The 1,123,475-nt window shown below is 42.5% G+C and overlaps 2 protein-coding genes across 4 annotated transcripts; both read right to left on the bottom strand.

The window, feature by feature from the left end:
* Positions 1-5,001: 5,001 nt before the first annotated feature.
* Positions 5,002-39,708, bottom strand: DAP (death associated protein). Its single transcript, XM_004583618.2, has 4 exons — positions 39,561-39,708; positions 30,432-30,528; positions 7,259-7,301; positions 5,002-6,073 (listed from the first exon to the last, which is right to left on the bottom strand). The coding sequence occupies exons 1-4, from the start codon at positions 39,613-39,615 to the stop codon at positions 5,960-5,962; spliced, it is 309 nt and encodes a 102-aa protein (XP_004583675.2). The 5' UTR covers positions 39,616-39,708; the 3' UTR covers positions 5,002-5,959.
* A 121,929-nt stretch (positions 39,709-161,637) lies between these two features.
* Positions 161,638-863,964, bottom strand: CTNND2 (catenin delta 2). Of its 3 annotated transcripts, XM_058680080.1 has the most exons (23): positions 863,119-863,964; positions 743,937-744,073; positions 624,056-624,168; positions 494,813-494,847; positions 494,334-494,450; positions 479,562-479,734; positions 468,296-468,860; positions 448,640-448,834; positions 445,379-445,634; positions 375,674-375,806; positions 339,919-340,132; positions 303,228-303,411; positions 269,507-269,624; positions 264,372-264,557; positions 250,878-251,051; positions 238,213-238,287; positions 237,140-237,290; positions 193,444-193,654; positions 187,852-187,936; positions 173,619-173,745; positions 171,093-171,221; positions 168,218-168,291; positions 161,638-162,457 (listed from the first exon to the last, which is right to left on the bottom strand). In XM_058680080.1, exons 1-23 carry the CDS (start codon positions 863,153-863,155, stop codon positions 162,197-162,199), a joined length of 3,750 nt encoding a protein of 1,249 aa, XP_058536063.1. In that variant the 5' UTR covers positions 863,156-863,964; the 3' UTR covers positions 161,638-162,196. The 3 variants fall into 3 exon arrangements, with proteins under 3 accessions (XP_058536063.1, XP_058536064.1, XP_058536065.1); XM_058680081.1 differs by lacking the exon at positions 238,213-238,287 and having other exon boundaries at positions 863,119-863,962; XM_058680082.1 differs by lacking the exons at positions 743,937-744,073; positions 863,119-863,964 and adding an exon at positions 651,088-651,400.
* Positions 863,965-1,123,475: the final 259,511 nt, after the last annotated feature.

Below are 1,123,475 nucleotides of genomic sequence, written 5' to 3'. Positions count from 1 at the left end.
AGGAGCTTCTTCCAGGCCTCTCATGTGGGTGCAGGAGCTCACATACTAGGGCCATCTTTCATTGGTTTCCTAAGCTTACTAGCAGGTAGCTGGATCAGAAGCAGGGCAACTGAGACTCAAACCGGTGCCTATATTCGATGCTGGTGGTATAGGCTGCAACTTAATGTACTGCCCTACAATGTTGGCCCTGGAATAAAATTTAAGATAAGAATTTGTTCTAGAACAAGGTTGCTATCAGAAGTTATCTGTACTCATTTGAGAAACTGAATGATTGTGTGTGTGTGTGGGTGGGGGATGGAGTTACTGTAATCAGGAGGTGTACATGCAGTGATGAGCCTCCAGTGATAAGACTCTGGGAACTGGGCCACGAGGCATGGAACAGGTGGTGGAAGTGAAGGTGATCTCATTTCTTTTCCTTCCTCAGTGTGGCTGGCACAGAAAAGCACGCGATTCCTTCTGTGAAAGGCAGGGGTGTGATGGGCTGGGCATGAGGCTGGTACCTCCTCTGGTGGCCTGTGAAACAGTGTCCATCCATGAGGGACAGTAGGGTGGTGATGAGCACTGCCCCAGGGTTTGTATGTGGTCCCCATTGTCACCTGTTTCCCAAGGTCCTTTGTGTAGTCATTGGCTTGTGGCAGGGCAGGTCACACCTGTACCCCAAGAAGAGGCAGACACAAAGAGGGGCCCTAAATCTCTCTACTCCAGGGTCTGGGACAACCTTGAGGTCCAAGCCAGGGACAGACAGCCCCTGCCATGTCTGGGCTGTGCTGGCTGTAGCAAAGCAATCGCTTCCTCCCCAGACCTCTGGGCTGTGCAGATGAGGTGCTGATGTGGTCCAGGAGGCTGCAGTGGCGACTTGGAGCCAGCTCTGCGGGCTTGGTCAGGGAGGCAGCAGTATGGAGAACACGTGGCTGGCTCTTCTCCTAGAGAAGCATATGGGAGGAAGCTGCTGGGCTCATTTAATAAAGCTGCGTGGCAAGATGCATGCCCTCAGCTGTCTGGGCAAAGATCTGTGGCAGTGGACAGTTGGACCCAGTCCTGGCTGCACACCTGTCTGTGCCCAGATGATGTCAGGGGGTCTGAACACTGTGCACCCCGCCTGATGCCAGTCCCAAACACGTTGCTGCTGGGGGCCACTTTGGGCACAGAATCTCTGCCCATGGCCTTGCCTCGTGGCTCAGGGGCTCGGCCTGTCCTGGCTGCTTCTGTGCCTTCCAGGCAGCCAGCCAGGGGCATCTCTCAGGCTTCTTCATGACAGACACTTTCCCTGGTCTGGCGCAGCCACCCTTTTGCTGAATCTGGGTCGCACAGGCTTGGGTCAGTGTAGTGCACATTCGGATCCTTTGGGAAAAACAAGGGGCAACCATTCAGAAAGGGGTTCCTAGACTGTTCTTGGAGGATATTTAAACAGCGGAGCCAAGAGCCTGCAGCATTGTCCTGCCGGCCCCGTGGTGAGTGTGCTGAGGAAACCTGTGAGGGTGTTGCTTCAACTCTCCTTTGCTTAGTGAGTAAGGAAATGGCTGCTGCGTGACACAGAACCTGCATGCTGCACGCAGGGAAGCATCTGCCCTGCGCCTGAGCCTGTCCACGCTGTCCAGGTGGCAAATCCGAGGCAAGGCATTTGTTCCCCACTCCAGGGATCATTCTCTGCTGTGCATGGGAGGATTTTTGGTGGCATCCCTGGCTCTCTACTAACACTCCCATCCCAGTTTCCCAATTGTGACAAAAACCTTGATGTTGCTAGGTGCCCCCCGGGGGGACACAGCATCCCTTGGGGAGCATGGTGTCTGTGGGGAGAACTCTCTGCACCGCCCCATGTAGAGGCCACTGCCTTTGAACATCCCTCCTTCTCTGGATGCATCCCACATTCCTGCAGAGACTCAGTTTACCAATAGCATGAGCAGGGGGTTCTGGTGCTCCTGTGAGAAACCTCAGGGCTCTTTGTGGAGGGTACTCAGTCAGTGCAGGGTGGATATGTTGAGAACTTGGTTAGAGCTTTTGGGTCAAGTGCCTAGTACCACGGATTATGAGAACCACAGTCTGGAGATCACACTGGGTCTCTTCTACTGGACAAATTGGATCTTTTTAAGAGCGTGGCAATTGGATTCCTAACAGCATTTAGGGTTAAAGGAGGAGAAGGAGGGAACATGTTTCCTAGTTCAGGAAATCCCTGACTGAGTTATAAAGCCTGCTTGGAAGAACAGGTTCAGTGTCGCACAGCTATCCTGAGACTGGCGGGTGCTCCTCCTGAGTCAGAGTGCGAGCTGACCAAGAAGGTGCTGGGCTCTCAGCCTGCATATTTGGATCAGTGTTACTCTGGATGTTTCTGTGAGGGTGTTTTGGATGATGTTTAGATTGAGCTTAAAATTCATTATTAGAGAAGAGAGTGAATGATTGAGTTCTCACCCACTGGTTTAACCCCCAAATGCTGCAATGGCACATTCAGGCAGGAGCGAGGAGTGAGACCTCCATCCAGGTCTCATCCCAAAATTTAATTTAATTTTTAAGATTTTATTTATTTAGGGAACACCATAGTGGCATAACATGCTGATCCTCATCCTTCAGTGCCAATATCCCATATGGGCACTAGTTTGAATCCCAGCTGTTCCACTTCCTATCCAGCTCCCTGCTAATAGGAAGGCAGTGGTGCATAGCCCAAGGCCTTAGGGCCCTGTGCCCATGTGGGAAAGCCAGAGGGAGCTCTTGGCTTGTGGCTGGCCCAACTCTGGCCATTGTGGCCACGGAGGGAGTGAGCCAGTGGATGGAAGATCTCTGTCTCTTCCCTTTTCTGTAACTTTTTCAAGTAAAATTAATAAATATATATATTTTTATTTATTTGAAACACAGGACGAAACAGTGAGAGTAACAGATGTCTGAATGTGGGTTTCCTACTTGGGTGACAGGGGCCCTAGTACTCAAGCCATCATGTGCTGCTTTCCAGGGAGCTGGGATGGAGAGCAGGGTGCAGGCTCAGACCAGACAGAGGCTTCAGCAGTGTGGCCAGTGCCCACTCCCATGTGCTTATTTCTGGTTGTATCTCTTCTCTGGAGAAATGTTTTTCAATAGTGAGTGGACATCCAGTTTCAGTCATCATGTTTGTAAAATAAGACCACTACCCTTGATGAACAACCTCTGCCAGAAAGTCAAGCAATGGGCATTGGAAGCACTGGGGCCCTGAGCTGGGGACAGGTGCAGCTGGGAGCCGTGGCTAATGAGCTCTTGAGCTGGTGGGATGCACAGCTCTCTGAAGGTAGGATCACTCTGTCCCATGTGTATTCGCTTTCATGCTTTGCTGTCTCCTGCACACAGTGCTGGGTCCTGAAATCCACAGCTGGTGAATTAGCCTCGCAGCAATGCTCTTTCAGGAGAGTACTGTATTAAATGGTCAGTCACTCAAATGCTGCGAGCTGGGAGTGAAATTTCAGGCTTTGCAGCAAACATACAGTTGATGCCTCATGGTGAGCAGTGTTACCCTGCCCTATCCAAGGCCATGCCCAAATCTTCACCCCTGGAATGTGGCCAGTGCTGAGAATGGTTTTGTGCTGTCACAGGTCAAGGTCAGCACCCAGAAGGCACGAGAAGCAAGGAGTCCTCCCCAGAGCCCTTGTGGGAAGCATGATCCTGGGGACAATGTGGTGACACTGATGTCAATGTCTTGGTCCTGAAACTGTGGGAGCAGCATCCCTGCTGCTGTCAGCCACCTGTGTGTGGCAAGTGGCTACAGCAGCCGTGGGACACCATGTAGGTGTCAGTGATGCTGGTCCTTGGGGTGGGCAGCCCGTGGTGGCAGTTGTGTCGCAGGTCTGCTGCGTGCATGCTGGTTCTACCCAGCAGCATTTATTTATGGAGAACAGATTCCGCCCTGGATTAAAAAAGTGCATGGGAGACAGGATGCAGCGGCACCGCCAGTAGCTTCCAGAGGCAACATGGTGTGCTGCACTGGACCTGGTTTGGCCACACTCAGGTTCAGGGCCCGGTGAGAACAGCTGGGATGGAATGCTCCTTGTAGCTTTCTGCCATTTGATTAGGTTCTGGATCTCCAGGATGAAGAGCTGTGATTTTTTTCTCATTTTCCTCATTTGGCTCTAGTAGACCTTTTGATGAAGGCTGACGTCTCGCACATCAAAGGCTGCAAACTCTAAGCCCAGGGCTTACTACTAATAATTCCTTTTTCAATCCATTCCTAATGGCCTCAGCGAGCACTGGGCCAGCTGCTGGGCCCAAGCAACATGCCAGTCAGCTGTATGAAGCTTTTCTGTCTTACGGTTTGAGTATATGATCATGCTGGAGTTGCCAGGTGTCCAACAGTCTGACTTTGCATCTTGAAACAACCTTTGAAAACACCCACTGTGTCCACAAGCCTGCATTTCTACTGGAACCATCTGGCAAGCCTCATGAGCTATGGAAGGAAAACTCTGTTACATTAGGGAAACAAACAAACAAAAAAGAAACAAGACTAACCCTGGGAAGAAATGTAGTAGCTTTATTATCACCATCATAATTCTTGAAGTTAATGATTGAGAAAGTCATGGAGGAAAATATTTTGCATTGAGTGACTGAGAACCCACATGCACATGAGATCTCGCTAAGAGCGCAGAGTTCTCCCCTGCGGAGGTAACAGCACTCCTTCCAGTGGCCGAATGGCAGGGGACTAAGGTTGCATCTGGTGACAGGGTATGATCTGCCCAGGCCACCCTGGATGCCTGCTCTGAGCTCCGCCCAGTTGCTGGCTTCAGACTGTGTGGCAAAAGCCACTTGTGTGGCAGGTACCGTGGCTGCCACTGCTGGCCATGGCAGGTCTCCAAAAGCTGTGCATGGCTCACACCGACACTCCTGTTGCTAAGAAATACAAGAGGTGGTAACAAAAGGATGTGAGGGTTGTACATCGGCTTCCTGTGGGTCGTTGAGATGGGAAACCACTGTGCCAGGGTTTGCGGCTGCACTGGGCCTGGTTACATCTGCTCTACTTCCTAGAAAGACTGGCATGGGGTGGGGGCTGAGTGGTCAGGTTGCACCCTTTCATATCTGCCCAGAGGCACCTTTTGCTTTTTTAGGAGAGCAGGCATGCCATGACCATGAGTCACGTCCGGGGGACCTATGTAGAACTGGGAGGATGATACAATGGATGCCAGGGATGGTGACGCAGGCAGGTGCGCTTTTGGGGCATGCGGGAGTCTGGAGAGACTAGTGGGCAACCAATCTCATGGCTCTAATTGGATATGTGTTTCAGCTCCCTAGGCAGACTGGCAGATTTTTAATCTGGTCTTGCCAGCTTCTTGCCCCAGAACTGCTTGATGGTCACTTGCAGAAGTCGATAGCAGTGCTGAGCTCGGGTTGGGCCCCTGTCCCTGGGCGGGAGGGGGCATACCGTGCTCTCCTGCCAGAAGCACAGCTCCGAGCACACGGCCCTCAGACTTCATTTCTCAGCATAATGTTGCCTGTGGTGGTGCCTCTTTTCCCCAAGGTGCAGGGTGTCAGCATTACCGTGGCTGTTTCTAAGGTGTTCTCTACGCTGACATTATGACACCTGCCATCCTAGTGAATGCTCAGATGCCTCATTGCCTGTGGGTGCGAAGGCCTCACTGTCCTCTTACTGTAAAGCAGGATTGTTTGGGTCCCACCTTCACCTCATCCTTCCCAGCCCTGGCCATTCTGTGGCTTTTCTGACAGCAGGTGGAAGGGACCCCAGGTGAGGGCTGCAGCAGAACCAGAGGTGTGGGGCAAGTGACTGCATGTAGGTCTTGGCCACTTCTGCTCATCATAGGCCTGGAGTGAGCCCTGTGACCTCGAAGCAGGGCACCTTCTCAGCAGGGTTTGGACTTTGGACCATTTCTGTTTTCAATATAGAAGTTTAAGGCAAAGGCAGGAGAGAGGGGCTTTGTCTTAGATTTCCTGGGCTGGCAGGTAGGGGCTAGGGCAGTATTGGTCAGGGTAGCGGGTGCGGAGTCCAGGCACAGGTTCACTTGCGAGGCTGCTGGATATGTGGGGTCCTTGGTGATGAGTGCTTGTCCATGGAGGCGTGTGGCTTCTGGTGAGCCACCTGTGCGGCCGCCGGGGGGAAGTCTTTGTCACCCTGTGGGAGATAGGGAATGCAGAGCTGTTCAGTGTGTGTGTGCCCAGAGCCCAAGCCCCGCCCAGCACCCTGCAAGGAGACCAGGAGTGAGTGATGGAATGGGATAGCAGGGCCCGTTGCCTGGGGATGGGCGGGGCTGCCAAGCCACCTAAGGGGCTGCAGCCATCAGAACTGGGAAGCTGGGGGTGCAGAGCCCACCTGCCAGCAGGATGGGGAGGCTTGCTGGATCTGCTCCAGGCTTCAGGTCCTCCAGCTGCTGCTGGCGGTTTTCTGATGCTACCTCTGTGGTTAGGACCATTTGAATTAGGGGCGAGACAGCTACACCCAGGCTCAGAATCGCTGCCCTCTCTGTGAGCTGGAGGGGAAGGGGACAGGGCTGGAGGCTGAGTGCCAGATCCAGCCCCCGGGGCATCTCAGGAAAGGGCCCTGCCGTTTCCTGGGGAGGGATGGTAGGAGTATGACCAGGGCTGGGCCTGGCCCACTGTGTGTGGGCCAGAGCCACGGCATGCTGTCATGGAGCTCACTTGTCAAGGAATGACCTCAACCCGGGGCAGGCCTGTAATGTGCTCACAGGTGCAGACATAACATCCCACTGTCTCAGGGTCTGAGCGTGGCTGTGGCCACAGCTCCGACAGCGAGCTGTTCCCGGCAGTGCCATTTTCCTCAGACACCTTAGGCTGAGGGCCTGACTGTCTCGAGCTCAGAAGCCCCATGGTGGGTGGCATGGGCTTTGATGGTGAGAGTGCTGTGGGCAAATTTGAGTTGAGTCCAGATGTTTGTGACAATGTTACAGACAGGATGTAAATAGGGACACTAAGACTTTGATCACAGGTACTAATGTTGCACAACACTTTTTTTTTCTGAATATTTAAAAACACAAAAGATTGTTAGCTCACAGGTCACTTGTTAACTCCCGGCCCGTGGGCTGCAGTTTGCTGACCCCTGGCTTGGTCTGCAGTGCAAGAAGGGACTGTAACCACAGCTCTGCTCTCTGCTGTGTTCCGTGTCACCTCCCACGGCCCTAGCTGTGCTCCATGGGGATGAGACAGTGGGGAGAGGCTTGGGCTGCAGATAAGAGGGGCAGGGCGACTGGTTACTCCATGCGGCTCAACAAGAGCTGGAGGAGTGGGGGGAGTCACGTGCTGATGCACCTGCAGGTGCTCAGACAGAATGGAGAGCTCTTACCCGGGCAATGACACCAGAGATGAACACGGTCGGCTTGGGTGGGCTGGAAAACAAGAGGGGAAAGTGGGCTGAGTAGAGGTGGTCACGGAAGGTGGTACGGCCCAGGGCAGGCAGCGAGTTTGAGGCAGAAACGGGCGATGGTTTAGGTGGCCATGAGGAGGTGTCAGGGAGCACCTTCTTCCCCATCTGGAGGCAGTGGTTCAGAAGGCACTTGGGATGCCCGTGCCTAGGCTTGGCTCTTGGCCTCACTCCCAGCTCCAGCTTCCCACCACACCTGAGAGGCAGCAGCCATCGGGCATGGCAGGCCTGCACTGCCCCCAGCCATGGCCTGGCCTGCCCTGGCCACTGTGGGCACCTGAGGGGTCAACAAGGGAATGTGAGATCTCGCTGAGCCTCACATAAATTTTAAAAACGTTTAAAAAACCTGAAGAAGTGAACATTATTTTTTTCTGTTAAATGAGCATTAACCATTTAAAAATAATATTAAAAGTAAAATTTTCAAGTATAATCTTTCCACCTTTGTAAACTGGTTTTGGAGGGACTTGAAGTGGACACCTTGTCTTGTCAGTGTGCTCTCAGGTCGCATGGCTGCTGAGGGGGCAGGTGCCATGGGGCAGGAGGAGGCTGCACTGTTGCTGCCACAGTGGCTTGGCCTGGGAAGTAGCTGTAGCCACACCAACACCATGTGCTGGCTACACAGCCAGGGGAGAGTCCTGCTCATTCTATGGGGCATGCGGTTTGGATGTGGCATGCTCAGCCATAGAGCAGCAGACCCTATACAAAGGTGTGAACTTGGCATTCCACTTGGCATTCCCCTCAGAGCTGATTCTGCACTGAGCAACAGGGAGCAGGGGGCCTGTCTCAGCAGAGAGCTCTGGTCCCAGCCGACCTCTGGGGCACGGCCGACGCAATGTGCATCTGCCCTGTTAATCTGGTGCCAGTAAGGAGACCCCAGCCTCTGCCCTGCACTGCTGTTCCCCAGCACCTCTGTTTGGAACCTGTGGCCAGTGAAGTCCTGACAGAAATACAGAAAACCCTGCCGAGCCAGCCTGTGTGCAGGCAGAGTCCTGGCTGAGGTTGGTGCTTTAATGTCCAGGGACTGGGCTGCAGGTGCGAAGTCCTACCTGGTGGAGAGGGGACTCAGGACTTGCCCATGACATGCAGGGCATCTCTGCAGCTCTGGGTGGCTCTGAGACAATGCTCCTCCTGAAGACACAGTTCCAGCCCTGCCCTGCTTTCCAAATCTGCTCAGCAACGGATTTAAAACATGTGCTTCTCAATTTAGCCATTTTAAGCATGCCATCAGTGGCATTAAGCACATTCATAGCATTATGCAACCGTCACCACTATCCATTTCCACGACTTTCCCACCAATCTCCACTGACAGCCCACCCCCGACTGCCACACCTCCACTCCCATCTCTGTAAGCGTGACTCCCCTGGGGACCTGTGCGTGTGAAGTCAGACTGCACTGGTCTTTGTGTATCCAACTTTTTTTCCCTCAGTGTAATGGCTTGCAGGTTAATCCCTGCTGTAACATGGTCAGAATTCCTGGTTTTTTCAAGGCTGTGTGGACAGACTATAGTCTGTTCTTCTCTTGATGGGCATGTGGGCACTAACCTCTTCCAGCTATTGTGAATATGCCGCCATGAACACAGCGCACAGTACTGTCCTAGTGCCCACCTTCAGTGTTCTGTGCTCTGCAAGGGAATGGCTGGGTCGTATGTTCAGCGGGCATATACTTGTGATGAGCTGGCCGGCTGCACACAGCAGCTGCGGGGAACCAGACAGCAGCCCAGGGATCTGCTCCTCTTCTTTCTCACCAATGCTAGTTAGTTTCTTTTCTGTTTCCGACAAAAGCATCTTAATAGATTTAATGTGGTATAGATTTAGCAACTAACTTTTAAAGATTTGATTTATTTGAAAGGTAGAGTTACAGAAAGATGGAGACATATACACAGAGAGTGAGAAAGAGAGAGATATCTTCATTCTGCTGGTTCACGCCCCCAAATGGCCCCAACAGATGAAGCTGAGAAATCAAGAGCTTCTGGGTCTCCCAAGTGGGTACAGGGGCCTAAGGACTTAGGCCATCCTTTGCTGATTTCCCAAGGCCAAAAGTAGGGACCCAGCACAGTAGTCTAGTGGCTAAATCCTCACCTTGCATGCACTGGGATCTCATATGGGTGTCGTTCGTATCCTGGTGGCCCAGCTTTCCATCCAGTTCCCTGCTTGTGGACTGGGATGGCATTCAAGGATGGCCCAAAGCCTTGGGACCCTGCACCCATGTGGGAGACCTGGAGGAGGCTCCAGGCTCCGGGCTTCGGATGGGCTCAGCTCCAGCTGTTGCAGCCACTTGGGGAGCAAGCCCCTCCCACACTTACCACCCAGTCCTTCTATATTTGCAGATGGCTTGGGGGTGAATTGAAGGACATGGCCCTAGTTCCTTCACCCTCTGGATGAGGCTCTGGAGTTGCCCCCCATGCATGCGTCAATCACTGCAGGACACCCATGTCCCAGTGCGACTCCCTCGGGACTGCAGAGACGAGGTTGGCCAGGGGAAGAAGCAACTGCTAATCCTCCCCACCCAGGACTTTGCTTCTGGTGACCTCACCACTCGTGTGCCCTGCTGCAGCTGGTCATGCTGGGTAGCCCTGAAGCTCCTCCTGGAGAAACGCCAGACCCCTCTTCAGCCCAAAACAGGGCTGTGTGCTGCAGGGAGGGAATCAGTGCCCATGTAACTGGCCGGCCCGGCACTTTCCTGCCATCCTGGTGGGCGCAGGCTGGCTTAGTTGTGTGGAGGGGCATTTGGGATGGGACACACGTGCCCAGAGCAATCACAAGGACTAGGGATGCAGTCTGGTCCCTGGTTCGTTCAAGGTCAGCTAGCGCAAAGGCATTACTGGAAGGCTCCATTTAGCAGGATCTTTTTTGTATCAGTAGTTCTGAACTAGGTTCAAGGAAGACCAGCTACTTCCTACCAATGCTCTCTCCTTTTCGTGGAAATGCACTCTGAGGGCCCCGTGGGAGGTTTCTGTACCGAGAGCAGGGACACCGGGCTTTGATGCACTGTTTGTTCATAGGACAGGCATGCACGGGGGTAATGATGTATTGACCACTTTCTAAGGACCTGGTGCTTGGTTAAGTGCCTTAATCAGAATTGTTGTATTCAGTCTTCTGAGCCCTGTGAGGTTGGCAGCTGTAACTCCAATTTGCAGATATGAGAGAGGGCCAGGAATCTGCCCTGAGCTGCACAGTAGTCAAGAGCTAGGAGCTGGGCTGGGGACATGCTGTCCAGGCCATGTGAGGCACCTTTCTCTTCAGGGGGCTGAGTAGCCTCCATTCTAAGTGTAAGATTAGAGAAGCAGTGTTTAAGGCAAGCAACCCAAAGTGACCTGAGAGTTGTTCAACTAGACAAGTCCACCACGTTCAAATCTATACAGATATTTCCTTTCTGGCCTGATAATGGATTTGTTTTTTAAAATGACTGTTTCTGTCAATTAACACGTAAACAGCACTCAACACACTCCACACAAAACTGACTTCATCCGAGTTCCTCAGCAGTTGATGGAGGAAGAGAGGGAGTGTCCCCTAAAATCTCCCAGAGCGTCAGCCAGTGCCCCCTGGCGAGGCAGGCACTCAAGGCACAGGGCTGTGTGTGTGTCTTAGCTTCAGTTTCTTTTTAAAAAAAAATTAATTAATTAATTTGAAAGAGCCAGAGAGAGAGAGGGGAATAAAGGCAGAAAGAGACAGAGATCTATCGGTTCACGCCCCAGATGTCCACAGTGACTGGGGCCAGGCCAGGCCAGAGCCAGGAGCCCAGAGCCTCGTCTGGGTCTCCCACGTGGGCAACAGGGTGCAAGTGTGTGGGCCACCATCTGCTGCTTCTCCAGGAGCACTAGCAGGGAGCTGAATTGGAAAGAGGGGCTGGGACTCAGACCCGTGCCCCTCTACAGAATACCGGCATCCCAGCTGGAGGCTTAACCCGGGAGCCACAAAGCTGGCTCCTTGGTTTCATTTTCTCACTCTATGCAGCTCCCAAGAAGGTCCCCTTCTGGCTGCACCCACAAAATGAGTATAAGGAATGCCATGCCACCGTGAGACCTGCAGGGCCATCTGAGTGCAGTCTGGGAGGGGGCAGCAGCAGTGTGTGCTCCTCGTGGGAACCCTCAGTGCAGGCCCCGTGGCCAGCAGGTGCATGGGGTGGGCCACTCTGGGAGCTGCCCCCTCAGCAGTGCCCCCAATCCTATGTGCCCAGGACAGCAGCTGCTCAATGAGGGCATCTCAGCCCAAGAGTAAAACCGCAGGTGGTGTCAAGAACCTGCTGGGTGCTTGGGAAGGTACTCAGAGCACACCCCCAGGGTGGTGCTCCAGCAGAACTGCACGCCCATGTCTTCCACAGACAGCAGCAAAGACTGTGCCTGGCACGGGCAGGGGCCCGTGGTTAGCTTTGTCGGCACAGAGGGAGGGAGGGCCTGAGGGGGAGCTGATCTCTTTGCCATCACTGGGAAGAGCAGTCTTCATGCCCACATTCCTCAGCAAAGCCTGGAGCCCCTGGGCAAGCCAGAAACAATTCCGCAACTATTCTTTTGTTTTTGCTTGGAACCTGTGGCTTTGTGCCTGCATGGGGCTTATGGGAACATACACCCACCTGGGGTGGTTTTACAAATGTTTCTAGTAAGTGGATGGAAAACAAATCCTTTCCAGACACATTTGGTTCTTGAAATATCTTCCTGACTCAGTCTTAATTTACTTGGGTTATTAATTTTCTGGACATCAAAATAATAATTAGCACGGCTGTGAGCAGAGGGAGCCGTCTCACTCAGCTGCACGCGGACACGTCTGGGCAATGTCATTCTTCACAGTCTGACAGCCAATGGCTGCAGAGCTTGGAGCATCCCCACAAGATGGCACTGCTGGTCCTTGCAGCAGCCAGAGGCTTGCTGGGCCACGCCGAGGATGACCGGAAGCCAGGTGGCCACTGCTGCTGCATCTTGGGACAACAGGTTGTCTGAGAATCCCCAGGGAGCAGTGAATGGTGAAATGAGGCTGACTAGATGCACAGGAAATGTGGCTCAAGGGGCTTTCAGTCCAGAATTAAGCTGGACAGAAAGCAACCCAGATCCGATTCCTTTTGTGCTTGGAGCCTGGGAGCTGGAGTATCGTTCAAAGGGGGAGGAGGCAAGGGCTTGTGCTGCCCCAGGCGAGCAGTGGTGGCTTGCCTCTTGTCTCTCCTTTGCTTTCTGTGCACAGCATGCACTTCTCCAGCTTGCACACCTGGCTCCGCACACTGGGTTCCCCGTCAAGATCAAGGCCAAGTGGATATCTGCTGTATTTCCCCTGCACCCAGCACAGTGTCCTTTACACTGGAGGCGCACTGCAGGCCAGTGCTGCACAGCCTGTGCAGAGGAGTGATGGGGAGCTGAGAGGTGCTGCTGTTGCCCGACACTCTGGCTGGGCTGGGTCCTCGGGCGGCACCCTCTGTCTCCCAGGTGGGGGGCTCTTCCTCTGGCCTGTGCAGCACTGACCTTGGGGATGAGCAGTTTATGAGATGTGCACACCACAAGGAGCCAGGTCGTGATTGTGCAAGTCTCCCTACCCAACATCTCCCCTCGGTGACCAGGCTTGCTAGCCTGCAAGTGCATATCAGGAAACATGGCTTACTTCTCCTGGTTTCCATTTATTACCAAGTTCTGGAGAGCAGGAATGGGCACAGGGCTCCAGCACCCACTGGAGAATGCAGGCCGCCACCCTCATGTGCAGGGTGTGCCTGCTGGCGGGGTAAAGATTCTGTTCCCGTTAGGGTCATGAATAGCAGGAGGTAGGACAGCAACCTGTCTGGGCATCTGCATTCAACTTGGGCCAACTGTGTGGGATGCGGTCTTAGAACCCTGCAAGTCCTGAGGGACTAGCCCAGTGAAGTTTGTTCCAAAAAGACTCTTCTCCATAAAAGTTAAAAGAAATAGGACCCGGTGGCGTGGCCTAGTGGCTAATGTCTTCGCCTTGAATGAGCCGGGATCCCATATGGTCACTGGTTCTAATCCCGGCAGCTCTACTTCCTCTCTATCTCTCCTCCTCTCTGTATATCTGACTTTGTAATAAAAATAAAAAAATGAATCTAAAAAAAAAGAGTTAAAAGAAATAGACCAAAGGACCCACAAGGGATGAATAAATTATTAAACTATTAAGAATTTGCTATACATATGCAGTGTTAATTCAATAATTCATAATGGACTGGCACAACAAGATCTTTAAGGCTCATAAAATACTGCAGGCTCTTGGCAATGGCTGGCATCGTGGGGTGTGTGCCAAGTACTCCTTGCTCAGCAGGCTGGGTGCAGGTGGCATGGAGCCTTCTTCCCAGCTGGCCATCCCTGCCGTGTGACCGGAAGGCCAGGAGTTGGGGGGAAGGCATCTTGCAGAACTCAGGTTTGTCAATGGGGAGGGTCTGCAAGGGCGGCAAGGCCTGGCACCAGAGCCCAGGGACAGACGGGCATGACGCTTAGGTCAGTGGGGGACATGCAACTGCATCAAGTGTTCATGGCCTCTGCTCTCCTCCAGCTGGAGCCCAGGCAGGAGCCAGGGTTGAAACACTGCCCAGCAGCGTCATGAGGGCAACACAGCATGGACACCCCAGGAGCGGCAGGGGGCAGGGTCCCATCTTCCAGCCCAGGAGTGTTCCTCCAGTGAAATGTGTGGCTCTCACAGGAAGTAAGATACTTACGGACCATGGATGGCTTCACATTAGCTCTGTTTTCTGCCACCCTACAAGTCTTGGTGTGAAAATATAAAAAGTTCAGTTTTTGAGCCCTCAGCACTGTGTATCTGCTCGTTGGGCCCTATGTGTCCCTGTCCACCACCAAGCCAGGGCTGGAGGAGGCAGGATGGCAAAACCCATCCCAGAGGAGGAAGACCCACTGGCATTCCCCTCATTTGCATGGAGATCCTGGGTGGCTCCAGACATTTATCCAAGGAGAGTGAAATGGGATTCATTCAATTCACCAAAACCCTAGGCAAGGAAAACAAAAAGCCTTGCATACAAGTAGGAGCTTCTCTCCATGTGGCCAGCCCTTTTCTGGCCTGACAGAAGTGGGCGTTGGGAGTCTCATGCTTCGGGGGTGTTTCAGAATGTCAGAGATACTGCTGTGGCCCCTCCATCCTTGTGCAGTGTACACGCCAACAGTCACAGAACAGGACAAGAGCTGGGCTCTTGGAATTCTCTGTGGAGCCCTGTTCTTCCTACGTCTGTTACAGGACAACTCTGGACTGAGACCTCAAATGCATTCCGCCCCACTTGAGACCTCCAAGGAGATTTAAGGAGCCTGTAGCTAGCGACTTTCTGCAAACATTACTTTCTGTACCTTCTGGGAGCTTTCCATGCCCTGAGAGCCCCAGGGCTCTGGGATGTCTTAGGGAGACCAGAGGGGCCTCACCCGCCCAAGTGCTGCAGTGTGTAAAGGAGCCTCCTGGGTACTATCAGCTTTGGCACACTCTGCAGGGGCCCAGCACCGACAGGGAGACAGCTTCCACGGCAGAGTTTCACCGACACTTCTTGTTTGTGCAGAGCTGAAAGTGGAGTAGGCTCATATATTTTTTTTACCTTGAGTTATCAGTGATTTCCAAGGAGACTCAGGTCTAGGGAATCCACTTTTCCATCTTTCATCTTTTTCTCCACCACTCCCAGCTGCAGCCCAGCCACAGGTTGTTGGGTCATAGGACTGACAGGTCCATGTGGCTAAGCCTGGGCCCTCTCCTCTGCTGTCTGGAGCAAGACCTTATGACCATGTTGTCATTTATGGTAAAAACAGAGCATCCTCACCCAGGGCCCAATGCCCCACAGTCTGTACTACCTTGGCAAAACCTGGAAGAATATGGGAGTTTTTAAAGAGGAAAGTGCAAATCACCTATGGGCCAAGGCGTCTGACATTCCCTGCCCTGAGACTGCCCTCCATCCTCAGTCCAACCGCTCGTGGAAGAGGAGCAGATTTAAACATAAGGCACAGTCACACCTTTCAGCTCCAATCTTCTCTGTTATTATTAAGATACATCTGCTTGTCAGGAAATTCCAGAAATTATGCACTTGAACTCCTCTACCCACAAGAGAGATCCAGATGGAGCACCAGGCTTCAGTAGGGACCAAGGACTCAGCGAGTGTTCTTTCCCAAGAGGTGTCAGGTGCCCTCCAGGTGCCAGGTCAGCAGCACATGTGGAAAGCAGAGTACATGGCTAAGAATGGACACAGCCGTCAGACAGTGATGGGTCAAGAGAGAGCTGGGAAATTGGGTGTTTTCCCTATGCTCCAGGGCAGGCAGTGGCTGGGATACTGTCAGCCCCACTCATCACCCATGTCCCCTGCCCCACCAGGCCAGCGTGGGATTTCACGAGAGAAAGGGCAGGGAGCTATTTATCATCTTCTCTGCGTGTCAGCTTGGCACATGTGACAGTTCATGTGATGATCCCAAATCAGACCTGACAGGAGCTCTGGGTAACTCGCACCAGCAGGGGTGTGCGCATCACGCCGAGCTGACTTCATTAACTTCCACTCCTCCCAAGGCAGCCCGGTGTCCTTGCCTGCCGATTGCTCACTGTTGCAGAGTGAGGGGGGTGCAAGGTGAGAAACAGGAACTGAGCGGCCGCAATGGGGAAGCAGGGTCCCAGCCAGGCCAAATGATGCTGAGTGTTGTCTTGTGGAGGGAAACACGATTTGACTGTTAAACAGCTGTGACCTTGTTCCAGTGTACTAGGGGTGCCCTGAGTGTGTGCAGGAAAAACCCCCTTCGACACAGACATGCGGGACAGGGAGAAAACTCTCTCCCTTCCCTTCCCCTTAGGCCAGCTGTCAATGTGGGATGCCATGGAAGACCCTCGGGTGAAAAGTCCCAATGTGTAAATGACAATTAGTTGCTGACACCCATGTCTGCCACCTACCCACCACCAAAACATCGACATGCAGGCTGGTTCTCTCTGCTAGTCCTCGGCTCCCTGTATGGACAGGAGGGACCCCACAGAACACAACGTCAACCTTCAAAGCCATGTAGTGGGACAGTGGGTGCTCAGTGTCCACCCTGTCCCCACCAGATCCTCCCGGTACATCTTTGTGTTCTGATTGCTGTATCTGCCACATCCTGGCCATCTCTCTGAGTCTTCTCTTGATGAAACCTACATGCCAGGTAATACAGACAGATATGCCTGCAGGTCTGCTATCTCCTTCCTCCTGCTTTCAGGATCTCCTCCAAAACGAACAAGCACTTCAGAAAATGCTAGTGGGGCAGGTGTTGTGGCAGAGTGGATATTAAGCCACCGACCACAATGCCGGCATTCCATACAGATGCTGGCTCTACTTTTCAAATAAATAAAAATTGTAAAAAAAAAATTAGAAGATAACTACAGAAATAAATTTAACTCCTATATACATTAGATAGTCTTTGAGTTATGGTGTTTTGACTTAATAATTTTCCAACTTTATGATGGTCCCCAGTGGGATGCATTCCGCAGAAACAAAACTTTGAAGTTGGAGCAGTGTGATGCTGCAGTGGACTACAGCTCCCACTCCGCCCTGCAACCGCGAGGAGCCGGGGGTCCCACAGGGTACTGTGCTGACCAGCGAGACCCCGAGGTATTAGGTCCACTTCCCTCTGCCGATGTTCTCAACCTAGGATGGCTGTATCTGGCCAGGCTCCCATGGCACACACGCACCTGCTGTAGCAAAGAGGATCTGACTTACAAGGCCACACAGGTCTTCTCAATGGATCCTTGTATGTCACCATGCTTCCTCGCAAGGATCCCTGGGAAGCTAGCTTCACTTCTCAGAGTCACCCTGGTGAGATGAGCATTGTTAAGATCCCATCGTGGGGACACTGGGGGCAGGTACAACAGATGAGCGATGCAGGTACACACTGCAACAGTTGTCATGAACCTCCCTCCGGGCAAGAGACAAAACAAGGCCATTCTGCAGCATTCTTAGTAAACAAAAAGTCAGCACATCCACCACTAATGAACACAGCGCACTTTCCAGGAGAGACCAAATCCAGGTTTCGGGCCAAAGACTCAAGCAAAAGAACAAATGTGTGACGCCAAGTCCCACCTCATTAAAAATTTCTGGACTGTGTTCCGATCTCTTGCATCACCCGTCCTCCTCACCCTTGCCTGCTGAGTGGTGACACTGTGGCACAGGTGCGGCTCCTGAGGACAGACATCAGTGAGCCCCATCCATCTCGCTCTGCCTCCCGGGGGACTGTGTGTTACGTGAGTGCACTGGTCAGGTGGCTCCTTGTAAAGGCCAAAACACAAACAGTGCACCATTTCTGTGCAGGAAGAGGCATGGCACACGTGCAACCTGAGATTCCCTCAATGCACTGTACAGCCTGGGCATTCCCCCTGCCCCTGGTGCCATTCGAAAAATGGGATGCAGTCTTTCCCCTTGGAGACTTTAACACAGGTTCAAAACACAGCCCTACCAGTCCTTTTGAAGCCTGAAATGATTTGCAAGGACTTACTGGGGACCTGGAACAGACAATATCAGTGAGCACTAACCAGTTTCTAGAAGCTTCCTGAGGTCTGGCTTCAGTTTGCTTGCCCAGTGAGGCCCCGTTGTCCAATGGGAATTCTGTGTGCTAACACCTGTTGTGTTGCTTGCTTCTCAGAGCTCACGAACTGTCCTGTTTCTCATAGTGCTTCCACCACAAGTCTCGTAACAGCCACGGACAAGTACACCAAGCTTGTGTCTCAGAAGAGGGACAGGCACCAAAGGGTAGCGACCTGCCCTCAGCCACATGGGGGATGGGACAGGGTCCCAGGCTCCTTCCTGGAGCACAGAACATTTTAAGGCACACTTCAGGCAGGTGAGGACCAGACGCTAAAACCGGCTCTTTGGGAGCTGTGCCTCGTACTTGCCCGATATGGAAGTCATCAGTGTGGTCTAGGGTTAAAAAGAAAAAAAAAAAAAAAAGTGAAGTCATCAAGACCAACACGTGACCCAGGCTGGCTCAGGGTAGACTCAGGCTTCAGGGAAAACGGGCTGTTCACTGGCTGTGTGTTCACAGTGGCGTCCTGCCTGGTGACAGAGAGGGAGGGGCACGGCCTGGGGCTCCAGTGCTTCTGGGGACACAGACAAGCTGTGCAAGGAGACCCCTCAGGCCAAGGGTCTCTTCTGGCCCCAGGGGAGAGGGTGCTCCCCACAGGTTGCCTGTGCCCTAGCACCCCGTGGCTGGGCCTTGCCATCGCTGGGAGGGGTCTACTTTTGTTTCCATCCACAGCCACCTTTGGAACTGCCAGCGAAAGGAGAACAAAGCCATTCCTTCCCCAGCAGGGTTTGTTCGGCTCCACTTGGCACGGTCCTGCCTGTTGAGCTCATACACTTTTTCCACCCCAAGTCATACGAATTTAGTAGCAATGAGTCACTGGTGCTCTCCTTGACGCCTACTTCCTCTTATTTGTACTTTTCCCATTTGAGTTTCCATCTCTACAATGGCTTCTGGGAATTTCTCCTCTCTGGCTTCTGAAATCGAGTCCTACCATGGGATGAAGTCTCACCTGGGAGCTAGGGCTCCCATGCACTGGGGGGTTGGTAGCTCCTGTGTGGACAGTCACATTCCTGGCCCAGAGGGCCCAGCCACAGAGATCTGAGCTTCTGCCAGAGCACTAGCTGGCCTGGAGGCCGAGGGGGAAGGGCCACCATTCCTCGCCTGGTAGCACCATCAGGCTTGAGATGACTGTTGGGGCATCTTAGAGGGACAGAAACCCACATCCAGGATCACAAGCAGGAGACCTCTTGGAATTTACAAATTCCTTGCAGTATTGCAGGTTTTGTCTCAGGCCTCTCAACTCTGGGAAACAAAGTCCAGGGCCAATGGGCAGATGTTTGGGACAAATTCCATTTGCATTTACACCCTCCCTAATAGGATCCGAGCATAGAGTAAGGCTGGGTCTACAAACAGCCCAGGCTGGAGATGCCTTTGGCCTCTTATTTGCAGATTTCTGGTGATGAGACTTTTCTGAGTGATACTGAGTGGCTTGTGCTACACCAGGGGCGATGCTGTAAGCTTCCCATTCCCTGAGGCCCAGTGAGAAGCAAACACAATCAAACTTGCCAGGCTGGACGACAGATTCTTCCAAAACAGACTGGAGCCCACGAGGAGACATGCAGTTCTCCCTGGGATGATTGTTGTTGACCCCGTATTCCTTCCCCCTACTGGAGTGTCCCGACAAGCGTGGCGGTCAGGCAGGAAGTGAGGAACCCTTTCCTAGAGCACGGGTGAGTTATTCCCCCTTGCTCTCTTGCTTTCCACAGCAGAAGCCTGCAGACCCACGGGCAGTCCCCACTGGTCCGGGTGGGGTGTGGTGGGGAGCATGCGGCACCGCTGTGCTCTGTGGTGGGTGAGAAACAGACTCAGTAAAGAGCCGAGGACACCGACTGCCCTGCGGCTGGCAGGGGGAAGGAGAGCGGGGCACCAGGTGTGGCAGGGCTGTGAGTAAAGGCCGCAGCACCCAGGGGAGGGAAGGTGCTGGGAGGCCCTTGCTGAGGACCTGAGTTGAAAAGGAACAATGGAGATGAAGTTCTCTTTTTTAGAAAACAATTTGTTATAAAGATTTCCTGTTTATTTGAAAGAGTACACAGAGGGAGAGACAGAGAGAGAAACCTTCCGTCTGCTGGTGTACTCCCCAGATGGCCACAACAGCCAGGGTTGGCCCAGACCGAAGCTAGAAGCCAGGAGCTTCCACCAGGTCTCCCCTGTGGGTGCGGGGGCCCAAGCACTTGGGTCATCCTCTTCCACTTTTCCCAGGCATATTAGCATGGCACTGGATCAGAAGTGGAGCAGCTGGAATGTGAACTGACACCTGTATGGGATGGTCATGCTGGTGCTGACTCCAGAGGAAGTTCTTTTGTAAGAGCTGAAGCTGACAGTCCCTTGGAGGGGAGGCAGGAAGTAGGGTGAGGGCAAGGGACCTGAGGAGGGTCAAGGAGGGTCCCCTTCCTGTGGAAAGGGAAGTTTAAGGAATTCCTGGCCTTGTAGGGCCACTGGTCTTGTAGCCTACAATTCTCGGGCTCTACCCCTGCCCTCGACATGTTGGCCACTCAGAGCACCTCCTGCAGCACCTGAGACTTTGCACGAGAGCCTCCTGTGGCCTCAGTTGCACTGCCAATAAAGCCAGTAGGCCAGCAACTTTGCCTCGGAGCAGTCTTCAATTAAGATGTGATTTGGGGGCTGGTGTTGGTGCAGTGCTTGAGAGGTTGCTTTTGATGCTCATATTCCTTAATACAGTACCTGGTTTTAAGTCCCTGCTCCCCTCTCAATTTCAGCTTCCTGTTACTGCACACCTGGGAGGCAGCAGATGACAGTTTAAGTATTGGGTCCCTGCCCCAGATCTGCTGGTGGAGAATCTTCCATGGGACCTTGTCCCAGGCCATCTGCAATTACAGTAAAATGTGAGAGGCTCTGCCCATTGTAGGATTCCCACAGAGGAGGTGGCCATGGGACTGTGATGGAAAAGGTGCCAGCCCAGGGCTCAGGACCTCAGAATTCTGCTTGCCACTCAGTTTCTGCCTCTTCACCCAGAGCCTGTGGGCAGTCACACTGCCCACCCTGCAGGCCTCTCCCCTCTACTCCATTACATCAGCTCTGTGAAGGGGTTGATTCTATCCCTGGTCATGGAGGAAGTCATCAGCCTGCCACGATTGAGCGTGTGTGCACACACAGAAGACACAGGATCCCTGTGTCACTCAGCAAGAAGGAAGCCAGCCAGAGAAAGAGCTCTTCAAACTGGCTCCCCAGTGCTGTTGTGAGGGCCCCAGCACAGCCTGGAGTCGTGGGATTAAGAACCCGAACCTTACCCAGGTCTGGGGGAGACACAATCTCTGGGCAGGGAAGCCTTCTCCAAGCTCTGCTGCCTGGAGGGTCTCCTACACGGACTACATGACCTTGACTGCCAGGGCCGTTGCTGGGAGGAACTGGGCTATGCAGAAGCAGGAAGTGCCTGAGGATGCATGCCTGTGCCAGAAGGAAGGATGGCTGGAACATGGCGGGATGTGTATTTGGCCACTTGTCCCTGGAACTTGGCGTCTTGAGAAGCAGCCACAGGCAAATCAGGGCTAGGAGAGGGTTTCACCTAACTAGATGGAGTGAACCCCAACTCTTCCAATCGCATCCAGGGAACAGGGAAGAAAAGACTTTGGGAAGGTTTCCAGGACTGCTCACTGCCAGCCGAGGCCTGTTGTTCAGGATGGCAGGTCCTTGAAACCAAGGCAGGGTCACTGGTGTAGACAGGTGCATGGGTGAACAGGGGACCACAGCCATGTTCCTGGGACCAATGGGACCAACTTTATTCTGAGGCTTTAAGATGTGGGAGGTTGGGGGAAAGGAGAAATAAATGCTGACCCCCTGGTTCTGGCTGGCAGATTGTTAAGACACAGGAAGATCCTAGTGTGAGGGAGAATGGATACGCTCGGAGTGTAGGCCACCAGCCACCTTCCAGGGAATGCCCACTGACATCCCCCATCTACAGGTAATTCAGAGACAAGGGTGGCTGTAGTCATTTTCTTTTTGTTTGGATACCAGAGGGTGAACTTTTATATATATATTTGTTTACTAATATTTAGTTCCAAATATTTACTCCTGTGAATTGTGTTCTTTGGGAGCCTTCGGGAACTGATGTTTGCACTGTTGATTTGCTTTAGCTTCCCTTCAGTGGAAAAAGTAGCTCTTATGCTACTCTTCCCTGCTAATCCTCCTGGTTTTTGTTGCAGCCCACAGAACTCATTATGGCTTCAGGATCTCAATGGCCCTTTCCCTTCCTGCCTTGTGTCCCTCTTGCCTCAGTTCTATCAATGCCACATGTAACCAGAAGGCGACAAAAGCCAGGCAGTCACAATTTTGTGGGTAGGAATGTTACACAAAAGGAGCAAATTAGTGCTCTTCTAATCAAACCCAACTCTACACGCTAGAAAACAGCACCTCCATCTGAATCTGCATCTCTGCCTCCCCCTCCCCCTGCTATGATGTGCCCCTGCAGGAGAAACAGTGCCCACTCTCCCAGCTTAGCAGCAGGTGACGCCGTGTCTGCATGAAGAGGCCTGTCAGGTGTGCCCAGCTCTGAATCTGACGCTGCTTACAAGTTCTTGAGGATGACGTCACTCTCAACACGCCCGTCCTCCTGGACTCTCTCACAGCTGCAGACCTGCTTCGGGGCGTGCAGAACCGAGGACGAAAGGCACACCGTCCCGAGAGAGTGGCAGGCTGCGGAACATGGCCACGTGGGGAAGGGGTTCTCCTCCCCACGCGACGTAAATAGCCACACTTCCTCTCACCATACGGAAAACGAGAGGTCATCAAGCTAATAAGCTGATTAGCTATTTTACCTCTAAAGAACCAATGTCTATGCTAATCATTACTGACTCCCCAAGCATTTTCTGAGCATTATCCAATCTTAGACAGATGAAATCAATGGGACTTATTTAGAGAAAGAAGGTGTAAGAATTCCAGGCACAGTAATTTGTATGTAATAAGCTCTGTAATTATTCTTATTTATGTGTAGCTATTATTAGATATTTCATTCTGTAAAATCCAACCACATAAGAGCTGATTTAAATTTGGCTCCTTAACAGGCAAATGCTTCTGACAGTGGAACCCCTGGAGTCACACCGTACAAATCAGAGTCCCGCGTTTCAAAAGCCTGCCTATGGGGCCGATGCACAGAGCAGGAGCTGGAAGAGAAACTGATGGCTTCATGGTTTTCTCTTCCTGCTTCCAGCTGACAGAAAGGATGCTCCTGGTGTGGACGGGCATGTTGCAGCCTTGAAAGGAGGCTGGGCACCTGCCTACAATGAGGGGCAACAAGCGAGCCGCTTGCGAGCAAGTAGATCACACCTGGTTTCCATGTCCATCATGCAGTGAGCTGTTCTACAAACACTGTCTCCGAGCCCACTCCTTTTTTTCTTTTTAGGATTTTTCTTTCAATATTTTATTTTTTTAAATTATTTTTTAATAATCTTACTTAGTTGATTAGGGAACAAAGTGTCAAGGGCTACAGGGTGAAAGTGGGTAATACCATTGTTTCCACAGCAATATCATTTTACCCTGTATCTGGGGTCAGGGAAAAAAACAAAGGGAAAAGCCCCACCCAACCTCCCACCCATCCCAGATCCCCAATGGGAGGCGCGCTCTGAGGGTCCTGCTCATACAGTTTTGATTGTTCATCAGTTCTGGACTGCTGCCAATCTCTCAGTTCCAATCGCAATGAACCCTATTCAGAATCCACTGGCTGACAGTCTCTTCATGGCTGGGGTTCTGAGATCAGCAGTTCAGTTAGAGGGATCTCCAAAGAAACTTCATCTGAGATGATCCCAGGCCTGATTCTTGCGCGAGTTTGCTAGTACAGAGCCTGACACCGTCCGTCACACCAATCGGCTTATGCTCATGCTGGTCGTTGGGATTACTGGGTTCGTTCTGTTTCCAGCCCTGTCTTCCTCGTGAACCAACGGGTGTTGTAGTCCAGTTCGATCCTGCCCACTTCATACTCGGTCCTCACGCAAACTGGTTGGAGCTGCAAACCGGTTGGAGCTGCAGCCTGGTTGGTCCAGTTCTGCCCCCTACTCTGGTTCCCATGCTTGCCAGTACACACCGCAGGCTTTTCAAGTCTGTCCCACATCCTGTTTAGCTCTCGCACGTGTCGATGGGCACTGAAGCCCAGCTCAACCCAACCAACCTACTATCCAGCCCACACACCTACTGGTAGGTGCCCTTCTGTACAGCTACCCCTGCCCCTGTCCTGGTGTTCGTGCTGTCCAATGAGAGTGGTAGCCCCAAAGGAGGTGCCCACTATTTCCCTTCTAGGCCACACTCACTCCCAGATTATCCACTCTCCAGGTAGTTCTGGCATTTGACTTGACAGAATTAGCTCTAAGTGCCAGCCTCTGCCAGCTAGTACTGCGGCTAGCCCAACCAACCCTCACCCACTCTAATTTTTGCTTGCACCAGTCGGAACAGTCAGCCCACTGTGGCCCTTCCCTTATCTAGCCCACATGAGGCCCACAGGTGTAACAGCCATGCCTATTCTGATCTGCCCCCGTCCCAGCTCATGCTTTCCAATGGAAATAGTTGTCCAGCAGGGGAGCCCACATTCCCCTGTCAGCTTTGCCTCCTCCCCTTGATTATCACATGTGCTGTTTGGGCGCTGCAACCACATCTGGTACGGCTCATCTCACCTTGGCATTCCTTATTGTGCACTAGTATGTGTCACAACCGAACCTTCCGAGCCCACTCCTAATAGCCACCGGCCCCAGCACAAAGCCAGGCTCCCGTGACATCTGAAAGTTCAGGGTTCTTGCCCTGCCCAGCCAGACCCCAGCCTTTGCCTGGCCTCATCTACTCTGGAGTTATCAGCAGGACACAGCTGAAATCGGGGAACCGAGTTCCTGCCCATGCCTGCCCCAGGGTACCATGTCTACACTGCTCACATTGTGTCCCGTGCTCATGGGGTGATTCTGGGCTGTGTTTGCACTAAGCATGTGAAGGCACATGTGTCTGCAGGTGTAAACAAGCAACACCAGTGCTGGGGCCACCACAAACCAATGACAAAAGCAGCCTCTGCCGCTTAAGAAGACTGTCAATTATTTAGGAAAATGAAACCAACCTGGATATCTATTCCATTTCTATATACTTTTAGCCAAAGAAGTCATTATTTCCTCCAAGGGCTTTGTCATGTGTAGGCGGGTATGGAGGGGGTGGACTTCCCCTTAGCTGCCCTTGTGACCCCGAGAGTTGTTGGGGAGGCAGTGAGGTTACCACCCACAGGCCCCTGTCCACTTCCTGACATGCAGGCTCGTGTGACCTGTGTGGAATTGAGTGGCTATCAGGGAAGGACACAGTTTCTAGTCCCAATCTTGATGTGTCCCTGTAAATGTGCCCATCTGTATGATTAAAGGAACTGGTTTCACTTCACTGCGGGCTTTTATGAGAGACAAACAGCTACAAGAGAATCCTGAAAACACCTGTGTGGGCTGCGTTAATCTGGAAACAAGCACAGACGAATAAGAAAGCAGCCAACACTACGCTAGGAAGCACAGTACAAACTCCGATGACTTATAAATCCACACGGAAACTGTCTCCTCCCTAACCTGAAATTATATTTACACCCAGATTCATTAAGGGGAAGCCTCACCTCTGGGCATGTGGACCCTGTGACACCAGCTGAAGACAGTCTGAAGTCACAAAGAATTGCGAGACCCTGAAAACATTTCTTATCTTACCTGCACCTAATGTCACCATCTGTTCTGTATACATTTTCTGCTTTCTATAATGGGACCATATAATTATACATGCACATGTGTAATTTAAAAATGAATGTGTTAATTAGGGGTGAATGCAGAACAAAAGCTTTGGCTTGATGGGGTGCATGACCAAGGTCTGGGGGCACGCCCCAAGGACGCAGTGTGTGCCTGGCCTGGCAGGCTGGCCGTGTATGCTCAACATGCACAACAGCTCAGTGTTAACACAGGAGGAGAGATCATTTGCCATGTGAACCCTACAGTTAACCAATCACTGCGCTGCCACTGGGTTTGGGCCATCCATGGAGCTGGGCTCTGCCAACGGCCACCCAGGGACAGGAGGTTCTACTGACTTCTCATGAGTCGAAGTGTATCCTCCTAAGAAACATGCAGAAATTGTAACTCTGAGTACCCCTCAAGAGTGTGGACTTATTTGGAAATAGGGTTGGTGCACACTGGAACAGGTTAGGTCCAGATCCAAGTGCACGGTGTTCTTGTGAGGCCGTGGAACGTGGACACAGGTGCACGTGGGAGAAGATGACACCGAGATGAGAGTGCTGGACCACTGAGGACCTGCCAGAGCTGCGAGGCGCTGGAACAGGCCCTGCCCTGGCAATGCAAAGCAAAGGTGGACTTGCTGATGCCGAGAGCTTGACCTCCAGGCTTCAGGACAGTGAGTCCTGTGATACTTGTCCTGGCAGCCCCAGGACACCAGAGAGGCCACCAGCCTGCTGTGTCACTGCCCACTCTGATGCTCAGATTGCCAAAGGGAAAATAACCAACACTCCCTTGCTGGCACATGTGCTGAGACATTTCGAGGTATCGCCGTGCCTCCACACTGACGATGCTGGTCCCCGGGCCTCCCTGGGCAACCCCGACAGGAAGCACGGCCCAGTCAGGGCAGCTGGCATGAGAGCTTTGGGTTCGGAGGATTCTCCCTGCCTGCTGTACAGCTCCCGGCAGACACCTCTGTCACTCAAGGCCTCAGCCGTACCGAGCCCTGGGCACAGCTGTTACTGCAAAGTCCTGAGCCCTGCCCGCCAGCACAGGAGCCCAGCGCAAGAGAATCAGCAGCCAGGTGGGACCGAGCATCCCAGCCCACTGGCATTTCCTCCTGAGCTTTAGGAGAAAGGGAAGGTGTTTTTAAGAGGCGGCTGGCAAGCAGGCTGGACACACAAGAGGACAAGGAATCAGTGACAAACTCAATTTGTATTGGTTCACCCCGTGGCATAACTAAAGTTCACATATGCCAATCACAACTCCGAGATAATTTCTGCCAGGCCTATAAGCCATGAAATAGCTGGCATGCAGTTATGCCATCTTTTAACTTCAGAGCTTTAAATTTTCTGTTTCTTATTTTAGTAATTAACTTTACTAAGAGAAACTGTACCAGGAGCAACTGGTTGGAACACACACACATCATTCATCCAGCTTCTAGTTCTGGCTCTGCTCTCAAGCCCCATTTCCTGAGGGTGTGCTCCTACGAGGCCGCAGTGACTACCCAAGGGGTTGGGTCTCTGTCGCCCATGTGGGAGACTCGGACTGAGTTCCTGGCTGACAGCTTGTGAAAAGGGGGTTTGTAGACACAGAGACAGACATACAAGGAGCCGAGACAACATGACGACATGGAGAACACCCTTTAGAGGCAGAGGGCCGGCACGATGTGTCCAAAAGCCAAGAGATGCCAGGAACTGCCACACAACTCCCAGGAGACAGGGAAGTCACCTGGGATAGACTCCCCCAGGGCCATCACAAAACCGACCCTGTCAACACCTGACCTTGGCCTTCTGCCTTCTGACCTGGGAGACAGAAAAATTATCCTTATTTGAAGCCACCTGATTTGTGCTATTTGTCAAGCAGAGTAGGAAGGGAATACAGTATGCTTCTGGTAGCAACTGGTGACAACTATTTCAGGCACGGGTCATCGGTGAAAGCTATGAAGGGCTGGAGGAGAAACAGGCTATTGATGTGTCTGGAAAGTATCTCCCTACCAGATCACTTATTACAACAAAGGATAAAAGAGCAAGTTGACAGGGAGGAAACCAGGCAGGCAGCATTCTGGGCAGGTGAGCCAGGTTGATAGCACTCCCTGGGGCAGTGGGACCTCACGGCCTTCCATTTGGTGAGCCAAGAACAGCTCGCTGTTCCTGTGCTAGCCCTGCCCTCCAAGCATGGCCTGGATCCACTGATGGGGGAACACTGGGAAGATAAACGCACAAATGAATAAATGCACAAACATATAAATGCTCTATGTTCTGTAAACATGTCCAGCTCCAGAGAATCTTCTAGATTGAACATGACTGAAGATTAACTAAATAAAGATGTTCTCTTGGACAAATGTGAGTCAGCAGTGAAACAGCTGGGCAAGTCTAAATGCACGTTGCAGTTAACAGCTCTGCGTGAATGTGACTTTCTCGATTCTGATGATCACACAGTCCTTGTCTCTTAGTAAATATACCCTTATATCTGGAATTCACTCTCAAATGGCTCAGAAGAAACTTCACATAGACAGACAGAGATATAGACATATGTGATAGGTTAAGAAAAGGAGGAAGAAAACGAGCTGGACATTTTCCCAGAGAGGGGTTATGATGAGCAGTAACTGTACATCCAGTAACTGTACATGTCCAGTAACTGGACATCCCTGTTGCAGCTTTCTGTAGGACTGAAGTGATTTCACAATAAAAAGTTTGTGAAATACCACCATAGATGATACAACGGCTGTCATTCACCAAGCGCTTCCTGGACCGATGAGCCACAATCCCAAGAGGCCTTTACATTAGTAGGGTTCCCAGTGACCTCCAGCATAGCCAGAGTCCAAGCAGAGCCGCTCTGGCTGGGGAGGGACCCGAGGGCGGGGAGCCTCTACCTACAAGGCTCCTGACAGACCTGGAGCCTGCCCACGGCACAGCAGCACAGGCTAACAGACAAACCTTCCAGGCAGTCACACCCAAGCCACTAGAAGAGGGTGGGTGCAATCTCACCTTCAGGCATTGGGTGTTTGTGAAGAGTTGAATGTAACTGCAGCAGTGCAGCCCAGACCCAGATAACCTGTGCCTGCTAGGGCGGCTTCTCCCTGCCCCACGGGGACTGTGCAGAGCAAGGTGTGGCATCTTCTCCATGGTGTAAACATTCTTACCTCTCTATGTGTTGTTCTTACACACAGAAGTTCTTATTTTAACTTAAGAAAATCAGAATGCAAAGGTCATGTGACTCTGTAAGGAAGAGTTAACAGAAACAGGAGCAGGTCCAGCTGACCTGGGTGTTGCTCCTCAGAGGAGGCCTGACAACAACCATGATAAACACCTAGGACAAGAAGGGGATTTCAGCAGAGAACAGAAAGTGCACATTTTAACAAGTCAAGTCATGCCGAGTGCATGTCAAGGGAGCCCATCGGAACTGGAATGCAAAGTCAGGATGTGTGAGGTGCAGGGCCACGGGGTGAGAGACACTGCCCCTGCGACCTAGGAACATGTCAGCTGGTTTAACAGAGAGGTAACTGGAGCGTCAGAGAAGCAGGAGAAAGTTTTCAAAAGATTATGGCCAACATATTTTCCTCAATTCCTGTCAACAAGCCATCGATTCAAGAAACCCCACTCCCAAGTCAGATACATAGAAAGAAAACTTATTTTGCATATCACAGAGAAACTGCTGACAAGGAAAGATTAGGAGATCTAATCAAAGTTGTGGGGTGTTTTTGGTCACATAATAACTTTTTTTGATAATCCCCTTGTTTGTTTTCTCTGTAATCATTATTTTGTTTTCTAGTTAATGGGGAAGGGAGCCACCAAAGATGAACAATTCTTAAAGTCTCTAGGAATAAAAATGGTTTTGTAAATGTAGATATCTACAGCTGCTGAAGGAACAAACATCTGATACTATGCACTTATTTTCCCGGCTGGCGAACACTTAGATCACAACACGAAAAAAATACGAAACTGCAGGATTAGGGGCATGCGCATGATCAAGACATTTCCGAGAGGATAACGAAATGTATTACACATTCTACAAATAAATACACCTTTCCAAATGTAAAATACAGCTGGCCTAGGGCTCTGCAAACCTTGCTGTAAAGCAATCATTAGACCATCTACTGCTGGTGAGGCTGCAAAGGGCTTGCACTGCGCCATGGGAACCCCAGAATCCTCCACAGAAGGACTCAGTAACAGTCCATGTTGGTCCAGAGGTTTCTATACAACATCACAGGGACATGGGCTTCCAAGTTGAGATGGAGACTGAATCTAGCTGCGCATCACTTGTCAGGACAGCCTCCGTGAGCCCTGAAGCAATGCCCACTTACAGGTGGTGGGAGCTTGCAGCTGATGTGAAGCACCTAGCAAGTGGCCAGAGCAGAGGCTCAGCTGGTAAGCACAGCCTCACGACTCAGCGTCAGGAGCCCTGACCCAGCTGCTGCAGCTGCAGCATTCACTTGGTCACTCTGTGGCCTGGGAAAAGTCACTGCCTCCGGCAGCTGCTGAAGCAGCAGCAGGGATATCAGGGATGGTCGCAAACAGTGGGTGGGAGGACCAAAGGAATTCCCATGGACACTGCTTCCAGCAGGCCAGGTTCACTGCATTTTGCCAGGATTAGTGCTGGTTACTGTTAACTAGGACGACACCGTCAGCCCCCCAGAAGGGCAGGGAACACACAGTGGGGAGTCCACTAGCACAGACAGTGACCTACAGGAGCTACAGGAATGTGGTCAGGGAAGACAGAACATTCTGGAGGCTCTCTTTGTTTCCTGCCTGGAGACAAAACGCTTGCTTCCCAGATTTGGGAAGGAAAAACACACAGTACATGTCCCCACGTAGCCCAGGAGTTATCAGAAGCACAGGACAGAGAACAAATGTTAATATTTAACCAAATAAATAATAGTTATTTGAAACACACATTCTGGCTTTGCCAGATCTCCCACCTGGAGCTTTCCCATTCCTGGTCATCCTTCTCTTTCTCATCTTTACTGTCTCCAGTGTGTGGGTGTTTCTGCACAATTCGCATTCCACCAGCTTTCACTGGAATGAAGAGAGAGAGAGCCAGGGTTAATATTGGACTAGACATACTGAGGGCCAGGCGGCTGCTCACGGCTGTAGATGGAGACCAGCAGTGACCACTCCCAACCTAGCTACGTTCCTGTGGTTTGGAAGAGACGCTCTAGGACACAGCACTCAGTGTCACTTCTTACTGCAGGTCTATGCAGCAACTTCCCAAGGTTTGCAATTTCCCATCTGATTGGTTTCCGAACACTGTTTCACAGCAGCTGTGTAACCAAAGTGAAGAAAGTGGATGCTTGCTTTAGGATCTGTACGGCTCCTGGACACACAGATATCTCTGATGTTTTTCATGGGTGCCATAGCTCTGGGTGACGTGGGCCAGTTATGGTGCCAGCCACAGAGCCCAGGGAGGGGCCACAAACACAGCCAGGGCTGCTGTCCCAGGCTGTGCTTTGGAGCCCTTCTGTTGGCAGCGTCAGTTCTTTCTAGAAACAGCTGTATTGGTACATGATTCACACCCAGTACAATCTGCCTATGCTGGTTGTCCCTTCCAGCCGTTCTCCCTCACCACAGTAGTGACAGTGCTGGGACTCCAGACCAGAACTCCGTCGCCAGCAAGGCTCAATCTTGCTCTCCTCCCCTGGCAACCGGGCATCTGGATGTCTCTCCTGGGCAGATGACATGCATGGGATCACAGAGCAGGTGGCCTCACACCAGCTGCATTTCCTGCTTTTAGGGCTCATCTGTGTGGCGACGGCAGGAAGCTGGGTCCAGGAGTGGAGATGGAGCTTGAACCCAGCCATTTCCAGGATGCAGGAAATCCAAGTGGCGTCTCAGTTTCTAGGTCAAACGTCTGCCTCCCATTTTATTTTTCATGTGTAGATCTTGCATTACTCTGTGTCTCAAATTCACGAGGCTTATTTATTTATTATTCAGCATCTTTATTTAATTACATCTTTCTTCTTGTGCCTTCAGCTCCTTTATACGTTTCGTCATCTTTAGGAATCTGTGTCTTACAGCTGCAGATCCTGTTCTTTGTTCTCCTTGCTCCTGGGACATCTCATCTGTTTTTTCTGTCTGTCAGTTCCTGGTCTTCTGCAGGTGACTGTGGCCGAAGGCCTGGCTTTCATTGCACTTTATTGGTGAGGATGTCATGGAGCCCACAGTACCAACAGCAAGCCTGTTCTGTCCGACCAGGAGTACTTCGGAGCCTGTAGCTCCTCTTCACGGCAGATTTCTTGGGATCGAACTTGCCAGACAAATACTATGAATCCAAACTCAGCTCAGGCCCGTTTTTCAAATTCCCAAGGAGACTGGTGTCTACTCCTGAGCCCAGGCTGACTCGGCTTAGCTTCCCCCACCAGCCCCCAAACTCCCCACATGGCCAACTGTTCCCATCTCCATCCTGTCCCAAGGGCTGCTCTCCTCCAGGTGTGAGGTGTCACACCCGCCTTGTTGGTCAGTCTCCTCCTCTCCGTCCGTCTCTCCTTTGCTTTTTTGCCTCTCGTGATTTCCCTCGCTCAGAGCTCAGATGGATGCAAGGAGGAAGGGAGGAAGCACCACTGTTTACAGGCAGTATTTTTATTTTAAATTTTTGTTGGAAAGTCAGATATACAGAGGAGAGACAGAGAGGATGATCTTCCGTCCAGTGATTCATTCCCCAAGTGACCGCAATGGGCGGAACTCAGCCAATCCGAAGCCCGGAGCCAGGAGTTCTTCCAGGTCTCCCATGCGGGTGCAGGGTCCCAAGGCTTTTGGGCCGTCCTCGACTGCTTTCCCAGGCCACAAGCAGGCAGCTGGATGGGAAGTGGGGCCTTGGGGATTAGAACTGGCACCCGTATAGAATCCCAGCATGTGCAAGGCAAGGACTTTAGCCACTAGGCTACCATGCTGGGTCCTACAGGCAATTTTAAACCCTAGATTCTCCAGGTTACATTGTCTGACACTAGAAATGGAGACCAAAATGAAATATTGAGGCAATTGATGTAATTTCTCAGTCTCTGAAGATCTCAGAGGATTGAATGTTTTTGGCCAAAGGAAGAACTAGAATTGTCCACTAGATGTACTTTTGAAATTCTTTTCCCACCTCTCTTTACCCAGTGCCCATCAGAAACTGATTAAAGATGTTTGTTGTGGGCTGAACTATATTCTCTTAAAATCAACAGCCTAGAGTCCCAGTGGTAACCTCAGACTGTGATTAAGGATGAGGGATGCTCAAAAAGTTCATGGAAAATGCATACTGAAAAAGTTGCCTGGACTTCAAAATATTTCTGCACATGTCAAAATTCCATTTGTCTGCAAATGTCCATTTTGAAGTGCCCCCCTGTGTTGAAGACAGCCCCTTTAAGAAGGTAACTGAGTTCGAATGAAGCCATTAGGGTAAGCCTAGTACTCCAACAGTAGTGGGGTCCTCATATGAAAAAGCAGACCCTAGGGATTGCCGTAGTGGAAAGTTGTGTGAGCACAGTGTCACCCATGGGGTAAGGCGACAGGTCCTGGGGGTCTCCAGCCCGCAGGCACCTTGAGAAATCAGTGTCTGTTAACCAGAGTATTTTGTTGCAGCAGCCAGCTAACTAAAGCAGGTGTCCACTTTCAAATGACCTCTGAATCACTGCAATTGGACATACATAAAACTTTCCAAGTACAACTGCTCGATGTGCTTCAAAACCTCTTGAAAGCAGAGGCCATGCGGCCACTGACAGAGGTGACCGGCAGTGACTGTCAAGGTAGCGTTTGCAATGACCAAGGAAAGCTGCACAAGTTCCCACGGAGCAGCCTGTCCCTAGCACTAAGCAAGGGTGCGGGCAGCAGCAATAATAGTTGCAGTTAATTCAGCTTCTAGAACAATTAACTCCATTAATCCCTCTCACTATGCTTGCTGATTAATGCAGCAATAAAAAGTGGCACCGAGAATAATAACTCAGGGCCAAGACAGACTCTGGGTAACTTGTGATGCTGGCAAAAATATGACAGCACGTAGTTACCGTGATTGCTGTCTGGTGTCTCCAGAACCTTTCACCTGTCAAACTATAAAGGGAGAATCGTTGTGCTGCAGGAATCCTGGCAGGGTTTTTTGCAAATCTAAGTCTTTTATGAGAGACATTAGAGAACAAGATCTCTGATCTCCGTAGCAGTGGCTGTTACTCATATAGAGGCATCGAAGGTAAGAAAACAGCGAGCTTCCTGTTAGCAACGTGCTGTGCAAGAGGGGAAGGCCACGAATCCTGGAACCGGACCCCACATTCAAACCCCAGCTCTGTCCATGTGTGCCTATGTGTCTGCAGGCTCTACATGTATGTGCGTGTCTACACGTGTGCATGTAAGTGCTCCCGAGCCAGCTGTTGAAGCTCTATGTCTCAGGGTCTCCCATGTGTAAACACAGAGTGAGCTGTAGGGCACAGCTGAGGATTAAACAGCCAACACACTGGAAATATCTCCAGGTGGGGCCTGGCATAAGGGATGGGCTCACCCATTAGCCAACCTTATCAAACATGTTTGAAAGTGCTGTTTACTTCTTGCAAAGACCTACATGGAGCTGAGATCCATCGGTTTTAAAATCTTTCCCCTGCAGATCCCTCCCATGGAAGCAGAGCTGGCAGTGCAGCTCCTGGGAGATGCCCTGTCAAGTGCCTGCCCCCAGGTGTGGACCATAGTGCCAGATGACTGTTGTGGGCTAAGGAGTTGATTAGTGCTCGTTAGTCTGGGCAGGAACAGGAATGGGGCTTGTAGCTAAAAACACCTAGACTAATTGGACTCATCTGTATCCAATATGCTACTAAATGAGGATGTGGGGGGAAGAGCATATAACGAGAGGGGAAGGAACAAGAGAGACCTTTGCAGAGGCTTCTCCTATCACTAGTTTCCTGTCGGTGCTTCATCCCCAGACCCTCTCCATGTCCACATTACTGGCTCTGCTGGCCGGAGCAGATGCCCACTGCCAGCATCCTCATCATGACATCACCATCCGGTGGGTAAGATTCTGGGCAGCCTCAGGCTAACCCTCCCCCGTCTGCTCTTCTTCACTGTCATGACCTGTACCATAACCGCAAGGCATGAGGGACGCCAGTCACCCCAAACCACATGGGATCCCAGCGGTCTACCCCTTGATCAATTACAGACCTGGCTGGTCTTCCTTCCAGCAAGCAGAGAAGCACAGCGCAGAATCGGACAAAGCACTAGCTTGCAGCTAGAGCCTGGCCATGATGGCTCCTGGCAGAGGGAGGACGATGCATTTTGAGATAAGCAGCTCTCTGCACAGCAGTGCTCTGTCCAAACAGTAGAGGGACTGGAGGAAGCTGTGTCCACACCTGACCTCAGCAGGTGAGTAAACACGAAGAAGGCAGGTGACTGCAGTAGGCCCTGGGGCCTGGCAAGGAGCTGGGTTCCATGGCAAGGGAGCATTAAGGCAGAAACAAAATAGATTGCTAACCAGCTGACCACGAAACAAAGAGTATTCTGGATGATTGGGACAGGGTGGGCAATGGACTCACAGGGATCTTGAGCAGTGAAAGTGAGTAGAACCAACAGGGTCACTGACATGAGGAGGACAGGAGCAGCCAGTCTGGCCTTTGGAACCAGGAGCCCACAAGCCAAGGAATAGGGGTAGCCTGCAGGAACCAGAAAAGGCAAGATATGAATTCTGTTTTTTCTTGTTTTCTGCTATTGTTAACAGAATACTCCAGACTGCAAATTCAAATGAAACGGGCTGCAGTTGGGGTGTAGCAGGCAGCAGGCTAGGCATTAACTGCAGTGCCAGCACCCCATACGGGCACTGGTTCATCTCAGCTGCTTTACTTCTGATCCAGTTTCCCTGCTAACGTGTGGGACAAGTGGCAGAAGATGGTCAAGATGCTTGGGCCCCTGCCACCCACATGGAAGACCTAGAAGAAGCTCCTGGCTCCTCAGTTAGGCCTGGTCCAGCCTTGGCCACTGCAGCTATCTGGGCAGTGAACACTGGACGGAAGATCTCTTCCTTTCTCTGTAAGCCTGACTTCCAAATAGACAAATAAATCTTTCTTAAAAGTGAAACTTATTTCTTACAGTTTTGGAAGCTGGGAAGCCCAAAACCAAGGCACAGATGTCAATCTGCTGAGGGGCCGTTTTCTGCTATGTCAGGACATGCTGGGAAAACAGGGCGATGAAACAAGTGTGGTGCTCAGGTCTCGCTGCTTTTTCTCTGTCTTCATGGTGTCCCCAGTGCCCCACCCTCAAGGCTTCATCTTTCCAAACACCATCCACATGGGAGTTTGGGGACTAAGCTTGCAACACGTGGTGCTTAGGGGCACGCACTCACACTGCAGCCTCCAGAGAACACTAGCCCACAAGCATCTTCACTTCAGCCTCGTAACACCTGTTTTGGACTTCTCGCCTCCCAGAACTATAAGACAGTGAAGTTTTGTTTTTTAAATCCCAGTGTTCGTTGTGACCTGCTATTTGCTACTGCAGCACATAAACTGACTTGGTCTGGGTGCCACTTCTAGGGTGCCATAAAACCCATGGGGTCTTGCGCTGGGCAGCCCCTGGAAGCAGCTCCATGTCATACAGCTGCAGGTACTCCCAGGATGAAATAGGCTTCAGTTTGTTCACTGTTCAGGTTTCAGGTTGTCCATGACAACAGCTGAGTACCACTTACCCTGTAACACACCTAGCACTTTCTGCAGAAGTGAATATTCCCTTTAGCAACACGAGGTTTTTCGTTGGGAACAGGAAAGCATTCACAAAAGCCAGCAGGAATGCTCAGGGCTTTGGCAGCGATGAAAAGCAGGGGCACGTGATCAAAGTGCCTGGGGAAGGGGGGGCCTGCACTTGTCTTGGGATCTTAGGGTCCACCATGACTGGAAGTTTCTGAGAAAATACAGTAACTATGGCGTATCTTTGCCCTTGGCATGCTGGCAACTAAAGCAGACCTCTCAGCGCACCTTCAAGCTCTCATCAGTGACAGGCATGGGAACCGTGCTTAGTAAATCTAGGACGGTGACCAACGGGATTCAAGACCATTTCTAGCAAAACATGAACACACCCTCCTTCAGGCCTGTAACCCAGGGAGAAATGTCACCGATAACCTGTCAAATGCATTCTTAACTCATGTCTAATTAAAGGGCTTCACAAATTGCCTTAAAGCCACTAAAGAGAGCCACGCAGTCTCCTTCCTGTCTTACTTCCAGTGATTACAGTCATGCTTGGGTTGCCATCTGACTCAGTTTTGCCTAAGTCAGGAGGTCTGTGAAGTCTACTTTTTGAAAAAAAAATCCTATGTAAAATCAGTATCTAGTGCAATTTATGAGGACTTCAGTGACACATGGTCTGGCTCTCCCTGGGAAATGGAGGTGAACAGGGCCAACAAAATGTATTTACCAAAGAGATTCTGTTCACATAACTGCCAAAACTCAGGGAGCCTGGCAGGAGTGAAGAACAGTGTGGCGGGTAATGATCTCCCCTCTGCTGTGGAATGCCATTACCGCTGTTAGATGAAACAGAAAGACCCTGGCTAATTCTAACTTTGCTAATCTGGTTCTGCAATAACTCCCATAAAACAGGTCAAATATTCTGCCGTGGAGAGAGCTGTGGCGGGGGCGCGGTCCCAAAGCACTCAGACTGGACGACTTGGACAGTGGATGGCAGATGCCAGCACATTCGTCCAAATACAATGCAGTGCCATCCATCAATCACAGTAAGCATGCGTCGTCTCTGCACAGCACCGGCCACGCTCTTCCAAAGCCTTCACAAACGGCCTCCCTGAGCTCACACCTTGGGAAGACACCTGCGGGTCACGGGGTTCACCGTGAGGCTGTGGAGGTTCCCAGGGCCAAAGGTCCTTCAGGCTGCAGAGAGGTATGCAGACGCTCAACATGGTTGAACTCGTTTTTCTAATGGCACTGTCTTCGGCACCCCCACGGTAGGGCGACTGCTAACTTAGTGGGTTAAAGTGCCAAGTGCTGTGCCTGCAAGCTGTAACACTCAGCAAGCTTTAGTTTCTGTTCCCAGGTAGCTTCTGCTATCCCTCTGGTTGACAGGGACTGCCACCCCCTTTAATCCCCAGGGAAGGGGGTTGAGAAACAGGCCAGCTGCCAAGAGCAGGAAGAGGAGGCCCTGGAGGGCTGTTTACTGAGCGCATGGTGCCAGGCACTGCGCCAGCCCCCGGGCATAAGGAGAGCAGTAAGACCCAGTTTGTGCCTGTGAGGGGCAGGGGGTAGACGGGTGGTGGCAGGCAGGGTAGGGACAGTGGGGGGTGTCGGGAACTGTACGGTAGGGGACCTGGTTGAGACAGCAATAAAGAAGAAACATAAAAGAACAGTAAGACAGACACAGGGAGAGAATTTTATTATTTCCGATAGAGGATTTAAACACACGTCTGTTATCCAATTTAAGCACTTAATGAAAGCATTCCTAAAGTTTTCGAGGCAGTTATTTTGATTTACGAGCCGTGCTCTTGGCTATTCTTGATCATTATCCTTTATTATGGCGGGTTGCTTTTTTTTAAATTTAATCTTCTCTGCAGAATGGTACTGACTGTGGCAATGCCAGACTAAACAAGAGCATTAAGGGCTTCCTGCCAAGAAAGGCTCCCACACAGGGTCCTGTGGAGACAGTGAGCAGCTGACAGCGCCAGGGAGAGGCCCCTTTCTAGCAGACACCTCGCCTGGAGCCTGGGGTGCGGGCCTTCCTCCAGCCTGGCCGGGTGTGACTAGATTTTCAGCTCCTCCTGGGCTCGGGCCCCACAGGCTGCAGAGCTGCCCTGAGGTCCTGGGAGTCCCCAGGGGCTTGTGACCCAGGCGAGCTGCATGCCCACACAGAGCTACACAGAGCCATGGTTGCAAAGTAGCCCCACCCGCAACTCGCAGAAGCCAGCCAAGCCCCGCAGAAGGGGAATGACAGCGCTGGCTTCAGAACCTCAGAGCCCAAGTTCACGGCCACACCAGTGCAAACAAGTTGCCTCCCTTCCCTCTTGGTAAAAATCCATGATTTAATCTCTCATTGAACAATTCAAAGAAAATCAAGAGTCCTGCACGAAACTTCTCCCAGGGAACCAGCATGCAGCTCCTCCCTCAGCTCCTGCAGGGCTCCGTATGGGTATTCTCTGGGCAACTCAGTTACCGTTACTCCGATCTGGCTTCACTCCAGCAGCCACGTTGTAAGGCAACTACCTGCCCGGGACAGTGCTGCCCTAAGGACTCAGGACCAGCAGGAGCTGAAGGTGCTCCTCCCTGCCAAAGCCCAGCTGCGTGGACAGCCGGGCGTGGACCCCTGGGACTGGAGCTAAACATTGTTTTTTTGTAAGGCCCAGGGCCTCAGGTCTCCTTGTGAGGTAGGAAGAAATACAGTAAAAGACGTAAAGCCATATGTGTGTGCGGGGCAGAGGGACTAGGACCCCTGTGCCAGCCAGCAGGCTCCTGGAGCGTTCTCTCACCTGCATCCCTCCTGGAGGATCCACTGTTTTGTGTTTGGAAAGGAGAAATGGTGTCTTAAAGGCCTCTGGGGCTGCGGCAGGAGGGGGCACCCACGGAGAGGCTGCCTACAGCCCCACTTCCTCGGGGGATGGGGCTCTGGCTAGCACGGACTTCTAGGACCAGAAAGTGTAACACCTGCTAAATGAGAGAGAGACAGACAGACAGGCTGGGTGTGGACGTGGACGAAAGTGGAGGTCGAGGCCACTGTGTGACATGGTTTGCGTGGCACTGGTTCTTCAGCAGGAGCGGGGCGTGCTGTCAGCCTACGGCGCTGTGGTGCTCAAGGCACTGCCGTGCAACGGGCTGTGACCTGTAGATTTACAGGTCGGTGCGTTTTCGGTAACAACCCCCCACCTCCACTACTTTCTGTTGTGGTTCTCTGAATCCGGTCACACCCCCCACCCAGGGACCCTGCGCGGCGCCCGCTCTCGGTGGGTCTGCGTGGAACCCGCGGCAGCCTCGGGCGGAGCCGGGCACACCTGAGTGCCCCGCACAAAGGCCTCAGCACCGGGAGCCCTCCCTGCCGAGCTCCCGCGCCCCGGCAGCCGCGGGTTCGAGCCCGCCCTCGTCGCCCGCGCCAAGAGAGAAAGTGGAAACGATCGGTACCGGCGGGCGGGTGTCCAGCTTTAGTCTCTAGTTTCCCTTCGGGAGGCGACGACATGCTGCCACCGGGTTGCCGAGCGCCAGGCGGATGTGCGCGCGTGTGAGCGACGCGGGCGCCGTGCGGGGAGTGGGCAGCAGGGCGCGTGCCCGCGGCGCGCCGGGGCCGCGCAGGGAGGCGCTGACGTGGCGTCGCCCCGCCCGGCCGGCCGGCATGCGCACTGGGCAGCGCCACGTCGGAAGGCGCGGTGGGCGGCGGAGGAAGTGGCGGAGGGGAGCGAGGGCCGGCGGGGGCGTCGCAGGAGAGGAGAGAGGCACGCGTGTGGGGACAGCGCCCCCTGGGCACGCGGGCGGCCGCTTCTCCACTGGCCGACCGGCACACCGAAGCTTCTGTGGGGCGCCTCACGCCTGAGGGGAAGCGAGGCCGAGGTGGGAGACCGCTGGCGTGTGGTCAGCGGCCGGGCTCAGCTCTGCCCTGGCGGTTGGTCCAGACCCCGTCCCTCGCTCCTGGTCAGTGGGCCCCGTCCCTCTGGTCATGCCCAGCGGTGACAGGGCTTAGGCACTGTCAACTGCCTGTTGCTGGAGTCACACTGGGATGTGACTTTTAGGTGCTCCTCGTTGACTTGACAGTGAAACGTGACAGGTTCCGCAAGCCCTTCCCACTCCAGGCCAACCTGCTCACTTTCCGAGCAGCCCTCCCGCAGCAGCCCCGAGGCACGAAGGTCACATGTCCAGCTCCGTGCTGCCAGATTCAGTGGTCACTGGGCCGGTCTTCTCTGTCCTCCTCATCTCGTTTTGGGGGTGATCCATGGAGGCTTTGTGACCCAGTCCTCCCCACCTTGGCTGCTGTCAACCCACGTGGCCAGCTCTCGCAGTTTTCTCAGTGTTGGGGTGTGCCCAGCCTCAGCATTGGCACTCTATGCTAGACTGGCCTCTCACCGCGGCTCAGTCCATCTGCTGCTGTGGCAGTACCTGAGGCTGAGTAGCTTTTGACGAACAGAGCTGAAGTCCCGAGAGCATGGTGCTGGCACCTGGCATGGACCTTCAGATTTCACCATCCCATGGCAAAGGTAGGGGGAGAGCAGGGGCATTCCTCTATCGAATGTTCTGGCACTTTTATGTAGCAATCCATTCCTGAGGCAGAGCCCTGCCGGCCTGGTCACCTCTTACTAGGCCCCATCTTGCCACACTGTGACACAGGGGACTAAGTTTCCAATACATGAACTTGGTGGAGCATACTGAACCCTTTAGGGGTGCGGTCCTTTTCCAGTGGCTTGCGGATGGCACAACTGTAGCTCTTGCTCCAGGTGCAGGTAACTCACTGCCCAAGTGTGCTCGCGAGTATCTAATGCAGTGCACTCTAGTTTTTTTTGGGTCCGGGCACATGGAAAATGCTCGTACCATGAACTGAACCTCCCCTCCGCTGATGGATTTGAGCATTGCCACCAGCAGGTTAGCTGTTGGCCAAGTGGCAGGCATGATATACTTGTCATTGTCTTGCCTTCACATTGAAACTTGCAGACTGGTGACAGCTGCTTACAAGAAAATCCTGAAATCAATAATAGAATTATTTTATGAGATGTTATATCACTCAAACTCTTGATGGAACAGAGAAAATAGTGACTTGCGTTCTGAATGGACGGAAGCTCTGAGAATACCTAGCCAATTCTTTGAATGTTTTCCTTTTTATGTTTGTTGAAAGGTGCTGAGGTTATGTGGTTGACAAATTATGCTCTTAATAAGTCTCTAAGAAATATAGGATGAGAATATTATATTGAAAGAAAAACCTTTTATTATAGTTTAACTGACAACAAATTTTCCCTTCCTAGTAAGTTGCACATATGAGCCATGGCATGTTAGACCTAATAACATATTGTATTGCTAGGGAATATTGGGATGGAAGAAGGAACAGAACTTCCTAGGGTTCTGATGACCCCAGTGCCACTGCAATTCCCGAAGCCTGAGAGAATTGTCTTTTGCCTGTGGCCTGCATTCTGGGACAACACTGATGGAGACTTATCTGTAGCAGCCGGGTCTAGCTTTGCGTGTTCAAAGCAGAATTCCCGATTCACTGGCTTACCCACAAACAACTTATCTAGTAGCATAGAATCCAAGCTTCTCATTATGGTTGTGGCTTCCTTTGCCTACGTTACAGTATTCCTGCTGAAAGAGAGATACGGTGATTTCAGTAAGTAATGAACTTCAGTTGAGTATAATACATGTTTGCCAGCATGTTACAGCTAAAGAAGGCCAAGTGACGTAGTGCTGGCCACTGAAATGTAGGTGGAAATCCGTGACAGTCTGCAGAGGGATGCGGCACCTTGGAGTGAGCATGAGCCTTCTGAATACTTTTGGAATACTTCTTGAATACTGAAAGAAGGCAGAACAATCACACTGCCACCCTAGCCAGCCAAACCCAGATGCTAAAGATAGCAGGGCAGCAAAGTGGAAGCCGTGTGGTAATGTGGGGGTCTGTGCAGGTTCTGCAGAGCTGTGAATTCTTTATTGGTAGTGTGGACAGCAAACCCGTTAGGTGAAATGTCGTGGATGTTGTCTTTAGTGGGCAGTAAAGTGTACACCCTGCGTGACGGGGTCCTGACCCAGGCTGCCCTCTCAGGGCTCTCCCAGCCACACTGGCCTTTCTAATGCTCCTCCTTGGGAACAGCCAGTTCCTCCCCTTGGGCTGAACATCAGCCACCCTTAGAGCTGGGGATCGCCAGACCCTTGTGTGCTTGACTTGCTGTCATTTTGAGGTGAGATTTTCAAAAGGTCTACCTTGACCCTCACACAGGCGCTCAACTCATCCAGTTGTTTGCACACCCATCTGAAATCCTTTGTTTTTTTGCCCCTCTGCTCTGCCCTGACTCTAGTGTTTCCTCCATAAGAGGAGAGATCCTGTTCACCTTGCCTGATGCTGTGTGACCGGCAAGAATTGTGATCAACGCAGAAGACACATGCCGGAGAGGTTTCTTCCTGTGAGTCTAGAGCATTCGTACATTCAGTTTCTCATGACTGTCACCTGCAGAGAGTAGCACACGAGGACTGCGAAGGGAATGGAAGAAAACACAGCACTACATAGCACGTGAGCACTCTCTCCTTCTGACACTCACATCTTGGGGCTTTCTGGGTGTGCGTGTGTGTGTATGTCCAGCCACACCAGAGCTAGGGCCTAAGGCTCTCTGCCAGGCACCCCCACTGAAGCTTTCTCTGTGGGTGTGCTCCCTCGGTAGATAGATATTATTAGCATTGTAGAATGCATTGTCTTATTCAAATCTCACAGTAACTCAAGGCAGGTCAGCTCATTTCCCCAAGGAGTACTGAACTCACATGGCATAGCACTCAGATGAGTGGGAGCTTGGCCCGGAGGGTGGCTTCTCCTAGCCCTGTTCCCAGGGCTGCCCACTGCTGGCTGACTTCTAAAGCTGTTTTGGGAAGCATTTTCCCTTTTTTTCTAAGTGGGCTCTTTGCTAATCTCAAATGGTGCTGAAAAATATGATGTTGGATCCAAGATAACACTTGAGGTGGATATTGTTAGCACTGAAAAAAGTCTTCCAAGAAGAAACAGAAAATGCAGATTCTGTCTTGGTGTGTGTTGTGTTGCGTTGTCTTGGTGATAGCACTGAACCTTTCTGAGTCTCAGCTTCCTCACGTGCCTGTTAGATATAAATGCTGATAGTGCCGTCAGCGGTTCTGTGAGAGTCTCATTTACCCTCTCCAGGATCAGAGGCCCAGGGAGTTCTCTGTGCTTCTGAAGGAGAAGCAAGGGCTAAAGGCCAGACACACCCTGGGAGCTGCTGTGGGTAGACATGAGAGAGCCCAGTTTTTGCCACCATATTGGCCACACATTTCAGAATATTTTGTGAGCCACAAAATGGTAGCAAATGTACTGTTGTTTTCACAAAGGGAGTTTTTTCATCAGCATTCATGAAATACACGAATTGCTCCATGGTGTATTAACCTGGCATATCAATCAGTCCAGTGCACGCTGGTTCCTTACTCCCGGCTAGCCATGACTTCTTATGCTATTGTTGGATGGATAAAAAATTTTACATTCTTATTCAGGGAACAAAATTTCCTTTCTGCCGTTGATTTGGTTCTGAAAGGGAGGGCAGCATTCTCTCCTGACTGTTGTAATCCTTAGGATTTTCTTATTCAGGTGCTAATTAGGCTTCAAACAATATTAATTTAAGTATAATTTATTGAGCATATATATGATATTTCAAGAGGAAACGAATGTTACAAAGACAAGTAAAAAAGATGTAGTCTCTCTCTCTCTCACACACCCCCCCACACACCCCCACATACACACACCCCTGTGTGAAATTCCTAGAGACTTCATTGAGCCTCAGCTTGTCGCTTAATCACCAAGTAATTGGAAAGCACTGAAGAATTTTTCAAAGATTATCCAACAGGTAAAAACGTATAAGTCAATTTCAGCTACATTTGGTGTTATCCTCTAGTTAAGAATATTTGAAGGAAAAAAGAACCAGCTTCAGTCTGGAAAAAAATACTCCTCTTACCTAGAAGTTAGACATTAGAAATTGCTAAAGTATAGACTTTCCAATGCTATGTAAGTCATGTATGAAAAACACGTGATTAGCAGAGAAACAGGGTGAGAAAGGGATACTGGTATTTCAGGCATTCCCATCAACCTTGTATAAGGTACTTATATACTGTATAGTTATCATTCCGTACTGGAGGTAGTAAGACTCATCTTATTTAGGGATTTAAACAGTTATTCAATACTATGTCTTAATATGTATATTCTTTTAGAACATTTCTTACAAGGATATGTGATTTACTTTAAGTTGAAAAATAAACATGAGAGGGACCGGTGCAGTAGCCTAGTGGCTAAAGTTCTCACCTTGCGTGCACCCGGATCCCATATGGGTGTTGGTTTGTGTCCCAGAGGCCCCACTTGCCATCCAGCTCCCTGCTTGTGGCCTGGGAAAGCAGTCGAGGCTGGCCCAGAACCTTGGGACTCTACACCCATGTGGGAGACCCATGTGGGAGACCCAAAAGAAGCTCCTGGCTTCAGATCGCCTCAGCTCTGGCCATTGTGGCAGCTTGGGGAGAATCAATGGACAGAAGATCTTCCTCTCTGTCTCTGCTCTTCTCTGTATATTGACTTTGCAATAACAATAAATAAATAAAACTTAAAAAAGATGAGAAAGACCTCAAGAATCAGGTTTTCAACAAGATGAAATAATGAAATAATCTCAGAGAAGCCTATAATTTGGAGTTGAGGAAGAATGTGCTTTTGTTACCCTATTTTGTTTTAACACATTCTATCCATAAGACAATAGTATTGGGGCATTATTTACTGAGGTTCAACATGATTTGGCTCCCATACTCAGGCCTATATTTAAACCCTCACATAACAGTGGTAATAAAGGAATAAACACAGAGTCTGTTTGGTGTTTGGGAGGTGGGCCTCTGGGAGGTCCTCAGCTCACTGGGGTGTGCACTGGATGGCAAGAGTTGTTTTTGAAGGCTTTAGTTTGGGATCTACTGTCTGTCTTATCTTTAGACCCCAAGTGATCCCTCCTCTGTAATACTGTGCCATTGCCATTCATCAAATGCCCAACTGATGGGGCCTGCTGATCTTTGACCCGACCCTCTAACACCAGGCGATAAATAAACCTATTTTTTTCGTAAGTCTGGTTCTTCCCAGCTGTTATGTTGTGGTAATGAAAACTCAGCAAATACAGTGTTTTGCCCTTAAAGAATACTTATGAATCTTTCGAAGACTCTTGAGGTGTGCACCTTATTAATATTGTATAATGGACTGGGCACTGGGCACAGGCCCTAGGGTTGAGGCTCAGACTGAGCACATACCACTTAGGGGGCCCTCAGGATGGCCTCCAAGGTCCTTGCATCGTTCGGTGAGAACTGCCATTCTAGCTCACTTCTCAGATGCTTACTGATTGAGGATGGCTCATGCTGCAGGCAGTGGGGACTTGGGGGTTCCCTTGTTCTAGGAAGCTTTCAGGTCTGGGAAGTCTCTTCTGAGTAGAGGGACTGGGTGGCTCTTGTCCTCTCCACTGCCAGTGCAGCCCACCTCCGCCCCATGGTCTGGCCCCGCAGCTCTCTGGGCCCACAGAGCTCTCATGCTGAGCTGTTTGCCCTCATGGAGATGGTCTGACAGGCAGTAGTGACGCATGTCCCGAAGGGTTCCTGCACAGGTCTCTGGGACAGGCACGGCAGAAGGTCGGGCAGGAGCTGGGGGTGATTGTCTTTCTCTCCAAGACAGCATGGTAGGCCTTCTCTGCAGAGTCCACCTGAGGATCTTGACTGCATTCAAGGGAAAAGTACTCTTTATGGACATATTTTTTAAAAATCCAAGAACAATACATGACACAAAGCCTAAATAACAGAGTAACATATGGAGGAAAAAAGCAAGCCACTATTTCTCAACACTCCGGTCACGGTATACAGCTGTATGCTCCTCCAGATTTCTGGAAAAGATAGACCAGGATCCTTTTAAGCAGTCTGATTTTGTGGCTTGTCCCTCAATGCCTTGGATGTGTTCTTCATCACTGGATACAGCCAGAAGCTTTGGAAGGAAGTCTGCTGTGCCATTCTCCTCTGATCATGCCAAGGGAGCACAGATGGAACTCACACTTAAGATGGTGACCTTGGTCTTATTGCTGGCAGGCAGGCTTTCAGAGAGTCCAGTTTATTGGCAAGTTCAGCTCTTCATTAGCAGTCAGTGTGAACATGTAATAAACTCTTTGTGTCATCATGATCTTAAAGCTTCCTGGTAATTGCTGCACGTCTATATTCAGTGTACATCCAGGAATGATTCTGGGGGATAGCTAGTTTTTTTTTTTCCATCTTAGCTTTCTTGCCTATGTCTGTGCTGAAGTTAGACAGCAATTTCCCTAACAAAATTTAGAGCCTTTTTATCCTGCTAAAATTCCTTGAGTTTTTTTTTAAACCATCTTTCTTCTCAGCAAGTGATTTCCCACCCTTGATTAATCATTCTACTCAGGCGGAAGTATCTGTGCAACTTCACAAGCTAGAAAAGGTTGTAAATAATGGCTTCTGTCTGATCTCAGTCCTCAGAGCATTTGCAGAGAAGCCAGTTAGTGCTGTGCTTGCTCCGTTTCAGAAAACACTCTGAGCTTGGGAAATACAGTTGTTGTTAATCCAGGTAAGCGCGAACCTCAAGCCCATGCTCTGGGTTTGCAGGGATCCTCTGGGGCACTGTTGTGGAGCTTTCCACTGACACAGATTAATAAACTACCTTTGGCCATGGAAAAAATAAAGGAAAATATACAATTTCAGTAGCTCACTGGAGACTTAACAACATGACTATTCATCGCCTTAACCAAGAACCATGGGGCGTTTGGGGAAAGAAAAGTTACGCTTAAGCATTTCACGCAAGGTTGTAGAAAAGGTATGGCTTGACGTTACATCGCTCAGCACCAACACCAGATACAGCATTTGCTTATTTATTGCTCCTCTGTCACTTAAAGGTGTTATTCTCCTTTTCTATTTTTTTTTTAAGAGAATGAAACCAACTCTGAGGTTTTATTGGAACGTTTATGGCTTAGGGGAACCCCTGGAGGTAAGGACAGCCTCCTGCGGGAGGAGGAAGCCGAATGGGAAGGCGGATGGGAAGGCGGTGCCTGACCTGCTCTCACCTAGACGAAGAGGGACGTCGCTGATGGATGACTCAGGAGGACGGGGCTTCCTGTGTGTCAGTGTGGCACCGCGTGGCGTCCAGAATTGGCCACACGCTGTTCCAGTTGTGTCTCTATTGCTATTTTTTGGATGACATAAACATTTAAATTGGTGAGCTTTGAGGAAAGTTGGCTACTCTCCCTAATGTAGGTGAGCTTCATTCAACAAGTTAAAGGCAGGAACAGGAAAAAAGACCGGCAATAACCTCCATGGTCAAAGGAACCAGTTCCCTGCAGTAGACACCTCTCTCTCTCTCTCCCTCTCTCTCTCTCTCTCTCTCTCTCTCTCTCTCTCTCTCTCTCATACACACACACACACACACACACACTGTAGCTTGTTTATGGAGAAGCATGTCTAACACACTCTGTTATGTCAGGCTCTCTTCTCTTGGGTGTCCAGCCAAGATGGGATGCAGAAAGCATGCAGCACCCTGGGGCCTCCATCTACTTCAGTCCGGGGGTTGTGCTGTAAGTGACCTTTCTGGGGGCTGATGATTAATGTGAAGTGGATAGAACATTTGCTACCCGGTGAGCTAAACAAGGAGCTTTGTTAATTGACTAGCCAGGTAAGACGATCTCAAGTCATATTCAATGTGCCTGTGCTCATGCCCTATGGTAAGCTTCTGAGCCCTCCTGTCAGGTTTGTCTGGAATTTGATGCCAAGAGATAGCAACATTCCAACACTCTTATTCTGCAGTACTTTCCCTCATCTTTACTCATTAGGAATGTAACCTCTTAACCCCATACCCTGTGTAACTCAAATTGTAAAACACTTCAGGGGGTTGTATCAGTCCAAACCCAGCCCCTCTAGAAGAAGACAGTGTTCGTAAACTGTTCCTACTGTGAGTAACTGAAGCTACGGGATGGCCACTGGTCATGTATTAATGTAGCTTCGCACCAGTTAAATATCTTGAGTACAATCTGTTGTTAGTATGAAGATTCCTGCACTGGACACTCTGTAGTTTTTCTCATCACTAACTTGTGTTGATTGAACAGAGATAAAAAGTAGAGCCTCTAATAGGCATTTTTTTCTTACTGTATTAAGAGCACTTGAGGTGACATCTGCTCTCTCAGCAGACTGGTGAGTTCACCAGACAATATTGGGACGCTTGCATCTCACCGCAGACTCCTGGCGCCTCTGTTTCCATCCACTTTCCTTCTAGTTGACGCACACCGTGGGAGCCTGCAGGTGATGGCTCAGGTGCCTGGCTCTCCACTGTCCATCGGAGAGCCCTGGACTGAGCGCTGGGCTCCTGATTTCAGCATGGCCCAGCCTGTCTTGCAGTCATTTAGGGAGTGGGTAAAAGAGTAGATGAAAGATCTTTCCCTGTCTGTGTCTATCTGCCTTTCAAATGAAGTGGAAAGAAGTGGATAAAAATGAAGAAAATGAGTTAGTTTTGTTTTTTGGTGCAAAGTATTTTTATATCTATGCGTGCATTTGGTAATACATGTTTTCCTTGAACCTTGGAAGATACTTACTGCAAATGAAATTGTGCTGCGTTTGTGTTCATCTTTGCAGGGGTTGGAGAAGTGTCATGTTCCCAGCTTATTTCTTATGTGAGCTCTGTGGCTCAATCTATGAACCTGTTCATGCAAAGACTCATTAACAAGAGAAAAGCATATTTTTAAAATTAAGTTTACATGCACATGAGGCTCTTCAAAAGAGTGAAATATAAATAAATGACCAAAGCATGGAGTTTTTACACTTTTTGAGATAACAAACATTAAGTCTGTGAAGGAATGACAGGGTGAATGAGTGTCTAGGGGGATAATGAATTCTTCCTGTGTTCCTGAGAGATAACAGGGTACTTCAAACAGCTCATGGAAAATGGAACTAAAAGATAAGTTTATTTTGGTGCAAAAATAATTTGAAACCTGTGCAAATAAGAGGTCTTTATATGATACAAATAATACATGGATTTCAAAATGTATTTGCAGCAAACTTATCTTTTAATTGTGTTTTTTTCATGGACTTCTGGAAGTACTCTGCGAGACTGGACAGCTGTGGGAGCTGGTGGGTGAACGGATGACATCACAGAATTTGTTCACATAGGGTCATTGAATCCTTCATTGCCAGTCCCTGGTGGCCAAGGCTACTTGCTGGGCCCAGTGCACAGTGGATGCTCCTCCCAGAAGAACCTTTATGGCTTGTGGAACATGTGAAAAGAGACCATAGAGTCCTCTTTGGAGTCACAGATCCTCAGATGGTTCTAGTTTAGAACAACCAGTATTCCAGTTTGACATGTGTTGCATTAACTCCTTTTTAATTCTGTACCTGGTTTATTTCCCTCAGAAAAATGTGCTACAGTTCCGTCCTTGTATTAGCCATTTAAAAAATGGCTAATATTCGTTTGTGCTTTTGTGTTACATTTTCTTTGTCCACTCATCTTTCTTGGCCTCTTGTTTGCTTCCATCTAAGGGGTTCATTCTGGAACGGGAGATCTTGCCTTCTACCTACCTTCCCCAGGCGCACCCTCTTCCCCACGACCTTGCTGTTCTTCCTGGGACTGGGACCTGTCCCTCTAGGCTCTCTGAATTCCTTAGGTTTTTCTTCCTTTAACCCACACACCCCTGCAGTGTTCCCCACTTTCACTTGGGCGGTCTGGAGAACTGAGAAACTTTGCAGCCATGGCAGCTGCTGTAGCTGAGTGACTGGAAGGAGTCTGTCCTTGTCTGCTTCCACAGCGTGATGGTCCCAGTGGCTGCAGTGATCCTGAGATCCCATGCTAGCATCTCTTCCTGTTTTTGCAGTCCCAGGTCAGTCAGGCACCGTTAACTACCAAGCTCTGATTGTGTTTAATGATTTTGTAGACGTGCTTTCATTCAGCAGTTACTTTGGGGCGTCTGACTTGTGCCAGGTGCTTTTCTGAAAAATGAAGCTTTTGTAGAACTTGCACTACTGTCTTTTTGAGGCTAAAACTGTGCATGCTGGCAAGTGACAGAGGCAGGTCTCTGGTGGTCTCTCAAGTAAAAATGCCAGCTAATACCCTGTTTCTGAAGTTTTGTGATGTTAATATGCTCTGTTGTCTCTGGACACATAGTACATGCAGTTCCTTGGGACACATGTTAATAGTGGAAAATCTGGAGTCATAAAGCACTTCTACTTCCTCCTGTGTGCAGGCTAGAATCTTACAGAAGAATCCTGGAGGGCGGGGAGGGGCTGGCTGTTTGTTGTTCATGCAGGGGAGGTCTTCCTGTGGAGAGCTCTTCCTGCTCAGGATAAAATCCAAGCAGTCACCTGTTCTTGTAAGCCAGGTTGTTACAAGTAAGCCTGAAGCTAGTTTAAATTTAACAAAGTTTGCTTGAATAAGGAAGAAAGAGCCAGGCAGCTTTCCAAACTAAATGTGACCCAGTATGCACTACCTGCCTGTCTCCCTGTGCCCCACCACATGAGCAGGCCAAATTTATAGCTGGAGAAGAGGGAGTGACCCACACCAGCCACCCGATTTGCCACGGTTGGCAGTTGCCTCGGGAGGTTATGTTTGGGGAGCTCCTAGCCTCCACTTGGCAGCTGCTTGCTTCAAACATACGTTCTCAGGTGAGGCCACACACCAAGCGGGGTTATAGTGAGCTGTGTATGGTGGCCATTTTATGACAAATGTCATTCAAATGTGGAGGCTGGTTTAGGACAGATCTATTCTGGTGTGACAGAATTTTCTAAAGCATGGCCATGTCGTTGATGTCTGTCCTGTAACAGCTACTTCTGCCCTGCACACAGAACTGTGTGGTTGTGACGGATGTGGCTGCACTACAGAGTTGAAATACTTGTTTTTTTCACAGAAAGTTTATAGAGCAATCATTTTCAAAGAGTGGTCGCCAAGCCAGTAGCATCTACATTCCTACAAACTTGTAAAGAAATTCAAGTCTTCATCCTACCCCAGATCTATTAAATTAGAAAGTCAGGCTGGGAAGAGAAACACACACACGCACCTACATACCTACCTACCTTCCATCTACTGTTTTTTTTTTTTAAGATTTATTTATTTTTATTGGAAAGTGAAATATACAGAGAGGAGGAGAGACAGAGAGGATGATCTTCCATCCTCTGATTCACTCCCCAAGTGGCCACAACGGCTGGTGCTGTGCCGATCCGAAGGCAAGAGCCAGTAGCTTCTTCTAGGTCTCCCACGCAGGTGCAGGGTCCTGAGGCTTTGGGCCATCCTCGACTGCTTTCCCAGGCCAGAAGCAGGGAGCTGGATGGGAAGTGGAGCTGCCGGGATTAGAACCGGTGCCCGTATGGGATCCCAGCAAGGACCTTAACCGCTACGCTATCGCGCTGGGCCCCCATCTACTGTTTTATTTCTCCAAATGGCTGCAACAGTCGAGGACAGGCCAGGCTGAAGTCAGGAGCCAGGATTTCTATCTGGATTTCTCACGTTGGTGACAGAGGCCCAAGAACTCGGCCCCTGTTCTGCTGTCTTCTCAGGTGTGTTAGAGGGAGCTGGGTGGGAAGTGAAGTCACTGAGAATGGAATCCACACTGAGCTGTTGCTTGAACGGCTGTGCGACAAGGCTGGACCCAGTGATGTGTGTTTTGATAAGCCCTGCTAGTGATTCTGCTACGCGCTGCAGCTTGAGGTCCATCGACCCTCACTCAATCCACAGTTTCTAGGGCACTGTGTCCTACCAGGATGTCAGAAGCTGGCGGAAGCGTTCCGTTCCTGACATTGTGTTGTGTTTTGCATGATTTCTTGTCGTGTACTGTGATATATTGGCTAGGGCATTTTGAGGGAAGTTGTACGTAATGGTGTTAATGATTAAGGACTGTGTTTACTGCAAAAGGGATCATTAGCTGACTTTATAATGCTTCTGAGGGCTAATATTTAGCTGTTTGATTTATGAACATCACATCAAGGTCCCCTTTTAAAGTTAAATCTCTTTAAATTAATTTGTGACCACATTTGAGGAGAAGGCGTTGATTGAGCACGTGCATTATGGGTGGTGATTACAGACAGCTCCTGTTGTTGTCCTGGGAGGCCACAAACAAGTCTGATTTACAGATTTCCCTAACCGGCATGAGAAAGGCCTGCGTATCACTGCGTCCTGTGTGACCGGGACAAGTGATGATGCTGCTCCTGAGACTGTCCACTCTTGCCCTGTGTGACGTGATAGCAGACACCACAGATTGTGTAATTGATGGAATAGAAATGTATTTCTGGATGCTTGGAATTTTCAGGCTTTGACACTGAATCTCATGAGGGTCTTCTGATTGCATTCTGATTGGGAAGGCATTACCAGGCAAGGAAAGGCACGAGAAGCTGAGCTCTCTTTGCTATCAAGCCTAACAAGAACATTTATCCACTAAAGGACAGAGCTCTCATGGCCCAATCACCTCTTTAAGGTTCCCATAGGTCAACACTGTTACATTGGAGATTAAGTTCCTAACAGATGATCTTCCGGGGATACATTGAACCAGAGCACCCTCCTAAAATCAGGTGGGTGCACACCAGACTGATATCTGAGGTGAAGTGTGAGTGATGAAATGGAAGGGCAAGCTCCAGGAGCAGTCAGATCACTGAACTGACTTCTGTGGTGATGTGGAAGGATCCTGAGTGAAGATCCAGCAAACTTCTTTGAACTTGAAACTTGCTTAACTCTCGTTTCTAGGCACTCAGATCTGAAAAATCTTGGTGACCACACTTCTTCCCGTACCTTCATTTCTGGCCTGGTCACTGTTATTAGGAATTTCTTTTTCACTTGTATGACCTGCATCCTCTCGACAGCCGGGATATTTATGAGTTACCCATATGGTATCAATGGAAAGAAAGGAATGGTGCCACTCTTCTCATTAAATGGGTGCAAACTCATCACTGGAAAAAGCAAGACACATCTTAGATTTTACTACCCTCATCACACTGGCGCAGCAGTCTCACACAGCTATTTAAATAATCATAGGCAACAGGGACATTTATGGATCACGTGGTCAGGACTTAGTAATTATTGTCATAATCTGATAGAACCTGTGTATATTTATAATGAAACATTTTATACATACGTTCCCTCGGTGCAGTGATTGAAATATTAGCACACTAGCTGTCCTATACCTTTATTGTTAATTTCTATTTGTTCTCAGATAGAATACAGGCCATTTTTTTTTTTACTGTATGATTGGTAAGCCACAACATGTGAGCCAAATCTTAACCAGTGCCTGTTTGTGCAGATGAAGTTTTACTGGGACATAGGTCTGTGTCCACTTATTTACAGGTTATTTGTTGCCAAGCTACAATGGCAGAGTTGAGTAGCTGAAAGAGGTCATGTAACCTTTAATATAAAATAGATTTACTCTCTATTTATTTCAGAAAGTTTGCCCGGCCCTTCTGCACTGTGTCTGAGCGTTGGGCATGCGTGTATCTGGATGCCCTGCTTCACAGTTTAGTTCTTCATGGCTATCAGTAAAGAAGCAGAAGGAGAGGGCTGGAGCAATGGCTCGATGAGCTAATCTTCTGCCTGTAAATGCTGGCATCCCCTGTGGACACCAGTTCCTGGCTTCAGATAGACTCAGCTCTGGCCATTGTGGCCATTTGGGGAGTAAACCAGTAGGTGGAAGATCTTTCTCTGTGCCTCTCCTTCTCTCTGTAAATCTGCCTTTCCAACGAAAAATAAATACATCTTTTTAAAAAAGTGAAAGGAAAGTATATTATACTCAGTATTTCAGATATGAATCACTTTAGGATTTTCCATGGTTTATTTTTGACCCCTTATTCCTTTTTTTTTTTCAAGATTATTTATTTGAAAGACAGTCCCACAGAGAGACACATCCACTGGTTTACTTCCCAGATGGCTTCAGCAGTTGGGGCTGGACCAGTAGGAACTCGGGAGCCAAGAGCTTCTTCCGTGTCCCCCCCCATGGGTGCAGGAGCCCAAACACATGGACCATCTTTCAAGGCTCTTTCCAGGCTGTTAGCAGGGAGCTGGATTGGAAGTGGGCCTCCAGTGCCCACACTGAATGCTAATGTCATGGGTGGTGACTTTAACCTTTTAATTCTTAAAAGTGAACAAACATGGCAGAGATAGATTCTTTCAGGGAACAGCTTGCTTCCTGTGGGATGAGCTGAGAATAAGAAGTACTTTATGGTAGACTGTTCTAGTGAAATGGTGTATGGTAAAAGGGACAAGTTGGAAAGTTATATTGGTACAGAATGGGACATGCAGCCTCTACGAGACCTCAATAATCCCATAGATTATGGTTGGAAAAATTAGTGGGATTTCTCCAAAGATTCATGTATTCCAAGTCCTGAATCCAAGTCTTAGTTAATGGATTGAAGATGGCACTTAGTTCGATTGTGGTGCCTGAAGGTGACATCTGGGAAGAAGATGGAATGTGTTAGGCTGTGAGGATGTTGGAATCACTGTAGCTCTGTAGAGGGAGACACGTGGGGCATGGAAGAGATGGATGTGCTCTCCCTGCTTCCTTTTTATGCTCATGTAAACAAAATCTCCTGGGTCCTATCTAGGGTTTCCTATTAGCCACACAGTCTCTGTTCCTTTTCCAGAGTGATGTTGGAAGATGGCTAAGTGGAAATCTGAGTTCTTCAGAACACATTCTAGACAAGGGCCAAGTTCTCATCCACAGCAAGTCAGTCCCAGGGTGCTGAGAGCAAGGACTCTACGGTTGAACCCTCCCCAGGGTCTCCAGGTCACCAGATATGCCAGCCATGGAGCGTGCACAGCCCGCTGTGCCCCTGCCCGGCATTCTGGTGATGGCATGTGTAGGTCTGGCTCTCCCTTTCCATGGCTCTTCTTACCATGTCCTCCCCAGGCGGTGCCTGGCTCTGGATGTTGCTGTGTAATGACCTCGTGAAACCTACCTCCCCCGACCTCCTGTTCAGTGAGAGTTCATGGAAGCCACGCAGAGCCTTGGGGAGAACGTGCAGTCGAGCAAGAAGGCCTTTATTTCCTTTTCTTCTGCCTCTTTATTTCCTCAGCAAGGTCCCTTTCCTCTTCTCAGTTCTTTTCCACTCAGATCTTCTTTATTGGAACCGCTATCATTTATTCATGGCTAGGGTCAGGAATAGCAGGTGTATAAGTTGCTGTGCAGGAATAAGGTGATACATGTTTCTGGAGTTCAACATTTCCCATCCTTGAGGCCCAAGATGCAGGTGAGAGCCCCTCAAGGCCAGCCTGGTCATGCCTGCCTTTAAGACACAGAAGCAGCGAGGGTTCGGTACCCAGCAGGACAAACACTGTCATACCGGCATGAGTCACCCAAGGGCAACAGCAGGACCTCAAACTTCAGAAAGGGAACAGGGCCCCAAGTAGGCCTCTGCTTTCCCAAGGCTCAGCTGGACCACGCTGATGGTGACAGTGAAAGCTGAAGTTTCTAGATTCCCTGTTCTGAACTGATACTGAGGTGGACATTCTCATTGAATATCCCTTTGTTTCTGTCTTAAACATTTTAGGGTATTTCTCTCATGTTATGGAGTAGATGGCCACAATCTCTTCACACAATATTGCTCGTACCTCAGTCTTCCCTCAAGAGGGGATTAGGGACTCTCCCACCTAAAACCCTATTCTGAGTTAAAACAAACTTCACTGAAAACCATCAACCCTCCGGGCATGCTCCTAGGCAGCCAGGGTAAGGGGTCATGTTCAGCTATGGGGTGCTGTTCCTGCCCCTTCACTATTTGGTCTCTAGCACGGACCACGTGTCATCCCAGGAGAGGGTCCACCAATTCTTTGGAGTCCTGCTCTGTGAAGAAGCCAACCCTTCCCCTCTCTCTGTGTTGGCTCTCTCTTTGTTGTCATCCTGTAAGCTGAGGCTCATACACTCTTATCCCTCCCCTTCCTTTAGCTTCTATTCTGCCTCTCCTTTGAATGAAGACTTTCAGCTTTGTAGGTCTTCTGTCCTATTATTTCGGCTACATTTTAGACCAAACCTCTGCCTGGGATCCCCCATTGTCTCTAAGGCTGAGGTACCATAGCCCAGCTCAGAGCTCATTAGTCCTGTTGCTTTGAACTATGAGCCAAAGGAAGACACAGCAAGCAGGAAGCAGCTGCCTGTGCTGCTTTAGGAGTCCTTCCTTTGGGGTCTGAGGTTGGGCGAAGAGTCCAGATGACTTCTGCTTGGCTGTGGAACTCAGCATTAGGGATACAGAGATTCCTCTCCTTAGGGTTAAACTGAAGACAGTATCTGGGAAATTGTTCAGAAGGCTAATTTCAGGCACTAGAGATATAATGGGAGAAAAGCAAAATTATTGGGGACTCACATTCATTTACTCTAAACAGGATGTATAGAACTGACGGATTATTGTCTAGTTGTAGGAATCAAGTGTGACTCGTGCATGTCCCTTCTTCCTGAGGTATTGCCCTGGCAGCATGAGCTACCAGATAACCAGATATTAGCTTTAATAAATACAGAATGGGCAAACCAATGTGGAAATTTTATCAAATACACTGCTTTTGTGCCTTCCCATACATACTTGAATATTAAAGAAAGCATGTAAACAAAAATTTCCCAAGTCATGTAGTATTTCCAATGTCCTTTGAGATCTGTGTTTAACACATACATTCTAAAAGGGTGTACATCCTAGGGCTGCAAATCTAAGGGGATATGCGTACCAAGGATGGCACTCTTTAGACATCTTTTCTTGTATAAAGCAAAGATATATAAGCGTTACATTAATGGATAGGATATACAGTGCATATGTTCAACATTAACATCTGATTGAGGGGCAAATAGAACAAAATGTCCAGAAATCTCACCGGGGGCCGGGAGAGATGATAAAGATGGACATTTTATGAAACTCTGCTGTTTAACCAGCTTTAAAAAAAACCCAAATGTATGGATTTAATATCTTGAACTTTCTTTAAGTCAAAACAGTCTTCAGAAAATCAGTTCCTACTAAAAGGCAACATTCATCTAGCTTAGCCACAGGAAGGAGGACCCTGAGAGTTGCCAGTCGGGAAAACTGTGCCATGCTATTATAAAATCATAAGGCTGCACGTTGTCCTCAGCTCAGGGAAGCAGTCTCATTATTCTTTCATGGTCAGATCTCTTTTGTAGTAAGAGTACTTATAATTACGAGACCATATTTCATCAAATCAAGATTCCATTGATTGTAAGACATGCCATTAACATTTGACACAATGGTGGCCTGCTGTGGACTGTCAGATTCACGAAAGCAATGTTACAATATGCAAAAAATATGCATTTGGAATGGATGAAATACAGAAATAATAGCTGAAAACCACTGAGCCTTCGTGTATGCCAGGCAACATCCACTTTGTCTTGCTGAACTTTTTCAACAGTGATGCTGAGCATACCATGATGCATGTCATGAACTCCATTTCACAAGAGGACAGCGGAGGTCCAGAGAGGTTAGATGGCCCAACTCCAAATGGCAGAGGAAGCAGTCAGTGGCTTGTCTTTGTGCGAGGAGAGAGTTTCAGGAGTGAGACAGAAAGGAAGAGTAACCATGCCAGCCAAATTTAATGAAAATACCCGACAGAGCAGGCAGGCATCTGAGGAGAGGACTGAGGGCCCAGGGTTCTTACAGACTGGGATCTTTTTTTTAAATTTGAACTTTCATAATGATTACCTGGTTGATCAGGGTGGGAAGGATCAAGGTAAACTCATTGTTTCCAAATCGCTATTTCTTCTGATTGTTTCTGGGGAGAAGGGAAGAGATAAAGGGGGAAGCCACACACGACTTTCCAAATGTCCTGGTATCCAGAGATGAGGAACTGCCACCTCACATCAATCTAGGGTCTTAATGTGTATATATTTTGAGGGTTCTGCCCGAGTGGTTTGGGTAGTTCTGAAATGCTGTCAGTTTCACCAGTCCAAGGATGATGCAGCTCTCCTAATATCCATTGGCCGACATAATTGGCCTCAATCTCAATTCACTGAGATTTTTCGCTGTCATCATTTGACTGGGGTAGCTGTCCAATTTTTCTGTTCTCTTTGCTATGGCACCAAACGAGCTGGTATATTCTTTTACATCATGGTGTGTGTTCACTGCTCCGCCTTTTTCACTGAGTAAGACATGTTCTTGCAGGTGAACCCAAGGACCCAGGTCAGGCATCCCAAACTTTGCCGGATCCCCCACACCCAGGGCTCATGAACTTGACACCCACCTCCTAGACAGGCTCTAAGACCCGGCCTAGGTGACCCAAGTCCTTCTGGATCCCTCATCCCTGGGGCTCACGAACCTGGTAACCCCTCACAGATGGGCCTAAGGACCTGGGCTAGATGGCCTGAGCCCAGCCAGATCCTCCACCCCTGGGGCTCACGAACCCAGCACCCCTCGCATGTTGGCTCAAGGACTAGAGCAAGGCAGTCTGTGTCCTGCTGGATCCTCCATCCCTGGGGCTCATAAACCCAACACCTGCCTCACATGTAGACCCCAGGACCTGGGCTAGACCCAAGTCCTACTGGATCCCCCTTCCCTGGGGCTCACGAACCTGGCTCCTACCACGCAGGTGCGCCTCCGGACTGGGATTCTTATGGATATGGGTACTGGTCCTCTATGTTTCTTCACCTTCCCTCTTTTTGGAATATTGCTGAGTAGAGGGCTTCCTGGGCATGGAATTCCAGAAATTTTCTCTCAGAACTCTATCAGCAAAGTGCCATTGGGCTTACTAGCCCATTTGCTGCAGGGCAAGGAAGACTCCCTTAAGCTGCCTCCTGGAGAGGGTTGGTACCCTCTCCAGGTTACTGAACAGGACAAGACTTTTGTTGTGCAAATGCTGGTCAGCTTTCATGTCTGGTTTCCATATTTCTTTCCCCATTCAACCGCACAAAAATGTCCATTTTTGTTCTGTAACCCTTCTTACACACATAGGTTGATGACTTTCTTGCCACCTAACAAGTCCCGTGAGATGCCCTGATGGAAATGCTTATATCTTACATTCACAAGGTACTTTTTAGAGAAATGTAATGGAAAGATGCCTCAGTGGGTACTGCATGAGCATGATGGAAAGTTAACTCACTTTGGAGCCAGGCTAGCGAGGGTCATGTTTGGCCTCCTCTCCTGTCCATCTGGGGTGGGGGGTCATAGTTGGTGTTCACCTTTTTCAGTTGGTGTGCTTTATGACACTGCTTTCGCTTGATGCCCACACCCAGGGCCATCCACTCCTTTCTTTTAACCCGAAGGTAGGAAAGAGTCAGTGTTTGTTCAGTGGCCCCACAAGCTCCTGAAGGGTGCAGTGGAAAGCTCACACTTGCCTCCTGCTAGGGATGGGTGCTCTATTTTCATGCCTTGCTTGCCCTTGTTCTGACTGCTGCTCTCTAAAGGAGCTGGGCTGGCTGGCGTCTGTTCAGTTCCTTCAGCTGGGATGCTTTCTTAATGGTATAGAAACAACCTTTTGTATAACTTGTGTTGGAGCTGAAGCTTGTGCCTCCCTCAAGCATATTCTAATCTTCACTGCTTGTTAGAAGATTCATTGCTTTGGGACAAATTGAGACTCTGTTTTCTCTCCTCTGCTGGTGGGCGGGTTTTCAAATGGACTGTAAAAGGAGCTTTCTCCGTTTGCACTGGGAATCGTCTCAGGTTTGCAACCAGAAAACCTAATAAAAGTGTGAGCTGCAGACAACCAGGAGAGAGTAGAGGAGTGAAAAGAGGTGGTTTGATGAGGATCTTGCGACCAAAGATGTGAGGCTGCTGCTGGCAGGCGAGCTGAGTGAGTTCTTTGGGAGGGTGACTTTGCCCTGCCTGCCCGGCCAGTCAGTCTTGAAGGCCTCGCTGGCCTAGTCATCGCAGCAAAGCTATTCACATGTGGAACCAGGCAGAAAATGCTTATGTCCACACTGGTCTCATTTGAATTGGGGTGCATTTCTAGGTAAGACTCCCTTTTCCTCTCCCCCAATATGACAGGAAAGCTGTCTGAAGGTATTATAAACAAAACCAAATCAATTAAAAAAAAAATCTCATAAGAGCAGCGGATGTCTTCCAGATCTTATATAGGAAAAGTTATTGTTTTGCCAATTTCTGGAGAGAAAGAAAAATCTACATTTTTTAACTATATCAGGAGTCGAAAGGGAATTTTTACTTTGTAAAATTTCTCCACTGCCTTAGTTTGCAGAAGTAAATCTTATCAATTGGTTGAATATATTTGACAGAAGAGATGGCGTACTTCTGTTTCTTACTGGGTTTGGTAGTGTGATGTCTTGATCTGGAAGGTCATTCCTTCATCCACTCATATGACTCCTTGGTCCCTGGATGGCTGGTGCTGTTACAAACGTGGATTGCTACTGCTTTCGCTCAACTCTGCTGTAAGTGATGTCAAGTTGGCAGCTTAAAATAGACAAACCCTGCAAATCAGGGCTGAGAGCTGATTGCTCAGTCTTTTACAGCCCTGCCAATTCTCAGAGTTTCAAACCCTAAGTGACAGAGACAGGTGCTAGACAGAAAGTCACCCTCTGTGAAACTGATCTGAGCTTCTTCTTCAACAGGTGAGCATGCTGAACTTGCCTCCTGCCAATGTCTCTGCCATCACTCAGTCAGAATTTGTAGTTGTAGCTGTGGGTGCATTGTGTGTGTCTTATGTTCACGGGTCACCACTATGCACCCTTGTGCCTATGGGTGTGTAGTACCTATGGGTGTGTAGTACCTATGGGTGTGTAGTATGTGCCTGAATGTATATGTGCATGTCCAACAGTGTGTACATGTGTGTCTGCATTTGTGTGTCTTAAGGCTTGTGCCTATTTTTGAATGTGCACATATGCATGGATGGCTGTATGCACTGGCATGCATATTTATGCATGTTTGGGTATGCATGTGTATACACACGTGTGTCTCTGTGTACTGCATGCATGTATGTAGCTGCATTGGTTTGCATTCACACACGTGTGCCTGCTTGCCTCGCAGTTCCTGCAGACAGGTGTCTGACCAGCTCCTGCCCCTGGTCTCACCTTTTCCCTTTTCACCCCCGCCTTTCTGAGTGGGGCCAGGCTGCCCTTGGCCTGGGCCGACAGCTGCTCAGTGTCTTCCGTGCACATTGAGTGGCTGTCCAGAATAGACTGGGACAATCATCTTCTCTTACCTGCTTCTCCTTCCTTAACATTCATATTGAATTCTGGGGATTTTTAAAGAGGAAAAGATGCCCCGCCTGGGAGTCTGGCAGGAGTGAGGAAGGAGGGAGAGCTCACACCACCTCTCTGCTGGCGTTGGTGGAGGGTCTGTGAGCCTTCCTCGGGCCTCTGCCTTCTCACCAGGGAGTTCTTGGTCTGACTAGAAGCACCTGCGCCTATGCCCAGCTCCCCTCTGTGCCCGGAGGTTGGGCCGCTTGGGCCCTGCTGTGTGCCAGTGGTTGTTCCACCTTTCTCAGCACTCTGCATTCTTTGTAAGTAGCGGACCTTTTACACCTCCCGTTCCCTCTTTACTTCAGGGCCGAGGCCCCAGAAGGTGAGGTAAGCAACCAGTAAGCGTCCCCAAGTCTCACAGCCACCAAGTGGCAAAACCCAGGCTGGAAGCCAGATGTCTAGGCCCTCAGTTGGATCTCTACTCTGCCACACAAGGACTGGAAGTGATTTCTCCATACATTTGCTAGTTTTATCACTCTTAGTGGATGTGAATTTCTCTTAAACTATTTTGTATCTCAGACCCAACTGTAGAAATCCTACCTTTCCAGGGAAACAGTCTTGCTCTCTGCTCTCTGCAACCTTAGCCCCGCTCAACACCCAGCTTTGATGGACCCAGTGGCTAGCACACTGTGCAAGTGGAGGAGAGACCCATCCCATGGTCCAGCCCCCTTGCTAGGGAACTGGAAAGCCTGAAGAGTGAGAGACTGGTCCAGAAGAGAGCAGGGCTGCTCTGTGTTCTTCCCTGCGTGTGGGAGTGCAGGCCAGGCCCTGCTGGTGGGCCAGCGGTGGGCACACAGAGGACCTATTGGCAGGGTACAGGAAGTGATGGTTATTGGTCCCTGGGATCCCTGGGAGGAGCCAGAGCACAGAGCACAGAGCACGTTCCAAAGGAAAAGCAAGAATGTTTTGAGTGTATGGAGAAGCTGCAGAAGCCATTGGGAGAGAGAGCACTGCCCACAGTCTGAGCCTCGCAGAGCCACTGAGGCTGAGAGGTGGGGTTTTTTCCTTTAATTTTAAAGTGACACCTGTGTAAATCAGGTGCTCAGAGCACATGACAACAAACAAATAAATCATCAGTGACAAACAACAGCTGCATTGAGGGCACAGCTGTCCCTGCTGGCCGCTTTTTCCTGAGCATGCATCTTCTGATAGCTGGAACCCTGACAGTGATCAAGCAAGGTCTCAGTTCTTGTCCTTTTCTCAACCACAATCATCTGTTTTGAACGTGGCTGTCATTTTACTACCTGCTGGTGAAAGGAAATACACTTGAATTTTACAGGTTTATGGATTTCACAAATTTTTGATATTTACCAAGTGCTTCAGGCTAATTCCACACCTTTCGCTGAGTGATAGCTGTTGTGAAGTTGTAAGTTCTGATTAACCACATAGAAAACCAGTGAACAGGAAGCACATGTATGATGGAATTCACCGAGAAATGCCAAACTTCTACTGTTGTTTGGTTTAGGTCAAGTCTGATCTTCAGCATGCTATACAAGTAGCCTGTTTTAATTAAAGATTTCTAAAAAAAAAATCAATGGCACATTTTAGTTATAGATAGATAAAATATTTATTTATTTGAAAGGCAGGCTGACAGAGAAAGGGAGAGACCAAGAGAGAAAGAGAACTTCCATTCACTTATTGGCTCCCCCAAATGGTTGCAACGGCTGAGGCTGGGATGGACTGAAGTCAGTAGCCCCGAACTCCATCTGAGTCTCCTACATGGTATCAGGGGCACACATATTTGGGATTTCTTCTCTTCCTTTTCCTGGTATGTTAGTAGGTAGCCTTACCAGAGGCAGAGCAGCTAGAACCTGAACCCTGGTTTTGATAGGGGATGCTGGAATTGCAAGTGACAGCTTAACTTGCTATGCTAACTGGCAGCCCCCAGATCTATTTCTTGACAGTTAATTTTATGTAGACAGATCATTTTGAATATAGTGGCTAAAGTCCTCGCCGTCAACGCCCTGGGATCCCATGTGGGCGCCGGTTCTAATCCCGGCAGCTCCACTTCCCATCCAACTCCCTGCTTGTGGCCTGGGAAAGCAGTAGAGGACGGCCCAAAGCTTTGGGACCCTTCACCTGTTGGGAGACCTGGAAGAGGTTCCTGGTTCCCAGCTTCGGATCGGTGTAGCACCGGCCGTTGCACTTACTTGGGGAGTGAATCAGAGGATGGAAGATCATCCTCTCTGTCTCTCCTCCTCTCTGTATAGCTGACTTTGTAATAAAATGAATAAATCTTTAAAAAAATAAGATACTTTGTAGCCCTGAGGGGTCTGGCTGGGAGTGGTGATGCTGCTTTTGTGTCACTCTAGATACACAGGATGCTTTGTCGCCTTCACTCCCGTAGAAGTGGTCTTGTAAAATACTTGTAACATCTCAGAAAAACCTGAGGTCTGCTTGCACACAATGCAGAATTCTCAAAAGTACACCTGATAGAGCTCTGTAACAAATATCAGAGAGTTCCTTACATTTAAGTGCTTTGAGGATGACACACAGCAATGAGTGTCAAGTTCTCTTCTCATGGCAGGCGTGCACTGCACCTGGATGTGCTGAGCATCATTCCTGCATCCGGTCAACACTGCACGGTGAGCATCAGTCTTCACACCTACATCTGACTGTGGATGGTACTGCCCCCACAGGTGCTGGGAACCTGGATGTGCTGAGCATCATCCCTGCATCCGGTCAACACTGCATGGTGAGCATCAGTCTTCACACCTACATCTGACTGTGGATGGTACTGCCCCACAGGTGCTGGGAACCTGGATGTGCTGAGCATCATCCCTGCATCCAGTCAACACTGCACGGTGAGCATCAGTCTTCACACCTACATCTGACTGTGGATGGTACTGCCCCCACAGGTGCTGGGAACCCTCACTGGCGCTGCAATTGTTGTGGACTTTTTTATATAAAGAGATATATTTATTTTATTTGAAATTCAGATTCTGAAAGAGAGAAAGAGAATCTTCCATTTTTTATTCATTACCCAGATGGCCACAATAGTCAGAGTTAGGGCCAAGTTGAATCCAGGAGCCAGGAACCAGGAGCCAAGAGCTTCTTCATGTTGGTGGCAAAGGCCCAAGTATTTGGGCCATCTTGCATTGCTTTGCAGGCACACTAGCAGACAGCTGGGTTGGAAGTGGAGCATCTAAGATCCACATGAGATTTTGGCATTGCAGACGGCTTAACTTGCTGTGCCATAATGCTGGCCATGCTCTTCTTTTTAGGTAAGAGGACTCCTTCCTTCCTGCACATATGAAAATATTCCCTGGCCCTCTGAATCATCACAGGAGTTTCGAGTTGCTATCAGTCCTGCTGACTGTATAATAGCAGGCCACTGGTGTGACCTGTCGTTTTACGTGTAGTAGGACCAGCTCAGTCTCATCAATGATGTCCTGCCAGTTCCCCCAGTCACATGCATCCCTCCCTCTTTCCAAGTCTTTTGTCGTGTTACTTTGCAGCTCCACTCACTGAGCTGTGGCAGCAAGTTCCCCAAGGCTCGAGGGGGCCTGACCTGTGACTCCAGGGGCCCAGGAATGTGGCAGATGTGACCGTGTGCCTAGCCTGCACCTGGACCTGCAGAGGCCCTGCTGACCTCTCTCACACTCCTGTCAGAGTCTGTGAGAGGGACTAGCTGATCTGCTAGTGGATGAAGGACTGTGTGCAGTGGAGTCACATTAGCCCCTCTAGGGCTTTCCTAGAACAGCCCAGCCCAGCCCAACCACTCTGCCACCCCACTGCAGCTGCACAAATGAGTCAGGCTGAGAACGCTGAGCTTGGCCGCGTCTGTAGCTAACGCAGCCGGCTCCCTGAAAAGGGGTTGTAGAATCCTGAAGTGATTGAGGAGCATTTTGTGACTCATCATCAATGACCAACTGAGACACCTGCGCACAAGGAGTGTTTGTTAAATGCAGCTTATGTTTTTTAGTTCCTATGCAGCTGACTAAACTGGTTCTGGGCAGTCCCTGCCCCTGCCTCTAGTGGGGGATCTCCCCTCTGTCCCTGCTAACCTCTGTTCTCTGTGGCCAGCTCTGCCAACACACAGCAGCCTCCTCTTTGGGGCTCATCATAGTAGACGGGAGAGCAGAATAACTCAGTTCTTGGATGAGCATTAGATTCACACAAGAAACACATAGTGAGTGGTTATCTGCTTCTGGGTCCTTCAGCTTGACATCAATTTGGCCCGCACGTGTTTCCTTTAAGTAGGAGGCATACACTTCAGCCCTCCTCCTCACAGCTGTCCCAGGCAAGCCCTGGGTGCTGAGCACGGAGGGAGACCTGGGAAGATGTGTGGCATGAAGTGGAACTAGATGGAGAGAAAACTCCAGTTGATGCTGGGCTTGGCTTTCACAGGTGCCAGCTCTCTGCCATTTTCCCCGTTGCCCAGCCAGCCATCTTCTGTAAAAGTGTTTCATCTTTTGCAACATAGGAATGATTGTGTCTGCTCCACTCATGTGCTGTATCACTGCAGGGATTGAATTAGACGGCAAGTGCGAAAATGCCATGTAAGCTGTTGAGAACCGAGTCAGGGTGATGGCTGCTATTTCAGGCCCATGGCTGCCACAGGGATCTGGGAAGAATAGCAAGCAGCCTGGCAGTGTGGGGTGGGGAGGCCAGCTTGCTTGTTTATCAGTTGAAAAAGCATCTTGACTCCCACCAGGGAAGAAGTTTGGCCAACACAAAGAACAGAGTCTGCAGAAAGCAGAGGTGCCCATGGTTGGGATTTCCTACTGGGGCTTAGTAACTGCAGCAGGCTGCTGATGGTGCAGTGCTGGTGAGGTGGGGGTATGCAGGCAAAAGCAATGCAACAGTCTTTCCTGAGAACCAGCCCAGCCTGGGACAGAGTCTGTGGGAGCCAGGTAGGCCTCAGCAACTGGGATATGGTGTGTATTTGCCCGAGGTCATTTAGAGAAAGAAGTCACCGGGCTCCAGAATGTGCTCTGCTGGGGAGAGTGCTGGCTCTCAGGGAGCTGCCCAGGGGCCCTAAATCTGCCCCAACTCTGGAGGGAGGAACAGTATGAGATGTCCTGAACAGGAGCCAAAGAGTCCTCAGGAAACAGATTATATCAGCATGATTTCAGCAGCAAGTAACAGACATACTAACAGAAGGCAGCTCGAGGTCAGGATCATTCATCCACCCCGAGCAGGCCAGCAGCAACAGCGGTTAGTTCAGCGGTTGCGTGGAGTTGCCTGGGATTCGGGCTGTTCTCTTGTCCATGCTTGCTGTGGTCCGTGGCTGGGGTTATCCTTGAAGGCCAGCTTCCCTTCTGATTCAGGGACAGCTGCTGCAGCTCAGCCATGCCATGCAGTTGACAGCATCTTTGGCCCTGTTTAGGAGCAAGAAAAAGCTTCCCAGCAGATTCACCGTCCCACTGCTGCTGACCCTGTCACCATCTGTCCTCCACGTGCAGGAGCCAGGGTTCTCCCAGAGGAACAGGAGCGTGGATATGCAGGGACTTCAAAAAGTTCATGGAAATAGTGGGATTCAAAGTCAAGCTTCTTTTGTGCAAAAACATTTGAAATCCATGCATAATTTTTTTTCCTAAGACACACTTTCCATGAACCGTTTGAGGACCCTGCTTACATGTGTATTGTGTACATATTAAAATAAATATGAATATGCATACACACACATGCACATCCAATTAACAGAAGAATTGGCCCATGTGGAAGATGGCATTTCACCAGGTCTGTAGCCTGAAGGTCTGAGATGCAGGGCAGCTGGCGGCGTCAGTTCTTGTTGGAGTCCCAAAGCAGGTGAAGACCCAAATTCCAGCTTGGAAAGATGCTGAGAAAGCAAGTTTTCTCTTGCTCAGCCTCTGCACTACACAGGCATTGAACAGATTGGAATGGGTTCAGCCGTGTGAGGGAGGGGCCTCTGCTCCATTCCACAGAGTCACCCGTGATTTGCAAGCAGACACGCCCCATAGCCTGTTTCACTGGTGCCGCGGTCCCCTTTGGCCCAGGCACGTTGCCACATGTACAGGCCCAAGTCAGCACCAGCAAGAGAGAGAAAATGCCTGTGACTGGCTGAGACACATCAGGATGTGTGGTGAGCCTGCTCAGGGAGTTGAGCGCCTGAGAGGACAAGCCCGTCCACCCACATCTGGGCCAGCTGGGGGAGCGGGGCGAGGGAGGTGGGGCTGGGCAATGTCACCTGCCACAGGCAGAGTGTCACCTTAGCCACTTTAGGGGCTGATCACTCGCCAGCAGGTCCAGCTGTGGCCCCAACACAGCTCTGAGCCCTTGAGCCAGGTCAACCCAGCCAAATAGCTCAAGAGCCTGAGTCTCCTCAGGGTGAGCTTTTAGGAGGAGGAGGGCAGGGTTTAATAACTGTCTTCTTGACAGAGGCCAGGCCTAAGCCTTCTGAGAGGGACTTGCTGTCTGGGAAAACCAGTTCTGCACTCCACTTGATTGCTTTCCCAGAGTTCCCCTTTCTGCACCAAGGTCTCTACCCTAGGTGGTCTCTTGGGTGTGTACCCGGGTCATGGGGAGAATGAAGTGACAGGGATGACTAGTCTAAAAGGGAAAGTCCTGTGAGGTTCTGCTGTTATTTATTGAGTTTGATTTTGAGTGGGCAAACATAGTTTTTAAGAATTCCTAACAAAAGTACTGTTTAAAGCAAGTTTACCCTTCATCTTAGTTCCTGCCCACATCTATCCTCCCATTGGTCTATTCATCCCTCCCCTTCTGTTTATTAATGAGCTGTCAGTGTGAACAGCTGTGCCTGGTTCATGGGACTCTATGGAGTTTATTAGGCTCCTCCCCTCGCATGCTGCCGGCACCTGCTAATTGCTGAGAACTTGGCATCTCTTCCCAAAATCTCTGAAGTCCCTCCCCCTTGTCCAGGCATTGGTCCTCCTTGGGCCCACTATGCTGGCCTCTACCATCTTCCTTGACACTTCTGACTCCTTCTCAGCTGTGTCTCCACCCTAAGAGGGCTTTTAATTTTATTTTATTTGCATAGATTATGCTACAGGCTAAACTGTGTCCCTACATCAAATGCCACTCCTCCACTGTCTTCATACCATGTAGGGACCATGGGCCAAGGATCTTGCTCAGATACTGTTGCTCAGATGCTAAACATTGCCACTGCTAATACAAGAAGCAGGGGCTGAGGTAGAGATGCCTGTGTAATGGAGTGTGTGTGTGGGTGGGGATCATGCATGAACACTCTTGGGGCTGGAAACTAGGAGGGGTCCCATGGAGAGCTCCACAGTGCGACTCAGGCCACACAGCTGGTCCCTCCTGACGCATTCTCACAAACTGAACGTTCTTCTGTAGGATTTATACCTAAGTGCTTCATTTTCTTCTTGGCTATCATCAATATAATTTTCTCTTTGGTGATATCTTCTTATTGGTTTTCTGTATAATATATGACAGGCACTTAGATAATTTACCTTCCTATAATCTCTTGATGTCATAGTATCCTTTTATTTGATCCTTTTGATACATCCATATATATAATAACCAGAAGGCAAAAAACCAGCTATTTAATAATTATTTTGTATTAGTTTGCAACTTATATTGCTGAGAAAGGATGCAGCTTGTCAGGCATCTGACTGGAGTTAGAACCAGTGTCTGGCGTGGTGGGAATGTGCTGGAAGAAGCAGGTGTAATGACAGAAGAGTGTTGGCAGTATTCAAGGTGCACCATTTGTCCTCATTTCCCCCTCTCCTTTCTCTGACAGTGTTTACTTCTCCGCCTGTTACTCTGTCCTTGCAAATCTGGCTTTTTCTGTATTTTGGTCTTCTAGGTTCTCTATGTTTGCATCCTTTTATTCCTCGTTTTTTGGCAATTGCTTTTGATTATTTTCTATCTGTAAGAACATTGGAGTATAATTAGCACTAAGCAAGAAAAAAAAGCCCAATCTTCCAAATATCTTAAAATATTATATAAAATATCTTACAGTGCATGTTAACGTTTTATTCCCAGAACGATTGCTTTGTGTCAAGGATGTCGCGCATGGCATATCTTATGCTGAAGATTACAGATGATAAGAATAGTGGTAGGAATCTCCCTTTTGTGGGGCAGCTCCTAAGTGTCAGGCACAGTGTCAGATCCTGGCATTCATTCAACACATGTTTGCTGTGTCCCAGACACTATTCACTCCTCCAGCCGTGGATGCTGGAAATGAAACCTACGCACCCACTGATGTTATGTTCCAGGAGGGAGATGGAAAACAAGTGAAATAAGCTGGCAGAATATAGAGGCTGTGTTGCAGCTGCACTCTGCTTAGGAGCAGAGGTTGAGGCAAGGATTTGAGAGGTGCAAGTCCAGGGTTGGGACCATGTAGAAAGGAGGAAATGCAGAGACGTAAAGCAGTGTGATGTCCATTGAGCTGGCCACTGACCTTCTAAGAGAACAGCAAGTCACAGGTTCTTCGTCACATCTCTGCAGGGGGTGTACAGAGGAATATACCTTGGCAAGCCCACCCAGATAGGAGTTGGTCAGTCTGATTCCATCCCATTTTCTTTGGTGAAAATTCTTCCCGTCTTGAACTAACTTCCCTGTACTCCCAAGCAGGGCTCCTGGCTCGTCAATGGCCTACCAGAAAGCTAGACCTCGCTCACGTACGCTGGTAGGAGGGTGGCTTGGCAGGATGGGGCGTGACCAAGAGGGAAAAAAAGGAGGCAGTCAATGACCCAATGGTGCTGACAGTCCACGAAAGAGAGAGACACAAGGATGAACTCAGAGAGCTGAGGGGGTGGGGACAGAGCAGACCCTTCCAGCTGTCGTAAATCCCTGACTTTTCCTTGGCCTGACTGGGGAGTCAGTTGCGGGAGGTCTGGTAGGAAGGGCAGGGACAGAGCTGATCTCTGTTTCCAAGGACCAAGACAGCCTGCCAAGACACTAACTCAGGCTCAAAGAGGTGATGTAACTTCCTGTTGGTCACACAGAGAGGAATTGATGAAGCCAGGCTTTGATATAAATTCTTGGTCTATCTACATCCTTGTAGCATTTCTTTTCTATATATGAGCTGCCATCATTTTATTTTACATACCTTTCTGTTTCTCACCCTCAAGCCTTTCTGCTCTTGCCTGGAGGTCAGCTCAGCTATTTGCTTCACCTCATCCCCAAATTCATTCCCTGCTATGCCCTGGCACTATGGGTTGCACTGCAGGGGACAAGAGGGATGGACCATGAGACATGGTCCTTAGGAAGTTTATTCACTAGCTATAAAGAGAAGACTAGCTTTGTATTTATTTAAGTATAGTGCTGTTCGCTTGTGGGGTCCTTGCCCACTGTAGTTAATTACCTAAATAAAAAATTGCTGTTTCTTGTGAAAGACCAGCCCTATCTGAGAATTGGAAGCAGACAAAATACAGGATCCGGGATCTCGTCTTGATTGGATGGATTTTGACTTCCAGCTGATTGCCTTCCTGCCCAATCCTCAGACTCCTCAACCCAACCGGGGGAGTGGAAAATCCGGCTGCACACTTTCCATTTCTCGCCTCATTGCCAGGAATAAAGAATCAGCAATCCATGCTTAACTGACAGTGTTGCCAGTGACACCTGGGGCAGAGTAAACACCAGCTCAGCAGTTCTCTGCAGTGAGCCACTGGGTCAAAGTGTTCGTCAGACAAGGCAATTGCAGGCCACTGCCTCCTCTTCCTCTCAAGGAGGGGGCACAGAGGGAGAACTTTTGCTGCAAGGAGCAGGGCTGGTGTGGCCTGCCCTGGAAGGTTAAGGTTAGGAAAGCTCTGGAATGCCATCCTCAGGTGTGTTTGGAAACATGTGAGCCCAGCATCCAGATCTGTTAGTTGCCCTTCTGTCCAGGTAGACTTGACAAGCCAGACATGGCAGAGAGGTCCAGCATGAACCCATCTGCACTCTTCAATCCTGTGGTGGTGTTTCCCTGGCAAAACTTAGGCCTTGGTGCACTGGAGAGAGTGGGGGAGAGGCATGTGGCTGCTGCCGACGGTAGCCTGACTGGAAGAAGCTGCTGCAAACGTCTGTACCCATCAGAGGCTAAGTAAATGTTCCCAATCCTTTAAGAAAACCATTACTTGGCTCACTGCAGGCTAATTGCATTTGTTCAGTCATCGTGACAATGGATGCAGATGGGATAAGCTAAGAAACATCCTACTGTTAAATCACAAAATAAGCTACTTGTTCAGACACACGATGGCCGGTATGCAATTCTCACCAAGAAGTGGGAAATTACTTGGTAAATTTCTCTTTTCTGCTTTAGTAATTCTTTTAATTAATTTTTACTGACCTGCTCCTCCCTTAATACAGAGGTGTGAACATGTTTTAAAAAATGGATCTTTAGATCTCCTGGAGTCAGAAAACGAAGAGGAGGAGATGAATTTGTTCTTTCCATCCAGAGCTATGGCAATTGACCATGATGGGCAATGTTGTCTTATCATTTCTGTGTTAGTGTGATAAGGCTTTACTTTTTAAATCAAATGCCAACAAGAGATTAATAGTCCAAGCCAAAAGGAATCAAATGGCAAGAATCACCAAACATTAAGAGAAAAATGCCTGAGATCTCTTTAATTAAACATAGGTTGAAATGTGACTTTTTTCTGTCACAAAATCTACCCATCTTATCTATTGTTCTGATCAGTTAATGCTATATTCTCATCTTTTCATTAGTAATTAGACATAAAGGCAATAGAAATTCTCAATGGTTACATTGTCATTTAGGAAAGACATGTCCATGCTGTCTGGGGAGTAAGTGTTCCAGAATACTGTTGTTTGCTAACCTTATCATCTCTACAGAAGCTTTTCAGTAGCCTAAAGAAAAACATCCTATTGAAGGCCTGTCACATTGCCTCCTGCAGCCTGGTAGTGGAGATGGAAGCACAACGCTGGGAAACAGCAATCAGATACTTTAATAGAGTGGATAGTCTGCCAAATCGCACCCTCCTCTGTCGGTCACAGTCGTCTGGACCCAGGTGTGGCATTGGCCTCAGCTTTATCCAGTTTGCACTCAAGCTCAGGCTGCTTCTGAGAACGTAGGCCTTTTCTCCCAGCTCTTCAGGCAGAATGGAGGTTGAAAGTTCATCCTGATAGTCTTTGAACAGGACTTGCAGCATGCAGCTGCAAAGGCACAGTGAACTAAGCCATCTGGAAAGAAACCAAGGCTGGTTTGCCAGTTAGCTGGTCAACCAGTTGTTCGGTTCAACACCAAGGCGAGACTAGGACAGGAATGTAGGTTTTGAGAATGTAGGGGCTTCTGTCTCTGTGAGGGAGTGTCACAGCCGCTGACCTTAAACAGCCTCTACCCCGTTAGGAAAGCATAGCCTAAGGCTTGATCAGTCCTCAGACTGCTATGGGATGGGGCTCATAGAATGTGAATCCTGTCCCCAGTGGCTTGGCTTCCCGGTACAAATGGAGGGAAGACAGTGACAGCTTCTTATGTCAGGCTTAAGGGATAAGGAGCTTCCTGCAACCTCTTAAAGGTCCCGGAGACTTCTCATAATGTGGTGACTTTTTGTTGCCAATGATAACATTGAAGCTGAGGATCCTGTGGTTGAGACAACCAACCATCCCAATCTGCCTAGGAATCCAGAACTTTCCAGTGATCAAACTGAGAAGGCTCTGGACGCATCAGAATTAGATGTTCACCCCAGCTGTGGCAAGGAGGAAATCTAGACTAAGCTTCCATGGCAAAGATATGTATGTGTCTGTGTATCAACATCCATATCAATTTATACCTATACCTAATCTATATGTGCTTCTATAGATACCTGCATCTATATGAGTTACCTGAGCTTGAAATGTTAACTATTTTGTTAGCCTCGTGGACACTTCATTGCAAAAGGTTAAAAAACTGCAACTCCGAACCCCTATTCAGAGTTTGCACTTAATATATAAAAATCTGTTCTCTGCAGCCTAATTTGAAACGAGGACAGCACCACACTGCTGACAGATGAGACTCACAGCGCTGAAGTTTCCAAAGTGAACCCGAGGCCTTCTCATCCTTTATGCCTTTCGGGGTTTTAATGGCTCAGTGAAGGCCGAGGACAGACTCCCTGAGTAGCAGTGCATCTAACAATCCTCTCATTTCCTGGGCTCCAGAGCCCATCTGTTTCTCCACCATGAGGGAGCGGCTGACACTTTATTAAGCTGTTGTTTCACTTAAATTGCAGTTATCTGGAGTGACACTTCCCCTCCACTCCTGCTTTCCAAAGTGCAGCATCCACAACTGCTTCTTATTTGAGAAATTGCATGTGACTGCCCCTCCAGTTGATGAATACACGAAGCCAGTATTTTTGCTTTATTTCAAAGTGTCACTGTGCGTAGCTGTATGTCTTGGTTATTCATTTTCTGCCTTTCTCTCTTTTTCTCTTTTTTTTTTCCTTTTCTCTCCTGATACAAGAGTGGATCTCTAAATGTCCTATTTCTAGCCAGGGGAAGATATTCCATTTCAGGGGAAATGTACTTTTTCCATTTATTTACAAATTTCTGCCAGCCACAAGTGGCAGCAACCTTGGATGTTTTTGGTGCTGTTGCAGGACAGTCTTCCACTCTCCAGCTCAGCTCGGTTCTCTTGTTTGTTTTGCTGACTGCTTTTCCTGCGAGTTCATCACCTTAGTCTGGGCAGTGAACTTGTGTCCTCGTGCACGAGTGCCTCTCCAAGCAGGTGGGTGAGCCCTGCACACCTCCTGAGAGGCACTGGACACGTCTGTCCTCAGACCTGAGGGGAATGTCTGTGGGGAAGAGTTTTCAAAGGAGGCTTCAGATCCTGAAGTTGGAGGCTCAGTTCCATTATTTTGTTCTCATTAACATGCTTTTTAAAAAATTATTAGTAGGAAAAAAAATGAGAGAGAGAAAGAGCTATGGAGTGATGGTAGCAAGAGCTCCTGTTTTTTTTTGGTTGCTCCCCAAGCATGTGTAGTGGCTAGGGCTGGGTCAGGGCTGAAGTCAGGACCCGGAAACCCACCTAGGTCTGTCTTGTGGGTGGGTGGGATCCAACTCCTTGAGCCATCATCACTGTTTCCCAGTGTCTGCATTAGCAGGACCAAGAATTAGGAGCCAGAGTTGGAAACCAAACTTTTTGATGTGAGTGTCTCAGCCTGCATTTTTTAAAAAAAGTTCATTTGTTTATTTGGAATACAGAACAACGCAGAGAAGGAAAGAGGAAGAGAAATTATCCTTCATGTACTCCACTAATGTTAGCAGCAGCCAAGTCTGTACCAGGGCCAGGCTAGGAGCCAGGAGCTTCAACAGAGTCTTCCACAAACCCAAGCACCTGAGCTGTCACTGTTTTCCCAGGTTCGTCAGCAAGGAGCTGGATCAGAAGTGGAGCAGCTAGGACTCAAGCTGAAGCCCTAGTAGGGGATGCCAGCATTGTAAGTGGGTAATGAAGTAACTTCATTAACCCACAATGCTGACTCCTTAGCCAGCGTCTTAACTGCTAGGTCAAATTCCCAGCCCTTTTCTTGTGGGCTTTTGACTTTCACATTCCATCAGTTAGCTTCAGCTACAGTATTCAGAAGAAAAATGAGAGATAAGAAAAATAAGGATGAGGACGTTAGCCTTGAAAGAGGCTTTCCCATATCTCCCTCCAGGGATCTTCTCATTGCCTCTTCATTCATCTCTGTCAACCTAACATCACTGAGCTGGGGTGGAGAGCCCAACCGGATGGTCCTCACAGAGTCCTTAGGTTGGAGGACGAACAGGAAGGGTGCATGGACACAGTCCTAGTGAGCTGGGCAGTGTGACTCGGGAAGCACGGGAAGCTGACTTTCAAGGAAAAAGGAAATTCATGTGGCTCACACTCTTGTTCCCTGAGGGTGTGTGGGGGTACAGAAATATGTGTGAGAAATACCAAAAATCAAAGCAAAGAACTGGAAAACTGCTGGAGTTATCGTAGCACCTGTAAAATGAGAAGCCAAACCACAAACAACCAAATTAATGGAGTGTTGGCTGTTTCCAGTTTTTGTGAAGCCCAGGTGACTGTTAAGCATTGTCTGTTAGTATCACATTGTAGAAGTTCTGTTTGCCTAGAATCTTGCATTCTATACTAGCTCCTGCATCTGGGAGGAGCACAGGGTCTCCCTGACACGTGGACACTGGGTAATGTCCTGTGCACACTGAGGTTTCAATGGCAGGAGGACCTGCCGCACGTCCTGGTCCCCAGAACTCTGTCCTCATGTTCTCTTGTCCCAGACCTCTTTGCAAGGAAATGGGGTTAAGAGCCCCAGCCTCACAGACTTTCTGAAATGATCCCAGGTGGGTTAGCCACAAGACCCAGCTAAGGAAGAGCTAAAAGACTGCTTGTGTTTCCTTGTTGTCTGTCAAATTTCTTTTCATGACTTCAGCAGACTCAAGTACTGGCTGTGTTAGTGTGACAGCAGACAGCAGGTTGCACGAAAAACCTTCTGTGCAAGTACAAGTGGTGGGATCGGATTTGGTGTTTAACACGGACAAAATTAAAAACACCTGAACAAGAGGGTAAAGGAAAAGCTGGAGAGTCTAGGGCTCTCGATTCAGCCTCAGGGATTTCAGGTTGTCTTGTCTTCTGGCCTGGACAAAAAACTACTTTAGAAACCGACTAGCTCCATCTATCTCTTCGCCAGTGAGGGTTGCATACCTCTGGAGTTAGCCCCTTGCCACACGGCACTGGGTTGGTCAGTAGAGGAAGCGGGCCCTGGAACAGCCTCCTGAGCGCTATTCCTTTTATATAACGTGTTGTTTCCAGTAGCTGCGAGGGTGAAAGTCAAAGTCACAGGCTAAGTTTCCTACCAAGGCTCTGCAGAGAGGGGTTTAGTGGGGGTGAGAGGGAGGGAGTTAAGGAAACAGGAAGCCTTGGAAAACATGTCTAGCAGCCCTACTCCCGGTTCCCTGGTGCCCTTGTTCTGTGAATTCTCCCAGGAACCTACATTCCCAGCCCTTCTAAGCGCTGGCGGGGGCTGTGCTGGGGAGCTTTACACTTGGCAATGCTTGACTGCCAGTCCAAACGTGATTAACGTGGAGAGATCTGTCTAGTTGGATTGTTCTCATTCCTGAAACTCCTATTTTTTCTGAACTGTTGTGTGCTGCCTTGCCTTCTCCACTTTTCTTTTTTGCCTCTTAGGTTCCTTTTGTTTTTCAAATTCCATTTGATCAGTTTTATCCATTTTCCCTGTTTCGCTTGAATGGCAGAATCTTGAAACCAGGCATACAGGACAGACCTCAGTCCTTAGCAGGTAGGAAGAATGGCAATCTTAAAGTGGGTGTTTTTCTTGGCACAGTTTCTTTGTGTGATCTGAAGCCATGGGCTGAAGCTGTCTCCGTGCCTAAGCCTGTCAAGCTGAGAATGAAAATAGTTCAACAAGTTTCATTTAATTCGTAATGTTGTAAAAACAAACTAGATATAGAAACAAACCTGTAGGTTTAAAAGTGCTGTGTAAATACTAGACACTGGGTCAATATTAGATACTGTTTAAATACTGTATACTGTGTAACTGGACTCCACGAGCTTGTTCTGAGGGCTTCAAAGGCCTGCTGAAAACTGTGCAATTTAACCTAGGCTTTCCTTTGGAAAACAATGAGGCTGATAGAGAGGGAATCAAGAACTAACATGGAAACACTGAAGGCGTTGGTGGCACTGGGAAGGAGAGGGGAATAAATGGAATTGTATCAGCTTTCAATGAAGATGATATTCTACTCAAACATGAGAAGTTGGAAAATTTATCCAAGAGTGAAATTCATGAGTACTTCAACAACAATAGGCTGATTAAAAAACAAAAACAAAAACAATAAACAAAAAACCAGGTCCTATGCACTAAGTCTATCCCTGTCTGGCCTTGCACACACTTTGCTCCCCATCCCTCAAGGAAGCCCGTGTGTTTGACATGGAGATTAAATATAAATATATATATATAATATTTGTTTATTTTTATTGGAAAGAAAGATTTACAGGGAGAAAGAGACACAGAGAGAAAGATCTTCCACATACTACTTCATTTCCCGAGTGGCTATAACAGCCGAAGCTGAAGTGATCTGAAGCCAGGAGTCCGAAACTTCCTCTGGGTTTCCCGCACAGTTGTAGGGCTCCAAGGCTTTGGGCTGTCCTCCACTGCCTTCCCAGACCATTGGCCTGGAACTGGATGGGAAGTGGAGCAGCCAGGACACGAACCTGCACCCACAGAGCCTGCAGGGGAGGGTTGGCCAGGTCTGGTGTTTTCATTTTCTACGAGATGATTTTTGCCGTCCAGTTGTTTTGTTCTGGTTGCTCCTAGTTCTTGTCTCACAGATGTGCTGTTTTGACTTACAGGAGCTCTTTGTTTTTGTTGCTTTGCTGTTTTTCTGTTTCTCCTGTGTTTGTATTGCTTGCTTCCCCAGAGTTACCTTCTTTTCTTTTTTAAAGACTTCATTTATTTCTGGTGAAAGTCAGAGTTATAGAAAAGATGTGCGAGAGGAAACTCCCACCCACTGGTTTCCTCCTGATGTTCGTGGGAGCTGGGAGCCCAAGTCCGTGTCACAGCAGTTTCCGCCAGTGCCTCTCGGGCGTCACTGGCAGGAAGCTAAAGTTAGGAGGCAGAGTCGGTAATGCTGATGTGTAAATGGCTGTCTCGGCTGGCATCTTCACGGCTAATTGGGGATAATTTCTTTCATAGCCAAAGAGAAGAAATGCAAGCGCCCGTTTTGGGAGCAGGATGGTTTTCTAATGGAGGTTCCAGTCCTTTGCCCCCTGTCCTCTCCCTCCATGGACATCACAGTCTGGGCCTGCCCCCTGTCCTCTCCCTCCATGGACAGCACAGTCTGGGCCTGGGAGCCATTTCTCAGGGCCTTGTCTCCCTGCCAGCTCCTGCCTAGTTTCTGGCAACACCTACACTTTTCCTTTTCTCTTCAACCTCACTGTGTTAATTTCAAACACTTTGCAAGATTGAATTTTCTGTGAATTCTTGGTGTTTTAGGAAAATGGAGAAGAACCCATCAGCTCATTGCTCCTCAGTGGCCAAATCCAGAGTCAAGGAAAAAGCTCTGGACATGTGGAGAGAGGATAATTAAAGAGCAGGAAGTGGCCATATCTTCATTCTCAATGTTGAAGCGTGTGATTCTTCACCACTTGCTAAAATGCAAAGTCTAGTCCGTAATATAAATGATCTCCCAGGATGAACACCATTAGGACAATCTGGTGGCTTAATGGCTTCCTCCCTGATGACTTATAGCTTGGAACAGATAGGAAAGTGGGGTATCCAAACAAACACTTGAAGCCCACAGATAAAAAATGTTAATAATTAGTAACAGCTAGAGGCAAAGTTAATTCTCAGTGGGCCCATAATGCCAGCTATTTAATGCAAATTAACAAATGGCATTTTAATGTAAAGGACTCGAAAACTAATATTCTGATTTTCTAAGTAAGAGCAATAACTCAACAAACAATAATGTGTTCAAGGAAGGAATTTAGTGAAAGAGCAATAACTTTATTTCAGACATAAGTGAAAGGCTACGTGAACTTTATATTTGTGGATCTAAAATTAGACTAATTAGAGGTAGGTGCCACATGCTTTAGAAGGACAGCCCCACACCAACAGGATAATGACACCATCTCTCATACTTTCTTTGAAGGATTATGAAGGGTAATTCTGAATTAAAATGGTGTTGTTTCAAAGGCCGGGATCGTGTTTTTTAAATAGAAGTTCAGTAAATGAGTAATGAAGCCACATCCCAATTTCTGGCACTGAGCTGCTCCCAGTGTATAACTGTGTCTTGAAGTGTGAGACACAACCCTGCATTCAGACTTGAAGCTCATGATCAGGGATGACATTACTGTTTCTGTTGTTTTGTTTATTAAAAAACACTAAAAATACTCAGGGCGGGTAATTCCATTGTGTAGTGTCTTGTAGTTGCAGATATCTAATGTGACTTACTGTAAGCCTTGCATGGCTGGGTATTCCCAACCTCCTGTGATAGATGAGAGAACTGAGAAATGATTCGCAAACACAAGGTTCCTCGCAGCACCTCAAGGGCGCACTGTCCGTCTCCGAGTGAGTGGCGGTGCCCCTACGCTGCCTTCCTTCTAGTGCACCTGTGTTGGCAACGCCCGCGTCGCCACGTAATCCGAGCTGAGCAGAGGGACTAGGGTTACAACACAGACAACGCACAGAGGACAACACAACACGCAGTACACCGAATGCCGATCGATGACAGATTGATCTTTATTGCAACTCCAGGCTTTCTTTTATACTCTCCCTAGCTCCTCCCAGTGTTTATCCAGTCCTCAAGGGACCACCCTAAATCCTCGAGTTCCTCCCAGTAGTGGCCACCCTAAATCCCTTGAGTTCCTCCCAGTGTTTATCCAATCCTCTAGTGGCCACCCTAAATCCCTTGAGTTCCTCCCAGTGTTTATCCAATCCCTTGGCAGATAACTTGACAAGTAGGAAGCAGGAACTTGCGGTTAAGCCAGTGGCTAGATATATCAGGCCAAAATTGCTCATCCTGTTTCCCTCTGAGAAACAAGCTAAGCTGTGGAGTTAATCCTTGGGAGACCGGGGCCTGCACACCTGTACATTTGATCTTCATCACGGCAGCCCAGCCATTCGTCAGTGTTTGAAAGCGATCTGGCTGCTCACTGTCGCATCTGTTTACAGCCTTGATTTTGTCTTTATTCTTCATCAGTCAAATTTCTACTGTAACTCCAACAGCATTGTCTTTAAACGCTGCCTTTTGTGTCAAGTTCTCTACTCCTTTCCTCACACCCACGTCCCTTATTAAGGTAGTATTTTTTTTCCACTCTAATTAAAATGAGAAAAAATATTCTATTGAAGTATAGTCTGCACAGTTAAAATATCACACAAGGAATTGCAAGCCGTGAAACACACCCATGTGTTCTGGACCCTGAGCAGGAAACAGAAAGTCACTCACGCTTTAGAATCCTCTGTTGCCCCTTCTGTTTTATTCCCTCAAAAGACAATTGTTGTTCTGACTTCTAATAGCATACATTAATTGATATCAATGACATATTTTATTCCTGGCCTCTGTTACTTAGCACTGTTTAAGAAACTCATCAACATTTCAGAATGCAAGTGTCGGATATGTATTCTCAATGCTACGTAATCTTTCTTTGTGCAGACATTCTTACTATCTTATGTAAAATATGGTTTATTAATTTGTGTGATATAAATACATTATTACAATGTTTTCTATAATTATAAGTGGAAATTCATAGAACAGACATTGTTAGACGACAAAGCTGCAGTCATTTAAAGACCTTACTTTCAGTTCTAGGGTTGGGCAATCCTTCCTTCCATAAAATAGAATGGATTCTCCGATGAGCTGAATGGAAGAGGTTAGTTTTATAGGCAGAAAAGAGCTTGAGGAAAGTGGAATCATTCAACAAAAATCAGACTGGTCATTCCAGAGTTACTTTCATTGTAACGTGGGGACAGAGAAACAGTGCAATAGCAAAATTACTGGTTAGTATTGAGTTCCCTTTTCCAGTGAAGGACTTAAGGCTGAGGAGACTTCATTATCATGCAGTTGATGAAACCACTGTGTCTGGGAGGTTTGCCTGTTATCGCTCCAATCTCCATTTCTCTGTAGGTCAGATACACGGCTCAGTTTTGCCTTGGTTACTTAGAACCTTGACATGCATGATTTTTATCCTGGTCTGTCTGTGGACCTAGAGCAAGAGTTGAGTCCAAAACGGTAGCTGCTTGTAATTTTTTTTTTTAAAATATATATATATATATATGTATATATATATATATATTTTAGGTTTATTTATTATTATTGGAAAGTCAGATATACACAGAGGAGGAGAGACAGAAAGATCTTCTGTCCGATGATTCACTTCCCAAGTGGCCGCAATGGCCAGAGCTGGGCCTATCCAAAGCCAGGAGCCAGGAGCTTGTTCTGGGTCTCCCACGCAGGTGCAGGGTCCCAAGGCTTTGGGCCGTCCTTGACTGCTTTCCCAGGCCAAAAGCAGGGAGCTGGATAGAAAGTGGGGCTGCTAGCATTAGAACTGGCACCCATATGGGATCCTGGTGCATTCAAGACGAGGGCTTTAGCCATTAGGCTACCATGCTGGGCCTGCTCCTTGTAATTTTATTGAACAATATACATTCTAGAATAACTGTAATATTTCTTTTTATAGTTGATGGGCATTTGGATGGTTTCTAGATTTTAGCAACTCTGATGTGAGCATTTAGTACAGCTTTCTGATAAACATAAGTACACCAATTTTTTGTGTGTGTGATTAAAAACGAATCAACTTCTAGATCCTGACATTCTTTCATTGGCAGGAATAAAAATATGTAAACAGTAAAATTTTTTCATGTATTATATTTCATGTTAATAATCTAAATGACAGACGTTGATTTCTTGTAGTTCCAGAGACCGGAAGGACCAGATCAGTGTGCCAGCATAGCTGGGTTCTTGGGAGAGCTGTCTTCCTAGTCAGGACCTCATGTGACCTTCTACGATGCGGAAAGCTGTGGCAGGTGGGGAGGCAGAGACAGAAACTTCCTGTGTCTTTCAATTCCCTTCATGAAGGTTCTACTTTCATAGTCTAATCTTACTGGTATTACTCCCAGAAGCCCCTACCTCCCAAACCCTATTGGGGATTAAGATTTCAGCATATAAATTTTAGGGGCACACAAACACTTTGTCTACAACAACCAGTACCATTCATATAGCATACCATAACTCATAAGCTGCTTTTAATGGTGTTCAATTGACATATAACATTTTCACCTATTTACATACATCAAGGATAACAACTTGATGTATGCATACAAAGTGTAATGATCAAATCAGGGTAATTAGTGTTTCCATCTCCTCAACTATCTATCATTTCTATGCATCAAGAAACTTCAGACTGTTCTGTAATTTACAAGCCACCTGTAGTTACCTGATCATGCTAGAAAACACAAGAATTAATTCTTCCTGCTATCTAATTGTATGTAGGCTTTCTCTCTCCTGTGACCTTGTTGAAAATGTAGTAAATAAGCCTTTAGCACTGTGATTTCCATTCATGCCACTTTACGTTGGCGTTAGGCCCAGTTAAAGTTTTAAAAAGATTTCCTTTCTTTTCTTAAATTACTGTGAATTTGCTCGTGTGCACACGTACATGCGTGTTGTGCATGTGTGTGAAGGGGTGAGCTGGGCTATGGGAGGAAGAGATAGGAGTTTGTGTGCTGGTGTCTGAGGTAAGCTTCTTTTCCATTCCAAAGGCTTGTTGGGAAGGAGTGCCCCCAGCCTTCTGAAGCTGGGCTGTTCACTTGCCAGATCACAATGTGGCTTTTTCCCGTTCCTTCGCATGAAGGTGTGCAATAGCCGAGCCCTGCTTTTCACATTCCTGTGGAAGCTCCAGGCCTGCCTGCTCTGTCTCCACTCCGCTATGCACTGTAGCCAGTGCGGCATCTCGCGTCAATGACGCTCTTTCTGGCAGTCACACAGGCGACCCTCCCCTGCCAGTACCGGTCAATGTGTATACATGCTTCCATGAGAACCACCGTGACAGCCAACTTGTTCTAAGACACATTTTGTGCCAAGCACCAAGCTGAGGGACTCTCTCAGAACCGCTCACTTAGACCTCAAAACACTCTTTTAGGTAGACAATGGCTTGTCAATGGCAAGGGAGTCATAGTCATCCTTTGGGGTAGTGGGTGGGATATGCCATTTAGTGACGGATAAAGCAACAGGTGAAAACTTGCCTTTCATCACCTCATTGTCTCCAGTATGTCCTTACAAGATTTTCAAATAGACATTAAAGTTAGAAGATTAGCATGACAAAGAAATACATTCTGTGTTTAGCGAATGCTAATATATACCCCTTTCCTTATAAACATTGTTACTACACCCAAGAAAACTAACAATAAAATGGAATATGGCTAATCTTTTACTCTCCATCCCCATGTAATCAATAACAGGGCAGCAGAGAAAATCATTTGAATGTGGGCTTGTGCTAGCTTGGTTTCCTGAATCCCTTGGTCATCGGTTAATGTTTCAGTTGAGCTTTCTAATTGCTTAGACACCTTTGCCACTCTGACAGGAAAAAATGCCATTTTTAAAATATATATTTCTATTTTGAATTTTTGAATTATGTGGTGAAAATGCCATTTTTAAAAAAATCTGAAAATTGTTATTCACTCTCTTGATATGGTAAATCTGGACATGCTCATTATCTATATTGGAGAAATTAAAACTGAACATTATAAATAAATTACTTCAGCCTCTGCCAATTTAGAACTCTGGATTTTTTTCCCCGAGAGTCCAGTTAAATTTAGGGCTGATTAGTAATTCACAGTTGCAACCTCTAACCAAGAGCCTTACCGGTTTAATGAACAAGAAACCATACACAGGCCTGAACTGTGACAGTGAAGAGGTCGGGCTTCAAACTCCATTCCTGCTAGTGTTCCAGCTAAGGACTTGGTCATGTTGGTGAGCTGGTGACAGACTATGGTTTTCCTGTTCATTTCTGAAAAGAAATCACCAATCTTGCTAACCACAGACAACTATAACCCCCCAAAATCTCAGGGAAATAATATATAAACTCTATTTCATATTTGCTTCCTCCAAGTAAACTAAGTATTTCATGATTTCATGTTAGATATAGTTTTCCAACACTATCTTACCCTCAAGTATTCAATTATACTTAATTAAGTTGTCTGACAGTTTTGCTGGGAATAATAAGAGGTGTTTGAGGACTTTGACAGTAATGGCTCATATTAGCTTGTCTCAGTAGGAGGTGATGTCTGCCTCTTCACATCTGGGCTGGGAACTGTCCTTGGGATTGGGATTCCTGGAACTGCACACAGGGAAGTGTTACACAGTATCTTCTGAGAGAATATCTAAAGGGAAAAGAAATAGCGCTCCTATTCCAGGAGGAAGCACTTGTTATTTTTTACTTTCAGGGAGGAACTCAACTAATAGCAGCACCAGGAGGCATTCCAGAAGGAAGTGAGTCTTTGCTACAAAGCTTCTATGAATTGTGAATTTTAGGGAGGATCAACTACATTTTAAGTGTACTTAAAATATCTGAAATGGAATCCCTATAATGTAAACTCAGGATGTAATGGGTTGAACCGTGCCTCCCCAATGGTATACTCAAGTCCCCAGAATTCTCTTTCCTGTGTGTTTGGGTCTAGGGAAGCCCAGCAGACAGTGCTATGGATTCGAAGGGTTCAGCTGTTTGGTAGTTGCCCTCCTGGTTGGCAGGTGTCAGCATCCCAGCCTCTCTGCACTCTCTTGGGATAGGGGAATCCTCTCGTGGATGAGTAGTCATGTGCTTCCAGGACACCTGTAGCATGAGGGATAGTAAGAAGCCACTCCTGATGGGAACCAGCTTGTTCGATGGGTCCTCGCTTGTTGTACCTCCCTCCAGTTTCAGAACCATCTTTCTTTCTGCCTGTCTGCCTGTCACTTCAAGCTCAAGGTCTAAGCGTCTAGGGTAACAGTTTTACAGGTGTCCCTTACCTGTATAATCAAATGCTTGCTTATATGACATAATGCATAATGGGTGATGTGTAACTGTATAACATGCTATAAAATGCATACTATATGATGTATGGATATATGTAATAAATAATGTGCTCATGCATGTATACATGTAAACAAACATCTCTGTTGATACATCTCCTAGGTTCTGTCTCTTTGACTGAACCCTGATACAAGTGGTAACTGGATACACGTGGCAGTCAATAGCCAGGCTTTCTTCCACTTCATTTTATTCCCTTCTCATCTGCCACTCAACATTGCGCAGCCACTTGCCTCTGGTTATCACTCTCAGCGTCCTGCACCTGTTCCCCGTTTACATTAGCACTGCTGCAGTCCTCACTGATTTGCAAATCTGAATGCATGCTGATGATGTAAATAACCTTTGAATACAAGCTGTGCCTGAGAAAAACTTCTCAAAGTTACAGTAATATATTTACATATCCACTTTGGACGGGACCCAGCAAATATTCACATTAAGAAAAAGGATTTCTTTAGCCATGTTCTCTGGATAACTCGTCAACTAACCTTCTGAGCTGAGATGCCTTGTTCTGTAAGGCTGCTATAATTACCGGACACATTTCCTCAAGAGCAATTTCCCAAAACTGTATTAGCTATGATTCTTTCCACTGCAAGTGACAAAAGCCCCAATTCTAATCGTTTCAAGAAAAGGGGAAAGGCTCCATGCGCTCCCCAAACTGAAGAATCCAGGAGTTCCTTCAAGTGTAGTGCGTTCCAGGACTCATTCAACTTCGCTAGAAGGGAGCTTCTGTCTTTGGCTTTCTCAGTCCTCCTCCTTGCTGAACATGCTGAAGAGATCTGCCACAACCCCAGCCCCAGCATCTTTTCACATTTATGCCAACAAAAAAAGGAAATCTTCATTGGTAATTTCACCAAAAACCTGGTCATTGGTTCTGCCCAGCTGTTGTTTTAAATCCTTGACTCCACTCCTGGCTTCCGTTGTGCTGTAATAAGAGTGTCACATCTTTCCCAGCCATGAGGATGGCTTAGCTATAAACATGTGATTCAAACAGAATCAGTCAGATGCAATGAGACTCTTGCTGGGGCTTCAGGGAATGAAAGATGCATTCTTTCCTAAGAACTTCAATCTGGGAGTTGTAAGCTGGAGCTTCTGTAATTTTCTTGACACCGTAATCTGACATTGCACCAAGCCAGAGCAAACAGAGTTAAGAAATGGAGACAAAGACTTGGGTTCTGTTATATTAGGTCCCCAGATCAATCTAGATCTTTATTGAGTTTTACTTATCTTTAGTCTTTTCAGTCATAAAATCAATGTATCTCCTTCTGGTTAAGCCAATTGGACTGGATGTCAGCCACTTGCACCTGAACTAATTCTTGCTTGCAACCATATTGACATGTTGCCATTCTAAAAACACATGGATTGTAGCATCTCTTGGTCGACATCCAGGTTCTCAGGGAAAAGAATCCAACTGGCCCAACTTAATCTAGCCAACTATGGTTGGAATGTTTTATAATGCCATCATGGGCACAGGCAGTCCCAGGGAGGACATCCCATTGGAAGCAAGGCAGACAGACTTCATGTGCAACTTACCACAGGGAATTCAATGTTTCAATATCACTTCTGCACCTGGAGAAAATGAGTATTTCAGCCTACTAGATGTTGTGGCAGATCTCTTCAGGTAATTTGTAAGAGGTAAAGGCCAGGTTGCAGAGGCAGGTTGTAAAGCTCCAGTGGGTGTGTTTTCTTCTGTTCTGGGGGATCATAAAACAATTCGCTTTCACAACTGATATGGCATGTATCACATTTTGCCTTGAATTACAATTACAGTACTTGTATAGTAGGTACAAATTTGACAGTCATAATACTCTGGTGTGCAGAAATGTAACTTTCTTTATTGTTTTCTAATTGAGCTTAATTTACCTCACAAACCTGCAATTCTGTTAGTGGCAGAGAATCTCATCTTGCCAGTTCCAGCAACACTATCAGTCCTGTTGGCTCTGTCCCAACTCAGCATCTGTAGACTTAGCTGTGTCCTCATCAAGTTCTCCACTTGTGCTGCCACATGGGTTCCTGGCCTTCCACTCACCTGAGCACCCCACAGCGACATCTAGGGGGCCTCTTGTGTTTCCCACATCCTGCAAGGGAGACGTGGGGAAGGGTTCCTTCAGCATTCTCTTCCTGAACCAGTTCTGCCCTTACTGCTGAACTGCAAGCTTGAGTGTATGGGTCAACTTGACTGGGCCAAAGGATGCCCATACATTTCCTGAAAAAGCATTGCTTCTAGGAGTGTCTGTGAGAGTGTTTGCTGAAGAGATTGGCATGTGAATGAATGTGGGGGGTGGGCAGAGCAGATGGTCTCTCGTGTGGTGGGCACCATTCGATCCATTGAGGGCTGAGGAGAGAAGTCTCTCTCTTGTTCCACCCATCTCCTCTCCTAACCTTCCCTCCCCTGTCCTCCCCTTTCCTTGCTTTCCCACCTCCCCCCTCTTCCTTCCTCTCCTCTCCATTTACCTTTCCTCTCTATCTCTAACTTTGTCTCTTTCTTTTCCCTTTTTCTCCTATGGAATACAATGCAAATCTGTCCTTTCCCTCCTGCTGTACCTTATGAGTGAACGCCATGTTCTCCAAGGCCATAACTCTGCTCTGAACAATCCAGGAGTTAGCCCCACAGCTTGCAGGCGGCGAGCTTGCAGCCTGTTAGGGGCCAGCTCTTCCTTGTGGCCATGAGCCTCAACTTCACAGTCCAACGTTAATGAAGTAAAGGCTGTAGGCCAGGAAAGAAAACGAGCAAGCATTACTGAGAAGGAAAACCACTCTGGCACTGTTTTGCAACCTGCTATGGCTCTGGGGCAGTCGTGGCTGTTCTTCTAGCCCCAGGAAGTAACACTGGTTGTTGTTCATCTGCAGGATGGTCCTTGGCTGGCCTCTTTGCTGGCTGCGTAACATCCTGTGGAACTGGTCTCTGCCCACTCTACTGAGAAACAGAAATAGCAGAGGGAACTTTCCAGGCTGAATGACTTCCTGCTTTAGGCCAATCGGCTCTGTTGATCACTATTCATTTAGTTTCTAAAGTTGGCCACTGCATCTTACATCAGCAGCTTCCCTGAGTTCCCTGCAGCATCCCTGCTTGGGAAGCGGTGGCTCCTTTGGAGTGGTGGGTCGAATCTCCTGCCAAAACAAAGCAGAGTCTTTGCAGGTGTAATTAGTTAAAAATCAGCATGCCATCCTGGATTGGGATGGCATCGACACGTAACAGTTGGTGTCCTCACAAGAGAACACATGAACAGGAGGCAGCCATGTGATGATGGAGGCAGAGATGGGGTGATGTATTTACATGCCCAGGAACCTAAGGATTGCTGGGCGCCCCCACAAGCATGAACAGGCAAGCAAGGCTTCCCCCAAGAGCTGGCGGAGAGTGACAGCAGTGCTAACACTCAGATGCCTGCCATCTGGCCTCCAGGCCTGGGAGAGAGTGAGTGGCTGTCATTTGAAGGCTGCGGCTTTGTGCTATGCTGTTATAATTGCCCCGGGAAAGCTAGGCTCACTGAACCTCCTATCACCCATTCCTCTCCCTGTGGCCTAGGCTCTAGTATCCTGAAGCTTGGGATGTTCACGGATCACAGGGTGGCTTAATAGGGTTTGAGCCCCACAACCAGCTGTCCTTTACCAGGCTGCCATGTGTCAGGGCTGCTGACAGCTCAGAACTGCTTACCCACTGTGGTTTGGCCCCAGCCAGGAGGATTGGCAGCCCCCATGGTGGGAAGGGCAGCCTGCAGTCGGTGCCTGGCTGGCTGAGGGGAGAACAGAAACAGCTCCTTGTTAGATGTGCCAGCTGTGTCATGCAATTTGTCTTTCCAAGCTCTCTATGAGATTGGGCTCAGAGCAACTCCCTTGTCCTTACTGCTTGTCTAGCCTTTCCTACTTCCCTTCTGCGTATGGCCCTCCCGTCCTCTGTATGCTCCCCTGTCTCCACCTCAGGCTTTGCTTCCAGGGAAGCTCAACAGAGACACTGGGTGTGACTCTCTGGGGGCAGAGCACATGCTTTCTGGGGACTCTCCCCAGCACTGCAAAAGGCATGTGCTAACTCTGGCTTTTCAGTCTTGCACCCAGGTGAGACTTGCCTGGAGAGCTTGTTTGAACACTGCTTCCTGAGCTGACTCCTCAGAATCTGCTGCAGTGTGAGAACCGGCGTTTGCAACAGGCTCTCGGGAGCTGCTCCTGCTGCTGCTCTGGGCTGAGAGTTTGGGAGGGCAAGCACACTGGGGTACGTCTGCTAATTCATTTACATGTGGGATCTTTGAGGCTGGGCAAAGCCAAAGGGGTCTGTTTTCAAAGGGTCGTTCCTAGGCCCAGTCCCTTGTCTAAGTCTTTAGGAGTGGAGAGGTGGAGGCAGAAGCTCAAGTCATCCTGTTGAGAAGAGACCAAAGCTTGACTTAGAAAAGAGGAGAGGGACTGTGCCTTCTTGTGAATCTGTAAGCTCAGACCTGTGTGCATGTGTGTGCGTGCACACACATGTGTGTGCTCACATACCTCTGTGTGTTCATGTGTATGCCTTCATCAATGCACATACATGCACATGTGTGCCTACAAATACACACACACACGCACACATACACAGTCTTAATTTTTCCAAGTGTGTTTTGCTTTGGCTTTATAAGGTAGAGCCACAAGAAACAGCAGTGCTTCCTTCACAAGGGCTGGGGAAGCCCCACTGTGACACACACATGCAAACCATTTCTGTTGGAGTGCCCCAGCTAACTCCACCTCCTGTGAAGCCATCTATTTCGGATGAGAGCCCTCATTTGTAGCTTCCTGACAACTTTGAGTTGGCTGCTTCCAACCTCACCCTGCCTCCCAGCTCAGTCCCTCATCTCAGTGTTGTTCAAGGCTGATTACACAGAGGGTTGTTTGACTCGCTTTTGTGACCTGTCCACAGAGCAGGGGTTTCCACAAGTCGTCTGATTCTTTGTGCACAGATATTCTTTGGGCCCAGAGCTGCCTCCTTCCTGCAGTCTATGCATTGTTTGTGCTGTGTCATCTGCCAGCAGGTGGCAGGGTGTCTATCCTGCTGATGTTTTTAACACTCCAGGCCATGCAGCAAGTGATGCTTCTGTGTCTTAGACAAGTTACAGGTGCAGAGTTGGGGTCAAGGTTCAGTTAACCACAGACCACTTATTAGCAGGTTCCTATCTTCACAGTCCAGGAAGCTGTATCTATTCCATTTACTTCCATTTCATATCTCTTGGTCAGTTCCCTCTGTTTCCTGCCCTGTGCAGGACTTGCTAAAATGTGTCTGATCAGTGCTTGTGCTTGCAAAGGATGAGCAGGGAGCCCTGCTTGGCCCCCCTTGCTGGACAGACAGCCCATCCCTGCAGCCCTAACTGTCAGAGCATTGGCTGAGCATTTCCAAACCCCCGGGCAAGGGAGCCCCAGCCCACATCTGTCTGCTCCCCTGCTTCAAGGTGGGGTCACTGCTGGGATGAGGTTTATGCCTTAGAGCTGACTGTGGCAGCTCTTCCTGGACTTTCTCTAAGTCCATATACTCGCTGGGCACAATGCTCCCTCCATTCTGCTGACCTCTCTTTCCTTTCCCCTCAGTACAACTCGTATCTTTGAATCCTGTCTCAGGCTCTGCCTCTAGCAGCCTGCGTTAAGACTGCGTGTGCATGTGCATGAATGTGTGTGTGCATGCGTGTGCCCTGATGTGTTTAACTGACTTGAACAGTATCATGCCACAAATTCGCTTTCTTCTCACCACACCCTGTCCATCTGGGAGCGCTCACTGATGCAGCCCATTCTCCTGGTCTGCTGTAGGCATCCCAGACCACATTACGTGCAGCCATGGCTGCAGTGACGAATGCTTAGGGCCCTTCTGCATGGCCAGACAAAACTTCTGCAGACTCTCCTGTGTAGATTTAGGAGTAGACACAGAGTCAGAGCCAATGCACAGTTGGTTACAGGACCACCTAGAGCCACCCTGGCTCACATGCCTCCCAAGCCATGTCCACATCTGTCCCACACAGCCTCTCCTATGCTAGAAAGGGTCTTCCCTTCTCCCTTTCCCCAACCTGATGTTTGTTTCCTGTTGTCCTGCTTCCTCTCCAACGCTGGCAATTCTCAACCTGCACTTGGAAAACCACCTGAAAAAAGACAACACAATGAGCGCAATGAAAGGGCTCTTTGTTGATTCTGGACAGTAACCTCTTGTTTCTCCCTGTTTCTAGCATCCTTCACTGAGCAGAAATCCTCAGGAGCTACAGCTGCCTTGTGCTCTTATTTTCAAGTGGAGCTTTTGATGGCAGAGTCGTTTGTATTTCCCTTGACCACAGTCCCCCAGCCAGAGTGTGTGTGAGTCCTTAGCGGATATGCCTGAGAACCACAGAGACCATTTTCACACAAAATCACACTCTCCTTCTTACCGACCCACGTATCTGGCTCCTGCACCCTGGCCTTTTCTGCAAGCCTGAGCTACTTGATGTAGCTCTTCACTCCCCTGACTCCTTGAGGTGGCTTGAGTCACCTCAGCTACACAGCAGACACATGAGTGTGCTGTGCTGGTCCTGGCTCTGCAAGCAGCACAGCAAGGGTGTGATCGCTTGTAGCCACACTGACAGAAGCTGTTCATCTTTCTGAGTCTCCACAGGCTCTTGGTCACCCCGGTGGCTCTTACAGGACACAAATGATTGGAGAACAAGTGAGCTCCCCTCAGGGCTGAGCAGGGAGCCTCTGGTTGCATCTGTAGACTTCTGCTCTCAGGAAGAATTGAAGGCTGACCTTAGTTGTATCACAGGAGCGACCACAAAACCTACACAGCAGCCCATGGGGTGGCACGGATGCTGGGGCGGGTACTGGCACCAAGGCTGTTTCTAATTGCCCAACCCAGGGTCTAGCAAGCTTTTTCTTTAATGGACCATAAAGGAGTATTTTTAGGTCTATTGGCCCTGTACAACTACTCTACTTTCCCAGGTGAAACAATTGCAGTCATACTATGTGAGTGAGTGGGTATACTAGGTTCCAATTACACTTCATTTCTAAAAGCACACCAGCTCTGGGCTGTAGGTCATTGTTTGCTAGTTTTTGGGCTCTTCATTGTCAGATATGTCCATGGTGGGGCCATGAGACTTTCCTTTCAGTGGAGTTTCAAGGTCTCAGAGCTGCTTTGGATAAAGAAACTAGATTACAAAAACTGACCTGCTGACATTTATAACATAAGGATGGTTTCTGACATATAACGGAGTGCCCAGGACAAGATGTAAATGGGAGGGAATATGAACAGAGCCCCAGAGTGGGAATCCTTTGCATTTACTGATTTATTTATTTATTTTTATTTTTTTTATTAATTATTTTACATTATGTGAGTTTCATAGGCTGTGGGGTTCCCCCCCACCCCTCTCCATGCCTCTCCCCCGCGGTGGACCCCCACACCTCGTTGCAGCATTACAGTTAAAATTCAATCAAGATTCTTCCTTTGCAAACAGATGCTAAGCACATAGTCCAGCTGCTCATTGTCCAGATGGAATGTACAGCTTCTTGGGGAGACTATTTAGCTGTGATCAACCCCTAGTGGTTTTAATACTTCTCTAGATATGAATCACTGCCAGTCTCGCCACTCCCATTTTGATGAGGTCGTTGTAGAGTTCACTGGTTGACACTGTCCATCATAGAGTCTTCATTCGCCCGTTTTTCGCTGCCAACATATATCTGAGATGGTTGATTGACCCATTCTGTCTTCTGTCTTTTCTTGGCTAGGGTTCTGAGTCCAGCTGGTCATCGCCATGATTTATTTATTTTTAAAGATTTATTTATTAACTTGAAAGCCAGAATTGGTTGGGGAGAGAGAAGGAGAGAGAGACAGGTACGTACGCATGTACGTATACACACAGACACACACGTACACACACAATCTTGCATCTGCTGTTTCACTCCCCAGATGGCCACAATGACTGCTCATGGTCCAAGCCAAAGCCAAAGCCAAAGCCAAGGGGCAGTAGCTTCATCCAGGTCTGCCATGCAGGTGGCAGAGACTCAAGCATTTAAGTCATCATCTGCTGCTTTCCCCAGGCCCTAGCAGGGAACTGGATTGGAAGTAGAGTTGCTGAGACATCAATTAGTCCATAAATAAGGTATGTGGCATTGCAGGTGATAGCTTTAATACCATGCTACTCCACCTGGTCCTGGAGTCCTTTGTATTTAAACTTGCCCTGACCTACAGCCAGGTCTGGCTTTACTGTCACCGTTTCCCATAATATTTGTACTGGTTTGAGTTGAGCCTGGTTAGTCAGTCTGATCTATAGAGCCCCCAGTCACTACCAGTGTAGATGCATTGGGGGGATGCCAGATGGTAAAGGTTGGCAAGGTGTGGGTCAAAGATGAAATGCAGCTCACTCCTGCTACTGTCAAATTTTAGTGGAAAATATATTTCAGTTTGTATGCATTTCTCCTACAGCGTCTCTGAAGCTAAGTAACTGAAAAAGAGTGGAATAATATTTTCTTAGATTCCTGGAGAAACATTTGCTACCCAGTCCCAGGGAGGGAAAGCGTTACACATGCTCTTTCCACTGCCAGTCGCACGGGAGCCTCATGCCAGCCACACAGCTGTGGGGCCAAAGTGGCAGCTTAGCTAGACTGAAAGCCCAGGACAGAGTGACCTGTACTGAAGCTCTAGCCTTGTCCATGGTGGTGTCATCTGTGCCTGCCACTCTGCTCCACAGCTGAGTGGCTGGCACGAGGCTCCCGTGCTCCGGGTTCCCACAGCTGAGTGGCTGGCACGAGGCTCCCGTGCTCCAGGTTCCCACAGCTGTGTGGCTGGCACGAGGCTCCCGTGCTCCGGGTTCCCACAGCTGAGTGGCTGGCACGAGGCTCCCGTGCTCTGGGTTCCCACAGCTGAGTGGCTGGCGCGAGGCTCCCGTGCTCTGGGTTCCCACAGCTGTGGCAGGGACAGCCTTACCAGTGTGGGGACCAGGGCGTGGACAGCTCTCATCACTCGCATCCACTGCTGATGCCATTTTCTACCCAGAGGATGTTGCCTTGCTGAGGGGAAGGGCATGTTGGCAACGCCCGCGTCACCGCGTACCCCGAGCCGAGCGGAGGGACTAGGGTTACAAAAAAGACAACACACAAGACAACACAAGACAACACGCAGTGGGTCATTCTTGTAAAGAGAATGCCGTTTATTTGGGGTTAGCCTGCCTCTTTTATAGTCTTTCTAGTTCCTCCCAGTATTATCCCAATGCTCAAGCAACTCCTAAGCTCCCCTGGGGGCATCTTAAAAAAGGGGAAGCAGGGAAGAGGAACTTGCAGTCAAGCCAGGGGCTAAATGTATCAGGCCAAGATTGCCCATCCTGTTACCCCTTAGAAACAAGCTAAGCTGTGGAGTTAACCCTTGGGAGACCGGGGCCTACAGGGGCACCGGGTTCCATCAAGCTGCCAGTGACAACAGGAACCCCTAACTATGATCTAACTATGATGAGGTAAGCTAGATGGTGGTTAAAAAAAAAAAACACACTTCACAGTGGTATGAAAATTCTGCAATCATCAGACATGCAGATCTTTCTAGTTCTCTCCTTTCCCCCTGAGCATAGCTTTTCCCTTTTCAAGTTCTGTCTCATGATGGCAAAATGGTTGCTGGCGATCAGGAGTTACATGTATGTTCCCAGTGGCATTTGCTTTCTAGGCTTCCGACAGGACAAGGGCACATGGGCATAGTGAGACCTTCTAAACAGCAGAGTGCATTGCAGTTAGAGTATTTCCTGAGAAGCACCAGAGGCAACTTCTGCTTAAAATCTATGGAGTGAATTGAGCTCTGCCCGCCCCCCTACACACACAGGAAAAACAAAGGGGAAGCCATAAACCTCCTGGTGTCTTGAGCGTGACCTCCCTGAAGCTGTCATTTAGGATGAAGGGTGACACAGGCAAGGAGAACAAACACCCCGGGACAATGGAGCAGAGATGGGGGCACTGCAGCTGCGGTCCCTGAGATTACTGGCCACCACCAAAACCTGGGTGGGGGATGGAGGGAAGACCAGGAGGATTTCCGTGTGGGTTTCTCCTGGAGCACAGCTGTTTAGGGCTGCTGTGTCACTGTGGTGGCCCTAGGAGCTGAGATGCATTTGGGAAGGGAGATGGGGAAGGACACGGGTGGGTCCTGGAGTAGGCTGTGCAGCCCCAGCCCTGTTGCTCTTGAGTGTGGTTCCCGTGGCCCTGCCTCATCTCCCAGGTGTTCTCCAAAGCATCTTTCTCCTTAGCAAGGGGCCGGGGGCTGGGATTCTCAGGCTTCCATTGAGCAGTTTGTTCTTGTTCCTTGCCACTTTGTGAAAGGTGTGTTCAAGTCCAGGCTCCCTGTATCCATTCCTGCTGCAAGAAAGCAATGCAGCTGGCCTCAGGCTGACTCGTGGAGTCAGGTGGGAGAAGCTCTGTTCCTGGCTCTGGAGAGTCAGTCTCTCTCTCTTTCTCTCTCTCTCTCTCTCTCCCCCTCCCCATTTGAATAGCTTTGAACCTTGGAGGAGCTCAGAAGTATCCCTGAACTCCAAGCTGGAAGGGCCATCTCTATTCACTGGGCACCTGAGGTCGTGGGCAGGAGCTTCCAGTGACTCCTCTTGACTGAATGTGCTGGTGCAACCTGCTGACCCAACGGGGTTGAGATATGGTTCCCCCTTCTTGGGTCACTATTCCCGTGGGAGGGCATGAAAACTAGGACGGGGGCTGGGATGACTAAATAGAGAGGCACTCAACCACATCGGTGAGGGCTGGATAATTGAGTTGGCTGGAGGGAACTAAGCTTTAATACCCATTGACAAGTACCAGAGCCAAATGGGATGGGGGACAGACTGGACTAGTCTGCTACACATACTGGCAAACCAGGGTAGGGGGCGGGCTTGGTGGGGGTTATTGTGGGTCACCCTGACTAGGCTACAGCTCCCGCTGGTTGATATAAGGGCCGAACCAGACTGGACTGCAACACCCATTGGTTCCAGTGCAACTCAGGACTGAAAACAGAACCAACCCAGCAATTGCAACCACCAGCTGATCGGGGTGATGGACTGTGCCGGACCCTGTGCTTGCTAGAACATACAAGAAACTAATCTGGGAATACCTCAAAGTATCTTGGGAGATCTCCCCAATCGAACTGCTGGACTCAGAACTCTAACCAAGAAAAGACAGAAGACAGAATAGGACAATCATTCATCTCAGCTACATGTTGGCAGCGAAATATGGGGCAAACGGAGACTTTATGATGGACCATATCAATCAGTGGACGACCTCATCGAGCGAAACTGGCAGCGATTCATAACTGGAGAACTATTAACACCACTTGAGCAAATATCTCAGAGCATGCCCCACATCCGGGACTTGGGGTGGGCGGGAAACCAGGTGGGGCTTCTCCCTCAATATCCCCCTTTACCTCAGATACATGATGGAAACAGTATGGACATAATAGTATTGCCCACTTCCCTATCCCCCTGAACCTTTTTTTTTTTCTTTTTTTTTCTTCTTTTTCCTTTAACTGTAATTAACTATGTAAAGATTGTCAACAACAATACAATAAAATAGATTAAAAAAAAAAGAGATATGACTCACTCAGGAGGTGGCCACTCCTCGTTCTTTTTAGAAGTGCAGGGTCGTTGGAATGAAGGCATGAGCCTGAAGACCCCCCGCCCCGCCCCCGAGACAGAGATGCCTTAGAAAGCTGGTTAAGGAAACTCACAAGTCCTAGGATGCCCTCTTTTGCCCAGATTCATGACAACTCTCATTCTCCTGGATTCAGTGTGGAAAAGTACTGATTTTATGCTAGCATGGTACTCTAAAGAAATCAGTTCAAATCTGTTCATTGTGTGGGCATGTTTATGGATTTCCTAATGAGAGCTAGATTTAAAATTGTTTTTAATAATTCAACTTAGTTTTGTTGACTTCAGAATTTTGTACCTGACTCAATCTGTGTGGACTGCCCTTCATAGAAGACCATGCTACTGGGTGGCTGGCTAACATCAGTGGAGACTGAGAGCTAACACGAAGGGGTTGAAAGATTGCCTATCTGTGAGGGTCCATCTCCTGGCCCATAGATGGCGCCTTCTCACCATGTCCGCAGTTCTATACGATGGGAAGGTCAATGGTGTTTCAGGCGTCTGTTACAAGGGCATTAATCATTCTCCCGACACCCCCTGCCCCCACCCCCTAACCCCAACACCATTTCAAGACCCAAGCTTGGAGTATCCTCCCTTGAGGGTAAGGATTCCAGCATGAGATTTAGAGGTGGGAGAGAGACAAAATATATTAAAATTCCATAGTAAAAGACTGGTTGGGGATACTGATACTTTTCTGGCCTGACCTTGCTTGCCCTCTGACAACATGTTGCTGGTCTAGAAATGTATCAATTGTTGTAAGCAAGAGAAGAAGAGCCCCGGGGAGGGTCTGCCACCTACTCCCACCCAGAGGCTATGTCAGGCATTTCTGTTTGGAGTATGTTGATCAGAACCGTTACAGGGAGCCAGAAGGAAGTACTAATGGCTACTTATGACCACCACAGGGCCTCTACTAGGGCCAGGTCATTAAGACTTCTGTATTTACCCTTTTAAAAATTATTTTTAAAAAGGATTTATTTTTATTTGAAATTCAGATCTCATGGAGGAGAGACAAAGCGAAAGATCATCCATTTGCTCGTTCACTCCCCAAGTGGCCATAATGGCTGAAGCTGAGCCTATTTGAAGCCAGGAGCCAGGAGCTTCTTTTGGATCTTCCATGCAGGTGCAGGGTCATAAGGCTTTGGGCTATCTTCTGCTGCTTTCCCAGGCCAGAAGCAGGGAGCTGGATAGAAAGTGGAGCAGCCAGGATATGAACTGATGCCTGTATGAGATTCCAGCATTTGCAGGTGGGGGAATCAATCCATTGAGCCATCTTGCAGGATCCTACCCATTATTTTGATTATTAAAATCCATCTTAAGGGGCAGACATTTGGGACTGTGGTTGTGATGTCTGGGTTTGAGCCCAAGCCCCTCTGCTACCAACTCCAGCTTACTGCCAGTGTGAGTGATGGCTCAAGTGGTTGGGTCCCTGACATCCATGTGGGAGATCTGAATTGAGTTCTAGCTTGGGGCTTGCACCTGGCCTAACCCCAGCTGCAGAGGGCATTTAGGGATGAAGTGGCAGGCAGTCAGCCTCTCTCTCTGCCTTTTAATTTAAAACACAGATTTTAAAAATTGGTTCCAGAAAATATTCCTGAGTTTTGTGGCCCTTCCATAAACTTTGCACCTGAACCGCATCCTTGCTACACATTGAGGAAGGATGAAAAATAGCAGGGTTGTGAATGCAATTTTATTGTCCTGTTAAAGCCTTGGAGAGGGGTGGTGCTTACAGGGAGGTGATAGACTTGTACACACACACTGGCCAGAAAGACAGCAATGAGAAGTGTGCTTGAGCCAGGAAGAGGGAGGGAGGGAAGGAGCAAGGGAGGGAGAGAGGAAGGAAGGAAGGAAGGAAGGAAGGAAGGAAGGAAGGAAGGAAGGGAAGGAGGGAGAAAGCAAAGGCTACTTGACATGGAGATTCCCTAGGTTCCCAGCGCTCAGATCCTATGTGTGGGCAGCACATCCTTCATACAGGAAACCTTTTATGTGCAACTCCCCCAGTGACCTTCCAAGTACATTATGAAGACAATTAAAACCTGTCTCCCAGAACCACAAGGTTTTCAGTGATTGGGCGAGGGTTAATCAGTGTGAATTGAATGAAACAGCTTGTTGAAATGAAATCGATGGGGATCCTGATGAGCAAAAGTGGACATGTTGGCGGCCAGGCCGTGCTTCCTTTGCTTGGAAACACAGATGGGGAAGGTCATTACGAATGCTGTTGAGCCGCCATGTGGCTTCCACAAGGCGCCAAACAAACTGATCTTGGTGAAAGACCTGAAATATTTTGCAATTATTGAACCCTAAACATAAAGCAGCTTATGTTGATACTGGATATGATTTTTCTAACGGATTATCTCCCAAACTTTGTACTTCTGTGGATTCCATGTGGGTATAAATCTATAAAACTGGCCTAGATTCACTCTCAGCAGAATTGATTTTTTTTGGGGGGGTGTCTTGGTACCTTGTTCAACGCATCTGAACTTGCTTGATAAGCTTGAAAACAGACCTTCTTTAAGGACCAGACTTACTCGTCAATGAGTTTCTACTCTGAACGTGAGCAAAATGGACACCTTGAGGTGGGGTGAGACTCGGAGACTCTGCTTGACCTTGACGTTGCTTTAATCTCCTGTGTTTTGTGTTGCTTAGCAAAGTCTGGCATCCCAGAGCAGCTTTACCTGGAAGACATTGATGATCTGTGAAGATAAGAAAAGTGTGGGGTTTTGAGACCCTGTTTCTATGAAACGCTTGATGCTTTGTGTCATTCTCTGAAGACCGTTTATTGTTGGAGATAAAGTTTTCTTAGGGATGTGTTCTCAGGGCTCCCTTCTGTGCCCTTGGAAGAAGTGCTTGGCAAACAGAGTGTGCTGTAGCTGGGAGTCACTTAGCAATCACAGCCATGGACCCGTATTGCCCTCCTGGGAATAACAGGTGTCTTAGAGAGGTGTGCTAACCTCTGTTCCCTGGGATCAAAACCCCCGATTCTTGGCTCACTCAAGGGTAATGGCAAGCTCATCTCTTAGAAGAATGTTCTAGTCAAGGGAAGAGCACACATTGTGAAGAGGTTTTGTACTTGGGTGACCAGAGACCAAGGACTAGTCTAGGTCACAAACACCTGGGCAGGGCTTTGAAGGCTGTGCAGGAGTTCTGCATGCTGTCTGTGCAGAGAGGTGAGGAAGGACAGCTCAGTCATGTGCAGAGACATGGAGGGATGTGTATGGAAAAATGTTGGTGCCTTCCATGGACCCTCAAGTAATGGAAGACATCCAGACCCTTTGCCAGCCCTGAGACCACTGCCAGCTCTCTTGCATTTCCTTGCAAAGCCTACATGGGACTTTTAGAGGACTTCCCTGGTACCTCTCTTCTGCAGCCCCAGGCAGAGAGGAACATGCCTGGATTTTTACATTACTCCTGCGTCTCCCAAGGTTGGCCCAGGGCATTAACACCAGTGGCCTCCATTGCTAGGGAGTGGGACCAATCCCTGGGTACACTGTATACTCTAGAGCCCCCTGCTGCCTTCCCTCCACCCCCACATCAAGTGATATCTGGGCTTCCCCTGCAATTGCATCTTCACTTGGGTCTGCCCCTGCCCTCAGCCATTCTCTCCCTCCTTCCCAAGTCCTCATGGAATCACATTTGCAAGCTCTTAGCACCCCGAATCCTTGTGCAGAGCTCCACCTGGGAGACCTCAGTTCTAGACAGTGCCTACCAAGACAGGAACTCTTGAGACCCCACCCCCGCAAACCCAGTTGTAGGCTCAGAAATTGTACATCAAATAACACCGGTGAATTTCCATTGCCATCAAAGTACTCTTCCAAATGTGAGGTGATTTGCTGTGCTGTCTGTTCTTGTGTTCTGTTTAGCATGGCCTTCAGGACAGAGTGCTTTGTGGGGAGTGCTTTGAGCTCTTGCTGCTGTTTGTCAGCACCTTGCTAACATTCCTCTGGCCAGAGGGACCACGAGCCCTGGGGAGCTGGGGAGGGACCATGGAAGGACATGGTTCACCTCCTCTTTGATTCATAGCTTCCCATCTTAGCACTTTGCTTACTGTCACAGAGCTATTTGTTTTATGAACCTAACTCCTTAGAAAACAATTTTTGGCAAAGCAGCTTTTTCCGTGTTGTGTACATATTTTTAAAAAGTGACAAATCTACTCCTTCTGTGAGACAGACATCTTATCTTTTTGGCACTGGCCCTCCTGGGCAGGGGCAGGATCAGATAGGGACCCTCCTACCTCTCTAGAGCCTCCACTTCTCATACAGTGTTCTAACTGCTGGTGGATGTGTTCTGTGTTTGGAGGCCAGCCGTTGGTTTGATTTAATGCTCTCCTTTGCTGGAGTCCATTTGCCCCAGGCTCAATAAGCCATAAAAAATAGATGCTCTAACAAGTTGACAGCCTTTGCTTCAGGAATGTGGAGCCCATGGGAAAACTATAACACGTGTGTCCTCCTTTAATTCAGTTAACCTGGAGGCTTAATGGACAGAAGTAGGACCCCGTTATCAAACTCCTCTCCCTCCTTCCTTCGCGCTCTCAGCTGTAGCCTTATACAATTCATGCTCTGTGAGAGGTTTAGTGTGACTTGAGAAGTGAACTTATAAAAATTCTATAAAAAATAAAATCAATTAATAGCCCAACCCCTATAAACTTCCATAAAAAGCCATTCTGTGCCCCAGGTTAGCTACCAGGAAGCAGGGTGTTGAAGAAAGCAAGTCCTCGTCTTTCAGTTGCAAGCCACTGACTCTGGGCCCAAGGAATCCTCCTGCCTGAGTTTGCTCAGATGCAAGGAGAGACATATGCCTCTCAGTAGTAGAAAGAGAAAAGTAATCATGCTCTAGCATGGAGACCAGCACACAGGAATTGCTCAGCAAAAGATAAGCAGCATTCTCCTCATGGTGGGCAAGTCTGGACGAGTGAGGAATTAGAAAACATTGGGGAGCCTCTTGGAAAAGGTGCAATTTTAACACATGTCATCTTAGAAGAGCTATTGGAATGGCTTCCTCAGGTGTGTTGCAGAACTGTGGATGTGGGTGAGGCGGGTGAGAGGGTGACCCACATGAGCTTCAGCTGTCAGGGAGACAGTTCTGTGGACAGGAGAATCCCACTTAGCAATCAACAGGGTTGGAGGGACGGCATCTGCCCTCCTAGCAAGGTCAGTTACTTCCTCTCCCCTTCTTTCTGGTTTGATCTCCTCGATTGGGGGCCTGCTTTGAGAGTCCTCTTCATGAGAGCCCACCCAGGGTTACTCTTCCGAGGAGGCTCAGCAGGCAGTTGGTGTGAGGCCAGGACACCTGACTTGTCATTGTCTGGTACCTTATGTTCATAGGCTCCCTGGTCCCTCTGGGACTGGGCTGTGGTGATGTGGGTAATCTGTGGCTCTGTTGAGGGACTTAGGGTGAGTCTTGCTCTTCTGAACAATAAAGACCCAGGAAGATGAATGGAAAAGAGTAGAGATTTTGTGTGTTGCATGATGTACTGTGGTTTTGCAATTTGCCTGGTGTTTAAAATTCTTGCATAAATGCTGTCAACACAGGTGTTTTCTAAGGGTCATGGTGGGTGTCAGAAGTGAATTATTGCTGGAGTGAATTCTTGGCATGTTTCTCCCCTCTTTATTCCACCCTTTTCCCACTTCCCTCACCATCTTCTGGTTTCTTTGTTATAAAAGCAGTCTTTCTAGAGGGGAATGCCATGGGAATTCACCTGTCCTTCATTCTGCAGGAAGACATTTCTAGATACTAATGTTTCCAGGGGAAAAGGGGAGAGGAGAGAGACTTTGAAAGGAAGATCTTAGGAGAAATGTGAAAGTGTTGATGTGACCCCTTCTACTGCTGAGAATATGGGTTGTGGGACTATGTAGGATTGTATCACTGAATGATTTTATATCAGGACCAAAGATCAATTAGGGTTAGTATCACCAAGTAGATCATTGTAAGTCGTCCTAAAAATAATCAATTGTTATCAAATGAAGAGTAATTTCTGCAGTTGTACAGCTGTTTAATTCACTCCCATTTATAATTTCTCATTAACAGATAGTGAAAATGTTAATAAAGCAAGGAGACTTCATTTGAACATAGGTGGTTTTAGTTGATATTAAAGAATTGCCTCGTTAAAGCACTCCTTTCCCAAGGACCTGCCTGGTCGCTGACACTGGCCAGAGTTTGATCCTGAGACACAGCAGGTGTGCGTTGATTTATAACTCTGTAATGGATTGTTTCCTGAGCAAAGAAATTGTATCCTGCATCAGCGTTAGGCCTTTGGATTCTGAAGCATTCCACCCAGAGTCTAGTTGACTGTCAGTGGGGAAGGTAATGGACCATGCAGATGAAGCCCACATGGAGAGAGAATGAGCAGCTGGTCCAGCAGTAGCTGACCTTGGGGAGCGACTGGATGAGCAGCTGATGCTTGTCTGCTGCACGAGCAAAGAGTTGCCAATACGTTCACATAAAGGAAGAACAGACCCTTTATCTAGCATTTGAGGGTCTTCTCTTGGGGTTCATGTGGGTGTTGTAAGAAATTGCCACACACACAGTGGCTTTGAATAGCCCAGATTCACACTCTGGCAGTGTCTGAGTGAGCCTCCTTGGGCATCCCTGCAATCCAGGTTTGAGCAGGACCAGCACCTTTAGGAGGCTCATGGGGGAAGGGAATTCATGTCATTGCCTTTGCAGCTTCCAGCACCTGCTGGGATTCTTTGTGGCCGTTCCCTTTATCTTCAAGGCTCATAGCTCTGGCTTTGGCCTCTGTGGTTCCATCTGTGTCCCCTTTGGATCTTGCTCTGCCCTTCCTCTTTTAGAAGCATGTAGGTGATGGTTGGGACGCACTCAGTTCATCTCTCTCCACACCTGCATAGCTGCTTTTGCTATTGTGAAGTCCTGCCACAGGGTCCAGATGTGAGGATCTTTGGGAGCCGTTTACCACCTGATGACATGGCACGGAACATAGATCATTAAACTTGGCCAGGATTGCTGTGTCCTAGATTGGCGACACACTGCCTGATATGTCTGGGATGGGACAAAGCTTTCGGGTCTAATCCAGCATAGTTCTCAGCCAGGAAGGAAGTGCTGGAGTTAAAAGCCCACTCTTCATTGCACATACTTTGTGCTGCTTGAAATTTGTTTTTATCATGTGCTTGTTATTTTCTCAGTTTAAAAGCAAATGCTGTAGAGTGATTTGTTTTGTTAAGCAAACATGAAAGGCTTCCACACATAGATTTCTCAACACGAATGAAGAACGCTCTGTGGGGTGTTCTTTACATAGACTTTTAGATTACATTGGTTTGCACCGTTGTCTTAGAGGCACATCAGCCTCATTTCTTTCAACTGTCATGTACCATCCTGTTGAATGTAGTTCCTATGATTTCTTTAAACATACATTTTAAAAAGTCAATATTTAGATTTTTTTCAAAAATTTTCTTTGGTGGAGGACCTGCTGCAATGGCTCACTTGGCTGATCCTCTACCTGCAAGTGCCTGGATCCCATCTGGGTGCTGGTTTCTGTCCAGCTGCTCCACTACCCTTGGGACTCTATGCCCATGTGGGAAACTCAGTGGAGGCTCCTGGCTCCTGGCTGCAGGTTGGCTCAGCTCTGGCCATTTAAGCCATTTGGGGAGTGAACCACCAGATGGAGGATCTCTCTGTGTCTCTCCATTCTGTAAATCTTTCCAGTGAAAGTGGATAAAATCTTAATTTTTTTTCTTTGACATTATGGCTATGTTTTGTCCCCTCCAAAACTCGTGTTGGGATTTGATGGCTACTGGGTCCATGCTGGGAGGCAGGCAGGTTGTCAGAGGGATGAGTGCCTTCTTCAGGGGCCTGGCTTAGCCATCAGGAGAGCAGTTTGCTGCAAAGCCAGCCCACCAGGGTTGCCCTCTCACACAGCATGAGGCATCACTGAATGTGAGCACTCTGGTTGAACTTAGGTTCTTAGGAGTGAGCCAGATACATTCTTTATGATGTGCCTAGTCTTGGGTATTCTGTTACAGACAAAGAAAACAGACTAAGACAACTGTAGCCTAATTTATATAGTTGTATAGGTATTTCCTTATTGTATCAGTAGTTTATCACAAATAGTAGGTTATTGTATAAATATACTACCATTTACTCATTCTTTTCTCCTGTTAATAGACATATCATTATTTCCAGCTTGGAGCTATTATGCATAAAACTGCTACGAGTATTTGAATATAAATTTTAAGTAAATGGTTTTCATTTCTCTTGGGCAAACTCTAAGGCTAGAGTTGCTAGGTCCAAGGGGATGATTTGTGGTCAACTTAAGAAGACCCCTTCAAAAGTCTTTGCATACAGGTGCTTACCAACAGGCATAGTATGAGCTGGTCCATAGTTTTGCCAACACACAGTGTTGTCAGAATTTCCCATGTTAGTCTGTGGGCAATCGCCCCAGGCCCGTGCCCTGCTACCCGGTGGGTGTGGCTTAGGGCTTACCTGCCTATGACCAGAGGCACAGCTTCCAGGCCCACACGTGGAGTGTGACCTCCAACTTGACTAGAAGGTCAAGGGGAATGTATGTGGAACATGACCTCTGACATGACCAGAAGGTCAAGGGAAATAGACATGTAGTATAGCCAATTTCAATGTCTTTGGTGGGTAGGGGGCCTGCTGGAAGATGCCCTCCTGCCCTCCCCTTTTTTTAACCTTTAAAAGCTATAACCTGTGCATAATAAAGTGGACATTCCTCACCAGCTAGTCTCCATCTCCGGTGCTTCTTAAGCTGAAGAACAACCTCGGTGATCTTGGGGCCTGCTGGCAGTTTAAACCCTGAGATTAGTCTTTCTGATGGAGGTCAAAAGTATTTCAGTGAAGTTTCTCTTTGCATTTCCCTGATCACTTATGTATCTAAGGGATTCTTCAAGTATCCATTGCCATTTGGTTACCCTGTTAATGAATTTCTGTTCACTTTATTTTTGTTGTTGTTGAATTGCCTACTCTGTTATTTATTTGAAGGTGTTTATTACGCATGAGGTTGCTTAAAAAATTCATGGGAAATGATTTTAAAGATGTTTGTTTTGGTATAAAAACGATCTGAAATTCCTGCATAGATTTTTCATGATATACAGTATCTAAGAACATTTTGTATGAATGGATTTCAATCTTTCTTGCATACAAACTAATTTCTAAAGTCTACCTACCATGAAGTACTGTCATATACTGAATGTAACACCAACATCAGATTGCAGTGGAAGGGATGTTTGTGTTGTTGTCTTACCACTTGGTATGTGATGGTATCAGGAGGTGGTGTCTTTGGGGCTCACATGAAGGCAGCTGTATTGCATGGGATCACTCTCCCAGAAATGGAAGCCCAGGGAGCTCCCTCTGTCCTGTGAGGATATAATGAGAAAGCCATTTGGAAACCACCAGCAGTCAGGCCCTGCACGTGGCTATTCTGGTGCCAGGAACTGTGAGAAATTAATCCTGGTTGTTTGTGAAACAGCCAGCTTTTGTATTCTGTAATAGCAGCCTGAGTTGACCAGGACACCAATAGAACTTTCAAACTTAGTATTTCCCACTTTCTGGTTCTCATTCATTCTCTCATTAGCACCTTTCAGTGAATAAAAGTTCTGAATTTTAGGCTATTCCAGGTTATCAAGCCTCTTCCTGGTTAATATTGTTTCAGGCCCTTTGAACCATTGTATGACACCTTTGCCTGTTCCAAGGCCAGATGGATTATCTCTTGTGTGATCGTCTCATTATAAAACCCACTGGAATTGATGTCTGTGTATGATGTGAGGGGCTAAGATTAAATTTTTTTAAAAAATATGACTATTCTATTGACTCAGCACCATTTATCCAAGGGACCATGTTTTCCGCACTGCTCTATAGTGTCACCTTTGTCATGAATGAAGTGAATATGTGCCTGTGGGTCCGCTGCTGGCTCACTGTCTCACTGGATGTAATTTGATTTAGGAAAAACTTAACTGGTGATCTTTCTTGCATATGCACGTCTTAGAGCAGATGCACACTATTAAGATAACTTTGTTTTTACCAAAATGTGCTGCAACTCCTATGTTGGGTGTTTTTGTTTCCATCTGTGAGATGAAAAGCTTGGACTAATCCCAGATAGATTCCCCGGTCCTTTATCCACAACTTAGGAGGAGAGAAGGCAGACACACCACTGCCAGGCTGTTCAAGACTTGCCATCTGCATAGAGAGAGCAGCAGAGCTGCAGGGTGGGACAGCCTTAAGTAGATGGTACGTGAGACCCATGTGATACTCCTTCAACAGGGTGTCAAGAATAAGTGTGTTGGCTGGCAACCTGGAGAAAGCTGTTGAGTCACAGGTAAAGTGAGACAAATACAGAAAGGCATTCTGCTTGTTTAGGGGATTTTTGTCACTTTCTCCAGACAGATGGTCTTGGAGATTTGTCCCTGGGTGTTGACAGATATTCTCCGCTTAACTTCCCCGAGGTTTTCAGCAGAATAGACAGAGTGATCTGTAGTCATTTAGAAAACATTTTCTCAGACTTGGAAAGTCTGAGAAAATAAATACTGCCATCTCAGTCTCCTCTTATTTGGTGACTTCTGATAACCGTGCAGCGTAGAAACAAAACCATGGTCTATTTACTGGAATGACTCAACTCATTTGTAGTCACCAGTCAGCAAATGATGAGTTCACTCTCTGCTTGGAGAACTTCCCAGCGCCTCATTAGCCACTGGCTGTCCTATAGGCTCCAGGAAGATTGGAATGAAAAAAAGATTATAGACAGAATACATTTCTGACAACCAGAAACTCAGAAGTTTAGAATGAACCTTACATTGTGCTCCATCTATGCTGGGTGGGAAGATGTTCCCTTACCAATGCCCCGGTGACCCCAGGGATCCCAGATGATGCATTGCTTCTCTCTGTTCCCCTAGAGATCTGGCCCATCACACACAGCTGGGAGCCAGTCTGCCCAGAGGTGGTGCAAATATGTCAGTGGTTATTGCTGCCTCCACCCAAAGGCTAAAAAAGAGGATATGCCATGTCTTGGGTTGAGGAGCACCTGTACTCTTTCTCTTGGCCCTTCCTGCAGTTCTAGACCTACAACCGCTTCTCTAGTTCCCACTCATGGACTGGTAGAGGCCATATGACACCTGTTTCCAACCAGAACTCCTCTGAAGAGTGCTGAATATGTACTGTGGAAATGTACAAGGATAAATTTTGAGATACACTTGGTTATTGATGATCTTTTGGTTTCAAAGTCAGCAAAGGAGGCATCTGTTGGCCATCCTCTACTAGGGAAAGGGTTGTGTTGTGTTGTGTTGTGTTGTGTTGTGGACGCTGTGATGACTTCCCTTGAGCTCAGAGACCAGGTTACTCATTGTAGCCACCCTTATGTGGAGAGGGACCAACTCCCTGTAAGGACCTCATGGATCTAGTTTTCACACAGAGCTGATGTGTTATCTGCTGCAGTGGCAAGACCCCCTGCACTGTCAGTACTGTTGTGAAGAGGAGGAACAAGGCTAACTTGCTTGTGAAGATTTAGGTTAAAGTACTTGTTTTAACACATGTTCTGGGATCATTCAGGAATGGTGGACACAGTAAGACAAGATTTGAAGCAGACTGGAGGAGTAAACAGATGCCTGCTTAGCCCAGCTCATCTAGCTTTTTGGTGAAATGGGTTGCTATTGCAAGGAGCTCTAGCTGAGTAGTCTACAGTTTGGACAAATAGTTTCATGAAGACACAAAAACAAATGCTAAAGTTACTCTTCCCAGACAAGGGTGTCCTGGAAAAATGAAGTCATGTTAATGTAGAGTGTGAAGTAAGAAAGTCAGGAAACTCTGGCTAACGGTGGTTTCAGTTCTCAAACTGTTTTTCTTATGACATTACAATCCAGGCGGAAGGAGGGACTATTTTGATAACATCTCAGTTATGTTAGAAATATAGGGGACACTGTTCCAATGGGATAAACTGAGGACTATAGGGGACCGGCTATGTTGAAAACCTGTTTCAAAGAGAGGCGTAGGAAGGAAGAGCAAGCAAAGAACTGCTTTTCAAGACCTCGCATGTGATGACCACTGTGCTCCAGGCTTTGCCAGCATTTTCTCACTTCAATAAGCACAGCAATATTGTAAGACGGATGTTATTCCCACTAATTGAGAAAATAGAGACTTGAAAAAGATCGCTACCTTAAGACAGAGATTTTGCCCTTGATCTAACTCTAGTTAGGATGCTCTAAGCTGTCAAGGCCCTTCGTTCATATCTGTCCTTGAACTATTTACTCCAGTTTTAGCAGGAATTCTGCTAGGTTAATTCAGTGAAATATCCTCTTGATATCTCATCAAATCCCTCAAATCTCTCCTCCTTTGCCATATCTTATCACACGGCTCTGCCTTCAGCAATAATCCTGTTGAGTCAGGCTAACAAGAACCACTTAGCTTTGATGTTTCCTCTAAGTGATTTTCTATCCACTGACCCAACCCTGCTCATGGGCTGTAAATTTCCATTTGCCTTGTATTTGGAATTGAGTAGGGTCTCTCTCACAGCAAAATTCCATTGTAGCAGTCCCCAGAATATAGTCTGCCTTACCATTGCTAACAAGTTTCATGAGACTGTTTTCTTTAGCAGTTACACAGCCAGGACACAACGGGGCTGGGACTGGAGCCTGTCGGTAGGTATCACGTCTGTGTGGTGTGTCAGGCTGACACTATGGTAGCATAATAGAAGGTCCCTGTGAGCTGTTCTGCCTTGTGTCTGCAGCACTGTGTGGTGCATGAGCCTTCCCCTGCTACTCGGGGGCTTTGAGAGTTTGGTTCAGGTGAATGCCTTGCTCTTTGGGGTCACTGCATCTTGCTGCTGTGTATGCTGGTTATCCCTCAGTGACCACTACTGGCCTCTCAGCATGTCACCCTGCTTTAAAATCCTCCAGGAGCTCCTCTCCCCACCAGAACAAAATTTTAACTATGTATGAAATCTATAAAACTGACATCAGATCTGCCATTGGCAAGCCTCAAGTACTTTGTGTGACATAGTAGCCCCACGTTTTTTTTAAGTTTCTGCACATATGCTGTCTTATTCCAGACAGAATTCTGTACTGCTTTAGCAATGGATTCATGTGATTTCTCCATCCATGTATATTTACCCATCTCTTTCCAGCTGTTTGACCATTTCTCCATTCATTCATGTATCCATTAACCCATCCCTTTATTTACTTTCCCATTTCTCCATGGCAGAAATGTTTATTTAAAATTTCACATGTCCCTAGCCTCAGGTGTGACTTCATGTGGATCAGATTAATTTCACTCTGTTCCAGGGCCACAGAGCAGCGGGCCAGTCAAGGAAAGCATGTCGAGTGTGGTTATTCACCCCACACTGGACTCTGCTGGGTTGACATGAGTTCTCCTACATGCTCTTGCTTCTTGCCTTCCTTGCCATAGAGAAACAGAGAGAAAAATTCACAAAGAATTTTGATTGAGAATTTGGAAATTCTTACATGTTTCCATCACAGTAGTATTCATAATAACCAAGATAGAGCAGCAGCCTACACATCCATCAACAGCAGAGTAAGAGCGGCCATGAAAGAATGAGACCCTGCCCTTGGCAGCAGTGTGGATGAACCTGGAGGTCACTGTGCTAAGTGAAAAGGCCCAGAAAGAATGATACGGATGATTTCACTTACTAGTGACTCAGCAGCAAGAACAAGAAAATGCTGAATGCATACAAGCAGAGGCTAGAATGGGGGTTGCTGGGGTGTGCAGGAGAGAAAGGAAGGATTCTTCAGGGATGTTGGTTAAAGAACATAAAACTTCAGATGGGCAGGAAGAAGTTTGAGAGATCAGTTCACACTGTAGTGGCTGCAGCTACTAGCAATGTATCCTGTGCTTGAGAAGGGCTCAGGTAGCAGATTTTAAGTGTTCCCACAACTAAAAGTGAACATGCGAGTTAAGGCCTTTCACTTTGATTTAGCCATTCTGTAGTGTATCTAGGCATCTAAATATACCATAAACACACACGACTTCTATTTGTGGACTAACAAATACATTGAAGTACAGCAAAGAGCAATCCTGACATTCTTGTCCCACTTTGCCCTTGAGAACATGAACACCAAGGGCAAATGAGCCAAGGACAGAGCAGCGAACATGCTGGCAGTAGCTGCTGGTTGCGGCTTCAGGATGGCATGAACGTGCAGAATCATGTCTATTTCGTCATCCCATGATATCCAGTTACCCTCTTCTTGTCATCTCAGTAGCTAAAGAGTGATGTGAAGAGAAATCTTGGGAAGAGATACCAAGCAATGGGACCAAAAAAAAATCACTCAGGGTCTGGCTATTTCTTTTTTTTTTTTTTTTTTTTTTTGCATGTGCCAGAATTTTATTCCTTTTTTTAAAAACATATTTTTATTGCATTTCATTTTTAAAATTAATTACATTGCATTATGTGATACATTTTTTATGCACTGGGATTCCTCCCGCCCCTCCCCACACCCTCCCCCCACGGCGGATTGCTCCACCTTGTTGCATTTCCATAGTTCAAATTCAGTTGACATTCTTTCATTGGAGGTATTTACCAAGCATAAAGTCCAGCATCTTATTGTCCTGGTAAGTTCAATGGTTTCTTGGTGAGACCATCTCTGGTCTGAAGGTAGAGCCGGCAGAGTATCATCCCAATCAATTAAAAGCCCCAACATAATATTTCCAACCATTTACAACATTGTGGCATTAATTGACATGGTATTGATTAACCAATATGTTAGTAGGAAAATGCAGGTTCTCAACCACAACCTGTGACTTCTTCATAGACATTTCAATTTTGGTTTATATTCAACCGTGTTCTGTACACCTTAAAATGGCTTAGATTGCTATTCAGCTGTCTCATGCCTATTTTAATTTTAGTCTTTAGCAGTTTATAGCATTGAAGCACGTTTTCGCTGAACCTGGCTGTTTTTCAGGTGGTCTAACTCTATAATTCTAACAGGATATATGTCAACAGTTTAGGTGAGCATGTTTAGGAGCGGTGTGCAGAGAAATCTTCCATACCCCAGTGAGGAGTAACTAATCTTTGTGTCCCACCCAGTGAGTTATAAGTGCATCCCCGCTGACCGTTTCCTGTCTGGTTCTAAGCTTTCCTTGTTGTTCTCTGTCTGTCTATTCTAGTTTTGTTTGTTGTTTGTTTTGAGGGGTTTCTGGAGCACTCCTGATGGAGGGTCTGGCTGTTTCTAACCAGTTCTTCCTCAGATGTGCTCCATTGTGAAATAGAGAAGAGCCTTGTGTGGTTTCCCATACCTGCTGGCACTCTCAGCAATGCCTACCACCCTGGCAGTCTCTTCTCCCATTAGCCCTCGTCCTACCCAGGAGAGCCGGCCTGGAAACAGAACCGCATGGGAACTGGTTGTGCTGATGGTGAATGAAATCTCTTGACTCCAGCAGCAGTTTCCTCCTGTGTGTGCTAACACATTTCCTCCAAAGGGGAGCCTTCGCATCTGGGGAGGAAGCTGCTCCCAGCTCTCCACTCTCGTAGCCTGAACCCAGTCTTACCTGGCTTGCTTCCTCTTCCCCATTGGGCATACTCCTGTTCCTTTTCCATTCATTAGGTGCAGTATGAGGAGACACACACTTCACTTGCTTTGTAGCCGTTGTCTTATTTTCTTTCTTTTGGTTTGAAGAGAACCAATAACCCTTCTATCTTCAAATTTTCAGAGGAGTGCTTTCCATCTGGCTGATTCTTGAATGCTTTTAAATGGGGGGAGAAAACCCCAGAAAACAGGCTGCCTTAGGAGTGATTTGCAAGCTCTCTGAAATGACTGTTTTTCTGCTTCGCAGACTCTGTGATTGACAATGCCTTCCCCAGAGAGTCACTTGGTTACACTGGCCAGGATGGTGCTGTTTGAAATTACTTGAGTGCTCTTTTTTTTTTTTTTAAATGTCAGTTACTACTGAATGAAAACTAGAATTAATTTTTCATGGACTAATAGTCTTGCACAGCCACCGTATACCTGCTGAGTTTATGGACTTCACAAGTCACAATCTCTCGCTCTCTCTCTTTTTACCCAAAGCCTAGGCTCTCTGGAATTTTAGTTTTTCATGGTTTTAGCCCTTCCTTGGATCTGGTTTGTTTTGATAACAGCAGACCAACTATTCAACCTAGAATGTGAGAAAATTCTTTGTAGATGGGACTGCTTGGTAATAGTGGATGACTGGCACCGTGGACTGATGCCATGGTGTGGGCACAGATACCATCTGCCCTGGCTGCATCCTGGGTGAGAAGCTACTGGCCTAAGGCTCTGGCAGCACCTCTGTCTTTCCTGTTCTTCAAGGCTTCTCAACCTCAGCACTCTTTCTTTTCTTTGTTTTTAATATTTGTTTGAAAGTCAGAGTTACAGAGACAAAGAAAGAGAGACACAGAGAGATCTTCCATCTTGTTTTATTCCCGAGATAATGTCAATGGCTTGGCTGAATCCAGGAGCTTCTTCCAGATCTTCTCTGTGAGTGGCAGGGCCCCAAGCACTTGGGTCATTTCCTGTTGTTCCCATGTGCATTAACAGAGAGCTGGATTAGAAGTGAAGCAGCTGGGACACTGATTGATACCCATCTGGGATGACAGCATTGCAGTGGCTTCGCTTGCTATCCAAACATCTCCCCATTATTGACTTGTTTTGGAAGTCAGAGGCAGAGAGATAGCACGTGCATTTCCCTCAGCTGTTTTACTCCACAGATGGTCGCACAGATGATGCTGGGCCAGGTTGAAGCCAGGAGCCAGGAGCTTCACCCATACTCCCTACATAGGAAGCAGAGACCTAAACACTTTGACAACCTTCTGCTGCCTTTTCTAGGATATCAACAGGGAGGTGGATTCTAAGTGGAGTAGCTGGACAGTGACTCGTGCATATAGGGAATACTGGCATTCAGGCAACAGCTCTACTCGTCACACCACAACACCAACCCCAAGTTCAGCACTCTTCACAGTGCTTTGTGAGCTGGCCTGTGCGTTACCAAGGTTTAGGGCTTTCCTGGCGTCTATGTTTTTTTATTTCAGTAGTGCTGTTTCCATGACTGGGGGTAAACAAAACATTTCTAGACATTGCCTCATGTCTGCTGTAGTGGTGGGTATGGGGACTTGTTCCCAGTCGAACACATTCTTACTCAGTATTCCTTGAATAAAAATCCCCAGAATGAATTGGGATAGATGGGGAAGAGGACAAGGAGAGGAGAGGTAACAAGCCTAAACTCCCAGGGTGGATTCAGGGTGGATTCTTTCCTGCTCTGCTGAGACGCCAGCCTCACCGATCAACTGCCTGCCAGCCCTACTGCAAGTCCGGGTCAGCTCTGGAGCTTCAAAACTGCCACCGTGTGAGTGTAGCCTGAGACCTTGAACTGATTGCCTCACATAGGTTCCTTGATCTTGGTGTTTCTTCTTCTCCAGTTCCAATGATTCACTCCCTAAGCAGCCTCAATAGCCAGAGCTGTGCTGATCCAAAGCCAGGAGCCCAGATCCTCCTCTTTCTTGTCTGCCACAGGGGTGCAAGGTCCCAAGGCCTTGTGCTATCCTTGACTGCTTTCCCAGGCCACAAGCTGGGAGCTGGATGGTAAGCAGGGCCCCCGGGACTAGAATGGAAACCCATATATGATCCAGGAATGTGCAAGGTGAGGATTTTAGCTGTTAGACTACTGTGCTGGGCCCAGAGTTCCCTGCCCTTTTCGTGTAAGAAGTAGAAGAGCCATGAGAGGTGCCTATTAATGACTTCTGGATTGTATGCAGGTGGCTTGACTCAAATGAGGCACTCTTTGAGAAGTACAGTAAATGGAAGAAAACAGTGCCACACTGGGGAGATTGCAGGGAAGGATCTTTCCGTTAGACTAGCCTATCACATAAACATTAGAATAGAAATCAGTGACTTCTCAGCTAGAGAAGTAAGATAAAGTGAAAATAGTTAGCCCCAGGCTCTAGCAATATAGCTTCAAAACACAGCTCCTTTCTTCTCATCTGACTGCCTCATCCATCCCAAGTGTCACCCTAATATATGTCCAGCAGCCGGGAGTAGGAGCCTTGGATCTTTTCCCTTTAGCCAACATGGGCAATGACGTCATCTAAAGCATTTGGCTTCAAATTCTTCTGCTGATGACAAGGGTCAGCTTCCAGGGCTCATCCTGGGGACCAGATAGTGGGAACCAGGTAATCCAGTGATGAGGATTGGTTGACTTGTTGTTGGAGTGTTGGTGTGGTTTAAATGCATCTCCCAAAGCACGTATTGAAAATTTGATCTTTAATGCAACTTCACTGGGAGGTAGGGATTAATGAGAGGTGATTAGACAGTGAGGATGGAGTGGATGGATTAATTTTGTTGCACAACAGTAAGCTTAATATTTAGAGAGTAGGTTTGTTATTGATAATAAAATAAATTATATCCTCTTTTGCTCATTCTCTCTTTTCTCTCACTCTTACTTTTCTCCATGGGTGGATGTAGTAACACCTCATCATTGCAGACAGATGCCTTGATTTTGGACCACTCCCCCCAATTCTGCATATTGTGAGGAGATGCATTTCTGTTCTTTATAAACTGTCTAGCCAATGGTATTGTGTTACAACAGTATAGAATGCACTAAGACGAGCATCTAGCTTTGGTTTGAACGTTGGCACTAGGACTCAACCCGCCTAGACCCACAATCCACCTTGACGTGCTGCAGGCACTTGTCATTCATACAGCCTTTCAGTGTCTCACTTTGCTCATCTGTAGAGTTGGAATAAGGTAGAATCTGCTGGGTAAACTGATGAAGAAGCTTAGGGGAGTTAGAACACTGAGCAAAGAAAATAGTTGACTATGCACCTCTCCCCCCAAAATTTGCCCAAAGCCCAAATTTTATCTGCTTTCCCCTGATGTTCTGTGTGAGCGAGGGTGTTTCCCCCATCTTCAGGACTGTACAGTGCCCAACAGAGAACCAGGAGGGACATCTGGCTGCGTGTGGATAGCCCTGGATTGCTGTGAAGATAGCATTAGATGAAGAAAGGTCCACAGTTCAAAGCAGATGTCACACAAGTGACACTCCTTCCACTCTCAGTCTTGGATTTATCTTTTTTTTCTTCCTGCCAGGTGGCTCAAATCCAGTTTTGTTGCCCAGGCATTGGATTAGGTAGCAGATGCTCAGACACTGAGATGGTAACGCTGGCTTGCACGCTCGTCCTGCTGCCAAGCTCAGCACTCTCTGGATTATGAGACATCTCGAGTTTATTACAGAATCTTATTTCAAGTTTATGCTTTTCAGTGTGGCGTCTCTGGGGTGACATATATCAAATAACACATATATCACTTGTCACCATCTGACACACATAGCATTCCATGCTTGTTGTTGGTGTGTTATCTGCTTTTTCGCCATGGAATGGGAATTTCATTGATTCCAGGACTGGTTTAATTCACTACCATATCTACAGGGCCTGGCAGGTGGCCTGACATAATAGTCTCTCAGACAATCATGGAATGAATGGGGTGACTGATGACTCAATGACTCAGTTGAAACCTGAGGGCAAACTTCCACCAGTAGCTCCAATGTTTCAAGGAGAGGAAACCAACGGTATTTATTCAACCCTGCTATAGCTATGCTCCTCTTTAACTAGAAAGCAAACAAACAAGCAACAAAGCTTCAATCTGTCAGCTGAGACAAAGAACTCGGGCAAACTGGGCAGGCACATGGTGCATGTGAGAAACATATATGACTAGCTTGGAGCAGAGGCACAACGTGACAGTGGGTGTGTTCAGAGAGACTGTTGATGATGATTTAGAGGTTGGATTTGGAGGAGCGGGAGGAAGCCACTAAAGATCCAAGCAGGTAAAAGGCAGGGCTAGAGCTAGAGTGCTCACAATTGGACTCACATCAGTAGGACACTGTGACACTGACTGGTGACACCAACTGGTGAAACCAAGTAGAGGAGGGAGAGGAGGTTATTTAATGACTAGGGGACTCCATTTTCAGAAAGAGTAAAAGCCAGGAAGGGCACAAAACATACAGCAAGGTGGTAATGGTCTTGGCTGTGGAAAGGCTGTGTTTTTGACGATGATGGCTGCTGCTTTGGAAGAGCAGACTAGGAGGTTAGCTTTGCCCAGCTGGTGTGTGAGAAAGCATCAGGGCTAGAGCTGAGGACTGACCCTTTGCGGGTACTGGGAGTGAGACAGTGTATTATAATATTTGCAGGAGGACTGTGGGTCAAGCTGAGAAAAGTGAAGGGAGAGAAAAAGATCAAATGCTACACAGATCTCAACTTTATGTCTGTATGAGTAAGGAGAGCACGCAGAGCTACTGATCCGTCCTGAAGCATGCTGTGCCCACCATGGAGACTCACATTTATTTAGAGGCAGGTTGCTTTGAATGCCATGAGTGAGGTTTTCATTTCCAACTAGAACAGGCATTGTGCTTTCTCTCTCACATTCATCAGCTAATTCCCTACAGGCCCTATGTCCTGGACTTGTTTGGTTCAAAATATATCCTTTTCCTCAACATAATAGAGCAGAGTCAACTACAAGTTCAGATCATTACTCCCCAAGCCATAGATCACTCGGCAGCATATCTGTGAGACTCTACATGGAGTGGGCATGCATTTCAGAGGAAGCCCTCTCCAGACAAATGGTGCCAGGTGCTGCGACTGCAGCTTTAACAGACAGGGGCTGACAGGCAGACTGCAGGAGTTTCAAACATAGCTGCAGGGAGGCTGCTAACCGGATCAGGGAGTTTGCTCCTTACCCTGCTCTGCTTGTCCCTGGGGAAAGGGGGAGTTGAACACAGGAAGGGAAGGTCTCTCTTCTCCCTCCCTCCTTCTGACATTGGGCTTGTGCATGCCGGTGTGGGTGGCCAGTGCTTAGAGTCCATGTCTGTCTGAATGGTCCATCCTGACAGTTGATGCCTTTGCTATGGAGAATGCTAATTCTTACAAAGATTGTAATATTTCACATACTTTCCAGATCCTGGTAACCTCTGTGCTATTCTCTTTGAGAAATATAATCTTTGAGAGTATAAGCTTTGACAGCTGGGTGTCAGAGCGAGGGGTTAGTCCAAATCTTCTTATTTGTGCAGTAGATATCAAGAGTCGCTGCTGAGTGCAGAGTCCAGTGGGATTGTCTTGAGAGTGGGGCACTGTGTACATTCTGAAAGAGAGCCCCAGTACTTCTCTAGTGTGGAGAAGGACTGTTGTCCTGGGATGTCCTGGGGAGAAAGAATGAGAATTGCAAAGGGAGGTGGCTCTGTGGCCGTGTAGGATCCAGGGCTGGACTCCAGATGATGAAAAGGGAGGTAGACACATGACTTGGAGTGTGTAGGACAGGACCCTGTCATGGAGATGCTGGGCTTAGGGGTAAAGGCAGAGCTGCCTTTCCCAGGTTCCACCTCCACACGCTTGGCATCCTGCAAAGATGCAAACTTACAGAGCAATCTGACACATCTTTCTGGGAAGTTGTTTCGATTAATGTTTGAGAAAAATGCATTATTGTATTGAAGTCAGAAATCTTGGGAACACGAGATGTTGACAGGAACTAGTGCATTATGAACTATTTTATTCTGGACTTGGGTCTTGTAGAGTCTTAACGTCAGACTTGCAGAGGTTATAAATTCTCTGCTTCAGGGAAGCAGTGGGAGCTAGTGGAGTTCAGGAAGAGTCATGCTGGCTTTGACTTGAGGTGGGACATGCAAGTTGGGCACTGCAGGCAGACGAGAATAGAGCAGGAGGAAGGGCCAGTCTTGCAGTGGGGCCCTTTTCCCCAGGGTAGAATATGATACCTCCTCTAGCATAGCACTGCTTTGTTGAGTCCCCTTGAGTCTGGTCTCCCCAGAAGAATAAGCCTGACTGCTGCATTTTTTTCATGCTTACTCTGCACGTAACAGTCATTCAACAAGTGTTTATTAAGCCCATGTGCAAGGCATGCTTTGAGTAGCCTCCTTAGCTTGGTTACCTGTCTCCAAATGCTACCTGTCTTATCTGAGTTGTGCTTAAAACGTGGACCTCAACATGAGATTAGTTGTAATCCAGTGAAGTGAAGAGTTCTCTCCTCCCTGTCTTAGAGCACACAGCTTCCATTTGGTGGGCTAAGCGTGCTCCTCCGAGGGATGCCTTTCCCTGCGCATTCACTATCATTTGTAGTCCTTGATTATTTGCCAACTCACTCCTGTGTTAGAGTACTTGTTATTTGAGAGGACTGGGATTTCGATTTATCCATAGTGTGTTCATTGTATCTGGTCCAACTATTATAGGCCTTTTGGGTTCTTAATGGACAAGGAACCTGTCTACCCATATACGTGATGTGATGGGCAGGTGTTGTCCTTCTGCAGCCCCGAACAGCCTCATGAATGGCAGCTGGAGAGATGCACATGGAGTCCAGCCAACTTTATCATTCCATCCTTGATGTTTCTGTTTTGTAAAAACCTTTGCTTTTTAGGGAGTTTAGAGCACACAGTAGGTACTCTGTTAGCTCACTGAGGATTTTGATGAGAATAGTAACTTCTTTTGTATCGACAAGTTAAAATTGCATATATTTATTGTGTAGAACATGTTTTGATAAATGCATGCATTGGCTGAACCAAGTTATGAATCAAGTTCTTTAACAAATGCACACCTCATAAATATGTGTTCTTCTCTGGTGATGATTTTAAAAATATTTATTGATCTTTTATTTATTTGAAAGGCAGTAGAGTTATGAGAGAGAGAGAGAGCATAAGAGACACAAACACACAGAAGAGAAAAAAATCCTCCACCTGCTGATTTATTCCCCAGATGGCCGCAAGGGCTTTGGGCTGGGCCAGAACAAAGCCAGGAGCTAGGAACTTCATCCGGGTCTTCCCATGTGGTGGCAGGGATTCAGAGGAGCTGGATCTGGGATGGAGCAGCTGGGATATGAACCAGCACCCAAGGGGGAAGCTGGCATGACAGGGAGCAACATTGCCCACGACACCACAGTGCGCTCTCTCACGCTTGCTCGCGCTCTCTCTCTCTCTCTCTCTCTCTCTCTCTCACACACACACACACACACACATTTGTCATCTGTTGGTTCATGTCCCAAATGCCTGCAAAGGCCTGGGTTGGATCAGGCCTGAACCAGGAGCCAGAAACTCCATTCAAGTCTCCCGTGTTCATGGCAGAAGCCAAGCAGGCGAGCCATCATTTGCCCAGGACATGCATTAGCAGAAAGCCAGATCAGAAGCTGAGGTGGGACTCAATCTTGGGCATGTGATAGGGGACATGGGTATTTTAAGTGGCAGCTTAAGCAGCTGTGTCACAGTGCCTGCCCCTAGGTGCTGTTTTAGTTACGTGCCAGTTTAAATATGTCTTCTCTGAGCAAATGCTTACGTGTTACTGAAGAGGAGAACTTTCTTAGGCTGCAGGAAAGCAAAATAAAGATGCTGAGAGAATGATTCTCAGTTCTGCTCTGTCTCTGCTGCTGGGCCCTCAAGATGGTCGAAACTGTCGGCTGATGGGCCTCATTGTATTACCACTGGCATAGCAGAGAGGTGCCAGGCCAAGGTCAGTCAGGCAGTGACGTGACCTCGGTGAGCATGGTCGGGGCTCAGCTCCCCCGTGGCTTCCTTTAGGACTCTCATTTAAAAGCACCAGAGCCACCTAATATAAATGGAGGTCCACTCCCTCACACATGGTCACCATGGCCTGTCCAGCTCAGGTAAGGCAGAAGGAGAAACTCCCGCTATAAACAAAGAGACTGGCAATGAGCAAGGCAACATTGAACCATCTGAACACAGGCAGAAGCACTGAGAACCCATGGATGAATACATTTGTGGGGTCAGAATTAGGATGTTGGCAGCTTTGGGACTTTCTTGCGACAGAGCGGAGGAGCCAGCAAAGCTGTGTACCTTCCTGCTGCCCAGGCCATCTCCTCTGTCCTACCTTCCCTCGGAGCTTTGTGGGTTTGGCCTTCCCAGATGGCACACATTTCATGATTCTCTCACCTATGCAGGACTTCACTAACCCACAGTTTGCAAAGAGGAGGGGCAGGTTGAAGGTAGCCAGGAAGAAATCCAAGTGAACAGAGAAGTGGGAGCTGAAGCCAGGGTTGGAAAAATGCACAGAGTGGTCCCCAGGCTGCTGGCCCCCTTGTTCCTGTTCAGTCTCTCGCTCCTCAAATGGCACGAACTGATTGTCCTTGAGTCTCCTCCTCTTCAACTAGCTAGACCCCCGAGAGTCCAGGAAAGGCATATATCCAATTTAGACTGTGAAAGGTATAATTTAAGTGTGTCTCTCCCTTTTTCTTAACTTCAGGGCAGCTGGAAGAAAAGTGAGACAGATTCTACAATAAATACTCTCACAAAGTTATGCCTTCATCACAACACATACCATATTTTGACAAGCTTTGTAAGCTCAAGCTACCAGATAATGGAAGGGGCTCATTTGTCTTTCTATTGACTTTAATTAGGCTCACAAGTTGACAATTTATGGCTATTATCAGTGTTATTTTTAAAAGTCAATATTCTTAACAGTTAAATTTGCCCGAACTCACACAGCTCAACTTCATACACTTTAAGGGAAGATACAGGCATATATTTTTCTGACAGTTTCTAGTACCAAGTCAACAGTGTGGGCATAATAAGATATAGTAGAGCAATAACATATAAAAGATTCTTTATAAAGTGACACTTTTCAGAAATTCATAAAACATTTGGGGACATGAGCCAAAAGTTTTCAGGCTATGGAAAAGTGAACAATTGTTCAGAATGAGGCTTTTCAGCATAAATTGATGGGTCTAGATGTTGGATCACAAAATCAGAGTCATTTGTCCTGTTTAAAAAGGAGCTGTGCATTGTCTGCTAGTTATTTTAATGAATATCCTTGGAATTTGTTTGGCTTTTCCTCCCCAATTTCTGTGCAAAAGAAGATACTTTAGGCTCATTAATAGAAAATGAAGAGGTAAGTGTGGGGGAAAAACCATCTCAGGCCTCAGGAGCTTTCTCTTTCTCCAGCACTCTTATTTTTACAGTTGGAACTATCTACAGTAACATACTAGAACCTACCATCATTGTGGATACATTTAAAGAAGATATCCAGCCTCCTGCACAATTACTTTGTCATCCCCAAAATGACACACAGAGGAGGCATCGAAGGACACAGTTGAAGTTTGGAAGACATCATTAAGGGGTTTGAAATACACCTGTCATGGTGCGCCATCCATGAGTTTTATATTTTAATTTAGTGCTAGTGATAAAGCTGGTTGGGCTCCTTGCTTATGGAAGATGCTAGAAAAAAACAATCATTGGTGATTTTTACATCCAAAGGGAAAACCTTTGGAATTCTGTGTTTTTCTCCCTTTGAATTGTCATTCTTTATGTGTTTTCTGAGGATTCCTTTTGTTCTTACTGCTTACAGATGGAGGTTCTTTGGATTCATACACTTAATATGTGACCCCTTCACATCAGTTATGGTTCCCAAGCTGAGGTTGTGGGGCTTGCTAATCTGAGAAGAAACATTCCAAGGATATCTGTAGGAAGTCAGGTCCCCAACAGTGACCATTGATGCTGATCCAGCAGAGTGTCTAATTCCAGTATTTTGGTTTTTAAAAAAAGGTCTATTTGTTTGAAAGGCAGAGTTACAGGGAGGGAGAGGGAGTGATCTGCCATCTGCTGGTTTGCTCCCCAAATGGCTGCAATAGCTGGGGTTGGGCTGGGCTGAGGTTGGGAACTAGGAGCTTCTTCTAGGTCTCCCACATAGGTGATAGTGTCCGAGAGAGTTAGGCCATCTTCTGCTACTTTCCAGGTATGTTCATAGACAACTTGTTCATAAATGGAACAGCTGGGACTTGATGCCTGTATGGGTACTGGCATCATAGTTGGTGGTTTAAGCCACAACACTGGGCCTTATATTTCAGATTTTAAAAGAGCATCAGGATGAGACATTAGTAACATCATTAGAAGATACATCTGGAGCATAAACCTTCAGATCCCATGAAGAGTAATTTGATTTTATCCCGTTTTGCTCTCCTATATTTCTGTTAGTAGAGCCAACAGAGAGTGGCAGGGAAATGGCCTAGGCAGCTCCTGTGGAAGGAAGGATCTGGTTATGGACAAGGCTGACAGGAGACTGCAGTGAGGATGACTCTGCTTGAGTATGTTTGGAGATGTTCACTTGTTTTCCAAGGGGTCGAATGAGAGCCACCTGTCCCTCTTGTCCTGAACCAGGACTTTTGTGCCCTCTTCTGGAGTAGAGGAAGTGAACCATATGATCTGGCAGCTGGCTGGAGAAGGGAAGTGTCTTCAAGGCTGTTTCATTTTTCATTACTAGATAAGACCTGCAGGAAATTTCTTCTCTTAATAAACAAGGAAGGGCCCGGCATGATAGCAAAGCTGTTAAAGTCCTCACCTTGAACGCACTGGGATCTCATATGGGCGCTGGTTCTAATCCCGGCAGCTCTACTTCCCATCCAGCTCCCTGTTTGTGGCCTGGGAAGGCAGTCAAGGATGGCCCAAAGCTTTAGGACCCTGCACCCGTGTGGGAGACCCAGAAGAGGCTCCTGGTTTGAGATTTGCTCAGCTCCAGCCTTTGCGGCTGCTTGGGGAGTGAGCCATCGGACGAAGATCTTCTCTGTCTCTCCTCCTCTCTGTATATCTGCCTTTCCAATAAAAATAAATAAATCTTAAAAAAAAAAAAAACAAGGAAGACATGACTAGCTCCCTGCTCAGCTGGAGTCGCCTGTCACGTTGTGGGGAAATGTCAGGCATCCCTCTGATCTCTCTGGCTCAAAAGAGCCCTGCAGTGACCCTGTTCCCCTTCCCTTTGGACACGCAGTGGTCTCCCACCCGTGCCTTGACATTACTGGAACCTGGAAAGGATTTGAAACAAGGTAACGATATTCGGGTCCCACCTAAATCTATTAAAACTAGAATCTCCCTGGGTTGGGCCTAGGTGTTGGATAATTTGAGAAAGTGCTCTAGGTGATCCGAATGGTCAGGAGGACTTGGCAGTTACTGCACTGCTCTGTTAGACTTCTGAGAAGCAGAAATGCATGCTGGTGGGGAAGGGAGGGACGCATGACATCACAGTGATGCCTCAAAATCACATGCACCTTTGCTGGAAACATCCAACAGGAAATAAACGTGGGGCCAGGCTAGGGGTTGACCCCTGATGGGAAGTGAGCAGGAAGGGGCCTAAAAAAACCAACGTGGAAGTGAGGAAGACAAAGCACATGGAGGTGGAGTTCACTGAACACTTTTGCCGGATGGCTCAGTTGTTGGAGCAGGAAGCGGAGGGCACAGCAGGCAGAAAAGGAGATTAAGCTGTAGTCTGGACACAAGATGACGTCATTCACTCAGGAGGTTGGGACAGTCTGGGGCACTGACCCTCTAGGTGTATTGGCTGTGGACATACCATTCCAGGAGACTACACAGGGTGATTGGGCGGGGGGTGTTATTATTATTTTCAAGAAAATCAGCAGTTACAATTAGGCTATTGTAGGTCAATAGCAAGATAAATATATTCCCCCCATTACTTGAAATACAGGTTTGATAAAATTCCTGTTTGGCACCTGGTCAATTTTATAGTTCTATGTAGCTGAATCAATCCTTTTATGTGCACTTCAATGCACACAATTTTTTTTTTCAAAATACAAGCATGTGCAGTCTGATGCCAGGTTGACATGAGTTCTCTGCAGAACCTAGTAGGAGCTGGCACATCGCAGAGAACAATCAGCAGGCACATGGAACACAAGTCCAAGTCCAAGGGTGTGTCTATGTTCTCTTGAGGAGGGATTTTAGGATATCAGGACTGTACATTTCAATAATGTGGTTGCACAGGTAAACTTTCTTTGCTCTGTTATCAACAAAAGTAGCTCTTGGTTTGTTTTCATTTCTTCTCATACATTTGTCTTTCTGAAACTATAGGCAAGGCCAATGAAAAGTGATTTCAATATGTTTTATTTTAAAAAATGACCATTTCTGACATCAAGCTTCCTTTAAACAGGGTAGAAGTAGGGTCCCTCCTGGGCCTTGCCATGCCCCTTGCCCCCTACCTTAAGGAACGATTGTGTCCTGGAGCTGAGCCGTTTCTGTTGTATGAGCTTTGCCCAGTGACAGCAATTTTCAGACACATGAAAAGCTTGCCCCGATCCCTCAGAGAGTGTCAGGTGGCCCTGAGGTCCTGGGCCCTGGCCTGTGTTTGGGTATGTTCTGGTCACTCAAGAGTTCATGCCAAGTGTTCCTGCAGAACAGCTTTGGGCTGACAGGGTTCCAAGGTTCCCAGCAGGAACAGAGCCACATAACTCTGACGTGAAAGTTCTCTTAAAGCATGCCTTGACCAACTTTATGTATTTCAAAAACACTTTTTTTTTGGCTTCCATTTCAAAGCTCAGAATTCTGTCGCTGTTGAGCATGTGGGTTTGGAGGCTTCCCTTGCCAGCTTCCCCGGAGGCGCTGAGTCCTTTCTTAGCACCTGCAGCCGTCAGCCGCTGCTTGGCTGCCGGGAGCAGAATCCCTCTCTTGCTGGGACAGTCTGCCCGGCGTTACCTGATAGTCTACTCAGTCGAGGAAGATTTCTGGACCTGTATTCAAGAGACACCTAGGAACCAAAACTGCCCCAAATCCTTTGCCTGTGAACCCCTGGCAGGCACCCATTCTTTTGGTTTCGCTTCTCATTGCCTTCTGCACAGGCCCGCTGCTGACATCACGTGCACGCCCTCGGCATGTGCTCCTCCCCTGCAGGCACAGCCCCCACAGACTCAGGTCCTTATGTTTGAAGTCTGACTTGCTCTTTCTTTAATCTCCAAAGCATAATACCGTGGAGGCAGTAGTGTGTAAAATACCTTCCCAATGATTTGAGAATAATATGGGGAGGGTGGTGAGCATGCAGGAAAGGGAAACTTAAAATTGGATGCTATGGTTCATTACTTACAATCCCTCAAGGTTTTCCCTGGCTTTCTTCCTCCTTAGCCAGCATAGGCAACAATTTTGCTGGGCCCAGCTCTGTTTAAGGTCTGGCTTGGTCTTCCTTTTAACCTGAACCCAGGGGCATGAGTAACCCTCTTCTCTCCCCACTTCTCTTAGAAGTCTTTTTCAAATGTACTCATGATGAGGATGGGCTTTCGTATTAATAAGGTGAAAATTTAATGTTGCAGTTTAAGCCATGTGCAATTGGAATACCTCCCTAAGTTCAGGAACAGCACAGGGACAATAACACTTGACCTACACCTTTCCAAGTAAGATTCCTCGTGAAGGTGAAATGCAGAGACATCCCAAGGGCACGTGCACTTGTCTAACCTTAGAAGCACACGGCCTTTCTTTTCAGTGTTTTAGCCCAAAGTAGCAGTTTATTCCCAATTCAGATCGTCAAGTAAAAGTTTGGAAGTATGAAGGTCTAGTCACAAAGTCAGTCCCAATGGTGACTTCAGATGTGTGCCTACTCTGGGCGTGTGAATGCACTTGTAGAGATGTGAGGTAAGCATATGCTACAGTGCTGAAATCTGGAGTACAGATTATTTAAAGTTTCCTTTTCCAAACTGTAAAACCTACTTTGATATTACATTCAAATGAAAGGGCTCTCTTATTTTGGTTTGACATCTTTATAATCTCTTGCCAACTTGGTTGTAGTTGAGTCCCATGAGATTAGGAATAGGGCAAGTCAACATTCTCAGTATTCAAGTTCTATAGTCAGGTATGAAGAGGGCATGCTCATCACTCCACAGCTTCTGTTATCCAGCAAACTTAACCTCCTGTTGTTGCATGGTTTTAGCACAGAGCTTAGATACTTTGATCATTAACTAAGAAAATGGAAATAGGCCTAATTAGGATTTGAGGACAATCAGAGTCTTCAAGTTCAGGTCAGCTACTCCAGCTGTAGTTTATTAATATTCCTTTTGCAGTGTGCCTGAAAATGCAGAATTGCTTTGCTAAAAATTTTAAAGATCCATTTACAGAATTCCACTGTAATCCCACTCAACAGCAGTAACCACAAATCTTGACGTTTTTAAAGTACCGTTAGACATTATGAGAAATCATAAACTGAACTGCTCTAAGTCTGGGACTATCTGTGCAGTGGAAATTTCGGTCAGTATAAGGTCTGGTTGGTTTCTGAGGGTTAATCCTTCAGATATTATACCTGCAACAGGTATAGCCCTCGCTGAAAAACTGTACTGTTCCTTACGAGTGCTCCCCTTGAATAGGCAGTTAATTCCAAACACTGTAAAGGTACAACATCTCTGCTTATTTGTCTTTTATAATTGTTTTTTTTTAAGGAATAGATTTCTTTGAGAAGCACAAAGATAGAGATATAGAGCTAGGAACTCAACTGAAGTCTCTATGTGAATGGCAGGGACCAAGCGACTGAAGTTGTCACCGCAACCTCCAGAGTCTGCGTGAGCAGGAAGCTGGAGTCAGGAGCTGGAGCTGGGATTCAAACCAGGGTACTCCTTGTCAGACACTGGCATCTCCACTGCTGTACTCCTCTTTTCCTCTTAGTGTCTCAACTTCTCCCTGCTCGTTCACCTTCCTATTTTACATAATATATTTTTGCAATAGTTCAAGTATCTTAAATGGTTGGCTTTGGTTTTCTTCACTCTTTACTCTAGGAGGAGTGGGGAATATTTGGCCTACAGAATCATTTGGTCTGACCCTGCCATGAAAGCCACAGATAGGACTTAAATTCAATAACTGTTAACAGGCTGATTTTTAAGTTGATAATTTTGTATGACTCATGAATTATGTTTTTTTTTTTTAAAGATTTATTCAGTTTATTACAAAGTCAGATATACAAAGAGGAGGCGAGACAGAGAGGAAGATCTTCCATCCGATGATTCACTCCCCAAGTGAGCCGCAATGGGCTGATGCGCGCCGATCCAAAGCCGGGAACCTGGAACCTCTTCCGGGTTTCCCACACGGGTGCAGGGTCCCAATGCATTGGGCCGTCCTCAACTGCCTTCCCAGGCCACAAGCAGGGAGCTGGATGGGAAGTGGAGCTGCCGGGATTAGAACCGGCGCCCATATGGGATCCCGGGGCTTTCAAGGCGAAGACTTTAGCCTCTAGGCCACGCCGCCGGGCCATGAATTATGTTTTAAATATCCAAATGTGGGTTGGTGCTGTGCTATTATGGGTAAAAGCCACGACTTGCAGCACTGGCACCCCATATGAGAATGGGGTTGAATCCTGGCTGATCCGGTTCTGCTGCTGCCCTATGAAATCATGCCTGGGGAAACAGGCAAGGATGGCCCAAGTCCCTAGGCCCCTGCACCCATGTGGGAGACCTGGATGAAACTCCTGACTCCAGGCTTTGGACAAACTTGGCTGCGCTCATTATGGCCATTTTGGAAGAGAACCAATGGATGGAAGACCTCTCTCTTTCTCACTGTCTCCTCCAATCTATCTGTAATTCTTTTACATACACACATAAATAATTTTTAAAAATCTAAACAGGGGCTTGTGTTGTGGGATAGTCGGAAAAGCTGCTGCTTACAATGTTGGAAACCTATATGAATGCTGGTTTTTGTCCCAGCTGCTTTACTTCCTATCAACTTGCTGCTAATGACCTGGGAAGAACAATGGAAGGTAGCTGAAGTTCCTGAGTCCCTGCCACCCACATAAGAGCCTAGGATGTAGCTCCTGGCTCCTGGCTGTGGCCTGACCCTGCCCTAGCTGTTGTAGCCATTTAGGAAGTGGACCAATGGGAGGAAGATCTCTCTGTCTCTGTCTCTCCCTCTCTCTAATTTTGATTTTCAAATAAACAAATATATTTAAAGAGTATGAAAATGGCACTTCGCAGAAAAATGGCTCTCCATCCCTGCTAGAATCTTGGTCTCTCAAATTTAATTGCTTTCATAGGCCTGTTGTTTACTCACTGTCTCCTTCTTCATGCAAGAACATCGTTGGATTTAGGGCCCACCCTAAATCCAGGATTATCTCACCCTGAAATCTTTATTAAAACCTCTGCTGCTTTCCCAGGCCCATTAGTAGAAAGCTGTACTAGAAGAGACAGCAGCTAGGACTGGAAACGACACTCAGATATGGAATGTTGGTTCTTGCAAACAGTAGCTTGATGTGCTGTGCCACATGCTGCCCCTACGGCTTCTCCTTTCAAAGGCCTTTGACCAGTCACTGAAACTCATGATCACGCCCTGGCACCATGTGGACTTGGTGACAGCAGGCTTGCAAATGAGAGCTGAAGGCCTGCAGGGTCCCCTGCTGGGCTGTCCCAGGAGAGTGATGTCGGGGAGGAGATGTCACTGCATGTCTGGGAGCTATGTTACATGCAGTTCCTATTTGTGTCCTTTAGCATTCACAAATGTTACTGTGGGGCAGCCAAAATGGCTTAACTGGCTAATTCTCCACTTCCAAGTGCCAGCATTCCATTTAGGTGCTGGTTCATGTCCCAGCTGCTCTACTTCTCACCCAGCTGCCTGCTTGTAGCCTGGGAAAGCAATAGGGAATGGTCCCAAATTTTGGGACACTGTACCCATGTGGGAGACCTGGGAGAAGCTCCTGTCTTCTGCTCCTGATCAGCTCAGTTCCAGCTATTACAGCCATCTGGGGAGTGAAAGAGTGGATGGGAGATTGTTCTCTCTGTCTCTCCTTCTCTCTGTAAATCTGCCTTTCCAATGAAAATAAATAAACCTTTTAAAAAAGAAATAACCCCCCAACAATGCCACTGCATGCATGGTCTCTCACATACAATATGAGCTCTGTTGTAAAATACAGTGATGTTGCAGATGTGCCTGGTTGAACCAGAGTCCGGGTCTGAGGAAACCGGAGGAGTGCCAAGCAGTACAGAGGTTAACGTTCATGATGAGAGCATTTCCTTACGTGAAAAGAAGTGATTCATTAAAATGTCCCCACATCCGTGAAGGGATTCTATGTAAGTGACTGAATGGCTTTTAGTAGACCAACACAAAATATTCTATTTGCAAAAATGACTGACAGCTTTCTTTGTTTTTATTTCTTCTCGTATTTATGTCTTTTTGGAGAGAAGAATGGAATGACTACTCCAAGAATGCACCATCGTCTGGGGTCAATGGGTTTATTCTTTTTTTAGGGGGAGGGGGATTTGAAGCCATGACCAGTAGCAAAACAAGTCTGTACTTTCAGCTCTTGAAATAGTACTCAGCTAAAGGTAAGGGGAAAAAAAAGCATCACCTCGTCTGAATACAGGTGGTTCTGGCAAACTTCTCTGTGTTGTAGTTCAGATAGGCCAAGGGTGCCTGGAGCTGCATTAAGGTCCTAGACACAAACTCCTCAATTCAACCCCTCTAGAAAAAGAATGAAAGCAGCCTAACAAGACATCTGTTTTGTGGTCCTTTTTTCATGGCATCAGTGAGATGGAATCTACCATGGCCATGTGGTCTAACAGTTTTCCCCTGTAATTGTGACGGTGCTGGATTTAGATTTTGAAATGTGCTCAGGATTCTGGCCTCAGGCTTTGAGACAAAATTTGGTAGAAGCAGATGTTTTGGGGAGCCTTGGAGATGCTCATTGCCTTGAAGTCCAAGTATGTTGATTGCAGTCAGCTCTGGACATTATAGAAGACTCTCAAGCCCAAAGAGCTATTGTCCTTTGGATATAAAAAGAACAAAATCAATTCTCTCATGGATGTTCTGAGGCTCATTTTTACAATGCAAAGGAAATGCCATTTATGCATTTGAAGTTGACCTTTAAAATTCTTCCAGCTCCCATTTACCAGCAAAGGAAATAATTGATTTGTGGCCATACAGTTTGCTTTGCTAAAGTGTTTCTCTGTTTCATAGCTGTCCAACTGCACAAAAAGGGAGAGTGGCCTTTGATCAAAAGCTGCTGCATGTGCTGATGTTGGTGAAACCATTGACCCCACTCTGAGCCAACGCTGCAGGTGCACAGGCCACTGCTGTCCATCCAGGCCCAGGGCCTCCCAGTATCTCATCAGTATTGGATGTAGACAGTGGCCAGTGGTGGCACCTCATCTCTCGTTGGCAAAGCCTCTAATGGCCTCTCAAATCATCTCAATCCATTTGCTATTTGGTGCCATTCAAACATTAATATTTCTCTGGGTATCATCACACAGATAATATTGGAAAACACTATGGCAGAGGATGGATTCTTGGAGCAGGTGATGAGTCACCTGAGGCCATCAGAATGAGATTCTGGACAGAAGCTCCAGCCTATGAAAGATCACAGACAAGTGTCAGGTGAACCTTCAGGGCAACAGTCAGTGTTTGATACAGAGGGGAGTGGGGAGAGTTAGGGGATGAAGGCTTGGACAGCTTTATGGTCTGTAATAACTGCATCCCTCAGACCTGAGCAGGCCCACAGAAGGGTGCTAAGTAGGGTGGTCATGGTGGAGTGCAGAGAAGAGGCCAGCAGGTTCATTGATTGAGATACTCAGAATTTCCGGGCATTCCAAGGGAGCCCTGATGAAGGGCTCAGACAAAGCAGTAACAGTTGCTAGTTAAAACAATCTGTTGCAAATTGCACAGGGAACCACTGATGCCAATTTCAAATGTACCCCAGCAGATTGCCTCTATGAATTAAAGATAAGATCTGTAAATACATGTTAGGTCAATTGAACATATTATCGATTATTTAATCTCACAACATGAAGAAATCATTACATGGAGTTATGAGTTTAGGTTAAATTTAAAGAAAGCGTTTGCACTTTCTAAAAAGAAAGTATTTTGTTTGCTAAAGGACAATACTGCTTTTAAAAAATAATTTAAAGAGAAGGCGAGACAGAAATCTTCCATTCAGTTGTTCACTCACCAAACGGCTGTAATGGCCAGGGCTGGGCCAGAGTGAAGCCAGGAGCCAGGAACTTCATCCAGGTCTCCCACATGGATACAGGGACCCAAGGACCTGGGCCATCTTCCATTGCTTTCCCAGAAATAATTAGCAAGGAGCTTGGTGGGAGTGGAGTAACTGGGACTCAAACTGGTTTCTCTCTGGGGATCTGGCACCACAGGCAATGGATTAACCTACTGTGCCACAGCACTGGACCCAAGAGTGCTTCTTGAGAGCCACTTCACATCACTGTTATCAGAAGTGGTTTTGGACAGACATGAAGTTTTGAGAAAGAAGTGAAGTCCTTGTTCTAGGGCACTGATTCTGTAAGTGTCTTGGTTATTCTGTCTGCTGTGCACCAGTCTCTAGGCTGTTTTTCCTTCACTCTGATGATCAGAGACTGTACTGCGGCAGTTTGCCTGTTTCTGCATCCTCACAAAGAGCTGGGCATTGCTGCTGTGTGGGATGTGTAAACTACTGCATCAGGACTGCTCAGAGCTTTGTGTTTCGGGAGCTAGGCTGTGAGCTGCACCTGACTTTGGTGTGGTGGTGGAATTCCCTGAGTTGTGACGAGGTGCATGAGAGTGAATAGCTCTGTCTGGGAGAACTGTGGTTCTGTCCGCGTGGGGAGCGGTGCCATGTTCTCACTGCAAGGGTGGGCGCGTGGGGAGCGGTGCCATGTTCTCACTGCAAGGGTGGGCGCGTGGGGAGCGGTGCCATGTTCTCACTGCAAGGGTGGGTGTGTGGGGGAACAGTGCCATGTTCTCACTGCAAGGGTGGGTGCATGGGGAGCGGTGCCATGTTCTCACTGCAAGGGTGGGCGTGTGGGGAACAGTGCCATGTTCTCACTGCAAGGGTGGGCGTGTGGGGAACAGTGCCATGTTCTCACTGCAAGGGTGGGTGCATGGGGAGCGGTGCCATGTTCTCACTGCAAGGGTGGGCGTGTGGGGGACAGTGCCATGTTCTGCTCACTGCAAGGGTGGGCGTGTGGGGAACAGTGCCATGTTCTGCTCACTGCAAGGGTGGGCGTGTGGGGAACAGTGCCATGTTCTCACTGCAAGGGTGGGCGTGTGGGGGACAGTGCCATGTTCTCACTGCAAGGGTGGGCGTGTGGGGAACAGTGCCATGTTCTCACTGCAAGGGTGGGCGTGTGGGGAACAGTGCCATGTTCTCACTGCAAGGGTGGGCATGTGGGGAACAGTGCCATGTTCTCACTGCAAGGGTGGGCGTGTGGGGAACAGTGTCATGTTCCCTGCAAGTGTTCAGGAACCACACAAAATCAGTCCTGGTTAGAACAGGTGACTTCAGGTGCAAGCCTCACAGTTCTCTGGACAGGTTCTGTCCCTCCCAGTCCACTGCTGTTCAACATAACACGGCATCCAGTGGATCGAGTTCTTGAGAGAAAACAGTTGAGATGATCATGATGGGATATTGCAAGAAGCCCTTTGAATTATGAGACTTTTATTTCAAGAATCAGCACCAAACTGCTAGCTATATTCTTTCTGAGTGAATCTGTAGCTCTGTGACAATCATTACTCCATCATTCATTGGAAGGCAGTTTGTTAGCCAGTTAGAAGTGGAAATGGAGAGCTACCATGTTCATGATTTTCAAAGCACGCATTGTTCATAATCTTGCAGCTTCTGGCACGATGATAAAGAGTGCTTCGTCAAGGCTTGGAAAGGGAGGTGGAGCTTGAGGGTTGATTAAATCAGAGTTGTGCATGGGGAAAATACGTGCCATCTTTCAGGGGAATTCTTACTTGGTGATGAGGAAAAAAGTCTTACCTGCATGAAGAGGCAAGTGGAGAGATGATTATTAATCCACTCCGGAGAGAGAGGTTTCGTAAGGACATTCCTTTTTTCTTTCAGTTTTAAGATATCCATTTCTATTAAAGGAACTGATTTCATGTATTTCATAAACATAGTTTTAAGAACATAATTGACACTTCCCACCCTGTCTCCTCCTTCCTTTATTTTTCTTTTGATTTTTTTGATTGCATACTTTCAATTTATTTTGTAATCACAAACTTAGTCTTCCACAAAGTAAAGAATTTGACAAATAGTAGACCAGTATTCTTCAGATGTATAGGCAAAGCTATAAATAATACTGGAGTCTCAGTGTATCCAATTCACTCCTATGCATTGTTGTTTTGGGGGTACTCTATATGTTAGTTACCACAAATCAGAGAAAAGCATATATGTATTTTTGGCTCTGGTTTATTTCACCAAGCATGATGGTCTCTAGTTGCATTCATTTTGTTGTAAAAGTCAGAATTTTGTTTTGTTTTTGTTTGTAACTTCTAAGCTATGTTCCTTTGGTATGCATAGCATACTTTCTTTATCCTTCATCGGTTGCTGCACATCTGGGTTGATTCCATACCTTAGTTATTGTGAGTTGAGCTGCTATAAACATGGGGATATGGATAACTCTTTCCTATGCCATTTGCATTTCCTGTGGGTAAATTTTCAGGAATGGCATGGCAGGGTCACTATGGTAGATCTATTTTTAGATTTCTGTGGAATTTGTAAGAGCAATTCTTGACCTGGGATTTGAAGAAGCAATGAGTAGGGAGAGGTGAGGGCAGCGAGAGAGGACATATGGCAGATGCGACAAGGATGAGGAGGACATGAGAATGAGGTTGTTTGATAGTAGCGCTGGTTGTAGTCTACTACAGGCCAGCCATCATTTTCAGCTCTAGCACAATGGCAAATTAAACAGACTAGTTTCTACTCTCTGGAGGTCCTATTCAAGTGGCAGTGTTCCAAGAACATTAAAAAAATGTTTGATGAAGATGGTGTTGGACAGGCAGAAAGCATCTTGGAAGCCAGTGGTGACAGGCCATGCTACACCAGGTAAAAGAACTCAGGCTGCTGAATCCTCACTGATAGCATGGGTGCTACTGGCTCCACGGCCCCAGCTTTTCCCGTGGCTGTGCAGATTCTCGGCTGTAGCCTCCTGGAATCTCCATCCTTTTCTTCCATTCTTGTCTTGTGCGGGTTCTCAGGTGTCCATTCCATAGCCCATCAAGGCCCTGGAAGGTGCATAGCACATGGGGTCTGTGAGCATCTGAAAGTCTCATTGAATAGGGTGAAGTCGGCTTCCCAGTGGAAGTCCCTTTGCTTCCCTGAGGTGGAAACTGCTGATTGCCAGCCCAAATTGCCCCTGCATGTACTGTTCCCAGCAGCGCCCTGGAGTCCCCTGGGTATACCTGTGCCTCAGCCTGGGAACTCTCTCTTGTCTCACCTGTGCAGGATGACACCAGATGGGAAGAGAGAATGGATGTCTCCCCTTATTTGCAGCTCTGGTGTTGTGTTCTATAAATTCCAGCTGCTCTGCCATTCTTGCACCTTACTCTTGGTCTTCTCAACTGAGGGAGATTGCTGGGCTGAATGGGTATCCCCCTGACTCCTGGGGAGTGAGGCAGTGTGTAGCTGATTGCATAGCTGCCCACATTTTCTTCGTGTCCCTGCTGGTTACTGCCCTCTACTGGTCGTGGCCCATTGTTCCACTCAAGGCATCCAGTTTCTTGTTATTCCATCACGGTTAGAAGAGTTTACTGCCCACATAAATCAAAGGAGAAATCATAGTCCTTTTACTTTCATACTGAAAAAGTGCTTGATTATATATGGTATGCAGAACACAATGGCTGTAATCCAATGCTGAAAAGTCTCCCCAAGTACCGAGAGCTACATGCCAAGTGTTTCTACAAAGTTTGTAGGGATTTTTTTTTCTTAAAATGACATCATTGTCACTTGATGTTCCAGACATGGGACTAATTTTAATGACACCAGCAGTAAAAACCATAAAAGACAAAAGAGAAGTGTTTACACTCCATTGGAACAAAAAGAGTTGGGCATCTTTTCCTTCTGTCTCGCGCGTTTATTTATTTATTGGCGTTGGTGCTGTGGCACATCAGGCTAAGCCAGTTTCTGCAGTTGCAGCATCCAGTGCGGGCAGTGGTTCAAGCCCTGGTTGCTCCGTGTCTGATCCCGCTCCCTGACAATGCACCTGGAAAAGCAGCTGGAGATGGCCTGCAACACTGGGACCCTGCACCCACGGTGGGAGACCCAGAGGTGTCTGGCTCCTGGCTTTGGATCAGAAACCCAAGTATAATAGCCCAAACTCTAAAAAAAGGTCAAGAAACACAGAAGTAAATCCTGACAGCCATACTATTGGTAAAGATTCATAGATAAGCAGACTGGATTAAAAAATCCATCTGTTTGTTGCCTACAGGAAACGTATCTTACCAACAAAGATCAGTGGAAACTATATTTCATGGATTTTGATTTTTTTTTAGTTTCATCTCTTTGAAACTCTTTGTCATTAAATTCTTCACTGACTCATAGAACATACAATAGCATCATTTTCTTCAAGAAGATTCTTGATTTTCTTTTTTTATTTCTTCAGCAACACATTAGTCATTCAGTAACATGTTATTTAACTTCATGGCATTTTTAATTTCTTTTTTTCTTCCTGTTGTTGATTTTTATATTATGGCTTTTCATTTAAGGGGACATACAGTAACTAGAAACTATCATATTCAGATATGAGGACACAATGCAGTATGCATCTCTACTTCCAGATCTAAGATGGACTCCCAATGAAACTGTTAATTATATTCTGACAATAGGATGCTGGACTCTCTGCCATTGTCCGTGTCCATAATGATGGATATTTGACTGTTTATGAAGAACTATACTATTGTAATAATATAAGGGAACTCAGTGGGGGAAGGTGACTTGGGTAGGAGGAAAAGGAAATCCTAGGGCCTATGGAACTGTATCATAAAGTGATAATTATAATAATAATAAAAAAATTTTATGCTAAAAAATAAATTCATTAACCATGAAAGCTAAAAATTGACAGTTTCATTTCATTGAATTTTCTAACTTTTGCTCTTCAAAAGACACAATCAAATCAACACACAAACACAAACTTGAAAATATTTGTAATACATCTACTTTGTTCAAAATGTTTGCAGAAAAATGGAGTTAAAAATGAATTTATTTTGTTGCAAAATGTTTGGCATCCATGTATAGTTTTTTTCAGAGTACATATTTCCTAGGACTGTTTTGAGTTACTTTCAAATGTTCAGCCATGGATGCATACACAGAATTTTAAAAGCATGCTTATGATAACAAGAATTTAAGGTAGCAAAATATTTGACCACTGATTTAAAAGGGAAAGAAAAGGGTGAATAAGGGCAGTAAATGCATGAAGACTTTCTCAGCATCATTATTCATGATGCAAATTATTGTAAGCTGAGGGAGGAGTTTCCACTTACTCTCTGAAACAGCTCAAATTGAAAACTGCCCATACCAAATGTTGAAGAGGAACTGCAATTGTTGGGTCTCATTGTTTCAGTTGTTGACTGCAATTGTTGTTGACATCATTTTGTTAGTGGGTATGGCAATAACTACTTAAGAAAAAATGTTTTGCAATTTCTTATAAAGCTACATATTTACTTGCCATCTGGTGCTGAAATTCTACTTCTAGGCAGTTACTCCCCTCCCCCACCATCCTCACACACATGCAAAAAGTGTTCATCCTCTCTTTCACACAGAATAATACATGCTCACAAAAAATATCAAAAAAAGATTTATAAAAACTTCAAACTAGAATCAACACAGATGTCCATGGACACGTGTGGCACTTCCATTCAGCAACACTCAGGAGCCACGTACTGACATGCGCATGTGTGGTACTATAGGAGCACCTTCGAGCCAGCAGACTTAGCAGAAGACATGGGGCAGGAGAGCACACACCGCATGGTGTGAGCCTTGTGAAATCCTATAGGAGGGCCTATCTTGTGAGGAAGCCGATCCACGACTGCCTGAGGCTGGGGAATGGCTGAGGATGGAAGGCTTGGAGAATGGGGAGAGAGAGTTGTTTTTTTTTTTAATTTTATTGTATTGTTGTTGACAATCTTTACATAGTTAATTGCTATGAAAAAAAAAAGGTTCAGGGGGTATAGGGAAGTGGGTAATACTATTATGTCCATACTGTTTCCATCATGTATCTGAGGTAAAGTGGGATATTGAGGGAGAAGCCCCACCCGGTTTCACGCCCACCCCAAGTCCCTGATGTGGGGCATGCTCTGAGATATTTGCTCAAGTGGTTTTAATAATTCTCCAGTTATGAATCGCTGCCAGTTTCGCTCGATGAGGTCGTCCACTGATTGATATGGTCCATCATAAAGTCTCCGTTCGCCCCATATTTCGCTGCCAACATATAGCTGAGATGAATGATTGACCTGTTCTGTCTTCTGTCTTTTCTTGGTTAGAGTTCTGAGTCCAGCAGTTCAATTGGGGAGATCTCCCAAGATACTTTGAGGTATTCCCAGATTAGTTTCTTGTATGTTCTAGCAAGCACAGGGTCCGGCACAGTCCATCACCCTGATCAGCTGGTGGTTGCAATTGCTGGGTTGGTTCTGTTTTCAGTCCCGAGTTACACTGGAACCAATGGGTGTTGCAGTCCAGTCTGGTTCGGCCCAGCACATACTCGGCCCTTACATCAACCAGCGGGAGCTGCAGCCTAGTCGGGGCGACCCACAATAACCCCCATCAGGCCCACCCCCTACCCTGGTTTGCCAGTATGTGTAGCAGTAGACCAGTCTGTCCCCCATCCCATTTGGCTCTTGTACTTGTCAAGCTTGTACTTGTAAAGCTTAGTTCCATCTAACCAACTCAGCCATCCAGCCCTCACGGATGTCGTTGAGTGCCTCTCTGTCTAGCCACCCCAGCCCCCGTCCTAGTTTTCATGCCCTCCCGCAGGACTAGTGACCCAGGAAGGGGGAACCCACTTTTTCCCTCCCAGGTCTTTCTCAGTCCCGGTTTATGCACTCTTTAGGTGGTTCTGTGATTTGACTTGACAGAATTAGTCCCCAGTGCCAGCTTCTGCCAGCTGATGCTGCAGCCAAGCCCAAACATCCCTCACCCGCTCTAATTTATGCTTGCACCCACAGGAATAATCAGCCCAGCCTGACTTTTCCCTGAGAGAGATTTTTATCTTTAGTGGTACCTAAGTATACAAGCTCTCTACTGTGCACTTAAAGTGGGTACTTCCTGCATGCACATTTTACCTGGATAAATAAGAGAGTAAAACTCAGAGTGCCCGTTTTGTGGCACCCTCAGGTGGTTTATGTATTGTTGACTTTGAGCTGGATTGCATCTGGAATGTAAATGCTACGATGACTTCCCATTTTGCAGGTGGAGAAACTGAAGATGTGAAGTGAGGCACACACTCACCTGATGCTGCAGTGGGGGGCCGAGGCGGCACTGGAGCACGGCCTTTCTAGCTCTGAAGTCCTGCTTGTCTCCATTCCGGGAAGCAGCTACTTGAGTTTCAGTTGGGCACTCGGCTGCATCACTACAACAAAACGAGGTTGCTTGGTTACTCCTGTGCTCTGGGCTGAGTGGGTGAGGGGGTGAGGGCTGCAGAGATGGACACACATCTACAGTCAGAGTCCTGATGGCTGCCTCCCCAGCACGGATGCTGAAGGCAGTGGGAGAGGCTGTGAGAATGCAGCCCTCGAGGCCTCCTGGGCTATGTGAGCCAGCCACTGCAGGGGCTGCGGCTCAGAGCCTGGGTGATCTTGGGCAGGCAGGCTCAGGTATTTTCTGCACCCAGTAGACTCTTCCCCATGGTGGCATCATTCATATTTGGCCAAAGCTGCCCTGAAAAACTGGAGCTGGTGTCAGTGCAGGAGCACTGCACTTGGAGAAATCTCGATTTCATGTTGGTAGGCCTGCTTTCTTTATAGATGTCCCAGAAGGGCATGAGTGCAAGTTCAGCTCTCACTCCTGAGGCGATGACAGCAGACGTCTGCTGCTCCAGTTGCTGTTCCACGGACAGGCCAGAGGGGAGCCGTGGTATCTTCCACCTAAACATTGAGGTCCCCATCCTGCTTGTACCCCAGGAAGAGCTGTGCCTTGGACTTGAATTGAGAATTAGGCTGGATGTAGAAATCCAATATTAGTTCTTGATCACCTGAGCTTATGAACGCAGGCGCTGTTCTGTATCCTTAGCAGAAGCTAGTTTTAAAATTAAGTTTATGTTGTAACTGTTGATTTTCTTTCTTTTTTTTTTTTTAAATTGTGGAGCCCTTCCTGTAGGCAGCCTCGGAACACCCTCCTTTCACACTGAAGGTGGTAGTAATTAGGCCTCAACTTGCTGAGCCTGTAGGAATCCTAGAACCAAAGTGATCTTAATGGGAGTTTAATGTCTGGACTCATCTGCTCTTAGGTGCAAGGTTGGCAAGTGGAGAAAAGCAATGGCTCTGACATCCCAGAGCTTATTGGGGTTTGGAAAATTTCCCTGAAGGGTGGCAGATTTGAGTATTTCTGTATTAAATGAGAAACAGTTAAACCACTGAACCTGTTTGGGTATCCACAATGCATCTGGGGTTTTCAGTTTCTTCTTAGTTTAGGTACATTGAGCTATTCTTGGATTGATGCTTACATGAGTAAAAGTTAAAATTGATGAAAAACAAAACTTTGCAAATCAGAAAACACTAAAACACAATGAGCTATTCAGTGGACACTTTAAGGAGAGGTATAGAACCACCAAATAGAGACACAGTAGTGTTTTAAAACCATTTGGGAAGGCATCATGTATGATTTATTTAGTACTTTATGGTGTCTTATAAAACACACAGTTCTTAGAATAGAGGTCATTTTTATCCGTGTTACTTGTGCATAGGATTTCTGATGGATGGCCTTGAGTGAAAGGGAGGCAGGCCCATTTTAGGTTTGAGAAGATGCACATTTAGGGAGTGGACGAAAGAATCCAGGGCAGCCCCACGAAAGGAGCTGTCGGCGACACTGAGGAAGAAGCAGGCTTGTTCCAGAACCCTCACTGCACATGCTCCCACATGGAACCCTGTGGCACTGATGGTCACTGCTGACAGCCTAACTTCCTGGATGTATAATAATGGTTCTCTGGCTGATAATCAGGAGTGATACAGAGCAACACCGGTGTCTATGTCCTTAGTTCTCAACCGTGGGCAAAGTCAGTTTCTTCTTGGCTTTGGGGTACCACTGAATTTGCCAATGACAGGAATAAGCGGCATACAAATTTTCTACCACTGATGAATTTTTTAAAGAATGGTCAGCAGTTGAGAGGAAAGCTGAAGAAATAAACACCTGGGACAGCTAGATATCTTCACTAGTGTGGAACTTGTCATAATCACTGTATAATTAGTTACTAATCTTTCAAATAACTTCATTCAAACTGACATGATTTTTACTCCTCGGCATTGGCTATTAATCACATGATCACAGACATCTCATTTCCCCTGGTGTCTATGCCCTGGATTCTTTCTTTGGCATTCACTTACTCCGATTTTCATGATAGTGGGCTGGAGGAGCCCCGGCTGCATTCACTTGTGAGCCCCTGAGAACATGCACTCATAATTCTTTGTTTGACCTACTCTTATGTGTGGAAGAAGATCAGTGCATACATACTGAAGGACTGGTTGCTTGCCAAATTCACCTGTGAGTGAACTGTTAGTCATAAAGCCCCCATTGACTCTCCTTGCTGATTAATCTCAGAGCCTGTGGAAATGAACTAAAAAAATGTATTTGAAAACATGCAAGGTTGTATAAACATCCCAAAGGGTTCTCTTTTCAATACAAAAATAGATTGTGTACATTCTTACATACCACTCTGAAATATTTCCTATTTTGAATATTTTTTAAAGCCTGCATAATATTGACCTTCGTCATTGAAATCTGCTGTGTTTGGCCACAAAGATGACTAAGATGGAAGGCCGCCTCCTTAAAACAGGCACCCATGAGGCGTGGCCGATGGGGGCCCAGGTGGAATGCTGTCTTGCTGCTAGTAAATCACGTTGTTGATTCAGTCTTCCAGGTCTGGAGACCCGAAGATGGCCACGAGTCTTACCAGGACAGCAGGACTGCCTTCCTTCTGGGGAGGACAGGGGAGAATTCTCTTTCCCCTTCCAAGCCCTGGAGGCCAGCTCCTTCCTGGGGTGAGCCTTTCCTGCTGATAATCACTGTTCTCCATGTCCCCTGACACCAGCCTCCTGTCGCTCCCTCTGCTAGCCACCTGTGTGATCACTTTGGCCCCTCTGGAGAATCTTGGGCTATGTCTCCATGTCACGCGAACCCCCAGCACATTTGTGTGGGGATGGTTCCTTGTGCTGCTCCTCCCCCAGGAGAAAGCCTCTTGGATGCCAGGGGTGGCTCCCCAGCACTCCCACCTGCCCAGGGTAAATATCTTAGGTGGAATCTGGTGGGGAGAGCCACGCGGCCAGACACAGCTGTGGCTTGTTGGGCGCGGGGAACACGCCGGGCTGTCTTGATTAGCAACTAAGGCGGCTTGTTGGGCTATTTAATGCTGCAAACTGCCCCTTCCTGGAGCTCAGCAAACAGCGGTCGGACCCTCCTGCCAGACAAGGTAACTGCCTCTCCGCACTGGACTTTTGGGTGGTTTTGTTTGGAATTAGTGTGTGTTTTGTGGGAGCCTCTGCAGACCACAGGCTTCTGTGACACAGTACCACAGTACCACATATTCCGCGGGTTTCTGAAATTCGGACTTGGTCATCTCTGCAGCGCCCTGCAGGCTGCTGTGGTAGTTTGTGTTTTTGGGGTGGGGGAAGTGCCCTGCTTGGAGGGAGGAGGGCCCTCAAGGCTCCACACTGTCGGTCCCAGGGACTGGGTCACTCTCTGCACTTCCCTCCAACTTGTTTTTGTCTTTACTGTTACCTCACAGATGTTTCCACTCAGTCATGTGTAGGGGCCACTAGCAGGATTAACAAAGACATACCTTTACCTAGCGAGGGTGCATGTACTTTGTACCTAACACGAGCGTTCAGTGCGGACTGAGTCAGGGAGAGGAGGTGAGGACACCGGCTCCTGCAGCCTGAGGAATGCCCCTCTGCGCTAGGCGGTAGGCGTGATCAGTGGCTCAATGCCTGTCTCCATCACACTCCCAGAACAAATGCATTTTATTGACTTTTATGTTTCAAAGTCTCATCTGCTCATGTAGTGTATTTAATGTTTCAAGCACAGTGGAAATAAGTTAAAACCCCAACAGGCAAAACAAGTCCTATCACACAGGGAAGAGGCTGTTGCAAATTGTGCATCTTATTCTAAGTATTTATACTTTAGTTGACTTCTCAACCGCTCTTTCTGCTTCTTGCAGTGGATAGTAAACATTGCAAGTGCTCTCATTTGATTTAAGGCTGAGCACTTTCAAAATCACACGAAAGCGTGGTGCTGGGGAGATTTCTTCCCACTGGGATTGTATGAGAACGTGGGAGTTTGTGTTGGAAGGAGGAAGTGTTAACATGTTTTGAAGTTGCTGAAGTCCAGATTCAGAGATGCCTGTCTCTTGCCCACTCGTCCCAGTGGAGCACGTGAAGCCGCCGCGTTCTGCTCAGGGCTGCTCTAAGCACAGGTGTCAAGTGTTCAATGCATCTCCGCCTGCCTGTGCACACTCCACTCCTAGTTCTCACTGGGTGTCTGATACTATAAGGGAGTTTCCAGTCTCAGTGGAGCTTCCCTTGTGTGTATCCCACTGCCCGGAATGTTTCCAGTTCTTTTCAGTATCTTCCATGAAGTTTTGAGGACAGTCTACTTGGGAGCATTCTCACCGGGTTCTTGCTGGTTTTTGCATGTCTGCTGACAGATCTTCACAAAGGTACTTAATTCTGTTTTCTTCTCATGGATGGCTGGAAATGTAAAACTTTAGAATATTCCAAATTGAATTCTTGTAGAACTCAAGTTTCCTAGCATGTTAATATTTCATGGAAGATCTGGGTGGCGGAAGACCTGAGTAGTGTCAAATAAGCTCTGAAAATGCATAATGTGCCCTGTCACATGAGAACAAAATGTCCCAATGAACTTGTCCAGTGTCACCTGTAATTGTGCTTCCCATCATACCATTTAGAAAACCAGATGATCTGAGTCCACATTTAAAAGACTGTAAAGATTAGTAGTCAGCTTTCTCAGTGAGGGGCTATCAGGCTGAAGGCACGGGAGAACTAGTTAATCAGCTGAAGTGAGTTAGCAGGCTTTCAACGCAGGGGTTTTGTAAGTCAAGCTCAGGTATAAAAAGGCAACTTTTGACTCACTGAAAAACCGGGGAGATCTGCTTCAGTTGGGGGTTGGTCCTTTGATAACAAGGACAAGGGAAGTCAACTTGACTAGGAGCAGGAGAGAGGGGATTCGTTCATTTATTAAGTCTCTTGGCTCCGGCATGGTAATGCTGTCCCCAGGGCTTGCTGCAGCTCCCCATTCCTGACCCTGAATTCTCTTGATCCTCAGGGGGACTTGGCTTGAAAGGAGAACTTCCCTTTGGTTCCCCTGGTTCAGATTGGGTGACACAGTTTTCTTGTATCAGTCAGGGGAGCAAGAGAGATACTTGAAATGGTCTGTGTGAGTAGGAGCTAATTCCGTGAGTGTATATGACCCAAGGGTGGGGGAGGAAGGTGTTGGCCAGAGAGAATATTCTACTGCTGTTGGTGGAGATGAGATGGTGGGCATTTGGTGACTGGACTACAGCCGCCAGCTCCCACAGCTCAGAGGTAAACATGAGTCGTCACGCGCCTGGGCCTCTGAGTCCTTAATTCAATTTGACAGATAAATGCAGGTATTGGTAAATTCTTGGATTGTGGAAAACGCTGGAGATGGATGTTTCCAGGATATGGACCGGAGAGATGCCATCTAAAATCCAGAGTGCAAGTCGGAGTTCTGTTCCTTCAGGTTGATTTCCTTAAAAAGAAGTCCTTTCTCCTCTTCTTGAGCTAGAACGATGTTTGGAATGAAGTAGCTAACTACAACAGCAATTTCAATTCGGTTAATCTGCAGAAGTAGCTCAAGAGGTGACTTTTTGAAATTTTATTTCAATTTTGAACTAGTATTTACCACATTGCAATTTGTAGATAGAATTGTAAGAACACAATGACAGTTCCCTTCTCCCTTCCTTCTCTAAAAAAAATTTTTTTTAAAAACTTCTGGATTAACATGTTTTGGATTTATACTACAGTGAAAGGCTTAATACTTACCTGAGCGAGAAGCTGAAAGTAAAAACCAAAAAGCCCTTGGTTTTGTGGGAATACAGACAATGGCCCTAAATAATAACTAAATAGAAAAATGACCATTTGACCTATACAGTAATTTATGAAGTAATCACAGATCATTAGAGCTATAGTAGTGTAACATTCCTAACCACTGGCTTGACAAATGAAACAAAGCTTTACAAAACTATTTGTAGTGATTTTTGGTAACTGAATTTCTTTTTAATCAGCATTTCTTGATCCAGATTTTACTTGGTAAGATTTCCTGCAGTTGTTTATTTTGCCACATGTGGTGGAATTTAATGCTTTTTTATAGCCAAATAACATTGCAGCTTTTTCAATGGCTGATGTACACGTTATTTGATCCCAGATTGACTGCTGTAAACGGTGCTGCTGTAACATGGTGGTGCAGAAATCTGATTCGTTGTGTCCAAGTTTTTTGTGTACCTAGTGGTGGGATTGCTGGATCTTATGGCAAGCATGTAGTCTTTAAGAAATCTCCACGCTGTTTTCTATGGTGGCTGCACTAGCTTGCGTTCTCACCAGCAGTGTCTCTTGAGTGTTCCCCTTTGTCCACGTCCTTGCTGGGTTTTGGATTGAATCCACTGACAGGTGACACAATACCTTATTGTGCTGTGATTTGCATTTCCCTCAAGGCTGGTGTGCATTTGCTCACGGATTGTTGGCCATTCATATTTCTCCCTTCGAGAACTGTCTACTGAAGTTATTTTTGTGTTTCTCACCTGTATTGGTTGCTTTTTTTGGTTAAGTTGCTGATATATTTGGGATAGTAATCCTTTCTTACAGGTTGGTTGCAAATATGTTCTTCATGCTGTTGGAGATTTTTTTCCTTTGTTTCTTAAACTTTTTGTTTTTATTTTCATTTATTCAAAACATTCTTATTAAATTCTTTACTGACTCATCGGTCATACTGTAGCATAATTTTCTTCAAGAAGGTTCTTGATTTCCTTTTTCATTTCTTCAGCGACACATTAGTCATTCAGTTAGCATGCTATTTAACTTCATGGCATTGTAAGTTTCTATTCTTCCTATTGATTTTGTCTTGTGGCTTTTTATTAAAGGATGTTTAATAAACATAACTGTCATATCTAGATGTGAGGACACAATGCAGTATCCATGTCTATTTCCAGATCCAAGATGGACTCCCAATGAAACTGTTAAATATATCTTGACAGTAGGATGCTGGACTCTGCCATTGTCCATGCCCACAATGATGGACTTATGACTGTGAAGAACTATACTATTGTAATATAAGGAAAATCGGTGGGGGAAGGGCATTGGGGAGGGGGAAAGGGAAATCCCATTGTGGTAGCCTAGCTGCTAAAGTTCTCGCCTTGCACATGCCGGGATCCCATGTGGGCACTGGTTCATGCCTGGGCCCTGCATCCCACCCAGCTCCCTGTTTGTGGCCTGGGAAAACTGTCGAGGATGGTCAAAAACCTTGGGACCCTGCACCCACATGAGAGACTTGGAAGAAGCTCCTGGCTTCTGGCTCCTGGCTTCAGATCAGCTCAGCTCCTGCCACTTGGAGTGAGTCAATGGACAGAAGATCTCTGTATATCTGACATTCCAATAAAATGAATTCTTTTCAAAAATCAGTTTTTAAAGTTACGTAGAAGAGAGAATGATCTTGTATTCATTCCCTCCCTAGATGGCTGCAAAGCAGGGGCTGGGCCTTCCTGAAATTAGGAGTCTGGAGCCTCTTCCAGATCTCCCACGTCAGTGCAGGTGCCCAATACCTGGGTTGTCCTCTGCTGCTTTTGCAGATCATAATCGGGAATCTGGATTAGCAGAGAAGCCAGGCCATGAACTGGTGCCTGTAATGGATACTGGTGTTGTAGGTGGCTCTACTCGTATCACAACACCAGCCCCCAGGGTTCCCAGGGGTGGGTTGTGGCATAGTTGTTTGCAGGATCCCTCCCTGGTGCAGAGTGTCCTGTGTGGGTATTGACCATCATGGCTGCTGCTTCTGGGGTCCAGAGGGCAGCAGTGGGCAGCTCTGTGGCTCAGCTTCAGCCACTATGTCTGGTATCTTTATCTCTGGTTAATTTCTTTAGTCCTCTGAACAGTCTTGTAGAAACTGCCTTTTCCTCCAACAGATGGAGTGAACCACCCTTATTTGGAAGACTGATGTTTGTGGTTGTGTTTGAGTTGTGAAACATCACCAAATATGTAACTGAAAACACAGGATGCTACTTTATAAAATAAAGACAGGCTGGGAATAGGTATTTCCAAGTGGATCAAAGCCCCTCCTTAGATACCATCTGTGCATGTCACAGACTGATGAAGATCAGAGAAAAATAAAGGCATTAATTATTCTAGGGCTTATCCCTTCCTATTGTGCACTGCAATCGTTTTTCTGCTTGGAATAAAATCTGCTCACTGAGTGATTATTATTGGCTATTCTAATGACTTGTGGCAGCATTCCACAGATCATTATATTCTGAAGATCTAAAGCTTTGTCAACACTTCCATAGACATTAGTAATTAAGGCATAGACTGTAGTTGGTTGACAAATGACTTCCTCTGATAGGAGATCTGGAAATATTTGACTTCACTAACTTTATAACTTTTCATTTATGTTCATAAACTAAGTGCCTACCATACTCAAAAGTCCCTCTTCTGGAAGATGAGCATACTTGGCAGAGTGTAGAGCTCAGACCATCTTTTTTATGGTTCATCTTTTACAGCAGGGTGGGATGTGACGACTTCCCGTGCAGATCTGGCTGGACTGTGGTGCGTGCCTTGCCTGTGTCAGCTGGGCCAGCTGCTAGTAGATAAATGGCTCCCAGGGGTCAGCCATGGAAAATGGGAGATGTCTTAAGAAAGTAACAAAAGAAAATGTGTTCCTGATCCGTAGTAGCCAGCATTAACTTGGAGTTTCCTGAATGAGTTGCTTAGGGCAGAAGTGCATATTCCAGTATCTGCACTGCCTTGATCACCAACAGTTACCTGATGAAATTTTTCTGGAAAGATAAACTACTTTAAAAGGGAATTAGAGGAAAAAACCCAAATAAGTAGATAAGAGATAATAATAACAGATAAGACATTGAACTAATTGTTTTCTCTTTGGCAGAAACTCAGCATTTTAAAAACTGTCTAAATCCAAACCAAAGGCAACATCACAAGTGAAAGTTTCATTCAACTTTTTGCAGTGTGAGAAAGAAACCTTTAAGCACCTGAGAGTAAAGTCTCTGGGAAGACTTTAGAAGCAAAACTTACCTAAGCCAAAAGATCTAACTTTAGACAACTCATGCTTATGAGGAACCAAACATTTTATGCAACCATTAACTAACTTATATTACACGAAAAATTGAGTCAGCCCAGTTAGTGTATCTGGAAGGTTGTGAACAACTGGGTGAATGTCAGGGGTACTGGAAGCCTAATCTTGCTTTAGACCAGATAGTCCATAAATTCTACTCTAAAGTGTAGGACAAGTGTTACTTCCAAGTCTCACAGTCCTGTGTACCCTTGACAAGTTATTTCATATCTCTAAGCTTTTTTTCCTTGACTGTAAGATCAAGATCTCTAGGGTTTGTTTGGAAAGTTAATACCCAGTAGAGCCCTGACCTGTGGTCCTTGATCTATAAAAAAGCTTGCATCATTGGACTTTGATCCTCCTAAAACAACTAGGTGTGAGCAGGATCCCTCACACCTGATAGTGTATATGTAGCATGTGACCCCACTACAACCAATGTCCCGTGTTGCCTTTTCTTTAAGACTGATTTATTGAAAAGGCAGAGTGGTGGGAAGGGGATGTGAAGGAAGGAGGAAGATGTCTTCCAGCTAGTGGTTTACTCCCCAAGTGGATGCAGCAGCTAGGGCTGGGGTAGGTGAGGTTAGGGCAGGCCAGGCTAAACCCAGGAGCCAGAAACTCCTTCCACATCTCCCATGTGGATGGCAGAGCACTTGGGTAGGCACTAGGTGATGGCCCAGGTACATCAGCAGATGGTTTAGCTGGGACTTGAACTGGCATCCCAGTATTGGGATACTGGCATGACAAGCAGTAATGTAGCTCCATGTGCTACAGTTCTGGTTCTAGTCCTGCTACGACGCGGAAGCTCCTTGGGTTTATCTGCGAGGACCTACTTCCTGGTCATCTTATTACTCCTGAGTTTGAAGGTGAAATCCAGAACACATGGAGACAGGGCTCTGAGAAGGAGGCGTGGATGACTGGGCTCCCTGAACTCAGCTAAGCTGAAGTCTCATGACTTCTACACTTCTCACTCAAATGTGTCCATTTCATTTTGCCTCCTGTGCTCTGTGTCAGGGTTTCAGTCCTGTGTAGCAAAGGAGTTGTGATAGATGCAGTCCCGGAGACAACTGGTTCATATCCTTATAGTTCTATTAACATTGTTAATGAGAGGCCCCAGTCTGGCAATTTTTCGTTCTATACATGGAATCAATGAGGCAGTACAGATTTTCTGAATTAGCTACCTCTTCTGAGAGTCCAGGGCCAGTAGCATTGGTACATGAAGGACATGTTGAGCTGAAAGGTTATTTGCTAAGTGTGAAAGTTCTTTGCTTAGAGACTTCAATCCACCTTTAGGTGCCAAAAGCCTTATGAATGAACTCCTAAAGTGAACTTACTGACCTTAGCATCTGACCTGGGGAAGGAGAAGGCCAATTGTGTATCCTGACAAACCCAAGTGGAAAAACAGAACTTCCAGGACATACGCAGTTACCCTGTGGGCCCACAGGAGGTGCTGTCTTCTCTGCCATCACCTGGTTACTTAAGTTAGCCCTGCTGGAATCTGAAACTTGAGGGTAAGGATGAGGCTGCTGTGAGTTGCCCTCTGGCTCTTGGTGATGACAGTTTATCTAAATGACTCCTCGACATTCTGTTGAGCCCAAAAGAAGAGGGTGGGTCTGTCCTTGGACTTGACCTTGAAGGTCAGTGGCTGAGATGCTCGAGGAAGAGATGCAGGATTGTTATTGCTGTAGACCTCAATCAGTGCTGGTGTTCTTCAGAGAAGCCTTGTCATTGTGTTAATCAGAATCCACTGTGAAACTGTGGGACATGAGGAAGAAAGCAGTAGAGGATGGCCCAAAGCCTTGGGACCCTGCACCACGTGGGAGACTTGGGAGGAACTTCTCACTCCTGGCTTTGGATCAACTCAGCTCCAGCTGTTGCAGCCATTTGGGGAGTAAACTGGCGGATGGAAGATCTTTCTCCTTGTCTCCATACATCTGATCTGCCTTTCCAATAAAAATAAGTGTCTTTCATGTTGTAGTTTTTAAAATATTTATTGCTTCTGAAAAATCTCACACCTTACCTGGCTACATGTTTCTTTCTCCATTTAGGACTGGAAAGCCTCACAGGCCCATCAGGTCTCTAGGAAATTTGTACCCTTGAGGGTGGAGATTTAATAAGGGTGATTGCCCAGAGAGGGAGCTGAAAATGGGGCTGGGGAGATCACCTAGGAGTAGCCGTGACTCAGGGCAGAGCACATCAGCACCCCCATCCTGGGCTGTTTGCTCAGCACAGATTCCAGTTGAGCCAAGAGCACAACATCATTAGATGAAGAGTCGCAGTTTCAGGATGAGCAGGCTCACCAGTGCACAGTTTCAAGGCTGAAGTCCTGGCAAGACAGACATGCTTCTTGGTGGCACATTGGATTTTAAGATTTCCCATGGCTTACTTGGATCCAATGACACTACTTGTGGATTTCCACACTAGTCTGCAAAGGCTTCCATTGCAAAGTGTCACATGGGGGACTTCAGCAACAAAGGTGGTTTTTTTTTTTTGGACTCCCAGTTTTAGAGGCTCTGAGTCTGAGATGAAGGAGCCACCTAGGCTTTGTTTTTCCCCTGGGTTTGTGGACGGATGTCTCTTACTGCGTGTTCCTGTGGACCTTTGTCCATCTCTGCATGTGCACATCCTCTTGTAAGGATGCTAGTGCTACTAAACTGGATAAATCCTTTTTGAGAGAGAATTCAATTCATTTGCAACATATGAATGGGAGGTGGCCCAGTTTGGCCCATGACCATTTTTTCACATTGTTGTGGTGAGTGAGTAAACTGTGTCGCTTCTGTGTGGACAACTTTCTTTATATAAAGAGAACTTGTTTTATATATACGATGTATACACTTTTAAGAGTATGATACTTTATACTCTCCTTTACTTGCACTAGTTTATTTCACTTACAGTATTCACTTTGTTGCCGAAGACAGGATTTTATTCTTTCTTATGGCTGAGTAGTGTTCCTTAATATGTCTATACCACAGTTTCCTTATTAGCAGTTACTGAACACTTGAGTTGGTTCCATATCTTAGCTACTATAAACATGGAAGTATAGGTAACTTCCACATGCTGATTTCATTTCCTTTGAGTAAATTCCCAGGAAAGGAATGTCTGGCTCATATGGTAGGTCTATTTTTAGATTTCTGAGGACTCCTACTGTCTCTATAGTGGTTGCACTAGTTACAGCCCTGCCTACAATGGATTAGGGTACTTTTCTTCCCACACCTTTACCAACATTTGTTGTTTGAATTTTGGTATGATAGCCATCCTGACTGGAGAAGAGATCTCGCTGTGGCTTTGGTGTGTGAGCATGAGCATTTTCTCATCTGTCTATTGACCATTTGTATTTCATCCTTTGAAACTGAAAATTGCCTGTTAATATGCTTAGTCCATTAATTTACTGTGTTTCTGGTTTTGTTGCCAAGTTTCTTGAATTCTTTGTTTCTTGGATACTAATTCTTAGATGCATAAGTGGAAAATATTTTCACCTATTCTGTTACCTCTGAGTGTCTCCTTTGTGGTGAGAAGCTTCTTAGCTTCACGTACTTGTGTTTATTTTTTTGCCTTAACATCCCAGGAGTACAGGCAGCAATCTAAAATGTCCTTTTCCATGCCAGTGTGTTGCAGTATTTCTGTTTTCCTCTAGTGATTTGATAGTTTCACATCTTAGATTATAATCCCTGATCCATTGTGAATTGGCTTTTTATAGAGTGTAAAGTAGGGGTCTTATTTCACGTTTCTGCATGCATAGTTCCAATTTTCCCAACACCATTTGTTGAGACTATCCTTTCTCCAGGGTGTGACTTTAGTTCATTTGTCAAAGACTAGTTGATTGTAGGTGTGTGGATTAATTACCAGGTCTCTAGTTTATTCTGTGGCCCACATGTCCATTGTGCCAGTCTCAAGCTGCTCTGATCCAACTGCTCTGGCACATGTCTTGAAATCAGGTCTTACGATCCTGCTGTCTTTGTTGTTTGGGGTTTCTTTAGCCATTTCTGCTCTTATGCCATCTGAATTTTAGAGATCATTTGCCCCACAGATTTAAAAGGAATGTATTTGGTATTTTGGGATTTTATTGAATATATCAAGAGCTTTGGGTTGTATGAACATGCTGATATTTTTTCAATTCCTGAACATGGGAGACTTTTACTGTTACCATTTATTAATGTTTTAAAAAGATTTATTTGAAAGGCAGAGTTACAGAGAGGGACAGGGAGAGATTCTCCAACTGCTACTTTGCCCCGCAATTGGCCACACCAGCCAAGGCAGGCAGGGCCAAGTTAAAGTCAGGAGCTTCATCTGGGTCTCCTATGTGAGTTCAGGGCCCCAATAACTTGGACCATCTTCTAATGCTTTCCTGGATGCGTTAGCAGGGAGCTTGATCAAAAGTCGAGCAATTGAACCAATGTCCATATGCAATGCCAGTGCTGCTGGTGGTGGCTTGGCCCACTGAATCACAGTGCTGGCGCCTCCTTACTCTTTTGCAGTTTTCACTGTAGAGATTTTTCACATCAGTGGTTAAATTTATCTCAAGCTTTTAAAAATTTTTTGTAGCAACTGAGTGGGATTGCCCTTACAAGTTCTTTCTCAGTAATGGCATTGTTTGTATAAAGGCTTCAATTTTTGTGTATGGATTTTATTTCCTGTAACTTTGCTAAACTCTTATTTTCAATGTTAGTGGAGTGCGTTTAGTGTTTATGTATAGGATATCAACTGAAAACGGGGATAATTTAAATTCTTCCTTTCCAATTTGTATACCTTTGAATTTGTGTGTGTGTGTGTGTGTGTGTGTGTGTGTGTAATGGGTCTGGCTAAAATGTCCACACATCTATTGAATTGTGATGGTGATGGTGGACATCCTTAACTTATTCTGAATCTTCATGGAAATGCTTCCAAATTTTCAATATGAAACTGACTGCATTTGTCATGTATTGCCTTGATTATGTTGGTCTTCCTTCTATATTCACTTTAAGGTTTTCATCATGAAAGGATGCTGTATTTTATCAAATGGTTTCTCCCTTGAGATAGTCATAAGGTTCTTCAATTGTAAATGTGACTTATCCTGTTTATTGATTTTCTTGTTGGTTGAACCATTCCTGTATACTAGGGATAAATGCCACTTGGTGCAGTGAATGAACTTTCTGATGTGTTGGATTTAATTAGGTAGCATTTTATTTTTTTGCATCTCCTTTCATCATGGAAATCGGTCTACAGTTTATTTTGTATCATTTTCTGGTTTTGAGACTCGGGTGATTCTGGCCTCATTAAGAGTTTGGGAGCATTCCCTCCCTTTAAATTGCTTTGAATTATTTGGGAAGAACTGGGATGAATTCTTGCTTAAAAGTTTGGTAGAAATCAACAGTGACGTTATCTAGTCTTGGGGCTTTTCTTTGTTGGAAGGGTGCTTACTACTGACTCAGTTTCTATCTTGGTTACTAGTTCATATGGGTTTTCATGGATTCCATGTGGGTTTTCATGGATTCCATGTGGGTTTTCATGGATTCCATGTGGGTTTTCATGGATTCAACTTGGCTAGATTGTGTCCAGAAATCCATTTCCAATTGGTTGGCAGATAGCTGTTTTTTTGTGGTATTCATTGTAAGATCTCATTCTTTGATTTTATTAAGGTCTTTCCGTTTTTTTTGTTGTTGTTGTTAGTTGGTTTTTCTAAAAAGCAAGCTCTTCATTTCATTTTTCATATCACTTATTTCAATTTTGCTTATTCTCCAATTTTTATTTTCTCCTAATTTGGATTTTGGTTTATTTTTCTAGACTTTTGAGATGGACTGGTAGAGGCTTTTATCGATGCATTCCCAATTTCTTGATGTTGGTTGGCACTAATTGCTATAAATTTTCCTCTTAGAACTGCTGCTTATGTGTCCAAGTTTTGATGTGTTTTCATCTTCATTTCTATGGATTTTTTTGCTTCCATTTGATTTTTCTGCGATGTTCATTCAGGAACATACTGTTCTCCATATATTTACATATTTCCTTGAGTTCAAGTTGTTAATATCAAGCTTCATTCTGTTGTGGTCAGAAAAGATGAATGCATGATCTGCAATCTTTTTGCATTTGTTGAGACTTGTTTTATGGTCTAAAATATGGTTTATCCTAGAGGAAGTTCCATGTGCTAATGAGAAGGATGTTCATTCTGCTACTGTAGAATGAAATATACTATAGGTATTAGCTAGGTTCATCTGGTCCACAGTATAGAATAGCTCTGTTTTTTTTTTAATGTTGTTATTGTCATTCGGTTGATCTATACATGGACTAGGGTGGGTTATGAAGTCCCCCATGTTCCCTTTGATCTAAATATCCAGGCACCTAAGCATTGGTTGCATATTCATTTATAACTGTCACATTTTCGTGTTGCAATGATCCCTTAATCATTTCCTAATGCCCTTCTTTGTCTGACAGTTTCTGTGTTAAAGCCTATTTTACCCAATATTAGAATGGCCACTTCTCATTTTTTACACTGTTACCAGACAATTTTTCTACTCTTTTACTTTCATACTTTGTATATCTATTGTTGGTAATTTGTCTGTCCTATGAGCAGCAAATGAATGGGTCTTGTTTTTTGACAAGACCATTCATCCAGTCAGCACCTTTTATTTTTATTTTTTTTTAAGATTTATTGTTTTTAATTTTTTTTACAAAGTCAGATATACATAGAGGAGGAGAGACAGAGAGGAAGATCTTCCGTCTGATGATTCACTCCCCAAGTGAGCTGCAATGGCCGGTTCTGCGCTGATCCGATGCCCGGAACCAGGAACCTCTTCCGGGTCTCCCACACGGGTGCAGGGTCCCAATGCATTGGGCCGTCCTCGACTGCTTTCCCAGGCCACAAGCAGGGAGCTGGATGGGAAGTGGAGCTGCCGGGATTAGAACCGGCGCCCATATGGGATCCCAGGGTGTTCAAGGTGAGGACTTTAGCTGCTAGGCCAGCACGCTGGGCCACAGTCAGCACCTTTTAATTAGGCCACTTGCATTCAGGATTATTATTGATAAGTAATGACTTGGCCCTAACATTTTCCCATAAATGTTCCTGTTTGTCTTGGATTTTCTGTTTTACTTTCACTAGCTTTTCTTCCTTTATAGTTTTTAACCACGTTGCGCTTCTTTGCATAGTACATCTTTAAGGATCATTTGTAAGGCTGGATGAGTGGTGACAAATTCTTTCAGTTTCTATTTCAGAAGGTCTTCACCTCTTATAATTGAGAGCTTTGCTGGACACAGTTTTGGGATGGCAGTGTTTTTGTCTTAGGGCTGTAGTGTTTCTGATGAGCAATCATCTGTCAGTCTACTTTGGAATGTTTGAAGGTAATCTGGGATTTCCCCTATGTGCAGTTTAGAATCTCTTTGTGTTTTAGGGTGGAACATTTCACTACAATGTGTCATGGTGAAGATCTTTACTGGTCATGTTTATTAGGAGTTCACTGTGCAAAACCAAAACCAAACCAAAACAACAACAAAAACAACCCAGGAGTTCAGTGTGCTTCCCTGTACTCGGGCTGCCTTTGGGTAGATGGACCTATGTGAGGTGAAGATAAATAGCCTGGAGCAGGTACAGCGTAATGGGGAGATCAGGGTGAAAGTCAGAGTGAGGAATTAATGGCCCTAATAACTGAGGTGGCAGGGGGCTGAATCATCACTTGCAATGCTAGAGTTTCCAGTTTAGCATTTAAATCCCAGCTGCTCCACTTCCATTGTAGCTTCTGGCTAATGCAGCCAACAAGGCAGAAAACTGTTGTCCAAGTATTTGGGCCTCTGTCACCCATGTGGGTGACCAGAATAGAGTTCCTTTGGCCTTTCCTGTAACTGGATAGTGAGCCAGTGGAGAAAAGATCTCTTTTATCTGCGTCTATCTTTCCCTCCCTCTGTTTCACTGCTTTTCGGTGTGTATTAAACTGACATGGCAGGCAGGCACTCTGTGGGATCTAGCATGAACATGCCCCTCAAGACAGTTGGTAGAGGGACTCCATACGTACATTTTTAGGGCTTTTGAAGGACTAGAGGTGCTCCAGGCACCCGGGCAGTGTGCTAGATGGATATCATGTTAAGGTTGGAACTTTGGAGAATCTAATTTTTCTGACTTCGTTGTTTGGAAGACTTCTATACTCTCAAGCTGAAAGGTATCAGTTATTCTCAGCTGCAAAATTTGCTAACTGCACGAGAGCACCTATTTTCTTATATTAAAAAGGGAACTGATACCACTAGGCTACCTAGTAGTGAGCAAGACAAGAAGAAGAGATGTTGAACTGCCGTGGAAGCTCTAAAGTGATGTACAAATGTGCGAGGTTGCCTTTAAGCCGTTGAATGAACATGGGCCACATACCCCTTGGTTTACAAATTGACTTAGCACCTGCTACTAGCTGGCCACCCTCCCGCCTTGTCCTCTGTGTCCACCAGGGGCATCTGGCCCTCTCTTCACAGGAAGCTCTGCCCTTGTTTTGACAACACCACTCTGGTCTTGCTGTGTTCTCCCCACCGCAGTCTCCTTTGCTGCTCCGTGTTGCTTCCTCGAGGGCCGTCACACTTGGAGATGGTCTGCTCTAGATCATGCCTCCCATGGTTGTGTGTACAACCATGTTCTAACTCATCCCAGAGAAATGATGCCAAGTCCTATCTCTACTTCAGAGACTTGGTTGAATTTCCACCTATTCACTGTAGGAGTCTCCCTGGGTCATCAGCGCTGCTACCGTCACAGGACTGGAAAATTCCTTCTTCCTTCTTAAAGATGAGGAGCCCACCATTGGGCTCCTGATTATAAAGGCACACTTCTTAAAAGTACGTGGAGGCTAGCATTGTGGAACTGCAGTTAAGCCACTACCTGTGGTGCTGGCATCCCATATGGGCAGGAGTTTGAGTTCTGGCTGCTTCAATTCTTACACATCAATGTGATAAACCCAGATGGAGTTAGTCATCTGGATTTAGCTTGGTGCAGCCCTTGGTTGTAGCCATTTGGAGAGTGAATCAGTGGACGGAAACTGAAAGTCTCTGATTCTCCCTGCCCCCTTCCCTCTCTATAATTTTTGCCTTTCAAATAAGTATTAAAGTACCTGCATAGCCTTTTTTGCCATTTAGCAAATAGCCCAGTACTTCTAAATTATATTCATTTTCTGTCTTATCCACCATTTTCCTAGCTGAGACCCTCACATAACCTCTGGATCATTGTTCTCAAACTTGATCGACCTATGGATCACCTTTGGGTCTTGTGTAGATGCAGAATGGCTCCTGTGAGAATCAGTACTCTGCCATTCTACTAAGTTTCCAGGTGACACTGATGCTATTGGCTGCCAGACTGAGTAGAAAGGTTGTAGGTTAATTAGCAGCAATATTTGCAGTGATCTCTCCTTACACTAACAATTCTCAAAGTGGGTCTACAGACGAGGACCATCCATATTGCTTTGGAATTTGTAGAAAGAAGACTAGAAGTGTGATTGTGACATAGTGTGTCAAGCCACCTGTGATGTTGGCATCCCAGATTAGGGTACCAGTTCAAGTCCTGGCTGTTCCGTTTTCAGTCCAGCTTCCCTGCTCATGTGCCATGGAATGTAACAGAAGACAGTCCAGGTGAGTAGACTGCTCCCACCCACAGAGGAGACCCAGACATACTTTCCTACTGCTGGCTTTTGCCTGACCCTGACTTGACCATTGTTTGGGGAGTGAATTAAAAACTAAAATATGTCTATCTCTGTCATCTTTTCCGTTTTTTAAGATTTTAGTTGTTTGAAAGGCAATCTGTGGCCAGTGCTAGCCCTAACCAAGTACAAACCACCTGTGGCATGTTGCAGGCAATCCTGTGGCCTGCTGAATCTGAGATCTGTTGGCCTGGATCTCTTCCACACAAACCTGAGTATCTTCTAGAAAGGTGTGTGTGTGTGTGTGTGTGTGTCGGGGCGGGGGATGGGGGGAGAAGCCTTAGTGTTTTTACAATCTACCTTTTAAGCAGCTGCATCTTTGCCTGTTGATGGCTGGTCCCCCTGCTTTCCTAAATTTGGAGTGAAATTTGCTGTATGCTGTTCTCTGTCCATTTTTTATGCCTCCCATGTCTTCACTCTCCTTTGTACTTTGTTGAAATTCCCCCACCATTGCTCATGGGAAGCCTATTTGTTCTTTTGGTTATGGTCCAAGTCTGTCTCCTCATGTTGTGTTTCGTAGGTTGTCCAGCTTGGAGCAATCTCTTTCCTATCTTGTGCTCTGTGTGTTGTCCTATAGCAGTAGCTCTAAACTGGGGCCCATTTTGTGCACTATATTCCTTCCGTGTGATATTTATTAGCATCTGGAAATGGGTTTTGGTTGTCACAGCTGCAGGAGGTGTTGCTATGGACATTGAGCAGGTAGGGTCCAAGGGTGCTAATAAGTACCCTACATTGCATCAGCTGGCATGCTGCCTCTGTCCCCAATTATCCAGAACAACAGTGGAGAAACTTGACAGTTAAGTGACAGATCTCTTTTGCTGACCTTGTCAGCCCTCTCCTGTGGTCAGGCCTGCTGTGGTAGGGAGTACCTGTCACTTTCTAAAGGGCATTTGTCATTGTTTAATTGCATGATTGAACAGTGAGATATATATATATATATCTCACTGTTCAATCATATATATATATATAAATAATATAAATATTATATATATATAAATATATAAAACCCTGAAGGTGTGTTGAGTGATTCTAATGGAGCCACTGTTGACATTTCTGTCAACAACCCTATTGTTTTACTGGGGTCCAAACTTTAAACTTCATTTTCACCTTTTCACAGTGTGCTTAGAGGTAGGAGTGAGTCTCTTCCTTCATCTCCCATGGGTGACTGGACTTCAGGCACAGACAAGCTGGTTGATGTTCAGCTGTTGATGATGATGCTGTGGTCAGATGTGTGCCTTGCCAGTGTAGAATGGTTTGAGCAGAAACTAGGCTAGAAAGCTATGTGGAAAAATGGCATACAAAGTTATTGTGCTATGTCTCCTGCACATCCCAGAATGTCATTGCTGTGCAACTATGCAGGCTCCAATAAATGTGTCACACTGACGTGAGGTGATGTGCCTGGTTTTTGTTTTTGCATATGAACCCTGATCTTGAGCACACAATAGAAGGGAAGTTGATTTTAAGAGCTGCTTGATGCCCTGGGAACCCATATGTCCAGTTCTGTTTTCCCCAAAAGTTGCATACCCGCTTGCTGGCACTAGATTTTTTTTTAGCAAACCAGCTTTGATTATTCAGATTCCACCAGATAATGTAGGTGTACACCATCAGTTGCCTAACACTTTTGGCTAAGTTCCAGAAGCACTTGGCGACCAAACACTAGGGGGAATGGCTGAGCACTGGATGTGATGAACACCTGGGGCTATCTGTTAATTGGCATAGATCAGGGCTCCAAACCGTACAAGGTAGGAGACACTGTGTTGAGATTTATGGATTCTTAGAGAGACTGTGGTTATGCAGGTTAAGAGTGGGAGGAGGGCAGCTTGGCCAACTAGCTGGTTGTCATGATGCTGTTCTGACTGCATTTCAGAAAGGAACCCTTGGTCCAGGCACCTGCGAAGCAGACAGCAAAGTCTTCCTCCACTGAAAATCATGCTGCCGTCCACAGGCTTCATCCTATACATGGAAACATGCCGTACTTCCTTGAGTGCTTGTCAGAGGTTCTGGGGTGACTTTGGCCTCAAGATCAAAGTTAGCAGGGTAGCCTTTTCCTGCCTTTGAGTAAATGGCCATGGTCCAGAGTCTGTGGTTGGTCTATGGGAGACAACAGCAGCTCAGAGGGAAGCTTTTGTCAGTGGTGTCTTCACATTTCTTCTTGACTTTGCATGAGCGGGAGTGCCCAGAGCCTTCCATGGCCAAACGCTCTCTTGAGGGAGCACAGTTCTCAGGGACACAGGGACAATGTTGGACACCGAGGAAAAGCTGGGGTCAAACAAGACAGACCAGATAACACCAAGTGGCTTTGTTTGCTGCTGAGTTTAAACACTGCTTTTTTCTGAACAGCAGTGTTTCACTGGTGTCTTACTCCTGTGGCATGGGAAGTCCTTAGTCAACCTTCACCCAATTAGTCCTAGTATAATGTGACATCTTGCATTACACTAATTTTTGTAAATTTGATCTTTCATTGTCCAACCAATGATTAATGAAGACAAAAGCATTAATGTGTGGTATATAATTGTATCAGTATTAAAATTAATTTCTTAAATGTTAGTATTGTTCAGAATGATATAGTTTACACATTCCTTAAAATTGGTCCTTGGTGGCCAGTACTTCTAAATTAAAAAGGACCTATTTTTCTTACACAGTATCTGATTTTACATTAAGTATATTCTGACGTACTGTAGGGACTGAATAGAAAAACTTCAGTACTATTTTTCTTTTGTTCTGAAAAATACTATCCTCATTGTCAGTAGGACAGTCCAGGGTCCAGAGGATCTCACGGATCCAAAATGAGCTACTTGGGGGTCCTCACTTGACCACTTCAGCACATCAAAAGCAAACGGAAGAGTTTCTTGCCACTTTGGGCTTTTATCTAACACATCCCATGTTACAAATAAAGCAATCACCAACCAATGAACATTCTTTGCCAGTGGAGCTAGTGGGGGTTCCAAGCCATGAACAGTTCAGGGAAAACCCTGTCATTGGTCATCTAGCTATCTGTGCAGCCATCCACCATCTAGCTGCCTATTTCTATGTCTGCCTACATTCCTCTTCTGTTCATCTCTGTGGGTACATGAAAAGGAAAGGATTGTCTTGGGTAACTGAGAACTTGAGATTCCCATACCCCCTCTTCTGTTAGTGCCAGAGGTACCTGGCTGAATCAGTTAAGCTGCAACCTGGCATAAGGTACTCTGAAGGAACAACGCACTGCAAGGACGTCCTTGATTTTCTTAAGTCACACATGTGGGCCATGTGATGAGGTTGAAAATTATAAAGAATGTGTCTCTTGGCACATACTTTAATTTTGCCTGTGCAACCCTAGATGGAGTGAGTCCTATTACTTCTAGGAATGTTAAACTGCCCATGAGATTATGAGTCCCATCCACACCACACTGTCTGCCGGGAGGACCTTGTATATCACCTTCCATGACCACAGGTGAAGTGGGCACATCCATTATCTGATGTCACAGACTTTTCTCCTGAGGGGCTGACCATGCTTTTCGGAACCCAGAAATGTGCCTTTGTATACTAAATAGCCAATGAAGTGCAACCTGTATATAGATTTATAGGAAAATTGATACAAACATTCCTGTCTCCTGTTGTGGGAATTACCTTATCCATACGTATTTTTAGAAATGAGACATTATCTGCTGGTTGATGTTAAATTTGGAGAAAGAACCATTGTTTTTGGGAACCTTGAGCTGAGTTAAACTTTGTAGAGTGAGAGGGAGCAGGTTTTAAAGGAAGATGGCAACCAATTTCTTTTGTTATTTCTTTTATTTTTTTTTTTCCAAGAACAGTTAACATTTACTAGGCACCTATTGGCCTCAGTCACTTGCATCTAAAGAGCAAAAGCTAACTTACCCACAGCCCGTGTTCTTTTAAATGGTTAGCCTTATTTCTTAGCTCTGTTAACCACTAGTCTAACATCAGCTTCAAGTTCAGTTTTAATAATCTAATCCAGAATTGTCTACTGCTCCCTGTCACATAAACGAAAAATTTGGGGGATGGAAAAGGTGAGCAGATTACATCTTCTGTGGATACTTCAAGTAACTGGCCCCACAGTGAAACTGAGTTGGCCATGGTTTATTGTGTACTAAGGGCATAAGATGTGGAAGGAGATTGATCTGTAAAAAGAGTGGGTATCCAAGAGTGTGTGAATGTGCGAGACTCCTATCACTTGACTTCAACCGGCCTAAATATCCTGAGTCACTAGATGGTTAGAATAGGTACAGTACAAAGGAACAAATGGATGTACATCACACCAAACCAAAAACAAAGTTTGTACGGGATGAACAACAAATGAAATCGCTCCTGTCCAAATGAAACCTCTCACGGGTCAGTTTGACATGTACATGGACATACACACACCCGCACACGCACAGACACACAAGCAAGAATGTGTATTTTGTAATGATAGGTCCTTGGAAATAGACATTCTTAGCAAGTATGGATGACAGATCAATTGTAATTTATTTTCTTTTAACACTGTATCATCATAAAGAAAACTGGTATAAATGAAAAAAATCTATTTCAAATATCTACATCTAAAATTTTAGGCAGTGAAAAAGCACTTTGTTGACAAGGAGTGTGGAATGATGTATGTTAATTGTCAGAAACTGCTGAATGCCTTGTTAAGTTGCCACAAACAAAGTCACATATCAGAACGAACAATACTGCTAAATATTCCTTTTTTTCCTGTTTTTTTCTTTTTTTTGTTGTTAAAACATATTGGGAGAAATAAAAGAAAAACTGGAAGTCCATACATCTTTCAAAAGTTTGAAATTGAAGCAATATTTAGAACCATAGATGAGGAAACACGGTGGCATTGGTGTAATATACACGATGCGCTTTTCTCCTTTAATCTGTAATGTACATCAAATACTTTACAACAATGCATTAACAAAAGGCAAGAAACATCTTGCTGTACAGAGGAACCCCGATGCAACTTGAAGCCTAGAGTCACAACAGATGAAAAAGAGTAATTGAAGCGTGAGAAGCCGTCCCCCTTAGCACGTGGAAACCCCTGTCTTGTGCTTACCAAACTCACGCCCCGCGCCCGACTGTCTCCTCGTCTTCTCCTTCAGCCACGTTCAATATCAATATAATGCACTTTAATACTCTACAGCTCAATCTAGAAAGGTGTCGCACACTGTCACTTTTAGGATTGCTTTAGCTTTCTATTGATTTCCAAGTTAGCTTTCAATTCGTTTAGCTTTCTAAAATAGCTCTGAATATCTCCTCACTGGTTATGGAACAGCCTTCCTATGGAACAGGCTTTAACAAACTAAATTTGCAGGGGAGGAAAAAAAAAAAAAGGAAGGAATGTCTTGTGGTATGCATGCACATGCACTGTTCCCGCAGCGCCTCGTGCCGCCGCCCTCACACCCAGGAGTCGGGCGAGGCTGGGTAGTGGCTTGTTTCATAGTTGAGTTCGCTGTAGGGACGGGCAGCAGAGTAGAAGTCGACGTAGTTGCCGGTGGACTTCAGGCCCAGGTGCATGGTGTACTCGCTGGCCGGAGGGCGGTGGTGGACCTGGTCCTCAAAGAAGGACTCCTCATAATTTCTCGTGGAATTTGGAAAAGGCTGGTAGGTCTCGTAGTCTTTCCTGCTTGGCTCCTGTGGGACTGGCTGTGTTGAAACCTGCCCGAGACAGAGGAGGCATGTGGCATGAGTTGGCTTCCCAGCACTGACCTCCCCCAGGCCCAAGGCTCCAGACACCTGTCAGGCTGATCCCTCACCAATGACCACTCCCTCTGGGTTCCTATTGTTTTCATGGCCATGTCTTTTTGTGAAACCTATGTGACGCATACCTGACCAAAGGAATCACTCTCAAGTTTATAGTTCAGTGGCTTCTGTTCATTACCAGTGCTGTGCGACTAGCATGGCCATCCATTCACACAACATCCTCATCCCAGATACTGTCCCTGCTACCCTGGCTCCTCCCCAGCTCCTGGCAGTCACCTCTGCTGCTTCAAGAAGCAGCATCTCGAGGAGCTGTATACAAAGAGTCCTAAGGTATCAGTGCTGGGCTGACTTTCTCCACAATAGTAGGCTCTCGTGGTTCATGCCTGCTGTAGAATGCATCAGAATTCCTTCCCTGTTGGAAGGCTTGAGTTAATGGTGCCTGTGTAACTATCTCGGGCATCATACTAGCCATTCCTTTCCTGCTGGGCACCTAGAACTTCCATTCATCTTTTTATGGACGTTTCTGGTTGCTGTGACTGATGTTATAAGAAGCATGGTGTATCAGTGCCTGTCTGAATCCTTGCTTAAAATTCTTTGGGATGGGCACCTTGGGGTGGGTCATGTAGCAGTTTTAACTTCTTGAGGTACAACTAAACTGCTGGCCACCTCATCAATACTAGGTAGTCTTCTAAAGTGTAGAAGCTCTGGGATGCAAGCGCATAGCTTCATCTTCTCTGCAGGCTTTGTTTCACACTGCTGTGTTGTGATGTCATTGGTCCCCAGTTCTGAGGGTCCCATAGGCCGCTTCCTGCTGGAAGGAGGGCAGTCATCACTACTATGTTGACCCCATGCATGAGGACTGAGACTTTCTCTCCTAGGGCAGTCCTCGCGCCCCGCCTGAGTGACGAGGCGCATTAGCTGAGGCTAGATTACACAATGCAAATACTCTGCATTTTGGAGGATCAAATGGTTTCTGGTTCAGCTAAGAACTGACTGAACACAAGAATGATGTGGGATCATGGGGCCACTGAGTGGGGAGAAGGGCCTCAGAATTCTCCAGAGTCCTCGGCCCACCTCAACCCGCTCCGTTTGCACTCGTCTTCTGTAGGCCACTGTCTGCTCTTCAGGCCTTGCAGGGTTCAGAGTGTTACAGGAAGTGAAGAATTCTCTCCTTACCCTTGGTTCTGGGAACAGTAGGACACAGAATTCTCACATAAACATCTGTTAGCATCTTCCAGAACACTGCTCTCGAGCTGAGCAGAACCTCCCAGTATGTGTTCATCTGCAGGAATGGGGAGGAGGTCCAGAGCGAGTTAGAAAACAAATACAGTTGGGTTTCTCTGGAGTGGAGCCCATAACTGACTTAATTTCACCAAGGCTCACCATGGACACATCCTTGAGAAATTGGTCTTTGTTAGGAGGTAATGATTTGTAATTAGCACTTGTGTGTGCATGAATGCCTCTAATGGCTCACACATAAGTCTTAAGGAAGTGAGACTCCCTCTCCTAAGGTGAGTGATTTATAGTAGTGCTTTTCAAAGGAGATGAACTTCATCAGAGCTGCTGTCCCAGACATCCCAACTTGCAGCGAATGGTGGCTGATGAAGGGACTTGCATCTACTCGTGGAGGTCCAAATGTCTACAGAGCCTAGGCCTTTGTTAACCCAAGAGCCTGAGGGTGGGTTAGAGGCGTTTGGAGTTAACGGACAGTTTGCTCAGGCTAGATCTGCCAGCCTGCTGAGGCTAGTTGACACAGCTCTTGATTGCGTTGTGAAGAGTGGTGTACCTTGTGGCACTTCCTCCAACGCTGTTAGGCTCTCGGAGCGCACAGCATATAAAGGCTCAGATTTGGGCGAGTTGGAAAATTACACAGGGAGGAAATCGGGGTGCTTGTTTTTCTGTAGGCAATGCATTAACATTCTTCTGTAAAGTACACAGAGGCATGTATGTTTATGACTAGATCCTCTGTCTCTCCAACCCCCATATTCTAGATGGAGGACTAGCTCCTCTGAGGTTGTTTGTCCACCTCCCTTGCTCCTTTGGTTAAAGCCAGCGGTGCCATGAACAAACACCCCGCTGAGTCCGAGGTCTGTGTTGGCTCTGCTTGCTATGGGGGGAAGTGCTCGCTGAGCTGACTCCGAGTCCTGCACTGGCAGCAGTCAGGGAGTTGTGTGCCTCTGCTGCTCTTGGGGCTGAGAAAGACAGCACTGGAGATCTGACTTCCTCTGGAGACCTCGCAAGGCTGTGGTCTTCTCCACAGTGCTGCTACTTTCTTGTTAACATGATGTCACCTTTAGAACTCAGCATTAGCTTATTCTCTGTGCCTTTAGAGGACTCTGTGTCCCTAACACATTTCCTGCAGCCATTTCTAAGGTGTGTGTACATTAGCCACCAAGGTGGGCCATGGGTAGGATTGCATTTGCTCAGTGCCTGTGGTATGTCAGTGGTGAGACACATTACCGGTGGAGTAATGTTGGCTACCTCTTATAGTTGAAGGCAGTATCTCTAACGTTCAAAATTCAGCAAAGCCCTCCGTATACAACAGCTAGAAGTAAACACATTTAGAAGCCGTTGCACGATCTGTATTTCAGTTTCTATGAAAGCAGAACAATGCTCTTACAAAATGGGGGCTTCTGAGTGGGGCTGTATACTGTGGTCTGAAAGCACTATCGTATCCCAGGAGCCCATGGCTAGTTCCTGCTTTGGAAGGGGCATCATGGCTGCTGAGCTGTTTTGTGACCATTACTCCCATAAAGTCCTCTTTGCGGAAACCTTTTCCTTAGTACACCTAATTGTGGAGGAGAGTGCCACGAGACCAGTGTGTTAGTGTAAAGACAGAAGACTTGTTGATGAATATTCCTCAGTATGTGTGCCTGTAAACTGGATTTCTTCTGAGCATAGGCAAATAACTACACATTGCCAGTCTTTCAGCTTTTCCACACCTGGAAATCTGGAGATTGAAAATGTGACTGGAGTCCCAGGTAGCCCTGTGGGTTACAGGGGAGGGGCAGCGCAGAGCTGAGCCTGACTTCTCTGCTGAGTCGTGGTAAGCCTACTCCAGCACCCTGCCCAGCACACATGGCCATGCAGCTGATGCCTCACTCCAGGCAGTCACTGTTGGCCACCCCATTTTGTAGATCTGTCTGAAACTCGTTTCCCTGTAAGGGCTGGCCCTGTCCAGGCTCCTTCTGTGACACGTGTGCCCAGCAAGAAGATAAGCTTAGTCAACGGAACTGAATGAAGCCCAGCTCAGCCCGCCTGGTGGATCAACTGCTCAAACATGAGTGCTGAGGCCACTCTTGGCCCAGAGAAGCTCCCAGACTGAAAGCACTCCATCTGGGAATGGGCAACCATAACCACTTGACCTGAGAATGCAAACACAGGTACTGACCGCTGGGTCTCTTCTAGAACCAAAGCCTTCTCTGTCCGGTGGTTGGGAGTGCAGAGACTAGGACTGCCAGGGGCTGGCTGCCATGGCTACCTGGAGCTGCATGGACTGCATGGTGGCAGCAGTACTCACCTGTGACACTGTGGGCCCTTGCCTTTCCCTCAGAGCAGATCTAGTACATCCTAGGCACACTGGGCATGGGCTACACCAGGCTGCACTTGTGCTGTGGCAGGGTGGCATCTTGGCACATAGATTCCAGGTTGTTGAAATGCTCAGGTGGAAAGGATGTGCCCCTTAGAATCATTATGGACTGTCCTCTACATCTCACGAGCAGGCCAGCTTCAGGAACCTATTCCATGATGCCCAGGAGGGTTGTCCCAGCCATGCCCTGTTACTTTGCCCATGTCAGTAGGAGCCCATGAAGGAAGGCTTGTGCAGTCATCTGACTCTGGTGTGGAACGCCTTCCTCCCTAGGCAGCTAAAGGCTGATCTTATCCCTTAGATGTAAAATAAAGGTTCCAGTCTATTGATGCAACTCATGAGCTGGAGGCTGCTCTCTGTACCTACCAAGTTTTATATTTGCTGCAAGTGGTTGACTCATGTGTTAGGAATTGGCATTTTCAGTACATTTTGTGCCTATTCTCTGTTTGAGTATGATCATTTTCTTGTGAGTAACCTGGACTAATCCAGCACTCTCTTGTCTGTTGCTCGTGCCCCAATTTAATTCGTTGGCTTCTTTACTTTTAGAAGTGACCAGAACTAAGGGGACACTGACTCACCACTAGCAGCAAGTCGGGCATGCTGTGGGGCTGTCACATTGACCAAGGTGCCTCAGGGCATATCAGGTGTCTTCCAGAAGGGTTGCACATGCAATGGGAAACCCAAGGGCATAGGAGTAAAACCTCTAATGCCTCTGCTGCTGACAGCAGATTAGAGGAAAAGTAAGGTCAAAGAGGTGGTTTAGGATCCTCCCCTTCTCCTTGGCCATGGTCCTTTCCACTTGCTAGGAGGGTGGTGGGCACTGTCCTGCTGGGGTTGAACATGTTTCAGAGCAAGTTGTCTTGCCCATGGTTTATTTCATGCATCTCCTGCAACCAAACAGGAGGTTTGGGGCATTGTTTTCTCAGCCTCACTGTCCTGAAGGTCTGGCAGGAATGTAAGGCACGCACACAAAGCAGCAGCAGCAATGGCTATGCACTGCAACAGCTCTGGGCGGGTCAGTGTCTGGTGATTCCCACCACAGCAGGGAGGCAGTGCAAGGCTGGATCAACAAGGGGATGCAGGCTGTACCTCTTCGCTTCTATACTTTCTGCAGAACCGTGACAGATAGGACTGTGACTGCTTACTGAATGAGGCGCACTGCTTCATTCTGTATCTAGGCTGATGCTGCTGAAACTCGAACCTATACACGTATCACTGGAGAGTACCTTGTTGAAACTCTACTGCAGGAAAAGGGGTCAAAATAGAATCTCTCCTGCTTTTCTACCTTTTTACAAAATGTCCAGTGTTTATGAATACAATGTGCTTGTAAAAGGCCGATGAAGGCTGTTCAATGAAACCATGGCAGGATACTGATTCAACAATAATAGTCTTGGCTCTCAATTATTTAAAAAATACCACAGTGCATTAGGAAGGAAATAAAGGCCTTTCAAGAAAGGATTGAGCAGGTGTCTTCATCTTCCCTTCCCTTCAACTGAAGGTGTAATATGTAATCAGCGAGTGATTACGGAACTGAAGAAATCTCGCAGATGAGCAGTCCCTGGAGATGACTAAGTGGGGCTTTTGAGTGGAGTTTCCAGTAGCCTAGACAGCAGCCAGCACAAAGCTCCTCAGCATGTCTAACAAGCTCCCTGGTGACACCGCAGGCTGAGTCTGGAGGCATACTGCAACAGTGTAATGTTTTGTGTGTGTCTATCTCATTGGTAACTATCATGGATAATGACCACTTTCGTCCTAATGAGAGATAGGTGAGTGATTCCATGACCCAGCTAAGAAGTAGATAACTCCTGCTTCGTACTGGCATCCTACTGATGTATTGGGGGCTTTCAGTTCTGCGATATTGTATGCAACCTGCTTGCTTCTACCAGACCCAGCAGCAGTAGAAATCAGGGTTGTTTTCTAATGTGAGGCTGCTCTAATGACTGTCACTGCACCCCCTCCCCACCCCACACACACTCCTGGACATTGACAGATGTGAGGTCACAGTGCCAGAAAATGTTTTTGTTTTCAGCTCCGATATGAGCGATGGAAATTACTTTGTTTGTTAAATTCCAGGCTATTTCACATGATCCAAATGGAAACACGAGTACATGTTGTATTTACTTTACCTGGTTGTGTTTGATGTCTTCAGTGGGCGCACCATATGAATTTCTATACAAGGTTGAAATTCCAGTGTTTTGAGCTAAACAAAGGACAACAAAAACATGAGCGAAAAAAGTAGCATTTCAAGTAAATGAAACAGCCAGTGAGGTAAGGTTTTGCCCTAACAAAGCCTGACTTCTTGTGGAAGATATGCCTTGGCTCAGAATGCTTCATTTCACATACAGATATTAAGAAAGCAGAACAGCCATCTTACGAACGCTCCATAGCCTGTCAGACCCTTGCAATATGTTCACATCACAGACAGGGTTAAGGCAGGAGCAACACCCAGACGGTCAGCTTGCAAATTTTACTGCCTTTCCTGGGGAGAACCGGTGGATGATAAAAGCTTGTCACCTGCCCTGAAGCATGTAGGCAGCTGCAGCAGCGAAGCAGCTTTTGGCTAGAGAACGACAAGAGTAAAATTTCCAATTGGAGCTCATAAAAGTGCTTGATCATCTTTTAGACAGTTCCCTTCTCAAGTCCAAAGGACAGGCTGGGACACCACCTCAACTTGCCCGTGCACCTGAAGGCTACAGCTTTGGTGTCCGGGGTCTCGTCTGTGGTCTGGTGCAAAGCCAGGTAAATGTTATTCCATCACCAGTACTGCCCAAAGGCCTGGAAAAGGTACCTACTTGTGGCTTCCTCCCCTTGAACTCTTGAGGCATCTGCCACAGGTACGGAGGACAGCACATTGCTCCTGAAGTCATCTCTTAACAGAGCTCAGGACAGTCCTGTGTGCAGGTGAGGGCCAGGCTCCAGTCCCCCTGGAGCAAAGGGACCATTCCTCAGGCAAGGAACAGAGGACCACCCTTGATGCCTTAAACAAGGGGCGTTCAGATGTCTGTCAGTGGTCTGAACATCCACGTGCACTGATTCTTGAGTGACAGAAAGGGCTGTTGGGAGGCTGAGACACAGGAAATCCTATTTCTCAAGTGCATCCTGGAGTGACGGGCAGTTGTAAAAGGGCTGCAGAGTAGGGGTTAGCAACCTGACCTTTCTATTCCTGTGCAAAACGTTGTGGCTGAGAACTTACTCCTGTCACTGTGGGAAGGGGTGAACACTGCCCTACCAACACAAGCAGCACCAATGCCATTACTGCCACAGCACTACCAACACAAGGACCTTCACTGCCACCAGCACCAACGACCCGCACTCATGCAGGAGTCACTAAAGAACTCTGCTGTATTCTCGCATTCAGTAAAGGTCTCTCTAGGCTTGCTACCATGATTGACAGTGTACTTCCACATGGCTTTAAGTTAGAGCAAATCTGTTTGTTTCAAACTTATGTAGAGCCTTAATCTCAATATTGGAGTTGTCAAGATTCCTGTCATTTCCTAGGAAGATTTAACAACCATCTTTACTGTGTACATGGTACAGTCCTGTACCACTGGTACTATTTGAGCATAAACACACCCCCCTTTAAAAACCTGAGGCATTAAACTGAAAGGGAAATTTCTAGCTTAAATGATAACACAGTAAATCTCACAATTATTCTTGTGCCTATAATCCGAATTTGTAGTCCTGATCTGCTGATATGGGTACCCAAAGCAAGAATGGTAAAATGAATGGATCGGGTAAATCTGATCTCAGGATTTTTGGGTTAATCAGTACAAATCAGATTTTTCTGACGAGTATCTCCACTCTAGGGAATCAAAGCACTCAGCCATAACTTGCTTTGTTCACATTCATCCAAGACTGAGTCAATGTTTACGGGAGAAGACAGTGAGATTAGCAAGCTATGGCCATGTAAAGGGCTCAGCTGTCCTCAGGAAACAATTCATGAGCCAGGGTGAGAGATCACCTTGCAGGGCTGGCACACGGAGGCAGAATGCTGACTGGGAACAGCTCATCCAGCAATAGTGCAGCCCACCTGGAAACCAGTGCCACTGGGGTCACAAAGACATGCTCAACTGGGAAAACTGTAACCTTAGTCAGGCTGGACTTGGAAGATATTTTAACTATCCAATATGTTGCCTTTGCTCCCCTGCAGGTCTACATGGACTGAGGTATTCGACCTGGCCTGCAGGCTTGCAGGACTCATCTGGTAAGAGGATGTCTACTTTGGATTGCACTCCTTGCACCCCAGCTCTCTATCTAAGTTCTGTGTCTTATGGCCTATCCATAGAAGGAAGCTGTGTCCGCGTGGCAAAGTAGTATGGGGGTCCTCTGCTCCAGCTACTTGCTGTCAGCTTTGCTTTTAAATCATAGCCCTACTTATGGCAATGTTCCTAAGTCCTTTTTTTGGGAGGGAGGACAGGCTGTTTGGAGGGTCCTTAGGAGGTCATGTATGGTCTAAGAACGGAACACAGTAGGGGTAGGTGAAGGCCATGGCCAGGGTGAGACAGCAGGGGGCAGCAGACCAAGCACACTTGGTATGGCCTGCGGTCCCAGTGAGGCCTGTTGGGAGTTCTGTCATGGCAGGAGGAGGAGCCATCTCCACAGTACTGTGTTGTCCCTAATCCTCCCTCCTTTTCCTGTCTACTTTCTCTTCCCTTCCTCATGGCAGAGTCTGGCTACCCTGGCCACCCTGGCATCTGTTCCACTGTGAGTGATGGCAGAGAAGAGAATTCTTGGGTGGTTTCCCTGTTACTGTGAGGAAGTGTGAGGAGCTAAGCAAGCAAGAGGCCAAGACTGTAATAAAACGTGTGTTGGCAGATGTCTCTAGGCTTTTCAGCACTAAGGTGCTCAGGGCAGATGCCTCTAGCCTAATCTGCTTATCTCTAACTTGTAGGATTGGCATCTATCATGATTTCTGCAGACCCCACAGCTGCCTAGTCCTACCCAGTGGCGAGTGTTCTGGCTCTCTAGGGTGTTCCAGAAAGAAGCGCACAGCTGGCTCACCTGTCATGGCGTCTTTCCTCGAAGTGTGTTCCCCTTTCGTTCCGTGGTAAGTGGCGTTGCCGGTCGACTCGTAGTCTGTTTTCCTTTCTTTGAGGCTGATCATTTCCCGAGGTGAAGCAGGGGCGCTTGCTGCACAAAGGAAGCAAACACTGGGATGATTTTCTGTGTCCCACCACACAGCCTGCACAGCTGCTTGCACAGTTACGGCCTGCCATGTGTTCAGGTGTAGGGGCTAGGGACCCCTGGGGAACACTTGCCGTTGTAGTGCCCGTGCAACCGTGCAGAGGAGTGGGCCTCGGCCGCTCGGCTCAATCCCCAGGCCTGCTTGTTCCCAAGCCTCTCTTCCACATGGAGGCTGAGACAGGAACCCCACTGTCGTTGCACTTGAGGTGCCCTGCATCTCGGCAGGAAACAGTCATGCCCAGGAACTGGACCCAGAGGCGGAAGCACTCAGGTAATACGGAAAATCTCCCCTCAAAGAGGCCCTCCACACCATCCCATCAACATCAAGGCTTGCTGCTTGGCTGCCCATTAGGGTGAAATTTCCAGACTCCTTTCTGGCTGGTCCAGTGGTTTCTAGGCACCGACTCAGTGGGCACATAGGACAGAAAGCCACAACAGGCAGCAGCACCCTCACCACCCCTGGACATACCGCAATGGCAGTGCACGCACCCCTGCCACTCTGGGCTGGCTGTGGGGATGGGAGAGGGGGGAGGCCAGGGTGGGGCTGGTCATCGCAGCTCAGGAAAGAGTTGGGGTTCTGCAGGAACTGAGGCAGGAAATAGCCCCAGAGCTGCCAGGCTCCATGTCAGAGTCCTGTCCACTCTGCAGTCAGCGTCTGCCTCACCTCCTCCATGAGAGTCCCTTTGTCTGCTCCACTCCTCCGCTTCCAGGTCCTCCTACACCAAGATTGGCCTTTCAGGGGTCACTGCCATGCACTGGCTCAGGGAGGGGACTTTAGAGCCTCTGCCTTGAGCCTTTCCAGTCAGTAACACTGCACAGATGTACACGTTTGTTAAGCTGCATCAAGTGTGTAATTATCTCCCGAGACCTCTTACACAGCGGTGCTCAGAGGCATCAAGGATTGGGATTAAAGCTCTGGGAAAAATCGAATCCCACAAACAGGTATTTATTGGATGCCCTGGTGTGCCTGGCCCAGGAAGTCTGAAGGCAGTGCACAGGCTGAGCTGCTGGGTAGCCCCAGCTCTGCCTGCCACACTGGCCCTGGGCCTTCCTGTCTGGGACAGCCACCCTGCCTTCATGCCACTGACACCTCTGGGGCTCTATGGGTCTCAGCATTTGGAGCTCTGGGAAAAGCAGCCTCCTGAGGCTTTCCGGGACGCTCCGGGCCACGGGGACAGGTGGGAAGCAGTGGGGTCACCCTCAGTGTCCAAGCAATGGCAATATCCTGAAAATCAGGCCTTGCCAGGGGCTTGGAGAAAATAACTGTGTTGTTTCTGCCTCTCCTCCACATTCTCCTGCTGAAGACCGGGTGGAGTTGAGGACAGCGGTCCTCAGGAGAGCCACGCTGCTGGGCAGTGTGCCCCAGAGGGCTCTGCGAGGAGCAGGCTTCCCTGAGCAGGGAACTATCAGGGAGGCAGGCAGGAATCCTGTACACTGGTATGTCCAAGGGCAGGTTCTCACTTATCCACCCTTCAGGGATGTTGCTGTGGCATGGTGGGTTAAGCCACCACTTGGGACCATCCAAGCAATGTCAGAGGGTCTCAGATCAAATTCCACCTGTTTTCAATACAGCTTCCTGCTGATACATATCAGGAGGCAGCAGATGGTGGCCCAAGTCCTTGAGTCCTTGCCCTGCATGGGGTAGATACGGATGTGATTTCTGGCTCCAACCCTGGTTGCTGTGGGTATTTGGGGAGTGAAGCAGCAGACTGAAGTTCTCGCTAACTCTTCTGCTCTTCAAAGTAAAAACCTTTGAAGAATCTTAGAAATAATAAAGTCCAGACCACCTAAATTACTAAATGGTGTGTTTTTACTTTGTCGTCTTTTCCGCTATTGCCTGGTATCACTTATTGCACCTTAAAAAGGGGAGAGAACTTGTGCCAATAAAAGGCCAAAATTAAACAGGAATGAGACGAAATCTGAAAATTAAATACAATGCCTTACAAGTTGTGGTTGGCTATGGTAAGAATTTATCATGGATTTATCTGCTGGTGTACAGATGACAGCACACAAGTGGCCTGATAAATGGTTGTGGGACCTGTCATGATAGATGTTCAACTTGTCATCCCATGACACACAAAAAGTGGCACATTCTATCCCCTATCTGCTATCCCAATTGTAATAAAGAGGTGAATCTCAAACTGTTAAGTTGGAAAGCCTGCCTTTCCTTCGACTCCACGCATGGAAGGCAGATCCCTGCTCTTAATCCCATGCCCACGACACAGCTTTGCCCACATCACCATGATGCAAGCTGGCTGAAGGATGGATCAGGGTGGCACTCTACCACAAGGAGTCAGCTGCGGGCCTGGGAGCGGGCGGGGCGTGCTGGCCGGGGCCTCTTACCTGAGCGGTTGTTGGGAGACACACGCACAGGGGAGATAGAGGGTGTGCGGGACGAGGAGTAGGGCCTTTGTCGATCCCTCTCGATGGTGGAAGACGAGGCTACAAAGTGATATTGTGACCATCCATCCTTCAAGAAAATGACAGCACGTGAGGCTGAGCATTCCTCACCTCACGTGCACAGGTTCTGAGCATTTTAATTCACAAAACCACAGTATGTCAAGAGGTCCCAAGTTCAGACCCCTGTGCCTTACGGTACACATCCCAGCCCCCAGGAAGGCAGGCTGTGAGAGCAGACTGCTTTCCTTTGGCCGGAAGCTTTCATCTTAGTGACTCTGAGTGGTCTGTCCTCTGCTTGCTTGCTTTCCCAAGTGCCTGACTGTTGCTCAATCAGTTGGCCATCAGAAGCCTGAAGGCACTCGCCTCCCCTGTCCACTGGACTCCTGGCACTGCTAGTGGCCACCTGCTCCACCCCCAGCATGGCTGCTGCCAAGCTGCGTACTCAGCTGCTGCCTTCTGTGCAGCCCCCAGACGTTTTACTTTTCATTTTAGATCACATCCAAATTGCATCCTACCAAGCCTTTACTGGCCCCTGAATATCTACTGACCATACAAAAGTATACACTGTGCACTTTCATTATAAAATCCGTATGCATGCGTTATGGAGCATCCTGTGAATTTGGAAAGCGTAAAGACTGGAACCAGCCAGGTCCTGCTGTCATGCTGTAGCAGTGTTTTCTCTTCGAACTCAGTTTTACTTCAATTGAGATAATATATTTTCCATGGGTAAGCAGATCCTTTCCCTCCTGAGTTCCTGCCTCAAAGAAGCAGCTTTTTCTCATAACATTTAATCTTTCAAGGGAAGCAATATTCCAGAGCCATTGCAAGCACGCACGCACACACACACACACGAAAGTTAATCCTAGTCACTTACTGCAGTATTTCTGCCTCATTCTTTAGCTTCTGTCATTATGGCTGTTTGTCACTCATAGGATAATGCCCAAATCACAGGCATGTTAATGTGCAGGGTACTTACTATGAATAAGACTTTCTAAACAGCTCTAGGTGCTGGTGCTATTACTATCCCATTTTACAGATGAGGAACTGGAGCCCTTGGGAATAAATCGGCCACCCAAGGTCAAACAGAAAGCAAGATAACAACACATTCATAGCATATACAAAGTAATACTGGGAAGAAAAACTGAGCAAGGTTAGAGACAGAGGCAGAGGGTCAGGCTGTGCTTGGTGGTTACTTGGTGGAGGAGGGTCAGTTGAGCCTTCGGGAAGGCGCTGAGCAGGAACCAAGAGGGGCTAGACCCTGAGGCCAAAGGCAGACCAGATGTAAAGGTGCTGGGGTGAGGCTGGGTTTCTGGGGAGCAGGAAGGGACAGTCGGGGGCTGGGAAGCCAAGAAGCCTCCTGAGTGTCCGGGACTGTCTGGGAGCAAGCAGTCGAGACAGGGAGACTAGTTCAGAAGCTCCTCTACAAGGGTGAGGGTGAGACTCCTTCAGCTTGGATGGGACCCTGCTGCTGAGGCACGGGCAGCATCGGCATCCGAGCTAGAGGGTATGTTGGTGTCTAGGTGATTTGGTGTGTGCCAGGAAATGAGTCTTATCCGAGAAGCAGCTCTAGGAGAGGAATGGGATGGGTTGGGTTGATACACAGAAGAATCTTCAAGTCGGGATCTCTAGCACAAGGTCAGGACAAAACACTGGAATCGTGAATGATTCAAAGCGGACAGCTTGGATGGAAGACGAGGAGAGCAGAGGAGGGCTGAGTGAGCCACAGGACAGTCCCAATATCTACAGGGTACAGAGAGTAGGGACTTTAAAGAGGAAGGAACAGGTGAGCTGGGGAGAAAAGTGAGATGGGGTGTGATGTTGAGCAAGGTCAGGTTTGTGGATGGATTGTTAAGAGAAGACTATGGAATAAACAGGACCAGGAACTAACGTCTGGTCGTGGACGTCATTGTGACCTTGGTTTAACTTAGTAAATTTCTAACTCACGTGGGCTCCAAAGACAATGAGAACTTAAGAGAGGGAGACAGGACAGCCACCCTTCGGCACCATTTTATTATAAAGGAGAGCAGAGAATTGGGAACTGTAGAAAGCAAGGCTCAAGTTCAGATCTGATAGATCTCCTGGAAAACAGTGCACCGTTCTGCAGGGACATGGGAATGACTCAGCCACCTAGAGGAGAGAAGAGGAAGAATGGCAGGAGGAGACAGAGCTGATGGGATTCAGTGAGCAATGGGCTCCCTGCTCTGGCAACGGGAGGCAAGCTGGGGGAACAGATGGGCTTTCCAGGCATAGACAAGAGACGGTAAGATCTCTTACCTGGAAGGTGAGTTCATCCTCTCCTGTTCTTGATGTCTTCACGGGAACAATGAAAGGTGAGTTCTTTTTAGAGTGAGGAAGAGTTGGACTTTGTGGAGGATAGATGGAGAAGGAGGAAGAAGTATGGAAGGGTTCTTAAGGCAAGTGGCGGGGGTGTGCAGCGGACTGTGGCCAGAGGGTGGAGTGGCCAGAGTTGGGGGCTGCACAGACAAGGTGATGGGATGCCACTTGGGGGGTGGTGGTAGTGTGTGTGTGTGTGTGTGTGTGTGTGTAACTAAGATGGCCCATCAATACGGCTGCTTGCTTTGGAGAAGGTAGCTGTGGACTGGGTGAAACTGGATGGAGGTGATCAGGCAAGTACCTTGGAGGCAGACAGGGACAAGAGAATGCAGTGAAACCTCAGGGACTCTGAGCTTGATAGAGAGGAAGACGAAAAGTGGAAATGAGGCAGTGCACTGGGTACCAGAGAGTCACAGACCCGTACATGGGGATCTCACAGAAGCCAGCAGTGGGACTGACAAAAGCAAAAGAACCTTCTCGCAACAGCAGGAAGCCCTGTCCCACCATGAGAGCCCATGAATGCAATTTCTAAGTGCAGAATACAAAGCCATCACACTCACTGGGGACACAGTGGGAATGTCCTCATCTAAGCTGTCACTAGGGTCATGGGTATTCACTGCCATGTCACCCTCCACCCCCGGGGTTCTGCTTTGTAAGGTGTGTCCTCTTCCAGACACAGTGACGGATGGAAGTGCCCTGGAGTGCCCTGAAGCTCCACAGCCCCTTAAATCTTACCTCCTGAATCACATTATGAGCATTTGGTCTTAAACCTCTGTCATAAAGATATACTGCAAAAGCCCTTCTTAAGAGCCTTCATAAGATTCAGTCCCCAGAACACCAGTGCATGAAAGGTGATTCTGCAGCGGCCCTCTGCTCAGGACTGGCAGCTACCAGAGGACCGCGAGAGGAGTGATGGGAAGAGGCACTAAAGGTGCTACTCACTGTGAGATGTGACTGTGCAGGGGCCCAGAAACCCCCTTCTGGAGGTGGGGCTGAAGGACTGGGGACACTCACTCGGACCTTGCTGAAGGCAGGGTCAGCCACAGCTGGGGAGGCCCCTAAAGAACATGACGGACTGTTCCTCTGTCCACTGATGCAGACTGACCACTGCCCTGGGCCAATCATCAGCGCCTGGAAAGGCATTTCAGTTCTGACGTTCTATGCATGCACATGTCTCACACCACCGAATGCCAGAAACTTGGGGACAGCTAGTCCAAGTCACACATATCTACCCACATAGTTAGGCCAAATTGTTAGTTACCTGGGGGACAAATTTCATGGCTCTGCACATCTATCACTGTATGAAATATTTGGTCATTCAATTGGAGAAAATGTTTTGTTTTCTACATAAGAAGGGAAATGAAGATAAATTCTCTCTGGGAAAGTAATTGCTAAGCTAACATTCCTTCTACCCTGCTAGCCATGTATATATTTGTTGTCTATCCAGCTAGCAATCAATCTATTATTCATTTACTTCCCACTGTCACTGAGAAAGGCTTCAGAATGCTTTGCATAAATACATTCAACTCAGGCACATGCTTTTTCAGTCATTGCATCCTTGATCATTATTTCTTTACTTCTTAAAGTTTTAACTCACTATAGGCCAGAGGCTCTGTGTGTGTGTGTGTGTGTATGTATACTTGTGAATTGCATTAATAATCAGAAAAGCTTGTGCAAAATGGAATGAAAAGATTATTTTGGTGCAAACAGTTTTTGAAATCCATGCACACAGGAGATCTTCAAAAAAAGTCACAGAAAATGTGTATTATAGAAAGCCTATGGATTTCAAAATAGTTGCATTAAAATACATTTTTAATTCCATTTGGCATGAAGTTTTTTTGGGTAGTCTGCTTAACCACAGATCTCCTTGGCACCATCCCGCTGGCTTGTAGGGGTTAGATAAGAAAACTCAGGGAGGAAAAGTGGAGAATGAGGAATGGCCACTGTAGAGAGAGGAGGGTGGTTAATCCTTAATACCTGTGATAAGGACTCTTCCTGTCCATGGCTTACCTCCAGGACAATGACCCCCAAATTGTGCCCTTCAGCTCAAGACCCAGCTAAGCTGTCAAAAATGTGATATGATATCTGTGCCTCAAATTGCTTTTTATTTTTAACACATTAAACTTAAAACTAGAGGTTGTTAAATTGTTCCAAGTATATAGAGATAGAAATCCAAAGGAGAAGGAGTTCAAAGTCATTGAACTTTATATTGCCACCAGGAATAACCTGATTTGCTTTATCTCCCCCTTTTACTGTCCTTCTACCTCTGTCAGCGTCTGTATTCAAGTTCCCAGCTTTTTCTTTATGAAGTTATTACTCCCTCAAGCTACGCCCCTGTGCACTGGCATTTCCAGTGGTCCCAAATGCTGAAGGATCAAGAGAGCCTTCTACTAGCATCACAACTCTGTGGTTTTCATGGTCTGTCCAGGACGTTATCACTCTGGGTAGCTCCTAGAGAACACAACTATCTTGAGGTCTTTGCATTTTAACAGTTTGCATATTGTGTTTTCGAACATTTAGGAAACATCTCCATTATGAACATATTGCTGGGGGAATTTCCACTAACAGAATGCTGACAAAGGCTCTGGGTGGCTTTCAAGCTGTTCTGCAAGTGGTTAGGGTCAGACACGCTCACCCTAAAGCTTTTGCTTTTGAAAACTGTGAACCTCACCCAACACTTATCAGTACAGGGACTTGCCAACTTTGTGTACAACAGATGAGCAATGCCCTGAACTGCTTGCGGGGTAACCTCTGGCACCTGACTTGCAGGTGGAGAGGTGGAATCCCTGGGTTCCCAGGAGTCAGTTCCTCCCCTCAGCATGTGACATCCTTTATTGTTAGAATTACTGGCAAGATGTGTCTCAAATTCTTTTCTGTGATTCAAGGATCTCCTCTGATTTGCAGGAGTTTCCAAAATGCCAATGTCGGGGATCTACCCGAGTTTCTATTTAAACAGTTTGGGTGGGGCCTGGGCCTGATCATGAGAGCACTCTGACAAGTTCATGGAAGAGGCAGGCGTTTGGCCCAGGCTTTGAGCCAGCGGCCTCCCGCGTGGGAGTGGCTGGGGTCACAGCCACCTCCAGCTCCTGACTCCACTCATGCGGGACACCTGGACTCTGTCCAGCTCCAAGCTTCAGTTGGGCTCAAAGGCCGTGGTAGGCAACGGGTATCTGGGGGAGTGAGTAGTGAATGACAGCATGCTCACTCTCTTCTTAAAAAAACAAAACAAGCTCATGGGAAAGGAAATTAAATGATATGTTTATTTTGGCCTGAAAAATATTTAGAAGTCCATGCATGAGATTTTCAAAAAGTTATGGAAAAATACGCTATGAAAAAAAAAAACTGTTCATGGATTTCAAAAGTTTTGGCACCAGAAAAAACACCCTTTAATTTCCTTTCCGCAGAGTTCCCAAGGTGCCCTGCACATCCAAAAGCTCCTTATCCTCCTGCTGGCTGATGCTGATGATCAGCTACACTGCACCCCATTCACCTGGAGTGCCTCTGCAGATGCTGTGGCTGCCAGCTCGAGTACACAAACATATAGATTTCTTTAGGGGGTAAATACTCGGAGGCCCTCAGTTACCCGTTCTACTTAGGAACATCAGGTAAGGCATTCTAAAGGCTGATTTCTGCAAGAACATATCTATTCACAACTTCTAGCACACAGAGATGCTAAATATGAAGTTCTAGCCACAGCTGAATACCCAGCACTCACTGAGTATCTGACTCAATTTCACATGCCCACACCTGGCAGTGGGTAGCCTGGAGACCTGGCATAGCACCTTCCCTTGTTTCACGTGTCAAATCTTATCTATCTTGCTTGGCTTTGCACCACCTACGCAGGAAGCAAGAAGTGCATGTTTATCAAATCATTATTGCTAAATCAATTATGCCCCTTACACTCTACATTCCCTAACAAATTAAGACAATTAGAACTGTAGGATTTCTTTTGAATGAGAACCACCTCATCAGAAGTACCTTCTGTTGTCGGCAACTCTGCCAGACACACATGCACCTGGGCTGATGTAGTGCTGGTTTGGTAAAACAGTATCGAGACTAGATCCAGAAATGGCCTCCAGTTTGCTCCATCATAGATGGTCATTTCTTTCACTGCCCCTGTTTCAAGGCGAGGTAAGACCAACTTGTTTTCGCTTTATCCAGTCTTGAGAGTCATTTCGTAACATGACTGTATTTGCCACATGTGGCCCCACGTTGCTGCAGATTCTATCCACATCTCAGGGAATGTGGCTTTGCTGCCTGTGCCACAGAGCTCAGAAAACATGAATGCCTGTCCACAACACCAAGGCTTAGGAGAACCAGGACACAGGGCTGAGAAGGGTCAGGGCATCACATTTCTCAGTAGAGAAGCTCTGATCATCTTGAGGACTGGTGCGTCCACCCACTCACTGGCTGACTGAGGACTGGTGTGTCCACCCACTGTGTGACAGAGGACTGGTGTGTCCACCCACTGTGTGACAGAGGACTGGTGCATCCACTCACTCGCTGTGTAACTGCACAGGTTACTCCCAAACAGAACTTCTATAAGCACAGAAGCTACAGGGCACAGCAGGTGTTTGTGCAATGGGGGAGCAGATGCTGGAGGCACAAGGAATGTTCTAAACAGCTGGCATGGGAAGTTAGGTGCAGACCTGGCAGGCACAGTTGGAAGGGTCTCATCTGGGGAGTGATGGCTCCGAGAAAAGCAGGCTACTGCCCTTCAGATAGAAGTTACCAGGTGGACAGGTGCTGTTCAGGTTACTTTCTTTTCTCAGCTCAACCTGCCTGGCAATCATGAGTATGAGATAATGCCTAGCTCACTAGAGGGTGATGGAGCTGGGAAGAGAAAAGAAATTGACCAGAATTGTTCTCCAGCAAATAAGGTTCTTAAAGCTGTAACATTACCAGCTGTACTATGTTCCACCAGAAAAGACACAGGTGGGTTTGAGTGCCCAAGGTGAGCGACAAGAATGGTTGCAGTCTTGCATTCAGGTTGCTGAGTTGTCATCCAGTTCCTCTCCTCTCCCCCGCTCTGCCTTCTTCCTCTGGGGAATTCCGGTAGGTTTTGCTTTGAAGTGTTATTTGGGGAAGCCTTGTGACAGCAGAATTACAGAGGAAATGTTTGGTCTGGGCTCCTCTAGGCAGCACTCCCCTGCTGTGAGGTATCCCCCCCCAAGCCATGGCTATAACTTAGTCACTTCTTGTTTAGCAACTGCCACGAGCATTGATTTCCACTTTGGCACAATTGATTTTTGCTTCTGCTCCCATTTGTGCCTCTGTTTTTTGGACAGCCATCATATGATGAGTGTCGGAGAATTGTCTCCCAGAGGCCAGGGGGCCTCATGAGCAAAGACCTTCTTTGTCGATACAAATACCAGCAAGGAAATGCCTAGATTGATGGTAGAGGCAGAATCATAGCTAAGGTTAACCTCAGCCTTTCCATCCTAGCTTGACAGGAAATGCAGAAAAGAATGAACTTGAGGAGCTATCATGGTGAACACTGATCCCAGGGTATTTTTAAAATTTGTCACCAAAACCTATGTACTTCATCATTTCCTGGCGAAGAAATTTCTAACACATCACTATCTGAGACACCCAGAAATTCAAATCTACCCATTATCAAATTGGCAACATATTCAAGTAAGTTTTAAACATTTCGTACCTTCTTAGAGCAAAGCTTCATGATCAAACGCTTTTAAATTTGTTGTAATGTGCTGTCTTCCCTAGATAGTATTTCAAAAATGGTTTTCTCTTTCTCATTGGACTCCAGTATTGGTTTTCCAATGGCCAGCAGATTACAGTGAGGAAAAAGTGGCAAACCTGAGTCCATGGCTTTAGTTTGGGGACCAAGGTGACCTGCTCAGGTATCTGTACAGCTCAGGTTCTTACAGGCAGGACCGTGCTCCCTCCCCTGTGCCTTATGGTTTGGAAGCTTGAGGAAACCCACAGGCATTTCCTTCCCTATCCATAATTACTTATTGATTGCTTGTTGTGTCAGTGCAATGGTGGCAAGAGCCAATGGAATGAATACAACTGCAGCAAGAAAAGAGAGCCCAGAGCAACACAGGCCCTTAAAGGACACAACTCCACTCCTTTCAAAGTTCATTATTCACTTGCTGAATGGTACAAGTGACCCGAAAGTTGATCTCCCCTGACAGCAAAAGGAAGGAGACGGAGATTGGTTTTACATTTTGTTTCCATCATTAAAATGGAAATCACAAACACAGTATCTCTTCTGACAAACGTGACCTTTCTTAGGTTCAGCCACCAGCTCTTGGGGACATCAGTGACTCCTTCAGGACGCCTGGGTGTCTCAGCGGAGTGGGTGCAGAACCAGTGGAGACACCAGGTCACGAGCACTTGCGGAGAAGTACTTTTAGTCAGAATTAGTCTGACAACAAGGGTTTGATTCATGGTATTTGAGCTATGTTTGATTTGCTCCCTGAATTTATGTGCCAAGAGTTTTAATTTATCACAGAGAGATTAAGCAGATGCTATTTTCTCTGAAGCACATTGAGTTTCTTAGAGCACAGCAAAGAATCTCAGTAACATAAACTAAACACCAGGAAAATCGTCTACCACTTGACACCAGCAGCTGCGCTTTGGTTCCTGTCCTGCAGCGCCTTCTCAGGAGGTGTTTCAAGGGCTGAGTGTACAGAGGTGGCATTCCCTCTAAGGCTCCTTCCTTGCCTGCTTCCCCAAAACTAAATGCATTTCAGCCTGGTTCGTGCATTGTTCAGGACCAGCTTCTGTCTCAGAAGACAGAGCAGGGGACTTCCCTGAGAAAGGACCCCAGGATACCAATGATGGCCTGCCACGACTACAGGCAGGTGGCGCAACTTTATTCCTGCAACCTTCCAGAAAAGTCTGGCATTTCCAAGAGGCATTGGTGAGATGGAACTTTAAGTCCGATTGAGACCCCAAACCTGGCATATAGATCTGATGGTGTGAATGGATGTTGGAGTATAAAAAATAGCTGTTGTGTGGAGCTGGTGTTCACTGCAAGACTTGAGTGAGTCATACCCAGACAGATGTCAAGGAAGTCATGGGGGACTCTTGACTGGCAACCAGATCTAGAGGCTGACCCCTCCTAGGCAAGAATGATTCAAGAGCTACACAAATATCCCAGTACATTGGTTGTAAAGCTCTCAAAATAGGTTATTTTCTCCCAAGGCAAGAGTAAATATAATCTTGTTTTCATCTTACAATGATATGAAAAATCCACATAATACTATTTTAGTATCTTCAGGAGGGAGATTTTGATCTGAAGCCTTACAGCTGTACACTAAATTTTGTCCAAATCTAAGTCCAGATTAACAGGAGGTGGGCAGGAGAATTGTTAGGATGCTGGGAATATTCTATGTGAGGCTACAATGGTGCACACGGGCCATTATGCATTGTACAAACCCAAACTGCACAACACAGGGGGGAACCTGTGGGTGTCGAGGATGTGTTTGTGCGGCTTCACTGACTCTGGAGTGGGAAGGATGGTAATGCCCGGGATACCAGGCATTTTGGGTGATAGAAGGTACACGGGAAAGCTCTGATCCTTTGCTTAACTTGGCTATGAACCTAAAACTGTTCTCATGAAATAAAAACTGAAAACTAAAATGAACCCATAAACTTTCTAAAAGACCAAAGCAAAACCATGCAAGCTGAAGTGACAAGCTTCCATCTTAAATGACTGCTGTGTAGATAACAACTTTGAAAGCTAAATGAGCCATGTGAAATTTAAAAGCAAAGTCTATTATTGCATTTGTGTTCATGGAGCATCGCTAAATTGGCCATGGACCCAATGCCTCACGAAGACCCACAAAACAGTGATCCATCCTGGTGGTGAAGAGACTGACTTCAATTTTCCCTGTCATTAGGCTGAGGGCTGCACCTAAAGTCTTTGCCGTTACTGGTATCTAAGATTGGGAAGCACAGTAATCGAAGCAGTTCAAGTAAACTGAGAGCTGCAATTTCTGGCTAGAAGCAAGAGAGTAGAAAAGTTTAGGGCTTACTGTGGACCAAATGCAGCTCTGGGAAGGACACGTCCAGGCCAGGAGTGACTGCTGGGATTCTACTTGGGTAATGGGTAGAAAGCCATGCTGCCCATGGCCTGGGTTGTGGGTTGTGGCTTGTGGGATGCTGGAAGAGGAGGCAAGGCCAAGGGCAGGCTAAGAATGCCTGGCTGTGTTCTGATTTCACTGAGGTGCTGTGGATGTGAGCAGGTGATCTGACACATGACCAGACATGTGAAGAGAGAGAAATACTCAATAGACAGTCACATGAGGTTGGAAGCTGAGTCTAAGAGAAAGAGGTAGTATATAGATAACAAAGATCTAAATGCAGGGCCTTGGGAACCATCAACAACTGAAGGCATGAACAGGAGACCAGCCTAAGAGGAGACAGCCTGAGGCGGCAGGGGAGTGTGTGTGTTGGGGGGGAGGGTCTCAAAAAAGTTACAAGATGATATTTTGTGAGTGATGTGGCAGGGATGCTCACGGTCAGACGCACCTTGCTGGATAATCCTATGCTTGCCCAACACCAGTCTCGACCATGCTTGATCACCACAGCATACATTCAGCACAAACATTGAAGCTACTTCTAAAACCGACGGCATCTTTCATTGTCATGCACCCTAGGAAATCCTATGTTTGTAATTTTACTTGCCTAAACTCTACCCTGTATGATTCTTCCTGTTGGGACTCATGTATATTGCATATATGGTTGGCAGCAGACTGCTTGGGGGGAAAACTGGGAGGGGCACTGGGCAGGCACCTAAGAACCCGAATGAAACCAAACATCAAAAGGAAAGGCGTTGCAGCAACGTAGGAGGAAGTGAACAGTGATGATGAAGGAAGTCCTGAATCCAAACACCCTCCCTATGGCCAGGGTGGTAGGGGCCGCACTTGTCCAACCGCCTGGGAACTGTTCTACAACCATGAGCAGTGGCTCCCACTGCTATATTTCCTTCCAGGTTAGAAGGTGGTGCTGTTCCAGGTGAGGTGATCAGCAGGCCAGGGAGGCAGGTGTTATTTCTTTCACCTTACGCATGAACAAATCCAGTGTCAGGGAGGGAGACAGACAGGGTGAGGGTGACACAGAGTCCTGTTGCCTCCATGAGAGGCTATGAAAGAGCAAGCACAGTGCCAGCCTCACAGACACAAAGAAGGAAGACAGGCATCCACAGGCCAAGCCCCCAAACCTGCGGGACCCCAAGGGCATGGCCTAGAGAGAATATTCCTCCAGGTACTGGAACTGTCATAGACCATTTTAGAGGACACTGACATTTCTGGAAACTGCATCAGGAATGGCTGCTTTACCATCAGCAAGAGTCGGAACTAGGGGCAGGCCAAGCCAGGCCAGGCTACCTCATTCAATGGCACAGGCCAAGATGGGGGATGGGTTATGCCGGGTTGGGCTGGAGCAATAGCCTACACACATAAGATCTGAGGCTGGGAGCAGGCCTGGGCTGTGGAACTTTCTTTGGAACTTTTTCTTCACTGGGCCTATGAAAGGCATTTAATAAATGTATTTGAACCCTGAGTAATTAAAAGATGTAGACCAGATTTTGGGGGGTTGATAAATACATTTAGCAATGAACGTCAGAAAAGAAACCTATTTTCCCACTGATTAAAACTAACTCATAAAAAATGAATGAATTTGGTGTTTGCACAAAAGGACTTTCCAAATGGGAACTTTCTTTGGGCTCTGAGCTTTGTTCTTAAGGCAAAGGTCTTCATTTCACTTCACAACTGCAGAATTTGGAGATCATTAGGCATAACTCCTCCACAATGCTTCTAAATCATGGACTGACTAAAAATGCTACCATTGATTTTTTTCCAGCTCATTCTTCTTGAGTCACCTCACATGAAATACATTTGAAACTGTCTTTTGCTCATGCATTTCAATACCATTAAATTCCCAGCAACAGATTCTGGTTTTCATAGAAATAAAAAGATAAACATACTTTCTGAACTTTATGCCAATGTCTAAAGTAAAACAAGGATGAGAACTCACACCAGTTTTCAGCACACAGCATGTATAGTCTCCAAAAGCAGTTTCCTTTCAGTGCACGTGTGTGTGAGCAGGTGTATTCAGCAAAGAGGAAACCACAGTGCCAAGCGGAACTGGAGTTTACCTGAGGTAATAATATTCCCTCAAGCGTCCGCAGCCATTGACTCAGAGCGATGGGCTCGTTTCTAACTTACAGCCTGTTTTCCATGTTTGGCTACCTGGGTAGCCCAACGACCTGTTCCTAGAGGCAGTTTCATTTGGCTCCTGCAGGAATCGGAGAAAGAACAGAGCAGGGAGCCGTCCAAGCAAAGCAGAGTGGAGCTCAACCCATTTCAGATGAAGGGCTTACCCTCACGTGCAAAATCCTTAGGAAATCATAACAGTATAACCTAGAACAGCCCTCCAAAACTTTCTTTTTGCAATCTCCTTTTTCCACTTAAATATATGCCCTCTTAGGGAAGAGGAAAACTTTCAGAAGCACTACATAAAACCTAACTTTATAAACTTAAAGTGCAAAGTAATGAATCCTTAAGGGAAGTAGAAAGGCCTTGGGGAAATCTAGAAATAGATGATAACTTAGCAGAGATAGCTATTAAATATTTACTTTTTCCTATCTGCCTAGAAAAAGACTAAACTTCCCTCTGGCAAGGTGGTTTCCCCTGCCTCTTGCTGTAGCCCCACGTCTCTGCCCAATAAACTGTCACATGCCAAGGTTGGCAGACTGGAGGCAGACCTGGCAATGACACTGGCCCTCCCCCTCCCTACAGGCAGCCAGGGGGCTGCGAGGGGGTGCTCTGGGAAGGTGTTAATGGAACCATGCAGCCTTCCCCAGCCCTGTTTGCTTCTAATCTGTCACAAGATCATTGTCTATGCTACACACCCTTCAAATCAACAACATGCTCCACCTTGGCTTGGTAAGCTACTCACGCTTGCTGGCCTGGTACTAGCAGAGCAATAACCTCTGGGAGATGCTATTAAAAACTAAGGCCACACCCCCTTGTCCCTCATCCAAAACAGAGAAGTCAGGTGTCCTCCATGGAGCATCATTCAGAAATTAGGTTAGAATCAGACTTTCCAGATGTGGTCTTTGTCTCTTTAGGTTTGATTTTGGAGCCACTTTGAACACAAATATTCCTGTACCCGCATGACCTGCGTCCCAGCCTGCACTGGGAAGATGCCCAGGGCCCCGGGCACTTCCTGATTCACAGCAGCTGTGTGCTGGCATGCCACGGCTTAGGAATAGGGGACAGGCCAGAGAGTTGCCAGTGTTCCCAGGCTGGCAGGAGTCTCAATATCTGGTGTTCTGTAGTTTTAAAAAATTCTCTAGTGTCACTTGTTGAAAGTTGTTGTTGTTTTTTAACTCCCTCAGCTCGAACTTTTTAACCTGTTGGGAAAACAGATTTTCTTCTTTTTCATACCATAACTTACAGGTAGCAATATTGGATATTTCAAAGGAGCTAGAGGACAGGTCTCTTGAAGGCTCTTATCACAAAGAAAGAATGTTTGGCATCACAGGTTAGCTAAATATTCTGGGTTGATCACCCAAAGATCTATACGTACATCAAAGCATCACACTGCACCCCAAACACACGCACAATTATTACATTTTTTTGAAAAAAAAAATCACACAAAGAAAAGATGATTCAGGGCAAGATGGTCTGAGTGTGGGTCTGTCTGGTCCAGGGGGTCCCCAGATCTTGGTATACATGCATGATGAGGCTCTTGTTGTAACTACTAAGGCTCCCAGACAAGGGCCTCTGTACACGTAGGGCCACATACTGCATTTTCGGGCCCATAGTCTGTGCAGAGTTCAGGTCCCAAGAGCTAAATCAAAGCTTACCTTCTTGTACAGACTTCTCAGGTCCCGATACTGCCACATGCTGTTGAGGACCTGAGACGCAGCCTTGACCACCTTCGGAGAGTGTCTGACAAAGAGAAGACGGGGAATACAAGATGGTGAGTGGAGCAGCTGAGCTGCAAGGGAAGACCGACAACTTGGCAAGGACGGTCAAAACATTCCCTTGGTATTTTCAGCTCCCTGCTGCTTCTCAGCCTGGAGATGCTTCTACCATCCCCAGACCCATCCTCATCAATGGCCTCCAGAAGTGGGATGCAGAGTTAGGATCTGACTGTAAGAAGAGCAGTAGAAAAACAGTGATGAGGGAGGGACAGATTCAGGGTCTTAATGAGGCTGGGCATTACCTGTGGGGTAAGAGACCCCCACACTGTGTGTGCCGGAGCACAAGCACACACATCAGGCTGGCTCTGCATGCCTGCAGGAGTCCAGCAGGAGGCGCTCCCAACTGCTGCCGGCATCAGGCTTGAGCCTGGCAGCAAATCTGAATTTGTGCCATGTTCTTATATTAGGCCAAGGAGTGCATGCGGCTAAGCATCCACAAATAAAGCCCTTCCTGCACTTCAAATTCTTTCCTCTGGACCACAGTGAGAAAGATGCCAAGGTCACATATATCTTGGGACTACAGCCTCCTTTTTTTCTTTTTTCTTTGAGTCATGTCTTTGAAATCCCTATGAAAATATTTTGCCTTTGATCTGTTGCCATTCTGTACCTGAAAACAGAGACCAAGTGAATAAACCTGTTGATTGAATTTGATCAAACTCTTGGGAGCCCCTTTGGTGATGATGGAAGCTGTTATTTACACGTAGATCCTTTATTCTAACCTGTTTGTTTCATATGCAACTGCGCAATTCTGGTGAATGCCTGTGACCCCGTGGTCTATTCTGGGAGCTACCCCATGTCTTTCATGAAGAGTCAGATAGTCAGCACCCTTAGCTTCAGGGATCATTTGGACCCACATGCAGAAAATGCTGCCACCACAGCTTGGAATCACCAATCTAACACATAAATTGGATGGACATGGAGGTATTTCAGTGAAATGTCACTCAGAAAAAAAGTGGGTGAGATTTGGCTCGTGGGCTGTGGTTTGTGGGCCTCCAGTGCCTGTGAATGGAGACGCCTCCAACCATTCATGAAGACTCATCCCTGCGACTGACTGGGGTGTCATGGCTCATGGATCAACTGAAGTAGAGCATCCGAACTGAGACCAAAGATGCCGTTACATAAAATGGCCTTTGGAATCCGGAGTGCGCGGACAGAGTGGGTCACGTTGGGCTGGATTTGAGAGCCAAAGTGAATTAGATCCATCGGGTTTGCTGTTTCTGCGTCCATTTATTTAAGAGCAACAGTGCAGTTGCTGTTACGGCCCTTATTTCAGAGATGGACAGTATTTCTTATGCCAATTATTTTCCAAAGAAAAATAAAGGATTTTTGTGCATATTAATTTTCTCTAGGAATGATTAGCTATATTTAATTTGCATTTTTTGGTTAACAAAATGAAATGTTCGACGATTTCAATATTATAACAGTATCATGCTTTAAAGTCCTTTCATTTAAAGATTTTAGGGCTGGCATCATGGTACAGCCGGTCAGGTTGCTGCCTGCAACACTGGCATCCCATTGTGGCCACTGGTTTGGGTCTCAGATGCTCCACTTCTGATCCAACCCCCTACTCACACTCCTGGGAGGGCAACAGCAGACAGCTCAAGTCCTTGGAGCCCTGCACTCACATGGGAGATCTGCACGAAGCTCTCGTCTTCTGGTTCCGACCCAGCCCAGCCCTGGCCATTGTGACCACGTGGGAGTGAATCAGCCAGGCACTATTTCTTTTCTTTTCTTTTCTCTTTTCTTCTTTTTGTTCCTTTCCTTTCCTTCCTTCTCTTTCTTTCTCTCTTTCCCTTTCTCTCTTTCTCTGAATGTGTGTCTCCCTGTCTCTGTGACTCTGTTTCTGAAATAAACATATCGTTCAATAAGAGATTTTAAAATATTTTCATGGCTATAGTTAAGGTGAATCTATTCTTATATATTCAATGCTGAGCAAAGATGGAATGCTGCTTGGCTCTGTTTTTATTACTGCTAGCTATTTGTCTATGACAATAGTCAGGAAATGCCAGAGGAACAAGCATTAATATTCAGGTGGTGACAGTAAAGTAGAAACATTTAGTATGAAAAATCCCTCTTATACTGTAATTTTTTTACACTGTAATTTTTTTTTTGTTTGCGCTTCTTGCTTAGTAACAGAATAGAGACTGTGAATGTGTAATGAATAGCAGGTTTTAACTGCTCAATTAGAATGTCAGGGCATCACAGTGAATAACACGTGAAGGTCAAAGAAACATTGTTTTATTTCTAGACTTTAATTTTGATCCATTCACTAACTACACTGGTACTACAGGAACTTCTACCTGAAAAACTGTAATATTGATTGAAGCAAACAACTGAGTGTTTCTAAATGTGACAAGTGATTATAACCTAAGCCACAATGCAGACGTTTAGTGACAAGTAACAGTTGAGGCTGTTAATAGCTTTTCTGTCTTATGACAAAATACAGTGACACATTCAACACTATTTCCTGTGTAACTGTTGAAATTGAAAGAAAAAACAAATGTATGTGAACCAGATGGGCATGATAGGTTGTCCATAAAGGATGCTTAAATTGATGTGAGAAGAATAAGTTACCAAGACTTCCAAATGGTGAATGGGAGACTCTAAGAAGACACAGAATGTCTGATTTTCCTGAGCTGTCAAAGTCAGGGGCAGCTGACCAGCTCAGCTGGCATCTCCCTCTTTGCTGTCCAACACAAGCAGAGGAAACAGCAGGTTCCAAGAGCGCCAGTGCTACTGGTAAAGTTTGTAAGACACAGCGAGCTGTGTGGTTTCAGCACACCACGGGCATTGTCCCAGAGGCTGGCCCATTAACAGTGTGGATCTAAGCTTGTATGTATTTTTCTAAAGATTTGAGTTTTATTGGACAATCAGATTGACAGAGAGGAGGAGAGACAGAGAGCTGCTGCTTCACTCCCCAGGTGGCCACAGTGGCTGGAGCTGAGCCTATCTGAAGCCAGGAGCTCTTCCGGGTCTCCCATGCGGGTGCAGGGTCCCAAGGCTTTGGGCCATCCTTGACTGCTTTCCCAGGCCACAAGCAGGGAGCTGGATGGGAAGCGGGACCATGGGGATTAGAACCAGCATCCATATGGGATCCCGGCACAAGCAAGGTGAGGACATTAGCTGCTAGGCTACCACGCTAGGCTCAGCTTGTATCTATTTTGGAAGCAGATATCTGAATCTTTAAAATGGGAATCATGCTAAGCACATTGCTCTCACCTGTTCTGCTATCTTAACTACAAGCCAGGTTTGAGTTGAACTTAAGTTTGAGAAATAAGCACTGAAGAACAGTTTAGGCTGGACACATCTGCAAGAATTTTATAAATGAACGCAGGTGAATTCATAGTTCCACACTGCCAGTTATTAAATCACCTCCAATTCCAAAAACCCGTTTCCAATAAAGATTATCCACTGAATTAAAACACATTACGAGGCCATGGGACTCTCGATGCTGACTGTCCTGATAGGAGTGAGTGATAAACGATGATTTCTGTGCTACGATTCGGAGCAACGCTCTTGGCTTTCTTGGTTTACGAGCACCGAAAAGCAACAATGAAACGGAAGTGCTGGTAGGAGATGAGGCTATATGAAATGATAACCCTGTTCAGATCCCACCAGCTGGGTCGTACACACTAAAGCAGATACACCGCATCGGAAATGGATGGAACTGACCAAGCAGAACTACAGCCAGGAGGATGCCTGATTCTGCCCAATTCAACACTTCTTATTAAACTCATACATCCAGGCTGTTGGTAATGGGGAAAAAATAAACTATGAGGTGAGAAAATTGACTATTCCACAAAGAAATTTTGAGTTGAAGGAAGGGACAAGTAGGAGATCATTTTTAGTAAAATCAAAATCCCCCCATTATCAATCATCAAGATGGGATCACATTGAACAGTGTCACCTGGCTTGGCAATGAGGACAGATGATATTTCATCAATTATTTATTCAAATGATCTTTTCAGTGGTTTCATCCAATACTTCCCTTTGACCCTAGGACTGATGGAAGCCTGTTTCCCTTTCAGGCCTCTTTTGTGGAGTGCACGAACACTCTGAGGGACCAGCAGATGTCAAGCTGTTCCCCAAAGCTGTCCAGACCTGTGATTCTGAGCAAATACTTAAATCTTTGAAGAGCTCACTAATACACAGAAAGGTTTCAGAGTGTTTCTGTGGGCTGTGGTTTTATTGTGTGGCTATGTGCATGTTCCAAAAAACATTAACACGTTAAGGCACTTCAGTTAGAAATTCCGAACACCTAGTGAGGTTACGCAGAGAAGAAATCGTGCAGCTTTCTGTCGAGGTGGTGCAGTGTTTGCTGTTAAGCACAGCACCATGCAGCATAATCCCAGCCAATGAACCCACACTTGCTGCAGTTGCTATCAGACACCAGTCAAGTCCTGATGCTGCAAGTGTTGGTGTGAAACCCTGAAACTTACATAATACATCAGTAATAACCAGAATTAAGTGAAATAATTAGAGAATCACCACTCAGTCCCAAAGTGCAGCTCTCACAATCTTTGATAGTGACTATTTTGCATTTAGATATAAAGGACCAAAGGGGGAGGACTTGAAAAACCATGAAGTAGATAGATCTCTGATAACAAAAGGTTTAGCCTTGTAATATATTTGATTACATCGGGGGACTTCCAGGTGGTGAAAGTTAATTAAGGCCAGTGAAGCTTTCTGACAAATTGCCAGGTTGCTATACACTCACAGCCTGGCTTCTGAAGATAGCCTCCGGTAGTTTAGAGAAGAGTCCATTGGTTCTTAAATCAAACTGGAAGACATTCCCATCTGTGCTGGTCCGGTTGCTTTGACACCAAGCCTTATCTCTTTTTATTCTATTTGCCTGAAATCCCTCCCTGCTCCCCACTCTCCCTCCTGCCTGGAAATGACCATTCATTTCAGAAAGCGGATTACTGCTCCCTCCAGGGAGCTTACTCACGCTCCTCTCAGTTCTGGATTGGAAAGCAGAGGCACAGTGCCTTGGAAGATTAAATAGCTTGCCTCAAATCCTGCAGGTAGTAAGGGAGGCTACAGGGTTAGAACCGAGCTCTCTCTGCTTCACACTCCCCCCTCTGCCCAGCGGGCTGTCTTCCTTCTGCACACTGACTTGCTACCCAGAGCTGTGAGGGTGTAGAGCAAAAGGACATTGTGACTTCATCACGGCCTGGGTCCTGCGGCCACGGAGGAATGGTAACGTGACATATCCTAACTGCTCAGGTACCTTTAGGTAGCTGTGTTTCTACCCATGCTGTAAAAACACAGGCTGCTCTGTCCAGTCAGCCTTACCATTATCCCAGCAGTCACCATGTCAGAGCAAATTACCAGCAGACCAACAGTCACCATGGGCTGGGAAGGGGACAGATCATATGCCGCTTTCCTTAACAAACACGTGCCAGTGACATTCAGTAGTGTGCCCAGCACCACCCCACTCAATCCAGACACGGGATGTCACCACCAACTTACTTGTCTCCTTTACTTTTGGAGATGCCGACCAACTTCTCGATGCCGCCGGCATCCCGTAAGGCCTTGGCATTCTCCATGTTCTTGGTGATCACCTCGTGCAGAGTGCAGCAGACGGCCGTCACCGTGTCATCCGACATGGCCTTGCTCGCTGTGTTGCTGCTGTTGTTGCCTCCTGGGAGCCTGTGGACAAGGTCTCGCATGGCGTATTTGCCTTTGGGAAAGAAAATCAAGAAAAAGGTGAGAGGAGGACAACATGGATGAAGAAGATGAGTGGGAGAGACGGGTACAAGTGGCGCAGCAGTGTAAGGTTGTCTGATATTCATCACGGAACGTTCTCTCTGTAGAACCACAGACACACAGAGAACAAGGGGAAAATGGCACCTATGTTGTAGAAGGTTATTGTAAAGGTTGAGTAGTGGCACGGGAAACGGTGCATGATTCTACAAGGACATAGGACTCAACAGACAGCTACTTCTAGGCACAGACGTTCTGCTTTATATACACCGATGTTAAGACAATGCAAGGCAGTTCTAACTTCACCATCAAAACTACCTCGATGGCTTCTACGTGGGAACCTGCGTTACCAAACAAGCAAGAGACCACAAGCATGTGGCAAGCAGAATCAAACATACGCGAGTTCTGCATTCGCACCGCTGTAAGCCACAGAAACACTGCGGGCAAAGGGGAGGAACTCAGCCGCCAACACAGAGCCAGGCGTCTTCAGCTCTCAAAACCTACTTCTCTGTCTGTCTCTGATGGAATCTCACTGTATGAATCCACAACGCAACCTTTATAAACCTGACGCGTTTGTGCTTCCTCAGTTCCCTTTCTCATTGCCAGTCTTGCTGTTTCCATGGTTGAGGCACTCGGGATGACCTGTTCCTGAGGCGCCTTCCCCTTATGAAGCTCTTACGTCACTCCCAGTAGCCCTGCAGACAACTACCTTATGCCACCTGCAGCATCCAGTTCTGGTTCTTTAATTTACTTCTAGAAGTCAGTAAATGAGTGCCTATGGCAACGCTGGCTGGTTTTAACTTTTCAGGATGGATTTGGCAGAAGTGTAAGATCAGATTTCTTCCTTTCTCCCATCCCCCAACTAGACACTTTTGGTTAACTCGCCACAGCTCTTTGAAGTACTGTGTCTCCATAAATACCTCCATTTGCTACCGTCTTTTGCTGTTTAATTCTTCAATGGATGATGCCTGGGAACAAAGGAACCCTGTGGGAACAGGCATTGATGTCTTCACTCCAGTCAGTATTAAATAAAACACAGGTCGTTGTAGTGCTGCTATCTGCTCTTGTCCTATGTATAGGTGGCTGATTTTAGCTTGGACAGAAAATGCTGATGTTTAAGTTACTGAAATAGAAAAAAAATCTTCATTCACTTCATGATAATTCAATAAGAGCCTGGCAAAAATGGTTTGCCAGCAAACACCCAAATATAGTCTTTTCACTTCCTAATAACAGCTCTTAAAATGGTTTGGTTTACAGAGATGTAGTCTGCTTACCATTAAATCAGACTCAACTTGAAGAGCTCACTTCTGTTGAGCTCAGCACATTGGGAGTTTTATCAGCTCATTAACCCCTCACAAACCATTGGAAGACAAATTTGAGTTCCACAGAAATGAGAAGATGGATGTGTCTTTTTTCTTTTCTTTACAAGCTAAGTAATGGAGGACAGGCAACATACATTAAAAATCTTCCATCACAGTACAAACGGGGACTTTCACACTCTTGTCTGTGAAGTAACTGGTCTTGTGATGTGGGAGGTTGTGAGGAGTGAGAGTAAAACTGAGAATGATTGGGCTGCAGCATTTCTTAGTTTTGGCCGTTGCTACCAATTTAAAAATGTCAGGTAAGTTTGGATGTGTGGTTTCACTACAACCCCAATCCATGAATCCTGGATGAGGGAGGGTGTTGCTGGGATGTTCCTGTGGCAGTCAGAGCCCTTCCCCCACCTCCCACCCCCTGCTGGGTGGCATCTTCTGGACCTCCAACACACAGCACAAATGGTATCCCTCGCAACCACTCACTCTACCACGTGGACGATATAAGGTCACCATGATATCTAATTTGGACTGCTGGGGAAACTTAGTATTTTACCTAATATCTTTAATACCAGTATTTTACTGATACTTCACTAGCAATTTGATGTTTTTCACATGAGGTTGATTTTAGTTCATATTTTTGATAATCCATGTGAAAAAACAAGTCAAATAAAGATATCCCTTAGGGATGAAGACTCTAAGCAAAGTTGACCAGTTACTATAAGGACATATTTCCCCCCCCATTTCTTTCTTTTTGCCTTTAAACATGTACTGAAAAACTGTCTGCTCACATTGGAATCTGAATCCTATCTTTACAAGAAACTTGGTTACAAGGAAATCTTACCTCTTTATAATGCTTCAAAATGTTTAGGTAATCTGAGGGAAAAGGAACTATAGAACATCAAATAATTACAGCATGCAAGGTCTTACCCTGCATGTGTATAACATCAGGCCGGGGAAGCGAGAAGTTCAACTGGCCTGGGATTGTTGGAGAAGACTTGAGGGGAAAGGTGGACGTTTTGGATTTGCTTTATAGATCAAAGGAGAGACAAGAGGAAGTTGGTATTTTACAAAGTGACTCTGGCACATTAGAAGAGTGGTTCCAGCAAAGGAACACCCAAAGTGGCAGAAGGGTAAGGTCTTTTTCATGACCACAAAGCCCTCCCGATTTGAGCTTCTGCTGGAATTCTAAACACTGCAGTGCAAGCTGCTTCTGTCTTTAACTTCTCCACGTCCCCTAATTTTCTCAGTTCAAGGAAGAGATAAATCACACTGCTCACTTCCTTCCAACTTCCACTCTTGCCTTGATTTTTGAAATTTTGAGTCCTTGTGTCTGAAATTTCTTTGGCAATACATGTACAGGCAATAGGGTGGGTGAGCAATTATTTACCTTTCAGTTTAATATCATCAAGGCGATTACATTGCTGCTTTTTTTTTTCTAGAGAGATAGCAATGGAGAGGGGTATGGATTTCAGTTGTCTGTGTTCTGGCATCCTATATGAGCACTGATTCCAGTCTAGCCTCCTGCTAATGCACACGTTGGGAAGGCAGTGGAAGAGGGTCCAAGGTCGCAGGAGAATCCTGGCCCAAACCTGGCCTTTACAACCACTTGCGGAGTGAACCAGTGGATGGAAGTTCTGATTCTCCTGTGTTTCTCTATAACTGAGTTTGGTTTTAAAATAAGCAAAAGGTAAACAGAGACTGCAAAGTCACAGAGTGCTTCTTGCTGAGAGCACAGTTTGGAAGGTGACCACAATTATTTTGGGACCAAAAGTAACAAGGATCTCTGGCTGTAACAGCGAGGTCATAGAGAGAGATGGCTTAGAAATGTCCAGCTGTGGCTGATGTAAGCAAGACAGGGAGTCAGGAAAGGATAGGAACTGAGGATGGCCAAACCCCCAAGCCGTGTGCACTGCCCAACCACCACCGCCTTGCAGGCTCATTCTGCATGGCCAGAGGCTCAAGGCATGCTCTTCTTTAGGCAGCTCTGCTTCACCCTGTCAGGCACCAGCCTCCCGGAGATGGCCTTGTGTGTGGCAGCCCCACCACTGATCCTGTTTCTTCGGTGAGACCCTGCCCTGAGCGCCACCCCATCCTATAAAAGGATGATCTGGGAGGGGGCAATTCTCTTTCTTGAGCTTTCCCAGACTCACATCTGACTGTGTGCTACTTTCTTTATGCCTTTCCATAAATGCTGCTTTTCTGTTCATCTTTATCTACCTCTCTCCAATGTATTCCTAACAGGTAGGAAGACAAGCACCTAGACTGAACCGAGCAGGGCTCTTGATCTTTAAAATGTAGTTTGGGGATCTCCCATCCCTACAGCACAATAGCAGCATAATAATAAAAAGCAGTGGATCTTAACACTTAATAATAATGGGAAAGTTGATTTTATCGTTTCATGCAAAGAAAAGCATGCAAAACAACTTGTATGAGTTTTAGGAGACATACAGGCCACTGGGTTCAGAGCACCCCAGATTTGTAAAAGCCAGGAGTGTACTGTGCCCTGCCTCCACCATAAGCAAACATGCTTGGCAGGGGCCATGAGCATGGGGACACATAGAAAATAAAAGCACATTGTGCTCTCACATCAAAACACAACAGAATACAACCCAACTCCACCACTGTCACCAGTAAGTAGCTCACAGAATCAAATCTGTGTTAGGTTTTCCCCTGGATTACCTAGCCTAGAACAGCAATGGTTTTATCCCTGACTTTCGCAACAGTGCTACGCAATGATCATCAGAGACATAACTGTGACAAAAGGACTGTGCTTCCACTGACAGACGAAATGCAGCCTGTACCTGCTACCCTTTCCTCCAAATACCAGCTCAGGGTCTGCTGAACATGTTTGCTTTCTTTTTTGCTAAGGTTTATTTTATTTACTTGAAAGGCAGAACTACAGAGAGTGAGGGAGAAGAGAGAGAGAGAGAGAGAGAGAGAGAGAGAGAGAGAGAGAGAGAGAGAGAGATGGACAGAGAGAATATCTTCCACCCACTGGTTTGCTCCCCAGAGAGCAGCAAGTAGAGGGGTGGGCCCTGGCTCATCTGCCTTCCGCTCAGGGAACACCCATTCTACTTTATGTCTCTATGAATCTGACTACCTTAGGAACCTCTCACCGTAGTTGGTTTTTTGAGGGTTTTTGTAATGTTTGGATTATTCAACTTAAGTAAAAACTTGAAGATTTTCATTTTATTTGAACAAATAAATATTCTGCTATATGGGTTTGCCATATTTTCCTTGTCCATTGATAGATACTTGGTCCGATTATTATACTTATTATAAATAATATTGACATGAATGAGTGTTAAGCAAATATCCTTTCACTTTGTTCCGTTCTTTGGATCCAAAGTAGGTTTCCAGCAGACAACATATATTCAGCTCATATATTTTTAATGAACACTGTCAAACCCCGTCTTTGATCAGAGTGTTTCGCCATTCGCTTTAGAGCAATCACTGTGACTTGGGTCCACTGGGACAATCTAGTGTCTTTTTCATCCTCAAGATTAGCTGACTGGCTACTTTAATTGCCTTTCATCACGTAAGGAAACAAACACAGGCTATAGTTAACTGGTGGAGAAGGAGGCAGAAGGCACTGTTCTTAGCACACTATAGTAGGTGCAATGATTACTTACATGATAGGAAAGTGACTGTTAGGTAATAGAAACTGTCATTTTTATCAAAGAAGAAAGGAAGTTTGTTTAAGGTGTTACCTGGGTGCTAGCAAGTGACCGAACAGAAAAACATCTGATGGTGTTCAGTAGGTTGTAGAAAGCTTCAGAAGAATGGATGGCATTTTCTCAGCGTGCAATGTGTAAAATGCTGGATTTGATTTTTTTTTTTTTAAAAAAGCAAATCAGTGCAATATGTTAAATTTTTCCGAAGTTTTCCTGAAGTTGCTAGGATAAAGATTCATGAATTCTGAGCTAGAATTGTAGCATGTATGGTATACAAAAGTGTTACAGGAGGCATTAGGCTTTATTTCTGCTAAAAATGACAAACCGGGGAGGGGACAATATTGTGGTGTGGGAAACTATCATCCAAAGTAAGTGCCCTTTCCAGACCCCACTGCCCCACTCCCCTCCAGCTCCCTGCTCATGCCCCACTACCCTCCAGCTCCCTGCTGATCCCCACTCCCCTCCAGCTCCCTGCTCATGCCCCACTCCCCTCCAGCTCCCTGCTGATCCCCACTCCCCTCCAGCTCCCTGCTCATGCCCCACTCCTCTCCAGCTCCCTGCTCATGCCCCACTCCCCTCCAGCTCCCTGCTCATGCCCCACTCCCCTCCAGCTCCCTGCTGATCCCCACTCCCCTCCAGCTCCCTGCTCATGCCCCACTCCCCTCCAGCTCCCTGCTCATCCCCACTCCCCTCCAGCTCCCTGCTGATCCCCACTCCCCTCCAGCTCCCTGCTCATCCCCACTCCCCTCCAGCTCCCTGCTCATCCCCACTCCCCTCCAGCTCCCTGCTCATGCCCCACTCCCCTCCAGCTCCCTGCTCATGCCCCACTCCCCTCCAGCTCCCTGCTGATCCCCACTCCCCTCCAGCTCCCTGCTGAGGCCCCACTCCCCTCCAGCTCCCTGCTCATGCCCCACTCCCCTCCAGCTCCCTGCTCATGCCCCACTCCCCTCCAGCTCCCTGCTGAGGCCCCACTCCCCTCCAGCTCCCTGCTCATGCCCCACTCCCCTCCAGCTCCCTGCTCATGCCCCACTCCCCTCCAGCTCCCTGCTCATGCCCCACTCCCCTCCAGCTCCCTGCTCATGCCCCACTCCCCTCCAGCTCCCTGCTCATCCCCACTCCCCTCCAGCTCCCTGCTGAGGCCCCACTCCCCTCCAGCTCCCTGCTGATCCCCACTCCCCTCCAGCTCCCTGCTGATCCCCACTCCCCTCCAGCTCCCTGCTGAGGCCCCACTCCCCTCCAGCTCCCTGCTCATGCACCTGGAACAGCAGCAGACACCCACACTGCCTGCCTTCTGCTCCCCACATGGACACCTGGGCTTCTGGGATCCTGGCTTCAGTGTGGTCAGGTCTAGACCACTGCAGGCATTTGGGCAGCCAATCAGAAACTACGATCTCATTCCTTCTCCATTTCTGTAACTGTGCTTTGAAACTAAACACAAAAATCTTTTTTAAATAACAAATTGACTTTGGAGTATTCAGTCCATATTCAGTAAGAAACAGGGAAAAGAAGCCAGCACCAAATGGTCAAACTTCCCTTGACCCCCAGGGCTCTGCTATCTGAGATCCTATCCATATGGGTCTGCTTTTCTTAATCTGTTGAATCACCATTGGTGAACTTTCTTCATTTGTGAAAATGCTAGAATTTAGTCTTTTAAAAGAATATCAGTGAATGATTTTTGCATATGGAAATGTTAGATTTCCTGTTAGATTGCCCTTTTGCTTCTGTTTTATATTAAATACTATGAGCCAAGCCACAGAGACTTGCTCTGTCACCGCTGAGGACTGACTCATTCCTGTGTTGTGTGAGAACTCCTTTAGTGTGAATCTACTAGCTCATTCATCAAACTAAAAAGCAAAACAAAACAAAAACCTTTAAAAATATCATTTACACTTAAACCATCACAGGGATTTCCATTCAGTAAAGATTCTTCTCCCACCCTTGAGGGGAGGAGGGTTAGAGGAAGGGGCGGCCCAGCTTTCTGCAGGGATTCGGGGTGTGGTACTAGGATGAGCGTTGTCCTCATGTTGAGATCCCAACACAAGAAGACAAGAAGCGTGGAATGCCAAACTCCACTTAATCAAAACCAGGAAAATGCGCAAGGATTTGATGAGCTTGTCTGCGTGCACAGTAGCTCGCTCCCTTTCCTGCTACAGCAGCGTGCTGTCCCGAGGCAGTGGGAGGAAGGTCCAGGGATCAACACCTTGGGAAGCTACACTTGCCTCTGTTTAGGGTTAGGGTGAGTCAACAGCCAGGTACTCAGCTAGTCACCAACAGGTACTTAACACTCTTTTGTAGGGCTGGCTAAAGATCCTTGGTAACTTCATGAGTCAGAACTGGGTGTGCTGCAGCAGTGTCACAGCAGCTTGCTAAAAGGGCTGTTTTTGAACCACAGAACTCGGCCCTCATTACGGTTCCTTACGTAAGCAGATTCCGTCACCACAAATGAACATCTCAGGAGTTTTAGAACTCACTTCCATTGGGAGTAGATAACTTTGGGGAGCCTGACTGCTTACTAAACCAAGATAACCAGATCAAGGGTTAATCACGCAGACTAAATGAGACTCATTTAACTGTGGTTAATGTTCTGTTTTGAATTGGGCATGTTATAAAAGCCTTATTTCTACTTACTGTGTTTTAATGCTTCATCTAACAGCTATGCTTGTGAACACTAGATGAAAACAGTCTTTAAAGAGAAACTTACTCTAATTAATCTTTCAGAATTCATAGACTATCCTCTGAAAAATCTTGAAAGAAAACAAATTACTAGTGAAATCATCAATAATAGTATCTAGACAACAACTAAAAATTGTACTTCAATAAAATGACTTTGCCACACCAAACCATAGGTTTTCATGGTACTGACTGACTGGTCAGTATAGTATAATTTACAGTATAATTGAGTAAAGCATATCTGTAACCATGACCATGACAGAGATGTTCCATGTAGAAGCAGATGTAACTGAATTGGCTACGACAAGCCCATTAAGAACAAGTGCACTTCAGACAGGAACGACCGTCTTCAGTCTGCCCCCAGGACCCTGGCTTGTTCTTGCTGTGGAGTTTAGGGAATCCTAGCTCTGCAGGGAGTGTGGCCGGGAGCTAAGAAGGCTTTGAACTCTGAGGAGGCAGTCTGTGTGGAACAGACAGTGATGAACTAAAATCAGAAGTGGTAAATCTTGAATGTGAAAGTTCAAGTTCACTGATCCTAGATGATGACCAGACAGAGCACAGAATATTTCCACCACCCAGAAAGGACCATAAAATGGGAATTCTCATGTTATATAACATAGTTCTCACTTTGACAAGCATGCAAAGAGATCTTTGTGAATGGGTCCACACTGCTGGGTGTCTCCATGTCTATGAAGCAGGTTAGAAAAGAAAACCTGGGGCTGGTGGTGGCATAGTATGCTAACTCTCTGCCTGCAGCACCAGCCTCAGATGTGGGTGCCAGTTTGTGTCCTGGATGCTCCACTTCTGATCTAGCTACCTGCTCATGTCCTGAGAAAGCAGCTGGGGATGCCTTAAGCCCCTGGTTCCCTGCGCCCCTGTGCAGAGAGACCTGGAAGAAGCTCCAGGCTCCTGGCTTCAGACCCGCTGAGCTGTGGCCATTGCAGCCACTTAAGGAGTGGACAGAGAAAGAAAGATCTGTCTTTCTCCCTATCCTGCAAATTTGATCTTCAAGCAATAAAGACATCAATAAGACAAGCTATTGAACTAGTGATCACAAATGAAGCTGCTAGACAGGCACCCGTGCTGCAGTGTGCCTTTCCCAGGCAGAAGCACAGTGTTAGGGTGGCATGTGAGGAGCAGGTGCGCGGCTCTGGCTCCATCACAGCACTGGACGTTAGGGTGGCATGTGAGGAACAGGTGCGCGGCTCTGGCTCATCACAGCATCGTATGCTGCGCCGTGTTGGTGGTCACAGCCCATGGACGGAGCCAGAGCAGAGAATTCAGATCAGCTCATGCAAATGACAAAAGGGATGAGAGATGAAAGTGGGAGGAAGGGAGCCAAAGGAAGCGAGCCAGCTGTAGTTCCAAATAACTGCATTGTTGAGCTGTCGTCCAATCCCCTTTCGATCTAACGTTACAACAGCAGCATGTGATGGCCCGACCCCCTGTAACTGTGCCAATCACAGCACATCTGTTCCCTTTTCATGTGGTACAGGGCTGCTCTGCAAGAGCCTGGAAGCACAAACCTCTCTCCTTCCCGCCTCCTGTCTTCAGCTGCACCCGCACAGCCTGTGCACCAACACCCAGTCTAATCACACCGCTGCCTTTCCCCAGCATGGACCTGGCTCATTTCTCCATGTACCCCTTGCTACTTACTGGATTATAACATTTTTCATAAGGCATTTTAATTTTTTATTTAAGTAGACTTGTTCCGAGAGAAAAGACGCATAGTAACAGAGGCTAGCTGGAGACAGGGACTGGAGGCTATGAGGAAAGACTGAACCCAATTTTGGAAGACACACAAATGCTCCTTAGGGTGTGTGTGTGTCCATGACTATTATAACACATACAAGAACCTATTTCCCGTGGAGTAGTAAACAGTTGTTCTGCGAAAATGACTCAGAGTAACTCAGGGAAGAATCACTGCTGAACAAGGCCGACTCCTGCAGGCTCGCGGTGTATGCCACGCGCTGCCTGCCAGGCTCGTGGTGTATGCCACGCGCTGCCTGCCAGGCTCGCGGTGTATGCCACGCGCTGCCTGCCAGGCTCGCGGTGTATGCCACGCGCTGCCTGCCAGGCTCGTGGTGTATGCCACGCGCTGCCTGCCAGGCTCGCGGTGTATGCCACGCACTGCTTTCAACAGCTAGGAGACCCAAATGAAGAACCTAGCTCGTCTGTTTGAGACAAAAGGAGCTATATTTTTCAGCACCTCTCATCCTGAGGAATCCACCGAGTTGGATTCCGTGAGAGTCTCATGCTGTGGAAGTGCCAAGCACTAAGGGAATAAGCAGAGTTGCGAGCAGGGCGGGGCTGGGCTGTGCACATCCAGCCTGTGTGAGATTGATTCTGGAAATCAAGCCTGGCAGTTAATTAACAGGGGGTTTGCCAAAGCACCTTTTTGAATGAGAAACAAACTGATCTTTGAGAAATACTGGAAGTGGTGGAAGCAACTGGTTTGGTACACTTTAAGAAGATTTAAATAATTTGATTCAATGTTAAGGGTGATAGCCAAGAAGGAATAATTATCCCAATTCAGTGCTGATTTTAACAGAAAGGATGCAATGACGAACATTTGAGCTCAGTAGTTCTGGCTTCATGGGAGAAGGAAAATCTTCGTTTTAGGTCATGGCTGCTACTGAACAAAGGTCCCTGATGAGAACATCATTCTGGAATCCAGTGTTCTATGAGACACGGGAGGAGGTAAGCATTTCCCAAAGAAGAGTCTGTTTCCAGGAACAGACACAACAGCTGGTCCTCCGGCTTGAGCACACTGAGATATCAGGAACAAACGGGCTACGACTGCAAGCTGGAGGGCGATAAACTACAGAACGGCACTGACTTGTTCCTAGCTCCTCAAAGGGGTTGTGCACTTCTGTCAAAATCAGCCTCACTCAAGATTCCTGGACAGGAATCCTGCATCCGTTCCCTTCACGCCAGCGCTTGTGATCGTCTTCCCAAGAACACTCACATCCTTCTCTCCATTTCTGTTGTGCACCGCCTTGGGCCATGAAGAGGCAGATGCACCTGACACGGAAGACAAATGCAGCCCGCAGGGGTGATGTGACAGGTGCCAGGGCGCTGCCCCCGGGGGTGATGTGACAGGTGCCAGGGCGCTGCCCCCGCAGGTGCTGTGACAGGCCCCAGGGCGCTGCACTCCTCTGGACAGTGGTGCCCGTGTCGGGCGCTGCACTCCTCTGGGCAGTGGTGCCCGTGTCGTCTGTCATCAGCCTCGCCCTCCTCACTGCTCACTGCTCACTGCTCACTGCTCGTTCTAGCCACGCTCACCATGCAGCACCTTGTTAGCTGGTGTAACTACCTTCCCGATAATATGAAAATCTTAATATTACATTAGTAACTGAGGAGAGGTCAATATCTAACAGCCTTATGGCTACTGATAAATTAATAAGGCCTTGTTAGGTGCTGCTTGACCACAGACTGAGAAAACGCAGCAGTATGTCGACGGGTGTCAATTGCATTCCCATTGATTCTGCTGTGTTTGGGTCTGCGGAATACCAGTTGCTGTATTCCAAATATGCTTTCACTCTAACATAACTGGGAAATGCTGCACTTGACACTCAACTTGAAGACTAGCCAAGTGTGAGTGAATCGACGTCCAATTAGCAGAGTAAAGGGTGCGAGTCTTCTGGTAGTGACAGAGAGGAAGTCAGTTCAGTAACTGTGAGACTGGTTTCCACAAAGTCACATGGCTAGAGAAAACCTCTTTGTGGACAATGTCCCTGGCCATCCCCAGGATGAGGAGTCTGTGGGACACTCGGGGGACACTGCCTACTCTCCTGTTCTGCAAAGCAGCAGCTGTTTCAGCAAGTGGCACAGAGAAATCGTTACTGCAGAACAACTGTGCCTAATGGGGGAAACCAGGAGCAACAGACTTATCCGTAATAAAGCATGCTCAGAGAAAATGAGTGGCAGCAGGATACTTTCAGAAAATGTGTGGAAAATAGAAATAAAATATATTATGGCATAAAAATTGAAATCTATGCAGAGCTCTCATAATACACGTCTTCCATGAACTGAAGGCGTCTCGTGAGTCCTGAGGAACTGGCTGGACAGCAGCTCACGCCTTGGCCTTCCTGTTAGCGCATCTGTCTTGTTCAGATTTCAGATATGTGTCCCTTGCTCAGAGAGGGATTCAGAAACTAGGGAGGCAAGCAGCACGTTAGAAGGATACATCACTATTTACCTAAACATTCACCCTTCTCATGAACCGGTATGGAGGAATTCCCAGCACTGGAGGAAGGTGACTGCTATACATGCACTGGATTCTATCACCTGGGTTCATTTTCATCCCTCCTCCTACCTACCAGTGAAGCCAAGCACTGGATTCCAACAGTAACCCCAGTGTTGCTCTTATTTAGTGAACTGAGCTTGGCACCAAGGTCTCACACAGTACTGGGTGGCCGACGCCCTGGCTCTCCAGTTTGCTTCTACAAAACCTGTGCTTCACAGATCTCCTCTAACCCTGAGATAAATCCTGGAAGCCTGGTGCTTGTAGCTGGCTGGACCATCCCTCTGCCCTCTCCTTATAACACATGCTGGGCTCCTAAATTACCTGTCAGGGATCTGAGCTTGTTGCTGGTCTTATAAAAAATCCTCAGATCCCTAATGCGTAGGGAGTTAACACAATCCAGACACAGAGGATTTAGAGCAGTCTTTACTGACAAACTAACGGTATCTCTTCTGTTAAAAAACATTCCCACCATCTGCCTTTGTTTTATGAAGCTCAATGTCTAGGCCAGAAGTTCTTCTTAACTGTCTGATCATGGATTTATTAACTTTTTTTCCTGTGTTACAAAAGTTTGTCACCTTTTGGTGCTTTCATAGCATACAGATTTTCTATTTTAGAGAAACAGCATCAGAACCCAAAGATGGATTATTTTAATAAAAGTTGGATTTGTTTCCAATCTCTCTCTAAATTTCCAAGATGGCTAAAATATTGGTTCTATGAACTATAAAGATATCTTGGAGTACATAATATTTCCTGTTTCTTTGTTAACGAGCTACAGTGGACATTTTGTATGGAACTATAAGCATTGTAAACCAACCCAGAATTTCAGTGTTAAGATTACAGGCTTTGGTTTTGTGTGTAAAACTAGAACATGTGAAGTTTATATTTAAAACTCTTTGCTTGGGATATGCTTGCAATGAAAGAATCTCAACTGAATTTGATGTGTAATACTGCAACAAGGTGGAGGAATCCACCATGAGGGGAGGTTATGGGGAGGGGTTGGGGGAAGCCCAGAGCCTATGAAACTATGTCACATAATGCAATGTAGTCAATAAATTTAAAAAATACATTAAAAAACTGTGGTGAGTGTGTTTGTGATAGGCTTAAAAAAGGCAGCTATTATATGGAGTACTGACAAGTAGGCAAAACAAAGTCATGGATATAAGCAATAGAAAGAGACCAAGCAGGTAAAAAGCCAAAGCAGAAAGTCTGTTCACACGAACTACAGAAGAACAAAAACAGACCAAAATTTACTTCCAGTAATCTCACTCAATCAAAATAACTAGCCATTAGATCCAGGCCAAACAGATAACATATTTATTACGAGCAATATTTGATACTGCAAAACTCTAGGAAAAGAAAAGACATTGACAGTCCTTTGGCAATTGCTTTATTGTGTTGGGATTTCAGTGGAAGCAAAGGAGAAAGCTACCATGAAAAGACTGCGTGGAAAATTAAAAAAAAAAAAAAAGCAGGAAAATAGGAAAATAAACACAGGGCTTCTGGTAGATCATTGTTTCAATGCTTAGCAAAGTGGTTGGTATCCAAAGCTTCTTTCTTAATTAGCAACAGTTTTTGAAAACTTGAAGTATTTATCTCAGGTAAGAAGGAATCTAGGCGGGGGAGGCGGCCACCTTGGAGAGCACCCGGGCAGAAGGCTCAGGTGCCACAGGACTCTGGCTTTCCTGACTGGCTGTTCTCTGGCTGCGAGAATGCATGATGACAGGGAGCCTTGTTGAGAAGGACTTCCCAGGCGTGTCTCACAGCATCAACACTGAGGCTGCATTGCATACCCTGCCCTCATCCTGCTGGGCCCCCGTCGGCCTGCTCTGACCCAACAGTGCACTCAGCCATCCCCCACTGTGCCAACCCCAGGACCATGCAAGCACCTCCACGCTGGTTTACAACTGGGTTCGGGCTGGCACAGGGGCTCAGGGTGACGCTGCAGTACATGTGAGCAAGGTGTAAGGAAGGGATCAAAGCCACCAGCATAGCCTCCACCTCATTTATCATGAGACTTTAAAATTCTCTCTACTGGCTATTGTAAAGTACACCACTGATTGTTGTCAGCCTCCATTCTCCTATTGTGCTTCAGATTACTGGTCATAGGATTTGGGTAGAGGATATTGTTTATGCACAATGAGATAAGCTGGATGCAAAAATACAAAGACCATATGCTTTCATGCATACATGGATGCTAAAAAACTTGACCTCATAGAGGTAAACAGTACAAGACGTTACTAAGAGCTAGGAAGGCTGGGGAAAGGAGAACTAGAGAAAGCACCATTAATACAGAGGGACAGCAAGTTAGGGCAGTCACTTGTACACATGGTCTATATATGGTCTCTGGCACAGCCAGGTAACTATGGCTTAGATATTCAAATTCCTACTCAGCATGATCATAGTCAGTACTCTCAGATCAAACCAAATGCCGCATCAAGCAAAAAGAACACATTTTATCCCAACATAAGCCATCCTTGCTGCTGCATTTTCAAAATTGTTTAAACCCTGAGGCTCTTGCAAGAAAGTATGGGCTATTTACTTGCTTGGAATTCACTGATGCTGTTTGACCTAATATGATTTCATGAGTGAAACAGAGTTCACCAGGCAATTGTTTTCCTCCTAGTGACAAACTGCCAAGCCCCAGGTCAGGAGGGCACGTGATACAGGAGCTGCAGGCTGGGTGGGGATGCTGCAGGGAAGCTGTCGCCCTGGAGACAGCACAGGGTCAGCTGCTGCCTCTGCTCTTCCTCGCGCAAATCAGGTTGAAACAGAACAAAAGTGGGGAGGTGCCCCCACCCCACTGCTGGGCACCTGTGGCCTGAGCACATGGCATTCCTTCATCCCTTAAGGTTGCGGTAAAACAAGCAGAGGCAACAGGGAAGATCTAGGGAAATGGCTGACGTTTCTGCTTGCTGCATCAGGGGCCATTTTCCCGGTCCGCTGTTGGCAGGTTCCGTTTCCTCCTGGGCTGTCGGAGTAGCCCGGGAGGAAACCGAGCAAACGGAGAATCAGGTGCTGATTCTTGTGGCATCAAGACAGCAGGCCAACAGCAATCTCTCTAGAAAGTCCCCGACGGTGACTTAAAGCTTGTAGTGTGTATGGGATCATCTCCAACATTACCGGGAGCAGGGAATCAAATTTCAATTCTGCCATGAACGGCTCCTCTGCTCTGAGTCTCCACATGATTTTGGGGAGGGTTAACTGGAAGGGTTCCACCACTGAGAATCCCTCCAAAGGCTGTGATTCTTTCAGGGCAAGGAGTGCGTGCCCAGGGTCTTGCTCTTGGAAATCAAAGCATCCTGCCTACAGCGGCCCTCACCATCCTAAACCCCAACTCCTCTAGGTACACCACTCCATGGCAAGGGGCTGGGCTGCTGGTTCAGTGGGAGTGGGGGAATGAAGGTGCCCTGCAGGCTGCCCACACCACCAAGTGTAATGACCAACACACTGCCTGTGTTTCACCCACAGATATGGCACCACACTTGACTCTGGGCTTGGAACAGACACAACCATCCACCACAGGTCTCCTATCCATGTGAGGAAGGGACAGAATCCAGGGGATTTCAGTGTATGGAGGATCGGTGTGCATTTCTCTGGGTGCCTACACACACAGAGGGGGGATTCAAGAACTCCCGGGAAGAAGAAATGGTAAGATAATGAGAACTTTCTATGAATGTCTTGATGCTTTCTCATACTTAGCCAGAAAGACACACCCACACAACAGGAGTCCATGCAAGGACAGCACTGTGAACTTGTTCCTTGGGAGGTCAGTAAAAACATAAAAAGACCAATGCCATTTTATTGTTTGCTACTGTGGAACAGGTCCAGAGATGCCTTAATGAATACAGATCTCTGATCTTTCATTTGAAGAACTAAGCAGGAACTGGGGACTGGGGCACCTCTGCAGATGGCTTACCAGCTCACACACTCACTCTTGGAGCCTGGCCATTAGGAGTGTGCAGATACCCCGTGGAATACATAGGAGTCAGGTTGGGTTTCACTTCCCAGTTCTTGCCTCTGGTATTGCTTACTCCCTTGTCTGGTTAATCCTGACGACTCCAGGCTTGGTTTAGGGTCCCACCCTCTGGGAATATTCTCCCAGTGCCACTCCTCCCAAAGCTGCTGCGGCTGCCCCTTTCACCACCCGCTATCCAGGTCTGTCTCTGTCAGAGCATAAGGTCTGCACACCCCAGGCAGCTCCACGTGGCAGGACATACAGGTGCTTTATCTCCTGGGCTCCCAGGACACAGAACCGGCCTGAATGAGGGGAAGCATTCCCAGGACAGTGACGTATGCAATGCATCATGTGATCTCTGCATCTCCCTAGCCATGAACGCACCAGCCAGAGGCCACCCATATTAGACCTCAGACCACCCTGCCTGGGCATCCCAAAGCCATTTCCAAGACTGAAGCGTAAGCTAGAACCTCCAAGGGTCAGCAACTGGTCTCAAAGATGTCCACTTTCAGTTCAGAGAAGTGATCTTGAATTTTAATCAGTCCTAAATTTAATGTTACATTGCTTTATTTTTTCCTCACAAAAATCGTGCACACACAGAATTTTTAGTAATACATTTAGTTGCCTGGGAAACCAGCAAAGTCTATGTAGAGTGAGAGAAATGCTTTGGACTTGGTTGGCTTCAGAAGTGTTTCTGGAATATTCTCTCCTAATATAATCTTCTACCCCTTGGATGCATAAAACACATCTACCTGAGCACCAAGAAAAAAACAAACCATCGTTGCCATGTTCCTCCGGCGAGCTGACGGAGTATCCATGGTGATGCAAGCACTCATCTGTGGGGGTTGTAACAGCTATTTCCAGCTCATGTCACTTGGCTGGATCCAGTGGATTTCTGGGTTGTAGGGATTCTTTATAAAAGCATAGGAAGCAATGCTGATGTGGGAAGAGATAGAACTTGCCAGGCGCTCAGGGCCAAACCGGGAGACGCCTGTCTGAGATCAGGAACAGGATTTTCCCCTTCGGCACTGGTTCTATTTTAGGCTGAATCACGTCTGTGGCTGTCCTATGTGCTCCAGGATGGTTGGCAGCAACCCTGACAGTCACTCCGTCCACCGTCAGCAGCCCTCCTGTGTACACCAGGTACAGGAGCCACAGGACATTGGCAGACCTCACCAAAGACCTGCTAGGGGATAACACCGTCCCATGTTGACAGCTTCTCCTGCAGGGATTTGGAGGTGAGACGAGGTAACTGCTTGAATGAGGAGGGAAGCCATGTTGGGGGCATTCCAAGGAGCTGGAGGCTGGGTCCTCCATGCTCACGTCTCCTGAGCGGTTCCATAGCCTCGGTAATTTCATAAGCTCCTGGGCCCAGTTCATGTCTCTGGGCTTCTGGGGGCTGTGGTGTGATTAGAAGGGGAAAGTGATTTGGTGTAACTGACATAATACAAATTGCTTGTCAAAGTTCCTCTCACTTCCCTACGGAGTATAATGATGGTAACATGAACACGGGGAAAAAGAAATGTCTAGACATGCATTGGCACGGGTAGCACACGAACTAGCAACCAACTGAAGGAAAATGTAAGACTTGTCAAGTATGTTATGATAACTCTCCCCAGGCAAGGAAATAGTACCCTCTCCACATGCACAGACAGCTCTGGAAACTACAGCATTCGGGAGGTGTGTTCACTGGCTCCCCCATGTGGTAGGTGTGAGTGTGTCCATCCCTTATCTACAAGGCGTCCAGAATTTCAGTCAAATTGGGAGATGTTCCTCCTCCTCCACAGCTGCAACCCAGGCCCCTGTGTTCAACAAAGACCCGGGCTGTGTAGCACACAGGCAGCATTACACCGACGCTGCGTTGCTTTAGTAAACACTTCACCAGCTCGATGTCACTGCACTTAAACACTAATACACCAACTCACCAAGCATGCACGTCATTTTCTCTAGGTGGTTTCAATCCACTGTTAACAAATGACAATGGAGACACTGCTGGTGTCAGGCTGAGTTGGGCCCACCAGAGGTCCCATGAAAAAAGCCTTGCCAGATGAATAGAGTATCAATAATAGGTTCTTAGCAGGCTTCTATTATTATTTTTTTTCCCTTTAAGGGTGTACCTGCCTTCCTTAAGCCAGAGAGATTCCATCATCTGGTTTATTCCCCAGATGGGCTGCAACACCAGGGTTGGGCCAGACTTAAGCCAGGGACCAGAAGCTTCTTCCAGGTTTCCCACATGATTGGCAGTGCCCCCAACATTTGGACTGTCTTCCACTGATCTTCCCAGGCCATCAGCAGAGAGCTGCATTGGAAGTAGAGCAGCTTAGCATGAACCAGCATTCCTGGGAAACTAGAGTTGCAGGCAGCAGCTTTATCCACTATGCCACAGTGCTGGCCTCACAAGCTATAGTTAAAATGGTGCCACGCACAGATTTCAGTACATATATTTAAGGCCGTGGGGTTTTAACTGAATTCTCTTTCTTTTGACCTCCATATGCGTCTCTGGTCTATTTCCTTCCTCTTTTAGCCATGTTGTTTCCAGCCATGCCTGCTGTGCCCTAGAACACTGGACCAGGAGCTCATGAACCCTTTCTAGCAACAACTGGAAGAATCCACTGAGCTGATTCTCAAGGGAACACAGATCCAGAGTGATACTGAGTTCTGTTAAGCCTGTCCCAATTAATCCTGGCTCCTAACTGTATTCTCACAGCGTTTCCCTTGATGATGCTATTACAGAATGGCCTATGTACAAGAACATTTCTAATGCAGTTCTTTGTGGTCAAATGGGCCCGACTGGAATCCATCATGCTAAGAGAAATGAACCAATCCCAAAAGGTTAAATACCACATGTTTGCCTTAATCTGAGATGAAAAGATGACAACTTGGAAAATAGTACCTGTATATTGTAATATTAGTGCAATCTCTAACAACCTGTATCCAATGCAATAAGATAATGCGATATAATCCATAAAGCAACAATTAATGTCAGAATACTTAAGATCTACATTGAAAAACTGTAAAACCTACTATACCCTCAATACACTATGTTAACCTGTAATGGGGAGGGAGTGCAGGGAAATCTTTCAGGACCATAAAAAGAGTGAGAAAAAAGTACAATATAGCCTATCAAGATCAAATCTGGTAATTCATAGACAACAGACTCAAAGCGGCACTAAACAACAGTAAAACTACTATACCAATGCATGAGGGAGGAATCGGGTGCGATCCTGACAACCTCTTAACAGGAGGTCATGTGCGTGGAGCAGGGGGGCACTCCAGAGTGGAGCAGGTGGTAAGGAGGAAGCTTGGATCCCAACCATGAAGACTCCCAGACCTTCACCACAAACTATTAATACGAGCAACAAGGACTATACCCCAACTGCCAAGGAGGCCACAGGGAATTGGATGCCCTCGGAGGCCGCGTACTCTGAGGTCACCCACCCCCAACCGGAGCTTCCGCAGGGGATGGAAGAAGTCCAAACACTACCGTGCAGAAACCAACGTCATCGGAAAGACAACCAGAAGCCCTGAGCGGTCCGCAGAAACAGAAGAACAATAAACGTACCCCGGGACCAGGCAGGAGAGCTTTCTCTGGTCCGAGCCTGGCTCCACCTCTGGACCCCCGCCCTCCCTCGCAATGACCATCGGGATCGCTCCAAAAACCCCTCATAGCAAACAAACAATCATACAAACTAAAAAAACCTATAATAAATAGACAAACAACAAAAAGTAGAGCTTGGAATCTGACAGGAAAGAGCTGGCGTGGATTGGCTCATGCCTCGCTGGGTGGGACACAAAGATTAGTCACTCCTCACCATGGTGTTGAGGATTTTCCTGCACCCACCCCCCCCAAAAATGTTCTGCACCTTAAATGTCGACAAATGTCTTGTTAGAGTTACAAACCAGTCTAGATTATCCTAAAATCTGCCAAGATCAGCAAAATTATACTTCAACACAACAAATGGCTAAATATTAAAATGAAATAGACACGAGACAGCTGAATGGTACCTTATAGCCATTTTAAGGTATATAGCAACGGGTCCTGTATATAAACTAAAATTGAAATGTCAATGAGCTAATCATAGGTTGTGGTTAGGACTTGCTTTTTTTTTTCCTCCTTTTTTTTTAACACACTGATTACTCAAAACCATGTCAATTCCATAATATTGCAAATTGCTGTTGATGTTATATTGGGACTCTTAATTGACCGGGATGATATTCTACCAGCTCTAACTTTGGACCAGAAATGGTCTCCCCAAGAAACTGTTCAACCCATCTGGACAATAAGTAGCTGGACTCTATGCTTGGTATATGTTTGCAAGGAAAGAATCTTGATTGAATTTGAACTGTAATACTGCATCAAGGTGGAGGAATCCACCCGGGGGGAGGGGAGGAGAAGGGGGAGGGCTGGGGGGATTCCCAGAGCCTATGAAACTGTCACATAATGCAAAATAATTAATAAAAAAAAAACAAGAACATTTTTAAAAGTTTGTGGGGAAAATGGAATTAAAAGAAATGTATTTTGTTGAAAATATTTTTAGAAATCCACATTTATGAGAAGTTACTGGGCATGATGACCATGGAAAACCTATGTATGGTGTTACAATGGAACAAAAATGAACTTACCTTTCAATTTTATTTTTCCCACTAACTTTCTGAAATTCCCTTCGGTGTAATACTAGAGGGATAAAAACCTACAGTGCATAACTTGTTTTAAATGACCTGCCTATACTTACTGTTATTACAACCATAGCAGGGACAAAAGTTAAAATAAGACTTATTTTAGAATGAGAGCTCTGCTACATTATAGATTTCACATATGTCTCCACTGCAACACTGAATATGCAAATGGACAATGGCCAGACCATGTGAAAATCCTTTCGCTCCTCGACCTGCACCAACCTGCCCAGGGGCCGGCCTCTCCTGCGCGGTGAGCCAGCCTGCTGTGCTGGCCGACTCTGAAACGGCAACTTCCGGCCACTGCAGCTGGCAACCACTGACTGACAGCTTCCCTCTGTCCCTGCTTCCAGCTTACCATTAACCCGAGAGAGCTACTGTACCCCCCGGCTAATTAAGAGACCACCCCACTTCTCAGGAGTTCCTTCAGCTTCCTTAAGTGGGGATGTGGTTACAGGTGGAGCCTCTGGGAGGGGGTAATGACCAGCCAGGCTCACAGGATCAGGATCGAGAATGGAATCCTGACAGCTTTCTGTGTTAGGGAGCACATGGACAAGCTGGCAAGCATATGAGTTCTCTCTGTCACTGCAGCTGGCCCCTGGGCCCATCAGCACTCCACCACAGGAGCACCACCCTGGGAGAAGGCCTCTAGACCTTGCATTACCACAGCTAAGGGTCCACACAAACGCAGTTTATCTCAGGTACTTGACAATAACAACAAAAATAGGTGAACACACAAAGTAGGCAAGGAATTGAGATCTGTTTTAGCCATAAATTGTGGTGAAAATATTTAGGAAACAGCCACAGGAACCCAGTGGGAACCACTCTTTTTTCACTAGGAAATCAAACAGCTAAAGACACTTGAGCCAATGGACCTTTAGCTGGTCTTTCATTGGGTATAACTGCATTATTACTGGCTAGCACTAACATCTGTTTATTTTCATTAATAAGACATTATTTTGGGTCTGTGTCCATAAAGCTTTTCCTCCGCATGGGTGGATTTGCTTCTCTGTATTAGAATCCACAGGACTAGGCTTGTTTGGTCCAGTTCCCTAGGCATCTCCTGTGATGCCACCATCCCATAGGGTGGTGCTGCTGTTTTCTTTCCTGGCAAAGCACTTGGGAAAGCTCCCAAGATGCCTCAGGTGCTTGGGATCTTCCACCCACTCGGGGCACTTGGAATTTCCGGCTTCTGGCCTCCAGCTTGGCCAACCTTGGCCTCTGCAGCCACTGGGGAAGGAAACCAACAGATGGAAGATCTCTTCTGCTCTGTCATTCTGCCTTTCACACACGAAAAAAAGAAATTTTTACAAAAACAGAATAAATAAGACTCCAATAGGGCAGAGGTGACCTCCGATTTAAATTCTTTTAGAGTCTCTTAACTCTATGACTTGACATAGACCAATAAAGTTTCAAAGAGAAATTAGAATAGAAAAATGGTTGAAAGAATTGACTGGCTGTAAACCTACTGCCGGGCCAACTGAATCTCAGATAAAGCTTTAACTAAAATTCCTTTGTGCTTTTCTTTTCTCATCACTCTTTCTCCTCCGAGACCCCCCAGCTAGACTTTGATGCTTTTGTGAACAGGGACAAGCTTATCAGAGAAGTCTGAGAGGGGAGAGAGGAAAGCTTACATGGTGTCTAAGTGAGAGAGATGGGTTTCCATGTCGGTAGCAAAGGGTTGAGCTCTCCAGTGTAAGACAAAGCATCTTCAGCACCTAAGAAGGAGTTCAACCATACCGTATACCACACTCCAATTCTTCTGCAGAATCCTCATCTCAAAGGATCTGTCTACAAATACACTTTATTTGCAGTTCTGCATGGTTCGCTGAAGATGTTCAAACCTAGTCTTTTCTACCTGTGCACACTGATCCAGCCAGCATCATCACATACACAGCAGAGACCACTGCCACTTCCAAAGATAAAACCCCAGGGGTGAGGTCCAGGTCACACAGCCTTTATCTACTCTGTGTCCATGTGTTTGCATTTGTTTATCATGAGCTGGTTTGGGTCACCAGAGCTTAGCATTCTTGGCAGTTGTTTCCTTTCAAATGCTTTTCTACTTCTCAAAACACCGCACCTGTGCAGGAGACGGTGCTTCAGGCACTTGCGGTTGAGGGGCCTGCATCAGTGCAGACCACCCTTTACTGCCAGCACTGTGTTCTACTGTCCATCATTTACCCAAGGGCTTTTCGGAAGAATAGAAACATGAGGCCTGGATGAAAGGAGCAAGTTTCTTTTGGGGGAAAATGATGCGTCTGCATAGAGCGTTTACGCCTACAATGAAGTGAAAGAGAAGTACTTTGGAGAAAGGGCTTCACTGCCATAGGCTGGGGAGACTAAATGTGCTGGAGAGCTTCCTTTCTCACAGGACAGAGGAGGCACTGCAGAACCTCCGCTCGGGGTCTCCACAGAACCAAGAGAAGTTCACGGATGAACAGGAGCAAGCAGGACACTTGTGTAGGTACTACTGGTCCTGCACGAACATGAGAGTAGCAATGGCTCTGATGGTCAAGGTAATGCAGTACTAGCCAAACTGCCACCTGCCTAAGAGTTACAGGTGGTACTGGTCTCCCTTTCCATTTAGGACTAACAAGAGCAGTGAGTTATCTCAAGGCCTAGGAACCAAGTTCCCAGGATTCTAGCAAGTATTTCACAACAGCCCTACAACGATAACCCTGCTATTTTCTCCACTAAAACACTTTCTTTTAGTTATTTAGAAGTCAGAAAAACACACACATACACACACACACACACACACACATACAGAGAAGCATTCCATTCACTGTTCACTTCTACATCTCCAGCGCTAAGGCAGAGCCAGCCCAACGCCAGGAGCCAAGAATTCAACCTGCGTCTCCTGCACGGCTGTCAGGGACCCAACTTGTTGAGCCACCACCTGCTGCTCTTCCTGCCCACCAGCAGCATCTGTAACAGCACGGCAGCACTGGGGCTCAGACGCAGACACTGCGATACAGGATGACAATGTCTCAGGGGTCTTTCCTGCTGTGGCAATGCTCTCTTCCCTCCTCTCCAACTTAAGCACGCAGAAGCAAAGACACAGAGAAAGTAACTTGTCCAAGGACAAAGAGCTAGAAAATGTGCAAGAATGCCCCGTATGGAGTCAGAAATCCAAGACAAGTAAGGGGTCTTTGCACTGAAAGAAACGCAAGAGGGGCACGCAGAGGAGGTGCACATTACCACGACCTTCAGCAGTGGTTCCTGCAAGCCCTCTCCCTGCTCTGTACCCTCCATCCGGAGTCAGCTCTCCAGCCCCCAGCCTTCTAGCTCGTGCCTACACTTGCCTACTGCTTTCCGTGGTTGTAACAAGATACCTGAGATAGGCAAGAACAGAAGGTGATTTGGCTCATGGCTCTGGAGGCTGGGGGTGGGGTAGGGATGAGGTCCAGGACTAAGGTGTGGGTCTTGGCTCAGCTTCCTGTGCAGACTTTCGGCTGCATTTTAACTCAGCAGAGGGAATCCCATGGTGAGATGGAACAGGCATGCTGGCTTGGGTCTCTTCCTCTTCTTGTAAAGCCACTGCCTCCACCATGGGGTCTCATCCTGATGACCTTCCTCCCCATAGGTCCCCCTTCATATCTATACGCACAGAAATTTGGGGATTCAGTTCCCAACACACGCATTCTTGGGGGATGCATTCAGACTTAAGCACACCCCATCCGTTTGCTCTCTGGCACTCGTTGCTGGGGACGTGTGAGAGCATCTGTTCTGTACCAGCTAAAGCTCGACAGTGTACACAGAAGTGAGCCTCTTCTGATGGCTCAGGACAGACGGGGGGAAGCATCATACTATTTTTCTGCATTATATTATCACCAAGAGCTTTTGCAACACAGAAAGTGGTCTTAGATAGGTACATGCTTAGTAGATTTTTCTTTTACAATTCATTATATATGTATATATATACATATTCACACATACACACACATATATTTATCTGAATGTATATATGTACACATCCATCTATAGAGAGTTCTCCATCCATTGACTCATGGCCTCCATGCCTGCAGTAGACTGGGATGAAGCCAGAAGCTGGGAATTCAATCCAGGCTTCCCATACAGGAGGAAAGGACTCAACTATTGGAACCAACACTGCTTCCTGCCAGGGTATGCATGAGGAAGAAGCTGGAATCAGGAGCCAGAACTGGTAATGTCAGCTCACAGTGGGATGTCTGCACTGAAAACGGGAAGTGGATTTGTAACAGCAGGTTGGGCCGAGCTGGGCTCCTGGCTGCATCCAACAGCATGGAGGGGACCTCAGGTACGTTTCAGAAGTTTTGTGAGGCACTGCAAGACACAGGATCCTACGTCACAGGGGTGGCGTGAGATAGATGGCCTCCCAAAACCGAGCTTTTGCCAAGCACAGGCTTGTACTGAAATTCGATGTTGAAACAATGGCTTTATTTCTGAGGATCAGCCTTCCACATTTCAAAACTACTAGTGCATCTTTTAAAATCAGGGTGGAAAGTCCTAACCCTGACTCGGTGCAAGGCAGGAGGTCTTCAACATGGCGAGTATCCAGCGCTGTTCACTGCCTGAAGTGACTGGGTTCCTAACTCCAGGGATCATGAACAGTGAAATGTAGAATACGTGTGTTTAAATGCATCTGGGAAAAGTTTGCTATCTTCTTCCTGTGTTTAGTCGACCACAAAACTTGACATGATTCTTATAACTGATTTCAAATTAATGATACAGCTGTCCTTTCAAGGTTCTTCCGTGTTTTAAATTTACAGGTTCGTTGCACACTCTAAGTGGCCCTTGAGACTTTTGTGAGGGTTCTAAAAACCCTTGTAAATAGCAATTTGGAGCTAGGCATGAAGTATCCTTGTAAGATAGAAAGAAAAATGTCATTCCTAAGAGGAAATGCTGCACCAGTGCGGCTGGCATCCATGACGGATATGCTTCTCATCTTGGGCCGTGCCAGAACCACCCAGAAGCTTCTGGAGACAGCCAGGACAGGGCCCCTGCCAGAAGCTCGGAGGGAGGAGTGGAGGCCAGGGTGTACATCACTCCCAGTGTTTCTGAAGATGATGTCATGCTGAGAACTCGAAACTCAATGGCTGTGCGAAGTCTGTCTGCTGTCGTGTTGTTCTGACACCTGTCCCTCTGTAGACAGGATTTTAGCCCCCACATCTGCATTATTAAAAACTCACATGCATTTCCCAGCATGCCCTGCAGCTCTAAATACAGGACAATTGACCCGGGACTGAGCTGTGAGAAACAGAAACAGACACTGACAGAGTGGCTAGGAAAGCGGCATCAGGGAGTTTAAAAGGGACAATGCGTGCTTGTTCAATGCGTTGGGTTGTAGTAATTATCAGTATTGTGGAGTTATGTCTCAGCCATGCTCAAACAGGCCTAAAATCTATTGGGGATAGAAAAAAAAACAACCCACCAAGATGTGCCACTGTTTGTGAAGATACCTGAAAATGGCATGGGACAAAAAGTGCATTGTTGATAAAAACTCCAATGACAAGCAGATACATAAAATTAAGCAAATCATTTATCCATAATTAAAATTCAAATTTATGAATATATGTGTGTGTGAGAGAATATAAAGCAAAATTATTAATCCATTTCCAGCATTGAAAAAAAGAAAGAAAAATTTTAAAAAGCTTTTCTTTTTCCTGGAAAATAAGGCCAATTTGAGTTCAAGGTGTCTCTAACGGTTCCCTATCAATTAGATTTATGGGTCCTGCAAGCATCTGCCTCCCTGCAGGCGATTCTCACTTCTAAGTGTTTGACAGAGACTCCTGCCCAGAACGGCACACAGCTGAGAAATGGAAGCGCAGAGCACACAACCAGGGCATTTGTGTCGTGTGCTACCCCTGCTGTGTCCACAGAGGGGCCAGGGACGAGCGTTTCCATCCATTCTCATTAGAATACATTGCTCAGACACATAGCTTGGTACTTCACATATGGGCTCCTAAAGCAACCTCTGCTACACAGAATACCAAACAAGACCGAGTAGAGACAGCGAGTCATCAAGTTCCCGAGGCCGTACACTGAGGGAAGACTACAGCCACACACAAATGACTAGACAGATGAAAAACCCAATCGTAATATGTGACCACATTCAGAACATGAGCCTAAGGAAACAGAACAAGGACACAATAATAAGTTGGGGCTATGAAGAGACCACCAGACTTGTCATCAGTCTCCATTAGACGGACCCTCTCTCCATCCTTCCACATTCTTTTTCTGGGATGAACAAAGCATGATGGCTTCACTGTAGTTCACAGATACACTGTTGTTTACATATTATAGTTGAACAAGCAAAAAGATCTGAAAAACACTTGACAGTATTTGTCATTCCCAAATCATATGAACATATGTGGTCTTATTGTTATCAGCAGTACCCAAATCAAGAAACATAAATCTTGTGACCTTTATTCAAAAGCAAAAGAGAAGGAAAAATTACATAATTGTCCTATCTGGTTAATGAGCCAAGAATTGCCTGTCTACCTGTGGTTGGGGATTTTATCTTAAGATGAGGCTACCTGTAGATGCTCTGGCTTTAGAAGATTAGCATAACTGGTCCATTCCCTGAACTTTTTTTTTTATTTTTCTCACTAGTGACACACATTAACATACGGAGTCCGAGCTCCAAGTCATGTTAGCAGCCTTCTACATATCCCCCACCTTCATGTCTAACAGAACCTTCTAACCGGGACATCAACTAGAACTCCTGACACCATCAGCGCCTCTCTGTCCATCCGTTTTAGACCATCTGCCCTTCATCCTGCCTGCTCCATCTTCAAAGTACTCTGACCACTGCCCTTGCCCCGGCCGTCATAGGACAGCACCGTCTGCTCCCCAGACTTCCTGATATGAAGCCTTCACAGGTCTCCCACCTTCTCTACAGTCACTTCTGTACCTGGAAGAGAAGACTTTATGCAATACACAACAACTCGTGCTGTCTCTGGCCAACCCATCTAAGAAAAGTCTAAATTCCATATCCTGGTTTGAATCACCCCTCCCTATCAGCATCCCTAGCTTTTCCCTGCCATATTTATGGGCTGTGACATTGACCTTGCCCCTGTTTTTGCCACACTCAATATTGCTCCTGCACCCCAGTGCTCCTGGTTCCTAGAGAGCTCTAACAGACGGTGTATAGACTGGGTCTGGCTCCTACCCTGCTCCCCATGAAGTAACTTCCTGGCCTCACATGCAGCAATCCCTTCGGCTTGTCATTCTGTGATCCCATGTCCAACTTCATTCACATCTAAAGATAAAGTTCACACGATCTGCTTGCCTTTTGAGATGATCTGCACCATAGACTATGAGCTCCATGAAGCCAAAATGGAAGCTGGACTGTGATTCCCATACAGTAGGCACTCAATACATATGTCAAGTGAATTAAAGAAGTTTCTCATCTTGAAAGGAGAAAATGATGTGGTCAAGTGTTTCTTACTACAGCATCTTGCAACTGGATTAAACAATCAGATCAAATCAGACTTTCACGTTAAGAGAGCTGAACTGCGGAACTTCCTGTCTGAGAGCTGGACTTCTTTATATTTAATTAGTCCCTAGGAAGTTTTAAATACTGTACTCACCGTCCCAATAATAATCCTCTATATGTAGAAAAGAAATTATGATCTAGCATAAAATTCATACTGTAGTCTTAATTAGCTTCAAATGCAATCCTTAAATCTCGCCTGGTGCTTCACACCAGGCAGTCAGCTGCATTTCTTTGTGCTAAGTTCCCTCTAGGGAACTGCACCTCAACATGGCACATGTGGAAATGGATTCGGAAACTCACAGCTAACTCACGGAAAAAGCACTCTTATCCCACAACGTTACTGTGAACAGTCAAAGCTCAAATTCTGACAAGGTCAGGCTGTGCTGGGGCAGTGGTCCCCAGGTGAAGCTTTGTATGGCAGGGGTTGGGGCACATTAAACTTACTAGTGAGGTCCAGGGCTTGGGAGCACCCATTGCCAGCTCCTCAACTCCCCTCTGCTCTGTGACATAAAAACTGAGCTGCTTGAAAGAAGATCTGTGTTTTCCCAAGTTCCTGTCTTCTCTTTACAATCCCAAGTTAGTTCTTTTTGAGACAAAACCAATACTGTCTGGGATGAGAGCAGACAACTTTAACGATGGGTGTTACAGTTTGGATAATAATTTAAGTATCTCCTCGAAGGTCCATTTACTGGGGGCTTGGTTCCCAAAGTCTATCTTCATAATTGATGGATTAAAGTTACTGGCTAATAATCCACTTAAGGCACTTGGGAGGTGAGTCCAGGGGGAGGTCCTTAGATCCCAAGGATGTGGCCCTGTAAAACAGTTCTTGTGAGGAAGCTGGTGACTAAAGCCCAGCTGGACGTAGTTCCATACTCTCTGCCCCGCACCTCACCATGCTTCATGAAGAGGCTGAATCAAGGGGCTTACCCGATCTTGCATGATAAACCCCCAAACCCTGTAGGCTGAAATAAACACTCTTGCCTCTTACATAGCTTCTCTCTGTCAAAGAGGCAAGAGTTACAAAGAGCTGACAAACGCAACGGGCAGTTCTTCCTTTTTTCCAATGCAGTAGTTTCTGACTCTTCTTTGGTTCGTAACATTTATTTGAGAGGCAGAAGGAAGTAGAGAGTCAATGACAGTGGAATTGGGAAATGAAGAGCGAGGTCTTCTGAAGTGTGGCCTTAAGACAAAGGCTGCCTCAGTCATTCTGTCCCTTCCCATTTGTCTGAATTCCCTGGATGCCATGACGTGTGTGTGGGTATGCACTCACTTCCTCAGTTTTGCTGGGTGTTGATGCGGATTGCATGTAGTAACTGGATGCTCAGTGTCCACTGCTTTCTGCTCACAGATCTTTGCAATTTAACACACTGACCCAGATGAACCCCTGTGTTTTAGAACTCTGGTGTTTTAGCTATGTCTAGCTCACCACCCAATGCAAAGCAGCTGTCAGAAGAAAGGAGTTTTCTATTTTCCTAGAAAGATGGCTTAAATATAATACTTCTCCTTTGTTCAACAAACATCCTTGCCAAGATCCATCATGCACCTGCCTTTTTGATTCTCTGTATCTTCTCCCTCAGTTTGGATCAATAGACGACTGGTGAGAATACCATGCAATTTCAACATTACCCTTATGCTTCCATGAGCTATCATGGAAGGTGACATTTAGCCATGAGTGGGACAGTGTCAGGCCAACTGGGTAGCATGTTTAGTACAGACCGCTGAATGACTCTTGGGTCTTCCCACTGCCTGCCATTGTTTAGTTGAACAGAGCAGCACCTGACCAAAAAGGCAAGGTCAGAGGCTTGATCTTCAAGAGATGACTGGTTTCTCTCAGCTCATGACGCAGCCTCCATACCAGAAACAGACTGAGAAAACATGGTTAGTCACAGAAGGAGGGGGAGGGAGAGAATGGGGAGCTTATAAAATATGCTGCAAAGATTCAACAACAAAACAAAGAATGCATGACCTTGCACCTCCTAAGCACACTAAGGATAATACATTTTTAAAAATGATTCAAGAGTGAGGCAGGAGACGAAGAACAGCATGCAGCTGGCTGCCTATACCAGCAGGTCCAGAAATAGGAATTGAACCTGCTGGGAATTGGCAATATTTGAAAGCAACATGTAGGGGTCTGTACTATACACATGCAGACTGTGAGAGCATCCAAGCTGGATAAAATCCCATGTTGGGGCCAGCGGCCAGCCTTGTGAGGCCATCCTCCCTAGGCCTCCATCTCATTGCCTCATGTTTGCACATCAAACAGGAAATCCTAAGGCGCCTGACATGTCAGTTAGAAGGGAACCATTCATCCCTCACCAAGAGGCCAGCAAAACACACTTTCAAGTGGGCAGCCATTCCTGATTGATTAGAGACCATCAGTGGGGCAGCTCTTCCCAGACCTATACAGGTGGGTAGCCAATAGAGACTCCTGCCCAGCTGAGTGACACAGTGAGGGCTCATGGAACCCTTTAAAATCCAGCACTTGCAGAAACCGTGGCATCGTGCCCTCTCTTTGCAGGAGACACCCCACCTCCCAGCACTTTCCTTTTCCCTCTTTCTTTCACATTCACTTGCTCACTTCACAAATAAAACTTCTCCTCTGCTTGCAACTGATTTCTCACTTATCTCTATATTAAGGTGAGGAAGGAACCCACTGAGACTTTTTCTTGTCATCATTCCCTAAGCAATACAGCAGTTACTATTTACATATCATTTACACATTAGGCATTACGACAGGTGGCTTTAAGAAAGTACCTCACAGCAGTGTCATACTAATATCCTAGCACTTTTCAAGAGAGGTTGGAGTAGAGTTCTATCCCAACAAACGACGTGGTATTTCCTGCTTGCTTTCCTTCTTGCTTTCCTGATGACTCCTCAGAAGGCTGAGGACTTCGTGTCTTCACTTGCCCACACCAAAATAGACACAGCACTGAAGAAACCATGGGCCAAGGTCAACAGAGGCTATCTGATCAAGTTCCAGAGGCAAGCTGAAGCTGGAGGAAGGGAAGGGGACCATAGCAGGGAAGGCAGCAACCATTGCCCTGTGGGGTGAGCAGTCTCCTGAGTGTTTCCTGCATGGGAAGGACTTTGACCTTGAGTATTTACCCATCAGAATTGAGGCAGTGCCTGCCTACAGCCTTTCAGGCCCTGAACGAGGCTGCAAGCACTACATTTAGCACTTGACACATTCAACAGCTCTTAATACCTGTCTCTTAAGTCATACAACCTCAGGGGGCTGCATGAAGTACAATGGTAAAGTCAGGAGGACCCTTTGCTAAGCTGAAGAGGTTCATGCTATCTTCATCTAAATGAGTATCATGACAGATTACAGTAAAACAAGAGGTTAATCTCCACTGGATGGTGTGTGTGTGTATGTAGAACTGTGTTGTCTCCGGGTAGCCACATCAGTCTTGACAATGTTGGCTGAAATTGGCAATCCAATTAGAAATAATTGTCATCCACATATAACATCAGGAGGATGTCTGGATCAGAATTATTTCTAGAGAACTTTTTTCGTTCTTTCTGATAAAGGAAATGGAATGTCTTGGAGAAAGACACTTAAATTTGAACCTCAATCGCTATAAAATATTTCAAAATTATAAGACAGTGTTCTGGGAGATGAGCAGGCTGATTTATTTATGATGCACCTCACAGGTTCTATCTACATCAGTGCCTTTCAACCTTGAATATATTTTGAATTCCTCAGGGAGCCTTAAAATAACTGCTACTATCTGAACACATCTGGGTAGGGGATCAGGTGCTTCCAAGGTTAAAAGCCACATTCTTCCAAATATACTTTTTGTCTGTTTCGGTTTGAGTAACAAAAATGGGGCACATGGGTCTGTTTGTAGGGATGTGATGGTAGTGTGTTTCAGAAAGGTACAGGTAGGTCGGTTTCAACTGTAAAGGATGCTGTGCTTTGAGTTCCAACTGCAAATCAATATAAAATAATCAGGAAGGGCCATGTTTTTGGCTGACTGGTTAAACCACTTGGTAAGGCCTTGATGATGTGTCAGTCAGGTCACTGCACCCACGTAGGGGGTTTTGACTGAGTTCGTGGCTCCCAGCTCTGGCCTAGTCCACCCCTGGCTATTTTGAGTATCTAGAGAAAGAACCAGTAGATGAAAGCTCCAATTCTGTCCTTCTGTCTCTCAAATTAACTAGTCAGGAAAATGTATGCATGTTAATGGAAATCTGGCTGACAGAACCACAATATCATGGCTTTTACCTACTATGCAACACTATGGGCTTATGTAAGTGTTGCACACGGGATTCAGAAAGTGTCAAGTTTGGGGGAGGGTACACAGAGAAAAACTCAATATTGAGTTTTCATAGAAACTTTATTAAGTGATGGGACATGAATTTTTCTTGAAAAATGAATAAAAGGCCCAGAGTGGTAGTCTAGCAGCTAATGTCCTCACCTTGCTTGTGCAGGCATTCCATATGGGCGTTGGTTCTAATCCTGGCAGCTCTACTTCCCATCCAGCTCCCTGCTTGTGGCCTGGGAAAGCAGTCAAGGATGGCCCAAAGCCTTGGGACCCTGCACCCACATGGGAAATCAGAAGGAGCTCCTGGTTCCTGGCTTCAGATCAGCTCAGCTTTGGCTGTTGCGGCCACTTGCTGCAACACTTCACTTGGGGAGTGAATCAGCAGACAGAAGCTCTTCCTCTCTGTCTTTCCTTCTCTTTGTATATCTGACTTTCTAATAAAAATAAATACACCTTTTAAAAAAGGAAAGATGAATAAAGAAGGATAAGGAAGTGCAAAGGCAGTCAGGGTATATCAAATAACTGAAGAGCTACAGCTGGGGTGAACATGGTTCCAGTAACACTAGCAAGTGAGTGCCCATTTGGAAGGAGTGCTGTGAATTGAGACAAGGTAAGTAATGAAAATGGATAGAGACACATGTGAAATGATATAAACCCTGAAAACACAGCCAATGCATTGCTCCAAAGAGCTGGAAGTTGACCTTGGTCCAAGAGGTCAAAGGGAGGAAAAGAGAAAACTCTACTGCCATCCATAGAGAAACATCTGGAAGCTGCAGGTGCTTAGCTACCAGCTGAACTATAAGGTAAGCCCATTAATAAATTGAATGAAAGCTGCAACTTGGCTGATTGTGATTAAAGCCCAGATCTACCTAAACTATGCATCTGGTTAAGTCAGTCCTCTGCCTTTATAATCCAACAGAAAAACAAAAACAAAAAACAAAACAGGGTGTTCTTATTGGAGAGAAATTATTTCATTCCCTTTATTCTAATATTTGAACAAGGAAATACCTAAGCTACAGATAGCAGATCAAAAAGCATACAAATTTTAAAAAATACAACCAAATATTAAGAGAAAGAGAAAGGATAGTCATAAAAGGCAAATTGACAACAATGTTAGATGTCAAACGTCAGAATCTGCAGGGTTTACGTGTGATACCTACTAAACTATCTAGTGTGAAATGAGTCATGTCATCAGCAAACGTCAAGTCCAGAACTAGAAAGCACAATGTTAGAAATGAAGGGCTCTATAATGATAGGTTTTCTTGACGATGTAACAATGACTTGCTAGAGATTGAAGATAGATTGCTAAAGATTAACAAAAGTAAAACACAAAGTGAAAAAGAGTAATGAAAAATCTTAGCCAGGTATCCAAAGTCTAAGCTTAACCTACATATTACTGAAATCCCAGAGAGAGAGGAATGTGAGAAGGCGCTAAAAGAAATATTGATACTGACACAGTGTCTTAACAGCGCATGACCACATGGTGGCATCATTTTACCCAAGAAGCTTTTGTGTTTTCTTCACCCATGTGTTGGCTATTCAGTGGCACATTTTTCGACTCCATGGTGCTGTAATTTTGTTGTTTTAACTTCATACCTGTTGTTAACTTTGTTTTATGGCTTCTCATTTAAGGGAATGTAAAGTGATGACGTAGTAGACTACCATATCCAAAGGTGAAGATACAAAATGCAATATGAAAGGTAGACTCCCAATGAAACTATCTAGACAATGGACCTATCTAGACAATGAGATGCTCTACTGTTTGACATTGTCTGTATCAGCAATGTTGGGGCACACTTAAATAACAGACTGATAGAATCATGACTCCTTATGAAGGACTATACTATTGTAATAATATGGGGAAAATCAGGGAGTGGGAGTTGGTGGGGGGAATCCCAGACCCTACAGAATTGTACTACAAAATTCAAAATTAGAAAAAAAAAGCATATGGTTAGAAACATGTATCTAGCATACTAATACATGAAACAACTTCTAGTCCAAAGCAGTGGAGACCATAAAACAACAAAATGACATCTTCAAAGTGCTGACAGAAAAAACCCTGTCATTTCAGAATTTTAAGAAGAAACACCCTTATGGCTGAAGGCAAAATAAAGACACTGTCAGAGTGAAAGCAGAGAGAATCCATCCTCCACAGACGGCCCCTGCAGGAAGTGCTTCGGCTAGTTGTCACAGGAGAAATCATTCCAGATGTGCGCAAAGTATACTAGGTTGGCAGGCCGACCTCCAGAGCCGGAGTGCAGTAGAGATCTGAGATACAGTGTACAGCGGGGGGAAGGGCGGAGTGGAGAGGACAGGGTCCCAGACAAGGCCTTGAGGTACCAGAGGAGGGAAAGGCCAAACCCACGTCACACCTAGCGAGCAGCACGTGCTGGTTCAGGTAGCCGAGTTCCTGCTCCCCACCCCCACACTGGGGTATCCCGATTGAGTTTCAGACTGTTGCTTTCAACCTCGCTCGTCCCTAGCTGTTGAGTATTGAAGAGTGAACCAGGGGATTGGGATTGGGATCTCTCTCTCTCTCTCTCTCTCTATTTCCTTGCCTCCCTCTCTATCCTTCCCAAATCATTAAAATTTTTAAAAACACACCAAAGTCAAGAGAGCAATAGAGAAGAAAGCAGGCATATGTAAGTACATTAAATGCTGCAGGAAGGCGAGAAGGAATAAAGCAAGACCACCAAGGTGGGATGCCAGGGATGTGGCCCAGTGGGGATACTGGGTGTGGACTGGACTCTCTCTGACTGGGGCTGTAACTGAAAACAGAAATGTACAGGGACAGTGCGGCAATTCTGGTAAACTTCTTGAAGAACTATGTCTAAGACACACATGGATTTACTGAATATGAATAAAGGCAAGGAAGCAAAAGCAACAAGAAGCACCTGCACACGTTGCTAGCACTGTGGAAAGGCAGGCAGGGAGAAAGCTGCACTCGGGAAGGAGTTGAGAAATGGAGGAAGCCTGCCTTGGAAGGGAATCCTAGTGTGTGTCTCACAGCCGAGGACTGCTGCTCTGAAAACGGGCCTCACTCACGCAGATGCTGGGGGTGTTCATCTGTGGAGTTAACACTCAATTAAACATTTAATACCACCACTTTCCACTTCATGATCGTAACTTTCCTTTCTGACAAGTAAATTAAATTGCTCAAGTCTCAAGATGAGGGCCAGGGGAATTTTTCTCTTTTGATCTGTCTTCAACACCGAGCAACCTCTAACACTGATGCTGCAACATGACTGATTGCTGATGAAGGGAACACGCACTCATGGGCACTGGCCCCCACTTCTGCCTCGCATCTAGTCCCTGCATCAGATGACAAGAAGGATATAACGTGGTATTCAAAGGATCCTACGTGCTTTGGGACACAGTCCTTGGTTTCTATCCCTCTCCTCTTCAAAGCCATTTTTGTCCCCTGGCACAGCTTAAAGTTACTACAGCATACAACACAGAGGAGGAAAAATTCTCACTGGAAAAACACCAGATGACTCTGATAGGCAGTACATTCTCATGACTGTCCTTGATTATTAAACGAAATCACTGAGTTTTAACTCCATTTCTGGAGAGAAATACCAGGCCTCCCTGCTCTGCCCCACCTCTCATACTCCATGTCTGCTGGCTGCAGGCTGGGGGCATGCTTGCTTTGGGGATCTCCCAGACCAGAACCAGAGTATGTCCTTAGGACGCCCAGTACAAGGAGTGCTGTTGAGCCCCTTGCCTGGGGATGGGTGTGGTTTGCTGTTCCCTCCTGGTGAAGTGCCCATCTCTCTGTAGGTTTCTCCTGCCTCCTTCTCAGGTTTCAATGGAGAAGGAAGCACCAGTTTGTATCCTTTTCCATGGAATCCTCTGGTCTGACAGACAGAATCACACAGAAGCCAGGATGGTTGGAAGAGCATTGGTCTTTAAACTGTTAAACTCTTTTCTAATCCATTTTTTAAACATTAAAGACTGCAGATAACAAATTCAATCACATGACTAGAATTTCTTTTTTATCAAAGCAAGGAATAAGATGGCAGTCCACGTGCAGAAGGTAATGCAACTGAGAAAGTTCATCCTGCTAAAATCCTCTATTCCATTTTTAGATTCTCAGGATTTGGCGAGGGCATTTGAGGAAAGCTGTTCCATTACGTGTGTGTTTCTAAACCTTTCCCTCTGACACTGTTTGGCCAGGAATAAAATGAGTCCCTCATCAGTCAACATAAAATGTGGAGGGTTCTCCTGGTCTTTTTCTTCTTTGAGAACTTTAAGTAGAGGTTCTGAATTTAGATTAACTGGAAATTGTTTTAATCTTACCTTTTCCCCACATAGAACATTTCCAAGGGATGAATCATTAAGTCCTGTTTAATAAAATAATTATCAGCTCTTCAATTTATTTACCACTTTCCTTCCAAGGAAGTCTTATCTTCTGGGCCCAGCAGCCAACATTCCTCAACAGGTGTCCAAAGTTAATTACCCAAGAACCCATAGCTTCCTAGAGAAGGGAGGTAGCGTTGGTGAGATCAGGTTCTGGGACTTAGGAGATGCATGCTCTGACGCAGGTGCCTAATCTGAAACATGAGGCTTAAGGCCAAGTGCGGACTTTCCCACTGCCTAGAATTTGGCTCAAAAGATCGAATTATTACAGCAAACTGCCAGAGAGTGCTTGGATAAATCACCTTGTCTACGAAGTCAGGCTTCTTCTAAAAAACCTAACCGAAATTGCATGTGTTTTAACTAAAACAGCATCTGCCTGGGTCTGAAGAAACATGTTTTGAAAAGCACAGGCATCCTCATATTCTCTTAATAAAGTGAAACTTACACATTCCCTGAAGGAAAGCAGCATGGTGCCCTGCTGGCTATGCTAGGCTTCCACAGTGGTGAGTGTGTCTCCCTGGACACGGATGGGATGTGTCAAGTCAGGGTCAAGAGCGGAAGAGTGTCTACAGAGTCGGGGGATGAACACTACTGGAAGATCTGCTCCCTAAGGGACTGGCCACATACAAGCCATTGGCATGATAGGAACGTAATGGGGGCCAGCACTGTGGCATGGTGGGTTAAACCACTGCTTGGGAAGTTATCCTGGAGTGCCAGTTCAAGTCCTGGTGGCTCTGCTTCCAATCCAGCTTCCTATCATTGTGTGTGGGAAAGCAGTGGGAGACGGCTCAAGTGCATGTGTCTTGGCCATCCACATGGAGACCCAGGTGGCATTTCCCCATCCTGACTCAGCCTGGCTCAGGCACGGCTGATACAGCCCGTATGGGAATGAATCAGTAGCTGGACATCTATCCCTGCCTCATTCCTCCCCATCTCTGATGCTCTGCCTTTGAAATACATACATTTTTAAAAAAGAAACAAAAACCCAGAGATATGAACATGATGAACCATGAGCATATCTGTTGTAACTGATGGGACTCTCTGCTTTCCAGTTTTGCTGGGAGACACCAAGTCAAGGCTTGACTCTGAGTACGGGAGCTGATGACGGGGTTGACGGGGACCCAGCCTGACTTTGGAGAGTCACACTCTGGGAAGCACTCCAAGTGCATGTTCGTGGATGTGGAGACGCAGATGAAGGAGCCTGTGCATAGAGAATACACGTTCCTGGCTCGGGTCCAAATGTGTCTCAGCATTTGAATACCGACCTGGATCTCCAAGTCCTGAATCCCATGCACACATGTCCTAAAACATCAGCTGCAGGATGACTGCATCACAGGGAAGCTTACCAAGTCAGACAGCACAGACAGAGGGAAGCTGTCCCGTTCTCCCACACCCGCCCCAGTTCTGTGAATGAAAAGACGTTTCTTACTAAGTACAGATCTGGCGGGGGAGGGGGAAGTTGGAGAGGAGATCATAACCATGGACAACGGCATCATTTTCTTCACTGCAGCACGAACGTGTGGGGCGTCAGCTGAACAAAGATTTCTCCAGGTTCCTCTAAGTGTGGGGAGTCAAGCACCCGTGGGAACGGTACACAGGCAGACTCCTGTGAAGATTGGGAGAGGACCATCGTGACCAGGCAGGGCCAGCCTCTTCCTGTCGGTCTCTGCAGGGCAATGAGGCATCTGGCAGGACACGCACAGCATCCCAGGCCTGGCTCTTCTGCAAGGAAATGTGGCAAGCAGCCACCACCCCAGGAAATGAATGGAAATGCTCTGTGAACCCTGCCAACGCTCCCTGCAGGAGTGTGGTGGCTCTGCCAACAGAAGCCTTGGCAATGACTGAGCTACACATGGAATACACTATTTCCTATCTGGTCCCAAACCTCTTCCCAAACAGTGGCAGAATGAGTTTGGTTTGAACCCTGGGTTTGAACAAGCATCTCACCTGCCTTCCTTTCTTCTGTTGCCCGGATGCTGACAGGTACCTGGCTTCCACCTTCTCCCCCTCTGAGATTTCTCAAACTCCTCTAGAGCTGTTTCTCAGAATAACTCCCTTGTGTTATTCATCCACGAGCAAGTATGTCCTGAAGGCTTGTTATGGGTTATAGCAACGTGCTAGGCACTTCAGGACACAGAAATGAACACATCACCTGGTTTTTGTTTCTTACTTGAAAGACAGAGTGGCAGAGAAAGTGAGTCAAAAAAACAGGGAGAGAGAAGGAACAGAACGGGTGGGGGAGGAGAAGGGAGAGAGAATGGAGGAGAGGCAAGGAAAGGGAGGCAGAGAGGAACAGAGGTCTTCTATCTCCTGCCTACCCAGGTGCATCAGCAGGGTGCTGGAGCAGAAGTAGAACAGCCAGGCCTCAAACTGGCACTCTGACATGTAATGCCAGCACGGAAGTGGTAGCTCCCTGATTTCGGCTCATTGAGCCAATCACCTCATCCTTGCTTCTGATTTCGCTGGGGAGACACTAGGCAACCACTAAGGCAGGAAAAGTCAGTGAAAAGTATAAATCTAAGAGAAAAAAAGCGATGAAGAGGTTTTTTTTTTTTTCGTTTTGCTCCCATGGGTGCAGCTCACCTAAGGTCTGAATTCAAAGAGCCCTGGGTGCAGCAACACTGGGAGCAGCAGCAGATGGGGTCGGAGAGGTGACAGGGAGCTGGATCCAGCAGAGTCATGTTTAGTTCAAAGAGCTAGTGTCACCCTGAGCCTCCAGAGTGGCAAACAGGGCCAATCTAGCTGCTGCTGTGGAAGCTGCCCAGAGCCACAGGAGATGAGGTAGGAGGCCACAGTCACCAGCCAGGCGAGAGATGATGGAAGTTCTGGACCAAGCAGAAAGCCACAAAGAGGAAGAGAGATACAAAGAAGACATGTTGACAAACTCTGATGACTCCCAAGCAGATGACACCGGCATGAGCCCAATGTCATGTCTACCTGTCCACTAGATATCAAAGCATCTCAAGTCAATCATGTGCCCATGCCTAAGTACTCTACAGTCTTCCTCTTAATAGCAGATGGCAATTTATTCCTACAGCGACGTTACAATGGCCCAAGGAACACAGCTTGAAGTCATCTTAGATTCAGAGCTAATTTATCCTCATACAATCTGAGAATATAATGCTCTCTGATACCATGGAACTAGCTGAGGTCACCAAAATTTGGAGGGGGTGGGGGAAGAGGGGTGATCAAAAGTGAGAAGGAAATCATGCTTAATATTTTTTTATTGTTGCCTTGGCTCAAAGCCAATGCCACTTTCCAAGGTGTAAAGTTCTATAAGTATTTTCCTACAAAAAAAATCTTGATTTTGTACAGTATTAAAGTATAAAAAGCAAAAGTCACATTTCCTTTCTCTTCGCAGACTCCCAGGGCCTTTTGTGTTAAATTCTCTCCTTCTTATTCAAGAAAAACATTATTGATCTCATAAGGCCTGTGACTTAGCTATTTTCACATCTTTTTTTAATGATCAGCTCCATTTCCTGCCTGGGGACATCCGAAACTAAAGATGTAATTCAGCAGTACTGATACGCAGCTCAGAGTGCTACTGGCCCAGGAGAGAACACTGAATAACTGGCTTTTGAGAAAGAAGAGATGTTTAGGAGCTAGGAAACCAATCAATAGTTGGCTATTTTGTTATATTTTAATCCACTGAGAGTTATAAAACACACATACAATACCTAGTAGTTAGTATCCAGGCAAGAGACTGATTAGCTATTGATTTTCTTCCATGTGACAGAGATAGGATTTCCCAAAAAACCCCAGTTGCACTCGTGCCCGAAATGACTGCGGGAAGGGAAGAGTCTGTGGAGGCGATAGCCCGGCCTTTTAATCTAATAACTTCATTTAAATACACACAACGCACAGGGTCCACAGATAACAAACTCAGGTTCATCCCTGGCCTTGTAAGTGCACATATGACTCACAACTCCATTTACTGGACACAGACTGGAAATCTGACTTCACGCTGAATAAAGAAATGGCTGAAAACCTGCATATATTTGTTTTTCATAGAAGGATATGATGATTATTGCAAATGGCAGAGGGGAAAGTGGCTTGCTCCTGCCTGGGTAATGAAAGGCTTCATATAAAACTCATGCCCCCACAATGCAGATCTGCACTTTGTCTGCCTTTGTCTTGCTACTGCCAGTTGTCCAGAAGCCACAGATAAGCTGCATCTTGGCCAGAGTGGCTGAACCTGCTCTCCACCGCTTGGCCTGCAGATTCTACCCACCTCCACCTGTCACCTTCAGTCAGGTTTTCAGACTAACAGCGACCTGACCAATGGCCTACAGAAATCACCTCCTCAATACCAGATGCCTTCCTGTCGGGACAACAGCCCAAGAAGGCTCATGCCATTCCCTGGAAGGGTCTGTTAATACACTGTTACTCAGACATGAACTGGCCCTGGACTGGACTCCTACCTTCTGAGGCAGGTTCCAGAAAGCCACTCAGACCTGGGCTCCTGTCGCTTGCCCTTCCAGGCACAGCAGCCCCCCTGAAAGCTGCAGCACACTGGCCTGTCCCCAGTGTCCACTCCAGCTGCTCCTTCAGCTTGGGGTCTCTTCTCCTAACTTTTATACCTCCTTTAAGTCTCTGCCCAAGTTTTACCATTTTTTTCCAACAAGTCCAATCACCACCATGCATTTAAAATCACAATCCCAAATCAGACACCCACATGCAGAAGAATGAAACTGAATTCCCCTCCCCCCACACAAATATTAACCCAAAATGGATAAAAGACTAAAATACAGGACCTGAAACCTTAAGACCACGAGAAGAGATACAAGGAGAACCATATGGTAGTGGTCCTGAGAATAGTTTCTTGGATTTGATCCCCAAAATTCAGGCAATAAAAACAAATTAAGTTGCACCTAATTAAAAAAAAACATCTCTACACAGCAAAGTAAGTAATTAACAGAGTGTAAAGAAAACCTACACATCAGGAAAAGAAATTTGCAAATCATAAATCTGACATGGATGGAGTCAGTTCTATCCATCTATCTATGAAAGGATGTTCAACATCACTCTTCATTAAGAAAACACAAGTTAACAGCATAGCGAGGCATCACCTCCCAACTGTGAGCATCGCGCTTACACAACAGGGGCACCTTCATCATGGAGAAGCAAGTCTCCATCCTGTACACGGGAATGCCATAGTCAATTACGAAAAAAGGCACAGAAGTTCCATCCATAACTACAACAAAACAACTGTTAGACCCAGCCAGCCTGCTTCAGGGTACACACCCGAAGGACTCCAGCTCAGTATGTTGAAGAGATAGTTAATCTCCATGGTCCCTGTAGCATGAGTCCTAACAGCCACAGAATACACCTAAGTGTCTATCAGTGGATCATGGATAAAGAAAATACAGTGTCCATACACAATGAGGTTTTATACAGATCTAAAACAGCAGCACTTGCTAACATTTGGACTGGAACGAACCCTTATGGAAAGGGACAGTGTGGCCAGGCACAGAGGGACCAATACCGCAGAATCTCACACACAGAATCTGAATGAGGAGTCTGGGAGGAATGCATTAAATCTAGAAGAACCATTGGAAGCCAAGAGCAGAATGGCGCTCCAGAGGTAGGCAAACAGGGTGACTAAAATTTGTCACACACAGTTTTGGCTAGACAGCAGGAATATGAATTTTGATATACACTGCATGGCAAGACTACAGCTGGTGATGATGTTCTTTATATTCCAAAATTACTGAAAAGAATTATTTTATATCTCCCTTTTTCCCTCTCTTGCAGGCAAACTCTGCCAGGCCAGGCATTCCATCTGTTTGGTCTACAACAATCCTGGAACAAAGTGGATCATGAACATGTATTTGCTGACTAATTTTTTTTCACAATAGGATTATAGGGCCAGAAAGTACACCTGAAATAACTGAAAAATCAAGAGATGAAGAAGAGGATCACGGAGGCCCTGAGAACTGCTCAGGCCACACGGGACGAGCAGAGGGCATGCTGGGCAGTCAGAGTGCCAGAGCAGAGGGCATGCTGGGCGGGCACAGTGCCAGGCTCTGGCGGGGGAGGGGAGGGCGTGACCAGCACTGCTGCCTCCTCTACTTTGTAAATATCAGAAAGGTAACCAAACATCACGTGCTCCTCCAAATTATAACAAGTCACTCAGCATGTGGGATTCCAATCAGGAGAGCTGGCAAACATGCACTGTTCATAGAAATTCAGTGCTGTTTTATTCTATTTAAAATTCTGCTTTTCCCCTCTTCCTTGAGATAGTGTTTTTAATTTACAGTACAGTGTAAGATTTAATATGCCACTAAATAAAGCGGTCACAAACAAAAAGTAAAAACACCATACTTCAAGAGGAATCCAGGCAAGGGGCTATAAACGGTGACTGAATGAAAGGACATTGAAAAATTCACTCATGTAAATTTTAAAATACTCACATCCCACTAAAATATAGTGGAATACAATTCTTCAGAATTTGCTTGTCAAAGATTTAAAGTTTGACAAAACACTATATTTGCAGAAAAACTGACACACAGGCATTTCTGTTTTTTAAGTTAAAAAAAATCTAGCTCCTAAATGTAAAGGAGAATATGTGGCATTTGTCTTTCTGTGTCTGGTGTATTTCAGTCAACACGATGTCTCCCAGTTGCAACCATTTTGATGCAAATGATAAAATTTCATTCTTTGTTCATTTTCTGCATCTTTATGTCACATCTCTTTCATCCACTCCCATGATGATGCTGTTCTGTGCATCTGGATGCTGTGTGGATTCAACCATAGCAATCCAGGAGAAATTGCTTCTGTGCAAAAACCCCTGCTGGGACTTGGGCCCGAAACTCACCGATGAGCTCCTTGTTTCTGACGTCCAAGGCCATGTTCCGGAGTGCTGTAGCCACCGCACACACCACACGGTCATTGTCTATTCGGAGCAGCTCCACAAGGATGGGCAGGCCTTTTTCCTTCCGGACGGCAGCTCGGATATATACTGACCACTGCAAGAAGAGGGGGACAAGGCTGGGTGGAAACGTCTCAGCAAGCAGCCCATGCAGGTTTTCAGGCGGCTGTTTACAGGAGCCAGACAGGTTGAATTACCAACACCTAGTTGCAGAATGGGTTGAATATGTTAAACATGCACGTAAACATTTTACCTTTCCTGTTTGTCTTCAGCACTTGACAAAAGTTTCAGGGTTAGTCAGTGAGTCCTATTTTGTTACTCTGTAACAGTGATCTTCAGTACTTGAATTTTAGAGGCCAGGTGTGTGATGTATATACTCAGTGCTTTAAGATATGGAAGTTTGGAATCAGAAGAAAAAATCATGACAAAGCCAAAAATGTTATGGTCACTTGTTTAAAAGGGTTGTAAATTTGAAGGTAAGGCATAGAAATGAGTTGCCGAACATGCTAGCAACAACTCATTTGTAGGACAATAAAGAAATAAAGTTAGGAGTAAGGACGGGCAAATGCAATGTTGAGAACTGAACATGAAAATTATATAAAAAAATCTGTTCTCAAAAATTAAGATCAAAATGCTTGGGGCCACCATTCTTAAATGAATGTCTTCTTCAAAAAGGAAGACATGTGGTTTGTTTTGGGGTGGTGGTCGCAGGCCGCTGATGCTTGTCATTGGAGGTTATAGCATTCCGGTCCATTGGCAAAATGCCCACGGGCCTGGGTTTTTAGACATTTTGTCTCTGCGTCACAACTTTCTATGGAGTCCCACAGCAGTGCGTAGGATACAAAACAAATCAATGGATATGAGCTTATCCTGCCACAATCTCATTTACGATTTGAGAAAAAAAATTCACAAAGTGAGGGTTAGGATTGTGTGGCATTGTCCTTCCCCACCACACCCGCCACCAGGCCCTCTCCACCCCCTTTCCCCGCTGGGGCAGGCACCCCAGAGCTGGCTCTCACCTGTGGCAGGCAGGGAGCCCCCTCTGGCAGTGAACGTAGGGCATGCGCCATGCCTGCCACATCTTCAGCCCAGCCCTGCATGAAATACGAGATCAAACAACAACTTCATCCTGTCCTACGTTAGAAGTCACATTCACGCAGATTTCATCACCATGAAGTCATACTGCAGGCTCTGCTCTGCTTCCTCACAGCTCTGGTTCTAGGGCACAGGGGGTGGAGATGAGGACGCAGCTTGCTACAGCAGCTAGCGCAGCTCTTGGCAGCAGGGAGCTCTTTGGAACCCCACTGCCAGCGAGCGGAGACAGGCACCCAGACCCTCGTGGGGAAGCCGCTTCCTGGGCTTGAGGTATCTGGGTCTGATACATCTTGCCAGTGAGGAAGCTCTTTGACCTAGGACTAAATGCCAACATTCATAGATTCATTGGACAGGTCTGCTGGAATAGATTCCCCCTACTCGGCGTGCCCCTTGGGTCTCCAGTGGCCAGTTCAGGCAGGACTAGAAGCCTAAGCTTATTCTGCCCATTCCTTGTGAGACTTTCCCTCAAGCTGGGGACGGATAGTCTGAAGAGCTGGAGTGTGGGTTCCATAGGGTCAACAGCAGCAATAAACCGTCACACCCGGACGTCACCGGGAATCTCTACCCAGTACAACTGTCATGCAAGCTGCGTGCTGCCGGCTTACACATTTGTCATCTCTCAGTTCTCCAAACCCCAGGGAGGCTGGCATTGTGACTTTACAGATGAGGCAATGTAGACACAGACATGAAACCTGACCATAGGGCTTGCCTGTGTCCCTGGCCCTGTGCTCACTACTGCCCCTCTGCCAGCATCTCATTCCCTTTGCGAATCCTCTGTGACCAGTCGCTGCCTGGCCCTCTCCCTCCATCTTTCCTGGTCACATCTGACAAGGGTCAAAAACAGACAGATGAGCCTTGGTCCTCAGAACACCTTGCTTGCTGCATGGAAAGCAATTCACTACTTGGTTTTTGATTGGAGAATATGCTCAACAGTGATATGCTTTCATTGCACAGAAGGAAATATCCGACGATAGATATCACACTCACATACTGATGCAAAGAATAACTTCTGAAACTTAGTGTGTACTTCTAAAATTCCCAATATTACCATAGTATATAACTACTCAGAACGAATTATTTACATTTCATTCAAAAGGTGCTGCAAACTTGCACGCATTTTCTTTGCACAAGCTCAAGATGCTCCTGGATGGGGCAGCCTCCCCTGCAGGAAGTCCCTCGTACCCAACATGTGCAACTCTGCAAGGAGCTGAAGACAATATCAGAACCGAAAGAGAGAAAGGCCTGATACAGACAGAGGAAACGGGGGAATAGAGAATGTTTTCCAGGTACCTGCAACCTAGAAACATCAGGCTCACAGAGTCATTCCAAAAGAGCAGTGAGCTGCTCTGGGAAGCACAGCAGGCCCTAAAAGAAGCAAGGGCTGCTGAAAGTTTGAATCCCAATGGAAAGTGGTGTATGACAGGTATAAAAATAGACACATGACAGAACACAAACATCATGACTTGCAGGGCCTGAGGTGGAAATCTTGGGACAGAAATTTGACCGTTTGCAAAGAATAAGTCTGCACCAGCCCATGCAGGGGGAGGGGCAGGTTAAGCAGGAGCAGGAGAGCCTTGGGAAGCCTGGTGCATGGCACAGGGCGAGACACTTAACGGGGGAGGGGAAGGAGGAGAGGCAGGAAGCGGAACAAGAGGAACACGGAGAGGGGAGAAGATGACAGAAGAAGAGGGGGATGAGGACAAGGGAAGAACAGAAGGAGCAGGAAGGCAAAGATGGTTCACGGGAGGAGGAGGAGTAGGGAGCAGGGGCAGAGGGAAGGAGGAGGAGGAAACCCCCATATAAATCCAAGGAACCCTGGGCAAGTCTCCCCGCATGATTTAAAGGGTTGGTGATCCAAGTGCACAGGTACTAGGAAACTCTTTGTGGACATAGCAGTGGCTCAGTCATATCCAGTAGAGTCCCTGGTACTTCTGAGTATTGGCCACTGAGCAGGACAGACACGTAGCTGAGGGGGTTTGGCTGGGCTGGGCTGGGCTGGAAAGGGCTCTTGCAGCCCACTGTGGCAAGGGGTATCACCTGAAGGTGTCCCAGGGTTTGGGAGTGTGGGGTGTATAAGCTAGGTAAGGCAAGAAGGCTAAGTACCCAGGGCTACGCAAAGTTTCCTTGGCCAGAAAACAGATGACAGATTCAAACAGTGGCCATGGACAGTGTCTTTCTGTGTTACAGAGGGTGTGGCTTCATTTCAGGTGAGCGCAACAGGACAGCAGGGGCTGTGAGTCAGGGAGATCAGGCAGCAGCCATCACAGCCCGGCCTGTTCCGGCTGAGAGGCAGCAGCAGCAAGTACAGGGGGGTTTAGGATTTTAGACAGCAGTCTAGGATTATGCAGGGAGATGGCTACAAGACCTCCAAGTTCAGAACCAAGCCCAGGCAGCAGGAGAGGAGGCAGCAGACACACATAAGTGTGGCCACACTGTAAGCCTGCAGGAACTGAGCTACCCACACTGGTCTACATGAAATACTCTATTTTTCCTCATCACACTGAGACATGCACCATGATCCTACAGTGAGTAGCACAAAGGGTCTTGCATGAAATCCCCAGGATTTGGTGAGAAAGTCAGTAACAACTGAACCCTTCATGCCTAGGGTGCCACACTCCACTGTCAAGTCCCAGTGGTTGGAAAAATTCTAGCCCAGCTAAAATATGGCTGCAAATTTTCCAAAAAAATTCTCCACTGTTTAAGCTCAGGCAATTTTATTAAGGTTGATTCACTGTCCTAGAGGAAGATTAACACTAATTTAACTTGCTTTTCCCTCTTAAGATGTTAATTTTCATTTTGCTAAGTAACTAAAGATAGCATCCTCTTTTAAGAACTAGATATTCTCCTCTGAGGGTGAACCCATAACAGTGTTAAAATTCGAAGTCTGCTGCTGAGTTCTCTACACTTTGAACAGCTCTTGCACTGAAATCCAGCCTGCAGTCCAAGGATTTTGTCAGCATCACTGTCTCACTGGCCTCATCTAACCAGCTATGTTCATATGTTTTCTTTTTCGTGGATAATTCTATTTTTAAATTTTTAAAAAAATCTGCAAAGGTTTTAGCAGATACCGTGTGTTTCATGGACACAATTCTAAGAACGTGGTATTCTCTTCCTCCTTCCCACCCTACTTCAGTCCCCTTCTTCGTTTTTGTTAAATTCTGAGATAACACATTTCAAATTTAACTTTTTATTTTGACATGGTAAAGGAAAGTCACATTTTAAAATCAGATCTTCCACACAATGTTTACTAGTCAATCTGTCGGGTGGTGTCACAGGGCCGCAGCATGTGTAAGGTCCTGAGGGCTAAATGTGAAACACAACAAGCATGCCACAGACTGGGTATCGTGCTATTCATTTGGCATGTTATTCTCAGCAGCAGCAACAACAGCAACAAAAAAAGCAGACAAATCTTCCTTCCTTGTGCTACAAGCAAGTCCATCTAATCCAGTCTTACTGGCCAGGGGCTTACCATTGTAACAAGGTTCAAGATGACCAGAAAACACAAGTTTATTGTTATCTGAATTATCAAGTTCTTCCAGTTGGAAAAGAACTGCATTTGTGGTTAGGATGGGACTTATGAAGCAGGACAGTGTTAGCCTCTGCATGTGGCTACTCCACAGTGGCTGCGAGTTTAAGCATCAGCTCTTTCAGCTAAGCCGCATGGCTGAAGATTACGTTTGTGTTATCAAAATTTCAAGGTCAATTTTGTAAAGTGGTATCTCCAATCAAGAGTTCGAAAGAAGAATTTCTATATGTTATAACAGCAACAAATAATCTAAGAAACAGAAATATTGGCTAGGATAATGACAACCTTTGGCATATTTAAAACTTTTTTTTTGCTTGCTTGCCTGAACTTTAACAATATAAATCAGATTAGTGCAATGAGTAATTTTATTGCGAGTGTTCTTGCCATGTTGGAATATTCTTGTCCAAGCAAGAGGGTTTCCTAGGGCAGGGTGGTGGGGGGGTACACTTCATTCCTTTATTTGAGACAGAGTTTCCATCTGTTGGTGTACTTTCCAAACAAACAGGATAGTGGAATCTGGGCAGAGACCAAACCTGGGAGCAGGGAAATGGACTCAGGTCTCCCAAGTGCCTGGTTCAGTTGAGCCACCATCACACCATCTCATGGGTCAGCCGTTTTCAAAGTAAAACATCCTGTCCTTAAAAATAAACCTAACACTGAGAGGAGCTACTTCTTTACAGCAAATGCTAACTGCTGGTGCTCTCAACACTGTGTGCAACTGGCTCTCAGAACTGTCCTCAGGGGGATGAGACCCGACCCGCCTGGTAGGAAGCCGAGGCTCCTGCAGCCCCCCGCCCCCGAGACAGCACCTCACAGGCACACCTTCAAGAAGGGAACACCGACAAGGCAGGGGCTGACGAAGAGGTAGTGGATACAGCTGCCAGGCAAAGAACAAGGTGCTGATGGGAGGTGCAGGCTGCTTCCCAGCCATGTTCTGGTGCAGTGTAAGAAAACGAAAGTAATTCAGCTCTGTCTTGTATTTAATACACACCAAGTCAGAAAACTCCTTCTCATTTATCCCTCCTACTTTAAAAAGTGTGGCACCTCATGGGTGGCAGGGACAGAGACTTCAAAAAAATTTTTTAAAGATTTATTTTTATTGGAAAGTCAGATATACAGAGAGGGAAATCTTCCATCTGATGATTCACTCCCCAAGTGACCGCAACGGCCGGTGCTGTGCCAATCGGAGCCAGGATCCAGAAATCTCCTCTGGGTCTCCCTCATGGGTGCAGGGTCCCAAGGCTTTGGGCCATCCTTGACTGCTTTCCCAGGCCACAAGCAGGGAGCTGGATGGGAAGTGGAGCAGCGGGGATTAGAACCAGTGCCCAAATGGGATCCTGGCGCATTCAAGGCAAGGACTTTAGCTGCTAGGCCACCATGCTGGGCCCAGAGACTTCAAATTTTTTGTGGAGCTAGAAAACATCTCTTTTGCAGGATATTAAGCACATTTGCTTTTTGGTGAGGAGGAGGGAGAAATCTGAGTTTCTCAGTCTTGTGAGCATGAAACACAGCTTGTGCTAAAGCCCTTGTTAGTAAGCAAACTTTCATTAAGATATCAAAGGTTTCGGTTTGTAACATAAATTGAATATATCAGTGCATCTTTGTTCCTTTAGAGGAAAGAGTTGTTTTTCCTTGAGTTGACCTTGCTGTGAATTCTATTCCTTGCTGGCAGCCTTGGCAGGCTGTGGCTTCTTTTTTTTTTAAAGATTAATTTGAAACGAACATAAACCGAGGGAGGGGCAGACACAGACACAGCTCTTCCAGCCACTGTTTTGCTCCCCAGATGTGGCGGCAGGTGGAGGCTGGGCCACTGGAACTCTGCTGGTCACAACACTGGCTCCTGGTGGGCTATGGTGTGATGGATGGCAAGAGCTGAACCCAGATTAGGAGGAGGGACAAGTGTGGTCTGTATTTTCAAAAGAGTATTTCTTGCTGTGAACTCTGTTCCTTTGATTGTTTTGCTTCTTGCTGGTACATGGTGATAGTAAGAGCCATCTTCTACGGCACATGCTGAAGATGGTAGAAGACCTGTCAAGCAGGGTGAATTAATTTGAGGAGAGAAACTTTCTACTCAGACCCCTGCCCTAAACTGTGACACCAGACAAAAAAAGCTTCTAGCTTCTCTGAGCCCTTGTGTCCTTGGGGGTCTCTGTTCCACATGGAGCATCCTCCTGAACAGAAGTCTCCGCAGTGTATCAAGTCACCGACTCTAAGCACAGCAGCCGGGAGGCAGCTTGATCCTTACCACGTCAGAAAAACCAAAGTGCATCTGCTGACACTCCTATCACAGCATCTACCATTTTGCTTTAGTTGACATACTTAGTAACCTTTTAATTCCATTGTCTCGAAGCTTCTGGTCCAAGGCTGGAAAATAAAAATGGTGAACTGATGACAGAAGACATCTTTTTTCCCACCTCTGTTCACAAGATTTCTCTCGATTACTGAGCGTATTACACTTTGGTGATGACACACGCTGGTTCAGTTTCTTCACAATTCTTGTGATTGGGATTCCTTGAGCTTTTGGATCTATGAGTTTATGACGTTGGGAGTTTTCTAAATATCACCTTTCCAACATTTTCCTTTCTATTTTCTTCCTCCTTGTTCTCTCATCTGGAAACTGCACTTACACATATACAGGCCACCTGATGCTCACTGATGCTACTGCTTTTTCTGTGCTTTTCATTTTGGATAACTTCTTTTGTCTTCAAGCTCATCCAGTTTTTCCTTCTGCAATGTCTAATCTGCTGCTAATCACATGCTAGGTATTTTTATTTCCGATGTATTAATAGCTCGAGAAGTGCTACATTTGTCTTTTACGTAAGTAACTTAGTTGCTATTTAATATTTTGAACACATGGAATATGGTTATGATAATTTCTTACTGGTTATTTTCAACACAGCATTGGTTCTGAGTTTCTTTTCATTGCTGATTTCCTTTTATAAAAATTTTGCTTGTAGTTTACTTTTAACTGGATATCAGGTATTCTTAATTTGGAGAATACTAGATATTTTATAGCTATTTGAAGCTTTGTTCAGGATACAGTTATTTGGAAACTGTTGATCCCTTTGGGTCTTATTTTCAAGATTTGATAGAGAGCACTAGAGGATCTGTATCTCTCGGGCTCATTATTCCACAGGGCTAAGGCAAGATCCTACTGCATGCTGTATGCAATGGCCCATGGTTGCAGGGTTTAGAGTCTGACTCTTGGGAAAATGCACTATGCCCAGCCCTGTGCAAATAATTTGTTCTAACCATGGGTATTTCCCCTCACCTGCATGTCCTGAGAGTTCTCCACTGAACACTGGATGGAAACCCTCTGCATACCTCCAGGGTTCTGTGCGTGGTCCTCACCCTGGAGCCCTCTGCCTTCCAATCCTTGCACTATGGCTTGGAAACTCTAAGTGAAAGGAGGCAGTTCCAGGCTCACCCTCTTGCCCGTCTCAGTGACCACTGTCCTTCATGGAGTGGTGCTTAGTGTCATGTGCACACACCGATTCATGTAATTCTTCATAGTTACAATTTTTCCTTGAAGTAAGACAAATCTGGACTAATCTGCCTTAGTATCTCAACTGGAAGTTCAAGTTCCTATGGTTCAGGTGTTTCTAACACTTCAGAATGGAGTTTCGTAGCTTAGGAGTTCAGAAGTCAGATCATCCAAAGACAACAATGAAACTAATGGCAAATAAAACATGGGGTTGCTCTACAGTTGACTAGGTTGCTGGCATTTACAATCAACGCAGTCCCTGCTGTTAGTACTACCAGGATTAGGGTAAGTCCTTCATGGGCATGGACCCACTGCCTATCATTTAGGTTGGACCTACCCTGTCCTATTTCAGGCTGGCATCACCTCCTCTAAGTATGCTCTTCTAGAGGCCTGCCAAGAGTGGGCAGAGTCCTCAAACAACCTTGTGTGAGTCCGGCAGTTTCTAATCCGTTAGGCATGATGCTTCATGTTCCATTTCCACCATAACCTTTTAAAATGACTTTTCCGCCTTTAAACCTTAGGCTTTGCAGCATGCCGTTAACTGGGACAAAGTCAATCACTCTGTCTTAGATGTTGAATGATGACTGCGCCTTTGATTTGTCGCACTGCATTCCTCTGCTGATGCTTTTCCAGGACACCGTAACTGTGAAGCTATGCTGAAGCGCGTGTCTGCTTCAGGGCTGCTGTCCCTGTAGCCGAGCCCTGGGCTCAAATGCCCCAGTTACTCAACCGTTTGTGTTCACTGGGCTCCACGGCCAGAAATGGCTTCAATTCTGCTTCCTTCTCCGCTATATCTGTGTTCCTATTGTTTAAGCTCACTTAGTATTAATAGATTCACATTCAACTACTTTTTATTGTATCTTGAAAAAAAAACAGGCAATAACCAGACAGAAGTTAGTTGAAATTTAGGGGCTTATATTGACTAAACAACGATTTTTAAACATCTGTTCTGATAGCAAAGATATAATTTTATAGTTTATACCTTAAACTTTCATAACCTTCAGTGCAATAGAAATCATCCAGGTGGGAACTGGATTCATTCACACTTTAGAAATGTTCAAATTGCTGCGCCAAAGTGTTTTAATATGCTGTGACAAACAAAACCATTGCGCAGGAAATGAGAAAGAAGTAACTGAAGTCCACGTTGGTTAAGAAAAACATTCATCACTTAGCTTCTTCCATGACAACATTACACTTTCCTGGTGTTCATGAAGCAAGAAATGCATACTTCCCAGTTTAAGAAGCATTTAGCACTACTATGAGGATTAGTCTGTCAAGGTCAGAGAAACGGAGAGTATGTGTATTCTTCCATGCAGAGAACTTACTGTTTGAGACGACGAGCTCTAGAAAAAGCTGTCTACTTGCACAATTCTGATGCTTTCCCTCCGCATGTCTGTTTTTGTTGGGTCATAAAAAGTTAAGGACACTAAAGAAATGCCACTAAATTTTTGACAGCTGCTATAAAAACATTCTTACAATTCTGGGTTTCAGATACGAATAACGTTAGTATGAAACACGGATGCTCTTGTGCATTGCAAACCAACCTTTCAGTTACTCAGGGTTTGCTTCTGGAAATTAGGAAGTAAGAATTCCTCTGCTTGCTTTCTGGATAAATCGTTCTTGATCTTCTTGAAATTACAATAATGTATTAATATTTGGCTTAATAACCGTCTCAATTCTTCTCTAAGTACTTCCTCCCCTACATTCCAAAGTAATATGACAAATTAGCACATTACAGAATTGAGGACAACAATGTATCTGAGTCCTTTGACAAGCTCGTGTGCATTTTGGCAAGAAAAGTCTGATGTCATTCTGCAGACATCTAAGAGCCACATCCTGCCCTGCCTGAGGAAGAGGTTATTTTTCTGGCCCTGTTGAGGGGAAACTGGAACTTCTGATAAGGAACACTTTTCTCCGGGGGGGGGATGGTGGTGTGGGCTGCACTGGGTTCAGCAGCTGCCGGGGATGGCCGCATCCCACATGGGACTGCTGGACCGAGTCCTGGCTATTCTGCTTCCAATCCAGCTTTCTACTAAAGTGTGCTGGAAGGCACAAGTGATGGCTTCAGCTCTTGGGACCCTGCCACCCACATGGGAGATCTGGCTGGAGTTCCAGCATCCTGGCTTCCCACTGGACCAGTCCTGGATGCTGCAGCAATCACGGCAGTTACAGCAGACAGAGGATCTCCACCTCTCAATGACGCTTCAAGACAGGAGGCCAGCATCCCGAGGAACAGCTACTCCAACCTATGGGGCAGGGGAGACATCGGCACCTCTGACACCTGTTCTGCATCTTACACAGTCATGATGTGCACACGCTGCTCTGCTCCACGTCAAGCTGCCTATGTGCTGGTCTTCTCACAAGATTATGCAACATCTGAGCTAAGTGCACTCTGTGACATTTGCACCAGGACAAAAACGCCTTGTAAGGCCCATCTCAGGATATATGCCTCTTATTGAGCAACACTTGACTGAATTTGCTTCTCTAACTTGCCATCCTGTCTCTTTGCCACCGGGGTATCGACTCCCATTCCGTGGTGTGTTGTATGCCTTCATATTAGAGGCATTTATTAAATTTTCTAATTCTTGACATCTAGCATGGAGTGAGAAGTCCAATAATCACAATTGATCATCATTGTTCAAAGCAGAAAAGCTTTTGCGATATTGATTTGGCTGTTTTGGAACTTTCTGGTTTCTTATTAGTAGTTTTCACTCCATTACTAACAGAAATGTTTACCAAATGAATGTCCTCTGGATATGTGGGGTTGGCTTTCACACTCAGGATAACTGTGCTAAACTAGTGTTCCAAACAGCAAAATCCTGATGAAGAGGAATTACTGAGAACAATGTTCATACTTCTTTGATCATTCTCATTATGTAATCCAAAGTGGGAGAAAATCTGAAAATGTAAAAATAGCAAAAAAAAAACCCATTCTAAACCTGCCATATTCTGTTTCAAACACTTAAGTACTCAGACACATGTCGGCAGCTCTCCCAGTTGACACTGATTGTCTCTGGAACACAGAGGCTGGTTAAAAAAACTTCAGTGTTGTAGTAAGTGCATAAGCAGCCAATGCTATTATAATCTACAGCCTGCAGAGCATGGCCGAGTTCAGACACTGAAAGGGAAATCCTTCCTATTAGGCTCACATTGCATCAAAACACTAAATGAAGGATCAAGACGTATGACCTGAAACTCCTGGCCTGGAACACATGTGGCACTAACTACCTTTTTTACATGCCTTCTGTTTCTGACTGCTTTTCAGACTTTGTATTTGGGACTGTTCCTAAGAAATGGGGTTATAATGCACGTTGGCATAGTTTCCTTGTGACTCTTCCACTTTGGGATTCCTTGAGCTGTTTGGGTCTTCCATCTTGCTTTCTCTTCCCCCACTGGGAAGCTCCTCCCGCACACGCGTATGGCTGCACGCTGCTGACACGCATTCTATTTCCTTCTTCTTTGTGTTTCACTTTGGATGGTCGCAATTGCTGTCTTCAAATGTTAGAGCTTTTTCTTCTACCACATTTAATCTGACTGATAATCTCATTCACGGTAGATTCATTTAAGACACATATACATCATTTGAAAATATTTTAAAATATGCCCTTCCTGCCTTACTTAACATTTGAAGCATATGTTGTGGAGGGTCTAAACACTGTACTCTTGTACGCAAAATCATCCAGCACCCCAAGACAGTCAAAGATGGCCTTCCAATGGTAAGTTGTTACAAGGACCTAAGTATGTCTCGAGTGACATGATACCAGACTCACAGCCTCTTGCTCCTCCTCTGCTTCCTGGGCCGTGCTGGAGCTGTGATGTGGGCTGAAGTGGGCCATGCCTTCTCTTGGGTATTGTAATCTGCCCGTACTGAGCACTCCTAGAGGAGATGGAAGCCAGGCTTAAATCGTGATTTGTGGGGCCTGGCATGGTGGCCTAGTGGCTAAAATCCTCACCTTGATCACGCCAGGATCCCATATGGGTGCTGGTTCTAATCCCAGCAGCCCTGTTTTCCATCCAGCTCCCTGCTTGTGGCCTGGGAAAGCAGCAGAGGACGGACCAAAGCCTTAGGACCCCGTACCTGTGTGGGAGAACCGGGCTTCTGGCTTCAGATCAGCTCAGCTCAGCTCCAGCCATTGTGGCCATTTGGGGAGTGAATCATCAGACGGAAGATTTTCCTCTCTGTCTCTCCTCCTCTCTGTATATCTGACTTTGAGATAAAAATAAATAAATCTTAAAAAAAATAAACTGTGATTTGAGTCAAAACTTCCTGGACCACATCAGTTTTAGAATGACACAGGATCTAATGGCTAGTTTAAGGGGCTGAATTCAATTTTTATTTCCTTTCTAATTGTAGAGGCTGTGTTATTGACACCTGCCCCTTGCAGCTTCACTCTGGAATCTACTAAACTTGAGTAAGAAGTAAGAAATGCCTCCAGCTCCTGACCAGCTCAGTCTGAATTTCTCAGGTACAACACTGGGGAGGCCTCATGGTCCCAAGAGTATCAGCAGAAGCCGTGAGCCTGGCCATGCCTCGGCAGCCAGCTCCACGGGAAATGCCATATGGAGACTGAGCCCTAAGAGCACATGCCGCAGCCAACAGAGAGGGAAGTACTGCAGCTTGGACTGCAGCTCAGCAAATGAGAGAGGAATGATGAGAAGACAACCACTGGGCGCACTAGCCAAAGGAGGGATGTGGCTATGTGAACCACGGAGACCAGACTGTGTGACACCTATGACGCACGGTACTTTTAAAAATTACCTGTATCTATGTGTCAACCTTGACATCACTTTAAAGAAAGCGGTGTTGAAGCCTAGAGTGATATATGAGTACCTCAAAACCCGGGCTCTGATAGATGAATGGACTATGAGGCAGAAGAACAAACTTTCTCCCTAGGGATTTTCCTCATGTGTCCTTATTCTCCCAAGGGACCACACCCTGCCAGGAAGCTAGGCAACTTAGCTCATGTAACTCCTGGTGCTCAAACTCTGGAAATCTTTTCCTAGGATGATTGCCTTTCTACCCAACCTGAGAGCCGTGAGACCCTTCCACAAAAATTAGAAACAGCACAAAGACCCTCTTAATTGCCCTCCAATCATACAACTACTTTAATATGGTTTTGTCAAATATAACTTAAATCTCTATTCTTCATAGCTCATAATCTTAAACATGTGGAGGATTCTTTCCTTTGAGACTAGAACCTGTCTAGGAACAGTTGAGAGGTTCACATGCCTTTCACACACTGCCCAGGAAAGCCCTTGAAAACATCCACACGTCACAGCCGTCCCTGAAAACAAGGTCGCTCAGCCACATCAACAGAACGGAGGACATTTCACACAATATTTTCAGCATTTTCAACGACAATCCTCACATCTCGTCCTCTGCGACTTCAAGGACCCCTGAGCTCTTAAGAACTTTTCAGAGGAATAGTTTTCTAAGTCCAACAGCTCAGTATAATTGGCTTTTCTCTAACATCCTTAAAATCTTTATGAGCTTTGCAGTCTTCAAAACTAGACCTGCATCATTTTCTCGGGCCTTGCTCCTAAGTCCAGATCCCTTTACTGTGATGAATTAGACATACCTTCCAGCTCCCTGCCGCCAGGTTCTGCAGGGCACCCGCTGCGCCTTCCAGCGTGTCTGGGTTCGAGCACTCTGAGAGCAGTGTGAGGTAGGGTTTGACTATGGATGGGTGCCACAGCATTTGGATCCCCTTTGGCGGCTCCGCACAGTCTGGTAGAGGTCCTACTCCATCCCACTGGTGGAAGAGAAAAACGAGAGAGCAAACAGCTTTAGCATTGTTATGCTTTCCAATACTGCCCCCTCCCTCAAACATGACAAACAGCCAAGCAGGTTTAACAACATTCGGGGAGCACCAACAGCATGGAGGGTACAGCATAGGAAGACCTGGGACCACCCAAAACAGGAGAGCCATTCCTCCCCACTGAAGCCCACACTGAGGGCAGAGGGCTCGGAGCAGGTCTGTGGCACGTGTAAGTGCCAGGAGAAGGGGACAAGCTTTCTGAGAGCAACCCTGGCACATCCTTACAGAAAGAAGAGATGGATTAAGTCTGGTTGGCAAGGTGGAAGAAGGCTAGAGGTGAAGGCAGCATATTTTATAGTAAGCACACCATAGGTATCACATAGCAGCTTAAAAAGCCAAATGCCTTCACTTACGCACAAACCTCCTGTGATAAACTCACTTGTAATTTCAATAAATTGTTTTCATTGTGTTTGCAAGGCAGAGAGATAGAGACAGATGGAGAAGAGCTTCAAATCACTGGTCCACAGCCCAAACGTCCACACCAGCCAGTGTGGGCCTAACTACGGCTGGGGCCAGCAACTCGGTGCTGGCCTGCCACCTGGGTCTCAGGGGGCCAAGCACTTGAGCCATCACCTCTCAGGGGTCAAATTAGCAGGAGGGTAGACCAGAAGCAGAGGTGGAAATTGAACCCAGGTATCCTGGCATGAGATATGGGTACACTACGTGGCATTTTATCCACTGCAACAACACCTGCCCCTAAATTCAGAAATAATTTGAAAAATAAATTTTTGTCCAATTTGGGTTATCTTCCATCTCTCCAGCAAACAATGAAGTGGACTGGAGATAGTTGCTGGGCTTACTAAGCACTTTACTACGGGGTCTAGGAAATCCAGGTCCCAGAGTAGTCCTGACAGTTAAATTTGCTTTAAACTGAAACTAATGAATAACAGGATAATGTGTAATTAAAAATTAATCGCATCTAATTTTAAGATTATGGCTTGTACACACAAAGGAGTAACAGTTACTATTAAAAGCGACAGTTGTGCCGATCGCACGGCCACCTGGACAAATGATAAGTTAGATGAACACAGATGGAAAGGAGCATGCTCATTGTGCTTTATCTCAAGATGTGTAACACCTTGAGGTAACCATCAACATTTATTGTCTTTCCTTTTCTTCAGGTTTCAGGTGTTTTTTCTAACTTTTATAATTTTAAAATATTAAAAATTAAAATGATTCTGACCTTTGATTCCAGAAAGCCTTTAATGTTAAAAAAAAAATGTGACAGGTAGACTGAAAAAAAGAGAGGGAGGAAAGCAGAGAAGCTGAGAGGACGACAGGCGGGGGGAGGAGAAGGAGGGATTGAAGGAGGGGGAGGAGGGAGGGAGGCAGGGGGACAGGGAGGGAGGGAGAGAGAATGAGTTTCTTCCATCTACTGATTCACTCGGCCACAACAGCTGGGGCCGAGCCAGGCTGAAGCCAGCAGATAGGACGTGTGTGTGGGTTTCCGGGGGTGGCAAGGCTCAGGCACTTGGACCACACATTCTGCCTTCCCAGCAGCACTAGCAGGAAGCTGGATCAGAAGTGGAGCAGCCAGGCCTTCAAGTGATCGGGAACGTGGGAGTACCAAGTGGTGGCCCAACCTGCTTACCACCATGCCCACCCCCAGAGCCTTTGTCTTTTGAGGAAAATAAAGCAAGAAGTACCATGGAGGCAGCAATGAACTACTCAGTTTAGTAACAATATACTTTCACTGGCTCGAGAAAAACCCACAGTGAAACAAAACCATTTCACTAAGAAGAGGTTTGCATATTAAACTTCTTAACTGACATATCTGTTGATAATTAAATATAATTCAAGTAGTACTTAGTAAGCTTTATTGCATTTTATCTACAGACATTTATCTGCATGTGTGTATAAATATGGAAATAAGCTACATTTTAGAATCTGAGTAAACTTCTTGGCTTTAAAATATTCATAAAAAATAGATGTTTGCTGTGCATCTTTGCAACATACAAATGGGAATGTTGACATGGACCCTATAAAACTATTTAACTGTCACAACTGATCCCACAAATCTCATTACTTACTATACAAGGACATTCAAAACTTAGCATCTTGCATTTCCTCAACTATTACAGAGCGTAATTTAAGGCTAAAGCTCAGAGATGAATGTCATTCCTCCCATGGGTATTGGACATCCCATTAAAGGTCACTGACAATGAGCTTGTCAATTTCAGCTTCATAGCGAGGACATCCTATGTAGAAACTTCTTGTTCTTTTAACCAAAGCCACATTAGGACCATTCAAAGATGACTGTCCCGTGAACAGTGTGTCACTGAAGCCAGAACATGTCTGTTAAATACACAAACAAGGAAAATGAGCCAGCGGTCACATTGCTCCTGGTTCAATATCTGAGACTGGCTTGGTGAATGCAACAGAAAGACAGCGCTAGGACAAGTTAAGTCATTTTGTGGGTTTGTCAGTTGGATGATGGTGTGGCAGCAGTAGTAGCCATACCAGTTTCTAGAAGGAAATCAGCTGTGGCAGAAAAGTAAAAAATTGTTTCACTGTTATATTTTCTATCTTGTCATTTCTTTAAAAATTGTAAGCCATCATTTTCATGAGGTCTAATAATATTCTGGGGAATCAGAAAATGGAGACTTTCCACACAACAGGCGCGGGATCTCTCTCGTAAGAGCGGCCCACAGTGGTGCGAGGTCTGCACAATCAGTCCCAGGCTAACTGCAAATAAAAAAAAGTGAGGGGGAAGCAGTTTTTAAATCTTTTTCTGGATTTCATCTCGTTCTCTTTTTCTAACTTCTATGCAATAAAGCAGAATAAACGGGTAAATTAGTACAGTTTTCATCTGCTCTGACATGTCCTCTACGTAGTTTCTAAATATCTTTTATTACAACGATTTCTTAACAGCTACAGAAAGAATCTGAAGGAAATAAAAGGACAACTGGTGTGAATACTCTTTGATGGCAACTAGAAATGGGGCTCAAAGGGGATTCTTTGCTGCTTCAGAACCCGGAAGGCACCTTGGTGTGCTCACAGTGAAGAAAAAAAAAGGATTTCAAAGCCAGGCAGAGCAGCTGACCTCTGGGCACATCAGGAAACTTTATGTTGATGAGAAAAATGTCTTTTCATTATCCATAAAATGGCTGTGAGTGTTCCTCAAGGACTGAATCAGCATAACGGATGTGCGTCTGACAACACGGCGAGTCTGTGATCAGCCCCCAGTGGGCGAGAGTTCACGAACCTCCGGACACTCCACTTCCACAATGGCGAACCTATGCAACTCCTTACAAAGCAGACAGGCATCGCTGCTCAACGCATCTCTAAGGTTTCTGTACACCTGGCACATGAGCGAAATTAGGCAATGGTTACTATTTCCCCCATCCCAACACAGACCGCACCAGAGCTGCTTCATCCTAGGAGCACAGGACTCAGAAATCTCGAGCAAACTGCATTTGCTTAGCACTGCGTCATCAGGCATTCTTTAACAGCTTCGGACATGAACGTCACTCATACAGAAACTAACAGCCTCCAGACACAAACCTCCACTTTGTAAACAGTGCTCAGGGAGACAGCGCAGTTGTACGTAATTCACACACAGTCAGTGCTTTTGAATCAGGTCATGTGCCTTATCACCATCCCTTCCTTACACACTTAGACACACACACACACACACAGAGTTACGTTTTTTCACTACTCAGACTTAAGTTTAAAACAAAGTGGACCTATGAAACTGTCACATAATGCAAAATAATTAATAAAAAAATATATAAAAAAAACAAAGTGGAGTAGATAAAAAGCCAAAGAAAGAGGAAGAAAGTATCTGTGGCTTAAAGGTAATCCCGGCCAACTTTGTTCAGCAGGTGGACTGTCATCTCTTACACTTCAATGAATCAACCTTAGAAAGTTCTAGCAGCTCTGGATTCTTGATGGTATTGCTTAAACATTCAAATTATATTTGCATAAATTGCTCATGGGTTGTGAAACAGAAAACACCAGAGAGCTTATTTCCAGTGTCAGCTTCTCTTACTCACATCTTGTGTAGAGTAATTTAGAACTGTCCACATACAGTAGAGTTCATGCAACTACAGATGCAGTGGGCTGTAACAGTTGTTGAGATCCTGAGTGAACGCCAGGACACGCACTCTGAGAATTCCTGTTAGAAGCATGTTGCAGGCGGGGGACAACCTGGCCCCAAGTCAACAGCAGACATGGAGATCATGGCACAGACCAAGAGTGATTTTTTGTCACCGCAAACACTGCTTCGCGCATTGCCTTATGGGCCCAGCGCGCTTCCGCTGCGTGACTCTGCTTCACGCAATGCCTTATTATCCATCCTTTGCTGGCTCAACTGCAATGGCTGTGTGACTGACATAAATAACTTTTAAATAGTGAATAGTTTTTTATCACGCAACTTATCAAATGTTTTAGAATTGAAGTTATGCACTGAAAATTGCCCACCAAGGAGGGAATGCTTGAATCCTTCTGGAAAGGAGGGGGATGAGTGCCTTACATGTTAGAGGTCAGGGGGCTGCTGGTACGGCCTGTGTGCACTGAGCTCTCCAACAGGGCTCTGAGTTAGGCAGAGGACACATGGCAGTGACGGCAAAGCAATGTTCGCTTTGGAATAAAAACGCACCGTCGTGTGGCAGATGCGTAACTGGTACACGGGAGTCACTGCGTGTCTACTATGGCACGCAGGGTAACCACGAATGACAACAGTGACCAGCATATTTCAAACCAGGAACTTGCAGAGAGGATTGTAACGGTTGTGACATGAAATATATGTTCACTGACTGAGGTCCCAGCTAGGCTAACCATTCTACTGTAATCACCACATACTGACTGCACACAGCCTGAAATGGCCCCCCAATGCGTGCACAAGCTTTCTGATGCAAAACACTTTTCATTAATAGGTGAAAAATACATGAGATTGTGTCCAAAATGTTTCACAATACAATAAACTCATTCATTTAGTCTCAGTTTCTATGAACTTTCTGAAATATCTGTTCTGTGACAATAAAAACTAAAAATAACTCTTGGCTTCCTGTGGGGCTTAAGTCAGCTTGAAACATTTCCAGCTCTGTTTGAGGATGGCTTGAGGATGGAACGCAAAGCATTTGCTTCTAATACAAAGAAAAAGCTGAAACTTAGGGATAAAACTCACAAAGCTAAAAGACCGGAGAGTAAAGCTGTCAACACACTTCAAAAAGAAACCTTGCAAACATGGCCGACTCCCAGGACCACTGCTATGACTCCACTGGAAACGCCCCTCCTGGATGAGAAGCAGCTCCTTTCCTCCTCCTCAGCACCCACTGCCCCGCCCTGGTACCCAGCTAGGCTGGCACCATCCAGATGCAAACAGGGAGAGCTCATCAGGGGCGCAGGTGGATTTCCACCACAGAGGTGGTTCAGGGCTCCTTTCCCTACAGGAGCCAATGCACTACTATCCATCAATCAAGTTCATGTGCAGAGAAAACTCCGCTGAGCTGCAGCTCCAGGACACAGAAAAGGCTGCTCAGGCAGGCAGCTGTGTGTGTACTGTCCAGGGATTTGTGCCAATTAGGGGGCAACACAGCCAACATCCATGTGCAGGCTAACTCTGCCTTTCAGAGAGGGCACGGATATAAACAGGGGACACGTTAATCTTACACTGCCCCTCTTCCCTCCCAGGGAAGTCACATGGCATGATGTGTAGGACAGGAAGACAGCCTGAGGTTGAAGAACTGTCAGGGGACTGTTGTCTCAACAGGGTTTAGCTTACATCCAGTATCTGAGGGCTTCAAGAAGCAAAGATGAAATTCCAAACCCATCCACCATCACCACTGTTCCCCTGCTTTGGTTTGAGCAGCAGGGAAACTAACTGATTTTATGTTAAGTGTTTTATGATTACTTATAACATTTTATGGGGTGGGAGATAGACGTTTTGGGTATTTAGAAGGTCTACATGATAAAATAATAATAATAACAACCATACTAGGAGGAGATTTTGTGTTGATTCTTGGGAGTTTCTGAGAGAAGCGTGGCTCAGTGTGTGCGTCTCCCTGGGAGCTGTTCAGAGCCACCCCAGTGCGGCTGAGACTGAGGGACGCAGAGCAGACAGCTAAAGGCAACTGCCCTATGTTTGTGGCATCACATTCTTGGACAGTGGCCCAAAGAGAATCATCCAGACCCCAGTGTCGCCAGTGCTGAAGCTGAGAAATCCCGGCCTGGAGAGAAAAGATGCAGAGTCCAGAGTGGCAAAATGTCCTGAAGGAAACTAGGTGGGACAGCCGAATCTTCGGTTTGCAAACCGGACATTCAAGAGCAGCCCTTCGAGGCACTCCTGGGAATTAGGGACGAGGTCGGGGCGGAATGTGATTCAGAGAGCGCGGCGCAGGACAGTCACGGCACAGCAGCCAGCAGCCTGGCAATTTGTTGCTTCCTGGACATGGCCTGCGACGCCTTGAGTCAACAGGCTCCGAGCATACGGCGAGCGGGCAGCAGAGCGGGCAGCAGAGCGGGCAGCAGAGCGGGCAGCAGAGCGGGCATCCATCAGGCACAGCCAAGGGGAAGGAAAGCAGCTGAGAAGCAGACAGCAGGGAAGGAAATGCTAGGAAGCCACCAAAGGAAAAGCCAGCTTACTAATGGGAAAAGGAAAACTGTCTGGAGACAGGAAAACAACCCGCGACACTTGGAAACAAAAAGCCAGCAGCAGCAAGGATGTCGGGAAGGGCAGAGCCACGCGGCGAGAGCGAGGTGCCCGATGTTCCTGCGAAAACTGCCCCTCACGTTCATTCTAACAGTACATTTTAGTATCAAGAGCCTTAAAGACATTTACTCCATCTAGCTATTTCCAGAATGTATCCTTAGGCAAGATATAATTACACAGATATTTATTACAATTAAAATGAGCAGAAACTTGGAAGCCACTGAATTTGCTAGCAAGAGATTGTATTTCGGCACGACCTGTGCCGGATTCTCTGAAGTTCAGGGATCTACTGTCCTGGGAGGCGATCTGCCCAGCTCCTCTCTGGTGGGCAGCAACGCAGTCACCTGCTTAGTCATGAGTAGCGGAACCGCTGGAGAGAATTCACAAGCAATGAATAAAAGTTGCTTTCTTAGTCACTGTGTCCAACAATACTGACCAACCTCAGTGAGCCCTTCCTCACATGCGCAGACTCCCCAACGTGCCTCCCTCACAGGCCACTGCACTTGGCATGAGTGAAACCCACAGGCCCTCCCACAGTTCCCGGCCTCCCTTGCGGCTCAGGTGCAGCTCTGAGGCAGCACAGGCCGCACGGAGGTGTGCAACTTCCAGGGGGTCCCGAAATGGAGGCTACTCCCTTCCCCCTCCCCACCAACCCTGCCCCTTCTCCAGGAGGAGAGGGACAGCACCCTGAAAGGCAGAACACTAGAAAACACCGGAAAAAACTGAATCCCAAAAAGTTCATAGAAGATGGAATTAAACAGTACATTTATTGTGATGGAAAAAAATGAAATCAGTGCATGGTTTTCTAATATGTGTGTTTTGAATTATTTAAGACCTCTCATATGCAAATTCTTTAAAATTTTTGTATTAAGATAAGCTTACTTTTTAAACTGAATTTCCATGAACATTTGAGGGCATTTATAAAGGGGCGGGGCCCCTGGAGAGGCAAAACAAGAGTTGCATCTGTGGGAAGTCTCCTCCACAGGCCCCAGGGATTGGCTGCAGTCACGGCCATTAGCTTATCAGACCCACCTGCTATTATTGCATCATGAAGAATCAAAGCTGTGCATAAGTGTGTACACAGAAACCAATGTGAATCTCTTCTGCAGCCAGAGCGGTGAGGCCTGCAGAAGTTGATTTTTGTAGCTTCTTGCTATTTTTACCGGCTTATTAGGTGAGTATATACACACCCACATTTATAATTGACACTTACTGTGAAATAAAGAGAAACTTATTTAAAATCCCAACCTCCAACAGACGGCTTGAACAGTACTCAACATTTCGTACCTGTGCCTTGGGACATTACACGCTACTCCACACCCAAGCTTTGTTTTGGGGCCAAGAGCATTCCTCAGAGAGTGGGCTATGGTGTGAGGCTCAAGAAGCAGTGCCAACCAGCAGCAAAGTCCTGAAAACCCTTTCAGGCAATAGGATTTCATGGTCTCCAACACCACTGATGTGTGTCCTGTATTAACTCATCAGTGCCTAGCACCTGCTCACTGTGGTAGGCATACCTGAGACACACACACGCACACACGGTGGGTGTCGAGTCGAAGTACTTCAGGCATAACAGTCATTTAGAAAGAGCATCAGGAGAGGTGGCCATTGAAAATTCAGAATATTGATCAACACCATGGTAAGTGCAGCACTTGCCAGGGCCTTGCAGAGCAGGCCGGGGAGGTGAAGGACCAGGGCACAGCTGCTCCCCAGCGCCTGGGAGGCAGCCCTTACTGGGAAGTGAAGAGATGGGTAAGGGCCAGCTCGCAACTATGAGCATCTGCCATTAAGAAAATGAAAGGGCAGAGACGGCTCATCATCAGTGTGACTGGTGCCAACCACTGGGCGAGGAGTCGCGGAACAGAATAAGACTACAGTGTTCCTACAGAAAATTCACCCTGTGGGACTGACCCTTGAAACCAATTCATCCCATGACAAGCCCTGGGAGGAAAGTTGAAATAAAACAATGCAGAGTAGATGAGAAATGAGATTCTTAACTTGGGGGGGCACCTGGGCAGGGCAGAGACAATGTTTCAGTTGGGGCACTCATGGCCTTACACAGATGTATGTTCCTGTTGCACACACATGCAAAATCGCAGGCCGAGTGAGTCCCCAGTGACACGTATCTGGCAGCTACAACTTCAGACAAACCATCAAATGACTTACTCTCAGATGGATGACAATGCACCAGGTATAACAGAGGCAGTAATGAGAAAAACATGTATTCCACAGAAAGACTGTGTTAGAATCCTGTTCAGACTTGGCTAAGTCTGCGTACTCACCCTTGTAAACACACACACACACACACACACACACACACATACACAATCAAGAGAGTTGAACTTCTAAGTCACCAATGGAAAGAAGCAGTTTTCAGTTCTGGGGGATCTTCTGGCTTTGTATCTGCCCTTTCTCAGTGGGTTTCTATGTACATGGTCAAGTTCACACTGAGACTTGATAACTCAGGCCCACTCTGGTCACAGCCTGCAGGACAACATCATGCTGCTTCTAAACAGGCCCGGAGCAGTGTCCACCCCAGGACCCTGTCACAGGGCCTTGGCTGCATCTCAAATGGGAAAAAAAGAAGATGGCAACTTACTTCTACAGAAAGCACAAAAGGCGAACCATTCAGCTTGGCCTATTTTGCAGGGCTCCAGCTGCCCCGCCCCTGCTGCAGGGACAGGAAGGGTCCTGCCTCTTGAAGCTGCCTCTGGGCATAAGGCCTGCTGCCTGCGTAGGGCAGGTGTTATTTCAAAGGGACTGGAGAAAGCAGCCACAATGCAGCCACAGGCTCCGTGCGCTGCACTGAAAGCGAACAAACTTCGCAAATCCTTGTGCACAAGCGTGTGCTGCGCATACTCCACACGTGCTGCGCAGAGGGCCCTGACGGGCTTCCCCAGCAGGATGTGGCCTTCCTTGTATCCACTGAGGGGACCTCAGAAACGTGGTGCGGAAAAGAAACAGAGAGGAGGATATCTTGGCACCAAAAGATTGAAACCCATGCATAATTCTTTCCTAATATGCACCTCCCAGGAACTCTTATGCATGGTTTTCAAATTTTTCTTTGCACCATAATAAACTTGCCCCTTATTTCCACTTTCCATGACCTTTGCAAAATACCATTGTGTATTTTCTTTGAATATCTCTTACAGGGACTTAAAAGTGAAAATTTCTGAAAATCTCCCTATAGCTAAACGACCTACAATATGCTGTAGAAATTTTCTTTCTTGTGTGTCCAATATACTAAATGTCAAACGTAAGAGTCAGATTTCTGGCACACAGCACGCTCCAGAGGTCATCATGGAACCAGTACGAGTTTTCCCGCCCCAACACTGAAACCTGAATCCTGCGATGTCTGTGCCCTAAACAAAGGACTTGGGCTTTTATCTGCCCTTCTGCATTTCTGGGAGGCATCTTAAAAGTCAAGAGAAAATTGCATGCAATGTTACAAGCACCCACTGACTTCATCCTTCAACTGCCCTGCCAGGTGCTCTTTGAAGGGCACTTTGCAAGTTCCCAACACAACATCCATCATAGAAAACTTCTGCCTGTTAAGTACGAAAAGAACGAAGCATCATCTCCTCTTCCGTATGGCTGTGCTTTTTAAAAAACATACCTTTTGTATACACACCAGTTGTATACTTTAAGATGTAGCTATTCCAAGGCTGGCCAGGTGGATCTATTTCTGTAACTACACCCACACTTGTTAATACTAGGGTTTAAGCCCTCAGCTTCTCTAATGGGGAACAAGTAGCCTGGGATTCCTTAAACACCCAATACCAATGCTTCCCAGCAGGTGGCGCCACCCAGATCCAGTTTTCTCTAAAGTTTAGTAGCGCTGGCCACCATGGCAGGTGGTCTCAAGGTATGGTGGTGTCCCCTACACCTCCCATCCCCACTTCCGATTTCTCCTCTCCCTCACTAATCTTACATTCCATCACCACTGCGCTCTCATCTCCAGGCCTTCCAACCTGGCCGTCCATCAGTTTTTCAATGCCAGAGAGTTGCAGCTTGCTTTGCAATGTTTAAATACACTGAATTTGACAAAACACACTAAATAACTTTTTCATACAAGCCTCATGCTTGTGTTCTTACATCTTCATTGATCTTGTTATGAAATTTTCCAACATTTAGAAATATCTTTGTAATAATGCAAGTCTAAATGTTTAAAAAAAAAAACTTTTGGTTAAAATGACAACTTTAAAAAGCTTCTTCATAGGGTGGGGAGAATCCAAGTACCTATGAAACTGTCACATAATACAATGTAATTAATGAATTAAAAATAATAAATAAATTTAAAAAAAAGCTTCTTCATAAACAACAATATTCTACTGCACTTCAAGAAGTTTCAGCAAAACTGTCTCAAAGCCTTTTTTCCCCCTTGGAGAATATTCTTAGAAAAAAAGGGACAAAATCAATCATAGAACTTTTCATTTAGACATTTAAACAACAACAACAACAAATCACAAAATTCTGTGATTAACTTCACCGTACTCAAAAATGGCTCTGCTGTGTCATCCAGTATGACAGACAACACAGCATTTCGGTGGGAAGGTGTCCCTCACACGGTGTCACGGAGGAGCGGGCACAGGAAATGCACTGTGACACTCAGGAACACTCGCTCTGATCGTCCACTGACCTCCTCATGCAGTCTGCCACTTATGGGCTTCTGGCTCTGTGAGGGCGCCGTAGTGTGGGAAGGGTCCAAGTTTGGGTGTGAATCTCACTAGATGGGGAACCCGGAACGGGGCCATGAAAGGGAGACACTTTGGCATCTGACAAGTAGCTCAAATCCTGCAGCCAAGCCCTCGAGTTGGAGAGGATTTACTCTCAGTCAACATGCTATGTTAATGCAATCTCTGCCACTGGCCTTCCAGGCCCATTGGACACCTTAGTTTGTATGGACATTTCCAGAAAAAAATCAGGTTAGGAACCAGTTCCCACATCAACCTAGACCACAACACAGAAAACGGAGAAGGTTGAGGCTTTGGTAGAGCAGTAACACGTCACTTGGTACTCCTGCTTCTCAGAAGGCCCACGTCCTAACCAGGGCTCCGCTGGCATTTGCAGCTGCCCTTTCATGCGCACCCTGGGAGGCAGCAGGTGACAGCTCACAGCCTTTGGTCCCTGCCGCCCACATGGACGATCCGCACTGAGCCCAGCCTAGCCCAGGCCCCCGGCCAGTCAGCACTGTGAGACGGACTGCGACTGTGCCTTTCACATAACGCAAGTGAGTAAAAGAGGACAATGACAGAGGCCGTCCTACCTGTGCTGATGCTCAATGACAATGTCCAGAATTCACACCAGGCTGGCCCAGGGAAGTGCACCACTGGGAAATGGGCAGCCGTAGCATGATGTCTTACACTTCAGCAGGTGTCAACAGGAAGAGACACTCCTGGCTGACCAGGGTGACCCGTGGGAAGCACAGGGGAGATCTTACGGCGCATTCCCTTCCCAGGGGCGTGGGGGCACAGAGCCCTGAGCTGGGGTCTCCATCAGGGCTGGGCCAGGCTGCCTCAGGAGCGGTGGGAACTAAAGAGGCAGTGCACGCCAGAGCAGCAGAAGCTACAGTGATGCCATCACTGCAGCAGCAATTCCGGGATGCGACTTAAGAATGTGCTCGACTCGTCTTCACAGTAAAGGGAACGCCGCTCTGACTCTTCCTCAACGTAAAGCCATTTCTAACACAGCTGAGAATATTGTACATCGTGGCCTGAGCAAACAGGCTCCTGCACCGAGCATGAAATAAAAGCCAAGCAGCTGGGAGCATTAGGAGCTCTACCTTTCTTTCTCAGGGCCCCACTGCCCTGGTCAGCCAGGAGCTGGGTCAGCACATCCCCTGGTGGCTGGACGAGGGACCTCAGTGTGCAGGGAAGCCTTGGGGAAGGGTGCCGACAGTGCCCACCAGAATCTTGCTGGCAGGTGACAGGCGGCACATCCCCTCCGTTCCCTTGCTGGGGCAGCCCAGGATCGAGGGCTTTGCCTCCCAAGAGCCCCAGGGACAGGGTGGAGGCTGTCCAGGTGCACTTGGGTGAGAGGCACTGCCTGCTGGGCCTTCACTTCCCCTGCAGGCGGGGCACAGGCTGCTGTCTGAGGCCACAAGGCCAAGCCGCCCACGTTGAGAAGCTAAAAGTCTCACCCCCTTTCTCCAAATCCAAGAAGAAACTCAAGTCTGTGTGGCTGTACACTGCAGGACCTGGTCTAAAGTCCTCCTGGGGCTGGGTCCCCACCCGCCAGAGTACCCCTTCTCACAGCACTTACCTCTCCTCCTCCAGACTGGGCCCAGCAAAAAGCTGCAGCCACATGACCGCAACGCAACAGGGGCAGCAGCTGGGTCTCCCTCCATTCTCACACCTGGAGCCTCTGGGGTTGCTGGCTTTCCCCCCACTTTTCTGTGCTGGCTCAGCTGTGAGACATGGCCCAGTCACAAAACACCCCCAGAGTCTCAGCTGTGAAATCATCTCCCCACTCCGGAACTGCAGCCATGTCAGGGACTCCGCTGAGTGCCGCAACCCAGCTCCTTCTATTTCTACCTACAGAGGACTCCCGGGGCCGTGAGGAGGGAGGGACGGAGGATTGCGAGCAGCTGTGTGCGGCACCATCACCTGTTCCTGGGATTTCTTCTTCTTCTTCTTCTTGCCCCAGCACCCGGAGCTCTCGGAGTCCTTGCCGTTGGCCTCGCCGCAGAGCAGCCCGTCCAGCTCGTCGGTGCCCATGTGCTGTCCCTGAGACGTTTCTGCTGCCAGCCGGTACGAGAGGTTCCTTAGGATGCACACACAGTTTTCAACGGTCTGCAGGAGCCCCAGAAGGGAAACGAGAGAAGCAGTGAATAAACACCGGCACCCAGGCCGGCCCCCAGTCTCCATGGACACCTTTCTCTGGGAGCCTGAGCTCCCGGCTTCTCCTGGCTCCCCAGACGGCTGCAATGCAAGACTTTACAAAAGCCTGGAGTGGCCTTCTGACTTTCCGCCCTGCCTGGAAAGCTGCTCACCCACAGCAGTTAGTTCTGCAAACAGCTGCCACTGATTAAACACTGACTTGTGAGAGGGGGAGAATTACAAACTCACAACCACGAGAGGCCCCACACATGGTCCGCTTGATGGCTGCCAGCTGGGGAAGGGCAGCCAGGAAGCCCACATGCAGCCAGGAAGCCCCAGCAGGAGACAGAGGCACATACTTTCTGAGTGCAAAGGGCGGGGGGGGGGGGAACAGGTGCGAACCATTCAAAAGGAAGTTCTAATTCTGGCAATGCCAGATCTAGTAACTTCTGGCGAACAGCAGGGGTTGGAGAACTGTGGGCGCTAGGCTAACCTTGTGGCCTTGTGTGCACACAGGCTGCCACTGGACCCAAGCTTTGCCCACCTGCATCAGCCAGTTGTTTCTGCACTACAGTGGCAGGTGCAAGTGGGCGTCAGAGACCTCAGCCTGCCGACCCAACACCAACCCTCGCTGCCTTCGTGAAAGCGTCTGTGGCAAACACAGCTGGGGCTTGGACCTCTACCCTGGACTTGAGTTATGGGGAGAGGGAAGCAAAGGTTTTCTTGAAGATAAACTTAGACAAGTAACATGTTTTCGCTGATTCGTGGTAGCTAGTACCGAGTACACAAAGGACCTGCGTCAGACCCACATTTTGGTATTCGATTTTTACTCAAAGCCTTTTGTCTAAAATCTTGAGGAACAGTGGTTTTTCTACTTACCACTTGTTGAATTCTTTACTTATGGGAGGGCTAAACTTGTGATTAGGGAGTAAATGAAGAGTTTGTCATTGTAAAACTTAACGGAAAAGTAAGAGGAGAGAGTGTGAGAAGCATCTTTATACTCTTAAAACTGAATACATGAAATGCAAGAAATATGTTCCTTTTACATAAATAAAAAGGGGAGAAAAAGCTTGACATGAGAAAAGTAAAGCGAGCTACACTGTATTTTAAACGTGGGACCAACTTGGCAGTCACTTTCCAGGTTCCTCCCATGGGACAGGCCCAAGGCAGGCAGGTGCTGGTTGGGAACTGGACGCTGTCAGGGCGTCCACAGATGCGCTGCTTCTGCAGCCTGGGGTGCGGCTGGACCAGATGGGAGCTGGAGATGAGGTCCTTCACTTGACGGTGGGAATGGAGAAAACAGCCAGGGAACACAATTTTCAGGGTTTATCGCTTGAGCCTTTACTATTCTAGAACTTTCTTGCCGGCTTCTGGGGGGCGGTGTCCTGGGCTGCTAATCCCCCAGGCTTTATGCTAACTTGATTTCCTGTCTCAAGCATTCTTTCAGCATCAAAAGAAGAAGTAGTGTGAATGCAGGTACACACACGAGATCATGGCAGGGAGAGGAGTCTCTCATTGAAAGGAAAATGTTATGGCATGAATCAGAACGGTTTTTAAAAGCAGCTCAAACTGATTTTCCCTACATCAAAGACTTGGGAGAATAAACTTCTTTCTCATCTGGCTGTTCATCTTCCCTGGGGGCATTCCTGGTTCCCTGTTTAGCAAATAACTACTGGGATGTAAATCCACAGTTTCACAAAAGCTTCCTAACCTGCCCATGACCAAGGAGGCAGTCTGTGGAGATGCTAGGGAGACAGAGAGCAGGTGGGGAGGGTCCAGGGGGATGGGTGCACAGCACAGCAGTCAGGGTGGGGAGGGTCCAGGGGGATGGGTGCACAGCACAGCAGTCAGGGTGGGGAGGGTCCAGGGGGATGGGTGCACAGCACAGCAGTCAGGGTGGGGAGGGTCCAGGGGGATGGGTGCACAGCAGTCAGGGTGGGGAGGGTCCAGGGGGATGGGTGCACAGCAGTCAGGGTGGGGAGGGTCCAGGGGGATGGGTGCACAGCAGTCAGGGTGGGGAGGGTCCAGGGGGATGGATGGGTGCACAGCAGTCAGGGTTTGGAGGGTCCAGGGGGATGGATGGGTGCACAGCAGTCAGGGTGGGGAGGGTCCAGGGGGATGGGTGCACAGCAGTCAGGGTGGGGAGGGTCCAGGGGGATGGGTGCACAGCAGTCAGGGTGGGGAGGGTCCAGGGGGATGGATGGGTGCACAGCAGTCAGGGTTTGGAGGGTCCAGGGGGATGGATGGGTGCACAGCAGTCAGGGTGGGGAGGGTCCAGGGGGATGGGTGCACAGCACAGCAGTTTGGCTGGTTTCTGTGGGTGACAAATCCAAAGCTCTCTTGGGGAGAAGACCAAAACGCCCTGGGATGCCTGCGGAAGGTGTGAGGGCAGCTGGGGCCTGAGCCTGTGGCACCCATGTCTGTCTACAGTGTTCAGAGCAGCTCCTCTTGGTCACCAGGGTCCTCTGGATGCCTTCTTTCGTAAAATGAGCAAGGACTAACTTGCAGGTTGTCTGTGGAATGTTCTACCATGTGCTCCCCACTGTCCCAATTACAAAAGCAGAGCTGAGAGCTTGCAAGGAGTCCAGGCTCTTTCCCTCACTAACTTCTCCTGCCTTAAAGAGAACGTGTCCTTATGGTCGTTCGCTCTAACCTGTCGATGTGAAGGCTTGGAAGCTGAGTAGAAAATTAGGGCACAGTAACAATACACCCAAACCCAGGGCACAACCTGCCAGCAACGCCGTGCTGATGAACAGATAACGTCACATGCTTCAACAGCTCCAGTGGTCACCTAAATAGGATTATACTGCTTGTCACAAAGTTAAGGTCACCTGGGAATGGTCCAGCCAGTGGGAGATGGAGACAGCTCTCTAGGGTACTGTGCCCATACAGTGCTGCTCTGAACCCACCCGGGCTAGCCTGCCTTGGGACTTGAGCCCTGGGCACTCCCAGCTTCCTCCTTCGATGAGACGTGGCTGTTAAAAACACTCTCCAAGATTTCCCAAGAGCTTCAGTAGTCTAGCCATCACTGGCATCAGACTGAAGTCTGTGTGTCCTGGAGCACAAAGGCTCTGCAGCCACGTTCCTGCGATGGCTCTGACCTGTCACATGGCCGGGACTTGAGGCCACTGATGTTTGTTTTATTTCAGCTTCAATGCTCCAAAGTGAGGCAAAGGGTCAGGACTCCGGCCTTGCTGCTCCTGCGAACTGCCAGCAGTGGCTCCTGTGAGACACACCTGTCTCTCAAGCTAAGAGACATCCATAAATACTTATGATGTCTCAACTGCTCATGCTTTGGGAGGATTTATTTTTCCTATCAAGGTTATTAAAAGGTCAAAATGTCCCTGCAGGACTATCATGAAAAGCGAAGGCCTAAGTTTTTATTACATTATATTCTTGGAATGAACAACATGCAGTCCATGAACGGATGCAAGCCTAGTGAGTAGCTGTGACTGGATGACAAGCAGTGCCCATGACTGGGCGGGTCTGTACCCTGAGGGCGGGAGTCGCAGGGGAAAGCTCCCATCCAGCGCATTAGGGGAAAAGGCTCAGGCAGCAGAGGCTTTCTGAATCTGCTGGTAACCCCTACGCGCAGTCAAGGTTGAGAAGTGCTTTGCTACCTCACCCACAGAGTCAGTGACTCTATTGGACTTAGCTCCATGACTTTACATCAGCATCCCAGGGAGAGGGTCCGTTTCAAAGCTCCATCTACTGAGGCAGGTTAGGGATCCAACTTGCCTGATAAAAACTTTAGGGGCACCAAACCTGAGGCTTCAGATAGGCTCCCAGATTCATGGGGTCTGAGCAGGCACACCAGCTTTGAATAGGAGCCGCAGCATTGTCTGGGGATACTGTTGTTGGTGATTCTGGGATGAGCCAGATGATGCTCTAACACGCAGTGGGAAGAGCCTAGGAATGCTGTGAGTCACCATGCACACAGGAGAACTCCTTAACAAAGAACTATTCTGCCTCAATGTCAATAACTGTGGCTGGAAAATCTTTGAGGGATCACATTGATTAGAAACATTACTCTAAAAGTACTAGTAATGCTTTGTTGTTCATTCAGCTGCTCTGAAATCATGGGACCAAACCTCATTCATCTAAACACTTCTTTGTGGGTTTTGGTACGCACACTGTATTTCAATACATTTCTTTTTGAAAAAGTGTCTTCAGATTTGAAGACAAAGTGCTGTATGTCTCTATGCATACAGACCAGAGACGGACTCCCAGAGAAAGAACTGGAACTATCCTAACAGTGAAATGACGGACTCCCTGACAATGTCCATGCCTACATTGTTGGAAACACTTCAACAATGACACGATGGACATGTGACTGCTCACAAAGGACGTGCACTGTAAAACTAAACGGGAAATCAATGCGGGGAGGCAGGGAGGAACCCTGGGGAAGGGCACGGGTCACCCCAGAACCTTTGGGACTACACCATAGAATAAAATAAAACATGTTTTAAAAAAGCACTGGTAAAATCTGTGTTTATATCACAGTACTTTCCAATTACAAATTTACATTTGTAAATGAACCAACATGAATTTGATTAAGACAAAACGGAACAGCTCAAACATGGGAAAGCCCACCCAATTCTATCTTGGCTATGAACCAAAGCATTGAATGGACATCAGTACTTTCCCATGTTGGCAGCCTCATTCATGTAGCATTTTTGACAGCATCGGTTTAGATTTTGCAGGCATTTTGAAGTGGCACGATACAAATAAATGCTGTTAAAAAATCTAGGATAGGATGAGAAGCCCTGGGCAGAAACATGTTAGAGCCCCACAGAAAACCAACACAGAGTTCAGAAGGAAGACATGAAATGCCGCGCCCGCTCTCCATGCCTGTCAGCTGCTGCTTAGCCTCAGGGGTGTTTTATTCTCTAAGGTGCTTAATGTATGCGAATACAACAAACCTTGCTATCGATCTCACTGCTCCCCAGCGCAGACTGGATCACGTACAGCAAGGCATCTGTGAGCCCGTCGCACTCACGCATCCTCCTGCGGGCCTCCTCTCCGGCCGAACTTACATTCCTGCAAGGCAAAAGGGCATCTCAGCAAAGGTTGCAGTTGCCATCCACGGGACCTCCTTCCATGCCCACATCTCTGCTTTCCAGGTTGGACCAGAGCATAGCTTCAGGAACACCTCCTAGGTAACCTGTAGTGCAGCTCAGGGTGTAGACACTGCAGAATTCCTACATCTGTCAGAGACCTGAGCCTGCCGAGAACAGGAGACTTCTAGAAAGTTCTCCAGAGCAACTTCACTCACATTCAAGGGGGAAATCAGAAGTTATCTGATTCAAAGGCTCCTACTTCTTTGAGAAGTTTAAAATGCGTCTCAAAAACAGAGCTTCCAACTGAAGTACTTTAGAGACTCTAAATTCACCTGCCTTAAAAACACACCTACCTGGCCCAGTCAGAGCAGAACTCTAGGCACTGACTGTCAGGTTGTAGGTCTGGATTTCTGGGACAGTTCAGTCACTGGGATGCCCCTGACACCTCTCGTGGAAGGAGCTGCCCCCCAGCTCTTCCTGTCCTGGCACAGGCCAAGCTGAAGGCAACAGCAAGGGCCTCTTGTGGTGGGACACAGGGTCACAAGGTCGAAAGAGTCTTTCAGCAAGGCATGAGACAGCCCCGTGCAAGGTGGATCTTTGACCTACTTGTGGTTTACTCCATCCCCTGAGAACTTGTTCTTCCTCTACTACCCGTGGTTAGGATTTTGTTCAAGTACAGAAAATTTGCAATGACTGTGGACAACATAGATGACAGAAGGGAAGTGGGTTAGAGCAATTGGTAAAGGGGACAAAGGGATTGAAAGAGTTTAGCACTGGGGAGGGAGAGAATGACGGAGTGGGGCAGTTGCTGGGAGCCTGAGGTTGCTGGGCTGACGCTGGTGAGGCTGACTCAGAAAATCTGCTGGCAAGTTGGGTAACTTGCAAGAACTTGGCAAGGGTTTGAGGGAGGTGTGGTGCTCTCGACTGAGGGCTGGGGAAGCCAGGAGGCAGAGCCCAAGGGTCTGGGGGCTCGGAGAGCCCGGGGAAGCCAGGAGGCAGAGCCCAAGGGTCTGGGGGCTTGGAGAGCCTGGGGAAGCCAGGAGGCAGAGCCCAAGGGTCTGGGGGCTTGGAGAGCTGGAAAAGCAGCAGCTTCTTCAGCTGTGATGGACAAAGGTCATCTCATCCCCTTTCCACAATGCCTTTGGCTGTTGCACTTTATTCTGTTTTACTGATAAGAGACATGAGCCTAGAAGAGGTTGTCCTAGGCCACATGGCCAGTGAGTGGAAATGTTCCCAAAATCCAGGCCTGTGACGGAGGACACAAGGACCTCCAAAAGCTTCCACAGAGCGTGTGAAAAACAGCATGTACTAGCATGCTAGCATAACAGTGGCTAAGGCCATTCAATTCAGGGTTGAACTTCTGGCCTTTGCTGTTCTCAAAATGCAAACAAACTTCCTCAGTTCCTCAGAATATATAATTGTCAAATAAGTACAACATTTTTATGTTAAGGGTTGCAAGTTCCTACTTTTATTCCTATCACTGCTGTTAGTGGAGGAGGAGGAGGAACTAATTTGCTGCCGGGCTAGAAGTGATGAGAGGCATACTAATACGATTTTACCACAAGACCTTTCAGGCCACTGCTCCTTGAAATGATTTTTTTCCCAGGTTGAGCTCTGATGACTTTAGTGTAACTGTCAGAAAATTCCCATCAGATCGCTTTGGCCAAAGAGCACCGGGTGGTCATGTGTGGTTATGTGTAGCTGTTTGTATTCTGCAGAGGCCAGATGTGTTCCATGGAGAACTATGGAATGCAGAGTTGAAAGCACCCCAGGGATGGCTCATGCACACTCTAGTCTGCAACAGCCTCTCTCCTCTTCCTTGACTGAAACGCCCAGTCTTTCCTTTGAGTATCTTTATATCAGTTGTGTCTTGCCTCCTGATTCACATGTAAACTTCACAACCAAGAGTTCTAATGCCATTAATAAATAACTGCACAGGACTAACCAATAGGAAATAGCAGGACTGAACAACTCCATCAACATCAGAAACTGACAAAATTAATCTTGGCATTTTTCTTAATTCTATTTGATTGCATTTCAGTCTCCTACAGAATCTAAAGGGCATTAATAAGCAACTGCATTACAATGTGATGACATTAATGAGTGAAGGGATCAGCAGAGGAGAGCAAGCACAAGTGTGAATGCCTGTTTCCTGTGTTATGCCACACACCCATGAGCACACACACACGCGTGCCTGTTGTCTATGGTTGTGAAGATGCTCAGTAGGTTGTGACCTGATGACTGCCTTGGGACCTTAGGGACAGCTTGTCAACCTAATGTGCAAACCCAGCGCTCAACTGAATGTCCAACATGTTGTGGGCGCTTAGTGGAAGTTGGCTGTTCCATATGGATTTAGCTCCTTCACTGCACTGGGAAGTCAGGGACATGCCCAGTCCACAAAGGATTTACCTCTGTGCACCAGGCTGATGTGGATAGCACCAGGTGCTGTTCAGCTATCTGCGTGCAGGCTTCTTAGCTGTGGGTTGCATTCTGCCCCTACAACTTCATCCTGTATTACTCAGGGCACTCTCAATTTTTTATGACAGAAAAAACAATGGAGGACAGCTTGTAACTCCAAGAGTAAAACTGTTGAGTTTGAGACAAGAGGCTTCTTTCATTTGTTCATAATGCTGGTCCTATATTCTGAGTGCTGTAGAGTGACAACCAGGTATTTCCCATTTTCCCTTCCCACTCCGACATGCGGGCTTTGAGGAAGAGTCTTCTTACTGCTGTTCCCAGCTAGCATCACCTCCTGTGTCTCTTGGCTCCTTACTTCTCCACTTACTCTGCTCCTTGGTCTCTACTAGAATCATCTCATTCCAAGCCCACTCCCACCATTTGGGCCCCAGGTTCCTGCTCATCTCTACGTATTTGTGGTCCCACCATCAGTGCAGTCCCTCACCTGCATGGGCTCGTGCTCTCTGGGCTGCTTTGCCCATTCCCTGGTCAAGCATCAGCAAAGCCCAGGTACTGGGTCTCTGAGATTCCAGGCTCAAATCCCTGACCTATACATGGGGTTGACGGTTGGGCTGTGCTGCCTATGTGGTTTCAGAGAGCAGAGCTGAGAAGATTTCAACAAATACAGATGGAAATACAAAGGCACAGGTCGCTGCCCTGCCCTGGAGCCCTGGGGTAAGTGTGTTCTCTAATGTGCACCAGAGGGTGGGAACCACTGTCATGGCCACAGCAGGAAATTCAACAGCAGGGAACTGAAACATGCACTGCAGACCATGAAGCCACAGGGTTGTCCTCTCTGTGCCCATGATACGTACTCTCTACACAGCACTTACTAGGTTCTTCCTAACAGGACAAGGGCATAGGGGGCCCGCTGAAGCAGAAATCAGACCATTTACCACAGGTTTTCTGTGGTGGACAGTGTTTGTGTCCCCTAATGGCTCGTGTGTTCAGACCGAATCCTCACTGTGAGGTTTTGAATGCTTAACCTGATCATGTAGGTCTGCTCCTCTCAGCATGCCCAGGAGGTGACCACCAGGCTGGCTCCTACACGATCGAACATGCTGCTTTGCAAGAAGAGAGAGACTGCAGGAGACACCTACGTGTGGCGTGCGCCTCGTCCCACGAGAGGCTCAGCATTTCCCGGGGACTCGGCCAGCCAGGCCATCATCAGACCCATCCTCCTGACTCTGAACCGACAGTCCACATGAGTCTCTTTCAGAACACTGTTATCAGCAACAGAGAACAGAGTAATGCAAACCCCTCGGCGTGGGTCGGTGAGTGACAGTGTGAGGTGTATGGATCATTTTGATGTCTTGACCATGTAATTAACTACTCAGCAACTAATGAATTTATCAGCAACTAACCGATGTGGGTCAATGTGGGGATGGGAGATGATATCAATCATGATTTTCTGCCGAGAAGCATATTCAGTTTTGTGTCAGCTAATGAATTGTAAAGAGCTCATCTTATCCATAACATCTAAATCAGGGGTCATTTTTCTCTGAAGACAAGAGAACAAATTTTTTGAGTTTGGGGGGCACCTAGGAGCCCTGTGACTTCTTCTCTTCTTTCAATTTTTTTTTCAAAAGTGTAATCCATTCTTACTTGTATTATACAAAAGCAGGTCGCAGACAGATCTGATGGGCCAAGGTGAGTGACCTTGACCTACAACATCATCTGAAGTTAGTTACAGGATTCAGCAAGAAATCTCTGAACCTGATGTTTTCCTTTGTTTTGCATATTTTTACGTGACATTATGCATGTTTTATTTATCCTTGATATACAGGCATGGAATTTGCACTGTATTTTGAGGCCAGCATGCAAAAAAGTCAGAATTTCCAAGTTCAAACAAATGATTTGAACATCTCTTGGTTAGAGTGACATGCTGCTTTGCTGGAGTCAGAGTTTGGGGTTTAAGAATCAGATACACTTGTCCTCTGTGTGGGAGGGTCCTCCTCTTTGCCAGTCCATGGGGCCAGGGAAGGAAGCGGTTATTTCTGTCCATGCAGCTGAATCAGTGGAACCGACCCATCATTGAGGCAGTGACTTCTGTCCAGGCAGATTCCCTCACTGCAAGTGCAGGGGCTGCAAGGGCCAGGGGCAAGTCTGTCCGCTTTTCTCTTCAATCAGAGGAACCCCTGCCAAAAGGCACCAAGATCTGGCCTTTGATGTGTGTTTTCCTTGCAAAGCGGGAGTGACTACGTCTCCTGCTACTCAAAAACATCACCAAAAGCACATTCTCTTCTGGACACGGCCATGTGTTTATAGCTGGGGCTACCAAGACATGTAGGCACATTCTGTGCCTTGGTCTCTGCAATGGTTGTGGACCTATCGTGGGCATTTAGGGCATGGCTGGAATATTTTTAGCAAATGTCAACTGCTGCAGCTGCTGCCCCGTTAGAGACCTCACACTGAGAGGAGGCAGACAATCACCATAGCACACCGAGCGTATGGTGAACAACTTCACCAAGAGGAAAAAACAGAAGGTTCCACAATAATGCTGATGTATCTTCTAAAAGTCCAAGAGTAACAGAAGAATATTGAAATAATGGAGCAATGGATGAATAACAATGAAATCTTGAATCTAAAGCTGAAGAGCAAGGCTTACCCCACAGCATGGACTTAGGGGCAGGTCCAGGTAAGCAGCCTGTGCCAAGCTCACCTTGCAGAGCTGGGGTCGGCCAGCTAGCACTGAGCATTGCGAGGTCAGCACCTGGCAGGAAGTAGCTGTGTTTTCACGCAAATGACAGTTACAGCAGATGCTTCTCCATTCCTACTGAGCCTGGAGACCTGAGCCAGTGCACTCCGACTGTTAAACCATGGCAGCTTCACGGATCACTAGAGTAAACCTTGCTAATGGTGCCTCAGCAAATCAAGTCGTCTCTGATACCCAGTAAGCCCCAAGGCAATCTGGGCAGAGGCAAGGCACAGGAGTCTGTTACAGTGTTGAAACAACTTACATATTAACACTCTTTTGAAAAGATTTTCCTTTAGGGAGGCCAGTGTTGTGGCACAGTGGGGAACTGGCTCCTGTCCTGGCTGCTTCACTTTCAATCCAGCTCTCTTCTAATGTGCCTGGGAAAGCAGCAGAGGAAGGCCCAAGCACTTGGGTCCCGTTAGCCATATGGGAAACTTGGAAGAAGCTCCTGGCTCTGGACTTTGTTGGGATCCAGCCCTGGCCAGTATGGCCATTTGGAGTGAATCAGTATATGGAAAAAAAATTTTGAGATTAAAAAATCATGTATTTGAAAGGTAGAATTACACAGAGACGAAGAGAGACACAGATGGAAAGAGAATGTTCTATCTGCTAGCAATGGCTAGGGCTAGTCTAGGCTGAAGCCAGGAGCCTGGATCTTCATCAGGTCTCATACGTGGGTAGGAAGGAACCAGGCCCTTGAGCCAACTTAAGCTGAAATCCCAGGCACATCAGCAGGGTGTCGGATCGGATATGGCACATGTGAGGCCCAAACTGGCACTCTGAATTGGGATGCTGGCATTGTAGGCTTGGTTCAACCCACTGCAGCCCAACACCAGCCCCATGCAGCATTTACGACACTTACATCACACCATGAATGAGTGAGGAAGGCTCCTCCCACTTGTCCGCTGAGTTCATCATCTAGAGGCCCTTTCAACATCTCCTTTTCCTGATGTGTAATTCACAGGGCAGTGCTGAGGATGGCAGAGGTTAAGTCCTTGACCTTGAAATCTACTGGAGTTTTCTGGGTTGGATTTCCAAGTTGCTTTGAGTTTATTTTATTTTCCATTGACCTTCTTTTTGAACCACATGGTCCATATCTGTTGTGCTGCATCTGCCCTACCTCAGGAAAGGTTAAGTAATTCGTTCCTTTATCCTCACAGGCTCATAGGGATTTTGAACGTCTGAGAGAAGAGCTTTGGAATCTTGGGCTGGAAGGGGAAATGTGGGTAGACGGGAACCTTTGGGCAGTAGAGTAGGCTAAACAACAGCCCCTTGAGCATGCCCTTGCCCTAATACCTGGAATCTGAGAACAAATGGCCTTACGAGGGAAAGGGTCCTTGGCAGATGAAATGAAGGAAATGGACCTTAAAATGGGGAGACTTCTGACTTATCCCTGTGGATAATCACATGTGTGATCACATGACCTTACAAACAGAATGCTCCCGGCTTTCTTCAGCTGAAGTTAGCGAGACACGGCAAAGGGAAGTTACAAAAATCCAGGCACAAGGACCCAATTTCTTGCCTCTGGTTCTGATGTGTGGAGGAGTCACACAGATGGGAGGGACCACTAGCAGATCAAGGCAGTTCTCGGCCAGCGGCCAGGCAGCACACACCGACCTCAGCCCCATGACACAAGGACGCGTATTTCGCCAACAATCTGCCGTGGCTTGGAGGAGAATTCCTCAACAGAGCCAATAACTGGACAGCCTGCTGTCTGGACTCTGACCCAAGGTCACTGTGGCAGCATACAGTGATGTTGGTTTCAGTCACAAAGTTTGCTACAGCAGCCATAGGTCACTGACACACAGGAATGAAATTGTCCTAAACATTTCACACCCTTCTCTCTTCCTAGAAAACTGAGCAATGATGGGCTCATGCAAATCACAAAGGAAAGTTTCTGGAACTTTCTGTTTTCATCAAACAGTTGTACCACTTTGCTTACGACCAGAATGCTGTGTATTTAACAGAGTCTAAATTCATCCCAGGCATGCACCCAATTGGAGTGAAGTGGTGACTTAATAAAGCAGTGGCTCTCAGTCACACACTGCCAGGCTACTGTGGTATGGAACTCAGAGCATGCTGAGATCCCTGGGTTCACAATGGTAAAGCATCCTCCTGACTGGCAGCTTCAGTGGGAATCTCCTCCCAAGCCGCTGCAGGGTGCCGGCAGAATCTGGCTCCCGGGCACTGGCACATTGGTGGGAGGTGAGGGTGCACTTGCCAAGCGAATGTGCATTGCTATGACTGAGTGTTCCCACCCTTGTCTTCAGTGCGCACAGCACCACCTACGTGTGGGCAAGAGTGTGGTCCACACTTCCCTCCCACTTCTGCCAGTGGGACAGGGAGTGAACAGGGAGGGCCACTGTCGCTCCATCTCTGCGTGGGAAGTGAGAAGGCTGGATTAGAAGGTAGAGGGCTGAGGCGGTTTCTCTGGCCGTGCTTGAGTGAAGCCTGCAGTGTGGCCTCATTACTTCAAGCATTTCCAGAAGCACCAAGTGGCATTAGCGGCTGGAGGACTAGCCACACCTCCTAGTCTTTGTATTGGCACTTCCTCACAACCAAGTCACAACAACTCTCAGAAGGAGGTGAGTTCCCAGGTTTTTGCTTATTTTTTTAAAAAGGATTAATTCAGTCTTGCTATTTGGATTACTATGCACCTTACTGTCTTCTCCCAAGCAAAGTGATTTCTCTATAAATCAGGACAATTAGAACCTGGTAATGGCTTTGCTGAGCTGCAGGGACAGTGTGCTTCAGTGGCTGAAACCCAGCTACCTTCCATAGCCGGTAGCAAGCACCGCTGTCATCCACACTTAGAGCAGAGGGTCCCGCCGTCACCCCTTCGCTCCTAATGAGCAACATCAGAAAAAAGCTCCTCTCACTGACTGTTAAGCACTGCCTCCTTGAAAGATTGCCTGAGACCAGGCCTTTTGGAATTAGCCATGCATCAGGGAGCATCGTTTTGGAGAAGCCCAGAGCCGAGCCAGAAATACCTGAGTTACAAGACACCCTCTAGCTGTCAAGTACTACCTAGGGTTTCAGCGACATGATTCCAATTAAAACTGACGGTCGCCACCGAGTTAACTGCTCTATGAAACGTCTGCTCAAAGTTTCCCATTGGGCTAAATTACAAGGAAATCAGAGGGAAAAAAAGGGTGAATGCTGTGCGGCTAAAACCATTAACTGTGAAGTTAATTGTACGTGAGGTCCTTCGTGCTGCACAGCACACGTACACCGTATCCAGCTGTTGCTTCCTCACATGTGGTACGTGGAGCACAAGCTGGACTCACTGGGCCTGGAGCTTTTAGTGACCAGACCATTGCTGGAGCTCGGAGTGATGCCAAAAGGCCCAAGGCCATAGCCCTAAGGCACACCTACCTTGCATTCCACTAACACTTGAAAGGTTTTTCACTGCCTTTCCTGTGGTGAGTTTGGCAATTCATGGTACATCAGATGATGGCAGACCCTCACATACAGCCACAGTTTGAGAACCTCAGCTTTCTACCCAGGGCCTTTCCCTGAAGCCCATCACACAGGATTGTCTACTCCAAAGCCCACACCAGCAGAAGGAAACTCCCATGGTCAAGGTGCAAAGTCAGTCCTCCAAACGATCAACATCAGGTTTTCTTTCTTCACCTCTAAAACAAATTCCTTCTGGCTGACCAAGAGTGATTTCATATGACAAGTCACACAAACCTGGGCTTTAAATTACATTTAATAAATGGAATCTCTAGAAAACACTGCCAAGGAGAGATGCGATATTTTCTGGCATCAGCAGGTGGCTTGCAGAAAAGTGAGTACCATGTGGCCTAACGAATCGGAACACAGCAGGTGTGAACTCATTCCTTGCCTATTGGAGCCCTCTTTCTTCTAAGAAGTGGGAGAGCAAACCCACTAATCAGGGGTTGCAGGTAATTGGCTACCTGCCTTTAAATGGCAGCCTGTGGCCATGAAGACTTCCAAGACCTGGCTTTGTGTCTGGGATTATTAACAGCTATTATGGAAACAACTTTTCTAGCTTTCATTTAACTTCATCACCCAATTCCCATGCGTGGTCTTGTAATCTTCCAATTTATTCTCTACCAGGAAATCTTAACAAATTGTACTTCAAAGCCTCACTAAGCTGGGAGTCAATGTGTTTTTTTAAAGTCCACTCATCTAGATGATGAGTTTTCTGTATGACTGCTTTGATCACTCACTGATAGCTTGTTGAGCACAAATAATAACCACCAAACACCTGAACGTGTCCTCAAAGGACAAGAACTGCATATATTTTTGCATTTGATCTCCTTCTTCTGCAAGTCTCCAGTCCTCCCAATTGCTGCTTTATTAGGGGTCTCCATGGTGGTACAACTGTCACCAGTACCTTTATCCTTGCTCGGCTAGTGGGTTTTAAGTGATGGGAGTAAGTGGCCCCAAGGGAGAGGGAAGAGGACAGGTCCCTGCTTTCTCTGCAGGATGGCTGCTTGCTGGCAAACACCCCACTGCTGATTTTCTCTTTCTGTTTTACATTAAATGTTTATGCCTTCACTTCTAACCTCCAGTGTGATGGCATGAGGAAGCTGGGGCCTTGGCAAGTGTTGCTTGTAGGGATGGAATCAGCGCTCTTATCAAAGGAGTCTCAGGGAGTTTTCTCATCCTCTGTCACAGGAGACACAAGAAACTGGCCTTGTGCAACCTGGAAGAGAGCCCTCATTGGAATCTGCCCATGCAGCACCTCAACCACGGCCTTCATGCCTCCAGGACTCTGAGAAGTGACCTAGTCTACCACACTGTCAGCAAACTAACCATAGCCATCTTCCTACATCTCTTCCCTGGAGGAAAGCTCATTATATCTGTGGGGGAAAAGAAAAAGCTAATTTCAATAGTCCCTGGGACTAAAACAGCCTAAATTCTCTGTGCCAGGGATTGGCTAAAACTGCAGACTCAGTGGCAGTGAGTACCGAGTGTGGAAGTGATAGAGACGGCAGCGGAACTAGATGAAGGGAGAATAGGCATGAGCATACATACATATGCCATGACAGAGAAAAATATACAGAAAACTCAGTAAAATTAAGACTACTTGATATCTTTTCCTGAAAGGGAGAACAACAGATGTTTTATCTTCATTTCTAAACATATACTATAACATTTCCGGAAGGCTTACTAAAAGCAAGCAGGGACTGAACCGATGAGGTGAGCCATGATTTTGCATGTTCTGGAGTGCTCCTCAGAAATACTGTTGGAAAGGCAGGGCAGAAAGAAGTTCTGAGCTTTCTCATCTTAGGGTCAAAGCTGCCACAGCCTCCATGATCTGCCTCCATGATCGTCTGTACTGTTTCCTCTTGACGGAGCTAGCAAGCACACTGAAGATGCCCCTCCAAGCATCCAGAGCTCTGACTGTTTAATCAAGTATGTGCCTCGACTCCACATGTGTGGGGCTTTGCAGACAGAGCTAAGGCTGCCCAGCAGCTGACCTCTGGCTAGAGCAGGGTGCTGCGTGGCACTGCTGGGCCTCTGTCATCACAGGGGAAATGTGACAAGGATGCAAGAAAGATGAAAGATGATGAGGAATGCTGGTGTGCCATTGCCACTGCGGCTGGGTGGCTGCAGGAAAGGGCCATGACCAGGCAACATGACGGCCTCCAGAATTTGAACAACGCCTGGCAACAGCCAGCAAGGGAATTCATTTCTTAGTTTACAGCTGCACAGAACTCAATGCAGCCAACAACCTGAATAAGGCTGGAGACTGATTCCTCCAAGAGTTTCCAAACAGCAACCCGATAAATGACACATTGATTTCAAACTTGAGCAACTCCACACAGACAAACCAGCTGAGCCCTTTCCTGTGTACAGGATGCTGAGATACAGTCTGCATTCTTTTGGGGGCCACAAAGTTTGTGGAAATTTAGTGTAAGAGCAATGGAAAACTATTGCATCCACTTTAGTACAGAAAAGATCCCTCATCATAGTTTTTAAATTTAATGTCCATTGTCATATTTCTGTTCAAACAATTCGAACATTTTAGGGAAACTTTTACACCTTTTGGACACTCTGAATGATGAGATGTGGTCATTAGAACTTTTAGACGCCTCTTGCTGCAGGTGCGGGGAGCTACGCGAGTCTCTCACCAGCACTAGGAATGACTTTTCTTGGTTTACTACCACCAGATGGCTTGTACTCCACCATGTGAGTACCAGATGATGGCACCACTGGGAGGAAGCTGCCTTTTACTGCTCAGGCTGTGAAGGGAGTAATGCTCTGAAAATCCGGGAATTATAAAGCCGTAGCAAGGTCAAACAGCAAAGACTCTTTGAGGAGCCACAGAGCGCCATTAAAAACAGGTCGCAGGTTGACCATGAAGAATTTAATTCCATGCTGCAATCAACAGGATTTTATTCTGTTACAGTACTTGGGGTCACTCTTTTGTTTTGGAGCAAGTGTTAAGGGCCTATTTAAAAATCATGCACTTGGGTAGCCTGGTAGCCACTCTGAGAATATAACTTGAAAATATGGATGAGACTGTGTGTCCTCTGCCAACCCAGGGCTCACTTGTTGCCCATGTCTCCCTGCTCTGTGGAAATGACCGACTTAGATATGTAGCATCAACTACATGGAGTTCATGGGACTAAAGACTTCATGAGAATAAACAAAAACAAAAACAAAAACAAAACACCAAGGCATCACTGCTCTATAGAAATAATCTAGAAACCACAAGATTTTTTTTCTAGATTTCATCTTGATGTAATTGCTCTCATGATCAGGTTTTTCCCTGTACTAAAATGGAAGTCTCCGGAGTCTCTTGACCAGAAAGAAACAGAAAAGACAGAAGAGGTTCAACTTCCGTATACAGTGTTTAAATGGAGAAGACCTTCAAACAAGGGTACTTGAAAAAGATTAGCGAGAATTGGAATGATAACATATGCTTATGGAGACAAACATTAACCCAGCGGTCAAAAGGCTCCTGGCTCCCACGGGTGTACCCGTGTTTTACCGCCAGCTCTGCTTCTGACTGCTACATCCTGCTACTGTGGACACTGGAACGCAGCAGTGACGGTGCAGGGAACTGGACTCCTGCCACCCTGTGGGACACCTGGACTGGCTTCCCAGCTCCCAGCTTTGGCCTGGCCCAGTCCAGCAATTTTGAGAATTTGAAGAGTCACACAGAAGATGAGAACTCTATTTCTCTCTCTTTCAAATAACATTTTTAAAAGAATATGCTTATTTTATTGCAACAAATGTTATATCCATGCAAAGCTCTTCTTATATACATTTTGCATGGACTTTTTGAAGTACTTTCATATATCATACAAATACACCAAATAATAATCAAATGACTTAATTTAATCCAATAACTTGCTATGGTTGCCAAGAAACATATTTCAGTAATTCACAAATACTCAGCATTAGATAGTTTTACAAAATGTGCTAGAGTTTAATGTATAGTATTAGGTTTCTGTAACTCCCAAGAAATTCAGAATTCATGCAGTCCTAGAGCAGTGGTTCCCTAACATTCTCCCACAAACATACATATCCAGTTGTGTGTTCCCATAATTGACATTCCGCAGGTATAATCGAAGGAGCCATAACTTCACCTCTGACCTGTATCCTGGTGGGAGAGTAAAGGCCCCCACCTCTAGGTTAGGGCTGGTCAGGGACAGAGTCTGAATCTTTGTATCCCCATCCTCATCTCCCAACTCACATGTTGGCACCTAATTCTTGAGGCTATGGTGTTAGGAAGCGGGGTCTCTAGGAGGATTAAGCCCTGAAGAATGGGATTAGTTCCCTTAGAAGAGAAGGAATGTGTTCACCCCGGAAGCAGGTGAGAAGGCAGCCATCAGTGCCACTTCTGGAGAAGCAAATGAGTCCTCAATGGACACTGTGCCTGCTAGAGCTCTGGGCTAGGCGCTCCAGTCTCCAGAACTGCAAGCAACAAATCTCTGTCATGAATAACTCACCTAGCCTAAGGTTTTCGCTACAGCAGCTCAGACGGGTGAAGGCAGCCTTTGTAAAACTTTTATTTTTAGTTGTGAATTTCCTTCACCACGCAGCGCCTGAATGACAGTGGCGATGAGTAAAGCAGGAATAATGAATGGGGAAAACGGCAACCAAGAGATACAAAACAAGAGACAATGAAAAGAGAAAGTGGGCACCAGGGGACAGGACGGGGAAGGAAAGGTACGAATGAAATGGGGGGAATGGTGGGACTTGCCACAGCCTGGTCTGGGGCTTTGCTTAACGGTTGCCTTCCCAAAACATTTCTCAAATTGCCAAATAAAAGTGTTGCTCACCTCTGGTCCTTCTCATTCCCCCCCACTTACACCCTGAGCCAGCCCTAAGTATTCCCAAATCCTCCTGCCTGACCACGGTCTCATGTACCCATTCCCATCTGCTGTACCTCCTAGGTTCACGCCACCTCAGTCCTCTTTCTTCCCATGTCTCAGGAAAGCTTCAGAAATGGGCCACGGTAAGTCTTCCAAAGCGCTTGCTGGTATGCCAGTCTTCATGCCAAGCCCTTCTATTTCACAGTCAAACTCACTAAGGCCCACCCCCAGAACAGTCTCCCTCTTCTCCAATTGGCCAGCCCTACTTGTCCTTCAGGTCCTTTCCTTCCCTGTTGGACAGACTAAATCTCCATTCTACGATCACGCAAGTTCCTTTGCACAGTCTGCACCTCCCTTTCAGCATCGGCTTCCTGTCTCCTTCCTGTCTCCGGCCCTGTGCATCACCTCTACGCCCTGGCTCCAGCACAGTGCCTGGCACAACTGGGACTTTATAAATATCTGTTGAACTGAGGAAAACTCCCATTACATCTCTTGATGAAATCCCCCCAATAACATACTTATCCTGAATGGGTCTAGAGTGGCTGGATGACAGAGAAATTACATGATAAATTAATCTATTGGTCAGTTTACTCCTCATTAATACAAACTGTCTCAATTTTGAGGAAAATTTACTGCAAAGCCAGGAACTTTATGGACTTTGATAGACAAAATGTGCAAATCTTATCATTAAGAAGTTTTGTCTTATAGACACCCTTAATTATGATCTGGAAGACTATGAACAACATATTGACTCACAAGTATTCAGGAATAATCTCACTCCCCTTGCTTCCTATGTTTTCAATGACACTTGAGCCATCTTTAACTGCTTTCCCAGGTGCATTAGCGAGAGCTGGACTAAAATTGGAGCAGCCAGGACTTGAACCAGTGTCCATATGGGATGTGGCTTCCTGTGCCACAATGCCAGCCCCAGTGATTGCTCTTCATATGGTAAATGTTAACTATGTAGTTCCAAGCCTTACTCTCACTATTTCCTTATAGTGTAGATAAACATCTGTTAAAGAAATTGGGAAGGAGACAAGAATCTGTGATCTACTTTCTGATTCTGGTGGTTAGAAGGCCTATCTAAGTTCATGGGCGGGAAAGCAGATGATCAGCATCTGGCCAGATCCTGAGAGTCTGCGAAACACAGGAAGCCTAGCAAGCGAAATGCCCACATTTGCTAGAAAGAGAATCTTTACAGAGCTTTACCTAGGATATTCCTAATTCCAGAATTGCCTATGGAAATTGCATTTGAATTAGGTTCAGTCACCATTAATGACTGTTAATGATATTTAATATAGGTTTTAATGCATTTGTTTTCTCTTACTGCTATAATGACTTGGCTCATATCTTAAAGCTGCATACACTTATTATCCCAGGTCTGTTCTTTCCGGTTTATAGGCCACTCTCCAGGCTAACAATGATGTTTGAGCTAGGCTGTATTCCTGCAGACGTGCCGTTTCCTGGCCTACTCGGCTGGTTGGCAGAATGCAATTCCTTGTGCTTGAAGGATGAAGGCCTGTCTAGGCTTCCCTGCTGGCTGCCAGCTGAGGATCATTCCCAGCTCCTAGAGGACATTTAAATTCTCACCTGTGGTCACGCTGACTCTGCTATTCAAGATTGCTGTGATCTCAGCCAGAGCAACGTCCTGCTTTTAAGGGCTCATGTGATTAGGTTGGGTCCACCTGAATAATCTACAGCAATCCCTTCATCTCAGGGACCTTAACCTTAATCATGGTTGCAAAATTGCTTTTGCCAGATAACGACAAGATGGGATTACAGTGCAGGCAGCTTGGGGAGTCATTTTTTTGCAAACCATGGGTTCGCTCTTTGCAAGTGATAGGGATACACACAGTTTCCAAGTCACATGTCACCCTGGGTTGGTGTGAGTCCTAGCACCTCAGAGGAGCAGACCCTGTCCTGCCTGGGCCTTTGGTTACTCACAGCCTTGATAAGGGTGAGAAAGCTTGATTTTGTTTGGGGTCTCTGAGTAAAGTTTTGTTTCATCTCACTAACATAAATAAGTACTCCAGAATCCGCTAGCTTCACAATTGTTGACTGCACCACTGGCATCTCGTCCTAGCATCTAGTTTCCCGGAACCATGCTGTGTGCAAATCTCAAGTGCAGATTGAGGGATGCGGACTGAGCAGCCCTGAGGAGTTTCCCCCAGCATGTCCAGGCAGAACCAAACCACAGGGAATCACCGCCACAAAAGGAAACCGTAATTACCAAAAGGATACAATATCTTATTACCGAAGGAATTTGTTCTCTCTGTGACATACATGGAGCTCAGTCCAGTGTGGCAATGAACTGGTGAGACTGAACTTCTTGCTATGTGTGTCTGCCTTCCCCCAGAACTGGGCCAGCTGGCTAAGCCACCTCTACAAAATGGCCTTTGCTTTCAGCAATCTGCTACTTATGCTGCACAGGTTGGATATGTGCAACCCCTGCTCTAAAGGTTCAACATGCAGAGTGCTTCAAAGGCCAAACATTTTAAGTGCTGGCTGACATGCTAACAAACTATAGATTTTGCAGCATTCTGATTTTGGCTTTTCAGATTAGGAGGCTTGACTGATAAAATCTGTGCAGATATTCCACACACATGTGTTATACTAGCTGGCAGAAAAGCCTGGGGCAAGCTGGAAGGAATAACCAACTCCATTGTCTATTTGCTCACTGTTGGATTCATGTACTGACGTAGCCAATGCGTTCATCAGGCTCAAGTATTCCTAGGCTCTGCTTGAATACTTTTTACTACAAAGCAAAGTAAAAACATTACATGGTTCAGTTGCTACTCTCCTTGGTTAACCTAAATGGGATGACACTGATTCCATTCTACCACATGTGTATGCAAAACATGAGAAGCTGTTTTCTACAACTATGCATGGTGATAAATTCAGCATTGCCAGTAATTTGAATAATGATTTCCAAGGACTACATATAGAAGGGGCAGCTCTCTGTGTTGGTCAATTCTTCCAGTTACTAGCTTGATGCCAAACTCACTTGGGAACAAACCACAGCAATAGCACCTATTCACTCCTGGCTATGAAACTACTATCAATGTCTCTAGGGATATGCAAGCAGAAGAAACAGAAAAAAAGTCCTTCTTCTATCAATACGCAGGAAAAGTGCTTATGTATTGATTTATAGAGAACATGTTCTGAGTTGAATTTACATAATAATTTTTCTGGACAAATACACAGTACAAAATTGTTAAATTCAAGGAAGGCAACACCAAGAAGGAAGATTCATTTCATTCCTTTTAAACTTTTTGATTGCTTGTTAAAGCACAGATATATAAGATTATTATTTTGATTTTGTAAAATGTTGGTGGACACCATAATTGGAAAGGTCAGAGTAACTGACGATAACTGTGTATTTAAAGTGACTGCTTTTACTTCTCTCCTAAGTGCTCAGCATCACCTCTCAAGGGTCCTTGTGAATAAAGGAGCGAAGCCAGAAGTTAGAGACTCTAGCATTTGTAAGACATCCTTTAGGGATGATTAATTATTCTAAGCATAGTTGCAGATCTAAAAAGGTGCTTTTGAACAGGTCAAGCTTGAATATGCAAGAAGGGGAACCATGGGAGGAACAGACATGCCTGCAGCATAGCAAATGAAGAAAAGCTCTCCTCAGGATCCAGAGAAACCAAATAGCAGCTGGAGGACAGTCGTGTCTGCACCCAGGCTCCCTCAAAGGTTCCACATCTTCGTCCAAGGCCAAACTCAGACTGTGAATGAATATGCATGGCTGCTTGTGATTGATTTCTGTGTCTGTCAAATAGATGGTGACCTGCTAGAAAGAAAAGGAGACAGAAGCACTAAATGATGTCAACACTAAGGCTGTCTGGCCACAAAAGGAACTAAAATTGGAAACCAGCAACAGAACAGCTTCCTACTGCCAGCTCCTTCTTTAGCCTTATTCCATAGAGGAATCAGAAACAGACCAGATAACATTCTTATCTCAAGCGTGTTAAACGGATTTCAAGCAACAGAGCCTGCCGTTGAAACCATGAGAGATTTTGAAGAGCACCACACAAAGAGTATGACCAGTCAGAGCAGCACAGCAGGAATGACTTCAGACTCCTACCCTGGCAGGGCCTCAATTGTCACAAATATTTCAAATCCTTTACACTCCATAAGATGCTTTAGGATAGTGAAAAAAAGTTTGAGTGTCAACTTCAACATTTACATTTGTCTGACTTTGGACAACACATTTCACCTACCTAGTCCTTAATTTCCTCCATCTTTAAAGTGGGCAATGTTTTCTTCTTCTTCTTCTATTTTATTTTAAATTTTATGATTCAATTCCATAGACTCCGGGATTTTTCCTTACCCCCTCCCCAAACTCCATCGCCCTAACTGTCCCCCATATCATTAGTACAGTCCTTCGTAAGCAGTCATAAGTTCATCATTTTGCTATTTAAGTGTATGCTGACATTGTAGGTACAGAAAATGGCAGACAGTCCATGAACCTGTTGCCAAGATGTATCCAACAACTTCATTGGCAGTCCATATTTGATTTGGAAGTAGAGATGCATACTGCATTGTATCTTCACATCTGGATATGACAGGCTCTATTACACAGTTACTATAAATTAAAGTGGGCTATGTTTTAACCTTTGGTCAACACCCCTCCTTTGTTCCCCACGGACTTCTGTTCATTCAGGGACCTATTTTGCCAAACAGCAAATGAGAACAACGAGTGTAAAGAACCCGGTGAAGTACAGAAGCAGATGCTGTGAAATTAACTAATGACCCAACAGCTTGTGGGGGAAGTGAGTCCCTTTTTCCGCTTTCTGCTCTGTGGATGTCTTCAGCGCTTATTCTACTCTTCTCACATTCTCCCGTATTAGCTTGCCACCACCAACTTAGGACTTCAGCAAAATGTTTGTCAACTCACAGGTCTGGCAGCTGGAAGCCCAAGATCCAGATGTGGGCAGGATTGTCCACAACGGCTATAAGAAAAAATTTCTCTCCTTCCTGACTTCTGTATTCTGTTGGGTTATTGTAAACACTGCTGCTCTTTTGTTTCTAGAAGCATCACCCCAATATGTCTTCATCTTCATGTGGTATTTTCCCTGTCTGTGACCGTGCCCAAATTTTCCCCTTTTTATTATGACACCTGTCACACTGCAATGGAGCTGATCCAGTAATAATTTCAGCTAAATAAAACATAAAACAATGGCCCTTTTCACAAAAAAGATTACATTCTAAAGCACAGTGATTCTTCCAACTACTACATCACCATTCAAACCAGGAACTCCAATCATAGGAATATAACCAAACGCAGGCATCCAAACAACCTACTGCCCATACACGTAACAGCATTATTCACACTAAGCCAGAGAGGGCATGGTCCAAATGTCCATCAATGCACAAAATGTGGCAAGTCAATATAATGGAATATTATCCATCCATAAAAGGAAAGAAATCTTGAAACATGCTAGAAAGTAGATGAACCTTGATAGAACCCTGATGATAAAAATCCAGTTACAGGGCCTGGTGCCATGGCCTAGTGGCTAAAGTCCTTGCCTTGAACACACTGGGATCCCATATGGGTGCAGGTTCTAATCCCGGTGGCCCTGCTTCCCATCCAGCTCCCTGGCTGTGGCCTAGTAAAGCAGTAGAGGACAGACCAAAGCCTTGGGTTCCTGCACCCACGTGGAAGACCTGGAGAAGGTTCCTGGCTCCTGGCTTTGAATTGGCTCAGCTCCAGCCATTGTGGCCAATTAGGGCGGGAATCAGCACACATAAGATCTTCCTTTCTGTCTCTTTGTCTCTGTATATCTGACTTTGTAATAAAAAAAAAATCTTTTTAAAAAAAAAGGATTGATATTCCCTGGCAGACTCAATCGGCAACAGACCTTATCATTCAACCTAACCATTGGGGAAATAATTCTAGCTTCCTAGGACTTCTGTAACCTGATATCTGTAACCTAAACAAAATAAAGTTACACTTAAAAAAATTCAGTTACAAAGCCCAAGTGTTATAGGATTCCCCTTGAATGAAATATGCAGAAACAGCTCAGAGTGACCGGCAGGGTCTGGGGAGGGCAAAGCAGAGTAACTGCTTGCTGGTTATGGGATCCCCTTTTGGGGTGACATAGAGAGAAGCGGTCTACACAAAACTTTCAATATACAAAATCTATGGAGTTGTTTACTTTTAAAAGGGCGAATATTACATTGTATGAATTTCATCTAAATTTCCTCATGAAAAAACAAGGGAACAGAATTGCCTGAAGAGATGATGCAGAGATCATGATAGTCTAACTAGGAGGTTCCCTCTGCTTGGAAGGACACTCTGCTCCTGCCAGTCAGAGTCCCCCGCTTCCATGTAACGTTAATCTCCTCGGCTCCTGGCAGACTCAACATCTATAGAGCTGTGCATGCTTGCAAAGGCACAGGAGGAAGCCGGGGTCCCAGGAGGCCAACATCATCTCCATGTCATCCTGTCCCAATGACACTGTCAGTCTGAGCCTTGGCATCATTGGGCCACAGAGGACAGGTGCTCAGAGAAATGCCCAACACTTCCTACTGAGGCTGGCATCCTTGCTGGGTGCCATTGAAGCAACCAAGCGACCACCTCCCTCAATGCTTCCCCTTGTAATCAGGAGGAGCTCTGAAAAGTCCCACAAAAGCCCAGTAATGGCTCCTTCACACACCCCATTGCCACAAGACTTGGCTGCAACCTCAAGGCCAACCTCTTTATCTGAGCTGCTTAGGAGCGACAGGGGTCAAGGACAAACTATATTTCCTCTAGTCTGCTAGCATGACAGGGTTGTCTGCAGAGAAGAAATAGGAAAGTGCCTTTATGTTCTAGAAAAGGACCTATTAGTACTGCTTCCATCATGTTAAGGAGAAATACTGCCCTTCAGATAATGTGAGGTTCTGAGCCAGGAACTGAAGCCAGTGGCCTCCCAAACCTGGGAGCACTCAACCAGAGTCATGGACTGCACACCATTCCTCCTGGCAGGCCCTCAATGCCTTTTCTGCCTTGAAATAATTACTTTTTGCAGGAAGCCTCATTTGCTTCAACCACCTGATCCAAACTTGTGCAAAATAGAGAGCTGTCAGGGCAGTAAGTAGCACTCACAGCGACACCATTTGGCAGGACTCTCATTTGTTGATATAAATTAGTCTGAAATTAGCAATTACATTGTTGATTCAAAATAAGGTCAAGCAAAATGCAACACTGGGAAGAACAATGGTCTGGGTGCACGGGTCCAGACAGGACCATTATGGAGAATTATAGGGGATGACTCAACAGCTTGTCTTTGCCCTGGCCATTGTCGTCCCCACATAGTCTTTTGTGCCAACACAGCTACTCTGCGGTAATAAGTTACCTTAAGAGAAATGTAATTAGTTGTTGGGATTCATTAGCTCCCGCAGAGCCTCCACAGCACATCTTCCTCGCTGGTTTCGTGCTTGGGAATGGGGAGTAATGAGGTATTTAAACCTCTATGGATACAGTGAAGGACACAGAGTTCATCTGAAGTCCTGGCATGTCTGTCCTGTTACTCAGCAGCCTGAAATGGAAGATTAGTTCAGGACAAACACAGAAGATCACCTTGTCCTGAAATTCCGTTGTTACGGGTTGCCCACCTGGTCACACATATTCTCTCCAACTGCTGCTGCTCTGCTTAAACCTTGCAAAGCCAGGAACCTGTGTTCCAAGCTGGGATCCTCCTCAGGGGTAGATCCCCCAAGCCTTTTCCCTGCTTTATGGACACTTTTTAGTTGGTACTTCTAGAAGCTCACAATAACAACTTTCTGGCTGGGCCCAGTGGCTAAATCCTAACCTTGCAAGCACCAAGATCCCACGTGGGTGCTGGTTTCTGTCCTTGCTACTCTGCTCCCCAGCTAGCTCCCTGCTTGTGGCCTAGGAAAGCAGTGGAAACTGGCCCAAAGTCATTGGATGCTACACCCACGTGGGAGACCTGAAAGAGGTGCCTGCCTCAGGATTGGTTCAATCCGTGAATGGAAGCTTCTCGCGCTGTTAATCTGTTCTGCCTTTCCAATAAAAACAAATCTTTTTTTTTTTTAAAAAAACCCAGTTTTTGGCTAAAATTAAGGAATAATACCTTTTCCTTTGAGTTGCTTCTTAGTTTTCTGTTTGCAGGGCAAATAACTGCAAGGGGAGATGCAGGGGACCTAGGGTGGATTCTCCCTGCTCACCCCCCAGGCCCTCTGCTTAGCAAGCTGTGTTTAGCTTCGAGGGGAGGAGAGGAAGCCATGCAAACAGACTTCCTGAACAGCCTTCACCTTACAGGGATCTGCTGAAGGCCATGCAGCACATCGCGCGGCCTTCTCTGCAAGTGCACGCGAGCTGGCGGGTCACTGACAGAGGTCCAGGGGCTGTGGAGGCAGAATGACAAAAAGAAACTCCTACTCTTACTTCAAAAGTTGTTGGGTGTTTGAGGGTCCACCAGATGTGAGACAAAAGGAATCATAAGCTGGGTCATGCAGTCTGGACCGGAGGATCAGTGGGCTATGGGCTCCGAGAGCATCTGGAGGTGCAGCAGGAGCCGTGATCTCAAAATGCGGCTTTTCTATGGCTCTCATTAGGAATGTGCCCCTTTGTCCAAGAGGAATTGCACCTGCGAGTTGGAGACCTCCCCTGAACACTACTGCCCTCCCTCCCTCCATCTGTTCTTAGGAGAGCTGTGCTTGGCTTGCAGGCTATTTTACAAGGCTGGAATAGTCTGGTATCACTTTTAAATAACGCCATTTTGCAAAATGGAAAGGAAAAAAGTATGGATGTAGGTGTGTTAGGATACAGCAGAGGTTTAGTTTGTAAGTATGGATGTAGGTGTGTTAGGATACAGCAGAGGCTTAGTTTGTAAGTATGGATGTAGGTAGGTTAGGATACAGCAGAGGTTTAGTTCGTAAGTATGGATGTAGGTGTGTTAGGATACAGCAGAGGTTTAGTTTGTAAGTATGGATGTAGGTAGGTTAGGATATAGCAGAGGTTTAGTTTGTAAGCAGTTAAGTGAAGCTGTGATTGATGATTAAGATTTGCCTCTGCTTTCTGCCCAGGAAGGCTTCTTTTCTGGTAACACAGCATTATCTAAGGCTTCTGGAAGAAAAATCACATTCTCAATAACAAGAGGTTGTGAAGAATTGAAAGAATTAACTAGTTTTTTGAACATATTAATCACAGGACTAGTGTCCTGTAACCCCATGTTTTATACAAATAAAAGTGAAGCAGCATGGCACACCTCTTGGAAATAAACCAAACTTTCACTTAATTTTATTTATTTCTTAGAAAGGTAAAAAGACAGAGGGGGAACAGAGGCAGACAGAGATCCTTTCCAGCTGCTGTTTTACTCCTTGGATGTCCACAACACTGAGGGCAGGGTCAGGCAAAGCCAGGAACCTCCCATATTGTGGCAGGGTCCCCTGCAGCTGAGACAAAGCCTCACAGGATCTGCATCGGCAGGAAGCTGTGAGATACTGGGTGTGGGCGTCCCAGGTGGGGTTTTAAACTCTGTGCCAAATTCTGACTGACTTTGTTTAAAGGGAGTAGCTTGCTTCCAATAATGGAAAAGTCTGAATATTCATATTCTAGTGGGAAGAATGAAAACTCAAAATGCATATTGAAAACATAAAATCCAATATTTGCTTGTCTAAAGAAGCCCATATTTTACAACCAAATTATGGGATACTTAATATAAAGAAGTTTGAATTAGAGTCTGAAAATGTTCATAATTAAGTAGATACTTTGAAAAAAAAGTGAAAGAAACTTTAAGAGGGAATCACACGGGAGAACATTTCACATCAATCACTTATATTTAAGATGAAAGCATTATATTCTCACTTTTCTGGCTTAGACAAAATAATGTTTGGGAGGAAATGAGTCCCACTACACTTTCACAGGAGGCCAGAAAGAACTTCAGAAGATCACAGCCTGTCCTTTTGGGGTAAGAAAGGTATCTTGCAAGAATCGAAAGATAAAACTTTTTCAGATTTTTCATAATAGAAAAGATAAAACAGAGGCAAAGTCCCAAAGGATAGAAAGCCAAAGGACTCCAAGATACAATCTGTAAACCAGTTAGAGAAAAACAACACGTGAAGCTTTCACAGGTAAAGAAGGTGATAGCTTGACCAGCAGTGGAAAGTTGGGAAAAAAGGATACTACCTCTGAGGCTTCGCAGAGCAAAAGCAGAAGCCAATTTGTGCTGCCAGGGCACCAGGGCATGACCCAGGTGGTCTCCTTGCAGTGCCATCACACCAGGCTCACGATGGCAAGCTCCCTAACTATTCTCCATGAGAAGCATAGCATCTAGCACAGGGAAAGACTACATACTGAGAACATCTGAATGTATTCCTTGTGTGTGAGTCCACCCAGTGGCTTCCTGATCTAAAGGGACACTGTAGTCCAGAGAGGACGAAAGCGTGGGTGCAATCCAGGCTCCTGCGCCATGCGTGACAATGCCCCACTCAGACTTCAGATGGTGCCAATGTCCCTGACTGGTAGGCTCTGGCTGCTGTGCTTGGAAGTCAACCACTGCACCTGCCTTCCAGCCAAGGCTTCACCCCCCACCAGTGCCTGAGCTCTACCACCAGCCACGACGAGGAGAGCTCCGTGCTGTGTGCAGATTGTCTGAGCCATCCCTTAGAGTCTCTGATGCTTCCAGCACTTCTCCCTCTCGTTCTCTCTCCGCTGCCTCTCCTCCACTTGGAATCAGATCCACATCAAAGACGGATGGTTTTCTCAGTTCCTGTGCTGTCTGCTTAGTTTTCCTCCTAGGTGTTGCTGCTAATTAAATAGCATGCATGGCTGGCCAATTCTGTCTTGCCATCTTCCTCTGCAAGGATCCGGCCTGAGTTGGCAGACCTTTCCTCACTGTCAGCACACACACGTGCTCTTAGGTGGCACCTCGTGTCTGTCTATGGACCAGGGCAGAGAAGGAGCAACCAGCTGTGCCACCAAGAATCTTAGTTTTCCTGCACTCCCAGCCGTAGGACTTGGGGCAAGTTATTCTGACCCTATGAGTACCAGCCTCAGGATCTGTTAACACTGGCTAAGAACTTCTGCCTCACAGCCAAGAAACAGCATCTCCTAGCTATGAATACAGGTGCTAAACCCAAAACTAATCTCCCCCTAAAAGTTTTGTAGCGTCAAGGCTGGGTTTTTGATAAAGAAAAAGGTGAGATCCTAGAGCCTTGGGGCTGAATGGGGATGCCAAATTTGGGAACATCTCCTATGAGGACCTGATTTGGGGGTGTTTTGGGACAGCTGGAAAAGACTGCTGGCCATGACCAAATTTTCTTTTTTATCTCAAGAAACTTTGCCCTTTTTCTCTGAGCTGTGCAACCTGAGGCCCAGATAGAACAGCCCAGTAACCCTCAGGGCAATGAACAAAATGTGGCCAAGCTGGGGTTCAAATGCAGATCTCTTGATTCTTTTATTTATTTTTTAAAGATTTATTTATTTATTTTAAAGATTTATTTTATTTTTATTACAAAGTCAGATATACTGAGAGGAGGAGAGATAGAGAGGAAGTGGAGCTGCTGGGATTAGAAACAGCGGCCGTATGGGATCAAGGCAAGAACCTCAGTCACCAGGCCACGCCGCCGAGCCCAGATTTATTTATTTTTATTAGAAAGGGACATCAGACTTATGGAGAGAAGGAGAGACAGATTTTTCCACCCACTGATTTACTCCAGAAATGGTCACAATAGCCAGAATTCAGCTGATCTGACATGAAGCCATGAGCTTCTTCCAGGTCTCCCGTGTGGGTGCAGGGTCCCACGGCTTTGGGTCACACTCTACTGCTTCCCCAGACCACAAGCAGGGGGATGGATGGAAGTGGAGCAGTCGGCACCTGAACTGGTGTCAGTATGGGATCTTGGTGCTCGCACGGTGAGGATTTAGCCATTGAGCCATCACACTGGGTCCAGACCTTTCACTTCTTAACCAACAATCGTTTCATACACGGTTGAACAACTAGGATCCAAGATGAATATGTGCAGAGATGTTCTCGAGCTCTGTTACTGTTAAGCTGACCTAGTGATTTCACCAAAACATAAGGCTTTCATGAAACCCACCATGCAAATCCCAACTCAAGAACCAACACCTCAATTAGCATCTTATGATGCCATGTATGGGTTCTTCTCAAGTTCTCCAGGTGTCCGCCTGTGTGTGGAGCACTGGCTACAGAATATCTTTGTGGTCACTTCCTTTTAGAAACAGGAAAATGTCTATATTGGCCTTCCTTAAGGTTAGAGAATAAGTGTGATTTTAGAGTATATTAACCAATGAGTCAAATATACTTCATACTGGTCAACATGACCTGACAAGAAGAACATTTTAATTTTATTAAAGACTATTTCCTAAAGTGAGGACAAATTGTGAAAACCAATTAGGATGCTGTTATTACAGGCTGCATTGTGTTCCCTTAGAATTGCCATGTTGAGGGCCCTGAATAATGGAAATCCTCACCTTGCAACTGCAATGATCCCATATGGGTACAAGTTTATGTCCTGTCTTCTGGAATTTCCTTTCAGCTACCTGTCTGTGGCTTGGGAAAGCAGTGGAGGATGGCTCAAATCCTTGGGACCCTGCAACCATGTGGGAGACCTAGAAGCAGCTCCTGCCTTTGGACTGGCTCAGCTCTGGCCATCGTAGCCATTTGGGGATTGAATCAACGGACCGAAGATCCTTCTGTACCTCCTTCTCTCTGTAAATCTGCCTTTCCAATAAAAATAAATAAGTCTTTTTAAAAACTGCCATGTTGAAGTCCAAACCCAGTGTATGTCAAAATGGGGCTGTATTTGGAGGAAGGCAGTTTAATGAGGCAACAGAAGCAACATGAAGTCTTGTACATGGGCTCTAATCTAACATGACCACTGCTCTAGAGAATTTGGACACAGATGACCAGAGGCAAAATCATGTGCAGACACAGGGGAAAGACAGCATCCATAGGGCAAAGAGAGAGGTGCCTCACAGAACCAGCTGGCTGACTCTTGCATCTGGGTTAACTGGGAACTAAGCTCTGTTGTTCAAGCCACACAATCAATGTCGTGCTCTGGTGGATGAAAAAACCAGCGCAAGCATCAACCCCCACTACTTTTGATTTCAGTGGAGGGGAGTGAGCTAGGAGTGTTAGGGTGGCCTTGGCAGGCCTGCGTCCCTGACTCCAGGGGGCTGCTGAGGCAGGGAGTCCCCCTTCCCCTCTCTGCTGAGCTCCTAAAACCCATTACTGAACTCTGCCATCTGCCTCCAAAGAAGAACTTCACTGCTGAGTCTCGTTGGTCCAACACCATCTGAAATCCAGATCAGATGCACTGAAGAGGCAACCGTCCAGTGAGGCGTTTCCTCTCTTCTGGATTGAGTGTGGGGGTGTGGGTGCATGCGCAGTGTGTGTCTCACACCGTTTTCTCTGTAGGCACGAGGAATGCTCATTCACCTGACACGGACTTAACTTCGCCCAGTGGAGTCTGCAGTCAGCTGCCTGAGAACTCATCACATACTTTAAAAAATATATTTTTAGAAAAGAGTGCTTTGAATAGATGAATACTATTGGCAGCCAACTGACCTTAACATAAAAAAAATAATAATAATTCCATTTCTTACCTGTGGCTAATGTAAGAGTAAACCAGATAAAATAAATGTCTTTGGAGATTTCCAGCCACAGTGTGATTATCATTAGCATTACTTTGTGAAGGGGTTTTCTCAAGGTCATGGTAGAATTAGTGGCACTGTGGGACCAGGCACTCATCCATTATATGGGTTAAAATGACTAATTGAGGGTCTGAGTCTAATTATAATCCTAAGCACAGGCGCAGTGTAGATCCTTCAACAGGCTTAATAACATTCTCATGTACACAAAGATAGATGGAAAAAAATTAGGGTTGTATATTGTTGTCCTTCAGGACAAGATGCTGTAGTGGGAACAGAATAATAAAAATGAAGAAATGACTCGGTGGCGCGGGGGCAATGAGCTGTGCAAGTTAGCAAAGCCAGGCTTCTTGCACATGATTTGCCTGGAGATATTCTGCGGTCTGCACAGCTGAGTGGAAGGCGGCTCTGCTGTAGTGTGGATCAGAGGGTTTCTACGGAACTGCCAGCAGATCCAAGGGCTGTGCCGGAAGCTTTACCTGAGTTCCCTCCCAACGAAGGCAACGCCTACAGCAGCATCCTTGGGATATTGATTTGTGGCACATTAAATGGGAAACACAGTTTCACACTAACGTATCCATTCTGAAGGCAACTGGGCAAGTCATTCCTGTAACTGACTTAGGCTCCGTCAGCTCCTGGCAACACTCAGTAGCTGTTCAAAGTCAGGCTTGTGTGCGGAGAGCCTCCTCTAATGCCCACCAGGTCAAGTGACCGCATGTGAACCTTCCATGCCTGGGGCAGTCACTTCCGGCCTTGCACAGCTCTCAACTCTGCTGTAGAGGAGCTGCTGCTTCCTTTACAGGTGGTGGCTGGAAATCACCCTGTGTTCGGAGACAGGACTGTCTGGGTTCTGAGTCCCACTTTGGCTGCAGTCTGCAGACAGGCAGCTTCGGGGAGTGCTTTGCTTCCTCCTCCTCCCCTTCTCATAGGACCCTGCTCTCTGGATGTAGGGCCCACCCTATAGCAGCAGGATGTTTTAGCTAATGATATCTGCAGCACCCTATTTCTGAACAGGATCCCATTATAATGTTCCCAGTGCACAGGGACTTTTAAGGGACATTAATTCATCCCAACACAGACACCAACAGAAGCCTGACCACAGTGGGAGTCCATACGACCCTTCCTACACTGCGCTCAGGCCATGGCCCATCTAACATGGTTGAAGTTGAAGGTGATGATCATACCGGCCAGTGCTTAAGAGAGACAATTGACAATCTTGCGTGCATAGAAATGATCAGGAGCTCACAGCAATATATTTCAAAGTCTGCATAACCTGACTTGTGCTAAACAGAAGTCATTTCCTGGGGCAGTTCTTAAGACAAAATGAAGAATAAATGAGTAACAAAATAACCTCAGTCAGACTCGTGCTTCAAGTCCTTTCCACAAATTGCTGCACTTATTTGGAACCATGTTTTTAAATGATTTTCATCAGCAATTTCACTGAAGCTTGAATTTGGCAGAAATGAAGCAAAAGACACAAAGAGAAAAAGGGGAAGAAAAGAGGAAGAAGGGGGCATGACTGTGTCTCTGGGCCTGGCTGGGAGCAAAGCAAGGAGAGAAAGCCTTCCGCACCTGAGCCCTCAGCACCCAGGGCTCTCACACTCACCGTCCCCTCTCACCCTCACCTGAGCCCTCAGCACCCAGGGCTCTCACACTCACCGTCCCCTCTCACCCTCACCTGAGCCCTCAGCACCCAGGGCTCTCACACTCACCCTCCCTCTGCCAGTGCTACCTGGAGCCCCATGGTCCCCCCTCTGTCATTCTTAGCAACGCACATCCTCCCAAAAAGATTTAAGAATTTTTCTTTTTCTTTCTTTCTTTTTTTTTTTTTGCATTCCTATCCTCTGTCCTCAGTGACAGATAGATACTCCAGGGACAAATAGATAGATCTGTTCATGCAAAATTCCATTTCCTACCTTAAAATGGATTTCAAATGGAAAAGGACTAAATGTATTAACTTTTGATTTCATATTTCATACGTGCTCAAGTTCTTGCTATATCAACATGCTATGACATTTCCCCATGAGCATTTAGCGTGTTCTTTTAGCAAGTGGCTCTTTGGACCGCTCCAGGGAGCATTCCTCCGACTAGAGTCTGGGGTGGGTGAAGGGGCTAAAGCAAACTCTCAAGAAATCAGAGAGTCTTAAAAATAGATGGAATTGCCCAAAGATGGGATGGTGTCAGCTTTTCAGATTTTTGATTCGCTACGTGATTGATAGAGATACATTCCCCTCACTTAAATTCACTGTGCTAAGCTTTCAGACATTTATATTCATATCACTGTGTTTCTTTTCTAAAGAGAATAAAGAGGCAATCTCTTTTAGAATAGTAATTGCTTACATTTTTAACCTTGGCTTCCCACCCAGAAATGACATAATCAAGCATGAATCCTGCTAGGAACAGAATAATCAGGACTGGTAAGTCCTGACAATAATAAGGTAAACTTATTTTTATTTGCCATATATTCCTACCTCAGGATTGGTAAACTATACTGGTTTAGGAACTACTACCCTAGCAAAAGAGTTTTGTTTTTAATTTTCTTCACCTATGTGAAATTATAGTTACAGATAAAGACCAATAATATCCATTTATTTTAAAGTTGTGAAAGAACAGAGGATTGGGAAAACTGAGAAACCCATGCCAATGTTATTATCTAGGGTATGCATTAAGCTCCAGTCTTATTTTTAAAAACAAAAAAGTCCTCACAGTTCTCATTGTGTAGAGGGAGATTTCAGGTAAGGAAAAGTGACTGATTCTACCCAGTCCATCTGCTCATCCCACATTTTAGGTATCAGGATAAAAAGTATGGAAAGCCAGGAGAGAGACAGCGATCAAGACAAATGACATTGACAGGCAAAAAATGGATGTTGGCCAACTGGAGGCCTCTTGTTGAGAAGCAAACCAAAGGAGTTCAGACTGAAGATAGCGTGTCCCTGTGTCAGCTTGCTGGTTGTCGTACTGTTTAAGCACAGACCTGTTGATCATCTCCTTCCTATAATGTTTCTCTCTCCATCGTGTGTGGTGCAGTGGGGATGGTCTGAACCAAGAGGCTGGGTCAGGCCCAAGCACTGGCTTCACAAATGCCTTCAGCATGTAAGGGGTTAATGACGAATATGAAAATCAACATACTGAAGCAGAACTTTCAGGCCCCTGGAAGAGAGGAGTTTTATGCATGATGGTGACAATGATCATAATAATCACAATCCCCCTTTAAGCTTTTTTCTTCCTTCAACTCACAGTGCACGTCAAGTGTAGCTGGAGTTCTCTCAGAGCAACACCAGAACATTTGAGTCATTCCTTGTGGTCCTCCCCTCCTACTACCTGCATGGGAGAAGGCTTTACTCATGCTTGGTCCAGCTTTACCTGCTCCACAAAACCACTCCTGGCCACAAATGGCTGAGTGAGTTCTTTTCCCGCCAGCTTTTCCTTATGTACCGTCCTAAGCAAAGAGTTAGAATACCACCAGCAGGTCGTGCTGGGGCTCAGTGTGACGCTGCCAGTTTCTTGACGGGATTGTGAGTTCCTGGAGGGTGGAGATAGCCTTGTCTGTCTCTGCGGCGGGGTCCCAGCCTAGTGCACAGCAGGTGAGCAGCAGATGCTCTCGGGGTAAAATTACCAAAAGCTAAGAACAGCACAGGAAGTGATTTCTTTAATGCGAATCAAGATCAAAGCCTCATTGGAAAAATTGAGCAGGCATTTAAAAATCATACACTAGAATCTAAAATCCGTTGGGCTGTTGTCAGTTGTCTCTGTTTTGGTGTGTTGCCAAGCGCTTTCTCAATAAATGATGAACAAGAATAGAAGTTCCTTGAGATCTGCCATCAGATGGTCTACATTCAGTAAATTCATATTTGCCCTTTTCTGAGTGTAATTTTTTTCTAGTTCAACATGCTCATCAATGTGGAATGATTCATAAATAGTTTCCAGTGTTAAAGGAGAAATCATATTTCTTCCTATATATGGGGAGGTCTAACACATTAAAGGAGAACAGGTACTGCCTGACTTATAATGGGGATAAGTCCTCATACACCCATTAAAAGTTGAAAATACCCGTAAGTGGAAGACGCATCTGCTCCACCTAAGCTCCTGAACACCCTCAGCAATGGTGCACACCGCTGGCGGTCTCCCTCGGAGACTATAGGACGGCCAGTCAGTGCCACTGCCCAGTCAGCTCCCACACACCAGCCCGGGGCACTTTCTAATGAATGCATATCGTCATACCTTTTTAAAGCCAAAAAAACATAAGCTGAGATCATCATGTATTGGACACTATTTTCCTAATTGTGGGATCTGCCTTGTCGTTCACAGAACGAAATTAGGAAAACAGAAAACTACCAAACCTTGCTGCACATAACCTAACTGTACCTTGGCAAAGGAAATCACAATTTGGTAGCAAATACCCTTCCAAAAGTCAATTTCCTCCTTTTGTGATTCCCATTGTGGAGTCACACCCAGCAGCAGAAGCAGGGACCACACTTCTGCCTGTAAATGTGTAGAAATGGGGAACCAGCCTGCTCTCACCCAACTTTGCTGTGGATCATAGCCCAGGTCTGAAATTCACTCAGGTGGCCGAGAAGGGGCCCATGAACATGCACTGGTCTAATTGATACTAAATATACACTCGTAATGTTGGTGGCCTCTATCCTGATGTTATACATCATGAAGAGCTAACTGGGACCCTCTGTTCTTCTGAGAGAATCTTAACTGATCTTGCTAAAGCAATCTTTGCTGGCTTCCTGTCTATGACTACAACGGACTGTGTGAGGACCCGGCAGGTGTCGGTGAGCAGGATGCTCTACAAGCAGACGATGCTAGGGACTTTGGGAGGGAAACAGCACCTGCAATGTTGCAGGGAGGTCACACAGACAAAGCTGGGCATGAGAGGCAGAGGTGCATCACATTTTAGCTTTGGAAGGGTTATATTTCTTCCGGTGGGTCGGGCATTTTTCTGCAGAGTAAGAGAAGCCGACATGAGGACACAAGAGGAAGTTTTGGAGAACAGCACATGTTGGCTTATGGTAGGGCCTATCAGGGAAATTATGTCAAGAGTTCACCGTTCCATGACCTGAAGGAAAAGCAAAGTTGTCAGAAGACTCCCACTCCCACAACAGAACATGTGTAGATACGTGGGAGGAGCCCTCTGCGCACATTCACATCGACACTCACACTCTTCTTAAGACTGAAGGCTGCCAGCACAGGTATGAATATTCATGAGCTTATTATTATTAATGTCAGCAAGGTGATTTGTTCCTCCTCAGTGGAGACTGGGTATCAAGCCTGGGAACCAGCCAACTGCAGAAGATATGCCATGTTAGTGCTAGGCCATCTACAGCAACCCTGTTCACTTTACTTATGAAACAGATTACTTGATTGGGCTTTTTTAATCAATCCTTTTTAATCACACCCATCCCACCAACTTCTTCAGTCAAGATTTACAATTTTGGCATAAACTATGTAGCATCCTTGAAAGCACAGTCTTAGATTTTAGAACTACATGTTGATTACTGCTTTCTTTTCTATGAGTAATAAACAAGACATGAAGATGATTCTAAGAAATCTCCATAGATTTCTAGGCGATGGCTTGTGTAAAAATGCCTTTGGGGAAAGTTACTGCACGTCTGCAAGTTAATTTTTTTTTTAAATTAACCCAATAGGCGTCATTAAAGAGCCATTTCCAGGAATTGCAAGCTCTTGCAGTCCATGAAGAATTACCAAAAACAAATGAATAAAAACAGTTACCAGTGCAGTGACTTATATCCCTATGTATGTATTATAGACTCTTTCCAATCAACTGGCCTGCCTAGGCCTTCCAAATGCATGACATAGTTCAGCAAAACATTACCATGGGCTACTGTTCTCAATAAAAGAAAATAACTTATTTTTGGTTGCCATTAAAATGTTCACCTCTTCCCCTGGGCCTATGAGGTCATATTAAAAAGATCAAACCCAGGCCCAGCATGGTAGGCTAGTGGCCAAAGTCCTCGCCTTACGTGCACCGGGATTTCGAATGGGCACTGGTTGGTATCCTGGCTGCTCCACTTCCCATCCAGCTTCCTGCTTGTGGCCTGGGAAAGCAGTCAAGGACGGTCCAAAACCAAGTCACCCAGTACCAGCATGGGAGACCCAGAAGAAGCTCCTGGCTCCTGGCTTCAGATTGGTTCAGCTCTGGCTGTTGCAGCCACTTGGGAAACAAATCAGCAGATGTAAGATCTTCCTTTCTATCTCTCCTCCTCTTTGTATGTCTGACTTCACAATAAAAATAAATGAATCTTTAAAAAAAAGATCAAACCCTAGCTTAAGTACAGAGTAGAGGAAGACGGCCATACTTCACCCAGCCTGATTGGAAAGGTGTTTTTGTTAGCTTCTGACACCCCAGTACCACTTCAATGTTCAACACTGCGCAATCTATCAAAACAGCAGCTCGAGTTACACACTCCAGACAGAGCGTGCCTGATGTCACCAAGAGAACACGGCAGGAGAAGGGCCTCAGCCCTGACTGACCTTAGGCACCCAGTGGCATTGCGCAGCACCTGCGATGAATGCAGCTGTATTTTCCGATCCTCCTGAAGAGGCGAATTTTCCCAGCCCGAGTGGGGGATGATCACCGCATTGGTCAACACCGCCAGGGCGTCCTGGATGATTGGCATTTTCAGTGCATCGCACGATGACAGGTTCCAAAGGACTCCTGCAAAAGATACACAGAAGAGCTTTTGGACGGCTTCCAGTTTTTCTCCTCTTACGTTGTTTTCCTTATTGGAGTCAGGAACATCCGAAGGAAGGATTAAGTGAGGACAGGCAGAAGTTCTAGAGCATGTCCTGAACATTCTAGAACATCTGTGGCAACCTGTTAAAAGTGTGCTGATGAGTCAGCAGAGGAATTGTGACTTGATTCTCTTTGAATCATCACGGGGAGTGGGGAGACCCGAGTGCGGCCACCATGCAGGCTGCCATTAACACAACACCAACACAACGGCTTGAGGTCCCATTCTAGCCGAGACGAAGGTGGCAGCTGGACAACGCTGTTGCTGGGGTGACCGTGGACTGAGCCGAAGACGGTGGGCAGCTGCCCGCACAGAAGTCTCCAGGTCAGCAGGGCACAGTTCTGTTGTTAGGACAAATGATGTTTCAGGCGTTTATATGTTTATAGAATGAGGCTAATTTTAGAAAAGGCCGTGAGCACTGTACATGTAAAAGGCCATTTGAAAATGTTTTTAAAATGGCCATTCTGGCTTTTTGTTTAGAACCATATATGAAAAGGAAACACATATGGAAGAATGCTGTGTTTTCCTTGGCAGGAAAGCCTTTTTAAAGCTCCTCCAACCCAGCCAGACCAAGCACCACTGCTGCGGACCCTGACACGTTAGCCATCGGTAGGATAAACTGCACTTCCAGCCCATCTGTTTAACAAGCTCTCAGTAGACTGTAGCCAGATGAAATCTGGCTTTAGGCGCTGTGTCATAATATAGACATTTATTCATGAAATTTCCTCAATTCCTTGCTAGGTAAGGACGTTAATAATATAAATATGGATGTTGAGTGCTTGTGACAGACTTACAGACAAAAACATTCCCAACACTGCATTATCTAGCCCTTCTCAGAAACCTTGGCCCAAATTTTCCTTCATGCCTCCACTATTTTTTGTCTCCTTTTTGTGCAAATATTTGCCTTATCATTAGTATTTTAAGTATATAAAAGACACTAGGGGGGACACAGAAGGTACTCAAAAGATATGGATTTGGACTGATTCTAAATACTAAAAATGCTGAAATATATATTCATCTTGTAATAAAACAGGAAGTGCTTATTAATTAACAAATGTTCTATGAATTTTTGATTAGTTGAGCAACGTTTTACTAAATACAAAGTGACTTACTAATCTATTTGGGGATAGCTGTTACATTCTAATAATCATTTATTTGTTGTGTCACCAAAATGTTACCTTTTTATAGTAAAATAGCTGGTGCTTTAACTTTATTTTTGTTTCACTGGAAAGGCAGAGACAGATAGTGATGTTGCATCTAATGGCTAACTTCCCAAAGGTCCACAATGGCCAGCACCGGGCCAGGCTGAAACTTGAGTCCAGAGCCCAGCCTTGGTGTGCCATGTGGGAGGCAGGGACCCAAGCCCTGAGCCTTCATCTGCTGCCTTCCAGGTGTGCACCAGCAGGAGGCAGGACCTGAAGCGGAGTAGTCAGAATTCACATCAGGCAGCCTATTACGGGATGTGGGTTCTCCAGGGCTATCTCGCACTCTGTTTCAACTACCTGTCCTGCTTCTAAAGTGTAACAGGCATATTAAAAACAGATGAGTATCTATTCCAGTATTTGAAAGTAAATTTTAGAATCCTCATGGGCAATGATTTATGTTTATTCTTCTAAGTATTCAAAATAAAGAGTAAAACGAAACATGAACTTGTCATTGCTAAATCCTGATTTGAAACCAGAGGCTTGTACATGTTTTGAAATACAGGCAATATTCATATATTCTGCTGGAAAATAATTTTCTCTAAAATCTGAACAGTAAAAGAGAAACTTGTGCATTTTTGACTGCACCAACTTTGAAAGAATCATAGTCATAATAATGAAGTGATTTTTACTCTTTTCTAGTGTATACAAAAAAAGTTGGGAAGGGGAGGGGGAATACTCAAAATCTGAACACAAATCCAACAAGTGAAAGGCTGAAAAATAAATTAAGTTCCACAGCACCTCAGAGGCACCTGTGTCCTCTTCACCTTTCTCATTGACTCCTTAACTGGTGAATCCTAATTCAAACCATGCATGGACCTAAACCTCCCGGTTTACTCCACCTTCCAGGACTGGCTCCATCTGTGAGTCACATTCCAGTGAATTTCTCTCTGCACTTGACTCATATCTCCAAATCTTCCATCTTGATTTACAGTGGTAACCCATAGGTGCTTGCTGGACTTGATAGAGCTACCATAAATCTATCCAGGACACCAGTATCACCTCCACAAACTGGCTGGAACACTGCAGAACTGCTGTAGCAGAAATACAGATGACCCGCTGGCCTGTGTTCTCAAAGGTTGGGGTTGGTTAGAAAACGTGGCCACACAGAAAAGCTTGAGGCTTGGAGCGGCAGTTTCTGAGGACCAGCCAAGGGTGAGAAGCAGCTGGGAATTCCACGTCTGTCCTGCTACATCCCACAAACACGCACGTGTACACATCACACAGAACCCCCTATGCCACACACACACCCTATCCTCTACACAGAACCACACATCACCTTTCCCAACTCCCCGCACACCAGCCACATACTCATACATGCCAAACACACATCATACCCTGCACAAGCCACTCAGATATCCACCTCCCCAGACACACCACCCCTACCCAGCACACATACAGTATACGCATCACACTGCCCCTAAGCCCCTCTCTCTCTCCTTCTCTCCCTAGGAGTGAGCTGGACTTAGTGGCTCATTTATGACCCTCACAATATGGGCTGAGTGACATGAGATGAGATCTGTGGTTTCCTCTAGGCTCTCACTAGTGGGGAGGGAGGCTCGTTGTCATGGCATGGACACTCTCACACAGCCCCAGGGACGACACAGTGATCAAGAGACACCATCGTGCAAGTGTTCCATCCTGGAAGTGGCCCCTCAGCCCCACTTCATGGCTTTGGTTGGGCTCATGGGAGGCCCTGGGCCAGACCTGCTCCCCTCCAGGGCTCCTGGAGGACTGACACCTGGAAAAACTGCTCACTGCTCTGAATTGTTATGTTCCGGAGTGATCTGGTAGACAGTAGTATACAAACAATATCCCTCTCTTCCTTCCTGACCCCCACTCCCCCTCCATTCCCGTCTCCTTCAATGTTCTCCTCTCATTTGGTGCGCTCAATTCCCTTCTTGCATTTCTTCAAAACTCTCCTCCTGGTGACTTCCTTCCTTACTGGGATCCACTTGCTCTCTCCCGCCTTCCATTTCCTTCAGCCTCTTCCCAAATCCACTGTGAGAGCTCAACAGACACAGTGAGGAGGATTCAACTAAACATTGTGACTATATGTAAAACACATTCTGATTTAATCAAGAACTTAACACTTAAAGATGTCTCATTCTTCACATCTGTAATTTATGAAGTGGCCACTTCCTTTAATTTGAATAAGCAACATGATCTTGCTAGTTTCTCATTGCGACTCTGAGTCCAAGAACCACCAATGGATGCTTCCACTGTCCCAGGACTCCTGGCTGCAGGTTCTTGCTCTTCAAGCTTCTAGATCCAGCCTGCATTTATTTTTTCTTGGCCCGAAGTTTTGCATAACTTTGACCTTGACTCCCATTCTCACATCACCTTCTCTAACTCTGCCCCAAAATGACCTCTAACTTAGTCACATCTGCAAAGCCCACCCAGACATGGAAATCAGCATCCACAGCATTCAGGAATTAAGTTCTGGGCCACTCAGGGAGCCATGATGCAGTCAACATGAATTCCCTTAAAAATATCCTGTGAGGTTTGAAACAAAATTAAACTCCTTTTTTTAAAAAAAGTATTTGCTTATGCATTTATTTATTTGAAAGGCACAATGATAGAGGGGAGGGGATGGGAGGGGAAGGGAGAAGAGGAGGAGAGGAGAGGAGAGGGGAGGAGAGGAAACAAGATCCCAAAAGCTACTCACAGAGGACTGCGCCAAGTGGAAGTCAGAAACCAAAAACTCCATTCCTGTCTCCCCAGGGATGGCAGGGGCTTCAGTGTTTGGATCATCATCTGCTGCCTTCCTAGGCGCATCAGCAGGAAGCAGAAGTTGAGCAGCCATGCCTCAAACTGGCACTCAGAACCGGGATGCTGCTGTTCTAAGTGGCAGTTTAACCCATAGGGACACAACGCCAGCTGCAAACTAAACTTTCTATGCTGACTTTCTGGTCTGGCCTTTCCCTAAGTCTGTGCATGTTCCAGGCTCGGTTTGATGCAGATGAGACACGTGAGCGAGTCAATCGAGAAGCCCTGCCCTTGTGGCACAGATGTTGCGTGATTTAGCACTGACGTTCCAGTGACCTGCTGCACTCTGCTGTGCACTGGTCCCTGGAAGTCCTACTGCTTCATTCTGGAACATTCTTCCCCACATCCCTGCATGGACAATCCCTCTTGCCATTCACGTGTCACCATAAATGTGCTAAACGCAGCTAGGATCTTCTGAGTCAGCCCAAGCTGCCTTTGCAGATGCTAGCTGTCAGATCTCCTATTTTAATTTTCAACAGAGACCTTATCGCCAACTCATACTTGCCTTGCTTTTTTGCTACTTGTTGATTTTCTGTCATTTGCACACTGTTCCTCCCCAAAATGCAGCCTAGCCATGCAATGACAGCAGACATCTGCCTGAGGAATTACAATAGGGAAACCGTGCTTTTCCAGTGTGCACTGCTCTGTAAACAGAACCTGCAGAAAAGTAAGAACCAGCGGCTGCATGGCGTGTGCCTTCTAGGACGCCGTGCCCCTAAGCCCTGGATGTTTTTCAGGTACAACAGTACTAGCAAAAGAACAGCATGATTTGAAAGAATACAATAGCAGACACAAAATACAGTTTCACAAATAATGAATCTACGTGGCAATGTTAAACGTTATCTAAATGAGATTATAAATCTTGAATCTTAAAAAATTGTTTAACTAGTAGAGAAAATTATGTTGCTAAAAAATATGAAGCTATTTATTATTAGATGGCCTATCTCCAGCATTTCCTGTTGGTGATTTTCTTAGATTAATGCCCGAACAGTTCTAAATTAGTCAAGGTAATATGAACATTCCAATTTGTAAAAAACATGTGGATCGTCTTGCAATCACAGCAGCATTCAGCATGCACGCCAATCTATCCATTCTTACCTGAAGTTAACATCAATATATTCTAGTATTTTTAGTGATATTTGCTATCAAATTTTACTTCACCAGGTGAAAATATACTGAGATTATAATCTGTAATAAAACTGTTTTATAAGGAATATTTCCTTTAATTATGGGGGTTCAATAGCTTTTATTAGTCTAAAATTACTACTGTTACAAATTAATTTTGATAGTGGGCTTAGTTGACAAGACATTTAAATAACTAATTATATATACAACATATATTAAAAACAGAGTTTATTTTTATTTCAGGCACAAGGCGGCTCTTATCCTTGAAACTATCCATATTCATGAGTGGTAATTGGTCTATTAAAATTTCCTCAATACAATCTTAATTACTTTCATTTGCTCTTTTGTTTTACTAAAGGGTGACTGTGGTTTCTCTTTTCTGAAAAAACGTATTATCTTGGGGGGGGGAAAGCGATGGGTCAACAGAAAGCGTAATTTATAATGTCCAGTTGTCGATTATGGGAAAATCAAGCAGGACCTTCTCGCCATGACAGACTCACACAGCTTCCTCTTGTTCCTTCCAGCCCTTTCTTCTAAGTCTTCAGGCCTGCAGCACGATTCTCTGACACAGCAGAGGCTTACGTCCAAGCACAGAGGAAAGTGAGGCTGAGGTCCTTTGAAATACATGATTTAAAAATTGAACATTCAAAATAAATCAGCTAAAAAGCCAGGTTTTAAAAAAAGATTTAAACAAAGAGTTGCTGAGAAAAGCAGAGGAGAAAGAATAAGAAGGCAAGACGTTCGTCTTACAAACAGAGTTAGGTATTGTTGGAGGGGGCCAAAGGAGTACCCCACGACCTTCTCTACTTCTACCTGCTGAGTCGAGGAGCGTATGAGTCCTGAGTCTGTGAGTGGGCAAACAGTGACTGATTACAACATGGGGACCCATGAAACCTTGAGCTCATGTTGCATGTGTGTTTGCGCCTGCAACATGTATGCTGCAATAATGGGCCTCAAGGATTATCTTGAGAGTTCTTCCAGATGGAAAAGATTCAAACAGCTGCTTACTGAAAAATAAAAGCATTTGTTTACGTTAAAGTTGACCAAAATGTTGCCATGGCATTGTTCAATGCCTGAGATCCAAACTCCTTCAGCTTTTCTTTTAGGACGAACAGGGGTTGGCCAAGTAGAAGCAGTGACCTTTGAATCTCCTTCATATTCTTGGCTGGATGACACAGTGGTCTTTTCAGGGGAAGGTCAGTCCTTCTAGAATTGCAACTCACGGAATCTTTCCAATTGACAGCCTCACAGAGATGCTGGGAGAATGACAAAACTGCTGGGAATGGCTGAGTCGGGTGTGGAGCAGAAGAACTGTACTGCTTACTAATGCCTGTACATGTCACCTGCTATGACCTCACCTGTCTGCCCAGCCATAGACAGGAATGTTCTTCAATCATCACACACATCAGTGCTGAGCATGAAGGACACTCATTCCTGTTCATTTTCTCAGTTCCAGGGCAGATAATGAGTAAATTCTTCTTCATATATTTTTTTTAAAGATTTATTCATTTTATTACAGCCAGATATACACAGAGGAGGAGAGACAGAGAGGAAGATCTTCCATCCGATGATTCACTCCCCAAGTGAGCCGCAACGGGCCGGTGCGCGCCGATCCGATGCCGGGAACCTGGAACCTCTTCCGGGTCTCCCACGCGGGTGCAGGGTCCCAAAGCTTTGGGCCGTGCTCAACTGCTTTCCCAGGCCACAAGCAGGGAGCTGGATGGGAAGTGGAGCTGCCTGGATTAGAACTGGCGCCCATATGGGATCCCGGGGCTTTCAAGGCGAGGACTTTAGCCTCTAGGCCATGCCGCCGGGCCCCTTCTTCATATTTGAAAGACATTCTGGTCATTGCTATGACACAATGGGCTAATTCTAATTTGAGTTGATAAGACTGACTTGGTTCCCATGAGATGTACAGATTGCAAAGTTCTGACATGGCTTGGTTGTAACATGAAACCATTATTACTGAAGGCTGTCTTACGCCCAAATCAAAATTGGCCCTGAGAACACTTTGGCATCCAAATTTCAGCACTAACAGCTTATACTGGGTGAGCTGGTGTAAGACTAATATATGCATGAGGCTTATATTCATCTAAGATTTTTACCAGTGCCTTAAACAATTATCTTCACTACTGTTTGAAGAGCTTGACTTCACAAAGTAATTTTATAGACAAAACTCACTTTGAAGAAAAAAATAAAAACTCAGGGATGCATATGCTCTCCCTTTGCATTAGACACTGGAACACGCACATCCTGGTTTCTCTTCAGAATTCACCCATTAAATGTGTGATGGTTAAGTTTACTGCTTCAACTTGAGTGGGTTAAGGAATACCTAGAAACTCAGAAATGTATTGTTTTGGCGTGTCTGTGAGGCTGTTGTGAAATGAGGTTGGCATGTGAGTGCTAGCAGACGAGGTTGAAGGACCCAGCCTCTGTGTGGGTCACACCAGGACTGGCTCCAGGGTCTGCTTGACACACAGGACTCGGGTTTGGCTCATCAGCTGCTGCCTTTGGATTTCATGGCTTCCACCTACAGTATCCTTGCTGCCTCTCACGCTTTGCCTCCAGCTGAGATTGATTCTTTTGCCTCTCTTGGTTCTGAAGCCCATGCACTGAGCTAGCCACGGACATCTCCGGGTCTTCAGGCTGCAGACAACCTGTCACAGAATTTCCCAGCTGTAATCATTGCTTGAACTAAATCTTCTAATAAATTTCCCTGCACCTATCTATCTATGGAGCCTATCTTTTTGTATCTCAAAAGAACTCTAATGCAAAATGTTCATAGCAAAGGAAAACGAGGTCACAATATATTCACGGAAAACGATGTTTATACCCACTGTGGACAAGACAACACAGGCACTGGGCAGCAAGGGGAAAGCTCTCCCATGATGATTTTTCAGAATCAATTGTACTTGAAAACAATTTGGATGTCAATGTCTGATAGTAGCCATCTGTGAAAGTCATGGGTTCATCTTTAATTTCAGCATTTTATAAATGAGCCATAGAACTCCGTATATCTCAGTTCTCAAGGGGCCAAGAGTTAGGAATATGAAATTAGGTTTGTTGAAACTCTAGGCTTCCTCGATGACCTTGGATCTGCCAGAACTTCCAAAAACTATCACTGCAGTATCCAGGCTGAGTTTCATCATCTCTTAGAAGTAGCCCTGAGACTTCTGTTTTAATAAGGAAAATGTCTTTCCTGCTGACAGTGTATCTTGTGTTTTTCCTGATACAGTTCCACAGGCTCAAGGATCCTCCTTTCCACCCTCTGCTTGTAGCCTGCCCTCCAACTGTTTTCCCCTATATTATCACGTAAGAATTGTCCCTCAATAACAGTCGCAAGTATATTATTCATGACATTTTAGGTACAGACTATGGTAGAAAGCCCAGCATGCTTTTGTCTATATATATTCACAGTTTCATTGCGAGTCCATCTTTTATTTTGGGAATAGACTTGCACACTTCACTCCTCAGTATGCTTGTCTCCATTATACAGTTTCTCTAGATAAATACACACTTATGTACACATGTTTAACTACACATCTATTGACCTTGTATTTTGCATGAAAGTTATCTTATATCAGAGAGAACTTATGATATCTGTCCTTTTGGGATTGGCTTATTTTACTGAGCATAATGGTCTTCAGTTCAGTCAGTGTATTGTATGTATACATTATAATGATTTCAGATAGACTGGTTGTATTTCTTGATGTTGTACCATGGAGTAGTTGAAGTTTACCATTTAAAAATCAAATGACTGGGAGAAGAATGATAGGCAGAGATAGACTGGATGGATGGATGAATAGCTGGATAGAGAGATACATACATAGATGGAAGGACAGATGAACAGATAGGTAAGTAGGTAGATGGACGGATAGATATATTTATAGAGACAGACATCTACATTATCTTATTATTTAAGTCACATGTAGGACTTGGATTCACTGAAATTTCTGGCCCTTCATTAAGTGAGACTGGGATAAAATGCTTGGCTGTGACGGTGCAGGCCCAGAGGTAAACACCTGGCTCCTCAGCAGCAAGACCCTTCCCTCAGTGTGCAGCAGTCGAAGGGCTGCCACTCCAGTGACTTCCTGCCTTGCACTGTGCTTCGAAATTCATCCAATCAAGGACCCATTAATACCCTGCCCCAAGGCAGCTTATACATGGAGAATATAAATGATGAGAAAACCACATATACTTTTCAATTTCATTTTGCACCAAAATAAACTTTTGATTCACTTTTCAAAGAATCCTTGGGAGTTCTCTCAGAGTCAGGCTCTTTCGGGATGGGGAGCACCATCCTTACAACAAGTCTAACGAACTTCGCTTTACTGACCACCAGGCTTTTTAGTTGGCCTTAGGGAGCTGGTAGTTGAGAATTCACAAAATGACTGAAAATAAGCTGGTGGCTCGCTTCATCTTTGTCAGACACATAGCATGGCAACTTCCTGAATGTGCAAGGGGATCTTGACTGGTGACAGGATAATGGCTGCTAAGCTGCTTGCATAGTTAGTTGGTGTCATACAAGTGACACAGCCTGTATAGGCCTTGGAAAGGCTTCAGGTTGCCATTCAGACTCTGGGCATGCAGAGTGGAAGCAAGAGGAAGATTCTACAGCCTCATCCAAAGGTGGCATGCCTACTGCCCTGGGATTTTTGCTTTTTACACAACAGGTGGTACAGCCACTTCATTTTCCGATCTGTGTCAAGGTAAGGATTAACACAGAATTTTTTTGAGCTTCCACAGGTAAGAATTCCTGGAAAGAGGACAGCCTGGCCAGCGTTCCCTAGTGGGGTCATTTTAAAGAGCCCTCTTGGTTATCTGGGCTCTCAAATAAAAGATGAGGGCATGGTGGCAGAGTGCAAGGGGTGAACTGAGAAGCACAAACTGAAGTTTTAATTTCAATTCTAACACAACTAGCATGAAGAGGAGGTCAGCCTTTAAAAGGTCCTCACTAGACACTCGCTGTGTGGGTAAACAATCAAATGAAGGAAGCAGTAAATAACGGGATGAACCTGTTGAGTCACGAAGATGCCAAATCGATGGGTCTCAACTTGTCTCAGAAGTGGACTGAGCTAGGTATCAAAATAAGACCACACTGAAAGCAAAATCCGAATAGATTAAAAGCTGCCCCCAGAAGGGGCAGTGCAGTGGGTTGCGTTATCCCTTAAAACAGCCACAATCCAAATCTGAGTGCCAGCTTCAGTCCCAGCAACTCTGTCTTTGATCTAGCATCGTGTTAGTGAGTATTGGAGGCAGCCAATTACGGCCCAAGTACTCGGGCCCCTGACACCTAAGAGGCCTTCACGGACTTCCACTAGCTTTGGCCGTGCACCGCCCTGCCTGTAGCAGGCATTTCGAGGGTGATAAAGTGGATGGAAACTCTCTCCCTCTGTCCCCTCTTGTGCTTACTGAATTTTTAAAAAAGCAACCAGAAATACTTCATATTTTAGGGATCATGTTACGCAGGGGGCTCTGAGATAATCACTTTGCATGTATTAATGCAAAGCAACCTTCAGATAAGTTCACATTACTGATGAGGAAACAGTGACGCAGAAAAGCTGAGTCACTTGTCCAAAGTCATTCTGCTTGAAGGTGAAAATGGAGGTCCAATAACAGTTTGACCACAGTGCATACGAACAATCAGATAAATGTCAGCCTCATCCATTTGCTACTTGAAATTTAAGAGAGGTTTTTGATCCTTTGAGGAAGAATACGTGGATACAAGAGAATGTTCTACTTTTCATCTTTCACCAGCTTCTTTTTAGCCTCAGGTCATGTAGCTTGGGAAATTTCAAGAAGTCATTTGAGTTCACAGAATGAAGAACACTCAGTTTCAAAACTATCTGGCAATCATTTAATTCTGCTGTCCTCTGCTAACAAGAATGAAGCTAAAGCCTCCCATGGAAAAAACTCAACACATTCCAGATTGAGTTGGGAGGTAACTCTAACATGAAAATTCTCCTCTACTCACAATACTAGCTTGGTGCAACACCATGGCTTATTTTTAGCTGCATCAAGATTGTCCAATACAGCTGCTCCATCAACAGCAATATAATAAAGTGGTAATACTAAATTCTCATTTTCTGAGCCATTACTATGTCACATTCACTATCTCACTAAAACCTGACCACAACCCTAGGAGGGGGTATATTATTAGGTTTTGCTTTATAGATGCATAATGAGTGATTACAGAGATCGCCCAAGGACAGAGCGATGGTGCTGGGGTACAAACACAGCATGTCACTTGCATTTCTATAGCATCAAAGAGGCGTCCTTCTTACTGCAAATCCTCCTCCAGATGTATTTCTTTCCCCATAGATTCCTCAATCTAATCCACTACGTAAGTCAGAGATTTGAGAAAATTTCCACTTCCTTCTGCCGTATCTTATGCTTATTTTTTTCCAGCAGATATTTTTGTGAATACCTTTCAAAACAGTGTATTGTTGGGCACTTGCAGAGGATATGCAGTAAACTAAGTAGAGTTCGCCTAGGAAAATTAAAAGGAAGCAGTCACTTGCACAGTGCTAGAAGAACTTTATGCTTTATGGTTCTATGTGTTGAACTTGTCCCTACGAAAACAAACAAAAAAGCAGTCCAGAAAGGAACCACAGAAGATACAATAAAAGAGGGGCTTGTGGGTCAGACCTTGAGGGATGAGCAGAATTATCCAGAGAATGAGAGAGAGAGAGAGAGAGACACTTAGCCATCAAGAAAGAGATGGCACAGGTTTGCAGATATGAATGGTCTTAATGTCTAAGAGACTAATTGCATAGTAAACACCAGTCAAAGCATCAACTGACAGTTAAAAATGCTGCTGTCAAAAATTGAAGCCATACTTGGTCATTTGGGCAATCAAGACAGTAGTTTTCATCTTCTCCACTGTGGGGAAATTAAAAGAGATTCCTAGGTATGCATGAGTTGCACTCCTGGCAATTCTGATCCAAGGGACTTGAGGCAAATCCTGCTATCAGAACACTTAAAAATGTATATCAGGACAAGTGCAGAGTAGCAGAGGCACCGTATGTCACTGAGTTCTTCAACATCAGCTTCTTCCACTGTGATGGGCTTCTGATGAACACATCTGCACCTCTGACTAAGGCAGAATGATTAGAGAGCTTCCTCCGTGAGATTTGGGCACTTGACCCAACAAATTCATTCACTTACTTGTTGACTCAGTACACCCTAGGCTCTATGAACTAAAATATACATAGGCTAGCGGTACTGTCTAAGTCTTTGAATGAGCAAATCGCTTATGAATTTGGTGTCCTGAACACTCAGTAATGCTTATGCAATTGCTCTGCAGAGCTGAGAAGATGGTGCTGGAAGGCAGGCACAGGTGACCTTGAGCCCCTGGGGAGTGCAGCGAGCCACAGAGATTCAAAGAATAGCACACACACATGAGCAGGCAGAACAGTGGGGAGGAAATCCAAAGGTGAGTGTGATGGGAAGGCAAGGCTAGGCTGCACGGTGAAGAGGCCTCAGGATGTCCGCAGCACACCATCCTCTTGGGAGCCAAAGGCAGGCTGAGTATGGTGAGCTGGGATCTGCGGGGATGTGATAGGCACACCATTTGCTACTTGGGACCTTGTCTAGATTGCCAACAGAGACTAGACAGTGAAGCTGAGACTCCAAGAATGTGTGTGGGCATTCTGTATTTTAGAACCAAGGAAAGCCCTGGTGCTGTTCTTTCTTAGTGACTAGGTAGGAAAATTGATTTTTCATGATAAAACTCAAGGCATTGGATTTTCAGTTTGCCGCCAACTCTAATCTACAATACTGTGTCTCACATTGTTCCCAGTTAGGACTCCCACTTTATGTTTTCAGATCTAGCCACTGAGGCCTTCTGCTGAGTCTATGCTGCAGCCGATGGAAGAGTCAGCGGATAAGTACTGGAGGTTACTCCCCTTCTTAGTTGGAGCCATGCAATGGAGACCTTTGTGGCTCCATCTGTCCCCCTTCCAGTGCTCACAACATCCCCAGCCCTGCAGACACCTCCCTGCCTCAGTCCCGAGTCACTGGTGGCCTGACTGCCTAGTGGTGAGCCTTAGCCCTGCCCATATTCAGAAAAGAACCCCTTCATAAGGCTGTCTCATGGGTCCTGTCTGGACCCCAGAGAGGTCCAGTGAGTCTGCAAACCTCCTATAAAGGGTCTCAAAACCACAGCGACATGTTTAGTTTTATCTGGAAGTGCAATAGGACATAATTAGGCAGGTAACCACTATGAATTTGGGCTTACGTTTATCATGCTTCATCCCTTCCTGGTACAACAATGGCATCACACACAGTAAAAGATTAATTCCCAAATAGTCATCTAGTTTTAAGAGTAGCTTATGGATTTTTTTTATGAAGATGAAATTCATGTACCATACACCTAAACATGCTAAGCTGTGCAATAGGATGGCACATTCATGACAGGCATCCGCTGCCCCTGCCTATTTCCCAGGCATGTTCATCTCCTGAAAGGATGGCTGGCTTTTTCAAGACACCATTTCTGAGCCTCTTGGCACCCAATAGGCTGAGATCTGAGGAGGGAGCAGACCTGCAAAGACTGCCTCCAACTCCAAGAAAGAACGTCTAGGTTGGCAGAAAGGGGTGGTTCCATCTGAGATGAAGTTGAGAGATCACGGTGCCCAGCCGGCTGCTGCAAAGGACGTGTGCCCAGACGGAAGGGGAGGTTTCTGCTCTTGAGGAGGGAGCAACAGCATCAGGGGTTCCACTCTGGGGTGTGTTGAACAGGACAGCAGTTAGACACCTCAGGGAATTACAGTAGTCAACTTCAGGCATAATGCTAAACACAGAAACAGCGTTTGCAGCAACCAGGTGCTCCTTTTAGACTTGTGACCAAGTCACAGAAGCAGAGTCCCAAGGAGCCCCTGCAGTCCACGGCTGGCCCCAGGCACATCTGAGTTGAGGGTCTGTTGGGAAAGGCCTTTTGGCGTAAGGAAGCAAAGCACTGGCGACACCCAGCTGCATGAACTACTTTAGCATGGCTTACTTTCTTTAAACTTCAGCTGACACCTTCCTTTGTTAGCTGCTGAGATTTTTTTTTCCTTCTTTGAATCACAGGTTATCTGGAAGTATATTTTCTTTCTACTGTGCAAATTCATAAAAGCCAAGCTGCAATTCCCATTTCAGAGCATCTGTTTTAAACCCATCGGCGGGTTGATTGAGGACAAATGAAAGCGAGTTAGCCAGTTGATCATTACAGCATCTATTCAGTGCCTATAAGCAGAACAAACGACATGAGGGGATAAAATCACTTATTTTAGTCATCTCCTGAGTCAAAGCAGCAGCAACAGAACCAGAGCGTAGCAAAGCTTGTGTAACGGGGAGGCCTCTATTATGATGGGAAGGTACAGTGTAATAGGATTTTCAGAAAACAATTTGGGGAAAGTGACAATCTTGCTTATTTAAATGCTGTCTGACATTCAACATTATTCCTCAGGTAAAATCACACAATGATAAAATCACTTTTAGAAATAGTGCTGAATATGCCGAACACAGGTAATGCATTTATCTGCTGAATAACTCTTGGGTTAGAATAAATACCACATTGTTTTCTGAGAACCAAAGGCAATGTTTGCTGAGATTATGTCAAAAATTTTTTTAATTCTAGGGTTTATCCACTTCAAGCAAAATTTGAGAATGCTACTATTTTTGACATGAACGACTGTGTGGCTACATGGAGGTGGGGGGAAGTACTGTTTTCCTCTCAAAACTGTGCCTCTGTGACATCTGTTCTTTCATATTAATGAAAAGAAAAATTCTAAAAATTCCATTTTACATTAATCTCTTTCAATTGTTAGATTCAGAACACTGTGAGTTCAGCATGTCTTAAGATTTTTGAAGAGGACATGTTATTTTGCTCTGACTATAAAATGTAAGATTCACACAGAGTAACCTTAAAAATTCTTCTGTCCATGAAAAAGGAACAAAAGATAAAGCGGGAAAAACAGTGTCAGTTTTGCTGCCTCCCTCCGACCGGGGCGAGCTCTCGCTCTCACCTTCGGCTATCACCGGCAGGCACAGCCGCTGCCTGGCGCTGTGTCTCTCAGTTAAGCCTCTTCTCCGCAGTTCAGTTGCTTGCATGTTGTTTCTGAAATGTCACACGCTAGGTATGAACACATAAGCAAAGCTACTAGAAGGAGCAGAGTTATGGAGACTCTAAAGACCTTAGAAGGTATCAGAAGTGCTGTTGACGTCCATAATTATTCTTCTGCTACCGTGACTCAGTGTACTGAGACCTACATTTTGTTTTTCATTATATCTTTCATTTGTAATAGTTGGTCCACTTTTAAATATTGAGGAGAGATTTATGTTTGCTGTTTCCCACTGGATTTTTTGGTAAAAGCAAGCTGAAAAATGATTGTGGGCATGAAGAGCTAGCAGGCTGTGGAAACGGGTACAGCACTGGACACTCATGCTGCTGACAATGGACGTTGATATCTGCACCCCGTGTCGCCGGCCAGCTGTCTTCTCTGGTGCCAGGACTCCAGGATAATGGATACGGAGCCACCTACATTAGTAAGTAGGCCCATTTCATTAGGTTTGCATGTTGAGGCTGGCAGGACTGACACAGCTGAGAGCTGGAAGATTTCCTTCATGGCATCAATTCCTATCAATCCATCCAGTACTCTGTCTCCAAACCATCCTACTCTGTTTAGACCCGTTTCCTTATCCTGACTCATAATAATGGGAACTCAAGATGCAGCATGATCCTAATTGGACTCCACTGTCACGATTCCAATTCATCATTTGTAGCTTAAAACACCACATTATTTTTGCTTGAGATACCACAATAACCTAACTGTTCCACTACTGCCTGTTTATCTCAAGGCAGGCTATTTCTTCCAATCCATCACAGCTGTCAGATGACTGCTTCTACCCTGCAGGATGGATCCATGTCACCACCTTACTTAACAGCCATCTGTTTGCCCCCCTCATCCACAGGCATAAGAACAAACAACGTCTTAACTCCCAGGTTTGGGAGTTTCCTCAAAGTTTCCCTTCCTCTCTCCCTCCCTGCTTTCTTTCTTTCTTTTTCTTTCTTTTATTCCCTCCTTCCTTCCTTTCTCCTTCCTTCCTTCTTTCAGTAAGGGTACCAACAAGATACGTCTTTTCTTCTGTGTGCTAAACTAATGAACCTCAAGGACATGATCCCATGCCTGGATTTTGTAAACACTGGAAGAACATGGGTGTTGTGTCCCCTTAGCGAAACTCAACAAATCCCAAAGCACTTCAGTTGTCAACAAAAGCTCTGTAAATTGGAGTTTCTGCTCCCAAAGCGGGTGCAGATGTTCTGTGCCTTGTGCGGGAAGAGGAGCCTGAGTTTTGCTGCTGTGTTTAGGAAAATGGATGTTCACTTAAAATAGTAAGCTTAAGGCAGGCGATGACAGTTTGTGTACCTGGGCCCTCACCACCCAGGAGGCCTAGATGGACTTACTGGCTCCTTAATTCATCCTAGTTTAGTCCTGGCTATCGTAGGCATTCTGGTAGTTAATGTTTCTCCCCCTCTCTCATCTGCCTTTTGAATAAATAATCTTTTTTATGTAATAAAGCACAACTTTTGTCTACCCAAAGATCTGAGACACTACTTATTTGAGACTCCAGAGGGGTTTTTTAATATGAAGAAAGTAACCAAAATATCTGTACAAAATATGCACACTGAGGTTATTAAGAGAAGGTTTCACCTATCATCCTTCAGGATAAAAAATATATTTAGGAGAAGTGAAATTATGGGGATTATCATTTTTTTGGTCTTGCTAAGAGCTGTTAAGTCTACAACATACCCTCATTAAACCACATGGCATCAACACCAGAGGAAATGTGCACATCCACATTTAAATTCTGAAAAATATATTTAGGAAACAACCTCTGTGACCTGCAATATTGAATTGCTCTTTGTGGCAATAATTAGATAGCAATGTCAAAATATTTCCTCAGGTGGATTATGGTTTGTGATGATAAAATAATACTCCCAATGTAAAGCATCCTCAATTCCATTATAAGAAGATACCTGTGAATTCTTTCTAAAGGCAGCTGAGGTTATTTCTATCTGCCAAACATCTAGCAGGTGATGCTTGTTGACCCCTGGCAGCTTGTGGTGCGCTGGCGGCGCAGGTGAAGGCGGGCTAAAGGTGAAGAATAAGCAAGGAAGAGCTGAGGACAGCAAGCTGACAGAGCCCAAGTTAGTCTCACTTGATCTGAGACGGAAATGGAGTCTTTCCAAGCCCATTTCAGTCCCTGTCACTAACGCTATGGGATTCTCTACGGGAGCTTTAATATCCCTGCACTCAAGACATTTCACAGAGCAAGTAAGGAAATCAGACTGGTCAGAATGGGTCAGTTGTCCAAGTCTTGTTCTCAGTGCATCAAAGGGAGCATGAAGGAGTAGTTGTTGCTATACTTTTGACCTGCACGAGCAACACAGAAAGGTGGAAACTGGAAGAATATCCAGTCAATTAATCCAAAAGGGATTTATTGAGCTCGTGTCATATGCTGACTTGAGCACTGTGGATACAAACATGGCCAGGAAACTGCCCCTGCTTTCAGAAAGCTTCTACATAAATATTTACGAAGCACACAGAGAGATCCCAAATACCTGTAGCATAATCTCAGTGGGAAATGCCCCACATCCCGGGTGGGAGCTAACAATGCAGTGGAAGGGGCTGCTAGGGAAATGAAGACAAGGCCAGCGGAGGAGGCCTGAGACACTGGGGAGGAAAGAAGTCAGCAGAGCCTAGTGGAACTGATTTACAAGTGTCTATAAAATTTGAAATGTATAATATATAAATTTTTGTTGTTAAAATTAATTAGACCAAGAGGGATCACAAGACCCAATCACTTCAAGCTGGGAAAGAATGCAAAACTTTCAATCCATTTATTTTATGAAGAAGACAAATACAATGTCTTTTTGACCCTCTTCTTAAATTTAGCTGCCAGGCGAAAGTTCTACTGATCTTCTTGAGACTACAGAACTGTAATAGCTCACAGCCGGAAAGTTCTTATTTAAAATGATCCCACTGAGATGGTAACTCAGATATTTCACATGTATTAATTATGGAGAGGGTATACCCAGCCATGAGCAGATAATCTTCACAGATGGCTTTTCTCAGAATCAGATAACTACTCTCTGATGCACTTCCGGATCCATCACCTGGACAACTTTATCTACAGATAAAACAGAGCACTGTTTCATAGGTTGGGTCATTACAAAGTTCATGAAAAGCATGAAAATGGAAAAAAATATACAGGGATTTTTAAAAACTGCATCAAAATACATATGTTTTAATTAACCTTTTCCTGTGTTTTTTTTTATGTTCACTCATATTGTTCAAAACAACCTGTCATTTAAAATAGGCACTGTATCTTTGACCATTCATACCTACCTAAACATAACACTGACATTCCGTATAGACTCCACCTTAATATTTTCACAAAGGGATGTTTTGTTCTGAGAGATTTTTTTTTTAATTCAGATTTTGGCCTTTACTCCAACAGGGAAGTTTAAGGGCTGAGGACATTCTAATTTACAGTCTCTCTGCTTAAAGGCCTCTATCAGCTTCAGAACAGGTTACTCTGCATGGATCTGGCTAATATTTTTAACAGGTATGCAGCTGTCTTGGAGGGTACATGTATTTGCGTTCTTAAATGGTTCCACTTCAAAGGAGAAGGGCTTCTGCCTTGTAAGCAATGCCATTAACTATTTAATGTCTCGGGATGGTCAAATTGACATAGGATATGCTGGGAACAATGAACTTGATGCTCCAGGAAGCAATTCAGCAGCACTGACCGTCACCTGAGAGGCCTCAAAATGCCACGTGTCTATTCTGGAAGTAGAATTTTAGGCTATTATTTAAAGAATCAAAAGGCGAAAGATACATCTGCTTGGTTGAGATCTCACTGTTAAATTTTCCCTGTGTGCCCAATGTGTGCAAGGAGTTGGGGTGGCCTGTTCTTGGCATTGCCCTGCAGGCAGGCTGCCTTGGGTGGGAGGGATGTCGTTTGCCTCCTGGGGCTGGGGACCTGGTTCTACTTCCACCTTGGCATGAGGGCTTGGCTGGGTGACAGTCTCTAGATTCTGGCACCTCCTAATAGACACCAAGAAGGTGAGCTCCTTCTTCGGTCAGCCACATGGAGATACATGCATGTGCCAGTAGTGGCACAAACTGGCAATTCTCATAAAGGACACGTGGCGCACGTGGCAGGGGAGGCGGAGCTGCCTCTGAGCCAACCTTCTGATCGGTGTGTGTCACTGCTGAGCACCCCAGGCTCAACAGCACCCGCTCGTCTGTGTACCCAGGGTTTTCCAAGATGAACTCAAGTCTGGAGACGCGGGAACCAAATGTAAAGCAGGAAGCATGGACTCTAGGGCCGCAGTGGGGGCCATTGCTCTAATCTGTTCTGGCAGAGCCATGAGACAGCACATCTTTATCTCAGGGAATGAGGCCAAGATAGAAAAAGCTATTTCTGTAGCGCCTGGGGCCTAAGGAGCGCTCTTCAGGGATTCCGGTGCAAATAGTAACACAAAGGGCAGCAGGCCAATCTTTCTCTCTGGGTCACACACCGTCTCACAGCTACAGACTCCTGAGCACTCAGGGCAGACATCTGTGGGAGCGCTTTGCTCAGGGAGCAGCAGGTGAGACGTGACAACCAGCAGACCAGCAAACACACCATGCCCAGGGGAGCGGAGGCAACTTGGACAGAGAAGCGCAAGCTCTCCTGGAGCCCTGCAGAGCTCCTGTCAAGTCCCTGTATGGAACAGGCACACATGATAGGCTGGCAAAGCCATGCATTCAGCACCCAGCTGTGTCTGGCAGAGCAGTAGGAAGTGCTGTGAGGGGGCTGTGAACGAATGAAAGGGCCAAGAGCTTCCTATATGACGTGCGTGTGTGTATATCTGTGTTTGTATGTGCAATGTGTGTGCATGTCTGGGGTAGGCATCCTTCTGTGCACCTGCTGCATATCCATGCGTACAAGCTCAAGACTTCTTTTTACAGGGGAAAGACAGAAGGCCGACAGTTGGTGCTTTAGGCAGATTACCTCAACTCAACCTCTCCCTCCCCCAAGTCACAGTAGCTTTGTTCTTCCACAATCCATGGATGTTCTCAAAACTCCTCTTACAGGTGTCCATCCTCATCCACCTGCCCTCAACAATTCGTTGGGCTCTCCCCCAAGGACCGAGCATTGCATGCTATCTTACTATTGAAGATTACAGCAAAAGAAACTGGGGATGGCCAAAGGAGAAATAATGGCAGGGGTGGCTACAGGCCAGAGTCTATGCTGGACAGACTTTCCGTGATGTAATGATTTTTTCAAAAGTAATTCGCATAGATACAGCTGTTTCCATGGTAACTTTGTGCTATACCACATTGCAGTCCTAATGGAGGCTTTAGCAAAGCAACCTGGAGACAGTGAAGGGCTTCCCCAGAGGCTGGGGGACTTTCAACAAGACCCAGGTTTGGGAGGGGCAGAGGCGGTGGCCTACAGGCCCACGGTAGAGTGTCCTCATTTTGTCCTGGCAGATCACATGGCTTATCTAACCAGACTGGTGCTTGTTTGAGGGAAAGTCCCCCTCCTGAGATCACGTGAACATCTCTCTCTTTTCCATCATATTTTCATTAGATTCAACTCATAAACCCTTAGCCATGCTCAATGTGAAGTTTATCCATGACAATAAAATTTCACATCTGTGTTTACACACTCTGATAACTAAGTTAATAGCAAGGGCAGTTTTGCAGAAAATTATTAAATTGATAAACTGCTTGAGAAGCCCCGGCGATCCCTGTGCATCTTATACCACCACTCCGTGTGTTCTAAATACAGATTTCCACATCCTACACACGCAGCAATGTTTTTTTGGGGGGAGAGCTGGTCTCCCGAGCCTCTGGCCACCATGCCACTCTCACACATCCTGAGCGGGGGCATGGCTAAGACTCAGCGTGTGAGCCTGATTACCTACCTCAGGAAGCCTCGGGCCAAGCATCCCAAGGGCGTGTCTACACTTCCCACTGCTCAGGACAGTGCCCTGTAGCCAGGGCTACACTGCACGAGGAAAGCCACTGTATTTCACTGTGCCTTCTCTCCTCGCACCCTCTGTCTTTTGGTGCCCTGAGCATTCTTAGAACCAATCTAAAAAGAAGCATCTGCTACACAGAAAACATAACAAATACTTAAAAAAACAAAGAACTGAAGCAAAACAAAAACCAATAGAGGTCACGTCCAAGGCCTTTGTTAATGAAAATATCTCGTGAAGGCTTTGGAATGACTGCTTTGCAGCTGCCAGCTTCCACGGCCCGGCTGCCTTGGACCAGGCGCACGGGGGCACCAGCCGCACGGGGTCACCAGCCGCACGGGGTCACCAGCCGCACGGGGGCACCAGCCGCACAGGGGGCACGTGCATCAACAATGCAGGAGAATTCATTTACGCCGAAGGGGACAAAATGGGAGCAGTGGAAGTGGACTTTTTTTTACTGCTGATATTTGTCAATACAAAATGTAACTTAAATATGTTTGGGAAGCACATCACTGTGTTCATTTTTATTAAATAATTCTACAGAAAGCTTTGGAAACTTTTTGTGAGGTGGTGCACTTACACTAGGCTCATGAATTAAACTCTACTTTTCTCCCTCTTACCCCCATATTCAATATACAGGCACATCAATTAAAAGGCAGAGCAAGGATCTTAAACCAATTTGAATCACTACACTAAGTGTGAAATGTGTTAGGGAATACTGCACTTAAACTACAGAGTACTGTTATGTTGCAAGGGTCCATTATTCTCAAACTACTTTTAAAAAATTCCAAACTTAATTGCCATTTGCACAGATTACCCTCCCTTATGACTGTGAATTCAATGTGTATAAGTATGTGCGAGTGTGTGTGTGCAAGTGTGTATAAGTACATTTAAGTGTGTGTGTGAGTGTGTGTTCCCATCTAAGCAGACACTACTGACTTGGAATAACTCTGACAAAATCTGTTTGAAGTAAGTCAAGCTATACAGAGACAAACAAAGAAGCTTCCTCATTATTTCTTCCATTCAAAGGCAAAAGGCTTCTACAGCAGAATTAGATGTAAAGATAAACACGATGGTAAAAGCTGGAACGTTTTCCATTGTAAGCTGAAACCAGACAAGGATGGCTACCTCAGCCTCTCCAATGCAATATGGCTCAGGAACTTTCAGCCAGAGACAGCAGGCATGAGAAGGAAGTAAAATAAGTAAAAATCGAGGGCCCAGCATGATGACTCAGTGGTTAAATCCTCGCCTCACAAGCATGCCGGGATCCCATATGGGCACCGGTTCTAACCCAGGCAGCCCAACTTCTCATCCGACTCCCTGCTGTGGCCTCGGAAAGCAGCCAAGGACAGCCCAAAGCCTTGGAACCCTGCACCCATGTGGGAGACCTGGAAGAGGCTTCTGGCTCCAGATTGGCTCAACTCCAGCCGTTGCGGTCACTTGGGGAGTGAATTATTGGACGGAAGATCTTCTTCTCTGTCTCTCCTCCTCTTTGTATATCTGACTTTGCAATAAAAATAAATACATCTTTAAAAAAATTAAAAAGCAAAAAATTTAAAACTAGCTTATAGGCAACACATATTTTTATAAAGGTGGTTATTAATGCAGCTTTACTGGAGAGAAGTTTTTGATTATTTTTCATTAGTTTTCTGGCCAAGAAATTTAAGCTGTAATGTTTGCATTGGTTGGGCACTTGACTGGAGATGTTAAGTAAATAAAAACAACTGTCATGGAACAGCAGGCTAAGCTGCTGCTTGGGCTGCTGGAACCCCACGAATGCCATTTGCTCCACTTCAGACTCACAACAGCAAAAACAGGCAATCAGCATGGATGCTTCAGCCTGACCAACCCTGGCCTTTGTGCCAGCTGGGGAGCACAGCAGCAGATGGAGGATCTGTTTCTCTCTCCATAACTCTGCCTTTTTGATAAAGTAAATCTCTGGAAAAAACAGTTTAAAATAAGTATAAAACAAATGGCCATCCAGGATGGAGAGAGTGGACAGGTGTGTGAAGTAAGCTGAGTTAATTGGTGGACTGGATGTGCAGAAGGGGGCCTGGTCCCCACGGGCGGGTGTGCGCATGCGCAAGAATATACACATTCACCCATGAGAGCCTAGGGAAAAAGGGGGTGTATGAGGGGTTCACATGCCACAACTTTCTCTTCAGTTTACATTATTTTATTCCTATAAGGTGAACAAACTCCTTGTATTTCCCCATACCGATTTAGGGGCATGTCCATCTTTACAACCCATGCCATCTCTTGCTTTCTTCCTGGGGTTATTCCTGATCCTCTCAGTTGCTGGCCCCTTCCCCTCCTCTTAGCTCCTCTGGCCTTTCCTCAACGCTTCCCTTGCTCAGCAGTGGTCAATTACAGCCACTGAGCGCATCTGTGAGGGAGTTTCCTGAGCCGATCCAGCTGGCTGGGTGCCTTGGTAGGAAGGGAAAGTGGGAGCAGGCAGAAAGCCCTCCGTCCTCCCCCGTCTTGCGGGCTTCCTCCTGGCTGCTGCCCTTGCACATGCTCAGGATCTGGCCTCTGGCACTTGTGCTAGCAGGCCTCTGGAAGCTCACAGGTCATCAGCCTTGGCTTCTTGGCTCTGAGCACGTGGGTTTCTTGGGCTGAGTCAATGCTTCTGACTTCGCTGCTTCTCTAGCTTGCGAACGCCCTTCATGACACTCTCCAGGAAACCGTGACCGGGTGAGCCAATATCCTAAGGACTCTCCGTGTTTGTAGTCCACTGGGTCTGATTCCCTGAGGGTCCATAGTCATAAATGAGCAGTCTTTGAGGCCAGAATTCTCAGTTTGGCTCTGGGGTGTTGCTCAGACACCTGCTGGGAACACAGTAGAGTCAGGGTGGATGGGAAGGCCTGCTGCTAAGCAGAGTTTCCTTGCAGGTCTCTTATTAAACAGATTCCTGTGCTAACAAACTGGTTCACAGAATCTTCTGCTGGGCACACTGGTGGAAGGGCACACAGCTGATGGCCAAAACTGTCCTGAGGCACTGGAAGAGGGAGCCACTAAGTGGAAACAGGTAGGCAGAAGCCAAACCGCAGCTCTCCTCTGCCAAGCTCAGCTTCATTCTCAATGGGACAACTAGAGGAAGTTTATTCTGGATATTTCATTAGGAATAACAAATAAAAAACATCTGCTGGGAAGGAAGACAGGTGTTAGGCCAGGGATGCAAGCATTCGCTAATTTGCCCCTCTCCCTCAGAATCCAGTAGGGATTTCTATGCTATGTTCATTAACACTGGCTAATGTAATTTTTGTGATAATTGTAGAGCAAACAGAGCAAACTCTCAAACACAATTAGAGAAAAGTGTTTCTAATCAACTTGTAACTCACGAATCGTAAAGTAGAGCTGCAAATCAGTTATGCGTTGTCAGACCTAACAAGTAAAAATGCACTGTACATTTCAAACAGGGAGTACGAACCCGGAAGGTCCCTGGCAGAACTAGCCACTGAGCTACCGCACCACGGTCTGGCGCCCTCCGGTACCTAAGAGTGGATGAGTGCACACTCGCCTCACGTCGGCAGCACCAACGACCTGGGAGGTGAGCAATCAAGACAAGCTCAGGTGGGCCAGGGACAGCCCACATCTCACCCTTGCGGGGAGGCAGCATCGGCGGTGCCCACGCAACAAGCTCTGAGAAGCACCCAGTGGAATCTGTGAAATTTCAAGATATTTCGTAGGAAAGCAAAGGAGCAGAATTACAAGCCCCGCCCCAGGCAGGCCCATGAATGGGGACAGCTGCTTCCTGACGGCCCTCCCGGCCAGCACTGCTACAGGCAGCTCCGCGAGCCCTCAGAACTTCCTCCTCCTGTTACTCGAGCAGACACACTGGGGTATGAGGCAGCCTCAAACTTCCTATTACTTGTAGAGGTGATAAATTTGATGGGACAATTATTTTGGCATTTCTCCCAACATATCCATGCTAAATAAACTGCCTCTCCCCCTTGACTCAGCAGCCTACTGTAACTGTGGGCCAGTGAGGTCAGAAAGGCGCTGTTCCCTAACTGATCAGAAGAACTCCCAGTCTTGTCACATCTGTGTATGTTCTCAGGATAGTACCAGGTAAATTTGCACATTAAAAACTGGCCATCTGAGCCCAGTGCAGTAGCCTAATGGCTAAAACCTTCACCTTGCATGGCTGGGATCCCATATGGGCACTGGTTCTAATCCTGGTGGCCCTACTTCCCATCCAGCTCCCTGCTTGCAGCCTGGGAAAGCAGTCGAGAATGGCCCAGAGCTTTGGGACCCTGCACCCGCATGGGAGACCTGGAAGAGACTCTGGGTCCCTGACTTCAGCTTTGGCTGTTGAGGTTGCTTGGGGAGTGAATCAGCAAATGGAAGATCTTCCTCTCTGTCTCTCCTCCTTTGTGTATATCTGACTTTCCAATAATAAAAAAATAAATAAATAAATAAATCTTAAAAAAAAAAACAATTTTTGAATCAAGTATAAAGGTCTCTTATGAATGGAAAAATGGGAAAATCATTGATATAAAACAGACCAGCAATGCAAAGCAAGCTAGGACAAGTGCCACGGGCCAGCCATGATTGTGAACAAGCCCTGGAATCTGGCTTCAGCCACTTGCAGGAACCCACGTGGCGGGACACACATTCAGGCTCCCAGGACACTGGTGTCTCTGGGATGCTGGTCTCAGTAGAACACGTTCTACTCTGTCCACAGTTAAGAATGGACAGAAATGTCATCAGACGTGCCTTACCGTAGCAAAAATGAGTACTACCCCTCCAAACATATTCTACCCAAATGTCCTGCTCCGTAGGACACTGCTGTCACCATCTTAGTTCCTACTAAGATAGTCCTACCCTAAGACAGAGGGAGCTTTGCCTGGAAGGAGCCCAGAGCCACACTGTCACCACCCCCGAGAATGCCCGGAACACCTCCTAAGTGTTCATGGTGACTTATTTCTGTTTCAAGACTAAAATCTGATATTTCCCAACACCACCTTCTGGATTGTCACTCAAATTCCAGGGAGCGATGAAACCCGCAGCCAGCCTGGACTGCTTCAGGCCCTCCTGAGAAAGCAACGCCTAAACAGATGCGTCAACGAGGACCCCAAAGTCCCCTTTCACTTCGTTTTAGTCCTAAAATCTACACCCCAGAATCTGGAGCCGAATCACCATGACAACCTAGAACACAGCATATTTCTGAAATGCACCTGTGTTACTCTAAAATTATCTTTACATCTGATGGCAATTACTTCCTCTCACACACTCATCTCCCCTAAAATAAAAGATATCTGTTGTCCTGGCTCAGGCAGTCACTGCTTTGGAAATTATTCCATGGTCTTTTTATCTGCATGACAATTTCTTCTAATTCACCAGGAAGCTGGCCCACAGTTTCAGGTGGGTACCATTCACCTGTAGCCTTCTACCATTGACGGGCAAGAGAATAATATACCATTGTTTCCTGAAGCTGAGTTTCATTCAAAAAAAAAAAAAAATCCCATCACTTTCTAAACTTTTAGCTTGCTAGACTCTTTCCCGGCACAATTTTTCGTCTGTACCGTCCACCACACAACACAAGCTCCGTAAGGCAGGTCTCTTGACTTTTACCTTGGAACACTCCTCATTGGTGTTCATGGAATGCAAAATTCCAATGGCACGTGATACAGCTCATGGCTTTGCAATGCGATGAAAACACCAAGACTCCTCTCAACCAAACTTTTCTTTTCTCCCTCCTCATCTGCCTCCTAGACAAGCAGGCTAGGCTCCAGGGTCTTGGTCATTAAGAAGAAAACCATAGCCTAGAGCAGGCTGGTGTGTGGATGGAAGGTGTCTGGGTCTTCACTGCTCGCATCCAAAGTACCTAAATCTCACATCCATAGAGTAGGCATTTAAAAGCAAGCCATTTGTTTAACATGTGAATGAGACCCAGTCTACAGAGTCCAGAGCTGCTTCTTCCCCCTGGGACTGGCAGAAGCCCACAGTGTCGATTTTCCATCATGATTAGGAAGGGAATTGGGAATCACGTGTGTGCTGAGAGCAGTGTGATGTTTCTCTCTGCACGTGGATGCAGCCCGGCTAGCTGCTGCAGACAGATAACCCTGAACTGGTCCAAACGCTATCAGACAAGACCAGCTCAATGTCTTTATGAAGAATGTCCAGAGAAAGTTCGAGCACATTTCTCTCCTCTGCCTCTCCGTGATACAATGGAAGTAACAGCAATGTGTTAGAGGGGAATGATTCTTTCCCAGGCCTGATGCCCCCCAGTCCTGAACGGAGCACAGTTAGTGCAACACAAATCTCTCCCAACTCACATTCATCCCTGCCCTGAGAGGTGGAAGAACTCATCCCAGTCGTCTGAAGGTTTCACCCATCTCGGCCCTTCAGGGAATGAGGGATCTCATGGTATGGCATGAGGACTGGCAGAGGAGGCATGTGGCTACCTGATTCAACTACTGCCTGTGCCTTATGGCTCATTCTAATTCTTAGGTCTGTATGAGCTGACTAACTTAGGTAAGAGGTCTGGAGCCTGGCCTTCAACCTGACCCCTAGGAGTAATGAGTTGATCCTTTAGCTTTCTGCCTCTTTTGTCAGTGCCTGGCTGTGGAAGAGAGGGTGCAATCGTGTGTTATATAAACTATGACCTGAGGGCCAGTCACCTGCTTCTACAAACCACGGTACTTAACTAGGCCCAATTGTTTACATTTCGTCCATGAGTAGAGTAGTTATAGACCCTAGAGCTTAAAAATTACAACATTTTCTCTATCTTTACTGAGGAATCTGGAGGGATATAAGAAAAACAGGTTGTTTTTACAACAATGCTTTTGAGTTTGACATTGAAGGCAAAGCAAAGGGCAGCCCAGCCTCGATTCTAGCAGTGCCCATGCCGAGTACAAAGCATTCGACCTGAGAAGCAGGTGGAACAGTCAGAAACAAAACTGAGCGTCCCCCTTAAGAGCTTCAGGGGTCCTCAGAGGGGAATGAGCTTCAGAAGCATGTCACGGCCCAACACCAGAAACAACTTCTAGAAAGATGTGGTTCTCAGAGCCTACTTGGAACACGTACAGGGAAAGGGACCCTAGGACATCGATCAGTGATCTGTGTTGCAGGTGCACACCCTCAGCCGCAGCAGGAGCAGCCACAGCGCTGGGGAGGGTTGAACAGGGATAGGAGATGCAATCAAACCCACCGTGAAAAGCAGAGGAAGAGAGCTGCTGTTGAAGAGAGGGGTTGAGGAATCGCTCTCAGCAAGTGCGGCAGCGGCAGGTGCATCGCCAGCTGACACACATCCTTCTTCACGGGGCCTGGGAAAGCTCTGGGGTGAAGTGTGCTTGTGCTGTCAACGGCTGAACCAGAACCATGCCTGTCACAATCCCCTTTCCTGTCCGGCTCCAGTGAGGAGGCCTGTGTGGAAATCTGAAGGAGTCCAGGGGGTGTGCATGATGCAGAAGCCACAAGCTTGGCTGGCTGCGGGCAGAGGGCACCAGGAGCTACTGCCATGTACACAGTCAAGCTTGCTGCTTCAGAGCTCGCGTGGGGGTCAGCGGCAGAAAGGCGAGCAGGACACGAATGTCAGACCTGCTGGCTGCATCTGAAAACAGCAGCCAAGGGCCCGAAGCCAAGAACAGTGGGCAGGTTCTAGAAAACAGAAAAGGGGAGAAGTGGACTGTCCCCCAGAGCATTCAGAAGGGAACACGGTGCCCACATCACCTTGACATTAGTGAGATCTGAGCCAGATGTCTGAGTTGCAGAATAGTGATGATAATCTGTCTGTACTGCTTGAAGATGTTAAATCTGTGGTAAGTTACTGCAGCAATCAATAACCAAGACTCCCTGGGTCGCTGCCACAGCCTCTGCATGGGCTGGCCTGGGTTAACTCCGCTTGCCATGGTTCTTGGGTTTGGATGGGCAGGGCCAGCAGTCACTGGATGGCGAGAAGAAAGCTGACAGCGAAATGGTCATCTTCGGAGGCCCTGAATGCATGTGAGGAATTCCAATGTGAGGAACACAGACATCAGCCAGACCCCACAGGGCACGAACCCCCACTGGCCATGACTGTGCAGAGGGAAAAAACTCAAGCAGGGTGCATCTTACACCTTGTTAACTTAAGAATTGTGGACTTTGAACTTTAACACACAATGGCAAGAGATATTGATTTTCTGACTTTAATTCCTTTGAACTTTAATGCCTTTGGACTTCAACATGAAAGTGGATTTGAACTTTGATTTTTAATTTCTCCTTGGGAATTTGATAGTTTGTGGGGTTTATATTAACATTCAAGGCATCTCCATGTTGCTGGCATTTCATTATTGAAACGTCTCTATTCATTTTTATCTTTAGGTATTGTTTAATGTTACTGTAGAACTACTGGTTGGCTATACTGGGCAATAAAACACCATTGGGCATAAAAGCAACGACATTGGGATTTAATTTGGAATTTGGGGAACATAATAACCCTGAATTTGGGTTAAATGATTTCCTAACTCATTTCAGTGCCTCTAGCTGTAATATATAAACTGGCCATCAGGAGTTACATGTGATCCCTTCCAAAAATCCCAAGAACAAAAACTATCTTCTATTTGTATATTTTAAGCTATTTTTTAAAGATTTATTTGTCTTTTTTGGAAAGGCAGATTTACAGAGAGAAGGAGAGACAGAGGGAAAGATCTCCTGTTCACTGGTTCATAACCCAAGTGGCCACAATGGCTGGAGATGAGCCAATCCAAAGCCAGGAGCCAGGAGCTTCTTCAGGGTCTCCCAAGCAGGTGCAGGGTCCCAAGGCTTTGGGCCATGCTTGACTGCTTTCTTAGGCCATAAGCAACGAGTTGGATGGGGATTGGAAGAGCCGGGACACAAACCAGGGCCCATATGGGATTCCAGCACTCGCAAGGCGAGGATTCAGCTACTGAGCTATCATGACAGGCCCTAAACTATCATGTTAGAAAAGAGATTCATTTATTTGAAGGAGAGGGAGCAAATGAGAGAAAGAGAGAGAGCGAGCGAGTGCAAGCAAGAGTGCAAGAACGCGCACTTCTAGTTGCCAGCTCATTCCCTACACGACCACAACGGTCAGGACTGGGTGAGGATGAAAGCAAGAACTCCATTTAGGGCCCCCACTTATGTGGCACTTGGGCAATCTTTCATTACCTTCCCAGGCACATTAGCACAGAGAAGGATTGGAAGAGGAGCAACAGGACTCGAACCAACATCGTGCTGTGGGATGCTGACATGGCCTGACCCACTGCGTCACACCAGTCCCAGACGCTTAGCTCCTGCTTTGGGGAGGGATCAGTTTGTAGGCAACGGCAGCCCATAGGGAAAGAAGAAAACGGGATGGGAGGGACAGTTCGGGATATCCCCCTGTTTCAGTGTCTTCTCTATACAAGGTGTTTAGTTAATATTCCACATATACTTCTCTAGAATTAGCAAGCTTGCTTGCATGACAGATTTAAAGCAATGCCTCCAACCTGGCTCCTATCAGCAAAGGACATCATATTTAGAAATGTTTACACTTTCTCTAGCAAATGGTTCAGAATTCCTGCCGGGCTGAAGATGTTATTTACGAGGGACATAATGGCACAAGGACAAGAATGGAGGGAGGAAGTCAGCAGATGAGAAATTCGTAACATTTCTGCAACATGCAAATGGATGGAGGTGAGCCGCAAGGGGAAGCCAGCTCAGCCACTGATGTACCCATGGAGGATGGTGGAACCCTACAACTCTCATTCTGAGCAGGTGGGCACATGGGGTACAGCAATGCGAAGGGAGGATACCAGGAGCAAGGTTACCCTCACTCTCTGCTCCCACCTGGACTCCCAGTACACCAGTCAGTCGGTAGAGTGCCACCCTCAGCCCCAGGCCAGACTGTCCACCAAGACACACTCACTGGGGAGAACCTCAAGGTGACCACTGTCATCTGAGCTTTGGAGAAGCCCCTCTGCAAGACCCAGGCAGGACTGCTCTTCCCAAGAGCTCATTCTGCTCACAGAGAACACACAGACTTCTTAGATTTAAAACACAGAGAGATAATATTCCCCTGAACAAGTTCTCATAGATATATTGGAGAAAAAAAGTGCTAGTTACTGGAAAAATTGTTCCAAAAGAGCCAGACACTCCAAATTATGTACAAAAATAACGATCAAAGAGGCTACAATCTGACTAGTTTCAGTAAGAAGGGACAGAGTGAAGAGAAGCAGGATTTTAAACACACACACACAATTTTCTCATACTGAAAAAAAATCTGTGATTCCTTAAGTTGAGAGTATTCAACACCAATGAAGTTCCAAAAAGGCACATATTCAGATACACTCATCAGAGATTTGACAATATTGGGAATAATATTAAGTTGTAGAAAATATTCAAGAGAAATAATTTTCATTCTAGGGTTCCATATCAAGCAAACAGCCGTCATGTATGCCTGTCCAGGCTGGCATCTCCTGAGTGCTCTCTTTTAGGAATGTATAAGAGATTAAAGCAAGAGAGACAGAATAAGACCTAAGAGAGCAGGCTTTTTTTTGTGGGGGAAAGAAGATATTTATTTATTTGAGCGGGAGGGAGGGAGAAACAGATGCTCTTAAACGCTGGTTTGCTCTCCAGCAGTCTGCAGCATTGGGGCCGAAGCCAGGAGCTGGGCAGTCAATCCAGGTCTCCCACACGAGTGGCAGGAAACCAGTCACTTGAGCCATCTCCCCTGCCTCATAGGTTCTACTGCGCAGGAATCTGGACTCAGAAGCTGAAGCGAAGATGTGGGTGTGGATGTCTTACCCACGCACTAAAGCATGCTCCCAGGATACTGTAATTCTATCCAGGATGGTGGTATGGACCGTCCACAGGACAGTACCCCAACCTGCCCTGAAGATGGAGGAACCTGGAAGCAAGGGCTTTGGCACACTAAGACTACTAAAGGTTGAAGTCGTGGCCAGAGCTAAAATTGGTGGCTGATGTCTTTAATTAAAAGGAAACAACAGGGGCCTGGTGTCATAGCCTAGTAGCTAAAGTCCTTGCCTTGCATACACTGGGGTCTAATATGGGCAGCAGTTCATGTTCTGGATGCTCCACTTCCCATTCACTTCCCTGTCTGTGGCCTGGGAGGGCAGTCGAGGATGGCCCAAAGCCTAGTCACCCAGCACCAAAATGGGAGACCCAGAAGAGGCTCCTGGCTCCTGGCTTTGGAACAGCTCAGCTCTGGCTATTGTGGCCACTTGGGGAGTGAACCAGCCGATGGAGGATCTTTCTCTGTGTATCTCCTTCTCTCTGTATGTCTGTCTTTCCAATAAAAATAAAATAAATATTGAGAAAAAAAGAAACACCACTTGTGTTTGCAAGGCGTGAGATGGAAGAATACTCTGGAGTCGAGACAGCAGATCTCTGGACACTTGCTTTCCACAGAAATAAAACTTAATTATGAAGTTTTATGGTTTAGTACAACTGTTTTATTATGATTTGCCAAACATCCTAAAATCTTTAGTTGGGCATTTCAAAATAGAGGTCAATTATTTCCATATTTAGAGAGAGAAAAATTATATTAGTCAAACTCAAAGGACATGCGGCATCTCTAATCAAAGTTTATTTTCTTAAGCAGCATTTCAAGTAATAGCTTCAACTGCGTTTAAATAAAATTCTGATCATCATCTCATAGTAATTATTGCATAGGAAGAAAATTATTTATTGCCAGGCCTAACAGACAGTGGCAAACACATTCTGCCAGGCACAGATAACAGTACAGACAGGCAGCTGGGTTTTTTTCAGCATGCATGTTTACGTGTTGAATGTAAATGCATGTAAATACCTCAATTTTAGCATTTTATCATTGTTCTAACACTTTGCCAAGCAATATTCTGTAAATAGTGTCAGGCACTCCGTGATCGGCCTTTCTTCTCGTGTTCATTATTTATCACTCAGCCCTCCAACACCTTGTGGGTACACAGTGAGGTCGTACCTAAAAATCTAGTTAATAAACAAGGCTCTATTTTGTTTTTTAAAAAATCACTAAAATTTTTCTTTCTTTTTGCAGCAATCCTAGTTTATAAGTGTCTAGGGAGAGATTTAAAGGGAGCCCTCCCCCTGTAAAGTTTTTCTAACACCTTGTTTTCCTGTCTGAGCTGAAAGGCAGGAAGAGAGTGGAGCAAAAACCTCCTTGTCCAGTGGGCACTTGGAACACACTGCATTCCTGCACCTTGCTGGCCACTCTACCGAGTCCACTGGAGACATTCAGACAAGTGAAAGATGCCATCCTTGCTACACTGAACTCACTGCAACTCACTGTTGTATCTAACCCAACTCCAAACGGCATTTGTGCAAGCGCTTTGCACCGACAGAAGTGAAGGGAGCTTCTAGCCCTCCATCCTGCTCTCCGCTGCAGAGCCACTGACGGCCTGCTGCCTGCCAAGTCCGTGTCTCCAAGGTGGCCACATCATCAGCGAAGCACCCGTAAGTACCTAGCAGCCAATACTGCAGAAGGTTGGCCATTCAGAGCAGGGTTCAACCCCAACACTGGGCACCGAGAGAGAAGCATGCGCATGTTGCACATGTGCGAAACAAGATGGCCAAGGTGCAGAACCGCACTGGTCACCCCAGGACGTCTGAGCAGTGAGTGACATCAGCCTGCAGTGAGCATCTAGAGCCACATGGTTAGGAAGGCTTCCTGAAGGGACTCCCAGAGTTGGGAAGGGACGAGGGTCTCTGAGGCAGGCAGTGGAAGTGGAAGCACAAGTCTCGAGAAATGGAGGATGTGACAATCTCGAGGTTACTATAGCTGGGTTAGCTATAGCAACACACAGACTCCCATTCTACAAAGCCAAGCGGGTCAGGCTTTCATGGCGCACTCTGACAGGTGGCCATGACTGGGGCTGAAGGCAAACATGACTTCTAAAATTTCTCTGCAGGGCATTCATTTACCTTCCTTTCACGCTTGTCTCAAGCAGTGGAGGCATCTTTGTCTGGACTGGTATCAGCGATCTGATGCCTGAAAAGAAGCCAGCGGAGTCCCGGAGGGCTCAGCCCGGGTGGTCACTAGGACCAGCTCACATCAGCAGTTCCTCCCACACCAAGTGTTCTCAGAGGCAATCCTCCAAATTTCCTCTCTAGAGTGTCCGTCTGACCCAGGGGTTCGCTGTTTGCTGTGTCTACTGCTCAGAAACCTGGACCAGCAACTTCTGAGAACATGTCAACAACATGCTTTGCTTTGGGACAAGTGCAATTCCTAGCTGAAGTCCAGCCAGGCACAATCAGATTCTGCCTGTGGAGTGCCTGAGTTTGGAAGCGAACCACTCCCACTCCTTATCAGTCTGGTGGTCACCCCAGAAAACAGCATTTTCTTCTAAGACTGGAGGTGAAGCAGCTACTGATGCAGAAGACGGGGTCATCACATGGGTACAGACGCGCATTCTTCTGAGCAACAGCAGAGTAAGAGGTGAAGGCACTGTGTGTGTCCCCAGGTACCAGCATCCTTCCTGCAGCACAAGGGTCGGCAGAAAGGCAACCTCCCTGGGAGATGGAAAATGTTTCCAAATGGAACTGACGAAGGAATCTCCGTGTGTTGCCCAGAGGTGAAATTGGGGCCTGTGGGATCTGTCAGGAGTGGAGCTGAAGGGTCCTCGGAATTCATGTTGGAACAAATCCTGAATTTAGTGAAATCCCATTCTTTTTTATTTTGAGAAGTAAATTTTTTTTTTTACTTTCATTCATTCCTTTTCTTTAAAATTCTCTATGATACAGTTTTGTGGATATAAGGATTCCCCCTCCACCTCCCCCTCCTTCCTCTCCATTCTTCCCCCCTTCCTCTGCTATTCCCTGTATTATCACAATAGTATAGTCCTTTAGCCACAGTCACAAATCCAACATCCTGCCATCTATCACGGTATTGTAGGTATAGGCAATGGTAGAAAATTTAGTATTCTATTACCAAGGTATATTTAGCACCTTAATAATCCAATCCTTTGCAAAACACAACGCAGTTGTGCAGAGTATGAGCAGAAGGTGTGAGGCTGCCCTCTGCTCTGCCGGCCTCACACATGCACTGGCAAGGTCTTACTGCCAGGAGTGCCACGTTGCCATGGCACTTACAGCATCCTTTCTCTCTTGGGCAATTCCAACTTATACATAGTCCACAAAACAGAGATGGGTGTGCAGATATAACAGGTAAACTGTCCTTGCCATGAAATGACCCCGGATATTACTGATCGTAATTAATTAATAATTGTGAATAATAATAACCACATGGATAATTATTTTAGTTTTCCTGACTGTCACCCAATGCTCATTTAGTGTTAACTGTGAAAGATTGCTGTTTTCCATAAAAACAACCTCCCCCTTACAGAAAGAAAAAGCAGCTGTAATTTAGCAGAGTGAGGTGTGACAGTCATCTTAAAGAGTGTGAGTTTAGGAAAATATACTGGTGCTGGGTGTCCTGCCCCGGGACTAAGCAAACATCCACGAGCCTCTAGCTTGAGCTGTGTGTCCCGTTCAGCACACAGATTCACAACCCTGTACAAGCACAGCTACAAGGAGACCGCGGAGTTGAGCCAGGTCAGTGGAATCAAGAATAACTAAAGAGTTCTTTTTAAGAGTTAACGTCACAATCCAGTAACCACATACTTGCCTATAAAGCTACTCTGATGACCCAGAAAGTACCACCTACACAGCCCATTAGCACAACCAAGGAGAAAAAGCATTATCTCTGTTGTTAACGCAACAACGAGCAATACCGCACACCTGAAAACAAAGGACAACAGCTAATGGCTAATGTTTCCTCGGATTCTACGAAATGCACCTGCTGAATGCTTTACATCCTCATCCTTTATATTGTCACGTGGCAGGCACAATGATGACTCTCACCAAGCCTCAAAGTACTGCAATCTTGTGATTTCTGAAAAACTCCTTAATATGTAATGATATAAATTGGAAACGTTGGTAGGCATAAATATATTATTCAAGAAATTAACTGTTATGTAAGATCAGCTCTCTCTGCTGGTAACCACATTCTAAATCGCAAAAACCTTTGAACCAATAACTCATTTGTCGTGTAGTTTTGGAAATAGTTACTCAGCTTATTTTCACGATGACCATGGGGTAATACAAGATGCTGAACTCCTCCTAAATCAACTGATAGAGACTGAAATATGAGCATGGAATTTTAGTGAGGGTCACCATTACTGGATTTTAATTATTTAAAATGATCGATATTTATGTGTCACACCTGACATTGTTTTACTCAGTTGTCTACCCATTCAAAAATGCCTCTATTAGTGGCCCTTGGAAAGCTTGGACTGCAACATTTTATTAACACGATCTGCAGCTGCGCCAAGCAATGTGCAGCTTCCCTCAAGCCACCCAGGTAAACAGCCGCCCACCTGTGACCAGCTCCCGGATCTCCAGGTCGGAGGTCTTGCGCAGCAGCCGCACCAGCGCCGGGATTCCGCCACAGTTCTTGAGCGCGATCTTGTTGTCATCGTTGGCCTTCCCGTACACCAAGTTTCTCAGAGCTCCACAGGCACTACGGTGGACTTCGGTCATCCGGTGATCCAACAGGTCCACCAGCAGCTGGATGCCTCCTTGTCTCCGGATCTGAAAGAGCCAAGGACATGGCTTTGGCCTTGGAGAGTAAGGTTTTGCTATCCAGACTAAACATGTTTCTTGCATGAAGTATCTGCAGCCATTAATTGCACTGAACTGAAGTAAGGCACACATAGGGAAAGAACAACAAGCATTCTCCAGGGGTTTTATTGCCTGTACTTGCTTTAATTTCCTACCAATAAAAATTCAAATGTGTTTCTTTCAAGGTACAGAATTTTGGAAAGGTGATTTTAACTTTGTAATGGGTGCCTCAGACAACAAAACAGATGGAAATGCAAAAGGCATTAAACGGTCCTCATTCTTCAGAGTTATCAAACTGAACTGTTGTTTTAAAGAACTACAGGCTAGGGGCCAGTGCGATGGCTTGGCGGGTTAATCCTTGCCTGCAAGAGCCAAGATTGCATCTGAGTGCTGCCTTGTGTCCTGTCTGCTCCACTTCCCCCACAGCTCTGCTGTGGCCTGGGAAAGCAAAAGAGGATGGTTCAAAGCCACGGGACACACTGGGCCTGGCGGCGTGGCCTAGCGGCTAAAAGTCCTCGCCTTGAAAGCCCCGGGATCCCATATGGGCGCTGGTTCTAATCCCGGCAGCTCCACTTCCCATCCAGCTTCCTGCTTGTGGCCTGGGAAGGCAGTCGAGGATGGCCCAATGCATTGGGACCCTGCACCTGCGTGGGAGACCCGGAAGAGGTTCCAGGTTCCCGGCTTCGGATTTGCGCGCACCGGCCCGTTGCGGCTCACTTGGGGAGTGAATCATCGGACAGAAGATCTTCCTCTCTGTCTCTCCTCCTCTGTGTATATCTGGCTGTAATAAAATGAATAAATCTTAAAAAAAAAAAGCCACGGGACACTACACCCATGAGGGAGACCTGGAAGAAGCGCCTGGCTTCAGATCAGCTCAGCTCCAGCCACTGTTGCTATTTGGGGAGTGAACCTGTGGATGGAAGATCTTTCTGTCTCTCCTTCTCCCTGTAAATCTACCTTCACATAAAAATAAATAAAATTTGAAGGCTACAGGATAGATGTGTACAATGCTAAAATTAGGCTGAGCGGGGAAACATTCCAAACACTTTAAAGGAACCCAAAGCTAAAATGAGACATGAGAGAAATGACACAGAGCTTCACCTCAGAGGCCAGGGAGACAGAATACGACAGGCCATGTCATCCTAGGTTTAACTCACATGTTTGGTTAATAACAACAGCAAAAAAACATTAAATTGTAGTGTACCTTCTACCAAAAGAAAATGTTAATTTTTTATAAGTAAATGCAAAAAAACACAAAAAAACCAGCTTTTACAATTAATTTCCACATGTACCTTGCCCTGTCTTTTGATTTGGATACCAATTTTAAAATTTAAACTGGAAACAAAATAGTTCACTAAGACACTGACTACTTCATGGAGTGAACACGAGCAAATCCTCATTGGAATATTTCTGCATTTACATGGGAAAATTGTATGGCTCACTCAGTAATAGCTTCTTAAAATAAGACGTTAGTGTGTCTCTGGGATCGAAGGATTGGTACCTTCTGTAGTTAAGTCTCTTATTCCTGAAAACTCCTTCATCCCACTGACGTGTGGGGGCAGGGTTAGATGCCCTCTACCGCTGCCTTTCTCCTGAGTGTAACTGCTTTGCTTGAGCCACATCACACCCCAATTAGGATTCTCATTTACCCTCACCTGCTATGGAGTCCTTCACACCACTGGACGTAGTCTACCTTTCTTCCTGCTTTTATTGTTATTAGAATGCACATTCTGGGAGGGCAGGTATCTTTGTCTTACTGACAACTCTTAACATTCCTATGACCATTCCCAGCGCAAAACACAAATTCACTAAATATTTACTGAATGAATGAGGACAGCTAATTAACATGTGACTTGCCACTTGCTTCTCAGATGTGCTTTTTGAAGTTGAGTAACATTCCTGCTTGAGAGTGTGTTCCCAAGGACTCCAACATCCCCTCTTGTGCCAGCTTACAAACACAAGGGCCTGCTTCCTGCCCATGGGGTGGGTTTCTGACAATGCAGAGAATGCCCCAGGAATCATTTCCACTCATCAACAAAATAGAAGTAGAAGCTGGAACCCCCATGGAATTCACAGATATGAGGTCCCTCATGTAGAAAACATGAACACGGCTGTGCACGAATGGGGCCAGGCAAGGACTTGGGGACAAAGCCATTCAGCAAGGTGGCAACGTCCAGTGTTATTCGCCCAGTCTGTGAATGGACAAGGACCTGGGAAGGTGGCTCAGGAACCGGGTCAGCTAAACAAAGAACAGAGGAGCCAGGAACAATGTGACCTAACCCACAGCAGCTTCACCCGGGGCTTGGCACCTCTCAGGTGAAATGAAGTCAGTGTCAGTCCGTGAGTGATACGAATTTCATGCTCACAGGCTCCTGATTTCGCCTCAGAAGGGATATCCTGTTTGTAAAAGGTTGAACTATGGATGCTATGCTTCTGTTTGTTGGTATTTTGTGATTATTTCTATGATTTGCAAATTTTCTGGGTTTAATATTTTGGATAATGATCAGGTCAGTAAAATAGATGAAATAAAAACAGACTAATACTCTATTCTTATAGTTAATCTTAACAGTCACAATAAAAGCAGATGGTGTACTAAATCTGCTTATTGGTTTATTCATCTATCAGAAGTCTCCAGAACTATGAGTGTTCTTCTCGCACTTCTTCTGGAACTTATCTTCTAACTCCATTTTCCCACAAACTTTCTGAAGTGCTGTTGTGTTATCTGTGTTTTATGCATATATATATATATTAGCTATACTGGATATTAAAATTAATACTCCTAAGATGACAAAATATTTCCCAATCACATGACCAAACAAATTAAGCTATTAAAATGTTATTTCAACTCATTAAAAGGGAGAATGAATTTTAAATGAATGCAATATAAATTTTTAATGACATAACGAGAACACAATGTTTGCAGCATGACCCTAATCAATGCTCTATACTCAGCTTATAATGAGCCTTTAAGTTCTCTTCATCTACTTGGAGAAACACAAGTAAGACAGTAAGCTTTTTCTTCTGTTTTTTTTGAGGGGATCACCAGTCCACCTACATAAAAATACATTTTGGGGAGAATGGTTGAATTTCGTTTAAGAATGTGAGAATTTCACTTCTCTTCTCTGAGGCCAAACCCTAGTCAGAGCCAATACTCAGAAACTCATGTATGAGAAAGGAGATGGCCGGATCCCTGCTACTGCCCTCTCTCTTGCCACCTGCCTCTCCCGACAGGACCAGGGGGAAACTGGGGTGGGCAGTAAGTCCTCCCCCGGGTGCTGGGGAGGGGTCCCAAGGCTGTTCTTTCATTCCCCGCAGCTTCACTCTCCCCCATTTCCTGCACCCAGCTCTCCCAGGTCTCCCTTTATATAATCTTATGAAGTCTGCAGACATTTAAACAGGAAGCGCCACCTTCTGAAGAGCTATGATGGGACACCGTCATCACTGAGACGGCATCATTACCTCCTCTCCCACTACACAGCGAGTGATGTACATCCCACTGATGCCACTGCTCCTGCCTGTGACAGCTCCACTTCCTGGGCTAAGTCCCCGACCTTCCTTCCACTGTCCTTGCACGTTGGCTCATCCTCTCACCTTGCTTCCTTCATCATCCTGAAGCACTGAAATTCAGTACTATTCAATCAAGCAAATGCAAGCTAATATGTCATATCTATACATAACAATAAGATACAATACACTCGAAGAATCTGCCACAGTAAAAGTACATATCTAACAGAAGAACAGGAAAGGTGTGGCTGGATGTAACACGCAGTTTCTCTCTCTCTCAGCTGTTTTTCAACAGTCTTCAGTGTTAAGAGTGTTTTAGGTTCACAGTAAAACTGGGTAGGAATGCACAGAGCTCACATCTACTCCCAGGGCCCATACAGGCACAGACAGCTGCTCCCATTAGCAATATTCTGTTCCCTAGTGGCACATTGTCACAGTGGATTAATCTGCATTGATACATCATTATTACTCAGCCCAGAGGGTTCCACAGGCACAAGTAGGGCTCATTCTTGATGCTGTACATGTTTTTTTTTAAAAGACTTATTTTTATTGCAAAGTCACACATACAGAGAGGAGGAGAGATGGAGAGGAAGATCTTTCATCCAATGATTCACTCCCCAAGTGACTGTAACAGCCGGTGCTGCGCTGATCTGAAGTCAGGAGCCAGGAACTTCCTCTAGGTCTCCCACACGGGTGCAGGGTCCCAAGGCTTTGGGCCGTCATTGACTGCTTTCCCAGGCCACAAGCAGGGAGCTGGGTGAGAAGCAGGGCTGCTGAGATTAGAACCAGTGCCCATATGGGATCTCAGTGCGTTTAAGGAGAGGACTTCAGCCACTATGCCACTGCACCAGGCCCCCTGTACACTTTTTTTTTTTTAAGTATTACTGCTTCTTTGCTTACTTATTTGAAACTCAGAATTACAGGGATGGAAGAGAGAGAGAGACAGACAGACAGAGAAACAATCTTTTATGTGCTGATTCACTCTGCAGATGGCTGCACTAGCTGAGGCTGGGCAGGCTAAAACCAGGAGCCAGGAGCTTCTTCCAGGACTCTAATGTGCATGACAGGAGTCCCAGTACCTGTAGCACCCACTGCGTCTCCCAGGAGCTGGATCAGAAATGGAGCAGCCAGAACTTGAACTGCCATCCATATTAAGATTCTATCATTTACAAGCAATGACTTCACGTCCTACGTCACAATGCTTGCCCCATATGCTGTAATTTAAAGACCCTTGGGAATTGAATAACGCATGTGTCTACTAATAGAGTATCACAGGTTAGTTCCAATGCCCTAAACATCTCCAGGCTCCTGCCTCTTCTCCCTCCCAACAGCAGGCAAACACTGTTTTCCATGCTTTTTGCTTTTTCTAAAATCTCAGCTAGTTGGAATCCTACAGGATGCAGGCCTTGCCAGGTTGGCTTCTTTCTCTTAGTAAGGTGTATGTAAGTTTCCTTCAAGTCCCTTTATGGTTGGAGAGCTCATTTATTTTTAACATATTTCAACGTTTAGATTGACAAGCTTATTTATCACTTGTCCTACTAAAGGATTTGGGTTACTACCAAGTTTCCTCAACTATGCCTGCAGCTGCTATCAGCACTGACATAAATTTTTGTATGCACAAATATCCATATCTCACTATTATGTAACAGTCTATATGCTACTAACCATATACACACCACAGGTACATGGTACTACAGTATTTTGTTTCAAATATTTACAAAAATTCAACTTTCAATGTCCAAAAATTCACCTATAGATACAGCTGATTATAAAGAAACATCCTGGATCTGGTGCAGTCACTCAACTGGCTAATGCTCTACCTCCAATCACAGCATTCCACAGGGATGCCGGCTCGTGTCCTGGCTGCTCTGGCTGTCACCTGCCTTTCTGTGCAGGTGACCTAGAAAAGCAGCAGAGGATGGTTCAAGTACTTGGGACCATGTACCCATGAGGGAGGCCTCGAGAAAGATCCCGGCTTCAGATTAGTTCAGCTCTGGCCATTGTGGCCATTTGGGGAGTAAACCAGCAGACAGAAAATCTTTCTCTCTGTCTCTCCTCCTATAAATCTTTTTCCAATGAAAATAACTTTTTAAAAAGTGCCTAACTTAGTGATTTCACTATACTCTCCAATTACTAAATGTGATTAAAGCATTTAGTCATATTGGCTATTACATATTAATGGGTCTGGTTCGCAAACTAAGAGAAATAGATACACTTATTCAATATCCCTTATTCATATTTATAAAATATATAACCTTGGAGCCTGGCACGGTAACCTAGCGGCTAAAGACCTCGTGTTGCATGCAGCAGGATCCTATATTGGCACCGGTTTGTGTCCCGTGGCCTCGCTTCCCATCCAGTTCCCTGCTTGTGGCCTGGGAAAGCAGTCGAGGACGGCCCAAAGCCTTGGGACTCTACACCCGCGTGGGAGACCCAGAAGAAGCTCCTGGCTTCTGGCTTTGTATTGGCTCAGTTCTGGCTATTGTAGCCACTTGGGGAGTAAAACATTGAATGGAAGATCTCTCTCTCTGTCTCTCCTCCTCTCTGTATATCTGACTTTCCAATAAAAATAAATAAATCTTTAAAAAATAATCTTGGTTTGAAAGGTACTAGAAGAGACAAAGTTTGTGGCTTGGAAACTAGCGGCTTTGTGAAAGGATACCAATTTTACTTCTCAGCTGTAATGTAGATACTACAAAGTTATCAGTTTGTGGAATTCATACTTTACTTCAATGCATTACATCCTTCACCCTTATTGAAAGACAGCTGAACAGCCAGTGTTTCCATAAAATATGAATTAAAGTGCATCCATGCAATGGCCTTTGAGTAACAAAAGCAGAACTCATACAAAGTATTTTTAGTTTTGTAATGGCTACCACAGTTCCCCTTAGAATTTCGTAATAGGATCTCTTTTCTCCAAGCAGTAAGTGAATAAAAATGAGTTATGTTTCTTCATAAGCTACGTTTTCAGGAGTGGGAATGCCGTATTGCTGAGAACGCTGCAGTTAGGAGTGGAGACCCTAGGTTCAGCTCCTGGCTCCTCCTCTTCAAATCTGGGTTCCCTCCAGCACTACTTCAATATCTATAAAACACCAAGACAAGGGTAACTTCAGAATTCAATGTGAATTGCTTAACACAGTGCTCCACAGAGATTATCTGTCAAAGAACTGCTCACTACATCAACTTGTTAAAGGATATTCTTAATTGACTTATTGCCTGGTTAATGTATGAATTGCTTTAATCATATGCAGATACAGGACATGGGAAAAAACACGACTCCGAGTTACAGCTTCATAAATCTGCTTTAGTGTGTGAAGTCTATTATCTAATAGATCACAGAATCTCATCTCCTGTGTAACTAACAAGATTAACTAGGGGATATGTTTACTCCAAGGAGAACTGGATGCATTCTATTGGCCACTTACAGAAATAATTCAAAGTGCAATGCTAATGAGAGATTTTGCCAGATGTATTTCCGATGCAAGTACAAAGAATTTGCTAAGCTGTATCTTTCAATAGAGGATACCTCTTGATGGGACAGCTTAAGTGGCAAGGCAGCCAATGAAAAGCAAAATAATTTTGAGGTGACACTAGTTCCTGAAAAAAAGGAAATATTTTGTGAAATACACAGAGAATTATTAGGCAGCAAGGGAGGAAGAGTTCTTTTTATTTTATTCACAATGTAGCTTCAACCATCCCCTCCTCCCCCACCTGCAGTGAGCAGGACAGTGTTTATTAAAGATGAAACGTCCTGCCACAGCAATTAGGATGGGCTCCAAAGTAGGGAATCTGCACATACAGTTAAGGTGGAGTCTTGAAAGCATTTAAGCACAATCGTTTTAAAATAAAACAGCAGCTAACAATCCATTAGCAGGAAGGGACACAAAACTCGAAGGCTGAATTTTAATCCTATCTATTTTGTACAAAATAAAAAGCCATCAGAGGGGTGGGTATGACAGGTAACTTTTTCCTTCTATTCTCAAAGGCTGACCGCTTAGAAGGGTGGAATTCTTAGAAGGGTGCTATTCTTGTGATAAGACCGGAAAAGCAAAGAAACAGAGAACTCGCATTCCGCTGGGGACCTAACTGCCTATCAGTTGCCATTCTCATGGTAACGGGATCAGCACTTTGAGGCAAGCATCATGCACACTGTTAAAAGGACACCCACCTTCTCATTTCACCATGGACCTGCTCTATCTGCCTATTAGGGCATCTCTGTTGTCCTTCCCCGGAAGAGTGGGCCCTAACTGCCAGTTCCTTCTAACAAACACCCGAGGAAGGGAAAGAAGCAGCAGGTGACAGGACTGCTAGCTAACACACTCATTCAGAAGCTCCTCCTTCCTGCATATTTCCCGGGTTCCTCTCCTGGGCCCTAAGGTAGCAGGTGACGGTTTGGTCTCAGCAAATTCTCTGGCTTTGGAACTCTGTTTTTCTCCCTGCCTACCTCAAAAGCAAACATGACAGCCCATTAAAAACTTACAAGAAAGGATAAAGACGTGCACAAATGCAGCTTTATTGTTATTTCATTTGTTTAGTCATCCTTTCTAATTGTCCCCACAGTTTCTAGAACCTTTTACCCCATACAAATTTTAGATCCCACTCCTACCCCGCTTGGGCATGTTTGCTGCTGGCACGGGAGTCAGAAGGGACCAGCATGGAGGCAGCTGCATGACCACACAGCAGAAGGAGCACCTGCAAGGGGCAAGTCGGGCCCTTCGCCTTTTTACACTGTCTTGCATTTAAGTGAAGTAACTGATTTTGCACTTAGTATTGATAAAAAGTTTTCTTCATTGCCCTGGTTAAAAGAAAACTGTTTCTCATGAAAATCTCTGAACTTGTCACTTTCACGCAGTTTGAACACTCAAGTTCCAATCACCTTTACGGTTCCATTACTTAAGTAGATTGAGGGAAAAAAAAACATGGATCATATTGCATCCAGTGATGCATTCTACATGACACTTGGAGGGGGACAATGCACCTGTGCCACTAGAAGTAAATTGCGCATAAGGCCCGCCCATTCCCTTCTTGCTAACTTTGATCACAAACAGTGACATTTTCTAGACAATCACCCAGTGCGGGAGTGAGCCGCAGTCACGGGGAAGTGGATGAACAGCTCCCAGCCCAGCTCCCCATGGAAAATCCTGATGCCTGCAAATGAGGCAGCAAGGCATGAAGGTCAAAGGCAACGCAAAGCTGGCCTTCCGCGGGCTAGGAGTGGACGGCTCATGTGTTCCTCAGTGCTCGGAATCCCAGTGACCAGCTCCAGCCTGGCTCTTCCCGGCCACCCAGGAAAGCAGCCCTACCCCTTTTTGGAAATTTTTTTTAAATTCATAAGCTTTATCTTAAGACTGGTAGACACAACATATAAACTATTTACTCTTAGTATGATAGCTGCAGTTACTAACAGCAGCACAGTAAAAATGAATATTAGCAAACACCAATATTCTTGCCATGGAATTATCCTAGTCACCTTCTAATAGCAGATTCTAGAAAGAAATGAGAAGTTCATTTGCAAGAAATGAAAAGTCCATTTTTTTATTGAAAGTACTTAAAAAAATTCTGACATTCACCAACAATGCTGCAATTAAAATAGCCGCTTTTTTGAACACAGCCCTTAACTTACTCTAATTTTCTTAAAAGATTTGTCCTGTAGAGATAATGAACTTCAAATAGATTCTTCAGACCAGGATTCCGGCTGTAAAAGCACGTCTTATACATAGTAAGCTTGGAGTCATCTTTCCAGTTAAAGCCAAAACACTTTTGTATAAGGAACGCTTTAACCATCACTTCCTGTGCATCTTGTTTCTTACTGTGATTCCTTCTCCAAAGACATCACTTGAGACACATGATCTAGATGAGCCTGATGGTTTCTATCACCTGGTGGGAGTTTGGCATTGTCCTTGGAGATGGCGAACCCAAAGGTCACAACATGATGACAAGCTGGCTCCACTAAGCCTCCCTTTCTGCCTCTATTTCCATATTTAGATACGGTATGACACTAAAATCTCACGGCCCTCCCTAAGTTACAAAGTGTTGATAAATTCAGTCATGCCAGGGTCTTGACTACCCTGAATCATTGTTTTCCTTGAATAATTCCAACAGCAACTCACACAAGCAAAACACGTGTGTGTGCGCGCTTTCTCCTCCCTAGAACACATTCCTAGGTTCAAAACCTGTCTGCACTTTCTTTTTAAATCACTGTCATGTGCAAGCAGATATATATACTGTCTCTTCCAGTAGGAAATTCAGTCTGTTGAACATGTCAGAACACCACTTACATGGCCTCATGTCACTTGAGTCATTAATATCAATGACAGCCACTATTGACGAAGCCTCAAATGTCTGGTTTCCTAGAGGCAGACAGCACATAGACTGTAGGATCTCCTCTGGGCAGTAGGGGGAGCCGTCCTCTCTACCCCTCTGAGCGTGAACCTTCGGTCTTCTTGCAGGCATGACTGGACAGCCCCTGGACAGCCCCTGGACAGCCCCGTCCTATGAGGCTGACCTTGGAAAGGTCCCTCATTTGGGGCCGGATTAGCTCCTTTGTCTGAACTCCACATTGAGCGCCTGCCTTTGGTTTTGGTTTTATTAGCCTATATAAATATTTGCTTTATAATTATATGAGCAAATTGCCTACTTTTAAACTTGATTCATAGAAAAACCTGCAACAACTATGGTACTTGTGAAAGTTAATACTGGAATGATGTTCATTTGAAATATAAAATAAAGTGAAGTGAGGACAACAGTTAATTACCTGATTATTTACCTGTCTTTTTAATAGGTGTGATAGATAATATAATAAGACTTAGAACATTACAATATGGAAGGAACCAACTGAACAGAAAGAAGCAATAATTGCCAAAATCAACTGGAAATTTTCGGAGTCAGTGTGAGAATTCAACCTTAAAATTTAAAATCTGAAAACTTTCTTCCGTGTATTACAGTTTTTTAATATAACAAAAAACGATCAGTAAGGATTTTTTCATTGAAAAATAATCCACTCAAAAAAGCCACATGGGTCTATTAACCACGTAAGGAATAAACATGAGACTGGAGGGTTTTAGTATGAGCAAAGTTGCATATGTACTGAGGTAAATAAAAGAAGATATGGGGGCCCAGTGCTGTAGCCTAGTGGCTAAAGTCCTTGCCTTGAACACACTGGGATCCCATATGGGCGCAGGTTCTAATCCCAGCAGTCCCTCTTCCCATTTAGCTCCCTGCTGTGGCCTAGGAAATCAGTTGAGAATGGCCCAAAGCCTTGGGATCCTGCACCTGCATGGTGCAGATACCCAGAAGAAGCTCTGGGCTCCTGGCTTTGGACTGGCGCAGCTCTGTCCACTGCAGCCACTTGGGGAGTGAATCATTGGATAGAAGATCTTTCTGTCTCTCCTCCTCTCTATATTACTGACTTTTTAATAAAATAAATAAATCCTTTAAAAAAAGAAGGTATAAATAAATGTGGGCAGAATGTCGCGCGCCTGCATTCCTTCGTTCTTGTAAAAACACCTGTGATTCCCCACATTAAGGTAAAAATCAAAGCAGTTCTAATCCAAAATGCAGTGTTTTAAAACTGTTTTTTAGACATAGTGACACACAAGTTAATCTAAAGAATGAATGGGGTGGGTGAAGGGCAGAAACCAGAGAAAATCAAGGATTATGCAGGGCTAAATACACTGAAAGCATGCACCAACAGCTGGATGGAGACGCAGAGGCCCCATGTTCGTCAGACTGCAGGATGCGGCCCAGAAGGCAGTGGCAGGCCAGGCTCAGAATTCCTGCCAACAAGCACAGCCCGCGGGGGGAAGGTAGCATTCAGATTCCTCACCATCATATAAAGTACGGACAGGCTAGAAGTGTCAACCTGAAACACAAAACTACTAGGAGAGTGCACACATGGCCGTTTAAATGTTAACTCGGAAGAGCTCAGGTTCTGACATAAAAGTCAGAAGTCATGATGAAAAAGACCTCACACACATCACGAACTTAAGTAGTGAGAGATAAAAATACCAGCTGTGAAAATGACGAAGAGTTTATAACCTCACTTTAGAGAAGTGGAAGCTACGGCGTAGAGGGCTGCTGTGATTGCAAGTGTCACAGAGCAGCAGGTGGGAGCCAAGACACAACCAGTCTGCTCTTGAAACCCTCCAAACCCAGCCTGCGCCGCACCACACTGCACCACCGCAGCCTGCACTCGTCCACAAGCACTCCGTGCAATGAGTTTGCATTTAAAAACATTCTGTGAGTGGCACCATACACTGTGTTCATCACTTGCTTGATCTCACAAGCCTACATTGGTGATATTTATCCAACAACCAAGTAAACACGTCTGTTCACATTTGTTATTGACAATTCTTCCTTGGTTACTAGCAGAATACATCTTTATCCAGTTTCACATTCGCAAAGAAGTGTTTTTTTTTCCTCCAACAATTAGTTTCTGATAGCAATGGTGTTGTGTACAGTTTTCTTTGTAGCAAACATATTTCACCAGGACAGACACTTGGGATTGGTGGTACAGATTTCGCATCTATTCAGCTATGTAATGGAGCCAAAAGGACCATGCTGATCTATATCCTACCGAGCACAGCCGTCTCTCTGTATGTATTTATTATTACTGAATACAAGATGACATATCTTTCTCTTTGTATTTGTATTTTTCTGATTAGTGAGGTTGAGTCTGAAAAAACTTTCCACCAAAAAGTTTCAGAGTCAACATGAATTAAATTAAAGTGCCTTCCTGATCAGTATAAACCTGAACGTTCATCAAATACAATGAGATGTCTTGTTCAAGCAGGAAAAGAGTGATATCTAAAAGGTCACAGACTCCTCCAAGTTTACTCACAGTTCTAACAACATTTTGATCAATGTTCAAGAGGGATTTTTTAACATGACAAAATGACTTTATCTTCTAGAATCTTACAGAACCAATAAAAGGAAAGAATAGTTCCATAAGGAGGAATGCAGAGGGGTTTATTTGAGCCCATCTACAAACACAACATGCAACCTCAAGAATGAAGACACTGTCGTGCAGATGCAAGTCCTGACAGCGAAGAAGAGAATGCGTAACAAGAAAAGAAACTGCTGCATTTAGAATCTACCCTGAAATAAAAACAAGAATTACAAGGTAAGGCTGGAGGTCTACGTGTCTCAGAAATCTCACAAGGAAGCTGACTGAAGGTGATGGCAGGAAGGAGAGATGGAGGGCTGTGGGAGACAGAAGGCGCTGAGTCCAAACCTCGATGATGCCCCGAAGTATGGCATTCGGGAAGGTTGAGCTCTTCACACTGCAGGACGTTAGAAGCTCTTCCCAAGGTCTCTATGACCATCCTCTGCTCTCCTCATTATCCTTAAAGATTGATTTATTTTCAAAGACAATTCCCCCCTTCTCTCTCTTTCTCTCTCTCTCTCACACACACAAATACACATACTAATAGTTATAGAAAGAGAAAGAAGCTTTTCATCTACTGATTCACGCCCCCACACAGCTGTAATACCTGGAGCTGGGCCAGGCCAGAGCCAAGAGCTTCCTCTGGACTGTTGCAGTGGGTGGCATGGGACCAAGTACTTGGACCACCATCTGCTACTTCCAGGTGCTGTGGACCTGGGAACCGGCACTCAGACTTAACCTTACTGCATGACAATACCTTACTGCATGACAATACCTGTCTCCTTTGCCTATCTTAAATCAACGCTCAGAAACCAGAATACATCTCCCCTTGGGTGGGACACTGAAACTAGGACTACTCCTCCAAGTTTCCCCAGCCATTCCATGGAAGAGTTGGCCGTAAAGAGACTCTGACTTACTTTATGTGATACAGAAAGACTTGTGCCACGGGGTCCCTGCCCCATGCTCACAGGCAGTGGCCAAGAAGGCGCTGCTGCATTTCCCTTTCAGCCTATCGCCATTAGCTCCCCATTAAGCACAGCGGTCCCTGTCCTATCACACCTACCCCACAAAATCAGACAACTTCTCCTGCATCTTTGGGTTCTCACTTCTGAGAGTTCCTATGTCACATAAAACTTAGACAAAATAAATTTGTTTTGCTTTATTTTTTGGTCACCTGACTTTTGCTATAGGAATGTCAGCTATGACCCTTGTGATTGGCAGGACTGGGATTGTCCCCTTTGAGCCCCTGTAAGAAAACTGGGAGGGGCCACCATTGTAATGTAGTCAGTGCAGGTGCCACCTGAAATGCCAGCAACCCACATGGGTGCCAGTTCATGTCTCAGCCACTCCACTTCTGATCCAGCTCCCTGCTAATGTGCCTAGGGAAGTAGTAGAAGACATTTGAAATGCTCAGGCCCTGCACCCATGTGGGAGAACTGGAAGAAGTTTCAGATTCCAGGAGCAGAGAGAGGGGAGGGTGGGGAGAAGAGATGAGGGGGCTTCACGGAGCTGCACGGCTGGATCTCCATCGTGAACACCCTGGGTGGGTTTTCTCTGAAGAAGATGAGACTCAGAGTTGGCACGAGGCAGGTGTCCTGGGACCACCCAGGTAAGACAGGCCCGACGAGAGAACAAGCTCCCCAGCCTGGTCAAAACCTTGGTAAACAGTGGGTTCTCACAGGAAGAAATCACCAACGACTACTGCTTCTGCCCTTTCCTTTGTGAAAGACAAGTGCATTAATAACCCTCCCAACAGCAACTGTGCTTGAATGACATATGACAAAGCATTGATCAGAGACACAGCCCCTCATTTAGAGTTTATTGGAATCACGATGGCAGATACTTCAAAAATTGCTATTCTTTTGTTTGTACAAAATGGAAAATAATGTCTTTCTAAAATATAAAATTATGCTAACTATAGATGCCAAAATAATAGGGAAGTTGTTTTTTGTTTTAGCCTACGGTTATAACAAATGATAAGTATTAAAGTAAATATAACACATCCCACCAACAGACGTTATGGTAGATATGGAGAGAAAACTGTCCTATGCATTTATTTTAAAATTACATATTTTAAAATGTAGGCCATTTCAAGTAAGACTTTCCTTAAATGTACAAAAATTGTACAGGGACTAGAATTTGCTATATTGTATGAATTACAGGATGTATCCTATCTTATTCACTATGTATCATTTTTTTCTTTCTCTTGTAGGTTAGCAAGTCTTCTATATCCCTTGAAGGTGCATTCTGTTTATACACTGCCATAGAATAGCCAACACTTACAGAATCAAATTCTGTTTGATAAAATGATCTTTCTTTGTTTCAGCTGATATTTATTTAGTATTTATTTCCATTTCTTGAAGATCCCATGGTTTAGAAAAGGGGAAAATAAGGTACAAAACACACCAGAAAGCCATGGAACCAGTCATCTCAGAAAACTGGGTGTGAATAACATCTCTTGGAGAAAAACAGCTAAAATGGATTCTTCCAAGTTTGAAAATTGGCAAACTGCACACCGTGAAATTCCAAAGTATCTGGGATGAAAAAAGTCTACAGTTTTAAGCCTTTGTTTAAAAAAATGTTAGAGAGAAAGGCCTGCAGAGAGAGCGATGGAGAGCTCCTTTTTGCTGCTCATACTCGACCTGCTCACATCCGCCAAGGATGTGCTGGGCTGAACCTGGAAGTTAGGTATCCATTCTAGGTCCGCTCCATGGCTGGCAGCAACTCAGTTACCGGATATAGCAAGCTGCCTTGCAGGTCTGCTTCAGAAAGCAACTGGAGCCAGGCTTCGGAGACCAGTACTGAAGCAGGTGGTCTGAGTGACACCTAGGCTGAACAACTAGGCACCTTAACCACAAAGGAGTTTCCTTGAAAGACCCATGTGTCAAAGTGAGTACACGTTATTGGGGGGTTCTTGAAAGGGGGGATATCACTGTTTACTGTAAAATATCTCTTGGCCCTTAAATTGTCACAAAGATGGGGGAGGAAATTTTAAAATAAATAATCAGATTTGGACACCTTATGTAGTAGGATACAACATTAATGCAATTTTTAAAGAAAAACCACAGAACATAAGGGAATAGAATGTTTATAGACCACTGATTTGGCCAACACCCCAAGATGTCTGCAGCCCACAAGGATGATGGCTGGGCCAGAAGAGGGACCAGCACTGTGAAGGAGGAGAGGATGGAAGGCAGCATGGATTAGGGCTTGCTTACCTAACTGCTCTTTCCAGAAGTGAGGACCCAGGGATTACCAGGGCGGGCTAGGAACAGACTACATCAGGGCTGGCACCAAAAACCACGTAAATTAGGAAATGTTGGGTGTAATCAGATATCGGGATCCAGGCATGGCTTCTGAGAAGAGGACTGACATGGCAAGTAGTAGCATCGGAGGCAAGATGGCTCAGAGAATGGCATTATGGGTTGGGTCAAAGTACATCTCAGATATTATTCATTCTTGACTGTTATAAGTACTAGAACACACACATAGGGTATCCACATGTTTCAAAAGTTGGTTTATATTAACTTCTGACTTCTCTGTATCCTGGGAGTGCTGTACTCTGAGTTCCAGCCAGGTAACTGGGGTCGGGGAGAGGGGACTGCCTAGTGTTGTTCTAGCTTTTTCTGCTTGATGATCAGGTGGCAGAGGCCATGGGAGAATCCCATTGTCTCCCAGATTTAACTACTCTGAGAATCCACAAACTGAGCAACTCACCCTTAATTTCTTCCACGCTTCCAACGAACAAACAGCTGCTAGCAGGGATACATGTCTGTAGCACAGCTTCTTGGAATATGAGCTATGCCATGGCATTGATCAGGGGATGGAATAGTACTCACTCTCAGCTTCTCCATCAGCGAAAGCAGAATGCACACGCCACACCTGGCTTTTGGTATAAGAAGAAGATATAATGTATTCTGTCAAGTTCAAGGCAGTTCATCCCAAATCTATGTGTTGCTTCTCAATTAAGAAAGCAATTTGGTTATAGCCATCTTATAGAAGGCTACTGGGGGTAGTCTGATGGTAGAGCAACGTTCCTAGTGATTTAAGTCAGCAACACTCACTGACACGTATCTGTAAGGGCACTCCAAAAAATGCATTGGAGGTGGAATTAAAAGGTAAGCTTTAAGGGTTTTCAGCACCAATCTTGTGGTTCTTTTTACATGCATTTATGACGGGTGGGTGACTATCCTGGGCAATGGTGGGAATGTTAAGCCAGTGGGCTGGCCATGCTGAAAACCCTTAATGCTGGCTTATTAGTTTCTATGTTTAACCAGACTGATATAAATATTTACATTATTTATGCAGCTCATGTTTACATAAAGACGTCCCTTTAAAAAAAGGGTAAGCTTATCTCAGGGTTAAAAAATTTATAACTCATACTTCTGTATATTTCATATGTGGTATCTATCATATTCATCTAGCTCTTTTAGTCCAATTCAAAATTTGTAGCATTCAATTTCTTTTTCCCCCGGCAACCCTGGCTCTGGGTTTCAGGACCCGCCTGTAGAAATGCTTCCCCTTAGGACAGGTGATACTCAGGGAAGATGGGAATGGCTGTGACTTCTGCATGTGGAGTCATCCCAGTCATCCCAGCTGTGCATGCAGCATGCTAGACCAACTGGCTGCAACCTCAGTGACAGTGATAAAATACTCTTCTTATACTCTATGCTTAGGTTTGTGTTCTTCACATAATTTGTCAAGAAACTGTTGTGATATTTTTTAAGATTTATTTTTATTTGAAAGGCAGAGTTACAGAGAGGAGACACACAGAGAGATCTTCCAGCTGCTGGTTCACTCTACAAATGGCTTCAATGGTTGGAACTGGGCTATTCCAAAGCCAGGAGCCAGGAGTTTTTGGGTCTCCTCCAGGAGTGCAGGGGCCCAAGAACATATTCTGATGCTCTTCCAGGCCAGGAAGCTGGAATCAGCAGGAAGCTGATTCAGATGTGGACTAGTGGGCCCAGTGCAATGGCCTAGTGGCTGAAGTTCTCACCCTGCACATGCTGGGATCCAATATGGGAGCCGATTCTAATCCCGATAGCCTCGCTTCCAGTCCAGCTCCCTGCTGTGGCCTCGGAAAGCAGTCAAGGACGGCCCAAAGCCTTGGGACCATGCACTCGCGTGGGAAACCCAGAAGAGACTCTGGGCTCCTGGCTTCAGATTGGCTCAGCTCTGGCTGTTGCGGCCGCTTGACGAGTAAATCAACGGGTGGAAGATATTCCTCTCTGTCTCTCCTCCTCTCTGTATATATGACTTTCCCAAAAAAATCTTAAAAGAAAAAAAAAGTGGACTAGTCAGAACACAAACCAGAGCCCATGTGGGAAGCCAGCGCCACAGGCAAAAGCGTACTGCATTACACCATGGCACCAGCGACATTAAGAAACTGAAAAATCATCGTTAGTGTATGATATCTCAGGTTAACGAAAATTCAAGTTAGAGAGGCCAGCATTACGGTGTAGTGGGTTAAACTGCAGCCTGTAGTGCTGGCATTCCATATAGGCACCTGTTCAGTCCTGACTGCTTTACTTCTTAGCAAGCTCCCTGATGATGTGCCTGGGAAAGCAGCGGAGGATGGCTCAAATGGTTGGGACCCTGCACATACATGGAGACCTGGAGGAAGCTTCTGGCTCCTGGCTTTGTACTGGCTCAGTTCTAGCTATTGTGGCCATCTGTGAAGTGAACCAGTAGGTGGAGGATCTTTTTCTCATGTTCTCTCTCAACCTTTGAATTGGGGGGGGAGAGGAAAAAATCTAGGGGAAAAAAGCTTCTTTGCCAGTTTTCTAATTATGCACTTAAAAAAATAGCCATAGAGATGCCTTGGTTTGCATTTTTAATTCTTCAGAAAGTCTCAAATAAGTTGCATATGCATTGCATTAATTTTTTTCCAGATTAGAAGGCAGCCAATGGTCGCACTCGTTGGTAGATGTGGAAAACACAAGATAGAAGGCCCTTCAGGGAGATTCTTGCTTTGATTTTTAAATTCCGCACATACAGCAGAGTTTCCTTACAGTTTATTTTTAGAGCCATTAAAATACACTCAGTCAGATCACGTTGATCCTTTCTCAGAATCCTGCGCTGACTCCCGTCTCATTCAGATCATTAGCTTTAGCCTGTGTCCCGCACAGTCTGCTCTGTCTGCTTTCTGCCTGCATCTGCTACTTCCCGCTGTGACTCCCTAAGGGCTCCCACTGTTCTGGGTGTCAGGTCCTCCTGGTGGCCTGGCATGTCTGCCCCAGCCTGCGCCAAGGCCTTCTTCCCTCCTGTGAATATCCCCCAGCCTACGCACTCTGAGGGCAGCATGTCTACCCTACACCTGCACTGCTCTGCTCACGGGCCATCCCAGACTTCTCTGGGTACTGCTGGACCTCCCACTGACCACTTGCTGTATTCCACATTGGTTTTTGAATTTTTTAAAAAAATAGATTTATTTATTTTTATTGGAAAGTCAGATATTCACAGAGAAGGAGAGACAGAGAAGATCTTCTGTTCAATCATTCACACCCCAAGTGACTGCAACAGCCAGAGCTGTGTCCATCCGAAGCCAGGAGTCAGAAATTCTTGCTGGTCTCCCACGCAGGTGTAGGATCCCAAGGCTTTGAGCCATCCTTGACTGCTTTCCCAGGTCACAAACAGGGAGCTGGGTGCGAAGTGGGACTGCTGGGATTTGAACCTGTGCTCATATGCGTTCCTGGCGTGTTCAAGGCGAGGACGTTAGCTGCTAGGCCACCGCACCAGGCCTCCTTTTTTTAAAGTTAAAATTAAAATTTTTCATGGTATAGTTCAAGGGTATCTCCTTTCACCCTCCCCAGTTACCCTCTCCTAGCCACCCCCTCTCAGTTTTCCCCTATGTTATTAAAGCAGTATAGGCCTTCGGCAACAGTCACAAGTCCATCATTCTGCTATTTTTGTGTATCATGACATTGTAGGTATGGGCAACAGTAGAGAGTAGAGCATCGTATTGTGAAAATACATTCAACAACATCATTGGGAATTCAGGAGTAGAACTGCATACTGCATTGTATCTTCCCTTCTCAGTATGATAGTCTTCCTGTTAACTTTGCTGCTTCCAACTCCTCTCAGAAGAGATTCTTGTGGGCTTCATCCACCACTGAGTCCTCACAACACAGCGAGTGCCTGCCAAGCTGCAGGCGCTTTGTACCCCTGCATCTTTCAGCTAACTGTAGTTAAGTCCAGTTTGAACAGTTCACTTTTTAGGAGAAATGTCGCATACTAAGCCAATCCAGATTGAAAATTTCTAGAGCTGAAAATGTCTTAGAACTTCAGAATGTTATACGTCCATGAACATGATGACACAAGTCTGAATAAACTTCATGCACATTTTAAAAACTGTTTTTCTTGTAACTCTATTTTTTGATTTCATGAACTGAGAGTAATTTTTTCCAACAAGTAAAAGCCAATACTATGTATAAAATAGTGCTTTGCTATGTACACCTGCATCTTGTTTATAGAAGTCAAAGCTGAATATATCAGCTAATTATAGATGTGCAGATGTCTTGCTTTCCTTAATGCAAAAATACATTAAAGCATGTGAAAAAGTCTAGCTCACCAAGCTTTGCTTGAATAGCCAATTTCCACTAGAGGATCTGAGTGAAATGTTAGAGTCGGATCAAAGTCGGAACAACAAGGAAGATGATGCAGAATTCAAAATCTTAGCACTCTGCTCTCATTCTTCAGGGCTTAACATATTAAAATCGAAAAATTTTAATTGCAAAACACATTACCATCTATTGATAACTTTCTATTTCGTCCATGTTCACTACAGATTAATGAAATCTAGAGCCTGGAAGACTAGCAAAGAGGGGGAAATACATTAGTTCTAGAAAATCTGAGAGACAAGCTAAAAAACGGTGAAATACTTTTTAAGATAGACACACATTTGGAGCATGGATATGATAACCCTGAACGACAGGACGAAGGAAACGGTGACCACTCACACTGCGATTTTACAAAGGACATTTCGGTAACGATCTCTAGATTTTGCTCAGCATATGATCAATGTGCTTTCTCCAAGCCCATGTGATCATCAACGTGGGATGAATTCTGAAAATATAACCAACCAACAGGTCAAGAGGAGAATATTCCGTTATTAGCAAGCGTCTAGAATCTTCTCTGAATGAAGACAGTACCACAGAGCAGGAGATAAAGTGGCACCTTCAGACAGAGGTTCCTAAGCACTGAGAGAAAATTTTCCCCACACTAATGGATGTGGTAAGCCAAATAATGATCCTCCTCTGACCTTTCATCCCCCGAGATGTCCATGTCCTAACTCGTGGAACCTGTGCATAGGTACATTACTTGGCAATAAGGAATTAAGGGTTATAGATGGAATGAAGACTACATATCAGTTGACCTCAAGGTAGAGTTCACTGTGTATTTGGATTATTACAAAGTTCCCTTAAAGGTGATAGCGACAGGTCGAAGAGTCAGAGTCAGAAAAGGACACTGAAAAAGACTTAACTACCCAGGACTGCCTTGGAAGGTCAAAGGGGCCGTGAGCTAAGCAATGAGGGATGGGTCTAAGGCCTGTCAAAGGGAAGGCACAGGATCTACCCCTGAGTTTTGCCAGATCCTGGGTTTTAGCTCAGAGAGACCAATGCTGGACATCTGAACTGCAGACGTATAGGACAGTTAAGTGTATGTGTTACTAAGTTAGCAAGTTTGTGATGATTTATGTCAGCAGCAGGAAGCTAATATCTAGGTAGATGACCTTGAAGTTAAGTGATTATGAGTGACACCTCAATCTTGACTGAATAACAGGGAGTCTGCTTCTGTCAGCCCACTTGTGGACAGAAGGAGATGTTACGTCCACTCAATCCTGGTCAGGACCAATAGATCACCTCTTCTATAAACACCAAGGTGTTTGTGGCTGTTGGATGAATGCATCTACATCACATGGCCATGTCAGCCCTGTAAGCATTTCAGTATCCATTCTGCATAAAGAATTACCAAGAACAGGTTGTTCATTGCTCTTTGGTCATGTTCTTGACTTTATGACCAACTCTGGCCACTGCACAGAGTCAATGTTAATTGATTTTTCTTCTCAGATAGTTTCAATGAGGAAGGACATAAAAAGTCTTGCCCAGGTGGTAGGTAATACAAGGAGGGCTGACCCTGTCCATGCAGGTAATGAACGATTACTGTTCACTTAGATACTGTTGAAGATGCAGCCATGATGCAGGATACCACGGATTCTGGGGCTGCCTCCTCATATATTTAGGCGCTATCTCCAGTTATAATGAAACCCACACAGTTCTTGAGCAAACTCACGTAGGTTTTCTTACATCACTGCATCCTGACACTTTCCAAAGTCTAATAGAAGGTTCCAGGCTTCAAATGCCCCGGGGATGTTTCAATGTCTGCCAACTAACCAGGCATTAGTCACCTTCAATATGGTGGAGCTTGGTAGTCACAGATCCCAAAGCCTGTCCTTCTGGTGTGCCCTACTGGCTTCTGCCATGAGCTCTAGTCTCTGGGAATCTGTCATCCTTTGCATGAAGCAGCTTGTGAAACAGGCTTTCTGGTGTGTGCCTGGCATTCTTATATGGACCTTGAGACCGTCTTACTGCTTGGGATATACTTCATATGTGACCATCCTCCTCCTCCTCCTCCTTCTTTTTAAATCTTCCTCTCCATTTTCAGTCTTTTTCTAAGGGAATTTTTAAAAATTCCCAAAGATGAGATGAGATTTCTCCCAGATCCAAGAAGTAGCACCAACTATTATCCTGATTCCAAGGTGGTATCTGGAGAATATAATCCTGATTCTTAAAATCTGCCTTATTTGGTCAATCTTGCTCTGCAGGCTCAATAAGTCAGGATGGACTTACCACAGAAGCCAGGTTAGTTCCAGCTCCTTCAGCTTTGTCTACTGGAAGCCCAGTCATCATCAAGCTACCCAAACTGCACATCAGGGTTTCTCTATCATGAGAAACTTAGAGTCACTTCACAGGTATTGTAGTCATGGGTGAGCAAATTAGCATATTCTGTGCAAGAGCTGTAAAAACAGATTGCAAAGTCTCCCAAGTAAAGGCAAATTGAGATTGGCTTTTCCTCAGAAACTTGGAATTGAAAAACAAGAAGGAAATTTTTCAAGTCCATGACAGTACTAGAAGTCCCTGGTGCCTATTGAGCTTCCTTATTAGCTTGAACTGTATTGGATACTGTCAAAGCCACAGGGAGTCCCACTTTATTTAGACTGTAATAATCTATAAAGTTAGCCCCGAACAGCTGACTGGTCTGGTCACATAAGTCATCAGGACAGAGAAGTGTTGAGAGCCAAGGGACTGGTTTCTACTAGCTCCTTTGCCAACAGAGATATTACAGCATCTTCCCAGCAAGGTGATCTTGTTTTTGTTTTGAGCTTGCCAGATCTTGGCAGGCCAAAGATTTCTCACCTAGTGTGTGCCATCACAACTGGCACACGCCACCACTTTTACTACATGTGCCCTCACGTGCAAACCCACGGTAGACTGCACCAGGTGGATACTGAAAAGGACTTTACTTGAGGTTAAGGTGTCACTAACAAGGCTGGGTTCCCATGTGGGCACCAGCTTATGTCTGGCAGCCCCACATGTGATCCAGCTCCCTGCTAATGACTGAATGACCCGAGAAATCAAGTGCTTAGGCCCCTGCACTCACATGGGAGATGTGTATAAAACTCCTGGCTCCATATGATGGCCATCTGGGAGGTAAATCAGTACACGGAAAAATCTCTCTCTCTCTCCTCTCTCTCTAACTTGGCCTTTCAAATAAATAAACAAACCTTTTTTAAATAGGCCATTTGATTTTGAACATTCCTTTTTCATTCCCCCCAATTCTTTTGTGTCATAGTCACATATTGATCAACCACAGAAAACGTGGCTTCCCAATTGCAACCAACTGGTCCTAGACATGGGCTCTCTGGTCTCTGCTGGGTATGACAGATTAACCCAGACCTCCTGGATGAGCAGGACTGCCTGGCTGCTGCCTATGAGCCCTCTCACTCTGCAACCCCTTCCACCTCTGTCGCTCTCCCTCTCCCACCGTATGAACTCGACCAAGGTCCTTCTCCCCTTTTGAGTCTCCAATGGAGTTTTTCTAAAATTAGCCAAATTGCTATAAGGACATGAAATTTTCTAGAGTCTTTCAGGGAAGGGGACAATATTAGTCCCAATCCACATCCCCAAAGGGTATTCAATAGAAGGACATAATGGTAGGTTGAATAATTCTATTCCCTCAGTGATGTCCACACTCCAAGTCCCCAAACCTAGGAACAGTTTATCCAGCAAGACACATTACTGCTGTGATTCCAATAAAGAACTCTGAAGAGGAGTTTGGATTTTCTGGAGTCTCTACAGAAGGAGATGGAAGGGTCCAAGCAAGAGAGACGAGACGTGGTGATGGAAACAGAGGTTGGCACGGTGAACGCTGAAGACAGAGACAGGAGCCTGGGTCAAGGACAGTAGGTGGCCTGGAGAGGCTGAGAAGGGCAATGGAGCGGACTGCTCTCAGTAGCCTTGGGGTGGGAGAAGGGCATCCAACCTCCATGGTGCCCTCAGCCAGGAAACTGATTTCAGACACTGAGCCCCAGAATCGCGCAGCCACAAACTTGGGTCACTAATTCTAATTCGTGTTGTTACAAAGGCACAAACAAAGCCCACACAGCTGTTCTCAGTGTCCTCCGGACAAGAAGTTTTCACCTGCGTCCTCCAGGCACAGGCAAAGGACCTGTCAATGACCTGCCCCAGGCTGCCATGCCCCTGCCCCCTCTTCTCCCTCTTTCCATGGTAACTCCAATTTTTCTGCTGGCTGCAAAGCACAGAGTCCACTACCCATTCATCACAAGCCAGGTAACAGTGTCACCACTTCTGGAAGTTTTTAGTTATTCAATCCATCATGACTTCCAGAGGTTTTCTAAGGGAGGATATGCTTAATCAGCACAAAATCCACTGCCTGCACCAGATACTTGGTCTCGGTTCGTTCAGGACACGAACACAGAACAATGCAGGTTGGATTCAGTCACTCTTCAGGGATAATGCTATAGTTGGAGTCACAGTAAATGGTGTGGCTCTACCTTGTGGGACAGATCTCCAGCATCCAAGACTTTTTCCCAGGCTGGAGGGACAGTTTTGCATTAGGGGTTAATTCTTTTTAAAAAAATACATTCTTTTGAGGGCCGGAGGCAGTAGCCTGCCAGCTAAAGTCCTCGCTCTGAATGCACCAAGATCCTATATGGATGCCGGTTCTAATCCTAGCAGTCCCGTGTCCCATCGAGCTCCCTGGTTGTGGCCTGGGAAATCAGTCGAGGATAGCCCAAAGCCTTGGGACCCTGCACCCACGTGGGAAATCCAGAAGAGGCTCTGGGTTCCTGGTTTCAGATCAGCTCAACTCCAACCACTATAGGCACTTGGGGAGTCAATCATTGGACGAAAGATCTTCCTCTCTGTCTCTCCTCCTCTCTGTATATCTGCCTTTCTAATGAAAAATAAATATATTTTTAAAAAAATTACATTTTTTTGACAGAAAGATTTACAGACAGAGAAATCTTCCATCTGCTCTTTCACTTCCAAATGCTATCAGCAGCCAGGGCTGGGCCAAGCTGAAACCATGGGCCTGGAACTCCAGGAGGGTCTCCCATGTGGGTGCAGAAGTTCAATACTATTTTTTTTTAACTTGAATCTTTTTTTAAAGCTTGAATCCTTGCTTATATTAAATGGGGAGAAATAGGCTTAGTTGCTTTGCCTTACATCCTTACAGCCACAAGTCCATGCCCGCTAGACATGACAAATGGCAACAGACAGGACCAAAAGAGCCTGATTTCTCCCTGAAGAGAATCTCCTGTCTTGGAGCAAGCTGGTGACCTTGTTCTACTGCCTGCCAAACAGACATTGGCACCACACATTGTTTTCCTGTTATAATAATGAAGGATTTATCTTCTGGCCAAAAACTTTAAGTATCTTTGTGTGTTACAGCAGTGAGAGGATTCTGTGCTCTTTGGAGTGTCATTTCTATGCAGCGTAATGTTGCAAGTCATCAAGAATCAGGGAGACAGTCAACACACTGCGCTGCAATAGTCCCTTCTGCTTGGCAGACGTGAAGCTGTAATCTTGGGCTGAACATGGCCTGGCCACCATGGTGCCAGGATTCACGCCCACTCCCTTCAATCTCTATGTTCTCCACAGACTGTCTTCACAAATGGAAGCTGCAGCCTGAGTGTCACGCCCACCTAGGACACGTGACTACGTGGTGTACCAATGGCAGGCTGAGAGGCGGTGAGCCTGGCTACGAGCTCCACCCACCAGGGCTGTTTCAGTATCATAGCCCTGTCGTCTGAGATTTTGCTTCTTGTGGCTTGTGACACCTGCACTCAATTACAGCTCAATAAATGGTGAGCATGCTACAATTAGGTAATAGAGACCACTTTCACATCACTATGATTACACTATTGTCATAATTTTTCTATTACCAGTCATTGCTAGAAATTTCTTACTGTCTTTCATCTATAAATTTAAACCTTATCACAGATACAGCTGTATAAGGCATACAAGGCTATGTTTCAGGGATCCACTGTGGGTATTGGTGTGTGTTGCCTACAGATGCAAGGCGTAGTGTAAGGGTACCTCTCAGGAGTAGATAAAGCTAGCCAAGCCTGCAAGCTGGGGACCCAATTTTCACTCCACCTCCCCAAATTCACCTGGTTCCTCCCTGAACAGCTCCATCTTTACAGGGGAACCCTGAGGAACAACCTGGGAAGTAAATTGTTTACCTTTGACAACGTGTGTCTTCCTAACACAGAAAGGCGACCTTCTAAGCCTGTGCTTCCCCGCTACCTCTGGAATCTGCAACACACAGAGCTGAGAATGCGTCTGCCTAAGAATGCACAGGCACATGTGGCGGGGGGGCGGGGGTTCTGCTTTCTTCCCTAGAGTCCAGGGTGAAGAAGCATGCTCAGTAGTCTTAGGTGACCACCGTGGACAGGACGCGGCTTAGTCTGAGTAGAACCAGGCAGTTGGTGAGTCCGAGATTGGAGGCCTCACACAGATGCTTCGCCATGTTGTGGCTCCTGCACCTGCTAGGTCCCGACCTGCACTCTCCTCCCGCCCTTCGGTTCACCTGTGGTCTCACAGCCCACCACTCCTCCTCGCACCAGCACTGTCATTCTAGCCTTCTTCCTTTATGCCTTCAGTTTTCTTCAGTATGTTGCCCCTGACAACAGACTGGCTGGTCGTAGGGACAGCCCCACCCCCACTCGTGGACCCACAAGGAACTGGGTGGGCAACCTGTCCTTCTGTGTGGTAAAATGCTGAGGAAGAATTCCCAGGATTCCTGCTAAAGCACTCTGCCGTATAAACACGGAGGTCTTGGGTAGTTTAGTATTAGTCACGCCTTGCTGAAGCTTAGGGACGCTGTGGCTCCAGGAGGCTTCAGAGCTATCCTGGGGGTATGGCTTCCTGATGCTTCATGACTAGCAGGAAAAATACATTTCAGCCATTCTTTCCCTTCAAACCATCTCTGGAAACCAAAGTCAGTTTGTATAGATCTGTCAGAAATACAGAAATCATTCCATACATATAATTAAGTACGAATAACAAAAGAGTTAATACCTGCTCAGTATTTTACTTATTATGTAAGAGGCCAATTAATTAAGCAGTGTGAGAACAGAAGAGCCATTTGAATTTTGAAGAGCTCTTAGCAAAACACATCTTTTTCCTTGCTCTCACATTTGGGGTTTGGTTAACAGTGCACCAAACGGAATAGTCACAGAAGGATCACCTATAGCTCTCCTTGAACTATCTAAAAACATGTGTAACAATGATGTATACCTCATGGCAAAGAGATATGACAGAACATGTGTGGGAGATTTTGGTAGAAAGCCACATTTCTTGCAACCAGAGTGTGTTCCTGAACAATGGCACTGTGGCTGAGCCAGAAATGTGCCTAAGCCAGAAGCCACTGTGTCGCTCTGGATGTCTGGCTCCCGCAGCGCTACACACATCCAGGATGGCACACGCAGGGATCTGACAGCAGAGGCCTTCCACACCGGCCATTTCACCAGAATGAGGATGTCGGAATCTCCAGATTTTGAAGGAAGTGGAACGATAACCTTGGTGAAGCTGCGTACGTAGCCAGACCCTCAAAGGCGTGATTCCAGCTTGTACTTGGAGCTGTGAGTGAAACAGGCTGTGAACAGGTGGGTGCAGAATGGTGGTGCAAACACACATAGGAGGAAAACTTGGTAACCCTGTAAATCAAAACCTTCTTGCTGTTTGTTGGTACTGGCAAACCTTCACTGGGCCGTGTGTGCCAGAGAACCCTGGAGAAGGTTTATTGGGGAAAACTTTGAAAAGAAGACAGTTAAGCAAGATGCCTCTTCTTTGTTCAGTGACTCTGCAATTTTCTCTGTGAAACAAGCCCTTAAGGTGGCGAGGCAGCAGCACTAAGGAGCAGGTGCCACCTGGAAGAGAGGGCCAAGGTTTCTCTGCCACCTCCCAGAACAACCACAGGAGATGGCCGAAATGCTTGTGTAGAAGCTGAGGGTGGAGATGAAGCTGGACTGTGTCCCTGAGGCAAGTGGGACTTCCTAAAATACTTAGACCACGCAGGAGCCACCTTCAGAGTGTACCAACACAATGTAACGCGATGCACTGAACGTGTCCTAGACTGGAGCCGGGTTCTCTGCCAGGGATGCAATTGTTATAGGGCTGGCATTCTGACAGGTCAACAGCTTCCTCTTGCTCACTACTGGAAAGGCTATAAACAATTCCAGGGAGTGGGCAGATAAAAAGATCCATTTAAGTAGAAGGAAAGGTAGGGCCAAAGAAGAAATGAAGTTAAAATAACCCAGGGAAGTTTAACAAATCCAGCCAAGAAACTTCCGAGACCTGCTGCATCATTGCTCCCGAGTGGTGACCCAGTTTCTGTCTTCACTCATCTCTGCAGTGCAAAGAGAAGCCTGTGTACTGGGCGGTTTTAATTACAGTTCTCGTGCAAGGCAGGGCAGCTAAATGGATCACATCAGTCTGATCCCTTCCCTTCCCTTTCTTTCTGACTATGAGAACGGTCTCATTCTAGCCCCAAAGAATTAAGCCTGCCCATCTTGCATGTGAATCTTCACCTCTAGCCCTTGTCTATATCCCTCCTCGTGGAGCAACCGGGATGTAAGCCCCAGTGTCCTCATGGGCACGTGCCCTCTTTCTCCTTTGTGTTGGGGGTAAGAAGTAGAAGAAGGAGATGCATCTCTCCCCCGAGGCAGGGCACGTGGGCACCTTCATTGCCAGTGGTCACAGACATGATTTGTCAGGTGGCTGACTGGAGCCCTGCTGTCCCCATAAGGCAGCCTTGTTCATGCTGTCTGATACCCACACTTTGCCTCAACTCTTGTCATCACAGTCCCATAGGAAGACAGCTAAATCCCATACCTGCCTCCTGGCTGGGACAATTTTTTATGGGGCATATGGCCTTTGTTTTTATACCTAATCATGCCCCTGAATGCACTCTCCCCATGCCCTACAACACCAGGCAAGTCACCGATTCGGGGGCTGAGCTGGCCGTCATTTAGGTGAGATGGCGGGCTTCTCTGGCTGCTGCCAACACTGCAGTGGCTCCCTTTCCTGCACCCAGTTTTCTTCAGTGCGGCTCTTTCATTCTCCCACTTTCTCATGTGAAACATTCCAGTGTTTCTCCACAGCTCCTACACCAGACTAGGATCTTCCATCATGAACTTGGTGCTGGTAATCATGAACTTACTTTCTAACAGGGCATTATTGCTGCTGAAGCAATAATGTCGGCCAGAAGCAGCCTTGACATCTGACCTAGAACTGTCACTCTGGTCTTAAACGATTCCCTGCTGTGTCGGACGCCAAACCTTTGCCAAAGCGGTGTCTCATCTCTTTAGCCTTAGGGAAGATGGCCAAAGCAGGATAATGAGTCTGTAAAGGGCTGAAATACACTCAGGTTTAGGGAGGAATGAAGGGGAAAGAAGAGTGAAAAGGGGCAGAGGATGGCTACAGAGGGCACAGGTGAGGAAGATGAAGATGTGCACAGCAGGAGGGGGCAGGTGGAGGAGCAGGAGGTCCAGCCACCTGGCTGCACCGCCCCTGCCACCGCCCTGGAGAAGACAGCATCGCCTCACCACTACCATTCAGCCCCGCACATGCCTTGCCTCTGGTTCTTTCTTCTCTTCCAATGACCGCGGCTCTGACTTGCTCTCTGCGTGGCAGATACCTGTGTGGCATCATCTTGGTCTCTTTGGTTGTAATTCTGTCCCAGCCCATTAGCAATGCTGTCTACCAGCTATCTCCTCTAGTGAGGATGACGCACAGCCTTTTCAGGTTGACGAACTGGCTCAGTCACTCTTTCTCAGCCTCTTCTATCATCCTTCCCGTAGGAAGAGCCAAGCATTCAGGAGAGGCCATCTTCTTCATTTGTGCAGGGCTGGCTCCCAGAGGCAACAGTGCTCACTGTGGATCACATACCACATCTTTCCTGTGTTTGTAAAGACTGCAGACTCCAGAGAGCTTGAAATTCTCCACAGAGCATGAACTCTATCAAAATCTAATCCTTGTACCTTTAACACATTTCCCCACCTCGCAAGAACACATCCCAAAATGTGAAGGATGAGCCCAAACAAAGCCAAATATGGACAGTCTGTCTACAAAACTCATATTGCTTTTACATTTGTCACAGAAATTTCATAGAAAATGAAATCCAAAGATTATCTTGATGTCTAACGTTTTTAAAAATCCATGTATATGACAAACCAGCATTGTAGTATGGCAGATAAAACTGCAGGGACAATGCCTGCGTCCCACACAAGTGCTGGCTCATGGCCCAGCTGCTCTACTTCCAATCTAGCTTCCTGCCAATGGCCTGGAAAAGCACTGAGGATGGCCCTAGTATTTGAGTCTCTTCTTCCTGCATGGAAGACCAGCATGAAGCTCCTGGCTCCTGGTTGCAGTCTCCCAATCTCTCTTTCTCTCTTACTCTCTCCCTGTCTTGAACTTTGTCTCTGCTACTCTCCCTTTCAAATAAATAAATAAATCTTTAAAAGCAAACAAATGAAAAACTCTGCCTGGAGCAACAAAAACTCACTTTATATAAGCATTGGCCCTGACTGGCAGTTCACGCATGTTGTCCCCACAGGGATATATGGAATCTTCACACCCTTCTGCAGTCTGGACACCAACAGTTACAGCGGGGTGACCAGAAAGGAATACAACAGCCAGTGTCAAGTGCAGGCAGCTGATGGCAGTGCTCTTGCTTAAGATGAATGTTACACTCTGTACTGACACATGGCAAATAAACACTCTTTTGTGAAAAAGAGAAGAAATGATTCAAGGGTAATCAACTGAAAAGATGGATAGTGCCTTCTCTTGAACTCTATGAGGCAGAAAGAAGGAAGGATAAAACAGAAATCATGGAGCACTTGAAGTGAGGTAGACAGGAACAAGTCTAGATGATTTTTTTGAACATATGCATGTTTTAAATTGGTCTGGATAAAATAAAATTAAGGGGAGGAGAAAGCTATGTAGAAGTCAGTTCATTAGTTCTGATTAGAAAAAGCTAATAGCAACTTGGAAAAAAATTAGGAGAAAAGATACAGATGTATTAAACACGTACAGAGAGCCATCCACGGGGAGAGAGAATAAGGGGAGGGCAGAGAGAAAGACAGAGAAGAGCAGGAGCATGTCCAAGACTGCCTTCCCTCCATCTACACTGCCTTCCCTCAGCTGTAAGTGATTAAGCCTTGGCTATACACTTCCTGGCACCGTCACGTTTAAAATCATTGTAGTCATCCCTACAAGCAGCTTTCCGTGAGTCCCCAGAGTGGGGTTTCAAACACTTGCTAAACATTCTTGCGTGCTGAAAGTTTGCCTTTTCATTAATACACACTACCCTGTTACATACTGTGGCTCCAGCCCACTGGGAACTCCTTAAAGGCAGGGTCCACATATTCCTATTTGGATTCTTTCAGTAAGCCATTCTTCTCTGCTAAACCTGAAAATTCCATGTTTTAAAAAAGAAAGATGCTTCATAGGAGGCACTGTGATCACATAACGGACAAGAGGCTTCAGGGCAATTAGGAAAATGACATCAATATTGGTTTCCTGTGATAATAATTCATAGCTGAGAACTGTGCAGATCTGTACACGATCTTCAAACACTTCAGCTGCCTATTTAACAGCTAAAGCCCATTTTAAGACGTGATCAGATAAAAATTCTAATTAGTCCTTTGTCTGTGATGGCCAATGGACATTTCTGTCACAAAGAAATGAGCGTTAATCCATCCTCCTCACAGGTACTGTCACATAATGAAGTTCAAGACTTTTTTTTTTCCCTAAGAAAACAGTCATGCCATGAGTGGTTTTGCAGTTAAATGTCAGCACACGGAAAAAATTATTTAAACATTGAACCTGTTACTAAATGAACTCAAAATAAATTTCACCGATCTATTAGTTTATCATAAAAGAAAATATTTTAAAATAGCACTTCTGTCACTTGAAAATGCACAAATGATTTTTAACCTCTAGCAGACACATGGTCTTGAATGCCAGCATCGAGTGTGAAAGTGTGCACACGGCTCCTGTGTGTCTAACTGGGCAGGAGTGTATGTGCTTGTCAGCCTAATGTGCCTCCTCTTGTGGTGTCCGAGATCATGGGGAACATAAATCGAAATCCTCCCACCTAAATCACTAGAACAATCTGAGCATTATCTGTTGAGGAGGAAGATTCAAGAAAAATCAATGAAAAAGTACCCAAAGTTGTCAACACAGTGGCAGAGCAGGAATGGAGGCCCAGTGGATTAAGCCTCCACTTCACTTTCTCATTCCACACCAGAGTGCTGAGCACTGAATTCCAACTTGGTTTCTGATTCAGCCTCCTGCAGAAGCACCTATGAGGCAGTAGTGACAGCCCAATTTCTTGCACCCACATGGGAGACATGGATGGGGTTCCTCGCTCCTGCATGAGGCCTGTCCCAGCCCTGGATATTGCAGGTGTTTGGGGAGCAAACTAATGGATGGCAGATCTCTCTCTCTCTCTCTCCTTTATCCTTTCAAACACTTTTTAAAAAAGATTTTGAAAAATTATCAATACCAAGGAAACTCCCCAAAGAAGCCTGTAGCCCTTACACCTGACCAAGATTCTTGGTTAATAATTCTTCTTCAAAACTCACTGTGTTGGACACTGACCAGACAGTGTTCAACTATTCCTGCCACCCATCCATGCCCATGGCAACATTTGCATTCCAGTTAACCATCATCCCATGGCAATGAATGGTGCAGACTTGCATGTCTGTGGCAATACCCCAGGCCTTTTCCACCCAGCATCTTCATGACTTTTTTGTCAACTGCTTTTCTGTGGTTTTATTTCAGCCTACCTCTGAACTCTGACCCATGTGATATCCTCCTATCCACTTACTTGTTCAGCTGTAGGTTTTCAAACTAATTTTAAATAAATATCCTACCCTGGGTCAGGGCACCCGGTGTAATGCAAAGGCTACCTCAGTCCCTGGAGGCTCCTGAACTACAAGCCATTTCACCCTCTCATTCGGGAGACTGTCTCAAACCCGAGTTCGCAAAACTAGTAGGAAAAGTTAGGGACAGGGTTCTCGGCTGCTGATTTATGGAAGTGAATTCTCAACTTTGTACTTTTATGATCCAGCATCCTTTTGAACACATCTGAGCTTCTTGACTTCATTATAAGAAAACTGTACAAAGCACTGTAATAAGCAGTGAGAGGCATGATTTGTGAGCCTCCACGTATAGGATATTTAATTCTGCCTTTTGCTCAATGGCCTATCCATTGTGTGAGAAAAGTCAATACCAATAATGAAATGTAGACTGAAGGGCTAAATCAATTCAATAAAATGCAATAGAAAGACTAGAGGACTGAGTAAATTTGGAAAGGCTAGTGCCTGCAAAATTAGTATTTGGACAACAGGTAATTACAAAAATCAATACCTGTGTATGAAAACATGACAGGCAGCCATCCATCACAAAGAGAGAGCCAATTACTAACAGTCTGGGCTCTGAGTTAGAATGAAAGGACAACACGGGTCTGTGTCTTAGCTCTTGTGTGTGTGTGTGTGTGTGTGCACAGATGTGCATGTACACGAATGCAGGTGTAAGCATGCGCATGCCTCCACAAGCCTGGGACAGGAACACCCTGGACTGATTACTCTGTGTTCATTCGTTCCCCTCACTCCTCCATTCTCCATTCCATGTGTGCACTCGGGTCAGGGAACACCGTGGTCATGATCATCCTCCTTCCTTCTCATTCCAGCTGTCTGAGGGGAGGGGCGCTGCCACGCCGAGTGGGAACCGATGTTCTAAGCTTTCGAGCCTCACCCTGCCTCGCTCCCTCCATCCCTCATCTAGGCAGGCAGATCTCTGGATCATCCTTCTTTGGCACCTACAAGGGGTTGAGAACCACCCTCCCCACCCCACCCACCTGCTGTCACTTCCCAGATCCCACATGCATGAGTGAGCCCCCTCCTCAGTGACCGCGAACAGCCTGGGGCCAGGCTCCATTCCAGAAGTTCTTTCCAGCCAGCTGTGGACATGTGTGGGCAGGACTCTGCCCATCCCAGAAAGCTTTGTTATTTAATCCATAAAGCTTTCATAACCTCTCAGAATGTGAGTGACATCAGCAGCCTTGACATCATGGCAGAGTGTTGGGTGTGACTTCCTTCCACAACACTTCCAATCAGGGCACGCAACACTCTCATGACCCTCAGAGAAGCCCACAAACCCATGACCTTTGAAATGCTTGCTCCTAATCAGACAACCATCTTGTTGTCTATTACAGAGAACAACTACAACAGCTTCCACTTAGGACAGAAGTCACAAAAACAGACTGTGTTTGGAAGGTCAGTTTAACGGTACATATCACTTCACATTTCAGATTTATCTCAAATTGTGATATTTTTTTCCTATCTCTAAATGTTGGCTGGGTGATTCTTTATTTTGGTGACTTTCCTGTGTATGACGGGATCTTGTGCAATAGCCCTGGACCTCTGCAGCACCACACCCTCCTGCAGGTGTGACACGAACAATGTCTTACAAACAAAATCACATTGTTGCTAGTGGACCTTCAGGACCAAGTTATCCCAGGCTGAGACCCAGTCTCTATATTCCTTTCACAAAGAGATATGTTATTCTTCTGACATGGAAATGGACAGACAGGGAAGACAGATGGAAAAAAATGATGAAAAATTGTTAAGACTGTATGCACCACAATGAGAGCAAGCAAAATGCACAATAAATTAGAATTGTATCTTCAAATTTCTTCTTTCTGCTCATAAACTAATTCAGACTTATCTCCCAAAACTGCTTACATGCTATTGAGATGACTTATAATAGTTTACAAGATTTTTCTTTTAAATTTTTGATTATTCAGATGCTTCTACATAAATACTTTGCTTTCTAAAAAAATCAGTTAGCAGGAGTGACCACTGAGATCTTTCAGAAAGCAATCAATCAATATCTCTGCTTCTCTCTCTCTCTCACTCACACACACACACACACACACACACACACGTCCGCCCTTTAGAAGGGTTCCAAAAACCAAGAACAGGTTAAAAAATCGGCACATGACAGACATAGAAACCAGCGACTATAACGGATCACGTGTCCATGTTTCATCATTACTCTCTTTTCTGTGACAGTAACCTTTGCCTTTGTAAATGCCCCAAAACTTGAGTCTAGCCTAAAACCCTTTCCCTTGGCTGAGATCCTGTAGTATGACTAGTTCTCCATAGGATACATTGGTTGTAATAACTTAGTTGCAACTTCAGGAAATAACAACTGATCTCTGCGGTTCTAAAGGATTCAGGGCAGCAACAATACTCCCAGAACTGAAACCGGGGCCTGAAAGACTAATGATTTCAAAGGCACAGCATTTGACAAGCTGGTCTCTGACATTACGGCTGTGCATCCCTGATCCTCTAACGCCCAGGATCCAAATATTTGAAAAAACAAATCTGTGCATAGGTAGCCCAGTTAATCAGATGAGAAATGTTATGTGTCAATGGAACACAAGTTCAGCTCCCGTGCCTTCCCCTCTCCGTATTTCTGTGCTTCGGAATCTGACGGCAGCCACTGGGAAATCCAAGGATTGCTTACCTCGGCTTTGATTTTATTATCCCCGAAACAGAGGTGCTGTAAATAGGCTGCAGCATTAGACTGGACCGAGGGAAACTGGTGTTGCAACATCTGAATCACTTCAGGCAGTTCCGGGTCTCTCCATCCAAATTCTCTGAAAAAAGGAAAGCAGAACATGAGAGCCAAATCCTGCCAACTGTTGACTCATTCTTTGAGTGCACCTGTTAATTCATCGGGAAATACTTCACAAATGATTGCTCTGCTTTGCTTACACATGAACCCGCTTAAAGGAAGATTTGGACCAGCTCTCTGTCACTGCGCCTAGGAGGCAGCAGATGATGGATCAAGGACCTGAGTTCTCATCACCCAAATGGGAAACCTGGATCGTGGCTCTGGCCTGGGCCAGGTCCAGATGGTTCCGCCATCTTGGGAGTCAATCAGAGAAGGTCAGAGACCTTGCTCTCTGTTGCTGTGACTGTGAACGGAATCAACAAATAAGAGATAAATGAGGGAGCTCAAAAGGTTTTCCTAAGGGAATAATTTTTAAGTGTACATACGTGAATACATACATATATTTTCAAAAGCTTGTAGAAAGCACAATTAAAAGCTAAGTATTTTGGTCCAAAAATTTTTTTCTCCAATATTTTTTTCATAATACACAATTACCCACTTCCTGATGCCATTTTTATGTATGCATTTCAATATTTGGGCCATTAAAGTTAAATTATCTCTTACTTAAGTTTCCATGAACTATTTGAAACACTGTAATAATAATTATTATTATTATATATGTAATATGTAATGTATTATATTACATACATATATAGATAGATATATAAATTTTTCCCACTCCACATATATATACATATATATATATACTTTTTTATTTGAAGACCCTTAATTAATTAATTTATTTTCCTCCTATTTTATTTTTACTTTTATGGTACAATTCCATAGGCCCTGGGATTTCCCTTACCCTCTCCCCATACTCCATCCTCCCAACTTATTTCTCCCACATTATTACAATAGTCCCCTCCCTACATATATATACATATACATATTTACATTCTTAAGCATACCAGTTGAAGCTGTTTGCTTATGAAGATTATATAATAATAACAACAAAATAGCACAAGATCATATAAACATAAACATTTTTCTTTGGGCAGACATGGGTAATTTATAGAGGTTGAGTTTATTCTAACATAGAATGACTCAGTAAATTATCAGACAAGACAAAGTATAATTACAAGGGTCTAGTCTGAAATGCAGCACATGTTGTCAATGTAATTTTCATTTTTACTGCTGTTGTTCCTGTTTTCATGATCTCTTTAAAAATAAATTCCAAGGAAAGAGTGTGGGTGTGAACTACTGCCTACAAGCACCCCAGGTGAGCGGTAGTACATGCTATGGCTGCTGTACTACTGACCCAACACCCTGCTAATGTGCCTGGAAAAGCAGCAACAAGTGGCTGAAGTCCTTGGGCACCTGTACCCATGTAGGAGACTCCAGCAGAGTTCCTTGCTCCTGGATTCAGCACAGCAAACCCCAGCATGGCTGTTGAGGCCATTGGGATGCGAACCAGGAATGGAAGCGTGCTCTCTCTTCCCCTCTCTCTATAACTCTGCTTTTCAAGCAAATAAATATGGAAAACTTAAAATAAAATAGGTTCCTTAGCAGATTCTCTGAAGAGGTAGTACAGTGATTAGATGACTTATAAAAGGAAATTACCTATTTAATGAGGCAGGCTTAGTCCCACAATATTAATAAATTTTATCTTTACCTTATCCTTTTTATAACTACAGTACTCCAGAAAGCTGTTTATATAGTCTTCAGAAATATGCTATAAAATATTTAAGTCTGTTATAAACAAAGGCTTCCTGCACCATTATGCAAATGAATATTCTTTGACAAAACCTCTGTCCATGGTACTAACAGGACCAGCAGTACGGATTCCATTTCTGTAGCACGGAGCCCATTTTTTTTTTAAAGTTGTATTTTTAGAATTCATTATATAGAAGAAAGATATATTTGTAAAAACTCTTAACAATGCCCCCCCACAAATAAACTCTGTTTTGATGACTTTTTTCAACTTTCTTTGTTGAATAGAATAATTCACCTGTCTTCCATTGTTCTTGGCCATTTAAAAATGCCTTTCACTTTATGGAATAGAAAAGGTAATATAAAGAGATACACAGAGCATCTTCTCTTTAATAATGCAGCATTTCCTCACGGAGCCCATTTTTAACAGGGACATGACAGCAAGCTCTGGGACCACAGCTAAAACACGTGACCCCAGAAGTCACAGAAGGCACTGTGTACTTGAAAGAGAGGCTGGAAGAGAAATGAGGTGGCTTTCAACAAGCACACTCTCCTGGAGAAACAACTCCCACCCAGACATCCTGTTGATGCCAGGTCAGTGCTGTCAGTGGGGAGTTGAGTCAGGACAAATGCGATGCAGAAGGAAGAGTCAGAGGTTAACAATGTTCTCATGGATTCTAACCCATTTTCTTCCTTTATCACAACTGGCAGAGGCTGTCAAGCAAACCCTGAAAGATGCGGATGCTTCCCTGGTGCTGAAGACAACATGAGGCGGTTGGCTTTGCTATGATTTGAAAGATGAAGAAGCTGGCTGAGCGTGCGTTAGGCATTCAGCAAGCCTACACTCTTAGGCAGACAGATGCACATCTTCAAAAAGACATTTGCAAAGAACTACAGTTACATGGTTGCTGGTAACGGATAAACTCCTGAATCCTTCTTAGCTGTGTGATCACAGTAGAAACAATTATGATTTTAAAATGTGAAGCCTGTTTTCCTTTATTTCTTCTTTTTTGCATGACTCTAAGCCATCTCTGTAACACTGAGAAGCAAAGTCCTTCTCACGGGAGTGGCCCTCCAGAATGATAACCTTCACACACATTAAATTAAAATCTATAGAGAATCTGTAAATTAAAATTAGAAGTGTTATGTAAAAACACTGAATAGCTGAGGTGGATTCAGGTAAGCTTGTGCAATACGAAAGCGATGTGTAAAGAACTCATTGCAGGCTATTTTATTAACCAGATGGTAATGGCGCGATTAGCAGTGGCTCAGGCAGCAAATATCAAGAGTATCTGTTGAAGAAAGGACTCTGCGAGTGCAAAGTACTTTAAAAGGGTTTTGGAAATGAGTTATTTTAGTGCAAATAGTTTTTGACCCATACATAGCTTTTGCATAATTCACATTTTCGCTGAAATTTTTACAGTCCCTTATATATCTGAATTTCAAAATCATTATGCTAACATAAACTGGGTTCTTTTAAATTTTATTTTCCATGAATTTTGTAAAATCTATGGACATGCACACTCTTCAAACTCACATGGGTCTGGCGATCACTTGAAAGAAGCCTAAGTTCCAAAAGGATCCAAGCTACTCACTCATAGTTTAAAACAAAGGCGGCTGGGTCCCAGCATGGTGGCCCAGAGGCTAAAGTCTTCGCCTTGAACATGCCTGGATCCAATGTGGGGGCCAGTTCTAATCCCGGAGGCCCCGCGTCCCACCCAGGTCCCTGCTTGTGGCCTGGGGAAAGCAGCTGGGGATGGCCCAAAGCCTTGGGATCTTGCACCCGGGCTCCTGGCTTCAGGTCGGCTCAGCTCAGACCATTGTTGCCACTTGGGGAGTGAATCATCGGACGGAAGATTTCCTCTCTGTCTCTCCTCCTCTCTGTATATCTGACTTTGCAACCTAAACAAGTAAATCTTAAAGACAAAACAAACAAACAGACAAATAAAAACAAAGGCTGCTGTCAGCCCCATTCCTTCCCCTGTCACAGCCTTCGGAATGCCACATGTCCCTTGTTGTCCCACTATATCATCCAGTCTTCTCCATGAGGCATCTAAACATTCATAGGCCAGCTTGACTGTACCACCTCTCTGCTTCAAACATGTTTATAGACTTCTTCTTCACCCAGGAGAGTGACCAGGAAGACCAGCCCTCCGGCCCTCATGACTTCACTGGCCCGCACAGCCCTCAAGGCCATCACTCATCCTTGTCTGCTGGTTGGTCATACTTGCTGACAGATGTGCACTGTTATCTGTGGCCTCTATCATGCTAGAATGAACACAGCATTCTTCATCATAGGACCCGGCAAAGAGTTCAGAACTTGAAGCTACACTTCTGTCCCTTCTGTCTCATATAAAGGGAATAAATCCTTAGTTTTTGCTAGCCTTGGTTTCCATGAATCTAATATAGAAAATAATACCATCGATATCATAGGTTATCTTAATAAATGACAGCATAAATGATTATATATGGAAGTGCTTTGTAAACTCTTAAGAGCTAGATGATTTCCCAGAATTATTAATATAAGGCTGCTACAGAGGAAGTATTCATTCTTTATTTACATAATATCATTTAACTTCTTTAAAAACTCAATGTTTGGGCCCGGCGGCGTGGCCTAGCGGCTAATGTCCTCGCCTTGAAAGCCCCGGGATCCCATTTGGGCGCCGGTTCTAATCCCGGCAGCTCCACTTCCCATCCAGCTCCCTGCTTGTGGCCTGGGAAAGCAGTTGAGGACAGCCCAAGGATTTGGGACACTGCACCTGCATGGGAGACCTGAAAGAGGTTCCTGGTTCCCGGCATCGGATCGGCGCGCATCGGCCCGTTGTGGCTCACTTGGGGAGTCAATCATCGGACGGAAGATCTTCCTCTCTGTCTCTCCTCCTCTCTGTATATCTGACTTTGTAATAAAAATAAATCTTTAAAAAAAAACAAACTCAATGTTTCTTGATGTAGCTATTTGGACAGTATACTTATTTGGAGAGTCTAAGTGTTAAGAGAGATCCAGCCATGGCTTGTAACAAAACTTAAATTTTGTGGGTTGCCCTTTGAAGGTCATGGCAACATTCTTTGCATGAGGCTTCCCCATGAACTGTCTCTGCCGCCTGGGGCTCAGGTCTGGGTCTTGACTGGCATGGGGAGGGGGCGCTCAGGAGCAGCTGTGCATTGAGTCGGCTTGCCCTGCTGAGAGCATGAGTCCTGCCCTGCAGAGCTGCTGGGATATTTGGACACAATGAGCCGTGGCTGGCAGCCAGTGTGGGCCCCCAGAAATGGCTTGCTATACAACTAGAAGAAGAAAAGAAAGAAGCAGTATGAACCACCCACAATTTCCTAAGAAGCTGAACTTAGAACTCTAAAGCATTACTGGGATTTCCTTCAGAAATGTTAATGGAACTGGAGAATATGCAAATGTAACCTTTTCCTCCATTGAAACCTGTCACACAGACCCACAATGTTGTGAGTACATCCTCACTCTTCTTCGGACTAGCTGGGTTGTTGAAATCACAAGGCTCAGCACATTCTGGAACGCCTTGCTGTTGTCTGCTGGCACTGGGACCAAGGAGCGCATCCGCCCGTCACAACAGCTGACCAAGTTTCCCACTGAAACAAGCCCAAGAGTCCTCACAAATTCAAACTCCGGTGATGAGCAAAGCCGCATGTTGAGAAAGAGCACTCGCCTTGGTTGCAACCTGAACGATCTCCTACGGAGATATAGGAGCATGGAGATGCCCTCGCTTAACAAACATTTGAACTCCAAAAATGAATTTTAAGAACTACGCTTATACAGATTTTGGATTCATTTTTTTCCCTAAAGATTCGTTTATTTTCATTGTAAAGTCAGATATACACAGAGGAGAGACAGAGAGGAAGATCCTCCGCCCAGTGATCCACTCCCCAAGCGGCTGCAACGGCCAGAGCCAAGCCAGTAGATTCAAAGTCATGAGGCAGCCTGCTGGTTTTTAGTCAGGTTACAGGGATGGCAGTCACAAAAATGTTAGATACAATTTTTTCCCATTTTGTTTTAAAAGCAGACAGACATGCACACCCGCACACCCACACCCAGAGCGAGAGACAGAGGGAGAGAGAGACCTTCTGTCCAGTAGGTCCATTTCTCAAATGCTACAACAACTTGGATTCTATCAAGCCAAGGCCAAGATTCTGGAACCCAGTTTAGGTCTCCCGTGGGTGGCAGTGAACCAGTTACTTAAGTTATCACACTGCCTTCCAGGGGATGTATCAGGTGAGACACTGGAATTGGAAATGCAGCCAGGGCTTTAATTAGGTACTCCGATTTAGAATGTGCACTTAACCATTGCACTAAATGCCTGCCCCAAGATTTTTTTTTAACTAGTGAAATAAAGCATCCTATTTCTTAAGGACCAAGGAGAACTTATCCAAAGCTAGACATATGGAAGCAGCAAAATCTTAATCCATATTACTGGATAGTCTGTCATTTTAAAGAAGCTGCCCTATACAATTAGTTGGTTTAAAAAAAGGTCTCTCTATATAGACTGCAGCACTGGAATTATTACAATGTGGAAAGCAAGCTCAATTGTAATACAGTTTTTAGAAACAACTGGCTTATACTTCAGGGCTTATTTCTTGGGAAACTCTAACTCCCAAGCTGCATCCTAAGCATGAATCCCACCCCAGCTTCTGCAGGAAGCACTTGGATGGAGCCACGATGTCCCACAGGCATGTGCTCGACTGTGGGAGCTTGAAAGAGCTTTGGATCCACCCAGGCTGTACTGTTCCCTCCAGTCAGGGGCTTCTCGTCTCATCTGGAGTTTGTATTATTCATTAAATCTACATCATTTCATAAAAAATGGAGGCAACTCACACAGACAAGCCGCACTTGTTCATACAAAGAAAATGAAAACAGAAAAATTGAATATAGCTCACCCCCCATCTTTGTGTAGTCTGCAACCAGGGGTTCGTCAGGCCATGGATGGGAAATATCCTCCCTACCACCAAATTCCAGAAAGTTCTAAAAAAAGAAGCTTGAATTTGCTGTATAATGGGTACTATGTTGAATCTATACAAATAAGTGATGTGTAGGTACCACATTAGGTACTTTTATCCTGGCTAATTCAAAGTAAAAGGGAGGATGTACCTGGGTTCCATGGAAACATTATATGATTTTACATAAGCCTTTGAGCATTAGATAATTTTTATATCTGAAGGAGACCCTGGAACCCCTCCCCCCTGGGTACAGAAGGAAAACTCCAACCAAAAGAATTCAAGGGGGTGGATATTCCAACATGCAAGTGATCTGAAGTTGAAAGAGAACACTTCTTATAATTGAACTGCCACAGGTATCAAGTGCCTTCAGTTAATTCTAGCCAAGCAACAGCTTCTCTGAATTCAGTTCAACAGATATTGAGGCAGAGACAGGAAAATAGTGTCAAATGATTATCATTAATGCAATTATTTATCATTTTAAATCACATCGAGTTTAAATATCAATGATTGTTTGCTCCTCTTTAAAATCCAAGTATGCCAAGAGGCCATAAAATTATAAAGAATATTATTAGTGATATAATTCCCATGCAGTGTCAGTTAACATTAAAATACCATTTATTCATTCGTTATTACAACTAGACTTTCTCAGTATATACATGCTCTTCAATGAAATACTAATTTCACCCATATAAACTTCAGTTGCCCTGGAAATTCTCTTGGTGGATAACAGCCCAAGGGAAAACAATGAGAACTAGTAGCCATAAACGTTGCCTTGTAAAGCATAATGACTTCATGGAAAATGTTTCTACCCTACAACAATCTGCCTATTTTAAAATTAACAGCCCAAAATGCTTCTTAGAGAATTCCCCAGACCTATGAACCCTGAAGGAATAGCAGAGGCTGAATTTCTGGGCCTAAGACATTTGGGTTAGAAGTGCAGAATGGAGGATATTTGATCAATAGTTTTCTGTTTGTTTGTTCTTTGGTTATCTCAGGAGGTTGGGATTTTTACCTAAGGATTAGACTAAGAATTTAAGAAAAAGCCACATGGCCTTGAAGAATCTCAAAATGCTGTATTCTGCATGTTTTATGTATACACAAATGTGTTGAATCACAAAAAGATACTCTGGCCCTCCATATCAACACGTCTCTCAATCCTGTCCGCAACAGATGGCAAGTGCTGGTCACTCCTCTCCCATCTCACAAGCCTGGGGCTGCCACTGTGGGGACCCAGGATGATAGGGACAGTGGAGGGATCATATCAGAGAGAAACTTGGATTCTGTTACCACTCCCACAGGTTGTCATGTTGGGCATTAAGACTGTGTCCCTAAGGTCTGTCCATGTGACAGCAAACCACAAATCAGGAGAAAAGGAAACAAAACAACAACAGTAATAACAACAACAACAAAACAAAACAGAGAAAATCAGCTAGCTGCTTTGTCTGCACAAAGTTACACATCAGTTGTCTAACCGCTTAAAACTGTAGTTCGGCAACATGTAGACAGCAAGTCTGAGGCTTCAGCGTAATTGCTGAAGAGTGATGGCTTTGTGAACTGCGCGGCTTGAACCTGAGATGCCTAATGGAGTGAGAGGAAAGCTTTTGGGTCGTCCTGTCATTTAGCTACTAAAGAGGAAAACAAAGAGCAAAACAAACCAAAACAAAGCTCATGCTTTAAGTCAGGTGCCTGTGTCAAGAAACACCTGCAACATACCTCTTCCCTTGGAACAGTTCTCAGGAGCACACGAACACTTGGGCATGGTCTGGGTATGAGGAAAAACACAGTGTCCAAGTGAACATTCCCAATTATTTCTCATCACTAGACACTAAATGCACACATAAAAATAATATTTAACAGGTGTTTTGTCATCTAACTATTAATCTATTTTCATTTCTGGTCTCTGGATGATTTTTCTAAATAGAGAATGGGGGGGTATTTCCACTCTTAAGTATGAATAAAATCACCAAAACCAATTTTTTAAAAAAATATTTATTTATTTTTATTGGAAAGACAGATATATAGAGAGGAGGAGACCGACAGGAAGATCTTCCGTCCACTGATTCACACCCCAAGTGACCGCAACGGCCAGAGCTGAGCTGATCCTAAGCCAGGAGCTCTTCCGGTCTCCCACGTGGGTGAAGGATCCCAAAGCTTTGGGCTGTCCTTGACTACTTTCCCAGGCCACAAGTAGGGAGCTGGATGGGAAGCGGGGCTGTTGGGATTAGAACCGGCACTCATATGGGATCCTGGAGTGTACAAGGCAAGGACTTTAGCCTCTAGGCCACCACGCCGGGCCCCAAAGGGTGATGGAAAGGTTTGTGCAAGGGCCAACCACATATCATTTTTCGTGATGATTTCCTATCCATGCAACTGGACACATGAACCAGTTTCTTCTTAAAATGCAATAATAATAATAATAATAATAATAATAATAGTTTCAAATAATGGTGTCCAACTGTTTTTAATTTTTACGCATTGAAAAAAGTCTAAGACTCAGCTTTTATTATACCAGTGTGTGCCATGCTTGTCAGTAGCATGGTTGTAAATAATTTGAAAGAGAAAAAAAGTTTGCAAAGCATTTAAAGATTATTTTATGCCATTGCTGCCATAAGCCTATAGAATTACAAATAGGCTAGGAGTGGGCATCTGGGTTAGCGGTTGTGATGCCTGCCTCCCACATCACAGTGCTGGGGGTGCGGGCCTCGATTCGGCTCCCGTCTCCAGCTTCCTGCTGACACGGCGGCAGTGGTGGTTCATTTAGCTCCAGTCCTGTCAGCCACAGGGAAGATACCCAAGCTTCCGGCTCTGACCAGGTCAGGGCTGCTGTGGTTGCTGTGGACGTCCGGGGATTGAAGCGGTGGGTGGGAGCTCTCTATCTGTCCGTCCATCTGTTTCTGCCCCTCTACCTGTCAAACAGATCAATCTTTTCAAGCAAAGCGTAGGGCAGAGGGAGAGACATGCCAGATGTAAAAGGTCTGGCTACAGGAAAAAGAGTGCGGGCTGGAAAAGTGATGAAAGATGGATTCATTTCCTCAGCACCTTGTAATTCACCTGAAAATGCTGTTTTATATCCCAACTCTATGGCAACTAACACCACCAGGAGAAGAACAATTTGGATCTTTAAGCAATTGGACATGACATTTAATTGCCTACATTTCGTTTTAAGACGTCCAAGGTCTTGTTTTAGTGAGAAGTGATTCAACATGGGAAGTGGACAGAGGACCCTGGCTGTCAGCTGTGCAGCCCTTAGCAGACTCCCCAGCTTTCCTGACTCGCAGGCTGTTCACGTCCCTTTCGAGTTTCTCTGTGGCTCTGGTCCAACAGAAACAGAGAGCAGCCCCCCGGAAGGAGCTGTTAGGTCGGCACAACTAGGAATAGTCCAACACGATAGTGCTTACAGCCCCTGCACAGCCTCCCGAACCCCTGGGTTCAAGGCCATTCTCATTACCTTGCCTGCATGGCTTGGTCCTTGTTTTGTCACACAGAAATTTGTGAAAACCTAGGTTTGCTTATGCAAAGCACCAGCTACATCAAGGCACAACTGCACTTTGAAACTGAACTGGAAAACTTCTAATATCCCCAACAGGTCCCTCTGAATTTGCTGCGCAGCCCTTGCGGCACCCACACCCAAGGGCTGCTAACAGCAAGAAGAAAAAAGGCATGGCCTCTACAACAGCTGTGACTGAACAGTTAATGAAAAATTTCAGCAATGAACAACCACGGGAGGAGGGAAGATCACTCGCACGCGAAAGAAAATTCTGTCATGTGTAGTTTAAATTTAGAATGTAATTAAGTGACGGCAGATAAGCCAAATAAACAAAAACACAATAGTTGGGAAAATAGATTCTGGAATGTATCATTTTATGACTCTGAAAGACACAGCGTCCTTTAAGCCAAGGTTTATGTCCTTAAAAGATGTTTATAACAAAATTTAGGGAAGATACCCATATTTTAAATGGTCTTCTCTTTCTCCCCTCTAGCAAGCATAGAATACAACACATCAGACAAAAACACTACTCAGTGGCACTGGCATTACTGAGAACAGTTCTCTTATGATATCCCATGTTCTCTTCATTCTGTGAGCTCACCCTTAATGTCTTCAATCAGAAGGAACTCCATCACCTCCATTCTGTCACCTTTCTCGGGGTGCCCTGAGGGGCTGCTGTGCCCTTAGACTGCAATATGAGACAGCAGGACAGGACGCAAGAGTCACAGGTGACCAGATTCAGGCAAGGGAAGCTCTGCTGTCGGGTAATTGTGGTCAGCACCCCTTTTCAGACTGGACAGCAACTGGAGGGACACATATCCCTTGTCTCTAAAGATGCACATTTAACGATGAGAGATACTAGCCTTGGGGACCACATTACTTGCCACAAGCACTGACACAGTCCATGGAGTCCATTCCCAGATCACGTCCCACGTCACTCACATCTGCTCCAGTGTGAGCATGTCGCACTCACCGTGTTCCCACCAGAGGGTACCATTGGTGTTCTCAGTGGACACGCACAGCTCTGAGGCACAGAGAACCTCCTCAGTGTGCCTGTCAGAGCTGAGCTAACCCATGGTAGATGCACAGGGACCAGCTCCAGTCTTTGCTAGGATGCCCACTGTCCTGGCAAAACTCTGTCATTTTGGTCAAAAGCCACCACACCTTGGGTCCAGAGTACAGGCACACCCCTTAGGAATCTCACCAAAATAACTCCACTCTCAGCTGGTGTAGCACTCATACTGCATCTGCTCCCACATCTTTCCTCCACAATCACTTTCACTTAACAAACATCAGTGAATCACACAAAGACCCTGCGCATTGCTGACTTTCATAAAGCAGTGACATTATTCACAAACATCTTGCAGTGTCAGGTGGTCCCAACAGGCCACACTGCACTGGGTTTGTTTCCCAATGATCTGGCCTCTCATTATTTAGCTTCACAACTAGGCTCATTTCTCCAAATACCTTCTGTGTTTGTGATGTTTTGTATTTCTCAGGCTTTGCGAATCCCTGTCGTTTTCTTGGATTGGTGACAATGACCTACAAAAACCATAGTTTGCCTACTTGCCTGTTTCATGAATAGTTGTTGAGACACTGAATAAAACCTAACACACAAAGTACCTTTCCCTAATGTATAGTATTCTACTAACCTGAGTGTTGTACTGGTTTATGCCCTCCAAAAAGGATTTGCTAAGCTGATCAAAATCTGCTGGTTGGATCTGAAACAGATTTTTTCTTTGATAAGTTCTACTCTAAAATGCTTTTTCTTCAGTATTCTCAGTATATTCATTTACCTGGTATAACTTACCACCTTGACCCCAACTGCTCAGTATTTTGTAATAAAGCCTACTACCGTGACTAGCAAGCTGCTTTATAGGCCCAGAAAATGTTGCCTGTAGTTACCAAATCCACTAAGGCAAAAATCCTAAATTCTAGCTTCCTGCTAATGTATATGAGGCAACAGAGGGTATTTCAAAGAGTTGGATCCCTGCCATCCACAAGAAAGACCTGGAGTGAGTTTCTAAATTCTAGCTCGTGCCTTAGCCTAGTCCCAGCCCCAGAAGGCTATGGAGGAGCCATCTAGTAGGCAGAAGTGTGATCTCTCTTTCTTTCTCTCTCTCTCTCTCTCATTCTAATAATAAGTAGATTTTTAAAAAGGAAAAAAATCTTACAAAAATCACCCCATTTTTAATGTGCTTGGTCTTGAAAGAGAAAAGTAAGGGTTAATGCTTTTTCTGCTTCTGTATCCTGCTTGGTGAGATCAGATAAAAGGTAGGGGAATGGCCATGCTGGGCCTGACGATGGGAAGAGGGCCTAAGTTTCTGTCTCCTGATAAGTAAATTCCTTAGTCCGAGGAAATGAGGCCGGAGAATCCTGAGCCAGAATGGGCTATAAAACTTAGCAAACAGGCTAAAACCTTGCAATACGTGCCTATATAATGCCTGTACCCCTGGACATCGGGGCTTCTTCTCCTTCGCGGAGTGGGAGCCCGTTCGCGAATGTCAATAAAATCCCTCTTGCTTTTGCAGCCTCTGACCTGGTTATTAGGAGCTTTCGGGCGGCGACTCCTGGGGCCCACACCCATTAAACCCCCACGGTTTAACAGTCTCAGTCATGTCCAGTAAACATAAAGATTCTGCCCAACTGCTCTGAGCTTAGGACCTGTGAATACTTCTACTTTATACATGAAGAACTTGAGTGGCAGAGCGTGTGAGTGACTTGTCCACAGCAGGTCAAGGAAGCACCCTGAGTGGCCCAGGTGTGGCTGGATTTGTATCTTCTGTCTGAGGTATAGCATGGAGCCCACTCCCACCTGGCTGCAGCTCCCAGCCATGGTCGAGGGAGCCACAAGGTAAGGTGAAGAGCATCAGGGCTGTGCTGCAGGACAGCACTGGTCACAGCGGAACTGCTCATTGTCTTCGAGGAGAGCTCGCCCCACTCCCCTCCCACTGTAAGAGCAAGCACACCTCCTAGACTCAGGAGAACACTCAGGTTCATGCTGCACTTGGGCGTGTGAAGAATCACACAAGAAGACTTCAAGGAGAACAGGAAATGTATAAAGTATTTCTCTGAGTTGTGAGGCGAAGCAGCTATCATCCTCATTCGTAGATTAAAATATGTACATTTTCATAGCCCAGGACGTAAAATGTAAGTGGCACCCTAAGAAATTGGGTATACTTTATTTCTCTGAGTAGTTCCAAGTGGTGTGGGTTGTGGTTTCAACTCTGTATCCCAAGGGAAGGCAGACCTAAGGGTTTCTGAATCATTTTAAGACATTTCTTGACAGCCCTATTGTGTATGGGAAATCAGTGGATTCGTTCTCCATCTCCCTTGACCTATTTGTGCTTTAAGTCTTTGTATTCTTGAGACTAAGTTTACTGCCTATTGTGTGACTTAATACCTCCTTTGAGGTTAAATAAAAGGAAGGAAAGAGCTTTGAATCCACAGCAGGCAGCAGTGAGGGGGACCCAAAACTAAATCTTAGGTGCTAAAAAGTTCTGGTGTGGCTTAAGTGAGGGCCTGTCAGGCTGGAGCTTTGAAAAGAGGTGCCCCATGGTAAAGCCACCAGGGCAGCCCTAGAAACAAAAATTGTCTCAATTTTCTCTCCTGTGAGACAAGCTATAGAAACTAGAATTCCTCTCCCTCACAGCCGGCCATAGAAGCCAGAATCCCCTATCCCCTAAAGCCAGCCACAAAACCAACAGTATTACTCTCCTTTTCCTCACCTTTTTGTGTAAGAGCAAGCCATAAGGGGATTCTCTGAGCCCCCGTGTCCAATAGCAGCTCATAAGATGACCATTTCCGCGAGGGAGGAGGAAACACTCCATGGAGAGCTGAGGAAGATTTTAGACAAGCTCCCCGCTCCAGCCCATTTCCATTAAATCATGCCCTTCTGGTGCCATCATATTGATTTCCACATGGTTTTCCAATGTTCTGTTGAACCTATGCATAAAAACAGAAGTCCATTCCTGGCCTTTGGGTCATCAACCTGAAGGCTCCTGTATCCTTTATATATAGATATTTAGACATTCTCAAGTGAGTGGAAAACCACTCAGCATGACTGCTCGTAGTCTAGTGTTTAAACAGATATCTTTTTTCAGTGAATTATTGAGATGGCGTTAATTCATGAACACAGGAAACTGACCTTCAGGATAGGTTTTAGACAGGTGACAGGCGAAATAGCTAACTTTCACAAGCGCAGCATAATGATGGCTCCTAGATCCTTTGTTAACTTTGGCAACGCAGGCATTTAACCACCACTTAGGCTCGCTTTAATTCTGAGTAAATAGAATTTATTTCCCACAATGCAGCTTTAGTTGAGCATTGGGCCAGTGAATTGCGGCCTCACTTTCATAATTATCATAAATATACACAAAAGCAAAAAGAAAGAATGAAGAATTCACTCCACAAATACATTCAGACGAGGACATAAAGCTGCCGAGTGCCACTGCATTTAACTCTCTGCTGTAATAAATGCTACGCAAGAACAGAGTTAAACGGGTTAATGAGTCGCTGGTGGCCACTTTAATCGCAGTGCTGAGCAGCAGACTGGTCGGCTAGAAGAATTCTCATTACAGGGTTGCCCGGGTTGGACCTGGAGCATTGGCTGGGGACGGATGGCTGCGCGGAACACATCGTGGAACTGATTAGGGTTCCTCCTCCCCTTTACCTTTCATAATTAGCTGCACACTATTAAGTTAATGCACATTTATCTACAACAATTCAAGTCAGACTGCGAGAGACTCTTTCTAGTCTATAATTACGCTCTGGCTTAATTAGCATAATTTCCACTGCACATATTTAATAAAGAGGCTGCCATGGTGGGTCGGCTCCCCGTGTGGAAAGTCTTCCAGTGAACGCTGTGCGGACAAACAAATGCCTCGTGCTTGAGAACAAATGCAGGAGCCTGTGGGAAGACAACTTTCCAGGAAGCCGGCAAGTGTGGAGGGACTGCTTCCCGGAGCCATCTTCAACAAGGGCATTATGAGCTGCAGGCTGATCCCCACCAACTGCCGAGGGCTGGGTGAGGGGCGATCTGGTCATCACTTGGATCTGTGGAGCCAGGAGTCGGCCTCTAGAGTGCCTGAAACCCAGCCACCACTAGATGTCACCAGTGGTTAACGGGGACCAATGACACCTTTAAGAGATTTTATTAACTGGAAAGACCCTAAGACACTGAGCCTTTTTTTCTACATCTCCCTTGCGGGGGCTGATAAACAGCCACAGGAAGCCGATCTGCTTGTCCGTCCCTGAAATGGCAACTGCCCTGTATAGGATTTAACAGGAACGTGTGCATTTTGCAAGGGTTACCAGCTGGCTCTGAGAAGAACCCAAATGGTCTGAGAGAAAGGACGTTCTTCAGTTCCAGCAGGTCGTTCTATTTTGCACCAACATCTAACTGATAAAAAGGCTTCACCCAAAAGGTATTTCCTGCATGTTTTGCTTCTTTTTTTCCATTGAAGCATTCCTGGGAAGAAAGAAAGACAAGCTTTGCAATGGTGAGGGGCACTTCCAAAGTCTCTGCTGCTGGGTGGAACAACCTCAAAGCAAGGAAATGAGACAGGAGCCCTGTGGATCCGTCACATGCATCCAAATGGGAGACCCTGATGAAGTTCCTGGCTCCTGGCCTTGGAACAGACCAGTTCTGGCCATTGTAGACATTTGGGGAGTAAACCAGAAAATGGAAGATCTCTTTATTTCTGTCTCTCCTTCTCTCTGTAAATCTACCATTTGAATAAAAAAACAAATAGATCTTAAAAGAAAAAGGAGCATGGAGCCTTGAACTGCATGACTGTATGAACCTTGGTAATATTAATATCACGACAATTATGAGCATTTTGTAATAAACTATGTGTCTGTAAAACATCAGGGTTCACTAACTTATATTTTACCATTTCAAAACTCCAAATGAGAAAGAAAATAATCATGATCAATTGCAACTTTTTAGAACTAGTTATTTCTATGAGAATGTCCCCAAAATGGAAGTACTTAATTTGTTCACAAAAATCGTGAGCATGGTAAGATTTTCTCTTTTACACTATTTCTGCAAATCTCATGTGCCACTGCTAAGTTATGTGCCGAGAAACCCCCACATTAAGTAGCCTATTTATACGATCTTAATACACAACAGTTGATAACAATGGGTAAAAACCTCACACTAACAGTTATGCAACTTGTCGGGCACATGACTGTATTACTCTACACCTATCAGTAAATATCTGAAGGGAAACAATATGTTCTTTAAAATACGACCAAATAATGTGCAGTCCATGAGAAATCTCATGGTACTGAAGTATCAGGTATCTGGCAGAAATGATTTTTATTCAATAAGGAGACAATAGATTATGCAATACTCATAGAAAATACAGGATTCCCGCTTCCACCCACACAATCATCAGTAGTAGCATTAGGAAGGTTCAGATTTTTCCTCCCTAAGCCTGTGTTCAACATAACACTGCCAGGCTATGTCTTTTAGTTCTCCCATTGTTTGGTATTATTGGATTATTGTAACCCAATTCTTAGCATTATTATTGCAAGAAAGCTTAACGTAGCAGATAAGAAGGCTCCTATGACCATTGCAGAGAAAAAGCTAACTAAATAACAGCTTGTCTGGAAGCCACATGGAACCAAACATACAAATATTTATTGAAAACACCTTGTATGAAGTAACATACTAATTGTCATGCCTTAGCACTTGGCAATAAAATATAAAATATCCATGAGAGTGAGAGTCATTACTATCCCCATGACTTCAGTGTCATTTTTCAAACTTTTTAAACAATGAGCCAGAATATGAGGTATTTACACAGCAACTCCATTCACACACTCACCCAGCACACATGCCTGTGTGTATACATAATTATGTGAAAAGCAAGCTATATTTACTAACGTAGATGTATTTTGAAGGTTCTCTTTAATTCCATGTTCTGTTCATTTCCATTACAATTCCTTAAGAAGAACAATGTTTGGGCCAGTGTTGTGGAGCAATGGTTTAAGCCACTGTCTGTGTTGCTAATATCCCATACAGGCTCATTTCTGATCTAGCTCCACACCAACACACCGGGAAAGCAGTGGAGTATGGCCCTAGTGTTTCAGTTCCTGACACCAAGGGCAAGACTGAGCTGGCATTTCAGGTGGCTGATTTCAGACTGGCCAAGCCCAGGCCACTGCACTCATCTGGGGAATGATCAGCAATAGTACATCTTTCTGTCTGTCCCTCTCTCTTTCTCTTTGTAACATTGTCTTTCAAGTAAATAAACCTTTAAAAAAGAAGATTGTTTATGGCCGATGAAAGCATGTTGCCATGCATAAAGGGGTATGATTTGCAGCTTAAGCGTGACTATGCACACACATATGTACATCTGTATGAATATGAACAGGCTCACATGTGAGTTAATCTATCACCAGATGTCACATATACATTACTGCATGTAAAATATTACCGTTTGACATTATGGGCTATTGCTGTACAGGATAAGTTCAGACCAAGCTGGGAAAAGAACCACTGAGAGGTGAATAAAATATCCCCCTCCCTCCAAAGCAAACATCCGCTGTTAAAAATACAAAGAGATAAGAATGTGAACATGGTGAGGATGGCAGTGATATGACTATACTGCCTGCTTTCATTTGGAAATTATTTTTAATTCTCAGGATGGGCCAGACTCCTATAGGAAATAGTATATACTCAGATGTAGAGGGAGTACGGGGCTTACATGACATCTTGGGAGGCCCCCATGGTCTGAATAGCTCCTGGCATCTGTAATTTGGCTCTGGTCAGCAGGCAGGTCCTTAAGTCATTTTGACTGGCTGAATGTGAAATGAGCAGAAAGTTCAGAGAGAGATTTCACTGTGAGCTAAGGGCCACCTATTCAACACAGAAAACAGTTCTACCATATTGTATGTCCTGTTCATCTCTACTTCTAAATCAGAGACGGACTCCCAATAAAAGTGAAATATGTCTTGACTATAGGAGGCTGGACTCTCTGCCACTGTAAATTCTACAACGTCAGAATGATGGACTTATGACTGTTTATAAAGGACTGTACTATTGTAACGACACAGGGGAAGTCAGTGGGGGGAAGGGACTTTGGAGGGGGAGGGGAAATCCCAGAGCCTAAGAAACTGTATCTTAAAAAAATAAATAGAAAGAAAGAAATATGTAAAGATTACCTACAATGCTGACCAATAAAAAAAGAAATATATTGTACGCCCTAATTTATTTTTATTGGAAAGGTAGATTTACAGAGAGAAAGAGAGACAAAGATCTTCCATTTGCTGGTTCACTCCCCACATGGCTGCAATGGCAGGAGCTGAGCTGAAGCCAGGGGCCAGGAGCTTCTTCCTGCTCTCCCACAAGAGGGCAGGAACCCAAGGTCTTGAGCCATCCTGTGCTGCTTTTCCAGGCTCTCAGTAGAGAGCTGGATGGCAAATGAAGCAGCCGTCACACAAACCCATGAACTGGTGCCTATATAGAAGTTGTGTTAGCAGGTGGAGGATGAACCTGTTGAGCCACAGCACCATCTCCAAGCTAAAATTCTTAGTTTTCACAGTGCCAGCTATGAATTATAAAATATAAAAGTATTTTCTTGACAATTTCCATTTTTTTTTAACATATAATTACAGTTTTCAAAACTTTTACTCCAGGAAAAGAAGGAGTTCAGATAACTTTAGCACTAAAATTTAGGGAGAAATTCTGAAAAGAATTGTGGTGGTGTGAGATTATTTTACTGACGAAATTAAGCTTTTTATTTAATCACTCATCACCTACAATGAAATACAGTACGTCATAGCCACTCAAACATTTTTATATCCTATCTACGCCATCACAGAAATTGTGCTGATTCGTGTATTTAAATGTAACTTACAATTTGGTATTACAACGGAGCCAGTGTTGTGGTGTGGTGAGCAAATCTGCGGCTTGCAAACACCAATTCCTGTCCTGGTGGCTCCACATCTGACCCAGCTCGGCCTGGGAAAGCAGGCGAAGATGGCCTGAAAACTTGGGCCAGTACGTGGTCCTGGCCACTGCAGTCATCTGGGGAGCGATCCAGAAGATCTTTCCTTTTCTCTCTGTCTCTGCCTGTAATGCTGACTTGGAAACAAATCAATAGATATTTACATAAAACATGTTATTATTCTAACACAGACCTGTCCACTCCGAGGGCTTGGAGTACGCTGCAAGCGAGCGCTGGTGCGGTGCGCACACCTTGGGAGTGTGCTGACCCAGAAGTGACTAAGTTTACCAGCTCTGCCTCCTCCTTTGCTGCCAGTGTAAAATCATCCCCTTTATTATGGGAACACCACTTCCCTGAAGAGGAGTCTCCCTCCTGCACCAACGGAACAGGATGCTTTTGCTAAGAATCACTTTGCTTCTGCTTTATGCAGAGTCATAGGCTCAAAGAAAATTTGGGCTTTTCATTCAGTGAAATTGCTTTCGCCTAATTCCCTTGGTATCATGGGAGCGCACAGCTCTGCGGTGGGCGACATTTCGTGTAACGAGAGCAGGAGTAGCTCCTGTTCTCACAGCCACCGCAGCCTCAGTGACCGCCACCACGGCCCGATCGACGCCTCAGTGGGCAACCGCTGCTCTTCCTTTGGGAAATCTTCCCCTGTTTTTAGGCAGACACCAAGCAGCACAGACCAGCTCCCTCTGCATGTATTTTCCAGCAGAAGACAGTGGCCCCTATCCTAACACACAGTACATTTTCCTAAAAAGTTGTTTTATCCTTTGAATATTAAGATGTTAAAAGTACACACTGGAAAAACAATTTGAATGAACATGAGAATTTCCTGGGAAGCACTTATGTCGTCTGCTTCTGTTTTTTTCCCCTGTGGTTCACATGGACCACCCTTGTACCCTCCTCTGCCCTTCCACACCCACAGACACTTCTGTCCAGAACCAGTGCGGCTCACAGCCTGACACAGCAACCTCCGTCAGGTGTTCTACACCGCGTCTCTCACGAGGGGCTGAGCAAAGGGCAGCTCACTCGCATAGACACCGACAGCCGTCCTTAACCTACACGTAACATGCCGTAACTTTATTAACGTTCATGACATTCATCCATCAAAATCCTGTTTCTTAAGGCTTTGATGGTTAGGAATATTTAAAAAGTTGTCCATGAACTTGGGTTATGATGAGATCTTATGTCATGACACAACTGAATGCATGTGTATTTTAGCAGTAATACTAACTTTTTTATAAGAAACAGCCCATACACTTGCAGATCCATGGTATACCAACACATTGCGTGGTTAAAAAAAAAAAAAACTACATCAAAGAAAATGTCAGACAAGTTTGAGGTGCGAAAATATGTCACATCATATCTAAACATACTTCAGACATTAACCAGGAGAATAAAACAATTTCCACAACCAGAGTTCATAAAAAGCAAACAGAAACACAACACTAAAATATAAGATATAAGACACCTTAAAAGTTTCCCTGGAATAAGTTTGATTGAAGAATTCTTTAACACAACTTTTCCAGATAATGTAAGTTAAATATGCTCTATGTGGAGATAGATCATTAACCCATTAACCCAAACCATCAAGTCTAACAAGTAATGAATATCTTTGTCATGCATGCAATATTTCAGCTCACTTTTTCTTTTAAGCTTCGGATGAAAATAATGCAGTTTTTCTTATTAAAAAAATCCAAGCAAATTTTTCTCTTATACAAAGGTTTTCTAATGACAAAGAACAAGGCAGGTCTTGGAACTATAGATTCACAAGAATGAAATTTAAAAAAAAAAATCAAGAAATGATTAAAATGCACTTTGCAATTAGCTTATGCTCATTCTAAAAATCATTCTGTGGGAAGAGAAACAGTAACTTTGCGGCCTTCCTGGTACCGCCCTGTGCTGGGTAAGATGGGGCTGGGGAACCAAACTTTACCCAGCACTAGGAGGTACGTGCTGCTCTGCCTCACAGGCAGATGGGAAAAGACAGATGTGGCCTGAGATCCTGCTGCAGGACCAGTGCAGGATTCAGAGACCAGCTGGTGCCTGGACCGTGCACTGCTGGGCTTCCCAGCACAGTCTGCCTGGCTGTTGCTCTCACTAACACTGAGTCATTGATTTCAAAGGTAGCTACAGAGAGAAAGAGGTGGGGGAGGGAGGAAGACACACACACACACACACACACACACACACACAGAGAGAGAGAGAGAGAGAGAGAGAGAGAGAGAGAAAGCCCATGTGAGCGCATTTCCATCCACTTAACAGCCAGAGCTGGGCCAGTCCAAAGCCAGGAGCCAGGTTTTTCTAGTTCTCCCACGTGGGTGGAGGTGCCCAAGTGGGCCATCCTCTGGTGCCTTCCCAAATCCCTGAGCAGGGAGCTGGGAGTGGGGCAGCCAGCCAGGGCTCTGACTGACGCCTACATGGGATGCTGGCACGGCAGGTGGCAGCTTTTCCCACTATGCCACAGTCTGGGCCCACAGCACTGTTGATTACCACTCAGAAGCGACAGCAGGGAGGTGGTAAACTCAGTGCTGGCACCAAGTGCTCTAACTCTTGCTCTGACTGACCTGACACTGGCCAGGGAGGTGAGTGCTCTGATCCAGAGCTTGGGGACAGACACACAGCACCCTGGGTTCCAATCCCACCCCTATGGATTCAGGGCTGCCTTGCAGTGGCTTCCACAGTGAGAGGATGAAACCAACCCCAGCTCTCTGGGTTGCTGTGATGATGAATGAGAGCAGGAACACTCTGCCTCAAGCAGGTGCTTAACAAGCATCGGGACCTCTTAGCTATCCCCCCACTGCCATACTCCCCACAGATCCCCAGGCGTGAAAAGCAGTTCTCTCAACCAGCTAGAATTAAACGCTGATGTGACTTAAAATTCATCAGGACTCTGTTTGGTGCCAACCCATGGGGGCGGTGGGTGGTGATGTCCTTCTTCAGAAGATATTTTACTCATTGTGTTTTCAAGACACTTCAATGCCAGCATGAGAAACACACACTCTGTAGCTTGCTGAAAATCTGGCTTTAAATCCCCACGCCATCCATTGTTGCTCCATAATCTAGAAGATGCAACTAACATATGGTCTCGGCTATTGCTCTGAAACCCAAAGCCATTTCATTTATGTATAGAATCTATAGAGATAGTGATACAAACTTTTCCAGAACACAAGGCAATGATGCATTGATTAGAAGCAAACCACACCTGAGATAACAAAACTATGTTCAATGGGCGGGACCTAAAGTCAAGAGCAGGTGTCCTTTGGAGGCACGAGGGGTCCTATGGCTAGGGTGACAGCCACAAGGAGGGATGCACCTGCCAGCCCTGGGGAGGGGGGAGGCAGGAAGGATCTCCACCCTGAGGTCCTCACAGGGGTGGCCCTGCTGAGGCCTTGACTTGGCTTCCAGAGCCTTTCCAGAACACATCTTTACAGCATCAACCCAAACTTCGCAGTAATGTGTCACAGCAGCGCAGGGAGCCTAGTCCGCTGTGCCTGTGACGGGAAAAAGAAAAGCGTGGGACGAAAACACTGCTGAATACAACCGGAAAGTGCCTGCTCACCCTTTCCTTTGTCTTCCTCCAGCAGCAGTGAGAATCATTTTAAAAATAATCCCCAGAGGGCTCGGCAGCATGGCCTAGTGGCTAAGGTCCTTCCCTTGATCCCATACGGCTGCTGGTTCTAATCCCGGCAGCTCCACTTCCTCTCTATCTCTCCTCCTCTCAGTATATCTGACTTTGTAATAAAAATAAAATAAATCTTAAAAAAAAAGACTCATCTTTAAAAATAATCCCCAGAGCATAATCTAACCACAAAGCTTATAATATGACTGAAGGAAATGGTTATTTTTATTGAGACAAAAGATGGTACTGTTCTCTCCCTCAATTTTATAGTGCACTTTGTCAATGAAGAGCAAACAATAGATTTAGGGGAAAAGAAAAAACTGAACTCACGTGCTAATGGAAAACTTGGGAGAAAGCATTGGTGGCACTGCCTGGGACCCCACAACCCGCACTGGATCGCTCGGGATCGAGTCCCGCCTCTGCTTTCAATCCAGCTTCCTGCTCCCGCATTCGAGGAGGCAGCAGTGAGGGCTCAGGTAGCTGGGTCCTTTTCACCCAGATGGGAAACTCCCCGGATGCGATTCCAGAGCTCCGGCTTGGGCCTGCCCACACCGGAGGAAGTATACAAGCAGAAGGAACATCTTTTTCTGATTCTGACACTCTACCTTTCACATAAACTAACTTAGAGAAGCTGAAAGGACTGTGTAGCTGTTTGGACCCAGGAAACAGCAAGGTCAGCTTAGAATGTCACTGATGGAGACTGAGCGGCCCCATCCCCAGACATCAGCCTACCCGGCTCACCCTTTGAGCATCTCTCACTTTGTTGCAAATCTTTTCTCCTCCCTTCTCTGTACCCCTCTTTTGCCATCTCTTTTCTGAGGAATTTTATCTAGGCTCCAACACATCCTCCAGCGAGCCCTGCATCACAGAACTGCCCTTTCCCACTGGGCTTCTCTCCTTGGCTTCCTGGGAGCCAAGCCCTTCAGAGAGCAGGGGGAGTGGTCACAGCCAGGGCTCTGGCCTGAACTCTTGGCTTTGGCGCAGGGGTTGTAGCTACTGGAGAGGAAGCTAGTGAAAGGAAGATCTTTCTCTATTCCTCTCCCAGTATAAGTCTGACTTCCAAATAAATACATACATATTTTTAAATTCTGATATCTTAAATTTTGTTATTCATTTCTATTCCCTGTCCCCACCCACATCTCTATAAGCAGCATATGTTGTGAGCCCAGTCAGTATACCATGGGTATAGAAGGTGCATGAGGCATGTGAGGTGTTGAAGCAATGGCCCTGGTGGGGAAAATGCCCCTTTCTGACCAAGGCAGACCCAGGATGAGGGCAGGAACAGTAGGGCCATGTCTCTAAGGAGTGGGACCCAAGCAGGGAGCATAACAACAATAATAAAGACCTAGAGTCATATGCCTTGAACTAGTGTATAATATGAACTGCTTAAGATAAACAAAGCATGTAACTAAATCTCTTACAAAAAATATTGTATCAAACATTCTTATCTCTTTGTATTTTTAACAGCAGATGTTTGCTTTGGAGGGAGGGGGATATTTTATTCACCTTTCAGTGGCCATTACACAACCCCAGTAATTCCAGTAAGGAGGTCAGGGAGTGATGGTCATGTGTGCTAACATCATTGATGGAAATACAACTGGGTAATGACCCAATCAATCAATTGTTGTAAAATGCCTCTTGATCTGACTGAAGCTGGCAATCCATGAATAGGATAAGTGCTAGTAAAAGCCAGCAGTGGTCGGAAACAGAACTCCCAGGAGCAATAGCCAGCGGCGGTGGAATTGCTGGAGGTAACAGCCAATCTGATAGGACTGAAGGATGAAGTAACACGTGTGCATCCAATCTCTGGGTGTGCATCACCTTGCTCAGCCTGCTGTAACAAAGCGCCACAGGCCACGTTCCTTAAATCATGGGTATCTGTTTTCTCCTAACTCTGGACGGTGAAGTTGAGTGTGTCAGGGGGTTTTGCCTCTCTCCGCAGCCTGCTGCTGGCTGCTTTTCTCTGATGGGTTCTCCCTCCTATACACCTGCATCTCAGGTGTCTGTTTTGTGTCCTGATTTCCTCTTCTTATAAGGACACCCACCATAAAGGCCCTATATTCAAATATAGTCACATTCTGAGTGATTGGGGTTAGGAGTTCAATAAAAGAAACTTGGCAGAGAACAATTCAACTCTAACAAAAATATTTAAGCAAGTGTTCCCAAGCCTAATTGCTTAAAACAACAATTACATCTTTCTGCTAATGGTAATTTAGGCGGAACTTAACAGGGATGTATCACTTCTGCCCAAAAGGCCACAGTGGCCAGGGTAAAGCCAGGAGCCAGGATCTCCATTTGGGTCTCCTATAAGGACTGTAGAAACCTAAGCACCTGGATCATCACTGCTTTCCCGGGTGTATTAGCAGGGAGCTGGATTAGAAGTGCAGCCTCTAGGACTAGACCCAATGAACTCATATAGGATGCTGGCATTAAAGATACACTGCTGGCATTCATCCACTGTGCCACAATGTGGGTCATGGGGATGGCTCAGTTCTGTCCCAGGAATTATGTAGAGAGGCTCAGCTCAATTGGACACTGGAAAATCCCTGGCCATGGCTGGAAAGGTGGGGTTTGCTAGCTGTCAGCCAGGCAATTGGTGGTAGGGCTATGGGTGGGAGATCTCAGGGCCTTGGCAGCATGATCTGTCGACACTGTTGATGTTTTAAAAGGTGGTGCCATCTGCCTTCTGTTTGAGATTTCTCAAGTTCTATCCTATCACCTTGCTGAGCGACTGGCATGAAGCAAATGCTAAACAATTACGGCTTTTTAAAAAAAGATTTATTTTATGTATTTGGAAGAAGGAGTCAGAGAGAGTCTTCCAACTATGGGTTCACCGTCCAGTGATGATGGCCAGGGCTGGGCCAGGCTGAAGCCAGGAACTACTGCTGAGGCTCTTACATATGTGAAGGGCTCCAAGCACTTAACCCATTCCCAGCTCTCTCCCGAGTCCATCATCAAGGAACGGGACAGGAAGTGACGCTGGTCCTGCTGTGCCACAACCTCATGTCCAAGGATTGGTTTCTAAGCAACCAAAGAAGGCCTACTTGTAAGGGAGCCCCAGGGACACCAATACACACTCTCCTGCCAGGAAGGGAGAAGCCAGCTCTAGGTATGGTGGGAAGTAGTCCCAGGGTATCCCATCAAGACCACAACAATGGCCTTGATTTACAAAAGACCAGTAGGGTCTCCTGTAGATTCTCATTCTGAAGTGCAAGCTATGAAAGAATCCCTAAGGCAGCTCCCTATAGATGTTGGGCCATTAACAGGGACTGGGATCACCCAGGCAGGGCTGATTTACATATCTTTTATGAATCAGTTAATTGTGACTAAAATTAGGCTTTCATATGTAAATGAAAGTCTAATATTGAGTATTTGTGGAACAATGAACCAAGAGTAAATTTGATAACTATGAATCATCAGTATTTTTCATTTTTAACTGCTTATACACATTTAATTGCAACAACCTTAACTGATGACAAAGTCCTATGCCATTTACATAATGATACACCTTTGCAGAAACCCATGTTAAAACGTATCCCAACTGTACTCTTACTTCAGGTATTTCTTTAAGATGAAAGGCTGACAATTACAACTGTATTGCCATCTTAACCAGATCAGGCTGACTTAATCCTCAACAGTGATGTCTTTAAATATTGTAATTGTCACTTGCCATCTGTGACCATAGCCCCCAATTCCTGGTTATTGCAACTTGGGAGATTCTGGATAGATTTTAACACATTGCTTCATTTATTCATTAACTTCAGTCAGATAAAATAGGATTCCTTACTTCCAGTATTAGAACTAAAGTCACTGTCCATTCTGAGCATATAAATTAACTTTGGCATAAGGAGTGTTATAAAGCAAATAGGTCAGTCAAGCTCCTGGCCCCTGTAAGCATGGGAGAGAAAGAGAGGAGAAGCAATACATTTGGAATTCCAACTCTAAGTCCAACTAAAGCATACATATTAGATTATTCAGAGTGTTCTAGGAAATAGAAATTAAGTAAATCACATATAAAAGCACAGGGTTATGAATTATTTAGATTAAACTGTACCAGCTCCGTATACTGGCCTTCTGGGTATGTTAATCTGCTCTGGTCTGATAGTGGCTGCCCTTGTCCAGTATGTCTAGTGGCCTGGGAAAACAGCAGAGAATGGATCCCGTGCTTGGGCCCCCACACCCATATAGAAGACCAGGACGGGGTTCAAGCTCCTGGCTTTAGCCTGGTCCCGCTCTGAACTATGTTCATTTTGGGTGTGAACCAGCAGATGGAAGATTTGATCTCACTCTCCTTAACTTTGCATTTCAAATATATAAAATACTTTTTTTTTTAAAAAATCATTATAACAATATCCTACAGCAAAAGTTATGTGAACACTTTCTTTCCAAACATCATGCTATATTTATCCTCTTATAATGCTAGATGACACCAGGGCTGCATGAAAAGATGAAGTGAGGTGAATGATGTAGGTATGGAGGGATGTATCATCAGCTACTAAGTGAGGGTTTCTTCAGCACAAATTCTGTGATATTGTGATAGCTGATCTTATAAGAAACATCTGTAAAGTGACTAATGGGAGGGTAGCATACCCTGTAGATACACTGGGCAAAAAGATGAGTGGTACACAGTAGGGCAGGGTGTGACCTCACCCTAGCACATAGGATGACACACAAGTAAAAGCATGAATTCTTCCTTTCTGGAATTTTCTTGATCTCCTTTCCTGAATTTTCCTTACATCCTCTGATCGTAACTGATCAAGGACAATTGAAGGTGTGGAAAATGCAATCACAGAGCAAGGGGAACCACTGTGGCTATATTTTTCTCTGATTTATTCCTGACTACTACTTACCAGACACTGACAAATCTACATTTTTCTACACCAACCCCAATGTTAGAGAGGAATACTTTCTGTCTGGCAAATTGTTCTTCATATAAAGACTCCTGAACTTGGCAATTCCTCTTTGCCAATGTAGTTACTTTTCTCATTGGTGCTTGCCTTTTTTTTTTTTTTTTTTTTTGGCAAGAAATGGAAGAGAAGAAAACAATTAAACTAGGTCTAAGAACAATTACTGAGATGTAAAGTGGGCTCACTGGTGTTCACGAATTAAATCAGAAACTTTCAGAATTAGTTTGTAATGGTAAGAACCAAAAAGCTACATAATGTGCAATGTTCTTTTTTTAGTCCACAATTCTCTTGTTAAGTAAATTGTACATTATTTCTAATAGTCTTATGCTTTTTTTTTCTTTCACCATATATTCTCATGAATATCATTACCGTTCACTTTTAGGGTGACCTGTGTTCTCCCTCCCTGAGCTTCAGAGATCCTGGAAGTATTGTGGAATTATCAGCACATTAGAAAGCTTCGGAAACAGCAGAAGGTTGGTATTTATTAAGAGCATTGGGAAGAACCAACGTGCCTAACCTGGGGTTTGGGAGGAGCACAGTGGAGACACAGTCTTCATAGCAAAGTGTGCTGCTTACAAAGAAAGGCTGCACAGCGGACAGAAAAAACAAGACTCCAGAACCCTGGGGTGACTGCCAGCGCTCACAGTTGGAACCACAGCTGGCTTTGAGCTGCCATCAACCTCAGGAAGCCAGCACTTCCTCTGAACTTGGGAGAAGAGTTGTGGAAAGGCTACAGAGGCAGCAAAGCATGCACATAGGTCCGTGTGAGATGCTCCTTTACATTTATGCCCCTGAAATTTAGAGCCATAAAAGTCAAGGGGAGGTAGGGCTCCCTTTGTCTTGCAGCAGCTTGATGGCCACTCTGCAAAAATCTGGCATAACTACAGTAGAATGGAATCATAAAATAGGAAGTTTGGGAATAGCTCCCTCAATTTGCCCCAACCCCTTCCTCCTTGTTCGTCCCAATTAGAGGTTCTCTTAGCACTTACATGTGCTAGCAACTTTTGCTGCTACCAACAGGAGAGAAAACTGCAGTTGAGAATTGAAAGCCAGGAGACGATACATGGAGTGGGGAGGCACATGCATTTGTTAATCCCAACGTGAGTCTAAAACCCATCAATAACACACTGTTACACACTGTGTAACCTGTTAAGGAGACAGCATAGGTGGATGCAGGCGGATAATGATGGTCTAACATTCATGCAAAACAACTACCACAAAACAGAGAGCCAAAGGTACTGGAACCATAAGTGCTGGTCCAGAAACTACCTCACATTATATGCCACAGTAAGATGAAAATATGTTTGAGAACACTTCTGAAGGGCATATTATAGATGTCATCAGCAAAATAAGAGAATGAGTCCATGAACACGGAACATGGATTTCTTACAACAACACAATGAATACAATCTGAATACATCAAAATTTCAGAGTAAAAAAGATGCCATTCTTCATTCTATAAAGATTGTAGTAGTATGGAGATTTCTCAGAAATCTGAAAATAGATCTACTGACCCAAAAGAAATGAGTTCAGCATATGAAAGAATTATCTGTATTCTATGTTTATTGCAGCTCAACTCACAATTGCTAAGATATGAGATCAATACAGATGTCTACCAACTGATGCCAGGATAAAGAAAACATGGTATACATACTCTCTAGAACACTATTTAGAACCTGTCCTCCGCACCAGAAGGGTGCAATCAGAAACCACTATGCTTAGTGAACTACACCAGTCCCCAAAGAGCAAATACCACGTTTTCCCTGATTTGCAATAATTACTGTACAGAGCACAAAAATATATATGAGAGAAACTGACAAATTGAGATTTGATTAATTTCTATTGTCCTTATCTATAACCCCTGAGGTACAGTGGTTTTCCTAACTGCCATTTGTTGAATTCGTTATTCAGTGGAGGTTTTAGCTTGAGGTTATAAAATAAATGGAAAGTATGTCGTTGTAAAACTTGAAAGAGCAAACCAGGAAGGAGGAGGGGTGGGAGGAAAGGAGCGGGAATGATGGGAAGCATCTTTCTGATCTTAAATGTGTCTATGAAATACATGACAGCTGCTCACCTTATAGAAATATAAATTATTTAAAAACAAGAAGCATAAAAAAGAGAATGGATTAGTGTTGCTATCACACGATCAGGTTATTACTGCAACACTGGATTTGCTGCAAGCTGGGAGCCTTCCTGGCCAACCTCCCACTGCCAATGTCCTAGACGCCAGCACCGTGCTCTTGATGCCTCGGCCTCCAGAACCGTGAGTTAAACAAACTATCACTCACACACAAAAAGAAGGAAACCATTAGCAGAATCATGCACAGCAGGGTCCTGCTTCATTCTCAATATGCATGAGTGACGGCCCAGACATCACCTTCATGGGCTGCACAGGGTTGGTTTGAGAAATCGCTTTAACACGCAAGAGGCAGAGGCCAATACAATTCTCCAGGCTGCTTTTGTAGTGAGTGTCATAGCTCAGGAAAGTGAATACGCTTCATCCACTGGCACAAGAAGATGAGGAGCTCACTTTGCCCAATTATAATTTGAATTCCTGAACCACTTATGCAAAACTATGTGGAAGTTCGACATCAGAATCAAAATTCCACATCAGTCAGTTGGTACAATGCACACAAATGGTGCATTTTCCTGAGCCGTGGGTTTTTAAGTTTTTACTTTGCAATAATAAATCATTCATATTCTGATATGTAACATAATTTGCAATTTTTCATTATGAATTAGCAAAAAATATGCTGTATTGGTTTCTGGGCCATGTCAGGCATCATTCAGGAATGACAGTTAAATAATTCAATGGCTTCTAAGTCATTGTACTACTGTAGGCAGATGCATTGCTCCGGGTTATTTCTCATTTTTCATGAAATATTCTAACAATGTTTTAAGGGAATTGGCATGAGAACTGCTTCTTGTATGTTTAAAGTCCTATGTGGTTAGGATTCCAAAAGAAACACAAACATGAAATGATGCTGACACCAGTGAAAATAATCTACATTTTTGTTTGGCTTTTTGTTCAAAACAGTGCATAAAATGTTTTCTAGCATACCTTCAAGTAATTGCTTTATATATGACTCGAAAAACACAACTGCTAATTAATTTTAACACCTTGTCAGTTATGTTTTTAAAATCCTAATTAAAATCCCTGTGCAGTAAAGCAGTCTGTTTCTCTCCCTCCCTCTCTCTCTCTGTCTCTCCCTCTCCCCTTCTCTCCCTTTCTCCCTCCCTACCTTCCTCTCCTTTCCTCTGTCTCTGCAGTGTGTACCTCTGTGTTTGTGTGTATGTGTTTGTAAAATTATTATACTGGCTGTCAGATACTCAGATGCGTATCAACTGAATCCTGATCCTATAAGGTGGGCTTAGTTTTATAAGAATATGTTGACAGATTTAGTTCAGTATTCCGCTGGACAAATCAATGGGGATGGTACAGTATTTTAGGCACCACAGAGATAAGGTAACTGGATGTTCAGAATGAAAATGAAGCAGCCCAAAAGGCAGGAGGAACCAGGGTGGAGAATTTGACTTAACAAACAGATAACAGAACTGTGCACAGGTCGATTTGGGCCTCGTTGCCTTGTTTTCAGACAGTTCCAGGAGACAGCACAATGAATAATGACAATCAGAGCCATTTCAACTCTGTGCAATGCAAGTGTTCCTGGGGGGCACCCAGGATGTGTAACTTCAATTGCTGCGAAATGTGGAAACTCCAGCAAAGCATCCATGTCCATTTTAGCCCTCACTACCTGTCTGACCCCATGCTGGGTCCTGAGAACAACATCAGATGACAGGCAGACCCTGCAGTACTGCCTGCTGAGACGACTACAGGAAACCAGACAGTATGCAACACTGGCACATCACCCAGGATAACAAGGGTGGCATCCAAGAAGAAGTGACAGTTGAACACAGTCTAAGTTCTTAGGGGTGAATTAGGGGTGGGTAGAGAGGCCTTCCTCAGCAGGGAAGGCAGGTTTAACGGTTGACTGGAAGAGCTGGTAGCCATTTGCTGTGACTTCCTCTTGGAGGAAAGCGGTCTTTAGTAAAAGGGTAGATTAGAGAGAGCAGCAGAACCAAGACCATGACTGAGCTCTGCAAATGAGCTTGAAGCAAATCCGGATCATAATGCTGGGTGTGTACAGGGTTGATGGGAAACAGTATGAGCCAATAGCTTGCCATGCCTCACCAGAGATGCAGAGGTTAGTTAACAGGGACAGTGAAAGTCTGTGACACACTGCTTTGGCATCCCTAGCAAGGTAAGACACCAAGCCATAGCCAGTGTGCTAGAGTCCCTCGCTATGGTTTGAACAGGATTCAGTTCCCCAAACCAGTACAGACTTTTACCCCCTAATCTTATGTGAGTGTTGAATGGATTAGTGTTCATGACTGGTGAATTAAGGGCGGAGATCTGACTTCTTACGATGTTCTAGACATGGAAACTTACCCAGCCTCACCAGATGTCTGAATCAACGGAGCTTCCCAACTTTGGACCATCACCCTCCAATCTGTGAACTGAAAGAAGCCATCTCTTCAGAGAAGACTCCCAGCTGCGTTAGCTAGAGGGTCCAAGAGTTGACTTCCATCTCTTTGTCAAAGGTCAAGATGGTTATCATCAGACAGAAGTTAACAACAGGAGGCCAGTCAAGGGTCACCAAGCTAATGAAAGAGCAGACCAGAGTATCTATGATTCTGAAAGCCAAGGTCATAATGACACTGCTGGCCTTCACATTTCCTGAGCACTACATCACGGTCTTTCCTTAAAATTCCTTAAATGCTTAAAATGCTTAAAATGCTTCTTGGAAATAGGAAAATTTGAAAACAACTCTTTGCTTTAGGCAATATTGTACTCAGAAAATGGTCTCAAATGGATCTGATTTTATCTAATTTATTAGATGTGTTGTTTAAAATAGAAGACTCATAAACAATGGTTGTATATTTCTTCCTATTTTTTTTCAACGTAACATTGGGCTTCTTCTGCCAACTGAAATTAAAATTGTGACATCACAGAGCAAACAAACAATGAAAGTTAACTTCAGAAAACATTTCAATGTTTATATATAATTCTTAATAGCAACTGAATGAAAAAAGCATCTAACAACTGAAATATTTATTTACTATTCCCAATGTTTTGGGGTTCAAGCGAGATCACACCAGACATGTTTAAGCTTTACTAAGGAGCCTTCATTAACTAACTTGGTGATAATAGGGTTTACTAGAAATACCAGGTCACAAGTCCATATGGCAATCCAATCGATTGTAACCCAAGAAGAAACAAATGGTCTTTACCCCGAAGTCCATCCGTTAAGCCAAAGACCTATATCCCAGCTTCCCCAGCAATATAAGCTAGCTTAAGACACATGCAACAAACAACCTGGACACATTTACAAAGCTGCAGACATTCACCCCTCCCCAGCTCCACTTTCCACAATCCAACACTGTTAGGCCTCACCTCTCTTGGAACTCCTGATAGTACACAAATTAGAAATACAAAGCATCTTAGCATTGCCAGCTTCATTGTCCCACCCAAACAGTAAACAGAGGGTGAAGAATACAGATACACAGGGGCCATGCACAGAGTTACCTGTCCTGGGGAGGCCAAGAGTCGGAGTGCCAGAGTTACTGAAGCACACCACCAAGAGAGTGAGTCCCTCCCTATCCTGGGCCTTTGTAGGGGTTAGTGAGAGTAGCGGTTGCACAGCAGTGTAATACCGCCCCCTCTCAGGTGATAGGTGAGAGTCACAGGAGGGCAGGAGGGAACACCTAGGTGGTGGAGGAGTGATTTCCGAGCTCATGACCCTGAACTAGCTGCCTACCTCACCACGCCAAAAGTGGAATTCTGTACACTAATGAACACAGAACAGAGCCATCCTTTAAAAATCATTTAAGACACGATTGCTTCAGTAGCACTTATACTAAAATTGGAACTACACAAAGGAAAAAAAAATCCAAACAGGAAAAAAGATGTTCAAGGTACACATGACTCAAAGGTACATATGCCCCCTTTTAAAAAAATATTGTCTGTGGCACAGGTGTGAGTTGGTTATGGAATGTTATTTTCTTACATTCAAAGCAGAGGACTGGTCTATGTCTGCTGTCCCGCAGTGATGGACTTGGCACGGAGCCCATAATAACACACGTGAACTACCCAGATGGTCAGAAAACCAAAGTTTACTATCAGCATCAGACTTTTAAAAGGAGGTAGTCATGTACGAATCAGGGGAGGTGGGGGCTGAGCCATTTATATTTCAACGGCAAGAGACAGTCTCCTTCCCCAAAGCTGTCAACCTGCAGATTAGGGAATCCCCTGTCTATTCATTCCCACATTAACTGCTCCTGGGTTCCTCCCAGAGGAATCTCAACTAGCTTAGGCTCTACACGGCCAAAGATTCACAATGTCCTTCCCACGGGTCTAGAGCAGCAGTTCTCAAGAGCTTGACCCAGGAACTCCAGGATCTACAGAGTTAGGATTCATGCTGGTTGGTGCCTGGCTGTGAAGCAAGTTTGAGATCAAACTGTACTAGTGGCCACTGGATTCTTCCCTGTCACACTCTTCAAGCAAGATAAATAATTGCCAATTCCAACTATGAATGCCTTTGTCATAGCAATAAAATTAACAATTTAAAAAAACTTGATCCTTGAATGCAATTCCTTTTATAGTCAGTAATAAAATTGGACACATAAGAAGTATCTCTACTTTATGCTGGGTCTCTGATGGGACAGCATTTTGTTTTAAACTATGGACTGAAATAAATTTTTTTATGGAACATGGATATTCAAACTTGTATATACGCAAGCTATAAATAAAGTGAACTTCTGACTTGAGTAAAAACTGACAATATTTGTTGCTTATGAGTTTCCATAGAGCATGAAATGTTGGGACCCTTGGATCCGAGCTCAAGGGCTTCCTCGTGGTCAAAGATATTCTTGTAAAATCATTAGTACCAGAACAGATGTGACTTTAGAATTACATTGTATAATGAATTTTCTAAGTTTTAAGGAGATTTGGGCCCAGCATGGTAGCCTAGTGGCTAAAATTCATCTTGCATGAGCCAGAATCCCATATTGGCACCGGTCTGTGTCGTAGTTGCTCCAGTTCCCTCCACCTCCCTGCTCGTGGCCTGGGAAAATAATTGAGGATGGCCCAAAGCCCTAGGACCCAACATCACCATGGGAGACCCACAAGAAGCTCCTGGCTCTGCTTGGCGGCCACTTGGGCACTGAACCAGCAGATGGAAGATCTTTCTTTGTCTCTCCTGCTCTCTGTAAGTCAGGACTTCCAATGACAATAAATACATCTTAAAAAAAATATCTAGGAGACATGTAGACATTTAGCACACTATCTGCCAACCATTACATGTGGCTTGAAAAGGTCGTTTTAAGAGGCCCAAGGTCCTCTCAAGACTGAATGATAGATTTCAAGCACAGTTCAAAAACTTTATTGCTGTATTTTCAAATTCCACATTCAAACGAACCTTAAAGACAAATTACAACTTGTGAAGTGTTTGTTCAGTATCAAGCAATATTCACAAAAATTTCATGAAACTTGGTAAATTTTCCTCCCTTGTCCAACGATGTACCCTAAGTAAAGTCAGACTGTCCCATCTATGGGGATCTTCAAAGGGTCCATGAATTGACTATTTTAGCAAAATTAATGCATGCATTTAACATCGTACCACAATAAATCTATCTTTTAAAATATTTTTTATTTTTATTTGAAAGGTAGATTAGCAAAGAAAAGGAAGATTGATAAAGATTTTCCATCTGTTGCTTCACTTCCCAAATGGTCACAATGGCCAATGCCTAACCCAGGAGCCAGAAGCTTCTTCCCTGTCTCTCACGTTAGTGCAGGGGCCCAAGGACTTGGGCCATCCAGTGCTGCTTTCTCAGGATGGGAAGTGAAGTATCTGGCACTTGAATTGGCACCCAAGTGGCATGCTGGCACTTGCAGGTGAAGGGTCAACCCGTTGAGCCACCACAGCAGCCCAAAAACCTATATTTTAACTCTATTTTCAATAAATTTTTGAAGTATCCTCATATTCCAAGAAAAATATATTATAATAGACTAAGATACAATAGCAGATATGAGCCTGTAAATGTTTTCTAGGCAACGTGACACTGACATTTACAAAATTATAAAATAAAGCCATTCTCATTGTTGCACAGTTATTTTAAATAAAATATTTTCAGCAATATATATATATTTGGTTTATACTTGATTTTTAGCATGAATACTTGATAGGTATATCAAATATTCAAATATTTTCTGCTTTTACTATTCAGTGCAGTAAATTTTCAGAGAGTGATGTACGCATTAACAGCATGTGGTCCAACAGATGAGAGAGCTGACAGAGCGCTCAAATTCCTCCCCACCAAGTGACATCACAGCTCTCGTAACTTTGTAGAGCAGTGCACTACTCACCAGTCTGTAGTCTGGCAGGAACCAACCTACCACACCGCTCAATGTGAAAAATTACAGCACAGATAACCCAGTATAGCCCACAGCATTTGATGATGATGAGAAGTAAGCTACTGGTTTTTGTTCCCCCAGAAACAACAAGAAGAAACAGCAAAATTGGAAACAATGAATTCATCCAATTTTCCCTAAACCTTGATCCCTCCTACCCTGATCAACCATGTAATCATAAAAAATAAAATTAATAGAAAAAGATAAAAAAGAATACAGATAAAAATGAAATATTTTGTTACTTAAAAAAAAAAGAAGAAGAATTTGAGGGGCTGGAATGATGGCTCAATTGGCTAGTCCTTGCCTGCAAGCACCGGCATCCCATGCGAGCCTGCTTCCTGTTCCAGCTGCTCCACTTCCCATCAGATCCCTGTTGTTAGCCTTGCAGAGCAGTGGGGCAGCCCAGTGCTGTGCGATCCTGGTGCTGGCTTCACATCAGTTCAGCTCTGGTTGCAGCCATTTGGGGAGTGAACCAATGGAAGGAAAATCTTTCTCTTTTTAGATCTTCCTTTTCAACACACATAAATAAATAAAGAAACAAATAAACAAACAAATAAATAAATCTATCTATCTTAAAATAAAGTTGAGAACAAAGCTGTCGTTGTGCTCCACGCAGCAGCCTCACACATCTGTGCTTGCAATGCCCCTTGACTCCAGACAACAGGAGAGTACGGCCAGTGACTAACCTACACTCTCTAGGCTTGGGTAAATGCACATTATGATGTGCGTACAAAGAAGACATCACCTAACCACATCTTCCTCAGATCACATCTTGATGTCCTCAGCTGGGATTGCTGAAATGAAGCAGGGAATTGCAAAGCAAATGGCTTCAAGACCACGTGGCCAGGTACGGACCATGAAGAGTTTGGAGAGATTAAGTTTTTCCTTTTAAAAATACATATATGTCTCTGTGTGTGGTTTATTTATTTATTTTATTTGAAAAGCAGAGTTACAGAGAGAGAACAAGAGACAGAGAGCAAGATCACTCATGAGCTGCCTCACTCCCAAGTGGTTGCAATGGTCAGATCTGAGCTGGTCTGAAGCTAGGAGGCAAAAGCTTCCTCGAGGTCTCCCTAGTGCAACGGGTGCAGAGGCCCGAGGACTTGGGCAATCCTTCACTGCTTTTCCGGCTTTTCCAGGTCATTAGCAAGGAGCTGGGTAGGAAATGGAGCAGCTGAGACTCAAACAAGGACTCAGATGCTAGCTTAGCCTGTTACATCACAGTACCAACCTCTACAACTTTTACAAATTAATATGAACAACTACAAATCACTCCTTTCTGGACAACTTGCTCAAACTTAACCGCTTTCCCTTCTACTGCCCACCTGTCTAATATTCCCCCAAAATATCAACCGGTACTTGTACCCTTGGAATTTCGCTACTGACAGAGAAATATATCTAAATCAGTGCTCCTCTCTCAACATTACAACACAGTGGCAGGACATGGGTTTTTCACCTTAATCCTAGGATGCACATCTGGATAGCAGGTAAACCCTGCACCTCCATCATAGACAACCACTTGCAAGCGGAGGTCTGAGACCAGAGGCCCGGGTAGGCTCAGGGCCTTCCCTACCTGCTGACAACTCATATCCTGGGGTCCTGGGGTACTTTGGCTGTGATGACGGAGGGCTGTGTGCTTTGTTTTAACAGAGGAGGTTGTTTCCCTCCATCCTTCCATCCCCTTTCTAGTGCTACTTAGTCACAGAAAGCCACGGCAGAGAGAAGAGGAAAGGCGCGACTCCTATGCGGGTGATGCCAGAGGCAGGGAGAAGATACCACCGGTACTGTGTGTGATCAAGAGTCAAGCATGCAGGCTTAAAGGTGACTTATATAAATGAGCAAAGAAAAAAAGAGCCCGCCCTGGGTCTTGGATGAAGTCTCATCCCTGTTTACGATGCTGAAGAATCACAGGGCATTAGCAAGTCCAGCCCCTACTTGGCAGCCATGTGGCATGCTTTCTGACCACTGAGAGCTGCAGTGGCGGAAATGACCTGCTGTGGCAGGTCTTAATCACTCCTCTGCCAAGGGTAGCTCCAGCCTCTGCTTGTTCCAAGTGGGTCTCTTCCCTGCACAGGTGCATCCTCACTAGGCCAAGGGCTAGCCATGGATGTCCTTTCTTCTCCATTCACTGCTTTGTTCCATGCTGGCATTCAGCAGGCTCTCCAGTGCACAGCTGAGCTGTACTTCAGTCTGGTATCAGAGGTACAACATGAGACTCAGACACATTCTTGCTCCTCTGAACAGGCTGCTACTGGAATCCACAAAGGGCAGCTTGCTGGTTGCATGGAGGGCTTGGGGAGCAGGCACTGCTGAATCCCAGCTCTTCAGAGGGGCTCTGTCTCTGGGCAAGTCACTCAGGCTCTGGCCTCAGCTGCTGCCTGCTGTGAGACACAGCTGGTCTCAACTGTCTTTCACTGGGCATCTGTGCAGTCTGCATGACATAAAAGAAGCACAAAGCTCAAGGAGATGCCAGTGTGTTGGCATTAAGGAGGCACATAGCTCAAAGGGACACAGGACGCAGAGTATGTCTTCAATGAGTGTTCGCCATCACTACGTACATGCCAGCTGTAACTCTGGATTTCTTACTCGGCATATCTTCAATCTCTTATTTCTAAAACAGGGCTAGTGGTACGTGACCTACTGGGTACTGAGGGTTAGTACTTTATTTAAAGCTCTCTGTCAAATGTTGCACAGCAAGTAATTTTATCATGAACTGGCCTTGCTACACATGCCCATACACACACTCGTTGCCCTCTAACACTTACGGTCTCACCTTCTGGTTTATTTCCTTCAGAGCTGTAAAACAGGATATTTTTCATGCTCAGATCTATCCAGGTTTTTGCAGACTTGAAACCTGTAGAGTAACTTTAGGTCTGTCTATAAAAAATATATACAGAAATACCAATATAACACCCAGGTTTTTTAAAAAGGGTTACTTAAACAGAACAAGGGCAAGGAGTGATGGGGGAGGGAAACTTTCTTGCAATAGAGAACTTAGAAGTTTCAGATCTGACTCCTGGTCCCCTCTTACCCCAGGCAGTACCTCAAGCACTTGGTTACCCATCCCTTTGCTTCTAACTATGTCTGTCCTCAACTCTGGTCTCAGCTGTTAAGTGTGTCTCCTCCTGGCCTCTACGGATAGTGCTTTGCCAACGCGTTTCTGTTTTTCCCAACGAGTTTCATGCAGCCATTCATGCTCCTGTCCTTTCTGTCTGCTGGCTATCTCTATGAACCTTCCTCTAGGCCAAGCTCAATGAAGATACGAACTGAGTTTTAAGAACTGCTGTATCCTGGTTCCTTGCAGTTTGCTGGGGCTATGTGTTTGCTGAATGAGTGAACAAGTCATGTCTCATCTACACAGCATTAGTCAGCACTTGCAGAAGCATCTATAGTTGTTAAAGCTGCTTTCACTAGTCCCTTGGTGGTGTAAAACCGGCTAGTGGTGTTGTTCAGAAAGGAGTTCCTTAGTCCGTATTACCACCTGAGGGGATGGGACTACTGTGGACATCTCCATTTGGCAAAGAACCCAGTGTAGGGGCAGTTCAGCTGACTCTCCAGGAATAGCTGCGTCTAGCTGAAAAAATACTGAAATCATCACATCATCCACTGGATTTAGAATCAAGTTGTCATTCTGTTGCCTTGGAAACACAGACTTTTGCCTTCTTGATCTGCTATCATCTCAAAATACACAGGTTGACTTTGGGTCCTATTATGCAAGACCCAGCTACTTTCAAAATTTATGGTTTTGCCTTTATCTGCACACATGCATAGAGAGGTTTGATGCTTTGATCTATTACCATGTTGCTGAGCCAACATGCCAAAGTGTCCCAGCGGTCTAGCTTGTATTGTACACAGTTTGATCTGGAGGCCATTCACCCAGTCTGTTGTCTTTCATGAATCCTCCCACCTTGTGGCTCTCTGGGGTGGTGAGTAGGGTGGGCTGCTTCCCTCCATCTGGGGAGGCCTCTCGGCAGGCTCAGGATCTGAGCGCTGGGCTGGCCTCTTGCTCTGAGGCAGAGGTATGGCCAAAGTTCTTCCACAGGTGCACCTTGGGTGACTACTAATTATCAGACAGCTCCCCTAGGAGGTCACAGGCTGAGTTCAAAGCATGATTCCAAAGCTGCTTTTTCAAACTGTGCTCACATGTATCATCTCCAAGGAGAAATTAAAATTTATGGCTACAGTAATTCTTTCCACATTCCATATCTGGCAATGCTTTGATTCCTTTTTCCCTCTGCCCTTGAATTCATAACAAGTGAGTAAAGATCAGAAATTATGCCCCCTAACCACAAAGGTGTGTGTGGTGCCAGGGGAGGTGCGTATACAGGTATGTGTGCGAATGTGTGTATAGTTGCATAAACACAGGGTATAGGCAGCCCAACATGGGCCCAATTTGGGGAGGTCACCTGGGGCAAAGGGCACTTCTTGTCGGCATGAGATGACCCTCATGGGGCCCAGTTTCAGGACACAATCTCAAATCATGACAGAAGACAAGCAGCAGAAGCAAGAGTCATCAGCTGAGCACTGTCTGCATTTTTAAACACGTCCTCACCAATGAGCATGCTCACAATGAGCATGTACACTGAATTAACCCAAGCTCCCACAGGACCCTTTTCTGCTCATTTATAACTCATGCTCATTAAACCATTTTCTAGGGAAAATCTTGGTTCCATAAGGTATCAGTTCCACGAAGAAATGAGTTAGAAATGCAGATGATTTTCAAGATATATGAGATTTTCTTCTTTGAACTAGAACTCTCAGCTGCATTAGACTCCCCACACTGTAATGATGGCATAGAGAGATGCTATATGATGTGTAGCTGTATTCCCCTTGACATCTCTGTGTTGAGGTCCTCACTCCCAAATGGATGGTGCTGAGAAGCGGGGCACCTGGGAGGGGATAGGCCACGAGAGTGGGACCCTCATGAGTGAGGTAGTGCCTTCATAAAATTCGCCCCAGAGAGCTGCCTTGCTCCTTGCAGCCACCAAAGCCCCAGCCCGAGACTGCCCAGGAACCACTAGGTTCACGGGTGCTGAGCTCAGCAGGGGCCTTGATTTTGTACTTCTCAGCCTTCACAACTGGCAGACATTTCCAGTGAGTTTATGTACTTATCTTACAGACACTTATAGGAAGAGATGGTGTTTTAGATGAAATGCTTAAGCAGCAACAGCTTTTGCTTAGATAAAAATTAGTCTTTTATAATCTATTGCATTTGCAAACAAGCTCTTAAGCTCATCACAGTGTCTTAGAAGCAAGTGAGTGCAAACTTTTTCTTCAAACTGCCAGAGGCATACTCTTCTAGGCTCTGTGGAGTCCCTAACAGCCCGTCCACTCTGCTTTGGTGGCATGGAGACCAGCCATGGACAATGCATCAACCAGGGGAACAAGACTACTGAAAACTCAGGCCACAGGCCACATGTATTCTGTAGGCTCAAGGCTGGCAACTGACCTAAGGGGCAGACAGGCTTACTTCCCCACGTGAAAGGGGAAATCTCCATTAATCTTATAAGCATGTTTGGATTTTATTCTCATTTGTAAAAATAAATTCAGCTTGATTCAGGGCAGAAGCAGTCAGAAGCAATGCGCACTGCTGCCAGCCCTTTAACGGATGATACCTTCCCTTTCAGAAGTGACAGGGGCTTGGTTCAAAGATAAATCCTGGGACCCTGGCCTCAGCAAAGGCCAGAGAGAAGGCAGAGCTCCTGCTGTAGGAGTTGACCCTCCTGGGTGAAGCTGGGTGGGTCCCCAGCCACAGCCACAGTTGTGGCTGCTGCTGCATGCTCACATGGCTCTATGGACCGTGATCGCTCTACCCCGTTTGACACATCTCAAGCAAACTGATCTTCCCTGCAAACTCAGTTTCCCCTCCAGCCCTTGTGGCTTCTATTTATAGCACTGTTTTGCATACTTTGAAACATAAAGTCATCTTTGGTGACAGCTCATGGATCCAACCCTTCATGACATCAGTCCTAGCTCACCGTGCCTGCGCAACTGTCCTCTGCATGGAAAACCAAAGCCACCCTTCCCTAGAAGCCCCACGCTGACCTTGGCTCTGTCTCTGACGTTCCCCTGGGATCCTCACTTCTCATACGTTCTTCTCTGTGACACCCGCTCACTCCCACACTCTCCTCTCAGCCTCACGTTCAACATCTTACACACCTGGACTACACTCACTTCATCCAAGTCATCCACACTTATCTACTCCTGCACACACTTTATCTCGCTCTCACACTTGAACACTTATGCCTGCATCATGACGCCATCATCCATTCTTGGGCATGCACACATGCTCACGCCAAGCACGTTTGCAATGCACACCCACACTCTATGCCCACACTCAAACCCTTTCCTGCCTACTCACCTGACGTTAAACCTGCACACACCCTTACCACCTTGTAGTCATTTGTCCACCTGCAGACACTCACACTTAGCTTCAGCCATTTCCACACTGCTCCACACACACACTTGCACACTCGCATTCACCCTCCTACATTACAGACACACACACACACACACTCACTCACTCTCTCTCTCTCATGCTCACACCATCCCCAGCCAGCCAGGCTGCCCCCAGCACTCTGTTTGGCATGATTCTGACCATTTTCTAAGTGAGTATCCACTTGGGATTTATTTCACAAACCAAGCTCAATTCTACCTCCTCCACGGAGGACTCAGGCCCTGGCTGTGCCCTATGCCCTTGCTCCTCTCTGCCCTAGCACATCCTGCTCAGAGACTGACAGCAGCGTGGCTGCTCTCTCACAGAGCGCCTCTTTAGTCCAGGTGTCCATTCACCTGACCCTGACACTCTCTGCCAACCCCTTCTGAAGCTAGTGGCAACTGCTACAGACACGCGTTGCCTTTAACTGCTGTGCTGTGTAGTGTCTTCACTGCTCCAAAGCCTTCAATGGCCATTTGTGTACAGTCTCCTCCATTCCTGCCTTGTGATCCTTTGCCAAGCCCTCGAGGCTGTGAGAGTACCTGGGATACCTGCCTATAGATGATGGCATTGGATCTGTGGAGGAGTGGTCCTCCTCGAGTTCAAGGTAGGAAGCACCTTCTGTTCTTCCAGGGTTCGGTTCCTACACACCTTCTCTGGCTGAACCTCGGCAGGTGCAGTCTGAGGACACCATGTACAGCCTTATCTTCCACGCCTGGAATTCTTGGCTGTCTGATCCCTGTTGCTCTTCTCTCCTTTCCTAAATGTATGAGGTCTGTTCTGTTATCTTTGGCTGCTGCCTGATGTCTGGTCAGCCTCTAAGCTATGTTTATGGAGCTCGCTACACTCCTCTTTCTTAACGCATACCACATATTATTCTTTTCCTTTTTAAGATTTATTTTTTTTATTTCAAGGTCAGCTATACAGAGAGGAAGAGAGACAGAGAGGAAGATTTTCCATCCGATGGTTCACTCCCCAAGAGACAACGGCCAGAGCTGAGCCAATTCGAAGCCAGGAGCCTAGAGCCTCTTCCGGGTCTCCCATGAGGGTGCAGGAACCCAAGACTTTGGGCCATCCTCACTGCTTTCCCAGGCCACAAGCAGGGAGCTGGATGGGAAGCAGGGAGCTGGTAGGATTAGAACTGGTGCCCATATGGGATCTTGGAGCATTCCAAGTGAGGACATTAGCTGCTAGGCCAGTTCCCCGGGATCTTCCTTTCTTTTCTTTACTCTTTCTTTAAGATTTAGTTACTTTTATCTGAGGTGAGCTATGCACGCATGCACACACACACACACACACACACACACACACACAGATTGATTTCATCTGTTGGTTCACTCCCCAGATATGGCTCCCCAAGTATCTCCCCCAAATGGCCGGAGATACATTGGCTGAAATCAGGAGGCTGGAGTTCCCTCTGGGTCCTCCATGTGAGTGCAGGGACCCAAACACTTTGGCCATCCACTGCTGTTTTTCCCAGAGGCATTAGCAGGGAACTGGATTGAAAATGGAGCAGTTCGGACTTGAGCTTGTGCCCATAGAGGACGCTGGCACCGCAGGTGGTGACTTTACTATGCCACAATGTTGGCAGCAGGCTATCTTCATAAAGTCAAAGCATTGTGGGTGGGCTTTTTGGCAGATGGAGAAAAGCTGCCAGTTGGGGTACTCACATACGATATTGCTTGAATCACAACTCTAACACAGCCTCCTGCTAATGCTCCTGGGAAGGTGGGAGATGATTCAAAGTTTGGGCTTCTGCCTACTCATCTGGGGAGACCTGTATGGAGTTCTTTGCTCCTGGCTTCATCCTGGTCCAGACTCAGGTATTTGGGGATTTGAGGAGTAAGCCAGGAATCAAAATATCTCTTTTTCTCTTTGTCTCTCCTCCCTCTGTTAATGTGCTTTTCAGACAAATAAATCTTTAAAAAACAAAATAATCATATTTTCCTAGAAAAATCTGGCTGACCATTTAAACATTTCTGTGTGAAACCCAGAGCTGAGCCATGAACTCCTGGCTCCTGGGTCTCTCTCTCCTTGCCGAAAGGAATCCGTTGGCTCAATGTGGGGGTGGGGAAGGTATAGGGCACCTAGGTGCTGCTGCTGTGCTGTCAGAAAACCAGATGCCCAGTTGAATTTCAGATAAAAAGGGAATGACTTTTCAGTTCAAATACGTTTCAAATACTGCAAGGGACAGCCTATAATAAAAGCCTATTGCTTCTCTGAAATGAAATTTAACTGTGGTTTAGGTGTTTTAATTTGGAAATGGTTACTGACTGGTTTCTCAGTTTTTCTTTTAGGGTGTACTAATAATAAGAGCTCTACTGAGACAACCCTGGTAGCTGAGGGTCACCGGAAGTGAGACACACCTGTGCCACTGGGTTCAAAAAAGTGGCCCCCTCTACGCTGCTGTGCCTTGGAGAAGGGCCGCAGTGCAGGGATAATTCAGTACGGCCGCTGACACAACAGAGAGCAGGGTGTCCTGCTATGGACTTAGGAGTTAAAAGATGATGCAATTTTAGAGGGAGTAGAAGTCTCATTTTATCCTCACATCTGAAAAACATTAAACTAATTTATAAATAATTCTGCAATGTTGATTCCATTTCCCACCATTTTTCTAACTGTTGCTAGGAAATAGTAATTTCAAGGCAGTTTTTACCTTAAGAGTTTTCACTGTTAGGGCAACCTAGCACAGTAACTGGAAGACTGCAATTAATGGTATTTCATTTGAAATAAATTATTCATTATAAATGTTAGTGGATGTGTGTGTGTTATACATAATATTCAGGGATCAATTGATTTTTGCAGCTGTGGAATGAAAATAGAAGTATACAACTTCCAACTTTTTCTCTCAATCTTCTGTGGGCTAATGAAGTTTGTAGAACATATTTGAGAGTTTCTTTGTATAAGATTTATGTATTTATTTGAAAGACAGGGTGTGAGAGAGAGAGTGAGAGAGAGAGAGAGAAGGGAGAGACAGAGAGAGAGCTTTTTTTTTTTTTTTTTTTTTTTAGCTAGTTCAACTACCCAAATGGTGGCAATGGCCAGGGCTAGGCACATTGAAGCCGGGAGCTTCTTTTAGGTTTCCTGTTTGGGTGTTGGGATCCCAAGAACATGAGACCCAAGTCATTCTTCTGCTGTTTTGCGTGGCAAATGAGCAGACCTGGTTCAGGAGCAGCCAGAACTCCAACTGGAACTCCTATGGAATGCCAGCACTAAGGCAACAACTTCACATGCTACACCACAACACCAAGCTCTCAAATTCTATTAACAGAACCTGTAGCCTATGGTGCCTCCATTTAGTAACAAAAACATTCTTGCTTTAGACTGGCAGGTGTTGCCTGAGCCGTAAAAATAAATGGCCAAGATTCCTTTTCCTGTTTGGTTGGTCCTCCACAATAAACCTGACAGTAGAGTCTGAGTCCAAGAAAAAAAGCACAATTGAGTTGAAATATGTAGACACCTCCCGGTTAGCACAGACACTGATTCCACATAACACCCCAAGTCTCTCTTAACAAGAGAAACTTTGGCCCATGACTGACAGGGACCGAAGTGCCTATGAAGTCTCGGGGAACGCTCATCTCAGGAAACAGAAGCTCCATTCTTCTCAGCCAATGAGCAGAGATTCACTGCGGCAATCCTGGCCTCCTGGTTCTTCCTTATAACCCAAACTCAACCTATGAGCAAATCCAGACGGCCTCACCTGTGGTTACATCCCCAAGCTGAGGGCATCTCATGACCACCGGCTAGCACAGTTGTGGTCAGCTTGTCCTTCCTCTAGGTCCAGCCTGGGTTACTTTGATGGCAGGCTCTTCCCCCACGCACAGCCTTGCCCCTTCTAGCCCCAGCCTGGGTTACTTTGACGGCAGGCTCTTCCCCCATGCACGGCCTTACCCCTTCTAGGCCCAGCCTGGGTTACTTTGATGGCAGGCTCTTCCCCCACGCACGGCCTTGCCCCTTCTAGGCCCAGCCTGGGTTACTTTGACGGCAGGCTCTTCCCCCACGCACAGCCTTACCCCTTCTAGGCCCAGCCTGGGTTACTTTGATGGCAGGCTCTTCCCCCACGCACAGCCTTACCCCTTCTAGGCCCAGCCTGGGTTACTTTGACGGCACGCTCTTCCCCCATGCACAGCCTTACCCCTTCTAGGCCCAGCCTGGGTTACTTTGACGGCAGGCTCTTCCCCCACGCACGGCCTTGCCCTTGCAGCTCATTTTCTCTAGAAGCCAGAATGATGCTTTCAGAACCTGTACCTGAGGAAGGCAGCCCCTACTGACTGATCATTTCATACTCTTCAAACAAACCCAGTTTCAACACTGGTCTGCAGAGGTTCCAAAAGTCTATTCCTTTACTAAATCTGCCACCTACTCCAACCCCTTCCCCAGGCCCTGGTGGATCCAGCCATATCCAAAACCAGGTTCACATACACCAAGCAGCTTAGGTCTTCAGGGCCTCTGCACTTGTAGTTCCCACCAGCCACAAGACAAATTCTAGCTATCTTCCAAATTACAGCCTCTCTTATATTGGTCTATTCAAATGTCCCAAGAGAAGTTTGGCCTGACCACTCCACATAAGGCAGTACACTTCTTCCTTCTCCATCTTCTTAATTTTCTTTGTTTTCCACAAATCTATCTATTCAGGACTATATGTTTAATATCTCTTTGCTTTGATTGCTAATTAAATTCCAATAGAATCAAATCTGCTTTCTAATACTGAGACAATGCCAGCACCAATAAAATAGGGGTAGAGATCCACACTGCTTCTTGTATGATTAGAGATTTTTGATCAACAAAATAGCTATTAGCAGATGAAAATGTATACTTTAAACCTGAAACAATCCTATCTATACTTAATGGGCCTACTACATGAAATAATGCTCAGTGTTTTGGTGTATGACAGTCACAGACTCAGTTCATGATTACATACAATCTCTCATCTATCCCATGCTTCGTGCTGTCATTCACTGAGGATCGGAATATTTTGGTAGATCAGACTATGCTGTGAAATGGCTGATGTGTTTCCTGTTTCTGGGAAGCCTTCAGACCCACTCCAGCAGTGGCTCGGATGGAAGCGCCTGTGTGCACCCACCAACCTGATCATTCAAAACATGAGTCGAATTGGAAATGGAAATGACGCGAGCACTTCTGACCATTCTACATTGAGTTTATGTTCTAGTTCATTAGTCATCTGCACTGCTCAATTGCATTCAGCTGGCATGGCCTGCTTACACCACAAGCAAATATGAGAAGGAAATTAAGCTGATGTTTAAATGCAAAATTTAGAGTAACTCTGCTTTCCTCAGTTTTTGCAAATTCCACTCTCAGGTTTGAGCAAAGAGTTCTTTCCTGGGAATATTAATGCATTTCATTTTCGCTCACAAAATGAAATTGCTTCAGTTTTTTTTCCCAGTAGGTTTTTTGTTGATTTAAATATTGGTGCCCTGAGACAAACCAGCAACTATGTTGTGGTTAAAAAAAAAAAAAAACTCTGTGGGCGAGTAAACTACAGAATACTAAACACTTCATCAGCCATAGAATTGCCTAGAAAAGAGCACCTTATGCAAACTCTTAAAAAGGCATTGCTTAAAGCTTTGGAAATTCTGAAAATGGACGCCAATTCCTAAGACTGAAGAAGTCAAATTTAGCACAGCTTTACGTAATCTACTTGTACTCTGAGTTTTATAAGCATGAAGATGTTACAGAATGTTATACAAAATATTACATCTTATAAGTTGAAAATCTACACATATTATCCCCTTTTTCATCAAATAAATGCAGGGCTTGCCAATGCCTTTTAAAATCCATTTTATTATCTTTCTAATACAGGTAGTATAAAACTAAAATGGTAATGGATCCAACACCAATTAAAACAGTTTGAATGTGCAGAAAAACTGACATAAAAAGGGTAATATTTTGCAAAATAATGATTTTCTACACATGTGCTCCTACATTGAAAACACATTAATTTTCCATTTTTCCTACTTGCAGACATTATACCCATCAAACACTATTACCTAAAATCAACACCGCACTGCACAGAACTGCTACTGTCTTTCTAGTCCACTGATGGCACTCCCGGGTTCTGGAGGCTTCACACCTTGTCATGGAGATGGTGGTGAAGAGACAACATTGGAAAATCCAAATAACCACCTACACACCAAAGCCAACTCTGGTTAACACTGCAACTTTCCTCCCTATATCTGCATCAAATGTTACTCACCAAAGCCCCATAAGAACCAAAATTTTCTCAGTTTCCTGCAGATGGGAGCATGTCTCCTGCCTCTTTCTGGTTACTGTGATACACCTGTAGTGTTTACTGCACAGGGATTTCTGCTGCCACCAGGAAGGTGTCACTGCATAGCAGCATGAAGTAACAGTCACACATGAATTGCCCCCAGCTGAGTTATAACATAAACATGACACCTCACACAACAGCTTCACCAAAGTGTCATTTTTGTATGTACAAAGTGTTGGGCTCATATTTCAGTATTTAATGGAACTGTTCCAGGATACATATTTTGGGAAGTCTCTTTTTTTCTGAAAGATTCATTTAATTTTTTTATTGGAAAGGCAGATTTACAGAGAGAAAGATCTTTCTTCTGCTGGTTCACTCACCAAGTGGCCACTGCAGCCAGAGCTGATCTGATCTGAGCCAGGAGTCAGGAGCTTCTTCCAGGTCTCCCACACAGGTACAAGGTTCCAAGGCTTTGGGCCATCCTCGACTGCTTTTCCAGGCCACAAACAGGGAACTGGGTGGAAAGTAGAGCAGCCAGGACACAAAGTGACACCCATAGGGGATTCTGGCAGCTGCAGGATGAGGATCTAGACACTGAGCCATCATGGTGGGCCCTGGAGGGGGTCTCTTAATGTATTCATGGTGCTAGCTTTGTTTTGAGAATCACAGGATAAAAATACAGTTTTAAGAGCATAATGCTACTTGCTACCCTATGCTCTGTCCATCTCTCTCCCTTCTAGTATCCCATCCTCTCTCCTTTTTCTCTTTATTTTTCATCTAATTTTTATAATCATGTACTTTGTTTACTTTCTAATCACAAGCTTAATCTTCCACTAATTATTCAACAAGTGACAAACGACTATTGGTTTACAGCATAAAATACAACCGAAACGTGTGTATGTGTGTATGTGTGTGTTTTAATAAAAGCATGCACGCTCCCCTCCGGTAAGCAGCAGGCTCCCAGTCAAGGACAGGACTTCAGTCCCCAGGGAGGAGTTGAAATCAACATGGCACAGTGAGTACCTGGCCTTACAAATGCTGAGGTGCTAAGTTTTCCAGGAGAGGCTCCGTTCCAAGGAGGAACACCATCCTATAGCCACCTGCAGCACGAAACCACAAGACTACAGGCAAGCCAGAAAAGGTGCTCTCAGGGCCTGGGTGTCCAGGGATCAGTACAAGACCGGGTCCCTGAAACCCTGAGCTGGACCGACTTAGGTGTTCTCTCATGGCAGGAATTTGACGTGGACGTTGGGGGCACAATGTGGAAACTCTTGCTTCATGTCTGTATGTTAAATTCCCAAATAACCCAAAACAACAAAGAAGTCTGCCCAAGCCAATATACGGGCAATCTTCCCCATCAGACAGAAATGCCACTGCAAACAGCCAAGATGCGATGATCACTTGCCTGCAGGTTTTGGAATGTTTTCTAAATCACAGACCTATGTACCACCCTCCTAGTATCACCACTCCAAACGGAACAGAGAAAACCTCACAGCCCAGGTTTCAGTAAGTAATCATATGCTCATTTTCTGGTTCAAAGTTACCAAAGAAACAGTTATATCCTGCAAAGCACATCAAAGACAGCAAGCCCTCCACCTGCAACCAGAATCCAGGCAGAATCAGAGTGTTGCCTTGGTTTCTCTCTAACCATCATGACGAAACAAAATAGCATTTATCCTAACAAGGTCAAGGGCAACTCAGGTGACTGGCAGGAAAAATTCAGGCTTCCTTGAAAAGAGGAAATACTTAAGTGTTCTGGGCCCGAGGGCAGCCTGCCAGGGTCAGGACAGTGTGCCACTGAGCGTGGGAAGATGGGATGGGAGGGTATTGTTGACCCCAGACATGGTCACTTTCTGTGTATTAATTGAAACAAATCATTTTTTCTGTGGCTTAAACAGTTTGCTTTTGAAAATTGCTAAGAAATGAGTGCTGATTTCTCAGAAAACTCAAAGCCAAGCTTAAATTCTCTGGCGTCCAACCGAACACATTACCCCTTCCTCAAGAGTGAAAGCCTTACAAGGGAATCAGAGTCCGCAGCTGAAGAACTAACCGTCTTCACCTCAACTGGTGTTCAAAGGAGAACCAGATTCTATGTTTCTGTCTTCTGGGAAACCGATTCAAAGGTCAAGCCTAATGGATGACTTCACAAGTTTTATTTTCCCTTGGCAGCCTGATGAAAGGCTCAGAGGCGACCAATAACATTCAGATGATGAAGTGCTCGCAGCTGCTCAAGGAACCGCCATGATTTCTCCCAATCTGTACATGAGAAAGATGATGTCTTGATACTCCACTAAAACAACAAATATAGATGTATATAAATGCATACACACATGGAGGTCATAAAACTTCTATGCTGTTTTTCCCTTTGGATAAAGTCCTAACCATGGAAATTATTAGCACAAAGATGATCAACGCACACACACACACGACTAAAGTCTATAGACTTTGATGAACAGTTTTAAAACACAAGATACATCTTTGAAGGATGCAGGGCTTTCCACCATTGTCTAAACTTACAATGCCATGAGGTGCTTAAATAGAAGAATGGAGGACTTCGGACTGTTGTTTCGGTCTATACTAATGTAATAATGTAGGAGAAATCGGTAAGGGCCAGAGGGAATGGAAAGGGTGGGAGGGGAAAGCCCTGAGCCCATGGAACTGAATTATGAAAATTAAAAATTAAAAAAAAATTTAAGAAGACACATCATTGAAATTTTATTTCAAGCAGATGCAGTTTTTAAGAATTGTGCAGCCACTAGCGAGTGTTACTTGTTGCTAGAATGAGACAGGCTGCTATCAACCTTTCCTATTTCTGGTTTTTATAGTTGAAATGATTAAGGAAGCTGTGCAATAAGATTCCCACGGAACAGGATCTTGACCTGTGTTGGCAAAGAAGGTACAGAGAAATTGTGTGTGAGAGAGAGAGAGACATGGAAATTTGGGGATGGGGAGATAGACAGATGAGCGCCTTGAAATTAATTGCCCTGGGGTGCCAACCCCCCAGCATATCGCCTCGGCCTCAAAGACGCTGGCTTGGAATTTCTGGGGGAATAGCGCTTTTCTGTGCTCCTGCAAATCCCCAACCACACAGGTGGCATGACTGTGGCCTCCTGCATACTCAGGCTCTCTCCCACATTCTTCCCCAGGGCTGTGCCCAGAAATATTCCTCCACCCTTAGCTTCTAGTTGAAGGTGTAGGGGGAGTGAGAAGGCTTCTGTGATGAGGCCAAGATAAAGGCTGATTGGCACTGACCTTCAGAGGTGGCCCTCTTCCACACTGACTGTAGGGAGGCACCTGTGAGCAATGTTGATCACACACACTCTGTTCTTTAGAGGGCAGAGACTAAGCTTCTATACTTCTCACAAAAGGTCCAAAGCTGCAAGTTGACCTGCCCAGCACTCCGACTGCAAAAAATAGCCTTAAATCTGTCTCCAATATGAGGATGTTTGTGGCTGAGTGTTCTACCAAGTGTGCATGCTTGGGAAGGAGCCTTGATAGGCTGTTGACGAGTAGCCAGGAAATGCTGAGGAATCTCATCCGAGAGGGCCAAGATATTGGCTCAAGTTCACTCGAAAAGAATGGATGTGGCAGCTACCTTGGACTTGTTAGATGGCAGAGGCCCAGGTGACGGCAGAGACGGAGAAGGCATACAGCAAAGGAAAGCTGCAGTAGCAATGTGGGGATGTTTATTTGAGGCCTCCCTGGTGAGCTAAGAAAAGCTCAGGAGAAAAGCAAGCCTTGTGGAAAATCTGGTTGGGGATAGAAGAGAAGGAGCCCTTCAACACCGGGGCAAAGGCTGCATGTGCTGACTTTTTAAAAAGGTACAGACACCCTTGGAAAAGCCTTAAGAAGGCAAGATGTATTCAAAGACACCACATTTTGATAATTAAGTTTAAGTTTTGTTGATCACATTATTAAAGACCTGGATTCTTGAAAGCGAAGTCAAATGAGCCTGACACCTGCCTAATGCCACGGCTTTTACGCTTCTGCTATAGACAAGATGTGGTACTGAAGAGGTGTTTTTGCCTACAAATTCAAAACTTTAGACTTTTACACACGAAGACATCATGTTGGAATCTTTTTTTTTTTTTAATGCATTTTATTACCTCTGAGATGTCAGCTCCTGGGGCTCCGTTAGGCAGGTCCGAGAGTGGCTCACCTCGTGCACGTGGCGGCTGCGCGCGCAAAGCAGGCATGGGACGACCCGTGTAGCCCTGGGGTGCCTCCGCAGCCTGGCAGCGACAGAAAGTTAAGATCCCCGGACTTAAAGACCTGCCTGGAATCTTGTTCAAACGAAGATCCAGTTGAGCGAAGGCCTGGGAGCCTGAGTCTCCACAAGGCGCCAGGTGCATGGGAGGACACTGTGGCTAATAAGGCTCCAGAGGTGCTGCTGGCAAGTTGAAAGCCCAGTGTTGGCAAACTTTTTAAAAGTGTAATGAAATATTATAATGCAAAATTCATAACAATGCACTTCTTTATCTGAGTGACTTTAAAACGAAAGGGATGGGGTGGGAGAGAGACCACTATTCCGTAGAAACTATTCCTCTCCCATAAATGGACAGGTTAATTTTGAAGGCCTTAGCCATTTATTATACTTTTCATGTGCTTGAAGAGTTGCTGGAAAATAAAATTATCCTTTTAAAAAAATCTATTTTCTATACTCTATACCAACCCTTTTCAAAGTTTAAGCAGGTCAGTGTAAATGTATACATGTTGGCACCAGCATTGTGGCATAGCACGTCAAGCCGCTGCCTGTGATGCCAGCATCCCATACAGGACCTGGTTAGAGTCCTGCCTCCACATCTGGATTCTGCATAGGAAGCTGAGGGAGGGAGTGCAGCCTGTAATCTGGAGCTGCTGCTGGGTGCCAGGCAACGGGGGAGTGCAGCAGACGTGCAGCACGGCAGGCAGAGCTGAGAGACAGGGAGCTGGCAGGGCTGGGGGAAGAGATCAGAGTGGGACACAGGGCCAAGGCTCCTCCACGCTGCAAGACTGCCACAGGGCTCAGCACACACTCACTTCTCCATGCCAGTTCTCAGAGATCCTGCCATGGTCCCAAAGCGGCCTTTGTAACGAGGCCCGTGTGTTGGGCTTCAATGAGGCCGGGCTGGCTGAGGCTGCAGGGACAGCTTCCTGTCTTTTTCACCCCCTCTGGAACCTCACAACAAACTTCTATTGACAGCAACCCCCAGCACAAGCATTTTCACCTCTTGCAACTTGTGAGCGCTCACCACAATGGAGGAGCAAAGGCTGCAGGCTACACACCGGTGCTTCAGCAGGTAGTGTGGGCCTGAGTGAGATACGCCCCTCACACACTGAGCAACAGAGGCACCTGCTTCGTGTTGCCTGGAGACGCATGGTGTCAAGGGTCTGGGAGTGCGTGGTCTATGCACACATCCGGGCAATACTTCATCAGTGTACACGGGATACTTATTCCAGTGGTCACTGTTACAGTATTAGCAGAGTTGCCTGTTACATTCAAACTGACGTACAGTACAGTAAAGTCTGTTAAGGCTTTAGTAATCTTCAAAACAAAAGATAGCAAAGACATGGCAAGGGTTCCTGCAGAAACATTTTGGTTTATTGAAAAAGTCCGTGTTTTCTCTTCTGCAGCAGCACAAACGCCCACATGCGGTGTGTCCGCTGCCGCTCACTCTTTTACGCCTGAGTCGAGCTGAAACATCACCGAGAGGCAGGAACAGCAAGAGAGGGCCCGCTTGCTCTGTGTGGGCCAAATGCTCTCCAACACAGCGCCCCGGCGACAAGAGCCACTGTCCTCGACTCCGCAGGAGGACTCAGGGAAGCAAGCTGTCACTCAGAGCAAAAGCCACAGTAGGAACGCCTTTGTATTAAACACCAGGATGTGATAGCTAATGTAATCGGTTCCTAAGGACACCAAAAACAGAGCAAAGCATTTTTATTTGAATCTGACGTAGGTTTAGATCGTTCTCAACAGGATCAGCTGCTGTCTATTTCATACTTAATATTCCTACTCGTCTCCCATTCACAAAAGTTTTTAGAGTACAGCACAATGCCTGGAAATCTATACTGAGGAAGTATTTGTTGAATGTATGAATGGATGGAAGAATGAATGAAAACACCCCAATCTGATCACTGTGAGGCACTAGTACTCTACTAAGGGTAACTGTTTATGCCCTATAGAATATGATGACATGTACGCTAAAAGTTCATTATTCTAATTGAATATGGCAGTTAATCTGTTAAGTAATAAATTACATTATTATTTTTACTGGATAATGATAAATATGGGCAAGAGAAAAGGAAGACTCCCAGTGAAACAGTTAAAATAACTTGACAGTATATTAGATTTTCTACCTTTGTCTATACCTACAACGCCAGGATGCGGTGAAATAGCAGAATGTTAAACTTGTAACTGCTACCAAAGCAGTACAGTGCTGTGATTGCTGGGGGACCCTGTGGTAAGGAAGGAAGAAAGGGGAAGGATTAGGAGGAATCCCTATACCTATAAAACTGTATCATGGAAGGTAATAGACAATAAAAAAGAAGAAAAAAAAGAATTCTGGCAGCTGACTCGGCCCGGAATCAGTGGCATGGGATGCTATGGCTCACAGCTCAGTCTTCTTTGACTCTCACAGGAGACTTTGAACTTCTGAGCTAAATGCTGGACGAAGAGTACAGAGCTACCAGGAATGAGAAAGTTTGCATATTATATGAGAGGAAGCCTGTATTTCAGGGACCCGGGGTAGAATGCCACAGCTTCAATAAGACTTGTTCCTGAACTCACATTAAGTTACAAAGTAATAGTAATACCAATGCAGCCCATTTACACCGCAGTCAAGCTGGTTCCTCAGCGTGGCGTGGCGTGGCGTGGCGTGGTGTAGCATGGTGTGGTGTGGCGTGGCATTGTGTGGCGTGGCAGGGCATGGCGCGGCGCACATGCAGTTGAACTGGAGTGACCTCAGCTCCTTCAGCAGGTTTTCTCAACGTCAGGAACCATATACTGTCCCACCCGTGGTATCCTGGCAGCCATGCCAACCAGCTCTGCTTCAGTGGGGGAGGGGATGGCACCAAGGTGCACTTTTAGGGACCAATCTAGAGGCTTTGCTTTCACATGCCTTGTTTTTAATGTAATGAAATTAATTTAATGTAACATAGAGATTATGCTACATGCTAGATTTTTTAAAGAAATGATTTAGAATTGGAATAATATTTAATGAAGATGTTCAGGTGCAATGTTATAGTTTTAGGAATGCACTCTTCAGTAAATGCATTCAACAGAGTATGTACAGGTAAAGTAAGGAAAAGGCTGATTTCTTTTTTTACATTAACTGGGCCATATACAAGGACCTTAAGCTAGCTGTCCATGACTTGCTGGTTCAGAGAATAATTCTTCCTTCATCTGCCTTTTAAGTCAGTGGTTTCCAAACATTTATCTGCAAACCAGCTTTGATTCTTTCCATAAGACCCCTTTTATTCAACTGAAAGACTGTCCCATTTCCTGGAGTTATTTCATGTCTACCTGCCCTATGTATTATGAGGATGTTGAAGGCAAGCCCTTGCAAAGGAAGACTCACCACTCGATGCTGACATCCACTTACCTTTTGAAACATAAATAGCGTTTGAATTCTAAAAATGTTAGGTACCTAAAGCTGGAAGCCAGGGGAACCACACCATGGTCTCACGGTGGGTCTGTGAGCACACAGCAGCCGTGTGGGACAGATGCAGGCCTTCCTTCAGGAACACCTTCAAGCGACCCAGATATCACAGTCTGAGCTTCAGCTGTGCTTTCGTCTTTATTTTTAATATTTATTTATTTTACTTGAAAGAATTACTGAAAGAGAGAGGGACACACACACACACACACACACACACGAGTCCAAAGCTTTCTCTGGGTCTCCCATGCGGCTGCAGGGGCCCAGGGCCTTGGGCCATCCTCTGCTGCTTTCCCAGGCTATTAGCAGGGAGTTGGATCAGAAATAGAGCAGCCAGGACTACAGCTGGGTGCACATATGGGATGCCTGTACCACAGGTGGAGGATTAGCCTGCTATGCCTCTGTGCCAGCCCCAGAGCTATTGGCCTCAAACTGGTGACCCTTACACCAGGATCCAGTATAAGACTCTAAAGAGACACACATAAAGGACAAGTGCATGTAAAAATGCTTTCACAAAAGTAAGGAAATAGTGAGAACACTTCTTTCATCTTCCAGTGTACTTCAGTAGGTGAAACATCCCAAGCATGTGGAAATGCAGCCCATTAAATATCTTCTTGTTCGACACTCGCCCCTCCTGCTTTTCCGCTCTCCCGTTCTTCAATTTCCTAACAAGCCTGGGTGTCTGCTAGAGCACACCTGATGCAGAATCCAGTTCAAGTAGGTGATTATTATCTTCAGTAGGCAAAGGAACCTAAATAACTGGACTTGTCAAAATGCAAACTATTATGAGTAGTGGAATTACAAAATTTCAGTTTAAACATGTTTCTCTACTATAAAGTGCTAGTTTTCTCTCTAGATCTCAATACCTTCTGATGAATGATCACTAACAATTCCAAAACATCTCAAGAGGCAGTGGAAGCTAACTGATTTTCATTTTTCCAATTAAATGTTGAAGAAGATGGTTGAAAAGGCATCTAAATAGTAAAAACATGGAAACAACTCAGATACCCATTGAACGAGCAATGGAAAAAGAAACTGCGGTACATCAACTTTATGCAATACTACTCAGCCATTCAAAATAAAATTCTACCATTTGCAACAAAATGGTCCCAAATAAAAACCATTATGCTCAGTAAAATCATAAGCCAATCCCAAAAGGACAGATACCATGTGTTCTCTCTGATAAAAGGCAAACCTTCATGCAAAATACAAGATCAATACATATACAGGTAAGCATGAATATATAAATGTATATTTATCTAGAGGAACTGTACAATAGAGATTCGCATACTGAGAAGTGAAGTGTGCAACTCTACTTCCAATAAGACTGTTAAATATGAGAAACAAGATGGCAGAATAGGGTAAGAACATGTTTAAACAGAAGGAGAAACATCAGCCAATCTGAAGCAGAGAGAGCACATTCCAGGAAGTTGGAGAGGACAGACCGATGGCAGAGGAGCACCTGGACATTCAAAGACATGGAAAAGCAGCAGACACAATGGTGTGTTGTTGCAGTGACCAGATATCCCAGTGGCATTCAGAAAAAAACAACCCAAATCCCACCAGTGGCCAGAACTCTACCTGCAACCAGGTGGAAAGTGGAGTTCACTAGGAGCTCAGGAGGTGAACCCAAAGAACTGCCTGTCCTTTGATTTCTTAGATTTAGCCAGGAGCAGAGACACAGCAGCAGATCCTGAAAAGGTGGTGCAGGAACAGGGCGAATTTCAGAGTCCAGTTGAACCCCTAGAGCCAAGTCAGGCTCCATTTTGTGTAGGGACGCAAGGGCTTTGGGAAAGGATTATGCATGCACTAAGCTTGGAGCACACTCATTTTCTGGCTCAGTGAATTGCAATGACGTGGTATCCTACATGTTCCATGCAACACAGGTCCAGATGGCCCTCATCCAGCAGATCAAGAATTCAAGTAGGGGCACATCTGGTGCCATTTTCCACAGTGTGACAAAGGATTTGAGTCAGGGACAACAGAGAGCTGCACATAACCATATGGCAAGCTTCACCACAACACATGATAATCAAGCTCTCTTCAATCAAACATAAGGAAAAGATCCTTAAATGTTCATGTGAAAAAAAATCAACTGACATATAAAGGAATGCTAATTAAATTCACAGTTGATCTCACACAAGAAACTGTACAGGTCAGAAGAGAATGGAGCAACATATTCCATATTCTAAAAGCAAAAAATTGTCAGCCCAGGATAACATACCCAGCAAAGCTTTCCTTTGTCTTTGAAAATGAAATAAAATTATTCCACAGTAAAGAAAAGCTAAAAGAATGTGTCTTTTCAAAACCTGTCCTACAAATGATACTTAAAGATGTTTTCTTGACAGAGAAGAGGAATAGCACCCACGAAAACCAAAGGCAAATGTGAAGAAGATCCCAGTAAAATAACAAAACACTGAATCAATGAACAACCCATTGCTAAAATGACAGGACCAAATTACTACCCACATATATTAACCCTGAATGTAAAGGACTTAAATTCATCAGTCAAATGTCATAGATTAGTAGACTAGATTTAAAAAAACAAAATCCATCCATTTGTTGCCCTCAGAAGACATTCTCACCAACAAAGATCAGCAGAAACTATATCATGGATTTGTTGTTGCTGTTGTTTCATTTCTTCAAAACACTTTCTTCTGAATAAATTATTCAGTGATTCATAGATCATACAGCAGCATCATTTTCTTCAAGAAGGTTCTTGGTTTTCTTTTTCATTTCTTCAGTGACACATTAGTCATTCAGTAGCTTGTAACTGAACTTCATGGCATTGTTAATTCCTTTTCCTTCCCATTGTTGATTTTGTATTGTGGCTTTTCATTTAAGTGAATGTGTAGTAACTGTGACATGGAGACTATGATATCCAGATGTGAGGATACAATGCATATTCATTTCTGCTTCCAGACCAAAGACGGACTCCCAATGAAACTGTTTACTGTATCTTGACAATAGGATGCTGGACTCTGCCATGGTCCATGCCCGCACTGATGGACTTACACTGTTCATGAAGAAGTATACTATTGTAATAATACAGGATAACTCAGTGCGGGGAGGGGAAGAGGCAGGGGGTAAAGGAAATCCCACGGCCTACAGAACTGTATCATAAAATGATAATAATAATGATAATTTCAAAATTAGTGGTAGAAAAATCCAAGAGATATGGGATCTATATCTATATAAAGTGATCTATAAAATTATATTAAGAATAATAACTAAGATATCAATAACTGGAAATAAATATTATGTCCATGGGTGGAATGATTTTAATGTATTAAAATATGAATATTTAAAATTATCACTTAAATCTAAAGTAACGTCTATTAGAATAAAAATACCAGAGTTTTTAAAAAAACAAACTGTTAAATACATTTTGACAGTAAGGCAGTAGACTTTCTACCATTGCCTATACCTACAATGACATGATACACTTAAATAGCAGAATGTTGGACTTGTGACTGTTGCCACTGTAACAATATGGGAGAAAACAGCTGGGGGAGGCAGGGGGAGTAGGATGGAGAATAGGAGGGGCATCCCTATACCTATAAAACTATATTATGGAAAATAACAATTTTTTTTCAAAAAGTAAAAAAAAAAATCTAGCCAGATATCAAAATTGATTTGTAGATAAAATAACCAGAAAGGGCTTGTGCTGGAATAAGCAAGCAGAGCTTTTCGGGTGCATTAACTGACATATGCTAAAAATGAGGGAGATGTCCAATGGAGAATACATTGAAGACTAAGGTTGGGGAGTTACTTTCATTATCAACTGGCCAAGTTCTCTGCAAAGAGTACTCTGAACAGCACAGAAGTTCAAAGACTGGATTTATTATATATGCCTTTGACATATATTAAATATAACCAAACACATACTTGTCAAAAATTCATAATCCGTATTGCTATAAGGGAAGCATGTCATATTTATCTAACTTTGGAAATTAAGTTTTCTGTTCCTAGGAGCCTATCAACTTGGACAACTTGAGAAGACAGAAAATTAATACTTTAATCTTGTATGTCATTTGTAGCTGTAATAATCATGTGTTCATGCAAGTTGGTAGATCCTGCATGTGGATAACTATGTGGACAGCCAAGAACAGATTGTACATAAACACACACATATATACATATATACATACATACATACATACACACATATATATACACACATACACACATACATACACACACATGTACTTGTACAGCTCATGGAAAATATGGAACTAAAAGATGAGTTTATTTTGGTATAGAATTTTTGAAACCCATGCATTTTTTCTCAGTATGCATTTTCCATGAACTGTCTGAAAACTCCTCACATGTGGCACGTGTCTGCTCCTTTGTTTGCCATAATCAGGTGGGGTTGTCCAGTCTATCCTTAGGAGAAGACAACGCCTGAGAATGACCGACCAAATGTGTCCATTCTGACAGCTGGACTTCCACGGTGACTCTAGTCCTGGCAAGGGCTCCCACTTCTGAGAATCAACCCTGGGTAGCAGGCATACTTTCTCCACATCTGTTACCTTGCTCAATATCCCAGCCACAAAATCCTCCTTCTGAGTCCTTGAAACTTCTTCCCAGAGCGCAGAGGTCTTAAGTGGGAGATGAATGTGGCTAGACGGATTTTAGGTGGAATACATGGATCAACCCGGAACATTTGGATTCTTGACTCTTCCTCTCTGAGTTTGCAGGTCTCTCTAATCTTCCAGAAAATGCAAGAGCAGGAGGTGCCTTTGTTTTTTGATTCTCAGCATTTCATCATTTCTTTCAACTAAAGATGAAGAAAGAGAACGGCTTCCCTCACCTACAGGGAATCTTAATTCTCACTGCAGTCTTAGCCCTCCTTCATCAAAAACAGCATAAAGAATGATTTCACCTGTGAGAACTCACTGTTCTGATAAGAAAATGTTTAAATCTCATAAATACAAATGCAATGTTACCCATGAAATGGAGTTTACCAATGCAAATTACTGAAGTTCTACACATATGACAATAACACTATAGATTAATTATTTGCTTTGCTCAACAATTAAATCTACCATTCCCTACTGGCTAACTATCTTTATGTGTTATTATTGCACTTAGTATTTTTGGTGACTTTAAAGTTAAGAATAAAGGTGTTTAAACTTTCACAGAATTCTGACTTCTATTGAACGATACCATTAGATGTAGTCTCCCCCAATAAGCCTACTAAACATTTCATGATAATGACTGCATGAAGTGTCTCATTTCTTTCCATTGGGGTCCAGAAACAAGAGAGCACAGTGGGTTTTGGTAGAAAGGCTAAGGGAAACATCTGGAAAGATAGTGCGAGTGTCTGACAGATCCATTTGTATGCATTAGAGCTGCAAGCAGCCAAGGATGTCTTGGTCATGGCTTCACAATAGAGACCAAGCAGGACTGTGTGACAATCACCCTTTCAGAGGGAAGGGAGCAGACGCATGTGTCAAAGGTGATCTCTATTGTTTCAGTTGACCTGGGGTGTGCAGTACTAGAAGCGAATTATTATTTGAAAAGTGTAATTAACTTGCTCCTCCAAAATGGTATTTGGAGGAAAAAATTAATACTGGCATAGACATGCTTGAAATGTTGTCCTAGTCTGTTTTGCAATGCTGTGACAAAATAACCCAAAACCATCCAAAGCCTAGAAGTTGGCTTGCCCATAGTTCCAGAGGCTGAGAAAGTTCAGGAGCCTGACTGGCAACTGCTCAGCATCTGCCCAGACCTCCTTGCTGCACACGGCCAAGACGGATGACAGCCAGGAGAAGGAACAAGAACACTCTTCAGTTTCCTCCTCCTCTTAGGAAGCTGGTCCCACCTCTCCTGCCGGGCTCACCTCCGAGTGCTAGTCACTGAAGGAATTAGTTTCCAGTGCACAAACTTTGGTGGGGAGAAGCACTGAAACTGTATGGAGAATATGATCTTCTGCATTGCTGAACAGGGCCCTGAAAGGGAGGAGTTTGTAAAGCAGATGAAAACACTCTTTCGCAGTGAAGCCGTCTTCATCTCCCACACCCTCCTCTGGCTGTGAGCGCCCAGCGATTAGTGACGCCCTGCTTTCCCGCTGCTCCAGGTCTGGGCCCTCACTAACATCCTCCCACTCCCCACAGGGAATGCCCAGGCTTCTCTTTGCCCTTCTTATCTGACAGCCCATGGTCTCTACTACCAGATGCCATTCACATCCTGAGCCTCACCCTGAGGTGCTCCTGGAGGCAGGAGTGATGGTTGCCATGGTTGCAGCTAAAACCAGGCCCTCGGCTATGCAAGGAAGACCCTGTTTTATCGTCACGGACATCTGATGCGGGAAGCATTCTATTATTGCCAGTTTACACCTTGGACAGAGACAGCAGTGCAAGTAAGATCATCCTCCGAATCAGGATTTGCTAAGAATCCCATAAACAGGCCGCAGGTTCTATTCCCGAGCACAAGGGACAGCAGGCACCTCCGCACAGAGCAAGACCATCCCCGGGTGAGAGAAGACATCTGAATTCCTATGCATGCTTTTTGCCAAATGAAACTGGAGAAGGAAGTATTGCAACATTTGCTCTCTAGATGGGCCCTGGTCCTGTCTCTGGGTGAAGAATTCAGACAGTAGCAGGTCGTAGCGGAAACGACATCATGGAGAGGTTAGGGGAAACATCACTGCATTTGTCCTAACACCGTTACTGCTGCTGCCGCGGTGTGTTGGTCCATGTGAAATTCTGGATTTTGTTAACTACCTTTAAAACAATCCTTACAAGATGAACAAGATGGCACTAATAATATGAGCACACTCTAAGTCAAAGAAAACGGTGACTTCTGGGCCCAATTCGATGGCTCGATTAGCTAATTCTCCCCCTGCAAGCACTGGGATCCCATACAAACACCAGTCGGTGCCTACACAGAACTCGAGAGTGCAAACTTCGACAATACAATCCTGCAAGTGTAATTACGTTAACACGGAGTCATATCGGACTGAGGTGAACCCTAAATCCAATGCTTGCTGACCGTAGAAGATGACAAGACCAAGCAGAAGCCATGGAGACAGTGGCAGACATTGCAATAATGCAGCCACGATCCAAGGAAGATATGAAGAACCGCACCCTAGAGCCCTGGGACACGGCACGGCTGTGGCAATGCATTGTCCTCAGCCTGCCAGTCTCCAGAACCTTGAGAGAACGCACACCTGCCGGATGACGTCATCCAGTTTGTGGCAATGTGTCACAACTGCCAATACTGTCTGACTGTCTCCTCCGAATCCCTCTGTTGCGATCTGTTGCTGATGTGATGGTGTGAGCATCTGGCACGGGGCTGGAGGATGGTCTTGGTGAATGGCTACAGTGCTCTGATAGTAAGGGGACCCTGAGAGCTCCCTTGCTGCTTCTGGCGTGGAAGGACACTAGGATGAGTGTTTATAAGGAAACGACCCTCTGTGAGCACAGAGTTGCAGGTGCCTTGATCTAGGAACCTAAATTTCTGAGGTTCAGGGCAGTACAACATCCATTTTCATTGTGTGAAAGATCGTCAGGCTATGGAAAAGCAGTAGTTATAAAGCACAACTAAGACATCCCCATATGCAGGTGTGGGCTGACATATGACCTTGGACAGGGTGGCTACACCCTGGGAAAGTCAGTCAGCTTGCCCCTCGTGTATGCCACACCCCAGCCAAACTTGTTCTGAGCGTTTCAAACAGGGCCTCCCTCTCCACGTCCAACCCTCTTGGCTTGTTCCCTATTTCATTTTCTTGGAAAGTCTCCTCTCATTTTTTCCCTGCATAATTATGATCTGCTTGTCTAGGTTTGTGCCAGTCTCTGAACTCCTCCTGGACACCATTTTTTACCACACCTGCCTTGCTCCCTGGTATGAGCATCTCGGACTGAACCTTACTCACACAACTTTGAAGGTGCTTTAAGAAGCAGAGCTGTGGGCCCGGCAGCATGGCCTAGCGGCTAAAGTCTGCGCCGGTTCTGGTCCCGGCAGCTCCACTTCCCATCCAGCTCCTTGCTTATGGCCTGGGGAAGCAGTTGAGGATGGCCCAATGCTTTGGGACCCTGTGCCCACGTGGGAGACCTGGAGGTAGTCCTGGTTCCTGGCTTCGGATCGGCACACACCGGCTGTTGCGATCACTTGGGGAGTGAATCATGGGGCGGAGGATCTTCCCCTCTGTCTCTCCTCCTCTCTGTGTATCTGATTTTGTAATAAAAAATAAATAAAATCTTTACAAAAAAAGAAGCAGAGCTGTATTCAAGCTGTTACACCTCCAGGATCCAGCGTGGAATACTCCATAAAAAGTCCCCACAACCTATCTCTTGCCTTCAACGGGGCTGGTGGGAGGCATCCAGAGCAATGAGTGCTCCAGGCCCCCATCCTTGGGCCCACACTTACCATGCCTTGATGCAAGCTCACAGACGACCCACACATGCCTTCTGAATTTCTCAGTGATCATAGCAACTATACCTGAGGACCAGATGACCATTGCAGCAGCAGCAGGCAAAGCAAGCACTTCACAAAGAGTGAATGTAAATCCTCTCATGAGCGTGAAAAAGAGATTGCAAGGTGTGCATCATTGATCCACACCCTGCAGAAGACACACGTGGAATGACATGCCTTCTGTGTCACTGTCAGGCCAATACCAGCATTCACAACAGTTACAAACAAGATCACACTTCAGTCAGATTTGGGTTCAATTTCACTTCCCAGAGCCTCTGTTCCCCTTTATATAAATTAGGCAGTATAAAAAGTCGCATCACAAGAATTTGGGAAGATTTAAATAAGTAATGTTAAGCATCAGTCACAAACAGTGGAACATACTTATTTACTTGAATCATCACTGTTATCATCACCAATGCTCCCAGAAAACTTATGCTGAACACAGAGGGGGTCACCATAATCCTTATTCTTCCTCCACAATTGCTGGTGAGCTATGAGGCTGAGCAGAGAACAGAGCCCAAGGTATGGGTCGGGGTGACAAAAACCCTCCTCAAAGGCTGTCTTACGAAGATGAGACAGATGTACTCTCACATGATTTCCAAGGTAACAAGAAAGTTGAAAGAATCAGAGAAGGAAATGACAAAAGACACACATTTTTATATCAATACAGATTAGTGTAGAAGGCTTCCTTAATCAGAGACAAAACTATAATGGCCTGTGCAGAGGCCAGGGGGCTTTTGTGGAGCTTGTTCAGAGCATTATTAAATATGTGACTTCCAGAGTTCTTCCAAGGGTGAGGGCCTTCATGTTGTGAGTCCTGGATTTCCCCTGTAGACCTCTTAACAGTCAGTGATTATTGAGAATTTGAAGCTAGAAGCAACCCCCCTGGTGGATCAGCACCCCAAAAGTGAACTATGAATAACTGTACACGGGTTTTGTTGCATGTTACTTAAGTTACCCAATAATTTATGTAGTGATACTCCTTAATTTTAACCCAAGATCATTCCTTATTTTTAAAAATTACTCTATAGTATGTTCTGTTACAAATAGGGAATATATGTGATGAATAAATGATTAAAAACAGTGTTTGAAAATATTGCTTACTGAAGTTTATCTAATGACGAAACATTTACAGGCAATATTACACAATGAGATCTAATCATGGAACACCAAATAGAATGATTTTTAGTAATATCCCATGATAAATGATAAAATACAGCAGAAACCCGTGGACAGTTCCCTACAAGTGCACTTGTTAAGAAACGGTCAAACATTGTAACTTGAAATAGAACCAGCTTAAGGCACAGAGGTTCCACAGAGCCAAGTGGAGGCGTGGTTGCTAGTCTGAGCCCTGTGTCAGCAGTGACAATGAACCTTTGTGTGCATTCTCTGGTGAGGAACAAAAAGAAGACAGAGTTTACTGTAAATCATGCTTGTAATAAGCAGGAGACTTTCAGCATGCTTGAGAAATTGCTTTTGAGATAAAGTACATCAAGGATTAATCACACATGATTAAAAGATGCTACTCCTGCTAACATTGACACATGAATTTATGTCAGTACAATATCTAGCCATAACTTTCTTTCTTTTATACACAAGACATTTATTGCACCTTTAATAAACCTAGGGATATCTGCCTTGCTTTATGCTTCTATACTTATGCCATTATTGAATCTTCAAAATAAGAATACCATTATGACATAATTTTAAAATAATTTTAAAATTAAAAACATCATTTAGATTTATATTTGACTTAAACATTTAAGGTGCAGCATCCAAAATATTAAGTGTAGGATCCAAAAATGTTGTAGCTATGCCAGTAATCCTAATGAAGAGTTACCATTTATAGAAGACAACATACAAAATAAGTTTCTTTAGAAAATGAGGCTATGTAGTAAATTGCAGATGTATAAAAAACCATTTCCCATTGGTTCCCAACTTTGAAAAGAAAATTGGATTTTACTGTCACTACCACATATATGGCTTCTAGTAATTTCTGATCAGAACACACAAGAGAGAAGCTACAAGCAAGAAGGGTGAAGACTTGCCATAATCTACATGACTAAGTCAAGCCTCAGCAAGAAAAAGCCACTCCTTCAGAACCAATATGTCCATGGTCTATGGCACAGAATAATGCCGAACAACTGGGATTTCCTGGCTTCAAGTCTTCATTGCAATTTAGGCTAGCTTGATTTGGTAGCAGTGTTTGCTTAAAACTTTCACACTGCATAATACTAAAATTCCTTCATACAGAAAAATATACTGGTCTTATTATTGTCAACCGATAAGCTAGGTATCAGACAAGAAAGGAAAATAAGTGAAATGAAAAGTACGAAGATCACACACATCCAGAAACAAGGATGCCAAAGCCATCTGAAAACCTTGTGTACTTTTTTCATTCTTCCCAATTCCTGAAAACACACCTGGTAAGCAACAGTCATTCATCCTTGGGGAAAAAAACCATGAAAGATGCAACTACATTCCTTCCTTCCCTTTTTCCTTTTCATAAAGAAGTGACATCCTTCCTGCCCGCATGTGCTGCAGTGTGGATGCTAGTCCGTGGACCGACCAAGCAGCAATTTCGTCTTCGAGGAATTATTTACCCATGCCACTCACTTTGAAAACTACAGTGTGCTCTGAACATGCGAGCCGTAAAGATGATTGTTGGCAATATGTAAAACTTCAAAACATTTTAAATCATGAACCACAAAACCAAAATAACTTTTGGGCCCTGCATAATAATTTCACTAGTTCTAGCAACAGAAAAAAATCAATTTTCTAAGAAAAATGTAATGAAAATCCACTACCAAATAAAAACTCATTATTTGAAGGAAAATGCCAAAATCTTGTCTTAAAAATGTATTATGTTTTGGATTTGAATTTTAGATTTGGTATTTTCTTTTATTTCAAGAAAATCCCACAAGGAAGGAATAATTCTATTCTCCATTCACTTTGCATAACGCCAAGTTATTACACCCTTTTAAATCAAGCCATAATGATTCAATCCTGGTTCTAGACTTGATTCCGTTTGCTTTATCTGTATGGTTGAGTTTAAATGACAACATAGATTTTATAAAGTTAATACATACTTAAGGCCAATGTTTAGCATTCTGAAAGCTAACTGCACTTACAATTCATAACACTGATTTGCATATCAACTTACACATATAAAAGATTAGTATCCACCACTGTCTTATTCATTCTAACATTTCTTAGTACTGTTCCCTTTTTAAAAATAGAGGGCATTTGATAAGTATTAACTGACATAATCCACAACTAGAAAAGCTAAGAACCATGACAATATACTGAAAGGAGAAAAAGACCATAAAGGTGACGGTAACCGGAAATGGAAAGCAGGGCCATTCAATAAAATAACACAAATTTAGAACACAGTATGAAGTACACAAGCTAGGCACAGCTTCAGAAACATAAATTTAGCAGCTTATTAAGCTAAATTCCTCCAGTATGAAATTTTAAAGCCCTTCTATTGGAGACCAGATGTTTATTCTCAATTTAAATGTACAATCTTAAATAACACTCAAGGCCAATGCAATGGTACATTTTTCTATTTTATAATTTCTTAAGAGCTATTATTCCATTTCTATACATTTTAAAGTATGAGAAAAATTTCAACATGCAGAGTGTTACACTGTTGTCTAAAGAATATTCCAGTCGTCGATGAATACTGAAAGAACATTTCAACATTTATGGTAGATGACAGGACCAAGAGGACCTAGACTGCTGCTGAGACTGAAGACCCAGGTACAAATGAGACCATGCACTGTAACTGCAAGGATCTGTCTGACTCCTGCCAGTGAACACCGCACACTTACTACAATGCACTTTCATAATGGGTGTCATGCCAGATGCAGTGTTTCACACGCATTTTCCATGCAAGGCTGAAAACTGTTAAGGCAGCCAACTCAAAGAATTTCATTACATGATCCCAGTCTGTCCTTAGCAGTGATTTATTTTTCACAAGAATCTATTCAGTGCAGTCCAATGGAACTTGCTGGTTCTACTGGTGAGAACTTCAAGTGAATTTGAAGCTTTTCTCCAGCATCAAAGCACATGTCTGGCTATAAAAAATATCAGCGACCTGACCCAGCTCATGTATTCACACACAGATGTGCACGTGTGAGACTCAGCGCAAATCCAATGCTATGAATAAAACATCCATGAACTCCACAGAGATGCAACTACAACTTCACTGAATCTCTCATTACTGCTAAAAAGCGAAAAGGAAACACACCTCAAAAATAATGATTTCTCTCATGCTATGTTCAAGTTTTGATTGATCCACAAACAACTTTATCTCACTGTATATTTTCAGACATTTCTCAGCCTTCAATTTCTAGTGTGACTGGGTATGTGCATCTCTCTTTACTCTGCCAGGAAAGAGGTGACAAAGCCTGTTTCCGCTGGGACAAACAGCCACGCCATGACATCTAAGGTCCAACGATAACACTGTCAAGTCTCAGTTACCACCATCTAAACAAGGGTTTTTCTAGGTGTCAACAAGCAGCTGGACCCCGAGAAAGCACCTGCGGATATTCTGGTAAGAGAATGCTTTTGTTTGCCCTTGGATGGAGAGTCATAGAAGCTAACAAGAACCCAGGCATAAATGCCCATGTTCCACCCGGGAAAAGCCAGTATTCATGCTCAGCCAGCGACAAGAATGCAATAATATAATATACTTTTTAAAAAAAAGTCAATGCCATAACCATGTCCAGTAACAAATCTCCCCCAGTAGTATAAGGAATAGAAAAATGTTGACACTTACCTGGGGTCTTTCTGAATGCTGTCAATGGATGGGGACCTGGCCAAGGTACCTTCGGGTGGGAGGGCAGGGCCGGATTTGCTGTACGGAGACTCCACGGAGGGACAATACTGCAGCTGTCGGTAGGGGTCGGCGTAATTGGAGGCTGGGCCGGCAGCATAGCTGGCCCTCTGGAAGGTGGCAGTGGCGGCGTTCTGCGGGCCATGCTGGCTGCCTGTGCGCTGCAAGGGGACGGAGTCGACACCAGGGGAAGACGGGGCTACGACAGGAAAGTAGGGACAAAGTAAAAAACTGAGGACCTGCTCACAGAAACGGTTAACCAGGTCTAGGCAGGGGGAAATCACACACATAAAAAATAGGGGTCCAAAAGAATAAAAATAAATTAATCTTATGTATTTCAGCCCAATGTCATTTCAGTAAAACATTTCAAAACCACACCTGTCGGGTACAGGGAGGAAATGCACCTGTTATGTCGATGTTGCTTACCAAACCCCCAAATAAGGTCTGCTTATCTGAAACAAAAACTCCTTGTCAAGTAAAGCACAGAGAAATGGAGGGAATATTTTACCAGGAAGCATGTCATTTTCTCTTTATTGTTCAAATTAAGAAGCTTCAGAATGAGTTCAGGTAATGTGACAGTAACTTTGTTAAAGGTGTAAAACAAATTCAGTAACAAACTTAATTTTCCTGAATTGAAGACAATAAGGGAGTGTGTACTAGGCTTGGAGGTGGGGCTCTTAGTTCCATAATTATTACCACAACATTCCATGCAAGGTTGTGCTTTTTGTAAAGTAACTTCCAAAAAAAAATCTTATTTTTTTGACATGCCCCATTCTTGAGCAAAGTTGTCACAGGAGGAAATACATGTAGTGATGGGAAGGTAAGGGAGAAACAGGAGAACACCAGTGCACCTGCAGCCACAGTGACACGCTGACTTGGCTGTCCAAGAGCGCCTGCGTCTTTGAACACAGCTAAAATGTCCTGAGATGTTTCTGCATCACTCACTGAAATGGGTTAGACTATCTCCAAGCTTAATTTCAACGCTTTTGTTTCCTATCTGGAATCTTTTCTCATTATTTTAAACCAATTCTCAAAAATACTTTGACTTCTAACTTTTTCTCAGACTACACAATGAAAGTAGCATCTTTCACATCAACAGGATACCACCGGGTATGTACTGCCCCAACAAGGGTTGGCCATGATTAGCATTATATACTCCATTTATTTTCTGGCCTTGCCAATCAGCATATTTTCAAAACACAGCCAGTGTCTGAATATAACCATCTATATCACACATGTGCCACAAAGGGAAAGTCAGATATACAGAGAAGAGAAACAGAGGGAAAGATCTTCCATCCAATTACTTGTCATCAAGGTTAAAGGCACAAGCTGCGATGGAAACCTGGGACATTTGGATGCCCACCACCTCAATGCTGACTCTAGGACAAACCCCAGGAGCAAACAGGCTGCCCCAGAGCATCAGAAGGCGGACACTGCAACCTCCTGTCACAGGAGGGTGAAACAGTAAGCGTCATTCATGAGGATGGGTTTCCCTTGACGGTTGACAGCGACTCGTTCTTGATTCTGCCAGCTCCACGCATGAGCTATGGCATGCGTGCTTCAGGGACTGGCAGTCCCACGTGCAAGCTGTTGCATAGGGCTCACTGCTGCAGGGACCAGCGAGTGGGCCTGGCTGTGTTCCAGCAGCCACAGAAGAATCTCACATCATTTTCACCTGTCACAAAGCACTATTTTCTGGCCATTCAAGAAGCTGATAGTCACTCTTGGCTGCTGAACGCCGTAACAACAGGCAGCAGTGGCTAGATGTGGCCTTGAGTCATTGTTCACCGAGCTGGCTTAGAAAAAAGAGGGCTATTTTGTCTTAGGAATGTGCAAGCATCTTCCCTTTTCTTCAATGTCATGGAGAAGAATTAAGCTATTTTTGTTTTTGTAGCTAATTTTTCATTAAACACCCAGAAGTTTATTAACCAAGAGACAATTCCAAGAGCATATGAATATGGAACAGATAATCAACAAATCCCCTTTGTTGTCAGTTTTTATTCAAATTAGATATTAAACACCACTGCGATTGCTATCTCTTCTTTTGTAAGGGTACAAGGAAATAAAATTAACTTACTCAATGATATGCAAAAATTAAATACCCAAGTATTCCAGCTCCAGACAAGAGTGGATCCAGCAGGCTGGAAGTGAGAGAAGTTCTGACAGAAGAATAAATAGTATTGTTTTAGCTAAGCCAAAATATGTATCATTAACTGTGGATGGCATTTAAGATGTCAAAAACAAAACCGAGAGTATTTGTGCCTTTCTTTCTAGGATGCAGTAAAACACCGGAGTACAAAGTTCAAGAACCAATTTTAAAAGCAGCTTGGGTTGTCTTGATTTCCAAACATGTAATTTAGTATGATAATAGAGCTTAACCAAATTGCTCCACCATACTTATCAGTCCCCAGAAGTTACCAGGGTCTGAGGCTGCGGAGCTGCAAGTGCCAAGTGGCAGAGTACCGCTTCCTTGATCCCCACAGTCCCTGCTGGGCACTGCGGAGGAGCCCGGGACTGCAGGCTTTAGCATAACTGCAGTTCTCAAAACCATCCTAGTTCCATCAGTTTTGAAATTAAGATCCTCCCAAGTATTCTCTAACAGCATGATCACAGCATTTGACCAATTAATTTGCAAATGGCCTTATTTTCTGGAGAACACTTACCTTTTGTGCACATGTGCTTATGTTCAGTTCAAAATCTGCAAGTAATCCAAGAGACCCCTACAACTGATTGGACCCCAGTAGCCAGCTTCTCGCTTTTAAATCATAATTTTAATATTCAATCCACAAGTGTGGAAAATACTGTCAATGTGGCATTCAACACGTGCTGTTTTTAGTTACTGTAGTTTCAGCTAACACTGCCAAATAGGAAGGCCATGTTAGCAAAACCACCCACCCCATGAGGGCTTGGACTGCACGTGCGTCATCACTGCCTGCTCAGGAAGTAAGCTGACAAACATGCACCACGCGGGGCATCGCTTCCTTCAGTGTTTCTGATGGACAAAGTAAAGTGGCCACACCACTGCCCATGTGCTTCACAACACTCACAGATAGCTGAGGCGTGTCGTCTTGGGTTTCTACTGCTATGACCACTGGCACTGATGCCGGCAGTGCGCGCACACACACACACACACACACACACACACACTCTGGTCACTCGAGAGTGCTACGACAGCTCCCCGGAGAGGGGGTCCCAAATACCCACCTGTGCTCGTGCGGTAGGTGCCGGTGTGTGCTGGCGGCAGAGGGTCCCCTTGGCTCTGGCTGAGACTCCTCATAGGGGGCTTCTGATAGACGCGGTCTTCATAGATGGGGTCTATGTGGTGCTCTGGGGACTGCAGGGCCCGCAGCTCGGGTCCCAGGTGTCCATGCTGGCTGCTGTAGGAGGCTCGAGACCCAGCTGAAATAAATGGAGGAGGCGACATGAAGGCCTGACCAACACTGACAGGACTGATTTTCCAAACAGCAAGTCCAATTTGTTTTTAGGATTTATTTATTTTTATTGGAAAGCCAGTTACACAGAGAGGAGGAGAGACAGAGAGGAAGATCTTCCGTTTGATGATTCACTTCCCAAGTGGCCACAATGGCTGGAGCTGAGCTGATCTGAAGCCAGAAGCCAGGAGCTTCTTCCAGGTTTCCCTCATGGGTGCAGGGTCCCCAGGCTTTGGGCCATTCTTGACTGCTTTCCCAGGCCACAAGCAGGAAGCTGGATGGGAAGCTAGGTTGCCGGGACACGGACCGGCACCCATAAGGGATCCCAGACCCTAAGATATCGTGTTGGGACCACAAATCCAAAAATTTTAAAGCCAGAGCATAGGGGCCAGGCCTAGGTGTACACATCTGCAGAAATTCAAAGAAAGAACATGGAACGGAGGTCAGATGCAGAGCTAGCCAGCTTACTGCCTCTCTCAGCCATGCTGCTGTGCTGTGAACCTGATCCTATCTGGACAATGTTTCTGACAGAAATCCATGCTGAGGAACTGGATGTTTACTTGTGCGGCTGACACACTTGCGAGGGATGTCCTCATTGCAGCACTCAATTTCAAGCCGTGGCTCCACTTCTAATTCTAGCTTCCTGCAGATGTGCGCTCTGGGAGGTCGCAGAAAGGCGAAGTGCTTGCTTCCTGCTGCCCCCACGGAGGCCTGGAGGGATCAGCCTGCTCCCGGCTTCAGCCTGGCTCAACCCAGCCATGGTCACATCTGGGAGGGGGCAGCGGTGAACCACAAAATCCCAGTTCTAACCACGAAATTTCAGTTTTGTCTCCCTCCCTCACATAGATAAACAGACATTTTAAAAAATCTGCATCAGACACAACCAGCAAAAAAAAAAAAAAAAGGAATCAGACACTGAATCCTAAAGTCCTCTTACTATCCCGTGGTCTTTGCCCTGAAATACGAAAACTGTAAATTATTGTAAATGATGAACAGAGTAGTAAGTCACTGTGTGTGGCAAAAACATGTTGATGTTGTTTCTGAAAAGTGAGCAGGTATGTTTCCCAAGCACTAGGGCTTTCTTCTGCGGCTTCCCCAGGCACACTGCAGATACCTGGACTGGAAGCGAAGCCAGATCGTGAGCCCAGGCCCATATGGGATGCCAGTGCTACAAGTGATGGCTCTATTTGCTATCCGCAGTGTTGGCCCCAGTGCAAAAAAAGGGTTAAATGCATGCATGAACAAAGACCTCAAACTGCTAAAAACAATGTATACTATGAAAAATCTATGCAAAGATTTCAGTTACTTTTTTTGGAAGCAAGGTAAACTTCTCTTTTAGTTTCATTTTCCCACGAGGTTTTTGATATCCCCATTCAGACACTGAGCGATGAAACAGTGAGCTGACTGATGGGAAAGAAGACAGCGACGGAGAGCATTCGGTAAGAGGAATCCTGTCTGCTGGACATGGCAGACATGAGATGGACGGAGAGAGTATCTGTGCATCGTAAGAACAAACGCAGCAGAACGTGGGGGAAGATCTCTCTGATCCATGCGAGTGCCCTGGGCGGGAGCCTCACACTGCTTTCAGCATCACACGTGAAAGCCCTGTTAACATGTCAGCTTTGGCAGCAGAGGGCTGGGGTCCCTGCATCTTGGCAATGTCTCCCACAACTCGACCTATAGCCTACAGGTCTGCGGCCCTCTCCAGGAGCTCTGGGAGAGCCAAAGTCCTCAGATGTCCACAGATAGGGCTGTGTTCCCAGGAACACGTGACCAAGCATTTTAACTTTTTCATCTAGTAGACTGAGGGAAAAAAGAAAAACATTAAAAAATCTGTAACCTACCAACAGATTAATGTTTTCCTAGTATATGCACGCAAGACTGGCATTAAGCCTAGCTAAAAAAAAGTCAGAGTTTTTGGATGATCAGGGCAGCTTTTTGAGTTCAGCATGAATTCACTGGATGCTTTGAGGAAGAGGGCAGGCATGTTTCTACCTCTCCCCTTGCCGGTAATTAAATAATTTCTGATTTAGACAGCGCTCGGATGAATGATAGATTCAAAATAACTGTTTTGCATAATTAGGTTCATTGCATCTGATTTAACAAATGCCAACATCACACTGAATATTATCTCAGGCTTATATTTTCCAGAACTACATTTAAGCACTTTATGCATTGAGTTGCTGCTGTCGATTCCTACCCCCAAAGGTTTTGATTACATTTGCTGAGGATTAAAAAGTAAACAAGGAAGTGGCCACCATCCAACTGTTGCACAGCTAAGCTATGTAATACTGTTAGATTTAGAGTTGTACCTTCACACAACTGATTTATTATAAGATTCAAAATATGTTCAGCAACGAATGAAGAGACCTGCCAACCTCTGGGGGTGGTGATCTCGGGGTATATATTTTAGATCTTGTGATTACATGCACAGAATGAAAAAATACTGTGAGCTACCTCTCCAACAAAGGGTGAATATCCAGAAAATATAATCAACTTAGGAAACAATAAAAAAACTAATCAACTTAATGCACAAAAGATCTGAACAAGGATGGCCATTAAACCAATAGAAAACTACTGGACAGAATTAACCATCAGGGAAACACAAATCAGACCCATAAGGAGAAATCACCCCACCCCAAGTCCGCAAGACATCGAGTGACAAATGCTGACAAGGATGTACATACGCGGGAACGTAAGTTAGTGTAGCTACCGTGGAAAACAGCATGGAGGTTCCTGAGATCACCAGAAGCAGACTTGCCATAGGGTCTGGCTGTCTCACTACTGGGTATACATTCAAGAGCCTTGAGAACAAGGGACCAGAGACAGCTGCACCACCATGCTTATAGCAGCACTGCTCACAATAGCTAAACTATGGAACCACTCAAGGTGCCATCATCAATGAAGGAATAAAGGAAACATGACGTGTACATATATATACACACACACACAGCGGAATATTACTGAGCTATAAAAAATAGAATTCTATCAATTGCAACAAAATGTACACAACTGGAATGCAACATGCTGAGTGGGATACAGTGGACACCAAATACTGCATGTTCACAGTGGGAGCTAAACCAAGAAAAAAAAAGGAAGGAAAGAAGGAAGGAAGGAAGGAAGGAAGGAAGGAAGGAAGGAAGGAAGGAAGGAAGGAAGATTCAATGTAACAGCATGGCTGTGAATACAGTTTTGTGAAACTTTGTTTTATATATGTCAAACCAATGGTTCTGTATGTTATACTGCTATAGTTCAGTGATGTACAATTGCTTTAAAATTTAGTGCATATGGGTGAAATGATTATTTTTGGTTATTTATAGCTCTTGCCTGCATTCACATTAAACTAGGATCTTATTGCTTTTTACTTGTACACATTTTTATCTGGCTTAACCTTGAAAAATAAAATCCAGCAGCACTAAAAAAATAAAAAATATTTCTATAAGCATTTACTTGGCAATAGGGAATTTTTACCATACTACACATCAAGTTAATGAACAAAGGTCCTATATAGGAAGGATCAAGAATCTTAAAGGTAAGTTGTAGACCCCAGATTTTGTGATATTCACAAATATATAACAATAACAATACTAAACAACTGAATCTTATACTAAATATTTCCTTTTTCCCACCAGCATGCTCTCAGTGAAGCTACACAGTCCTGGGGTTTCCTCGTGAAAGGACCAGCGTAAAAGACAACATACACTTCAGCATCATGTGCTGAGAAAAGGCTTCTGCAAACGAGAGCTATAGAGGGAGGGAGGGCAAGCCATACAGCTCACAGTGCCACTGCTGGAATCCACACAGCCCACCCCTGCCTGAGACAGAACTACACCAACAAGGCCGGCTTTGTTTCGGGTCATTTTGAAAAACAAATTCCCATTTATCTTCATACGGGAACATGTTCTGTGATTTCATCAATTGGTGCATATATTTGCTGATTCAAGGAGGTAGAGTAGGGGGCAAGGAGAAAAAAAAGGACGGGTGCACTATTTGGATAAAGTGGACAAGAAGGGTCTGTTCCAGCATTTGACATGTCAATGAAGAGCCGCAGTGGAGCAAAGGCAATGCGTTTCTCAGGGGGAGGAAACTAGCAAAGATGGCGCGTCCCACAGAGAAGCCTAATTATAGAAGCTTGGCACCCAGCTTCAGATGGTAACTGGCATAATAAATAAATAAATAGCGCCCCAGAGGCTGGTGCCAGAGGTGTAGCAGGTTAAGGAACACCAGGGAAGGCAGCGGGTCATGCACATACAACCAGGTTCATCCGTAGGGAAGCCCTGCGTTAAGAGTTCTACTCCAAGCTTTGATCTAGTCTGGCTTAATTGTTGTGCGCATTCAGGCAGCGAGTCAGTGGGTGGGAGATCTCTGCCAGTCTCTCTGTGCACTTATTTTTCCAAACGTTTTATCTATTTATTTTAAAGACAGAATTATGGACAGAGATATTTTCCATCCGCTGGTTCACTCCCAAAATGGCTATCAGAAGCCAGGAACCAGAAGCTTCCTGCGGGTCTTGCACATGGGTGCAGGGGTCCAAAGACCGGGGCCACTGTCCACTGCTTCCCAGGGAGCATTAGCAGGGAGCTGGATCACAAGCGGAGCAGTTGGGACTGGAACGGGAGCTCTATGGCAGGCTCGCACAGTGGGTAGAGGTTTACCCGGATAGAGCCTGATTAGTACTTTATAAATAGTGGAAAGCATGATTTCAGTATATACACACTTCTAAAAGAATACAAGGCCTATCATGATTTTGGTTAATATCACCATCTCACAAATGTGTACCAGCTAAATAAATGAGAGCTTCCAATCCTGAGATTTGAGTGCTATCTCAGGATGAAGCTAACCTCAAAAGAAAGCACATTTAGAAGAGCCCAGTGCGACGGCTCAATGGCCAAATCTTCGCCTTGTAAGCACCAGGGTCCTATACGGACGCTGGTTTGTATCTTGGCTACTCCATTTCCCTTCCAGCTCCATGCTCGTGACCTCAGAAAGCAGTAAGGGATGGCCCAAAGCCTTGGGACCCTGAACCCGCTTGGGAGATGCACAGTAAGATCTCGGTTCCTGGCTTTGGATGGGCTCAGTTTCAGCCACTGTGGACACCTGGGGAGTGAATCAGCAGATGGAAGATCTTTCTCTCTGTCTCTGCTTTTCTCTGTAAATCTAATCTGCCTTTCCAATAAAAAAATACATAAATCCTAAAAAAGATAAGCACATCAGAAAAGCTGCAGTTTACAGTGCTTTCATGGGAATAAGAAGGTGGATGGTCACATCGACAGTCTTATTTTGAAATCCATGCATTTGCTTTGGAATACTGGCACTGGGTTCAGGTCCTGGCTAGCTCCCAACTCCATTTCCCACCAAGGCACACTCTGGGAGATGGTGGGTCATGACTCAAGTGGCTGGGTGAATGCCAGCTAAGACTCACCTCTTTTATTCTTGATGCTTTTTAAAAAAATCTTTGATTCCTTAAATTTTCAAAATCAACTTCCTACTCCTATGATAACACAAAAACTAATTTTAATACTTAAAAGTCACCAAAATATTTTTTATAGGTGCTCCAAATTAAGTTCAGGAGCTGATCACTATTTCTTGAATTCATTTGATGTCGTATTTCATGCTCTGTGGAAGCATATGGACACATTCCCATACAGGCTAAAAGCTGTATTCCAGCCTAGTCTTTGGAAGCAGCATTATTAATTCATTTGTACTCAGTGATAAACTTGCCGGGAAGCCTAATCATTTCAGTGTAAAAGGCCATCTGATGATCTAAAATGACCATGATGAATCTATGTTGGGGACAGGAAATGCTATCCTGCTTCATAAATCCTGGCTCGTCATGTATTATACTAACTTGGTAGGACATCGTTGCTGTCACTAATAACTTGACGATCTGAACAGTTGCTGGCAGTGTGCAAAACACAGAGGGATTTTTATCCTGTAACGTTCTTGATGAAGTTTCTATTATCCTACATTGCAATAAACCTTCAACTCTCCTTCTGCCAAACAGTTACTGTTATCTTTTGAGTTTAAAATACCTTCCAGTAAAAACCATTTAAAGGACAGAGGTCAGGCCTCTGCAGTCAACGTGGCCCTGAGGTCTGACCCCTTGGAAAACCCCATACCTTTGCTCTTTTGGCTTTCTAGCCACAAGCATTTCCATGTCTTCCCAAGCTGTTAGGAAAACAGGTTTGTTTGTTCAACAGTTGCTGGGACAGGCAGCACAAGGAATGCAATGAGATAGCTGCAATGGAAGACAATGAGCATCGCGGCGCCCGACACGGTCACATTCTTAGGATGGACCATTTGCATTTCTACTGTCAGTCCAAGGTTAGGCTGCCTCCTCATCCAAAGTGAAACTCATGGTGCACTTATTTTGTGCCACAGCTCCACTCAGCTCCAGCTTAATGAAAAACCAGTGGGGACTATTTGTCTAAGATAGCATTGCTATTAGTGGAACACACGAGGTAAACAGGTTTGACACCTGTCTTATCAGTTTTGGGACTCTTATCTCAGGGTATGTGGAGAGTAGCTCCAAATGTATGAGCTGTGTATCCCGGTGTTTCTCAAAACACCATGTGAATATAAATGCCCTGATTGAAACTCACAGGTTGAAGGAGGGCCTGAGATTCTGCATTTTTAACAAGATCCCAGGAGAAGCAGGGGCTGCTGCTGGTCTGCGTACCATCCCCTTGAGAAGGCTGAAGCTACTAATCTGGCTGTGAATACACATCTGGCCGCCAGAAGACTTTAACTTCGGCACCATCTGTGGCTGGTTGCTGGCCGCGTGGGTGCAGCCTTTGTGGGTACCACCAGCCCAGGCTACACTGTGCTGGCCACAGGACATCTCAGTATCCCATAGCTATGAGCGATCAGCTTAGCAGCTTTCACTCTACACGGCCAGACCCCGCAACAGAGGAGCCACAAACGGCCTAGTGAGCAGGCTAGCCGGGGCAGGAGTCACTTCTGCAGAGGAAAACACATCATTCTATTTCTGAAATGGACTCTAGATGTGCAAAGGCCAGGCCAGTTGTGCAGTGATTATAGTGTTTCTTGGCTGTCTCCAGGGAAATGACTATGTCATTCTTCATTGTCACAGCTCCTACATTATGCAAGGGGAGCCCAGCACTGCTGCAGCATATGGTGTTCACTCAGGAAACTTTGCAAAATGCACCTCTACAAACACTGCACAGGACCCAGGCCACGGACCTCTGGCAAAGACTCCAGAGAAGACCAGAGAGTGAGGAGAGGCAGGGGATGTGTGTGGGTCTGTCATCCATGCATGGAACACAGCCTGTGGACTCTCAGGTGTTCCCAGGAGGAGGTTAACTGCAGCCTGACAGGAAGCCCATGGGAGTAAACTGTGTCTTCCGTCCCTTGTACTCCAAGACACTGCTGAGCTTTTGCAAACCTGACACTAAACATCCCTGCAAGGAGAGGAATGCATGCTACTGGGGATGTTCTGATACTCCAGCCTGAAGGGGCCTGCAGAGGACGTGTGCCAGCCAGCATACGGAGTCAACGTCAGAGCTCCATTGGTAGATGAATGGATAAGGGGCACAGAGCTACCCAATGAAATGATACTCGGCCATCAGAAGGAACACAGTCCTTCCATTTGCAGCAACACAGCTGAGCCTGGAGGACAATGTGTTAGAGACACATCAGCATGGGTTTCCCACTTATGTGTGAAAGCATCAAAAACTGACTTCACAGAAGCAGAGCAGAGCGGCTCCCACAGGCTGGGAAGGGGAGGAGCAGAAAGAACACAGCACAAGGGCACAAGAGTACAAGGGTGGGAGCAGTAATTTGTAATGATCTGCACACAGTGATTTGAAGACAACTAACAGGATTCTGAACATTTCCAACACAAACGATGTATGTTCAGAGCAATGGATCTGCTAATTAACCTGATCATGACACGTTATATACATGCAGCGAAATTCCCACTGTACCCCATTAGTGTGTATTACTGCATGTGAAAGTTACAAATAACCTTACATACATACTCCTTTAAAAAAAAGGCTTAATTTTTCATTGGAAAGCCAGATTTAGAGATGGAGAGACAGAGGAAGGGACCATTCACACGGCCGCAATGGCCAGTGCTGAGCCGTGACTTGTGCTGTGGCTGGGTGGGCCAATGTTTGACACGTGAGGGTGGGGTCAGAGCTGCAGCAGTCAGGCACGTCCTGCACACTCACTCCCCCAAAATTAGACATGCAGAATCTGAAAAAGCAATTCTTGAAATATATTTTAAAAAGTGTATATCCACATTTATCTTCTTTAAACGAAAGAGTGAGAAAAATATTCTCCTTCTGTTGGTTTTCTCCCCCAGTGTCAACAAGCCAGGGCTGGAGTAGGCTGAAGCCACAAGCCAAGCATCTGGGCCGCCATCAGCGACCTTCCAGACTGCAATGGCAGGAAGATGAGCTGAAAGCAGAGCAGCTGGGACTCGAACTGGCACGCCAAGATGGAGTGCAAGTGTCTGAACCGGTGGCTTAACACCACAATGCCCACCCCTGAAATGCAAACTTAAAATACCTTCTCTCTGTATCATCTCCTACAGTTTCATGTTTCACAAACACCCATTTTTTAAGTTTTCTGTTTCAGCAACAGCTACTTTTGTGATAACTCAGAAGATACCAATAACGCTCAAAATAACTTTAGGGAGAAAATTACAAATAAACTGCCTTGTAGATTAGTCATGCTCTATATTTACATTTAATAACTTCTCTAAATCAAAATCTTATTAATTTTAATTTTTACTTCAAATAATATCTAGCATATATAAAAGGACTTTGAATAGAGAGAAATTATATTGTGTAATAACTAGTCTTGAAGACTAAAAGTTTTTCTATATTATTTTTCTCTCCAAATTTCTAATGTGTGTGTGCATGTATTTTAAACTTGATTTTGTTAAACAACTAAAATCATCGTTTGAATACCAGTTATAGTCATTAGTCCTTCCCTAATGCATCGCTAATGACACCCAATTTACAACTAAAATTCCCCACCCCATTCCTAAAGTGTTGTTTTTATCCAAGAAAATGATCATGAAGGCACCAATAGGTATGTGATAAAAGTAGCTCTTTCCTGTATAGAAAGTAGTTATATGTTGATCTCAACGCTGAGGAAATGCAGCATGCTTTCAAAAATGCAATGAAGCTGAAAGGGTTGTTTGTGGCCTGTGAACACGAAGTTAACTACTATGGGCTGAAGGTGTCCCTTCCGCTCCAGGACTCCAAGGTCATGGGGCTGAACCCTCAGAGATGGGGTCAGTGCCCTGTAATGCCAACATCCCACAGGAGAGCTGATTCAAACCCTGGCTGCTCGGCTTCTGATCCAGCTCCCTGCTTCTGCGAGCCAGCTGCCCCGTACAATTCCATTTTATACAGAATACTACTCTCATGCTGGTTTCACAGCTGTACTTTTGCAAAGCTGCCTTGCCGGGTGTTGTTTCCCCTACAAACCCACACTAACCATCTCTGTCCCATGGGTATCATCATTTATGTGGACTTATAAGGTTAACCCTGGCAACCCACCAATCTGCTTCATGCCCGTGCACCTGCTTTTGGCCCAGAAGACTTAACTAACTGAACCCAACTATAAAGTTCTCCCTGCACAAACTGTAAGGCTGTGTTCTTGTCTTGAGAGGCAGCCTTGTCAGCTGGCACCGACCACTGGCAATAAATCTCGCGTGTGACTCTCGGAGTCAGGTGCGATTTGTGGCGGCACCGCTCTCACTGCTAACATGCAGAAGGCCCGAGTGCCCATGTTGGAGACCCCAGACAGAGCTCCTGGCTCCTGCTTTGGCCTGGCCCAGCCCCAGGCACATCTGTTGTGGCCATTAGGGACTGAATCAGCAGATGGAAGACCTCTCTCTGGTCACTCTCCCTGTCAAATGGATAAATGGTTTTTGTTTTGTCTTAAACAGGGATACCCCTCTGATCTTGGACCATATGAAAACACAGCAAGAAGATGGCTAGAACTAGAAAGTAGACCTCACCAGACACTGAATGGGCCAGCACCTCCACTGGATATGCTGCCTTCCAGAACTGAGTGAGCCAGCTCTGCAGCTTACAACATTCTGCGACAGCAGCCCAAGCTGAGGAAGACTCAGCTGTGGAGAAGAATATGGCATTATCTGTTTCTACCTGACTGGGCTTAAGACCTGAAGCAATTTCTCTATGTGTTTGCACATCTTCCATTCTAAAGAGAAACGGGTAGTGACTTCCCTTCTATACACTGCTTATTGCAATGGACGCTCAATGCCGGGGGAGGTTCTGACTTCTTTACTGTGTTGTTGCCAGGGCAGACACAGAGAGCTAAGGTCCAAGTCAGAAAATTCAAAAAACGCAGCTACCACCTGGGGTTCCTGGAAACACCCTTAGACAACAAAACGTCTGTGACAATACAGACGAGAAATGTGGGCTGGAGGTCTCTGCGGGAGTCTGCACAGCAGAGAGGAATCTGATACCTCCTGAGCATCACTCCTCAGTGACAATCATCAGCAGCTTCCTTCAGGTTCCCTTTGCAAAGGCTCCCTGTGGACTCCTGGGATGGCCACAGCACACTGCCAGGGGCCTGCAAATGCACTGTCTGTCTGATACTCTTCTCTTCAGGGCAACACGCAGGGCGCTGGCAGCTCTACAGGTGCACCTGTGGCTTATTGGCACAACCTCTACCGCCAGCTACACAGGAAGCTGCTGTCCAGAGGACTGTGAGAGCCAGCGGTGAGGGAGCAGGTATTTCACCTTACACACTCTGAGTCCTTGAGCCAAGCCCCTCTGTGAACTGTCAGGCATTTCTAAACCACATGTTCACTCTGGGGCCCACCTGGTGTCTCTTACACTTCGGCTATAGCCTGTGCTTATGGGAACTCGTCCTGTATGGGCTATCGCAGCTTCCTGCCCTCACTGGCTTTACACTAATCAGTCAGCAATTCTGCTAACTATCTGCTGGATGTGTCATGATGGGGCATTCTGAAAAATGTGAGGTCCTGCCAGCTGCCCTCTCGGAGCCCAGGAGCCTCTTTCCAGGCCTTCCACCGCAGCACACAGCAGCATGCTTCCTTCCTGGCTCCGTGTCTGAGACACTGCACACGGCGCATTCCCCAGGGACTCTGCAAGTTTATGGGAAATGCATGCTGTTGGTTAGCTCATTTTCCCACGAAATCCTTCTTAAAGATTTATTTATTTGAGAGTAACAGAGAAAGGGAGAGACAGAGAAACTGCCCATTTACTAGTTCACCCAGGAGTTCCATCCAGGTCTACCACGTAGCTGACAGTGGCACAAACACTTGGGCCATCTTCTGCTGCTTCTCCCAGGCCATGAGCAGGAAACTCGATCAGAATGCAGCAGCTGGGACCGCAACCAGCACCCATACGGAATGCAGGCATCACAGGCTTAACCTGTTGTGCCACAACTCAGCCCCATTTTCTCCATCAACATTTGGAAGCCCTTGTTTTGTGGATTTATTGAAGATGAGCATTCAGATGTTTTGCATGTTTTACTTCAGTCAATATATAGTGAAGGTAATGTTTTGCATATGTTTGTGTCTGCGATGATATAGTATACACATAATGCACACGGTGGATATCCATACGGTCAATAGTAATTTCCATATTTTAAATATATCATAAAACTCATACGTACATATTATGTGTAAGATGTGCTAGACATGTGACAAATTATCAAAATTTACATTGTAGTTTCAGTTTGAGCACCCTTAATCTGAAAATCAAAAATTTACCCAAATCTAAGATTTTCTGAGAATCGACACAATGCATGAATGGAATATTCTACACTTAACCTCACGCTATGGCTTCAGGCAAAAATTCAGATACAACTAAATACCTGAACATAATTAGCATCAGGCTAATTGCAAATAAGGTATGCATGATATATAAATGAAGTTTTGGATAGAACTCGGTATATCTAAATATATGCAAATACCATAAATAACTGCCAGGGTCACAGAGCTGGAAGCAAGAAACCCACCCATATCTGCTATCTCCTAACTCTCTCAACCAAGCCTTCCTCCCTTGTTGACCTTGGTAGATTAGCACTACTCTCATTTCCTCTTCTACAACTAAACTCATTCTCACCCAAGGTTCTTTGACTTCATCTCTTTTTCTTCTTTTTATTATTATTTAATAATATCATTTTATTATCATATTATTATTATCATTTTATAATACAGTTCCATAGGCCCTGGACTTTCATTAGTCCCTCCCTGTTCCCCTCCCCCCTTACTGAGTTCCCCTATATTATTAAATAGTATACTTCTTCATGAACAGTCATATGTCCATCATTGCGGTCATGGACCATGGCAGAGTCCAGCATCCTATTGTCAAGATATAGTAAACAGTTTCATTGGGAGTCCATCTTTGGTCTGGAAGCAGAAATGAATATGCATTGTATCCTCACATCTGGATATCATAGTCTCCATGTCACAGTTACTACACATTCACTTAAATGAAAAGCCACAATACAAAATCAACAATGGGAAGGAAAAGGAATTAACAATGCCATGAAGTTCAGTTACAAGCTACTGAATGACTAATGTGTCACTGAAGAGATGAAAAAGAAAACCAAGAACCTTCTGCTCTGGCTCTGCTCCTGGTCAAATCAAACAGACCAGCAGGATGAACAGTCCTTCGTCGGGGTTCACCCCCTGAGCTCCTGGTGAAAATCCCTTCCCACCTCGTTGCTTGTGGAGTTCTGGCTGCCAGTGTTCTCTGAATGCTGCTGGGGTTTCAGGCACTGCAGGACCATACTTTGTGTCTGCTGCTTTCCTATGTCTGTCAGTTTCTAGGTAAGCACCCACTGTTGCTCTATCCTCTCCTATTTCCTGGAATATGCCCTCTCTGCTTCACAACGGCTAATGTTTCTCTCTTTGTTTAATCGTGTCCTTAACCTATTCCACCATCTTGGTGCTCCAACTTCATGTTCTTAAACATGGAAACCCAGACCTTTGCAACATACATCAACACTCATGGCCTCAATGTCAGGGCTGATTTCCATGCTCCCATGCTAGCATGCTAGCTTCATTGTCCTGGACAGTGGATGCTGTTTCCTGGATACCATTTCTTAGTCTTATGTCCTGACCAAGATGTGCATATACAAGAGCCTTTCTGAGTATGTGCAAGTCTGAAAATAAGTGACTCTCCCCACGTAGTAGGTAATTTGGCGATGGCAGATTGAAAATTGTTTTCTTCAGAGTTCAAGGAGCATCACCCAGTTGCTCTCTCCCATCTAATGTCACTGCTGATAGGTCAGGAGGAGTCTGTGCTGCTTCTGTTTAATCTGGATGCTCTGAAACACCAGGATGTGGAGCAGAAGAGTTTCCTATTCCAAGCAGAGGGTATTTGTTTTTCTCACGAAGACCTTGGTCTTCAGCTCCAAGGAATGATTTTCTAGGAGCTCCTCTATAATTTTCTTTTCTCTCTTCTCTGAGACTCCTGCATGTTTATTCTCCTGAATTTGGCCTTTGAGGCTCTGGCTGCATTATTTTTCCATTTTCTGTCCCTGTTCCTTGATATTCTGTCTTCTGAGTGATTCCATTAATGGCTTTACAGTCGTATCAAAGCTCGAGTTTGGGTGGTTAGATTTTTATGGTCTGGAAAGATCTTAGTATTTATCCTTTCACATTCCATCCCGTTTTTATTTCATGAACATGAGCTCTTCCTAAATCCTTCTCAGCACTGACTCTAAAGTTTTTGCTCACTTCTTTAATCTCTTCTAGTCCATAAATTACTCTGTTTCTTGTGAGACACAGTTTATCTCTCTAGGTCGGGCTTTTTTTCACACCACCCTTTCCAATTGCTCACTAATCCTCGTGAATTTATCCAGTTTTAGATAGAAACCCAGAGAGCTTGTTTTCCCAGAGTGAATGCAAGTGTTTCCCACTCAGAGTCCTTGAGTGCAAGCTGATGTTGGGGGACGGCGGGCAGTGCACAAAGGCAGGTTGTCTCCCTTCAGAATGAGCTGTGGGGACTGGTACTGCACCCCTGGCCACTTGCCCCAAATGCCTTACCTAGGCCACTGACATCCACCACAGAAGTCTTTCCTCTCCCATAGTTTGTTACCTCAAGGGAACAATTCCTGTTCTTTCACATTAGCATACGGGTTTTGACTACAGATTCCTCATTTCAGTTGCAAAGTAAGAATGTTAGTAGGAGAACGGGAGTTACTGGTTTAGAACTGGGTCTGACACTGGTTTTCAATGACTCCCTCTATATTTAGCTCCATATCTCTCCCAGGATCCTTGACTCAAGTCTGACCCTTGAGCCTCTCCAGGATTCACGGAAGACAGCAGATGTCCTGACGTCCACAAAGCACATCCCCTGGAGACACATCTCCAGGACAAAATCTTCAGGCTTCATGGAAAATGGATACTATGGGAGTAGGCGTTGACCTAACCGGTCGGCCACTAGTGGGAATGCCCACATCCCAGTTTCAATTCCCTGCTCTGCTTCGATTCCAGATTCCTGCTAACGCACACCCCGGGAGGCCACGGTGATGACTCTGTTAATTGGGTTCCACATGAAAGACTTGGCTTCCAATTCCTGGTGACTAACTTGGACTGGCTCTGACCCACTGTTAGAGACTGCTGCAATAGGAACCTGTAGGTGGGAGTTCTTTTCTTTTCTTTTCGTTTTGTATTGTTTCTTTTCTTTCCTTTCCTTTCCTTTCTTTCTCTCTCTCTCTCTCTCTCTCTCTCTCTCTCTCTCTCTCTCGGCCTCTCAAACAGATAAAGGCAGGAGATAGAGACTTGCTCTCAACTACTTCTGAAAAAGAGTTAAAGGACTAACTGATGCTGCAGACTGAACATATCTGAAGTAGGAAATCTAAGCTTCACCTTGGATGTTGCTATTGACGAAGCACTTAGCATACTGGTGGGAAGGTCTGGAGCTGGAGCACAAAGAAGCTCCTGAGGACTCTTCAAGTGCTCCACCTCAGGAAGTGCAACTTACAGGGGCGGGGACCACGCTGCACAGTGAATCTGTCGCATTCAACAGGCGCGTGCACAGCTTCCTCTGAGCTGACAGTGCATGCCTCAGCTTTCACCTGCTATCAGGCTTAGTTCCGTTCTCTCCCTCATAGCAGGTGCACACGGAAGCCTTAATAAGTCAGAGTGTGGATCTGGAATCTGCAACAATGTAGAATATAAGCTGTATAGTGCTTGATCCAGTTCATATGCTAACTTTTACTCCATTTGGCTGGAGTACAAGATGGACATGCCTTGACCAAATTCCTCTCCATATTAGGTCAACTTCAATTGGAATCATGGGATAAGAATTTATATTCTGCTCATTTAATTCTTAACCTCAAAATAAACTTTTGATTTTTGACTCAATGTTTATGTACAAGTTAGGTTTCTACTTTGATGGGATTAGTTTTCTTATAAGCCCAAAAAGTAAAAGGATCATGTCATTTTATTTACTGACACAAAAAATATACCACCTCTATCCAAGCACTATGAATGCTTAAGACAGAAACTCTGAACTCAAAATCCGGGTGCCAATCACATGCCTGTCATTTCTAGACAAGCAGCTTTGGGCAAGAAATGTATCATTAAAAGCCCCCATTTGGGAATCTGTAGGATGGGGGGTAAAAAAAAAAATTGCACCTACTCATGAAGTTGAAGATTACACGAGACACAGCTTGCGAAGTATCTGGCACAATGCCTGGCATAAAGCAAGTGTTTTATAATGCAATATGTTTTTTAACATAATTTTATCCATCATGAATATTTAATAAATATTCATTTATTAAAACGAATAAATTTAGCTATTACATTATAAAAAGATAAATTAAAGCAACCTATTTATCAGGAGGAAAATGTGAAAAGTAGGTTATGCCATTTATTTAGCCTTCACTTTCCTCTGTCATTTTAAAGGGCTAAATGTTGAACCACCTCCATTTCAAACAAGTGGGAGACATTTCCTAACTAGATCTGAGGGAGGGAAAGGCTATCTCAAAGGTTTTCCCTGTCCATTTGTTATTTGTATGCCATTGTCTACTTGGCTCCCAGACCAAGGTTTCCAACATGGAAATGGTCCTGTCAGTTACCTGCTGCCAAGATCCCTTTGCCATGGGAGCTGCTTCTTCCGTCTGTCTTCCCCTGAAATTCACCTCTCTCCACTTCCTGCTGCTCAACTTTGCTCAAAACGAATCTGCTGGTAGGCTTTCTTTCTTCAATTGCCACTACACACACACACACACACACACACTATACATACCTCAGATATACAGACAGAAAGAGATACCTCATTGGCTGCTCCATTTCCCTGTGAGGACCACAACAGCTAATAACCCTTCTCTGGGTCAAAACTGAATTGTGGTGTTCCCCTGGAGAGCCTGTGGCCAAGCTGGGTCAACAGGAAGACCAAGAAGAGGCAGTAGATGTGTATTTCCTTATCAACTGTCTGTTAGACTTGAAATCCTCACATACAATTTCCAATTTGTGGAGTGTATGTAGACAAATAAGTTCAATTCCCTAGAAGACTTCTGATATACCACATCCAGTCATCTGCCTGATTCTGCCAGGCAGGCATCCCATGGCCCCCAGTCGAGATCTTATCATTCAGGAGCACTCCCTGCCCAGCTTTCTCTGCGGCACACCCTGCCCAGTCAACGGGACTCAGTTATTCCACTGCTGAGCCAGGGTATCTTTGGGTTGCCTTTGTCTTATGAGATGCTCCGTTAAAACACTCCACCTGCTCTGCCCCATATGTGCGTCCAGCACTGCTCTGCTTCTTACCACCTCCGGTGCTACCATCTTACCCAAACCATAATCATCCCTTGTGTAAATGACTGCAATCAGCTCCCAACTGATACTCTGGCATTTGCCTTTGATCCTGACAGTCAATTCTCTCCTCAACAGCCAGAGTGACCCTGTTACAAACCAAATCAGACTGCATTACTCCTCTCTGCAGTCCCCAACGGCTCCTATGGGTTTCTAGCAAAACTCGCATCCTAAGACACAAGCTCTTTCCCATCTGCCTCCCATGCCCACCTTGTGGCTCTCACTTCACTGACTTTGACACCTTTGACCTTGTTCTCTCTGACCCACTACCCCGTCCCCCGCTGTTCCACAAGCCTATCAGACACAGCCTCATGCATGAGTCCTTCAACTTGTCACTTCTGCTTAGATATCTGCAGTCAGCCCACCTGCTTCTTTCGGGACTGACTCAGAAGTCACCTACTAATTAAAGCTTTCCTGTCCACACTAGTCAAGCTACTTATTTTGAAGAATATTTTTTGGTCTTCTCCATCTGAAAAGAGGAGAGGGGTGCTGCATCCCCCAGGGTCTGAATCCAGAACAGTAATGTAACAGGTGTGTCATCAAGTAGGTTAGTGATTGTCACTACCTATTAAATATTCATACAATACTACCACATCACAGCCCTGCAAACCCCAATGTCTCACAGTCTTGATACAATTGTGTTCTCTCAACTAGCATATTTGGTGGTTCCAACTTACAATCCACTGGATGGTACCCAGAGTACAGGATTAGCTCCACTATTTCTCACTGCCCCCCATTTCCTGGGTCACAGCTTTGCTGTTTCCTAAATAGAATAGATGATCTGAGGCAACCCAGGCGTTTATGCAGAGTTACTGAATAATTTTAAACCCGAAATCCACCAGTAACACTTTGCATGAAAAATCCTTACGTGACTATTTAAAAGCATGCATTTTAAACAGACCACAGCAAACATTAAAATATCCGTTGTAATCCCAACATGAAGAATCGTCAGACATAAAATGAGATGTGGCCGGAGAATGTGAGGAAACCCAGAGGGACAGGGCTACTGACTGCGGCCCCTCCAGCCACAGGGGCCTCCTTACCCATCGCCAGCCACACGCACACATCAAACCCTCGGAAAGCATCTACTGCGACAGGCCAGCACAAGCTATTTTTCACAGTGCATTTGCTTCCTTCGTAAGTTCAGTGACTGAAGAAGCGTGGGCCTCTCTTTTGCTCCGTTCCCATCCCCCACTCCCCATCTCCCAATGTCTCCACCAGACCCAGTAAATTAGATCACCTGGCCACCTCTCTATTTGCAACTAATATGACTGAATTTAGTGAGGACCAGTGGGCCACACAGAGTCAGCAGTAGAAATGGCTGGAAGCCGAAGTCCCTGATTTCTTTAACCTGGTGAAAGCCTTGCCCAAACACCTGAACTTGCTGGCCCCACCTTCCCCTTCTCTAACTGGCTGCGGTGGCTGGAGAGGGGGCCACGGGGCTTTAGCCTCCCACTAACTCCCCCGCCTTTCCTTGAGATATTCTAATAATTTCCTATACCAATTTGTGGCCCAGCCCCCTCTCCTGGGTCTCTCTTCCTGCTATGCTACTTCTAAGTCGCTCCACATTTTGAGACTGGCACTGGGTTGGCACTAATGATGGTGTGCCTCCGCAATTCCATGAGGTGGCGAGAGGCGATGGAAAACACGTCTCCCCGTCGATGTACCTAGCCTGATTTCGTGAGCAGCAGAATCCCAGCTGCTTCCTGTTCAGCCTGGCCAGTCCACGCTGGCAATTACTGTGCTGAATTTAAACAGCCCTGGCCACCTGCCTGCTGCACACAAGTTCCTCCTTTATCCCATCTATCTTCCCAGCCATCCATTTGAGTCAAGAAAGGAAACATATGAGCACAGCATCTGTTACTAGAGTGGCACAATGACCAAGGACTTGCATAAGGAAAAAATGGGCACTAGGCTGTCGGACGTGATAGGAAATACACGTTTGTCCTCAAGTCACACTGTCTGGCTTAAGCTGAGCATACGGCGCCAACAGCAGAGAACCACCGCTCAGGCTGGACCGCGAGGGCATAACCACCACTGAAAAGTCACCTGCTCTGACCCTCCCTCACTAGCCCGAAGCAAGCAACAGATTCAAGGTTACCTGGCCTCCACTTCTGGAACCTACAGGAACTCGCTCACAGGTGGGGCAGAGTTCCTCACCTTGCCAACGGAGGAAAATAGAACAAGTCTGAGCCAAGCCGAAAGAGTGGTCATGCAAGGTCATTTACTAATTGGCTGCTCTTTCTACTACTATTGAAACCTGTGCAAATTGAACCTTTGATTTAGAAAGCTTTTTTTTCTGCCAGTTAAATGTCAACAACCAAAGGTGATCACAGAAACACTAAGACGGTTACTTGCTTTACTTTTTGGAGGGATACTAGCAACAGGTGCATGTGACTCTACTAAATTTGTCTGATTTTTATGGCTTAGTTTTCCAAGTTGGGACCCGAGGAGGGGAATAAAGGGGAAAGGGGGAGAGACAGATAGATGCTAAAGACTCAGAGACTATAAGTAACCCACCCACTGCCAGGGAAACTGGCCACAGGACACGTTCCAGCTTGAGTTCTGCTCAAGCCCTGCCACGGGCATCCAGCCTGCACCCTCCCCCACCCGCAAGCCCTTTACCTGCCAGGCTGCCCGGCCTCTGGAGCGTGGCCGTGGCATACAGCTCCTGCGAGTGCTTGCTGTACTGCTCTGAGGCGTGCACCAGGCGCTTGGTGGGCGACAGGGTGGCGTACGTGCCGATGGTGGAACTCAGCTGGTGGATGGGCGAAGAGGAGATGGTGGACTGCACGGTGGGGGGCGAGGTCACACGGATCGGGGACAGGCCGGCCGAGGACACAACGATGTTGATGGGCGAGCTGGTGCTGTAGGACTTGGCCAGGCGGCTGGGAGACTGCTTGGGCGAGGAGCCGCGCGGCGCGGCGTAGGCGGAGCCCTCGGGGGCCGAGCCGCCGCGCTGCAGCTTGGTGGGCGAGCCGCCCTGGGGCGCCGTCAGCGGGGAGCCCCCGCGCGGAGGCGCGGGCAGCGTGGAGCTCGAGTAGTAGAGGGCGGCGGCGGCGGCGGCGGGCGGCGCGTCGGGCAGGTGGAAGGCGCTGCCCAGGCTGGGCGCGAACGGCTCCCGCGGCGGCGGCGGTGGCGGCGCTGCGGGCTCGGAACCCGCCAGGTGGCCGGCGCGGCTCGTCGTGCCCTGCACCCGGGGAGAGGAGAGAACACGCGCGCTTAGCGAGGCAGAAGCAGACCGCTCGCCCGGCCCGGCTCTCGTGGAGGAGCGCAGCTTGTGCGCCCCGGGGTTGCCCGACCTGGGTGCACTTGCTGACAATCCGCTTGAGCAGGTTTGTTTCCAGACAGGAAACCCTATGCCAGCAAAGGCCGGCTGGTATTAGCATGAAGCCACACTGGACAGATGAGACACAGTTTGCTCACAGCTCTAAGATGTTTCTGGAATAGCAGAGGCACCGCATTAGTCACATAAAAGATCTGAGAAAGCCACCATCTCCCGGAACGCAATTAATGGTCTGTTAGTTTAATGAGAGCTCCAGGTGGGAAGTTTTTCCCCCTCTTCCCTGGTCACATCCCTGGTCACATGCACGCTCTCAGTCTCCATGGTTGGCCAAGTTGAGGGCTTATCTGGACAACATCACGAACTTATTCTGCAGCTATTGTTGGCTGGATTCTCCTTTTTGGACAAAAAGGGTTAGGTAGAAGAAATCAATATTAAGTCACACTGAATATGCTCCATCTTTTAGTCTACCAAAAAAATATTCTTTCTGGTGGCAGCAGCAGCAGTGAATAAGGAAATCCTGCCCTTTCAAGATTTTTCATGGCCTCCCTCTCTTCTGTAGCTCCTTGGAAGAGCCCCCTGCAGCTGTCCTCACATAGAAAGCCCTGTTGCCTCTCATTTATTTACAGCAACACAAAGGACAGCAAGGGCCGGGGTGGAGCTGCAAGGGCAGTTGGAGGGGAACACACTTTCCTTGAATCTTGTCCAGAGACAAATTTGCATTCGAATGAAACTCCTGCTTTTTCCACCACTGCTGGACCTGAAGACAGGGACCTTCCAGGCTCTGCTTCAGGGAGCAGAATGGCTTTGACAGCAGGCTGATGGGAAAAGGGGGCAACCTAAAAGCTGGGAAGAGAGGTTTGGAAATTCGTAATGCAAGCTGGGTGGGCCGGAGGGAGCAGGTGGGATGGAGGGTGCTAGATTGACCAGATGCTGGCCACTGACACTTTGAATGGCTCCTCTCCACGGTCTGGGAATGGCGACTGAGAAACTGGAGCAGATGGTCCCACCTGCACACTCACTGCTTTCCACTGTGCATCGAGCATGCCAGCCTGGTGCCAGCTTCCCAGGGAGCTAGGACACTAACTGAACGGAGTGAGAAGGAGAGAAATCCTTTGCTGAAAGATGGGACGTGCTGCATTTCTTTATCAGCACTGTTTGTGTCGGTACATGTGCACTCCATCTGCACAGCGATGAGTTTTCAGTGACAGTCAAAAGGGGAGCTGTGTGGCTTTGCTCAACGCAGCGTCACTCGCAAGCAAAACACTGGGGCTTGATTCACAGGAGACTCCAGTAGGATTTGTGGAATGAGTGAATGAATGGTTAATAAGACTCCAAAGCTCTGGCAATGAAGGCTTTATGTGTGGAGGAGAGTGGACAAGCCCCACAGAGCTGCCTGCTCATCTGCTACCCAGTGTCGGAGCATGAAACACAGAATCCGGATCATCTCAGGGGCCATGGCCTCCCTAGCCGTCTAATCCAGGATCTAATGCAGGGATCCAAGCCCCGTGGACCCAGGGAAGCTGCTGGGACACAGGAAGGAGCTCTCTCAGCGGCTGTGGCTTTCAGAGGGAAGTCCTGGTGCCTGGAAAGTTCCTTCCCACCTTAAGCTGGAAGGAACTCTGGGCAAGGAACTCCAAAGGGATTTAGCAACTTCTCAAGATGATGGTGCTTGACCAAGCAAGAAAACTGGCCCAGCAAGGGCACGGATTCTGATGTGGGCCAGGGCGTCAGCATCTCACAGTCCGCACGGAGGCAGAGGCTACAAGTCTGTGAGCCAGCACTCAGCAGCCCACTTCGTCCCTCCGAAGCTCTGCTGGGGCTCCCGTCACGTGGGTCTCAGCAGTGTAGAGCCCAGCTGGCAAGGGACCAAGCGTCTTACCCCAGGACTTTCTGACAACTTGTCTCAGGAGCATGCAATGGGAATGAGACACTCAGGACAGCCCCTGCTTACAAGAAACACAGACTTCATAACCACCTTACACTACATGAATGGTACAATTACCAAATAGCCTATGTTTTAATCAAATAAACTAACTGAAGTATAAGTCAACACAAATCAAAACATTAAAATTTAAGACACTAGTTAAACATTAGAATAACATGTGTCTCAGGAAAACCTTGAAAGACTGCAAAAACTTTTTTTTTTCCTAATCCATTGGGAACTTCTACTCTTGGCTAACTCTGGGGATAGTTTGGTCTTCTGAGTTTCCTTAAATGTTTCCCAAATCTGTATGCTCTGGACAGTGCAATATTAGTTTCAGGCATTTCAACAAAGTTGAGCCACAAAGTTAGGGACCTATACTGTAGAATCCTAATGAAACTGTGCAAATGCTGTTATGTGGAAGAGGGTAATGAAAATCAATTTTTTTATACTACTAAGATAGTAAGTGCTACTGCCCACTGTTTACTAAACTACAATTCAAGACAGACGACTGATCCCACTTGTCTGAGAATCCACATCGAGGAGCGCTGCCAGGGATGCCAGCTGCACTGCGGAGCTCTCTGTGTGGCAACTCTGTCCGGGAAAACATCCTGCACTGTTGGAAACAGGGCTATTTTCTTTCTGCACCATCCAATATGGCAGCCTCGGGCCACAGGAGGCTGTTAAGTACTTCAAATGTGGCTCTCTGAGGAGCTGAACTTGAATCTGCATTTAAACAGGAGTACATTTAAGCAACCACCTGTGACTTGTGGCCACCTTGCTGTACCACACAGCTAGATAAGCCCTCCTGCAATTTCAACAATCAACGAGTGTTCTCTCTACTTTGTTCCAATTGTTCAAGGAGTGATAGACACATTGGATTAATTCTTGGGAAGCTGATTCTGCAGCATCATTTGGACAAAAACAGTGATCTCTGGGGAGCTTGCGCGTGGTCACTTGTAGCCAGGAACACGGAAGGCTGCACTTCAAGGCTGCAATACTAATTCATGGGATGCTCTACTATGACTCCAGTCCCATTCCAACACTTAGGGGATGTCATCGGCTTTCCTGTCATCGATATCCAGCCCTACCTTAAAATATGCGAACACAATTAAACTGTGAATCTAATCCTAGAGTTCAGAAAAAAAGTTCACTTTCAAAAAACTGTAACGACGACTTTACTGCTACACAGTCCTTCCCTTAGGATGTCTAGAAATATCCCCAAATCTGAAGCCAGACCCAGACAGTACTTCATGGGCACCAAGCAAAGACTGAGCATTGAAACAAAAGTCTCTACTGATGATGAGACCTTTAGAAAAATAATGTAGAACTTTTCCTATAAATAGTTGGATCAAAGGCTTGTGTCTTTGATCACGCAGTATGGGACTGGTGTGAGGATAATTATCACGGCTCTCTCAGAAGCATCACATCCACACGTCAGCAACACTGTCAAGCAGAGACTCTGATGAAACCATCTCTAACAGGCAGTGCTTCATGCACACTAAATACAATCTAAAACAAGAACGTATGGGAAATTCATCCAGAAAATTCTGAACATGAATTCATCAGAGTTCTAATAAATGATTTTTTTCTGAGTATACCTAAATTTCTGGCTCGGTCAGATTGAGGAAATTTGATTAGTGAATTGCAGTTTGTACATTATGTGTTGGTGCTCATGTGTGTATCATCACTTTGTGATGAACTGTGGCTCCTTAGGTGACTGTGGAATATATTTTGTACTTATTTGTAGAACTGCTTAAGGGGAGAATTATTTTTAAAGTCAAGGAGGAAGATACTGAGATGAGTAGAGAATGATGTTCATAAATATATTATCCTCTATACCACTGCGTGAATTCAGGCTAACTCAATACAGAAGTTTACTATATTGCATGTGGAAACGAGGAGTTTGTTCTGGAAAGGCGCTCGCTGCTTCTCTGGCTGGGATGTTATTTTGGAGCTCTCTCATTGTAGTGTTTCTGGTACCAAACACCATCTGACTCACAGTGCTGACACTGTCTTCTGGGAAAACAGTATCCCCGAGTGTGCGACCCTCTTGGCCCAGAAGTGATTCTGGCCTCCGTGCGGAGCAGGGCCCTTTCTCGCCTCTCCCCACTTTGTCTCTGAGCAGAGCAGGGACTGCACCGGGGTCAGAAGGGTAAAATCCTTGGAACTTGGAAACCTACTTCATTCTCATACTTCAGGGATCTGGCAATGGAAACAGAACAAACAGAGCCTAGGACTTCCAGGCAGTGAACAAGAGACTGGACAGCCTGCAGTGGGGAAGGCATCCTGACTCCCGGTCATGGGTAAGCCGTGTCACAAAGCAAAACTGCATTTTACAAAGCAGGGCCATGATTTAGGGGAAGACCTTGTGACGGCGCATTTAGATCTGCCAAGCCGCCTGGAACTGTCAGCAAGGAGGGCATCTGCCCAGAATGCTGGGCAGCCGGGCTGACAGCGTCAGGAATGGGAACTGAATGCCCGGCGTTGTGGCTCCTTGGGGGGGGCCCTTCATGACAGGACCAGCGGTCTGCTCCCCCAGTCATGTCTTCAGCCCTTTCACTTCCCCAGCATTTGCAGTTTGAATAGGCAACCTCAGTGCTAATGGTATTTCCCTTTCACTGAAAATACTCAGTGGGGTCTGGAATTGGGGGGGAGGGGGACTAAGTGTCCCTTGGGAGCGATGCTCCTGGGTGGCCATGGGGTTGTGGGAGGCAAAGCAAAGCCTACAGGGCCAGGATCCTAGCAGCGTCCAAGCACACGAGTGGGGCATGAGGTTAAGAGGGGGAGCAGTTCGACTGATGTTTGTGGAAACTGTCTTCAGGTAGAAGACTTTAACTGTGAACACGGTGGTCAGAAAACGGAAGCAATGACCAAGGTGTGCCTCACGGGTGTGGCTCTAAGCTGGCAACTTGGAGGAAGCCTGATTCTAACTGGGAACAGTTTCCTAGTGCTGTGTGGGACCACCTGCTCTGTGCTGCTAATGAGGACTGCTGAAGAAATCTTCAATTTCCCAAGGAGAGTTTGCCCATAGTTTTGGGCTGGCACACAAATATGGATATGGCTACTGAAAATGAGAAGACATCATCAGTTGTAAAAAGCATGCAAAGCAAGCATTACATGAGATGTTCCCGACACATAACATGATGAAAATGAATCTGCATGCTGAAACAAGAACGCTACCAGCATCCCTCACAAGATTCTGACAACTTCTCTTTTGAAATTGTCTTCTGAAGCCACCCTTCAATTCCAGAGGAAGAAAATCCTATGAGGAATGTTTGATTTTGAAAGTAGCCAAATGATATCAACAAGCACCTTGTCCGGTAATTCTCTTGAGGGGCACTGCTCTCTGTGCAAACTCGTGTGTAACACAGAGAAGAGACAGCGCGTGCGCATCGTCCCCACACGGTCCCTGCACTCACATGTGGGACCATGACTGTCAGGGAGGAAAGAGGGGCTAGGGAGCATCCCAGCAGCACTGAAAGGTGTCGCCCAGAGCACATTAAACCTTGGTCATGGAGACACTAAGGAGTCACTTAGTGGATGAGAATGTCTCAATTAAAAGAATCCTAAGAACAACTACAACCTTGGGGATAATAATGGAGACCACCCTCTTTGTTTTGTCTTTGCTTGAAGGTTGCAAAATTGTTGAGGGAGGGGAAAGGAAGCACAGAGAACTCTCAGGAACCATACGGCCTCCGCAGCTGCAGCAAGAAGCAGAAGCGAGCGGCAGGGTGTTCATTCTCCTAAGGCAGCTAGTCACTGCTACCAACACGGTGCCACAGATGCCTGCTGCCTGCCACACTGCATGTCCTGGCCTTGGACTTCCCCTTAATTAAATTCATTAGGGCCATCACTAGTACATTTTCTGAAATGTACATTTCAAATAGCTCTTCTGTAGTCTACTAGAGGAACACAAATGAGAAGGGAAATACTAAACAAGGGTCTAAGTACCTTTTCTACATTTATCTTAAAGAACACAGAAAGAGGAACTTCTTATCAGTGACTCTTGCTCAGACCTACATAAACACTGCAAAAATACACTACAGGAGGTCTTTCTTTCAGAAAGAGGTTCATTTGGCATAATTTTAATAATCCTAATATTTGCAAAGAGGAAATAGTACAGCAAAACATACACACATCTTCCCTGAAATGAGAGAAGTTTCAATTATTGAAGCTAGATTTTCAACTGCAGAAAAGAAAGGATGGACAAGCTGTTAAAGCAAAGCCTAGAGCAGGGGGTTGCCTAGGTGGTCTTCTTCAACTGTCTTAAAAGTAAATGGCTTATCCAGTGTACCTGTCTTCATGAAACATTGCTTCATGGTTCACTCACGCACATACATACACATGCAAATAAATAAATACATACTCCACCAGCTTCCATAAACATGCCAAGGGAGATATGTAAGGCAGCATGGTTCCTATAAATGCTGTATGACGTATACATTCTATGCTCAAAAAAAAATCCTGTAATTTTGTGATTTCAGTGTATACTGGTAACTCTTCTATTATGTGTCTTAGCTAATGATGTCCTTCTCAATTAGCTCACTGCACTGATGTCATGCCACTTGTCTCCACAACCCTGGCCATTCAACAATGCATTATAGCAGGTGTTCCTTGGGAGACTGCTTCTCCTCCAGATTGTGGGGTGCTCTGCGGCCTGCTCTGCAGTCTTCCCACAGCCACCCCAACTCCCTTATCTTTTGTCCTTCACGTCTGCCCGATGTGACCGTGCACCAATAAGCACCAGTAAGGTGGCAAACACAACAAGCACATCAGCCCCTGGCAGAGGTGAGCAGATGCTGTATTTGTAATTACAATACAGCACAAATGAGGACTTCGAAGATACAAAAGTGAGTGCAGCATGAAATAGACGGACCAGATCAAAAAGAAATAGCAACCTTGCTTCTCAGTAAGCTGATTGCTTTGCTAGGATATCCTCTAGTGTTCAGTTTTATCGTGGAGAATTGGCATACAGCTGTTAATTTCCTGCAGCCAGCAGGCCATTTCCCTGGGATTACAACTGCGGTCGTCAGTCAGTTCCATGGGAGGCAGGCACATAGTTTTCAAATCAGGCTCCTGCACTACTTTGCCAGGGTTCTATCTGTAGATGGGGACCTTCCTATTTCTTGTATCTTTTGTTTCTTTAAGGGATGAACTGTTTGGGAATGCTAGTTGATATCTGGATTTGAAGAGAAACCAACATTTTAGGATGTCTCCTCCTGCCAAAAGTCTTACGTTCAATATTTCATGGATCGCTAGGAAACCAGGCATGGGTGGAAGCAGGCAGAACCTGGAAGAGGGCATTGTCTTTATGTTCTGCTAACCCATTAGACACTGTAATCAAATTATAGGGAATCTGGCTCCTGATGGAGAAAACTGATGAATATTTGGTGAGCCCTCTTGCACTGGGACAATCTAAATCTATCCTGTTGCACCTTGTATGTGATGCAACAAAATGGTGACTTTAAAACACTAAGCAGGCCTTGCTGCTCTGCCACAAACTCTCTCCTGCCCCTTTGCCTCACTCCAAGAGAAGCTTGGTCTTCTATCAGCTTCTACCTTCGATCACCTTGCAAACTCCTGGACCCCACTCCAGCAAGCCTGGCATCCTAGCTTTTCTGTCCCAGGCCAGGGTGCTCCACTCAGGCACATTGCATTGCTGGTCCCCAAGACAGGAACAACACCCCCTCCTCCTTCAGGTATCTTTTTCCAGGAGGTTTGCGTTTGCCCTACCCACCCTGCTCTTGGGGTATCACTCGGCCTACTCTGTTTACGTATCTTTCCAGAAGCCTTCACCTTTTGATACACAACGCCGTGTACTTATTCACTCGGCCTACTCTGTTTACGTATCATTCCAGAAGCCATCACCTTTTGATACACTATGCTGTGTGCTTATTCACTATGTTTACCTCCTACATCTTCACATGATGTGATTTTGCTTCTCTTTGCCAAGTACAAAGGTTCATGACCTCAACAACAATCAACAAACAATAGTCAACAATATGGATGCCTCAAAGAGCATGGAGAAAAAAGGGAGAGGTGTTCTCCATGTCCCACAAGACATGCGCAGGGATGCAGGACGTATGAGCAGAGTCTACGTGGAGGAGAGATTTCTACAAAACACGCCACACCCTGCAGAGACGCTGAGCGAGAGTGGAGGGGCAGGCAGGAGTCTGCTCCAACCCAGCCCCATGAACTCACCCTAGAAAGAAAAAATGACTTCTAAAGGTTTTAGTGGGAATCATCACAGTGTAAGCATTTTCTGGCAATTTCTGTGACTTGTAGTTTCACTGTGGGGTTGGCATGGAGGGGCAAGGCGGGACATGCGTACGTCACCGGCATGGGGCCTGGCGATGATCACTTCACTCTCGTGTATCATATAAGACAAACTAGAGCTGAAAATCTTTGAACATTTACAATATCCTCTAAAGCAACAGGCCTCAGTAATTTATAAGCCAGGGAGAAAAGTCATTTATTTTACCTTAACATTCTACATTTTTTTAAGACAAAAAGAAGGAATGTTTTTGTGTGGATTGATTGCTGACCTTCTCACTTGTCTTGGCATCTGTTAGTCATAATTTGAATTTTCCTTGTACTCGTAGTACTTTCTGACTAGAGGCTATTCTAAAATTATTTCAGCCTTGAAGAAATGAGATTTACAGAGTACTCAGAATATTGGGAAGAATATTTTCAGAATTTAAAAAACTACTCGATGCTCTGAACAATGGAGACATCAATGGAATGGGACTTTCAAGGCCATCACACTAAACACAGAGTGGAAAATGCTGCCTTACTTGTCCAACATTTCTCAAACATTACGCTGAAGTCACAAGTCCAGGAGTGCACTCAATAACACATGTCTGTCACACTGCAGCACACAGCCGAACAAATCCTGGTACCAATACCTACCGCTGAACTAAGCAAATAAGGGCTCAAGGATGGTCTCAATTTTATTAGTCAAACGGATCAGAACCTTTCAGCTTCTGGACTGAGTATTCAGACTTGTTATTCTTCTGCATCTACCAGGCAAGCAACCTTTGCTTCAAACTTGAGTTGTATACCTCAACATTTACATCTAATGATGACTTAAAACGCAACTGTGATGCCTTTGGATTCATAACTTTGCAAGTCTGCAACACCCTCTGATTAAACTTTTAAGCATACCTTTACTGTGAGGTGAGGGACAGGTCCTGCATCTCAGTGGAATGTTCTAACCACTTCCTTTCTTCCACATCCTAATAGCTTAGCATTGCAAATAAGTAAAAGTGATGAAGGCACTGTGGCTTTTAAATGTTGCTGGAAGAATAGTTTGGTAAGTGAAATGCAATGAAAACTTTTGGCTTATTCTTCAGTAACGTCACTGTGATACCCGTGAGCAGAGGCTGGCACTCAGGGCTGGCACTGGAGCATTCTCACGCGTCCTGCTCCCTGCCTCTCTGCAGACAGCTCTTGGGGCCATGCGGCCATCTAGGCACCAATGATGCCAAGCAGAAGGTGCCCTTGTCTACAGGTAGCTTTGAATTTAACTCAGAAGACAGGAGGTTGAAAAAGAGCAAGCAACTCCTGACAGCAGGAGGCTCTGAGGTTACAGGAGCTGATGTTGGGTGCTGGGCCAAGGAAGGGCTCTGACAGGAGATGCGCCCAAGAAATGCATCAAGGAAGAAACTACAGGCACGCTCGGAAACAGTGGTCTAGCTATCGCTGCCTTCATCCAGGGAACCGCCACGGGGGAATCAAAAGGGCCAGCCGCCACTGAAAGCAAATTCAAAACGGCTGAAGTCAAGATAGTTTCAATATATTAACTCTGGCAGCACGTGGTCAAATATATCTGACACGTCAAAATTATGCAACCAAAATGTTACACACATACGCTACACAAATATCTAAGCATACACTGTACATATGCACATACAATATACATGATATAATACATGTATATACACATAAAACACATTCTATATATACTCAACCTATCTATATACACAATATATGCACTATACACAATGTATATGTCCAAACTATACACATATCTACACACTGTATATACACACAAATCCATGGATACACACTCATATGCAGTGCATTTATACCTTTGTTGATGAAATAATAGGCCAATTAATAGCTACTTCTTTCTTTAATCAAGAGTTGGTTTTAGCTGTAGTTAATAAATCTGTGTAGTGAAACTAGAAGAACAAGCGCATGCCTTAATGAACAATTAAGGATGCTTTTAAAAATAAGCTTTGGCAAAGTGTAACTATTCCTAAACTAGTCCAATTATCTCCAGAATACTTCTGTATACTTGATTATACATTTCTACTGTTACTTCATATGATTAATCTCAATGAGCAATTTACATGCTTTTTGTGGAGAAAAATGCTTTTTTTTTTTCCAGGTGCACTCACAGACTCAGAATGTAGGTCCTGTTTATATCACCTACAGACACAGGTAGAGGAACCAGACACATCCACATATTCACACAGACAGACGATGGATTCAGTGTGAGCCACTCACAGATGCTCTGAAAGAAAATGTGTTTGTCACGCAGTGTTACTCCATAATCCCATTTTAGAGTTGCTTTCCTCCACTCACAGCACTACAGGGCACCTCCCCTAAGCACACTGGGGCACAGCCCTGATCTCCGTCTGTTCACTAGGAACCCACGTCCAGCAAAGGGCACCTACCTGGCTGAAGCTCTGGCCAGCAGCTCGGGCTTGTGTGCTGCGGGCTGGGAGCTGCGAAGGGGCCGGGTCACCCAAGGCCAGGGTCTGGTTGCTATGGTAGCTGGCCGGATACTGGAAAGACCCTTCAGGTTTGGAATTGAGCTGAAGTGCACTCTGGGAGAGTAGGCTGGGCCCTGCATTGAAAGTCATTTAGAGCAGTCAGTGACAGTCTCAGCGAAGCAGAAATGACATGTATTATTTATTGAGAGTAGCCCAGAATTATCACACGCACATTGACTCCAGCCATCTATGCTTTCAATTCTGAGAAATAAAATGACTATATAATTCAACTCCAGCCGTTGAAAAGTTCTCAAAAGAGTAGATTGTTGAAATGATCTCATCCTGACCTACATAGAGACGTTCCTCATGAGACAAATTAGTTAATCAAGGGGTTATTTTTAGATTAGACAGTATCAGAAACATTTGAAATAATTTAAAACTCTACCTTTTGGTACACATTAGTTGTGGTTAACATAATACTCCTTCCTCTTAATGATTTGGAGGCTGAAACATTTAAAATCTTCCAATCAGTGACAAATTCTATTGTGTAAAGAGTGATGTAATAGCTCACTGCTGGAAGGGTAGACAGTGTTTAAAATATTAATAACTCATTGTACAATGTAGAACTCATCCTGATCTCCTATAATCTCAGATGAATAGTAATCTCTGCTACTGCAGCAACACAGACTAGGAGAACAAAAAGACGGCATTTCAACCCGGAGTTGCTAAGGCGGCTGGTACTTCAAATGGTGGAGACATGGTAATCAGGTCCTGGCGTTAGAATTCAATTACATTTTGTCCATGCAATTGTGTCCTTTTAAATTATTCTATTTAGATGGGAATCTTGCCAAAAGTTAGCATATTTTCTTGTTAGGTTTGTTTTCTTCAATCACAGTGAAAATTCCCTTTGAGAACTAAAAGCAGAACGGAAATGTATTTGCTTGTGTCCATTGTGCAGATCTGAATGGTAATTGAGGCAAACATTTGTACAAGGATGACAATCATACGGAGAGTACTGAATAAGCACGGTGTCACCCCTGGAGTCCCTCTTCAGTGGCTTCAGCCAATACCATGACTGATTGAGCGCGTTCAAGTTCCTTTTCTCTTTTTTAAGAATAAAACTTGGCTTTACATTCAAATGAGGCCCAAGATTCAACATGAGATGGATCATTTTTTGTACAATATATGTCCTCTTTTAAATAACATCTGTTCCCATAATCTGGACTATTTACAACCTCCCCATTCCAAGTCTGTGATGGAGCAAAACAAAACAAAAAAACATGAATATACTTTTTGTCACTGGATGTTGAATAATAAATTAACTACACTAACACTTGGCATTTTGGATTACAAACTAGCAAAAAAAAAGTCATGCAAAGAAATAAGAGCTTCATCATTCAGCCCTATCTTTATCATAAAGGACATAATAAAAGTACAATTGCAATTCTTTCACTTCAAACTTTAAAAAGTTCTAAGAAAACAATATACACTGGATGGTAAGGTTTTCAATGGTCTGCACAAATGATATGCAATCTACAGTGATTGTGCTTCAGGCCTAATCAACGTCAAGATGTCTTGGCAAGAAGGTGCACACAGCGTGCTGTTCTAGATGCCAGGAGCATGCTACCATTACTGAGATTACATTGCTGAGACCAGTGCTGCCAGTCACCAAACCGCCAAGGTTGAACACCAAGGTCCACACCGTGGGCAGCTGAGAGTCTCTGGAAGGAGACGGAGGGAACTCTGTTGGGGCAGGGCATATGGGGACTAACTGCATCCAGGAGGAGGAAGATACAGAGGAGGCATTGGGGAGATGGTGATAAAACATAGCCAAGTATTTCTACCCTTTGTCCCTTCTGAAGTTTGCAGCTTACTGGAGCACACCAAGAGGTGGTGGAAAGCAAACACCTTTTCAGGTGAGCGGTCAGCATTCTTCCCAATGATGGACAACTCCCACTGAGGTTGGCAATGGCTATTTCTTTCTGGATAGTCAACCTGGACCTGATGATTGATGCTTAAGTGGCCCCAGCCTCCTCTCCATGACAATGCATCTTTAGGGCAATGGAGGTGAAATCAGATTCAAGCATACACAGATCTTTGAAATGTCAGTAGAATAATATTAAATTAAAATTTTAAAATTCCAAATTAACAGTTTGGCATCACCCATAAAGAGAAGTAGTTACAGTCCTAATTAACTGTTTTTCAAAGACATTGTGTGAATGGCTTCGCTGAACTTTCTTAAGTATGCACTTGGCAAGCTGAGTAAGTTGAGATATTTTGAGTAGGTTCAGAACATCTCCAAAAATCTACAACTGCTTTTTGCACAAAATATTTAGATGACACTGTAATGTCCCTTTCCAAAAAATTTAAATTAAAAATATAAATTATCTGCTCCTGAGAAAGCTGTCATGGAATAATCAAATCTGTTTGTTTTATAAAGCCAGTTATATATCCGATCAGTATTCAATGGAAACAAATTCAGATTCTCAATTTCATTACTTTGTTCCTACGTCTCAAGCATTTAAACCTAAATGTGCCGTGACAAAGGTAATTGCCACGATACCAGTGCTTTGCAATATCACAGCACTTACATGTCACCAGCAAGGACAAAACAGAACAGTGGCCAAAACTCTCTGCTTTTTAAAATTATTTCTTCCATTGCTTACTGTTTTAAAACAACAGCATTTATTCATTTCAGTTTTAGAGATCACAAGTATATGAAAATATGAAAAAGGTGATTTTTCTAAGATTTTTTTTAAAATTTTTTATTGCAAAGTTGTATATTCAGAGAGGAGGATAGACAGTGAGGAAGATCTTCTGTCCGATGACTCATTCCCCAAGTGGCCGCAACGGCCAGAGCTGAGCCAATTTGAAGCCAGGAGCCAGGAGCTTCTTCAGGGTCTCCCATATGGTGGCAGAGTCCCAAGGCTTTGGGCCGTCCTCGACTGCTTTCCCAGACCACAAGCAGGGAGCTGGATGGGAAGTGGAACTGCCGGGATTAGAACCGGGGTCCATATGGGATCCTGGTGAGAGGCAAGGGCTTTAACCACTAAGCCTCTGCGTTGGGCCCAAGGTTACTTTTTTTTTTTTTTAAAGATTTATTATTATTGGAAAGCCGGATATACTGAGAGGAGGAGAGACAGAGAGGAAGATCTTCCATCCGATGATTCACTCCCCAAGTGAGCCACAACGGGCCGGTGCGCGCCGATCCGAAGCCGGGAACCAGGAACCTCTTCCAGGTCTCCCACGTGGGTGCAGGGTTCCAAGGCTTTGGGCCGTCCTTGACTGCTTTCCCAGGCCACAAGCAGGGAGCTGGATGGGAAGTGGAGCTGCTGGGATTAGAACTGGTGCCCATATGGGATCCCGGGGCTTTCAAGGCGAGGACTTTAGCTGCTAGGCCACGCCGCTGGGCCCCCAAGGTTACTTTTTAATGGAAGTAAAATTTACATGTAACTAACTCTCAATTAGTTTTATTAACATTACTGAGCACTGAGGTAGAAAATACAAATCTGCCAAATATTTTAAAAACATTTGTAATTTGCGGATTTCCATTTTTTTAAAGAAATTTCAACTTCCTATCAAGTCTTGCTTTAGGTCTTACTCAAGTTAGGCTGCAGTCCTGAGGACATGGCAGACCTGAGGCGTAGGGTGGAAGTGAAGCGACAGGAAGAGTTGAGGGAAGGGCAAGAGCCTGAACCCTAAAGTTTCACGAGGGTAATGGCATGTCGGCTTGGATCCAACTGTGTGCGCAGCGAACCCATGTCCATCTCAGTTCCAGAAAGCAGAAAGGTGGTGTGTATGGCTTGAGGAGCTTTCCCACTAGAACAGCATCCTCAAAACCGAGTCCATGGCTCTGCTGCAAATGGCTCAGCCCCATAGGCTTATAAGAGGAAATGAAACTTTTCTGGTAACTTGATAATGCTCAAGAAAGTCTTCTGTCCTTGGCCTCATCAAAGTTCACCACCCAGGATTAGAGAGAGGAGAGAAATTGCAAGGAAGTATGAAGTTAGTCCTGCTAATTTATGAAACAAAAAACCTTTAGTACAACACCAGCATGTCAGTATGTTTTCAAATAGATGAACTGATCAGAGGCCACAGGGCAACCTGTAAAGAAAACTTCATATCTCTTTCAGTAGTCTTAGAAATATGGGCACAGATGTGGGGAGATTAAACTATCTAAAGGTATCATATGCTTGGTAATATGGTGATGAAATTTAAATTCTTCCATCCCCGCTTCCAGGAACTGTTAGTTAACATGAAAATGCACATCCATATTTTAAGTTTAACAAGTTTCTCAAGTCCTGTCCTGTTACCCCACTGATTTTAGCCACAGATCACTGAGGAGGGTACTACAATCGCCCCTGATGGGACTGTGGGACACCTCCATCTGCCCGAGTTGATGCAGTGGATGGGGCACACGAGGTAAGCACAGCAGGCTGGTGTCACAGTGCCCTCTTAACTGTGCCTTCAAGTAACTCCATCTCTACAAATTCAGCATCTAATGAGATAATGTCCAGATAATATAAACAATTATCTGGATGTCATGTCATTATTATCTCACAATCTAATTGATGTCATCATGTGGTCTGATAATAATATATCTTGCCTGACTTTCCTTGTCCTGAGACACCTTGATTCTAGGTACTACTCCATACATCACTCAATATTTTCTTCCAACATCATATGAGCTTTCATGTGCAAAGGAGTCAGGCAAGGCTTGGCTCATTGAAATGGCCTGCTTGAAACGAAAAACTAAAGAAGCAGCATAACAAAAGCCACGTACCTAGTGTCCAAGCTGAAAGGTGATACATTTAAATCGTAAGGCACTGATGTTCTCTTGTGGCCTAAAGCTCCTTTCTTTTTCAAGCTCAAACTCATTCTCATATTTTAGGAGCTATTTAAATATTATCTCTTTTTTGCAGCCCGCCTTGATTTTTAAGGGAAAATTAGTCCTACCCCAGGATGGTACCTTAACACATCACAGATCACAGTTGGAGAGATTTTAACTGACAGAGAAACATACACAGTGTTTCACAGCAGCCGGTTCTTGGGGAAGAGCAGAGAAAGGTGAAAGTGATGATTCTGGGCTTTTCATGGGATGGCAACAGGATGCTCTGTTTAAAGGGAGAGGCCAGAGACCAGGAACCCCTCACACTGCAGAAGACACAAATCTGTAGAAATTAAGCCAGGTAGGGGCAGCATTAGGGATAGAGAGAAAGGTTCATAATAAATAATTATTTGGAGGCCAGAGTTGTGGCACAATGGATAAAGCCCCCACTGGACATGTTGACATCTCCACAGGAACACTCTGTGCAGGCATTCTGTCCTAAAGGTTCTATCGTACTTTGGAAAGTGGCAGGGAATGGTCCAAGTACCTGCCTCCTACGCACCTTGCTTTGGTTTTGCCCAATCCCAGCCTTTGTGGCCATCTGGGAAGGCGAATCAGTGGCTGTTAAGGTCTTGCTTCCTTCTGTGTCTCTCTTTCTCTGTCTCTTCCCCTCTCTGTGTTACACTGCCTTTCAAATAAATAAAACAAATATTTCATAAGTAATTACTTTAATGGAAACTCATTGAGACATCTTCAGTGTCTACTTATCATAAGGTGATGGGTCTGCTTAGCTGGACATCTACTTCAGCAAGTATTAAACAGATAAGGATGGAAAAATACGGTACTCCCATCCTGTCAGGTTCCCAAGAGAAGATTTGGCAGGAGTGTGTGTGTTGGAGCATTCAGTACCTGGGGAAGGCTGGGCTTAATTTTTCAGAGAGGAAGGAGATGGTGAAATTTTACATAGAGTTGTTAGAAAGTGAAGCTGATTTGATTTTAATATTGGCTCTTATCAAAGCTGGCAAACTTAATCTTTCTGGGTGTGAAATAATCTCCAAGGTCTGATTTTGATTATTTGCAAATCAAGTTCTAACACAGAGGTGCAAATGTCAAGGCCACTGGTATTGAAGCCAAAGTCACAAGAACGAGAGAAGGTCTCCATGGGGTAGCATTTACACATCTAATCCCAAAGGATTATTTGGCCATTAATTAGAATGCATGAAAGGCAAGAAAGCTTGAGTCTTAGAGGAACTCAAGGAACGCTTAGTGAAACTCTTACTGCAGGTTAATCAAAGGAATAATACTCATACAAATTGAGATGGACACTTCAGGATTGCACAACTTGGCGTGGCAGCTCAGTTTACACGGATGCTTGCCAAAAACCATGATAGCCAAACACACTGACTCTCAGGATAAATTTATTCTTTTTGTATGAATTATATGAATATTTTATTTATTGCAAAGTCAGATACAGAGAGGAGGGGAGATGGAGAGGAAAATCTTCCATCCACTGATTCATTCCCCAAGTGGTGACGATGGCCAGAACTGAGCCAATCCAAAGCCAGGAACCAGGAGCTTCCTCTGGATCTCCCATGCAGGTGCAGGGTGCCAAGGCTTTGGGCCATCCTCAACTGCTTTGCCAGGCCACAAACAGGGAGCTGGATGGGAAACGCAGCAGCCAGGATACAAACTGGTGCCCATATGTATCCCTGCACATGCAAGGTGACGACTTTAGCCACTAGGCTACTGTGCCAGGCCCTGCTAAATTTATCCTTAAATATTATTTGAAGACATTTTTATTTAGCTCATGGAAAACAATCGCACAGACATACACATATCTGCAAGTGGCAGGGAATGGAAATGTGGTGGAAGGTTAGGAACAATGTCAAGGTTAATAAATGTTTTACTTAAGTGAGAGAATTCTAAGAACAACATTCAAAAGAAAGAAAAAAGTTGGTTGAGAGCACTTGTCTATACTAAACGAGATAGGTGATGCAAATCATATACAAAAGGGCCATTATAAATTACAAAATGAATAAGAAAATGTTTGAATATTTCCAAGTTCACTGAACTGACCAAGATCGATTCTGAACATATTAGTCATATCTAACTGTAAATTAACTGTAGGACAGAAATACTGATTAAGACCCTACTGATCAATGTCATGAATAGCAGAAGTTTCTGGAAGCTCTTGTGAACCTACAAATAAACACAAGGCAGCCGGTGATGGTCACTGGCTGTTTCTCTTCAGCAGTAACTTCAGTCATTTCTTGGGGAGTTCCAGCTTCCACCTCCCCTGAAAGAGGACTCCTGGCCAAGGGACGAAGCCAGCGGGCTGCAATGTGAGGAAGGCTGCGTTGACGCTGGCAGGACGGTGCTGCAGACACCGCTGGCTTTAACTTCCACTCCCAGTTTCTGTCTGTAGGTTATCTTTTGTATCTGGTTAGTTGCCTTCCACGTGTAACCCTTTATGTAAGAATCAGAACGTGAAAGGAGCCAGAAATATTAAAGCAATTGTTTCATTTCTAAACTGACTTTAGATTCAACAGATTTCTTTGGCCTAACTAATAAGCTTTCTCACATTTTACTACTGTTGGTGGAGAAATCCAAGGTAGGCAAAGCATTCATACTATGTAAAAACTCAGTCCCTACATCTGTATACGATGGAAGACAATGTGACAGATGACATTTATAGCAAATAAATTTCAAGTGCTTAACTAAAGAATTTTACTGTGCATACGATGGTGTCGGCTACTACCACAGAATGATATTTCTATAATTTATGAGTTTTAAATTATTTCTTTATAAAGCTTGGAAGATTTATCATTAAAATTAATACTGCACAAACACAAGAAAGGTATATTTATGTCTTTATAAATTCACAGTGTGAGGAAGACAAATTCACATTTCTCTTAAAAACCATGAAAAGAAATATAAGATTAATATACATCAATTTTGAAGAAAACAAAGCTTAATATCTCAATTCAGAAAAGGTTTAAGTTTATCTATGAGATTAAACTGATTTGAAGCATAAATTGTAGAGTCTGGGGCTCTGATTCAACATGCTAATCCTCCACCTGCTAGCACCAGCACCCCATATGAGTGCCAATTAATGCACAGGTTACTCCACTTCCCATCCAGATCTCTGCTTTTGGCCTAGGAAAGCAACGGAGGATGGTCCAAGTGCTTGGGACCCTGTGCCCACTTTGGAGACCCAGAAGAAGCTCCTGGCTCCTGCTTCCTGGCTTCAGATTGGCTCAGCTTTTGGCTGCTGTAGCCATGAGGGGAGTGACCCAGGGGACGGAAGATCTCTCTCTGTCACTCCTTCTCTCTATAAATCTGCCTTTCAAATAAAAATACATAAGTTTAAGATAAATAAATAAGTAAACTGTAGGGACTATCCTTGTGATGTAGTGGGTGAAGCTGCCGCCTGTGATGACAGCAACCTGCAAGGATGCTGATTTGAGCCTTGGCTGTTCCACTTCAGATCCAGCTCCCTGTCAGTGGTGTACAAAAAGCAGTGGAATATGGCCCAAGTGTCCGGGTTTCTAACATCTACTTGGGAGACACAGATCAGCTCCTGGCTTTGGTCTGGTCTAGTTCTGAACAGTTTGTCCCTCTAGGACTTGAGTTAACACATCTCTGTTTACCCACTCCCCTCTTTCTAACTCTGATGTTCAAATAAATTAATCATAAATAACAACAACAATAAAACAACAACAAACTGTTGAGTTGCCCCAAATCACAGCTCTGTCCCAGATCTATACTGCCTGCGCATGCACACTTCGTTCAGGCCTCTGATCAAACGCCCTCTTCTAGTGATTCTTCAACTCTCTGGCCTCATCATCCTCTTTTATGGTCTGAAAAATCCTGGAGGCCTTCAAAAGTTCTCATTGACACAGGCCATACAAAATATTATCTCTTGGAAATGTTTCCAACAGAAGAATGCTCAGCGTTTGTCCCTGAGCCATCACAGCAACAATGCTATCACCTGTCACATGTTTTCTGGAAAATTCTCCTGGGGACATTTATGAGAGAAAAGGCAGGAAAGGCAGATGGCTCTCAACGCTACTGTGAAGACACTTTGAGAGTGAGAGTCTCCTGCAAGGCCCTCAGGGACACGCCAGCATTCCCAAGCCCACTTTGGGGAATTATGCTCGACAAGTGTTCTTCAAAGTTCATGGCAAAATGGAATTAAAAATAAGCTTATTTTGGTGCAAAAAATTTTCTGGAAATCCATGCATCACGTTTTTTCTAACATGAATTTTAATGAAATCTCTCCTAAAATTTATTTATTCATTTATTTATTTGGAAAGACAGACATTACACAAACCGAAGGACATACAGAAAGACCTTCTGTCTGCTGGTTCACTCCCCAAATGGCCACAGTGGCCAGAGCTTAGCTGGTCCGAAGCCAAGAGCCAGGAGCTTCTTCCAGGTCTCCCACGCGGGTGCAGGGTCCCAAGGCTTTGGGCCGTCCTCGACTGCTTTCCCAGGCCACAAACGGGGAGCTGGATGGGAAGCGGAGCAGCAGGGCCATGAACCAGCACCCGTTTGTGATCTCAGAAGGACGAGGATTTAGCCACTGAGACATCCTGTTGCATCCATGAAATAGATATTTTTAAAGCTATTTATGCATGAATTTACTCATCCTCTATATTCCTACCATGTGACATTACTCTAGGTCCAGCCTCTTATTAGAATGCAAATGCCATGGGGCACAGGTTCCCTGGCACTGACTGCAAAGAAATGCTGATTATGAACATTCCACAAAAGTAATGATGGCATCACCTACCCAGGCCCACAGTGATATAATGAAAAGCCAGATCAGTAAGAGTTGATTGCACTGCTTGCTGTTGATGTGACCAGTTATTTGGCCATGACTGTATTAGTGTTTTCAAAGTAGGGGGACATCGCTTGAGGCATTTCCTGAAGCCACTCCTCCCCACCCCGCCCACTGTCTCCTGGGGGAAACTCTGCTTATTCTATAGCTTTCTCAGAGGCTTTGGGGCTGTTGCTGCTTCTCACTCCTGTGATACCATGCACACTTGAACTAGCTCTACTTTACTTCTAGTATGTGTATTCTGGGCATCAATTCAAAATCAGGAATTTCTCGCCAGGCTCCCCACTTTGCTTAATCTCAGAAGGCACTAATAGTCCAGGCAAAGATAGTATGCTTAATAAGAAATCTGACACTTTCTCTGGCTAAGGGAATGGTAAGAGCTTTCCCTACATTATACCTTACCTCCTCCTCCTTTCCATTCATGGGTGCCCCTCTCATCAGGTGACCACTATGAGAGATACAAACTGCCTCTCCGACATTTACATTATATGAGAAACCTCAGTGGGCTTTAAGAAAAGGGAACTGGACATGAGCTCGTCCACGGGCAGGGACCCTAGTTGGAAGGGAAGATGATCACAGCTTTCTAGAGCATTGCTTCTCCCTGGGATCCTGCTTCTCTCTTCCCTAGGCCTCGGCTCACACGGCCTATTCCTGCCCCCATTCCTTGTGCTGGCCCCGCACACCAGCCATCGTGAGAAAAGTGATTTATGTGAACTTAGAACAAAATCCAGGAGATGCACGTGGCATGCAAGCACTTCCAACCTGACCACCACCACAGGCTGGAAGCAGATGGTCTGGCTTTCAAGAGCTTGGACCCAACAGCCAAGGAGGAAGCAATTGCACCGACAATGAGAAATCTGAGATGAGCTCAGCTCACTTAAATGGGTACAGTTTCAAGAAGTGGGCTCCCACAAGGGCAGTCACAGGCCCTGGTCAGATGTCGGGTGATGCAGGGGTCGGCCTGAACGTAGGACTCTGCTTCTTTCAGGCGCCTTGCCACTTTGCAGGGTTCAAGGACCTGGCTACTACCACAACAGAAAACAATACAAACAAATGAACTCTTTTTATCAGCCAAAACATTTACATTTTAAGTCAATGAAGTTAATGTATTTAGCATTCTGATTAGTATTTTTATGAAAACTTTACCTTAGACTATTTCTGCCTCCTTGCATGCCATGTTTACCAGAAATTACAAGATCACTCCAAAATGATGTCTCTCACCTTTATTATTATTGTTGTGGCATAAAAATATATGGAATTACATTTTAGAGCATTTTAATTACCTGATCTGCCAAAGATTCTCCTGTGAATTAAGTATATTCATAGTCACTCAATGAAATGATGCCCTGTAAATCCACAGTGACTAATACTACATATGATTATTCTATTTGGATTCCGCCTGCTCAGAATGCTAATACACACACTTGGCTCCTGATATTTAAATATGTTTCAATTTGAAAACTCAGAATAAGAAGACATGCTTCTTTAATACAGTATTCAGTCTACATGAGACCCTAAGATTTTCTTCCTACTCAATGATACATTTTTCTGACAATATAGCAGAATATTGATTTTTTAATATGCTATAATCACTAATTCAAAATATCATACTTCAACACATTAATAGTTTCTGCTTAAACAGATAAGCCATTTTTTCCTAAGCTGTCCTTTGCATATCCTACTTGGTCTGTTTGTTGATGGTAGTCCAAAATAGACTTGTTTTTTTCTTAGTTTGTATCTTCAAGGAAGCATGGACTACACAAAGTGCAGATACAACAGCAGAGCAATTGCTGGTTGCTGTAAGATCAAGAAGATACAGTTATCCGAATTGAAATTTTGTTTCACTGAACCCTCGGAAGCATAAACAGGAACAGCTCTAACCACAGCAAATGAGTGGCTGAGACTGCTTTATATTACTCATTTTTCAGACTGAATTTAGATTGATTTTAACGTTATTTTAATCCCTTTTGAGTTAGGATTAAGAGGCCGGTTCTCAAAGGCAGGGGGCCAGGTCCAATTTAGCAGGGGCTACTTCATGGCTATTCTAGCTGATGAGTCTACTGACTGGATAGCCACAAGGGGCTTTCCATAATAAGGTGAAATGTGTCAAAGAGCCGCTACACATCTGCTCCGCTTCCACACTGAGGACATGCCTGCAGTACATGGTTCTATAATTCATAGGCTGCTGGGGTGGTTGTTCTCTGCTGTCCAGAACAGTCTCTACCTACCTCCCCACCACCCCCCTTTGTCTTCTGGTTGGCTTTGGCCAACAGGTGGTCCAGGATGGAGGGAGAGAGGGGACATTTTCCCTGACTCTGTGCTGAATTCATTCGGGGGTTCCTCAATTTTCCTGCAGGTCTCAGGGTGGTAATGATCTCTTCTTGTAGGGTGCTGTCCTCTTTGTACCACAACATACACTGCTCGTTCCTTTAATTTCCTGCATTCCTTTCTATATGTCCCCTAATTAAATTATCTTGAAGTAACTCTTTGAGGGTACAGAGTTCTTTGGCATAAAATTTAGGGGTGGAATTCTGATTGCCTTTGATGTTTTGTTTCTTTCCTTTTCTTGAAACCAGGTGCAGGAGCTTCCAAAAATAATAATCAACTAGAATCCAAGGCATCTTCAAAAAGGTAATTCAGCATGTAATAAAATAAAGTGAATGAAAATTTAGCAGATATCAAACACGTGGAAAAATTTCACTGGAGTATTTAATTTTTCCTATAATAAACGTTACTATTTGCTGTTGACTTTTGAATATAAATTTCATTTATCCTATAGGAAAAAAAATGTCCCTCCTGCTAATTTTATGTATTCATCTCCTCCACCATTTGGTTATCTCTTGAATTATTTTAATTCAAAACAACTTCTCTTTCATTGGTGTATTATTTCCACCTTCTTAGATTCTTTTTATTTATTTAGGTTCTTTCAAGATTTCTCAAAAATAAATTCAACAATCCTTTATTTTTGAACCCTTTTAAAATAGATTTCCTTTCAATACACTTAAAAAAACTGATTTATTTGTTTATGTATTTATTTGAAAGACAAATTTAGAGAGAGAGGAGAGACAGAGAGAAAGATCTTCCATCTGCTGGTTCACTTCCCAAGTGGCCCCAGTGGCTAGAGCTGAGCTGATCCAAAGCCAGGAGCCAGGAACCTCCTCCAGGTCTCCCACAGGTGCAGGTCCCAAGGCTTTGGATCATCCTGGACTGCTTTCCCAGGCCACAAGCAGGGAGCTGGATGGGAAGTGGATCAGCCTGGACATGAACCAGTGCAGATGTGGCATCACAGTGCTTGCACGGAGAATATTTATCCACTAGGCTATTGCTCCAGGCCCTGAACATAGTTTTAATCATAGAATGCTTCTTCTTTTTTGCTTCATTTATGTTTTGTTTTGCATCCATTTATTCAGTAGATGACTAGAGTATACTGCTTAGATTTAATACAACCACATTTTTTGCCAGTTTGTTTTTAATTTTGGTGGATTGCTATAGAAGAATGTGATGTTTGTCCTTATCTGCCAGTATCAAATCAATTTCTGTAAGTTTTCCCTAGATACACAGAACAATTGTACAATTATCTCTCAATATAGAAAAGCTCAAAATTCATTTAATATCTTCATTTGTTACTTTTTACCTTAATGGTTTGTGGTTGCTTCTCCTAGTATCCTGTTGGAGTAATGGCCATTGAAGTATGTGCAATAATATGTTTCACCAATTTCTCTTATTTTTAATTTTAGTCATAACATTCAGGTTTTTTGGTATTTAGTGTATATACATTCATTTATTTCGATTGTGAGTTGACCCTGATTAGTGCTGCTATACAAAATTATACTTGATCTCATGTAATTCATCTAATTCTACCCTGAATAAATCGTATCTGCTGGCACTACTTCATCTAATTCCAACTTTTATTTCATCAGAAGTATCTCTATAAAACATTACATAGCAATTTAAAAATTTTTATTATTCCGTGATACAGTTCCATAGGCTCTAGAATGTCCATTCTGTCTTTACTACAATTTTTAAAGAACTATTTACTTTCACTGAAATGGAAATTTTACAGAGAGGAGGAGAGACAGAGAAAAATCTTCCACCCTCTGGTTCACTCCCCACATTGCTACAATGGCCTGAGCTGAGCTAATCTGAAGCCAGGAACCAGGAGGTTTTCTGGGTCTCCCACGTGGGTGCAGGGTCCCAAGGCTTTGACCAATCTCCACTGCTTTCCCAGGCCAAAAGCAGGGAGCTGAATGGAAGTGGAGCAGCCAGTACCTGAACTGGCACCCATAACGGACCCCAGTAACTGAAGGGAGAAGATTAGCCAATTGAGCCATTGTAGCAGGCCCTACTACAAATTTTGATGTCTATTCTTTGTAGTGGAAAATTCAGTGTGTTACTGTAGTTAAAAATGACATTCTTGACTTACCCCTCTGCAGTAATTGTTTCTGCCTCATTATACTCTCATTCTTTTTCTGTATCTTCCATTTGTTATAGGTTGCCCTTTCTCCTGAATTTATCAATCATGTTACTCTGCTAGTAACAAAAGATGAGCTATCTGATTACGCCCCCTTTTTTTGCCAGACATACCATTCTTTCTCTACATTTGTTTCAAATACTATAATCATTGCAGCTACAATTGCCTCTACAAGAGAAACATATTTAATGATCCTGAGGAGAAAATATGAATGGGATGTAGGCATTGCAGGCCACGGTTTAACCTGCCACACCACAATGCTGGCCCTTGCACATCGTTTGAAAGCAAGTATCATGTTGACTGAACAGACATATGATACACTTGTAAATTACACTGGCCTTGATGCAGGAAAAAGTATCAGAAAATTGGTGAGAAACACCAATATGTCAAGATATTAACTACTTTCTTAGGAGAGTTCATCATCTAATCTGAGTGATCGGGTAAGGTAAGAAGAGAAGAGAGTAAAAGTGGAGTGAAAGGAACAAAGCAAGTTAAAAATATCCTGAAGCCCTAATTAAACATGACACGAGACACTGATTATATTGGCAGAATATTTTAACCATCTGTATGTGTCACAGCCATTGAACTCACTTTCACTTGTCGAATAATCCTGTGGGTCCAAAATTCCTGACTCCTGCAAGGATCTAATACAGGAGTCCACCAGCTCAAGACCTGTTGTAAGTTCATCTTCGATGTCCTTTTGGCCATCTGCAATAAAATATTTTAAATTAACAAACAAATTCATGACTTGGTAACTTTAAAGCTTTGGATTATCATTTAGCAATCAAAATTATTCTAACTAAATATATTAAGTCTGTGAAGTTTTTATTAGATATCACATGGGGACGTTTCACAACCAAGCATTAAAGCCAGGTCATTACAGCCATGTGTCCTTGCATGTGAAGTTACTCAAGAACTCACTCTCCAGAAATTATGAGCTCTCTGATCAGCATCATTTGACCCTCACCCTGTGTCATTTTTTTCCCATTCACTGTGATAAGTCTTTTCCTGAGCAGTCATCAGGAGATACATGTGGAAGAGCAAGTGTTCATCAAGAAGCTCTACTTTACCTTGTGATTGCCAATGAAACTGCTCTTCTGCTGAACTGTAAAAAAGAGAATACACAGATATAATGTTGATTAGAAAACATAGGATCCTACATGATAAGACAGAAAAGCACATTAGAGTAGTAAGGCTGGCTACCCAGCACTTTCTGTAATTCCTCACGGAGAAACAGCCCCCACTGGGATATAATCCTACTGAACAACCACTTGATCCAGTGGTGTTCCTGTGGTATAAATGGACACTCTTCTGTAATTTTCAGGATATCGTCTCATTGTTCACAAAATCCAACCCATTCAACTTTTCCCTTACAATAGCTTCTATCTATATGCAGTCTTTCTCCAATTTTCCTTAATGTATAAGTCTGAATTGAAAAATTCAATTATTTTAGCATCAGCTGACATTAGAAACAAAATGATCACTTATGGGATGATCTAGACCGAAAGGTTTGTTCCTATACATGATAATCACACATGGCACAGAGCAGATGTAAGATTCATTATGCAGGGAATATATAAATACATATAACACTTAAGCATGGACAACTAATTCACTTCGTGTGCGACCCCTGCCTGTATGCTCCTTTTTATATACCAATAGTTGGTGACAAATCTAGAGGCCAGTCATTGACAGCCATCATTTTGAGAATGATTTTTGTACTTATTTCAGTAGCTCTTTTACTCTGATCAAGCAGCTTCTATGAATAGCTCATCAGTTTCTCAACAGTAAGTGGATTTTGGATCTTTAATCTGTCCCTTAGAGGTAGCTTCTGAATACATTTACAAGGGGAAGAAAGGGAATTCTGGTAGAAATCAATGTTCAGAAAAGCCATGATTGATGTAAATGAATACAAAAGTAGTCCCTTAAGAGACAGACACCTCTTACGGCATGCCTTGCTCTTGGGTCGATCCAAACCCACCCACTGGAAAATGGTTTTATGCGATGATGAGAGCTATTGACAGAATTGATACATGAAATGGTAACATTATAAATTCAGCCCAATGCAACTCTTTCTTCTATCAAAAAGAGGTGACATTATTTTAAGGTATTTCCAGACACAAAATTTAACCCTTACAATACAAATATAATGTTGCAATAGCATTGTAAGATTTTAGAATTTGCAGGACAAATTGACTTAGGTATTTAGTACAAAGCAGATTCATCATAAAATTCAAGAACCTCCATGGTGAGTCAAGACCACAGATATTCTGATTATTTTAATCATTTAAGAGCGACATTAGTCATTATTTTTCAAGGATGTGACTACCAGAATTCAAGTGTTTGAAAACCAGTTCCATTGGCCATTTGTAAAAGCTGGTTAAGAACGCAGGAATGTCAATTCTAGGTAACTCCAAATGCTTGCTTGAGTTAGGATCACCCACCACGCTTCCTAAACGTGTATATGAGGCACCAGAACACCACAGGATGTGAAAGATCATGGATTAGGCTGGGAATCTACCTCACAAAATAAGCTTCTCTGGCAATCCTTATGTATTTCCTGTTTTTTAAAAATCGGTTACTATTTTTTATCAATGATCATTAAGGATTTACAGCATCAATCTAACTTTCTTCTGTATTTTAAAGCTCAAGGTTGTACACTATTTGAAGTATTACATCCCATGGATCTGAAATACTTGCCTAATTGCCTTGGGTTGAAATGGTGATTTCATGTCCACAGTAAAACCCTGAAATCTGAATGTTAACTTCTTTGAAAAAAGTGTTTCAGAAGTTGTAATCAGATGAATGTTCTTCAGATAAATCAACCTGGATTTTCTAGCTGGATCTTAAGTTCAAAGATAAATATTCTTATATAAAACAAGAGATGCACAGCTTGGAGAAGGCAGTGGGAAGGTGCAGGCTGAGACTTCAGGGATTCAGGTGCAAGCTGAGGAGTGTGCCTGAAGCAATCCGACACCAGGGAGGTCATGAAAACAACCCCCTCCCTCCGGAGCCTTCGTGGAGATCATGGCCTGCTGACACCTTGACATTGAACTTCTGCTCTCCAAATTTCTGTTGTGTCAGACCAATTGTGTTCACTGGTTATGACAGACCCAGGTACGGATAAGTGTTTTCCTGATGCAATAGAGTTCTAATGTTACATGTCTCAGGATTTCCTTCCATCTCTATCCTGCTATGTTCCTTTACCGGATCAGCCATTGAATAAGCCCTGACTATATGCCACGGCCTTGCTAATCCAGAACAACTATAAATCTGCATTTTTTAATAGATGGAAAAAACAAACTCAGTGATGATCCCTACTTGACCATGCAAGGGACTAAAAAGGAACTAAGCAGATATTTAAACTCTTCCGTCTTACTGCAAAGTTCAAACTTTTTGATATATAATCAAACATCTGACGAGGAATTAAGTCACCTACCATCGAAAGCAGAAGGGGGAGCCAACGAAAGCCAATCCCAGGATTCACCCAAGTTCTCCTCTCTCCTCCCTCCAGGCACACCAAAGACCAAGTTGTCCAGTGAAAACCCATGAGAGGCGATGGAAAGCACTACTTCCCACGAAAGTATGAGCCCATGCTCTCCCTCCGGCCCCGTGTTGTGATGGCTCCCCGAACAGCCATGTGGGATGCAGACATGAGTCAACCCACAGAAAACAGAATACAGCAAGAAAGCAAGCACTGTGCTGAAACTGACAGCGAAGGGCTATTTGCGCAGAATAAACTGCACACTGACCAATTCAGAAATTTCCATTATTTGTGCTCTGAAGCGCTTCCAGCTGTCTGTCCTCCATTCCCACAGGCCAGAGGCAGAAGACCGAGTCCTGTCCAGTGTCTGCTAACCTACAGTGCTGGGTGGCTTGCTGTGCAGGACTACACATTACACTATTACAAATTATTTATGTGTTTGTTCACTTCTTTCAAAAGAGTTTCAATTTTATGATGCAAAAGAAATAAGAGAAAAACCTCTTTGTTATGATTAAAATAAAAATACATTGGTAGTGAGAAACCACCAGCCTTAAGAGGCACCTTCCCATGGGCACACAAAACGCATTCACCAGGTCAACACTCTTCCTAGTTCTTCTAGCACAGTCAAAAGCATGAAAAGCATGGCTGGTCACAGATAACAGTGCCGGTGTAGATTGAATTCCTTTAACTGCACACTTTCTCTACTAAGGGAGTCTACACAATCGCAGTTGATATGTCTGATTCCCTTCTTTAGAAACTGCTCCAATGTAGACAATTTTTAAAAGCACAAATGATTTATTTATTCAACAAGCATGGATTCTCTTCCTACTGGAGATGCTCTCATATCAGATATGTAAGATGACCCGCGGAGAACCTGCTCTGAATCACACAATTCAATTTGCTATCATACAAAAATCATTTGTGAAGCTGTTGTAACTCACTTGTAAGCTCACTTTCAGGAAATAGGGTTTGATGTCATTGTTGAAATGTTATTTCTCAAAATACAAATCTCTAAATATTAAAATTAGGAAAGCTGTAGTTTGATGTAGATCAGTTCATACCAATGTAAGCACATTGATGTGTGAGTTCCACAATCCAGGGACCACGAGAAACATGCACCAGTGACAAAGACCAGAGTAACACTTCACCTGTGAACAGGTGTGAACACCAACAATGGCAGGCCTTGAAAACCAGCACATAAACATCACAGATCCTGACAGTTAATGCTGAGCTCTAATGCTGTACTAGGTAAGGCTGTGATTGAAGGTACAGGGTTAAATTTCAGGACAAAGCTTTTGAGAGCAGTGACATGTCTTCAGTCTGCTGATAGCAGTAAGGAGTGTCTAGGCAGTTTCTCTTGATGCCTCAGGTCAGAAAGTAGCAGACTAGGGTAGTGACCTTGACCTTCTGGTTTTGGAGTTCATTGTTCTAATTACAGATTTGATTGCATTGAAATTAAACTCCTAGGTGACCGAAAAATCAGTCTCAGTATAAACAAATTTGGAAACTAACCCATGTTATGTGATACATAAACTTACTTAGGATTATTTTCTAGGATACAAAGATAGATACCATAAATCAATAAGATGGCAATTTAAAACTCAAATACAAGAGAAGCCAACAAATAGGTATATATGCTAGTGTTGGGGGAAAGCTAAAAATAAACCTAGGATACATGACCCCCTAGGCCTGTTAAAATAACTGGAGGTGGGGGCCAGGAAGATGGCACAGCAAGCCAATCCTCCTCTTGTAATGTTGGCATCCCATATGGGCATTTGTTCATGTCCTAGCTGCTCCACTTCCATCCTGCTCCCTGCTCTATGGCCTGGGAAAGCAACAGAGGATGTTCCAAGTCCTCAGGCCCCTGCATCCACATGGAAGATCTGAGGGAAGTGCCTCACTCCCAGCTTTGGGTTGGCTCAGCCCAGGCCATTGCGGCCAACTGGAGAGTGGCTTCACTCTCAGATGGAAGATCTTTGTCTGTCTCTCCCTCATTCTCTGTACCTCTGACTTGCAAGTGAAAAATAAATAAATCTGTAAAAAAAATTGTAAGATAACACTTAAAAACAGCGTATCTACTTAGCACTCAAATAATTTGAAAGCCTGATGGTCATAAGTATCAAGGAAGAGAGGAAGAAGTGAACGAATGAAACATTTGGGTAGGCTGTGAGGCAACATCTTGCACACAGAGCAATTCTGCTTCCAGATAGACACTCCAGGGTAAGCCTTGTACCTGTGCCCAGCACACTTGTACAAAGCTGATTTCACTAGTGGTAAAACAATGACATGGCCTAAGTGTCCAGCAACAGGGAATGAATAAATATAATAACACAAATGTGACATAAACAAAACTAATACCATTTGGAACCAAAATAAATTATTCTTACAAATGTTACTCTCAAAAATAGAACATGTGGCAAAAAATGCAAGTTGCTCATAAGTTTGCATTGCAAGTTCCTAATTATGGTACTTTGTAAATCATACAGCAAATATCAAGCAATAAACAAATGCACACACTGCACACACATGTATGAGAGGGGAGCAAAGTGAACTTAAAAGATGGCAAATTGGTGATAGCTGTAGTTTGTGAGAAGGGAAGTGAGAATTGAGCCCAGGGAGGTGAAAAAGAGAATTCCATTTTATCTCTAACACACTTTCATTTATTAGGACGAAGTATTATCACTAATGGTAAAACATCTTCAGTACTTGGAACAGGATGCAAATCCAGGACTTCTGTAAGACAGAACACACTTCCCTAAATGCTTTCGCAAGGCCTTATGATTCCACTCTGTAGTATTCTGATCACTGCGAAAACACTCAGAGTTGAAACATAAACATTCCATCCAATTCTGAAATATATAGATATAAATAATAACAGAGGAAAATAGCATTTAGATGCATTATATTTTTTCTCCATTTCACATGTGAGAAAGATGACAGCAGCATTTTCTCAATGTTTCAAGTGTGATAGAGGCTGACGATTTCAAAGTAATTCCCAATAACTTTTCATTTTTTCAGGCATGAATTTGGTGGAAGCATGGTCAGTAGCTTATGTCAAAGAGTCACCTTCGAATTTCCTGAGAAGTCATTGTCTCCCCACCATTTCCAGCATAATAGTGTCTTCATCCATCTTTGTGCTCTTTCTAATAAAAATATATAGATCTGAAAGTTCAGAGGGCTTTCTTAATGTCAGGAAAGAAACCACAAAGCAAACCATTACTACTTCAAGTCCACTGCAAATTCCCCCAAATACATTTTCTTGCTTTCCTCTTTCAACTTTTTTGAGGCCCGAGGAATCTGTATGCTGTGTTCTGAGACATATTATTGCTCACAGCATCTTTTTCCTTTCTTTAAAATTTATTTACTTATTTGTAAAGCAGTGTTACAGAAAGAAGTAAAGACAGAGGAAGAGAGACAGCAAATGGTTGCAATGGCCAGAGTTGGTGCAGGTTAAAGCCAAGAGCCTGGAGTTTCTTCTTGGTCTCCCACATGAGCGGCAGGGGCCCAAGCATTTCAGCTTTCACTGCCTTCTCTGGCCTTTTGCAGTGAGCTGGGATGCCCTTACGGGATGCCTGTTGCAGGTGGCAGCTTAACTTACTATACCACCATATCAGTCCCAATTCGCACTATCTTTCAAATTAAAATCAAGGTATAGGGCTGTGAGTTCTTGCTATTTGGTTTTCAGATTAAGCAAGGCATCTAAAACATAAGTCAGAGAAACTATTGTGGAATGAATTGCTTTAAAACTGACATTGGATCTAAGGAGTCAAGTCCACAGGAACAAAGGTACACATATGAGGATGTTCACAGAACCCAATCGGATACTTTGATAGAAAATACACTTCACTGTAGTTTTGCACACAGCACCTCAGAAGAACTGGCACTGTGGCAAAATGAAATGCGTGGGACAAAAATCTCAAATACAAAAATCTCATGTGGCAATGTAACAGATCCGTAAAACAGTGACAATCTACCCCAAGTTCAGTTTTGCTGTAAGGTACTGTCCTCCAACAGTTGAGGTTGCTACCAGCCCTGTTTCTCCAAGGACTTCTGTGGAACTCATTTCCATTTCACTCGCTGCCTTGTGGCTCCCTCGTGCCTGTCTTTGATTTCCCAAATGAATGTCACAGTACCTGCAGCCCACAATGAAAACATCCTTCTTAGATCACATATCACTTTGCAGTAACTATGTCTATCAAACTATACTTTTAGACATCCACAGATATTCTGGATTTTCTGAGTCTGGAGTCCAGCTCAGATACTTTAGCTCCAGAAAATTTTGGACAAGTTATTTACCTCTCTATGGAAAACACATTGAGAATAAGACAACTTACTTCGGGTCAGGTGACTCCTTCAAGGAGCGTGGCATGCCCTGCAGAACTAGGAAGCTGCTTTCGATGATACTTCCTATGAACTGAGGCATGGCTCATGAATTGTGATTGATTATGAGTGATACAATCAATCCTTATAAATAATCATGAATTTGTGGCTAAATATGGTGTATTCTCATCTGTTTCAGCCCTAAGAGTATGCCACACTGGTGGGCAGGTGTGGGGAATGGAAAGAGTGCACAGGAATACTCAGGCATGTTGGTGCCTGCACAAACCAGTCATACAGAGAACAGAAACCTGAGCCATCATGGCTGGTCACGGGCATGAAGAGACACGCAGCGCAGGGTCTGCAGGACCACGCAGCTGGGCAGGGTGCAGGACGCATGTTCACAGCCTGGAGGGTGCTGCCTGAAGAGGGGCAGTCAAAGCACTGCTGAGGTCATGGGCCATTCAGTCTAAAGCCTCAGTTCCCTCACTGGTAAAATGGCAACATTACTGTATATGTATACACATATATATTTGCAGAAGTGAAAATACAGACTACCCATAGACTAGTTCCAGGGACACAGGAAGCTGTGCCCTGCTTGCCACACCCAATGTGAGCTGTCGCTATCACAGGCAGAAGCGAACGGCCATGCTGCAGAGCTGAGAGCAGCCTGCAGGTCAGTCCCAGCGGACCCAATCTCCACCTGTGTGGAACCCAGCGCTTACTGCCAAACACGTACGTCCTGGTCTTTGCAGACGTTAACATTGTCTACCTTTCTCCCCCACGCTGAAACAAGAAAGAAAACAGGCCGCCTGCGACTTCCAAAGCAAGCTGATCTGCATGGAAAGCCTAGATTCTCCCACCAGCCCTGAACAGGATGCCTCTTTGGCAGCCACTGCCTTTTTTTTTTTTTTTTTTTTTTTTACCATAACGAAAACCATAATGTTGATGGCTTCTTTTCAAAACCATGGGAGAAGCTAAATCGAACTCAAATTGCTATTATTAATTTCTTTTTAGTTGAAGGCAGAGAAAATTCATATGCCTAAGTGAATTTTGTTGGCGATTGATAAATTATCCAGGCAGCATATATGGCAAAGCTGCAGTGGCTTCCACAGCCTCGCCTGCATTTATCCCGGAACACCACACTAACAGCACTGACACGCTGCGGACATGGTCAGCTAGGATCAACAGGGGACAATGACACTGGGTACATGCCCAGCTAGGGCTAAACGGGAGCATGCACAGAAACCCAGTTTTATCCTAATTCCTTCAAAATCATAAAGAAGTAGCCCGAGGCTCAATCACCCCAAGTGTGCAGCCTTCACAAAAGTGTAGCTTTTGCTGTGGGAAAGACATGCATTCCAGGCTCCCAATCTTAAAATTATTTCATAGTTTTGGGTTTAAATGTAGTTATAATACAAGGGACATCTTATATGCAAAATTCAATACCCTAAGTTGCAACAATGATATATTATAAAGAAGGAAATTCTTACGCTGTGCCCCCCCAAAGTTTCCTGGGAAATTTCTCATGCAGTGGCATGATATCCATTTTCCAATGCTTCAGACCAGCACACGGGACATTTACAGCAGCTGCAGCAACAGTTCTGAATATGAATCACATTAGGACACAGTGTCCTGATGCCTTTGCCAGTAGGGATTCTATAAATTAGAATGTAGTAAGTTGTAATTCCAGATGACTAGAGGTCTTGCTCATTCTCTGACTGGTAGATCTTGAAAACACGTGTGAGTATTTTTGAAGCTATTGTACTACGTTAGCTGTGCAGTTTATGTGGTAAAACACACACTGATGCCCTGGACTGTGTTGCAGTCATCATTCTGGGGAGCTGGTCACTGTAGCTCATGGTCACAGACATGGTCAGCTTGCACACTTGGTTCCCTGAGTTGGAGATGCATGGAGAAGCCAATGTGCCATGCATTTGGCAGGAGAAGAGTAGTTACCATGTATGTTGGCAGAGGGTGCCACCTGTATCAAGGTCCTCGGGTCTTCCAAGTTTAAGACTTCTGCATCTTTTGCATAAAATTGGTTTGTTCCCAGGATTAGTCATGGTATTTATATAAGGTATTAACACTGGGGGCTGGTGCTATGGCTCAACTTGGTTAATCACCCACCTGCTGGCATCCTGTATGGGTGCCAGTTCAGGTCCTGGCTACTCCATTTCCCACCCAGCTCCCTGCTTATGGCCTCCTGGTTCCTGGTTTCAGATGGCTCAGCTCCGGCCCTTGCAGCCACTTGTAGAGTAAACCAGTGGATGGAAGATATATCTCACTCTTTCTTGCTGTAAATCCGCCATATATATATCTCAATGTGTTTTTAAATGTGTATATCTATATAAATATATTTGCATATAATATACATACACATTGTAAACATGTTACTATTGGATTAAATATATATTTATTTTATATATATTTGATAAGTATATATAATAAATATATGTTTATTTGGGTTAAATATATACACACACATATATGTATATATATATTTTAAGATGTTACTATTGGGTGGAACTGGATAACACTACCAGAGATCATCCTGTGTTGTGTATTGCTTATGCTTTTTAAAAGATTTATTTATTTTTATTGCAAAGTCAGATACACAGAGAGGAGAAGAAACAGAGAGGAAGATCTTCCATCTGATGATTCATTCCCCAGGTGACTGCAACAGCCAGAGCTGCACTGATCTGAAGCCAGGAGCCAGGAGCTTCTTCTAGGTCTCCCATGCGGGTGCAGGGGTCCTGACTGCTTCCCCAGGCTACATTAAGAGAGCTGGATGGGAGGGGAGCTGCCAGGATTAGAACCTGTGCCCACATGGGACCCTGGCATGTTCAAGGAGAGGACTTTAGCCACTAGATCAACATGCCAGGCTCTAGTTTTCATGTTTGTAATTTGTATCAACCTAGAATTATTTAAAAATAAAATAAAATGTGTGGAGTATGATTTAGCAACACACCTGATTTCCTTTTTCCTGAACTGGTTATCCTACACGTAATTATTTTCATGCAAAAGCCAAACTAGAGTTAAGATAAAATTGGGAGCAATAAAGAGAGAGAGAAAAAAAAGGCAAAAAGAGATATGGAAGAAAGGAAAAGTTTAACAAGACAATAAAAGGCAGTGCTCACTTTTGAGGACCTTTTTGCCCTTCATGCTTTGCAGCCAGAGCCTAGCTAGCCCTGCCATGCTGCATTTCTTCAGCCTTGTTCTGTGAATGAGTGAGGCATCCTAACTCAACCACCACCCCGTTCCTTCCGACCACAGCCAAGGAACTGGGCTTGCTCTGCTCGCTGAAGGACACTCATCCACTGTGTTTCAAGTTGCCTGCCCATCAGGATTCTAGATCATTTCCAGGTTATGTTGCTTCGGAAAAGACTAAAGATGATATTTTGGCTTACAATACTGGAGCACAGTACAAGCCTTTTTAAATGTGGTGTGAGTCCAGGGGTCTTCTCACAGAACCCCCGGGCTCTCTGGAAGCTCTCTGTGGAAGTCACACTGTCCCTGGCAAATCTGCTTCTGCTCGCTTTGCTAATCTATAGGGGAACCGTGGCAGAGCCAGCCTGCTCCTAGGCCTTGCCACTCACTCTCCCCTTCCCCAGAAACGGGTCTCTGATCACATCTGTCTTGTCACTTTCCAGCTTCATTTCAGTGAAAAAAAAAATCACACATTCAACACTGACTTAATCTCCAAAACTCAGCATGTGGGTCTGCTTCCCACCCTCTCCACGCACACGGCAGCCAGATGGAGGCTGAAGTGCTTTCAAGAAAGTAAGCACGTTCGCATGTGAGGTCTCACTAATCAATTGCACTACAAGTCAAATTTAAAAGTCATGCATTCAAATAACCATTGTCTTAAGATAGTAAAAGCACATAATTCTATAAACTACCCTTGAACATGCATATCTCGAAGCCCACTCCCTCGCATGGTCTTGCTTGGAGCTTTGGCTTTCCTCCTGGCTGGTGCAGAATTCTGCACCTGTTGAGTGAGTACCTCTTTCCCTGGCAGAGGTTCTCTCCTTGTCCAACCTTTAGGCTCTTCTGAGCTCTCCTCCTTTATTGTGACTCCCATGTCCTTCAAGGTGGAGTGCATCCTAGAAAGAATCCTGACACTACCAGTTCAACAGAATCGTAACCCTCCTTGAACGTCTAATTGGGCTTCTCATCATCACCACTCCAACTACTGGGTGATATGTGACCCTGCTAAGTGACTTCAGCAAAGAACCCTGGTAGACCTACTGAGACAGAATCCTGGCCTTACTCCTGTTCTCCCTCAGTCATTTTTCATCTGTGATGCCCTACCCTGTTCTTTTGCTATCAATCCTTACCTTTTCTTCATGCCTTAGGAGGTAAGCTCAATGTATTTCTCCTGCTTTAAAATCCCACTGGAGTAGCTCAGCTGAACTAAATCTGCCTTCCATCCTTCACACTGTCACAGACTCAGGGTTCCCGCAGGAACCCGGGGCTCCTCCCTTGGAGCTGACATGACATCATTAGGCTGGCCCCGTGGGCTGAGATGTGCTGATGCAGAGCCCTCGGTTCAGAAGGCTTCCTGTGTGCCCTCATACTCTGCCACTGCTTCCCCAAATTGACTGGTTCTTGGAACTAGTGTTTTACAAGTGAAGTCTGATGAGATCACAGAGCATGCATGCAAAAGAGCTGGGAGTGCAACAGCCTACTCTGTGCCTTGCTGCCTCGTTCACAGGCAGTGCCTGCAGTGCCCTGCTAGACCTGTAACGAGCTGGAATATGTTGAGGACCAAGTAGGCAGGAGGGTTGACAGTTCTAAAAACCATACTTCCTCCGAGCAGAGCTTGCTCTGAATGAAGAAGCCAGGATCTAAGAAAGTCAGATGATGCAGGAGTCTTCTCAACACCTTCTTCCTCCCACCATGTCTGCCAGAAGCTGAGAAAAGGTGACTTGGAAAAGAAAAACTGAGGCAATCAGAGTTCCCTTTCCTTTCCGCCCCTACTTGGCAGTCAGGGAGAGAATGCCGGTGGAATGTGTCCACAGCAGAAGTCAAAAGAACACAGTTGAGGCAGCTTTGGGCAGTGTTTCCACTCTTCCGGAACGAATCAAACACATATGCATAGCAGAGCTATGAAATAGGAACTGTATAATTTCAGTGATTCTGCACATAAGTTAAATGCCCTGATATTTGCATTTAAATCTGGCATGACATAATATGAAGATGGGTAACAAAATCCATGCTAATAATTTAAAATTTTAATTTTTCCTTGCTTGGAGTTTCATCACATAGTGAGTTAAAACCACCATAGCAAGTCAAGAGAAACACCAGGGAAGACTGGGGTCATTTTAGCGCTGTTCCTGGCATGTTGTGTTGCTTTTAACCCAGGTCTCACAGTTTCAGTTTACACTGGACACTGTGAATTATGTGACCTGGATCTCCCTCGGACGGCCGCTGTGAGAACCAGATGCTGATGTGTGTGCACCAGGCGCAGATAGGATGCTAACAATCTTGCCTTGCTCCTGCCAGCTTCTCCCCGCCCAATCACTTCTCTGCTTCATTCATCTCAGCACCACTGCACCTGGCATCCCGGGGTGGAAATCTGAGCACAGCGGTGCCCAGTTGGGAAGTCCTCAGCGGCTGCCCCGTCTGTGAGATGGAAACACTGGAGGGTCTGCACCCTCCAGACTCCGTGGCAGCATCACCGTGTTTCAAGATGTTCTCAGGCAGAACGTACCCGCTGCCTGAGAGCGCAAATAGCACTTCTCTTTGTACCCAGGAGTAGGAGGTTCTTGGGACCCACAATGTTTTTGGGACACATAAAACTCATTTCCAATGTAAGCCTCTACCATTAGCATAACAGAAGACTGGCCCTTAATATTCAGAGTACCCTTCATTCATTTTGCTGAATTTGGTCTTCTTCAGCATTGCCCTGCCACATAAAGGAGCACCTACCATAAGGCAACACAGGAATATGTAAGTAATCTGTTGAGTAAATGTTTTGATTATTGTACAACCTCATTTGGAATAAACGTCTTCAGCAGCCATTCACAAACTGGTGAGCTATCAGGTCGCTTGGTCCTCACCCCTCCTAGTAAACACTTTAAGGTCATTTAGTATTTAACAGTGGGTCCTAGGAAGTTCCTTTACATAAACAATGAACTCTTGGTTTTTACATTTGCGTATGTACGTTTGCACATGACCCAGACTGAAGAGGAAGTCACAGCACACAAAATGACTCCCTAGGAGGCAGGTGACAGGATGCTGCTGGCAGGATAAAGTTAGAGATAATCTAACTTTGTTGCACGTCACTTAGTTGGACGTCACTGATTTACATTTAATCTCATTTGCCTTTTGGTTGCTACATTATTTACATCCTGTAGAGTTAAGCAGACTAGTTGATATCTCCCCAATTAACCCAACTGCCATATTTCACTCATTCCTGCTAATCAAACTATGATTTTCATTTACAAATGTCCCATGATGTGTTCCCAATGGCTTCTAATTGGGGTCAATCAGAAGATAAATCAGAACTGGTGGCAGGGTGATCAGCACACCCCAATCTTGCTCCGGCTGCCCCATGCGTGGGCAAGGCAGACGTGCCCACCGTGAGCCAGGGTGGAGCCACTCAGGGAAGCGGCAGGAGCAAGCACATCCTTCTGTTTTAACTGGTACGTCCTTCTGACTGGGGAGGCACGAATGAGATCCTCATCACCCAATGTGCTTAACAGTCCAAAAGAAATGAGCTGGTGGTATTGGTTTAGTTCTCGTTGGACCCATTACTAAGTCACACAAGCCCCCCTATAAAAATGCACTCACGAGCCCCTTTTCTCAGAAGAGACACCATAGAACACATCGCCACAGACTTCGGCATTAGCCATGGAAGGGCAGCAAAGGAGAGTCAGTCCAGCAAGCTCAATGCCCTGATGGGAGGCCAGGGTCTCACCTCTTTCTTTTTCTGTTCAGGAGTCTACCAGGAAAACACATGCAGCTTTGTGTGTTTAGGTGTAATTGCTAAGGTTAACCTGTATTTTCACTACTGGAAAATAAAGTGGGTTCTTGTTTTTACAATTAAATATTAATACAAATAACACAAACAAAAGAGTAAAATGCTGGAATGGAGTGTAAATCAGAATAAACTACTCTTCCACGGTCAGGGAAAAGATCTTTTGTTCTAGTAAATAAATGCCTGATAGTTCAAAAATAATGGTATAGGTGAGGAAATGTTTATAAACTTTTCAATTTTTTTTTTTAATTTGAAAGGCAGAGACACTAGGGTGGGGGGGAGAGAAAATCTTCTATCTGCTGATTAATTTTTCCAAATGCACACAACCGCTGGGCAGGGCAAACTGAGCGAGAGCACAGAGCCTTGTGCAGACTCCCATGTGGGAGGCAGGAGCTCAAGGATCTGTCACTGGTACTGTCCCTCAAGCTCTCCCCTAGCAGGAACCGGGAATGGGGAGCCAGAACTGGAACTCCACTTCAGTCACTCCAGCAGGGACTGGCATCTTATCCAGCATCTTCTAGAACAAACATTCACCCCTGATAATTTTTTGAAATGATAAAAAAAAAGAGAGAGAGAAAACAAAAACCTACTTCCTTTCCTTTTTTTTCCCCCTTGATCTTCAAAATACAGGAATAAAACCCTACATGTCTACAGGAAGCTCAGAATACCAACACATCCCAGTTGCACTAATGTCCCGCAGCTCCAATGGAGCAGCTAACTCTGGAAAACAAATTTAATTGATTAAACTCTGACGCAATTAAGTAAGCAATGCACATGAAGTTAGCCACAAAGTTTTGCCACTGAATGACTGAGAATGATCAATTTCTTTCCTTTTTCTTGCATCTGAACTGCTCTGTGATCTGGTTAGCCTAGGAAAATACAGCAGAGGAGCCCTTATACCATTTCCTAACTTCTGAAGGCTAGTCCCTAGGGCATCCCCAGCTCTCCACACCCTCCAGGACAGAATGGCTCCTCCCAGAAGCCGGCCTCTGCATTTGAAGTTTGGCTGCTATGGGGGCATCACGCTGTGATGAAGCCCACGTTAGCCAGGTAGAGAGATGGAGAAACATAGAGGAGTGTGGAGGTGCCAGACACAAAACTTCTTGCACCTACGTTCCAAGCGGATGACTTAAAGAATGGCCCATGAAAAAGAACCATCCAGGGAAGATTCTAGACTCATGGGATTCTGAGTAGCTAAAATGATAGTGTGAAAGCTACCAAGATAAGGGTGATTTGTTAAAGAGGAATGGTTAACTAAAATAACGGGCATGGCACAGAACTCTTTTTGCTAGTCAAGGAAAATGACCTATGATTGACTTGTCAACTTAAAAGCCATAAATCTGTCTCTAAATTCTATTTTTGAGACAAAGATACCTGCAGAGAGACAGGGTGAACATTCATCTGTTTGTTTCATTGCATCCTAAGTAAATTCATGATTTGTTTGCTTAATTCTTAAAAGAAACGCTGGATGCAAATTACATGTGCTCTTTAGCACAAGTTTCCTGTATTAGGATTTAAAAGCACTTCAGGCCTACTGCCTGGAAAAACCTTAGAGCTAGGAATGCAAATGGCATATAATTGATAGCTGGGGACACACAAAGAGTTACAAGTTAGGATAAACAGAGCTGAGAAGTACAATCTCAAATGAGGTGAATGTCACCAGAGAAGACCTTTGGACAGAAATGTGTTTTGAGCCAGGTCCTGAGAGGAATGACAAGCTAAAATTAGACAGTAGAATTCAGAATGTTCCATGAGAGCCCTGACAGGGCAGGTTTCTAAAATGAGGTAAAGATGAAAGAAAAATAAAAATCAATAACTTATTTAAGTTCACTTAACATCTCCAGCCAACACCACAGGTAGGGGGAGGTGGCCCTGCAGAAGCAACTTCAGCTTGTGAAATATTTCTTCCCTTTCTGGGCTGGTGTGTCTGGCACGAAGTGGCAACTTCCTCTGAGCAATAATTTGGGGATCTTCCACAGAAAAATAGTTTTTGTCAGAGTGTATGCCAAATAAAATGACCAGCAAAAAATTTAAGAAAGAAATGAGGAACTGTAAGGATTTTTTGCATGGGTTTTTTGAACTTTTTGCACTAATTCTGTATGGGTGTGTGTGTGTGTGTTTGCTTGCAACAGTAAATAGGTAATATTTAAAGCATCTCTAGAGACAACGAGATTAAAATTTATGGTTCCAAAAATTTTACACAACAGGTGATTTTGGTAAGTAGACAAATACCTACACGATGATCCAGAAGATTCCTATATACACAAGCTATATTTCAGAGAAATAAAACACACAGACGCACATATGCAAAAAGACATACACCAGAAATGATGTCATCAGCTTTGTTCCTAACTGCCTGACCTGCAAGGGACTCAGACGTTCCTTGACGTGAGAATGGATACACCATCTTCAGGGCATTTAAACCCGGATGGCTCCTGGACAGTGGAAAGGCAGCACTGCGGACTCCTGCCGCAGCTTGGAGGAATCCAAAGGCTCCCTGCTCAGTCAGAGGAGCCCTGAGCAAAGACGTGTTCCCTCTCACACGGAATTCTCCAACAGAGAAAACTAAGAGCAGTGGCTGCCTTTGGAGTGTCAGGTGGGGGCATGCAAGACAGGGACATTGACTTCCGGGGTGATGATGGGATAATACATCCTAACAGGATGAGGCACACATCATTATGTGTTTGTGAAAATCTACAGAATGGTATCCTTGAGACCGGTACATTTCCTTTCACACAAATTGTAATTCAAAGGAAAAAAAGTAACTGAAAATATTTAACTCTATTTTTGGATAAGAGCATATTTAGGGGGATGTGCTGTGATGCTGGTGACTACGAAACATATCAATACGTACAATGGAGCGTGTATGTTTACAGAAACGGCCACCTGAATGGGTCCGTGACTGCAGCAAATCGCCGTCAGTGACCCCTTGGCTCTTTCCTGTCCCATTTTTATAACTTTACTGTGGATTTAATTTTTCATAACTAAATGTTGGGGAAGAACTACGTCTGTATTAACAATAAGGGAAGAGAATGAATGCTGTAGTCCTAAAATGCACTATGATTCTGCAAGTTTTATTTATAAAGTGCATATGGTCTTCAGTTGGTACAATCAATCTTCTTAAAAAATGTGAGAAACTCATGGGGAAGAGCCCTTGTAGTTTGCATCTAGCGTTTCTTTTAAGAATCAAAAAAAATCTTTATTTTTTTAAAAGATTTGATTTTATTTTTGTATTGCAAAATCAGATATACAGAGAGGACGAGAGACAGAGAGGAAGATCTTCCATCCGATGATTCACTCCCCAAGTGAGCGCAACGGCTGGAGCAGCACCGATCCGAAGCCAGGAGCCAGGAGCCTCTTCCAGCTCTCCCATGTGGGTGCAGGGTCCCAAGGCTTTGGGCCGTCCTCGACTGCTTTCCCAGGCCACAAGCAGGGAGCTGATAAGAAGCAGGGCCGCCTGGACACAAACCGGCGCTAATATGGGATCCTGGTGTGTGCAAGGAGCAGAACCAGTGTTACCGTGCCAGGCGCAGCACATTCAATCTTACACCGCCCAAGCCCTCTTTTGGAACTGGTCATATATCTGAAGGTTTTACGTCAAGTGGTCTTCTGGTTGAGGTTTTTATCACTTACGGTTTGCAAAATCACTGACCATCAGATGCTCACATTTCTTGTTTGCTTGAGTGCTAATGGGGTTTTAGTGCTCGTGTATGGTGTCAGTACAAAATAGCACTTATGAATTTAACTAAGAGCAATGTTGCGAAAACTGGAGCAGAGAAATAGAGTTATGTGTCTGTGAGTATGGAAGCGTTTGTGTGTAGACTCTTTCTCCAACAAGTTCCCTCGTAGTAAGTGCTAACCCAGTGGGTGAACCAACCACTACACAGTTCCTGCCATATAGGAGTTGTCACCAGTGGTGGGCTTGTGTAAACAGAACCAATGGGCAATGGATGAATGCAAGAGAAACTCAATCACTATTAAAGCATTTCTAAAATTAGGGTTGCCCAAGGTGAACTCCACACCTAGAAACAGAGGACGCTCACAGTCTCTGGGAGTGACCAAGGGGGTGGGGCAGCACGCTGTGCATCAGCTGTCCTGATTGTAGCAACTTCTTAAGGATCAGCAAGTCAAACCCAGAGTTAGACACCTAAGGTCACAACTTCTAAGTTCAGTTTGACACTGGACAACAGCAAATATCAGATTATATTACTTACACCTAGAAATAAAGCCTTGTTATTCAGTCAGCATAAAACATGGTATTTTCACCTGCAACGACTTTCTCCTGATCTAGAATGTTGCAGATTGTTCTGGTCAGTGTCTTTCTGAAGATGCTCACCACATTTTCCCACAGAGTTGACTCATTCATTTAAAAAAAAAGCAGCATTTGAAAAGCATCCATCCATTTATCTCCAGTTAGGAGTTAGAACATTAGCTATTTTATTTAGAAAAATGGAATGTTAAGAACCTCACTCCTCACGTTCTGACAGTTTTAAAGTGGCACAAATGACACTGATTGCTTTCAAGGTCTTTCAGTTCCCTGCATTCCTCTTAGGAATTGGAAGATGGATAGGATGGAAATAATGGGAAGAATCACAGACCCTCAGGGACTTGACATCCTTGCATTTTATACATTAGTTAGTCACTCCTCAAAATTAGCTTGGATCAGTATCCTGCCTGTCCAACTAAATCTAACTATACTGGAAGCCAACATTTTCAAATTAGCTTCCACCTGTAAGCTTCATTTACGAGCACACACTAGCAGTATAGACAGCCCCTAGAAACCAAATAATGTGCTTTGCAGTCAACGCACTTGCCACTGAAGGGTAAAAGTTACTGAATTATCATGATCACGTAGCTCAGCCCTATTAAGGCTGAGCCAACTGATCTGCCTACTCATGCTGGTGAGTTACTGAATCGCAGGAACCCTGCATATTCGTGATAACAAGTCTCAATTCCTTGGAAGGAAATGAAGCAGGGCTTAAGGAGACACACGCCTGTGCCATGGGAGACTGCTTTCTGAGTAAGACCTAGGGCAGGGTTCGGTTCATGCATCACTACCTTTGTGTGGGCTTCACGCACAGCATGGTGCTCTCAAGGCACAGAGGGTTCAGAGGGCGAGCCAGCTTCTGCAAGCAGGAACAAGAGGGGCAGCAGTGGGGGCAATTTCCTGTGAAGGTGGAAGCCACAGGAGAACTGGTATGAGAATGAAAGAGTGTGGGAGGGTTGATGGGCAGCAGTGGGGGTGCTGTCAGAGTAAGGACTGGGACAGTGAGCAAATGGGAATCATGAGTTTCTATAGGATTGTGGACTCAACAGGGAGTTCTGAGACACAAACACCCTCTGTCACCACTAAAGGAGGCAACTGCAAGAAGAAGTAAGAGATAAGAGCAACAAGGAGATAATTCTAGAAAGTAAGTTAGGGTCAACTTACGGCAGTCAATACTTGGAAATTATTGTACAAAGACGTGGGTAATGCTAGAGATCTCTGGGACACAGAACGGGATGACTGAGGAAAGCGGTGGGTAGAGTTTCTGCAAGCACCTCCACACGATGCTCAGGGGTGGTTCAGCCTCTTACAATAAATGGCGCAACAAAATCAACTCGAGGTCGCTCCCTATAGGCTTAGCACGGGCTGTGCTGTGGGATCTGGACTCAGCAGTCTCTGCGGGCTGGAAGGAGGGGAACTGCAGTGCCAAGCATCTCATCAAAACGGATGCCGCCAAGAGTCTTGGTTGAGAAGAAACATCAAGAGGAATTCAAAGGAAAACAGAAATAGCCAGCTGCTTATTTTTGGACTGGGTATTCAAAACCAGTAGGACAGGGTCTCTACCTTCAACAGATTTTCAGTACAATGAAGGCAATCTAATAACAAAAACACAATTACAATTGTAGACATTTCATTGTGTTTTTTTTTCATTTCATTTGCTCATTCATGAACTCATCAAATACATACACATGTCCAAAATATACCAGAACCTCTTTGAGATGTGAGGATCCAATGATAAAGACAGAGGGAGTTCCCACCATGAGGGGGGAATCAACATGGATGGATACAACAACTGCCCTACACGAACGACACCTGGTGTCAAACAACCATACGGTCCTAGGTTAAAAATCCACCTCATTTCACCATCACATTTTGCAAACGTATGTCTTTATGACGAGTGCCATATTTGGAATTATGAGATTTAAGTAACATAAGAAGAACATTACCAGGAAAGACACAATGGTTCACTTTCATCTCCACAGTTATGGGGAAGGGCGATGTGGGTAGTCTCACATACCACATAGATAAACACCTTATCACTGCTCTCCCTCTTAGCCCCACTGAGATCAAATGATTAAGTCAGCATCTAGAAAAATATGATTTAGTCCTTTCCGAAAGATATGCCTCAGCTGTAATTTCATAACATCACACAGCTCTACTCAGGGACTTAACTTGAGCATTTAATCGACATGTAATTCCTTCTCATTCTCTCCTCTTTCCCCCAGAGCAAGTCAACATAACTGCTAAACAAAATGGCTCCATTTGAAACTTACACAGGCTCAGTGTCTTAATACATCCTTGAATTACATTTCTAAATGTTGATTTTGATGTGGTTCCCAGCACTGCACAGAGCATGTCTCTACACCAGAAGCAGGACACCGATCCACCTATGGCATTTACCCAGCAGAGACACCGGCCAGGTCAATCAAGAACCCTCAGCCCTGTGCCAACAGGGCACAGGTGCCTCAAGCCTCTGCAACCAGCTCTCTGTAGATTATTGGATTTTTTTCTTTTATAAAAAAAGCTCTCTGCAAATAAAATGCATATTCAATTCTTACATACTTTGATTGGATGAAAACTGGGTATAGACAAGCCCCAGACGAGAAAGATGGAGAAATAGTCCAGCACCATAACTGAGCAGAACAAAGTAAAGTATGTTTTGATTTCTTGCTACTATCTGAAAGTACTATAATGTAAGTGCTACAAAACACATGTACCAATCAATAGTCAATGCCAGATTGATACTAGACGGAAATATGAAGTTTTACATATTTATAAGCAAGGCATATGTTGGAAAAATGCCAGGTAGAAGCAGACATACTATGGTCCAAAATTAAAATTTCAAATACCGTGAACAGAATAATTTCTGAAACTCTATTATTTGTAGCAGCATAAAATATAAATATTTTAGCTTTCATTTGCTGAGCTTAAATATAATCATGTAGAGGAAAAATACATATTTGTTAACGTCTTACTACTTTTCAAGAAATACATAAACCCTTCAATATCCATAGTTGCCAGAATGGCAGTTTTAGATTTAGAAGAATGGATTTTTGCTAATAAAGAGCTGAAAGCATAATCTATCATTATTAAATTGATTTTTTCAAAAGGATGACAGTTTTACTCTGAGGCAATGTTAAAAAAATACTATGTCAGGACTGTGTTTGGTCATTAACTTTTGCTTGTTTCTGAAATGTGTATCATAACACGAATGCCAAACAGACCACTGCTATTTTGAAATTTTTCTTCCAGCTATGTTCCACCTTCCAGTGCACATACTTCCTTGAGCAGCACTGATTTGAATGCAAAGCCTTGACAGAAATGTAGAAATGGGTATAAAGGTAGGAGCATGCCATTTCATGATGCAGATGATCATATCTGCACTTAAAAAAGTGAACAGTGTCCCAGCCTCCCAGGAGGGACGGAGAGCCTCTCTCAGCCCCTGAGAGCCCCCGGCAACAGCTCAAGCTGCAAGTGCATCAGTCAGACTGTCTTCTCCCGTAATCATCAGTTAATGTGACTATTACCAAGATATTTTTCCCAATACGTGCCTCCATTAGCATAATCTTGGGCTCCAATTACCTTATGTCTTTTTTCATCTTTAAATATCTGACATAAAAATTGCACTGACAAATATGCCTATGTGGTTTTCTGAGCTAGCTTTTTTACCCCTCCAAACTTGTCAGAGATGACATTCTTTTATGTGCTTTTTCAATCCAGGGTTTTTGTTTTATTTTGTCTTTAAAACATATTAGTTTTAAATTGATTAATACATGTTAATGGAAAAACTTTGGAAACTCAATACATTACAAAATCAAAATCAATAATAATTCCACAAGTCAGTGATAATCATGGACTTGCTACAGCATTTTGTTTTACTGTTATCTATTAAAATACATTCATTGATTTTATTATTCCACAAAAATAAAAATCATACTAGTTTACTTGCCATGTTCTGAAAGCTTTTGTCTATATCTTTATCCCTTAAAAATCATTTATAATGGCTGCACTCTAGGTCATCAGATATATACTGGAACATTTCAAAGTTCCCTTCTTTTCTTTTTTTGTATATTCATTTTTTATCATGCAATTTATTTCTAATTTATTTTATTATGTAGTCAATTAAATAAATTATGTATGTTAGCATATATTATTGAAATAAACATTGTAATGAAAATTCGTAAAACTGACAAATTTCTTCAAATTTCTAGATGTGATATTGTTAGCATAATGAAACTATTTTGGTGTTCTTTCTAACCTTCAAAATTGCTTTGAAAAACATACTGTTAGCAGGTAACTTGGCAAAAGTTTAAGTATATGAAATAATAATGCTCTTTCAAGAAGTTTGAACTTAAATTATAAGTCAAACACAACTTGAAATTCTCCAAAAATCTTATTTACACATATATAAGATCGGTGAACTATATACCGTATCAATGACAATGTGTAAAGGCATTCCACTCTTCAGAAAGTACACAAGAAATTTTGTTTTCATTATCTCTAATTCCCTCAACTATGAAGGCAACCCTCCCAAATGTTAGAAACTCTACATGCTTATACACAACTGATTCAATTTGTTTTCTTCGGGTCAAATTTAACTTAAATTAGTAACATTGGACAACCGATTATTCAGCGTGTCCTTTTCTATAATTTTTTTTTGAAGTTTTGTTTTTCATGATACTGTTCCACAGGGTCAGGGATTTGCCCTTTCACTCGCCCCATTTCCCCGCCCCACCACTGTTTTCTCCTATATTATATGACAATTCTTATAGATGAACATTTGCCACAATTCCATTAATTGTTAAATACTAATTATATAAGAGTAAAAAAAAACTATCAATGCCATTTTTGCTTAACAAAACTCAACTTCACTTTATTTCAATGAAGATCCATCCATATGACAACAAATTCAGACTGTAATTCTTCTAATTTCTATTCCCAAATATGCAAATGAACACCCAACATGACATTGACTAGCACTGCAAATAATGAAGAATATATACACACATATAGAGTGCAGAGCAAACAATTCTCATTTGGAAACGACTAAGATCAAGTCTGAACTCGATCTGTGCGTTTCTTATGAGCATCACCTTGGACTTCTAATACTATAGCATTTCAGGTTTCTTCAAGATGACTTTACAATATCAGCCTTATCGAGTTGTTGTGACAGAAACATTAGTTTCCATCCATTTAATCCATTTATTTCACATTGGCACCAACTGCGGAATGACTGGCTAACAAACGGTTACAATTTCTATCACGTATCTGAGGTAAAGGGGGATATTGAGGGAGAAGCCCCACCCGGTTTCCCGCCCACCCTAAGTCCCGGATGTGGGGCATGCTCTGAGATATGTGCTCGAGTGGTGTTAATAGTTCTGCAGTTATGAATCGCTGCCAGTTTCGCTCGATGAGGTCGTCCACTGATTGATATGGTCCATCATAAAGTCTCCGTTTGCCCCATAATTTGCTGCCAACATATAGCTGAGATGAATGATTGTCCTGTTCTGTCTTCTGTCTTTTCTTGGTTAGAGTTCTGAGTCCAGCAGTTCGATTGGGGAGATCTCCAAAGATACTTTGCGGTATTCCCAGATTAGTTTCTTGTATGTTCTAGCAAGCACAGGGCCCGGCACAGGGGCTTCTCCCTCAATATCCCCCTTTACCTCAGATACGTGATGGAAACAATATGGACATAATAGCATTACCCACTTTCCTATCCCCCTAAACCTTTTTTTTTTCCTTCTTTTTCCTTTAACTGTAATTAACTATGTAAAGATTGTCAACAACAATACAATAAAAAGAAAAAAAAATTAAAGAAAAAAAAAACGGTTACAATTTCTTTTACACATATGTATAAAAAGTGACAAATTACCCTTCACCATTTTGTAGCATGTCAGCTTTGTTTAACTTCATTCAGAAACAATATTAGGTAGGAGCTAACTGGGCTTCCCTGGCAAGGACTTCTTATCAGAATCTAGGAAAATTAAGACATTTGGAAGTCAACAGCAAACATTCAACCAGCCACTGGACCTGCTGTGTGGCAGGGTCGTTAAGTAATTCTGTGGCCTGCTAGGAAACATGTGTCACTGGATCACCGTGGGGGTTGATGGGGAGAAAAGGAAAGGGCTCTCTGCCTTTGTCATACTCTTACACAGCCAAAGATGCTGACAGGCATGTGATTTTCACCCGTAAGTGCAGCTTAAGTGAGCCATGGGAAAAAACTGAGAGAAACTGTGCATCCTCTTGCACATAAAACAGTTCTCTCCATAACCAGCCCTTCCAATGCTCAGCAAATATGATTCAGTTGTTCCCTAGCAGCAGCCGATGGGTAAGACTGAGAGTAATAACACAGGAAGGATGAGTAGGGACTGTATTTGGAGCCAAAAAAGAAGTCAGTGACTAGAAACCTGCTGACTTTCCAGAATCTTGCCCATGGCCTTGTCCTCATTGGTGTGGCCACTGCACTTGCAGACAACAAAACATGAGTGACACCTTGCGCTACAACAAGTTCCTACAGACAGTACTGGTACCCAGAGACAGAGACGGGGGCTCTCGAGTCTTGGAAGTATGGTGCTGTAGGGATCAGCTGAGGTTAGAGAACATGTGTTGACTTCCAAGTTTGTGCGGAGCTGAGTGGGTGTTGTGTGAGCTTCCTACAGTTGCAAGAACATAGTACCACACCAAGTGCTTGTAACGACAGAAATATATTTACTAATGGTTTCACTAGTCTGAAACTAGTGGGCCACGAGGCCATGATCTTTTTGGTACTCTTAGGAGACAATCTTTCTTGTTCTGTTCTGGTTTCTGGTGGTTGCCAGCCAGTCTCACTGTTCTTGGACTTAATGATGGCTAACTGCAATCTCCCATCAGCACCTGGTATTCTTTTTCCCTGGGTTCAGATTCCTCTTTCTTATAAAGACATCAGTCATGTTCATCATAGAACACCTTAATCCAGTATGACCTAACTTAATTTCAAAGGCCCCATTTCTAAAGAAGCACAAAAACAATTTTGGAAATTGGAACTTCTCACACAGTCTTTTTATGGGATGTCATTCAGTTTGCAACAGGAACTGTATGGCTGTTAAGAGTTTCTGTCTCCCTAGAAGCTGTGAGAGCGGTGATACCTCTAACCGTGCACTCATCCGCTGCCATGTGCTATTCCCCATCTCTAAGGAGTCCCACATGGATTAGATGAAACCACAAGATGACACCCCGATGAACCAACAGAATAAGTAACACTAACAATAGCCCCCCCCCCCAAGGAAGCCTCCCATGAGAAGGAGGAAGTTTTTATAAGCAATTAAAACATTGGATAGATGAGGCAGAATTTCTGAGAGACCAAGTTGGAGAAAGGAATGTGAATATTCTACAATATAGACATATCTCTTCTTAGGCACTGAACTCTACAAATAGCAAGAAAGCCAATTTACTAAAATTAAATGTCAGTTTAAAATGCAACCATTTAAGTGTAAATGCAACAGGACATTCTGGTGGAAGTTTGGACAGAGACATAAAGAGCAAGGATCAGATAGGCCGATCTGTAATGGAACCTGTTGTGATGTTCTTGGTCAACGCAGGTGGTGCTAACAAGAGTTCCAGTTCCCTTCCAGGCACAGGGGAAAATTGGGATGCCCTATCTAATGCAGTGAAGAGGACTCACATTAAAGCCTTTGGAAGTGGCATTGGGGCAATGGTGCTTTTCTGAAATAATCTTTAAGATTCTATGATTTGCTAGACACCCCAAGTTCCTGAGGGGTCACCCCTGTGGGACTTGAATGCTGGCAGGGCCCTTTGAGCTAATACGGGGGTTCCAATCATACAAACGGGAGCAGAAAGACCTAATTCCCATTTTTACAGTTTTTACTGCACATATTTGAGTCGTTTTAAAATGCAAGAAATGCCTGTGCTCCCACTCTTACTTTGTTTGAAACACAACTTAATTTTAATCCTGGATTTGGACTCAGTGGCTGCTGCAGTTGGAATGTCCGTCGCATACAATCTTATAATGAGATTTAATTTTCACTTTAATCGTATTAAGTGGTGGGGCCACTTTGCTCGCATGAAAAGATGCATGTCCCTGGCATGCATTAGCTATTAGCAGACTGGCTTATTCTAGAAGGCTCTCTATTGCTCTCTTGAACCCTTATGAGTGCTCTCCTGCCCTTCTGTATCCTCCATGGATGGCACCAAGAGGTACTAGACAGAGGTCAGCAGGCGCTCCTGGACTCCCCACATTCCAGAAATGTAAGACAAATAAGCTTCCATTGTTTATAAATTACCTGCTCTCAGGGAGCCACACAAAACAGAGTAAGACAGCTACTAAGAAAGCTCTAAGAATTAAATACAAAAGTATACAACTGTCCAATCACCTAAAAATTTAAGATTAATTCTAACAAAAACACAATTTGGTTTTGTTTAAATCACAAAATACATGTTTTCAACGTTCAATTTTACATATATATTGAATATATGTATTAGTCATCCAGTGAGCAATAAGGGACACCAGGTTCTGCTGCATTACGCGTTTGCACCCCACTGTTTGGAATGTCAGCTATCAGCTCCCAATATTGCTCCCTCTAGCCATTGGGAAGCAGCAGGTGATGGCTTCAGTACCTGAGTCCCTGCCATCCACAAGGAAATCCTGACCTACTCTCTTGGCTCCTGGCTTGGCCTGGCTCAAGCTCTGCTGTTCGCAGACATCTGGGGAGTGAACAAGCTGGTGGAAGTTCTCTATGTGTCTTCTTCTGTCATTCATTTTCCCTAAGATTTATTTATTTATTTATTTGAAAGGCAGAGTTAAAGGGAGAGAGAATCTTCCACCTGCTGATTCACTTCCAGATGGACACAATAGCCAGAGCTGGGCCAGTCTGAAACTAGCAGCCAGGAGATTCTTCTAGTTCTCCCACATGGGTGCAGGATCCTAAGGATGTGGGCCATTATCAGAAATGGAACAGCCAGACTTGAATCAATGCCCATATGGGATACTAATGTTGCGGGCAAAGGCTTAACTTGCTATACCATGGTGCTGGTCCTACCTATTTTTCAAGTAAATAAATAAATTTTAATAATACTTACATATTTCAAGGTGGTTTACAGATATAAGATTGGTTAGAAGAGAAACTTGATTTTTCTCAGTAGCTTTTAATTGTTGCTGCAATTAAAAGCAAATTAATTGATCACCTGATGTAAACAAACAGTATCTCTAGGCTATGACGGTAACCACATGGGAGTGCATTATCCCAGCCAAAACCACTTTGTTATCAGCTTTTCTGATGTGGATAATGATTCAGATGAGCCCTTTGGCTTTCTCCCTGACTAGAACACACAGCAGGTGGTCTTGGAGAAGCTGAGTCCCATCTGATAGCCCCAGGGTAGAGGTGAGGTTGCAGTCTGAGGACCAAGGCCACAAGGGGTCCCAACAGAAAAACACCGGATCCCACAAGGCTCTCCTGATTAAAGACAGGTCCCGCTTCTCAAGAGAAGTCAACTCCCTGTGCTGGTTTTCTCCTTACTTGTAACAAGAAGCTTCCAGCTGTGTTATTATTCTTTTTCAAATGTTCCTTATTTCTTTTTTTAAAAAAGATTTATTCATTTTATTACAGCCAGATATACACAGAGGAGGAAGATCTTCCATCCGATGATTCACTCCCCAAGTGAGCCGCAACAGGCCGATGTGCGACGATCCGATGCCGGGAACCAGGAACCTCCTCTGGGTCTCCCACGCGGGTGCAGGGTCCCAAAGCTTTGGGCTGTCCTCAACTGCTTTCCCAGGCCACAAGCAGGGAGCTGGATGGGAAGTGGAGCTGCCGGGATTAGAACCGGCGCCCATATGGGATCCCGGGGCTTTCAAGGCGAGGACTTTAGCCGCTAGGCCACGCCGCCGGGCCCAAATGTTCCTTATTTCTATACAAAGACTATTTACTGCTTAGTTACACTCTATCTGTCCCCTTCACTAGCACCAGTCTCCTCAAAAGTGAGAATTATCTCTACCCAGTCCACTGCTGCATTCCTGTGTCTGCCACCATCCCGGCACACAGGCTACTGGACATGGACAGCTCTCACTGGATCTTCTGAATGTAATGTCTTTTCAAGGAATTCATCACCTACCCAGTTACTAGAGGGTATGATTCACTGAAGTTGTATTCCAGAAGACACTGAAAGAGCATTTTCTGTTTCAGAATAAACTAGGGACTAGGAAAGTCTTTTTCAGACTTAGCAAGGTCTGATTTGTCTACACTGCCATGTGCACTCTGACACCCATCTTTGCAGCAACAGCTTTCAACCTGTGCAGCATTTGTATAAAATGGGTTGCTTCTGACACCTCTGTTATATAAGTATATCTCACTGGCAGGATTTTCTTGGTGCTAGACAGACATGTGTCAGTCAGATATGCTGTTGAAGTCTCTATCATAGACTCACGGATGTTGTTGCACATGTCACCCTGAAGATTTTGCCGGCTACTGAGCTGTCACAGTACAGCAGAAGCCACACCTCCGGGGATGGTGTCAGAGGATAACATCTGAGATTCCTCATGCTGTAGAGAAGTGTCCTGTTCGATCACTCCCACTCACGCAGCATGTCAGTGAAGGGGAACTAAGCTAGTAACAGTGCTGCCAAGTCTTTCCACAGGGTCTTGCATTATACCTTTAATATAAAACAAGAGTTTTTGCAAAGGGACCAATTTTAAACCCAAAAATACTTTCCCAAACATTTGTTTTATGGAAAGGTTCTTTCACGGCTGTGGACAAAAGATAAATTTAATCATGTGTTAATACTAGAGAGTGAATTCTGTTCTATCTCGCTATCTTAAACCATGATCTCCTTTGCTGAAACTGCAGGTACTGTAAGAGTTCAGATTTTTATAAAAATTATGCACATCTTACAGTCAGGATATAAATATAAAATTACAGTAATATAAAAATTATCCAGAGCTGATGCTGATGTTCACGTTTGTACCACACTCGATAAATGTGTTCTTTTCACGTTACTTTCAATATTTCATCTATGTCATCACATTCTAAAGTCATATTTAACATTTGCATTGAAAGCTTCTAAATTATATTCTCACAACTGCAACTTATTTTTGTAGCCAAGCCAAAGATAGAATCAGAAACTCTAAAAACATACATTTTTTTACTTTTTAAAAATTTACTTATTTTTACTGAAAGGCAGATTTCAGAGAAAAGGAGAGACAAAGAAAAACATCTTCCATCTGTTGGTTCACTCCCCAAATGGCCACAACAGCTGGAGCTGAGCCAATCGAAGCCAGCAGCCATGCGGTGCAGGTTCCCAAGTTTTTGGGCCATCCTCAACTGCTTTTCCAGACCACAAGCAGAGAGCTAGACTGGAAGTTGAGCAGCTGGATCATGAACTAGTACCCATATGGGATCCCGGCACGTAAAAGATGAGGATTTAGCCACTAGATCATAGCACCAGGCCCCTAAAAACATACTTAATATAATATGATTTTTGTGAAACTGCTAGGGCACTTCAAAAATTCATGGAAAACTTCCTATTATGAATAGCTATGCATAGATTTTAAAATAGTTTTGCACCGAAAAAGACCCCATATTGTAAATGTTTTGAAGTACACTCATATATATTCCCAGATATTTGCATGCAATTATTTGTGGAATTTAACACTGAAGTAGCATCAGTCTACACTACTCCATGCTAACAGCCATTATTTCCATGAATAGCATATTTCACGTTATTATTAGATAGTTCACACAGTCAAGATATAATGCATCCCTAAATTCTTTACTATGCCTATATTTTAATTTGAAATGGGAAACTAATTAAGAGTTACTTAAATTGAATAAACATGGGAATATACATTCCTTCACTTTAAGAAATTAAATGTAGTGGCACAGTCTTCTACTTAGTATTCCTGTTTCATCATTCATGCCTAAATAAACGCCCTGGCAGCAACAGCATTCCAAGAATCAGTGTTGTTCGCCCCAAGAGTGATACATTCGGGATGAATAGAAGGATAATCTTAAGTATAATTGTAAATTTTCGGGTTCATTATGATTCAGGAAGAAACTTTAAAAAGGATCAGCTTATCCTAACAATGCCACATGTTTGTAAGGATAGAATTATTACACCCCTCTGAGCAGAACATTCATTGCTGGCATACACGATGAGAAGTCAGTATTTTCTTTTTTTTACCCTACTCTGTTAACTCTAAAGGCTCACATAGTTTTCATGCAAATTTCTGAATTAGTGAAGAGACTCCACTGGTTAACAGAAAAGCATGCCATGCTACACAAACACAAAATGCGTTGCTGCCCCAAATAAGGATAACATTTTATGTCCTTTGCGAGAATCCAGAATATCGAGACTAGCACAGTGCTGTGGTGGGTTAAGCCACCACCAGAAACATGAGATGCCAGGTCAAGTCCTGGCTGCTCTGCTTCTGGCCAGGCCCCCTGCTAAAGCCTCTGGGAAAGCAGCGGGAGTTGGGCAGCGTCCTTGGACCCCTGGGAAAGCAGCGGGAGATGGGCAGCATCCTTGGACCCCTGAGAAAGCAGCAGGAGATGGGCAGCATCCTTGGACCCCTGGGAAAGCAGCAGGAGATGGGCAGCATCCTTGGGACCCCTGAGAAAGCAGCGGGAGATGGGCAGCATCCTTGGGCCCCTGGGAAAGCAGCGGGAGTTGGGCAGCGGCCTTGGACCCCTGGGAAAGCAGCGGGAGATGGGCAGCATCCTTGGACCCCTGTATCCACATGGGACAGCAGATGATGCTCCTGGCTCCTGGCTAATGGGTCATTCTCAGTCATTGCAACCATTTGGGGAGTAAGACCCTGGATTGAAGATCTCTCTGTCTCTGCCTCTCCCTTTCTCTGTGTAACTCTTTTTTTTTTTTTAAAAAAAAAGATTTATTCATTTTATTACAGTCAGATATACAGAGAGGAGGAGAGACAGAGAGGAAGATCTTCCATCCAATGATTCACTCCCCAAGTGAGCCACAACGGGCCGGTGCGCGCCGATCCGAAGCCAGGAACCTGGAACCTCTTCCGGGTCTCCCACACGGGTGCAGTGTCCCAATGCATTGGGCCGTCCTCGACTGCTTTCCCAGGCCACAAGCAGGGAGCTGGATGGGAAGTGGAGCTGCTGGGATTAGAACCGGCGCCCATATGGGATCCCAGGGCTTTCAAGGCGAGGACTTTAGCAGCTAGGCCACGCCGCCGGGCCCTCTGTGTAACTCTTTTCAACAAAATTTCAAACAAAATTAATCTTTAAAAAATTCAGAATACTAGTAAAATTGATAAATTCTTTCAAAATACCTGTCATTTCTTTCTATTTTTGAAAGTTTAGCTATTATAAATAAGGGACAATATGTGGTATTTGTCTTTCTGTGCCTCTTTTATTTCACTCAAGAAATATACCACTTTTGCTGCAAAACCAGGTTTTTTTTTTTTTGTCAAACTTTGTTTTACATCTTTGTGAAAGTGTTCAAAATTATAGATTTCTTTAATGGCCTTGTGGCTATTTAAAAAGGTGTAGGAATGAAGGTGAGTATCTTTTAATTTGATTATTGTTCATAGCTCCTGTTTTCCTGTTCAACTGTTGTCTTCGTACGTTTGTTGAATATATTTAGTGAAGTATGAAGCCTTTGACTACAATGTAAATGAAAAATGTTATCTCAGAAATAATAAAATATTAAGTTGAACAAACAGTGCCTGAAAGTCTCAGGTGCTTCAGAGACATGCACCTTCTAGACTCTCACCCTAACAATCTGTCCACAGAATGAAGACAGGGGGACTGCCAACACTGAGGTCCGAGGAGGTTTACTGGAAGGAGCCCACGCCCCATGTTCACTTCCATCAGCTCAGCTCTGGGGTTGCGGTGACAAGCTTTGCTACACAATGTTAGACTTCTTTCTCTACAAAAGCGAAACATCGATAGACTCTGTGTGAGACTGAGATCATTCAGGTTCTCTTCACTCTGTTCATTCCAGGTAGCCTGCCCATCGTCAAGCACTCTCATCGGTATCCACCAATTCCTACAAAATCAGTTGATCTCAGGAAGGAAAAATAAATCAATCTCAGGTACAGAAGCTAAATTCGTTTCGAAATAATTCATTTAAACCTAATTTGAAGAATTTACCTTGAAACATACAAAAGGTGTGTGTCTATTTGAAGTGCATTTAGTAGAAACACATCACAACATGTGTATATAGGAAAGGGATCATGATTTCGTGACAAACAAAATTAAAAGTAAGCTTATTGTGGTGCAAATCTTTAACAAACCCATGCTTGTTTTCCAAATCATGTACTTCCCAGAAAATGTTTTGCAGACCTTAGGGATTCTGACCAGCTTTAGTTTGGAGAAAAACTAGAAAACCCAGACGTGACACTCATCAATTCTACATACAGTGGCTACAGTGATGCATTCCTGCTGTGTTTTTTCACCCAGGCATTTCAACATCTGCCAATTACCCCCAAAAGTAGTGGCATCTCCACTTCCCACTCCAGGGAACTTGAGTGACTCAAATAAGATGTTCAAAGAAAACCAGAACTTAGAACCAGATCTCGGAGGGTTGACATGACAGTCTTCCAAGAATGCAGCTTATGATTCTCCCCCACCCCCAAGACACACCTGGTCCAACCAATGAGTTCTTAGGAGCAGGGTCACAAGTGTCAAAGGTCGTAGACAGTAACATCAGTTAGAATCTTTTTATCACCAGTGAATCCAGCAGCCACAGCACTACTGTAAGGCACACAAATGTTTTGTAAAACGTCTTTGCCCTCCATGGAGAATGAACATTCAATTGTCACCGAATAGTCACATTCAATTTTACTGAGATCTTATCACAATTTCTATCCTATTCCCCAACAGTGCTCCAATTTTGGGTAAATTCATCATCATTCACTCTAAATCACATGGAATTTAAATCTAAGAATTAGGGACTGAGAATATCAGACAACCATTATGACAAACACGAGACATGCCACTCTGTGTAAAGCTCTACCCTAGGTCGAGTGCATTTCAGTCATAGCCCAGCATGACTGGCCACGACACACATCCCTCAGAAAAAAATCCTTTTCAAAATTAAGTTCACTATGGCATTTGTGTAACTTAGATACCTTATTTCTAGCAAGCAAACATATATTTTCATTTTTGCTTTCACTTACACCCTCCGTTTTGAAAATCATTCTACTGCTAGTTTTATACTACTCTACTTGAAGGTCACTTATTACATGACATGTAACAATTTTTAAAAAATAGACACATGATTGCTTCATGGAAGACTGAGACCGTCGCATGTAGTGCCATCACAAATAAAACCCCAATTATCATTAAAAACACAATGTCCTTAACACAATTAAAAGAATTAATAAAACATCACAGGTCACTCACAAATAGGAATAATTGTTATGTGTTGATGAAAACTTTTTAAAAAATTATATCAAAAAACAAAAAAACACACAGAAGTAACTTTCTTAGCAGTCTTTCTTCATCTATAGGATTGTCCTGTTATTTTCTTTGATACTTCTCAGATGACATCAGGACTGAACCCATGAAAACATAATACAAATCTTATTTATATCTAGGAGTGCTTTATTTGTTCAGAGAAATATTCTGATTTCTCCAAAGCATGAAGAAATTATATCTTAAGTTACAATGCACAGAATATCTTTAGCAGAAAGTATTTGTGCTTTGGGGTTTTGTTTAGTTTTTGGTTTTGAAGAGTCTTCCAGCTGTTTCTTCAATGCAGGAGACTGCAGTGGGTGTTCGGTGCAGTGCCTAAGACATTGCTCGGGATTTCCTCATCAAACCTCTGCCTTCCTAGGTTTCACTGCCAGCTCTGCTTCTGATTCTAGAATCCTGTTCACACACGCTCTCGGAGACAGCAGGTGATGGCTCCATCGCTTGGGTGTTTACACGCATGAAAGAGACTTTCAGTGCTGGCTTTGGTCTGGCTGGGCCTGGTTGTGTAAGCATTTGGGAAGCGAACTGGTAGATAGAAATTCTCTACTTCTCTCTCTCTCTCTCTCTTTTTTGCAAATACATGAAAATTAAAAACAGAAAACTTTTGAGTATTATGAAATTACATGCTGACAAGTAACTCTCCTTTTTGCCATCCTGAAAATGAAACTGGAAACAGTTGACACATTCAGTGGCTAACTTGGACAGGAAGGTATGGATTTCTAGTTTTTTTTTTTTAATAGCTTAGCAAAAATGCATGGCAGGAGACCCTTTAAATCATTCAAACACTGAGAATAAAAATGCCAGGTAGAGGACGAATAATTGGAATCTAACAAATACAGAAGGATATTTTATTCAGTTGCAGAGTGGAAAGAGAAAATCAGTATTATTTTTCATGGTTTTACTTAGTCAGGTACAGCAATAATGCTGCCCTGAGGATCTATTTCTCATTCTTTTGCTAGTTTACTTAACCACAGGGTACATACATTATTTCCCATTGTAAGTGGAAATAATCTGCCCAAGCCTGTGTATGTGGGTGAAGCACAATGCCTGCTGCAGAGCTGGCAACCCTTGCTCTCCTCTGATGAGTCTTATCTCCACTGAGATGTCCAACCATGCACTGGAATTTCAGATTCAATAGCAAAAGAGACCTCTAAAATCTCTCAGAAAGAACTTGGAACACTTGAATCAGCCTCTCTCCTTTCTCTCTAATGCGATGCAGTTTCCGATGGGTTGATTTAAAATCAATCATTTTATCATTCAAGAAACGATCAAGCATTTCCAACAGGAGAGAAAATAAGGGAAAAAGAAAAGATGACTTTTTACTTTATATAATGGCAACTAAGCTTATCAAGGAAGGTTTGTTCTTTGCAGAATTAAAGTGATCATATATAATAAGAGTGGAACATTTTTGCTTTCCATCCAAAGCAAGATTGCTTGCTCAGGCGCTTCTGAGAAATAACGTGAGATTACTTAAGCTATTAGATTGTGTCAGCATAAATCTTATTCGTTGGCAATGAGAGTGTCTTTATTTATTTCGGAAAAATGAAACTTTTCATACGTTGTGAGAATGAACATCTCTACAGCAACACAATGAAACGTGATGAACTTTTATTCACTATTAGGAATTAGTCCTTGTGTGATAAAGCACTCACAAGACTGCAAATTATTTTTCAATTTTTATCCACTTGGGCAAAGACTTATTTATCACCATCACTCATTTATGGATAATTCAATCATCTGGGCCATAGATTTTAATGAGTTCTGCTACTTTCTGATGTGTCCCAAGGGAAGAGGCATTGTGCCTGGTCTTCCTCTCTGTATTAACGAGACAATGTTGGTTTTACCCATGTGTAAATGTACTAGCGCTACCTGTTTGCTGTTTAAAAGAGGGCATGATGAGCTTGAAACGGACGATCCCTGTAGGTTTTCAGAGACAATTTGTAATGTTTCCTAGGAATCAAATTCATTCACTTTGGTTAATAGTCCACGTACAGCAGTATGAAGTTAGGTGCAGACTTACAGTCTTGCACAAGTCTAGACACAGATACCATTACACAAGAGAGCGTACCATATGAGTCAAGGAGCTGGTTTCAATTTATATAGTTAGATGTTTCTGCATTTCAATCCCCACCCCCAAGAAGGCAGCATCAAACACGCTCTGTTGTTTAAAAATTTGATCACATGTCATCTTTTAAAAAACCACTTTTAACATTAAGGTCTAGGCGTTATTTTGTGCAGATAATCCCCAACCGTGCAACTTTTTGGAGGTAGAATTTTTATGAGTGTATATCCACCACACAGCACATTATGTATGAATGACAATTGACATTAGGTATTATTCATGTGATACCCTCTTGTATTTATTATCCACATTATTAAGACAATAAGAGGTGGCATCACTAGTTCCAGGTTACAGGGCAAGTTAATGGTGGTTCAAAGAATCTTTTTCACACCACTTAAATTAAAAAAATATATATGCAGACACAGGAGGATGGGGATACGAAGAGAAAGAACTCCCATCCACTTGTTTGTTCCACAAATTCCTGTTTGCATGATGAAGGCATTCCAAGGTCATGATCTGGGAGTCAAGACTGCGATCTGAGTCTCCCATCTGGGTGTCAGGAATCTAGTGACGTGAGCCTCCATTGTTGCCTCACAGGCTGTAGCCCGTCCTGGGAAGTGAACCACTATATAGAAAGCCTCTGTTTCTCCCTTTCTCTGTGGTTCTTTCAAGAAAATAAATAAAATTTTAGAAAAAAATGAAATTAATGATAAAATATTTGTGTTTCAGGAAAAGAATTGTGGATACATTTGGAAGAGCACATTAAGTCAACACTGGATCTTTGTTTCATCGTTTATGACTTTGAGAATACGATTAGGCCACTGTTTCCAAATACCCACAAATGGATTCAGATCCTGCATTCTCCGTGTCTCACAAACATGTGGCCAGTGTACTGTGAAGAGTGTGACGGCTACGGCCTCAAGTGATATGATAAAAAGGCTATTCCTATATTGTAAAATTTATGCTCAGAATGTCCTAAGTTTGAATCTTTCTCAAACAATGCTGTCATCTTGACAACACTACCCAAGTGAGATGGGAAAGCTCTTGGATCACACCGGCAATAGAGCTGCCTCTAAAACACTCTGCATCCAACAGCCCTTTCCACAGAGGCACATCCGAAGCAGTATCCAGTGAGAGAGGCTGCGGCATGGCTCGCTCCAGCCTACTATGTCTCCACAGCTCACTCAAATTCCGGACCTGCTGACAGAATTGAAACTATCTCAAGAAAAACGTAAGTCGTGGCGAAACAGAGAGTGAGCAACCCATAAAGGAAAACCAATGGAAGAAAAACATATCAAGTTTTGAACTCACATTAATATTTGTCAACTGTTTCGTTAATTGTGCAGTGGCTTTCTGAATTTAATTTACATATCGATAACCTACATAATGAAACTCTAGGTACCACTTGAATTTTAACATTAAGAAATATGTTTGAGTACAAGAACCAAAAAATATTCCTTCTATTGTTTGCTACCATAGTGCATCCATGACTTGGGCGAAACTTCTGTTGGTCAGGGCTTTGTTGCTGGTCTTGGCTCATGCCCTGATTTAGTCAGCTCTCTTTCCAGTAGCTCAGGATGGTGGCACTTGCTGCTTCTAGTACTCTGCTTTAGGCAAAGCTCACTCATTTGGTGTTTCCCATAGGGCTTTGCTCAAATATTTCCCTTTAGTGACTGCTATGAAAAAAAAAAACAGCTTCCCTTTACTCTGCTTTACTATTACTAAGGCTTCTTCTTCTCCTGTCTCTCCCCTCTCAAGGTGAGACATCTTCATGCAGGCAGGGATTTTGCTCCTTTTAACAACTCTTGGGCTCCCATTCTGTGCAACTTTGTGGAACATGAATGCCACATGTAAGGATATGCTTAATGTATACACATAAGTAAACGAGTGAAGCATTTTCATTTCTGCGTGAGAATTTGGATGTACATACAGAATGCAGAGGACTCAAGGCACCCCTAATCTCTACCCCAACCCTTTCACAAGGCCCTGGAAATAATGTTAATATAAATAAAAGTTAATATAAATAAAAGACCCAAAGGAAATGGCTTCACTAGTATCTGCATTAGAGGCAGGGGATGCATGCAAACTTCTCAGTTACGAAAAGTAGGGCTTTCCTAATGCAGGATACTTAGTTTTGCAAAGAGTGTGATTGGATTTCAGGTGGGTGCAAGCCCAGAGAAAACAAGACAGGAATTCTGAGGAATGTATTGCTTCTGCTTCTTCTCAGGGTCGTTTGAGGTTTGGTTTAAATGTGGAGCAACACTTTGTCTCCTCATGACAATATAGTGATACCTCAACATCCATGTGTGAATTGTGTCCATTCATACTAGCCAGAGGACATAATTCCAAGCCAAGAAAAAGGGGCTGGGGGTCAGAAAGGTCATACCTCCAATTTTTAAGGCCTATATTATTTATGTCTTGCTTTCTATAATCTCTCAGATACAGTACCCAGGGGAACTGCCTTCTCTCCTTCAGGCAAGGCCTGGGTTTCTAGAATTCGCTTCGGATCTGACCTGCTGCAAAGCAGTGGTATGTGCAAGACACTTCCTTTCCACTGGATCCTGGCCTTAGTCTCTCTTTGCTTTCCATTTCCTGATACGGCAATGGACAGATATTTACTGATGACAATGCTCACCATTGGTGGCTCTAGATTTTAAATATCAGACTATTACAGGTACATCTAGAGAAGCAAGATTCCAGTCAACTCCTTCTTTAGAATAATAACCACCATATGATACTAGATTATGCTGAGGAAAACATCAATAAGAAATTTTAAAGTAAAAAATAAAATAAAATATATTGAAAAGAAAAAAAATTAGAGAAACAAATATATTTGGGAAATAAATTACGTGAATGACTCCCTGGGAAGTAACCTACACATATGCTGTTGGGTGTCGCTTTTCACAATTACAGATCAACAAAGAAATCAGCTGCTATGATTCCAATCAACGAGCTCAACACTGATGTGCAGCCAAATCAGCAAACGACCACAAAGGCAGCCATCTAGAACCACCTACACCCACGTGGACTTTGCACAGGTGTCATCTTGTATTTTCATATTTCTCAGTCTTCCTACCGAGTATGGACAGGCCATCAATCTTAGTCTTCCATTTAAAACTCATTAAATGTCTGTTTGCCATTCCTCTCAAATATTAATTGCAAAGGTCCAACACGATGGCTTTGGCAATTTAAATGCTCTCATGTTAAAATTTTATTTCAATTGCATGGTAATTATATTACTTCTGGCCAAACTAAGAAAACTATTCAAAAATTAATCCTATTTTTGGTATCTATAATAATTCTTTGTTAATTATGTAGTAAATTTGGAAATGTACTGAAAACTATTTTCAGAAATTAGTGTATCCACCCATCTGCCTGCCCACCTATCCATCCATCATCTTGCTGAACTATGCAGTAATATAAATATGCATAAATTCATGAAAGGATGATAATTACTTATTAAAGAGGATGATTATTCTTCACATTTTAGGCTTTTGCCAAATTGCTTCCTGTATTTCATTCATGTTTTAACAAAAAATTCACACTAGAGATCTCAATCAGTTGCTTCTCAGGTAAATGACCATGTGTGATGGTGTGTCCTGCTTATGTGATTGTTAGCACAAAATTCATTTGTTGTTATTTGATCCTTTGCAGTTAGAGTGGGAAATAGTGTCTGGCATCACTTTCCCCAGCCCCCTAAATTCTGACTTACTTTTTTATTATTATTATTTTAAAATTTCATTTCATGACACAGTTTCATAGGCTCTGGGATTCTCCCAACCCCTCCCCATGCCCTGCACCCATGGTAGATTCCTCCACCTTGTTGCAGTATTACAGTTCAAATCCAGTCACGATTCATTCATTGCAAGCATGTACCATGCATAGAGTCCAACATATTACTGTCCAGATAAATTCAACAGTTTCCTTGGGAGACCATCCCTGGTCTGAAAGTAGAGCTGGCAGAGTATCATCCCCTTCAATGAAAAGCCACAACATAACATTAACAATTTACAACATTATGGAGTTAATTGACATGGTATTGAGTGTTAGAAAATGCAAGTTCTTAACCACATCCTGTGACTACTTCATTGACATTTCAATTTTAGTTTATACACAACCGGCTGCTATACACCTTAAAATATGTATAGGGTACTATTCAACTGTCTTGTGTCTATTTTCATTTTTATTGTTAGCAGTTTATAGTATTGAAGCATAATTTTTATGCAACTTGGTGAATTTTAGGATTGTTCAAACTGGCTTATAACTCTTACAAGGCGTATGCCAACAGTTGAGGCGCAGAACAGTTTTAGGAGGGGTGTGCAGAGAAATCTTCAATACCTTAGTGAGGGGTAACCAATCTTTGTGTCCCACCTAGAAAGGTATATGTGAACTCAAGCTGACCAATTCCTGTCTAGTTCTAAGCTTTCCTTATTGGTCTCTATCTAATCTAATTTTTTTTGCAATGACTTCTCCCCTCCAATTCTGACTTACTTTTGCCACAAGAGGGCTATGATTAAGCCACACTCTGTGACAGGACTATACTAGATACCCCAGAAGCATATATCTGTGTGTTCTGAACATCTAACAAGTCATCAATATGTAATCATCCTTACTTTAACACTTTTAGGATGTATCATGCAAAGTTTTGATTCCTTGCATTTTAAAAAAAAGCGAAATAGGAGAAGTACTGGATAAAGAAGGTAGGTTTTTGAACTATTGCTCCAGCTAAGCCTCAGCAGCAAGAAAAATTTTGTTTACAAGCATGATTTTATTTATAAATAAGAGAGATGGATATTTTGGTTTTCTTATCCATGCTTTATTGATTAGTGAAGAAGGCTCTGCAGCAATGGCCAAAAATAGTTTTAGTTTTGAGGACATTTTAATGACGTATTTTGAATTAACTTTGGTTAACTAGTGATGACCAAGAACTGAAATTCACTTCTGAGTGTACATTTAAATTACAAAATTAAAACCCAAACTGTAAAAACACTGGGTATCTCGTTCATTCATTCATCACATACTTATTGATTCTCTACTACTGTGCCTGTCTGTCTCTTCAGGCATTTGAAATGTAGTCTGAATGAGACAAAAATAACTCAATTTGTAGTTCAGTGTAAAAGATAATAAAAATAAGTAAGTCAATAAGCGTATGGTGTGTTAGAAGATTAATAAAAAAGGATACAGAAATACAGATGTCAAGACTCTGGTATGAATAAATAATCGAGGAGGGACCCCTCCAGGTATGCACTGGGAAGAAATGAAGCAAGGCTTCCGGTGCGAGGCAGGTGCCGGGCAGCTGAGGACCAAGATGGGAGCCTGGCAAGGGCAGGAAGCCCACATGCAAGGAGTACTGGGCAAAAGGACGACAGTGCTCCTGAAGGCCACGCCAAGGGCTTCCAGGAGCACCCCAAGAACGGCCAGAGTTCCTGCAAGTGTCTGAACTAAGCACTCCCAGATTCATGCTGATGCTTGCAATGTGAGCAGACTGCTGCCAAAGGGAAGTTCACAGGCCAGTGACAAGACAAAAGTCACTCCAGGTGAGACAGGGCAGTAAGCACGCAGGTCAGGAAGTCGCCACATGGGGTGGCTCCTGGACAGATTACAAAAATATGGTGACCGAATCAGGTATTTCATAGAACACTGGGTTTAAGAGATGAGGGTAGGGCCTGGCACGGTGGCCTAGAGGCTAAAGTCCTCGCCTTGAACACGCCGGGATCCCATATGGGCACTGGTTCTAAGCCCGGCAGCCCCGCCTCCAATCCAGCTCCCTGCTTGTGGTCTGGGAAAGCAGTTGAGGACGGTCCAAATCCTTGGGACCTTGCACCTGCGTGGGATACGTGGTGTGAAATTCCTGGCTCCCGGCTTCAGATCGGCACAGCACCAGCATTGGCTGTTGGGGTCACTTGGCGAGTGAATCATTGGATGGAAGATCTTCCTCTCTGTCTCTCCTCCTCTCTGTATATCTGAATTTGCAATAAAAATTAATCTTAGAAAAAAAAGAGAGAGAGAGATGAGGGTAGCCAAGCTTTTCTCACATACTTTTAAGTCCAGGAAGCCTCACTGATCAGGCTGGTGTGGTTCAGTTACTGTGACTGTATTTGCTTTAACTCATACTGTCTTGGAGGAGCAAAGAACGTTTTCAGCCACACTGAGGAGAGACAGAGACCTCAGTGCACCTTCCCGCGAGCCAAACGCTCCCGTCCTTCAAGGCAGGGGTCACTGCTTCCTCTCCAGAATCTTCAGGCTTCGTAATCATGGTAAATGTGTTTTGTGCTTTAGAAGACACACTTTTCATCAATAATTATCTTTAAAATAAGCAAACATTGCTTCATATTTTCACATAAATCATTTTCCATTACTATTAGTCTTTATAAATTTTCTCATTAAGTAATATGTAAGTATTTTTCCCAAAACACTGCCTTCCATCACGCATACTGATTCAATTTCTCATGAACCATGAGGCTCCTTCAAAAGGTTGGAATTTAAAGGTAAATTTATTATTGTGCAAAAGTTTTGAAATTCATGCACAACGAAGAGTCTGGTAAAGGCCATAGAAAGCATGAATTATGAAAAAAGCTATCCATGGATTTCAACATTCTTTTCTATCAAGTAAACTTCTCTTTTATTTGTATTCTGCTATAAATTTTTGGAAGTACCTTTGGAATACAAAGCATCAAAACTAGTCTGATTTTTTTTTCTTTTTCTACTTTTTTCCCTAATTCTCTTCCTGTCTCTAACGTCTCTCTTGCACAAATGGAGTTGATGAGTTGCTTCCGGTGTTTGTGGAAGGATATGCATGCCTTGGCAAATGCCAAAACTGAGAAACAATCAATGCAGCCTCTGCACTGGGCATCCGCACCTGCTCCGCGGCCCAGTCTCTAAACGCAAGGATAAACAGACAAATAAAAAAGAGACAGCTTTGTTGTAACCCTTGTTTTTGCCAAACTGACTTGAATGAAGATCGTTCTTGACTGTTTGGTTCCTGATCTGTAATTATAGCTACAGCACCCACCAAAAAAAACCATACAGTTAAAAGCCAACATTTGTTTCCTTTTCCAAAATGGCTCAGACCCTGCTAATATTAAAACTGATGAAAGTGAGTAAGTAAACTTAGCAAGTCTGTCTAACTTAGCTTATCCAAAAGCACTGGCAAAAATGACCACATCCATCTGGAGTTTGCTGTTATTTCTTGGGATTTCATTATCCAATATGGTTGTTTCACACTAGACGTAGCTTCCCCACAGTAGACAGTGTAAGACAACAGTGAACTTCAATCCGCAAGATGCACATGCCATTTGTGAATAAACTTTCCTAATGGCAGTCTTCATGGAAAAAATCAGTGATACAACTAAAAATGAATCTTGTGTAACTTTTCCAAAAAGTTTACTTATTTGAGTGTCAGAGTGACAGAGAAAGAGTTTTTTTTCATTCACTGGTTCATTCCCAAAATACACAAAACAGCTGGGATTCACCAGGACACGGGACAGAAACTCCATGCTGGTGGCTGTACTTGATCTAAGTCCTTGGGCCACCAACTGCCTTCTCCAGAGCACACATGAACAGGAAGCTAGATCTGAAACAGAGGTGGGACTTGAACCAGGCACATTGATAATGAGGTGTAGGCAAGAAGCGGCTTAATACATCATGTCACAATACTAGCTCCTGTGAAATCAGGTCTCCTAATTCCACGGTCTTCTAAATGCAAGAGGCCCTATGTCCTACAGTCATTGATCTGGAAGGTGGCTGTTGTGGAAAAGTTACTAATCATCACTGAGTTCTAACTCTTTTATCAGTCTCCTCAGACTTATGTGCCATCTTAATAACACATTCCTTCTGATTTATTTTCTTGGAAAAATATACAAAAAATAATTTTTTTTTTACAAATTCTATATTTTAGATTTTATAACCAAGTCAACACTAGACTATGACGAATGATCTACAGGGAAGTCCAAAAACTGATGTTTGGAAGAAAAAAAAAAAACACCAAGAAGAGCAAACTGCGGCTTGTCTAAGGGGAAAGATACCTTCCTTGTCTAAGGGGAAAAACATCCCCAAGAACTCTCTTCTATTTTGTTCTTACTTACATTTTAAAAATTATGCCTCTGAAAATGAGAACTGAAACACACCTTGCTGGCCCTGACTCCTAAGGTCCTGGGATGATGACAACACGCCTTGCTGGCCCTGACTCCTACGGTGATGACAGTTCCAGGCCCATACCACTGGTGGTGCTCTGTGATCATCAGTAGGGAAGTCCCTCAGAATCTCTTCCTTTATGCCTGTCTCTTAGATCAGTTAGCTTTGGGGAGAATGATATTCTGCATGATGCCAGACTCCTTATCTCATTCAATGCCATCATTCCAACGAAGTGAATACTTTTGTCTGCAAAGCTAGATTTGGCTAGGTGAAAGCGGCTCTCTCACCTATACAAGCGGTAAGGGTAGTGTCAAATTTAAAATGAAATGTCTCAATTATTTACTGAATTTTATTTCTAACTAATGTTTTATAACGTCCATAATTTGGATGTATTTACTAGTTTTCCACTTAGTTCCCTATTTTGCTATACTATTTCTACATATATATTTCCTAGTGCAAGTACTGAAAACAAATACAATTGAATGCTTTGCTCTGACTTAAAACTAAGCTTTCCCCATCTTTTCTTCAACAAAGAGAAGCAAGACCTGATTATACTCAGAACATATTGTTCCCAACTTTTCCAGAATCACAATTAGTGATGTTATCAACATTTGCAAATAACAAATTCCAGAAAATTAGTATTGCTTTTGGTAAAGGTATTTGCTGACAGTCAATGCTACACAATTCAGGAGCACATTCCACTAATTAGTGCATTCCTCTGTATATGACAAACACCTCTTGACTGACTTACAAAGAGCTCAATAAAGGACAAAAACTGGTCTATCAAATATCATGCCAAAATCATTCTGAGAAAAACTCATGTTGGAACTTCCTGTCATTGTCAAGACTTAATTTCCAAGTAGGAGCTAACAATGCCAAGAAGGGTAAGTACCACTCTCAAGAACAAGAGGACTGTGGTTTAACCTACTTGGGCTCCCATGGTAAAGCCACAGATGCTGGAACTTGGTACGATCTGTCAGTATTCACAAGGTGAATAAGTCTATGCCAGGTTCCACTTCATCTGCGACACGAGCTGGAAAATCACTTGTACTTTCTGTTTTTTGAAGAACAATTTAGCCTCTATTTTCAGAAGTAAAAATTAAAATATTCAACAATATCTTGAAATGGGTTTTATGTCTTTCATTATAACTGTTTTAAGAAGCAAAATATCATCTGTGAGGCTCTCATTTTATGTAAGTTCTTACTCAGCCCAGGATTTTTGTTCTTAGGCATGCTACCACTTAATCCTTATAACTATTAGTCAACTTCCAACATTGTGGAACTGCTACTAACGTAAAGTATCATTTTACAGATGATGGGATAGTTATCAAAATCTTTTAAAAAACCGTCTCATGCATTGCCATATTTTTGCATAGGGGACCTCAAAAGGTTTGTGAAAAAATAGAATAAAGGAGTAAATTCAAAAACTTTTGAAATTAATGTATACCTTTAAAAAATAAGACTTACTTATTAATTTAGAAAGTCAGTTACAGAGATTGGAGGGGGAAAGAGAGATCTTCCATCTGCTGGTTCACCGCAAGACAGTTGCAATGACCAGTGCTGGGCCATGCTGAAGCCACTAGCCAGGAGTTCCGGGTCTTCCACAGGGGTAGTTTGGGATCCAAACACCGGGTCCTCTCTCCTGCTTTCCCACTACCATTTGCAGGCAGAAGGCTTAGAAGTGGAATAGTTGGGACAGAAACCAGCACCCACATGAGATGCTGGCGTAGCAGGGCAACAGATTCACTGACTTTGTCACAATGCCAGCCCCTGCACGCCTTTTGATAATGTATATTTTCCATGACCATTTTGAAGATCCCATCATATACTATTTTGGCTTCAGGATCATATATCTCTAATATGATTGACATTTTGCTTTTATAATCGAAAAGAAATTTACCTCTCATTAAACTTTTCCTAAAATCTTTCAGTTTCATCCTTTAACTTTTCCAAATAAACTTCATATTCCACTTTGTAGATTCTTACTTCGCCCCTAATGAATTGACTATATCGGAATTGCATCCCATGTATAAGTGCATCTGGGAGCAGCCTACACCTTAGCTGTGTTTGGTATTCACATACATTTTATCAATCAAAATCAAACCTCATCCTTTCATCACTTTTAAAACTTCTTCATTTAGATATCAAGCATTCTAGTTACAATAATTCTGAAGAAGGTTATATTTTGAAACCTTCACTCTGATAAGTTTAGAGATATGTTACCATTAAACTTTCTAGGAAGTTCTTAGAGATTGGTAGGACTGCTATTTATTTTTATATTATTCTATACGCTATATTTTGGAAAGACACACTCTATTAAAGTGTCAGGCTAAGCAGCAACTATGGATTTCAAGTTCAAGCAGAGAAAGAACTAGATAAAGTCAAAATGTTTCTGTCTCACCAAAAGAGAGGACTTTACTGATTAAATTTGAACAATGTCATTTTGACCTCAAAATTTAGTGGCATATTAAAATGCTTAGCAGAAAATACAAAATGAATTGGCAGCCCACAAAAGCCAAAATAATTGGATTCATTTTACAACCAGATACTTTGACACAGGCTTAAGGACAATGGATGACAGCGACATTCTCAAATATGTTGTAGTGCCCAACAAAGGAAAGCCAACTGGAAAAGGAAAAAGAATCAGGTGTACAAAGCACTCAGAAACGACTGAGCAGTGTAGTATTTCTAGCCCCTTAAGGCACTGATTGCCCATGTACTGCAAGCAAACAGCTTTCCCTATACGGGTTAATAAAGACATAAGCAACCCTTGGCATCCTCTCACAACAGAGGATGCTCTCTGAGTTCTGTGTAAGGCAGTGCTGCTCGTGGCTGCCAATGTACATGAGGGGTTCATGTAGGCTTGCCACCTTGCTGCTGTTACACTCAGTGACAGGGGAAGTGACTCCATCATTGCTCCAGAGAAGACATTTGTATGAAGAGGAAGTTAAAAATCTGTGCCCAGAACATATGGAGAGATGGACACAGCAGGCAAAAATATTCTGTACAGGTGAAACATTGCAACAATACCAGCAAGGTATTTCATTTTCTTTGAAAGTTGATGAAAAAAAGACTCTGAATTTTTTTTACTGAAAATTGTTGCAATCTGCCCAAATGAGATTCAGAAGAAAAAACATCTGACATGGTTTACATGCTTAACACAACCACTAATTATTTCTGTATTTATTTAGGGCTTATCTATTTATTTATTTAACAGTTTATTTGACTGCCAAGTCCCAACTCAATTCAAAATGAGTAAGACATATTAAGAATTCTCCAGCGTGTTCAAGGGAGCAGAAAAGCCCTTAGATATTATTTAAAATACTTTTGTAACAGTAAGAATCAAGGTTAAAATTTATCCCACAAGAGATTGGAAGAAAACAATTGCTAACAGAGGAAAGCAAAATAAGCATGTTGGAGGAAGTAACATTTTATATGTCCTTGGACACAGTGTAGCTTTCAAAAGGCAGGGATTAGATAGGAGTTTTCATGAAAGCTGAGTCAGAAAGAGGGCCCCAGGACCAAAGAGGCAGAGCTGACAGCAGCCCTATGCCTCTGGGAAGCTGAATACTCTACGGGGAAAATCCCACACATTTTTTCTCTCATGAAGTACTCCTGAAAACCATGATTAACTGCAACTTATTGGGCTTGAGTTTTATTTCATAGCCTGTGAAATAAGACATTAGAAGAATGTGATGGAACATAGAATTTATAGGTTTTTGTTTAGTTTCGTTTCGTTTTGCCATCAAGAACAAAGGGTCAGATGACTTGTCAGATCTTGCACAAGCAGCCATCCTTCATGGAATTAAATTTAGAATTTCATATACCTAAGGAGCACTGGATAACTAATTCTTACCCCCTGTTTTTCACCCCAATCCCCCAAAGTTAGCAACTAACAAATCAAAGCTAAAGACTCCAGTACACACTTTTGAATCAGCTTGGGCTCAGTATTATTTATGATGTTCCTAATTTATGTTTATGATTATCCTAATTAATTATATTAGATTTTTGTCTTAAGAATTTTAGGGAAGACACAGATATAAAGAGTGCACACTCTCTTAAAGGCTGAAGGAACTGCTAAACTTTGGGTAACACAAAGTCCCCTAATGTTAGTTAACCTGAGACAACAGAAATCTAAGCAGTTGCTGTCCTAATTGGGTGCAGTTCTTAAAACAAGGGAACTAACATGGGAGAGTGGAGGCTCTATCAATCAACCTTCATATTCTTTTTATGTTTAAATGCAGGGATGCCTTGAGCATCTTATGCCCTATATTGAATAAAGAAAAGAAATTGATGACTTTATGATGTTAAACCTAGATAGACTCAACCCAAGATGATTCATGAGACTAATTACCTTGGAAAATCTAATTAAGGAGTTTCAACTGTACCAATAGTCTTCTATTATTAATGACTTTTCAAATTTCAGAATGTCTTTAAAGTCCCATTTGACCATTCTGCGCTTACATATAACTACTAATGAGGGTTACTGCCGGTCTACCTACTAGCTGCCAGGTAGCACGCTGTGTGAATTATATGCCTGAGTTCACTAAGGATTCTCCATCATAATGTAAGAGGGTTAGGATTATTCACATTCTTCAGTTAGGAAATGGGAGCCAAGATGGTTAGGAAACTTTCCAGTGACCCCGTGGCCAGGTGATGTAAAGATGAACACACGCAACACGAGAGAGTGTCACATTCACATATATGAAAAAAACAACCCTGAACACACACACACAGCCAACAAGCACTCCTAGGCGACTAGCTTTCTGCAAGGAAATCCTGCATCTACTTCCTATTCCACATGGAAACATGTTCAGAGAAGACTATTTAAGGATATAGAAAAATACATTCACTAACATCACATGATTATGTCTTAGAATTAATATTTTGCCTAAGTGCTTAAAAGTGTAAAGGACTATATAAACATATGGTGTTTTAGTATTGCTTACATTGAAACACAATTCTTGACCAGTCTGTACTACCATATTACTGGCTGCGTAGAGTTATTTCTGTGCTCATCTGGGACCCGCAATCAGACTAAAACAGTCCCACAGCAGGGAGTGATGTCTGGCTGTCTTGGGAATGCCTCAATTGAAATACCCTCCCTTTTATAGGAATAGCTCATTTTAACATAACAACTGGAATATTCACTGTAAATAGTATTTGACTAAGAAAATAATAAACTTTCAGATATATTTTATTGAGTTAACTAGAAGCGGAAGGTCAAGAAGAATGAGACCACTGGATGCCACGTGTGTGGGTTCCATCCCATAACTTCACAGGACAGTACACCCCAACTCTATTAGCAGGTAATTATTTATACCACTGGTGTGATAATTATCCCTAACAAACCACTGGAAACTCTCAACACTGAGGAACTGTTCCACCGAGGTCAGTCTGGGGGTTTCTTTTTCCTTTAACAGCCACATCAACAGAGCAGATACACACCTTTTGAGCAGTAAGACTCAACCAAGGCAAAATGCTTCTGAGTTGAATAGATGCAACTAAACTTAAAACTCCCCTGGAACATTGCTTACAAATTGATTCTTCTTGTTAACGTTAGAAAAGCCTGTGAAGAATTTCCTTTCATGAGGTCAGACATTCACTGTCCCTTAGCAAAACGAAGGAGAAGCCAAAGAATGCAGCCCTGGAACAAACGGCGAACCTTGGGAATGAACCCTGATCTCGAAGGGAATTTGGATCAGCTAAATGTACATGACTGATACAAAATGCAAGTTGCCATGTCACTGACCTCTGGCTGGTAAGATTTTAACTCAAATTCACTAAAGAAAAAAGAAAAGCAAAATGCCAAATATGACAGTAATAAAAATTACTTTGTCCACTGCTATCTAGTCCATAGAAGTATTTCTGCATTACTGTTTTTTATACTAGACTTTCACTCCAGACTTTACCATAGGATAGATACACAGATAGATAGATGTGTGTGTCCACCAAGTTTTTTTCTCTTGTATTTACAGGAGACCGTAATTTCTTTTAAATTTCTTCCACTGTATCACAGATCTATTGCCTTTGCTGTACTTGGGGAACATACGAATTTGATACCTGTTTTATACAAGCAGTTTTTGTGGCACAGCTGATTGAATGTAAAATCCTGCATTTCCTCCACAGCTCTGAAATTGCCCATAGCCCTTGCACCTTCATGGCCTGCCTTCATCTCCTGGGAGGGGCCTGTGAAGTCTGGCAATATGACTCTCACAAGGGGAGAGCTGCTGGAGCGGAGGCCCCTCAGCCTTCCAAGCACCGGTTCTTCCCAGCACTTTGCCAAAACTCATCAGACAAGTCACATCTGTTCATTTCCTGGAACCAGAGAAAACAGCTTTCCTTTTAAGATCTTCTGAAATCAAACATAATGCTGCTTGATTACTTCCCCAAGGTATATGCCACAGTTCCCCTCGGGGCGGCCTGAACTTACCACTGATCTAAAATACGTATGCCTTTTATTTTATAGTGCTGTGAGATTTCCAGTGGTTGCTGGATATTCCCACTTCTTAAAACAACATCACTAAGGCAATTAATTTTGAACGCTGAACCACTTCATACATCTAACAAGCTTAAATTGGAATATAAAGAAACACACCTATACGTACATTTAAGATTATGCAACATTAGATGGGGACTGTATATTCACCTCATCACATTTTCTTTTTGTGGAAACAATTTTAGCAATAACAATATTTTTTAAATACTGAAAATGATTCTATCACACTAAACAACAGAGGAAGAAACAAACTTGAAATTTTAATCTGTCAATGCCATTCTGAACCACTTGGATGGACATGTTTTCTATGGTTTCAGATTTCCACCAGCAAAACACAGAACACACTAAGTCTACCCATGTGCTATCATCTTAACTAGCTGAATGTGGGATTTTCTTCCTCCACATGCTACTCCTGTGATGTAAATTAGGTGTTTCAAGAACACAGAAAATTCCCTTCAGACTCCTAACCTATTTTTGTTTACAGGCAACTAAATAATAGCTCTTCATTCTGATGAACAACCCACTCCTACAATACACCTTCTTTATGATTAATATATGTGTGTGTATGTATTCATGCATATTTAGTTAGGCAGGTTATGTTTTTGAAAAGTCAGGAAAGAAGGAGTTGTACAGGATTCCAGGCTGCTAAGTACAGCATCCAGAAGACAGCGGGCAAAAGGCAGTGTGAATGGCAGGTGAACTGCATCTGCTGTCAGAGACCCTAGGAGCTAGCTTTCCACAGGCGGAAGCTATGCAGGCTTTTCCCCAACCAAGAACATGAGAAATAAAGGCACTGGTGAGGGGGCAGCAGCTGAGATGGCCTCTGGGATCCCATACTAGAGTGCCTGGGTTTGAGTCTTGGCTCTGTAATGCTCCTATTTGTACCCTTCTGTCCTGGGACGGAGCAGTGATGGCTCAGGCGGCTGGCTCTCACTCCCTGCATGGGAGAACTGGGTCAAGTTCTCAACCCTTGGCTTTCAGGCCAGCTCAACCCTAGCTAACAGAGGCACTGGTAGAATGAATTTGTGAATGGAAGATCACTCTCTCTCTCTGATTTTCAAATACCAGAAAAGGTAATAATTTTAAAAATCAGAGTACAGTGAGTAGTCAACCAGCATTCCCCTGGTGAACTTATAGAACCTGAAGCAAAAGGTGAAATATGTTCCTGTAGGCATTCACATTTTCTAAAAGTAAACTCTCGCATTTGAACCTATTATGAAAGGAAAAAGTAAACAGGAAGTCTATTTCTATAAGACTCCATGTTGCAGTCTCTCTGAGATTGACATCTGAATATGTCATACACGCATACGAATATATGATTGTGAACATTGATAATACATTCCTAAATCCAGTGACAGGGGCCTCAAGACTTATTGCAGAGGATGCAAAAATACAATGATACGAAGCCCTTACAGGGTCATTAACCCAATGCACTATTGCCTGTTGCTACTCCTAAGCTGGTTAATCACAGATTGTGTGCCTCCATTTTGACTTTAACCAATGTTGTCTTAGAGTGTCACTGTGCCTTTTGATTCCCCTTTGTACTTTGACCAGGTCTTTATAGATCTTCCACTGCTCTTGGTTCTACCAGCCAGCATCTAAAAAGAGTAATACTAAAATTTTAAAAAAGCCATAATTATCTGGTGCCTCACACAGTAAGAGTGAGGGTTACTGATCTGTAATGATCAAGTTTACATCAGCCAGGTTGAGACAGAGAATGAGCTTTTCACCATAGATCACAGAGAAGCTGGAAGGCCATTGTCCAAAAGTGTTCAAAATTATCTGCAAGAATCACTGACACCAGCAGCCTGCACAAGCCCCAGAACATACAGCTTGGGTCATTTTAAATTATACCCTTTCCTTCCAAATTCCTTCGCCTGGTGTTTCAACTGTAAGTCTAAAATCCTAGTACACAACCCCGGGGCTTAGAGAAAATTGCCCAATCCCTGAACTTGCTTATGGGTCTGAGACAAACATTTTTGACATGTTCAAAAAAACATGGTAAATTCTGTCTCCCATCTTTGAAACCAAGACCCGCAAAAGAAATTTGTCCTACACTAGACTATGTGAAATTGGCCTCAACGCCAATATCAGTATTTTACAGTTTCCCAGGGTCCCTGCTATGATAACTGTTACCCACCACACTTTTCAGGATGCTTCCCTTTCTGGAGGATTTGTACCCCAATATATTGTTTCCATGTTTAAATATCTGGGAAGTTAGCTCAGCAAGGACAGTACCCTCTCTAACCTACATTCGCAATCTTTGAATGATAATATGAGAAAAGAAGCAAGAATACTAAGGGTTTGGTGAACAAACATCTTTCTGAATGCATGAATGGCACAATGAACAAAAGTACCAAATATATCCAATCTTAGGGTACTGACAGTCCACTAGGAAGGGGCTAAAATACAGGTGCACGAGAAAAACGTCTGGGCAACCAGAAAAAGAGTTATCATAGGGGAAAAAGTAGGAAAGGAGGCAGAGACACTAGGTGTTGGAAAATGCTGTTTTAGCCACTTGGTTGTAATACATTGACTTTTTTTTTTTTTAAAGGTTTTTATTATTATTGGAAAGCCAGATACACAGAGAGGAGGAGAGACAGAGAGGAAGATCTTCCATCCGATGATTCACTCCCCAAGTGAGCGCAACGGGCTGATGCGCGCCGATCCGAAGCCGGGAACCAGGAACCTCCTCTGGGTCTCCCACGCGGGTGCAGGATCCTAAGGCTTTGGGCCGTCCTTGACTGCTTTCCCAGGCCACTTCCCAGGGAAGTGGAGCTGCTGGGATTAGAACCGGCACCCACATGGGATCCCGGCGCATTCCAGGCGAGGACTTAAGCCGCTAGGCCATGCCGCCGGGCCCAATACACTGACTTTTAAAGAAAGATGTGAAGAAATGGAAAACAGGGGGAGGTGTTGTGGAATGGTCTAGAGAGAGTCCTTGAAGCTAGAAGATTCAGTGTCACCATGGAGAGCAAGGTATTGCAGTAGAACCACCAGGGAAAGGAGGTGGCAGGGGCAAGAAGGGTTTAGGTTAGAGAGACAGGAGGTCAGAGGGTAACAGCAGGTCAGAGGGTAACAGACAGGAGGTCAGAGGGTAACAGGCAGAAGGAGAAAGTCAACTGTGTACAGTGCCTGGTAATTCATTATACAGACACAGGCTTCTCTGAGATGGGAAATCACTTAGAAATGAAGCTTGACAGCTTTCCTCAGGCAGCCATGCGGGTTAGACTGCCATGGCCCAGCAAGTATATACAGAAAACGTTGGTGCCAAGAGAGGTGGCAACAGGAGGAACTGGCTGATTCTGCATAATTTTTGGTGTTAGAAGCAACGGGACTGATGAAATTCACACACAGTGTGATCAAAAGTGAGAGGCTAAGATAGCTCCTGAAGTTTCGCTCCTGAGAATTTACAAGTATGGAGTTGCCATTTCCTGACATGGAGCAGGCTGCACGGGAAGACAGATCTGGGCTGGATGGCATCAAAAGTTCCTGGTTGAGCCTAGTGTATCTGAGATGCCCGGGAGATAACCAAGTGGCCATGGGACTCAGGAGATGGAGACAGCTTTGAAGAATTCCAGGATGGAGATAGATATTTGGCAACAGGTGTAGAACAGATGGCCTTTAAAGTTGGAGTGGACTCAACTGCAGATCAAGTGCATTTCACTGCCCAGTGTTTTAAAAGAGGGGAAGGAAGATGGTGCATATAATATCCAATTTTCCATACTCACCATTCCTATTTTTTGCTGTATCCCTGCCTACTTCACTCCTGGGTGATGGTTATGGGGACATGCTTCTGGCACAGATTCTGTTCCCAGAGAATGTTTTGCAGATGAATGAATGGTTCTGGCATTAAAAAAATCGAAAATGCTTAACTAAGGCTAAAGAAAGTGAACTCCCTGAAGTATACTAGGCGACTAGGAAGTGAGTGAGAAAACAAAAAAATACAAAAAGAAAAGAATTCCCAAAGATGGGTCTTTAATTTCCGAAGCAGGGAAACTGGATTAGTAACACAAGTGACTCAGGTTGGAGCAACTGAGAAGCACAACTGAGAACAGGAAGAGAGAGATGAGAACCCCTCTGAGTCAACCCAGGAACACACCTGGGATTGTATCGCATGCTGCTCTGTCCAGACGGCTGTGTAGCCCAGCTTCAGCTCAACCTTACAGTTCTAGGAGCTAAACTGAGGAAACCTATGGTTCACAAACGTACCCACTTTTTTCTCACTTCCCTGGCTTTGACTGAGCTCTTTTCCCTGCCCTTCTTTTCCATTTCACCTGCAGATTCTCACTCAATATTCAAAGATCTAAAAAGGCATTTTGCTCCCGTGGCACTACTTTCCAGTCCTACTTCAGACAGACGGGAGAATTTGTCACATCACATTATGCATAGTTGACTGTGTCTGACTCCCATCCTAAGGGGCTCCAAAAAAAGCCGTGGACACACAAACTAGAAAATAATGGTCATTTCTATGAACTTTACAAGTCCCCTCATATAGGCTTAGCATTAGCACAATGCTCACCTAAGACCTGGAAATTTGTGCTGTGTTTGATGGTAAACAGAGTCTGGCAACAGAGCTGACAGATTAGAAAGGGTTTGTCTGTTGCAGGAATAAAATGTATCCAAATGCTGTTAGCACCTACTCACTACAAGAGGAAGCATTTCTGTGGAGAAAAGCCTGTTTCTCTAACTCATTCAGGTGATGTGTCATCCAAGATAAACTTTCTCCTGCCTCCTATGTTTGCTCTGGCTTTGACTTTTTTATTTCATTTTCATTAATTAATTTTCTCTTTTTAATTGAGCTTTCCATACCTGACATTTTAAAATGATCACCTTTGACTGAGGATATGTATTTGGCAATGAAACACACTCTCCCTTTCTGAACAGTTACGATAGGAGCGATGGGTGAAGCACCACAACCCACTTATGTCTGGTGGATGCACTTATGTCTGGTGGATGACCCAGAATTAAGCAAACGTGGAGACTTCTGAAACTCAGTAAATCTACTCTATGCCTCTTCTGCAGATGATGGTTTTTAGGACATCCAAAAAACACAGACAGCACACGAATCACACAACTCCACTGGGAGCTGTGCACTTGACCCTGGAAGAAGAAGAAGACTGGACTGCTATGTCAGAGATCTGTGAGTGAGGGAAGTCGGCCGGGGCTGACAGTCCCAGGGTGGACCTGAACAGGATAATTAAGGCACTAACCATAATGACAGCTGATGTTTACTCATTATCTCCGGATCCCAGAGCCTGCATTTTCCAGTGTAATCTGAATCTAAAGGAGCCAGATATTACTGTTGTTATCTGTACTTTAGAAACCACGAATGGCGTATTTAGACAAGGAAACAGTATTAGGGTCACAGTGTGAGTCAACGTCAGCACCAGTCTTCAAATTCAGATATGTCTCCTCATTCTATACTCTTAACCATGAACTTCTGGTCTACTGGGAAAATGACATATTCTAGTCATTTTAGTTACCAACAATAGTGCTACATATCAGTTTCTGAGTATTGTTAACTACTCCAGAATATAAAGAATGACAAGAAGTTTATATGTATCATATAAAGCAAGCACAAACTCTTAAAAAGAAGACACATAAAACAGACCCTATTTTTGAAAAGCAAAGGTCCTAGGTGGGGAGAACCTAAGTACCTATGAAACTGTCTCACATAATACAATGTAATTAATGAATTAAAAATAATAAATAATAAAAAAACAACAAAAAAAGAAAAGCAAAGGTCCTAGTCAAAATTGTAGCAAAGTAGGTAGAGTGGTGTGAGAAACACACAGTGCCCTCTTTCAGTAGGCATGTTCATAAAGCTGGCCCTCCCCAGGGCACCTAGCCCCATCTCCAGTGTCTACTAAAACCCCCACGGCAGGACTGTGCAATTTATTTACACTTAATTTTCTCATCTTCCTAGCAAAACCCAAAGGGGAAAAATGTGTAGAATCCATCCCTCCAAAAACAAAGAAAAACTAGTTTAATGGCAGGACACATGAAATACAACAAAATACAACAGCTATTCCATAATCTGGCCAAAAAAAATCGCTTGTCAATGAGGGGAAGTTTTACCATACTTTCCATTATCATAAAATAATGTAGCTCCTTGTGCGATGGTTCAGTGGCTAAATCCTCACCTTGCATGCCATGCCCGGGATCCCATATGGGCACCAGTTTGTGTCCCAGCTGCTCCATTTCTCCTCCAGCTCCCTGTCTGGGGCCTGGGAAAGCAGCTGAGGATGGCCCAAAGCCTTGGGACCCTGCACCCACATGGGAGACCCAGAGGAAGTTCCTAACTCCTGGCTTCAGATTGGCTCAGTTCTGGCCATGTGGCCACTTGCACCCACTTGCACCCACTTGCACAGTGAGTGCAAGATCTCTCTGTTGCTTGTTCTCCGTGCTAGTATTTGATATTATAATACATACACATACCAACATACACAAAAACACTATGTTAAAAAGTTGGAATGACAATAATTTTCTCTTCTACATTCAGAAACCAAGTATGATTTTCACTGCCACTTAAAAGGATGACTAAATGGCCCTTCCCTTCACCCCTGTCCTTCCTACTGCAGAGGATCTAAAAAGTTACACACCCCTAAAATTCCAACCTGCTTAGGATTACGTAAGCTATTTTCTTAATCATTTATGAATCACCCATTACTTAAATACTTTAAAATTATCATTGAATTATTCAACCACGTTTGTAGTTAGCCTATTGTAAGCAATGCTTGCAAAGTAATTATGGATTTGATGTGTAGATTACGGTTTTCAGATGCCACTAAAATAAATATATAACAATTAAAGGGAACAGATCTAGTTAAGGGCCAATTGCAATCATTTCATATTTCACCCCTATTTGGGACACTTGAAATGTTACTGTCTGACTGCACTTACTAAGTCAAAGAAGAACAAGTTCAGAAAACTGTAACCTTGTTACTTATTTTAAAATATTTATTAATTTTCTAATTCTTGACCTTTCCAATGCAGAAACATGGCTTTCTATGAAGCTTAGATATAAATACGGTGGCACAAAAACAACTTTGTAAAATCGGTACACATTCAGCTTGGTGGTGTACAGCTTTGTGAATTCCAATAGATTTATGTGACTAGCAGCAAAATCAGGACCAAGAACAGCTCCAGCAAATAAACATCCCCCCACTTAAGATACTCCAAGACCAGTAGTACATGACAACTGATATCTGGTTTCCATCATTATGACTTCATCCTGGAAGAATGTCACATAAATAGCAATATACTATAGAAGCTTTCCAACTTATTGTCATGCACAACAATGTCCTTGACATTCTTTGGAACTGCTGCTTGAATCATAAGTTGGCCCTTTACTGCTGTGTAACATTCTGTGTTACAGATACATACAGTAATAAAATTCACCTGTTGAGGAACATGTAGATCTTTCTTGGCATTTCTAATTAAAAATTAAGCTTTCATGAACACCTATGTGCACTTCTGGTGTAAATATAAACATCTGTTTGTCTGGAATAATTATCAAAATTGGATTCTTGGTCGTATGATACAGGTATCTTCCTGAGTCCTTGCATTGGCATTCCCTCCAGCAAGGTGTATGAGTTCCAGTTGCTTTACTGTTTCATCAGTACCTGGCACTGTTAGTTTGTTGTTACTGTTACTGCTCTTAAATTTTGCCACTCAGACAAGTGCATAGTCATGTCTCCAATGGTTTTATTTTGCATTTATCCATTGGTGAACGATGTTAAACATCTGTCCAACCTTATGTTGAGTTACTATTCAAGTCTCTTTGTACCTTTCCATTTTCAGCTACAGAGACACTTTTTGGTCACGCTATTAGCTATAATGCATTGGACATAAAAATACATCTGGATTTGGCAGTTCCTTTGAATTTTTTATGCTGCCAATATGTTTTCATTTTATAAACTGAATAGACGGGTCTAAAAGTCATTAAACAGAAGCAAAAAATGTAAATATAAGAGATTTTCACCATACAGTTTTACTTCTTTGGAGTGAAATGAAAACAGAAATGAGCTAGAACATGCATTCTGGATAATGCAAGCATATATACAAGACCCAGTTATTGAACGATACGACAGTGATTAGCACACACCTGCCCTCATAACCACATAATTTTTACATACACATAGCCATTTTCTCATACTTGCACACCACAGTGTCCTAATATACCATCCGTCATCACTCACATTATTTAGAGTTGCTTTCCTAAAAACCAGATTCAGTCTTAGGAAAGCATTTTTATCACCTACAGGTGCAGCTGGGTATGAAAAAAGAACCCAGTGAATGAACATGAGGCAGTGGCTGAAAACGTTGCTCTGAGCTTATTGTGTTTATTCCAATGTCTGCTCAAGTCACTCTCACAAAGAGTCCTGCGACCACCCAGAACAAGCATCAGCCATAACAAAAGACTATAAAATTCCTCCTGTGGATTTGCACCAAACCCCAAATAAAGCAAAATCTGGACTCCTTTTCTGTCTCCCTTGCTATCTTCACCATGTTACATTTCAGTTTTTGCTATGCCAGTTGGAAACAGAATTTTTAAAAACCATAGACAGGGATATTTTCCCAATTTCCATATGAAAAAATAATACAACACAGATTTTAAGCCAGATTGTAACCAAAAACCAGAAGATGCTCACAATTGTGTTTTACCCATTCAAAATAATAGTGTATTTTGAGAGCTATGATGAGTTCCCTTTATATGCTATACAGGAACACAAAACGTAAATTTAGTTTGCATAGATTTAATTTCCTTCATAGATGTGGGAATTAAATGTACACTGACCACACATTGACTCTGGCAAATATAAGCTAGCCATGAACTAAATGTACAAAATTCTAGACAGCTTCAATGAGAACTACTTAAATGTCTCAAGCCATTCGAATGAAATTTTCATTCCAAATTTTGTGCCTGACAACAACAAATGGTCTATTTAGTAAACAAGAACATGTCCTGCACACATACAGGAATATGCACAAACCACACACACACATTCTGTGTTCGCATTGTGCTTTCTCATTGCTTGGCTAATCTGCATTCTCATATTCTTAAATGTTAATAAATACATTAAGATTCATGACCACAGTTCATCAAAGCCTTGAATAATTCCTAGTAAATATCCTCCCTGAGATAAAGTATGTAAAAGAAAGGCACACTAAGATAAAAACAGGGAGCTATTTATGATGGAAATTGTCACCATGATTAACAAACAAAAGCAGAAGCATGAATGCTACTATTTTAGAAAAGGTAGACAGTGAATCTTGAAGAGTTTTCTGCAGCTTTTAAAATTCCATCAAAGAACAGTTAGGATGATGAGTACTGTTCCAACAAACGATGACCCTTCCTGGTGCGGGGCTGCCTTTCCAGCGATACAGGGCCGCCGTCAGGCTCCCCTGGGAAGGCTTCTATCTCACATTAATGACATGAGGTTGGCTCATTTCTTGCAAGAAATGTAGAGTTAAGCAGCAGCTACAAATGCTTTCCATATATTATTGTATCCATTCCTCTCAGCCACACTAAGAAGAAGGTTCATTTTAAAGATCCCCATTTCCTGATGAGCAAACTAAGCATTGAGAGGTTATGTAACTCCTTCTGATACAAAGTAGAATGGGATGGAAGCGGGATCCTAGCCCAGGCCAAGTGATGGTTTTAACCCTACTTCCACAGAAACAGGAGTACAGATCATCTTCATAACGAGAGGTTCATGACCACACAAATGTTCTGGAAAGATGAACGGCCCCCCAATCAGATTCTAACAGCAGCACTGTCCTCTCTGTAGGCATTCCAGCTCCCCATCAGAGTGGGAACCCTTAAAGCACTTCTTGCTGCCAAAATGGAAAGACGGTAAAGTGACAAGTCTGATTTCAAAGCAGATACCCAGGCAATGTTTTAAATCACATGTTTCAGACAGAATCCAGCGACTCAGCAACTCCTTGTATTGCCTTTCTTCTGATTACCATGAAACATGTGGTTCTCTAGACACTCTGCTGTCACCAAAACACTGTGATTTCATGCATGAGAACTTGCTTAGCAGAAATATTTTCAAAAAGAACAAGGACAGCTGTCGAAGACGATCTTAATCTTGATACGGTGAGGAATCACAAATTAAGCTGCTAGGTGTCTCCATGATACAGAAACCAGGTACAGCACCTGGCCATTCACCTGAAGCTTCATTAACACAGCACAGCATTTTGGAAGGAATCCCTGCTAAAACCTTACTAACCGCACCTGTCCCTGTGGTTTCCCATAGTCATTAGGAAAGGTTACTGCTCAGAGAGGGTCATTAGGCTCAAAACCAGCATCACTACTACACAGTGAACACACTTCCCATGCTCTGCCCTTTACAGAACTGCTTGGAATACTTTATTTCCTGTCATCTTGATGCTATGAAAACTTTTACTCTGTTTTATATATATTTATATGTATTCATAATTATGAGAAACTGCATATAGAGATATCTGTACACATGTGGGTGTACACATATATCCTTACATATGCTTCCCAGATATTGATAACCGTATGACTATATAAATATATAAACATACGCAGGGGTAGACAGCTACATCTAGGTTTTCTGTCTCTTACCTAACCTGTAGTGTATTTGGGTAAAAATAATGTAAGTGGACTAATACCAAACTAGTCAAATAAAAGTCTTTATTTTCATGCATATAATTACTCCTTCTTAAAGATTTATTTAACTTTTTTTTCTGGAAAGGCAGATATACAGAGAGCAGGAGAGACAGAGAGGATAACCTTTCCGCTGGTTCACTCCCCGAGCAGCCGAAATGGCCAGAGCTGAGCCGATCTGAAGCCAGCAGCCAGGAGCCTCCTCCAGTCTCCCATGTGGGCACAGGGTCCCAAGGCTTTGGGCTGTACTCAACTGCTCTCTCAGACCACAAGCAGGGAGCTAGATGGGAAGTGGAGCAGCTGGGACATGAAATGGCATGCATATCGTATCCCGGCATGTGCAAGGCAAGGATTTAGCCACTATGGTACCAAATCTGGCCCATATAATTACTCTGGATATTGCTGGGCTTGAATTACCCTGCACCTCTTTTGGCCAATGTCTGACCCTCTTTTGGGCCAATGTCTACAAGATCGCATGTCGAATTTCTCCTGTAGCCAGATGTGCAGAATTCCTGGGTGGAAAGGCTCAAGGATGACTGAGTTGCAGGGGATAGAATGAATATTGTTCTCTGCACAACCAAGCCATTAAAATGCCACCTCCTCGGTCTGGATGATATGCTGGCCTGAGGAAGATTTCACCAAAATTTTGAGAGAATGCAGATGTGAATACGTCATCTTTAAACACACATGAAAACTTGTGATCTTGAAAGTCCCTTACAGCTGTTCATTTTTTATTATTTAATTCCTTCAAAGAGATACACTGAGGCTTAAATTTAATGCAGTAATAGAGAATGGCATCTCCACTCTGTATACATTTGTGCCAAACACAGACAAGTCTAATGCTGCGGTTAGAGCTGACTTTTTAATTGTCTAGGAGTCACTTCTTCCCATCTATAGTTTATATCTCAAATCTAGACTCTAACAGGAGCTGTTGCTTTACTAAGCTTAATATCAGTTAAAAAAATCATTCAACAGTAATGAAATTCCATTAAACACAATTCTGGTCATTAGACTTTTTATCTAAAATCAATGAAGTTTTACTTGATATATCTTATCTGAGAAGAGCACAGTATCATTTTAACTAAGATTGTGAGGTAAGGTTTGGATTTTTTTCATAAATATTCAGCATACCTAAAAGTGAGAGATCTCAAAAAAGGCTTATCATGGATATATGTGTATTTATAGATGGGGCAATTTGGAATTATGAACATCTGGATAAGTTTTAAATCACCAGTTTTAGTATATGTAATATTAAATAGTTTCCAAATATTTCAATGGAGCAATTTGAAATTATGAACATCTGGATAATTTTTAAATCATCAGTTTTAGCATATGTAATATTACATAGCTACCAAATATTTCAGTGATTAAAACATTTTTATGAAAAAATGTAGAATGCAAACTTAAGGAGAATTAGTTGGGTTTAAGGGGTTTTTGATTCAATGCTTATCCTTCCCAAATTATATATTCACTTGTGATCTTTAAGATGATGTAAGCTTTCACTAATATTCTGACAATCAAGATTATAAACTTTCTGCTGAATGATTCCTAAAATCATTGCTAATATCTTTGATAATTCCATGAACATTTTCCAACTTTGGAGCTGGAGTGGGTTTCTTACAGAAGCCACTGTGTTGGCTCATTTGGCTCCCTGTCCCTGTAAAAGACAAATATTCATGGAAAAATGTTTGAAGCTCAATTTTATCAACAGATACTCCTGCACTGATCTTATTAGCAGATGAAGGAAGATTTCTGAAGGATGAGTCTGTAATAAAATAGTTCAAATATCAAATGTGAGTGGAATTTGCAAGAGAATTTTACCATGAAATAAACACAAGTATTTTTCAAAGCGGTGCTGCCACCTTTCGGCTGCTCTTTCCTGGAGCCCACACACACTGTGGAAAGCTCGCAAGGGCGGTGGGGAGTGAGAAAACGCGCCATGGAAGGCCTGTGAAAGTACCTGCTCTGCTATTTCTTAATTGGACGGCCTCCATTGGTTTTAAAAGTTTCAGAGAAGATTCTTGGAAATGAAGACTCGTTAATGCAAAGTAATTTTCCCAAATGTTAATAAAACAGTAGAAAGGATCCATTTCATAAGTGGGGAATCATTCTCAATTTTATTGATCTCAGACAAATTAAATCTGTGTATCTGACACCAGCAGAGGAATAACAAGTCATTTTTGTTGTATTGAACAAAACCTAGACAAGATCATTTACACTTTCTGTTCTCAGTCTCCCATTTCAGACTTAATGTTTCATTTCATCATTGATGACTTCGTGTGTTTGTTACTAACACCATTATTCTAAGTATAGTAGACACCAAGTTTCTCTTCTCTACATTTACGTTCTTTAAAAGCTACTTCAACCCCACTTTTGTCTTGCTGAAACTGTATCTAAAATCTGTTCTCTTTATATTAATAGAAAGAAATTAAAATTTTAAAAGAAGCAGATTTGAAAAGAAAAAACAATTGGTTTTACTAGATCTGGTTTAATTTTATCACAACTTTTTGTTTTCAACTACTAATCATGTTTATATGGGTATATTAAATGACCCAATACATTGCTAAACATAAATAAAATGAAATTTACTTCAGTACCAAGAAATCAACTTACTTTAGGGTTGGAAGAATAGAATAGATGCTACTGAGGCAGTAATTTACTTACCAAATATATTACAGTTTCTATCTGGACAATAACACAGTAGGAGCAAACTCTATAATCTTTCAACAACTCCATTTAATGACCCTAACTTGAAATCAGAAACCATTTCGAGCCAAATGAGCCTCTTTTTTATTTATCAAGATCTCTAATGACTTGAACAGTTTATCATGATTTACTATATTTCAATTATTTCATTTTAAGATTTATTTATGGATTTGAGGGGCAGAGTGACAGAACATGAGAGGGAGGGAAAGGAGGATCTTCTTACCCTGGCTCACTCTTTCGAAGTTGCAGCAGGCAGGGCTGGTGCCGGAATACATCATGGACGCTGATTCCAGGCTCAGACGCTCCACTTTTGATCCACCTGCCTGCTAAAGTGTCTGGATAAACAGTGGAAAGAGGCTCAAGTTCTTGGGCTGCTATATGCACTTGCGAGATCTGGAAGAAGCTTCCAGAATGTTTTGATATTCTTGCAGATTATATACTAACAAGTTAGGCTGTTAACACTGCTCCCCTGTGTAAGCCTGGGGCATTTTTATGACACAACAATGCTACCCACTTGTTGACAGGTTTTTTGTTTTGCTTTGTTTGAAAGGACATCGTTTAACAGTGAGGTTTGAATACATATTTAGGTGACACTGAAGGACCACAGAAAGGAAATGGCACTGGTGTATTTTAGACTGGGTGAGCCAGTCTAGATCTAAGTGTTCTTGATAGCTTATCAACATCCTCACACACAAGTAGACAGTAAGAAGCAGATTTTATGAGATTAGGAGTCCTTTTCTCTGCTCAGGGTTCTTAAAATGAGATGCTTAAAATTCTCATTCTGAGAAATGGTCTTAGAGTTGGAAAGCGTACAGGACACCTGTAATCTAACATATCCCAAACAGTATGGTCTGTGAAAGCCGTGGAGGACCTAGCGAAACCAATGAATTAACTCCTGAACAAAAGTCCCCAATCATATTTTCAGGAAGTTCAAACACTTTTAAATCATATTCATGGATACCTTATGAGTTCATGGTCTGATTTTTTTTTAAAGATTTGTTTATTTTTATTGCAAAATCAGTTATATAGAGAGGAGGAGAAAGAGAGAGGAAGATCTTCCATCCGATGATTTACTCCCCAAGCGACCACAATGGCCGGTGCTGTGCTGATCTGAAGCCAGGAGCCAGGAACTCTTCTGGATCTCCCACACAGGTGCAGGGCCCCAAAGCTTTGGGCCATCCTCGACTGCTTTCTCAGGCCACAAACAGGGAGCTGGATAGGAAGCGGAGCTGCCAGGATTAGAACTGCTGCCCATATGGGATCCCGGCGCGTGCAAAGTGAGAACTTCAGCTGATAAGCCACAATGCTGGGCCCAAAGAGCTCTGATCTTACCCATATCCTGGATGAGGGCCATTTGTCTTGGACTGTTCATTGAACTCCCCGTTGCTCTGTTCAGTGGCAGCCCGGCACATGGCAAGAGGTTGGACCCCTGCAAGATGTGTTTTGACTGACTTTTTGTTGATGTCTGCCAACAGTGGTTGTCAACAATGTTATCATGCTTCAAGCAGTCTCAAGTACAGAAACAGAAGAGCTGAACTTGGGGAGCAGCTGCAATAACTGCTAGCCTTTGGCCATCCTGTTTCATCTACACCCTGTCCTCCATCTTTTGACTGAAGGACTTCAAGGTATGCTCTCATTTTATTCACAAACACTGCAGTGTACATCCTTAAACAGTAAGAACGCATCAGAACTTTCCAGGGCAGTTAGTATAAACCTCCTATGTTATCATCTCATTTCAAATTCATTTAAAAAGTTTTCATCTCAAAGGTTTATTTTTGCAGTCTGACTCAGAATCCAAAAACTCTGCAAATTTAATTCATATCTTGTGACTCTCAAGGCTCTTTAAAAGTATTTGCCTGAATTGCATTTTTGTTTATTTTATAGAAAACATATTTTTAAAATTTCTCCCAAATTCTAGGTCTGTGTTATTATTTTCTTAAACTATCACTTAAGTTGCTTCTTTAAACCCTATATGACATATAATCTGGCAGTTTCAGAAAGGGTATCTTTATATATTCTCTCTCTCTCTCTCTCTCTCTCTCTCTCTCCATATATATATATATATATACATATATATATATATATGTATATGGCTATATATATTTATATTTGGCTGCGAGCTTTCTCCCCATCTCTTCTAATTCTCTACTTTTTTTTCTGAACATTTGGTTCCCCGCTTTTCTGTGCCACTTTCCTAACAGTGTATGAGCAATGGGAGATATTTGTTATCTCTCAATTGCAACTTTGCTTCTCTCTCTTTATCTGAGTGTTTTTCAGAATTATTTCTCTGTTAAAAGGTGGTCTTGACTGTTCTAAACTGTCTATTTTTGTGTATGATCCTATTCTGAAGAGCAGGTAGGATGTATTAAATAGATGCCAAATCTAGCTCTGAGACAGAATGCATAGAAGTGTCTGGCACAATCTCTAACACTTGGCAAGCTTTTAAATGTTAAAACTGAATCAAAATAGGTTTCATTTCTCACTCAAAAGTCACTGTTCATCAGTTATTAAAATAAATAATCAGTTTCTGGATTGAAGTAAACAGAACTTTTACAATCTATCACAATATAAATAAACCAAGATGTTCTCTAAGTTGGTAATGAAGTAAGAATACTTCTTTCCATTCACTGTCATGGCTGATGTCAATTATAGAGAATTTTGTGCTTTTTCTGATACTTAGTAATTGCTACTCAAAACAAACAATAGTGAAGAGTCCCAGTCAAAAGGCTGAGGACCCAGAGTACAGTGCAGGCAGCGTAATCATCATGTTTGCAGTTCACATCCAATGGTTGTAGAGAAAGTGACCACTCCACGCATTATCACTAGTGTGTTATTACACACATTGATTGTCTTATTACCCCAAAGGTTATATCTTCCAAAATACAATTTAGACACCAGGCTGGGAAGTATGCAATGCTAAATGTGTCTAGGAGTAAGTGACGATCTACTCCAAAGGATATAAATGGAATTGATTTTCTGTTCTCTCCTAGGTAGATTCAAAACCTGCTTGGGAAAACTTAAATTATTATTGCCAGTATATGTAGCAAACCTAATGAAGTGTGATGTCAGAACCGCATCGGACAGTTCATGAGCCTGTCAGCCATCAGCATCTTTGAATCTACAATTAGTCAACAAGTGCCATGCAATATGTATTTTCCTACATTGTATTGCTCTTTTATTTTTTGTGCTTCTCAAGCATATTTTAAAACACCTTGGAAGTGACAGCTACTCTAGTAGAGACACACATTGAAGACAGGCATTAACCAGTTATCTACTCTTGTATGGACCAACTCAGCAACCATATGGCTATAAGAGACAAAGGCACCATTCTGTCTTCAATGAGTGCATTTATTTCAATCTCTCCTCTACCCATTCATGGGGGTGGGGGTTTGAGGGAAAGTCCTAACACCTTCAAGATTAACTCCGTGCAGGCAACACAATTATTTATTGCAATGCAGTAAAATTTTGGTTCTATAAAATTCATATATTAAAAATCTAAATCCAGTGTGCTAGTAGTTGGAGGTGGAGGTTTTAAGAGACATATTTGTGTCAACACAGCAGTCTCATGTGGGCTTCACAACGTCAAACCAAAAAGCCAGGTTCAGTCTTGGTGGCGCAAACAGGAAAAGCATCTCCCCAACTAGACAGGCAAGACACCTGAAGAACAGAGTGGATTTGGCATCATGTTGGCTCACTGTCTGTAAACTATTTCATCTAAGCTGATAAGCTCCACAGCGCCGAGTAAACACCTCGTGATGGCTACTTAGGGAGTGACCTAGCACGGTATACCAAACAATAGAAAACACAGAAACAGGGGTAGCCTCTTTCCACTTGCTTTACTCTTTGCTGGTCTTGGGAGGAGGAGCTGTCCAGAGACTAGCTTAAGATGGAAATCACAGAAGAAATATTCTTTGTGAATTACATGAAAGAGGTGTTTCTGTCTAAATCGCTTTGTGATGACCTCATCGCACGACAATTCTCAAAGCACAAAGGACAGGAATGGGGAGACAGAGAAATCACGGCATTGATCCGCAGCACTCTCCAGAAGCCAAAGGGAAACTTTCGGCCATTACTTGTGACTTTTTTATGTGAACAGGATAATCACAAAGAGTGTGTGTGTGGACACAGAGCATGGCACTCCTGCAGCCCACCACCACCCTCTCTGCCAAATCCATTTTTGGGTAAAACTGGCCAGATCTGATGTTTACACTGCTCGTGATGAAAGCGGCTGAGGATGTGATCTGAGAAGTCTTCTAAGTCATTATTTCTCATACAAGCAAGGTAATGTCAGAAACTACAATGCTAAGCTTCATTATGTGCACACTTGTACCATGTCTCTGCTCACGGTCAGAGCTGCTTCGGTTTCTAAGCATCCGACAGTAGAGAGGAGACCAAGCAGAGGAAACCAACTTCCCAGCCCGACTGTTCTCCAGCACACCTTGAGTTGCTTCCGCAAAGGCTTCCCATTCATTCAGGTTCAAAGTTGTTGCGGATAGGAAAGTTCTGCCTGATTGGGTGGCCTCACACGCTGGCTTTAAGGCTCTCCAACGTGGAGGACTCCTGGGAGCTGAGTGGTTCCCTTAAGAAACACAATGCATGAGTTTCTCAGCTGTAGGGAAAACCTGAGAGCCACAGCCTTGGACCTCTCACTTTCCTACTGTCACCTCCTTACAAGACCATCTACAGGCCCCATTTTACCCCTTCACAGCGAGCTTGCTGCCTCATTTACCAAGGAACCAGAGTTCCCTGCCCCTCGCTGCGTCAGCCCTGCAGGCTGACGCATGAATCATTTTCTCCTCCATGGCCCTCTGCTTCCGTGACCCACATCAGCCAGCTCCCTGCCTTGAGGTCGCTGTGGGCTTGAGTCACAGAATAAACTGGAGGATTATTTCCATGGAAAGAGAGAGCTGATGCTCTTATGAAAACTAGGTCAAAGGCTTTGGAAAGGCATTATCAAAAATAGCTGAAATATATGTGAGAAAGGAAACAGCAAAAGACAGAAAATATCATACAAACAAAATGGCGAAAAAAGTCTGTGCTAAAGATTGCTTCCTGGACTGGGTGTTTGGCCTAGCAGTGAAGACAGCCAGGTCCCAGTCCCAGCTTCTGTTGGAAGCCTTTGTGAGGAGCACCTGCAGAAGGATTTCCTCACTGTGTCCCCACCAGTCTTTCCCTCTTGCTCTCCAATAAATAAAAAAGGCCTAGGAGGAAAGTAGTGAAAATTCTTTACAAACAACCATTTCTTCCTGTTCTTTAACTGGCAGCAATAAGGCTGCAGAGCAAAGATTGTACCACATTCAGAATTTCTGCTCAGTGATTACATGTTAGTTGTTCTTGCCACAAAAAGTGAGTAACCATGTGAGATGATGGATGTATTAATTAGCTTCACTGTATTAATCAGTTACTACCTACAGGCATCCATAACTTCATGTTGCTTACTTTAAACAGACACTAGCTGTTTTTTTTTTAAATTTATTTATTTTTATTGGAAAGGTAGATCTACAGAGAGAAGGAGAGAGAGAAAGGAACAGATCTTCCATCCTCTGATTCACTCCCCAAGTGGCCGCAATGGCCAGAGTTAAGCTGATCCAAAGCCAGGAGCCAGGAGCCAGGAGCCAGGAGCCAGGAGCCAGGGGCTTCTTCCAGGTCTCCCACGTGGGTGCAGACTCCCAAGGCTTTGGGCCATCCTCTACTGTTTTCTCAGGTCACAGCCAGGGAGCTGGATGGGAAGTGGAGCAGCCAGGACATGAACCGCCGAAAATGTGGGATTCCTGAGCATTCAAGGCAAGGATTTAGTCACTAGTCTATCCTGCCTGGTCCCAGACAGTAATATTTTTAAAATAAAAGTTATTACCATTACAGTGCACGCCAGGACCTAGCAGGGTGCCCAAAGGATGCACTCCCATGTGCTGGATAGCTCCTGCCTGCCTGCACAGCACCTCACTCATGCTGCTCCAACACCCCAAACCTGTCAAAAGCTTCATTTATCACCCTAAACTCAGAGTTTGCTCCCCTCACGGTGCTCAACTTCAGTAACAGGATTATCTCAGTTCAGCCATTGAGACAGGTAACCAGTTTCGGAGTAATTTTCTAAATCTATTTTAATCCTCAACTCTTGCTCTTCCATCTCTACAAAATGCACAACCTAAAACTTAATCTAAGCTGCAATTTTTTGTTCACACACCCACTGACCTACTTTGGGCTCTCACCATCTTTCATCTGCAACAGCCACCTCCTTAAACAGCTGGATGTGGATTTCCTGTAGAATGCTGCTCTTACCACCGCTCCTTTGTCCTCATCTGGTCCCCCACTTGGTCCGTGCATGCAATGGCTTCCTTCTGCCAGGAGAAGCAAAGCCAGGCTTCTAAGTGCAGGCTGATCTGTCCTCCGCCAATCCAGCCTCGTCTGCACTGGCTTCTCAGGGCAGACACCTGAAGTGCCTGTAGGCAGCATTTTTGCACCTTCCCAGTACTCCAGTCAAAGTGGTCCCTTAATGAAGAGTGGATTTTGCTCCTATCTGCCCACAAATGTCTACTGGATTTCCAGGTCCACTATGTTCCTGATACTCTTTTTCTTCCTTTTTTTGAAGAATAAAAGATTCACTTTTCATCTGAAAGAGAGAGTTACAGCAGAGGAGGAGAGATGGGGAGGAGAGAAGAGCACAGAGCTCTTCTATCTGCAGGTTCACCCATCAAATGGCTTTAGCAGGTGGGGATTCAGCCAGGCCAAAGCCAGAAGCTCAGAGCTTTCACTGGCTCTCCCAGTGCAGACACAAGCACTTGGTCACATTCTGCTGCTTTCCTAGGTGTTTTAGCAGGGAGTGGTACTGCAGGTACAACAGCCTAGTCTTGAACTGGTAACTCTACGGGATACTGGCATCTCAAGCAGAGGCTTGACTAGTGAGGTCACAACACAAACCCCAATTCCTAATATTCTTAATAAACTTCTCTAGAACTGAGGGACTCCTTGATCTTCTTGTAATATCTCCTCACATGTGTTTCAAAGTACATATTTTCTATGTTTAGTAGTTTTTTTGTATATATACATCCCTTCTGATGGAATGCATCTTCATTGAATATTTTACCATAATTTTACTGAAAATAGTAAGTAATAAATAAATGTACAGACATATTCTCTCTGTATAAGCCCAATTTATGAGTGATGGTTCTTTGAAATGTATTATGAAATATGTGGCAGGAAACACATTTCTCAAAATCGTATAAAAGGAATCTCAACACTACAGATCAAACCTTACTTATATATTACAGGTTTAGTAAAATCTGAATAAATTTATTGATTAAAAAATCTATAGGAGGGGAGAATCAAGATGGGAATAGAGTAAGGACACGTTTAAATAGATGAAGAATCTTTAGCCAGGGTGTAGCAGAGAGCACACATTCCAGGACACAGGAGAGGCCAGGCCAGTGGCAGAAGGACACCTGGGACTGACGGACACGGGCAGCGATGGACACAGTGGTTTGGCGTTGCCGCAACCAGACACTCCAGTGACAGTCAGCGAGCAGCGATCTGAGCCGCACCGGCAGCTGGAACTCCACCAGCCAGGCTTCATTTAGAGGATTGAATTAGAACTAAAATTATTTCACAATATATGAACCTACAGCCACTTCTTTCAAAAGAAATATTGAAATTAGTACAGATAACCATCCACTTCAATAACATTTATGACTTTTTCTGATACTTTGATTTAAACATCATACATTCTAATTTAGTGATCACGTGCTTATTGTTTCATACAATATTATTAAAATGATTTAAATGCTAAAAGAATCTATATGAGATTACAGTAAGTTTGCATGAGGCATATTGATGTTACCTTACTGATATACATGATTTCTCCAGAAAGGTCATGAAAAAAATGAAATTAAGATACTCAATTTGGGTCTGGCACCATGGCCTAGCAGCTAAAGCCCTCGCCCTGCACGTGCTGGGATCCCATGTGGGCACCAGTTCTAATCCAGGCAGCTCCACTTCCCATCCAGCTCCCTGCTTGTGGCCTGGGAAAGCAGTTGAGGATGGCCCAAAGCCTTGGGACCCTGCACCCACGTGGGCGACCTGGAGGAAGTTCCTGGCTCCTGGCTTCAGATCAGCACTGGCTGTTGCAGTCATTTGGAGAATGAATCATCGGACGGAAGATCTTCCTCTCTGTCTCTCTTCCTTTCTGTATATCTTACTTTCCACTAAAAATAAATAGATCTTTTTTTTAAGATTCATTTGGGGACAAAAATAATTTTTAAACGTGCATAATTTCTTCATGATATGCATTTTCTATAACTTTGTGAAAATTCTTTTTATGCATGTATCCAAAATGTTTTTGCACTAAAAATAATTTATCTTTGGGGGTTGGTGCTGTGGTGTAGAAAGGCCAAGCCTCTGACTGGCTGCCAACACCCCTCATGGGTGCCAGTTCATGTCTCAGTTGCTCCACTTCTTTTCCAGCTTCCTGCTCCTGGGATGGGAAAGGAGCTCTAGTTCTTGGGCACCTGTACCCACGTGGGAATCCAAGCAGGTCTGGCTCCTGGCTTTGGCTCAGCCAAGCTTCAGCCATTGAAGTAAGTTGGATAGTGAGCCAGAGGATGGAAGATCTATCCTTTTTTTCCCTGTAACTCTGCCTTACAAATAAAAATAAATCTTTTAAAAATATATCTTCTGAATTCTTCTTTCCACAAACTTTTGGCAGCATCCATGTGTTCAGGCTAAAGGGGCATGAGCAGTGCACAGCATTCCAGCTGGTCCAGGGCTACTCTGTGCCCTGTATTTTGCCATTTCAGATACCTACAACCTCGAGAGGCCCTCCCCTCCTGGTCCCACTGGATCCTGGCATTCTGGCAGTTTTCCTCTCTATGTTCATCAGTTGCACCTGTACAGACAGTCCACCTGGAAGTCTCACTTGCTATTTCTTTACCTACATCCCCTGGCCTTCAGGTACAATAGCACTAGGATGAGCAAACTTGTGTCAGCTCGAATTTCCAGGATCCATTGGACATCCTTTCTCCAATGGACACCCATAGCCTGCTCACCTGACTTCAATGCCTGGTGAAGACTCCAGAGCCCAGGGTTTTGGAAAGATCTTCCTCATACACAGAATATATACTATGATTTAAAAAGAAGTTTCAGAAGGCAAACAAGAAAACAAAAACTAAGAAAGGTGTATAGTGCTGAATAAAAGCCAAGTAAAAAAGAGGTGCCCAACCTTACTGGAAGAATCTTCCTGAAGGAGGATGGTCTGGCCCCAATACATGTACATCTGGTACCAGATTAGAATATATATGATATCTCAACTCTCTGGCCTACCCACTCTGCTGAGGCCCCACCAATGTCCTAGCAGACTGCTACATGGCCTACTTTACTTTCCTTTTAAAAAAGATATGTATATGTATATGTATATATATATATATATATATATATATATATATATGATGTGTATGTATGTATAAATAAATATATTTTTAATTAGAAAGGTAGATATACAGAAAGAAGGAGATACAGAAAGATCTTTCATTTGCTGATTCACTCCACAAGTGGCCTCAAATGGCTAGAGCTGAGCTGATCCAAAGCCAGGAACCAGGAGCTTCTTCTGGGTCTCCCACATAGGTTCAGGGTCGCAAGGTTTTGGGCCGTCCTCGACTGCTTTCCCAGGACACTGGCAGGGATCTGGATGGGAAGTGGAGCAGCCAGGACATGAACCGGCGCCCATATGGGAACTTGGTGCGTGTAAGGCAAGAATTTAGCTACGAGGCTTCGGTGCTGGTTCCCCACTCTCACTTTTCAACCTTGCCTCCCATCAGTGCTTCTGAGGACCATTTCTAACATCCACTGGGGTTCCTGTCTCTGCTTTACTTCAAGTCTTCATCGTAGCATCCATCGCCTGGTTATGCACACTATCCCTGACTTTCTCTACTAGGAGATCTTGAGTTCTATGTTTGGAACCTATTGTTTCAATTGTGGTATGGGTATGTCCTGTGTTACTAAAGTTCCAGCACAGTCTACAGCTTTCTAATGCTTGTGGAAGGACTGCTGGGGGTCCAGCCTAAGAGCTCAGTGGCTAATCATTGCTTGCACATCCCATATGGATGCCAGTTCATGTCCTGGCTGCTCCTGCTCACATCCAACTCCTGCTGGTGCCCTGGGAAAGCAGTCGAGGATGGCTCAGGGACTTGGGACCCAGCACCCATGTGGGAGACCTGAAGAAATTCTTGGCTCCTGGCTCCTGGCTCCGGACTGACCCAGCTTCAGCCATTTTGACCATTTGAGGAGTAAACCAGCAGATGGAAATCCTTTCTGTGTGTCTCTCTCTCTGTCTTGTCTCTGTAAATCTGCCTTTCCAAGAAAAACAAATGAAATCTGAAAAAAAAAAAAAAGAAAAAAAAAGGACTATTGGGAGAATGAGAGGTTTGGTGCTGTCTAAATACTAGACTTCACACAGAGAAATAACTGCCTATTGCTTTGCCTGACCACTGTTGCAGTGCTCCCAAATGGCTGATTCATACTTCAAGAATCAGCTAGACAGCTTCGCCAGATGCAGACACTCCCCTGAGAGCCGACTAACATCCTGAGCTAATTACGGTCTTCTGGTTCCGTCCTGACTGGGGGTCTGTCAGGGAATGGACTTTTGAAGCTGAAATGTTGCCTTTTTAAGCACTGCAGGTTCTGCAATGATCCTGGCAAATGGAATGTGACCCGGCAGCCCCTTCTGTGCAGGGCTGGGGACCACTTCAGGTCAGGGAGACGGCAGGCAGGTATGAACCAGAGGCTGCTCATGCTGAGACTTCAAATGCTGTTTGGTGGTAGGAATTTGGGGGTTTTGGTATGTTTTATGTATGTTTTGTTGGTTTTTTTTTTCACAGCGAGGTTTGTCCTACACAGAGGTAGGAAAGCGCTCAATACCTGACATGTTGGCTGTTCTGTGCTCAGAAAATTGGAAAAGGGACAGGTGTCGGGGATGGTCCAACCCTCTTGACTACTTCTTCTTCTTTTTTTTTTAATCTATTTTATTGTATTGTTGCTGACAATCTTTACATAGTTAATTACGGTTAAAGAACAACAACAACAAAAGGTTCAGGGGGATAGGGAAGTGGGTGATACTATTATGTCCATACTGTTTCCATCATGTATCTGAGGTAAAGTGGGATATTGAGGGAGAAGCCCCACCCGTTTACCCACCCACCCCGAGTCCCGGATGTGGGGCATGCTCTGAGATATTTGCTCAAGTGGTTTTAATAGTTCTCCAGTTATGAATCGCTGCCAGTTTCTCTCAGTGAGGTCGTCCACTGATTGATATGGTCCATCATAAAGTCTCCGTTCGCCCAGTATTTCGCTGCTAACATATAGCTGAGATGAATGATTGACCTGTTCTGTCTTCTGTCTTTTCTTGGTTAGAGTTCTGAGTCCAGCAGTTCGATTGGGGAGATCTCCAAAGAAACTTTGAGGTATTCCCAGACTAGTTTCTTGTATGTTCTAGCAAGCACAGGGCCCGGCACAATCCATCACCCCAATCAGCTGGTGGTTGCAATTGCTGGGTTGGTTCTGTTTTCAGTCCCGAGTTGCACTGGAACCAATGGGTGTTGCAGTCCAGTCTGGTTCGGCCCAGCACATACTCGGCCCTTACATCAACCAGCGGGAGCTGCAGCCTAGTCGGGGCGACCCACAATAACCCCCACCAGGCCCGCCCCCTACCCTGGTTTGCCAGTATGTGTAGCAGTAGACCAGTCTGTCCCCCATCCCATTTGGCTCTGGTACTTGTCAATGGGTATTAAAGCTCAGTTCTATCTAACCAACTCAACCATCCAGCCCTCACAGATGTTGTTGAGTGCCTTTCTATCTAGCCATCCCAGCCCCTGTCCTAGTTTTCATGCCCTCCCATGGGAATAGTGACCCAAGAAGGGGGAACCCACTTTTTCCTCCCAGTTCTCTCTGTCCCGGTTTATGCACTCTTTAGGTGGTTATGTGATTTGACTTGACAAAATTAGTCCCCAGTGCCAGCTTCTGCCAGCTGATGCTGGCAGCTGATGCTGCGGCTATGCCCAAACATCCCTCACCCACTCTAATTTATGCTTGCACCCGCAGGAATAATCAGCCCAGCCTGGCTTTTCCCTGATCTAGTCCACATGCAGCGCACAGGTGTTGTAGCCTTGCTTAGTCTGGTCTGTCTATCCCAGTTCACGCTCTCCAGTGGGAGTAGCTGTCCAGCGAGGGGACCAGCCCCTTAATCCCCCTGCCCGTTCTGCCCCTCCCTTCCTGGATCTCACGTGTGCTGGTTGGGTGCTGCACTCATATCCAGTACAGGCAACCACGCCCTGGCATTCCATACTGTGTACTTGTTTTGTCGCGACCAAACACAGTTCATCCCACACTCTGTTCTGGTGATCGGATTTGCCAGTGGATGACATGAACTGATTCAGCCTGGTCTGCTCCTGACCCATGCTGAATGTGTGCCAGTGGGAAACTTTCCAAGGCCTATTCTGGGCTGTTTCCTATCTCTTGACTACTTCTTATAGGACACTTGTGAACAGAAATCGTCCTGGTTTGTCCACTGGAACAAGCCGTTTCCCCCTGGACTTTTCCTCTGGTCTTAAGGAGCTCAGCTTGCAGCAACCCACACTATAGGGAGCTACTTCGTGCTTCTCAGCCTGGAGTTTGAGAGTGCATGGATGTGAACAGAAGGCATGCCCAAGCCATAACACTGTAACCACTGATGCCTGGAGACCTGTGCAGTCAAGCAGCAGGGGACATGTTCTAATCCTGGTCATGATGTCCACGTGCAACATTCAAAACTCCTGAGCAGTAACAGTGAGTGGGCTGCTCTGCAGCCAACCATGGACTGTGAAGGATTAGTTTTCAATGCTCTGGGCACATAACGATGTGGGCTCCTACTCTGTCAGCAAGAGCTCTGAAGATGGTAGCATACGGCTTAAGCTGTCCTAGCTATAGCATTTATCATGCATCAATTTCATGTTATGGCTATTAAAATTCAGAATTCCTTTAAGCATAACAAACAAGTTCTTATCACTTAAGGAGTTACTGAAAGGAAAACATTCAGGTACAAAATCTCTGGTCTCCCCTGGGACCTAAGTACTTTGCTTACAACACTTAAGCATAGAAATAAAGGGTTTTGCTGTAAAGCTTCTCTTGTCAACACATGCATTTCAATGCCAAGTGTTAGGCTGGTCTCAGGGCCTTGGCTTCTGTGCTTAGTCTGCCAGGAAGCCATCACCATATTTCCCTGGTGGCAGGTCACAAAGGGGCGGCAGCAGTGGCGAAGAAAGCACACTCCCATTCTGCTTCTGGCATGATCATGCAAATAAGAAAGACACTTTTCTCTAACGCAGCCCAACCCCATATATCAACACATAAATCAGGCATAATCATCTCTTTTATGGTGCATACTGAAAAAGTTTTAGTATTCAATTGGATATAAGCCATGTTTAGAGTCAGAAAACAATATGTACAATATAAAAATTTTGCTTCCATTCAGCACAGTTCTCAACCATTATTGAGAGTGTAGCCTAGGTAATATGATTATTTGAAAGGAAGCAAATAACTTGAGATACAATTATGTGGAGGTGACTTTAATATGATATTAAAATGATATGCCTCTGATATAGGTAACTTTGGAGTATCATCTGGTATTCTTAAGACAAAACAAATGAATTGCTTTAAAGCATATAACAGTACCAGGAAGATCAAATAACCAATTCTTAGTGAAAAGAAACACATTTTCAGACATTCCAAAATCCAGTACCCTGTTGGTTTCCCTAAGGGACCGCATTGTGAACAGATTCCAGTTTCACTGGCTACAGGGAACAATTTTCTGTAAACAAAGACATTCAGACTTATTAGAGGTACTTCTGAAACAAACAGAAGATGCTAGAAATTACACACAGTGAGGAGGAACTATTTTTAAAAACCTATTTAAAAAGTTATCCCACAGGATGTTATACAACATTATCTAGTTCAAAACAGTTGCTATTTCCCCCATTTCTCCTATATGATAGACACTGAGGCAGAACACAAGGAGACAGTAAATAATGGCAAAAGGCAAGAGGGGAGCGAGGCTTACAGAGTAGGCTGTGAAACAGGATACTGAGGGTGGCTCTTACATTTCCAACCACTGGATGGAGAAATTGAGCCCCAGAGGGATGAGGTTACCACACATTCTAGCAAACAAACAAAAAACAAATAAGAGACATAACAGGTAGCTCAACAGGAAGTGAGTGCCAGGTTTATGCTCTTAGTTGCATAACTCCCAGGTCTCTGAGGCAGGAAGATCCTTCTAAGTGGTCTTGGACCCTCACCTCTGTCCAGGAAGGCATGTCCTGAGCCTTTCACACAATTATCCAAGCTAGCTTCCCTGGGTAAATACGCTCAAAGCCTCACCTGCCCATACGGGGCCTACTTCCTGCTAAGGCAGAAATGCTTGGTGTAACGTTCAAGAACAGAAAAAAGTTTCACATGGGAGGAAAGGGAAAAATGAAGAAACACAAAATAGAGGAATTTCATCCTGGTTAAGGAGACCACAGATCTGATCACTCAGGTTAGTAGGGGCATTGCCCAAGAATCTGTGAACAAGGCAGAATTCCAGGCCCAGGCTCCACATGGGCGTTTCCCAAGAGACTGGATTCCTACGTTACTAAAGTTTCAGAAATACTAGTCTAACTTACATGATGACAGGTATATTGAGTTTGTGCGGGCTTCACTTCTGAGAAGGTTTACCTTGTGGTTAGCTTTGTATAACTGACTTCATGTTTTCATTACTACAAGCACTCTAAAAAGAACACATTTGTGGTGAGCCTTAAAAATCACGCCACAGAGCACAGTGCTAGAAAAGAAATACCCTCCCCTTCAAAGTACCTGTGAACAGATATTTGCCTCTAGCTTTCATCATCTTGTCTTGAAAGAGGAATACCTAATAGACTTTCTACACAATGAACAGGAAACTTTGATGAAGAGATACTAGATCAGAGAACCTGAACTTTATGATAATAAGGCCTTGACCATGGAAGGCCCCCGTGGCATTTCACATTGTCTTGCTGAGAGCTGATTGGGGTTATTCTTTAAAGAATCATTACTCTCAGCTTTTCTGTCATGTTTTCTTAGAAAATGTTAAAGGTCACTTTACTTTCTTAAGAAAAGATGTCTAACATTTAATGAGTCAAGATCACATAGTTCTACTTGGTTTCAATCAGTAATAGGCAGAGATCAAAAACAAGGTTTTATAACCCAGGAATTGTCAGGGTTTAGAATGACTTATCTGGGCCAGGGGATCCTGCACTCAAAGCCTGCACTGGGTGGGTCCAAGGTTGCTGAGAGGGAAGCCAAAATAGAATACCCTCTTGACCCCTACACCGCGGATTGCCCATTCCCATTCATTTTATTCTGACTTGGGGTTAAAAATAATAAGTGCATGGGGGAAGGGGACTTCAGGTGGATGAATTGTCTAATTCTAGACATTTGGTGAAAACGTGTATCTTGTTCCAAGTAATTGCTTCAGCTTTTGTTTCTCTCTTATTAATTTCCCCCTTTATATTCCAAACACTGAGCTATGGGATAGAACATAGAGATGCAACTGAAGAAGTCTGTGCCTGGGCCCAGCGTGGTAGCTTAGTGACTAAAGTCCTCGCCTTGCAAACGTCAGGATCCCAAACAGGCACTAGTTTGTGTCCTGGCTGCTCCACTTCCCATTCAGCTCCCTGTTTGTGTCCTGGGAAGGTAGTCAAGGATGGCCCAAAGCCTTGGGATCCTGTCTACTTTGCTATAAACATGTTTGAAATCTATGCTTACCTTTTTCATTACAACCACTCTTATGAGCATTTGGAGGAACCTTTGTGTGGCTCACACTTAGCTCTCAGAAATCTCCACTTCTTTTTTGAGTCCCAGATTCACATTTCTGACTCCCCTGAGTCTTGCCAAAGAATCTTAAAGAATTTCATTTGGGAGAATTGGAGGTGAGAAAGTGAGGGGATGGAAAAGAGAGGAAACGTGAGTGATAGAGAGATGAGATAATCCCACCTATGGATTCAGTCCCCAAGTCTACAATGACTACGGCTGGGGGAGGCCATGCCAGGAGGCTGCAGCGCAACTGCCCGAGTGGAAAGTCGAGTACTTGAACACTCACCGCTGCCTCCTCAGATCTGCACCAACCGGAAGTTGCTGTAGGAAGCCATGGCCAGGAATCAAAGCCAGTCCCACCCTCATGGTGCCCGAGCGGCTGAACCACCAGGCTCAATGGCTGCTTCCATAACCTTTGCTTGGAGTCAGTGCAAAACCATGATTTAACAAGTCTACTTGGCATTCCCCTAAACCAGATTGTCTTCCTGAATTCTGTTTTCATGAAATGGGACAATGGTGTCTTTATCCACTCACACATGAACACAACAGCACCCACCTCTCACGCACTCCCCACAACTGGACAGTTTCACAAACACAGGAGCTATGCAGTCCCCCAGGGTCCCACAGTGATTCAGAGGCATGCTGAGATTGGTTTAATGCTCTGCTCTCTCCATCCAAAAATTTGTGACTTTCAAACAAAGAACCCTGCATGCAGAGCACTGCAAACGGTATGTCTGGTCCTGTCCTCATCTTCCAGCAATACCATCCTTTGTCTTCTTCCATTTCTAGAACGACTCCCAATACATTGTTGTTAGAATTGATTTTGCTAAATTTAGGCAGTTAGCATCCCTATTAACATTTTTGGAAGGTGAAAGTTCTGCTGTCTAGCAATTTCCCAAGGAGTGAGAGGGGAAACATCTGTCTCCAGGCCTGGACTGTGTAAATCCGCAGGCTTCTTTTCCCACTCCCAAGGAGAAGTTCGTCCTGGCCACCCCACAGTTGAGTCTGAAGTGACATCGCCTTGTCAGTGTTGGACATACCCTTGGCATCTTCCAAGCTTCCATTTTCCTTTACCTTCATCTTCCATCATCCTCCCCAGTTAGGCCCAACAGCTCAGGTGAACAGTAACAGCAGGTGAAGTCATGATCCATGGCTCCAGAACAGGAGGAAAGTGTCCTGTTCAGGCCAGGATCCTCCTGACAGTGCCTCTGATGAAGACAACAGGTGATACAGCATCAGGTGCACCTACAAGCTTTACTACCTCCCTTGGCTTTGAGTAAAGTCAGCATACAAAACACACATGCTCCTGAACCCCACGTTCTCTCAGGCACACAGGCCCTGGTTACCTTGTTCAAACCCTAATCCTCTTGGCACACTCCTCCCCCTGGCTTCCTGCAGGTGGTACTAAATCACTCACTTCTAATCCTGCTTGGCTCTATAGCCCTGTTTATTGTCAGTAGCCCTGGAGGTCCCTGTGCCAAAGTTGCAAGAGCTACGAGCAGACCACTGTGGAGAGCTCGGCTACACGGACTCACCGCCTGGCTCTGGACCTGCCTGCTGGGGGTTGCAGGTCAGCTCGTGGACCACCACCTTGGCTATTTGGCTGTTCTGCTAAGGAGCAGGAATCGGATTTGTGAATTAGCACCACACTTATGCTAGAAACTAGTCCTAACAGATGCTGCACAGTGACATTCTCACCAGAGCAGCAGTTCTCAAACACTCTCAGGATCACTTTTCACATCTGCTTTGGAAGACTAGTTGCACAAAGTGTGACCAGTGTGACAGGGAATGGATTAACACCTCCTTGTATTCCCACCTTCCCACCCTCTCTCCACCTCAACTCTACTGCGCCTTCTCATTTCACATTAAAATGATGAGTTTCATTGTGGAAATGAAGTCATCTCTCTGGAAAACGTTGACGACGATGAATGGAATTATGTATTGTATGGTTCTCAAGTCTGTATTGAAAATTAAGATTTCATTTTGCATCTCATTTTTTAGTAATAGGGACCTATAGCAGTTTTAAAAATCCCGCTCCCAGCAAGTCTTAATTAGGAAGGTGCCCAACTGTAAATTAAACCACTCATTTAACAGACATTTAAGTCCATTATTTGCATGGCTCAGGCACACATGACTCACTAACACAGTTAGGGAGAGAGACTATTAAACACAAGGAAACAGCAAGGCTGCCTAAGTGTCAGGCACACTAAAAGCAGATATGCTCTTGACTCAACAATTCTTGGAATGAGGAAGTGAATTGTTAAATTTACTAACAGTTAGCTAGAAAGTACCCATACGTCCATCGGGAGCTTTTCAGAATGAGCATTGGAAATGCAGCTCATGAAAAGCTGTGCATGGATTCAAATATTTTCACCATAATAAATTTCCTTTTAAATTCCATTTCACAGAAACTTTCTGAACTCTCTTATTCTTGTCTATGAAGACATGAGATAAAGCCTGGCCATACAAACCAGATCACCCAGCCTTTTGGAAACAAGGTATGTGTAAACACATGTCTAGATCTAGAAAGAAGCTGGAGGTTATGTCTGACAGCTGGCTGCATTCACATGATAAACTCTGAGTTACTAACGTGTTTAAGAGCATGATTGGAATGCAAATATGTTAAGTCAGTTCTCGCCACAAAGCTGCACAGCTCATCTCAAGCTGATCAGCTGTCAAGCATATTTTACTGTGTCCTTTCAACTGTCTACAATATAAAAATCTCATCTTTAAATGTCACAGTGTGACCTCAAAAAGCAACTCTGCATGAATGTGCAGTGACAGTTTACACTTAGGAACTGGCATTTCAGGCATCTGAACAGAAAATAGGAAAACAAATCTCTAAAGCAGCCATTTGCTTAGATTCTGAACTTGATTTCACAAAGCATGCAAACATGCGTGCCCACACATCCCCCTCTGAACTTAGATGCAGTGACAGTTCTGTAAAATGCATTCAAACACTTTTTGCATTGCAGCAATGAACATACTCTGCTCTATGTTTATGTTACATAATATGAATGTGAAACTGAATCCTTAAAATTTCCTTAATGGTGGCATAAAAAAACCAAAAACGTACATCATGCTCATTCCTATCAATGCAATAAACTCCCAAAGGCAAATGAGATGCCTTTGTTTGTGGCAGCATCATGGCCACTGCACCCTGAAAGTGTGTTTTCTCAGCCTGTGGAATACCACAGCACTTTCCCTCAAATATTACTCCATTCATTTTCTTTGTATAATAAAAATGACACTGGAAGAAGGTTAAGGACATGAAACTGCAGACAAAAGTGAAGCCACCATCCTCTTTGTGCTGACAAGACTGTAGCAATGCACTGTGAAAAATTAGAAAGTCAGGAACAGTATCTCAGGTGGGAATTCAGTTAATGTATTTTAAACAATGGGACTCTTTGCTAAATAGTGCACAGATGTGCATACAATTACTCAACACCTGGCAAGAGGAATCGAGAAGTTATAATCAAGGCAAAACTGAGTTTTTACATTATATTTGATAGCATAACATATCTGTAAATTTTTTTTTTGTATTTGGTTAATTCTTTACGTAACACCAAACCACTAGTATGGAAGTATGTCATTCTTACAACACTACAACACATACCTTCTATAAGCATACTGAGATGAGCAATAATACTCATATTTGAATCTTAGCAAAAGTGCATACATTATGGAAACCCTAAATATTAAAAGATGCATTTTCTGCTAAAATACTCTAGAAATTGTAATAGAATCTATAATAGAGTTTTTATTGCTGTTTAAAAAAACTCGGTAGTAGTTCTATTCATGCCACAAATATTTACTTAACCTATTTAATACAACACTTTGAGTATTATTAGACAAGAAAGAGAAAGAGAAATTGAATTTTCAGTGTCATCACACATTACTAAATCTAATAACAAACATGAATTACTTAAGTCTTAACCCCTGAGCTCACAAGTACAAGTGATGTCGGCACTTACAACTTCTACTGGATACAATCAAGGGAATCACAGCCAAGGCCACCAGACAAGACAAGAGATAAGAGGCACCGAGAGAGGAGAGGAAAGTCAGATTCTGTGCATTCACAGACAATGGGATCCTACACCGAGAAAATTCAATTTCTACAATTTCTAGAACGGATGAATTCAACAAGATTGCAGGACCCATAATCAGTATAGAAAGATACCATGTATGTTTTCATACCCAAGAAATGTACCATCTGAAATGACCATCAGAATACAAATTAACTTCTAATAACAGAAAAGCATTTAGGACAAAAACTAATAAATTAAGTGCACAGTGCACATTTAGAAAAAGTTGAAGGAATTCAAATAGATCTAAATAAATGTACAGACACTGTACTCAGAGATTGGAAAACTTCATATTGTTGAAATGGCAACGCTTGCCAAATTAATCTATAGATTTAATACAACTTCTATCAAAAAATCAATAGATTTCACAGAAATAGAACAGCAGATCATAATTTTTTTATGGAAATGCCATGACACAGATGGCTAAACAATACTGAAACAGAAGACTATGTTTGGAAAACATCCAATTTCAAGACTTACTGTTTATATGCTGTTACCATCTACACTGATTTTCTTTCATACAAAATATGAACATACTTAAGCTCATTAAAAACTGATTAATAGATAAGTTCATTTTGGTGCAAAATGTTTTGAAATCCAGTTTTACAGCAAGGGGTTTGGGCTCAGCACAGTAGCCTAGTGGTTAAAGTCCTCACTTTGCAGGTACTAGGATCCCATAGGGGCATTGGTTGCTGTCCTAGCTGTTCCACTTCCCATCCAGCTCCCTGCTTGTGGCCTGGGAAAGTAGCAGAGAATGGCCCAAAACCCATGGGACCCTGCACCTACATGGGAGACATGGAAGAGGCTCCTAGCTCCTGGCTTCGGATTAGCTCGGCTCCTGCATTGTGGCTACTTGTGGAGTGAACCAGCAAATGGTAGATCTTCCTCTCTGTCTCTCTTTCTTTCTGTAAATCTGACTTCCCAATTAAAATACATAAACAAATAAATCTTAAAAAAAACAGGGTTTTCAAAAAGGTCATGGAAAAATAAAAAAATATGAAGAACTAACATGGATTAGAAGGATTTACCTTTTGATATAATTTTCCGTTGCCTTTTAGCAGTGGTAACCTTGTGTTCAGTTCTTGAGTGAGTATATTATGATAATAGCATTTTTTAATAATGGGTATTTTCTCGTAATTTCTAGGATTTCAGGTTATAGAAAGTTCTACTTTCAGCATAAGTGACACTTGACTGTTATATCTAAGATACATGCAGGATACATGAGCCATATGGCAAGTATTGAATAAAAAATACACAAATCATGCAATTACCCTCTTATCTCTCCAATCGCTGAGTTAATTTCATCTTGTGCAATTTTATAACTACTTTAACTATGTTGGTAAAACTTATGCTTATTAAATAATCTAAGAAGACATATCAAAATGTCAAGGTTCAATACAGAAATTACTTGCTAAATTGCTTTCATACAAACTCATATCTGAAAATGTCTAAATTTTCTCTATGATAGCGTAACAGATGATTATGTACTTTAGTAAATGCTAATGGATTCATCGAAGCATCATTGAGTAATAAAATAAAAAGTATACATTTTAAAGTATTCAACTTGATCTTTTATATGCATATATATATATATGTATTGCAGAATGATCACCAAATCCAGTGAAATAATAGATGTATCCCCTCACACAGTTGTTACTTTCTCATTTGTCTTTAAGTGTGTCACACGCTGAAAATTTATATTTTTAGCCAACTGGAAGCAAACAATACAATGTTATTAACTACACTCACCATACTCTGTATAGATTTTGAGATAGAAAAAGACAAACACTGAATGATCTCACTAACATATGAGATTTGCAGGAGCCACACTCACAGTAGCAGAAAGTACATGGTAGTTTCCAGGAGGTAGTGCTAACAGGGAATTGGTGATGTGACTCAAAGGTATAGAGTTTCAGTTAGATGAATTAGGGTAATATTTTACCCCAGAAATTTCTACCAATTCCTTTGTTTGTTTTTCTATTCTCTGTCTTCACACTTGCATTCACAGTTAGGAATATGAGAGAGAAGAGAGATAAGGTTTACTCAATGCGTTCCTCTTTTATATGTATCATTATACGTGTGTATCACATGTGTATCATACATTATCACAGGTCAAGCACCTGAAGCTCAGTATGGTCCATGATAACATGGGAGGCCGATTCACCATTTAAAGCAGCCCAATTGAGGCTGGCATTGTGATACAGTGAGTTAAGTGGCCACCTACGACACTGGCACCCCAAATGGGTGCTGATTCATCTTCCACCTGCTCCATTTCCGATTCAGTTCTTTGTTAATGGCTTTGGAAAAGCAGCAGCAGGTGGTCTAAGTGCTTGGGTCCCCATAACCATGGGAGAGACATGGTTGAAGCTCCTGGCTCTTGGCTTCAGCCTGGCTCAGCCCTGGCAGTGGCGGCCACTTGGGGTGGGAACCAACTAACGAGACTGTCTTCATTGTCTCTTTCTCTCTGCAATTCCGACTTTCAAATAAATAAATGGTTTTTTAAATCTCACCTTAACTTAGTAGCTCACACATTATATCTTTGCATTCTTAACAGCAACCTCTTCTAGCGAAACTTATCAATTATGGCTCTACTTCTCTCAGTAAAACATGCTTACTCTAAACAGACTTGGTCTACCTATCAGTCCACTGAAACTAATCCTGACAGTCACCAGTGGCCTCCCTGTTACTACATCCAGCAGTTAAGCACTCTCGACTCACCCTACATGACTTCTCTCTGGCAGAGAACCTACTAGCATCTACTCCAAGTTGGACAGTTTCAGCTTCTCTGGGGACTCTTTCTGGCTGCCTAGAAAGCACTTTAGGCAGAGGTCACTGTCATTTTGTCGGCCGCACCTGCCGTTTCTGAAGCAGGATGAGGTATTGCTTGATATTATCTGGACTTTATTTGCCTTATATTCTAGTTTAGTTTTCATCTGATGCTGTTATGTAAGCTCAGTGAGTCACACACTGAGAGTGCTAGTAACCTCTTTCTAGATGGACTGCTGCGCAGATAGGGAAATGGATGTGCAGGTGGGCAGAAAGCAGTAACAGAGGATGCTTGTTGGTAGAAACTTTAATCTTTCCTTCCTGGGAAACTGACTTACTCCTGAAAAGGAGTGACTATTGAAGACAATTCTGCCATAGCACTGTCTTTTGCTCTGCTTTGGCTGCACTTTGCACCCACTGCATTCCACCTCCTGGGCACGTGCATCAGAATGGTTGACTTTCAAGATCCTTGCCACCACAGAACCCTAAAATGAATCTACATTCAAGGCAAAGGCCAAGTTACCCTGTGATGCTTACTATCAGTCTAATTCCTGCAAAGGGAACAAAGCCGTGCTGGACTTAACCCCTGTCTCCTGGAGCAGGCATACCAAATCATGGGAACAAAAGAAGTCTGCAGTGGGTCCAACGTGATGAAGTTCACAGGAGAGCCTCCTTTGTACCAGTGTTTCTGTGGAATCTTTAGCATAGCATCAGCCCTTGATTTTATTCCTGCTGGGACTTTCCAATTTTTATTTTATTTCACATTTATATCAAAGGAAAATTTGGCATTTCTTCAAATGGTGTAAAAGCTTTTTAAAAATTAAAATATTATTGTTTCTTAATTCTATTTACCTAACAATAGTACCTTCAACTTGGATCATTCCTCTCAGAAATCATTATGTCAAAAAAGACAATCTGAACATCAAGTCACACACTGAAGGATTCCTTTGCAGCTAAGCCTGTCTGACAATTTATCTGCTCTATTTTAGGCGCTATTTCATCATCATCATTCTTACAATGAGATAATCATAGCACTTTCCTTAAAAAGCTGAAGATGGAGTGCAATCACACAGGTACAATTCTTAGCACAACGCATGGCTCATAGGAAATGCTGAACGCATGCTTGTCAGCATCATTCTCCCATCATCGCCATGAAATAAACACACCTGCTTTGCATCTCCCTAGCATTCTTCAAAGTAACCTGCCACACACATGACAGTCTCAGCAGAAACTAGGCACTTAGTAAACGTACACTTCCAAAAACCTGAGGAGGAATGGAATAAAAGATTCTTTATTTTGGTATGAAGCATTTTGAAATATATGTATTTTTTTTCTGTAAAATGCAGTTCCCATGAACTTTTGGTGTACCTTCCTGCTACTTGCTGGTCACAGAACGCCTTTTGCAGCCTCCCTGAGGCAAAGATCATGTTACAGCTTTTAAGAGGCTGAATGCTGGAAAGGCTACAGCAAACCTGACAACTGCTCCTTCAATGGTCTCTGACCAGTGAACATTCAACCTCCGTTAGGATGCGGCACCGCAAGCCCTGCACTTCACAGCGACACCAAGAGACGGTGGATTGACTCTCAGTAAGACAAACTTTTCTTTCTTGTCTTTTATCAGCAATGGATTACATTGTTTTGTTTTAAGCTTAATTGTGTTTATTTGAAAGGCAGATCTTTTTATAAAGAGAGAGAAGAGATAAAGATCTTCCATCTCATGGTTTACTCCCCAAAGAGTCACAATGGCTAGAACTGGGCCAAGCTAAAGTCAGACGCTAGGATCTTCTGAGTCTCCCATGTGGCTGCAGAGGCTCAAGGACTTGAGCTGCTGCTTTCCCAGGCTGCAAGCAGGCAGCTGGATGAGAAGTGGAATAATCAGGACGTAAACCAGTGACCAGATGGGATACTGGTGCTGCAGGGAGAGGATTAGCTTGCTATGCACCATGCCAGCCCTTGGAATACAGTTTTGCAGAACACTACTCTAACCCAGAAAGCATACTCAGTTGTATGGGGCAAGCTTCACAAAGCAAAGTTACGGCGCTGTGAAGAGATACATTAATCTTCAGTCAAGGAAGGAACTCCTATGATTGCTGGACACTGCTTCTGTCATCACAGGCTGTGAGAGTTAAAAACATTAAAGAGACAGGGCAAAACGTATACCAAGAAGTACTCTGTCACAATCAACATTCTGACTACATGTGTTAGGATAAATACTAGAAAGTCTATAAAAATAAACACGACCAAAGTATAATTCACTGTGCTCTCACTGCGTTGTGTGTTTTTCAGTGGATCTGCACAAGCCCAACAATAGCATTGGCTTAATGACTTTGGGTGAGTTCACATACAGCCAGGTCTTGGGTTTCATCTGAAACCAGTCAGTTCACTTCCAGCTGTACTATCCTAAGTTTCTAGCGCCAGCCTCATCTCCATAGCCCAGGGTTTGGTCAGTTTCTTCCTCGCAAAGCACTCCCACACACTACAATCAACTCTATTAGCCATGTTAGAATTCAACACTCCACCCAGGCTCTGTCTATGGGAAGACAATATGAAATCAACGCTCACAATGCGAATTCACAACAGCCAGCAATCTCTCTCTCCGAGTGAATGAGACTCTCGGTGCGAACTGAAACTGCACAGTCCAGAAATGCCATAAAACGGTGTTTCCAATTCACTATAATCACAGCCCACCAAGACAAGGCGATACGGCCCTGGCAGGTATCAGACAGCAGTGTTCAGGACTAATTAAATCTTTTTTTGTTGCATTTCATTTTATGACATTGTTTCATAGGCTCTAAGGTTCTCCCAACCCCTCCTCGTGCCCTCCCCGCATGGTGGATTCCTCCACCTTAATGCAGTATTACAGTTCAAATCCAGCCATGCTTCTTTCATTTTAGGATAGTTCAAACTGGCTTATAACTTTAACAAGGCAAATGTCAACAGTTGAGGCACAGAACAGTTTTAGGAGGGGTGTGCAGAGAAATATTCGATACCCCAGTGAGGAGTAACTTATTTTCGTGAGGACTAATTAAATCTTAGTATTCCATCCAGATATACTGCTCATAGGTGACAAAGAAGAAAAGGAATTTTGATTCTAAGAAATAATTTTACGTGATAAATACTGTCCCTATAAGCTACATGTACACATATATTTTTTGTATAGAAGCCCTTCTGTATGTTAATCATTTTAAAATCAAGTTGATATGGACAAATCTGGACATTTTCAACTTATATTACCCAGGTGTGCTGATAGCACTCAGTTTGACTAAATTATTTGATACCATTCTGTGTAATAGCCTGACTTTCCCTCATGATATGTTATTGAATATACAAATTCATTAAGATATTTAAGATACTTTTTAGTATTCTGAAATCTTTTCTCCTAGTCCCTTGATTTTTTAAGTTAATGTGCTATTACTACAAAATAACAAACTTAATACAGTTCATAGACACAAATCTAAGAATATAGATGCTAGATACGCAGATTTTTTAAAAATTCCATAAATTACACTAATTTCACCCTTAATCCACAAGTATTGGCCATGCCAAGAACTTAATATATATAATGTAATTATGAATGATAACAAATGGGTTTTCTCCAAGCCTCATACCAATTATAGTCAAATTCTACTGTGGTTCCAAGGTAAGATGCAGAGGTACACTTTTTTTTCTAATCAAGTTACCACTGTTTGAGATTCTTATGACTTCTCACTTGGAGGTGTCTGCTATGTTCCAAATATGATTTCATAATTTAGCAAAGATAACATAAGTGTACGGTATAAACACGAATGCATAGAGCTAATCTATGGAGGCAGGATTGGATAACCTTCCAATTCCTCAACAATTAATGCTTCTCAACTGATCTAGCACCCAGCCCAGAGACCTGTGAGAATTCCAAGCTTACACAGGGTGGTTTTCAGACAGGCACAGCACCAGTGGTTCAGCACAGAAGCCACAACCCTCAGGAGAGGAACACTGCACAAAGAGACAGCAGGAACAATCCCAGGGCACCTCCACACAGAACGTGAAGAGATGAGAGACCAGCCCTTCCGCTGTGTCTGAAAAGATCAGATGCAATGAGGAAATCCTGCACTTCTCTCTGTGCTTTCCCTTTGTCTCTCCTCACTCTCTCATCCCGCACCAGAGTGCCCTTGTTCATATGTCAGCACCCTGGCCACCCACTCGGGAAGTCCACTCTTGCTTGCCCTTGACCATCCCTCAGACCACAACCAGGGCATGGGCATTCACCTGACCACAAAGGGCTGGATCACCCTTCTGCTCCTCTTTCTTCATTATCCACCCTGTGCCCTGGGTTCTCATGCTTACTCTTCAGCCAATTAATCCCTTAGCTACACAAATTCACCCTGCTTTGAAGATGGTCCTCATAAATCATGAAGGGCAGAAATGCTTGCTCAGTCAAGAAACAAACAAATCCCCTACGGACTGGTTGCTTTTGGAATTATGTCTATTGAAGGTAAGAGGATGGCAGGGACCTGGCAAGTGCCAGACTGCCGGAGCACCTCACCCCGCCACACCTCTGCCCTGGCCTTCTCCTGACTGCTCCCCTGTGCCAGACATGCACCACAAAACACTCATTTTTAACTATCTCCTTTATGCTTATACCACCAGTTAAACACAATCATAGGAAAGCACAAAATCCAAAAGTACTTGAGTTGAATGAAGTGCCTTTGTTCCATGGCTAAAAGAATTTCAAGTATCAGCAAACAGGCGGCCCCTTTGCCCTCTGCTGCATGGAAAGACCAGTGAGGGGATGCTCAGGCCCTGCAGCTTGAAGGCAGGGACAAGACAGTGATATGGGAATCGTGTCTGCACAGTTGCCCTCCCCAGTGAAGTCGGCCTCCATAGCGTTTCAGGGAACTAGATGATCAAGCTGCAGGGGCACGGGAGGGGAGCAGCTTGTGTATCCTCCGCAGTAAGTTCCTGTGTATAAAAAGTCTACCTTGACTTTCTTCCACATGTCAGCACAATTACTGCCTGTAACAAATATAGAGTGAATGTTTTCTGTCAGCAATGAAGACCAGCGCTTGTATCACCCATTGGCATACGTAAAATCAATTTATTCTGCAACATTTTGTCCCTCCTGTGACGAAAGCAAATGTTTAAAAAGAAAGAAACAAAACAAGGAGTACAATGCTGCCCTTTCAGTCAAACCCTGTCTAGTTCATTGATCCATAGCTCATGCCAGAACAAGCCCCTTCTCCAGGAGGCACCTGCCAACAGGCACAATGGAACAGAGAGGCAAGGTCTGCCCAAGCCAGGGAGTGGGGCTGCTGCACGGTGCACATCACTTGCAAGTTAAAAGCAAGAAATCATATTTTATTTACTGAAAGACTTCAGGGCGAGAGCCCCTGTAGACATGCTGGTTTTGGATCCTCACTCTCTACAGATAATGATACAATATTCCATCAACAGAACTGTCAAACACTGTGGGGCAGCAGTTCAGCTGTGAGCTAGAAAGTGACCCCAGATGCATATAGCCTTGCAGTAGTCAGCGCTGGGGTCCAGGCCGCACCTCCTGGTGCTCAGCATGCTGCCTGGACACGGGGCCATGCTCAGGGTTTCAGGTAAAACCACACTGGCTAACATCCACCTACAGCTTTCCCTTTGGCAAATGGGTCCAAACACTTCAAATACAATCCTCACAACACCCCCATATCTGCAAAAGGGCCCAATTCCCATTTTATGCAAAAGAAAACAAGATGTAAAGTTAAACACATAATGACAATTTAATCTAGCAAATCCACATGTAGACACACAAAAGAAATGGAAGGAGGGCCTCAAGTGGATGCTGTCGACCTATGTTCACAGTAGCCAAGGTACAAACAACGCAAGAGTCTGTCAATGTCTGAATGAGGTGGTACCTACCTACAATGAAGTATTATGTAACCCGGGATGGGCAGAATTATAAATAAACCCTGAGAATTTAGTCTAAATGAAATAAGCCAGACACCCAAGGACAAAGATCATACAATTCCACTAGCAAAAGGCAAGTTCATGGACACAGGAAGATGAGGGGTTGGACAGTGAGGAGAGCAGAAATAAAGAACTGCTGTATAATAGGTTGTCTTGGTGCACCTCCTGTTGTCACAACGGAGTGCCCAACACTGCGTGCTTTATAAAGAATTGAGAGAGTTGGGGCTTGGCAGTGTGGCCTAGTGGCTAAGGTCCTCGCCTTGATCCCATATGGCCGCTGGTTCTAATCCCAGCAGCTCCACTTCCTCTCTATTTCTCCTCCTCTCAGTATATCTGACTTTGTAATAAAAATAAAATAAATCTTTAAACAACAAAAAAAAGAATTGAGAGTGGTTGAGCTCATGGTTCTATAGGCTAGGAAGTTTAAGATGGCAGAGCGAGGGAGGGCCTTATGTTCCTTCTGTCCAGGAGAGAATGCAGAAGTGCAAGTAGGCTTGCGCAGAGGGGGCAGAGAGGCGGTCTCGCTTCACAGCCACCTGCTCTCCTGAGAACAAAGCTGTGGATCCCTTCGTGGTCTCCTGAAAGCCCCACCTCGCCACCCCACCACACTGGCAATCCAATTTCAATCTGAGTTCCCAAAGGGACACACTGTTTTCAGACCACAGCATGGGTACAGTTGCTTCTTCAGAAGATGAGAAAGGTCTGGAGACGGACAGTGGTGGTGAGTTGTACAGAGCTGCAAACATTCTTAGGGACATTGGCTCCTGCATCTGAAAACGGGTTAAATGAGGAGGAAAAGGTGAGCAATTATGGGGTGCTAATAGTGGTTTGTTTTAAACTTGAGTGTGCTTAAAGAAAAAAAATAACTTCTAGGTATACTTACTTGTATTTCTTGTAAATAAAATGATTCAATAAAATTTTTAAAAATTTAAGTTTTAAGTTTAACATATGTAATCAAAAGAAAAGAGGAAAAAAAACAAAGCTAAGATGCAAACAGATGAAATGTCTGGCTTCAAATCCTTGATCCTCGAGGTTAGAGGAGTTTGACCAAGAACTTAGCCAGGCTTCCATGGGTCACACTCGCACTATGCACCAGCGGGACTCAGCCACAGATGGCATGCACCCTCAGCCATCAGTGGTGGTAGTGTGAGCTACAAGGTGCCCATGCAGAAGCCTCGGGTGCCAACAGTACAACTCTCTCTGGCACACCTTCCCCGGGTGCCAATGGCTCCTGAGACCTTCCTGCAAACATACTTAGGGACACTGGCTGTTGCCCTCCTGCCCACTTACCTCCAAGTGATTCAGTCTTTGCATCTCCCTGCCTTGGTGTTGAACCCCTTGCCTTTGTCTCCAAGCTCTAATGCTGATCTTTCAGACGTGATGTCTGGTTCATTTGATCAAGTTCATTGCTATCCTAGTACAGCCATGAAAGTTTGTACTGGTTCCTCTAGCCATGGTTTTCACCTAGAATGCTATAACAGGGTGACACTCTTGTGAGCTATATCACCACTACATCTAACATTCTATATAAACTTGCCTTCTAAATTTCACTGTTCTTTTCACGACAGAGAGTGATCTTATACTTCCCTGGGCACTTAAAGTAGACTCACAGGTGTCCAATAAACTCCTGGGTGACGAATGGCTTCCTAACAGGTGCCCTAGGGCACAGTCAAGATAACAGCAACCATTTATGACTTGGATACTAAGAATGTTTTTCTAAACGTATTTCTTTAGAAAACTAAACAAACTCAAATAATCTCATAAGAACAGAGCAACATCAATGGAGGCAATTTTTAAAATCAAGGATGAACAGACACAAAACAAAAAACACATTGGAAAACATTCAGGGGACTCATCAATCAATGCCAGTTTCACAACAGGTTTCTAAGCAGGGTCTCTCACACTCAGTGCAGGGAGAATGAACACATTGTTCTTGGTGTTAAACGACAACATCACCCATCAAGCAGACATCGCAGCGACTCACAGCCAGGCCCGCACATGTTGCGTGCATGCAAACGTTGCAACTGTGACCACTCTGAGGATCTCAAAGCCAGCCTTAAAGAAAATGCAGCAACCCATGGGATGAACAGCTCTTATTCTAAATGGTTCACACAAAGTAAAAATTTTTTTCTTACTTTTAAAAAATTTTATTTATTTTTATTGGAAAGGCAGATTTACAGAGGGAAGGACAGACAGAAAGATCTTCCATGTGATGGTTCATTCACCAAGTGGCCACAAGGGTTGGAGCTGAACCAATTCAAAACTAGGAGCCAGGAACTTCTAGTTCTTCCACATGGGTGCAGGCACCAAAGGCTTTCGGCTGTCCTTTGCTGCTTTCCCAGGCCACAAGCAGGGAGCTGGATGGGAAATGGAGTAGCCTGTACATGAACCAGTCCCCATCTTGGATTCCAGCAAATGCAAGTTGAGGATTTAGCCACTGAACCATCACACTGGACCATAAAGTAAAATTTCTTGCCATGTATGGTCAGGAATTTGCCTTCCAATTCATGGAGGTTGGTGAGCGTCAAAGTAACTGAAATAAAATTGAACCATATCAGAGAGACAGGGTCAGCCCTGGCTGGAACGGGTAACAAGGCTCCCCTGGAACCCAACAAAAGGGAAGTGTGGAGTGTTCGGCTGGCAGGGACTTCGGACTTCCTGTCAGGGTATGTCCTCAATGTCATATCACATACAAGGCCAAGCCTTAGCCTGCACCAAAGAGGAAGGTCATGATGAGGTAAACACACTGGCTATTCCACAGAGGACATTTTGGCAAGGTCTGAAAGTTGGGTCACAAAGAAGAGACCAGCCACATCCTCAGACACGAGAAGGGGAGCACCAGCTAGGACTCCTTGTGAGCACAGGCCTCCCTTCGCCAGCAGCAGCGGTGCGGCCCACAGGTGATCAGGACTGAGAACACTGCGGGCTTAGAGACTCTGGGTCCTGACATCAAGGGATGCACCTGAGTGCCTGATCTTTGGACAGGGAACTGTGTTACCATGCCTGGGCTAATGAAAATATCTGGGGAGAGAAAACCCAGGTTCAAACTGCATGAACCAGCAGACAAGTACTGATAGTAAGTGGCCATGCCGAAACTGGGTAAAAGTGGCAATATCGTTCTTAATTTTTAAAATTTACTTTTAATTATTTGAAAGCGAAGGAGGGAAAGAAGAGTGGGAAGGAGAAACAGAGACAGAGAAAAGAGATACCAATCTTCCATCTACTGTTTCTTTCCCCAAAAGACTCAAATTGGCCTAAACTAGGCCAGGCAGAAGCCATGAGCCCAGAACTCAATCCAAATTTCTCACACATCTGGTAGGGATTTAAATACTTTGCCATCTGCTGCCTCCCAAGGCACACATCAGCAAGAAGGCAGAATTGGAAACAGCTAGGACTTGAACCCAAGCCCACCATTTTGGGATGAGAGTGCCCCACGAGGCAATTTAAGCCACTGTTTAAGGATTTATCCTGAAGCAGTGGATGTGCAGTCTGGGAAATTACGGGCCAGTTGTCATAGGTTAAACAAAACTGAAATCACGGCTTGACACCAAAACACCACTCTCCATCCTACTTAGCTCTAATGGTCCACAATGTAGTGAAAACCAGAGAGAAAACAAAAATAGACGTTGTGTTTGGGAATGTGAATACACAGATGATCTCTTTTCAGGCAAAAAATCACATACTCTATTGAACAAAAACTTCTTTGAATGAAGTACAATTGGTTCACAGATATTCAGAGAAGGAGGACAGACAAGAAGGAAAATTCTAGTACAGTTCATAAATAAGAAAAATACACTAGGCACCTAATTGGAACCATCTTGGATCTATTTTTAATTCCACTTTGGTGCTGAAGAGATACACATAGAGAGAAAAAATGATTCAATAAAAAGCAATATCCTCATGGGAGTAACATCAAATAAAGCTTAGTTTGGAAACTGGTTTTGTAGTCTCCTAAATACAAAGCATTCAGTGGATTTTCTAGGTCTTTAGCATAACGATGAATATGAATGAAAACTTCAGAGTCAACCCAAGATTATGCAGATAATTTAAGCATTGTTCAAGGCAAAATCTCAGATTTAGGAATATTTTCATAAAAACAGGCTGCAAAGAGATTAGTGGTGTTTTCAAGCAATCAAAACTCATGGATTTGAAAGATCTTGCTTTGGTTTTTTGTTATTAAAATGACTGAGAACAATATTCCCTTAGGTATCTAGAAAAGAATTATGAAAAGCTACTTGTAATGATAACTCCATGATTCACATATTATTTGGAAATAGCGATTCATGTTGGAAGTTACATACTACGTGCCACAGGATTGGTTTGTACCGTTACATTTTCTGAAGTCGAAGCAATATGGCACCCTGCAGTAAGCTTGGTTCTAGACACCAGTTTCTACCACACTGGCATCCTAGAGTCTCATTGAATGTGACACCTGGCTAGTTTTAACTTCCTAAATGCCGCCCCAAAATGTTCATTGTCCAAGTAATTGGCATAAATCTATCTGGCAAGCAACCATGAGAGAATGCTTTCAGAGTAACTAATCATAGCTAAATATATGGTGAAGACACCACTGTATGCCTCAATCGGTACTATCAATATCCTCTGATGGTTAGAAGTGGTCAAGAGAATAATAATTCTGTCCCCACTGCCATTACATGGTTCAAACAAATCCAGTTCTAGACTCAATTCAGCCCCAGGTCCAAGTAATCATTACAGGCAGATAGCAACCTCTCACAGCCTGCGTCTGTGATCTGGTGAAATCAAACATCTTTCTGAGCTCCCCTCCCTGACTTGCCCCTGGACGGATGACAGCATCACACCCAGCTGGATGACATAGCAGATGAATGTCAGGGCCAGCTGATCACCAAGGCAGTTCATGAGGAATCCTTTGGAGCTGGAGTGTTGCGCGGTTCCAGACATGGAGCCCTGAGCTCGACACACAGAATACGGAAAAAGAATTCTTTGTGGAATGTGACAACCCAGTCACAGTCACCCATGGCTTTGATAGTACTTCTGCTTTATATTTTCATGCCACTCCTATCATTAATGACTTCATGTCTCCAGCTACTAAACAATTCTGATGTTGCAGAGTTTGGCACCAATTTTTAGGGGACTCAGGCACTGCACCTGGATGATAGACTCTGGACTGGGGCTGTCCCAAATGTTAATTATCCAAGCCTGACGAAAAAAGAACATTAACTTGAACACACAAGAACACAGCAGCACCCTGTCAAAGCATCTTCCAAGCCCATCACCCCAGGGAGAACTGCACACCTGGTTTTCTCTCCAGCTAGAATTGAGGATAACACCCTGCAGATCCAGCCATCTTCCAAGCCCACTCCACTGATGCGAGAAGTGATGGAGCCATCCTGTCTTTGTTAGATTTTAACCTAATTTTAATCTAATTCAATGGGGCTATGAGAAGATGGTTGATACAAATGTCTCCCCAAATATGACCCCTGCTAAGAAATAGGGCTGTGACCATAGGGATCAAATCTATGCACGGCAGGGCTGAAGGAGTCAGGAGTAGGGCAGGGTAGAGCACTGTGACCCTGTACAGTGAATACAAATGGCTGGGTGACTCATCGCCACAAGGTGGTAAAAGGTAACTATTACAATGGGACAGAAAAGAATAATAAAAATAACAATGGGCAACAGGGAATCACCCAAATGTGATATGTGCCATTCTGATACATTTCCAGCTTTCTTTCCTAATGAGTATTTTACACCATAGAGAACTGTCCTTAGTCAGACATTTCTCTTTGCCCTTTCCCTTCCCTTGATGGATACTTTTCAATATCAACCTTCTAAAGAACTGGCAGGGCCTTCACCCTGGGTGTGAAGACAACAGTGCTTCCAGAGGAGACTGGCCTGTGGACTAGGTGGGGAGGGCCACTCTTAATGTGGCACCACCTGATTAATTGGGATCCCAGATAGAACAAAAAGGAAAAAACTTTTTTCTCTTCTGCCTTTCCTACCTTGGATACAGGAATCCCCAGCTCTGGATTTCCAGAAATTCTCCCAGCCTTTGCTTCTGGATGGGGGATGATGCCATTGATATCTCTGGCTCTGAGGCTTTCTGACTTGAGTTGACCCACACTTCTTGCAACCCCGGGTCCTCAGTCTATTGACAGCCTGTTTCGGGACTTCGCACACTTTATAATTGCATGAGACGATTTCCCCACTTAATCCCCTCTCATAAAGTTCTACCTAACCAATTTACAGCTATCAGTCTACCACCCATCCATCCTAGTGATCTGTATCTCTCCTTCTCCTCCCTCTCTTCTTCACCTTCTCCTCTGAGTCATTCCAAAAAAACCCCTATGCGCTACTTTCTGTACTGCAGCCAGCTTCCCAGGGAATTGGAATAACATTTATAAGAAGCATAAGATATTTAATATTCAAATGTTTATATAAGAACATTGTTCCAGTCATTTTAACATTGCATTTTCTTAATCTAAACTATTAAAGGTTTTTGATCTATAAGGTTATTTAGTTTTCTAATGATTTATTTATTTTTTATTTGAAGGGTAGATTCTAAGGGTAGATTCTACTTCTGGCTTGGTGGGTGCAGGGTCTCAAAGACTTGGACTCTCCTCTGATGCTTTCCTTGACCACTAGCAGGGACATGGGTTGGAAGTGGACTATCTAGGACACAAACCAGCACCCATATGGGATACTGGCATTGCAGGTGGTGGAGGATTAGCCTGATATGCCACCATTTATTTAACTTTCAAAATTTACTTGAGAGAAGGAGAGAGATTTCCCATTCAGTAATTTATTCCCAAATGCCGCCAAAGGCCAGGGCTTGGCCATAGTCAGTGGGAGGCTATAAGTACATCTGAAATCTCCCATGTGGTGACAGAGGACAAGGTACTTGAGCAACCACCTGCTGCCTCCTAGGGTCTCCACTGGAAGAGCAGCTGGAGGAGGAGCCAAAGCCAGAAATCGAACTCAAGTACTGTGATGTGAAACACATGGAACTTATTCACTATACAAAAACATAATTAATTTGCTATTAAGTTACATCTGTTGCAGGGCTTCCACTTTGAGATGAAGAAGTTCGAGTAAAACAGGCATAGCTCTTGATCTGGAGATTACTGGTGCATTTGGGGGAACCACAAATGTGTGCTATGTGTTACTTGTCATATTGTGTGAATCCTGAGTGTTCTGTGTATGGTATACTGTAAATGAGGTTAAGTGTTGTGCCCGTGTGTGTTCTTAGAATGGTGTGGGTCGGATTGAAAAGTTGTTGGCATTACACAGAATACAAGTTGGTGTGTGTGTGTGTGTCTCTGTGTGTGTGTGTGTGTGTGTGTGTGTCTTGGCCAATTTGTAGTATTAAATTCAAAGGAAGAAATCTAGTATGTATACTTTCTGAGTTGCAAGAAGAGAAAATTTTTAAGAATCGATGAGAAGCTTGTAGACAGTGCAGATTTGCTAGTTCAGGGGATACATTTTCATCAATATTCATAGAATAATTACCTACAATTTCAAGGAAGAGTGGGATACAGTAGCAAGCAACTCCCTGGAGCTACCACAGCAGGTTCCCCTGTTGCTCCCCAGAGCCAGGGCAAGTGGAAAGAATTAGAAGTTTTTATTTTGCACAGAAGTTTCAGGATTCGGAGAAGGGAAATTGTGTTAGCAATTACTGTCTCTTTATGAAAAAACAATGCCATTAGAGAGGGCTTCAACCAAGCCCTTGGCGCTCCCAGGAAGGGGCAGCCAGAGGGGAAAAGACCACAGGGCCAGTTCACGGGGCCTCTGGGGACTAAGTGATCACTCAAAGATCCACCGAAAAACACTGAGCTCGCCATTGCGACTGCATCAAACCTCAGGCACCCAATGCAAGCACACAGGAATGCTTTCTCGGAAGCACAACACAGCCTGGGTTTATAAGGGGCCCTTCCCAGCCTTACAACACAATTCAGACTTAGGAAAGATCCCTGAAGGGGACTTAATTTCATGACTTCTGCCACTCTGGCTGAGACTTGGTAGCCAACAGCCGCCTAAGCAAAAACGTTTCTCCAGCAAACTCCGCTGAGAATCATGAACTCAAACTGCTGGGTCCTCAAGCAGTGAGTACCACCTACTAGCTGGCCTTGACCGTGGCACAGAGGGTTGGCAGGAGTCCAGCTCAGCCAAGCTCAGCCCAAGTTTCCCCCCGCCCTCCATAGTGCCTGGGAAGCATCCCTCATCTGGCAATGGATACCCCTCCAGTATCAAGATCTTCCCCAAGGCAGCCCATGATTGGTTTCAGGAAGGCACCTGTCTGTGAGAGTCAACAAAGCAGCTACTGATGTGATCATCTCATGCAGATCACAGGCCCATTTCATGTTTGTGTGCATGTATTCATATCCTTTTATCTATGCATATATACTCACATGTTTCTATGTATATATACACACATACTCATATATGTATGTGTCCTATATGAATGCACACGTTATTTATTTGTATGCATTTCTTCTCAAGCAACAGGTATATAAAAACAGCCTGCGCAACCCCACTTCTCCATTGTTTACATTTTACAAACCACTTCAGCTTCCTTTGTTACTCTGATGACTAGGGATCTATTGTGGATAAAACAGAAACCCCAAGGTTGTTGCAAACACCTGCTTACTCCCACAGTTTCCATGGCATGCTATAGGCACTAATGTCCCATTTTTTAAGAAGGAAACCTAGCAAACACGAAAGCTCACAGAGGCAGGGAACAGAAATCCTGGGGCAACAGCCATATGCAACCTGGATCTCGGGTGTCTTCTTTAAGAAAGGGAGTGATGGCTCCCTCAATCAAGTGTGCTCATGGGAATAAAATACACTGAAGGATGAGGAGTTGGAAAGGGGGAGAATATTCTAAGAAGCAGGTACAGCAGGTTTCTCAGAGAGCTCCCTGATAAGATTCTCTCTGCTCTAACATTTGTCACAGAAGGATTCCGAGTAAGGTTTAAAATGGTTTCAAAGGGAGGGGCAAAGGCACTTGATTATGAAGTGCTCATTTAACTGCACTAATTTAAAATGCAAAAAGAATTCTAATTAATTCACTTCTGATTTCACTCAAATATACTGCCCCCAGTTTCTGCTTTAAAAAATTAACAAGGCAGCTTACAATATGGTGTAAAATGTGCCCCAAATAATGTATATCTTTCTCTCTAGTGGATGTTAGCAGCATGGTATATTTTCTTCTCAAATCTATTTGTTTCCTATAGTGTTTTTCCTGTAGGTAGCATGATGCTGAGTGTGAGGTTTCCTGCCTTGTGTTTTTTACTCTCCATTATAACAAGAGCATTTTCCATAGGAAAAATCTTATAAGAGTCAGTTTTTTCCCTTGCTATTTCATTGTGTATTTATAGACTGTAGGAAAACTAAAAGTACTTAGTGCATTTGTCACTGCATAGGATATTTTTAAAAACATGGTATTTTCTTGTTTGATATATCCTCAGAAAGGTAGAATTGGTGAACTAGGAAAATTGAACGACTGGGAGAAATCATATAATTGAGAAATAAAATGGTCGATCGAAAAAGATCATTTTTTTCCTCCTGTTGTGATAACCATGAGGTCTGGACCTACAGACCTAGGTTTAATCTGAGATCTGGCACTCACTTCCAGTCACATGTCTCAGAGAACTATCTTGAACTCCCTGCCCCTCCATTTCTGATACCATATTTAAAAAAAGCAGGGGCTGGTGCCATGGTGTACTAAGTTAAACCCCCACCTGTAGCACCAGCATCCAACACACTTTTGTGGTCCAGTAGCTTCACTTCCAATCCAAATCCCTGCTTAGAGCCTGGGAAAGCAGCCAAAAATGGCTCAACTGCTTGGGCCCCTGAATCCATGATGTTCATCTTGCCACTCAGATGTCCAGTATGTATTTTACTGAGGGATGCACCTTATTTTGTTTGCTGTTACATCTTACAGAGTCCCTCACTCCTTGCAAATGTTCAATCATTATTTCCAAGAACGCAAGGGAATCCTGGAGACAGTAGCATCAATGGTTATGATCAGGCCAAGAGCTGAAATCCCACAATTCTTTCCACTGGTGTACCTTTACCATTAAATGAGGATTAAATAAGCTAATTGAGTTTCAAACAGATAGCATTTCAGTATCAATTATTGCTATTATTTCTAGAAGACAAGCGTTGCAAGTTAGTCTTTCGTAGACTCAGAGTCTAGGCCTTGACAAACTTGCTATGCACCATTTTTTTCACGTGTACTAGCCATCTGAATTTTTTCTTTTGAAAAATGCCTGTTCGGGCCCGGTGGCGTGGCCTAGTGGCTAAAGTCCTCACCTTGAACGTGCCGGGATCACATATGGGCGCCGGTTCTAATCCCGGCAGCTCCACTTCCATCCAGCTCCCTGCTTGTGGCCTGGGAAAGCAGTCGAGGATGGTCCAAAGCTTTGGGACCCTGCACCCGCGTGGAGACCCAGAAGAGGTTCCTGGTTCCCGGCATCGGATCAGCGCAGCACCGGCCCGTTGCGGCTCACTTGGGGAGTGAAACATTGGATGGAAGATCTTCCTCTCTGTCTCTCCTCCTCTCTGTATATCCAGCTTTCCAATAATAATAAATCTTTAAAAACAAAAAAAGATAAATGCCTGTTCATTCCATTAGCCCATTTCTTCACAGGGTTGTTTTGTTGTCACTGAGTTTCTGAAGCTCTTTGTAAATCCTGGATACTAGTTCCGTATTGGTTAGTGTGCAAAGATAGTCTCCGCTCTGTTGGTTGCTTCTTCACTTTGTTAATCATTTCCTTAGCTGTACAGAAGCCCCTTAGTTTGATGCAGTCCCATTTGTTTATTTTGGCTTTGCTGCCTGTGCTGTTGGTGACTTTTCTAAGAAGTCTTTATCAATGCCTATATCTTGCAGCATGCTTTCGATGTTTTCCTGTAATAGTTTTTTTGGTTTCTGGTTGCAGACTTAGTTCCTTAATCAATTTAGAGCTGGATTCTGTATAAGGTAAAAAAAAAATTTCGGGGTCTTGGCTTCGTAATTATGTGAAGGAAAATCCCTAAGCCTACAGAACTGTGATATAAATAATTAAAACTACTCAGCTCTGATCAGAACATCTAGTGTGTTCTGTCAGTGGACACTGGCAGTTAAGCAGAGGTACGAAACAGATTCTATTGTTAACCCACAACAAATTTTTTCTAGGGCATATGAATTCAGATGTAATTTAGACCCCACCATCCTGAGTATGATATGAAATAAACCTTCAAATCCTCATTGAACCCATATTTGTCAATTTTTTAAAATTATAAAGTCAGATATACAAAGAGGAGGAAAAACAGAGAGGAAGATCGTCCATCCAATGATTCACACCAAAAGCGACCGCAATGGCCGGTGCTGCGCCAATCTGAAGCCAGGATCCCAGAGTTTCTTCTGAGTCTCCCACACGGGTGCAGGGTCCCAAGGATTTGGGGCCATCCCCGACTGCTTTCCTAGACCACAAGCAGGGAGCTGGATGGGAAGTGGAGCTGCCGGGATTAGAACCGGCACCCATATGGGATCCCGGTGTGTGCAAGGAAAGGATTTAGTCACTAGGCTATGCACCGGGCCCTACTGCTATAATTTTTAATGTACTTTTCCCCTCCCCACTAAAAAGATATTGGCCTTGGGATATCATCATCCCCCTGGTGGGAATATATGATGTAACTTCAACGCCTTTATCAGACAACAATGTATGCAGATTTACTCCAGAGACAACCCAAGAATAACCACAGAAACTCAGAATCTACAAACACAATCAGCAATGTACTTCGTCACATTCTAACCCTGTATCCAGCTGCAGAAACCCACTGCCCAGTCTGATTAAGCAACCATGTTTTTTTTGGGGGGGGGTAGTATAATATTTTATTGTATGTATTCATTTTGTAATTTCCAATCAGGATATATGTAGTTATACTTTCATGCATTGAATATTTCTTAATAGTGAAAATCTCAAATCCTATCTTCTCTGTTTTTTATAATCCAAATATTCGATGCATTAGTGTTACCTATAGTCACCCTAATGTGTAATACAACCCTAAAATTTCTTATGCATATTTATTTTTCACCTAGTATCAATGAATCCATCTTCCTCCATCCTTTCTTGTTCACATTCGTCTTCAGCCTCTGCTAACCATCTCTTTTTAAAAACAATAAACAGCTAGTGTATTAATATTAGTTAAATATCAAAGTTGATTGTTATATTCAACAGACTTTTTTAAACATTAACTTAATTATATTTTATTTTTAACTTTAAACTTTTTAAAATTTTATTTATGTAAACTGGACAAATTTATGTATTCTAAATACACTTTTTAAAATTTATATTTGCTTTATATTTCATATTATAAATTTAACAACTGTACAGTAAGGCAACCCATGTTTTGAGGGAAGGTTGCTACACAGGCAACTGTAAAATTGAGAATGACTTCTCGTTATATTAAATGTCCTTTTAATGGATTATATCATATTTTTCTGCTCACTTCTGAGTAAATCATCAGATTCAGAATACTAATCATTAACTCTGGCTTGTTCTGAAATAAATGTGGTGATGATCATATCCACGCCATGCTAATAGAAGCTTTTGTTTATACTGCAGCCAACAATGGAACACGTAATGAACACTTTCATTCACATGATGATTTATTATTTTTAAAATAAATTTACATGCACTTGTATTTAAATAATGAGAAGATGATGAATGAAGTGTGTACTTAGTAATGCATTTTAGAAGACATACATTCTGGTCAAGCTATTATATCTTCTTCTTAATAATTTATTATTCCTCCTTCAGTTTATCATCTTTAGGATAAATCCTGTGCTATATGATATCAACATCACTACTTTGAAGGAAAAAAGAGTATGAACATGTATATAAATAACATGCGTGTGTATATTAACACATGAAGAAATATGACAAATCCTTATAATCATTATATTTTAATCAGAACCCATTCCTTCTATTTATTCATTTGTTTGTTTTCAGAGTCAGGGAGACAGAGAAAACATCCATCCATTGGATCATTCCCCCAACGCCTGTAATGACTGGAGCTGTGTCACAGTCAAAGATGGGAGCAGGGACCCAACCCTGGTCTCCGAAACAGTGGCAACAACCCACTGTTTGTGAGTTGTTGTTTTCTACTACTGCCTCCCAGAGATTGCACAAAAGCAGCAGAATTGGAGGTTGGAGCCAAGAATCAGACCCAGGCACTCTTACAGGAAACACAGTATCTCCAGTAGCACCCTCACTGTTAGGCTAAAATGCCACTTTGGGTAATCAAAAATCCTTGGTTAAGCATTTGTACCTCTGACGCATTTAGACCCTGAAAAAAAAACCAACAGCAACAGACAGGAAAGAAAGGCTAAATTATTTTGGGGAAGGGTGGTGGTCACAGATGGTCTTTGTACTCCATTTCTGAAAATTCAAGCACTGTTATTTATTAACATTGCATATTGACAACACAATTTCAGGAGAAGCAAGATGTATATGGCCCTGATCCATGAACCAACTAGATACACACACACACACCTCTTTTAACTGTGCCCAAGGGGCCCTGACAAATATTCCAGTAGGTGGAGCCAACTTCCTCCTAAGAGACTACTCAGTCAACTGCAGTTAAACTCATTTTCCCCTTTTTAGGTCTAGCCTTGAAAATCACCTTGATCAGTACGACCACCGAGGACTACATCCCTACTGCCAAGGAGACTACGGGGAAAAGGAGTGCCTTCAGAGGCCAAGAACTCTGAGGTCACCCACTCCCATTTGGATCTACAATGTGAGATGGAAGAAGCCCAATTCCTCCTTTGAAGGATCCAGGGTCATCGGAACGACAACCAGGATCCCTGAGCGGTCCGCAGAAACAGAAGAACAGTAAACTTCCATCGGAACTAGGGAGAGGAGCTTTCTCTGGCCCTTGCCTGCTTCCAACTTTGGGTCCCCACCCTCTTTTGTAAGGACCATCAGGATTGCTCCAGAAACCCCTCACAACAAACAAACATGAACAAACAAATTAGAATAGATAGACAGAGAACAACTAGGAAAGTTTAGAAACAGACAGGAAGCGGCCAGCTGGGATGCACTTATAACTCACTGGGTGGTACACAAAGATCAGTTACTCCTCTCTGGGGTGTTGAGGATTTCTCTGCACACCCCTCCCAAAACCGTTCACCTAAACTGTTGACATTTGTCCTGTTAAAGTTATAGAGTTAGACTACCCGAAAAACAACCAGGTTCAGCAAAATCATGCTTCAATGCTATAAAATGCTAAATACTAACATTGAAATAGACAAGAGACAGCTAAATAGCAATATATAGCCATTCTAAGGTATATAGAACATGGTTAAATATAAACCAAAATTGAAATGTCCATGAGGAAGTCACAGGTTGTGGCCGAGAACATGCGTTTCTCTAGTAACATTGGTTAATCAATACCATGTCAATTAATGCCATAATGTTGTAAATGGTTGTAAATATTATGTTGGGTTTTTTACTTGATTGGGATGATACTCTGTTGGTTCTACCTTCAGACCAGAGATGGTCTCACCAAGAAAACTTACCAAGACAATAAGATGCTGGACTTTATGATTGGTCAAAACCTCCAATGAAAGAATGTCAACTGAATTTGAACTATGGAAATGCAACAAGGTGGAGTAATCCACCGTGGGGGTGGGGGGAGGGTTTGGGGAGGGGTGGGGGGAATTCCAGTGCATAAAAACAAATGTGTCACATTATGCAATGAAATTAATAATAATAAAAAAATTGCACAAAAAAAAAAAAAAAGAAAATCACCTTGAAAATCACAGTCAAAATGGAAAGAGTCTTCCCATCATTTTGTGTACGGATTAAGTCTGTGCACATTTAGGTTTCCACAATGCATCTTTCTGTTACAATGTAAGAGGCACTGATCCAACAGGCTGAAGCCCTGTGCTTGCCACTCACCATGAGTGTGCCCATGCACGCAGGTATCCTTGATGGAGGCCACAGCAGCAACATGCTGGTACCGAGGGCAGCAGATACATCTTCTGTGTAGTGACGAACACATGCAACCTGGTATCACTTGTCTGTCTCAGGTTTGCAACAACTAAATGGTTTGAGGGCTTCTTGTCTTCCTCATTTTGTTTTATTTCAATGCATAAAATGATGGATGATTTTATATTTAAAGGTGTTAGCAAGGGCAGGTACCCCCAAACTTAACCACCCACAGTCCACCTGCATCCTCGCATTTCCATGATTCTTCTCCATCTGATCAGGAAGTCAACAATAGCAGGACACTGTGTCACAACGCCTATGTCATTCATCTTACTTATCTCAGCACAAATACACTGTATCACATAAAAAGAAGGGTGAGGGGCCAGCACCGTGCACAGCAGGCTAATCCTCTACCTGTGGCCTCAGCATCCCACATGGCCGCTGGTTGTGTCCTGGCTGCTCCACTTCCAATCCAGTTCTACACTTATGGCCTGGGAAAGGAGTGGAGGACAGCACAAGTTCTTGGGTCCCTTGCTTCCACCTGGACCCAGAAGAACCTCCTGGCTCCAAACTTTGGATCAGCAAAAGCTCTGCTGTTACGACCATCTGGGGAATGAACTAGCAGATGGAAGACATTCTCTCTCCCTCTCCCCTTCTCTTTCTGTAAAATCTGCCTTTCAAATAAGAGTAAATAAATCTTCAAAAATTAAAAAAAATGATGAGTGCAGTACAATATTTTGAGAGGGAGCAGTGTATTACCACAGACATTGTATTTCACTACCAGTTATTGTCGACCAGATTTATATACATAGCAGACATTACTATATCCATGGTTTGGTACTGCTTTCAGTTTCAGAACCCCACTGGGGGTCTTTGGACCCATGTCTTATGGTTAAAAAGTGATTACTGTGCTGGAAAACTCCAGGCAAGGATGGGATGCATAGCTGATATCTGAATCTTAACAAAAAGCGCACCAGAGGCACTTCGATGAGGAAGAGTCTTCACGCGTGCTTAACGCTGTGTCGTGTTACTTGTCAGGTTCCCCCGATGCAGGCCAACAACTCAGTTCAAACTTTTCATTAAGCAAGCAGGACTTACTCACGCTTGGCCACGGAAGAGAACTACCTTTCTTGGAAGACCATACTCAAAACTCAAACCACAACACATTGCTTAAACTGGGACCTCAGTTCTGAAGCATATGCACCTACAATCACATCATACAAACATGAGGAAAGAGGCCACAGTGAACAAGGTTTTAGTGAAATGATTAAAGAATCACACTGAAAAGACTGAAAATAGTGAAAATATCAGAGTCAGAAAAATGCGGAAAATAACTTGTTTGGTATATTTAAATATATGAAAGTCAAGCTGAAATTCAAACAAGGAAGAGCTTGTTCAATACTCCGCAGTAGGTTTGAATTTAAAAAAACAGCTTCTTGAAATGGAAAATAGAATTTAAATTGGCATCTTAGAAAGTTTAAAAGCACAACAATATCTCAGGACTTAACAATGGTACATAACTTTGAGGAATAATTCAGTATTTTCTAAAAGGTTAAGAATATGTTTGTCATATGCTCCATGCATACCCAAGAGAAAAGAAAGATTCTATCACACCGACTCTCATATGATACTTGTTAAGAGCAGTTTCTTCTGTCAATGAGAAAACAACATCTAAAAATGTAAATGACAATATGTGAACGAATCACTACACAAATTGTGGTATGTACACACATCAGAATACCACTAAAAGAAAAACTGTTGGCACAGACAACAATCAAAGCAAAACTGTAATTTATGATTAAAAACTTACAAATTAGGAACTCTTAGTGAAGGAATCACCTACATTAGAGGAAATGAGCCGACTAAGAGGCTACATTAAACATGCAATGACCCAGCAATTCCAAGTAGAAATGCAAACACATGTCCACAGTAAAGCTGCCCATGAATGTTCAAGAAGCATTACTCATAATACCCTGGCACCAGAACAACCCAAGGACACAACTGATTAATGCATGCAAAAGTGTGATATAGCCATATAATCTATTATCTGCCAATAAAAATTGATGGACTACTTAAATTTGGTACAGCATCAATGAACCTTGAAAACAATGTGGACATGAAAGAAGTCAACATTGAAAGAGCACACAGCTCAGAACTCGGTATGAAATGTGCAGCATGGACATCTCAGATACATTGTCCAGTCCTATGAAACACGCAGCATGGACATCTCAGATACATTGTCCAGTCCTATGAAACATGCAGCATGGACATCTCAGATACATTGTCCAGTCCTATGAAGTGTACAGCACAGACATCTCAGGTTCACTGTCCAGTCCTATGAAATATGCAGCTTGGACAGTTCAAGTACACTGAACTATGAAATGTACAGCATGGACATCTCAGGTAGACTGCCCGGTCCTATGAAATGTGTGTAGTTTCTTTTTAGGGTGATGAAAACATTCTAAAATCGACTATGACTATACTAAAACCCATTACTGTGTAATGTAAACATGTCAAGTGCATGGCAAGTAAAAGATCTCTTAATAACGCTTGTATTAAATGAAGCCTGCAGTGGCAGCTCCTTGTAAAATATGGATTAATGGAATATCATTAGGTATAAAAGGTTGCCTACTCTTCCCCATATATTACCAGAACAAAAAGACAAAACAAAACAAAAATCATATGATTTTAAGTAAGACATAATTCAGTACATTTCACAGATTGCTCCACAGAAATCCCTAGAGGAGTTTATACATAACTAGAAGTAATTAGAAAATTTATCAAATTTTCTTACTGTCATATGAAGATAAAAACTTTCATTGCATATATATATATATATATATATATATATATATATATATATATACATACACATACAGCTTTTAGCAAACACGTCTTACAAAAAAATCAGTTCCAAGAGCAACACTGTCCAAAAGCCCAGGAACAAATTACATGAAGATCAGTGCAAAGCCTGTAACTTTGTCAAAGAAAAGCAAACAGACATGGACTTTATCAATAGGAAGATTCCAATGCTTAAACCTGAACTCCTCCCCGACTTTCCTGGAAGCGGACAGGCAAGACACAGGAAAAGCTGAGCACGACAGGGGTGATATTACTGCTGTGAGACAACACAATTTACTCAGAGCACACTGGACAATGATTCAATAACATGGAAAACAAGACAACTGAATCCATATATCCTGACATGCTAAAAAAAACCTCACACAATTCAAATGGGTCAGACTTCAATGCAAGAAGATATACCTTGACTATTAACAGACTAAAACAAAGGCAACAGACTTAATTATTTAATTCTTAAACTAGTTGAAAGATTACTTAAATGAAAGTCTAAACAAAAAATCGTAAGTCCCACCCATATAGACTAAAGGATTAAAATCAAGCAGCTTTGGGCCTGGCACTGGGCTGGGCCAGTCAGACCTGGGACACTTACCGCAGATCAGCCTATCTGAGTTTGATTCTGGGCTTTAACTTGATCTCAGCTTCCTGCCACTGCAGACATCAGAAAGCAGCAGTTGACAGTGCAAATAACTGGACTCCCACGTGGAGACCTGGATGGGCCCAGGCTCCCAGGATTGACCCTGGCCCAGATGAAGTCATGGCATGAATTTGAGAAGAGAACCAGCAGAACAGAGCTCAGTCTCTCCAATTCCTTCATCCCGTGCCTTGTCTTTTAAATGGAGGAAAAACATGAGCATTTCTGTTTCATCAAAGGACACCATAAGAAAGTGAGAAACACAAACTGAAAAATTTGATATAGTGAGAATTGAAAAAAGGGTAAAATAACCAGTAGGAAAATGTGTAAACAACATAAATTGACATGGAGCGGAAGAATAAACATGAGTATCTGAAAAATGGACAAAACAGTCTAATGGTGCAGAAATCAAAGAAACACAAACTTCAGATCCTCCACATTTGTAATAAAATCTTCTGGGAAATATTAGGCTCTCCGGAGTTTATGCAGCATTACACTGTGACTACGGATAGGAACTCACATTGCATACCACTGGTTTTGAAGGCTCCTTGGAACTGCTGGCAGAAGTTAAGTTTCATCCTTCCGTCTATGCCTGGACATGCTTGCTCATGAAGACAAAGATAACCATGCAACGGTGCTCCCTGCCATGTGCTAACGGAGGCAAAGTTTGCAAGCTCTAAAATGTTACTGCAGAAGGATAAATGTCCTATGGTACAATAAGAGGAGCTAGTAAAAAGCACATCTACTGGGGTGTTTTGACACAGTACCTTCAGCTGGTTTTCACAGCGCTGGCAACCCACGAGAGGGCACCAGTTCAAATCCTGGCTGTTTCACTTTTGCTCCAGACCTCTATGGTGTTGGCAAGGTGGAAGATGACAGCCCAAGAACTCAGGTCCCTGCTACCCACTGTGGAAGGACAGCGTGCCACTCTGGGTTTGCGACTTCAGCCTGATCCCAACACAGCTGCATCGGCCAGTTGGGAAGTGAACCAGGAAATGGAAAACTAATTAACCAATTAATTAACTCTAAACAAATTAATACAGACTGACTTTTGATTGTGGTTTATAGACATTGTCTTTGCTTTGAGAAACAGAGATTCTTCTGCTTACTACTTGTTCACTTATTTAGTAGAGGTCAAAGCTTGTGGTTTTAAATGTGTTATTGTTAAAAACTAAAAGAAAAGTAAGAAAGGGTGGTAGGAGAGAGTGAGGAAGGGAGATATTGTGATGTAATGAAAACTGTATATATGAAATACATGAGACGACACAGTAGTCATTCAGTAGCATGTTATTTAACTTCATAGCATTTTTAATATCTTTTCTTCCTGTTGTGACTTTTCATTTAAGGGGATGTACAGTAACTGTGTAATGGAGACTATCATGTCCAGTAGTACATTTTTTACTTCATGGCATTGTAAATTTCTATTTTTCTTACTGTTGTTGATTTAGTATTGTGGCTTTTCATTTAAGGGGATGTATGGTAACTGTGTAATGGTGACTATCATATCCAGGTGTGAGGACACAATGCAGCATCTCTACTTCCAGATCAAAGACGAACTACCAATGAAACTGTTAACTGTATCTTGACAATAGGATGCTGGACTCTCTGCCACTGTCCATGCCCACAATGATGGACATATGACTGCTTATGAAGAAAACTATACTACAGTAATAATATAAGGGAACTCAGTGGGGGAGGGGAGGAAGTTTTGGAAGGGAGTAAGGGAAATCCCAGGGCCTATGAAACTGTATCATAAAATGATGATAATAATTTTTAAAAAGAAATAAAAGAAAAAATGAAAATTATTTCTTTTACATAAAGAAGGAAAAAATTAAAGATTAAAAATAATGCAAATTGCAAAGAATATCTAACAATGATACAGAATTTGAAAACAGGCAAACCAAATGAAATTCTATGCTTTAGCATGTACCCATATGGGGAATACACACAACTTCAAGGGAATGAATAAACATGTAATTCAGGAAAGAGTTCATCTCTACTATTCTGAGAAGTAACGGGGGAGGCTCAGCAGAGGAGTCTCCGCCAATTAGTGATCATATTCTGTCTGAGAAGAGTTGTGAAATATCATAACTAAACATATACCACACACTCTCCATTGTATGAGGTATTTTAGAATGTCCAAGCAAAATGAAGTGGAAAATATGTTCATCTGGGTAGGAAAAACATTAAAATATCCACACATAATTATTTCCATAAAACACCTTTTCTGTGAACTGCTTGAGCACCTCTTCTAAGGCACATCGCATTAGGTACGCCAGTCTTACAATGTCTGTCTCTGAAAATTACATATATACAACATAATCTCAAACTCTATTGTGCTATAATCAATGTTCTATTAACTAACAAAAGGGTTCTGGACATTTTTTTTAAAAGTCCATCATATAGGTCCCTACATCAAAATACTATTTTAGGAAGTATTACTGTGTCCAATTATCATCTCAGAGATCTAGTTGGCTTTCTATTTTAGAACTCTCTGGGCATAATACGGTAAATTAAATCTCCTGTGAAAAACAGATGGGAACGCTGTTCTCCCAGAACCACTGGTAGTTCTTTTATTTTCTGTTTTCTAAGATAACATTATTTCTTAAAAACATTTTACATATTCTGTGGAGCTTTGCTTTTGCTTTGGTTTGACCCCAGCATAACTAGGTTCTGATGAAGTTCCTCCCTCTGGGATGCTTGTTTGTTAGCCAGATACAATAAATGTTTGAAACGGTGAGGTGTAAGCTTAAAACCCACCTCTAAATACGCTCTGCAGGGAAGTTACACAGCATCAAGCAAACTTTTTTTTTTTTTAAAGATTTATTTTTATTACAAAGTCAGATATACAGAGAGAGGAGGAGAGACAGAGAGGAAGATCTTCCGTCCGATGATTCACTCCCCAAGTGAGACACAACGGGCCGGTGCGCGCCGATCCGAAGCTGAGAACCTGGAACCTCTTCCGGGTCTCCCACACAGGTGCAGGGTCCCAATGCATTGGGCCGTCCTCGACTGCTTTCCCAGGCCACAAGCAGGGAGCTGGATGGGAAGTGAAGCTGCCGGGATTAGAACCGGAGCCCATATGTGATCCCGGGGTGTTCGAGGCGAGGACTTTAGCCGCTAGGCTACGCCGGGCCCAGCATCAAGCAAACTTAATTCCCACCCTTAACCTTTCTTCTTGTACATGCTGCTTTATCTTAGTATTAATTGAGTAGTCTATCACATGCATGACACTTAGATTGATCGACATTTTCTTCTTAAAGATTTATTTTATTTTATTTTATTTTATTGGAAAGGCAGATATAAAGAGAAAAGGAGATACAAAGAGAAAGATCTTCTGCCCACTGATTCACTCCCCAAGTGGTCACAAAGGTGAGAACTGAGCTGATGTAAAGCCAGCAGGCTCTTCCGGGTCTTCCATGCGGGTGCAGGGTCCCAAGGCTTTGAGCCATCCTCTATGCTTTCCCAGGCCACAAGCAGGGAGTTGAATGGGAAGTGGAGCAGCCGGGATTAGAACCAGTAGCAATAAGGGATCCTTGTGGATGCAAGGTGAGGATTTAACCACTAGGCTGCTGTGCCGGGCACTTATGTGACATTTTGTTACAGATACTTAGCAGAGCAGTTTTAACTGCAGCAGGACCATGTTATCATATCTGTTACATGAAGTAACCACTTTCCAGGTGGCATTAAAACTGCAAGTTGCTTCAGAACACATGACTTGCTCTTCTTATCCACAGCTATATTTCTAGTGTCTATTATGTGGTATGAAATAGTACATCCATGACTTGTAAGTGTTGAAAGTATAAATTAATGAAATCTTGTGTTCCTTCTTAATACACCAGAAAACAACACAAATTTATGCTGCTATTCATTTGCCTTGCTGTTGACCATAGCATCATCCACACAACCACAGAGACCATGGCTTGGAGATGCAAGAGAGCACCCTTGACCATCAAAAGAATGCTGACAATCGCAATATTTAGATAACATTCTAGCTTTTCTCTTTTCCTACTATAATCTCTTGGGTAAATATTTTTGGTGTCAGGTTGCAAAAAATATATGAAGTATTTTAGCAAAACCAGGTCTCAAAATTGACCAACTACCCAACTGAGGCCATATATTTTTCAATGATCAGATTGTAAAAGACATTATATTATTTCAGTGTATCATGGTTTTGTTTTCACATACCTGCCACTCATGACTTTACTATGGTGTTCCCTACTAGAAAATGTCACAATACCATCCTTAGTTAATCCAACGTCGTCATGCCCACACACTAAAGTGGAGCATGAAGCCTTTGATTGCAATGCAAATTCAAAATGTCATCTCAAAAAAAAAAAAAAGAAAAAAGAAACCGAAAGAAGAAAAGTGATGGGTAGGGGCAAAGGGAGAAAAGTTTGGAATATATTTATATTCTTAGAAGTATATCTATTCTACATTGACTCCATTGTTTTGTTCTTTCTGTACCAACACCATATTAACATAAAAAAGTATCAGATGGCTAAAAAAAAATAAAAAGGAAATACAGACACAGTATTCGTCTGTGAAATCGGAATATTTCTTATCTGCTTGTGTCTATGACGGCTGAGTCATATTTACATTTACAGGAATAATGAAGAGAGGACCAGCACACAAGTGTCTACAACAAGTGTCTAAGGTAAGTGTATTCAGCCCCACATCACAGGTAATTAGCTTTCTAAAGGACTAAAACAGTTCCCAACAGCACACAAGACCATAGAGTGGGGATTCCAACCCAGAACTTCCTGGTTCCAGATGCCTCTGTCTTAGCCCCTACCTTACAATGTCACCTTCCCAAATGGAGCATCAGTCTTTGTCTGGAATTTTTGACAGGATCAGCAATAGAGCAAGTCCCCCCAAAACAGAATTAAACTTTACTTTCAATGAGGCATGTCAAAGTGACAATGTTTTCTCGACAGGTGGAAGCTGTCCTTTACACATTAGGGAGGGAAGGTTAATTGCTAAATTTTGAGCAGAGCTGGCAGGCATTTCCTTGGACAGGTATTTTCTAAAAACTCTTGCTGAGAGCACATTCCGAAATAAGTGCATAAGACTAAGCAACAATGTGTGACAATTTTAAACTTCCTCAGCTCTTGACGTACTAAACAAACAGATGTTTGAGAAGACTGGGGCTTATGAATACAGCTTTACAGTCAACAAATTAGACAACATCTTTGCTGCCTGCTGCTAGCACAGCAATCTCTTAAATTTAAAATTCTATGATAGTTTCTCCTGGGTAAAAGGGAATTAGAATATATTCACATACACTGAAATAAAACAAATCAAAGGATTCTTGTTGAAAAATGGGGAATGCTTATGATGAAAGCTAAGCCTCGAGGACTGCTTTTGCCCACCAAATGTTTACATTTGTTGAATCAATAATAGTTTCCCATTCCTACCTCATGTATTTCAACACAAGTCTTAAGGTCCTCTCACCTTGGACCCTAACACAGCTACATAAATGTTCTCCACTTTGCTTTAGGTTTTCATGACCTCTGTCCTGGACAGGGTAACTCAATTTGAGCTGCTGACCAAGTTCCCCGGGTGTAGACGCATTCTCTTCGATGCTCTACTAATGAATTAACAAAAACCGAGCCTCCAGCTTGACATGAGTAGCACAGAAAGACACACTTCTGTCCCCACCTTGAGCCAGACCCAGTGCACAGCGGGCACTCTCTATTCCAGTTACTCCCAGCCATCACTGCTTCCTGGTTTTCTGGTTTGGTTTTGACTTTGCACTTTCCCCCAGCCCAATGCCTTTAGCCATGTCTTCCCTTGCAGTGTTTCACACCCCTGATGCACAACCATGCCCCAGTGACATCATCCCGGGCACTTCTTTTCTGCTTTCATACGGCATCATCTTCACCTGCCTCTCCCATGCATTTGAAAATAAAGCCTTGAAGGGTAGGAACCATGTCATTAGTCACCTCGGAGTCACACATGGAAAGCTCCAATCTAAGAACTCAGTGTTCATTTTATAAGCAAAGAAAAAGGCTCAGAAACCCAAGTCTCAATTGGAATGTGTCCCGTCAGGACCAAGAGTTCCTGCATTCACTGCTGTACTGTACTTCCAGTTCCTTGCGCATCCACAATGTGAACACTTGAGATAATATTCATGGCGTTTTGCTAGCTGTAGTCATCTGACTACTGGCTGATTTCCTCTCACAGCAAATTTTGTCACACTACCAAACATCTGTCTTGGTCACCTGATACAGGTTTTCCCGTCTTCAGCATCTGAACAAAAGCAGAATGGACAGAAGGGTCCAAAAGGCCTGTCAACAGACACTCTGCTTCTCATCACGTTCAGACACTTACGCACCCTGGGTGAAATAAAGGGTATGTAGGGGATCAGTGTATCTTTCACTCTTCACTGTAAAATATTAATTCGAAGAATCCCTGGCCTCTACCTCTTAGCTGACTGTGTGTCTGGCTGTGTGTGTGTCATTACTGCACCATCCTCTTTTTCATGATCCTACAATAGCAAAGACTCCAAGGACCCAGCACTGTTTGGACACCAATGGTCAGTGTGCAGGGAAACTGATTTGCACTCTCTTACATCTCATGAGTTTTCATGTTGTTCTCTAGTCTGTATCATGAAGGAGATTAATGTGATATTATTTTAATAGTGCAAAGCAACATTATTTAGCATTTTGCAGAAAAATTAGGAACAAAGTCAAACCAATAAAAAGATTTCTCTGTATTTTAGACACAGAGAAAAAATGTTCCTGATTTTCTAGTAACTTAGTGTGTGTAAGAGCTTTACTAACATTTTTACTTAATATCTGCAAAACTATAGGATACTATTCACCTTGCTGTAGATAAAAATTAAATTCAGAGTAATTAATAAACATTTCCAAGGTAAAACTTGGTAATGACATAATAAAGCAATGATATTTTAGTGATAACTTATGCAACTCCAAAATCTATCAGATCTATGAGAAATTCTAAAAGACAAGAAAATACAAATTCTTCCAGACTACTCAAATCTATAAAAATTCAAGTTCTTCACTAATAAGAAAATTACATTTAAATATTAGTTTGTTTTCTAAAGTCCTTTTCCTCAGTACAATATCTCTAATATTTAACATATTGATTAATTTTAGGTATAAAATTGATATTAGTTTTGTGAAATGACACTCTGGAAAGAAACATGAAAAATGTATCAAATTTTGTTAAAATTCAAATGTAAAGTGTATGTTTTACAAATGTAAATGTAAATGTAAAATATCAACGTAGTTCATACGAGAAAATACATCAAATATTATAAGCATTAGAATAGTTGAATATTACAAAATTTCAGAACACTGTTTTTACTATGATAACTAATATTTTATAGCCACAAGAATGAGTGCAATTGTTCACTGGCAATTTGTGAGAGAATGCTGAACAATTGCTCCAGCTGCTATTAATAATAACAGCACCACACATTACTTATCTCTTCACCTCATTTGTATAATGTTCAACTTCAGAAGCACATTCTGATGTCGAACCTTAAAGCTATAATCATCGCAGCAGGTAGAGAGGGAAACAAAGAGAAAGCTTTGCAACAGTTGCTTGCATCCCCAGGGAGAAAATGGAGTGGACACTGTCATGACTGTTTGGGTGACTCCACAAAGCAGGGTAAGACTGAATGGCAGCATTGTGGCGAGGAATTTTAATGTGTGTGCATGAGATGTGGACTCCTGTCTAGACATTGTTGCATTCAGAGAAAGTGAATGTTCCTCTCCAAATTTCAAATTTCCTATCGACAAAAGGGAAAATTGGGCTTAGTTCATAATTAATTAGGAGGCAACTCCATAATCTACAGAAACCATGGCTCATGTTCACTGCCGAACAAATATTTCTATTATCATGAAAACATATTGATAGTGTCTTAATGATAAGATTAATTAGGAGTCAATTTAACGATAAGATTGATTAGAAGTCAACTCCATAATCTATCGAAACCTGGCCCATGTACATTGCAGAATAAATACTACTATTATCATTAAAACATATGAATAATGCTTCATTTTGTTGTTTTTATTTAAAATGTAGAGAGACATCAAAATATAGAGAGGTTCAGCATATCCAAGTGCACACGGAGGATATGGCAGTACCCTGGAGCCTGCAGAGGACTCCTGGTACCATGACAGAGGACAGAACAAATCGATCAGCTACTCTAGCTGATTGTTGGCAGTGGAAATCTGGGCAAATGAAGACTCTAAGGTGGAATATGTCATCCAGTGGATTCTGGAGAGATTTCGTCGTGTTTGGAATGGCGAGATAGGCAGCAATTCAGAACTGTTGAACTATCAAAGCCACTTGAGCAGTGCCCTTGGAGTATGACCCACACTGGGGACCTGCAATGAACTTCTCCCTTCATCTTCCCATGCCCCCAGATACAGGAAGAAAACAAGAGAATGTGGAAAAAATGGCCTTACCCACTTTCCTGTAGCCCTTAGCCCTCTGCGTCCTAATCAGCAACATAAAGATAATCATAAACATGAATTCAATTTTAAAAAATCATCAAAATAAAATAATAATAAATGAAAATATTAATGCTAGCATCAAATTCTTAACAGTAGAGTGAAATTCTGAGACTAAGTCAACCAGACACTTACAGAATACAATCAAACATTTGGAGTTGAATTTCGGGGTCCCACCAAACCAAGTAGATCTTTTGAGAAAGACAGATGAATGGACTGAATACTGAGAGGTAACCATGTTATCTAGAAGGTTAAAATAATATGCTTTATGTAGCATATTTTATATTAATAATACTCAGAGTGTATAGATTTATTTAATATAATACATTTTATATTATAAACATTCCATTAATATGGAATATAAAATCCATATAAAGAATATGAGTATATACTTGCACTATATATAAAATACATTATGTAGAAACATAATACACAGAAACAAATATGTTTGTTGTCAGTGAGCTATCATTCCTCTTCTTTAATCATCTCTCAACTGCTTACAATATTTAATACAATACAAATACTACCTAAATACTAGTTGTATCATATTGTTCACACAATGATAAGGCAGAAATGCCTGAGCATACTCAGTATAAATGTAATTTATTTTTTCCAAATGTTTTTGTATTGTGGTTATTTGTATTCATGAATCCAGAACTGACTGATGTGGAATATATACATATTCTCAATATATACAGAGAAAGATATTTCTAGATAAGCAAAACTTGTGATATTGCAGTCACTGTGTGCTGGCCACTGCTATGGCACCCACTCCCAGTCCTGCTTGGAAACCAGTGGCAGAAAGAGAGGATGGACAAGCATTGAGTTGTAGAATTTGAAAAGGTCCCCAAAGAATCCCAGTGGAGGGTGGAGGGACAGCGGTTTGGATCTAGGTGCAAAAACTAACAAAGGAATCTCCAGGGAGTACAGAGTGATCCCTGGGAAGGGAGGCCCTGCGCAGCATGCTGGATGAGAACGGCTGGGAGGGCAGAGGGGCCTTGGAGGAGTCAATGTGTGCTGTGTAAGGACCAACAGCTGTAAAGGCTCCTGCGACTTCTGGGGGAGAAAAGGATGTGTGGAGACCTGAGCAGAAATGCCACGCTGCTAGGAAGCATGCAGGGGAATCTGGAAGGCCCAGAGAGAATTCTGGAAAGTCTCTTCCTATTTTCCATAGGAAAAACAAAACAAACAAACAAAACTGTAGTTGGAAATACCAAAGCCATGATCTGAAAATTGAGAGGTGGGAATCAAGAATGTGTGCTGAGGGAGGTTTCTGTTGTGGAGCTTAGTTGGGAAAGCAACAGCACATTTTAAATTTTTTGACAAAATTGGCAATGTAGAAAAGTTTTCAAAATATGTTGCTAGTCCCTTTCTTTCCTTCTTTTCCGTTTGTGCAGTGAGGCAGACAGTCTGAAAGAATTTGGAAATGACTGCTGCACTGTTAATTCGGAATTTGTCTTGTTTAAATAAAACAGAACAATTTTGTCGGAGGAGTAATAATTTAGTCTCATAAGAAAGCATTATTTCTTTAAATAGGAAGCAATAGCTACTTTTTAATTTAAAAATTAAACTGCATATAACTTTTAAATTCTAAAAGCAATTCAAAACTTCTAATTTTTCTTACTGGCAAGCATGTACTCCATACTTTACTGGTTTAAAACTTCTAGCCTATGGGTATTTCTTATTTTTGGCTAAATGGCTGGTTTATAAAACATAAAGTACTGAACTATTGACATAAGAAGAACTCCTTATGAGAAACAACTAAAAGCAGTTAATATTTCAAATGACTGAGTTCTAAAAACAAACATTTTAGCAAATTTATTATCTAAGAAGAACAAACGTACCAATGCTTTAAAATACATTGTGCTGCAGGAGAATGAACAGCAGAAAAAGTCCTCTGCCTTAGGGAACAATCATGTTCACGTATGACCCAATTCCTTGAGAGAATTCACTGATACCTTGGTAAACGAGCGTACTCGGTTCTCACATGCAATATGTGACTGCTTGCCTTAGATTCTTATCCAAATAACTTCACCAGAACTCAGCATATTCTCTATAATAAGCCTCACTTTTTTGTAGATGTGGGGAAGACTATGGCTCTATTTATAGAACTGCTGGCATTTGGCTTTACCACGTTGGTTAATAAAAAAGAACGACCTTTGATAACATTTACAACATTTGTGCTTTGAAATCCACTTCTTCAAAATGTGACAGACGTCCATGGCAACTTCTGATTGCAATATATTGGATAATTCATCCACAAGAAAGAAAAAGGATCTCCTTATATAAGGCAAACAACTTATACTTCTTGCATTTTTTTATCTTTAAACATAGAGTCTTCTGCTCTATCATGTTTTATCCAATGATACACTACACATGCAATGGTGGCCTCATTAGATGACATCACCCAGCAGTATTATCATCATCGTCATTGTGTATGTAAGTTCATTCTGTGATGCCCACACCACACAGAAGCCACCTTAATGCACTTCTCAGAACATGTCCTAATTGTTCAGTGAAGGATGACTGCATATGTTTCCAATCAGAGTCCTGAATATAGTGTTTAAAAAGTGGAGACCAAAATCGATTGACTTATGTATTTGGACTAATTCTTTTTTTTTTTAATTTTTATTTTAGCTGATGTTTACATAGTTGATCAGACTGGGAAGAACGAGGGTTAGGGAAAAGTGGGTGACACCATTGTTCCAAATATTCTTTTTCTTCTTCATGTAACCAGGGAAAGGGGAGGATTAGGGGAGAAAACACACCCAGCCTCCCAACTGCCCAGTACCCAGGATGGGGAAGGGCCCAGTACCAAACCAAGCTCCCTGATGTGGAGCATGTTCCGAGGGTTCTACCTAAATGATTTCAGTAGTTCTGAAATGCTGTCAATCTCATCAATGCAAGGTGAGGAAATCCTTCCAATGTCTGTTGGTTGACATAGTCCACCTTAGAGTCTCCATTTGCCCCGACATTGCTGTCACTGCGTAGTCGGGGCAGCTGTCCAATTTGTTCTGCGCTCCTTCCTCTGCTTTGGTACCAGGATGTCCTCTGAGGGCCCAATGGACTGCCACATCCTCTGCTCCACCTTTTTCACTGAGGAGGCCCAGTTCTGATACATGCATTCTATGGTCGGAACACTAATCCTGAATGAGCCCTGATGTCACTGCATGCCCCCACTTGTGCCATTCCCCAGACCCTCTGCAAGCCCACACAGCAAGCCCCCATTGCATACCTCCACACATGTACTGCCAGGCAGCCAGCGGGCTTTGTCTAGCACCACTGGGCCCTTGGGCTGCCTGACCTGGGCCCCGTCGGACTCCCTACTCCTGAGGCTCACAAACCCACCATCCACTGCCCAGGTGAGCCAAAGGACTCAGGTCAGGCAACCCAGGTCCCACAACCTCCACCTCCCACCTGCAGCTCACAGATCCAGCACCCCCATGCAGGTGGTCCAAAGGAACCAGGTCAGGAGACCCCAGCCCTACTAGGGCCCCCCGCCCCCATGACACATGGACCCAGCACCGACCACCCAGGCAGGTTTAAGGATCGAGTAGAGGCCTTATTCAATAGTAAAGAATCACTCCATCCAACATTCAAATACTTATCCATTTTAGAGTCAAGAACACTGATTAAGTTTTGAATCCAACTGTATGCACATGTGCATAAAAACAGTGATCTTTGCACTTATCTTTTGAATGGAATATACATATATACATTGTTAGAAACTAAGAATTATTTTTCTCAAAAACTTGTAATTTGGCTCGCTGTACTACATATATATTGCCAACAAGAATTCGCTGAAAGCACTCTATCAGTTTTCCACTAATGCATAACCAATTACTACGAATTTAGCAGCTTAAAATACTACCTATTGTTTCAGGCAAAGTCGTATAGATTTTGTAAAGTTCAGCTCTCTCTGGGCTCTCCGCACTGGGCTTAACAAGATTGTCATCAAAATTTCTTCAGAGCTACTTTCTTCCTAAAGTGTTTTGGGGATATAATCTGCTAAGTTTATTCAGACTATTTTCTGAACTAATTCCCTTATACCATAGAATTGAGGTTCTGGTTTTGTTGTTTGCTGTCAGCTCAAGATTATTTTCAGCATCTATACACCATCTGCATTGCTAGCCATGTAGTTACCTTCATTTTCAAAGCCTGCAACAGCCAATTTATCTTGTGTCAAATTTCCCTGGCTTGGAATTGAATTTCCGACTCCCTTTGTCTCTGATCTCCAAACTCTGATACAAAGGGCTTGTGTGATTAGGTCAGGTTTACCCAGATAATATCCCTTTCCTGAAGTCAATTGTGACATAAAACATAACCCAATTACAGAAGTGACATCCCTTCATCTTCACATCCTAGGAGATTCTAAAGGCTATGGACATCAAATGGTGACAGGATTTCAGCAGGCATCTTAGAATGCTGCCTACCTCAACCAGCCAGTCAGTTTCTTCCAGTTCATAGTGTTGGGACCAGGATGGACAAGAGAGTGGTCAGAGGCGAGGCATGCACTGAGGAAACTAATGGGGCCTGAAATTCTCAAGAGTGATTTTCTTGCATGAGTTATAATAAACTGCTGTCCAGGAACATAAAGCTGTGGGGCTATTAAAATAATAAAAAAATGACAAGGTGATTTTCACAGAAATGTAGTCCACAGAAATGTTGGCTAGTTTCAGGAGAAGTGTCTGGTTAGTAAAATAGTTTTTTTCATCATCATTTGCTTAGTAGAGTTAGTAATCATTGAGTCATACCTATAGGGCAGGCGCCAACCTGGACCAGGACAAATATGCCAAGGTGACAGTCCTACAGGGGTAACAATCCAGCCAGGGAGACAGCCAGTCACTTGGCAGTGAGAGACTGCAATGCCACATGACAGCCATGTAGACGGAATCAGGTTCAAGCAGAAGAAACTGTGCCTAGATCCGCATCTAGCTATGCACTTTCTAAATGACTTTGGTCAAGTGACATAATATCTAAAGCCTGGTTCCTCATCCCTTTGATGTGAAGATAAAACTTACTTTGCAGGAGGCTGTGAAAACTAGACAGGTAATGTGCTTGGGAACGCGGAGGGCTACCCTAGCTCCATTTCCTCCTTTCTGTCTACCCAAAAGGAATCTAATTTGAGCATCCCTGTACACACGCATTGTGGAGGAGTTTCGGGGTTTGAAGATATCCTCGGTTACATGAACAACTTTGGGAAATGTTTTCCATATTCACATCATGTCACTGATGACTAATAACAATATATGATGTGACCACACACACAAATATAAATATAAACCATATAGATTCCCATATATGTATACATTAATGAATGTTTCTGTGTGTATACAGAGACAGTGGGAAAGAGCAAGATAGAGAAAACAGAAAGAGACACTGGAAGGATATCATTTCCTTCCCTTTCTTCCAGCACTAGACTGTCACGGGTGAGTCCCCAGCGTCTGGAGCCGGTCCTCTATTTCACAATCATCACTGAGGTCATCGAGTTGTAGGGCATTCAGGGAGGTTAATTTAAGGTTGGAAGCTCACTGAAACATCAAAAGAATCCTGTCTAACCTGCTGGGAAAAAAAATGCCTCCAGTATTCAAACACATTTTGAGTCAGTTATCTCCTAGCCTGCTTCTCCGCTCCTATGACCAGTGATACACTTGGCACAAGGCTTAACTGTGGAATCTCGAAGAATCAAACTCCTGCTGTTGGATCTTTCATGGCCCAGGTCTCACCTCGGGAATTTGCATGCTTCAGAGCACCACTAACCTTGATGCTTTCATGCCTACCTGCTGGTCAGTATGAGACTGGGGCCTTTGGCTCCAAAGGCTCTTTCCTAAAGCGGCTGCAGGGTGTACAAGGACAGGAAGAATGAAACCACAACTCTCACCTGCTTCCTTTCCCCGCAATGGAGGCTAGAGCTCTACTATCCTTAGGCTATCCTTCATGTTCTCACTGCTGGAAAATGGGCAGGTTGAGCTCCATCCAACTAGCCCCCATAGTGTCTAGTGCCTGTTCTGAGGATCCAGCGAGCTGGACACAGTCCTGCAGGGATGACCCTGTTCTGCCTTGGCTACCCCACTGGTGAGGCTGAGACAATGAATGATGATACCTAGCTGAAAGAATTAGCAAAGGCAGGAAAAGCAGTGACCAGGGAGACTCATACAAAAGTACCAGCCAACAGGAAGAACTACAAAAGGATGGCCACACTCCTCAGAAATATCCCAATCATCCCATATCACCACCACCACCGTCATCCTTATCAGGTCTCCCAGCAGTTAACACTCGAAATTTAAACTGTTTTTCTCCTATTATTTTTCTGCTGCCCATGAAAATCAAGGAATGTGAGCAGGCATCTGGAAGTGTTTTACAGTCTTAAAATTTCCAAGAAGACTTGAGAAGTTTCCACACATCCTTCAACTGGAGACTGAAACATTCTTCCAGGCAGCACCTCCGGCAAGGCAGCTGGAACGTCAGCCTAACTGACTTCCATACCTGTAGCCTCAGAATGACTCCCACAGAAGGGACCCTGAGTCAAATCAGGACCTATCAAGAAGACATTCAGCACAGGAGTTTCCACTGGGCCATCAGATCCAGAGAGGAGGTAATCAGGCTAAAGAGCATATTCTTTTTTTAAAGATTGATTTTGAAAGACAGAGTTACAAAGGGATGAGGGTGGGACAGTGAGACACAAATCTTTCACCTGCTGGTTCATTCCACCCCTCTTCCCCCAACCGCAGTGGCCAGAGGTAGGGTGGTACAAAGCCAGGAGCCAGGAGTTTCCTCCAGGTCTCCCATTTGGGCTCAGAGACCTAGGAACTTGCACCATCTTCCACTGCTTTCTCAGGCATGTCATGAGCAGGAAGCTGGATCAGAAGTTGAGCAGCCAGAACTCAAACCAGCACCAATACAAAATACCAACCAGTGTTGCAGGTGGTGGCTTTACCCACAATGCTGCACTGCTGGCTCAGACAGGAAGGGCATATTGAAGAAAAAGGGATCTCAGGGCCACAGGGCTTCAGACAGGAAGATACAATATACTCAAGGAACTGAAGAAATGGGAAAAGTACTTTTACAGTATAGCTCTGATGTACAACTTGTGCAGCTCGCCAACTTGGGGTGGATGGGCCTGACTAGAGAAAGAGAAATGGGTTTCCATGGAGAAAGTTTCTATGGAAAGTACAACAAGAACCTGGGTCACAGAATTCTAAACAACAATGCAGAGCCCTAAGCCTGAAACTGGCTTTTGTCTCATCAGACAACCCAACTAAGATTTGCCTGACAATGCAATAATCCAAGGATTAGGCTGTGTGGTGTGTGTGAGCCAGACCGTCACAATGGATCAGTGATCAAAGGTGGTTTCTAACAAGAGGCCTGATCCAGAACCTAAATAAAGAGCATCATCTGTATTAGTCCTGGGTGGTTCTCGGGGACCCAGCAGAAGGTATGGAACTAAACCCCAATTGCAGAAGGGGGGGACGAGTCAATCTCTTGGAAAGGTTTGCTCTGATAATTAGTTGCGGCTGAGTAAAGCCAAGTCAGCAAGAAGCCAGATAAGGTCAAATTCAAACTGTAGCTCTAGGAAAAAGTAACAATAATACCTTTCCCAATGGCCAAGAATATTTATATGACCACTTACTGGTTCAAATTCTGGAAACTATAATACAAAATTGCGTGTTTAAAAAAATCTGGGGAGGGGTTGACGTTGTGGCATGGTGGGTACAGCTGCAGATCATGATGCCAACATCCCGCACAGGCACTGGTTTGTGTCCTTGCTGTTCCACTCCTGGACTAGCTTCCTGCTAATGGCCTGGGAGAGCAAAGATGGCCTAAGCATGCAGGGCCGTGCCACCCATGAGGGGATGGGGATGAAGGTCCTGGCCTGGCTCAGCCCTGGCTGTTGCAGTCATCGGGGGAGTAAGCCAGTGGATGGGCAAATCTTCCTCTGTTTCCCTCTCCTTTGTAATTCTTTTACATGAATAAATAAATTTTTTTTTTTTTAAAGAGAAGAATCTAAGGAGAGTGAGAGAGAGACAGTACTCCCGATTTCAGCTCAGTATAAGCTAGACTGCTGGTTGTAGAAGCTGATTTGTCACAACAGTTATCTTCAGATTCCTCATCTCGGAATTCTCATTTATTATTCAGTAACTGCTATAAAGGTGACTGCTATAAATGAAAACTAATAACATCTTTCCAATAGGTGGAAACAGTGGTGTAATTACAAAAAAATATACCACAGGAATAAGATGGGGAATGTTTTTTCTCCTCAACAGAGGCACAGGAAAACTCAAATTACTTGTGTTAGTCATTCTCACTTGTTTTGTAAAAATATGTCTGGAAAGTAATAGTTAATTTCAATTTACTTCTACCAGAAACTCTCCCATTGATCTAGTGCCAATGAGAGATATGAATCATATTATCATAAACTTCTTTAACTGTCCTCATTTAAAAGAATATGTTGATATTCCATTTCTGCTTGAATCTCTCTCTTGATGTGCTAACTAGGCTGGTCCATCACCTTAATGAAGACCTGAATTTCCAGCATAGCATTTCTGAAGCTTAGAAAACAAGTAGGTTATTACAAAACAAGAAAAGGGAGCTCTGAAACTTGGTGTTCTGTGAAAATTTGGCAAACTTTTTGCATTATACAAACATAGATTTCATTCATTTGGGACTTACAATACATAAAATAGTTAAACTGGATGAAGATTGATATTATACAAGGTAAGGGAAAATAATCAGGCAATGTCATCTTCATTGTAAGATTATTTAATAATGTTTTGGCTTTAGAGTATATAATAAATATTTAGCACATATTTGCCAATGATGTATCATAGGTTGTGAACCAAGGATGTAAGGTAGAGTAGAAAGAGCCAAAGCTTGCCAGGGGATTGTTTTTTCTGCCTGCAGTTCAATGATATGTTTCCTTCAAGGCACTTTAGACTCCAGAAATCCACTCAAGATAAATCAAATCAAATAAGGGACCAGGAGAGGTTTTAAAAGTTGAAAGTTAATCTTACAGGTCAGTTCTCTTGCAGCACCAGGCTTCTGCAGCCACTATCCACTGTCATCTAAAACCAGCTCTCAGCAGGAATCCCAACTCCCCCGAGAACCCTTGACACTCATCTTCTACCTTCCAGAACAGCTGCAGACCTGACCAGGAATCCTTGTTTGTCTTCTGCCTGGAGAATGCAGGGGCCTGGCTCTCTCCAATGGGAAGGGAGAGGGCTGACAGAGCTATGAAGTCCTGAGAATGGAGGCCATAGGAGAGGGCAGAGCCCTCCTGATACATGCAGCCTAGGTCCTTAAGCACTGTCTCCACAGGGCAGACACACCCCTTTCCGGCACCGGTCTTTCAATCTACTGCATGAAATGACACAGGATTACTATGTCCAAACATGGAAAGGTTGGGGTTTGTCACAGTTACTTGCCAATTATTATTTCAATAATAATTACTGTTGCTTCCTTAATTAAGATACCTCCCCAACAAAACAGCATGTTCAAAATATAAGATCGAATAAGAGAAAGGAAAGGAGGACATTACATTTTTTGGACATGAAAGTAGAGCCATGCAGAAGTTTATGTATTTTTCTTTTTTCCCTCTTCCATGTAACATTTACACATATTTTCACATGCCCTTACATTCTCAAATATGAAAACATGGTCCTCAGGAGGATCATTTGTTCTGTGGTCTTCAATAAACTTTTATGATTTTGAAAACAAAACCTAGTTTAATAATCACTTCCATTTATGAATGAATAAATACTTTTTCACAGAGAGGAAACTGCATGTGTGGTTGATGTTTGAAAGGCAATTTTACCACCTAATATTCTATATTACAGATTACAACAAAATGTTCTTTCCCTCTTTCATCTCAGGGATGCGCAACTCTGGATCGCTTAGCAGAAAAGAATCAGATTAGAAGGTTGGGATTGTATATATCCTGACTTCCAACAAGCTGCCCAAATGCAAATCCCCCTTTGTGCAAGATTATGCTTCATTTACATGCAGGGCAGGCATTCATTTTGTTAAAAGAGTTTCAAGAGGAAATCAGGCCATTTGGACATCATTTGAACATCTTAAATCAGGTCCGCTGCGATTTCCTTCCAACATCTGACTAAATGTTCCAGTTCCCTGGCTGGCTTGTATAGCAGAAGATGAACAACACAGCTGACTCTGCACAGCAACTGAGAACCCAGAAACCAGGGGAGAGAAGAGCGCCCTACCTCATGCTGCTCACGCTGCCTGTCTCCGACCCCAGCTTGCATCGCTCCAGTTGGCTCGCTACAATTTGGCGTTCCGCCTCCAGTTCTCGGGTCAGCCTTTCAAACTGTAATTCCTGAAAGAAATGCACAGAAAGATGAATTCTATCATCCCAATGAAAGGTGGAATTTAGACTCAAATGGCAAGATAGTCAGGGAAAGAAATGCCATTTTCCAAATGTCCAATTGAAGAAACAGAGGCTACTGCTGTAAAGCAAAACAGGTTTACAGTTCAGACTTGTGACCAGTGTGCCGGCCACAGAAGCTCTCATAAACACTGATTTTAAATAACCTGCTTCTTCATCTGAAAAAATGGGTGACAACTGAGACAGTGTCCACGAGAAAGTAGCCTAAGCCATCTTGTTAAAAAAAAAAAAAAATTAAAAGGCAGAGAGAGCAAAGTGAGCAAGCGAGAGAGAATCTTCCATCTGCCGGGTGACTCCCCAAAGGGCCACAGTGCCCAATGCTGGGCGAGACCTAAATCAGGAGCTTCACTGAGGTTTGCCATGAGAGCAAAGGCCCGAATGGGCCATTTTCTGCTGCCCTCCCAGGCCATCAGCACAGAGCTGGATTGGAAGTAAAGCAGCAGGGACTTGAAATGGTGTGCATATTGGGTGCCAGTATTGAAGGCAGCACCTTAACCTGTTAGGCCCCATTGCTGGCAACATCTGCTCTGTTTTTGCAGCTGTCAGAACCCAGCAGACATGGATACTTCTGACCCCACAAGTGTCACATTTAACAATTATCATCTTAATTTTATAGATGAGAAACCTGAATGTCCCTTACTAATATTTCATGAAATAGTCAAGAAAAGACTTAAATACCTGCTAGCACAGAGGTGGCTCCATGATACAGACCTTAGCAGGCAGAAGATGGTGCGTAACAATACATGTAATGGCACTGCTTTCCTAAATCTAACAATAACAATGAGCATCCTACACGGGTACGTGATTAGGAAAGAATACATTTCATTTTTATTCTCCCTTTGGAGCACCATATTCATTTCCTACTGGTCTTCTAACTTCCTTTATATACCAATTCAATGTTTCTAGTGCTTATATTTTACACATGGGAGAAAATCATGGTTTAAAATCTATATTTGTCATGCTTTGAATTCCAGCATATTGATGATACCAGTTCTATTCAGTCTAATCAAGTGAATCAATAAGTAATCCATCCACAGAGTCAGCTAATGTTTGAATGAACTGTAATGAAAAATGACTCAGTGGAACTTCAAGGATCTTAGCTATTCCAACCATATCAATTGTGCACCATAGCTCAGTCTTCCTATTTTATTTTCCCATAAAGTTATATAATTTCATAAACATAATTACAGAAACTAAAACAGAGATGCATGAATCTGTCTTCGCAGAAAAGCAGTGAGTGGCATCACCTACCACGAGATTCTCTTGTGTGCGATATGAAAACACAGGATCTCGTAGGCCTTCTACATGTACCAATAACACCCTGGCTCTTCTCAAAGCTACCCTATTTTGGTTGATATTATGTCAGTGATTGAAGTAACAGACATTATGAATGACAGCTCTACTTCTTCCTGCAGGAAGATAACGCAGAAGCAGCATGCTGGAGCTAAAGCATAGACTTCCACTCCTACATATCCTGAAGGGCACTGAGTTCCACTGGCAACAAAACATCTGTGTGTTTGACACATCTAAACTTTCCTTTTTTGGAAGATCTACTGTGTTTCTTTTTCTTTTGCTGTTACTTTCCACCAAAATATACAAACTTAAGATTTTTTTTATTTATAGCCTTACAATATGCTGTATCTTAAGTGTATGTGTATATACCAGAAAACCAAGTCATGCTTGAGGCGCTCACATCTTTAAAACATAATAATCAAAAAAAAAACTATCCAAAATTGCCCTCCTCCCTGAGAGAGGGAAATTTGCTAGCTGTACTATCAAAATACAAAACTTCAGGGTGCTACATCCCCCTTCAATGTGATCTCCGTCCATCATGGCAACAAAGGACAACAATCTGATTCAGGAGACAGAAATACAGGACATCTTCCAGGCGAACGTGTGTCCTAGGCAATGTCTCAGCGGAGTTGGTTCACACCAGCCTTCCTCTGTAGGCTGCCTCCCCTTCCCAAACACAGTTCTGGTCTCCTCCAAACTGTGTTCAGGTCTGTACTTCCACCTGCTTCATTTTCCTTCTATCTGCAGGATTCTCTTCTTCACTCCCTTTTTAAGATTTATTTATTTTGAAGGAGTTACAGGGAAAAAAGGGAGAGAGACACAGAGCTCATTCTTCTGGTTCACGTGGCCAGTGCCTGACTGATCTGTGGCCAGCTTTTCTGGGTCTCCAACAGTGAGAGGGGCCAAGCCATCCTACTCCTCTGTTTTTTGCAGGTCCTAGCAGGGTGCCAGACTGGAAACAGAGCAGCAGCAGAACACAAGCTTGCACTGACATGTGATGCTGGCATCACAAGCCATGGCTCATTTTGCTATGCCACAACACCAGTCTCAGGGCTTCCCTTAATTTTTCTTCGTGTGTGATTCTGTTTCAAATACTTTCAGCTTGGCACAGCTTTAAAGAGCCTTTATTGTGCCCTCATTCTTTAGAGGTAAGTTAGCTACAATGTCCTCTCTCTTGCACTGTGTGCCTCCGACCACTCAGTTACTATTAAATCTTTAGTGGCCCATTCATATGGAGTCTTTGTCTCTGCCTTTAAGATTTTCCCTGTCACTGGTGCCGGAAAATTTTGATAATGATGTTCCTTCAGTTAGTTCTTTTCTTGTTTTTTTAGGCTTAGGGTTTACTGAGTTTCTTGTGTCAACTAAGTTTCCATCAAGCTTAAAAATTCATCCAGCTATTATTTCTTCAAACCCCATGTCTTCATTACCAACCTTTCTTTGGTAATTCCAATTAAGTGTGTATTAGGCCACTTGTAATCACCCTACAGCTTATAGATTCCATTTAGAAATTATTTCTACTTTTTGTGTTTCATTTTAGGTCATTCTGATTGATGCCTTCAAGTTAACTAAACTTTTTTTTTCTTTAACTGTACTATCATTAAATCCATCAATGTATTTTTATTTCTGACCAACCAATAATCTCTATATAAACTTTCATGTCTCTCTCTCTCTATGAGGCCAGAACAGCAGCTAGTCCAGTGCCTTCCCCCGCCCGGTGACACCCTTATGAATATTCTACTTGTGGACTCACACATGCCTTACTAGGTAGGACACAAAGATTAGTTACTCCTCACTAAGGTATTAAAGATTACTCTGCACACCCCTCCTAAAACTGTTCTGCACCTCAGTTGTTGACATATGCCTTGTTAGAGTTATAACCCAGTACAGACTATCCTAAAATCTGCCAAGTTCAGCAAAATTATGCTTCAACACTATAAACTGCTAAATACTAAAATGAAAATTGACACGAGACAGCTGAATAGTACCCTATAGCCATGTTAAGGTGTATACAAGCCGGTAGTAATATAAGCTAAACTTGAAATGTCAATGAAGTAATCACAGGATATGGTTAAGAATTTGCATTTTTTAAAACATATTGGTTACTCAATACCATGTCAATTAATTCCATAATGTTGTAAATTGTTGTTGATGTTATGTCGTGGCTTTAAATTGATCGGGATGATATTCTGCCAACTCTGCCTTCAGACCAGAGATGGTCTCCCCAAGAAACCGTTGAATCTATCTGGACAATAAGATGCTGGATCTATGCTTGGTATACGCTTACAATGAAAAAATCTTGACTATTTGAAATGTAATACAGCAACCAGGTGGAGGAATCCACCATGGGGGGAGAGTATAGGGAGGGGTTGGGGGAATCCCAGAGCCTACGAAATTGTGTCACATAACGCAATGTAATTAACATATATATATAAAATAATAATTAAAAAAAATAAAAAAAAATTTTACTTAGTGCTGCATGGATTAGGGAGTCTCCCAGCTGGGTTGTAGGGAGCTTAGCTCCAGCCTGTTTTGAGTATGGGGAACTCTTTCCTCTCTTCTCCTCATGTGGTTTAGTCCCTGGCCCCTGGTCTTTCATTACATAGAGACTGCTCTGTTCTTTGCTAAACACATAACATGGGAACCCACTGTAGGATACCTTCCAGGAATTTCATTTCTGTGTATTGCAGCCACCTTCACCTCGCTGGATTCTCAGTGCCAACTCTCCAGTTCAGGATCCACCTGGGTTCTCTTTCTCTGTACTGCAGTAGTGAGAGACCTCTAGCAACAACTTTCTGCTTAGCCCTAAGCAAATGGTACAATGATAAAGCAAGGACTGTTTTGACTTGACACATCTTCAATGAACTGAGAACTTTTGGAACCTGCTCCTATAATTATGTTTGTATCACACACATAAAAGTAGCTTTGAGAACAAGGAGAGCCAGAACTGAAACTCCAAAGCTTTAAGATTTAAAAAGATTTAAATCAGGCTGTAAAACAATGTGGTGTAGAAATCAACTGAGACATTTAGATTTCATGGGATTTTGAGAACTGCATGGTTTAGATAAATCCTGTGTTAAAGAAGTTTTAAGAGTGAAAACCAGTGTTAGAATCCCTATGTCTTCTCATTTTATGAAAATTATCTTGTTTAGAGATCATAAAAATTCAGGAAAATATGAGATATATGATACCAAAGTTCATTAAAATACTGACAGTCAGATTTAAGGGTTTTTTTCTTCTGAGAATAGCACATTGTTGAGTCATATAACACATCAGGATGCTAACAAAAGTAAAGTTTTATACCTTTTTCCTAAAGAGCCTACATTAATAATTTAGTTGGTTTAATTAAATAAGGTTTATTAAATGCTTTAAGTGTAATAGCATATGTAAATTCTCTGAAAAGACTTCTCTGACTTTGTATGAAACTCTCACACTTCTATTAACTCCTTCAAGAAATATTCAATTGTAGCAGTGGCACAGCATTTGTTAGGAGAGTATAAGTTAGATTGGAGGTGGCAGAAAAAATTAGTTTGAATAATTTAAATTGAGTAAAAAGTGTGATGATTTTGCAAATCTGGAAGATGACAGACTAAGCAATGAAGTGAAGAATGGAAAAATGGCTAAAATGCTAAATACCAAAAGACAGGATGTGTTTTCTACAATGCAGACCTGATTTGAAATAAGATTCAACGTGACCAGGTTCAGGGTCACGGCTAAAGCAAGACAGTAACCCAAACACACATTTGAGACTGTGGACTGTATGTGGCCACGCTTCCATGCTTCCTTTGACATCTTACATCCCACATAAGAAGAGAATTTTGTGACCCAGCACCTGTCTAGACACAGTATGCTCAGCGGTCACGTAGGTGTCCACAGCAGTGGGCGGCATGAGCGCTGCACAGACAGAAGGACAATCACCAGACGCCAGCATGGCAGTGAAGGCCTCAAAGGAAACGCTTTCCTCCCACTGGGCCGGTGAATGCTGCTGCATCTATACAGGTTGGAATGCATTCCAATTTTCAAAATGAAGGAAGCTGTGTCCTTTGTGAACACATAGGTCTACCTGGGATCTGCTGGATTAAAGGACAAAAGCCAGGTACACAAGCAGGAGCACAAGTCCTGACTCGCACATGCACTCCACCAGTTGCGCTTTTCCAAGAAGCAGAAGGTAGACTGTTTTAGTTATCAGGGATTTGGGGGAAGGCAGTGTTGTGGAGATACTGGTGCAAGGATACAAAATTTCAGTTTAGATACAAATTCAAGAGGTCTACAGTATAACAAGGTGGCAGTACTTTACAACCACATGCTGGATTCTCAAAAATTCTGAGACTTTTAAGTCTTCTCATCATTAAAAATGACAAGTATGTTAAGTGATACATATATTAGCTAGATTAAGCCATTCTACAGTATATGCATATTTCAAATATCACGATAAATATATATGTGTGTGTACATATATATGTGTATATATATAGTTTTTTCCTTTCTGAAATCACAGCCTGAATGACACTGTGTGTGTGTCTGTGTGTGTGTGTGAGTACCTAAATGCCTATCTGAATACATCAGAGAATTATCAGTGTTAGTTTTAAATCAAATTGCAACACTCTTTGTTGTAACAAAACTACACATTTGGAATGGGTCAACTACTTTTTCGTTTTGAAAAACAGAAACAGTCACCGTCCTCTGATTTTTCCTCAGAGATGAGCACATTTTAAAGTCCTTTATCTGACTGTACACACTTGTGTTTCCATATCCACATTAACATCTTTACTGTAACCTTACTTATCCAAGGACGGCCTACAAAGCACGATGAAAATTTGGTACCATTCTCCCATTCGCCGTCCCCAAAGACACCCATTTCCATCTTTTTCCTTTCTCCCCATGTAGTTGTCCTGCATGTTTAGGCAGGATAAAGTGAAGATGGTTGTGAGCTGAATGTCTGTAGGTGATGCTTTTAGGAGATGGGGTGGAGGAGAAGGACAGATCATTAGGGACTGACAGCTTCCTCCATCTCCACGCTTGGCACTTCTCTGTTCTTGGGAGTCCTCTCTGTGCCCCCATCACTGGCATTTCCTTCACCTGACCACTGTATTTCCTTGCCTGGTGGCGAACGTCTTTTTGAATTGAAAGGAGGACTTTTTTTTTTTTTACATTTTTCATTCTACTCTCACCTTAGTTAATATTAAGTTCTAATAGAAATTACATTTTCTAAGTATGAAATCATTTCCTCAGAGTTTTGAGACAATGATTCATTATTTTTATTTCTACAACACTGTTTAGTTCCAGGAAATTCTATTAAAATATTTTTTATCCTTTTAATTTTTTACTGCTCTTTTATTTCCAAACTGATTACGAAAAAGCTGCAATCTAAATGATTCCTGCAAGTTTCTCCTCTAATTTTTCTTTCTTCTACTCCTCTCTTCATTTTCTGCTTTACTTTTTGGAATCCTTCCACAATTTCATCATGTAAGGCTCTAATGAGAGGCTCATTATTGTCAGCAAGCTTTAAATTTCTGAGAGTGGAATATTCCTTTTAATTAGCATCTAGTGTTTTATGGGTGTGAAATCATTTCTCTTCTTCCTCCATGATATTCATGTTGCTGCTGCCTTCTCTCTGCAGAGCTCCTATTTTATGATGATTTTCCATGGCCTTACAATACATAGTTCTCATTACAGGACCTTGGACAGCACCCAAGAATCCTGGTGATCTGCTGGTACTGGAGTATGGCACAAAAGCTGATCAGAATGCTGGACTGATTGGAACTCCTTCTCTGTGTTCTCCCAGTACCAGAAAAAAAAAAATCTCAATCTCCACCTTTAGTTGAAACATTCGGTGTTTCTTCTTCCAAAACCTATACAGGGTCAAGGCTGTGTGGTGGGTATATTGGGAGCTCAGATTTCCTCAAGTAAAGTTCTACTTCAATGCCCTAATTGACGATTAACATTATTCTGGAGTAAAGCTGTAGTCTTTGTGTTGATAGGGAGGGCGCTGGTGTCTAATTGTTGACAGGTTTTCAGTCAATCTCTGTACTTCATAATCCTTGGTTCTGATTACACATACCTTTGGAATAGTTTCCTGTATTAACACACTTGTAATTTAATTTTTCTTTCTTCTTGGAATTCCATTTTTTGGTTATGATGAGGTATTTACCACTTAGTACGTTTATCATATTTTGTCAGATGCAGGACACTTTTTCATCCTTTAATATCTCTGAGTCTCCCAGTGTTTGAAATGGGATGACTTACATCCAGTAGCATATGATAGCTTAACTGGAAGAACTGTTGCTTCTTTTGTTGAGCTGAAGTAATTCTGATGATTCATAGTGTCTCAAACCTCGTGAAACGGATTCTTTAGTCACCATTTCCTCTATTTATTGGATTGTGTGTCTTATCAAAAGTCTCCTTGCCATTTTGGTAAGAGATGAGGGGTTGATACAAGGACTCAATTTCATTTTATATTAGGAGGTCAGGTCACTTTCTGAAAAAGTTTGGCATACTCTGTGAAAACCAGGACTTGCTGGAGGAAGTGGAATGTCAAACAGCCCCAGTTATTGTGTCATCAGCAGAGTTCTCGGAGTTACAGACTTCCAACATCAGAGGATTGTCCTCGGCCTGCATCTCAACCAGGACGACATCTTACACCACACTTCTGGTTTCACTCTGGCCTCAAAACGTTCCAACAACACTGGAAGCCTGATACTACAAGCCTCAGTCGCTTTCTGATAGGACTTTCGTTAGCAACTCTGATTCATGGAAACTGATGTTGTATTGCTTCTATGCCTGTTGTTGGTTTCACTTGGTGGCCATGCTGCCTGGCTGAGGAACCATCCGCACCTCTATGCACACTCTCTTGTCCCTCCACCCTGCCTGACACTGCCCATTTCCTAACATCTCAATTAGCTCCTGCTGAGGTGGTACAAAATTGTCCATTTCCATCAGGGTTCCCTACTGCCTCCCTGTTTTCTCCAGTCTCTACATATCTTACTCCTCTTGCATACAGATGCAAAGTGACTCCCATAAGCAACAATGCCAGCACAATCAAGTCAGCTGAATGTAAATTAAGAACATGAAGGATCTTGGCTATGCCTTTTAGACACTAAGATTCCAAGATCTGAGGAAATCTGACTCAGTGACTGTGCTTTTACTCCTGGAGCAAAATCATTGCTCAAATGCTTTGATCTACTTGATTTAAAATGACTCAGGGTCATCACTATTGTCTAAACTTTCTCTTTGGATGTTGTACTACCTGGGAGTTGGAGGCAAGGACTGCGGCCTCTCATCCCAGTTTTTCAGCCCTCAAATGCACTTAGCTTCCTCATGTCCCTCATTGGCGGCTATCAACAATGTGAACCATCCAGCAACCATGCGCTTTTTCCCCTCATATCACTGTTAACTTCCTTTTCACATAGGCTGATTTCACAGCCACATCTCTTTATAATGTTAATTTCATCCTGGTGAGATTTGCTGCAGAAACAAGTCTGAAGGGGGAAAGTGGCGCAAACGACAGGGTCCTAATAGGAAGCAAGGTAGCCTAGCGCAAAGCGCCCTGCGCACCTGCGAGGAACAAGCCATGATGTCAAGATAGAATGGGACAAATCAATGTCAACAGTAACGCTGTGTAGATCTCGCCAGTGAGTCAAAAACTGGCAAGGAGCTGTCCACCAAGTTTACAAAGCTGACAGATTAGTGCTTGAAACAACCATGGTGTCGTCCTGGGTCACCTAGCAAGACAAAAGATGACAGGACTCTCTGAGGCAGAATCATTTCCAGAGTGGTTACAGTCAAAAACATAACAAAATATAACAAAACATCCATTTGGGGCCAACTCCTTCTCTGCACATGTCTACTGCCTTTGCCGTTTGGCTCACCAAATCCCCACTCGTCAAATAAGGAACAGTAGGAACCTGAAACAAAGAAAGCTGTAGCTTGAGAGGATGTAAAATTCCATTAGGTTTGATTAAGAAGTTATCAGAGGATGGCATTTTGGGCAACGTGTGTCAGGCTGCCCCTAGGCTGCCTTCCTTGCATATGGGAGCACTTGATTCTCGGCCACCTCCTATGAATGTGCACGAAGGCTGGCAGCAGACACAGGCTCAGGCACTCGAGTGCCTACCACTCGTGTGGGAGACACAGATCTCGTGTGGGAGTGCCTACCACTCGTGTGGGAGACACAGATCTGTTTATATTTGTCTCTTGAACTTCAATAAATAATCATTTGAAATTTTGGTAATACGACTGTAAGGCTCTAATAATGATTTGTACACACCACACAATCCCTAAAACCTGCATTCATGCCTTATATATTCTGGCATGTACATTTAGAAAATTTTCTATTTTCATGATAATACTTATGACAACAGTATACAATAATGGCAGTAGACATTTTCAGTATTTGTTTATTACCAAGCACTATGTATCTTACTTTAATAAATACTTTACTTGCATTAACTCATTCCAAAAAGTGACTTGATGGCATATTCGATTTTAGTGTGTGACATATTTCAGGCTTAAAGATGTTAACTGACTGACCCAAAGATTACCTTGGATGGAAGTAGAAACTTGGTTCAAACTGACTGTTCAGGAATGCACTGCCTCAAAATTCTAGCTTGATTGCTTTTCATTGTTTGAAGGAGGCTGTACAACTCGAAACAATGCAGTCTAATGAGGAAGAACTACAGCTCATCATCTCACTGTCCCCCACCTACCTAGAACCGCAATATTAAAATTTTGTTCAACCACAGGAAGAATTATAGTCAAGGTACTGTTCAATGGAAACTAGTAAACTCCTCTATAAACAATACAGGCGACGAGGACAGTGGGGGGACAATCCTCTGGGGCCACCCCACAGTACAAAGAGCAGCTTTCCCACATTTCAAGGCATAAGCAAGCAAGCACCAGCACCAAAGGCTCAGGGCTAAGCCACGACGACCCCTCACTCCCTCACAGTGCTGCGCCTGTGTCCACGCTGCAGTCCAAGGTCCTCAGATCCACTTCCTCACACACATTCTCCTGTCCCTTGAAGGAAAACACCTTACCCTTCAGTTACTTCGTTTAATTACCATCTGTTATGTATTAGAACCTTCCCGATCTCAGCTTCACTCTGCTATCAACAAGGGCTGTTGGATGCACTGCTCCACGCCTCCTTGTTCTCCTCCGCTGTATGCATCCTGGTGGCAAGCACCAAAATCTGGCATTACCAACTTTTCTTCACCCAACAAAGTGTGTACTTAATAACCAATGGGTTGATGGATCTGTACGTGACTAACGATGAGTCCCAACAAGTAATATCTGGATCAACATAAGAAAGTACAAAATCCTGTACAAGTGAGCAGAAAACCCACCAAAGAAACCTCACAAAACATAGAGGCTGGTTAAGTTGCTTTGGTGGCATGTTCAATTCAGCGTCTGTTCTTTTCCAGGAATTGCTCTTTCTCTCTGGCAAGCACTTGTGCTCCACCCAGTCCTGTATGCCTTTCATGCCACTATCCAGCTTTAAAAATACTTCTTTTCAGAGCATAAATATCTGAGTGATACAAGGATGCTTGTCCTTTCTCATGAAAGCTTCTTGTTGAAACATCAAGAGATAAACATTCACATCAGTGGAATGATTATATATGCACTCATCACCAAATATTTTCCTTTCTTTCTTTTACCGTGGCAACATATTACGTGGCTGGCACCCCCTGCTTCCTGAAATCAAGCCTTGTGATGGTTTCTTTGACAACTTTTTCTTCTTCTTCACCTCCAGACTGCTCTGATCATTCTCCTCTGCACTTGACCTTTCCCACTTGACCTTTCCCACTTGACCTATCTCCCTGTGATTCTTCTTTAACTTCTGTTTTCTTCAACTTTTTCTCAATAATCTTATCCATTAGCATAGCCTCAAAGACCAGTTCTTGGTAGTTATCCAACCACTATTGGTATTTATACCAGAAAACCTAGTTCACATCTAAAACGAAAAGCAGTCTACGAACCTGCTCCCATTCCTTAGTTTTTCTATCTACAGTAAAATTGCAACCAACTTCTCTAATTATAAGAGGTGTGTGTATAAAACCAGAATGCTACCTTACATCTTGTAAATAAGCTAACTGTGACTGGGGCAAGGACTAAATCTGTGACCTTGTACCAGCACATCACTGACAGAGGCATCAAAAGACACTGGCAGAGGTACACTTCTAAGAAAAGGCCCAGAAGCAAAAGCAATTAAAGCAAAAATAAACTGAATTACATCAAGCTAAGCGGCTTGTGCTGCAAAGGAAATCGTCCAAGGGAAGAGGCAGTCAACAGAACCGGGAACATCACTGCACACTGTGTGATGACAGAGGACTGACATCCAGGGTCTGTAAAGACTCAAGAAACTCAACAAGAACAAAACAATCCAGGAGAGAAATGAACAAAGCGTGAGACACAAATGGCCAACAGACACACGGAATCACAAACCACAGTGAGGTTTCACCTTACCCCAGTCAGAAAGGGAATCAGCCAAAAACTTAAGAAACAAAAACATAATGCTGGTGACGATGTGGGGAGAAAGGTACCTAACCCACTGCTAGTAAGAATACAAACTAGTACAACCATTATGGAAGGCAGTACTGAGACTCCCCAGAGAACTGAAAGCAGATGTACCATACGACTCGGCCAGCTCACTTTTGAGAATTTACCGAAAGAAAATGAAGTCAGCAGATGAGAGAGGCACATGTGTACCAACGCTTAAGACGGCTCAACTCATAATAGCTAAGATATGGAATCATCCCAGATTTTCATCAACAGATGACTGAACAAAGATAATGTGAAATATATATACCACACAATGCTACTCAGTCATAAAAAAAGAGCGAAATCCCGTCTTTTGGAACAAAATGGATGCAACTAGAAACCATTATGCTTACTGAAATAAGCCACTCTCAAGAACACAAATGTCACTTCTTTTCTCTGATATGTGGCAGCAAACACAGAATACAGAAAAAGGGATAGGAATGCGACAGCTCCATTGGGATCAGGTTGTCATTTATATCTCATACATACATTAGAGTGGAAACATGGTCTTGCGGTCGCTTTGCATTTTGCTTGTCAAATAAAATGATCATGACAAATTAAACCCATGAACATAGTGGGCTACAATTACGACTGCAAATACTGATAAAGCCAGGGAGGAGTTTGCAGAGAAGCAGGGAATGAGAGAACTGTGGCTGTCTTCCTGGAGCTGTGCCTGCGAAATGCATGAAATATGTTGCCTTTATGCAAGCAAAAAATTAAATTAAAAAAAATAATAAAACCTGGGCCCAGTGAAATGGCTCAATAGCTAAAATTGTCACCTTGCACATGGTAGGATCCCATAAAGGGGCCAGAGAGTGTCCTGGTTGCTCCACTTCTCATCCAGCTCCCCGTTTGTGGCCTGGGAAAGCAGCAGAGGACGGCCCAAAACCTTGGGACCCTGCACCCACCTGGGAGACCTGGAAAAAGCTCCAGCCACTGTGGTCACTTGGGGAGTGAACCTATGGATTGAAGATCTTCCTCTCTGTCTCTACCTCTCTGTATGTCCAATTTTTCAAAAAAAAAATTTTTAAAAAGCAAAAACAAACAAAACACAAATGCTCACCCCAGATACAAACAATAAATACCCTCTAATCTGTCCACTGGCTTATCTATGAACACCTCTCCAACGCTGGCCACCACAGTCTATAGTCCAAGCTTCTGCACTCAGCTTCCCAATCAGACCCTATGTCTCTTTACCACAGGTCTCCGTTATACAGCCACACATAGTCTGCTTTTCCAAATTAGAAAATGTGACTGTATTACTCACCTGTTTAGCAGCATTCAGTACTTCCTTCTCCTAAAGGTAAAAGCTGTTCTTAATATTTCATTTTCCAATGACTAAACATTTTTTTAAAGTTTTATTCAGTTTTATTACCAAGTCAGATAAACAGAGAAGAGGAGAGACAGAGAGGAAGATCTTCCATCCGATGTTTCACTGCCCAAGTGAGCCGCAACGGCCGGTGCTGCGCTGATCTGGAGCCAGGAACCAGGAACCTCTTCCAGGTCTCCCATGCGGGTGCAGGGTCCCAAGGCTTTGGGCCGTCCTCCACTGCTTTCCCAGGCCACAAGCAGGGAGCTGGATGGGAAGTGGAGCTGCCGGGATTAGAACCGGCACCCATATGTGATCCCAGCACGTTCAAGGCGAGGGCTTTAGCTGTTAGGTCACGCCGTGGGGCCTGACTAAACATTTTTTTAAAGATTTATATTCATTGCAAAGTCAGATATACAGAGAAGAGGAGAGACAGAGAGGAAGATCTTCCATCCGATGATCCCCAAGTGGCCAAGTAATTGCTATGGTGGGAGCTAAGCCAACCCAAAGCCAGGAGCCAGGAGTTTCTTCCAGGTCTTCCATGTGGGTGCAGGATTCCAAGGCTTTGGGCCATCCTCAACTGCTTTCCCAGGCCACAGCCAGGGAGCTGGATGGGAAGCAGCATGTCTAGGACATGAACTGGTGGCCATACAAGATCTTGGTGTGAGCAAGGCAAAGACTTTAGCCACTAGGCTATTGCACCAGGCCCTGGCTAAATATTTTCAAAGGAAGTACAAAGGCTTTTCAAGAAGAGATAAAGGCTATGTTTTTTTTTTTTTTTAAACTATGTTTACACATTATTTTTGCATCCAAATAAACTCAGGTTTTAACTTGATCCTTCATAAAATTTGTGAAGATCCTTTATAGCTCTTACAACAAAGACCAAGATGTGACTGTCCAAATGATATACACATCTATAAATAAAACACAAAATATATATTAGCGTTTGAACATTATAGGTAGCTAGATTTTTAAAGTCAGAGTAAGTGGTTGTGAATTTTTTCACTACTAGAAACTGCTAATTTTTGGAGAAAACAGCTACACTTACTTCGAGCAATATACAGGATTATGTTCATGTGTTGAATCATTGCATACACCCCACAAATATGTGAAACTTCAGTACCCAAATACATATTTTTAAAAATTAAATTACATTCCTCTTTGTTGGAAAAAATTAAATATTGTCCCTACTATGTGGTGATATTGCCGCTGCATCATTCTCTGCTACCGTAATGTCAGGTTTTCCCGGCACACAAACGAGACCCCAGAGGAACCCCTGCCAGTCACCAACAGCAACCAGAGGTGTGTATTTGTTCTGCCTGGTGGCAAGTCATCACGTTTCACTTTTTAAGGTGATCACTATGTTTTATTCCTAGGTAAAAATGATGCTACTCTCTTCATTCAAATATCTAGTACTAAAAATTTAGTATGTAAAAAATAAACATTTATGACCTAAGTGAATAAGATAAACATTAAACTGACAGGTACATACACAGCGCTGTGTAAGATACTAAGTGATAAATGCAGGGGAAATAGAGGTAGAAAATTTATTCAGTATATTATTAATTTACTTACAAATATATTAATATATTTCAAAGTCTATCAAGAGTTAGTTGACACAAAAGCATCAACTAGAATTTTAAAAACTGCTAAATCATGAGGAAAATGATATGAATGAATTTTAAAAATGGCTTCTCAGTAGGGAAGCTTAAGTTAGGGAGAAGGAATCAGTTAACAACATCATAATGTGCACGAGGTATCATTTGAGATGGACAGAAAGTTAGGATTTGCCCATGTGACAGGATGGAGGAAAGCCATGACAGGTGGAAAAATCAGCAGGGGACTGGCGCAATAGCCTAGTGTCTAAATATGTGCCTTGCAAGCCCTGGGATTCCATATTTGTGCCGGGCTCTAATCCGGACAGACCCCCTTCCATTCCAGCTCTCTGTTTTTTTTGTTGTTGTTTTATTTATTTTTTTTTTTAAGATTTATTTATTTTATTACAGAGTCAGATAAACAGAGAGAAGGAGAGACAGAGAGGAAGATCTTCCATGTGATGTTTCACTCCCCAAGTGAGCCACAACGGCCGGTGCTGTGCCGATCCGATGCCGGGAACCTGGAACCTCTTCCAGGTCTCCCACGCGGGTGCAGGGTCCCAATGCATTGGGCCGTCCTCGACTGCTTTCCCAGGCCACAAGCAGGGAGCTGGATGGGAAGTGGGTCTGCTGGGATTAGAACCGGTGCCCATATGGGATCCCGGGGCGTTCAAGAGGAGGACTTTAGCCATTAGGCCACGCCGCCGGGCCCTCCAGCTCTCTGTTTGCAGCCTGGGAAGGCAGTCAAGGACGGCCCAAAGCCTTGGTACCCTGCACCTGTGTGGGAGACACGGAAGAAGCCCCTGGCTCCTGGCTTCTGATTGGCTCAGCTCCAGCCACTGTGGCCACTTGGGGAGTGAATCAGTGGATGAAAGATCTTCCTCTCTGTCTTGTCCTCTCTATATATCTACTTTTCCAATAAAATAAGATTCTTTTTAAAAATCAGCAGGAATTAATGCCCTGAACTTGGCAAAGATTGAATGTTTGTGGGTATGTCCTAGGGAGTGATTTGTGTTAAGTCTGATCAAGTATCAGCCAAACTGGGTGTTAGGCCAATTAGATTTAAAGGTAGGCTTAAGTAAAAGGCTAATACATTCAACAAGGATTGTGATTCTACTGTGATGCAAAATCTTACCTGTTTCCCCACTTCAAGAAAGAAACTCATTGAAATTTTACTGAAATCATTGATTTTGTTTACAAGGTCAACACAACTAAACTGTTTTGGGTATCAGAGTGCCAACGGAGCAGAGATTTTACAGTCGGGTGCACTGAGAAGTGAGTGTGCCCTCTCAATGTCCATGTCACAGAAGAACTATTTTAGAGTGAGGTGGATGTAGACCTCAGGTGGTGCAGAACAGCTGCTGGTGCCTACAGTCAAACAAACTTTCATTTTCTTCTTTATTTTTAAAGATTCATTTATTTTTATTGGAAAGGCACATTTACAGAAAGAAGGAGAAACAGAGACAAAGCTCCTCTGTCTACTGGTTTACTCCCCAAGTGGCCTAATGGCCAGAGCTGAGCTGATTTGAGCTTCTTCCGGGTCTCCCACGCAGAGGAAGGGTCCCAAGGCTTTGGGTTGTCCTCAACTGCTTTCTCAAGCTACCAGCAGGGAGCTGGACGGGAAGTGGAGTATCTGGGACATGATCCCATATGGGATCCCATGGGATGCAAGGTGCGGTCTTAGCCATCAGGCCATCACGCAGAGCCCCACTTTCTTCTGCCATTTCCATGCACTTTCTGTGCCGCCTTCTCAGGGCCACTGATCATCAGAACAGTTTTGATTCCTGCTGTCATTTATGTGGAAGACTTAGAGGTAACCACAGGGATGAAACGAGGAAGGAGAGAGCTATTTGTAAAATCATACTCTAGCACAGTAGCATTAATAGTGACTCCTCATAATAATAGTTATGATGTTATTCCACTTGTTTCGTTTTCACAAAGGCCCAGTGAGGGATTTAGGATATGAAAGCTGCATAAAAAGAAGAGAGCTGGAAACAGAGAAGCAAGAGCCTAGTTGAATTTTACTCAGTGGTACAGTTTAGGAATGTAGTGACCAACCTGGTAGTTCCCTGTTCTTGGTAAGATATGCAATCTTACCAAGTACATGCATGGCAACTGTTGCATTTCACCTATGAAATGCACTTTCATACCCAGTCAATGAAATATTAAACACATAAACATTTCTATATCTAGCTAACTCAGAATTTTTTTCTATATGTGCTCTTCATTTCTTAAAATACTTTGCATTTAAACTACAGGTTTGTTACTAAAGAGACATTCATAATTTATTTGAGGATTTCAGTCTGATCCATTCTCCGACACACTTCAAAAGACTAAATTTGAGTCTAACTTCAAGTGGTAAAGGTTTTAGATACTTTTTTTTCTTTTTGAAATTCCTCTTTGAGGAATAAATTAAGTAGACTAACAAGGATCCATCCACACTGGCTTCCTAACAATCAAACAAGAATTTGTAAGAATGAAGCATTGATGAATGTTCTGCTACTGGAATCATTTATAAATGTCAGAGCAAAATGAACTGTGACCAACAGATTCCTGCCACAGTCCTCATCCTTCCACATCTCCCCAATATGTGCAAGCGTCTTAATGAATGTGCATTATCAAGTTTGCAGGCTTATTTTCAGTCATGAAGAGTAGTGTACCAGATGTTGCTGGTACACTGAATTTGTCACACTGTAGACAAGCTAATATCATTATGTGAGACCACAGGGGAAAATATAAAAGATTCACATTTAATCCATATTAACTACCAGGAGACCCATCAAGGCGGTTGGGCTAGCTCATGATACAGCAGCTTCTAGCAAATTAGGAGCCCATAACAGCTTAGTTCTAATGAGCTGCAAGATCTTACACCATAAGCTCAACTCCATTAAAGTGAATTCAAGTACATGAATTCATGTACAAAGTATAACCTCAACATCTGTCCGTGCTTAGCTAATATTTTGTTTATGCCATTTTTAGGTGCAGCCAAATTACCCTTGTGTCCCCTGGACCCAGGGACGATGGTTTCCGTGGACTGCGGTCGGACCTGACCTGACCTGACAGAGGGGAAGGCAGATGCATGGACTCCTTGGCTGCAGCAGCAGACAGCATGCTGCTCACGGCTCTGGCAGCCGTTTCACACATATTATTAGGCCAATTTTTTTTTTCCCAAACAATTTTCCCTTGCTATTCAAGTAGGGAAAGCAATAGTGTGGGCAGAAATTAAACAGTCAACAGACAAGTGTATCTAATAAACATGGGGGAAACTTGCATTCTGCTAAACCAAATGACTGAAGTCATAACCTGACACTCCGCCTGGAGAAGCTCTCCACTGTAATAAACTTAAGCCATTCTTTTTTCTCTACAAAGGCAATATTCTCCTTCCCTCGCCATAGTGGAATGAATATTCTTTAGTGGTTCAGAAAATAATATTACTGCTATTGAACTCGTCATTATTTCTTACAGGTAAAGGAACAGAGGGGCATCTATCCATGGTTAAGCAGTTGCTATGGGGTGGAGCGGGGGGCAGACATTTAATACATAGTTCAATATGTATTCCACCGAGTTTTACATATAGGATGAATAAACACTTAACGTGAATAATATAACATTTCTATTCTATTTAACAGCAAGTGTCCATAAATCATGTGGTCTCCAAATTTAGACTTAACTTTTAAATGCCTCAGTGTGCCAAACAAAATGGGTGCTGAAAACAGCAATATGGTGTGTTTGTTTTGTTTTTCCATTTTTACCCATACAAATGTCATACAGTTCTGATTAACGTAGACCAGACTTTAAAGGTTTTCGGGAGGCACCAGAGTAGTTACGCCACTGCTTTTGATGCCACATCACATAAGCCCTGCTTCCTCCAAATGGCCTACGTGCTTGGGCCCTGCCGCCCTGCAGGAGCCCTCAATGGAATCCCAGGTGATGTCTCAGTTAGACCCACATCCAGCCTTGAGACCATTCCGGGAGAGGACGGAAGCTTTCTCCCCTCCAGCTTTGCTAAAACCAGGCTCAATCCACCTGTAAAACAGCCGTTCCTACCTTTACTCTTTTAGAACTCTGCCTTCCAAAGTTGTGAATATTCATATTGTTCTAAAACAAATATTGCATTTTCCAAAAAATAAAGGTTTAAAATACAGGCACAGCACTTCCAATCCTGCTCCAATAAAATGCTCTGCTGGAGATGGAAGAGGAAGATGCCACATACTTTAACCTGAGCTACTGCACTGCAGTGATTAAAATAATAAGAGAAAGTTACACTCAAGCCCCACACTCCTTCAAACCCAGCAATTGGAGTGTCTGATCATCAATGCTTTATTCTTTCTACTAAAGCACAGTTACGGGGGATTAATTCATTGCTGGTTAAATAAGTGACACAGACAGGACAGAAGTTTTACATTTCTTTCCGACCCCAGGCCCCACTCAAGGAGGAAGCTTCCCGTCACCTGACCTTGCTCAGCCAGTTCAATCCCCACCCTCTGCGTTGTTGAAATACCTGTCCTCTGGTCTCTCCCAGCCAGCTCAGTTAGACCCAATCTACTTTACCAAGAGCATTGGTCCTTCCCCGACCCCGACCCCGGCCCTCAGCTGCCTTATGCTACATAAACCTCACCTGAAACAAGACCCAGACTCTTTCATCTTCATCCAGAGTACAGGCTGGCCGTGAGGCACCTCTGGCTCTACCCCCTCGCATAAGCTTGCTTTGGCTTTAAGCTCCTGTCTTGCTTTGTCCTGCCCTTCTCCCTTTCATTAGGAATTCTGTCTCCAATGAAAACTCAACTTTTATCAAAGTCTCAGATAAACAAGGGTAATAGTTAACCTGGCTTCCTTTTGGACGTTAACATGACTGTAAGCTCTTCAACAAAACTGACCCAGAGACTTCATATGATCTCCTTTGAATGTTGTAACCCTAAGTAACCACAACATTCTGTACCCCTAATTATCTTCTATTTTTATTAAAAAAAAAAAGAGTAACAGTGTATTAATCTGGTTTTTTTGTTTGTTTGTTTGTTTATTGGTATAATAAAATTCCTGAGGCAGGCTGCTTTGTAAAGAGGAGAGTTTATTTGGTGTCACAGCTCTAGAGGGGCCTTGCCTGGCAACTATTGGCTAACGGCAGGGTTCTAAGCAGCATAGAGTATTGCACAGCAAGACATAGTGGTACTGCCTCCCTAGGCCTGGTCTTTTCTTAGAAATCCTTAAGGACTCAACCATGGGGAGCTCCACCCTGAGGACTTTGCTAATTCTGCACCTCCCAATGGCCCCACCTGCCCACACCCTCTCAGTACCTCAGGCAAGGAGTAAGCCTCAACCGTGAAGCCCTGGGGGCACTCAACCCTTGACACTCCCACCACATCCAAACAGAGTCGTGGGTGTCTCCCTGCTAAAGGGGAAGCTCTGTGAGGACAACAGCTGTGTGATCTCTCCATTGCATAATTTCATGCATGTACCAACACAGCAAGCAGAAAGATGATGGCAGGCACGGTTGAGGCTAATTACCTGCCCCCGACCCCGCCCAGCTCCTAACACCACGAACCTGTCACCTGCACTCATTTGCAAGGGGACCTGCCAGTCTCTGGTCTGTAAATCCTCTGGAAAGAGTTCTTGGATCGCCCTTGAATGGGTCCTTCCAGCGCCTGCACAGCCAGTTTCTTTACCTGCACAATCACACAGGAGGTTCTTGAATGCTCGTGGGTCTAGCAGTCCTCCAGAAAACGTTTTAGAAACAGACATGTCCAACCTGACCTCTGAGCACTGAATCAGAGAGCTGCGCACAGCAGTTTCCCTGGGGTTCTGATATAGGGAGTTACTGTCTCTCCAGACTACCAACCCTATTGGCTTTCAATTCCCAACATATTCATCAGTGGGTTGCCGAGCTGCCAAAGGGAAAAGCGCCTGGACTACGTGAATGGAGTTCAGCAATCAAGCAGAGGAGAGGGGAGGAGTGTGGCAGGAGCAGGAAGCCTAGGAATGGGGCATTTCTAAAATCCAAGCGATATGGGTAAACCGAGCAGTGTCATTAGAAGGCTGAGGGGGAACGAGCTGCAGAGTTACAATCCTGCACTAATTCATTTCTGTGACTGCAAAACACAACGAAATGAAATAATTACTCAGCTCCACGGTACACATCAAAAGTACAGGCATGATATCACAGAGGGTCCTTGTGGGATTTAATGAGCTGCTGTCAGGAAATAATCAGAAGCAGATGTGATGTTCTCAATCATGTCATCAATTACCACTTCTGAGTAATATGACAAAATGGAGGGGTGAAGTTTGTACATTTTTGAAAAGATTATTTATTTGAAAGGCACAGCAGCAGAGAGATCTTCCCTCCACTGGTTCACTCCCCACATGATGGCTGCAGCTGGGGCTTCAGCCGGCTGAAGAAGCGAACTCCTACATGGGTGGCAGGCCAAGGACTTGTACCTGCTTTTCAACGTTAACGGGGAGCTGGATAGGGAGTGGAGCAGGAACTACGAAACCGCAGTTCTCGTATGGGATATTAGTGTTGCAAACAGTGGTTTAACCAGCTATGCAACATCTGCCACTGATACTAGTTTTAATTTTTAAAGATTAATTTATTTATCTGAAAATAAAAATTACAGGGAGTTAGGGAGAGCTGGATCACGCGGAGCAGCTGGGACTTCAATGATGTGATACCGGCACTGTGGGGATTGTGACATACCCCACTAGGCCACAATGCCAGCCCCTGGCTTATACATCTTTCACATTTCCTACTTGATTCTACAGATCCAGAGATGCGTTATTAAGTTTCTAAATGGAAAGGAAATGACATTTGACCAATCCACACACATCTACATTTGTCCTCAGTCTGCAGCCAGCAGTGCCAGCTCTTGGCACTAGACACAAAGCCCAGGAGCTGTTGGTCCAAACGGCTGAACAGGCGACAGGCTTGCAGTTCCTCACACTTAGCCCACAGTCAACTCAAACTTTCTCTCTGTGAACTTTTTCCATTTCTACTGATGTATTCAATGCTTCCAATTTTCTGGCAGAACTTCTCCATGCCAATAGGGGTATAGCCGATCCCTAGCCTGTGCTGTTAAATTTGATTATATTCAGCATTTCAGCAGAGAATATAGTACCTGTTGAAGGAACTCTATTAATGCTGATGATAATGACCAGAAATTGGTTCAGAGCAGCATGAGGGCTTGACATGAACTGAAGCAGATGAAACGCACGGAGAAGGAATGTGTGAAAAGCACAGAGGCTATGATGAAACACTTCTGTGGGAGTCACTCTTCTTGGGGACATGCATTCCAGCCTTGCACTACATGCAAAACAGTAGCCATGGTTTACAGAACAGAGAATCTCACAGATCTGCATGCCTTGCGTTGAAACGAGCAGGTCCAACATTTTTAAAACTAACTTTTCTTTTTTAAAAATTGTGGAGGCCAGAGACTTACTATTTTAACTTCTACAGCAAGTAGCTGTCACATTTTCAAAAATGTTTACACACTAGACTAGCTCTCTGTGTACTGAGCCCTAATGTACTGTTTATCAAATTTCTAGAACCTTCAGAGTTGGCTAGAGTTTAAACTTGTAAAACGTGAGATAAACTTGGGATAAAGGCAGAAGATTTGATCCACAGAGGCAGAAATATAACCACTCTCAGCAGACTTTTCAGGTAAGCCAACATCAGACATGACCCAAAAATACCAGATGCCACCATAGACATGATCAATTCTGATTAATTATTTTTAGGATCCTAAGGATTCTGTTTTATAACAGAGACTTAAATAGAGCTGCTGACTGAATATGATCACAAAAACAAACCAGGCCTTTGATATATATTTCTCAACTTCAAGGTAGACAGAAACAAGAAATACATCAGCTAATGTTTTAGAGTTTATATAGACTTCTGTTATCTTTAACATTTATTTATTTATTTGAAAGGAAGATTTAAAGAGACAGGGGAGAAAGAAAGATCTGGTAACTCCTGGTTCAGGTTCCTGTCAGCTGCAATGGCGGGGCTCGGCCAGGCTGAGTCAGGAGCTTCATTTGTGTCTCCCATATAAGCGACAGCGGCCCAAGCATCTGGAACATCTTCTACTACTTTTTTAAAAAGATTTATTCATTTTTATTACAAAGTCAGATAAACAGAGAAGAGAAGAGTCAGAGAGGAAGATCTTCCATCCGATGATTCACTCCCCAAGTGAGCCGCAACGGCCGGTGATGCGTCGATCTGAAGCCGGGAACCAGGAACTTCTTCCAGGTTTCCCATGTGGGTGCAGGGTCCCAAAGCTTTGGGCCGTCCTCAACTGCTTTCCCAGGCTGCAAGCAGGGAGCTGGATGGGAAGTGGAGCTGCCGGGATTAGAACTGGTGCCCATATGTGATCCCGGCACGTTCAAGGCCAGGGCTTTAGCTGCTAGGCCACGCCGCCGGGCCCTTCTACAATTTATTTTGAGCACATTAGGTGAGAGCTAGACTGAAAATGAAGCAGCAGAACAGAAAGCAGTGTCCATATGGGCTGTCAGGGTCAGAAGTGGCAACTTGTGGATTCCTTGCTTAACAAATTTCCCTGGCAAGGGGGTTGGTATCCTGGTACCAGGCACTACACAGCCCACTGCAACACTACCACCCCACGTGGACACAGGTTACAAGCCCTGTTGCTGCACTTGCTATCTTTGCCGATGGCAAAGAAAGAGCAGTGGAAGATGACCCAAGAGCTTGGATCTGCCAAATCACATGGGAGACCCAAATGGAACTTCTGGCTCTTGCTTTTACTCTGGCTCACTCCTCACATGGCTGGAGAGAAAAACAGTGGATGGAAGTTCTCTCCAACTCTCAACTCTGCCTTTGAAAATCCCTTGAAGAACATAGAGAAAATGTACTGAACCTGTGCAAGAGCTGACACATTGCAGAGTCACAAGGCCGAAGCTGAAGGCATTCACCAAATTTCCATAGCTAGAGGGTGAAAATAGGGCATAACATTCCGAGCTCTCCAGCTAAGAGCTCACCTGACATCAAGCCCCATGAGGGAACTTCTCAACTGTTCTGCTATGATGCAACAGACCTGGCTAGTAATGCTGATAAACAGCAAATTTTGAATCTGCTGCCTGTATGTGATTCCTTTTCCTCCTACCTAATTTCAAATAATGGGCTGAAAGAAATAATTTCATATACTTACTACTTCTTACTTTTTAAAAAAACTGGGCAAAAAGCAAAACATATTCGATGCTTATCTATGTGTTAGTATAGGAATATATACATTGAGATTCTCATTTTTACCTTGAACAAATATGAGAGGCGTAGGTCTAGGTGCTAGGAATGCTTCAACAAAAACAATTAGATTAAAAAATCCATGCCTTCGATAAGTTCACATCTGAGTGAAGAAAATATAAACAAAATGAATGCACGGATGATATGGGGTCAGTTGAGTACAGGCATTAGAGATGAGGAATTCAAGAAAAGAACATGGTACAGAAGCCATTTGTGCAGGAATGTTAGATGTTTGGCCTCACTGACAAGGTGACATATGAGCAAACACCTAGAAAAATGTGGACACCTAGAAAAATGTGGGATGAAGGCATGCGTGTATTTGAGTGGGTTGGGAAGATGGTGGTGGAGCTGGGAGCCTGTTCTAGGAGCAGCCAGGAATTCCCCATGCTGCAGCCAAAGGACCACAGGAAAGAATTCTAAACTATACAGGAGATTCAGGGTGACAGGTTCGAGAGCACTGTGGCCCTGTAGGGTCACTCTAAAGATCTGGAATTTTCCTTACACACAAGAGTAACACATGTGAGTTACATTTTCAGGGGATTTTTCTGGCTGACATGTGTGAACAGCCCTAATAGTCAGTGTTTCCTGGCTATTAAGTTCGTAGTCATCATCTTTCTTTCTCTTCAGTAAGCTAGGCAGGATCCAACATATGCATTTTCAAATGCACTGCACAACCAGCCACTGTCATGCTCTCTCTGGCTGTGCCACCACTGCAGTCAGGACTTCACTCCATCCAAGACAGGACTTCACAGCTGCGGCCTCCCCAGATTGCTTGGCTCTGGATGCCACTCCCATGTGCAGCAGCTTATCAAACACACAAGGAGGGAGTGCTGAACAAAGGACCACACAAAACCCAAGAATGAGTCATGAGTATCTGATCCTGCCAGCAGGATTCACCTGCCAGCAGGTTACTTATGGAAATACAACTATAAGCAGTTGTTTATCAGTCATTTACACTGAATCATTGGGTCAGACTTATAAAGTGGGATTCTCAATTTCAGCATAGTTGGTTAATTTGCATGAGAGCTATAATGGTCTGAGAAAAAATATATATATAGGATAATTGAAACCATTTTTAGTTTTTCTTACTGTGGAAATAAATCTGTCAGTAAAATAACAGAAAGAAGTTCGCAACTTGGCATTTAGAAATACAAAATACTTTTTAATCACATATTGTTGGACTTTGCTTAAGTGTTGAAATGCCTTCTGGAAATATTTCTATTATCTTCAGATGTCCCACATGATATAAATAACAAGATTTAGAGAAAATCTTATAAATAGCTCAAGTTTCCTTTTCAAGCAAAATACCTGTATTTTGTGATAAAATTTAATAAACATTCATGCTATATAATTAACTCACTTATGTTTACAAATGCTTTACTTGGATCACATCCTTACGCTTTGCTCCATAGTTTGAAGACAGAGCAACACCTAACTCTATTTCATGATACGATGCAGTATATTCCTCATCCAGAGCACCACAGTTAATCTTCTAGAATTTAGACGACATTATCACATAGAAGTCAAAACAGAAATCCTCTCCCAAGGTCAAAGTTTTCCTAAATGATCACCCTTAATCTGTACCATTAAAGTCCCCTTTTATCTCTCAAAAGAGATTTTTTTAGCCTTAATGTGATTAACATAAACTCCCAAGTTTTAATTAATTGAAATGACATATTTAGTAAGAGACGCCCCTATAATCTATATAATCCTTCCTTCATTAGCTGCTTTGAAATGCAGTGCTGTTATGGCTAGGCAAATAAAATAAGAAAACATGTTACACCATTTCTCACAAAAAAGCAACCCTTTGTAAGTCAACAGTCATTCCTTGATACAAAGTCATCCACTTTCTTCAAATCACATTAATTAAGTAAAAGTTTTGTCTTGCGATGACTGTAATTAAACTAAAATCCTTCTCTATTAACACTGCAACTTAAAACCTAACGGGATTATGGGATCCTACAAGGTACATCTATCTTGTAAGTATGTAACGGTCTGACACACAATTTTCGTAGACACTGTCAGCAAGCTAACCGCTAGCTTTCTGCAATCAATGTGTTTCTTTAATCTGTTGAGCCTCACAAACATTTTAACTACAGTGGCAACACAGGTGAAATCCATAAAAACTCATTATAAATTTTGGTCAATGATTCTCTCGATGAGTTATCTGAAGGCAAGCAATCTGGGAACACTTGGATGGAAGAGGTTTCCGATAATTATGGGATGTGAGCTCTCCATTCACACCTGCACCATTTAGGAAGATCAAAACATGTAATTATTGTATTCCAGTTCTAATATAAAACTCATTGAGAACCAAACAGTCTCTGAGAAAAGAAATGTAGCACAACAAGTTAACTGTCTATTACAGTGAAGTCTACAGTGACTTCACACAGTGGATCTAGCTGGCTGAGCTCTATGCCTTTACTGTCCATGAGGAATTTCTTTCTGGGTGGGTTTGCTCATTAAATTGTGCAGCCAAGTAAAGACAGACTCACAATTTCCAGATTGTCACTTAATTCATTTTGAATTGCAAATGTCTGTTTACATGGCTAACTATATAACTGTCAAAGTCTGAAGCCTATATCTGGGACACAGCAAATCTTACTAAAAACATTTTGAAAGAGATGTAATGGCTTGTTAACACGGCAAAGGCACCTCAAACCTTACAACTACTTCCTGCTTCATCTGGTGAGTTGGTTTGCATAACCTCATTGCTCATATACACAGTAAACTGACAATCAAGAGATCAGAACAAATTTAAACCTTTTCTACACATAACTTTCAACTCATAGTATTAAAACTTTTAGTTAAAATATGACTAATTTAAGCATTGAAAAACCAAAGACAGTTCATTTTCGCTTCGTTTCTTTTACCTTTTCTGCACCTTTGGAAATAAATGATCCTTAAATACTTGGAAAAGAGCGGTCCAGGAAAAGCAGCTGACCAGTCTTCCCTCCTTCCGGGGAGGTGGAGGCGCTGCAGGCGGTTCCAGGTACCCACCCACCTGCTCCTCCCTCCCCCCACTGCAGGCTAAAAAGAACCAGAGAAGAGCTGAAAAACAGCAGAAGCGGCCAAGAGCATCCTGCAAGAGTCAAAACGCCGAATGATGCTAGTTTTATTCTGCTTCCACTCTCAAACAGTTCATGAGAAAGCAAAGCAAGTCGTACCAGGGATACCACAAGCCTAGTGGCTGCCTCCTTAAAAGAGAAAAAGAGTTCAGCCAGGCACAAAGGTCTCCATAGCAACAGTGAGTTTAGACCCCACCGCCATTATTTATGCAACATTTCATCACAAAAGGACCCTCCCACTAGCAGCCCTGACAAATTCTAGTTTTCCAATCTTCCATCCCTTTGCCTTGAATTGTATCTAGACTCCGTTATTTCCATCTAGATTTCAAGCTATCCCCAACTCAACATGAGAAACAAAAGCAGCAACAACAAACAAGACTATAAAGATTCTCAAACTGAATCTGGACTTCTTTTCCACCCTGAATTCAACAGCAAGAAACAGATTCAAGATTTTTAAAGTTCACATTCAAATTCACTCTAGTTTGTTTTTTTCCCTTTCCTTCCTTTCCTTTCTCTCCTCTCTCCCTCTCCGTTCTCCTCTCCTCTCCTGTCCTTTCTTCTCTTTTATAATGATTTTCCATTTTATCTGAAAGATGGTGAAACACAGGGGGTTAGATTTTTCATCTGCTGGTTCACTTTTCAAATGCTCTAAACAGTCAGTTTGGGGCCAGGTCACTCTCTGGAGCCCAGATTCCCACGCGATCTTCCACATGGGTGACAAGGTCCAACTACCTGAGCCATCCTCTGCTGCCTCCCAGGCCGGATAACCAGGGCGCTGGGACTCTGACCTGGGAAGCAGGAATCCCAAGCAGTTAGCTGACTTGGCCACTTAGGCAAACACACTCCCTTCTCTAGAGTTTTATTCTGAAGATGAACAGTTGTTTGGCAAACACAAGTTTAATCAAATTAAACAGTTTTCTGAAATAAGACTGTAATTCTAAAGGACTCTAAAATGTGGCAAAATTTAACTAAGAGGACTCACATAAAACAAACTGAAACCTGTTGATTTTTAAAAAAAGATTTATTTACTTTGTATTAGAAAGTCAGATACACAGAGAGGAAGATAGTTGGAGATGAGGATCTTCCATTTGCTGATTCACTCCCCAAGTAGCCACAATGACCAGAGCTGAGCCAATTTAAGCCAGTAGATTCTCCAGGTCTCTCATGCAAGAACAGGGTCCCAAAGCTTTGGACTATCCTCGATTGCTTTTCCAGGCCACAAGCAGGGAGACGGATGGGAAGTGGGGCCGCTGGGACACGAACTGGCGTGTTCAAGGTTAGGACTATAGGCTACTGCACTGGGCCACCAGCTGTTGATTTTATAGTTACATCATGTATGTTGATAACAACCCCAGCAATTACAGTACCTCAGACTTCTCTGAGTCCTTTACTCAATTGTACTCTGTGTCACAACTCCCAAAGTCATAAATTTATTAAAGTGTTTTAATGCTTTTTACTGAACTGGATAATAAATGGAGCCTGTCCACAGTATGTAATTAGATGACCAACGGCAAGTAACTTAAAACAGCCCCAATGCAATTAGAGTGCTCTAAGATTATACCAGCACAAGTTCCTCAGAGTTACTCAATACTTTTAGATTTTTTAACAAAGAGCACAGGTTTTATGCAATCCACAGGTACATTTCCACGAAGAAAATCCCAGTACTCCCACTGCCCTCCTCCTCTCAACATTGCCTCCCTCCTCGTCAAACATACAGTCTATTTACAGGCTGAAGCCACACTAACCATAATATTCAAGAGCACAGCTTCACAGCAATATAAACACAGGCCCAAAGGGGAATCACCCCGAAGTGACCATTTCACTCCTATACGTTTTTGTTTATTTCTGTATCAGCTGTTAGATCTCAGAGACAGCATAGGGTATTTGTCTTTTTGACACTGGCTTATTTCCCTAAACAAGATGATTTCCACTTGGCATCACTTTGTCAAGCTCCTCAATTTTCAAACAATACTCGAGTATCAACTGCCAGGATACATTCGACAATGTTGAGAGAAACGAAAGATGCCTTCATGTAAAAAGCGTTGCATGGAATGTTGTAATAGCTGAAATAGGAGCTGAAGGTGATTTTAAAATATGATGTGATCATTTTCAAGTAATATGTTAGTGATTAAAAACTTAAAATGCTTTTGTTTTTGTTTTTTGAGACGCAGAGACAAATGGGTGGGGGGGAAGCTGTCTGCTGGTTTCCTTCCCAAATGCCTGCAAGGGCCCAAGACTCACTCAAGGTGGCTCAGCCTGCAGCAGGGACCCAACCGCGCAGGCTGCCAGCTGCTGCAGCCCAGGGTACCCACTCGCATGGAGAGGGATTCTAGAATGGGAGCTGAGATCTGAACCCATTACTCTGATACTAGCATGCTGGTCCCCCACGTCATCCTACCCACCCCAATACCATGTATTTTCACAGAGCACAGGGTAGTTCTTCAGAGTGCAATTCCCAATACCAACCATACTCTTCTTGTCAGTTTAATTGCATGTCTAGACCTAAATCACTCAGTTTGGTATGCTCTTGATTGACTATCTTATCTTTAAGAAAATTCATGAGTACCTGTATTTCCTTTATTTCCTTGAATGCAAAGTAGGCACACACCTCGCTTGTATAACACCAGCAGGCTTTAGTCACCTCAAATGGGATACGCACAGGTCCTTCAAGGGGCTCAAGCATGTTCACGCTGCAAGCTGGCACTGGGATTGTGCCCTTCACAAAGTCACTGACTGAACTCTGCAGGAGTGAAATAAAAAGCCAGACTGCAATTTCCCTCCACTGGGAAAATTACCAAGTGAGAAATAGAAAACACCGACAGTCTATGGGCTGGCTCCCAGTGGACTCTTCCGCTTAGCCATGTCCATGCTCTTCCTCCTGCCGCAGCATGGCACTCTGCCTTCTGCCTCCACTATCCGTTCCTCCTTGGGGCTTCTAATGGGATTTCATACCAGCCCCTACTTTTCCATGACCACGTTCCCTTCACTCCCAGATCTGTGTTAGTCTTTTTGTGCCTTCTTTGCCTTAGAATCTCTTCTCTGATTTCATTTACTTCCATGATTTTAAATTTGGTGAGCTACAAAAATAAGGCTGATTTCCTTTCACTTACCTGGAGGTGATTTTGTATTTATGAAGTTGGATTTTCTTTGCCTCTTGTGCAATTTCATTGCATTATTTCTCTTTCTGTTGCTTATTGTGATTTTTATGGTGTTAGTCCATTGTCCTATATTCATACTTTTTGGCTTATTAATTACTACCCAACTATGACAATCTTACCTTGGCCTGACTTGTGAAATAACAGACTGGGGAAAGAAAGAGTGTTGAGTGTGAAGAAAATGGAATGAAAACTATGTAGACAGTAAACTATGCAGATCTCCTAAAGAAGAGCGTGTGGATGATTCTGTTTTGAGAGTTACTATAAATAGAATTAAACTTTTTTTTGGATGTTCATTCATTTCAATGTTTCCAGGAAAGAATTAGAATAAAGTCAACAAAATAAGACATTCACATTAATTAAATCTCAAGAGGCATAAATAATTGCTTTTGACAAAATTCAACATTCATAATTTAAAAGGAAAAAAAACAGCAAATTAGGAATAGAAGGGAATCTCTATTTGATAACTAAATAGTAACTGAAAAATTATAGCCAGAGGTAAACATGAAAAACTTTCTCAAATATATGCATGAGATAACATCCACTGATACCCTCATTTTCGTCTAATATCGTTCTGGAAATCTGCAAATTAAACAGAAAAGAAAAGCCACTGTTTCAGAATAATTTTTATAGTATCACAGAAAAACACTGAATACCAACGAATAAATCTTATAAAGCAGTGTAAGATTTTCAATACACAATGTTACCAAAATCAAGGCATCCCTATGTGACTAAGGGATAGAGTATGTTTACTGACTGGCAGTTCAAATCTTGCAAAGATTTCAATATTCTTGGATTAATGATAGGAATAACAGAATTCCAATCAAAACCTTAACGTACTTGCTTTTTTAGGCATTCCAAGGCAAAAGTAACGGATGGTGGATTCTAAACTTGTACAGGAATGCAAAGGATCAAGAAGAATACAGTCTTGAAGAACAAGAAGAAATCTGATTTCATAAAATTACAGTAATTAGGGCCATGCAAATTTCATGAACCCAGGGACAAACAGAATAGAACAGCAGAGAGTACAGACATCACACCACACAGGCACCTGCCCTGTGAGATGTACGAGGTCACAGGGCAGAAGGAAAGCCTCAAAGTAACTTGACTCCATCTCTCTCTCTCTCTCTCTCTCTCTCTCTCTCTCTCTCTCTCTCTCTCTCTCTCTCTCTTTCTCTCTCTCTCTCACACACACACACACACTTTTGGTGTGCAGGTCTAGATATGAAAGATGAAACAGAAAAACTCTTGAGAGTAAAACAAATAGCACATACGGGCTTTCAGGTATCCCAGGATTTCTTTTGTGGGACAAAAAATGTCTAATCACAAAAGGAAATCAAATAGTTATAATTTGGAACATGGTAAAATTTGAGAATTCTGTCTACCAGACACAACTAAGAAATTAAAAATATAGTAATGGAAACATATTTTCATTTTTTCTCTATGAATATGTGTAAATATATAATGTAACATAATGAATAACTAATTTGTAATCCCATAAAAATGGAGCACTTCAGAAGATATTCACTAGCCAATAAATACAGGAAAAGATAATCAACTTTAGTGCTGCTCAGACCATACAGTTTTGGACACTATGGGGTGGCACTGCACATCCATCTGAATGGAAGAGAGAGGATGAGAGCGACAAGGCGGAAAAAGAACATCCCCATTGATTGGAGAGCTAAGAGAATGTCTATGTGATATAACTGGGCAGTGAAATGGTAAAATAAATTTGATCTTCATCATTCTTTTCTAATTCTGTTTATACATCCACTCTATTTTTAGTGATAACCGTCCTAAGAAAACAATAAAAGAAATCTCACATAAGTAGAACAGAAGACATCAAGCATAATACAGCAGGGCTGGTCACACACTGTTCAAATGCACAGGCAGTGGAATGAAATATGATGGTACACAATGAATTAACACTCAGCCGAAACAGCACGCTGTCAACAAGCACAGGCAAGATGGTGGTTGAATCTCAACAGAGAGCAAGTGCGTTTGAGCATCTCTACTCTCTGTGAGCAGGTGATCCCTTAAAAAAAACCCTCCAATTATTTTGGATCACAGAGCTCTGGAAGCCTTCAGAGACGAGTATGTATAAAAACAGGAACATTATTTACCTGCTAAATATTCTTGATTTTTTAAAAGTTATTTTAACATCAGAGATTTCCAAAAACATCTTTGTCCCTTTCACTTTCACAAGTAAATAAAGGATGTTTACATTATACAAAATAAAAGTACAAGTAAGGATGGAGGATTTATTATCTGGTATTCTTGCATTAATTTTAAAATAGTTCACTATGTGGCGGTCCTTATGGACAAAAAAAGAAGAAGAAGAAATTAGAGTCCATTTTAACCTCCTGACCACTTTTACATACTCAACACAAAGGCAAGGTAGAGTGCTAATTTGTCCTAACACAGAGCTTTGATTTACAAATAAATTTAATAACAATTTAAAGTGCTCTTTCAAGAAGACTGGGTTCTTTCCTAAAATTTTGGCACTTCATTTTCTGAGAAATCCACAAACCAACAGAAAACTCTGTGATTCTATTTATTATCCTTCCAGACTCTAAGGTATAAAATTACACGTGACAGACAGCCAAATTAAGGAGTCTGCCTTCCAAGGGGCAGGATGAAACCCTGGCATGAAGATTCTGCCTTAATCAGATAGTTGCAAGCAGGAATATGTTGAGGGCAAACCCAGGCTATCGGTCCAGGCTTCATCTGCGCTGCCCAGGGCCAGGCTGGATGGAGGGGGTGGGGCACGGCAACACGAGGAGGAGGAGGATAAGAGGAAGTCAAACACAAGTTTGGACTTCTGCCTGGAGCCCTGGCACAGAGTGCTGTTCAGATAAAGCTCAAACTTTGCTGCTGCCTGCTGCTGCCCTAAACTTGCAACTCATTGTGGGACACATAAAAGAAAACAGCAGCATGGGGTGAGGCTAAATGGGGAAGGGGGAGGAAAATCCCCGAGCCTAGGGAACTGTCTCATGAAAAATAAAAATTAAAACACAAATTTAAAAAAAAAATCAGACCTTGAGTACTAAACAACTGTCAATACCAACCCATCCCATACACAGCTGTATTCATCCATGGGGCAAGTCAAACCCCAGGAATAACTCATGTTCTTGCTATGGGCTCTGTCTGGGAGTTTACAACAGGCTAGTAACACTTGCCCTCACTCTATGCCTTAGGCTAACGCTGATGTGACTGCAGACTAAAAATAACAAAGGTTTTCAGGGCAGATTTCCACTCTGGCCTAAAATGATTCAAAGCACCTTTGGTTTCTCCAACAGGATAAGAACTTCACCTTCCTTGGAAGAGTTCAGCCCCTTTGCATTTCTGGTAGTGTACACTTTCAGTGCATGAAATTTACATGACTTCATATTCCTGGTATAAAGACAGCTTGAAGACAGGAATTTCCAGCTGCCAAGTATATAACGGGAATGAATGCAAGGGAATACAATTAGAAATTACATTTTTAAAATATACTAATTAATTAGAAGGGAACACACTAGCTCTATGGATTATTGGTGAATGCCTCTTAAAATACCAGAATGCACCGATTTTTCCATGAATTATGCTCTTTTCAGACAGCATCAATGATGGCAAATGTAAAAATTCTCATTTTTCAAGCAGTCTCAGCCGCCCTTCACCTTCAAACACACTCACAGGCTGCAATTTCTACAACCACACAACAGTGTTTCCTTATGTTCTGACCTCCCACTTATTACCAGATGGAAAGTGTCTATTACATTTTACACATTTGCATATCTGAAGCATGCATTTAAGGTACCAATCTTCCAAGAAATAACTCAAAATCTCTGACTACTAAGAATACTGTACCATCACCCAATATTCAGAGTGGCACTGCGTTCACATTTGTACAATTAGTTCACGTCATCTGGTATCCTCAACATCTATGTAGAGTGGTGATCATGAATAAGACTTCTTCGCAACAGAGTGTGCTCTGTTTTTTGCTTGGACTTAGGTATTATGTCATTGCCTCTGGCTGAAGCACTTAAGGAATACCAAGAAGACGACGCACATGACTAAGCATTTTAAGTTCTTCCCACAGTGTGTCTGGATAAGACACCAAACAGACTAGTTCAGAAATATTTCTTTATCCCCTCCCCAACCAAAAAGACAAATCAAACAACAACAACACACACACACTCACACCCTAGGGTTTAAGGAAATCAGACAGATACATTTAAAATCAATTTAAATCAGTTCTACAAAACCTACCACATTTAATACATCAACTCAAAATTAGACACATATTTTGTATAGCACCCTGTAGGAAATAATCTCCTTGAATGTTATCACAGTTTCTGACATTTAATCTGGAGCATTCTGTATTCTAACTAAACAGTTAACTTGTCTTTTGCGAAGTTAAGATGGAGAGGATGACGAGGGGAAGTGTGTTTGCTTGGTCGAGGTGATGGAAAATCACTGAGGGCTCTGGAGAATTACAGGGGGGCGGAGAGCTCAACACTAGTGTTCCTATACTTTAACACTCCAGTGTTTTGTGTGTTTGTGTACCTTTGTCAGTACCTTTCAAAACTGATATGGTTTATAACTATCTGCTCAGCCATCTTCCATTCACTTCGGGAGATTTGTTGTATATCTTCTCCAATGCCTGAGAACTTTCTTTTCCTTCCTTCCTTCCTTTCTTTCTTTCTTTCTTCCTTCCTTCCTTCCTTCCTTCCTTCCTTTTTCTTTCTTTCTTTCTTTCTTTCTTTCTTTCTTTCTTTCTTTCTTTCTTTCTTTCTTTCTTTCTTTCTTTTCTTCCTTCCTTCCTTCCTTCCTTCCTTCCTTCCTTCCTTCCTTCCTTTCTTCCTTCCTTCCTTTTCTCTTTCTCTTTCTTTCTTTCTTTCTTTCTTTCTTCCTTTCTTTCTTTCTTTCTTTCTTTCTCTTTCTTTCTTATTTCCTTTTTTTAAAAACAATGTATTTTCTTCATTTGAAAAGCAGAGTTACAGACAGGGAAAGAGGAATAACTGCTGGACTCAGATGCTCACTCCTCCGATGGCTGGAACGGCTGGGTGTGGGTCTGTCTGATGTCAGGGTCTCCCACTTGTACAAAAGGGAATGACTTGAGCTGTCTGCTGCTGCCTTCCCAGGTGCATCAGAAAAGGGCTGAATCAAGAGCAGAACAGATGGGAATGGAATCACCCAGAGCCCATAGAAAATTCTGGTACTGCAAGTGGTGACTTAAACTGTTAGACCACAACACTGTCCCCAACACTGTTTCAATTAGTTCATTATCTAATGAAGTATGAACTGTGTGTGGAGCAGGGTAGGAAGCAAAACTATACAAATCCAAACTGATTTCTAACAATGCCTAGCTGTACGTGCTGCAACAGCCTTAGTTCCTTGCCATTTGTTAAATTAATTGTCCTATGAGAACTACGTTTTCATTTTATTTGGAAGGTAGAGACAATCCTTCATGAATGAGTTCATTTGCCCAATGATTACCGCAGCCAGAGCTGGCCCACATTGAAGCCAGGAGTCCAGAGTTCAATGCAGATTTCCCCTTATTTGTTGCCTCTCCGAATGTGTATTCGCAGGGAGCTGGCACTGAAGTGGAGCTGGGACTTGAACCCACGCACTCTGACACTGGATGCAGACAACCAATGAGGTGTGCTACTGAAACATGGCCTGCCACCTTTATTTTGAAGTCTTTTCTACAAGGCTTTTAATTACGGATTTCTAAACATAATCCATAAAGTCAGGGGATCTCACTGTGTGTTATAAATCTGGTTGATTCTAGAACTGATATTGAATTATTCAAAATCAGAGTTATGTTTAGACTTGCTCAGAGTTGTTTAGGATGCATAAATACTGAGGCTGTGCCTTTAACAACTTCAGTCCATCTAGAATGAAATGGTTCCTTGGCATTTTCAGAACTGCTCCCATGACTGGATGAAACAAGCAAGAATCAGGTAGTTCTGTATATTTCTGCTACATTCCCTATTCTGTGCTCCAAGTTTCTATCTCGGCCTCCCTTGCACTATTGCTGTATGAGAATTTTATTTTTCATGTAGGAAGTTTTCTAGGAAGGAAGATGCAGAATATTAAAACACAAATAATTGGAACATATTTAGTTCATGATTTTCGGAGTAATATATCTCTAAATTCTAATGTAGTCTAAAGTTGTTAATCACTTTATATTTATTGAAATTATTTTATTAAATTTAGTTAATATTTAATTTTTCACTCTTATAATTCATTATAATTTTAATAACTGTTATTTTTCTAAATGAAAAGATATATCATGATGATAATACGTAAATGTGTTGCTTGTGGTTTATAAAATTGTTCACATAAATTATCACTTCTGATGTTCTTAATAATCCTTCTAATAGTTACTTCTATCTAATATGGAACAATGTTATGAATTTGGTAATAGGAAGCTAATTTATGTCAACATTCTCATTTGGGAAGTTACACTCTAATTATGCTAAAGCTTAGGCAAATTTTACAGTACACTCAGGTACTGCACAGTGGGAAGGACTCAGTACCACAGTCCTTCACCTCACTCCCTGCTAGACTCTTCTGTAGAGCTGTGCCACCCTGGACGAAGTGACCTCCTCCCAACTGCTGTTTGTTCTCACCCAAAAACATTCCTCCAAGAGTGTGGTAAAAAAGAGTCTGAAACAATTAGGTATTTAAAGCACTCAATGGAAATTAATGACACAGAATCTTTTGAATCTGCTTTCCTACTATGAAATGCCCCAATATAATTTAATTCTGAACACTGCAAATGTTCCAGAACAATGCACCACCCTCAGCGCTCCAACAGTTATACTATCATAAATATGAAACTCTAAGTATGACTATACCAGAGGGTTTTTAATTCTTTTTATTATTGATATTAAGAATGGCTCCATTATTTTTGTCTTCTGGGATGATTTGTGAACGCAAAGCCACATCATGAAACCTTCTTTTCTTCAAGTTCCGCACAGGCATGTGTCAGTATGTAGCATAAATATGATGATATTACTTAGTGCTATGCAAACCCTTTCTTTACAGGGACAGCAAGAAACAAGGGTACTGCCCTTTGGCCAATGGCTCAGAGCATCTTAACCAGTCATCTGTCCAGATGGGAGAGTGACACACTGAGCCAGTGGGGACAAAAGTAGAACCGCCTTACAACGTCCAGGTTTCAACAAGACAGAATGCGATGGCCAACTTTTACTTTCTCCCTAAATAATAAGAAAAGAATCAACAATCTTTCACTTTCCAAGCTAATAATATTCAAATATGATGCTGGGCTGAAGGAACAAGCTTTTGTTCTGTAAGTTTCCTGTGCTGGAAGAACCCCGACGCCAATGCGGGTCAAAAGCAGTTTGTGTAACACAACATAACTGTTAATTAATTAAATTATTTTGAGAAATGGTACATAGAAGAATCATTTGGTAATTTAAAAACTAAAGTCACTCTACCCTATTGTAGAGTTGTTTGGAAGAGGATTGCAAAATGGGTATCTTAACAAAGCAGGCCACAAGAAATCGCTGACACTTAATGCCTTTACTTCCAAAATGGGACAGGAATTCATCAGCAGCACACAAATAGAAACATTACTGTTTTGTAAACTTGTGGAATATAACTTCATCTCCTGTTAGCACATTAAAAGGATGGCCACCTACTGCGTAATGAAAGGTCATGAAGCAAGCAAAATCCCTGCACCCACATTATCATTTTTTAAGGATTTATTTATTTGTATTTGAAAGTCAGAGAGGAAGAAAGAGAGGAAGATCTTTCATCCACTGATTCACTCTGGTAACAACTGTCAGAGCTGAGCTGATTTGAAGCCAGGAGCCAAGAGCTTCCTCCAGGTCTCCCACACGGGTGCAGGGTCCCAAGGCTTTGGGCTGTCCTCAACTGCTTTCCCAGGCCACAAGTAGGGAGCTGCACTGAAAGAGAAATGGCTGGGACATGAACCAGCACCCATATGGGATCCTAGCACTTGCAAGGTGAGGACTTAACCACTAGATTACCGAGCTGGGCCCCACATTATCATTTTTAATAGCATTCCAGCAGAAGCTGGTAATTTTCAACTTTACATCTCCTTGCTGGCAGCACTGTGAGTATCTCATGGGCTGAATCAGGATCCTGAAAGCCATGCTTGTCATCATGCAGGTAACTGTGATGACTCTACTTGGAAGGTGAAATAAACCGTGGGCCCCAAAAGAAGCCAGAGCAAATGGTTAATTGCAGCATTTGCTACATTTAGCATCATTAGCATATCATTTTAATGAAAAATGTCAAGGCCAGGAAGAGCACCACCCCCCAAAATAAAAGTCAATACATAGGGAAAGGACTTGCATTTACAATAAATGATAAATATTACTGAGATGTCTATCACTAAACAAATTATTAGCGATGTCTCTCAATTGTCAATCATCATTCATCCATTCGTCAAATGTTCGTAAAGTGCCTGTTTTGTCTGGGCACACTTTTGGAAGGCAATAAAAGAACCAACGTGACCCTGTAGTCCAGCTTCATTCTGGAAATAATCAATATCTGACATCTGTTCTTGGTTTTTCTAGAAGCTCAATTTCCCTTCCTTGAACCAAATCAGCTTACTTACTACAATAGTGACTTGCATATAGTAAACATTTAATCATGTCCTGACAGACTGAATTACCATTTTGCTTTGAAACTGATGAATGGATGGTATTAAGGCATACCCTGAAATGCTGCTGTTACTGGTTACTTACTGTCACACACAAAGACGGGAAGCAAGAGCACAGGTATCCAACACTACATGCCTGTGGGTGTTCACACTGTATCTAATGGGGTATTCACACTGCATCCGATGGGGTGTTCACACTGCATCTGAAGTCTCGCTTGCTGGAATAATGTTTACGCAGGGGAGGATCAGGTTGGGAACAAAAGCAGAATTTCACCTACAGAGTGTTGAGTCTGAGGTCATCTATGACCTCCTATCTTCACTGCTACCCCACTGGCCTGAAAAATGCAGATTCTCCTCTCATTATCCTTTGAGCTGGGTAGTGGGCAGAGAGTCCATATTGTGCAGACTGCTCTGTGAGTGCATAACCTGCAATTCTCCAACCGCGAAGTACCATTTCTTTCATTTAGAAGCGACTGACATGTAAGGTTGGAGTGGCTTGTGCTCTGAGTAAACTCCCCTCCCCACGCCTCCAGCTTAGTCCTGGCGATTGCTAGTTTCACCCATGTCTCCAAACCCTGGCCACATCCCCACCAGCTGTCGGAATAGACTCTGCCTTCCTAGATCCTATGTTTCCCGCCCCTGCTCTCTCTGAGAAAGTCTGGAGCTCAATTTCTCCAGATGTTTTCAATGCTATGGTAGCACCTGGGGCACAGTTAAACACCCAGGTCTCCAAGATCTCAAAAACGTCCTTCAATTTGACATCATCATGGTGAATGGTGACTGAAATGATGCATTTATAATGTCAAGTGCATGAGCAGAGGCTATGTGGGAGAGGTTATCAGCATTTCTTTTAGAGTCCAGAGAGCAACTTGAGCACTTTTCCTATCAGGAATTGGAAAACACATAACTAGAAATAGGGGAGCAACAGTCAGGTTTGGGCTCAAGCAGCAAAGGAATGGATACCTGCTTCCTCTGCAGGTCTCAGGAAGAGGGGGTAACCAGGGACAGCACAGTGACCCACCACAAAGCACCCCGCAAGCCACCTGCCTCTTTTAAGTTTCCTTCTTTCTTGCCCTGAGCATTTTCTTTTGTGTGTCTTTTCACGGTCAGTGGTTTTCAAGAATTTCCCCTGTAATTTAATGATTACCTTTACCAAAAATGTCAAGCGAAAGACAAGAAACAGCATTATGAAGCTAGTTCAGATTCACTTTTAGAAAAAAGGCTGAATTTTAAAAATATATATGTGTGTGTCTGACAAAGTTTGGAATCAATAAAAGTTTGGTGTGAGGCAGCAATGGATTCATGGCAAATGGAGCTCTTCGAGGTGCAGTGAGAGCCCGAGTTTCCTTGAGAAAAATATTTATCTTGTCTTCAATTCAGTTCCTTTATACATTACACAGGAATCTTCTACAGTTCGGCAAAAGTCTACAGAATTACAGTGACATTAATCTGTAAGTGCATAGGGAATTATGAAAGCACAACATAGTGACTCCAGTAGACAGCCATGTTTCCAGAACAAGCATACACAAACGGAAGGAATTTAACTTCAAAAAAGAATACAAACAGGCAGCAGGCACACAAAGCCAATGTTCGTAGGGGCTGGAGATTTGATGCTGAGAAAAGCATATGAGGGTCTTACACTACAACAGAAAGTCTCCGACATTTAACCAGCTTAATAAAAGACAACTTCCCGTGGCGATGAGTACGATGAGGAAACCAAAGGATTCTGGTGAGACAGTGAACCTTCGAGGCCAAGGGAGACTGATACATGAATATCAGTATTTCACTCATAAAGGAAGCCATTAAAGGGCCTAAGTGACAAGACCTGGAAGTCATTTTAAAAAAATCAGTGTAGACTCTGTAGAATCAAGATGGCGAACAGGGTAAGGACACATTTAAATGGACGGAGAAACATTAACCAGTGTGAAGCCAAGAGGGCACATTCCAGGAAATGAGAGAAGACAGAACAATAGCAGAGGGGTACCCGGAGACTGACAGACACAGGAAAGCAGCAGACACCGAAGTATGGTGTTGCAGTGACTGAAACCCCAGCAGCATTCTGCGAATGGCAATCTGAATTGCACTGGCAGCTGGAATTCCACCAGCAACAAGACGGGAAGGAACGTTTACTGGGAGCTCAGGAGGTGAACCCAGACAGACTGCTCATCCTGCTGGTTTGTTTGATTTGACCAGGAGCAAAGCTAGAGCAGCAGGTCCTAGACGGGCGGTGGGAGAACAGGGTGGATTTCACAGCCCAGTCTGCCTCCTAGAGCCAAATCAGGCGCCATTTTGCTTAAGGAGCCAAGGGCTATGGGGCAGGACTGCGCATGCACTGAGCTGGGAGTGAACTCATTTCTAACTCAGTGAACTGAAACAATGTGGCATCCTACATGTTCCACCCAACACAGGTCCAGGTAACCCTCAGACTTCATGGCCAGAGGATCAAGAACTCTATTAGTGACACATCAGGCGCCATTTCTTACAGTGTGGCAAAGAATGTATAGTAACTGTGTAATGGAGACTGTCTTATCTAGCAGCATGTTATTTGACTTGATGGCATTGTAAATTTCTATTATTCTTCCTGTTGTTGATTTTGTACTGTGCCTTTTCATTTAAGAGGATGTACAGTAACTGTGTAATGCAGACTATCATATCCAGATGTGAGGATACAATGCATTATGTATCTCTATTTCCAAATATGGACTGTCAGTGAAGCTGTTTACTATATCTTGACAATAGGATGCTGGACTCTGCCAGTGTCCATGCCCACAATGATGGACATATGACTGTGTACGTGTGTACTGTGGTAATGATATAGGGGAACTCAGTGAGGGGGTAACAAATTGGGGAGAGGATAAGGAAAATCCCTCATCATTAACTGATAACAATAAAAAGAAATTAAAAAACAAAATATGAAAAAAATCAATGTAATAAATGCTAAATGTGAATCCTCCCAGAATAACAGAAATGACGTTGACAGTTGTGACTTGGCATAGTTTAGCAGGGATCAGAGGGGAAGAGGCAAAGTGTGTGGAGACAGCTAACGGGCAAGACAGTTCTGAGAGGAGGAATTGTAAAGATGCCCATCCCACCACCAAATCTCCACCACAGTTATGCAGTCAAACACTCAGGTTCTACCGTGAATGGTCTCTGAAGATACATTTGAAGTTTTAAGTCAGTTGATCTAAAATAGGGAGATTATCCCAGATCACCTTGAATAGCACACTCTTAATTACAGGAGCTGATAAAAACCAAGCATTTTCTTCAGCCTCAGCTAAAGAGATGCAGCAAGCAGGCAAGGCATGAAGCAAGAGAAAAGGTCAGGAGATGAGAAGCCAGAGAGAGGAGGAAGAAGTCAGGACTAAGGAACACCTGTGGACTCGTCATCAGGAAAATGGAGATTCCAGCACAAGATGACACAGAACTCAACCTCGCCAACAAACTGAATTCACCTGGAAGCCAGTTCTCCCCAGAGCCTCAGAGACGAGTGCACATGTTGCTGAAACCTTGCCTTCAGCCTACTGAGACCTCTACAGCGGGTCTCAGACAACAAGAAACATACGAGCATATTGTTTTAAGACACTAAATTTATAAGTTGTAATGGCAAAGCATAAAGTTAATAACACAGTGGACCAGTGTGATTCAACTGTTGATTCAACTGTTTAGAGTGAGAGTACGGGGAAGAGGCATGGATAATAGAGATGGAAGAGGATGAAAGCAGACGATACACACAAGGAACTACATAGAGCTTGAGATGTCTATTATTTGCCCAACAGGAGGTGACAAGAAGGCAGGTGGAAATGCAGGTGTGGAGCTCACTGAAGAGGTGAGGGCTAGAAATGTAAGCCAGTATCATCAACATGTAATAAATATACAAATGACTTTTAAAAAATGGTCCTGGAGACTAGTATTATGGCAGCATTAGTAAAGCCACCTCTTGCAATGCTGGCATCCCAAGTGGATGCCAGTTTGTGCCCTGGCTACTCCATTTTTGATCCAGCTCTCTGGTAATAGTCTGGTGAAAGAAGCCAAAGATGAGCCAAGTACTTGGGTCCTTAGTACCTAAGTGGGAAACTTAGCTGAAGTTCCTGGCTCCTGTCTTCAGCTTGGTTCAGCTCTGGTCATTGTTGTCAGCTGGGGAGTGAACCACTGGATGACTCTTTCATCTCTGACACATCTTTCACGTCTCTATAATTCTGACTTTAAGAACAAAAAAAAAAATTTTTTTAAGTGGTGCAACACTTTTCTAGCAATATAAAGAGAGAACTTCTTCAGAATGTGTCTACTAACAATATCCAGGAAAAATTAGGAAATTAGGAAGCAGAAGAGATTTTCCCTGCAAATCAGCCCATGGGTTGAATTATATCCCAACAAAGAAACGATGTCATCCTGATCCCCAAATGACGTGAATGTGACTGTGTGGGGAGGCAGGATCTTTACAGACGAAATGAAATCAAAATGTGGTCTTAAACTTGACCTTTCAACAAAGAAAAAAACTGGACAGAGACTCAGGGAGAACAATGTGTGACTATGAAGTCAGCTGCAGTGAGACCGGGGGGGGGGGGGGGGGGGGGGGAAGGGCTCAGGAATGGCCAGCCAACCACCTGAAGCCCCAGGCACTCAGAAATGGCCAGCCGACCGACCACCTGCAGCCCCGGCACAGGGTCTCAGCTTCAGATGGCTCCAGCCCTGCCTCCACTTCTAGCTCGGACTGCTGACTTCCAGAGTTGGCCGTGAAAGATACTCAATCTGTGGCAGGATTTTTCTTTTCTTTTTAAAAATAATCATCCTACAAACATAATTCACAACCCAAAGTGTAAAGGGGACCCAGAGAAAGTCACACAGGTTTTTGTTAAACAGCATTGCCTCCATATTTTGCATATTTCATATCACCCATTTAAACATAAATATAATGGATTACACTGCAGCAACAAATGAGTTTGTTAAAATGACAGCAACAGAGTTTGTATACCTCAGGTTTTAAGAAACAGCTTCCACACATTAATTATCAAGCGTAAATTCCTTTAGAAGTTAGCTTTCTTTTTCCCTGGTGATCCTAAAATTTAGTGCAATTTGATTGACACAAACTACCCTACTTGAGCACCCATTCTCCGTGAAAAAATATGGAAAGATGTCCAATAGTCTTAGTTACATGAAACAAATTCATCTACTTCTGCATGATATTCCTGTGTTTATTCAAATGATGTTTTATTTAACTTAGACCCATTAAATATGTCAAACTGTCAACATCCCAAATGGAAGAAATTCAAAATTTGGGCTGAAAGCCTGTGAACACCACAGGCACCAAACTCCCTCCACTTGAAAGGAAACAGACCTTCTGCTACAAGCATAAATGTGACATAATTAGGCTCCATGCAAGGAACGTGCTTAAGATTGCCACCATGCATTATAAGAAATTCTCAAGTTCTTTTTCAACCATAGAAAAAATCAGAATCCAGGGGAGAATACTTATGTTACAAAGGTAATTTCTCTCAGACACTCACATACAGCACACATTACTCCTCCAAGAAGACAGCACACCAGTGAAAGCTTTTAATTTTAATACAAATCAGAGTCCCGCAGTTCAACTCAACAAGGGCAATTAATTTAGCACTCAGGTATTCTGAAAGAAAATGAGATCTTGTAAGCACTGCTTCATGACTGAGACTATCACTGTGCAGTATGAACAGACAATTGACACTGGGTCGTTCCTTACCAGGCTTTCCTACGTTCACACCCCCAGAGCAGATTTTTATTTCTTCTCTTATCCCCTATCCCTTACTCCCAGCCTTTGTATTTCCTGGTCATTCTCATCTCCATGACTGGGACTGCGAGAATGCAATATAAATGGACAGATTATGGACCAGTCTCTGGCCCACAGCCCATAACAAAACGCATCAGCGGTCTCCATTGAGTCTGCTTCCATGCAAGCAGTTCCAAGAACTTATCCACTTTCTGTCCTCTCTGCTGATACCAGCGAGCTCAACGTCTCCACACCAGAGTCTTACTTGATCCTCTGTTTCTTGTTCGCCTCTCATTCCACTCCACTACCCCTAACGCAATGGTTACTGTCCAAACAGCAGAAGGTCTTCAACTTTAAAACACATCATTGGGATTCTTTGGCTAAACATGTTCAGATGTCTTATGAAATCGACACCATTGCCTTCATCATCACCACCATCACCACCTTCACTCCCACCACATACAGCGTGCTAAGACTCTTGCATCCAAAGGAATCCTGTCTTAGCGTCCATTCGTTCCTTTTTATACTGAACTCCAGTCACGTGGCATCTTTGGGTCTTTGGGTCCAGGGATTCCTCAGACCCTTCCACAGCTCCCCTTAGCTCCTCCCACCCGACGTTATTCACCAGACACGTCCGTCCCTCTGCTAACCCGTGTCAATTCTCCCTCACACCACTACTACATTTTACCGCCTCATACTGACCTTCTTCATACTACTCACACACTTTTTGCTTGTTTATTTTTTATTTTTTATGTTGATTGTTTACACTGTTATCACTGTCACCATTGTAAGCCTATGTGATTAAAAAATGTACCTTCCTAACTACTTTCCAAAAATCTAGGGGATGTCTTTAAAAAAAAAAAAACTCCAAGTAGTTGATCTAAGGCTGGCACATTTTATTTTCTACTAAACAGAAAACATGTGCATTTTCAGAGTGACTTTCCATGGCTCTGTTTTCTTTGCTGAGACAATCAGCATTAACCACAAGAGGTATTGCTAACCACTCTCTGATATTCTGATAGGGTAATGATATTTCCTAAAGTTTCAGGAAAATAATACTTTAGAGTACTGATAATGAGTAAAATCACAGCACTTACTTTAACCCAATAGCTTCTGGTAATATCCAACAGTTACCAGTGATACAATCGGAGTGTATATTAGCATACACCAGTCTGAATGTGTTTCCAAAAGGATGTTTCTACATTAAGCCTGGCTTGAACCCATCTGCCAAAGGGGAAACTTGAACCTGAGAGATGACATCGTGGCCACTCATAATAAAGTTCTCCCTTTGGGCCAGACTCTATCAACCTTTTTCATTATAGTTTCCTGCTGACAAAATCTCATTGAGAATCCTTTAACCTACACAATGACCTCCTTTAAACATGAAGAGAAATTTAGAACTGATTTATTAGACAGCAATTTGGTTTGAGTCCTAGTATTTGTTATGTTGATTTATGATAACAATATAAGTGCCCAGGACAAAGAGTTTTATGACTGTTCTGGACACAAAGTGCCACTCTAGCTCCAGCATACAATGACTTCCCCGTACAAGCACAGAATGAAGTCACCAAGCCATTCCATGAGATTGAGGCCAAATAGCAACTGGTAAGCCATGTGACAGAAGTCACCTTCATAAATAGAATCTAAGTGAAAACTCCGTGCTTAGGTTGGTTTGGCATTAAAGAGCTTTCTCTTGTCTTGTCTTGTCTTGTACTTGTATTGTACTTTGAAATGTTAAAAGATGTCAAGCCATTTTGCTCAAATGATATGGAAGAGTTTATTTGGAACAATAACCCTCCAGGACCTGCAAGATATTTGAGATTCAATTTTGGAAGTGAGACTCTAAGTGAGAATGGTGTGAACTGACTGGACTAGATTTCTGAGACATTAAGTTTCAGTAGTGGGATGCAGAGAGGCTTTTGGCATAGGATTTAAGATGCACTTTTGGAAGCTTGAATACATAGGCAAGCCTGGATTGGAGGTCCAGCTCCACTTCCGATCCTACCTTTCTGCTAATGCGCACCTTGGGAGGCAGCAGGTGTTGGCTGGGTTGTGTCCCTGCCAGCCACACAAGAGACACGAGCTTCACTCCTAGTCGCCTGGCTTCATCCCAGTCTCTCTCTCTCTCTCATTCAAAAAAGTTTAAAAACAAATCCAAATAAAATCTTTTATTGTTTATTTTTATCCAAGCCATAATTCATTCTTCCCAGGAACTACATTTCACAGGAAGCCAGAATTGCAAGCAGAGCAGACATTTGAACTGAAGCTTCCCAACATGGGATGTGTTCATCCCGAGAGATGTTTTAACCACTGAGTCTGTCCCATAAAACATTCAACTATAATGGCACAAATACTCACATTCCAAAGAACATGCTTTCCAATTAGTCACCCATCCTCCTCTGTTTATGAGAGCAAATCCTTTGTTTTTTTGATACTCTGTAACTTTTAAATAATATAAAGTTACTATTGTTGAATATTAACTGAATTAATCATAGCAAAAATATGTTGACTCCAAAGTATAATCCCTAGAGTTACATTTTCCTTGAAGAAGTTATGATAAATTTCTATTTTGGATATGGAGACTATGGGTTTTCTATTCTAGCTGTGGCCACACTGTTGACTTTTGAGTCTTAGCTGTTATTTGTTAGCAAGACATTACTGTAAGATCTCAAAGGAAAGTCTTTTGTTGGTTGAATTGGAAAGACACTTTGCTTAGGAAAACAGTTTAAAAATAAAGCTAAATGGTTGGATGCCAATTGATGTTACATTCTGTCTCCCCCCCCCCGCCACCAATTCCCCTTCCCCCAAATGGAGTTAATAGTTGAAAAATGAATTGGAGTCTTTTTTATTTGCATCCAGTAGTTATGGTGTAAGGCTAAGTTGATGGAAAAATTCAAACAGCAAAACTTGTCAATGCTACAACCTTGCAAATTTCACTTTAAGCAATCTTTGTAGTTTATCATCACATAATCATGAGAAGCAGATATTTTCACCTTATGTAAAGTTCACCAGGATGCAATGATACAAATTCTTCTTTAACGACAGATTGGCGAGGATGTTGTCCAAGTTTCCCCTTTCCGTACCTGTCCAGTGATAAATCTTTTTGTACAGTAGCAGCCCAAGTGAGAATACCTTGTCCTGCTTTGCTAGCCTGGGAGCTGCAGTTCCTTCAGCTGCAATCCCCTCTAGCCCTGGACTTGCCTTCCTGGTTTGTTACACTGTCACCATCCCTAGTTCAAGAGTAGACTGCACATGAGGCTCCTCCACAGTGAAACATCACCATCGCTTCTTCTAACCCAGCCAAATGATCTATTCCACATCTCATTCCACTGTAAACATCTCTCTTCGTGACCACTTGTCACCTTCAGACTCTAAACTCTGAGAGGGAATTCCTAAGGCAAATTAGTGACCAAGGAATATTTGCCGTTCAAAGCAGTGTGTAGTTCATTTTCATGTCTATTGACAAATGTTCTAATGCAAGAGTTCACCAAGTCTAGATTTTAAGGAAGAGCTACCAAAGATGGAGATGGCAGCACTTCAAACTCTAATATAAATGAGCAGAACTGAGAGAAGTCTCCAGTATTGAGAAGTGGGCAGTCCATTACCTCAAGTTAATGGTGCTGTGTGTGACTTGGAAATCTAGTTTGATTTTGATTCTCTTCTTTCAGTAGATCACTACTCAGGCCTTCAGATACGAACACTTGTCGTCACTGATACCAACCATTCTCAAAGTAATAGTTATGTACTTTCAAAAATCTAATAGGCAATTCAATAAGCCTAAAACATGTCAAAATTATTAATTGTCCAATAAGCAGATTCAGCTTAAAGGGCTCCGAGTCTTATCTATTCAAACTCCTTCTGCTGGAGTTACTTCCTACTAATTTACTTACATGAATTAAGTAAATCTAAATGTAAATGAAGAACTCTTCACAGAAAAACATAATAGCAAAATCAGCTTCATAAAGTTAAACTCCAATGCATCCTGTTTCCAAAACAAAATAAAACTTTCATTATTTTCCAAGCATCAACTAACAGTAGCTTCAATTAATTCTCACTTCTAATGGAGCCACAGACTTTCTTCGGCTGTGGCATCCATTCCTTAAAGACGCACTCTTTTGCTTTGGGCTGAATAATGTTGGGAGAGAGACACAGGCCCAGGATTATCCAGCTTCTTTCTAACAATGTTCTAAGAACTTTTGCTATTGAGGTCAAGATTTCTTAATTAAAATATATTTTGCTTTAGGGTCGTTTTCTTTTAATGTCAAGATTGCATTCACATGGCAATTATCTTATTTCCAGTACCTGGCCCATGCAGAAAAACTGTGACTTAACTTGATTTGTTCCTACACTCTTTGCCATATATGTATTATGTGCCTGTGGAAGCAACTAATTGAAGCTCGAGTTGTAATCATCTTTTTACAGTTTTTCTTATTAAAACCATTTATGACATTTATGACATCTCTGAGATAGCTCTCACACCTCCTTCCAAATGATTAGAAAAAAACATCTTGAGAACTGCTATTTTTGTGGTAACCAGAACCCAGGAAACAACCACTGCCAGGGAACGGGTGAGCCTGCAGTCCTGAAGACATCCATCAGTTGACATGTTCCCAATTTAACCTTTATGTGTTAATTTGAGTTTTCTGCTTTGGGCAATTTATCGCTTCATGCTTGAATTAAACTCTGGTGTGCACGCTCTCGCCAGAGATAACCACGTGTAATTGGCCCACGGAGTTTGCTGCACTTGTTTCTGGCAGCCTCAGCTCCAGGGTCATCTTCCGCCTGCTGGCTACCTTCTGCTCCACAGCCTTAAGGATTAGGCTCTAATCTCCATTTCATGATGCTGCATGCCTGTAGTTTAATACCAACCTATAGGATTTTATAACTTCTGCTTTTCCTCTAACTCCCAATTAAATCTCCATTTCCACTTCATTACTCAACTTTTAACTCTTGCCCATCTCTGTATCTGTAATGACTTGCCAGAAATCTATGAATAAGATTTCATTTTTTAACCAAAATAATACTAACTTTTATTTTGATTTTTCTGTTAAATCTTTAAACTAGCTCTGATTTTAAAGCATATATGTATTTGTGTAGCAAAAATGACCTATGCTTAAAAGTTCTAATATTTTTGACAAAAATGTTTATAGTTTTCCTCTTTACTATGGACCATTCCCTAATCTTTAGATCCATGTGGTTCTTTCCAAGCTAATCTATTTCTTACTAGAGAGGATAACTACATTGTCATTTATTTGTATATCCTTCACATTCTTTTTAAACTTATTCTAATTACCTATTAGGTGGAGACCATGCTTACCAAGTTAAAGAAATTGTCTTTAATATGCAATAGTACGTGGTGGTGCTCAGAAAGGTTAGAAGTTACTTCTGAATCTGGTTTCTGACAAGTCCAATGGAACAAGATTTATGCCTACTACTCCAGTGGGAGGTATTACTTCCACTTCAAGTCTAAGAAGCTTAAGACACTGAAGTGATGCAGAAACCATGAATCAACTTCTAAAGGGAAAGCATACAACCATTCTGGAAAATAATGTGGCATTAGTTTATCAAATGAACCTTAACTACTGGATATACGATGAAGAAAAAAAATCCTTGGAAAATAGAAAACCACAGATATATATTGGGATACCCATGGTGATACTGAAAGCAAAAACTCAACATCCTAACATGTGCTCATCAGCAGTGAAGGGGTGAATGCAGGTACAGTCACATGGTGAAACAGTCCAGTAATGAACCGTACCCCAGCACAATAGGCAGGCATCTAAACCTACGTTTTATGTAGTGAATGCAGGGTTTCAGAGGATTTAGAATCCAGATGGGCAGAAGATCAGCTGTTGCACCAATGTCATTGCAACCTTTACTGGAATCTCTTCATTCCTTAATTCTTTTATTTCTAGACTGGGGATAATGGTACATACTTGGTAGATACTTGGTAGATACATTGTGAGAAACAGACACACAGAAAGAGTGGTAAGCAGGTAGGTAGGCAGATAAATAAACATACACACATATGTGTGTGCACATATACACACAAATACACACATAGAAGGAAAGAGATAGTGGGAAATTAGATGTTAGGCATTTTCTCTCACTATTTAAACATCATTTATCAGAAAATAGAACTGGAGTAAAAATTCTCACTACTGCTGTTCATTAAGAACATCTAGCATAGATCATTTCAGTCTCATAGCATAAATATATTTGCCATATTTAACAAAATAAATGCAATATATTTATTTAATGGGACAAGGGAAGACAAAGGTCTATTATCAGGTGTCCTAAATCACTTGGAATAAACATGCAGTCTGCTGATCTTACTCGGCTTTATATCGAATGCAATGCATTTTTAAAAGTAATACACGTCGGGCCCGGCGGCGTGGCCTAGCAGCTAAAAGTCCTCGCCTTGAATGCGCTGGGATCCCATATGGGTGCCGGTTCTAATCCCGGCAGACCCACTTCCCATCCAGCTCCCTGCTTGTGGCCTGGGAAAGCAGTCGAGGACGGCCCCAGGCCTTGGGACCCTGCACCCGCGTGGGAGACCCGGAAGAGGTTTCTGGCTCTCCTGGCTTCAGATCGGCACAGCACCAGCCGTTGTGGTCACTTGGGGAGTGAATCATCGGACGGAAGATCTTCCTCTCTGTCTCTCCTCCTCTCTGTATACCTGACTTTGTAATAAAAATAAATAAATCTTTCAAAAAAATAATAAAAGTAATACATGTCCATTTATCAAAATCATTTTAAATTGAGTAGTGACAATATTAATGGTGGAATCCTCTCTCCAAAACAGAAAACTAACATAATCTGTCGTAGGTCTTTGACATTATCTACTCAAAACCTCTCAATCCAAACATCACAGGGACAGTAAGAAGACAGGCAGCGTTGTGTCAGCTCTCCGTCTGGTATACACGTCAATGTACTTCAGACACATCCATCAGATAACACGATAGTTGGACGGGCTAGTTATGAGACTACTGAGATCTTGTTGAACATCTCGTGCTCCAAGATTGATCGGCAATGTCTCACCGTCAGCCCAACAACACTGATCAGGCTGTTACACTCAGGACATGCAGGAAGCAACTTTCTGGGCACGAACCTGAGCCACATGCCTTCTGGAGGGCTCATGTTCACTTTTCTATTGACTTCCATTGCCCAGTTAGTTAACAGTATATTTTCTTTCACGATTGATCTCATTTCTTTCACTGGGGCATGCTCTTAATACACATATGCCAGCATTTTAAATTTTTCTTTAATTCTTTTTGGCCAAGACACTTTTTACTGCAAGTTTTTGTCTTTTACTCTCTTGTCCATTTGGAAATTAGTTGATTGTAAAAGAGTTTCAAATGCTGTGACTCTACAGGGATACACTGTTGAACAGGAGCAATAAATTCCTATATTCTATATGTGACTGCCTTCCTTCACTCCTTAGGTTTTTACTTGTGATTTCACACTGTCGACTGTCAGACTTCCAGACAGTTCACATAATGTGGCCATGGCTTTTTTATGTTTTTAACTTTATGTATTTGAAATGTAAGGAAGGAAAAGGGGAGTGAAGGGAGAGAAATCAATATGGAGAGACATTGATTTCCCATCCATTGCTTTTACTCCCTAAATAACTGCAACAAAATAATTGCAAAGCCAGGAGCCAGGAATTCAATCCAGGTTTCCCAAGTGAGTGAGCCAGCATCCAACAACTGAAGCCATTACTTGCTGCCTGCAAGGATGTGCGGTAGAGGCAGGGGAAGTGGGAGCAGCGCCAGGACTCACTTTCAGGCACTCCAACATGTGCAGTAGATGTCCCAGGAGGCTTCTTAACCACTAAGCCTAAGGCCCTCCCCTTCGGGTGTTAGTCCTTTTGTAATTTCTACCTCTTTCTCATTTCCTTTATCAATTGTGTTTTTTTCTCTCTTGGTCAACTAAGGAATGTGAGCCATTTCTCAACACCTTTCCCAAGGAATAGTATCTCCGCAAAAAGAGAAAACAACTGGCACACATTGAATTCTATTCAAAAAAGTTCTTACGCCAGGATTCCTATCACACACTGTACATTTCCTCAAAAAGAAGTGGGGATATTCAAGCAAAAAAACTTATAGACCAAGAGATTTTGTCCGTTACTCAGACTATTTTCGTGGGTACATATGAAAAGAACATCCACATTTTAATGATGGGAAAACTGATATTAGAGGCATTCGGGTAACAGTAATAGTAATCTACAAAAGCATGGCTAATCTCTCTGAAAGTTTGCTTCTGTGTTTCTACCTGTGATTTGTACATAAATAGCATTTCACTGTGTACCTTCAGTTCGCACTGTCTCCTCCCATCCCACCACCTGCCAACAGAAACTCCTTGCTATCATTTTCCCTTTCTAGTTCCTACCAGACAACTGCAGGTACTTGAGCTGTGATGTCCATTTCAAAATATTTAAAACTTTGAAAGCATACTCTGTATCAGTAAGAGAATCATAACCCCTTATGTCAAACTGTTGGGTTGAGATTTCATTCTGAATTGTTTTTGTTTCATTTGTTTATCACTTATTTTTTATTTGAAAACAGAGCAACATAGAAAGAGGAATTGAAAGACAGAGTCCATTCACTGGCTCAACTGCCCAGTGTGTGCAGCAGTTGGGAAGCTGGATTGGGCTGAAGTCAGGGGCTGGGAAGCCTACTCAGATTTCTCACATGGGCAGCAGAGACGCACAACTGAGACCATCACCTGCTGCCTCCCAGATGTACAGCAGCTAGAAGCTGGACAAGGAGCACAGTGGGGATGGGAGCCCATGTGTCTTAAGTGCTGTGTCAATGCCCAGCACTGAGACTTCTTCAACAGGAAGATGTTACTACAACAATCTGTGGGGTGAAGTATATGCTCACAAAATCAACACATTAAAGTTCCTGCAAAAATAGGCATGATAATTGACACTTAGAAGGATTAATTACATTCTGAGTACCATATGCTAACTGAACTTAAGTTGTGACCTACCCAGACCCAAGCCACTGGTCTCTCCTCTCCTTTCTGCTGATCACACTAGGCTAATGTGTTCCTAGGAAACACCTTCACAGCACTTATGATGCACTTGAACACATTTATATTCATATAGTGCGCGCGCGTACACACACACACACACACACACACACACACACACACACACATATATCCCTACAGAGCTTATAGTTTTCAAAGTCAAGTGACAATAAACACAAGTGGTAAAAACGTTACTTATACATCTAATTCTGCCACGTTTCTGACTCCCTGATATATTACCAGAAAGTAATTATCACTCAAAGCACAATTTACTAAGTATTTTTCATAGTCAAATAACAGAAAAAGTAAATAACTCAGACCATCACCAATGCAATTATTTAGGAATCAGAAGCGACTGACAAGTTCTGGACACATTCTTGTTTTACCAGGAAATAGTTCTCTCTTCCAGATGTTCATGTTCTAAGACAAAAATCTAATACATATTATTGATGAATTAACTGTGAAGTAGTGTTTCCTCTAACTTTTTCATGTACAACTTTTGTACTTGTGTGAATCATATTTTGGACTATCATATTTGCATTTTCTGGAAAGCAATTTTATAATACTTATATTTCAACACAAAAATGTGTTAAGTACACATTGATGTTGACTATATCAATCATTATATTTCATTTCAAAGTTGGCTTGACTTATAAAGTTAATACAAGCATTTTACTTTTTTAGTAGTAAAGTTCATGCTGATTTCTTTATGGAGAATCAGTATGGGATTGTTTCTAGAGCTTTCATTTGCATTTTTAAAGTCATATTTCTTGGATAGTTTTCCTTGACTCTGAAATTATATTTTTCAGTCAAGAAAAGCTATGTAAGTAGCAATTTATAGTTTATATAACCACAAGGGAGCTTCAAAAACTTCATGGAAAATTCCCACTTATTTTAATTGCATCTTACGGACTTTTTAAAAATTACTGTTATTATTTTCGATGATACAGTTTTGTAGCTATAGGGATGCCCCCCTCCTCAGCCTTTATCCCTCCATCACCATTTTGCCTTATGTTCTTACAGCAACAGTCACAAGTTCAGCATTCTGCTTTTTAAGCATATTATAGCATTGTAGGTTTAGGCAATGGTAGAAAAGAGTTCAATGGGAGCCCTTCTTTTATTCACGAGTAGAGATGCATGCTGAAGCATGTCTTCACATCCCAGTTTTCTAGGCTGCATTATACAGCCCATCTGGGTGAATATATGTACTTACTTGTACACCTATGTATATATTTGCTTTGTAGTTCCCATAAAAGTTGCCTTATATCAGAGAGAACATATGTTTGTCCTTCTGGGATTGGCGTATTTCACTGAACATAATGATCCCTCGATGGGACCAGTTTGTTGCAAACGGTAGAGTGGCATCCTTATTAATGGCTGAGTGGCATTCTATGGCGTAGATGTACCATAATTTTTTTATCCATTCTTCTTTTGATGGTCCCCTGGGTTATTTTCATGTCTTGGACAATGTAAATTGTGCTGCTATAAATAAGGGATGCAAGTCATCCTCTCATATGCAAATTCCACTTCCTTTGGATATACTCCTAGGTGCGGGATAGCGGTGTCATACCATACATCACTTTTCTTTTTTTTTTTTTTTTTTTTTTTTTTTTTTTTTTTTTTTTTAAAGATTTATTTTATTTTTATTACAAAGTCAGATATACTGAGAGGAGGAGAGACAGAGAGGAAGTGGAGCTGCCGGGATTAGAACCAGCGGCCATATGGGATCAAGGCGAGGACCTTAGCCACCAGGCCACACCGCCAAGCCCAGCATACATCACTTTTCAGTTGTCTGAGCACTCCCACTTTCTTTTAAACATTCTGCCTTTTGGATAATCTGTCTTAAAGCTGGCTTCATTAAACACTAACATCTGCCTGTTGTACTTGCCTCATCCCCAAGCTCTCCTTAGGTTCCTTTCCCTGAACCCTGAACTTTCAAAGCTTGCACATATAATAAAGATGTAAAATTATTATTTTTAAATGAAATAGTCACCATCACTTAAAAATGAATGCAGGAGCTGGAGCTGTGCTGCCATGGGTTCAGCTGCTGCCCGCACTGCCGGTGGTCTGTATCTGAGTGTGTGTTCACCTCCTGGCTGCTGTTTTCTATCTAGCTTCTTGTTGCTGGCTTGGGAAGATGGCAGCAGATGGCCCGAGACCTTGGGTCCCTGCCACCCACACGGGAAACTCCAATGCAGCTCCTGGCTTCAGCTTTGTCCAGGCCAGTCACTCTTGGCCTATCAAGAAGGTATTAGACGATGGAATATTCCTCTCTCTTCTCTCAGTATAACTGCCTTTGAAATAAATATATACATCTTTAAAAATAAATCAAAATTCAAGTTTTCAAGTATATGCTTAAATTAAAAAAAAACTCCATAGGAGTGATTGGGTACCAGTATCAGGTTTCAGGCATAATGCTAACTAAGGAAAAGTCAGAAAGAATGCAATATAGGACTTAGTTCAGGTCTGACATAAATTTCTTGTAACAATCATGTAACTTGTTCTCCCAGCTGCAAGAAAAGTCTAAAGTTATGATTTTCTATAGAAATTTATACTGCATAGATTAGATTTCGCAATTTAAGCCCTACTTTGAATGAAGACTAAAGTAAATGAATTTATTTTCTTACCAACATAAAACATAATGAATGTGTCATCGATTCAGGATAAGAAATGAGCTGGCTTAATGTAAAACATCAATAGAAAGTGAATGCATGTAATAGGCTTTGCAGTACACACAATTATAGTGTAAGATGGCTTAGACTCTTTTCTTAAAAATAATACTTCTGAGAAATCAAAATCACCAAAGAATTAATGTAGTTTCACAAACTGTACATTTTATTGATGTTTTGGATTAATTCAAGCCAACCTAAATAACACCATTGATTGGGCTGATCTTAAATTTAAAATGGTTTAAATTGACTATTGCTCTTTTTGTTATTATTATTCTGTTTATTTGAAAGGCAAAGTTACAGAGACAAGGAGAGAAATAGAAAGATGTCTTTTGCTAGCTGGTTCACTCTCCAAACGGCCACAGCAGCTGGAGTTGGGCCAGTTCAAAGCCAGGAGCCAGGAGCCAAGAGCTGCTTCCAGGTCTCCCACATGGGTCCATCCTCTGCTGCATTCCCAGGCCTTAAGGAGTGACTTGGATCACAAGTGAAGCACGCAGGACACAAACTGGAGCCCATATGCGGGGGCCAGCTCCATAGGCCCATGCTCTGTCTTTTTCACATGTCTACAGACTTTTAGAAACTCTTATTCTCATAGTTTGCATTACGGCATAGCAAATTAAGCCACTGTTGTTGAATATTTAGTAGAATTACTAGACATTTAACTATAACAAACTAAAAATATGTTGGACTTACTATATTTTCAATATTTTTAAAATAAATCGAAAGAAGAAAATAAAAAGGAATCTACTGTTGATACAGTGTACAATATGGATGGGTCGCAAAAACATTCTAACTAAAAGGGACAAGACTTGAGAGACTGTACTCATTGAATCTATTTATATGAAATTCTAGAAGATTAAAGATTATATAGACAGATGGGTATGGGGATGATAGGAAGAGTGGAACAAATACAAAGGGGAGATTTTTCCAGGGCATTGTGAAAGTTTTCTGTCATGAGTGAAGGAAGCAACATGGCTAAATTAACAGGGAAAAAAACCTCGTGGGATTGTACCATTTGTGAGTTATTCTTCAGCAAATGTTTTAGTAGCTCATGGGCTTGCTACAGAATTTAGCTACTGTTTATGAATGAGGCTAACTAAAACTACAAGCATTTCACTCCAGATATGTACTGTTCTTACTAACAAGCACAGAATAGTATCAGCACTTTCTGAAGACTTGCAATGAAACATTAAGTATACAGGATACGCAATATGAAGTATGCTCAGAAGCCTTAATGGAGATACAAGCCCGCAATAATGCCAGAACCCAATTACTCATGGGGCTTTCCTTGAAGCTCAGCAAAGGGGCACCATCATTCTACCCCAAGTCTTGTATTGCATGTTGATATCCATTGATACTCTCTATTTTTTCCCCAAACAGCACTTGCACACTGTTTTCCCTTCTATTACATTTGATTGCACATTTAAGGCTGATTGTGTCTTCTGGACTACTTTTTACTTCATTTCAAGTTTGTAATTGCATTGTCTTAGCAGTGACGAGTATACTCAGTGTATATTAAGTAATGAGGCAGAAACTAAAACATAAACTTACAGGTAAAAGATATTTACATAATTCATGGAGAGTGTACGAAACACTATTAGGAATGTACACATTGCTAATTACAAAATCATATTCCACCAACCATCACAAATTGAAGAGTCAGTCTGTTTGAGTCAACTTCACAACTTGCTAAGTGGTTGAGTCTTGGACTGCATTTTTATTTTCTGCTAGACACTCTGACTTTGTCTGGCGGCTGCCACTGTGAAGTTAATGTTCTTTCTACAGCGTAGCAAAAGCTGTGACTCGGACACCATTCCATTTAGAAATCTCTGATGCCACACAATCCACATGCAAAATACAAGAGTTCATTCTTGCTCTGAAGTGAAATGATTGCTCTCTACAACGCATTAGTCTTCACATGCAGACAGAAAAAGGAAAAGATGAGGAAAGCTTGCCTAGCACACACACACATGTGTCAATAAAACCCTAAAAACTCATTGGGATTTTAATTATTTTAAATTGTGCCAAATTATTCAATTTCCCTCCTTTTTTGGTGTGCTGGAGATTTTTCATTATTTCTGCTAATCCAGGAACCTGTTTCAATCTATTTTTACCTGTCAGGCAGAGGTAATATGAAAAATAAACTTAGAATTAACACGCAGATATGCTTACAAAACATTTGAGAAACTTCTGGAAATGACTAGCTGAAACGGGATCATGAGCACATATCCTGCAGGATGGGGCCGGGCTGCTGTCGTTGGACTGGTCAGCACTAGGAGCACCACTCTAACAACTCTGCTCTGCACTCTAGCCAAGACCGAGAACACCACAACATCATTCAAACTGGTCATTTCTTGTACACTTTAATAAAAGGTTTGAAAAATATTTTCCTTTTTCTTTTCTTTTTCTACTTTTCATGCTACAGTTCCACAGGCACAGGAATTCCTTTTTCACACTTCCCATTCACCCCCCCCCCACTGTTTTCCCCCATATTATTACAATAGTGCAGTCCTGCAACAACAGTCACAAGCCAAACATTCTGCTGTTTAGGTGTATCATGACATTGTAGGTATAGACAGTGGTAGAATACACAGCATCCTATTCTCAAGAAATATTAAATATTTCCCAGTTTCACCGGAAATCCTCTTTTGTTCATGAGTAGAGATGCATGCTGAAGCATGTCTTCACATCCCAGTTTTCTAGGCTGCATTATACAGCCCATCTGGGTGAATATATGTACTTACTTGTACACCTATGTATATATTTGCTTTGTAGTTCCCATAAAAGTTGCCTTATATCAGAGAGAACATATATTTGTCCTTCTGGGATTGGCGTATTTCACTGAACATAATGATCCCTCGATGGGACCAGTTTGTTGCAAACGGTAGAGTGGCATCCTTATTAATGGCTGAGTGGCATTCTATGGCGTAGATGTACCATAATTTTTTTATCCATTCTTCTTTTGATGGTCCCCTGGGTTATTTTCATGTCTTGGACAATGTAAATTGTGCTGCTATAAATAAGGGATGCAAGTCATCCTCTCATATGCAAATTCCACTTCCTTTGGATACACTCCTAGGTGCGGGATAGCGGTGTCATACCATACATCACTTTTCAGAAGCCTTAGCACTCTCCCTACTGATTTCCATAGTGACTGTACTAGCCTACACGCGCACCCACCATGCAGGAGAGTACCTCTCTGAACTGGTCATTTCTGGTCAGTTTTCAAGACCTATCCAGGAATCACAACTTTGCAAAGCCAAGCTTCAAGCACCCAGGTAGAGCCACAAGCAGGTGTTCAATAGTTCCACATAACAGACATTCTCCATAATATGTTTTTTTAAATCAGATTTATATCACAATGCTTCAAACAATCTAACACCACAACAAGTTTTCATGATACAAAATGTTTGATCTACATTAAGACACTAATATAAGAAAAATCTGAGCCAAACTGGAGCTGGACACATGCAGGCAAAATGGAAGAATTCACTGCAGGCAGTGGCAGAAGGATGGATACTTGAGAACAAGGAATCAACACTGGGATTTCAACTGTGAGAGAGGTATCCTGTGGCATCCACCTAGCTTTCAGAATCAAATCTGTGATTTGGAGAAGCATAGTTACGGTTTGAACAGCAGAAATACTTAACAAATGTTCACCATGTTGGAACAACAGCTAAATCCCAGAAAATGAAATGTAATAAAAATAATTTAAAGATTTTTCAGGTTAAATATTTTATAGTTAAGGATCAAGACATCAAATAAAAACAAATCACGAAAAGCATTTAAGACAGCAAGATACAGGCAAGCTATCCTTTGACTGCTTCTCCTGGTTCGGCTTAAGCACAAAGCAGAGTCTCATATAACTCCGAAAATTACAAGGCAACAATATCAGAATAAGAATGTTAAATATGAGACAATGACCCTCAGAGGATCTACGTCACCTGTCCAACCACACAAACAACATGTGCTTAGTCTGCACAGAGAGTTGAGCTCTTCGAAGCTTGCTCTTGGCAACCATGTTACACTGATTCTCAGAAAAATTCCAGTAGGTATCACTGGAACTCTACAAACATAGCAATTTGACCTTGTGTTGCATAAATAGATACACCATACCCAAACTGGGACAGATTTTTGTTCATCAATGTCACACTTGTTATAAAATTATTCTTGTCCAAATTATACTATCTTCGAGATGGGACAGGGTACAGAAGGAGTTTGTTATAGACTTCAGAAGACTTGGAGGAACATGATTGCAAACCTGGAATATCCAGGGAACCATATCTGCAAACTGAACATTTATTTTAATGTTCACATAATAAGCTTTCAGCTTATTTTATAAACCTAGCCCTCTACGAAGAACTCAGCAATTAGTGAGAAGAAAAAAAAATAGTTCCTCAAGAGTATTGAGTAGCATCAGTATTTTTCTCATATTTACTTATTTATTTATTTTTATTGGAAAGAAAATAAACACAGAGGAGGAGAGACGGAAAGGAAGATATTCCGTCCTCTGATTCACTCCTCAAGTGGCTATGACTGGAGCTGAGCTGATCCAAAGCCGGGTGCCTGGAGCTTCTTCTGGGTCTCCCATGCAGGAACAGGGTCCGAAGGCTTTGGGCCGTCCTCCACTGCTTTCCCAGGCAACGGGCAGGGAGCTGGATGGGAAGTGGGGCCGCAGGGACATGAAACAGTGCCCATATGGGATCCTGGCATGTGCAACGCATGGATTTTGCCACTAGGCTATTTCACTGTACCCTATCATATTCTTTCAATCTACACACTTGGAATATTCTGACTAATATGTCTTCCTTTACTTCTTTCTTTAACACTTTGTAACTTCATTGTAGAGAATGACCCTTTCTTCTAATTGGTTAAATTTATTCTAAGGTATTTAACTTTACGTGACTATTGTGCATGGTACTTAGCCTCTGTGAATTTACAAAAGCTAAGGATTTGCATGCACTGATTTTATATTCTACAACTTAAAAAATTATCTTAGGATTCCCAATAGTATCTTAATGGATACACTTGGCTCATTTATATACAGAAGCATGCCATTTTCAAATAGGAATAATTCAATTTCCTTATTTCCCATTTGTATCCCTTCATTTCCTGCCTAATGGTTCTGGCTAAACTTCCAGAAGCTTGTTGAAAAAGAATGGTGAAAAGTGGACATCCTTGTCTGGTTCCAGATCTTAGTGAAAATGCACCCAACTTTTCCTATTCAGTGTGATGCTAGCTGTGGGTCAGTCATAGATTGCCTTGATTTTGTTGAGAAACGTTCCTTCTAATCCCAATTTGCTTGAGGTTTTTTTTTTTCCATTAAATGATGCATTGTTTTATCAATTTTTTTCTAATTTACTTAGCTAATCATATGGGCTTCTTCCCTCACTTTGATAATATGATGTGTCACATTTACTGATTTGTATACATTGAACCATTCCTCCACACCAGGGACATGTCCAACCTGGTCCAGGGGAATGATCTGTCTTATGCATTACTAGATTCAACCAGCTAGTTTTACGCTGAGGATTTTTGCATCCATGTACATCATGGATTTGGTCTATAGTTCTCTTTCATTGTTGTATCTTTATCTGGTTTATGGAATTAAGTTAATGCTGGCCTCACAGGACTTTCTCCTTTTCAACCGTGTTGAATAGTTCAATGAGAATTGAAATTAGTTCTTCTTTCAGACTTTGGCAGAATTCAACACCAAAGTCAGCAGGCTCTCCAGGGCACTCACAAAAAAAAAGTGCTAATAATGTTTATTTAGAAATTGTATGTGAGTGTTTGCACCTCTAACACAGAACAACGTGAACAAACCAGCGAAGACTCAGCAGAAATCAGGACATGAGCCACGCCCACACTTTTGGACCAAGTGCAGTTTTCAACCATATGTTTTCTTTGTAGGCATGTGACTTTTACATTTGAAGATGAGCTCTTTTATATCAATACTCATTGTTGCATAAATTAAATGGGCTATGATATTTAAGTTTTGGAAAAAATTATACTAAGTATAATGAATTGAAATCTAAAATGACTAATTTACATAGAGGAAATTAAAGAAGAAAGTAAACATTTTTTCCTTGTCAAACTCCTATGGCTGGCACCTTGCTTGTTTTTTGGTTTTGCTCAGTTTCTATCTGCAACTCATCTTGGACCTTAACAATATTCATTCTCAGTGTACTTAGTATGAGTTCTTCAAAACGTTTTTCTAGATAACTTTCTACTTGTACGTGCATATTTGCAGAAAGACATTATGTATCTTTTTATTGCTTTCTATTTTTTTTTTCATTCCGTGTTGTGTTTCTCAGTTCCTGAGGCTCCCTAGAGGCATAATTCATGATTTGGGGCCAATCACAGTCTTCCCTGAACCTGCTTTTTCCTACCCACACAGTGTGATAATGTCCATTACTCTTATGTTCCTGTGAACAGTAGAATATCCCTGGTAGCATATATTCGGGTAACTACCAGACTTTGGGAAACAGAGTTATCTTAACTCAGGTCAGTCTCACTGGCCTCTGGAGGAACTGAGCAGCATACATGTCAACTGAGATAAGTGTTGCTTTTCGATTCCTTAATAATACTTGGAATCTTTAGGCTTTTACAAACTGAGCATAAAAAGCCCATCTTTTTGTTAAATTACACATATAACTTGGAGGGGTTTTGGCTTCTGAATCATCAACTTGTCCAATTACATGCTTTTTCCTACTGGAATAAGCTGATCATTCTCACTTGTTCAATATGATCTTATTGCATAATTTGGGTGTACATTCCATGCAAATACATAATTATGTTTTCGTCCAGTCAACATTTTGATACAACTCTGAACTCTCCAGACTGTCTTTCACTAAACAGAAACAATAGTTTTAACAAGGGTGTATCATTTTTTATTCTCTTAGGAATTTGCTTGTTGGAGAAAAAAAATATTCAAAGAAAAATGTTTTTCCTCTCCTGATGTCTTTAAGGTCTTCTCCATTATGCTATCCATATTTTATAGGATTATCTTTCATGTTTAGATCTTTAAAACACTGGCAGCTCATAAAAGCATTCATGGTAAGCCAAGATTCCTCACAGGTTGTGCTGCAAGTATCACACATCAAGGCGACACATCATCATGGAAATATTTTCTGCATTCCTTGGGAGCAATGAAGTATTTGTATTTTCCTGAAAAAGCTGTTATTTTCCTAAACAGATGTAACTATGTTATTTTTCTTACCAGCTTGGCTAGAAATGGCTTTAATATTTTAATTATACATTAAAGATATTTAACTTTAAAACATCACATCTGATATTTTACAACATCCAATAAAATTTTTCTTATTTTGATAATATTCAAACTCCAGCTAAGAATATGTAATTCGGTTACTACATAGGCATCCAATCTTTATCCTTAATGAAGATGTTATTCACCTTGTTTACTCTGCAGAAGATGCTTGTATTTTACTATAAATAGACATTAAAAGGCTCAGACTTTTTACCAGGAAAATCTGATGGCCAGCCATACCATTCTCATTTTAAAAATAAAATGGATGGACACAATGATGTTGAAGGTCTGTTTCAGCTCTAAAATCTTTATGAGCCTATAAAAATCACTCAAATAGAAATTTCAGTGTTAAGAAAAGGCAATTTCCATGTCCATATCTCTGGATAAATTTCCTAGAAGGTAAGCTTCACCTGTGAGTTCACCTTCATGCCTTGTCTCAAACGTTATGTATAGATCAATTGAGGCGGTGGAAAAATCCTTTACTCCAAGTAGGCATAAACTTTAAACAGCAAAGATAACACTGAAGAGTAAATTCTATGATGATACATACAAATGCCTCAAGACTGAAGAGAAGCAATTAATAGAATATGAACTATAAAGGGATCAAAAATCCTTACCAAACAAAATCAGTATTTCTGAGAAGATAGTTTTATTTTTTAGTACAAATGGTTATTTCTTTAATATTATATCCCATATCAGTCAAGATTGTTGAAGTAATTCATAATTATGTGAGTTTTTATTTTTATGCCCCTGCAGTAAAACTGAAATTCTTCAGCTCTTTCAGAGATAATCTACTGTAATTTTTAAATGCACAATATTTTATTTAGATGCACCAGACAGCAGCAAATGTCACAGAGGAGGTAGAAAACCTCTAACATTCATACGGTGCTAGGGGAAGGAGATGACAGAGCCACTCACAAAAGCAGAAAAGTTCTGCATAAACTCAGCCATTCTACTTTTCCCTATATAAATATTTCTTTTTTAAGATTTATTTATTTTTTTTGGAAAGGTAGTTATACAGAGAGATCTTCCGACTGCTGGCTCACTCCACGAGTGGCCACAATGGCTAGAGCTGACCCAAAGCCAAGAGCCTGGAGCTTCCTCTGGGTCTCCCACATGGATGCAGGATATCAAGGGCATTGCTTTCCGCGGAGCTAACTGGGAAGTGTAGCTGTCGGGACATGAACTGGCACCCATATGGAATCCCAGTACATTTTAGGTGAGGATTCAGCCACTAGGCCATTGTGCAGGCCCATGCATTTTTTTTCATTCTCTCACCCCTAGATTTTTTTTTTTTCATGGAACACATAAGCATGTCTCCCTTTGCAACCTAGAGCAGCTATTTTTTTCAAATATGTTACTGTCAGACCTGCCTCAGAGACACAGTGCTTGGACAACATGAAGCTGCAAGCAGCACTCAACCTTACTCCTTCAGCCACTTCTGTGTTGGGTATCTTTTCCTTCCACTTCCTAGAGTAAATACGAACTCCTGCAGAACTGTGCTCCCATTTTTCACCTTCTGAGGTCCTCTTAGCGTCAATGAATTGACAGCTCCCATTCCCAGTTCCACTATCACGTAAGTCAAGACAGGCAGGGGAGAGTTTTTCAAAATCCCCTTAAGGAATACTACAATTGATTATTTGATATAGACTCTATTACATGTGTATAGTGTACAGAAATATAAACTCTATGTGCATACACACACACACTCAACTGGCTTACAGTTTATAGATGCAAATATCAATCTGAAGCCTTTAGCTGTCCCAGGAGCATTATAAAAGTGATTGTATCTGGAAAGTACTTGGTTTTCCCATCCTGCCACTCTAGGGTAAAATATATATTAAACTAAGATGTAACTCTGTGAGGGACTGCAGGGCTTTGCTATATCCACTCATACTATGTACAAAACAGAGATAGTACTGCCTCAATGATTATGTTAATACAACTTCTACTAGATGCAAAATAGAGAAATGGGGTGGAAAAAGTTGTTAAAATGACTAGGATATTATACCAACAACAAGGCAGTTATGATACAGCAGGCAACTTTTGGAAAACATTTATATCTTTCTTAATTATTCCCCATCTTCCATACATCTTGGCACACTAAGCCACACCGCTTGAAAAACTGCAATGCTGTTAATCAAAACAAAAATTCAGGTGCAATGTACAAATCTCAGAGATACTTCTGAAACATTATAAAGTGTACCGTCTTGGCAACCAGATGGAGGGCAATCGCTTGGAGCAGATCTATTTATCAATAGGCACAGAAAGCAAGTTTAAGACTTGCACACTGCTGCTGAATGGAGCATGAAGAAGGAGTAGTGGAAACCACATAAATATTAAGCAATGACCTTCCATTCAGAAGTTGGAAGCAATTCCTCGCATGGACATTTATACATTGAGGATTTATCTCTCTGGGATCCAAGGTGCAGGCAGATTGTAACTGAAATAAATAATATCATGAGCCAGAAAACCAGGAAAAAGAGAGAGCTACTAGGAAAAAAAGGAATTACTACATCAAGCAGATGGCAATTTCAGAATAACTAGACAGTCATTCTATTAGCCAGTATTATTTTTTAAGAAAAAAATCTTAAAATAACACCTGTGAATGCAATCACGACCTTGGAAAATGTTCACTTAATTTTAAATGCTCAGTGAGTACTTAAAAAGTGAATGGACGAAATGCATACGCTTCCAAACAAAGCTCTTGCCAATGAGATATTTCAACAAAGCATGCAGCTCGGAGACACTCTTGTGTATGAATGCATTAAAACAATGTCTTTCTAAGAGCTCCCTTGAAAGCACAGTGTGTAAAAACGCCCCCATATGGCTTAGAAGCCAGTGTTTGTCCAACCAAATGGACTTCAAAGACAGTATCATTTTGCAATTATACATATTAATTATTTTGGACATAATTTCCCTCAAATTACTTGTCGTTCAAAATTTTACATGGCAATATTGCTTTTATTTGATTTAGTATTATTATTATGTATCAAAATTCCCTTGGATAGATTCCCACATCGTTAGCTTCATTTCAGTTCTCTGAACACTAGGTAACTGTTCAGTACCTCCAGCACCAATTTAAATCAGCTTGATAACTACGACCTTTATCTTTTGTTGATGTCACTAAAAAGTTAAAACTGTGAAAACTGAACAAAATAATGCTTGTAAATATGTACATTCACATATATATATATATATATATTTAATCTATGATTTATTTTTCAAACCCAACTTGATTTCTCCATTGTTCATTCACATCCTATTGAAGAATCACAGAATCTTTTTAGCCTGAAGCTGGAGTAGACCTTAGAGATCATCTCGCCTAAGCCTCATTTTGTAGATGAGGACAGGAAGCCTAGAGAAGCAATGCAAATTGGATACAGGATTAATCTGCATTAAAACAAGTCAGACCTTATCAGTCATCTGTACAATCCAACAGAAAGAACTGGTCCCCAAAGTCTTTATTTTAATGAGAAAAGATAATAGCCTCTCTTTTTTTAATCAAATGAAGCAGTTTCAGGTTTATTAAAGTTTTGTTAATATATTCTTAGTACTTTAGAATTACTTGCGGGATGACAAGATAGATTTTCCTATTATTTTCTGTCCTCCACCCTGCAGGAGAACAGCGGTCCACGCCACGCCTGGCTGGTGGTTGGAGGTTCGATAATGGATCTGTCTCTATAGAGTCAGCCTTTTCCCAGTGCTCAGTCCCTGGCTTCCTGCCTAGAGAGTCCAGCTCTTCAGACAGACAGCAATACTTATTTGTGTCTTTAATTTTATGTCTGCCAATCTTTTATTTATGCTCTAATTCTATTTTCAGTCTTCTCTGTAAAAAATTAGTAAGAAGTACTGGGAGTCATCACAAGAATAATAAGTATCCCAGTAACTGGACTGGTCACCTTAATACTTCTTGTCAATTCTTCAATTCACTGAAACCCATTTTTTTCTAGAAATTTCCTTGAATTATAAGTATAATCCCTGCTCAAAAGTAACTGTACATCAACCTCCCCTATTACTCAAATGATCCAAAGACTCCAAACCACTACTCTCTTCAGGAACCCTAATTTTGGAACAATGCTAGTTTATTTGTTTGTTTGTTTGCTAGTTTATTCCTTTATAAAAAATATTTAAGATATGGTAAACAAAACACAAATCCTTCTGGCACATTTCTTCCAGCAGAACTCAGAAGTTACGCAGGAGAAATCTGAGACAGGAGAACTAAATTAATCTAAACCAATGGTTCCCTAAACTAATGGTTCTCCAGAGGCTGTGTTCCTCTCCCCTCAGGAGGCATCTGGCAATGTCTGCAGACACTTTTCATTGCCAACTGGAAGAAGAACATGCTACAGTCATCATCATTTAGAGCTTTGGGTGGTCAGCACTACTACTAAATATCATGCAATGCACAGGAAACAACATGCAGCAAAGGAAGATGTCATCACTTCTATGTCAATAATTCCAACAAGGAGACCCATGATCTAAATTTCTGCTGCCCAAAGTTTCTTCCAGAATCTGGTTAGAAATGTGAATCCCACTTCCCAGAGTCTACCGAAACAAGCTACAGCTGGCAAGATCCCAGGTGATTCATATGGTTGTCAAGTTGGAGAAGTGCCAATGACACAAATTCACTCAATTCCTAAATGCATTAAAACAATAACTTTGTTACAACACAAAATAATTTCCTTAACTAAGTAATAGTTAAGCATTGCATATTGTCTTTGCATTGCAACAGCATACTGTCTTTAACGTCATCATCATCATCCACTGTTCTGCTGGATATTAGTGTTATTAGAAACAGTCCGCTATTCCATGAATTTGAAACTTACAGCAAATGAATAATCCCAAATCTCTAAGAGGTTATCACACCTTAGGAATCTCCAAGAAAGAAGTATCATATATGCTACTGTCCAAAATATATAGAATCTATTTTTTCCCAACAGCATTCAATAAGATTAGCGTTTCAACGAGCCTGTTTTCTTTTCTCGGCATGCAAATGAAACAAAACTGGATGAAGTTCAGATCTCTCTCAATAGAGCCATGAATTAGTTATTATCTATGATGACTGCTGCTTAAACAAAAAACAAAACCCAATGCCTGCCTTGACGGTGAGAGTCTGGCTGGAATCCCACAGAACCTCAACAACAGCCAGCCTTTACCAGTCTTGAGCTGAGCACAAGCAGAATCATGCTCTGGGTGTTTCTTACATGCAGAAACATGGGTGAGAAAGCTATCGTGGGTACTTTGGCATCCCAAAAGAACCAGTGTAGCCTAAGAAAGAAGACTTACTTCTCTCAGAAATAACACTGCAAAGACACATGCTTTCCTCATATAGTCTGACCGCTTCAGTGATACAAAATTTAGCAAGCCACTCTTGGGAATAATTGCAAAATAAAAGAAAAAGAAATTCAATGTCAACAGTTGCCTTGTTATGCACATAATAATGGAATCACAGTTTCTTTTCACCATTAATTATGCTATGGGTTATTTAAGTTTCACTTAATAAGTAGACTAATCCTAGCGCAGAGAGTTCTGCAAAACCGTGTACAGGTCCTTAGCCGTTAAAAGTTCCTTAGTGTTGCAGCAGACTGGGTTCCAATCCTTGGCAGCTGATACTGACAAGCTGCTATCTATAAACAGATAGAGTATTATACTGTCAGTGAATAGAAGACAACACTTATCCCTGTGTGATGGGTGATAGGGAGGACAGGTTTCAGATCAATGCTTTGTTTTGCTTTTTTTTCCCCCAAGGGAGTGTTAAACTGTAAGATGCAGTAGGAAAATTAATGAAATTATTTCTTAAAATAATTTCTTAAAAAAATTTGAAGACCATTTTTTTACTCCTGGATACGCATATTATGAAATTGAGGAGCATCCATTGAATAAGCATACATTGAGTACTACCTAATGCAAGGTTTTTAAAATTTATAAATAATGAAAATGCACAATGATCGCTACCCTCAGAGAGTTTAGAATCTATAAGCAACAGGCAAGGAAAATGACCTCAGATCAACAAGTTGTACATCTTATTGTAAGAAGCAATCATGCATTTCAAACAAAAAAAATACAAAATGATATTAAGGCAGTTTCCACATAAAGCAGCAGATTCAGAGCAAGTGCCTTTGAGAAGCAAACCCTGAGCAAAGTACTGCTGAGGACGATGAAGCCAACCACACGGACCCAGGCCAAGGAAGGCACCAGGCTGACACTCAGAGCAGGAGGGACACTGAGATCTGCAGGGAACAGAAGGTGAGCAGAGGGCTGGCCACAGTGAAAAGGGAGAGGCTTCGGGTGGCAAGGACAAGGAGGTGACCGAAGGTTAGTTGTCACCATCAGGTCTCAACAAGCAGGGCACGGGTGGCACTGCCCTGGGCATAGACAATAAAGATGTGCCTTGCCTGTGGAGCCATTTAGGGCGATGATGAACCAGCGAGGTTATGTCTGCTCTTCTGAGCACCCTGTGCCAGCAATGCTAAGCAATAACACAGATTAAAATCTCATTGACCCCTGAACTGTTGGGTGATCTAAATTCTAAATAATTGCCATGGTTATTGTGAAATTCTAATTGTATATTATAAATGTAAATGAACCTCATCCTATATAGGAGACCTTGAGACCATGTGGTCACAGCGACACTGCAGCTGGGTCAAGAGGAAGGGTGCAATGACCCACAACTGTGTGGACTTGCTGTGATGGCATTCCGTGTCTCCGAGTTTTGTGGAGTCACAGATTACTGCATTTAGGTTAAAAACAAAAAGAAAAACAAAGAGAGAAGAAGGGTGGATGCAGAATGAGCGCAGAAGCTAGGGCCAGGTGGGAAGGATCACCAAGCTCCTCAATGTGTATTGTGAAACAAATGAGAACTGCTCACTTTATATATTAAAAAAACCTAAATAGCTGGAAAAAATCACGGCAGTGCAGTGATCATAATGGCAGAGAATTCATTTTGAAGCTACATGCTACGTCAGTTCTTAATATTTTATGTGAGTGAAACAAACTGTAAATGACATGACATAGTGTTTTGTGTATGTATACACACATGCCTGAACTATTTTACCTGATTTTAAGCATGGTTTTGGAATAGAAATTTATTTATTCATTTATTTATTTTTACTGGAAATGCAGATCAAATTTACAAAGAAAAGGAGAGACACAAAGATCTTCCATCTACAGGTTCGTTTGCTAATGGCCACAACAGCTGGGCCTGAGCTGATCCAAAGCCAGGAGCCAGGAGCTGCTTTGGGTTTTCCCACACGGATGCAAGGGCCCAAGGCTTCACTCTAATGCTTTCCCAGGTCATAAGCAAGGGGCTGAAGGGAAGCAGAGCAGCTGAGACACAAACTGCTGCCCATTTGGGATCCCAGCACTTGCAAGGTGAGGATTAAGCACCATACCACGCTCAGGAATGTATTATTTTTAAATGGTTATTTCTCTTTGTTCTTATTTTGAATGGCAAGGATACAGAGACTGAAAGAGGTGTCCCATCATCAGATTCACTTTCCAAATGCCAACAGAAGTCAGGACTGGACCAGGCTGGAGCCAGGAGCATAGAAGCCAACCCAGGTATGCCATGTGGGTGGCAGAAAACCAAGCACGTGCCACCACCTACTGTCTCCAACAGTGTGCGCTGGCAGGAGGGCTGAGTCAAAGTGAAGCTGGGACTCAAACCCAGGCACTGCTACGGCAAGTGAGCTTTCTGAACAGAGGCTTGCCTGCTAGGCCGAATGTCTGATTGTAACTTGCTGCTTAACCATAATGTTATTAATTATTAACAGAAGAGATAGAGAAGTAATTATGTTTTTAAATAGCTGCTAAATTACTACTGTAATTAGGGAGTATTCAAAAATTCCTTATTTCTTTAATTCCACTATATTATTTTTTGGTTTACCATCCTGAACACATGTACAAAGGAAACATGGAAGGAAATTTCATTTTCCCCATTTTACTCTAGTAAATATAACTATCCAGTTCTTTTAATGATTGTTACTGAAAAAAGTTTTTTAAATAGGGAAGAAAATATTTAAAAATGACACACTCCAATGTTCAGTACGTGAGGTAAGCCAAAAGTCAAAAGCAATCCCTTGGTTTTGCTTTTTAAACATTCAGCACACCAGGCCTCTTTACTACGTTCAGTTCTTCTCCTGCGCAGTGGGAAAGTTTCATTAATAGTGAAATCAATAACTGCATCAATAGCAAAAAGTTAAAAAGCAACCTAAATAACAGTATCTGCAAGGCCGATAAGGACACATCCACCTGAGAGAGGACAGATTACTACCCTGACAGCAATGTACGTAAAACATTTTGCAATAAATTAACTTCTTTTTCAAATTTAAACATCCAGAACATGTTTTAGGTAAATAATAGCTACTGTTATTTCCAATATCGTAACACCTAAATCCTGGAAGTAATACCCAGCAGCATATATTTCTTAATTCTTCTAGTTTAATAAACTAATATCACAGAGGAAATTAACCATTATGGCCTAAAATATGATTACTGTATTGGGCCCTTCATGCATAAAATTAGACAAATGATGCTAGTTCCCTATAAATCAATTTGAGGGATTCATTTTATTAAGCAGAACTCGTAGAGAAGTGATTTGGTTTGATGGTAGAAACCTACTACAAGTGTACAAAAATAAACAAAAGGCAAAACACTAGATTTCTGATACACAATTACAAACTTCAAGATACTTTGATTCATTCCACAAAATTACCATATTTTGCCTAAATAAACTATGAAATACGTGCATAATACACAAAACTATCAAGATTTTTCATCTTTATAATGTCATTTAAAAGATAGGACATTAAACTTATTTTCTGAAGTTATTTATACAGAATTAAACCATACATGAACTCATTTTAAAAGGATTATATTATTTTCACTTGAAAATTAGAGTGACAGAGAAAAGAAGTAGAAGAACATTACGAAGAGAGAGAGAGAGAATCTTTCATCCATTGGTTCACTCCCCAAACGGCCACAATGGCTGGAGCTGAGCCAATCAGACATCAGGTGTCAGGGGCTTCCTCCAGGTCACCTAACAAATGCAGGGACCCAAAGACTTGAGCCATCCTCTGCTATTTTCCCAGGCCATCAGCAGAGAGCTGGATCAGAAGTGGAGCAGCCAAGGCTTTAACTGACACCCATAATGGAATGCTGGCACCAAATGTGGAAACTTAGCTTACTATGCCATGGCCAGGGTCCCAGGAGCAGTCCTTTCTGCAGATATTTGAATAAGCTTAAATTCTTCACAGCTTTTCAAAAATCAGGATCATTCTCCAGTTCAATAATTAGAAAAAGGCTCACAGCACTTTCGGATATCTTTATTGTAGTCCTTTCACAGGAAATTTCTTTCACATTAAGAGTAGAAAAGAGTCAGTGGGTGGTTCAACGGATTAATCCTCCATCTGTAAGCTCCAGCAAGCGCCAACATCCTATGTGGACACTAGCTTGTGTCCAAGCTGCTCCACTTCTAATCCAGCTCTCTGCTTATAGCCTGGGAAAGCAGTGGAGGATGGCTAGAGACACGGAGAAAGATTCGGGCTCCTGGTTTTGAATCAGCTTAGCTCCAACGATTGTGGCAATTTGGAGAGCATGGAAGATCTTTACTTCTGTCTCTCCTCCTCTCTGTATATCTGACTTTGTAATAAAAATAAAAATAAATAAATCTTTAAAAAAACATTAAAAGCAGCTTGGTTCCAATGTCACAAAATTACCCAAGTGATACTAAGCAAAATAAGTTAAAGCACAAAGCCCAGGTAGAATCAACTTAAAAAGCTCGAGAAGAATCAACAGATGGGAATTTGTGAAGAATTTTACAGCTGAAAATGTGACTGAAATAAGGAAATTTTGCTACTTACCAAATTTGGTTACACTGTACCAAAGAATTATGTGATTAATAGATATTAACAATGTAACTTTTACCACAGAATCTATAGAATCAATAAAAACACAAAAAGAAAAATTTGACGTATATAGGGGGAAAACTTTGGAGGAGTACAAAGATACAATTTTTTAAAAAAAATTTATTTTATTTTTATTGGAAAATCAGATATACAGAGAAGAGGAGAGACAGAGAGAAGATCTTCCATCTGATGATTCACTCCCCAAGCGGCCACAACAGCTGGTGCTGCACCTATCCAAAGCCAGGAGCCAGGAACTTCTTCCAGGTCTCCCACACGGGTGCAAGGTCCCAAGGCTTTGGGCCATCCTGGAATGCTTTCCCAGGCCACAAGCAGGGAGCTGGATGGGAAGTGGAGCTGCCGGGATTAGAACCGGCACCCATATGGGATCCCAGCACGTTCAAGGCGAGGACTTTCAGCCTCTAGGCCATGCCACCAGGCCCAAGGATATGATTTTTAAAATTTAACTAAGTCCAAAGAAAGCAGGCTTTAACAAAGTTACTGACAGTGAAATCAATGATTTTTAAAAGAGTGATTTTAATGATATCAAGGAGCTACATGCAGGCATGAGACTCTGTTCAGACCCAGTACTATCCAAAGCCAAGAAAGCCCTGTGTTCCAGCACATGAATGCCATGATGCTGCTCGGAAGATGGCTGGGACACTCGCTACTCCAGAGACAGCAAGATTCAGAAAGGTAACTAGATTTTACAAAACTTCACACTGAAAAACTAGTCAAACTCCAACTGCTCAAATCATTTAGAAACTCCGTTGTATAAGACATCACATCCTATGGGATCTTTCATTCACATATCTCATGAAATGTGCAATTTTTAAAATGCTTGGGATTCTTTTTAACGTGGAATGAAGTTCACACTTATCAAAACTTATTTTCCTCAAATAATCAAATCATCTCAAAGTTATTTCAGTCCATAATGATAACATGTGAATGAATTGCTATGAGTAATTAAGATCAGACTATCTGTGTTCAACGCCCTTTTCTGGTTCCTAGCCCCAGTTTCCCAACAATGCCAGTCATGAAAATCAAAGGCAACAGATCTGCTAACTGGGAGCCTGCCACTCCTGTGGGAGACTGAAAGTAAGTCTCCTGTTACCTCAGGGATTTCAGAGTGAATCAACAGAGGCAGACTCCCTGTCTCTTGCTCTCTCAAACACACTTTTAATATTTTGTTAAAAAATATGCCCACAAGACAGCTGTATAAATGAAATATAAGACTCTTTAAAAAGTTCATGGAAAAACAGGACTGAAACCTAAGTTTCTTTTGGCACCAAAAAACAATGAATCCCAGGCCACATTTTTCTACACATTTTTCACAATTTCTTTTGAGGCTTCCTCATCCAGAAAGCTGTTAGTGAACTGTATTTCTATTAGCTCTACAAGAACAACAGTCACTGTAGGATTAAGAAAAATAAGACTTGGTCCATTCTTTAAAATGCAGTTACTTTCTTCTCATTGGAAAAGCCAAATAAGAAATATTCACGACTTGCAGTATAGAGATGCAAATGTCCAATTTTTCTTCCCCATTATCTTTTAGAGGCATAAATTAGCAGTGAGAGTGAAGAGTAATCCCTTCTAATTGATGGGAAAAATGGAGAACCCCCAAGGTTCTCCTGCCAATTCATTTTAACAGTTTTAGATGTAACAGTTAAACAAATGTTTACATGCCAGCCACCAATGAACACATAACCAAGCCAAACTATGTCCAGTCTGTATTTCTTCAAGAAGGAAAGTACCACATTATATCAAGGTCAAGGTCAAGGTCAAGGTCATATTGAGGCAGGACATGAAGGGAGCTGGGAGTAGGAAAGGCAGCAAATGGTAAGATGGCATTTTAAGAAGCTTCTTTTTTTTTTTAAAGATTTATTCATTTTATTACAGCCAGATATACACAGAGGAGGAGAGACAGAGAGGAAGATCTTCCATCCGATGATTCACTCCCCAAATGAGCCGCAACGGGCTGGTGCGCGCCGATCCGAAGCCAGGAACCTGGAACCTCTTCCGGTCTCCCACGCGGGTGCAGGGTCCCAATGCTTTGGGCCGTCCTCAACTGCTTTCCCAGGCCACAAGCAGGGAGCTGGATGGGAAGTGGAGCTGCTGGTATTAGAACCGGCGCCCATGTGGGATCCCGGGGCTTTCAAGGCGAGGACTTTAGCCGCTAGGCCACGCCGCCGGGCCCAAGAAGTGGTTTTAATCTGCATGCAAGGGAAGGCGAGATTCAAATAACTGACACAGCTTTCCTTGCTTTGTCTCCTTCTCCAGACAAAGTGGCCAAGGCATTGCAGGGAATATGTCCACCTGACTTGAAATTAAACCATAAAACCTGAGGATCTCAATATTCTCTACTTAGCTGTGCTGAGAACACTTTCCTCTTTAAGGCAGAGATCCTCATGCATGAACTCTACACACTCTGTAATCAATATTTGCTTTTATTCTTTTATTTGAGAAGCAGAAAGACACAGAGAGACAAAGATCTTCCATCAGCTGGTTCACTTCCCAAAAGGCTATGGTGGCTAGGGCTGCGCCACGCCAAAGCCAGGAGCCAGACGCTAAAGCAATGCTTCACGTGCAAGTGCCACAGACCTAACTTCTTCATCCCACACCTGTTGCCTCTGGGGATCTACATTTGCAGGAAGCTATAGTCAAGAGAGGATCCAAGACACAGACTCTCCAGTAGAGTTTACAGGCACCCAAAAAAGAGCATCTTAAATGCGAGGTTAAACATCTAGACCCAAGATTTTAATACATGTCAATTAACACGTACAACAATTAACACGGAAAACAAATGTTACACAATTATGAATGTGCTTAAATTATAGGATAAGGTTATTTCTTCAATGACAATGTATCTCTTACTAAACAAATGGTATTACAATAACATCAGGAAAATCACTAAAACTACTTCCTAACACATCTGTGTATGTAAAAATTTATGTGTAAATACATGCATTTTCAACTAATGTAATAAAATTGTTTCTTAATTACAATTGTAAAATAGTATTCTAATTCAGGACTTAGAAATGGAAGACAACATAGAATTTTAAACCTTCACAAAACCTAAAGACATGCTTGTTCTACTGTATAAATAAAATGTTATTCTTAACCCAATAATTCTGGGAGGAATCCTAATTTGACCTGGTCAGAATATCTATATCTATATCTATATCTATATCTATATCTATATCTATATCTATATCTATATTGCAATCATATTCAGATATATTCCTTATGTTATCACTGTCTCCATGGATGATAGCATTAAGTAACTGAAGCTGTTATGTTCCTAAATTCTATTAATGTGATAATGAATTTTCATAATGACAGCAGGGAAACTGACTTGTAACACCCCCAAGTGACATTTGCTCATGAAACAGTGGAAAACATCTCCAGTCCAGATGCAATTTTATTTCAAATTCCATTAGTTGCTGATTTATCTCGAAGCTACAGAGGAAATTAATGTAAAAGGTTTAGGCTTCAAAGTCACTCAGACCCAAACACCTGCCTGAAACTGCTGCTGAAATACTATTGCATAATAAATATAAATTGACTGCTACCATTGACATTTTTATTCCAAACATCATCATTCATCTATACTTATGGACACGTCATTACCAGAGCAGCATTTTCAGGAAAGACAAAAATGCTTTCAGTCACTGTATTAAATAAACTTCTACAAATTGAAAGATACTCTACATATTATTGTATAAACAATACACGAGTAATTTACCTCTGCCTTTGTGCTGAAGTGTCATTCAAACTGTTAGCTCTAGTTCATTTGACTTACTATTTCCACCCATGGATACTTTTGGGGAAAAGTTGTTAGATCTCCTCTGCTGTTCTCCTTGGAATAACCTGCCCCAAATGACTTGTCCAGGAAATGAAGCTGAATGTCAGTGTTCATTATAGGGTTACGTGTGTAATTGTAAAGTGAAAAAAAGAGAAAAAACAGTGTTGTGAAACCCAGGCTTTGAAAAAAGAACCCGAGCAAAAGTAATGGTTCCTTGGGCAGGAAAATCAGTGCTCACTGGTCCTCCTTGAATGGAGAACCTCAAGGTGAACTGAAACCAATGTCCCTAAGCAGGTCTCCACATGTAACAAAAATCATGCTTGGATTTATAAACAGACTGGCACCTGGCCTATCCTGAACACTGAAACTGTAAAGCCGCACACGGGAAGCTTGCCTCTGAACTGAACTGTTACCGCGTGAGACAGTGAGAACCTCCCTTCACCTAGCTGCGTCCTCGCTGTAAGGCAGACGCTGGTTCTCGGGACTGCCCGTGCAGCGTCCGACATGCCCCGTCCACTTGCAGCTGGCAGCTGCTTACTTGATAGAAACAGATCTCCTGAGCCCCAGGAGTAATTCCTAATCCATTTGCACAAACACAAATGTTAGTTTCTTCAGGGATTTTTCTTGAAGGGGAGCTAAATTAAGTGATGAGGGTCTCCTGTCTTTTTAGGGACTGTAATCTGATCTTATAGTTCAGTACTATGAGAGCAGGGGACATTACATTCAAGCATGGTTACTTCTTGCATAGTTTAAGCATTCCACAATGACAGATTTACATAATTGCTTCTGCATTTAATAAGCATTATCAACTTTTCCTGCTCTCTATCTTAGCATCAAGAACAGAGCAAGATGGGAAGAAAGAGACCTGCCAAGTGATGGGAGGCAGACAGCTCTGTGCCTGTCTGTTGCACCTTGCATGAACTCCTGTACTGTGCTCTCCAAGCAGAGCAGACGGCTCTCCTCCTGTTCCACACACAGCACCATGTGCAAGATGTGACAGCTGAAATATGTCAGCAAGAAACATATTTCACCCCATTTCTTATATAATCATTATGAAACAAAAAAATATAGAAAGTGGCTATTTCAGATTAAACTCCTGCATTAGGCCCCAACAAACCATACTCAAAACCAAAATGGACTCACCCTGGTTGATTTTCCATGTCACAAACCAAACTGCTGCTGCCATCTGATCTTTGATATCAAAAGAGAGAAAACTCAGTCAAATCTCCTTAAACAGCTGTCTTCAGTGGGCCAGGTGATGACCACTCTCCCCTTCATCCTTACTGCCCAAAGGTAACCTAACGTTGGCCTATCAGTTACCAATCTATTGTTATATCTCCTGGTCCAGTTTTACAAGCACAGTACCTCTGACATGACCAATCCAGGTTTCATCAAGATGGTGTAAGCTGAATTTATGTTCCCTAATCCTTGAGCTCACTCGGCCATAATCATGGATTGTGGAAGACGCACAAGTCAAAGCTCCTGCCCCCGGGGAGTCTTGGGACACTTCACTACATCTCTTGGTCTTGAGGTAGTGCTTGTATACTCATCATAGAACCTCCAACTACCATTACAATTCGTGCCTCTGTTTTTTCCTCCCTCCTCTCTTCTTTATTCTTTCTCTCTCTCTCTCCCCCCATCCTTACCCTCCTTCTCTCCCTATTTCTTCCTTCCTTCCCTTTTGCTATCCTGTGGTCTTCTATCAAAGTTTTGACCACAGTCTTACTTAAAGTGTTAGCTTCACTTTTAACCCAGTAATCAGTTAACTTCTTGATGTCTAATGTCAAATAAGTAAATCTGCATGGTAGTACCAATTGTGATCCTTGATGCTTTTTGCTTGAAGTCATTATAAAACTGTCAAAACAATACCATACAGCTTTCAGAATAAGAATTTAAAATATGAGGAGAAAAGATGAAACTGAATTCCTGAATGTAAAGAGACAATATCCCTAATTTGAAGACATAAAAACCAATTCATCTACATACTACTGGCTGCTCACTGTTGGGAGTAGCTTTCATATATTTTTAAGAACCTGTAAAAGCCACACAAGCATTTTTAATCTAGTAGCATTTAAGTTTCTCTATACAGCAAAAATGTACCTATAGACAGATAGAGGGACACATATATAGAGATAACTGCAGAAAGCAAAAATATGTACAAAGTACTTTCTGTCCCTTCCAGTGCTGCCTACCTGGGTGGAGAAGGCAGATCCATCTCTCGTAAGGACTGCATTAAGTCCCAGGCTCACCCTGTCTGGTTAAGCTCAAATATCAGCCCCGATTTTCCTGATACCAAGTGCTTTTTGTGGCTCTGATTTTGTCTCTGGTTGTAATTAATGTGCATAGTTCTGGAGAACGACCAAACAGCTCAGCTGGACAATCTCTCTTCTCTTCTATTTCCCAACCCTCTGTTTCCCAAGTAAATTAAAAATAGATAAAACTTTTGAAAAGAATGTGCATCCTCGATATTTTATATATTCCAAAGAGATGAGGTAACGAGGTTCACACCTTAGCTTACTATTGACCCCACTGCTGCGTCCCTTGCAGCTCTGCCACAATTACTAAGAAAAGAGGTAGGGACGTTGTAGAGCGTCACTACAGTGAACTAAATGTTCCACACAGCTTCCATGTTATTAATTCTGGATTTTAACAGGCAATTTTGGGTGTTGGGAAGAAGAAGGTGGAGTGAAGTTCAATAATTAAATGTAATTGGGAGAAATACTGAATGCAGGTGAATTTTTCTGAGCTGAAGAGTAACAACGAGGCATCTCAGCAGCCTGCATAGTCCCGGAATGCTGGTAAAGTCACAGAGAGCAGGTGAGCACCTTTCTGGCCTACTTTTCAATCTATAACAAAAGTCTTAATCCCGGTGTGGTTTGCACCATTTTTATTATTTCTTCACAGAGTTTTTTCATCTCAATCTTAAAAGGCTGGAGCCATTCCCCTTTGGAGCAGACAAATGATATCTCAAGTTCCACTACAGTTTGCTGCCATTATTCTTGATTTTCAATTCCAAGGCTAGGAAAGTTTCTGATGAAATATATGACAGTGATTAATACTGAACTTGTTTCCCTCCTGTGTAAGTTAATACATTACCAGTGAATAATATTGCTCAGCAAAAATTTTTCCTAAATTATCTCATACTCTAGAGAAGACAAGTTCTAATTACATCTTCAACCAGTTGCTTCTATTATAAACCAAGTCTTTGTCCCGTGACTCACCTAATTGCTTCCATACTTCTTTTGAGTTCTAAGTGGTTTCCTGGAAGGTGACACCAGATACCACAGAGATTGCTGATCTCCAGAAGAATGGCCAAATATGAGGACATGTTCAGAGAGAAGGGAAGAAAGATCTCCCATCCATGGGTTCACTTCTCAAGTGGTCACAATGGCTGCAGATGTGCTGATCCAAAGCCAGGAGCTTGGAGCTTCTTCCGAGTCTCCCACACGGGTGCAGGGTCCCAAGGCTTTGGCCCATTCTTAACTGCTTTTCCAGGCCATAAGCAGGGACCTGAATGGGAAGTGGAGCAACTGGGACATGAACTGGCACCCAAATGGGATCCCAGCACATGCCAGGCAAGGACTTACCCATTAGGGTCCTGTGCTGGGCCATATTTGTTTTTAAGTTGCTACTATTTAGAAACATGAAAAAGGACCATTTCTATTTTAAATTCTATTTTAACCACACAAGTGTGGGGTCATCTGTACATCTAACACACACAATTGTGTTCATGGTCCTCGGTTGCCATTTGTGATTCATCTAGCAAGGGGTGCAGATTTGCAGCAAGGGTCTAGACGGCCTCGTCCAGGCAGTGCCGAGCAAAGCGCTGGGACCATCCTTTTCATGCTGCAACAGCATTTCTGTCTGTACTTTCGCCCTGTCAATATTATCCCAATTTGATATTCCATAAATACAAGCTTTCTTCTTGAAGTGATGAAAAGATTCTTGCTACCCCATACCATATATGATTCACACATGTGAGAAAAAACTTGGACATGAGTTATTTTACAAATTAAACAAAATGGATTAAAATGAATATGTAATATGATGATATAAATGGCAATCAGCAAAATAATCCAGATAATGAATGAAAACGATCAATTCACTCAATAGCAACTCTGTTACTTTCTCTCTTGACAGAAATATACTCATTTGCTACTGAAATTGTTGCATTTTAACACACTTAATATCTACCAGGGTGAGGCTGTTTATTTCTGAAGTAGCAATTGTAATTTCAGAACTGTATGTTTCATTGATAAAATTGATTAAAGTCATGCACCTGCTGAGTCAAGAGTTAAACTAAATCTTGAACCAGCAACCCATCACCTGGATACTGCAGATAGCCATGAGCCTTGGAGTCTTTGGTGGGTGTTAATTGAAATAAGGAGGATTAATTAATGTCCTGACAGTCCTTGGCCTTGATAGAAAATTAAGTATTATTAAGGCAAAGACTTCCAGCCTTGCTGGCCAAGGATATAAGCAGGGATTGAGTTTAACATGAACTACTGTATCTACCTCACAAATTAATCCCTCTAAGCTAATTCACTTTCTTACTCTTTCCGTCTAAGGTTGCCTTTCAAATACATAAATCCTGAATCCTAAAAACAGACAACAACGGGCAGTAAGCCTCAAGGTGAGCATGGAGTGAGTCCACTCGACATTTAAAAGCTGAGCAGGAAAGAAAAAGCCAGCCAAGTAAATTGAAAGAACACAGCATAATATTCTATACGCAAGAAAGAAAGTATTTCAAGAAGGATGAGTGTTGAACAGTAGGGAGCACAGCCTGGGGATAAATTCACTGAGCACTGAGGCGTGAGAAGTACTCAAGTGAATGAGTCTCAAGTTCCAGATTAGCTTTCTGACTTAATAAAAACTATTTGCTTATTTAAGCCCAAATCTAAAGTCTGCAATGACATGACCTATGCCTTTTCAGCCTATTTTCTTTTTGGGGTCATCTTTTCTAGCAGACCTGATATTTGCTTTATTACTCCAGGCGCTAATGAAACAAAACAGGTGCTTCTCACACGCCTCAAAGACAAAGACATTAAAGGGACAACAAGTATAACAGCAAAAAATACTTCTTCTGTATAAGACTTTAATTGTGTAACTACACAGAATTGCTAATTATACAATCATCATAAGGTAGTGACCAGTGACCACACCCTGCAAATTCATGTCATAATTTTATGCAAAATTTCTTAAAGCACACCAAAAAGTTTACACCTGCTGGAGTGGTTGGGCTTGTCAGCTACCTACAAGTTTAATCATCACCTGCTTGAAATTTACTGACCTACCACGAAAGGGTTACTTCTTCTCAGCAGTTTTCCTGTGGTCACGATTTAAAGTAATTATCACACAATACAGTAAGAGACAGACAAGCTGTGCACACGGAGATGACAGGAACAGTGTGTTTTCCATATGTGCAGGCAAGTGCCAGCTTGTTCGCCACCAGGTACCTGGGAATAGCAACTGGCCTGTTTGTTACGTCCTACCATTGAGTCATAGCGTATACGCACGTGGCATTTGAATTCCCAGGTTTCCACAGAAAAGGCATATACAGGCTGCTCTCCAGCCCAAAACATGGCTAAACTAGCTGCTGAGATCTTTACCTTAAAGTGATTTTCTGTACCAGAACCTCTGAGAAATTTTACTGGGCTGAGCACGATGTTTACTAGAAACCAACAAACGCTGGTGACAGACAGGCCAGGTGTCAAAGAACACCCTTGCAGCTTCACCTGCAATATTCCACAGGTGAGCAAACACAATTCACTCAGAACCATTTGCATATTATGTCACTGGCATCTGGATAAACTCATAAAAATGACTCTCCTCAAGGACGGTGAGCACATTCAGAAGAAAATGATAACATGCAATGTATACTGGAAGGACCTTCCTCTGGAGTCCTCCTTTAATTTCTCTCTCAATACTCTTGATGCTGTCTTTGTAACAATGACATAAACACAAAGAACGCTAACTATGCTGCGCACGTAATAAAGCAGCTCATGATACAACCAAGTTAAGCATTGCGAGTCCGAGCCGTCACAGTGAGGTACAGCCTCACTTCCTGAGTGTGAAGAGTTTGAAGTTGTGTGTATGCAGAGTATAACTTTTCTGTGAATAAAAACACAGTATACAAAAAAAAATCCACTACACGTATAATGCCTCACAGCCTTTAACATTTGATCGCAGGGGCTGGTGCTGCAGTGCAGCCTGTTAAGCCAACACCTGAAGTGCCAGTGTTCCACAGAAGGGCATCAGATCAAGCACAGATGCTCTCCCATACGCTCCCTATTTCTACTTGAACTCTGTAGTTCTCAGCAGTTTCGGTGTGATCTATAGACAGTTTTCTGAGAGTGCAATGATCTTCCCCTCCTCCTTCCCTCTATCTTCCCCCTCCTTCTTTTCAGTGTTTAAGACAACATTTTTAAAGTTTGCATCACAGCCTTAACACTTTACCAAATAAGAAGCTTAACAACTAAAAAAGCAAAAAGACTTCAGTAGGAACAACAACTGAATGGAATAATGATCGTTTCACCCATATGCAATACATTTTAAGTAATCACAGCTCATTAAAAGCACAGCAGTGTGGGTCCGGCGCAATAGCTCAGTAGCTGAGTTCTCTCCTTATATGCCCCGGAATCCGACATGGGCGCTGGTTTGTGTTCCAGCTGCTCCACTCCCCATCCAGCTCCCTGCTTGTGGCCTGGGAAAGCAGTCATGGACGGCCCAAAGCCTTGGGACCCTGCACCCATGTGGGAGACCCGGAAGAGCTCCTGGCTTCAGATCTGCTCAGTTCTGGTTATTGTGGCCACGTGGGGAGTAAACCAGCAGATAGAAGATCTTTCTCTGTCTCTGCTTCTCTCTGTATATCTGCCTTTCTAATTCTTTAAATCTTCCTAAATAAATCTTTTTTAAAAATTTCTAAATCTGCTTAAATAAATCTTTAAAAACTAGTCCAGTGCTATACTGATTGAGAGTGCTAAGGCGGACTTCTTGCTAAATGCTTTCAGGGTTTCCCTATTCAGTACTGGACTGGCTGCTCCTTGTGATACATAGATTTGATAATTTTGATGGATGCTCATTGCTTAATTGGTATTTTTTTATCATAAAGTGGTGTTGAATCTTATTAAATGCCTTTTCTGTATCTACTGAGATGACCATATTACGTGTGTTCTTTTTACTGACGTGAACTATGACATGTACTGAGTTGTAATTGTTGAGCCAGCCTTGCATTTCTGGGAATACATCCTATTTGACTGTGATGCTTGTTCTTTTAGATGTGGTTTTGGATTCAATTTTACAGAATCTTTTTGAGTATCTTTGCATCTGTGTTCTCTAAGGATGCAGAACTACTGTTTTTATGTCATGTCTTTGGTTTTGGTATCAGAGTAACACTGGTCTCATAAAACCACTTCGGCAGAGTTCCATCCTGTTCGACGTTCTGGAATAATTCTGAGAGTATTGCAGATATTTCCTCTTAAAACGTTTTCTAGAAATCACTATTGAAGCCATCACACCCAGGACTTTTCCCTCATTGGAAATTGTTAAATTACTGCTTCAGTCTTACCACTAGTTACGGGCCTGTTCAGGCTGAGCATATATTCTTGATTTTATTTTGAAGCTTATATGTACCTAAGATTTATCCATTTTAATTCATAAGCAGACGTCTCTTCACGGCAGTTCCTTATGATCTTTTTCTCAGTGGTCTCAGTGGTGTGGATTGTAATAACTCCTTTTACACCTCTGATTTTGTTTGAGCTTTCTCTTATTTTTTTCTTTGTTAGTCTGCACAGAACTTTATTGCATCCATCTTTTCAAAAACTGAACTTTTATTAAGCTTTTGTGGTTTTTTTTACTTTCAATTTCATTTATCTCGGCCTTGTCACTACTGCCTGTTCACCCCTCAGCTTCCATTCTTGGTAATCCCTACCCGCGGCCAATCACACCAATGGCACCTAGCTCTGCCCGTTCCACAAACCCTCAGGTGCAGATCCAGCATCTGGCTCTCTGGTAGTTTTTAAAGCTGCAAAGCCTCTTCCAGCATCTTAGCCAAAGCCTGGGAAAAGCTATTGAACTCCTGGAAGTTGTAGCTTGGGCTTTTAAGGGGTAGCTGTAAATCTGAAAACTAAGACCAGCTTACAGATTTCAAAACAAGGAGAAAAACCTCAGTCTTATGGCACATGCAGTCCAGAGGAGACAGATTTAGTCAAGTGCAATCTCCAGGTGGAAGTGAAAATTCCCAAGAAGAAGCAAGGCTTCCTTGGTGTGTCCTCTTCAGCAGGACAGCAGAGGAGACCTTAGTGTGGAAGCAGCTCTGGAGAAGGGATGTGGATGATGGGAGAAGGTGAGCTGCAGGGACACCGGGGAACGACAACACCAGACACGGACAATGGCAAGGAAAAGCTGGGATGTACCTGCGAGTCTGGGAAGCAATAGGATGTCATATCAGTGCCAGCATGAAATCAGAGAGAACTTTCTGGTACGCAGATGGTATAGTGCTTTAGGGAAAGTTCTGAGATTGTTGGCTTTTACTCCATTCGTTTTTCAAAGATTTAGTAATTTTTGTTGGAAAGGCAGGTTTACAGAAAAAAAGAAGAGACAAGGATCTCCCATCTAAAGGTTCACTCCCCAAGTGATTATAATGGCCAGAGCTAAGCCAATCAATCCAAAGCCAGGAGCCTGGAGCCTCTTCCGGGTCTCCCATGCAGGTGCAGGGTCCCAAGGCTTTGGGCCGTTCTCCACTGCATTCCCAGGCCACAAGCAGGGAGCTGAATGGGAAGTGGAGCAGCTGGGATACAAACTGGCTCCCATATGGACTCCTGGTGCAAGTAAGGCGAGGATTCAGCTAGTGAGCCATCACACCATCACACCAGGCCAGGATTTTACTCTAAATAAAATGGGAATGCATAAAACTAGTACTTATTATTACTTATTAATTTTTCTGGGGAATTTTAACCAAACTTATCAAGCTAGGTCAAAGGTCTTGGTTGGGACTAGCACTGCGGTGCACTGGGGCCAGTCACTCCTTTGCGATGCCAGCACCCCATGCTTGGAGCAGTGGTTCCTGTCCCAGTTCTTGAAATCCAGCTCCCTGCTAACACTCCTGGGAAGGCATCAGGTGTTGGCTCAGGTCCCCAGTCCTTGCTACCTATCTGCACCAGGAAGGACTTCCTGGCTCTTGGCCTTGGCCACACCGTCCTTGATGTTGTGCTGATCTGGGAAGTGTGGTAGCAGATAAGGTCTCTCTTTGCCTTTCTCTCTGATGCCCTGCCACTCACAAAAACAAACAAATCTAAAAAAAAAAAAAAAACAGAATTTTTATCTCTGCTCCTATGACCAAGGATGTTGCTTGTGTTTCTTACCCAAAGACCCCCATCCCTAAGCCCTGTCCCTCCACCCAAGCTGGAAAACATGCCCTGGTTTTCATTTTCTGTCTCTAATGCTTTGTGGGTTGCTCAGCATGCAGGGAGGGTCCCACAAAAAGGAAATGAGTAAATGTGGGACTAGCAAGTGAAAAATAAAAACAGTGTCCTTCAAAAACACCAGTAAAAATGTGTTGGTGCCAGAGTGGACTTTGTCACCTCTTCAGAATTCTGTGAGTGCTGATGGGAGACAAGCACACGCCTTCCACTGACATCATGTTTGAATTTTTAGCAACTTCAGCAATAAGGTTTGGCAATGCTAGACTATTTTGATAAAACTATTTCATTTTACAATTTTCAAAATTCTTGCATGTGTTATCTAAATCTGTTTCAAAAATAACCCTATGCTTTTCAAACTTAAGTATCTTCATTTTTCCAAAAAGGAAATTGGGGCCCAAAATATCAAGCAACTAAGGGAAGGCTCAGTCCTATATTTGAGGAACCTGCTTCCTGTGGAAACAGCTTGGCTGCTTACTCAGAAAGGACTGCTCCTTGTCCTTGCACCACAGAAACTTCTCCATCACAACAGCTGCAGCCCAGGGAGCTGAGGAAGCGAACACCTGCAGCGGGCTGCCACCACAAAGCAGTGCTTGGGCGGGCAGGGGGAGGACAGGTGGAACACCCGCCCATCCTGCATGCTCCGCCCAGACAGAGAGCTGCCCCGGATGAATGAGACAACAAGGGCCACAGTAAGAGGTGCTGCCAAGCTGAGCACGGACGGACAGTGCTGACACCCAAGATCCAGTGACGGCATCTATTTTCCTTACTGATGCTCCTCCCCCTTATCAGACTCTTGTCAAATCCCAAATTTTCAGGAGCAGTTGTTTCTGTAGTTTATAACAAAAAACAGCTCAGGATGCTCATCAATAACTGGCGAATAAGCAAGTAGCAAATACAAACTCCTGACTTGGACCCAAGGGAGACTTTGCAGTCAAGGCAGAGAACATCTTAAGACACTATCCTTTTAAAATCTGGGACTCAGTGTTTCAATTTGTGGAATGGGAATGAAAAAGCCTATGATAAAGATGTACTGCAGGATGAATTATTCAGTAGATTACTGAAGGCAATGAAGTGTTCTATTCAGATAAGAGAGCCTTACAAAAAGCAATAACTTGCTTTATTATAAAACATGTAATAAAAAAATTTTCTGCTAGCTCATAACTATAAATACTTAAAACAGAATCACACTCTATATTAAATTCTTAATGTTATTTTTCAGTAAATGAATTAATTCGTGGATGCCACGGTAGAATATAATTGACTTGCACTTTTGTACAGTATGAGAGTCCAAGCATTGCATAAACAGTCCCTTAGGTGTTTCAGTTAGCAAGATCATTGTTATAGTGTGGTGATATTGGGACATCTGACACCAAGATGTGGTAAGAGTTTGCATCATACAGAAATGAAGGATAGGTTACACTCAGTCACCCTGACAGCGGAGGTACTGGAATGATTTCCTCCACTGCAGTGTGAGGATCAGGAGCCTATCATCTCCTTCCCACACTGCCCACAGCCACCAGGCAGAGGCCACTTCTCTGACTGCTGTCCTGGAACCCCTCGCCTGGAGTCCTGGAGAACAAATGACACACACGGATGGACTACATGAACAAAGCTGGTGAAATGCATCTTGGCTTTTAAAAAGCAGCAGCTTGGGCAAAAATTGTAAATGATCATCATTCTAAGTTTGTCGACATTAAAAATGCTGCAATTGTAAAAGATAACAAATGAAACTGACAAAGTCAAAGAAAATTATACTTTGATGGAGAAATAAAATCACTGCCAGAGGCAGGTGGAAGAGAATGGCATGCATTGTGCCAGGCAACTGGCACAGGAATTCAAAACCACGTAACTGTAGATAAACATTACAGTAGACACCTACCGGCCTAAACATAAAATTAAAAATAAAAAAACAATGACTGACTCTGCCAAAGTTACGCATACGAAAGCAGAGTTACTGAAAACCATGTGATCTTTGAACCCTTAATGCCACCTGGCTTTTACAGCAACACAGAGAAATAAAGTGAAAAGCAAAGGTGAGTGTACCACCCTCCCCTGCTTCCCAGCCACCTGCCAGCAGGGCTTCGGCCTCGAGGAGGCTGGGTCTTTAGTAGGTCCTTCCATCACCACAATCTGATTATCTATAATTACTATAAAAGCCACTGCTCTATGCATTATTGGTTTAATAGAAAATTAATAACCAACTCCACGTAAAAGAAGTATAGCAAATTGCCTTGAAAACATGCCAAAAACGATATTCTGGTTAGCAGCATGGAATCATGTTGACCATGCTAATAGCTGCCTTGTTTTGACTCTTTCAAAATTCATCAGACAGTGAGTCTCCACAAGATAAGGAAAAAGGAATGTAAATAAGGCACACATCTTGAAAGAAATGATATGTTTGGCTAATAGATGACACCGTGGTATTTAATGAGAGTTTCTGATAATTATAGTTTCCCCAAATACACCAGGACTCAACAGCAGCTCAGTGTAAAGATACCCAATCAGAGAGAAACCATGCTGTCTTTTAATGAAACTTCAAACATGTAATGAAAAAAGCATGAAATATTTGGGTTTTTCAATCACGCAACTGCATTTGTCAAATGTGCTCAATGCTCTCTACATTCTGTAAAACACTTTTGTTTAACAGTTCCCTAACATGTAAAGCTTATGTGTTAACATCCAAATAGCATGTGGCTAAAATTTTAGCTAAAAATCCATCTAATATTTGAGAAAAACTAGGTTTTTTTTCTGAAGTATAATGTCATCACCAAACCCAACATATTCCTCCAGATAAAAAATGAACAAGTTGAAAGCATGGTTACTTATGTTTGAAATTTAATCTTGGATGAGCACCTAAGGATTAGATATTTTCTCTTGTTTACTTTTTAAAATAAAGGACTGTTCTGTGACTTCAAAGCTATCCTGGAAGTATAAATCCAACTAGAAAAAATACTGGTAAAATACAGGGTTTTAAAATGAACCCACCCAGCACCATGCTAAGATTGATCAGCTCCAATCTGTCACACTGGGAATGCCACCAAACACATCCTTGCCAGAGGACCCGCCGCCAGGGAGAAGCCTGATGAGGTGCAGTGGCTCCATAACCAGTGAGACCCAATCTGCAAGCTGCAGGCTATCAATGTGTAAACAAGATTTGATGTGTGGTGAAAATCTTACCTACATAACATTTTAAGATCTACATTTTTCTTCAGATTTTTATCCTTTGTGATTACTTGCACATTTTCATAGAATGGTATACAAACCAAAGCCTAAGAATATTTTAAAAGTTACTCCAATTAAGGGCAGAACTGGCAGGGGGATCAAGGGGCTGGTCCCCTCGCTGGACAGCTACTCCCACTGGAGAGAGTGGACTGGGATAGACAGACCAGACTAAGCAAGGCTACAGCACCTGTGCGCTGCATGTGGACTAGATCAGGGAAAAGCCAGGCTGGGCTGATTATTCCTGCAGGTGCAAGCATAAATTAGAGTGGGTGAGGGATGTTTGGGCATAGCCGCAGCATCAGCTGGCAGAAGCTGGCACTGGGGACTAATTCTGTCAAGTCAAATCACAGAACCACCTAAAGAGTGCATAAACCGGGACAGAGAGAACTGGGAGGAAAAAAGTGGGTTCCCCCTTCTTGGGTCACTATTCCCGTGGGAGGGCATGAAAACTAGGACAGGGGCTGGGATGGCTAGATAGAGAGGCACTCAACAACATCTGTGAGGGCTGGATGGTTGAGTTGGTTAGATAGAACTAAGCTTTAATACCCATTGACAAGTACCAGAGCCAAATGGGATTGGGGACAGACTGGTCTACTGCTACACATACTGGCAAACCAGGGTAGGGGGCGGGCCTGGTGGGGGTTATTGTGGGTCGCCCCGACTAGGCTGCAGCTCCCGCTGGTTGATGTAAGGGCCGAACCAGACTGGACTGCAACACCCATTGGTTCCAGTGCAACTCGGGACTGAAAACAGAACCAACCCAGCAATTGCAACCACCAGCTGATTGGGGTGATGGACTGTGCCGGGCCCTGTGCTTGCTAGAGCATACAAGAAACTAGTCTGGGAATACCTCAAAGTTTCTTTGGAGATCTCCCCAATCGAACTGCTGGACTCAGAACTCTAACCAAGAAAAGACAGAAGACAGAACAGGTCAATCATTCATCTCAGCTATATGTTAGCAGCGAAATATGGGGCGAACGGAGACTTTATGATGGACCATATCAATCAGTGGACGACCTCACTGAGAGAAACTGGCAGCGATTCATAACTGAAGAACTATTAAAACCACTTGAGCAAATATCTCAGAGCATGCCCCACATCCGGGACTTGGGGTGGGCGGGAAACCGGGTGGGGCTTCTCCCTCAATAGCCCCCTTTACCTCAGATACATGATGGAAACAGTATGGACATAATAGTATTACCCACTTCCCTATCCCCCTGAACCTTTTTTTTGTTCTTTAACCGTAATTAACTATGTAAAGGTTGTCAACAACAATACAATAAAATAGATTAAAAAAAAAAACCACGGGAAAAAAAAAAGTTACTCCAATTGCCAAATAAAAACCCGAAAATAAAGAACCTATCAAAGGTAATAAATATCACAGTATGGTAGTCACCTACATTTTTGAATGCAATGAACAGTTACTGTGAGGCATTTACTGCATGAAATTCAAATATTTAGTGTCATGAAGACATCTCGGAGAATTTATATTCATCAGACTGGTGTAGGTAATTACCAAAAAAAAAAAAAGTGCCATAATTGCAGGGTATTTAAATACTTCGTGCTGTCAATTGAACACTTATGTCTCCTGATAATTCATATGATGAAATCCTAACTGCCAAAATGACATTAGGAGGCGAAGATTTTGAAATACATTGGCTGTTAAGGCAGACCTCTCATGTTGGGAGTCTTTTAAGAAAGATCCAAGGGAAGGGAATGGTGTGGTAGCCTAACATCTAAAGTCCTCACCTTGAACATGCCGGGATCCCATACGGGAGCAGGTTCTAATCCTGGCGGCCCTGCTTCCCATCCAGCTCCCTGCTTGCAGCCTGGGAAAGCATTCCAGGATAGCCCAAAGCCTTGGGACCCTTCACCCACGTGGAACACTTGGAGGAGGCTCTGGGCTCCTGGCTTTGGATTGGCTCAGCTCAAACTGTTGTGGCCACTTGGGGAGTGAATCTTCAGATGGATGATCTTCCTCTCTATCTTTCCTCCTCTAGGGATATTTGACTTTCCAATAAAAAATAAATTGGCCTCAGACATCATGTGACGAAAAAGGGAGACAGCACCTACCGTGGAACAGAAGTGGGCATCATCTAGCCATGAACCTGCTGCAACCTGATCTTGCACATCAAGCTTCCAGCACATTAGTTAATGTTAGCTTGTTAAGGCAGCTTGGACTAACACACACAGAGATGGGAATCTAGTCAACAGGGATTTGAAACCCAGTTTTGCAAGATGCCATGCTGTATCTTGGACAAGTAATTTAAATCGTTTCAATCATTGCTTCCTTTTCCGATTGGACTAGAAGTACTTGCTTCATAGCCCACTGAATGGCGTACATGATACATGAAGTGCTGGGCATAGGCCTTCAGAAATCACTAAATGTTAACTGTCTTATAAGATTACTGAACAGAGGATTATTTTAGGTTGCAGATCACAGCTGTCTGCACAGTACACAGATAACTGTGATGTATAGTTGCTGGATAAATGAACTGTGAATAACTGTGGTTGCTATCAGCAAGTATTTTCATAATTCTCCCCCAAATTAAGTAACAGCTTAAAAAGAGAAAGGCTGATTTTAACATTTGCACTAGTTACACTGCATACAGTGGTGACTTATAAACAAGGAATAAAGAGCCACTCTTCCTGGAAACACTAGTAGTTAAGTTCCTGCAAGTCTCTGGTCTTGGCATGTTTGCTCTCGTATTTTTGCATTGTATTTAGTAGATATTGTTGCCTCCCACTTCGGGGTATCTTCTCTTAGCTCCTGGATTCTCTGCACTTCCAGTCTGGCTTCCTGCTGATGAAGCTGGGATGCAGCAGATGCTGGCCCAAATACTTAGGTCCATGCAACCCACGATGGAGATCTGCACACACGTCTTGCTTCTGGCTTTTGCCTTACATAGCTGCAATTGTTGTATACATTTGGGAAGCGAACCAGTGAATGGAGTATGTATCTGTTCTCTGTTAATGTGATTTTCAAATAAACATTGTTTCTAAAAGCTTATATATGATTCATTAGCACTGAATGCAAAACCAATAGCACTATAACTGTAGCCCAAATAAAAGTTTTCTAATATTAATTTTTTACTGTAATGTGCATTATACAAAGATCATTCAAAAACATCATGGTAAATGAGTGTTGTGAAAAAAATCTATGCATGCATTTCTAATTAGTTTTGCCAACAAAATAAACTCACCTTTCAATTTAACTTTTCTACAACCTTCTTAGAGTAGTCTTACAGCTTTCTTGCAACAGAAACTCTAGATTGAACATCAGCACTACACTTGAGGTCCACATTAAATAAGAACAATAAAAAGAACACAAAATTGAAAAAAGGTTAAAGCATTTAGCACTCTTCGGTGAAAGGCACAGAGAACTTGCCTGGCACAGAGAACTAAAACAAGAAAGCAGAACATCGCCTTGTCAACCTTTATCTGGGAATGCGCATGTCTGCGTGTGCAGAGGGCGTGACCACGGCAGCACCGGGAGTACTGATCTTCAAGTTACAGACATTAGTAGTTAAGCCAGCTCAACATCACAGCATTCACTAGTGATGAACCTGGACTGCATATGCGACAGGGAATGCAGGCACTCACAGGAGTACAGCGAGTATCTCTCCTCCCTCGATTCCACTCTAAAGACTTCAGCAGCAAACACCCAGTGTTTGCTGAAAGGGAAACAAGTGACAGTTTGAGAATTTTCAGCTCAACGAGGACTACACAAGAGGTCTGAAATTCTGTCAACTTAAGTATATTTGTTAATCATTTCAAAAAATATCTTATTTGCAATTCACTTTAAAAATGTCACCTTCACAAGAGTGACTTTCAATGAATTGTACTGATGTGAAGAAACTGATATATGTTAGGGTTAGGGTTACGGTTAAGGTTAAGGTTAAGGTTAAGGTTAGAGACTGAGCGCATCCAGGGCAGACAGAAAGCTAGCTGCTTCAATCAGAGACTATATGAAGCAAGCAACGCGGCAGCCCCACTTTCTCCACACTTCCCTTTCTGTGGTTTGAGTTTCCCACAGGCAACGACAGTCTGCAAATGGTTGAAATAAACAATTCATGCTTTAATCACGTGTTTCTTAGTAGTCTGAGCCCTCATGCTCCATTCTGTCCAGGGTGCGTCATCATCCCTCTGTCCACTGTACTCACCTTGTGTAGATACAACCCCCAAGTGGGCAACATGGAAGCTGTCCCATAGGGCAGGGCTTGTGTTCAAATGACTTGCATTTTACAGTGGCCCAAAATGTAAGTATACCAAGGGGGCACCAGGACATGAAACACGGAAGGTGGAGTTAACTTTGGCATTTTGTGGCAACACTACAGGGAGTTTAGGAGAAAGCAGAATGTACTCAGGGCTTCATATGATTTGTGGTTTCAGGCATCCACTGAGAGTTTCCTTGTGGGCAAGGGGAGGCATGTCTGAGCATCAGAAAAAAGGTCAGATTAGAAAATAACAACCTGGAACAAGAGGCATAGCACAATGAAGGAATAGATTACAAAGTATGTTACTGAAAATGCCAATTCTGCCATGGCCTATCAGCTTACTACTCGTGACAAGTAGCTATCAACCGGCTTTAGACAAAATGAGTACCATATAATAATCAACTCAATCAATAGCCCAGTAGCAAGCAATGAGGGGAAAATCCTTTCATCTTGGTAGTTCTATACCTTAGGTACTGGTTTATTGTTTTTTTTATTTTACTACAGCTCAAGAGTTGAATCATCCTCCATTGCACCATGAAAAACTAGGGACAGAGCGTCTTACCATTGCCCTTTTCTGAGGCTATGACAGATGAAGAGGTAACAAGCTATTCATACATGCGTTTCTATTAATGTATTACAACCACGCTTTTCTATCTCTTGAGAATAAGAAGGCGATTTTATTCCATCCCAATGCACATTCATGTTCACTCCACTAATAAAAGACTACAAATTCCCTTCCACTTACTTTAGTGAGAGTTGGATATCTGTGTTATTATGGACTTTTGCTACTGTAACAGTCAGGCAGGTTTATTTGGAATTGCTAGCAAGTGAAGTAATTCACAATTCACCAAACTGCTCTTTTTCCTTCTTGCTAGAACCATGTGATATACACTTGTACTTTGTACATTAATCATATGATAAACTTATAGTCTTACACTATTTCTAATCCCTGAATAGTAAGTAAAGTTCAATGTCATTAAGAGCTAAGAAAGCAGTTCCCATTACTTGTAATGTCTTCAGATACCATAATAGTGCCTACACGTTAGTGTCAGCCAGGGTCACCAAGCTCTTTCTATATAGAGCCAAGGTAGCACTTGGTTTGGGATTTACAAGTCCTGTGACCCCCTTCTTCAGCTGTTCAGCCCTGCCAGGGACTCAGCCAAGCAGCATGGACGATGCATAACCAAGCGAGCATGCAGCGTTTCAATGACATTTTGAATTTCAGGTGATTCTCACATCATGAATATGCTTCTTCCTTGAATCTTTCTACTCCTGCTTAAAAGGCTGGCAGTCATTCTTAACTCAGCAGAGACAGACAGCAGGCTGCACCTGGTCCCTGAAGTCTGTTTCCATATACAGCCCTCAGGAGGATGCCCTGCCCCCAGGACTAGCCAACTTCCCTCCTAACCAGGTCCAACCGGCCACCACCTTGTGCTTCTATGATCTTTCCATCTGAGCAACAGCAGATATTTGGAATAACTTGAAATTTTTCATGAGTGAAAACAGAGGTCTGTTAGCATAACAGATGTTAGAAATGAACTCCCATTGTTAAATCTAAGCTTTTAGCTCTGTTTTGGAGCACCTGGGATCCAAAGGGAGGTCAGAGATACTCTGAAACTCAGATAATAATTACACATCAACAAGTATTAACAAGGAGTGTGTAACAACTGATAAGGTTGTACACTGCATAATAGCTGAAGATCAGCCATGCCTGAGAGGGCTTTATCTGATCTCACAGGCAGCGGGATGAACGCTTTTGTGCTGGCTCCAGGATAAATGTTTCAAGGCCTTCAGGCATGATGGAATTTGGTGTGAGAACTGTTTTCACTTTCACCTGTTCGGTAGAGGTTGTTGAGAAATATCTGTCTCACCTAATCTAACCAGAGCAGCCGCTGGTGCATCACCAAAGCAAAACAAAGAGTTGCACCTCAGTAACACAGCTTAATTTAATTCACAAAAGTTTGATCTCAATTTACAGTTCCTCAACAAATCATTGGATCAGTTCCACTATCCTGTCACTGTCTCTGCAGGGAAAGTCACATAAAAAGGACTAGAAATGTACTTATAAATTCCTAACAGTGTACGGCGATCCTAACAGGACCTTCTGTGTCAAGCCCCGTGTTAGCCATGACCAAAAATCCAAAACGTTGGACGTAAGCTATGTCCACTTTGCAAGGGTTAGAGGGCAGCAAATCAGATTCAGCTTTGCAAATGACTTTGGTAACTGTAAACAGATGAGACGATGTATATCGAAAGACCGGAGTACAAAAGGAAGACTAGCTCAGGGCTCCTAGGTGAGAAAAACAGCTCAGACCAGAGTAGAGGATATGAAGGAAGAGAAAAATGGCCATGTCACTTACAAAACAATTGAGAAGTTTCCAAACAACACTCTACAACCTAACCCTACGTGAAATCTACTTGATGCTGAAGATAAACAATTCTATACCTCTTATGAAAGCAAAATATTATTCTAAAGTGAGTTTGTCTTGAGTTTATACTTTTTTCTCCATGGATCACTTAAAATGAATAAGGGATTGAATTTAAGATTGTCTTGTGTTTCACTGATATCACATAAAACCAACAGAAAATTGTTTTAGTAAACAGATGCTAAAGGAAGTTACTCTAGTAAACAGATGCTAACTTTGGATAACTACTTTGCAATTACCTGAGACCCATTCTGTATGTTTTTATAGTGTCTAAATGAATTGACAAAATTTTGAAGGAGGACAGTGCCACTACACATAGGCCACACGTGGCAATTTCTCCCCTGACTTTGATATTACAACAAGATTTCACCATTGGTTGCCTCAGTGTTACATATCCAATAAGGACTTTTCATGCAAAAATTCTACCATCAGTGCCAGGGACAGGCTGCTGCTGCTGTTCAGAATAAATGTATGTGGGTATACAAAAATCCAAATAAACTAACTGACAGCTTAACAATCATGTCAAATTAGTCATTGGAACCAAATCACTAGCAAACCTAAATACTTTTATACCAACAGAATTTATATTTATTACACTATGAGCTCAACTTCTCAAGTTTTCAAACATAACATTAATGAGTTTTATTGATTTTAAGTGCATTGAATGTATGATGACTCAAATTATCTTCATTGACTATAATCTAATATATGTGCATTAAAACAAAAAAACACGTAGTTACACATAAATATAAGAATGAAAGTACAGGAAAAAGAGGTAGTACAAAATATTCTTTCATGAGGGTACTTCAACAAGCTTATAGAAAATAAAATTAAGAGATAAGTGTACTACAGTATAAAAAGTCAAAAATTTTTCATAATATGAATTTTTCATTATATTTTTGAAGACTCTTTGTACCATAAAGTTAAGAATACACTTATATTTCTATTTCATTTTCGATAAACATTTGAAGTGTCCTTGTATAAGACCCCTGTTGAATAAGCACAATTTTTCTGTTATAAAATCTTATAAAATGTATTTAAAAATGTACTTGACACTTCTGTAACTTTTCACATCATCCATGAAACAAAAACAATGCCACCTGCCTGTGTGACAAGTCTTAAGAATCAAAGTACACTGGTGGTGTTATAATAACTACCCCCTGGAACCTCTCGATTTTTCAATTCAGTAGGTATTTAATGAGCATTAAACAACTCGATCTTGAGCTGAGTAATCGTACATACCTTGAGAAAAACATTGACCTCCTAAACTAGTCACTTGTTCAAAGGACCAACACTGCTTAACAACCTTACACTGGTGTTGAATCTTCAGTGTGACTTTTAGCAGGTACAAATCACATTAAACCATGACAATATAACTGTGAAGGACAGATGATGGAGCTAGCATGCCCTTGGTACTTGTACTTCCCAGATAGTCTCCATATGCAATATTTTAATAACATGTATTTTGGAATCTCATCTCAAAACATCATTCCAAATTCCTATAATTTTTACATCTTTCATAAACACAGTAGAAAAGAAAGGAAGAATTTGAACATGAGTTGCAGTAGGCTATGACTAGAAGATTAGATATAGCAGAATTCATTTGAAGTTAATTATCTGTGAAGCTTCCATAACCCTCATCCCATCAATCTTATGTGGGTGTGACCTCAGAGGACCACCCACAAAGGTGCGAAGACAGCTCACACTTGTGAACAGCTCATGCATGGCCCTGGCTGGCATTCACATCACAAAGATTAATTAGGAAGACTTGTGGATACAGACGCCCCACCCAGCGAGAGTTGAAAGGACATAAACAATATTTCCCTTAGTTGGGGAAACAGATGACGGAGAACAGCAGATGGTTAACTTTAATATGGTCTTGATGACAAAATCAGGGAATGTCTGTGTTTCCACCTGATATTGCTGGAGGCAGCTTAGCCACATGCAGGAATTCTGGACCCCAGCCCTGAGTCTCAAAGATGCAGCTTATGTTCCGGTTTCCAGATGAAACCAGACATTGACTCGATTTTAGTGGAAGCACTTTGGGTGTAGAATGGAAAGTGTTTAATCTAGAGATGGACATTACAAGATCAAAATATTTTCATGGCTGCTAGACTTTAAGAGCATTAGCAGCCTGGGTTAACACAGAGGAGAGAAGGGAAAGATGTCTTTTTCCATAACTGTTGACTTTGAGAAACCCCTCAAGTACAATGTGACATGGTTTATGTACTCCTTACTGCAGTTTATCACGCAAAACATCTTCTTCCTCTAATCTGTTAAGACGCTTGTCAAAATGTCAAACAAAGCAGAATGATACAGCATTGTAAAGTTGTACACAATAATGCCTAAGTTTATACGTCACTACAATTTACTTCTATTCTGCTTGCGAACACTATGGCAGTGATCTGCAAGCACAACGTAAACACTTAAAAAAGTTATTCAGCAAGGAAAGAACAATACAGCCATGCCGGAGTCCAGCTCCAGCCGAGGTCAGAACTTGAGAAGGGTGCGTGAATGAGGCGTAAGAGGAATGAAATGGACCACTACAATTCCATGATCATCGTGGACAATGCAAGAAAGCTGTCCACTTTATTTATACAGAACCAGTCAAACTCTGGCTCAGACTTCCTATGTCATGGTCAAGTGGGTGTTTCCAAGGATAATTCTGCCATTTGTTGCCATTTGTTATCCATCCTGACCCTGTGGTCAGGAAGTTCTCAATGGATGGTGCATATCAATCAGTAACACATTGCTACTACAATCCTCATTCCACAACTTAATTTTCAATCAGTTAAGGGAGGAAATGCACCATAGAAGGAAAGACCTAAAGATCAAAGAAAGAGGGAAAGAATAGATTCCCACTACACCCTTGATTAGCATATGGTCAATGAGGGCAGTAATGGAAGACAGCAATAATAAAAGGCCCTTTTGCTAAAACGGTATCAGCAACATCAACTTCCAAGCTCACATTGGTAATAAACATTAACTCCGCAGAAACAGACAATGCCTAAATAAATTATAGAATTCTCAGTGGGATTGTCTGGTGTCCATGCAAAGAGAGGTGGAGCTGCATTTGTGTGGTTGTAGAAACATCGCTGGGCCCTGCCGTATAGTGGGAAATTCCTTGCGGCCCTGCTGCAATGGAACCATACTCTACCACACCTTCCTGTCTTCCACACCCACCACAGGGACCCCAGCACAGCCAGAATTGCTTCCATCATTTAAAAACCATGACACGAAGGATTCAGATGACTTAAAAGAATGCAAATGTTGTTGCCAGTATGGACAGAGCAGGGCTCATTTTGATATGGCGAGATTTTATGTAGAGCAACATTGTAGCATGAAATTCATGTTGTATTAGCTAAAACACCCTATAGGGAAATTGTCATCTAAGTATAATCTTTTTAAAAATAGAAAATATGCTCCTTAATAAAACTAAGTGAAGATACTATAAAATGCATATCTACAGAGTAGTGCAAAAACGCAATGATTTAAGAAAATGGCTGTGGTGCGTCACTTAAAGTTCATACAGCAATGGAATCCTCAGTATACAGAAAATCACACCACTCTCACTAACGATCCCCTAGGCACCTCTAGAAAGTATCAAGCGTTCCCAGGGATGTGCACATACAAAAGAGGTGACAGGTGATCAGCTTTGGGGAACCACATGCGATCTGGATTTGTGAATCCCATGGAGGCTTCAGGAGCCTCTCATTTTTTAAGAAGATTTATTTATGTTCATTTATTTAAAATTTATTTATTTATTTAAGATAGATTTTATTTATTTATTTATTTATTTATTTATTTAACCACATCCCAATCTGGATTTGTGAATCCCATGGAGGCTTCAGCAGTCTCTCATTTTTAAAGAAGATTTATTTATGTTCATTAGAAAGGCAGGTCAGATTTACAGTGAGAAGGAGATACAGAGAAAGATCTTCTATCCGCTGGTTCACTAACCAGATGGCTGCAACGACCGTTTGATTGATCTGAAGCTAAGAGCCCAGAGCTGCTTCTTCATGGGTACATGGCTTTGGGCCATCCCTCACTGCTCTGCCAGGCTGTACACAGGGAAACAGACAGGAAGTGGAGCAGCTGGGACACAAACGGGCACCCAAACGGGATCCTGGTGCATGCCACTTAGCCATCACACTTAGTCCTCACAGTGGGACCAGGAATCTCTCATTTCTTCAGACCAGAAGATGGTACTGCTCATCCCTGTGCTGTCTGCACCAAACCCTGTCACCTCCAGCTCTCTATTCCCCAGCATATTTCCTAGGGTTAGCAACTGTTTTCTCTTTCGTGAATTTCTGCAAAAATCTCTTTACTTCTCCATTTGATGCTCAACACTTTTTTTGGGGGGGAGGGTGACAATTTTGCTTAAAACAAGATCTGATTGTACCATTCCCCTGGCTTAAAAACATCACTCCCATCACCTCCAAAGATTGTATGTTCAGTGGAGTAAAATGAAAATGCCTTATGTTTGAATATAAATTCATTATCCGTGGGTCCCTGTTCTCAACTCACAGTGATGGAAAAGATGGATGGGTAGTTGCCTGCCCTTCACTCCTTGAATGAAACGTCTGCCTGTGATGTCAGAAACAATGTGGTGCTACAACTCGGTCACGGAATTCCCATGATCCCTAATGCCAAGAGGGACCTCTTCCAGGGAGCACAGTGTGCCTATTCCAGAGGACACACACTGCAGCCTAAACACTGGGCAGCGGCAAGAAAGAGAGGGTGCTTGAAGAAACTTTCAGTCAACAGATGCATCTGCTATCAGTGAAACACACTTTACTGTAACAGGTTCACATTCACGAAAAGCAGTGTATCATCTCTGACATGGGATTGCTGGGTTTTGTTTTTGTTTTTGTTTTTAAGATATCAGCGATGTCAAGAAAGAACAGAAAGCAAGTCGTGTGATCTGGACCAGGGGCAGAGGACACAACTTAATAAGGAAATTCGGTGATGTGACTCCTGGATTTCGCCCCTTCTTTGGTTCTGTAGTCTACAAGATCCACACTCCTTGTGTGGCCCAGGCAGGAGCAGCCGTCTCCCTCTCTATGTCGTCACAGAGCACATCCGTTCTTGTTTCGGTTCTACAACGCTGTTAGCTGTTACACATTTTTCTGGTATATTCTTACAAACTGTTAAACAGGAGCTCAGTATGTGTCTGTGGTCTGGGTAAATTCACCCAGCGATACCTACCTGGATGCATGTAGACCACGTCATGAGACCCACAGTGGATGCTACAGACTGTACTAAACTGAGTACCTACTGTTTTCTCCTCTGCATGTGCTTGCATGATGAAATTTAACTTAAAGGGCTAGACATGATGGCGCAGTGGCTAAATCCTTGCCTTATCCATGCCAAGAACACAGATGGGTACCAGTTCATGTCCCAGTTTTTCCATTTCCCATCCAGCTCCTTGCTCGTAGCCTGGGAAAGCAGTGGAGATGGCCCATAAGCCTTGGGACCCAACACTCACATGGTAAACCTGGAAGAGGCTCCTGGCCTCAGATCGGCTCAGCTCTGGCTGCAGTGGCCACTTGGGGAGCGAATCATGAGACAGAAGATGTTTCTCTCTGTATCTCCTTCTTTCTGTGTATCTGCCTTTACAATAAAAATAAATAATGCTTTTAAAAAATTTTAACTTATAAATTAGACAAAAGGATTAACAAAAATAACTAAGGGTAAAAACACAAGTATATTATATACAAGTGTATTATAATAAAGGAGCATTAACTTGATAAAAGCTCTGCAATTCTGTGCATCACTTTTCATGCAACAAATTAAGCAAGTGATTGTACTAACATTTATTGTGCTCTCTGCTATATAGCATGTACTGTTTTAATCTCTGTATGGATTAACTAAAAGTCTGACAACCAAATGAGGTGGATATGATTTTTAACCTGATTTCAAAGAGAATTTAAATAGGAGTCAGTGTCATGGCATAATAGCTTAAGCTCTGCCTGTGGTTCCAGCATTCCATATGGCACTGGTGTGAATCCTGGCTGCTCCACATCTGATCCGGTTCTCTGATAATGCTCGTCAGAGGCAGGAGAGGATGGCCCAATCCTTTCTGCTCCTGCACTCAAGGGGAAGACCTGAAAGAACCTGAAGGAGCGCCAGGATCACAGCTTTGGACTGGACCGGCTCCAGCTGTGTGGCCATTTGGAGAATGAACCAGTGGAAGAGAGCTCTCTCTGTTGCTCTCCTCTGGCTATAAATCTACCTTTCCAGTAAAATAAATAAAATTTTTAAAAAGAACCTAAAGAATATAACTACATACACCTTATGAAACTCTTAGTTACGAGTAAAATACAATAATGCATCTGACCTTATGTATAACTTTTACATGATAAGAAGTATTTCATGCCGGGCCTCATGCTGGATACATAGCCGAAACATCTTATTGAACTCCTTGCATTCATCTCTCAGATGGGAACGGGTATTACACATGATCCTATACAGGGCAGGAGCTGGTAAGATCGGAGCAGACTCCAAAAGTACAAGGAAAATGAAACAAAATTCATTATTTTTGGTAAAAATCAATTTTGAGGGCCTGGCAGTGTGGCCTAGCGGCTAAAGTCCTCGCCTTGAATGCCCCGGGATCTATGGGCGCCAGTTCTAATCCCGGCAGCTCCACTTCCCATCCAACCCCCTGCTTGTGGCCTGGGAAAGCAGTTGAGGATGACCCAAAGCTTTGGGACCCTACACCCGCATGGGAGACCCGGGCTTCGGATTGGCATAGCACCGGCCCGTTGCGGCTCACTTGGCGAGTGAATCATCAGACGGAATATCTTCCCCTCTCTTCCTCTCTGTATATCTGACTTTGTAATAAAAAATAAATAAATCTTAAAAAAAATCAATTTTGAAATCCATGGATACAATAGCTCTTCAGAGTTCATGGACAATGCATATTACGAAAATAACATGCATGGCTGTAAAAGACCAAGCCATCGAAACAAACATCTTTTAAATTAATTGTGACAAACTTTGTAAATGTGCAAGGCACAGGGCCTGTTTCAGAGTGAGTTCCACAGTTAATCTCAGCTATTGCTGAGTGCCTAGTACCAAGAGCAGCTCCAGTCCTGGCTTCCGGCTTAGGCTATGTGCTTGGCACACATCTCAAGTTGGAGGAGAGGCGCAGCAGCCCTGGGCTTTGAGCTTCTTTACCTGTGGGTGAGATGAACTAAACTCTCCTTGGCAATGACATCATGTCCTGCAAGGTCAAATCAGACAGTGTTTGCTAAAGTAATAGTCAGGAAACTACGGAAATACACGGAGAAAAGCTATTATTTTTATTAAGTCAACAGGGAGAAAACTGCTTTGACCTTTTAGCCACAATTACTACTTCAGAATGTTTCGGGGTTTCTGAGTTCAAACAGATAAATGCTTTCATTACTTTTTTTTCCTTATGGATAAGCACCAGATCGTTTTAGACAACAGCTTTAAAGAATATATTTAACAAAAAAATTTTTTCAGAGCTTTTTGGCAATACAGACCTGCCTCTCTGAGTTGGACAGCTTTTGATCCTGTCATGATGGATGAAATCTAATATATTGACTAAGGCATCAAAACAAAGTTGGAACATTTCCAAGATTTTGCTATTACTCCACTAAGGGATTAAAAAAAAAAAGTTAAGGGCCCCACGGCGTGGCCTAGCGGCTAAACTCCTCGCCTTGAACGCCCCGGGATCCCATATAGGTGCCGGTTCTAATCCCAGCAGCTCCACTTCCCATCCAGCTCCCTGCTTGTGGCCTGGGAAAGTGGTTGAGGACAGCCCAAAGCCTTGGGACCCTGCACCCGCGTGGGAGACCTGGAGGAGGTTCCTGGCTCCTGGCATCGGATTGGCTCAGCTCCGGCCCGTTGCGGCTCACTTGGGGAGTGAATCGTCGGAAGGAAGATCTTCCTCTCTGTCTCTCCTCTCTGTATATCTGACTTTGTAATAAACACAAATCTTTAAAAAAAAAAGTTAAGATGAAAAATATTTTTAAAAGAGAATTTGGAGGCCCAGTGCAGTGGTCTAGCAGCTAAAGTCCTCGCCTTGAACATGCTGGGATCCCATATAAGCACCAGTTCTAATCCCAGCAGTTCCACTTCCCAATTCAGCTCCGTGTTTGTGGCCTGGGAAAGCAGTTAAGGATGGCCCAAAGCTTTGGGACCCTTCACCAAAGTGAGTGACCCAGAAGAGGCTCCAGGCTCCTGGCTTCGGATCAGCGCAGCTCTGGCTGTTGTAGACACTTAGGGAGTGAATCATGAGATGGAAGATCTTTCTCTTTCTCTCCTCTTCTCTGACTTTCCAATAAAAATAAAATAAATCTTTTTAAAAAGAGAATTTAAGCAAAAATAGTATAACACTAATGAACCTAGGTGTTTTCTGCCTTTTGTGATTCTGCCTTAATGGCTTTGCTGAGGGCTGTGTGAACTCCAGGACTGATAGTCTACCTGACACCTGGCAGGACACTTGGCAGGTCACATAGGCAGACCACTCCTCAGGAAGGAGGTCCCTGGTGTTTGATAAGGTTCACCGCCCTATAGCCCATCAGTTTGTACTTTTGAAAGTTGCTTGCTTCAAATCCACCAATAGAAGCCTGCTAAATCATGACTGTATAATTAACAGCATGAAATGTATAAGAACGCTGGGCTGTTCAACCAGGGGCTCTTGCTGGCTGGCTCTGTCCTCTTTTGCCCTCCCTGTGGATCCTGCAGCAGCCTCGGCCGCGGAGACCTAGGTTAACCTGAATAAACCACCTTTATGCCTTAGCACCGACTTCAGACTTGATGATTTTCTGGGGATGACAAAACCCAGCACAACAATACATGTAGAGATCAATCTCTAATTAAATCTACACTTTTTTATTTATTTAAAAGTTCTCCATTTTTAATGATGGTGACAAAATACTATAACAGTTGTAGAAGGCAGAGGATTGAAGAACTGCTTTTGCATGAGGCCCACAGCAGGCAAAATAACACTAAACGGTTATTATTTCTTCAAATTGGCTTTCAGGAACTCCACACAGTTACTACACTTAGATGGTTTAATACAGTAAAACCAAATGCACTCATTTAAGAAGAGCTCGTATAAGGTTTATTAGCTGATTAATTAATGCCATAGTAAAGTGTTTGACAATACAGTCTTTTGTATGCGTGTGGAGGTTATGTCGATGAAGAACAGAAACAAAACTGCAATCCTGCTGTGTAAAAATGGTTATGCACACAGCATTGCACATTGGGCACAAGAAGCAAAGAAGAGAAGTGGAAGACACTTGTATCTTAATGTTTAGTACGATGGTGATTACAACTATACAGAAGTAATAAATGCAGTTCAAATTTTATTTCCTTATTCTAGGACTAAAGGAACAAATGTCAATGGAGGATTTCACCATTTATTTTCACTGTTGTTAATGTCAGTGTTCCTATAACTATAAGGGTTAGGTTAAAATAGTTTATTCATCTCAAATTTATTTTTCACCTCTATACATAAGAAAGGAAATATAAACACACAATGAATAGTCTTTATTCTGGTACTTTATTATGATGATAAACCTGTACCAACTACCGCAACATCAATAGTCAAAAATAAGCTATATTTCAATAAGAGGAAATAAAACTTAACCCAGAGCTACAATTTTACAATTTTCTTGGAGTTTGAATTATGACATTTGTAGTGGGTGTGAAGAATAAAATAAATGGTTGAAGAAATCTCTTAATCAAACCTACATTTGTCCTCTTCTGTGATCCGTTTCTGTTGCTCTCGTGTGATCTGGGAGGTGAGTGAGTAGCACAGGGCCCAGGGGTAGGAATCAGGGTTGGTTTGCAGTTCCCTAAGCAACCCAAAGTGACGATCAAACAGCAAAGATCTGCCACAAGCCTGTAGCACTGAACCCAAGTACAATGTTAGTTGAATAGTAAATTACACTCCATGTTTAACTTTGCTACCAGAGTGTATATTTGCTATGAGTGATGGTTACATGTATTTTTCAACAGAACATGAATGATTTTCTTGTGACTGTATCTGAAAAGGTGAATGGCTTTGAAGGAAGCAGTGCTTCCGCGGAGGTAAAACTGGTAGAAGATGACAACGGGAAAACCCAGGACAGCTGATCCTTCAGATTGAGAAATTAACATCTCCACAGATCTTTAATTTTTTTCATCTTCCCATGAATAATGACATGTCTTAATGAACGATTCTATATATTTTTCTAAAGATCATTACCACAATTATTTTCTAACACCTTGTTGGTAAACTTTACAACATGGAGCCTAATAACACTGACTGTTAGCAAACGATCTTACTTACAAAGGTAAAAAAAAAAAAAAAAAAAAAAAAAAAAAAACAGGTTAGAATCACAGGCTGAAATTTAGCATTCTAAGATCCAGAATACGATTTTCATTACCTGAACAAAGGGATCAAATGGTCTTCTTTAAGGATACAGAAAGACCAAGAAGGAAGACGCATGTGTGTTGTGGCACATTTTTAACATTAACAATTATAACCATCATGCTCAATCACAAGAGTAACCATGTAGAAATAGAAGCCCTGAGCTTTTCTGTCTTAGATCTGTATTTTCCCCATGTATTGTGGGCTAAGGAGTTGATTAGCACTTGTTAAGCAGAGCACTACAGGAAATGGGCTTGAGGCTAAAAGCACCTGGTCTAATGGGACTCATTGGCATCCTATTGTTCTGTTAAAGGGCTTGGGGGAAAGAGTATAAAAGGAGTGATAAAGGGAGGCTTCGGAGAGACTTCCACCATCACTGGTCTCCTGTTGGTGCTTCATCCCCAGACCCTCGCTGTGTCCACATTACTGACTGCTGGCTGGAGCACCCACGGCCTTAGGTCTAGGCAGAACATTCTGGAAAAAGAACAGTGCTGTGATGTAAGCTCTGATGTGACACCTACCACTGTCAGGGAGGCTGTGAGCGGCACCGCCACGCATGAGCTTTTCATTCACACAGTGTACATAAGAAGATCTCAAGAGAAGCTTCACTGAAATCACAAATCCTTCTCCCTCCAGTTGTTGCTGTTCTATCTCTCTGGTAATCTACTGGAAGGAAAGGCAAAACAAACTACAACAAGGAAATTAGTCAGCCCTGACAGGCTCATGCAGTAAGTTAATTTTCTTATATAGTGGGCTGACAAATATTTGATGTAACAGTAAAGTACAGGACTGTGCTGTTAGTCAACGAAGTTTTCCATCAACAGCAGAAATGTGCAAGTCAGACACACGGGATAAAGGAGACCTTGCAAGCCTACCTTGTGTGGGGAATGGATGTAAGAAATCTCTCCAGGAACTGAAACTTAGACCGCTTCAGTGTCTCAGCAGCTCCTTCAAAGCAACTTATCTGTGTCTTAGGATCTACAAGGAAATGTCCTGACACTGTCTTTGAGGAAATTAGCCTCAAGAATTATCCATCAGATCCTCAAAACACAAGTTGCTTAGAATCCCTTTAGATGTGACAGATGTCCAAATTGAATTAGCTTCAGAATTCAAAAAAAAAAAAAAGAGGGAAAAAAACTGCTCATGAAAACTAATGCATAGAAGGAATACTGGGATTTCTCACTGTATCTTCCAGGAAGTGGAATAACCAAGCAAAAACATTTTCTTTACAGAGTTGAGCACACAACCTCCATGTGCCCAAATTTTCCATTTTAAACCAGTGGACTCTTTTCAACATACAAGGTAGGGACAAAAAGACCAAGAAAAAATAAACTAATGTGTCCACATTAGTGGACATACCCATGCTTAGGCCGTCACTGCTTTATACCCAACAGCACAAGGCATTCAGAACTGGGCTCTGATTGGGCACTTAACACACGTTAGGCAGCCACCTTTGAGATATCTGCAATCCTAACTCCCATTTCTTTATGCCAGGCTTAATACAATATTATATCCATATGAAGTTATAGTGATTATTGAAAAAAAACTAGGTAAACATGTATTTACACACATTTATCTGGAAGAATTATATAATGGAGGCAAGTAGACCATGAAGTGAAGGCAAATTACAACATGCATTTCTCTCTAATTCTGAGTAAAAAATAGATTCCAAATGAAACTTTAAATATTTCTTAACAATAACTACCTACCAGCTACTCGGATACACACACAGAGTATGGCGGCAGCAGGTGCAGGTTCAAGAGACTGCATCCCTGACACCCACCTGAAAGACCTGGATTGAGCTCTGGACACGTGGCTGTAACCCGTTCCAGACCAAGCTGTAGCGGGCATTTGCTGGGGAACAATCATTGGGGAACACAGCGGGTCTCTGTCCCTCTGTGTGCATTAACAAATTACAGGGTCAGATACAATGCTTCTGTTATGTTTAGGCAGAGGGTTTCCATCCATGACAGATGAGGCTGGAGTAGGTGCCAGCAAAATAGGATGTAACTGCACCTCAATAGCTCAGAAGGAATGCAAAGACTTAAATGGAACTGGCTGATATCCCAGGATTCTTCTGCCGAGGCCAGAAGACATGTCAGTGTCAAAACTGTATGTGCAATTATTCGTGATGACCCACACCACTGATGGAAGACTGGCATTTACATGACTTTAATGTGTAATTTGAGCATAATGACTTCTTTATCTAGCAGAATGCGTAAATTATAAAATACAACCCCAGATGACTAAATCTATTGACTTGGTGAATGGAGCTGTTTAGTATTGTCTACCTAGATGCAAAAGACTACCTGTCAAAAGTGATTTTTTATGCCTTATTGATATTGAGCCACCCTTTCCCACAGCAATTAGGCAAGAGGTGCAAGGGCAGCAAGTGTAAGTCAAAACCGTTCCTTCGTGAAAAAGGAGCATGCTCATCGTGAGCGTTCCACGACAGAGGGCCGGAGGGCCAGAGGGCCAGCTCATCCAGAGTAAGGGGCACGAACCCGCATGTGCCTTCTCTGTCTGCCACTGAGCGACAGCAACATGAACATGACCGATGGCTGCCTCAGGCATGTTTACCTCTGGCTGATGCAGGCTGGAGATAACTCCCACCCAGGCAGACTGAGCCTCAGCAATGTTCCCTGCAAGCAAGATTTCATCGAACCCACAGCATTCTTTCAGAGCACCTTTTGTCTACAGACATGTTTAAAGAACAGGCTTACAAGAATTCCTCATATTATTTTTATTAGGATCCTCATTAATGATTCTGTCAGATTAAGAAAAAATGTACTGCAGATGAAATTGTCAGAAAGTTCCCACACTTCTCCTAATTAAAAAGGAGACCAACGGGGTGCCAACCAACTTTATTATGATAGTAAAGAAAGCTGATGGCAAAACCCTTGGTGCCAGAGGCAGTTTTCCTGTGGAAAGCATACTACATAGCATATTATAAGTCCATCATTATATCTAAATTAAGTAAGACAGGGCAATGTAGTGAAATAAGCATTGGATTTAGAATAAAACATTCTAATTTACCATTCAAATTACACAGCATCTGACTACATGATTTTCTGGAAATAAATATGATGGTTTTTAAAGTTCTTGTTTCTATAGTCGCAAAAAAGTAACAATTCCCAAGGCTGGTGTTGTGGCAATGTAGGTTAAGCCTCTGCCCACATCTCATATGGATGCCCACTGATGCACAGCTGCTCTACTTTTGATCCAGCTGCCCGCGAATATGCCTGGAAAAGCAATGGAAGATGGTCCAGGTCCATGGGACCCTGAACCAATGTGGGAGACCCAGAAGAAGCTTTGGGCTCCTGACATCAGACCAGCTCAGCTCTAAACCAGAGGGTGGAAGATCTTTCTGTTTCTCCATCTCTCTGTAAACCTGCTTTTCCAATAGAAATAAGCAACTATTTGAAAAAATAGAATTTACTCTGAACAGCACAATTACTAGAAACTAAAGCTAGCATTTAATTTTAGGAGTGCTGATGACATATTTCACATAGAGACTTTAAAGAAATGCATAAATACATTTTAGAAAAACACATAGATTATAGTAATATTAAATAATTTTCAAAAACATTTTTTGTGATTACATTTTAATGATAATTCCTGCATTTATCTTCACTAACATACATGCTTAAGTTCTGTGAATAATCAGGGTTTTTTTTTTCCATCCATTTACAGCATACAATTCTCCCTGTGTTAATTTTTGATGCTGTGAAAACCCTGCACGGGGCACTACACTGCACTCCAAGGACCCCTGCCTGCCTCCCCTTGCAGTAATTAATTCTGACAGATTCTCCCAGTGAGTCTGTGAGGATCCTTAAAGTCTTTTCAAAACTTTGCTCCAGGCAGCCTGTCGAAGTCTACTCTATGATTTATGAACAAGGAAGTAAGACATGTCATTTTTTTCATGCTGAGAAAATTGAATCAACCTAAGAGATCAACACAGGTAGAAAAGTTAAATAAATTATAATATTAGTCACAGCACATCTGTATCACCATAAAAAATGCTTAAAATAATGCTAATGATGTCAAAAACACACTTGATACGATGTTGAGAGTACAAAGGAAAAATAAAATATTTATAAACCAAAACAGAAATTATGTAAAAGTAATCGCTTATTTGTATAAAAATCTAGAAGGAATATCATAAACATTTGCAACGACCTCTGCAGGGTTTTATTTTCAAATAAAATTTTCATTTTTTTTCTTCTTGACACTTGAACTTTTTCACAATATTCATGCGAATGTTCATAAAATCACAAAAAATCATATGTAAAATATTTAATGTGATTTCACACATGAATATTTCAGAATGCATTCCAATGGCAAATATGAAAGAAATATGATAGGCACCATTAGCCCACGTTACAAAGTCCCACACACTAAAGCTCATCTTCTTATTTGGCATATAAAGACTGTAGTCTTTGCTCATCACAGATGCCAGGGTGCTCTAGAGCAACGGCAACACTGTTCTAGACAACACAGCAGAAGGCAACGGGGTGAGTTAACTTTCCAAACGGAGCTTGGCAGTTTCAACAGATGGTATGTGAGTGCTTTGATAAGTGTAACAAACTCAAATGTTAAAGCAAATTTTAAGTTTTTAAACCCATAACTTATAGGACGTCACAAAAGACACATAAGAGGGCCCGGCGTGGTGGCATAGTGGCTAAAGTTCTCACCTTGAACACACCAGCATCCTGTATGGACGCCAGTTCTAGTCCTGCCAAACTGCTTCCCATCCAGCTCCCTGCTTATAGCCTGGGAAATCAGTCGAGGACGGCCCAAGACCTTGGGACCCTGCACCCGTGTGGGAGACCCAGAGGAGCTCTTGGTTCCTAGCTTCGGATTGGCTCAGCACTGGCCATTGTGGTCACTTGGGGAGTGAATCACTGGATGGAAGATCTTTCTCTGTCTCTCCTCCTCTCTATATATATCTGACTTTGCAATAAAAATAAATAAATCTTTTTTCTTAAAGAAGACACATAAGAAAGAATGGATGATGAGAACGGCAGGGATGAGAAATAATCAACACTCTCAGAATTATGCTTCCCTTGTTGGAACTCTGGGCATTAATTCCCAAGACCTTCCTCAAGTACAACTCTAGCTTCTCCTTGTTTGTTTTGTTTTGTTTTGTTTTTAGCTTCAACCACCGCTTCTTTGAGGCACATGGCCCTAAGTTAGATGTGCCTGGCCCATCTGTGTGCTGGCCTTGGTCATCCTTTGCCTTCAGTGGGGATTAGAACTCTACATACACAGCTCTTTTCCTCCTTGGCCCTGCTGGCCTTTCACACACTCAACATGACCACCCTGGCTCACCCTGTGACTCTCACACTCACAGGGCTTTCTGATCCTGACAGACTCTGGAATCCCACGCCTTCCACAATACAAACAGCATCTTCTGTCATCACCCCTCCGTCCAGGTCCTTGGTATGCACCTTCATATCTCAAACACATCTTGACACAACACATTCCAAATATACTAGGGGGAAATGGTGCATTTAAAAAATTTTCAATCCATAGCATACTTGCAACAACAACAATAAAATAAATCCAAAATAATCAGCAGTCAGGTTATTTGCATTTTTAAGTTAGAGATGGTACGAAACTTCAACTGGCAACACTATGGTTCATTCAATTATTTCCTTGTCTGAGTCAATGAATATAAAGTTCATTGTCTTTACAGAAAAATCCTTATCTCTTTGACCTTTCCTAAAGGTGTTTTAACTTCCTTTCTACCATGGATGATCATTTTGTCACTAATTTCACAAAAGGCTTTTCCAAATCACACTTTGAAAATTGACTGAGTTATATAGGTCATATTTTACATTGTGTTACCAGAAAATACAGTTGCACATTACAGTAACACTAATAACGCAGAAAGATTCTGCAATGATATCTGAAATAGAAGAACCCTAATTAAGGGAATGTTTCAAGGTATTCCTTTCAAATATTTTATATATGTATTTTTAAAATTACAAATGTAAACGCTAACTAAACATGAAAGCATATGCTCCTTCTCCATGAATTCATATAAAAGATTGGGATTTCTCTAGGTTTTATGTAAGACGAATAGTTCAAGTACTTCTATTTTGTTCTACATGTTCTGACCAATGAAGAGTATTTCGTTTAGTTCTTCTTACAAAGTGGATGCACAAAAAAGTCTTGTCCCTGCTCTCTTATACTATTTCAACAACAAAAATAATCAAAAACTGTACATTTTACTAACTGGGAATCGTCAGTAGCCTAAAGAACAGGTTATAAATATTTCTGGAAAATAAAGAATATATTTACAATGCTTGGGGAATTTTTTTTTTCACAATGTGTTTTTTTTAAGATTTATTTTATTTTTATTACAAAGTCAGATATACTGAGAGGAGGAGAGATAGAGAGGAAGTGGAGCTGCTGGGATTAGAACCAGCAGCCATATGGGATCAAGACGAGGACCTTAGCCACCAGGCCACGCTGCCGAGCCCACTTGGGGAATTTTAAGAGCAAGAAAAGCTAATGGAGTAATAGCTGGGCTTGCACATGCTCTCAATTCCCAGGAGTGTTTTCTGTTTACATTAACTGAAGTTTCGGAACATATGAATATACAGAGCTTGCTTAAAATTCCACATATCGCTTTTTACAGATTAAACTTGTTGAGGGTTGGCACTGGCATTTGGTGCGGCACCTGAGACCCACTCTGGCCGCACCCACAGCCAATCAGGGGCCTTAGGTCTGAGGTCAGCTCCAGTCTGGAGTCCAGCTTCCTGCTGCTGTGCTCCCTGGGAAGCAGGGAATGAGGGCTCACAGAGCTGCACCCCTGCCATCCAAGCAGTGCACCTGCACTCAGCTTCTGCCTGCCGCCTCTGAGCTCAGGCCTGTCCAGCCGGAGCAGGCAGTTGAAGGGCACATCTGCAGACAAGGGAGTTCTCTCCTCCCCCACTCTTCTCCTGTCTATCTCCCTCTCCTTTTGCCTCCCAAAAAAGTAAATAAATCAGCTTAAAACTCTTTTACTCATATATCTGTAAAGATGTATTTATTTATTTGAATGTCAGTTGGAGAGGAAAGAGAGAAAGAGAAGGCAACAGAGAATCTTCTGTCTGTTGATTCACATTCCATGTGGTCACTATGACCAGCAGGGCTCACCCAGGCTGCAGTCAGGAGCAAGAGCTCCTACCAGGTTTCCCATGAGGGTCACAGGGGTCCGACCACATGGGGTTATCTTGGTTTTTTCCCCCAGGCTATCAGCAGGGAGCTGGATCAGAAGTGGAGCAGCTGGGACAGGAATCACCCCTCACATGGGTTGCCTTCATTGTAGGCAGCTTCACCTACTATGCCAGAATGTCAGCACCTGTCTCACATGTTTAACCCTTTTGTTAATCCCTTTAAAGAGAATTCCAAATACTAGAATCCCCAGTGCAAGCACAGGATAGATAAACACTAGCAGATAAAGGCAATCTCTTAATTATGAAATGTAGCAGGGAGGGAGAGAAGGGTGACTATACTCTTGGATCAGCACTTTTGAAATAAACAACACTGCTTCCTTTATGTTAACAAAACTTTTTTTTTAACTGTAATTCACAGGTACAACTTAAAAAAACATTTTTATCTAAGCCTTAATAGTTTACAAAAACCAATGTGCTCTAAAGATTCTAAGCAGTGTAACAGCAATTTTCTAGCTATCTATACACACAACTTAAAGATCTTTTAGAAGCCAATTTTTGGGAACACATGGTCACCAGATGAAGCACTAGTCTACTGAAGGGAAAAGCACTATTTTGAAACAGAAGTATCTTCTCAGGAAGGGCAAAGCTTTCTTAAAAGCAAGCTGTACTCATGTGACTTAACACAAAGATTAATGTTATAAAGCATGATTGGATATAAACTCTTGCCTAATAGAAGATTATAACAATTGAAAACATGAAAGAATGGAGACACATGAAGGAAGACCAGACTGAGAACTCACAGGCAAGGTGCAAACCAATCTGCCTATACTGCGTCTTGTCTGAAGCACGCCCCAGGCCCCCTCATGATGTAGCAGCCTGAGCTGTTGCTTGCTCACACGGCTGCGCACTTCCTGTCTCCTCTGTGCTTCCATTTCCTCGTTGCCCAGAACTAGAAGGCAGGTTGTAACATCAGCACCGCTCACTCAGCTCGCAGGCTGTCACCACCTGCACCTATTTACTCTAGGAATCCTCTGCCCGCTCTTCTCCCCCTTTCACTCAGCACTGACTCCAAGGCTGAGCATCCTTCCAGACGCAGTCTTGGTTCTCATCTTGCCAACAGCTCTCTTCTTCCCCACCTTCATTCAGCACAGCTATCTACAGACTCCAAACGAGCTTCAACTTAAAACAAGCAGAATGAGCTCATCCAGCGACAGCAGAGGAAGCTCCAGCCCAGCCTCCTGCATGTGTACACGGGACCTTTGCCTCGCCCCTGCTGCCTGAGATCAACTGCCAGCGTCCGAAGGCCAGTCCGTGTCCTCTGTCACTGCTAAGTGACTTTTCCCCTAAAACAGCCCCTCCCAATCATGAGTGCTGCCTCTGATCATCGCTGCCATCACCACGGGACAGTCTCATGTCTTCAGAGAAAGGATCCCTTGGTCATCGTCCCTTAAGTCACCAAACCATTGTTGGCTCCGCACCTTAATGCACAACAGTCACTTCTCAGGGTTTCTGCAAACGGCCCCATGGGAGTCACCGCATGCTTCCTGTCTACCGCCCTCTCCTTTCCTAGCCATCAACACATGTTCACAGAGAAGAAAATAAGGACTAGCCACCCTCTCAGCCCCACAGAAGGACAGGCTTGGTAAGTACTACAAGTGAGACTCAAGTGTCTGAAAGTGATAGAAACATCTACACAGATTGGCAAAACGTTAACAACTCATCTTAACAAAAAAGCGTAAAACACACCAATTCTATGTTAACACAAATGTGTAAAAACCACCAATTAAAAAGCAATCAAGTGGGAAATCAGAATAAGGAACATCTACGAATACCTTTAGGTCAAGCAGTCCATGGTTGTTGAGACCACAGACTCAACATACAACATCTCAGTACCATCATGTAACATGGGACACATTTTATGATATACTTTATGAATCGGCATGACTTAAGTTTCAGACTATGGTTAGACTGCAGGATTTATTTTCACATAATCTTAATCAACTGCCCAAGAAATTTTGTTCTCAGTCTCTTTAGCTTACTCCAATTAACGTCATAGGACTTCCTTTACATTTATAGTATTTTTGTGCTGCATTTCGCAGTTATCTAAATTGCTCATGATGTTGACTGAATGAGTAAATACATAGGAGAATTTGCTAGAAGCCTGTGACATCAGCTTAGTATGACCATTCTAAAGAAGTAACTTACAAGCAGACAAGAGTGGTACCCAATGTGATGGAACCAAATTTCTTATTCAAATTCCCAAAGCTAATAAATGAAATTTCTACTTAAAAGTTAGTTCTTATGAGTACTTAAGTCGAATCAGGGAACATTCTTTAAGGAAACATATGTAGAAATATACTGTGTATTATTATTAGCAATCTCAGAAGACATCAATTTTCAAAATAGTTTTTTTTAATCTCAAGTCATACTTGTAAGAAATGTATTTAGCTTCACTTCACAGCAAAGGACGATGTGGGTTGTGTCGATCAGGCCATGGGCAGTCAGGCCATGGACCTTGCCTCTGGTTGATGTCTGCTTTCACACAGGCAGACACCTCCCACAGAATCCAATTCTCAGCTTGATTCAGTGTCAAGTGACTCCACCTCCTGTTCTCAGAGGACAGACTGACTTTCCTCCCTGCACAAAGAATACCAGCTTCACTCCAGAAATGCAACAATGGAAATTTAATCATCCAGAGAAAAACTATTCACCAAAGAGTTTACAGAAATCTCATGATCATGGATGTTGAGAAGCCATTTCAGTCACAGCAATACAATCCAGCAACCCTCAGGATTCAGACACATGAGTCAGCTGAAGAATGCAAACTCAACTAATACCAACTGTGGCCCTTGGTTTTGGTTCATCGGAGTTTTATTTGCCTAATTTTATTTTTTTCCCCCCGATCCTCTATGTCTTCAGGCCATTTTTCACCTCTATCTCATTGGAAACATATGTCACAATCAATTACTTGGCAAATTTTGTTTGCTTCTACATTTCTGTAGATGTTCATAAACATGTACATTATAAAAACATTATTAAAGTTTTAAAAAACAGAACAATGCCAGCTAAGATAATTTTCAATGTAAAAGTCCTATGGTTTTTTTTTCCTTAAAAGTTAGAACTATAACCCAGTCATTGTTATAAACTACAAAATATTTTCTAGAAAGGATATGACATTTTGAAATCTTAATCAACATCCTTTCACTTTATGATATCTCAAGTATCATAATTTCCTTATTTTTACATGTCCACATATAAAAAGTTCTGTAATAGCCTATTCACTGATTCACAGTGTATGACCAAGCATGATCATAGCAAAGACTACTAAAATGTCAGCAGAAACAGAGCAGTTAACAAAAAATTTACAACATTTATTAATCTTGCTAATTGGATTAAAAAAGAGTGTGAATTTCCCCAAGCCTTAGCCTTTAGCCAGCAAACACTTCGTTCCATTTTTTTTTAACTTTGGTCTGCTTGGTAGATGAAAAAGAAACTTAATTTTCTTTTAAAACTTAGTGTTTCTGACTAGTACATTAGAGTGGAAAGTATTTCCATGCAATCACTGTTTGCATTTGTGCACATATCCTTGGTCTATTTCCAACTATTTTAATCACTTTTCTTATTACACTAAGATGTCTTCATGCATTAATTTTATCAACCTTTTAACATAACACTATTGCATATTGTCTCTTGGCATATAATTTTAATGCTGATCTGTACATTTCAATTTCCATTGTTGTCACTATTCATGTTGCCAAAATACATCAGTCGTTCATGAATGGCGTTTGACTTCCATGTCTTAACTAAGGCCTTCCCCATTTTGAAGTTATGTGACTATCTTCCCAATGTTCCTACCAATGTGCTTATTGCATTATGTTTGAAGCTACAATACCTTTGCTTGAGATTTCTCCAAGGATCTATTGTGAGTTCATAATTTTAATTTTCTTCCATAAATTAAGCCAGTACAATTCACACCATTTAAGCTACTACTTTTACTTAACTGAAATTCTACCTCTAAGTGAATCAGATGTGTGCATATATATTTTTATTTGTTTCATTTATGTCCAACAGTGATCATTCTTTTCCTTTTTATCCAAGGGTACTGGCTACACGTGTGGTGCAGCAAAATTTATCAATTATCCTTGCATCCTCATACACACATTTATGAATTCATGATATTTAATATACCAGATTGATCTAGTTTGCCACAGAAACAAAACACCAGCCACACAATACTGATTGGAATTGCCAACATGCTGTGTATTATTTTGGGACACAGTAACACTGTAATGATATCAGGCTTCCCTGCAAGGGATCATGACTTTTTTTTTTCATTCTGAATTACTTAATGTCCTTTGATAAAATATTATAATTTTCATCACCCAGGTCTTGTCATTTCCTTGCCAAATTTATTCCTCTATTTTTTGTTAACACTGGATCACTACTCGAACATTAGAACCTTTCAAGAATCCAGGTCATAACAAACCATAACACACTGCCACTAGAACAAAGCCATAACTTGAGGGTACTGAACACTAATTTTTTTTCCTCATTTCCCTTTAAAAACAATCACAACACTCAATAGCAGGCTTCTGGAAAAAAACTGTTCAGGTGTTACAGGGTAAATCTAAAGCCAGTTTGCTGATCCTTTTCACAAACTACACTATCTGTTGGTCCAGTTCTCCGTTATGGATACTTAGCTGCACACGTTACCTAGATTCTTGACTAATAGCGTCATCAATCCACTCTACCAGTGGGATGTTCCCATAACTGTAACACTGATAACTTGACACTTGACGAGGTCTCCCATCTTCATACAAATTAGTCCCTGCACAATCAGTTTCCTCTGCAGCCCACCTTCTTTTGCAGCAGAGGTACTCTCCTCAGTTGTTCATTTCTACTGCTTTCCTGCAATGTTCCAGGGTGGAAAGGCCACGTCCCCTTCCCCTCACCAAACCATATGGCCAAATATATGCAACGGTTCTATGCCAAATACTGATTCATTTTCTAGCACGTGCTTGAAGAAAAGGTGAATAAAATGTCAATCTTCCAACTTATTAAATTATTCATCAGTATTTATTTATAAGAAACATGACTTATATGGCATAATATCTTATATGCCATATCTGATATGGCATAAAATCTGTCTAGAAATACTAAGAAAACTAATTTGCCCTGACTTGATATGTTAATTTGCTGTCATGCACACTAGTTGCTTCAGCATATAGGCTATATTTTGACACTTTGCCAACTTCATATTTTCTAAAGACAAATTATTTGGCTTCCTGTATTTAACAGTATTTAGTGTCAGGTGAAGCAATCCAGCTGCAACAACTTCACCAATGAGGAATTTTGAATGAAAAATTTCTTCTCTGTTTGGAATATTCTTACTTTCCAGGAAAGCAGTCTAAATCATGAATAAAAACAGGGGGAGTCAATGCAGTTGTAAGCATACATTAGAATTATTTATGTAATGAATACATAAATATTTTGCTATAAAATCATGATTTTCTACCCACCCAGTTGAATCATGTGCAATACAGTGTTTCAATTTGCCCACAAGCATGCCAAGGAACTGAAATGTTGCTACCTGCTCTTTGACGGAGGCCAGGATGGCAGAGGTGGTTTCTGTTTCAGAGCCATCACCATTGGAGGTGTTTAAGCCCGGGCTCAGGGAGCTGGTCTTCTCTGAGGCTGAAGAAGGCTGATCTGGGACAGGCATAGCTCCTGCAGTACAAAAGGACACGCTCAGCATTAGTGCAGCTTGTCATGACAGGGAGTGCACACTGTAAGACAGCATCAACTACAGCGCAGGAATGGGACCCAACTTAATGTGAAAACTTCACCAACGTTTTCTCCTGATACGAATCCCAACCAAATTCCAGAACACATGCACACCTCTGTGATTTTTTAGGCAACATTGTAAGAAAATGATGAAAAGGTAAATCACATTATGGTGCAACGTAAAGAGATTAAGGCAGTATTGAGTCTAAGAAGAAATACAAGTTCACATGCTTTAGGCAAATGTACTGCTTATCTAATTATATATTCCCAGCTCAAAAGAAAAGAATCTATTAGATATCACCCTTTGTAAAGAAAAAACACAAAATAAATTATCAACATCTTAGCAGGGATTAAGAGAGATATGTGAAGTACCGCTAAGAGGTTAGTTAAATTATGATACAGAGTAAATACTTAGGCCACTCACAAATATTTGCCAACTCCGACTCACAGCAGACGAACTCTTGAAAACTGGCAACGCTGGCTGGCCACAATTTATTTTGTCTGGATTTGTTTTTCAAGAAAAGCAGAAGCTCAAATAACATTAGCCTCCATACATAAACAGATACACACATACAGGCTCAAAACAAGACTGCCAAAAGTTCTTTGGCTCTGCTTGTCTTTCTTGTGCACACAAAGGAGAGTGTGGGATTCTGAATTAGTATGTAACATTATCAGATTCACGTGCTACGATTCTAACCCTGAAGGTGAGAGAATCAGGAGTTGGCGCCTTTGCAAAAGTGATTTTTCTTTTTTTCACGAGGGTGGGTCCCTCATGACAAGTCCAAAACGACCCCTATCCCTTTATACCTTGTGAGGACACAGTGAGAAGGTACCCGAAAGGGGGCCCTCACCAGATGGTCAACACGCCATTAGCAGGATCTTGGAATTCCCAGTCTCCAAAATGGTGAGGAATAACCTCTTTGGTATACAAGCCATGCGGTTTCTGGTTTTTGCTATTGTTGTTGTTTTATTATTACAGCTTGGATGAACTCAACCAGAGGCTGAAGTATTTGTTTCATAGGTCATTTAGAAATGATCATCAACAGAAAAATCAATAATTAAGGACTTATTCACAAAGTATTACAGAAACCTCACATTAAAAATCAGGAAAAAATACAAGTTATTTTCTTGCTTTCTATAATAATCCTAAATGTCCTTCCTGGAGCCAGAGTGAGTAGCTTTCTAAAAATGTTTCTATTATATTGTTTCCTTCTAGACAACATACCCTAACAAATCACATATCCAGAATATAACAAAGGAATAAAATGCACATTTTTGGGCCCACGTTGTGCCGCTCAATGCACAGCCATGCTCCAGTACCATCAGACAGAATTCAACCCCTCCGAATTCTCATTTGAAGGTCAAATCATCAATATGACTTAATTTGAAGATAGGGCTTTTTGTCAGAAAATTAAGGCTATAAGTGGTCACAAGAGTAGATCTTTGTGTCTTGTAAGAAAAGACTCCAGTCTCTCTCTCTCTCTCTCTCTCTCTCTCTCTCTCTCTCTCTCTCTCTCTCTCTCTCTCTCTCTCTCTCTCTTTCTCTGCTTACTCAGGCCAAAGACCTCATCAAGATACAGCTGGGAAACAGAGAGCGCAAGCTAGGAGAAGAGGCCTCCCTGAGAACCAATGCTGCCGCCACGTTGTGGTGGGCCTGTGCACCCAGAACTGAGACAACACATTTCTTCTGTTGAAGCACTCAGTGTGGTATTGTTTTCGAGGCAAGCTAATGAGTCTCAGATAAGAACAGCTCCATTTTTTCGCAGCTTCATTTCACTTTATTTCCCCCAGAGGCTGCTCATGGGAACCTTGGACACCAACAGAAGCTGGAAGGCACCTCTAGTATTTGGTTTAGCTCTTTGTTGGCAGTTTTATCCAAGATAAATTTAATTGACAAGAGAAGTAACTCATCCTATTCCTCGCTTCAAATCAGCATATCCAGATGAAACCAAGCTTCCCAAAGGATGCACTTCATGGATACAAAACGAATCTCGAGAACAAAGCACTATGATTTTTAGAGATAATTAGCTTATTTATACATTTTAAATGTCTATTAACATGTAACAATTATGGGTACAGTGCAACATTCGAACACATGCAAAAACAAACTGATTAAATTAAGCAGATACCACCCAAGTTTCTCCATCCTTCCTCTATGTCTACATCACACCAACTCTTATTATATATTTAGTATTGTGCTCTACCATGACCTCACTGTGCTATGGGCCATTGGAACCTGCTACTGCCATCTGCCTGTGTATTTGTGCCTGTTCTCATCTATCCTCTCCCCTCATGCCTTCCCTAGCCTCTACCAATCACTCGTCCAAGAAAAAACAGAAAAACAGTAAACTTGCTTAGGAACTAGGGAGAGGAACTTTCTCCGGTCCTTACTTAGTTCCAACTTTGGATACCCACCCTCTCTTGCAATGACCATCAGAGTAGCTCCGGAGCACCCACCCAAACACACACACATACACACAAATTAGGATAGATAGAAAACAACAATAGTCATTAAGACTCACTGCAATTAGGGCTTAAACTAAATCTCTTTAGTTTATGTTCCATTTACCACACCAGCTCAGTGTCTAAGACATACCAGCTCAGTATCTGCTAAGCTATAGTTAATAAATATTTGTTAAGTTAATGTATGAACTACTAGACTAAAATCAATAATGGCTGCTTACTACAACATGGAACGTAAGTAAAACAGACACTGCATTAGGGACATTTCTCTGATACTTGAAATGTTATTCATTTACTTCTACTCAAGAAAATGCTTCTAAGAAATCCTAGGACTGGTCAAAGCCCAACAATGCCCACTGTCGGCAGTTGGCCTCTAACAGTGAACTCGTCACTCAACCAGGTTGCAGGCATTCTGGACCTGCTACTTGAAACCAACACCTTTCAAACAGAATCTGGCAAAATGTATAGAGAACACTATATGAGAAATGGAAGTAGCAGCGCTGAGCCTTGTTTTGACCATGCAGCTGCAAGGTTGCCAGCAGGCAATGCCAGGTGCTACAGGAATGCCCAAGTTACCTGAAGAGGTATATATCCCAGGAGTTAGACAACGACCCAAGTCATATGTCACTATAGTGCAAAATACAGGTACAGGGAGAACTGCTGGGCCGAGTGCTGAGTTCACATACCAGACTCAAGGGGACAATGATTCCATCTGGATGTTCAGAGAAGCAGCAATGGTGGCAGGTTGAGCACAGGTGGGAGGGTGGAACTGTGTCTGTGTCGCCGCATGAGTCATTAACTGTAGAGCAGTATGGGCCAACATGGATATCACTACAGATTGAAGGCCAACCTGAGCTATTTTTCTTCCTGGCACCAAGGAAATGAAGATGCTTCTGTGAAGGCTACCACAAACAGGACGGAGTGATGGTGCTCACGAGGGGCAGGAAAACATAAGTAGCCTAATTCAGGTCATGGGAATCCATGAGGATGGCGCCCGCAGTCTCCCTCTGGCTGCTTTCTCTGACAGTCTGGTGATTTCTAGAAAATAAGCCAATGAATAACACCAAGTAGTTACCCCTCCTGAGCCCAGCCCCAGACGAGTTTATCAGCTAAGGCAAAACAGAGCCAAAGTCTATCAAATCAAGGCTCTGCTGCTGGGAGTGGATACACAGCTCCACTCAAACAGGTACTCTCAGAACCCAAAGAAAACAGGAAAATCAGCATGAAGAAGCTTCCCTGGCTGACAATGGAAAGACATGGTGCAAAGAGAATCAGAACAAATGTGTCAAGTAGCAGGAATCATAACCACTGGGCAGAGGTCCAAGGGCCATCAGCAGCACTCCCCAAAAAGAACACTGGAGGCTAGGCTGTGGGGAGATCCTTGAAGACGATGGTGATTGCATTTGTCAATGATCTTAAAGTCACTAAATAACCACAGCATGTATCAGATCTCATACCCTATTGACTGTACCACGCAAACAATTTCAGGCAGTCCATAAAAATTGTGGCACTCCAGTGGGCCAGCACAACAGGTGGAAAGCAGTTTCTCTCCATGTGAGTTCCAAGAGATCCACATTTCTTTTTCCTCTCAGAGAACACTTGATATACTTCACTTAGGCAAAACCATACATGCCTCCAATGAAATGTTCTCTGGAGCTTAAACCCTGAATGGGAAACTTCCTCCAAGAATGGCTCCACACGAACCCCAAACATGCTCCAAACTCATGAGCACAACTTCCTGTCCTGCCCCCACTGCCTTTCGTACTCCCCCTCCAATCAGGTCTCTACTGGATAAAATCAACTTTCACCAAAACTAGGATCACAATGTGCTTTTCTGCCAAATTTAGTTGAGAGAATCCACGTCCAAACTGGATGTTTCCAAACACTTTTTGAGATAGAAAATGTGTTTTGCACTATGACTCAGAGACACTCTGCCACATATTTTAACTGAAACAAAATTTAACGGAAGAAGTCTTGTAACATGTGACAAACTATAGACAGGACTTCAAAAGTTCATGACACGTGAGCAGCATCTTTTTATCTTTGAACCTTTTTTCCTGTTTTACTATATTTAATTTCAAGAAATATCTTAGGGGTTATGTTCTACACTGGTACCCACTGAGCAGAAATCACTGGCTGGGAAAGTTCTCGCATGCTGTGCCTGTTGCAGGAGGCTTTGCTCAGCCTGTGCCCTGCTCAGCTCTCCATAACCAACATCTGAGCAGCTTCTCCCCTCATGACCTCTACAGATCCTCTAAGCTTCATGGCATCCCTAGCACAAGTGCACTCACTCAGCCCTGCACACACACACACACACACACACACACACACACACACACAGTTCCCTTTTCAAATGCCTGCATCATCCCCAGGCTGGCTGTCAGGCCTCCTTTGTCTCTGCTCCTTGACAGGCCCTTGCACACACCTCTGCAGGCTCCCGACCACACACATCACTCTATCCTTGTTGTATCATCATGACCTGAACTCTCCTTAAACACTGCATTTAGTGCTTTGAGTGTGAATGGTCACACCTGTAACAGCTTTAAAAAAGTCAGATGTTTTGGAAATCAAACTCTTTTTTCCTCCAAGCCATTTAGGATGGATTTCCTGTCACTTGGTCTTTAATGTGTTTCTCAATCAATAATAAACTCAATATCTTAGATTTATGGAAATACCATAGATTTTATATTTTATGCCTCTTACAACTGTTCATTAATTATTTTCAGTGTGGAAACCGTGTTATTCAGATTCACAATCTCTGAGCCTAGAAACGTGTCAGGTAGTGAGGTGGTCTCACCAAATGGTTAGAATAAGTATAAATTGAGAGAAAATTTGTAATTCATCATCAACTCTATCTAAAAATGCTCTGTTAAGTATTGCTAGGTTTGTAACGGGAAATATCCAAATTAATCTGATAGAGTAATACAGAACATAGCCAAAAGTGAGTTTCTGCCACTCACAGCAGTGTCTTCACTCACCATGGAGAGAAGTCTGGATATGTTCAATAATCACGAAGAGACAATATAAATTTCAGAGTTCCTCTTTACTAAAAGATATATCATGACTCCTTTCTGGAATCTACACCCATTATCATTTCCCCAGATAACAACAAATATGTGCCCAGATCTGATGGGTGTGTTTCCTAAAACACTTCTCCATATTCCAGAGAAACAGTCTGAGACTGCGCAATGACAGACCCATTTCAGTAACAAGAACTTGACAGTAACTGAAATAAGCATAGTCACTTAAATTTAGGCATTCTGAGTGTGTAAAGAGAAGCTCTTAGGCATTCTGCAATAAAGAACGTGCGTACGCCTGGACTATTCTTTTAGCTGAAAGGTTAAAGTATGCTTAACCAAGCTTTGTGTCCAGTGCTCATCATACAGAGAGAGAGTGAGTGTTAGAGCACACTGACACTGCCAACTGTCTCATATCCAAAGTTCCTCTCTACCAACACAGACGTAGAATCCATCTCACACCATGCATCTCTGTAAAACACTGAAACCAGCATCAAAGTTCAGTCAAGGATGGCCCAAAGCCTTGGGACCCTGCACCCACTGCAGCCACTTGGGGAATAAATCATCGGACGTAAGATCTTCCTGTCTCTCCTCCTCTCTGTGTCTCTGACTTTCCAATAATTTTTTCAAACCTTTAAAAAAAGTTTATAAGTGAAAAACAACCTGTATTTTCAAATAATCTTACCAATATTTTAAACAAATATGCAGCTTTTCATTCTACAGTCCTGTGCTTAACTACATTACAGGATTCAATACACACACACACACACACACAAGCATGCTCTAAAACCAGTGTACAACACTTAAGCTACAGTGAGTTATCAGCTGTGACTGTCACAAGCTGTTAGCCAGAAAGGCCCCAACTGCCAGCTTCACCCTGGCCCACAGCATGTTCCTACTTCCTATACTTGAAAGTGTCCACTCAAATCATGGCAATTTATTCTTCACATTGATTGCAGATCTGCAGCTGCCACTTCACAACTGCTCATGATACTGGAGCTCAATTTGTTTTTTATTTTGTGTGTGTCTAGAATTGCTATCAATGTGCATTCAAAGACAAAAATCTCACACTGTAAATAAAATCTATACATAGCCAATACATTCAAGCTATTGCAGCAAAGGCTTAAGTTTCAACTTTAATTATAGAACATGAGGTTCTAACTAATACACAACTTGTCATTACCACTGACTTGGAAATTTTCCAAGAAAGCATCTCTACCAACCATAAAAAAATGGAAAAAAAAAAAGCAATAATCAGTGGAAGAATAATAACTTTTGACAACTGTGAAGACAATGTAAAACCTTTACTTACAGGAGAAAGTTTGAAGCTATGTGATATAATTTGCATACCACAGCATACAGTTTCAAGAAAAGAGTAAGTTTTTGCTAGAGTTTTTAATCACATGCATAAAATAAGTTCACGGTGCTTGTGAAGGTTACAACAAACAACTGATTTCTGTGGACAACTATATACATATTCATCAAATAAAACACTTTGGAGATATAAATATCTTATATGAGTAAATAGTTTTAAATGGACAAATAATTGGATACTTGGGAAAGTGATTACCAATCTCTAATTGTAATGTTGCCAATTGTGCTCTCTTAATTTTCACAAATTAACATATTATTCCCACTAAACAAAATTACCTTATTGTTACATTACAGAATTCTCTTTCTAAAGAATAAATCCCTCAAGTACTCTTGTCTTTATTTGGTACCACTTACTCGAAATGGTTTCACTCTCACCTGCCTAACTTATCAGACTATTGGTAACAACTGTTACATTTTAAGTTTTGGTGGGGAGAGGTGACGATTTCCAACTCTGTCCACAGACTCTTGCATTCGCCTCTATTCAAGTGGTTCTAGGTATGGGCTATACCTAACAAGTCTTCACAAAACAGTATGATGTAATTGAGGGCTATGACTTCTGGGAAAAAGCCACAAAGGCCATGTGACTGCCGTCTTCCCTTTTCTCCTTGGTTCACTCTGGGAGGTCAGAGTTCATGTGGAGAGGATGTGGAAGCAGGAACACGGGGAAGGCCAGGCCAGGAGAACTGCAGTGTCCTGCCCACAGCCAGCGGCCCTGGCAGTGAGGCACCTGGGCAGCAGAACTTCCAGGCTGAGGCATGCCTTCAGATTCCATGCAGTTGGCAGACACACTGACCAGATTATTACAGGAAACTCTGATCCAGAAAGGCCTGTCCAAACTGCCTCTGTCTTCCTGTACTACAGAAACACCAAAACAAGTACTACTTTTGAGCTGGACTTGTGGGGTGATGTGTGTGGTAGGAATACACAGCCAACACCAACCGTATTTAGGTTCTTTTTGTATCATTAACACTGAGATTACTGCAATTTCATGATTAGGCAGAGCTACATGGAATGAATCAAAACTGATGACTTATCACAAACCCCTAATTTCTTGCAACCATTTCCAAGAAAGATTAAAAGGTAGGAAGAAATTAGGAGTAGGAATGCATTAATGACTACAATGACAACTGTACAATCTAGTTTTTATCAGTCTCTTCACAGATTTTCAATGCTGCTGAAGTTCAGGATACTAATACTGGACATCTTGTTAACCTGTATAACCATTCTAACTTCCACACAAAGTACATAAACAATAGCTCTAATATGCAAACGGCAATGAGGACAAAATGTTTTACAACCAACAAATGATTTAATCACATTTATATACTGCTCCTCACTTTAAAAAAAAGTCTTAGTACATTCAGGTTTCAACAATTCTCTTTGGTGGACGCTTACCCTTAGCCACAATTCTCTAGACTTGGCTGGTTCAAGGTTTCCACTGATTCATCGTCTGGCACAGGCTTCTCTTTCCAAGTCCTTTTCCCCACTGTTCATCCTCACATCAGTATCCTGGCTCTTCACTGTCTTCCCTTGCTACAGCTAACGCCCTTTTCATCTCGGCTGAACTGGCTGCACTCTCTTCCATCTCCAGGCAGAGAAAGAAGTCTGTCTTAAACAGCAGTGCCATTCCATAGTTTTCTTTTTTTAACCAAGAAAAACAGTTAAAATCAGTCTCATTGTTACAATTTGTTTTTGTGAGTGAATGATGGACTATCCTTCACTGCTTTTCCAGGACACAAGCATAGAGATGGATGGGAAGTGGAGCAGCTGGGAAACAAACCAGCATTATATAGGATGCTGGTACTAGGAGGTGGAGGATTGGCCAGGGAGCCATCACACTGGCTGTTTCCATCAACTTTTTGAGCACCCTGTGGATTGCTTGGATTATGCCATTGACATTTCGGTAGTATCTGACATTATGTTGTATCTAGCCCACACTAACTGACACACTCTTCAAAAAGTCTAATAAGTATATGAATTTCTCTTAGAAAATAAATTGCTTGGACTTACTTCTTGTTCAATTTATTATGTTCCAAAGCAAAAGAAGACAGAGCTAACCAAATATCACAGACTTAAAACGTAACAGGGTCGAAGTCAAACTCCAGCTGACACTGGTAAACCATTGCTCTAGACCTCAGTTTCTGAATCAACTTGGGAACACTCTGTTACAGTTCTGTGTGAAGATCACAAAAAATTATTATTTTGAAATTATAAAGTTTTATTAGATACTGGAAAATATTGCTTTGACTTTTAAATTACATTTTGTTATTTACTTTTAACATTTATCTTATAAAGTATAACCTACAGCATATACATATTTAAGTTGAAACAGTTTGTGATTTAAACATGCATTCTTAAAAATCAAGATGCATTTTCCAAGTTCATATCATATAATTGTTTATTGGTTTAGATAAAATTTAAGCAGATATCATATGAAGCAACTGCAGAAGCCACTCTACATGATTATCTGTATACCTGAAGAATGCTAGCTAGGGAAGCAACCCCACGACAGTCAGGAGAGAACTGTCAGGGTGCCTGCGTGGTAAACCTTCAACTCACGCAACACTCATCATCCTTGCCTCCAGTCATTCTGAACATTTTCAAGGACAAAATTAGACATTATTCCTTTTTTACTCCAATAGTTTTATGCACAAATTCAAAAACAAAATTACAGAAAGAAAGGTAATTTAAAACAGCTTAGCTGCCATACTGTCAGCACTCCAAAATTAACTGGAGTCTGCCTTAGGATCATAAAACTCTATTTTAAACTAACTTCTTCATTCATGTGATCTTAAATAAATACATTTTTTACTTTTCCTGTTGTTTTCTCTTATGTTCATTTTGAGATGGAAGACTCTTTCATTCTGTCTAGGTGAGGCTGTGTGCTATTTTGCAATATATCCCTGGAAGTGAATTTTCTAGATCTAACAGCACAAACACTCCAACTGACAGACACTGCCTTCTTCCCCTAAAACCACTGGCCACTTCAACAACGACATAAAGGATGCCAGTTCACATGCACTTGGCACACATGGATACTAATGGTCACTCACATTTTTATAATACAATGGTAAAGCAGTAATTCATGGGGGTTTTTTTGCAGTAAATTACATTTTAAACTGTAAAATCCACCAAAGAACTTATTCCAGCCCCTAGAAACACGCACCATCTTTTATTAGGTGAGTGTGAGAGTGACAGAGCTCTTAGAGTTCCAATTTGCCCAGTCATGTTACTGCAACTAAAAATAAAAACCTGGTCAACTTCATGTCAAATGTGTACGCACTAATAAATTCATCTCACAAATGGAGAAAAATGAGACCCAAAAAAATAAATAAATGGCAGGCACCATCACATAAGGAAAATCAGCAATGCATACAGCATTCTGACTAGATCTGCATCACATGTGGCTAAAATCAACCATTCTTTTATAATACAAAATAATATTAATTTGTTTCAAGGAAATTTGTATTTTTAATATCCAGTTTTATCACAAGACACTACTTTGAAGATATGGCACCAAAGTTTTAAGTGACCATAATGTAACTGTCTCTAATTTTTAGAAGACAAGTGATCATTATACACAGGGATGAGTTGCAAGTACATACTTTGAGTAATGTTTACACTGTAATACAGCTGATGCAATTTAATGCCTCACATACTTAAAAATATTTTTAAAATTAGCAATTCTGAAATACATCAGGTATTATTTATTATAGGCACCACTCAATGTGACAGATGGCTAAAATATATTTCTCCTGTCAACTGCAATTATGCATCCTTTGATCCACATCTCCCCTCTCCCAGCCCCTGATTCCCTGCAGACAAAACCTTTTTTAACTGTTTTAGAAAGTCAACCATCTTCTGAGAGATCAGGGTCATTCAAAACCACAATTTCAACAAATGTGTGAAAAACAATATTGTATGCTTACAATTATTTTATGTAATTAGTCATACTTTTAATCGGAGGTATGAATAAACATTCTAAGATGACCCGTTATCACTAGTCTAAACGTGATATTTAGCATTTTAAAGATTACTTCTGCCATTCTTCTACTACATTTCACAGCATAATTTTTTCTTACAGTTCTATATTTACACAAACTCTACCAAGAAGTCTGTCTCTCATTCAAAACTTTCCAATTTTTCCTTATTTGGAATATCTGCAACAACTCACATAACAATCATGAGTAAATTGTAAAATAGCCAAATATATAGTTCTTATAAAATCAACCACAGGATCAAAATGCTCAACAAATGTCATGAATACAAGCCTAACCCTTAGAAAAAGAAATTGTGACTGTGTGTGCATATTAAAACAGAACCGTCTGAAATCAGGTAGTCAACATTTACTAACTTTTACATGGTAATATTTTACAATATTGGTCTTCATGCAGGAAGCAGTCCACAAGTAAAGTGATATTAACATATGAATACTTAAGAAATATTTATATACTGGGCCCGGTGGCATGGCCTACCAGCTAAAGTCCTCGCCTTGAACGCCCCCCATGCCCCGGGATCCCATATGGGCGCCGGTTCTAATCCCGGCAGCTCCACTTCCCATCCAGCTCCCTGCTTGTGGCCTGGGAAAGCAGTGGAGGACGGCCCAAAGCTTTGGGACCCTGCACCCGCATGGGAGACCTGGAAGAGGTTCCAGGTTCCCGGCTCTGGATCGGCACAGCACCGGCCCGTTGCGGCTCACTTGGGGAGTGAATCATCGGACGCAAGATCTTCCTCTCTGTCTCTCCTCCTCTCTGTATGTCTGACTTTGTGATAAAATAAATAAATCTTTAAAAAAAAGAAATACTTATATATTTCTTTGAAAGGCAAAGTTAGAGAGAGAAAGATACACACAGTTGGAGATACGTTTACCCTGATTTAAACACAGCACACCGAACGATGCATACCGCTCCATGGTGATGTTTTAACAACTAGAGTCTCAATATTTACTTGCAGAATCAATGAGTGGGTGAGCAGGAAATGAACTGCTAATGTTTCATTTTTTTCTGTCTGCTGTGTGATTGCTTTGTTGGCCTTTTCATTGTATGTGCATTTGTTGTGCCTAGAATCATTTACTTGCTGGATCAATTAGTCATTTATTAACTTAATTAAGAAACAAGTGGCTACTGGTGCTTGATGAGATCAGTAATTCCACCCAAGGAAGCAGTGCTGAGCTGTAAAGGGCCCTTTTGTTTCCCGTGGATCTGTCACTGGCCCTTTGTGAGGATCTCGCCAAGCTTCTGCAGCAGGCCACGCCGCCGGAGAGACTCGGGAGGGACTCGCTTCAGGAACAGCAATTACTCCATGAACGACACTGCATTCAAACGCTCCAGTGACTGAATTTCAATTTAGAATAACAAATCTACACATCATCTCATTGGAAAATCATTATCTAATTTCTGTATACCACACATATAATTTGCACAACTAGAAAAAAAGAAGTCTTTCAATGAGCTATTTTTAAATGCACTGCAGCTCCCTGATTTTTGAACACAGGATTAAAGTTCCATTGATGGAATGAACAAATTTAACAAAAGAACAACATAAATCAGGAATTAACATGTAGATACTACTTTCAAGATGATACTATATCTAGTTGCAATTTAATCACTATGTCAGTACCATGGGGGAAAGCTAACATGAAAAAATTGTATTTTAACTTTACACATTTAAATTTGTACCATGCTATACAAACACCTCACTAAAATCAAATCACTGGAATTACTGTTAACTGACTTAGGATCAACGATATTTGTGCAAATGATGAGCCTTTGCTGAATACAGCTGACTGGGTTTTGGCTGCATAAAACCTCATCAGTTTGCCATGGAACAGGTGGTTCCAAACCAACTGTTTACAACAGGTGCCATTTTATACAATAATAAAAGGGAAGCTTAGGCTAGTCATAGGAAAACTCCACCAGGAAAATGACCACAACGTGCACACAGTTGAAAAACTGGATTTTATTGCAATTTGGAAATATGATGAACAAATATTAAAGGTGTTGAAATTTGTATTTAAGTGGTAGAATATGTTAAGAGGAAAAATTATTATTCATATGCAATCATGACATCTACTACTTAGCGCTTATGTGAAAGAACATATGTACCCTTCAATATGAAGAAATGTATTTATTTGCGTAGGTTGGTGAAATCTCACTGCCACTCTGAAAATTCTTGTGTTCCTATCTCAATGGCATCACTTTTTTCTTCCTTGTACAGAAGAAAGATCAGCAGGAATGTCCCTGAAGCATCCCCAGGGAGAATGAGGGCTCCTTGCTGGGACACTTTATGAGGGGAGGATGATGAGGCATGTGGAAATTAATATTTTCAAGGTCACACTCTAAGTCATTAATAGAGCAGTGAATGAAACCACACATATTGGCTATTCAATACATGCTATGATGTCTGGAGCAGTCTTCCAACTTTGTACACATTTACAATGAAGTGTCTGGCACCGGACAACACTTCTGTACACCATACAAAATATCTGCTTATCCAAAAACACTAAATGATCCAAAAAGAATTGCTTTGAAAAGTAATTAAAAGATATAACAAAGGTGATTACAATTTACAAATGAAAGATGGATGACAGTGGCCAAGTATGTTTCTTGTCACTTGCTTTCATTTACATATTTCACAATGACCCTGTCAGTGTCATTCAAGCCTGCATTAATGTAAGTCACTCCCTGTGTGACAATTCCACACAGCAGCCACGAGACATGGATCCACCAGCTTGGTGAGGTGTGACATGCTTCCAATGAGCTTCTCTTGGAGTCTAAACCTTGAGGAAGTAGCATAAGAACATCAACAGTAAACTCTGATTCTGCTAATGGGGCAATCCAAAATTACTGTCTGCTGATCAACTGGAGGCCTGCTGGGTCCTGAAATTCTGAAACCAATCTTTTTGTACATTTCGTAGCATTGCAACACATAGCTTCTTGCCCTCTGTAAGAGAATCAGTAGTTTGTTTGACTTGTGACCAAAGACCTTTAGTTCTGTGCTGAACCTGGTTGTAGCAATGCCATTGGCAGACTACGTGACTAAAATGTATTTTGTGAGGACCAGACACTGCTTGGCAGTAATGATCAACTCAACAGCAAAAGCATTTCTCATTGCCATGTGTTTATAATTTAGTGGCCAATATTTCAGACTCAATTTGTATAAGTAAAAGTTAGGCTCATATCATAAAATCATCCAGAGGATAAAAAGCAAATGAATGAGATCATTGCCCCAATATTGCCAGGATTCTATCAGACATGGAATAGAGTCTTACTGTAGGATCACTCAGGATCAACAGCACACTCATTACTATAATGACAACATATCAATAGAAGACATTCCTTCTAGACTTACGATCACAAAGTAAATCACTAAAAGAACTCAGTTTTTGTGGTATTTGAGAAACCTAATCCACTGGAATCTAAATTACATACTGAAAGTTTAAAGATCAAATGACTTTGTAACTAGACACTATTCAGTGTACAGTATATTTGTGCAGATTTTACACAGATACACTCAAAATACATGTCCCAGGATAGGACACTCCATTAAAATCATTACATAATAAATGATTAATAATTATATTTTCAAATTCTAGCATGATGATTTGGCCCTTCACAAATATGTATATTCATATTCCACCAATACTGCCAACATTTAATTTTTTCTGACCCCACTGATTTTCTGCCGGCAGATGTATCATTTTCCAATTAGGAAATTAAAAATGCAGTATGAAAATATGTGGGTAGTCTAATTCTAGGTTTAATGACTTTAAAAAACATATTTTAGGGATATATTCTGGAATTCAGGGGGAAATCATTAAAGTGAAACAACTAATATATTCTAAGGACTGGAATCAGCCTTGAGAAACTTGCCCTCTCGGGGTTAAATGTTGGGAAGGGGCTCGGGAATATCTCTGGAGAGGAAAGTCAGGGTCACCATAGACAGAGATAAACTGGGATGTCACAGAATCCTCAGAGTTAGGGAAATGCAGGAGAAGCACTACATCCTAAACTCTACACTTTTCAAAATACATAACAAAAATTCATGGAAACTGACAAGTTATTATTCTATTATGCTGAACTTCTGTACCCAACTTTTGCCACACAGTCAAAATAATCAAAATACCTAAGCATACTGTGTTGAGGATTCAGACTGTCACTGGCTAACAGAAAGAAAGAAGAGAACATAATACTTTAATAGAATGAGTATAATTTCAACTATCTTGGATATTCCCCCAAATCCAGGAATTATCAATGAATGCAACAGGACACATGAGTATTTGAGAGAGCTAACCTGTTCTCATCTAACCCTACACCCTCGTCCCAGCAACAGCTCCCCAGCCACAGGCATCTGTGCTGTGGTCCACAGAGCCAGCCTGACCTGAGACTGGGAATCTGGGACCAGGAGTGCTATACAATCTCCCTCGAGGACCAAAGATGGAAGATGGCAAAGTTAAGAGAATACTGCGTGCTTGCATTTTGCAGAATATACATAAGAAAAGCAGAGACAGAGGGAGGAGAAAGAAGGTGAGAGTGGGGAGGACAAGGGAGGGGGAATGGGTGCAGAGCACACAGCAGGTACCCAAATGGGTACAGACAGATGAGCAGCTTCAATTACTTCCTTATATCCAGTCAAGCAAGCTTTCTTGGCTCATAGGAGAGAGACCTACATTCATTCAGAAAAAATACATATTTCTCTTTTTCATCTGAAAGACAGGGGCATAGAAACTGACACAGAGATTGGAGACAGAGATAGATGTCGCAATTGTTGTTTCTATCCCCAAATGCCTAGGACAGACAGGGCTGAGGCACATGGAATGTGGGAGCCAGCAGGCGCAGCCAGGTCTCCCACATGGGCGGCAAGGATAACCAGTGCTTTAACCATGAGCACCACCTCCAGCGGTCTGCATTAGCTGCAAATGGGAACAGAGCTGTGAGTCAAACCCAGCCCAGTCAGTGTGGGGTGAGGATTTTCCAGGTGGCATTTAAACCACTGTGACACATGCCAGGCTCAAATACATCCATAAAAAACAAAAAGCAAACAAAAACCATTTCCTTTCTATTAAAAAAGTTAGATTTTTTTCAGCAAAAATATTGTTACCAACATGCTCATTAAATCATGAAGTGAAACCTCCACATTATTAGAGGTAATGGGTCCAAATGTCTTAACACTCCGGAAATACCTATAATTTTCAGATTCACAAGGTTAAGATTTTTTTTTTAGAATCTGAGTTTGTATTTTCTAAATTCAAAAAGCATAAAGTTAGTTCAGGATTCCATTAAAGTTAAAATACAAGACCAGATACAACATATAAAATAAAATTTTGAAAGATTATGAGGCTAAATAATGAGGAACTTTGCATTATGTAACAAACCAAACCCCAAATTCACAAGAGGAAAGAAAAAAAATAAAACTACAGAATAAAAAAACTGAAAAGTGGCACAAAAATTCAGTTATTTATTCTTATTGGAAAGACAGATTTACAGAGGGAAGGAGAGACACAGAAAAAGACCTTCCATCCACTGCTTCACTCCCCTAGTAGCTGCAATGGTCAGAGCTGAGCCAATCCAAAGTCAGGAACCAGGAGCATCTTACAGATCTCCCAAACAGGTGCAGGTCCCAAGCTTTGGACCGTCCTCGATTGCTTTCCCTGGGCACAAGCAGGGAGCTGGAAGGGAAGTACAGTGAGCAGGACATGAGCTGGCACCTATATGGTATCCTGGCACATTCAAGTCAAGGATTTGGCCACTAGGCTATTGCACCAGGCCTAAAACAGAAAAACTTTACACATTTCCCTGTATTAGAACTTAATTTCACAAAAAATTATGCAAAAATGCAAAAATGTAAACAAGCAATTTAAAAGAGAAATCATCGTAATGAAGCTACTGAATTTTTTTTTTAATTTAAGAGAATGAGCAATCATGTTGATGCTTACAATTATCTGCTAAAATTTGCACTTGTTGTTCTGAACAATTTGTTAGAGGAGATAATATACTAAACACGTTGTCAAGCAAGAAGAGATGGTATATTAATCTGGAGGATTGAAACCCAATCTCAAATAAAATTGAGAAGGAAATTTAGATAGTAGTTTAAAATAATAACTTAGGGCCCAGTGTGATGACTCAATGGCTAAACCCTCATCTTGCATGCATCAGGACTCCATATGGGCACCAGTTCATGTCTGAACTGCTCTGCTTTCCTCCAGCTCCCTGCCTGTGGCCTTGGAAAGCAATCAAGGACGGCCCAAAGCCTTGGGACCTGCACCTGTGTGGGAGACCCGGAAGAGCTCCTGCCTCAGGATCAGCTCAGCTCCGGCCACTGCAGCCACTTGGAGAGCGGACCAGCAGATGCAAGATCTTTCTCTCTCCTTTGCTCCATAAACCTCATCTGCCTTTCCAATAAAAATGAATAAATCTTTTAAAATAATTAATAATAACTTAGGAGCCTGACTTGTTAGGTTATATTATTGTTAGCAAAATGGAAATACAGAGTCCAACCTTGATCTTAAGAACACTTTTTCTCCCAGCTCTACAATACCATTCAGTTTGGTGCTATTTCATTGATACTTTCAGCACCAGCTTTTCCAAGGACTAGAGTGGCTGTACATCTTCGCTGGAACATCTCCCCAACTAAGACACCGGTGATTTCTAAACTGTAGTCACCAGTGTCTCAACCCCTTGAAACAGTGTTGGCTTTTCTTCCACCTTTTCGAAAGCATCTCCCCTTTGACTCTGAGCACAGTCACCACAGACAGCCAAGAGGAGATGCAGAGTTCCTAGGTGAGTACTAAGTAAGTCCCTGCTCCCTAGAGAGGGAGGGAATACTTTCCTAAACTCACTGCCATTCCAAGAGGTTTTTCACCACTCTGATGTCACACAAGAAAAGGTGACATAAATTCAGTCATCAATTAAACAAAAGAGAAAAAAATTCCAAACATTTTGGGAATCAAGGTATCTTGGGATATTTGAGTTGGGAAAAGCTGAACTCAAAATTACCCTCTGCCATCTAATACGGATGTCAAAAAAATTCAGTTCAGGGAATAGTGCACTGCCCTTGAACTCCACCTCTACACAAAGTCTCCAAAGTCCTCTAGTATGACCTGTCACACCACTGACAAGTTGTGTCTTTCCTTGAGTATCATGCCTTATCTGAAAACCGAGGCAGGAAGTAGTGATCTCCTGAGGGTGAAACAAGAAAAGTACATTCAACAAGTGAGTCCCTCCGCTGTATTCTGCCACAATTCTCTATTTCATATCACTCTCCCACATAGAATGCCTCCCTCTGGAGCGTTTATAGCCTGTTAATGTTTTACCTAATACTCTCTTCCCTTCCAGCAGAACTCTACATTGGCTGTGGGTTGTCCTCATGGGTGCTGCTGTTTTCAAAGAAGTCAAAGGGTAAAGGATGTGAAATGCCCTGGTCTCTGGAAGAGAAGATGGATGAGCAATGTGTGGGGTCCTGTAGTACTGGACTAAAGAGCGACCCTCAGAAGTTACATAAACCTCAACTCTCGGAGCGTGATCGTTTTGGGGAATGGGCTGTTTGCAGCATAATCAAGCTACAGCGAAGTCATATTGATTTTAAGTGACTGTTATCCCAGGCATAATGTCATAAACGGAGGGCAGAAGTGCCTATGTAGACAGGCTAAGACCCAGGAAGGCTGCCCTGAGCTACCTCATTCCAAGGATTGTCAGCTAGCTGTCAGCAAAGTTGCTATAAGACAATCAGTCTTTGCTAGAAGGACGAAGATCACTCTGACACCTCAACAAAAGACTTCTGATCTCCCCAGCTTTGAGACAATGAAATCCTACTGCTCTAGTTTGTGGTAATTGGTCACAGTAACTGTAGGAAACACACCTGGCAGAGGGGAGGCGTCAGAACCCTGGTTTTGACATAGGTAGAGAGGATCTGGGGCAGAGGTTATCCAGTGCAGAATGGAAACTTGCATCTCATGAGTCAGTCCAGTGCAATGAAGCATGCTGACAACATCAGAAATTGGAGTAACCAACATCCATATGTAATCCACCATCAATTCATCTTACAGAACACTTTATAAGCTTTATTCCTATCCTCTGCTATACATGCTAGAGTTTGTGGAGGGAGAGCGGGAGGGGAAATAGATGCAATGCAGACAATTCTAAAACAGTGTCAGTGATTTGAATACAGTTCACGTGCTAAACTTACTGTATGTATTGCTTAAATTCACGGACTCAGAAAAGTAGTGGTACAAATCACAAAATCTTACAGAGAAAAACTGAAATTTGGAAAGACTAATTAGGATAGTCAACCTCCCAAAAACCCATTTAGGAATTATCTGGGATTGCACTCAGAATACATCAGACTGCATCTATTTGTACGATTCCCAAGATTCCCAGTAAATAAAGATTATTCAATTCATTTTTAAAAGCATAATCTCCATTTCCAGAAGACACAAATATTTCCTTTTAAACATTATGCCAAGACAAGTCTTTAAGAATAATAAAAATAACTGAAAAATTTTACAACCTCTTGAGAACTAGGAAGCATTTCATAGTAAATAACCAGGCAAGTTATATTATTGAACATAAAACAAATCCAGACTTATGGGATACTTAGGAAAGCTATTCTAGTTAAGTAATTAATCAGCATATAATACTATGTAAATAATGTATGTATGTTTATATATAAATATATAATACATATTTTTATTTTAAAAAGTCAGCAAGTAGTCAATATCAGATGCTTTGAATTTAAGTATATTATCATAATTAATCAAATAATCAAAACGTCAAGAATTGGCTCTGGGGTACTTGGTTGTGAATGTGCCTTGAGGCTACAAACGTATCACCTCTTTTTCAGTAAACAGGATCCACGTGCTGCTGGTCCAAAGGTGGCGTTCTGCCCAAGAATCCAGAACCACTGACTCTGGATCTTCATAAAACTTCTTGAGCTATGCTTAAAGGTATCATACATAACAAGGTGGGAACAACAAGATTGCATATAACAGAAGCAAATGAAAAGGAAAATCCTACTATTGCTTACAAGTATAGAATTTGCTGTGGACAGCAGTGTAACAAACATCTTTTAAAGTCACTTTCCACAAACTTTTTTAAGTGCCCTCATGTGTGTATATTCCTTGTAAGGTTTCATCCTCTGAAATTTAGTACTGGTAGCATATTTGAATGATGATTACATACACTAACACAAATTTCTTTTTTTCCATTTTCTCTTCCTTTTTTTTTTTTTTTAGTCTTTTTTTTTTATTATTTAACTTCATTAATTACATTGTATTATGTGACACAGTTACATAGATACTTGGGTTCTCCCCACCCCTCCCCAAACCCTCCCACCATGGTGGATTCCTCCACCTTGTTGCATAACCACAGCTCAAGTTCAGTTGAGATTCCCCCATTGCAAGCATACACCAAAAATAGAGTCCAGCATCTTATTGTCCAGTCAAGTTCAACGTCTTCTTAGGTATACCCTCTCTGGTCTGAAGACAGAGCTAGCAGAGTATTATCCCAGTCAATTGAAAGCTCCATCATACCATCAGCAAAAATTTACATCATTATGGAATTAATTGACATAGTAATGAGTAACCAACATGTTGAAAGTAAATACGAGTTCCCAGCCACCTTCTGTGACCACCTCACCTATACTTCAATTTAGTTTATACACAAATTTCAATCGAGGTTTCAAAGGAATGACGTGATTCATTCTAACATAAACACCACTTTTGGACCTCCTGAGTTCAGCATGGAAAACGCAGTAGCTCTCATTTCACATCATCACATTTCAGTGTGATCATCAAATCCGACTGCTCTGCTACATGTTGAGATGCCTTTATCTGCAGGTGCTTGACCAATCCCACGACATCAGGACGATTGATATTTTACGGCACTGAGTACTTGGCACTTGAGTTCACTGCCCCAGTTCAGAACCAAGCATGAAACTGAGAAAGGATTCAGACAAATGGACATTAAAATTTTACTGTTAGTGCTAGTCTACTGGACTGAAGAACGTGGCTTAGCACTGTGGCCTACAGGGAATTCCAATGCTGGAGCACACGTGTGCCTAGATCCAAAAACCAAGGCTGTCACAGTCGAACTTAGTGAATCATGAAGCGAATCAACGAAAGACACAGACCAAAGAGAAAACAGAGGCAGGTAGGATTCTCAGATGCCCAGGTCTTGCATCTAGGCTCCCCAATCACCTTAGGCAGATAAGTGAGGAGTTGGGTGAGGTCGTGTGGATTTCCTGGTTGGTAAGCTTCCACAGGGAAAGAAGATGAGCACAATAAGATTCTCCCCTACCGTGCACATGTGTTCAGTGAACTGATTAACTGCTCGTGCTTTCCACTAGTAACCATCAAACAGGTACCCCTGTGTCATTTTGGCAGCCCTTTTAATCAGCCTCCTGCAATGATGTCATTTGCTCCATTTTGAAAAACACATTATCCTGCTCTACAGCTCCCAGAGTTTTCAGTTTCCTTCTGAGAGTCATCAATGGTGGGGATACGGCCCCAACCACCAGGATTTCATGACCCTTGCCTTGAACACAAGTGGATACCTCTAACTCAGTGTTGAGGGGAGAACGAATCGCAGGGCGCAGGCTTGTGAGCCCAGTGAGGCAGCAGAGCACCAGGCCATGCTCCGTGATGAAGCACTCTCTGCATCCAGCAAGGCGCTGTCAGCACGCAACATCAACCAGCAACAGCAAAGGCTCAGAGCACTCACTGGAAAACGTGGCAAACAGCTCCTCAGCACTGCTCATCAGAGCCACCGGGTACTGGCAACAGGTGGGAGATGACATGAGCCCTGGAAAAGCAGTCACAATGACAGACATCATGGGGACACAAATACAAGTCATGTGGACAATGGAAAAAATTTAAAAGAGACTTTCAAGATTTTTTTGTGAAAGAAAATGAATTCAAGTGCTTAATAAATTTTAAAAAAACTACAGAACCTATTACTTGCAAGGTCTGAAAGAATGTTCATGTTAACTGATTTTAGGAGGTTTCATGGAAAGGGGGTGAAAGACGTGCTGTAGGCAAACTTCCTCCGAAGTCACCTCCAAGAACCACACATTCCCTCCCAATCCCAACCTCATGTGTGGACAAGACCTGGGAACACCATGCATGTCACTCAAGGGTTTAGCCCTGTGGTAGGAAAAAAATGAAGAGACTTTTTCCTAGTTGTACTGAAGGTCCTTGTAACTGACTTCTACTTAACCAGTGCGGTCTCATCAGGTGAATGTCTTAACTGGGTTTCGAGTGGAAAGCCTGCAGCAATGGGCCACTGTTCACCACTGCGGGATGTGAAGGAAGCCACAGGAGTGTGTCAGCTACAGATGTCTTCCGATGGTACACCCCACAGTTGAGCCTGCAGAGGGGACAGCAGCCTGGCCAAAGCTTCCATTTCACTCTGCCTGCACCTGGAGCACAGGATGAACTGAGCCCTGCCCGGATGTCTGGCCTCACAGTTGTGAGAAAAGCAGTGTCTCCTTCAGTGCAAAGTTTAGAGGAAGTGGCTCTATGTAGCAATAAAGCAGGGATAATCTGTACCACAGCTTTGATCTATTAGCCATGCAAATTAGCATGCATTTATATTTTGCTCATGGGGCAAAATAAAAATAGAAACCGAATCTTGATTATAATCATTTGGCTAATTGTAATACTTTATACACACATTTTTTTCCTCACTATAAAATATAAGCTACAGTCTATATTGAAAATGATAAAAACACTGAAACATCGTAAGTATTAACACACATGTCAAAATTGATGATGATGATGATGTGGTCAAGAACAGTCATTAGTTACTTTCAAATCCACCTCTTTGGAAAGAGGACAGGATAAAATTTGAAAGAAACCATCATAAATGATGATGGTTGATACCAAGAAGGGCTTTTAAAAAAGCTTTTAAATACTTTGCCGTAATTAGTTCAACATCACATATAAAAGTTGCTACAATTTAAAGTGAATAAAATGTGAACTGACTGCATAATGTATGCTATATTAAGTACATCATCATTAATACAATAGAAAGGGAGATGACTACCTGCCACTACTGCACACTGTTAACAGGCCAGGGGGAAACCTGAAAGACAGCGTGTAAGATTCTACCAAGGCTGTGGCTTAAACAGTGAAAACAATCTAACAATGATTATCAAATTGTGTCTTGTACAAGGAAGGGCCTTGGTGGGAGTTTGGGGAATTGGCTATTAGCACCATCCTCTATTTTTAAAGAGGTGAGAATTCCATCCCCCACTTTTCCCCTCCACTGGGAAAGGAGTGAGAACGGAGGAGGACGTTTGAAGTCCAGGTGCCAGACAGAGAAGATTCCCCCACAGCACACTGGACAGCAGGCGGAATGGCCCTGGACGTCTGTCCCACTGCTGTCACTCTTACCAGCTGGTTCCTGCAGGAAACCCTGGTGCGTGTGTGTGAACAGCAGCACAACATCCTGAAATGTGCATGTGTGACAGGTGAGCACCCAGGCCAGGCTGCGGCTGTCAGGCTCACCTGCCTGCAGAGTGGGTCACGCACTGACCATCCCTGTGAGAACAGGGGCTGCATCACCATTTCCTTCCTACAGCTGTCATAATTCCGTTTCAGAAAAGCAAAGTCTAAAAGACTGTCTGCTCAGATGGGAATTCTTCAATTTACATATTTCCTGGAGACTTCTTTCCACTACTCTATTAATTTATTAACACTTTCCAAAGTGACGCCACTTCCCAAGATGCTCTCTGTCAGATAAACCACTGCTGTGGCTATAAATAAAGCATTACACCTTAAGTCCCTGGACAGCTAACCCAGAAAACTAAATACTGCTGATTCTCCAGAAAGATACTATGAAAATTAATCAAGGATGATAATCCAAATCTTTCCTAAAGTGAGGAAATGCTGGAGCAAGACGGACTTATGAAAATGATAAAGGCAACATCAAATAGTGCAAGAATCGTTACAGCAAATCTGCTACTTGTTTTGGACTCATTCTGATTGAAATAGGTAATGGAAACCTTTTCTTCAGGATCTCTAACTGAAATATGGTCCTTTTTCCTTGTCAGTGACTATGAATAAATATTTAGCTTTAATTACTGAAGGTTCTCAACACTTGGCTAACAATCATACTGAGTTTGAGATTCCCACAGAGTCTAGTTAGTTTTGCATCTCAGTTATGACAGTTTGTCAGAGTATTCAACGAGAGCAGGGTGTGATGTAAGAGCACACAACTGTCAGAAGAAGGGGAGCCACTTTCCCGACACTGAGACGGCACAACAGCTTCAACCACAAAGTCTATCCCAGGAACAACAGAGATTCTTCCAGAACTGGCTTCGGCTGTGCATTCATACAGCATTACAGACTGAACAATCTCCTGGAGCTAGTGCGGGAAGGAGCAAGTAACAAAAGACCCAGAAAGGATTTGGGGAGAAATAGAGCAAGGCTGCATTTGTTCGTTTGTTTTATGTTTGAACAAGTTTATTCCTCTACTGCACTCTCAATTGTGTGTATGTACATGTGTGTCCATGCTTCTTTGTCATTCCTCTTTCCAATACACATATAAATATTTTTAAAAACTGAGCAAAATTTGAAATTATAGTCAATACTTACTAGATAATCCTAAATATAATAATTTATTTAATACCCATAAACTTTCTTAATTTAGACAACGGTGTATTTAGATATATCATTTTAGGTCAAATAAAATGTATACTTTCAAAAATAAAACTTTGTTTCTCTTTAAGCAGTGTTGTGGTTAAATGGACTAGGTGATATTATTATGTATTCATATACCCAAGATGACCAATCTGTTCATAAGAAAATATTTGAAAGTAAGATAAATCATGGTAAAATAGATGCAACAATACATTCAACTGTAACTCATGATTTATGAAGCAGTGCATTTCAGCCACATTCCATAGGGACGCCCTGATATGCTGGCACGTTCTTACTACTTTGAACTCAGCACGGCGTGGGTTCACTAGTTACGACTATCATAATCTACCTAGAATTGACATACTTTACATTCAGCATTTGCAGAGTTTAAATTCTGTTACTTACTGGGCTGAAAACAGTTTATGCTAAAAATAATAGGGACTTATACAAATGTGTATCTCCGAGCAAAAGACTCCGGGTGTATGTGTCCATTTAGGTACAGACCTGAGCAATATGGATCACAGATTCCAGATGAGTTAAAGGAGTACTGCTGGCAAGGCTATCCCTCACAGCAATAAGTAATGTGAAATACAGTTGCATGGAGAGAATCTTGTTTCTAAAGACTTATCTATGTAGAACTCAGAGTTCCAGAGAGAGCAAGAGACAGAGAGATTGATTGATTGATTGACTGATTGATTTTCTGTCTGCTGATTCACTCCTCCAAGTGCCCACAATGTTCAGGCCAGAGCCAGGATGAAGCAGAAGGCAGGGGCTGCATTTAGGTCTCCTAAGAGGGTAGCAGGGCTTCAAGCCATCTTCCCATGCTCTTCACAGGCTATCAGCAGGGGCTTGGATCAGAGGTGTCATTCTTGCACGGTAACGTTAAAACGATCTCCTATCTTCATGCTGAGCACAGGGCCAGGGTCCCTCTAAATGAGGCCTGTTTTCAAACACAGCAAGATCAAAATACCTAACTAACTCTACCTGATTTTTAAACTCATAAAACATGGAGAACCTCAAGAAGCTGGAACTTGTATTTACAACGTGAGGTCTCACTCACTTTGCTGTTGCCTGCGGACAGCTGCAATACATTACAACAAAACCACTATGCAGAGTGTTCTCTTCTCCTCCTACATGAAACACTCACAGGATGTATTTCCAGTCTCATATCACAGCTTCAAGGATCTCATGACATAATTCAGGTAAGCAAATCAGCACAGTGCTTAAGAATGCATCTTGGTTAACATGATTATTTTATATATTGTCTTTGATGATTTTATTCAGCTAAATTGAAATGCAATAATGGAATCAAAATATTGAAACTGCTCACCAATCTTGGGGTTTCCTAATGGGACAGCATTATGTTTGTATACCAGATATAACTCTTTGCTCCTTATATGCAAGGATTCTATAGTGTTATTCCTGAAACTTTTTTTTACTCTAGTGTGCTTTTTGAGTTTCTGTAAGATTTTACAACTTTCTCCCGAAACACTTTTGCATATTCTTGCTAGAGTTGTGCCTATGTATCTTTTATTCTTGCAATTATGATTGCATTTCCTATCACCTTTTTTATTTGTGTTTAGTATATGTGCTGCCGAAGCGAGCACTTTGTGTTTAGTATACAGAAAAGTTATGGTATTTTATCTTTTGAGATTTGAGCTGGATATAATGATGAACCCATTTTATGAGACAAAATGGCTTATCAATTATTAGCTGGGAGTTCTCTGGATATCTGATACTGCATTATAAAATCTGTTTGTGAAATCTGAATATCTCAAGTAATGAAGTAATGAGTGACAGTGGCAATTTCAATTAAAGTATTTCTAATATTTCACCACCAGATATAATATTGTAGCTAGTAACTCCTTAACAAATTAAGGGATTTCTCTCTTTAGTCTCCTAGGAGAACTGTTTTTTATTGGTTATTGGATAACAGACTATCAGATGAATTTGGGGCATCTGTTAAGGGGATCATGTAACTTTCTTCGTGACCAATAAACTAGATTTTGTTCATCAATTTACTCATGCAGGGCCATCCCATATAGCTGAAATAAAATTCACTTTGCTATGATTATTTTTAATTTTACACAGAATTGTGCTTCAAAGTCTAAAAGTCCATTTCTGTGGGGTATTAGAATCCTATATTGCTTATATAAAATTAATTTCTCTATAATAATCTTTCCTGCGTGAATCCGTTTGAATCACACCATGTCTTTCCATGTCAGTGTTTTCCTCATCCGTCACCCAAGGTTCTTCACTGCCCACTGTCACATGGCACATGCTCATCACCGCGGTAAGAACAGCATTCAACTGTGCACTTCTGGATCTCTGGGCTGGAGCTGAATACAGTGGCTGATGTGACAGATTTCACTACCCTGTTAATCTGTACTTATATTCCCTGTCCATGTGGGCTCATACTCCACTCAATGCTATAATGGCTGAAAAGGTGTCATCCGTACCTCCTGTATTAGCTTTTCTAAGTATAAAATGACAGTGATGGTGTTTCTTAATGAACATTGAAATAAACATTTGTTTCTTTGGGTATGACAGCCTTGGGCTGTGCACCTCTAGTGATGCCCAGGATTTACACTGGAAATGCACAAACACCACTTCAGACAGAGAAACTGATTCACCGCCTTATGCAAATAAAATGAAACCAAGAAGTAGATAAAGATCCTGAGACAGTTTGGTCATGAAGAAAATATAGGACTAAATGCTAGTGTTAGGAATACAGTTGGCAATCTTATGGGCTGGACTGATTCCTGCAAAAATATATGTTGACAGCCTAACCCAAGTTCTTCTGAGCAATACCTTACTTGGGAAATTGGAGTTTTAGGGCCCAGCGGAGTGGTCTAGCGGCTAAGGTCCTCACCTTGAACGTGCCGGGATCCCATATGGGCACCGGTTCTAATTCCGGCAGCTCCACTTCCCATCCAGCTCCCTGCTTGTGGCCTGGGAAAGCAGTCGAGGACGGCCCAAAGCTTTGGGACCCTGCACCCGCGTGGGAGACCCAGAAGAAGTTCCTGGTTCCCGGCTTTGGATCAGCATAGCACCAGCCATTGCGGCTCATTTGGGGAGTGAATCATCGGATGGAAGATCTTTCTCTCTGTCTCTCCTCCTCTCTGTATATCTGACTTTCCAATAAATAAATAAATAAATCTTTAAAAAGAAAGAAAATTGGAGTTTTATAGAGGCAGTTAGGATGAATTCCTACTGGAATAGGGAGCGCCCAATTCACTAGGATGTGTGTCCCTATCAAGATGAAGGAAGTGTGAGACCTCAGCACCCAGAGAGACGGCATCAGAAGAAACCGGCAGAGGTTAAAGTGCTCAGTACACAAGCCGAGGGGCTGTAGGGCTAGCTGATGCTGCAAGAGAACAGAGAGGGTCCTCAGGGGAGCAGCACTCTGCCAACAACTTGACTTCAAGCTTCTGGCCTCCTAACACTAAGGAAAACTCCATCTGCCTGCTCTAAATCTTACAATGTTATCTATTTCAACTCCACAGTAGCTCCTGTGCTCTGCAAGCAATGGATACACCTTTGAAACAAGTGGTGGGCCATAATGACCATGTTAATAATTTCTTCAAAAACTAGTTAGTATCATACTACAGAAATATTTTTTGGCTTTATTAAAATACATTCTTTATTTAAAAAAAGAGTTAAGATATAGCCTAATGATAGATTACAGGGCTAAGATTAGGAAAAGATAATTTAAAAACACCTAATTGCTGTTTGTCATGATGCACCAAGGAGCAGAGCCTTCGACTCTTCAGTGCCTGGAAAGGGCTTAGAGCAGAAGTTGCTGATGTTGTCAACAAAATAAACCAAGGGGAAGACGGTGCAGGTACAGCACCATCTCTGAAGAGATTGCTGATACTGCATGAAAGAACATCTGAACCAAGGCAAAAAAGAGCTTGCTTGCGCTCAACTGTGCATCAGTTGTAACACACGGGAAGGAGGGCTGGGAAGGGACATGGAACACACATCTGCGTCATGATAGGTAAACGTGATGAAGAATAACTAAAAAACACACGTCCTCTCCAGTTCATTGGGTCCTGGGTGCAATTTTAACTGTGCAATACAATTATTACTGTTTTCTACATTCTGATAGAAATGTAATTTCATGGGGATGTAGGGAAATAGGCATAACAACAATCAATGTAATTCTGCTATGAAAATTGTTCAAAGAGCCAGCAATACAGCTCAGCAGGCTAAATCCTCACCTTGCAAGCAGCAGCATCCCATGTGGGCACTGCTTCTAGTCCCAGTTGCTCCACTTTTTATTCAGCCCCCTACTTATGTGCTGGGAAAACAAAGGAGGATGGCTGAAGTCCCTGGGCCCCTGCACTCGTGTGGGAGACCCCCAAGAATCTTCTGGCTCGTGGCTTTGCATCTGCTCTGCTCCAGCTCTGTGGCCATTTATGGAGAGAACCAGCAGATGAAGTTTTCTTTTCTTTCTTTCTGCAAACATGTCTTTCAAACACTACATACATAAAAAGAAAGTGGCTCATGAAAACACACGTTTGGGATGGAGATTACATCTTGCTTAGTAATTCCCATCTGTCCTGTCAACTCATTACTACTGAACTTTGGGGTCCCTAACTGTTGGTGGCTAGCACCCACGTCATAATCACTCACTATTTTCTGATTGACGAGCAAATAAAATGGATTGTTACTGTGTCTGAGCAGACACTCCTGACAAGCAAAGCCAATCACACTACTTTTACTCTGGTCAAACGGGTTCAAAGATGCAGCAGACCCCATGCCAAGAAAGCAGTGACTGCATTTAACGTTCTACAAATAGAATTAATTGACTTGCTTTCCAAGTCATCTGACAGAGCTATTCCAAATCTGGGAAGAAAACCAGAATCTCTCCCCATCAATTCTCTTTTCTCTACATCATGAGATCTCAAAAGGCTTTTTTCCCCTCTGATGATAGTTTAAATGAGAGAACTCCTGCCAAACGCAATGCTCTAATTACATAGTTAGGAAGGACTGATAATTATTGCAATGTTCTCTCCTCAAAAACTGTCAGGCCATGCTGACTGATTTAGATACCAATCAATTTTTCTGTGAAATATACATGGGTATTTTTCTAAACTATCTAAATATGTAGATGTCCAAAAACCTATACTTCCAAACTTAGCACATATATAAAACTATGAAAACTAGTTCTGATGTTTAGAACTTGCTTTCTACTTTCAAATAATTCAAATATATTGGTTAAATCAATGAGTCAATGAACACACAAGCGTTTTACTATTCTGTAGTATGCTGATAGAGGAAAAGAAAAATGTCCTGAGACACTCTTTCCATGTGTCTTTGTGCAATAATGAAAGCATTCTGACATTCAAATATGATTACAGCAGGGGTCTATGGGGAAGCGCAGCGAGGCCAATGAATTGAGTGTTGTAGATATTATTCATGCTTGACATAGCTTTTTCTACAATTCTCACTTCTTGTCGCTTAGAATTTTGCTTATTCTTTCTTTTAATTATCAAATTCCATGGTTACTCCACCAATAAAACAGCTATGTCCTCTTAAAAGAAAAAATATCCCAGTACTGCACAATGCTTCCCTATTCTGCCTCCATCTCACAGCACCAAAGGGAAGCTGCCTTGCCAGATTCATTCATAGCCAGTGCACTTGTGCCAGGAAAGGCTTGGAATGATAAACTAATTCAGGCCTAAAATGCACAAGCTTCATGTATTGAGGGAAAAAAGCAAATGTTCTAACATATATATCAAGATATTGCAGTGATGCTTTTTCTTTAGTAAAAATGTAAGCCATTTAGACAGCTCAAGATTTTCTCATGCAATCAATCATAAAAGATACTTTTTGCTACACTAGAGTTACTGAAATAAATTTCAGAGATAAAGAATTAGAGAAACATTTTATGCTTTCTTTCATTGGATTTCAGTGCCCAGATCCTCAGTGTAAAAACACAAACCAGTCTGAGGCACCACATCTGATCCATCTCAGCCACCTGCTTCTTTCATTTCATGCTACGTCAGGAATCATTCCATGTGGACACCAGTTCATGTCCTGGTTGTTCCACTTCCCATCCAGCTCCTGGCAAAGTGGCCTGGGAAAGCAGCAGAGGATGGCCCAAAGCCTTGGGACCCTGTACCTTGTGCAAGACCCAGAAGAAGCTCCTGGCTTTTGGCTTAAGACCAGCTTAACTCCAGCCTTTTCAGCCACCTGGGGAGTGAACCAGTGGACAGCAGATCTTTCTCTCCGAATCTCTTCTCTCTGTATGTTTGCCTTTCCAATAAAAATAAAATAAATCTTTAAAAAATGTTGAATGATAACATTAACTTTAAGGTTACTGAAATCATGAATTACAATCAGAAATGTTTAAAAGCCCAATGTGTTACAGATATGGAGGAGATAGTTGCATGCGATTTAAATCCCCGAATTATTACTCATGTTGTAGCAAACCAGCTTCAGCTTCTCCTAGGTGTTCACCTATCACTGGAGTGGGGGTTTTGAGAACAGCTGGAGGCAAAGATATCCCACTAAGATTTGGTTGAAAGATATCTGGGTTCCTTATCAGCTTCAAAATGCTTAATGACAGGAAACAACTGTAACACACCTTTCCAAAATCAGCATGAATGTGGCCTACTCAGTGCTGAGCTCATGGAGCCACATAATTAATAATAATGGGTATTATTCATGGGTAATCTGACTGGCCAAATACTTTCATTCTTCCTCTATGCCTCAAACATATACTGTGGTACTACTGTGTGCCAGACATCCAACTTGGAACCAGAATCAGTAGAAAAACTGGCACATCATTCAGTCAGAAGAAATTTCAATGGCAATTTTTTCATTTGACTATTATGAAGTATATGAAATAGTGATGAGCATAAAGGAATGAATCAAAGTCATTAAAGACAGTTACTTTTAACCAAATGATAGCATTTCCTCATAATATTTTCAAGTATTTGGAAATGTGATTGTTCTCATTTCAAAATGAGTATTAAATCTGAAGCCAAAGATAGAGTCTTTGTAAATCATATTTATAAGCCACACAATACATTTTAGAATTCCCTTCCATTACTTCCAGGAAGTACTGTTGTAAAGTAGTGGCAGCATGCTAATTTCCTGATGAGAAGCTGCCTGTTTTTCACCAGGGTGTTTCTTGCACCTATCAGTGCTAGAAGAAAGAAGGTACTTAAGAAGCTAATTTCCTACAGGAATAATGTAAGGTTTAGATCCTCACAGTGCTGTTCTTCCATAATTATCTTTTACAATTTTATCTTCCAAAATAAATACATTTGTCTGCTGTTGTTTCAGAGCTAAATAGCATGCTGGCACAATGTCCTGGTACCTGATAGGTACCAGTTAAGCATGGAGCTTTTTTGTCAGTTGCACAGCTCTACTTCCTGAGCCAACACAGAAAAATGTAATAATGAGCCAACTTTTACTCACCTAGGGTGAGTAACAGTAAAAGCCACATTTCTAAAGGGCAAAGCACTAAACTGATGATACTGCTGCTTTGTATCTCTTTTAACTCACATCTGTTTTTGGCTCTGTGTTTAACAACAAATCTAGGATTTTCGATGACCTAATTTGAGTAGGCACAGATATATGTAAAGCCAGAGTTGACTTTCCTTACCAATGATAATTCCACAATTATACTTTCATTTTTGCAATGCTTCTGGGGGGACACTGTAGCAAGGAACATTTGAAGTGAGAAAGGCTGGCACCATCCACACATGTAATTGGAGATACTCCATAGGCAGCAACTGATTTTCCTTCTTATGTGTCAGGTTGCATATCCTTAGTTACTATTCAGAATTGACTTTCATCCTATGTGAATATTAAAAAAACTAGCCCTAGCCTCAACGTGATTACTCTGGTTAAATTCTCACCTTGCATGCACCAAGATCCCACATGGGCACCAGTTCATGTCCTGGCTACTCCACTTCTCATCCAGCTCCCTGCTTATGCCCAGGGAAAGCAGCACAGGATGGTCCAAAAGCTTGGGACCCTGCACACACATAGCACACATAGGAGAAGTGGGAAGCCCTGGCTTCCACCTTCTGAAGAAGCTCCAGGATCCTGGCTTCAGATCAACTCAGCTCCAGCCACTGCAGCCACTGGGCGAGTGAACCAGTGAACAGAAGACCTCTCTATAAGATCTGAGAAGTCTAATGCAGGGTAAACCAACGGTTTCTGTTTGACAACATACTGGGCAATAAAACAACAGTGAAACAGCACTACAAATCTAACAGAGCATCTGAGACTCAAAACACTTCCTAACACCCAATGTCTGCGTTGTGCAGCACTGTAAGAATGAGGCAAAATGGTGTGGTGATCATCTTGGAAATGTGGTAGCTGATTATAAAGCCAAAAGCAGTCTTAACATTGAACATAAAGCCTTAGGTAAACTCCTAAGGCTTTACCCAACTTAACTGAACCCATATTTACAATGAAACATACAGAGGACTACTTATGGTAGTTTAATTCATCACAGCCAGATGTAAACAATCAATACTGGATGGATAGATAGATTATGGCACAACACAAGCAAATATTATTTAGCAGTAAAAGAAAATGGGGCATTGGGTCATGAAAAAATGCACAGAAAGCCAAATATATCTTACTTGATGAAAGATATCAATGTGAAATGGCTACATGGCATTTTACAGTAACTATATGGCAATCTAGAAAGGGAAAACTATAGGGAATGCAAATAGAGTAGGGATTACCAGGGGTGTGGAGGAAAGAGAAACGGGTTGAAAAGATGAAGCACTGTAGTTTAGGGCAATGAACCTCTGCTGCCTTAATCTCTAACAGTGGATATGCAACCCAACACATTATCTAAACTCACATTCACAGCATGGAGAATGACATTCAGCAAATACAAAATTTTCAATCGTTAAGAGATCAAGGAATCTGAAGATGGAAGGTCAAACATGATCAAGCTAACCAAGTGATGAAATGACCTCACTTCTGGAAACAGAAAAAGAGACAGCAGTCTAAGACATGGTCACGAAAAGGAGCTTCAAGGGCTAAAAAGTAAATAAACTCTCGTAGTCACAGTGATATAGTTGATGATTCTGTTTCCCACAGAGGAAGGCAGTGAGAGCTGTGATCCTATTACACATGTCTACCATATGCAAGAAGAGAAGCTACGATGGTGTTACTGGACTGGAGTTCAAAGGATCAGTATAAGGTCATGCAAAGGTTCATACATATCCAGATCCACATGTTTACTTACAAAAATACTTAAAGTGCATATACATACTCCAGCCTCCAACAAAAGGAACCAAAGATGCTTGAAAAAACGACCATAGGGACAACAGCACAGGGAAGGGCAGAGCATCCTTCCACTCCATCGGTGAAGGCTGCATCCTGAGTGACTTCACAAAAAATCCTTACGGCAGAGAACAAGATAGTCAGGACCTCTGTACTAATCCCATCAGACAAACTGGCATAGTGGGACATCGTACACATACCCGATCCACTCTCCTAAAAGCTGTCAAAAACATCTGACAAGGAAAGTCTGAGAAACTGCTAGAGTCAAAAGGTTTCCAAGATGGGCTCCTGGCGCAGGGACTTCAGTTCATCATAATGTACCAGTACTGATTCTGTATTTATAAATAAATGACTGCATGAAAGTAAGGTATTTAGAACAGGAAAACCAGCCATGTGATATAAGAGGAAACTACTACCTTCTAAATTTTCAACAGCTCTAAACATATTCAACAACTATTTTCTTCAGGTGTTTAAAATTAATTAAATCTCTAATGATTTAAAGCAAATAAAATCAAGCGCTCACATGTACTCATGCTACAGACCAAACAACTTAACAAATTATAAAGTGATCAAAGATAACACAGCACCTAGCTTGCAAGTGACAAGGTAGAACTTTCTGAATCAAACCTTAGTTGGCAAAGCTTTTCCATGCTGTTCCACCACTTCTCATGTCTGCCATCTATTGGAGATGTGATGTGGGTTCTCTCTCCACACTCCTTCGGATACCTCCTCTTCGACTGGGGGTCATAAAAGCATTTACCTCAAATGACTATTGGGGAATAAGCTAATAGGATTCTATACCCAAGCACAAAGCTACATATTATTATATTCCATTTGATATCATAAGGAAGTGATCCTGAAGGAAATAATGATTATCAATTATCTCCCCATGGAATGTTGACTAAACAAACTGTTGGAAGAAGGGATGGGAGTTAACCCTGCTGAGTAGAAAACAATCCCATTGGACAGGACAGACCACAAGTTGATTTTCTTTCTCTTAATATTTTTCTATTGCCATCAATTGCTAACAAAGATTTACTAATATATAATAGAAATAAATATTTTAAGTCCCAAACCAATTTTCCATATATTAGATCAATGGTTACAACCCATGTTTATTGCTTTGTGTTTTTAAAATAATGAATGCCCATATGTAAATTACAATGTAGGATTTCATATCAAAAAACAACTCCACTTCCTTTCTCCTCTCCCTTTTATTTTCCCCATTAGAGCTGGTGACTTTAACACTTTTCTGGTTGTTCTTTCCTAGTCGTTCCTTATACATCTCCAAATAATACAAGAACACTGGCTGTCAACAACCAGCTACTCTGACTTCCTACTCTGATGACCAAGATTTCATTTGGTTTAAACCAGTTCTTCCACCATCCTCCTCCCCAGGTTTTGCAGCTTATGCCATAAATTTCACTTTGAGTAGTCTATCTTTAACTGTATTGTAATGATGATGAGCTGCTATGTTTTTGCCACCAACATTCTCCAATACTACAGTAGCAGGCACAGCATGGTTTATACTGATGTCAAGACCACAGAAATGAGGGTTACGACATACCAATGTACATGGTAGGAATTATTGGCAATCTGGGGAAAAGTGCACTTTAATGGCTAACATAACCTTAAAATTGTTAAGTATGTAATCATTATAGACTTGGGTTTTCAAAGTTAACTCTACAACACTAATTTCCCCATGGAGTTTTGTCTACCATTTGCATGCATTAAGACATATGAACACAATGGTCATGTCTCTTTGTTTCCACAGGCCTTCTTAAGCAAAAGGAGATATATATGGCATGCTGTTCCTTTCCAATGTGTATTAAAAGAGCCTTCAGGACTAGAACTTCTAAGTCCATAAAGTAATTTGTGTTATTCATGACTGTGTTTCAGTAAGATTATGCGCTCACTGCAGCTATGGTTCTCACCCTTATTTTTTCACTGTGATGTAAAAGCAGGAACTGCAATATAGTATAGTGGCTTCCTACAAAAGAAATCTGAGTGCACAGAATTTTTACAGTTACAATTTAGATGGGGTGTCATGAGCACCATGCATTCAAAATCAGCTCCTCTTTACCATCCAAAGGGTCCTGCTACAACTTTCCCAAGCACAAAGGTAGTCTTTTCCTTTTCCCCCATTGTCAAACCACTTAAAGCATTATAGACTTGGAGTGTAACACGCAGGATTATCGTTAGTGGACCATAACTAAGCACACTTCATCCACTTACTGCAAACATTTAATGAGCACCCAGCACCTGGCAGCGGATGTTCAAGGAGCTGAGAACCCTGCCGACAGGCACGGAGGAGAGGAGCTGCAGTGTTCACAGTTCACAGCAGAGTGGTGCAGGGACACACGCAGGCAATGGAAATCCAACGCAGTTAGGACTCAGAGCAATCATTCCTTAAAACAATCCTAACTTTCCCTGGGAATTCTTTCACTTGAAGCAGATCCAATCATGGTGTTTTTGACACTCTGGGTTCATAAAGTTTCATGCCAAGTGCACTACAGCATTTCCCAGAAGTTGATTTCTATTACAGCCAGATGATTCCTTTGATATTTTTGCTTGTAGTTGGTCCTCACACTGCCTCACTCATCTGGGATTGCTTTCTTCTATCTCTCTACCACACAGATACTGAGAAAAACTTTGCATTCATTTATTAGTTACCAACGTAAATAGAAATTTCTGAAGTTTCTTAACATAAGTTACAAAGCTTCATGTATGATTATGGTGTGATCTTTCAGTCAATACAAAAGATCAACCATCCATTTCAGGTTCCAATTGACTGTCTTAGATCCTTAGAATTATATGTGTTTACATGTTCTGTTACCATTCTGGGCCACTAGATGCAAGTGCCATTTCTGCCTGACTCTCCTATCAGGGTATGGAGCAGTACTTGTAGTCTCTAACATTGACAAATATTGTAAGCATTCATTTATTGAGAGAGTAACAAAAAGAGAGAGAGGGAGAGACAGAGAGCAAGAGACAAATATTATTTTTCACTGTCTCACTTCCCAAATGGTTGAACTGGGCCAGGTAGAAGCCAGTAGCCAGGAGTGAGGAGCTTCTTTCAGGTCAATGCACATGAGTGGTGGGCACACAAACAATGAGGGAGGGAGGGAGCGGGAGAGAAGGAAGGTAGGAAGGAAGGAAGAAAGGAAGGTAGGAAGGTAGGAGGGAAGGAAGAGAGTGAGAGAGAGAAAGAAAGCAAGCAAAGGAAAGAGAAAGAGAAAGGTAGGTAGGTGTGTGGGGAAACTTCAATTGGAACACATAATGAAAATAGGATCCTTGATATTATAATTATTTGGTAATGACACAGGCTGAGAATTGTGCTGAATTCTAAATGTTTGCATAAATGCAAAATGTATGCTTGTCATAAAGACATGGAATCTGAATGTTTTCCCATAGGCTTTACAACTATAACTACCTTAGTTTTAGACCTTTGATCATATGTTCAACAGGCCATACATTTCATTCTAAAATGTCATGAAATTACACCACTTTCAAAATGACATAAAACCACGCATCATATAGCATGGCATAAAAAATGATAGAACAGATTTTCAAGCTCTAAATTCTCAAATACAGTTCAGTCTCAGGCATCCCTAAGTAGAACACAAACTAAGATTTAAAAATCAAGATATATGCTTAGATCCATCACCAATCTTTGAGTCCACTCACATTCATGGGATGTCCGTAAAGCAAGAGGACTCTAACAAAGGACAAAGACGCAGTTAGTTATTGTAGAAATTAAGGCAAGGATTGACTGAGTCAGTGTGGATCCAGGTCTCCAAACAACAAATAGAACATCGTCTTCATCAGTAAATACTGATTTAACATGAGATATTCATAAGGCCTTAGGGAAGCTCTGCTCCGCATCAAGACAGAGTCATGGATCAACGTTACAGAAGACGCATTATTACCTGGGGGAGAACTGGAAAACCACCGTAAACATCCGTTAGTGTCTTCTGTTAAACACACAGTCTAACGGGTAATGATTTAGGGGTTATAGGGCAGGTAGGAAGTCACAAGAAGCCCTGTTGGGAAAAGTTATTGAATCAGAAGGAAGCACTGTCACCCGTTCTCAATGGAAAAATGAACATAAGCAATAACAGCAACTGTAAATGCTGCCATTAATGATGCAGAAATCTATCAAGGAAACTGTCCTTCCCTGAAGCAAAAGAGCACAATCTGGCATTATCTCAGTTTTCAACTATTAACAAGACCATGTTCCCTGACAACACTAGGACTGTAATAACTTGCATGTAAGACCCTATGCATCCAACGGGAATTTGACATTGCTTATGAAAACAAATACATAAATTAAGTATTATTTTATATGGAAAAATCTTCTAGCTAGTTTCTGCAAGCAATAGTTTGAAACAGTGCTAAAATACATTGAGTATTTGCTAAAGTTGACTTTTGAGCTATAATTTTAACTTGCTAAATTAAATTGCTAGGATTATAACATAGCTTAAAAGGTAATTAACAATAACTATTACATTGACCATGAAAGTGAAGAAAGCTCTTCATTAAGGATAGCTGTGAAGTTTAGGCTGCCACTCTTAGTTTTTTTCAAAGGCTTACTATAGCAAATTAACATTAGCTTAATCTTGAAAAGCAATCTGATAAATTACATGAAAATGTCAAACCACTGCCTAAAGCAATGTTTTGAAAATTAAGTGCACATTGCATTTAAGTGCTTAAATGTGGATTATTTTAACAAATGTTGATTTCTAAATTAAAAATTTGCATACTTTCATTTACTATAAAATATAATTTACTTTTACATCAATTGTGTCATGTTAGAAAATTCATTAACTTGATAAACAACTTTGTTCACAATGCTTATTATATGGCATGACTATAATAAAGAAAGCTATAATAAATAATTAGTTACCTATGCAGGTGTATGTCTGTATATAGGTATGCCATTGATTAAAAATGAAAAAAGCAATGAATCTCTTAAATTAGGCAATTGAATACTGTCGCTCTTAATGTGAGGTTAAACTGTTGTGGTAAATTAATCAGCATCTGGGTACAGCCCTTAAGGGCCTATTTTCAAAGGACACATATTGTGGTACAAAATGAAGAAAATGGTATTTACCTCTATCTTTATAATGTTACAGGTTATATAGATCATTTGAGCTCTAGTATTGCTGGTGTTATGAGCTAAATGTGCTCATTTCATTTTACATCCTAAGTTATCCTGAAGCAAAATGCTTGCATTACTGACTTGCGAGGTTTATGTTCAGCCAGCAAATACATGTTGGAATTCCTCAGAAGAAGTCCCTCTTGGGGTCTGTACGCTTCACCTCCAAATGTCACCAGGCTCTCTCTCCACAGCTGCTCGACTGGTCGACTATAGGAAAACTAGAGCAAGTAGTTGCATACTACTTTGAGAATTTAAAATGCCAACTCCAGGTCAGTGACATGGCAGTGACAGTGCTGACAGGATCTGCAATTTCACTGCAACATACTTGCTCTAACTGTGCATTTATGCATATATATGTGTGTATATATATATATTATCTGTATAAATCATATATTTTCCAAGATAATCATGAAACAAACATAATAGTGCATCAGTACATTAACAGAAATAAGTTCAACTGGCTACAAGAATTCTCTTAAATGCAAAAAAAAAAGTTTTAGAGGTAGTAAAAGTTTCCATCTTGCGAAGCTAGAATTTGGATTCACTCAATTTCATTTGTGTTAAAGATGGGAAGCATCCTAAGAAGCACGTGTTGAAATAATTGATTCTAACATGATATTCTTATCACCACTCTGATATTTGCTGGCCAAGCCCTATTTGGTGAGGATATGAGGAGAAAGATACTCTCCTTCATTGTTGGTGGGAGCATAGGCGAGTGCAACTACTACACACCTCAGTGCAGAGCACTGAGAGAACTGAAAAATGCTCTGCCGTATGACCCGGCTATTGCACTGCTGAGCATCAATGTAAAGGAAATGCAGTCTGCATCTGAGAAAGGGATCTGTAATCCAATGTTCACAGCAGCGCAATCTACAACAGCAAAGACACGGAAACAACCATGATGCCCTCAACAGCGGAGTGGATAACGAAACTGTGGTACATCTACTACATGGCATAGTGTTCAGCCATTAATAAAAATGAAATTCTACCATTTGTAATCAAATGGTCCCAACTAGAGACCATATGCTCAGTGAAATAAATCAATACCGAAAGGACAAATATTATACATTATCTCTCATATAAGGCAACCTTCATGTAAATACAAGATCAAAAGGCCTTTCAATGCTGCTTTTGCTACACCTCAGGGGTTTTGATTTTTTTTTTAATTTTCAATCATTCAAGTGTTTTTTGCTTATTAATTTCCTCACTGTTTACAAACAGTAGGATCATTTGATTCAAGAATGTTTTTGATTTTCTTTTTCATTTCTTCAGCGCCACACTGGTCACTCAGTAGCATATTTTTTAACGTCATGGTATTGTAACTTTTCTATTTTTGATTCTTGTTGATTTTGTTTTATGGCTTTTCATTTAAAGGGATGGATGGATAGAGGTATCACATCCAGATGTAAGGATCTAATACCTTTTGTAGCTCTACTTCCAAATCAAAGATTGACTCCCAATGAAACTGCTAAATTATCTTGCAATAGGATGCGGGATTCTCTGCCACTGTCCCTACCAACAATGTCAGGATACACTGAAATAGCCGAATGATGCACTTACGCCTGCTTATGAAGGACTAAACCACTGTAACGACACAGGAGAAACCAGTGGGAGGGTGGGGGAACATGGAGGGCGAGAGAAATCCCAGAGCCTATGTAACTTTATCATAAAATAATAATAGAAATAAAAAAATTTATTTAAAAGAAATGGCTGCCAAAGATCCGAAGACCTCCCCCTAGGCCCACCTCCCCGATGCTACCATTACATCAAGTTTCGACCTTTAAGCAAGAGCATGAACCCATTAACCACTAGCCTGTGAGTCTGGGGTTTGAACGTCCACATGACTCTGGGCACGTAAGGCCTGTTCAGATCAGAATAGATAAGAGCATCATCACAAAGGTGAAGAATTCCCATGATCAAGAAAAAGGTTTCTACAGATGAGGCATGTGAAAATATAGATCCAGAATTTTTGCTATGAAAACATAATCAACCTATTATCAGGGCACTCAGGAAAAAAAAAGACAAATACACAGAAAAAGTATTGTAGCCCTCATCAAACGGCACCTCAAGCAGACTTATAAAAATATTCAACAATGAATTTTTATAACTAAACTTGTATTCTTCCTGCTTCATAAAGTGAAAAGCAGCCTGAACAACCACTCATACCTCTAACTCCCCACCCCAACACACACACATACACACACAAACCATTTTGTGGTCCTATTTCTTTTAGAATTCTCCCTGCAGGAAATCTTTCAGGACCATAAAAAGAGTGAGAAAAAAGTACAATATAGCCTATCAAGATCAAATCTGGTAATTCATAGACAACAGACTCAAAGCGGCACTAAACAACAGTAAAACTACTATACCAATGCATGAGGGGGGAATCAGGTGCGATCCTGACAACCTCTTAACAGGAGGTCATGTGCGTGGAGCAGGGGGGCACTCCAGAGTGGAGCAGGTGGTGAGGAGGAGGCTTGGATCCCAACCATGAAGACTCCCAGACCTTCACCACAAACTATTAATACGAGCAACAAGGACTATATCCCAACTGCTAAGGAGGCCACAGGGAATTGGATGCCCTCGGAGGCCGCGTACTCTGAGGTCACCCACCCCCAACCGGAGCTTCCGCAGGGGATGGAAGAAGTCCAAACACTACCGTGCAGAAACCAACGTCATCGGAAAGACAACCAGAAGCCCTGAGCGGTCCGCAGACACAGAAGAACAATAAATGTCCTTCGGGACCAGGGAGGAGAGCTTTCTCTGGTCCGAGCCTGGCTCCACCTCTGGACCCCCGCCCTCCCTCGCAATGACCAAGGGGATCGCTTCGAAAACCCCTCACAGCAAACAATCATACAAACTAAAAAAACCTAAAATAAATAGACAAACAACAGAAAGTAGAGCTTGAAATCTGACAGGAAAGAGCTGGCATGCATTGGCTCATGCCTCACTGGGTGGGACACTAAGATTAGTTACTCCTCACCATGGTGTTGAGGATTTCCTGCACACCACCCCCCCAAAAAAAAATGTTCTGCACCTTAAATGTCGACAAATGTCTTGTTAGAGTTGCAAGCCAGTCTAGATTATCCTAAAATCTGCCATGATCAGCAAAATTATACTTCAACACAACAACTGGCTAAATACTAAAATGAAATAGACACGAGACAGCTGAATGGTACCTTATAGCCATTTTAAGGTATATAGCAACGGGTCCTGTATATAAACTAAAATTGAAATGTCAATGAGCTAATCATAGGTTGTGGTTAGGACTTGCTTTTTTTGTTTTTTAACATACTGGTCACTCAAAACCATGTCAATTCCATAATATTGCAAATTGCTGTTGATGTTATATTGGGACTCTTAATTGACTGGGATGATATTCTGCCAGCTCTAACTTCGGACCAGAAATGGTCTCCCCAAAAAACTGTTCAACCCATCTGGACAATAAGTAGCCGGACTCTATGCTTGGTATATGTTTGCAAGGAAAGAATCTTGATTGAATTTGAACTGTAATACTGCATCAAGGTGGAGGAATCCACCAGGGGGGAGGAGAATGTGAGGGGTGGGGGGATTCCCAGAGCCTATGAAACTGTCACATAATGCAAAATAATTAATAATAAAAAAAAAGAATTCTCCCTGCAACACATTCATCTGCATCCCAGTGAAACAGTATAACTTAGCCTCGGCCACTCGGCCACATAAACCTCAAAATGTTTGCTAAAAATCTGAAGAAATGCCTGTGATTTTCCATTGTAGGAGACCGAAAAATCTCCTCCCACTTACTAGTTACAGAAATGTTTTCAACTATTTCTCTCTTATGTAAACCAAAATGCATAGCTAAAAATCTTCTGAGCTGATATTTTTGGAGATAAGGATATCTCATATGTCTGTATCAACAGCATCCAGTTTCTAAAATAATCCACAGCTGTCTCAGGACAAGTATTTTAATAATTTTTTTAAAGATTCATTTATTTTTATTGGAAAGGAAGATGTACAGAGAGCAGGAGAGTCAAAGAGCAATGGCCGGTGCAGCGCTGATCCGAAGCCAGGAGCCAGGAACCTCCTCCAAGTCTCCCATATTGGTGCAGGAACCCAAGGCTTTGGGCCGTCCTCCACTGCTTTCCCAGGCCATAGGCAGGGAGCTGGATGGGAAGTGCAGCTGCCGGGATTAGAACCGGCACCCATATGGGATCCCGGTGCGTTCAAAGTGAGGACCTTAACCATTATGCTATCGTGCCGGGCCCTATATTAACAATATTTTAACAGAAAAGCTAACACCTTAAAGTGGAGCTATAATTTTAAGCTTTACTCCAAATCACTGAGGGTCTAGTGACCCAGATAAATCATGCAAGAGTTTGCATAATTATTTGCAAAGTAAAGTCTATTACACCTATCATAAAACTACTACCATAATTAAATAATACTCTAATTTTAGGGGCCAATTTTTCTTCATGCTTGCTTATTTACTTGACAAATCTTTTCATTATCTATGTATTTTATTTGCATTGTACCTAAAATCTTCAAAATGCTCACTGAACGGCACATTAAAGAAAACTGCAAGGATTTCAAATAATTTATACCATAATAAACACCTTTTATTTTTCATGAATCTTAAAAATATCTTCCTATACTCAGTATTTCCAGAACATGCCATTTTAATAATAATGAAAATAAAACTTATGAGGTTTGATTACAATGTCCCTAAAATATTCTGTATCAATATTAAATGCACCTATATTCTGAAATAGAAACCATCTTTATGCACCTACAGAGTAGTCAGGAATCTCACACATAAGAATGAAGACATGGGGCTGGGGCTGTTGCACTGAAGGTTAAACCAATGCCTGCAGTGAAGGATCCATTATGGGCACTTGTTCGAGTCCTGACTGCTGCACTTCCAATCTAGCTTCCTGACACTGCATCTGGGAAACAGCAGAACATGGCCCAAATACCTGGACTCCCACTCCCATGTCTCTGATGAATCTTGTGACAGCTGGCCCAGGCTTGGCCCAGCCCATCTCGGGAGTGAATCAGAGAACAAGGAAGATAGATTCACTCTCTTTCTATCTCTTGCTCTCTTCCTCCCTCCTTTTCCATAAATCTGTTCTTCAAAAAATTAATATATCGTCTTAAAAAGTGAAGATATCTTGACATTATGTTGAGCTGTCCACGGACATGCACTTAACTAAAAGAGCAGACATGGGCTCTTCAAGTCCACATGGGTTGTGGAGATATCACTGATAGACACAACAGCATCTCCAACTCACTGGCAAGAATGCCATAAATTGATTAATATCGTTCACTGAATAGAAATTTTAATGACATAGTAAAACAAATGAGTTACAGTATAAGCAGTTTTTTATATTAATTCTGCTTATGGTTTAGCAGGGTATCTGCACATTCAAGTTATGGCTCAGCAAGCAAATATTAAATTAAATTAGTTTATTTTTTAACAATATATAACTGTAGATGTATGCATCTTCAAACTAGATATATCAATAGTAGCAAAATCTAATTTTAAAACAATTAATTTGTTTATGTGTAAGGCAGAGAAAGAAAGCGTGCATGAGTGACAGCCACAACACCCAAGACTGGGTTGGCCCAAAGATGGGAGCTAGAGGCTTGTCGGACCATCCTTTGCTACCTTGTCAAGCACATTCGTAAGGAGTAGGATTGCAAGCACATCATTCAGAACTTAAACTAATGCCTGCAAATTTGATTCTTAAATTTAAGTATCTAATATTTATGGTTCTGATTAAAATATATCTTTAAAAATTCTTCAAGACAATTTGAACTTCAGTCTAACAAAATATTTGTGTTTTTTAAAAGATTTATTTTTATTGGAAAGGTAGCTATACAGAGAGAAGAAGATACAGAGAGAAAGATCTTCCATCCACTGGTTCACTCCCCAAGTGGTTGCAATGGCCAGAGCTGAGCTGATCTGATGTCAGTAGCCAGAAGCTTCCTCCAGGTTCCCCATGTGGGTGCAGGGATGCAAGGCTTTGGGCCGTCCTTGACTGCTTTCCCAGGCCTCAAGCAGGGAGCTGTATGGGAAGTAGAGCATCTGGGACACAAACTGGCACCCGTATGGGATCCTGACGCGTACAAGGTGAGGACTTTAGCCACTAGGCTACCACACCGGGCCATAACAAAATATTTGAATGTGATGTGGTTCTTACAGCAAATGAGTATTTCAATGTAGGAGATAGTTTCTAAGAAGGCCATCAATAATCCTCTATGTCATTTCTTTGAACAGCTTTCCACATCCAGCTCAGAAAACTGTGACTTTCTGCACTGGTAGAAGAATGTGTTCACACTTGAATGAAGCAAACTGGCATGCTAGAGATCAGCACGGCAAAGAACAGCGGCAAGCCTCAGGTCCAGAGTCAAGTGAAGATATGACAACCTCAGTTCAACAGTCTGCGAAGACCTCAGTGCGCTCAGCACCATGGCGTGGGCAGAGCAGTGGACCCTTCCCCACTCGAGCCTTCAGCTAGAGTGCAGGTCTCAACTCAGAGCTTGTGAGAGATCATGAAATGGAGACATCCAAACCACATCTTTATTTCTAACTGATAAACCCCAGGAGATGGTGAGTATACTTTTTCATACACTACTAGGTTTAGAGTATTTTCATTACATAACAAGGGATCATCAATACAGCCAATTGCTTATGATTCAGTCTAGCCATTGATAATTTATAGTCAATTGTAGTACTTAAAATCCATGTTCTATTTATAATGTTAGTACCCATGCCAAGAATCTAAATATATTTTCAACAGAATGAGAATTCTATGCAGAAAATGAAACAAGAAGGATTAAAGAACAACATGTAGAGAACATTTCAAATTATGACATATAGCGCCCTCCAAAATGCTGATGAAAAGATCAAATCAATTGTAAAGCTACTAATGATGCATGTAATTTTTTCCAATTACTGCTTTTGGCTTTGTTCTGGATGTGCATTGGGAAGATAATTACAGTCAATCAAAAATTTTATAAACGCAAATTTGTCTTCAAATATGTTCAAAGGAAATGTCTCATTATTTGTTTTTTGGTTTCATTCTGAAAGTGTTACAGCCACAGTTACAAAAATATATTAGTGGCCATCCCAAATTACTAACCAGTGAGGACATTTTCTCTGCTGAATAGAATAATTATGAGAACATTCAAATCAGTCATTATAAAATAACTGAATTTTTGTTGTTCTACAAATGATTTTAATTAACCAAGCTGATGTCATATACTTTATTTACATGAAAAATATTTCATAAGTTAGAAACATAATCTAACATTGGTGAATTGGGGTGAGTTATTATTCCTAACAGTACATAAAAACTCTAGATCATTAAGTTATTATGTCAGTGCCACATTCTAAAGTAACATTTAAAATAGAAATGTTTAGGAGAAATTATAAATAACATATATGAAGTTGTATGTGAAAGTATCACACACAATGTGAAGGCCCATGCAATTATTGATAAGAAAACATTTTGTAAAGTTTGAAAAATTAGTAAACCCAGGTTCTTGTCACCAGTTCCCCAGGTATTCATCCAATTTTAAGAGAAGTGATATATATAAACACTGTTTCTGTCCATAAGAGATCACGGCATAAATGCCCACAGAACAATGCAGTTAATCAACATGAAATCCAGCCCACTTCTGCAGATGACTGTACTAAAAGCAAAAGGTTCTGTTCTATAATTGATGGACATAACATGAAGAGAAAAATGTTTATCACCTGACGAAAAGGAGAGGAAGCTCTCCAAACCACCACCTAAAAGCCACACAACATCCAGTCCACTGCTTCGGGGGCAAGAGGGTATGGAAGGACAAGAACCCACTGCCCCTGGGGGAAGGCAGGGGACATGTCCAAGCTGTGGGTTTATCCTGGATACAAAGCAGAGGTCAGTAACCCTTAAGACAGGGGTTAGAACTCCTCTCTTTCACAAGAAAAGGCATGATGTACTGCAGAATTCAATTATTATGTGTCACAAGAGGACTGGAGAAATCATCCTACTCTCCACTTTCAGACAAATAAAACCTGCAAGAATGAGGTCCCACTTGGAGAAGGGAGGCTTGGTCCCCTCCATATCTTTCACTGAACAAGAATCTAGATGGCCATCAACAGATGAGTTCAAAAGCAAAATTTGGCTTATATACACTATGGAATGCTATTCTAACATAACAAGGAATGCACCTGGGTGGGTGCCATTTTGTTTAGTGAGTTGGGCCAGTTCTGAAAAGACAAATATCATGAACTTTTCCTGAGATGCACTAATACATAGTACAAAAAATGTAACCTATATATGTTGAGAATGGCATTTTGACAATTTATTATTGTTTGCAGCCTTGGTCTAAACTTTTGAAGAACAGATTCCGTCCCCCTCCCCCACTTTTTAGCTGTTGAATTCTTTATCTAATGGAGCGTTAAGCCTATGAATGTGAAGTGAAATAGAAACACACTATTCTAATAAATAAATAAGCAACGAGGATGGTTGGGGAACATGAGCAAGATGGAGGGCAAGGTGGAAAGTATCACTATGCTCTTAAATCTACATTGTGAAATGTATCAAATGTGTTCATTTTATATAAATAAGCTTATATAAACATATAAAGCAGCTACAGCATACTTATCCAAACAAGAAACACAGATATAGAGAAAGATCCTTTTGTGGTGCAGGTGAAAGCTAAAGATAGGGTAGGAGACATATGAATAAGCACTCAATCCCAGAAAGGGCAGGTGCAGTACACCGAGCACAGGACAGCAGGAGACACATCCTCCGAGACATGCTCCATCCTCCGAGACATCAGAGACCACAGCACTCCTATCTGAGGATAATCTGCTTACACTGCACACAGCAGACACTTGCCCAAAACATGCTCCCTAGAAGATACAGCTCTACTCCCAGACAGAGTATTTATGTTGGACTTTATTCTTCTTCAAACACAAAGTGAAAATACTTGGAAAAAAATCTACAGAATTAGATATAAAAAGGACTAGAGCTCTGGAACATACACTTGAAAATAACTACAAGAACACATAGAAAGTGATAAGCAAAAAATAGAAAAAGTGATAAACTTACAGAAACAAGTAAAAAACCTTAATATTAGGGATAAAGACTTCTTTATAAATGTTCACCCAAACACAACACAGCAGGAAAAAAAAAGAGAGAGAGAAAACATAGATGTAAGTTATCTGAAAGTGAAGAAGGAAAATTGAATAGTGCATGCAAATGCTATCGAAAAACACAAGACATCTAAAATGTAGGTAACTGAACTTTCTGAAACAGAGAAGAGATGTATCTGAAAAATATTTAAGTAGATAAATTCTGAAAATTTCTCAAATAAATAAAAATGACAAAATCTTAAGTATCCAATCAAAACAATAATCTTAAAATAGAGGCCAATTACAACAAAACTGCTACTGCCTTCAACTATTATTATTAATCTGCTCTTGTTGAAAAGTAAGGAGAAAGATAAAATGATGGAAGACAGGTAAAAGAGAAAGCATTATGACTTACAAAAGACAAATTTAAGAATACAGCAGACTGCTAAACCTGAAATTATGAAAGCCAAAACGCAATGGAACAAAACTGTCAAGGATTTAGAGGGGAAAAAAGGAACTCAATATAGAAGCCTAAACCCAGTGGAAATCAAAATAAACAGAAAAGAAAACTATGCTAACATTTACAGTAAGTAAAACCTTATATACCTTTTCCAACAAATAGAATCTATAGAAAAGAAATACTTAGATCCACACAAATAGAAGAACAGTATAAATAGCAGGAAATCATCCAGCACTGTGACATAACTGGAAAAACCGGAGACACACCATTCCACCAATTCCTGCCCTACCTACTCCACTTCTTTTTTTATTTAAAAATTTATTTATATTTTTATTTGAACTCTTTTGTATTTATTTAATCATATTCTTATTTGAAAGGCAGCATTACAAACAGAGGAGACAAAGATTTTTTCATCCACTGGTTTAATCTTCAAATGGTCACAAAGGTTGGAGCAGGGTCAGTACAGAGCCAGGAACCTACCCTGGGTCTCCAACGTGGGTGTGGGGACCAAGGCCCTGATGACTTCCAAGGCCATCAGAGCTGGATCACAAGTGCAGCCACAGGGACATGAATCCAGTGCCCCTAGGGTATGCCAGCACGGAAGGTGGAGGCTTGTCCTCCTACATCACAGTACCTATCAGTACCTCCATTTCTGATATAGCTTCTTTATGATGATTTGAGAAAAGCAGCAGAAATCACCCCCAAGTGTCTGGGCATCGATTACCCTCATGAAAAACCCAGATGAAGCTCCTGGCTTGTGGTAATAGCTGGAAATAGCCCTGACTGATGCAGGTACTCTTGGGGAGTGAATTAGCAGACAAAAAAATCTCTAACCATGATTTTCAAATTAAAAAGCGAACAACGGTTTAAAAAAGAAACAGGAAGAACTGAAGAAAACAACAATATCTTTAAAGTTTGTTAATCTCTTTTGCTTTAAGATTTATTTTACTTTTATTGGAAAGGCAGATATACACAGAGGAGGAGAGACAGAGGGGAAGATCTTCCGTCCGATGGTTCACTCCCCAAGCAGCCACAATGGCTGGAGCTCAGCCAATCCGAAGCCAGGAGCCAGGAGCTTCTGCTGAGTCTCACCCATGGGTGCAGGGTCCCAAGGCGTTGGGCTGTCCTCCACTGCTTTCCCATGCCACAAGCAGGGAGCTAGCTGGGAAGCAGGGCTGCAGGGATTAGAACCTGCTCCTATATGGGATCCCAGTGCGTGCAAGGCGAGGACCTTAACCACTATGTTATCGCGCCGGGTTCAAAGTCTGTTAATTTCAAATATGATTTATTGGTAAAAGCAAACAAAGTTATTATTAAAGGGTTTGTAAAATATGTGAGGTAAAAATGTGTTAAAGCCACAGATTACAGTATAACACTATTAAATAGATATACAGTTATGTTTCTTGGATTAGATAACAAGTATTGCAAAGGGATTTGAAATAGTCAGAGTAAGATTCACACCTCCCTGCTAAAACCGATTGTTTCTCTACAAGTAACAATGCTTGTAGTGAAGTTAAAATTTTAGAAAGAACCTAAATTAACCAAATGAATGCAAAGTCTTAGAACATAAAAGAAATAAGTGACAAAATATAACACATCAAATACCCTACAGTCCTACAGGTTACAACAGCTCAGGATATTATGATATAAAATACATTTATACTTCAAATTTGGAATTTTTATCTTTTCCTAGATTTGTGATATGTCCTGTGGTGCTCACTATGCCAGGCAGTGCCATCGAGCCATATGCTGGGTAAGCCTTGTGAGCATGAGAGCAAACTACCTACACTCTACAATACATGTGCTGTCCACAGTGGTTTTTGTTTTGTTGTTGTTGGTGGTGGTGGTGGTGGTATATAGGTACTCAGATGCTCAATTAGATTTTTAACATTGTATTACAAAATTCATGTTATATGATTTTATGCAAGAAAAGGCTAATGTAAGTATTCCAAACACATTTAAGAGAATCTAACCTAAGTTAAGATGTTCAGCACTTTGTGTATTGAGTAGATTTTCAACTTACAAATTTGCTGGTATGTTACTCCACTGTGAGGTGAAGAGCATATATACATGAAATTCTTATGAGTTCCACACACCAAAATAAAATTAAGGCAAACATTGTCCTATTTAGTAAAAAACAAAACAATTTAAATAAACACAATCGTAAGTTGAACAAATAAAGAAATGGAAATGACATGTCATGAAACACAAATCAGAGGAAATCTATGGTGACTTTATTGTATCAAACAAGACAGACTTCAAAGTAAGAAATGTTTCATAGGACCTGATGCCTTGGTGTATCAGGCTCATTCTCCACCTGCCACATCAGCATCCATTTGGGCACCAATTTAGACCCAGCTGCACCACTTCAGGTCCAGCCTCCCTGTAGGACCTGGCAAAGCAGCAGACGATGGCCCACTTTCTTGAGACTTTGCCCTTACATGGGCGACCAAGAAGAATCTCCTGGCCCTTGGCTTCAGAATGGCTCAGCCCCAGCTATTTGGGAAATGAACAGAGAAAGGAAGATTTCTCTCTCTCTCTCTCTCTCTCTGGAATGTGCCTTTAAAATAATAATAAATGCAGCTAAAAAATTTACTTGCTTAAGAATAAATAAGGATTTTCCACATATGAATTCCAATTAAATAAAACAAAATATATAGAATTGAAAGGGGAAAATGGCACAATTCATAATTTCTGCTGAGAAATTCATCAGTCCTCTTTCAGCAAATGACAAAAGAACATACAACAAATCAAAAAGGATCAAAGAATTCTTATAATATTTTAATGAAAATGATGCAACTAATATTAATTTTTAAAACTGTTTACAAAAATAGTAGAAGTAGAACCATTTAACATAGTGGTTACACAGCCACTTGGGATACCATATCCCTTGTCTGTTCCACGTTCTGGCTCTACTACAACTTGTAATTTCTTGCCAATGGGTCGCCCACATTGTAGACCTAGATGGAATTCCATGTTCAACTATCCAAAGACAGTACATATAAATAGTCTTAAATAGCAAAATGAACATTACTTCAAAGATCTTTAGAATGACCAAGACAGACCACAGTCTGAAATAAAATTGACTTTTAATATAAAACTTTAAATAATTTTAAGATAAATAATGAGATAATTAAAACACTCTGAACACAACAGACTTGAAAGAGAAGAAATGAAAAATATATTGGAAAGCATTTCTAATGGAATGAAAATGAAAACAGAACATGGCATAATACAAGCACATGGGACAACAGTGTGGAAATTATGCACTCTTAAATGATCCTGATAATGAATATACCTAAAATTTATTGTGAAAACAGCCCACAAGAAAACTAAGAGTTAGGTGAGGTTTTGCTAAATACAACTCAAAAAGGATAAGTCATCAAAGGAACAAACTGAAACACAGAATCTTTAAAATATGATTTTTTCAAATACGTTATTAAGAAAATAAAATGATAAACCAGTTTAATACCAAAAATACGAAACAAACCTAATATCCTAAAAATAAGAGCAACTCAATCAAAACCAACGGTGAATGGTTATAAGACTGCACCTAGGAAGAGAATGGGCAGTAATTAGCACATAAAGGTATGTTCAACTTCAGCATCTCTTATGGAAATGAAGCAACACCACAATGAAAGTCCCCTAATACCTGCCAGAATGGACAGACTACAAGTACAGTGATGAGCGGGACACAGAAAAACTGGGACCCTGGAGGTAGGAATAGAAAATTAATTTTTCAGAATTAGTGCTTTATTAAAAAGTAAAGTTGCCTGTAAAACATGCACAATTCCGAGGCTTTCACAGGAGAAATGAAAGGAACCCCCCCCCCAACCTGTAACCCAACTCTTTCACAGATTTATTCACAATGGTTAATAACTGGAAACCACACAGAAGTCCATTAACTGGTAAACAGATAAACAAATTGTGATGCATCTACACAATGAATGCTACTCAGTAATGCCTAATGCATTATTGATTCATGATACAAAACAGCTGAATTTCATATGCATTGTGCTGAGTGAAAGAGTCAGGCACAAAAGGCTAGGGGTGGTGTGATTCTGTTCATGAAAAAGGCAACATTTTAGGGTCAGAAGTCAGACAGAAGCACCGAATAGGGAAAGAAGGGGTAGCTGTATAGTCAAGACAGGGAGCTTTGTACGACACCAGATGTCTTGGTCAACTCCCTTTTGGCCATCACTACATGCAAATACATATTTATTGAAGTAAACTGAAATCTTAAAGACAGAACATTATCAACATTATACTCAAATCCTGGAGCAAACTTGAATTTTAAAAAGATGTTACCCACCTGAGGAATTAAAAGGACTGATGACATGACAAACCAGTGGCTGATAACTGTAAGCACTGCAAAAGTCAATTAACTTTCAAATATATCCACAAATGTAATCCACTTGTGGGAGATGATGTAGTAGCTAGCATTCTGAAAAGCCAGGGGAAAATTTCTCATTAAAATTTTAATAAAAAAAGGACTTTGGGGAAATAAAATGAAAGCAATGAATTTGCACCATCAGACACATGCAAAAGTATTAATATAGTCCTCTTAGTAAGCCTATGTATGGAAAAATAAATCGTCTACAAAAAAAATCATGGCCTCCACTTACTTTTTGAAAAAGTACTTTTTTACTTGAAGGTAGAAACAGAGAGACAAAGAAAAAGACAGAGAGAGACCCTCCATTGGCTCACTCCCCGGAGGTCTCCCACAGCTGAGACAGGCCAGGTTGAAGCTAGGACCAAGCCCAGCGCAGTCTCTCAGCCAAGCAATGAGCCACAATCTGCTGCCTCCAAGCCACATTCTCAGGACGCTGGATCAAAAGCAGAGAACACTGAACCAGCACCACACCCTGGGCTGCAGGTGTCCCAAGTGGGGCCACAACACTTGCTCCCACCCCACCAAACCATCCACCACAGCACACCAAGATAGCCATGCAAAAAACAAATCTATACTTTGTACTTTTTCCTTCCCAGACAACATGAGAATCCAAAACAGAAAAAAAAAGGTGTTTAAAGTTGATTTATGAACACTAAACACTTAACACAAACATTGAAAAGAATGTGAGATAATTATTCTATGATGTGTGCATGTGTATTATATGATTTGCTACATATCAAAATATATCCTCTATTATTTTATCTATCAGAAAGAAAGAGAAGTTAGGAGGGAGAAAGTAAAGAAGGAAGACGGAAAAATAGGAAATGGAAAAGTTGTTCTAAATGAACTCCTTGGAAATGATGAACACATGAACCCTAAGTGAAAGATCTTGGGTAGTAATATGAGTGTAACCATCATAAACTAAAAAAAAAAAAATCTGACTTCCAAAACGGAGAAAATCGTAACTATAAATAAAGGCAGCATACTCTCTAAAAATCTTTCAACTCACATATTTTTTAGTTTGTTCCCTTTCGAAGAGTGGTCCCTTAGAAACAGCAGGCTAGGAGCTGGTGCTATAGCATAGCATGCAAGCATCCAGATGCAGTGCTGGCATCATATATGGGTGCTGGTCTGGGTCCTGGCTGCTCCACCTCCGATCTAGCTTCCTGCTGATACACCTGACAAAGCAGCAAAAGATGCCCCAAGTGTTTGGTCTCCTGCACCTACCTGGGAGACCTGCAGAAAGCTCCTGGCTTTGGAACAGCCCAACCCCGGCCATTACAGCCATTCAGTGAGTGAGCCAGTGGATGGAAGTGTGTCTGTCTGTCTGTCTGTCTCTCTCTCTTTTTCTTTCTTTCTCCGGATATCTTAAATTAAAAATAAATACCCCTTAAAAAACAAAAAAGGGAAAACAGCCTAAGGAACATGTTAAAGTGGATGAATGAAAAAAAGCAAGGAAGAGAATGAGAGTGTGTGAGAGGTTGCTGGCCTCTGAGCACACCACATCCCTGCTTAGCTACAGAGCACTGCATCCTGAACAGCTTCATCAGACTCTTCGGGTTCAGGGAAACGCATACACAGTACGCACTAAACATTACCAATGGGAATTTAATCATCGTAACCAAAAATAATAAAAAGATAACACCACCACCAAAAGATAGATGAATTTACCTTTTAAAAAACAATTCACTCGCAACCAATTGCTCTGACAGAGTATCTAATAAGGGCTCGCTTAAATTAAATTAAGTTAATGAAATATTTAGGATATGCATCGTGAAAAATGGCCCGTATATTCACATAGAAATAAAATTCACAACCCATTCCCCTTCTATCACCACAGCCTCCCGTGTGCACTGGCTTGAGTCAAGGAGAACTTTCACAGGATTGTTTTCACATAATGTCAGTGTAGCTCATGACACAGGTTCCCAGAGAGCAGCAGGAAAACCCAATCTATTTATAGGGAAATGATCTTACCAGAGTATTATGACACACTTCTTCAGGTGATGCTCATTGTAAACAGCTTAATTTTATAAGTTACATATCATTTCCATCAATATCTCCCAAATACACACACAGAGATTTGCTATCAATATGTACACACACACATACTCACACATATTCACAGACACAGACACACACTATTCTGTAAGTCTAGAGAGGAAGTTTGGAAAATCACTGTCGAGTTTTTCCCCAAAAATGTACATAGATATCATCACAACCCAAGACGGTCCCTTACTTTCAGGATTCACATTCTGAAACAATTTTCTCACATTACTACAAAATATAACCTTTTTACGTACATTACAATGACTTAATACTGTTTTGAATTTGCAAAGCTACCACCATCACCAAGACACAGAACCACCAGCTCTCCAAATCCACTTGTGTGTCACTTTGCAGTTTAGCCCTTCTCTCACTGGCAACCTCAGATCTGCTCTGTATTCACTTATCCTTTGATCTTTTCAATAACACCACATAAATGGGAACAGGAGTTTGTAATCTCTGGGGACTGGCTTCTTTGGTTTGGCACAGGCCTCTTTTCTGTTCAAGTGGGTACATATATGAATAGTTCATCCATTGCTATTATATATATATTCCATTATTTCTGTGAATCTGAATTTAACCTTTTACCAACTGAAGAATGTTGAGTGGTTTCCAGTTTGGGGCAATTATAAGGAGAGTTTCCAAAAAGCATTCATTCCTAAATTCCTAGGTAAACACAAATTGTTATTTCTATACGGTAGAAACACCTAAGGAAGTCTTTGCAGTATGTTAAGGTAATTATATGTTTTACTCTCCTCTTGTTCAGCACCCACGTGTTTTCCAGCGTGGACAGAGCATTTTACATTCACACTGACAACTCAGCAGGATGCTCAGCACCTGGCACTGTCACTGATATTTATTTCAGTCAGTCTATTAGATGTGCCGTTGTAAGTCATCATGGTTTTAATTTCCATTTCCTTAATGTCAATGGTTCCAAACATCTGTTCCTGTTTATGCTTCCCATCGTGTCTACTTGCATTGTATATCCCTTTGGTGAATGTCAGAACCAGTCCTGCGCTTGTAGTTGGGTGGGTTATGATCTTTCTGTTGTGTTTTGACAGCTTTTTCTTAAACTAGTAGATACAAGTCATTTGGTGAGTAGGTGATTCACACACATTTCCTCAGCATCTGTACTGCGTCTTTGGTTCCCTAAACACTGCCTTCCACAAGACAAAAGTCTTGCACAGCGAAGGTGTCCTCTTCTTTAATCACTTTTTTTTATGTTATGTATATAGGGTGAGCAAATTTCAAGTATTTCACATACAAAGCTAGAAGCACAGTGGGACTTCCCACCTTACCCTTCCTCCAGCCCATATTCCCTACCCACCTTCTTTCTTCTCATTTTCTTAATCAGTTTTTACAATGGCATACTTCGAGTTCACACCCCAGGCACAGGCTTCATACTCTGCTAGGTAAAGAATTCAACCAGTAAGTACAAAAACAAGCAGCTTCTCTAGAGCATATATACAAGTGGTGTAAAAAATAATCATAACTCAAAATGGGAATTTTGCCCATACACATTTTTTGTCCTCTGTGCATCAGTTTCCACAGATTAGGGGACGTATCTGCTATGAAACTTGCTCCCGTGTCTTGTCTACGAACTCTTCCCCTCGCCTCAGACTAGGAATACTTTCTCAAATGGTTTCTATCAAGTGTACAGATTTATGGTTTTGCAACTGTATCTATGTTACATATTTTTAATTGGATTTTAGGTGTGAACTTTAAGTTACAGATTTTTTATTTTTTCTTTTAAACTCAGGTGTCCACCTGTTCCAATGCCACTTGCTGTTTCTCTAATGAATTCATTTTCAAATTTGTGGAACTCAACTGGGTATATTTGGTAAGAGTCTGTGTCTAACTTCTCTGATTTATTTTTGGCCTCTTATCAATATTATTATCTTATTCATTATGGTTTGTTAGTAAGCTTAAAATTAAATAGTGAGATTCCCCGCACTTAATCTTTTTAAAAATGTTTTATCTTTTCTTGCTTTTTCTTTCAATATCATGTATATTTTAGAATCATTCTCTAAGAATTACTGTTAACATTTTATCAGCATTGGGCTGGTATGATGGCACCAACTGATTAATCCACCAGTTTTAAGTGCCAGCATCCTGTTTGGGCACTGGTTCATGTTCCAGCTGCTGCCCTTCCCGTCTGGCTCACCTAGTTTGGACTGGGAAAGCAGTGAAGGATGGTCCAAGTCCTTGGAATCCTGCACCCATATGAAAGACCCAAAAGAAGCTCTTGACTCCTGGCTTTGGAACAGCTCAGCTGCAACCATTGCACCCATGTGGGGTGTGAACTAGCAGAGGGAAGATCTTTCTCTGTCTCCCCTTCTTTCTGTAAATCTTCCTTTCCAATAAAAATGAATAAAACTTTTTTAAAAATGAAATAATATTTTATTGCCATTGCATTGGACATGATGGTTATCAATTCCAGGAGCTCTGATCATCTGTACTGCGCTGAACCTTACAATCTATACAATCTACAAATAGAATTATCTACTGATTTTGAATTTGACTCCACTTCTTAGTCACTTAATAATTTTAAAAATAAAGATGAAATGTGTGTTTTGCTATATTTATACCTAGATAACTAATTTTTAACGCAATTTCAAAAAATTATTTCCAATTGTTCATTGTTTACACATATAAAATGGCAAATTCTGTGTGTTGGTTTTGTATCCAATTACTTGACTAAATTGATTTTTTTTTGTAGATCCCTTAAAATTTTCTACACAGAAAATTATTTCTTCTGCAGTGGTTATTTTTCCTTTTAAATCAAAACAGTGTTAACTGATCCTACTTTATAACAATGGCTAAAACTTCCAATATGGTGCTGAACAGCACTTGCCATACACATTCCTGACCCAAAGATGAGGACGAAAGCAGGCAGTCCTTTGGTGTTAAGTAAGAGACCTATAGAATTTGTTGGGTATTTCTGTTGTGGTTGGTTGGTTTCTGTACCAGCCCCCTCATCAAACTCAAGGAATTTCTTCCTATTCGTGAAAGAGTTTTGTTTATCATAAATAAGCACTGTATGTTTTCAAATCCATTTTCTGTGTCAACTGATATTATATGAATTATCTACCATAGACAAACATTGTGGTAGATTATACTCGTTGTTTTAAACATTGAGGCAATCTCACATTTTCTAATTTGTTATGTATTTAACTATTACCTCAATTCCCTTAACATGTGTGGGAGTATTCCATTTATTTCACCTTATATGACTGCTGCTATATTGGGTATTGAGAATGAACTCCATTTCATCCAAATGTCAAATTAATCTATTTCAATTCCCTCAGAAGAGTTCCCTATTCTTTTATTATTTACTTATCTATTTGTTTTCTTTATCTACAAATTATGTAATGGGAATCCCTGTTTGTTCTAAGTATTGGTAATTTTTGTCTTTGTTTTCTTTCTCTTGATCCGGTCAATAAACTGGGTCATGCCAAAGACTCACTTTTCAGTTTCAATGATTTTCTCTTCCTTTTAAAAAAACTTATTTACTTTTTGTTGGAAAGCCAGATTTACAGAGAGAGAGACAAAGAAAAAGATCTTTCATCTATTGATTCACTTTCCTAATGGCCACCAACAGCCGGAACTGAACAGATCTGAAGCCAGGAAACAGGAGCTTCTTCCAGGTCTTTCATGCAAATGCAGGGTTCCAAGACTTTGGACCATCCTCTACCACTTTCTCAGGCCATAAGTAGGGAGCTGGATGTGAAGTGCAGCAGCTGAACTGGTGCCCTTATAGGATCACAGAACATACAAAGTAAGGATCTGGCCAATTGAGTCATCTTTCCGGGCCCTCACTGATTTTCTCCACCATCGATCTCTGAAAATGTCATTGAATGTTATTATTATCTTTATTCTTTCCTTCTTTTGTTTTATTTTAGGTTTACTGCGTGGTCCTCTTCCTTCTTCTGTTCTGTAGTTAGGAGGTGACATGCCTGGGACTGGGCCTCTTATCTATTATGCATTCAGTGGTATAAATCTACTTCTCAACACACTTCAGTTGTGTCTCAAATTTTTATACAAAGCATTTTTTCTTTTTATTTAGCAGAGTATGGCTCTAATTTCTCCTTGTTCTTTTATGATTAATGGATTATAGAGAAGTATGTTTAGTCTCCAACTGTTTGGGAATGCCATTCTTTTAAATCAGCAAATAAACCCTTTGTCAGAACCATCTCATGAACAGATCAAAGATGTCTATCAGTTGGAAAAATATGCATTTTTATAGAGAAGGACTTAGAAAACCATGGGAAACTAGGAGAGAGTCCTTCTCTGCATTCTAAGAGAAATCAACTATGTAGTGTTGTGGATAGGCTGATCTGGTGAAAGCCATGGGGGAAGGCACCATGTGTCAGCCTCTGAGAGTCACTAGTCTATCAGACAGGCAGACAGAAAAAGGAGTATGTGGATGTTGTACAACAACTGATGGAGGGAGCAAGGGAGGGAGAGAAGTTCCTGTAGAGACAGATCTTTGTGAGTTGGCATCAGTAGCCATGATGCTGCCGCATGGAATAGGTTAGAACTGAGTCACTGTGGTAAGTCTACTATTCAAGGAAAAGATAGTTAGATTTATGGATATGCTTTACAATGGTCACACTGAATCTTAAATAATTTTAACACTTTAAAATAATTTCTACTAGAAAAGTTAATCACCACCAAATATGATTCTTTTCCAATTCTTGAAGAAAGAAAAAAAGTCGCTGTAACACTTTCAATCAGTGGGAAGAAATACTCTACTGAGGCCAACAGAACTACACAGACAACATTTAAATGCACAAAAATGAGGTCTCTAGCTTTCCTAAATAAGAACTGAAATAAAATCTCGCAGCAAAGTTGCTTAAAATGATAAATACGATGTGTCCTCACAAAACGTTTTCACTGCCATGTGCAGAACACTGTGTTTAACGAAAGCAGGTGTGTCCTTCAGAACGAAGCATCCTTAGACGGTGCTTTCACGTGTCACGTCACCTATAAACTGCATCCACACCAATCTGAAATGTTGTAACATGAAAAAGCAAGACAATACGCTCTTTATTTTCACGTTCCCAAAGAAATAAACATTACGTAGGCAGATGTTCATTCTCTGATATTTTGACTTTAAAAACTTGCACCTTTGTTTCTATTGCTGCAATCAGAAGCCCCAATAAACCTGTGCTACCTACTATTATTTAGGATTTTGATTCTGCATAGAAATCAAATCCATACAGTTTAGGGTAAGGTTGTCCCCTGAATTAGCATTCGGAGCCCAACAAGAGGAAAAGACACTCCTTGTTAACATCTGTTATAGATATAATATGAGCTAATGTTAGTAAGTAATTTACATAGGTTTAACACAAGAAATGCCTGAATTCTGTCCAATCAGATATATATATATATGTATATACATATATATATATATACACATACACACACAAGTAACATAGAGTCCACATTTTAATGTATTACTATTTTACCAAGAAGCCACTGAACTTTTAAAGTGGGCACTGTGGCACAGCCACTTAACTGCCACTGCAGGACCTGCAACCAGCAGTTGATGGTGCACATGATTTCTGCCAGCCACAAGGGAGACCAGTTCCTCCTGCAACCAAGCCCAGGACTTGGCTGTTGGCAGGCATTTGGGGAGAGAAGCAACAGATGTCTCTCTCTGTGTCTCTGTCATTTTTCCTTTCACATAAATAAATCTTTAAAAATATTTTCTGCACAACAGAGAAATGGACAACACAAAATACGTAAATCAAAATGTTTTCATGCCAATGGTATCATGTTACAAATTTTACTCTCTTCTTCTTGGTGTAAAGCAGCATAGCCCAGAACTGTCACGTCACTCTGTTTTGAATTGCAGAACTCATAGATTCAGGGAGCACCTGTTGCTTAATTTCATTTGATCTCTTCTGGAGACGCTATGTGTATCCTGTTGCCAGTTCTTTTTTGATAAACTGATGTCTTAAAAAATTTAAGAGGTAATTTTTTCTAATGAATAATTATACATAACTAGGTAACTGCTTCTTATTGGTAAGTTTCCTACATGCTACATCAAGGTAGTTTCTTCAGTGAAATTTCACAGGAAGCATCCAAATTTAACTTCCATGACTATAAGTAATACCATGGAAGTGAAGACCAGGAACTTATCTGTTGTTGGCTGCAGTAGTCAGGAAGCTGTCATTGTCAGGGATAGAAGTGATGCTGTACTTTTAACTGGGGCCTCCCTGTGGGAGAGGGAGAAGAACTAACTCTACAGGGCCATGAAGTCAGCACTAAGAAGGAGGTACACACGTTTGTCAGGAGTAGCAGCATCTTAAGCCCTATGAGATCTGTCAATCAGTTTCATACCATCCAGGCCTACAAAAGCCTTCCCCAGTCCATTTTTGTTCATACCTGCTGTGTCACTGATATGTCACCCAATGTTGATGTTTAACGAGAGACAGAACTGTGAAATGGATAAGTAAATACCAGTCACTTCACTGAGAATTGCAGCCTTAAATCCCACATCTCCGAATGCACCCTTCCTTGCAGACAGCTGCTACAGACAGTTTCTTGGGGTGAGATCATGCTAGGATGACTGACATGCTCACGAAAGGAAAGCCATGGGAAATGAGGCCTGAAACTCGCAACACCCCAGATAAAAAACAACACCAGAGATGCGCACACAGCCCTGTAACCTGGGACAGTCTCCACCTGACAGCCTAAGAAGGACAACTTGGGCTCAGATTTCTGGTTTCTAGGATTGTAGATACTGAATTTCTGTAAGTTAAGCCACGTTGTCTATGGCTCTTTGTTACTGGAGCCCTGACAAATTAACAGTGGTCAAGAGAATCTATGGCTTGATAGTGATCAACCAAAAAATGGGAAACTTAATGATAATCATTAAGAAATCAAGGTTAAGGGGAGATTGTCCAAGAAGTATCTATCATAGTAATTAATGCTTAGGTACCTAACACATCGTGTCTAGTTTGAATTTACAAATTCACAAGAAAACCAGCTAAATTAATCAGCACATTTAACGTATCGGCCCTTGAGAAAAGTAACCTCGAATTGTATACTGACTCATCCCCAGACCCAAAAATGATTGCCTCACACATTATGGCAACAAATTACAATGATTTATCAGAAGGCAATATCTTGTTAATATCATGTTTAATTCAAAACACGGCACCAGGCTGGTGAACTCGCTTAATAAAAGATTAAAAATTAAAACCAGTAATCAGCATAAAAACAATTGTTTCTTTTCCATCTCTACTTGAAGGAATCTGTTGTTTTTATCCTATCAAGTGGATATCAGCCACTGGAAAAGATCCTGGTGGGGCAATTAGAAAAGTGCCATATGTTTTCAACTGGAGAAAAATACAAGTACCATGACATTTTCAACATTTCAAAGAATTAATTTTCCAAGATTTGCCTCCTGCTGTTCAGATGGCAGAGTTAACTGGTTTATAAGGGGTGACTACAAATAAGCAATATAGAAGTAGATCCTATATTTTTAAGATAAGAAACATGACTACGCCAGTCTAGAGAGACACATAAACCTACGGCTGCACAGGCATAGTGGTCTTCCTGCCGTCGCCAAGGGACACACAGAAAATCTTCCACTAAGAACCTCACTGTGTCTAAAGCAGGCCACTGCTTAGGATCCTACTTACAAAATCTTATTTCACATTTATCTTTAACATATTTTAACATGCCAGTGAGAGCAGCTTGAGATCCTTAGCAGTAGGCAATTTTCTATCGCCTATATGTAATCCTCACAAATTTTAGCCATTACAAAGCAAAACTGAATCTTCTACTTTTTCTACTCTAATTTCTTCTATCAACAATAAATGACAAAATATTTACCAAATTGCTTTCTTTTGGATAAAGAGTGTCTTTCAATAGGAAATAATTTAAAGACATTCAGTTTTAAATTGTTTATTTCAAATGTACCTAAAAAAGGACACACATGTCAAGTCTAAAAGTCCTTACATTTAAAACAATATATTTAAAATATTTAACTTTAAGAATATAAGCACTGGGTCTGGCACAACAGCATAGTGGTTAAAGTCCTCGCCTTTAACACTTCAGATCCCATATGGGTGCCAGTTTTAGTCCTGGCAACACAGCTTCCCATCCGGCTCCCTGCCTATGGCCTGGGAAAGCTGTTGAAGATGGCCTAAAGCTTTGGGACCCCCGCACCGGCATGGGAGATCCAGAAGAGGCTCCTGGTTCCTGGTTTCGGATTGGCTCAGCTCCAGCCTTTGCAGCTGCTTGGGGAGAGAACCATCAGAAAGAATATCTTTCTCTCTGTCTCTCCTCCTCTATTTATATCTGCCTTTCAATAAAAATAAATAAATATTTAAAAAAAGAATATAAATATTATATGAAATAAAATTCAAATTAACTCCATTAAAACAAGATGTTTGATGATGTTACTTGCAGCAGGGACACCACAAATTGGGGCAGCAAACTTCACAGCCTGAGGACACGCTATTCCTTCACTTTGCATAAACCCTTCCCAGTGGCCCACAGCAGCCCTCCTTCTTTCCAGGGTAACTGCACCAGTGCTCAGGGATGCCCTGCTCAACCCACTCCCTCCTGACTCCTGTGACATCACTCCACCAAGAAAAGGTCTACTGATGACCTCGGCCAGCCCTTGCCCCTGACCTAATTAGGCTTTATCATCCTCCACTGCATCCGCGGGAGATTCAGATGTCTCCCAAGACACTCCCCTTGAAACACTCTGCTGTGATTCAAAGGGAACTCCCACTCCTCAAATGTCCCAGTGCCTCCCTCTCTAGTGCTGTTACCTCCTCCTCTGACTGATGCCTCAGTGCTTGTTCAGGTCAGCTCTTCCACACTCAAAGCCTCAGGTACAGAGAACACACACACACACACACACTCACACCCTTAACTGTAATGACTCCAGTTATCTGTGGGAGATACACTGTAACGCGATGTGCATTTCACACACACACGCACACACACACACATACCTAACTGCAATGCCTCTACTTATGTGTGGGAGATGCACTGTGATGCAATGTGCATTTCACATGAGTTGACTACCACATAGGGTCTGCATGGACACAGCATTCCATCTTTTGGATCAGGATAATTCCCAAGACATCTTGTGCTGGACCTGGCAGAGACAACTCTTAAAACTCTTCTGAAATAATCAGGAAGGGACACATCCTTCTTAGTTATCACTTAACTACTGTGATGTAAAGTGGACAGAAAGAGGCCAACAAGCTATGAGTGGAAACTTGCAAACCTTAAGCTAAAAAAATCCATTTTTCTATCGATCAATGTATAATTCCTTTAAATAATTTTCCAATGGAGTCCCACCTCATCACAGCACAAAGAAGTGATACTAATGTAGGGCACACTGTATCATCAAACAGAAAAGAGCAACTGCTTGTTTCCAAACACAAGGAAGAAGAAATGGAAAGGTTGTTAACCTGGTTTGATGGGCTTATCCTACATATGTGTGAAATATTACAATGAATCCCATAAAAATATATAAGTAATACATGTCAATTTTTAATTAAAAAATGAAAGTTGTAAAACAAAACAAACAACAAAAACCACTGTACTTTGCAGTCACTGCTGCGGCCAGAAATAGACCAGGCTGATGGGTAGGGTTTTGTTAAGGAGAGGTTCACTCTGTAACAAGAAGGAGCTGTGAAATTCTTAGGATTCACAACTGGGAGGTTTGGAAAACCTGAGTTTGTGGATGTTTCTCAAAGCCATCAGCAAAGTCCTCCCAGGAACAAGCCACTCTATATCCAGACATGCACATGAGGATAAAATAAATTTATGACCACAAAGGTTTGTTACGCCGAGGACCACAACCCCAGAATGACAGGGTATTAAGAATGAACCTTTCAGGGTTAAAGAACCATCTATTCCTGCACCCACCTGTTTCCCAGCTTAAACATTTTCAAAGAAGTTGTGCGTAAGAGATCCAGGGACAAAGATGAGCCGATGAGCTAACATAGAGTTCTCATCTGTGCTGAGTCCAGGGATGTGAGGACAAGAGCATCAAAAGGGATCTCACTCGATCCCACCACAAACCCCAAGGAAGTGAGTTAACCAAGGGAAAACCAGATAAATGTTATGGAAAGTTAAACAAACATATTTCCTAGATATGAAATTCCAACAGTTTCTATTTTATTGCCAATATATTATCTTAGAAACTAACAATCAACTACTTGTTTATATAGAAAATATGGTCTTATCTCCATTATTTATCCCAAATAAACAGTTTTATGTCCTTGATGAACACAGTATTCTTTCTATATACACATTTAATAAATTGTCAGAACATATTGCTTGCGGGAAATAAGAAAGAAGGCAAATACTAATGCAAAACACACACATTTTCTTCTAACAATGATGGTAATTCTTTTTTTTTTAAAGATTTATTATTTTTATTGGAAAGGCGGATATATATAGAGGAGGAGAGACAGAGAGGAAGATCTTCCATCTGATGATTCACTCCCCAAGTGAGTGCAACGGCTGGTGCTGCACCGATCTGAAGCCAGGAACCTGGAACCTCCTCCAGGTCTCCCACATGGGTGCAGGAACCCAAGGCTTTGGGCCATCCTCAACTGCTTTCCCAGGCCACAAGCAGGGAGCTGGATGGGAAGTGGAGCTGCCGGGATTAGAACCGGCGCCCATATGGGATCCCGGGGCTTTCAAGGCGAGGACTTTAGCCGCTAGGCCACGCCGCCGGGCCCTGGTAATTCTTTTCATTCTCCAATCCATTACGCTACTGAACACCAATACAGAAAACCAGACCCAGAATGCTAATCCAAAATCACAGTATGTCAGTAACAGACTACATCCCAGAAGGAAGGACAAAAGCTTCTATTTCAAGTGCATTTTATAATAAAATTATCTTTTAATTCTATTTTTACATGAGCTTTAAAATTGTTCTTTATTTACTTCCAGTTTCATTAGAAAGAAAGAGAGAGAGAGACCTTACTTTTCACGGTCCTCTCTGCGAATATCTGCAATAGACAGGACTGGTCCACAAGAAAGCCTGGAATTCAACTTGGATCTCTCACACAGGTGGCAGGAACCCAATTATTGGTGTCACCACCTGCCACCAACACGATGCTCATTAGCAGAAAGCTGGGATTGGGAACAGAACCAGGACTCAAACCATTATGGGATGCACGCACCCCAAGCAGTGTATTTAAAGCCACTCCAAATGCCTGCCCCCTTGATACACCCTTCCGACTCCCAGACTGCTGACCCACCTGGGAGGACTCTGGTCTCCACACTGCAAACCTCAGTTCCTCAACCTCCACCCTGCCTTTCTCCTGCAGATTTCAGACTTACCAGTCCATGTGAGCCAACTGCCCAAAATAATATTCATTCCATCTTCTAATGAACATGAGAGTACTTCAAAAAGTTCATGAAACTGGGATTATGTTCATTTTCAAACAAAATATTTTGAAATACATGTACAGGTTTCCCTAATACTCATTTTAATGAACATTTTGGAGTCCTCCCTACCTTATACATGAATTTCAAACTGTTTTGTGCCAAAGTTAACATATTTTAATGTCTGCACATCCCACAAACATGAAGTACTTTCCTATATTTCATGTTTATTTAATTATCTATGACCATATCTGTGTCTATTCTGCTTCTCTGGAGTGGCTTTCTCTTGCCAGGATGATCTTGGCATAAACACTGCCTTCCAGGACAGGAAAGGTCTTCACTCTGCATGACTTACAGAAACGGAGCTGGGCGACGATGGCTCTGTTTGTGCCACCCTGCTTACAGCTGAGAGGACTCTCCTTACTGCTTATTCAGCCCCGCGCGCTGGCTTCTCCCTTCCCCAGGCAACAGGAGCAGCTGGCTCCATGCTCCTTTGTTAGCCAACATGGGGCCTGTTTACTGATCCAACTTTTTAAGTCATTAAACCTGGTCCATCCAGGACCTCTCAGAGAAGGCCTGCCTTCCGCTTGTGGTCCTGAGTCAGCCTGCAATGGTGTTTGTATTTCTGGGAGTTCGCCTGGCCTGGGTGCTGCTGCCAAGTCCCCATTTTGGCAGTGTGCAATGCCATTTGTGCTTCTGGTAAACACAATATGTTTCCTAAGGTGCTGATGGTGAAAGTAATCCCAAATAGCTACGTCTTGATGTCCAAAACCTGACCGAAGTATTTGTATTTTAATCAGCAGCAAATATTTGGCTTAGGAGAAGGGGCAGCTGAATGCCCCCATGTCTTCCAGAAAGGGCAAATCCAGAATCAGAGCACAATTTCTAGTTCCACAGCCCTGGTGCACTTTCTCATTCTACCTCAAGTCAGTCTCCAGCTTTCTTAACTTTCCTGTCTTTCCTTCTTTCCTTGTAGAATCAGCTTGGACTTCCTAACCCTGCTTCTGCCTTCACCGTATTCAGTGTTCACCCTTCTGAGGCCTTAGCTCTCGGTTGCTGACTAGAGACTCTGTAACCACCACACCCTTGACCCTGAGCCCAGCCCCCAGTTACCTAGGAATGTCATAGGAGTCTGGCCCGAAAATACACATAATAAAGCTACTTACTTTAATCACAAGAGATTACAAAAAGCCCCAAATAATGCCATCTTTGTTTATTTAATGATACATAAAGCCCCCAGGCAATTGTAAACCACAGTTTCCTATCTTGAGCCTCTTTGGTGGTCTAACAAAGTACAAGAATTCCTAAAAAACCAAGGAGGGCAGTGTGTGAACACCCACTCTGAGTAATTCTGCCTCTCCTAGACCAAGTGCATACAAACGGAATCTCCACGCTGACATCACTTACCAGATAACGAGGCACTCTACGGATGATGCGAACAACGCAAAATCCAAAAATATACAGTCAGGGAAGGACACTGTGCATTTAATTTGAAGACCTCAAGCTTCCTGTTTATATAAAGTGGGAAACAGTTTCCTAGACCTTAAAATGATCATGACTTCAGAAAACACAAGCAGGCAGGGAAGAAACATTAATGGAGGGCCAAGGTACGTGGACTTGAATTACTTGTTCACAGAAAACTCAATTAATTATTCATCAGAGGGAAAAGAAGCAGCTGGAAATGAACAATAGGAAAACAATTTGATCATGTGTCAGCTCTTAATCTGTGCATTTTACCAGCAGACAGTCCCACAAGATCTCTCAGGATCGTGCTCTCTTGCCTGAGTGTCTTTCTCTCATCTGCTTCAGCATCTCTCTTTCAGTGGTTTTATTTCCTGCCTCTCTCTCCTCAGTTTCAACCCTATCAGATAACAAAATCCCATTCAAACCCTGTAAATTTAATCTAAGCCTCTCAAAAACAGGAAATGATTAAATGACTGTAAATTATCCACTTGTTCTTCAACCTGTCCCTGAGTCTTCCAATGTATCGAAACTCACTCCATTACAGTTTTCTATTATCTAATCATAATTACTTTTTGTTGTTATCCCCACAAATCATCCCATTGCTAAACCCAAGGTCAATTTTCTGGCCTTATGATCTAGCACTAGCATTTGGCGCCTTTAATCGCTACAGAGCCCTCCATAGTCTCTTTCTGGACAGCTTCTGTTCCTAGCCACTCCACCCACTCTGCTCTGCCTTCCACTCACCCTGACTCACACAGGAGTCACAGGTCCCAAGGGCTCTGTTCTGCTTGCCCCAGATGTTGACGAGTCTTAAGTCATTATCTTCAGGTGGACCCTGCCTCCCAGCACCACCTGCTCACCCGCGCTCACATCTGCCTGCTTTATATTCACACGCACTCTGCATATTCATGTTCTCTTGCAGAAAGGATCTTGGAGGTTGATGTGCTTGGTAAACCTACTCCACTTCATTCTGCTCATTTCGTACCTATTGCATTCCTCCAGGTTCCTCAAAGGGTCATGGGAATCTTCATGTACTCAACCTTTCCTCCTCCACGGGACACTCAACTCTCTAGGATTCCAGTGTCTGTACCTCCCACAAACACCCCGTGTGCTGTCATGTCTTGCCACCTCTCTCTTCCTAGTCTGGGCCTCCCTCATCATCCTCCAGTCATTTACTGTGTCTTCTGGTGTCCACCATTGCTTCCCTACACTCTGCTCTTCATAGAGTCACTGCATAGATTGAAACTTGCAGCAGATCATGTCACTCTTTAGCTTAAAACCTTCAATCCAATATACAACCTTCCCTTGCCTTCAAATTTCTAAGAAACCTAGTAATACATCAGTCCATCAAAGCATCCTACTGCTGTTGTTCTTGTAGCCTCTGTGTTCTCCTTGCTATTCCTAAAAGTAAGGCACAATAAGCACACCTCCTACATATCCCTTGTTCCTGAATGCTCTATATTCCTGGGCCAGGGTTCCCAGTGGGTTCATGAATGTTCTTCATTTAAGCATCAATTCTGGCTAACTATTCAAGGTGAAACACCAACTGTACCCTGTCTTGTGCAGATGCCTTTGCTCCTGGCCTTGCTCTACATTTACTTTGCTTTTAGCACACATATCAGCTCTGACACACAACAGAATTTATACATTCCTGTTTATTCCTTATTGTCATTCACCCACCAGTAACTCTAACCACCAATGAGACAAGCGTCTTTGTGTTGTGTTTGGTGATGCATTCCAAGCATCTGCAAGAGTACTTGATTCAGTGAGAAGGACTGGTAAACACTAGTTGAATATAATAAGAATCTAATTTAAAAACTGCACTCACTTACTGCCACACTTGTGCCAAAGGATATAAAGGTATATATTCCCTGCTAATATACATATCTAACAGGTAAAGTACAATCAACACTGAACTGGGAGTTCAAAACCTGAAATTGACCTTAAGATACTGTTTGCAGGAATACAACTGGAAAAATCTCCTCAGTCTCCCTGGCACACAGTTCTTTATCTGTAATATCAGGAGGCTGCTTCACAATTTTCTGTTGTTTTTGTCCTGAACCAAATACAACGTTGCTCAGAAAGCCACAAACTCAAAAGGGGCATGATTGTATAATAAGAGGACCCACTATTCCCTCCTGAACTGGGCCACATGAGATGTGCTGTCATTTTTCATAAAGCAAGTGGTAAAAATATACTGTAATTGTAATGTGCAGCTGCACTCACAGACCAAAATAAATCTTATTAAGACACAGTTCCTTAAAGAGTGATGGTTACTTGGGCTTTCCCATTCAAGCAGAAAAATCCTGTGATGCCTAGAGAACAGCCTTAAGCTAAGGATTAACTGGAAATGCCAAAAGGATTTGAGGAAAAGGCATCACCGCATAGGTTGAAACAAGGACAACAGCAACTTCTTTGAGAAGCCAAAAGAGAGTTGTAAGGATCTTGGCCTCCGAGCTGGACTTCCCAGGCTCAACTCCTGGTTCGCATACCTTCCTGATGTGTTTAACCTCAGACCCAGGACCTAATCTCCCAAGTTTAAAAACCATAGAAAATAAGGAATAAATAAAACTTTCTGTGGACACAAACTTCCAACTCACAAACATCTGTCCAGCAATAACTGCATCCACCATGTCATAAAATGCAAGAAACATAAATTAATAAATAGACCTGGTCTCCAGGGAATCTAAATAAGTAAATATTCAGAGTGAGAAAGCTCACAGAAACCTAAAGACAAACACCAAGAAACTGAGCAAAGTTCTGCAAGATGGATTACAAGTAGCTCGATCCCAACAGAAGCTTGGTCACCATGACAAGAGGGAAGATGAGAAAGGATGTTGGAGGAGGGGAGCTGGGATACCAGTAGAACTTGAGTGTCATCCTAAGTAGTTCGGCCTTTATTTCTTCTTCAGTGGAAAGTTGCTGAAGGTCTATAGAAAAGGCTGTGTTTACACCCAACAAATGCAGCTCACGATGACAGTTTAGTAGAAGCAGAGTTTCAGAATCAAAAGAAGGTAGACAGGAAGCAGGTCATCAGGAGAGAAAAGGAAGAAGATTAACATGAAAGTAGACATTGCAAAATGTCACCTGGACAGACTACACAAGGGCCTTTGTGACCAGACCATAACAATGAATTACTACATTAAACAAACATGGCTCAGGCTTAACAGAAAATATACCAAAAAATGCCCCTGTTAACATCTACATAGTGTGTGATATATTTTCTTTACTGGTGACAAACCTGAATCTGCGCTATATATGGTATTTTTTGAATATATCCCTGGACCACAATAATTATTTTTAATCTGTTGAAGGTATAGGCAGAAGAAATAAAACCAATTTCACAACAGTTTAAGGAGCGAAAACATTCAGAAAGATGATTATGGAAATTCTTATCATCCTGAATACAACTGTTTACTTATAAATTTATCAAACTCACAACCATTTATACTGTTGAAACTGCTGTTTAAAGCTATGTAATCTCTAATAGATGTCAGAACATGCATTCCTACAAGTGTAAATCCTTCACATCACACCACTGGCATCAGGACCAGACAGCTAAAATCCTGACAATCACGCTAAATGAGACCAGAAATTCCTCCCCCCCTCAAAAAAAAACTTATAATTTCAACTTCCAAAAATTACCTCATACTGAAAGACTGCTTTTCCTGTTTTCCATGTTTTGGTTTTCTTTAGCCCTGAATGATTAATTCAAATATAACACAAGAAAAGAGGCAGAGACGTGGGCCTCATTTGAATGGAGACAGGGATGGTACTCATGTGCCAACTTGTATCCATGTAACGTTCTGCCAACCACGTTGACAGGAGGAATGTGGGGCAGATGCAAAGGGACTGAGGTGGGCAGGCAGCAGCCCAGATGAAATGAAAAGCAGAAAATCACTACTGCACTGTGTCAATGAGAGCTGCATCCCGCAGGGCATGCGTGCACAACAGAGCCTGGCATGGTGGTGAGGAGGGAGAGGACACGATCTGCCACCCACTGCCAGTGTTCACATGTGTGCGCTAATGAAACAGGCAAACCTTGTCATCTGGGCACAGCAATGTACAGTTCTTGACTTGTGGGACTATTAATGATCTTCAGGGTCAAGAGACAGAAAAGCTAATATGTATTAAGTATGGGTTAACCTACTTAGTGTCATATTTTCTAATTTCAGCTGAGCTCCAAATGTGCTTATTTGATTAGGGACAGCCAATGCCATTAAAAAAAAAAATAGGATATACTCAGGCCAGTGCAGTAGCCTAGTGGCTAAAGTCCTTATCTTGAACATGCCAGGATCCCATATGGCCACCAGTAATAATCCCCACAGACCCGCTTCCCTTCCAGTTCCCTGCTTGGGCCCTGGGAAATCAGCAGCAGATGGACCAAAGCCTTGGGATCCTGCACCTGTGTGGGAGACCCAGCAGAAGCTCCTGGCTCCCGGCTTCGGATTGGCTGAGCTCCAGCCATTGCGGCTGCTTGGGGAGTGAACCATCGGATGGAAGATCTTCCTCTCTGTCTCTCCTCCTGTCTGTATATCCACCTTTCCAATTAAAAAATAAATCAATAAATCTTTTTTAAAAAGAGTACGTTTCACAGAGAAAATAGCAAAGGTACTTCCTGCAAAATTCCTTAAGGACCTGCAGCAAGTCTGGCATTACTTACAACATATTCTAAGTTGTCAGAATGAGTCCTTCAAAACCACCTGCATCAAAAGAAACTGCAGATGGCATGATTGGGTCAACTATGTGCCATTTCCGAAAGAAGCAGTGCCCTAGACCCCCCAGGCTGGGTTACCGTCTTGTCTCCCTGCACTGTTAATTTGATCTTCATGTCACCAAGACATTCCTGAAACCTTCCAACATTTTCCATGACATGAGTCCCTATGAAATTAACAACAAAAATAGGTACAATGGTGGGTTTAATACTTTTTATATACGACATCAATATTCATGCACCCAAAGGCAGTAATTTCACAGCAAATATCCAGTTACTAAGAATGGAAAAAGGGGAGATGTGGGTAGGCAGTGGAAAGTAGATTGACAGGAAGAACTTGAGGTGTTTATGAAGTAAGTGAACCTAAAATTGCTTTCACAAGAGCAAGGATATACCATATACCAAGGATATACCTACTAATATCACTCAGCATGAACCATGCAACCAACTTACTGCTCTAGTTACCATGGATGCATTTTCTTTGGTCCAAAAAATTCATTATTCTATGCCTTCCCTCTCTTCCGTATTTCTTTAGTCAAATAAAAATAAATGTAGAAGGAGCAGGAACAATCAATATTTCAGCAATCCTAAGTATGCTGCCCTACAAATAAATGAATTACAAATACTATCTCTTTAATGCAAATGCCCAGAGAGGTGGGTTCTGTAATGCTTGGGCACGGGGCTAATGGTTCAAATGTAGCATAACCCAACACCAAACCTAATTTGACACATTCATATCTCCTTCAGCTCTGTCTCCCAAGTCCTAAACCAATCTCTGATCTTGTATGGCATTGGAATTCTTTATCACTGACATCTTTTTGCTATGAAATATCAAAGGAGTTCATCTGCATGCCGTCATGAAAACACACAGCACATGGTGCCACACGTGAAACAGATTCACACTGTATCCCAATATTACTGTAGGTAGAATATCCATTCCTGCACGTTCAGCCTCCTCCACATGGACAGGCTGCCTCTCTATCACTCGCCTTGCTGCTTCTCACATGGGTCTTCCTCCACTTCACACAAGGGTCCCAGCTTTCCCTCACTCCCCAGAACTGTCGCCACAGTTAGCTTTCATGACTGCTGAATACCCATTAGATTGACTTACATGCCTGCAACAGTCAAAACACACAAGACACTGGCCTTCTCCCCAGTACTCTCTGAAAGAATATTGTTCTCCTCTTACTCTTGTTTAGTGCAAACATTCACTCATAACTGAATCTGACTCCCCATCACACTTAAGGCACCACAGGGCAGATGCCACATATAACTTGTGCTTAGCTCTGCCCTTAATACCCACACTTAACACAGCATAAACACACTGCAGATAATACCAGAAGCACATTTCGATTTTTCTCTGAGCCTTTTATCTGTTATTTATAAAGAACTGTCAACATTAAGAATGAATAAATACACATGCACATATGAAAACATATAATTAGTTTGAAGTGATGCTGTGTCAGTCATGCTTGTGCCTTATATAAACTACAGATTGGGCCCGGCGGCGTGGTCTAGCGGCTAAAGTCCTCGCCTTGAAAGCCCCGGGATCCCATATGGGCGCCGGTTCTAATCCCGGCAGCTCCACTTCCCATCCAGCTCCCTGCTTGTGGCCTGGGAAGGCAGTTGAGGACGGCCCAATGCTTTGGGACACTGCACCCGCGTGGGAGACCCGGAAGAGGTTCCTGGTTCCCGGCATCGGATCGGCGCGCATCGGCCCGTTGCGGCTCACTTGGGGAGTGAATCATCGGACGGAAGATCTTCCTCTCTGTCTCTCCTCCTCTGTGTATATCTGGCTGTAATAAAATGAATAAATCTTTAAAAAAAAAATAAATAAACTACAGATTAAATTTTTAAATATGTAAAGCTCAAATGGATCATGGCCCCATATAAAAAAAAAACTTGAAAACTCAACTTCATCAGCCCATGAATTTTAAGTGCACATTTAATCAGAACCTGGACTCTCCTTTGTAAGTATGTGTTTCTAATCTGCCGGCAAATGCTAAAGCTCTCAGACTTCAATTTTCAAGGAAAATAAAACAGCAGAAATGCTGAAATTTTTTTAAAAGTTACTTCTTGCAATCTCTTCTTTTTTGCAAAGCTTATTTTGCTAAGAAACATGCTTACCCTATTACACCTGCTCACTTACAGTGAAATTAACTAGGAAGCGATTTTAATAAGCATTATATCCTATTATGATGCTCCTGAACCCTTAGAGAATATGATGTATAGACACCATATTAATAATAATATATATAACTTTTTGTTAAAATAGACACATTTTGTAACCAAGACTCACTGGCTATGTAATATTTAAACTTCATCTCTAATTCTTCTACTAACATGAGTTACATACCAAAGTAACACACCCATTCAGCTATTTACAACTGCCTTTTGTATTTGCATTACCAGCATCTCAACCACATTTGCTAAACAACTCCATTCTTAGTAAATTTCAGAGCTATTTTAATAATACCATATTGTATAACATTTCAGAAAAGCAACATTAATCATAATGTTTAGTACAGAGATTTATAACAACACCTCTGTTAGAGCTAAATACCTTAAGCTCATCTGTAAATTCTACTCTTTCAAAAAACATCTTAATTGGATTTCTGGTGATTGTGCTAAAATTCTATGAACACATGAAAGACGGTTCCACCTAAAATTCTAGGAGAAACTAAAAAGTATTCATATGCCTTTACTGCTTAGGAAAATTATATCCTATGGAAGTAAGAGATTGGTTGGTTTTACACAAGTGCTACAATTTACAACACACACACACACACACACATATATATATATATATATATATATACATATACAATCAGATATGTAAATGCTGGTTAGAATATTTAATACACATTTATGCAGTGATTTCAGCTAATGTGACACAATCTTTACACGTGTGAGCTCTGGGACTGGCATGTGGTGCAAGTTAGGACGTCAGTTGGGAAACACACACTCTGTATCAGAGATCCCGTATCTGAACCCCAGTTCTGCATCTGATTCCAGCTTCCTGCTAGCACACACCCTGGGAGGCGAAAGGTGATGGCTCAAGATGACACCCTGCTACCCGAATTGAAGCACCATCAAATAAATTACCAAGTCACTAAGACAGTTCACAGACCTGTGGTAGTCCAATTTTTCATGAAAAATAGATACTTTTAAGTACAGAACATTCAATACCTGTCCAAATTATCTTCCACACATTATTATTTTATTAGAATTCTTCTCTCAATAAAACATCATTCCTTTGGTTGTAAAAGTGAATAAGATGTTTTCAGAAATGTCTCTATTGCAAATCAAAATTCAAATTTTAATCTGGGTATTTTTAAGTGCAGCGCTCCAAAAGGTATTGGGATGCTTTTCCAATTAGTGCCTTCCAAATTGTAAACTGTAGAAAACAAACAGAAAACACCCCAACAGACAAACACACTCTTCATGTTACCGCATCACTTCCTTCTGATGTCGACACAACACAGTCACCAACTACAAGCTTTCCTGTTTGAGCCCCATTGAACCCTCTGCTTGATCAGGCTGTACAGACCTCTGCCCACAGGACTCCTTGACTTACGCATCAGATAAACTTCTATAACATAACAAAACGCAACATAACACAGCTACAGCATGGCTACCTAATGAAAAAGATATACTGATCTTAAATCAATTTGTCAATCAAGCTTTTTCAGAATGCATCTGGAATATGACTGCTTGTTTTACACTCTCTACTAGGAACAACACTCTCCATACTGGTGTCACCTCCTGTCGTTGAACCTTACAAGGGCCGCCCTGCTGCCACCCTCCCCACAACAAAATTTTAACTGTAGAGTCTTTTGTAAACAAGAAATGGTTCATGTCACTTCTCAAAGTAGGAAGGATGAAAACAAAGGTCCTTCACAGTGCTGCACAAAGTCCCCTTGGTGCTTTTAGAAACACTCTGGTGCCGTTACTACATTTCATTACTTAGACCCTTCCTGCATTCCTCCACAAATGCCTTTCCTGGGCATTTCATGCGTATACTCTGTATTTTCACACCATACCTGCCTAAACTACTGTATTCTTGGTCTTCACCCTCCCTACCACGGGCCTCCCACATGAGTGCAGGGTCCCAAGGCTTTGGGCCACGCTCCAATGCTTTCACAGACCAAAGCAGGGAGCTGGATGCGAAGTAGCACAGCCAGGACACAAACTAGCACCCATATGGGATTCTGGCACTTGCAGAAGGAGGATTAGATAGTTGATCATTGCACTGAGCCCTCACCCTACCTTCTTAAACTGTTCCCCTAACAGTATTGTCTCAGCTGTAGTCTATACTAAGCAACCCATTGAGATTTTAGAAGAATGCATCTTATGTCTGTGTATTTTTTGTTTCCTGAATGCTAATCTATGCTCCACAACAGCATTTAACACCTCATCATATCCATTCAAATTATTTGAAATATAACTCAATGCGAGATAAAAGTCAAGACTATTTTAACTGATCCCTGAAACATCACGTTTGTACAAATATAAATAAGAGATTTTTCTCAAAATTATATTATAGATCATATAAATAATGCAAATAACTTTTCATTAAAAATTAAATTATTTACCATAGTAACACATAATAATTGTATTTCCAGGACAGTTGTTCAAATTTTAGGGAATTTTCTTGAAAATTCTGCATTCTATTCAAGTGCTCATTAACAACACCAACTTTTCCTTTTTCATTGCTATCATCTAAGAATATATATTTATTTACTCAATGAGTTCACCCAAAAAAGTATATTTATAATACCAAAATAGACACATACTCACTTCACTCTACAGTCCTAAAAATTCAATATTGCAAAGATTTGCATGAGGAAATAATAATCACTCTATTGACGCATCGACTTTTTTCTCGCTCCCCAAGCCTTCCCTAAAAAATTCTTTATTTTATGACTATCCTTAGAACTGTTTCTTGCTTATATTCTAAGCTATTTCCTTTAACACATGGGACAAGTTTCTTTTGTTTTTCGCTTCTTGACAGTCTTCAAACTGCTTATTCATGTCTATCAATCCATTTTAAATACACAGAAGGTCATTCTCAAGAACTACATTACATCAAATAGAAATGAAATAGAGTGAACATCCAAAGGAAGACACAGAATCAAAAAGTCTTCTGTATCCCATCCAATAGGAAAATGAGGGCTGAAATAAAATACAAAGATCAGAGAGACTTCAACACTCAGGTTGTACATCAGGGAATTAAATTAGGAGACACTCCACTGCCTAACCCACCCTCGTTAAATGACATTTAATGACATCTATTTTACCAGTTTTCATTTAAGCCTCAAATACTTTATGAAAAATTTTACATTTGTGTTTTTTGTTATACAGTAAAAACATTTCCCTTTAAGAAAATAAATCATATATAATATGTTCATCTGCATTCTTCACAGTACGTGCTACATTCTGGTGCAAATAGATGCTCAATTTTAACTCTCCAGCAATTGCTATTTCTTAGCATAAACAAGCAGATCCTGCAAATATAATCCTTCAGTACAGGAGAACAGGAAATCTCAAGAGATTTTACTCAGGGGGAATAAATTCAATCACTAGGCCAAATAAGTCACACCAGGACACCACACGTAATGGCTTCCCTAACTTGGTAACCAATTATTTTTGATTGGTGTAAGCATTACACAGACAGATGCTACCAGGACAATAAAATTATTAATAACTTCCAGCAGCAAATTCAATTAGTAGACTAATAGGTGACTGCATACGTGTTACATGGGTACAGCAGAAATAAGTTAGTTTTTTTAATACTATTTCTCATGAAAGCATCACATTTGTGTTCACAACCATTTCTAGGGAAATATCAATGAGCTTCAAGTACATGATCAGCATAAAACTGTAATCAACATTAAAGTTCTGCCTCCTGTATCAGAGTTCTATTTGTATCCAAACTAAAGTTGAGAATGATATAATTACATATTTGAAGGCAACATATTAAACAAGATATGACACACAAATAAGGACTGTCTTAATTAGGATAGTTTGAGACAAAGCAATGATTTTACACAACTAATTCTAAAGTTCTGTTCAAGATTTTCTAAGAAACATGAATAAAAGATACTTAAAATCAACAAAAGTGTATCTATGTAAGGTTCTCTTTAGGGCCAGCCTAAAGTAGGACATGCAGTTCCCCCAGTAAATTGGGGCTATTCTACTGGTTCACCATATTTGCTTTATGAATTGGTCATGAACACAAATCTAACTAAAAACACTATTGTTTCTGGCAGTGCTCAGGTATTTCCAGCTACTTAATCTTCTACTTGATTCATCTTCACTAATCACAGGAAGACATGCTCGCAAAATGGAAGACACAGCTGTAAGAGCTCATCCTAGGGTTACCACCAGCAAAAGCACTTTTAAACATCCAATTCCTGCAGGGAAGGTTCCATTCACAAAAGCAGATAGTTCAGTAGTCTTAAAAGACAAGGGATGTTGATCTTAGAAATCCACATTATGGTTATTTAGTAGAATTCATTATTGTACTACCAAGAAATGTGGAAGCCACACCAAGCGAAAGCAAAATATCACACATTGCATGTTTATAAACCATAAAACCATAATTCAGGAAGAAATGAATATAAGACTCTTAAGTCCACGAAACAATGAAACTTTATCACAAAGCATCATATTTCTTGTTACTAGAAAGACTCTTCAGTTTCCTGGACTCAACCCCTGGGTCCAGCAGACGTGGGATTGGCATTCAGAGTGACTTTCCTCAATCCAGGATTTAGCTCTACAATGCATGGCAGTGTTTCTAAACAGGGCTCTGAAGATCACAGGATAGGTAATTCTTTGTTCAGGAGCCACTCCTGTGTGTTGAGAATGTTCGCTTCAACCCTTGATGAGACTGCTAGATACCAATTCATTTCCTCCCTTCCTCCCTTATGAGGGGACTCTGAAATGTTTGTGGAAAATTGAACCTAACTCTAAAATTAAAAATACAAATTTGCTTCCTCAATAAGCTCCATCAACTTTACACTTTTGTAAGCACTGCTACAACCACACATTCTATCCATAAAGAAATTAAAGGCCTAGGACTTCAACCAGGTCAACACAATGTATTCTACTTTGGCAAGGTACATGAGAGTGCATAAAAAGATTAGGAATTGGAAATAAATAAAAAGAAGACAGAGCCAAAGCAGGCTTCCACAGTGGATATCAAGTGATTTCCCAATAAAGGCTTGCAAAGCGGGTTGACTGGGTGAGAGCTCTGCATAGAAGTCGTCTGGGTGGAGGACTTCCTTGGGAAGGATTCTTAGGCTTCTTTCAGCTAATGTGTTGACCAACTTTTATCAAAGCACTCTTTGAACTGAGCATCCCAACAAACCGTTGTCATGACCTTTGCTTATGACTGGTCCACTTTGGCTTGAACTGAATCACTTTTCCCTCCTGGTAGCCATGAATTGATTGGCTCGGTCTTCTGGATCACACAGGTAAAGCAATGTTTTATCTCCTGCTATGATTCTTCAAAGAAATGCTCCCAGACTGTGACCCCACTTGTTGAAAATTCCCAATAAAAGCTCTGCTTTATTTATTTATTTATTTATTTATTTATTTATTTATTTATTTCCCTGTAGCTGATCTGTTTCTTTCTGTGAGTTGGACACCCATCAAGGATAAGTTCGCTTCACTATAATTTTTCTGTCAGAATTATGTAAGCTCAGCCAAGTGAGCTGTCAATGGTGCTGTTCCTTGTTCGTGCTGTAAGCATCAGTCTTCCTTAATCAGGGCATGGGTAAGATTTATTTTCTCATTTCAAATTGTCTGCCACCCAGGGCTTCCGCTTCGGCATCATTTCTTCTTTCCTTCTTCAAATGAATTATCTATTTGTCAAATGCTTATTTCTGTTTAGCATTTCCCCCTATAAATTTTTCATAAAATATCAGTTATTTTACTATTCTCTGGCTCAAGCTTCATCATAATGATGATGTTTTCTGGCTTCAATTTTAGGATTTATGTTGCTCTTATAGGGGCTCTTTCTAAACTAAGGTTCTACCCTTCTTAGCATAACAATCTAAACCCTATCCTGATATAAAAAGTCAGTATGAGTTTATTCTGGCATACACAAAATTTTAAGACATACATAATTTTTTCAGAATATGCATTTTCAATGAAACTTTGTGAAGCTCTCTAATATTCATGATAAGCAAAATGCCTGTCAGTACCACATGTCCCCTGGGCAAGGCTTTTCTCCGTTAGGAACTACCTAATCTACCTGGTCTCAACTGTTGTTATTATTTCTTAATTCAAAAAATGGAAGAGTAAGAGACAGAAAACTCATGTCCGCTAAGTTTTCTTTCAGGATGAACACTCTCTTGTTCTGAAGTCCCGCCTTCTCCCTTGTAGTTCCCCATCTATTTCTGAGACACAGAGTCCATCAGACCTAAAATGGATAGAACCATCAGACTTAACCAAAAGCGCCTCCCCCTTTTTTTAGGAAGAGGGGCTGCAGTTGAGCTGCTACTTGAGGTAGCTTCATCCCATATTGAAGTGCTGCTTTAAGTCCCAAATACTTCATACTTTGGATCCAGTCTCTTGCCAACATACTTGGGAAGGCAGCAGAGGACGTACGTGAGTTCTTTGCCAACCGACTGGGGAACCTGGATAGTTCCTGTCTTTAGCCCAGTCCAGCCCTAGCTGATGCCAACATGGCAGGAGGGGCATAAACCAGGAGATGTGGAACACAGAAGACGTGTGCTCTCGCTCGCTCTCTCTCGCTCGACCCACCTCTCTCTCCCCCTCCTTCCTTCCCTGTCGCTGTCCCGCAGCGATGGACTTGGTGCACGGAGCCGATAATAACACGCGTGGACCCCTGACTGATGGTCAAAAGCCGAGGTTTATTAGTAGCATCAGACTTTATACTCTGAGGGTCATATAGGATAAGGGAGGAAGTGCTGAGCTTATCAACAAAACCATTAATGCTTGTTTGGAACTCCTTTTGTCTTGTATATTCCACCAGGTGTTCTCCAACCAACTGTAGTCCTGTGCTCACTGACCTTTTCGGGTCACAATGTCCTCCTACAAATCCCCCTTCTGTGTTTTGTAAAATTAGGCCTGAATGATGTATGTAGGGGAAACATGCTCTTGGGAGAGCAGAAAAATGGGGAGAAACAATATTATTTAACCGAAAGAAGAGTGGCACAGGAACAGTGTAAAGACCAACATTGACATACATAGCAGCTGAGTTCAAACATAACATCAAAGTTCTTTACAGTTACATCTTGTTTAGCATTAACAGTTTTAAATTAATAAAAGCTTTTCAGGGAGATTCTTAACCCAATTTAAATTTTGCAGTTTATAGAGGTTAAGCACAGTTTTGCACTTAACAATTGAAGAATAGAAAAGTTTTAGGTAGGTGAGCAGGGAAATCCCCAACAACTTAGTGAGTGAGGAAGAATTTAACTCTACATGGGGCTCACAAGCAACCCTGATGGTTGGTGTAAGAGAGGGCTGGGAGCCAAGGCTGAAACTAGTTAAGAACTAGAGGAAGCTCCTCCTACAATCCTTTTGTCTCTGAGTGCCTCCCGGGGCTCCTGGCTTAAGTTCCCAGGTCACCAGACCCTATGAGCAGGGTACTGGGCTGCTTCAATCCCTTGTGAGAAATCCAATAGGAAAGGACTGACCTCAGAGTTCTCGGCCTCCAAGGGCACTCATCTTCCTTGTGATCTCCTTGGCAGTCGGGATACGGTTCTCGATGTCCTTGATGAGGCAGATATCCACTGCTTCTGCAGCGAAAGCACATGGGAGGCCTCCAGGGGTCTCCGGGACTAGGATAGAGGGCTCCTCTTATCCTCCTGCTCCACCCTGAGATCCCCCTTGCTCTATACACACAACCTCCTTTAAGAGGGTGTCAGAGTCGTCCTTGGATGCCACCACAAATTTCTATGGCTTTTCTAATGTCTAAGGTCATTAAAATCTATAAATAACAAGTTACACTTAAAGTCTTCCTCAAACATTCTAAGAAGGTGGAGAATTTCTCTGCATTCCTGACCTGTAGTGGAACCAGAGGAATATTAAAGAAATTTAGCTTTTCAGTTCTTAGAGGACGCTCCACTGGGGGTTCCATCTTCTCCAGGGGCAGTGTTGAGTTCAAGGGAGCTGCAGCACTTTCGAGGTCAGATGAGCCATAGTTTTGAGGATCCATCAGGAAATTCTAGGGACAAGAGCATAACCTTTCCCACGGATTATTAGTGTTTATCAAATGCATCATAATGTCAAGGACAGTTGCGCTTGATGCACCAATCTCTTAGGATCCCTCACGTCACCCGGTGTTGGAAGGGGTCTGGCCTCCTCCTCCTCCTCCAATGTCTCCTTGATGGAGATGGATCTTTCAGAATGAAGTCGCGAATTTGTCTTACTGCAGGCGCTTCCTCCGGTGAATGGAGTCCAGGGCTTTACATTACCAGCTGGCACCCACACAGGCTGCAGCTCAGTTTCTGGAAAAACACAAACAAACCCTCTTCCCACAGTTAGCAAGGGGTCAGGATCTCTCCACTTGTGAGTGGCTGGGTCCCTCCATCAAACCAAAGGCATTTGTGTTGGGCCTGCAAGCAGCCTCTAGTGACGCAGAGCTGGTGCTCACCAGGAGACAAAATCTGAACAAAATTTAAGGTGAGTAAGACCAAATTAATGCATTTACAGGGGTAGCATATTCCCCCCTCTGCTTTTAAAGCATAACTTTAACATCTTTGTGATTTTACAATCCTATCAGAAAGCTCTGGGCGTGGCTGCAGGTTGCCACAGCCCCAAGGCAACCTGCTCTTGATAAACAAACAGCAACACATGATAACAATTTGAAACAACTTTTTACAAAGGACAAAATGTTAAGACACACATGTATGCGCGCACACACACAGACACACACACACACTTTTGGAGACTTGAAAATATTATTCTCAACCAAGCTTAGTAGTAGTGTTCACCAAAAACCAGTAAGTGAAACCATTAAGTCAATAGTTTTGAACTGAGAAACTCAGACGAAAACATTGATCATGCTATGAAATCCCTCCATCAATCTAAAATTGCAAATTTCAGTCTTCCCAGCAATACAGCCATGCTAAGAATACATAATTAGCAACGCAAACTAAAATTAAACCTTCACAACTCCATGGATGTATACAACGTTTTGACACAATAAAATTTTACTCCATTTGTTATTTGGCAATAATCTTAGTATAATCCAATAGCCTGGTCAACTGTCTCCACAAAACGGGAGATAGATCCGTTGGCATTCTTGAGGCCTCGTAAGAATACCAAGGGAATCCCTAGGATTTGAAACCTTTGAATTCTTAAATGCTTTTTTAAGGATAGCTAAAAATATCTGAAACAAGATTTGTTGTTGACATTAGCATAACATATGATAGATTACAATTGGTTATTGATGCGAGATCATCACTCAAATATCTTTAAAACAAATACAAAACCTTGACACATTAAAGGCAGTGAGAGATTTGATAACCAGCCAAAAACACAAGAATTACATTAATACATGCAATTAATACATGCAAACACTTTGTAGACAATGAATATCACATTAACTTATACCTTGAAATAATCAAATAGTGTTCGAGTTCAATTTTATACCAAATTATTTATGATAAAATTTCACATTTTTATTAAATGTCCCCCCAAAACCTCAGGATTTACAAAAGCCTAGTATCTTCTTTGAATTCCAAGCTCCCAAAAGTTGCAATGGATATACAGATGAAGTCAGTTTGCTAAACATCTAACACAACAAAAGACCTTGAAATTGGTGATTATTGTGAAAGCTAGCCACTAAACCGAAGGCCAGCTTCCTCAGCATTATAAGATATTCCAAAAGACATGCGGTTACAACTTGGGTACATTAACAAACAAAACAGCAAACATTCACTTTATAATGATATAATGACATCACCCAAACACTCCTTAAAGCAAGAACATCGCTTTTGTTAATTTTAAACAATGAGAACGTAATGAGGCAGTGAACATAAAAATTAACTTAATATAAAGACTTGTACTTAAAAATTAGTATACATGATTAAGCAATGCTGTATAGGAAAGAGCACTATATGAATAACATGCATACACCACAACTGATTGGCATTTCAGCCTCCAGGATTTATACTTGCAGGGTGAGGAGCACAGGTGGGGCAATGAGACAGTGGCAGTTTTAAGTTTGTAGCTTCTCTGCAGATTCCCATTTTGTAAACCTGTGAATGTTTGGGACCTGGGGCTGACCCCTCCCAGAGTCTTCTGGCCACAGGCATCTGCCATCATGGTCAAATTTGGATTTACATTCTTTTTTCCAGTGTTGGCCTCTTCGGCACTTAGGACATATTCCAGGGGAGTGACTGTTAAAAGCATCCGCAGGGTATTTTTGAGTTGAAGGAAGCATTCGGCAATCTTTTCTAAGGTGTCCTGGCTTGCCACAATTAAAACATTTAGCCTTCATTTGTTTTTGAATAGCAAAAGTTTCAAGTGCTGCTAGGCGGGCACGGTGCTTAAATGTCCCTATGTTGCGACAGGCTTTCAGGTAACCCAGAAGATCCTCTCTTTCTTTTATAGGACGAATAACAGCCTGGCAGTCCTCATTCGCATTATCAAAGGCCAGTTGCTTTAACAACAATTTCCTAGTGCCTTCTCCCCTAACTTGTTTTTCTATAGAGTCTGTCAAACGTCTTACAAAATCAGCATAAGATTCTCTGGCTCCTTGAATGACTTTTGTATAACTGCCTGCAAATTCAGACCCAGTTTCGGTTTTCTCCCATGCCCACAATGCTACGTCTCGTATATGCATGAGCACAGCTTGAGGTAGCTGTATCTGTTGCTCTGTAGTAACCCACTGTCCATCTCCAACCAACATATCATAAGTCAGTTGTCCTCCACCAGGGAGTTGCCGACCTGATGCTCCTAAGGACAGCAGTTTTTCTTTAGCCACATCACTTCTCCACATTTTCCATTGTAAATATTGAGAAGGAGAAAACCCTATTTTTGCTATTACTTCAAAATCATAAGGAATCCAGTTTGCTCCCTGGCTCCAGCCATTTAAATATTCCCACACATAAGAAGAAGTAGGTCCATAGGACACACAAGCCTTTTTAAAAGCTATGATGGCATTAACATCTAGGCTTTCATAGGTAGGTTGGTTATTTTCTTGACTAAGTATGATTGGAAAAAGCAATCGGAATTCATGAGGTCTCCGGGGAACATCAGTCATTTGGAAACATTTTTGATCAGATTTAAGAGCAAGACGGCATGGGCTGATATTTAACTGTTGCTTTATCCCAGCCTCATTTACCTCACTAGAGAAATCCTGTGGTTTAACACTGAAAATTTTCTTTTTCTTAGTTCTAATTTCATTTTCAGTCACATTATGGTAACATCTTCCAAGTTTTCTTTTCCTAATTTCCACATCTGAAGTATAAGGCCTTTCTCTTTTAGCTGCATTACAGTGGCATCTCCTCGTGGGAGGGTCTCTCACACATTCTTTCTCATCTTCATCTGTAGTATAAGCCATTTCTTTCCTAGCCACATTACGGTGGCGTCTCCCGTTAGGGAAATCTCTCACGGGCTCCTCTTTGCCATCCTCCTCATCTGTACTATGAGGCGTTTCTTTTTTAGCCATATTACAGCGTCCTTTCCTGTTAGGTGGGCCTCTTAAGGATTCCCTTTCTCTTTCTTCCTTGTTTGTACTATGAAACACTTCTTTTTTACCTACATTTTGGGGGTGTCTCCCCTTAGAGGAATTTCTTGCAGATTCCCCTTCTAAAATTATAATAATAGCTCTAATTAAAGCCGATATAATCCAAAAACTAACGTGAATATCTTCTATCCTTCCGGCCTTTTCACCATTTTTCTGAGTAAAATTCTTAAGTCCAGTTTCTAGTGTCCATTCATCTGGAGACCAAGGATTATATTCACTAACAAGCTCTAAATAAGAATGCAATTGCTGCCTAGTTATCTTCGTTCCACTTTTCACTAAAAAATTCTGCATAAGAGAGATAAAAGACTGTGCCCTACACTGGTTCTGGCCCATTGTCCCACTCACCACTTTCTGTGGGGGTCTCCGCTGCACTTTCTCTTCTTCTTTCAAGTCCCCGTTCAGGCGCCAGTTGTCGCTGTCCCGCAGCGATGGACTTGGTGCACGGAGCCGATAATAACACGCGTGGACCCCTGACTGATGGTCAAAAGCCGAGGTTTATTAGTAGCATCAGACTTTATACTCTGAGGGTCATATAGGATAAGGGAGGAAGTGCTGAGCTTATCAACAAAACCATTAATGCTTGTTTGGAACTCCTTTTGTCTTGTATATTCCACCAGGTGTTCTCCAACCAACTGTAGTCCTGTGCTCACTGACCTTTTCGGGTCACAATGTCCTCCTACACTTCCCTATTTCCCTCCCTTCCCATCTTTCAAATATAGAAATAAATGTTTTAAACACACAGAGGGAGATTAAGACCTCCGAGGGAAAGGGTTAGGGAGAATAATCACCAATATCCCCAAGCTTCAATAAACCTGACATAACTAAGATAAAGACATTTATTAATAGGGAGTGGTAAAAGAGCTAGATGTTCCCTTCCGGCTTGTCTCAGCAGTGTCAGATGCAGGACACCCTCAGCTCTGGCACCTGCGGATATGGAATGCTCCATGCAAAAGTGCCCTGAAGTTCCAGACTGAGTAGAAGATCTGATCAGCTGAACTTTGAGCAGAATAATTATCCCAGAGGAACTAGCTGGACCCAATTTAATAATAAAGACCATGTGTAGACAGAAAATGAAGTCCAACAGTTGTGATGTATAAAGGATTCAATGTGGGGCTGGTATTGTGTGTAGCAGGTAAAACAGCCCAAGTCTGTGAGCCACTATACCCACGTCAGAGACCTAGAATAAGCCCCTGGCTCCTGGCTTCTGGCTCCTGGCCTTGGTCTGGCCTTCCTCCAGGCACTGTGGCCATCTGGAGAGTGAACCAACAGTTTACAGAGCAAACTAGCAGATGGCAAATTTTTCTGTCTCTCATTTGGGCTCTCTCTCGCCCCCCACCCCGATGTCTCCCTTCCTTCCTCCCTCCCTCCCTCTCTCTTCCTTCCTCTCTACCTTTCAAATATTTTAAAATCTATTAAAAAAAAGGAATTCAACTTGTCATTGGTTTTGGACAGGGAGGAAGGAACTACCAGTTAAAGAAAGTGAACCACCTCTAGAAGCTGAAAGCAAGCAAAGGATTCTCTCCCAAAGCCTCCAGAAAGAATGCAGAGCTATCAATACAACTGACTTCTTCAAGCTAATTCAAGCTAGACTTCTAACCCACAGAATTTTCACAGAAGACATTTGTGTTGCTTTAAGATAAACTTTAATACATTTTGTTATAGCACTTGGAGACATAACCAACATAACTTATGAAGGCACCAATGACTGGCTAAAAAGAATCCTGAGCAAAAGAATTCTCAGGAATTTACAGAAACTACCCAGTTCAGGATGCTCAAAGTTCTATGATGATACAAATGTTAAGTATGGAACAAGGTTAACCATCTGAAATCAAGACATCAGAAATGACAAGTCTGATACGGGAGGTTAAAAGAGAAACAGCTCACTGAACCATTAGGACAGTTAAGGGGATCTGGGAACATGGAGTATGCAGCACAGTGTTGGGTACATCCCAAGTGCTAAAAAAAAGATTCTACTGGGCCTGGCGGCGTGGCCTAGTGGCTAAGGTCCTCCCCTTGAACGCCCCGGGATCCCATATGGGCGCCAGTTCTAATCCCGGCAGCTCCACTTCCCATCCGGCTCCCTGCTTGTGGCCTGGGAAGGCAGTCGAGGACGGCCCAAAGCCGTGGGACCCTGCACCCGCGTGGGAGACCCGGAACAGGTTTCTGGTCCCGTCATCGGATCGGCGCGCACCGGCCAGTTGCGGCTCACTTGGGGAGTGAAACATCGGATGGAAGATCTTCCTCTCTGTCTCTCCTCCTCTCTGTATATCTGGCTTTCCAATAATAATAAAATCTTTAAAAAAAAAAAAGATTCTACTGTGGATCCTAGACTGCATTTGTTTTATAAACAAAAAGTCTGCTGCCCCCAGTAAGTCTCCTCTCAGCTGGCCCACTGCTGCTCGTACAAAATGCCCTGGGAGGGAGAGAAAGCTTGTGCCATCAGCCCTCTCAGGATTCTCAGGATGACCAATAATTTCATGTTATTCTGTGTGGTCTCAATCAATACATGACTGCAGTCATCATGGACTCACTCCAAGCTGCTGCCCCCCACACCTTATCAGCAGCAGCAATTGTCCTGGCTATCTGCAAGCACATCTGTCATTGAGACAAATGCATGACATGGCATTTGTACGCTCTCTTCCCAGCCTCATTTCAACATCACAAGTCTGTATATAATACCGCACAATTTCGATCCGAGCTCACATTTTAATGCTCTCTGGATGGCCAAAGCATCATGACCTTGCCTAGGATGTCCAGCTGGTTGGCTGCTACAACACACACTGAAGCCAGAGACAGTTTCAACATGACCAGTTCCTCCAGAGAAGTGTGAACATGCTACAGGCAGCAGCACTAATTTTGTACGTGTTAACTATAGCCAGGAAAATTGTCCTTTGCTTGTCCTTAGGGTGGATTTCAGAAATATACTCTAATAGTTATCTAAGAAAGCAAATAATTGCTGTTTTTGTTTTTATTTGAGGGGGAAGAAGAAAAAAATGACAAGAAGATACATAATCACAGATCATTATAATCAGCCAACCACAACTTTAATGAGTAGTTTGAGACGTTCTCCTGCATCCAAGAGATGGACACTGTGTTCCGTTAACAGGATGCTCAGTCACACTGGCAAAAAGAAAAAAGTGGCCATTGCTTGAGATGAATAATCATCACTTCAGAATCATTGTGTATTAGCTACAAGTGACTCCAAAAACCAAGCATTTCTGATTGCTACTTCTGGGGTGATTCTTCATGTACTCAGGGGTTCCACAACAGTGTCTATACTGCGTACAGCCTTAACAGGTCTTGAGCAATCAACAGCCCCAAACAACCAGCAAATCACCAACAAAGCTATAGATGAAGGTTACGGCCAATGACAGCAATCCAGCTGCTTATTAAAATGCCAGCTGATCTGCAAGCTGATCAAACGTACCACAGTAAATAGCAAGACTTTACTAAAACAGACTGAGAATTGAAACAGTGCCAAACAGGCATCACAGGTTCATGACCTAAAGCACATCACAGTTCCCTCTGCTACACAGCAGATGGCTCTGCATACGTGACCTCAGTGCCACCTTTTATCAATTAAAAAATGAGTTACAGAGCAGCAGGAGTAGCATGAACAGAGCTCCCCGAGTAGCTCTGACAAGTGTGCTTACGTGTGTGCTCCCTGACTAGGTCACTCTTACCCGCAAGCACGACTGTGGCAAGAAACAAAGAGTTGAAGCCAGTGCCCCGGGTCCGTACAGTCACCATGTCTGCAGTGGTGTTGTAGGAACACACCTCCCACGACTATCCCCACATCCTTGTGCTCTACTGTGACCTGATTTTGATTCGAGTTTCCACCTCAGGGAAACCCAATTAGGAAATATCAATGACAGTGCAAAGCTATCAGTTTGGCTATCTTGTTGCCTTCATCAGAGGGATGGAGCTGTTATAAGCTGAAAAAGTCGAACTGACAACCTTTGATGTTAAAGAACTGGATATTCAGACTTGAGGAGATCATGGAATCCATCAGCTCTTTAAAAGTATCTAAACAACAACAATACAAAAAAATTCAAAAGACTTAAATGGGCATCACTCCAAAGAAGATAATGGACAACAAGCACATGAAGAAGTTCAGCACCATTAGTCACTAGGGAAATACAACGCAAAAATAAAATAACACTTCATAACCATTAGGATGGCAATAATCCTAAAAATGAAAATAATGGTAAGGATCTACAGAAGTCATTACCTGCACAAACTGCTGCTTGGTGTGTACAGGGGTGGAGCTGAGATGGTAAGACTAGTGGTTGCAAGCATTCCAATACGACCCGGAAACCCATTCCTATGTACACATACAAAAGAACTGAGACTAGAGATTCAAGCAGATACTGGAGCACCATGTTCATAGCAGCACTAATCACAATTGCAAAAATGGGAAAGCAACTCAAATGTTCACTGATGGGAAAATGGTTGAACAAAATCTTTTATACATATGCAATGGAATCTTATTCAGGTATCGAAGTGGACCAAATTCTGGTAGATGCTACAACACAGATGAATTCTGAAGGTACCGTATGAGGTGGAATTAAAAAAAAATAACATAATATGTCAGTGTGTGACTCTGCTTATGTAAGATACAGAAAATAGCCAAATTTACAGAGTAGCAAGTAGGAAACAATGTTTGCTAAAAGAGGATACAGAAAAAGGTCTTATTGCTTAATGGGAACAGCACTTCTATTTGGAATGATGCAAAAATCTGCAAATGCACTGGGTGATAGTCACACAACAGAAGAAATGTATACAATGCTCCTGAATTATATACCTGGAATAGTTAGAGTGGTAAATTTTATGCCACATACATTTTGTAGCAATTTTTAAAGGGATTTTAGAATTTTCCAAAAGCATTTTTCCCAAGAGGCACACCAAAAATATGAACAGACCAATACATTGAGGCCAAATACTATACACGGTTGCTCTCCCCTTGACAGAAGAAGGACTGAGGTATTATTAGGAGCAATGCCTCAGAATCAAACAAAATAAAACAACAAGAATTATTCCATAACAAAAGCTCATCAGTATTAGTATAAACTCTCAAAATATATATAGTTGCAGAACACTATAGAGGCCACAGTGAAGCCCTACAGACACCTGCAGACCGTGACATGAATTTAGTGTGGGAAAGCTGAGATGTCGCTTTCTCCGAGGCAAGAGGGCTGCACGGGGACTACATCTCTCAAAGGTGCTGTTAATCCACAGCACTGGCTATCACGCGCAGACTCTTGTAACACTAGGAAGCATTCGGCAACTCCTTGAGGTATTATGGGTTGTGCCATCTGGGCAATACAAGCATCTAAATGGTGCGGCCAGAGATGCTACTGAGCTTCTTAAGATGCGAAGGACAAACCCCGGTGACAGTCATGCAGCCCATCATACCCACTGTACTAACATGCAGAAACCCTCATCTACATGAAGCCTGAGAGTTCCACGTGGATGTACCACTGGTTCAATTATAAGGCCTTCCAAGACTGAGTCTGGTAATCTGAAAAAACTGGAGGCCAGCAGAGGCTTACAAAAATACATTTTTGCAAAATCTTCAGACTTAAACAAGCATGATGACAAGGAAAAGCTGTCTTGGCTCAATTCTTCGAAAATATACACACATAGATACATACATACATACTAAAAATGCATCAAACACCAGGCTGACTTTTGGTGGAGTAAGAACACATGTCATGCCCACGTCTCCTGAAGAACAGAGAACTCTGTCTTTGTGCCCGCTGCTCACGTGAGGTCCACCAGGTGAAGAACTGGCCACAGCACACGCTGGTATAAGATGAAAGCAGCTGAAGGGGAATGTACACCAATCTAGCCATATACAGAGGTCAATTTCACCACCTCATCATCAAGAAAAAATTACATTAACCTGTGCAAAAGTAACCTTTGATGGACATTCAGAAATACAGCTTCTGCAAGGGACTATATGTGTATCCCCAGAAATGTCCATGTTGAAACCCTAATTTCCAGGTCTGGCACAATGGCTCAATTGACTAATCATCCCCCTTCAAGCATCAGGATCCCATATGGACACCAGTTTGTGTTCCAGCTGATCTACTTCCCATCCAGCTTCCTGCTTATGGCCTAGGAAAGCAGTGAAGGATGGCCCAAAACCTTGGGACCCTGCAGGCTCCTGGCTTCGGATTGCCTCAGCTCTAGCCATTGCAACCACTTGGGGAATGAGCCAGCAGATGGAAGATACTTCTCTCTGTCTCTCCTCCTTTCTGCAGATCTGCTTTTCCAATAAAAATAAATAAATCTTGAAAAAAGCAACCCTAATTTCCAAAGTGATGGTATTTGGAGATGGGATCTGGAATACAAGCTGGCTTACATACAGTCGGGAGAGTGGAGCTCTCATAATCGGAATTAGTGCCATGACAAGAAAACACCAGAGAATCATCTAGGTCTCCCAGCTCAGAAGAGGACAACGGTGGGAAGAAATGATGGGCTGTGGCCTAGAAGGGAACCCTCCCCAGAACCCAATCATGCTTGCGTCCTGATCTCTGTCATCCAGGCTGCAGAACCGTAAGAAATAAATGTCTGCAACTCCCATCACCGAAGCCTATGCGAATTCTTCACAGCAGCCCAAACTGACAGGTATGGTTTCCATTTGAGCCTTCCCCCCGGTTTGCACAACTTCTTGCTCTGTAGAAGGTGACACAAAAAGAGAGACAAGTTGCTTAACTTCTCTGTGCCTTAGTTTCCTCATCTGTGACACAGGGATGAAGACAGTTTCCACCTCATTGCGATGTTAGGAAGATTTAAGAACTCCATGTTTGTAAAGGACTTGAGTGACACATGGAAGATAAAAAGTGCTGCCCATGTATTTACAAAATAAAGTCAGTACACAGAGCTTAACATTAGAGCAAGAAACACTACTTGATGGAGAAACGATCTGAAGCACATCAACCACAAAACACACACCACTGGGCCTATTTCACGATCCCTTCCTTCGTGTGGATCCTATCATATCTCAGCTCAGGTCTGCCCATTGCAATCACTTGGGGAATAAACTAATAGATGGAAGATCTTTCTGTCTCTCCTTTTATCTGTAAATTTGACTTTGCAATGAAGATAAATCTTAAATAAACTTTTAAAAAGAGAAATGAAATATTTTTGCAGAGGGAAAGGTACAGAGGTATTATGATATAGTAATTGCTATAGTCCTGCCCATTCATACTTATTTAACAGTGCCACACACGCATGTCCCAAACACCTGTACAACAGTAAGAGAAACCTAGATTAATGCTGAAAAATGAAAGCTGTTACATCAAAACATGATCATCCTATTCAAAGCACACAGAAGCAGAGGGCGTGTCTGCACAGACACATCCTGAGGGTGCTCTGCCTCTTCCTCGCTGCACCCATGTATTCAGTCTCTAGGGTGAAGTAGGCCACAAAGAGAATTTTATTGACTGCTTAGCCATCGAACACTTTATCAATAACATTAAAATGATATAAGTGTTGCATGTGACTTACCTCTCCATTCTTATTCAATGAAAAATAGAGCATCCATTTTATGGCTGGTAAAGCTGAACTCTCAGCTTGGGCTGACGCCAAAACAGCCACCCTGTAGCTCCCACTTCTCAATGTAACACTCCCAACTGAGCGAAGCGCTAGGATGGAGTCTACACCGTTGACCAGCCCTGGAAGTTGAGCAGCACTGGGGGACATGTGCAACTCAGAACATTCAATCCACCCAACACAACATATTCCATTCATTCAACAGAAAAACAAGTGATGACACACCCCAACAGTGATGCAGGAGAAAAGTCACAAAGGAGAGAATGTCTGTTACTTGCAGGGAAGAGGAAGGAGCAGGGATCACACAGTCAGGTTTACCAGTAGTCAGTAGAGAACAAATTTTTAAGAGCTTTCACAGGCTTGCTTTTGAAGGGAAAGGAAACAAATATGGAAACACTGGAATTCATTAACCACACAGAGAAATAAGCTACTTTCCAGTTACAACAGCAAATTTTAATAAGATTCTTCATTGTTATCTACTCCTTAGAGGAAACCTTTCATAAACTCTGCACTCTAGAAAAACTTGGTGGCTACATCGAGCATCCTGAAATCACTAAAACCCAACAACCTTTAGCTTTAGAACTCAGCACCACAGTCACTCACACAGATAACCTGTACAAAGCCACACAAATCACACTGCTGATTTCCAAAGACAACTCAACCCAAACACCTTTTAAGTTGGGTAGAAAAGAATGTTCTGAACCAGTGATTAAGCTTACTCTTTCCAACAATTTCACAAAAACTAACCGTTATTTAATTCTTTTATATTAGTGCCAACCAATCAGAGGTAAAATACTGTTATCTTTTGAGTCTGGCTTATTACACCCAGCATAATGATCTCCACTTGCATTCATTTTGTTGCAAAAGACAAGATTTCATCCCTTTTATGGCTGAGTAATACTCTACTGTGTTTAGGCAACACATTTTCTTCAACCAGTCATCACCTGATGAGCATTAAAAAAAAAAGCACAGTAGTTTAGCAGCTAAAGTCCTTGTCTTGAACACACCAGGATCCCATATGGCCACCAGTAATAATCTCGACAGCCCCACTTCCCATCCAGCTCCCTGCTTGTGGCCTGGAAAAGGAATCGAGAATGGCCCAAAGCCTTGGGACCCTGCACCCATGTGGGAGACCCAGAAGAAGCTCCTGGCTCCTGGCTTTGGATTGGCTCAGCTAAAGCCATTGTGGCTGCTTGCGGAGTGAATCATTGGACAGAAGATCCTCTCTGTATATCTGACTTTGCAATAAAAATAAAATAAATCCTTAAAAAAAAAAAAACCTTAATGCATACCAAGTAAAACTGGTACATTGTGATTTAATTGTTTCCTATAGTCCCTGTTTATATGCCTGCAGAACAGTTACCTGCACAGCTCTTCACAGGGAGTTGAGCCTGTGATTACAAAGTCACTGGAAAGATTATCACAAAAAGTAAAAGCAAAAGAAAAAGAAAGGAGAGAGGGAGGGAGGGAGGAAAGCATCATATTCCTGTAATCACATCTATCAAATTCTATGAAATGTTTTCTACATATCAATAAATAAAATGGAATAAAAACAAAATAAATTATCTGAACCTAAGGAGTTGACACATGGGAAAAACAGACTATTTCTCACCTCAAATGATACACATTGACAATTCCCCTTCACTTAGCTGGGTGCTATAAAAATTAGTTTTCCATAGAATTATCACAAGGCCTTTTATCCAATCAGGAAAAATTGTTTCCAAACTATTTTGTGAAAAACCATGTTCTTCTGAGTTTCAAACTCCTTGTAAGGACTAGCTAGTAACCTACTGTTGCATTCAGTTCCTCACCTTCCAAACTGTCTTCATTATTCCACAGCTTCAATGTTTGCTTCGTAAGCCTGTAAGTCATTACTGGATCTGTGCTTCTTGGGACTGTTACTCTAAAAATACATCACTCAGTCCAAACTCTTCACATCCTGGCAAAGAAATATCTCTGTCTCAAAGCACTTCAGCACTTTGCAATGACAGACCACAACGGCATAAATGCATGTGCCCACCAAATGCCAGAGGGGCTCTGCAGTCCTAACTCTCCATGTGCTGCTATCCTGAGGGGAACCCCTGGACGAGGACGTGAGGATAGCGCCCTGAGGATGGCACTTCTGCTTCTGTGGCATGAGCGAGAGACACCAGAGATCCCCCTCTTGGCCCTATGAGGAGCTGCAGCTGTCTGCATGCCAGGAAGGCAACTGGCACCAAGGGCCCACCCCCGCTGGCACTCAGATACGGACTACCCAGGCTCTATCACTGTGAGAAATAAATGTTGTGTACAAACCACCTGGCTAAAAGCATTTTGTTGTAGCACCTGGAGCAAACTGATCCAGTGACCTTCAATCAACTGTGCACTTTCAGGAAAAATGCAGTGCCACATAGTTTCCAATCCATGAGCACCACCAAGAAAACAACCAGGGTCCTTAGGACCCAATGCTGGTTCAACATCAAGCTTGTCTTTGCTTTTACACAGCCTTATAGGAAACAACGCTGATACAGAATTAAAAGACGAGGCTGTGAAGAAATCGTATAAATTCTCCATTTTTGGAATAGCTATAGCGTCACTGAAATGATGATACTGAATGATCCTCATTTGTATTTGGTCAACACAAAAAGTGGAAGATGTGGGCCCAACGCTGTATCCTACTGGCTAGGATCCTCGCCTTGAACGTGCCGGGATCCCATATGGGCACTGGTTCTAATCCCAGCAGACCCACTTCCCATCCAGCTCCCTGCTTGTGGCCTGGGAAAGCAGTGGAGGACAGCCCAAAGACTTGGGACTCTGCACCCGTGCAGGAGACCCATAGGAGGTTCTGGCTGCTGACTTCAGATTGGCTGAGCTCTGGCCATTGAGACCACTTGGGGAGTGAATCATCGGACAGAAGCTCTTCCTCTCTGTCTCTCCTCCTCTCTGCGTATCTGATTTTGCAATAAAAACAATTCTTAAAAAAAAAAGTGGAAGATGCATTTCTCCCTATTCCCCTGACAAAATAGACAAACCATATCATGTTATGATTTTAGATGGATGCCAGACAGATTGGTAGATCGATGACAGAATCTCAATGTAGATGGGTAAGTGATAACAGATGATTCATTCACAGAAACATGACAGAAACAACAGAACTGATGCAATCTATGACAGGGAGGGAGGGAGGTAAGCAGGAAGGAATTAAAAGGAATACAGTAGGCCTTAGTTCAGTTTTGCTTTCTGCATTTGAGTTACTAATGTACAATCACAGTCCCAAATGTTACAAGAAGATTCCAGAAGCAAACTATTGATAATATGAATATGTATGCTATTCTCAGGAGTACAGTGAGATATCAAATGGTCTCGCAACAGACAGGATTCATTCCTTTGTCCGGCATATCTATACCGTTTATGCCGCTCGCCTATTACATCACTTAGCAGTCATGTGGGTTATCACATCACAATGGAAAGGGCAAGGGAAGGATCTGTTGAGCTAAACCGAGTTCATATTCAAAATCCTTCAACACAACATAGTTACAATTTTCTATTTCACTGTTCTCTCACTGCACCTAATTTATAAATTTTATCAAGAATAAACATACAGTGATTATATAAGTGTGTGTGTGAGTATGAGTGTACAGAGGATCATCTGTCTTCAAATCCAACAGAAATTATTTCCTTGTCAAAAAATACATGAAACATGTATTATTTTTTTTTCTTTTTTTTTTTTTAATTTTATTTTAAATTCATTAATTACATTGTATTATGTGACACAGTTTCATAGGTACTGGGATTCTCCCCACCCCTCCCCAAACCCTCCCACCATGGTGGATTCCTCCACCTTGTTGCATAACCACAGTTCAAGTTCAGTTGAGATTCCCCCATTGCAAGTGTATACCAAACATAGAGTCCAGCATCTTATTGAAACATGTATTATTAACACAGGAAATAGGACTTATTTCTTACATCTTTATTGTAACAACAATTCAAAAGTTGACTCTTTATAGGTTTGTTTTCTTATTTGTTTGAAAGGCAGAATTTGAGACAGAACAGGAGAAACTGACTGTCCATTGATTCACTCCAGAAATGGCCACAGCAAAGGCCTGGACCAGGGTGAACTCAGACGCCAGGGATCCCATTCTGGTTTCACACACGGTTGAAAAGTCCAAAATGGGGGCCATTTTATGCTGCCTTCCCAAGTACATTAGCAGGAAACCAGACTAGAAACAGAGCAGCCGAGCCTGGCACCCCAATACTAAATACTATTGTCACAGCCCCCCAAAAAGTTGGCTTTTCAAAGTTTACTTTGAAAGATCTTAATGAATTTTATAGGCTGTTTATAAATAAATGCTAAAGAAAGCAACAAATCATAAAACTCAAAGGATGTTTCTCAAGCAGTACATAGCAACTACTGATGACGAATGAGAAAAGTGCCCACCTCAAGAAATAAGGAAACATGAAGCAGTGGAAAAAACCCAAGAAACAAGATGACAACCAATTATATCAAGTTTGCCTAAAATAGTCACTAACTTTTTTTTAAGATTTAATTTTATTGGAGAGAGGAGAGACCGAGAAAGATCTTTCATTCACTGATTCACTCCCCAAGTGGCAGCAACAGCTGGAGCTGCGCCAATCTGAAGCCAGGAGCCAGGAGCTTATTCTGGATCTCCCACGCATGTGCAGGGTCCAAAGGCTTTGGGTCATCCTTGACTGCTTTCCCAGACTGCAAGCAGGGAGCTGAATGGGAAGCAGGGCTGTCGAGATTAGAAGTGGCACCCATATGGGATCTGAAATGTGCAAGGCAAGCACTTTAGCTGCTAGGCTACTGCGCCAGCCCTGTTAACTCAATTTCTTTAACCACCACCATTAAATAAGACAAGACTTGTTGTTATAATAGTATAGTCCTCTGGAAACAGGCACATTCTGCTATTTAAATTTACAATGACATGGTACGTATAAGCAATGGTAGAAAGTCTAGTCTCGTATTGTCAGGTATATTAACATTTTCATTGAGATCCTCCTTTCATTTGGGAGAAGAAATGCATACTGTAACATATCTTCACTTCTTAGTATGCTAGTCTCCATTACACAATTCCTTTAGGTGAATAAAATATACATATGTTTAGCTACGTATCTATCAAGGTTGTATTTTGCATAAAGGATGCCTTATATCGGAAAGAACATGATATTTGTTCTTTTGGGATTATTTCACTGAACATAATGGTCTCCCTGTGGCACCACTGTGTTGCAGGTGGTGCAATCTCATCCTTTTTGATGGTTGAATACTATTCCATGGAGTAGATATATCACCGTTTCTTTATCCATTCCTCTTTCAAAGAATGTGGGTTGTTTCCATGTCTTCGCTATTGTGGATTGTGCTGTTAATATACATGGGGTTGCAGGTCGCTTTCTCACATGCAGATTTCATTTCCTTTGAATATATTCCCAGGAGGGGGATAACGGGGTCATGCCTTAGCTCAGTTTCCAGTTGTCTTAGCACTCTCCATGATAACTACCATGACGTCTGTTCCAGCCTACACTCCCACCAACAGTAGGATAGGGTACCTTTTCTCCCCACATCCATGCCAACAAGTATTATTAATAGATTTCCAAATGCAGACCAGTCTCACTGGAATTAGGTGGAACCTCAATATGGTTTTTATGTGTATTTCCCTAATAGCCAGGCAGCCTGAGCAGTTTCACTTATGTCCATAAGCCATTTGAATTTGTTCTTTTAAAAAATGTCTGCTCATTTCCCTCAGCCATTTCTTAACAAGGCTGCTGGTACTGGTGTTGTTGAGCTACTGAAGTTCTTTCTAATTCCTGAATATTAGTGCCCCATTTGTTGTGCAGTGTGAAAAGCTTCTCCCCCGTTCTTCTGGCTTGTTTCGTTGGCTTTGTTGATCATTTCCTTTCTACATAGGAGCGTCTTAGTTTGATGTAGTCCCAGTAGTTCATTTTGGCTTTGACTGCTTATGCTTTAGGTGACTTTGCAAAGAACTCATCAATGCCTATTGCAGCTAGAGTGCTTCCTGCATTATCCTGTAACAGTCTGACATTTTCTGGGTGCAAATTTAGGCCCTTGACTGATGTGGAGCTGATTCTGTATAAGGCAACAAGTAGAGGTTCTGGTGCTTACTTCTTCAGGTTGGTGTCCAGCTCTCCAAGCAGCTGAAGGATGAACTCCCCCCAAAGCTATTCAAAACAACAGAAAGGGAGGCAATCCTTCCAAACTTTCTATTGGCATCACCATAAGCCAGCATCAATGCAACACCAAAGCCAGACAGAGGCACAACAGAGAACTTCAGACCAGTACCCCGATACACACAGATGCAAGTATCCTCAACACAATACTAGCCAAAGCACATCAGAAATCACTCACCCAGAGCACGTGAGATTTTTCCCTGGCATGCAGGATGGTTTAACATATACAAAGCAATAAATGCAATACACCACATCAACAAAATGAAGAATAAAACCTAGATGATCAACTCAATAGATGCAAAGAAGGCATATGATAAAATCTAATATATCATGCTAAAAATCTTAAGCAAGACAGGCACAGAAGGAACATTCTACAAAACAATCAAAGCAGTATACAAAAAAATCCAATGCAGGCATCATACTGAATGGAGAAACACTGAAAGCTTTTCCACTAAGATCTGAAATTAGACAATTCTGTCCACTTTCACCACTGCTCGTCCACACAGTACTGAAAAGTCCTTGCTAGAGCTGTTAGGCAAGAAAAAAAATGGAAGGAACTGAAATTGGAAATGAGGAATGAAAACGATTCCTGTTGAAAGACTACATGGTTCTATACACAGAAGAATGAAAAGACGTAACGCCTGAATGTTTATATAATTCTAAATGTGCATATACATAAATACAGCTCATTTTGACTATGATTATATTGATTTAAATTCCAAGTAGTAATAAGCTTGTTGACCATTAGATGGATTTCTTCTATAGAAAATGCATTTGTGGCACAGTGGTATTGCATGCTAATCCCCTGGCTACAATGGCAGCATCCCATATGGCCAGCAATTCATTTCCCAGCTGTTTCACTTCTGATCTAGCACCCTGCTTTTGATCTGGAAAAGCATTTTATGATGGCTCAAGTCCTTGGGACTCTCCACCCACTTGGGTGACCCAGAAGGAGATTGCTTCCTGGCTTCATATTAGCTCCACTCCACCCATTTTGGCCATTTGGGAAGTGAACCAACAGATGGAAGAGCCTCTCTGTATCTAACTTCTTCTCTCTGTAAATCTGCCTTTCAAATAAAAATCAGTAATTTCTTACCCAAATAAACTTGCACATTCTTTGGGGGTGATCAAAAATGTTTAAGGTATGTATTACTGAGAAGATTCTCTTTCACTTCACTACCCAATCCAGAGCTGGAAAGTAATAGGTTAGGGAAAAACAATTCCTGGCATTGCATAACAAGGTTCATCGCCATAATCTTCATCACAAAAATCTATTACAGGACATCACTTATCTTTAAAACAAGGTGATAGAGTTCCCAAATGAAAAAAACAATAAAAGGACTAAATACTTCACTAATAAAAGAAGTGGTATAACACAAAAGAAAAAAAAAGATTTTTCCAGTGTAAACATCAAATATAATTAACATAAATATACAGAAACAGCTAAAAATGTGTAAGCACCAAAGTGAAGCGTGCAAAACTCCTGAGATTTTTCTCTCTGGCAGAATCAACTCAGTAAATCTAGGTATCAAAGGAAACAGAGAGGATATGAGGCTGAGTTTGAGCTTTCTTTTCCCAGCGCACTGAAGAATGTCTGTCACATAACGCACAGACACACAAAGACAGAAGAATTTTAGAAGCCGAGACATTACCAAACTTGCAATGATATAATTGCTGAATTGGTTTTTCATACTTGGCATACAAGACTAAAATGTATTAATGCCAATCACCAACTCATGTACAACTTATATAAAAATATCTCTCCTAAATATTGTATCCTTGTCTCAGTTCTGGTCCCTAAGGACTTTCTGGTTTCTCTTCTTTGCTCTCTTGTCCTCACCAGACTTTGTTCCTTCTTGTAAAACTTTGCTAATTTGTCTCCTCCATAAGCTCCATGGAGGAAAAGTCAGGCCCAAACAAGGCTGATTTCCTAGGAGCCTGAGAAGCAAACTGCACTCACACTTGGTGTTTACGACCCATCCTCAGCAAAGATCAATGCGTAAGACAACACAAGAGAAGCAAGAGTTTGGAAGTGTTCCCTAACCCAGACCTCAAACTCAGTACAATTGAACCAGAAGTCCTCTGGTGCAGGAGCAGAATCCCGAGCTGCAGTCTGCAAGGTGAAACCCATCTACACCTTTTCCATCTCCCAAGAGCCTTCGCATCTTCAGGCTTGATAGCAGTCACCAAGGCTAAGGCTGGCTCTTGCCCATCCTCCAGTGTGCCCACTTCACGCTTGTTCAGCCGCCTACAGAGAAACAGAGAGGGAGCATGCACGTAGACACTGGAGCACCACAGTTTGCAAGGTGCAAAAGAGAGATGTGGGCCTCCCGGGGGGGTTTCACTGCTAGCTTGGATGTCTTAAATTAATAACATTTTTCATTTCTGTCTCTGCAATTACGCTGGAAGCTTTTTCCAAAGCTCTTCAAGGCCTCTTTGCTCTCTGATTGCCTCTGCCAGCTCTAGTCGCCCCACATGGCAGAGCTGCCTGCAGAGCAACCCACGGTTGCCATGGAGATAGTGCCTGCACAAAGAGGGGGGGTGAGGCAGATGCCAAGTGGGGCAAGGACATGACTGCAATGACTGCAGCAGCACCAACTTCCCGAGTCCTGGGATGGACACGGTCATGAGGACAGGGAGGTGTGGAGGGGCAGGTCAGCAGAGAAGACAAGGTGAGGTGGGAAGAGGGGCACTGAACATCCGCCCCTGTCTGGGGATGGGACTCTGTTTCAACCAGAACGAAACATCAGAAAAACTCTGGTCTTCAAGCCTATGTAAATCGTTAAGGCATATGCACACTGCTTGTATGTAGGAGTACACAGGCGTGTGTGTGTGCATCTATACATATGAAAAGCTGGAACTACCTTCTCCTAAGACTTGGACTATCAAAAAACAACAAAACAACACCAAAAACAGCTGGAGGGCTTCGGAGCGTGCCGCCATTTTCTCGGAGCGCACTGAGCTAATACTTATTCCCAACCATAAGTCACATCCTCATCTGTGCCATGACGTAGCCTTGACATTCGTTCTCTCTTGCTTTTATACAAGAAATCTCAGTTTCTACTTTACATGAAAGAATTCTGAAGCAAGATCTGTTTTACTGATGAAAACCCTAGGCTCACCAAGAATAGCTCCTGAGATAGTCTACCACATTGCACAAATGCCTTCTTTCTGGGTGCGTACAGGGTCAGTGCAGCTCCCCAGTTCCTTCTGCCTTCTGAGCATGGGCCTTGCCTAGACCTGTCTCTACCCTTACAGGTGGGAGAGGCAAAATGTGGTCCTGCCACATGAACCAGAAGACCCCTCTGTCACAGGTGTGCAGTGCACAAAAAGACTAGACAACGGCTACAGAGATCATTAGTACAATTTTTACTAGTGCTAGCATTGAAGCGACAGAATTCTGTCTCTTTGCATCCAAGATATTCCTCAATGGTAGGTCAAGTTGAATTTGGACTTTGGCAAAACAGTCTTTAATCTTCAAGTCCCCAGATACTACCTAGGAAACATCTATACTGAAAGAGAGCTATTTGAAATACAAAAGAAAGGCAGTATCCTGTATTCACTAAATTTGGAAAATACAGCCATGCACATATATGAAAAATATGTGGAGAATTCATAAGTTCTACAAACTAGCTGGTGGCAAAACGGTCAGAGGTCATCTTCAGTGATCAATCAGAGAATTCATAAAATAAACATTAATGACATTTTTTGCCTGCTAAATCAAAGGAAGAAAAATATTCCCAATTGTGAAAATAATTTCAAAACAAAAAAAATCCTCTGCTTCTGCAAATGTAACACTCTAAACAAAACACCTTAACTGTTTATTTCAAGCCATCATCAAACAAGATAAGATTCCTTTCTTATCCATTTATTTTTGTACTTATTTCAAATTTTATTTATTTATTCTCCCTCTCCTCACTTAACTCAAAAACTGATGACACAGATTTTAAAAATCTGATGCTAATCTATTTAAAACAAACCCATCTGAATAAAAACTGTGAAATATCTGGATATAATCTAAGCCTATTAAAATCAAACAAAAATATACTTTCTTTTACTGAGGTCTCTGAAAATTCACAGGAGGCATTTTAAAACGCTCTACTGTCAAATTTACATCTAAAAGAAATACCATAACCTTTCAGGACCCAATTCCCCATACTAGGAACGTCTTAAATTGGTGTGGTCCATGCCTGACTCACTAACTGAGGTTCAGACTTGGATGAGTCCAACCTTCTTCACTTTTCCCTGCAGTCCTCTTACTGTCCCAGGACTCTGCCCAGGCCAGCCCACTACATTCACTCTATTCAGCTCTGACAGTTTCTTAGACCGCCTTGTTTTGGATGGCCTGAACAGTTCTGTGGAGCCCTAGACAGATATTCTGTTAAAGGTTTTCCACATGATCAGATGGAGATTATGGGGTTTGGGGAAAAAGGAACAGGTGCAATGCTATTTTCAATACATCCTATCTAGAGTATAAAAATCTATAGATTTTTATATATAAAAGTATCTATATATAATAAAATCTATAGATTTTATAATGGATTTTTTTTATTAATTGCTTATTCATATTCATGGACACTAAACTATTTTCAGTACATTCATGTTAGTACAAACATCCCTGAGTATCTCTGAGATATGGGTTTCAGAATCCACCATACACTTAAATTGTGTGGATGTATGAATTCTTTATACAAAATGGCAGTAGCAAATGCATATACTCCTTCCAAACCCACCCTGTATTTTAAATAATCTCTACATCACTTGCAACACTCTAAAATCATACAAAATCCTTGAAAATATTATTTTGCATTGCTTGGGAACAAATCAAGAAATAAAGTCTGGGCATAATGGATTCCAACAGATTTTAACAATATTTTTGATGTGCAGTTCTTCAATTTGCATTTGTACAACCTACTGGTATATAGAATGACTGCTGTAAACATACTAGATTGCAAGTCAGCATTTTGGCAAGACTCAGAAGTTCATGAGTGCCATCTTACATGACATCCAACCTCAGAACAACCATGTGAAACTTTAGAATGTAAATATGCAGAAAGAAAATTATGGAGCTTGGAAAAGAGCCACATATGAATATTATGATTCAAGAGCAGTCCTTTAATTAAGGTTTCTGAAGACTCAGACAATCCTACAATGAGGCTAATAAACTACACCAATGACAGAACTGCTGATGAAGATGAGGAGCAGTAACTGCCCATGGCAGAGAGTGACTGCCTGCACCCCACTCGCCAAAGAACAAATCCATGTGAGACTGTAGAAAACCCAGCACCTTACCCCTGGGCCCCTTGGAACCCTGGGTAGCCAGCACCACCCCAGGAGCCAGCACCCTTACAAGTCTTGAAATGGCTCAATGACTCAAGTTAGCTCTGACCAGTCATGTACATCTTTAATGTTCAGCATCCCCCATGCCCTGACAGGTTAGCACGTTTTCATCACACTTTAAAACAAAGGAAATTATAATATCTATTAGGTCATCAAATGGATGCTAGTGGAAAGAATAAAGCATAACCATCATTTTTTAGTTATGAATCAGGACTTCAATTAAAGGAGAATAAAAACAACGGGGTTGGAATTGTCATTTTTATGTTTTGAAGATGGTTGTATGCCAAGGGTTTCAGACAGTCCTATGTAACTGATCTTATCTAAAACCATGAGCAGCAACATGATGATATGGGCCTGAAGGCATACTTATCTAATTCCCACAACGATTTCATGCAAACCTTTCCAAAAAGGCAAGGACTATCCTTGGTAAAAGACAGGAGTCCTTTGCCTTCTGCTGTAACTAAGCTGATCACTGCAGTAGTTAGAACAGGTGCAGCAGGATGCCAACAGCTGAAGATGGTGAGACTTCCTGGAAGACCTCAGTTTGATCACAAAGACACAATTCCAGTTTCAAGCCCTAAACCTTTCTTCAAGACTAAACTGACTGCAAGACATAATGAACAGATTCAGAGGAAAAGCACAGCCAATACCCTGCCCCAAGGAAGAAAGAATCAAACTTGTTGTTTTAGTGGGTCACACAATTTACACAAAAAACGGTAGCTCCTTTAAAACACGCTTGTTAGCTACAACCCGCCCAATCCAGGTGCATTTCATGTTTCAAGCATTTTGTATGTGTGCATTTTCGTATTTCAAAAAAACAGTTTACTAATTTAAATAAACAGGATTTTGTGACAGAGTTTATACAAGAGTAAATAATACATACTCAGAGTTACCGATATTTTTTATAAGAAACAGAATAAAGGTAGTCATGAAATTACTTAAAAATAAAAAACTATTCCAAATCACAAATATTAGGTTCTGATGTTATGTGCCAGTTTGAAAAAGAAAAAAACTATATATCCTAACAACATTTTTACAAGACACCAAAATGTTTTCAACATGTATCAAGTTCTTATGCCATGAATAGCATTTGATTTATTTTTAATAATTTAAAATAATCTAAAAAATTCTGATTTTCTCAATAACATTCCAAATCATAAACACTATCTTCAGCTTAAAAAGGAAATGCAACATTAATTCACCTTCAGAAAAGCACTTTCGCTAATTGTACATGCTTTACTCCCAACTTCACCATTATTAATTTATACTTTATCTTATGATGATGTCTTAAAAAAATCTGAGTTCCCATCTAAATCATTAATTCCCTGCATTGTGCAGTTAACTAATGATGACTATTATTCCATGAAAACACAAACATGTCGTAAATCACTGGTTTTTGTTGGATCTAAAAGTAGGTTTACTATCCTTTTGCAGCTGAACACCTGGCATATGTGCTCCTATTACTATGAGATGATCTGTCTGAGAAAGAACCAGTCGTATCTGAGAAGTCCAGGAAATGCGTGGCAGCTGACCCACAGGTAATAGCACTGCTCATGCAGCCACAGGCAGCTCTTGCCGAGCAGTCAGCACACTGATCTCAGATACCACTCATTGATTATCTACCTTGTCTTCTCATTTAAACATACATCTATGCCATAATTCAATGAGGAGCATCTATTAAAAATGTATCCTCCAGAACTACCAGAAGCCAAGCAGGCATTAAAGTTCATGACTTCCTGTTTGAACTATGTAAGTGTATGATACATTTTAAAACAGTTTTAATGACCAATCCTCAACGAAACTGCACTCTAACAGAAAGAGGCAAAACAGCCTTTTAATCATTCAATACATGAGAAAACTTCTATTTCTCATACATGTTATAAAGAAGAGTGGACTCTTAGGAGAAAAACACTCTTAGCATGCTGACTGGGAGAGATAGACATCAAAGTGACGGCACCCTGATAAACTGGAGGGCTGAAGCGGCTCGGGGACAGGATAAAGCAGTACAGGATTGGACCTTTGCCTGACTGGTGATGGAAGACATGTTACCCCATCATGGTATCAGGAATCTTGATGCTTTTGGCTTGTGGTCTGCCCTATGAATTGAACATTTGTGACCCCTACCCCAACCCAAGTCACATGATAAATTTCCTATCACTAATGTGGTGGCATTTGGGGCTCAGATTTTTCAAATATAATCAAGTAGTGATCACAGTTCTATCATAATGGGATTGTTGTCCTGTTTGGAAGAGAGAAATCCATGCAGGCCACATGAAGACATAAGAAGGCAGCCATCCGCAGACCAGAAAGCAAGCCATCGCCAGGGACTGAACCGGCCCTGATCTCAGATGTTCATCTCCATAAGAGCAAAAATAAATGTTTAGGCACCCAGCGTTGCAGTCTTTGCTGTGAGAACCTAAGATGACTCAAAATCTACTGCAGTGCTTTGTTTACAATTTCCTCCAAGCCAAGTTGCACTGTGTTTGGACGTCTTCCCTGTCTTCTGCAGTTGAAGAGAACACAGTTTGTTCTTCAATTCGAACTTCAGTTATATGCCACGGGGTATGGTGCTCAAGTGTCCACACACTGCTCCAGGGCAATCCACCAGCCCGCTGCCAACGTGTGCTCCCACTGTATCATGCCATCCTCACATGTATGTATGCTGAGCACTGAAAGCTCTTGAATCTGAGCAACACAAAATGATTTTTAAGAGAACTGGCACACAGAGGAAGGGAAGGATTTCCAACTGGTGATGGGAAGCTAGGCAACATGGCCACTGGAGTGTAAAATCTGATTTGGAAAAGGACAGGGGTTACTCTTAAACTAGCAGAGATAGCTGAACCCCCACAAAGAGGCATGTGATCTGCGTGGAGGGACACACAGTGCATGCTGTCTGCTCCTCTTTGTAACTTCTTGCTTCCTGAAAACTTGCATTCCATCCAGTTTGCGAATGACATGATGAACCAAAGAGCCATTGCCTACTTGTTCATTTTCAAAGCTCTGTTGCCACAAATCAGCTTCCTTCTCCTTCCAGTTTCTTAGAATTCCCCAAGTCTTAGCAGTGATTTCCAAGAGCCCGGGCCCTAGCAGTGAGCTTCCCACACCTGGTGAACCTGCTGTGTCTGCAGACTGCATGTGAGGACTTCAACAACCCTGCCCTAGACTCAGATTGCTAAGGAAAAATGGAAACACCTTCGACTTCTGTAAACAGCTAATGAAACAACTGTCCCAATCTCTAGAGTACCTACAACTTTGCTACTCATGAAGGGACATACTCAAGGAGGGATTTCAACTTCCTTTTTCTACTCCCTTGGAAGGCTTGAAGAATAAGAAGCATTTTACATTTTGGTAACTTACCCATGATTTCCTTCTATTGGTAGGCTACAGACAGAGCAATTATGAATTCCCTGCAATTGTGCTCTAAGTATTTAAGGAAAAATGCTCAAAAAATGGAAAGCAGCTAGAGTTCACACTTCTGAGACTGTTCTGATAGAACCTCTTAGGTGTCAGACTCAGCAAGCAGCCCACCCGGAGAGAAAATAATATTCTGGAGAGAAACCTACAGCCTTCATTCTGCAGAACAATAGGGCTTCATTCTACTTCCTTTTTAAGCACCAAATAGGTGTGCAAGAAAAAAGCACACAGGGAAACTTTATGAGTCATCTTATGATACCTTACAATTTTTAAAACAGAATAAAGAATAATGGGGATCACTTTCACTGATGGATAAAGGAGAATGCTTCCTTTAGGCACTAGCCAATGGCATGGAATGTAGCATACTGGAGCAATCTTAGGGTACTGGGCATTTTACAGCCATACTAGTAACAGAGTTCATAGTTTAGTCTTACAGACAGAAAAAGGCTATTTGATTCCCAGCCATATCAAAGAAAAAAATTGCTCTATTTCTAAAATACATTAAAAACTCCATGGAATGTATAGTTTACATGTAAATGTTGATTATGATTATGGTTACCAAAGCATTTTCAAAGGAATTATATGGCATTCACAAAAGAAGCCTGCAAGTTTTTTTTAAAGATTTCTTTATTTTTCTTACAAAGTCAGATATACAGAGAGGAGGAGAGACAGAGAGGAACATCTTCCGTCCGATGATTCACTCCCCAAGTGACTGCAATGGCCAGAGCTGAGCCAATCCGAAGCCAGGAGCCAGGAACCTCTTCCGGGTCTCCCACACGGGTGCAGGGTCCCCAGGCTTTGGACCATACTTGACTGCTTTCCAAGGCCACAAGCAGGGAGCGGGGCCACCCGGATTAGAACCACCGTCCATATGGAATCTCAGTGCAAGCAAGGTGAGGACTTGAGCCACTAGGCTACCGCACCAGGCCAAAAGCCTGTAAGTTTTTAGTTCTATAAGAAAAGGGGGCGGGGAAGTGGGGAGAAGCACAGATGCAAGATTACAGCAGAAAGAAGTGCCAGGCATGCCTTGGATGACAAAGCTTGGAATCCTAACCCAATGCCCCCTTTTGAGTGTCCTAGTGCCACATATATAAAATGAACCCAAGGAAAACCAACGAACCTTGTTTGATGAGCTAATTTTGACAATAAAATCAAAAGTGTTTTATGACCTAACATCATTCACTGAATGAGTTGCAAATCAATGGAATTTGGGAATCAATGATAAAATGGGTAGATTGCCAACAACTGGATGTGGAAATCATCATGTGGCTGAGAAAAGACCAAGAGGGCAACAGACAAGCATTGGCACTGGGAGGCAAGATAGAAAATCATGCATCTATTTCAGCGTGGTGTGCCCAGTGTGCCCAGTGAAGTTGAGAAGTGAGATGCCACTGAGAAACACCTGCAGGACCTTTGCCTTACACAACATACTTCTTCCAGATCAGCTCCAGACTACAACAAGCACTTCATATTTTCATTCAGAGGTTCCTGACCAGTGAGTGCGTGGAATTGCCCTTCATGTGAGAAAAGCAAAGGTTAGAATTACAGAAAGGAACTGCTCATTATTTCACAGGAGACACTGCTAAGGAAGGTGCAGCACTAACATTTAAGTACTCTGATACATAAATTAGGTGTGTTCTCTTTTTAATGCCATTTCATTGTTTGAGGTAGAAAGACAGGCAGGTTTCATCCGGTTTCAGCACCCCCCCCAATGCCTTCAAGGGCCAGGGCTAGACCAAGATTGAGCCTAAGAGCCAGGATCTCCACACAGGTCTTCCACATGTACTGAAGTAAACCAAGCACCTGGACCCATCGCCAGGCTCCCCTAGGATCTACATGAGTGGGAAACTAGAGTCGGGAGCCAGAGCTCAACATCAGACCAAGGAGCTCCAGATGTCAGTTACAGATGTCTTATTAGCATCTTAATCCTAATCTAACGGTCCACCCCCCTCAATGCTGTCACTCAACAACCTGAAGACCCAAAAATCAGTTATTTTTTTATTATATTAATCAATTTAAAATAGGAGTTAGAGAGAGAGAGAGAGAGAAATTCAGAGACACTATTCAGCCGCAATTTCACCCCTCAGATGGACAAACCACCAAGGCTGGGCCAGCCCAAAGCCAGCGGTCAGGAACCACTTCCAGGTCTCCCACAACAGCATCAGGGTGATAACACTTGGGCCATTCTTCACCTGCTATGCCCAGGGTACTAGCAGAGAGCTGGACTGAAAGCAGAGAAGCCAAGAAATGAACTTGATGCTGGGGTTACAGGTGGCAGCTTCACCAGCCATGCCGCGACACTGTCTCCTAGAAATGATTTTCCATCAACAATGATAAACAGCAGTAACTTGATCACATGTTCAAAAATGTGGTAATACAAATCAAGTATGTTGGAAGTCAGTTTTAGCGATCTAAATCAGTAAGAAAAAGGCAAACAGACCAAATGACAGACGGACATATAACATGAAAAGATAGATCCCAAACAAATTAGAAAGAGGTAAGTAAACTCACGATACATCTAACTTCAGCAATACTCAAAGAGAAGTCGGTCAAAATCATAAGGAAACAGACATTTCCCATAGAAGTACATATACTTTTTCTAATCAAAACACTCAGAGTTGATGAAATCATGGGGAAATTGGCACACTTGAGTCTTCCTGAGAGAAACACAGGACAAGATGACAACTGTGCCAACAGCCTTGAAAACATCTTTTTTTAGGAAGAATGAATGACCTGAAGAGAATTTTCAGCTGCCAGGATTTTAATAACAGCAGCCAATATGCTGCCAAAGATGAAAATGTCATCTGTAACTAAAAATAGCTACTTCAGTAAACCACGTTACATACAGGTATAGGGAACAGACATTAAATAAACCATAGTTACACACAAAAAATAGCATCTCACATACTAACAAGCTAAAAGCAGCAGCAGAGCAACCTTCACCTATTGTTTAAAATGTATACAAATCAGCAATTCTGCTAAAAAAAAAATAGTGTCAACTCTGGGGTTTAAACATATGAAATTTAAATTGTTTTTCTTTTTTACATTATCAAATTTTTAATGAACGTGGATTCCCTTTGAAAACAAACCAAAAACTTTAAAAGCATTAAACCTTTAACTCATCTACTGCAGCATTCTCAGAAGGATGACAATTTGCTAAACCTACTCCAGACATAGACAATTTAAAGCAGAAAATGTTACCATGGGTGATTAGAATGGTGTAATACATTCCCCATGACAAAGCAACCTTGTTAGCTTCAAATCATGCATCCACCTAATTAATAAAATGTAGCCCGAAGCAAATATGCAATATCCTTTCCAAAAACTGAAAGGAATATTCTTCTTGGGCTGTGATATAATACATATTAAACTATATTAATTTGGAAAATTATATGTAAAGAAGTATGCATTTAAATTTCTGTCATTAACACTATTGCTTCTGCATCTGTGAGTGGGTTCATGTGCTGGGTGTTGTATTCAATGCATAACTGTATGCTTTGATCTGCTTCTCAGTCTTACTTATGCCCATTTCCTATATAAGCCATTGTTTATTCAAAAGAAAATTTATACATTGCACGGTATCTCTCTAGCCAGAGGTGGTAGAATATATGAATTCATCTACCATGGATATGGCAATGTTATCCCTTCCTAAGTCTTGCCACATAGTCCAATCCACACACCACAAGCTCCAGGCTTTCTGAGCCACCTGCCATACCCTAAGAAATCCTGGTGTGAGCTTCACTGTCTTCAAGGCATTTTACCTTCCTGTCTGTCTCCTGTAGAATTATTTCTCTGATTCATTCTCCCCATGGCTCTAGCAACACTGCTCAACTGCACAGGGTCCTGGGAGGACTCTGAGACAGGAGATAGTACTGCAGCTCTTTTATATTTGTACGACTTGGTTCACTGCCAAAGAAGCTTTTCTTCCTGGAAATTAAATTATTGGGTATTGCTGAAGCTAATGACTGTAATGTTACTTTAATATTTGAAATTCCAAATAAAATATTTGAGAGAAAAGAATAAAATTTATTTTAAGAAGTGAGCATTGGTAGGTTCAGTAATCATGTTTGAAGTGAAATAAAACATACTTATTTGGAAATGTAAGCTTTTTTTCTTCTTTCTTCACTATGTCTATGATGGCTCTTACTAATAGCAAAATATTAAACACCAGCCATATCTTAATTATCTACACTGAGGAAGAAAACGCTGTGAAAAACAGGCAGCCTGGATCATCACCTATATACGGCTCAGAAAGTCGGATTCTGGCATTGTCCCACTTTGTGCAAGGCCATTCGATTACCAGCAGCTAAAGATTAACATGGAGAGAGTAAAGTTGGATCCACGTAAATCAGCTGAATTTCATGGACCACACTCACTATCAATCAGCCAGGCACTAGATACTCCCTTGATAATTCCTGAGACGGTGTCAAAATACCATGAAATATTCAAAGAGTTCAACTACTAAGTGAAGTACCGTGAAAGCTACGATATTGCATCAACTGAACTCTTTATAAACCATGTCGATGGGGAACACTTCTTTCCTCCTTCCAATATTTCCTTCCAGGTAAAGGGAACTTAATTAATGAAGCACTCTGGCCCCTTGCCAAGGCGTCGCTTTCTCTGCCCCAGAAGAATAAGGCAGCAGTTTGCCTTGCTTCTTCCTTCTTCCCCAGGAGACCTCTCTGCAGCCAGAGAGCAAGGCGAGGCCCCACCGGGCTCTGACGCTGCCCTGGCCCTGTGGGGTGGCAGGAGGAAGACCAAGAGGCTGGATGACATTCAGCTGCGAGAAAAAGCTAGGTGGAATCAAAGCTGACAGTTTTAAGCCTTGGTCGCCACTCTGATCTTTTCCCTTCTTTAGGGTGGGGGGAGGGAAAGTTGGTATATGATTCTTTAGAGATCTCTGAATATCTGATATTTATTTCTTCTGCACTGTACTATTGCATACTGACATGAGGAGACATTACCATGAGCATCAGGAAATTAAGAAAAGTATCCTATACAAAAGAGAACAAATCATGCGCAATATACACAAAATCTATTAACGCAGATTCACTGGATCAAATTTCTAAAGATGGTCTCATAATCTCATCTGCTTATACTTTCAAAAACATATTAGTCGTAACAAAACACATGCCCTTCACTATGCAGTATAAATGTACTTTTAAAATTTCAATGATAGGCTTAAGTGCTCCCTACCATCCAACACCATAAAGTAAACATCCTATTTAGTAACATATCCTTGTAACTCAAAACTGACAGGAAACCTGACATGATTATATTTATTAAAGTGAATATAATTGGCTCACCTGCTTATTTTGATCCAGAAAACCAAAATGTCTTTTATTATAGCACGTATTCTACTGTTCTAACTTATAATTGGCAGCTCCCACAACAGCACATAAATTTGAATATAAATAACATTTATTGTCAAAATGTTTGTCTTAGTGAAGATAAATTAGTCCTCTGTTATACAGGTCACATTTTGTAACAAATTCTACAAAACGTCCAAGCGTGATGATGGTAAAATGATGGTGCTGCAGATGACAAGTTCCACATCCAACTGCCCCAGAATTGATGATGGACCAGAAGCTGGGCAGCCTTGAACCTGGAGGGGCAGCACAGCACAGTACCTCCTCAGAGACTCCCAGAGTGGATGAAGGCAGGAAACAGCCATTTCTCTTCGGAGGGAACCAATTCACAGGTCGTCTTTCTTTTCTTGCAAAGGACTAAACTTTAAATGGGGAAGAAGAGTCTGCTCTTTGTATAATAAGTTTCAGCGCTTAAGGCTCCTTTGTTCCCGCTGCCAGCCCTGTGATGGGATTCATCTCCACAGTTCTAAACTGAGCAGCTGGTTAATATTTGACCTCACAGAGGGATGCTTATTAAGCTGTCTATAATATTCTTTGTACAACATTAATCTTTGTAGAAAATTTTATCCTAATCAGGTGACTGATACAGCACTAAAAAGAATATCAATGTTTTGCAATTCCTATTATATTAGAATCTTTTTTAAAATAATGGAGCTTGGAGATATGATTTATTTCTCCTGAGCTGAACTATTACATATATTAATACATAAAGTATGTGTATGTTTCAGAACAGAAAATTTAACACTGTATATGCTACCCCACACAGTAAGGCACTATTCCAACAGGGCTATAGAGACGGCATATCCTCTTAGTGGTCTTGGTTAGAAAAGGCAGCCACCTATAGAACCTATTTATGAACTCACATATGAAAATAGGTATCCATCTTAAAATATACATCCATATCTTAGATTTGCACAAATGTTTACAGTATACCAAAGTCGTCCCTATATAACTGCTTATTTTATCCTCAGATGAAGCTCTCATTGATACCCACTTTAAAGCTAAAGGAACCAAGTCAGTGTGTGAGAATCACAGAAACAAACACAGAGCTAAGAAGAGAAATATCCAAGATCCACCCAGCGCCAGTCTCCCTCACCTCCACACCCACTGGAAGCAGAGCGCAAAGGAACACTACATTGCAGAAACATACATTCCCAGTCGTTTAGATGAGAAACATATTACTAGAGAGAAATTTGAGTTGTGTCCTAAAGCCAGTGTATGCAAGAGTGATCCATAGTTAATATGAAATAGTAAACAGCATATGCTGAAATATAATATAGGAAGCGTATATACATGCAATTTATTTTGCAGATTACTTACAAGGGACACAGGTGGACATTCATATAAGAAAGCTTTAAGGAGGCATTTTCCTCTTATTTAGTCATTATTTCCAATTTGTCAAACACTAATTGATACAGAACATATCCTCAATATCCTAATATAGCCAAGACATTCCCTACAAATCAATTAACCATGATGCAGAGTTTGAAATTACACTTAACTGTGATGGGATCAAGAGATAGAACAACTGGAGGTATCATAAATACAGAGTCTTGCTCCAAGTCTTAACACTTAATGGACTAAAAGCACAGCATGAAACAGTATTTTTGTTAGTTTCCTGTGTTGAAGGTACTGTTTGTGAATATAATTGGATTCATTAAGACCAATCAGCCAGTTTATTAATCAGTTGGCTGAATTGCCAGACAATGTGATAGAATCTATTTATCTACGACATATTTAACATTTTAAATGAAAAAGCTGTTGCTTCAGCATATAATCAGATAAACTTGAAGCTAGCAACAGGTGCCACGAATTGCTGCTACTAACACTTACTTTTCACAATCAACCACCTGCCAGTTAACACCATGCCACACTGTAGCCCCCAGGGAAACTGGGAACCTGGAGGAGGAGGAGAAAAATCCTGGCAGCCGGTGGAGGGATATGGATTCAGCCAGCCAAGACCCATGACACCACATCCTCAACTCAAGCATTCAAACCACCACTCAATTCATGGTTTCTGTTCCTTGTCTGAATTACGGCACTCAACTTTGTACTCCCAACTATGTAGGATTTCCCCTGTACTGGGAAGAATTATAGTAGTGCCATCAATTCTCTGGAGAAGTGAAAAAAAATTCACAAAAAGAAATAACCATAGTTGGAAGCGCCCTTCTTCTGTGGTCAATCATGAGAGAAGGAAAAAAAATGACTTCTGCAAGTTCAACAGGTAATGATATAGTTCTGCTTACTTAACTTCTTTCAACTAGTCATAGCTAGATATACTTTCTGCTCAATACAAAGTGTGTGACTAGAAGGACCGGTATTTTCTTCTAGTACCAATATTTCCTTCGACAAGGACACCTGTGAAATACTCTGCAGAGCCTCAACGTCACACATGTGCCCACCACACAGAAGCACAACCAACAGAAAGCTCAGTAACATTTGCAGGATAAAGAACATTACATAGTCAATAACATGCTACAACTAATACAATAGTTGAGGATATTATCGTTTCAGTTTTAATTTTAGAGGTCACTATGAAGAGATAGTATCCTTTAGAATTCTTAGCAAAATTATAAATCATGCTTTCCGAATAATACCATTGGAATTTCACGTTTGTCTCTCTGATGAATAATTTCACCAGGAAAAAGAACTGGCTTTTGTTCCATGGTTAGAGATGTGAAGCGGATACAAATACTGTAATTTGACTTTTATTACAAACAACTGAAACATTAGCAACATCTATAATCACTGGGTTATACAACTCCACAAGCATACACCAAATGAAGTGGTTCCTTACTGCAGCAATGTGACCATTTTTGAAGCAATCACATGAGCTTCCCAGAACTGCCACTCAAACAGGTATTATCATTTTCAATCCACATTAAAACATAAAATGCAAAGATACAGTGCATCTGACTTTAGTTATGTCCGTCACCGGCTCTCTGGGTGAACGCACAGGCACACAGCAATAGCAACTGGTCCTTCAAAGAACCACATGTAAAAAACAAGCACTAGAGTCAAGGGGCGCGGAGAGGAAATAAAACCTATCACGCATGCCTTCTTTTTAAAAGACAATTTGTATCAAAACAACGACAAGGAGCACAACAGGATGTCTGAGTGCCCTAGGAAAGTTCTCAGAATGCGAGCAAGGTGAACACAGCGTTGGTGAAACTGATGGCCGCATTCAGTAACCTGAGCTCCTGCTGGCTCCTCTGCCACACTGGTTGGTGGTGGACTGGCAGGACTTCCCAATTTCAGCATTGAACTCTGAATACAACCATCTCCATTCACACCCTAAGAGCTGGAGAGCCACGCATCAGTACTGATGCCTCTCCACAGCTTTCCCAGCAACCTTAGCAGTGGATTCTGCATAAAGCAAAAGATATGTTAAGGAGAGCGACTCCAACATAGTTTTAGGCACCCAGTACATATCTGGGGACAGTCGCCCTTATCAGCCATACCTCTCAGACAGCAAACCTCCCTACAATTCCCATCGAACACTTCTCCAGGGGACTGGGGCGGCCGTGCGGCTCTGAAGCCTTTCAATTACACAGGTGAAGGAGTAACAGCACAGATGAACTGACTGCCACCAGCAGCCCAAGCTACACACAGGCGGCTGCACCCGGAGGTAACTCCTCCACAGTTCAGGCATCTCCTCCTCTCCATGCAAGTCCTTGCAGAAAATTCCCAGCGTCTTAGATATTGGTCCACACTTCCAGAAAGTGAAAATCTATGCCAGCCAGGCCCAATTCTATGCTTCCAACCAATCTCTTTCCAGCCAACAGACCTGCCTCAGTACATCAGACATGCATGTCAACAGCCACTTTCAGCACCACAGCAAATCCTGTCATTTCCAACCAGGCTCATTTTCCAGGCAGAGAACACCTAGCAACCTGCACCCCGTACCTGTTTCTCACCTTACACACCCGTCCCCACCCTACATTCACAGCAAAACACAACTTTGGGTATTTGGAAAGAATTGTTCTTCGTGGCAAACACACACACACACACACCCTAAAATTCCTAAGTCTATTTCCCCACCACGCAGCCCAGGCAGGTTGCAAACACCCACCCACCCCCGCCCCTTTCAGGGACTGAATTCCAAATGTAGTGGCTCAAAGCAATCCCAAGGAACCCACCGCACAGCAGCGTCAGAAGCGGAAGGTCGGGGAGCAAAGGCGCGGCATTCGGCCATTCATTACAGACCCCCCAAACACAGCGTCGCGCACCCCCGACTCACGCAGCACTTCCCAGTCCTGGGTGTCAGGCTCCGCTCTCAGGAGCCTCGCGATCTATTGTGAGGACGTGCAAGCTCCTGAAACCTGGGAATTGGGCTGAAAAGGTTTCCCCCGAAGCAGCTAAATATAGACCAAATGGGGTTCTGGGTCTGGCACGCGGCGGGAGAGTCAAGCATCGGCCATGGACGCAAATGACTAAGTCTTTCCATTTTTTTCTAGCCAAACATCGTAATGACATTGAGCATAAGGGCAACAGACGAGAAGAAGTCCTCCCCACCCCCACCCGTCTTCTCTCCTATATTAGGGACGTCATGAATGCACCGGGTGGGTTCTGGAGGATGGCAGGGCGCACGATTGTCGAGGGTGCCCTATATCCGCCTCCTCCGGGGCAGATGGGTGGCGGGGAGACGGCGCGCGCCGAGGAGCCGCTCGGTAGCCGCTCCGAGAGCCGCACCAGCCCTGGAGCCTGTTCAAGGCAGAACCGTCTGCCGACAGGGGACCGGGCGCGCCCGCGGTCCTCCCCCACACCTCCTCCCCGGCAGGCAGGCAGCACGCAGCAGCCGCCGCCGCCAGCCGGCCGGGAGCCCAGGACCAACCCCGCGAGCGGCGAGGAGGAGGAGGAGAACGCCGCCGAGGCGGAGGATGCGCTGGCCCCGGCAGCCTGAGGGAGGCAACTCACCGAACGGCGCGGCGCCCGGCTGCTTCCTGGCGAACATGCACCCGCCGCCGGCGACAGCTCCTCGGTCCGGGGAAAGGCGTGCGCGCCGCCGCCCGGCTTCAGGGCAAGGTCCTGACCTTGCCCAACTGCAGCATCTTCCGCTTTTGTTGTCTGAGCGCGGCCGCGGGACGGGCGACGCTGGCGGGGAGCAGGGGCGAGCGCCGCGGGCGAGAGGCGGCTCCCGACGCGAGTGCGCGGCGCCCGGCCCGGCGGCCCCTCCGAGCGCGGCGAGCGCAGCGCCCCCTGCCCGACTCGGCGGGCTCCTCGGCGCTCCTCGGCGCTCCTCGGGGCTCCGGCCGCCGCCGCCGCCTCTGAGGGCCGGCCGGGCTGCGAGGGCAGCCGCCGCGCCCGCCGCTCTGCTCGGCCGGCTGCCGCCGCGGGCGCGAGCCTCGGGCCGCCGCGACGCCCGGCGCCGAGCGCTCCCGTGCTGCGCCCCGCGCGCGGCCCGCGCCACCTGTGCCGCCGCCGAGCGCGAGGCTCCTCCCGCGGCGCGCGGCTGCCTCAGCCTCCACCTATGCCTCCTCAGCGGCCGGCTCCGGCGCCCGGCTCGTGAGGTAGCGTCCGCCCCGCCGCCGAAACCTGCCCTGGGTGCCGAGCATGCCCAGTGCCGCCGCGAGAGCGCGACGCTTTGCCGCGCGCACTCCACTTCTGGTTTTTGCGGCAGCAGCGGCAGCAGCAGCAGCAGCGGGAGAGAGGGAGGAGGCCGCAGGCTGGGAGAGGGCCGAGCATCCTCGGAAACGCACGCCCTGGACCCGAGACGGGTGGATGCTCGGGAGACTGGCGAAAGCAAGCCTGGAGAAGGGATGGAACGGCGGCTTGGATCGGTTCTCAAAGGGCCAGCTCCTGGCAGTTGATTCTAATGGGCAGGTGTCGGCCTTTAAACAAAGAGGAAAGGGTGCACGGATTCTTGTGTACCTACGGAGGGCAGGGGGACAGGCTGAGGTGCCTGCTAGAGCTGGACGTGGTGCCCTGAGTACGTCCAGGGGTTCTAGAACAAGACGCCGTAACATCCCTGAGAGGGGCGCCTGACCAATCCCGACACCCCCTCCGGGGTTCACAGGCCACGTGCTGTCGCAGGTCCCGAGACATCCTGCTTAGACACGGCGACTCCAGTCATGAATCTAGAATCCTGTGAATGTCCTGCCAGCAGGACCCTTGTCCAACATGAGACTTGAGGAACAGGTGACAGTGAGGAGTTAGTTCTCCTTTTCCTCTCTCTTCTTTTGGCCACCTTCTCTTTGCTTAGCCCTCGTCTTTGGCATCGCTGCCACCTTCTCTTTCCCCCCCTCCTATACCCCATTTTCTACCTAAAATGGAAGTATTGGCCCGCCCCTCCACATCCCCCGAGGGCTTCCGGTCTATCCTGCATTACTTTCTACGTGTTCGCGTTGTTTTTCCTTAGGCCCTGCGGGTTGGACAGCTCCTAGGGGCACGGAGGCTTCCATGGGATCCTTGCTGTCCGGGCTGCAAAGAGAATCACCCTATTGGAGCGCTGCTTGGGAGACAAGATCCAATGCCTTGTGCCAACAGATCCTGAGATTGCCCGTGTCCTGGCATCGCAGGAAGCACGATGAGGCTCACCTTGACTGCGCTGACAAGATGTGGCAAAGCCACGCACAACCGTCCCAGGGGCCAGGACCAGGTTAGGGCTCAGATCCGCCTCCTTGATCCGGGGGGCCCCACACCCTCTGTACCGCACCCCTCCCAGAGCCTGGGTCCCCAACGGACAACCGTGACAGAATACAGGAAACTGTCATGGCAGGGACTTGGAGCTTACAGCTCTCAGTCACAACGCGCTTTTATTGTACGTTGGCAAAGATAATCCAGCAAGGTTAGATGACTTGAGTATTTATTCAGTGCGACTCTCTACTAGAGAGTAGGAGAAAATATGCTGAGGTAAGGGACGAGGGGAATAATAGCGCTGGTCCCGCTGAGCAGGTGCAAGTAGTCACAAGAGCAGCAGAGTAAGCACCAACTGTAAAGTCGTGCCAGTGTCCACCCTCGTCCTTTCTCGGGCTTGGCCACGCAGCTGTAGGCCTGGGTGCTGCTGGGACAAAGTTCTCCAGACTTCAAGATGGCAAGCCAATTTGATATTAAAATACCTGATTCTTTCAGGGAAAGGCAGGCAGGGCCAGTATTTAGCACATATTGAACTGTATGCTGCTTTATTCCTCAAAGCAAGCCCATTCAATGACACTGAAGAACTGGTTCGTGACAAGTTCGTGGCACTATGTCTGTGAGGCCACTTTAGGGTGTAATCTCTCAAGTTTGGTTGTTTTTTCTGTTTGCTTCTTTCTACTCGGAGTCAAAGGAGTGCGGAGGGAAGGGTAAGAGAGACAGTTAGTCTTGGGCTTAAACCTGATGCGGGGCATAGAGCCTCTCCACAGAAGAGATGTATCCCTTGTGCCAATGGAAAGTTATTTTCCAAAATTTGGGAGAAGTGCTCTGACAGCATCAGTGGCACAGCTAATTCCCTAACGGGGCACCTTGGGAAGGACCCGCGGGCCATTCCTGCAGAAATAGCTGAGAAGGCCTTTAAAACCCACAGGGCATCTAACGGGGCACCTTGGGAAGGACCCGCAGGCCATGTCCACAGGAGTGGGTGAGGGGGCCTTTAAAAGCCACCAAATATTTGGTTTCTGTGTGCACCTCAATTCATCGAAACATGTATGATTCTGCTTTTTCTGGAGGAACTGTATGCTTAGATATTATTAAATTCGTGGTTGGGTAACATGAAAAAGCACTGTGAGAGCCATGTGTGCAGTCAGAGCCGGAGCAAGTCACTGCTGCCATCTTCCGCCACCTGTGTCAGTTCCCATCAGAGGCAGCACTCTGAGTTCGCAAATCAGCTGGAAACCCAGAAAATCAGTTTATTCCAAATTACTCTAATCCACTTTAGCGAAAAATCATGATTGTGTTTCTTCTAGTTGTACAGTTGTAAGATGTAAAAATCGCAGCTAAATATTAGTGCTCCGTTTCTTTCTTGATTTTTACAAATCAGTTTTCAAAACTGAAAATACATGTATTGAATTTCAGGACAAAGAAGTAAAAGTTGAAAATCTTTTTATAAACCCATATCCTGTGAGAGTGCAAAGTGGGTCCTTTTCAGAATTGCATCCTTCCTTGAGACCAAGCTGTTTGAATACAGGATTGTACCTGCACACGGAAGTCCTGATTTTAAGTGAAATATCCAATTATGAACAAATATAATTTGCACTAAGGAAATAAAATTTTGTGAGTGATTATTGTATTATCTGGCACTTAAATAACAGCAGTAATAGAAATCCTTTGGAATTCACTATATAAATTTTAATCAGACTCTTCGCCAGAGTAGAGCAAGTGTCAGCACGCCTGTGTGTGTATATCGGGAGGATACCAGTGAACACTGTTTGCTGCTGCATATTTTAAAATGTTGTCTTTATTATTTCAAAGTGCTACTTTGGGGCCCAAAGCAGTAGCCTAGTGGTTAAAGTCCTCACCTTGCATGCGCGGAGATTCCATATGGGCCACCGGTTCTAATCCCAACAGCCCTACTTCCAATCCAGCTCCCTGCTTGTGGCCTGGGAAAGCAGTTGAGGACAGCCCAAAGCCTTGGGACCCTGCACCCACGTGGGAGACCCAAAAGAGGCTCTGGCAGAGCTCTAGCTGTTGCAAATAGTTGGGGAATGAATCATCGGACAGAAGATCTTTCTCTCTGTCTCTCCTCCTCTCTGCATACCTGACTTTCCAATAAAAATGTCTTTTTTTTTTAAAGGAAAGTGCTACTTTGTTTCTGAACTGTTGAAAACAAGTTAATCATTTGAACTAACCATATTAGTTAAGATCAGTTCCTGGGTCATTTCTCTGTTAATGCAAAAATTCACAGCTACCTAAAACTGCATTTTGGTACCAAGTCCCTTTATTCGGATGTATTTATTTGAAAGGTGTCATGAAAGAGAGAAAACCAGACAGGGAAATCATTCTACTGATTCTCTCCCCAGCTGGCTGTGAATCCAGGTCTGGAGCCAGGGCAAAGCCGGGAGCCAGGGGCTCCATCCTGACTTCTCGGGCAGTGAGGACCAAACCGGTGATGGCTGTCTTCGTCTGCTTCCCCAGGAGTACCAGCAGGCTGCTGAATTGTAAGTAGAGCAGCAGGACTTAAAGTGCTGTTCTAACGTGGGATCTGGTGTCAAACATAGCACCTAATCTCACTGTGCCACGCGCCTGGCGCTAGTACTGAGTTTTGCTGCTAGTACAACTCTTTCATTCATTTAACAATGTTTATTGAACTTCTACTGTTGTTCACTGCTGGGCTAAATTTGGAGAATCAATAGGGAACAATAAGAACAAAATGCCATAGCTTCGCAAAATTTACCTGAGATTTCTGGGTAGGAGTAGAAAATGAAGCATATCAAAGAGATGGTGATCAAAAGCCCCATCCCCCTCCTTCATTCCACTGTCTGAAGGCTTCGTGGGTTCCTTTTTCTGTTACTTTCCTTTTCTCCTCATTTTTTCTCATTGTTCCTACCTCCCCAAGGGATTTTGTGCTTTATGAGATGCCAAGGGCAGCATGATAAGGGACTAGAATCCGAAGTGCTTAAACAACGCCTGGAGAAGGTACCGCAGTGGTAGAGGCACTTGTTGGAGGGACATCAAAGCCAGAGATATGCTTGATAAAGGGCTCAGAGCAGTGATGGAGGAACCTACCGGCTGGTCGGACCTGAAGAAGGGGAAGCATCAGTGATCCACTGAACAGTGGGCCAGAATCCTAGCTCGGTGGGCATTGAAGAATTACATACACATAAAGAAGATGTCGAATTGTGGAATGTGAAGCTAGGTATAGGATCTTTGGGCAGTAGGGAGAAATAAACTTTGACTTCTCAGCAATACTATGGATTCGATGAGTAAATGTGACTGTCCATATTGGCTGGCATGAGGTCCACACGCAGGAAGAGGGCAAAGTAAGTGCATAAAACAAGATCTAAGGAATAAAAAGGAGCTCTCATTGAGTTCACCCAGGCCTTCTGTATAAATGTGAAAGCAGACTTGTAGTATAAGACATTTATAAGCAAAATCACAGCTTCACAAGGCACACATGATAGACATCTGGGATAACTCCACATGAGGAAATATCTGCTTCCTTCCTGACTTTAGGGCTTCCCCCCAGTCACTTGTGCCTGTGAAGATGATAAATTCAGAAGTAGTAAGGCTACATTACTCTATTTTATGCATGTGACAGAAGAATGGTAGTACACACTGCAGCCACACATGTTGCCAGACAACCTGAGAACACTGCTACAGAGGCAAAGGAGAGTGTTGCCAGGCCCTTCTCATCTTTCTTTTTTTAAGATTTATTTTGTTTCTATTGCAAAGTCAGATATACAAAGAGAGAAGAGACAGAGAGGAATATCTTCCATCCGATGATTTACTCCCCAAGCTGGGGCTGTGGTGATCCGAAGCCAGAAGCCAGGAGACAGAAACCTCTTGTAGGTCTTCCACGCAGGTGCAGGATCCCAAGGCTTTGGGCTGTCCTTAACTGCTTTCCCAGGAACAAGCAAGAAGCTCAATAGGAAGCAGGGCTGCCGGGCTTAGAACCGGTGGCCATATGGGATCCCAGCGCATGCAAGTTGACGACTTAAGCTGCTAGGCTACTGCTTTGGGCCCAAGTCCCCTCTCATCTTTCACTCAATTGAGACCTTGAAAGCCGTGGAGACACTCTCTCTAGCTTGCAAATGATAGCTTTGTCTCCAAGTTGCCCGGCTCCCATTTAGGGAGTGGTGTGATTTTGCTCTGGAACTTGCCATCACTTTGACCATAGGCTCCAGGGGAGTGCCACAGACATTTCAGGACTTACAGACATCTACAGACATTCTCCCATTCAAAGCACAGGAAACATTTCAACCACAGGTCAGATTTAAGGGCAGTTACTCTCATGAACAGTCAAAAAGTACTTCTCTGCAGCTTTGGGTTTGCCTTGATTCATGGGAAATTCTGAGGATAATTATCAAATATTGGAAAAGCCATAGAATTACTTTGGCTCTTTTGATTCTGAAAAGTCCAGAATTATATTTTTCATATCCAAAAGGGAAAGAAAGAAAACAAAAGGTCAAGTTTCTAAGTCCTGCTCACTGAGTTGAAAATCTACCACCCACATCCTTAATTACGCCAAGTGTATTATTTCCCCTCATTGCTAATGCTCAATGCCACATACAAATTCCCTGTTACTTTCACTCAACAAGGAAAGGTAGGCAGTTCATTGTATTCAGCGACTTTTCAAGATGCTAAGATCATAAACATGAGCACATGGAACATATCACTAAAATATCAAAGACAAAAAAACCAAAATAGTAAAATCAAATGTTTAAAATGCGTTGCTTTCCAATGGACATCAATGAGTACTCTGCCAAAAGAAACAGAGAACTTTGGCCTGGATCCAAAAGAAGTGTGTGTGTTGGCCCACACAACCCAATCAGGTAGAAAAGAGAATGAGCTGAGGAATGGCATTCTACACAGAGAGCAAGCAGCAAAAAGGAACATCAAAAAATTTAACCCTACAATGCAAAATCTGATTGGCAAATCTTATATACAACGTTACTATTTATAAAAAAAAATTGTTTTGAAATTTATAATCAAGAACTGGATTGGTTGCTCATTATCATTGCTGCTTTCCAAAATTACACTGGCCTTTCCAAGCAGCACAATAAGATTTAAAAAAAAACATCTTAAAAAGTGTCTTAAGATTTTAAAAGAAAGACAAGAACCTGCACTTTGGTGTTAACAATACAATTGTCTAGTTGATTTTCTACTTAAAAATTCCAAATGAAAAACCCACCACCAATCATTAGAACTAATTAGAGATTTTAGTCAGGCTGCTGGTCCATGCTGTCAGTGTCTGATTTGTGCTTATCGTATTATTCCATCTTTTAGTTCTAATCTTCTTTAAGTCGTTATTTTTCCTCCTCATCACATGGAGCAAGGCTCAATTTTCCAATGTATATTTCATTGTATGTATCACTACAACTAGGACTTCATAGAGCTCAGGAAAACATTTGTAAAATTTAGAAATACATTTTCTTCTTATAAAAGTAAAATGCACAGATCTATAGACATGCATATCATGGACTCATCTCTCTCAACTGTTTCCATCTTGCGTTATATACTAATTTGCAGTTCCTAGCAGTTCCCACGAGTGAAGAGCAGCTGGGATACAAACCAGTGCCCAAATGGGTCCTGGTGCAAGCAAGACAAGGACTTTAGCCACTAGGCTATCACCTGAGAATCTGTTACTTTTTTTTTTGTAACTCTGCTAAAGGGAAATACAGGACCCCTAGTACAGAAAACAACAATCATAGTAATGGGGCCCCATACCCTGAATCTTCTGGGGCAATGTAATGATGACTTGACAACAACTGCCCATGTTGAAGGGAGGGTCTCAAAGTTATGAGCATCGACCATGTATACAGTGGCTATCCTCTGGGGACGGGTAAATTTGGTTCTGAAATCAACTCATCTCTAGGGAGAGAAGAGACAGGTCTGTAATCTGGAATATAGGACAATAGCTCCAGGGAAGCTAAGGAAGTTTGCTATAAAGTAAGAAAATGGCCCAAGGGCAATACCTAGTATTTAACTCCCAAGGTGTGTTTGCCATTCGACTGTGCTTTAAAGCAAGTTGTCAGCAGATTTTGAAACCCCAGATTGTGAGTTTTGTTTAAAAATTCACAAGTAATTATTATCCCCAAATGGTAGGAGATGGTCCAAGTCCTTGGGCCCCTGCCATTCACATAGGAGACCTGAACAAAGATCCTGGCCCCGCTCATAGGATCCATCCTTCACTGTTGTGGACATGTGGGGAGTGAACCAGGGGATGGAACAACCCTCTCTGTGTCTCTCCTGCTCTCTATAACTCTGTAATTCTGTCTTTCGAATAAAATCATTTTTTAATGGAAGAAGCATAAAAAAATAATGCTACCCTAGCAAAAATAACAGCAAAAAATTCTCACCTCTCCTTGATACCACCAGTAAGAGATGACTGGAAATATTATAAGGTTTCCAAGTAGTGTCATTGCAGCCAACCCATGGAGTGGTTCCAGCTCCTTCCACAGTGATTCTGTTTTTCCCATAATGGGCCAGTTGAACTTAGCCGCTTTCTGACAGAATGAAGAGTTTTGCACCATAATCTTCTGTTGTTCCATATGGAGTGGATTTCACATAGCCACTGTGCTGGCAAAAATTTGTAGCATACATTTTTTAGGAGAATCCATTAAATATTGTTAGATTTTACCGGAGAAACCTAGGTCTGATACTTCCTGCTACCCCTACCATCACCTGTAGGAATCTCATCTATCACCATCATCTTCGACCTGTAGTGATGCTAGTGTACGCCTCTGCCTGTAATCTCTTCTCAAAACAGCAACTGTAATTGACTCTGTGCTGTGGGCTAAGGAGTTGAAGTGCTCCTTAGCCTGGGCAGGAACAGGAACTGGGCTTGTGGCTCAAAACACCTAGACTAATTGGACTCATCTGCATCCAATATCCTGCTGAATGAGGATGTGGGGGGAAGAGTATATAAGGAGAGGTGAAAGCAGTGAAGAGAGACTTTGCACAGACTCCTACTAGCACTGGTCTCCTGTCGGTGCTTCATCCCCAGACCCTCTCTGAGTCCATGTTACTGGTTCTGCTGGCCGGAGCAACTATGTTCTCCAATTTGGATCACGTCAGAGCCCTGGTCAACACTGCTCAATGGCTGTGTACCACACTCTCAGTGCAAAGGCCTTTCCATGACCAGCGTTATCTGACCCCTGATGGACCATTCTCTGTATTAGCTAAGAGTATCTCATTTAAGATTTTTGCTGTTGATGTGCCATTTGCCTGGAATACATGTATTCTAGCTATTCAACATAGTTTGGGTTCTTCATTTATTCAAACCTGTATGCAAATATTGCCTTCTCAGAGAAATGTCTCCTGAACACTCCACAAAGATACCACTCTTGACGTGTTCAGCAGCACTTCCCTCTTTATTTTCCATAATGACTTACCATTTAGAGCCTCAGAGCATCATGGAAAAGTGGGATTTTGTGTTTGCTGTCTTACTACTCCAGAATTTCAGTTAGTCTCACAAAGGAAGTGGTGCTGATAAACCTTCAGTAGCCAACATGCTGTCGACCACCAAGTAGGTATTTAGTAAGTACTTGATGAACAAATGAATAAATGACTAATGCAGTAAAATCGTATAGCTACTGAAGCACAAATAATGGGTAAGATAGAATTACAAGCAAACAATCCCTGGCAGCTGTTATGGGTTCAGTTATTTCCCATATTTGCAGTTTGACACCTCAACACCTTAGACCTCAGTAGGTGTCTGCTTTTGCAGGTAGAGTTTAAAAGGAACATTTAAATCTAAATGAAGCCATGTACTCTGAACCAGTATGACCAGTGTCCTTGGAGGAAGAGGGAAATCTGACACACAAAAGGGCACATGTACACAGAAATAACACAGTGTGAGCACGAACACAGCAAGTGACCCTCTGCAAGCCGAGGAGAGCCCCGGGAGCAACCGAGCCTGCCAATGCTTCAGACCCTAATTAAGAAATGCATAAATGAGCACAGCATAAACGTACAAGTGAAGGTGCTAGCTTTCAACACACTACACATTTGGAACTGAACCAGCCAGACTAGAAACTTGTTAACACATGGGAGAAGTCAAAGTTCAAATGAAGTTTTTTGAGGAAACAAGTGAGTTTCTAAGTAAAAGATACTTAAATTACCTACTGCCAAATTTTCCCTGGGAAGTAGAACAGATGTTACCTTTAGTTAGAGTGAATTGAGTTAAGTAAGCATAGTCTGGTTGACTGCTCATGATGGAAATAGCATCAAGTCTGTTTTTGCCTGCATTAGTGTAACAGCTTAGTGCTCTGTTCCTTTTGAGGGAGATTTTTTTTTCATGCTTCCATTCAGTATATCTGTACTTATGGATGTATCCTTCTTGTTGACATATTAGGATACTTGCAACCAAGGACCTTCCTTTACTCTAACACCAGTTCAAATGTATTTTTGTAGTTGCTAAATGTGTTACTGAAAGACACACCAGAAAATGTTTACATTTTTTATTTCAATAGTCAATTCAATAGTTTATTTCAATAAACCTGCCATATGACACAGCTATCTTGCTCCTAGAAATATACTCAATAGAAGTGAAATCTGCATATGAAAAGGGGGTCTGTGATCCTATATTTGCAGCAGCACAATCTACAATAGCAAAGACATGGAAATAATCCAGATGTGCGTCCAAAGAACAATGGTTAAAGAAACACTGTGGTACATCTACTCCATAGAATATTATTGAGCTATTAACAAGAATGAAATTACACCATTTACAACTAGGTGGTCCCAACTAGACCATTGTGCTCAGTGAAATGAGTCAATCACAAAAGAACAAATACTATATGTTCTCTCTTATATAAGGAAACCAACATGGAAAGTGTAACTTCGTTAATCCGATCCATATTGCTTTTTGTTTGTTTTTTTGCTTTTTTGGCTGTATCCCATGTGTTTTGATGTTTTTTATTTTTTTGTTGTTGTTTATTCCAAATAATCCCTTTTATCTTGTCAAATTCATCTCAAGCAGATGGTGTCTCCTGTTGTGTCTTGATAACAGATACGCACAACTAGATAATGAGTGCGCTTTGGTATAGCAATATGTCTAAAAACAACATTAGTGAAAGGGTGTATTTATGTCACTGCTGGTGTTAGCCACCCTCTGCTAATTACTTGCTATGTGCCAGGAATGGTGCCATGTGCTTCCCATAAGTGTATTCATGTACTTGATCATCACAACAAAGACACAAAATGTTGCTTATTTGTAGGTAATAAAATGGGGCATCAAATGATTTTAATGAGTAAATTGATTTAAAAAATACACTTCAACCCTTTGAGAGAAATACTGGAATGAGTGGGAAACATTAAGGACACTAATAACTGAAAATGAGAAATTAATGTTGGGAGACAACATAGTGCGGTATTGTACAAAGATTGGTGCCTGGCTTCATTTATAGGTTAGTAACAACGAGAGTGTCACCTGTGCTTCAAACAGTAGCAAGAAGAGCTGAGGTACAAGTGCAAGCCCCTGAAAATAGCATCTCTATCTTGTTTATGCACCTGGCCAGTTCCGAGTGGCAGCAAGGCAGCCTGGGATGTATTGCTTTATAGCTGAGTACAGCAGACTTAGAAAATTTAGGTCCTGAAAGAAACAAAGAAGGGGTGGTAAACATTAGGCAGGTAACTAACAGTGGATATTAGGTTTGGACTCGACCATAGGAATGAACTAAGAAAGTAGAGCACACGCTGACCAGAAGATCAGCTCAAAGTCCGAAGCACAACACAGTCCCATGCTGTTATGAAATGGTTTCATCTGGGGAGTAATCTGCAGCTGAGAATCCTAAACTGAGAAAATGATCAGCACTGGCTTGTAAATTCTTACTGTATATACACACTGATTGTGAGGGCCATATTTTTAATTATGGCTTTCTTATTGCAAGCATTTGATTCAAAAGGATTACAGGTGTGATCCAAAATTTGTTAGTGAAACAGTCTTAAATAGTCACAATATACAGTGAAGGTTCAAAACATGCATGGAAAAGAAATCTTTCAAAAAATCAGAGATGGGGTAAAAATTATTTTTGGTACCAAAAGAAATTTCTCTATTTTCCATGAATTCTTGAAGTAATTGTGTGTGTGTGTGTGTGTGTGTGTGATCATATACTTTTGAACTAACGATACATTCTATCCCAATATAATCTAATGATAGATTCTATCCCATCAGAGGTTAAACATGTTAAATCAAAAACATATTTAATCATCAAAATCAGTGTGTACAGAACTTTTAATTCACAAAGGGGAAAGTTATTTAACACAACGCCTATTTTGGAAAAAATGATGAATATTTCATAGAATTAATTGATTACTGACTGAATGTGAAAAATGAGTGTGAGTATGCATTTTGCACCATAGAAAAGTAGAAAAATTATGTCAAAACATCCTAAATCATGACCATCTCTGCATATAGAGATCGTTTATAATCTGTTGTGAGGAATTAGCTTACCTGGTTATGTAGCTTGGGAAATCCCACAGTCTGTCACTCAGAAATTGGAGGACAAGGAAAGCTGGTGGCATCAAGTAGTGTGAGAACCAGAGGAGTCTAGGATATACATTCCGTTGTAAGGCAGGAGACCCCTCCCAAAACACACTCAGAAATAACACTAATATGGGCATCCATGCCCAAATTGACAGTGATTAATCATCACCTCCACTGTCCCAAATTAATGTCCTCCTGAACCTCAGGAAGTGGTCACATTTGAAAATAGGGGCTTTGCATATGTGAAAGGAGTTAAACCATAGTTGTTCTGGATTAAGGTGGGTCTTAAGCCCAAAGACCATTAGCATTCTAAAAAGAAGATGACACACAGATACAAACCGTTGAAAGCAGAAGGAAAGATTATAGTGGTGCAATTGAAAGTGTAGGAACACTATGGGGTGCGAAGGTGGCAAGGGGAGACTGTTTACCAGAGCCCACAGAAGAAGTCAGTATTAATGTCAGACTGCAAAACTCCAGGAACTTAGAACACTGTATTTCTGCCATTTGACACCAGCCCATGTGTGGCAATTTGTTAAGTCTGCTTTAGCGACTAGCATGCCAGCTTCTCATTATAGCATCAATTTGTGTCCTGGCCCCTCCACTTTCAATCCAGCTCACTACCAGTGAGTCTGGGAAAGCAGTGGATGATGGCCAAAGCGCTTGAGTCCCTGTACCCATCTGCAAGACTCAGATGGAGTTCCTGGATCCTGGTTTTGACTTGGCTCAGCCCTGACTGTTGCAGATATTTGGAGAGTTCACTAGTGCATGGAAGATTCTCTCTCTCTTCTCCTTTTCCTTCTTCCTCTCCTTCTCCTCTTCCTCCTCCCTGTAAGTCTACCTGAAAAATAAAAAGAATTTTACCAAACCCTGCCAATTCTGGCTAGAAATTCATAACAAATGACTCCAGTATGTTATTTATTTATAGATCTGCTTTCCTAGCTAGTGCATTTATTACTGTGTTAATGTCTCTCCATAACTCCTCATCTGTGCTTGAACTTGTTTCCACTGTCCAGCTATTCCTTGTGGTCAGCAGCCAGTACCCTCGAGGGGCCTTGGCAAGCAGTGATGAAGAACAAGCAGTGAAGAGGAATGTGCCCCTGCCTCAAGCTTTGTTGCACCAAGCGTGCTCTGCACTAACGGGCGGTCCTCCACTGCTTTCCCAGGCCACAAGCAAGGAGCTGGATGGGAAGCGGGACTGCTGGGATTAGAACCGGCGCCCATATGGGATCCCTGCGCATGCAAGGCGAGGACTTTAACCACTACACTATTGTGCCGGGCCCTGCAAACCGAAATTTCAAAGCATTACATGTTAGGGTCAATGATGCTCTTGGGACAATAGGAGATCAAATGAGTAATTTAACAAAAAGGAAAAAAAAAGATGATATGTTGAAAATGGAACTCAATATCATACACTTGCAGGTATTTTTAAAGTCTAATTGACATGTTTTTGTATTTTGTGTCTCATAAATGAAAGATGTTGTTGAAATCAAGTTATATACACCCACCAGTGTGAGGTGGAAAAAAGCTTACCTTTTTTGTTGGGTACTTCATAATCAGAAAGCAAGTGACATCTTTGAGTTTATGTTGAAAGATGTGTTAGCTATTTTAGAAGTGAGAAGCAACTTTGGAAATACCCATCTCAGTGTTTTTATTTAATGTAACAATTTCAAGGATGAAAGCTGAGGTTATCAGAGCTATATAATAGGAAGAATAGGGGTGCTAGTTTTCCTAATCCCATTACAACAGACAACTTTCTTTTAAACTTGACATGAGCTAAAATAACCTAATCTACAGTTCTATATGAACTTTTCACCATGTGCTGGTGATAAATTCACTGAAAATTAATCTAATCATCTGAATTGATGTGGTCTTTGTCATGCTCAAGCTAAAGTATACAGATGAATATTTCATAATCACCATGGCAAGTATTAACCTGCACTGCAAAATGACCAATACTGTAATTACAGCCAAACATGACCATGGGCAACTTGATGAAGGAAATGCTTGGTGTTTCTCAGTTTCCACATTTTTCAAATGAAGATAGCAAGAGTCTCTAACTCACAATGTGTTCTATGATCATTCAGTGACGGTGTGCTTTAAAAGGTATTTTTTGTCAATACTAGATGCTTGAAATGCTGCTAGTTGTTTCAAAACTTATCAATGTCATTATCACCAACACCAAGGAGCTGTTCCCTGAGTGCACTGCGTTTATTGATTTCTGTATCTTTTCCATAAACACTCTCTTGAAGTAAGGGTATCAGGACTTTCAGAACCTAGTGGAGGAACCTGAAAAAAATTTATAGTTACATGATTGGATCTGATCTTGAAACAAACTAAAAATTATAAAATGTCACATTTTGATAATTTACAAAAATTATTGTGTGAGGTGGAATTTTTTAAAGGCTGATTTAAATATGTTTAGTGATGAATTGAAAAAAATAGAATCAGGAAAAGAAAAGCTGGAATTTAGGTATTGTTTTTATTGGTGTAATTACTACAAAAGCAACACGGTCAAAGGAACACTTGAAACAAGTTATAAGTGAGTTAGTAATGTACTTTCACTCTCAGTTCCACAGCAAATGCGATCACTGAATCAGACGAATATTTGACAAAGGCTTTTGTTATGAGTGTGAATACTGAACCAAGGTTTACATACTATGACAATTTTAAATGGATTTTTCACATGAAATTAATTTCAGCTTTTATTCAGTCTTATAGTTCTAATATACGTGCATAAAAATGTCGCAGTGACTGGAAATGAGCATCAAGTGTCACAGTAGCTTTCAGAAGAATTTTTGTTGTTGTTTATTTGTTTTTGATACTTAAGACCAACAAACAATAAGTAGTACAAAAAATCACTCCTATGTAACTGTGAAGCCACAAACTTATTTTTACAAGGAAAATTTCAAATGCAACAGAGCAATTATTTTATTTATAGTTTTATTAAAAACTATTTTCTTAGCCGAAATACAGTTGTAATTAAAAGGTCTTTATGCTAGAAATTTTGGCATGGTTTATTTTTATTAAGCCTAGAAGTTTATGTGAGATACAAAAGTCTAGTTAACAGATTGGCAGTAGAACAATATCTGGAAACTCAAAAAAAAATTCATGAAAATGATGTATCATGAAAAAAAGCCAGTGCGTATTTCAAATATCTTCCACCAAAACAAATATCTTTTAATTTCATTTTCCACACACTTTCAGAAGGTTTATAAGAAAATGTGCTGACAGCGTGGGAGGAATGGGCTCTGTCTTGCCCTAGGCTTATTTCCTGTGTTCTCTTTTGACCCAATAATCTCAAAGCGATCATTTTACAGATGATGAAAATAAAAATATAAAGGCTGAAGGAAGGGAGATATCTGCCCAGCAGCTCACAGGCAGTTAATGAAGGATTCTGATGTCATGTGCTCTAGCATGTTTTCTTTTCTGCTGCACCATGGCATGATGGCCAAAAATGTATGGTTAAAATGACTATTGGAGAAATGCATAGTGGTTAAGCCACTAGTAGCTAAATAACCTAACAGGAGAAACATTGTTGAAACAAAAGGAATTAATGTGACTTAAATAAAATAAAAATGTGATGAACTAAAAAACATTTAAAGACTTGTTGAGCACCACACACCATAGTATAAATACCCAATAAGCAAGCGCACATGGATTGACTTAGTAATAAACTTCAACAGCATTCCCTAATATATATATATATAATATTCCTTCAACAGCATTCCCTAATATATATATATATAGTATTCCTTAACATATATGTGTGTGTGTGTGTGTGGAGAGAGAGAGAGAGAGAACAGGGTTTTCACATTGATTAAAAAATTAATTTTAAAATAAGGATTTATTCTTTATTTGAAAGAGAGTTAAAGAGTGGGACAGAGAGAGATCTTCCATCTGTTAGTTCACTCCCCAAATGGTTGCAACACCTGGAGCTGGGCCAGACCAAAATAGGAGCCAAGAATGTCACCTGGTTTGCCTTTATGGTACAGGAGCCCAAGCACTTGGAGCATCTTCTTCTGTTCTCTCGGGTGCATTAACGGTGGCCAGATTAGATGTTAAGCAGACAGAAATTGAACTGGTACCCATATGGGATTTCAGCATTACAGAGGGGGTGGGCTCTTACCCACTAAGCCATAATAATGTCCATCAAAAGTTAGTATTTTAACATAGAACCTATCCTTCATTTGTTAATTGTGTTCTAAGCAGTTGAAATAAAAGGAGAGGCACTTGAAGTTGGTGATACAGAAGCATACAATGTAAGGTGGAGGACAGTTATCAGGTAGAGTGAGTTCTGATGCAAAGACATGGACAGTAATGCTGTATGGCTAACTGGACCCTGACTTCAGGCAATCTAGATTCAAGTCAGGCTTCACTGGTTCCTGGCAGCATGAGAAGAGACAGACTCTGCTTCCCTCAAATAGTGACAATAGATGAGAGAGAGAGAGAGAGAGAGAGAGAGAGAGAGAGAGAGAGAGAGAGAGAAACTTCTGCAGTGCTTACGCTACTGACTCATGTTCATGCATGGCAACAAACTAAGGAAGGACCGTGTCTTTAAGGTTCAAGCACCATTTGAGAGTTGCAATCCTGTCTTGACTTCCCCAAGTTCCTTTTTTGCTTCTTTCACAGAGGCTCGTAGCTTAGTGTCAGTCTTGAACCTTAGTCAGTCTTATCCAGCTGTCTGCCCTTTGCTAACAGACACTGCTCTAAATAAACCTATGAGTTGTCTGATAACTTCTTGGCACGAGTTTTTAAGAGTTCCTAAACTAATTCCATGTGTCGAATAGCACTTGCCCCAAGGGATATCCTGCGGATATTCCCTGTGTTGAACAGGTTGGTGGGCAAGCTTTATTGTGGGAAAAAACAAACAAACAAAAAACTGCTCTGCTTGGAGCCTTCTGGTGTTGTGAAGTGAACTGGAAGGGTCTACTCCTGAGACAGAACCAAGGACAAAAAATCGGAAGGTTGTCTGTGACTCCACCAGTCTTGACTGTTCCTGGATAATTGCTTCAGAGTTGTGGTCCGCCTTCCTGAGGCGGTAGCAGTAAGGCTATTGTTTGAGTCCAATTGCTGCGTATGGTCAGGTCACTACTTATTCATATATTCAAATATCCATTTATCTATTGTATTTTTCCTTCCTCCTTTTGCTTACTGTCTTGCTGGGAGAAGATAAACAACTCAGAATAGGTTAACCCATGTAGACCTTTATTGCTTGGGAGTTGTCTATCAGTATTCTGAGTGGGCTTACTGTAAGATGTTTTACTATTTGTTGTGATCAACTGCAGAGAAAAACTATGCAGAAGAGTTTGAACAGTTACTGTATAGAAAGCAATGGAGTAGCAATATGACAGAAACACCATTGAATAATATTCACTATACAATGCTTTGGAACCTGTATTCAAAAATTTCCAACTCAGCTCAAAAGAACAAATGCCACACATGATGAAGATCAACTTTAGTGTCAAGTAACTTTCCTTAAGATGATGTTGATCCATTGCACTTGCCTGTTCTGTTGCTATAACCACATCAAATGGTAGCAGCAATGGCACAAATAACCTGATGATTAATCAACAAGAACTGCACATCCATGTGAGTATTCATGACCTATATGTCATCTAGGGAAAAATGTTACCATTAGTAACATCCACCAGAGTCAGTAATAAGTATCCTATGGGCTTTTTATTTCTACAATCCTCACCATTTCACTGTTTGCATAAATAATGAAGCTGTATCTATCCCAAGCATAATTCAAAGGAAGCAGTCTGGTACAGACATGAAAAGTGTAATTTTTGAGTAGGTGATGAGAGTTAACACAATTTTTTTATGACTATTCCTATAAATGATATGCTTGGGTTACTTGATAAAATGTCAGTGTGCCCCACTTTAGAAACAAAATCAAGCAGCTTTTCAGCAACTATAATTGCTAGCTTCCGCACATACTGTAAGTAGATTTGTGGAAACTGAAGTATATATACACTCTGTAGAGAATGGACCCTGTGTAAACATCCATCTGAAGGTGTTGAAGGGACCTGCAAGCATTACTTTTAGTCCCATGTCACTTTTACAGTTATGTTGATACATGACATATCCCATGAAAATTACATCATTCTTTTAATTTTTCTTCCTCAATGTTGACGCAAGGTGATAACTGAATTACAGCATGATGAGTAGTTGAATAGAGAAATTGATATAATATGCTTTTGAAATCATCTGGTGCCACCATGAGGCTATCTTGAGAGTGTCAGAGATTATCTGAATGAAGGACACAATCAGATAGTTTCAAAAATCCTTCTCTGAAAGCAGAGACTACACAATCGCTGTTTGGTACTGGCCTGTATCATCCTTCTACAGATTTATGTTTTGAGGTCTTAGATAAGATCATAACCTTTGACGATTTGTCTAGCCAAAGAATTTGCTTGGAAATTGCTCTTAGCCTTTATATTATCTCTTTTCACATGGATGTAAACTGCTATAATAGTCATCTTTCTAGGAATTAAGAGTGTATTTTAACATTCTGTAACAAGAATTGGAGGTTTCAGATAATGGGAGATCTCATTGTTTCATTCCTCAAATGATGTTCTACTTCAAAAGCAAGTTATTCTCTGATGTTGACTAGTGTAAAAGCTCCAGCAAGTGCAACGACTTGCATCGATCTCAGACAGAGGATCACATTCTGAAAGAGAACTTAAGTGAGTTGAGTGAGATTGTATGCTCTTTGACAAACTCTGGTTTGGATTTTGCAGTGTGATTCATCAACCAATAATGGCAGACCAGGAGTGAGTGCAGCTGTACGTGAGGAACTGGAGTTCAGGTGGATAGCTACCACTGTCTCAAGACAAGAAATATAAGCTTCCCCATTGGGTTTAAGGTGAGGCCACAGGAAGAGACATGTTTTTGATGCTTATTGTGAGAAAGTCTGACTTGATCAAATTATCCGTGCACATATAGAGCAAAGGTCTTTCGGTAACTAAGGAAAGGAAGCTTTTCAAGTGCCTTCTTGTGGTGGAGGGCCCCCCTCTTCATGTTTCAGATCCTAGACAAGTCTAACTTACGACTCGTGAATTCATGGAGAATTATTGTAATATCTGAAAAAATTGGCATGCATTGCCTGCAACATCCAGTGTTTTTACTCATTTCATGTGATGGACTGTGTTGGTACAATTACATTTTGTCTTTGAAATTTTATGTCCTTTCCTGCTATTGCAAGAAGCTACTAAATGGAATCACTTTTTCTTTCTTTTTTTACAGATCTGTTTTTCTCACAATAAAATAGGGGGTCACCTGTATATTATAGCAGATCTGAATATAAAAGATGTTTAGATCTTTAAATTCTGACCTAGAGTTTGAAAAAATAGAAGTGGATGCTTGCCAAACTCTGACATACTAATTGTAGGGGAACATTGTTGTTCTCTCCAGGCAAAGGCAAGGAGGACCCTGAGTGTCCCAGTTAGGAATGGAGGAACACAGACCCAGGGCAATGAAGTAGCTTTAGCAGGAATGGGTGGCTGGGTGATCTATGGGTTCCATTCCCATAGACGGTGAGACCGGAAGGACAATGATTTTATTAATAAGCCTGGGATCCCATCTTGTACATTTGCTGCTGACAATGAATATTTTTCCTTGCAGTCTGAGTGTTACAAGGGCTGGTTCAGAGCATGAGAGAGCCTTTGCATTTCAGGTGGGTATGTAGAGGCTTGAGCCTTTCTAGTGCTTCTGGTTTCAAAGGGTAGTAAGACAAGATAACAGTGTGGTAGATGGTAGGTTAATAACTTCTGTTTTGATTACTCTCCTAAGGTCAATAAAACTTCTAGCTTATAGGATGTCAGGTCAAGATCTGCACGTGATGGACACGTCAGATACGATGGAGAAGGCAAATGTATATTCAGGTATAATTTAAAACATCATGCCTAGGAAAGTTCTCTGGAGCCTGGTGTGCATTTACAATTACAGTTCCATTTGCAAACATCCCTCTATCAGACTTACGTAGCTGATATCAGAGACCAGGCAGGAATGCATGTCTGTCACATCATAAAAGAACTGGAATACAGGAAACAGGTGGGTGGTTGAAATATTTCTCACCTATGTGTTGAGTTAACTATGAGAAGAGGCAGGATATATGGTGCAGAAACAGCAGTGTGGAAATTATATCCACCAGAAATCAATGGCATTTGATCATGTAAATTTGTAGTTAAAACACCTTGATTATTCAACAGACAACATGCTTTATGTTTTTATGTCTTCCCCAGAGCACTTCTATTGATTTGAGTAAAGGAATTTTCTTTCCTTTTGTAAGATGAGACAACTTTCTCTTAGCTGATGATCTGTTGGGAGGTAGCCAATCTTGGTCTTTAACCTTCATGGTAATGATAACGTTAGGGATGTCATTGCTGTAAAGCCATTTCAATGCGTTCTGAGTTTGTTATGAAACTGCATGTGAGAAACAGGATCTGTCCTATGGGAGAAGAAGATTTACATGGTCCCTGGGAACTGCCAATGTTTCAGCAAAAGCAATGCTTACACACTTTGATTTTGGTGCCAACCTAGACGGTTATCTGTCCCCAAACTCGGATCTGAAAATCATTTTCTCATGGGGGAAAACTAGGAGGTTTCTTTGTGTAGATTAAAACCAGACACAGGGTGTGAGTCTATTTTGAAAATATCGTTGATACTTGTTTTATGGCCTAGAATATGTCTTTCTAGAAAAATCTTGCATGCACCGATGAAAAGAACATGATTTCTGTAGATGCCTGTTGGTTCATTTGACCTACAATGTGACTTCTTCGTTGATGTATATGTGGTCGTTCTGTCCATCAGTGCAAGTGGGACATGGAATTCCCCACTGTTTGGTAATGCAGTTTATGCCTCGCTAAGATCCATTAGCAATTGTTTTATAAAACTGACTTTCTTTACATTCGATTTATGTATTTAGTATAGTACATCTACGTGGTGAATTGATCCCTGAATCATTTTAGAATAACCTTATTATTAACACTTTTTATAGTTTTGTCTTAAAAATATTTTATCAGATAAAATAAAATTCTATTTTATCCAGTAAGAATAACTACTCTTACTCATTTTTTAAATTTCCATTGCGGGCCTGGCACAGTAGCCTACTGGCTAAAGTCCTCGCCTTGCACACACTGGGTTTCCATATGGGCACAAGTTCATGTCCCAGGCCCTGCTTCCCATTCAGCTCCTTGCTTGTGGCCTGGAAAAGTAGTGGAGGCTGGCCCAAGGCCTTGAGACCCTGCCCTGTGCGGGAGACCCGGAAGAAGCTCCTGGCTCCTCACTCCTGGCTTTGGATTGGCTCAGCACCAGCCATTGCAACTGATTGGGGAGTGAATCAACAGACAGAAGATCTTCCTCTCTGTCTCTCCTCTTCTCTGTATATCTGACTTTGCAATAAAAAAGGTTTATAAAAATGTTCCATTTGCATACACCTTTTATTTCTGTCAAGCTTTCCCATCCTTTCACTTTTAGTGTGTGGAATTAGCACATGAGTCAGCCATGGTTATAGCAACACCATTCACAACAGCAAAGACAGTAGTCAGCCAAGATGGCAATCAACTGACTATTGGATTAAGAAAATGTGGTATAGGCACACTATGGAATATCACTCAGCCATAAAAAAGAATGAACCCCAGATAGTTGTAACAGAATGCTCAGAACTGGATGTCTTTATACTAAACGAAATCAGTCTCACAGTGATAAATGTCAGATTTTCTCTTATTTGTGAAAATCAGTATATGTAGTATATAGCATAAACATTGTGTAGTTGCCAAAACATTTGGTTATGCAATTATAAATATTATTTTACTGACTCATGCCTTGTAAATGACTTTTCCTTATGTTATGTATCATCATCAGAATTTCTCACTTTATGCTCTCAACATACCTATTTTCAAAAAAATGAAAAAAAAACCCATGCCCTAAGAAAAAAATTGAGGAGAAAAAGAACTTCATCTCGTTTCCCTGGTGACTGGCAGGAACAACATCTGGGAGGAGGCTGGCCTTATGACAACTGCGTGCTTCGCAGCCTGTGGAGCCAGCCCAGAGCACAGTTGGGAAGGGATGGTAATGAGGCGCGGGGTCATGATTCTCATTCATATGAATAAAAAGGAATGAGAAACAAGCAGTATCGGAGCAGCAAAACAAGCCAAATGAGATGAAAATAAAGACTTGATTCCTCTAAGCATGCTAAAAGTTGGTAAGCACCTGAATGCTAAATTGCATGGATAAAGAACCCAATAAGGGAGCTGTCTTCACAGATCTGTAGAGCTATCACGTTGGCACGGACTTGATAAGCCAGACTGGCAGGGCACAAGAGGCCACAACAGGTACTGTAACTGTTTAAATGTTGGGGTTTGTGGAAATTAATAAGAAATTTTTTGCATTAATTAAAATATAAACAAAAATATAACCCCCTGAGATGTAGCAAAAACAGTATTGAAAGGTCTATTAATCTTGTATTTTGCATGAAGGTTGTCTTATATCAGAGAGAACATTTGATATTTGTCCTTTTGGGATTGACTTATTTCACTGAGCATAATGGTCTCCAGTTGGGTTAATTTCCTCCCTGACTCATGGGTCACAGAGTAGCATCATTTGCTTCAGGATGCTTTTTTACTTTCTTTTTCATTTTTTCATTGACACATTGGTATTCAGTAGCATGTTATTTAACTTCATGTTGCTGTGAGTTTTCTATTTTTTCTTCCTGTTAATTTTGTTTTATGGCTTTTTACTTAAGGGGATGTATATTAACTGTGTAATAGACTATTATATCCAGATGTGAATATACAATGCAGTATACATCTCTACTTCAAATAAAAGAAGGACTCCCAATGAAAGTGTTACAGATGTCTTGACAACAGGAATGCTAAAATCTCTGCCACTGTCCATACATGTCAGGATAACTTAAACGCAGAGTGATGGACTTATGACCGTTTATGAAGGACTATATTATTATACTGATATAGGGGAAATCAGTGGGGGTAGGGTGGGGAGGGAGGAGGGAAAACCTAGTGCCTATTAACTATCATCAAATAATAAAATTAACAAATTTAACATAAGAAGTTGAGGTTTGCAACATTGTACAGGATAGATCATTTCTCAATGGAATTTTCAGGAAAACTATGAGAATTAATGGAGTACACACAAATAATACAAACAGAAACAGAAGCTGTTTATTCGGAGCTTGCAAAAGAAAGTGTTTTACAGAAATTCAAAAGTTGGCAGAGAAATGAGAAGGTTAAGTAATACAAAAACAAGGAAGAGGTATGGTCTGATGAAGGTGTTGGTAAGGGAAAGCTGGAGGCAAGATAACTGGAAGTGGAATATTTTCTGCTGGCGACTGGAGCATATCTAAGACCCTAGCTGGTCCTAAGACTTGCCTTACTAATTTTTAGCAACTATAAGAAGGCTGAGAGTCATCAATCAAGCTCTTCTCTTGCTGGAGCTGGAGCTGCAGAGGTTGTTGCTGGGCTCCCTGAGCTTGTTGCCACAGGGCATGTGAGTCAGAATTTTATTACCACACTAGTCTAGCCATTGCCCATTTGTCTGTTCAAATTCTTGGTCTTCATTATTAACAACATCACCAACGAGACACTGTGGTTTCTGTTCTGTTGTCAAGAACAAAGAAACATCGGAGCAGAGGATTTTGGAGCACAGCCTTGACTCTTCATTACTTTCCTTATAACAATGTATATAATAAAATTCTTGGCACATTTTTTTTGAGATAATCAAGTGCCATAAATATAGTTTGAAATTTGGCCCACAAAACAGTCTTGTGAAAGTCAATGCTACTCGTCCTTGCTCCGCTCGACTTCAGCCTGGAGCTAACCAAGCCTTTCCATCATTTTGCTTGTAAGCATCCCCTTTGGCTCACTTTGCCCTTCTTGCCGCATCTCTTCCTCATACACTCTTTATGTCATGGAGTTCTACATCCATGGGTAGATTTATGTGGAAAAGCATATGCAGCTCTTAAAGTTTAGAAGCGTGTTTTACTAATCTTCATTCTGTGTATCACATCTAAAATTATCTTCTTTTCCAGACTAGATTTCTTTCCTTTTTCTTTTTAAAAAATTATTTTTGAACACCAAGCCAGTCAGTCATTCAATCCCCACAGTTGGAGGCATGTGCTTACATTTTGAAATGGCTCCTACACCTCTTTCCAGTGCCTCATCATCACTGAGTGGAGCTTACTCCAACTTTAACATAGATCTTGAATCTGTTTCTTTCAGTTTGGTTTTACTGACATTTCTCAATTTGGATTCTCGTTAAATTTCACATAGAATAATGTTCTCCCATAGATCAGCCACTTTAGGTTTGATTTAAGGTAACTATTGTTGTCAGATTAACTTTCCTTAAGGCTAGATTTGACCATTTCATTTTCCTGGTCAAAAACTTTATTTACTCTCTGTATTATATAAAGTTAAAGCACAAACTTCACTTCATAGCTGCATGGTTAATCGTACTCTTTATCTCACTTTCTGATCCTCTTTCCCAGTTATGAGCTATTTAACTTGACCTAAGTTTGTGTTACTTTGTCTGCTGAGCTCAGTGTGGATGGGATTCAAGTAGGTGTCTAATCCTACATATCAAAAAGGAAGGTTTATGAGTAAGACATTCATGACTCATTTGCCTTCTGGCATTTAGAATATTTAATAGTACTTGTAAAACAATAAAAGTGGAATAAAGTTTGAAAAATTTTTTGAATACTTGATTGTTGCAAATGTTATGTGCTCTAGTTAAGAATTTCTACAGTAAATATATTGAACACAGTTTTGGATTGGAGGTAAATCCTAAATGAATTTTTTATTAATATTATTGGAAAGCCGGATATACAGAGAGGAGGAGAGACAGAGAGGAAGATCTTCCATCCGATGATTCACTCCTCAAGTGAGCCGCAACGGGCCGGTGCGCGCCGATCCGAAGCCGGGAACCAGGAACCTCTTCCGGGTCTCCCATGCGGGTGCAGGGTCCCCAGGCTTTGGGCCGTCCTCAACTGCTTTCCCAGGCCACAAGCAGAGAGCTGGATGGGAAGTGGAGCTGCCGGGATTAGAACTGGCATCCATATGGGATCCCGGGGCTTTCAAGGCGAGGAGTTTAGCCGCTAGGCCACGCCGCCGGGCCCCTAAATGAATTTTTTAATTTCCACAAAAGAATTACAGAAAATACAGTACGAAGAGAATTAATTCAGGAAAGTTTTTTTAAAAATTATTTTGAAAGTTAGAATTATAGAGAAAAAGGGAGAGATAACTAGGGGAGATAAACATAGAGACAGAGAGATATTCTATCTGCTGATGCATTCCTGCGATGGCCTCAATGACCACTGACGGGCCAGGCTGAAACCAGGAGCCACCAGCTTCACCAAGCCATGGGTAGCAGAGGCCCAAACACTGACCACTTTCCATTACTTTTCCCAGGCTGTTATCAGAGCCCAGTTGAAAATGGATCTGCCATGTGAGATGCTCAACGCTCTATTATTCTATGGAACATTCACTAATTATTGGAAAGTATGCATAATTGTATTAAAATTAACCTTAAGCTTTATAAATGAAACACAGAGACAGTAATACCATCTACAAAGACATTAAAAATTCTAATTATAGAACACAATATTCTATTACTCTTTCAGATTAAAATGGTATTAAAAACCCAGAGACAGGCATTATTGCTTTAATAAAAGAATGATTTTTACATACAGGAATAATTATGAAAATAAAAACATAGGAGTATAACATTCTCATAAACGAGCTGAAATGGAAATCAGGATTTTAGAGAGAAATAGCAGCTCTGTGGGAAGGAGCTAATTCACATTTTTTAAAAAAGTAATACAGATTATATTTTGAAAATACTATCGAAAAAAGATACATTGAGCTTCTTGACATCCCTGGAATATTATTAATAAGAAGCATCCAACAGATTATCTACAAAACCTAACCAGGTAGCACAACTTTTCTTGACTTAGCATCTGAGGCTGAAGCATCTATCCCTCTCTCCCTAGGTTGATTTATTTATTTTTATTGGAAAGGCAGATTTACAGAGAGAAGGAGAAATAGAAAGATCTTCCTTAAGTGGCCGAAACAGCCAGAGCTGAGTTGATCAGAAACCAGGAACCAGGAGCTTCTTCCAAATCTCCCACATGGATGCAGGGTCCCAAGGCTTAGTTGGAGGGAAGTGGAACAGGGGGACACAAAGTGGCACCCATAAGAGATCCTGGTACATTCAAGGTGAGCATTTAACCACTAGGGTATCACATCTGGGCCAAAGTCTGAGTGTTTTATGGACACATGAATTTCATTATTGTTTTGGAAGGAAGATAAGATATTCAAAAAGATAATGGCACAACTAGAAAACCTGAGTTCCAAAAGGAATTTAGAAAGCTGTTATATGGTTTGTAAGGTTTCAGGCACAAGCATTTATGAAACCTGAATTGCTTCAGAAAAGCCAGTGTATCAGGTGGGGCAGAGATGCTTGAAGAAATGAGGGGAGCGATGCCAAGGGATTCTTGTGTAGGGCTGTATGTATTTATGAGTCTATCATCCTGCACTCCAAACATGTGTGCAAGGGTTGGTATTTCAAAGTCCTCTTATTTAAAAAGATATGCATGGAGAGAGGGCTACTGGTGAAAAGTGAATCTTTTCTCTTCTAGAAGCATTAAATTTTCAGCATCCATTTATGTAAAGTTCTTCGTTAGTTTCCATGTGTATGGCTCAATGTAGGTGTATTTACATTCTGTTTTCTACTCTGCATTTTAGCCTAAAGCATTTAATGTGTTTAGTTTCAACCATGTAAACACGTAAAGCCCTAATTTGCAATGAAGAACTTTCTGGGCTTTTATTAAATATTTAAAATGAACTATTTAAAAAAACCCCGCAAACCTAAACTCATTCTTACTCTTGTTGTGTCTTTGTAGTTGATTTCATTCCATTTTTATTGTTCTTCACCGTGCATGTTACTCAGTAAATCGAAGTATTCATTTCTTCTGAGCTGATTTGAGAAAGAGACTGCGTGGAAGGGACAACAGGTCCATGGTTCTGAGGAAATAACCTCTTGGAAGTCATCAGACATGCAAATAGTCCAGGGACCACAAATCTTAGCACTGGTTAAGCAGCCACATGGGATTTGATCTGGTCTTTATTGTTTCCAAACATTTTTGTTAGCTGAAGTCTTCATTCTTAGTATCTAAATGACTTAGAGGAAAAAAACATGTATTATGGATTACAATCTTAGAATTAATTCATACCTGCTATTTTAACTCTGTTGTAAGTTACTTTTGTCTGAGCTGACTTTCCAATAAGAACTCTAAGATTTTGTGTATGGATGCATAAGTTCTTCCTGAAATAAAGTATGATTTTACAAATAAATAAGCTTAATTTCAATGGCATAAAAAGTCTTTATGTAAATAATTAAAAGAAAACCAATCAGTGGTGACTCTAAACCTACGCAATTAAAGAAAACGCACCTGGAAGTGGAGAATTCATTCACTTTCTACAGGAAATACTTGAAAAATATGGGTTCTCTGCTTCAGTGCAGACACCTTTGAACACTGTACATTAAATCCAAGGTTAGAATCGTATGTCTTCTGTGAAAATTGTCTCAGGCGTCTGCAGGATCTAAGACTCAGGGCCGGTGTGGTTCTCCAGAGGGAAGTGTTGGAAGCTTCTCAGAGAGTGGTCAAGACACACCACAGATGTGTCTTGCTCACACCCAGATGTCAGATAACCTCACCCCAAGGGAGAAATCCGTGAGTTTGAAGCTTCATACAGAAACCAGACCAAAACAAAACAAAAAAAGAAGGAGGCCTGAAGGGCGGGCAGTCTGGCAGTGGGCTGTGGACAACAACGCATGAGACTCCTCAGTTTGAATGTGAAATTTTCATCAACCAGAGCCTGGGGTGGTAGAACTGGTTTCTTATTGGCTGAAAACAGTTTTCTGAAGATTGGAATAGCTTCTCCTTGGGTACAGCTACTTTTTTTTTTTATGGATTCTATTAGTAGAAGTATATATGAAATAGTATATTGTCTGATTCGTTGCTTCCGTGCTTTTCAATCTTAGAACATTCTTGATATTCAAAGGGTAATCAAGACACTTAAGATATTTGAACACTTTTCACTAACAACTAATTTAAAATTAGCTCAAGGTATGCAGTGTTTTTTTTAATGCAAATTATTTTAAATGCTTCTTTATTTTATTTACCTGAATTGCAGAGAGCCAAAGTTAGAAGTCTAGAGACACCATACTCAGACCATTTGATTGTTGGTAGTGAGAACATATAAGATCTAGGCTCTTAGCAAATTCATGTAAGAATACAGTATCATTAGATTTACCATGTTGCATATTAACTCTCCAGAGTTTACATTGCATAACCAAAATTGCATACATTTTAGAGAAATGGCCACTGGATTTTTGTATTATTTTGACTATACATCTTTTGTGTTTCCATTAGCTAATTCATTCTTCCTGATTTTCTCAGTTAACTTGGAGTTCTGTTTCTAATCTCTGAAACTGAATACATAATTCTTTTACTTTAATTCATTTCTCTAAGGGATAAAAATATTTGGTCCTGAGTTCTCTGAGCTCTACTTTAGTATTATTCCATATTTTCTAATAGGTAACACCTTCATCATTGCTATTTTCTGTACATTACAAAATGCAGTTTGATTTACCTTTGCATTATGCTTTCTATTTTTTAAAATTTGTTTATTTTTATTGCGAAGTCAGATATACAGAGAGGAGGAGTGACAGGGAGGAAGATTTTCCGTCCAATGGTTCGCTCCCCAAGTGACTGCAATGGCCAGAGCTGAACTGATCTGAAGCCAGGAGTCAGGATTCTTTTCTGGTTTTCGCACGCAGGTGTAGGGTCCCAAGGCTTTGGCCTGTCCTTGACTGCTTTCCAGGCCACAAGCAAGGAGGGAGCTGGATGGGAAGCATGGACTGCTGGGGTTAGAACCAGCACCCATGTAGGATCCTGGAGCGTTCAAGGTGAGGACATTAGCTGCTAGGTCACCGGGCAGGGCCTGGCATTATGATTTCTTAGCTAAAAAGTTTCTAAGGAGACTAGTAAATTCATTTTTTATATTATTCATAGTTTCCTTGCACTTTGAGGTATCCAGTGAACTTTTGTTGTGTTTAAATATGACAAGCCCTGAACATATTTTGTACTGGGTAACTGCTTCGAAGTTATACTGATAAGTACACATTGACTAATAAATATAATTAAATATCAATTGCATTTGCGTCATTATCAGATACGATTTTATAGATTGCCCTTGGCTAATAGAAGAGACACACAAGATCTTACCTCTTTACTCTTTCCTTATACTTCCTGATTTATACTATACAACCTGGTTGTCAACTGAGGTTATTAACTTATGATTATAAAATTCATTTCTGTTCTTAGTTCAATGCCTTTGCCTTGCATTTAATCTCAGTAAATACTGATGTTGCACCCCTGTTTTCTTAGAAAAAGAAAGGGTTATCCCAGGAATGTTTTGCCCAGCCAATCTTCATTATCTGTAGACACCTCTCCTGGGGGCAGGTATGTGACTGTAATCCAGCAAACGTCATCTAATCTTGGCTCACTGTGGAAGTCAGTAAGCCCTTGCTCCTGTGTTCGCTCCCCTCCTGGTGTGTGTGTGTGTGTGTGTGTGTGTGTGTATGTCTGTGTATATGTGTGTCTTTGTGTGTGTGTCTGTGTGTCTGTGCTAAGTGATGGAGCATTTCTTTTTTTCAGCAAACCCGAATTCCAGGAAAGCAGTTGATTGAATCTCCTACTTCTTGCTTCTGCCGTTCAGGAACTTTTCCTTGTGTACACTGTGCTTGTTTGCTCCTTCAGCTCCAGTCCCCAGCTCTTACTTAGCTTTGGCAATGTTACAGAGACCTCCTTGTTTGGCTGTGCACCTGTTGCCAGGATTTCCCCCACATTTTGAGCCCAGGCAGAATTGGATGTATTGTTAATTGGGTCCAGGGGCAAAGAGGTCAGCTTTATCTTCGGGTATGCTACTCTCACTCCTCTGGTGGGGCACTCGGAAGAATTCTTCAAAATTAAATATTAATCGTGTTTCCTTGTTACATGGACTGCAGGCTTCCCTTTTCCGTGCCACAGTATCTTTGCTGCTTTCCTTTGTTTCAGAGAAGAGTAAATGGCTTTTATTTACAAAATGCATCTGAAATTTTTGACATATTTTGATGGGGTCATTGTTGCATGATGAAGATAGACAGGTTTAAGAATTTTAAAATTAATGATCTATAAAATAAGTTACACGGTAAGATCTTTTTCCATAAGTACAAACAGTATAACGAGTTTAGGCTATACTATGGAAAAACATCATCTTCCTCAAGTTGAAGGATAACTAAAACTATTTGAATTAATTAGCATTGGATATTGTAAAGGACACATGAGTAAATTTGGAATCATAATTTTTTTCAGGGTGGATATTAGCCTAGCATGCAGTAATGGCTTGAAAAGTCCAAATCTCATATCTAGATCCTGGATTGAGTCCCTGTGCATGATTCTTATTTCCTGCTAATGTGTACTCTGGAGTGCAGCCAGGGCAGAGGGCTGAGTGCAGCCAGAGCAGAGGGCTGAGTGCAGCCAGGGCACAGGGCTGAGTGCAGCCAGAGCAGAGGGCTGAGTGCAGCCAGGGCACAGGGCTGAGTGCAGCCAGAGCAGAGGGCTGAGTGCAGCCGGGGCAGAGGGCTGAGTGCAGCCAGGGCAGAGGGCTGAGTGCAGCCGGGGCATCAGGGATGAGCAGGGCTGAGTGCAGCCGGGGCAGAGGGCTGAGTGCAGCCGGGGCAGCAGGGCTGAGTGCAGCCAGGGCAGAGGGCTGAGTGCAGCCGGGGCAGAGGGCTGAGTGCAGCCGGGGCAGCAGGGATAAGGGCAGCAGGAGACGGTTCAGGTAGCTCGGGTCCTGGCTAAGTCCAGATACCTGTCCAGCACCAACGGTTCAATCGTAGAAGGGAGATCTCTTTTAAATCACTTTTTAAAATTAAAAATGAATACTTTCTTGTTAAATGAAAGGTAAATGTATATTGTCAAAATTATTTGTAGTCAAAATTATCTGAAAATTGAGGATAAAATACAATAACTTACATAACATAATACCACATGGTTTAGAATTATTTGTACTGTAAATTGATCGTCATTTTTTCCTTAGGCTGAGAAAATGACACAGAAATTTAAGAGTACATGATTCATTAATTTGCACACTTATCAGAATTGCTAAATTGAAGTGATTTATTGATAATAACTTATTGATGTTTTAGAAATTTCAGATAACCTCATATAGGCTGTGGGCCCAGTGGGAGAGCTTAGTGGCTAAATCCTTGCCTTGCATGCCCGCAATCCCATATGGGTGCCAGTTCATATCCCGGCTGTCCCACTTCCCATTTAACTCCCTGTTTGTGGCTTGGGAAAACAATGGAGGATGGCCCAAAGCTTTGGGACCCTGCATCTGTGTGGGAGACGAGAATGAAATCCCTGGCTCCTGGCTTCAGATCAGCTCACCTCTGGCTGTTGTGGCCACTTGGGGGAAAGGAAGATCTTTCTTTCTGTCTCTCTCTTTCTCTCTGTAAATCTGACTTTCCAATATAAATAAATGAATCTCTTAAAACAAGAAAAAAAAACGTAAAAACCAAGGCTATAAGTTTCTCCCCAGCTCAATATTGTATCACTTAAATAGCACCTTTCTGGTTTTTTCACTAATATGTTACCTTAAACTTATAACTTAGTATATATAACCAATATTTATATAATCCACATGTTAATATAAACTGAATAAACTAAAGCTGTATTATTTTTCACTCAAAAATTATGCATACTAATATCTTTCCAGAAATGTATAATTTTAATCTAACTGTGGTTACATTTAGTGTATTTTATTTACTTTTCATGTAAATGGAATTGAACCTAATTTGAGTTAAACTCTACAATGTTATGATGAATTATTTCACTAATATAATACTTGAATATCCATGGAATATGGATACAGGATTATTGCTACAAATTGGTAGAAAATAATAATGGCAAAGTTGTAATGACTACTGAAACATGTGAAGAAAAGATAAGGCAACAATATAGAATTATCTATTATAAGTGATCTTCAATTTCCAAAAAATTAGAGAAACTTGTGAGGGAAGTGTGTTAAAATTTAATTATATGTAGACTATGCTATGTTTATGTTGATATGCTGTAGTTTAAAATAATCAAGAACTGTTCCGAGTATTAAACATTAAAGCCCATCAAAGGTCATCCATCTCCCTACAGATACTAGTTCCTATATTTGTTACTAATTTTTCATTTGTGCAGTGTATTGCTTTTGCATATTTCTTAGCCATATAAGTAATTTTCTTGTTTTTTATCTTTTCTTCCTCTCCAATTATGAACATTAATGTGAGAACATGAATGCTAATTTGTTTTTAATATTTATTTTTGCTTTTGCAAAAATAGAACCCAATTTATTACCTATTCACTATTGATCAGAATTAATATTATTTCTGAAATACACTGGCCTTGAGACTGCTTGACCACAGCCTGTGAGGAGAGCCCAACAGGACCTTGAGCTCCAGGTGAGGCTGAGGGAGGAGCTGGGGTTGGACAACCTGAAGACCAGCTACAGGAGAGCCAGCAGGGAAGCAGAGACCATCAGCATGGTCAGTGGCGCAGGTCAGAGGGCAATGCCTACGCTTGCATCTGTGTCTCACCCTCAGCTCCCCTTCCTCCTTTACAGCCGTCAGTGTTGCAGTTGGAGAAACAGAAGAGCCAGCAGGACTTTGGAATGGATGTTTTTATGCAGAAACAAGGAGGTTGTTTCTCTGAAAGTGGTCAAACTTCTTGTTTTAATGTTAGTGACTGGAAAAGCTAGGAAGAACTGTTCAAATTGTCATCCAAAGTTTGGGGAACAAATATGCATGTTATGGAGTGTTGAGGAGCATGAAAACAACCACTGCATAAAAGCGAATGATTGTGCTCTCCCAAAACCTCATATACTTTGTTGTATTTAACACGCGGATCTAGGTCAGTAATACAGATCTTTCGCATTAAAGCAAAAATGACAGCACACCTTGGTTGACATATGAAGAACCAGAGATTATTTAATGGGCATTTATTTTTAGCATTTGCTCTACCAACAAGGTGCAAATGAATGATTGATTGGCTGGTGTACTGATGGGACATTTATGAGCCAGCTTCTTGTAGGACTGTTACAAAATAAACACAACCTCTGGGCTCTTGGAATTCTGCTACCAGAAAATGGACATTCTTACCGTATTATTGGTAATAGACAAATGTTTTCAATTTCAAACATGGGAACATTTGCTTTTAGAGGTATGCGCTTACGTTGCCCTCGAAGCCTCCTCTGTTGACAAACGGAGCTATGTTGCCTGTTTCCCACACTTCACCCTTTTATTTACGCATTTTTAAAGCTCACACCAACTCTATTCATAAACTAACATACATGTAAGTGTCATTTTAAAATGAGCTTAACTGTGAGTGAATTGAAACATCATCTCATAAGTATATTTGCCATGTTAATTCCTACGGGGTATATCTATTCATGGTCTTTGGCCTCATATTTATTATTGAGCTATAATTTTTCTGTAGCCCTTCATTAGACTTTTAATTTGCTTTCTATATTTTCTGCTTTTATTTAAAATTGTATGACTTGCTCATAAAGGTCTCCTCCACTTCACATTTATGAGTACTTTATACTTATGATGAATTTTATAAGTTTAAACCTCTTAGTAATTAACCATTTTCCTTTTTGAATACCAAGTGCACTTGTTAAAAATTATAATACAGCCCCTTTTCCTGCCGATTTATATTCTGAATTTCCATTTTTATTGGAGTTTATTGCAATTTACTTATTCTATTCTTACTTCATTCCAGATGTATTTGTTCTAGTCTTTTTAGCATATCTATCTATCTATCTATCTTTGTCTCACATTGGAAATTTCTTTGTCATAATTTCTGATTTTAAAAATGTTTTACAGAAGTAATATGAAAAACTGACCTGATTTGGAATCTTACCTTTCCAAGTGTCAAGATCACATACTTGGTCCCCTTTTTCAATTCTTCATCAAGAATACCTACTGTTTTTCTCTCGTGACATTGCTGAAGCAAAAGTGTTTGAATAATACAGATGTTAATTTCCTTCAGATTTTACCATTAATTTTTAAACGTTTTTGAAAAAAAATGATAAGATGAACAAATGTTATGTATTTCACAACACAGATTTAGGAGTGTAACAATGCATCCCACTCTACCCTCCATAACATATAAATATAGGCAACACTTTTCTGAATTTCTTCTTAAAAATGCTGAAGGAAGGCCCGGTGCAGTAGCCTAGTAGCTAATGTCCTCACTTTGAATGCGTCAAGATCCCATCTGGGCGCCGGTTCTAACCCTGGTGGCCCCACTTCCCTTGCAGCTCCCTACTTGTGGCCTGGGAAAGCAGTCGAGGACGGGCCAAAGTCTTGGGAGCCTGCACCTGTGTGGGAGACCCAGAAGAGGCTCCTGGCTCCTGGCTTTGGATTGGCTCAAGCTCCAGCTGTTGTGGCCACTTGGGGAATGACTCAGTGGACAGAAGTTCTTCCTCTCTGTCTCTCTTCCTCTCTGTAATACTGAATTTGCAGTAAAAAAAAATACATCTTAAAAATGTTCAAAGAATGCTGAATTGAGTTTGTTGCCTTAAACTTTCATGTTGTGTGGTAGAATCAAAGATTAAAGTCTTAATTTAAGGTTAAATTTAATTTGCAAAATTGGAATAGCAGAGTTTTAGATATACATGATTGTTTCGTACAAATTCTATCTCACTGGCTTGTGCACATTTCCCTCTTATGAAATCTAATTTAAAAATTAATCTTAGATTCCAAACTCTGAGACTATACACAGCCTATTTTCTTTATCTGCTGCTTTGCTTTGAGTGCTCCCCAAGGCCACTTTTGTCCTTCCTCCAGTAAGCCAACTTCCAGTGCTGGCCAAATATGGTATATCAAAATTGATCATCTTTCTGTGTTATTGCCTAGCTTCATGGCTCTATTCATTTGTAGAAGCGTCTACCAAACCCTCTACTTTTTTATATTTCTATACTTCTCTGGAGGCTACTTTTTCTTTGTATGTCTTACACTGAATTTTATGTTTTTACAAATAAATCTTTCTCCCAAAGATAAGCTAGAACTTTAACACATATCTTGGAGTATTGCCAGTTGATCTGACTAATCTCTAAAACCCATCCATGGTCTATCAATTCTTTCATTACTCTTTCCTGGAAAGTGAGATTACTGTGCAGTTCTCTTTGTGAGAACAAGCAGCATTGCAGGGTTTAATTGGATTGCAGCATTCTTAGAATCCTTAAGAAGAAGGTTATGCCCAGCATCTTGGGCTTCAAAGTTTAGGGTTAAAACCCTCAGATTTTAAACTATTAGAGTTGGATTTTGTTCTGCATTTTTTTTCTGTCTGTGTGAGGATTGCTTTCATGTTTTTATTTTGGCATCATTGCTGTGGTCACTTTCCTGTAGAATGTGTTAACCTTAATGGGCATTACGTCTGATGGCTACGAAGACTTAACCCCAATTGTCTGGGAAAATGCTGGTGCTCAGAAGGAAGGAGGGTCACTTCCAGGGAATCACAAGACATTTTGGCAGAACCTTCTAAGAAAATAGTTGGCATTGAGGCGCAGGCTGGCCTGTTGTCTTGTGATACTGTGTCAAATGGAGTTCAGTATCCTACCAAGGAAGAAAATATACAACTGTTTGTGATTTTGAAGATGAATAAATTGGCTGTAACTGTGGACTTATCTAAAAATCTCACCAGTTACACTGTCTTTGGAGTGCCAGTGAGCACAATGCCACTTTCAAAGGAGCATGAGACCGCTGGGCTCAGGCGTCTGCTTGTCAGACACCATGGACCCTCGCTGGGCTGTTAGAGTGCTACAAAGAGTAAAAGATTATATATGTGCATATGTATATGTATATATAATATTATATCACAAAGCACTCTAGAATATATGTTTTCTGTATTCCATATATATTTCATTTCTATATTCTGTATTCTATTTCTAGTGTGCCTTGTAATGTAAGTATTTTAATTATTGTTGAATCGCATTAAATCAAGTTAAGCTCAATAAAGAATTGTGTTGTTCATGGTCTTACCTTCCTCTTATTAAAATCAAATGACTGACAACACTGAGTTAAATCGAATGTGGAAGTAAATATTTAAAGTAAGCCAATTATGATTATACTGTACGATGTCTTTACAGATGAGTATTCAGACAGAAAACAGTGCTGTGTTATCGAAGGCAACAGGGGAATGATCCAAGACAAGCTGAGCGAGGCAACCATGGTGGAGCAGCTCATTGCAAGCCTGAAAATAGCTGGACGGTGAGAGGGGGAGCGAGGAATTTGCATGCATGTCCATGGTCAGAACTTTAGTGATTGACACAGGGAAGTAAAATCAAAGCAGTGTTACTGAAGTTTTAGAGAACACAGTGATCCATCATACAAAAGCAAAAATTAAAAAGGCAGCTCTGAGGTAAAAGTACAATGGTTCTGTTTTGACAGCCCCAAAGAGCATTTGATTCTTTAATCAATGGAGGGCTGAATCATCTATTCCACAGATTAAAATTTCACCATGAAGCATAACTTAGCAGTAGAGCACACTTTCTGTTAATTTTTTTTCTAAAAGTCTAGTCATAATTGGGCAATACTTTGACTTATAATTTACATCAATGTTTACAAAAAGAAAAAAAGATATTTTAGGGGAGTGGACAACGGATGGTTGGAGGAGAGTCGTCGTTTTCTGTGTTTCATGTGCTGCCTTAAGCTCCAGCGCCTCCTTCAGAGAGGAAGATAGGGCAGCTACAATTTAGGGAACAGGAAAAACAAAGCAAGCAAACAAATACAAGTTTCTGAAAGCAAAGAAACTGGGAACTATTGGGATTTATCAAAGGGTGATGTGAACTCTTGGTTCTACAGACTTGGAACATTTGCAGTAAAATGCTGCTAAAAATGGACATAATCTGTCATGGGAGGAGTTCTGCCTCTTTCTTCCAGTGAGCAAATAATGCAGCCCAAAGAAATGCTAAGACATGGAAAAGAACTTTTACAGGATAGAAAGAGGTAGTTGAGTGAGTGTCCATGCAATATTGGAAATATTTCTATGCTCAGTAATTAATTTGCAAATTCAAGATCATGTTTTGTGTTACACATCAGACAAGAAACTGTCATCAGTATATTTGCATAGAGGATTGATATCAACGGTATGTTTCATCACAATTGTGAATATAGAATAGAAATTCTTTTCCATAAAATAATGATGCCTTAGTGGTAGGCCAAAGGTAATTTGTTATCAAAATAGGATAATTATGAATATGCTCGAGTGGTATTTTAAGAAGCAGGCAGCGCTGCGAGGGATCCTCAGTCCTGGTATCGTTTGCTGAAGGAGTGAAACACACATGGGGTTGTGGTGTCGTGTTGCCATTTCACAAGGTTCACTTCCACGAACATGTGCGGTTCTGGTTCTTGTTGTGTCTTATTTATTCTGCAGAAGATGAAGATTAGAGCTTATTCCTGAAGGGAGTGTGATTTACAGTGTATGACGGTTTGGAGAGGGATGGATGGGGGAGCTGGCTAGAGTGGAGGAGACGCAGGACACAGTAAAAGAGTGCTGTTCCTGGAAGACAAAGGCACCTAGAACCCTCCAGCATTCCTTCCCGCCTTCTGCTGCAGGACTGGAGCAGCCCAATTTTACCTGGATGTATCTTTGTCTAGAGCAAAGATTAAAATCCTCAGTGTTGTAGAACGCTAGTTGTGACCCTATGCCGAGTCTGCTTTAGAGGAAGAAGTGGTTTTTATGTAGTGAGTGTGTTCCTGAAGAGAAAGAAATTGATCTGTCCTTCTCTCCCTGGGCTCCTCCTGTGCGCAACAATCTAGACATGTGTTGATAAATTGCATTGGGAGAGGTGACAGAATAGAATTGAAAAAAAAACACTGTCATAACATTATTATTGGATCTAAAATAGTATCTAATTAAAGCAGGTGTAAAAGGCAGGACAAAGGGATAAAGGATGTATAGGAATGACAAATATTTTGAATGAATACTAATGAATGGTTAGAAATAAAAAATAATTACATGAAGGCAACAGTAATTTTAATTAAATTCTAAATTTGATAGATACCATGTTCTTGCATTGCAGGGTTGACACGGGAGTTTATTCCTTTTTTAAAAAGGAGACACTGTCATCATTTGTAAAGCATGATATAAGATGCGGGAGAGAAGAAATAGAGTCCAGATGAAAATGTGGCAGAGAAAATTCCAGTGAGGAATGTTTTTGCTGAAGGTAAGTTTATTTTTTTATATTTTATAGTACTTTCTATATTTTATATTTAAATATGTTTATTGAAGGTAAAATGAGCAGCTATGCAGAGAGCAGCAGAATATCTCAGTCTCTGAAACTTAGCTTCCTCTCTGAGGACAGTGGCATGGATAGGACTGTGACGAATGTAGTGCTGAGTGGAGTCTTGCACACCACCTTACCTAAGGGACAGTAAACGCGATGGGTTCACACACTTTGTGCAGCAGATAGTTGCCTTGATATCGCCAAACGATTGGTTTCAGAATCCACCACTGATAAACAAAATTGATGAATGCACAAGTCCCGTCTTGGGTGGCAGGTACTCAAATATTTGGTCCATCATCAAATGTTGTCCCAGCTGCATTAATGGGAAGCTATATTAGAAGCAAAGTGCTGGGCCCGGCGGCATGGTCTAGTGGCTAAAAGTCCTCGCCCTGAGCACACTGGGATCCCATATGGGCTCTGGTTCTAATCCCAGCAGCTCCACTTCCCATCCAGCTCCCTGCCTGTGGCCTGAGAAGGCAGTCGAGGACGGCCCAAAGCCTTGGGACCCTGCACCCGCATGGGAGACCTGGAGGAGGTTCCTGGCTCCTGGCTTCAGATTGGCTCAGCTCCGGCCGTTGTGCTCACTTGAGGAGTGAATCAGACAAAGGAAGATCTTCCTCTCTGTCTCTCCTCCTCTCTGTATATCTGACTTTCCAATAAAAATGAATAAATCTTAAAAAAAGTAAAGAAGCCACGTGCCAAGACTAGCAGTTCCGTGTAAGATGCCGTTATCTAAGCAGTTCTCTCATCACACAGTCCTGGTGGTAGAAGATGAGTATGGATGACTGTGTGTGATCACTAGGATGCAGTGCAGAATGGCAGGTTTGTGTTATTTTTTGCATGTAGCGGGTCAGTAGTTCCAGCACTATATGTATTGCATAGTATTCAATTTCCTCATCTTTTGGTGATGCTGGGTGTTTTGTCACATAGCTTCCATATTTGACATTTTGTATCTTACTGTATGTTATTTGTATACTCTTAAGCCACACATTTACAGTATATTTTATTGTTTGGCAGGCAGATTCACTGATTTCACTGCCTAAGAAGTATTTAGGTCATTTTCAGGCTTCTGCATATTCATACTTTTTTAGATATATTTATTCAGCTGTCTTCTCACTTAAGTACAGACTTGAGATGGAGTGCTTTTAATCCAAGCATTAGAAAGGTTGACACATTTTGAGTCTTATTTTAAAAATCCCAATGCACCCTTGATCACTAAGATCTGTTCTTTTGCAACTCTCATTTTATTTCTAAGCACACTGTGTTTTCGTTGCTATGGTAAAAGAGAATTTTAATTAGACTTTACATAAACTGCTTCATGGTAAAAAGTCATTTTTCTTTTGATATTCCATACAGCAATCATTATTTATAATACTTTGCAAATAAATTTTGGATTTTCTATGTAAAAAGTCATTTTGTCTATAAATAAAATGGTTGTATTTTTCCTGTTGCAATCTTTATCTGTTTAGTTTTCTGGCAGATAACCGGTGAGGAGGCATCAGTTCGCACAAGAGAAGCACAGTGTGGGTACGACTTTTGCAACCTCTTCTTTATTCCCACATTGTCAGTTTGATCTAGAGGTTCAATCTCATCTATGTGGCTATTATCTATCTATCTATCTATCTATCATCTATCATTTATTTATTTGTTGTTCAGCTGCCACTGTATGATTCCACTCTGGAGTGATACACTTCCTCTGAAGAACAATTTGTAGTTTTTATTTGCTTTGCTTTTTGAGTTGTTCGCCATTCTTAAGGATCTCTGCCTATAACTTTTTGGTAGATCTTAAATGCATAGCTGCAAATTCTTCTCATCCCCGTAACCCCTGTCCTCTCTGCAGTGGCTTTCCCGTTTCTCGCATTAGGACATAGAGTCTGCCTCCTGCTCTCTGAATTCCGGTCTGATCCTGCCGACCCCGCTGCCATTCTTGTCCTATCCTGACTTGGAAGCACTGCAGTGACAGTGTTCAGGGCAGCGTCACTGAGTGTGAGAGGTACAATAGTAAACAGTGAGCTGAGAGTTAGCTCCACAGACAAACATGCCCGTGCAGTCCTTACAGACAACATTCCTTGGCTGATTTCATGGGCAAGATTCAGAAGAGAGCAGCAGGTTGGCTGGATTGATTATTCACAGAAGATTGCCTGGTCAAAGAATTTAAGCTCATGTGTGACTGTTCTTGTAAAATGACTATGTTTGGAGAAGATTGGTTACATAATAATGGTATGATCACTTTGTCATGAGTTACTTAAAGAAGCTAGCCCAATCCTGCTGACCTTTGTTATCTGGAATACCTCTGCAGCATCAAATAGTTGGCTATCCTATCACATAGGATGGAAGACACAGAAAACAAATGAATTTTTTTCTTTTATTTATAAACTTTTAAAAGAAATGTTTTAGCTTCTTAATACACTATTAAGATTTCAATGGATTTTCTCTATTATCCTGAATTAATGCATTTAATCATATTTAATGCACTTGTTCATCAAAAGATATCCTAAACCTTTAATCAATGAAAGTTGTAGATGGATTTTGTAGCTTTTGATTTATACTTGCTCAATCAATCTATGAAGTAGCAGAAGTTGACTTGAGATCCTGGAATTATTTCTCTGGTGACATCGGGCGAAGAAACAAATACCCTTTGTCCTAACGTTATCAGCCCCATGATGTAGCTGTCTCTGCCCTGCAGGATTGGTTCCAGGGCCTGCATAGGTACCAGATCCTCAGATGTACAACTCCCGCACATAAAAATGAGTGGTAAAGTATTTGCATAGAACTACATAACACTCCTACATAGTTTCAGTCATCCCTAGATTACTAATGCAGTGTAAATGTTCTATAAAGGGCTGCTACACTCTACTGCTTTTTCCATTTTTATTTATTTGCCTTTTTTTTTTTCAGTTCAGAGGCAGGGAGAATGAGAGAGAGAGAGAATATGAAGACTGACAGATGAAGAGAACTTTCTCACTCATTGGTTCAAAAAGGTCAGAACTGGGCCATTGCCAATTTTCAGGTGCCAACATTCTGACAAGGTTTCCCATGTGGATGGCAAAGGCCCAAGCACCTGCAAGCTTTTTTACATTTTTAATGTTTTTTTCATTAGTTGAAATGACAGAGATGAGAGAGAGAGGCAGATGAGAGAGATTCTATACCCACTGGTTCTCTCCAAATGTCCATGATGGTCAGGGTTGGGCCAAGCTGAAGCTGGCAGGTAAGAACTCAATCAGGTTCTCCTACATGGGCAGCAAGGACCCAAGTACTTGAACCATCATTTGTTGCCCCTATTTTTGAAGGTTTTTATTTTCATTTATTTGGAGGGAGGGAGGGAGAGAGAGGGAGAGAATCTTCCATGCCTTGTTCATCCCCTATATGCTGTCAACAGGTATTGCTGAGACACGCTCTAGCCAGAGAAGCTTACAACTCAGTAACAGCTTCCATGTGAATATCAAGGGATAAAAGTACTTGAATCATCATTTGCTGCCTTCCAGGGCTTGTAGGAGCTGAAATCAAAAGTACAACCTGTATCAAACCCAATCAGATACGGATGCTGAACAGTATGTTAATGACCGTGCTTAATGCCCACATGTGTTATTTGTTACATTTTATTTTCTGAATATGTTGGATCCAAAGGTGATTCAACCTGTAGACTCTGTGCTTCTGAACACACAGGGCTGTTGTATGTAGTGTAGGCATGACTGAACAAAATTTCAGAAAAATTTAGCCATTTTTCACTTTTGTGAGTTCATCAACTATTTTTTTTTCTTTTGTTACCAACCTCATTTCACAAATCTATAACACTGGAATGCTTATACTTAACAATAGAACAATAAAGCAATAAAGTTAGATTTCTCTGCTGAGACTTGTCCACGGTAAGTACTCAGAAAATCCATCTAAGATTGCTGGATTTATCACATTTTCTTTATCCCCCATATGCTAGAAATTATCTTGGTTTCCTAGTTGATCTGGCCCTTGTTCCTAGAGGATAATAAGCAGAAAGTGTTTGGTTTCTGCTTTGATTCTTTATGGATTCTAACCATGTCTTCTCGGGGCGCTACACGGCTCAGCAGGGAATTCCTTGAGCACTATATCAATTTCAGTGATTTCATTATCCTTAAGGCCAGTTAGGTGTAATAGTTGTTATTTTTAACAAATTTACACATGAAAATGTTTAGATGGAGTACTGAGCTGCCCAGCTTTCTGTGTTAATTAAATGATCACCAGCACAGTCATCATCTTTTGGGCTAATTAGCAGTTTTAAAGGATCTGAAGGTCTGGTTGGCTCCCTCCACCTTCCTCCTCCGTTCATACATTGTGCCCTTTTAACAACCTTCACATCACATGGTGGCAAAGTGAAAAGAGAGAAGTCAGGAGTCCAAACAGAAACTTCTCTGCTCATTTCCAGAGCTGGCACCAGTTTTACAAAAATAGTGAATAAATTGGCCTAAATGAGACCCCAGTGGATGTCTGTAGGGTTTTACTGCCTCTGATATTAGATGAATGTTTTGAATTCTCATGGCAAACAAAGAACCCTTGGGCCTGGTGTGGTAGCCTAGCGGCTAAAGTCCTTGCCTTGCATGCACTGGGATCTCATAAGGGCACTAGTTCTAATTCCGGCGGCCCCACTTCCCATCCAGCACCGTGTTTGTGGCCTGGGAAAGTAGTCAAGGATGGCCCAAAGCCTTGGGACCCTGCACCTGTGTGAGAGACCCGGAAGTGGCTCTTGGCTCCTGGGATCTGATTGGTGTAGCCCCAGCTGTTGTGGCCACTTGGGGAGTGACTCAATGGATGGAAGTTCTTCCTCTCTGACTCTCTTCCTATCTGTATATCTGACTTTCCAATAAAAATAAAACAAATCTTAAAAAAGGAAGATAAAGAACCCAATTCTGGTTCATGTCTCTCAAGGTTTGCGGAATCCCATTGATTTTAGTCACCTTTAGACCATGCTGGAAAACTCTTTGTCTCTGCACTTGAGAATACCATCAGGTCTCTGGGGTTTTCAAGACTGAAGTTGACACAGCCAGAGGCTATAAGACAGGTCTTATGCCTTTCCAGTAGTAAGCTGTAATCAGAAGCAGAGCTGGGATTTGAACTTAGGCAGGTGTCCCAAGTGGTGTCTTTGCTGTTCTGCCAAAATACCCATGCTGTGGTGATATCTTTATATTTTGCTTTGGTCTGTTCGTATCTCCATTTTCTTCTGATTTGCTCAGATTTCTCTGACACCAGACATTGTACAGTCATCTGTCCACTGTGGGAAAGTTGAATGAAGAGCTGCTTGCAAAGCAGGGTTCCTGTCTGCTCATAGATTAGTAATGGCTATTGTCTGCACGTCTGCATCCCCCTGAAATGCATATGCTGAAATCCAAGTTTATTCCATGTTGGCATTAGGAGGTGTGGCCTTGGAGAGTGATTGTGTCATGAGGAAGGGGCCCTCATGCATCGGTACAGCGCCTCATACAAGATCATCCAGAGATCCCTGCCTTTGTTTTGCCAGGTGGAGATGGACCGAGAGATCAGCTGTCTGCAGTCCATAGGAGGGACCTCACCAAACCCAACCATATCCAAACTCTAGTTTTGTGCTTTGAGTTGGTCAGAGAGTGTTGTTGGAGTAGACTGAGAGGCAAAGACGGCTGTTTTTATCTTCATCTCTTTACTCTTGGCCTCTCCCTTTCTCAGGGCATCATCTCCCTTTGGTCTGTTTACGTCACCACATTATTCCCACTGCAACATGCTGACTGCTCCGGGAAGCTCCAGGACAGAGGCAAGCAAATCCTCACCCTCACTTGTCTTCATCCTGGATTTAGATTCACAACCCAGAGAATATAACTGTGCCAGGTTCCTTTTGTGTTGCAGGCCATAGATTATACATAGTGTTGATCAATGTTGTTTTCTTGCCAGGAATCTGTGCCTAATCTGGCTGACTGAATGCTACAATATGAGGAGTAGAATCCACAGAGGGAAGGAGATAGTTAAAGAATGACTGGTAATCCTAATAGGAAAATATAAATTTCACTTTCAAGGAAAGGAATCATGCAGTCTTGGATACACTTAAAAATACAACACACAAATCATTTGCAGTGACATAACAAAGAAAGTGAAGTTAATGATCAATGGGCAGATTTGCCTAAAGTACGGTCCAGTCTCCAATAAAGAGCTCACCCTGGGACTCTCTGTCTGGCATTATCCTAGGATGATTTAAGACAATTAATTGTGGATGACTGTGGAAGATCAAACTGCCTCTCCATCCCTTGTGACTCATCTATTGATTAAATCAGATCACCCGAGAATTACAACCTGGAGCATATGGTCCTGAAAACTTGCAGAATTGCAGCTGCTTTTTGGCAGCTTTTCTACTGACCCGTGAAGAGCTACCGCAGGAGGTGTTAAGTAAGGACTTACTCAACGACCTGCCGAGAAGCCATCTCAGGACTGTACGAAAACCTTGGGGAGATCCTGTTTAATATTCAAGGAACATGTTGCCTTTCTGGGACAGGGCTGCCTCTTCGACGGTCGTGAGAATCACCGAGGTCACCACACCAAGTCTCATTTGTCAGCCACGAGACTCAGAGTCAAGATCCGGGATCTTCTCCTATTGCCATCCCTGTATCTCTTTAAACTTTTTTTTCCTTTTAGCCACTCTCCCCTTAACATCATAGTGATAGTCTGTTTTTCAATGAATATTTTCATTCTTTCATTTTGATTTGAATTTTGTATTTTAAGGTTTAAAACTATACATTTATTTTGGAAGTCAGAGTTACAGAGAGGGCGAGAAAGGCATAACTTCCATCCACTGGCTCACTTCTCAGATCCCTTCAATGGCCAACACTGGGGCTAGGCTGCAGCCAGGAGTCAGGAGCTTCATCCAGGTCTCCAACGTGGGTGACAGGAGGACGAACACTTGGGCTATCCGCTGCTGCTTTTGCCAGGCCGTTAGCTGGGAGCTGCTTCAGAAGTGGAGTGACTAGACACCAGCCAGCGCCTGCATGGGATGCTGACATTTCAGGAGGAAGTTGTACTTGCTATGCCACAATAGCAGCTCCTGTTTTTCATTTTATAGCCTTATTTCAGCAGTGCATGTGTGTGTATCACATAGGCACCACTCTCACACAATGACAATCACCATTGACTCTGATGCCCATTTTCTGCAATATGAATTCCATTCTCACCCTGTCCTGAGAAAGCTCTTCATTTCTCTCCTTTCCATCGGAATACCCCAATCTTTCGTTCAGCATTTTCTTCTACTGCACCCATGAAGTTCTGCTGCCACATGCGTCCCTCTGTTATCTCATTTCCATAGAATGCTTTTTTCTTTATTTCATAATGAACACTCCCATTGAACCCGAAATGCTTACTTAGGCTGTTTTGTGCTTCCTGGAATTCCGTAACTCTGTTCCTATGCTCCAAAGACTGAGTGACATTCTGATAATCAAGGGCGAAACAATTAGCTTCTTCTCTTTCGGTTATATTTATTTCCAAAAGTGGTCTGGGGCTGAGGCTGGGTACTGAGAAAGCAGCCCAAATCTCCCATATGGAGTGGGGGAGACAGGAACCCACTACTCAGGCATTGCAATTGCCTCTCAAGGTCTGCACTGGGGAGAAGCTGGAGGAAAGAGCTGGAGCTGAAATGCAACACAGATGCCTCAACAATTAGCCTAAGTAGCACACGGTCCAAGAAATTATCTTGGAAAGGTTCTGTTTGCAGGGTTGGCCCTGAGCTATCCGTGCCGTTCCCTTCACAGTGGCTTCTTTGTTCCTGATAAGCTTGTTTTCTTGTGCTTAAGTACACATTGGACTGGCAGTGTGACTGACGGTAAATCATTGGACAGAGGGCAACTATCTGACTAGTTCTCATCAAAATCTAGCTAACGAAATGACAAAATGCAGTTGAAATAAATAAACCAGACAAGGGAACACAATAAAGCCAGGATACGTGAAGAACAAATGAGCAAAATTCCAAAGCTGCCAGTACAAATGACTCTAGCCCAGTGGGGTCACCCAGTGAGTTGCTCACACATGGCTAGTGTTTGCAGCTCTTCAGTACAATCTGGAATTTCTGTTAAAAAGGACAGTGCAGGTAAAACACAGGCACAGTTTCACAATGGCAAAAAGGAAATGGGAATGGACATTAGCAGAAGAGCAGCATAGTCCTACTTGTGGCAAGAGGAAAGTGCCCATGAATACTGAATACCAAAATGGGATGGAGAAAGCTGGACAGGGAGCAAGGCCAGAGCTGACATCACTGTTCAACCCCCTGGATATTTCCAAAATGCCAGGACTGAGAATTTCTAGTAAGATCTTGAATATCATGGGTGCCTGGGGGAATAATTGTACTAAATGAATAATAGTCCTGTGGTCACCCAGACCAATCCTTGCAAAGAGTGCCTGCCTTCGCAAAAGCAGTGCTTCCCTGTAAAAACAGACTCTAATAGAGAAATAGTGGCCATGTACTGTTCCACGTTTGTACAGTGTCCTTCCAACTGGGAGGCTTGACAAGGCACACTCAGCTATTTCTGATTTTTAAACAACACTTTAAAATTATTAACATAAGGAGAACGGATTTTATGGATTCATAGGTATAATTCTAAGATAACATGTGTTTTTCTTTAATTTTTGTAACTACGTAACTTAAATCTACTGTCTAACCTCAGGCTTGATGCACCAGGAACCATAATGTTCAACAAGTGAACAGCAGAAATGCTACAGTTCCATAGGTTTATAAACAAGAGCTAAAAACAACAATCATGTAACAAAACATCTTTTCCATTACTCTATCTTTTTTGTATTCTAAATAAACTGCCACATATCAGAGAAAACACATTTTTCTTTTGGAGACTAGCTTATTTCGCTATGTGTGCTGGTTTCCAGATGCCTATTTTGTTGCACATAACAGAATCTCATTCTTTTCTTGTGGCTGAGCAGTATTCCATTGGGTCTGTATGGCACATTTTCTTTGTCCAGTCATCAGCTGGTGGGATCAGGAGGGATTTCATGGATGCTTCTATTCCTTTCTTTGGTCTGTCAGGCAGACATGTCAGACAATTTGAGCACCGTGGAAGTGATTTGAAACAACTTGGCAGTTTCAATTTTGTATCAAAATCTCTCGCTTGCAGTAGTGACTTCAGATAAACGTCTCTGAAGTCAGCCCAATGCAGACTTACCTAATCCTGGTCCCAGCCGACAGAGGATTTTTCTCTGCATCTGCTCTGTCTACTTCTGTAAGATTGGCAGGAGTGAACATTTGTTTCTAACTTCCATATGGGAAGGGGAAAAAGTCGCACCAAACCTGATAAAGGAGATTAGCTAAAAGGAGCTGAGGAAGCCATGGCAAGAGGTGGAAAATGAGGAGATGCCAGCCCCTGCTGCAGCCTGCGGCACAGGTGAGACCTCGCTCGCTCTGTCTGGAGACGCCTCTGTGTGACCTGATCAGGCTGTCTCCCCAGGGAGAGATGAGGCCATTTCACACTGCCAGCACTGCTTTTCAGCCGAATTAGACTTCAATTGCAACTCAGATATGGATAATAAAGGCATAGATTTTAATTTGAAAAGGATCAGCACTTGTCTCAAATATACAGTGTATTTTTTATTAATAGGATAGTTGCTAATATCAGTAAGTATGTCAGACATGAAACGCAATAAGTGAAATGAACACTTTCACTTTTGTTTGCCTCAGTTTCTCTCTGTATGCTGAGTCATAAATCGTGAACTTCAGCTCTAAGGCTTGCAGCCAATGTGACAGGAAGTGATTTCCTTATACCATTTTACAGTTGCTCCCAGTCTTTGCTACCCGCCTTAGTTGGTCGGACTTGTTGCTTGTCTTACTGGTAGGGGCTCACTCCCACTGTGTCCTTCTAGTCTTCCACAGCCCTCGGTCTCTCAGTCCTCCCTGGGGGTTCACCATTATTGCCTGCTCTATGCAATGTAACCGCATGCCATGGAGCTCAGCTCTGGAGCTTTGCGTACTCCCCACAGCCTCTGCTTCCTGCCCTGCCTCCCTGCACAGCAGCCTCCTGCTGGCTTTCTCTTAGCTGCACCAGCAGAGCCTAGAAAACTTTCTCTTTAATTCCACTTAGCAAATCCCTACTATTCCTGCCAGAGTGCTGGGAAGATTGAATTGGATGGATAGATCAGTGTACACGGCTTCCTCTTGGATGCCACGATGCAGCACATCGACATGTATTGTGAAGCAAGGGCTGAAAACGCATGCTCTGCGCACAGAATCAACCGCTCAGTAAAACTCGGGTGGAGAGTGAGGATGGGTCAGTTTAGATAAGAAAATATTAAAATTTTGACAAAGAACGGAAATGTGAACATTCCCAATTGAGAGAATATTTGAAAAGATAAAAGCCACACCGAGAAATACAATTTATCGAAACATCTTGGACAGTGCTGGGTGTTCCCCAGTGCCCCCATTTCATGCAGGTGTTTTAGGATTGACATTTTAACTCAGCTTTCTTGTGCATAAGCGTGTTAGTAAGTCAAGCCTCCTCGTGCACGGAGCATCATTTGCTCACCCCTTTTCATCCAGAGTGACTGCATTGGCTCTTTCATAATTTCCAGGCATCTTGCCCATCTTTCAAAATCTAGAAATTATAGCTAAAAGCCTTTCTGTGACTTCTGCCAACACCTTAAGTAACAGATTAATTGGGTTTGGGAATGTAGATCGTACATTCAAGTCCTTCAATTAAAATTAATGAGTATCCATGGGGCTGCTGGTTCGGAGTTGAGTTCTTGCTAACTCACTTTTAATGAAAACGAAAATTTTCTTCCTTTTGGACTAAGTCTGTCACAATCAGCCACGGGTTCCAGAGCTCTTCATCGCCACACTGGCCAACCAGAACTGATCGCCGTGGTTTCCACGGTGCCAGTCCCCAGGGAACAGGTGGAACGCACGCACAGCATCTCAGGACTGGTTCCATGACACACGCATCCCAGCAGCTCCTCACGCCTGCTTCTCCACACAGGATCAAGTAGCCCTGTGCTGTCTGTAAGATTGATTTGAAACATTAGGGTGTGAATGTTTCAAGAAAAACATGTTTAAAAACAAAATTTACCAAACAATTTTGAAACAATTATATTTGTATTTTTTGATGTGTTTTAGAATCTATCGCTTCACTACATGGAAATTATTCCTGAGCCTAATTGAAGATGGACTTACAAAGGAAAGGAATATGTTGAGAGCGAACAACTTTATTCTGACCACTAATATATGTATTTTAACTCTTAACTAGCTATGTAATAGTGAATTTATACTTATTTAGCATGGCACCAATGTCTATGTGGTTTAAGTGGCATTTAATGAAATGTTACAGAAGGGAAAGTGTATATTGTGGTGTTCTTCCTTTCTTGAAAAAGACAACTTGGTCATAGGTACTGTGTAATTTACATATTTCCCGCTTCTAGTTCCTATTTGAATGCATTTAGTTGGGTTTGACCATTCAAATATTTCTCCCCCCTCCAAATGAAACAAGTTAGAATTTACAGTTATACATAAAGATTAAAGCACACAGTGGCAAGTGCAATTCTGTCTGAAATTTTGAATGTCACGGATGGAAAGTACATGAGACAGACATTTTGGTGTCCTATCTAGTCTTGCAGCTGGCTCTGTAGCCAGAATGGAATGGTGATGAGTGCAGTTGGGGGACTGCCATTTGTCACATTAGGCTAGAATTCCTTCTGTTCTGAAACAAATACTCAGACATTATTTTTATCTTATATTATACATAACTTGCAAAGAGTACTTGGATAGCTACCAAATGAAAAATATAACCATAGAAATGAAACGCTCTTTCTGAAGAATCAAGATATATCATGAAATGAAGAAGAATTACATGGCTTAGATTTATTATGATGTAATTAGTAGAATCAATATTTTAAATCAGAGTCTCTTAGTTCTTCCTCCTTTAAAAAAATGCTTAAAAAGTGTATTACCAAGGATGATGAGACATTGTCGTCATTGGTACAAATGTGGTGATGCAAAATTTAACGTTGGTCCCAATCTCACCTCCGTTGCTAATGTGTTTGATGACCTGGATCAAGATGTTAACTCTCTGGTTCTGAGTTTACCACAGTGAATAGGAGTGGAACTCGCTCTTTGTATAGGTTACAACAATCTAATTACTTGTCACCTCTCTTATCTATTTAAATATCTACCATCTACTTACCTAGTGATCATTTGCCAGTTATCTACAAATATCTATTCATGCATCCACTTGTCAATATTGATACAATTAGTATCAACACACACAATTACTATGATTAGTGTGCATTTGTTAAGTGATACTAGAATTCTAGAATTCTAGAATTCTTATGGACAGATAAACAATATTCCCACAGCTACCAACAACCTGTATTTAAGCAAAAAAAAAAAAATTGTTTTTCCTTATCCGGTATCTTTTTTCTTTAAGCTCACTCAATTTCTTAACGAACTTTCAAGTAAGAGACTCAGTAATTGTGATTGTAAGTCCTAACATTTTGGCAATGATTTTTCATACTGGTAAATTTTTAGTAAATTTTCCAAGTTAAACATTAAAATTCATCTATTTTTAATAGTCAAATGTATCTCATCTATGGAGACTGAATCTGAAGCCAGGCATGTTGTGAAGGCCTGGGAGCAGGAGGAGGGGACGTTTGGGTGACGGGTACCAAATCAAAGTTGGACAGACTGCATAAATTGCCAGTAGAATACAGAACAGTAAGACAACTAAAGTTCACAATAACCTGTTTTGTATTTTATGAGAATTAAAAGCAAGGAACTCCAAAGCTCCAATTATAAAGTAATGTCAAATAAGAGGAAAACTTGATTATCCTGATGTGATGTGTATACATTATAAGTAGGTATTTAAATGCAATCTGTAGCCTCCAAATGCATGCAATGTTGATTAAAAGAAAACAAATGAATTTATGTTAAATGTGGAACATAAGAATATTGAGAGCATTATTTTTTATCTAGTTATATAGGCAACAACATTCTGACTCAGTAAGTCAGTCAATCAGCAGACAGGGAAACTGGAAAACATGACTTCCACAAACCGAGTAGTGAGCACGCGGCTCTGAGCAATGTACTCTCTGCAAGTTACCTGTGCTGATGCCCTTGCAGCCATCCCTCTGCAGTGGGAATCCACGCCCGATCCACAACATCCCCTGGTAAGATAGGTTCAAGTTAGAACTCCAGGTTGGAGATCCAAAGATTCAAAGAAAATTGTACCATTTCCAACAGTGCCTCTCCTCTCTGTAGATACGCCTTCCCAATAAAAAAATAAAGAAAATCTTACAGAAGAAAGTGAGCTGCAGAGCTACGAAGAAGCTTGAACATGGCCCGGGCTGCAAGGACATGCTGACTGTTACAGCTGGGATTGAACGTCGTTTTGTGGCCATGCTTGCGTCAGCCTGCCTGGGGAAGCCAGTGTGGCTCCCCCGACCGACAGCCGTCCCTGGGTTAGCACACAGGCAGAGCCCAGCACTACAGTGAGAGGCCGCACCCGAAGCCATGAGATGCGTTCTTCCCATCCAGATCCACTTGTCTGCTGTCCCCACTGGAGAGTTTATATCAAGACTTTTTGTTTACAATTGCATGAAAAAATTGGGTTCATACTTTTAAGGTCAAAGAATTAAACATAAATTAACTTCAGACTGATTCCTATAGATTTCCGGAGACGGTGTCATCTTTAAAATGTAACGTTTTAATCATAATTTTCTTCCAAGCTACCAATGTCCTCTCCCCTGAACACCGTAACAGGAGAGACAACATCGGGTAACGCTGATTCAGGCCACGTGACAGAAACTAGTGGACCTGTTCAGGTGATACATTTACTGAGCAAGATGTTCAGATAGTCATTCCTCTTAGTCAAGATTTAAATATGGGAGTGGGGAAGAGAATCTGTGTCTAACACATCACGCTTACCCTTTACTGTAGCTAAGAAGGATAAAGAATCTTTAGGGTTTTTTTTCCTAAATCTTTTCTGAAAGATATGAGTTATCTTAATTCTTATAAGCAAGAATAAAATAAATTGAGTGTTTCCTTGAGTACTCTCTAACTGCTGGATCTAATGGCCATTTCTATTGGATTCATTTTTTTTGAAAACACCTCTGTAACTCGTATTAGGCGATCATTGTACTGTTATCAGTGCTGCCAGCACCCCACACCCATCGCTTCGCTGTGTGCACATGTCGCCTCTCTGCATCTCCGTGGTCACTTAGCTCCTTAAGAGTTGGTTCCCTACTTAAGAAGTAAAATTCTTATGCTCAGGATACAGGAGTTCATGTGGTCTTGCATTGACACGCTCTTGAAGAACCTGGTACTCGGTATGTCGATTTCCATATGTAGCACTGCCCTCTGCTGGACAAAGAAAAATCTGTTGTCGTTAATGATTTCTAATTACTTAAGTGGGCTTAGAAGAGAATGCTTGAAAAGTTTGATCGCAAGGAACCTCTCTGATTCGTTTTAAGCAGACAGGACGAAGAATTTTCACCATGGAATACAATTGCCCTCCATGCTTTCATATCGGCATTGATACTTTTTCTGCTCTTGTTTTGAAAAAGTAAGGTCTTGGATTCGAATGTAAGAAGTCCTAAATTTGATCTTACGTATGTTTGAGGTTTGACTGTAAGAAGGATAGCTTTTAATGTGAGCTTGCGAGGCAGGTAAAGGGAAATGCTGCCTTTACCTTTTCATCTGTTGATAATTTATTTTGCGTTTGCTTACTTTTATGATCAGATTGTGTTTGGATGATGTCAGAGTGTTTTCAGTTACACATTGTGAAGCATCCTAAGACACACCGGTAGGAATCCTGCTTCTCTTTTTCTCTCTCCTCTGGAACAGTGCGGGTCGTGGTCTTTGTAAATCTGATACCATAACCGGACTATACCAACTTTCTCTTAATCCAAATTAAAAGCTTCAATAACAGTGATCGAGGTGCTTTAAAATACACATTTTAAGTAATATTAAGTACCTGATGAAATATGAGCAGCTGTATCAGTAAGTGTAGAGATTCTGAATAGTAATGAGCTTACCATTAAATATTACATTCAGAGGTGGCAAAAACACACAGAAAATTTTTCTGCATTGTATCTATGATGAAACAACCAAGAAAGTCACATGTTTTTTAATCTTGCATGTCCTATGAATATGTTTGCCTCAATCAAACTTTCACAAGACACAGAAAGACAGCTAATGTTATATTATTCTACATGTATCAGAATGTGCATCAGAAATGTGACATTTGGGTCTGGTGCGGTAGCCTAGCAGCTAAGGTCCTTGCCTTTCATGCAGCAGGATCCCATATGGGCACTGGTTCTAATTGACCCAGCTCCACGTCCCATCCAGGTCCCTGCTTGTGGCCTGGGAAAGCAGTCAAAGATAGCCCAAAGCCTTGGATCCTGCACCCACGTGGGAGACCTGAAAGAAACTCCAGTTTCCTGGTTTCTGATCAGCGCAGCTCTGGCCACTGCGGCCACTTGGGGAGTGAATCAATGGACGGAGATCTTCCTCTCTGATTATCTTCCTCTCTGTATATCTGGCTTTACAATAAAATAAATAAATTCAAAACAAAATAAAACAAAATGTGGTGTTTGTTCTGTCCCAAGCACATTTCTTTAAGATGGTGGGTATGACTCGCTCCTGTGCGGAGCTGAGGAGCCAGCCGCATGATCTGCAACGCTGAGCAGGGGCAGCTGATGGCGGGAACAGGGTTCTTTCCTGAACATGGCTTTTGATTTAAAAAAGTTTGCAGAGCTAAGATCGAAGGTCACAGTTGACCTTCAGTGAGGACTCGTTTCTCTTGAGAGATTCGCTAAGAATTGTTTGGCATGATGACAATGTCACGCAACTGGATCCCAGGTAGAGCTAACATCTTAGCAATTCCGGACATTGGACTGGTAATGTTCCCCTCTAGCCATGTGGCTTTACGGGTTCCCTGGAGGATTCCTGCGTGACACTGCACCTGTATCTTAGGATGATTTTCTGTCGCCCTTTGGTTACAGCTCAGACCTGCTCCATTGGCAGGAGACCCCACTGGATGCTGCCTCCTGTTCTGCCCAGCCCTTGAGTGAGCATGCCTGGAAGAACACGGGCAGAAATGAAGGGGCCTCTAATAAAGACGGGTACAAAATACGGAATCATTTTAAAGTCTCAACTGAAATTTAATGTTTCTTTCACTTAGGAATGCAGTCAGACAAACCGTTGCATAAGTACATGAAGCTTAAAGATGATCTGTGCAGATCCTAAAAGTATCAGAAATATTACTGTAAAATTAGCGTAGAGACTAGTGCTGGATCATGCCGTTTAATACAGGAATAATGTAGCACATACTTGTTTATGTGATTTTTTACATGTTTGACAACTGTGTCATAATTGATTTTTGTCATTATGTTTCTGCTAATGTGAATTTAAAAATATTACTTGATGCTTCAAAATAGGAAAATGTAACCCATATTTATGAAATAATTCCCTAGAAGCAACTAGAAAGCATAGTTAATTAAACAAATTACATTTTAAAATGCAACCAGGATCTGTGGAAGAACTAAAAATTAAATGAACAAATTGCTCAAAACTGGGACCAAAAAGAAAATATTACAAGTTCTCAAAAGAGAAAAAAAACACCTTAAACACGAGAGTGACCACTGGTCTGGAGGCGTCTGAAGAAAGGTTCAGCCCCGCTAACCTTTGGGTCTGGTGCAGTAGCCTAGCAGCTAAAGTCCTCGCCTTTCATGCACCAGGATCCCATATGGGCACTGGTTCTAATCGAGGCAGCCCTGCTTCCCATCCAGCTCCCTGCTTGTGGCCTGGGAAAACAGTCAAAGACAGCCCAAACTCCCACCAGTCGAGGACGGCCCATACTCCCACCAGTCGAGGACGGCCCATACTCCCACCAGTCGAGGACGGCCCATACTCCCACCAGTCGAGGACGGCCCAAACTCTCACCCAGCAATGCGTGGAGTGCAAACCGCCCTCCCGTGTCTCTGTGCAGCTCAACACCTGCCACTGTGAGCACCTGGTGTACGAGTCACGTGCTACGGGCAAGGTCACCGGCATGCGTAAACTGCGCAGCTGCTGTCTGCTCCCCTCCCCGAACACATGAAAGCCCAGTGCTGCACACCCTGGCTGGCCATCTCCCGCACCTGGTCACCTGCCATGCAGAAGTGGACCCCGGCTGTTTCCCCGGATTAATAACACCCTTTACACAAGGGACTCCCTGCCTCATCTGAATCACTTCCATATCACTTCCATCCTCTGGTTTTCACTCTTAGACATCCTTGTGGGCAGTTCCTGGCTACCGACAGTGAACCTCTTGTAGGTTTCTTGATATGTGGTGTGGTTTTGTGGCCCAAATCACTCACAATGGCAACCTTGTTTCTCATCTCACATGAAAGAATTTTCATGCAGATGACGGCAGTGTGCAAAGCAAAATTTATTTAAGAGAGACTCATTCACAACGGGCAGCAATGTCCAGTACCCTGTTCAGAATTAAAAAAAAAAATCGGAAGGGTGTGATGATCAGCTGAAAACTCTTTGATAGTTTCTTTAAAAGATTTATTGTTATTATTTTTAAATTTGAAAGTCAGATATAGAGAGAGGAGGTGAGACGGAGAGGAGGATCTTCCATCCGCTGATTCACTCCCCGAGTGGCCACGGCCAGAGCTGAGCTGATCCGAAGACAGAAGCTTCTTCCAAGTCTCCCATGTGGGTTCAGGGAACCAAGGCTTTGGGCTGTCCTCAACGGATTCCCCAGCCAGAAGTAGGAAGCTAGATGGGCGTGGAGCCGCTGTGAACTGGCAGCTGTATGGGATCCCAGAATGTGCAAGGTGAGGGAGTGGAGCCGCTGTGAACTGGCAGCTGTATGGGATCCCAGAATGTGCAAGGCGAGGGAGTGGAGCCGCTGTGAACTGGCAGCTGTATGGGATCCCAGAATGTGCAAGGCAAGGACTTCAGCCGCTAGGCTACTTTTACTTCGATACTTTTTAAGGCATAAATGTTGCAGTGCATGAGCAAGCTCAGCCAGACAAGTCTAGGGTTTATTCAGGAGTCGTTATTAACCGAGCTTGGTGATACAGGGCCCACCAGAAATAACAAATCACAACTCCATATGGCAATCCAGTCAACTGAAACCCCAAGAGGAACAAATGGTCATTATCCTGAAGTCCATTCGTTAAGTTCAAGACCCATGTCCTAGCTTCCCCAACAATGTAAGTTATCCTAAGTCATCCCAAGAGACATGCAGCACACAACCTGGACACACTTACAAAGCTGCAGACATTGACCTTCCCTGGCTTCTCTCTCCACATTCCATCACTGCTAGGCCTGGAACTCCTGATAGTACACAAACTGGAAATACAAAGCATCTTAGCATTGCTATATTCAGTGTCCCACCCAAACAATGAACAGAGGGTGAGGAATACAGACACACAGCAGCCATGCTCAAAGGCTACCTGTCCTCGGAGTCTGTTCATGAGAGCGATTGGGTGCTGGAGAGGCCAAGAGTCAGAGTGCCAAAGTGATGGAAGCACAGGACCAAGAGAGCGAGCCCCTCCTTATCACGGATCTTTATCAGGGCTTGTAGGGGGAGTGGTTACACAACAATGCAATACCACCCCTCTCAGGTTCCAGGTGATGACAGATGAGCATCACAGCTGGGCAGGAGGGACCACCTAGGTGGTGGTGGGGGAGTGGCCTCCAAGCTGGTGACCTTGAACTAGCTGCCTACTTCACCACACTATCTTTGATTGTAACTCAAAAAAGGGGGTTGGTATAGGCTATGTCCTCTTGCTTTTTTTTTTTAAATTTATTTATTAATTTTATTGGAAAGGCAGATATACAGAGAGAAGGAGATACAGAGAGAAAAAAAGGTCTTCCATCCACTGGCTCACTCCACAAAAGGCTACAACAGCCAGAGCTGAGCTAATCCGAAGCCAGGAGCCAGGAGCTTCTTCAGGGCCTCCCACACGGATGCAGGGTCCCAAGGCTTTGGGCTGTTCTTGACTGATTCCCAGGTCACAGACAGGGAGCTGATGGGAAGTTATGCAGCCGGGACACAAACTGGTGTTCACTTGGGATCCCAGTGTGCGCAAGGTGAGGACTTTAGGCAGTAGGCTACCATGCAGGGCCAGTCTTCTTGATTTTTGTCGTGACAATAACTCCAAGTGATGGAAACTGACATCCTCATTCTGTCCGTTTGCTCTCCCTCAAGGGGACTGAGGGACAAAGCTAGGGAGAACCTGCTCTTGGAGCGATGAAAAAAAAAATATACGGAGAGAAGCAAGTTTTTATATTTCAAAAGTGACTTCAGCAGGAACCAGAGGCTTAACTGCCTATCAGCCCATCTGACTCCTTGCAAGAGCAGCATAGTATCTCCTGCATATATTAAATCAGCTATTAAAACTCTCCTACTTAATTGTACTTTGTTTTAAGTGTTTTGCCTTTTTGCTGGGAAATGCTCAATAAAAACACAGTGGCAATTTGATGTAAAACTGTGAAGCAAATAAAACTTAAGATACTGAAAAAAAAAAAAAGAACCTTAACATGCATTAAAATACAAAAGCAGCAAAAATAATAAGAGATGGCTTAAGATAATAAATTAAAAAAATACATTGCAAAGCAAACTAACATTTTAAGAAACTAGATAACTGAAAGATCTTTAACATATGGTTCAGTTGAAGAGCCCTGAAAATAATAAGTGGTGACTAGAAAGCCTGCAGTTAAAGGCAGAATAAATTCACTGGAGAAAGAACTGGAGTCTTGAGCTGATTTCTTAATAAATTATTGGAGGTATTGACCCAGACTGAAAGCACTGTTAACTCCAGAGGGTAGTAAGCTGATTGTTAATGCCAGCTGTCTCAAGACCCAGACACTTGCCTACATGGACAGAGAAAGAAAATTCAATAAATTAATCAGATGGGTTTTAATAGTTTACTATAATTTTTATTAATCATCAAGGCTGATGTTATGTACACGTTAGTTCTTTTGTACAAAGCATAGCTACTTGGACAGGGTAACACGTGCTCCTAACAATGGTTCTCTGAACTTTAATTGTTTCAAATATTTACTTTTATTTGAAAGAAAGAGCTGCAGAGAGTGGCAAAGATGGAGAAAGAGAGAGAGACTCGGAGAGGAGGAGCTCTTAAAGACCATGCATTGATTCATTTTCAAAATGTCTCCAGTGGCTGGGGCTGGACCTTAGTGAAATCAGGAGCCAGGAGTTCTCTCATCTCCCATGGAGCTGGCAGGGGCCCAGGTACTTGGAGCGTCTTCTGCTGCTTTCCCAGGTGTATCAGCAAGCAGGTAGATCAGACACGCAGCAGGCCGACCTTGGACTGGCTTCCATGTGGGATGCTGACACCACAGGTGGCAGGGATACCCACCATGCCACATGCTGACCCCTTCAAGTTAATTCTTAAGTTTAATAAAATCCTAAGAAATATAAGAATAAAGGTTATTTGGGGATTAAATAATTGACACTAGTGTTCACACACAAAAAACCGTAAGAATTGATGAGGTGACATTGAAAAACTAAGATGAGGTAAATTTGACTTGAAACATCTTAAAACATACGATGAATCCTCAGTGATTTAAAGTCCGTTACTGGCACCTGAGTTAAATAGATTAGTTGAGTAGAAAGGAAAGATCAGAAACTGACATTGGTACATGTGGAGATTTAATCTGCTTCAAATGAATCAGATATCAATGCAAAAATGATTCCATAAAAGCACGGGAAGGTGTGATTGCGGGGTGTGAGCAAACTCATGCCAAACAAGTCTAGGGTTTATTCAGGAGTCTTTGTTAACTAAGCTTGGTGATAACAGGGCCCATTAGAAATAGCAAATCAAGACTCCATATAGCAATGCAGTCAATTGAAACCCCAAGAGGAACAAATGGTCATTACCCTAAAGTCCATCCGTTAAGCTGAAGACCCATGTCCCAGCTTCCCCAGTGATATAAGTTATCCTAAGAGACATGGAACAGACAACCTGGACACACAAAGCTGCAAACATTGACCTTTCCCTGGCTTCTCTCTCCACATTCTGTTATTGCTAGGCCTCATCTCCCCTGGAACTCCTGATAGTACACAAACTAGAAATACAAAGCCTCTTAGCATTGCTATCCTCACTGTCCCACCCAAGCAGTGAACAGAGGGTGAGGAATACAGACACACAGGGGCCATGCCAGGGGGCCACTTGTCCTCAGGGTCTGTTGATGGGAAGGCAGAGAGCAAGCAGGTGCTGGGGAGGCCAAGAGTAGAGTGCCCTGTTCATACACTGCACACCCGAGTTACATAATTTTATACACTGCGTCTCACACTTGGAGTCTTCTCATCCTTGCTGTTGGCGTTCCCCTCTGTGTCTCTCATGGTCTGTTAACCCATTCACCAGCACCTCACTCTCAGCTTTCATCTGAGATACCTGTCATAGATTTGAAATTTTCCTTTAGAAACACCTTTGCCTGCATAGTTGTGAGGAACCCAGCGCCTGGCAGCTTCCCACGTGGGCACAGATCACAATCCCAGCTGTTCAGCTTCCAATTCACTTCCCTGTTAATGTACCTGCAAGAGGAGCTGGACATGGTCCTCCCCGGCTCTACAAGAAAACAATAAATGAAATTTCCAAGAGACCTTAGAGTTTTAGCAGAGGGCTAATCAGATCACACGAAACATCTGTTTCTCTATAAGTAAATAGCAATTAACTAAATACAAAAATAAAATGTCTATATCAAATTTAAAGTTAGATATGGAAAAACAGATTAATGTGATTAAGAATCAACAAATAAGAATTAAGAGTGAGACATTTGAAACAGCCTCTGAAATAATATTGTAACAGTCAAAGTGAAGATCTGACTGTCCTCAAAGAGTCAGTTTGATTAGCCCAATCCACAAGGGGGTTGCAGCGGGAGCACCCAGGGGTGCTGTAACATTAGGCTCTTTGGCTTACTGGGGCTGCATGGTTTCCCTCTTTAGGCTTACTGCAGAAGGCAGTGCATTTTTCAGACCCTTTGGGAGTCCTTGCTCCTGAGCCAGGCAAGGAATTTTCTTTCCAAGTGATGGATTTTGGAAAATACTGTCTGTCATGACAGGTGCAATGTGAGACTCCACCCAGGGAAACAGAGAAATGTGAGATGCTTAGCACACACACATAAATAACAGGAATGCAAAACATTTGCAAATGTGGACGCCGAGTAGAGAGGATACACACAGGGTTTTTTGCATCGATTGGAATATCACAAGGAGAAGGCATGGATGCTCTGGTGAGATAGCGCCCAAAAAAGTATCACAAGTTTCCTTCAGATGCGAAAAAAAATGATTCTCTTAATCAAAAAGATGCTTTTCCTGTTGAGATAAAAAAATCCATTCTTAGAGACATTAAAATATTCACTTGGCAGAGGAATCAGATTACCTGCAAAGACATGACAGTGCGTTACTGCCGTCGCTGTTGGAGCCACTGGGGCTGCTTGAGTAACCACAGTGGGCTTCCTGGAAGAATTGGAAGTGGACTGCTTTTTGGGACATCACATTCTAATACTGATAGCCAAAGTTTCTTCTGCCAGGCACAAAATTCTCCAAACATACTTTTAAAATGTAGTAGGCCGTATTATTGTTTTAAAGGTGGTAATGATAACAGTTATTATTAACATTTAGTCCATGTTTGTAAATGCAAGACACTTTCAGGGTCATTTTACACATCATATCTTTAAAAAAATTTTAGCTGTTTTTATGTCTAGGTTAAAAAAATTGTAACTAAAATCAATAATTTTCAGCAGTCCTAATTTTCCCCTTTTCTTGATTTTAATGACCACATAATAATTTTGCACATAATTAGGGGTGCCATGCACAATTAGGGTGTATCTAGATCATCAAATATTGGACATTTCTTTTGTGTTGAAAACATTTAAATTTCTTTCTTTTATTTCTCTAGAGCTACACCGGTATTTTTTAATCATTATCTGTGTTACCCTTCTTCACAACAGAAGACCTGCTTTTGCCATTCACCCTTAAAAGGACGTGCAGAGGCAGCAAAAGCAGCAGGACCAAGCTGCAGCGTGCTAGCCTGCTCTGCTCCTTGCTTACTGCCGACGTGTCTCCGGACCAGGCCACTTCCCGGAGCTGCGCAAGGAGGGGATGTTTTCTCCCTAAGTACAACTGTGTCTGTAGAACAAAATGCCTAATGAGAAAGGGGTAGTGTGGTTTCATTTTTTAATCTTGCCTTTCTAGTAGCAACGATCCTTCATAAAGCAAATCGTAGGTGGAATTTTCTTTACAGAACAGAAAGCTCCTTGCCTGACCACATAAGAGCTCATGGAACAAGATTAATGTTTTCACCTGTCAGTTATAAGCTGTTGACAAAACAGTGGATATCAAAAATTGCTTTAATGCTCGAGACAAACCCAAATTTCAGTCTCTGTAATCATTCTTCCCTGTGTCTCATCAATCATTGCACTTGGCAGTGAAGATTTGGAAATTTTGTGATATGCCTTACATTAACAATTTATACACACACTTACATGGATCCTTGTGGATTTTAAACCCTTCCGTAGGCAAATGATTAATTTATTTGAAATATGTTAACTTTTATTGAAAAATGCATGCCCCTGCTAGTGGCGAAATGATGTACCAGATTTCCAGCCTTGCTGCTGTGTCCTCGGGGTCTGGACAAGCCTTCAGGTATGAGATGCTGACAACCGGACCCGAAACCTGCTCCGTCGGCCATCGTGGTCGCACATGTGTATGTACTTTTGTCTTGGGTAGAAGGCAATGTGAAATCCTTCCAAAGAGTTTTGTTCATTCTTGAATATTTAAATACTTGTTGGTGTCAAAGGTCCGCGATGTCTCTATGGTTACAGGAACCTCTGGACCTGCCTGCCGTAGCTGTGGGGGGAGGACACGTGTGCCTGGCTCCACTGGGGGTTAGTTGTGGCAGACCTCTGTTTACATCAGAGGAAGCACCTGCGAGACGAGCCACTTGTTACAGTGTTGATTTGCTTCTTCTAACACCGCTTCGTTAAATTATGGTTCAGCACCGATGTAGTTTACTTATATGCTATCCTTTCTCTTCTCCTCTCACCTCGATGGGAATCCAATAAATAATACGTGAATAAAAGATTGTAGTGGAAGATACTCATTGTAATTTCATATTTGTATTTTTGGGGGGGGTGGTAAGAAAAAAGTTAGGGTTTTGTAAACAACATAACAGGCAAGGAAAGAAGTAAGTTCAGGTTGACTTCAATGCCTGGCAGACTGTGTGTATGCCAGTGGGCAGTTGGCCAAAATTTAAAAACAAAATTAATAACAATGAAACCAGTGTCATTCGCCACTTGCATGGTATGTTAGACACATTTGAGAGTGTCAACTGCATAAAACACATTTCATTTTGATTAAACTTTGAGTTAATAATATTTCCCTTTCAAATGTCAAAAAGGGAGCTACATGGTTTTCGGAATCACACTAAGTTTAGCGAATAGGCTGAGCGCTTGTACCCTGTGTGACTTAAGCTTACCTGGAGACAGCGACAGGGAAGACAACGTCCCAGGCTTGGGTTCCTATTCTTAATTTCTTTAGATGTTATTAGGGAGAATAATCAGGTAGAAAAGTATAATCTGTAGAAAATCAAAACAGTAAAAGCAGCAGAAAACTTGGCCAATACAAAAATGAAATGAATATCTTGCAGAGATGGTAGCTATTTCAAAATGAAAGCACTCTAGTTAAGAGATAGTACCACAATCTACAGCTTTAATAGTCTATCCTTTTTGAGATTCTTTTACTTATATTATTTTCCATGATACAGTTTTATAGGTATAGGGATTCCTCCTTCCAACTCATCTCCTCCTTCCCCAATTTATTACATATGGTTGTAGGCAAAAGAAGACATGCTATCACTCAAACACTTATTTGTACCCCTGAAAATGTGTGTGTTAAACCTAACACCAATGCAAGGACATTGGAGTTAAGGATTTGGGATGTAATTACTCTTGAGGGTAAAGGCTTCGTGAACGAGATTAGCAGCTTAAAAAAGAGACTAAGGGGACCTCTCTCTCCTCTGCTTCCCAAGGTTACAGCAAGGGTGACATACACTTTGTGATGAATAAATAAATAATATATATGCCTAGCCACTTTTCAACAGAAGTTGCCATTGGCTTAAATGGAAGCAGAAAGATTTTTCTTGTATTTTCTGTTGTGATATGTGAACATACCACAAGGCATGGTGTACAGAAGAGCCGAACAAGCATTGTTCTCTGTGAACCACAGTGCCTGTCAATCATTCCCTTGTTCTTACGATCTTCACCAGAAAATGTAAAAGAGAGGGAAATATTCAACTGAAAGCACCATTAATTTCAAAGAAACAAACAAACAAACAAAAAAAACATGCAAACACAAAACCTGAAAAATTCCAGCTATGTTTAGGCTGGTGAAGATTATGTCGCTCATAATACGTAATAGAGAAAAGGCTGGAAAATTGACAAAGGCATTTGCCTTTGGCGCCCCATTTGAGAACATGGATGACAGCGGGAACAGATGAGCAGCCCCTCAAATGAGGAGGGGAACACTGCTCTGTCCTCAGCAAGGCTAAGCACGCTTAGTGTCGGCCACGCAAGCAGTGAGGGAAAGGAGCGGCGTGCTGAGGGACGTGTGTTCATGTGAGAGGTCAGAAGGCCAAGCCTGAGCTGTGGAATAATATCAGATTTATCTGCAAATGATCTGGTTACAGTCCCAGTAGGATAAAGGTGAATGAGCAAAAGATACATTTCCAGGGAATAAATACCAAGGATTTCGGCGCAGCAGAATGAAACTCAAAGCTACATGTGAAGAGAAAAGCCTTGAAGGAGGCAGGAGAAAAAGGAAACAGTGTGTGTTGAGCAACTGAAACAAGTGTGGGCAGAAGTTTCTTGTAGAAAAGGATGGAAGCCGAAGAACAACTGACTTCTATCATTAGACTCTCATGAGAATAAAAATAAAATGCTCTCACGGCAAAATTTTGTTTTTTGTAGAGTTACATGATTCCTACATCACAGGGGTTTTATCCCATGCCAGGTCATATTATTTTTTCCTGTGAATATAATCATAATAATAAAACTTATAAAAATATAAAAATATTCTTTCTGTTTGTTTACATATGCATTGATACAATACTCTTTCCATATATATGTATGGATAGATAGATCTATCTATCTATTGTTTTTTTTGGTCAACAGTATGTTTGCAAACACCCATATCATAGTATGCAATTTTATTTTCCATTATTTCAGTACCTATAGGGTTTTTCCATTATTTTATTACGTATCACATCTTCTACTACGTTGGTACATGCAGAGCCATCTCTGTTATCTCCTTGGCTTAGATTCTGTAAAACTCCTTCTCCCTGCTTGATTCTCTCATCTTTCTGATGAGTATAATGAAAAATTTGGATAAATGAGTGTGTTCTTTTTCTTTTAAGATTTATTTATATTTTATTGGAAAGTCAGACTTACAGAGAAAAGAAGTTCACTTCCCAAGTGGCCGGAGCTGAACCAACTTGAAGCCAGGAGCTTTTTCTGGATCTTCTATGCAGGTGCAGGGTTCCAAGGCTTTGGGCTGTCCTTGACTGCTTTCCCAGGCTGCAAGCAGGGACCTGGATAGGAAGTGTGGCAGCTGTGTTACGACCCGAAGCACATATGGGATCCCTGTGCATGTGAGGCAAGGATTTACCAACTAGGCTACCACACTGGGATCAATGAATGTGTTCATTGTATTCGTTCCTGATTTGTATATGTGACGTGAAACCACTCATTCATGTATTGAGTGAGTTAGCATTTAAGGTGACTTATTATAGATGCATTCACTAGTGTGTCAACTAGTTTGTCTAATCTCCCCCCTCCAAAAAAAAACCTTATCCAAGAAAACAAAGCCAAATTTATTAAACCAAATGTTTTACTGTGCTATACCACTTAGATTGAATTTTATTAGTCTCAGAATGAGAACACAAGAGGAAGTATTTATAGAATTCTAGACCTTAGTTTAGTTCTTGCAAACAAAGGTATTAATTGCTTTTAGGCTGAGTTTTCATTGGCTATATCAAGGCAAGTATTTAAATTTTTTTTTGTCTATTTATTTGAGAAACAAAGATAGAGATGGAGACCTCGGGGAAGCAGCTTTGGTCACCACATAGGTAGGATTACGAGTTCTTTTTGTCTGGTGTACGCTACCAGTTGCCTTCTTGGCTTCCTTGTGGCAACAAACTAAACCCTGGACAACAGACAGCAATGAACTGACGGTCTCCTGCCTCAGCAGCCAGCAAAGGAACGGGGAAGCTTTCAGATAAGCCTCCTACCCTGGTGGACACCTTTATCTGTTTTTGAAACTGGAAGCAATACCTCCCCAAGATGGCATTGCCACCCTGATTTCAACTTTAAGCCACAGAAGTGATCCCTTGGAAAGGACTTTGTTGAAATAAAATGGAGAAATAGAGAACAGTAGGTGTTTCCTATCTTCCTCCTTTTTACTGTCACAATTTAATGTTCCACATGGCTATGAAGCTCAGATACTGTAATTGGGTTTGGAGTTTAGACACCAGACATGGGACAGTTGGAGGGGAGTAGGTTGAATACGTGAACTCTTGTTAGAAGGGGACAAGGGGTGGGTGTTTGCTGCAATTGTTATGGCACTAGTGACCCAGTCTGCAACCCATGTTGGCGTGTGTGAGTTTGAGCCTGGGCTTCCTGCTAGTTCACAGCCAGTAGGGAAGCTGAATGGCTCAAGAAATTGGGTAAGTGTTACTGACAAAGGAGACCTGAGTTGAGTTCCCTGGCTGTGACAGGTGTTTGGGAATGTGTATCCAGAAGTGGGAGCTTTACCCTGAGAGTCTGCCTTTCAACCAACTAACTATTTAGCTTGCTAGTTACTAACTAGATAACTGTTTTAAAAGGTGACTGGGGAACAAGCAGAAGCTGAAAGAGCAGTAAAGATATAGAGAAGGCTGTGCTTTCCCAACACTCATCCTATAATAGTATCCACCCCAAGTGGAAAAATCTAATAGAGCCTGTCTTCAGACACCTGTGTCTACACTGGTTTCTCTCTCACGCTTCAGTCACAGTGTGTAAAATGACATGATCTCCTGTTGACTGCCCAGTGCTAATAGCCCCTTCTTGTTTACCATGCTGACCAACTGTGGCTAACCCAGCCTGCTTCTCAACACTGGCTGTAACCTGCACATAGCCTAGCAGCTTGCTTCTCCCATGATCTGCTCTCAGAAGGCCCTGCCATTCCTTTTGCTTATTGGCAGCAGTAGAAGCTGCTATCCTGTTTCATCTCAGAATGTGCCTTCTCTTCGAGTCATTTCAGTGCTGTATGGTGACAGCTACGTTTTGGCACCCCATCCTTTGGAAGTTTCTGCGAATGTTACTGTACTTGGCTGCCTCACTAGGCATCATGTGTGAGAGGAAATACTCTTTCTTTTGTTTTCTTTTTGGGAGAGCCTAATGGTGTAGATTTCATAAAATATGAGATCAATATTTTGTGATGCTAGTCCATCTCAAAATTTAAGGTAGAAACCCACATTCCCTGCCAAGAACAGGGATAATTTATTTTAAAGTGGCAAATAAACATGTGGCTTTGTGAAGCTGTTACAAAAATCAATATTAATAAATCAAATATACCAATCGAAGCCTTGTTCCCCAAGCAATTGAACAATAATTTCCCAACTCTATTTTTTTCCAAGCTATTTTCTATGTCAAAGAATTGGAAAGCCTGTAAAATTTAGGTCAATTTGCTTTCTGCACAGCAGGAATGCAATTGTAAACTTCAGCAACTTGCAGAAGAAAAATACACTTGAGCTTTCTTTAGGAATCTTTGGATTATAAACTTTCATATTTGACAGGTTATGACTGGAATCTCATTTTCTTTGGGGATGGGTTAAATATTTTTTTTAATTTACCATCTGTTCATTTAAATTCATTTCGGAACCACAATGCTACATTTATAAATTTATTAATTTAAAACAGCATTTCCAATTGCAATGAAGTTTCATGAAATATCTGTTACTGTCAAACAATCAGAAAAACAAATATGGCCTAGGAAAATGCTACTGTTTAAATACTCATTATTTAGTCAGGTTTGTTTAAGAGAATCATGTTTTAAAGGATATTATATTCTTTTTATAAGATTTATTTATTTTGGACACAGTGCAATGGCTCATTGGCTAAATCTTCACTTTGCTATGCTGGGGTCTCACACATAAACTCCACGTTCCATCCAGCTCCTTGCTTAATGGAGCAAGGAAGGCAGTGGAGGACGGCTCAAAGCCGGGGACCCTGCACCCACATGGGAGACCCAGAAAAAAGTCTGGGCTCCTGGATTTAGCTCCACTCAGCTTGGGTCATTGTGGCCACTTGAGGAGTGAACCAGTGGATGAAAGATCTGTCTCTACCTCTCCTTCTCTCCATAAATCTAATTTGTCTTTTCAATAAAGACAAAAAATTAAAAAAATTAATTCTGTTTTAGTGAAAAACAGTTTTATAGAGAGAATGAGAAATAGAGAGTAAAAGATCTTCCCATCCACTGGTTCACTCCCTGCATGGCTGCAGCATTCAGAGGTGAGCCAATCTGAAGCAAGGAGCTTCTTCCAGGTCTCCCGTGTGTGGACAGGGGCCTTAGCACATGAGCTATCCTCCACTGCTTTCTCAAGCGCTAAGCAGGGATTTGGGTGGCAAGTGGAGCAGCTGGGACACGAACTTGTGTCCATACAGGATGGCAGAGCTTGAAGAGGGAGGATTAGCCAGTTGAGCCAATGCATTTAATTGAGTCCAGGGAAGCACCACACAATGATAAGGTTTGAAAATCCTTTATTGTCAGTGGTGGAGAGTAAGCTCCTGCCGCCAAGGATCTGGCAAGCCAGAACTACAGAACAGCAGGTTTATAAATGTGAAAGTCACCAATCAGGGAGGGCTTCAGGGGGGCCGAGCTAATGCAGAAGTACCCAAGGAGAGAAAAATGATGCACTTACTCAGTAATGTTTAATTGATAATGTTGACCATTAAATACACATTTTAATATGAAAAATAAGCACTTGAGTAAAAATACTATTGAACAAGTCTGCGGTACATACTGGCATGCATGGGGACCAGGGTAGGGGCAGGCCTGGTGGGAGTTATGGGGAGTCGCCCCAACTAGGCTGCAGCTCCCACTGGTTTGCATGAAGGCCGAGTATGAAGTGGGCAGGATCGGGCTGGACTGCAACGCCCTGCAGTTTGTGTGGAAGACAGGGCTGGAAACATAACTGACCCAGCAACTCTAACCAACAGCATATGCATAAGCTGATCAGGGTGACAGACTGTGCCAGACCCTGTACTGGCAAGCACACCCAAGAATCAGGTCTGGGATCACCTCAGACGAAGTTTCTTTGGAGATCCCTCCAACTGAACTGCTGATCTCAGAACCCCAACCATGAAGAGATTATGCCAGCCAGTGGATTCAGAACAGATTTCATCATGAATGGAACGGCGAGATTGGGAGTCAATTCAGAACAAAATTCCTTGAGCAGGAGCCTTGGAGCATGCCCCACATCAGGGACCCGGGATGGGTGGGAGGTTGGGTGGGGCTTCTCCCTTTGTTTCTCCCCTGACCCCAGACATAGGGGAAAAATATTAGTGTGGAAACAATGGTCTTACCCACTGTCCTGTAGCCGTTGACCGTTTGTACCCTAATCAACTAAGTAAGATTATACATATAACAAAGAAATGTGAAATGATTGGACATTCTAACGTCACAGCTTGTTTTAAAAGCATTCGTGGGGAAGAGGTGCAACATGCCAAGGATATGACTGAATTTTGAAGGGAGCCATGATGAATTGCATGATCAGCTGTGCTTTGGTCTTTTGGAGGCTCATCCGTTACAGAGCATCAATAATTCTGACACCTAGAGCATTGGCTTTTACTATTCAACTGGAAGTAGGTTTAAAGTTTTCTAAAGCATAAATTTAACCATAGTTAATAAATGGTTATTTTGTAAGAAAAAAGCTGGTTAAAAGATTAATACATAGGGACAAAATTTTGCTTTTTAAAAAATTGGACAGGTGTAAATGAATTATGATTTAATTAATTGTCATATTACAAAACCCAGCTACTAATGGATATTTTTCAAGTCCTAGTAGTACATTTTTGAACTCAAAACTTTTTTTTTTATCAGTTAGTGTATGCTATGGTTCAAGTGTGTCACTCAAAGTGCATGTGTTGGAAATTGTATCATTGTAAAAAATGAAAGAAAAAGAAATGAAGAAGGGAGTATGGCAGTAGTAAGGAAGGATGGAAGGATAGGTTGATAAGTATTATTATGCTCTTAAGAAAATTGTAGGAGGGCCCGGTGTGGTAGCCTAGAGACTGGAGTCCTTGCCTTGAATGCGCCGGGATCCCATATGGGTGCTGGTTCTAATCCCATCCAGCTCCCCGCTTGTTGCCTGGGAAAGCAGTTGGGGACAGTTCAAAGCTGTAGAACCCTGCACCCACGTGGGAGACCTAGAAGAGGCTCCTGGCTCCTGGCTTTGGATTGGCTCAGCACCTGCCATTGCAACCTGTAATGTAAGAGTTGAGGATGAAGCTGCATGCTCCTAGCTTTGGACTCGCCTAGCCCCGGCTATGAACCAGGGCAGAGCAGACAGTCTCTCGCGCTTTGTCACTTGGCGTTTCAAAAAACAAATAAACCTTTTTTTTTTTTTTTTTTTTTTTAAGGGAACTCAAAGTAGAAATCAAAGTGTCAGCTGGGCTATGTTCCTTGTGGTTCTCTGAGCTCCCAGAAGCCGCCTCCATTCCAGGCTACTTCCGGTGGGTTTCCACGTGCAAAAGCAGAGTATTTGACGCCGCTGCGTGGCCTCCTGCTTACAGGATAAGGGACATTTTTGGTTACACTGAGGCCACCCAGAGAATTTAGGAAAATCTCTTTATGAGTGGTTGATTAGGAGCCTCGGTTCCATCTGCAGTCTTCATCCCTGCCCACTACCAATTTTGCGTTACAGTTGCACAAGTTGCAGCTATCAGCATGTGGTATTTTGAGGAAGCATTTAATTATTTTTTGATCTGTTATACTTCCAGAATTGCATGTTCCTTAATATGCTTATATCCACTTGTAGGCACTTTTGTTGGGAGATTTTGTCAAGCAATATTTCTCCAGAATATTTGATTAGGAAAAGTGCTTCTGTTAATTTTTTTCCTCTAAAAATGGATGTTCTCTTGAGACTTTCTGAAAAGTTGAGATAAGCCCGTATACAAAGCACTTCTCATTACCGCTTTCTCACACATCCCAAGAACCATGTCTGCAAGTTCCAAAGGAAGTGAATTAGGATTGTGGGGGTAAAGTGAAAGATAAAATTGCTTATGGACACTGTGTCTGTAAAGGGAATTCAGGGGCGAATAATCCAGATTTGGGGCAAGATGGCCAATAGGGTGTATTCTAGAACAGTTGGTAACCGTGGAAGCCTGGAGACAGAAGTGGCATGCTTTGTAGGTTAAGAGTGATGGAGACAGAACTAAGGGATTAGTACGGGGCACAAAGGACCAGGGCTTTCTCAACAACAGATATGGATTTTATTTAAAACATAGTATTGCATATCATGGAAAGTTATTTCAAGATTTATAAGCAAGAGGATGTGGCTTACAGTATAGAATATGCTCATTGGTGGCTGCAAAGATGTTGGCTGGAATGAATTAAAAGCAAAGCAAAGGGACAGAGGGGTCTGCTGGAGTCTCCGCGTGAGAGATGACGGAGCTTGGACACACTGGGTCCCCTTGGCAGTGTGAGAAGTGAGGAAATGAGGTCATATTTCAAAGACAGACCACTCTGATGTTTTGGATGTGGAAGATAAGGAAATAAAAATTGAATTATTGGAATAGTCAGCTGGTTTAATTACATGCCGCCTACAATGGGGCAGTGGTGCACAGAATTATTTTGGTGGGGGAAGTATTAGTCCTATGATACACATTGGATCACATATAAAATATGTAAATTCAGTTTAGTATATCTAATTAGTTAGAGATACCTACACATGTGTAATCAACAGAAATACCATGGAAATTACATTGAATTATCTAAAAAAAGCAAACATTTAGACAGTTTCATTGGCTGAATGATTGTGGCCTCATTATGATCTCAGTAATAATGCTTGGCTATGTGACATTGCATCCTGAAAGTTATCAATATACATACCAGCATTCTAAGACTTCATTACACCTTTCTTCTCACACACAGTTAATTAAATGTGACAGCAATGACACAGCAATAATGAATTAACTTTACGTTAAGGCTTAGCTCTCTTTGTCTGGAGAATATAGCAAACAAGAAGCAACTTGGCAACGGGGAAAGAACATTCTATCTGAAATTCGAAGAGCTGAGTTTGGAACTTATAAACTCTATGCCTCAGTTTCCTCATGAATAATTAGAAGAAAAAAATATCTGATTTATTGGGCCCGGTGCCTAAGCCTAGTGGCTAAAGTCCTCACCTTGCATGTGCTGGGATCCCCTATGGGTACTGGTTCTAATCCTGGCAGCCCAACTTCTCCTCCAGCTTCCTTCTTGTGGCCTGGGAAAGCAGTTGAGGGCGGCCCAAAGCCTTGGGACGCTGCAACTAAATGGGAGACCCGGAAGAGGCTCCTGGCTTCAAATTGGCGCAGGTCCATCTGTGCGGCCACTTGAGGAGTGAATAATCGGACAGAAGTTCTTCCTCTCTGTCTCTCCTCCTCTGTATATCTGACTTGAAAAATCTGGTTTATTTATTTTATGCAGAATACTAACAGGTGCAATGAAAATGATTTTTCTGTCCATGTATATATGCCATGTTCTCATGCATTCTTTAACTAAGTTGAAGTAAAGTTCTGATCCCATCTGACTTTGTTCACATGAAATGTGTCAGTTCCCCCACGGGTCTCCTTCACATTCTTGTTGGCTCCACACTAATGCAGTCCCAGACGTCAGGGTCTGGAGACAGTACCTGCACTTTCCGGAATTGTCTCTTCCATCTTCCTAACCATCTGACAAACTAACCTCCTGGGAATGCATCCTTAACAACTGTGAATTTTAATTTTAAAGCTAAATGCTAACCCCAGAGGGTCAAATATCATACAGCTTTTATAGATTGCTATATCAACACATCTACTTTAGAATTCACAGTGAGCTTATTACTAATATTCTATAGTCTGTAATAGGGAGGACTCTAGATTCCGACTGTTTCCAATGATTTTCTAATGATTATTCTTTGTGAAAACTTTTGTGATTCATTTTGCTATTCTAGAAAATATGAAGAATAAGTATAAAGCAAAACATTTGTGATTACTTAAAATAATAGAGATAGGACACTATAGACAACCTGTAACACTGGCATCCAATATGGGTGCTGGCTCATGTCCCAGTTGCTCCATTTCCAATCCAACTCCCTGCTGATGACCTGGGAATAACAGAAGAAGATGGTCCAAGTGTTGGAGCTTCTGCCACCCATGAGGAACATCTGGATGAAGTTCCAGGCTTTGCGCTTCCATCTTTCCAGCCCTGGCCATTACAGCGATCTGGGAAGTAAACCATTGGATGGAACGTCACATTGCATGTGATAAAGACCTGGATATCTGAATATATTATGAATATAAAAGAATGAGAGGATGAAGGAAAATAAATACATGGTCTTAGGGTGTGAAGATAATTTATTGGAAGTATATCTATAGAGGACAAATTGCCTTATTAGAAATAAAATGGTATGATACCTTGATAGAATATTGATCTGAATTCTTGTTTGCCACTTACTATTTGTAGCTTTTGAATTTATACCTGTGGGCACTGTTTTTTTGTTACCAATGAAGAATGAAATGAAGTCACTCCTGGAAGAAAATGGTGGTATAACTTTAAACTCAAGGAGATAGGAAGTAGAAAATACGTGGTGTTGCGAAGGATTGAGTGTCTTCCCTGTGTTGTGCAGTTGGAACTTAACTGGAGACTTTCCCTTGGTTTCATGGAACATAATTGTAGAAAGGAGGGCCTGTGGCTGCAGGCAACCATTATCCCTAAGATGGATAGTGATGTCACATAAAATACAGAAGAAGTAAAAATGAAGAGTTTCTAAGAAACTGTCAAATGTGCATGGTAAATAAATCCTTAAATGGCATTGCTTTATTCTATGGGATTCTACCTGACAGTATTTCTGAAGTAGAGATCATCTACTGAGTATGCAGGGAAGTTTATCCAGTCATTTTTAGGGGATTGACTAACAGTAGACACACGCATGGATCAGAATTGACGTGGAAGGCTTGGGTCTGTAGAGTCATCTGCAAGAAAGGCTGGCCTTGGCAGAATCCGGGATACTTGCAGCTAAGAAACTTGCAAGCACTTGCTGATAAAAGTGGCTTATTGGTCTAACGTGTGTACTCAGTTGGTCTGTGCTGAACACCTGCTTTGCTTGCTGTAGTTAAAATGTTTATACATGCCAAGCAGAGAATGCTTGTGCGATCAAACACAGCAAGAACTGTGTGCACTGAGTCTTTCATAAGCCTCTAGATAAATAGCATTACACACTTAATGTTGGAGGAATTAAGCACATTTTGTGTGTCTGCAATGGCATAAAGATCTTGGAAGTTTGCAGCAGGCTTCTGCAGACTTTGCCATGTGCAGCTTTCCCCTTTGCTGAGTTAGCTCTGTATCCTCTTTTTATAATAAATCACTGCCATGCATATAGTCACATACTGAATCCTGGGAGTTCTCTCAGCTATAATCAGCAGTCTTTCGGGGTAGTCGTGGGGACCCTTACTACCTACTAAAATAACTTTTAAAAATCTTAATAGGAGTGTGATTTATCTGGGCGTGTTCATTTTGTCATAAATGTTGAATGGTACACTTAACATCTGTATAGTAGTCCCAATAAAATTAACATGACGAAAATGGTCAACAAAATTTTTGAATTTTCACTATAATTTTCACTATTCTATAGAATGTTTTGTTTCAGTATAAAACTCTGGAAAACAAATAGAAAACCCTACGAGCCAATTATTTTGTATGAGACATAGAGAGAATTTATGCAATTAAAAGCTATCTGCTATACTGTCATACATTATAACACTGGTGTTGAAAAAGTCACATAAAAGTCAGAGTTAAGGTATAGCAGGTGTATCAGACAGACCAAATAAATCTAGAGTAAAAATATATGCTGCCTCAGAAAACAGAAAAAGTCAGTGAGGAATGGCTGGTTTAATAAGAAATGAAAAAATACAGAGGTATCCTGTAGAGCAATGGCTACCTGCCATCATGTCCCAACATCATATTTTCAGTCTGAGGAATGTCAATGATTTCACAATAAAAGGAAATAGGTCACGTTACTTTTGCTTAAATTATTTATTTCATGATGCAGTATATATTTGAACATAGTAAAATCACAATTCTATTTTAACAGCATTCGCAAAATTCCTGAAATTTCAAAGGTGTATGGGTTTCATTTTTAAGTGTTTTGTCTTTTTTTAAGATTTATCTTTAATTTTTTATTGGGAAGTCAGATATACAGAGAGGAGGAGAGACAGAGAGGAAGATCTGTCCAATGGTTCACTCTCCAAGGAGCCTCAATGGCTGGAGGTGAGCCAATCCGATGCCAGGAGCCGGGAGATTCTTCCAGGCCACAAGCAGGGAGCTGGGTGGGAAGTTGGGCTGCTGGAATTAGAACTGGCATTGCTATGGGAATCCAGCACGTGCAAGGTGAGACTTTAGCCAGTAGGCTACTGCACCAGGCCCCATGGGTTTCATGTTCTATGGCTATGTTTTAACATCACAAAAAGTTACATAAATTTCAGTGTTGGTGAGGGCCCTGGATTTCTAGGGCTGTGTAGAATGATCATGTCAGTGGGCTTTGATGGCTGCAAGAAGAGCAAATCATGGGTAAAACAATGGAAAGGCACCAACGTGGAGCTTACAGGAAATCACACAACTTATAAAATGATTATGCTTCCCATTTGGTTTACTGATCCTTTATAGGAACATGGTGCTGCCTGGGTCACACAGCATCTGGCCTTATCCTTCAAGGAGTGTAACATCTGGTCCTAAAGATTCAGACAGTTGGCCCACACAATGCTTAACTTCATTTAATAATTATGCATTGGGGAATGATTATGCAATCTAGTAATTTTGGAAATTAAGTTATCTTAGTGATGAGACAGGTGATGGATGACTTCAGCTGACAGAATCGTTGTATTTCTGCCTATTTTATAACTGCCTGCAGACAGGAACAAGTTCTCAACATAGTACTCATCAGTTTTGTTGACCCAGCAGCAATGAAGCTTGCAATATACTTTTGTGGCTGTTTAGAAATATATTGAAATCCTCACGTAAAAATTAACACAATATCTGTGGATATTCAATACGGGCCTCACAATACATCGTCTTCCTAAGAAGTAACAATTGATTTGACAAACTTACAAGATCTCAATTCCTAAGAAGGATATCACTTCATATTTCCTCAACTGCACGTCATCTTCTTCAACCCTGTTATTAGTTGCACCACACGTGATTGTTACTGGCAGATTGACATTTCCATCATTACAGATCTGGGTGTGTTAAGACTTTTGAGCTGGCCCACCCATTTCCCAGGCATGACTTGTCCCTGATGGTCCTTTTGATTCTCCAGGAAAAGGTTAGTGACTCAGAAGAGAGAACTCGGTCTGCAGCTTCATTAGAAAGTGGAGTGGAATAACTCTACAGCACAGTTTGCTGGATGGATTCTGTAGGTGTCCTTTTTGTCAGTTCTCATAAAGAAGTAGACTGTAGGCATTTGCTGGACTTAAGAGACCTAAGAGGAATATTTCTGGGGTGATGATCTCTTCAGCCTGTTAGATTAAGAACAATTTTAAGATAACATTAATTATTAAATTTGATTCAGAATTTTTATTAACTTTCTTATTACTATGATATTTTATTAACTTTGTTCATATTTGAAAATTTCTGTCAATCTTTATTCCTGGTTCTTGTGGCATTCTCTTGGATGAACATACATTAACAAAGAAGCAAAAGGCAGTTAATGTTTATTTTTTTGAAGCAACATGATACAAACAAAATGTTGACTTTGTATGTAAAGAGGATTATTATCTAAAGTGGTTCTTATGAAGGGATTTTAGCCCTTATTATTACATTACTATTAAAGATCAATTTGGGCCCAAAACAGTAACCTAGCAGCTAAAGTCCTCGCCTTGAATGCGCCGGGATCCCATATGGGCTCCGGTTCATGCCCCAGCTGCTCCACTTCCCATCCAGCTTTCTGCTTGTGTCCTGGGAAAGCAGGTTTGGGAGGTCAATGCGTTGGGACCCTGAACCCAAATGGGAGACTCAGAAGAAGCTCCTGGCTCCTATCTCCAGATCAGCTCAGCTCCAGCCTGGCCTTGGAAGCCACTTGGGGAGAGAGCCAGTGGATGGAAGATCCTCTCTGTTTCTCCTTCCCTCTGTAATTCTGACTTTCCAATAAAAAAAAAATACTAGTTTTTAAAGATCAATTTGTTGTTCGGCAATTTTAGTGTAATTTGTCACATATGAGGGCAGGATTCTCAAAGGGGTTGGCAATTAGTATTTGCCAGATCCAAGTGGAGAACAACCACAAATAAGAGGATTTGATCAAAATGAAACACTCTGATTTAAAACATAGTTTCATATCAAATCATTTTAATGAAGGACTATTTATGATTGAGCCCCATGCTACTCTGTTTTGAGGTATGATGAGCACTTATTGATTGCCATTATCCCTAGTAGCCATGGGTTCTTCAATGGTTATGACAGATTCCCCATTCCCATGCAGCATGGTTCCTTGATAATCCCATTGTTTGGAAGCAGACCTCCAGCATGGTGATTACATTTTTATTATCTGGGAGTTGAAAAGAATAGCCTGTACTATTGTTGGGTTGGTTGGTGTTCATTGGTGCATAAATTCATTTTAGTTCTAAGTATTATTTCATTATGGGTAAGTGAATCTTGGCCAGGCTTCCTGGGTAAATATTCTACTCCATTCTTTCACAGATGTTTCTCCATGATCAAGTTACAACTTCTAATTAATCTTCAGTTTCTCCTTGTAAAATGAGACCAAGATATTAGTCAGTTCTTCATCTGAAGGCTTGAAAGAGGTGAGCCATGTATAGTGGCACAGTATCTATCAGGCAGTAATGAATCATTTCCTGATCTGTTGGCTTTGAATCTTCAGTAGAAAATGTAGTGAGAAACAGCAGTTTGTTTGTGCTCACTCCGTTTCAGGGATAACCTCATTTGTCCCTCCTGACGATTTTGAGTTTTCCAGTTTTCCTTATTTTCCTCCTAGAAAATCTTTATCATTTATTATTCTTACGGTTGTCCTCTAGTTAGCATTTTCTGAGAGGAAATACTTTGTAAATAAATTATTTTGGCTTGTTTTAATATTTCATATGACTCTAGGAAAGAGTATATTATACTAATGATCAATTCTGTATACTATCATGTTTTAAAATAATTGATTAATTACTCTCTTTAGTATTCATTAATACTAAGGATGAATTATTATTCTATTTAGTTACTCAAATTGTGGTCAAGGTGATCATAGCTACCCTTCGAGTTTTTCTTCATACTCCTGCTGTTCTTTTAGATGCCGCCTCTGATGGAGGGTTTGACCAGAACCTCAACCGTTTGCTTATGCTGTGGCTGAAGAGATATTGCCAGTTCACCACGATTGCTTTTACCGCCTGCATTTGGTCAGTAGGAAGGTACAGATAAGAAGTAAGCCATTGCTGGAAAAGCGGTAGAAAAGCGGTAGATAAGGTTTATATGTTTTTCACTTTTTTTTTTTTACAAGACGTAAATTTCTGATAACGGAAAATTAAATACTATATATAGAGGACAATATGCTTCCAGAAATTTATAAATACTCTACACATGTAATAAAATCCAAATGGTGTCTCTTGGTCTGTCATAAATTCATCAACAACACAATCAAAATTTATTTGTGGATCTTGAAAAGTTACATCAGTCTGATTGCACATGGTGATAATGACACATGTGAGAAGCATGAGCTGAAATTCACCAGTGTGGCCTCGTCACAGTTTAGGTGTTTGTAGGCATCGAACCTTTCCCCCTGGCCTCGGAGACAGACATGCTCCCATGTGTCCAAGGTCCTCGCTCCTGGAGGCGTGAAGCAAGTATGAAATGTCCAAGTGGCAGTGAGAGGTACAGGCATAACTAGGACAGGGCTGATCCGCAGAGAGCTCCTAAATAATTAAACATGCAATTGAATGAAATATTCATGTCTCAAGGCTGTAGTTTCAAACGCATTGTATTCCCAATAGTCGCCACAGACCTTAGCATTCTGTCGCTTAAAGTTTTACACTTAGTGTTTCTATGTTATGCTGCAGGTTGGAAGTTCTTCACACACACTGAATAGATATATATGTGCATATACATGAGAGAGGTATGCATATATATATATAGAGAGAGTGAATATTGGTACACATAATTTTATATATAAAGTTATAATAAATACTGGAGACAATAATTAGTCTTAAAGTACCATCGGCACTTCTCTTTCCTGTAGAGTTGTAAGGTTCATGAGTAGGAAAGGACATTAGGTATCTCAGGGATAAGATTCTCTTCCGTTACATCCTGTGCTATTTTCCTATGGCTCAGCTGGCACCGTGGATGCCAGAGGAAGCTCGCAGGCACCCCTGACAGAAGAGGGTCTCAAGGAGTAGAACCTTAGCCTTGAGGGGGAGGGAGAATCTGCCTCTGTCCTGCACAGAGGCCACGAACGCATGTGTAGGGGTGTGTTTCCATTGTGATGATCTAGCGGAGACTGCACAGCATAGCAAGCAGAAGAGCCTGCAAGTCTCAGGTCAGGCAGCCCCACCGATTTGGACTCTGGCTGGGGCACCGTGTCAGACGTGCCTACGGCATGCCTACGGCAGCTTGGGAGAGTGGGAGAGAGCGCAGGGAAGGACGGGCAGCGGGGAAGCCGAGGACTTACCTGATTCCCAAGGAGCCACATAACCAGAACTAGCTGGCGTCCGTCAAGAACCACAAGATTCCTTGCCCTTCCCGGGCAGTGCCCCTGGAGCCCTGGTGACATTGAAGTAAACCCCTTGAGCTCTTAAAGTGTTGCACTGTCAGTCCAATATGCGACACTTGATACCTTGGTGGTGCAGGGGAGACTCAAGCAGACTGTAATAGGAAAGAAATTGATAATATATATTTATATAATATGCAATATATATAATATATAGTATATTATATATATATATATAAATTGATAAGTAGAGCAACTGAGTGACATATACACATTTAGAGGGAAAAGCTACTATCGTTGTCCTAAGGGAATCAGATAAAAACAACAGGATAGATGGTGCAGGACAAGATTATGAAGTAATATTAAAATACACTTTGGTAAAAAACATGCTGGATTCAGGGCTCCAAAGCAGTGACATCGTATGACTGTAGAAGTACAGACGCTGTGTGCCAGGGCGTGCTCTGCCCTTACTGACGACAGAAGTGTCCCAACGCTCCTGGAGTTCAACATGTTAAGGAAGATCGTCTCACAGCTCAGCTGCAGGTGCTTAGACGTTCCCATCGGGTGTTTTCCCCTGTATTTATTTTTCTGCTGCAAGCCACAGTCTTGTGCGTTGGCGCTCTCCCGTCTTCTCCTTTGCCCTTCTAAAGCCCCTGTGGTTAGGTTATTATACTTACACTGCTGTAGTTTTGTGCACTTACATTAAAACTATAATCCCCACTGTGAATCTTGCCTAAACATTCCATTTTATTGAAGAACACGTTTCTAATTTCGCTTTAATTGGAGAACATTGTCCTCAATTGTTCTTACAGTTACTCAGGGTAACCATAGTTCCTGAGTTAATGCGTGCTTGGAAATACTTGGTTTCCCTCAAATGTGCTAAGATTTTCAGCACCGATTTAGAAATACGGAAAAGTTAAGAATCATAACTTTTCTTTCTTACATTTAGTAAATATTATTATTATTCTATAGTGTTGGGTGGTGGTGCAAGGAACTCTGCAGTCAGCCAAACTTTATCTGTTTGTAGATTATTTAGTTTCCTTGCCTTCTATTATAATGCCTTGATGTTCATATGATTTTAATTTTACTTGGAATTCTGGTCAAAAAAGTGAGATTTGTTTCAGTTTGGATAACTGCATATCAGCTTTTTAGGAGTGCTGGTTTACGGTCATGAGTGACATTTTCCCATGTGGTTTCTGTGAGTTAATGTTAGCTTTTTGGTTCCATTTCTTAGGGATAGCATACACTGGATTTCTATTTGCTCCTTGTACTTAACTCACATGCTTGTTAAAGTCTCTCCTGTCCCTTTCCTCCTCGTGTTGGTGCTTCCAGGACGGCTGCACGTTCTCTGAAGGCTACTTAGTTCTGTTAGATTTATCGCGTGTGCTCTTGCTGCATAATTTAAAAGATTCATTTTATTGTTTTATAATTTTCTTCTGAGTATTCTCTTTTGTTTTAAGCTCTTTTCAACCAGCTCACTGAATTATGTTGTTGATCCCATGAATAATTAAAAAATCTTTTTTGGACTTCCTGAGGAAACGTTTTTTCTTGAAACTGTGACTTAATTTTTATCATTATTTTTTTATTATAATTTCACATCTCTCAATATAGTGGTAGAATTCCTCTCCTATTACTTTTAATTTAAACTTTAGCAGAAGTCATTAATGTAACAGTTATTTAAGGAAAATTAATATTCAGAAGTGCTTGCAGAAAGATGCTGTGCTTTACATTACATACCAGGATGATGTGAGTGTGTCTATGAGAGACAGAGAGAGAGCAAGAGAGCAAGAATGAGTTCTTGAAGAGGTCAGTGAGATCCAATGAGAAGTGTACACCGATTTTCCAAAAAGTCAATAATGTTTGGCACATGTAATCACATTAACACATATTGAATGGACCCATGAGTTAGACAGTGCAGCTTAGACTGCAGTGCTGTGCACCACCACTGGGGGGCGTTGTTGCATTGTGTCTTGCAGAGATGCCTGTTAGGAAATTTATTAGGAGCTCCTAAGGACTTCCCAAGACCTGACCCTACTGGAATATCCAACACGGCTGAGGCTAGCATCCTGTGCATCCAACGCCTGTCTCTAACAAAGATTTCTGCTTTTGTTCTTCAGAAAAGACTCTGACTTCAAGGTGGTCGTCTCTGAAGGCCAAGGTTTGTTCCTTTCGCCTCCTCACCTGCAAGTTTAGTGACCCGGACAACCCTGCTATGTGGAAATGGTCTCTGGCTTATAATTTAAGCCTCTTTTGTTTCCCTCCTAGTTTTGTTTGTAGACAACAAGGAGAAAACTGGCATTTAAAAAATTACTTTGAGGGTACACACCTCTGTCTTCTGCATTCTGTTGGTCGTGAATCCTTACCATTTGAAAATGCCTTGTGGTCATGTGGTGGTTATGTGCCCCAAGTTAGAAGGAATTGGAAAGGTAAATGTTGTTTTATATGCTGGTGAAAGAGGATTGGCTTTAATAAATACACGATTCTGTCTCCATTTTTCAATAACATTGATTTAAAGTCAGTCAACCCTCAAATCTATAGCATTTCAAAGGTTGACTCACATTTCTTACGCTGTGTAGGCTAAACACAATCGTATGACTTGCCTGTTGGTTCTGCTGGTAACCTGCAGTTGGAGATGAAATCACTAATGAGATTTTTCTATTATCAGGTGTCTTGATGGCTAACACTTGCTCGGAAAATGTTCATCTCCAAATGCTCCACGTCATGGTGTCAGGTGTGAAACTCCAGGGATTTTAATAATTTTCTCAGTTTGATCAAGAAAAGTCATATTTGTTTTCCACTACTTGATGAGTAGTGGGTCATCTACCTATCTGAAAGTCATGGTTATAGCTATTAATTACTGAAAAACTAACTCCAACCTTATTAACTAACCCCTTTGTGATATTTCATATATAAGGAATCGCCCTTCATGAGAAACATGGGCGGCTTTGTTTTTACTCCATTCCCTTGAGAGAGAAGAGGATTATTAGTTTCTATACTCTAAATTCTATCACAGTATATACATGGAAAACAATGAGAAGTTAGATGTTAGCACGTAGGCATGTCTGAGAAAAATGTATTGAGCACAGATAAGAAGCCATAGAGCTTCGAGTGATATATATATATAACACGAACCCAAATGTGAACAAATATATTTTTGGGACAGGAAGTGGACAGTATTATTCTATTCTATACTTTCTAGCATGATTTTCTTCTAACACTACCTCTTGCGAGCTTAGAAATCTTACAGTGAGTAAGAGGTGTTGGTGTTCCCTAGCGTTTGCAGCTTTGTGTGTTGCTCCCCCAAGTCAAAGTGTTCGGCGCTGACTAGGCACTCGCCTGGCAGCCTGTGCAGCTCAGAAGACAACAGAGTGCCAGTTACAGGGGCTCAGGCACAGGGAACGGGCTCATCCCATACGCAGCGTGCCCTCGCTAGGTGGGAGCGTTGGGCTCTTTCAGAACTTTATAAAAAGGTGTGAATCCCAGCTGACTAAAGTCATGTATCTTGCATCTCGTAAAAGAGGGGATGGAACGGCTTAAAGAAGAGGGTGAAAGATTATTTTTGTAGATATGGGTTGTGAGTACATACTTAAAACATATAATTTATATTCTTTTCTCCTTTTGTATTGCATGTTAGCTTACTATAGCTTTGATAATATATTTCAATCTTTACATAGTCAAGAGATTATGCGCTATGATATCTGGAATTATTCATATACACAAACATACAGTATCACATTCATATCACACATATACGCTCGCTTTCTTCTATGAAGAAACATGACTGTAGAGTATTTAGAGAACAGCTTATCTTTGATCTAAATTCTGTTTCTTCACAGAGACTGTGTTTATAGCTGCTAGTCACACTAAACATTTAGTTGTGCGAGCTACAATTTTCATCTTGCAAGGTCATACTTATAATTGAAATGCTAGTTAATAGTACATATCAGTGTTTTATCTCCTATGTAATTTACCTACAATTACTTCCATTTTCTCAAGATCCACGGGAGCCTTCACTTCTGTAGGATGCAGAGGCTGGTAATGTGGGGCTCACCGGGAAGGAAATTAGAGCAGGATGTGCCTTAATATGTATTTGCAATATCCGTCAAAATTAAGTAGAAGCAATAAAAGAGAAATAAAGCATATATATTCCAGTTTGTCTTTATCATAAAGCTGTTGGTTACTAGGAAAATGTCTGCTCATCCTTTACCTAAATTGAAGTTCAATAAATTAAAGCTTAATAAAGTGAGTTTAGCTTTTCCACGAAATTCAGTAAAAGAAAGATATAGCTGGGCTATAATTTATTTACAACACTAAAGGGGTTCATCATTATTTTGATACATACATTTTATTTAGAGATTATTGATTTCAGATTCCCTTTGATAAGAGTTAAGGTTGAGATAAACAGGAGGATTGAAAGCACAATGTGTTTTAAAAATAAGCACTTCTGATTTTCCTCATTCATTTTTCAAAAAGCCTGATCTATTTTCTTACTCACTGTTATGATTTGTCTTATTACTGGTAGCATTTTGCCCATATGAAGGACTTGCCATCTCAATACGGAAGTGATCACATGCCAGCATTTAATGTCAGCAATCCTTTATAGAAGCTTAAAGGTTTCTCTCAAGAACTTACCCGGAAAAGACCTCTGTTAAAAATATGACATTTCCTAATCAGTAATTGGTTGGATATGTTCTAGGAAGTTGAAAAACATACGACCGGCCCTGTACCTTCTAAAGGGCTGTTTTGCTAGCAGATTGCACAGGAAGTTTCTGATCACACTTGTAGGAAAAGTATTGTTTCAATCCTTTACATTCAGATCCATAGACCTCATGGGTAGGTGCATTCAAAGAATATTTTAAAGCAGTTTAATCATTGTGTTGAGCACAGACTGTATATGAATAGTATAACATTTTTCTAAATCTTCTCTTTTAAATACTCCTTACTAGGCATGGAAAAGAGGGTCAGACTTCCTAGACTAACTGCAGTTTAACTGAGTAACCCATCCTTGCATCTCAGCCTTTTCCCCCTAACGGGGTATGGAGCTCAATGATGCCACTCAACTATAGAGATCCTTTGAGTATTGTTGTTACGTTATGGTCAGTTAATGCAAATCATATTCTCTTTGTAACTGTAAACTTCAAACTCCGGTGTACAACACATGAGGCTTGTTTCAATGAACAAGGAAGGCAGACTTCTTCGGCTCCCACAACCTAAAATTGCAATCAGCTCAGTCAACTGCTTATTCCCAGAGGTAGCCAAGATTCTTTTTAAAAATTATAAAAAAAGAAGAAAATCCGTCTAAATGGCCATGCTTACAAAAAGGACTTGCAAATATGACCATTTCTATGATCTGTGACTTTTCCAGGGATTTCATGGATACTTCATGACTTACCACAGACAATCCAGAAATAGATGCTCAGTAACAAATTACATGAGAGTTTGCAATCTTTACATTTTCAGTCTCAAAATCCAAGCAAGTTGGTGCATGTGTGTGCATGTGTGTGCATGAATGCTGGAGGTGAGTGGCGGGGGAGCAGACACGCCGTCTACACAAGATGGATGAGAAATTGGGTTGAAGCCACTTAAAAACAAGGACTCTGACCTACATCTCCTCTTCAAATTATGCATTGGATTTTATTTTCGACTACATGAACATTTCAAGTCAAAGAGTAACTTTTTTCCCTTGGAATTTTATATGTATAATGCAAGCCAAGATTTGAACATAATTTTAAGAGATGTGTTGGTAAGATGTCAGAGGATAAGGAAGGAAAAAAGAGAAGAGTAATTAGAGAAAATTTTATTTCAGTGGTTGAAGAAACTCAAAAAGATAAGCTGCAAACAGCTTCCCAACAAAGAGTCGTGTGAAAGCTTTAGAAAAATGGGAGTTAATGGTGGGCCCCTCACCATGGCAGGTGGGGACCCCGCCCCGCCTGCTCATCCTCCATGGTGTTCTGGCCTGCGTTTTCAAGGTGTCCTGTGCCCTCTGCCCCTTCTGTTCCCTTGCCACAGTGAATGTCACCACTCTCATAGTATAGAACACCACTTTTCACAGGGGTATCTACAAACCCATCACTAAATTTTGGGTCCCATATTTTTGCTTTTCTGAATTGTCCTAACATCAGGATGGGTATTCCAAATCAACAACCTTTGATTGTGTGAATGCAGAGATTCTGAATGCCTGATATGAAATAGTAAATATTTCATGAAACCAATGATCTTCGTTTTCCATCTAGAACAACCCACAGCAGTCGCCTGTTTCAGAGCCCATTTTCACAGTGCTATGAGTTGTTACTTGGGGGCATGATCTGGGCATGACACAAGTGGAAGACAAAAGTATGGCCGCTTTCTGGCAGCTTGGAGTCCCTTATTTCGATTTTAAGTAGCATATTGGACAACTGTGACATGAAATGCCAAAGAACATTTATTTATATGTACACAGTTGTGAAATCTTTTCTATTAAAATATGAAAATTTAGTTAGGTATCTTCATGTGTCTGTTCTCCTAGGAAATAAGAAGCCCTGTGTTCGTTTTCCATCACAAATACTCTGGCAGGCTGCTAGTAGAAGGCTCAGTCCAAGGTGTCAATAAACCTCCCACACCTGTTCTCTGGTTTGGTGATATGTTTGCCAGCTCTGGCTTGCTGTTTTGGGATTCTGCACCAGGAAGGAGCAGAGTTAATCTCTGTACTGTAATCTATTCTTCCTATTGCCTTCACCTTTCCCCATATGCCAACTGGCCTCATTAGGACCTTTAGCGGGAACAAGAGAGGTGAAGAGCTGGGATGTCTTGAGCAGATACTGGAACTCTGGTTCTCTGCGTTCGCTTTAGCGGACTCAGCTTTCCATCATCGTGGCTCTCTGCTGGCATTTGCTTCACAGGAGGGATGCTTCCCTATTCTCAGTCCTGGCCTGCCAGTCACTCCTTGTCTCTGGAATTGAACAGAGTCCAAGAAAACTCCCCAACCCACAGCCTCACATTTGCTCTCTGACCCATTGTAGTATTCTCCTTATGAATCAGCAGTTAAATGTACACATGCAGCAAGGAACTTAACGCCAAGTGCTTCCAAGAACTGTGTTATAGCATTACAAAAACTGAGAGGGTCTGTTGGATTTGAAAGTTTTATTCCTGCTTACAATCCCCAAGATCCTTTCCTGCATTCCCTGGAGATGACGCTAGGAAGGGAATGTGCTGGTAGGGTCTGAGCGGGAGCAAGGGGGTTGAGATGACAAGAAGGAGAGTCATACGGCTCCAGTGGAGGTGGGCGTTAGGTCAGGACAAAGGGAACTCCAAGAAAAGTTTTCTTTACACAATTTATTGTTTTCCTCAGGATTGGTACTGAAAGAATAGTAATCAAAGGTGAGGCTGGAAGTGTCACTGGCTCTTGTCAGGAAAAATCAATCATTTTTCTGAAGTGAGAAGAGACCGAACATTGATTTAAAAATTTAAGACTGTCTTCAAACAAGAGTGAGCGGTGATAGATGAAAGGCCATGCAGTTACCCAGAGAGAAAATGAATGGAATTAATGTGTGGGGGAAGGAATAACTATGCAGCTATCAGTCTGAGTACTTGGTAGAATAACAAGTCTCATTATTTACCATGCTCCAATTATACTGATGGGTGAGGGGACGCAGGCAAATGTGACAGTGTTAGGGTCCAGAGAGAAAGGGGGGTAGGAAGCCACGGTCTTATAGATAAGGAGAGACAAAATAAATCAAAGTTAAAAGTTCTGAAGACATGTGGGGTACTTCAGTTTTGTCTGTTAAAATATGTTAGACTTTGCACCAGGACTTCAAGGCAGGACCTGTCTGTGTCTCCACACAGATAGTTGCATCTGCATTGTACTTGATGCAGTTACATGACCTCAGAGACTGTTGCCAACCTCTCTACTCTCTCAGATTTTTAAGCTGTAAGGTGGGCATTTAGAAGTGCATATCATCGCAATGTGATGGCTATGCTTGCTTTTGTGTGTAAAACATTTGGAGTAGTCTGTATTAAATTAGCAAGAAAATCAGTATAAATGAAGTAGATTGTGAGAAAAGGATGGCTCCACAATCTAGAATGAATGCCTGCAGCCTGCGGGAGCCATCTGAATGCTGTGTTCCTGGAGGTGTTTTCAGTCCGGAGAACCTGATAAACACACTTTGCTCAGTGTTATTGAAGCCCCAGAAGTCAGGGTTGAACCTCAGGGTCTGGATGGCTGCTAGACTTTCCAAGCTCTTGAAAATGGCTCTTGTGGTCTCACTGCTGCCAAACATAGTAGCAAGAATGGGCAAGGGACAAAGCAGGGAGTGGCGAACAGGCTTGGTTTGTGCAAACGTTGCTGTTGTGGCTCTGCGTTCATTTTTTGTTCTGCGCCAGTACTGCAGGTAAAGATTTCATTTCAGTTTGGATTCTGGGGCTTAAGTGATGTCAGCAAAGAACTTCAGAGTGCAGAGAGCAGAAGTCATAGTGTTCTCCGGGACAGTGACGTGTCACGACATCTATCGTAGAGCAGAATTCATTTGCTTAGAAGTTATCAAAAACATAAATTATGGAGACACATTCCACAGAGATCTATATTGATCTCATTTTCAAAGCTTAAGTGGTTTTAGAAGTTAAAAAGCCAAAAGTAGAAAGATCCTTAAAATAAAACATGAAATGAACTATAGTGATTTTTGGAAGGTGTACAATTTCACTGATGTTAACGGTATGTTTTTGAACAAGGATACTTTTACGATACTGTATCATTTCACATTATTGTAATATTAACTTCAAAGAGCAATATGAATACAATAATAATCGTTTTCTCTTTCCCACACTTTCCCTTCCTTTCCCCTCCCCTCCCCTCTCTTTCTCTCCCCATTTCACTCTTTTTTCTTCGAAAGAGAAATCTTAAAATAGCATTAACTCATTAAAACATGGCATGTTTGGTCATTTCGGCTTTGCTCTAGTATTTGCCTTTCAGGACCACTGCATAACAAGTGTTCATTCCCAGTTCGCACTCAAATGTCAGCGCTTAGGCCTGCATGTCTGTTGAACTTTTGATTTTAACATGTGACCCATGGTAAGTTTTCTGAATCTGAGGCTTCTACAAGGCATCTGATTCATAGTTAATAAAACTTGTTACTTTTGAGGTGCAAAGTCACCACCAGACACATCTCTAAAAAAATGTTTATGGTACGGAGAACATCCCTGTAAGAAATTACTATCACTTGATCAAATCAACACATCACATTTTCAATGTGATTATGGTAACTAGATTTTTTTTCACTTATAAATTTTATTTTTGATGATGTTTACATACTTGATCAGGGTGGGAAGGATCAAGGATTAGGGAATGTGAGTGAGACCATTGTTGCCAAATTTTCTTTTTCTTCTTCGTGTGTCTGGGGGAAGCAGGGAGCCACTTGTAGCCTCCCAGCTGCCTCAGTACCTAGAGATGGGGCGTGGCCACCCAGTGTCAACCCAGGGTCCCCCATGTGGAGGAGCACGCTCCAGGGGTCCTGATCAAGTGGTCTTGCCAGTTCTAAAATGCTGTCAATCTTATTGACCGAAGGACGTGGAAATCCTCCCAACGTCCCCTGGCTGACATAGCCCACCTTGGAGTCTCCGTTCACTCAGATATTTGCTGTAAACAATTGGTTGAGGTAGTCGATTAATTTGTTCTGCCCTCCTTCCTCTGCTATGGTACCAGATGTCCTCTGCAGACCCCAATGGACTGCCATACCCTCCATGTGCATCTGGGCATGCTGTCCACTGCTCTGTCCACTGCTCTGTCTAAGCCATTGAGGAGAAAAACTGGATTTTTAAAGTACGATTGTTCTAGCTATTAAGTCAGGGATGAATTACCCAGATGGTGCATTCATTTTCTGGGGCTGCCATAACAAAGAGACACAAACCAGGGAATGAAAACCGATACCAACGTGCTCTCTCCCATAGTTCCGCATGTTCAGTGCAGCGCTTCCTCTGTAGCCTTGAACGGAGGAGCTTTCTTGGTTTCTTCTGGCTTCTGGACAGCTAATATGTTTCTTAACTTTTTGCATCATGATTCCTAAGTTCTATTCTCTCATCACACAGCCTTCTCTCCTGAGTGTATTTTCACATGGTGCCCTTCCATGTGTGTATGTCTGTATTCACATTTCTCTAATATATTTTAGTGTGACCTCATTCAAACCCTGCTAATAATATCGGCAATGATCCCTTTCCAGAATACAATTCCATTCTGAGGCATTGGTGGTTAGGATTTCAACACATTTTTTTTTTAAAGTGGGGGTGTGTATAATTTGACTAACAAAAGTTATCTAAAGCTTTTAGTGTTGATTTTAATTGCTAGCCATTTGCTTATGGAAGGCCCATCACAGAGAAAGTTCCATAAGGAGTAGAAATAAAATTATTTACTTTGTAAATTAGAAACTAGTAACAAATGAAAATGTTTGCTTGATTTAACTGAATGATTGAATGTTATTGGTAGTTTGCAAGAAACATTCCTGTATCAAATTCACCAAGTTAGAAAAACAGATCTATAAAAATTACTCTAAGTTGTAACCTATTCATTATTGCTCAAGAATTTGCTTCTCTCTGATGTTTTTCAATTTGTTAAAACGAGATCAACCTGATGGCTGTCCACATGACAATATTACATTCTTATGCAGTATGGAATCCTCTAGAGGTTAAACACAGCGTTCTGGAGACAGGCCGTGAAATCTGGAATTCAGGCTTCGTTGCTTTCCAACAACGCAACTTGAGCCATTTGCTTCATCTCTCTCCACCTGTCTCTGTTATCGTGCAACCAGGAGAATACAGAACCTCCTCAAGGAGACTACAAAGAGGCAGTTTGTGTATTTCTAACTGTTGTCATTCATGCTTGCCTCCTTGTGAATGGCTGTTAGCTTGAAGGTTCATTTTATATTTACTTGATGTATAATAATTCCATACATCTATGAGGTGAAATGTTACATTTTAACACATTAATACACTGTGGAATGCTCACATTAGACTTTGTAGTGTATCTATTTCCTGAAATGTTTCTTGTTTCTTTTAGTAAGAACATTTGAATTTCTCTCTTAGCCATTTTGAGATATTCATTATTAACAATAATCACCTTGCAGTGCAACGGAGTGCCCGAGCACGTTGCCACTTTGCAGCTATGGCTTCGTACTCATCACCTTTCTACCCCAAATGGGTCTGCTCAGCGCCAGACTCAGAAATTCACTGTTTTCTGCTTTTATGAGTCTGACGTTTTAAAAAATATTCATTTAATTTTATTTGAAAAGCAGAGCTACAGTGAGAAGGAAAGAGGGAAGGAGAGAGACAAAGAGAGAGAGAAACCTTTCACCCACCAATTCACTCTTAAGTGGTCACAATGGTCGGAGTCAATCCAGGAACTTACTCCGGTCTCCTACATGGGTGCAGCGGCCATGTAGGTTCAGGCCCCTAAGGCCTGGCCATCCTCTGCTGTTTCCCAGGCCATAAGCAGGGAGTTGGATCAAAAGTGGAGCAGCTGGGCAAACCCAGCACCCCTGTGCTGTCACCGGGGGTGGAGAGTCAGCCTACCATGCCATGAACTCAGAGTCCAGCACTCATTTTTAACTCTGCATATATGTATACAATGTGATCATTATCCTTTTATGTCTAATTTATTTTAGTTAACAAAATGTAGACTAGTTTCATGTATGTCATTTGGAAAGGAAAGATTTTGTTCTTTTAAGAAAAAGGCTGGTGGAAATTGAGAATTTTGGATGTGAATTGAGAATCAGACTCGTTCAGCCAGTACCTTTCTGGGGGAAGCAAAAGCGAGAGGGTTAGGCTGGGCCGAAAGCAGAGCATTGTTTAGAGAAAGGACTGCTTGAGGAAGGTGTTCTCATAGATCCACACTTGTCAGGAAGTCATCTATTACAGCATCATGTCCATCACCCAAGGAGGGCTAACGTCTGGAAGGCAAACAAAAGAAAACAGCCCGACACACAAGAAACAAAGACATCCTGATATTGGCGAAAACCCTGATGGCACCATGAGTGTAAAGAGGGGTGATGCTGGCACCATGAGTGTAAAGAGGGGTGATACTGGCACCATGAGTGTAAAGAGGGGTGATGCTGGCACCATGCATGTGAAGAGAGGTGATGCTGGCACCATGCTTGTGAAGAGGGGTGATGCTGGCACCATGCATGCAGACGGGTGATGCTGGTGTGGGTTCAACCCTGGGAAAAATCCCCGTGATTTGAAGCAATCATTTCTTTACCCTATCAGCGGAGCTGTATCATTTGTAGCACATGGTCATATCGTACAACATGTCTAGCACCTAATAGTGAATCAGTAGATAGGTAAAGAGACAGAAAATGTAGTGTAATCAACAATTGAAAGAACAACACAGACCTTTCCATAATTGGAGGTGCCTATTTTGATTATTAATATTCATCCCTTGATGTTTCTCCACTGAAGTTGAAATTGTGTCTCAATAAATCCATCCTAAGTTTTCAGTAGTGTTAATCATAAAAGCACCTACAACACCCAACCCACCAAGCATCATAGTTTAGCCTATCTTAAATGTTCTCAAAATATTTCTATTAGCCTAGGGTTAGGAATCATGAGAGAAAAATTCCAGGAAGAGACCAAAAGTTAAAGTTTAGGATACAGCATCTTTTTTTTTTTTTCAAAGACTTATTTTATTTTTATTAGAAAGTCAGATATACTGAGAGGAGGAGGAGAGAGAGAGGAAGATCTTCTGTCTATTGATTCACTCCCCAAGCAGCCTCAGTGTCTGGACCTGCGCAGATGTGAGGCCAGGAGTTGGGCTGTCCTCGACTGTTTTCCCAGGCCACAAGCAGGGAGCTGGATGGGAAGCGGGGCTGCCAGGATTAAGACCGGCACCCATAAGGGATCCTGACGTGTGCAAGGCAAGGACTTTAGCCACTAGGCTACCGAGCCAGGCCCAGTATACAGCTTCTATTCAGTGCAACTTGTTTTTTTTTTTAACCATGAGAAGCTAAACACAAAACCTGAACTCAGCAATGTTTACCTGTGTAATGAAAAAAGGAGCAGAGGGAAACTGGAAAAGAAGAATTCTTTAAAGAGATAGGATGGGAATATTCCCAAATTAATAAAACACATTAACTAAACAATATATTCTATATGTATATATGTATTGTGTTGCTTCAGTGAAGCACTTTATAGCAATAACAATAAATAACTCATCACTACATGCAATAATGTAACTTAGTCTCACAAATACAAGTTTGAATGAAGGAAATCAGCCTAGACCTGAATAAACAGTGGCCGTCTCTCCCGCCAGCCCTGGAGTCCTGGTTGTGGCTGTGCTCTTCACTCCGTGGGGAGGAAAGCCTAGTGCCACAAACTGAGGTCTGGAGGAAGAACACAACGTCGTCCAGGAAGACATTAATGACATTTAAATTAGAAAAGAGATTTCAAACCATGATGTAGGAAATTTTTGCGATTCAATTTATTAAGGCAATGAGTAAACTCGTGTGAGACCATAGTTCTCACAGAAAACTAATAAATTGCTCACCTAGAAAGCAACATTCAGTTGTTAAGCAACAGCATCTTCACTATATTGCCAATGCAAGTTTTTTCTAACCTTACTTCACTGTGAAAAAAAGAAAAAAAAAGATTTTAATGAAGTTAGTAGAAAAGTGAGCTCTGAGGAAATAGAATGACTGTGGTATGGTATGCCTGCCCGCATAGAGTGACTGTCCTGAGCCAACGTGCTGAGTGAACTACTATAATTCTGGAGTATTGGAACACACAGTTTTCAGAGTTCTGTTGCATTCTCCATAATGCTCCCTGCCCCCTCATTTACTAAGGATGTCATGCATTCATTGATCTGATATGCAGGAAACATCTATTGTTGAATATTGAATTTTGTTGACCTCAAATATGGTATAATCTAACTAAGATGATGGCCCACTGGTGCACAGTTGTGGCGAATTTGCCCTGACTGTTATAATCTCAAGACAGAGAATATTTATGGCAGGGAACTAGTGTTCTGAGGGTTGCAGAAATATTGCAAGGTAGTGGATCGAATGAGCATTTAAGGCAGAAATCTTCTAAACTGTGAGAATGATGAAATCCTGGGTATGGTCGTAGATTAGGTTTCTCCAGAGAAATAAATAGCAGCATAGCCAAATAGTGATGCTGGGGTGGGGTGATGACAGTGTGCTACTGCATGCATTCCTGGGTGTGCAGAACTGGGAGCTTGGAGGGCTCAGTGTCCAAGTGCAGAGAAGCCAGTGGCTCTAGCTAAAGCAGAGAGCAGGAAGCTACCCTTCCTATGCCTTTGCTGGATAGAAACTCTCGATAAATTGAGTGAGATCTGCTCCCCTGGAGCAGCTGACTGCTTTCCTGGACTCAGTGGTTCAAATACCAGTCTTCCAGAGGCTTCCTTACAGACACATCCTAAAATAATATCTATCTGTCTATTTCATCATCCTTTGTTCTATCATGTCCACATAAAATCAGCCATCAGAAATGGTCAGTGAGGGGTTGATGACCCTGGTGGCTCATTAGTGCTCCCAGTAGGTGACAGGTTTTTGAAGCAGGAGATTTCCCAACTGTAAGTTTGGGTGAATTTTACTTAGACACCAAGTCACATAGAAATGTCCTCTTTTACAGTGCATTTACTTCCTGTTTAAACATACACTGCATCAAATACCCTACTGTGAGATAATCTACCAAATCAAACCTGAGACAAGGGAATAACTTAAAACTTTATTATTATTATTATTATTATTATTATTATTATTATTTTGCAGTTTTCTAAAGCCATGCAAGGCAATGTTTCTCTCCAGGGAGAACGCTGACTAGAGACTGCTTCTTCACAGCTCGAAAGGGTCAGTAGTGTCATCTCACAATTGAGGCCAAAGTTGATATTGTTTACTTAACTGAATAAATCCCAGATAGACATACAGGTGAACTCTGTGAGAGCTCTATTCCTTTAAATGGAACCGTTCTTTAGGCCCTATGCTTTGTTAGTAACCTTTTGGAATTTGTAATCATTTACAAAGAAGCTCTTAACATTTAGAGAAGCTATTCAGTCACTACTTCATGGTGACTGTACATGTACTTATGTTTTTGACTCTGATTCATTTCCTGATCAATGATTTTTAGCATAATTGAAGTACAGAACTCGTCCAAGCTTAATGCTAATTAATAATACAGCTCTGGCCCTTGAAACACATGCGTGTCACCGATGCTTTTGCTTCCTGTAGTGTTGCTAGAGTCCCCCCAACTACGCTCCAGCACACTGAACCACTCAGAACTCTAAACTGATGCCTGAACCTGCTACATTCGCTCAGATTAATAATAATATTTAGTTATCTAATGGAGATAGGAATGCAGATCTAAAAATAGCATGAATAGGAGGAAAAAAATAAGCTGTTTATTGAATGATGAATAGATTTTACTCTAATATTTGCAGTTACTGTTTATAATAAGTAATATCCCTTGTCAAGGAAATAATTCTGGAAATGAAGGTGATATTTTTATGTTCAGCTGAAAGGAATACCTCTGCCATAAAATGCAACATCTCTAGATACTCAGTTTTGCCATTTTCTAAATTTTTAGTCTATTTTAAACTGCACTTCTACATTTGGTAGAATTAAAAAAATTAGATAAGAGGCTGACCTATGAAAAAACCATAGTGTTAGTGGTTTACCGGTTAGAATAGGTAATAAAAATCTTTTTCTATTTTTTTTCAGTTTACAATGTACTCTTTATTGATTTGCAGCATAGCTCTAAAGTAGATAGAAATGCTGAAAGAGATGATCATGTTAAACAGAAAAGCTGAGAATAAATCGGAGGACAGCGCTAAGCTGCGTGTTGATTGCCAAATATGGTAATTCTATTTATTGGGCTAAGATAATTGCAAGTAGTCAACCTGGGACATCTTGGATTTTGCCATGAAGCTGGCAATGGTGATCACGAGGGTAAATGATCACTTGCCATTACTAGCTATGCAATAAGAAAAAAGAGTTGTCAGCCACAGGTACCAAATATACACTGATTGTATTATTACTCACTAGCTTAATATTTACTCATTACATGTATTATTCATCGTAGAGGAAAGTCGGGCAGGCATTGAATGTGGCCATACTGAGTGGGAGATCTTGAAAACTTACTTGTTATTCTATTGTGTAGCCATGTGCTTCTGTATGTGCATGTAATTATTTTATTCATACACGACCAACTCACATATAAATGATGTGAATTTGTTAAGAAATGATCTTTAATAAATGTCTTTTCACTATTAAGATCACTACCTGTAGTAGAATTTTCTCTTTAAGTCTTAAAAGTTTAGATGCAGTGAGCACACAGTACGCAGGTACATGCACCCACACAAAGCACAAACACAGTAAAGATGTAGAGGAATACTGGGCTATTAACACAGAATTTGTCCTTGTAAAGTGCTTGGTGACAAGTGACTTGAATGGTTCAGAGCCTTCCTTTGTAATTATCATTTAGGATGCATACATGGATGGATTATACTTAATTAGAAGGAATTTAATTAATAAAACTGAAGTTTTTCATAAATGTTATGAATGTCACTTTTACTTAAATTTGTCAAGTGGGGATGAGTGTTCAGCATTGATGCTGTCACTTCCTCGGATGCCTGCCTACTGTATCAGAGTGCTGGGTTAGGGTCCTGGCCTCAATTCTGGTCCAGTTCCCTGCTGACGGGCATCTTGGAAGGCAGTAGGCTAGGGCTCTAGCATGGGTCCTTGCCACACAATGGGGGCATGCATTGTGTTTCTGGCTATATCCATAAAAATACATCACAAAAGCTTGACATACTGGAAAGAAAAGGTTATGGGTTTATTTTAGTACAATTGCACTGCTGGAACAAAATATCTGAGACTGGTAGTTTGCAAACAATAAAAAATATTTCCCACTGTTCTGGTGGCTGCGCAGTTCAAGTTCAAGGTGCTGAAAGGTTTGGTGTCTGGGGAAGGTCTGTTCATGTGGAAGGCATGCAAAGTGTCCTCCCATGCCTGCAAGGACAGGAAGGGTACAAGGGGGCACATTTTTTCTTTACATGGAGGACAAGAAAATAAGAAGGGATGTACCTTAACAAGCTCTTTCCAAGTGGACCTAGTCCTGATCCTGATGGCGCTACCCCATGACATAACCATCCCCTAAAGGCCTTGCCACTGAATACTAGCACTTGGCTCTCTCTGTTTCATACATTTGAGAGCATCCTCTGAGGATGGTCTCAGGCTGTTGGCTTCTCAGGCAGCATTCCCATCCTGGCTTGCCTGAATTCTGCGTGTCAACAGGTGTGGACAGTGTGAAGACTTCTGTCAAATTAAAAACTAATTTCTGAATATTTGGTTTGACAAGCTTTGTTTCTTTTATTGATCATCTAAAGTTGTAGCAAGCTGAAACACAAAATACAACTATAGTTATTTAATTTTCCAGTGATGTCCATGATGTGAGAGTTTGCATGCATGAAGGATCCTGAAAATATTCACACAAATGCACAAAACGAATAAAAACTGTACATGAATTTAAAAATTATATTGCAACATTAGCATATCTTTCTTTTTTAGCATATCTTTCAATTCCATTTTCTGTGAGCTTTTTTGAAGCTGCAGTAATAACTTTGTAGCCACTAAACGATTAGAATCCTATTCAAGGCTAGAGATCCACCATAAAAATTGAATACCAGATTAAGCAGTGCTCTGTAAATAATAAAGTACAATAATAATGTTGAATTCTAGTTATAATTATTTCTCAAAAAGGAGATACTGCGAGATCTTTGCCTTTAGGGAATTATTTTAACTATAAGCAAATGTATGAAAATATAAAATGATTACTTTGTTATTCAGGGCCTTGATACATTTTGTTTTGGTAGCAAATACACTTCATTTCATGCTTTTAGATTTAAGTATATATAAATGTTGCTAATTAAATTTTGGAAGCCTTTTGCTGACATCTGGGCACCTATAAAATGTTTGCATAGAGCACTCTACCTTGTATTCTGAAATTTTTACCATGATTCATGGAGAAAATTAATTTAATAAGTTGATTGGGGTGTATTTTATTTTAGGAAATTCATAGAATTAATTTTACCTAGCTTTCACAGTTAATGTAATTCAGTGTATTACCTTACAATATTAATAAAAATTCCTTCTCCAATATTACCTTCTATCCTGGCCTTTGCCTCCACCCAGGCAAGCAAACTTTTCCACATTTATCAGCTGAGAGAAGGGGTGACATCCTGAGTACAGCCAATCATGTCTGTGATTTGTTTCAAAGATTCCAGTAGGAGCAGGCAGAAACAACTCTGTGGGCTTGACTGCCATATTTTAGGAAAAGTTTAGTGGAATCTTCCCGTTCCCAAGTTGAGCAAATGAATTCAGGTTCGTCCCAGTGGACAGCTGTAGAGCTGAAAGCAGCTGTGCTCTTCAGCAAGCAGAGACAGCACTCTGTCCACCAAATCCTCCGCCCAGTGAAGGTGTTAAGAAAAGATTTAGTGGGACAGATGAAGCCCAATGTCTTGATATGTTTTGAGAACCCAAGAATTGAAGGAAAATGTATCACCTCTCCAAAAAAAGAGACTCCAAAAATGTAGACAGAGTGAACAAAGAAGTAGTTTTTAGTTTATCTAGCCAGTAAAAGCTTCAGATACTTCAGAGCTAAGAAGTAGCTGAAGGGCACAGCATGGTAGCATAGTGGCTAAATCTTCCCTTGCAACCATAGGGATCTTATATGGGTGCTGGTTCCTGTCTTGGCTGTTCCATTTCCCATCTAGTTCACTGTTTGTGGCCTGGGAAAGCAGTGCAGGATAGCGAAAAGTCTTGGGACCCTGCACCCACATGGGAGACTCAGAAGAAGCTCCTGGCTTCAGATTGGTTCAGCTCTCGCTGTTGAGGCCATTTGGGGAGTGAACCAGCAGATGGAAGATATTTCTCTGTTTTTTCTTCTCTCTGTAAATCTGACTTTCCAATAAAAATTTAGAAAAAAAAAAGCAGCTGAAAAACACAAAGATAAGTATCCTGACTTGCACTCTGGCATGAGGAGGAGGCTAGGACCAATAAGGGTTCCGAATGACAACATACACAGCATGTCAAAGCACAGCGTGTGCTGAGGGGAATTTATATAAGGAAGACAAAGCAAAAGACACAGGAATTCCACTTTATAAAAGGATGTTGTGAACCTCATTGAAAAGGTGACATTTCAATTATCCTGATTCTATTTTCATCCTATTTAATGACCTCTGCCATAATTATTCTACTTACCAGAGGATAAGGTTATGATGACAAATATTTGTCATTAATTTTTGAGTAAATCAGCCTCTGCTTCAGAGAATGTCACCAACTAAAAAACAAAAACAAAAACCAAAAGACAGAAATCAAATAGCAGCACCTCCAGATGGGTTATACAGGTGAGGCTCTGTCCTCCCAACCCTGAGGAATACAGGTGAGATCAACCTGGCATCTGCATTGTGTCTAGAAGGCATGAAAGCTTGCCAAGGTCCTGATACTTGATGGGAAATGTTGGGGAAATACAAAATGTGTCTGGCATTTCTTCTTTTATTCAGAGAAAGCATGGTTTCATACAGCTTACTTTGCTAAAGTGGGGAAGTCAGGAGTCCCATTGGATCTCCTCTTGAGAGTCAGGATTCTAAATGATGATGGGAAATGCTATATTGCCCTTTAAAGAAGTACAGCAGGCAGTCAGAGGTATTTAGTTCAGCTGAGCATGCGTTTAAAATTTATGACCAGGCTGTAGTTTGGGGATATGTTCATTTTGCTGATATTCTGCTGCAAGAGCAAAATACCAAAGTCTGGTGACAATAATACAAGCAGGGCTGGCATTGTGGTGCGCAGGAAGTTGAGATGCCACATTCTATACATGGCACTGGCAATCCATCCCTGCCTCTTTCTTCCAGTCCAGCTCACTGCTAATGCACCTGTGAGGAAGACCATGATGTCTCCAGTATTAGAATCTCTGCAAACCATGTGGGAGTTCTGGCTGTTGTGGGCATCTGGGCAGTAAACTAGCAATAATGGAAGATATTCCTTCTCTCCTGATTATTATTATTTTTTTTTGAAGATCAGAGGTCCAAGGCATTGGTTCTGGAGACAAGGACGTTTAGGGGAAAGGCGTTGTTCATTCTAGTACAGGAAGATTACCAGCTATCCCAAAACTCTCATATATGTTTCTTGGTTTGCTGTTTTGTTCAATACTTGCTGAATAATAATATTTATGTATTTTAAAATACTGGTTTGAAGGAGCACCACACAAGTGACCTACTCTTGAAGCTTGCACGTCACATTCAAACGTAAGGGTGATAAGCTCCTTGAGCCCAGACTCAGCTTTCTGCTTCTCTTCAGACGTGCCCACTCTACTAAACAGACGCCTCACACTAATAAGACAGAAGCACAAAAGGAACCACTTCAGGAGCACTCCAGTCTGATGGTATCTTCTTGCTGCAGCGTTCGAAATGCTTGGTGTTCTCATGTGTGGTTGGAATGCTTACCATCCATCTGCAAGGACAAGAAATATTGAGATCTAATTTTATATCAGCCATTATCAAACTACACTCAGTCAGTTACCTCAATTTTATCTTGGTACTAATTATGCAAGTGTTCCTCAACTACCATAAAATTAACTAATTCAGCAATGCACTGCTTATACAATGTGGTCATTTTCTAGGAAGACTTACTTAAAATCCATGTCTGTTAACCTGTTTGTTATTTCATATTATTTTTATTTGGTTTGATAATAATTATGCAGAGTCTTAAATAATTATGTACTATAGGAAAACACAGGGCCAGCACTGTGTTCAACAGGCTAATCTTCCACTTTCAAGTGCCAGCACCCCATATGGGCACGGATTCGTGTCCCAGCTGTTCCAGCTCTGACCCAGATCCCTGCTTAGAGCGTGGAAGAGCAGCAGAGGATGGCCCAAGTCCTTTGGACCCTGAATCTGTATGGGAGACCCGAAAGACGCTCCTGGCTTTGGTTCAGTTCAGCTGCAGCTGTCGTGGCCATTTGTGGTTGAAGGCTTATTCTCTCTCTTATTTTTTCTGTAAATCTGCCTTTCAAATAAAAAGTGGGTAAATCTTAGAAAACAACAGGAATAATTAAAAATTTTCAGTGAAAGAAGAAAATCTGAAGTCTTTACATGAAGATTCCTAAATGAGTTCATTATCTTCTTTCTTTTAAATCCATTCAAAATCGTGTGTAAAAATCATTACATTAGCCCAAATCTTAAGGCATGCTCACTCACAAAGTGGGTAGTGTTGGAGATCATTATGCCACATGAAATCACCTGGAGCAAGACAAATACCACATGTTGTGTCTCATATGTCAAAGTTGACAGTTACAGAACATACAAAGCTCTGTGGATGTCATAGTGTTTGTTATATAGATGCTAATGAATATTGTCTTCACTAAATTATGCCATCACATGACAATATACTTTTCTTTCCTCAATTTCTCATAATTGTCAGGAATTCATGATATTAACATCCATGCTTTTTAAGAAAAACAGTATGTTTGTAGTATCTATATATAAAGTGAAAAAGACAAAATCTTAAAAGTATTAAATATGAAAAGTGCTTCTAGGAGCACAAAGGAAAAGAAGAAATGTTACAGTGTAACACAAAATGTACGTAAGTGCTGTTAATAAAAGTTGTCTAATTTAAAAAATCAGCATTGTGATGACTAATTTTACAAGTCAAGATGGCAACGTTGCGAGGCTTCCAGACATTTGATCAAAAGTTCTTCCACGTGCTTCTTTGTGGGTGTTTTTGCATCAGATAATACTTACATTGGTATTCTGAGCAAGGCAGACTGCTGCGTGTGTGTGGGCCTCATTTCATCAATCAAGCCTCATATCACAAGAGGCTGATTCCCCCCAGGTAAGAGAAAATTCTGGCTGACTGATGGGAACTGGAGCATTGAATCTGTATATTTTGCGTTTGTGAACCTCTATAACTGCAAGACTCAATTTCTCTCATTTCTCTCTCTGTCTTCTGATGTCTCCTTGGAGAACTCCTGAACTAAACACAGCGCAAAGAATTTGTCAGAGGTCTCCTGAGTTACTTGGTACAAGGAATGTAAATTTGGGTTGACTGCCACACCTGAGGGGACGTTGGGGTGATTCTTTTGTCACCTATGAGCCTTGAATTATCGGCTACATCTTGTGATCTCTTTAGTTCTTCTGCTCAGTCCACTGTTGGTCAATCTGCTTGACAAACATAACCCAATGGTTCCCTGTCTCAGGTGCCCCACTTGCCAGTGGCTCTCAGGCCTGTAGCTTCTCCGTTGGAACTTGTTTGGAACTGAGTCTGACGTACAAGCTGTGAGGAAATGAACAGCCCAGAGCCAGTCCTTGGAGCATCCTGGCGAGGTGTGTGTGCTGGGGAAGGTCTTGTGCACATTGGCAGGTAAAGGCTCCCTGCTTTACCTCACTGCTGTTGAATACTGTGGTGTGTTCTACATGGCTCCTCAGTGCACTCCAACAGCATGAAACCCACTGCAGTGATGACCGCCTTAAAGGGATCACCATTGTGTTGCGTTTCAACCTTCACGGTATGAGTTCTTCAGGTTCCCTGCCTCTAGTACCTGGTTTCCAATTCCCAAAACCCACAATTCATGGACAACTCCTTTCCTAGGCTCCGCTTTCCAGCTAAAAGTAGATCAAGACAGTCTTTTTTTTTTTTTCCCTCCTGTTGTCTTTGATGTGTATGTGTTGCTAATCATGTTCATAGTTTCTTAAATCCATTTAAATATTCTTTCATTTTCATTTTAGCATGGTGCATTTTGGAATATAAAACAAATTTTCAATTAAGGCAGGCAGCAGGAGGGATGGAACTGTTCTACTATTGACTGTGGTGGTGGCAACTATGTGTATAATTTAAAAATTCTCTCTCTCTTATACACACAAATATAAGCAAAATTTAAATAACATCAGTGTCAACATAGGTTTCAATATTATAGCTCTTCAATATGTTATTGAAATAAACTAACAGAAACCTTTATGGTGTTATTTGCAGTTTCACAGGAATCTGCAACTATCTCTGAAGGAAAACTCACTTTAAGGAAAAAGCCTGTTTTGCTTTTCTTTGACATCATCTCTCCAATTTACACACACAGTAAAAATGCATTTCTTTAGCAGGTTAATAGCCAGGTTAAACACTAATGGATGGATCTGTGGGAATATCTCAAACTATGAGCTCATAATCAAAATCCTATTTGGAGTTTTAAATCAAAATCACTTGTTAGACCTCTGTGCTTTGCTAGCAGCAAAAGTTACATATTCTATTCAGAAATAAATTAATTCAGAAGAACATCCTCATACGCTGCTTTTAATACCTTAAAGAAGAAAAGTCAAGCTAAGCTGTGGGATCTGTGCTGCCTTGCTTCTGCTGCAAAGGAAACTTCAGAAAAGGGAATTTAGTTTAGAGGACTGACTTTCATCTCTGGGTCTGTTTTTAAAAAGGAATTCTGTGCTCAGAAGCTCTCAAATGGAAGAAGTCATTAACTATTTACTTTCGTAAATATAATGATCTGCCCGATCAGATCAGATCAGCCAAAAGTTTAGTCCAGAGTGAGTTTTCACTGAAAACTATGCATTTTCCTCCTTAAAACCTCATTAATCATGTAATTAAACAAAAATTCTACATGCAATGTATTATATTTTTGAGGACTTATTTTCTGTATAGTTATTTGTCATGACATAGGATAATGTGGGGTGGGAAGAAATGAAAAAATAAGCTTATGCAGTGTTTTCCCTTCCTGTATTTGTTTCAGATTGGAACTGCCATATTTTCCATAGCTGCTCACCCATCCCCCCACATGCCTACTCCAAAGCTTGCATTTGTCCATATAACTCTCCAAGGCTCTTTCTCTGTTTCAGTTGCCCTTGGCCTGCTCCTTGACCTCCTGCTGCCTGTCTCCGTAAATTCAGAATATAAGCATTTACCTGCAGCAAATGTGAATGGCTCCCCCAGAAATACAGCATCCTATAAAATCCAAAGCCAAAGGGAAGGGAAAGGTGAGGTCAGGGATAATTTTCTCATCATAGCCTCCTTCACTTTTTGTTTTAGGCACAACTACTCTGTTGACCTCTGTCTGCCTTTATGGCTAGATTAAATCTGCTATTTCAATGAGTCTGGATTTTTGGAATCATGTGGTTGTGGATGACCTTATGAAGAGCTAACCTTTAAAAAGACTGAACTAAAAGGAAACAAGGATAAAAAAATCAAGGACTTTAGACCAAGAAGCTATCTCAGTCTCAATCTTACTCAAACTTCTTATTTTCCAAAGAAGAATACGCAGAAAGCCAAATGGAGTAGTGACTTTAGGCTTCTAAACCTCTCATGTTGGCTGTGGAATTGTCTATGACCTTGTCTAGCAGTACTATAGATGCCAAGCCAATCCTGCCCCAAATCAGAAAGCAAGCTAAACCCCAGATGAAGGACTGAATATTTCAGAGTAGGGTCATAATTCCTAATGCATCAACTTTGAGTATTGTTCTCCTGTAACTGAGTGATGTAGTTTCCACCTGTTGCTACTCCTGCCGTGGCCATTGCAAATGTCTCTGACAGGGTGACTTTTGACCCTAGTCTGTAAGATGTCCCCTTGTTTCCTGGCAGAATGCTCTCAAGGACTGTGGTCCTGATTGTGTCTTCTCTGCTTACAAGCCTGATCTACAGATGGACCCGTGCTGCTCTCCCCAGTTGGAATAAATGAACCAAATTCTTTGGGTTATTGTATGTAGATGCTCTTGAGAAGTATCAATTATTTCTTCTTCTTCTTTTCTTAATTTTTAAGTTGCTATTATTATTTTCTATGATATGGGATGGGACTTTCTCCCTCCACCTTTTCTTCTTCCTTCCCTGCTCTCCCACTCTCCACATCCCCTCATAGTATTACAGTAGTATAGTCTTTCAGCAACAGTCGCAAGTCCAATATTCTGCTACTTAAGCGCATTGTAGGTATTGGCAATGGTGAAAAATCCAGCAGCATACTGTCAAGGTATATGTGGGAGTCCTGCTATTCGGGAGCAGAGATGCATATTGCGATGTGTCTTCATTCCCAGTATGCTAGTCTCCATTATACACCTTTGCAGTACATCTACTCCATGGACTACTACTCAGCCACTAATGCTGTGCTGCAAAATGTTCCCAACTGGAGATCATTAGGCTCAGTGAAATAAGCCAGTCTCAAAAAGGACAACTATCATTTGTTTTCTTATATAGAGCAACCTTCATGCAAAATATAAAATAAATAGGTACATAGGTAAACATGTATATGAATATACTCTCATACATGAACTGGATAGTGGAGAGTTCTTCCTTAAACAGGACTTGCTGCTATGGTCGGAGGCCATGGCAGGGGTGTGGCTTTGTACCACACCTACTGGGAAATCATTAATCAGTTAGAGTCCAGGGAAAATTGTCTTTCAGAATGCTGTCTTTGTATATAAGAATCTCTGATAGTTGTTTAAGATAGTAGAGATATTCTGCGTGAATCCTGGTCCAAATTGGGATTGCCAGTGAGGAATGAAGAATCAGTGGATCCAGGATGCCAAAGTTACGCTTACAGTAGAAAAACAAAGAATTAAAACTGTTATAAAAGCCTGACTATTGCGTCCTCTTAACTAGACTGATTCCTTCTCTTATTTTCCTGTGGTGCCGCAGATACTTTAGCTCTCAAACCTTGTAGTCAATGTCAAGATCATATTTTATTACCAAAATCACTTTTTGAGGTGCAAGAACTCTATTTTTCCTCTTAGATATTTTCCCCCAAAGCCTATTGTAACTTTATAGTTCTTTCCTCCACTACTCCTGAATAATGTAATGTTGCTTTAATCCTGGGCAATGATTTTGTCATTACTGTTTCCCACAGCTGTTGGCAATTCTTAAATAAGGCAGACTAGAATAGTCGCACTTAATTATTTTTAGAGTCAGATTGTTTATATCACACATAAAAACATAGTACTTCATCAAGTTACATACCTCCCTGTTGAACACCCTCTCCCATCTAGATAATCTGCAGGCAATTAAAGTTCCTGTCACATTTCATGTTCTTTTCTTGGGGGTAGTATTTACCCTTAAGTAATCCAATAGCAATAGTATTTTGACCCTAGGAACTTAGGGTTCTAGGGTCAGCCTAGGAACCTAAGTGCAAGGATGAATGAGTTTTTCTGAGTTCATAAGAATCTGAGTTAGTAAATTTAGTATCTAGGTTAATTAGATTATGACAGATTCGGATGTGGGCGGTTACTTGGAAGTAAACCGGGGTGGCTGGAGTGGCTAAAGCCATTGGGGAGTGGGAAGGTTGGTCTCACCTGCAATGTTGCATTTGGAGAAAAACAGGCGAGTGCAGGAGAGTTACAGAGAGAGGCCAGGAGGAAAAGGGATGACTTCAGTTTTTTGATGGCCAGCTGATCCATTTCAGTTCAATTTACCTTGGTGCTGTGGCCTGTGCAGCCTGAACCAGACTGAAGAGGAAAAAAGCCAAGCAGTTAGAACAAGAAATGGTGGCAATGTTGGGGAGAGAAGTGCCTCCTTCCAAGGCAGGGGAACCCTGTTGAGCTCTTCTGGCTCTTACTCCCTTCATTCTCTTAGCGAATCCAGTTGCTTTACCAAAGTGGCAATAGTTTGGGGCAAATCCTCATGCCAGCTGCTAACTAACTAGGCAGTCATGAGATCGTCATGAGATCGACATGAGATCGTCATGTGGCCAGAGGCAGGAGGAGAACAGGACTATTTGTTGGGTGCTCAAGTTCCTTGGTACTTTATTACCACCTGCATCTGAGCGCTGCCCTCCTGGCTAACTGCTGCTCTGGGTGCATGACACGCTGGCAGAGCGTGTTCCCCGCAGGTGGTGTCTGCAAAGGTTCTGGCACCCGGAGATGCATTTTCCCCCCACATTTTACAAATATTGCGAAGATTGCTTAGGTGTCTAAAGAAAAACAAACTCTTGTTTGAATGCCTTTCTATTATAATTAAGTAACAGTTGGGGTAGAGGATTGGTACAGCAACAAAGACAAATCTTGGGACACCTTTGTCTCAGATTGGAGTACCTGCCGGCTTTGGAATCCAGCTTCCCTGAGTTAACATGCTCTCTGGGAGGTGGCATGTGGTCACAGAATTAGCCGAACCTTGCCACCCACACTGGAAATGAGGACTCAGCTTCTGGCTCTGCATTCAGCCTGGCCAATGCCTGGCTGCTGTGAGCGTTTGGAAAGTGAACCAGGAAATGGAAGATCTGCTTTCTTCTATATCTGTGTCTCAGCCTTTCTGATAAATGATAAACCAATAAATGAATGAATAAAAATTGAAATAAAAATGACCTTCCTAAATAACAACTAGCATATTATAGCTTTATACAGTTTCTTAAGTTGAATCCACTATCAGAAATTATTTTACTAAACCAACATTTTCCAAAAATATTCCTCTGTACGTTTTTCTTCATCTTTTGTACCCGAGATGAGTAAAGCTGAGGATGAATTTGTTCAAACATTCTCTTTCCCAGTTTGTAACCTGACTTTTGGTGACAAGGGGCACTGAGTTTGTTAGGTTCTGCAATATTAATAAGGGACCCCCATCTCACTGGTGAACCCCCAAACACTGCAAGGCCAGAGTTTCAAAGTGGGATTCCTGTTCAATTTTCCATGCTGTAAATGTGCTTTGGCTTAAAGGTCAAGAAGAACACCACAGGGACTCGGGTTGCATGACTTGATTCCTCAGCTATGAATCACTTTCCAAAGCAATTGATGCAGGAACTCTAAAATAAATTTAATCATTGCCCCTTATGATATTACCTCAGCTTCTTTGCCTGTCCGTTAAATGCTGGATATTGGCTGACACTGGAATTAGCTTTTCAATTTTTCCTGGCTGAAAGAAGGAAGAAAAAGTAAAATAAACAAGATGAAATAAGGCTTCACAATATTCCTTTTTATCTTCTTTTATTTGTGGTTTAGAATATTGTTTATATTTGCTCAAAATGATCAAGTCATGGCTCTTGTATATAACATAATCTGTTATAATATTGCTCATTTACACGCTTGTGAAGCAGAATATCACATTACAGTATTTCTTTACTTTTTGGGGGGCAAACCAGTTATTTGCACATAAAAACTTAAATCTTATTATAGAAAGCATATATGTCTAATCAGAAAATAGCAAAATATGTCTATGTATACATACATATGTGTAATATAAAAGTTTTTCAAAGTTTTACCATTGTTTAATGTGGCATTGAATAAAAGTAGGCAACCATGGCTAATTAGAATTAAGTCTTCCATCTTTCCTTCCAAAAATGTACTTTTGCTTGATGGTTTCATCACAGGCTGAGTAACTTCCAGTGAGGTGCTCTCATCACTCCACACAGCATCTATGTGATAGGCTGCAGCTGGCTAATGGAACCTCAGGGTGGTACTAGGTTTTGAGCATGGCTAACCACAGCAATCTGCTTCTGTGCCTGATTGGCCTAAGGTGCAAGTTGATTTATAACACGCACCACCTGAGTTGATTGGAAATCCCTGGCTGGTGTGTTTTAAGAGAGCTTAAAAGCCCTTGACGTTGGCCACACAGCACAGTGGTTCCTGGAAAGCAGCAGGAGCTGTCTTCGCCGAACTTGGCTAGTCAGGACTCCTTCTCCACTGCGTCCGGGATCATCTCACTCTCCACGACGTTTTGGAGGTGGTCATGAGACTGAGGCCCCCATTCAGAGGGCAGTGCCATTGTATGTTCTGGTACCCAGCTTGTTAGACTAGGGATGCCATTGTGAGGACTTGGCATGGCCCCAGCAACTGATCCTGGCTTTCTGGCTTGTGGGATTTGCACTGACCTTCTGGAGGAGTCCTCTGGATGACCGGTCACAGGTGAGTTTACCCGTAATCGGGTTTCTTATATTCATTTCTGTTTTGAGTACTCAGCTGGATTTCAAGGAAGACTGGATACAGCGTAACTTTTTGAGTCAGGGTGTGTGTGAGACGTCGTTACAGGCCATTAGGATTGGGTTCCCATCAGCTTTTGGTGCTTGTTTTGGAATATGGCCTGTCTAGTTTTTGGGTTTCCATCAGAGTGATGTGAGTGTGGTAGCCACTGGTGTCAGAGAGCTGCTTTGTTTTTTCCTGCTTTGAGTTTGTTTTGACACGCCTGTGGTTTTTTTCAGTGCTCTGGGAAATCAGGGCAGTAGAAACAGATGGCCTGCTAGGGCTGGTTCTCGATTGTGTGAGTGGCAGCTGCTGGTGTCTATAAAAATAATTGTTTTAAGGGTGTTTTAATTGGAGCTTTGTTTTGTCTCAGTCTGAGTTTCATTTTTGCCTGAACATGGGATAGAGCCGAGGTGCGTCCTGCTAGGTTTTTGGGTTCTTGTCAGGTTCCTAGATTGAGAATGTGGTGGCATTTGTCTGATGTGATTTCTGTCTGTATTGTTAAAACTACTTGGTTTAACAGGTCTGGTGCTGAGATAACAACTAGTAATTGGAGCTGTATTTTAACAGTCCCCTAAAGGCATATTTTTCAAATTCTAGTTTAGTTTTCTGTAACATAAAATAATTTAAAATGATAGATGTGCTTGTCTGTGTTTCCTAAGTCATCTTGGTAGTGTTAAAAGGTGATATTGGACAGTAGCATGGTTTGGCCTCAGTGCTCCTTGAAATTGAATGAGAAATGGTTTTGCAATCTGTTTATTTCTATTGTTTGTCAGCACTTCGAGATACTTTTAACAGGATGGGGTTGGAAACATTACAGAGTGCCTGGCTTCAAGGGTTCCTAGGGTTACAGTAAGATGCCAGTTTTCAGTAAGCCCTACAATTTCAAAGAATTAAGGATGTCACTTTCTCGTACTGAATCTAACTGTTTTGAGTGAACAAAATAGGCCTCAAATGAGCCCTAAAATGTGAGAACAGAGAAGTAACAGTCAAGTAGTGATACTGGTAGCAAATAACTCCAACTTGTTTCTTATGAGGCCTATGGGGTTAAGACTGGAGAGCACACAGCAGAAACTATACTGGCTTAGCTTAATGACATGGTCCAGCACTGTACTTAAGAAATGTATGTATGTCTGTCTTAGATTGGCATTCTGCCTCTGGGAGTTTGCATTAAGTACACATAATCGCAGATTTATAAATACTCGCGCCGAAAACTGTAGTACCTATTTGTATAAAGTTGTGTGACTTCTGCAAATGGTATGCTCATCCCTCGCACCAGTAACCAGCATTGGACCGACTTTCAATTATGTGCAAGTTAGAGACCTGTGTATATGGCTACAATAGATGTGGACACTGAATAAGTTGTACTAGCTTTGTGTCTATAGCATGCCAGAATTATACAGAATTCCTAGCATGGTAATGCTGGCCTAACACTGTCAGATGCTAACCCAAGTCTGCAAGGCAGATGACATCAGGTGAGGCTAGCATAAGGCCCATTGCTTCTAAAACCTCTTTGTTGTGAAATGTGGTTAAGAGGGTAAGTGACACTGAATCCTGGTAGTCAAATATTAAATGAGCCACCTGATCGGCAACTGGGCCAAATCCAACGTTGCAATGACGGACAAACGGAACACAAGCAGGACTAATCAACTTTGAGTTTGGAGAAGAATCTTCACTACAAGCAAGACGTGATAATCAAGATGATTAAAGCCGAGAGGTACGAAGGGAGGGTTCTTGCATGTGATGGTTGAACTGTGCCCTTGAGAGAGGGTCTCAATTTCCGGAGGTGCTAATTAGAATCTGCATATAGCAATCACAGTGAAGTCCTGAAGCTCTTTGCAGGGACACAGGAGGGTGCATGAGACTTACAGACCCATATTTAAAATTTTAAAGATTTCTTGTTTTTATTGGAAAGGCAGATTTACATTGGAAAGGCAGATTTACAGGGAGGAGAGAAAGATTCAGATTTTACAGCTGCTGGTTTGCTCCTCAAGTGGCTATAATGGTCAGAGCTGAGCCAATCTGAAGCCAGGAGCTCTTAGTCTCCCACACAGGTGTGGAATCCCAAAGCTTTGGGCCATTTTCCACTGCTTTCCCAGGCTACAGTGGGGAGCTGGGAGGGAAGTGGAGCAACAGGGGCATGAGCTGATGTCCAGTGGGATACTGGTGCTTGAAGGGGGCAGATTAGCCAATCAAGTCTTTGTGCTGGGCCCTGGAACTCAACTTCTCAGACATTATCTGAAAAGAAGGCAAGCAAGGACATTTTCAAACAACCAGCTAACCACCCACCACCATCCTCAATTAGGAAATTGATTACCATCGAAGAAAGAGGAAGAACAATCAAATCTTTGTGAAAATGGGAGAAAAACTTGGTAAGGATTGGTTGCAAGCAAGAATGGTAGACAACAATGCAAGTCAACACTTGAAATTATGTATATTAGAATGGAAACAGTACACCCTGATCGGTGTTGGAGACAGAGGAAGAAGCTTTCCAGGTTCTGTGTTCGCCATGACATTTCTTACAGCCGTTGCAGAAAATCTCAATCTCAGTAAGGGAATTGCTATTTCGTTATTCTGGATACAGCTTTTTTATGGCTAGATGTTAAGTTTTATGAAATATTTTTCGATATAATTCTAAGTGATTTTCATCTTGTTTCCACCTGCGTGCATGATTTACATGGTTAATTTGAAGTGTTAAATGTCTTTGTATCTTTTAGTGTATCATGGTTTATATTGGCCCATTGTGCTTTGTATTGGGCTTACCATAATATTTTGCTTAAAAATAAAACTTACAAATTAATGCAAATACTCTATGAAGCAAGTTGCTAATAAAAGCAAGTATACAATAATTATGTGTACATTAACACTTGGAGGAGAAACAGGGCATGTTTGAAAAGCAAGCTAAAACCAACTCATCAATATGGACATTGGGGAAAGGTGTGGAGAATGGAGGTGTGGGGTCCCTAACCCACAAGACTGCTGAAATGACAGACACAAGAAGCCCTGAGAGATTTCAGGTGCATCAGCTGATCCTCTAAAATTAGAATATGGGTTAATTAACACCTCAGAGCTGAGCCATTACCTCTTGCTGCCAATTCAGGAGAACAAATAACAGGCTATACCATTCTTCAAAATTAATTAAAGCGGCAGGATTGACTTGGAGAATATATATTTTTGGGGGGATGCAGTGGATATTCATGTGTATCGATTTTTAATGTGAAGCTACATCTGTCACCTACTCTAATTAGCTATACCTTCATGTTGTCCTTCTTATAAAACATACACAATGTGATTTTTAAACTTGAAATGTATTTTATGATACTTGGTATTAGATATAGACTTTGTATAGGAAGCAACTTATAAAAGTGTTGGACTTTTTTATTAAAGCCAAATATCCGCTAATTCACAACACAAAGTCCCTTTTCTCTCACTATTTTCACCAAATAAAGGGATAGTGTGCAAATGCTGCCCTTCTGGCAATTTGTTATCTTAGGGGTTACTCTTTCTAGTGTGGATTCTCTAAGTCAGCAAGATTTTATGAAAGTTCAAAGAATAAGCAAAAATTCTTTCCCTGAAGTGTTTAGATTTTTAAAGTAATTCTGTTCTTAGAAAACTTGCACTTGATGAATACATGATGAAACATTTAGTAAAATGATCTTAGAAAACTGTCCTTTCATGTTTTTTTGTATTTGGGTGACATTAATTGATAATGAAAAAGCTACTTAAAGTTCAAAAATCTAATAAGTGATTTGAGAACCATGCCTAGTTATTTGATTAATTAATTCATTTAATGTATTTATTTACAGTGATCAACGCGTAGGGAAACCTGAAACAAGTCAGATGAAGGACACAACAAAATCAAATACAGCTCTTAAGAGAGGCAAAATATCAAAATAATTTACACCATTTAAAAAAGCTTTTTATTGGAAGGGCGGAATTACAGAGGAGAGAAAGATCCAGATCTTCCATCTGCTGGTTCACCCCTCAAGTGTCTGCAACAGCCCAAACTGAGTCGATAGGAAACCAAGAGCCAGGAGCTTCCTCCAAGTCTCCCATGCAGTTGCAAGGTCCCAAGGCTTTGGGCCGTCTCCTGCTTCCCCAGGTCACAAGCAGGGAACTGGATGGGAAGTGGAGCAACCAGGACACAGATGCCCCTATGGGATCCCAGTGCTTGCAAGGCAAGGATTTAGCCACTGAACCTTTGTGATGTGTGTGTGTGTATGAATTACACACAAATGTATTTATACACACATATAAATAACAGATATATATTAAAGCAAGATTATTAATTTTAATCTTGGATTTTTTGGTGTATCATTGGCAAAATTAGTATGTATTTACAATGTATAATACATTTTTTTTATTGTTAATTATTTTGCATTATGTGACAGTTTCATAGGCTCTGGGAATCCTCCCACCCCTCCCTCTCCCCTCCCCCTGGTGGATTCCTCCACCTTGATGCAGTATTACAGTTCAAATTCAATCAAGATTCTTTCATTGCAAACATATACCAAGCATAGAGTCCAGCTACTTATTGTCCAGATGGGTTGAACAGTTTCTTGGGGAGACCTTTTCTGGTCTGAAGTTTGAGCTGGCAGAATATCATCACAGTCAATTAAGAGTCCCAATATAACATCAACAGCAATTTGCAATGTTATGGAATTGACATGGTTTTGAGTAACCAGTGTATTAAAAAGAAAAAAAAAAAAAAAGGAAAACAAGTCCTAGCCACAACCTATGATTAGCTCATTGACATTTCAATTTCAGTTCATATACAGGACCGGCTGCTCTATACCTTAAAATGGCCATAAGGCACCATTCAGCTGTTTCGTGTCCATTTCATCTTAGTATTTAGCCAGTTGTTGTGTTGAAGTAAAATTTTGCTGATCTTGGCAGATTTTAGGATAATCCAGACTGGCTTGTAACTCTAACAAGATATATGTCAACATTTTAGGTGCAGAACATTTTTTTTTTTGTTTTTGGGGGGGTGGTGTGCAGGAAAATCCTCAACACCATGGTGAGGAGTAACTAATCTTTGTGACCCACCCAGCAAGGCATGAGCCAATCCATGCCAGCTCTTTCCTGTCATATTTCAAGTTCTACTTTCTGTTGTTTATTTATTTTCGTTTTTTTTTTTTTTTTTTTAGTTTGTAGGATTGTTTGCTGTGAGGGGTTTTCGAAGCGATCCCGATGGTCATTGCGGGGGGGGGGGGGGTCCAGAGGTGGAGCCAGGCTCGGACCAGAGAAAGCTCTCCTCCCTGGTCCCGAAGGACGCTTATTCTTCTGTTTCTGCAGACCACTCAGGGCTTCTGGTTGTCTTTCCGATGACGTTGGTTTCTGCATGGTAGTGTTTGGACTTCTTCCATCCCCTGTGGAAGCTCCGGTTGGAGGTGGGTGACCTCAGAGTACTCGGCCTCCGAGGGCATCCAATTCCCTGTGGCCTCCTTGGCAGTTGGGATATAGTCCTTGTTGCTCGTATTAATAGTTTGTGGTGAAGGTCTGGGAGTCTTCATGGTTGGGATCCAAGCTTCCTCCTTACCATCTGCTCCACTCTGGAGTGCTCCCCTGCTCCACGCACATGACCTCCTGTTAAGAGGTTGTCAGGATCGCACCTGATTCCCCCCTCATGCATTGGTATAGTAGTTTTAGTGTTGTTTAGTGCCGCTTTGAGTCTGTTATCTATGAATTACCAGATTTGATCTTGATAGGCTATATTGTGCTTTTTTCTCACTCTTTTTATGGTCCTGAAAGATTTCCCTGCACTCCCCCCCATTACAGGTTAACATAGCGTATTGAGGGTATAGTAGGTTTTACAGTTTTTCGATGTAGATCTTAAGTATTCTGACATTAATTGTTGGTTTATAGATTATATCGCGTTATCTTATTGCATTGGATACAGGTTATAAGAGATTGCACTAATATTACAATTGTATAATACATTTTTACAATGTACGTTTTGAAACAACTAGCATAATCAAGGTAACATATTTGACATCTTGTATAGTTCTCCTTGTTTTTAGTGGGGTGAGAATATTAAGACATCTCCTCGTGGCTGGTACACTGGTGACACTAGTTAATCTTCTACCTGCAAGCACAGGCATCTCCCATGGTGTTTGTTCGTGTCCCTGCTGCTATAATTTCTGCTCATCTCCGTGTTTGTGGCCTGAGAAAGCAGCAGAGGATGGTTTAAAGCCTTGGAAGCCTGCACCAGTGCAGGAGGCTTGGAAGAAGCTCCTGGCTCCTGGCTTCAAATCAGGTCAGCTCTGGCCATGTGGCCTCTTGGAGTGAACCAGTGGATCTGCCTCTTGTTCTGCCTGTAAGCCTGCCTTGGCTGGCAGATTGGTTCTCCCAACAGAGTGAAAAAAAATCACAAGTTGTTTTAGGAAAACTGAATCCCTCTCAGGTCACTCAGAGATGTCAGATTTTGCCTAGGAGGTTATTCATGTCTGACATCTTGTTAGTCAGGGTCACAGGAGGAACCCTCAAGCGTTAGACATACTGGACCCTCCTGAGTGGCCCTTGGGGCATGTGTGGAGCACACTGCACCTGAAAGGCCCAGTGTAATGTGGGAATAGTCTTTGCAAAATGTCATGTAATAGTTCTGAGGATCAAATGAGAACATAATCACTCATAAATTCTAAAGGTAGTATTTAAATTTTAGTTTCTCAGAATCATATTTCATGATCTGTTTCTCAGACAGAATTCCCACTCATCCTGTTGCCTGTTGGGTCTTCAGTATGGTCGTTCTCTAATAAAACTCTGTACCCTCTGCACTGCCGGCTAGAGAGGATTCTGACTTCATACTCTGTGGATGCCTTGTTAACCAGCCAAAGAGGCAGTATTTCCCGTGATTTCAGAGGTCTTGATGGATGGCTTTTCTCCAAGGTTGATTGTTGTTGTTGTTGTTGTTTATTGTTGTTGATTCCACTCTCCTTGCTATTTAACTTGTGTGAAGCATAGTGGAAGTGACAAGTGATGACTGTTATGTTTCCTGAGTGCTGTTTCTTTTCAATGAAATGAAGCACCCGAACGTATCACAATCTCATCTCTATGGTCCCTAAGCCGAAGCAGCTTTGCATTTCAGACTGAACACACTAACATCTCCAGGGGGGTTACCCAATCATCGGCATCTTAAAAATTAGCCCAGCTCCCAAGTACATTGAGGCACATGTTTTGATCTAAGGTTTAGACAGAGGTGCCTGGAGCAGAACTTTTCTGAATCTCAAATTTTAGAAGATTTACCAGTGGGATAAAATCTTGCCTTGCAGATCACAGAAGAAAGTCCAGATAATCTAAGATGTTTGTATCTGAAGATGTGTTCCAAGGAAAAACTATCATGAGGAAATTTATGTATTGCCTTCTCTAATGTTAGTGATGCAAATACTTAGTTTTAATTGATGAAATTGCTGGAAAGTAATGGCTAAAAGTGACCCGTGGCCTGAATTGTTGTATTCTTTGTGTCTGTACACTTTGCATCTTGGCAATAAAGTATTACGAATCATTTTTAAATTGTGATTCTTTAGCATCTGAGGCAGACTGATGGCAAAAAGCCTTGCAATTTTTAATCCTTCCTCAGTTGTAAATGAAATACGGAGGAATGGTTTCTGGGGTGCCAAGCAGGGGGACTGAGGCTGGTGGTTGAGAAACAACTCAAGAGCAGCAACTCAGATGAAGTCTACTTGGCCTTCAGATAACAAAACCGAAGCAACAAAACCCATCTACACATCAGGGAGGGGTTTTCTGAGAATCACTCAGCCCTTTTGTGGCGCTGTGTATTTCCACGGCTGCAAAGGAATTCTGAACTTTTTTTCCCCTGAAAGTAACCATTTTAATTCCTTCCCCCATAGAAATTATTCTTTCTATTGTTTATCTTTCTTTGACTTGGTGCAGAATGTATAACAAATAAGGATAAAGGCAGAAACCCAGCAGATGTCTGCTTTCCCGTGTTTATTTGCTTCCCACGCATTTCATGAAATTCTTTTTTTTTTTTTTTTTTTTTTTTTTAAGATTTATTCATTTTATTACAGCCAGATATATACAGAGGAGAGACAGAGAGGAAGATCTTCCGTCCGATGATTCACTCCCCAAGTGAGCCGCAACGGGCCGATGCGCGCCGATCCGATGCCGGGAACCTGGAACCTCTTCCGGGTCTCCCACGCGGGTGCAGTGTCCCAAAGCATTGGGCCGTCCTCAACTGCTTTCCCAGGCCACAAGCAGGGAGCTGGATGGGAAGTGGAGCTGCCAGGATTAGAACCGGCGCCCATATGGGATCCCGGGGCTTTCAAGGCGAGGACTTTAGCCGCTAGGCCACGCCGCCGGGCCCCACATTTCATGAAATTCTATGTTGTGTTCTGAGGAAATAATAAATTGGCATTTTTTTCTTTAATACAGGTTTATAAGATAGGTGTAAAAATCTCTAAAGAAGCTTTTGTTATGATTGCTCTCAAAGCTCATTAAACACTTGTTGAATCTGGGACAGTCATAAAAATGTTCAGAAAATTCCTTGTATTTCAGTGCATGGGAGAGAAATAAACACTTTGTGTGTGAGTTCATAACATTTTCTGCTCCAGATAAATCCTAGGACAATATTACAATAAAAAATATTGGGAAAAATGGACTCTGCATATTTCTTTTCAAAATCAAAATGCATGCATGGCATACCAGTTTTTCTGCTCCTTTAGTTTATTCTGTCCTTTCTCAATCGCCAGTACTGTTTGAGAGGTCATATCATTATCCTTTGTAGAGATTTAAAGTTATAAGGATGCAGTCACCTTTGGGACTAACGCTTTGCAAGTGTTCATGCCTGTGATCATAAGCTGAAGGTAAAATTCATGTGCAATAATTTCCCCTCCTATTCTGCCTTAGTGTGGCAACATGTGCCATATCCATGCATGCTACTCAACTGCTCACTGTCAGCTCTTTGGTTCTTTGCCTATGGGTTTTCTCTTGCAACCGGGCTTGGATCACTACTCACGGAGCATGCTGGCAGTGCCATGGAATTGGCCTCTGAACAACCTCATTCAGTGTCTGAGGGGAATTGAGGTTTACATCATTCTTCCCTTTTGCCTCTTGAATGTGCTAACATGGAAACCGTGTTTGTTACTGGTTCCTAGAAACTGATGAGCTCTGGTGACCTACAATAATGCCTGGCTTCATGAAAAAAGATTTATTAATTTCCAACCCTTCCCAGAATCTTGCTTCTGCTCCTGTTTCATTTTCCATTTTCTTCCCAAATAAATGACTTGAGCTTCCATCTTTGCCTGGGCATTGGTCTCCGAGGAGCCAAGTCACGGCCATGATCAGTAAACGTCTTCTCTCTGACAAATGTTTTGTCAGTAATTGGGTTACTATGTTTCAACAGTAATTGCATTACTCTGAGATATCAAATGAAAACCTAATTTCCAATATTTTAAGTTGACTTTGCAGTCTTGAATGATCTGACATTGAATTATAAGTAAACTTTTGTTTAGACCATTTCAAAAGAGAACAAAATTTTAAAAACCCCTGAAATACTTGGTTCTAAAGTTTTGTTTACTTTCTCATGTCTATGTAAAAGAAACACAGTAAATATAAAAAAGGTAAAACCAATTGCTTTGTCAGTTGCTTGTGTTTACATTTTACATGCTTTGACTGCCATTTCATTTTATGTTTACTTGGCTATTTTAAGAATTTGTAGGTATAGATGTGTATTACAATTAGTTGTCACATAAGCTTATACATAAATTTTGTTCTAAGCTGTTTTTCTATTTTCTCGAACAGAAGCTTGTATCATCGTGTTCCACTAAGGAAACAGATGTTCCAATCTCATTAGATCATCCATTTCTGGAATTCTTTTGTCACTGCTCTTGATGTGAATTTCAACATGGTACTGTTTAGAAATCATCAGTTATGATACAGTTCCATAGGCTCAAGGACTTCCCCTTCCACATTCTCCCGCACTGTTTCCCTGTTGCAATAGGATGGTCTTTAAGCAACTGTCACCAGCCCATTGTTCTATTTAAGTGCATCATGACATTGCAAGTATAGACAAGGTAGAGTCCTGTTTCTTTTTCCTGGAGAAACAGAAACATCTTCCAGTTCCCTCCCCAAATGCCCCCGTCAGCCAGGACGAGGCCAGTTCTAAGCCAGGAACTGGGACCTCGATTTGGGTCTCAGTGTGGGTGGCAGGGCCCCAGCTATGAGAGCCAGCTACTGCCTCCCAGGGTGTGCCTAAAGAGGAGGCTGAGGCAGAGAGTGGAACTAGTATTTCACTTACGGAATGCAGTTGTCCCAGATGGAATATGGACAACCATGCCAAATGTGTGTCATTCTTGTATTGTTTTAAAAAGTTCTGACTTCTATGAAAAATTTTTGCTTTTTTGAAAAGTGCTGTCAGCTTAATTATGTAAACTTTGAACTGGGACTTCTACATACAATCCCGATTCATCTGATGTGACAACTCTTCCCTGATACATTTTTGTTTTGCCTTGTTGAAATATGTCCTTCAGCTAAAAAAAATCCTGCTAGGTAGCACCAAAGACTCTGGTAGCATGTGACAGTGAGGCGTGATACTCCACAGCAGGGGCTATGCTACACTTGTAAGTGGGCATGTTCGTGCCACTTCTGGAAACTGGGTAGTGTGATTCTCCACATCGTATTCTGAAGTTTCAGTGGCTAAACATTATGTGTGCATGAAATGTGGGAGGCTATGGGTTAGATACGGCCATGGTACTGCGTTTGAGTATTAGAGGCTGTGATAGGACAGGGCAAGATAGCCTGTATGTCAGAGGGCACTTGCCAGGGAGGGAACTGTGGGCACTTCAATTATGGGTTTTGCTTCTGCTAGAAATGCAAGAATGTTTATATCTTGTACTCTCTGGTAGACTGATTATATTTTTAATTTGTTAAACACAATGCAGTGAAAGATCTTTGATTATATAAATAGAACTCGGCTTTAACACATCTTAAAGTTCATTAAGGTTCTGTTAAATCTTAGTAATATTAATAGAACTGTGTTTTTGTCATCACAACATAGCTACAAACCTAGAAAAATACTTGCCCACAAGTTGATTTTTAAAAAACATTTATTTCTGAGAATACAATAGACCAATCAATATTTAGAAAACACATGTTTTATAAAAACAAGGTCTGAGAAATTTGCAAATACTTTTGTGATTGTATTTTCTTGACTTTCTAAGACATAGTTGTGTCTTGAAGCACAGAAAGAAATCCTAATTTTCTCCATCCTGACCCTCAACACTTGGTCAGCATTATTGTCTTATTGCTCTAAAGCTCTTGTTGCAGGGTACAAAGTAAAGGTTGGATCTCCTGGGAGAGACAGAAAGCAAAACTACTTTCTCAGCATCTTGGTTGGATGGGTTGCAGCAAGAATGCTTGGTCATTGGTACAACAAATACCATCTTGGGTACAGGGTTTCAACGCCAGGTGCCACTGGGTCTGCAGCCAGCTGTCGCTCAGTGGTTCAGTCAGGGATTCCAGGCGTATTCATGAAGCAGGTCATTTCACGGGGGGAATGTTGCTTCAGGAGCAGCAGAGCAAGAATTAGTTTCGTGTCTGGATGGAGCTAAATGGAAGGCTCTCACTGCTGTTACTTTGTCTTGAAATATTTTTCATAGCTTTAATGTTATATTTTTCTTATACAACTGAGAAAATCTTTTTTCTTTTGTCAATCAGTTTAAAATAAACCACTTGGGAAAATTGGAATACCACAAATTTTTTGTTAACATGTATTTTTTATTATAGACTCAACAGATTCAGTTATAGGGAAATAAACATTTGTTCATGACATATGCACATGTTCACAGCAAAACTATTTATGCCTGAGCAGCTAATTCCCTTTCCTATAAAAAAATCCAGTATTACTAGTTTTGCTGACGAGTTTCTTATTCCTGGTGTGGTCTAAGCACCTTAAAATGCATAATACCATAGACATCTGTGTTCACAGAGAGATCTACCATATCCGGTACTTAGCATCTCCTGGTTCATTATTAAGAATGAACCTGTGTCTCATCATTTCCTGAGCCACACACATCCTCTCTGGATCTGAAGGCCTGAGATTGTTTGTGAAATCCCCTGCTTTCAGCAAATCTGTCTCCCTACCCAACAGGAAACACTGGGACTCAGAGTGCTGCTATGGCCAATGACACCAAATCTCCACTCACTCTTCAATTTTACAGGTTTCCTGTCTGTGCTGGTTCATGAAGTCCCATCCTCCCATGGGAAGTAGGGAATGTCTTCCTACAAATCCTGCCCTTCCAACGCCCCTGGCCCTGTGGATCACTGAAAGGCACTGCTTTCACTTGGCTCTTTCTGCTTACTGACCCTTCAATTCATGAAACACTTCATGACCTGTACTGTCAGGTGAATTTACAACACCTAACGATGACTCTTTTCAAAGTATTACATGTATGGATAACTTTGACCTATAAAAATTATCAAATATTGATCCAAATGATATTTTTAAGTCCTTTGATCTTGTATCTGATGAAGTTGTAAGAAATAACAATTTTCAAGCATACTCATGTCAGATGTCAAATGTAAAGAAAAACTTTGACTTCTGTTAGCCCACAATTAAGGACATGCCAACATTCATGAATGGAAGTTAGGGCTCGGAGTTTCTTCCCCTGGATGTCTGTTACCACTTAGAAGCATACAGCATCCAGTCTTAGAGGTGATATAAACTGCAACCTCTAATGAGACACGTTGGTGAATACTGGATCCTTGCCTTACAAGATAGCAATCTGTTTATGTAGCATGGGGAGCTCCAGCTCTGCCATGGGGAGAGAAAAGAAAAAGCTCCCATTTTATCAGATAAGAAAACCAATACTACTATCTATTTCTTTTCAAGGAATGTTAATTAATATTTTATAGTTATATCTGACAATAACTGCCACTGACCTATTTTAATGAATAAATGCTTTACTAGCAAATAAACATGTAAAAATTCTCTGCATCTAAGTTGTTTAGTAAAATGTCCTAAGCAAATTTTCTTTAAAAATTTATTTATTGGAGCCAGATTTGCAGTGCAGAGTTACAGCACTATTTGAGAAGGTAGCATCCTGGATGGGCACCAGTTCATGTCCAAGGTGTTCCACTTCCAACACATTTCCCTGCTGTTGGCCTGAGAAGAAGGGTGTCACCCGAGTGCTTGGGCCCCTGCACCTACATGGGAGACCCAGAAGAAGCCCCTGACTCCTAGTTTCAGTCTGGCCCAGCCCTGGCTATTGTGGCCATTTGGGGGAAGATCTCTCTCTTTCTGCTAAAAAAATATTTATTTGAAAATCAGTTACAGAGAACATGGAGTAGAGCACTCCCATGTGGGTGGCAGGAACTTCAGAATTCAGACCATCTTCTGCTGTTTTACAAGGTGCCTTAATATGGAGCTGAATGTCGTAAAGTCCATTGGAGATTTGAACTAGAGCCCTTAAACGATGCTGATGCTGCAGGGAGTGGCTTATGTTGCTGGGCCACAGCACCAGTTAAAGTGTAAATTTGTGCCCAGCATTCTGGGTACTTAATATCAATGAGTTCAGCAGACAAATACTTCGCACTTCAACTGTTTTACTGTTGAAATAACAGTATTTGAAATGATAAAGTGCTTGAAGTGATAAAAGTGATCAGGAATAGTAAAGATAAGGTGCCTATAACCTTGGGTGCTAATGAAAGTTGAAACTAGAAGTGGAGTAGCGTAAGTGGAATGTGATTGCAGTGGGTGGAGGATGGTAGAATGTTCTACCATTTAAGTAGAGTGATTTGGATAAGTTTCATAATGAAACCAATATTGAAGAAACATCTGAGGAAGGTGAGGGATTTAACCATGTTATCAAGGCATAGAGTGATTCAGACGAAGAAATGGAACAAATGTGTCAGTGAGGAACAGTTTTCAATGAACAGCAAAGCCACAAATATGGTTGGAATTGTGTGCCCAAGAAAGTTACAGGAGGAGGGCAGAGGTTCCCTGGAAGCCCATCAGGCACTTACTCTGGAGAAGCCAGACCTCCTAACTGACCAATATCTTAAAGGGATCACTGCAGCTGATGTGTTAGAAAAATACCAAAGGGAGGAAGGGCAGAAGCAGAGTACTTTAATGAGATGATTATAAACAGTCCAAGTGCTCAGTAGTGTGAAATGAACCATAAATCATGACAGTGGCACTGGAAGTAGAAAAAAACTCAAATAATTTAAAATACATTTTAAATATTCACCAGGGATGTGTACATTAATGAACACTTGCATTTTTTTTTAAAGATTTATTTTATTTTCATTACAAAGTCAGATATACTGAGAGGAGGAGAGACAGAGAGGAAGTGGAGCTGCCGGGATTAGAACCAGCGGCCATATGGGATCAAGGCAAGGACCTTAGCCACTAGGCCACGCTGCCAAGCCCAACACTTGCATTTAAATTAATTGCATAAGCAGAGAAAATTCCTTAAATTAAGTAAAATTGGGCCTAGCACGATGGCCTAGTGGCTAAATCCTTGCCTTTCAAGTGTGGGAATCCCGTTTGGCACTGGTTTATGTCTGTTTGATGGCACTGGTTTATGGCTGCTTGATATCCCTTTCAGCTCCCTGCTAGTGGCCTGGGAAAGCAGTAGAAGGTGGTCCAAAGCCTTGGGATACTGCACTGTGGGAGACCTGGAGGAGGCTCCTGGCTTCAGATGGGCTGAGCTCCAGCTGTTGCAGCCTCTTGGGGAGTGAACCAGTGGATAGAATATCTTTCTCAGTGTATGTCCTTCTCTCTGTATGTCTGCATTTCCAATAAAACAGTCTTTAAAAGTTTATTTTATAGATGTAAAGATAGGCACACAGAGCCAAATGTTGATCAGACTGTGGGATTTCCCATTTCATGTTTCACTCTCCAAATACCTGCAACAACCAGGCTTGGGTCAAGTTGAATTTGGGAGCCAGGACTGCTGTTCAGGTCTCCCACATTGATGGCAAAGACTCAACCATGTGAGTGATCACCTAGTACTTTTTGGGGTGGACATTTGCAGAAAACTGGAAGTGAGAGTGGAGTCAAGCTTCGAACGCAGGCAGTCCAATATGGGATGTGGTGTTCCAAGCAGAATCTCACCGCTACGCTAAGTGTACACCCGTTTCAATATTTAAATGATAAAATTTTTAAATGCTAAGTCATTGTATTCAAGGAAGTCAGGAATAGAACTGTACCTTAGAGGACATGAAGAATTTAGTTAAGGACTGCAATTCACTTAATCTCTACTTTAGTTCATCTCTAGCTTCAGGTGTTCCAAAGGATCATTTGTTTTGAAGTCAAATACAGGTAGAGAGCCATATTTTCAGCTTTACATCATGGATACTGAATGATGTGTTATCCATGATTTAGCACCAAAAGAAAGGTTGTTTATAGCTATCCTCAATGCTTGGGGCCTGCTGCTACTAAGTTACACTCTATTTGTGAAAGCTGAATTTCTTGCCCTCATTCCATTCTGTGCTACTTAAATATGTGCTCTGTCTAAATATAGTGATTATTCAGTTCACTCAGTTTACCTTTAGAGAGAAAAAAAGGCTTAGACGTAGTGTGTAGGTGGCTCAGCTTGACCATCCAGTTGGCAGAGTCAGAGAAGACAATAGAACTGGAAAGACAGCCAGGACACCTGGATTCCTCCTCCAGTCTTTTCTTATTCAGCCATGTGTTTGGTCAGACCATTGCTCATAACTGTGAAAGAAATCTCTTACAGCATGCAACTAGGAATTAATGAATAGTTGTGAGTTCTTAGATGCTCATATCTGGTGCATTTTTGGCATTAAAAATAAACTTTGAATTTCATTTTACTGTTCTTTTTTTAGTGTGGCTATTGTGTTAGGTCTTGTTTTCATGAATGGGTCTCAAGCAGTGTTTTCCATGAATGGAAATTTCTGATCTCATGCAGCCTGTCCCACAGGAGTTTGGAAGCCATGCATAGTGATGTAGCAGGTGGTAGATCTTGCAGAGGAATGTCTCAGTGGAAGTCCACATTTCAGTTAAGGAGTATGATTTCAGTGTTTCAAAGGTATATGATGTATTTAAGTAAGGGATATTTTTAGTTTATATTTTTCATGTTAGTGTGATATTATAGAGAACAGTTTCAATGTAGCTAATGGAATTCTTCGAATGATAGTCTCTTCTCTGCCTCCTTTTCTTTCTCTTTCTACTTTAAACTTTCAGATAACATTATTTCAATTTACATAGTGTTATTGGCCTTTGAAATTTTCCTTTAAAAAGTGGTATTGGAGAGCTTTATGTTCAAGACAAATCGAGTGAGGTGCGAGTCATGATGTAAATTACTAAAATGATATAATCCAGTGGGGGTGGACCTGGACTGTAAACTCGCCCATTGTGGCTTTCAATTAAACATTGTCATCATTAACTTTTCCTCCAGTTAATCAAAACTCGCGTGATAAACTAAATTTTTCAACCTAAAAAAATTACAAATGATGACCTTATAAAATGCGTTACTTCTTGCGGGAAAAATGCAAGTAGTGAGACTGTATATTGTTCACAAAGTCATTGCCCTAAAGTCTGAGTTTACTTGGGTAGTGTAAAAATGTCACTCACATGCTGGACTCTGTTTGGTATACGCTTGCAATGGGGGAATCTCAACTGAACTTGAGCTGTGGTTATGCAACAAGGTGGAGGAATCCACCATGGTAGGAGGGTATGGGGAGGGGGCGGAGAACCCAAGTATCTATGTAACTGTGTCACATAATACAATGTAATTAATGAAGTTTAATAATAAATAATTAAAAAAAATGTCACTCACAGGTGTTTCGATAGAGTTGACCTTATGAAGTTCAAGATTTTTCTGGACATTTTTATGCTACCAAACATTAGCATCATTTTGCTATACCAAAAGTTGAGACATTATTAAAGCTAATAAAGACAATATTAATATTTTCCAGCCATGCTGGGAATTGTCTGAATAGATAGATCACTTGCACGGTCAACTGACTTTTATACAGGAAGGCAAAAATTTATTCAGATCCTTGCAATGAAACAGCTCAGTGATTCGCTCGGAAAATTCTTTTCTAAAACACATTGCCATCTATCAGAAGTTACTAGTTCAATTTCCTCATCTAATAAAAAGAATACCCTCCATTTCTCTGAAATAGGGCAGTTCCTGTGTCTTTTAGGGAAATTCCATCTGCGAACGCAGCACACCAACTCCCAGAGCTGTAAGAAAGAGGGAGAGGAGTATAGTTTGCAGATAGGAAACCGTCTGTAAATGACCAACGCGAAGTGTCTCTGCTCTTTTCATTGTAAATCAATTTTTTTTTATCATTCCTCTGCCTTTTGGCTAAGATCAAGTGCAATTTGTTATTTCTTGCCTTTTACCCCATGGGAGGACTCAGCACCAGCATTCCCACTGTGTTGAAAGTCAGTACCCTCAATGTTTTTCATCCAGCAGGTCATTCCACCACGAATCAAACAAACAAAAGAAAACAGATTTCCCTGGTGGCTGCACTGGCCAAAGAAAGCTTTAGCCTAGAGAATGCTCTATTTCTCAAGTAGAAAATGGAGATTGTTGCAGCTCAGCATAATCTCACTGTCCTCTCTGCTGCGTTGTATAATCTGAACTTTGCTGTTTTACTCATCCCGGCTCACAGGCTAAGATACACATGATGTGTTTGGTTATCACTGCAAATAGTTAAGATTTCATTAAGCAAAACACACTATTTGCATCATCCCTATATGGTCTATTCATAATACTCATGATCATCAATAATGTTAATTGAATTAAAAAAAAATAGGAAAATTTGACGAAGGGGGGCTCATCTAGAGCTCAGTAATGATGTTTGAGTACCAGTATAAACTAGACACTGGGATAAGTGTTTTTCAATCTTTAATCTTAAAATGGACATTATAATATTTTTAATATGAGGAAACCAGGGATATGCAAAATAAGATTTGATGTAAGGAATAAATATTACAATCAGGATATAATCACTTTTGAAAGATTTATTGATTTTAAAGGCAGTTACAGAGTCTTCCATCCACTTGGTCACTCCCCACTGGCTGGGTCTGAATCCAAGCCAGAAACTGCTTTCTGTCTCCCTGCATGTTAAGACATATCACTTCTCTGGGCAGTTGTAATATATTAAGTTGAAGTTTTGTGAGAAACATTTGCAATGCAGCTGCAACAAAGAACACACAAAGAATAGCACAGGAACTACATAACCAATTCTTGCTTTGCTAAAAGGTCTATCCTTAACCAGATTAAACAATGATCACCAACGCCTTTGTGATTATCTTACCATTATGCTTCTCTTGATGACTTTGTCTCTTGAGATTTGGTGATGCTTTCTGGCATGTTCAAGACCCAGGGTGTTCACAGGTGTTCTGTATACTTTGGCATCAGGCCCGGTGTAGTGGAGTGACTTGGAGAAGATTCGTAACTTCCAGGAAAAATGTTTTGAAAAAGAAAGGGGTTTGAGCTGAAACAAAGAAAGATATGATCTTTACTTGACTTAACTGTGTCAACTGTTTGATTGCAGTTTGTACCTAGAAGCTTGCTGTGAGTGCTAAACCTGAACAGACCATAAATATACTAAGTGTACATGCATTTTTCCTACTGAACTTATGCTACCAAAGTGATAAATGATCAATTCTTCACCAACATAACCAGCGGAAGGCATTTCAAAAATGTTTCCTTTATTTTAGTAGTTAATCCAAAAGTAAGTGGTAGTAAAAAGTAAAAGTACTGTCAAATTTCTCAAGGTAATGTAAGAATAGGTGATATACAGAGTTTTATTCTGTGAGAACTGAAAGACATACTAGCAAAACCTCTAGTTTAAGATTCTTAAGACTAATTTGTCTTCAAAAAGTTCTGATTGGCCTTCTTACATATTATAAGTAATCAAGAACCAGTTAAGACTAGAGAGGACCAGGATGTTGCAGTGGCTCAGCTGGTCAATCCTCCACTTTCAAGCATGGTATCCCAGACTGGCACTAGTTCTTGGCCCAGTTGCTCCACTTCCAATCAAGCTCTGTGCCTATGGTGTGGGAAAGCAATGGAGGATGCTCCAAGTCGTTGGGACCCTGCGTCCATGTGGGATACCTGGAAGAAGCTTCCGACTAGCTGACCTGTGGCCATTGTACTGGAATGTGAACCAGCAGATGGAAGACCTTTTTGTCTCTTCCTTCTCTGTAAATCTGCCTTTCCAATAAAAATAATTAAAAGATTCATGAAGATGGAAAAACAATTATAGAAATAGAAGTAGAGATTGAGATTTAGAAAGAAATGCAGAGATAGAGGTGGATATAGACAGAAACAGATATCTGGAGAGAAAGACACACGGAGAGAGAGCGTGAGCGAGAGAGCAGTATGATGGAAGAAGGCAGGGACCCAGGGAACAGGAAGGGAACAGTGTCCTTGCAAAAACTTGGCTCTGTGACGCCTAGAGATTATCCAGGGGAATAATGAATGAGTTATGGACAAAAGAGCACTTTTAGAGAAATTACTTGTATATTTCATATAAAGGGAAATGGCAATGAAGGATGGTAGAAAATATGTGCAAATAAGATGCATAAGCATGTGGCTCTATTTTTTTTCAATGTTACCATTATTTCCCTGGATAGAAAAAAACTAACAATTCTTTCTAAATGTGGAAGACAAGGAAAATATGTTGATTTTCAAGAGCCAGCAATGTGCTATTTATACTGCTGTTTTAAAAAAGCAAGCGGTTTTCTTGAAAGTGCTGATGGCCCTGCTTTTGGCAACTTCTGTTTTGCTCATTAGGTATTTCACACAGAAGGCCGCGAGAGGCCTGGCTGCATCTACTCATTCGTTAGAGAACTGGCTCCATTTCTGTCTTCACCTCTTCACGCTCAGATGCATATTTATCCCCCATAGAACGTCTTCACTTGTCTGCTTCACTGTGGGCTTTTGCCTTAGGAAGAAATACTTTTATTTCCCCTTTTGGGTACATTTTAAAAAATACGCTGTTTGCTCAAATCGGCAAGGAAGAATATATTTTTTCTGTTTATTTTTTAGCAAAATGAAAACAGCTGATAAAGACATTCCTGTGAGAAAGGGAACAGCTTGTCTGAATATTTTTATTTCCAAGTGAAAATGAATTTTGGATAATTTGTAACACAAAGCAGTATTTGTATTTTATCCATAATAGTTGTAGTAAATATTTTCTTATTCAATAAAGATTTTTTATTACAAAGATCTATTTCAATATAGATGAGAAAAGAGAAATAAAACCAGTAACCAAATTTAATACATTTCATTGGAAATCTAAATTCACCATATAGAAGTTTTCTGATTGAAGGCTTGTTTTTGTAGTTATTTATATCTGGGCACAACTTTCACACTAGAATTATATGAACCCATGAAGTACTCTATTAAAACCAATGAGTACGAATATGCATAACAGTTCTCATTGTCATGGGTGCTTGGAAAAGCAGTATTAGACTGTTTCTTTCAATATAACATTGATACAGAATTGTTTTTGCTTGTGCAATTCTTTTTTCTACTTTCAGTAAATCCGAACAATTTACAATACACATTGGTTCTTACAGCATATTTTGGTAAGCATAAGATATGCAAAACACATTGGCATTTTAAAATCATGCTGATTTTGATTTTTGATAAGAATTACTTTTCTTTGAAATCTTGCGATGGTTCCACTAAACTTCCATGGCCTGGGAGCACAGACTATCAAGTTGGGAAGTTAAGTCTTCTGTAACATGATCATGAAGATTACACCCAATGCTTTGTTATACATTCATTAGGAGTGTGATGAGTTCCATCCATAATCCAGAGCAGCAGAACGTATAAAGTATGAACAGCTAAAAGGGGGGAGGGCGGACTGCTACTTAGAATTGACCTGCCACATCAATAGATACATGTGTTCAGTGCTTTGTAGATCTTCAGTCTATCGTGCTATACAAGAGAAACAAAGCATAAAAATTGCAGAAGTGTTTTTTAAGTTAATGAAATTATAAAAATGAATATAATGCATTCAGTGTCATATTTATTTGAACAGTGCTTCTTTTAAACTTCATGATGTGCATGAAGTGTCATGCTGGTCATGCAATCTCATAGCTTATGAGAATTAAAACTAAAATGCTAGCATTTTTACAATTACATACATCAGTATTTTTGAGGATTTTTTCAATTTAGAAACAGATCTGTAGACATAGAATTATTAATTTTGGTTAGATAAGAATTTTAATAAAAAAGGGTGCCAATTTAATAAATTTCATGAGTATGCTTAGCTAATGGAGGGATCTATCACAACGTGAGACAAATTAGAATGCTGTGTACCCCAAAAGACACATTAGTGAATCTCAGTGGAAAAAAACCTTCCTTCTGGGGAACCAAAGAAAGCAAGCCAGCTGACTTTCGTGAGCTACCCACTGCCCAGCCGTGCTCACGTGACACGTTACTCGGTACTAATGCACTCTGGTTTCTCTTCAGCTCGTATAAATCTTATGCCTTGTACTAATATAGGGAATATAAATTCCGAGAAAAAACAAAAAACATGATTTATAAATTCATCATCTATAAAACCATGTTTGAGATGCTATTATATATTACATCAGCCTCACATTCTCATTTATGAAATCTTTTTTAAGTAACACCACCAAACAGGTAAGTTTTGCTTTTGGAGGCACTTCAATATCATTTCCTGAAGTGATCTGAATTTTACATTTTATGGCTCATATATTTACTTGACTCCTTTATATGAAATAACCTGAATTTTATAGCCTATTGTATTGCAAGTTTATACTCTTGAGGCACATATATTCAGTTTTTAGAGTCTGTTTTAAGGATATACAGGTGATTTATAGGCCAATTTTCCTAGCTTGCTTTCAGGTTTAGTGTCATTGTATACAATGTCATTGTTTATTATTGAATACAATTAATCCAATTGCTATTTATCCACTAAGTGAAAAAATGGAAAAATTAATGGGATACAGAGTCTATAACTCATCAAGTCTCCAGGCTACTGCATTAAAGACTTCGATATTTGAAATTGTATTTTATTAATTATAGCTTTTCACATTTTTGTCAGAAAAAACAATTTATCCACTAATAACTTTTTACATGCAATCTTACAGTAATGTATGAGTTGAATAACCCCCATTTCTAGCTACATTTAAGATGCAGTTGAGAAACTTGCAGGATGAGGTCACCCTAAGAGATATTGCAATGTTTTTTTCCTTCACCCACCTCAGTGATTCACATGCCGAGCTCTGAGAGTGTTAGTGCGGCTGGTGTGTAATGACACTGAGGATGTTAAAATATATGTTGGAATAGTTACATTAAAATGCAGCCAATTGTTAATTCAAGATAATGCAAAACAAAGGGAAACCAGCTCATGTGATTTGAAATCTATATTTACTCAGTTGCTTTGAAGATGATAATCAGCAAACAACCACTGGGAAAATAATATTTTAAAAGCAAGTTAAGAAAACGCTAGGCTAGTTTGAAATACTATGTAGAATTTATTGGCTTTTGTGATTCTAATGAGTGCATTTTAGTATTAAGTACGTACTGAAAAATGACAACTTGCGAAGTAGATCTAATTCATGAGATCTAAGCATTTGCTTCAGAAAACTTAACATTAAAGGAACTGAAAAATTAGATATAGCAAAACAAATAAAACTGAATAGATTTGCAGTTTAAAGATGTTATAGTCTTCTGTAAAATGTGATGTAATTATTAAAAATGTTTAGTTGATTTCTATACAAATGCTATGTAAATTGTACATTTGCCTTTCAAAAGGTGACCAAAACACAATGTTGGTATTAAAGATCACATCTGTCCAGTTGAAGTGTTCATTGGTCTCCTGATGTTTTTTGGCTGTACTTGTCCTGTAGGAGCCAGTTTCCCATACGAGCCTTGGCTGTTTCTCCCCATCAGAATACATTCGTGTTCATCTAAAACCACTCAAATTTAAAGCCACTGTTTTCCTTTAGGTCTTACTTGTATTGCTTAAACTGTTGCTCTGCCTTCATGAGAAGTTTCATCATGAAAATGTAAGCTGGCTTGCCCTGGAATGTATTTTATAGGCGCATGGAACAAACACCTAGGGGATATCATGCCATCTCTGCTTGATCCATTGTGACTCTGTAAGACAATATGAGCTTCATTAAACAGTTGGGATCATCCTTCTGCCAGTGGGTGACTGCCTTACACAAGCAGAGGCTGTGTAGGAGGAGCATTGTTCAAAGGTGGGAAAGCGGCTACCATGCTCTTGTCCTGACTTAACTGCAGGCTCCTGTACAATCAGACTCGATCAGAAACACTATGCTGCTAAATTAGATGAGGTTTTTCTGATGAAATGAAGAAATACTGCAGTTAGACTGTTCATTTAAGGTGTTAAAGCAGTGTGGCAAATCCTTTTTCAGTAGCAGATTTTGGGAAGAGGACAGAGAATTGGATTAGTTACATGGGCTGTAGCCTTTGGTTTTTCTAAGGTTGAAGATGAGAGTTGGTTTTGCATAATGCTTTCCTTATTTCTATAGAGAAATACAGTATATTGATATTATGTATCTGTACCACTTTGACATAGAACCCTGGGACTTTGACTCCTATCTTGTTATAATGCAACACTCATCAATTACCCTCTTTTCATCTCTAACAATTTCCTGCCCGAACTTCCATTAACCACTGTTAGATTTTTTTAATGTCTGTTAGATCACCTAGTTTTAAAACTCTACATATTGGCGAGATCATGTGATACTGGCTTTTTAGTGCTTGATTTCTTTTACTTAGCAGGTGACCTGCAAGGCAAGACACTGTGATAAGATTAAGCCACCACTTTAGATATCATCAACATGACAGACAAAGCAGCAGCTGGGGACCTGGCTACTTGACTTCCCATCCAGTTCAAATGAGCCTAGGAAGCTCGAGCAGTGGGGTCTACCAAAGTAAGGAAGGGATGCAGACCCTACTTCCTGGTTTCTTTCTGGTCCAGTTCTGGCCATTGCCACCATCTGAGGACTAAGCTGATGATGGCAGGATTCTTTTCTCTTTCCATCACTCTTCCAATAAGTAGATAAACAAATGCATGTAAAAAGAACCACAGTGATGTTCACAACCATAGTGTTGTTGAAAATGATGTCATCCATTTTTATGGCTGAGTCAAAACACATTTTATATGCAAACTCAGAGCAGCTCAACATGCTTTTAGTTAGAAAATAGTGCCTTTGGCAACAGTGTGAGACATAAATATATTTTGACTGTGAAATTTGTATTTATGTCATAAAAAAGTTCAGTCCTTGTAAGACCTGTCAATTTACTTAGACTTGAAAAATTTGGGGGCTGATAACGGGCATGGATTAGTTTATAATGTCTGATTCTTGTAACTATTTAAGATGTTTACTCTATATAGTAACAGTTGTCAAAAGAGGTTTAAATGTATAGTTTACAAAATAATAGCTAACAAAAATTGGTTTTCTTAGCAAGGGATTTTTGCATAGTATTTTAAGCTTGGTTATTCTTGCTATCTGGAGAAGAAATAATTTGATTAATTTTTAAACGGCAATCCTAATTACCAGGTGATGCTTAATGGGAGAATCATGGTCCCACAATGAGGTCCAATATTATTCACTTTTTCCTTGCAAATCTGGAAAATGCAATCTCTCATATACAAGAAAGATAATAGATTGCATTTTATGTTTATTTGTCTTGTTGGAATACCACTGACCAACAGGTTAGATTTGTGAAACCAAGTTTCGACTGAAGAAATTTGCAGTGTGATTGCTGTGAGCTGATTTATTGTCTAGGAAAATATGACATTTCTTTCATTTTTATGAGCTGGAAGTTTCCTGGTAATTGGACTTGGGCTTGTTGTATACACAGGGACTGAAAAGCTGCTCAAAGGATTGACTGTTTTGTCTTTTCAAATGTGTGTCCTGGAGAAGATGTCAATCACTAGTTGATGTGCCTAGAAGCAAAGGTGCCTTGTAAACACAAAGTATGTTTTTGATTTCATGAACTGTTTAACTGGACAAGGTAGACATCTGGCTGACACATGTTTGACAAACACAATGCTTTTGCTTGTGATGATTTATCCGTTGTCTTCAATCTTATAAAAATTCAGGATCATTGTGTATGTTTCATAAGGCATTACTTAACTTTAAAATTTTTACAATTCGGCCTACATGTTTAGTATTTTTTAGTATTTGAGTCCTATAACCAAGCTACAAGTACATCAATTACAAATTGCATGTTCTTGCTGGTTCTGCTGATTTGTGTGTCAACTACAAGCTGGTTTACTGTGCCAGGGAAGTTTTCATGTAAGCTGAACAATGCAGGTAAAAGAAAATAAAGATTAAGGCACTGCCACTTAACACGTCACAGTACTGGACAAACTTTGAAATACTAATCAAAGCATGTTAAACAGTGAATTTGGATTGTATAAAACAACAACAACAACAACGAAAACACTGAAAATTAAAGCAAAAGCTTCTACCACTAGACCTGTCATGACAGTGGCTCATGAGGCAAGATGCTGATGATTGCTATAACAACAGACTGTGTCTTGTGACATCATGGAAATCAGATATGTGTGTATAAGCTGTGCATGCAACGTCACCCAGTGGGGACATCCACTAAGCTCTCTTCGGAAGTAATAGAAGAGGCAGGCAGAGGTAAAGAATGCTCTGGAAAGAACTAAAGGAAAAGCACATTTAGGAAACATGAAGTCAGTGTTTGTAAGCATGGCTTTTACTTGAACCAATTCTTTTTTTTTTTTTTAAAGATTTATTTTATTTTCATTACAAAGTCAGATATACTGAGAGGAGGAGAGACAGAGAGGAAGTGGAGCTGCCAGGACTAGAACCAGCAGCCATATGGGATCAAGGCGAGGACCTTAGCCACTAGGCCACGCTGCCGAGCCCTACTTGAACCAATTCTTAATCAACAGCTTATTTTCTTTTCAGAAATGAGACATGGAGTTAGTGTTGTAGTGTAGCAGGTACAGTCATTACCTGAGACATAAGCACTCCATACGAGCACTGGTGTGAGTTCTGGCTGCTCCACTTGTGATTCAACTGCCTGCTAGTGGCGTGGGAATAGGCGAGGGAGATGGCCCAAGTATTTTGGTGCCTGCACCCATTTGGGAGACTTGGTGGATGCTTCTGGGTCCTGGGTCCTGGGTCCTTGGTCCTGGCACCAGCTTGGTCCCGCCTTGGCAGGTGTAGTCATCTGGGCAGTGGACCAGTGAATGGGAAGATCTTTGGCTCTCTCTCCCTCTCTCTATAACTGACTCTCAAATATATTTTTTAAGTGAGACAACATTAGCAATTGAAAAACATAAGACAGTGTTTCACTGTTCTACTTTTTAAGGCACTATGTTTATACTACTGTTAGTTCGAAGAAATACATAAAAATTCTTACCTTACATATTTGGTGTCATCTTTACAATATACCAGACTATGTCTATAGTATGGAGTAACATGACATTTCTGAAACATATGTGCTCCCAAAATATGTACATATGTTGTGAAGCATGTTGGACTCAAATATGTTGGCACATTATAATTTTTATAAAGATTTGTTTTTATTTGAAAGGCAAAGTTCAGAGAGAAAGACAGAAATTGTCCATCTTCCAGCTTGCTCCTCAAATGGCCATGAACTTCCTCTGTGTCTCCCAGGTGGGTGTATTCAAGCTGTCTTTTGCTGCTTTCCCAGGCCTTAAGCAGGGAGCAGCCAGGATACTAACCATTGTCCATATGGAATGTTGGCCTTGCACAACTAAAATGTGGCTCACCATGCCTCTGTGCCAGACACTAGATACATGACTAAGTACAGGGTTCATTTGTATAAAAGACGTGTTTTTCCAAACCTGAGTATACTCAGAATCACACTTCCAATAGTGGTTAGATTAGCTCCTAGTGTACAGGTGTTGCCATGGATCGCAATGATAAAATCTTAACATGAACAGCCATTGGCAAAAGGAAAAAAATAGGAAAGTAACATGATGGTAGAATGCAATTCAATCATGTCTGATTATCTGAATAGATGAGAGAAATCCTTTAAATATAAAGGAATAAAGAGTTGAAAGTGAAGGTATGAGAAACATTTCATGAAGGAAATGTTATGTAAAGACAGCTTGAGGGAACAGGTTAGTATCTGATAAGAGACCTTATAAAAAGTAATCACTGGCTTTGGTCTGGACTCAGCTGTAATGTTGCAAATATTTGGTAAATAAACTAGATGATGGGAGAATTCTCTTTGATTTTCAAATGCAGTAAGTAATTATTTTGGATACTTTGAACATTGGAATAAGCCAGAGGATGTGAGTTCTGCCTCTTTGTCAATTCAAATAACTTAATTAAAAATTATTAAAAACATCTTTGCCATTTCACTTATCATTGCCATGTTGAGGTATTAATTCAAGAGAAACGAAAGTAAATGTTAATAAATAGGATTAAGAATATTCATAGTAATTTTATCTTTTGTATTCCCAATTTGGAGACTAACTCAGTGTCCAATAACCAATGAATGAAACAAACACTGGTTATTTTTACATAGTGGAATTCATCAATGCAAAAAACAGGCTACTGAACTGTGAAGTGGAAGGATCTCAAACATTTTTAGCAGAAAAGAGAAGCCAGAAACAGAATTCTACCTATTGAATGATATTATTAATATGAAAAGTGAAGAACATAAGGAATCTTTTGGGGACAAACAGGGGTTCTATATTTCACTGTAGTTGAGAATCCAGAAAAGAACCAATCTGTCAAAATCAACAGCACACATTAAAAATATACTCTCTGTTGCATGTAAATTATATTCAATAAACTGGATTTCCAAGATTCTTTCAGTTTTAGGCCACTGATGCTGAAAAAATATGCAGTTTAATTGTAAAATTAAATTCATGCAGAAATCAAGGTACTACATTGATCTTGGTTATTGATTGAAGTTGAATTTGTACTAGTTGAATTTGAATTTTTACTAGCACAGTAATTTTCATAATTTTTCAGGAGAATGTGTGAATGGTTTGGTAATCTCTGTTCTCCTTCTCCCAAAACATTGTATATAAAATAATGATGTGGTCTGATGTGCAGATCCCTGAGACTAGAACCCCTGACCCTCAACCCTCAGTACGCTGGACCCAAGCCTACAGGCAAGGCCTTTAAATCAATGGCTGCTTTCAAGACAGTCATGTGTAAAGTTCTAGAGGAGAACCTGAAAGAAGATGCTGAAGTCCAATTCGATATCAATTAGCCAGCAGGTCCATGTAATCAAGGTTGCCATGGCGATGGTGCTGGCAAAAGAGGAAAAGAGGGTTCCCTGGAGTGCCATTTCGGCATCTTTCTGCTTTGCAGTTGACCATGATTGGAACAGACTTGCTTTCTGTGTTACACTGAAAGTGTGTCTTTACTTGCTGTGTGTGTGTGTGTATTTTCAGGCAATCAGTTGAAATATAGAAGGGATAATTGCAGTTATGCTTTTCCTTATGTTTAAGAGTAGATTCAATGCACTGTATTTAAGGACCATCTTATTGTAGACAGATAATTCTTAATACGTTACTTCATTTTCTTAGTTTTAAAAATTCTAACAGAAGGGACTTCAGGGTATGCCAATGTTTGTAAATATTTTTGGTTATTTTCTTCTGCTTCATGTATATTTTATAGAAAATACTTTTCACTAACCTTTTTCTGTTTGCTTATTACAGTACATTTGGAAGAGTGAATTTTGTGTCAGGCACAATGTCAGGATACAATGGATTGATTTATTCTTTTGGCTTATCCCAATGATTAAGTGCCTCCATTCTGGAAAAAGATTCTAAATTAAAGTGTAGCCTGTGCAATAGGCATCAGGGGTTCTCATCAGATCCTTATCCCTTGTGGGTACCATAGGAAGGAGGCAGTAGTGTGTACCTGGCAGAGAAGTAGACTTGGGCTATAGACTGAAGAGCAGTTTGGACTGTCCCTGTGAGGGACTGCTGTGGTCTTTGGGTATTGTCCCAAGTCAAAGCACATGACTGAACTTTATACTCTTGCTCAGAGTGTCTCAGGGATCAGTAATTTTGGAAAGGCTTATGGGCTTTTAGGAGGCAGCTTCCTGTAGCTGGGGCTAGCTAGAACTTGAATCTACCATCGCATAATATTAACAATGTGAACTATATCTCTGGTGTGTTGGATGCTTCCATTGGGCAGAAGAGAACATGTAAATATTCCTGTGGCTTATTCTTATTTCTAAAAACATGTGGGCTTTCCCTTCTGCCTCCTCCTTTTATCTTTCCCTTTGAGTCTCCAAGAAATACCTCTCATTGCAAGTGACTGCCCTTCACCCCCCAACAAGCACTTCTGTCTCCTTAGAAACCAGGAAATTTCATGTATTTTCCTTAATGACCTATAGGCTAGTTGTTTTGGCCTGGGTATTCCAGGAAAAAAACTGTCAAGATGCACCCAAGAGAAATTGGCAAGGAAGTTTAGAAAACAGTCCGCAAACGGGAAGGAATCCAAGCACGCCTGTGGTGTCTGGAAAGCTGTGCAGACTCCCAGGACTATGGAGCTGCAGCAGTGGGCTGAGCTGCCCTATCCCACGTTGCAATCCTTGCTTAAGGACTAATCCAGTTGTCTGCATCTGCAAGTGATGAGGGTCCCAGAACCCAACGAGGGGTCCTCTGTGAAAGCAGTGTGCGTGTAGGCTGATGGATGGAGTGAGGCAGCAGCAGCTACACGCAACGCCCACCCAAAGTAGCTAAGAGGATCTGGGACAGGAATGTTATCTGTTGACCCTGGTCATTACCCAGTGAGTGCTCACAATTGGTTGGGGGTTTTCTATGCTCCTGGGGAGGCCTTTGCTTTCTTGGTGTGACTGTGTCTGCATTGGAGTTCTGTCACATACCTTGTTTTGTTCGTGATAAGAAGTATCAATTTCCCTCATGAATAGAAGAAGGATCTTTTCTGAATTCGTATTTCTTCTCTACTTGCACATTGTTTGAAGTTTGCATTGTTCTTCTGATTATGCCATTGCCTTTAATTTAACCAGAGATGTCTGTTTTGTTGGGGGTGGGGGAGCTATTTTGTGTTGCTGTATAGTTTTTTTTTTTTCAGTTTTAAAGGAAAGCATTTAAGCAGTTATGAGCTTCCCGAGGATAAATACAGGCTTTAGAATGTTCTTACCCCATTTTACACTGAATTTCAGCTGAACCCTCAGGCACTGATCCCAGTCAACTATCACTTGCTAATAAGTGAGGTCCAGCCTCTCACTGAGGTATGTGTAAATCTTGGACCCAAACTCTGTTTATAAAGGTTCCATTCTACTGAAACTTACACTAATCTTAGCTGCTAATTTAAATGGTAGAAAGGTACAAAGAGAGGGAGACAGAGACATAAAGAGCTGGAGATAATAATAGATAGAGCTTCCGTATCTCGTTTGCTCCCCACATGGTCACAATAGCCAAGCCTGGGGAAGGCTGAAGCCAGGAGCCAGACTACACAAGTTTGTAAAATCACCAACTGCTTCTGTAGCTCTGGAGCAGGAAGGGAAGCAGCCAGGACTTGAAACAGCACTTCAATTGTTTTATGAGAAACCAACATGCACTCCTATGCTCATAGCAGCACAATCAGTAATTGCAAAAACATGGAAGCAACCAAAATGCCCATCAACAGAGGATTGGATAAGAAAGCTATGGTTCATCTACTCCATGGAATACTACTCAGCTATTAAAAAAAACAAAATGCAGTTCTTTGTGGCCAAATGGGCCAAACTGGAAACCATAATGCTAAGGGAAATGAGCCAATCACAAAAGGTTAAATACCACATATTTGCCTTAATTTAAGATGATATGTTATGTATAACATGTTATGTTTTGAATGTTATATGTTGTGTATAAACTAAATTGAAGTATAGGTGAGGTGGTCACAGAAGATGGCTGGGAACTCGTATTTACTTGCAACATGTTGGTTACTCATTACTATGTCAATTAATTCCATAATGATGTAAATTTTTGCTGATGGTATGATGGAGCTTTCAATTGACTGGGATAATACTCTGCTAGCTCTGTCATCAGACCAGAGAGGGTATACCTAAGAAGACGTTGAACTTGACTGGACAATAAGATGCTGGACTCTATGTTTGGTGTATGCTTGCAATGGGGGAATCTCAACTGAACTTGAGCTGTGGTTATGCAACAAGGTGGAGGAATCCACCATGGTGGGAGGGTTTGGGCAGGGGTGGGAGAACCCAAGTATCTATGTAACTGTGTCACATAATACAATGTAATTAATGAAGTTAAATAAAAAAAAAAAAAAAGAAACAGCACTTCAATATGGGATGCTTGTGCTACAAATGGCACCTTAGGCACCTGTATCTCAATGCTGAACCCAGTTTTCTTACTGGTAGGCAAAGGTAAAGAACTATTTTACAGTGAGGTTGAACTGTATGAATGCCTGGAATGTGCGTATGCCAATGACTAACCTCAGAAGACAGGTTCATAAAAAGTATTTAGTAAATATATGTACTCATTGAGCCAGCCTGATCTTTTATTGAGTTCTGTCTTCTAATATTGCATGAGAAACTACTCTTCTGTTAAGGAGGTCTCAGTCATACTAATGAGATCTGAAATCTGCCAATCTTTCATATGGAGTTATATGTAAATTAATACTAATGACTGCATATCCATTTTATTCACTTATTAATAATGCTTTCAATCATAGTTTTTGAATATTTTCCCTGTTAATGCCAGATGGCTTAAACATCTGCACTTAGCCATCTTAGCCTATGAATGTGGAGTATAATGGAAATACAATTTTTAGATCTTAACAGAATATTTCAGGAAAGAAAAAGCAGAAAAAATGTGTTAACAAATGCTTTCATCAAATGTCCTTGAATGCTATAAAAAATGTCCTGTTCAGATACAGAAACCTGTAATTCTGTCAGTTCATGGGATGAATTTTTCTTTTCACAGCTCTAGGTATAATTCTCAGTTTCAAATAATGGTAGAACAACAAAAATATTTAAAAGATCTAAAAAAAGACAAAACAATTTTGAGTATATGTGCAATTGTTTTGTTTCAACTGAAATTTCATTAAAATTAACATTCATAGGAGTTATCATTTAATTGTTTTAATCTCCTGGATGGACTTTAGCTGTATCTGATAATCATTGCTGGTCCTGGGCCTATGGCTTCCATGGCAATCCCATTATGGCAACTCCCCTCAGTGTGTGGACCCATTCTGCCTGTGAGCCGAGACCGCAGCTCCACACTGGTCCAGTTGAATGCTGACCTTCAGATCACCACTGGCATCAACTCAGCCCTGCGCGGGAAGTGCCGGACTTATATATTTTTTTTAAGATGCATTTATTTTTATTGGAAAGGCAGGTCAGATTGATGAAGAGAAACAGAGACGGAGACAAAGATCTTGCATCTACTGGTTAACTCCCCAATGGCTGTGACGACCACAACTGAGTTGATTTGAAACCAGGAGCCAGGAGCTTCTTTGGGTCTCCTGTGTGGGCATAGGATCCCAAGGCTTTGGGCCACATTCCACTGCTTTCTCAGGCCACAAGCAGTAACTGGATGGAAAGTGGAATAGCTGGGACAGGAACTGGTTGGGATTTAACATCCAGGGGCTTCCAGGAGCCCATTGCCAAGGTGCCCAGTCAGTTGTGTTAGGAGGAACAAGAGCCTTTAGAATAGCTAGTGTTTCCAGCCAAGGAGCTTCCCAAGGAGCTTCCCAATAATGGCATCTAAAATTAAAGACATTCTGTGTCTTTAAAATTTGCTTTCCTGCCATAGGAAAACATACTTATTAATTTTAAAATTTATAAAAGAAAAAAGCAACGCTATATTAAAGCCTTAAAACTAAAATGGAAGTCACAGAGGAAATTGTCTTACTTTTTAACATAAAAACATTGAAAGTAAATGATTAATGATTGTTAATAAGATAGTAATGAAATATAGACATAGGAAAGGACAATGATGGGGTTTTATAAATATCAAGCGAGAAATCAGTTCCAAAGTTTAAAAAAAAAAGAAAATGACAATTTCTTAAGGAAATGGAATGAGAAAGATTTAGCTGTCTTACAGTGTTAACAAATAAAGGAACAAAGTTTTGGACATTGAAAGATTAATCAAAATTAAAATCAAAAGAATCAATTGATGAAATATGTAAATTTTGTATTCCAAAAATAGACGAAATATACATGAAAAGTGACATAGGAGACTTGGAAAAACTAAGTGGATCATAACAGAAAGCAGGGTTTGTTGTCACTATGCTGTTCAGATCTTTTCCCGGGAGTTGAATTTTCAATATTATTCAAGAAGGTTGCTGTTAGAGTTCTAGATATTGTCTTAATTTCATAGGAAGAAGTGAAAGTCCAAAGTCTGCTTAAGTATATTTGTTCATAAATTCTGTCGCTAGGAAAATCAAACAATTCCAGCTTTTCTAAGGAGTAATGTGTCCTGCAAATACCTTGGCTAGCTTGTGGAAGAAGGGAAATTGCAGTGGAGGGAGTCATTCAGAGATTATTACCACATGGCGTAAAAAGCACCTGGTAATGACACATGTATGACACCATGAAGATTGGAACACTCCAGGACTGGTTCTGCCTTACCACTTACTAACATTACAGTGCAACAGGCATAGCACAAGTGTGGTACTGTTGGCAATCATGGCATAAACAAAATAGATCAATACAGCTGGTAACAGCAGAAATAGCTTTTACCACACTTATGGGAGAACCTGCTGCTTGGCCACAATGTGTGGTATGTAGGAATAAATGAGATTGTGGGACTAATTGGCTCAATTATACATGGACAATAATAGTGCCATTTTACAGAACATATAAAAGATTTCCAAAAATATTATTTAAATCTGAAGGCAACCATATAAACAGAATGGTCTGTCTTCATTCAGATACAGAAAAATTCCTTAATGAGAATCCTTTGTTTAGTTATAAAGTGCATGTTTATAATATGGTCCTGAGAACCTTACAGTTTCAACAGAGTAGAAATAAGAGGGCTGATTAACGTTGAGTACTTTGAAAGTGTGCGTGTGATGTGTACCCATCTGTGTGGGCCTGTACTGTACTCTTTGCTGTCATTATTTTCATGAAATGTTTATTGCTCTCCTCTGAATTACTTGCCACTATTTTTTTAACCCTCAGTACCAAAACAATAGCATAACTTCCAGTGTGTGTGTGTGTGTGTGTGTGTGTGTGTGTGTTCACTGTGAAATGACAATGTCTGTTTCTTGTTCAAAAACCACTGACTCAGGAAGATAGAGACCTTACACGCATCCATGTAGACCGACCGACCTAGAATATTCAGCTTAGGTTCAGGCCACCACAAACATTCCTTTCATGAATGTATGTATTTGTAGTAGTCTAAGATAGTTAAAAAATAAGATGAGGCAAAAAAACTTTTATAACTTTCTACAGTATCTTTTTAAAAAAGATTTATTTATTTTTATCGAAAAGTCAGATACACAGAAGAGACAGAGAGGAAGATCTTCCGTCCACTCATTCACTGCCCAAGTGACCACAACAGCCAAAGCTGAACCAATCTGAAGTCATGAGCCAGGAGCTTCTTCCAGGTCTCCCACGTGGGTGCAGGGTCCCAAGGCTTTGGACCACCCTTGACTACTTTCCCAGGCCACAAGCAGGGAGCTGCATGGGAAGTGGGGCAGCTGGGACAATGAACCAGAACTCACATGTGATCTCAGCACGTGCAAGGCAAGGACTTTAGCTGCTAGGCTACCATGCTGGGCCTCAACAGTGTATTTTTAATACTTACCCCCTTATACCTGTATGCTTTCATCTGGAAATTGTTCAGTGTATTTTTATTCAGTTTTATACATCTGTAGGATTATTAAATGATATTTAGAATATGTGGAGTCTAGCAGTATCTTATTTGTCTAATGGATTCCAGTCAATGTGTGTCTGGTATTTTCTCCTGGAAACTAGTCAGGCACGTGGAAGATACTCAGTATTTACTGTATGTGGAATTTACAGCACCCCAATCATTACTAGAACTGTGTAAAAACCACTTAAACTCTGCAGTTGATGACATAGACATTCTGTCTTCTCACATTTCCTAAAATATTTTGCCTTCTTGGACACATAACTAAGACAGTGTATTTCCACACCATATCTTTTTATTTTATCATGTGTAGCATTTCTCCTCCCAATAATGTGTTACATTTTTAGGCATTTTAGGCTTTTTTTTAAACAAATTAATGAGTAATAGAATTCTATGATGACTATCTCGTGGCAATAGCCATTTGGTTTGTGTTGCGTTTTTCATATATTTTATTTGCAAACACTTTCAAATAGCTTCATCAAATATAAATTATAATGATTAATTCAATGCAGCATACAGAGTGAAATAGGAAGCATTTTCACTTAGAAAACATTTTAGTAATTCAACACAAGGGCACACAGAGGTTTCCTTGACAACCAGAGTTAGCAAGATTTTTCTGTGAGTTTAAAGTAGTACCACCTCATAATTTGATGCATATTTTCATTTTTAACAGTTTAGTGAAAAACTACTTTATACTAAACAGAAATAAGTTTAGACCCTATTACTATCCGATAAAACTATTATTTACCCAGATCTGAAGACAACAAAAAAGTGGGGCAAGATGGAATAGGCTTGATGGAATTCAATTGAGAACAATTCTAAAATATTCACTGTTTTTTTAAAAAACATGGAACAATGTTAGATGGCTTGTTCAATCAAATGAACTCGGAATTATGTTTTTTTAAAACCAGTTGGGTTGTTCAGACACATGCTGATTTTAAATTCTGTTCAATGGATTTCGCATCATTATCTTGACTATCAATCATTATTTGGAAATAATATCAGTATATAGGAAAAATTTCTACTCGTCAGTGTGTTCATGTTTCTCCGGATATATTCATTCTACTGGTTTTATTTATGTAAGAATTTCATTTTATGGAAGTGGTTCAAGTGATTGTGTTAGATATTAAGCCTAACATCTTTAGGGAAAACTTGCAGCTTGCAGATTAAGGCAAGGGGATATATTGTGTTGATTCTGAATGTGGGAAATTAAGCAGAATGCCTTTGCAGCAACTGCAGCCACAAATCTTTCTTTCTGGGAAACCCCAATTGTTACTTTGCCTTTCATTTATTTCCACTTTTTATAATTGTTTACAGCACCCTTGCATATAGCGTGTGTGTGTTGTATTATTTTTAAAAGAATATTTATTTTTATTGGAAAGCGAATCTACAGAGAGGAAGAAAATCTTCCATCCGCTGATTCACTCCCCAAGTGGCCGCAGTGGCCAGAGCTGAGCTGATCACAAACCAGAAGCCAGGATCCTCTTGCGGATCTCCCATGAGGATGCAGGGTCACAAGGCTTTTGGCCATCCTCAACTGCCTTCCCAAGCCACAAGCAGGGCTGGGTTATAACTGGTGCTCATATGTGATGCCAGCATGTGCAAGGCGAGGATTTTAGCCACTAGGCTACTGCACTGGGCCCATGTGTTATATTCTTTATAGCCCACTACCTTTCCTTCAGTAATTTTTTTTCATGTCAAACTTTTTTTTCAACATGAAGTAGTGCATAAACTGCCACTCATCATTCCTTCATCATTCCTGCATGTTGGTGCAGGTCCTGTCCTACTTTAACTCTCAGCCTGGAAGCAAACTGCTGTGGAATTGTGAAGTTCTTGATCAATTTTATATACTCGATTCAAGCAGGTAAATCTAAGCTGGTTTTTTTGGTTGAAGTAATCACCTGGAGGCACCTCAGTGTAGGTCCTCCGTGGAGAGATTCCCTCTTGTGCCTAGTCCCACCTCACCTTGCAGGCTATGGTCGATCCCGGAGAGGACACTCAGTCTTGTTTCTCGGAAGCTAACACCGAGGCTTCTGTGAAGGTGATGTGGTCGGTTAGGGCCAGTGGAAATTTCTTATGATGTTTAGAAAAAACAAAATTGATGGCTTCCAGAGTGATACAAGGATGCATATATTCCCAAGTAAGTAAACAGATTAAGCTTTTGAATGATTATAATACTTTCACAGTTCGTGTATTTTTACCTTTGGAAGCACTCTAGTGATAAAGTAGGTGGTAAAGTGTTCAAGGCAGGGCTCAAACCTCAGCCAGTGTTCACACTCAGCTCGGTGTCTTGCTCGTCTGTCCGGGGCAGGGGCGTCTGGCTGCAGTGGCCTGTGAAATCCTTTGGTCAGGCTTAACAAGGCAACTGCAGGCAGCACTCAAAATTCGGTAACTCAATAGCAGGCTAATTTTTAATTTATAATTGTGTATGTCCTGTAGATGATGTTGCAAATATTCAAATGGCCCTTGGTAAGAAAGTAAGGTTCCCCATCCATAGGTGAATAAATAAATTAATGGGAGAATGACCTCTCATTATTTCACATCATGCCAAAGCACCCGAACCAGCATACTTTGCGATTATTCTCCACTTTCTTGACTTACTCGTGGACAGATAAGTTACTTATCACTGTTAATTTTGTAAACTTAAGGATTTGTGCATGTATTTCATAAGTTATTGCCTAAATTTGCACATACAACTAACATATATTAGATCTGTATGTGTTTTAGACAACATTGACCTATTAGAGCTGAAGAATAATGAAAATAACATGAGTAAATAATTACATGCCACAAAAAATGACATCTCTAGGCCCGGCACGATAGCATAGTGGTTAAGGTCCTCGCCTTGCACATGCTAGTATCCCATATGGGCACCGGTTCTAATCCTGCTTCCCATCCAGCTCACTGCCCCTTGCCTGGATAAGCAGTTGAGGACGGCCCAAAACCTTGGGACCATGCACCTGCATGGGAGACCCAGAAGAGCTCCTGGCTTCAGATTGGCTCAGCTCCAGCCGTTGTAGTCACTTGGGGAGTCAGAAGATCTTCCTCTCTCTGTCTCTCCTCCTCTCTGCATATCTGCCTTTCCAATAAAAATAAAATCTTTAAAAAATGGCCTCTCTGATGGAACTTTTTTTGGAAGTCATAATTTATCTCATTCTGGAAAATGATGATACTATTACTTAGAATGAATATGATGAAGAGAAGGACTTCTTAATCACCTTTCAGAACTAAAGGAGCTTTATTAATGACTTACAGAAAATTACTGGTTCAATTAAAAACAATTAATTCTTTGAGCTTTAACACCTTAAAAGCTGAGAATGGATCAATAGGATAAAGATCCTTGGAAAAGGTTGGGCTTTGGAGTCTGTACCACTGATGCACTGGCTGGAAGTGAGTGGTTAGACACATTAGTGAAAGCACCATCCTGCTGGGAAATGCATTTAGCCAAATGAATGTACGCAAAGGCTCTAGGTTCAGATACAGAAGAGTCAAGGTCTTTATGTGTTAAGTGATAGATGAAGAACAAACAGTATCTAGAAGTTATTGTTCCAAAAAAAATGAAGAACCAAGTGGCATGTGGAAAAGTCCACCTAAGAATTGGATTGGAGGACTCAAAGTGAAATACCTCCCCATCTGCTTCATTGAAGAAGTCGCTGATGACGAACTCTTCTCCACGTCCCAGGGAGCTGGTGAGGAAACAAGAGCAGAGGCTCCGTCTTTGAAGTCAGATCCGAGAATCCTGGCACTAACATCTTCCCATCACCGTTATGCAATAATTGAGGACTGACCCTGCTTAATTATCTACCTGAGTCTCAGATTATGAGGGTCCAATGAGAGGAAAGGGACCCTGAGTAACTTGGACAAGAACTGAGTTTTCAGAAGCTCAGGATACTACAGTAATCCTTCCAGTAAGAAGTTCATTCTGATGGGAAAACCAAGGAAGGACATTGCACGTGCACAACCCCAAGCAGGTGCAGGACTGGTGTGCCTCCTTTTGTCTGCTCAGTTCTTTGAGAAGATACTTAAACTCTTCATGCAACTTGCTCCCCATGGACAGTTCTCTGCAGAAAAAGGAAGCATTTCTTTGACTACAGAATCAGGAAACAATCATGAGTTATGCCTTCCTTGCTGTCTCTTATAGTGTCAGCATGAAGACACCCTGATTCAGGCCTTAAGCTTTACAGAAATGCAAGTAAAAGCCTCTGGAATTTTGGATAGTAACGTTGACAACACAGGCAGAATGCTGAGTTAAAAACAAAAACACGTGGAGGAGCTAAACGTTCTGATGTGGACCACACTGGCAGTATTCCACACACAGAGTTCTCACATTTGGCTTCAAGTAACTTCCCAGAAAAAGGCAGGCTACTCCATTTTTGCTGTTGTTGCTTCCACATATATATTTTGGTGTTACTCAGAATAATTCAACTTGTAATTTGCTGGATTAAGGAACTTGTGGCATTATTGTATAAAATGAAAAGATGTAATCATATAACTGAGTGGCTATTTTTGCAATGTCTGAATTACACACTTCTATATAAGCATGTACATAATTATATCTGCTAAAATATAAATGGCAGGTAGGGCATGGGAGGTCTTAGGCCAACAGTAGAAGACTAACTTTGGGTATTAATAAAACAATTTAGGGCACTGGGGGCCATTAGCCAATTCTCTGTGTGCTGGTTGCTGTGGCTTGTCCATAAATGGCATATGCCCAGACCTAGTCCATGCAGAAATAAACAGAATAGGGTGGAGTTCCTTACTCCTGTGTTGGTCTTACCTACCGCGGTCACTGTGGTCATTTGGGGAGTGGACGGATGGGGAGCACTGTCTCACTGCATCTCAAATAAATAGGTTAAAAAGGGTGGGATTAAAGGAAGTTAAAAAGACAATCAAAATTTATAGGATGTTACAGAAGCTATGCTTAGAAGAATGCTTATTGCACCAAATGTTTAAAATAGGAGTTAAAATCAACAAATTATTTTAATTAAGAAATCGGGGAGGAAGAGCAAAATCAAACCAGGAAAAACAAAAGAAAATGATGAAAAGTAAGAACTCAAAAGATTGAAAAAAATAGAGAAAATCAAGCCAAGTGATCAATATATTTGATAAATTACAGATGCTTTGAATGAAAATGGAATTAAAGAAAGTTATAAGTGACTAATAAAAGAAAAGCAATGGTAATATCTGTAGATCCTACTGACTACATGGAAATGTTATGAATACCATTTTTATTTGCAAGTTGAATCCTCCTGAAGAAGTAACCCCAAGTCTCTGCTGCAATCCCCCACGAGATAGCTGCATGTTCTAGGATTAAGATCCCTCGGGATAACTATTTCAAAGCCTTGTTCCCACAGGGACTATAGATTGTGTTAGTGCACATCCTGAATTGGGAAAATACAGAGCAGACTGCAGAAGTCTGAGAATTTAGGATCTTTAAGAAGTGCTAAGTGCACTGGGATTTTTCTTTGAACTCCTAGCGTATCTGCAAGCCTACAGGGACCCTTCTGATCCTGTGACTCGCAGTTGGGCTGCAGGGCCTGCAGGATCCGCACTGTCAGGCTCAGGAGGATAGCTGCTTGATGAAGAGTCAGAGTTGGAATATGGCGCTTGGGGGCAGATTTGCTGAAGACATGCAGATGTGTTTAAGAAGGAGACTTTTATTTTGGACATCACTTTACTGCATGTTTGCCTTGTAAGAGGCTGGGTGTGTCTTCCCCTTCCATCTCTCCCCTTCCCCCAGAGACAAGAAAAAGAAATAGAAAATTAGGAAATAATGATTTCACCCTCTTTTCCCTAATCCTCAATCCTTCCCACCCTGATCAACCATGAAATCATAGCATGACTGTGTGCAGGTAAGTGCACTATTTGTAGGGTTTTTGCACATACTGAAATACTACCACATTAAAATATGTGTTTGTACATAATCATTGTTATCTTTTATTGTAGTATCACTGAAATAACACACACTAAGTAAGTAAATATATGATAGCTTTCATCTACCTTAAGGTGTTAATGCCTCTTTATTGCAATTTGTTAAAAATATGGGCCCAGTGCAATAGCCTAGTGGCTAAAGTCCTTGCCTCACATGCGTCAGGATCCCAAGTAGATACTGGTTTGTATCCCAGCAGCCCAGCTTCCCATCCAGCTCCCCATTGTGGCATGAAAAAACAGTGGAAGATGGCCCAAACCTTGGGACCCTGCATCCATGTGGGAGACCTGGAAGAAGCTCCGGGCTCCTGGCTTTGAATTGGCTCAACTCTGACCAGTGTAGCCACTTGGGGTGTAAATCAGCGGATGGAAGTTCTCTGACTCCTTCTATCTGTATATTTAACTTTAATAAAAACGAATAAATCTTTAAAAAAACAAATAGGTAAATTGTTGATAATAAACTAGTTGTTCAAAACCACAGATAATAAAAACATCCACAATGCCTTGGATCCTATAAAAATGTAGGATCCTAGGATCCTATAAAAACACTTTTCTAAAAATAAAACCATGGATGTTTGAAGCACACTTGTTTAAGACGAGGAAATTGTAATTTTCTCATGCTTGGTAATTAAGTAGGGTATTAAAGGTTGTCTTGACAACAGAAGATAATAAAGTAAAATGCTAATGAATAGTAATTGTTCTCATCACTCTATGAAATATTAACTTTAAAATATGTAGGATAAATATTTAATGTTTAATAATATGTTAACAAAATGCAACATAACAATTTCTGTAGTATATAATTCAAATTAATTTTGATAATTAATTTCTTTTCTAAATATACTAATGTGCCTTAGTAAGTGTAAAGTTAATCTATCAACATTCACTTCTCAGTTATGAATGGCTCAGAAACGGAAAAAAATTGGAAACTCGTTAGGGGAATTAATAGCTTCATTTCTTCAAAACATGACTTCTGAAGTTGAAAATTAAAAGCCAAAAAGTCAAATGGAGACAAAGTATCAGTATGATTACCTACAAAGCCTGTCATGGCCTCCATAACATAGTGCCAAGTCAACTATCACAGCCCAGATCTCGTAAAATTGGAAAATCTAACTCACAGAGCAGCTAATCCCTTCGGAGATGGATCCCCAGAGGAGAGAAGTGCTAACCTCTGCCAGCCCAGCTCTGACCAAACACTAAGTGGGCAGGTGTGACACGCCAGCAGTGCTTTAGAGACAATACTAGCACTACCCAAGGTTCATATGAATAGCTAATGTAAATGTAACCTCTCTAATGCCCCTGTATCTTCTGTCATTCTTGGAGAAGTTTCCAGAGTCACATCACGGCCAATCTGTCCCTACCTACTCAAAGCCTCGCTGAGCTCACACCTACTCCTTCACCTGCCTGCATCCTACAGGGATTCCTGTTAACTGGCAGTAGTTTATGCACAAAATTCACTAAAATATGTATTACACTATTTTAAGACTAAGAATTCACTTCCTGTGCTGTATGTTATCTCAAATATGTATCTGAGAATCGTGAAGATAAAAATTATATAAGGATATTTGAATAATAAAAGACAGATGTATGTGAAAATGTCAAGGTTTTTAATTAAGTGGAAACCTTCGAAACCTCTTACAAGGCGAACATGCAATAAAGTGATGTCCAAAATAAGTCTCCTTCTTAAACACATCTGCCCCTAGTATTCACCTTACCACGAAGCTGGGTAAGATAGAAAGTTAACTCTGGCACTCTGATGACAAATGGAGATGTTCTACCCTTCCTAACCACTAATCCAAATGCCCTCTCAATTCTTCCTCATGCTACATTACTGAATATTTATTGACTAACTTGATACACAATATGTATTTGGTGATTAAAAACAGTTTTTGGTACTTGAAAATTTTCAAGCAAAAGCACCTAACAGAAAAATTCGGTTTACATTAAGTTGTGCGTCTTGTAACTCACTGCTTTCTACCAGCAGCTTAGCAGAAGATTTTCTTAGCTTCCTTCTGCCTGGGAAGCTTATTCGATATAACCAAAGCCACTCAACAATTCCCAAAAGGGCATTACAAGATTGAGATCCTGTGTCAGAATGTTTTCTGCTTTTTCTGAAAAAGATTGAATTTCTTGGCTGAGATAGTTATTTTTAAGATCTATCGTTTTTCTTGGCTTTTGAAACATCTCAGTTTTCTGTCACCAAGTGTAAGCAATCCAAAGCCACCACAAAGATTGTAGCAATGGCATGCTTCCCTTCTGAGGACCATCTTGTAATTGGTGGCAACTCCCCGATGTCAGCTGTGCAAACTAACAGAGGCCACAGGATTCCACTTGACTTTTCAAATAATTTTCACGTGGAAGGATTTGGGTTTCAAATCTGCAGCACCATTACAGATACAATCTCAGAGTGCATTTTGGTTATTTTTCTCTTGCTGTGTTTCACTTGGATTCTTTGTTAACATGGATTTTTTCCTTTATTTGAAATGTAGGGTTCGGGTAAAACAACGTTATCTTACAGGCTTTGTGTTAATTCATGTCCAACTTCATTCAGATTCTGACATTTCTGTAATATGGTGTTCTAATTTGTATAGGTAAGATTGCCTAGATTCACATAGTAACCATTGCATGAGTGTTTTGTAGTTAATCTAGCAAAGTTCACTTCAATGTCTTTTCAATGACACATTCACCTGTCCTGTTAAACTTTGTTCATGCTCTTATCTAAAAATATTACACTAAACATCTGTTGAAACAACTCAGATACTGTATAAAGTTACAGGCAAAGTCAAGAGTCTCTTCAATAGAATAGAAAAAATGGTGATAAATGTTATCTCCTTGAGATTACATTCAAATATGTATTCAATGTTCCAAATGCAATCAGTAGGTCCATCTAAGCCCCAGACACCTGTTGTTTGTGCATTTGGGATCCAAAGGTACACACAAAAGATGAAAATTCTTACTTAGAGATACTGAACTAGAGTTGGTTTCTTTAGAAGTAAAGGAATTGTGCTGGATTTTCTTAATATACCCTTTCTGAAGGAAACTTGAAATTCTCTATTCATACCTTTGAGTGTTAAGAAGGTAGGAAGGAGTGGCCAAGGGCTGGAAGGGTGTTTTTGTTTTGTTTGCCATTTAAATATAATTTTTGAAGTTTTAAGTATCTTTTGAATATAATACATATTTACAACTTGCAAAGTGTTAAGTGAATACAGCGCAATTTATAAAAACATGAATGTAGCCTAAATTGACTCTTTAGGTAGCCGGCTGTTTTATAATTGTTTATTGCTTCTTTGTGCTGGGAAGTTTCCAAGATCCAAGACTCAGGAGAATATTAGGCCACATGTGTTTGCACATTAGCCTTTCTTAAAGGAAACATGAAACCTTCTGCCTAGAGATACTGTTTTTACAACTTAGCACAAGGTACCCTAGCAAAGTTGGACTCCTAGGCTCTCTTCAGACTTGCACCAAGATGGTGTCTCCTTTGATAATAGCATTTCAAAGGCACAGCTTCCACGTCCCTGAGGAAAGAAATTCCTAGGCAGTAACGCTGGCAAGTGGCTTTTAAATTTTACATTTCAAACGTGTAGAGAATTGGCTGACAATGACATATTTTCTAAAGTGTTCTAAGAAAAGGGAGGTGAGAGCTTTGAGCTTGCAGGAAATCTGTCTAGCATTTCTTGAAACTGAGAGCAGTGTTAAGGCTTACTTAGCCATGTGTCAACTCGATAGAAAGAGGCCTGTTAGGGGGCAGGTGCTGTGGCTCACCGGGTTTTAGCTGCTGCCAGTGATGCTAGTTTCCAGTATTGGAGCTCCATTTCTGATCCAGCTCTTCGCTAAAGTTTACTGGGGAAGCAGCAGCAGGTGGTCCATGCTCTTGGACTCCTGCACCCATGTGGGGATTAGTAGTAAAAAGACTGGCTTTGGAAATGCTACATAAAAAGCAAGGTATAGGTCCAAATGAAATTAAGTTCTACAGTTAATGGGGAATCTGATGAAGAAGCAACAAGTTTAAGAGTGGATGGATATTTCTGTTTGAAAAGTGATTCGTATGCCTCAAGCTAGAACTTCGATGTGATGTTCATTTGGGCAGAATGCAGAGTGAAGGGCTTTGTGCCTGTCTTCCACAGTTGGAGTAACTGAGAATCATTTGGAATATGTCCTCCATGAGTAGCAGGGGCCCACGTCTTGGCTATATCATCTGCCCTTTCCAAGGAAAGTTGCATCTGAAGGGGAAGGACGACTTGATGAGAAGGACTCTGGTATAAAATGCAGGTGTCCGAGTGATACCTTCAGTTGCTGTGGCAAAAATCACCCAAGTGAATTCAAATACTGTTTTGAAAATTCTAAATTACACCCTGGTTGATTTTTATGAGGGAGTGGGGAGAAGTTTATGGAAGAGCACAATTTAAAAATCTATTTTGGTGCCAAGATTTTGAAGCCTATGCATAGCTTTTTTTGTAATATATATTTTACATGATGTATTTGAAAAGCCAATGTATGCTAAATATCACGGGATAATGAGTTTAGGTTTAAAAATCTGGAAGAGGTGGGTATTTGAATTATTAAGGTATCAGTTATGATGCCCACATCTCTTATTGGGTCCTGTATTTCCTTCTGTTTCCAATTTTGGCTAATCTATACACTGGGAGGCAGTGCTGATGACTCAAGTGGTTGAGTCGGACATCCACATGGGAGACTGGGACTAGGTTTTTACCTCCTGGTTTTGAGTCAACACAGCTCTGGTCATTTGCCCCCCACAACAAGCAGTAAAAAAAATCTGACAGTTTCTACTTTCTAACATAAAATTTAGTATTAGGTGACTTTTTGAGAATTTTTATAACAAAGCTCCTGATTTTTGAAAGATGAAAAATAAAATTAAAACCATTTTTATTTAATTGGTATTTAAATTACATTGCATCTTTGTTGGGGGTCCTTGGTTTATATCAATGAAAATGAAGAGTCTTAAATATGATTTTTTTTCAAAAAATCAAGGCTTTGTTTACATATTTGAAACGCAGAATTACAGAAAGAGAAGGAAAGAAAGAGACTGACAGTGATAATTTTTTCTTTCTACTTTATTTTTAATTTAATTTAAAACAATACAATTCCATAGGCGCTGGGATTTCCCTTAACTCCTTCCCAAATTCCTTCCTCCCACCTGATTTCCCCCATATTATTACAAAAGTACAGTCCTTCATAAGCAGTCATAAGTCCATCATTTTGCTATTTAAGTGTATCGACATTGTGGGTACAGAAAATGGCAGATAGTTCAGCATCCTATTGTCAGGATACACCCAACAGTTTCATTGAGAGCTCATCTTTAATTTTGAAGTAAAGGTGAATACTGCATTGAATCTTCACATCTGGATATAATAGTCTCTGTTCCCTTAAATGAAAAGCCATAAAACAAATTCAACATCAGGAACAAAGTTAGAAAAAATTACAACACCATGGCGTTAAATAACATGCTACTGAATAACCAGTGTGTCGAACAAATGCAAAAGAAAACAACAAAACCTTACTGGAGAAAATGATGCTACTGTGTGATCTATGACTCAATGAAGCATTTACTAAGGGAAAATAAATTATTTTGAAGAAATTAAAATAAACAAATATCAAAACTCATGAGTTGCAGGAAAAAAAAATATTGAAAGGGCTGTTGATCTTATAATTTGCATGAAGTTTGGAATTCAGAGAATCTTACATCAGCTGGTTCGCTTCACAGATGACCACAATGACTGAGGCTGGGCTAGACTGAAGCAGGGAGTCAGGAAATCACTTCTGCTTCCCACACGTATGGTAGGTGCTCAGGTGCTTGGCCACCTTCAAATCGGAGAGCTGAAGCCAAAGTGGAGCAGCTGGGACTCACGCCAGCACCCTTGTGACATGCTGGCATCAGACATGGCTGTTGAAATTGCAGTGCCACAATTCCGACCCCCATCTTCTCTGACATTTTTCATAATACTTCAAGACAAGAAGGTGTTATGAAAAAGAAAAAAAGAAACAAATGCAAAAAATTTGTTTTGCTTTCATGGAGAAATTATGTCCTCAAGTGGATACACTAAGTTTTAAATATCGGCTAGCTCTATGCTGGAATTACCGCTGGCTATTAACAGCCATTTGGAGACCTGTCACATAATTTCAAAGTAATTTTTAGTATGTTAGTTTAAGTTCCTTTTGAATTGATACATTATGTTCTTTGCTGCTTCTCATTTATTTTACAGACATTTAGTGTAATTTAGCTGTTTTTTTTTTCTTGGAAAACAGCTTCATTTTACTCAAACCCTACTGTTTCATCATAATGTTAGGTTTTGAATTTTTTATTTTTGCTAAAATCTCTCCAGGAAGCACTCAAAGGGATTTCTCTGTTTCATGGCTTACTTTATTTCACTGTAGGTTTCTTACCAGACATGTGGACTCACATTTAAGTGTGCACACACACTGTGTGGCTGAAGTGTGCAAATCACTGCACAGGATCCTGCAGAGCCAGCACACCAAAGCAGACAATGTCTTGGTCACCACGTGCCTTACAGTCCACTGAGGAGTCAGAAAATGAGTCAAATGCCCCATGTATTTGATAGTGAGTAGACCAAAGGGGAAATGTTTATGAAGAATTCTGTGAGTGAGGCTGGAATTTTGGGACAGGTAAACAAGGATGGGATTACAGAGAAGGTGAGATTTGAATCCAGAGCTCTTCCTTTTCAGTTACAGTAGAAACACGGGAACCTTTGGCTGGATTGAGTGGATTCCCCTTCGGTGTGGGCAGGTTCAACCGCGCTGGCACTGCCCTGTCTGAATAAATGATTTGGGGCTGTCTTTGGGTACATACCCAAAAATTGATCTCTCTCTTCTAGACACAGGTGTATCAAATGCATGTTTTAAGCGCAGTTCTCCACCTTATTCAGCATGGAACACTTGTTTAGAAGCTCTCTTCCTAGTAGATTGTAATTTACATTTATTTCCTTGATGAGATCTTTCCTCCAAGTGTCTACATTAAAAACATTTTTATGGATAAAATATCCATCCTGCAGGCATTTAGGTTGTATATTGCAACAAAGCTCAAACTGTTATACCCAAGAAGGCCGATCCAGAGGAATGCCGTGGACTGATAAGATTTGAAATCTCTTGATTTGCTGGCGGTGGGCGGTGGACTCATTCCCCCATCTCTGGTCCCCACTGTTCAGAACAGCAGGTTTATAAAAGCAAAAACCACAAGCCAAGAGGAGGAGATCGGGGGGGAGGGAGGGCTGAGCTAATGTAGAACTACCTTAGAGATGAGAAATTGCTAACTGTGCAAGCTTTCATTGCTGAACCAAATGAAACCCCTTTTTTTCTCCTAGTCATGCTTGAACAGCCTAGCCGGGGATTCAAGCATTCTTGCCAAGCAGGAGGTGGTTTCTCATCTGGGCTGATGAGATCACCTTGCTTAAGATGGAGTCATGTTTAGCCCCTCATGCCAAACCTGTTATTTCAGAACTGTATTTTTTGCTCAACTATCCTAACATGAAGGGGCCGAAAGTTTTTGTGTAGGAAAGAAAACATTCAAAATCTAAAACCAATTCAGCAAAGATGCATAATAATTCACAACATTGTTTTAGACAAACGACCTTTGATCTAACTCCCCTTTTTCTGAAAAATCCCCTTGCCTGCTGGCTTTGATGACATGGATTGCTAGGTTGAGTAGCCTACAACATAGGAGCTGAGGGTGATCTTGGGAGGTGGCCTTGAGCCAACAGTCTGCAAAACAATGAGGCACCCAGTCCATACATAGAATATAATAATTATGCCAACAAGATGCTTACCCTGCTGAGTGTTTAGATGAAATTCTCGATTCGATCGTCTGCAGTTGTGTAGTTATCCCAGGTGGCCATGGCAGAACTCCAGGCCCATCATCCTGAGATATAGGATGTAGCAGTAGATAATTAATATAACAATTGTGCAGGAAAAAAAAATCACTATTTGTAAAAACAACTGAGTTTACACTTTAATCCCATAATTTCCTTGTTAGAAATCTATCCTCCAATGTTACAAAACTCATCCTTTTTTGGTATGTTTTTTAAAATAGCAGCAAAACAGAAAAAGAATTTGCCATCCTTGTTGGACAGGTAAGCCTTTCCTTGCTAGTACAGAGTCCTGCTCTGCTTAGGAAGGAGGATGCTGGATTTCAGGTTGTGGTTCAGAGGTTCGCAGTTCAGTGTTTGGAGTTTGGCATTGGCTCTGTGTTGGATGAGTTTGCTGGATGGCAGAACAAATGCAGAGTCAGAAACCGAAGCAGGAACACCAGCATCAACTCAGCTCTCAAACCAGTCTCTTACTGGAGCTGCTTTCTGAGGACAGGCACTGAGTGCTCAAAGAACTCTCATTGACCCACCTACATGGGTGCCTTTCTGTATCAGTTATTCACCCTGCATTAATGTGAAATTTGGGGAATTAGCTCCTGAATACATGGGCCTTTGGGGAAACCATAGCACCCATTAGTAAATGTCTAGCCACATACAGATTGTGGTATAATCACTGAAGGAGTATGATAAGTAGTAAGAATAGCAGGCATAGAAAAAAATCTGAGGTGAGTTTGAGTTTGCAGTAATAGAACAGGATGCAGAATAGTGTGTAGACAGGCTGCCATCTGGGCAAGCGAGAGTAACACACAACAAAGCCAGATGAGGCACTGTAGGACAGGACTGAAAAGTTAGTGTTCATGTTATTTCCTTGCTTTTGGGAATTTTAATTTTGTGTCTGTTTTCTATTTTAAAAATTACTGAATTTATCTGGCACAAGCTAGAATCACATTTTACAAGATCGAGAACATGAATTCTTCATGAAACGATAGCTAGCTAATACTTTCCAAAATGTGGGTTAACAGGGATAGTAAGTTCTGTGATGGTTAATGCATTTCTGAAAGTCTTGATGTTGATTCCTTTCACTTTTAATGTATGCTGCATTATTCATTGACTCAACAAATAAATATTTGAGAGTTTGCAGGATGTTCTGTTGCTTACCACAGTTTTGGGTTCTGTGAGCAATTCAGATACAAATAAAATAAGACCCATAGTCGCAGGGCTTCATAATTCAGCCCAGTAGACTAGTGAAACAACATCTACAGCCCAAGGCAAGATGTGGAAAGAAACACAAAAGAAATGCAAGAGTTTTGGCTCCTTTCCTGCACAGACAGGACTCGAAGGAGAATGCATATAGTCTGATGCTAACGTAGAGACAAAGTATCAAATATTTAGGTGCATTCACAGAGGCATTTCAGACAGGTAAAATGGAGCAGGTGAGATGAACCAGACATGTGGAAAATTGTTAGATTATTGTTAGAAAGTAGTGCTAGTTTAGGAGTATAGTGAATAGGAGGGTTAAAAGAAGGCATTTTTAGGGATAACTTGAACATCAGTAACCGTTTACTTGTAAGATGCCATGAACTATGGAAGACTAATTCTGAACCAGGAATCTTACTTTGCTTGGGAGTGGGGTTGGGTGACTTCAGCGGCCAGTTCTCGTGACACTGGGCTGCTATTGTAGAGGTTGTTTAGGAACTTGAGGGCAGATCTGAACAGAACGGGGAATGCAACTGAAGATCTCAAATACATGATCATTGAAAAGGGGGCGAAACAACAATTTGCAAGCACTCATTTATTTTTTGAGTAAACAATGCAACAAGAACATAAAAAGGAATAAAAAGACAGAGGTCATAGAATTATGTTGTGAAACTCTTCTCTGGAGAGATAAAATGAGTCAAGGTTCTCTGTGGAAAACATAAGGAATAACTGTAGATTTTTGTAGCAGGGGAGATGAACAATTCCCAAGGAAACTATCACAAATCATAACATCACCATTTTATGGTCTGTAATAAAATGTTAATTCAAACATGAATACTCGTGGACAAAAAACATGTATTTATGAAATAACACTGTTTCTTAACAAGAGTAAACCTGATAATTACTGTTATTTGCTTTGATTGTTTCAACGACCAGTTTTTTTAAGATCTATTTTTTCCTGGAAAGGCAGATATACAGAGAGGAGGAGAGGAGAGAGAGGAAGATCTTCCGTCCAATGATTCACTCCCCAAGTGGCTGCAAAGGCTTGAGCTGAACCAATCCGAAGTCAGGAGCTAGGAACTTCTTTCCAGGTCTCCCACGTGGGTGCAGGGTCCCAAAGCTTTGGGCCATCCTCGACTGCTTTTCCAGGCCACAAGCAGGGAGCTGGATGGGAAGTGGAGCTGCCAGGATTAGAACCGGCGCCCATATGGGATCCTGGCACGTTCAAGGAGAGGACTTTAACTGCTAGGCTATCGCGCCCAGCCCGACTAGTTTCTTATAGCACAGTAATACTTAATATCTACTTGAAGTTAGGCTTTATTATGACAAGCATTGTTTTAGCAAAGGTTTCATAATGTGTAAGTGAGTTTGTCTTCATGGATCTATGTAGAGAGCAATTAAAAAAACATTCAAAATGTCACAGAGCTGATATTTCTAATCTGCAGCTTCAGAGACAACTATACATGTTACTTGAATATTTTGTCAGTCATGGGAAAAAGAAAGTAAAAGAATATTAATTATTAGCTAATTTTAGAACTGCTTTAGCAGTGAGATAAAAAGGATTTTTTTTTTTTTTGTTAAAAGTACCTCAGTGGTCTGGGGTTTGCATTGCAACTAAATTATAGCTTGAAGTTTTAATGAATTTTGTACATTTGTTTGCTTTTCAAGTTTGTGCAGCATGAAATGTCTTATTTATAAACAAGAGATAACCTGAATTTCAACCTCTGTGCTAATTATCAGTGTGCGCCATCACACAGGCAGCACACTGCTTTCAAGGCAAAATGTTTTCACAGATTGATTCCTTTCCTTTCATCTTGGCAGTGTAAAGTCCTGTTACGTAGAAGAAACTCTAACGGTTATATATTTAACAAAGGAGAACACAGACTATCTGGCAATGTGAAGCACTCTGGTGGGAACTGGAAACAGAATGTATGAAGGAACACATAGTTCCTGCCTCAAAGGAGGGCTGAAAGTACTTTAAACATTTTTCAAATTGCCCTAAGAGATTAAGAGATACAAGAATTAACAAGTGGCTCAAATGTGTCAAGATATCAGAACACCAAAATGCCAAGGAATTGAATAACACAAATATCTGAGAGTGACTACTTGGAATACTTGTTAACAATATTTTATTTGAAAAGTTGAGTGACAGGTTCATTTCTCATGTGAACACAACAGCCAGATCTGAAGCAGGCTGTGACCAGCAGACAGGTTCAACTACTTGCACCATCGTCTGTCGTGTTGCCAGGAACACCAGCAGGAAGATTGGTCAAACGTGGAGAGAACAGGGCTTGAATTAGTACTCTAATATAGGATGCCATGTGCCCAATGCCATCCCTTGGAAATACTTTTAAAATAAGAATTGTTTATATAAATGTTGGTGCTACTCAGAAAATTTAAGAAAAGTTGATACTGTTATTGGTGATAGGATATTGTATGGAAAGTTGATATTGGTGTTGGTGATAGGATATTGTATGGAAAATTGATATTGGTGTTGGTGATAGGATATTGTATGGAAAGTTGATATTGGTGTTGGTGATAGGATATTGTATGGAAAGTTGATATTGGTGTTGGTGATGGAATATTGCATGAAACGTATAAAAAGTAGCTTAGTAGCCTCTCACGTAGTCTATCAAGAAAGGTGTCTCAGAGATAATGAAATAGAAAGAATCTCAAGCAAGATTACAATGCTTTTATTAACCGGTTTATCATACACATAGCTAAACAGGAAGATGGGTTTAGTTTAGCACCTTACAAGGTTCGTGCAAGAGAACGGAAGGACCAAGTTACAGTGTCCTCAGGGATATGTGGATTTCCCCCACTGACGCTGTGGTTTTCACTGAGTAGCTGAGACTCAAGCATAATGACCAGAAAAACATGTTATTTACTTAAACATGCTAGTGTACTAGTCTTTTGCAATTAAAATATATCTTTTAGTCATTAAGTAGCTTCCCATTGCCAGTTCATCGATTTGGACAATCTTGGTTTTCTGGTGTATTAATAGTAAATATAATCATTGAAATGATTGACTTAATTCTATCATTTCATTGTTTATATTTCACAGCTTGCTAGCTTGTTCCCTAACTTTGAATACTTTGCATATCATTTTATTTTACTGGCTTATCACATACGTATGTTCACCTCATTGATTGTTGTGTTGGCTTTTGCTCTAGTAGTGAGTATATATTTCTTTGTCCAGTTTCTCCTTGCAATGAATATTTTTCTGCTTTGCAAGTGATCAAATGTTCTTACAGAGTAAATGTATAGGTAACAGTAGCCTCATTATATCTTTATCATCTGGGTCACAGACACACACACACATACACATGTACACACATAATGAAATCCCATGAGATAGTGTAATACTTTTTCCTTAAATAACCTTCTGTATAGAAAAGATGGATAAAAAGTCTTTCATATTTCCATTTGTGTTTATCTGTCTCTTGGTCTTCTTTCCTCCTGAAATTGTGGGTTTTCATGCAGCATAATTTCCTGAAAGAGAAAGTTTCTATATTGCTATTAGTTAATTTGGAAAATTTCTATATTGCTGTTAGTGTATACACCATCTGGAAACACATTTGGCTCCTTTATTTTAGCTGTAATTGTGTTTATTTGCTCTCATTTTTAAAGAGTGCTTGTGCCATCTAAAGAATTTGGGGTACTCTCACTTTTTGAATTCTCAACCCCTTAACACATTCCACATTCTCTTCTGGTCTTTAAAAAAATCAACATCATTCAATATCTTTGTTCACTTTTATAAAAACTCAAAGCAACAGTCTTCGTTAGGAATGACTTAAGATAAAGAATTCACATCAAATTTATACTTGTTTGGCTCATGTTACTAAATATATTATATTTGGCTATGCTATTGCTTTGAACACCCTAATTCTAAATAGGCTATTAAGTCGATCTCTTCAGTTAGATCTAATGTCAGATCAATGCCTTAGATGTCAAGGACCCCGTTCCGGCTGCTTGTTTGACACCAGTTGCAGAGCCTGAGCACACCTAACGCCACCAATGATTTGACAATTTGCTGGTCGCCTTACCTAACTTCCTGAAACCTGTCATACTTGTGGCTATGGATTATTACAGAGAGGGGATGCAGAACAGTCAGTGAAGGGAAGACACACCCGGCTCAGCCTCCAGCAGGATTCCAAACCCAATGTTCCTGTAGTCCTCTCGTCATGGAGCAAGGAACACGGTTCAGTTTCCTAGGAAGAGTGACTGAGAATATGTACAGAGCATTACCTCCAGGCAGCTTACCCAAGCCTGGGCGTTGAGTGGTTTGTGGACCACTGGGTTGGCTCAGACTCCTCCACAGCTCCCCTGGAGATTAAGCTGGTAATGTGACTCCTGTGGCCCCTCCTGGGGCCCCTCCGTGACTCCTGCTGTTAGTTTTGGTGTTGTCCACAGCTCTTAAGCACATAATTTTATTTCAAAGGGTTGAGTTTCCCCGAAGCATTCTCTTTTAATCAGTATTATGTTTTATATTTAGACCAAAGAAGTAAGCTTCAATATGATCCACTCACACCATTATTTCTTTATTGGCCAAGTGTGTACTTCAATTAAATTGACCCACGTTAAATTGTTACATATTGTAGTTGTAAAAATAGATTTATCTTATTTTTACTTTTAGATTTTTATGAAGGAGATTTAATTAAATAATTTGGTATACAACTTGGCAAAGATAAATTGACTGGGAATTATTATTTGGATTTTTTCCTGCAAGTTAAAGACTTTAAAAGTGGCTTATGCAGTGGCATCAAATGGTGGATTTCACATCTGGGGAAGTAGTGGAGTGAAACAGATTGTGAATGTTAAAATTAAACATAAGTGTATCTACATTTATTGTATTTCATGTGATAGTTCTTAGGGATTGAGATTTGGAGGAAAACTATGAACAAATGAAACGTACTTTTATCAAATGGTCAACTATCCAAAATTGTGCAAGGCTGTGGCAAATAACTGATTACAATTCATGGGATTTTATTAGTTCTAGTGTCTATAGTTTTCTTACTGATGCTTGGCAAATATTTATAGAGTAAATGAACATTTATGATTAAATGAAGTTATTTCTTCTTCAGGCACTAAGCCTCTTACTTGAGGAACATGTATAGTCCAACATTTTCAAACTAATAACTATTTTCCTAGTACCACTATTTCAGACGAGATCGGGTGCGTTCCGGGTGGTATGGCCATAGACAATACCACTATTTCAAAGCTGGGCATTGCCTTCACTGTTTTGCTATGGTGTCTGGTAAAGTATCTAGAGTCGGCTTAGTCTCTTCTTCCATCCTTATCCTCCAGCAACTCGCCTCACCCACTAGGTGTGGTTCTCTGCTCCAGCCTCCCCTGCAGCTTAAAGCTGCTTCTGCTCTGGTGTACCATTCTTAATGTTCTTTAGTGTCAGTGTCCAATATCCAGTCTCTGGCATTTCCCTTCTGCATGGCAACAAAGAAATGCAACTGTGATTTATTTTGGTGTAGTGCGTCAGCTTTTCCAAGTGTTTCTAGTGTAGTTGGAAAGAGTGCACCTTGTTACCTGGAGGTTGACTTCTGTGTCTCCCAGCGCCAATCCCTTTTGCAATTGTCTTCAAGGAAGAGGACGCCTCTCTTCTGGCTTAAGAAGAACACAACTTCCATACTGAGGGAGGTGTTGGCCAAGTGGATGGATCTAACCCCAGATCCCTAAGATGCACTGTGGTTCATTTTCCCAAACATCATGTGCAAATATCCCCAATCCTCCTGAGGTAGGCATACCTATGTTATACATAGTTCCATTTAGCCTACTCCGCTTAGACCTGGGCAGGCATGGGTGACATCTTTGGTAATTAGAGACAATAATAGAATGATTAGAACTAGTCATGTATTGTATGCATGATCTGTTGTAGGCTTCTTGTGTTCTGTACTTTGTTGGAATATTTACTCTCACTTATATGCACAGGCAATACTAACTTCATTGATGTGTTAATGAGGAATAGGGGAATTAAGTAATTTGGAAGGACAAGCGGTCCTTATGTGTTTAATTGAATCTAATTGCTCCTCTCCACTATGCTAATGCAACATTTCCTGCCCTGCTCCTGAAGTTCATTCAATCAGCACAGAGCTGGATGCCTCGCCCTGGCTGAGCTCCGACTCCGATCAGGTGTACATCAGAAGAGACGACGTGCACACAGTGCCTCTGCTTCTGCATGGACAGCTGGCTTTGGCATTTATGGCTTTCTACAGGAGAGCAAAAAGATTCTAACACCTGTCTAAGGTTGCTTTGCTCCTGTTGAGGGACTTTTGAGGAACAAAGCAGGCCCAGGGACCTCTCTTAGTAGAGCTGGTTCAGTTCTTCTGTGCTGGTTTCCAGTGGATGCATTCTGTCTGTCAGGTGTAACTGGAAAGCTGTAAAGCCCCAGGTAAATTCAATGAACATGGAAACTAAAAATTGAGTGAATGAGAAAAGGGAAACTGCTCACTCTGAGTATTTGCCATCTTGGAACAAATCTTCCACAAAATCTTATGTTTTGTTTTGTTTTGACAAATTCTGATTTCATCACAGCAGGAAAGTTGGATTACACCATACTTGGACTAAATTTATTAGCTAGGAAATGTATCAAGAAAGAGATGTATGTGCTTTCCTTTATCAGACACCATAGTTTTGGGCACGAAGTACTACATTTGTGTCATTTACAAATAGAATAATCAGGAGGGAATTTACATTAAAACAAAATTAACTAACCTATGAGGGGATCCATAGCTTAATTAAAACAAAAGAAACAGTTCTATAGTCAAGGTTCTCTACCTGGACAACAGATGGGGAAATATTCATCCTCAAAACCTGTATGGTATTTTTCAGTAGTTTTAATTTTACTTTGCAATAAATATAAATGTAACAATTATATATCTGCAGAGGCTTATGGCACATTGGGCAAAATGCTGCTTGGTGATACTTGCACCTTGTATTGAAAGACCCTTATTCAAGGCTTGGCCCTGCTTCTTACTCAGCGTTTGCTAAAACTACCCTGAGAGAGGCTGGTGGTGGTTCAAGCATTTGGGTCCTTTTCATTCACGTGTGGACTGAGTTCCAGGCTCCTGGTATCTCTCCGGCTCAGCCAAGTGGCTACAGGCATTTTGGGGATGAACTGGTGAACAAAAATCAATAAAATTAAAAAAAGAAACTTATTAAATCAATCTTCTATTAAGTATTCTATCTTTAGAACAATTGACACAAATTGCTTATAAATGGGGAACACCTTTTCCTAATTTGGTTTGTTATTTAAGAGCTGGCTCAGAAACTCAACAGACAACTTTTACTTATTCCTGTGTGTTAGGATTTATATTATACTATGACAGAACCAATATATCAAAAAAATGGCTGTAGGCATTGTTAAATCATGGCAATTTCAATTTTAAATATGATTAATGATTTCAAATTATCACAACACTGATAATAAAAACTGTATTGGCATAAAAACAGATTTGTAGATCTATGGCGCAAGAGTCAAGAAACAACTGAACATATATAGGAACCCAAATAAATATGGATCCTCACCATAGCCATTACACAAAAATTAGCTTGGAGGGGATTAAAGTATGTATGTATGTATGTAAAGGTATGAGGGAAATACTGCCTAAGGGGTTATGCACAATGACTTAGTTCTAGAAACATTGGGACTACTGTTAGTATTACTGTGTTACACACTTGAAATTCACTAAGAAAATACATCTTAAGTGTTCTCACCAGTTTGCTGTAGCTCTGTTTGTTTATTTTGATTTTGACTGCCTGTGCCTTGGGTGATTTTTCCAAGTCTTTAGTATACCTGCATCTTGCAGAGTGCTTTTTGTGCTTTCCTGTAATAGTTCGATGACTTCTGGGTGCATATCAGGGGCCTTGATCTGTTTGGAGCTGATTTTTGCGTAAACTGAAAGATGGGGTCTTGCCTTTTACTTCTGTGGGCTGCCTTCCAATTGCCCCAGCAGCATTTGCTGAGAAGACCTTGAGTTATTTTCAGTTCTCTTGTCAAACATTAGTTGGCTGTACATGTGTTGGCTCCTTTCTGGTGTTTCTATTCTGCTCCATTGATCTTCTCTGTGTCTGTACCAGTTCCAGACTGTTCTGATGACCATTGCCTTGTAGTATGTCTTGAGGTCTAGAATTGTGGTTTCCCCCAGCTTGAGTTTCATGCATCAGGATAGCTTTGGCCATTCGTGGTCTCTTGTGTTTCCAGATGAACTTTTGTATCATCTTTACTGTTTCTGAGAACGTCGTTGGGATTCTGATTGGGATTGTATTGAATCTTTTTATTTTTGGTGATACGGACATTTTGATGCTGTTTATCCTGCCGATCCAGGAACATAAGTTTTTCCACCTGTTAATGTCTTCTATTTCTTTTTCACTGTTCTGTAACTTTCATTATAGAGGTCTTCCACATGTTTGGTTAGCTTAATCCCAAGGTATTTAGGGTTCCTCTGTTATTTTAGCTGCTAGGCCACGCCGCCGGGCCTGGTTTCTCTGTTATTTTAAAGGGGACTGTACTTCCAAGTTCTTCCTTAACCATGGAGTTATCTGTATAAGTGCCATCGATTTATGTTGAGACACATTAAAAAATGAAGTGTATGAGAATATGTAGGTAAGTGTGAGTGAGGCAATCATTTCACAAGGTATATGCTTACATATACCAAAACAAAATCTATAGTTTCTATTTTTAATAAAATAAGTAAAAAGCCAATAGAGTATGTTCTAATTACAGTCATTTGTGACAGCAAACAAACCAAGAATTTGGAGCCATGCATAATTCTGAATGGAGGAGATGACGCTGTCCCAGGGCTGGGTCTCCATATGGGACTCATTCTCCAGTGCTTTGGCTGTGTTGAGGACGCACTACTTCAGTTTCTATTTACAATTTAATGGGAACTGTAACCGGAGCACTGCTTGCTGTCCAGTAGTGATGGACTTGGTGCACATGGAGCCTATAATAGAATGTGTGGACCACCGACTGGTCAATAGCCGAAGTTTTATTAACAGCATCAGACTTCTAACAGGTTCTGACATATGCATCAGCAGAGGCAGCCCCTAAATACACAGTTTGTTCAGTTAGCTGGTTCCTTTCCTCAGTCTGTTAATTCCTGCTCCCCTGCCTGGGGAAGGAAGCTCCTCTCTTTGATCTATTATCCAAACCTGTGGACTAGGGAATTTCCTGTCTGTTCATTTTCATATTAACTGCTCCAGCTAGCTCTGGCCCCACACTGGCTAAGATTCACAATGTCCTTCCAACAGAGCACAAGCATTGTTTTGGGCAACAACACATCCCAACACCAACACAACTCTGACTTTAATCTACAGAGAAAGAGGGTTGTGAAGCCTAGTCTCACGTGAATTCGGGCCAGATGACCAAATTGCTCTGTCTGCACACTTAGGTCGTTGCCGTCAAACATTTGCTGAGGATCATCAGACGAGCATTTCTGCATTACAGTGAGCTAAGATGGGAGTGAGGGCTGCCGTGGTGCAAAGAAAAAAAAAACACGTAGTTACCAAAAGCAATGTAAGAAATGAGAGGAGTCAATGCTGGAGAGAAAAGATGAGGTCAAGCATTTGGGTGTACGATGGGAGATGTGGTAAAATCATACTCAATTTCATTTTTTTGGACTGAATATTAGAAATGTCATGTGCCTCCACAGCACTTGCACAACAGTTGAACTTGGCCTCAGACAATGTATTAAGTTCTGTAAATTGATTTTGACCCTTGACGCACATAGCCAGAAAACTGGACTCAAGATTCTGCCAGTGTTTCTACAGAGCCCTTAGTGTTGCTACCAGCAGGGGGCGGTAAAAACATCGGAGGAGCGGTGTCATTTTTCAAAAACTGCTACTTTGCATTAAGAGAAAACTACCTAAAAGTGAGAGCTATTGATAGCAATGTGATGCAGCGTGTTTATTTGATGATGAAAATACCTGGGAGAGAAGTACAGCTTGCTATTAAATTTCAGAGGAGTGTGGAGTGCAATTTGTTTGGTTTCATCTATGCGTTGTATGTTAACTTGTAACATCAGTACAATCAATCTCGAAAAGGATAGCAGTCCTGACTTCTGAGTGCCAGAATCACGTGCTATTTTTAAATATTTATTGGCATAACTTTTTAGTGTATTTTCCAATGCTGTTACAAATGACACACATTAAATAGAGCAGGATAGAAATAGCAAGTAAACAACAGTGAACAGTATTATTCCACCTGCTTTTTGCATGTATTGGTGTAGTGCCTATTCTATTTTCAAATTTCATCATTGCTGCCTTCCAAGGAAGTCCTTAGGTTGCTCTTTCCAAGCCGTGCCAGGTAATAGCAGCGTTGGTCTCCTACCTGTTGTTGCTTTGTAACTCCTGGAGCCTGTGCTGCCCAGGTCTCTCATGTGCAGTGACACAAGCTGATCAGGATGGGAAATAACATTGAGCAGCCATGATAGAAGACCGACTCTGATGAGTTCCAACTGTTAGCAAATGCTCTCCCCATTTTTACCTTGGGACTGACACCTTCATTCACTAATGATCATGCAAGTCAGCAGCCTGAGTCCCTGGTGTGCCTGGTAAGCTCTAGGATACAAAGCAAAAATCCAATTGGAATGATGGTAAAGATGACGGAAAAGGTCAAGGAACAGTTAATGTCCGTTATGAGAAAGCAGGTAAAAGGAAGCAGCCAAAGTAAAACAGAAGGAAAGCGAGATTTTTTGTTGGGTAAAACTGCATGAACTTACAGGGACAAATATTTGTTTTTCTTTCGTCAAAACCAACCGGTGTTTATCCTGTATGGACTCAGCATTTGAGAGTGAGGCTGTAGTAAGCAGAAACCCATCCAAGTGCACAATTTCTATATTCCTGCTGATTTTAAAGTACAAAATCCCTAGTTTGGAGGAAACATATTTAAGAAGACATGAAGCTAGGCTGTAACATTTTCTCCGGAGAATATAAAGTCCCTGTTTCTACAAAGCATGAATGCTTTTTAACAGATGCAATAGGAATGCATTTCTTGATGATCATGCGTGGTGTAGCCTGTGTCTATGTTTACATCAATTCTTGTTTAATTTATGTAAATGGGAGAAGTTCATGCAAGTGAAACTCTTTCAACCTGCTAGTGGCTGCATTTGTGGTGTTCTGAGAACATTAGCAATACTTTCGTGAAGGCTGTGAAACCATTTCTCATGTTGGGGTAATAATACAGACCATTATTCATAGCAGTCATGGCTTTTCCCTATTATCCAAATATTGAATTTAATTCAGTTTAGTGCATGAAGACTCTTTCACAGTAAATAATGCTATGCTACATCCTTTATCATACACACAAGGTACATCTCTCTAGCCCATTACTGTATTAGCTAATTTGATCATGTACTTGGCATAGAATACTAGGCATTCATCAATATAATTGTGGTTTCCATGTAGTAAGTTTAGTGTGGACTTCCCACATGCATTTGGTTTATTTTTGTGTCCATCTTACAGATACATGAATCCCTGCTTGGTTAAATTAATCGATTTCCATTTTTACAACAAGTTTAGTAAGTTATTTTGCGGAAAGTTTAAAACTACCCTTCAGATCAGCCTGATGATGAGCCTGTTGATTTCAGCTGTACTCTCCATGAACTGTTTGAATTTAATTCCAAATTAAAATTTTCCATCTGCATAATATCTTTGAGATGATAATTAGCTCGAAAATAAAAATGAACTCTAAGTAAAAAGAGGAAGGAGTGACGTGAGATTGAAATGATTAGAGGAATCCCAGGAGAACGTTCTTGTTGTTCTAATTGTTTCCCTATTTCAAGCCCTACATGGAGCCTTCTGCTGTATTGTCTAATCATGAAAAAGAACATGCTCAATTGTAACAAAAGAAAACATATTACATACACAAATTGTGCTTTGAACATCTATTATCAATAAAAATTGAGGGGTGTGGATAAACATTGATGCCTAGCAATGGGCATTGGCAAGGTGGATGGCTAGAAATAGTGGCTGCTCTTACAACAAGTGCTTACTAATCATATGGTGTTTTGATCTAGCCACGGCTCAGCGGGATGTCTCATCTTTGTTCTGTGCAGCTCCACCCATGATGGATGGGCCATGTCCAGAGTGACTGGTGACTCCACTCTAAAGTCAGGCTCATAGCTGGGCTACGGGGACTCAGCTCCTGTCCTCTTGGTTCTCTCCGTTTCTCTCAGAGTTTTGGGGGCCTCCTGATAACCTGCTGATGCAGTTTCTCATGAGAGCATCCTGAGAGGCCTGTGTGAGCATCTTCAGAAGCACCACAGAGTCCCTTCTGCTGTGATTGTGCAGGTGTGACAAGAACATTCAGATTAGGAGCAGGTGTGCATGGTGTGCATGTCCAAACCTAGTCCAAATTAACCTTCTAGAAGGTAACCACATCCAGAAAATGTCATTTTCCACAATTCATGTGGAAAGTCCTATTTATTGAGAAGAGTAATTTTGACTTTATATTTGCTTCTGATGGTGATATTACTGGAGAAATAACAGATAAAATTAAGCGACTTTTCCACCCATTTTGATTAAGCTTTAAATAAGAAAATGAAAGCACCAGTTACCACAATCTTAGATTGACTTAATGTTCCACCTGAGTATTCTGTTAATAAAAAGTCTGTCCCTGGGTCCACATCAAGCAGCATGTATATTTGAAAGTATCTAGTTGAAGGTTGCAAGCTTTTATGCCGCTCGTAGTACATGTCCTAAGTCTTTAAGGGATATATCTGTTGGGCTGTAAGAATTTTATTTCTGGAAATTTTACTTAAGATTATAATTTTCCTTTCTAGGTCAGCATCGAACTGATTTCACACTGATTTCATTATGCTCTGCTCAGCACCCGACATGCTGCCTTGCACACCTGGGTGCTTGATAATGTGATTCGATGATGAATTTCTATTATAGGCTCTTTGTGGGATTCGAAGTGTTTCGCTGTATGATTTGGGTTACAGCATTTGACTAGAATCTTTACCCCCTTTATTCACTTCATAAATATTTATTGAGGATTCGCAAGGTCATAGCTTTTAATTATGGGCTCTAAGAGCAGAATAGAGTGAATCTAATAAATACCCAGTCGTTGAATTTTAGAAGGTCTGGGGCATATCTACTTATTCACCTTAAATGTATATGGAGCATAAAGGTCATGCCCTTGTCCTTTGAAAACAGGGATAGTATGTTTATGTCACTTGGGAAAATGGGACAGTTACACAAGTGGCTAACTCAGAAGCACAAGCCACAAAGAGCCATACGTGTTCTCTCTACCATTGTCTCAGCGTGTGTGGTCTGTTGTTCTGGAATATAAGATTAGTTGGAGAAATACTTATATAAGTATTTATAACTATCATTTGCATAGCTGTTTAAAGTGAATCTGCATGAGGAATGGAAAGTAAGATTACTTATGGGAAAAAAAATTGTGTATTTTATTTAAAAATAAATTTTTTACATGATTGAGAGAAAATCAGAGCAGGAATAACACAGAGCAGAATAACATGGAGACACAAGTTCGTGTCTGTGGCCCCACTTAGCAGATTCCTAGACCAGTTAAGGATGGTCAAAGCTGAAGCTAGAAGCCAAAACTACTAACTGGGTCTGTAGTTCCCACATGGCAAAGACCCAGATACCTGAGCTATTACCTGATGCCTCCCAGGCTCTGCACTGACAGGAAGCCAGGGCCAGGACCCAGAGCCAGGGATCAAGGCAAGCCGTTAAAATACAGGAAACACTCTTCGCAAATGGTGTTTAATCACTATGGCACATGTTCACAAAGCCTTGGTGTGTTTAAACACAAGTTCTCCCACAAATTACCCTGAGGCCAGTCCTACTTAGATCATGACAATGACCGTGACAAAGCACAACTCTTATCAATGAATGATTCTGTGGGCCACATGCCTGGTTCCACATGAGTGTGAGCTTTATTTAGCTGTGTTCACTGTATCAGACTGTTTTGTGCCACTGTAACAGAATACTTGATATTTTATAAAGAACAGAGATTTGTTTCTTGTGCCTCTAGAGACTGAAAGGGCTCATCTTGAGATTTTTTCCTGTGGCAGATAGTGAAGAGAGAAGAATGGTGGGAGAGTGAGAGGGATAAATTCAAGTTTATAATAAACACTCTTGTGATAAGTACATTGATCTATTCTTTTTAGAAATATGTGTTTGAAAGGTAAGGTATGGAGTTAGGGGTGGGCTTGGCACAGAGAGATCTTTCAACCACTGGCTTCCTTCTTCAGTGGTTGTAATATTTGGAATTTGATCAGGTCAAAGGCAGAAACTTAGAACTCCTTCTGAAACTCCCATGTGGATTTCAGGGGTCTGGACACTCAGGACATTAGCAGGGAGCCGGTTCAGAAGCGGGTTAATGCAGTAACTGTGGACATCAGTACGAAGAATGCTAAGACAACTGACAACTGCTCTACCGTCTGACCAGCTGCTATCCCACACTCCTGGGACTATATTCAAAGCATGTGAATCTGCAACTCTTCCTTTATAGCAACACAATCCACAATAATGAAGACATGGAAACAACCCAGAAGCCAGCAAAAGAGGAATGGATAAAGAAACGGTGGTACATCTTTATCCAATACTACTCAGCCATTAAAAAGAATGAAATTCTATCACTTGTAACAAATCAGTCACAACTGGAGACCATTATGTTCACCGAAATAAGCCAATCCCACAAGCTCAAATATCACATGCTCTCTGATATAAGCTTTGGTTTATGCAAAACACCAAACAAATAGACATACAGGCTAACATATGTGCACATATATTCTCAGATGAACTGTATAATGTAGACTATTTGGGGACGTGAAGACACGTTGCCATATGCATCTCTACCTCTGAGTGAAAGGAGGACTCTCAATGAATCTGTTAAATACACCTTGACAATAGGATAGTAGATTTTTTCATCATGGCTAATACCTACATTGTCATGCTACATTTAAATAGCAGAATATTGGACTTTGTTTTTGAAGGACTATGTATCGAAATATGGGGAAATGGTGTGGGGAGAAGGAATATAAAGGGGTAAAGCGGAGGTTGGGGGGATGTCCCACAGCCACAAAACTGTATCGTTGAAGATAATAACAATCTAAAAGTTGGAAAGAAAAATTTCAAAAAGAAGTGGAATAGCCAGGACTCAAACCAGAACACAGGCAGTGGCTTACTACCCTGTGCGGAACAGTTAATCTGTTCGTGATCATATGTTTGATGATGCATCAACATAGTTGAATTGGTGGTCAAGTTTCCAACACACTGACTTTGGGAGACTCATTCAAATGAAAGAGAAAACTGGTTTTTCTCTCCATTTGCCAGGATAGATTGTATTTTGGATTTATATTTTGAACTTCTAATAAAATAAGGGTCATCTTATTTGATCTTCTGTTTAATTTTAATTTTTATGATTTATCTTAAATAGATTTACAGAGAAGGATGCAGGGGGAGAATTTTGTCTGCTGGTTCACTCCCCAAGTGTTCACAATATCCGGAGCTGAGCCAGCCCAAAGTCTCTTAGGAGCCAGGAGCTTCTTCCAGGTCTCCCACGTGGGTGCAGGGTCCCAAGGCTTTGTACCATCCTCCACTGTTTTCCAGATCACAGGCAGGGAGTTGGGTGGAAAGTGGAGCAGCCAGGAGACAAACTGGCACCCATGTGGGACCCCAGGCATGAAAGATGAGAATTAGTCATTGAGCCATCATGCCAGGCATATCTTGTTTAATCTTAAGAAGAGAGATATGTGCATGCCTATCCCGAGTCCTTGGCCTGCCAATGATCTGCTTGTACATATACCTAGAATTCACCAGCAGCAACTTTGCACACACTGTCCTGATTATAAATGTGTTCAGGCTGCAGGTGGCGCTGTGTAGTGACTTGCTGCTTTACCTTGGCTGATATGCTAAGACATTTACTCCTGCAATCACATTCATTTCCTCCCCGTCATCTAAAAAACATTAAACAATAATTTATTGGTTATTTTCCTTATTGTATTAAGTAAAATTTATTATTCGTATCTGGGCAGCACAAGTGTTTCTTTGGTACAATTTTGTGTTCTCTATTAGATGTGTGTTGCTTTTATAATGATCTCTAAGTCTCTTAATGGGAGAATATTTATGCAGCTAGGGGGCTAAATGAGATTAATATTCCTTTTCCTGGGTTGTAATGACTTCTCTTATTAATTCAACTGTGCTTTTATTCCCCCTTGCAACTCTCTTAAATTGCTCTTCAGATACATATGAAGTCAAATTTTGATTTTGTTATGATCCACTTCAACTTCAACTGGTGGGATTTAAGCCTAAATGTTATAGTTTCATTTGTACATAAAATCCACTCACTGTTGCTATCTGTTGACTTGTTTTCTTGGGTAGTGAACACCTACATAAACTAACAAAGTTTTCTGCTTCTGGTAGAAACATAAGAGATTACCCAGGGGACTAGACGATGAGGAGTTGGAGAACGGAAGTGGAAGTTTAGGCGTCTGAGGTGTAAAAGGAGGAGATTCTTACGAAGTTCATTGCTTCTACTTAATAAATGATCAGTATATCATAATCACTCACCAAACAGGATTTATTTTCCCACCCCTTTTTCTGAAACACCATTCCTTACATCTTCCCAAATCTCCCAGTGGAGGCGTTAATGATCCTTTTGTCTTCTGTCTGGCAGTAACCACAACGCACCGACATCCACACCATGTTCCTTGGAGTTATCACAGACTAGTTAAAAATAATTGGCAATAAATAGAGCAGACATAGAGATGACTTCCTAATGATTGAGAATGGAGGACATTCCATTGACTTCTTGACCTTGTATAACCTCTAGAGATCATTAGACTGGGATGCAGGAATACTATTAACATACCATCTGTCTGTAATGTCAGATACAATGACTCCTGATCTTTGTAAGAAGTGCAAAAACATTTTTTTCAAAATTACACTTCAAATGCTATTGTTTTCCCTCAAGAGTGGTTAATGTGCCAGATAATAAACTGATATTTATGTTTACAAATTAGTATCCTTAAATGTTATTTATGATATTATCCTTAAATGTTTTCCTAAGAAATATTAATATCTTATATAAGGTTAGGAAAGGATGACCTATTAAAATCTTTTTTGATTTTATATTCATATTTAAAATCAGACGTAAAACTGGATAAGACAGTGGAATTCGGTATGAACTCTAGAGGAATGTAACAGCTTTGGAATGATGCCCTTCCTCACCTTGACCTGTGGTGTTCTTTCCCATTTGGTTTTTATTTATGCTTAAAACAGATAATCTACTGTTATAAGACATACGTGTTAGGATTACCTTTGAGAATTTGAACAAGGAATATAATAATAAAAACATATACACTTCACTTCGATGGCCCAGGGTTGTAGCTTTTCACCTGCTTGTTTTGTGTTACCTACAGCAGAGGTGTGCTTCAATGCTTCAGTTTAACTGTTTATGCCAATCAGTCCTGTGAGACAACTAGAGTGATTGCCATATTAGACAGGAGAACAGCAGGGAAGCCTTTTCCCGCGTTCCTCGGACCAAGTCAGCAGCAGAAATGGGATCTGAGTCTAGCCATGCCCACTCCAAATCCTCCCTCTCATGGTCAAGATGGCCTCTCCAGAAATAATTACGGTGCGGTTCTGTAGTTTGCTTCATTACATGATCTGACAAGGTGGTTTCTTTGCAATAGGTCACTTAATCTGCAGAGAAAACCTGCGAGGTAAGGAGATTACTTTGCATTCCTTAAAAATGCTAAAATGTTGGTTCAGAATGTTGAATACATGTCCCAGCTGTCCAAAGTTAGGTATTAGATACGAAAACTGCGTTACAACTGTTTTCCTTAGGCGTCAGGTGGTTCAGCAAGTTATTCTGAAGGTGTTGTCATTGTGCTTTTGAGAAATTTCAATAAAAGTAATGAAGTTGAGATTGTGTCATAACATCAGTAAGAGGATGAAGCAGAAATTGAGGCTCATGAGGGACACATTTTGGTGAAACGGCTTTTGCAGAAACAGCATGCAGAGAAGCAGGAATGAAGTTAATCCCTGTTGCAATCAAGTGGCTTGGGGTGCAGGCTCTGGGCTGGATGCTGGTGTGTGAAGGTTTCCCTGGAAGTTACCTGAGCAACATCTGTGGAAATTTTTTTTGAGGTTCAGACATGTATCTAGCACTCAAATTTCTAGCAAATCATTGCAGGGTCCATGCAATTGGTTCACTTGGTGAGTTAAATAGAAGTTCTTACTGCTTGGACATTTGGTGCCGCATGATGAAATGTATCCAACCAGGATCTAGGGGTATACCAGATGTAGGTTTTCGAATGTCTGTAATCATTTACTGTAGCTGGTATGGGTAGTTTCTCAGGAACATGGAAGCCTGTGCTGTGACTCCTGTTAGGACTTAAACACCCCAGAGTCCCCCTGGTGATCTGAATGCAGTGTGTCTTAATTAAGTTGGTTTGCCATTGTGGGGATAATACACCCTATGGTGGATAGTGGCCAAGAATGGCCCTGCATGGATGATGATGCTCAGGGCAGCCCACCTGCAACCAAGCACTCTGTCCTGCAAGGTCAGCAGGGCCAAGATGGACGAATCTTGTTCCTAGTAGCAGGAACAATATATTTTTGTGACTGTCCTTGGGACAGAGGCCACACACAAGGCTGGTGGCTGCCCTTTGCGCTATCTGTTGACAGATTAGAGCAGCTGCTCCAGGATAGATATCGGCTACTTCCCTGCGCCTGAGAGGACTCACCCCGTGTGTTTTTGCTGGGGCTTGCATTAGAGTCATGATTGGTTCCTTATTTAAGGTAGTCAATTTGCTCTTCAATCATCGAAAAATGAAAAAAAGCGTTTGGATTTCTCTGTATGTGTATGGTTTTGACACGCTTCATGCCTTAATGTGGGAACAGATTTCCATCTGGAGTTATCTCCCTTCTGCCTGAAAGGGTTTTTTGAAATTCCTCATACAATATGTTTTCTGGCTCTGAGTTCTGTAAATTTTATTCATTTAAATGTTTTTATTTGCTTTGATTTTCAAGAAGCTTTTCTTTGAATATATAATTGTGTGTTAAGTATGAAGATATGGCCATAACCATGTTTGGTGAGTACCTTCTAATAGGACATTGATTATGACTACTGTGTCGGTTTGGGCGCCCATTGCTGAGTCACAGCAAGTCTTTCTTGTTTAGGCTTTTTAGGCACTTGATCCTGATGTGCCTTCACTGTAACTTTGTTTTTGGCTGAAGGGTTGAAGTATGTTTATCTTGCCTTCAGTATACTTTTTTTATCTACAATTTTATATCTACGATCATATGTGGAAAACATTAAGCAGTTTTTTTCAAGTATTTTCTCTGGTCCCTGCTTTTAAGTGTTTCTGAGACTACATGCATGCTAGACCTCTAAACATTGTAGTGGATATTACTGCAGGTTTCTTCTTGATTGTTCATTTAATGCAGGCTGCTCTGGGAAGAAAATGTGACCTTGACAATGCCAGTTGTTTTTAGTTGAGCATTCCAGAAAGTGGTCTGACAACCTGTCACATTCTGACTGCAGGCAAAATTAATCTCTATTCCAAAAGTAGGACATGGCCTGGGTCACAATTCCAGCACAAGTGGTAACCAAACACTTATTCGTTCATTCATTTATTCAATACCTAAAAGCCATGTTCATAGACTTTCTATTACATTGTCTTACAACAAACTGTGGATATATTATAAAATAAAGTGTTATACTCAAAGACTTGATCATTTATTTATAAAATTTTACTTACTTAACTCTTTGAAAGGCAGAGGGACAAAGAGAAACGGAAGGATAATGAAAGAGAAAGAAGGAGAGGGAAGGAGAGAGAGAGGGACAGAGACAGACTCCTTCCGTCCACGAGTTCAAGATCAGGAGACTGGAGCTCAGTCTACATCTGACTTTGCAATAAAAATAAATAAAATCTTTAAAAGAAGAAATATAACATACTGCCTTTTCAGGCTTCTGTAGTGCTGGTGGATAGTTCTGTATTGCTTAGTTAACTGTGACAATGTAACTTGCTAACTAGCTTAGTCTTTTCACAACCTTAACCCACAGAATAATTAATAAATTATTAATTAATTAATTAGGGCAAGATGCCCAAGAGCAACCCTCAAATATTCAGATAATCAAGATAGGTGTCTTTAGAGACAGGGGGTAACTCCCACAGAGACCAATGTTTTAACACAGATGGGACCATGTATGCTGAAAGTTAAAACATTAACCCATTAAGAGTGAAGACAATGTAATGAGGAGGACAAGAAGGGTGAGGACACAATGGCCGCTGGAAATGTGACCTGGATAACCGAAGGATGTTCATCAGATTCACAGAATGTCAGATGGAAAAACATTTGAATATTCCAAGGGGAAATTAATTTGAAAGCTGGATTCTGCCATTCTATCATATTGCGATCTGTAGGAAAAAGAGAAAGGAAACATTTTTGGATTTTAAAAGCCTCAGAAATATTTATCAACTACAGAATCATTTCAAAAGAGCTACTCAAAAATGGACAATTTAAAGAAAGTTTAGGCCAAAAGAAACGATACTATGAACAATAACAGGGAAAAGCTGAATGCATGAGAGCTATTGAAATATTCCTGGAAAATGCAGATTACGAAAATCTAAGCAAGGATTTAAAAATACTATGTGTGAATAAACTTCATTTCATTAAACTTTCATTTTCTTTTTCCAAACTTTTTGAAAATGTTCTGTTTATTTAAATACTTATATCCATAACTTAAAAATATAAACAGGGGCTAGGGAGATAGATTAGTGGCTAAATCCTCATCTTTCATGCCTGGGATCCCATATGCATGCTGGTTCATGTCCCAGTTGCTCCACTTCCCATCCAGCTTGTCTCCTGGAAAAGCAGCAGAGGACAGCCCCGAGCCCTGGGACTCTGCCCTTGTGGGAGACCCAGAAAAGCTCCAAGTTCCTGTCTTTGGACTGGATCAGCTCCAGCCATTGCGGCTGCTTGGGGAGTGAAGCAGCAGATGGAAGGTATTTCTCCCATGTATCTCCTTTTCTCTGTAGATCGGCCTTTCCAATAAAAATAAATCTTTAAAAATATAAATAGGATTCATTAGAAATATATATATATACACTATATATTTCCATTATATTTATTATTTTCATTATGTATAACCTTTCCATTGTATCTAATCTATATAATGTTTCCATTATATATAACATATATATAATGCCAGATGAAGTGAAACAGAAAAATTTGTTCAAATAATCAGAAGAAAAAAAAAGTTAGAAAGCATAACTAACTCCAGTTAAGGCCAAATAATGACAGGCATGAATTGTAGATAATCTCAGTAGTTAGTACTGGTTGATGCAATTCAACAAATTATCCATCAGATACATAGACACAACTAATGGCAAAATTAAAAAATGTTGGAATAAAAATATTTGCTTATACAATGAAAATTAACCATGCATTACAAAATTCGCATCAGATGAAATTCAAGTCAGAAAGTTTGGACAAGGCTGAGTGAATGCAACTGAAAATAAAGTGTTTAATTGTGTTTTGAGTAAAAATGTTCATTAGGACAATGAAAGCAAATGATGCTGGGGAGAATATCAGGTTGCCTTTGGGCAGAAATGTAAGAGATTTTGCTTTTATGAGATTGAAATTGTAATAAATATAGTCCTTTCCTTACTCTTAATAAGGAAGACAAGCAGCTTCCAATTTAATATGCAGGGTGAGCAGTGGTCTTAAGGAGAATCCCATTTCGCATAAGGTATGGAGTGTTGCAAATGTCCCCAAAATGTCTTACGATAGAGACAGTGATACCAGGTTGCCACGCAGGTAATGAGCCTGGTGGGAAGGATTCCAGCCTGAGGGGAGAATCCTAGAGTAGACAGATACAGGTGAGAATGGAGTGCATGTCCTGGAAGGTCACTTTCCGAGGTCCCCTGGGACTTGGGCTTGTTCCACATTGTTGTTTTTTATTTTTTTTAATGTATCTCGGGTAAAGGGGGAGATAAAGGGAGAAGCTCCACCCAGCCTCCCACCCATCCCCGGTCCCCAGTGTGGGGCTTGCTCCAAGGGTCCTGCTCAAGTGGTTTTGATAACTGAACAGTTCTGAATTGCTGCCAATCTCAGCATTCCCAGCACGATGAAATTGCTGTAGAATCCACTGGTTGACATAGTCCACTTAGATTGCCCCTCTATGAAACATATTAGCTGCTGCTTTTTGGTGTGACATATACCAATAATTTCCTCTTGGTCTCTCGCATGCTCCTTTTTCACTCATCTACCTTGTCTGTGTTCACACTGTTGATCAAAATTCCTTATTGATTATTACGTGTTTTTTCCTCCTACACAAGGGTTACAGAAAATATCTGACTTAAGAAAATTTATTTTCCTGGGAAGAGGGACAGACAGAAACACAGATAAAGCAGACAAAAGTACTCTTGCGTTGGCAAGCTCCCACACATCTGGGGTTGGACATGTTGGGACCGGGAACTTAGAACACAAGGTGGATGGCAGGAATGCACGTACTTGAGCCGTCACATTACCTCCCAAGGTATACACTCACAGGAAGCTGGGCACCGTGGTATGGTATGCAAATATCTCTAGTGATGTGTTACCCCCTGTGCCAAACCCCTGCCCCTCACCCCCCGAGATATTTTTAAATATAGGATGTATTGTAAGATATTTTATCAGCATCAACATAGCTTTATATTTTTAAATTTAATATTTGAAACTTAGCAAACATAGAGGAAAAAGATCCTGATGGAACAGCTCGTGAATTACCACAAAGAACCAAGTTATAATCAAGGGCAGTCCTTAAAGCGAGCAGTTTACACTTCAAGGGCCTGCTGCGTCTCTTCTCTGCCATGAACCCTTCACTCTTTTTTTATATATATATATTTTTATTATATTATTTATGTATCTGAGGTGAAGGGGGATATTGAAGGAGAATCCCCACCCAGTCTCCCACCCGCCCAAGGTCCCAGATGTGGGGCATGCTGAGATACTTGCTCAAGTGGTCTTAATAGTCTTCACCCTTCACTCTTACCAAGGGAAATAACTATCATTTATTTTCTAAATAGAGTTCACTTGCTCATGACTAGAGTCTTTATCAAACAGACAATTCAAATGTTTCCATCTAATCCCCATTGTTTTTGTAAACATTCGGGTGTTAATACAGTGCTACATTGATGTGTGGGTTATTTCGGTGTTAGGTTTTTAAGCAGACTTTAGCTAAGAACTGTTTGTACAAGTGTCTTGCTATACATGTACGTACTGAGGTATGGAAACACTGGGTCATAGCGTGTGATCATGTTCAGAGTAGATTTACTGGTGGACAGTCATCTAAAGTGGCTGAGCAATGCTGATGGGCTACAAAGGAGAATTTCTTTGTTCTGGGGTTTTGCTAACACTGGCCATGGTGGATAGTTTTTACACTTAATCATTCTAGAGAGTATGCAATGAGAACTCCCGGGGAATCTGTGTACAGTAGGTCCCTTATTGTCTGCTAGCATTAATCGCTCTTCCTGATGCTGTTTTCCCAATCCTGTGCCCCATCTATTTTTCATTCGCTCTGTTACTTTCCTTTTCAGTCTGTTAAAAACATGTGTTCATGAAGAACAGTTCATATATATATATCTATATATATAATATATAGATATTTATACATATGAACTGACAAAGTGAGGCAACTAACCTTTCCATTTCCTTTCCCTGGTGTCTGGAGAACTGCCCCACTGCTCTGGGTATCTGTCGTGGGTGTTATGCTTTATCCTCAGCCATAGGCATCTCCTGTGCTGTAGAACACCAAAGCCAGCTAATATTCATCGTTCTGTGGCTTAGGACTCAGTATCCCACCTCCCCAACCCTTCCTCCATCCTCCAGGCCCAGTCATCACTATCTTGAATTTGGATAGAATACTTATTATTTATTACTATATAATAATTATGTCTAATATTTTAACTTCTGCATATGTGAGAGAATACACAGTTTTCTATATTCTTTTGCTTAACAAAATGATGCCCAGTTATACCTATTCTACTGTGACTGCCATGATTTCAATTTTGTTATGGCAAACTAATACTCCATTGTGCAGCTAAGATTTCTTAATCCATTCATCCGTAGGTAGACCCTTGGACTGAGTCCAGATCTTGAGACTGTGAATAGTACTGCGTAAATGTCATGTACTGCTTTCATTTCCTTCAGATATAAACCCCGAGATGATGGTCTCTTGTTAGGTCTGTATGTGTTATGAATACTTGTGTCTTCTTGGGAAATTGATCTCTGTATGTAACTCTTTTATTGATTCCTGATCATCTTTCCTATGCTGAAATCTTCATTTATACAATGTAGCCACTCAGCTTTATTTTTATTTGTAAAAGCACAGTATAACGTCCTCTACTGAGCTACTTCCTTTTGCCTCTATTAACTTTTTGTTTTAATTTTAACTGATTTTAATAGATTCAATGTGATTTGTAGATATGCTATTAAGAACATAATATTTTCTTCCTCCTTCCCTTCTGCTGTTTACTTTTAAAACAGCCTTTATTAATTTTTGTACACAAGATCAGATTAGATCTTATTTTTTATATTGTCGCTGAAAATATCAGTCAGAATTATTAAAAAGTGTTATGCATTTTTGAACCTGCCACAGTGGCCTGATGGCTAAAATCCTTGCTTGCCAGGATCCCGTATAGGTGCGGGTTCCTGTCCCAGCTGCTCCACTTCCCATCCAGCTCCTTGCCTGTGGCCTGGGAAAGCAGTGGAGAATGGCCCACAGCCTTGGGACCCTGCACCCACGAGGGAGACCTGGAAGAGGCTTCTGGCTCCTGACTTCAGATGGGCTCAGCTCTGACCATTGTGGCCATTTGGGGAGTGAACCAGTGGATGGATGATCTTTTCTCTGTGTATCTCCTTCTCCCTGTAAATCTGACTTTCAAATAAAATTAAATATTTTTAAGTTATGCATTTTTATTGGTTGAGCTAGTGTTTGCCATAAATGTTTACAAGCAGTGTCAAGTCTACTGTTAAATAACACTATCGATACAAGGGCAGCACAGAAAACTTCCAACAGATTGTTCTCATTTCCTGCCTGAGGTTTCCTATAACGTCACATATTCATGTACAGTTCAATAAGAAAAAAATGCTAAAATAATTAAATTTCTATTTTAAGTAACTGTTGTACAAAGATTGTGCATATTAATGTAATTATGTTCTGGCTTTGAACTTACACACCCTTGATATTTTATGACCATACTAAATATTTCTTTCATCTATAAAAATGCTATCATTTTCTCCTGTGGATTTTAAAAATAGATTTATTTATTTTTATTGAAAAGGCAGATTTACAGAAAGGAGAGACAGAAAGATCTTTCATCTGCTTGTTCACTCCCCTAGTGGCCACCACAGCTGGAGCTGAGCCTGTCCACAGCCAGGAGCCAGGAGCTTCTTCCAGGTCTTTCACATGGGTGCAGGATCACAAGGTTTTAAGCCATGCTCTGTTCCTTTCCCAGGCCAAAGCAGGGAGCTAGATGTGATGGACATGAACTGGTGCCCATATGGGATCCTGGTACACACAAAGTGAGGATTTAGCCTCTGAGCCAGCATGCCAGGTCCCTGTGTCCGTGTGAGTATGTGCGCAAGCGTATTTGTTGGGGTGACCACATAATATGAGAACCTAACAATATATTTTAATGTGCATAATGTGCTGCAAGCGTAGTACTGTATCGTCCGTGTATGATTCATCTAGCTTGGCTGAGGCTTTATAATCATTCACATTCCTATCACCCCTGAGCCCCTTATAGCCGCAATTCTATTCTCTGCTTCTGTGAACTTAACTACCTTACATAGATTATTGTTTGCTTTATGAAGTGGATTCATAAAGAATTTACCCTTTTGTAATCGCTTGATTTTACTAGGCAAAATATCTTAAAGGTGGAAAATAGAAAATTTCCTTCTTTATAAACTATGTGTAATATTCCATTGTCTCTGAATACTCATTTTTTTTCAGTTATCCATCAGTGAGCATCTCTCTATAGAAAACAAAGAAATGGCTACTAGGCATATGAAAAGTGTTCATCATCACTAATTAGGGCATTGTAGATCAAAACACAGTGAAATATTACCTCACACCTGTTTAGGCAATTAGTAGAAAAGCATGCAGCCAAAAGACAATATGTGATGGTGACGAGATAGAGAAAATAGTACCCTTGTGCGCTATTGGAAAGAATGTAAATTGTTACATCCACCATAATAAACAGAATAAGAAATGGAACTACAGTGTGATCCAGCAATCTTGTCACTGAATTATTCACAATAATTGCAATCAAGAGTGCAAAGGAATATCTAAACACACATGCTCGATGCTTCGCTACTCACAGTAGCCCAGAAAGTTGTCCTTTCTTTGTGAGGTTTGAGCTCTGACTTGGATAATTGTACTTTTCCTTGAAGAATGATTTTAAGATTTTTTGCAAAGCTGGTCTGTGAGTGTCGAATTTCCGTATTCTTTACGAGACTGATGATGGGCCAGGCAGCCTATAACAATAAATAAATAAGTAAATAAATAACCCCGCACGTTATTCCTTTGAAAAAATGGTCATCTAAAAGAAATAATATTTATTCTGGGTGTTTGAAGACTTTGGAGCCAAATGAGGGTTGGTGATACCTGTAGAAAAAAATGAGCAGGGATCCTCTGGGACAAGAAGGGAGGAGGCTGAGGAGGGACTTGGAACCATATACTCTTTCTGTTATGAGATGAATCTAGAGACAAAGGCTGAGCTGGAAAGGGAAAGAGGCATGCTGGCTTCTCGCCGCGCTTCCATTTTGGCTTCTGAGCAGCCTGTTGCAGATCAGGGCAACATGTCCTTAGAGCAGCCATGTTCTTGCGATACAGGGCAGTGCAAGCAAAGACTGAGGAATCAATCCAAGAGCAACAGAATGTATTTGTTAATATCTTGGATATATTAGTTCCTTCCAGAAAAAGTCTTTGAATATCCTGCTCTTTGCACCAGCTGTTATTAAGCAAATAAAAGCACTAGAGAAACTAAGCAATTGTTTACAACAGATCTGAACTGTAAGGAGAGAGACAGTCCTGGATATTGCTGATAGTATGTATGTGCCTGATGTGTGTGTAGTTTCTTAACCTAGAGCTTATGTGTTGGAAACATTGTTGCTAGTGTGGCAATGTGAAGAAGCGTTAGGCACCAGCAGAATGTTGCAAACTGACTTGTTTTGTGTGGTTTCCTGACCTGCGGTTGGATGCTTCTCTCGCCTGGGATCCCAGCATCATGACATTTATCAAGCAGGCATACAGACTGGGGACCCTCAGCAGACCTGGCATTTTGTTATTTGAAATTTCAGCCTCCCAAACTTTAAGATAAATAAGCTTATTTTTGTTGTATGTATCTAGGCTTGAGATTTTTTTTATGGTAACAGAAAACAAAATAATACACTTGTGGTATTAAGATGTCTTCATTAAAAAAGTCACACATTTGTGAGATTATTGATTTGGGATATTGATTTAGCAAATGTTTGCAAGGAAGGAAAGTAGAGCTGGTTTATAAAATGGCATACTGAAATAGAATGACATTGCTTAATTTAATGAGTCTATGTAATGCATATGAAATAGAAAAAAGATCAATTTTTATGTAATAATTAATGCCAATGAGTAAACAAGCAGTAAAAACATTTGACAAGTGAAAATGAATTAAGAAACCTATCTTTAGTACTTACACTACAAGCTTTATGAATATTCTTTGTAACTAAACACTGTGAGACCCAGCCATTTAAGGATGGATTTTATGTTATAAGAAATATGATGGTTTTTATGGACTTTTGTAAAAACGTGATCAGTGTAACAATGTTTATAGATTACGAAAAGTGTACCAGTGATATACCTAAATTCTGTGATGAAAACAAAATATACATTTTAGAAAACTTTCAAAGGTACACTTTTTACCCATAAATATTAAAAAGACAGCATGGATCACACAAACATGAGCATTGGCTTCAGTATCATAAAATATAAATAATAAATGAGCAAATGATGTAATTCCATGGAAAATCCCCTGCAGAGATAAAAAGCCTTTTATTCACTTCCTGCTGGCCAATTCAACATTTGATCCCTACATTACTATTGGAAGAAATGACTAATTTGCAGTGTAAATGTCATATTTTATAACAGATGAGTAGAAGACTTCCTACAAAAACAAAATCTTTAGAACTATACATGTATTTCTAACACTTTGACAAAAATTCAATATTTATGTATATACAAATATATATGCTTTCTCAACTTGAATTCATAAATTCCTCTGATAATTTGAGCTCATTCAGTTTCCTGTTGGCTACTGGTGTTTCTAACCAATTAAGCTGCTGTGTCCTGGATGGATTTCAATGGCATGATCAAGAGTCTTATTGTTTCAAAAGATGTGATTAGTAGGGATCTGTAGAAGAAACACTCTTAGTTTTATGTACTATATATTAATTAGCACAGTAGAGTCAAATTACGTGTTCCACAAGATATAAACTCTGATCCTCATTATTCTTTGCTTAAAATTTGCCTTAACTAGTTATGTATGGCTTTGAGAATTCAAAACCCAGAACTTCTATTCTCATGAATCTCACTTTGACAAGAACAGGTGTGGATATAACGCATTACCTGTGTCTATTCATCTGATATTGAGCTTGTTGGATGTTTCTGTTTCTACTGTGAATAATGCTCAATGAAACTTTACTCAACTTTTAATAAAGTGAAGTTATGGTGGCATTTGCAACCACACAGGTGAACCTAGGGATCCTTAGATTAAGCATACAAGCTGCATACAGACAGGGAAAAACTGGATGCTACCTCCACTGTGGCCTTTCTGCGAGACAGATCAGATTTATGCAGGGCAGAGACAGGGAAAAGGTTTTCCATCCTTTTGTTCGCTCCCCTAAAGGCACAATGGCCAGAGCTGAGCCAATCCAAAGCCAGGAGCCAGGAGCTTCTTCCAGGTCTCCCAGGCAGGTGCAGGGTCCCCAGGCTTTGGGCCATCCTTGACTGCTCTCCCAGACCACAAGCAGGGAGCTGGATGGGAAGTGGGGCATCCAGGGAATGAACTTGTGCCCATATGGGATCTTGGCGCTTGCAAGGTGAGGGTTTAACTATTGACCTATTGTGGTAGGCCTAATACATAACTCGATTGAATGGGCAGATACCTAGCACAGTGTTAGACACAAAAGACAAACAAAAAGTTATGTAACATTTATGTGTCTACTTTGAATTGTCAGACTTAGATTGGGTTTGATGTTAACGTATCAAAAGCAGTGCATAGATCTGTGACATCAAAAGTAGTTTTTTTTTTAAAAAGATTAATTTATTTTTATTGGAAAGGCAGATTTACAAAGACAAGCAGACAGAGAAGAAGATGTTCCATTTGCTAATTCACTCCCCAAATGGTCATGACTGCCGGAGCTGAGCCAGTCCTGAGACAGGGGCCAGGAACTTTTTCCGAGTCTCCCACAAGGTACAGGGTTGCAGGCGCCACATGAGATCGCTGCACATGCAAGGCAAGGACTTTAGCCACTAGGCTACTGCACCGTGCCCCCAAAATAAATTTTATGAGTGTCCCTCATGTCAGCAAATACACGAGTGAGATTTGACAACTAGAATCCTACAATGTGCCTCTATGAGATTAGTTCAGGTTTTACTATTTGGATATAATACTTGCAGTAAACTTCATTCTCTATGTGGCCTGGTTATCATATAAATTTTGAAAAAAAAAAAGCCCTGTGACAGTCCTTAAAATATATATCAGTTTTCAAAAGTGAAGCATTTGCAAAGGTTTTCACCTCTCAATATGTTTAATTAATTTTCGTACATGGAGACCTGCAAGAGTCTTTTAATATTCCCAGCTAACATTAGAAACTTCATTTCAAGTGATATAAAGAGTTGTTGTAATGGTGCTTCGGTTTTACGTATACAATGAAGTTCCTGAAAATCTGTAGGCAAATTGTTGTGTTAGATATGTGTCAATGCTTCAAAAACATTTCATCACAAGTTGTTGAGATTATAGCAGCTAATTCTGAACTTTGCTTCTCATGAGTATGAAAAAAAGAAAATTATAGACAGGTTAAATACTAGAGAAAATTTGGTGTTTCTTTGAGATGCAAGTACTGTTATAATCTTACACTCTGTAATATGGATGCATTTCATTAATCAAAGCATTTTACCTTGTATCTGATATATATATATACACATATGTAACTGCAAAATACCTATATCAATATGTGCATATCTATTTATATCTTATGCATTCTTATAGATGACCACCAAAAATATCATATCTCTGATGATACCTTGGAATCAAATCTATTCATAATTCTAAAAACATCGTGCTTACACCTAGCAGCATTTATTCATACCATAAAGACAATCTTAAAACATTTCTGATTTCTTTTAACTGCCGAACATTTACTACATAAACGACAGAACATTTACTCGAACATTCTTCACCTGAAGTTCTGCTACAACCACATGTCCTATTTTATTTATTACATTTGACAACTCTATTAATGGTAGAGAAAATTTGGTGGCAATCTAACATTGATTGCTGAAGAATTTTTCTATAAAATGATTATCTAGCTCTTAACATATATCAGGCTTGACTCCAGTAACTGCAGATTTTTTTTTCTGCTGACCTTGTCACACCTGCAATGACTTTGAGTTGTACTTCCAGGATTGGGTTATGGAACCCCTGTCTTGGAGGTTCTTTTTGTTTCTCTTTCCTTGTGCGATGATTTTTTCACCTGAGGAATCAGTTGAGCATGTTTCTACATGACTTGTAATTGTTAGGAATCATTTCCTATAGAAAATATATATCCAGATTAATTTCATGATTTTATGTGTGTCTGTGCTACCAGCCATCTTGAAGGTAGCACCAAGAGGCAGAGCACCTGTCGAAGGTGAGAAAAACTGTTTCATTAGTACTGCTCGAGCACCCATGTCCAGGACGCAAGGGAAGCTCTTCAATCTACCCGAGAGTCCTTGTGCATGAACGGCCTAGCACTACATTAGGCACACTTTAAATAGCTGTGACTTATAATTAGAAACCCACATAAACCTTCTGCATTTTAATCCTTTTGAAAATGCAAAAGTCCCACAGACCACGAAGAGTGTTTTGAAAGTCATCGGAAGCATTGACATTAAAAATGGGATAACATTTCTAACGTATTTCAAAGCCAGTGGTTATTTGATTTGGCATATTCCACTCAATATGATATTTAACAAGATTTTATTAAAATAATTGTACATATTGTGGGGCTCTAGTGTGACACTTCAGTGTGTAGGTACAATGTACAATTATCATTTCAGAATAAGCAACGGTTCTCTGTGTTTGCTATGGCTTTATGATGATAGTCTTGAGCTGTTCTTTTCTGCTCTGAAGCTGTGTAAGAGGTATTTGTAACTGTATTGAGCACACAGTATAGTATAACACTAGCAGCTTATTGCTTTATTCCAGTTTCACTTTGGTTCTGAGGATCAAAGTCCTTGGGTCTTGTCTACCTCCCCACTCTAGGAGTGTTAATTACTATTCGGTGTTTATATAGAGATTTTTTGTTTGTATTTAGTTTCCACACTTGAGGGGGAACATACAGTATCCGTAGTTCTGTGTCTGGGTTTTTTCATGTAGTATAATATTACCCAGTCATGCTCACTTTGTCACACATGACCAGATTGCATTTTTAAAATAAATTTCCACTGCACGCACATATGGATAAAAGACATTTTTTTAGTCCATTTGGTAGTTGATGGATGATTCTGCAACTTGGCTATTGTAATAGTACTGCAATAAACATGTTGGAGCAAGTGTCTCTTTCATATGATTATTCAATCTCATCTATATGACTAACACACACACACACACACACACACCCCTTATGTGTACATATGAGATGGTTTATCACATGGAAGTTCTGTTTCTAGTTTTTATTTTTAGTGAACTGCCATATTCTCCATAGTGGCTGTAATTCTGTACTTTGCCACTAACCATACATGTGCGCACCTTATGCCACATTCCTCCTCTTATCGGTTGTCTGTCCATCTGATAACAACCATTTCCAAAAGTGGTCAGATCATGTCTTTGTGGTTTTCTTGCTCATTTCCCTCATAGCGACCGATTTAGCGTCTTTTTCATATGTTTGTTGACCGTTTCTGTTTCTTCTTCTGGAACCCATTCAGGTCTTTTATTCATTTGATTATTTTTCATTCTGAGGTTTTTGAGCTCCTGATACATTCTGAATATCTCTGTTGGATAAGTAACTTGGCAATATTTTTTCTCATTTTGCTGTTTCTCTGTACTGTGTGAATTGTTTCACTGGCTGTGGATAGCTTCTGAGTTTGAGATATTCCCATTTGACTGGTTGTCCTTTTTCGTCTGCATTTTCCTGTTTTGTCTAATAAGTCATTGTCAATGCCAATGCTTTGAAGTTATTCCCCCCTGTATCATTGTTGAAATTTCATAACTGTAGGTTTTATAGTTGGGTCTTTGTTCCATATTCTGTTGGTTTTGTATACAGTGTGAGAGGGATCATGTTTCACCTTTCTGCATGTTTGTTCAGATTTGTCTGTGCCATTTATTGAAAAGACCAACCTTCCTGGAAGATGTTCTTGATACCTTTGTCATACGTGAGTTGCTGTATGTATGTGGATTAGTTTCCAATTTCTCTCTCTTTTTTAAATTCTTATTTACCATTATATAGTTTTATAGGTATGTGACTTCCCTGTTTCCCTCCCTTTCCTCCTCCTCCCCTCCCCATCATCCCTTGTATTTTAAAATAATATAGTCCTTCAACCTCTTAACAGGAGGTCATGTGCGTGGAGCAGGGGGGCACTCCAGAGTGGAGCAGGTGGTAAGGAGGAAGCTTGGATCCCAACCATGAAGACTCCCAGACCTTCACCACAAACTATTAATACGAGCAACAAGGACTATATCCCAACTGCCAAGGAGGCCACAGGGAATTGGATGCCCTCGGAGGCCGAGTACTCTGAGGTCACCCACCCCCAACCAGAGCTTCCGCAGGGGATGGAAGAAGTCCAAACACTACCGTGCAGAAACCAACGTCATCGGAAAGACAACCAGAAGCCCTGAGCGGTCCGCAGACACAGAAGAACAATAAATGTCCTTCGGGACCAGGGAGGAGAGCTTTCTCTGGTCCGAGCCTGGCTCCACCTCTGGACCCCCCCTCCCTCGCAATGACCAAGGGGATCACTTTGAAAACCCCTCTCAGCAAACCAACAATCATACAAACTAAAAAAAACTAAAATAAGTAGACAAACAACAGAAAGTAGAGCTTGAAATCTGACAGGAAAGAGCTGGCATGGATTGGCTCATGCCTTGCTGGGTGGGACACAAAAATTAGTTACTCCTCACCAAGGTGTTGAGGATTTTCCTGCACACCCCCCCCAAAAAAAATGTTCTGCACCTTAAATGTCGACAAATATCTTGTTAGTTACAACCCAGTCTAGATTATCCCAAAATCTGCCAAGACCAGCAAAATTATACTTCAACACAACAAATGGCTAAATACTAAAATGAAATAGACACGAGACAGCTGAATGGTACCTTATAGCCATTTTAAGGTATATAGCAGCCGGTCCTGTATATAAACTAAAATTGAAATGTCAATGTTGTGGTTCGGACTTGCTTTTTTTTTTTTTAACATATTGGTTACTCAAAACCATGTCAATTCCACAATATTGCAAATTGCTGTTGATGTTATATTGAGACTCTTAATTGACTGTGATGATATTCGACCAGCTCTAACTTCGGACCAGAAATGGTCTCCCCAAGAAACTGTTCAACCCATCTAGACAATAAGTAGCTGGTATATGTTTGCAAGGAAAGAATCTTGATTGAATTTGAACTGTAATACTGCATCAAGGTGGAGGAATCCACCAGGGGGGAGGGGAGGGTGAGGGGTGGGAGAATTCCCAGAACCTATGAAACTGTCACATAATGCAAAATAATTAATAAAAATATATATAATAAAAAATAATATAGTCCTTCAGCTGAACTCTTGAATTCAGCTTTCTGCCTCTTATGTATGTCATAACATTGCAGATGGTAGAAAATCTAGTACCTTGTTGTCAAGACATATTTAACAGTATTATTGGTGGCCTTATTTTATTTGAGAGTAGAGATGAATAGAGTTCTCTATTCTCATCCAGTGGTCTGTATGTCAGTCCTGATTCAAGTATCACGCTGTTTGTATTACCATGTCTTTATAATGTGTTTTGGCTTCAAGTTTTGGAACACCTTCAGATTTATTAGTGGCTTAGCTTTGGCTAATCTAGGCTCTTTGTGCTTGTGCTTACAGTTTAAAAATGTTTAATGTAGAAGGATTGTTACTGATATTTTAGAGATTTTGCATAGAATCTTTAATTAGTGCAACAGTGAAGTAAAAGCACAACTCCTAGTGTGTTCATTACGGTATCTAGATCTTGCTACTCAGTGTTTAGACCATGAGTTGTTATGGTCCTTAATTTATAAATGTTCTAAGCTAGATAAGTATAGAGAAATTAAGAGTAGAGTGTTTGGAAATTGTAGATTTATTTGAGATGATTTTGACAGTTAATTTTACTTTATAAAAATGTCCTTCTGAATAGTTATGAAAACATTTTAAAAAATATTTCTCCAAGTCTATGTTGGGAAGTGTTGGCTAGTGTGTGGGAGAACTAACATTAAATTAGAATGCACAAAATTTGTAGTTTCACATGCTTTACAAATTAGCCATTCAATATTGTGATTCAGGTTCTCAGACTGTACAGAGGAATGTTAACATCCTCAAGCATCCTGTTTTTGAAAGTATTAATGAAAACTCTAGTAAACCGCTAGTTAAGTAATATTTTCAAAAATGCATTAGAGATGGGTTCACATAATTTAGGAATCTATCCTGATTATATATTTTTTTATTGAAAGATTATGTGTAGGAAATATTTTCATTTATTTTTCTTGTATCTATGCTCCAGTGAAATAATTTGCCTTTTAAGTTCTTTGGATTCATGCTAACAGCTTAATTAAGCAGAACTTTTTGATGCTTTTGGTTTTGCCTGTTAGTGTACTTGTGGCTTGACGTTTCTGAGTGTTCCCTATAGGATGGCCCAATTGTTTTCACTTTCATAATGCGAAAACTCAAATCATTAAGCTAGTTTTATTTGTAACACAGACACCTGTTCACTAGGAGCAAGAGTTGCATGGGTCAGGAAACCAATTATTTTTACCCTTGCCTCTTCAGAACTGTCAGGCAATGGACACTTCTGACCTCTAACAGGAAAATGTACAGTGTTGGTGGAAAACAATTTTCAGTAGGCTTCACCTTTGGTTTATTGTTTTCCAGGAGCTTATATCTTCCCATTACATTCTACTAATTTTATTTTTAACTGCTGTTGTTTCTTCAAGCCTGAATACATTATCCCCTACTTGTTCAAAAGGAAGGCAGCTGAGTTCTTGCCCTCTGTGCCAGGAAACAAAATGTAATATGGAATTAGAGTGGTGATTTTTATTACCCCAAAGGAATGTCTTTTCTAATTTAAAATAATAGTAGAAGGCTTGCTTCTCTTTAAGCGAAAACAATATTATTGCATAATGAATCTCAGGATAATGGGTAAATATGTCCATAATAATCTATAAGTGAACTGCTGAGTTTGGTTTAGAGCACTGTGTGACTGTGGTGATCCTAGGAATGTCAGGTTGTGTGTGAGAAGTAGTTTCTGCATGTCTGTGAATTAATCAGGCAGTGTTTAGGAGCAAGCAGAACTGTGCCTGGCACATTGGAGTGCATATGGCTGTTGGAAGCATCACGTGCCAGTGCACTCCATTTGTAACATAAGACGTGTTTTCATTCAAATACAAATGCATTGTGCAGGGAGTCTCTCAAGACTTCTCACAGTGAATGCACTTTCCGAATTGGTAGAAGGGAGAAATCAAGCTGACAGAAAAATCTTCGCATGAGATATGCTTTGAAAGAAAGATTTCATAAAATGAAAAATATTTAGTCAAATGAAAAGCTTAGGATACTTGTGTCATAAACAGGATGCCTAATATAGTGTGTCAGTTTTAGTTTGTTAAAGGTTCAAGTTATATAACTTTGTGTTTGCGTTAATGAGTTCTGTCTGAATTATACTGTGCCTCAAGGAAAGAACAGATGTGGAAAAATTTTGTCAGTTGACTATTACACATTTGTATTGACAACACCAAGATTTTTGAGTAACTCTAAGGCACAGATTAAGTCCTGTTTTGTCAATAATAGGCACTGTATAAAGACTGTGACTTCATGCTGCAAATGTTCAAGACATGAGGCTGATCAAGGAGAATAGGTGAATGGAGAGGATGTAACCTCTGGGGATTGTTGCATGAGATCCTGGCAGCATCTTTTCATACTACATTTTTGGGGGTTCGTGCAAAAAGTATGTTTTAATCTTTCTTATTTATTTATTTTTTTAAAAGATTTATTCATTTTATTACAACCAGATATACACAGAGGAGGAGAGACAGAGAGGAAGATCCTCCGTCCGATGATTCACTCCCCAAGTGAGCCGCAACGGGCCTATGCGCACCTATCAGAAGCCGGGAACCTGGAACCTCTTCCGGGTCTCCCACGCGGGTGCAGTGTCCCAATGCCTTGGGCCGTCCTCAACTGCTTTCCCAGGCCACAAGCAGGGAGCTGGATGGGAAGTGGAGCTGCCGGGGTTAGAACCGGCGCCCATATGGGATCCCGGGGCTTTGAAGGCGAGGACTTCAACCGCTGGGGCACGCCGCCGGGCCCTTTCTTATTTATTTTTAATGACCATTCTAAAAAGGTCTCTGAGTTTTCAAAGGCTTAAAGCAGAGTGCTTTTTATATTTTCCTCTAATAGTTTGGTGGTTTCTGGTTCAGATTTAGGTCCTTGATGCATTTGGGGTTGATTTTTGTATAAAGTGAAAGATTGGGGTCTTGCTTCTTACTTCAGTAGGCTGCTATGCAATTGATCCAACAGCATTTGTTGAAGAGACCAGGATTTTCACTGGATTATTTTCACTTTTATCATTAAGTATTAGTTGTGCATGTGTGGGGTCCCTTCTTGGGCTTTTATTCTGTCCCATCGATCCTTCCCCTTTCTGTACCGTTTCAGACAGTATTGATGACTAACGCTCTATAGTATGTTTTCAGTTCTGGAATTGTAATTCCTCCAGCTTTATTTTTTCTTCAGGATGGCTTTGATTATTTGTGGTCTCTTGCATTTCCAGATGAACTGTTGCATTATCTTTTCTATTTCTGTGAAAAGATGTTGCTATATTTTGATTGGGATGGCACTGAATCTGTAATGTCCGTATTACGAAAGTAATATGGACATTTTGGTAACAGGGACATTTTGATTATGTTGATCCTGCTAATCTGGGAACATGGTGGGTCTCTCCATCTTTTAATGTGTTGTATTTCTTTTTTAAATGTTTTGTAATTTTCATCATAGAGGTCCTCCACAAATTTGGTTAGGTTAATTCCAAGGTATTTAAGGTTCCTCTCCACCATTTTAAGGGGGAGTATACTTACAATTTCTTTCTTAGCTGTGGAGTTAGCTGTGTATTCTAGTGCCATCAATTTATATTCATTAATTTTGTACCCTGCTAACCTGCCGAATTCTCTTATGAATTTCAGTAGTCTCTCTATTGAAAATCTGGTTCTGCTATATAGAGAATCAGGTCATCTGCAAACAGGAGATTTTTAATCCCAGTTTTGATTTGAATTACTTTAGTTTGTTTTTGGTCTAATAGCCAAAAGGAAAGGACTTGGAAAGGACTTCTAGTACTAACTATATTGAAAGACAGTGGTGAACATGGACAGTCTTGTCGTGTTCAAGATTTTAGTGGAAATGCTCCCAGTCTTTCCTTATTTAGTATGATGCTGGCGTTGGGTTTTTCATATATTGCTTTGAATGTGTTATAGGATGGTCCTTACATGCCGATTTTGCTTAAGGTATTTAGTATGAAGTGGTACTAGATTTTGTTAAATACTTTTCTGCATCTATTGAGCAGATCGTATTTTTTTTTCAATTTGTTGATCAATTTGCAAATGTTAAACCAATGCTGTATACCAGGTGTAAATCCCACCTGGTCCAAATGAATGATCTGCCCGGTGTACTGTTCGATCCTGTTGGCTGGCACTTTGTGGAGGATCTTGCATCTAACCATGAATGTTGGTCTGTAGTTCTCTTTTTCTGTTGTCTCTACGTGGCCTTGGTATTCAGGCGATATTGGCTTCATAGGAAGAATTTAAGGAATTCTCCCTTTCTATTTGGCGTAGCTTGTGGAGGATTGGGGTAAGTTCTTGAAACATTTGGTAGAACTCTGCAGTGAAGCCATCTGGTGCAAAGCTTTTCTTGGTTAAGAGGGAGTTAATTACCAATTCAATCTCAGCCCTTTTTATAGGTCACTTGGGGAGTGAACCATTGGAAGTAAGATCTTCTCTGTCTCTCTTCTTTGTATATCTGACTTTGCAATAAAAATAAATACATCTTAAAAAAAGAACATCAAAACACTTACTAAATTTCACAAAATAGTACGTAAAATGTGTGCTGAAAGCTAAAGTATAAAAGAGGTCAAACAATATATAAATAACAAAAAGGCTCATGTTAAAAAATACCAGTACTGTTGAAATGACCACACTTGCTAAACTGATCCTCAGATTCATTATCCAGCCCGTCTAATTCTTCGTAACATTTTGAAAGTGATGTTTTCTAGGCACAGAGAATTTCAAGGGATCTAGAATAGGCAAAGTGTTTTTCATACTTACAAAGTTGGAGGGTTCACATTTCTCAATGTTAAAACTTACTAAGAAGTGGTGGTACAGAGAGAGATACCCAGAGAAAGGAAACAGAAAGTTCCAAAGGTAAATCTCTGTGTTTACTGCTTTGGACAATGGTGCTGTTGCCATTCAATGGGAAACAAATAACCTTTCCACCTGGTGGCACTACAATGGCCATCTAGACACACTCCAAGACTAATATTGAATGTTCCCTCACACATCCCAGAAAACGTACTCAAAATGAATGAAAGGACTTGATTGAAGCGATGAAGCTACAGAATTATAATGACAAAATGTAAAGGGAAAAATCTTACATTTCTGGATTTCTACCAAAATAAATGAAAACATTTAAAAGAAAGAAAGAAAGCTTGTGCACTAAAGATGCCATCAAGAAAGTGAAAAGACAAGTTACAGAACTGAATAAAATCCAGTATATAATAAGGAATTTGTAACCAACATATTTTTAAACACTTATGCAAATCAATATGAAAACACAAGCAATTCAGTGAAAGGTGTATAAAGGATCTGAGTAGACATTTCTCCACAAGAAGACATACAGATATCCCACAACATGAATAAGCTTTGAAATATATTAAATTACAGAAGAGAGGATGGTTGGGGTGGAGATAGTGAGGTTGTCTTCCAGGCACTGCACCTATGGAATGTATAAAATCTGTTCCCTTTATATTAGCAATAAATAAAAAACAAAAACCATATAAGATTAAAAAACCCACACATCTATTCAAATTAAATATCTGCAAGAGGAAATGATATAAAGCAGAAGTTAGCAGTTGCTGCAGAGTCTTCAGGGACACAAGGTAATGACAGTGAAAATATGTTAGCTTTCCTTGGGAGAAGACAACAGGACTGAGAGTTAAACATTATCTCTGAGTAGCCTGACAAATAACTGTATGGTTTATATGAATGAAAATTAGTGATGCTTCTTAAATAATCAATATTGAAATATATGATCAGGTTTAACATATTTTAAAACCAAAGAGAGAAACACAGAGGTTGTATCACAGAAGAACCTGAGGTCAGACTGGCATCAAGTGAACAAAGCAGAATGTGCTTGGAGGAAAGGGTATTATGCGTGTTCAGTTTAAAAAAATGATCAATGTCACGATCCCCAATAACACTGACATATTATTACAGCATGAGTCAGAATACAGAAAAAGGAAAGAAGGAATGCTAGGTTATCTGAAATCTGCCACAGCCTGGGGCTCAGGGAAGGAATTCTGTCTTTATGCATAAGACGAAAGGACAAAGAGGGTGGATTTTTAGAAGGAAAGGCTTAGCTTTGACCGTGTCTTACAATAAGAAATAAAGTGGGTCCTTAGGCTAAAATCCAGTGATGTAAATATAGGGCTTTGTCAGGTGAGAAAGGCCCTTAACATTTACCGAGGGCTCACTTTGTCTCAGTGTGTGAAAGCAGGGAAAGGTCAGGCTGGCCTAGGTCGGCTTCTAGAAACTTGTCATCCGAATTCTGCAATTGCAGATGAGAGAGGACAGGAATTAAATAATGTGAAATCCTCCTCTTTTAATTAGATGTCAATTAAATAATGTTTTTTTTTAGATATTAGAATCAGTGAAAGTGCTTAAATAGTATCAGGGATCTGTTTTTTTAAAGAACTCAGTTTTAATTTGTAGAAAATCATTTGCTTCTGATGCTGTTTTCCCTAGCAAAGTTAGCAACAAGCTAAATCCAGGGTCATTAACATTTACATATATATTTTATTCTGCGTTTTTGTAGTTTAATTCCTTAATAAACATGTTAAAATCTGAGCCATTTGAATCTGTTTTGAATCTTTTTTGATGATATCAGTTAATACTGGCTATTTTTTTGTGTATTTTAGCTGCTTAAAATTACTGAAATTATATTTCATCAATGTTATTAAATGGTTGTGTAACTCTGAAGTTAAATTTTTGAATCTTAGCTCTATACAGAGTCAAATAAAATTCTGGAAAATAATTATTATATGAGACTAAAATTGACCAAAAATCAAGAGATGTTTGTGTTATTTTAATGATTATAAATAATGCTTTGTGAAAATCATTAGCAATTTGTGAGCCTTTTGATGCTCAAGTACTTAGTATAACAGTTTTCATAAAGAGCAAGTAAACAACCTGCATCTTCAGGAATGAAATATGGACATTTCAGTAATTATTTAGGACTGCTTGCTGAATCTCACAAGAAGTTTATACAAAATGAAACTGAATTTTTCATCCTGATTGTTAGTATTCTTCCTCCCTTAGTTACAACAAGAACATCCCTTTGGTAAATGCCAAGCAGTAATTTTCATGCAAAAATTCTTACCTAAGCATACTTGTGTTGAGTATGACAAAGGAGATTAAAAATATGGGAAGTTATTAAAGTTTCTTTCATTTTTATTGCCTTGCTCCTATGGTGCCAAACATCAATGACACCTGTACAAGATACGCATGCTTGTCATCTGATAGAGTAAAGGAATTTTTTAGACATGTTACTTTGTGATAACCGAATGTTCATTGCTGTTTCACTAATTAGCTGTGTGATATAAGACAGACTGTCTTAATTAGAGGTTGCACCTTTAAATTCTTGCCAGTTGTGAACATTGTAATTATAAAAATGATATGATGGAGAAAGAAAAAACAAAACTTGGTATAATTTGAGGAATGTAACTTACACTGTGTTACTTAAAATGAGTTTAAAACAGGACAGAGACAAGCAAGATAATGATGTGCATGAGGGCATTTCAAAAAATGTAGAGAAAACAGGAATGATATATTTTCATTATATGCATTTCTGTGAACTTTCCTACCTCTGTATATTTGAAATAGTCATACATAAAACAATTATATTGTTGTGATATGCCATTGTATGCGTGACACTATTTTCTAAGGCATGAGTTAGAGGAAAGATGGAAATATATATCATATAAAATATGGAACATTCATCTGTTTAAATGAAAAATATCACATCTGAAGAGTTATGTCTCTATTTCATAATATTGCCTACGTACATTTTAATTTACTTACATTCTAAGTTGTAATATTTGAGTGAAGTTTGCATTATTTTTCTTTATTTTATAGTCATTGTCATTTTGCTTGCAGCATTGGTAATATATCATTGATTATTCTTTCTACTTATTTATTTAAAAGATCATTAACATTTTAATTGGAAAGTCAGATACACAGAGAGGAGGAGAGCAGAGAGGAAGACTTTCTGTCCACGGATTCACTCCCCAAGCGGCCACAATGACTAGAGTTGAGTCAATCTGAACCCAGGAGCATTGAGACTCTTCGGGTCTTCTGCACGGGTACAGGGTCTCAAGGTTTTGGTCTGTCCTCAATTACTTTCCCAGGCAACAAGCAGGGAGCTGGATGGGAATTGGTGCTGCCGGGATTAGAACCAGCACCCATATGAGTTCCCAGCGCAGGCAAGGTGAGGACTTTAGCTGGTAGACTACCACACTGGGCCCATATTCTTCTTCTTTTAAAGAAAAAAATGACTTATTATTTTAAAATACTAATTACATACTGAATATCACACTTTGTTAACTGCTTTCTGATGCATATGCGCCACAATTTCATATTCATTAATTTATCTTTTCCCCGTTATATTCAAACATATACTAAATAAGTATTATGTTAAGTGAAAATAATCTTAATGTGTCATTCAATTGCATGGGAAAACGTAGCGAATAATCATGCAGACACAACCATGTAACCCTCGGTTATGTTGTACACATTTGGATTTCCTGGAATCAGAGATGGGAGCATGAGATATGAGACTGAGCTCTTCTAGGGATCTGTGTGGGAAGGGAAAAGGAAGGATTTTTCTCCAGGCATGTTGAGCTGTGGCTGTACTGGAGGGAAAGTGTCCTGGAGCATGGAATGAAGCAGTGCTTTCCTCCCGACGCAAGGTGCCTACATGGCTGGTCTCCCATGGAGGAGCACTGCAGAAGCAGGAGGAACTCAGCATCCTCAGCGACTGTCTGTTGAGTTGGGTAGGTTCCAGGCACGGTACTAGGAAAATCCTCTTCGGATTGCATTATTTGAGGAAGGCATGTTGGATTTCCTGACAACACGTTGATCTCAGGATGGTGGGGCTTCATGAATTCCCATGGGGAAGTAGAAACACCAGATGTCTTAAGGCAAAGTCCTGTGTTGGAACAGCACATTTAAAATTTTATTTTTTGGAGAGAATGGCAGAGGGAGAGAGAGAATGAGAGAGAATATAAATAAAGTCTTTTTCTATCTGTTGGTTCACCCCTCAAATGTCTGCATACCTATGGATGGATCATACTGAAAAAACTCAGCAGAAATTCAGCTATGTGAGCTGTTACCTGTTTTCTCCCATGGTGTGCATTAAAGGAAGCTAGAAGTCTAACACTGAAATCGTACGCTATCCCAAATACTTCAATATGGAATCCATTACCTTGGTGCAAAAGCCTTCCTACAGTATCATTTCCAGTACTTTCTGTTAATCAATTAAAGGCCCTGGATCACTTTTGATTTTAACTATATCCAATTCACTTACAGGAATGGTGCATTTTGGTAAGCTGATAGCTTTGGAATATTGATTAGATCTTAACGTGATATTTCTGGGCTAAGTGATTGTTGTAATCATCATGTCTACCAAGGTAACCTTGGGAATTATGTTTATTCCTAAGGATAGCAAATGAAGAAAATGATACATTAAAGATTATTTTGGTGGGAAACCTATTTATCAGCTCTCATAATTTTCGCTTTTGTTTTTTAGCCTGGACTCATTCATGTAACTGAAGTATAACTGCATGGCAGAAGGGGAAATGTCATTGTGCTGGATGTACAATAAGAAAATACATGTGCTGAATACATATTAGTAGTAGGCACTGTCTCTAATAAGCACCACCATCTCATCCTTCTTTGTACTGTAAGGGGGCTGCATCTAGCTTTTGAATTCAACCAAAAAAATGTTTTGAACAATGGAGTTCCTGTCCATCAGTTTCAAATGTAGAACTTGCAAGCCCTGGGACCTTTAAACTAAAGAGCAAAATTATGTGACTTCTCCCTACCCCCCTCTTATGCAAATACACCCAACGTAGTATAGTACATTAGGGTAAGTGTAACCTAACTAAAAGCTTTATATTTCTTGAATCCCATGGCTCTGTGGTTTTTCTCTCAGCTTAATGGCAGTTCCCTTGAGGCTATTAGAAATAATGGCCTTAGATGAGAAGGACATGGCCATATATATGTCACAGGTTGAGTACTGATAAGTTTTTATTATTCAAAATACCTTGATTGCATTCTGTACTTTTGAAATATAGAGGAAGATTTCCCACATTTTACAGCCCTGAGTTATTCTCTCTGTTCACTTTCAGTTCTTCATACAAAAAGACCAATTCTCTACCAAGTGTCTCTTCCTGTAACTTCTCCCTGAAAACAGGGAAAGTTAGAAGCATGCTGTTACTCCAAGCTCTGCAGCCTTTACACATCGATCTGGACTCAGCCATTTGCTGTCTGGTATGTTTGTTAGTAAGTATTGTTGAGCCCCTCTACAATATTTTCCCCCATCTTTCAATTCATCAGCATCACTTAACTTCATATGCAGGAGTGATTTGATACAATATTGGCTAGAAACTGTGCTGGGACTTCTCAGCTAAAATATGTTTTGCCATTCTCTTTCCTGTACAGCTGATTTATTCCATGTCAATGATTATGAGAAGCTTGGTAAGTGAGCCACAACTCAGTGATAGGGGAACTGTCTACCAGTCCTTGAATTCTGATCATTGTTTACAGTCAGTGCTGCTCAGACAGCGAGCAAAGCAGCCAAAACTGCCTTCAGCTCACAGCGTTGCATGTCAGAATGTGTGGGCATTACTCACAGCTGCAGACACTCCACGTAAGACAGAGATGGGTTGAGAATTCACAAGGTAACCCTGTGTGTGTGTTTAACCATCTGCCTTAATCCCTCTGATTATTCACATCATCACTACAAACATCGCTGCAGAAGAGTTTTACTATGGTATCTGGGCAATCCATCATTGTCCTGCGTTCTAGAAATAATACTTGCCCACTTCTGGAAGTATGTCTTCAAGAATGTAGTCTTGAAACTGGAGCTTAAAGAGTTACAGAATTCCTGCCTGTGGTGAGAGCATGTCCAGTCTGGATGATCACTCTGTTACTAACGGATTTTCTTGTCTGGCCTTGACTGTTGGGAGGTGCTGATCGATGCAGGTGTCAGGACTTAGTGAAGATTATTTCAGGGTTTTATTTGGTTTTAATATAATGACTGCTTTGAGCTAAGTGGGTCCCTTGGAATTCCTAAGTTGAAGATGGGAAGCCTTGAGGCAGTAATGAAGGCGTTAGGTGTGATTTCATCGTTTATGGGAGGTGACATGAATTGTGCCTTTAGGACATTTCAGCACGCTGTGTGATGGAGAGCACACCTCATCACACTGGATCTGTTCGGATCTTGAAACCTTCATTTCCATAGTTGTGAGAAATAATTTTGAATATGCATAAATTACCCAGACTGTGGTCTTTTGTTATAACAGTGAAAATGACAGAAGGGTGGGACAAGGCTCTGATTCTACTTAGGAAAAGGCTTATTCCCATTCCATGAAATTAATAATCAATATGAGAACATATGCTCTGTGAAAGAGCACAGATATTTTGCAAGGTGCAATTCTACCCAGACAAAACATAGAGAATACCAGATCTACTGATGTATTTCAACATAGTCTTATAAACTTATAAAATTAATTTTCCTCTTGATAGGTTCCAGGAATAAAATAATACTGGAATGATGTAGTATGTAAGTCCTATGAAAACACTACATCTTTGCTCATGTGTAAACAAATTGATTTTTTTCCCCTGAAAACCAATTTCAACTTGAACAGCCTAAACTAGCAAAACTCAATTCCATTATATAATAAGGAAATACAGTAGAGCTATGACTAATAACTATTAAATTTGTTTCTATCAAACCATATTTTATTAAAATGAATCTTCACAAAATCCATAGTAAAATTTTCCATAGTCCTGAAACCAAAGCAAAACAACAACAGAAAAATAAAACAAAACCAAAAGAACAAAAAATCTCCAGCATTAGAAATTATCAAATAAACATTCAGTATAATTATAGGATTTTTATATGGCTATTAAATTGATACAAATAATTATGAAATCCAAACAAATATTTCTGTATATGATTTTATTATGTTATTTCAGGGAAGGATAACATTGTGTTTTCTTTAATTTTTTACTTTATGTATTTGTCATAGGAGGGTCTCAAGTAATTCACAAACTGCATATTGTGAACAAGCTTGCATGGCTGTGAAAAATTGTGAAGCAAATTAACTTTTAATTTCATGCTTTTATGAACATTTTGAGCAATCCTTTGCATAACTACTGAAATATAGATTTAAAAATACACTTATGGTCAAAACAAATGAATCATACTTTAACATGTTTCTGTTAATCTCATAGATTTCCAACTAATGTAAGCTGAGGGTTAATAATATCTTTGCTTTGTTGTTTCTTGAATTTCCATTTCCAATGTGGCATACATATCTTGTTTCCTTCTGTCACTGGGTAGACAGTAGAATTACTGTAAATTTGTCCTAGTTTTCCTGCCTTCCATTCACACAGGGCTCACCCACTGGTCGCTGACATTCTGAGAGTCTCCACATTCAGAGAACAGAGAAGTACCTCACCTGCTTTGGTGGTAGTTGAGCATGGCCAGAGGTAAGATCAGTGCCTCAGCGAATGCACATCTTCGTGGGTCTCTGGGAGCTGCATTATTTCCTATTCCTTTCTCCTTAACATCTATGATGGTGCTGGCTCTGGGTCAGCCTGGATATAAAATTGTAAATCCTGGAACCAAAATGTGGAACTTAACGTCCTAGGAATATTTCGTTGAAACAAAATAAAATAAAAGAGAGACGCAATGGTATCACTCTTGTTTGTTAAAGCTGATGAAGCTAAACTGTCATGAGAATTTTAATGAGTAATGACTGGAATATGTGTTTATCCTCAAACATAGCTCTTTCCTTTATACCTGTTGGAGCATTAGGGATTTCTTTACTTTCCAGGTACTATATTGAAGCCATCTTGTTTGTTTGTAAAGAAGGAGGAAAATTTTAAATTAAACATAGGAATGATAGACACTGTCTTAATATCCTTGAAAATAGCTGATTAGCTTTTAATTTTAAGACAGAGGGATTTTGTGACACATTTCAAAACTGCTCTGTGGAATATTTGCACATCCCCGGAATGAGCTCCCTTCTGGAGAGAAGTACACAGAAGGCGTGCTGGGGATAAACGTGCTACTCTCCGGCAGCTAAGGCTGCAACAGCAAGTCAATGAAACACAGTATTGTGTATCTTAATAATCTAGTCTTTTAAAAACTAATAAGCCTTAAACATGCAAGTAGGCAGGCTGATGCGTGGCACAGTAAGTTAAGCTGTGTTGGCAACCCAGCTGCTTGACTTCTGACACAGCTCCCAGTTAATGCTCCTGGGAAGGCAGCAGCAGATGACCCAGTTCCTTGGGTACCTTCCACCTGTATAGAGAACCAGATTTAAATTATTGTCTCACTAAGAAATGTAAAATTTTATTTCCAAGAATTAAAATACGTGCTTTAAGCATTTATAGTAAATATTTGTTCATTCTCTACTTTCCTGCTATCAGTCACAATATTCCCTTTGGTTGCACTGCCAACTTATTCCCAGGAAGCTGGAATAAATAATGACTAACGTTTGGCCATAAGGTTTCTTTGAATTCCTCAAGGAAAAAGAAAAAAACCGCAAGAGTGGCAGAGAGGAGGAAGAAAAAAACAGAATTTTATTGATAATGGCAGGTGAAGAGAAAATCAAGATTGATTATTCTGCAGAGGACTTCAATTGGATTTTGTGTTTTTCTTGTGGCTTCAAATGTCAGAAACTGAGGGTTCATCTCTCTGGTGGACGAGGCCCAACCTGGAGCGGCATGCCTTCCTGGATAGAGATCCTGATTGAAATCCGAGACGTGGTCATGACCTGGTGCTTTAAAGGGAAGGTGCATGTTTTGCAATAGGCTGCATTTTTAATGTTACAGCCTCTAGTTCAAGACCATTTTATTTCCATTGTGTTTCATTTGCGCTGATCCAAAGTACGCCAAGGAACATCGTGTGTTCTGTTGGTGGGCATCACTAGAATCTTCAACCACTGCTCTGCCTGTTCTTTTCCCTTTGTTTGATCCCAGTGGTTTTACTGAGACCATTCTATGTCCTGTGAACATATCGCTGTTCTGTGTGCCTGCGCTAAGATTGAGCCATTAGCCATGTCCTTTTCAGTCAATGACAGAATGAATTTTTTTGAATCATTGCCAAGGTAAGTGCAATTTTGATGTGATTCCTGTGAATTCAGAGGTGCTGATCGTGGGATCTTCAAGAGCCTGTATTACTGGAACAAATGGAAAGGAAAGTCAAAGGCATATTCTCAAAATATGAGTCTGAATGCGATGAATAGACTCTTTTTGGGGATTATTTGTATTATAAAAACAATGTCAGCTTTTCTTATACTAGTATGATTTGTAATAACCATAAATTGGTAGACTTGGCTTACTATAAGTTATAGAATTTGTTCATTTCTGCTGGCTATGTGGCCTTTTTCAGGAAGCTTCCACTACTTTCTATATTCTATGATTTGTATACACTAATGGGAAACAGCGGAAACACAGAAAACAAACCGGGGGAGTGAGAGGAAATGCAGTGCTGAGCAGTTTGTTCAGCTGCCTGCCTGGCCAGCACCCTGTCCGATGCAGTGTCACATCCTCCTTCACTGCCCAAACTGCGCTTGTCAGACCTGGAGCACTCCTCCTTTCCCGGCCTGATAAAACTCTCAGGCTGCAAGAGAAGGGTCTTGGGTCACAGGGACTGGGCTTTTTTTTATCAATAAACTGTTGAATCACCTCCCCCTTTAAAATGTGTCACCACTGCCATTTTTTGTCTAACACAAACTGTGGTTTAAATTTCATTTTATAAACCAATGACTTAAATACACTCTGGCTGCTGCATGTCTTTCTCAGGTTGCTAACTGGAGAAAGCCTCTCTTGTACTGATTCACATTTCTATGTTTATCCCAGTAAATAACTGTAGCAGTTTGGCATAGATCGTCATTAAATCTCTGGGATAATGCCACACCACTGATAACTCACAACTGAAATTAATTGTTGCCAGGAAACAAATTTGTTAAAATGGTAATCTACCTCAGCAATTTCTTTGAAACATAAAGGACACAATAAGCTCTATAATTATCTTTATTTCCATCTAAAGGGAGATGCTTTTATTATTTTGAATATGTGTGCCTATGTTGCCTCTTGTTTGTGGAGTAAAATGAACAAAAATACAATATACATGCTAAATAAGTATACAATTGTAAAATAAATCTTTGCTGACTAGGTGAACATATTTATATCCATGCACACACACAGACATATATGAATACATATGAGCATATATATATATATATGCAAGTTAAAAGTATGAGAATATAAATCAGTTCATGACATCTGGATAAAAGCAAATAAGAAGACCTCATCCTTATGATTGCAATCGAGCTGGTGATGCCTGTCCTCTGTGTTTCAACCTCACAGGTGTCAATCTCATCATATGGAGAAGCAGAACCTGAGTCCTCCTGAGAGCTGACAGCCGGGTCCTATGCTCTTGGTCAGCTTTCTCCCTCCTCACGTCTCAATGTTATACTCATCATTTCCTGACATTTTAGTTTTTGTTTCTTTCTCTGCTACCACCAGTCAGGAGTCAGTGGTGATGTCTTCATGGTGTCCGGGTCAGGTGACCTGCGAAACACTCATGCCTGGGACTTTATATCTTAGAAGATCCCTTCCCAGGAGTGTGTAACTTGGTTGTGAATAACTAAGGGGAAGGGATAGCTTGTAGGGTGAGAGCCATTTTTTTTCTGCCTGTTATCCAAATGGTTCAATTATTAGTCATGTATCACTATTAACTTCACCATGGTCAATGATAATTATTTCAGAGCATCTGATGTAATCTTCATTTTTGTCTTTAGCCTCGCTCAGTTACTACTTCGAAGACTTCCCTGGTTGATTACTGGGTTGTGTTTGCATTGCAGCACTCTGCTGTTCCAGCTGACATGCTCTTCACAAGTAAATATCTATTCTCTTGGGACAATCTCTCACTTGTTTCTTATATTTACAGAAGAGTCTATTGATTTTCACTCCCCCTGCTTTAAAAGGTTTTGGCATGTCTTTATTTGCCATCACGAGAGTGTGAAAATGTCAATTATACATAATCTTATAATCTGTGCTGTATAATCTTTAACAAGTGTTCAATGCCGATGGCCTTGAAGCTATGGTAAGTTCAGCTGCCTCTTACTGCTGCTTTATCCGCTTGTCCTGTGTGCACCTGCTCTAAAGCTCCCTCCCTCCTCCTACTGGATTGTGAGGGATACGTTGTTTACTGGCAAACTATTTAGCCTCCTTTTAAAAACCTCAAAACATAGAGTCCAACATCCCATAGTCCAGACAAGTCCAACTACTTATTGGGAAGACCCTCTCTGGTCTGAGGGCAGAGTCAGCAGAGTATCTTCCCGGTCAAATAAAAGCACTAATATACCATCTGCAACAATTAACATCATTATGGATTTGATTGACATGGCAAATTCTTGCAGGGAGGGAATTTCAACTAAACTTGAACTATGGTTATGCAGCGGGGTGGAGGAACCCACCATGGGGGGAGGATGGGGGGGAGAATCCCAGATTCTATGTAATCACAACACAATGTAATTAATGAATAAATTTAATAAAAAAAATAAAAACCTCAAAACATTGCGTCTTGCTAGTTGTATTGCCACCTTTCCAATCCTGAACAGAGATCTACTTGGTGTGATGTCAGTGTATTACGAAAAGGAGGTTAGTTTCTTTAGGACAATGTACTGACGGAAGATGATGCATGAAGGGTAGGTAGCTATCTTGAGGGTTTACTTTCAAAATATCTCTGAAGCATGCATTCCTTAAGATGTGACTATTAAAATTTACTTTCTAATGTAACTGTGTTTTATTTCGGAATACTGACATCTTTCAGGCAGGGATGTGCAAATCTTCAGCAGAAAATCAGTCTACTGAGGCAAACCTCAACACTAGGAGGACCATTGGTCTGTTATTCCATTGATTTCCTGTTTGCATTCATAAAAAGCCATAATCAGGGCTTGGTGCAGTAGCCTAATGGCTAAAGTCCTTGGCTTACATGTGCCTGGATCCCAAATGGGTGCTGGTTTCTGTCCCAGTTACTTCATTTCCCTTCCAGCTCCCTTGTGTCCTGGGAAAGCAGTGGAGGATGGCCCAAGGCCTTGGAAACCTGAGCTGATGTGAGAGACCTGGAGGAGGCTCCTGATTCTGGCTGTTGCGTCCACTTGGGGAGTGAATCAGAGGACAGAAGATCTTTCTCTATGTTTCTCCTTCTTTGTAAAAATCTGCTTTTCCAATAAAAATAAATAAATGTTTTAAAAAGTTACAATCGGATTTAGCTGTGTCATATAGCAAGAAGTCTATAGTATTTTACTGGTCTGAATTGCAATGGAATTGCCCTCATCAACACTAGTTTTGAAGTAAGGGGTTACCCCCTACTACTCAGCTTCTGTGCAGGAAAGTGAGGGAAGCAATAACTAACTATAAGAAATAGTCAGCACTTGATATTGTATGAACAAGTTTCTTTTCAGATACTTTACAAAGTACACATTTTACCAAATTTTACTTTAACTGAATTTTACACTTAAGATAAGATTAACATGAGGAAAAGTATTTTACCATTAGTCATGGGTTCCAACTGGGAAACTGCACTTACAATAGTAAACTAATTTACATGAGCAGGGCCTTTTGCATATATGTGTGAGCATTTGTTAACAATAATAGAAAATGGAAAATACAATTTAACAAAAGGTTAAAACCTATTTATCTGTTCTGGGGAATGGAACACCTCTTTGTGAATCAAGAATATTTGATCATATAGATTCAATTCCAAAGTTTGTTCATCGCAGGTGGATTTGGGGAAGGAATAGAAATCAATGAGAGTGACAAGAAGAACAGGAACACAGAAAGGCAAGTGGGTGAGGACAGGCCATGCAGTAAGAGGCAGCGTGGGGGCCTGGGCTTGCTCACTGCCTGCACAGCAGTGTCCGCGCATTCTGTGTGGGTTTCAGTGACAGTCTGGTTTCCAACACTGTAACACAGTATTCTCGCTGTAATTACTTCCCAAAGGCCTCGCCTCTAAATGGAGCCTGAATTAAGCTTCCATGTTCCGAATAACTCACTATGGAGACTGAATTCCGGCAGATAAATGCTGGATGCACACTCAGTCATAGCACTTAGTTTTGGTAGCCATATCTACATGCATCTCATCAACAAACTAGGGATTTTAGCAATCAATATCCCATAAGTAGTTTGTTGTATTAGTAGAATATGTGCTATTGAGATGAGATCACTAACGATACTATTCTTCCTCGTTTTCTTGTGTGGAGGATGAAATGGATTGACCTTGACCTAATGCACACTGTCTTAGATCAAGCTGCTATGACATACATGGCACAGACTGGGTAGCTTGAAAGATAACATTTTCATTTTGTCGTTTCTATAGATTGGGAGGGTCAAGATCCAAGGCATGACTGATCCTGGGTCTGGGAAGAGCCTTTTGCTGATTTGCAGGAGCCCATCTTTTAAGCTCCCAAAGCAGAAAAATGAAAGAAAGAGAAGCTCTCTCCTGTTTCTTATTCTAAGAGCTCTACCTTCACCCTGAGTAGTTGCTCCTTAAAGTGTCCTTCCTGAATGCCATCCCCTGGGGAATTCCAGGATGCTGGCTGGATGCTGGTAAGCTAATTTATCAGCAGCATTTTTCTAGGAAAAAAGGTTTTACCTGCTGTTAACATGGAATTTCATGCTTAAGAAGGGAAAAAGCTTCCTATTGGTTATTATAAAAGTTCTGCTGAAGAAGACACATTTATGGATATTTCTCATAAAATGAGAGGAAAAAAATAGAATTGCAACACAATAGTTCCCCAAGTGTTACGTTAAAACATTAAGGTCGTTTTCAAAGATTAAGAATATTTCTGTTGTAAACATCAATGCACAATTTAAAAATGTCGGTAAGCAAATTCCAACAACAGGAGACCAAAAGCTTCAATTATATTCATTTTCATTATGTCAATATTCATGGAAGAAAAAATGTTTTCTCTTTGCAATAATATTTTACTTCAGCTTTAGCAAAGTGTTCTCATCATTGGAGGGCAGTGCTACTTTTCTTTCATATAAAACTGCAACTCCACCACCCACCTTGGATGTTTCTAGTGGTCCCAAGCTCAGAATTGATATGTTTCATTTATGTTTGGATTAAAATGCATGTGGAGAAATAGAGAATGAAATAAAACTGGAATTTACACTCAGGAAGAAATTTTTATGGAAGTAAAATCTATTTTCAGAAAGAGAACTATCTTTACAAGAGAAGCAAACAAAAGTGGCTGCTCGGTTCTTTTATCAAGTGCCAAGTATCATATTGGACAAAATTGTTTTAGGGTTTTTCTGGAGGCCTAGGATAACGTCTACTTTTCCAGATGGAATTTCCGTGCTTCCAAGGCACACATCTCTGGGGTACTAATAGTTCAAGGTCTCTCAGACTCCAGGAACAGAGATTTGGGGTACCGGTGAGGCTGTGCTGGTTGGTGCATGTTCCTGGTGAAAGCTTTTAGTACCCTGAAAAGTGCAAGCTGTTGAGAGCCACCGTATGCCTTGTTTGCTCTGAATTCCACCTTTGTCTTAATCCCACTGCTACTCAGATTCACACACTCTTGACCACCTGTTTCAAAACTGAAAATTTTGTACTGGATGCTTCTGAAATTCTGACCTCTTGCCAGACCATAGCCTGGGAATCTTCACAGCCTAGCAAGCTCCATGCCCCTGTGTATCTCGTCCCAGTTTCTTAGCAGCTTGGTTGTTTTGAATTTTCCAGCTCACTTTACTAAAGATAAATGGTCCAGCTTTTCTATATTTTGCAATAATTTGTCTTTCTTAGGCTGGATTCATTTTTATTGGAGGATGGGGACAAATCCAGCACATTTCAGACATTGAAAATAAAAATGCAGAATCTAAACTCAAAAAGACACAATGATAGAGATGCTGTTTTTGTCCATGTAACTTCAAAATTTAGAATTATTAAGAGCAGCATGTTGATTGACCATGGCCAGTAGAAAGTACTTAATGTGCGACTGAACTTGAAAATTATATTAGCTATGCATAAACATTTGGAACAAGATGTATAATACTAGCTATAAATCTGTAAACATATTTCTCAAAAGTTTATTTTCTAAAAAACATAGCAAATAAGATTGTTGATGGTTTCTGCAGACCGCATCCCTGAGCAGTCTGCAGAAACAGAAGAACAGTAAACTTCCTTCGGGACTAGGGAGAGGAGCTTTCTCTGGTCCTTGCCTGCTTCCAACTTTGGGTCCCCACCTCCCTCTCATAATAACCATCAGGAGCGCTCCAGAAACCCCTCAAAACAAACAAACAAAAAAAAATAGAATAGATAGAGAAGAACAACAAGGAAAGCTTAGAACCAGACAGGAAACGGTCAGCGGGGATGCACTTATACCTCACTGGGTGGGACACAAAGATTAGTTACTCCTAACTGGGGCATGGAAGATTTCTCTGCACACCCCTCCTAAACATGCTCACCTAAACTGTTGACATATATCCTGTTAGAATTATAGATTTAGACCCCCCGAAAAACAGCCAGGTTCAGCGAAATCATGCTTCAATGCTATAAACTGCTAAAGACTAAAATTAAAATAGGCATGAGACAGCTGAAAAGCAATCTAAGCCATTTTAAGGTGTATAGAATATGGTTGAATGTAAACCAAAATTGAAATGTCTATGAAGAAGTCACAGGTTGTGGTTGAGAACCTGCATTTTCCTATTAACATATTGGTTAATACCATGTCAATTAAAGCCATAATGTTGTAAATGGTTGGAAATATTAAGTTGGGGCTTTTAATTGATTGGAATGATACTCTGCCGGCTCTACCTTCAGACCAGAGATGGTCTCACCAAGAAACCATTGAACTTACCAGGACAATAAGATGCTGGACTTTATGCTTGGTAAATACCTCCAATGAAAGAATGTCAACTAAATTTGAACTATGAAAATGCAACAAGGTGGAGCAATCCACCATGGGGGGAGGTTTTTGGGAGGGGCAGGGGGAATCCCAGTGCATAAAAAAATGTATCACATAATGCAATGTAATTAGTTTTAAAGAAAAGGAAATGCAATAAAAATGTTAAAAAAAGATTGTTGATGGTGAGCTAGAAATGTGTGGCATTTGAAAATCAAATAATAGTATTTAAGAAAGTAACGTATAATAACATAAAATAGAAATATGTGCATATTATATCAGCTATAAAACTGAGGCCTTGAGCAATACTTGCTTGATAAACCATTGAATCTATTAAAATACTGCAAATAAATTGATTAACGTAAAAGAGCTTGGAAATTATGAGTTTTCATCTTACCATGCTTAAAAATTAGACAAACATAGCTGATCTACCATATTAAAATCCATTTTTATTTTAGCAATATTTGCAGAAAATGTATGTGTCAAACACTACTTGGAACCATAGTTTGTCACTCCTTGTGAAGAAGTTTCCCATTTTAAAAGAAATTAACAGCTTATTGTAATATTTCTTTTGTTCTGATTACATGACTGAAAAAAATAGGTCAAATAAATAAAGTATTCCAGCTGGTAAGCAGCCAAATTATCTTTCTGTTACTACTTGAGGGAGCTGGGCTTGTAATGATGCATGCATTTTGCTTCATCAAAATGTTTGCCGTTTCCTGAATTATATAACAAAAGCTATTCCTTTCCATTTATAATGAGAGAAGGTAAAAATTCTATTTTTTGACTTGCATTCATATTCTAAGTAGCATATTAAAAAAAGGCAAGGGTCCAAAATTAAATGAAAGAACTGAAAAAGTCTAAATTTAACTGGCTTTTGTAATCAGGGTGATACCTGCTAAGGGCATTTTAAATAGCGAGAGAGAGAGATGATTTTTTGTTGTGTTCCCTGGTAAAATCTGGAGGAAGAAAATGTAGCAGCTATTAAACCAAGTAAGAAGCAAAAGCCAGATGTTTGTTTCCCAGGTATCCTGTTGGATGAGTAAAATAAAATAAGTTGAAATTAGGATTTTAGATAAAAACACAACATTTATGTGACCAGCAGTAACAAATTATTAATACTTTTATTTTTCATCCTTCAATCAATAGTGCATTCTTTGATCACATCAATGCATGTGCACTGATTTTGAAGGAAAGAATGTTTTTTTTCTGATAATTTTACTATAGAAATGATAAAAGGAAATATTTAAATGGTACAGAGATGGATGAAAAGAAATTTAAGCTATTCATTATTGCCAACCCTTTTCTCAAAGTCTGGTGAGCCACTTGATGTTGCTAGCATCCTTGTCTCTTTGTGATGGTGTTCTCAAGGCATGCCCAGAAACCTGTGAGCCATTCTCAGAGCAGCTCCTTTTCTGTGTGAACATGAAAGTGGCAGCATTTTAATGATCCAATCGCTAGAGAGAGCAGGTAGATTCCCTGGCCTTTGTGAAACTCTAGAAAGAAAGCAGAGGTATTTTATTTCTTTTCTTAATTGTTCTCCAAGTTTCCAAGGCAAAAAGTTGAACATTAAAAAAAAAAAAGGTAAAAAAAAAAAAGGATTGCCAAAGGTTGGTTGTTGTGGGACAGAGGTTTTCTACTTTCTAAAGTGTATTTATACATATTATACCACAAATTTCTTTGAGACAAAATGCCAAGTAAGATTTTTTTTTACTTTATTTTTAAAATATTTGTTTAGTTAAAAGACAAAATGATAGGGGGTGATAGGGTGAGAGGCAGAAGAAGGGGGAAGGATGGAGGGAGGGAGAGGAGGAGGGAAAGAAAGAAGGAGAGAGAGAGAGAGAGAGAGAGAGAGAGAGATGTTTCATATACAGGCTTACTCCCCCAAATAATAGTAAAGGCTGTGGTCATGCTAGGCTGAAACTAGGAGCCAGGAACTCTTATTGGATCTCCTGCATGGGTGGCAGGGGTCCAAGTATTTGGGCCACCTTCTGCTACGTTCCCAAGTCCACTAGTAGAGAGCTGCATCAGAAATGGAACTGCCAGGACTTGAAATAACACTCACATCTGGCATATCATTGCCAGTGGTAGCTTAACTCAGTGTACCACAACACTTACCACAAATTGTCAACAGATATTAAGATTCATTTGATGTAATCACTAAGGAACTGCTTAGTTGAAAGGCTACCGTGTGTGTGCAAATATTGCAAGCAGAAGTGAAACAGAAGAGGAAGCACAAAAACAGCAGGCCGCTGACCTGGGAAGACTCAGAAAGTGCTTGGCTTACTAAAATCACTGAGAGCACATTGATACTCAGTCTGCTGTTATGCACACTACAGCTACGTGGTGTTTTATTACCAAAATGCAAATACTTCTGCTAGACTTTCTGGCCAACCATTGCTCTTGAATAGCCGACTATAAGCCTATAGGTCTCAATACCTGGAAAAGGTTGTGGAAATTATAATGTTACGTATAAAATATCACTGCTACATGATGTGAATGTGGCTGGATTTTACAGGTGAACAGATCTTGTACTTGAGGCTTTGTTTCCACCTGAGCCATAGAACAAATGACTAGTAGAATCCACCTGAGGAGTCTGTCCCAGATTCCTTCATGCCACACTTGCGTTCCTCGTTCATCAGGATATTGAGACAACTGGCAAACCTTCATTCTGAGGCCCATCTTTGGTTTGCAAGTTGGAGCTAATAAGCTGATGTGTTGTTAGCTCAGTTGTGTACAAAATTATAGTTCTGACATTGGTGGAGTTTCACCCATGTCCTGGATGAAGATGAAATAAATTTGATGTTCCTGAGCCTCAGGGTGGTACTTATGAAAATATGGTATTCAACATTCGTGCTTCCAAAGTTACAATTAGCATTACAATTTAAAGTATGAAATCTGGAAATCTGAAGGCAATAGTCTAGGCTCCTATTACAGCTACAGTTTATTGACCCCTCAAATGAATCCTTGGGCAAACACGTGACTTGGAATCACATGTTTAGGATTTTAGAAGGGAGACATCAGATGAATTCTGTATGACACAAGCCATAGCATTGCATGCAGAATTCTGCACTTAAATGTACTACTACTAAGTATGTGAATATTCGCACAAAATACTACTTATACATGTTCCATGTCACTTACTGTCATTTCAGAAAATTCCAACAAATGAAATAAACACACTTCTCAGAGAAATTTGATTTATGAGAATACAAATAAGGAATTTTCAAAAAAAAAACCCTTTATTTTTATCTACAGAGAGGAGGAAAGACAGAGAGCAAGATCTTCCATCCGATGATTCACTCTTCAAGTGGCTGCAATGGTAGGAGCTGAGCTGATCTGAAGCTATGAGCCCAGAGCCTCTTCCAGGTCTCCCACGCAGGTGAAGGGTCCCAGGGCTTTGGGTGGTCCTCAACTGCTTTCCTAGGCCACAATCTGGGAACTGGATGGGAAGTGGTGCCCATATGTACTTCAGCCACTAGACCACTGCTTGGGCCCCAAATATTTTTTATAAAAAGTTAAAAGGGCTAGGTTAGTGACTTAGCATACACACACACACACACACACACACACACACACACACACACAACATATGTCGGTTGTATATGCTATAATGCCGCAGAGAAGTAGTTAAAGAGTTGCTTTAGGCCAGCATGGGATGTCTTTACTGAATGCATCTAAGCAGTATAGTTCAACATGCTGAAACTTTAGGAGGTCAAATTTCAAGGCCTGGGGCTGGTGCTGTGATGCTACCACTCATGTCCGTGCTCCTCTGCATTCTGGTTACTCTTCCTTGGTTCCAGCTTCCTGTTAACACTCTCAGGAAGGCTGCAGAAGATTGCCCAGCTACCTGGGCCCCTGTCACTCATACGGGAACAGTGTGTAGCTCATGGCTCCTAAATTTTTCTGGCCCTGTAAGTGGATGTTTTGAGCTAATTACTTCTCTAAATAGAATCCTTTGACCAACATCTTTGCATCTCCTCTCCTTCCTAACCACTTCAGCCTTTGGCAGCCACTGTGCTACTATCTGCTTCTCCAATGTTACCTTTGTTGTATTGCATAGACGAGTGAGACTGAATGCTATTTGATTTTTTGTGCTTGTCTTATTTCATTTAACATAAGAACAAGTGCAAATTGCAAGGTTGTTCAATAGAAGGTCAAAATGTAAGAATCAATACTCATTTCTATATCACATTATTGAATATTTTGAAATGAGAATTAAAACAATATGATGTAAAATGCCTTCAAATAAATCAAACAGAATATCATGATCTGAATAGTGAAGGTTACATAATGTGTAGTCACTCTGAAAAAAGGTTGGATGATATCTTACTAAGCTAAACAGAGTTCCCCTATCCTAGCCATCCACCTCAGTTTTATTCTAGAAAAGTAAAACTTGCGTTCAACAAAAGCATATGTTCTTGTCATCTGTATTAGAAATAGTGCAACCCTATGGTTTTCAATGAGTGATGAATAAATGAACCGTTTCATCTACACAGAAGTGTCTGATTCATCAACAGCAATGAACCACCCTGGTGAACACAACAGCTGGAGTGAGTGCCGGAGGCGTTATGCTGAGTGACAAGAATCAACCTCAAAAGCGAACACACCATGTGGCACCATTGGTACCTCACTGTCAAGATGACAAGTGACATTGCCTGGCTTGAAGAGTGGAGGGATGATGGAACCCTAACAAGGCAGCCTAAGGAATTCCTTGGAGATGATGTAACGTTTGTTTTTCCTGAGTGTGATGGTGATTACAAGAATGATATGTATGTTCTACACATTGCAGGATTACACATACATGGATTACAAAGGAGGCATATGAAAAGATGGGTTTTCAAAAACTTCAAGAAAAGCCACAAATTCTTTTTCAGAAAGAAGTCTGATCTATAATAGTGTAAACATGATTTAAGGAAAGATCACACAAAAAATGAAGAGCCACTACTCTTCATGTTATTTTTTTGGTGCCTGTCAATAGCCTCTGACCCTATTTAGTTGCAGGTTTAGAGGGAGGGGAAGTGAGTGTTAGGGGCTTCACCTTGATGATTGGAGGTACAAATCCTGACCCATATTTGGAGGCACCACGGAGCAATGTCACATAGCCAGGGGAAAGGGGTGCTGCCAGCTAGCTTTGTTGAAATGTTCTGAAGTTTACATTGCTGTGACTAGTGGCAAGGATAGCCCATAGCAGAGGAGAGCTTGGGGTCAGAGTGAACTTCTTATCACTAAGAAGGAAGAAATGTGGCTCGGAACATGAGCAGATGCAAGCAACAAGATGCATGCCAGAGCGGGACATGATACCAAGGACATTGATTTGTACTTTAGTAGGAGCCACGGTCTGGCTGGACGATCAATGATCTTTTCTGTAGACATTAATACTTTACCAAAGTTTGCATCAACTAGTCTTCAAAGTCTGATTTCAAATTACTTTAGGATCTGATTCAGCTTAGATGAAGATAAGTCTAGTCTGAGCTAGGAAGATATTTGTCTTCTAGTGTTTGCTAAATTTACTACTTGCTGTTATGTGAAATTTAAAAGCATATATGTTATTAATTTAAGTTTTGTGTATGAACAATACTACTTTGTGCTCATAGAGGCAAATATAGTTTGGGGATATTATAGTAAAAATTAAAATATTTGTTTATTTTTATTTAAAGGGAGATTTATAGAAAAGAAGAGACATAGAGAGGTCTTTCATCTGCTGGCTCACTCTCCATTGGGCACAATGACTGGAACCAGCAGCTTCTTCCAGGTCCCCTACATGAGTTTAGAGGCCCAAGGATTCGAGCCATCCTCTGCTACTTTTCCAGACCATAAGCAAAGAGCTACCTCTGAAGTGGGGCAGCCGGGATACGAACCAGTGCCCATAAACGATGCCAGTACTGCTGCTAGAGGATTAGCCTGTTGAACCACCCCACTGTCCAGTCAAGTTTTATTATCTGTATCCCATAGATTAACTAAAGCACACGTATTATCTTTCATATTCACAACAGCTCCACACGTGAGTTGAGTCATATTGTACAGCTGCTATAAATAAAGAAGCTGAGGGTCAGTGAATGCAAGTCTGCGTTTTGCTAGAGTGCAATCAGCTCTCCACACTGTGCGTCAACACGTTCCACTTACACCCCAGGATATTAAGCAATGTAGTTCTGCCGTAGGTGCGGAAATGGGAACATAAAAGTAAAATGTGTAAAAGTAATTCCCACTTTTAAACAACTTTTAGAAGAAGAAAGGGAGGACTGATGACTGGCTCCCTTTCCTCATTCAAGGTATTTTTTATCAAATATAGCTCAGCTGGCTTGGTATAAATCTCCGAAACATGTCATATTCTCCCCAATCACAGGAAGATACCCTGATTGCCTGCAAATAGAAAGTTGGTCTCACACAATCAGCCAGCCAGAAAATATCCCTTTTCCTTCTTACCCAGTCACTAAGATATGAAACATTGATTCTCCCATTGAAACCACTGAATTTTAGGACTCTAGTGTTTTGTGATTAAGCAAAATGTAAGTCTGTCTCTCTTATATTTTTTAAAATTTTCATTCATTCAAAAGAAAAGTTTTCATTTTACTTATTAATCTCACTGACTCATAGATCACACGGTCTTTGATTTTCTTTTTCATTTCTTCAGCAACACACTGGTCATTCAGTAGCATGTTATTTAACTTCAAGTTGCTATAAATTTTCTCTTTTTCTCTCTTGTTGATTTTTAAAGCTTTTCATTTAAGGGGATATATAACAACTATGTGAATTTACAATACAGCGTGCTTCTCTATTTCCAAATCAAAGATGGATTGCCAATGAAACTGTTGAATGTATGTTGGTGATAGGATGATGGACTCTGCCATTGTCCATGCCTACAATGTCAGGATTTACTTAAATAGCAGAATGATAGACTTATGACTGATTGTGAGGGATTAACCTAGTGTAATGAGATGGGGAAAATCAGCTGGGGAGGAAAGAGGGGAATCCTGGAACCTATGTAATTTATTGTAGAATAATAAAATAAATTTCAAAAATTAAAAAATAAATGTTTTTTAAATCCTAATACACACCACAAAGCTCTCACTAGTGTTATAATGAAATGTTCTTGTGATTTAAATGCAAAATTAATATGAAAAACATTTTTTAACTCTGTGATGTTACTCAATATCTGCTGGGCTCCTAATTCTGTTTTGAGTCTAGGCTTAATTTAAATTTTCTGCATCTTAAATAATTTTAGGAGTAAGTATTTTGCTGAAATTGATCAGAGATCTTGCTCAATATTTTTTTTCCAAAAATGTGTGTTGTTTAAAATTCATCATATACACTAGAACAAAGCTGGCAGTTGCTCCCATGCCTCATTTTGTTAGGCGAGCAAGCCAGAGGAATTCATATTTGGCTATGTACTTATCTATCTCATCGGTATCATCTGTCTGTATCTATTGACTTTTGTAGTTTTTCACATAAAGCTAATATAGTCTTAGTAGAACACAAAGTTTTACACAAAGGTCCAAAGGGTTACTGGCCTTCCAGGACTTGACATTCAGAGACTCATGAGAGGAATGAGCAGAGAATACAAGAACTCTGCTCTTTGTAGGGATTGTCATCCTTCTCTCCCAATAGCTGCTACTCCTCACAATCATTTTCTGCCTTGAGGCAGCAGGATTAGTCTAACCGTGGCAATGCCTCGGTTTGTCTTCATGCCCAAAGGAGCCCATGACCATTGGGTCGTGCTGCCGGGATCACAGGCTATCCAAAACACTTCGTTTCCATCCTTATTCCAATTTTTCAAATTCTCATCATTGCTCATGGAAGCTCCTGTTTCCCACCAGTGCAATCTCCAGGTGACTAATTCCTACTCTTATATGGGCTTCATTCCTAGCTCTACAAGGAATTTGAAGCTCTCAGCCGGAAGTGTGTTTACTCTGACAGCCTACCTACAGGGACATGCTACTCCCCCACACATCTTGTAACTTTTGGTTTGGAAATGGGATTTTCCTTTAGGTCTTTATTATCACTTAAATATAATTTGCTTCTCCATTCCCTCAAAACAGTAGCTATGAAGTTAGAAATATAAAATTATGTGATAGGCAGTAAACAATTTTACTTCAGTATCATATTCCCAACAAAGAGCACTGCCCCATATTCCTTGAGTACTTTAACTTCTCACGCTTGGTCGCACCAGATTCTACTATCCATGATATTCAAAGTCTGTATCTTCTTTTTCCTGTTATGCTTGTTATGCTGTTAACTCCATATTCTTTGTTGCAAAAGTCACAACAAATATTAATTTCCTTTCCTAAGGAAATAGGAAGAGGGGCTAATATTTGGCACAGTTATTAATAGTGCCCTTTGGGTACCAGAATCCCTCACTGGAGAGTGTGGCTTCAGATTCTGGGTCCATTTCTGATTTCAGTTGCTGACTGATGTACATTCTGAACGACAGCAGATGATAGCTCTGGTATGTGGGTTCCTGGTTTGATGCAGGGGACTTGCTTTGAATTCAAACTTCTGGCTCCGGTCTGGCTCACATCCAACTGTCGTGGGCATCTGCGCAGTGGAACAGTGGAGGAAAGATAACTATCTGCCCCTATATTTTCAAAGAAAAATAAATTTGACAAATTAAATAAATAACTGCAAACACCTACTACCATGTCTTTGCTTTATCTGCTTTTGTTTCTGAAGTCCCAGCTGTGTGGTGTGAATGAACCGGCCAGTCATAGCTAGTGCTTCTTTCATGGCTCTCCTTTGACCCGCACCTGGGCATGGATACACAGCTGCAGCTCTCCGCTCTTTGTGACATTTTCATTGCTTCTTTCTGATGGATAATTTCCATCATGGAAGAAACTATTTGCATTGTTTGATGTTAAAATTAAACCCATTGTTTCCTTTAACAATTCTTTCCAAATTAAAGAAGACTTTATTAAAAAATGTTTCTTATTATTTGAAAGGAGATTTTACAGAGAGAAACAGAGCAGCAAAGAGAGAGATCTTCCATCCACTGGTTCACACCCCAGTGGCCACTGTGGCCAGAGCTGAGCTGATCCAAAGCCAGGGGCCAGAAACCACGTGGGTACAGGGTCTCAAAGTTTAGAGCCCTTCTCTGCTGTGTTCCCAGGTCACAATAGGGAGCTGAATCTGAAGTGGAACATCAAGGATTAGAACTGGTACTCATTTGAGATGCGGATGCCAAGGAAGATTAGCCTGTGACACGATGAGCTGGCCCCAGCAGTGTGATGTTTAACACTATTGTGTGGAAAGCATCAAATCCTACAAAAAGGAAAGCTCTGTTTTCATCACCATCATATTTAATGGGACTGTGCTTTCTTATTCATGATTTCATGATTTGATAAGAAGATACCTAAAGTTTTACATGGGACACACGCAAGTAATTGGATCAGTAAATCTTCAAAATTATGCTCATTTTAATAACCAGAAACCTAATCCCAAGAGCTGAGGCCTGCATCTTAAGTTAGAACAACATAAACTTCTCAAACATAAGAGTTTGTTATCCTAGAATAAAAGATCCTATAGTTCTGACTGCCTGTGGATTTGAACATCAATAATCAGATAGTAGAGGGAATGGGTGTTAACTCCATCAAAAGCTTGGCAATTTATTTTCCTAAATTCAATCCTCCTTCAATTGCGGGTAGACATAATTCCTCTGATCTCCCTTGATCTCAGTGGGGGTCTCTGAATAGAGGCTTGCTTAGTGGTGATAAAATACTTTATGCTGTTCTCATGAAATGGATGTTAGTACAAAATTCTAATAAGCATTATAATTATAAGTGATCTCAGCCCAAAGCCCTTTGGTGGCATCAGAAGCTTGGAAATAGGCACTTTGATTAGATGGCTGGGAAATATTTCAGGAAGGTGGATGGAAAGTCATTGGTTTAAAGTGATGTTGTCCTAATTCTTTTTTTTTAAATCATGAAGGAAAAAAACGTGAAGGAAATGAGGTAATAACCAAAGCAAGCAAACAGATGCGAGTTATAACTTCGAGCAGTATTGATCTGAACAGGAGGAACTGAATGATGAAATCTAGTCCAGGTAAAAGACAGTGCAGGTAAACTGCTTTCCACTAAGACACAGAAGATGGATTTTTAAAGAAAATTATTATTGGCGTGTTATATGCCTGGGAAAAAGACAATCAAGTCATTATATTCCTTTATTAGTGTTATTTATTGATGATAATGATGTGTTTACTTTTGCAAAAATAGTTTATGTTTGCTATTTACCGTTTTCTCAAAGTTTGCAGCACTGATTGAATCTTCTGTGATCACGGCGCATTGTTTGGAAGGAGATAAAACTGTCAGCTCTTGCGTTCTTTTTCAGTGCATGATTGCCCGGAAAGGGTCTCATTTGTTGTTCTACAAAATGTTAACAGAACCTCCAAGTGACAATATTCTCCCTGTTTTTAAATAAAATGAAGGGCATGTTCTGATTACTCACAGGCACTTGTCTCTGAATTTATTGACATTTTAAATTCAAATGTCAAACTTAATAGGGATACAAAAGAATGTTTTCATCATGAATTAAGTAGGTGAACTTTTGGAGGAACATTATGGACTATGGGTTAATAAATGTGAGAACTCTGGGGCAACAAATTTTTGCATAGAATTATGAGTAAGAATTGTGCTTGATGGAGAAGAGAGCTTACTCTCAATTCCTCTCACTCTCAAGCATTTTGTATAAATTGCTGTGACTGCAGGAGATCATTATCATTCTTTGATGGGCAGGCTATGTACACACTAAGTCTCCCAGCACTTCTGGAGGACAGAAGATTCTTACGCACATCACTGCCTACACCTTGCCTCTTGGACTTTAATGAAGCAGAAACAGACTATGGAGCCTGTCTCTGATTCCTAATGTCCCTTTTAGGCCCCAAATTATGTATGTGCACCAGCTTCCCAGTTCAGGTCCCCTACTGGGTCAAACCCAGCAGTTTGTTGAACAACACTGCCACTGGCACCTCAGGGCTGTAAGATGAAGTCAGAAAGCAGCTAGAACTTATGATGGCCAGACTTGCAGTGATGGGCGCTAAACTGACCCACTTGATAGTTGGGCCAGTTTTTTTTTTTCATTCTTACGTTTTTTAGCCTTTTAATCTTACTAATTGATGTTTCTGTCCTAGATTCTTATAGAACCATGCTACCGATCAGAATCACTGACTCTGTATAACAAACCTGCTCTTGTTGCTTCTTAAATGTATGAGTTTAGATGCAAAAAAAGATGGACTAGACAGTGTGGTGCTAGATGAATGGTTACCTTCCTTTTTCTTTTGGAAATTGGAGCCCCAAATGATCACAAGTACATTTTTAGCCTAGTTGTTAAGATGCCCGCATCCCGCATCCAGTTTTGCGATTCCATGCCTGATCTTGCTGACTCCTGATGCTTTCCAGGCTCTCTAGCCAGCCACAGGCAGTGGCTGCAGTAACTCGAGTTCCTGTTGCCCTCACGGGAGACCAGGACTGCGCTCCTAGCTCTCAACTTTGTCCTTGATACTGAGCTGTTTCTACTTAATCTTTTATTTTTTGCATTTGGAGGTAACATACTTTTAAGTTTACATTGGACTCAAAGGCTCAATGCTCAACTAAATATGGAGTTCAACAAATAAAGAGTAATTTTAAGTTACAGGGTATTGATCTGTGTGTGGTATAATACTTAGTAGGATCCTACTGTTATGGTGCCATCCAGCACTCCTGCCCACTTGTAAAACTAAAAAATGTCCCTAACAACTACCAAAGTTCCCTTGGTATGCGTTGATATCCCAGGTAAGAATCACCAATGTAAGCACAGCTGATTTTGAGGATATTACAAAATGTTAATAGAAAGTGAAATTGAAACATGCTTTCATTTGGGTGCATTATTTTTTCTGAAATACATACACAGTCTTTTCCATATTTTTGCACCAAAATCAACTTATTTAGAAGCAAGAGATAGTTTTACTAAAGATAAGTATGTATTTCGTTCATCCATTGCTTCACTTCCGCAATGCTGCAAAAGCCACATGGACCTTACAGAAGTCAGGAGCTGGGGAGTGAATTCTGGTTTTCCCTGAGGATGAAAGGGACCTAAATTCTTGAGTCATCCACTGCTGTCTGCAAGGGTGGACATGAGCAGAAACTGAAACTGGAAATGTTGTTTGTACAATTGTGGCATCCTGTGCTTCATTTTAACTAATGTATCATTGATTACCCTAAAGGTTATCTTTCAAATGCACCTTCTACCAAGTTTTTGAATTAGCATTCGCAGGAATGCGAACTGTGAAAACTGTGTTAGTCAAATGATACTGTTTTATGACATTTTAAGCTGTGGATTTTAGAAGTAGCTGTGGGTTGTGATGAATACTCTGAGGCTGCTTCTGTCCTTCCTTTCTTTCTGTCTGCCCTGGTAAGTGGAAAAGTAACGTCAAAGAATCAATACTTGCCTTAATTCTTAGGTCTTATTGACTATGTTATTAGCCATCTCGCTTTTCCTCCTCATGTATGTGGAAGTCTCATGACATGTTGTTTCTAGATGTTGTATAAAGCAACAGGTTAGTGTCTTTATGTGTTTGTAAAAGAAAATAGGTGATTGGTTATTGAAAACAAAAGTTAACATATTTTAATGTTGTGTGAGAGTAACAGTTTAAGACTATGTTTTCATAGGTGTTAGGGGAGCCTAATTTCAATGAGGCAAGAACAAATACATACTTTTTAAAAAAATATTTTGTATTTTGCAGTGTTGTATGCTAATTTGACCTCAAATTGGATTTTTTTAAAAAATCAAAGTGTAATATATTTATGCCTTTTGTGGGGGGCAATTTAGTCATAACAAGTTTTGATAGTGGAAGATAAATTTGACAGTAGAATAATTTGAGTAAGCCCAAAGTATCAACTTGTATTAGCAGACAGTTTTAAAGTTTGCCAGATGGAGTGATTGAGTAGCTTATATGTAGTGTAGTGAGAAGAAAGAAACATTTGATTCCTGGGTATGACCTTTTATGATGGACATCCCAAGATTATGGTATTCCAACTTCTATTTCACAAATGACGGCCTTAGTGCTGGCCTACTGTCTCTCAATCAGGATAGCTTATGTGAGGTGACAGTATTATTGGAAGTCACTATAGCAGATTTTAGAGTTCAGAATGTATGACACATGATTACTTGGTTCTCACAGAAAGGACCAAAGTTATTCAAGTCAGACTAATTGATTTGTGAGTTTCCTTTCTCCACAGATTGCTTGTTGCTGCCCTGTGCCCTGCTCACCAATGATTAAATTCTGCACTAATTTACTAACTCTTCAATAGAACCACACTTTTGAATATGTTATATTTGAGAAAGTTTTTGACCTGAGTTATTAATTACTATTATGTGTACTGCAACTATCTGTTGCTTAAATTAAAATGTGTTCTGTAGCCCTATGCAGGAACTTGAGTTTTGGAAGTAAAGTTGGAAATATTCCTTTACAGAAAAGGATGACAATAAGCTGATCCAAGGATTCTTAAAAAAAATATCTACAGTCAGTCAGTTAAAATTTAACTATTGGAATGATCTTCAGTAATGCACTATGGTGATATGGAAGTAGGGCAGTAGACAAAGTGTTTGTAGGATTGAGAGAGAAAAGAATTTGGGAGATTGATATGGTTTATATAAAAGAAGGATTTAAGCTCTTCAACAGCCTAGAATTTTGAAACAGCTTTTCCATATAAATCGAATGGGACATAACCTCCTGAAAAAGATTTAAGAATGTCTTATATACATTCAACGCAATCCCAATCAAATTGCCCAAAACATTCTTCATGGAACTGGAAACAATGATCCAAAGGTTCATCTGGAAGCACAAAAAACCACGGATAGCTAGAACCATCCTGAAGAACAGGAAGTTAGCAGGGGGAATCACAGTTCCGGACCTCTGGACATACTATAGGGCAGTGGTTATCAAAACAGCGTGGTACTGGCACAAAGATAGAGAGGAAGACCAATGGAGCAGAATAGAAATGCCAGAAGGAAACCCACACAGATACAGCCAAATAATCTTTGACAAAAAGACAAACGACAACCCAGGCAAATGGGAAGGTCTGTTCAATAAATGCTGTTGGGACAACTGGTTGATAGCCTGCAGAAACAAAAAAATAGATCCACATCTCTCACCATACACTAAGATCAGATCTAAATGGATAACAGATCTAAACCTACATCCAGAAACCTTCAAACTTTTGGAAGAAAATGTTGGAAACACACTGGAACACTTAGGGGTAGGCCCTCACTTCCTAAAAAAGACTCCAGATGCAGTAGAAATCAAGACCAAAATAAACAATTGGGACCTCATCAAACTAAGAAGCTTCTGTACAGCTAGAGAAACAATCAACAAAGTAAAAAGGCAACCCACAGAATGGGAGAAGATCTTCGTACACGACATAGGTGATAGAGGGCTAATATCCAGAATATACAAAGAGCTACAAAACAACCAAAATGTCAAAACAAGCAACCCACTCAAGAAATGGGCACGGGAAATGGGCAGACACTTCACAAAGGAACAAACCCAAATGGCAAATAAACATATGAAAAAATGCTCAAGTTCCCTGGCAATAAGGGAAATCCAAATTAAAACATCAATGAGGTACCACCTAACGCCAGTAAGACTGGCCCACATGAATAAAAGCACCAACGACACTTGTTGGCGAGGTTGCGGGGAAAAGGGAACCCTACTCCACTGCTGGTGGGGCTGCAGGCTGGTACAGCCTCTATGGAAATCAGTATGGAGAATATTCAAACAACTCAAATTCAACATACCGTATGATCCAGCAATAGCACTCCTAGGAATATATCCAGAACACTTGTTCTATGAGAAACCAACATGCACTCCTATGTTCATAGCAGCACAATCAGTAATTGCAAAAACATGGAAACAACCAAAATGCCCATCAACAGAGGATTGGATAAGAAAGCTATGGTTCATCTACTCCATGGAATACTACTCAGCTATTAAAAAAAACAAAATGCAGTTCTTTGTGGCCAAATGGGCCAAACTGGAAACCATAATGCTAAGGGAAATGAGCCAATCCCAAAAGGTTAAATACCACATGTTTGCCTTAATTTAAGATGATATGATGTTATGTATAACATGTTATGTTTTGAATGTTATAAGTTGTGTATAAACTAAATTGAAGTATAGGTGAGGTGGTCACAGAAGATGGCTGGGAACTCGTATTTACTTGCAACATGTTGGTTACTCATTACTATGTCAATTAATTCCATAATGATGTAAATTTTTGCTGATGGTATGTTGGAGCTTTCAATTGACTGGGATGATACTCTGCTGGCTCTGTCATCAGACCAGAGAGGGTATACCTAAGAAGCCGTTGAACTTGACGGGACAATAAGATGCTGGACTCTATGTTTGGTATACGCTTGCAATGGGGAAATCTCAACTGAACTTGAGCTGTGGTTATGCAACAAGGTGGAGGAATCCACCATGGTGGGAGGGTTTGGGGAGGGGTGGGGAGAACCCAAGTATCTATGTAATTGTGTCACATAATACAATGTAATTACTGAAGTTAAACAATAAATAATTAAAAAAAAAAGAATGTCTTCAGAAAATTATATTTGTTATTAATAATATTTGTTATTGATAATACTTGTTATTAACATTAACAAATATTTATTTGTTAAATTGAAACATGAAAGGGAAATGACTTAGTCATGTCAGTCTTAAACATACAAATACTGGATACTTCTAGGTTAAGTGATAGAGAAATTATAGTTGTAATTTTATTGTTGTTAAATTTTTATTTTGAATTTTTGAATACTACTGTACAAATTCGTACAGACTGGGATTTCCCTCCCAAACTCTTGCCCCCTGACAGATCTTCCCCATGTTGGAGATACAGTGCATCCCTGTTTCCAGATCAAGGATGGACTCCCAATGACACTACTGCATATGTACAGACAATGGGATGCTGGTCTGTCTGACATTGTCTGTACCACCAATGTTGGGGCACACTTAAACAACAAACTGACGAAATGTGGCTCCTTATGAAGGATGATAGTTGTGATATTTATCTTTCTAAATAAACAAGTAAATTTGGTTGAAAATACATCCATATATAAATAAGTATTAAAGCCCTCCAGTTTCCAGGACATTCTAAATGAAAATGCACAATTCACATTAGTTTTGTAATTTTTCTTTTGTATAACATTATCCATATGAGTACAATACTGCATTGAGTAAACAGTGTTAGAGAAAGGAATATAACACTTAGAAGTTTCTTGATGTACTCAATTTATTTGGTCATGTCCATCTATCTTAATACAGATCCATCCGTTTAGAAGAAAATTTTTAGAGACAGACAAGAATTAATTTCAGTTTGGATTATTATGACATTAAAGCTGCAATAATGTTTAATAATGCAGATATGCTAAAGTTAATATAGTGAAAATACTACTCCCAGTATAATTCCAAATCTGATGACACTGCACATCTAGCAGGGGTGTATTATTTATGAAGCCAACTGTATGTGAAATAACTACACATAAACTGCTTTGGAAATGTCACCATGGAATTTATGGCTGTAAAAGTTGGTGCTTAGACACATGTTTATTCAGCATTCTACTTACATGCAGTAAAAGAAAAAATATTATTGGTTTTGCGTTTAGTACAATGGCTTAACCTAACAAGTTCCATTTAAAAAAATTAGAATTGAAAACATACAGAGACACAAAGAGTTGATTTCAAAGAAGGAAAAACTTGCTGCTCTTGCTGCTACTGAAATGTACAATATTATAAATATTTTCTTGTCCCAATGTTTGGCTGTCATAAACCATGAAGATGTGCAGAGAACTGAGAGTTGTAAAATGAAAATAAGCAACTCGAAAGCTTTTTCATCGCCTCTCAAATTGGTTAGGACACACTGAAAGTGAAATTCTTCCATAATGCATAAATTCTTGCTCTGAGAAAGAAACCTTTAATTTTTCCATATATTTTAGTCCAGATTAGTGATTCACATGGAATTCCTTTGCATTGACCCTCACACTCTTGTTCTTATTCCAGTTGGAGTTAAAATATCATTGTGTTCTCAAGAGTCCTCTTCAGTGCTTTGTGTTTGATTTACAAATCCTTACATATTTGGTGATTTATTAATACAAATTATTCTTCAGTTTTTACTTCTTGTACCCCAACAACAATTTTATTCTGTGGTACCCCTCAATTTCGTTTTTCTGAGTTTACATGTCTTCCCTCCAAATGTCTTAGCTGCGAGGCAGGAGCAGCCAATCACGTCCATCATTTCTTCCTGGTGACAAAATAAATGATTTCATGAATAATTCTGATTTTCATATGATAACTAATTTGAAAGATTAAAGGTTTCAAGTCATTTGAAATTTTTAATATCGCATGAGTAATAATATCCTCTTCATTTACACTCTAAATCCCCTGAGTTAAATGCCATCAAATATGTTTATTACATATTTTGAGATATTTCAGCCAGAGGCACATATAACTGAATGCACATGGTGTGTTGACGTGTTCTGTGTGAGACCACATGATGTTCATCCAGCAAGGTGCTCCATCTGTAAGTTTTCAGTGTTTCATGAGAGATTCTGATTTCACATTTATTAAGAACAGAATAATTCTCCAGAAATAGAACCGATGGAAGTTGGTGATTGACCGATGATAGATTCATAGATCAATAGATGGATAGGTAGGTATACATACATCTGTCTCTCCCTGTTTCTCCCTTTTTCTCTCTCACTCTGCTTTTAAATATATAAATACTTCATTTTACATATTCATACAAAGCACATCAAGCCTAAGTTTATATTTAAAACTAAAAGCATATGCACGAAGGAAAATAGATGACTTGGATGCCATCAGTTTTTTCAAATGTTTCTCTGTGAAGAATATGAGAATGCAAAGTACAGATTTGAAGCAAACATTTAAAAACACTTACATGGTAAACTGTAAAACCTCAAAAGTAAGAAGCACAAAACTCTAGCCAGCGTAATGACCTAGTGGCTAAATCCTCACCTAGCAAGCGCCAGGATCCCCTGTGGGTGCTGGTTCATGTTCCAGCTGCTCCATTTTCCCACCAGCTGCCTGCTTATGGCCTGCAAAAGCAGTAGAGCACAGCCCACAGCCTTGGGACCCTGCACTCCTGTAGGCTCTCCTGGCTCCTGGCTTTGGAATGGCTCATTTCTGGCCACTGTGGCCAGTTGGGGAATAAACCAGCAGACAGAACCTTTCTGTCTATCCTTCTCTCTGTAAATCTACCTTTGTAACAAAAAATAAACAAATCTTTTTTTAAAAAAGAGAATTTTACTGTGGCATATTTGCAGTTTCTGTAACAATTAATCATAAAAGTACAATATGACCGGCCAAGCCAAGCTCAGCCCAGTCAGCCAGGTCACTGGAGTATTTGGGGAATGAATCATGAAATAGGATTTGCATATTTAGTCAGCTCTCTGTCTCTCTGTTCATCCCTTCACCCGCACTTTTTAAGAAAATTTTTATATTTTCTTTCCTCTTCCTTATCCCAAAACTAAAGGAATCCAAGTGAGTGTTATTTTGGGTGTAAAAGTTTTTGAAATTGAGCCCTATAATTTTCAGTTAAAATGCTATATCTGACTTTATAGTTCCTGGACATTTTATATGTGTGTGTGTGTGTATATATATATATGTATACACACACACACACACACACACACATATATATATATATAAATATATATATGTAACCTACTGCAGAATGCAATTGTCTCACAAATTTATTCAACAAAAAAGTAGACACCTAAAATGGAATCTCATTTAAAAGCAGAAAACGATGGGACTTTGATTTCAGAGCTGGCTAGAGGAGCACCAGGACTGCGAAATTGCCAGAATTTAATATTGCAGTTGTTGAAGCTGCTGTTGTAGAAGAATAGATTTAATCATTTCTGGTGAGCCTCATCTTTCTCCAGGGACCAGCACGGAGGACATATCCATTCACTCAAGTAAAGAGATAGCTATTGAGGTGAAGCACCTAGGGAAGCATTCTTATAAAAGGATGTGCCATGTTAAGTACGTCTCAGGCTATACAATACCTTGAAATTGGAAACAAGATTTAGGAAGGAGCAAGTTTGACCAAATTTTCTATCATCACTAGGTAAGCAAAGCTGAGTTAGTGTCACTTAAGCTAGTCTTTAATAAGCACACGTGGAATGTATGAAATTAAAGAACTGCTTGTGCCTCCAACACTTTCAGCTCACCCAGTAGCAAGACTCATTGTAAAACATGGAGAAGAGATTCCCATCGGTGCTCCTAACCTGACACTAGGTCTGGAGGAAGGAAGCAGGCACAGACCCCTGATCCTTTGTTGAGAATATATTTAGTTCTTCAAAGAAAAAATGTGAGTTTTTTTAATGTAAAACCTCTCACTATATAACATGGCAATAATGCAGGTCAGTCAAATTCAGTTTTATATATTCAATTAAATTTATCCATCATTTTAACTCTAAAGAACCTTGGTCAGAATTTCCTCATTGTGTAAATCTTCTTTTAAAGATTTCTTTATTTTTATTGCAAAGTCAGATATGCAGAGAGAAGGAGACACAGGAAGATGTTCCATCCGATGATTCACTCCCCAAGTGACTGCAACGGCTGGTGCTGTGCTGATCTGAAGTCAGGAGTCAAGAACCTCTTCCAGTCTCCCATGCAGGTGCAGGGCCCCAAGGCTTTGGGCTGTTCTCCACTGCTTTCCCAGGCCACAGGCAGGGAGCTGGATGGGAGGCGGGCTGCCGGAAGAAGAATCTGCGCCCATTTAAGATCCCAGCGCGTTCAAGGCAAGGACTTGAGCTGCTAGGCTACTGCGCTAGGGCAATGTGCAAATCTGGTTATGTATTGAATGCTCATAAAGAAAAAAGAAAAAAAACCATGAGAGCACTTGTTTTCTCCCTTCGTCTAGTATATGAGGCTGAAATATTTCATATAATAAATCCTTTTCTATAAGTAAAATGAATTTCTTAAACTGATTATCAGAATATTTAAGAGATGTTAGCAGGTGAATTAAAAGCTTTTCCTTTAGTTATATCTCTATATTTATTTTTGTAATAATTAGTTTTAAATTGCCAAGATTATAGGCATACATCTGTGGATGGTATTGCATTGCCTTGCTTGGCATACTAAATGGGTACCACTTTCTCCTGAGGACCTTGTTATAGCACTCTAAAATTTCTTTCAGGTTAATTTTTCTTATATGCATGACAAGTAACAGACATTGATTACTGTGAGCTCTTTTTTGTGTTGTGTAAAATTAGGAACTCGTTTTCACATTTTTATTATTATTTTATGACACAGTTCTATTGGCTTTGGGATTTCCCTTACCTTCTCCTTTCATCTCCTCCCCTACTCTTCCCCCCTGTAATATTACAACAGTATAGTCCTTCATAATCCTTCATAAACAGTCTGTTGCTTACAGCAGTTTTATTGGGAGTCCATCCTTGATCTGGAAGTACATGCATACTACATTGTATCCTCACATCTGGATGTGATAGTCTCTATTACATAATTACTAAACATCTACTTAAATGAAAAGCCATAAAGCAAAATCAACAACAGAGAGAAAAAAAAAAAAAAAAAAAAAAAAACCTTCACAGAGTGAAGTTAAATAACATGCTATTGAATGACCATTATGTCACTAAAGAAATGAAAAAGAAAATAAAAATCTTCCTGAAGAAAATTATGCTACTGCAGACCTATAAGTTAGTGAGGAAATTAATCAGGAAAACTTTTTTTGAATGAATGAAAATAAAAACAAAAAATATCAAGACCCAGGAGATAGATATAGCAAAAACAGTATTGAGGGAGACACTTATAACACCAGGTGTTTACAAAATACATAAATATATGAAATAACTAATGTAATAATTCATTTCAAGAACTTACTAAAAAGAAAAAATGAGCAAGAAGCAAGAGATGATAAAAATCACAGCAAAAATAAATGACATTGAAACTAAAGACCACAAATTGCAACAAGAAAGAGCCATTTTTTAAGATGAGCAAAATAAACATTTAGCCAGACTAGCAAAGGAAAGCAACAGAGAAAAATCAAGTACAATTAGAGATGAAAAAGAAAACATCTTTAGAAACTAGCAAGATGATCTTTTTTGGATCCTTTGATCATTATGTGATGTCATTCTTCATCTCTTTAAATACTTTCCCTAAGTCTATCTACCTGATATATATGAACTTTTTATCAGTTCACTGCATAAAATAAATATGCACATGTCAAAATTATTTATGTACATAGTTCAGTTTAAAATTCAAAATTCTTCAAAATATACTGTCTTTGATAGTGTGTTAACATTTGTAAGTCAGCTGTGGTGTGATTCTGAGTTACAGAAGAGACCTAATATCAACTCTGAAGCATCCATCACTGCTGTGACTGCGAGAGAAGTTTCATCAGAAACATGTGGGAATCCTCACTATTGTCAATTATGGAAACATAACAAACACAAATGATAGTTTTCACTTTAGAAAATGTATGGAAGTTCCAGTTGCAGGAAGCTGAGCTCATGGTTCCCCACTGACTCACATTAAACAGAAATAAAGCATCAAGAGACATTTTTACTTTAGATATATGTGAGTCTTATTTTCCTGAACTACTTATCTAGCTGAGTATTGCAAAGTAATTAGAATCTTAATAAATAAATTACATACATGATATGAAAGTTTATGTTATATTTAATAAAATATATTCTATGACTCCTTATGAAGGAATACACTATTGTAACAAAATGTGAATAATCTGATTGGGGGTGGGAGTTGGGGGGAAATCCCAGCCTATATGAAATTGTACTGCATAATTCAAAATTCAAAATAAAATATATTAAAAAATATATATATAGTTTTTAAAAATGTCTTGAGGAGGAATAATCACCTGAGTGGTCATCAACTTAATTTTCCTAGAGTCTTACCAGGAGAATCCAAAATAATATCCCAAGGATTTTCTTCAGCTTGGCTTCTCATTTTAGAAAAAAAATTATTATTGATTTGAAAGCTAGAGAGGCAGACAGGAAAAGATCTTCCATCTGCTGGTTCACTCAAACTGTGCAAGAGCTGGGCTAGACCAGGCCTAAAGACAGAAGCTTTAAAACAAAGCTGCACCTCCCACATGAATATCAGGACTCAACCCTTGTACATTAACTTGCTAAGTTGCATGGTAAGCTGGGTGCTAGAAGGAAACTGAAGTTCTGAAACAGAGCTGAGACTTGAACCCAGTCATTCAGATGTGGAGAGGATATGGGATTCCCAGCTGCTTCAAGTGTGCCTGAATGCCTGTCCCAGTTCAGCCTTCCTGTGCAGGCCACATTTTCAGGGCACAGGGGGAATTAGAACATAAATCTGCAGCTTTTGGGATGCTTGCCATTCTTTGCCCAGTCTGCATTTAAGTTGGCTCAAGGTTCTAACAATTGTTTATTTAGCAGAAATGTGTTTAATAGCAGCAGAATTCTGAATATGATTTTGGGTGGCAGAGTTTTATTCTTGTGTTGAAAGTATAAATGATTGATTTAGTAGTATGCATTAATATCTGCTTCAAGCATGTTATTCTGCTAAACTGAAAGAGATTGATTTAGGTCAGATGACACGACTAAGTAAAGACTGAGTAATTCTGAAATATGAAACTCTGGCGGTATAATTGGGGAGTTTTGCCCTTTTTGTTTTTAAATGATTCATCATAGAAATAATTTGAAATACTTTTAGGAGATGGAAATTTTTACAAGTTGGTGAGTATTATGTGATACAGGGTAGTTCACACTTTTGTGAAAATGCCTAAAGAGAAAAATGAACTGTTTTGTAGGTAGCTTAATGAACTGTTCAACTTTGTTAGAAACTGTGTACTTTAATGAACTGTGTAACTATTAGAAACTATGGAAGCACGTTTTGTACTGTGTAGAATGGCTGAGGTAGGTCAATCAACACAGTGCTGGTGCCAGCTAGGGATGGCCTTCTTAGTGGATGACTCCCATGTTGTAGACATGACCAGACACAGGAAAATCTGTGTGCAGACGCCTTCCTCTGAGCGCAAGCCAGGGATTCAGGCACAGGTGCCCCACTATGGCGATCCAATCTAACACACATCTCATCAGGACCTGACGGCCACACCAGTACCCTCAAAACTACTGTGTTGAAGTTCAAACTCCTAGAATCTCAGAATGTGACAAAGAAACAATTTTTACAGACAGCGATTAGGGTTAGGGGATATAAAAGATGCCCGGCTATCAAGGTATATGACTTGAACCCCTGTAAGAAAACAGATTGTGGAGATGAATCGGGAGAGGGCAAGCTGTACAATGACACACACAAGGGTGCCATGTGCTGGTCGAACATGGAGACTTCTGGAGAAACCAACCCTCCCGGCACAACGCTGCCTATATATGCATAGGTCTGAGACGTTTTAAATTATAAATCAGCTAAACTGAGAGACTAATAATAGTAACAACTAAATAGAACAACTATAGAAATATACTATGACAAAAATACGTGAATGTGATTTTTCTCTCTCAAAATATATTTTTACTGTACTTACTTTTCCATTTAGGATGAGCTGAGCTAATACAATTTTCATCTGATTAAGTGAATTGAAGTAAATGACATGGGTGTTTTAATATAATGTTAGTTGCCATTTAAGAGTTGTTCCAATGTATGCATTGCAATATTCTTACAGTAAATCTGGTAATTAAGACAGCCGGTAAGTGACTCACAAGTTGATAGTATACACTCTGGAATATCAGGTGTCACACGGGACACGGTGGGGAAGTGGGAGATTTGATCATGCGCCCAGGAAAGCATACACTTCAGAGGCAATGAATTCTTTGTTTACAGAATTTTTATTATTATTTTTAGACTATGGTTGCCCACAGCAAAGTGAAAAGAGAAAGAAAGAGGAAAATGGAGAAAGAGAAGGAGAAAAAGGAAGAGAAAAAGAGAATGAGCGAAAGAGAAGCGCTGTCGCCCGTTTCTCCAGACGCTCGCTTGTTCTCTCTCCACAGCTGCTGCCGCACAGACCCACACTGACTCAGCTCACAAAGAAGGAGTTCATAGAGATATTCTCAGTAAACTTGGCAATCCATGAAAGCTGCTCATGGAGGAAAATCAGCGTATTTATAGTTTAGCAATGGGCTCATATACGAAGATTTTAGAGACAAAATAAACTTTATTTTATATTAAGGGTAATTTTGTGATAGAACCAAGTAACATACAAAATTTCAAAAGCAAAGGTCAATGCTGACATGTATTATATAAAGTAAAAAATAAATGTTCCAGGTCTAAAAAATAGGCATGTTTTAAATTTTGTTTTTTACTTGTGAGAGCTCATGATCTATTTGATTCTTTACAAAAGATTTTTATTTAATTGAAGGCAGAGTTACAGAGAGAGGAGAGAGTGGAATCTCTTTCATTCTCTGATTCATTCCCCAGCTGCAACAAGGGCCGAAGTCAGAGGCCGAAGTCAGAAAGGAGGAGCACGGTTTATCTGGGTCTTCCACATTGGTGTCGGAGTCCCAGTGCTCTGAACATCTTCCACTGCTTGCCCAGGCTCTTTATCAGGGAGCTGGATGAAACTTGAACCTACACCCAGGCAGGATGCCTACTTGGCAGGCTATGCCTTAACCTGTTGCATTACATTGCCAGCCCTGCTCTGTCTGTATTCTTCTTATCACCACGATGAAATACTGAAGTATGTTGCTGTCTTAGACACAGTAATTGATATCTGTTACCAAGAAGAAAGCAATTGATGTTACTGAAAGGGCACAAGGAAGGAAATTCCTTGAGGACCCATAGAATTTCCCATGTTCAGAAATAACAGACTTGGAAAACAGAGCACAGCAATGCTGATAACTTGAGTCAGTTGGCCTGATGCATCTTACTAGCATAAACAAATAATCAAAAAAAGAAAACAAACCACAGAGATTCTGGAAAGTGTTCAGAGAAAAAATACTAAGTGTTGTTCTATGGAGGATATTCAGAGGGATAAAGAGGGGCATATCCTATTTGACCACAGCAACACCCACAGCTTGTGAGAGCCAATCAACTACTGTGTAGTAATTAAACTGATACCATCCTCGCCCTGTACAAGTACCTTGTGTGAAAAGTTCTGAGTACCATTTAGTCACTGGAAACATTGCGTATATTTGGGAGTTATTGTGCTTGTGATATACTTAGAAAATTACAATTGGTGATTCAAATTAGAATTGAATAATTTCATTTTGCAAGTTTGCCATGAACTATGCAAGAAAGACCTATCCTAGTTTTAAAAATTGTGAATCGTTCAAGTGATTCAGACTTAGCATATTAACAACTTTAATATTCTGAATTCACAAAGACTGTTTAAATCCTTTGCAATATTTTCCTGATTAAAGTTTTAATCTTGCCCCATTTAGCTTCAAGAGCTTTAAATGACTATCAAATAGATAACTTCAAAACTGCTATTCAAAATGATTAATGAGCTAACTCTTAAAAGCGACTGAGAACTTAGTTTGCTCAGCTAAAGTTGATAGAACATTCATCACATTTCCCTAGAATTAAAAATAGAGGGCCCGGCAGCATGGCCTATCAGCTAAAGTCCTTGCCTTGCATGTGCCAGGACCCCATATGGGTGCCAGTTCTAATCCAAGCAGCCCCACTTCCCATCCAGCTCCTTGCATGTGGCCTGGGAAAACAGTCGAGGATGGCCCAAAAGCCTTGGGACCCTGCACTCATGTGGGAGATGTGGAAGAGGCTCCAGGCTCCTGGTTTCAGATCAGCTCAGCTTCTGCCAATGCACCGCTTGGGGAGTGAATCAGGGATGGAAGATCTTCTTCTGTCTCTCCTCTGTGTAAATCCGACTGTCCAATAAAAATAAAATCTTTAAAAAAAAGAAAAAAGAAATGCTTATGAATCTTACCAGTATGAGGGTCCATTGATAACACCACAAAAAAATAAAAAATAATGAAACAAACTACAAATGGATTTCCACCTTTTTTTGCACCAAAGTAAGATCTCTTTTAATGGCATATGGCACATAGTTTTTGAAGTATTTCATATGTTAGGCTCTTGCAAGAGCCTATCTGCTCATAACATAGCATGAGTTTATTCACTGACCCTCCAACATAGCAGACATTCAAAGGCAAAACAAGCAGTAAGCTCTTTCAGTGGAGAAATGAAAGACCTTTGGGATGCTGCAACTGGATGCTGGTGAACTGGGCAAATCACAGGAAGCTGCCTGTGTGATCAGTTAGCAGTGCCTGCTGAGCTTTCTTTGGCTGGTCCTATTTGCAGACAAAAACTAAGGGGGCTGTAAATTACGGATGAAGTCCTGGAGCTCGGCTGATGGTGGCGGGGTTATTATTTATGCCTTGATTGTCGTGAGAGCTGGCATTCTGACTTGCTGTGAGTCTAACAGAGCAGGTGGGTGTCCCCTGTTGCCTCCTGGTCAGGTTGCTGCAGGCAATGTACCAAGGTCCCGTTGTTACACACGGTCTGGCCTTTGTGCATTTGTGTTTTCAGTTGCTCCAGCTTCATGCTCCTTCTCAAAGTGTGGAATCTTTTTTCTGATGGAAGCACCTCTGTCACCTGTCCTGAGTGGGACAGGAGTGCCTCCGCGGTCTCAGGACCCCACACGTTCTGATAGATTATTTTTTAAAATTAATACAAAGAGAACAGATTTCATACATTTCAGACATGGGTTTGGGAAGATGACCCTGTTTCTCTCTCACCAACCCTCTCTTTCCTTTCTGTTTTGCTCTCCTTTGTTTTGTTTGTTTTTGCAATATCATATTTTTAATTTACTTTGCAATCACAGGCTTAGTGCATCACTAGCCATAATGTTAAAAACAAGTAAAAAAAAAGCGTTTACTGTTAAAAATTTAATTGGAAAAGCAGGTTTACAACAAGAAGGAGAGACAGAGAGAAAAATCTTCTATCTGCTGGCTCACTCCCCAAATGGCCACAATGGCCAGAGCTTAGCTGATCAGAAGCCAGGAGCCAGGAGTTCGTTCTTGGTCTCCCACATAGATGCAGGGTCCCAAGGCTTTGTGCCATCCTCCACTGCTTTCCCAGGCCACAAGCAGGGAGCTGAATGAAAAGTCAAGCAGCCACGACATGAATTGGTGCCTATATGGGATCCTGGTATGTGATAGGTGAGAATTTAACCATTGAGTCATTATGCCAGGTGCCCCCAGAGATGCTTTCCCTGTAGGAAATATTTCCAGCAATAATTCTACCTGAGTCATTTGCACTCCTTCTGATCTATGTTTAACTGTTACTTGTAGAATAAGGCTTTCCCCTACTAGCCTATACAAACCATACTCAGTGAAGTTTGTCTTCTCCATTTTCCTGTCTCCTACTGAAAGAGATCATATCAACTGTGTATCTGCCAGTCAATTTCCTGTTTATTATTCCTCTTCCTCAGCAGAATTTAAACTGTAGTTCCATGGGTACTGCCTGCTATAGTCCCTCTCTTTATAAAAGCAGAAGGTGCAGAACATTTTGTTATATATTATGAGTTGAATGCGATTAAAAACCTGTGATCTTGGCTTGTTAAATTTAGTCAATAGTAGCTAGTATTGACACACAAGAATTTAAGCAACTGATAGCAATACTGGCATCCCATGTGGGAGTGTCAGTTCAAATCCTACTTGCTTGTCTAAAGGACTTGGACCCCTAATACCCACATTGGTGACCCTGATGGAGTTCCAGAATCCTGACTCAGGCCTGGACCAGCCCTAGCTAATGAGGCCACTTGAGAAGTGACCCACTGGATCAGAGGACATTCTGCCTATCCATATCTTCCTGTGTACTGTCTTTCAGTTAGATCAAATGAGTAGTTTTTAAATGTAGGCAATGCTATTCATCTGCAACATAAATTATGAACATCTGAATTCATTTGTTTCCTTGTTTCTTTTTTTATTTTTCACAATTTTAACTTATTGATTATCTTTGCATTTGTTAAATATAAACTTTTCATTTCCAATTATGTCTATTGTATCTTAAAACTTGAAAAATAAATATTGCCAACAAAATGCACTTATATATTTGAAAAGAGGAAAAAAATAATAGAATTTGGCCTTCGGTTACTTTGACTCTCTAATCACATTTTGCTTTTAGAATGGTAACTGTTGCTGTGTTTACATGTTTTTTGATCACTGGGCATTCATTGTACTGACACTATATTAATCATGCTAAATGAATACTAATTTATGTAACAAGCAAGCTGAAATATTATGAGCTTGATGTATTAGAGAGTTATTTTTCACTTAAAGTCTGAATAAATTGGGTTAATTCTCCAGAAGCTACGTTAAGAGGTGATAAATCAGACACACATTCCTTTAATATTAGGTGACGACAAATTCATTATTATTGCATGTGCACAAGAAGAAAATGGACTGTAAATGATGATGAGGTGTGGCCAGGCCCATCGATACACTGACATTTTATTCAGGATTTCAGTTAAATACACAGAAATCTAACAAGAAATGAAATTTGGAAGTAGAGTCTGTTTGTTAACACAAAATAGAGGGCAAAAGTACGTAAGGATAAAAAGCAAGGTCAATGACATGCAAGTGCAGGGAGTGGTTGGTTTAGATGTCACTGAGGGTTCCTGCATCTCCCTGAAGAATATTTGGTTCAACTCGCAGCTTCGATTTCTTGGTGCAGGTTCTTGCTAACGCAGACTCTGCAAGGCAGTGGTGAAGTCTCCAGCTGAATTCCTGCCACCCATACAGGACCCTGTGTTGAGCTCCTGGCCCCTGCTCTGGCTAGACGTTTGGAGAGTAAACCAGCAGATGGGAGTATTAGCTTTCCTTCTGTCTCTCAAAGAAATAAATATGTAAATAGGAAATAATAGAATCTTAAGCATTTAAAAATTATTGCTTTTGAAAACATATTAGCCATTTCAGAAAGCACAAATTATTACTACCAGAAATGTATAAAAATAGATAGTGCAACAGATTTAATATTTGTTAGAAAAATCATATGGGTCAGGCTGGCATGCCAGGTGGAGTGCAGCGCACGCTGGACGCCTCATCCCAGTCCTGCCTGATCTGCTCCTTTACCAAAAAGGCAAACATAATGTCCTGAGTATTTGGATTGCTGACAATCTCATGGGAGATCTGGGGTGGGCGGAGCTTCTGGCTTCTGGCAGTTATGGACAGCTGGAAGGTGGGTCAAGAGCTGGAAGATCTTCCCATTTCTCTGTCTCTCCCTCATCCTACGTTTCAAATAAACAAACAAACATTTGAAAAATCCAGTGGGACCTGTCATTGGCAAATCTGTACCAATTAATTAATTGAACCGACCACATTCCCAAAACAAGAAGAAAGAGAAATTTTGAATTGATGCACGCAGGGAATTAACTGAAAAGTTATTGAAAGTCAGTTACTTCCAATTTCACAGTATTTCTTCAAAAAAATAAACCAGAATGCTTTTCTTCACTTTTCTATCAAAACTGAGTTATCCTAATACCAAGAGGAAGTAAAAATACTAAAAGAAAATACAACTGAAAACCAACTCATGAATATCAATAGATCAATACCTACTAAATCATTAGTAAATCTAATACAGAAATGTTTTCAATGTGAACCATCTGCATCAATTAGATGTTACACCAAGAAAACAAGGTTTGATGTCAAGAACATGAAAAAAGTTCACCTTTTTTTTTTTTTTTTTTTTTTAAAGATTTATTCATTTTATTACAGCCAGATATACACAGAGGAGGAGAGACAGAGAGGAAAATCTTCCGTCCGATGATTCACTCCCCAAGTGAGCCGCAACGGGCCGATGCGCGCCGATCCGATGCCGGGAACCTGGAACCTCTTCCGGGTCTCCCACGCGGGTGCAGTGTCCCAAAGCATTGGGCCGTCCTCAACTGCTTTCCCAGGCCACAAGCAGGGAGCTGGATGGGAAGTGGAGCTGCCGGGATTAGAACCGGCGCCCATATGGGATCCCGGGGCTTTCAAGGCGAGGACTTTAGCCGCTAGACCACGCCGCCGGGCCCCACCTTTTTCAAAACTATACTAACATGTACCTACTCAATCTTAGAAAAATTATAGGGCATCTAAGAGGTTATTTGAAGACCTTAACACTTCACCATGTTTGGAGCATGAGGTCAGCAAACAACTGAGAGTAAATGCTTCAAAAGACAGAATGGAAAAAAAGACTGTTTCCAACAATTTACAATTGATAAATATTTTAAGCAACTGTCGGACCCCGAAAGTTATAAAACAACCAAAGGGAATCTTAAGAACGTAAAAGTAAGCAAGCATATGTCAGATTACTAGTTTGATGCTTTAATATTGCAAAAATACCAAGTCTCTGAAGTACGATCTGGTGCATACTGAACATCTAATCAAATTATCTGAATAAGATGATTAAAATAAATTATAATAAGATGTAACAGACTTAGAATTTTTTAATGTGTCCTTAAAAATGGAAGGCAAAATGGAAAGTTGTGAAGCACTGAAGTTTACACAAAAAGCTGTAATAATCAGTAGTATGAGATTTAATTAGCTTAAGGGTGCAGAGATTAATATATAGGCTCATAAATGTCCATAGTCCTCCCAATAAACATATTAGGTTTGGGAAAAAAATCCTAATCTGCGTAACAAGTGATTCTGGAGCCACTGGGTGCCACACACAGAGCAGTGTCAGTCCTTGATCCCTTTTGTAGTTGTTTAAGACTGTGGACTATTTTTATGCTTCATACATAATTCATAGATTCATTCTTTTAGTTGTAGGAGAAACTAAGTTATAAACTATGGATGGAGCATCCTAATTCTACCACTTCATAATTGTAGTGGAGCTGTGTCAAAATTCATAATAAGTGAGGAGTGAGAAAGGAGTGGGGTTGAGCGAATTTTTCATCTGCCGATTACTCCAAAAGCTGAGGTTAGATGAAGCCAAGTCAGGAGCACAATTCCTTCCCGTCCTCGCCCACCAGTGGTGTTGATCTAAGCCCCTGAGCCTTCACCTGCTCCGTATTACTAACAAGGTGCTAGGTGCTGGACCGGCAGTGCTGGACTGGCAGTGCAGGACTGGGAGATGAAGAAGGTACTGTGACACGTGATATGGAAATCCCAAGTGACATCTCAGTCTTTTCACCAAACTCCCACCTTGATAGTTGCGAGTTTTGTACATCATTTATTCCTTCATAAAGCCATAAAAACATAATTGAAAATCGTTTTCCAAGTTAACTTTATGATTATACCATGTAGAAAGTTAGGCTTGTGGTGCTACAGAAATTTGATCAAACGATATTTATAGTCATGCTGCTATCTCTCTCCCTCACACAGGGAGACAATACGGTGTACCAATTTGACAAGCAACTCCAGATCCATATTGCTTGAGATTGAAGCCTGGCACCATGGAGACAGTGATTTCGTCTGTCATGCCTCAGTAGCCTCATTTAAAGAGATTCTTTAATTACTTGTTTTAAAGTAAGAGTGAGAGACAGAAATACAGGCAGAAAAGGCGCACAACTCCCATTAACTAGTTTGCAAATGCCTGTGAAGTTGAAGCTTGGCCAAGCTGAATCCTGCATCGAGGGACTTAATTCAGTTCCCCATGCAGGTGGCAGATTCCCAGTGACTTAAACCATCTTTACTGCCTCCTAGATTCTGCTTTGGAAGAATTTGGAATCAGAGGCCAAAGCCATGAATTAAATCCAGGCACTTTAAAACGGGGTGCAGACATCATAACCATTAGGCAACATTACTGCACCCATTATTTCTGTAATGAAGAAGGCATATTGCTGTGTGCCAACACTGTTCCAAGCACCACCCACATATATTTCTTCATTTATGTTTGCTTTTTAAAATTTTTTAGGATTGATATTTTCAACAGATCATGATTATATATGTTTATATGTTTTCATATAGGAATACAATATGGGATAGTTAGATTAATCTAATTGCTGTATTAATCTCTATTGTCTGGCTTTAAAATGTGCAGGAGAGGGGCTAGCGTAGTGATGTACCAGGCTAATTTTCCACTCGTAGCACCAGCATCCCTTGTGGACAGCAGTTCACGTCCTAGCAGCTCCACTTCCGGTCTAGCTCCCTGCTAATGTCCTGGGAAGGCAGCAGAATCCTTGGGCCCCTGCTGCCATGTGGGATATGTGGAAGAAGTTCCTGGTTCATGGGTTCAGATCATTTCAGCTCTGGCTATTGTACCCATCTGAGGAGGGCATCAGTGGATGGAAGATTCTCCCTCTTTGACTCTCTGTCTCCATTGTGTCTGGTCCTTTAGTTTTATCTGACAGAATGACGGTGGATGTGAGTAGGACATGAGAAGAGAAAAGCTGGCATGCTAAAATGGATATGAGTGATTTTGGCATGTTGAGATTTGGCGATTGTCTGAACTCCTGAGGAACTCTTATCTTTTTACCTTATACTAGCTGAGCTTCGTTCAGTAAAGAATTAACGACACAAGCTGTAACTTACAGCTACAAAGTAAAATGAAAATGAAATTGTAAAAATTGAAAGGAAAAAAGAAAGGCAGGATGGAATTAAAGAAGGCAGGAGGGAAGAAAGGGGGGGGGAGGAAGGGTGAGTGATAAGCATCGTTGTGGACTTGAGATTACATGTATACAGTACATGAAACATGTTCTCTCCATAACAGTAAATAAAAGAGGAAAGCCTACGTAGGAATGGTTACAGATATTTCGTATTTATGGAGTACATCCCATGTCACATGGCAAAATCAATGATCATTCTATGTGTGTGCTTCCCAGCTAGAGCAGAGTAGTGCTTCCAGCATGTGCCAAATAAAATCACCAGTTCTGCCTCGGTGTGCTCAGTTCCTCAGTTTATTCTGCTGGTTGAAAAACAATCATGTATAAATTTAGGGATGGAGAATAGAATGCCAGTTTCAGTGTGGATTATGCATGATCTAATCAAATGTGCCTGGTAGTCAAGAAATGTTTTCTAACCTGCTTCTTCCAAAAAGGAACATTCTTCAGATTCTATTCCAAAAGCAGAATTCAAATTTCTTGTTCTGTGTGGAGGTGTTTCCTTACTTAGTTGACAGTTTCTTTCACAGTAGGTTTTCAATGGATGTCCTCTATTTTCAGTTCCTTGGATAAAACTAGCCTATAGCACAGATTCTAAAGATGCTAAATGAATGCTCATTTTATAGATTGATAGCAGGGAATTCATATTGTCTAACTGTATAAAACTCCTTCCTCCCTTACAAATAATTGTTGGATGAATATAATTTGCTAATATTCTTAGGGAAAATTATTAAAAAGCAACAGCTTTCCAGATTATAGCACTATTTGAAGTCTATCTGCGACCACAGAGTAGAAATTTAGGATTGATAACACCTTCACATTTATATGCCATAAAAAAAAGCAATGCAAACATGCCCTTTCTTCTGTTTAGAATAATCTAGAGATCTGTTCCTTGGAACATAAAATATCAAGCGCAAAGCCCTTTGCTGCGGGCTTCACCTGTTTCAAAACCGTTCCCACTGCAAATGACGCCGACACACCCGTCTTGTTTGTTATGAGATTTATTCCTTCATATTTGGCAATTATGAATAACCTTTGAGGAAAAAAGAAAACAATTACAGCTTGAGAAGTCATGTGTACTATTTCAGAAATTTCCCCTAAGTCAAAAGAACAAGTAAATATCACTTATGCCTACAGATTTAAAAATTCTCTGCCAAAAATAAATGATAAAAGGATTTTGTTTCTGTTTTCATATCACAGATGTTTTATAAGCTTTTTAAAACAGGATAGGAAAATTTATGACCTTGAATTGCCTTAAATTTTTATATATTTGAGAATTCGAAGCCTCAAACATCATCTTTCTTTTAGAAGCAGTTCAAATATTTTAAGTTGATAAAATCACTTTGAATAGAAGCAAGCCATCCTCCTTGTGTGACTAACGCTAATAGTGTTGCTTTAGGCCATTGGGAGATTGACGAACTCAAGTGAAAAAGAATACAATAATAGCAAAGAGAGTTCTAACCTATTTTGTACATTAGACTGAGGTGGATCAAGACAATGAGGATAAATACATTTCTGTGGATTTTTAAGCTGTACTCAGAAGATTTCTAATTCCGAGGGAGTATATATAAATTTTTTCAAGCTCAATATTGAATGGGAAAGACAATTTTACAGATAAGGCAAAGAAAAACATCTGATATGTCAGAAACACAAATGGCTTTAGAAAATTGACTGGGTACGAGAATAAAGACCTATAATGGAAGTGTATCCATCAAACAGACGATATACAGAGAAATCCATTCCATTCACTTTCCAATTTTGTTCTTTATCAGGCTTATCTTCAGTGTTACTGGAGGACAATGCAGAATACCTCTCTCAGGAGCATCTGTACATCTCATAGTTAAGAATACAAAGAGGTAATCAGAAGTTATAAAAATATACTCTGTTGGTATAAAGGGAGAGATCTTCGGCATTTGAACTCCAAACAGCGAGAATAAAAGGTGCTTAAATTCTGACAGAAGATGTGTTTGGGTGTCTGGAACTGTCAAATTTAAATCATTAGATCAGAAACTGGTTAGCTTACAAACTTGTGCTTGCCGGTATTTTCAGAATAACAGGCAAAATCGACGGCATATGTCTGCCTGTCTGCTCACAGAAACATATTGACATGTACACAAAGCAGGCTGAGGACAAGGCGTGTGGATTTAAAGGTTTTTTTTGTGTGTGTGTTAAAATAAGACTGTCTCCAGTTTCTCCATGAAATGTTTCACATTCCATTACACATTTGTAGTATATATTGGAGAAATGGGTTCACACACATCTGTAAAGCATCTGTCTGTGTGTGTGTGAGAGAGAGAGAGAATGAGAGAGAGAGAGAGAGAGAGAGAGAGAGAGAGAGAGAGAGAGAAATGAGAGAAAATGGACAGATATACCCATGTACTGATAATCTCAGCATTTTGTTGTGTAATGTGTTAGGGTCAGGGAATTTCATTATATAATTAAATGACAAGTAAGTGACTGAAGCTACAATAATTGTAAAATAAAAATTTGCTCATTGAAGTGATTTCTTAGAACTCATTGGACTCTACATATTTTTGCATGTGTATGCTTATATGAATAATATTATACTATGCACAAGAAATTTATTCAGCACTTTCTCAGATGTATTAAAAGTGTAAATGACACACCAATGCAGTGATAAGCTGCACAGGAGGCAAACGTGATTGTAAAGTCATACAACCCTAGGGGTTGTAGTTACAGTTTCCATATTTATAAATGAGAGGTAATAGTAGTATCTATTTCATAGTCTTGTTGGGAGAATTAAATCAGTTGATATGTGAAAGAGGTTTAAAAAAATCATCCACCTAGACACTCTATTAACCATGCAAATGGAAATAATTGTATGAAATTATGTATTCGTCTCAATGAAGTTCTCTTTCCTATTAAATATATAATGAATGTTAAAGAATTAACATTGTTGGGTGCCTTCTAATGCTAAATATATATGGAATTACATTGGAAAATACGTTTTCTTACAAAAATGTTATATTAATCCAGATCTGTCACTCACTTTCTCACTGGAATTTTTGTAATAAAGCTAACTATAGGTTTGTGAAATATACAATAAGTATCCACAGTTTAGTGACTAAGATATTTTCTGTTGGTCCTTTTTTTTTTTCCTGAATAAGATTCTTCTTTGACTCCAGCTCTATTTACCATCCGCATTTTGCCATGTCATATCTGTATGTTCAGCTAAGAATGTTAATAAGCAGAGAGAGATGATAGATGAACACATCCATGGATTCCTAGATATATGACTTAGATGTGAATTTAAGAAGTCCCTCAGCATCAATCTGAACAAGTGAGCTGCTCATGCCTTCCACTCCCGGGAAACTCCTCCTGATCCTTCTGGGGTGAACAAGGCAATTCTGCCCCGTCCTGGAACTCATCCTTAGCTCCAGCTCTTTTTCCTGGCTTATGACCCCTGCTAGATCCTTTGAAGAGATTTATATACCTCCCTCTCCCCAATCTCCATTTTTTTCTATGTCTGCAGGATCTGTTTTCTTTAGCTTGGTTTGCTAAAATGACCTACTACCTGTTTCTCTTGTAGCTAGTACTCAACTTACAAACTGTTCTCAGGATGATGCTTTCCTCAATATAGTCATGACACCGAAACACTGAATAAACATGGCATGCTATATACCACATACATTCCTGTAGTTATCTCATTAATTCTCAGGAAAAAGTCTTAGGGAAATTAGAATGTTATTGCAATTTATGATTGAGTGAACTGAGGTGCAGTCTGCAGCCATAAAGCAGAACATAGTTAGGAAAATCAAAGTTGCATACCAGGCCTTAAAAGGCTTTTACTGTTTTGATGCCCATAGCTTATTCATATGTGTTCTTTAAATCTCAGTAAAATTTTTTTTAAAGCAAATGTCTCTTACTACACTCAAGTGAGACGAGACTGAATTTCGGAGCGTTGCAGATTTCAGAAACAATATTGTTTATTTGCATATTTCAATATTCATGACTCAACTCTTCTTTCTGGATCCCTCTTTCTAACTAAGATAGCAGAGCAACTATCGTGGCATAGTGGATAAAAATGCAGCCCGAGACAACAGCATTGTATTTGTGTACCTGTTCATGTTCCATTGCTCCACTCTCATTCTAACACTCTGTTAAGGGCCTCGGAAAAGTGTTCAAAGATGACCTAAGTCTCTGGGCCCTGTCGCCCACAGGGGAGACCCAGATGAAGCTCTTTACTCCTGGCTTCAGTCTGGCACAGCGCTGGCTGTGAACAGAGGAGTGAGACAGTGAGTGCAAGATCTCTTTCTGTCTCTCCGACTCTCCTTGTGAATCAGAACTTCAAATAAATATTCTTTTAAAATTGCTGTGGTAGTTACGTTATAGTATACATGGCAACCCTGTGCAGACAAACGTAATTGTCCTTGCCACAGATGTCTAAAGTTTCATTAAAAAGTAGGCTTATGGGCCAAATAATGACACATTTTGGGTTAAGATGCCACTTAAGGCACTGACATCCTTTATACAATTCCAGCTTTGATCCCAGCCTCTCTCTTTCCAATCAAGCTTCCTGCCAATGCACCGGGAAGGACTTTATGATGGCTCCAGTACTCAGGACCTTCCCATCCTCATGGAAGGTCAGGATGCAGGTTCTGATTCCTGGAGTTATCCTTGCCCAGAGTGAACCTATGTAAGAGCTCTGTATTTCCCATTCTCTCTGATGTCCTGCCCTTCTAATAGACAAATGAATCTTAAAACCATAAACATAGCTTTGTGTAGTACGCTTGCACATGAGCCAACTGTCAAGTACTTCTCCTACACCTGAAAGTATGCAATGAAACACTCAGTTCACATTATCTGTTAACATATGCTAAGAGTGATTGAAGAGGTGTTTGCTTCATTCTTTGTTGTTTATGCTTATGTATTCAACCTTTTCTCTAATGGATTTGTATTTTCCTTTATACACTTCTCCTAATGTTAATTCCAAAAAAATGTAACATGTGTATACAGGAAGTTTTTAAGGTATGATGCAAAACAAAGCTTATTTCCTTTAATAAATATGTTTTATATTCATGAATAAAATTTTTGTGCAGTAAACATAATAGAGCCACCAAAATATTAGACTCAAAAATTACTATCAGATCTTCACAAATTAATGTACATTGTTGTTATACAACTTTTGTGCTAAGGCATTTTGTTGTAATTCTGCTTAATACATCACTGGGAAATTCATTTGTCTAGAGAAATGTCTCCTAAGCTAAAGCAGAACTAACACATTTTTTTAATTTGCTCGTGACCTTTAAATCCTCCATGTTTGTAGTGTATCAAAGGAGCAGGGGGAGCCTTGATTCTGGGGACAAGCCTCATTAAGATCATCAGCCATATCTGACAAACAGGCTTCATTTGCTGCAAATTGGCTTTTTGGATCAGGAAGAAAGTGTTTCCCTTTCATATTTAATTATTCATCTTTTACAACAAGGACATGAGTGAAGACATAACTTTTTAAAAATAACATTTTCCCTCTATGTGTAGCCAAGCTAGCTATCATACAGGTAGCAGTCACTCAGTGGGTGCACAATGAGTTACGTATAATTAATGATAATTTTTCTTTCTCTGAATATGCCGCTTGAGATTTTCCAAAAGTCACAGTAGACAACTTGTAAGTATATAATTAAAAGATTAGAAGCCCCAAAATAAGAGAAATATTTTTGTGATATTTCTAGATATTTCCATTTTCATAGCCTAATCAGAATCTCCATTAAAATCAAAAGTCCTTTTTTCATGAAACTATGAAAAGAAATACTAATCTATCATTTCAATAATAAGGACAGATTATAGCATCAGGGTTTTCTAAAAAGGAAAAACTTAATAGTGATAGTAATTCAAGCAACTCTTTGAAATTTATACATAAAGTAACAGACCCACTTTAAATTGCCAATTACACATCTTACATACTTTGTTTCTTGGTTTATCATAATACGTTATAATCATTAGCAAATCACACTGTCAAAACAAAATGACGTGCCATCAGAAAGTTTCTCTCATTTGTGTTGCATGAAATATCAGATCTAGGATTTGAAAAAAAATTTTTTGGAAAATTGAAATAGTAAGTTTCTTGGGAGTGTAATTTTTTCAGGTGTCAGCAGAATCTTAATAATGAATCAGGGAGAGATAAAGATTGAAATATTATAATAACTATATGTAAAATTGGCTTTGGAATATGTATAGTAACTATGGGAAAAGATTGGAGCCTGATGGAGCGAACAAGTTCCGAAAGAATCAAGCAAAGGGTCACTATATTGTGCATTTATTTATTTAACAAATAAGATTCGAGTACTTGCCATATGTGAAAAAATTTAACTTGCTATTTGGCTATGACAACAGTAGACAGTTGGATGGATGTCTGCCCCAGTGCCACGTGATCCCTAGGCACTAAACAACTCAAAAGCTTCGTAGTCACTAGTCAAGGTTGGCCTCAATAGTAACATCTGAGCATGCTTTAGAATCACCTCATCTAATCCAATAGCTACTAAGTCTCTTGTGCTTTAAATTTACTTTTTTTTTTTTTGGTCCACCTACAGTTAAAGCTCACAGTGATTGAAAAAAAAAAGCAAACTCGGATATAGTGTATTTCCATCATTCCATAAGATTTGTTTAACATACATGTTGTTTAAGAATCTTAAAATTCCATCAGATCTAGTAGGAGCAACAATGGTGCCTATATTTGCTTTCACCAGAAAAGACTGATTAACACCCAATTAGCATGGCTGAGAGTGAGACTGATTCCTGAAACCAGGACTTACTCTGATAAAGGGAAAATAATCCAGTGATTAGGGGTAGTGGAATACACTGGTGCAAACAGGTGTGAAACATCTGCCTCCTCCTAGCTATGTATGAGCAGAAATAAACCTAAGATACCAAACTGCTTCAGTAGCAAAGTTTAATTGTTAATAATATTTTTGTCTTTTTCATACCTACAGTAAGTTTGACAAATTGAAATGGGGTGTTGCAGTAAAGTAAAATATTCATGAGTTTGAAAGAATCTAGGTCATATTCTTAAATATAGTAGTGGGCCTGGCACGATGGCCTAGTGGCTAAAGTCCTTGCCTTGCATGTGCCCAAATTCCATATGAACGATGGTTCATGTGCCAGCAGCTCCCTGCTTGTGGCCTGGGAAAGCAGTGGGGGATGGCCCAAAGCCTTGGGACCCTGCACCCACGTGGGAGACCTGGAAGAGGCTGCTGGCTTCGGATCATCTCAGCTCTGGTTGTTGTGGTCTCTTGGGGAGTGAATCAGTAGATGGAAGATCTCTCTCTTTCTGATATTGAAAAATAGAGGCAGAGGAATCAACTCAAATCTCAAATGATAGAGAAAATGATGATACAGGCAAGCTAATTCAGCATGATAATTATAATAATAATATGCATTTTAAGAAGTTGCTAAATGATTGCTGTACCTGCATTCTTTCCTAATCTGAAATGGAAACAATGACAGTCATACAAGTATTTATTGTTTGCTCTGGCACTATGCTGTGTAATTATAATGCATGCAAAGTACACATTTATATAAAGCTCTCCTATAAATTATAAAATAGTTTGAGGGAATTATAATCAAAATTTCATAAAGTTGTAGCAAACAAAATATCTGTGTGAGGAGTGCCTATGCAGATATGCACTAGGCATAGCAGGGTGGTGAACTTGAAGTGTTCCTTGTATTATGAGAAACGCATATACAGAAAATAAATCATTTACTGAACTAAATAAAGTTCAAATGCTTTTCTTCCCTGTAAAGAAGCAGAGTACTATGAGTTACTGTGTGGGGCCTTTTCATCCCTCCTGTTTGCTGCAACATCCAGCAACTAACTGAATTTCCTAAATTACAAAGTGAAGCTGGAAAGGAAACTTAGCTTCTGACATGGTAAGAAGAAACCTTCAGGGGACAAATAAATAGGTTTTTTCCTGCTGAAAAAAAAAAAACAGAAGGAAATAAATCTTTTATTGCTCCTTGTTCCTCAAGTCTAACCTGCTGTGTTGTCAAAGTTTGCTCAGAGAATCCAGCACTTGTTCAAAGTTTCCTTTCAGTGATTTTGAACTCTTCCCCCCCCCCAAACAACTTACACTGTTCTCTATCATAGATTAAAAAAAACCCTAAACCTCTGAAAAAATTATTGGAAAGTGTAGTGTATTTATGTATTATAAAACGTTTGTTGAGAGGACTACAAATTAGGCAAATGCTGCGTTTCTCAATGGGCTCTCAAGACATGACACATGGTAACCTAGTGTGAAGTAGGATTGTTTTCCCTGAGATTTGAGAAACATTTTAGCTATACAAAGTAAAAAGAGTTATTAAAATTAGTATTGGAGTCCAATTTAAAAGTAGATCTGCCACTTACAGCCTGTTCTCCAGAGCAACCTCTGTATTCATTTGTTCTGTGTCTCACAGGAACCTGAAGACAATACTGGCCCTGTGTCTTCAGTTGTTGTAAGGACTGAGTGAAGTTATACAGCCCACACTGGAAGTGCTTGCTGCAACCAGAGCTGCACTGTCTTTTGCTACTTTTGTTTTCCACAGCAAATCTTGTTCACCCATCAAAATGTATCAGGTAGCTAATTAGTGTAATGCTGCATGCCACATGTAGTGATGTGAAACACCACTAAGTTTTCCTTGAGAAAGGGGACAGTTAATTTTTCAAACATTAATCAAGGGACATTCAGTACAGCTTTTTAAAAAGTGATATGAACTTCAGTAACTTGAATCCACAGATGTCAGTAGTACATAGGAGAATCTGTATGAAACTGTCTGATCTGCTTAGATGCTGGTATATACCTCTTGAAAATGGGAAGAGATGGCACACACAACTCACAAATCAAATTGCTGTTCATATCCAGAAGTGTATGAATGTTACATGACGCAAGTGAGAAGTAGCAAGTTTTCAGGTAATCAGCATTAGTCCAAGATAAGGGGAATGTTTTAATATTTAATTAGAATCACACTGACTAATGGTATAGGAATACAGCAAGAAAACACTACGAGAAATGTGAAAGGACAATTATTTAATATTACATAACCAGAAGCATGGCATTAGAAGATAAACACACTTGCATTTGAATTGCCATTCTCATGTAATGGATTTCTAACAAGGATGACGCTGTGACCAGGAAACACTGGAGAAGGATTTGTGTATCATGAAACAGGATGATACAGGTAAATTAGTTCAGTGTGAGAATAGACCTAATCCTTCACTGAGCAAATATTCTTTTAGACTGTATCCAAGGGATGAAATGGAGTATGAAAGCAGGCAAACCATATCCAATTAGAGTGAACAAAATGGACAAAAAGAAGATAAAATAAGCCAAAAAATGAACAGACTGGTCAAAATGGAAAAGTAGTGGAGGAGATACATACAGAGAGAAGATCAAGGGTTAATTAATAGAGGGAATGAAACTGAATTCAGTGTATCTATCTTGTTTTTATTTATTTGATTGTCAGAGAGGAAGGGAGTAAAGAAGGAAAACAGAGGAAAAGAGAGAGAGAGAGAGAGAGAGAGAGAGAGAGAGAGAGAGAGAGACAGTATCTTCAACTACAGGTTTACTGCCTGAATGTTTGTAACAACCATTGGCCAAACCAGTTCACAGTCAGGAGGTCTGTGGTCTCCCAGGTGGATGACTGGGACTCTTGGAAGTAGGACTCAGCCCAGGCACTGTGTTAATCAGCTTCCAGGGTCACAATTTGCATTAATCAAATAGATCGTGATGTACTCTAATTGTAAACATGCCTGTTATGTGAGGATTTTTAACAAGTATGTTACCAGAAATGTAAGACAATATGTATTGTTCTTCTATTCAAGATGGTATCCTGACAAAGGTTAATAGATAACTTGAAAAACTTTTTCTTTTTTCTGTTTTAGCATAAATTCTTTTACAATGTCAAATCTTAAACATTTTCGTGACACACTGCTGAAGGGGGCATTTCCTATAGTGGATATTTCCACACGGGAAAATATACACCATGGGGAAATTTAATCTAAAGGAAGCAGACTTTTTTATAATGCAAGATTTTAGGTAGCCAAGATGTTAAGAAAACCCTGAACTATCCAAGACAAAATGACATTTAAAAGAAATTGAATTCATACTTTGTATCATAAAGTAACAGAATTGAAGATACAATAATAAAAATTGCAGATTTATTATTTGCAAGAAAACTAAAACATGATAAAATGGACTCTTCAGATAAATCAGTAGCAGCTACAATAGAGATACATCTTAGACTATCAGAGAAAGCAAATAAAGTTGAATCTCAACATGATTATTCTCCTGAACACAAGCTCTGAAGTTACAAAATGCCTATAAATGATGTATTTGAAAAATTGAGCAGGAAAAATGAGTCAAAATGTTCAGAATGAATACAAGAACATGTTCTGTAATGAAAGAAAATATCAATACGAAGATTCAAAATACACTGTCCATTGCGGTGACTGGAAAACATGAATAAATATCAAAAAGACTCAGAAAGCTTCTGGCAAATTCACTGATCTTCAAGTTTAAAGACAGAAACCTGCAGGCATCCAGGGGAAAGAAACAAGAGTTCACTTATAAAGGAAAATAAAAAGATGGTTTTTGGTTTCTCAGCAGCCTTTGCAGTGACAGTAGAGAATCCCCTACAATACATGAAAAGAAATGACTAGATATCACTAACCGTGTAGCCAGCTGGCGACTCGTCCATTGTGTGTTACAGAAAGAAGGCAAGGCTTCACTAACATCTCTAAATGATGTGCCGGAACACAATTCTGCTTCACAGGGTTATGTCTAAATAGCCACTGGAAAGAAGCACAGAATGCAATGCAAAAACTGCCTAATATGAATAATTTAATATTCATACACTGTTTAAGAATGCATCTAAATATTTTCTACTTAGACAAAAAGTTACTGAATAGTTATGGCCATACATTCATGTTTATGAATTCGTTTCTATATTGGCAATATGTTTATTAAAAGCGTTAAATGTGTTCTATAGCTCTCTGAGAACTGAAGCAACAGCACAGAAGAACCAGGTAAAAATGTTTGACTCCTGGAGCAACACTCTGGCAAGTTACTACAATCGTGAGTTAGCAAAGAGGAAGACTGGTGGAAAATAAGATAGCAGAACCCAGTGTTTTACAAGGGCAGGCAAATTGAGCAAATCCTCTGCTGGTTTTCTGTCGGGTTAACTTGAACTCTCAAAGCTGTTTCTGATTGTCATCTCTAATCAAACATGTTTTCATGACATTAAGATTAAAGTTCATTTCTATATGCTAACCTATAGGTGGTGCATTTCTAAACTCTTCAGAGAATATCACAAATAGGTAACTACAGAGATCATGTGTGATCCAGAGATAATGAAGGTAAAATCTTCATCAGAAGAGCCTTGGGCCATTGGAGTTCAGAGTTAATGCAACATTTTTTCAACATTATTTTAATATCGAATGATACCCAAAGGGGAAAAAAAGGAATATAGCCAGATTGAAGACCCTGCAGACAAAGTTAAGAAATTCATTGACATTTACTCACTAAAGAAATACAGGAAGAATCTCAACAGCAAACCCCTCAGGTGAGAGAACCAAGTCTCAATGACAGTTTCAATTACTTGTGGAACTGACTGCTCAGATCATTTCAAAGCTTTTTTCCTGACTCCTTACTGAAAATGAAAAGTTTGGAGACCTGTGAAAAGAAATAATTTTCTCTAAGAATTGGCCAGCAAGAAACATTTGTTAGATTTTGTTACATTGAAGTTGAGTGTCCTATCTTTTTTAAAGAGTTATTAAGAGACAGAGAGAATCTTCATTCTCAGTCCCCAGATAGGGACTTTATCTGGCTTCCCATGTGGGTGGAGGAGACCCAAACACAGGGGCCATCTTCTGTTGTCATTCCATTCTTGAGGGAGCTGGACTGGAAGTGCAACAGTTGGGACATGAAATGTTGTCCATGTCTAAGACACTAATATTGCAGTTGGTGACTTTATCTGCTTTGTCAAAACACTGACCCCTCCAGGATGGATTTTTAAAAAATATACATTGAAACAATCATACAAAATTTCCAGAAGCAGCTAATGGTTTTCTTCACTCAGAAACAACTTAAACATTTTTTATCTTCGATATCTTAAAAGATACCTATTATCAAATAACAGTAAGTGTTGGCAGAAGAGATCTGTGTGACTTTAAGTGAATCATAGCTTATTGATGTTATGGATTTAAGAGCCGGATTTTCTTTTCAGTTTAAATTTCTAATTAAATATAACGGAACTTTATATACCATAAATTGAATCATATTTTAAGGATCTGATGAATATTTGCATGTACACATTTCATTAATAATTTAGTTCTGTTTAGATATTGTAACAATTTTCCTTTAAGGAAAGCTATACTTATTAATTGATTAGGCATAATAGTAAATAATTCATTTAGTACAGTGTCCAGACTGAAATAATGAGTTAATCAAGAAAATATTTTAAATATATAAACAGTATCCAAAAATCTAGTAAATTAAAGTATAAAAGTAGTTTGTTAAAATATACAAACCTTTTATGTAATTACTAAAATATTTTATGTCTTTTATTTTTGCTTCTATTTATTTGAAAAGCAGAGAGCTGGAGCTGCACCAGGCTGAAGCCAGGGAGCGGAGGAGTAGCAGGGACCCTGGTCAACAAGTCACCAACTATTGCCTCCCTCGGTGCACATTCAAATGAAGCTCAATTAGAAGCAGATACAGGACTCACCAGGTACTCCAATAACAAACATTGGTCGCATATTGATCAACTAACTGCCCTCTATATTTACCTGTTCTTATATGCAAAATTGGAAAGTCACTCATCCCCCAGTTAGCAGATACTCTGTTTCAAACAGCTGGACTCTCCAGGTCCATTATGTGGGAGCAGGCAGTTGTTAAATTCTCAGAGGACTGAGGTCACATTAAACTGAAGGCTGCATTTGTTGAATTCTCTTCCTACATCAGGAAAACTTTTATTTTTTGACAACATGAGGATACCCACTACACTGAGACTGATTTAAAAACATTTGCTTTCCACTTCAAGTGCCTTCCTTTATATATTGTTTTTATCTTCTTAGAATAAAGACAAATCTGCACACACTATTGCACATAATTATTTTTACAACTTATTTTGTGACTTATTTCCATTAAGTGTTATATTTTAAATTAGTATGCTTTCCAATATTTTAGTAAAATACTTCAGTGGACTCTCTTGAATTCTAAATACCTCAAAGCTTTATGTAGCACCTGCATTCCCCTTGGGTGCCTGTTTGAGTCCCAGCTGCTTTGTGTCCAATCCAGCTCCCTGCTAATGTACTTGGGAAATCAGCAGAGGATGGCCGTGGTCCTCGGGCTCCTGCATCCGTGTTGCTCACGTAAAAGAAGCTCCTGGTGTAGCTGTTTCAGGAGTTCCTGTTCTTTCTTTCTCTGTAATTCTACTTTTCAACTAAGTTTTTTTTTTTCCAAAAACAATAATAACAAACTTTATCATGATGCTTTCAACCACTGGAATTTCAAAACAAAACAAAACAAAACAAAAAAAACAAAAGAGAATCTGGAAATAGACATAGAATTAGAATATTAAATGTTCTCCATAGTAAATCATCTCCCAGTCACTTTAGTTATACTCTATGTCTCCAAAGAAAAAAAATTAAAATAATAATTTATATTCTCATGTAGACTTCAAAAGAAGATAAATGGAGGTATTCCAATTGCCAAAAGAAAATATCAACAGCCATCCCATTTTGTATATTACAACCTATTGCATGTTATGCAGAATCTCTGGACCTTTGAAATAATTACTTTACATGATTATAGTTGTAGGGCTAAAAGATAATTCTTGAAGCTGTGTGGAGATAAAAGGGAGTTGTGACATCCCATGGAGATGTGAATTTTTTTTTTGAAGATTCCTGCAGAGAAGAGTTAAGCATAGAATAATGCATGGACTAGGTTAGAGAAAAGGGACAGAGATGAAAGCTATTTTGGATACTTCTCTATGTTGTTTTATTACCACAAATGTGTAGCGCATTTATGCGAGGCTTATGTTAAGAGTTTGGTTTTTCAACCAGGTCTCCCACGTGTGTGACAGGGTCATGTGCTGCCTTCCAGAAGTCGTGATCAGGGACCTGGATTGGAAAGAGAGTAGTTGCAACTAAAGCCAGCACTTGGATATGGGGTGCGGGTGTCCCCAGCAACCGTTTATCTTACAGGGCCACCACAATCACACCTAAAACCCATGTATTTTTATTAAGGATTCATTCTGAGATAAGGTAAATGCCTATTTGGAGCCATATTTATTCCGTTACTTTGCAGGTTAGTGGGCATGGAGGCATTCAGATGTAATACAGCACTGCCATCCATCAGAAAAAGTATTTATTCATTACAGAAATTTTCTTGGGTAGGTATGTTCTATGCTCATCTTAAAAGGTAGTATCTAGAGTTTGATCCAAGTGAATTCAGTTCTAAAGTGCAAGCAAGGTATTTTATCATCATCATTATCATCTGAGACTACTTGGCAATGACCATGAATGCTTTCCATTGCCACTTTTTTTTTCTGGTATCTTGTTTCACTTTATTAGGATTGCATATCTGTAGCATGTAGGAGACAATGAGGCATTAAAAATCACCAAAGGAAAGATGTTTGTTTTATGCCATGTAGGAGACACTTCAGAAGTTAGGATACAGGAAGAGAAATACACATATATGCCAGGCAGATAGCATTCATATAAAGAACAAGAGGTTGTACAATAGATACAGATTTCTAAAAGAGTTTCTGCATCTCCATCCAGCCTTACTGTC

The sequence above is a fragment of the Ochotona princeps genome, chromosome 23 (assembly GCF_030435755.1).
Source record: "Ochotona princeps isolate mOchPri1 chromosome 23, mOchPri1.hap1, whole genome shotgun sequence".
NCBI classification, from domain to species: Eukaryota; Metazoa; Chordata; class Mammalia; order Lagomorpha; family Ochotonidae; genus Ochotona; species Ochotona princeps.
This window is presented reverse-complemented; position numbering and strand designations above follow the sequence as displayed.

Bases quoted from the DNA above. Each gene is read 5' to 3' on its own strand.
- DAP (XM_004583618.2), bottom strand. From the start codon at position 39,615: ATGTCGTCGCCTCCCGAAGGGAAACTAGAGACTAAAGCTGGACACCCG. The intron at 30,529-39,560 runs GTACCGATCGTT...TCTTCATTCCAG, and splicing joins AGCTGGACACCCGCCCGCCG to TGAAAGCTGGTGGAATGCGA. The intron at 7,302-30,431 runs GTGGGAGATCTG...CTTGTTTTCCAG, and splicing joins CAGGAATGGGAAAGCTCCAG to CCCACCCAAGCCGACCGTGT.
- CTNND2 (XM_058680080.1), bottom strand. From the start codon at position 863,155: ATGTTCGCCAGGAAGCAGCCGGGCGCCGCGCCGTTCG. The intron at 479,735-494,333 runs GTGAGTTCAATG...CTTTCAATGCAG, and splicing joins GGATTATTCGACAAGTGAAA to GGCCCAGCCTACTCTCCCAG. The intron at 168,292-171,092 runs GTGAGCCAGCTG...TCCTTTGTTTAG, and splicing joins GAGGAAAGACGCCATGACAG to CTCAAAACACTGGAATTTCA.